The 1,108,361-nt window shown below is 41.6% G+C and overlaps 6 protein-coding genes, 4 long non-coding RNA genes and 2 pseudogenes across 32 annotated transcripts; 5 read left to right on the top strand and 7 right to left on the bottom strand.

The window, feature by feature from the left end:
• Positions 1–142,926: 142,926 nt before the first annotated feature.
• SIX3 (SIX homeobox 3) lies at positions 142,927–226,565 on the bottom strand. 4 transcript variants are annotated; one of them, XM_072742119.1, is made up of 4 exons: positions 226,484–226,565; positions 217,887–218,721; positions 215,822–215,981; positions 142,927–144,789 (listed from the first exon to the last, which is right to left on the bottom strand). In XM_072742119.1, exons 1-4 carry the CDS (start codon positions 226,536–226,538, stop codon positions 144,757–144,759), a joined length of 1,083 nt encoding a protein of 360 aa, XP_072598220.1. In that variant the 5' UTR covers positions 226,539–226,565; the 3' UTR covers positions 142,927–144,756. The 4 variants fall into 4 exon arrangements, with proteins under 4 accessions (XP_072598220.1, XP_072598222.1, XP_072598219.1 ...); XM_072742121.1 differs by lacking the exon at positions 142,927–144,789 and adding an exon at positions 182,028–182,733; XM_072742118.1 differs by lacking the exon at positions 142,927–144,789 and adding an exon at positions 189,196–191,694.
• On the top strand, positions 153,852–161,462 carry SIX2 (SIX homeobox 2). 2 transcript variants are annotated; one of them, XM_025992582.2, is made up of 2 exons: positions 153,852–154,519; positions 156,707–161,462. In XM_025992582.2, exons 1-2 carry the CDS (start codon positions 153,960–153,962, stop codon positions 157,035–157,037), a joined length of 891 nt encoding a protein of 296 aa, XP_025848367.1. In that variant the 5' UTR covers positions 153,852–153,959; the 3' UTR covers positions 157,038–161,462. The 2 variants fall into 2 exon arrangements, with proteins under 2 accessions (XP_025848367.1, XP_025848366.1); XM_025992581.2 differs by having other exon boundaries at positions 153,852–154,525.
• Positions 226,566–312,781: 86,216 nt separating the features above from the next.
• LOC112915332 (cytochrome c oxidase subunit 7C, mitochondrial pseudogene) lies at positions 312,782–313,101 on the top strand (annotated as a pseudogene).
• Positions 313,102–339,111: 26,010 nt separating this feature from the next.
• LOC112915210 (uncharacterized) lies at positions 339,112–340,612 on the bottom strand. The gene is made up of 2 exons (XR_003234016.2): positions 340,334–340,612; positions 339,112–340,161 (listed from the first exon to the last, which is right to left on the bottom strand). It is a non-coding gene; the product is annotated as an uncharacterized lncRNA (long non-coding RNA).
• A 33,221-nt stretch (positions 340,613–373,833) lies between these two features.
• CAMKMT (calmodulin-lysine N-methyltransferase) lies at positions 373,834–761,613 on the bottom strand. Of its 4 annotated transcripts, XM_025992570.2 has the most exons (12): positions 761,476–761,611; positions 755,691–755,903; positions 753,801–753,973; positions 742,414–742,478; positions 435,962–436,022; positions 433,900–433,954; positions 432,775–432,838; positions 425,302–425,368; positions 397,561–397,635; positions 390,341–390,404; positions 380,085–380,216; positions 373,834–374,405 (listed from the first exon to the last, which is right to left on the bottom strand). In XM_025992570.2, exons 2-12 carry the CDS (start codon positions 755,706–755,708, stop codon positions 374,328–374,330), a joined length of 852 nt encoding a protein of 283 aa, XP_025848355.1. In that variant the 5' UTR covers positions 755,709–755,903; positions 761,476–761,611; the 3' UTR covers positions 373,834–374,327. The 4 variants fall into 4 exon arrangements, with proteins under 4 accessions (XP_025848355.1, XP_025848353.1, XP_072597832.1 ...); XM_025992568.2 differs by lacking the exon at positions 755,691–755,903 and having other exon boundaries at positions 761,476–761,613; XM_072741731.1 differs by lacking the exons at positions 755,691–755,903; positions 761,476–761,611 and adding an exon at positions 760,835–760,964.
• Positions 761,614–761,731: 118 nt separating this feature from the next.
• Positions 761,732–827,730, top strand: PREPL (prolyl endopeptidase like). Of its 12 annotated transcripts, none has more exons than XM_072741726.1 (16): positions 762,076–762,245; positions 763,568–763,700; positions 763,908–764,096; positions 779,152–779,274; positions 780,693–780,759; positions 781,553–781,759; positions 783,324–783,459; positions 796,309–796,525; positions 797,136–797,321; positions 805,699–805,896; positions 810,049–810,224; positions 811,560–811,776; positions 815,210–815,359; positions 816,024–816,147; positions 817,011–817,084; positions 817,449–820,078. In XM_072741726.1, the coding sequence occupies exons 3-16, from the start codon at positions 763,944–763,946 to the stop codon at positions 817,536–817,538; spliced, it is 2,118 nt and encodes a 705-aa protein (XP_072597827.1). In that variant the 5' UTR covers positions 762,076–762,245; positions 763,568–763,700; positions 763,908–763,943; the 3' UTR covers positions 817,539–820,078. The 12 variants fall into 12 exon arrangements, 8 of the variants coding, with proteins under 8 accessions (XP_025848352.1, XP_025848350.1, XP_072597830.1 ...); XR_003234015.2 differs by adding an exon at positions 827,433–827,730 and having other exon boundaries at positions 762,102–762,245; positions 763,568–764,096; positions 817,449–817,599; XR_011997875.1 differs by lacking the exon at positions 763,568–763,700 and adding an exon at positions 827,433–827,730 and having other exon boundaries at positions 762,106–762,245; positions 817,449–817,599.
• On the bottom strand, positions 818,044–854,122 carry SLC3A1 (solute carrier family 3 member 1). The gene is made up of 10 exons (XM_072741730.1): positions 853,608–854,122; positions 848,850–849,029; positions 848,548–848,702; positions 842,395–842,520; positions 830,736–830,855; positions 828,812–828,936; positions 827,255–827,450; positions 824,508–824,675; positions 823,540–823,656; positions 818,044–818,643 (listed from the first exon to the last, which is right to left on the bottom strand). The coding sequence occupies exons 1-10, from the start codon at positions 854,044–854,046 to the stop codon at positions 818,203–818,205; spliced, it is 2,067 nt and encodes a 688-aa protein (XP_072597831.1). The 5' UTR covers positions 854,047–854,122; the 3' UTR covers positions 818,044–818,202.
• A 19,234-nt stretch (positions 854,123–873,356) lies between these two features.
• PPM1B (protein phosphatase, Mg2+/Mn2+ dependent 1B) lies at positions 873,357–965,619 on the bottom strand. 5 transcript variants are annotated; one of them, XM_072742316.1, is made up of 7 exons: positions 965,191–965,603; positions 910,990–911,849; positions 903,085–903,202; positions 899,813–899,924; positions 899,372–899,429; positions 878,061–878,105; positions 873,357–877,339 (listed from the first exon to the last, which is right to left on the bottom strand). In XM_072742316.1, the coding sequence occupies exons 2-6, from the start codon at positions 911,833–911,835 to the stop codon at positions 878,061–878,063; spliced, it is 1,179 nt and encodes a 392-aa protein (XP_072598417.1). In that variant the 5' UTR covers positions 911,836–911,849; positions 965,191–965,603; the 3' UTR covers positions 873,357–877,339. The 5 variants fall into 5 exon arrangements, with proteins under 5 accessions (XP_072598417.1, XP_025848349.1, XP_025848348.1 ...); XM_025992564.2 differs by lacking the exons at positions 873,357–877,339; positions 878,061–878,105 and adding an exon at positions 886,882–888,665 and having other exon boundaries at positions 965,191–965,619; XM_025992563.2 differs by lacking the exons at positions 873,357–877,339; positions 878,061–878,105 and adding an exon at positions 889,508–890,571 and having other exon boundaries at positions 965,191–965,612.
• Positions 965,620–1,012,193: 46,574 nt separating this feature from the next.
• Positions 1,012,194–1,012,607, bottom strand: LOC112915331 (small ribosomal subunit protein eS19 pseudogene; annotated as a pseudogene).
• Positions 1,012,608–1,039,806: 27,199 nt separating this feature from the next.
• Positions 1,039,807–1,045,956, bottom strand: LOC140595874 (uncharacterized). Its single transcript, XR_011997814.1, has 2 exons — positions 1,045,781–1,045,956; positions 1,039,807–1,041,216 (listed from the first exon to the last, which is right to left on the bottom strand). It is a non-coding gene; the product is annotated as an uncharacterized lncRNA (long non-coding RNA).
• Positions 1,045,957–1,050,344: 4,388 nt separating this feature from the next.
• LOC140596023 (uncharacterized) lies at positions 1,050,345–1,056,143 on the top strand. Its single transcript, XR_011998054.1, has 3 exons — positions 1,050,345–1,050,469; positions 1,053,739–1,053,911; positions 1,054,307–1,056,143. It is a non-coding gene; the product is annotated as an uncharacterized lncRNA (long non-coding RNA).
• A 30,542-nt stretch (positions 1,056,144–1,086,685) lies between these two features.
• LOC140595873 (uncharacterized) lies at positions 1,086,686–1,100,864 on the top strand. Its single transcript, XR_011997813.1, has 4 exons — positions 1,086,686–1,086,823; positions 1,087,253–1,087,515; positions 1,088,310–1,088,407; positions 1,099,964–1,100,864. It is a non-coding gene; the product is annotated as an uncharacterized lncRNA (long non-coding RNA).
• Positions 1,100,865–1,108,361: the final 7,497 nt, after the last annotated feature.

The raw sequence follows: 1,108,361 nt of genomic DNA, 5'->3' as shown, positions 1-1,108,361 counted from the left end.
TTGCAGCTGTCCCCTCCAAAGGGACTGGCTGCCTCAACCTTTCAATCCCTGGCAGCCAGTCAACAAGAAAATCTGTCCCTCTGTTTTCCTATTTTTTTGTTTAACTTTTCCCCTTTAGCTAAATTTATTTTTGAATAAATCTTCTCATAGCGAGCAGAGAACAGCTATTACGTATCTGGCCTCGGTCTGCGCGAACCACTTCCAGCCACGGCAGAGGCGGCGGCCTTCCAACCTGGCGCTTGCAGGAAGGTTCCTGAATGCAGACCCGGATGGGGGCTGTGGCCTTTGCTGGTTCCACTTCCACCCGCTGCCCGATGCCCGGGGAGGAAGCTGCGGCTGGTGCTCCGGCCCCCACAGGTACAGGCAGTGGACACACGACCTGTGGCCCCGTCCCTTCCCTGGAAGGCCTGTGTCTCATCCGACCACTGGCAGGATGGCTCTCCGGGTGTGGCTGCTCTCGAGCCTGCGGGCCCCCTCATCAGAGCCCAACAGCGGGGACAGAGCCCGCAAGCCGGCTGAGTTACGGGGAGCTACAGAGCAATGGGGGTGTCCAGCTCCCCAGGCTCCCCACAAGGTGTGCGACTCAGCATTTTCCCCTCCAGGCTGGGGAGAGGGGCCAGGGGCTGACTCAGCCGCGGCCGGCCAGGATTCCAAGCTGTCCTGCCCCAGCTCGGCCTTCCCTTGCTGTGCGCCAGGACAGGGTTTCGGGAAGGGCTTCTGTGTGGTCCAGCCTCCCTGAATTTACTGCAGTGGAAGATGGAGGAGGCAGCTGCTTGCGGGCTCTCAGGAGCCGGAGGAAGGATCTCAGCTTCTCGGAGCTCCCCCACCCCTCTCGTACATCTAACTGCCAGGGGTAGGGGACAAATCTGTCATTTCTTAAGAGGCTGGCCGGCGGGAGTCCTTGGCAAGGAGACACAGAGACTTAGCGCTCCTCTAGGGTGTAGGTGATGGGCACCGCAAAGCCCATCCTGAGGGCCAGGGGTGGCAGGCAAGGAAAAGCCCTAAAGTTAACTAGTATCTGCCTGGCAGGAGGGCAACTCTTGGAAGGGGGAGCGAGCAAAGATATAGGGGGACGAGTGTCAGCCAGACGACACCTTCACAGCAGCCCCATGAAGAAGTAAAAGGTTCTGGTGGACTTATGGAAGAGGCAGAGGCTTAATCTTACCCATGGTAAAGGGGCGGAGGAGAGACCCGTGTCCCAGGAGGGAAGCATGGAAGGATGGTGAGGGAGCGAAGGTGGAGGGCTACTCACAGGAGCCTCCGCTGAGTCTGAGCTGGGACCCTGACGAAGCTCAGATATAAATATTGTGAGAGCCCTGTCATCTACCACTCAGCCTGCCCCCAAAGTGCTTATACATACTCCTGGACACCAGTGGACCACTTTCGGTGTTCATGCGCTCATGCACCCAGCAAATAATAAGTTCTCGCTGTGTGCGAGCCGTGTTGCTGCGATTTTCAGGGTACAGGCATGGGGATGACACCGTCTGCCTTCTCAAGGATGCGGTAAGAGCTCTAAGGGAGACAGGAACAAAGTGCTACGAGCCTTCAGAGGTGGACACAGCGCTCTGTGCTAGGGGGAGTAGAAGAAAGCTTCGTGGGAAAGGCAAGTCTTAAAAGACGAGTAGGGTTTCAAGAGGGGAGGATGATGTTCCAAGGTAAGGAGCCAGCATGAGTGTGAAAGGAGCCACCGACATGCGGGTGTGAAAGCTGTATCTGGAGAATGATGAGTGGTCTCAAATGAAAGATGGGTGAGATAAGGGTGCATGTGTGTGTATGTGTGTGTGTGCACCTGTGCATTGGTGGGGGTGGGAGGAGTGGTGGTAAATACAACCGAGGTTAAGATGGGCCCTACTAAGCCATGATCAAGAGGCTACAGAAGCCATGCTCTATTTTGCAAACCACAGCCATTCCCTAAATGAGTTGGAGCCTTGAGGGTGGGGTAAGGGAGAGGTGATGTGATCCCATCTCTGTATTTGCAGTAGACCCTGTGAGCCATGAAGAGCCACCAGGGAGCTCCAGGGAGGAGGGAAGAAGTGAAGGCAGACAGACCAAAGCTTATTTCAATAACCCAGGTCAGAGAGGAGGAGGGCTGGCAGGTTCAGGCAGTGGTCCTGGAGAGATGGGATGGATGCCGGGGAGCCTGCAGGAAGAAGGGGCAGCCAGTCACGTGTGTGGGTAGAAGGGAAGTACCAGCAAGTCGGTTGCTATCTTCTGGGTGCTTGGGAAGATGCTCTTGGCTCGGAGACAGACAGGGAGCCCTGAGAGAGAAGTGGTTTGGGGAGAGGGAGAGAAGGAAGCACCAGCTCTAATTGGGTATGTGGAGTTGGAGTTTCTAGGGGTGACTTTCATGAGACAAGATGCAGGGGACAGCAGGGGGAGAAATGGACCAATATAAGAGAAAGGCAGAACTCTGAGAACCACTCACACAGAGAGGTGCCAATGGCACGGACGTGAGGAACAGCAGGGCAGCAGGAGATGAGCCGAGAAGAGAAGCGAGGGTGGTTTTGAAAGCAAGAGCGGGACACATTCCCAGTGCTTCACGAAGAGGCCCCAGAAAGGGAGGCGGTGGGGGGCTTGGGTGTGCAATAAGCGGACAGTGGCTCTCGTGGGGAGAAGAGTCTACGTACAGGGAGGCTGAGTGGGAAGTGAGAAGCAGAGGCAGCCAGAGTGGATTGAAAGCCAGGTCACAATGATGCCTGAGAAGTTTCCCTGGGTGGTGGGCCGCCTGGGGGTGAAGGCGGAGGTGGGGGCCTGAGAGGGAACTCAGGTGCGGCGTGATCATGGGAGAGGCGGAGACGGGTGGAGGAATTGGCCTTGGAAAGCAGCAGGAAGAAGGGGTGATGGGCCAGAGAATGTTGAGGTGAAGGCGAGGCAGGTGCCAGCTGTGGCAGCCTCTTGGGGAGGGAACCAAGGGGTGCGTGTGGTGACTTTAGGGGTGGTGGCACAGCCAGAGTGGTGTGGCTTGGAAAGGCGAGGCAGGCAGGAAACGGGATAGCAAGTCAAGCAGGAATGAATAATAGGGCATTGGGCAGCCCTGAGAACCAAGCTGAAGATGGAAACCTGGCTCTGCCGGGCCGGGTCTACACAGCAGCGGTGGTGGTGAGCACTCCGGCCATTCCTGGCAGTCTGGAAACGGGAGCAGAAGCAGGACCGGGGTGGGAAATCTCCAGCCAGCCATGGCCCAGGGCTGCAGCAGGAAGCCAGGGGCGAGGAGAGCTGGACAGAAGGAGGCCTCTGAGTTGACCTGTATGAGCTTAACCCCCCAGACCGGTGCAGCCTTATCTTGGGCTGAGATTTGGGGACCCAATTTGAAAAAGTTCCAAATAAAAAAATATACACCACAGCCAGAGAGAAGATGAACTAGAGGTTAGAAAACTAACTTCCAGGGGATCCTGAGGCGTGATCCTGGAGTCCCACACAGGCTCCATGCGTGGAGCCTGCTTCCCCCTCTGCCTGTGTCTCTGTCTCTCTGTCTCTCTCTCTATGTCTCTCATGAATGAATAAAATATTTTATAAATAAATAAATAAACAAACAAACAAATAAATAAGAAAACTAACCCCCGTGGAAGCTTCTCCTTCTCCCTTCAGCCTTCTTGTGCTGTTGTGATCCAGGCGGATCACTTTTTCCATCATTCCCTCCTATATGCCCACCTCTGGGACATATTCTGTTGATTTACTAGCTTCCTGGGGAAAAAAAAAAAGGTGCTATTTACAGGAAGGTAACCTCGCTTAAAAAGAGCTTTGAGTCTACAAAATCCTGTAGTCCTTGCCCTCTTGCTGCGGTGGTAAAACAAAACAAAAACAAGCAAGCAAAACCAGTTTTGCGGAAACCTCGTTGGTCTTCTGACTTGTTCTTGACATTCAGTGGGCCTGTCAAAGCTGAATCAATACTGAACAAATTCTACCCAGTTCAGTTTAGGAAGATAAACCTTTTCAGAGCTGTGGTCAGGTCTTCACCCTCCACGTAGACGCAGGATCCTGGTGTTGGTTACAATCACCTCAAGTACTGACTCTTCTGTGAGAGGCAGCGTCCTAGCCTCGGCCACCATGGAGAAAGGATCCCACGCAAGGTCAGAAAGCCTCAAGCTGGGGACAAGCCCAGAGGAAGGCCTTGCAACATCCTTTGGGTACTTTCCCCCAGGACCCCCTTTCCTGACAAGAGAAAGTGATTCTATGGGGTCTGTTCTTCCTGCATCCTCTTTAAACATCTCCATGTCCCTCCCCAAAGTTCTAAGGAGACCTCTGAAGCCACTCTTTCTCTCCTTTTAGCTGTAAAGTGCTGAGCAGGCCAGAAGGGGACAAAGGAAGTCGGAGCCCAAGAAAGTGTCAGTACCCCAGGTTCTGTCCAGCCTAGAGTCTGACAGCTAAGACCACAGGCACAGTTTGGGATGGGGGCCTCCTCCCCAGGCTCCCAGGGCAGAGTGTGGACTGAGCATCCATGGAACAGCTTTCAGGTTATGTCCCAATTCTCCTGTGAGCTCACTGTATTTCCCACCAGGGCCACGTCTAGGAAGAGTGAAGTTCAGAAGCTGACTTCCCGTTGCCTAAAAGGTACACGTCTTTCTCTCCCAAAGGAGCCACTTTACCAACTTCGACTTGATGACGCTCCATAGAGAAGAAGTAAATGATTAGGACTGGGATCTATGCTGTACTAAACCCTTTAGTAAGTGTTCACTTTTGCCAAACTGTTTCATATCATACCTATTATTTAAGAGGCATTACCCCATTTTACGGGTGAGGAGCTGGCTTTGCATCATATCTGGGCTAAAGCCTTAGCCTGTTCTCCATACTCCTCTCACTGCCAAGTCTGTAACACCATTATATGCTGCCTTATAGCAACCTCTGTCTTCCCAAATTAAAAAAGTTCTCTTAGTTTGATCCCTCATGTTGGTTTCTGTGTTCAAGACAGCGAGCGCATCGAAACATGTTGGCTGGAAGCCAATAAATCTTTCATCAAGTATTCATTGAGACAAGCCAGAAGAGATCCCATCTGTAAGGCCACAGCTACCTGCTTCAGAACGAGAAAACAAGCAGAAAAACATGTCCACTTGCCACGTCTTCCTTGTAGCCAGGCCCCCGAGGTATGGGTTTGTCATTTCAAGATGCAGAGCCAACATCACAAAATAACTCTAAGGACCTGGAGATCTTCAAGGGGCCCCTACTACAGCACCATCCCGTACCAGTGAGTCCCAAAGCAGCCTTCTTCAGTTGTGGCAAACGTGTCAGTGGGAGGCGGGCACTGTTAGATCACCGAACCAACTGTACCTGGCTTTGTCTCTTGATGTCTCTGCTTGAACCCAGAGGAAGACAGCCAATATGGGAAGCAAAACATGGGCGTGTTCTGGTGATAAGCTAATTAGCTCACATGCTGAGGCAGCTCACACTTCATGTAGCAGAAGCGATTGAAGATCATGATTCATCCTCCCTTTGGCTTTCAGCCCTCATCGACACTTCCAGGAAGGAAGCTACACAGGAAGGAAGGGAAGAGGGAGGGAAGCAAGAATGAGTCCCACGGTGGGAAGGTCCCTGACCTGAAACAGGGGAGGGTGGAACCTGAAAGCTGGCTGCAGACAGGGGCAAGGAAAGCTGGGTGCTTTGGAGCCAAAGTGCTCATTACGCGAAATTTCTTAATGACCGTAAGTCCTAAGGGAGGCATATGAGCAATGCCTGGTGCCAAACATGCTTGCCCGGGGCCTCCTGTCCAGATGGAAAATGTGTAGAGAGTTCGAGAAGAGAGTAGAAGAAATGGCGTGCTTGCTGAAGATGACTGATGGCCCTGGGACAGCAAATCTGGCTCCTGTGGGATCAGGCTTTCCTGGAATGAGACACAAAGATTAGTGACTTTCAGGTGAGAAAGAAGCTTGGTTCCTGGGTTTGGGAACAAAACTTCTTTGTGGTTCCTCGAGGGTTTCATTTGTGTTCACCTCCAGACCTTTGCTCATGACCTTTCTTCTTTCCACATGTCTGTATCCTAGTGGGCCAGAGCTCAGGGCTTCACGAAGACCCGTTCATACCATCGTCCCTGATGGTCTAACCTGGGCTGTCCCTCCCCCAACCTGCTGACCTGCTGTAGCCAGAAATGATGTTGGTTTGAGATTTTCCAATAGGGATATGTTTTCGGGATGAATGTTTGTCTTCTTGGGATCTCAACGTTACTCAAAGACTTTGAGGGAATCATGTAATTAGACGTAATATATTAAGACATTTTATGGAGTAAGATATAAAATTGACAAGAATGTGTAAATTAAAGCAGAGACCTAAAGAGAATTTCATGAGGGTGGAGGATCACTCTGGGCCATACCCAGCTAGATACGTGCTTGCTCAAATCTCCACTGGGGGACTTAGGTAAAAGAGCTGGAGAAATAGGCAGTAAGATGTCAGGGGACATCGGAAGGCTCCCTTCTCTTCACAGTGGCCACACAATGGGAGGGGAAACTTTGCTTATTTAGAGTAAATGGCCATAGTTTCACCAATCTGCAATTAAAAAAAAAAAAAAAGCAATAGCAAGCTAGAAAAAAAAAGACAAGAAATAACAAATGTTGGCAAGGATATGGAGAGAAAGGAACCCTCATGCACTGTTGGTGGGAATGCAAACTGGTGCAGCCACTGTGGAAAACCATATGAGGCTCCTCAAAAAAAGTCAAAAATAGAAGTAGCATATGACCCAGTAATTCCACTACTGGGTGTTTACCCAAAGAAAACAAAACACTCATTCGAAATGATATATGCACTCCTATGTTCCCTGCAGCATTATTTACAATAGCCAAGGTAGGGAAGCAACCCAAGTGTCCATTGATAGACGAATGGATAAAGATATCACACACACACACACACACACACACACACACACACACACACTGGATTATTACTCAGGCATAAAAAAAATGAGATCTGGCCATTTGAGTCAACATGGATAGATATAGAAGGTATTGTGCTAAGTCAAATAAGTTAATACTGTATATGGTGATACTGAAATGCTACATGAATCTAAACAAAATAAATGAGCAAACAAAAAAGCAGAAACCGACCCATAAATATAGAGAACAAACATGGTTGTCAGAGAGGATAGGGTTAGGGAGATGGGGAAAATGGGTGAGGGAGAGTAAGAGATACAGGCTTCTACTTATGGAGTAAGTCACGGAGTCGAAACATACGGCATAGGGAGTATAGTCGATGGTATTGTCATAGTGCTGTATGGTGACGGATGCGAGCCACGCTTCTGGTGAGCAAGCAGAAAGTATAGAGTTGTCAAATCACCATGTCCTACATCTGAAACTAATGTAACCTTGCGTGCCAACTAAACTTCAATAAAAAAAAAAATAGTGCATGCTAGGTATCATGTGCTTCCTGCATGTCGGGCACTGGACTGGCTGCGTTACACATGTCATTTCAATCAATCCTCGCTGCAACCACTGAGGCAAATACCACTCTCATTTCAGAGCTGATGAAATCAAGCCACTATGAGGTAAAGTAACTCGCCCCAAATCAAAAAGCTGGAAAGATCCAGGGGCTCCTGGGTGGCTCAATTAACTGCCTGCCTTCGATTCAGGTCATGATCCTGGGGTCCTGGAATCAAGTCCTACATCGGGCTCTGCTCAGCAAGGAGTCTGCGTCTCCCTCTGCCTTGGCTCCTCCCCCCACTGCTAGTTCTCTCTCTTCCTGTGTCTTTCAAGTAAATAAATAAAATCTTTGGGGAAAAAAAGCTGGTAAGACCCAGAGTACGCCCCGCCACTGTGGGCGTATTAAGGAAGAGCCATGCAGCACGTGTCTCTACCACTCATCACAGGCCCTCCCCAACATTGTATGACTCTTGTGTTGGCCCCAGATGCAGGCCTGCACCGCTGCAGGGACAGACCTCCAGCCCCAGTGTGTCCTGCCTGGCCCTCCCCATCCTGCGGCTCCCGGGCCAGCGGTGTGGGGCCCCCACCCCCAGCACCATGATCTGGAAGGTCTCCCACTGGACCACAGCTTGACTTTTCTAACCAGAGTCATATGAAACCTGGCTCGTTCCCTCCCTTTAGAAGCTTGGGAATGACTGAATCAGATCGAAGTGTCCCTGAAGTAAGAGATAAGGAGCAACTTGGAGGCAGCCAGGGAAGGGCTGGTTGTGAATCCGCGCCGCACGGGGAGAACTGGGGGTGAGAAATGAAGGCTGGAGCCCCTCTGCAGGGACAGCTCATCTCCAAGAACTTTTCCATCCAGTAACTTCCCGCTTGATATTTTTCATTGTGGTCACAGTGAGGAACTCTGGTTATTTTTACTAACACAGCCCACAGCCACTGCATTCGTTTAGTCCTACGGCACTTAATGATGTGTCTGACCCAGGAAAATGTGCGACCCCTGGGGGTGTGAGGGGTGGTCTTTATTTTCTTCCCTCTCCCGGCTTTCCTTTTCCCTGGCACTGGCCTGCGAGGAGTGGGTTCTGCACACTTTTCCACCGTCTGTTCAGATCTGCCCCGCATCCCGAAGGGCCCTTCTAACTTTACGTTGCACAAATCCATGGCCCGGGGACTTGCCAAATCTGTCAAGTCCTGATGTTTTCCTTGGCAGGGACGCCACCACTCCACTGAAATGGGTGGGGTGAGCCATCGGGGCCTGGTGCCGCCCCTCCGGGCGCCGGGTGCAGCCGCTGGGGCTTTCCCGACGCCCTTCCCAGGCTCCTGGGGCTCTGGCACGCCCGGCACGGAGCCTCTTCCAAGCCTGCTGGCCTCTTGGAGCAGCGCTGACTTGGGTGCCACCCAGGCCTTGGGAACATCATTAAGTCGGAAGCTTTGTCTTCATCACCTCTGCCTGCCTCACCCCCAAGGGATGGGCGCCCCTTGCCTTCACTGCTCTCTTCCTGCTGCTGACCCTCTGGTACTCCCAATCTTTCGGGCCAGGGGGGAAAGTTCATCCTTCCATTCAACCAAGAGTTGTGGCATGAGTATCTACACAACGCTGTCCCCTGTCCTGGGTAAACAGTGGACCGAGCAGTGAACAAAACAGCCGGACAGCCCAGCCCGCAGAGCGCTTACCTTTTAACTTAGTTCATAAACTTTTAAAAGGAGGTTGATAGGAAGTTAGTACGCTGGGTCAGAGTGCCAGCTTCTTAAAACAGAAGTCTGGAGAAGTATGGTTTAACCCCAAAACCCAAAGTGCCGAAGTGGAATTCCTGATACGCGTGGGGGTGCTCGTTGGGAGCCAGGGACCTCTTTGGTCCTCTGGAACAGGGTTGGCAGGCTATGGCCATAGGTGGCCCACCACCTATTCTGTATGGCCCACAAGCTAAGAATAATGTTTACATTTTGGGGTTTTTTTTTAAGATTTTATTTATTTATTCATGAGAGACACACAGAGAGAGGCAGAGACACAGGCAGAGGGAGAAGCAGGCTCCCTGCAGGGAGTCCGATGTGGGACTCGATCCCAGGACCCTGGGATCACATCCTGAGCCAGAGGCAGATGCTCGACCCCTGAGCCACCCAGGTGCCCTAATGTTTACATTTTGAAATGGTTGAAAAAAATCAATAGAGTAATATTTTGTGAGACGGGAACATTATATGACATTCACATTTTGGTAGCTTGGCTGGGACACAGCCAGGCCCATGCACGTACACGTTGTCTCTGGCTGTGCAGGTGCCACCACAGCTGACCTCGGCAGTTGTGACACAGATCGTGCATGGCCCCTAAAGCCCTAGAACATTTGCTCTCCGGCCCTTTATGGGAAGTTTGCTGACTGCTGCTGCCCAATCACAGAACGGTGACCCATTTATTGTCCATGTGCATAGGGCTGGCCGGGTTAGGGGAGCAGGAATGTCCCCTCTTCGTCTGCCCGTGGGAGAGAACCATAAGGTGGAGTTTACGTTGGCGGCTGAGAGCCCGTCCCCGACATCTGTTCTCTCTTCAGTGTGCACGGGCCCTCCTGGGAAGGGTCTGACCCACGCAAGATTCCTTCCTGGTGGAATCGTCGGTGTCGTCCCCCGAGGTCAGGAGCAAACCTTCACCTTGGTGGGTTCCGGGTTCCTTGGCAGGAGGACCCATCTGTGCTCTCAACTCTACAAGTTTACATGATAGCATCATGCCTGTGGGAAGGACGCGGCACTCGCAGCAGAGATGGGTTCAAATCCCCACCTCGCCGCTTCATTAGTTGTATGGGTCGGGCAAATCATGTAACCTGCGGAAAGAGCCTCAGTTTCCTCATCTGTGAAATGGGCCACATTGCCCACTTCAAAAGACTGTTAGGACAAATGCGATCAGACACGTGGAAATGCTTTCCAAACTAGACAGCAGCGTGCAAACACATCACCTCTTTTTTCAAGAGTAGGGGAGCGATATTAGCTGAATTATCATCCTTCGTTCTGGTTTGTCTGTGGAGACCCAGCCAGAGAGTCGAGGTGAGAAAGATCTAGAACCGTATTCTCCTGGACCTCAGTCAAGGTCTCGGACTGTCCTGAGGCCCCAACTCCCACCCCTCGCCCCAGATTCCATCTACCTTCTGCCACATGGGGGACATAGGCCTCTCACAACTAAATAAGAAGCATAGTGACACCCCTGTGTTTCTTTGGCAGGATCGTGTCTCGTAGTTTAGAGGATGCCACAGCTGCCCTCCATCAAACTCCCCAAACCCCATACAACTTAGGATGGAAACGCCAGCCACAGCCCCCTTGGTCTATCTGCTTCCCTGTTTCTTCCTCGAATCAATAGGCCTCTTGAGTGCAGTGAGATTTTTCCCCACTATGTACCCGTGATTATTCTACATTCAGCAACTAACTTTTTCAGGTAGTTTGGGGTTGGGGACAGGGTGAAGTGTACAGAAAGGAACGGTTTTTTAAAATTAAAACCTTCCTCCCTCACTGGACTCTAAGCCTGTGAGGGCAGAGATGATTTCTGTTCTCAGCTGTGTCATTGTCACCTCCATGGCGCCTGACACATGATGTTTTGGGGGCCCCGTAAACATTCTTTGAGTGACTGAATCAGCGACTAATGGTATCTTAGGATTTAATGACAAAGTGTCTCCAGGCCATCCTACTGATAATTTTCATGAGTTTATACATATCCCTCCTATGTGAAACAGGGCATCCCATACACAGTAGGTGCCTAAAACATGTCAGTGGATGGTGACAACAGGGAATATGAAGTTTGAAAAGTCAGTCTCCCAAATCTCAAAGCCAGATGAACAGAACAAGACACGTGAATTAGGTCTCAGTTTAATAGTATCTCTAAGAAACAAACAAAAGCTCTTCCTTTGCAAGAGGACTAGTATCTTGTTCTTCACATTTCGTTCAAGGGTAAAGATAACTTGGAACTTTGACACGTGACCTGGGAAGTCGGGGGTGGCCGTTTCACTGGTTGCATCTCCTGAGAAAATTCTCAAGCTAGGAAAAAATACTTTGACAGTGACACACAAAGGCTGGTACTTATAACTACTGTCCTCATTGTTTAGGGGAAAGAAGCTTTAATTATGGGCCACAGAACAGATGTCAAATCCCTGGCCTTCCTCTGCTATTTGCTGTTCGTTATGAGTCACTCTGGAGCCTGTCCGTCCCGGCACCAATTTCCATGGGAGGCATCAATGTGTGACCAGAAGTGTGTGCTGATGGATGGGCTCACGTGAGGATAGCTGGGAGGCTGGGCCTCAGGCTTCCGTTGGCTCTGGCCTTCTTTGCTTCTTGGGTCACTTTGTTCCCCTTCCCCACACCCTCCCTCTATCCCCCTTGTTCTACTCCCCCATCCACCCTTCCACCCAGCTGGATTTTCAGAATAAATGTAACTCTCATTTCAGTTCCTGCAGCACTGGCTCGTCAAAGACACAAGTGAGGGTGACAGAAACACCTCTGCTCAGGATGGGTGTGTTGTCCACACCACCCAAGGTGGCAGGAGTTCGAAGAAGGGAGAGGGCCATCTCCTGGACAGCAGTGGGAAGAGATGAGTGGCTTTCTTGGTCTTCTCACTTGGTGCCCCAGGCGAGAACCCTGTAGCCACTCTGACTTGCACACTCTCTTCAAAGCTTTCTGGAATCTTCCCAGGTTTTCTGGCTGGCTCAGCCATTTCCACCAGTGGACCTGATCTCTCCTCTCCCTTACTGATCTGAACTAAGCTCTGCCAGTTTCCCTTCCTCTTTATTATAAGCTGTAATAATGCTGGGATTTTGCATAAGGAACTTTGCTAGAAATCTAAGAAAAAATCCCAACACTCAGAATGAGGTTTCTTAAGCCTGGTAGACTTCATTAGCCAAGATCCCTGGTCTTCTCCTCTTCTTACTTAACCCCGTTCCTGGACCAGCCACGCAGAGACCCAACCTGATAGGCATGTGTGAAGAAGCTTTAAGGAGGTCTAGTTGGCTTATCCCATTTTACACTCCAATCAGTGCTGTAGAAGATTCCATTGCTCAAGATGCTGGGCCTCCTTTGATACCAGCAGTCTTGTTAATTCCAGTCTTTTTGGTGGATCTGTATTAGTATCAAGTTGTTTTGATAGTATCAAAAGTTGGTTTTTAGTGTGTATTTCCCTGAAAAATGAGGTTGAGCATCCTTCCTTATATTTCTTGGCCATTTGACTATCCTCTTTTGTGAAGTGCACTTCAAGTCTTTTGCACATTTTTAGCTGGAGATAAGCCCTTTGTCAATATATCTATTGCAAAAATCTTCTGCTGGTCTGTGACTTGCACTCTCTTCATGCTCATATGGCCCAGTGAAATCTTCTTGTAATATAAAACCTCAGGGTTAGGAGGACTGAATCTACAGCGTGGCCAGCTGCTTTTACTTGATTGCATTTCCAAATCGCTTTTCAGAAAGTCAATAATATTTATAATTCAGCACCACAGAAGGTGCCCTTGTGCCCCTTCTCAATCAATAGCCCCTTCGAAAAGTAAATTCTATCCTGACCTCTACCACCATAGATTTGTTTTGCCTGTTCTTGTCCTTCACATAAATGGAATCATGCAGTGTGTACTCTTTCGTACTCTGGCTTCTTTTGCTCTACATTATGTCAGTGAGATTCGTCCACTTCGTGTGTAGCAATAGTTGGTTCTTTTTCGTTGCTATATGATACTCCACCATACACTACAGTCTGAAAAAAAAAAAAAATACACTACAGTCTGAATTGTTTCCAGGTTGGTGCTATGATAAATAAAGTTGATAAATATATATATAGCATTTATATTTATTCTTTTACATGTAAAATAAATAAAGCAATATATTTTTAAAGATTTTTTTTTTTAAAGTAATCTCTAGACCCAACAGAAGGCTTAAAGTCACAACCCTGAGATCAGGAATCACAGGCTCCACCAGCTGAGCCAGCCAAGTGCCCCAGAACATTTTTTTAAAGTAATCTCTATACCAAATGTGGGGCTTCAACTCACAATCCCAAGATCAAGAATCACATGCTCTACCTACTGAGCCATACCTTAATGCTGTATTCTCGAAAGTCTTTTGATGGACAAATGCAATCTGGGGCCTATATCTAGGAATTGAGCTGCTGGGTCTTTAGGGTATGAATTACTGCTTTGTTTTAGGAGATCCTGCAAATTTTCCCAACTGGCTGTACCCGTATCCATTCCTACCCACAGTACATGAGAATTTTCGTAGGCGAGAATATCATCTCCAACACTTGATATTGTCAATAGATATTTTGGGGTTTTGTTTTTTATTTTGGCCCCTCTGCCATGTGTATCTCTTAGTTAAGCTTCAATTTGCATTTTCTTGGTGACTAATAGCTTTGAGCATCTTTTCATATGCTTTACTGGCCACTTGGATATCCTCTTTTGCTGAGTGTATGTTTTTTTTTTTTAATATATTTGCAAACTTTGGTTTAGTTGGTATTTTTCTTATTGATTTGTAAAAATTCTTTATGTATTCTAGGTATGAATCCTTCATCAGATATATGTTGTATTTTTCTCACAGTCTGTGGTTTGCCTTTTCATTCTCTTGATGATGTTTTCTGGTGAACGGGAGTTCTAAATTGAATGAAGTTCTACTTATCACTTGTTCCTTTGGCTGCAGTAAGATAGTCTGCTTTGGGTCCTCTCCCTGCTTGCAGTTTTTAAGCTGTAGGCTGTTCCTGACCTGTGGGTCTTTCCCCTAGCCTTCCTGCAGATTCCTTCAGCTCTGCTGGCTTGCTGTAGATTCCATGTGGTGGAGGCTCTAGTCTCACTCCTCTCTGGATAAGCAGAATTGTCCTATTTTTTTCTGACTTGTGCTTGACCCTACTTCCTCTGTAGCCACAAGTCTTGAAGGTTGGAACTATCAGACTGCTGGGGTCTCCCTGCCCACCACCAGCAGCCAGTACTCCTTCCCTGGGTCCCTGTGCATTTCATATTCCAGTCAGCCCCACCCTGGGCTCCTTCAGTGCAGAGGTGATCCACTCATCCTTATCAAGTCTTTCCTGGCTTTGGTTACACTTCTCCCCGAAATGCTTTGGCAGGTAATCTCTGACACTTCCTTTGGTGTCCTCTAGGCAAGGGAACAAGTTTCCAGATCTCCACTCTCTTGGATTATGGTATAAAATTAGTTTTTACTTTAAGACCAAGACCTAATATCACAGGCTCAACGTTTAAACTCCAAATGTGGGCCCAACATCATCCAATCAAAACGGATCCAAATGACCATTATATTACATATTGCTAAAGTACTACTACACTGCCCCTCTTCCCCTCCCCCTTCTCAAGGTTTCTTCACTTGAAAGTGAAGTGAGGGGTACCTTGGTGGCTCAGTCGGTTAAGCATCTGCCTTTGGTTCAGATCATATTCCAGAGTCCTGGGATCGGACTCCACACTGGGTTCCCTGCTCAGTGGGGAGTCTGCTTCTCCTTCTTCTGCTCCTCCCCCCGCCCCCCTCATTCTCTCTCTCTCTTTCACTCACTCTCTCTTGCTCAAATAAATAAATAAAATCTTTTTAAAAAGTGATCTGGAAATGCAATCAAGTCAAAGGAGAATTCCATAAACTTGGACGTAAAAAAAAATGGTATCTTCATTTCTACAAACCTCTATTTGAAAATTAGCATGTCCTTACGTTATGAAGTTAGACAGCAAACTGCAACATCAGCAGTGCCTGTGCCTTTGTCACCAACAGAAATCACAGCTACCTTCATATCACGTAACTGCAGATGATAGCTTATCATTCACACTTACCACTATTTCAATATTGCAGATGTTAGTAGACCCACCACTAGATCTTGCATTTAATGGGTTAAATATAATACTGTGTCACAAACTACTTTCTTAAAAACATTCTGATAAACTTATTTCAAAATAGTTTATGCATTTATTTTATTTTTATTTTATTTTTAAAAAAGTTCTTTTTTTTTAAATTTTTATTTATGATAGTCACAGAGAGAGAGAGAGAGAGAGAGAGAGGCAGAGACACAGGCAGAGGGAGAAGCAGGCTCCATGCACCGGGAGCCCGATGTGGGATTCGATCCCGGGTCTCCAGGATCACGCCCTGGGCCAAAGGCAGGCGCCAAACCACTGCGCCACCCAGGGATCCCTAGTTTATGCATTTTAAAACACTCTGACCAACAGTCAGAAAGGTCCCAGGGACACAAAAGACTGAGAAACTCCTGTTGGCAAGAGTTTCTTTTAACCCATGGCAACTTCAAGTCACAAAGTGACCTACACAGATGAGTCAGCAGCTATGCTTCTAGGTTGGGTGGTGCTGAAAGTCTGCTCCATCTTTGGGGGTGGGGGAGGGGGGATCTCAAGGGGCCCAGGCATGTGGCTCCAGTTTTCTCTAGATTCTGGCATTCCGGGGATTCTGAAAGAACAGGCCATCTCTTCCGCAGGTCAGAGGAAATGGGTAGCTATCCAGCTAAATAGATTTCATGCTTGACTTCAGGGGAATAGCCCAAATGATGATCTGTTTGGGAGAGTAAATTAAAGAGGTAAACGGGCATGCTGGTTTTATTTGGTTTAACTTTTGCTGGTTTAGTTCCTCCCCTAAGCATTTCAAAGGAAGAATGTAGGTTGTCAGACCTCTTTTCCCAGCATCATTATCTCCCCCCCACTGCCCAATTCAAATTTTGGCCAGAACTTGCTTCTCAGGGGGCACTGACCTTGGATTAGCCTGTAGGAAAGGCTTACCAGGATCTCTTCTCTCTCCAGGCCAATCGAAACATGACTATCTCTTTTCTCACAACTCCCAATACTTTGTCTTGATGTCTGTCACTCCCTCCTCCCACCCGCATTTCTCCTAATCAGTATCCTTCCTTGCAGTTTTTGGACCAGAATGTTCACAAAGAAGAGTTGTCTCCCTTCCTAGAAGCAATGCTTTTATGTCCTCATTTGATATTGAATAAAACAGAAAATGGAAGAGGTTTGATCACATTATGTATGAATCCAATTCCTTGGCTCACACCATGAAGGACCAGTGAGAGTCCCAGGTCCTAAAAATTGGGGACATATGCTTCGTGTTGCTATCTAAATATCCTTACCTCAGTATTTCTTTTGCCCCCCCTTCTTATCCCCCACCACCACCTACCCCATGCATCCTAATCTTTCATTTCATCACACAAACCACTGGGACAGTGAGTTGATGCAGTTGTAAGTCAGGTGAGACACTTCCACTGACACCTTTGTCTTGTGTCAGGAATGGTGTTGGTATGGCTGCAACCACTACCGCCCCTTCCTCCTCCCTTCTCTCCACTACTCCCCCTTATTCCGACTGTTTGAATGTGCTATTTTCAAAGAAAAGAGACTGCAGCCGATTCTGTGTATGACATTCTTCCAAAGTGCTGTAAGCTCTCTGCAAAAAGCTAAGCTGTCATTTGTTGTTATTGGGACCACAAGCCAAATTGTTGAAGTTGATAGAGTTTTATTAGCTATGTTTTCACCACAAAACTGTGCCTTACTATGGAGAGAAATGGGAAAACTGTGCCTTCGCACTGGCTTTGTTCTATAGAACTCTTCGGTGTGTGACACCAATGAATGGTTTTGAGCTGTTTCCAGCCCGTAGTGATGGGTGTCGGTTTCCTGGACACCAAGGGGAAATCTGGGAGTCCGAGCAGCATTGTAATGATTCGAAGGCAAGCTGTCCTGGAACAAGCGGTGGGCTCTATGAGTCACGACTGGAATCCAGTGATTCCAGTTCTGACCCTTCCCCTGACTAACGTGTGGCCTTGGACAGGTCCTTTAAAATATGTTTGGTCCTCAGTCTTCTCCTCCATAAAGGGAGAGAGGAGGCCTGGATGAGCTCTGAATCCCTTCCAGTTTGCCCTGTCGTTTTATTATTCCAATAAATGAATCACCAAAAAGTCATGAAAACATCCCAATTATAGCAATTAAGAAAAATAGCTGCAATTCTGTTTTATATGGTGTTAAAGATTTCCCTTTGCCTCTCAAGCCTTTTAAAGACCCAATATGTGTACCCTGAAACTCTACGATATCCCTGTAAACTATTTTTTTTTAATTGATTGTGGGCCAGTATGAAATCCTGTGTCTTATTAACCAAGTCTCAGATTCTGAGTTGTGAGAAGGTCTATTTAAAATGGTATGTTTTTCTTGCAGCAATTGTTAAGTGGTCAGATTTTATGATGTTTTAACATTCATTGCCATTCATTATCTAAACACTCCTCTATAATCCGGTGAGTGTGTGAGGCTAATAAGTAGAATGGAATTCATTCTGGGTTTGATTTCATCTGCTGATTCTGGTGGAAGGCCTCTCTTATATCTGTTCCTCCTTTCTCAACAGAGTTAAGGCAGAGCGAAAGTGGAAAACCTCACACTCGGCTCAAGATTTTAAATCTCTGTGACTTGAGGGGGGTAGGAAAAAATGGGGCTCTACGTCTTCATCCCCAAGCTTCACAACTGTAGAGTGTGGTGATATTTCACGTAAAGAGAAATCTATGATCACTAGATTTTTTGAGTTAATAAAATAGTCACTCTACTGCTTTCGTTTCAAACATAGAATCTTCCCACCTGTATAACACTCATAAATCCTGATCAGGTTTCAAGGCCATATGACAATTGTTTGACTTGATAATGCTCCGGGAAGGAATAATGAGGGGACAGGGCACAATGACATTTTACGGACTGACTGCTCATCTCAGGCAAAAGGCAGCCCTGCTCACGCTGCTGCTGGACGCTGCACTTTGCCTATTTACAATTATGAGATGCCACAGGCGGATTCTTGGAAGGCTGTGTCCTTGAAGCTAAGTCACCCATTGAACACGGCGGCTCTCTCTCTCTCCCCTATCTTCCCATTTCTGGCTCCACTACCACCAACTCCCTCCTAAGTACACCCTACCACTGGTACTTGGACTGTACTTGTACTTGGACTGGTACTTGGACTTAGAGTCTCATTCACTGATTGCTCTGCTGCACCCCAAATGGCCCAGCATTTTGTCGATGAAAGAGTGTAAATCATGCCTTACGTGGGATACGGTAGGATGTGATGTTTAGAGAAAGGAAAATATGCTTCCTTATAGAAGCACCAGGCACTAAACCATCTGGCTTGGAGAGAACATGTTCAGTCATTCATCCTGATGTTTTGTCTACGCAGTACCAAACATCTGGGACCTGGGTGACAGACTGAATTTTTCACTTCACATCCAGATGTTTTTGCCTTCTGCTGAAACAATTTAAAGAAGTCAGTTATATTTTTAAGAATTTAAATAGTAAAAGCGTAACAGTTATACTAATTTCATTTAAGTTTTGAGATAGAAAAGATGGAAAGAGGCAAACTTTTGGCTGGTTCTTTATGCAATATGCTAGTGTGTATTTTTTAAGCCATATATTTTGCAACTCAACGATAAGAATTTTTAAAAATTATGAAGAAATGTGCCTGTCGCTAAAGATGCAATGATTTGGACTGTTGTTCAATAGTAAAAACACTCGGATCCTGCAAATTCAGGTAAGACGTGGACAGTTAAAAGAAATTATTGTCAAAAATGGTTGCTTAAGAGCTTAAGAAATGAAAGCAACATTCTTACTGACTCTGTAAATACATGTAATCTTGCATGAAAATGAGAATGCACGATCAATAGGTTGTCAGGATTCTAACAGGATTTGCATGAAGACTTTTGCGACCTTTTAAAGATGCGTTTTTGAGAAATGCTTTGAATGATTCAAAATGGAAAATAAGATTCCATCCACTGGAGCCACCTTGAACATCTGTCACAAGAACACGAGCAGAAAGGAATGTTTAAACATTCTGCAACACAACCATTTGGGGGAAAAGATGTTTTGCGTTGTTTGGAAAATTATATTTCTCTTGTTTTCTCCCATTAAATGGAGTTGGGTCTAATGCTTGTTAGAAGACATGTTCCGAGCATATTTCTTATATTAGAAGACACAGCATTTAATCTGGTGCTGAACTGCCAACAGGTTCTGTGGCCATTTCTATGCCATGAAGATTCCGATATATTTTTCATGATTTCCACGAAGGCACATAGAGTGTGTACATTACACATAGCAGTATTATTGAACTGAACTGGCCTGGTACAGCACTTTTGCTGACTCAGCACATGGTTTCTCTTTTCCAGATTACTAAAACAACTTTCCTCTGGGGTAAAGGCTTCACAGAAAGCAAAGGGGGACTAGAGATACAGAGGCGCCTTATTTTCACCCTTAATTATACCAAGTCCAAAGGCAAATGCAAAATCCGACTCAACTTTCCTAGGTTTATAGCATTAAAAATCTTCCTCCCCTTGCCTCTCTCTCCCTCTCAGCACCATAAGGAACCTCGTAAGGTTGGAAGCAAGCTTGCTGTTCGCCCCTGAATCTGCACCAGGCTTCCTCCCCTTGGGGTTGGGCTCAGAGGCAAGGCTGCCCATGACTTTTCTTAGGCTTCCTGTAAGGTGTTGGAAGCAAGGCAGGTCAATCTCGGTTTTATGGACTTGTATCAGCAAACACTTCTTAAAAGTCGTGCACCAGACATCACATGGACACTTGTAGGGCCCCGGGTGAACCCGGGGTCACAGCGCGGGTCCACCTTCTCTGCCTGATTTAGCGCTGGGGCCTCCAGGGATTCCGGGTCGAGCGCGTGTGTGTGCGTGTGTGTGTGTGTGTGTGTGTGTGCGTGTGTGTGCGTGTGTGTGTGTGTGTGTGTGTGTGCGCGCGCCGGCGGACCACAAGTGCGCGCTAAACGGCAAGGGCAGGTTGCTCCAGTGTCAGACCTTCCTGAAGTTCAGCGCCCCGGCCTGTGACCACCCAGCAGTCCGGCGCAGTGGGAATCGCTGGGCCGCAGGGAAGCTCGCGGCACCGGGTCAGGGGGAATATTGTGAACCTGCGGTCCCCCCCACCCCCGCGCCCTTGGCCTCCCCCAGGACCCGCTCACTAATCAATGCGAATGTCGCAGGAGGCCGGGTCCGCAGTTGGCATTCCAGAGATCTCGGACCACCAGCCGAGCTTTAAATAAGTGCAGATGTGACAGGCGGGAGACCCCGGGAGGGCCGCCGCCCCGCCCCGCACCGCCCTCCCCGCGCAGGCCGCCCCACACCGCCCCGGCCCCGGCCCCGCGCGCTCCGTGCCTGCGGCGGCCTCCAGGAGCGCGCCCGGGGGAACGCGGGGCGCACGCGGCACCCGCCGGGGCTACGGAGGCCCCGGGCTGCAAGTGGCTGGGGCGGCCCCGACCTCGCCGCGGCCCGGCCTCCGAGGGCCCGACTGCCGGGCCTGCTCGGGAACGTCTGAGCCGGGGAGGGGCCGGGGGGCCGGGGAGGCTCGGCTGCACCGCAGGGCCCGAGCGCGCAGGCTGCGCTCCTGGCCGACCCGCCGGCGACGCGGGGGCGCTGGACCTTCCCCCGGCCCCCACCCCCGAAGGCGCCCTTCCCGCCCCGACCCCAGCCTGCACGCGGGCGCCCGGACCGGAGGCCCAAGTCGGAGACGGCCGGGCCCGCGGGCCCGGAGAACGCGGTCCTGGGAGTGCGGCCGGGGCGGAGGGGGCGGGGGCGGCGGCGGGCGAGGTCAAGCCCGGGTCAGGCCCAAGCCCGGGGGGGGGGGGGGGGCGGGGAGGGGGGAGCGTCGGGGCGGCCCCCCCCAGCTCTGCCTGCGGCAGCCGCGACCCGCCGGCGTTTGGGGGCTTGGGGGAGAGGCGGAAAGGCGAGACGTGCAGCACCTGGAGCCCAGCGCGTTCCGGGTTTGGTCAGCCCCGAGCCGCCGAACTCTCCAACCCCGGGTGGCTCCCCGGACCCCGTCGGCCCGGGCTGCGCGGCCGCCCGCCTGCCGGCTCGTCCTCCGCCCCGGCCCTTCGCGTGGGCGCGGACCCTCGGGCGGCGGCCCCGGGACTCGGCCGGGACCCCCACGCCTCCCGCGGCCCCACCGCGCCGGCCCCGCGCGCCGCCGCCGCGAGGGCGGATCCCCGGGAAGCCCCAGCCGAGCTGCCCCGCCGCCCCCCGCTGCCCGGGCCTTCCCCTCCGCCGCCCTCCCCGCGGCCCGGCCCGGCCCGCAGGCGGCGGGGCCCCCGAGAGGCGCAGGCACCGGCGCGCAAGAGCCCGCGGGCTGCGGCCGCGCCGAGCGCCACGTGCGCCGACCTCGCCGCCCCCGCCGCCGGCACCTGCGCCCTCGCGCCCGCTTGCCTTTCGCTCCGCGGGGACCCACGCTGCGCCCTCCAGCCGACGCGCTCTCGAGGCGGGCGCGGGAAGCCGAGGGGCCGCGGCGGTCCGGCGGGCGCGGGGGCGCGGGGGCGCGGGGGCGCGGGGGCGCGGGGGCGCGCCCTGGCCCGGAGCAGCCGCCTGGCGCTCCCGCGTGGCGCGCGGACTCCGGAGCCGCCCGGCAGGCGACGGCCCTGCGGCCGCGGAGAGCGCGGCTCTGCCCCGGGGACGGGGGATAGAGCGCTTCAAATTCTACCGGAAAACCACCCAGACCCTTAATCATTTCCTGTGGACCTGTCCCGGCTGAAATGCCGATTGTGAGCAAAAGCAAAAACTCGAATCTAGCGATGCGGGTCGTGTCCACACAGGCGATGACACTGCGGGGCGCGGGGACCCCTATATCCTGCTTCGCGGAGGCGTCCTAATGAACCCATCTATTTTTAAAGTGCAAAATGCAGCCGGACAACCTCCCCTAGAGCTAACAGTCCCAGAGAATGTGGCTGCTTTCCTGATGCAAAATGTCTTGCCGGTGCATCATCTAAAACAGCTCCTCGCAAGGCTTCCAGTTGTGTGGCATAAACAGCAGAACAAAACCAGGCTAAAGAGCTGTTAGGTCCCTTTATGTAAGTGCTCGATGCCATCATTCAAAAATAGTTGTTAGTTTGTATGGCAAATCCTAGTCACAGGGCCAAGCTTAGCTGCCCTTTCATGAATAATAGCATTAACTTCCCTCGGATCCCAAAGAAGACAAACTGCGATGTCAGTATTTTGTTCTTCAGAGAGAATAAATTGTCCTTTTCAGCCGCCTGAGGTGCTCAGGAATGAGATGTGCGAGGCATTCATATGAGGATATTTTGGAAGATGGTGCAGGTGTGGGCTGACTTAAATTACTTGCTTTTGTGTTTTTTTTTAAAAAGGTCAAATGTAGGGTCTGGTTTTAGGGAAGGCGGAGAATAAGATTTCCTGCCATGAGTTAAAATGCCCCTGTGCCCAGTCTCAGATGGAGAAGATAACACAAACCTGATAAGGCATTTAGCTGATGCATCCTGAAAAATGATGTGCCTATCAGCATGCATGTCATCAATCAAAAATTATTTAGTATTTGCATTCAATTAGCCAAATGGCTCCACCATTTTGAGAATTTTCACAAATAAGCAATTAGCAAAATGATCAGTGAGCTCTTCCACACGCGCTTAATGGTAAATTATTGAGCAGTACTTTAAGTTGCCGGAATATTTAATAGTTTGGGAACTTGTGGTGTGGTTAAAAATGGGGTACAAGACTTTCACAGTTAAATTTTCTGAACTGGTAGAAAATACTAACAGGATTACTTAGGTTTCTTTCTTTGTAAAAAAATCTATTTGGAACAAAGACTAAATTTAGGAAACAAATCAGAACGGCCCTAACATCTGAATATATAAATGAGTTGAGTATATGGTTTCTTAAGTGATTTTGTATATGAAATAGCTCAGTGGCCTTTGAGAAAAATCTCTTGCTTAATTAAACACACAACACGAGGAATATTAAGGTATGTTTTTGTCTTATGTAACTAGGATTCCTTACATACCAACATAGGAAACTAACAGCTTTGTGGCTACCTTCCTCAAGTATCCGTGATTTAAATTCCCTGAATCTAACTGACCTCAGTAAGTTGAATCATAGAACATAAAAAGCTACTTCATAAGAACTCTTTACATATAATTATGCAAATCATAGTAGTTTTTAAGTCACTATTAACTAGACATATAAATTTTCTGGGTTGAAGGAGAATCGGTAAATCTATCATATAATTTTCTAGCCATCTTTTAATATAAGATAAATTATGGCATATAAACATCCTTGGGATCTATTTTATTATAAGAAAATAATTTTCTTTGCTGTCAGAGATGCCCATGAGAGCACATTTTTAAGATATATTTGAGAGCTGTTAAATTTGATGATTAAACACATAGTTTCAAGCCATTTCTCAGCAAAGTTCTCAGACTACTCAGAGTATTTTACTTCTGAGTAATGCATTTAAAATACAAAATGCATGGCATTTATATTGAATTTTCATAACTGAGAATGGACCTAAAACCAGGAAATATGTGCAAATAAAAACTAAAGACCTAGGTCCAGATGAAAAAGGAAATTCAAAATTACACTTCACAGAAAAATGATCTATTTTACCAACAATTCTTGCAATATTTTCTCTCTCCAGGTCTGCCCTTTACAGACAAATGACAAAACTGTTCATGGATCTGCTCACCAACCTCACACAACTGCAGCTGTGTATGTGTGTGCGTGTGCGTGTGCATGCGTGTGTGTGTTTCAATCTCCATTTGCCTTTGCAGGGCACAGAAATAAAGGAAAGATGAAAACCTTGAGCTACTCTGACACACATAAGGACTTATAGTTTATTAATCAGAGAATTTAGCTTATCCCCTCTGCTATTCATCTGAAATTAATTAAGTGTGTAGAATTACAAGGTGGGTGTATCCGAGACAGCAGGCCCTGCTCGGACTAATCAAAAGGGCACATGTTGAATGAGTACAATTTAGTTAAGGTTAATCCAGTGAAGATGATACCTCCCTGGTCTTAATTACTCTAGGTGATAGATTGTGGAATGGGAGAGTAGGAAGGAAGGGAAATTCAGTCCTACTGAATACCAGGATTTTCTAATTTAATTTAGCTCCCTGTTTTCACAGAGGCAAACAGTTTCCATTCGGAGAGTAGGACCACACGCTCTGGATTCCTGTTTAAGGCGGGCAAAAGAGAAAAAATAATTGCACGTGCATTTTTAAAGAAAAAATACTGGAAAACAAATATGAAGTTTCCCAAGGTGTTGGTGATAATGTGCCTTTTATTACAGACATGTCAGTTCGGGATTTTATCACAGCTCGGTGGATTCTTTGTGATTTCTGCTGGAGGCTGGTTACTTTTTTGAACTTCTTCTGAGTGCTGAGACTGGGCAACGTGCTGAACTAAACAAGAGATTGTTTCTGTACCTACAAGACTGCATTAATGAAACGACTGCATCTGTATCATTAAAAAACAATACAGTTTAAAATAATTAACAAATACACAACTAACCACCGTGGATGAATTGCACAAACACAACGTAGAGCATTAGAAGCAGATGCCAAGAATACCTACTCTCCGATTCCATATTTTTAAAGCTTGAAAACAGACAACACAAAGCTATAAGTTACAAGTCAGAATAGTGATTACCCTTGGGCAAGCACAAAACAAGAAGCATTTCTGATAATGTTGTTTCTCAAGCTGGGTGCCGGTTACACAGGTGGGCCCCCTGCATGAAAATTCATTCAGCTTATGAATTTGTGAGCATGTGATTTGTGCACTTTTCTGTCTATATGTCTCGTTTCAATAAAATATTTACTTTACTAAATGAAAATGAGTAAGAGAAATGTGAAGAAGGGAATGGGATTATAGAATGATATATTCCTACAAGACAGAGGTGTGAGGGCTGAGTTCTTAATGTGTTCACTTTGCCATCTTTCGATCTGCTTACGCACAAACGCTTAAGATTACGCCTCTGTATCCAGACTTCAGTAAATATTTGAATCTTTCTTGTTTCTGTTGCTTGTGTGAAAGTCGCAGTCTGATTAAGGTGTTTTAGAATCTTATTCTGTGTTGCTATTAAAAGTGCAGCCCCCCTTCCACACACAAAAAGCTTATTTTCTCCTTGTGCACGCATTAAAAAATCATCAGATGATTTCCTTGTTTTCAGTTTTGTGATATATTTTCGGCTCAAGAGGGGGTATCTGTTTCTGATTTATTAGCATTTGATCCCCTAGTTTCCTGCCATTGATCAAGCCTAATACTTAGCTCAGCTGATGAGTTTTATATGAAAACTGATATTTCAGGAAGACGGAAGATTGGACCCATTTTTAATATTTTTTCCCCCTTCATCTCTTTCAGAGTTTGATGTACACGGGAGACACCTAGCAAAGCGTGGAACTATATTTCTTTTTCACTATGTCTCCCTGGTATAAAACTTTTTGGAAGCAAAACGTATTTATTAATAGATGTTTGTCCCGTGTCACCCACATCCTGCCAACCCTATATACATTTACACCCTCTTGCCAAAACAGGCCTTCGCCGCACCGCTAACCGGCTGTCTGCCATTCAATCTCCAGTGAAGTCACGGTGAATAAGGTCAGCTCCTTGGAAACATCTGTATTTGATCAGTTTGCACAAAACGGGGGCCTCCCTAACGCTGGACTTCCCCGAAGTCCCCTATGACAATAGTTGATTCACCACCACTGCCCGAGTCTCCCGCAGGAAACCTTGCCCCCCTCTGAACTATGCATTGGCCAGACTCGATTCTGCTCTGATGACCAAGGGACATTTCTGGTCCCACGCCTTCCCAGCTGGCAGCACACAGTGGGAGAGTGTCCCTCCTCCAACCGGGAAGGTGTTCTAGTTATTGCTAAAGCCAGGACCACTGGTGATCCTTGACTCATGTCAGTACCGGGCAAGAGTAGCAAATGGAATCTGGTCACAAAGTTATCGGCATGGTGACGGCACTTGACCATTCTAGACTCCGACAGGGTCAGTTCTGTGCTCCCAGGGGCACATCAGTGGAGGATTAGCGTGAGCTGCACTGTGTGTGTCTATGTGTATCCGTGTTCTCTTTTCTCTTTTCTTTCCTGTCCCTCTCCTTCCCCTCACCCCCGTTTTCTGCATTGCATTGTCAATGTTATTCCAACTAAAAAATCTAAAGGACAACTCTAGAGCCTCTTTTTCTTTAAAGCAAAGAATAAATTTTATGACAGTCTGATAATCCCAGATGGTATTTTGATAGGCAGGATATACATTTTATTCATGACAATTTAGCAGAAATGTTGATGAAAACTCTGGTTTAGACTTTTACATTAAACATCAACCTGAAGATAATGTGAAAGAGGTTTTAGAGCATTTGGGGCCTCATTAAATTCATTCTACCTGTAGAGCCTCTAGAAAAATGCCCCATCGAGTGTTTACAAATTTGGTTTACCACATTTTTAAAATCTACAAGTCCGACTGTCCTTTGTTTACAAAGAGGGTGGGGCAACAGGCTGAAAAAAACTAATCAGTGAGTTACGGTTTCAAGGAAGGGCCTCTGAGCGTAACAGGTACCAAGCAGGAGGCAAGACTCACGGGGCAGTGTCTTCTGGGGCTGTCAGAGCGGTTGAGAGGACAAGACAAAAATACATAAAAATGTAAATAGCAGGGCACCCGGGTGGCTCAGTGGGTTAAGCGTCTGCCATCAGCTCAGGTCATGATCTCGGGGTCCTGAGATCAAGCCCCACATTGGGCTCCCTGCTCAGAGGGGAGCCTGCTTCTCCCTCTGCCTTTTCCTGCCATTCTGCATGCTGTGCTCTCGCTCTTTTTCTTTCTCGCTCCCTCTTGATAAATAAATAAAATCTTTTTTAAAAAATGTAAATAGCAGCAAGAAGTGTCAGGAAGTCAGCAAGTGCAGATCATCCACCTTTCCTCCTGCTAAGGACATGAGCACTGACCTCTGGTCTAAGCCTGAAGCCTCCATTCGTGGTCCTATCTGTTGCTCCTCCATCACCCTGAGATCAGCGGTGCAAGGAGTGAGGGGGCAGCAGACAGACCCACATTAGGATACCTGCGCTTCTGGAACCTAGGGCAAGTTCCTGAACTGCTCTGTGCCTTAGCTTCCTCGCCTGTAAATAATAGCACTACCTCGTGCTCGGGCTGGCAGAGCCGAGGGTGCTTGCAAGGTGCTTAAAGCAACCCTGAGCACGGACACCCGGCTGGGCCCCAGCAGCTATGGCTGGTATTCGTCTTTCTGTCCTTCCCCACCCCTCCCACATCAGCCAGCCGTGTTGGCTTTAGTGTCTAATGATTTCATTCAGATAAAAAAGGAGATTGTTTTGAAATACTTTAGAAAGCTGCTTTTTTCGTGCGCACCCCTTCCAAGTCTCCTGGCTCTCCCAGCACAACCCAATTCATCAGGGATGGAAATTTAGGGTGATTCACATCACTGTCTTTTCCCCTAAGTGCAATGTTACATACTGTACAAATAAAGGAACAGCTTTTTCCACCACAAAAGGATACATTTAAAGGTCTCGTAATGGGTGTAGAAATCCTTGGCACCCAAGGCCGATGTTCGGTCCCAAATGTCAATATTCTGGAAAACCTGACCTTTCTGCATAGATTTCACTGGCTTTATGCAAGTGACTCAAATGCTTTTCTTCACCTCAGGCTAGTCCCACATGTCGGGCAGTTTTCCTACTCATCTCTGCTTCCCCTGACGGTCAAAGAGCCCCATCACCGCCTTACCCGGGAGATCTCCCTTGTCGGCAGGGCCTCCTCCTGGGGCTCTTCCATCCCCATGTCTTCTGGGTCTGCCTCTGCCTCTTGAAGACATTGTGTGTCTCCAGCACCACCTCTGGCCACTTGGCCCTCGGCAGTTCTCCTCTTCAATGAGCCCTAGCTACTCCTCTTTTCTTCCCTCTTGGCCATCCAAGCCTTTCTCCCACATTGGTCTCATCTCTCTGCTGTCTTTGGAATAAACCCTTGGCTGTCACCTTTAATGCTGTAAGCATTAGCCCTCCTGAGAGCTCTTCTTTCAAAACCAGACTTTCCCAAGCTTCTGCCTTTGTTTTGCTCCCCAGAGCAAGCTCACTCTACCCTTGACCTTTGCTCTGTCTCCCTCCTGTGGCTGTCCTTGTGCTGATACTTATCTGTCCTTGAGTGAAGGGGTGGGGCTGCAGGAGGTAAAGAGGAAGAGACTGGGGCCTTGACTCTTGGCCTCCTTTGCCTGGTCATGTCTTCCCCCTTCTACTGACCCATAAAGATGGTGCTGGAGCCAAGCATCACCTCCTCCTTCAGAACCGCTTTTGGGAATTCTGCTGAACTCCACCTGCCTACCTGCCAGCACCAGCCAAAGGCACAGTACATTCCCAACGAGTGTATTGACTCTGTCCCTTCTCTGGGTCTGGAAACCACTTTGCTTTTGTGTCATGTCCCCAGGGATGCTTTTTAACAAGAGCTGTCCCTAATTCAGTTCTTTATAGAACTGGGAATGTTGCTGTCATTGAATTAAAAGTCCCATTTGATTCTGCTAAATCCAATTAATTTAAAGTGTAAAGACAATTAAGGGCTGCTCTGACTGGTGCAAGAGAAAGAAGAGAGGGTGCCACCTCTCTACCCCCGTGATGGAAAATGAACACACGTGAAAGAAATGGAGAGCAGGGCAGGATCTGTGTGGTGGCGAGAGGGGCTGGGTGAGTGGCCTGGAGGCAGAAGCTCCCCTGGGAGAAGTCAAAGTTTGTCTGTGCCCAAGGGGCTTTGAGGGATGAAAAGAAGTGTTCCCTTCTTTCAATCACATAAATGATTCATACTTAGTTCAGTATCCAATTTACTAATTTTAAAGCAATTAACATTTTGAAAATACTCACACACTATTGAATAGCTAATAAGTCAAGAATATCAACTTAACTAATTAGATTCCCCCTAACAAGTAAACATTTTTGCACACTCAAGCAATTAAAGTCTTTACAATTCTAATATATCAGATTCCCCTAATTGCTTAAGCACCTTAAAAAACAAATTGGCGATAATCTCATGATACCAAAATCATCAGTTCGCTTTACACTAAAATTTGTTACAAAACAGCTAACACCACACACTTGTAATTCTTCTTTTTGTTTTTATTCCCAATGTTAACCTTTTAGTTCCACCTTCTTTGCCTTAGGTATGATTTTACTCCACCTCCCTAATGAGTCAGAGTTACTTTGTAAGCCAGGTTAGGGCTGCAAATACAGGTGGATGGTCTCAATTCAGGACAGGGAGCGGTGACTTGGGTTTGCTTTCCAAGGTCAGCGTCTGGCCAGCCAGGCACTTTACTATTCAGAGACTTGATTCATGACATCAGAACTGTACGTATGATAGGTTCTGACCAAGCAGATGCATTTTTATTGTTTTCATCTTAATCTTTGCCCCCAAATGATGCTTGTTCTGAGCATCTTCCCTTATCAATAGAATATCTATTCTATCTTATAGAATTCAACTCTGTAGCTGCCTGGCCAGAGCATCTTCTCTTCATTTTACAGCAGGCATAAGCTTCTTTTGCAATTGCTGGCTCTAGTTGTGAGGCAGTGAGTCCTGATCTAGTTCCATTTTAACTCGGATGTTTATTAAATTTGGGTTACCGAAACTATAGAGCCGGACTATTAATGTTCTATGCCCCGTTAACTGTGAGAGCTGGGGCGAGTCACTTTCCTGGACTCCACCTCTGAAGCCCAGTCCGCTATAACCATCTGCGGTGCTTGGATTCTTTTTTTTTTTCTAAGATTTTTTTAAAAGATTTTATTCATTTATTCATGTGACACACACACACACACAGAGGCAGGCAGAGACTCAGGCAGAGGGAGAAGCAGGCTCCATGCAGGAAGCCTGATGTGGAACTCGATCCCCGGGGCTCCAGGATCACGTCCTGGGCCGGAGGCAGGCATTCAACCGCTGAGCCACTCAGGGGTCCCAATGATGCTTGGATTCTAAATGGCAAAATGTATGTGATGTGCAGCCCGTGCTGTGGACCTTCACGGGAGGGTGTGACCAGTGCAGGCGGGAGTTGGGGAGGTCCTGCAGCAGAGTGGATGGGCTGAGCGGAATCTTGAAGGATGGGAGGATTTGACTGAAAGAGAAGAGAAAGGGCAGCTAGAGAGGGAGAAAGACATGAGCAAAGGCCTGGCCGCAGGAACGAGGTGGTCCCAACAGAAGTGGAATGCAAGATAAAAATATTCAAGAGAAACCATAGTCGTGGCTCTGCCACCAGGAGGGCTATGCACATTTGTTAGTGGTGAACTTTCCAGCAGCTCTGTTATCTGTTACCTAAATGTTTTTCCTACTTGACAATTGTTTACGGGATATCCTTTGAGGATGTAAGTTCAAAACCAGACACCTTAGCAAAAGTGTATGTGATCTCTCCATCTGCTCTCTGCGCAGAGGCTGGAGGGGAAGTGTGCCATTCACCAGACCCGAGCTGTATGTGTGCAGGGGCTCTGAGACCCCTCTCTTGCCCAGCCCCTGTCCTCCTGTTTTACTTTTCTATTGTTATGAAACCAACCCTTGCAAAACATAATGGCTTTAGACAACAAGTTATTATGTCTCATGACTCTGACTTAGCTGGGTTCAGCCAGACAGCTCCAATCCTTGTGACATTGGCTGGGGTCACTCCCAGGGCTGCATCCGGCTGCTAGGTCAAGGAAGGCTTTGTGCATACCTCTGGGGCCTCGGTCCCTCCCCCTGTGGCCATTCCTCCTGTTGGGCCTTCTTCCAGCACAGTGGTCTCCCGATGGCCAAACTTCTCCCGTGGCTGCTGGCTTCCAAGAGGGAGAAGCAGAGCCTCTGCCTTAAGAAAGCCTACATTTGGATTTCCACTACCACGTCATCTCCCCAACATGCTATTGTTCTGAGCAGGTCCAAGGCCAGCCCGGATGAACTAGACCTCCTGCCATCCAGAGGATGTTCATGCATGTGCAGAAGAGGGCTCGGTGGTGGCCGTGTCCGAGGATAGTTGGCTCTACCTGCCCCCACCGCATGGCGTTCCTGCAGCTGCTGGAGGGCTGAGAACAGCAGCAGTGGGCAAACAGACCTGGGGCCAATGCAAGTCCCCAAGCCAGCTGTTAGAATTTTCCATCTGTGAACAACTGCAATAAATGCTGGCGGCTCTGCTCATTTTGACTCTTCATCACACACCTTTGGTTACTGCTGTGTTTCTCAAGCGTGAGTCTTTTTTTCCCCTCTAATTAGACCAAAAGCTCCCAGGGGCAGGGACCACCTGTTCTTCTCTCAGATGCCTAACTATACCTTGAGTCAGGCTAGTAACTTCTGAAGGAATTCGAATTTGTGCAAGATTCCAGGCATTCATATTTCTTGAACACTCACTGGAAGTCTAAAGCAGTGAACAGAGTCCCCATACTCTGAGCTTCCCCCCTTCCTGAATATCAGTAACGATGGCGACAATCGTACCTACTATGTATTGAGTCCCCATTCTCTCTGTACCTGTTGCTTTATTCCACTGTGTCCTTGATCCCCCCAGCTACTCTATGAAGGGAATTTGGTATTGTCCCCTTTTTCACCGGAAGAAACAGAGGCTTTAAAGAGATTATGTCATTTTCCCCCAAGCCAGAGTGTCTGAGTGACAGAGCCAGGATCCAAGTAGGAGACTATGTGGTGCACAAGTGAGGCCATCACCTCCCTTCCATTGCCAGCCAGGCATGCAGAATGCCAATTCTCAATGCACAGTTTGCAGTTATCCCCAGAACATCACGACCTGACCAAAACTGAGATCCTGAACCAACATCTGTGAGCACGTGTGTGTGTGTGTGTGTGTGTGCGCGCGCGCATGTACCTGTGTAAGAGAAGACAGTTGACAATGGGAAACGTAGCACATCCAATATCGTAAAGCAGTGGTTCTCAGGGGGGCCTATGAGTCAAAACCACTTTCCAAATCACACTAAGGCATCAATTGCCTTTTTCAATCTTATGCTGTCGCACGTGAACACCAGTGTCTTCCACCCGTGATATGACATGTTCTAGCACAACAGACTGGATGCAGAAGCATAGAAAGAATCAAAACGACTTCTAATAAATCAGACATTAAAAAGGTTTTCAAAAAATGGCAAACAAGGCCAGGCTTCCCACTAGGCTTTTTCTTGTTGTTGTTTCTGAATGTGTGGTTACTTTTCATGGAAGTATTATTTACATGAATATGTAATGGGTTTATTATTTTGTTAAATGAATTAATAAATGAGTATTTTGAACTTTGCACAGTTTTAATTGCTAATATGGAAATCTGTGATGGGTGTGATTCATATGAAGAGAGGCTGATTGGAGTCCTCAATAATTTTTGAGAGTGCGGAAGGGAGTCCTGGGAACTGCTGGTGGGTGCTGCAGTGGGAGGGGGGTTGGAAGCCTCCAGCTCAACAGGAGAAGCTAAAGCTACGGGTCCTTTGCCTGGATGGTGGTGAGCATTGTCCAAGACCCGATCATGGTGAAATGAGAAGCTCTCAGGGGCTGAGAAGAGAGCCCCTGGGAACCATGAAGAACTTCCTAAAAATGAGAGCCAAGCAGGATTTTCTCTCCCAACCCCTGCAGTCTAGAAGCCCCAGCAGAAGCTCAGAGTCCAGCATGATTTCTTCACTGCAGACCACAGCAGTAGGCATTTGCTACAGAGACCAGAATTATCCTTTGTACTGGAGGGCCAATGCTTTAGAAAGCACTGCCCAGGTGGGCGAGTGCGTGGCTCTGATGTCCAAGTCCATCGGGTCAGGGCTGGTGTCCAGATACCCAACATCAATACACAAATTTGATTCAGAAAAAGAAAACCAGGCAAAGCAATACCTGCCCATCAGCCTGGTTCTTCAGGAGGGGCTGACACACCCCCCCACGTCCCCTGACCTGGCCCAGATCTCTGAATGAGGACTGGGAGCACAGAGGCTTATGAGCTGGGTGCTGTGAAGGAGAAAATGCATCCATCACTGCTGGACTCCCTGTCTTTGTCTCCAGCATCCTGCAGCCAGGGTAGACAGTCCTACAGAACAACTTGGGTGTGACACCCAAGTCACACTTTTAGTTCTTCCTTGAACTGGTTGTGAAGATGCCAAGGAAAGCCTGAACAAAACATCTACCCAACAGGCCACCATCCGACCCTGAATTAGATTACAGGATCACATGACCTGAAGCCAGCCCCAGGCTAACCAGTGAGGTTTGCTATGGGGACTGGCAAGTGATGAAGCAGCTCATCCCCTACACTGGGATTCCTACACTGGGACAAGCAGCAATAAGGTGAGTCTGGGGGAAAGGATTAGAGCCTTAGCTCGGGAGGGCAAAACATTGCTTCCTATAGGAAACCATTGCTTCCTGACCCCACCATGAGCACCTCCTTGACCTTTCTCCTCTCCTATTCTTCACTTGTCTCCCACTCCTGCTTTCCAATACCAGTTCTTCCACATGTACCCTCCCTCTCCTTCTAGTTTCTGAACCTGGGATCCATGGATGTGACTTTGCCCTGCTGAAGATCCCAAAGAGCAGGAGGTGCCTTTGAACCCATGTCTTAATATAGAAGACAGCAGAGGGGGGCATGGGGAGGAGGCAGGGGAGGCAGAACCAGAGTCAGCAAAGTGTCTTCAGTTTCAGAAAATAAGAAGCATGTGAATCTAATCTTGTGTAGATTTCCTTTAATTTGATTAGGATAATGATGCTATCTTTATGCAACTCCAATCATAGAAATGAATGTATCTGAAAATTTAGTGTCATACCAACCACATATTGAGTTGTTGACAATGCTTGTCTAAAAGGCTCTCAAAACTACAAAGTAATGCATCTCTAATGGTGGAATTCCAGGCACAGAGACAGACCAGTGTGAGTGATACTCAGGACAGGAGAGCTATCCCAGCCGCTCTCCAGTTACACCAAATGGGCAACCATCTAGTCCAATTATGTAATAGGCAGCCTGCGTCAATTTTCATTGGAATGCATTTGCTTGTAAACTAAAATGACTTCTAATGAGTTACCCTCTCCAACCAAGAGCTATAGGGGCCTCAAGGTTTACACTGGTAATCCATTTTTTTAAATTATTCATTGCTGGGGGTATCTGGGTGACTCAGTCAAACATCTGACCCTTGGCTTTGGCTTAGGTCATGTTTTCAGGGTTCTGGGATCCAGCCCCACATTGGTCTGCTTAAAGATTCTCTGCCTCTTTCCCTCCCCCCACTCACACACATACACATACTCTCTCTCTCTACATAAAAAATAAATAAATCTTTTTTAAAAATTGTGCATTACTTCAGCAAGAGGTAACCTCTCAAGCCTCTCAGGGTCCATCTATGAGAATGAATTGTCTGGATGAGTGGTTCAATGAGCACACAGGTAGAGTAGATGCATGCAACAAGTATTTAATAAAGGAGGGAAGGAAAAAAGGCACGGAGCAAAGAGGAAACAGGGCTTTCCGGGGGACTGGGGTAGGGGTGCTATCAGCTTCACAGTGAGGGCTGAGCCTCCTAGCCATATTTGAAAGAGGACTCTCTGCCTCAGGGCAAAGAACCCCCAGAAAAGAGAAGAAAAGGAGGAGGGGAGTCTGTGGACTCCACAGTGTCAGCTTATCTCTCAGAATGGACCCCCACAACATCTCTCTTCCTTGGCTTTGCCTTCTAGAATTAGGCAGCAAAGAGCCCTCAGTAGCTCTTTGCATGAGTACAACTCATTTCTCTCTTGAGCAAGTCAAGTGGGAGCTGCCTGCGCTGAGGTCTGCTTGGAAGAGAGTCAGAACGGCTCTCCCAGGCTCTCCCACCAGCGTCTCCCAGAAGCCAGCTTACTCTTCTGATGTGAGTGCCCGACCCTAAAATACAAACCTCACTGTGGTGTCAGATTAAGTCTTGAGCAGCCATTAACCCCCAGTAGGGCAGGGCTGAGAAAGCAGCCACTGTAAAGGAAAGGGTGTCAGGTATTTGGGAGGAGGAGACTTGGATTCAAATCCTACCTTCTTAGTGCGTGATCCCTTAACCTGTTTGAGAAACATAGTTATTTCCTTCATCCCTGGTGAAACAGAGAGAATCACAGGCTGATGCGACAGTTAAGAGAGCGTTTGCTGAATACGTTTTTTTGGATATAGAAACCAATAATATCCATCTTATTATTCAATTTTATCAGATTTTTTGGGAGTGACAGCTAGCTGGGAGGAAGTTTAACAAGAGGCCTCAGAGGAGGGATGGGGAGGGGAGGGAGAGAGCTCCCCCAGAGTACGGTCTAAGGCAGACTGGCCTGGGAGGGGTGCTGGGCACCTGCAAGGTACAAGAAAGTCATAGGGAAATAAGGGAGGGGCCTTGAGGGGAGAATAGGATGTGGTCAAAAAGCAAGAAAGATGCCCAAACTAGGCAGCCAGTTGGGTGATTTGTCTAAGACTCAGACTCAGCTTCCCTTGCAGAAACACAGACTGTGGAAGATCCCTAAGAAGTGATCTGTAGAGGCCTGAGGCCCGTCTCCAGGGCAAGGGACAGTTTAGCAAGGGGAGAGAGAAGTGAAGAAAAACTCAGGGTTTCCTCACTGCCATTCTCCAGGCCATGATGAGAGTCTCTCCTGTGCCATGCCATGGGCTGGGGAACAACCCAGGCCCTGCTTTGGGGCCAGCGGGCAGTGGACAAGAGGGGCTCAGCCTAAGATCTTTGGAACAGATGCTTTGCCCACATACTAGAAACCTACAGACCAGAGTGAGGTGGGTCACAGGACCTTCACTTAGCCCCCAACTGATTAAGAAACCACCTCTGATAGAGACAGATCTTCTGATTTGACTACCTTGGACTTCCTAGCCTATTTGGACCCCTGAGGCATTCAAGGTTTTACCCAGGGAAACACATCCCGGTGGCGTGGGGAGCAGGAAGGACTCATGAAAATCACTTTAAATGAACTTTCCAATGCTTCTTGTAGCAGGAGAGCTCTGTGGGCCCCAGCCATGCTAATGCAGCCTTGAGGTTTGAAGGGCAAATCCGCCCCCACCCCCCCAACGCCAGCAAGGCTGCAGTAACCCGCTCCTGGGCCGTGAGGCTCTTACCACATTGTAAACTATACATTTGCAAATCTCACAGCTAATCCGCAGTACAGCCTGCGTGCAATCTAATATGAGTGTGAGAGCCCCGGAGGCAGCCTCGTGGCATAGGCAGACCCTGTTTTAAGCCTCACACTGAAAAGCACGACTGGTTAGCCAGACTGCAAAATATGTAACTCGAAGTCCCCTTGCCATGAGAACCAGTCTCTGGAATTTCCTGGCTTCGGGAGGGGTGGCGTTCGATTTCTAACCTTTGCTTTATGTTGGTCGAGCTCTTGCATTTTATTCCTGGGGTCACTGGTGTATTTGGTAGGGGGGTGAGGGAGCAGGGAGAAGAGAATAAAAGAACTTCAAGGGGACAGTGAGGAGCCTGAGGCTGCCAAGAGTGCACCGGGGAGCCCACACGGGCCTGGCACAGTGGGTGCAGGACAAAGCCATGCGGGCCAAGTGCACCTTCTGCCCCCTTCCCACACACGCACTGCTGCAGGGCTTGCCACAGCCCCATAATCGAGGCGGAGTGAGCTGTCATGTCAAGCCAGGATGCTGGACTTGGGGCCAGAATTGCTCATTTCCAGCCTCGCTTTTGCCACTTGCTCACTGAGGGACATTTGGCAAAACTCCCCACCTCTCTGAGTTTCAGCTTCCTCCCTTGTCAATGGGGCAACGGCACCTCATAGAGAATTGTAAGGATTGAAGTAAAGGTGGGGAGGGGGCGCAGAGGGCACCCAGAAGACTGTCTAGGCAGCTCTTTGGAATATCCGGGTCCAGAAACGTCTCCTCTGCAGCTTAGCACAGGAACAAATAAAATACTCAGGTGAGCAGCTACTGGGTGGCAGCTCCCTTGGCCGGCCATCGGGGCAGGGTGAGGAAGAAATGCCACCGTGGACATGCAGTCAGGCACTGGGGACGAGCCCTCAAAGGATGACCAACACGATGGGGCATCTGTGACAAAGAATCAGTAAATGTTGAAAAGAGCTCAGAGGAGAGAAGAATGAGCAGCAAATAATGGACCACAGAGTCTTTTGGACACGAGAGGGACTTGAGACTAGTTCATCCTGTTCTCTTTGGCATCCTAGGAATATTTCTTGTCCCCAAGAAAGTGAGGCCAAATGTGTCCCAAGTTCAAAGAGTCACAGCATCCTTCATCTAGCTCTGCCTAAGCAATGTGAGTAAACATCTCTAGATTAAATTGGCTTCAGGGAAAGCTGGCATCTTTTGCCTGACCATTTTGTCTCTTAGGCCCCAACCAATTCTAGAGGCCCGGACACCATGTGGAGTGAGGGCAAGGTACCGCCTAAGGATGCAGAAAATGTTGTAGTTCTGGATGTGCTTCTTTAAAAAAAAAAAATATATATATATATAATCGGGATGCCTGGGTGGCTCAGCCGTTGAGCATCTGCCTTTGGCTCAGGGCATGATCCCAGAGTCCTGGGATCGAGTCCTGCATCGGGCTCCCTGCAAGGAGCCTGCTTCTCTCTACCTATGTCTCTGCCTCTCTCTCTCTCTGTCTCTCATGAATAAATAAATAAAATCTTTTAAAAATTATCGTATGTCATCATATGATTCCATTTCTTGGCTCCTGCCTTAAAAAGCCTGAGACCGCCTCCCAGGGAATTTCTTGTTGATAGCTGAGGCCCTCAGACTGGAATCAAGCCACACGTCCCGTCTCCCCTGCAGCCCTAGGGTTCAAGCTGCAGCCACCGGGGAGGACTTGAATTACAGCTTAAAGAGCACAGATGACATTTAAAAAATATCCGAGCATTACTGTCATTGCCTAAAAAACTTCTCTGGGCATTTCCCTGCGTGCATATTACCCGACAAGGAAGGCCCCACCCTGCAGAGTGACTTCCAATCTCAGGCCTTTCAGAAGGTCCCACTAGGCCCGGCCTTTCAGAGGACGCTGCGTGAAAGGTGAGGGAGGTTCATGTGTCTACAGGCTGCGAGTGGCGTGTCCGTGGAGTCAGGTTATTCCCTAGTAAAGTGAAACCAGGATAAAGATGGAGAGAAATGGACCAACAGAGGCAAAAGCCTGTAAGAAACTACAGCAGCGTATTTGCAGCGGCCGTCTCTGCGAAAATGGCATAATGGATGATGTCTATTTTTTTTTCCAGACTTCTCTGTAGTAAAAATGGATAATTGGGGGAGGGGAAATGATAATTAGGAATTGCTCATTAGAAAATTGCCCAATAATTATTAATTTAAAAAATAAAACAAAACTATGAATGTTCTTTTTGAATCTAAACCACTTGGGAGCCAGATCTTGGGCAAGTGACTTAACTTTAATTTCAGTGTTCTCATCTATAAGTTGAAAACAGCAGTGGGGTCTTTTGTTTCCAAACAGGCAGAGCCAAAGCATGCTGGTATGAGAAATATCTTCCCACCACGTGCGAGTACGCTGTAGTGTCTTTGAACATTTCAAGTGTTGCCTTGCTTAGGTGTGTTTCCTTTCTCTAGTAAGAAAAACAGCCATGTCTTCCTAACAGGGGGGTTGAAGGGGAAGTGGAAGATTCATGGTGACCCTAATAAGAGCAGAGCACAATCCACCCATTTGGGATGTATGTGGCAGAGCCAAAGAAAGCCTCTGTAAGCATCTGGCCAAGTTTTGTAAAGGAATGAGAACTGCCTGGCCTTGCTGGAGGGAGGGGATGCTGTCGAAAGGAGAAGGGAGGCAGCTGACTCAGAAACTTCAAGAAAATTGCAGCAGAGACTGCTTGGTGGGCTGCAGTATCCATCTTTTCTTCTTGCTTTACCACCAGATCTCTGAATTTTAACGGGGCTTATGGGTGCTCAGAATAAAGACACAATTCCCAGCTTCCCTAGGGTAGCCATGGGACTAGGGTTTGGCCAACTGGTTGTGTGCAACTTCTGTGTCATGATCCTGGAAGGAAGGAGCATGGCCTCCTCTTCTCCCTTGATTCCCCTTCCCACTGGCTAGGCTGTAGACATGATGGCTAAGAGCTGGAGTGGCTTCTAGATCACCAAAGGAAAGCCGTGTGTTGGGGACAGCAGGGCAACACAACAGGAGTCAGTTTCACACACTGTAAAACCATCATAACAGCCAGGAACCATTCACACTCAGAGAAAAATAAACTCCTACCTTGTTTAAGCTGCTGTTATTTTGGTTTTTATTACAGGAGCCAGAGCTGCATTCTACTTAATGCAGGGAACAAAAAGAATAAAAGCCAAGAAACTGGGTGTGGAAGAGAAAGGTCGGGAGGGCAAGAATGTCTGTGGAAGACCTTCCTTCAAAAGCCTAAACCTAGGAGGGCCCTTGGTTCAGCATAAGGAGCTGATTGAACCACTGGAGAGTCAACCTCTGTCCCTCCCCTACCTTGTATTACTCTCCCCAAAAGCTTCCCAACCTCAGGGAAGAACGTGTATGCCGGGGTGTTTGGTCTGCTGGGATTTTGTAGGACAGGTTGGCCTATGGAAGTAGAAGCCTTTTAAATAAAGTGGTACTCCCCAAAGTTTGGGCCACAAATAGACTGGTTCTTTACCAAAGACAGTTTGAGAAGATGGAAGGAAGACTAAAAATGCATTGAGAAGGTAGTCCAGGTGTAAGAATTTTTAATGACTCCCATAAGTTACTGAGGTATGTATGACAGCTGAAGGAGAAAACGAGAGCCCCGCCACTCTTCCTGCCACCTGCTAGGCTCAGCACTCTACCATCACTAGTGGACAGAGTTCATTCTTAAACTTCCTGAGCTAGCCTAGTCCACCGAGTCTCTGCTAAACCATAATTTTCTAAGAGGTAAAATCATGATCTTCATATAAATACCAAATGAACACACATCGAGTGTTTTATTTAACTCATTAAATGAGACAGCCAGCATGATGTCAAAACTCATTCAAAGGAGAATTTAAAGAATGGGCACACATGTATATAGGCAATCTGATATCAGACATGAATTTACTAATTATTTAAAGAAAAAGAGTTAATATCTGGCAACACAGGGGTGCCTGAGTGGTTCAGTCGGTTAAGCATCCAACTCTTAGTTATGGCTCAAATCTCAGGGTCATGAGCTCCAGCCCAGCATCGGGCTTCAAGCCAGGCATGGAGCCTGCTTATGATTTTCTCTCTCTTGGGACACCTGGGTGGCTCAGCGGTTGAACCTCTGCCTTTCGCTCAGGACGTGATCCCAGGGTCCTGGGATCGAGTCACTCATTGGGCTCCCCACTGGGAGCCTGTTTCTCTCTCTGCCTATGTCTCTGCCTCTCTCTGTGTCTCTCATGAATAAATAAATAAAATCTTTTTAAAAAAGATATTCTTTCTCCTTTTCCCTCTGTACCCCCACCACCCTACTCTTGCCCACTCTTTAAAAAAAAAAATATATATATATATATGTATATACACAGACACATACATATATACACACACACACACACACATATATTTCCTATAATACAACAAAATGCAATGTTTGGGATGTTTTTTCAACAGAGTTGAAATAACTGTATCTCTACTGGACAAAATGTATTTGATCCCTAGAGATGAAAATCATTTGCATCTGTATATTTTCTACCACACAACTTCTACTCCTACAGAGCTGCTAATTAGCCTAGCTAATAGACGATCAAAGATGCATCCACTTTTGGGTGAGCCAACCCCTCAGGAGTCCGCTAGATAACACAAATTGCTCCACTGAAAGTACACCCACTAAAGCACCAACAACCTGGGGATCCCTGGGTGGCTCAGCAGTTTAGCGTCTGCCTTCAGCCCGGGACTCCAGGATCGAGTCCCACGTTGGGCTCCCTGTGAAGAGCCTGCTTCTCCCTCTCTGCCTGTGTATCTGCCTCAATCTCTCTCTCTCTCTCTCTCTCTGTCTCTCATGAATAAATAAATAAAATCTTTAAAAAAATAAAGCACCAACACCCCTTCTGCTTCAGGTTGAGCTTTCATTCTGAGTCTGTAGTAGGGTGGGAATGGATGAACTCCCTCTGTCAATTCAACCTGCCTCCCATCTCTTCAATAGATCACTGAGAATCCACCGAAGATCAGCAGGTCCTTTGATCGTGGCTCTTGGGGGTGCTACCTCTCTCATGAGGAAATCAAATGATTACCATGAATTCTCTTCACTTTAACCCTTTGTCCTCTAATTCACGGGTCTTACAGCCTCTCCCCAGCCTCTGATAAATGTTACCTGCCTTTCTTTTATTTTCATCTCCTTCCATTCTGAGTGGGCTGGATTCTTTAGCTCTGAGAGGCGGAACATCTGCAAGACCATCCAAGCACTGTTTTTGCAGGAAGCTCTAATTATCAAACTCCTTGAATTGCTTTACCAAATACCTCTTTCACAATGTGTACCGGGTCCCAATCTGGGGATGCATGGAAAGTGTACGGAGAATCCACCATGGCACAATATTTGCCTATCACCTAGGAGCATTTAGCACTCTGGGAGCTAAAATTCTATTTATTCTCTCTCCAGGCAAGCAAAGCTGTGTGGGTGGGAGATGCTGAAGCTGATGCAATTGGGCAGGGTAAAAGACAGGGAACAGCTAGATGCGGCTAGATCTGATGGAGGAAACCAGGCTTCGCCACTTTTGACTTGTGTAGTTTCTTGCAAGTCACTTAAAACTTCTTAGGACCTCAGTTTCTTCGAATTACCCACCTGCAAGGGGTGTTGCAATGATGAGCAAGACTAAGTGTGAATTCTCCAGCACACCCTTCCTGCTCAATACACGGGAACTACTATTATTATAAGAAGAGAGAGTTCACTGAGGACTGGACAGTCCTGGAAGAGATAGGGCTTAAACCAGGCAGAGAGGAGGGATGGAGAAGGAAAATGGAAGGGGGGGAGGGCATTCCAGCAGTGGGCACTCCATGAGCAAGGGCAGGGACGTGGAAATGAACATGCCCACTTCAGAGGACTGCTCTAAAGAGAGGAAACTGATGAGTGTGGGAGACAAGTGGGACCAAAGGTAGGGCAGAGGGCCTAGAAAGCTGAGATGAAGAGCTTGCACTTGAGGCAGCACGGAAGGGATCTGTGGAAGGTTCTAGAGGTCATCCTGGTTTGTGTTCTATAGCTGTGTTTCTCTACCATAACACAACAGAAATATCAGTATCCATAAATCCTGCCTTGTTATTCTCACTTTCTCCTCAACAGGATAGGGGTCCTCTCAAGTCCTGAGGCACTCTGGGATAGGGCTGTTCTCCAGCTGCTGGACCCCCCTGCAACTTTTCTGGAATTCAGATCATTATTTTATTTATGGGATTTCCAGGAAACATGCAAAGGCCAGCCAACCGGTTTATCTTCCAAATGAGGCTTCATTCACCAAACCTTGAAAGGTTGAGTCAGAGCTGCCACCATAATTACTGCCGAGTGACACAGACCTACAAGGACACTCCGTTAGCATCTTCAGAACATGCCTAATGGAAGCGACCTCCAGGAAGACTGAAAGGCACACAATTATTATTTTTGACTATCAAGTTGGCATTTGCACTAACATTGATTAATTGCTTAGCCACAGATAGGACTTTAAAAAAAAAACCATAAAACTACCTATGATTTACTCTCTGGATGTCAGATTAACCTGACAGTAATAAATTCTTAAAGAGGCAAATTGCTTGCATATTCCAAATCAATCATAAGCAGCAGAGAATGCGTTCCACAAGCTCTATAGATGAGTTCTTATTTCTGAGAAATATTGTATGTCCCAGAATATCCCAAAACAACCCCAGGGTATGTGGCTTTCAAAGAGAGCAATGCTGACTTCTAAGCAGAGTTGTAAAAAAAAAAAAAAAAAAAAAAAGGAGTCATGTTTTATATTCCATTTTTCTTTGGTTCTCTCCTAATGGTGTGAAAATGTCTTATTGAAAACTGATAATCTAAGCAAATCTTGCAGAAATTTTTGCAATCTGCATTTAGCTTATGTCATAGTACTCTGCACACGAACACAAGATGCTGGGCAGAAATGTGTACTTATATTTTATTTCTGTCAATTAGCTTATACTTTCGCCAAAGGAAATAAAGACATTTTCTGTTTCTTTTTGATTTCGCACTAATACCTGACCCAGGATTCCTCATCTATTATATGCGTTGTTAATGAGTAAATGTTATTATTATTTGGGACAGATGCTCTCAGCAGCTCATAACAGAAACTAGATGCAGCTTAAACAAGGCATTCACTAGATTGCACAGCAAGAAATTGAGAGGTAGGGCACAAGCAGGATTGCTCAATGCAGAGACTCAGCCATGACAGGAAGACCCAGGCTTTTTCCATTTTTCTGCTCCATCAACTTCCGCATGTGGATTTTCTTACTCACCACACTCCACATCTAAATGCAAGAATTGCCATTTCTCCTTTTTCTTCTCTTTAGGAGAAAAAAAATCTTTCCCAGAAGCCTCGGGCCAATGTCTCCTCAGGTCCCATTGATCAGGACTGGGTCACTTGACCATGGCCCACATGGTCATTTTTAATTTCTGTGGCGGAGGATGGCTACTGTTAACTAACCAGGAAGCAATGGAAGGTTGACGTTTGAGAGGCCTCCATGAATCTGTCACTATATCTGCTTGTAAATGAGGTCTCTAAACTGAAGTAAAACGTAACAGGGAGGAAAAAGTTTTGGAGGTTGTGTGGTAGGGAGACGGGTAAGGTGGGAATCATGGATACCATGCCTAGTCTTAAAAAAATTTCCCAATTCTTCCAGGCCTGAAAACTTGTACGTAAAGTCACTACAAAGCAAAGCAGTAGAGCATCATGTTGGCCCTGTAGCAAGTTCTGTTTATGCCTCAGTTTTGTAAATCGGTTAAGACAATTGGAAAAGGCCAGGACCCTCATGGTCGCCCTTGAGATACTGGCTGCTGTACATATGTGCTCCATTACCCGCCCAACTTCATAAAAGCTTGATGTAGTTTGTGGCCAATCTTGCTTGCAAATAAAATGTGTATTAGTAGATTATTTGCAAAGATACGGAGCAAATGATGATTTGTTGATATATGGTGTGGTGTGATTATATCACATTATAAAAGGTAGAACGGCTAGTGGTCTGATGAAGCCACTGACTGAACTAACCTCTCTCTTCAATGCATGCATGTGATGACATCAAATATCTAGATCAATGAGGACAGAAGGATCTAGGCATTTGGAAGACTGAAAAAACGAATCTTAAATTAACTTTAAGTAACAGAAACCAACAGAATATACAATATACCTGTATAATATATAATTGCATAGTGTAAAATAGACAACACTAACTTGTGATATATAACATGTATAACTTTATAATATATATAACACACACATACATAGTAAACAGGATAAAATAGTAATATTTTAATTTATGAGAAGTTACTTTCCTCTTATTTTTCTTTTATAATATATATACCAGCTCACATTACTAAGATAAAAGATAAACCCTTTGCAATCTTTTTAAAAATGTAAGGTTGATAGGTTTGACGTATAGAAATCATGCCGGAGGAAATGTATTGCCACCAGTGTAAAGAGAGCAGAAGAAGTATCTGCTTGAAGCAAAAGGATGATATATTTGCTAGGCTCCTGCAGACAGAAGGCTCATCTCCCTGGTATTATCTGGCTTTTCTGGAACGTCACTCTCAAAAGCAGAGTTTTCTTAGGTGCTACACACTCACGACAGGCTAAATCCTTAGGAAAACCTTGGTGCCTCTGTGGGGAACTTCACAAAGCTGTTAAGTGTTCATTGCTCTTAAAGTATTTGCCAAAAGTCAACACTTGAATCACAGTCTGCTCTTCTGCCTTCAAGAGCTGGGGATGAGATGGCTCTCAGGAAACCCCTCCATCCCGCGCCACCCCTAGCGGGACTCATGACGCCCAACACACTCAGCATGTGAGAAAGCCTGCCCAGCTGCCCTTCCAGCCACCTCCTTCCATTCTGTAAACAGCACTTACATACAGGGACGCAAGCAGGAAGCGGGCAGAGATGAAAGAGAAGGTATGGCCACTGCTCTCATCTGAAGAGCTCAGAGAAAATGAAACAACAGGAGCTAAATGGTGGAGGGCAAAGTGAACTGAGTGTGACTAGCCTCTTCCACTCCTTATCCTTGGCCATAGTAAAAGGTGGAAGGTCATGTGTCTCCCTGGGTTTTCTCCCACAGGTGACTTGCACCCCGCTCTTGAATACTTTCATTGGGCAAAAGACGTTGCTCACAAGGGTGGAGCTCTAGGAAAAAATCACCACCATTCTCTGAATTTAGAGCTCCCCCAGGCAACAGAGAAGTAAATATTGTCAGAGGGAGGCTATGTCCATCCCCAGCATGGCCAGTGTAGAATTGCAGGCAAGCCTTAGTCATGCTACATGACAACGGGGTGAGATAAACACAGAGACTCTGTGTTTAACATTTCCGTCCATAGGCCTGCTGGGGCCTCTTCTGAGGGCACAATGTGCTAGTCTTGCCAGCAGTCTTTTTTCCCCATCCCTGCTCTGAGCCGGGAGTGTCTCGCTCCTTCCTCCCTTACCCCTAAGCCCAGAGCCCACTGAGTTTAGAGGTGGTGAGTTAATGTTCCATGCCCAAGCTGGGCAGAGCTCCTGGATTTGCTGCGGGGCCAGCTTTGTGGGCACGAGACCTGAGCAGTACAGGGCCCCACCCTTTGATGGGCCCACACTTGGTTTACTGCTCTGCTACCATGGTCTTAAAATTCACGAGAATTTTCTAACAAAGAGCCTCACATTTTTATTTTGCACCAGGCCTTGCAAAGTGTGCAGCCAGTCCCATCTGCCATATGGTCCTTAAAGGGATTGGGCCCTTCCCTCTCACTGTGTCCAGAGAGTGCAAGTCCCCCACTTACAATGTTGTTTTTTTTTTTTTTTTTCATAGAACCCTTAAGTCACCCAAGACACACTCCCAGCAGGCCCCGTGGAGGCAGTGAACTCTGTCCTGACTGTCAGTTATGGAGATAAAAATGAGATGGATGTGTGCAGCCCTCACCTTCCCCACCACACCATTCCCAGCCCAACAGCTTCCATCCTGTGCCCCCGAGAGGTCCGTCATCTCAGTCACTCAACGTGTACTCACTACTCACAGCTACCCAGAGCTCCCTGAGTGGGAGCGGTGAGACTGGGAAGGATGGCACTTTGCCCTCCTGAGACAGAACATCTACCCGGATGGACAACAGGTGGTGGAGTTGTGGTACATGCTGAGTGCCGAAGAGGACTGGTGGCAATAAAGAGATGGGAGAAGGAGAGCTCAGCGGGGGCCTAGGTGGTCAGAAGGTAATGGATGAGGTCATGCTCTTACCTTATCTCCTTCTCTTCGCACAGACCAACCCTTAACCCTAGCCAGCCCTCTCACAAAAACATGCCACTGATAAGAAGAAGGGGGGCGAGCAGGGCTGGTAAAGGATCTGAATGCCCCCACCCCTAGAAAATTAAACAATTGCCACCGAGGTCCCTGTGGTGAAGATAGATGAAGGGGAGCTCCTTCTTATTATAAATAATTAACTCAATAGCATCTCATTCAGAGGATACCAATTAGTTCTGTCAAAGGAGGCCGTGACAGCCCATGAGATGAGTGGCACTGAAGTTTCTCCTGAACCACAGAGGCCTGCTTACCAGTAATTAGTTTGACGTGCACTTCTTTCTTTATACCAGCAACACAAATTCTCTGTACCACACAACTGAGGATAGAATTAACTTATTTGGATAATGCTAAAAACTTGATGCTCTGGAACTTTCTGTATAAATGTAAATCTTCTGGTGTTTTTTTTTTTTTCCTTTTAACTAATTGTTTTCCAATAAAACAAATATTTATAGGGTAGTAACTAGATGCCAGAGACTATGCAAAGAGCTCAGTACAGATAATCACTTAGTGGACTTCACATCTGTATGAGTAGATCCTGTTTGTTATGGGCTGAATGTTTGTGCCCTCCAAATTCATATGCTGAAACCTAACCCACAGTGTGATGGTATTTGGAGGTGGGGTCTTTGGGAGGTGATTGGGTCACGAGGGTGGAGGCCCGTTGATGGGATTAGTGCCCTCGTAAAACAGCTCCCAGAGAGGCCCCTCACTCTTTTCTGCCCTGTGAGGACACAGCAAGAAAACAGCTGTCTGTGAGCCAGGAAGCGGGCACCTGCTCGTCCCTGGATCTGGGACTTCTCAGCTTCCAGAACTGGGAGAAATAAATATTTGTTGTTTAAACCCCTTAGTCTATGGTGCTTTTGTTACAGCAGCCTGAACTAGGACACTAGTATTATCTTTAACTTACAAATGAGGAAACTGAGCCATGGAGAAGGTAAGTAACTTGCCCAACTTCCTCAGATCCAAGGTTTGAACCCTGGCAGTCCCCCACAGAGCTTGTCTTCTAAATTATCCTCAACCCCTGCCTCTCCACCCCTCATTTCTCCATTTTGCTTGGAGCTGAGCGTAAAATAAGTGCTTTGGAATGATTGGTTCACTGGAGAAACAAGAGACAGCTGGAAATTCCGAACCAGCCTGCACTCTGGGCCTTTTACCCCCCGCTACAGACCTCTTCTCTTGACAAATGGGTGAGGGCAAAGTCATACTCAGGATCTTGAGCCCACCCAGATGCTTCAACTCTCCTAATGTCAGTTAGATTCAATGCAGAATTTGAAGATTCCACCTAATACTGAGCATCTTAAAAGTAACTTGGAAGATGCTAGGAAGCTTTTGTCAATCTTTTTTTTTTTTTTAAGATTTTATTTATTTATTCATGAGAGACACAGAGAGACAGAGAGGCAGAGACACAGGCAGAGGGATAAGCAGGCTCCATGCAGGGAGCCCGATGTGGGACTCGATCCCGGGACTCCAGGATCATGCCCTGGGCTGAAGGCAGGCGCTAAACCGCTGAGCCACCCAGGGATCCTTGCCAATCTATATTAAGCATGCTGCCCGTGGCTGCAGATCAGTCATTTGCTTATTCCACGTAGAAAGTTCTCTCAGTAAGGCTTGCCAGCTCAGGACCCTTCCACTTCTTAGTTATTATAACTTCTTATTTTCCCAGAATTTCCTCAACCAGTATTTCTATCTGCAGAGTGAGTAGAAAGGGTGGAAGAGTCAGAGCACCTTGCTCCTCCAGACTCTCCAGCCAATATAATACCAAGGGCAGCCACCGTCAATCAGCATTTATCTTTACATGGAGGTTGTCCTCACTTTGCATGATAGTGCCCACTGTCAAGGGGATGATGGAAGCTGAAACCCTGCAAGGTGTTTTTTTTTTTTTTTTTAAGATTTCATTTATTTATTTTAGAGAGAGAGTGCACACAAGGGTGAGCAGGGGGAGGAAGAGAGGAAGAGGGAGACGGAGGGGAAGGAATCTCCAGCAGACTCCACGCTGAGCGCAGAGTCCCATGCGGAACTTGATCTCACGGCCCTAAGATCATGACAGGAGCCAAAACCAAGAGTCAGACACTTAACATACTGAGCCAACCAGATGCCCCTCGCAGCGATCTTAATAGTCACCAGAACAATTATCATTGTTCTGTGATCCTTAACATTTTTCACAAAACTTTGAGCACTCTCTTACTGTTGGTTACAAATGTTTATTGAAGTGGAATAAATACTAAAACCAATATTTACTTAGTACATCGTCATTTCAAACATTAGAAACTTCAAGGGCACCTGGGTGACAGTCAGTTGAGCAGCCAACCCTTGGTTTCAGCTCAGGTTGTGATCTCATGGGTCTTGAGATCAAGCCCCCAGTTGGGCTCCATCTCAGTGGGGAGTCTTTTTTATTATTATTATTGGTGTTCAATTTGCCAACATATAGAATAACACCTAGTGCTCATCCCATCAAGTGCCCCCCCTCAGTGCCCGTACCCAGTCACCCCCACCCCCCGCCCACCTCCCCTTCCACCACCCCTTGTTCGTTTCCCAGAGTAAGGAGTCTCTCATGTTCTGTCTCCCTTTCTGATATTTCCCACTCATTTTTTCTCCTTTCCCCTTTATTTCCTTTCACTATTTTTTTATATTCCCCAAATGAATGAGACCATATAATGTTTGTCCTTCTCCGATTGACTTATTTCACTTAGCATAATACCCTCTAGGTCCATCCACATGGAAGCAAATGGTGGGTATTTGTCGTTTCTACTGGCTGAGTAATATTCCATTGTATACATAAACCACATCTTCTTTATCCATTCATCTTTCGATGGACACCGAGGCTCCTTCCACAGTTTGGCTATTGTGGACATTTCAGCGGGGAGTCTGCTTGAGATGCTCTCTCCCTCTCCCTCTGCTCCTCCCAGCACTGTGCACATACTCTCTCTCTCAAATAAATGAATAAATGTTTTTTTTTAAAAAAACATTAGAAACTTGAAGAATTCACAGATTTTATTTTATTTAAAAAACCTATTAATTGAAAGAAGTTTGAATAGCTTTGGCCTCCTCATCATAAAATGGAAGCTAGAGAGTCAGCATCTCTGCTAAGCCTCACCGCATTGTCATTCTTTCCAAATTTGGGTCGGCTTCCAATGCTGTTTTTTGTGCTTTCCATGCTGGGAAGTGTCTCTGAGAAGACCTTTAATGTGAAGTGTTTTGCTGGTGTCATGGCCTCTGGGACATCTTCATCCTTTTTATTGTCACTGCTCTCCTCACTTAAGTCACTGAGTTTGCCTTCACTAAGATTCTCAGCTGCATACCTTGAGAGTTCAGAAGAGCCGCATTGCCCCAGTTCCCATGACCAGCCATTTTGCTGTAACTCCACTTGTGCTGGGTTTGAATTTCACTTCCACCATCGTCATTTTTGTTTCTTTGCTGCACTTTCATCTGTGTTGGTCCACTCCCCTTTTGATTATCACATGGGTTTCTCACAGAGGGACAGGAAATGTCACAGGTACATGCTTTGCTGTCTGTGCATGAACCGAGGAACAGGTATGCAGCGAGCAGTCACGGGCACTCTTTGAAAGAAATGAGACAGTTGGTTACCAAGCATGACGTGTCTCTGCTATGGACTGAAGAGCTGGCAGAAAAGTTTGTGCTTCCCTCACAGTTAATGTGCATGGTGGCTGAGATTCAAACCCTGCTGTTGGGGACCACTGTTATCAAATTCAGGGGTGACAACTGAAATTCATGCATATTTGAACTCTGCAAAGTAAGGACTATCTCCACATTATGTCATTCAGTTCTCACAGTAGCTTTATGAAGAATGCAGGTAATGTCACTATGGTACCCACTTGTAGAGGAAGAAGCCGGGGGGAGACCACCTAATTCACACTCATGAGCCCAGGACAAGGTGGTGGAGGAGCAGGGTTTAGGAAGCCTGTGCTCCCCACCACCATGCACAGGGCCTTGATTTGGAAGAGGGAGGTAGTTGTGCCTTTCCCTGGAGGGCCACTCATCACAGAAAAGGCTTCTGTCCCACCACACTTCTTGCATTTGGTCTACAGGGGATCTTTGACCCGAGTCTAATTTACACTTCCCCAGTGGTTCCTACACTGCAGACAGATGGCTTGGCTTATCACCCACTGAGGCAGGTAAGAGAAGGATTCTCATATCCATAGGAAGAAATGGAGTCCCGGAGAAAGGACAAGCCTAGTCCACACAGCACAGCAGGCTGCCAGGGCACCTTTTGCAGTGCCACACCATCTGGTGGATACAGCTAGAGCCCGAGCAAGGGCTGGCCCTGAAACGGGGGTGACCGGGGCTGAGCAGATGGCTACTGCCCTGCCCCACACCCTCCCCACACCGCACTGGCCACACTGCTGGGGATCCCCAACCCTGCCCCAACAGCAGGAAAGCCTGTTCTAACTCACTTGGCCCAGCCCAGATAGGAAGGATGTTTCTCATTAATAGGATCAGAAAAGGCATCTCTCTAAGAATGAAAGAAAACGTGGCTTTATTTGCCAAGGTCGCTCCCCTCGAAAGCCCTCCAGAAAGCATACAAAATTGTTAAATTATCAAAACATTAATTAGATTGTTAAATAAGACCTACGCTAATCCTCAAAGCATGTGGGGCAGGCCCTTTGGTGGATATGGCCTAATGGCTTTCGGATCTGGCTGGCACTTCCTTTCCAGAAAGTCTCAGTCTTAGCAAGAACAGCTAAAAAAAATTTTTTAAAAAGTTGATTGTGTAGAGACACCACCTGCCCCAGCAGAATCAGACTGGCAGGATAGGCTGGGGGCTCCTCTGACCCCGACAGCCACCAAAGAGGCCTCCCTGCCTCCTGCTTCCCTTGTTCCCAGTGTCTCTATCTGCTGTCCTGACATTTGAAATGCTTGATTGTATCTTATGACTTCACAGATAAAATTCATGGATTCATGGGTTTGAATCTGGTCCTTTTAAATATGTTGCAAGCATCTTGAAGGCAGGAACCAGCTGTTAACTTAAAATTGAATTAAAAAGAAATATTTTAGGGATGCCTGGGTGGCTCAGTGGTTGAGCATCTGCCTTCTCCTCAGGTCGTGATCCCCTGGATCCTGGGATTGAGTTCCATATCGGGCACCCTACGAGGATCCTGCTTCTCCCTCTATGTCTCTGCCTCTCTCTGTGTCTCTCATGAATAAATAAATAAAATCTTAAAAAAAAAAAGAAATCTTTTATGTTCATACTATTTTCTCTCCACTCTCATCCACCGCAGCCAATGGAAAAGAAAGTGTGACCTGAAATCTATCTCACCTGCCTGTCCCAATCTTGGGACACCATTCCCTGACTGGGCCCCAGAACCAAATACATGACCTGCTGCGAGAGATTTCTATATTGCAGACACAGATGAGGGGCTCTAAGTCAGGCCGAGCAGCAGTGATCCAAGTGACATGGAGGAAATTAATCCTTCTGCTTTCCAGCTTCCCACATTATTTCTTCTTCTTCTTCTTCTTCTTCTTCTTTCTTCTTCTTCTTCTTCTTCTTCTTCTTCTTCTCCTTCTCCTTCTCCTTCTCCTTCTCCTTCTCCTTCTCCTTCTCCTTCTCCTTCTTCTTCTTCTTCTTCTTCTTCTTCTTCTTCTTCTTCTGGATTAAGATTCCAGATATTGTTTGGACCTGTTTGAGTAAGGCTGATGAAAAACAAAACAAAACCACAACACCTCAAAGAACCTATATTGGGCAATTTGAATTAATTAATTTTTAAAAATCGTCCACTGGATGGATGCCTGTCAGCCATTGTGATGGGTGTCTTAAGTCTGAAGAGCAATCTCCATTCGGTAAAAGACAAAGCAGGTTCAGAGAGGTTATGTAGCTTCTCATGTTTAACTAGTAAGAACAAGGAGGACTGTATCCGTTCTATCTGATTCACCCCAAGGCCTGTAGCCCCTTTGCCTGGCACACGTGTTCAGTGTGTCCAGGCCCTTTTCTCCTCCATGCTGTAATTCAGACTCAGTTCAATCCCTCCACCCCCCATTCTGATCTACCTCCCTCATCTCACTCCCCTCTTGTACCCTCTGCTTACTTCTGTGACACACATAAACACTGGCTTCTGACCCAGGGGCTTCCCTTGTCTGCCTCCTCTTCTAGTCTATAAACTCCTTGCACTTGAGAACTAGCTCTTATTCATCTCATACCCTCAGGCCTTGATGTCAGACCTGGCCCTTTAGCAGGGCCAGGTTAGGAAAGATAAGATAGCCTCTTCCTCCCATCTCCTACCCTCCCAACCCCCTATCTCGCTTCTCAACACTTGCCTTAGACCCAGCCATTGCACTGTGAGGAAACAGGCCACTGTGGAGAGGTTCTGGCCACAGTCCCAGCTGAGGTCCCAGAGGAGGCTACTAGAATCAATCAGGTGAAGGATAATGGGGCCTTGGGCCTTGGTGGCAGTAGTAGTAGAAATGATTTAAATTGGCTCATTTCTGGATCAATTCTGAAGGGAGAGCTGCCAGGCTTTGCTAGTAATCATGGTGGAGAGAGAGACAGAGGTCTAGGAAGGCTCTAAGACTTTTGGCCCAGGCACTGGAAAGGTGGGGTTGCCATGCACTGAAATGAAGCCTGGAAGGTGTGCATGTTGGAGTGGATGGTGGAATCTGGAGCTCTGGCAGGTGAGGTTTGAGTCCCATATCGAAGCACAGATACTTAACTGTGTTTGCAGCTAGACATGTGAGCCTAGAGTTCAGGGGGGCAAAGATAGATATTTGAGAGTAGTCAGCAAGTAAATGATAATTAAAGCCACAAGAGAGGATGAGATCACCAAGAGAGTGAGTGTAGAGAAGAGACAAAGCCTGTGTGGGGCTGTGGCAGAGCTCAGAGTTTGAGGAATTGAGAAAGAACCAGCTTAAAGCTGGAGGAAACAGAGCAGAAGGTGCTCACAAAGGAGTTTGAAAGGGAGATGCCAATCCACAAAGGGAGACACAACAGAAGCCAAGAAAAGAGTTTTAAGAATAATAGGGTGCTCATCTATGTCACCAGCTGCCATAGGTCAAGTGGGTGAGAACCAAGAGAGAATTCACCAATGGATTTAGCAACATGATGGCCACTGGTCATCTTGACCAGGAGGTTTCAGGGGAGTGGTGAAGGCCAAAGCCTGACTGGAGTGCATTCAAGAAGGAAGGAGGAATGGGCAGCAGGTTAGCTCCTTCTTGAGAAAAGATATGCTGTGGCCAGCAAACAAATGGTGGAGCAGCTGGAGGACGTTGTAGAGTCAAGAGACAGTTGTTTTTTGTTTGTTTGTTTGTTTAATAAAAGGTAAAAGATGAAACATCTGGGTGGCCCAATAGGTTGCGCTTCTGACTCTTGATTTTGGGTCAGGTCATAATCTCAGGGTCCTGGGATTGAGCTCTGTGTCAGGCTCTGTGCTCAGTGGGGAGTCTGCTTAGAATTCTCTCCCTCTCCCTCTCCCTCTGCCCCTCCTGCTTGTGCGCTCTCTCTCGCTCTCTCTCTTTCTCTAAAATGAATAAACAAATCTTTAAAAACTAAAAAGTAAATAAAATATAAAAGATATCACAACATGTTGATATGTTGATATAGGTGATCAGTAGAGGGTGAGAAGAGGTGATGGTGCAGGAGCAAGATACTACAGAAGCCCATGTCAAGGTGAAAGGGATGGTATCTGAGGTCCCAGTGGAGGGGGTTGGCTTCGGAGAAGAGTAGGGACAGTTGTGCACAATATGAGAGGGAAAGCAGAGCACGGGAGACACATGCCAACAAATGAGTGAATATGGTGGTGGGAGCACACGGGAGTTCCCTTCTGCTATGTTCTTCCAGAGAAACAAGGAGCAGGGCCCTGGTGGGGTATAGACAAGATTGACACCCTGGGAGATGGGGGAGCACTGGTCACAAGGAGGGGTCCACCTGACATCAGTGCTCACGAATGTGAATATGAACTGTGTATGTTTTACTCCAGCCATATGGACTGCATGGTGCGGGCATGAGGGGTTCATTTTGAAAAGGATTGGGATTTTGCTGGGGATCCAATGAAAGAGGCCAGGGGCCAGAGAGTTGAGAGGAGGGAATACTATCATAGAGCATAGACTCTGTGGGAGGAAAGGAGGAAAGGGCATGAGGAGCATTGACAAAGCAGTGAAAGCAATGCATTATGGGTCCTAGTGGGGCTATATCAGAGCTGGCACTAGTCCCTGGAGCGTCTTCACTGAACTAGTTAAACCCTTCCCCTCCAGGTGATACAACAACAATTGTGCAATAAAAAAGTTGCTTCTTCCTTTGGATAAAGAAAGCCATGAGCCAGAATACACAGTGTCATTCCTGGAGTGTGAGCTGGATTTCAGGGCTCACTTGGCCAAGGACTTCCGTGCAATACACAAAATGCACAACTGTAGGTGGCAGCCCTGGGTCAAAAGACTGTGGGGACCGAATACTAGAAGGGTGGGTACAGGTCAGAAGGTGGTGATCCCAGAGTGGGAGGATGAAACTGAGATTGTGAAAAAGTTGCAGCCATGGGCAGTGGGGAGGTTATAAGGTGTGAGTGTCCATGACAGGGTCGAGGACAAGGTATTAGAGAGGAGGTTGTCAAGGAACTCAGAAGTCTAGACATTGGAAGGGTTATCTCCATGGATATTGAAATCACTGAAAATGATACCTGGAGCCTGTGGGAAACCCTGCAGTGAGCCAGGGCTCTGTAGGTGACTGTTCCAGGAGACTATGACAAGCTCTCTAGGCTGATGATAGGCTTTTTATTTATTATTTATTTATTTTTAAAGATTTTATTTATTTATTCATGAGAGACACAGAGAGAGAGGCAGAGACATAGGCAGAGGGAGAAGAAGGCTCACTGAGGGGAGCCTGATGCAGGACTTGATCCCAGGACCCCGGGATCACACCCTGAGCCGAAGGCAGCCACTCAACCGCTGAGGTACTCAGGGGTCCCTAAAGCAGACTTTTTAGAGAAGAGGCAGGAACAGTGGTGCCCAAGCCGTAGGGAGGATCACGGCGTGACCCAGCGGCGTGAGGGATGGAGGAGAGGACGCCGACTTCACTCGCAGGGTGGGCGGGAAGCCAGCATCTGGTAGGAGCACGAGGGTGAAGAGCACGTTCAGAGGGAGCAGGGGACAGAAGGGATTTAGCTCACGCTGGACCACAAGGCCCAGAGACTTGGGGAACTGGGGAGTGAGAGATAGGCTGAGACTGGGGGCTTCACCGAGCTGTCTGGAGGAAAGAATTAGGGTGCACCACATGATGTGGGAATCCCAGGCTTCCCGGTTTGAGTCCTGCTACAAACAGGAATCGAGGCATGACAGAATAAGGCCCGAGGGTCTGGGAGGCCAACTGCGGTCATGAGGCTGTGAGTGTTGGGGGGCACGCATCTCAGGAGAACACCCTAAGCCCTGGGACCCTTCTTTGGCGGGGTGAGGTGACCAGGGGGAGAGACTGTACCACCCTGGGTCTGTATCCAATCACCTGATCAGAAAAATAAAGCCTTCCGATTAGTCCCATGTTGGTGTCCCTTCACGTGCCGGGTGTCTCTTTGGTAATGACCAGTGTAGTTCACTCTCTGGGACGGGACGTAACAGGCCTGTGGTGGCCCAGAGGGCCAGGCCTCCACGGGCCTAGACTGCAGGCATCCGCACCCACGCAGCTGCTCCCAACGCAGAGTCCCAAGTGGAATGTCCAGGCCGCAGGCCTCCGAGGGCCCTCGTCCCTGCCGCCTCCTAATGCACTGGCCGGAGCTGTTCTGTAAACTGTTGAGGCCATCTTCAGCTCACTCTAAACCGGAAGGACTAGATGTGTATCAGGGGAAACCAAAACACTGTTTGATTAATCGCCACCTTGCAAGCTCGAGAGTGATGGCTGGGCACAAGATGTGGCCGTTATCTAAATGGAGAGCCGCTCTGTCCCTGGGATCCTGAACAAATGGACTGCCCTCGATTTATAAACAACCCTGAGGGATGAGCAGCTCGGTTTACGTTGAGAAGGGGCCATCGTTCATTTTTATCCATCATACTTGCTTTTAGCGATATTACACACACACCCCGCTTGGGCTAGAATCTCAACAACCCAAGAGGTTTATGTGCTTTTAACACCAATTTTGAGGGTTTCTGTGTACATTTCATCATCGGGGGGTAGCGGTGGGCCTGAAGCGCGGAGTGTGAGCGGACTCCTTCCTCGGGGCTTCACGCAGGGTTAATGATGACGATGAAGTCGGGGAAACCAAGACTGGCCCAAAGGCTGTGTTTGTGACTCCAGGTATTAACAGAGGTGACAGGCACGAGACAACCAGGATTCTCCTGGCAGCAAACGGGATGGAGCGTGGCCAGGTAAGCAAGATCCTCTGTGACGTCCAGGTGAGCCTTATGCAACCCGGGCCTGAAGCAGGCTTTCGGCATTTAGTATTTGCTAAACGGGTAGGAGAGAAGGAAGGGCTGGAAAGAGATTTCCTCCGCTTGGTGAATACAAATGATCTAATGTCAGAATCACATTTCCATTGTTTCCAGCTTTCCGCAGATAGTAATTCTTATGTTTCAAGTGGTCCTGGGAGGGGAGGACACTGAGCATTATTCTCACTTTATAGATGAGGAATCCTAAGCCCAGAGCAGTGAGGTGGCTTGTTTCCAGTCACCCCCTGGTCACTGGATGGCAGGGCAAAGTCCTAGCTTTCACACTCCCTGCTCCCCTCCATCCTTAGTGCATCGCTGTTGTCTGCCGGACCCTGCAGAGAATGCCCAAGCCTCTTCCTTCCACTTCCACCCCATGAAGGAAGAAAGGAAGCTGGTTGCGTGAACCAATCAGAGACCAGGCCGAGATGCTGTCCAGTCGGGGTGTAGACAAAACCGGCTATAGGAGCTGAGAGAGGAGATCGGGGTGTCCCTGAGGGTGTAGGGCTGGCACCCTTACAACAACGCCATTCCGCAATAATATAACATGAACCACATGTGTCATCTCACATGTTTTAGTAGCCACACTCCCGAAAAGTAAAAAGAAGCAGGTGAAATTAAATCGAGCAATGTAGGTAATACAAAATATCTGAAACCTTCTCGGTATGTGTTCAACTTGTAATCAATATAACAAATTGTTAACACGGTGTTTTAAATTAGTTTGTTTTGCATTAAAGTTTTGAGATCCCACATGGATTTGATTCTTATTTTTTAACAGCTTCATTGAGGTATAACTGAGATATGAAAGACCACACGGATCTCAGGTACGCATTTCAGTGAGTCTGGACACATGCGCACACCCACGAAACCCTCACCACCCATGTACACTTCAAAGTCCTACTCAAACCCTAAATTTTCATCACTAACACTTGATCTGTATCTAGAGTTCAGAAAATACTCCGTTGAAAAAGTAGATTCACATACGTCAACTGTTCCAAAGAGACTTAAAATTTTCTAACAACTTAGGTGTTTGTATTTTTATTATAATCTAAATGAATTAAAATGAAATATGTTTCAAATGCAGTTCTTCAGTCATGCTAGCCACACTGTAAGAGCTCAGCAGCCACACATGGCTCATGGTTACTTTATCGGATGGCTCAGCCACAGAGAAATCATGAAAACCACGTTGGCAGAAGCTTGGCTCTTTAGAGTCTCGGAGTCTGGGAAGTGGGCCAGGCTTTTGCTTTTGCCCATCATGTACCTGTCTGGCATCTTCTTTCCATTAGTTATCCTGTTCAGCAGGACTGCTAACAGAGAGGACAAGACCTCAGCTACAGCCCACCCTTTAAGGCATGAACAATTTGAGGAGGTGATGAGCATGGATGGATTAGGCATTCCACAGCCTCCACTCGGACAAGGAATCCAGGGAGGTGCCAGATAGCACAAGCACACCAGTGCCTGCTGAGCCCCAGTGGGGGATGGATTGTGATCCTTCTCCATAGCCATCGACACACACACACACACACACACACACACACACACACACACACAGATCTGTTCTTCCAGGGTCTGTGACATAGAGTGAGGAGCAGGAGTTGTCTATGCTACCTCGATGCCCCTCAGAAATTAATATCTGAATGGAAGGGCTTAAGCACTAAACTAGCAGTTAGGACACCTATGATCTATTCCTGGTTCTGCGGCCACTGACCCATGGGTAACCTTGACCAAGTGCAGTTCTCTCTAAAATGAGAGGTGAGGCCCTTCCCAGCCTGACATTCTAGTCCAAGGGTTGGCAAACTATCTACTGCCCCATGGCTCAAATCTGATCACTCGTATTCATTTACATATTGTCTGTGGCTGCTTTCACCTACCACTGCAGAACTGACTGCTTGGGCCAGAGACCCACAAGGCTGAAAGTATTAACTCTCCAGGCTTTTATGGAAAACCTTTGCTGGCACTGTTCTCATCTGTGGTTCCAGCTCGTTTTAATCCCCTCTACTGATTGACTTTGTTCCTTATTCATTCACCTTATTCATTGGCCAGCATTATTGTGCAAAGTATGAAAATCCCAGAAATACAATGGTGGCCAATATAGTTAGAGACTTTGCCCTTGGCAATTTTAAGTCTTGCTCAGGGTAGAGGTGGCTGATCCCCAGTGTAACAGAGACTGCTATTGTCTCCCAGTGGCCATCTCTGCTTCTTCCATACTATGATAGGTAACTTATGTCTCCACTTGGCTGGGCCATGGAGTGCCAGACATTTGATCAAGCACGACTCTGGGTGTTTCTGCGAGGGTGTTTTTAGATCAGATTAACCTTTAAGTCAGCCTACTTTGAGTAGAACGGATTGCCGTCATAATGTGGGTGGGCCTCATCCAATCAGTTGAAGGCCTGAGTAGAAATAAAAGACTGGTGGCTAAGAATTCTCCAGCCTGCCAGCCTTCAAACTGGAACCGCAGCACCAGGTTTCTTGGGTGTCCAGCCTGCCAGCCACCCTGCAGATTTTGGACTTGCCAGCCTCGTTATCACATGAACTAATTCCTTATAACAAATCTCTTTATATACATAAACACATCCTGTTGGTTCCATTTCTCTGGAGAACCCGAACTAATACACCTAACACATGTTTGAATTTTATCTGCTACATGGCCATCTGGAATAGAGGCTGCAGTTCCCAGCCTCTCCTGCAGCTAGGTGTGGCCATGTGGCCAACAGAACAGAAGCAGAAGCTCACGTGGCAGATTCTAAGGACCTTCTTCAAGAGATAGCTGGTGTCTGCCCTTTGTTACCTCCTTCCCTCGTCATCCTACTCACTGCCTATAAGAAAGATGTGGAAGCAGAAATCAGTGGCATTTCTATACACTAACAATGCAACTGAAGAAAGAGAAATTAAGGAGTCAATCCCATTTACAATTGTACCCAGAAGCATAAGATACCTAGGAATAAACCTAACCAAAGAGGTAAAGGATCTATATCCTAAAAACTACAGAACACTACTGAAAGAAATTGAGGAAGACACAAAGAGATAGAAAAATATTCCATGCTCATGGATTGGAAGAATTATTATTGTGAAAATGTCAATACTACCCAGGGCAATTTACACATTCTAGCAAAATACCATAGACTTTCTTCAGAGAGTTGAAACAAATAATCTTAAGATTTGTGTGGAATCAGAAAAGACCCCAAATAGGGGATCCCTGGGTGGCTCAGCGGTTTGGCGCTTGCCTTCAGCCCAGGGCATGATCCTGGAGTCCCAGGATCAAGTCCCACATCGGGCTTCCTGCATGAAGCCTGCTTCTACTCTGTATGTGTCTCTGCCTCTCTCTCTATCTGTGTCTCTCATGAATAAATAAATAAAATCTTTAAAAAACAGCATACACAAATTTTAAAAAAGAAAAAGAAAAGAAAAGACCCCAAATAGCCAGGGGAATATTGAAAAAGAAAACCAGAGCTGAGGGCATCACAATGCCGGATTTCAGGTTGTACTACAAAGCTCTGATCCTCAAGACAGTGTGGTACTGGCCCAAAAACAGACACATAGATCAATGGAACAGAATAGAGAACCCTGAAATGGGTCCTAGACTCAATGGTCAACTAATATTCGACAAAGCAGGAAAGACTATTCGCTGGAAAAACAGTCTCTTCAATAAATGGTGCTGGGAACATTGGACAGCCACGTGCAGAAGAATGAAACTAGACCATTTTCTTGCACCATACACAAAGATAAACTCAAAATGAATGAAAGATCTAAATATGAGACAAGAATCCATCAAAATCCTAGAGGAGAACACAGGCAACACCCTTTTTAAACTTGGCCACAGCAACTTCTTGCAAGATAGATCCATGAAGGCAAGAGAAACAAAAGCAAAAATGAACTATTGGGACTTCATCAAGATAAAAGCTTCTGCACAGCAAAGGATACAGTCAACAAAACTAAAAGACAACCTACAGAATGGGAGAAGATATTTGCAAATGACATATCAGGTAAAGGGCTAGTATCCAAGACCTATAAAGAACTCATTAAACTCAACAGCAAAGAAACAAACAATCTAATCATGAAATGGGCAAAAGACATGAACAGAAATTCCACCAAAGAAGACACACACATGGCCAATAAGCACATGAGAAAATGCTCCGCATCCCTTGCCATCAGGGAAATACAAATCAAAACCACAATGAGATACCACCTCACACCAGTGAGAATGGGGAAAATTAACACGATGGGAAACAACAAATGTTGGAGAGGATGTGGAGAAAGGGAACCCTCTTGCACTGTTGGTGGGAATGTGAACTGGTGCTGCCACTCTGGAAAACTGTGTGGAGGTTCCTCAAAGAGTTAAAGATAGATCTGCCATAGGACCCAGCAATTGCACTGCTGAGTTGCACCCAAAGATACAGAGGCAGTGAAATGGCAGGACACCTGCACCTCAAAGTTTGTAGCAGCAATGTCCACAATAGCCAAACTGTGGAAGGAGCCTCGGTGTCCATCGAAAGATGAATGGATAAAGAAGATGTGGTTTATGCATACAATGGAATATTACTCAGCCATTAGAAATGACAAATACCCATGATTTGCTTCAACGTGGATGGACCTGGAGGGTATTATGCTGAGTGAAGTAAGTCAATCGGAGAAGGACAAACATTATATGGTCTCATTCATTTGGGAAATATAAAAAATAGTGAAAGGAAATAAAGGGGAAAGGAGAAAAAATGAGTGGAAAATATCAGAAAGGGAGACAGAACATGAGAGACTCCTAATTCTGGGAAACAAACAAGGGGTAGTGGAAGGGGAGGTGGGTGGGTTGGAGTGACTGGGTGACAGGCACTGAGGGGGGCACTTGACGGGATGAGCACTGGGTGGTATGCTATATGTTGGCAAATCAAACTCCAATAAAAAAAATACAAAAAAAAAAAAAAAAGAAAGAAAGAAAGATGTGGCAGGAGGTGCTCCTTCCTGGCTCTAGGAGGAGGAGAATTGGGCATCTCCAGAACTCGTGAGAACCCAGAAGGACCCTGGGTTCCTAAGGATTTTGCGGAGCAAAACCACTATGCTATTCTGAACTTTTACTTGAGAGAAAAATGAACGTCTTTGTCTGATCCACTGCTATTTTGGATGTCTGTTACCAAGCAAAACTTAGTTCTAAACAACATACTCAACGCTCTGTCTACTGTAACGGAGGGTCTGCCAGAGTCCAGAGTATGCTGAATGTGCTCGTGCAGGTCGTGGCTGCATTTATTCACCCCAAGGGATGCTTGGGACAAAGGAGCGTTGTCTTCCCGTGAAGCTAAGTTTCAAAAGAAATGGGAATTATAACCTAAACATTGCAATTCTTCCTATCTCCCTCAGATAGATGAAATTTTGATTAAAAACCAATTTTCAGAAATTTCATAAAATAGTCAGCTGAGCAGTTTTTCTTTTTCTCTCTTTTGAAAAGGATTTTATTTATTTGTTTGAGTGAGAGAGAGAGAGCACACATGCGCCTGAGAGAGCAGGAGCAGCGGGGAGGAGCAGAGGGAGAAGCAGACTCCCTGCTGAGCAGGGAACCCCATGCGGGGCTCGATTCCAGGACCCCGAGATCATGACCTGAGCTGAAGGCAGACACTTAACCAACTGAGCCACCGAGGTCCCCCCTGAGTAGTTTCTTTGTTTCTGATGGGACATGTTTTTTCTTTCCAACATGACACTAAAGAGTTGAAGTGAGCTACTTCTATTCTTTAACAGATTACTTGGATGTTATTGGATACGAATATACCTGTGTGTCTGAGACTGTATCACAGTCCTATGGTATTCATAGCCAGGCTTTTTTCTTTCTATGAAGATATTTTTTTTACATATAAAACAAATGTTAGCTAGACTGATAAAGCTTGGCCTGTAGTCCCTGCCACAGTCTTACCCACCAGGGCTATTAAGAATGATTATTGTATTAGAGATGACAATCATTGCCTGCTTTGTCACCACCTCCAACTCATAATGTCTGCTTCTAAGTGGCACATCACCCACCCCTCAGCTGACTGAGTTCTGGGTGGGCATCTAACACAAGGGCAGCCACGCCACTGAATGCCCAAGACACTAGGCCCTGCCTCTCAAAAATGATTGAGACCAGTTGGGCCAGTTATATTTCTCTTAAGACACAGAGAAACAGCCAGTTAGCACTGTGGACAGAAGCCAGAAGTCATATAGAGAAGTGCCACAAATGAAAGGGGCTGGCAGTCACGTTGGGCTGTATGCAAAGTGAGGTAACAGAAACTATGAGTCAGCAGAAGGGAGAATGAAAGAGACAGGCAGACAGCAGAACAAGAAATGTTGAGAGAAAGGGCTGGTCTCCACATCTGCCTTGGTTCCTTCCAGAATTCCTGTTCCCGATCCATTTCCAGGTCCCTGCAGCAAACCTATAGTGTGCCTCTTCTCCACGGTCTATCCTTTGCCCCTTTGCACTTTGGAGCTCAGGTCTGATGGGGCCAGGTAATGCATGACACGTCACAGCAAGACTGGCAAATACCACTCTTCGCTGAGGGATTTTTCACTCAAGTATTCCTAAGAACGTCAAAGAGAAGAAGAAAAATGGCAACTTTCTGGAAGGGCAGATATAAAACAAAAAGAAACAAAATCTGCCACCTTGCTGCTTGGAGAAGTTTCTTCAGGAGGAATCTGCTATGCTCTGGGCTTCTTCTGAGGTAGGGGGCTATCTCTGATAGGAGCCCCAGAAAGAGTCAAAGATGGAAAGGAAGACTGAGTGCTTTGGTTGACTGAGTCGATTGGGTGTCTGGTATTGATCTCAGCTTACGTCTTGATCTCAAGGTCATGAGTTCCGGCCTCACACTGGAGCCTACAAAGAAAGAAAGAAAGAAAGAAAGAAAGAAAGAGAGAGAGAGAGAGAGAGAGAGAGAGAGAGAAGAAAGAAAGAAAGAAAGAAAGAAAGAAAGAAAGAAAAAGGAAGGAAGGAGGGAAGGAAGGAAGGAGGAAGGAAGGAAGGAGGGAAGGAAGGAGGGAAGGAAGGAAGGAAGGAAGGAAGGAAGGAAGGAAGGAAGGAAGGAAGGAAGGTGGAGATGATACTTCCAACACCCCAGGTTCTTTTGTCTTCCTTTGACTGAATAAGACCAAACCTATTGGTTGGTCAGAGCCAAACAAGGCAAACCCCTGCTGCCCCAAGGACTGAAAGACCCATAAATGTAGGTCTGTGTGTGGAAACTAGTTTTGGGTCTCTCCCTGAAACCCAACCCCCAGCCCAGCCACACAGCATGAGCTCATTCCACCCCAACCGGGAGAATGAGAAAATGGTCTGTGAATTTCGCTTCCACTCTGTCAAAATAAGAACAGAAAAAATACACCTCTGCAAAAGTGTTTTCTTTCAGCTTTTATTTGCACACATTCTGTATAATTATGGTCAGCAAGAGGGCATTTTCCATAGCCACACTGGCAGTATTTTCCACACAAAGGTTTATGCTGGCGGGCAGCCTGCCCTTGAGCTATTTACTTGTGTGGTGGATAGAAAACCATCGGACCTATGGCCAGTTAGACCCCAGCAAAATGTTTTCATTTGGACTTCTCCTGTAATAAGGCATATTATTTTAATTTCCCTCTACCCCTCATCCTCTTCCCTAGGTAAAGTGATTCAATATGAGACAACCACCTTCTCACAACCAACTCTATGGTATACCTTTTACCTAACTACCAATGTTCACATTTTAAAATGCTTCTTCCTAGCTTCCAGATCTTAGAAGTTTCTCATCCATAGTTATTCTGTGTGATTCCATCTCATGCCCTCTCTATCCAGTTAAGCCTTTTGCTTCACTGGCCCTTTACACGTCAAGCCTGTTTCCTTCTTCAGATCATTCTTATGCTATGCCTCACCATCCCATCCCAAATGCCTGTGACCTTCCTTCAGCTTCTCTGAATCCTGTCCACCTTCACTTCTTAGTGAAGTCCTCACTGACACCAATTTCTTGTTCCTTCCCTGGATGGGCTGGTCACTAGCTGCCCATTTTGGAATTAACAAGTCACTAGATAAGTTGATCAACATGTTGACATTGGTTTGTGCAAAGATCCATAGCATAAAAGAAATAATTCAGTTAGCAAGTATTACCTACCTTATGTTCAGCCATACGGGGAATATTCTATGTCAGAAAATGTGTGGGTATTCCTAAGACCTGTTTCGGTTTTTGAGCAATTTGCAGAGACCTTTGAGAAAACTAGCCATACACATGAAGGAACAATCCCAGAACTGTAGGCCAAAGTATGATGGTCCTTCAAGGCAACATGAAGTAGACAAGAAGAGAAGAAGAAGCCGAAATGATCCACTAGAGTGGGGCAGGGATTCAGAGGCAGTTTCGGTTGACAGCGAAGTCAAGTTTCTACTGTTTGTTGGATGGATGGATGAAAGTATAGATGAACCAGCAGCTGGATAGTCCAGAAGGCATCCAACCAACGATCCATTGATTCAAAAAATTTTTTTTGAATATTTACTAGTCATAGGAGGTACTTAGATGGATACAATAGCCTTCAGTGAGATTGTAATCTTCTGGCATAGCCCTGCAGTCATAAGTCAGCCAACAGTCACTGAGACTGAGAGGTAATGTTAGTTACCATTTTGTAAGTACCTGTAATACGTTAGGTGCTTTTCAAACATTATTGCCTTGGTTCCCACTCTGGGGCACTGTGAGTTGTTTTTTTTTTAAATTTTTTTTTTTAATTTTTATTTATTTATGATAGTCACAGAGAGAGAGAGAGAGAGGCAGAGACACAGGCAGAGGGAGAAACAGGCTTCATGCACCGGGAGCCTGATGTGGGATTCGATCCCGGATCTCCAGGATCGCGCCCTGGGTCAAAGGCAGGCACCAAACCGCTGCGCCACCCAGGGATCCCAAGTTGTTTTAAATTTTGAGGGAAGTGTAATGATACTCAATGTCTGCTAGACACTGTGCAAACTACAAGCTCAAGGTAGTTCAGAGTTTTAACATGAGATCATGCAGCATTCCTTTTGATGATGTCATATCTTGTAGAGCTGGGTCTTTGGTGGAAGCTGCAATATATAAACAGGAACCAAATGAAAGTTGACATGGAACAGGAGATGAAGGCAGTGGGATCCAATCAGATTCCAAGGTTTGAAAAGTGGCACAGTGCCCAAGAGGAGCACACATCGCATTAATAAGTATTTGCTGTTACTTAAGAATGAAAAAAAAAACTGTTACTTTTTTCTTTCAATGTGTATGTATTACTTTTTCAGGACATAAATACTTGCTAACTCTTTTGGCCCCAACCTCTTAATAAATGGGACTTTTCGATGCTTCTTAAAGCCTAGACACTATGAAAAAATTCAATTCAACCTAATTCAATTATCCTTATCAGAATGACTCTGAACTTAACAAAGCAGATAATGAGGTTCGAACTCATTAGTACATGAACCAAGAAAGCTCAAGAACCTCTGTGTTTTCACCAATCTTCCCAGATTATTAATTTGCCAAGGATCACATAGGTGGTAAGTCCCAGAGTAGCCATTCGAACTGGACTCTCTTCTAGTGGTCTCTAGAACACATCACTTTTGCTTATCATACCGTTGGGCCCTCCATGGGCTCATGAAGAGATGGAGAGGTAGGCTGGCCTGTAGGGACAGATGAGGAAGTGGGATGGGACCAAAAGACCATGGAACGGAGCCTTGAGGACTCACTACACAGCCACTCAGCCCTTTGTCTCCCTCTGTGCTGAGTTTCCACAAGACCTGGTCTGGTGGGAGGAAGAAGGACAAGCCCTGTGATTTTCTCAGTGTGGTCAAAAGAGACGGAGGAAGTACAGGAGTGGAGACCACAGAGAAGTGTGAGAAACAGGGGGCTGAGTCTGCATATATCTGGGGGGGCAATCAGAGAAAATTTTTTGAAGCCTGCTGATTTTTGAACCCTTGAATGGCTGCTGTCATAGCAATATCCCCAAACGACTGGACTTTGTCATTTTAGGTGGGCCGAGTCCTGCCAAGGGTGTGGGGACAGTGGGGGCAAGTTCCCCTGAAAAAGAAACCTTCTGGAGTGGGAAAAATTTAGGTCAGCCTCATGTGAACCTTGACCTCCTGCCCTTTTGTCCTCTGACAGACATTTCCTTGGCCTCCAGAAATTCCTCTCCCTCAAGGGAAGATTCCCCTGCCCCCCAGATGCCTCCAAAGGGGGCTGGGAACAGAGTCAGGGCAGGACCCCAGGGAAGCATGGAGGGCCTTGGAGGGTGGACAGTGTGGAGAGACGGCTCTGCCAAGATCTTCAAAGGTAAAGCCCAAGGCACTGTGCACCCCAGGAGAGCACGCACCATGACCAGAGGCTGAAGCCGAGGAGGCCCGGCCAGAGAGACCCCCTACTGTGGCAGCAAGCCTGCTTCTAGGAGCCCTGAGAAGCCTAATTCAATTACCCTTATCAGAATGCCTCTGAACTTAACAAAGCAGATAATCAGTTCCAGAGACAGATACTGTGTGGGGGGCCAAAATTATTTTGCTTCCCAAAATTGGAGGCTGAAATCAGAGATGTTTGGGTAATGGAAAACATAATCCCGTCCCTGAGCCCAAGCTCCCTCTCAGTACCCACACCTGAGACACCCTTACCATTTGCTCCGAGGAGGCCAGTATTCAACATCCACACTCATCTTCTTAAGGCACCTGGCTGTGAACTTGACCTCTTTCCCCGCACCCTCTTTGTGCCATATCCAGAAAGAAGCTGAGTGGAAGCTGGAAGCAGGAGGGGAGGGGACTAACATTGATTGAGCCCCCTTAGATGTGTCATACACATTATTTAATTTAAATCACCCAACTCACCTTTTGAAGAAAAATGTTAGTAACCACTGCATTATAGAAGGCAATGGAGATTTGGAAAAGTGAAATCACTGCCTTAGGACCCACTGCCTGACTCACTGTGCCACACAGGCTCTCTGCTCACCATCAGAAAGTAAATAAAACTCACTTATTCAAGGATGCATAGCAACCCTCCAAGATGAGTGGTCTCCTTTATAGGTAAGGAAAGAGACTCAGAGAGACTAAGTAACTTTCCCAATGTCACACAGGTGCTGAGTGTCTCAGTTGGGATTTGAGGCCAATGAGATTGGAGGCAGAGCCAGGGCTCTCAATGCTATCTCACAGCTGCAGCCCCAATTATTTTCTAGAATCTTCCATAGAGCCCTAAGCACAGAGAGCATTTCTTTTCCTCTTCCCTGTTGGACCTAATGCAAGGCACAGCCTGGATAGAATAAGCATAGGCTGGCTTTTTCCTAACGTGTGTGCTGGGTTGCCAGGATTAATACTGAGTGTTCAGATGCTTTCCACAGGAGAGCTTGCAGCTACAGCATACAAGGTTAGCATGGAAACTCTCATATTGGTGGATCACACCCTTTATTTATTTGTTTAAACTTGCTTTTTAAAAATTAAGTAACATTTGACATGTACAGAATAATAAATACGTAAATTATAAAACACAGTAGTCATAGCACCCAGGAACCCACCACACCACCTTACAACCAGGTGGCTCCAATGCTTGCCCCTCCCTTCCTTTTCTCCCACCTCCCCCACAGAAATACCCACTATCCAGAATCTTGTGTTTATCGTTCTCTTGATTATTTTTATAGTTCTTCCAGTTAGTTACATTTTGTGATAGGTTGCATTATTGTTCCAGGTTCTTTAGACACCCTTTGATAGATGACTTTATGATTCCTCCCGTTAGAGGTGACATAAATTGCCCTGCCCGATGATGTTAGATTTGCCAGTACAATGTTGCAGGCAGTGATGGATGCCGGTTCTGAGCCTAAACCTTAAGGGGCATCACATTTCCATTTTCCCCTCTTGTATTTCTTCCTCTGCCATGAAAAGAAAGTGCTCCTGGTCACCTGCCAGTCTCAGGAGGATGAGAGAAGACGTGTGGAGCAGAGCCGGACCCCATCTGAACTTGGAGCCATGCCCCACTGGGCCCAGACCAGACCTGCCAGCCCCCAGCCAGTCCGCAGACACCTGAGTAAAGATATGTGAAGGTGTATGAGCCACTGAGTTTGTCAGGCAAGAGTATTGTGGCAGTGGCTGCTAATACCCAGGACATCTCTCAACAGAGTATTTTATTTTTGCTTATTTTAAAACTTTGAAAAATGATAAAGTGGAAAGTCATTACCTACTACTTACTTTTCTTTTCTACTCAACATTACATTTCTATGATTGATCCCATGGAAGAGATGCAGCGGAAGAACTAGAACAATGGAGAGAGAAAAGGTGAAAGGCCCTCAGAGCTGGTGGGAAGCCTGTGCCTCATTCCCTCAGCAAATATTTACTGAACATAAGCGGAGCACTTTCCTCAGTGCTGGGAACATAAAGGTGAACTGGACGCATCAGATGCTTGCCCTTGAGGGCCCTGTGTTATAGAAAGAAGCACACACATCTGTGCCTCCTATCATGTCACTGAGAGGGTTCCTTATTGCCTCCTCCCTGCCAGCCATTCCCCTCATTCCCAGGGCCAACTGCTGTCCCCAGAGGCGCAGAGGGTAATTAAGGCAGTATGTGAGGCAGGCGGGCAGGAACTACGGAGTGGATGCATCTCCTTGGGAGAACTGCTGGCAGGCGAGTTCCAAGTTGAAAGGGCCAAAGTGTGTGAGACACTTGGGCCCAAGGACTGATCCCTTTGGGGAGGCAGGTTTGCATTTCTGCAGGTGACACATCTGTAGGGAGCAGGCGATTGTCTGGTCAGAGCAGGCCCCGCCATGAGTTCAGCAGCCCCACAGACTGGGCTCCCGGGCGAGCCATCAGCAGAACACATCTGGTAGACAAAGGGCGAGAGCGGGGCCTCCCCGTCGAGGGCCGTGCAGTCACACAGGGAAGCAGGGTCCACCATAAATGCCAGGCCGCGGAGCCCTCCAACACACACGGGGTCACGCGTGTGACCAGAGCTGAGCGGATACACACAGATCGACGTGGATGCAGGGATGCCCAGAGCAGCTCAAACGACCGGGACACGCTGTCATTGCAAAGACAGGTGTCTTCTGTTTCTCTGCGACATTTGGGCAGTTCCCTGGGAGTCGCCCTTTATTCCTGCTTTGGAAAAACACTGTGCGAATCGCTTCACATAAAAACGAGATGGAACACGGTGCATACTCCCTCAGTGATTCAGAAAGCATTCCAGGGTGCTTCGGGGGCCCCGGGGACATCATTGGGACAATCAGTTTCCGGACAGGAGCGGCAGCAATAGCATCCTAATGATAGGAGGTTTCACATCGATCGGGTCCTGATGAAGAAGCCCTCCCCAGTAATGAGGGTTTCATGGCTGCTGCCAGATGGGGAAGGGGCAAAGCCAGGGAGAGCCCTGGGCTGCTCCCAGCACCAGCGCTCAGCTCGGGGAGCCTGCGGGCTACTCCTCCCTGGGAGCTGCTCCTCCCACCCTGGGCTCCCACCACCTGCCCCAAAGCCCAGGCAGGGACAGCCTGAGAGCTGCAGCTGCCCTGGCCGCCCTGCCCTGCTCATCCTCCCCAGCCCTGGGCCAGAGCCGGCCATCTCTGTCAACTCTCTCCCGAGCCTCAGTTGTCCGCTCTCTTCTGGCCAGAGATTGCTCAGAGAGCAGCCACAACTCTGGGGTGATCTCTCCTTGAGCCAAGGAAGGAGAGTCAGGAAGCTCTAAGGCCAGACAGCAGTGGCCCCTGCTTGAGGAGAGGACCACTGGTTTACCTGTCTCTCCATCCAGCCGCCACTTGAAAATTCCCATTTCTCTGGTTTACTGTTTTGGATTTTTGTTTTCCCCTCCCAAATTAATGTTTTCAAAGACAGTGTTTTCTGTCCCTGTGGTTATCGGTGAAGACTCTCCCAGGGAAGGAAAGCAAAGCATGGCCTGCAATGAAGTGGCTGAGGAGCCAGGACCAGATCTTACATGTTATAAATGACTGCCAGCTCAGAAGGCAGCAGAGTGGATTGGAAAGAACTGGAAGGCCTGAGGTCAAGGCCCAGCCCCACCACTTCCAAAACGTGTAACCTGCAGCACAAGGCTCCTCGCCTCCTCGGTACCTGGTTGTCCCATCTGTAAACAGGATTTGAGAGGACAGTGGCTTCTAATGACAGATATTTTCCACCTTCAAGAAACTATGGGAAAACCAAATGCTTCCGGAGAGGTTGGCAAAAAGAGGGGAAGAAGATGACCAAATTTATTTGGGCCAAAGTTGGCAAAATACTCTTACCCTCTATTTCACAAAATGTGGCATATTTTCTTTCCGTGATGTATTTATTCCTGTTATACATGTGTGTGTTTTTATTTCCCCCAATCAGATTACATGTTTCTTAGGAGCAAGAAAAAGTTTCACAGAACTTGCTCAATTCCAAGACAAACTTTATTACTTTTTAACAATTGTAAACTTAGAAATTATGTTAATCTCTATTTATTATGTTAGAAGAAATATGTCTCAGTTAACTATGTGTCATCATCGATGATCTCATTTATTTCTCTTATCAACATTCTTAGATGGGTTGTTTCTGCTCCCACTTTACAGATAAGAAAACTGAGGACAAGAGAGGTTGGAGGTTTATGCGGACTTAGTAAATCCACACAAACGGTAAATGGCAAACATTTACTGTTTCAAGTAAACGTAAGTAAACGGGCACTTGAACCAAAGTCCTTCAACTTAAACCCCTAGGCTCTTCAGAAGTCATTTGGAGCTCTTCTTTACCTCATGTGGCACTGCTCACAATACAGGTCTGAAGCAGGCCATCAATACCTAGTTGTGGGTGCACAGATACCACCTTGTGGGTGCACAGATACCACAGAATTATCAGTTGCCTGGCTGGGGTGGATTCACAGGGCCTCGCGTGATTTTTTTCTCGCTCAGGAATACCCTCGGGCCCCTTCGAGGGCCCCATGCTCCAGGAGCCAGGGCTCCGGAGGGACCGCCGGACCTGTTGGCACGCACTTCCAGTCATGTGGCTGGCCAGGCGCCTGCGGTTCCCTTTTCTCATATGAGAAGCCGACAGGCCCGGGCCAGGCCTGGAAGCCCCCTTTACAAACACATTCCAGTCCGCACTCACTCCTGGCCAACAGACGGGGCCCTATAAACCGCCCGGCGAGAGCAGCCAGGAAAAAGCCCTCAGTTCTGGCCACAGGAACTTCACCAACGCGTCAGCCCGAGCCTGAGGCGCCAGCTCTGCCCACAGGACACCCGAAGGCAGTAACCCTGGCCGGGCCAGGTCGCATGGACTCACTGAGCTTAATGTGCCCGTCAGGGGACTGAGCAAAACCGAAAAGCAGACACCTGGTGCAGTTAAGTTGGTCATCCTCACCACAGATGAGCCTGGACGTGTGTCCACCAGGTCTGGTCTGACCTGACAGCTCTGTTCGGAGACGTTGGCATGCTGCTCACTCAGGCCCAGGCGTGGGTTCTTGTGGTGACGTCAGCTCTGGACTGGGTCACCCTGCCAGCTTCGCCTGTGCCACTGCTGGTGCACAAGGGCTCCCTTCCTCCCCCGACCTCCCCGCGGGTCATCGTCCTGACAGGAGGCCTTGTCTGGCTCCTCCTCTGCTAGCCTGGATCTCAGCTGCGGTGGGGGTGCCCCTCCGTCCACCCGCATGGTCCTGCCAGGTCCAGCTTCTCAGGTACTGCTTTCAAGCAGCCTCCTCTGTTCACAGACCTTCAGAGACTCCCCAGTTCTCACTCTAACAGACTGGGACCTGGAATCTCCTCCGGCTCTTGTAAAGGCCTCCTCCAGGCCCTACCGGCCACCCCCCCTTTCTCCCCACACACACTCCCTCTGTCTTCCTAGACTGGTCTCCCTGTTGTCCCGACACACCGTATATTCAGTGGGACCTCGTGGCCTTTCTTCACGCAGCTCTCTTTACTGGGAAGGCCCTGACCTATGTCCAGTCCTCTCCTGATCTTCCATCTCTCAGGGTCCGCTTCTGGAGGAAGTCTTCCCCACTGGCAGAGATCTCTCTTCTCTGAGACTCTGCCCCATTTAGCCAGGTCCTTTCTTGAATGGTTACTAGATTGTTTCACAACAATCGCTATATGAACAAATATGCTATACAGTAAGAGGCCTATCAGCTGGGGCCCCTGTGCCTTAGAAGGCCCAGCTTGGGACCCCTCCAGCCCACTCTTCCCTATGGGGTGATGGTTCTATGGGATCAAGTGAACACACCCATCTTTTTCCACTCCCTACATCACTCTTGCATTGGCCTGCATCCTTTCCACTCCCACTTTTAGACCTTGCTCCTGACAGCCAGGAGTCCAGAATTCTAGGCCCAAACAGCCCTGAATCTATTCCCAGTACCCACAAAGACCTCTTCCCCAGATCAGTGGCCAAAAGGTTGCCAAGGGGAGGCTGTTTGCCAGGAGGTGGGTTTGTGGTTGGAGCTTGGACCTGTGGGCTGGGGTGCCCGCAATGCATATGCACAGACCCTTTGGTGGGAAAAGAAGGGGGTGGGCCTCTGTACACTCAAGTCCCCCGGTTGCCCTTTAGTCCACCTGCTGGAGAATGAGGCCAAGATAGAGGGAAGTGGGGTAAGGTTTGAGTAGAGAAAGATCAAGCACAAACAACATCATGAAACTTCAATCCAGTGTGTGCCTGGAATTTTCAATTAACTAAATTCAACTATTTTCCTTCTTGGCTTAAATTCACTGGATGTGGGCTTCTATTCCTTGCAACTAAGACCAATGAGTATGTTCATGATGAGGATGAGGGTGGTGCTGGTGCTGGCATGGGTAGAAGTGGCGGCTAACGGTGATTTGTCTACCTGAGTGTTCTAGGCACTCCGATTTACCTATGTTAGCTCATTTATTCCTCCCCTTACCTCTTGAGGGGGCTGCTATTATTATCCTAGTTTTCCAGGTAAGGAAACGGAAATTTAGAAAAGCTGAGTACCTTGCCCATGATCACACAGAATTCAGACCCAAGTCTCTCTGACCTCTTACCTGCTAAGGTCGTTTCTACTGGTCACCACTACTGCAAGCTGGACCACATACAAGAGTGTGTAGTTAGCCACGGTGGGACAACCAAGGCTCTGAAAGAGGGGGCAAGGGCAAAGGTCAAGGTCAGGATGCAGAAGATAGAACATGCTCAACCAGACGCCCAGCAATCCTTGTTGACGGAGGAGGAAAAAAAGATCCTTCTCCAAAATGCATTCCTCTAAGCCTCTCCGCCTCGTCTCAGGCCTCCCCAGCAAAGCTTTGGGAAGAAGGACAAAACTATGAGTCTGGCGGCATGGCTTTTAATGTCTCTGCAGGGCTCCAGAGGTTATGCCTTTCAGCAAATACACAGAGTAGCTTACACTGCCCTTGGGTTAAATCCTGATAATGAGCAGAGGCACGTTACAGCCCAGATGGTTGAGGGTGGCCAAGTCCAAGTGTTTGTCACCCTGCAATACTTAGTACATATAGGATATTCCAGATGTGGCCCGGGCAGAAGCCTAGCAGGCACCCTGTGAGTGACTGGGATCATGTAACTCTGGCCGCTGCAAGGGGAAGAGGGAAACTGCAAAGTTCAAGAGGGCTCTGGCTCCTTTCAGGACCACATACATGGTTGTGACATCAGTCTCCCATTGCGTCCCTCTTTTAAGGGAGAACAGAATGAGACCGAAATTAGCACAAGAAGGTATATGTGGTGTGCAAGATAGCAGGGCCGTCATAAAAGGTTTATTGCCGCAAGCGTCAGGGCGCTGCACGAGGGAGCCTCTGCTCGGCCACATGTGAGAAATGCTCTCATCCATATTGTCACTGCCATAAAATCTTTATAGAAGAGAGTGCAGACCTCCCCACTGCCAAGTACTCACTGTCACTCACCAAACACTCATGAGGCATGAAGGGCCTTCCCATTTGCAGGTGTGGGTTTTCAAAATCTTCCAGGAAGGTCAACAATCAAGGCAGAATAATCTCCGTGGTGCCTCTTGGAAGGTACGCTCGCTCGAGATCAGGCTCCAAGTCTAAATGCTTTTTCTCCCCATCTTTCTGCAGTAGGAAATGTGTATTGTGAGCCAGGGTGTTTTCTACCGAGAGCCACTCTTTCCAAAAGTAACACCCACATGTCAGTAAGCCAGAAACCTACCTTACCACGTGGCACTCTTAAAACAGTTCCTTCATTTACTTGTATATTCATCAATATTTTTTAGCAAAGGGAGAGGTGACTAGAACAGACTATCACAGAAATCATATTGGAGGATGGGAAATGGGGACATGAAACGAAGCCCATGCGTTTATTTTTTTTCTTAAGATTTTATTTATTTTATTCATAAGAGACAGAAAGAGAGGCAGAGACAGAGGCGAAGGGAGAAGCAGGCTCCCTGTGGGGAGCCCAATGAGGGACTGGATCCCAGGACCTGGGGATCACGACCTGAGCGGAGGGCAGATGCTCAACCACTCAGTCACCCAGGTGTCCGGATGCCCATGCATTTAATTACATTCCAATTAATACAATTACACTTATATTAGCCCCATTTCAACCAACTCAATCATGATAAGTCACATAGGATACTTGTCTGCCTATAAGAGCATATAAAGGGAGAGACAGACTCACTCAGGGCTAATGGTCAGGGATTGGGGAAGTCTCTCCAAGGGAATTCCATTTTGATAGAGACTCAATAGAGGAGTTGAAGGTAAGCAGATAAAGTGGGGAAGGGGCACCTGGGTGGCTCAGTGGGTTGAGTATCCAATTCTTGATTTCAGCTCACGTCATGAGCTCAGGGTCATAGGATTGAGCCCCACATCAGGCTCAGTGCTCAGTCTGCTTATCCCTCCCCCTCTACTCTCACTCTTTCTCTCTCTCTCAAATAAATAAATAAAATCTTAAAAAAAAAAAAAAAAGAAGTGGGAAAGAACATTACAACAGAAAACAATGTGTGCAAAGGTGTCAAGGAGGATTGGTACAGAACTCCCTCTCTCTGGAACCCTCAATTCTGTTAACCCCACGATACCAGAGTTGCTTTACCCTACACCTGGTGGCTACTCAGTCTTCTCCAGCGGCTTGTTTCCCTTTACACACAGCCTTTAAAAGTGTTTGGCCTCGAGCCTTAGCCCTGAATCCTATTCTTTCTCTATGTTCTCCCCACGCAATCTCTTCTGCTCTTGTGGCTCCATTGTATTTGAGGTACCCATGAACCCCAAAGTTTATATCCCTTACCCAAATCCCTCCTCTGGATTCTGGTCCACCAAAAGTGCCTCCTTGCCTGTTCCTCTTTGCACTTTCTGCAGAGGTAGGGCCCTGCAGTAATTGGTTCTGCTTATGAGTATTCAGTCTGCGAGCATCTGGGATTCAGTGTTGGGAAATCACCCGACGCTATGCAATTAAACCACATTTTCTAGTATTGACTCTTTTGGCCATAAAGCTGACACTAAAATCTTCATTCATAGCAATCCGGCATCATGGAATACCAGCTGGAGCAGAGGAAAAAGACTGGCATCCACCAGTCCTCTTCAACACCAGCGAGGCATTATGGAAAAGCAAGTGTCATTTCTGTTTCCAGCCCAGGGGGTGTGGGTGGGTGCCCTGTGCTGAATGGGTAACGAGGAAGGAAGACCAGGCTTTGGTGGTGAAGGGAAATGCGAAACTTGAGCCTCCGTCATGGTGAATTAGAGATGCTTTTGAAACTTCCAAGTGGGCAATTCAGAGGAATGCACAGGAGGGGTTCATGGCAGAAATAGACACTTGGGGTTGACAGGTTCCTCAACTGTAGTTATAGCCAGAGCTGTTGAATAGAGAAAAGAACAGGATTTAGGACCAGGGCTAGAAGCTCATCAGCTGTTTTTTCTAATACTTAAGAGCTTTAGGGGCACCTGGGTGGCTTAGTCAGTTAAGCATCTGACTCGTTAAAAAAAAAAAAAAAAAGCATCCGACTCTTGATTTCAGCTCAGGTCACCATCTCAGGGTTGTGGGATCGAGCCCCGCATCAAGCTGCTTGTCCCTTTCTCTCCTGCTCCTCCCCCTGCTCTCTCTCTCTCTCTCCCTCTAATAAATAAAATCTTAAAAAAAAGACCTTGGGGAGCCTGGGTGGCTCAGTCAGTGGACCTGCCTTTGGCTCAGGTCATGATCCCAGGGTCCTAGGATTGAGTTTTGCATCAGGCTGTTCAGTGGGGAGCCTGCTTCTCCCTTTCCCTCTGCTGCTCCCCCTGCTTGTACTCCTTGTACTCTCTGTGTGTGTGTGTGTGTCAAATAAATAAATAAACAAAATCTTTTTTTTAAAGAGCTTTTTTGGGACATAATTAACATACCTAAAATTCAACCTTTTAAAAAGTGTTTATAGTTCATTATTTTAATATATTCACAGAGTTGTAGCACTATCATTCCTATGTAATTCCAGAACACTTTTGTCACCTCAACAAGAAATCCTGTCCCTATTAGCAGTCACTTTCCATTTTTACCCCACCCCCAGGAGCAGACAGCCATCAATCTACTTTGTGTCTCTATGGATATGCCTACTCTGAGCATTTCATTTGTGTCTGGCTTCCCTCATTTAGGATAATGATCTTGAAGTTATTCCGTGCTATAGCATGTATATGTACTTTATTCCTTTTTATGGTTGTGTAATATTCCATTGTTTGGATACACCACATTTTGTTTATCCATTCATCAATTAATGGACATGTGGGATGTTTCCATTTTTTGGCTACTATGAGTAAGAATAAGACTGCTATGAACAAGTTTTTGTATTAACATGTTTTCAATTCTCTTATACACCTAGAAATTGTGTGAAATTACAGGGTCATATGGTAACTCCTCATTTAACTTTTTGAGGAAGTGCCAAAAGGTTTTTATGAAAAAAAGAAAAAGAAGCAGCTACATCATTTTACATTTCCACCAGAATGTATGAAAGCTAATTTCTCCACATCCTCAACAACACTAGTGACTTTCTGTCTTTTTTATTGTAACTGTCCTAGAAGTGTGAAGTGACATCTCATTATTGATGTGTGTTTCTCTGATGAGGTTATACATTCTTTCATGTCCTTATTTACTATTGTAGATCTTTGGGGAAATGTCTATTCAAATGTCTTGCCTACTTTTAAATTAGGTTGTCTTTTTTTATTCAGTTATGCAGGTTTTTTATATAATGGATACAAGTCCCTCATCATACATATGATGTACAAACACTCTGTGTGGATTGCCTTTTAAGTTTATCAATGATTTTTTTTTTTTTAATTTTGATGAAGCTCGACTTACCTATGTGTTATTTTATAATTTGTGGTATGGGTGTCATATCTAAGAAACTGTTGCCGTGTAGATCGCTGATCCATTTTAGTAATCTTTTATATATGTTTTGAAGGTAGAGGTCCAAATTCATTCCTTCATATGGGAATATCCAGTTGTCTCAACACCATTCCTTGAAAAGACTATATTGCCCATTGAATTATCTTGATACCCTTGTCAAAAATCAATTGACCCAAAACATAAGGGCTTATTTATAGATTTTCTTTTTTTAAGGTTTTATTTATTTATTCATGAGAGACACAGAGAGAGAGAGGCAGAGACATAGGCAGAGGGAGAAGCAGGCTCCCCATGGGGAGCCTGATGCAGGACTCGATCCCAGGACCCAGGATCACACCCTGAGCCAAAGGCAGATGCTCAAACACTGAGCCACCCAGGAGTCCTTATAGATTTTCATTTCTATTCCATCAATCTATGCATCTATCTTTATGCCAATACTACACAGCCATGATTAGTGTAGCTTTGTAGTAAGTTTTGAAATCAGAATGTGTGAGCCCTCCAACTTTGTTCTTTTTCAAGATGGCTTTCCTGGATCCCTTGATTTTTTAAAAATATTTTATTTATTTATTCATGAGAGGCACAGAGAGAGAGAGAGAGAGAGAGAGAGAGAGAGACCCCAGGATCACTCCCTGGGCTGAAGACAGGCACAAAACAGCCGAACCACACAGGGATCCCCTCTCGTGGCTTTTCAGATAAACTCATTAATTTCTGCAAAGAAGCACCTGGGATTTTGGTAGGGATTTCACTGGCTTTGTAGACGAGTTTAAGGAATATCGTCATCTTAACACTATTAATTCCTGCAATCCATGAGAACGGGATGGCTTTCCATTTATTTAAGTCTTCTCAAACTGTTTTTAGCAATGTTTTGTAGTTTTCAGTGAATATCTTGCACTTTTTTGGTTAAATTTGTTTCTAATTATTCTTTGTGATGCTGTTATAAATGGAATTGTGGAAAGCACAACATAGGGAATATAGTCAATGATATTATAATAATTTTGTATGGTGACAGATGGTAACTACACCCACCATGATGAGCACTGGGCAATGTATAGAATTGTGTAATCACTATGTTGTACACCTGAGACTAATACAACATCATATGTCAACTACATTTCAATAAAAAAATAAAAAATAAATGGAATTTTTTCTTAATTTTATTTTCTGATGGCTCATTGCCAGTGGTATAGAATAATAGATTTGTGCATATTGATCTTGCCCCGTAATCATGTTGAACCACTTATTTGTTCTAATAGTTTTTTTCATGGATTCCTTAGGATTTTTCTATATATAAGATCATTTCAGTTGTGAATAAATCTAATTTTACTTTTTCCATTCCAGTCTTGATGCCTTTTATTTCTTTTTCCTGCCTAGTTGTCCCAGCTAGAACCTCCAGTACAATGTTGAGTAGAAGTGGCATGAATAAATATCCTTGCCTTGTTCTTGATATTAAGGAGAAAGCATTCAGTCTTTCATCATTAGGTTGATGTTAGCTGTGGGCCTTTTGTAGTTGGCCGTATTTGTTTTATATGGCTGCTATAACTAATTATGACAAACTTGATGACTTAAAACAACACAAATTCATTATCTGTCAGTTTTGTAGTTTAGGAGTCCAATACAGGCTTCACTGGGCTAAAACAAAGGTGACAGAAAGATTTTGGAGATTCTAGAGGAGTCTTTCTTGCCTTTTCCAGCTTCTAAAACCACCCACATTTCTTGGCTCATGGTCCACTTCCTCTATTTTCAAAGCCAGCAACATGGTGTCTCTCACCTTTCTTCCATAGTCATTCTCTTCCCCTGGCTAAACAACAGCAAAGGTTCTCAACTTTGAAGATTCAGGTGATTATACTGGTCCCATCTAAAGGTCTTTAACCTTAGTCACTTTACCACAGAAGGCACTGTATTCACATAATCCATGGATTAGGATGTGGATATCTTTAGGAGGCCATTATTCTGCCCACCACATTCTATGATCTGGCCTCCGAGTATCCATGTCTGTTCCATGTGCATAATACACTCATCCCATCCTAAGACCCCCTGAATTCTCAGCTCCTAATAGCATCAACAAGTTCAAAACCTCCCCTATATCCCTTCAGTTCAAAAGTTCCAAATGTCATCATCTAAATCATCAGTGTGCGTGCGACTTTGTATAACCTATTCTGGAGCACAGTTCCTCTCCATGTGGACCAGTGAAACCAAAGAAACAAGTTACGTGCTCCCCAAATATAAAGGTAAGGCAGACATAGATGCTCTGGTTCAAAAAGAGAGAAAAGAGGAAAAGAGCCACTGGTCCCCCAAAATGTAGAGATCCAGCCAGGCAAACTCCATTGGTTTCAAGGTCTGGAAATCATCTTTTGGGGTCCTCAGTTCCAAACTGGGTCATGGCTCCACTCTCTGGGCCTGAGACTCCATCTTTTGAGCCACCCTTTCTTTCTCATGAAAAGTGACATGTGGGGATGCCTGGGTGGCTCAGCAGCTCAGCATTTGCCTTCGGTTCAGCATGTGATCCTGGAGTTCCAGGATCGAGTCCCACATTGGGCTCCCTGCATGGAGCCTGCTTCTCCCTCTGCCTGTGTCTCTGCCTCTCTCTCTCTCTCTCTATCTCTGTGTGTGTGTGTGTGTGTGTGTGTGTGTGTGTGTCTGTCATGAATAAATAAAAATAAAAATATTTTTTAAAAAAGTGGTATATGTTTGCAGCATAATGGTTTGCTTACTCAGACTGTTTCCTGCCTGCAAAATGTGTGTGTGTGTGTGTGTGTGTGTGTATGTGTGTGTGTTGGGGGGGGCACCCTACAGTTTTCTTGCATTTTGTTTTCTCTCTGTCCCTTTGGTCCAAGCTGGCAGTGTTTGTGCTGGTGTAAAATTATTAAGAATCTATCATTCACCCATTAAACAAGAGGTCTCACCACAGATTCTTCCTAAATAACCCCATCTCTATTACTGGCTTCTGCTGGGATGGTTGGCGGGTGGGGGGCAGGATCTATGTGTCATACATGTAATCATTAAGAACTTTTTGTATGACTGAATGCTCTATTTCCCAAGATATTCATTTTCTCCCTATAATACACTTCCATGGTGGTGAATCTCTTGATTTTTAGAGTCTTTTGCAATCTGGACAAGCAGAGAATTTCCCAAGTCATCAAGTCCTAGATCCTTGCTCAAAAAACCTGTTCTTCCTTCAAGTCACCTCTTTTCTCTTGCATTGTATTATAAACAGCAAGAAAAAACTAGGTCACACCTTCAACACTTAGCTTGGACATTTCAGCCAAGTGTTGAATTTCCTCATTCACCGGCTCTGCCCTCTGCATGCCTGCAGGACACATCCCGCTGAGCTTTCTATACTCTCTAGCCAGAATTGCTTGCCTCCCGTTTGCAATGACACGTTCCTCATTTCCTTCTGAGCGTTCAACAGTGAATCCTTTAGCATCCGTATATTTGTTCATTATGATTTAGGCATCCTCTGAAGCAATTTGTTGTCTCTGCTGCTTCTCATTTTCTCATTTTCCGAGTCCTCGTTAGCAGCGCTATCAACATCTTTATTCCTACTACCTGTCTGTTCTAGGCAATCTAGGCTGCTTCTATCATGTCCCTCAACATCCTCCCAGCCTCTGCCCATCATCCGATTCCAAAGCCACTTCCTCATTTCAGGTGTCTGCCGCAGCAGCTCCCCACTTCCAGGTACCAAAATCTGTGTTCCTTTTCTGTTAGTATTTTATCGCAGTAAGGAAGTTCCCTTCTATTCCTAGTTTGCTGAGTGTTTTTCACATGAGAGGGGGTTGGATTTTGTCAAATGCTTCCTCTGCGCCCCCTGAGATGTTTACGTGGGTTTGGGTCTGCCAACTGTAAAAGACCACGCAGAGGGAAAGAAACCTGCAAAGGAGACAGAAATAGCCAGCCATTGAAGGGAAACCAAGTGATTGTGGCATGACTGGAGCCAACAGCAGAGAGGGTTTCGAGAAGGGAGGGGCCAAGACTCTCAGTACTGTTGAGAGCAGTGATCAGAGGGGAACTGAAAAATGCTCAAGGTGATTGGTTTTGCAGAGGTTGTTTCTGAGCTTGGCGACAGCTGTTGCAGTGGGATGAAAAGAAGCACAAGATGGTTCAGAGCAGGATGTCCTTCCCTAGATTTCAGGGACTCTAGGGAAAGCTAGAGGGCAGTGATTACATTCAAGCAGTCAGTGAGCATCTGGGGAACTTGCTCAGCTTTTATACTGCTAATTTTGGACACATTTTGGCTGAAGCAGGGAGGGCTTAAAGTGTGTCCACAGTCTCAGTGTCTGAGATTCTGGAACAAGATTCTCAGATTTTTTCAGAGTCAAGAACAGACATTTCCAGACCTCAGCTTGGGAAACATGCTCCTGCCCTTTGCAAAGGCACAGTGAACCAGCACCTGCCTCAACCCCTTGGGGGAAACCAGCTGCACTGTGAGCAGCTATCCCATCTTGGGAACACACCCAGGCTTGGCCCTCACAGCAGAAGATGGCATGAAACCCACATATGGTATCTAGTTTTTTGACGACTCTTTAAAATGGGAAGCTTTTTGTGTGTGGGGGGGAAGGGATGGATTCGTGGCCTCAGGGAGAGACATTGCCAGTCAGCAGCAGCATATCTTCCACGTGGAGAAGAAGCCATCTCCAGCCAGTCCTCTGGGCTCAGGCTTACCACATTCTTGGATGGGACTCCCACTTGACAGAGCCCAGGAGACCCCAACACTCTGCTCCAATGTTCATTTCCCTCTACCTGGCAACCTTGTTTGATTGAACGTTTCCCTGGGATATTTATGTGGAAACCAAAGAAAATACTCCAGGGTCGGTTTTAATAAGTGCCAATCCCTCCTAGCTATCTGCAGCCATAAACATTTACGTCTAATATCCCAAAGAAAATGTTGATGCAGTCTGATGTGGGGGTGACAGCACACAGATTAGTCTAAACAAAAACATGAGGGTGACAGTTAGCTTTTTCCTGCATGAAGCTGCATTCACTCATTTTTGACATAAAAGTGCAATTTGCATATTCTTTCAAGTCTGTTTAGCTGCAAACACATGTGTGTTTGGGGCACAGAAATTTAAAATTTGTAAATTATTCAGAAACTACTGCCAAATTGTAATCAAGTGGTAGGAAAAACATTCTCCATGAATAGTTGTATATTCAGAGGGGAGCCTTTCTCAGGCTCGGGGAACAGTTTTAAATATACTGGTGCTTAATCAACTCAGAAAAAAAAAACAGGGGGAGAAATGTTTACTTTGTTAGTAACAATTTAATATAGATGTTGGGGTTTTTTGCTGTTTATTGAACATTGCAGAATGGAATGATTTTCGTATTGTGACATTAAATAAATAAGGTGCCTTCCGAGAGAAAACTAAACATAGTGATTAAGCTCAAGTAGGAATTTCTAATGCCTCTCTAAAAAACATGTTAAGCCCAGAACCATAATCACTAGAAAGCAATCCAAAGTAATTTAATGTACGTACACTGTACCTTGCAGATTATAACATTCAGTACATATTAGCTGCATCTCCATGTCTACTCCGTCCTCCTTTCCTTCTTTGTTTTGTGCATCTAGCAGACATGGTTCTGAAGGTCCACTTTCTGCAAAGCACTTAGGGTCTAAGGAAGTTGTACACAGAGAGGACATGTACATGAGTCAGTGAATAGGTTAATTTGGGGAAAGGTGAAGGGCTGGTAGATGCTGCCAGGAGCCTTGAGTGTGGACCGAAGGGTGGATGCACTTGCCCAAAGATGGATGGAGAAGAGGAGTAGCTTTCACTTCCCTGCTAATGCGGCCAGCTGGTGGGTTGCAGCTCACCAAAGCTGGGCGACACTGAGGACATTTCTTCCATCACCCATAACTATACAGTGTGGGCACACAGATTGGTGCAACCAAATTCAGCTTTTAAAAAAAGTCAAATTCGGTCCAACATCCACGTCACCTGTTTTACTGTTAGCGGTGGCAACGTCTCAGAGGTGAGATTGAATTGTGGCAGGGAGAGATTGTCATGACCATCTTTGAAAATAATCGACTGTGGATGGAATATTCCTTCAGCGGACCCAAGTTGTAAGTGGAAAGCCAGATTATTTCAAAATCAAACAAAATACCAACTAAATTCAAAGTGCCACAGGAGGCATTGTCAAAGATCACTGAAGACGGGAGCTGACTTTTCTCATCCATAGTTCCACCCATTCAGTCTTTTTTCTTTTTTTTAAATTTAAGTTCAAATTAGCCAACATACAGTACATATATAAGTTGCAGACATAGTGTTCATTAATCACTCTTTTATTTACTCATCCCTTCACTCATTCAAGGAACATCTGTGGGATACCTAAGTGACAAAGTACAGAGTAGGAACAAAAGATAGAAATCCTGCCCTTATCTTGTGTGTCCTTTTGTGGATAAATACAGAGAAAATGGCTTTCCGAAAAATCCCAAAAGATCAACAGGTCAAGTTTGACATAAGCAAAAGTTTATTTTGAGACCTCTGTATTCAAACTCTTGGACATTTTGTGGTGATTTAACAAAAGTTGTGCCTGCAGGCAAGATTTTCTTGTATTTTCTATGAATATTTCACCATGTGGCTGCTGATGTGCATATTTATTGTGCATGGGTGTTGTACATTTTTGTGCATGTAAACATTTTATATCAATGGGAAGTCTGTGAGAAATCACATTCACATCATTGTTTCAATTAAATTAGCCAATATTCTTTCTAACTAAGTCTTCCTTGTCCTGACACTTTTTATGGCTCATTTTACATATGACTTGAATTAAGACCATCAGTCTATAGAAGTCTTTTTGAAAGGAAAAACAAATAAAAGTCCATAAAAAATGGAAAGAAAGAAGTAAAACTCTTCATTTGCAGCTGTCATAATTATCTATGTAGAAATTCCAAAGGAACCTACAACAAACCATAGAAGTAATGAATTAACACAAAGTCAACTTATACAATTGTGTTTTCTGTTAAAAAAAAAAAGCCACAAAAAATTGGAAAATTAAAATGTAAAAACCCTATAGCATTACAATAGCATTAAAATATGAAATATTTAGCAACAAATTTAACAAAATCTGTGCAAGACTTATATGCTGAAAACACACAACAGTTTGCTGGAAGAAATTTAAAATGGGCTAAATAAATGACACACACACACAGATTGAATGAGTCAAAATTATCAAGGAATTAATTCTCCCTGAACTAATACATAAATTCAATGAAATCTCATTCAAAATCTCCAAAAATTACTAATTGATGAAACTAACAGTTTGATTCTATATTTTACAAGGAAATGCAAGAAATCTAGAATAGGTAAGATGATCTTGAAGAACAAAATTGGAGAATTTACACTACAGATTTCAAGTCTTAGAAAAATGGAAAACCATAATATTTAAGACAGAGTAGCACTGATGACAGGATAGATAAATAGACAATGTTACAAAATTAAGTGCAGAAATAGACCCTCTTCTAGGCTCACCTGATTCACAAGGAAAGCACCAATGCTTTGCTGGAGGAAAGCATGATCTTCTCAACATGTGCTGGTGAAACTTTGGATAACCATAATAGGGAAAAAAATTAAATCTGACACCCTTACCTCACACATGGCACAGAAATTATTTTAAGATGGAACACAGATTTAAATATGAAAGGTAAAACACTAAAGTTCTAGAAGCAAATATAGGAGAATATCTTCATGATCTTGGGGTAAACAAGTATTTCTTAGAACACAAGGCAGTAGTCCACACAGGTGAAAAATAATTGATAAATTGAACTTCACTGAAATTGAAGATTTCTGTTCATCAAAAAAAAATATCATTAACAGAATAAGAAGGCAAGCCTCAGACAAATATCTTTGAACAGACAGGAAAAAGGACTCATCTCTGGAATATATGAAAAACTCCTACAAATCAATAAGAAAATTCAAACAACCCAAATTAAAAATGTATAAAATTATTGAACTGGTACTTTAAGAAAGATAATATCCAAATGGACATAAACATATTTAAACATGCCGAACACTTTTCTTTATCAAAGAAATGCAAATTAAAACCATAATGAGATACCACTACGCAATCACCAGAATGACTACAATTTAGAAGAGTTACGATACCAAATGTTAGTGCTCCTATGAAGCAACTGGTCCTCTTTTTTTTTATAATAAATTTATTTTTTATTGGTGTTCAACTTGCCAACTTACAGAATAACACCCAGTGCTCATCCCGTCAAGTGCCCCCCTCAGTGCCCGTCACACATTCACCCCCCACCCCCCGCCCTCCTCCCCTTCCACCACCCCTAGCAACTGGTCCTCTTAATTATTGGTGATGAGAATGGAAAATGGCATAACCACTTTTGAATACTGTTTGATAGAGTCTATTGAAGTAAACAAGTATATACCCTATGACTCCGAAAATCCACATCCAGATGTACACCTAACAGAGAGGTGGTACCTATGTTCACAAAATGACAGGTACAAGAATGTTCATGATAGCTTTATGCATAATAGCCAAAAACTAAAAACAACCCAAAGACCCATCAACAGTAGAATAAACAAACTGTGGTATATACATGTGTATACATAAATACTTGTGCAGATGTGTATACACACATATAGATATATACATACACACATATACTGTGGGATACTCCAAAGCAATAAAGTACAGACTGCTGATGAGTACAACAAAGTGATAAACCTCAAGATAATTATATTGAGTGAAAGAGCCCAGACACTAAATGAAGTGCCTACTGCATGTTTTCATTTATATTAAGTTTGCAAGCAGGCTAAGCTATTCCTTGTTAATAGAAACATAAACAGTTGTTACTTCAGGGGTTTTGTAGATGGAGAAGGAACATGAGGGAATCTTTTGGGGGCACTGGAAATATTCTATATTTTGACCTGGGTATATGTGTACACCTATAAAAATTCATCAAGCCTTAAGGTGAGTACACTTACATACTTTACTGAATGCATGTTATAAATACATCAATAAAAAGTTGAAAGAAAAGAAGAAAAGAAAGAAAGGAAGAAAGAAAAAAATGGAAAAAATAGAAAAAGAATTTAAATACAGTACCACATGAGTGAGCTTTTTAAAAGAAAAACTTCTAATACTTTATTTCATTAAACACAGGGGAGGACCAAAAAAATGTAAATGTATATAAATATATATGATACAAAGATCTCATCCTACAACAAAACAAGTTATTAAATGTAAATGGAGGAATATCCTTATGACAAAATGTACAGAATCCATACGGAGAAAATTCTAAAACTTTACCTAGAGATATTAATGTCTTGAATAAATGAGAAAATGTGTCATGTTTCTGGATGGGAAAATCTAAAAGCACTTCAGTAACGGTTCTTCTCTCAAATTGTGCTACATCTTTAACGTTATCCCAAATAAGATCCAAACAAAATATTTAAGCTTGACAAAATTATCCTACAGGTCCTATTAACAGAACAGTTAAGGTGTTTTAAAACAAAGGTAACGATAGGGGTGCCCGAGTGGTTCAGTCAGTAAAGTGTCCAACTCTTGATTTCAGCTCAGGTCATGATCTCTGGGTGATGAGATAGAGCCGACCTTGGGCTTGAGATTCTCTTTCCCTCTGCCCCTCCCCCTGCTCATGCTCTCCAAATAAATAAATAAATAAATAAATAAAGTCTTTAAAAAACAAAATAAAATAAAGTAAAATAAAATAAAATAAAGGTGATGATAGCAGGCTTCACCTACCAGATACCACAACTGAAACAATATAAAGCAGAAATGATTTTGAGACTGTACTGCCAGAATGGAAACAGACAACAGGGTACCAGAACAGAAACTCAGCGACGTCCCCAAATGTATTAAAATAATTTAAACTGTGATCAAGGTACTTCTCAAACCAATGGAGGAAAGCTGAATTATTTAACAAATAAAGGCAATGGATTAATAATAAATTTTAAACTGAAGTTAGAAACCAACCTGATAAAATAAGTTCAGGCTGGAGTAATTCTTTAAATTTTATTTTATTTTATTTATTTATTTTTTCTTTAAAATTTAAAAACAGCGCTGCCCACACGGAGGACTGAACGGCAGCCTGAAGCCCCCAGGTTCCCTACCTTACTTCCAAACACGTGGGATTCCTGAGTTAAATATAATTCATACCTGGACTATCTCAAAAATAAGAAAACCCACAAGCACCAGAAAAGGGACAAAGAAAGTTAAAATCAGAGCAGTAAAAGGGAGTAAGAAACCAAATGGCCCACAGTGTTATTAGAACCAGATACATGCCCAAGGCACTCAGGTTTTAATTGAGGTGCTCAGCCTATTTGCATTTAGGGAGTTATTGATAAATAACTGTCTTAGATTAGATTACCTCGACCACCTTGCTGTTTGTTTCTCTTTGTCCCATTTGCGTTCCCTTTCCCCTCATTTCCTGACTTTTTAAAACGGACGTTTCAGTGTTCCATTTTCTCTCCCTCGGTGGATTTTTAGCTATACCTTTGTTTTATATTTAGTTCTTACTCTAGGGATTGCCATCTGCAACTTGAACTTTTTACAGACTACAATTTATTAATATCATGCTACTTCACGTGTAGTAAAAAACCGTGCAACATACTCCCGTTTAGCTCCCTCTGAGCTTTGTACTATTACAGTCATATATTTTACTTTTATGTACCTTAAAAGCCCCGTGATATATTGTTGTTATTATTGTTGCTATAAACTGCCAATTGAACTGCAAAGAAATTAAAGAAAGAGAAAAGAGTCTTTTTTTCATTTACCCACATGCTTGTCATCTCTGGAGCTCTTTATTTCCTCCTGTTCGTTTGTGTTCCTCTCTGGCACTGGTTCCCTTCTGTATAAGCAGCTCTCTTTAGCAGCCTCTTATAATGAGGGGCTGCCAACCATAAATTCAGCTTCTGCTCATCTGGAAATGTCTTTATTTCACCTTAAGTTTTGAAGAATACATCATTTCACTAGCTCTAGGACTTAAGGTTGAAGGGTATTGTTTTTTCTTTGTCCTTTCAGCACTAAAAAGATGTTCCGCTTTCTTCTGGCTTGCATTATTTCTAATTAAAAAAAAAAAACATAAATCATAGTCCTGTTACCTTGTGTGTAATCTTTTTTTTTTTTTGCTCTGCCTTTAAATTTTTTTTTCATTTATTTTATTTATTTTTTTGAGAGAGAGAGAGCGTGCACACACGCATGGGAGCAGGGGGAAGGGCAGAGAGAGAATCCCAAGCAGACTCCATGCTCAGTGCAGAGCCCAGTGCGGGGCTTGATCCCATGACTCTGAGATCATGACCTGAGCAAAAATCAAAGAGTCAGTGGCTTAACTGACTGAGCCACCCAGGCATCCCTTCTTTTAATATCTCTGAGCAATTTGACCACGATGTGCCTAGGTATCAATATTTATCCCATCTGAAGTTTGTTAAGTCTCTTGGGTCTGTGTATTTATATTTTTCATCAAATTTGAGATATTTTGGCCATTGTTTCCTTAAAACTTTTCTGTCATAGACTCTCTTCTATGACTCCAGTACATATATGTCAGATTATTATTCCATATGGCACTGATGATCTGTTTTATTTGCTTTTAGAAATTTTTTTTCTCACTCTGCTTTGGTTTGATAATTGATATTGTCCCAACTCCAAGTTGATAGTTCCTTCAGCCTACAATACCCTGATGTCCTATCTGCTTGCAATCCTATCCAATGAAATGGTTTCAGATCATTTATTTTTCAGTTCTAGAATTTTTATTGGATTCTATATTAGAGTTAGCTATTCCTCACTGATCCCAAATTGCAGAGTATCTTACAGATTGATGTATAGGACTCTTCAAAGGTGTCAAGATCATGAAAAAAAAAAAATTGAAGAGCTGTGCCAGAATGGAGAAGACTAAGGTGACAGGACAACTAAACACAATATGTGATCTTAAACCCTTTGTAGTATGCCCACAGCCTCAGCCAGGAATATGCTTGCCCAGCCCCACAAGCCCAGGTTAGTGGAGCCAAGGGCCTTCCAGCTTATCTGCCACTGATAGAGTCACTTCCACCTACAGTGTCCGAGGGTAGCTTCACCCACTGCCCCAAATCCAGTGAAGTTCCTGATCTACCCTGGCCAGTGATCTCACTTAGATGGAGCTGCAGGAGGGGAGCAGCCCCAGGCTAAAACACCACAGATTTCCACTGTCCTTACCCTAAATCCAGCAGGTTCTCCAGCATAATAGCTTCTCAGATTGTTACCTTTGCTCACTTTCCAGGGGACCAAAAATGGTTATTTTGGTCAATTTTGTCTGGCTTTGTAGGTTTTTTGGGGGGAGGAGAATTTGCCAATCTCCCAATTAGTCCATAACCAGAAGTCTTGTCTTAATGTTTTTTAAAGACCTACTGGAGAGATAGTTTTAAAGATAAATATATTAGCAATATTATCATGGAAGAATGGAAGAGAAGTCATTTTGGATTAATGTATTTTAAGATCCTAAAATTGCTTGGTAGATAAACTTTGTTAAGTTAAATAAGCATATTAAAAGTTCAAGAACATCTCTTAAAAATGGAACATATAACTTCAAACTAACTGAGGAAACCAAAAGAAGAATAAGTAAAATTCAATTGATCCAGTAGAGGAATGAAAAGAGGGGAAGGGAAAGAAGGAAAGGGAAGCATAGTAAGTAAAAAATGCGAAGTAATATGTCAGGGAGAATGAGTATGATCACTATGTTAGTAATCATAATAAATCAAGTTTTCTTATTATGAGTGGCTCAGCAGTTGAGCGTCTGCCCCCAGCTCAGGGCGTGAACCTGGGATCCAGGATTGAGTCCCACCACATCAGGGTCCCCACAGGGAGCCTGCTTCTCCCTCTGCCTATGTCTCTGCCTATGTCTCTCTTTCTCTGTGTTTCTCATGAATAAATAAATAAAATTAAAAAAAAAACTTTTCTTATTATGGTAAAGAGTATACTGGAATGAATTAAAAGTCAAAATCGAGATACACAGTTTACAAGAGGCATGCCTAAAATAAAGTCACAGGAAGATTAAAATTAAGGAATTGAAAAAATATATACTATACAAATACTAACCAAAAGAAAACTGGTTCAGCCATATTAATAAGAATTACTTAGTGATAAATCCACTGGGAAAACATAGCTATCGTAACTTTCAGGGATTGTAAATCACTACAAAGTCTCTGGAAAATAATTTGTCAATATGTATCAAAAGCCTTTAAAAGGAATTTTTAAATTGTGAAGTTCCATTTCTTGGACTTTTTTTTATCCTAAAGAAATAGTGGTGCGGATGAGCAAAGACACATATGAAAGTGATGTGCATGCAGAGCAGTTGTTGGAACTAGAGGCATGGAATCCAGGTGCAAACCATGTTTATACCTTGGTTTTCTGGACTGGAATATTGGGATAAAACCTACTTAGTACCTGCTTCACAGGGGTGTCATAAATATTAAATAAGGAAATACACTTGACATGCTTCCAAAAGGTGACACACAAGTGATTAAAGCTAATGCTGGCATGGTATTTAATATGTTCTAAGTGAGCTAGACTTTTTAACTCACTTGAGTTCTATGGAATCTCTTCTGGGATAGGCCTTATGGTTGCCCTCATTTTTTTTTTTTTTTAATCTACTTACTTTTGTCTTCTTCACTTCAGAGATGAGGAAACTAAGGCCCAGATTGGCCAGGTAACCTGCCAAGACTATACATTTAGCAAATCCTGGAGCCAGGACTGGAGCCTGGATAATTTAGCTCTTCAGTCAATACTCTTAACTACGGTGCTATTATCACTAAGCGGTAGCACTGGAAACAATCCAACTGGAGGTTTGGGTAAATAATTTATTCCTAAAATGCAATATTGTCCATCTGTTTTAAATGCCAATATGATAGATGATAAAGATAGCTAAATTTTATTAGGTGCTTTACTATGTAAACGATACTACTAGAAGCATTTCATATAGATGATGTCAATTAACCCCCATAAAAATGTAGGAAGGTACTAGTATTATTTCCTTCCTGATGAGGAAATGGAGGCACAGCAAAGAGGAAACCCAGTGACCCTTAGCTGATTTGGCAGAGACAGAACTAGATCTTGGATGCTACCCTTAACCCTACACATAACCCTACACATACACTCCATCCAGCCTGGTTCACTGTCTCTTCTTGCAAGACGACCTCTTGTACCTCACTATTATTCACAGCCCATAACACTTCCCAGCTGAAAACGTGGGAATCCTCTGAAAATCTTCCTCTTTCTCTTGTCTCCCACATTCGATCCATAATCGTGTCTTATTAAGTGAACCTCTAAACTGTATTTTAAATCTGCGTGCACTTGCCCACCCTCCTCCCACCGCTCACGTCTTCCTGCGGGGACGGACAGATTGCCATCCTGTTTCAGCACCTGTGCTCCAAGCCACTCACACAGCTGCCAGACAGATCCTTCAAAACATAAGCAGATTCTTTAAAACCACTTTATTTGCCTGCTTAGAATCACTGAGAGCTTTTGCATTGCCAGTTTGCACACACCCCACGGCCCTTACCACATCCAACAAGGTCCTCCACGACTGGCCTCTGCCCTCCTTTGTCACCTCTTGTGCCACCTCCGCCCAAGGCTTTCTTCTGTGCTCACTTCCCCGAAAATACTCTTCCACTCCCTCAGCCTGAACGTCTTCTCCCCCTACAGCTCACAGATTCTCAAAGATGAGGAGAAATGTCAGCTCGGAGAAACTGTCCCTGACCCCCAGGCCAGCTCAGTAACTGCCAGCACAAATGCTCTCCCCTCATCGTCCCTCCTGTCTTGTTCTCCGTAAGACTTCGTTCTTTCAGTCTACAAGTATTTACTGAGCACCTACTATGTGTCAGGCGCTCGTCTAGGCAATATGAGGGAACAAGGCAAGGCTTGCCACAGCTTGTACAGCTTCCTGTCCCCAGGAAGGAAAATGTGATTCCCCTTCCCCCGTTCTCAAAGCAGTTAAAGCTCTGTGGCCCATGTCTCAGCCCCTCCTCCCAGGTACTGGGATCACATCTCCCAGGTACTGGTGGGCTTCTGAGGAGGGAGTTGGCACTGGCCTGGTGTTTTGAAAACAAGGCAGAGGGGGTTGCACCAGGAAACTGAGTAAACCCCCAGGGGCGGGATGCAGTAGGGCCAAGGATTTCCTCTGGGGCTGGAAAGCCAGTGCCTCAACTCTGAAGCAACCAGGGCTGGTGGGAACCCATACAAGGGTTGCTGGGAAAGGCACTAGGAGCCAACCGAACAGGATACCCACAGGAACTGGGACGGTGGGCCGGGCGTTCGAGAGCCGCCTCCGATTTTCTGGCCACAAAACCCCCAGGATTTTGGTACAATTCATGGGAAAGGAAATGACCCCAACATCTAATGTTGAACTTAGTACAGACCTTGGCATGGGTAGAGCTGAGCGCCAGATTTGATGGGATTTGGGGGGAATCTTTCTTTCACACCCAAGTGTCAGGGAGCAATTCATACCAGTTGCTTGGCCCACATGTGTGCACACCCACCCCCCACCCCGTCTCCACTCTCTAAATGGGTTTTGTTCACTGTTGTATATTCAGTGCCTAACAAAACACTCAGCCCCTAGGGGCTCAGTAAATGCTTGTTCAATGAGCGACTCTGGAAAATTATACATAAAAATGTTAGCATGACTAACACTGGAGAAGGGATTATAGGTGATTTTAAACTCAAAGTTTAATCCATCAAAGTTACAAATGCCCATATCTTTTGACCTTAAACTTCTATTTCTAGGAATTTATCCTGTGCATATGTGAGCATATGTGAGAAATTATGCATATACAAGGCACTCTTTTTTGGCCTTTTTGTAATGGCAACAGATCGGAAGCAATGCAACTATCTCTCCATAGGGGACTTACTGAATAAATTGGGATGAAATACTATACAGCTGAAAAAAGAACGAGGAAAATCTTTCTATAATGAAAAGGAATGATCTTCAGGATATATTGCTAAAATTAAAAAACAATAGAGAGAACAGAATGTGAGTATGGTACAGTAAAAAAGGAAAAAATGATAGGCGGGGGTGTGTTTGTTTATGAGTAACATAGCTCTGGAAAGGGTAACACGCACACAAAAAAGATGATTAATGCTGGTTCCCTTTAGGGAGGGGAACAGGGTGTCTGGAATGGGGTGGGAAGGAGGGGTTTTTGCTAATTATCTTTCATTCCTTTAAAATTTTTAATCATATTGATGTGTTTCCTATGTTTTGCAATAGTTAAGTATACCCATAAAATCATCGTTTACCTTTTTGCTTCTTTGTTTTTATTGTCCCATAAATGGAAAGAGACTACTTGCATTATTTTTTTAATTTTTAAAAAGGAAGAAAAAGGTAACAGGGGAGCCTCACTGACAGAAAGTAGGGTCTAATTGAAAAGGAAAAAAATCTACATCGTTTTTCATCTGGAAATGTGTTTTGAGGTGCCCCTTTGTATTAAGGATGTTAAACCAAATGTGGTTGAGCCTTTTCATCAATGGAGCTAGTAATAGGAATCATGTAGGGGGCTATATTTTTTAAAACATGTCCTGTAAATTCCTCTAAGTAGAAGTGATTTAAAAATCCACTTATATTGCAGTCTTCTCTTCAGACTTTATTGTCATCAACATCTGTTTTTTAAAAGAAAACAGCTTTCATCCCGGGAATACCGCTGAGCTCTGTCAAAGCTACTTATAGGAACCAAAAGTGTCTGCAGTCTGGGGGAGCGAAGTACAGCCCACGTGTACACCAGAGGCTGGGCAGGGCTGGTGCGGGAGCCCGGTGAGGGGCCAGGCCTCGGAGTCCAGAGAAATAAATCCAGAGTGTTGGCAGTGGGGGGGGAAGCAGCTTCAGGAACTCGGTGCTTTTCAGATGTCATCGTTAGAATACCAGCTAAATGGACACCCAGATGGGCTGTAACAGCCCAAACACCCTCAAAATCCTTCTAGTGCTTTTAAAAGCACCTGCCCTACTGAGCTTTCCAGTCTTCAGAGACACGTCCGAATTGTACCCACCATTGTTGGGTTACACAGTGTATTTTATATTGCCCTCATTTGATAATGGACAGGTGATACCTTCTTGAATTATACCCCTACCCTAGGCAGTTGGAGCTGGAAGGGACCATAGGGGTCCATCCCCATTTTCTCCATTTTGCAAATAAAGACACAGAGCCCTAGGGAGTTGCAGGTTGCCGATAGGGTGTCTAAGGTCACTGGTCAGGTGAGTTTACAGAGTGCTCTTAATCAGCACCTCCTCTCGTTGTTTGTTGTCATTGCTGTTGCATAGACTGCATCTTTAAGAGGCGGAGGAACAAGTGGACTCCTGTGTCATTACTGATTAGCTGGGGACCCCGGACAAGTTCCTGAAGCTCTGAGTCTCAGCGTTCTCATCCAAAAACGAAAATGAAGAAACTCAACATCCTAGTTGGATGGAATGACCTAAAGAATACCCGGAATATAGAATATGTTCAGCAAATGTGAGTCTCCCACCCTGCCCTTGGGCTCTCTCACAGAAGGACCTGGTCTTTATTTGCAAAGTGGAGAAGGTAGAGATGCTCCCTGAGGTCCCTCCCACCCAGCTCAGATATGCTGTGAAAGGCCTTTGCACATAGAAGGTGCTGGAAAATGTTTAGTGCTTTTATTCACGGATTGAATACTTAGTACTATTTACGGGAATCGGTTTCCAGGCTTTCAGTTTCCGTGGCTCTCCTCTGTCTGCCCCTTGTCATCATCCCGCCTATGCCTGAGGGGCACAAGGACAGTCCTCGTCATTACTCCCAAGGGTTTCCAGCCCAGGGTAAGCACTGCTACCCTGCTTAGCAAGAGTGGATTCGTGTGAGCCTTTAGGTCCTTCCCCCTGAGAAAGAATGTCTCCTGCCTTATAGGATGGTTTTCCCATGGTTTAGAAGAGGCTCAACCAATTTAGTCTCCCCGTGGCTGTCCTTTCTTATACCTTTGGGCCTTTGCATATGCTTTTTTCTCTGCCTGGAATGTAATTTTGAGCCCACTTTCTAACTATTCAATAAATACTTGCAAAGCACCTACTGTATATCGGGCACTGTGTGAGATCTGGCATAGAGTGGTGAACAAAACAAATAAGAAATCCTGTTTTCATCAAGTTTACAGCCGTTTTAGGTGAAGTTTTCATTCTAGGACTTTCCTGACCTCTCAAGAGGTGTTGAGGCTCCTCCTCTGCAGGCCCTGAGATCCTGTCCCTCCCCACCAGGGCAGTGGACTTTCCTTCTGATAAAATATCTCATGGGTGGATCTACTGGGGAGGCTCTGTCGTACACAGAATGGACTGTTCTCTTCACGTAATAGCCCAGCAGGCAGCTCTTCCCAGGCCCCTCCCTGCCCAAGAGATAAATTTATTTCACAGAATTATTTGGAAGATGAAATGAGGTAATTGTTTGCCAATTGGCCAGAATAGAGCCTGGGACAAGGAAGATGAATGTGTTTGTAATCATTGTGGCGTAGTGATTGCAAGCAAAGATTAGGAAGCCAGACGAGGTTCCAATCTTAATGTATCACAAACTCTGTGACTTGGAGCAAGCTACCCTGGTACTCTGCGATTCAGTTTCCCCACCTATAAAATGGACACTAATGATAATAACAGCTAAAATATCTTCAAAACGTAGAAGGTGGGCTTCTAAGCATTTTGCATACACCATCTCTCCAATACTGGCAAGAATCCTGTGACACAGGTACATCAGTCACCCCCATTTTATAGCTAGTTCATAAACCTGCCAAAAATCACGCAGCTGGCAACAGTGAACCGGGCCGCCCATTACCAAAGCAAGGGTACTTGAGCCCTCCACCACCCCAGGCTTCCCACCGATGTCAAGCTCACTGGGTTGTTGTAACAATGAAATGTAAAGATACACGTGAAACATTTGGCACAACGTCCAGCACACTGTAAGTGATCCACAAATGTTAGTGATACTCACCATTATTAGGACCATTATCATTCATTTTCTCGATAACGAAATCATTCCATAGGTGAATAAAGACTTAACTGAGGGACTAAGGCCTTACGTGTTGTCCAATCAGATCTGCAGAAAGAGCAGGCCAGTATCAGGGAACTCAGCTGAGGCTGCATCCAGGGCGATTAATTCTCCCACAAACATGTCAGTGGAGGCCTGTGTTACATAAGGCCTAAGTGTGGGCACGGCTGACCCTGGGGGGATACGTTATCACCTGGGCAGAATGGGCTCCCAAGCTTTATAACAGAGGCTGAACTCCCAGCCCGTTAGCATCAGCCCGTTAGCAGGTATTTCCTGCCCACCTCCTGTGTGCCCAGGTGCTGGAGGGAGACTGCGAGGGAAGGGTGAAATGGGAGCTGTGTAGGACTCAGAAGCATGGCAGATGGACGGTCCGGCTCTCGGGGGCACCGTGAGACAAAGCATGAACATGAGATGTAAGGACTGCTCCCTGCCAGGCCGGCAGCCGCAGGCCAACCACCAACCTTGGTTACAGACAGTGACAGCTATGACTGTAGGGAAACGAGATCCCATGGGCTGGAAGGCTGCTTGGAGAAGGAGCACCTTGGCAGGTAGGATCTGGGCAGGTGTTGAGCGATACAGATAGGAAGGTCATTCCAGGAAGGGGAAATGAAATCGGCAAAGATCTGGAGCCAAAATACATCATTAAGCTTATGCTGAGGATAGTGAAAAGCTGGATGGGGCGGGAGGTGGGGAGATGGAGAGGGGACAGGTGAGAGCTAGTGGTGCACCGGGCTGGGGTGGGGGGGCCAGAGGGTCCCCACACAGCCAGGGGCAGTAGGGAGCTGGAAGTCCCAATCAACCAAGCGGTGCTGGTCACCACCCCCCCGCCCCCCTCGCCACTTTAATCCTGTGCATTAAAGTGCCTCGCCCACAGCAGAAGCTCCTCGGTCATGTTATCAAAATGCAGCTTCAGTTAGATCACTGAGCCAGGCTGAGTGGTTGGGGGTGGGAGGCGGTGGGCACAGCCTGGGGAGGGGACATTTCAGTCCCCTGCCCCCCCCCCCAGAAGTTAAAAGCAGCTAAGGACACGAAGATGGTAGAGATTTTACCCTCATTCCCTCTACTTAACCCCACCCTCTATCGTGCCAGTGACCCCTCCAAATAGGGTGGGGGTGGGTGGTGGGGGTGGGTGGGGAAGGTATTCAGGGTAGTACTAACTCCCGTGTCTTCGGGAGAATTGACCTGTGTTTCTGGACTGTTCTCCATGAAGTCTATCAAAGAAGGAGCTTTGTCTAACTGGGCAGCTAGTCTTTGCCACTCTCCAGCGTCCTCCCAGAGGTGGACAGAGCCAATAGGCAGGGCCAGACAGAGACCTGGAGTGTCCTGGGGGGCCCAGCATTGGGCACTGTTGAGAATGGGTGCCTTTAAACATTCATTAACCACATGGAGGAGACAGCAAGAGCAGTGGGAGAAGAGCAGAGGAAGGCGGCCCAGCCTTGCCCCCCGGTCACAAAGCAAAGGTTCTGCGGGGACCCCCCTGCTGCCCACTGCTCGCCTCTTCTGTCTCCCACATGAGCACCTTCTGTGGCTTAGCAAAGTATGACTCAGCTTCCAAATCTCGCCTCCATTCCACAAGTATATACTGAGTGCCTCCCAGAGGCTGGAGATACTGCGTGAATCAAATTGTCCGTAGTCCTTTAGAGAAACTGTGTTTATGTGACAAACATATTATATAACAGGAACCATTCTAAGTGCTTTGCCAGACTCACTTATTTTTCTCTATTAACGGCCTTCAAGGTAGGTACTGTTATTATTCCATTTTATAGAGGGATGTGCTGAGAAACAAAATTAACTACCTTTATAATTTAAGTGGCGAAGCAGGATTTAGACCTGGGCCATCTGGCTCCTTAATCTACATGCTTAACCCCCAAAAGACAGAGGTGGGTTCCGTGGGTCCAGCCTATCTGTTGCTTCCTGTGGATTGGTACCTCTTAACCCAGAGTGTCCTCAGGGCAGGGCTGAGCTCTTAGTTTTCCTTCAAAGGAGCAGACAAAAGGGATGGAGTCCCCTGCCCCGCCTCCTCGCAGATGGTCGAACAAACACGAAGCAGGGCTTCACTTCAAACCTTGTGGCTCAGTTCTCTCTGGGGATAACTTTGAACTGGGGACTAGCAAGAGGCAGCCTCTGAAACTCTGGGCACACACTTGAGATATGTTCCACTCCTACAACTCTAACATGACTAGGTCCCCACTCCACCCTGGCGGACTCCAGCCCTTAGTGGCAGAGGACCCTGAGAGGAAGAGGCTTCCCTCCACCTGGTCTTCCCCTCACCTCAGCCTCTCCTTCTAGGTTACCTTCTAGCTCCTTCTGGTACTTTGGGCCTGAGTGAGCTAGTCGGGCTGGGTATGGAAGCCCTCAGGGTTTGAACCTCTGCTCCATCTCCTGGGACTGCTCGGAGACATCTCCCAGAGACTCACTCCACATGTGTCCATGCTGTGGCTTGACTCTAGCCTTATACTTGCTGCCACGCTGACCTTGACCCCCCAAAATAGACTGTCCTGGTTTGCTGTAATATCCCTTTACACATGCTAAACATTTCTCATATGTCCTCCTTCCAGAACCCTCTGTTCCTGCGCAGAATATGTCTGGCTAGATTCCCCAAACTCCAACTTTGGTTTATTCTATGAAAAGTGTCATTCTTTATCCTCCTCCTCTTCTTTTTCTATTTCTTCTTCTATTTCTTCCTCCTCCTCCTCCTCCTCCTCTTCTTCTTCTTCTTCTTCTTCTTCTTCTTCTTCTTCTTCTTCTTCTTCTTCCTCTTCTTCTTCTTCTTCTTCTATAAAAAAAAAAATCCCTCAAGAGCATCCAACAAAATAACAGAGATGGTTTAATTCATTAAGAAAATATTAAACTAATACCACATTGTGCTCAAGTAACACATTTTCCTACCTCAAAAGAGTCTGACAGGGATCCCTGGGTGGCACAGCGGTTTGGCGCCTGCCTTTGGCCCAGGGCGCGATCCTGGAGACCCGGGATCAAATCCCATGTCAGGCTCCCGGTGCATGGAGCCTGCTTCTCCCTCTGCCTATGTCTCTGCCTCTCTCTCTGTATGACTATCATAAATAAATAATAAAAAAAATTAGAAAAAAACAAAAGAGTCTGACAGAACAGATACATGTTTATTAATAAAATATTAAAATAATATCTCACTGTGCTGGCATAAGACATTCTTCCACTTTTTGTGGTATCTTCTTGCATATCTCATTCAACCCTCATGACAACCCTGTGAGGTGCTGTCACCTCAGCATGCCCTTTTGATTGATAAATAAGCAGAGGCCCAGAGAGGCAGGCTGACTTGGTCACACAAACTATTTGGGATCCAAAAAGCTATGAACCCAGGTCTCCCAACTCCCCACCTTGTTCTGTGTTCACTGAGTCAGCTCACAGCCCTAAGGCCTGTTCTCAAATGAACTCCCAGGCCACAGAGATGGAAGGATGCCTTTCTTGTCTACACTTAGGAGGAAAGACCAGGCCTAAAGTCAGTGGAGAAACTGGAGCCAAACATCTCCAAAGCAAAGGGACAGTGGTCTTGGAGACCCCATCTGGCCAGTGGGATGTGTGGAGAGTCCAGTTATAGCAACCCCTGGGCAGTTGGAGCTTTGAGTGATTTGCTTAGGACTGTATACAGAGAAGCTGGGGTCCTTGTGGACACTGTACCCCCTCCACTCATTTATTCCACAAATAAGTTGTCATGCACCATACTGATGAGGCCAGGCTTAACACCTCTGGCTCAGAGGGCAGCACCTGGTAGATGGCGGGTACTGGTTCTCGAAGGAATAAACAGAATTCCCAGGACACCCCGGTCCTCACCACCCTATTGCCTCCACCTCCATCACCAGGAATGAGCTCAGGATGTTGCAGGGTCTCTGTTCCTGTCCAGTTCCTCATGCCTGAGTTGCGTCCAGCCAGACCCAACTGCGCCGTCCAATGTGGTAGCCACGTGTAGCTACAGTGTTGTAGCCTCCTGAGCACTTGAAATGTGACGTGAAAATTTGAATATTTTACTATTTTATTACAATTTAACAACCGATACTGGATTCAGCCATTGGAAAGTGCATCAAGTTGTTTGGAGCAACGCGGGCATGTGGAGCTACTTTTTCAGCTGTCAGCTGATGGAAATCTTAGGATGATCAAGTATTCTAGATGGCAATCTAGTACCTGAACTGAGACGCGCTGTGAATGTAAAATACACACTAGATTTGCAAAACTAGTATCCAAAAAGAGGTAAGGTATCTCTTTCCCAATTTTTTTTATTGATCCCATGTTGAAAAGATAATGTTTTAGATGAATTGGATTAAATGAAATATGTCAGTAAAATTAACCTGATTTTTTGTGCGTTTGCTTCTCAGTGTGGCTTCCAGAAATTTTTAAATTTCAAATGCATCTCGCATTATATTTTTATTGAAGAGTAGTGGCCTAGACCCTCCTTTCCCTCAAAAAAATTTTAAATAAATAAATAAAAATAAAAGGAGGGGAAAGGATTTTGGAGAGCAGCAGAAGGAACTCTAGTAGAAGAATCTCGACTCTGGGCTGTGGAAGGACATAATGTTGACTTTTATTCAATCATAACCAAACACATGGGGCGGGCACTGTTGCAGGAACTCACTCATCACAATCCCAGGGAGGAAGTACATTTTCTCCACTTCACAGATGAGGAAGCTGAGACACAGAGAGGTTAAGTAACTTGCCCAAGGTCACTCAGCTGGTAAGTGGCAGATTCAGTTTTAAATCCAGTTTGTCTCTAGAGCCAGAGCTCTGAACTCCCATGACAGACTGCTTCTAATTTTAGATTTTGCTATCAATCCAATCCTCCTGTGTATCAGTGTCAGGTTGAATTCCACTCTCCCCCTCGACTAAATATTCATGGCTTCACTTCCCTCTTGCCACGGCTCCTGTGCGTCTCACATTCCTCACCTCAGGGCCGACTGGCTCCCCAGGTTCTGCTGCCAGCCCAGCCACCCCCATCTGCCTGGCTCTGGCTGAGTGCTCACAACATCCAGAGAAGACCCTTCTGAAGAGAGGCACTGGGACTTTTCTGAGTGCTTCAAAATAAAATGTGGCTGAAAAAGAAAGGTCTAGCCGTGGCAAGTAACATTTTGGTTAGACAAGGCAATGGGCAAGGGGAGATAACAGGAAGAGGGAAGAGATGTTCTTTACCCCTTGCAAAGCCTTACAGACTCAGGGATTATGAGCTCGTCCATTTAACACATGAAGCAGAGGCAGGGACAAGTGACAGAGGAACAGGTGACAGAGGAGTGTTTTGTGAGCCCTGTGCTATGGCACAGGGCATTCCAGATGGGAGATTTGGGGTGGAGTCTATAATCTAGTGAAATGGAGGCGAGGCTGGGGACATAACTCATTCAGGCTTGTCCCTTGCCAGGAGAGGCAGTCACCTGTCTCTGCTCACCCAAATACCTGTTCCTGGGCATCTGGATGCCTGCCACTCCCTTCTCGCCGATGCCCCATACCCAAGTTTTGCCACCTGTGTCTTCAGAGAACAAAACAGGCACACATGATATCCCCTTCTGCAGGAGAGTCAGATAAGGCCAAGGGCTTGCTCTCCAGCGGGGAGTTTGTGAAAACATCTAATTGGATGGGCGAGAGGCTGGCTGAGGCCCATTCTCACTCAGGTTCTCCTTCCCCTGCCAAGGGCAGAGGGAGTGCACTGCCTGGCAGGTGCACCCCAGCATGGCCGAGTTACCATCAGAAAGGGGCTAGATAGGCCTCTAAACAGCCTGGTTGGGACCAGCTTGTGCCTTCAACAGGGAAGATTTTAGTTGGAGAAACTTCTACAGAAACTTGAGCTCCAGCTTCTTGTCATGAGAGTGGCCTAGAAACAATCTAAGCAGTTACTGGTTGCTTTCCCAGAAGCATTCCTAGGTGTTTGCTGAACCACAAAGCCCTGAATGAAGCCTTTGGTGATCTGGGGACAGCTAGCAGGGACCATCAGGGGGGCAACAGATATGGTGGCCAGATGAATTTCCCAGTTGGTGGTCAGTGGAGCCAGAGATCAAGGAGTAAGTTTGGAAGACGAAATTCAATCCAATAGGGGATCCCTGGGTGACTCAGTGGTTTAGTGCCTGCCTTCGGCCCAGGACATGATCCTGGAGTCCCAGGATCGAGTCCCGCATCAGGCTCCCTGCGTGGAGTCTGCTTCTCCCTCTGCCTGTGTCTCTGCCTCTCTCTCTCTCTGTGTCTCTTGTGAATAAATAAAATCTTTAAAAAAAAAAAAAAAAGAAATTCAATCGAACAAACATGGATCGAACACACACTATGCACTAAGCTTTCTGACCAGCAGCAAGATGTCCCAAAATGCAAGGCAGAGCCTGGGACCCACTCTTCTGAAAGGTATAACATGAAGGAGGGAACACCTGTCACCAAGGACCAAGGATGCCCATGTACTGGGATGGCACTTGAACTGGGTCTTGGGATGGTTTCAACAGAGAGGGTGGTTTCAACAGATGGAGTTGAAGGAGGGAACAGCAAAACAATGGCAGAAAATGGGAAAATTAGGGAAAACATTCAGGGAACAAGAGGCATCAAGGATTTACAGGCAGGGGACTGTATAAACTGGTGTCCAGGGACCATGTAAAGAAAGGTGGGTGGGAAGCAGGGGGAGAAAGAAAGAAAGAAGGGAATGATGTTCCCACCAACCTTTGTACTCGTTCTATCTCACTCAATAGCATTAAGCTCTGGATTTTTTTTTTTTTTTTTTTTTTTTAGCTCTGGATTTTTAAATGGCAAATTTTGTTCTTTCATATTCCCTGGCTGCCCTCTCCCTGGTTCAGGATATCAGGGAGCTGGGGCACTTGGGGGGTTTAGGGGCTCTCATGGGAAAGCTAGGATGGACTTCATCCCCAAGCACGACCCAACTATCCTGCCAGGCGGGTGACAGCAGGTGACCATTGGCACTAACATTCATACCCGCTGCTTCTCCATCTGCAGCATTAAATTCCCCCAAAGTCCCACACTGCCTGCCCCTGCCTGTTCTTTTTTTTCTTCTTCTTCTTAAGATTTTATTTATTTTTTCATGAGAGACACACAGAGAGAGGCAGAGACACAGGCAGAGGGAGAAGCAGGCTCCCTGCAGAGAGCCCAGTGTGGGACTCGATCCTAGGACCCTGGGATCACACTCAACCACAGACGCCCCCCCCCCCCCAGGAGCCCCTGTCTCTGCTGGTTCTGACAGCAAAGTTTTGCTGTGTGAAGCCAAATATGACCTATATCAAATGAAGAAGGAAGACAGCATGACCAGAGAATAAACAGGTAATGTGGGGTATTCAGCTGGCTTCATAATACTCTAATAATAGGCAAAAACATACTTTCTAAAAAAGAAATCAAAAGATGTCATGATCTGGGGGCACCTGGGTGGCTCAGTCATTTGGGTGATGGACTCTTGATTCCAGCTGCAGTCACGATCTCAGGGTCATGGGATAGAGCCCCGCTTTGGGCTCCATATCCAGCGGGGAGTCTGCTGGAGATTCTCTCTCTGTCCCCACACCACCATCACCACCCCACAAATGGATAAATAAATCTTTAAAAAAAAAAAAAAGATTTCATGGTTTTATTTCAGGTTCTTTATTCATATATTTATTTTAGGAAACCAAAAGTGAGGTAAATGCTGTCTTCACTCATCCACTTCAGGAATACTTGAGAATGCCTAGATTCTTTGGGGGGAACATAATTCTGCAGTTCAGTGGAGTTAAAACTCCCCTCAAATGGGCCATTTTCTTCCTCAGGGCAAGCTCCGAGCCCGGTGGCAGGCCCGGGAGGGGACCGTGAAGCATTTGGGCATCTTCTCTTCCCCACGGGCAGTCAGGGTCCCCCGCACCCCCCTTTCGGTTCCGTTCACCGTGAATGGCAGATTCCTCTGTCCGGGTCGGGTTTCCAATCACCATAGAAACAAACTCGAGGCAGTTTCATTAATCATTTAGAGCACGAGAGTCTAGGTCAGTCTGATTGCAGCATATAGAGTATCATCTCCGGGCCACATGGGACTCAGTCGATTTGAATTAAAAAAGATTAAGCTGCCCTGGGCTGCCTGGCCCCATCAGTTTAAGTTCTCATGTAACCGTGGTCTCTGGAGCCATATGGATTAGTGAGTGAAGCTATGCATTTATGTGGCAGGGTTCAGTGAAACATTAGATGCTTGCAGGTGTCTGAGGGGAAGAGGACAGGATCACATACAGTTTTTTTTTTTTTTTTATACTTGTTGCTGTTCTTTTGAAACTGGAAACAATAACTCAGTTTTATTTCTCCAGTGACAGTTACCACTCTTGCTGACCATGAAATGGTACATTTGTTACTGGGGTTTATGGTTCAGGACGAGATGGTCTGGGAGGACCCGGGAACGGCCACGTCCCAGGCCTGCTCTGGGGTGGCGGGTGAGAATGCTGACATGTTTTTCTTTTCCTTCCTTTCCTACGGAGTGGTAAGAAATGCATCAAGTAAATACTGAGGACATTTTCGTTTTGCCCGAATCAAGATTTATGAACCCCAGGAAATTGACTTAGAGGCAGCTACAAATCAATGTGGCTCTGAAAGAGTTGTATAGGGATCCCTCAAAATGAATGCCCCCTTCCAAAGTACCTACCTTATTTATGAGCCTCTCCAGGACTTCAAAGAAGTTCAGTAACTTAGGCCAGACTGTTTTATTGCTTCATGGAGCTAAGATGTTTCAGGGGGAAGATGCAGGTTACAGCATATTAGGAAGCCTCTCCCGGGCAGTGGGCAAGAACTTTCTGCGTGTTGAATCGTTGATCTAAAGCTTATTACACTCTGGCTTCCTACAGCATTGCTCCTAAATCTTCTCCGTCTGCTTGGCATTGTCTGCAGTCCCAGGTGTTAAGCCCAAAATAGAAAGAACTTTTGTACTCTCTTTCCCCACCACCCCACCCTGCTTTGGGGGCAGCCGCCTTGGACCAGCGAGGAGGCAGCTAGGCCCTGTGGAAATCACCTATAGAGTTCCGCGGGGTATTTCCACGTGCCTGCTATTTGTTCCCTACCTGATGTTTTGTTTCTTTCTTTGTGGTGACAGAGACAGCCCTGATTGCATTGCTGAGAGTGTCAGAAGGCTGGGTCCAGTCGGAAGCCCGGGAGATGGTGCTGCCCGGCACTGGGTCACATCAAGTGCCTCAGAGGAGCCTTTAGAGTCAGCCCCCGTCCTGCAGGGACATTCCAGACAGGTCCTACTCACATCTGGGGGCAAGAGCTCAGTGAGAAACAGAAGAGCAAACGAGGTCAGGCCCCAAAGCCTCACTCTGCTTTCAGCACAGCCTGGGTAGACAGCCCAGAGTACACTGGCATTCTGGATTCTTCCCACAGAGCCCCGTAGTAAATCACCAGAGAAGTCCAGTGGAGAAGGTCAGGTATCTGGGGAGGATGGGGCACGAAAAAAACAGAGAATAAGTCAGACGTCAGGCCACTTGCCCACCTGGCCAGACGTGCCAGGGTCACTGAGAAAGACTAAGTGTTCTGGGGGCTTGAACGGTGGTTTTTATTGCCACCCATTCTACGGAAAGTTGCCAAGAGTGAGGCTGGGCAAACACTGACTCGCCTTCCCCTGCAAATCATCCCTCCTCCTCCTCACCTGTCCCTCACACTCCCTACTCCTGCCCATAGCAGCCACATCCACCCAAGGCCATCCCTGACTCCTCCTCTCCCTGAGACCCTGTGCTTCATCGCCTTAAGCCCTCCCCTCAGGAAGAAAAACAATGCTGTTTATGGACCAGGATAAGGGAAGTGTCTTCCCCATAGATTGAAATGGGGAGGAGTGGGGAGACAAAAGCAGAGAAGGGGGGTGGGGAAGGAGACTCAGCTGGAGGAGGGGCCGGATGCCCAGGGCTCAGCTTGCTTGGGATTCTCAGAGCCAACCCTTCCACATCTGAGAGCACTCAAAGACCTCTTTTAAGACAATAGAGTAAAAGTATATTTCACTAAGTACAGACGTCATAGCGCTACCTGGGGCTTTGCCCGTCCACAGGCACATGCTGCCTCATGCTCAGCTCTCCCAGCAGACAAGCAGCTCGTGTCCCTCTTGCCTCCTGGCTGAGCAGTGTCCAAACTGCTGGCTTTACCTTGAACGGATCCCCCCTAGGTCTGTCTTCCTACCAGAGCAAGGCCATGCCTTCTCTTCATGTCTCACACACGTCCACGTGTACCCACACATGCCTGCATGGCATGAGGCTGGATCATGATTATCAGGCAATAAAGAGTTGATTGATTGATTAGCAATCACCATGACCCACACCAATGGGCACTCTGAAATAATGGGGCGATGTCAGCTCGAATTCCCCATCCTGGTGTCATTGCCAAAGGTCAGGACACCATCTGGAGAACTAAGTGAACTCTTAAGATCTCAGTCAGGTGACACATCCCCACGCCCGGCCCACACCAAACACATCTCAATGTCACAGGCCCAAGTAGGCCAGATTCATACAATAGCTCAGGAGGCCACAGAAAGCAAGAAGAGACACAGTCTCCCCACGCCCAGCAGTTCTCTGCAGGACAACACTATTACTGAGTTAGCATTTCCTTTCTCCAGAACGTTCCATTTCACCCCCAAGCTCACCCTGGTACCCCATGTGGGACATGTTGGAAAACTTGATCTAGGGCTCCAGGGCTTTTAACACATGGAGCACAAGCATGCTTCAGTGACAGAGCAAGGAGGAGAGGCCATGGTCTGTACTCTCTTAGGGAAATCTGCAGGAGTGCCTGGACAGGGGGGACTTCCCCGAGTGGGGGCCTGGGGCAGCTCCAGCTGCTGTGACCAAGTGCCACAGACCAGGTGGTGTAAGCAACCTAATTTACTTCTCATGGTTCTGGAGGCCTGAGGTCAAAGATGATGGTACCAGCGTGGTGGGGTTCTTGGAGAGAGCTCTCTTCTGGAATGTAGGCAGCTGTTTTCTTATCCCCTCCTAAAGCAGAGCAAGTGAGGGAAGAAGCAAGCTCTCTCATGACCCCTAAAAGGACACCAGTCCCACTATGAGGGCCTCACCCTCAGGGCCCTGGAGAGCCCTAATTCCCTCCCAAAGACTTCATCCCCTGATGCCACCCCATCTGGTGGGGAAGTTTTCAACATATGAACATGAAGGGATGCATTGGGTCCATAATCAGGGCAAAAGGGCAGCTCCCAAGCCCCTGGATTCTCTGCCCAGTCACCTGGCCAGGGAAAGCCCTGGACTCCATGCCATGGACTGTAAGGATCCGTGGTTGTCGGAGGTCACCCCAGCATGAAGCCCCCTCTCCAGTGTCCAAGGAAGCTGCTTCCCGCCTCGTGCCTGATCACTTCCCAGGACACGGGCTTCCTCCCCACCCAGCAGCTCTCAGAAAACCCTTCCTCCCAGGCAGCCACGGTACACCTCCCTGTCCCCATCTCCCCTCTCCTGGGGACGCCCCCCCACCCCAGCTTCTTTCCCTAGTGTAGTTGCAGCTATCAGGGAATCACCCTCATTCCCCCGTGTCCAGGGCCTGCCAGGGAGCCGAAGAGATCCTGAGCTCTAACGGCTTCATGGAAAGACAGCTGGGGAAGTGGCCTCACCTCCGTGCCTCCATTTCCACCTGTGAAGTGGGGACAAGATCAGAGCCTCGCTCCTAGGATCGGTTGAAGCCTGCGTGAAGTAGCACAGGGAGGCCCACAGCCCAGTGCAGGGCACGCTGCTAGGGCCCAGGCCCCGGCCAGCACTCTAACTACGTGTATGTTTTAACATTTTTTAAATGGGGTCATATTGTACATTATCTTTTGTAACTTGCTTGGGTTTTCTTTGCTCATTTAGTATGAACATTTCCCTATGTCATTAAGTATTTTTCAAAGCGTTTTTAATGACTGTCGTATCTCATCTCAGGAGTCCTGGTGATTTGCTTAATCACTCTCAGAGGGATTACTTCTATAAACTTTTTTTTTTTTTTTTTTTAAATACCCGGGATCCCAAGTTGGAGCCACTGGGGCAGAGGGATGGGGACACCCTCTGAGCTACTGACCCTCCTGCCCCCACCCTCCTGGCGTCCGTGACCCTCCGCCTGTGCCCCCCACCCCCCTCGTTCCTCAGCTGGAATCAATCGCCCTCCCTTCCGGGCCGTCCCTCCCGCCCCATCACATCAATCAACCAGTGAGCCTCCGCTGGGTGCCCAGTGCGGTGCCAGCAAGAAGAGGGGTTGACCCATGTTCTCTATCTGGGGAGCTAAGCAGCACGCAGCAAGAACCAGGGAGGCAGCACACCATTTGAGGGGGGGGGGTGTGCTCAGAGAGGCAGAGATGAGGGGTTGGTGGGAACTGGTGCTCCTTGGGAGCACCAAGAAGGAGGACAGGAGTACACTCTAGGGGAGGAGTGCACCCAGCAGGAGCAAGATGTACCCTGACTGGCAGGACACAGGGAGTGTGAGAGGGTGTGTGTGCAGGGGGCTGGTGGCAGGGGATTGTTTGGCAGGAGCACAGCTGTGAGCCCTTGCAAGGTCACAGTCCTGCTGGGGTCTGTGCCGATGGAGCCGTCCTCTGCTCCACAGCCTGCCTTGGGCCCGATCGGGGGGCCCCGGCTCCGAACTAATGCCCCCAGTGGCTCGGGGCAATCATTTCGAAATGAAGGTAATGATCCAATTAGTGGTTATCCATCAAGTTCAGTTATCTTTCCTTGGGCTGGGGAGCAGAGAAGCTGAGTAAACACGTGCCTTGGACTGTGACATAAAACCAGACCCCCTCGTGCTGGAAAATGAGTTCAAGATGCGGGCTGAGCCGCCTCTCACGGCCTGCAGGTTAGCATCTCCGTGGCCCAAAGAGGCAGGGGGAGCCACCCAGCTTAGAAGGAGCAGGGTGTCTGAGACGGCAGCTCCCAACCTTGGCCCCTTGCCCCACTAGGAGGGTGGGGAGAGACCCCAGAGCCATGGATCTGAAAAAGAGCTTCACACCTGCAGCCAGTACCTGCCCCGCATGCCAGAGGGCTTTGGTTCTGCTCAGTCCTGGCCCCAAGCCCCCAGTTCAGAGCTTCCCCAAGCCCACTGACCCGCTGCCTGAGCCCACCCCTCCTCTCCACCTTTGCTGTTCGGGCAGCTCCTTTCCACTCCTTTCCACGCTCGGTCTGTGCCTCCTTAATTAGACCCTAATTCCTTGAAGACAAGGGCTTTCAGAGTCTTCTCTTGGAGAACAAGGTTTATAGCTGGAAGGCACAATGGAGAGTCATCTGCTCAAAGAGGCTCGTTAAAAATTAGGAAACTCGGGGCCCCTAGCGGACCTCAGTCAGTTGAGGGCCTGACTCTTGATCTCCCCTCAGGTCTTGATCTCAGGGTTGTGAGTTCAAGCCCCGCCTAACGTGCAATCTACTTTAAAAAACAAAAACAAACAAGCAAAAACAAGGATACTGAGGCCGAAGGATGGGAAGTGATTGAGGGGACACCCTTAATGCGAGAACCCACACTCACCAGGGATTCTCTCTAGTCTTTTCACTGCAATGTAAGCCTGTTTACCCTCAGCGTCCCCAAAGAAGGGCACCAGCCATCACTTCAAACAGCCACCCAAAAGTGGCAAGTCTTTCAAGAACCTTCCTTCCTTCCGCCTTCTCATCCAGAGGCCCTGAAATTCTGTTAACATTGGGTTTGGAATTGGCCTTCCATTTCTCACCTCCTTCCTCATGGTACTCCCTAACTATTCAGACAATTGGAAGGCATTAAGGGGTTGTCCTGCTCAACGGGTTCCCACTTGGTCTTACACTACCATTTGTCCCCCACCACCACTGATGTTCACAGCTGCCTCCAGAAATTCTTTTACAGAACACAATCCATACCACCACTGACTTGATTCAGCCTGGCCTGGTCACCCCAACTCACCCTTGCTCTTCTTGGTAGCTAGACTTCACAGAGACCATTGAATGACACATCCCCATCTCCTTGACACAGAGAGATCAAAGAATGACATTACTAAAACTGAAACACCACCAACCCCTCTGCACTCTATTTTCTATGATGAACCATGAAGCAGAACCATGGACTCTTCTTCCCATGATGAAACCTGCAATCCAGACATTGTCGGTCCTCCAAGCTCTCCTGAGGACACAGCACATGAGCCTAGTGTGGAGGCCTGTCCCATTCTATAGCAAGATTGCAAAAAGAATTGAGGCCCAGGGATCCCCAGTCTGCAGAAGTTTTCCTGTGAATTCATTGCTTCTTCTTCTTGGCCAGGTAAGTGCTCAGTGACCTCAGGTGGCCCTCTCCGCTCTGAGATGCATGGGTCTGCTTTCAAACGAGCCAGTTTTCCTTGTGTGCTCATCTTACACTGATCTCATTATGCATGGACCATCTGCATATTAACTGCAATATATTTTACACAGTTATCTAATTTTCTTTTCCTGGGGCCTCTTTTGTCCCCTTCCCTTTATTTCTACCTATGGAGGTAAGGTCTGTTTCTAGATTCATTTTTTTTTCCATGTGGATGTTCAGTTGTTCCAACACCGTTTGTTTTTTTATATTTGCTCTATTGTATTGCCTTTGCTTTTTTTGTCAGAGATCAGTTGACTATTTTTATGTGGGTCTATTTCTGTTTCATTGATCTGTTTGTCTGTTCTTTCACCAAGACCCCATTGTCTCAGTAACAGTAGCCTTATAGTAAGTGTTGGCATCAGATAGTGTCAGTCTTCAATTTTGATCTCTTTGAATATTGTGTTGGTTATTCTGGGTCATTTGCCTCTCCATATAAACTTAGCTTGTGGTTATCCACAAAGTAACTTGGTGGGATTTTGATTAGGACTGAATTAAATTCTATAGATGAAGTTGGGAAAAACTGACATCTTGACAATATTGTGTTTTATTGTCCATGAACATGGTCTATCTCTCCATTTATTTGATGGAGATATCTTTCATCATGGTTTGACACCTTTGATACCTTTATCTGATATCTTTCATCAGAGTTTTGTAGTTTTCTTTATATATATTTTGTACATGCTTTTTCAGATTTATACCTGCATATTTTCATTTGAAGGGATGCTAATAGGAGCCTCCTCTGTCTCCTCTATTTCTATCTATGAAAATCCTACCAACCATGGGTTTCAAAGGTGAATCCCAGCTCTGCCACTTGTATGATGGGTGTTCCTGGGCAGGTGATTTAACTCCTCTGAGTCTCAGTTTCCTCATCTGCGAGATGGTTAAAATAACAAGTATCTTAAAGTAGTGTTGTGATTGATGAGATCAAGGACAGACTCACTGCCTGTCACAGAACAGGCCCTTTGCTAAATGGTAGTGGTTACTAGTGTTTTGTTTTAATAATATTTAAAGTTCTACCTCTTCCATGGTGGCACTCCTCATGGCTTCATCCAAAAATCATTTTATCCATTGCATTTTCCTTATAGAACTTCTCTCATGACAATGGTCACTGACAGAGCTAAGGGAAGAAGGAAGCTGGGAAAATAAAAAAATTTAAGTAGAAAAAAAGGAGAATTATTCAACAATAGCTTGATGGTTGAATGAGTAAACCTAGGAGGCAAATGTACTTCATCTTGTATGGTGACATAATTTGGAAAGGTATGGTTCAGAGCACAGAAGAATAGTGCTGTGATTAATTCAGAGTGTCTGCTATGGGTGTTGAACCCTATATTATGTATTTCTGATGATGGACTAAACTATAGATCTATAGGATATTATTACTTACTATTATTAAGTGAGGTCATTACTAGAAACATTTGGTCAGGGCAGCCCGGGTGGCTCAGCAGTTTAGCACCGCCTTCAGCCCAGGGTGTGATTGAGACCCGGGATTGAGTCCCACATTGGGCTCCCCACAGGGAGCCTGCTTCTCCCTCTGCCTGTGTCTCTGCCTCTCTTTATCTCTATGTGTGTCTCTCATGAATAAATAAATAAATAAATAAAATCTTAAAAAAAAAAAAAAAAAGCTAGTGTTGTTTAAAAAAGAAAAGAAATATTTAGCCAAAACTTCTCATTTTATAGGTAAAGAAACTACAGTAGGGACGCCTGGGTGGCTCAGTGGTTAAATGTCTGCCTTCAGCCCAGGACATGATCCTGGAATCCTGGATTGAGTCCCACATAGGGCTCCCTGCATGGAGTCTGCTTCTCTCTCTGCCTATGTCTCTGCCTCTCTCTGTGCCTCTCATGAATAAATAAATAAAATCTTTAAAAGAAAGAAAGAAAGAAAGAAAGAAAGAAAGAAAGAAAGAAAGAAACTACAGTATATGCTCAGACATACAATTGTATAAAATTTCTTCATTCCTTCTCCCTCCTTCCATCCATCCATCCATCCATCCCTTAACTATTTCCTTAAATACATATAGCTGTGTCCCATAGGAATTTGAATACCATCAGTTATATAGTTCTAAACTACAGTTCCTTTCTCTGCCTAGCTGAGACCTCAAGTGAGACCTCAGAACATTCTAGAAACTTGGAAAGAAGTTCTTCCCAAAAAAAAGAAATATTTTGCTCCATGACATAATGAGTGCTTACAATACATTCAAGAAGAACAAATCAATATATAAAACCATCAAATAAATAAAGAATATGTATTACTCCTACAGAAGAAGAAGAATGAGAGGACAAGTTAGAAGAAGGAACCCCTGACCCATAAGAATCTAAAGTCTGCCAGCATTGTAGCCTGGAGATGTCTGATCCCTGGGTACTTCACCAAGAGAGAATTCAGTCAGTATCTGTGACAACAGTTGGTCAGAAGGTGGGGGATGCTGATACCAGTAGGTACTTTTTGGTCCTGAGATATGGTTCCCTTGAAAGTACAAGAGCTTCCAGAGGAGACATTGTACCATAAGTGAGGTCATTCACACATTGCCTCCCTGGGTTAGAGTTGTCATCTATGTAATACTCATCTACCATCTATGTAAGCACTTTATCTACATTGGCATTTGGTCATCTCAGCAACCTTTTGAGGTAGAAAATGTTATTTCCATTTTATCTATGAGGTCTGAGATTTAGTTAAATGAATCATCCAGGACAACACAGACAGTGGCAAAGCCAAGACTTGCATCCAGGGATTCTGACTCCAAATCCTTACACTATTCCACACTGTCTGATGGCCTAGGTACCCCCTTCCATGGTGTGGAGTAGTTTGAACAGAGTCCTGCTTCAACTCCGAGTTGGAGCAGGTGTCTTCTTGAGCTCTGACCCTGTTTGATCCTGCCGGGGCTTTGTCTCCACAGTGGCTCAGTTCGGGTCTCTGAGAAGAACATCCCTCCTGTGACTGCTCCTGATGATCACACTAGAGAGGTCCCTGCTTCCTGAGAAAGATGCACTCAAGGAAGATGAAAAACTTGAAACCTCATTTTTTGGCAGGCCCTCTGTGGCTGTGGGCTGCTGGCTGTCCATGAGGAGTGAGCGCTGTGGTGCCTCTAGCCAGCCAGCTCTCACTTGTTGAGTTTCTGTTGGTATGTATCCTCTGCGGGATCCAACCATATTAAATTGCTTCAAGCAGCCTATAAAATAAAGACAATTGCAATGCCATAAGGAATAGCATATCCCCAACCATAAATAAATTAGGGCTCTAATTCCATCAAGGCATGTGGGTGACATCACATACCGTGAGAGCTGAGCTTAGAAGGGCTGCTCACAGCACCACAAATCTGAGATGGAATTACCATCTTAATTTATTTACATCTTCTGGTGGCTAGGTTGCTGTGACAGATGATTTCTGAAAAGTCTGGTCTCTCCAGATTATGACCTCATGTTCTGCTCCTCTCCTCCTCCTCTCCCTCATGCCCCTAGGTACACCCCTTATTGTATTTTATTTTCTCTGTGGTCTTGGTAAGGAATGGGAAGAAGGGAAGCACCTAGCATCGAGAAGAGATGGCAAATTCCAGACACAGAGGAGAGGCCTCCCAGAAGTGGGGGAGGCACAGTAAGAATGAATCTCTCCTGCAACCATGATTTGTTGCATTGCCCCGGGGCCATTTATCCATGACCTCTCCAGGGACATATAGCCTTTCCTTGCTTAAAATTTCAATTTAATTAAATCCACTAGGTGTGTTCTTGGATGTCAACCATGTCCTAGGCAACGTAAAGCAGTCAGAACCATATGGAACCAAGGAATGTTTGAGGCAGACAGGCTTTCAGCAGTCTCTAAGTTAGTTTAACTCCTCGTTTTACAAATGAAGGACCCAAGGCCCAGAGAAATAAAGTGATTTTTTTTTCCAAGATCATGTGGCTAATTACTGGCAGAGCCAAGTCTAGACTGCAGAAAAAGTGGGAACGTCCGCCAGGGCCTTACAGCCTAGTCGGAGAAGCAAGGCAGACATCTTCAAAAGAGTTAGCTAATAACTCGAGAGAGTGCATAACCAGAGCCAAACCGAGGATTATAAAAACTGAATTCAGGGGAGGAAGGAAGCAATACTGGCTGGCAAGCTTGGGACAAATTTCACGGAAGAAGCAGCAGGCGAGTGGGATGCTAAAGGGTAGAAAAGGATCTTGCTTAGCAGAGATCACAAGGGAGGGCATTATAGGCAGAGAAATAGCTGGAGCAAAGGCCTGAGGGCCAGAACAAGCATTGCCTGCACAGAAATTCAGTGGGTCCCGAGTGGGAAAAAGGGGCCAGTATCTGACTATCAATACTTGATGGAGTCAAAGGACTTGGGACTTAACCCTGAGGTCAGCTGAGGGTGCAAGTTCTTGAAGAAGAAGCAGTGCATGAAAATTACTTTAGAGCCTTGCATGCAGAATGTGGTCTGCGAGCCATCAGCATACACTTTACCCACTGGGAGCTTTTCTAGAAAAGCCCAATTTTGGTCCCATCCTAGACTTTCTGAATTGGAACTGCATTTTAACTAGACCCCCAGGAGACTCCACACGCGTGTTAACATTCAAGAAAGAAGCCCTGCTTTAAGAAACCTGACACAGGGCTTCCTGGGTGGCTCAGTGGTTGAGCGTCTGCCTTTTGGCTCAGGTTGTGAACCCCTGGGATTGAGTCCCACATCAGGCTCCCCACAGGAAGGCTGCTTCTCCCTCTGCCTATGTCTCTGACTCTCTCTCTCTGTGTCATGAATGAATAAATAAAATCTTTAAAAAAAAAGAAAAAAAAGAAAGAAAGAAAGAAAAGAAATCTTGCATAGTGTGAATGTCACTTCTCTATTGTTCCAGAGCCGTTCCCTGGTGCTGCTACCTTGTTTCCTGACCAAGGATGACTTAGCAAACATTATTGTACTCAGAAATTCTTGCAAAGTGAGGGAAGCTAACTAACAAGCTGTTTTCTTTTTTTTTTTTTTTAAAGATTTTATTTATTTATTTGAGAGAGAGAGAGTGAGCACACAAGTGAGGAGAGGGGCAGAAGAAGAGGGAGAAGCAGACACTCCCCCCCCCACACCCAGCTGAGCCGGGAGCCTTAGGCATAGCTCAATCCCAGGATACAGAGATCATGACCTGAGCCAAAGGCAGACATTTAACCGACTGAATCACCCAGGCGCCCCTAACAAGCTGTTTTCAAATAAAGTGAAGTATTCGTGAATATGAAGTGTAACAATGAATGAAGATGGTAATACTAGATTTTTGTGAACACAAAACATTTTATTTCCATTTTGCCATTCTCTTTTTTGTATTTTTGAAGCCCGTGGACATTCTTCCAAAGATCAGACATTTCTCCAAGCCCTTGAGAAGTTCTTGGGCTTTACCATCAAATGTGCAAGACCAGCTGTGGTAGGTCTTGCAAGAGCAAGGACCCCCACATAACTCAGGGCAGCCTTCTAAGGAGTAAGACCCTAGCATGGAAGGTAGGAGAGTCCAAGACCCCTGCCCCATGCCACCAGCCTTCAAGGTAATACTCGGGCCTGGAGTTTGATTCACCAAGAATTGGAGGCACTTCCCCTACTCCGTGTACCACATAATCCCAGATCCTGATGCTGCCTAGGCCCTTGTTGTAGGTAGAGCCAACAACGACTGAATTTGCTCCTGGCCCACCAAATGGGAGCTTGGAGTTGGAATTAAGTTGACTTAAAGAAAATATATAAAGTGATTTGTGTGTGTGTGTGTGTGTGTGTGTGTGTGTGTGTGTGTGTGTTTAGAGTGCACGCCTTGGTCTCATAGACCAAGACGAATACTTGCTATATTTTCTTTAAAAAAAAAAAAAAAAGAATTCTCCCAAGGCCTCCTCCAAAGGGAGGAGAGACTGTGCATGTGCTTGAGGTAAGCCACAAGTGAAAGTGCAAGAGTCAAGGGAGTCTTTCAACTCTTCAACTTTAGGTTGACATTGATGTAGAGCGCAGTGCCCCCCTCCCACCAAACCACAAAATATGTGCCAAGTCTGGGTCATATAGCTTCATCTCCCAGTGACCATCTTGAAGCGCTTGGGGCATGTTTTTAAAGGCAGAAATTCCACCTGAATCCCCTCTGTGGTGACTGGCATTGCTTTGGTCTTCTGGGGACTGGTGCCCATTGGGGAATAACCCAGAGGGGTCTATGTGCTTCTCTCTCCACAGACTGGCTGTGCTGGGGGCCTGCCTGTGAGATCTGCTGTTAGGATGGGCTCCAGTCAGGCCCCTCAGTGGGCTGCTTTCTCTGAAACTCCAGGTCCCTATGGATTCCCTTCCACTCAAAGAGACTTCAATAAAAAGGAAATCTTCCATTGCAATGGGAATCTTGCCGGGAGCTTCCTCCCTTCATTCTTTGTTTCTGTTGAGATTTAATTCGCACACCACAAATCCACCCTTTTCAAGTGCACTGTTCAGCAGCTTGTAGTATATTCACAAGATTGTGTAATTATCACAATCTGATTCCAGAACATTTTTATCACCTCAAAAAGAAACCCCATGCCTATTAGCAACCACTCCCCATTTGCCCCTCCCCCTCGGCCCCCAGCAACTGCTAATCTGTTTTCTGTTTCTGTGGATTTGCCTATTCTGGACATTTCATGCCTATGGAATCTTACAACATGCGGCTGTTGATGTCTGGCTTCTCTTCTCTTTTATCTTGCCACGGCAGACAAGTCTCAATAATTTCTTATGAAGGTTTGGAGGTTGCTGGTCTGAGAAAGATGGTAATATTCCTGGAGCAAATTCTGCTGAGAAAAGCCACTGGCCCCTCTCTTCTCGCATGTTCCTCAGGGCAGCTACTCCAGGCCACCCATCCCTGTTAGGACTCAGCTTTACTGAAGGGAACAGGTCAGGGCACATGAACACACTTTGTTGGAGTGTTGGATCCACTGCAGAACAAGGACTGGCCACCGCCATGGAAACTGGCTTTGCTCAAATATGGCTCTCCTGGCCATGGCTATTTCATATCAAATATGTGAATGCCCCTCCACAATATAAAAAAAACTCTTCTTCTGTTGATCAAAACTATGGAAAGAAAGGGTAAAAGACTTGCCCAAGGTGACCCAGGGAGGAAGTGATAAAGGCAGAGTTGAAATTCAGGACCTCCATTCCAGTGCCTTCCCCAACAGCTGCCTCCACATTAATGACTCAGGTTGCAAAAAAAAAAAAAAAAAGACTCAGTTTGCATTTGTGGGAGACTACCTCACTGTCCATCTCTTCCCCTCAAACATCCCCCCTATCCTGGGGGAAAGAGGGTCACCTGCAAGCTGACAAGCATACTTCCATTTCTTTCCAGCCCACCCTCACTGAGTTTCTCTCTTGCCACATCCTGAGATTGCCCAAGTGATCCATTAACATTGCCGGTCATCTTCTAGCAATGAGGCCAAATGCTTTATTTTCTTTCTTTTTTTAAAAAAGACTTTATTTATTTATTCATGAGAGATACAGAGAGAGAGAGAGAGGCAGAGACACACACAGAGGGAAAAGCAGGCTCGTTGCAGGGAGCCCAATGCGGGACTCAATCCCAGGACCCCAGGATCAAGACCTGAGCCGAAGGCAGACACTCAACCACTGAGCCACCCAGGCGTCCCTGTTTTCTAACTTTCTGACTGTGATCTCTGGAAAGCTATTGACCCACTTGTGCCTCAGTTTCTGCATTTTACAGGCGAGGATATAATTAGTACGTTTTTTAGGCTATTGAGAGGATTAATTGATATGTGTAAAGAGCAGAGGACAGCACCTGATACATAGTAAGCATTCCATACATGACAGACATTTTTTGTATTGTATATATTTTGTATTTCTCATGCTGTCAAGTAAAAAAAAAAAACTCCATTTGGGTATACTATGTCTTGTATAAGAGAGATGTGCATAAATATTGGAGGAAGAAAGGAAAGAAGGAAGGAGGTAAGAAAAAGAAAAAAGGTATAAAAAGGAATTTATTATAGCCTCTAAATATAGAACAAAGATTGATCTGCAGCTGAGTTTTCTTTTTTCTTTCAAAACATCTTCATATACACACCAAGAGAAAAATTCCTGCAGTGTGGAAAAAACAAATCCATTGGGAATTTATGAAATTCACTTCAAGTTGCAAACAGAATGACTAGGATGTGTCCCCTTTGTTGGTCAACCCTCTGCTAGTGTTGGAGAATCAATACTCAATCCTTTTGAATTCACTCTCACATCTAAACCTGCAGTTACTCTTGATTACATCAATTGCCATTTTATTAGATTCTCATTTCAGCATCCTGAGGGCCTGGCTTATTTCATCCCCTGAATTGGCTGGATATCAAGTTCTCTGTTGGGTTTATCTTCTTTTTCTCTCCTTGTGATCTTCCTAGTGAAGATCGATGTTCTCACTTGTAATTCGCAGCATTTCCTCACATCAGTGTGAGGACTGCTTTGTCTGCTGATTTTCTTCTAGCTTGTGCACCCTCATGCATCTCAGGCCAGGAAATGCTTTCTGTGTCTGAGGGAGTGTGTTGGGAGAAGGTGCTGTGATAGGGCTGAGGTTCCAGACAACTAGGAGGCTCTTCTCTCTGACCCTTCCTACATTTACCTGGGTTCCTGGTTCTCAATGCAGCTGCTGGAGACAGCACTAGATGGCATCCCTAAACTGGACAGACCCAGTCTCCAAAGTCAGCTAAACCCTCACTGCTCTTCTGGGAGAAGATACCTGCGTTATGGGTAGATGTTAAGCAGTCGTATTTGGACTGTAATGACCCATTCTTCTTGTTTTCCAGCACTGGAAGAGCTGATTGGAATCAAGGGCTGGGTGCCTGGACCAACAGCAGCCAATCCAAAAGATGAGCCAGCCCCATCAAACTCTCTAAGGCATTCCAACCAAGAAATGCCAAGTGAAGGGTGTAATTAGAAATAAAGCCAAAACAGAAGGTTTCTGATGTAAGAAGAAACCAGAGAAGCCATGGTCATCCAGCATGAGCCAAAGTTACACCGGAACAGAAATTACAAGTAGCCAGACTCAAAGAGTTATCAGGAGGAGAATGGAAAAGACACACCCAAAGATGCAGAAACACAGTGAGACAGAGCAACTAGGCTGCTTCTGGGAGAGAACCCCCTGCCACCTCCCTCCGTTCTAGACCACATTCTGGTCCAGGCTATGAGGATCCTTAAGATATACCTTCTCTTCTCTTGAGGTAACTTGAGTAAGTCTCTGCTTCTTGCAAGCACCAGAACCTAAGGAGCACCTTCCTGCTCCTCAGGCCTCTCCTGGATTGGGGGTCAGGACTAGTGGGGTGCTCCAGACCACCAGCATGAGCAGGGACCATTTTAACTCAAATCAATGCCTGGAACTTGGAGTCTGGGATCCAACTTAACCCATCAAGTGTATAAATTGAACACCCACCCCCGTGAGGCCCTGTGCAAGATTGGCAGAGGTCAAGGTGAGGAAGAAAGCCCTTGCCTGTAGGAGCTTATGATTTACAGGGGGAGGGGGGTGGGAGGAGGGGGTGAGAAACACACAGAACTAAATCAATACCAAACACAACAGAGATGTGTATCAGAGAAGGAAAACAATGCTTTGGAGTTTGGGGGAAAGTTATGGTCATGTTAGGATATGGGGTTCAGGAAAGACTGCTCTACTTTGCTGGGGGTGCAAGAAATATGCAAGAGGGAATGTAAGAAATATGCAAGTTGGGCAGCCCTGGTGGCGCAGCAGTTTCGTGCTGCCTACAGCCCGGGGTGTGATCCTGGGGACCCGGGATCGAGTCCCACGTCGGGCTCCCTGAGTGGAGCCTGCTTCTCCCTCTGCCTGTGTCTCTGCCTCTCTCTCTCTCTGTGTGTGTCTCTATAAATAAATAAATAAAATCTTTAAAAAAAAAAGAAATCTGCAAGTTGCTCTTGCAGAAACTGGCATCTGAGGAGATATGAGGGGTAAGGAAGGCAGAGGATGGCACAGGGATTCCAAGTGATGCTGTCAACGTAAAAAGAAAGATGTCGGTGATGGGTTCAGGACACCTTACCCCAAAACATGACACCTTGGCATATTGAATATCTTAAGCTGAAGGAGTTTGAAAAAAATGTGGAAGCAGGAAGGTAACTCTGACCTCCCTCCTCATCCTTCTTCCCTAAAACAGATCACAAAACTCCCCTGTAAAATTTCTCCTCCATGCCCCCAGAGGAAGGAAGACATTTTTACCACCAGAGGAAGGGAATTTGAGGCCAAAAAAATCTGTTCAAACAAATCTTGTTAAACCAACCCTTATCTCCCTAGATACTTCACCACCCCCAGCAAGCCCCTCTGTCTTGTCAATTCTTCACAAATGCATCGTTTCTTTGTCTTACAGGTGTAAAAGCTTCCTGCTCTGCCCACTTCTTCATTCTCCTATAAAGACTCCAGTGTACACATTAAAATTTAAGAAAATGCTTTTCCCCTGTTAACTCATTTCTGTCCATTGACTCTTCAGCAGGGACCCTAGGAGGATTGAGAAAAGTGTTCTTTTCATCATCTCCCCTGCACTGGGAAGTGGGAAGAAGCTGATGAGCTCCATATTTGGTGCATGGCATGTGTGATGCTGGCCAGCAGAGGACATCGCAGAGGGGAGAACCACCAGGCAACAAGAAATGTGGGTCTGGGATTTAGGAAAGAGAGTAGATTTAGGAATCTAGCGAGGGAGTCTTCTGCAGGGAAATGGAACTGAGGAAGAAGATGGGAATGCTATGTGGCTGAAGAGAACTGGCCTGAGAATAGGGAGCGAGGGAAGCCATGGGGCTCCCAGAAGGGAGAGAGTGTGCAAGCGAGGTTAGGAGGTGCAATGAGTACCCTCAGGGAAGGGACAGCACCTCAATGCAAAGGGATGGACAGAGTGCCAGGGGCTGCCTGGGAAGCCCTGTTGGAGTGGCGAGAAAAGAAGGAAGGGGAAGGGCAGTCGTTTGAGGAAGACATGAGCAGATGGGTTGGAAGGAACCAGAACAGAGGAAGGAGAGAACATGTGGGGGAGGCACGTGTGTAGTGGAGCTCAAGCAACCAAACCCCAGGGGCAGCAAGCATGTACCTACTAACCTCATTCTGCATCCTGAGTTTGGAGCAGGGTGTGGAGCAACAGTGTGATGGGGAAGAGAGGATGAGACCCAGAGACAGCTCCTGGGCAGTGAGAGAGCTTAATGTGTCATAGGTTGGGAGCCACTGTTTCCCACCAAGATGTAACATTCTCTAAACCCATCTCATTGCAGCCCCCATAGGCTTTCATTTAAAAATTATTATTTTCAGGGGACACCTGAGCAGCTGCCTTTGGCTCAGGTCATGATCCCAGGGTCCTGGGATCAAGTCCCACATCAGGCTCCCCGCAGGGAGCCTGCTTCTCCCTCTGTTTCTATCTCTGCCTCTCTGTGTGTGTCTCATGAATAAATAAATAAAATCTTTTAAAAATTATTATTTGAGGATTTTCTAAGGTTGTAAATTAAATAGGTTCCTTGCTTTAAATAAAAAAGGATTTAAGAAAAGGATTCAAAAAAGACAAAATTCTATATAGCAAAAAGTAAAAGTGTGCTATAAATCCTCCCTCCTGAAAGATAAACACTACCTACTTTTTTTTCCAGAACAGTCTATACACACAAAACTACCTCTCTCTCTTTTTCAAGAGGTTTCAAGAGGAAAAACGATCGAAGTATACAGACTGATGGGCAACTTGTTTTGTTTTGTTTTGTTTTTCAATTGAGCATATTGAGGAGCTGTTCCCAGATGGGTACATATAGATCCACTTCGTCTTTTCACACTATCACAGTGTTTCATTACGAGGGTTACTGGATTACCATAGTTTATTTAAATAATTCCCTATTGATGGACAGTTAAGGGGTTTCCAACTTTATGCTACTAGAAATAATGTAATGACTATATCTATTGCTTCCACCATTGTGTGACTATTTCCATAGGATAAATTCCTATCTGTGGAATTTCTGGTTGAAAGAGTATGGACGTTCTCATTTTTATAGATAATGCCAGATTGCCCTCCTAAAACATTGTACCAGTTTACGCTTCTGTACCCAGCATGGAAAATTCTGTTGTCCCCACACCCTTGCCAGACTGGGTAGGTAGCAGTCTCTGTCATCTTTCCTGCTCTGATAGGAAAATGTAAAAACTGACATGGGTTTAATTTGCCTTATTTATAATTAGAGACACTAAACATCACTAGACTTGAACACTTGTAATTTACCTTCTAGTCTGTGGATTTCTATAAATATCCTTTTCTCATTTTTCTAATGAGTTGATGGATTTTTTCCCCTACTCATAAGAGGACATTTTATTTTATTTTTTTAAATTTTTATTTATTTATTTATGATAGTCACACAGAGAGAGAGAGAGGCAGAGACACAGGCAGAGGGAGAAGCAGGCTCCATGCACTGGGAGCCCGACGTGGGATTCGATCCCGGGTCTCCAGGATCACTCCCTGGGCCAAAGGCAGGCCCCAAACCGCTGCGCCACCCAGGGATCCCAAGAGGACAACGTTTTATTTATTTATCTTTTTTAATTTATTTGAGGGAGAGAGCGAGCACAGGCGGGGGTGGGGCAGAAGGAGAGGGAGAGAGAGAGAATCTCAAGCAGACTCCATGCTGAGCACAGAGCCCCCCACTCAGGGCTCGACCCCAGGACCCCAAGGTCATGACCTGTGCCAAAAGCTGTACACTTAACTGACTGAGCTACCCCAGCTCCCCAAGAAGACATTTTAGAAGAGGTACACAGAGGTCTGTGCAGGGAAACATTTCTAAATTGTTTCGTGTATCCAGGAAGCCATACCACCTCCAACAGTGAGGGCTTCGTGGAGACCCACGGTGGCAAGGCAGACAGCTCAGGCAGGAGGAGCGCAGGCAATACCGTCTGTGGGCAGCCCGGGTGGCTCAGCGGTTTAGTGCCACCTTCAGCCCGGGGCCTGATCCTGGAGACCCGGGATCGAGTCCCACGTCGGGCTCCCTGCATGGAGCCTGCTTCTCCCTCTGCCTGTGTCTCTGCCTCTCTCTCCCTCTCTGTTTCTCATGAATAAATAAATAAAATCTTAAAAAAAAAAATACCGTCTGAAAGACTGAAGTTGAATATCAATGGAATGGAAGTTTTACAACAACATATGACCTTGGATTCAAGGAAGGAGCAGTTCAACATGGACACCAGCTTGTGACACAGAAGCAGATTGGAGGGTGACACAAAACCAGGAAGGATGTTGCCTGGACACCCGCCCCCTCGAGAGCTCTACCAATCCGCAGCTTGGAGGAGGTAGTAGTACTCACCACCAGAGTCCAGCCGCTACCGTGCGTGGCCCTGATATGCAATCCACTATTTCTGCTGATGTTTCTGGGTTAGCAGTTTACTAAACTAGGTATCAGTTTATTCTGTTTTGTGAGTTTGGGTCTTCTCAATCCTTTGTTGTCCTCATAAAGTCCCAAGTATCTGTTTATGTTTTATTAAGGGCTGATACCTGAACCAGGACAAAAATGTGTGTGGGAATCAGGAGGGTCAGGTGAGGCAGGAATAGTAAGAACCAACAGTTGTCACTGTGCTGATGCCCAGAGTAGACAGAAAAGATTCTTTTTTTAAAAAAGAGTTTATTTATTTATTCATGAGAGACACAGAGAGAGAGAGAGAGAGAGGCAAAGACACAGGCAGAAGGAGAAGCAGGCTCCATGCAGGGAGCCCGACGTGGGACTCAATCCCAGGACTCCAGGATCGCACCCTGGGCCAAAGGCAGGCGCTAAACCGTTGAGCCACCCAGCGATCCACCCCCCCCCTTTTTTTTAAAGATTTTATTTATTTATTCATGAGAGACACACACAGAGAGAGAGAGAGAGAGAGAGCAGCAGAGACACAGGCAGAGGGAGAACAGAAAAAATTCTTGGATGGTTCCAGAGCAGTGCCTCCTCCCATGTGAGTGCACCACGATTTACACGAATGAGAAGAAGGGTTAGATTCTGACTCCTATGGTGCCCTGGACCCCACACTCAATAAACATTTGTTAATTAAATTGAAATCTTGATGGGGCAAGTACCCCAAAGAATCAAGAAGGCATAAAAGTTTAAAACTAGATCCAACACTTGAGTTGCTAAAGCCAAGCACCGACAAGTTCATTTTTATTTTGTTCTTGGGCATCATTTCTCCCCAGCGGACAATGCTTTTCTTCTGCCAATTTTCTTTTTCTTTTTTTATTTACTTATTTGAGAGAGAGAGAGCATCTGCACATGCGAGCAAGCATAAGCAGAGGTGAGGGACGGCAGAGGGAGAAGCAGACGCCCTGCTGAACAGGGAGCCCGACCCGGGGCTCGATCCCAGGATCCCGAGATCATGGCCAAAGGCAGATGCTCAACCAACTGAGCCAAACGGGCGTCCCTCTTCTATGAATTTGCAATTGCTTCCTCACCCAGTGCACAATTCTCTCTCTCCCTTCCAGAGCTGTAGGAGACCAAAGAAAGACACTCCCTACTGCTGCTCAGTTTTGCTGTGACTGACCCGGTCCATCCTTCTGAAGTGCTGGCGGTTGCAGGGCGCAGTCTGGCAGCTGAGAAGTCCATCAGCCCTGCCTGGCTGGTTCTGCAGCTTTTCCCAATGCAAATGACCGAAAACATGCCTTTCCCAATGAGGAAAATATGTAAGATTCGGTTCCCAAGTTATGTTTCATGTTTACAACGGTCTTCTCATCATCGTTAGTTGGATTAAATTTAGTGATTACAAAGATTTTTGTTTTTATCAATAATACCCTTGATCTTGAAAAACAAGGGCAATTTAAACAGACCCAGATGCTCTAAACTCCACCACATGTTTGTTGTATTTTTTTTAATCGCATTGTATTTGAGGCTGTCATTTAAATCAATTAAATATGAATGTTACTCCTATAGCCACGTTTCCCTGGCTTCTCACACAAAACCTTTCCTGTTTCTAGTTATTCAGTTGCAGAACCTTCGAAGAAAAATGTTTAATGATAATTATGCTGTTGTCCCTCACACTCTGGTGAACAGGTATATCCCTCTACCAGGACCCATGTGGGGGCGGAGAGGCAACCCCAGGGCGGGGAGTTACCCTGGCCCTGCAAAATCATTGAATTCGAAGTCTCTGCTCTGTTTATCCCCTTTCAGCCAACGTTTTTTTCCCCTTTAAAATGGATCATTTAGTTTCATTATTATCACTGCGATTATCAACAACTCTTTCTGTCGATGTAACTCAACCAAGACTTATTGAGTGTCCGCTGACTTTCTGTAAACATTTCCTCCATCTGTAAATCAAAGCAGCTCCAGTGACTTTGGTCATGCGACAGTGAGTTCTGGGGGCGGGATGGAGAGACCGGGAAGGAAAAGCCTGGAACAATGAGGCAGCAGGCTGTGTGTATAAAGAGAAGGTGGCTTGACAGCAGGCGACGTGGATTGAATCCTGATGGCAGTAGCATCGGTCAGTGACCCGGGGCATGTCATTTAACCTCGCCTGAATTTTAGTTTTCTCACCTGTGAAAAAAAGCATGCACCTAGAAACTTTGGGAGAAAACACTCCTCCAGACGTGTTGATGGGCAACAGTTGTGTAGATGCTCCTGCAACAGTGGGCCAGCCAAGGCCAGAGCTACTTCCTGTTTGTGCAAGATGGGGACTTCTCTGAGGAGCCAAGGTTCTTCCTGGATGCCTCGGGTCTTGGCGATGAAGGGAGAGCCTAAGGAGTTCTGGCGGGGAGCAGCGGGAGCTGAGCATGTAGCAGGGCCCTTCTGGGTGGGGCTGGGGATCTGGTGCTCAAGAAAGCCAGCAAGAGGCCTGCCCAGGTGTCCTCATCCTCGGGATGAGGATAAAGGAGTAAACCTCTCCTTGGGATCCTCCTGGGAATGACACAAGGCGAAGGTCCCTGTCCTCTTGAAGGCAGCCAGGTTTCTTTCATTCTCTGGGTTGATTTTTCTTTTGTCTTCCCTGAAGATTTACAGAATCCTTCTGAGAAATTCCAGCTGTCACCACTGAGCTAAGGGGAGCTCAGAGAAAGCGTTGGTGCCCCACTGGGCGGGGGAATTAAAAAATCAGCCCCTTCCCCTGGGGCCAACAGGGCAGGGACCATGGGGATCAGGGTGGGAGAGCTTGCTCCCAATTCCTCCCACCTCAGGAGGTGAATCCATCTGGAGTTTTATTTTATTACAAGAGGCAGAAATCTCTCACCCTCTTTCCAAGGCTCACTTCCTATGTACCCCAGTCCCTGACACCCAAGCCAGCAGGGGTCAAACACCCTGAACTGTTTCCAGTGGTGGTGAAGGGTTGCCTGAGGCCATCGGCACCCTCTCCCTGGCTGCTAAAGTAAGGCTGCAGCCTGTGGCCTGGAAACACACTTCTCTGGCTTCTAGGCTCAAAGGTTGACCTCATCATCTCTCAGATGGCTCCGGTCACCATGGCCAACCAGCCCCCTGCCACTCCCCCTTTGTGAGGTAAAGAGCTGGATAATCGGAAACACCAAGGCTGGGACCAGAAATTAATTTGCTGCCAGCGGTCAAGTGCCTTCCACTGGATGTCAAAAGGCCACTTAAAGATCAGCAAAAACCCCCTTTGTCATCTGTGTTTGTTTTCCACATGCTACACGGAGCATGGTAGGTAGGAATTCCTAGGTCCAGGCAGTCTGCTTCCAACTCTTTAAGCTGGAATTGTAATAGTAACAGCGGCTAACAGGTTTTGTTTTTCCCCAGAACATAATGTATGCCAGGCATAGTCTATCTCATAAAATCCTCATAATAAACCTATGCATTTGGCTTTATTTGTGTCGTTTTGATAGGGAAACCGAGATTCAGAGATGATCTGCCCAAAGTCACACAGCTGGTGAGGGGGGGAGGCAAGATGCAGGGGTGGCTTGGCCTCTTCACCACTATCCACACTTCCAACAGTGGCTGGTATGGGTTAAGTTTCTTCTGGGCACCGGTGCCAGACACCAACAGTAGCTGGCTAAATAAAGAAGTAAATAAATAAATACAAGAGTAAGGAGACAACTTAGCATTCACTAGAAGATTTCTAGAAGGCTCTCAGAATCCAGTGGACAGCTGCACCCCCAGGCAGGGAGGGAGCGCAGCAGCTGGGGTTCCAAGCAGCAGGATTGGTGGCCCTTCTGTCCAGGGCCCTTGGTGCCAACTCTCATCTTCAGTGGGTTGAAGCTTCAAAACCCCAAGAAAAAATGAGTCAGAAATCCCAGCCTGGTCAGGCTTACATCCCAGACCAGTTAGCTTTGGCCAATAGATCAGGTGCCTGAGCAGACACAAGGATGCCAGAGAGGGGTAGGATAAGAAGTTCCTACAGAAGGAGGGTTATTGTGAGCCAAGAAGATCAGTGATGATATGAGAAAAGGTGACCCAGAGGGAACATGAAACCTTCCTACATGTAGGGGTTAAGCAAACACAACAATCTGAGTGCTGGCTGGCATTTGGGCCCTCATGAAGCAGGCTGGTCTGACCCCAGCCAGTCCCACCAGGTAGGACTCTGCCTCCAGTCTTTCCCTCACCTTAACAAGGCTACCTTGTCAATGCCTATGCTCAGTTGGCTCCCCCATGCTTAACATATCCTCCCTCCCTCCCCTCCAGCAACCCAAACCTTCCCCATCCTCCCAGGTAAGTCCCCCATCCTCCAAGAAGCCTGCCTTGGCCTTCTCTCCTTGCTCCCACCATGGTTCCCTCCTATAAACACCCATACCACCTACTCTGTTCCATACACCTTACTTTTTGGCCCTAGTCTATATTATCTGTTGTTCTTTTCTGTTTCTTGTTTTTCTCTCTGCCCATTAGAATAGACCCTTTGAGAGAAGAGACCTTATTCTCTCTCTGTATGACTTAGTATAGGACTGAACACCATAATAAAAATAACCACAAAAATAATAATAATTCTTTTTTTTTTTTGGTATGTTATTTAATTTTCTCATCCCAACAAGTCTTCAAATTAGGAAATGAAGGTAACATACTCCTGACTTGGCCACGTGGTGTCCGGGGCCTCAGCCAGAGCCTAGAATCATCTGGTGATTGGTGCTGGCTGGCTGCTGAGGCTCAGCTGGGGCTGCAGGACAGAGCACCTACACGTACCCTCTCCGTATGGCTTGGGCTTCCTCATGCCATGGCAGCCTCAGGGTAGTTGAATTTCTTACATGATGGCCCAGGGCTCCAAGGGGGAGTGTCCCAGAAGAACTAGGCAGTTGTTAGACCACACACACACACACACACACACACACACACACACACCACACTTCTCAATAGCAGGAATGTCAAAGAATGTGCCCAACATGTTTTAAATTTGCCACAATTCCCCATTGGACAAAAAGAAAAACTAACGGCTAGAGAGGGTAGTGAACTTGCCCAAGGTCATGCAGCTGATGAGAGAACAGCAGTCAAAGGCACCACCAGCTCCCTGAGCAGGTGTCATCCTCCTTTCTGGCACCTGATAGGCAATATGTTAACAGGGAATCTTGGGATGGTGGCAGCAGGTGGACAGGGAGGGTCCAGTGGTCTTCTCTGCTTCTATGGGTCCCTTGGATCTCTCTGACCATTTTGGACTCTAACCACTTAGAGAGGTGCCCACTTTCTCTGTGCTGAGCAATAACTCTCTTTGATAGCTAGGAAATAAATAAGGAGATCACTGCCAAATGTGCATGTTGTACATTGATCAACAAGAGCAAGTAGATCTGTCTGTGGCCTATTTCAGGGTGCAGCTATAAGATCATGCAGAAGAGGCTGGGGTTGAAGTCTGAGCTGGAGGCTGGAGGCTGTGGGGGCTGAGGTTGGAGACTGAGATTGGGGGGCTGGAAGCTGGGGTGCAGGAGTGGACGTCTCTGACTGCTCCGCTTTCCAGTAGGGTCTGATACTCAACCCACGGTCTGCCTGCCTATTCACACATCTGCTCAGCACTTGCCTGCAATCACTTAAGTTTTATTATTGGACTTGTCACCATATTAATGTAGCTGTACACTTAAATTGATTGTAATTGTAAGTTTCCTGAAAAACCTTGGGTTTTTTGCACGTATTAATTAACTGATTGACTTACATTAAAAACAATTACATAACCGCAGACCTGCCTTCCTAGCTCTTCGTGTCAAAAATGGGGGGTTTGTATAATGCATAAAATATGTAGATCAAAATTTCACAATTAAGGTCAATTTCCATTTGGAAAGGAAAGATAATTACCTGACTTGCACCTGTAATCTCCTGACATGTTTCAATTAAGGAAACAACTCTTTATGAACTTTGTAATCTAGACAGTCAGAGAACACATTAATACAGCTACTGATAAATAGAATCATTACCAAAATAAATCAGGACCCCTGGCTGCAAATCTGAGGTGGCATCTGTTTTCGTGTTAAGCCATTGACTCTAGAATTTGGGAAAGCTGGTACAAAGGCACAGCTGTGTCCTTAAACAGCAGAGAGAAAAACAACGTGGCATTCCCTGGCCTGCCCCAGGGAGGTGAAGCCCTTCCCACAAAAGCTGAACATGCAAAGGCTTTTTTCATTCTGCTGCTGCTGCTTCCTAGCTGTGTGACTCTGGGCAAGAGACTTGACCTTTCTGAGTCATTGTTTCCTCACTTATTACATGGAAATAAATTGTGTCAATCTCATATTGCTGTTAGAATTGCACATGAACTGTTATATGTAATGTGCTCAGCACTATGACTGGCATTAATCAGAACTCAGTAGAAGGGAGACACTTGGTGTCCATTGAAGAATCTATAGTGATGGAAACCTAGACAAGCCCCTTCCCCTCTCTGGCCCTCCAGCCCCCTCTGTGGATGTTCTTCTGGGTGGCCCTCTGTGACCTCTCCCTCAATGTGTTGAGGTGAGATGCCAGGTCCCTCACCCCTCACTCCCTCACACATGCTGGGAGCTTACCCAAGGCCTCACACCCACCAAGGTAAAGGATGGAGGTTCCTGAAAGTCAAGGATCTCATCCACTTACAAGGTCTGTCCAAGGTCACGGCAAAAGAGCAAGTAGATCCCTCAGCCCACAGCTATCTTTGTGACACGGCTCTGCTTTCATTTCCTGTCTGAGACATCTTCACCATAAACCCTGGAGATTCCCTGTTTTGCAGACCCTAAGCCCCTCATGGGCAGTTGAACTCTCCAAACAATAGATTTAACCCCTTGAGACCCATTTTGAGACTTGTGCAACAACATTAACTTCTAGATGTATGCAGGTGGCAAGACAGGGTGGCAGGGCAGAGGGAACCTGGCCCCAGCTCAGGCCTATCCCTCCCTCAGGACTCCCCCAAGTCTCTAAATGAATTTGGCCCATCCCAGCCTCCCAGCCTTCATTTCCTCATCAGGAAATGGGGCTGATTAGAAAAACTCCAAGGTCCCTCACGCTCTCCAGTTATATATACTTTTTCCTTTCTTATCTCCTTCAGAATGTATTTGACTATTTTTACAAGTCAAAGACTCAACAGAAGTGTTTGACATTCCTTTTCTAAAAAGAAGTCATTTGGGATGCGGGGGTGGCTCAGAGGATGAGTGGCTGCCTTCCCTTCAGGGCATGATCTGATCCAGTCCCACATCGGGCTCCCTGCACGAAGCCTACTCCTCCCTCTGCCTGAATCTCTGCCTCTCTCTGTGTCTCTCATGAAAAAATAAATAAAATCTTTAAAACATAAAACAAAAAATAAAAGTAAGACATTTGTCCCATTGGACTGGGACTTGGATAGGTCTCCTGTAACTGGGCAGGTTTCTTTCCCTGATCCAGTGACCCCACATGATTGTGAATCTCTCTCTGATTTCTCATTGAGGTTTCCTACCCAGTAAGTCCCCTTGGGGCAGATGGCACAGTGGGGCTGGGGATCCAGCCAAGGAGGCTCAGGGTGGGGATCAGACCTCCACCTATGAGGTTGTCAGGCCAGCAGACTCACAAGCAGGAGATGGGAAGGGCCGTTCCCCATGGACCCACCATCCTCAGTGGGTGGTGACCAGCAGACAGGAGGGAAACTCTCTGCCACACTGGGTTAACCTAGTTCACACCTCTTCCCAGGACCCCTTTCCCTCTACAGTCTCAGCAGAAGGCAGGACTGTTAGGAGAAAGCAACTGTGGTCGACTGAGTTCTCATCATTGCAAAGAAACCCCTGCCCCTGTGCACAGTAGTCACACCATTCCCCACCTCCTCGGAGTCTGTCCACCCCCTTTCCTGTCTGACACTGGCAGCTGCTGACATCCAGCAGGATGGCAGAAGTGGTAGGGATTTAAGGGCAAAACCCTGAAGGCTGCCATCCTAGAGCCCACCCTTGACATGCATTCTCATGCGGTCCCCCAAAGGCAGCTGTTACATAAATTCCTTGGCTCTAAGGAGGCTATAGAGCAGCAGAGAGATGACAGGGAAAGCAGGGAGGTCTGCAGGAGAAGAGCTTCTCACTGAGAGCCCTGAGTCCCAGATTCTTTTGTTGATCCATCCAACAAAAGTCACTGAGAGCCAACTATGTGCCAGGCACTCTCCTAGACACTGGGGCTATAGACGTGAACAAAACAAATACTATGTCTGGCATCATGGAGTTTACATTCTAGTAGGAAGGGAGAGACAATAAAAGAAATCAGAAAATAAGGCATAGAATATGGAGAAAAATAAAACTGGGTAGATCCCCAGGGCTGCAGAGTGTGCAATTTTTAATGGACGATCAGGGACAGTATCATTGAGAAGGTAACACTGGACCAAAGACCTGATGCAGGTGAACTTCAGTCCTGACTCACCATTGGCTCCTTGGGGAGCTGAGAAACTTTCCTCCTGGGTGTTTCTGGGAAATAATCAAACAGGTGAGCTAACCTAAATTAGTAACTTGCGATCATTTTTCCCCATGCAGCAGACTCCGTTAGCCAAATGAAGAATTACCCAAAGCCCTATAGATTAGATTCCCAGAAAAAAAAAAAGGACACTGATTAAATTTGAATTTCCAGGAAGCAATGCATCATTTTCTTTTTTTCTTTCTTTCTTTCTTTCTTTCTTTCTTTCTTTCTTTCTTTCTTTCTTCTTTCTTTCTTTCTTTCTTTCTTTCTTTCTTTTTTTTTTCTTTTTTTTTTTTTGCATCATTTTCTTAAACATAGGTATACCCTCAGTGTGGCATGGGAGGTATTGACACCAAAGAAGTATATGTTGTTTATCTGAAATTCAAATCTAACTGGACATCCTGTCTTTGTGGTTTGCTAAATCCTGCAGCACAGGAGCAGGATGAGCACTTCTCAGGGCTCTGGAGCTCCAGTGACCAGCAGCCTCTCTGAACCCCCATTTCTCCCGCGGGGGGAGGGGGTGGGGGGAGGTATTGCAGAGAGATTGTGATGGATCTCCACGGGAAGAATGAGTGATCACCACATTCCAGAGTTCAGCCTGAGGTAAATACCAGGCCAGGAGCCCTCAGATCGCAGAGAGTTTTCCCTAAAATACTCAATGAGAAGGTGTCCTGTCCAGCGCCTGGTGGCAGTGGGTGCCCAGAAACTGTTTTGTTTGGGTCTAGTTTTCTGGAAAAAGGCCTTACCCTCTCCCCCGCCAGGCTTTCCGAAGGCCAGCTTCTAGCCCGTTTATCCCAGATGGCCCCTTGGCTCCACGGGGCCAGGAAAAGGTTGACAGAGCATGTTACTGAGTCTGGGAAAGGAACCAGGAGGGCTCGGTGGTTTTCTCTCTTCCCGGAAGTTTGCTCATTCCTGGGTTGGTCCCAGAATTGGGTTTGGCCCTTTCACCTCATTTGTCTTGGAAGGGCTGGCCTAGGGCTATCCCACCCAGTGAGCGCTTAATTGGGAAAAAGGGTGACATTTTTTAATGAAAAGCAAAAACCACCCTTAAGGCTAGAAAAAGAGCAGAAATGGGAACTGCAAAATATCTGAAGGTTCCTGGCAGGTCCTGGAAATGGAAATGGCATGAAGTAGAAGCAAGGCCAGCAGCCCTCTCCAGAGCCCACAGCTTCAGAACATGCTGTGAGCAGCTGGGACTTCTCAGCTGGCAGCAAGCACTTGTTTTCTCCCCGGGGTAAAATCAGTAGCCAAGGCGGTCTGCTCTCAATTATCTGCCTTGTGGCTTATCTGAGGAGGGATAAGGTCGGCATGAGGGAGAGGAGGACTGGGGACGGAGGGGAAGGGGTGAACACGGCCCTGATCAGCAGGAGGGCATAGCTGGAGGAAGCCATGACATGTCTGGGCCCATTCCTGTCATCTATGGCTGGGTGACAAACCACCCCCAAAATGCGGTGGCTTCGAACAACAATGCATTTTCATTTCTCATGGTTTCTGTGGGTTGACCGGGCTTGGCTGGACAGTGCTCACTTTGGGGCACTCGTGTGGTAGTCTTCAGATGGCAGCAAGAGCTCGCTTGGGGTCACCCATGTGGTGGTCTTCAGGTGGCAGCGGAAGCCTCGACCAGCCCGGGCGTCCACCCCAAAGCACCCCTTCATGCGTGTGCCTGGCGCCTGGGCTCAGACGGTAGGAAGAGCTGAGGGAATGGTCTCCACCCAGCCTCACGGTGGTGCTAGCTGGGCTCCCTCCCAGCATGGCGGTCTCGCAGTGGTGGACTTCGCACACCCGGGCGGCTTTCTCCAGATCGGTGTTCCCAGGGGTCAAGACGGAAGCTGCAAGGCTGTCTGTGCACCAGTCTCAGGAGTCACACAGTGCTACTTCCACTCCAGTGATTAAAAGGATCAGCCCAGGGACGCCTGGGTGGCTCAGCGGTTGCGCACCTGCCTTCGGCTCAGGTCGTGATCCTGGGATCCAGGATCGAGTCCCGCATTAGGCTCCTTGCGAGGAGTCTGCTTCTCCCTCTGCCTGTGTCTCTGCCTCTCTCTCTCTCTCTCTCTCTCTCTGTGTCTCTCATGAATAAATAAGTAAATAAATATTTTAAAAAATAAAAACAAATAAAAATTAAAAAATAAAAGGACCAACCCAGATTCGGTGCCTGAGAGGCTACACAAGGTTGTGGGAATTCTGGGGGTGAGGTTCACGGGAGAGCCATTTGAGGAGAACTAGCTACAAATGTCCTTTCTGTGTGGCCAGGGCAGCCAGGGGTGGAACACCAGCTAGTGGAGGAGGGATTCCCTATCAGCCCAGTTTCCAGGCAGATCAGAGGCCGAAGTGACAAGGACAGCCACTCTGCTCACTGATGTAAATGGTACCCTCTAAACCCGAAGGGTAGGGTTCTGTGGCACAAAGAACCAAGAAACCTGGGTCCTTGTACCGGCTCTGGTTTCTCTAGCTGTGGGTCTTTGGGCAAATCCCCAGGACTCTCTGGGCACTGGTTTCCTCACCTTAAAACGGAGGCAATTGGTTGAAATCACTTAAAGTTTCCTCTCACCCTCAAATTAAGAACTAGAACGTGTTCCTCCTTCTGCCTGTGTCTCTGCCTCTCTCTGTGTGTCTCATAAACAAATAAATAAATAAAATCTGGATCCCTGGGTGGCTCAGCAGTTTAGTGCCTGCCTTCAGCCCAGGGCATGATCCTGGAGGCCTGGGATCAAATCCCACATCGGGCTCCCTGCGTGGAGCCTGCTTCTCCCTCTGCCTGTGTCTCTGCCTCTCTCTCTCTCTCTCTCTCTGTGTGTGTGTGTGTGTGTCTGTGTGTGTGTCTCATGAATAAATAAAATCTTTTTTAAAAACATTTTTAGATAAATAAATAAAATATTAAAAAAAAAAAAAACGGATGCCTGGGTGCCTCAGTGGTTGAGCGTCTGCGTTTGGCTCAGGCTATGATCCCAAAGTCCCGGGATCAAGTCCCGCATCGGCCTCCCAGCATGGAGCTTGTTTTTTCTCCTTCTGCCTGTGTCTCTGCCTCTCTCTCTGAATAAATAAGTAAACAAAAATCTTAGAGGAAAAAAAAAAGGAAAGAAAATGAACTAGAACATGTTATGTGAGTCCATCAGAGAGCTCAAGCCTCTCTCTTAAAAGGCAAAGAGACAAGAGTCCCAGGGCCATTTTCAGTACAACTAGACAGGTAACAACAAGTTACCTGTCACCAATCCTCCCACTTTCTATAGCCACAAAATCCATGCAGCTAATTGGTATGTCCAATCCAGGGGACCTTACATGTCCCTTCCTGACTGCATGCGTGCATGCCTGTGCATATGTATATGTGTGCGTGTGTGTGTGTGTGTGTGTGTCTGTGTGCTTGTATGAGCTTGTGAGGGGTAAACATCAGGCAAGTGTCCCACTACACATTGTTTCTGCTCAAGAAAAGACTGCCAACTGGGTAGTTTACACTGGAAACAGCCTGGAATATCTCACTATTCCTCTAACTATGTGTTGTGTAGCCTTTTAATTTAGCCCTCATTCCAAATGCGTGACACGTCCTTTTGACACCTTGAAGAAATGTTTCTCAGATGGCAGGCTGGGCACAGCCGCTCCAGGCTGCGAGAGGAAAACACACAGCCATGAAAATCAAAAGTGACGTAGGTGCTCTCAGGAAATGCCTTCCTTCGGGCTACTTGATGTGGTCATTTATTAAGTGACTTAATCAGGAAAGTAACACAATCTCAGAGCAATTAAGTCCCTGTCTGGGCACCCCTGGCTCCTCCCAGTTATGAGGCAGGTAATGTGCTCATAAAGGACCATAAGAAGAGAATCCCTTCCTAGGGCTGAGGAGTGGTTAGTGCTCAGCTAGGAGAACTCTGTGTTGCAGAGACACATACCTAAACCACCAACTCTGGGGAAACTTCCCTTTGATTGAGTTCAAGCAATTGTTATCATGGTTTCACTTGCCCTACAGTGGGAGGAGTTAAGGTTAGAGAGTCGCACCCCATCAGAGTGTAAAGAATCTCAAAGCTCTCCTTGTCCACGCTTGCCATCTCTCTGCAAGGAAACACAGAAAATGACAGTACCCGAAGCCATACACCTTGCCTTGCAGATCTGGGACCACCCCCAGTCTCCTTTCTTGCATGTCGAGCCACTTGACTAAACTAGAGAGGAAGGGGACTCTGGGAGGTCTCGTTGGAATAGTGAGGGGACATTCCGGACTCTCCAAATAACCAGATGTGGCTCTGGAGCTGAACAGGGACAAATGGGCTCCACATTGCAGGAGAAGCATCCTATGCAACTGTTAATGGCTAAATGAATGCTCTGTGAGAGAATATGTTCAAAAATATTTGTTGAGGGCCTACTATGTGCCCAGAACTGTGCTAGAAACCTGGAATACAGCAGAGAACACAGTCTCAAGCCCAGTGAGGGAGCTTACACTGGAGGAGGTGAGGAGGTAGGCAGAAAGGGAACAAGTGAGGGTGAATGGATGGATGGGTAATTCATGGATGGATGGATGGATGGACGGTTGGTTGCTGCATTTAGAAAGCTAGGAGAGCAATAACACAGGAATAATTTGGTCCTGGAGTCCGACCCCACCCTGCAAGCCTGCAGCCCAGCCAGCATCACCTCTCCTGCTCAGAACAACTTAAGAGTCAGCCAGTCCTCCTTCACCTACACCCTGCCTCTCATAGCCAGCGCTCCATTACTTGCCTTTCACCACAATCCTGGTTGATGTCGTCACAGCAGCCCCCACCACCACTAATAAAAACTCCTCCCACCCCTGGGCTGGGGTGGACACCCCCTCCTGGAATGTCCTCCCCACTCTACTCGGCACCTCTGCCCACTCCAGGCCTCTCCTGGCCTGCCTGTGCCACATGCCTAAACTCTTCCGGGAGGTGTGCTGTTTCTGGAAGCTGGACTTGTCTCCCCCAGCTCCTGCTAAATTGTCAGGTCACCAAGGACCACAGCTGTCTTCCCCTTCATGGTGCCCACAGACCGGAGCATGTGGCTGGCCACACAAGGGACAATCAACAGACTCGAGGACCAACACCCACTCTGGACAAAGTAAATGGAGGAGGACCCCAGAGCAAGTGTCTGGCTTGGGCTCATCCCTAGAAAAGTCTGAAACCTGGGCTTTCTTCCCAGAACATGCTTCATATACCCCTGAAGTGCTTTCCTGGAGGCATCCCCTCAAAATCAGAGCTGGGTTGAGCTCAAGCCCGTGTGGGGCAGGGACAGGGGAGGGGCCTCTTGGGCAGTTTGACAACAAAAACTGCTCTTCTGAGCTGCCCAGTGACTCAGCATCTTGGATTCCAGATGAAAAAAGCTGTTTTCATCCTGGCATGCAGGAAGTACAGAGGGCCCAGCTGACTTTGTGAAGCCACTAGCCCCCAGCTGCGTCAAACCCAGGCACCTAACTGTAAAAGACTGCTCTGCCAACCTCCTGACCAGTCAGGAATGGGGAAAGAGCACCTCCTACTGATGGGCTTCACCACCCCATTTTATAGATGGAAAAGTCGAGATCTAAACATATCAGAACCTCTTAGGGTTCCCCAGGTTGCCCCTCTTTCTCCCTGATGTCTGGCCACGGCTCCTCTGAGCAGGTGAAAGATGGAGAGTTAGCTCTTATTCAAAACAGCTGCAACTCAGCATTGAAGGAAGAAGCCCTAAATACACATCGAGTTCACAGGGGTCCTTAACCAGTTTTTGTGCCTTTGGCATCCGGTGAACCAGTCTATGCACCCCTTCTCAGAATATTTTCTAATGCGTAAAATACAGCAGGATTGTAAAGAAAACAAATTTAATTGAAATAAAGTTATAAAAATAAATTTTTAAGTGATATAGTAACATACGTGCTTCTTTATGAACACTTTAAATGGTGAGATCTAGCAGCAGGTGCAGGTCTGACAGGTAGTGATGAGGGACGCCTGGGTGGCTCAGCGGTTGGGCACCTGCCTTCAGCTCAGGTCATGATCCCAGGATCCAGGATCGAGTCCCACATCAGGCTCCCTGTGGGGAGCCTGCTTCTCCTTCTGCCTGTGTCTCTGCCTCTCTCTCTCTGTCTGTGTCTCTCATGAATAAATAAGTCTTAAAAAAATCAAAGTAGTGATGGGTCTAAGTATTGCAAGATTTCTGCATCAACGCTAATGTGATACGGAAGTATATCCGTGGCTTCTGCTGGTGGGTGAGTCCTTAATATTGCCTAACACTGCTGTAGTGAAAGCCTATATTCTTGAAAAGGCCACTAAATTTCAGTTAGGGATTGGTTAAAATGAAGATGCAATTCTTTTCCCCATCCAAGTTCTCAGCTAACTTGAATGCTGCCCGCTGGATAGCATTGCCACAAAGTGACCACTTAACAATGGGATCTCGGGCCCAGTAATAGTATCCTGGGCCTCCTACTCCAGACCTAGACCCCAGCACACCTCCAGACCCTATAGGAAATGTGCTCTGGACTGAATCAGCTCCCATCGTGAATGAGGTGTGGAGAGTGCATCATGCCTACCACCACCACCACCACCACCACCCCCACTCCCGGTGTCCAGCTTGTTCCTAAAGCCTTGGGGCTTTTCATAGAGGGGCTTTATTTCCATGTATATATATTTGGAAGCAGAGGGAGGTGTCCTGGGCCTGCTAATGGGAGACCCGTGCAGCGGCAGGAAATGTTCCAGAACAGTTCATCCTTAGGAAAATAACCTCCCTCAGACACCAGCCAGCCAGCTTGGGAGACACAGGAGGAGGAACAGTGGGAAATGAGTCTCCATTCCAGAACGAGCCAATTATTTCAATGGGGCGGTTTCCCTCCTGTCCCTACCATGGCTGAAAGAAAACCCCAGTGAGGTGTTGTTGCATTGGCTTGTCCTTGCATCCTGGCTCAGGACCGGCCTGGAGCGGGGCAGAGGGCCCCGGCCTGGCAGCAGTGCTCTATCCTACAGGCACCCATCAACCTACCTGGCATCTGGGTGGGCTTCAGGACCCTCCTCCCCTCTGTTCCTGCCCAGTTGTGGCCAGTGTACCCAGCACTAACTGAGCAGTTATACTGCTCAGAGGAGCAATATAGGAGCGTGGTCATAGTTTCAGACTTTGCCAGCAGACCTCAGTTCAACTCTCTCCTCTGCCATTTTGGTCATTTAACCTCTGTGCACCCCCAAATACCCACTTCACCATCTGTAAGATGGGCTCAATAATAGTATCCACTTGAGAGGGTTGTTGGGAAAATCAGTGAAATCCTGATTCTAAAGCAACCTTGCTCAGTGTCAGCACATAGTAAACACGCAATAAAAGATAGCAATTACTTATAAATTAACAAATATCTGTTTTTTTAAATATTTTATTTGAATTCAATTTGCCACTATATAGTATGACACCCAGTGCTCATCCCATCATGTGAACAAAGATTGTTTTTGAGCTCCTGCTGGAACAAGGCATCCTCGGGATGCTGGACTATTTTCACGTTCAAGGATGGGTAAGGGCTGCGAGGGAGAAATAACCCAGTTAATTTTGAACAGCTATAGGAAAGGAAAAATATTTGGTGTTTGAGGAAATTGACATATTAGCTAAAGGCTAAAAAATGGTATCTGCCTTTGACAAGGAAGACCCCTGGTACTATGGGATTGAGTGGATGAGCACAGACTTTTTCATCCACTTGTGCTTGTCAACCTAGCAGCCATGAAAGGAGATAGAAGCTCTGTCCTTGACCCCCAAGGGGTGCTGGAAACTCCCAGGAAACACCAGGCCTCTAGCGTTTGGCTGTGCCCCAGCAGCCCTTCCAACGGCCCACACCATCATCGAACCATCGGGGAGCTCAGGGCTGGGGGTGTGGCATCTGTGAGTTCCCTCAATAGAATGCTACCATTTGTGTGCGGGTGCATATGGGCATTTTCTTGGGAAGAGGACTTTCCATCGCATTTCCAACGGGATCTCTGACCCCCAAAGCTAGGAGCCACCACTCTTCAGATTAGCGTCACCATCTTGTATGGTTCTCAGACCACACTGCAAATACCAGGCCTTTCTCTGCAATAAGGCTGTATCTGCCATTCCTGGCTGTCACCCAATGGGGCCAAAATACAAGTGCATCAGTGGATTCTGAATATTCCTACATATTTTGACTTTTCCCAGAAATCTCAGTCTCACTTTGGGAAGCTGGAGGGAGATAGGCGATAAACAAACCTTAGGAGGCCTTCCCAGGCATAACTAACGTAGGTGAGGAAGGCTCAGCCAAGACTTTAGTCTGTCTCACCAATGTCTTGCCCACCATCCTAATTCTCCCTGTTGTTCAAACCTCGCATCAAGACCACCTTTTCAAAGAAGGCTTCCTTGCCCATCCAGACACACAATACTTCTTCCCTCTCAACTTCTGTGCCCTGTCATTTTCTGTAGTTTCACACAGCTCGGGTCTGTTGCCCAAATAAGCCATTAGCTTCTAGAAGACAGAATGGTGTCCTCCTCTCTTCTCCCCCTGACGGAACCTAACACAGAGTCAGACATAGAATAGAAGCACTTCAAATATTCCTTATACTGATACTTTAGGAAAATAAGTATATTTGTTTCATTGACTAGAATGGGATGAGATTGAATTGAATTGAATTGTTGGAGGGCATTGGCAGTATTGATTGATGTAGGTGACATTTGACCTTCCAGAAATATCTCAGGTTAAGTATCTAGTAGAAATGACAGATTCAGGCCTGGGTGGCTCAGTGGTTGAGAGTTTGTCTTTGGCTCAGGTCATGATCCTGGGGTCCTGGGATCGAGTCCCACATCGGGCTCCCTGCATGGAGTCTGCTTCTCCCTCTACCTGTGTCTCTGCCTTTGTGTGTGTGTGTCTCTCTCATGAATAAATAAATAAAAATTTTAAAAGTAAAAAAAAAGAAGTTACAGATTCCTTAAGAATAGCCCTATCCCCAGCCATATCCCACGTAGCCACAAAGTCTGTAGCATATTGAGCATACAAATTTTTCCAATGAAGAACACCTGCTATTCAGAAAGGGAAAATCTCAGTCACTGAATGTATTTATGCTTTCCAACTTCAGCTGCTACCGCTTACTAGCTAAGTCTCCTTCCCCCAAGCTCCCTAGTTATGACTAAACTCTGAGAGAGAACTGGTTTGGGGATAACCCAGAGGTATACTCACCAACCCATTGAGGGTGAAATAGTCCCCATGATTTCAGGAATTATATCCTCATGTGAGGATGAATGTGTGTATTCCTCATTTCCTATGAATAACATATGTGCTTGTGTGTATCCACATGTATGTGTGTAGTGACAGGTATTTGCATATACATACACACACATACATTGGTTTGTGTGTATGTGTGTGTGTGTGTGTGTGTGCGGCTCCATATACCCTTTAAACAAGACCCACAATTAAAGTCTTGCTGAGGCTACAAACTGTATCACTTAATAATCTTATAGGCTTAATTTAAGCCCTCCCCATGAGGAAATCTCATTTAATGAAACGTTCATGAATTTCATGGTCTGAATCTGTTCTGTTCTTCATTGGGTTGGTCTCCTCATGGAGCCTTCTCTCAGGTCTGCCCTCCTCCTGGCATGGCTCCAGGCTTCCCCATCTTGTGAGAGCCTTAGTTTAACACAAGGAACCTTTGCCCACTCATACCTCACCTTGCATCTACATTAGATTATTTTTGTTTACTCTTTACTATTAATTTATTGCTTAAAATTATATATTTTATTGTATGTCCTATGTAGAAAGTTACAGGGCATGTCCTTTGAGGAGTAATATGTTTTCTGGTCATATAACCTACTGAGAATCAAGAACTCTCTTAGGCCTGTATAGGTATTAATCAGATGCTGAAAACATGGGGGAAGAGGAGGTTTGAGTCTCATAGCCATGGATGGTGACAATAAGTTGGATTCATAGCCCATCACAGACCCATTCAGAGAAGGACCTGAACTTCTAGGGTCAATGTTAGAGGACCGTGCCCGGTATGGCTGGGAATATGTACTCAACAGTATGTGATTGTCCTTACAGATCTTCATGGATATGCACATATGTCCTTGGTTGTGCGTGTGTGTGTGTGTGTGTGTGTGTGTGTGTGTGTGATGGGCAACACTCATGACCTCTGAGTTTTCAAACACTCCCTGAGTCTGGACATTGGCTTTGGTCAACATGGATTAAATGTGGAGCAAATTCAGCCTATGGAGTCTAAAACACGTGTGGTAAGAAGTTCTGAAAAGCACTTTCAAAAAACCAGATCATGCCAGCTTTAATGGGGGAATCCAGCATTTATTTTCACCCATCTGCTGGGATAAGGTGAAGTACACAATAGACGAGACATTTAAAGGGAAAAATTATGGCGGAAGTGGAGGAGACAGTGACTCAGATTTGTTTGTAGCTGTAGCTCTTATGTCTATTTTGCAAGGTCTTCTTAGGCAACATTAATTCTGGCTGAACAAACTTATAACAATATTGAAAGTTTACCAAATGGTTCATGGGTAGAGTTACATTTAGTCTTCACACTAACCTCATGTGCCAGCTGTTAATATGAATCCATCTGCAGAAAAAGAATGTGAAATATTGTCCTAATTGAGGCAGCACCAAGGAAGGCTTGAGCCACAGTTGCATGGACCAGGGAAAAGAATGGAGTTCCCTTAAGGGTGGGGAACTGCCCCCAGCTGGGTCCTGACCCAAGATGGACAGCATGTAGGTGATATCTGGTGTCCAATTGGGGACTGGGGCACTTAGGATGGATTCCCCACTAGCATGTATGCCCAGGAGCTCTACTCTAGGAGGGCAGGAATTGGGGAAAGTACTATCCCAGGCCACATAGAGGGCAGCTCAGAGTTCCAGAGGCCATGATCTATCAGAGTTACCCCAGCCAGAGGCACAGTGCCCCCCCCCCTAAGGTGAGAGGGCTAGTATTAAGGGCCAAGGTGGAGAGGCTGGGGTTTGGAAGGAAATGAGATCCAAGAGAAAATCAGATTGCTAAGAGGAAAGCCAAGTGTCCTCAGTATCAGTTGCTGTGTAGCAATCACTCCAAAACTCAGTGGCTTAAACAACAGCAATCATTTATTTTACTCAAGAATCTGCAACGGGGACAGGGCTTGGCAGGGATGGCTCATCTCTGCTCTTTGTGTATCAGCTGGGGCAATTTGACTAGAGCTGGAAGGTCCGCTTTCAAGATGGTGCACTGACATGCTGGCAAAGGAGCGTCGGTTGCTGCTTGGAGCTTAGCCAGATCTGGGGCAGGGCAGGGGTGGGGAGAGCTCAGTTCTTTTCCACAAGGGCCTTTCAACAGTGCTTCCTTACAGCTTGGTGACTGGTTCCAAGAGCTAGTGTCCCAAGAGAACTAGACGAAAGCTGTATTGCCTTTCCCGACCTGCCTCAGAAGTCATACTGTGTCACCTCTGCCAGTATAACAGGCCTGCCCAGATTTAAGGGGAAGAAACATCGACTACCATCTCCTTCACACACACACACACACACACACACACACACACACACACACCTCTACAAGGAGAATATTGAAGACATATTAAAAGAAGAGTATATGGGATGGATCTTTAGAAAATCAAAACTGCCACACCAAGGGAGACTACTAACTTCATCCCTTGTCAACAAATCCTTTTTAAGAACTTACCATGTGCTAGCTGAACCAGAGGATGCAGTCCCTGCCTTCCAGAAGCTCATAGACTGATGGCAAAGCCGGGTACAAAAATCAAGAGGTTATCGTAACCATAAAACGGTGTAATAGGGGAGATGAGAATAGGAAGGTGACATGGGGACTGGCACAGGGCCACAGACCCAACCTGGGGGAGGAAGAGCATCAGGACAGTTTTCCAAAGAAAGTAACATCTAATCTGAGTCCTGAAAAAGAAGGGGTTTGGGAATGAGGGAGAGGTTTCCAGGGAGAGGGAATAGCACATCCAGAGATTTGAGGGAGGGAAACATATCCCTTAACTCTGCTGCGGTGACAAACAACCCCCAAACCTCAGCGGTTCACAACCATGCACATTATTTCTCACTCATATTGAATGTAGGCTGCAGGCCACCTGTGACTCTGCCTGAAGCTGGGGCTCCACTCCATCTTCTTTTTCATCCTGTAACACAAGCTGGAGCAGCACCTGTCTGGGAGATGAGGGCAAAAGAAGAAAGAGTCTCGGTGGCAATTTGCAGTGTCTCTAAAAGCTTCTGTTCATCCACTCACATTTCATTAGTCAAGCTTGTCATGTGGCCAAGCCCAGGGTCAATGAGGCAGCGACTTAGGCTTCTCCCATAAACGAATAAGTGGGTGGTGATGGATATGCACCACAGGAGTGGAAGAGTCCATGGAAACCACTCGGGATGGCTGAAGCCTTGAGTAAGAAGTGGGCAGTGTGGTGAGGTGAGCTGAATACACACACAAAGTCTGATGACAAAGGGCCTCAGAAACCATGCTAAGGAGTCGAAATTTCATCCTGAGGTTAATAGGTGCCATTAGAGGAATTTAAACGGAGTGGCACAATCATATCTGTGCTCTAAATCAGTGGCTCTGGATGATTCTTGATAGAAGGACTGGAAAAAGCAGCACACCGGGGAGTCGAGAAAAAAGGGAAGCAAAGGAACAAATATTTGTTTAACACTTCTTATGTACTGGGCACTAGAATTCTATATTCCATAGCAGACTAGAACAGCAGCCCACCCATCACCTCATGTCTGCGAGTCTGGGCTCACGGTCCCTGCAGACTGGGCGGCGGGCCATAGAGTCCTTCCCACCCACCCACCATCACGGATTGCACTCTAAGATTCCCACTCTCTCCCCACTTTTTCCCTCTCTCCCTCCCATCTCTCTCTCCCTCTCCACCACTTCTCTCTCTCCCTCCCCCCACCCCCTCTTCCTCTCCCCCTCCCTCTCCCTCTTTTCCTTCCCCTCCTTCCCTCCATCTCTCTTTCTCCCTCTTCCTCTCTCTCCCCTCCTCCTCCTTCTCTCTCTCCCCTGAATTCCAAACAGGAGCAGATGTATTGAGGAGTGCCTCCGGAGTGGCTGAGCCAGGGGCTCCTTGGAAAACTAGAGAAGTATTAAAGGAGCAGCACCAGGGAAGACTGCTCCTGAGAGAGAAAACAAGGATGCTCAGAGAGGAGCAGAGGAGAGACCACTCTGCCACCAGGAGGGAGGAAAAGCCTTGATTTCTAACTATTGCCCAGTTTCTGGTTCCACCCCTTGTTATGGACAATGGTATTCCCTGCCCTTGAATCCATGTCCTACCCCAAATCCTTATAATAAACTTGTTCTTTGGCTTCTCCTGTGAGTCTGAGTAGATTTCTGTGGTTTGTACCTCAAAATACCTTGATTCAGATACCTTATTCTCTGAGTCCCACAAGATCACCCCAGGTATAATGGGACCATGAGTACGTCCAGACTTCACTGGCTTGGGACTGAGGCTGCTGCTGTACAGCTTGCCCTGGTCACAGTGGGCTTCCGCCCAGCAGAAGCTAACAAAGACCAAAGGCCACAGACCCCAGAGCCTGGATTTCAGCCCCCAGGTGAGATTGTGGTGAAAGGCTGCCCCAGTGAAGTGGATCACAGCCAAATGACCCAGATGAAAGAACTCAAGTTTTCCATAGCTGCTGGACTTGTACTTAATTTCTCTGAGCCTCAGTGTGACCACCTATAAAATGGAGCTATAGAGTTATACCCATTCATGGACATGCTTTGAGATTATGTGAAATACCACAGTGCCTGGCACATAATATGCATTCAGCAAATGCTTCTTCTTATTATTACCCTATTATTTTGCTATCATAGAGGAACTAAGGGCAGTAAGCCCCATGTTTTATAGTATGGGTTTTGGCATCAAGGCCTGCAACTTCATAGGCTCTTTACCAGCTGTATGGTCTTGGTAAAGTTGCTTGGCCTCTGAGCCTGTCTCCTCCTCTGTAAATGCTGATAATCCCCATTTTATAGGATTACGGTACCCACTATAAATTTCTGGTACTGCTTTGTGCATAGAAGATCCTCTATTAGTGGAAGCTATTTTTAATTTTAACCCATAACAGACTCTATCTCAGGGTACAGGGGACTAATGAGGAAGGAGTTGGGGGTGGGGGCTTACTCCAGGTCACAACACACAATCCACACATGCCCATGGAGCTTTCAGCATGAGTTCTGCTTTGTGAGAGCAAACACAACAGAAGAAGCAGCCTTGGTCTCAACCCCCTAGGAACATGCTATGTCACACTTGTATGCAGCTGTCTTTTGATTTCTGAGAATTGTCTTAATGAGACCAAAATCCTGAAAACACCATAAGCTAATGTAAAACATTATGGCAGCTGAAGCTCTCCTATTCATCTCCAAACGGGGACCCAGGCTTTTCACACACATTAGTTCATTTCCTTTTCCCCAAAGCCTGGGAGCAAGGTGTTTGTTACGCCAACTTTTTACTCTCCCTAGACTGGCAAACTGACTCCATAAGATTAAGTGATTTACCGTTGGTCACACTGTTACTAAGCGGCAGAGGCAGGGTTTAGTCAGATAGCCTGACTCCAAACCCCACACTCATCCAAGGCTGCTGTGGACTGTGAGCTAGAGAGACCAAGGTAGTCTCTTGTGTGCAAGTTCAGGCATCACCAACAGCTCCAGAACCTCTAGCCACATATCTGAGCATTTCCCAGAGTGCCTAGCCCAGGTCTGGCCATAAGATAAAGGCCTGATACTATCTGTCATGGAAATTAAATCTGCCTTTTGACACTTAAGTCCGGTGCTTTCTGAAATAACATTAACTGTATGCAATTATGCAAATACACTACCCCATCACATCCCGATAACAATAGCCTTAATTATTGAGCACCTATTGTGAACCAGATGTTGCAAACACTTCATCCCTAGTCCCAAATGCAACTGTATTCAATTCAACAAGAAATTGTTGAATGCTTATGGTGCACCAAGCACTGGGTCATTATTCTCATTTTCCAAATGAGCAAAATAGGCTCCAAGACTGAGTCAGTTACTGAAGTGGTAGGTCTGAACCAAGGACCCAGGCCTGCCTGATGACAAAGTCCATACCCTCTGCTCAACCCACACTAGGGTCCCCAAATTGAGCATTTACTAACAGTGCAACTCTACCAGAACGAAGATGGTAACTGCCAGAGAGCCAACCACACCTGTCATCACAAACCCCATGCCACAGTGCTACCAGAGGACATCTATTTGAGGCTGACATTGACCTGGTACCTCGGCAGCAGCCTCCTGCACAGGTTTTCCTAAGCTATGTGCCCTCCCCAGCAGGGCTGTATCTTGTTTCTACCTGCTTTATTATAGAGCGTTTTCACAGCACTGTGCATAAATTAATTAGCAGACATTCTTCTATAAGAAACAGCCCCTGGATCTTAGCCTTAATTCACAGAGACAACAAAATAAAGTATTGGATTACCAAGTTAAGAACAATCTGGCTTTTTCCAGCTTCCCTTGAAAAAATGCAAAATTTGGTCGAAACCCCTTGCATGGCTGCTTTCAAAGGCTGGGTGAGAATGCCCTCTTGCCCAGCTGCTACCCAAATCGGGAGAGCCAAGAACAGTCACCAGCCAGGAGGAGGGGGTATCACTGATGAGTGGGACTGATGCATTGTAATTAATGCTAATAAAAATAGATACTGCAGGAGAGAGAAGTGCCAAGCTAGGAATCCCTACTCCCGGATAGAATTTCTCACAGGTAACGGAAAGAAGAAGAAGAAGAAGAAGAAAAAAAAAAGTCACTTCTTATAGGAAACCTGATCTACACGTTGCCTACAGAGGATTTTTGTAAAGTAACTAAGGAAATGCAACTAAAGACAGCAGCCCCAGAAAAATTAGACTAGCTCTACTTAGAAAACGTTCCTTCCTGCAACCCATGGGAACCCGGGAACGCTACAGGCAGCTAGAAAGAATTTCTAAGCGCAGCGCGTTCAGTCTGCAGTTTCTACAGGGCCCCTCGGAGACTCCAGCGCCCGGTGCTTCTGGTCGGAGGAAGCCGCCCCAACTCTCCGAGACTTCCCCCTGCAAAGAAGAGGAGAGCTGGGAGGGAAGAACGGGAGAAAAGGAGAGGAAGCTTCCTTTGCAGTTGCTCCTGCCAGTCAAATCCCGCTGGCCACTCTGGCATCCCCTCAAACATTTCCTGGGCACCCACTGTGTGCAAGGCAGACCCAGATCCTCGGGGAGGGGGGAGGCGGTGGTGGAGATGCGAGGGTGAAGGGCCGGTGTCTGTTCCCCCAGGACCCTGCGATCGGACCCGGGCCACCCCGCGCGCCTCGGAGGGAACGCGCCTCGGACGCGCCCCGCTCCGAGCGGCCTCTCCGCCAGCCGGGCCGGGGCCGGGGCCGGGGCTGGGGCCGGGGGGTCCCGCGGAACCGCCGGGGCCTCGCGGCGCCCTCTCCCCGCTCCGCTGGAGGCCGGGGGCACTGCGCGCCCACCCAACCACCCGCCGCTTGGGGGCTCCCGCGGGCACACCCGGCCGCAGGCGGGCTTAGGGACGCAAAGGCCCTCTGCGGCCCACGCGGAAGGAAGAAAAGCAAAACGAAAAACAAAAACAAGAGCCTGGCGGCGGACCTGGGCGGCCTCCCGGGCCCAGAGCCGAGAGCCGGGCCGCTGGCCGCGATGCCCCGCCGGCCGCGTCCGAGCCCCAACGCCCCCCACCCCGCGAAGGCGCCCCGAGCCCCTGCGGCTCCGGGGGGACCGCAGCCCCGCGCCCCGCGCCCCGCGCCCCGTCGTGACCGCGGGCGGGGACACACGGCCGGAGCCAGGCCGAGCGTCGTCGAGGGCGGGCGGCGCCCGGGCCCGGGTCCCCGCGCGCCCTCGGGCCGCTCGCCGGTCTGCCGGCCTCCAAACGGGCCCGGAGCTCTAGTTCTAGATCTTTTCGTTTGAACAAGAGCCCCCGTGAGCCCGCGGCCACCAAACCGTTGTCCCCGGAGGGCCTTCTGGGCCGCCCCGTGGGTCGGGAGCTAAAGGCCCGGAGAGGGGGGCCCTGCTACTCCCGGCCCTGGGGGCGCGCGACCCGGCCAGGCACGTGCGGCCCCGGCGCCGCCCCCGCGCCCCGCCTCGGAGGCCGCCGCCCCAGCCCAGGGCCCGCCGCTTGCCCGCGCTTGGGGTGCGGCGGGGACCCGTCCAGAAGCGGAGATCAGGCGAGCGGAATGCCTGCGCCTCGACAGCGCCCAAACGCGGGGCAACACAGAAGACTGTGGGGTGCAGGGATCCGCAGAGAGCCCCCTGGCCCGCGGGGACTCGGGGCCGGGCGGCAGGAAGCCCTCGAGCCTCAGCGCGCGCCCGCCCCGCGCCGCTGGTCCGCTTGCAGCGAAACGCGCCGCCCAGGCGGGAGCGGGAGCGGGAGCGGGAGCGGGAGCGGGAGGCCGGGGCAGCGAGGGGCCTGCGGAGACACCGCTCGGAGACCGCCGCGCCCGCTGCCGCCACCGCCCGCGCCCCCGACGGCGGCGCCCCAGAACCCAGAACCCAGCCCGCTGCGAGCTGCGAGCTGCGCGGAGGGCCTAGGGGGTCCGCACCGGGGGGACCGCACCAGGGCCCTGGGCGGCCCAGGGCATTTCTGCAGCCTTCAAAGCCTGGAAAAAATAAAGGGTTTTTGTTGTTGTTGTCGTTGTTGTTGTTGAAGTTTCTGGTCTTCTGTTTTGGCCCACGGAATCCCCCACCTCCCGCCCCCTCCTCTGCTGAGGGCCTTGGAAACAGCCCGCAAAGCAGCCCCTCCTTAGATCACCCCCTTCTTTCTGAAATGTTCTCAACCCAAGGGCAGGGAAGCACTTGAGGGGCTGGGGGGCTGCTTTCTCCCTTCCCCAAAGGTTCTGCTAGTGGGCAATGTGTTGGGGGGGGGCATCTGTGGAGGCCCACAGGCCTTTCTCTGGGGAGCTTCCTGCCCAGCAGCTCCAGACTGTCCCTGACCAAGAGTCCGGGGCAAAGATACTCTGTCAATGTGAGCTCCCTGGAGCACGCTCATCCACCTGTGCTGCTGCCTTCCAGACAGTCTGATCCCAGAGGACTTCCAGCACACCTTGGAGGTGAGAGGAGACAGTTCCGTGAGTCCCAAATTTCCACCTATCTGCAAAAGTTTTCTCCTTCCCAGTCATGGAGCTTCTCCTATTTGTACTTGATGAAATGGCAAGCGCAGGCCTCCCCGGCATGTCTTAGGGAAAGAAGGGGTACGCGGGATTGGGTAGATACAAGTGGGTTAGAACCGTGGCTTCTCCTGCAGCTGCTCTGAGCACTGGAACCTGGGCAGGCACTCAGCTGTCCCTGCTGGCAAGAGGGTCTAGCCCAGACCTGCTAGAGCCAGTTTCCTACAAATATGGGAGGGAGGAGAGAGTTGGTGGCATATGCACACACACCCATACATTGGGTAATGGCATTCCAGGTTTTCTGGGCTTGCTCTGTGATGATTTTTCACATGGCACACACGATATTATCCAGGTCCACGGCTGTTATCTTGGCAGGGGTGACTCTCGGGCTTGGCAGCCAGGGCCCCAAAAAGGGCAAAGCTGGAAAGAACAGCGAGTCTGAAGTTCCAGAAAAGGTGCCTTAGCTGAGCAGGATAAGACACAATTCTGGGGGAAGTTCAATCCTGAAGCTCCAAGAACACAGAGAGGGGTATATTCATGGTGGGAGCTGTGGCTGAGGTTGCAAAAGTTACATGCTTTTTCAAGGTTGGGATTCTCAGACCCACCCCAGCTCAGAACCAACAGGGACACAAAAGATCACATAAGCATCATCTAATAGTAGGAGAAAGTGAGGTGGAGCAGATCATAAACTGGCCCAGTCTTATACCAGGAAGCTACTGCCCAGTCCCACTCACTGACACCAGACCATGGTGCTCCCCCAGAGCCCAGCCTGACCTTGTCAAGATGTAAGATGGTCATGGTGAGAACTGGGACCTGCCTGTGGTCATTAACCATGTGGCTGAAGATGACATCTTGGAAAGAGTAGGTTGCCCATTTTGGGGGGGGGGGGGGAGTCAGCAAGGTGGACTCTACACATTAGAGCAGCCAGAGATAAACATTTCCCATATGTCTCCCAGAGTCCTGTAAGACTATGGTGTGAACCCTGGGCAGCAGCACACAGGACTTTGGATAGAGTGGTCTGGATGCCGCAGGGCTCCTCCCAGCCAACAGACACAGACTCTGCAGATGCCACCTGGATTTCTACAGGGAGCTGTCCCTGGCACTGGCATGGAACCTATTTGACAGCCCTGGTCTCAATGCACATGGAGGAGGCCTCCAAAATCAAGTTTTATAATGAGTCCCAGGGTTCCACTCTTTCATGCCTGCAACTCCCCCAGAGGACTTCTAGAATGCTAGAGCCGGGGGAGATTTTTGGAAACCTTGCTAGGGAAATAAACACTTAGAGAAATAAACACAAGCTTTTCTCATAGACATCAAGCAAAGCAAAAACTTGAACCCAAGGTTCTGGATGCCCATCCAGTGCTCCTAGCACAACCTCCAGAGAACATTTAAAAGAGTGGGGGAGAAAAATAAATGCGGCCTAGACACAGGTTCCACACTTCTAAGCTGAGGGCAGAGCCCAGGCTCTGTTGCTGGCTTGGGTCCTGGAGCAGGGAGCAGGGTTGACTCCAGCCTCCAACAGCTCAGAGCAAAGAAGGGAAACGGAAGTGGAAAGGACCAGTCCGAGAAGAAGCAAAGCCCCGGGCTTTTCAAAACCTTACAAACAGCAGCAACACGCCCCCTCCGCCCCTGATTCTACCCCCAGATCTTCCACCGACTCCCCATGCCCTCCTCCCAGAGAACCAGCACCACGTGTTTCCACGTTTCCTTCCCTTAGAAGGACACACAAAAAAACCGAGGATCCCCTTATTCCGGAGTTCAGTGAGCTGGTTCCCAGGCTGGAGGTGCCCGGAGCCCGGTCCGGGCTCAGGGGCCAGAGGGCGGGCTGCGTCCTGCTCCCGCTCTGTCCTCCAGGACCACCCACGGGGGAAGCACCACGAGCTTCCTGGACTCCGCTCTCGCCTCCCCGTGGGACACAGGAGTCGAGTTCCGCAGAGGCCCCACGGGAGCGCCTGGTGCTTCCCGGGCCGCGGGACCCGTGGGGTTAAGTGTGAGTCCCCGCCCGGCGAAGAGCGCCCAGCGCCGAGCTGGGGCGGTACCGACCTCGGGGCAGCCGGCCGGGTTAGGAGAGAGGAAAGGCGGGATCCTCCAAGAAGCCGATTCTCAGGCGTCCGCCTGCGGCCACGGCCAAATCTTCTCCACTTCTTTCTCCTACTCCCTCCCCCTTTCCCTCGAAGACCGCCCAGGTCCCGAGTTCCTGGGGTGGGGGCGGGGCACTGCCAGCAGGAAAAGCCAAATCTTTGAGAGGCGCCCAAGCACGTCCAAACTCTCCCATCCTGCTGGCCGTCTCCTGGGCAGAATTTATCCCCAAAACTGCGCGCCCGGCGGGGCGCCGAAGAGCCGGAGTGGGGGTAGGGCACCCACGCGAAAGCTGCTCTAAGTTTCTAACCCCTCGGGGTACCCTCCACCCCTCTCCCTCCTCTTCCTCCCAGCACCCCCTTAAACAGTTCCCCGCCTTCTCCTCTCCCCTCTTCCCTCCCCACTTCGATCCTCCCCTTTTCTTCTCCGCGCGGATCCACTCCGCCCCCCACACCCCCACTCCGCGTCCATCCCCTCCCTTGCTCTTTGGGCGTCCGCGCCGTCAATCACCGCCGCCGCCGGCCCCTGCCCGGTCCTCTCCGCCTCCCGGGTTCTGGGAGCGCCTCCCGCTCCCATCTCGGGCCGCCCTCCGCTGTGCGCGGAGCCCGGCGATCTGTCAGCGGAGCCGGCCGGGGGGAGCCGCCCGACCCGCCGGGGCTCGGGTTACCAGTGACTGACAGCGTCTCCATGGCGAATAATTTGACTCCGACTATTGTCTGGCGCGGGCAGGCCCCGGGTCAGATAACCAGACCAATCAGGGCGCGGGCCGCCGCGCCTCATGCCCGCTTAGAATAATATTATTAAAAAAGCAGCGAGCGAGCTAGACGGGAGGGAGAGCGAGCGAGACGCGGGCGAGGGAGCGGCGGGCGGGCGCGGAGCATGCGGAGCGGCGCCCCGGGCGGCCCCCGGGCTTGGACGAGGGCGCAGGCCAGGCGCGCAGGCGGCGGGGGCGCGGAGGAGCGCGGGCGGCGCGGCCGGCGCGGGCGCGGGCACAGGCTGCCGTGACTCGGGGCTCGCCGGGAGACAGCGCGGGGCCAGGGGGCCGCCCCGCCCGCCCCTCGGCCCGGACGACCCGGCGGGGAGGCGCCCATGCCGGACGGCGCGGCGCGGTGAGGGCGCGCGCGGGCGGGCGGGGGCGCAGCCGGCACCATGTCCATGCTGCCCACCTTCGGCTTCACGCAGGAGCAAGTGGCGTGCGTGTGCGAGGTGCTGCAGCAGGGCGGCAACATCGAGCGGCTGGGCCGCTTCCTGTGGTCGCTGCCCGCCTGCGAGCACCTCCACAAGAATGAGAGCGTGCTCAAGGCCAAGGCGGTGGTGGCCTTCCACCGCGGCAACTTCCGCGAGCTCTACAAGATCCTGGAGAGCCACCAGTTCTCGCCGCACAACCACGCCAAGCTGCAGCAGCTGTGGCTCAAGGCGCACTACATCGAGGCGGAGAAGCTGCGCGGCCGGCCCCTGGGCGCCGTGGGCAAGTACCGCGTGCGCCGCAAGTTTCCGCTGCCGCGCTCCATCTGGGACGGCGAGGAGACCAGCTACTGCTTCAAGGAGAAGAGTCGCAGCGTGCTGCGCGAGTGGTACGCGCACAACCCCTACCCCTCCCCGCGCGAGAAGCGCGAGCTGGCCGAGGCCACGGGCCTCACCACCACGCAGGTCAGCAACTGGTTCAAGAACCGGCGGCAGCGCGACCGGGCAGCCGAGGCCAAAGAAAGGTACGAGTAAGTAAAACTTCGGCGCCAGCTCCCCTCCCCGGGGCTCCAGGGAGGGAGGGGTCGCAGGACGTGTGCACGGACCCGGGGAGGCCTACGCCGGGTGCCCCGGCCCTGCCCCGGCCCCCAGCTGCAGCCTCGGCTGACCCCGCCGGCGCTCAGGTCTTGTGGGAGACCAGGAGGTCAGAAATTTGTCTAAAGCGGGCAAAGCGGTCGGGGAAGTTGTCAACTAACTCCCCGGTCGCTTGGGAACAAAGTGGAGAAGCCGCGAAATTTGGGGCAAAAGCAAGACAGTGGCTGGATCCTGTGCAGAGGGGCCACAGCAGGCAGGGTGTGACAGTCTTAGGCACGACAGAGGGGTCTCCAGTCAGGACTAGCTGGGGTGCAGATTTCGGGCTGCTTGTGGGAATTCAGGGCACTGCCCGGGCACTTCCTGTTCGCCTTAAACAGCCCTCAGCCAAAGTGTGATTGGGGTCAGGATTGAGACTGATACTTTCCTGGTGTGATCTGGACGTGGAGGGACCTTGGCAAGAATCTTCCTTGTCTGGATATGGAAGTTGATAGGGAGAGTCTTATATCTTGGAGAGTCTTATATCTTGCATAGAAAGGACCAAGAGGAGCAAGGCCGGGAGGAAGTGTCAGCTGTAGGAGAGCAAAAAAGAAACTCATGCCCCTTTTCCTGCCTTCTGGACCAGCAGCCCTTCCCTGGCCTGCCAGGCCCCCTCAACTAAGGCCCCACCGTCTTTAGGGAGTGGATCGGTAGGCCTGGGATGAACTGAGAGCAACAGAAGGGCTGGGAGTTGCTTGTCCTCAAGGAAACCAGGACTTCCTGAACTAGCCTAACAGAACCATTAGGCCCTTGTGGCTGCCAGTCTGTGGCCCCCCTGAACCCCAAATATAAAGAGGGAAATGGGAGAAAACCCGATGGTGGGAAAGAAATCCAGCCTAAGTGTAACAGCCAAACAAGACACCTGGGGTTGGTGATATGGGGCATGTGCAGCCCAGAGTAAATGATTAGGGTCGAGGGGGTGGGGTGGGATTGCTGAACAGTGGAACCAGATCTCTGGAAGAGGAAGGGGAGCTTCAGGCCGACCCTGGCCTCCCAGACAATTAGGTTGGGGTATCTGCAGTTGTAAGGTCACAGCTGCCAGCCATGTAGGAAGTTCCCTTCCAGGAAAACAGAAAGGAAAGGTCTTGGGAAGCCAGTGAAGAAACAATCTACCCAAGGTTTCAAATCTCCAAATCTGGTTGGGGCCGACAGGCAAAGGCAGAGAAGGAGGTGGGTTCTCCCTGCTGGGGTCCCCCTCTACCCAGCCTGGCATGCATCCAGACTCCTGAAGAACTTGGTTCTCAGGCCAGGCCCCAGGTGAGGGCTGCCGAATCTCTCAGTTTCTGTATGTTGGAAAACTCTAGGCCGGGATTAGCCATCCCCTCCATTCTTCTCCCAAGGGCTGCCCTCCAAGCCCCCACAGCTTCCAGACTCCCAGCTGCGGTTTGCACCGTGCCGCCACGGTAAGGGAGTGCTACCTCCTTAGGGCCTTGCCCTTCGGCCCAGCAAGGAGAACCCTCCCAAGACCTGCCAGTTTGGATCTTAGCTCCAGGAACCTGAACCCCAATTAGAAGTTTTCCCTTAAGTGGAAAAAAAGCAACGAGAAGTGCAGACCTGTGAGATCCCTAATTTCACATGAGGCCGGCAGCCTAGGATCTAGGGACCGTCACTGCCCTGGCCCCACTTCTCCCCGCAACCGTGGCTCCAGGAGCCAAGAATCTGAAAACTCAGGCATCTTCCCTTCCTCTCTGTCTCCCCCTTCCCCAACTCCACTGAGCCCTGCTCCCCAGCCGCTCTCCTCTGGGAAAGAAATGTTAGAAACTCAGTGCAGGGGGTATTGGGGGGGGGGGGAGCAGAACGTACTCAGAACTGGAAAGCTATTCAAGAGGTTAAGAACAAGAAACGGTACAGAGAAAAGGGCAAGAGAGAGAAATCTTGTACTGAGCGATTAAGAGAACTGGCAGAAAGAAGGAGAGCCCCAGGCCAGGCGGAGAAAATGGTAGAAACCGAAAACAGCCCCGCAGGCAGCGCTGGGCGGCTCTGGCGAGGCGAGCGGCGGGGTCCGGCTCCGGGGGACGCGGCGGCGCGGGGCGGCCTCGGTTTCCCCGGCTGACCCGGCCGCTCTGCTCCTGCACTTGCAGGGAGAACAGTGAAAACTCCAACTCCAACAGCCACAACCCGCTGGCTGCGTCGCTGAACGGCAGCGGCAAGTCGGTGCTAGGCAGCTCGGAGGACGAGAAGACGCCGTCGGGGACGCCGGACCACTCGTCGTCCAGCCCCGCGCTGCTGCTCAGCCCGCCGCCGCCGCCCGGGCTGCCGTCCCTGCACAGCCTGGGCCACCCCCCGGGCCCCAGCGCCGTGCCCGTGCCCGTGCCGGGCGCAGGCGGCGCGGACCCGCTGCAGCACCACCACGGCCTGCAGGACTCCATCCTCAACCCCATGTCGGCCAACCTCGTGGACCTGGGCTCCTAGAGCCCCGCCTGCCTCGCGCGCTGGCCTTCGCGGCGTGGCGCTGGGGACCGAGAGGCGGTGTCGGGAGGGCGCCCCACCAGGTACTGAGAGACCCGCGCGCTGCCGAGCAGCACCGCCGGCCCGGGCAGGGTGGACGGCGCCTTGGTCTGGTCTGTGTCCGGGATTGGCTTCCAACAAGTTGCTCCTGGGATCGCTCGGAGGCCTGGGACCGGGCCTTGAACCGGGGAAGGGAATAAATTATACACCGTTCTCACACTCTCTCTCTCCCGACCTTCTCACCCCTTCCTTCCTGTTCCTTCCCTCTCCTTGCCTCCCTTGCTCTTTTTTTCCAGTCCCTTCCCTTCCATCTCTCTTATCCTGTCTCCCTCCTTCTTGCTTTCCCCGGTTTCCCGACCCTTCGTATTTCTGGCTTGTCACCCCTCCCCACTTTTCCTTTTCTCTATTTCTCTGTTTTTCCGTCTCTCCTCTGGCAGCCCCTTGCGCTCCTGGCCCTCGGGTCTGTACCCCCTCAGCCTTCCTCCTCGCCTCTGGACACCGATTTGCGTCCTCCTGCCTCACCTTCAGGGGTGGACGTGGCAGGGGGCAGAGCAGAGGAACCAGGCCTTCCCCAGAGGCCTTCCCCGGGGTTCAGCGGGGCTGCAGGTGTCAGCTGTGCGCCTAGCGACTTAAGCGAAAGAGAAAGGACCACGCACGGCGCGCGCTTGCCTCTCTTTCTCTCTGTGAGGCCATGCTCTCTCCTCTTCCTCCCGGGATTGTGGCGACAGTGCTCCCGGCAGAGTGTGCCTCCCCAGCCGCGGACTTGCCGTCTCCCTGTCACGCCCTCATGTGAATGTTCTTCGGGAAATATTTCTGCTTTTATTTTATAATAAAATTAGAAATCATAAATATATATATGGATATATACCACAAGGCCCGGGATCCGGGAGTGCAGCAGTGTCTGATTTCCCTACAGGGACTCGACACCCCGGGTGGACCGTTGTGAGAGGCGACATCCCGTGAGCCCCAGAAACTGGGAGCTGCCTTCCCCCATCTGAGACTCATATGGGCCCTAAGGTGAAGGGATTGAAAATGCTGAAACCTCCTCCCCCAAAGCCTTCTGTCCCTTTTCTTGTCCGGAAGCTCCCTGCAAAAGCAGGAAGGGGGTGGTCTGCTCTTCTTGGGGACTCTTCTTCCTTCATCAGCCACGCGCAGGGCTCTCACCCTCCTCTTTCTTCACTTTGGGGATGGAAGTAAGAAAAAGAGAAGCTGTGTGCCAAATAATGAAGGGGACGTGCGTTTGGAGATGCCAAAGCTGGGGAACAACTCCGGCCATAGAGGTTTCCTTAGTGGTGGCCGCAGTCCCCAGAAACCGGTGGCCCCAAGGGCAGCCGCTGAGCCAGCCGCAGCAATGCCCGGTCGGTCGTGGAGGTGCGTGTGGGCATGGAGCAAAGGTGTCCAAGCTCAGAAATCTGTCATTTGGGGATGGTGATGAGAGGATGGGGGAACAGTGGAAGTCGGAAGAGACTGGGGAGGCCCTCAGGCATGTGTTCTAAATAGGAGCAAGGGGGCACCAGGGCTTGGCTGTGCCTCGGCTCAGTGCACAGTAGGCTCCTCTGTAGCAGTACATTAACCTGCAGCGCCCTCTCCCTTCTGGGGGACCCAGTCCCACCTCTCCCACACATTATGCGACCCGTCTAAGCCTATCCTGGCAGATCTGAAGCCTGCAGGAGGAAGTTGTGGCTATTGCATCTCAGATCACCAGGGCTGTGGGTACCGAATGTGTTCCTCCAACGGGACCAGGACGCTTCGGACCAGACTTGCCATGTCCACCCTAAGGAAAGGGGGAATGAGGACAGTGAGATCCTAGAGTGCTGGGACCTCTTTGGAGACTTTCCTCTCAGATGAAATCAGCATTCGCCAAAGACCCTTTTGCGAGTACTTTCTAAGTACGGAGGATTCCTTTCCTGCCGAGATTTGATTCGAGAATCCGGCCGCCGCGGACCCGCAGAGGCGGGCAGCTGGGCGGGCTCACTTGGCGCGAGGCTATGCCACCGCCTTTGCTCTGTGCAGGCCTGAAGGTCCAGAGAATCAGAATCGCCAGCAGGCTGAGACTGCTCCACATGGGCCCGAAACAGCACCCTAAGAGGAACTCCAGCCCTGAGGAGGCAGCTCCCTCCACCTCTCCTGGAGGCTCTGCTCTAGGGGACAATGCAGGTCTCCCTGGGCTCTCCCAGGCCCAGATCTACGCTAATAGGGCCCCAGCTGCCTGACCTTCACTGATTAGTGGAGTGAAGAACCAGCTATTGCCTGAGAGTCCCAAGAGGCTCTAGCGACCAGAGAAGCCACCCTGATTCAGCCGAGCTGAGCCACCAGCCCCACCCCAGGGCTTACTTCTGGGAACGGAGGAAACAGGGTAACCCCTGGAGCCCACATCATCCCTACCTGCCTCCTATTTTCCACACTCCCACTCTCAGGGAAACAGGCTCTGCACAATCTTTCACAAGGACACCAACATACACATTCATATGCGATTCACTAGGATTGAAAGGCTCTTGTGTGCCAGGCACTGTGCATAGGCACCAAAAAAACACACTCTCACCCTCCACACAGGGAAACACTATTACACATATGTTTGAACACACAGAGAAGCAAACCCACTGACTCTGAACCCATTCTCAGAGACACAAGCTCAAGTCTTCAGGCAAAACCTAAACACTCTCCTGCACCAATATATATGAGATATGTCCCCAAATGCGTCTCTCCCACATATGTGAACTCACACGCACAAACACAAATATACACCACGCTTCTCCCCAGTAGCGTGCAAACCCACACTCACACCGGTGCCAGTCCTGGTCTACGGATCTGCTGAGGCCGGAGCATGGCCTTGCAGCACAAGCTTGCCTTGAAGGTCTCAGTGGCTGTCTCCCAGAGAAAGAGATGGTCCTAGCCCGAGGAAGCAGAGGGTCAGGGATCCCACCTGTGGCACCTTCTTTTAGGCGGCCCAAGTGGGATGGCTCGAGTTTGCCAGGGAGCTCTCACTGGCCAGTTGGGGGCCGGTTGCCTGTCCTGGAGCTTTATTCGGGCACAGCCTAGCTACTTGTTGCAACTTCCCTCTTCCCCTCCCCTTTGGAAGACTTACCCCGAAAATATTTACTTAAACGGGAAACTATGCAGAAGTTCTGAAAATAAACCCGAGCAGCTACTCACCCACTGCATAAACCTATAACAAGCCAGTCCTCCATTCCACACTCCACTAGACCTAGGGAGAGGCTGTGGCCCCTGCCAGAGCGTGCCAACTGGACGCAGCTTTTGCACAGATGCTGCCAGATGAATACAACCACTCCCAAGAGGCGTCCACCAAACAGGGTTCCTAATGGCTTGTCACTCCTTTCCCGCAGCAGCCGGAAGCCAGGAGTCTTGCTCTGGCAACCATAGAGGACACAGCGCTGGAAACGCGAATCTCCCTCCCTTTCTGTTCTCCTGACCTCATCCGCCTTTCATTTGCTTCCAGCCAGGTTCCATACCCACGCAACCCTCAAAGGTGAACATGAATGAAGATGATAGAATCCAGCCCTCCAGCGCAGCTGGCCAACTCACCTGCTTGAAAGCATAAAAGTCAAGGGCAGCTGAGCACAGAAGAGAGCCAGGGGGCTCGCTGTGCCTCCGGGGCAGTCTTCTCCCCTCACCTCCAACTCAGCAGCCGGCACTGGGACGTGGTCCTAGCACAGATCCTGCTGTTCCCACTCCCAAAATGCATCTCAAGGTAGTGGCAGGTCTACCTGGGGAGCAGGTAGTGATGGCGCACCGCACAAGCAAAAGTTGAACAGTGCCAGGGAGATCTGAGGAGGGAACAGGACCACCTAGTCCTGGATTTTCCCTAGTCTTGTAGGAAACACCATTTCGGTGCCTGGGAAAACAGGGACCAGCCAAGTGGGGGTGCAGGAGTCAGGGAACTTGGCCTCCACATCCCCACTAGTGCCCAACTCTTACGGGGATACTGCTGGGGTTCCTGGAGACATGTGAATGTTTTTAGTTGAGGGGCAGGTGGAGAAGGTTGGAGGAGGGTTTGGGCTTGTGACTGAGGCCCCTCCTTTTTCCGTGTTGCCGATCCCAACAGTCCTGTCCAGCCTGAGGGCATCCGTACCTCCGGGGCATAAAGCTGTCTAGGGCATCTGGAAACGGTAGAGACCCAGTGCGTGAGGATGTACTGGGAAACGTGAGAAGGCCTAAGATAGTGTGTAGGCTCAGTGGGGTGAAAAGCTGGTGTTGTAGATGGGGCTGACGCCGTGCCTTGGAAGGCTGGCCGATTTTGAGTACACGGGTGGGTGGGTGAGCCAGTGGCCCCAGAGCTCTCCAGTGAGCAAGCGAAGTCAAACTACACCTGTGCACTCCTGCTGCCAGGGGAGCCCAGTGGAGGACCAGCCTCTCCTATCACTCTGCCAGAACCCAACAGGGGGGGGGGGGGGGGCGCAAGTTCCTGCTGATTTCTGAAGCAATGCGAGGCAGGGTGGGCCAGGAGGGAAGGAGATTCCCTGTGTCACTGCTGCCAGGGGCTGGGCAGTGGAGTTAAGTCTGAGCCCAAGAGATCTGGAGTCCTGGTGTCAGGGTCAAGGCCTCCGCCACCCTTTGAGTGCCTGGCAGGAGTCTCTTCTCTGTGGGTGTCCATGCGACTGGAACTCAGAAATGGCTTTTGGGTTGGAGGATTAATCAGAGCAGAGACAGATTAGGTGTCCTACTCTGGGGTGCACTTAACAGTTTTCCCACAATCTCCCCAGCAAGGCTGCTCCCCTGCCAGGTGGATGCCTAAGTAACACCCAGGATGTGCGCAAAGAAAGCCCCCTCCCGAGACCCGACAGGCGCCCCTAAGTGCCGCAGGGCCTCCCTTGCTTGGAGGACCCACAAACCCAACAGGCTGGCACAGGGCGGCCACGTACGGGGAGTCCTTCTTTAGGACCCGAATTGCCTGGCTCTTGCCAAGGCTACGTCCACGACTACCAGCGGCCCAGTCCACCCGGAGTGCCTCGCCGAGCAGTGTGCACGCGGCCGACTCTCAGGGCCACGGGGAGAAACCCCGCAGGCCCACCAGCGCCCTGGGTGCCAGGCCCCCCGCGGCCGGCTTTCGAGGCGCTGCTCCGAGTCGCGGAGCTCTGGGCCGGGGTCCGCGGGGCTGCGCAGCCCGGTTCCTCCCGGCCTTTGAGCTGGGGTCGGGCGGGGGCAGAGGCCTGGGAGCCCGGGCCTTCGGGACACGCCGCGGGCGACAAGACCACCCGCCGCTGTGCCACCCCCAGTGGCCATCCGCTGCGGGTTCAGGTCACCCGGGCCCGACAGGCCCACCCCCGGGCTTCGGCGGCCTGGGAGTCCCACCTGGGTCGCCTGAGTCCCCGTCCAGCGAGCGACAGGTGAGGCTGGAAGGCAGGAGCAGCGGCGGGGCGGACCGGCCGAGCGAGGCCCCTCCATCGCTCCGCGCAGCCGGGCGCGCTCCAGGCTGGAAAGCTCCTCGCGGGCGCACTTGCCCCGGGCGGCGGAGACGCAGCTCCGCGGTGACTTGGTGGTCCCCAGCGTACAGGTCCTAACTGCCATTTCTTGGACGCGCTTTGCGCACCTGGTGTCTGTCTGATTCTCGCAGCGGCCACACAAAGCAGCTCTTCCTGCGGGTAGACGGTCGGAGCCGGCGTTCGGGAGCTTGCCCAGCGTGGCGCGCCTTAGGGCGGCCGGAGCCGCATCCGAGCCCGCTCTGCGCGCGGCCGCAGCGCGGCCCCCGGGGTAGCTGGCGGCCGAGGCGGGCGCAGCAGCCTCCCGCGGGGATCCGGGCCTCGCCGGGCCGAGGGGAAGGGAGCCGACGGCGGGGACCGGCCCCAGACCGTGAGCGAGTTCATCTCCTTGAGCAGCGAGACTCGGGATGATCGCGCCGGTTCCCGCTGGCCCGCTGCTACGTGGGCAGAGCGCACCGCGCCCCACGGAGGGGCTTGGACCCGTGCAGGTTACTCCCCAGGAAACAGGGAACCTTGGGACCCTCGGATGGGCCCGCTGCTACCTCCCTCTGCGGCCTCCTGAGCCTCTGACCCCGGCCCAGCCGTTTGGGGGACCCCGAGGGCTGCGACGTGCGTCTTGGGTGGGAGGCCCTCCTCTTTCCCACTGCACCCCCCCCCGTCCCGCGCGGCCACAGGGCTCTGCATCTGGGGGGCAGTGTGTGTATTAAGGCGTCACTTTATTAACCTGGATTTACGCTGGGACGGGAGGAGCTCAGAAGGGACAGGGGCTCCAGAGGGCTGGAGGATGGGAACTGACCACACTCATCCCGCCCTTCCCCCGACTCAGGCCCCCTTCTCGGTGGGTCCGCAGAGATGGTGGCGGTGCGAGCACTCCCGTTCCACCTGAGCTGCGTGATTCCATCACTTTCAAGATTGGGGATATGAAATAGCCCGTTGTTGTGAGGCAGACCCACTGGCGACCCTGGAAAGCCACCCAGAGGCACCTAAACTGAGGAGGGAGGTCACTGGTCCAAGCCCGAGGTGGGGCGGGTGGGGCAGGCCCAGCAAAGGAGGCCAGCCCGGAAGTGTGAGGCCTGGCTCCCTCTGCCTCCCCTGAGGGAAGAGCCTCAGCCCTCCGCTGGGCACGCTTGGAGGTTGGGGGTTGGAGGGAATTAGAAAAGGCGAAGCTGAACGGTTTCTGAAAGCAAATTGGGTTTGCAAGTCTAGGTAGCCCTGGCATTATGTGGCAATCTGCAGGGTGGCGCTGGTTTCACAAACTTCCTATCATTTAATATTCTCACCTGTAGAGGATAGCAGAAAAGTAATTCTTATCTCCATTTGTCTTATCTCCATCTGTCTCGTGACAGATGAGGACATGAGACTAAGGAAGGTGTTCTGTGTGGCTCTCCTGAGGCTCCAGGGTTACTAGAGGCTCCTTCCTCTACGCTCCATTGTTGAAGTGCCTTGTTTAGTTTGGGGGAAATAGCAGGTACCAAACCTGCCCAAAGATTGCTCCCCAGGGGTTAGGGGAAGGACCCCCGGGGGTTAGGAGATGGCACAATAGATCATGAAGCTCTAGATGCTGCTACAGAAACTTAAAGCAAGTGTACCTCAAAATCAGAAAAATCTATCCCTGCAATCACTACACGGAATGCCTCAAACAGGTCTCTCTGTAAAGGCCACTTCCATATCAGAGAAGACCTAGGAAGTGGGCAGAGCTGAGAACTAGAGCTGTGCTTTCTCATTGGGCTTAGGACCTGTCGGTTAAGGCTCCTTGCAAATGAATTGGGAGCCAAGAATTTTCTCAGAATGTAAGAATTTTGGGGGTCATACCCAAAATTGCTGTAGGCTTTTTAACTGGAGAAAATGGGAAGAGACCCAAGACTTCGGTTTACTTGGAAAGACTAACCCCCAGTGTCAATTCAGAGCTGTAACTGAAGAAGTCAAGACTCACTTTATCATTTACTGATTTTCCTTTCAAGGAGTTCTGTTAAGCCGTCACCCTGAAGGCAAATAATATTGCATACGAGAAATGAGAAATTTTGTTAGGAGCCAACTAGAAGTGAAGACAAGACTTCAGAGAAAGGGTGAAAATCCAGAATGGCTGGAGCCAAGAAACTGTCTCAGGGGTTAGGAAGGGCAGCCGGCAGTGTCTCTTTCCCTAGTGACCAAGAATCAGGAGGGCTGAAGGAGGCACAAACCAGCAGACTTGCACACTCAGAAGCAACGGAGATGAGACACCAAACTTGAGACCAGAAAAGACTGAAAATCCCACCATACCTGGTAACTGTGTCAACAAAAGTCTGTCTCACACTCAAAATCTCCCCAACATAGGTAGCTTCCAACCCAAACTTACCTGAAGCAAAGAGTGGGAAAAGAGACCCTATTGTGTATGGATATAACTCATACATGCCAAAACATGAACTTATTTTTCACCTATGTAACAGTCCAGTAGGGGTGTTTCTGGCCAGCAGGTGGCTTCCCATGAGGTGTTTCATAGACCCAGACTCCCTCATCAGGTGGCACCGCCCTCACTTGGAACCTTGGAGTCCTTTGCATGCAGCTGCAGATGGAGTAAGGAGCCTGGAGGGCAGGTGTGGGGAGTATGGGGTGGGGGGCTGTTTTGGGGTGGTGCACATCACTTCCACTCACACTCTACTGGATCGGACTTAGTCACATGACCAACCCAAATGCAAGAGAAACCAAGAAATGGAGCTACCTGTGTGACCACAAAGAAATCCAAGGAAAATGATTCATTAAGTCTCTATGAGGAGTTAGTCAATCCCCAGTGATTTTAGACCAGAGAAATCTGTGTTCTGTAAATTTTCCTTTTTCTGAGGACCTGTTTGTATTACTATTGCTGTTTTCACTATTATGCATTGGGATTTTGTTTTTGTTTTTTGTCTTGCTTATCTTGGGTTTTCTCTAATGAGGAATACATGTGGAGATACCCCTCCTACATTACAGATCACTTCATTTCACTTCTGTAGGGCTCAATTTCCTCATCTGTTACATAGTATATTAGTTAGGGTGAGGGCCAGCTGGAAGTGATGAAAAAACAAGAGTGGTTAAACATAATAGAAGATTATTTCTCTCACACATCAACATCTAGGTAGGCAGTCGAGGATTGGTGCAAGCCAAGCTCTTCCTACTTTGTTGCTTCACTGTACGTGACCTCAACTTCATGCCCAAGATGGTAGCAGTACGAAGGAAGGAATGAAGAAGATACATAGGTCCACTGTCTCTTTTTTAAAAGATTTCTTTATTTATGAGAGAGAGCATGCATGTATAAATGGAAGGGGGGAGTGACAGGGGGGAGAGAGAAGCAGACTCCTCACTGAGCAAGGAACTGGCACGAGGCTTGATCCCAGGATCCTGAGATCATGACCTAAACAGAAGGCAGGTGCTTAACCAACTGAGCCACCCACACACCCCTGCCCACTGTCTCTTAAGATAGATTAAAAAAAAAAGATTTTATTTACTTATTTGACAAAGAGAGAACACAAGCTGGGGGACTGGCAGTTGGAGGGAGAGGAAGAAGCAGGCTCCCCGCTGAGCAGGGAGCCAGATGTGGGGCTTGATCCAAGGACCCCGGGATCATGACATGAGCTGAAGGCAGACACAACCAACTAAGTCACCCAGGTGCCCTTAAGAAAGATTTTTAAAAGCTGCTATACAACATCCCAATGGCCATACCCTAGTTACATGATCACACTGCACTGCCAGGAAAGATATGAAATGTAGGTTTTGTTCAGAGCAGCCAGTGCAACTAAAATTTGGCTTTTCTATTGCTGAGGAAGAATGAGAGATGTTACATCTGTACTCATAGGGAGTTGGACATAGTATTCTCCAAGGTCCCTTACAGAGGTTCAGTGTTTCTATAAAAGCAATTAGCAAGCAAAAAAAAAGCAACCCAGCAAAGTATAAACAAAAAAGTTATTTTAGAAAACGAAAGCAATTTGTTATCAAAAGCTCGTGGCTAATTCATTTTAAAGTTAAAACTTACACCAGGGCAGCCCCAGTGGCCCAGCGGTTTAGCGCCACCTTCAACCCGGGGTGTGATCCTGGAGACCCGGGATCGAGTCCCATGTTGGCCTCCCTGCATGGAGCCTGCTTCTCCCTCTGCTTGTGTCTGTGCCTCTCTCTCTGTGTCTGTCATGAATAAATAAATAAAAATCTTTTTTAAAAAAAGGAAAGAAAACTCACATCAATAGCAGTGATCTTCATCCTCCTTCCCCACAAAAATATAATGTAGTTCTAGAAATCTGTTAATGGAATTTACTTATAACGGGCCATTTAAAATTATTTCCCCATGCATTAACACCGAGGTGCATTGTGGGAATGTGGAGAAACACTGGGGGCAGGCGGGTATGCAACCTCTTTCACTGCTAATGGAATATTGAGGGCCATGAAAACATCTCTATAATCATGTAGTAAAAGAAACACTTCATTCCTTCTTTCATTTATCTATCCATTCACTCATTCATCTGTCCCAATTCTGTAAATAGTTCCTGAGCACCACCTTCTCCTAAGTTCTAGATGTGGGGATATAGATACTGTTTTTACCCATCTTCATTAGTAACAAGACTGTAGCCTGGCATATGGCTGACCAACTACATGACCTTTATCAGCTCCTTTTTTTTTTTTTAGAGTTTTAATTTATTTATTCATGAGAGACACAGAAGGAGAGAGAGGCAGAGACACAGGCAGAGGGAGAAGAGGCTCCATGCAGGGAGCCCAATGTGAGACTCGATCCCGGGTCTCCAGGATCATACCCTGGGCTAAAGGTGGTGCTAAACCGCTGAGCCACCAGGGCTCCTTATCAGCTCCTTTTGTTAGGCTTGACCGTGCTCCCCAAAGGCACATGAATAGACATGATGTAGGCTACTTCAAGGACTGGCCTGTAATCTCCCACATGTACTTCCCCATGCTCCCTTTCCACACACTGGAATGGCAATAAGTAGAGCCACCTTGGAAGTCATGCACTAAAGATGGCAGTCACCACTAGCCTCGATCCCTAAATGACTATGTGGAGTAGAGCACTGTACACACACATACACACACACCCTTACTTAGAGAAAATGCCCTGGACTAAATAAGAGATAAATAAATGTGCACGTGTGTGTGTGTGTGTGTGTGTGTGTGTGTGTTTGACCCAACATGGTATCTATTTGTTACAGCAAATTAGTCTAACTCAGTTCTAGAGCATCATCAACCCTGGTAGGCACCATCCATACAGTATTCTAGGTGCTCCTGGAACACAACATCCTCATTAACTAACCAGATAAATACAATGTGCGTCCTAGGCAAGGCATCTTCGATGTAGACAGATGACTGGATCTGTGTCCTCATTTGTGAAGTGAAAGGTCATCCTCTCCAAGTCCAACATGTTTGATTCTCTGAGACATACCACAGTAGGCAACAGAGAACTCTAAAATAATGGACTTTTCTGGGATCCCTGGGTGGCGCAGCGGTTTGGTGCCTGCCTTTGGCCCAGGGCGAGATCCTGGAGACCCGGGATCGAATCCCACGTCGGGCTCCCTGCATGGAGCCTGCTTCTCCCTCTGCCTGTGTCTCTGCCTCTCTCTGTGTGTGTGTGTGACTATCATGAATAAATAAATAAAATCTTTAAAAAAAAAAAAGAAAAAAAAGAATGGACTTTTCTGGAAGCAATGCTTTGGGTGAAAATACTTACTCCTTGGTAGCCAGGAGGGGTAGTATTCTATTCAAGAGGGTTAAGAAATCCTTTCTTCATGATGTGTGGGAATGGGGAAGTGGGAAAATGGGGAGAGAAAGGGAGAGTAGGGAGAGATCAACTGAGGCCAACACTTAATCATAATGGAGAAAATAAGATTTTGTTTCAGCCACACAGAGCAACCTGCACACCTGTCTCTAGCTTCATGCCATAGAAATAATACTTGGTGGGGAGACAGGAGATGTGGGGTTTTACTTCGATCCTCACATTCCTGTGCAACCTTGAGCATGTCAGCAAGACTCTCTGAACTTCAGTTCCCCTGACAACAAAGAGAGAGAGAGTGGACTCTCCATAACCTCTCATGGTATAGATGTGACAGAGGAAATCTAGTCAGTGTGGAGGGAGAGCAGCCTAAAATCTTTGGCAGAAAGACATGGGGAAGGATGGGATGGTGGCATGGATAGGAGCATTGCTCCTTTAGAAGGCAGTTGATCTTCCACAGCCCTCATGCTATTTCACTGAATACTGGGTAGAGGACAATTATTTGAACCTACTGTCTTTGAGCTCCTGTGCTGGGATTTTTAAAGTAAACTTCAAGAGGTAGAAAGTCTCCAAGGAAGATGGCAAATTAAGGAGCTCCAAAAGCCCACCCCCTCCACGAAAGCAATGCCACAAAAAGTTGGCAGAAACTGTCAGCAGCTGAATTTTTTAAATTATTTATTATTTTTTAAAAAGATTTATTTATTTATTTGACAGAGAGAGCATGAGAGGGAGGAGCAGAGGGAGGGGGAGATAGAGAATCTCAGGCTGACTCCCTGCTGAGCCCATAGCCCTAGACGGTGTTCAATCTCAAGACCCTGAGATCATCACCGGAACTGGAAGTCCATCACCCACACTGAATGTGCCACCCAGGCATCCAACGGCAGCAAATTTTTTAGAACTCTGGAAACTAAAAGCTTGAAGCATCCTGAGAGACCTCATTCAAGAATCTGGCTGAATCTTAGTAAGAACATCAAACGTTGTGGCATTTGAATTTAACCCTGGTCCCATCCCTCTGTTCTCAGCTCCTCGGTAGCTTTGAAATTACCCATCTGCATTCTCAGTGCCAGTATGGGAGGGAGCAGAAAGGACCCCACTTACAAACTGATCTTAGTTCATCTGTAGGGTGGCTCTTGGAAAACCTACTTAACCATTTGTCTTCAGCTTGACTGCCTAACTGAAACTCATCTTTTGCTACAGTCACCAATGAAGGATCATTTTTCAAAAACATTTGGATTTTTTTTTAAGATTTTATTTATTTTCTCAAGAGAGACAGAGAGAGAGAGAGAGAGAGAGAGGCAGAGACACAGGCAGAGGGAGGAGCAGGCTCTATGCAAGGAACCTGACGTGGGACTCCAGGATCACGCCCTGGGCTGAAGGCAGCACTAAACCGCTGAGCCACCAGGCTGCCCACACTTGTAAGTGTTTCTGTTTCTGTTGCCTGAGGAAATGGATAATAGTGGGGCAAAGAATAAGCCACCCCAAAAGCTTGATAAGACAAAGCTGGGGAATGAGGTGCTTTGGGGAATAAGGGCTTTGAGAAACTCCAAACTGTTCCTGGGATTCTAGAAGGGCATATGCATGCTGAGGGCTATGCACACACTCAGGAAAGACCTAAGAAGGCCCTAAGCTTTCTGGCTGCCCTGGGGCTCTGCATAAGTAGACTTCCTGGCTGACTTTGCAGCCCCAAGCCAACATGCTCACTAAATCTTTCTGTAAAGGGCAGCTCTGGTGGCTCAGCGGTTTGGCACCGCCTTCAGCCCAGGGCATGATCCTGGAGACCCGGGATCGGGTTCCACCTCGGGTCCCACATCGGGTCTCAGGTCGGGCTCCCTGCATGGAGCCTGCTTCTCCCTCTGCCTGTGTCTCTGCCTCTCTCTCTCATTTATTCTCATGAATAAATAAAATCTTTATAAATAAATAAATAAACAAACAAATAAACAAATAAATAAATAAAGACTGGGAGAAGGATGTCTGGGTGGCTCAGCGGTTGGGCATCTGCCTTCAGCCCAGGGCATGATCCTGGGGTTCCAGGAGCCAGTCCCGCATCGGGCTCCCTGCATGGAGCCTGCTTCTCCCTCTGCCTGTGCCTCTGCCTCTCTCTCTCTCTGTGTGCCTCTCATGAATAAATAAATAAAATCTTAAAAAAAGAAAAAGACTGGGAGTTTTTTTTTAAGTAATCTCTACACCCAACCGTGGAGCTCCACCCAACAACTCTGAAGATTAAAAGTAGAATGCTCCACTGACTAAGCCAGCCAAGTGCCCCAAGACTAGATTTTTTTTGTTGTTGTTGGTTCCAGTTTTTAAGAAAATCCTTGTCCAATAATTAGCTCACCATGAAGCTAATGGAATATAGACTTCAGTGACTGTACATGACAAAGAATTCAGTTTTTACTAAATTAGTTTAGTATAGTTACTAAGCAAACAACTATAACAAACAGCAAGAATAGCAACCCCAGGAGAAGGAGTAAAATGTGGCGTCCAGAGTTGCCACATTATAATTATTAAAATGTTTACTTTTGAACAATAACAATGAAAAACTATAAGGTTCACACCCATTAGAATGGCTGTCATAAAAAAAAAGAAAATAACAGTATTGGTGGGGATGTGGAGAAATTAGAACACTTGTACGCTACTGGTGGGTTTGAGTTTAAAATGTAAAACGAAGAAATGAGTGCATTTTGAGTCCAATGGTGTAGCAGCTGTGGAAAATAGTTTGGCAGTTCCTCAAAAAAAATGTTTTTTTAATTTTTATTTATTTATGATAGTCACACAGAGAGAGAGAGAGAGAGAGGCAGAGACACAGGCAGAGAGAGAAGCAGGCTCCATGCACCGGGAGCCCGATGTGGGATTCGATCCTGGGTCTCCAGGATCGCGCCCTGGGCCAAAGGCAGGCACCAAGCCACTGCACTACCCAGGGATCCCCTCCTCAAAAAATTAAACATAGAATTACCATGTGTTCCAGCAATTCCACTTCTAAGTATATCCCCCCAAATTTTTAAGAAGATTTATTTATGTATTCATGAGAGACACACAGAGAGAGGCAGAGACACAGGCAGAGAGAGAAGCAGGCTCCCTGCAGGGAGCCAGATGTGGGACTCAATCCCGGATCCTGGGATCACGCCCTGAGCCGAAGGCAGACACTCAGCCGTTAAGCCACCCAGGCATCCCCCCAAAAATAATTTAGAGACTCAAACATACACTTTCATACCAATGTTCACAGCAGCATTACTCATAAAAGTCAAAAGGTGGAAATAAACGGAAGCGTCCATCAACAGATGAATAGATAAAATGTGGTATATACATACAATGGAGTATTCATTTAAGAAATTCCATAAAAAGGAAATTTTAAAGATTTTATTCATTTATTTTTAAAAAAGATTTTATTTATTTATTCATGGGAGACAGAGAGAGAGAGGGGGGCAGAGACACAGGCAGAGGGAGAAGCAGGCTCCATGCACCGGGAGCCCGACGTCGGATTCGATCCTGGGTCTCCAGGATCCTGCCCTGGGCTAAAGGCAGCGCTAAACCACTGAACCACCAGGGCTGCCCAGATTTTACTTATTTATTTGAGAAACATAGTAAGCAAGAGAGAGAGCACATGAGCAGGGGCAGAGGGAGAGGGACAAGTAGGCTCCTTGCCTAACACAGGGCTTGATCCCAGGGACCTGGGTTGGTGACCTGAGCCAAAAGCAGATCCTTAACCGACTAAGCAGAGGCACCCCAGGAATGAAATTCTTATACATGCCATGGCATGGATGAACCTTAAAAACATTATATTAAGTGAAATAAAGCCAGTCACAAAAGGACAAATATTGTGTGATTCCACTTATGTGAAGTTTCTAGAATAGGCACCTTCATAAGAGATAGGGAGTAGAACAGAGGTTAGTAGGCTGGGGAAAGGGGATATGAGGAGTTACCATTTAATAATAACAAGGGTATAGGGGATCCCTGGGTGGCGCAGCGGTTTGGCGCCTGCCTTTGACCCAGGGCGCGATCCTGGAGACCTGGGATCGAATCCCACGTCGGGCTCCTGGTGCATGGAGCCTGCTTCTCCCTCTGCTTCTCCCTCTGCCTGTGTCTCTGCCTCTCTCTCTGTGTGTGACTATCATAAATAAATAAAAATTAAAAAAATAATAATAATAACAAGGGTATAGAGTTTCTGTTTGGAAGGATGAAAAATTTCTGGATGTGGACAGTGATGATGATTGCACAACATTGTGAATGTACTTAATTTTAATGTCCCTGAACTGTTCACTTTAAAATTATTAAAATTATACATTTTATGATATATATATATATATCTTACAACAATTTTAAAAATATTAAAAGAAAAAGTTACAAGGCACACAAAGAAGCAAGAAATGGTAGTCTGTACACAGAAAAGAAAAGGAATTAATAAAAACTGTCCCTGAAAAAACCTAGACATTGACTTTACTAGACAAAGCCTTTTTTTAAATATTTATTTTATTTATTCATGAGAGGCACAGAGACAGGGAGAGAGGCAGAGACATAGGCAGAGGGAGAAGCAGGCTGCCTACAGGGAGCCCAATGTAGAACTCGATCACAAGATCCCAGGATCACGATCTGAGCCAAAGGCAGATGCTCAACCACTGAGCCACCCAGGCATCTCTAGACACAGATTTTAAATCATCCATTTTAAGTATGATCAAGGCAGTAAATGAAGCTATATCTAAAGAACTAAAGACAGGCCTCTGGCTGGCTCAGTCAGTAGAGCACACCACTCTTGATCTTGGAGCTGTGGGCTTGAGCCCCACATTGGGTGTAGAGATTACTTTTTAAAAATTAATTAAATAAATACATTTATTTAAAAAAAGAACTAAAGAAAGGCAAGAGAACAATAACTCACCAAATAGAGGTATCAATAAAGAAATTAGAACCATGAAAGAGTAACCAAATAGAAATTCTGGAGTTGCAAATGAGAGTAACCAAAATGTAAAAATCACCAGAGGGACTCAACAATCATTTTGAACTGGCAAAAGAAAGCAGGAGCCAATTCTAAGGTAGGTTGGTTGAAGTTCTCCAGTTTGAGGAACAGAAAGAAGAAAGAATGAAGGGAATCCCTGAGTGGCTCAGTGGTTTAGCGCCTGCCTTCAGCCCAGGACGTGATCCTGAAGTCCCGGGATCGGCTCCCCACATGGAGCCTGCTTCTCCCTCTGCCTTTGTCTCTGTCTCTGTCTCTGTCTCTCTCTCTCCCTCTCATGAATAAATAAATATTTTTTTTAAAAAAGAAGAAGAAAGAATGAAGGAAAATGAACAGAGTCCATGAGCAGATGGTAGTATGATGGCATATTCAAAGCACTGAAAGAAAAAAAAAAACCTGTCAGCCAAGATTCTATAGCCAGCAAAACAGCTCTTCAAAATGTTACCCAGAGGAGTTGAAAACGTAGGTCCATACAAAAACCTGCACACAGATGTTTATAGCAGCTTTATTCATAATTGCCCAAATAAGTTATTCAAAAACCTGGAAGCAACCAAAATATTCTTGAGTGGGTTAACGAGTAAGTAGGGAGATGACTCATGGTAGATACATGTCTATAAATTTGTCTAAACCCATAGAATATACAACATCAAGCATGAACCCTAAAGCAAACCATGGACTTTTGTGATTATGACAAGTCTGTCCATGGAGGTCCATCCATTGTAACAAAAGTACAACCCTGGTGACAAAGAGGGAAGTCCATACCTGTGTGGGAGCAGGGAATGCATGGGAAATCTCTGTACCATCCTCTCAATTTTGCTATAAACCTAAAACTGCTCTAAAATAATTGTCTTCCTAAAAAGAAAGGCAAGGGGCCCCTGAGTGGCTCAGCAGTTGAGTGTCTGCCTTTCGCTCAGGGCATGATCTCAGGAGTCCTGGGATCGAGTCCCACATTGGGCTCCCTGCAGGGAGTTTGTTTCTCCTTCTGGCTATGTCTCTGCCTCTCTCTGTGTGTCTCTCATGAATAAATAAAATATTTTTAAAATCAAAAAAGAAAAATAAAGTCAAAGGAAGAAGAAGGAGAAATTAAGGCATTTCCAGAGATAATGAGTTTTGCTTTCTGGCAAGATCCTTAGGAGCTACCTTAAGAGCCTCTTCTTTGCCATAAATACTGGGTTACAAAACCATGACCATTGTACCAGGGGGGGAAGAGGCTCTGGGCCTTGGCTTCATCCCAGCCCTTAGCTACCAGTTAACATTCAGCATGTCTCACTGTGAAAAATCATACAAACTATCTCCCTTTCTTTCCAGTTGAGAAAGTTAAGGGGTGACGAGTTGTGGGATGGACTGCCTTCCTTCATCTTCTCTTCCAGTGTGATGACTGACATCTGAAGCTAGAGGGTTAAGATGAGAAAAAATTAGGGCTTTGAAGGAAAGGAATGGGGTAAAAAGATGAAGGGCCCATTATACTGGGGAGGGAAATGAATAAAATATCGGAGAGGACAGAGAGGTCTTCTGAGGTGAAGGACAAACTATTGCATCTGGCCCCTTCTACAGCCGAAGGGAAGCATGACATCTATTGGGCCTCTGAATTTCAGAGGCATCATGTTCCTCATTAGGTGTGTTACTCTGGCCCGTTTACTGAGTGACCTGAAAAGGTGCTAGTTTTGAGTGGGGCTCAGAACAGGAGAAGGCTCTGCAATAGGTCCAAGCTGCCACATAAGCTGCTCTGACACGTGCCACGTGACCCAGGAGATCTGATGGTGCAGGAAGTGTCAATGGCAGACAGGGATGCTGTTTGGGACCTTTGACATGCTCCTATAGAAGAACTGCAGCCCGGGCCTTTAGGAATTTGGAGTGAAGCCCTGCTTCCTCTGCAGGTAACCCCTCTCCTTTTAAGTAGCAGCTTGTGGCCTGCGACTGGGCCTTAGCTGAGATGAAACACTTAACCCTGGGTCACACATCAAGTTCCCATGTGACCTGAAGTGCTCATCACAACCACCACACCACAAAGTTGGACCTACACTGTGGCACTCTGTCATCAAATGAAGGTCCTGAACACGTCCTGAAGGCACAAGTTCCATGAAGACGTAACACAAATGCTCATGGTCCTTACCCCTGCCACACTTCCTGCTCTCTCCCTGCCTGCACCTAGAGCTTCATGGGGAGTTCCCTCTAATCAGGTGACACAGAAAGAACTCAAACTTAGTTTACAGATGGCTCTGCATGATATGCTGGCCCCACCTGAATGCAGACAGCTGCACAGAGACACTACAGCCTATCTGTGGGTCATCTCTGAAGATGGTGGTGAAGGGAAATCCTCCTTATGGGCAGAACTTTGAACAGGGCACCAGGTTGTTCATTTTGCTTCGAATGAAAAATGGCCAGACATGTGATTAAATACCAATTCATAGGCTGTGATCAATGCCTTGGCTAGATAGTCAGTGACTTGGAAGGAACACAATGGAAAATTGGTGACAGGGAAGTCTGGGAAAGAGGTATGTGGATAGACCACTCAGAATGGGTGAAAACATTAAGATCTTTGCATCCCATGTCAAGGCCCACTGAAGAGTGACCACAGCAGAGGAGGATTTGAATAATAAACGAATAAGATGACCTGTTCTGTGAATATCAGTCAGCTTCTTAGGCACTTCTTTTCCCATGCCATGAACCCCCAATGGGCTGGGGTGGCAAGGATGGAGATTATGCATGGCTTCAGCAACATGGACTTCCACTAACTAAGGCAGAACTGGCTATGACCTCCACTGAGTGTCCAATGGGCCAGGAGCAGAGACCAATGCTGAGTCCCTGATATGGCACCATTCCCCAGAGAACAGGTGATTACATTGGACCACTTCCATCATGGAAGGGGCAGTGTTCTTACTGGAATAGACACTTACTCGGGATATGAATTTTTCCTCCCTGAATGCGATGCTTTTGTGAAACCACCATCCATAGACTTGTAGAATGCCTTATCTACCATCATGGTGTTGCATATAGCATTGCTTCTGATCAAGAAACTCACCTTATGGCAAAAGAAGTGCAGCAATATGCCCATGCTCCAAGAATTCGCTGGTCTTACTAGGTTCCCCATGATCCTGAAGCACCTGGCTTGATAGAAAGGTGGGATGGGGGCACCTGGGTGGCTCAGTCCATTAAGCATCTGCCCTCAGCTCAGATCATGATCCTGGGGTCCTAGGATTGAGTCCCACATCAGGCTACCTGCTCAGTGGGGAGTCTGCTTCTCTCTCTACCCCTCCCACCTCCTTGTGATCTCTCTGTCTTTCATACTCTCTCTCTCTCTCAAATAAATAAAAAAAATTTTAAAAAAAGAAAGGTGGAATGGTCTTTTGAAGGTTTAGGTAAACCAGTGAGGTAGCAATACCTTGGAAGGCTGGGGTGAGATTCCCCAGAAAGCTAGATATGCGTTGAATTCACCTCCAATATAGAGTGCTATTTCTCCCATAGCCAGAATTCAAAGGTCCAGGAATCAAGAGGTAGAAATGGGAGGGCACCACTCCCTATTATCCCTAGTGACCCACTAGCAAAAATTATGATTCCTGGTCCCATGACAATATGCTCTTAGAGGGTCTCATTCCAGGAGAAATGCTTCCACCAGGAGACACAGCAATGATTCCGCTGAATTGGAAGTTGAGACTGCCACCTGCCCACTTTGGGCTTCTCATGCTCTGCATCAACAGGCAAAGGACATTACTGTGCTGGTTGGGTGATCTGCCCCGACTACGAGGGGGAAACTGGATCGTACTCCACAATGGAGGTAAGCGAGAGTATGTCTGGAAATCAGGAGGCCCCTTAGGGCATCTCTTAGTATTACCGCGACCTGTGATCAAGGTCAGCAGAAAATTACAGCAACCCAAACCAGGCAGGACTACTGATGGTCCAGACCCTCCAAGAACCACCCCACCAGGCAAAGAACTATGACCAGCTCAGGTGCTTGCTGCAAGCAAGGAAACACAGAATGGGTGATGAAGGTAATTAGAAATACCAGCTACGATCATGTGATCAGTTACAGAAATGAGGATTGTAATTGTCAAGAGTATTTCCTCCCGGGGGCACCTGGATCCAGACTCAGTGGTTGAGCATCTGTCTTTGGCTCAGGTCATGATCTCAGGGTCCTGGGATCAAGTCCTGCATTGGGCTCCCCCACAGGAGCCTGCTTCTCCCTCTGCCTGTGTCTCTGCCTCTCTCTCTCTCTCTCATGAATAAACAAAATCTTTTAAAAAAGAGTATTTCCTCCTTCTTTTGTTATGAATACATCTGTGTGTATATATGTATATATATGTTAAGCAAATAACTGGGTTTTTCTTCTCTCTTATTCCCTAATTATGTAACATAAGATGTATTGACTTTATATCATAGCATTTCAGGATTGTTAATCTTACATCATCGTATTTCAGTTACAGGAAATCAAGAAGAGTACACATGACTCAAGGGCATCACCCCTCTTCTGGGGAAGGCCGCGGTGCATTTCCAAGTGTACTCTGGGTAGTTGTATCTCCTTTAGAATTATGACCTTGTTATTGGCTTTGTTTGTGGAGTAAGTATGGTTTGAGGAGATACAAGCTGACAAGGGGTGGACTTGTGATGATTGACATTGTGTATCAGCTCGACCAGACCAGGAGTTAGGCAGATACCTCATTTCTAAAAAAAAAAAAAAAAATTTCTGGGTCTGTCTGTGATTAGCATTTGAATCAGTAGACCAAATAAAGCATATTTTTCTCTCCAGTGTAAGTGGATGTCATTTAATCTGTTCAGGGCCTGAACAGAACAAAATGACAAATAAAGGGAGAATTCTCTCTGTCTGACTTTTTTTTTTTTAATTCCCTTTATTTATTTATGAGAGACACAGAGAGAGGCAGAGACATAGGCAGGGAGAAGCAGGCTCCCTGTAGGGAACCCGATGTGGGACTTGATCCAGGGATTCTGAGATCACAACCTGAGCCAAAGGCAGAGACGCTCAACCCCTGAGCCACCCATGTGCCCCTCTCTCTCTGATTATTGCATGAGTTGGACTAGACTTATGCCATCAGTGTTCCCTATTCTCTCAGGTCTTCGGACTTATTCTGGAACTTACTATCGGTCCTCTGGCTCTAAGCCCTTAGACTTGGACCAGAACTTCCACCATTGGTTCTCCTGGTTCTCCAGCCTTCAGACTTGAACTGGAACTATAATAACCACTGAGTCTACAACAACTTGCCTGGGTCTCCACTTACAGATGACAGACTGGGGGACTTCTCGGCCTCCATTCTCATGAGGCAGTTCTTCATAATAAATTTCTTTCTTGATGATAAGGCCTCCCTTGGTTCTGGTGTCTCTGAAGAACCCTAACACCCCTCCTAATGCCTCCCTAAGGTGAGCCCAATATAGACTGATGAGGTGACCCAAGGGGAAAAAATGAGGACAGAATTATTTTTCATACTCGTTTGTGGTTTGCAGGCTTAGCATAACTTTCCTTCTGGTAATGGACTCCGCCTCAGCACACAGTCCTCTTGGTCCCCTTTATTCAGTCTCCACTTCTCCTGTAATAATTGAACCTGCAGTTTATAGCTGAGCACATGGCTGCCCAGAATAAAGACTACATTTTCTGGGCTCCTTTGCAGGTAGCTGTACCACATAACTAAGCTCTGACTACTGAATCCAAGTGGAAATGGTGTATGCAAATTTCTGAAGTGTTCTTAAAGGAAGGGGATTCTTTTCTCCACCCTTCCTCCTTCTTGCTGACAGGACTATAGACGTGATGGCGGAGCCTCCACAGCCACCTTGGACCACGAGGCAGCATGCTAAAGTTGGTGGAAAAGCCAGGCAAAAGGAGTCTGAATTTTATATAACTTTGGAGTAGTTATTCCAGCCCTAGACTTCCTATGCCTGACTTCATTAATATAAAAGAAAAATAAACACCTATTTTATTTAAAGCCCTTGGGTTTTCTGGCACATGCAGTTGTATCTAACTAATTTTAACTACCTTTCCAAATTCAGAGTATAGTCTTCCCGCCTGGAACCTACACTATGGCCCTCTTATGTATGTAATTTGCATTTATTCTCTCAGTATTTCTCTGACCTGTAGCATTTTAAGTCTGACCATTCCTAGTTCACAAAGGTACAGTAAATTCGCATACTTCCATTTACAGTGTTGCCCAAGGCAATGAAGTCAGCTGAGCTGAGACCTACCTTCTAGTTCCCCAAAGTGCATGCCGACCCCACCAGAGGGTACTGTGAAAAGGCACCGGGAACCCAAATACAGAATATCGCTTTGCTTGCTTCAGCAGGACATACGCTAACACTGAAATGATCCAGAGAGAGGTGCCTGGGTGACTCAGTCGGTTAAGCATCGGCCTTTGGCTCAGGTAATGATCCTGGGGTCCTGGGATCCTGGGATCAAGTCCTGTATCTGGTTCCCTGCTCAGCGGAGAGACTGCTTCTACCTCGGCCTCTGCTCCTCCCCCTGCTTGTTCTCTCTCCCTCTCTCTCTCTCTCTCTCTCTCTCTCTGTCATATAAATAAATAAAATCTTTAAAAAGAAATGATGCAGAGAAAGATCAGATCCCTTAGATAAATTTGTCTGAACTCAGGAAGCTACCAGAGATGTTTCCACTTACAAGTCAGGCTTTTCTCAGGCTGGCCCTCTCAGGAAGAGTCCAGAGACAGAGACAGAGACAGAGGGGAAAACCTGGAAGTGTGTCGCAGTGGCTCTGCAGGGTAATGAGCCAGTGGAAGCCAGAGAGAATGGACTTTATCTCCTTCCCAGCCTATAGGCTCAGTACCCAAATTATTTTACCTCATTTGTATAAATGCTCTGGAGGAATCATGGTGAAGTCTCTAGATATGCAGATGACACTCTGCTCTCCTAAGGAGTGAAGGACTAAGAGGATGAGAACAAGTTTAGGAAGGTCTCACAAAGGCACATGTGTGGGCAGAGCAGTGACAGATAAACTGAGGCAAGCAGCTAGCAGCCTGAGGGTAAATAACCCAAACCCGTGGGCTGGGGAGCTGAAGGTAAAGGCACAGGGTTTATCATCAATTAACCAATGCGCTGGTGTAGTCAAGAAGTTCAAAGCAATTCAGTTGCCCACTGTCAATCAAGAGTCTGTGATGTGCCAGGCATCATACTCAGAGCTAGTTTGCAAATACATGCAAGACGTCCACCCTGCCTCCATGGGGTGGGGGGTCTAGTTCCAAGTGTCACCAGGAAGGGATCTTGAACTATTTTCCTTCCCTGCTTTCTGACGCATTGTTCTGCTTGTATTATATGTTTAGTTTTTCAACTTAAAGATTATTTGTAAAATCCTTTTAAGCACTTCTTAGCCATTTGGCGATGGGTAATAGATATTTTTCTTAAGATTCATTTATTTCTTTGAAGGGGGGAAGGGCATGTGAGAGGGGAAGGGCAGAGGGAGCAAATCCTCAACCAGACTCCCCACTAAGCACAGAGTCCAATGCAGAGCTCAATCTCATGACTCTGAGATCATGAACCAAAACCAAAAGTCAGATGCTTTTGGGTCCACCCAAGGGCCCCTGGATAATGTTTTTTAAACCAGATATGAACACCCTGTCACTCAAGCACTTCTGTTACACAAGGAATACAAATGATTGAGATCCTTTTATTCCTTTCGGGGGAACATCCAATATTCTCTTGGAGTTTCTTATATATAGCAGTTAATATATTTCCACCTGGAACTGGGCCTGAAGATGAGTACCAGCCTCAATCTGTATGTGAAATACCTAGTAAAGCTTCATTTTAAATTTTATAGATAAAATTAAAATATCAAAGTTATTTTCTTGTCTTATCCCAAAGGGTCATTTTGTGGATTGAGTCCTAGATCTAAGGTGTATTTAGGGAGGCTGTCTTGAAACTTGAAAAGAGGGACGGCTGGGTTGCTCAGTGGTTGAGCATCTGCCTTCAACAGCCATCCCAGGTCCTGGGATGGAGTTCTACAGCAGGCTCACTGCAGGGAGCCTGCTTCTCCCTCTGCCCGTGTCTCTGCCTCTCTCTCTCTGTGTGTCTCAAGAATTAATAAGTAAAATCTTAAAAAAAAAAAAAAAAAAGAAGGGACACCTGGGTGGCTCAGCCGTTGAGCATCTGCCTTCAGCCCAGGACATGGTCCTGGAGACCTTGGATCGAGTCCCACGTCCGGCTCCCTGCATGGAGCCTGCTCCTCCCTCTTCCTGTGTCTCTGCCTCTCTCTCTCATGAACAAATAAAATCTTTAAAAAAAAAAAACTTGAATAGAGGTTTTGAATAGAGAAGAACTAGATTTAGTAAGCACAGAGAGAGAGGCAGATACAGAAAACTCATTTCAATTCAGCTAAGTATTGGTTTCAAAACACTGTAGCAAATTTTTTATACTTCTTCCACCCAGAGGCAGAAATCCTTCCCCTAGAGCCCCGGGCAAGCCTCTGACTACTTACTTTGACCAACCAGATACAGTAGAAAGGGCATGATGTGACTCCTGAGGTTAATCATGCAAGGCCATGCAGCTTCCACCTTGCTCACTGAGCATTCACTTGTGGAGCTCTGGGCCTTCACTAAAGAAACCCTGCCACCCTAGGGCCATGTGCTAGAGCACGCAGAGGTGCTCTGGTTGACAGGTGCAGCCCAGCCCAGTCTTCCAGCCATCCCTGCCAGAGAACCAGGAATATAAGAGAAGCTCCTGACCAGCTCACCAGCCAACTAAATGCTATGGTATGACCTCTGTCAACGCCACACAGAACAGAAGTATCAGCCAGGCAAGTGAATTCCTGACACATAAACTTGTGAGCTACAAGAACACAAAAAAATGATTGTTTTAAATCACTAGATTTGTTTTTTTTAAAGATTTTTATTCATTTATTTATTCATGAGAGACACAGAGAGAGGCAGAGACACAGGCAGAGGGAGGAGAAGCAGGTTCCATGCAGGAGTCCAATGCAGGACTTGATCCTGGAACTCCAGGACCATGTCCTGAGCCAGAGGCAGATGCTCAACCACTGAGCCACCCAGGTGTCCCTAAATCACTACATTTGGTGATAGTTGTTATGCAGCAGAGGATAACCAGACAATAAGGCAAGTGTTGCTCAAAAATCAGAGCTACCAAACAGTGGGACAGACTGTCTTCGGAGGGAATGCTTGTAGGCAGTATGCAGTAAGGGCTGGACAAATGCTGGCCTAGGGAGGTTGGGAGGTGACTGTGCTGTCCTGAGAGTGCTGACATCGGGTGACACCAGTAGATCCTGCCCCTAAGCAGCCGTGAGTCCTGTGACAAGTCACTTCACTGTGCACCTCACGGGACCGTAGCAGGCATTGAAATAGATGTGAATACCATCCGCAAACTTCAAAGGCCTCTGCTTCCCTCCGCTGTCACATTACAGGAGGGCCTCCCGCATTGGATGAGCAATTGGATTAGGTGAATGAACTCCCAGATTCTGTAAGAAGAGAGGCAGTTCTACCTCATGTGGTAAGGCATATACAGGTGCAAAACTATATGCTCCCACGTATGACTTTGAGGTCAGGATTTCACCTTTCCAAAGACATCTCAGAGTTAAGTCCAGTGTTCTTGCTCCTTCCCCAGCCTCTGTAATGGGAGTGTCAGACAGGCAAGAGATCTCTTTATCAGGTTGAAAATATAAGTAGATTTTATTTACTTATTTTTAAAGATTTTATTATTTATTCATGAGAGACACAGAGAGAGAGGCAGAGACACGGGCAGAGGGAGGAGAAGCAGGCTCCATGCAGGGAGCCTGATGTGGGACTTGATCCCAGGAATTCGGGATGAGGCCCTGAGCCAAAGGCAGATGCTCAATGGCTGAGCAACCCAGGCGTCCCTATATAAGTACAGGTCGACTGGGTGATGGGTACTGAGGGGGGCACTTGACGAGATGAGCACTGGGTGTTATGCTATATGTTGGCAAATTGAACTCCAATAAAACATATACAAAAAAAAAGATTTTAGAAGCGCTAAATATGGAAGGCAAATGTCTCTAGAAGGAGGCTGGGAGGTGGGGGGGGGGGTGCATGGGTAGCTCAGTGGCTTAAGCAGCTGTCTTTGGCTCAGATTGTGATCCCAGGATGGAGCCCTGAGTCAGCTCTCTGCTTGGCAGGAAGCCTACTTCTCCCTCTCCCTCTGCCTGCCATTCTACCTGTGTGTGTTCATTCTCCAAATAAATAAATAAATTTTCAAAAAAAAAAAAAAAAAGGAAGAGGCTGGGGGTGTTTGGGGAGAGCTCCAGAATTTGAGGGCATAATTCTCACTTGCCCAAATTCCTCCAGGGGGCCCAGTCTAGAAGGCCAATCAGTAAGTATTTCTGACAAGTGTGTTTATGATGCTCCTTTTAGAATTAGAACTATTGCGGCTGTTGGGAGGAGAGTAGGATGAAGAAGGTTAGTTGGAGTTAGTTTGCAAAGCCCCAAATACGGAAAAGGGGAGTCCCAAGTGGTGACTCACATCCCTGCAAACTCAGGGCTGCCCTCCCTGGCGCTCAGGCTCCGAAGGTAAAGTTATGGCGCCACCTGCTGGAGAAACAGAGGCTGGTTCCCTGCCCGCGCCGGTTCTGTTGGTCCCTAACAGCCCTAAAGCTCAAGGCTCCAGAGACCCAGCACTTGCCGAGAGGCCCCCCCAACCCGTCTCAGCCAGATGGGAAACCACTATCCTGCTTATCAATATGCCTTCAGCTTTCCAAAGCCAGTGCTTTTGTGTCGGAGAACAGGAATGTGCTAAACCTAGCAGGCTTTCTCCAAAGCCGACTGGGATAGGATGAACGTGCTCCAGAACTAGGGCCAGAGGAGAGATGAGGTCCCCTGAGATTGCCCGCCTGCAAACCAGCAGCCCTCCCTGCCAGCCCACCATGGTGAGGGGCCTCTTATCAGAGCTTTCTGGAAGCGCGTTGCTCTGGGTCTGAGGGAGGAGGCACGGGCAGGTAGGAGATGGCATAACTTTCTGGCACACGAGTGAACCCACAGAGATCCAAAGCCCGTCCCAACACTCCTGAATTTGCCAGGGCCCCATTCCGTGTGGACTGGCTCTAAAAGGCTCTGTAATAACCCAATAATGGCCAGCGGATGCCTTAAAAGTGGCTCCCTCCTTTAGGGATCATTAGAAAGCTATTAAGGTGTCTAGTTATTTCCTAGTGCTAATAAGGGTGCTAATAAGCCAGGCAAGTTTTCTCACTTTTATGGAGATAATTAGAAGGCAATTATTTTTTATGTACATAAAGGACTGAGACCCTAGCTGCAATAGCTCTACAGCTGGGTTTTGTTCTGCACTTGTCACGGAAGCCGCTCTGCAGCACTTCATTATGCATTAACAACAATCTTGGGTTTTTAAACTCCATAGCACCAGTCCACCTCAATAAAGGGCTAGTCTGAAAGAAGCAGAGGGAGAGGATAGAGGCAATCTCTCCTTCTCTAGGACTTTGGGGTAAGGGACCATCTTGGCTGTACATTCCGCTTCAGAAGTTGGATCTCATGTAGCTCTCAGACAGTGGTTCTCAGACTGGAGCACCTATCCGAACCATCTGGAGGCTTGCTCGAACACCGATTGCTGGGCCCCACCCTGGAGCTTCTGACTCACCAAATCTGGGGAAGGGGGTGAAAATTTATATTTCTGGTGAAAACACTGCTCTGGAACACACATTTCTAACTTGGAGTCCATAAATACCCTCTCTGACTCCCTCCCTGTCAAGAGGTTAATGGGTAGGATTCAAAGCGCTACTTGGCTTTGGGAGGGAAAAATGATGTCTCTGTTTTCACTAACTTCTGCCTGAAACTTAGCTTTTTCTTAAATTGTGAACGGAGGCAATCAACCACAATCATGTTCGCGGTGATAACAGATAGGCTCCAATCCTACTACCGCCTAGCGGGTATCTGCAAATACCATCTGTGTGCATCACTGCTTCAAAACGCCAATGGTTATCCATCCAGTAGATTTTATTATGTAATTATTGGAGAAGCACATATATTACTATATCACTACTTTAAAAAATATTTTGATAACTGTATTTCAAAATGATTGGTTTCCTCTGTGGTCCTCTGTACTTCCCTTTTATGCATCTGAAAATGTTACTCAGGCTGCCCAGGGAGGAGCAGGAAGGGAGGCGGGGCCTATAGCACAAAGAGTAAAAGTCTTGTTCTTACGGTGTGAAATTAGTCCTCAAGGAGAATTCAAAGCTTGAGCTTCCTTCAAGGAATAAGTTCGAAAGAAGTGATGTTGGTGTTTGTATGGGCAGGGAGGTGGGTGGTCAGGGAGGTGGCCTACAGGCGACGGCATGGATAAGATGGCAGGTTGTTAGCTGGAAAGGCGAACTTCATGTAGTAAATCTTCCCTAGAATTCGAATTTTTCCAATATGTTTCATAGCCAGAAGTTGTCTAGAGTGTGCTTTGATTCTTTTTCTTCCCCTCTCGTGTGTTCAGACAAATCTCCCGAACCTGCGGCTTTGAGTACAGCCCCCATACGTCTGCATCATCCCCCTTCTCAAGCCACCCACTCTTTCTGGCTCCAGAGAAACACACTGAAGCTTTGTCTAAGAATTGGGAGGAACTGGTATCATTAATATCTCAAGGTCCTGCATTCAGACACTTTAATCCTTTTATTTGCTCTGTGTCCTTAGGGAAGTCGCTTATCCTTTCTGGGCCTGGGAGCAACACATCTGGTAGTCAGGAGAGACAGCTGCTCCATTTTCCCAAGTGTGCTAGGAGGGGAGGATGAGGGATTCTTTTAAAGTTTGAGAGCAGGATGGCTGTTGCTACACCCAAGATTCACAGAGCTCTTCCACAGCCTCTTTCCCATCCATCCATTCAGCCTTGATGCCTACCTTAAAAAGAAACAGAGGGCAGCCCGGGTGGCTCAGCAGTTTGGCGCCTGCCTTCAGCCCAGGGCGTGATCCTGGAGACCCAGGATCAAGTCCCACATCGGGCTCCATGTATGGAGCCTGCTTCTCCCTCTGTCTGTGTCTCTGCCTCTCTCTCTGTCTCTCATGAATAAATAAATAAGATCTTAAAAAAAAAAAAAGAAAGAAAGAAAGAAAGAAAGAAAGAAAGAAAGAAAGAAAGAAAAACAGAGAACATGACCCCTAGGCCTTCAGTATGGGAGAAACAGACTTACACACAAAAATGACAGCACGCTGGGGTAAGTGCTGTCCAGGGCGTCTGTAAAAACACCCCAGGTGTGGATGAGCAAGTGACCAATTCTTCCTGGTAAGGGAGTGGGAATGGGGGTGGGAATGGGAATGGGTCGCACCCTGGCTGCACATGGTGGGCTGAATGAAAAGAAGATGGGGGGTCGGGGTGACATATTGGTGGGTGATGTTCCACTCACCAAACTGGGGCGTTTAGGAAAAGAAGATTTGCAACAAAGGATGAGAGGGAAAATGACGTAAAATAAAAATTAAATAAACAAAAATGCACTTGCATTTAGGCATGCCGGGTATTGGAAATCAGAAACCAAAGCTCAAAAGCCACAGCCCACAGGGCCTGCCAAGCCCTCCTGAGGGAAAAATGTCCTGGAGGATAAGAGACAAGACAGCAATCATGAGTGTTATTTGTTGAGCGCCTACTGAGTGCTAAGAGCTTGCTCAGTGTTTTGCTCTTTATTTAGCCTTCATCACAAACCCACAAGGTGGGTATCATTGCTCTCCTTTTACAGAGAGGAAACTGAAGCCCCAGGAAACACCGAGCCTCTGATCACCTCCACCACATGCTCAAGCCCTTCTGTGGTGTCTGGTGAGAACCTGTGGGACCCCCCTAGAAGATTCTTTTAACTCCAGCTACTGGCCACAGGGCCAGCAACCACCTGGGCTGAATGGCCCCTTTGCTGTCCCCTCCCAAACTGGCTTTGAGCTCTAGTGGCTCCATCAATGAGAAAAAGACCATCCAGTAAGAAAGAGTCAAAAGCAGCTATAAAAGAGTCTCAGCCTGGGAACCAAGGCGGACAGCCCGGCAGGCGGCCCCAGGCTCCAGGCCCACACCCACCTCAGCTGCCCAGGCTGGTGGGAGCTGCCGACAAGCAGGGGAGGAAGGAAGGGAGGCAGCCAGAGAGACCTGGAGGAGGTCTCCAGCCCCTGGAGCCTTCCTGGCAACTCAGACCTCAACTCAGCTCAACTCAGACCCTCTTCTTACTCAGCTGGGGAATTACATGTCCTTGCTGGGATGGGATTCATCAGTGACAGGGCGGGGAAGGAGGTGGAGGGAGGGGAGCGGGGAGAAGTCTCAACATCCCCTCTTTCTGCCTTTCTCCAACTGACTTGGAGGTTGGGTAGCCAAGCCTGAGACAGAACATCCACCCACCTCCAGGCAGGACCCCTTCAGTGGGTGTGCAAAACTCACCTCTCACTTTGTCTGAGCTCCCTGGCCCCACACCAGGTCACAGAGACAAGCCCCAGACATGCCCAAGAATGGAGCTGAATGACAGGCATCAACAGGGCAGCTGGCTCAGGGTCCTGGGGGAACCCCAAGGGCCTGGGAGGTGGGCTAGGCCAGGGCTGAGGGCTGCTGACCCGCACACCAGCCACGGCCCCCACGGCCAGCAGCTTCTCTCTGAAGCGCTGCAACTCCTCCTCCCGCACCCCGGCTCAGAAAGCCCTTGGGCAACTCTGAGAGCCTGGGACCATCTTCTGTCTCCTCCTTGCCCCCCACCGCCCTGGGTTTGGGGGGAATCAAGGAACTGCTGCTGCTCTTCTTACCACCGCTATTCAAGAAGTGAGATTGCAGCAGCTCTTGCTCATTCCAGACTTCCGTCAGGAGTTCTAACCCCTTAACTTCTCCCAGCCTCAGTTTCCCCATCTGTCAAGCGGGACTAAGGTCAAACCCAGTTAATACCTTTCATACCAGTAAAGAGCCCCACATAGACGGAGCCTGGCTCAGCCGGAGGTGGCACTCAGTGGCCGCCTCGCACAGCCACCCCCAGCACTGCACTTGCCCCAGCAAACTGCTGCTGGGCTGGGGGGCGATGATCAGGTCTGGGTACAGGGACTTCTAGAACAAAGAGTTTCAAAAGCCAGGATGTTCACCCTCAGGGTGACTGGATACTGGCCTCCAATATTTAAACGGAGTTGCCTCGTCCTTAGGAACCCCAAGAGGTAGCTAGTGGACCCCTTAGAGGGTACGATCTGGAGAAGCAGTTGACTTGGTTGGCTTCCATGGTGGTGGGTTCTCAGTCCACCAGGTGTTCACACACAGGCTGGTGAGGTCAGGAGGGTTTGGGGGTGGAAGAGGGAATGGAATAAATGACCTTATACTTCCCCTAATCTGGAGCTTCTTTTTTTTTTTTTTAAGATTTTATTTACTCATGAGAGACACACAGAGAGAGGCAGAGACATAGGCAGGGGGAGAAGCAGGCTCCCTGCAGGGAACCCGATGCGGGACTCAATCCCAGGACCCCGGGATCACGACTTGAGCCAAAGGCAGAGACACTCCACCACTGAGCCACCCAAATGCCCTAATCTGGAGTTTCTGAGTCTGTTCAAACAGGTGACTGCTAAGGGGCATGATACAAGAGGAACTTTTCACCCCAAATCTCTCTGCGTCCATCGCTGATGCCTGCAATTCCTGCACTGCAGATTCATCACTTGGAGCTAAGGCACTGTCCCTTACAAAATGCCAAACTCCCTAGTTGGTGTCACAGTGATTCATCAGGGCCCTGGTGAAGGTTCTGATCGTGGAGGTAGGAAGGTGAGGATGGGGCACATTTGTCCTATGTCGACCCTTTTTAAGGAGTAAAAAAGCCCTCCTGTGTTTTTAAAGAATGTCAAGCATAAGCCCAGTGTGGGAGTGGATATGCACATCACACGTTTTCTTTCCCATTTTAATCAATTGTATTGATTCATGCTTTCAGTTCTTAATTAAAAACAAGGCACATTAGGGACCTCTGGGTGGCTCAGCTGCTGAGCGTCTGCCTTCGGCCCAGGGCGTGATCCCCAGGTCCTGGGATCGAGTCCTGCATCAGGCTCCCCGCAGGGAGTCTGCTTCTCCCTCTGTCTATGTCTCTGCCTCTCTCATGAATAAATAAATAAAATATCTTTTTAAAAAAAATAACAAGGCACATCAAATATATCTTCTTATTGCTCTATAAATGTAATAAGGAATGGCAATAAAACACCAAGGCAGTTACAACAATGACAGCCCAGCCTCAAACACAGCGTTTAACAATCTAGTCTAGAACAATAACCCAAAACAATACTTGAAAGTGCTTTGTATGAAAACATACGATGTGCATATCCAGTCCCGCACTGGGCTTATACTTGATTTTCTCTAAAAACACAATATGGTGTTTTAACTCCCTAGAAAGGGTTGACATAATAAACAACAGTACAAGTTATTGTATCATTGGAGACCCAGGTTCTCACCCTGCCCCGGGGCAATTCTCCATTTGACAGGAGCACAGTGTGTGTTATGGGGTCGGAGGGAGAAGCTCTTGGGGCAACATGTAAATACACACTCTGGACTTGAACAGATGCTGAATACGCCTGCTCATAGCAGCATTGTCCACAAGAGCCAAAAGGTGGAAATGACCCAAGTGTTCATCGATGAATGAGTGGATAAATAAAATGTGGTATATGCATATAATGGAATATAATTCAGCCTTAAAAAGGAATAAAATTCTGATACATGTTACAACATGTATCAGTGAAATAAGACAGACTCAAAAGAACAAATACGGTGTGATTCCGCGTACATGGGATACCTACAGTCCTCAAACTCGCAGAGCCACAGAGTAGGATGGTGGTTCCCAGGGGATTGAGGGAGGGAGGAATGGGGAGTTATTGTTGATTGGATTCACAGAGATTCACTTGGGGGGCATGAGGAAGTTCTGGAGATGGATGGTGGTGATGGTTGCGCAACACTGCAAATGTACTTAATGTTACTGAACCGTACTCCTAAAAATGATTAAAATGGCAGGGGGCAGGGGGCACCTGGTGGCTTGGTCAGTTAAGCAGCAGACCCTTGATTTCAGCTCAGATCATGATCCCAGGGTCCTGAGATCGAACCCCAACATGGGCTTTGCAGGGAGTCTGCTTGAGGATTCTCTTTCCCTCTCCCTCTCCCTCTGTTCTTCCCACTGCTTGCACACACACACTCTCTCTCTCTCTCTCTCTCAAATAAATAAATACATCTTTAAAAAACAATCAAAATGGTAAATCTTATGTATATTTTACAGCAATATTAAACACACACCCGCACTGGGGGTTTGGGTTCGGAAAGGCTTAGTGAATGGGCTGTGCATTCTGTTTCCAAAGACACAGCCTACTAACCCTTTGCCATGGACACCTGTCTGTCCACCACACCCCAGTGGCTAGCATGGTGGCCGGGATCCAGGCCTTGTGCTGATGGGAAAAGAGATACTAGTAGGGCTTAGGGGAACCCAGCAAGGGTTTCAGGACAAGCACTTGGTGTGCCAGGGGCTGCGAGGAAATAGCCAGCAGCCCCACTCAGTACTGTGCCCTAGGGACCTGGGCCAATATCAACCTGGCTGCAGTGATCGCTCCTGGAACATGTTGTTGACAGGTGCCTGAGGGGCAGTGGAGGCAAGCTGCAGAAGGGACACCAACCCCAAAGTACCCTCCCATTAGGAAAAAGTCTCCAGTGTCCAAAGACATATCTTGTGGACTAGGGGAGGTGCAGATTTCCTATGAAGGTGAGGCTTCCGGTTCCTCGGTAGTAGGAGCAGCAGGCTTTGCAACATGACCCAGGGAAGAGCAGGGAGGATCTTCTTTTTATTTACCTATTTATTTAGAGAGAGAAAAACAGAAATAGAGACAGAGAAAGTGCAAGCGAGTGGAGGGCCAGAAGGAGAGGCAGAGAATCTCAAGCAGACTCCTCACCAACCACAGAGCCCCATATGAGGCTCGATCTCACAACCCCCAGATCATGACCTGCACAGAAACCTAGAGTTGGTTGTGTAACCAACTAAGCCACCCTGAGCCACCCAAGTGCCCCACAGGGAGGCTCTTCTGAATCAGTACAAGGAAGAAATATCTAGAACCTTGAGAGGTGGTGAGCTCCCCATCATCAGGGGTGTTCCAAGATAAGCTGTCCTCTGCAGAGTCGTAGCCCTCCGTATAGTGACCTTCTTGGTGAAGAAAGGAGGCAGGCGATTCCCAGAAGAGGAGGTTTTGTCTGAAGGAGTGTCTGCGGCTTTGTCCCAGGAAGCCACTAATCCTCGCGGGGAGCCTATCTGGCCCAGGGCACTAGATAATCCCAAACTGCCATTCTGGGGTTTACTTTCATCCTGGTGCCTGGCGCGAGGGGCAGGGCAGCAGGGCCATTTCAACACTTCCTGGCAACAGTGTGGGCCAGGGGCAGACAGTCTGGCTCCCTGTGCCTTTGGCCTTAATTCCGGAGTGGGGAGGGGAGACGGCAGGAGGATGGCACAGAGGAGGAGGAAATGTCACCCTCGCTCTCTTAAGGCCTGCTTCAGAGCTGCGGGTGGAAGGAGAGGACACGGATCCCCGGATACAGCAGGTACAGGGGCGCAGCCCGTGACACAGATGGATGGTCCTGGGCTGCAGGAGATGACAGTGCTGGCTCTCGGCAGCCTCCAACCTTTGGAGAGAGAGATGAACACTCTTAAGATTTTATATTTTTAAAGATTTTATTTATTTATTCATGAAAGACACACACACACACAGAGAGGCAGAGACACAGGCAGAGGGAGAAGCAGGCTCCACGCAGGGAGCCCTACGTAGGACTCGATCCCAGGTCTCCAGGGTCATGCCCTAGGCCGAAGGCAGGGGCTAAACCACTGAGCCACCCGGGGATCCCCGAGATGAACACTCTTGAGTGCCACATTTTTAGGAATTTTCTGAGAGGACGATGCATAGCCAAAGACTTGGATGATGCTCCACGGTGAGGTCTGAGGCGGGATTGGCAAGGGAGGCTTTCTGGGCACAGGCCCTCCTGGCGCTCTTCTCCACCAGCCCTCCGCTGCCCTCCTGGGGCCATCTGGCCTGCAGACCAAGCACCAGTCAGCAGTCATGGGCAGGAAGGTGTGTGTATACCTGAGGGTCCCAAAGGAAACCACACCTCAGAATCGCCTCCAAGGCATGTCAAAAATACTGCGGCCTACCTGCCAAGATGCCTCTGAGGATTGTCTCTGGTAAAAACACAGGGCTCCGTAGCAAACGGGTGACTTCAGGGAGGAGAGGCGAAGGCAAATCGCTGCCCCTGCTGGGCTCCTGCGCTACCAGGTGGAGAATGGCTGGGGGGCGGGGGACAGGGGGTAGTGAGAGGCTTCCCAGGCCAGGTTCATGGGCCTCCCACCCAGCCAAGGAGGTGGGGACCGGACAGGCCACAGCTTCACGGAACAGCCAGCAAACTGAGGATGTATCCAATTATCTGGGTCCCCGAAGTGGCCCCGGGAGCCCCAACCCCCGATCCCAATGTGCAACCACCCAGCAGCCCAGCTCCGGGGAGGGCTTCCGTGGGGAATCAGTGAGTCTGCAGCGACCCTCTCCACCTGCCCCCGCCCCCGAACCTTAGCCCTGAATTCCTTCTCCAGCCCCTCCATGTCCACACTGGGCTGCCCGTCCCATCTGTGGCTGAGTCACTGCCCCAGCTGATGAGTGTTTAGAGAAGCCAGCAGGGGCTGTGTCCTCCCAGGGACAGGCCACCAGGAGCAGGCAGCTTGCGAGATGTCACATCCGAGGATGCGCAGGTCTGTCTTGTTCCCATCTCTGTGGCGGGCTTGCCAGGGCACCCGATCCCCAGGTCAGAGGTGAAGCTCAAAAGGAGTCCAAAGAGTCATTTTGTGGGATGCCTGGGTGACTCAGCGGTTTAGCGCCTGCCTTAGCCCTGGGGCGTAATCCTGGAGCCCCAGGATGGAGTCCCTCATCGGGCTCCCTGCATGGAGCCTGCTTCTCCCTCTGCCTGTGTCTCTGCCTCTCTCTCTCTCTCTCTCTCTCTCTCATGAATAAATAAATAAAACCTTTTTTAAAAGCCCACACATGAGCAGGATTGTGTCCTCTTCCCCACGGTGGGGAGCAGCAGGGGGCTGGAGCTCACGAAAGGGACTCGTCCCTAAACCCGGGGCCCTTTGCTCAGAATTGCTTTGACCTGGCGGGGGTTTATCAAGGATTCCTCTCCATCAGAGTCTCATGGACTGTGGGTTCTTCTCAATGATGATCCGATTAACCAAGGGCTCATTTCCCTAGCTGGCCTTCCACCGGCCTCCTAATCGTCAGCGCTCACCAGCTACTGCTCCTACAGTAATCAGTCATCTATCATTTGCTGAGTTCTTACCATGTGCCAACCTCTGCGGAAGCTGCACGCGTGTTACCTGACATTCACCCCGTCAGCCTCCTTCCTGGCTACGCTTCTTTGATTTCCAAGACAGCCCCTGTTGGTTTTCTTCCTGCCTCCCTGTTCGCTCCTTCTTGGCCCCTTTGGCTGGTTCTTCCTCTTCGCCCTGACCCGTATAACTGGAGTGCTTAGGGCAGGGCTTCTTGTTCCTTTCCTTTTCTCCATCTACTCTCTCCCTTGGTGAGGTCATCATCCCACTCCATGGCCTTAAACATTTATATAGAATATGTCAACAACTCCAACCCACCCAGACCAGTCTTGAATGCCTACTTGTATATCCTACTGCCCACTCAACCTCTTTACCTGGAAGGTTCATAGAAACTCGGACTCAACACATCTAAACTGAACTGCTGATCACCCCCATCCCTTCCCCAAACATGCCTCACCTTTGCCTTTAGCCTTCCCAGTTTCAGTGAATGGCACCTCCCACCTTCCATTTCTCAGAACCTTCCTAAGGATAAGCCCTCACGGACAAGCCAGTTCTCTACAACGCTGTATGGCCTGGCAGGACCAGTACCGCACCCAGCATCACTTCTGTGACCAAGTCTCCAAATGCTCCCCACTCAAATCACACTGGCCTCCTTGCTGTCCCTCAGACACAGCAGACATGCCCCTGGGCCTCAATCTTAACTCTTCTCTCTTCATGGAACACATTGCTTCCAGATACTTACTTGACTCACCTCCTATGAGTCAGCCCACATCTCACTCTCTCTCTCTCTCTCAAGACTAAGCTGACAACCCTACTTTTTGCCATGTCTTTGCCCCTACCACATTCTTCCTGGTTCTCTTCCCTTGTTCTACCTTTTATTGTTCCTATAGCCCTGGTACCTTCAAACACACTATATGTTTATTAATTAATATATTTATTTTAGGGGGTCATCTCCCTTCACATGAGGACACCAATCCTGGACTGATACAGCCCAAGTTCCCAGAACAGTGCCTGCTGCCTAGTAGATGCTCAATAAACACTGTAGATTAATTGACATAAGCTGAATCTCCTCCAGGCTGATTTGAAGCTGCATAGCAAACATAATGATAATGCACCCATATTGTTACCAGTCTCACATCATCTCCTGCTTAAAAATATTTTGTCTACAGAATGTTTACACATTTCATTTATGATTAGTTTGGATGTCTCCATCGCTGGGCATACTTGGAAAACCTTGGGAAGTGTGAGATTCCAGTTTAAAGTTCAGTCTCAAATCTTTTATGAATGTTAATGGACTTTGGGGATCATAATAAAATATGAATTTGTTGTGATTTTGCAGTCTTCCTTTCACATTTTGGAGCCAGGGTGTATTTCTGAGATCTGAAATACTGTCACAAGTCCTAGGCCACGTGACACTGTACCTGCAGAACAGCCTGATGATGTTAGTAATAGAACTGAAGAGTGGGCCAGTCCTACCTGCTAAAGGACCGCCATGTGTCCTTGATTCTCCAGATGCCTTCAATCCTGAGCAACCTTCTGATATCTGAATAGCTTACTCTTCAGTGTCTGTGAGGCTCTCCAGGCAGCTCTCCTCGGGCTCCCAGAGGCCCAGACTCACAGTCAAGACCCTTTTCAGGGTGGCTCAGCAGTTGAGTGTCTGCCTTTGGCTCAGGTCATGATCCTGGGATCCAGAATCTAGTCCCGCAACGGGCTCCCTGCAGAGAGCCTGCTTCTCCTTCTGCCTATGTCTCTGCCTCTCTCTTTGTGTCTCTCATGAATAAATAAATAAAATCTTTAAAAAAAAAAAAGACTTTTTTCACATGCATCTGCACTGGGAGTACTGGTTTCTGGTGAGAGCACATGACTCTCTACTCTGAGTCAAAAGAACCCACCAACCCTGTCTTCAAACTCCTGTTTTCACTTTCTCTGTCCTTTCTGCATATTGGGTTGCTGGAGGGACCCTGGTATCCCTCATTACCTTCTGACCTGGGATCCCTTCAGGTGCGGGATATGCACACAATGGGCACAACATGCAAAATGTGCTCTGTGCAGAGCCTGTGCCAGCACAAGGCTCTGCACAGTCACAGTTTAATCTTTGTGTGGAGGGCACCTGACTGGCTCAGTCAGTAGAACATGTAACTCTTGATCTCGGGGGTGTGAGTTCAAGCCCCATGTTGCTTGTAGAGATTACTTAAAAAAAAAAAAAAATCTTTATAAAAAAAAAAAAAAAAAGAACCTTCGTGTTTGTTCACTCTCCCGATTCTAAAGAGCTTGGCATCCTAACAGCATTAGCCTGTCTCATGAAGTGAGGAAGTTGCTTCCTGCAACCCTTACTGTGTGTTCTCATCCCGTCAGTGCTGCCCACACAGACTCAGGCTGAGCCCCAGGCATGCTGGCAGCCCACCAGTCACCCATCTGGGTTCTCTGCGATGGTCTTTTTGTTTGGCCTCTGAGCTTGCAGCTCTAATTTCTGGCTAACCTGTACTCATTCTGCAGCTGTCCTCACCTTCTTTGGAATCCTCCTGGTTTCTTCCCATTTCTTCTGCAATTCCAGGTTCACAGGGCTGTGGACCGGCCACATCTCAGTAACGTTGCGGGCGCAATTTTCCTTCACCATGATGCTCCCTTCCTTCTGGCTTCCAGGAAGCCCCGTCCTGCCTTCTGTCTTCTCTATCCCTAGCACTTGACATTGAAGCTATATGCAACATGTGCTATAAAAGGAATATGAGCTTTGGAAGCATACAAATCCAGGTTCCGATTTTGAATGTGGCTCTTACAATCTCAGGGACCTTGCATGTGTCATCTGGTATGTCACTTAGCCTCTCTAACCTTCATTTTTTTTCATTAGTTGGATAAGTTTAATAATATTTATCTTAGGGATGCCTGGGTGGCTCAGTTGGTCAAGGGTCTGCCTTCACCTCAAGTCATGGTCCCAGGGTTCTGGGATCAAGGCCCACACTGGGTTCCGTGCTCAGCGGGGAACCTACTTCTCCCTTTCCTCCCTGCTCAGGCTCACTCTTGCTATCTCTGTCTGTCTCTCTATATATATCAAATAAATAAATAAATAAAATCTTTTAAAAATATATTTATCTCAGAGTCTTGGTGAGAAATCATTGATAAAAAGTACCTTGGACAGTGCCCAGTGCAAAGTAAGTGCTCACTCAAGAGGGGTCTTCCCCTGGCCTTGCCTTTCTGCCCTCTGCCTAATATCTGCAAGTGCTTTTTTTTTAAAGGATGTGGTTTTGGCTTTAGTCTTGAGTCTCAGGCTCACATTGTCATCCACAGCCAGTGCACTAATTCCTTCCTCCTTCTGTCTTTCATCAGTCCTTCTTCGAGTCTTGCCTAGATCCTCAGTAGGACCATGCATATGAGGATGCTGGAGTGGACCCCTCCAGGACCAAGGTTCACTATGACTCTGCTTGCTTCACAAACCTTCAAAAATGCCCTCTTTGGGGATGCCTGGGTGGCTCAGTGGTTAAGCATCTGCCTTCAGCTCAGGGTGTGATCCTGGAGTCCCGGGATCGAGTCCCACATTGGGCTCCCTGCATGAAGCCTGTTTCTCCTTCTGCCTGTGTCCCTGCCTCTGTGTCTCTGTGTGTGTGTGTGTCATGAATAAATAAAATCTTTTTAAAAATTCCCTCTTAAAAAAAATAAATAAATAAAAATAAAAATTCCCTCTTTTCTCTCCTCCATACTAGCCCCATCTTCTATGGTCAAGGGAGGTAAGAGGCTGTGTCTTTCCCACATTTGACATTAATTCTGAGTCTTACAGATAGTGAAGTTAAAAATCACTCTTCTTCGATAGAAGTAAACGCATTACATCTTTCTATTTACAAATAGGGCCCAGTTTTTATATCACTCGGGCAGCCTCCAAGATTCCTGCAGGGCCAGGCACTCTACTCTGCTGTCTCCCCCCAGACCTCACAAAGGCACAAATACCTGCAAAAAACTTTCTTCTCCAAGAGTGTCAGCAATGGCCTTGGCCTGTAATTCATTGGATATCAGATTGCTGAGATGACTTTGTGATGCCATTTAGCACTTGGATATTTGGCTCAGATTAGATACTTTCCCTCCACTGATGGCCCTGGCTGACAGCATGAAGAAGATCTGAAGTTATTCTTTGGTAGGTGCCCTGAGGTTTGAGACCAGCCTACAGTACCCTCCTCGACAAAGTGAGTCCTGGGGGTGTGGGGTCCTATTCTCACTCCATGCTCTTCCTAATCCCAACCCTTGTTCTCTGTAGACAAATCAAATTAAACAGAACAGTCTCAAATTAAGTTGCAAAAACACAGTGTGAGGGGAAATGGGAGGAAGTAGATTCTCATCTACTTGGGGCTGGGGACGAAAAGGTCAAAGGTTCCATACTTCCTGAATCCTGTCTATCTCAGACCTCTTGGGGCCCAGCTGGTCGAGATTCCCCACGGGCTCTCATGGGAGCCACTAAATCTGAGACGACTGGTCTCAAGGCCCATGACAACCATTTCTGCTTTCCACACCCTACTAACTTATCAGATCCTTTGGGAATCCTTTAGTACTTGATAAAACACTAATAGTTCTCAAGGTTTTCCCCTGCCAAGAAATTCTGTTTTATTCCAGGGGCAGTGGGAGCACAATAAAAGTATTTATGCAGCAGTTATACACCTGCTGTGGTCTGTGCATTCCCTTTCGTGTCTAACCACCACCCTGAGTCTTGCTGCGGGAGGGACAGTGCAGGTACAGAGCCACATCAGTGCAGGGGATGGAGATGATGTCCTCTGACACCAAAAGAGACAAGTTACATTTGACCTTGCTTTGCTCTGTCCATCAATGGGCAAAGCACATTTTAACAAGACGGGGATCCTTTAAAGTGACACCACCCCTGCTCTACCAAGGATCCCAACACTTAGTCAATACCAAGCTCCTTAGAGTTTGCCCATGAGGTATGAATATTGGGGACCGAATAATAAGAGAGGTAAAAGTGAAACTGAGGCAGGGGCAGAGGCCAGGCCAGTGAGTATCGCTGCTTCTGAGGCAGCTGGGGAGGAGGTATTCCATTTCCTGAGCTGTGCTTGTCCCATTTCAGTTTGAACAGATGGAAATATAGTTCAATGTTTCAACATCATTTGCCTCTCTCGTGCTAAAATATTGATAAGTGCTGCCCAGGCTGATGCCCCGCAGTCACAAGCAGTAACTGGAGCATGATGTGTACTGAAGTGAGACACAGCAAAGCCTTTAAAGAGTGTTTAAAATTCCTGGGATAATGCTCAACGCTGGCTTAGCTCATTCGGCTCCTGTAAACCGCCCCCCCCCCACAGACTCCTAAGCGACAGGAGGAGTGTGAGCCCGGCCCCCACCCCCTGCTGGTGGCACTTTAGTGCAGCAGCTGCTCGTCTTCAGGATGGGAAACAAAGCAGGAGGTGCCCGCAGATGCCACAGAGCCAGGAGGGGGGCAGATGCGCTGGGGAGGCAGACAGGACAGGGGGACCCGGGGTGCTGGCTCTCCCACCTACAAGGGCCTGTCACCCGGAGCTCAGGCCCCAGGATGAGGGGCACTGGGCAGGTCTCTCAAGAAAGACAGGTGCAGGGGGACACCTGGATGGCTCAACGGTTTGCACGCCTGCCTTGGACTCAGGGATCCTGGGATCGAGTTGCTTATAGGGCTCCCCTCGGGGAGTCTGCTTCTCCCTCTTCCTATGGCTTTGCCTCTCTCTCTGGGTCTCTCATGAATAAATAAATAAAATCTTAAAAAAAAAAAAAAAGGAAAGCAGGGTCTGATAACTATGCTCAACTTCTGCCTTCAATAAAATAAACCTCAACGATGTCCTGTAAATATGACGATCCTGTCTTCTGAGATTAAAAAAAAAATAACTGGAACATGTGACTTGACACACAGGGGGACATTTATGGGAACAAATAAGACGGATGATAAAACTGAAGGTGTGGGAAAGGAAAATGTAGGCCACACAGTTATCATGAATAGCTGGACTAGGGCCCACCGAGGGGCTCCAGAGACCACCACCCACCCCCCGCAGTTGTATGGGACAAATCCTAGTAGAGGAGAAATTGTCTGGAGCCAAGAAATGCCGTGGGATCTGGGGTGATCTACAGCAGTCTCGTTCTCCTTCCAGAAGGCAGTCCTGCTGATGGGGGAACACCTCTGCTGGTGGCACAACACACACGTGGGCTCACCCCGTGATGCTTCAGTGGCTGGTCCGGTCCAGGCCTCCTGGAGCCCTAAGCCCATCTGAAGTCCTGCCCGATTCGCAAACCAGCTTCCGCGGGGGTGGTTTCTGGGGCTAGCCCCGTTGCTCTGGGCTTTAGCCTTGGCAGTGGGTCTGTCCCTCTAGGAACAGGGCTCTGTCTGTGATTGTTTTCCCCGTCCTGCTGTGGTGTGCGTGTCCAGGAGGTGGTGGGAGCATCCAGTTTCCGTGGTGGCGGGGTGGGGGTGCGTGAGCGTGGCCCAGGTGACGACCCACATGTTGCCGCCCACCTCCTCCCCTTAGCACAGTGGGCCTGGGCACTGGGGCAGGGTGGGAGGCCAGCACCTGCCAGAGGGCTGACGGCATGGGGAGTCCTAGGGCGGCCAGAGTGAAAGGAGCAACAGGAGGGCTCAGGCCAGACAACAACTCTAAACCTTGAGGCGCTTCCAACTCAGCATCCTACAGGATCAGCACAACCTCTGGCAGATACTGTCATCACCCCTATATGGAGGAGGAAGGCAAGAGCTTATGGTGCAGACACATGACTAAGATCACAAGGCCCGAATTTTCCACCTGCACAATGTCACCTCCTTGAGTAATTGCAAACCCACGGATGCTTCCTTGGGTGGAAATCACCTGAGGGTCTCATTAAATGCGTGTTGGGTTTGAATCTAGGACCGCATTCCTCAGAAGTCCCCAGGTGACATCAGCGCTATGCAGACCGCACACACACACACACACACACACACTCGCACTCTGAGCACCTAGGTCCTGGAGCTGGGTTTTCCCATCTTGCTTGTTTGTAAGAATCACCCAGAATGCCAGGAGATCCTGATGCAGTAAGGACTCAGATTTGTGACTGTTTGACAAGAGCCTCAGGTGCCCCTAATGGTCAGGACAGTTTGGGAAAGCTGCCCCAGAGGTGTGGGAAAGATGCAGCCACAGCTGGGAGGCTCTGGTACCAGAGGCAGGCCTTCTTCCCTGGGCTCCCATGTTTATCGGGTGCCCTCTCCTTAGCAGGAGAATGCCTGCCTTGACCTTGACTTTGACCTTGACTTTGCCTTGGGCTTCAGTCTTAGGCAAGCTCCTTCCCATCTCTGCCTCTGCTTTATCATCTGTAATAGGAGAACACGTAGACAGAGCCTGGGGCACGTGGCAGACAAAATGGGGGGAGGCACCAGGGGAATGGGTGCTGGAGAAGCAGCCAGGGACGAGGCCCTGTCCATATTGTAAGGAGGAGAGAGATGGTTGTAGAGGAGAAACAGCAGAAAGGGAAAAGAGAGAAAACCATTGTTGTGCTGGGTATAGAAGAACACAGGTGGGCGGAGTACTTGGGTGCAAATCACCTCCAGACCACTCTCCTTCCCTGCTCCCCCTGCCGCAGTCTTGTTTCACTGCTTGTCCAGGGGCGCCCGCCTCACTCTCTCTTGTCCTGGTCTGTCAGCACTTCCTCCTGGAAGCTGCCTGGTTGCGGGCCCCACAGAATCCTCCTATTGGTTCCAGGATATCTTGCCTTGCCTGGGCAATCTTCACCCCCACTCTTTTGGGGGCTATCTCCAGGTTCGGCATGGCCTACCTGGGACACCTATTGGCTTCTCTAGGCAAATTCTGTGGCCCACAGGTAATGCCTGGGTTCTCAGTCCATGACCCTGAGCTGGTGCTTATTACTCACTCACTCACTCACTCATCGGTTCAACAAATGCATGCCAGGCTTTGTGTTAGGTGCCATGGGTAATCCAAAGGGGCATTTGATACACCCCTGCCCCCAGTCTAATTAGGGAACTAAGCCACGTACCCAAATCCCTCTTAGGCCAGGGAGAATGTGATGGTGGCTCCTTGGTGGCCAAGGTAGCTCAGTGAGGACATTGTGTTTGTCTAGCACTTTCTGCACCAGGTGTAACTCCACAGACTGAGTGAGTTCCCCCTGTTGCTATTTGAAAAACCACGTCTCCCTTTGGGTCACCTGCTGAGTGCCTGTGACCCACCAGGATGACGCAGGGCTCAGGTTACCACCCCGCCCTGGCTCTGAGCTGTTCACCTGTGACTCAGGCACCCAGATATTCCAGGACAGGGCAGATCCAGACTCTCATCACCCAAGTTTTAGTATTATATCTTAAGCAAACATAGCAAACAACCCAGCCCGAGTTCTCACGGAGTGCCAGGGCCGAGAGGCGAGTTCGGCCCCAGGCAGAGATGCTGAACACCTACAGGAGGAGATATGGGCTGTTAGAGAGGGAACAGCCTTACCTGGGGGACATAGGGATGTGTCATCATTCTATTTGTCTCTTTCCTGGGAAAGGAGCTCCACAGGATTATCCTTCAGCTAGGCCTTCAGGGAGCAACCCCTTTGCCCCTAGAACTCAGGGCCCCCCAGACACTTCCTCACCAGGGATGCCACCCTCACCACCACCATCAGGCTCTGAAGAAGGCCAAGAGGGGTGTCTGTGATGGAACTCCTCACTCCCTGCAAAGTGACTTCAGACAGTGGAGAAGACCAGCCAGTGCTCTACAAACAGTTCTCTCAGCCTCTCAACATCTTCAACTGTAAAATGCTGATGGCCAGGATGCTGGGATCCTTAAAAGAAATAAGACAGTGAAAGAACCCAGGACACAGCCTGCTGCCTCATAAACAGTCAACTCAGGTTCCTTTTCTTCCTCTCTTGGCACTGTGTCTCACGTAAAGAGTTAAAGCTTGAGGCACGTACCTGTGGTTTTATGGTAGAAATGTCCCGGGACACCCAGGGATGAGACTGACCCAGGGGCTGGAGTCCAGTGTTACCCTGGGTTTGGAGAAAGGGTGATAGCTGGCACTAAGGGCAGAGTCCCACTCTGGGAGGGAATGGCAAGTAAAAATGAGAGCTGAGGGGATCCCTGGTTGGCTCAGCGGTTTAGCACCTGCCTTTGGCCCAGGGCGCTATCCTGGAGTCCCGGGATCGAGTTCCGCGTCGGGCTCACGGCATGGGGCCTGCTTCTCCCTCCTCCTGTGTCTCCGCCTCTCTCTCTATGTCTATCATGAATAAATTAATTCATTATTTTTTTTAAAAGTTTAAAAAATGAGAGCTGAAAGTCCTCATGGCAAGAAAAAACAATTTGTAACTAGGCATGGGGATGGATGTTCACTAGAGGTACTGTGATCATTTTGCAACATATATAAGTATTGAATCATTATGTTGTACACCTGAAACTAATAGAATGTTGTCAGTTATACCTCAATAAAAAATAATGATGAGGGAAAAAATAAAATATAAAAATAATAATGATGATGATGAGGGATGCCTGATGGCTCAGTCAGGTAAGCATCCAACTCTTGATTTTGGCTCAGGTCATGATCTGAAGGTTGTGGGACAGAGCCCCAGGTCAGGCTCCGTGCTCAGCAGGGAGTCTGCTTGTCCCATTCTCTCTCCCCCTCCCCCCTCAAATAAATAAATAAATCCTTAAAAAAATAATGATGAGAGCTGGTCCCAGCCAAGGGGTCATAAGACACCACACTCAGTTTGTGATGGGCCAAACTTGCCCTGGGAGCCAGCCAGCCCAAACAACCATGAATGTCCAGTAGAAACCCACACAGGGCTTGGATGTGCCAGGGGAAGGAGGGTGTTTGGAGACAGGGGCCTGGGCCCTGGCAGTCCTCCAGCTGGATGGCAGGAAGAGATTTTCCCAGATGCCCCTGTGGCTCCTCTCACCCCTAATGCCAGGAGCCAAGATTTATCTGCCTTCTCCAGCTCATGTAGAAATCAAGACTCCAGGCCCTTGGGGCCATCCAGGATGTCACCAGCTCCGCTGCGCTGGCCCTGTGATTCTGGTCCGCAGCTTTCCTGTGGACTTGACCCTTTGTGGTTTATCCACCTCCATGATTCACATTCCAATTCTTCCAACTTCCTCTCCCACTATGAACTTATTTATCCTTAGAATATACACAGTCGACCCCATGGACCCCATTCATTTTCCCAAAATGATGTGTTTGGGAATTCAGAATTCTGGAGGTCTCAGGAAGGCACATACAATGGTACCTACTGTACGTGTTATGCAACACCACCCTAGAGGGGACAGAGCAGTACCTGTAATCAAGCACATTAATATTTCCCCAGTGAAACATCTGATATCTGTGCCAAGTGGGATAAGTGACGGCTATAAATAGATTCACATCAGTTTAGCTCAGGTTTCGCTGCCAAATAGTTTTGGCAGCAAATATAACAAACAAACAAGCCGAAACAAAGCTTTCAGAATTCTGGATTCATAGAGAAGAGACTGGGGATCAGTATTTATGCTGCATAAGGGAGAATAAGGCAAACAAACTATCCTTAAGAGAATAAAAGGAGGGACGCCTGGGTGGCTCAGCAGTTAAGCGTCTGCCTTCAGCTCAGGGCATGATCCTGGAGTCCCGGAATCGAGTCCTGCATCGGGCTCCCTGCGTGAAGCCTGCTTCTCCCTCTGCCTGTGTCTCTGCCTCTGTGTGTGTGTGTGTCTCTCTCATGAATAAATAAATAAAATCTTTTAAAAAGAGAAAATAGGGGATCCCTGGGTGGCTCAGCGGTTTAGTGCCTGTCTTTGGCCCGGGGCATGGTCCTGGAGTCCCGGGGATCGAGTCCCACATCAGGCTCCCTGCATGGAGCCTGCTTCTAACTCTGCCTGTGTGTGTGTGTGTGTGTGTCTCTCTGTGTTCCTCATGAATAAATAAATAAAATCTTTAAAAAATTAAAAAATAAATTAAAAATAAAGAGAGAAAATAAAAGGTAAAAGTTCCTCCTGCCCACTCCCTACCACCCGCCTTTCTGAGATCTCCGGGCATTGGAGCCCCACCTCCTTTAAGCAGTTTGGGACTCTGTAGAGTTACAGGCCACCTAGCTGGCTGTGTGCTTACGTCCAGAAACTGGGCCATTCTCAGTCTTAGTTTCCTGATCTCTTTAAATGGGAAAGGAAATGATTCCAAAGGTTCCTTTAACATCTGACATTTTGCCATCCTACTCAATACATTAGCCCGAGCTGGCCAGACTGCTCAGGGAGAGGCAGTGCCTTCTCATCAGTTTAGCCCAGGTTTCGCTGAGCTGCCAACAGGAAGAGCCCAGGAAAGCGGCTCAGCATCCAGTGCTCCCTCCTACCTGAGTAGAGGGGAGGCGAGGGTGCCAGGTGGGTACGGCTTCCCGCCAGAGAGACAACCGCATTGGAAGCAGAGCCCCACATTTCCCCTGTAAGAGACCCAGAAGCATCTGAAAGAGAAAGCAAGCCTTACCAGGAGACACGGATGGCAAATCCAGGTGGACAGCTCCGGGATCAAATCGTTAAGAGAGAGGTGGGAGCTAGACAGGTAAACCCAAACCCCACAGGTCAAGGGAGAGAGTCCTTCAGACGCAAGACGCAAGACGTTTGGTCCATGCAAGACCCCTTTAAGTGTAGGAAGAGGCTACTCTGGGGTTAGAGGTGCTGGGGAGAACGAAGCGGGCGGGGAAAGGACCTCAGGGTGAGGCCCTCCCCCACCCACCTGCACATCCAGGGCCCGCGGCGCAGAGGACTGGGCCGCTGCGCGCCGCCGCCGCGAGGTGGCAGCAAAAACCCGCCAATGGCCCGCAGCGCGCGGCCTCCCGTCGGGGACCCGGTTTTCCTCTTTGCCTGGGCACGCACCTGGAGAGCAGAAGGGGTAACCCTTCAGACGGGGCGGGGGCTGGGCTCCCCGGCCGGGCTCTCCCGCAGGCGCAAGACGAACTTTCCTCCGGTGTCTTGCTCATAAAAGCCCCTAACCTGGTCTGGAAACTTCTCGAGGCAACTCTTGGAGGCTAGATTCCCTGACCCACTCCCCTCTTCCGCGTTCCCCCCACCCTGCCACCCCCACCCCCACCCCGGGGAGAGGGGAATGGATCCAATTCTCCCTCCTCCATCCCTGCTGGCTCTGCAGACGGGGTCAAGTCCAGGAACAGAGGTTTCACGCTCACAGTTCAGGCGAGGACGTGAGAGTGAGTCTGGAAGCTGAGGCTTCCTGGTCTTGCTCCCCGACACCTGTCACACCCAGCCACGCACCCTCACAGACACGTGTGGGCGCACACACTCCATCGCACAGACTCGCCCCAGTCACGAGGAACAGCCGGGAGAGGCTGCAAGGGGCAATGGGAGGCTCTCGAGCCTGGCGCGGAGACACTGGAGTCGGACTTCGTCTCACTCCGGTTCCTCCGGTCTCTCCCCGGAGCTCGCGTCCAGTAACGAGAGGGCTAAGCTGCCTGGATGCTCCGGAGCCGATGCTCCTCTGCGCCCAAGCGCCGCTGCAGCCTGGGAAGCCTTCCTTCACGTCCCAAAGGCTCAAACGGAAGCGCCCGGCGCTGGGCTGCCTCCCCTCCCGGGAGCCCGAGCCGAGGAGGACGCGCCAAGCAGTTTGCAGGAGGCTGCGTGCGTGGAAGTTGCGCAGAGCCTGTTGCGCTAAGACGCAGGCTCTCCAGGCGCGCAGAGAGGCGCGCGGGTCCTGGGTCCCCCGCTTCATCTCTGACCCTTGGGGACCCCTCGCCCGGGGTCACACTCCCATTCCCCTAGGGTGCTGGTCTCCTCTGTCACTCCTCGAGGACCCTTCAGGCCTGGGACCTGAGACTCCAGCTTTCCCCCTTCCTCCCTTCCTCTAGCGCCCACTTTGAAACGGTGTTATTGGGCAGCCAGCGAACTACAGCAGAAAGTGGTGGGTATGGAAGGAGACCTGTCCATCCCCAACTCCGTCCTGGGTAGGGGATGGGTTTCCCAACCAGGTGCACTAGTCTGATTGGCTCTTGGGATCCCCCAACAGACCCCTCCAAGGAACACGGGTGAACTTTATGAGAGGCTGAAGGACATGATGCTTCTGGAGGGACTGTGGGTCAGAGGATGAGATCTGGGAGCAAAGCACAGATCCATGAAGAGGGGGCAAACACTGAAATCACATCATGAGGGGGCCCATAGGTCTCCAACTGGTCAGGTCCTTCCCCACTCCTCCTTGGGAATGTCTCTAACTGGCTCTGCAGCCTTAGCTCAATCCTCCTTCACTTCTTGCCTGCTGGTTGGAAATAGCTTCCTTACCCACCTTCCTGTCTGCAGCCTTGCTCCTCCAGCCCAAGTTTTTGAGCAGAGCTCTGGGTGTAACCACTTTAGCTCTCCATAAAGCCACATCTGGCTCCCCAGTGCCCAGGGGATCAAGGCCACACAACTTGCCTGACCTTGTAGCTGACCCCCACTCACCCATCTCTCAGACTGTTACCAGCCTACCTAGGCACCAGGCACCAGCCACACTGCTCTGTTCTGGAATCCAAACCTTCTCCATGCCTTTGCTCCCTCTGTTCCAGCCTGGAATCTCCTCCAAGCAATCCAATTCATCTTCCTGGTCAAAGCCACCTCTTCTGAGAAGCTCTTCCTGTTCCAACTCCCAAAGCTGTAATTAATCTTGAAGTTCCCACTCTCTGAGACACCTCTGTCTGCAACTACAGTGGGCTTGTTTGTTTTTCAGTGATGACTTTGACCATCCACTGGACTCTAAGTAACTTGAGGGCAAGGTGTAACTGTGCTTGTCCCTACCCCCTCGGTTCTTCTTTTTGGACAAGGTTGGATGTATTCATACCCACAAGCATACATGGAGTCTGGACACTGTCTCCTCCCCCCTCAGGCACATGTGCAAGTAGATGTGCCCCCAGGTCATGAAATCAATATTTCTGCTGCATCTCAAGGCAATCGGTACAACAGTCTCACTGCACACTCAACAAAGTTCACATAAACACACCATGGAGTCCCATGCACTGGGGAGAGTTGGCGGTGCAAGTGGAGCTCAGTCCGGTCTGGGAGAGGAGCCGGCTCAAATCTCTGCTCATCCTCTGAGCTTCAGAGGATGAAGCGTGTAGTGTGGCCCCTCGCCCAGGGCGTCTCTCAGGTCCAGTTCCTGCAGGAGGTGGGTTCTGGCTGGGGCTACATACCAGCAAAGCCCAAGTGGAGGAGCGAGCGGGAGTGTGCGCCCAGACAGGCAGGGCCCAAGGCGGCCGCTCCCCACCCTTTCCCACTCCCTTCTCTCGAATTGGCCTCATCTTGCAAAGATGAGGCTACGGCCCTCGGCTACGGCTACGGCTACGGCCACGGGGAGCGCTGCGGCAAGAGAGGTCGGAGGGGGGTCCCGGACGCACAGGTTCGGCGGAGCGTGTGAAGGTAGGCGCTGGCTGTGTGGCCGCCGCCAAGTCCGGGCCCTCTCTGGGCCTCGCTCTCCCCTTCGCGCGCCATCAGAGCCGCGTCCAGCTCCGACACGTCGGCGGGGGCCGTGGCCTGGATGCCCAGCGCCCACAGGTGCACTTGCATCCGTGGGTCCGTCCTTCTCCCAGCCCGGCCTGGCGCTGCGGAGCCGGCGCGTCCTGGACCGGGTGCGGCAGGCGGCGGCGCGGGTCCCGGGCCGCAGAGCCAGAGGCGCGCGCGCCCGTAATTAGCGGGGCGATCAGTCACTCAGAGGCCCTGCTAAGAATTTCTGTTTAATAATGGTCGCAAATTAGTTATAATGGTAAATAGTCATCTCAAAATCCAACAAACGAAAGCCAGTGCCGTCCTGGAAGGGCTCCAGGCCGCCCCCCCCGGGCACAGGCCGGGGGCGGCGCAGCCCCGCGGGGCCCTGGGTGGGGAAGGGCGGCGCGGCTGGAGCCGCGGGGAATTGCGCGTGGGGGGGGGGGGGGGGCGGGGGGACCTCGGCCACAGCGCCTCCCAGCGGCCGGAGAGAAGAAAGACGGAGTCCGAGCTGGGGAAGCGGGGACAAAGGCTCGGCGCCCGGGCGCCGCGGAGGCCGCGGGGCGGAGCGGGGGCTCGGGGCGCGCACACCCCCCGAGCCGCGCGGCCTCCCCCAGACCCCGCCCCGCGGGCCTGCCTCCCACGCTCGCCTCCCGGCCTCGCGCCGCCCTTCGGACGCGGTTAGGTTCCCGGAGCGCGCGCACCCTCCGGCCTGCACCTCCAGGGGGCCGAGAACTCCGCCCCGCCCCAGCCTCACCTCTTCCAAGGGGAGGAGAGCCGCGGGGATGTCCCGATCGAGAGCGACCCCAGCCCCACTGCCACTTCCATCCTCCCGCGGAGAGGCTCTCCCCCGCCCGAGGACGGACGGACGGGCAGATGTGGCTTTCCCAGAGCCTTCCTTTCTTGCCAGCACAGTCTGTAAAGTCCTCGGTGCCCCAAGGGCTGCACTCCTGCACGTTAAGGCCCTTTCCTTTTCCAACAAGAGTGTGTGTAGAAATCGGTTGAGAGTCTGGGCTGATTTGTAAAAAGTGGAGCGGCCTGGCTAGGAGTGCAGGCTCGCCTCTGTTCCGCGCTCGGATGCGGCGCCCGGGTCTACCGTGGGAGGCGGTGTGTGCCCGGGTGGAGGGGGCCGTGTGTCATGTGAGTGGAGTCGCAAGTGAGGGTCTCCGAGAGCGCAGTGCGGGTGGGGGAGGCTGTTGCTGAATGCAGACGGGGTGTGTTCAGGGTTGGCCTCTTCTGGGCACAGGAAGCGGCCTGTGCTCCCGGCCCGCAGGGGAGGGGGCACTGTGCCCTCCTGTCGCACAGCCGCAGCGCTCAGTTCCCTTCCCAGGTCCCACCTGGCATCGGTCACTGTGCTCGCAGGGACACCTCCCTGGAAACCCAATTTGTTCCTGCGCCTACAGCCAGCACCCTCTCCTCGCCCAGGCCTGGCCCTCTTGCTGCCTGAGCCCGGGAAGGAGCTGCTCGGCACTTTCCCTGGCCCTTCACATTCCTATCCTTCTCCACTTTGGGTCTCAACCCTGCTCTCCTTTCTCTCTTTCTTCTCCTTTTGCTTTTCTTCCTCCTCTATAATTTCTCTCCCTCTTCTATTTTCTCCCTTACCTTCTTGCTCAGCAAAACACAAGCCCTTGAGCATTTGGGGGGTGGATTATAAAATGGAGACCCCCCATTTCCTGACTATTCCCAACATTAGCCATGTTTCTCTGGAGGTGCTTATCTTATTCTCTGCCTATATTCATTGCAGTCCCAGCTTCCCCGGGGTGTGGGGTGTATGTGTATGTGTGTGTGTGTGTGTGTGTGTGTGTGTGTGTGTGTGTGTTCTGGGAGTGGGCGAGGTTGGGCTAAACGGTGGCCTCCAATATCTAGAGTCAGGCAATGTGGTTTGGGGGTTGAAGTGCCTCTGGGGGATATTTTCCATTATGTCTTTGGGTTGTCTCATGCCTGTCCTGTGTCTGAAGGCTTCCTCTGCATATCCTCTGTGTTTTTGTTCTGGTGGATGGGTGCCAGCTGTGTTCCCCGACTATATTTATTACTTATCTGCTCCTTTTCTGGTATGCAAACTTTTGGCAAGCCCCGGCCATAATATATAGCAGGTGGCACACTAAATATTTTTTGGTGCTAATGCCATTTTATGCAGCCACGTGTTTCTTTCACAGAGTGGATAGTTCTGTAGAGGGTGCAGTTGTGAGATGGGGCATGTTTGCATGTGCATCTGTGCAATCCGGAGTGTATGTGCCCTAGAGGGTGTGCCTGCAGGAGAGGGAGGTTGGTGAGTTCTTGTGTTTGTGTCTGAGGACCAATGTAGAATCTGTAAAGAGGAATCAGAGAGGGGCCTTATATGGTGTAGGGAAGGAAGTCCATGGGTGCTGGGAACCTGCTCTGGGGGCAGGCGGGTGTATAAGGGAAAGGCCTATATAGGGTTTACAATGAAATGGACCAAGGGTGAGGTGTGTGCATAAAATGTGAGTTGAGGGGTATATCTGTGTCAATAACTGAGCGTGCATGTGCGTGTGTGTCGTAGGCTCTGTCAGCCTGGCTGTTCCTGCCTGCTCCTGGGGAGCCCCGCCCGACACTGCAGAGCTCAATCAGCCGCTGCATGAATACACTCGAATGGAAAGTTGTGCTCAGCTGACCGGAGAAATCGGAGCCGGCTAGCACTGCTCCCCCCTCCCAGGCTCCCTCCTGCCCTTCCTTGGGGCTGCCCGCCTGCCTACGCATGGGGACTGAGGAGGCTCAACTCAGCTGGGGTTAGATGGGCCCAGGGTGGTGGGGAGTTGGGTGGGCCTGAGCTCCAGGACCTGGGGGCTCACATCCCAGAGGGCTGGGCTTCTCACCCCCTGTGCTTGGGCACGCAGGGGATTGGTGAGGGCTCGGGGAAAGACCCCAAAGCAGCAGCCCAGTGCTCCAGGTGATAGCCACACAAAGACATCGGCAGGGACCTAGATGGCCACAGAGGCACACAAGGACAAGGAGAGGGAGAAGAGACTGGGTCATCCCCTGCTGGGGGAGGCCAAGTACACCCAATGTGCTTCAGGTCTGAGCCTAGGCTTCGGGCTCCAGTGACCCTCGTGATGGGCTAGATCCAGAGTGTGCCAGGCTGGTCAGTTCTCTTTTCTAAAGAAGCTGAGAGAGTCACTCTGTGCCACGGGCCACAGTAGGGTTCGCATTCCACCCCAACTTGGCCCACCTAGGCCTGGGCCTTGCCCTCCCATTACCTCACTGGAGCCCTCCCCGCATCCAAAGTCCAGCCATCCCTGGCTGGTGCCACCACCTTCAGCCTGAATCCCAGCCCGAACCAGCCAGGCTCCTACGCCTTCAATTCCACTATTGATCAGCATCCTCACCCCACGCCGTGGCAGCTTCCAGGTCATTTCATTTTAATCAGCTGTATGTCTCACTTGGGATAATTAACTGTGTTGGTGCTGGGCAGTCGATGCTGCAGGATTTGAAGAGGGCAGGAAGAGGGGTGGAGTGGGGTCTCAGGGCCAGAGCTCCGGGTGCTGGGGAGGCCGGGAGGTGCAAGGAAGAAAAGGTGAGCAGGCCGGAAGTGGTAGATTGGCCTTTCTCACCTCAGGCAGGGAGCTTCTAGGGGCCAGTGACTTTGGGATAGATTTTTCCAGCTTTGCTTCCCATTCTGTGGCTTCAGGTTTCCCATGCAAATCCAGGATTGCCATTGTTTTTCACTGAGGGAGGCAGGAATGAAGAGAATATCCCCAAATCGGCTGCTAATCTTCAAGCCCCTTATCCCAACAGTAGGCAGCCCAGGGACACTCAGGCCTCCGCACACAGGGAGACTTCAGGCACTCCTGCTGGGGCACCAGGCAGAAACATGCTGTGCACAGGGCAGGGGCATATACGGGGTGGCTTGTGCCAGAGCTGAAGCACACCAGAAGGAGGGGAGCTGATCCATGGGCTACCCTGGGCCTGAACAGAGAAGATGGATGGTCAATGTTGAGGCCTGTTTACCCAGCCTGACAAGGCTTATGAGGACGCACATACCGGTATACACCCTCTCCCCCTCCAGACAGAGTCCACAGCATTCCCAGGCTGTGGGGGGCTGTGCACAGTGGCTGAGCTGGCTTTTCTGCCAGCAGGGGCTTCAGTCAAGCCTCACCCTTGAGCTCCGCCCAGGCTGACCCTGGGATGTTGACTGTCTTGGCCATAGCTTTGAGGGACCCAGAAAGAGAATGGGCAGACAGCCCATGAAAAGAGAGATCTGGCTGGAAAGGGGCCTCTTTTCTCTCACTCCCATGTTTGAAGGGGCGGGGGGCCAAATCCAATGTAATATCCGTATTGATCAGGGTAAAAGGCAGACTGGAGAAGCTAAAGAGCCCAACTCCAGTCTGCCCTCTGGTCAAAGAATACAGATTGTGATCCCCTTGCCCCCATTCCTTAAAGGCATAAAGAGGAAGGTCAGTGATGGCTGGGTAGCCTGGGAGTCATATCTGTGGGTTGAGTAGAACAAGGGAATCCACCCAAATGGGCATCCACAAAACATGTGTCCACTGCACAGAAAGGCCCTGTACACACAGCACCCTATAGTTGTACCAGAGCCGCCTCTTGACGAACTAGGTAAATATAAACTGCCCAAGCTACGCGCAAATAATTGCCTTACAGGCAATATAAAAGAAAACACATACTGGACACACATCGACGCACTATACACACATGTATATCAAACATCACACGCACATGCACACACACACACACACACACACACCTTTATATGTAGCCCTTGATCACATGTGGAAGCCCAGCGCTTGGAATTGCAAACATCTACACCACTCACCACAAGCACTCATACTTCTCCTGTAGGGAATCTGTAGGGAAGGTCAGAAAGTGCAGAATATAGAGTATTGGTATTTGCACAGACCTGAGTAGAAACATAGGAGATGAGTGAGAGTGATGGATGATAGATAGCAAGACAGACAGGTAGCAGGCTGGTGGCCACCCAACTGAACCTAGGCCCCCCAACGCTGAAGGTTGCTGTGGTGTCTGATAGCCTGTTTTCTGCAGTGGAGCAAGAGGAAAGAGTACTGGATACTACAAACTTGCTTTCTTTCTCTGGTATGTTGAGACAAGGAGGCATTTCAACTTTACAAATCTGTCCTCTGTCCCAGGACAGAAAGGTATCTGCTCCCTGGTTTACCAATCAAAGACCTCCCAACAGTCACTCTCCAGCAGTGCCACCCCTGTCCTTCCACCCATCAATTCTAGTTAGCCGGTTGGGTAGGGTCCATCCAGAACCTTTACACTGTCTGAGGCAGCCCCTCCAGCCCCTTGGGCCCCTTTGGATTGCAGGCCCAAGTTCTGGGGCAAGTATGAACCATACATTTTAAAGTGCAGGTAAGAGGACAGAGCCCGGCATCCAAGGCATTCTATGCACCAGAACAGAGGCTCGATCTGGGGAGAAGCCAGCAGCCCCTTCCCAAATTCCTGCCACCTGTGTCAATGTTGCCTGAAATGTGGCATCACCAGGAATGTTTTCCAAGGCAGAGAATGCATGCAGAGATTCTGACGCAGTGTGCCAGGCCTCAGAATTTGGAAGCTCTTGAGGTCATCTGAATGCCCTGGATCTAAGTAAGGACGCACACAGAAACCTTCCCCTCCAGGCAAGCTCACCCTGGGTACACCAGGCCCCACTTGAATGCACAGGGCACCTCTGGGCCTGGCGGCCTTTCTGCCTGGCCAGGCCCTGTGTAAACCCCACGGCGAGACTGGAGATGCGGACAAAAGGAAATCGGAAGTCAAAATTAGTTTGGAACCAGCGCGAAATTCCATGCACGTTTCTCCCTAATCCTCCTCCCTTTGGAAATTGGACTTTTCAAGTGAAGGCAAGTTTTCTGAAATTACCTCTTTGGCTCCTCCGGCTCAGGCTGGCCTGGCCCAGAGCGGCAGGGGCGCGGTTAGCCATTCCATGAGGGGGAAATGTGGGGGCCCCCGCCGGGCAGGGCAGGGAGGCCTGGGGCTAGTGGGAACCTGGTTAGCCAAAGGCTGTGGGGTGTTTTTTTTTTTTTTTAAGTTTTCATTTTAAAGTGTAAATCAGCCCTGAAAATGTCTTAGGAGCTGGAGAGACTCCAGTTGATCCCCAAAAGACGGGAAGAAATTTCAAGGATTTTTGATCCTCAAGGATCAAGATCTGTAAGGCAAGTAATACAGTCACACAGACCCAAACAGGAGTGGTGAGAAAGCCCGTCCCAGCTGTAGGCCCTAAACTCCTTGCACTACCTCTTTCTTCACTCTCTCTACCCTCCCTACCCTGGCTACTATGGTTGCCCCCAACTCCACTTGGGCAAAAAGAAGACAAAACCTGTCAACTCTGCTCTGGGTAGGTGGATAGTTGGTTTGATGACCTTGTGTGTTTACCCTTAAAAACACACACACACAAAATCCAACAACAACCAGAAGATGCCAAACACACCCCCCAAAGACCCACAGGGCCGCAGCGGGCTATAATTCATGCGGATCTTGGCCTGGCATCTCCTTCTGAAGAAACCGGCGGGAGCCCCCCTCCCCTCTGCGCCCTCGGAGCCTTTCGTTCCAGATTTGGCTTCGGTTCTCCTCCGGAGGGCCTGTTCCCATCTCTCCCCCGCCACCCACACCCCCACCATCTCCAAGGAAAAGCTCCTGCCCAGCCTTAAAATGCTGCCCCAGCTCGAGTGGCGCACGGAGTCGGATGGAAGTGAAGGCCGGGCGCTGCTCGAACAAAAATACCAGTCTCGGGGAGTGATAAGAAAATGGAGAATACTGTATTTGCTTTAGAAAGTTTTTACATATAGATAAACACGCAGTTAAGATAACAGTAAAAGCGCCCTACGGGGAGTGAGAGATATCTCCAAAGCAGCTAAGAAATACTTGAAATAGCTTTTGCATAAGAATACTACGGACTCACTCTCCGCTTCCGCTAGCGACGGGGTCCCTCTTCCTAACCCAGCCCGCCACGCCACGCCTTGACTGCCAAGTCGACGCCAGGAACACCGAGTGGGAGGGGAACCCCAAAAAGGAAAGAGACAGGTGAGCGGGGAGGGAGGCAGGGGGTGGGGGGGAAGAGAATGAAAAAGGAAGAGGAGAAAAAGCAATATCATATACAGGCAATTTCTACACATATATTACAAACTGGGAAAATGACCGATCATTAAGATATACATAATTCATATAAAATTTTGAAATAAAAATAAAAATCTGTTACAGTCATAACTATTCTTTTTCCACATTTATAACCAGTACCCACACAGGCAGTGACAGAGTGGAGAGAAAAAGGTGCTTACGAAGAAAATGATTGTCTGCTGAACAAAAAACAGAAGATTGCATCTTGTTTGACCAATACTTGGACTTAAAAACAGAGAAAGAAAGAGAGCGAGAGAGGAAAAAAGAGAGAGCGAGCAACAAAAGGCGAGAAACATTTGCTATTTCCCTCTCGAGGAGTTCTTTTTTTTTTTTTTTTAAACAAATTCTGAACGGAGATGGCGGTTTTATTTTTTTTTTTCTCTTTTTGTCTGTTTTGCTTTTGTCGTCTTGTCGTCGTGGTGGTGGTCGGTTTTTGTATAGTCGACTCTTTTTTAAATCGTTTTAAACTAGAGAGAATATTTTCCCAGATACAAATAAATCGTCATGCAGGTGGGGTGCCGGGTCCGTGGGAACCGAAAGGAGAAGCCGTGCTTGTCCTAGAAAGTATACAATTGTCACCTCTTTTATGTTTTCTGCCCGCAACATCAGCGTTTGTAACTGTCTGTTGGCGTCGCGGTCCTTTGGGGTGGCCGTGGTGGTAGATGGTGGTTGGGGTTGTTGATAGTTTGCGTTTAATTTGTTATTTTCCTTGGTTTTTTATATATTTTTGGCTGGGGTGGGAGTGTGTGTGTGTGTGTGTACTTGTGTGTGTGTGTGTATGATTGTGTATCCTGATTTCGGTTTGTTCTGGGTATGGAGGAGGAAGAAGAGGAAGAGGAGGAGGGCGAGGAGGAGGAGGAGGAGGAGGAGGAGGAGGAGGAGGAGGGGAAGGAGGGGGAGGGGAGGAGGGCGGCCTTGGCTATCATACATCACATTCCGAGTCGCTGGAGGTTACCGAGAGGATGGAGGTGCCGGTGTCCGCGCGCTCCGTCAGGCTGGACACGCTGGTGGTGGGGCTGGCCGCCGTGGACGGCGACTCTGCCGAGCCGTGCGTGGGGCAGCCGGGCTCGGCCAGCGAACGCATGCCGCTCGGTCCGATGGCCTGGTGTTGGAGCCTGCGGGAGACAGAGAGCCGCACCAGCCCTGACACGGCGGCTCCGCCACCGGGCTCGTCAAGCCGCCTCCCCGCGCCCGCGGCCGCCGGGCTCCCCAGCCTCCCAGCCTCCCCAGCCGCGCGCCCTCCGCCACCACCCCGACTCGGCTCCCTGCGCTCATTTCTCGCCCCCTTGCCCTGCCTCCAAGCACCCCACCACTCGTTGAACGCCGCAAAGCCCCCCCACCCCCAGCCCGGGTCTGGGCTCTCTTCTCTCCTCCCCGGGGCTCTTCGGGGCTCCCCAAGGCTTCCCAGTTCGCAGCCGGCCTCGGAGGAGAGGTAGGACGCGAGGCCGGCCTCCTGGGGAGGCCCCGGGAGCACAGCGCAGGACGCGGCGCCCCAAGATGCCCAAGTCCGAGAGGGACAGGGTGCTTCTTGCTCCCCGCCCCGGGGACTCCTCAGACTGAACCGGCTGGCCCCGCGGGGGGTTGCCACAGTGGCTCCCGCCCCAGCTCCCCCAACACACCCAGAGCTGTGGGTTGCTCACCCGCAGCCTCTCCCCAGTAGGACCCGCTGGCTTTGCTCTCTGGCTCCCTGTGCTGAGCGCAGGAGCAGGGCTAGAGAGAACGGAGAAGCCGGAAGCGGAAAAAGTGGGGAAGAGGTGCAAGAGAGAAAGGAGAGAGAAGGCGGCACGAGGGGGGTGTGCAGAGCAGTCTCCGTCTTCCCCTTTCCCGGCACCAGGCAGCCGCTGCCGGAGCCTAGTCTCTGAGTTCCCACAAGGAGGCCTTGCCCTGGTCCTGGGCACTCCCCCTCTCAGACGAAAAACTGGCTCGGCGGGCACGGGTGAGAGGGCCTAGGGCTCAGGCCTGGGCCACCTGAACGCAAACACACTCACTCACTCCAGGAACTCAGCCCTGGCCTCCAGCCCCCGGCAGCTGTCAGCAGCTGGGGCCCTGCTCCCTGCCGTACACCAGGCCCAGCGCCTGCGCAGGCTAGGTAGGGGCACGGGCTTCTCACCAGGGCTTCTACCCCACTTCCTTCCCCCTTCCCTCCCATTCTTCGCCCCTTCCTCCTCCTCTTTCCCTCTTAGTTCTTTTTCTCCCTACCTGCCCCCAGGCCCAAGTGTGCTGACTGGCGAAGCCCAGACAACTTTATGACTTTGTGGCCAACTTGCTGGCAGTGGGTTTGCTCCTGCTCCTCCTGGCTTCCCAAGTTAGTGGACCAAGGGGATGCTCCTTGACTGGGGCAGGAGGGCTAGCACCTGTGTGCTCGTACACACACACACACACACACACACACACACAAACACAAACACACACACAAGGCCTCTCTACTTCCCCGCCTGGTTTTCCTGCTCCCACTCAGGCAATTGGCAAAACTGAGGGAAAGAGGCCTGCTCCACGGTGGCCAGCGACCTTTCTTTTTTTCCCTTTGTGGCAGAGACCCACTGTTCAGTTTCCTTTCCGTGACTTCGTGGATTCCTCTCCGGGTTTTTGCAATGCATAGAAATAAGAACCGGTTGGCAAGGACGGCTTTCCTCCCTTCCCTGTCTGCAGGCTGCAGGGGAGTGCGGAGCCGGGCACGGGCTGCGGAGGGGGCACGGGTGCAGCGCGGGGCCAAGGCTCCCGGGGCTGGGACCGGGGGGCCTGTGGACGCTCGGGACCTCACACCCCCACACTCTCCACCCTGCCGAAAGCCCCTCTCCGACAAAGTAGTCAATAAGCCCGCCGCCCGGCCCTCTCCTGCGCGTCTGGGCCAGCGGAAACTTTGTCCAACTGGCCAGGGGGTCGCGGCTGCTCGCGCGCCCGGCGGCCCCCGGCCCCCCGGCCCCCCGCCCCCTCCGCCCCCTCCGCCCCGGTCTCAGCCCCTCTCCCCCCGCTCCGCGGCCCCCCGGAGACGGTAGCCAGGCCGCGGGCCCGCCACTGACCTGTTCTTGGCCGCCGCGGCGCGGTCGCGCTGCCTCCGGTTCTTAAACCAGTTGCCTACTTGTGTGGGGGTGAGGCCGGTGGCCTGCGCCAGTTCGCGTTTCTTGCTGGGGTTGGGGTAGGGGTCCTGCAGGTACCACTCCCGCAGCAGGCTCCGAGTCCGCTCCTTGAAGCAATGCGTCTTCTGCTCGCCGTCCCAGATGGTGCGCGGCAGCGGGAACTTCTTGCGCACGCGGTACTTGTCCACCGGGCCGAGCGGGCGGCCGCGCAGCTTCTCGGCCTCCTGGTAGTGCGCCTCGAGCCACATGGCCTGCAGCTTGCCGTGGGACTCCTTGGTGAACTTGTGGTTCTCCAGAATGTGGTAGAGGTCGCGGAAGTTGCCCGTGTGGAAGGCGACCACGGCGCGCGCGCGCAGGATGGACTCGTGCTTGTTGATGGCCTCGCACGCCCCGGGGGCCACGGGCAGCGACCAGAGGAAGCGGCCCAGCCGCTCGATGTCGCCCGTCTCCTCCAGCGTCTCGCAGACGCTGGCCACCTGCTCCGGCGAGAAGTTGAGGGTGGGCAGCTGGAACATGGACAACTCTTCCGGGGGGGCCCTGGAGCCGCCGCCGCCGCCGCCGCCGCCGCCGCCGCCTGCTCCGCCAGCACCGCCGCCTCCCGCACAGTTCCCGCCGCCGCCGCCGCCGCCGCCCGCGCCGCCGCCGCCGCCGCCGCCCGCACCGTTCCCGCCGCCGCTACTCGCCAGAAGTAGGGAGCGGTGATGAGGATCGGCGAAGTTTGGCAACAAGAAGTGGGAGGAATAGAGGTCTAGGGGGGAGCGGAATACCATGGACTGACCTGAGAGGAGAGGAGAAAATTCAGGGAGAGGAAGAGAGAGGGGAGGAAGAGGAGGAGAGGGGCGATGAGGACCAGGAGGAGGGAGAGGAGAGGGGGGAGGAGGAGAAGGAAAGGAGGGGGGAGCAGGAGGAGGAGGAGGGGGAGGAGGAAGGGCGTAAGGGACACCCACACCCCACACACATCCACACACACACACACCCGCGCAGCCACATAGAGAGGGAGGAAGGAGAGCGGCCCGGTGCGCGCGCGCAGAGAGAGAACCCGAGACAGAGAGAGGGAGAGGGAGAGGGAGAGGGAGAGAAAGAGGAGAGCGAGAGCCAACCACCGCCGAGTCAAGATTCAGCGATTCCACAGCAATCGCCCTAATGACAACAGCCTCATAATATCTCCCCTAAATCCACAGTGAGTGCAGCATTGAAACATTTTGTTTCGCTTTTCTATTGGTCTGCGGCGTGTCGTTGTGGCGTTGCCACGGCAACCGCTGCCAATCACTGTCAGCCCTGCCAATCAATACCGAGAACGTAAGGACGGTTTTACCACTTAGCCAGAGTAGGGGGGAGGGGGAGAGGAGGGAAAGAGGGAGAAGGGGGAGAAAGAGATTTTTTTTTTTTAATCTTTGCAACTCTTAATCTTGCCACTTCCCCCTCTTTATCTCTCTCTCTCCCTCGCTCGTTCGCTCTCTCTCTCTCTCTCTCTCTCTCTCCCCCCTCCCCATGTCTCTGAGCTCCCTTCTTCCCTCTTCCCCAAAGAAGTTGATCCAGAAATTCAAAAGGCCATGGACCTAGAGTTGTTGAATGGGATGAGCAATTAAAGGGGGGATTTTGTTGGGATGTAAGAGGCTCCCCACGCCGCATGAAGGCCGGAGGCCAGCCCTCGAGAAGACGCCGAGGGCCGAGGGCCGGCCAAGCAGGCACCGTTTGCACATGGTGTGCACGTCGGGCCGCCTCTTTCTGCCTATGTGAGCACTAATAGTGGCGAGGAAGAAAGAAGAGATGAGATCATGGGGCCCACCACACACTGACCCTGTCTGCTGCTCCCGGGATCCCGAATTTCGATGGGTAGCTAAGGCCTGAGAGCGAGAGGCCAGGACCCAGGGTGTCAGAAGCCGCTCTGGTCTCTCTCGGCCTCGATGGTTGTCCACATTTATCCCACTTTCATCTGCACTGGCTTCTACCCACTTCTCTTTACTCTGCCCCGGTCAAGAAGTCTTGATTTCTCCTATTGCCCTGTATTTTAAAATAACAGTACACTTCTTGTTTTTACCTTGAAAAGCAAGCCACCTCTTTATTTCCCACCCCCCCTAGGCTTCAGCTGTGTCCCCTGGGAGCTGACAAGTCTGGAACCCTTTGGAGCCCCCTGACATGTTCGCTACTTCTACTCCTCCAAAGAGCTCTGGACCTGTCTACCAGCCCCAGAAGGACACTCAAACTTATGGAGGCTTCTCCAAAGAAGCAGATAGGCCTGAACATTGCGTGTTTGCTCACATTGTAAAGAAAAAATAATAAAACTAATTTATCTAGGCAAAGTAATGTGACAAGCCTAAAACAGACCGCCAAAGGCCCGTAGAATAGAGAGAGAGCCCTCCCTCCCTCCCTCTGGCCACTGCAACCCTCCCCCCCTTACTCTCCCCCCACCCAGGGCCGGTATGGGTATTTATTCTAAGGTATGTTGCTTTTAAGAAGATGTAATCAGCATCTTTAGTGGGGCCTCCCTTTGTGAGGCTTCTGTAACTATGGAAGTGTGATTTACGCAGATTTGTCGGGGTCAGAGACGTCTTTCCCCTGAGCACTGTGTATATTTAGACAGGACTCGGTTTGGTGTTAAAAAGTGTATATTTTGAATGAGTTCACACACAGTAGCCAACAATGCCCACATTGTCGGCCCGTGTACAACGCGTATTGAAACGCAGCGTCCAGACTTCAACTAATCTGCCCTCAATAAAGCTGAAATAATTATCCTAAGCTGCCTTTCCAGAAGAAAAATCATTGAGGAATTCAAAACTCTTTAAAAAAAAAAAAAAAAAAAAGATCTTTTCTACATTCCGATGCAGATCTGGGGGCGAGGCACCGAGTCCACACCACTTTGGAGATCTCAATGAGGGAGGAGAGAAAGAGATTGAGAGAGAATTTAAATGGGAAACCTAACGTGACTGGGGCTGTGAGTGTCCCACCCCTAAACCCCGAGCTCGGGCCCTGCTTAGGCCTTGACTCCCGCAGAGCCAGGCCTCCTGGGCAGGGAAGTGCAAGCTGCGATGGATGCTCCACTCTGGCAGAGAGGCTCTGGGCTGGGCGAGGGGGCCTCATGAGCCCCCCACCCCAGCGTCACCCCTGGAAGCCGAGGGTCCCCGGTCCTAAACCCAGTGACGGAGGCAGGGAAAAATATTCGCTCAAAGGGAAGACCCGCCAAGGCCCACTTCGGGTGATCTCTCCCCTCCAAGTATCTTGCTCCCAACCGTGAGTCCTTTTCCGTTCAGCTTCGAAGCTCTGGGCGGTCGTGCACAGCGGGCCCAGAAAGAGCCCTAAGGTTGGGACACAAAAACAGACGCTTCATCTTTTCTTCCCGATCCCTTTCTCTCGCAGGGGAAGGATTATAGGCTGAGGGGTGGGAGGGGGAAGGGGCAGGAGGAGGAAGCGGGGGAGGAAGGAATGAAAAAGGGGAGGGAGTGGGTATTGTGCCGCGTATGGGGGTAGAATTCCTACGGGTGGGTTTCCGAATATTGTGTTCAACTTTTTGAAAGCAGCTCGTGACCCCCGAAACTGCATCCCCTGGAGCCGAGGACCCAGGCGCCGGGCGGGCGGGTGAACCCAGCCAGTCCCCTCCCCGTCCCCACAACCCCCGCCTCCGGGTGGGGGCGACCCGGCCTCTCCCCGCCGCTCGCCGCCGGGCCAACCCCGGAGGGAGGCTGGGCAGGTGCCGCGGGCTCCGCCGAAAGTGCTGAAATTGAAAACCGTCGCCGCGCGGGGAGAAGTGAGGCCGGTGGGGCTGAGCCTCCGCTCGGCGACACCCCTGGCCCCAGCCCCGGCCGGGGCGCCTGCCGACGCGCCGCACCCCGCCGCACCCCGCCGCACCCCGCCGGCGACTCGGGCGTGCAAAGCCGGGCCGAGGGCGGCTGCGGGGCGCGCAGCGTTGTGCGCTGGGACGGGGCCGGGAGCGGCGGGGCGGGCGGCCAGCCCCGGGCTGTCAGAGACGCCCCGCGCAACCGAGCCCCGCGCCGCCCACGGAGCCCGCCGCGCTGCCCCGCGGCCGCCGGCGCCTCTCCGCTCCGCTCCGGGCCCGAAGCACGACGCCCGCCGCCGGGAGCGCGTAAGTGGAGAGTCCCGAGAGCCGGGAGGGGGAGGCGGGGCGGCCGGCCTTCGGTGGGTGCGGATGGCCGGACTGGCTCCGGGTGGAGCCGGGAGCGCAGGCTCCGTGGGGTCCCGGTCAAGGAGCGCGGGCCGAGTGGGGGAGGGGGCTCCGGAGCCCCAGAGCTTCCCCTCCCCGATTCCCAGGCGCTGGGCGCTGGGGAGGGGCGTCGGAGCAGAAGGACCTCGGGCTCCGGGGCCCAGGCGCCTTGCCCGCCGCTCTGGGGGCCCGAAGCACTGGGAAGCGCGAGGGAAGCGGGCTGAGCTGAGCTGGGGGACGTCTGGAGGGGTGGCGCGCAGGGGGGCGCCAGCACCCTGGATCTCTCAGAGACTGGAGGAGTTTGGGAGGAACGGGTCAGCCCGCGGGGCCCCCCTGGCCGCTCAGACTTCCGGATCTGGGGTTTGGAGCCCGTACAGTCCGAGGTCACAAGATTGCCACCACCGCGTCTGCTTTAATCCTGGGCCAGGCAACTAACTGGCAAGACTGCGGTACAGGTGGTGCGGGGAGAAAGGGCGCTTGAGCTGGAGAGTGTGTTTCTCGTACAAGGACCTACTGGGCGTTTATTTACAAAATCAGCCCCAACCCCAGCGGTCTCAACTCCACCCGGAGAGGTGCCTGAGACACTCAGTCCTTGCTTGGCGTTACCCGGAGAGCCAAGAGGTCCGCAAGCCTCCCGGTTGGAGCAGCTGCACCCACTCGGCCTTGCTCGGCTCCGTGAGGCCAGTTTGTCCTTGGGGGGGGGGGGGGGCAACGGCCTTCCGGCCCCCAGGACTTCGGAGGGGCGAGGGCTGGCCCGGCAGCCCGCGGTTTGGGCCTCCCCGCAAGCCACAAACCGAGGCGCTTGGCGCGGGCGGCCGAGGAGGGCGCAGGGAGTGCAGCACGTAGGCGGGGAGGCCGCGAAGCCCTTCAAGGACCCCGATTACTTTCCTTTGAATGAAAAACAACAACAACAACAACAACTGCTCCCTCCCTGCGCCCCCGCCCCCCGCCTTAGCCTCCGGGGACCCGCGCTCGGAGCAATTGTCGCCCGGGACAGTAAACACAGCTCAGTTGCCTCAACTTTCTCCGCACATAAAAGTTCCTGGCGTGCGGGGAAATTTGAATATTTGATCAGCCCCTTTGAGTGACCCTCATTAGCTTGGCGCCCTGCTAAGGCCCCGGCATTGCAAGAAAGCTGCTGGGCAAGGCATTTGTATGCCTTGTTAGCGCCGCTTAATGAAGCTGCCCCGACGGCTCAAAGGCGGCCTCCGGGGCCGGCGCTGCGCACCTCTCGGCACCCCACTCTGCCTAATGAGCCCCACCACCCGCGCAAGGCCCCTCCACCCCCCACATCCTCAAACAAGAGAAGTTGGCTCTGTCTTGGCCCACCATACCTCCCACTGCCAGGCCCAGGAGAGTGGGCACAAACCGTTCCCAGCTGGCTGTGGTGACCCAGCCCCAAGAGTGAGAGGTGGGAGGCTTGGGGGTTGTGAGTGATAGGGGCTGGGGAGGAGGGCTGTGGCCTCAGGTCTAGTCCAGGGAGTGCACTGGCAACCTCTCAAGAGGGCCAATTTCCAATCGTTTACTCCAGGTGCATTCGGACCAATGCTGGGGTGGCAGAGGGTAGATGTCTGGGGGAAGGTCAATTTTCAATCTCCCTTCCTCCCAAGTTTCTTTGGGCTCCACTGCCCAGGAGACCATCAAATCCTTTACGGAGATCCCCTTGGGACAGCCAGAACTGGTATGCTAGGGCTTGAATTTGAGAAGGAGTGAGCACACTCAACTCCTCAGACATGGTTGTCCCTCCAACCCGGATCCCAAACAGTCAAATGCAGTTGGCACTACTAGGAAAGGCAATGGCACAACAGCCTACCTTGTCCCACTTCCCCTGCCCCAGAACACCAAGCCTTCTGTGGTCTCTCTTTAATCCTGCTTCCAGTCCTTGGGAAGCTTATAGAAAGCATTTTAGGCAGGGCCACCCTTTTCAGGACCAACTGGCTGCTAGGGCAAGATGGTACTAAAACAGGCCTGAGGGTGAGGGAGAGAGGGAGAACTCTTTAAGGTAGGGGCACCAAAGCCACCATCTACTTCCCCTTTTCTCAGTGGGGCAAGAGACACGGTTGGCCAGCAAATCTAAGGGGCCCTATTAGAAGTTGTGTTTCAGTTCTCTGGAAAAGGAGTAGACTCTCTCTGCTCCATCTCTCCTCCAATGCTCATTTCCCTTGGACAGTTGTCACTCAAGGTCCCTCCTTGCACACCCAGTTTTTGGGTTTTTAAGCATCACTTTTTTTGGGGGGGGGAGATTAATGCACTGTGTTTAGGAAACAAGCTTCTCTCAGATCCATGCTCTGGGCCTTCTGGAGGTACCCCCCACAGTCCCTCAGATATACAGCAGGCTGGCCAGGTGCCTAGCCTCAGGACCCCACTCCAGGGTGGCCACCTCTAGGAATGAGTGGCACCCAGCCAGCCCTCACCCTCTGCCAAAAAGCCAGCAAGGCCCTGGGATAGCAGAGCCTTCGAAGTCCCTCTGGTCTGCTCCTCTTCCCTTTCCCCCAGCTCAATCAGCTTGCTCCGCCCCATTTCCCATCCCAGGACCCCCTAATTCAAGCCCAAACTGAGGATCTTTAAGGATCATCTCTACCCCGGCAAGACGGTGCCTGGGCCTTGATCCATCCAAAGGGCAAAGGTAGGAGCCGACAAGCGACAAGCGAGGAATGAACGATGCTGGAGAGAAAAGGGACCTGAAGCGGGGGTAAAACTCAGCCCTATGGCCCTAAGGCCAGGCCCACCAACTGCTCAGGGGAGGAGGTGAAGGGAGGGGGCTAGGAGTCCGCAGGCATCGGTCGGGGCAGCAGGGACCTAAGGCTAGATCCAGAGCAGAGGGGCGGGGAGGCGGGGGTCGGGGGAGCGCGCAGGACGGAGGGGGGGGGGTGCGGCTCTTTAAGAGCCACACGGCTGGCAGGAGAAGCGCGCGGCCCGGTGCTGGTAGCGCATTGACCCCGAAGCGGATTTAGCGGGAATGGAGCGGCCGGGCTCCGGTGGCTTTGTCCGGGGGCGACCAGAGAGGCCGAGGCACAAGAATAAGGAGCGACCGCGTCATGAAAGGCCGCGCCAAGGCGGCGGCGCTGCTGCTCTTGACTTCTGAGCAGGGCTTAGAAAGCTTGTCCCGGCTTAAGCCGAGCTGCCTTCGCTGGGCCCTGAGCGCCGAGTCCGCGGGCTCAGAGCCCCGGCCTCGGAGCCGTGGGATGCGGGGGAGCTGGGGTGGCGGGAGACCTGGCAAAGCTGCTTTTGGCTCTACAGCCGCCTGGCCGACCGGAGCGTAGAGCTGCTAGCCAGACTGGCCACGCCAGGGGACTGCCAGAGAAAGAATTTCCTTTTTCCAACTTCGGCTTTTGATTTTGTGTGTCCACTTGGAGCAGCTCTGGAGCCGACTGACCCCAAATGAATTCCCAACAGGTGGCCGGGTAAGTCCATTTAAAAATTCTGGTTATAGCATCAGCTCCTCCCCGGCTTCCTTCCTTTTTCCCTACAAGGTTCCCCCGTGGCCTCCCCGAATTCCCTTGTGCTCCTTCCTCAGGTGAAGGCGGGGAAGGTGGTGGTGGTGATGGTGGTGGTGGTGATGGTGGTGGTGGTGGTGGTGGTGGTGGTGGTGGTGGTGAGAGGCGCCCTCCCCCTGGGGGTCCTCGGGCTCCCAGTTCCAGCCCAGGACAGCTGACTGGCGGCCCGTGAAGCTCCACCCAGTACCCCTAGGTCCCAACCACCCTTAGGTCCTTTGTGGGCCGCGATACCCCAAGGTGTGCGTGTGTGTGGCAGGGGGCGGGGGGATGGGGGAGTCTGGGTAGGGGAGGACGCGCCGCAGCATCTCAAGAGCAGAGCCAACAGGAAGGGGGCGGGGGACCCCGTGGCCCGGCGGCCTTTGTGTGTGGGGTTACTGCAGAAACCCAACTATACACCCTCTTTTATGGGAGACCTGGATCCGGCCCGGCCCGGGGGAGCCCGCACCAGTTGTACAATAGCCCAAAGAAGAGTTTCGGGGCAGCCCCGGGTGGGGGAGTTGGAGGGGGCGAGCAGAGGGAGGAGGGGGAAGCCGAGAAAAGCAAAGGCAAGAAATCCCGGGCGTCCGAGTGAAAAGTCGGAAAATGTCCTCGGAGCGCGCGGGAAACAGGCGCGCGCTCTCGCGGGCGCACACCCTCCTGTGTCACCCACTCTTACACACGCACTCACACCCACTCCACACAGGTTGCCCACGCACGCGGTCCTTGCAAGTACGGGGTCGCGAGCCTCAGCTCCCGAGCCGAGCCGCGAGCGGAGCCGCCCTCCTACTCCCCCCGCCCCCCCACTCCCCGGCTGTCAAGAGCCCTTCCGCCCGGCCACCAGTGCCCCGAGAATGACTGGGGGAGCTGGGAGGGCCCCCAGGAATGGGGCTCAGGGAGGATCTTACCTGCGGAAAGGTAAGGGAAGCCGGGAGCAGGAAGCAGCGGCGGATAAATATTCATTAGGAAGTGTAAGTGTCTCCTTTTAAACCGCGCGGCGCGCGCTCTCGCTCCTCTCTCTCTCTCCCTCCCTCCCTCTGTCCTCTTCTGAGGCTCTCTCCCCCTGTCGCTCAGTCTCCCCCCCCCTTTCCTGCGAAATGCCGGGTGGATCCCCGTCTAGCTAACCTGTTGGGAAGCCTGAGCCCTGGGCAGCGCCTCCACAGCTGTTTGCCTTCGCTCTTGGGGCGCGCGTTCCCCATCCTCCCTCCCTCCTTTCGCCCAGCCCCTCACCCCTCCTAAATTACTACATCATTAGCTTTATTTTCCAGGGTTGGGGGGGGGGGTGGTAACGGCGCAGACGGACGCACCTCCCCAGAGCAGGGCGAAAAGCCGGCACTATCTGAGTCTGCCCCAACTCCATCCCCACCCCACATCCCCACTCCACATCCCCACCCAGTCTTTCCGTCTTTTTTCCCCTCCTGCCATCTCCACCTCCATCTGGATCAACCTAACTCCTCCATCCCTCCTTCCCTCGCCACCACCAGTCTGGATCCCCGGCTGGGGGCTGGGTGGGCAGTGAGATGCCAGGTCTGCAGGTTCCGCGGGCGGGATTGGAACTTCAACTGCACTGGGTGTGTGGGGGTAGCTCTCTGAGTCCCCCTTTCCCACGTAGGTTTTATAGCTTCACCCTGAGTAGGCACCTGGGCATTCCTGGGCCTTAGGATCAAAACAGGAGGCACACATTCAGGACCTCACCTCTCCAGGCCTCAGAGTCCCCGGGGCCTTAGACCTTTGGCCGGGCCTGGGAGGCTCCATGGAAGGTGGGGGAGAGGTGGCCTCACTTTATGCGATTGTGCAGGAGACACAGACCCAGCGACTGATGGATTGACAATGGCCTTTTACGAACAAACTGACCTGAAGTTAGACTCAAGTCCGCATCTTTCTCCCTCACGCTCATGAGAAAACACATCAACGGGATTCCAGGAAGGCGCAAGTCCCCGCAGATTCCCTCTGAGAATCGCTTGCAGCCGCAGGCGAGCACGCACACACCCCCATCCTCACCCCCGCACGCCCCAGGCCCAAGTTTCTCGAGCCCCCAGACTGGAAGGCGAGCCGGCCCTCAAGGCGGCTCCCGACAGAGGTATATGTCTGTGGACTGACGCAGGACGACCTTGGCACCCTTCTCCCCGCTCCAGCCCTCTAGGGCACTCCAAGGGCTCTAAGAGGTGGCGGGGTCCCAGGGTGCTTGGGGGTGGCGGGGCTCCGTCGGGGCGGCGGGCTGAGCTCCGAGCGCCCAAGTGGGGGCGGGAGGAGGGGCCGAGGGGGCGGGCCCAGGCAAGTTCCCAGTTACAAATACGGCTGCTCTCGGAGGCCTCGGTGGAGAGCTTCGCCCCCAAACACGCGGATCGCTCGCCCCAAGGCGTCGTGACTTCCACTCTTGGGTCCTGCACCTTCCCCAAGATCCCCGAACTCCTTTGGCCGTCGGGTGGCCTGGAAGTGGGGTGTGACCGCTGGTCTCGAGGGGATCTAGCGACCCCGCCTCCGGCCCTCCCCCTCACTGGGCTCGGCCCCGCCAAAATCCACCAAGTCACGTCCCGGAGGCCGTTTGGATCCTTCCAGAAGGGAGAGAGGCGCAGGATCGTCGGAGGGTCTGCGTCTTCCTGGAATGTTATGAAGTTGGGCAGATGAACGGGTAGGAGAGGCCTAGAGGGCCCCGGGGCTAGGAAGCCGCATTGACTTCGAATCCTACCCAAAACCCGGAGTTTGCACTTGCACACCTCCTCCTCCCTAAGCAGATCCGGCAGGTCGCACACGTCAGGCTGAAGTTGAGTCACCTGATGGACCCTGGAAAGTACACGCAGTTGCCCCAGAATACACACGGTAGAACTAGGGGCAACGCTAAGAACAGAATTTGAGGAAAAAAGAAGGGTCCACAGACAGGATCATTCCAGCACCCGGCCCAGTTGTCCAGATGCTGACAAAAGCCACAGTGCCGGCGCAGAGTGACCCCGGCCACACGGGGCATGGGGCATATGTACAGGAAGCCACACACCGGGAGAGTGGTCGATTGAGAATGCAGGCTGCGAAGCTGAGGGCTTCCTGCTAGAGGGACGCTGGCTCCCGAGGGAAAAACTTTGTTGAGCCGACTGGGTGAAAGGTTTCAGGTCAAGTCCAGGAGACTACAAAGAGCACGTCCTCCACCCCAAAGCTGACGCTTTTCCCTTCCTCCTAGTCCGGCTGGAGACACACAGAAGAGGGCAATTCAGGAAAGGTTCATTTGGACCGGGATGATTTATTTGTTATTATTGTTATTGGTTTAGGAGATTGCATTCTGAAGGAGGATGGGGTGGACAGCATAGGTGCGCTCACTCAGTGCCCGGAGATTCCTAATACCTAATGGAGACCTTGGGAGCTAATCAGGTTCTCTTAAGTAGCGGGAGGGCCCTGATTTTGCCCCTAACCCCTTCTTATGCTAAATTTAGTCTTTAAAAAGAATGGTGGCTCAGCTCCACACCTTCCTGCCTTCACTTCCAGTCCAGTCCCCTTTGTATTAAATAAGTATGCAAGAGAACACTCCAAAGAACATCGAACTATTTGGTTTATTAAACTACTTTTCTTTGTGAAATATTGGGAAGTTCTCACCCCCTCCTTCCCGGGTCCCAAGCCGAAGTCCCTGTCGGGGCCCAGTGAGGGTGGGGATTGAAGAAGAGGGAGTGATTCCCAGAGTAGCTCTCTCCTAGAAAGGCCCAAACAAGCGCACATACTTGTTTTTGGTTTCAGCTCCATTTGCCTGCCTAGTCTGGGCGAACCTTCCAGACAGGAGCCACCAGGGTTTCCCTGCAGAAGAGGCAGGCACGCTGGACGCCATGGTGCCCTCCCTTCTACTTCACCTCCCTTCCCGACTCTCTTTCTCTCTCTCTCTCTCTGAAAGCAGAGGGTAAGTTTTGGAAGATTCTTTTAGACAAAAAAAAATAGGAGAAAAAGAGGACGTTCTGGGCCAGCAAGTCGGATGACCGCCCTCCAAGGGGCAGAGGAAGGTCTGTCTTCTGAAGAAGAGACGAACCATCTGGAAACCACGGCAGGAGGACACTTTTAAACAAATGTGGTTGCCCTAGAAATGGAGGGGTTTGAGACCATGAGTAGGGAAGAATTTCTTTCCTTTGGAGAAGACTGTGTCCTTTTAATTTCCCCCCGAATATACATTTAATTCCTGGAAATTGTAGTTAAGAGTTTGTTCTTTATAGATGTTCTAAACAATAAAGAGTGAAAATCATTTTAGACTCAATCTTCCTTGGAAGGGCAGTTTCTCCCAAGATGTTTTTCTTTTCCCAGGTTTGTTTTTCCGTATTCCCCTAGTAAGAGTCCACATCTCGGGAGGAGACTCTGGCCAAAAGAGAGAGAAATGATTAAGGAGGAGACCGTCACTCCCAAACCCCGAGTGGCTGCCATTCCCCACAGCTGAGATTTGTGTCACAAAGAAGCCGACTCCTTTACCTTGGGGGCATTTCTCCCCTCTTTGGGTAATTTCTTTAGAGCCTTTCTAATAATACATAACCAACAGCATTTTAGAGTTAAAGATGTTTGCTCTTGCTTACCAATTAATTGTACAAGATTCTTCAAAGTCTGCTTGTGTGATTTATAAAACCGGGTGTAGGTAGCTAAAGTCCTTGCAACAGTCATCACTCAAGCAGAAAAGCAGCTCGGCTTTCTCATAGCCCTAAATGCCCCCATGTACAGTCGCTGGAGCGAATTCCTTTTTCTCTATGTTTCCTAAAAGCCCTGGTCACCTCTGCCGCAGCCAGAGGACTCAGGGCCAAACCTCCGAGGTTTGTGACCTCTCGAGAGGAGAGCACTGTGTTTTTAGGGGTGTTTTTTTGTTGTAAGCAATTTTTAGTAATGGTGTGAGTTTCTCTCTGTCTCCCCCCTTTGCCCCCGCCCAGTCCCTGTCTGTCTGTCTGTCTGTCTGTCTGTCTCTTGCTCTAAAGGAGCCCAGTGGAGTTGCCTGCCTCTTCCTCAGCAGAAACGGCCTCCCTAGATAGAAGCTAACCATTTCCGCTGCCCGGGGCAAAGGGCTGAACGTCGTTGTCCGGTCCCAGGCTGGGGCGGGAAAGGGGGGGTGGGCAGTGTCTGCGGGTTGGGGAGGGGGCAACCATCACCTTGGACAATAAAATAAAATAACCAGATACCCCCTTAATCCCTTCTATTAACAGTGTCAATGCGCTAGAGAGGCCGTCTCACCTCCAAAGGCGTCTTCACCCCCGGAGGGCCCAGGCTTCCCGGCGAAGCCCAACACTGGGCCCGCGCGCCCGAGAGGAGGTGCTCCGACGGCAAAAATCCCATACATTTTTAACTACAGTGATTACTAAATTAATAGCAGGCACTAAGACAGATGTCAAAACGTCTTGAAAATGTTTATCTGTGAATAATTGAGAAGGTGGTGGGACGCATTATCTGATTGTGTAATGAAATATGTATGAGGAACAGCTGTTTGCGACAGTCCCCTCCCGCCGCCTCCTCAGCCGGGGCCCCTCTCCTGGAAGCAGGGACCTCGGCGAATGTGGGGGCCCACCGGGGAGCGCGCTCAGGCCCTCCGGGGCTGCCTGCGGGCTGCGGCTCCAGCGGCCCCGGAGTCACCCGCGTCCTGCCCGAGGCCCGAGGCCTGGACTCAGCCCCCAGCCTCGCTCTTCTGGCTTTGGGGCGGGGGTGAGGCTCAACCACCGGCCGGCCGGGCGGTCCTCGGAGCCTTCGGGGCCCGCGGGCTCGGCGGGCGAGACTCCAGGAGGGCCCGGCGCGGGCGGCGGTGGAGGCCCGAGGCCCGAGGCCCGAGGCCCGAGGCCCGAGGCCCGGCGTGCGGCGGCCGAGCGGGCGGCCTGCTCCGAGGCTAGGGCCGGGGGCTCGCGGCTCAGCGGGGCGGGCCGGGGTCACCGCGGGGTGACGGGGCTCCCGCGAGGGCTTTGTTCGGCTCTCCTGCCGCTCCGCCACTTCCGTCCAGCCCCCAGCCCGCCGCCCCAGCCTGGGCGCGCGCCCTGCTTGCTCCTGCAGCCCCGCGCCCTCCGCCCGGACGCGCCGGCAGCCTTCGGGGCTGCGTCCGCCGCGCGAGGCCGTGGCCCGGGGCAGGCCCGCGTGCTGCCCCCGAGTGCGGAGCTCGCCGGGCCGGCCCCCCAGAAGCAGAGCGAGGGGGCGGAGGAGCTCTGCGGCCGCCTGGAGCCCCGCGGGGACCTGGCCTCCCCGGGCGCACCACCTCGCACCACCTCGCACCACCTCGCTCGGCGGCCGAGGCCCGGGTCTTGGGCTCCGCAGCGGCCGGCGCGCCCTGGGCCTCGCCCCCGGGTCGGCGGGAGCGCGGCGGCCGAGGGGGGCGAGACGCCGACGCGGGGAGGGGCCCCCGCGGGCCTGGACCGTGAAGGCGGGGTCAGCTACGCGGGTCAACCCGCCGCCCCCGGCGCCGCAGCCCGGCCGCTGCGCGCGGGGCTGGAACCGGGGCCGCGCGCGCCTCTCCCCGCCGGCCTCCGCCTCTGCGGCCTCCGGGCCCCGGGCCTGCCCGAGCCCGGGGGCCCCGTCCCTAGAGCCCGGCGCCCCGGGAGCGTCGCCCCGCAGCCCCCGGCCGTGCCGGCCCTGCCCGCGCCGCCGCCCGGGGCCGCTCCGAGCCGCTCCCGCTCTGCGAGCCCCGGCGCCCGGACCCCGAGCGTCCCCGCGGTCCCCGCCGCCCGCTCGTCGAGATGCGCTCCGGCGTCCTTTCTGGAGCGTCCCCCCTTTTACCTAATCCCTTATGCTTTTATTCTAATCCTGCACATTACAGTTAATCTGTAATGATACCGCTTCGGAGGAACCTGTTGCATACGAGGCACGGTAATTTGTCACCTTGGAAACAGTTTTAAATAAAGATTATAACAGTGATGTCGACTGTGTTTATCCTCGGCGCGGGGGCTGGGTCGGGGGCGCGGCAGCCCCTCGGCGGAGAGGACGGATTTCGGAGGGAAAGAGGGGAGCGAGGCGCGTGGGGCAGAGCCGAGCGGGCCGGGGTCCCGGAGGCGAGGCGGCCAGAGCCCGCTCCCTTGCTCGGGTCCTGCGCCTTGCTGGCTTTGGAGTTTTTCCTTTCTGGAAATCCTGTGGTCTTAAACCGCGAGGCTTGGAGACAGAGCCACGGTTTGCAAAATTGAGGAAAACTTGGTGAACTTGAGCCCCTGCTCCTTGTGAATTCGCATGCGGCCCGGCCCTGCGCCCCTGGGAGGCCGAAGGCGCGGCGAGCGGAGAAAGCGAGGCTTGCAGGACCCTCGGCTGCAAGAAGGCAGGGCCGCTGCTGTGCCGATCACTCCGCTCCCGGGCTGCCTCCTCGGTTAAACACGCCCGCCGCAGCAGCCGCAGCAGCAACCGAAAACTGCTCGCACTCCTAAAGCCAAAGGAAACATAATTGCTTTTATTTATCTGTTGCTTTTATATCATTAAAATATTTTTAGTCACTTTGTTCAAAATAGCATCCACTCTGATTATTACCTGCCGTATCTGTTGATCTGCTCCTTGTGTGTGCAGCACAGCAATATTAACAATTAAGAAAAAAGCAGCCCATCTTCTATATTGTATCTGTCAAGATATGTTACAATTTCCATTAACAAAAAAAAAAACATTATTCTTGTTGAAGAAGCTATGAAGCATATCTTTCATGAGAACTTTATTAGTAATCATAGTTGTCAGAAAGAATTAGATATGCATAGATTGTAGATGCAAAGGAAATATTAGATGCACAGAATAGAATATACAGTGGGATTGAGGCATAACTATTTTTCTTTTTAAAATAAATTTTTACTGAGGTGAAAAAAAAAAAACCCCAAGCTATTAAGCTTACTTAAAAGATGGCTTTGTTGGTTTAATTATACTGTAGTTATTTTATAAATATGTTTCAAAGGAAGCTTGCCATATTGCATGTCAATGAGGACTGTAAAGAAAAGCTCACAAAAGCTAATGCATACCAAATACCAAATTTTAGTCATTAGCATTCTTATTTATTACAAACTAAAGGAACCTATTAACAGACAAGAATTTCTATTTAGCTAGCATTACAATGTTTGGCCATTAAAATAAAAAGGGCAAAGTATATACGAATTTTTTCCCCTTGGAACTATATGTTCTTTTTGCCTAGAAGCTGATGGAGGGATTGGGAGATGTTTCTGATTGGGGACACAAGATTCTACCGTGGGACTTAGGCCAGAGGGCCCAGAACCACTATTTTTAGTTATCCAGCTTAATGCTATTCATTTGGAAGAACAGTGCTGGGCTGGGGCAATGCAGCTCACCGAGAGCTGCGTAGTAACCACAGTCTGCGAGGGGCCCTTTGTATTTAATTTGTGTCAGGAGCATATGCAAATTATTAATTGTTTTTCCTCTGGGCGTGGGAGTGGATGGCAACCGTAATACTGCTTTTGTTTGGATATTAAAATTTCTTTAAATGCTCCCTAGACGGGGTACATCCCCCAATGCGTATTCCCCTGGAAGGAAATCCCACCACGACAGTGAATACAAGCATCTTAATTCTAAAAATACGCACATATAGATTTGTGTCATTTAAAAACTTTTTCCTTTGAGCAAAAGCCACAGTTCTTCTTTCACATCAGATGGAAGAGACTATGTAAATATATTTTTCTGAATGCTGATTCAAGAGGGAAAGAACTTCTGAACCATTCTTACATTTAGAAACTTTAAAGATCCTTTTCTTCTTAAAATCGAGGCAGATTTCCCGCCCCCCCCCCCCCCCATCTGAATAGGGAAACAAAGTAAATATTACAGGAACTGAAATGAAACATTTGGCGTGATAAGAAGGGTTATTTCAAATTATGCTAGGTGAGGTTTTTTGTGTGTGTTTGTGTGTGTGTGGTTTTGTTTTTTGTTTTTTTGTTTTTTTTTTTTTTTAGGGCCCAACAGGAAAAAAATAATAGCTACACCAGATTGTTAGACTCTGCGCACTTACCAAGGGACTGGCAGCCCAGCTTTTCCTGTCCTGACTTTCGACTCCGACGTGATACATTCTGCTCGCTTTGGGGGACTTTTTTTGCATTAACAAGACTGAAAAATTTTAAGAAAGGTGCTTCCCTGAAAGGCCTGGATGAAAACAACAGGTGTTAAAAGGCAGGAAGGGCATCTTTGAATTCCTGATTCAAAAAAGAAAATCTCTCCATCAAGAGTTATTAACATTTGCAACCCTCACACAAAATCTTCGTTTTCAACAGGAAAATTCTCTATGCTGTGTTGAGGGAAGCAGTGGGTATTCTCTCCCCGGTGATTACTTGAGCGCAGATAAAGGAAGGATAGTGTGATGACTCCTATGCGGCAAACTTTTCCTTCGGGGAAATAACGAAAATCAATGTACTAAGAAGCTTTGGTGCCCCAATGTTGATAGTTCTAGAAAATAAAATGTGAACTCTCCTCATTTCTAGCCTGCAATATCTGGATAAGGAGTCAACCCCCAAGTTTCTAAAACATATTTGACACAGAAGTGGGGAAAACTGTTTTAAATACCTAAGTGTGTCAAAAAGGGTGACACCTGCCAGCAAAGACCAGATTCACACAATTATCATCTTCTTTGACTGTAAATTAACCAGTCCGATTTTTGCCTCCTCCACTGGTGAGAGGGCCCATATTATCTAGATGGGACACCCTCTTGCCTCTCCCTCATCTACATCTTTTCTGTCATTGAATGCTGACTACTACTAATAGCCAAGGAGGAGAAGGCTGTTTCTCATATATTTAAACCAAGGTGGCTTAATCTCAAGTGGGTGAAAGATAAACCTGCTTTCAGTTGCCTTAAATCCCCTTCTCAGGAGCATATTAGGGAAGACCATCTCAGAGATAAGTAACATAGAGGCCCTTTTCTCAGGGAGCTGATACTTATACGGGGGTGTGGAACATACCTAGGTCAATAGCACAGAACAATGCTGTCCTGTGGGTGTCCTGGCTGGGAGCACATTGGAAGGAAGCATGGGAGAAATCTCAGAAGGCTTCCTGGAAGTGGTGGGGCTTGAGCTGAGCCTTGAAAGTTGAGGATGATTCGAGATGGTGAGGAGAATGACACATAAGCAAAACTGGTATGCAGTTAAGATACAGTGACAGGTCTCCCATAACGTAGGCATTTAAAAGTGCTTACTTAAATCAATGAAATGATTTAGAAGCCTGAAAATAAATTCCTCTAAACATTTCTTTTTAGGATCATCTGCCTGCTACTTTCACCTGGACCTCTCTTATTTCTCTCCATCATTAATGGCATATCTTTTCCTCAGTTAGGTTGAGGGAGCTCATTCTGAAGCTATGATGGTGTCTAGGGCTGACAAAGTGACTCCTGTTGATTCCAGGGAGGGAGGGTGCTTACTCAGAGGACACTTCTCTACAGCAAATGTTCCCTCTACTAAAGTCTCGTTCATGGTCTTTGCAAGAATGAGGGGATTACTGAAATTCTAAGAGGTTTCCTATTTTTAACAAACCCTTCTCTGATGGTACCAATCTAATGTTTTGTTCCAAACATCGTGGAAAGCAAAATGGTGAAAGGGGGCTCGTTAGGTTTTTATACACAGAGCGGAGCAGAGTCCACTGGAAATGGCCTGTGGATTAGAAACAAGGAAGCCTGGTAGTGCCACTAATTAGTGCGTGGGTAAAGTGGCTCACCCAACCTAGCTTCACTTTTTCTCATCTGAGAGAAGGAGAGAATACTGGCTACCCTCATCTATATGACTTTTGGTTTTGTTCTTTGGAAACCCACCTTCCTGTTGTTGTGTCTTTATATAGCTCTGACCTCCAGCAGGATTTGGGTGATATTAATCAATTATGAACAGTTCCCCCCCGCCCCTCTTCTGGAAACAGATGCTTACTATTTGGAGCTTGAAGATACCAATTTTAAACTACCACGACTGGAAAAATAAAGCAAAACAAAACCAATCCTGGCAAGGGAGGAAATCTCCATCCATACTATCTTTTCTTCAGAATGTGTTTTTAAGCTTTATTAGGTCTTTGGGTCTGGAAATGCGATTCACGTTAGGGCATAGCAGAGAGTTTCTTCAGAAAGTGCCTTAGCTGAGTAAAGCAGTGTCAGGCTCCCACCCCCAGCGAGCGAGACATACCACATCTCCATTCCCCTCTACTTTCTTCTCACCTCCACTTCTCCAGAAATCTGGCTTTCTTCTGCAGCTTCTTTTCCTTTTTTTCTAAACAAGCCACTGTTTCTTCCTAAATTAAGCATGAAAGTCAACAAGTTGAGGGCAATTCAGTCTTAATAAACAGATGTTTTCTGAGTTCCCAAGACCTAAGTAAAGGCCATTCCACAGGAGTCACCCAATTCAAAAGGAGGAAGCACTAAGGATTATGGAGCATTCTGCAATGCGTGTGGCTGAAGAGGAGTCAGCCTTCCACCTCTCCTCCATGTGCCATCTCTCCAAACTCATCAGAGGGAAGCTTGCTTTCCCAAGAGCTCATTTTTGTCTGGGTTGTAAAATGTATTCAGCTCCACCATACACAGGCTAAACATATGGCCGAACAGTGTGAAGAGGGAAGTGTGTCCTTTGGCACATTGAGGGGCACAGACTGGCATGCACGTTCAATAAAAGGCTTCTTGTATGGGGCCCTATACCACAGGATCGCTCCAGGAAAAGCTGAACTGACCTCAGTTGGTGTGGCAATGTGCTTGTGCGCGTGTGTGGTGTATTTACAAGGCCAGACAAATTCCAGCTACTCTGTAAGACTCCTGGTAAAAAAAAAAAAAAAAAAAAAGGAGGAAAAAAGTATTGGATGACCCTGTGTGTATGTGTTGAGGGGGAGGAACCCCCAGAGATTAAAAACTGAACAGGGGCTGGAATTTTATTTTAATTAGTCTCACATTTCCCTGGAGAGCTTTTCTGAGAATATGATCTTCTTTCCCATTTGCCTCCCTGCAGTCAACTATGGAGACTCACCAAGCTGAGGAGGAGGAGGAAACCATCTCCATCCCAGCTGAATTCTGAAGAACACTTGGCCTTAGCTCCCAGAAATTCTAAATTACACGCAGGCAAAGTCTTGGCCCTGTCACCAAGAATGAAACAGAAGCTGAATCTGTTACTCACATTTTCAGACTAACCAGAGAACATACTGAAAAGCCTTTTTCTTGAGTAAGAGATGGAAGATCTGGCTCAAGGGCAGGACATTGGGTCTTCTCATGACACGGTATGTGTGGGCTGCACCCTCAAGTCCTGGTCCATGGATCACATCTTCAACCACTCCCAGGTCGAAGGCAAGGGAGGGTAGACCAGGAGCAGGGGAGGGGTCCATGGAATCGGTAGAAGCAGCGCGAGGAAGGGACAGGAAAAACCCACCCAGTGGGCCTAGGAGACAAGCCAATGTCTCCACACACCAAAGGAAGGCACCCACCTGGGACAGAAGGGGTTACTGGGTCCTCCCCTGAGGGCCACCGTGCCGATGTCCTTACCAGGTCTCCAACGCTCGGTAGCAATCTCCAGCATGCGTCAGTGTGGGTGGAAAAGCGTCTTCTATCAAGTTTAACAACTTTCTGGTGTAACTTCTGAGAGGGCTGATTGCTTATTCATGCGGAAGCAAGACGCCCAGTTCATTTTGCCTGTTTTTGCTACTCTTTGTTGGGTTTGGGAGGCTGTTATGGTAGCTGCAAATGGCTTCTCAAGTGACATTTGCTGACATTCAGTGAAGTACATTTATCAGTATTCACCAGCTCACCTCTACACATGCAATCCATTTTGTTTTGTTCTTCATAGCAACCTCCTTTCCGACACCCGTGCCCTGAAAATGATAAATGGCAAGGTGGCATATTTCTCAAGCTGCACTCAAATGTCACTGTGAAAAATCTTTAATGGACTAAGTGTAGCTCTTCACGTTACAACTTGTCAGGTACTGAGAAATTCTAGAGTTTCTCCTTAATCCACAAGTCTTTGGAACCACACATCTGCAAGCAGAGACTAATTATAAGCTACCCCAGTCAGACCTGGGCAAGCAGAAACCGAGGAGAAAACATCTGATATCAGCTAATTCTTTTTTATTCTTATTCTTCTTCCATTTTTGCTACTTCCTTTCCTACTCAGAGAATATGCCAGGTATGAGCAATTTGTTACTCTAATTAAGTGGGGGACAGTCCCCCTAATCCATCCCCCAACCCCACCCCATGCAGGCTTATAATCCAGTTGTACACTCAGCCTTCTCCATAATAGCTTTCACTCTTCTCCAACACTTAAAATCACTAGGGCTTCTCCCCACCTCCCCCACCAATTCACCCCCAAAATAAAACAAAACCCCTACCTGATTCTGAATCATAAATCCTGGCTTCTAAATATTGGCTACAATGGGGTGGTTCCGAGGTATCTGAGATATCTGGCTGGAAGAGTCCTTTCTCCTGTCTCCCTAGCCATTCTTCTTCAGAGTGTATGGTCATCCTTCAGATTACCATCTAAAAAGCCTCTCATTGTCCCCTGTGTGCATACCGGTCCACTACCACCATGCCACTCTCAGGGGAGTAGTCTACAGGCAATCACTCATCCCTGAATATGGCTTGCTCACTCGGGTTCCACCTTTTCCTAGTCCTTGGAGCATGCTCCAAGGAGGAATCAGCCCTTGCCCACTGTAGTCAGGGGAGAATTTGTTGATTTGCCTGTTTGAAATGTGTTCCAATGAGAACATTGTCATCATCAGTTCACACTGATTTTACAATCCATGTTTGAAGGTCAAAGGAATTGAGAAAGGGGTGACTGAAGCCAAAGAGAGGGAATGGTACCACCCAACACTGTGCCCGCCAAGGTCATCTTTGGCCAGATGCTAAAGACTGGGATGTTTGGGATTTACTCCTATCCTTTAAAGCCCCACCCAAGCTCTAACCTTGATATCCGCTTCTAGATTACCCAAATTGGGCATCTCCAAGGCTCTCCTGGTTTTTTGTTGTTTTTTTTTTTTTCCCCCTAACGTCATCCTTGGCTTTTCGTCTCCTTAGACTTGGCCTTCTGTCTCCTGGGTTGAGTAGCTATCATAACTGTCTCCTAGTCCTCTGGGACCCTTCCAACAAGTATAGGTCTTGGCTCACATGGAGGCTCAACAATCTAATTACCTAACAATCTAAAATCTGTAAATGTCTCCGTTTCTACATTTGTGTGAATTGATATCACTCATTTGTTGCACAAAGAATCACAGAGCACCCCTGCAGTGTCCAGCCTTGTGAGGAACTCAAAGAATGTCCTGGTAGGTAAGAGAAGTAAGAGAAACCCAGTCGAAGTAGCATCACTAAAATGATGAAGGATTTTCAGTTAAGGACACTCTGAGTTTCTCACAAGGCTGGACACTCAGAGGTAAATACCAGCAGGAGTACTTGTTTCAGAAAGGTCTGGGACCAGAAGTAGAGAAGGCATCAGAAGAGAAGTGGCCACTCTCAGCCTCACTCACTCTTGCCTCTGCTTAGTTCATGCCTCTCTACTGATAGCCATTCTCTGCTTCTTTGTGTGTATGGAGGACCAGGGCCTCTTTCTTTCTAGAACTTATATATTTTCACTTAAGGTAATCAGGAGATCCCCCAACTCAGTTTTCCATTGGCCAACGCCAGACTCCCTAGAGAGAGAGTTTTTGTCGTCTGTTGGGTTGGAAGACCATTGAGACGACTGAGTCCTTATGTGGGTGGGGACTTGTTCTCAGAAGAGAATGTTGTGGATTAGATTGTCTATAATAAATTAAGATCTAAGAGCTCACACTGGGGTATGGGATCTTTAGCTTAAATCTTCTGTGGGGTGGAGGTGGTAACTCTTATTAGTTGCTATCACCTGTAAGTGAGTGAGTTTATCATGTTCTTTCCTGAGGTCTCAGGGAAATTTGGAAATAATTAAGAAGACATCAAGCACTGAAGGGATGGTAGGGAGGACCTTGTGAGTTGTTGAAAAGATTGCACTATCCTTCCAAGGGCTCTGTGAGGCATGTAGACAAGCAGAGGCAAGGGATTTGGGAAGCTGTGTCACGAGAGCCATTTGAACTTGAGGTTAGAAGAACATAAGCTCCTTGAGTGACTAAATCCACATGGCTTGGTACTTTTAGTTGCTTATATAGTTCATAGAAGAATTTAACAGGATTAAGGACACAGGCATCCTCTCTAGAAGCCCACTCCTCATGGCCCTGGGAGATTCCCTTGTTCGTCTGTTTGAAAACTTATGGGCACTATTTGTCTTTCTCTTCTTCTCATTTCCTAGAGGGTCAGCAGGCCGGGCCTGGGGAATCAACAGAGTGGAGTGTACTTTATTCAGGTCTAGGAAACAGACCTGTGGAGACAGGTCCACAATCAGAAGTTTTGAGGACGAGGACTTTTTTTTTTTTTTGGCTTCACAGGAGCCAGTAATTTAATCTGAAGTACTCCCCTTTGTAGCATCCTCTTCTTAGAAATATCCTTTTTCTTTTTCTTTTTAAGATTTTATTTATTTATTCATGAGACACACAGAAAGAGAGGCAGAGAGAGAGAGAGAGAGAGAGAGATTGAGAGAGAGGCAGAGACACAGGCAGAGGAGGGAGCCTGACATGGGACTCGATCCCAGGTCTCCAGGATCACACCCCGGGCCAAAGGTGGTGCTAAACCACTGAGCCACCAGGGCTGCCCCAGAAATATCCTTTTTCATAAATCCAGTCTCAACTTTATTTTCCCCACTTGCTAGCTGAGCTGAGATTATTGGTCAGAGAATCAAACACTCAGACAGGAGATCTGGTTCTGCCTCAGACAACATTAAGGTCTTTGGAAGGGAGAGAAACAATTCCTCATGGGGTTTTGGCTCTGTTATCTACTGGGCCAGGGACAGGTGAGCCAGGTTGTCCCTGGCTTAGGAGCAAGGTTGCCATCCCTCTAAGGGCCAGGCCACAGGATATAATGTTTCAAGCTCATTTATTGCCCTTCTCATAAAGGAAGAAGCAGGAAGGAGTTCCTGCCCTGGTTCCCATCCTTCCTCAGAGCAAGAGAAGCACAGGTGGAGTAATAGAATCAAGAGTCTTTGTTTCTTGTTCTAGATCATTTGTTCCATCATTCATTCCATCATTCATTCATTCATTCATTCATTCAGCAAATATTCACTAAGTGCTTATCACACTGGGCTAAACTCAGAGAATGTGCAGTGAGTGAAGCAGACACAGTTTGTTCCATGACCAGAAACATGGGCTCATCCCAGGCCTCAGTTTCTTCAACTGTTCTCAAAGTTCAGCCTACATCCAAATCACCTGGAGGGCTTGTTAAAACAGTTTGCTTGGCCATACGCCAGAATTCCTAATTCCGTAGGCTTGAGAATTTGTCTTTCTAGCACATTCCCATATGATACTGACACTGCTGGTCCAGGGACACACTTGGAGAACCACTGGATTAGATGAACTCTCAGTCCCCTTCTAGCTGTGACAGTCTGTGATGTGGATTGGTTGGTGGTCACTGGAATAGCCCAAGCAGAAAGGGATTGTGGAAAGCGAGCCTGGAAATGGCAAAGTCCCATAAGTTTCCTGAGCTTAGGGGTAAATGGATCAGAGATAAACCTTAACGGAGCCACTAAAGCCTTAGCCTCATTATTTTTTTAAAAAATGATTAAAAAGTAATTCCCTTACATGAAAGTTCAATCAGATGCTGAAGAAATTATTTCAACTTTCCATAGGGGAAAAAAAGGCTCCACTAAAAAGCTACAAGGGTATTGATGTCTATTAAATATTTGCTTTTCTCTCTAGCCCACACTAGACTGAGTAATTTGTATTTGGCAGAAACCAGCTGCAATTACATTAGTCAATCCAAAAGCCCAACTTGCTCATACAAAATGCAAACAAATTAGTTAAAATGGCCTAATTAGTAGACTGTAAAAATACAAACTGAGGCTGGCAGCCTGATGTGTGTTAGTCAAGAACGCTGTCCTCCCTCCCAGGGAGGCCTGGTGCTAAGCAGACCATTGGACTCGGCTCCCAGCTGATTGAGGGTCTTCCCTCAGGACCCCAATAGCCTGTGACCCAGCCGAACCCTGGTGGTTCTGACTTAAGTAACAACATCCTCTCCTGGCCCAATGCATGGCCTCATCTTTGACCAAATCGGTATAATGGAAAGGATGGGGGATTTGAATCTAGATGAAACCGAGCTTGAATCTCTCAACCAGCTATTGCTTTAGACAAGCTGCTTAACTTCTCAGAGTCTCTTGTTTCCTGTTTAAAATGGAAGTAATGCAGGGACGCCTGGGTGGCTCAGCGGTTGAGCATCTGCCTTTGGCTCAGGTCGTGATCCTGGGGTCCTGGAATCGAGTCCCGCATCAGGCTCCTAGCAGGGAGCCTGCTTCTCTCTCCACCTATGTCTCTGCCTCTCTCTCTCTGTGTCTCTCATAAATAAATGAAATCTTAAAAAAAAAATCAAATGGAAGTAATGTAGCCTGTACTGAAAAAGTAGTTGTGAGAATTGGCAATTATGTATGTATGTGCCTGGCCCTTACTGGTTCTGTTATTAGTAAGTGTAGGTCTGGCTTTCTTCTGGCTTCACATACCAGAATGGCCCTACAGGCCAGCCTTTGGAGTCAGATGTGGGGCACTAGTGGGCAGTTTTGTAGATATTGGATGGGGTAATGACCCTCAGTATGGACCAAGGTCAAGGACTGTATTCAGAGTATTGTGGTGTGACTCAGACAACTTATCTGTGCTGCGTCCCAAAGGACCACAGCCTGCAGCCTTCTACATGCCGGGGTCACAGAATCAGAGAACTGGAAAGGACTGCAGACAAAGTCCAGTATGGGGGTTCAAACCCTCCCTGTGCCTCAGAATCTTTTGGGGAGTTTATAAAAGTGCTGGAGTCAAAGCCCGACTCACAGAGATTCTAATTCAACCAGCCTGGGATGGACCAAAGCATCAGTGTATTTTAATGCCTCCCCCGGTGATTCTAAATGAAGTCAAGGTTAAGAATCATTCCTCGAGTCCAAACCCTTTATTCTGTGGAGAAAAACAAAGACCATCAGACGTGCAATAAAAAAATTTTAAAAACCACACAAATAAAACAGTAACAACTGAGAGGTGTGGATTATCTAAGATCACACAGAATTAAGTTTTCCTAGGTTTACTTCTTATGCAAATTGTTGCATCAGATCATTGACTCCAATGGGAAGGAATGTTTGCAGGATGCCTATAGACAATTGGGGCTTTCTACCAGACTCCTAAAGGAAGCTAGACTTTGGTGACAACCAACATCTTGTATTTTATAACACCTTCTCACCAAAGCACATTTCCTGCTCAGTTTTGGTCACATCATCAGCCAGATTAAGACCGGAAGAAGTCCCAGGGAACTTAGACAGCCAATCAGTGACAGACGCAAGACCAAGATGCCTAGGGTTGGGTGTTGGACAAATAGGGTCCCTGCAACTCTGGCCACCAGACTTTGTGAATCATGTCACATGATTTTCATTCATTATTGGATTCCATCCAAAGGCAGACAGCGAAGTTACATACTTATTTAGAGAGGAGCAGAGATATAAGCTTGCTTTCTTTTCTTTTCTTTTCTTTTCTTTTCTTTTTTTTTTTTTTAAGATTTTATTTATTTACTCATGAGAGACCCAGAGAGAGAAGCAGAGACATGGGCAGAGGGAGAAGCAGGCTCCATGCAGGGAGCCCGATGAGGGACTCCATCCCGGGATCCGGCATCACGACCTGAGCCAAAGGCAGATGCTCAAACACCGAGCCACCCAGGTGCCAAGATATAAGCTCTCTTGAGTGAGTGGAGAGAGAGATGTTTAGTTCCCTCCAAAAGAGAATATAACCCTTCACGGGCTGTGCCTCATTTATTTTTGTCTCCTGTATTTGATAAGTGCTTTTCTGAATCCTGCTTCTGTGCTCCTGGGCCTCTGATGCCTCCAGCAGAATGGGACACTTGGGCTCAAAGAGGCTGGAACACAAAGGAAATCTAGGAAATCCTTACCCTGAAGGAAAGGGCAGGAAGGGATCGTTCTGCTCCTGTCCTATTTTCCAACTCCAGGCTCTGTCCTTGCCACGCCAGTTCACAAAACGAAAACCTCAGAGACTATGAAAAGATACTATCATGTCTGACTGTGTGGCATTCAATAATTTCATCAAGACTTAGGTTTGGATTTCTCTTAGATACAACTGACTTTCACAATTCAGATTGTGGAAAGGCAGCAGGTTGAGGTTAGATCCCTGGCTCTGCCTACCTTCCTAAGTCAGATGTTTAGCACATTAATTCTAGTCTTTATTTCCTCATCTCTAACCTCACCATCGAAGGTTAAACATTTCTTTCTAAGAACAACTTTAGCTGATTTCCACAAATTTTGAAATGTACTATTTGATCCTACTGTATTTGCTAATTTTCCTAGTAAGGGTCTGTTAGAAGAAAAATCCATTTGTCTGCAAATGCTTTGAAATGTATTTTTTTTTCTAAATATAGACTTTTAGGTTGCTAAGTATTTCTTTCAATACAATGAAGATGTATCCCCCCCACTATCTTCTTGGCTTCCACTGCTGATATTGGGAAGCCAGTTGCTACTCCAATGATCATTCATTTGAAAATAATGTTTTTTCTCTCTGGCTGCTACTAAGATTTTCTCTTTGTCTTTTGTGTTCTGCAATTGCAGTATGATATGCATGGGTGTAGTATGATAGGACATGCATGACCACTGAATTGGTCTGTACTGATAAATATCAGTAGTAGGCTGAGATTGAAAAAATTAATCAGACACAGACTGGGATAATTCAGATGATGTCTGCTTATCTAAAAAAATACAGGTAGAAGTCAGTAAAGTGAGAACACAGAGCAGAGAGAGACAGATTAACTTCTGGACCCCAGTTTTCATGAGATTATCTTATTATAATGGCAATTTCTAAGTGAGTGAGCATTGCATCAGACTCTCTGCAAAAATATTTTCCTTTCCAAGCTCAGTCTCACTTGCAATCTTGGTGTTATATAATATAGAGTATGATCACAAAGTTCAGTACAGTATAATACAGTACACTGGTATATGAATGTAAATCTTACTAATCCCTCCCAGCTTGGTCTTAAACCTGTGACATGAAACTAGAAAAATCAGGGACCTTCTGCAAATCATACTAGATATTGGGCCTTCATTGCCATATAGTTTTGTTGTTCATCTTCTCTGGCATTTTGAGAGTTCAGAATCTATGGAAAATTTTTATCTATTTGATATTATCTCTGCCCTATTCTTCTCCTCCCCTCTATAATTTTCTTTTTTTAAAAAAAGATTTTATTTATTTATTTATGAAAGACACACAGAGAGAGGGGCAGAGACATAGCAGACTGAGAAGCAGGCTCACCTCAGGGAGCCTGATGTGGGACTCGATCCCAGGACTCCAGGATCATGCCCTGGGCCAAAGGCAGGCCTGAGCCACCCAGACGTTCCTACCCTCTATAATTTTCTTGAGTCATGTGTAAAACATATTCATTCAATTCTACATGACTCTACATTTCTTTGACATTAGTTTTGTCTTTCTGAGCAGCATTCTGGATCATTTTTTCCAAACCTATATTCTAGTTGTTTCTTTGATCTATATTCTAGTTGTCTAGTAACAAAATGTGTCTAATCTTCTGTTAAAGCCATCAATTGAGTTTTTAATTTCAATAATTTTATTGATTGATGGATGAAAACTTTGTTGGAATTCTTTTCCAATATGTTTGGGTGTTTTTATAACCTCTTATTTCTAGTCATACTATTAATCCTTTATTTATTTAAATGTACTAAACATAATACTTTATATTTATATTTGATCATTTAAACATCTGATATCTTTGTGGTTTTAATTTTGTTGTTTGCCGACTCTTGACGATGGTACTCTGTTTCCTTGAGTGCTTTATGATTTTTAACTGTGAGTTTGTAGCTTTAAAATTTCATCGATGGGAATTCTTTGAGGTCTGGCTTAAAGTTCCTACAGAGAGGTATCATCTGATTTTCTAGGTACCTGGGACCACTACTAATTTAGATTCACTTCCTCAAAACTTTTACTTGAAACTTCTTAGACCACCCAGGGAGTATGAATTTGATGCAAACTCATGGAAAGCTGGCTATAGTTATAAATTCTCAGAATAATTCTCCCTCTAGAGTCAAAATTAGATATATGTAATTTTCTTTGTAGTTCCTATGGTAGGAATAAAGTCTAGTTTATTTTTTCATTTAGCAATAATTCAGGGGTCTCAGTTTTATGTACAGCGGATCTTTACTATATCCCCCACCTTAGATAAGCACTAGGCTTTTTCTCCTTTCTCCCTTGCTCTATGAGGCTATGAAAACTAAAACCAAATTTTACATGATTTGGCAAATGCTCTCAAGGTCAAAGCCAACACCAATGCTTCACTTATTTCTCTGAATTTTCACTTTCATCTAGTTTTTGGACTGAATATTCCTTAGTTTCTTTCCAACTCATTAGTGCATTTTAAAATGTTCTTTTTATTTTATCCAGAATTTATAGTTGTTTTCATTGGGAAGGTTGATCAGAGTGTCTAGTCCCCTGTCTTTTAAGAAATGGACATGGCCACCTACTATCTTTCTGATTTGAGACAACTGACCTCTCCACACCTCAGTCTCCTCATCTATAAAATCATGTATTTCCTAGGACCATTTAAGGATCAATTGAAATACTGTACAAGAAAGATCTTTTAAACCATAAAGTAAAGCAGCACACCAATATTAGAGCACTTTGTGAATCTGTATCTAGATTTTTTTTTTCATTAGGATGAGTGAAAAAAGCTAGCACAGGCTATTTATAGACAGGTCAATATTCATGTATTCATTCAATAAGGATTTGCCAAGCACCTTCTATGTGGTACTTTCCTAGCCTGGAGTTTACCTGATTCAATTATTTTGGGAGGGGTAAACAAACAAACAAACAAACAAACAAACCAAAGCAAAATTGTGGTTTGTTTAAGAATTAAAACAAAACCCTGGGGCACCTGGGTGGTTCAGTGGTTCAATATCTGCCTTGGGCTCAGGTTGTGATCCCACAGGGAGCCTGCCTCTCCCTCTCCCTATGTCTGCCTCTCTCTGTATGTCTCTCATGAATAAATAAATAAAATATTTAAAAAACAAAACCCAGGGCAGCCCGGGTGGTTCAGAGGTTTAGCGCCACCTTTAGCCCAGGGCCTGATCCCTGGAGACCAGGGATCGTGTCCCACGTCAGAGTCCCTGCATGGAGCCTGCTTTTCCCTCTGCCTGTGTCTGTTCCTCTCTCTCTGTCTCTCATGAATAAATAAATAAAATCTTTAAAAAAATAATAAAAATAAATAAATAAAAAGCAAAACCCAGAAAACTTGTGCTGTTTACTTATATCTTTTTTTTTTTTCCTTCTAAAAAACACACAAAACTGACCTGTCTTTTGTGGCACACCCCCATTTCCTTTGCTGGACAAAAAGCATTTGCTTCTTTAAGAGCACTTTAAGAGTCCTGATACCTACTAGGAATTTTTCTCAACTACTGTTTTGATACAGTTATTTGTGTACAACCAGGGGCAGCCCTGATAGCGGCTAAGCTGTGTGAGTCTAGACTGGGAGTGAGAAAACCAAGGTTCTAATTCCCCTGTTCACTATTGGACTGAACCTGGGAAAAATCATGCCCCTCAATTCTCAAGACCATAGTCCCATTCCTATAAGAAAAGAGAATCTAATCACAACAGCGTTGTGAGGACTAAGTGAAGTAATGTATATGAAAATACTCTGGACATTCTGAAACTTTCTACAATTTATGGGAAAGGAATCATTATTGCCTAGCATTAGAAATGATTTATTGTCATACTACCTCCCCTCCTGCCCTGCTCCCCAACTAATAATAATATCAGGCCAGAAAGAATTTGCAGGAAACATTCTCTTAGAAGCCAGAATCTGGGGATCCCTGGATAGCTCAGCGGTTTAGCCCCTGCCTTCGACCCAGGGCGTGATCCTGGAGACCCGGGATCGAATCCCACATCAGGCTCCCTGCATGGAGCCTGCTTCTCCCTCTGTCTGTGTGTGTGTGTCTCTTGTGACTAAATAAAAATCTTAAAAAAAAAAAAAAAAAGGCCAGAATCTGAGAATCCTCAAATCTGTGTGTAAGGGTGGGACACATTCCTGTCTGGCTACAGGCCCCTAGCTCCAAGGAAGAGTCTCGTTCCCACTGCCCTTGGCTGCGGCTGCACCTGTGTCCTTGCCCCTCCCCAGCTGCCTGCCTCGCTGGGGGCTTGAGCTCCGGGGAGAGGACAGCACCTCCCACGGCAGGCAGCCTGGCCGACCTGCCTCCCCTGTGCTGGGCGCAGAGGGCCAGAACCGGCTGATCTGCAGAGGGCTTTGGTATCAGGGGGTCAGTGTCAGGACGTGCTGACTGCGGAGGACACAGTGACAGGCTGAGCTCGGGCAGTAATTAGACAGTGAGAGCTTCCTCCAGCAAGCCACAATCAATAGGTCCGCTTACCAAGGGAAAAAAAGATTAAAGTAAAGCAGATGGCAGAAGATAATAGCATCTCCCACTGAACTCGAGTTTTCTCTGGTCAAAGCACTTTCACCACCATTTTCTTCTTTGGTCCATGGTGCTTTGGTTCTCGGTTCCTCTGGTGGGTGTAGCCAGAGCAAGAAAGCCAGGGTACAGAGAGAGCAGCTGACCAGCCTTGCTGTGAGAGCTGAGACATTTCCATTCTCCTGTGCCAGCCTTCTCGCCATCCGTGTCGCAGAGAGAATGCAAACCTATGGAATAATTCAACACATTTTTACTGAGCACCTGCTTTGTACCAAACAATGTTTTAGGCATGATGGTTACAGTCACTACTGAGACAAAGTCCTATTCTCAGGGAGGTTCCCTTTTAGTAAGAGAAGAAGACAATACACAAATAAATGAACAAGATAGTTGCTACGAAGACCATAAGTAGGTCCTATGAAGACCATAAGATAGAACAATTTGATAGAGGGGAAGCAGCAAGGCTGCTGGAAAGAGCTCTCTGGGCAAGTGAACTCTGAGTTGGGACCTGTATATCGAGAAATTGCTTGAATGTCAAGAAGAGGAAAAATAATGAAGAAAGTGGGAAGAACAAATGCAAATTAATAGTGAATTAATAGTGCAATAGGTCTAGTGGTCTCTCCATATTGAAAAAGGAAGCCAAGAAACAGGAAGCCCTATGAAGCCCAGGGATGACGCCTTGGAAAATTAGAAAAACTTCCCTCTGGAGCTGCCAACTTTTCTTTACTCAGGTTACCAACTTTTCTTTACTCCTCACCTCAGATTGCTCATCTGTGAAACGGACACAGTGGTGTCAGTCACCGACTCACACCTCTGACAGGAGGCCACGGTGAAGAGTTAGGAAGTGTTAGACATGTGCTATCCGACCATACCAGCAAGGGTTTGCAAATGCTTTAGACACTCAGTGAATATTAAATATTTCCTCTCTGAAATAATGCTACCAACACAGCTAAAAGGTAAGCCATTCTAGGCTGGCTCAGTCAGTGGAGCATGTGACTCCTGATCTTGGGGTTGTGTGTTTGAGCCCCACATTGGGAGTAGAGATTACTTGAAAATCTTTAAAAAGAAAAAGGTGAGCCACTCTATTCTCCTTACTCAGATTAAATTCAATTTGGTCTAGTTGGACATGTTGATACCAGTTTCCTAAGGCTTCCTTTCAATGACACCACTATCTCTTGACTTTATATAGTATACGCCACTGTACAGGGCCCATAGATAGCTCTAAGTAGACATCTGCTAGATTATAAACCCCTTGAAGGCAAGAACCCTTTCTTAATCATCTTTGTCCACATTGTAAGGGTATAGTAATTATTTGTGGAATTGATACGACAACACTACTTTATCCCCATCACATCCCCCACCTTCATGTATCAGGTGAGGAAACTGAAGCATAGAGAGTTAGAGACTTGTAGTCTCTACATAGACTCACGGACTTGATTGGAAACTCTTCTTGGTGACTCTAGCCCCAGCAGCAGCAAGTGCATCGATGAAGTTTTCAGAGACAGACACAAAGGTAGAGATTTCTCTCTGCTTAAAAAGTCTGAGTCAGGAATGTCAAATCTTAGGATCTAAGTGGAATTGCTTAAAGGGAACTGACAGACCCAGAACTCAGAAGTTCTTCATAGGAAGGGACCGATAAGATTATTTAGCCTTGGTCTGCAGATGGATAACCAGACCAGAGTTACCTGAGCTTGTCAAGGTCATCTAGGTGGCTAAATACTTATTTTTAGTGCAGCCTCGCCTCCTTTACAAAAGGTCCCCCATGGTAGAGTGTTGGGGTTTCATGTCATTTGCATTTGGATTGCCTCAGATGTCCATTAGTTCTAGCCACCTGCCAAGAAAGTTGCAAGCCTAAGACATTCTTTAAGGAGGGACAAAGGAAGTGATAAAACAAGTTTAGCTGTTTTAAGGAGACTGGAGAAAATGTAGTCAGTAGAGTCAGATAGAAACACAACACATTTGGACATCATTGATTTAACCAAAACACGGACTCTTTTTGAGGCTTCTAAGATAGTTCAAGCTGCTGAACAGACACAGCCGAAGGAAGCCCAATCTTAAGAACTTCCTGAAATCATTTCTCTTTAAAATATGTATATATAAAGTGATCTCCATACCAAACGTGGGGTTTGAACTCACAACCTGGAGATCAAGAGTCACATGCTCCACCAATTGAGCCAGCCAGGCACCCCTGAAATCACTTCTGTGCATTGGTTCTCACTCTTGGTTGCACTCTGGAATCATCCAGAAAACTTTAAAAAGCACTACTGTCTACATCCTATTCCTAAAGATTTTGAATCAGTTTTTCTGGGATATGGTCTGGACACTGGCCCCAGATTTTAAATCTCTGCAGATGGGATCCCAGAGTGGCTCAGCGGTTTAGCGCCTGCCTTCAGTCCAAGGTGTGATCCTGGAGTCCCGGGATCAAGTCCCACATCGGGGTCCTTGCATGGTGCCTGCTTCTCCCTCTGCCTGTGTCTCTGCCTATCTCTCTCACTCTCTCTCTCTGTGTCTCTCATGAATAAATAAGTAAAATCTTTTATTTTTATTTTTATTTATTCATGATAGTCACACACAGAGAGAGAGAGAGGCAGAGAGAGAAGCAGGCTCCATGCACCGGGAGCCCGACGTGGGACTCGATCCCGGGTCTCCAGGATCACGCCCTGGGCTGAAGGCAGGCGCTAAACCGCTGCACCACCCAGGGATCCCTAAATAAGTAAAATCTTAAAAAAAAAAAAATCTCTGCAGAAGATTCTGTGCTACAGTTAAGATTGAGAGCAATGATCTATAAGGGGGCCATTCCAAGTGAGCAAATAAGGAGGATGTTAATATAAGGAAGAAGAGAATGTGTCGTTTCCTTAATAGCTTGTCCTCTTTGTGCCAGGACAGTTTTTTCCTCTAAGGGGATCAACCATCTACTTTGTTGTCCTAGTTTTAGTACTGAAAGTCTTGTCCCCCAGCCAAACCAAGAAGGCTGTTAACTGTATTACCTCAACCCCAATGCAGGCTGGCTCAGTTCTGCGTAATGAAAGTAGGGGAATTTGGGGGTGACAAGCAGCAAAGGGGCAAAGGGAGTGAAGAAAAGGAAGCTGATGAAGGCTGAGATCTGCGATCCCTCCAACCCACAATTTCACGATCCCCTAATTTTATGAAAGTCCACGAATTCAAAAATACCCAATATGAATAACTTTTTCTCCAAAATTGGAAAGTAGGCTGGGTTTCACTCCAGGGCTCAAATAGTATGGGACACAGGCAAGCGTCTGAACTTGAAGCGGCTGGATAAGTCCCCAAGAATATGCACACATTTTGTGAGAGGGCTTAGGATTGGGAATCGGTGTGGTTTGATGACTTTCCCACTGAGACCTTGGACAAGGTGGCTCCCAGGTAACATCTGAGTCCAACTGGCAACTATCACTAAATCCTTCATGTGCCAGACACTGTGCCTGGGCTCATACCCAAGGTGACTGAAGCTGGTGGGGCACCGTATGGGCACCGTTAAGGGGTTCTTTGGTGTGGGACCAGGTTGCGGGGGTAGCTAGACTGGCACAGCTAGGGCATCCGAAGAAGGAAAACAGCTTAGCTAGCTTCACAGAGAGGGGGACCCCGTTTTATTGATCATATTATAAATAACAAATCATGCCAGCTTGAATAGTGGCCACTGGCCAGGAATCTGACATAATTAAGTGTGAAGAAATCACTTACAAAATGACCTCACAGGCCCCAGTCATCCCCTAAATTGACCAGACAAGTGGTTGGAAACAGACAATTTTCTTTCCTTTTTGTTTAGCTCTCCACTCCACCTCACCCTTGCCACCCCTGAGGGACTGGATTTGAAAAGTTTCCGACTGGCCCTTGGTGCTCTGATTCTTCAGAGGGAAGGAAAACACCTATTAAAAATGTTCGTTCCGGGCGGATGGTTGCTCCCAGCAGCCTCTGGTGCCGTAGTAATGAATCTAGAATCCTCGGTCCTTGCCCAAATCTCAATGGCTAGTAATTAAATTTCCACTAACAGTTTGTTTTATCACCTCAGTTAGCATGTTGACATATAATAGTGCTGCTGAGAGGTACAGCTAGTTAATGATTTTCTTTTACATATTGATATTAGTACCTGGAGTGGGAACATCTCCTCTTCAGAATATGATTACTATTTTTGAAATCTTAAGCACAGGAGGGAAATCCGTTTCTATAAATTAAACAAGAAGTTCTGAGAACTTCTATCTTCAGTTCCCATCCAGACACTAATGCATCTCATTTACTTTGTGCTGTTCCCCTGAGTTATCTGTGTCATGCAGGCAACTCTTGCATGTCGCATTAACTATCTATTGAAAAAAGCTCGAAGTGTGCTGGTAACAGCGCCCTGAGCCAGGATGCAAGGTAGGGAGCACAACGGGGAAAATTCATCACTATTCCATTTCAAGTTGCTCGGATATTTTCATTCGCAGAGGAAAGAACCCATGTCGGCTAACGATGGAGCTATGAGGAAACCGATAGGAGGTTCTCAACTGCCTTGCAAGCGCACGCCAGTTGTCCTGTTTCTTTTCCCCATCCTCACACTCTGAGACATCATTGACTTCTGCCAACCAGAGGTGGGGGTTCTATGCCAGCCACTTCCTCCTGAAGTGAAGAAATTATTGCGTTCGTTACTGATGTGAACGACTCTTCCGATGGCAAGCCCAGTCCGATTCTCCAGGGGGTGGTTTCTGGAAGGCACACGCCCCGGCCTCTGTCTCTGGCGACCGGGCCAAGGTTCTTCTGTTGCAGGTGCCAGCCTGGGGAAGGAGTACGGAGTACAGCGCAGAACCGCCTTCACCTTCACAGTGTGGCTTTACTTGGACTGACAAAAATGTTCCCCGCATACCCCAGAGTGACAGCTACAGGGTAAAGGAGGGACAGATGTCCTGGTCTGAAAATTCCTCTGGTGTGTCGAGGATGCCAGCCACCTGGAGCGGTGATGGGCACTGGTGTGCACAGGATCTGAAATGGAGTTGATGCGATGTCATTTTGGCTCTCTTGTAACCTGGTTATCTCTCGCCAAGACTTCACGTCCGATTAGTGCGCTTGGAGGGGACAGCGGGCTTTATCAGCCTCACTTCCCGACACTCCGTCAACTTCAGAAATTCGGTGAAGGAATTTAAGATGAGGTGTCACCTCTTCCTAACACAGTCTCTCGTGAGCCACCCCCAAGTCCTTGGGAGAGCATTAATCAAGGGGGGGGCTGGGAATGAAGTTTCGGCTGGCTTCGACCTGGAGGTGCGTTCTGCACTTCCATCTCCCTGGGTTAGGGTCCCCGGGTTGGCGCCCGGGCTGTCTCCTGGGAGTCCTCTTTGTCAGCCACACTGGTTGGGGGCTGGACGTTGGTGCCCACAGCAAGCACCCCGAGTCTGCAGCTTGCAGGAAGGGTCAGGACTGCTGGAGACAGGCGAGGCTGCTCCTACTGATATATCCTTCCTTGCCTGAGCACGGGGAAATCATCCAGCGGACTGCTGACAGTCAGTGCTCCCTAGCTGCCTCCTCTTTACCTAGTCGGGTAATATTGCCACTGTAGCTCCAGGGTCCCTGGCAAAGCCCAGACCACACAGGGTGTTTTAGGGCCCTGATCCTGCCAAGTTTCCTGGCAAAAGAGGGAGGCTGGCTCCTGTGCCAGTTTCACGCTCTTAAATCCACCCCTCACCCCTCTGGCTGCAGTGGTTGTTCCTACAGTGGATCAGCGACCTTCTCCCACCCTGAAGAGAAATGATGTGTGATAGCAGGGTTGGCCGTTAGAAACATTATAGTATCCAAGGAATATCATTGGCATTGGTTGATTCTTCCCCTGGCAAGTGCCTTCTCAAACTCATTCCCCACTTTCCACCCTGTGGGCCTCGAGGGTTTCTATGATGCCCACATCCCTTTTTTAAAATAAGTAAATTCTATGCCCAGGCTTGAACTTACAACCTGGAGGTCAAGAGTTGCATGCTCTGCTGACTGAGCCAGCCAGGCACCCCAATGATGCCACACCCCTTTTACTAGGAACAAAACTATAAACCTATTGATAGTGGCCTGTCAGGAACTCTGGGCATGGCCTCTGATCCCAGCTAATCTGATTTTAAAAGAAGAACTGATAAGGACCAGTGTTTAATCCAGGAGAAATCAGTCTCTAGTGGTGGAACTGCAGCCCTTGGAAGATCTGACATTTTCAAACTCTGATGAAATATTTATCAGGGTCTATTGGATCATACTCTCTGAACACTGGGAGAATGGGGATTATAACATTAGGCTTGCTTCTAACTTGTCAGAGCTACAGGATGTGATGATTGAGGACATGCAGATAGTGCTGCACAAACAGTAAATTGCATAACATAATGACATTATTTTCTATGAGGATATAGTTTCGCTTAGTGAGAAAAGCCTAGACCTACAATGATTTAGTCCAAGAAGGAGAATCTACCTGCTGACCTTGAAATAGTAATTCCATCCCACTAAATTCCATGTAGGCTTCAGGGAACACTTCTACCCTTTGAAGTTCTGTCCTCAGCAGGAACAATGTGTTCACCGTTGTATCAGACAGAGCTGGGTGGTGGAGACATAAGCCACTTTATAGATTTTAAGCACAGGGTTAAATATGAAGTCATTAAGGGCTGTAGGAGCCTGTTCCAGCTGGTTCCAGAAATGACTCCTAGAACATCACCACAGAACTGACCCTCCTGGGAGCTGCTGCTTCTGCCACTGCCTGAGAGGAGGAATCTGGAGACCAGCACCGGAATCAGGCCAAGAACACACCATCAAGGTGTGAACCAGGAACAGGGAGCACCCTCTGACACATCTGCCTCTCACCTCCACGTGGGACACTGGAGGTCTATGCCGAAAAACCCAGTATTTCTCTGAATGTGCTTGCCAGGAGCAACAGCCAAAGGACAGAAGACACGCCCCCTCCCCAATTCGCCTTCCAAATCTCATGAGAGTGTATATAATCAGCGGAATGTGATGGACACCCAAAACCCCAGGTGCAAAGAGATCTATAGTTTTTGGCTTTTCAGGCTCTCTAGTTTGTCAAGAAAGAAACAGAAATGAATGCTGAGGGTGATTCACCATATTATAGCTCCATGCTATACCCCTTAGCTTAGCTGAGACAGGCAGGAGCACTCCAAGACTTCAGTAACTTTGAAAGAGGACAAAAGGGCAACAAACGTAAAACGTGTAAGGAATTCAAACAGCCCACACAGATTTCCTGTTCACCCTCCTGCTGGTGTCTTGAGGAAGATTCACTCTTGCCCCAAAGATTAGCACCTCTTCACAGACATCTTGCCTGGGTTCCCTACACTTGACTTCTTGGACCATCCCAGGTGACAGGCTCTACTCCTTTCACTTTCTTTTCAGTTCACAGTAGGACAGATAGGCAATCCCCACCCCTCCCACTAGGGTCTGTCCTTTTTACCCATTTTCCCATATAGTAGCTGTACTTCTTCCTCTAGTATTGGCAACCGGAAATGACTCATTCATCAGATGAAACCCACTTACTAATCAAAGTGGATAGGATAGTATAGATAAGATAGCAGGGGCATATTGGCTGGGATGCTTTGGATTGCAAGTAGAAAAAATAAGCCAATCAAACCAACTGAAAAAATGACTTGGATTTATCATTTCATATAAAGCCCAGAGAAGGTATACTTTAGATGCAGTTTGATTAGAGAATCAACTCTATTTCTCTGCATTTCTCTTGGCTTTACTTTCCTCTGTGTGTTGGCATAGGCTGACTTCCCTCATGGCCACAAGATGGCTGCAGAAGCACTAAGGACAATATATTCTTTATTCACTCCAAGGAGGAGAGAGGGTATCATCCTAAAATCACCCTTCAATGGTCCTGAGTTTTTCTCTGATTGAATCACCTGCAAACCAATCATCAGGGCCTGGTCTACACCTGCTGTTCTCTGACCCTCTTATGCTGTGGATGGAATCAATTCCACCCAATTGATTTGCTTGCTACCCTCTGGGAAGGGACGGAAGAGAGCTGGGATACAACGCACTTGCAGAGACTGTGGCTGGCTTTCATCGTGCAGGCCTGGGAGCCAAACAGCACACTGATCCCATGTTGAACCTAAGATATGAACAACTGGAGACACGTGCATAGGCATCAGGGGCAGGACTGCCCATTTGGTGATTATGGGTGAGGCTGGTGCTGGGGGGTGGGAAGAATCAAAAGTTGAGCTCTTGGGGTTCCTGAATAGCATGCGTCCTGGCCACCATCTCCCGGGCTGAAACACACGTGGCTTCAGAACCCAAGGAAACAGGTTTCTATCCCAACATCAAACTTGAGATCCCTTCCCTTCCCTTCCCCTCGGGGCACACCTGCAGGAAACAGCACAGAAGAGGTCTGCATTTGGTGTGAGGTAGACCAACTTTCAACCTTGGTTGTGCCGCTTAGCAACCACATAATAGGTCAAATAGCTACTTTTCTGAGCCTCAGTTTCCTTATATACAGATGGGCATCATGATACCTCCTTGTTCATAGGATTATTGTGAGAGCTGAACAAATAATGTCAGCAGATAACCCAGAACAATTGGCATATTGGTCTGGCATATTGGTGTTTCTTAACTATCTCTTCCCCTTCAACTCCCAAGGACTTGAAACAGGCACCAACCTGGTAGATATTTTTGTCTGGCCACCTCTTAGGCACCGGCTACCCTCCTTAGAAGTCCAGGACATCTGCAGTTATTTGGAAGAATGTGGACATTGAGTAACCGGTCAACACTGAAAGCCTGTGACGTCTGTGCCTAGTACTATTTAAGGTGCTGTGGAGTGGACAGAAGAATGGGTAGTTGCTGGTTTTTGCTTTCAAGGAACTCAACTCGGTCAGCTCAATAAGAGTTAGGCCAACGAGGATCCAGGAAATTGTGTCTTTAGGCCTCTTTGGCCTCTTATGATCTTCTGGATCAATGTCAAGGTTGGAATCTTACCGTCCTTGTAACTGCTGAAGATAATCATAGTCATGGGACAGTGTGCCCTCTGAAATGCTTCCTTCACTCTGATCAAAGCTATAAAGGCGGCCAGGTTTGGCCACAGGGCTTATGAGCTCAGCTGTCCTCACCTGACCTCCCAGAAACCTCTCTCATCTCTTTCCCTCCAGCCTCGTTCCCAGGAACATTATTTGAGCAACAAATTTGCAGGCTAAGGTTATTAGAAGTCAAATGCTTAAGGAGTTTTTTTGCCTGTGATATTCAGTTGTTAAAAAGGACTCTTAAAGACTCAAATTCTAGCTGATGACTTATTTCATAACCTCTGAGTTGAGAGAGATGCTCTGGAGCATATGACCCAGATCTGACCAAGAAAACAATGATGATGATGGTGATAAGGCTATTAAAAGTGATAGCTAATGTGTGCTAAATACTGACTATGAACTAGGAAGTGTTCTAAGGAAGTGTTCTAAGACCTTTATATAGGTCTGTTATTATGACAGTTTTATGGGCATTGAAACAGAGACACAGAACTTTCCTAGGTCCATACAGTTAGTAACTGGAAGAGCCTATATGTGAGCTCAGAGCCTGAGACCTTCTATCCACTCCTGCCCCTCTGTGAGATACGGTAGGAAATCTGCGGGAGTTTCAAAGGAAAAATTTTCTTCATGATGATAGAGCAGCACAGGGAAAAAAACTATTTGCCCCCTTCTCTCTTTCCTTGCATGTTCTTGAGCTAAGAGCAATGGCAGCCATCCTGTAACCATGAGACAACAAGCTTGAGGACAGAAGCCAAGAAGTTCAAGACAGTAGAATAATAAGGTAAGCAGCCTGGTGTCCTGATGACAATACTGAGTTGCTAAACCAACCCTTGGACCACCACACCAATCTCTGGACTTTTTTTTTTTTAAATAAACAATTAAAATACTCATCACTAAACTACAATTAGTCAGATCTTCTGTTACTTGAATCCAAAAGCTTCCTAATTGATATGAAGGTTTTCCATGTTGCAGCTTGAAAAATCTCTCCACAAGGGCAGCCATATATCCTACAGCTTGCCAATTAAAAATTCTAACCCTATTTGGCCATTAGGTTACTGATACCAGTTCAGGTTCCTTATTTCACCAAATTTGGCAACAAGAGTATTATCTTCAGGAGCAAAAGCTGGAAAAATTTCTTGTGGTCACGATCAGCAATACAAATATAACTTTCCCAAATCAACTTGAACCCAGTTTCTGCAATGGCCCAAAAGGGACATGGAGGTGGTGATGGTGGGGCAGGGTCACAGCAGAATCTAAGAGCCCCACCAGAGCACTCTTCTTGGGGACCACCGTCAGCATTTTCTCTGAGTTTCTGAGTCATTATCCAAGACAGCAAGGCCAGAGAGAGTTCTGAAGAGCCCTTGTAAGCTGGCAATTCTTTGAATGTCATGATTCTCATTGAAGACCCATTCCCTGCCTTGGGTTGAAATCAGGAATATCTACCTGCTTTACACCTGCACTGAGGGCAATTAGGATTTCAGCACAATTCAGTCAAATCCAACCAAACACACACTATTCAATACAGCATAGTGTAATACAGCATAATGAATCCAACGACCAGAACTAGAGCAGATGTGTGTGCCTGCACACGTGTGTGTGTGTGTGTGTGCGCACACACGCGTGCACGTGCAGGCAATGACTTTTATCTTAGCTGCATGCTCCTTCCTTCCTGGGTGATTTTTACCACCGGAAGATTGCCGCCTTCCTCACCAACAGCTCTCCCCTTCAGGGTACTGGGAAGAAGTTGCAGTCAACAGGGGAAAAGCACATCCTCTCCCAGTGGGCCCTGCCAGGGTCCTGAGGCCCAGGGCCTTCTCAGCTTGAATGTCACCAGGCTTTTGTCTCCCTTTTATAAGCTGATAACTCATATTTCTATATAGACATTTTAAAAACACTTGACTTTTTACAACACAACACATCATTCAACCCTTCTTTTCCCATTAAGACGTTATTCTGCAACGTCTCTTTGCTATTTTTAGGACCATTGATTTCTTTTTGAATCATTCTGCCTGCGTTGTTCGTGATGTCCTCAGACAATACTTTTGGTCTGACTCTTCTATCGACACCTAGCAGAGGCATCCTGCCGATCAGTTAGCAGACGCGGCAGGAGGGATGGGGCTGGGGAAGGAACCTCAGCTCCCTGGCCCCTCCTCTCCTTCCCCTGCAGAAATAATCATGATAACAATAACGACACCACTGCCCTGCATTTACAAGGAACATTGTACTTTTCAAAGAGCGTGCACCTTTCAATGAACAACACATAATATCTTTCAAAGAATGAGAACAGAACAGTATGCCAGAGGAACAATTTTTTGATTGGAGTAGGTAAGGGTGGGTAGCAGTACTTGTACCTGGGCTTTTTGCTTACCAGTTTCGCCTCTCTCTTGAGGAAGGGAAATCTATTTTGTTGATCATCTCATTTATTCCCAGGTCTGGTCCTGTGGTTATACGACTGCTCTGAACTCCTTGGCCCAAGGCGGGTATAGTTGCCTGCCAGCCCTCAACACATCCGAGAGCCTAGAATTTTCTAAAAGCCCTATATGCTAAAGCAAGCAATATCCTCAAGGTATTGCAATATCCTCTCTAAGGTAATTTAGATTGCCATCAGATGCAGAGTGTTGAGACAAAACTTGCTCTAAGGACTTAGGGAGAGGGCTTCCACTGGAAGGTAGCTGTGGTACAGTGGAAAGAGAGTGGACTTGGTGGCAGGCAGCCTGATTTCAAATCTGCTGCTTACCAGCTGTGTGGCACTGGTAAGGGGAAATGGCAATACCCAGCTCTGCTTATAATGAACGTTAAATGACTTGAATGTACGAAGAAGCACTTGGCCTATTGGAAAGTGGCATATAAACACAAGGTCGAGGGATCCCTGGGTGGCGCAGTGGTTTGGCGCCTGACTTTGGCCCAGGGCGCGATCCTGGAGACCCGGGATCGAATCCCACGTCAGGCTCCCGGTGCATGGAGCCTGCTTCTCCCTCTGCCTGTGTCTCTGCCTCTCTCTATCTCTCTGTGACTATCATAAATAAATAAAAATTTAAAAAAAAAATAAACACAAGGTCGCAACAGGAGGTGGAGGAGGGAGCTTGGGATTTGCAGCCAGGCACTCCTGGTTCTGAATCCTGACATTGCAAATTATGAACAGTTCAATCCTGGACAAGTTACTTAGCCTTTCTGACTCCTACTTTCCACATTTGTAAAATGGGGCTAACAGAATAGATAGAGATAAGCAACATGAGATGCGCAGCACAGTGGCCCGGGCTCGGTGAGTGAGAGTAGCTTTGACTACCATTGTTACCCATCTCTCAAAACTTGGTCCAAATTCCCTCATCACAAAGAGAAGAGAGAGAAAAGAGAAGAGAAGAGAAGAGAAGAGAAGAGAAGAGAAGAGAAGAGAAGAGAAGAGAAGAGAAGAGAAGAGAAGAGAAAGAAGAGAAGAGTACAATGACATGTCCATACGTACTAATTAAAGCTTTTTCACATCAACTCATGCTGGGTACTACAGACAAGATAACGCAGGTCCATTAAGCTGTCTGTGAGCCCTCTGTCCTTGGGAAACTGTTTCGGGCAGTGACCACAATAAGTTCAAGTAATAATGATAAAACATAAAAGGTAAGGGCAGATTTGCAAGTGGAAATGGGAACCTTGCTTCAGGGGGATAGAAGTTTTCACTTTTGCTTCCCTGGCTTTCTACCTGCATCAACATGGTAAGGGTTGTTCAGATTTGACCTCTTTTCTTCTGCTCCGAGTTCGGTGGGTCCCATTCTAAAGTTAGTTTTAGCAGGCTGGTTGAATCTTTTTTTTTTTTTTTAAGATTTTATTTATTCATGAGAAACACACACACACACACACACACACACACACACACACACAGAGGCAGAGACACAGGCAGAGGGAGAAGCAGGCTCCATGCAGGGAGCCCGACATGGGACTCGATCCCAGGTCTCCAGGATCAGGCCCTGGGCTGAAGGCAGGTGCTAAACCGCTGAGCCACCCGGGCTGCTCCCAGGCTGGTTGAATCTTGAAGTAAAAAGTGACAATTACTGTGATTTTTAAATCGCTCCGAGCCTAATGCAGCACACAGTCTCACAGTTCTGCATATGACTGCGCGATGCAGTGTACACTTTCTCTGAGCGTATGCTGGGTGCAGTTGCCTGTAAGAAAAGTTGGTGTGGTTTCAAGAATAGACTATGAGACAACGTGGAAAGCCTTTGGGCAGAATGGCTGCTTCACTTCTTTTTGTAAACCCAGTGGAATCTGAAGATGTTTACTTTCAATTAGGAATATAGGAATTAGGAATATTGCTTGGATCAAGTGCCCACAAAGACCTATTTCAATTTGGAAAAATTACGATTGAGTCAATACCTGATGGAAATTAGCATTTGTGCTACCAAAGGGACATTGAAAAGAGTATGTCTAGCAACTTTCCTCATAGTAGTCCCAAGTTGGAAACAACTTAGATGTCCATCAACTGTAGAATGGGTAAATAAATTGTGGGTAACAGTAGAATGGGCAAATAAATTTAATGTGTAAATAAACAGTAGAATGGGTAAAAATATATATATATTCATACAACGTAATATTACACAGCAATAAAAAAAGAACAAAGTACTGATTATTGTTGAGTGAAAGAAGCCAGACATACAAGAGTACATACTATAGATATTATTTAACTTTTATGAAGATCAATAACAGGCTAAATGAATCTTCGGTGACAGAGGTGGTGACCTTTCCATGGTGGCAGGGAAATGCTGACTGGGAGGGTACACAGGGAAAGCTTGTGTGGTACTGTTTTATTTTTATTTTTATTTTTATTTTTATTTTTATTTTTATTTTTATTTTAGTTTTTTAGTTTTTTAGTTTTTTTTTTGTGGTACTGTTTTATAAATATTCTTATTGCCCCTCTGAAAAGTGATTTGGAAGTGGAATAAATTTAAAGGAGCCAAACAGGTTCTCTAAACTTGTGGTTTCACATTTCAAAAGAAGATTTCACTGTGGCCATGTGAACATAAATTCTGAAAGGAGCCCAACATTTGTACTCATTTCAATTCAGTTATTAGCCTCTAAAATGCTGTAGTATGGAACAACCGTTAATAGCTAGCTGAGTTCTTTTCAACTATTTATGTCAGTTTATATGGAAATGAGCCGTTTGCTGGCGAGCCACCATTTTGTGCTTTGGTTGACCCTGAGTCAACCAAAATATTTAGCAGTGCGGATTCACGAGGTAAGATCCAACCAAAGCCTTCTCCTGGCCCAGGTGTCTGGGAGACCCAGAGACCTGGGGCCGGACCACAGGAGCATTGAAGGCCTTGGTTCTTGGCTCCGGCTGAACTTCATCTGCTCTTTGGACTTGAGGCCTTTGAACTAAAACGTGCCCTTGCAAGAGTTCCCGGCTTCCTTGTTTGGACTGGCGAGGAATGAGAAACACCATTCTTATGGTATTTCAGGATCTTGTCTTCCTGTCCAGTGCCTTAAGGAGGAAGTTCAGAAAGAGGCAAGGGTTCACGCCAGTCCCACCATTTACAGGCCATCCGGCCACCCCTTTGCCTTGAGCACGTCTCCCTTGAGAGTTCATTCCTTCTGCCAACCTGAGCCCCCTTCACATTGTTTTTCTAATACTTGTCAGAGCCTTTTTTTATTTCTTAAAAGAAAAAAGCAAAAAAACAACCTCCAGAAGGATTTTTCTATTCTGACTAGAATTTTATCGTTTGTTTTAGCACAAATAATTATCACAATAATAAAAACCTGGTGACTGTAGCTGATAACACTGTATTGTATAATTAAAATTTGCTAAGAGAGTAGAACTGAAATGTTCTCACCAAAAGAGGGTAAATATGTGAGGTGACAGATGCGTTAATTAACTCAACGGGGGGATCGTTTCGCAATGTATACATATATCAAATCATTACATCACGTGCTTTAAATATCTTACATTTTATTTGTCAATTATACCTCAGTAAAGATTAAAAAAATAAAATAAAAATCTTGGGCATTTGGAGGGACCCTAGTGTTTTCAAAACCCTGCACATTAGGTCACAGTAGGTATTATTTCTCCCACTTTAAAAAAGTGCAAAACAGGGACTCAGAGAGGTTAACAGACCCAGCCAAGGCCCAGCAGCAGGACTATAGAGGAACTGTGGCTAGAATCTGGGCATTCTCACCCTGAGCCCATTTGAAGCTTCTCCTTGGCCACCTCCACCTGTCTGTCCATTCCCAGTCTCTGACTTTCAATGCCCACTTTGTAGATGGAGACTTGCTTTGGGAGTGAGAAAGCCCCAAGTGACCAGAGACGTTATACTAAGAATTTGCTTTAGTGCCTGTCAAGGGCCCATTGTGGCCTCTGAGGACCTGCTCTATGTCCCAGGGCCTGGCTCAGAGCTTGAAACACAGGGATCCTCAGTAAACGGGTACTGACGTGAGTTAGCTGCCGGTGCTACAAGCTTAGTACTCTTGAGCTTCTAGCAAGGGGTGAAACCATAGAGCAGGGAGGACGGATTAGAGGCTCTGGAGTCAGCCTGGCATTCTCTAATAATAACAATTACTATTGTTATTATTCATTGACAGCTTACTGTGTGCCAGCAACTTGAAAAATTTTACATGGGTTATCTCAGTAATACAATGATTTTTGTGAAATGGGTAATTTTTTTTTATCACCGTTTTACAGGTGTGGAAACCAGGGCTCAGATAAGTGGCTTGCTTGAGGTTACTCAGGCAGGATGTGGGGGTCAGGAGTCAAACTCGGGCAGTCCAAGTCCAAAGACCATGCTCTTTGAGTCAGAACTGGTTCCCCCACAGAGAGCCTGTCCCAAGGCCAAGGGGATTTTCAGACAACCCTAGGCTTCTGGAGTTACCCTATTCCCCAGACTGATACCCAGCTCCCTCAACATATTCATCTCCTTAGCATTTGGAGGTCCCTTCCATTCCCTGCCCCTTCCAGTCCTCACTTGCTTATTTGATTTTTTCATCCTTCCTATTTCTCATGTTTGTTTGTTTTAAGAGTTTTATTTATTTAGAGAAAGAAAGAGAGACAGCATGAGTAGGAGGGGAAGAGGGTGAGGGAGAGAGAGAATCTTAAAAAGACTCCATGCTTAGCACAGAGCCTGGCATGGAACTCGATCCCAGGACCCTGAGATCATGACCTGAGCCAAAACCAAGAGTCGGATGCTCAACCGTCGGCACCACCCAGGCACCTCTATTTCGTATGTTTTAAAAGGTGGTCTCCTTGTATTTTCCCTCTTCTCCTTCTCTCTGTCCTTAGCCTTTTCTCTCACCTCTCCTCCTTTTCTTCTTGCCTATGCCTACCCCTGTCATCTGTCTCTTTCTCCTGCAGCAATGTTGGCGCTACCGTAACTTGTGGTCGGAAAACATCTGGAGGTGAGTTGAGATGCCCCAGAGCCATCATCAGTCCCTTCTCTCATGCAGGATGAGTCAACCAGCCCAGGAGGTCACCTGCTCCTATTTACTGGACACACAGTGGTGAGAAGAAGCAGACATTAACTCAACACCCACACTGCAAGTGTAAAATACAATTGGATTAGGACAATTGAGTGACACTGGCCCCTGAGCTAGCCTGGAAACAGTCCTAGCTAGCGAAATCCTCAGGAGGACTTACTGCCGCGTCTGACACTGACTTACTGCTATAGGTGGCATCATTGTGTCCGTGTATTGCATATTCTCAAGGATCCTCTGAGCTCGCTGCTATTATTGGTCCCATTTTGCACAAGAGGAAACTATAACATAAAGAAGTTACCTGATTTGCTCAAGGTCACAAAGCTAGTAAGGAGCGGGGTCAGATTTCAAATCCTAATGATGGGTCCCAGAGCCTGCACTCTCAAGCCCTAAGGTATGTTGCTGAGAAGTCATGGCGGGCTTTCTTGAGGAGGCGACAATGAGGTGAGAACTAAAGACAAGTAGAGCTGTGTTCGGACTGCTCTAACAAAGTACACAGACCAGGTGGCTCATAAACCATACACATTTATTTCTCGAAGTCCTGGAGTCTGGGAAGTCCAAGACCAAGATACTGGGAGATTGGGTTTCTGCTGAGAGCCAGCTTTCTGGTTTGTGATGCGTTGTCCTCTCCGTTGGCTGAAGGGACGGGGACCTCACTGGGAGCTCTTTTACAAGAGCACTGATTTCATTCATGAGGGCCCCAACCTCATGACCTGATCACATCACAAAGGCTTCACCACCAAGTTGGCCATTAGGTTTCAACATGAAAAGTTTGGTGAGACATAAACCTTCGATCTATAGCAAGCTGGATTACCAGATAGGCAACATAATGCTCTTCCCTCCTGCCCATGTCAAATGGCAGGCATCACTCACTGATTACAGCACCCCCTTTCTCAGATAGGGACTCAACCTCAGATTCTTCAAGAAGGTAAGAAGGTGCCCTGATGATGGGGCAACCACATTGATTAGGCACTTACTGTGTACAGTAGTTTTGTTTTCCCCACATGGGAGTTACTTGAGCTACCTGGATCCAGTCTCCATTTTCTGGGAAGAGAGTGACAGGAAAGGGCAGAGGACCTGGAAGGTCTGTGAGCTTTGAGGAGAGTTGTTTGGAGGATGAAAGTCACCTGTGGACCTAGCATCCAGCACAGGACTCCATGTGATTCACAGCCCATAGAATGCTTCGTTGTCCAACCAACTCAAGATCCATCTCAGTCAGGGCTTCTGAGTCCTCACTGACTCACAGCCAAATCGAAATTATGCCCAGAATGACAGTCGTGGCTGGTCCTAAACATCAGCTTTGGTGCAGAGAATTCAAAACATCTGCTCAAGTGCTGACCTCCACGCGACATCCCCCCCGCGTATTCCCGCCCTGCCCAGCTGTTTGTCGGCAGAGCCCAGCTCCCTGTGAAAAGCCAGAGCAGAGGCCACTGTGCGATGGGGTGGGGTGAAGGGGGGGGTTGTTGGGGCAGCCCCTGGAATCCCTTACACCTTAGATGAATTTTACTTCAGTCCATTGTTTCAAGCAAGCACTCACATTACATAGTGTCTTTAAAAAAAAAATGTATACTTTTAATGTGGTTATACTTGTGTGAATAGATCAGTATGATATAAGTGATCTTTAGTAACCGATAATTACTGCGTGTTAGCCATCTGCTATTCCTGAGGGTTTCTCCAAACCCTTTCATAAAAGCAAAATGATACTCCGCAGCCAAATTATATAACATTAACGGAATATTTTATATGCGAGAGGCTGTATTTCTTTACTTTTCATTCAACTAAAAATGTACACAGTCAGTAACAAGCCATTTCAGCTGCATATTTATCCAAAACATTTCATAGGCAAAAAAAGTCAAGTGAGAAAAATAACAGTTCAGCCACATGAGGGCTAGAAAAACACATTAGAAAAGGGATCCTCATTACAATAATAAACGAGAGCCCAATTAAGGCTGCCACATGCAGGGCGGGTCCATACTTGGCAGGGAAAGCTGGTGCTTAGGAGGTTTTGCCCTTGACTTTGAGAGTGTCCCCAGCACCCTAACCAGCATTCCCAGACTGGAGCTGCCGCAGCTGCCACAAAGCGAACGTCAACAACTCCTGCCACTTTGCAGCCTCGCATTCTGGAAAGTGCTTCTTCAATGTAGGCAGATCCTGCTTTCCAGGCACGTCTGGGCCCCCACCCTTATCACCCTGTCATTCTCACTCTTCTGGAGCTTGCCATAGGCGGGTGCACAAGGAGCAGCTGGGCAGAGGGGTGCGGAGCTCTGTGTCCCACAACGTGTCCACGGGAAGATACATCTCGATGCCCATGAACCTGGGCTCCAACCCCCCTGATGAGAAGGCACGTTGCATTAGTGTTAGTGGCATTTGCCAAGTCTGCGTGGCGTGTGGAGCCCTGGGTGGGAGGGAGGGAAGAGCTTGCACCGGGCTCCCACACAGGGACGTGAGCGCAGTGTACTTAGTACTCACACAGTGCTCACCTTGTCTAAGCCTCAATTTCTTCATTTGCAAAATGGAAACATAATATTTATCTCTGGGGTCGTTTAAATGAGATTATACATGCCAAATGTGAAGCACAGCGTCTGGCCCATAAGAGTCACTTAGTAAACGTTCGCCGTTATTATTTTTGAGCTTTATCTAGTTGAGTAAATAAAATATATCACATGAAGTAGGTAGGGACTAGTCATGGAACAACCTGGCAGTGAGCACAAAACACTGAAGTACGGCCTCCATGTGAGGTGCTGAAAGGTTGGCAGAGGGACAAGGTGAGCAGAGGGCAGTGGGGGCAGAGCGTGAAGGCGGCCCAGAAGAGGTGGGTTTCACATGAGAACGTCTCTATTTCAGATCCTAGAGGATGCCAGTCACTGCAGTCCCTGGCCAGGGTAGGAAGGTCTCCTGGGGGCTGGGGCGGGGTGCAGATTTCTTCCTCAGGCCTCGTGCTTACCACCAGAGCTCCAGCTATTAGGTCAACAGTGGGGCCCATTTATGGTAACTTGGGCTCAATAGAATAGGCTTTCTTCCAGGGTGGATAATTGAGAAGGGCAGGGAATTCATAGACACAGTGTTCTGTGTCAGCTGTTAACTTCTAATTAATCTTCCCAGAATTGCTCTATCCATACTTACAGGAGCTTCCAATGTTTACCTCCTGACCTCTTAGAGGGGCCGGGTGGTTTTTCATGCAAACATTCAAGAATGTCCCAGATAATAGAAATACCTATTTTTTAACTTAATTTTTATTAAACATGGGAACGAATACCTTCCTTTGCCTGTTTGGGGATCAGATCGCAATGTTGGTGTTAGCGTCACATTCTACCCAACTGAGCTGACTAGCCACCAGTAGAAAATCTATTTTTCGCACCATTACGTGGTTATGTCCCTTCTCCCATACAGGTGGACATGGGGAGGGAGAGGGGGATCAGATGGGGATAGAAAGAGGAGCAGACAGGTTGTGAGAGACCCGGATGACCAGTGGCAAGACAAAGAAGGCAGTGGGCAACATTTTGGCCTGGGGCTTGATTGTGGAGGCAATCCTGTTGCTGCACTGCCGGAGAATTCCAGCTGCAAGGTAGCAGTACCGCACCCCTGCTGTGTGGGGCATGATGCTGTCCCAGCTGCCCCCCACCTCCCACCTTCTTACCTGGAAATCCAGCCCCCCAGAGCTGTTGGATCTGTATGCCCACACCTGTCTGCCCCTTCATTCAGCCAGCCTGTGTTTGGTGATAACTCACCAATTACAGTTCAGATTCAGGGGTAACTCTGCTGGGCTATCGGCTCCTTCAGAGATCCATATTGTTTGTAAGGCAAGTGAAACACAAGAGGGCCTTATTCTCTGCAGTTTGACATGTCCTGAAAACTTTGGTTTGAATTCAGTGTGAAAATCCTATCTTATCATAAATATAGTAGCTATTTAAAGGAGCCCTGCGTTTTAGTTTTTTTTTTTTTAAAGATTGTATTTATTTATTCATGAGAGACACAGAGAGAGGCAGAGACATAGGCAGAGGGAGAAGTAGGTTCTCTGCGGGGACCCCGATGTGGGACTCAATCCCAGGACCCCGGGATCATGACCTGAGCCGAAGGCAGACACTCAACCACCGAGCCGCCCAGGTACTCTAGCCCTGCATTTTAGAAAGAATAATTCATGTTAGTTTATCAGGCTCAGGAAGTCGGCATATTAGGTTTTCTTAAAGTGGGGGTACCTGTACACTGTGTATACTGTGAACACAGTCAATTAAAATGAGTGTGAGACAAGAGTTTATAGCACCGGTGTTGTAGCAAATGCTGGAGCAAGGCTAGATCCAAGCAGATGACTTTGGTATTTTTTGAGCATTTACTATATACCCACCCAATGGAGGAAGCCATTGGGAAGATGGAAGAGAACATAGTCCACCTCTACAGGCTGCTGTTTCAACTATAAAATGAAACGTTAGAAGAAATGATGTCTAACATGACTTCTAGCCCTAGATGTTCTATAATTAGTGGTGTGACCTATGCCCTAAAGGGCCTCGGAATCTTGCTGGAAAGATTTATTTCTTCCAGTGAAATAATAATATCTCAGGGACTAGAGGTCAGGGAGGGAGAGGCTATTGGTGTTGGAGAAAACCTAAAAGTCTTTTCTCCTGTCTGTGGGACATGCACCACCTTCTAAGATGGAGACAAATCTCCAGGCGACTAGCGGAGGGTTGAGTCAAGTGGGAGGGGGCAAGCGTAGTGATGGTAGAGGGCCAAGAGGGCCCCTGCCTAACAGGGTTGTTGGAAGATTAAATGAGATAATCTATAAAGATCCAGAATAGTGCTGGTACATAGGAAGCACTAGGTACAACACAACCACTAGTGAGTGACTGACACCCTATCTTCTGTTGAATCTGTGTGGGTGCAACCCGGATGAGGAAGGAGCCCCAGGGGAGCAGCTGGAGAGGGCTGCGGAGGGAGCCAGTGGGGTGGCTGCACTGAAGGACGAGCATCCCTCAGAGACGGAGAAGGGTACAGACCTGGCACCGAGATCCTCTCCATGGAGTTGTTTTTGCACAAAAATGACTTGCCAACCTGCATAAACAGCCCAGATCTTGGAGAGTCCTTTAGACAAAATTTGAGTTAAACTGATCTCTTGGCATGTTCAGGACAAATTTCACTTTTGAAGGGAAATGAGCTCTGCACATTTTTTTTCTTTATTATTTTCAACCAGGGCACAAAGTTGTTTATAGAACTGTGTGTGCTCTCCATGCTGTTCCCAAGAGGTAAGTGGGTCCAGCAAACACTGAGTTTCTAAAGATGTCTCCAAACCAAAATGCCAAGAGGACTCATTAAAGAACTTGCCTGGCTTCTGTGACCAGCTTTCAGGATGTTCTATGACTCTGAGTAGATTCCCAACCAAGGGTATTCACACTGGTATCCCTCTTTGAATTAATTAAGAATAATTCATATTCTTCTTAACTGTGTCGCTCTCATTTATTGAGGTTTTACTATGACCTAGGTACATATATGGCTTATTAAATCAGATTATAAACTACATCTAATGGAGATAGGTAGAAACAGGTCCAGAGAGGCTAAGGAACTTGCCTAAAGTCACACAGCAGGCAACAGCAGAGCTAGGACAAAAATCCAGGTCTGTCTGATTCTGATTCTTAATAACTATACTCTTGCACCTCCTGGATCCTGAAACAATGGGGGATCAGGAATACAGAGGGCATGTGAGCATATGGGGGAGAAAAAAATGGAAGGGTTTCAGTGCTGCCTCGGAAAAGATGAAGGAAGATAAGAAGAGCAAAGAGATCTATAGAACAGTACTCCTGGGGCTTGAGGACAGGAGGTACATGGGTCAGAGGAGCCCATGCCTCATGCTCCGGCAAGACGTGTATACCATGGACAGAGCCCACATCCCATAATCTGGAATGTTTAGGAGCCACATGGGATTGCAAATTGCCTAAGCAGGGTACCCTCAGCCTTTGCAATCTCAACCATCTGGATTCATTGAGGTCTTGGGGGAGGGAGGGGAATCCCTGTCCTGGGGAGTCGAGGCCCCAGAGATGCGTGGCAGCTGCCCAAGACCAGGGTGTCACAGAGTAGAAAAGCACTGGATATTTGGAAGGAGGAGAGATATAGGAAATAAAACCCCTCTTAGGAGTGCATTATCAGCAACAAAGCAAAGCAAATTTACAAGCATATTATGGAAACTGCAGGAGAGGGAAATCATAGAAAGTTTCTAGTGAACAAGGAAATTGGAAATGGAAACCGGAATCTCCCAGTACAGCGCTGGTTATTATTAATTTGAACTTTGTAAAATGTTATTGATAGTGTCTGTTAGTATCTCCTTTCTGCTGTACCTTAGTGATTACACACATATTCGAAAGGGCTTATTCTCAGCCTCCTTGCTCCAATCTCATTTCTCCTACAACATCTTAAATTTCTTAAATCTCAACCCCACTACATTGGACATTTTCATGCCTGGAGAGAGCCTAGTGCATATGTGATGTGTTCCTGGTGGGCTGAAACCATGCTTTCCCGTCTCTGGCATCACTACCAGGCTAAGCCTGGAATGGGCAAACAGTAAGTGCTCAATAAATACCTTCTGTGTGATGAACACTTCTCAGCTTTGCCTCTCCTGGTCGGGTGACAGTTCTGAGACTCACCCTAGGAGGCAGCAGGAGAAGGCAGCTGGGCCCGGTCTCTGCCAAGACGGGGCGCTGAGCAAAGGCCTGTCCCGCGTGGGTATGGGAGTGGGAGCGGGCGGTCGTCTCCAGGCCAGGGTTTGTCTGACATCTCTGCCTTTGGAGGGGGACGGAGGCAGGGCTGGGGGAAGCCCCCCACGGCCAGGACGATGTGCATCGAGGGCAAGCTTGCGCCTCCTGGACGGAGGGGACCCCGTGTGAGACACAGAGAGGGCTCCAGGCCAGCCTGGAAACCAATTCCCTTGGCTTGGACTCCAAACTTGGAAGAAAAATTGAAGAGCGGTCACAATTTCCCACTCACGAAGAAAATGAGAAGGCCGGGTATCTTCTCAATGAGTCAGCTGTAGGCAGGGGGATTTATTTATAATATTATTATTTGGGAGAAAAGAACTTACTATGGCCGAATGTAAAAAGTATTTTTTTTGATAAGTTAAAGAGATTAAGAAAAATCGGGCCGATTTTGACAGAGGATGGTGTGTAAACGAGAGGTGTTATCAGTGAGAATCTGGCACCCGCTCCATTTTGTTATGGTGAAAAATATCAGTATTATTTACTAAGAAGATTAGGGTTGAATTGGAAGAGAGGCTGGTTGTTGTGTGCAGATGGAGATAAGATAAGGATTTTACCTTCCCTGCACAGCCAAATGCAGCGTACACAGCGCTGTTATCTCGGGGCTGGCAAGCAGGGGGATATTAAGATGTACGTTGTAATTACCAGTGGCAGGAGCAAATTTCATAGCGACTATTTTAAACCCTAATAAAACGCCGGCCTTTAATTATACAGCTTTGAAATATTTTTTCTCAGTTAATTGCAACGGGGGAAAATAAAATCAACCTCATATTTGAAACTGATTCTCACAGGGAGAGCCCTCGGCCTGGCGCTCCAGCTGCCTCTGAGCGCCTCGCTGCAGGGCCGGGGGCTGCCTTAGGACTCAGTGTGCAGGTTCCGTGCACCCCCCTCACCCCGGGGCCGCCCCCCCCCAACCTCATATATGGGAAGACAGACTAGGAAAGGGTAAAGGCTTTCCGTGTAGCATTTGTTCCCCCCAACAGCTGAAGCTGCATGCTCGTTCTTTCTGGGGATGAAGCCTGATTTCTGGAAGCTTCTGGAGGCAGGTGAGAAGAAAGGAAGGCTCCTGCAGGCCGGGGTGGGGGGTGGGGGCTTCTACTCCACAGATGTAGCCCCTGGGGGCTCTAGCCCTTGGAGCTCAACACTGCTTGGCCTCCACACACGGTGCAGTTAGGATGGGTCTTTCTTTCAGGTTCAGAGATCAGAGTCTGGCGTCTTTAAGTCCTCTGTCCCCTGTACCCTGCATTCATGATAATAAGTAACGGCAGTAGTGGTCGGTGTTGGAATAGCTCTTGCATGCCAGGCCCGGCCCGACGCACCTTTTATCCCTGCTTCCCAGCAGGAGGCAGGCACCTCTACTGCTTACACTTTTGCCTTAGATTTTAAAGTCTGTTCCCGAGGTCCACAGAGGTAAAGTAACTTGCCCCCGATGGCAGCCAGCGGTGCCATCCAGGTCCGTCTGACCCCAGGACCCCGCTCTTCATCATCAAGGATAGACCCACCTCTCCATCTGTCCTCTCCTTTCCCTCGGGCCACCAACTCCCACCCATGATGAGCATCTGTGATCTGGACTCCATGCCCCTGTCACCTTCGGAGCCCTGCACCTGCGCCCTTCATTGCTCAGAACCAGCAAAGACCCCTCATTAGTCTGTTGGATGACAGTCCAACCTTGCACCTGCCCCCAGGCCCCTCCATGGTCTGGTCTCGATTACCTTTCCTCACTTATGAACCCCTTCTTCCCCACAGGGACCTTCCAGTCCTGAGTTCACTGGCTGCCAAAAGGAACATGCACCACTCCCCGCCTGGAACCCCTCGAAGCCTCTTCCCACTCAGCTGCTCTTCAAGCACAGTTCCAACTGCTCTGCTTCCAGACTCGTCCCAGCCACTGTGCAAACCGCTCCTGTGCTCCCTTCATGCTCACGTCTGACCCTCTTTCAGCATGTCTTTGCATCACTTGGAATAGAAGCTCACTTGGGACAAGTTGCAGCTCCACTTTGCTCCCGGTTATACACACCCCAGGCACCTGTAGCTCTAATTCTCTGCATCAGTTACCCTTTCGTAGGTGTGCTCCGTTTTACCCAGTGAATTGTAAACTCCCTGATGGTGGGAACAGTGGATGAATTTCTCTTACAATCCCAGCCCAGACTTGCTGATGTGCCTTGTTGGGAAAGGGGCTAGTTTTGTATCTGGTCCCCTGAGGTGGAAACACCTGTGGGCAAGGGGGCAAGAAATGGCACAATCTTAGCTCATTTGTGTCACCTTCCACCATGTGACCCTAATCTCTTCCTCTGTGAAATGGGACCAGTAACACCTACTCGGTGGAGTGTGGGGAATCTGGATCCAATGACTATACAGAGTGAGAAAGACTTGGTCAGGACGTACACAAGCGTGGCATGTCAGTACACACCTTCCTCCATCTCCCAGGAGCTGCCAGGCCCTTTAAAGTCTATTTTGTTGGCTGGGACCCAAAAGAAAATCGCTCACCTTCCACCACTGGCCTCTGGTTTCTGGCCACACACCATGCTGTGGGTAGGTACGGGGGTATTACCTTGTGGATGAGAGGGTGATCTGGCTTTGACATCTGTCACCCCACTGATCGCCAGGGTTGCTTGGCTGCTCTGGCTGGCTGGGCAGGTGTCCCCTCCCTCCCGCACCACTCCACATGGTGCTGAAGCTGCTCGCTGTGTCCAAGAGGAAGACTTTCTTCAGTCAAGGGTATATGAGTAGCTGTAGTTCCCTGCTAGAACCTCCAAACAAGCTTTAAAGATCTGTTTGTAGGAGAACATCGGGTAGTCAATCTTCCAAGATTCTAGACACATCCAGATGAAGTGCCACATGCATGTGACAGTCTGATTCTCTTAAAAAGGAAAGAAAGAAAGAAAGAAAGAAAGAAAGAAAGAAAGAAAGAAAGAGGAGACAAAGAGAGAAAGAAAGAAAGAAAGAAAGAAAGAAAGAAAGAAAGAAAGAAAGAAAGAAAGAAGAAAGAGAGAGAGACACGATGGGTCCTCCCAGAATCTCCCCTGGGGCTGATGTGAGGCAAGGAGAGTGGGGTGCCAAAGCCTTTATCCACAGGAAAAAGACACCCCAGATACTCAGCTGTTTGAATAATTTCCCATTCAGGGCTAGAGGTGGAGGCAGGCCTCTCCACCCAGGCAGGGCTCTAACTTCACGATGGAGGGAGAATCCATCAAAGCCACCTAAGTACCCATTAGTACCCTTTTTGTTGTCAAACTCCTATTTATGGGAGAAAGTTGCCTTCATCCATACAACTGGATGTCCTGTGTTCCTAACAGTCCCTCTCCTGAACTCCTGGACATGCTCCTCAATCTGAGCGTGAAAGGAACTTCATAAAGCAAATGCCTCCTCTCCATGAAGCTATACCCTATCGTCTCAGAGTTAATATGTTTAACTTCTTTTTTACTTTATTTTATTTATTTATTCATGAGAGACACAGAGAGAGAAAGAGAGAGAGAGAGGCAGAGACACGGGCAGAGGGAGAAGCAGGCTCCATGCAGGGAGCCCGACGTGGGACTCGATCCCGGGTCTCCAGGATCAGGCCCTGGGCTGAAGGCGGCGCTAAACCGCTGAGCCACCCGGGCTGCCCAATATGTTTAATTTCTTATGGGACCTTTCTGTGCCTTAGAGCTCCAACCTTTCTGTCAGATACTTAGTGACCTGAAAATAGATACTTAAATGTACCAGGAGCCCCTTTCCTCCTGGCAGGACTCTTTCCAACCGAAAGGAAGAATTCTTTAGTTCACAATGGTTGTCACCATCAATACAAACATTCATCAAGTACTGATTAAATGGGGATCCCCGGGTGGCTCAGCGGTTTGGAGCCTGCTTTCGGCCCAGGGTGTGATCCTGGAGTCCCGGGATCAAGTCCCACATCAGGCTCCCTGCATGGAGCTTGTTTCTCCCTCTGCCTGTGTCTCTGCCTCTCTGTGTCTCTCATGAATAAATAAATAAAATCTTAAAAAAAAAAAAAAGTACTGATTAAATGCACCCATTTGTAAATCTCAATTATTATTATTGATATCGGGAGCTAACACCAGTGGATTTTTTGGGTCTTTTTTAATAAGCAAGGCCCTGGGTTAGTGCTCTTTACATGTGGCTTCACCTAATCCTGATAAAACCCTCTGAGGCTGGGTATTGCTATTACCCGTATTTTACTGATGAGAAAACTGGGGTTTAGAGAAATGAAGTAACTGACAGCTGGATGGAGTCTCATTCTAGAGCCGTGCTTTTAACCACTGTGTTGTAAGGCCTCACGCATCCAGGTCCCAGCTTGCACTCGTTGTGTGTCCACGAGGACTATTTGATTCATATATTTAGTGCACGGCCGTGGGTGGGCATGTTTGCAGATCCCGTGTGTCCCACTGTCGCCGCTCCCTGCCCTCTGGACGACAGTGAGCAGGTCTTTGTGATTCCCCAGCTTTGGGAGGTCAGGGCCATCAGCCACAGTGCCTGGCAGCAGCCCTTTAGCCAAATAGCAGGAGCCAGCCAGAACGTGCTCTCGGTCACAGAACTCGGAGATTGAATCCTGAGCTGGTGTCTATCACGGGCAGCTGCAGCTGGCCCTGGGCTTGCAGCCTTTGTGGGTGCTGGCTGGTGTTGGGGCTCTCACTGTTCCAGAAATGATTAATACTCTGATACTATCTTGATAGCTTTAGGAGACACCCCTCTGTGGACTGGGATGCTACTGGTTGATATAAAATGATGTATTTTTTTCAATCTATTTCATGGTGGCAGTAATTCAGACAAGGAAATGTCTTTGCCTTCTGCTCGAGCTTTATGCTGCTTAGAAAGGGGGAAAAATCTACAGAGAATGATGAAGAGAATTTTTCAGAGAACTTAATACATTAGTAACTAGGAGCTTAGAAAATGAAACACTTTCTAAATTTCTGATATTGAACAAATGGCTTTTCCTCCCTCCTGAACTATAATGGTTATCTCCCCCTCTTCCAAAAACCAGGCAGCCCAAGGGAAGTATGGTGAGATAGAGCACAGCCAGGGGAAGGTCTGGAAATATTACAGTGTTTTTCTTATTTTTTTTTTTTTTTTTTTTTTTTTTACTCAGAAGCAGCTCTGTTTATTGGTTTCCCTGAGCAATTCCTCATTCTTTTTGCAGCCTGCTTCAAAGGGATAGAATTAATTTTCAGCCACAAACAAAAATGAATTTTTAGATTGTATTATATCTTTGTTCCTCCTATGTTTACAATGTTCTTAAGTTGCTTTGTCCTTGGTTAGAGCATACCACAACCAAAGCAGCCCCTCATGACCTGCTGCCATGCTGGCCCTCCCCCCGTGCCCTGTTTGCTTTCCCTTGGCTACACATGACACGTTGAGGCCATTAATAATAGTATATTTTAAGAAATTCCCAATGCTTCTGATTTTGCAGCAAACATGGAATTCAACAAAGTCTGAGCCACCCATTTGCCAAAGGACCTAGTAGCTGGTAGTCAGAAGGGTGTGAGACTGAAGGGATTTGGTGACATGGAAACAGAGAAAAAAACTTGAGCACTTACTATAAACCCATGTAAAATATTATTTTTACCAAAGTTATACAGGTACATAGTTTAAAAGAAAAATATGTCAGGCTTCCTCCCGGCTTCCTTCTTACACTCCCCAAAGGGCACAACTTCAAATCGTTGAGCAGCTTCTTTATTTAATTTTCATATATTTAGATAGCATGCTTATACTGTTTGCAGATTTTAGCCACTGTCCACTAACTTCCTACTGAGGAATATGAGGTTTGGGCTGTCTTATACCTCTTTCCCCCAACCCCAGTTACACATGCTCCTTCTCCACCAGCCCTTTCTCTCTTCTAGGCTCGTGACATAGTTATATCCTAATTTTTTATAAGGTCAGTGTTTAGTTTTTACATACTATGATTATAAAAGGAATTATTTGTTGTGGAGCTATATGTATTCTATGGTTATACTTCCTTTCTTGTACTTAACGTTCTTTGTTTTCCATACATTTAATAATTCCCTCTCTTTCTTGGCTTACTATATATTTATCACTAATTCATCCCTACATATTGTAAATCTTCTCTCAATATGTTTAAAATATTATCAGTTTTATTTTTTCCCTAGAAACTTTCCATCTCAAAGCTCTCTATCCTCCTGTTTCAATCTGGATGGGATATTCCAAAAGCTGTGGTGGAGTTAGTGTCTTAGATCTTTCTTATTACTATCATGGTAATTCCCTGAGCTTTTCTCTTATATTAGATTCTCTGATTCTTATACCTGTATTTTCCTTTTACTTGGTTTATTTCTTCAGATGTGAAAAGATATGTAAGATAAGAGGGAGGTGATGTTTTGAGCATCAAATCATATAAGTGAAAATGTCATTATTCTGCACTTCTCATTTTTTGATAGTTTGGCTAGGTATAGAATTCTAGGGTGCAAATAATTTCTCTCCAGCTTTGTAAAGCATTTCTGTACTTCCTGAGATTTCATACTGACTCTGAAAATATTGAATCAACTTGACAATATCAGTGATTATCATAGTGGTAATATACCGGTAGATTTTTGGGAACTGGAGAAAAATTGAAGGACAAGAGATCACCCTTTAGCAGGCTTATATTGATTATGGTAATAAGAATGGTGGCATTAACTTATTTTCTTTGAATTCCCTTCCTTGTTCAATGACCCTCCATGTCTCTCACACTCCTCTATCTATAGGATCAAGTTCAGTTTTCTCTAACCAGCCTTCCAAGCTCCTATGCACCTCCCACCTTCCTCACCTGCATTCTCTAGTCTAGTCCAGAAAAGCTATTCTTCTCATTATTCCCTGCTCAATTTTTCTTTTCACCAGCCAGGAATTCTCTTCCCTGAAAATTTCCTTCTTAAAATAAATCCTATGCATTTTCAAGGGTTATCTCAAAGCTCAACATCTCCATGAGATTTGATTACTCTCATCTGCCATATACTCTGGATTGGCTTACTCAACTTCCTTTTGCAGCTGGGGGGATTAGAAAGATTAAAACTACATTTCTGAAATTTTCTTGCAGCTATGGTTCTGGATCTGAATTAGATTTTGCCTAACTAGATACATCCATGCAAGCTTAGAAACTGAAATGAATTGATTGGTTTGAAATTTGGAATTGAATTATTCACCATAGCATTTGAAGAGGAAAACAATGAATGAGGTCTAAAATAGAAGAACAGAGTTTCCCTCCAAGCTGATCCTCAAGGGATTCGTTTGTCACCTTCAATTTGGCTATTTGGATGAATCAGGATCTGCCTACTTCATTCATTAAGTCACTCAATGCATGTTTGCTGAGTGAGGAAAGGATTAATGATTTCTAGAAAGCTACTAGAAACTTTAAGGACTGAGGTCCTCATTAACCACTACCCTCAAAGAAAAAGAAAATGAAGGAAAAAGGAAAGAATATTTCAGTAAACAGATATTGTCCTGGAGAGGACCTCACCTACAATGATGGCCAAGGGATTGTTGGAAGATGTCAGAGTGGATGGTTAATTAACCCTGCACATTGCATCTAAAGAGTCTCCTCCCAGTTCTGCTGGCTGGAGGCATTTTTTTTTTTTTTAATTCCTTTTGGAAGCAAGTTTCTCTCCCCTCAAGTATCTTTCACTTCATCTAGTTTCCAGTTCATTTCCCACTTGCAAGTGTCATGGGAATATCACTCTATTACAACAACACTTGTGTATTCTCCCAAACTGAGCTCTGTGAAGTCCTTCATTGTTCTCCAGGGAACTGATGCATATCTCCCATTATGTCACTTCTGACACAGGGAAGAAAGAGAGGACTCTGTTGAGAGTGGTTGACAAGGCTAGGACAATATGTTCCCAAGTTGGACAAGTCAATCTTACAGCTGTTCACAAGGGCCTCTTTGGAAAATGGCATAAATCTAAATACCACCTCAAATTCTATCCTTAGGGAAGCAACAAATATATGATCAAATATATAAATAAAGGTTTCAAGTGATCACTTACTAACAGTTAGTGAAATGACCACTGACCAACACCGCGCTCACCAAAAACCATGGGGAACCAGAAAGGATGGAAGAAAGCAGGAAAACCAGAGTCAGAAACAATAACTAAGTTAAAACGTTCAAACATGACTGAGCAACAGGGATCCCTGAGTGGCTCAGTGGTTTAGCACCTGCCTTCGGCTCAGGGCATGATCCTGGAGTCCTGGGATCAAGTCCCACATCGGGCTCCCTGCATGGAGCCTGCTTCTCCCTCTGCCTGTGTCTCTGCCTCTCTCTCTCTCTCTCTCTCTCTCTCTGTGTGTGTGTCTCTCATAAATAAACACATAAAATTAAAAAAAAAACATGACTGAGCATCTATTGTGTGCTGTTTTTAAGCACATTATCTCATTAATATTTACCTTATGAGTTAGATATTACCAACTCCATTTTGCAAAGGAGGAGACTTAAGAGTCAGTGGAGTTAAGTCATTTGTCCAGGGTCACACAGCTGGTATCTGAACTAGAATTTGGACCCAAGCATCTTGATTGCAAATCATGGGCTCATTTTCAGTCTTTGTGCAATTATATCCCAGAATATGAACAGATGGTGAGAATCAGGGAAGGAGTTGGAAGGGACACAATGTCCATTAATGGTTTTAGGATGAGTGCCGAGGGGAAGGTAAATGGATAAGCATTGTTCATCCTAGGAAAGGGAATATCTTATGTTGTTATTATACTTTTTACTACAAGGACACAGATGGAAGTTAGACAAGCAGAAGCCCTCATTAGCCAGGAAGAGTTAGGGGTATTTCTCAGGAGCCCTTTGATCCTGGAATAAATTCTCTTGTCTAAAGCTTTCTGGGAGCTTCCAGAAACTTGGAAGCAAAGGGGAGGAGCCTCAATTCGTTTACTCCAGCCCACCCAGAGCACCTCCCAGAGCAACCAAAACATTGGTTTTCCCCATATAAATAGTTTGAAAACCAGTATGGCACTGCAGAGCTTCCAGTCAAGTGTCTTATCAAGATATCTGTCATTTACTGGTGAGTCATTCACCTGGTGAGTATTTATTGAGTTCCAGTTAAATACTCAGCTGTCTTTAGCCCTATGACTCATAAAAGAAACTACTTACTATCTCAAGAAGCTTACCATCGTAGAGAAAAGATTAGAAACACACAAGTCAGTTAAGGAACAATCCAGAGTAGGAATGATCAAGTGCCCCAAATAATGATATGAGTTATAAATACTATATTGTATATATTTTTAGAGTAAATGGAATGGTTAAATGGCAAATTTTATTACATGAATATATGTTTTTTAAACACACACTCATATAGATGCTGTAAATGGGAACTTAAGTCTTTCGTGGAAACTGAGATAGAAATTTTGAGCTGGAAATCACTGGAAGTTCTAAAACCATCATGAACAATGTCAATCTTAATTTGGAGCCTGTCCTCTCATCATATCTAACATATTAAAATGTACTCACACCTGCACTAAATACATGCGTGTGTTTTATATATGAAACATTTTGCACAAAATGCTCTTTATAGTTTAAATTTTATTTCTTTTAAAATTATTTGGATAAAAGCAACTCCTTTAAGTCATAATTGACTACTGTATTCTGGCAAGATTATGCTTGCCCAAGAATTTTGGGAAGGAACAAAATATAATTTACAAATAGATTTTTTGAATACTGAAATTAATAATGAAAAATGATAAAATATGGCACATTTTAGATATCTAATCTAGCAAATTTTAATTTTGATATTGCAGTTTTCTTTTAGACTCAAGAGCCAATAAATACATTTTACATATAACTGCTGAAAAGAAAACATGTAGGACCCTTGGACTGTATTCACGTGGCCTGGATTTGGTACAGAGAACAAAAATAAAAGCAAAATATATACTAAAATGTATAAAATATATACTATGAAATGGAAGCTTCCTCTACTCATTTTTGCTTGGAGAATCACACAAAACATGAACAGCACAAGTATAAAGGGTTCTGATTTCCATTGAGGTCTTTCACCACATATTCTCGGAATTATTTAGGTGTGGTGATACGTAGAGGCAGAGGAATGGACTTGGTGGCCACTGGGGAGTCCTGCAAAGATTGGGTGCTCATCAGTGAGGACACCAGTGAAGAACACCATGCACCATCCTTGGTCATTACCAAACAGCCTATAGTTTCTAGTAAAGTGATTGGGGTCCCCACACTGGTCCCTCAACTCTCCACCAGTTTCAGGACCTGCAAATCACACTAAAATCTCCTAAACACCACATTTCAGATGTCAGTAGTGCTCACCAGCTGAAATATTTTATATTGAAGATATTTCACCTTTTTATCTTGGAGTTATGTCCAGAATGAATGCCTCTCACTAATCTCCAAACACCCTCAGGAAGACAACATGGCTTTTGCCCACCAGGACAGCAGGGCAGATTCTCTCAACCCTTTCTATGTACCATAGGCAGGGACTCGGAGAGAGGGAGAAAGTGGGCTGATCCCTGAGGTTCAAGGCTACTGGGTTGCCAGGCTGTCCTGGGTTTGTGGGCAGGAAGCAGGATAATGTGGGCTGATTCAGGAAAGAATACCCCGAGGGGGCTGTATTCAGTGGGGGTGGGGGGACACCTACAGTGAATGAACACAACCACCAAGAGGTAGAAGGAAGTCCGTGATCATGTGATAGCCACAGCAATTCAGGGAGGGGAGGGATGGAGTCTCCAAAGAAATTATAGTGATTGAACCAGGCAGCACTTGCCCCCTGTCTGGCATGGCATGCTCGAGGCTGTTTATCTACCCTGTTGAATGGCTCAGCTTTTCCGAGTTTCCATCTCGTTAAAGATGCTTTCCACTCTCCCCCCTCCCAGAAATATTGGCAAGCTTCTTTAGTCATTTGTGTTTCTTTACATTACCAAGGCCAGAGGTATATCTTCTCTGATAGATAATGGCCCTCAGTTAAGGCTAGCAAAAGCTATTTTGCTTGATGTATTAGCGCCCTATTTTAGAATAATCCTATTCCCTTGATTCTTTAGTATTTACAATTTTTGTAAGTACCGATTATATTTTCTAAGTCAAAGTGGGATAAAATTAGTGCATTGTATCCTGTTGTTGCTGCTTTCTGGAGTAGTCAGTCTTACATATTTGAACAATACCACCCCAGTGTAATTTTAAAAGGTAAGAGCTTGATTCTTTAAAAAACACTTAGACGGGCAGTGTGAGCTCTCTCTGAGGATCCTCACATTAGGAGTGTTTTACATATATCACACAAAAGGAAAATGCGTTCTGAGGGGATCGAGGCTCATCTGAGCTGAGAGCTGAACCTGCGGAATTGTGACAAATGGACCCTTTTCTGCCAGCTACACACTGTCAGCCAGGCAACACTTGAGGCCATCTTCTGTTAATGGGCTTGTGGTTTGGGGAGCAACTGGTGGGGGCATATGAAGTCCCTGTCAACTTCATAGTGGCCTTGTGGGCTTTGAACCTCACTGCCTTGGATTATCTAAAACTCTTGAAATAAAGAATTTAGTGATACACAGTGAGCAGTGGCTTTAGGAATTCCAATAGTTGAGTAGAGGGAGAGATAAGTCTGAGCTGGAATAGTATGAGAAGGCTTCCTGGAGTAGTAGGACTGTAGCAGTGTCTTAAAAGGTCACTAGGATTTAGGTGGGCAGAGCAGAGGACAGAGACAAAACTTGACCATGTGCTCTGATCCCAAGGATGGCCTTCACTTGGCTATGAGAGACTATCCCCTTGGAAACTTCTTAGCTGCCGGCTCCTGCCTGTTATACTGGACAGATGACTTTGAGGAATGTTCATCTATGGTCATAGACTCTGCTCTGCCTTTTTTTTTTTTTTTTTTTTGAAACCTTAAAATAAAATAAAACTAACTAAATAAATAAATACATAGAGGAAAATAAAACAAATGCCCATGTCATCGCAAACAGGAAAAAATATTTTATCATATTTATTCAGTTTTTTTTTTTTTTAAACTTTTAGTGAGGTCCAAAGCCCAGTTGGTGTCAGGCTGTAAGTTCTAATCAGCCTTCTGTGGATTGTGGTTTCCACTTTTATTTTATTTTGAGAGAGAGAGAGGGAGAGAGTGCAGCAGAGGGGGAGCAGAGGGAGAGGAAGGATGAGACTCTTAAGCAGGTTCCACACCCAGCCTGGAGCCTGACACAAGGCCAATCTCTCAACCCTGAGATCATGACCTGAGTCGATATCAAGCATTGGACTCTTAACCAACTGAGCCACCCAGGGGCCCCTATTCAGATCTTTTTATAATGACATGACTTTTACAGGTAACATATTCTCTTATGTCCCTCTCCAGTCCCATTCTCCCCATCAACAACCACTATAATGAATTCAGTTTATATCCAGTTCATGTTTTTATACTTTTCAAGTGGGTGTGTGGTTTTGCTGACCTGTTCAAAGATTATTTACATTTATTTATTTATGTATTTATGTATTTATTTATTTATTTATTTACCAGGAAGTGGATGCTTCAAGAATCAGACACTAAAATGGGGAATTTGGGGTGCCTGCCTGGCTCACTCCATAGAGCACAAGACTCTTGATCTCAGGGTCATAAGTTCAAGTCCCACGTTGGGTATGGAGTCTACCTAAAAAAAAAAAAAAAAGATTCCATGAAAAAAAAATTTTTAATAAAATAAAATGGGGAATTGGATTAGTGGAGATTGGAGGACAGAGGAGGCTGGGAATCTGGGGACCCTCCATTCATAACAAGTGTCCCCCATTGTTCCTTCAGAAGTAGAATACAACTATTGAAGCTGAGGTATTAGGAAGAAATTTGGGATCATGGCGTGTTAACTACTTCTTACTGTTTTTGGTAAAATTCTACAAGACAGAGATGACTAAAGGCATCCTAAATGCAAAGTAAAGAGGGAGACTGAGCAGAGAAACATCAGTGTCTTGCCATCCCCCAGGTCCTCTCCTGAGATCTTTGCTCTTAGGACAGTTTAGAATTGCTTAAGACAGAGGCCATTAAAAAAGAGGGCAGGGACTGGAGTTTCTGTTACTTGCATTAAAAAAATCCTAATTAACAGAGTATCCATAAATGTGTGTTTTATTACATACAGGTAGCCATAAACAATGTATTGCTTTGTGTTCTCTTAGAATCACTTAAATGAACTCACACAGTTTATAGTGTTACATAAGTCTTTTCTTCCTCTACGTTGTTTCTAGATCTGTCCATGTTGATACCTCTAAGTACAGTCCATCCATTTTAACCCCTTGATAGTAGTTTGTACAATAAACATTGCATTATTTATTCATTCCTTTTTCACAAACAGACATTTGGACCGTTTCCAATGTTTTGCTCTTCTAGTGCTGGAATGAACATTCTTATAACATCTCCTTGAATACACACGCAAGTGTTTCTCTACAATATTGAACTAAAGACAGATCTCCCCGGGGAATAGGAGAGGCACATTGCACATTTTGCCGGATATTGCCAAGTCGATCTCCAAAAACAGTTATGCCAATTTGCATCCCACCCCCCTCAGCATTGTGAAAGAGTTCTTATTCCCTCGTATCCTTTCAACAATCAGAATTTATTTTCTGCTAATCTGATGTGTGTGAAATGATCTCTCATTGTGATTTTAATTAGCACTCCTTGATTATACTTCGGCTGAACCTTTTAAAATGTGTTTCAGGCTATTTAGGTTTCTTACACGAATCATGCATTTTTCTGTTTGGTTGTTTGTAGTTCTTTATTCCAAATAGTAATCTTTTGATTGTAATATATGATGTCAGTTTCTCCTCCCAGTATGCTGCTAGGCTGTTAATTTTGTATAATGGATGAATCCACCACTGTAGTATTGCGCAGAATATTTTCACTGAGGCAGCCCCGGTGGCTCAGTGATTTGGCGCTGCTGCCTTGGGCCTAGGGCCTAGGGCCTGATCCTGGAGTCTCAGGATGGAGTCCCACGTCAGGCTTCCTACGTGGAGCCTGCTTCTCCCTCTGCTTGTGTCTCTGCCTCTCTCTCTCTGTGTGTCTCTCATGAATAAATAAATAAAATCTTTAAAAAAAAAAAAGAATATTTTCACTGCCCTAAAAATCCTCTGTGCTGTGTCTCTTCATCCCTCTCTCCTTGATAACTTCTGGGAACCACTCATCTTTCTCACTATTGCCAGTTTTGCCTTTTCCAGAATGTCATACAGTTGGACTCAAACAGTATGTAGCCTTCTCAGGTTGGCTTCTTTCACTTAGTAATTTGCATTTAAGATTCCTCCATGTTTCTTCATGCCTTGTTAGCTCATTTCTTTTTAGTGCTAAATGTTTCATTGTCTGCATGTACCAGTTGATTATCCACTCAACTGAAAGACATCTCAGTTGCTCCCAAGTTTTGGTGAGTAGAAATAAAGCTGCTATAAACATCTCTGTTCAGGATTTTGCATAGACATAAATCTTCAGTTCATTTGGGGCGAATCTTAAAGAGCACGATTACTGGATCACATGGTTAAAATACATTAGTTTTGTAACAAAACGTCAAACTGTCTTCCCAAGTGGCTGTACCATTTTGCATTCCCACCAGTACTGAATGAGAATTTCATTTGCTCCATATTCTTGTCAGCATTTGGTGTTGTCAGTGTTTAGATTTTAGCCATTACTAATAGGTACGTAGTGGTACCTCATTGTTGTTTTAGTTTGCGATTCCCTAGTGCCATATGACATTGAACATATTTTCGTATGCTTTCTTGCCATCTGTATATCTTCTTTACTGAGCTCTTTGTTCAGGTCTTTTGCTCATTTTTAAATTGAATTGTTCATTTTTTTCATTGCTGAGTTTTAGGGATTCTTTGTATATTTGGATAGCATTCCTTTATTGGATGCTCATTTTGCAAATATTTTCTCTCAAGCTGTGGCTTGTCTTCTCATTCTTTTGAGAATGTCTTTCATAGAGTAAAAATTTTTCACTTTCATGAAGTCAAGCTTAATAATTATTTCTTTTATAGATCACGCCTTTTGTCTAAAAGATGAGTGCCAATCCAAGATCATCTAATTTTTCTCCTATGTTATCTTCGAGAGGTCTTAGAGTTTTGCATTTTACATTTAGGTCTACCATCCATTTTGAGCTCATTTTTGTGAAGAATGAAAGTTTGTGTCTAGGTTTATTATTTTGCATGTGGATGTCCAGTTGTTCCAGCGATATTTATAAAAGGACTATCTTTGCTTCATTTTTTTTTTTGCTTCTTTGCCAAAGATTAGTTAACTATAGTTATGAGAGCCTATTCTGTTCCACTGATCTATTTGTCTACTCTTCTGCTCATGCCACACTCTCTTGATTACTCTAGCTTTATAGTAAGTCTTGAAGTTGGTAGTGTCATTCCTTTGACTTTGTTCTTATACTAAAATATTGTGTTGGCTATTCTGAATCTTCTGCCTCTCCATATGCATTTTATTTTTAAAAAAAATATTTTATTTATTTTGTTTGTGACAGACACAGAGAGAGAGAGAGAGACAGAGACAGAGACAGAGAGGCAGAGACACAGGCAGAGGGAGAAGCAGGCTTCCCCTGGGACGCCCAATACAGGATCGATCCCGGGACTCCAGGATCATGCCCTGAGCCAATGGCAGACACTCAACCACTAAATCACCCAGGCGTCCCTCCATATAAATTTTATTTTATTTTATTTATTTTTATATATTTTTAAGTATTTTACTTATTTATTCATAAGAGAAACACACAGAGAGATAGAGGGAGAGAGGCAGAGACACAGGCAGAGCGAGAAGCAGGCTCCATACAGGGAGCCCCATATGGGACTTGATCCTGGGTCTCCAAGATCACACCCTGAGCTGAAGGCAGATGCTCAACCGCTGAGTCACCCAGGGATCCCTTTTTTTTTTGTTTTTGGTTTTTTTTTCAGATTGTCAATATCCATACACTAACTTGGAACTTTGGAATTACACAGTGTATAAAGTTCTTGACTAATAGTTTATTATTAGTGTCTGGAAGTGCTAATACTTTTTGTATGTTGGTGTTGGGCCCAGCAGCCTTGCGGAGCACTGATTAGGTCTAAAAGGCTTAGTTTTTGGATTTTCTATGTAGATAATTATGTTGTCTATAAATAATAATTTTTTTCCTTGTGTTGTAAATAAAGTTTTCCTTGTGTTGTCCATAAATAACTAAAATTTTCCCAATGTTACTGTATTCTCTCGGATGTATATATGTATACATATATACATACAGTATAATTTTATGTAAGAGGAGCAGAAGAGGGCATCTATATATCCTGACATCAAGGGAACTTCAAACTAAACTTCAAACATTAACTAAGATATTATTGTAGATTTTTAGATGATATTCTGTATCAGATTAAAACAGACCCATTCTATTTTCAGTTAAAAAGTTTCCTTTTTTTAGTTATGAAAGAGTATTTAATTTTGTCACATATATTCTGCATCTACTAAGATAATGCCTTTCTCTTTTAATCTGATAAGCAGTCACCTATGTTGATATATTCTGTTATTGATTGATGCATTCCTAAAATAAATTCTACTTGATCAGGATATATTATTGCTTTTGAACACTTCTGAAGTTGATTTGATTTAGTACTTTCCACCTGTTCATAAGTTAGATAACCATATGTTTCTTTCCTTCCTTCCTTCCTTCCTTCCTTCCTTCCTTCCTTCCTTCCTCCCTTCCTTCCTTCTTCTTTTGTTATGTGATTTTCTATTATCCTCTTATCCTTGTCCAGGTTTACTACCAAGTATTTATTACCAGGTATATTACCATATAGCATAAACTGGCTATATGCAATGAGTTAGTGAGCTTTTTCTAACTTTCCACTCTCTGGAACAGTTGTTTAGATGATGGACATAAGTACGGATTCAATTTATTCGATAATAATTTAGATCCCATAAAGGTTACAATTTTCCTTGAGTCAGTTTTGATAATTATCCATTTATCTAAGTTCTTAAGTTTAGATAAATGTAGTTTTCAAATTTCAGTAATGTCATCTATAGATTATTTTATAATTTAAAAATTTCTATTGCATCTGTAGTTAGGTTCTCTTTCATCATCCAATGTTATTATTTATATATTCTCCCTATCTTCCACTTAATCTAACAACCTGATAGAGATGTACTAGAATTGTAATTTTGGGTTTAAAATTTGTTTTCCTTGTAATTATGTCAGTTTGTATGCTATATATTTTGGGACCATCTTGTTAGGTACATACAATTCATGATAGTTACACCTTATTTTTTTTTTTATTTTATTTATTATGATAGGCACACAGTGAGAGAGAGAGAAGCAGAGACACAGGCAGAGGGAGAAGCAGGCTCCATGCACCGGGAGCCCGACGTGGGATTCGATCCCGGGTCCCCAGGATCGCGCCCTGGGCCAAAGGCAGGCGCTAAACCGCTGCGCCACCCAGGGATCCCCTAGTTACACCTTATTTATGAATTTTTTTGAATTATGAAAAATTCCACTTTATGTCTTTTTAAAAAGATTTTATTTATTTATTCATGAGAGACCCAGAGAGTTAGAGAGGCGGAGACACAGGCAGAGGGAGAAGCAGGCCCCTCTCAGGGAGCCCGATGTCAGATTCGATCCCTGGACCCTGGGATCATGCCCTGAGCTGAAGGCAGGCGCCAAACCGCTGAGGCACCCAGGGATCCCATTTATGTCTTTTGCCTTAAGTTATATTTTGTCTGATATGAATAATTATTTTCATTAGCATTTGCCTTGTATGCCTTTGGCTTCAGTAATTTCTATTTTTTTGGTTTGAGGTATACTTGTAGACAGTATATATTTGGATTTAAAAAATCTAATGTGATAAGTTCCGGCTATTTGTAGTTGAGTTTTGTCCACTTATGTTTATGATGATTACTGGCATATAATATAGAATTATTTCTGGTATCTTCTTTTTATTTTTTTTCCATGCTTTTCCTTGACTTCTTTTTCTGCTCCTTTTCTATTGTTGGATTGATGACGTTTTCTCTATCTCCATTTTTTGTTTTTTCTGCTAATTGGAAACCACATATATCTTTTATTTTGTTTTAAAGATTTTAAAATTTTTGTTTTTTAAGTACTCTTTACACCCAACATGGGGCTTGAGTTCATGACCCTGAGATCAAGAATCACATGCCCTCCTGACTAAGCCAGCAGGATACCCCTATTTTTAAAAATTATTTTAATGGTTATCCCTACTTTAAAATTTTTTACTATGAAATATTTAAAATCTATGGACAATAAAATAAAACAAAATAAAATCTATGGACAGTTGTACAAAATAATAATACACTCATCAATGTACTTACTATTTAGTTTCATAGGCCATGTTTGGCTCAGATTTTTTATAAAGAAATACAACGTGGGGCTCCTGGGTGGGTCAGTTGGTTAAGCAACCAGATCTTGATTTTGGCTCGGGTCATGATCTCGAGGTTGTGAGATTGAGCCCCAGGATGGGCTTTACGCTCAGTGCAGAGTCTGCTTAAGATTCTCTCTCTCTCCTTCTGCCATTCCACCCACTTGCACATGCAGGTGCACACTCTGTCTCAAATAAATAAATAAGTCTTTTAAAAAAGAAATAAAACATTACAAAGCAGTTGAAACTCTGTGTACCCTTCTCTAATCCCACCTCTTTTCTCTCCAGAGGCAACCACTAATCTGAATTTGGCATTTACCATTTCCATCCATGTGATATATGTTTGTGTCTGTGTTTCCAATATATGGTTTTGCTTTGTGATTTTAAAAAACTTGTGTAAGTGATATTTTTTGCTACATGCATAATTCTATACTGGTTGTTTCATTGTATAATATATTACTACCTAGTATTTTTTGAGATTTATTTATTTTAGCCCATGTGGCTTTAGTTGATATCTTTAATTACTGTATAGTATCTATTAAAAAAAAACTGTCACAATCCATTCCCCTGTTGATGGATGTTTAGGTTGTTTCTAATTTTTCACTGTCACAAATACTGTTGGAATAAACTTTGTTGTACATAATTCCTCAAGTGAATGAGTGAGAGTTTCTTTGGAATATTTACTCTGAAGAAGAGTTTCTTTGTCCCAGGGTAAGTGCAATTTCAACTTTACTAGATAGTACAAAATTGCTCTGCACAGTGGTAGTACAAACTTATATATATTTGGTGTATTCCCCAGATTCCTCTGCACCTAGCATTCCAGATATGGTCTCGTTCTGCCAATCGAATGCACTCCTTAAAAACCCAGAAGGGGGAGTAAGTCCTGCTCTGCAGAATCCAGAAGCAAGCACATTTGTAGAGTCATTTGTTTTCTGTGGTAGCATTAGCAGGGGTCCGAGGGCCTGGTCCCTAGCCTCAAGGGGTGGCGAGCAGAGTGCAGGACACTCACTCTGTTGGTGTAGATCATAGCAGCAGCTTCCTGGTCATGGTGACTCCAGATCAGCTAAGAGGTGGTCATTATCTTGGTGGCCCAATTAGCTAGAAAATTAGTGGCCTTGAGAATTGTTTCTGAAAGCTCAATCTGGAGTCTGTTTCTTTGGTACAATGATTCTGTGAGCTATTTAATATTCCATAAGAAGCTCCTTTCTTTCTTTTTTTTATTTTTAAATTTTATTTATTTATTTATTTTAAAGATTTTATTTACTTATTCATGAGAGACACAGGAGAGAGAGACAGAGAGAGAAGCAGGCTCCATGCAGGGAGCCTGATGTGGGACTCGATCCCGGGACTCCAGAATCATGCCCTGGGCCAAGGGCAGGCACTAAACCACTGAGTCACCCAGGGATCCCCCCCTTTTTTTTTTTTTTTTTTAAGATTTTATTTGTTTATTTGAGAGAGAGACTGAGATAGCAGAGCAAGAGAGAGAGCATGAGCTGGGGGAGGGGCAGAGGGAAAGGAAGACGCAGGCTCCCCACTGAGCAGGGAGCCCAACATGGGGCTCAATCTTGAGCCAAAGGCAGATGCTTGACTGACTGAGCCACCTAGACTCCCCGAAACTCCTTTCTATTGAATTTTCTGGAAGCGTGATGTTCCCTTGAGCGCCCCAGGCAATAGATTTTGTTATGGTTATTTTTTCAAGGGGCATTGTTTTCAATTCCCTTTCAGTAAAAATCTATTTAAAAATTTTAACCTATCTTTGGTATGATCATTTTAAAGTTTAATCAATGCTTTAGACATTTTTTAAAAAGGTAATAAACACATGTTGGAACATTCAAAAAAACACTAGCAGGTCCTCCTCCCATCTCTGTCCTCAAGCAGCTCAATTCCCTAGAGACAAACACTGCTATCAGTTATGTGCCAATCCTTTCAGAGGTTTGATGCATGGGGAAGGACATGAATGTATCTTCTTTTTAAAAAAGTAAATAGTATCATACTATGCTCATAGTTCACACTACCTTTTGTGAAAAAGTTGTTGGGGACGGCGCCTTGGTGGCTCAGTGGTTGAGTGTCTGCCCTTGGTTCAGGTGGTGATCTTAGGCTCCTGGGATCAAGTCTTGCATCGGGCTCCCCACAGGGAGCCTGCTTCTCCCTCTGCCTATGTCTCTGTCTCTCATGAATAAATAAATACAATTTAAAAAAAATACTTTAAAAAATAAAAATAAAGCTGTTGGGGAAAAGGACATGCACATAGAAAATGCAAAATGCAAAGAGCATCTACGTGGATTTAATTATGATAAAGTATACACCTGTGTAACCACCACTCAGATCAAGACACAGAACACCGATGACACTCCATAGCCTGGTGTTTGCCTCTCCTTAACATCCATTCCCTCCCTCCCTGTAGAGGGAACCATTATCTTGACTTGTGTGATATTCACTTCCTTAATTTTCTGTACAGTTTTACCTCCTCTGAACAGTCAAGTTTAGCTTTGTCTGTTTTTAAACTTTATATTAGTGGGATTATACTGTACATATTCCTTTGCATGTGTTTTTTTTTTTGTTTAATATTATATTTGTAAGATTCATCCATGTTGTTGAATGTAATACACTTTGCTTTTTCTACTTACAAATACATCTTGGAGATTGTTCCATTGCCTTGCATGTAAGAGCAATAACTTGTTCAACCAGTGTCATAGTGGGATCCCTGGGTGGCTCAGCCGTTGAGCGTCTGCCTTCAGCCCAGGGTGTGAACCTGGAGTCTTGGGATCAAGTGCTGCATTGGGCTCCCTGCAGGGAGCCTGCTTCTCCCTCTGCCTGTGTCTCTGCCCCTCTCTCTGTGTCTCTCATGAATAAATAAATAAAATCTTAAAAAAAAAAACAACCCAGTGTCATAGTGATGAGCATTTAGGTTGTTTCTCACTTTTTGCTATTACAAGTATTCTTCAGTAAATATTCTTGTATGTACCCGGGCAAATAAAGGAGTAGAATAAATTCCTAGATGCCAAATCCCTGAGTCAAAGATGATGTTCATTTGTACTCTTGATTGTTATTGTTTTATAAAGATTATATTGGTATTTACTCCCATCATCAATGTAAATTTCCTTTTTCCCTACACATTCCCACATTTAAATCTTTTTCCTATTTGATAAGTAAAATATAGTACTTTATTGTCATTTTAGTTTTTATTTCTTTTATTATGAGAGAGGTTAGGCCTCTTTTCATTTTTTTAATTGTGTCTTACCAATTTTTTTTTTAGCTTTTATTTAAATTCCTGTTAGTTAACATACAGTGTAATATTAGTGTTAGGTGTACAATTAGAAATTCCCCACTTCCATACACCATCCAGTGTTCATCATGTTCCCTTTTCATTTTTTAAAAAGATTTATTTATTTATTTGTGAGTTTGGTGGGGAGCAGAGGGACAAGCTGACTCCATGCTGAGTGCAGAGTCCCCATTGGGGCTCGATCCTACGACCCTGAGATCATGACCTGAGTGGAAACCGAAAGCAGACGCTTAACCAACTGAGCCACCCAGGAGCCCCCACTTTTCATTTTTGAAAAGCATTTCTATTTCTTTTTCTATTAGTTGGTCTTTTTGTCATTGACTTTTAGAAACTTTTCATGTTAAGATTATTCTTTTTTTAGGTGATAGGAGTTGTGGGTATTATATTAATTGTATACTCAGCCATGTCACTGAATTATAATCGTTTTTCATGTGGTCCTCCTATTGCTCTTTTCCCTTGGTAAATGATCACATCATATATGAAGAATAATCACTTGGCTTCTTCTTCCCTGTTTCATTTTGTGGGCTGCTGCTTCCAGAGCAGAGCAGTATTAAACGATAGTGCTCAAAAATGACATTGCCGATTTGTTTTTTACTTTTATGGGACTGCTTCTACTGTTCCACCCAGCTGATTGCAGTTTTGCTCCAAAAAGTTGGAGAAAGCTGGGCTATGAGGAAAAGATGGGGCAAAGTCTAGGATCCTCCCTGAAAGCCAGTGGCTCTTTCCCATTGGCTGGGCTGGGTTGCGGGGATGCTTCTACTCTGCCCAGTTGCCCACCCTACCTTTCCTCCATGCAGGGTCAAAGAGAAGTCCTGTGAGAGATGGAAACCAGGTCAGGGGCATGGGGGGTGGGGATTTCAGAGAATCCTCTAGATGCCTCTGTACGGCCAAAGCTGACCGTGGATAGTTAACAGTTCTAGAGGCCTTGGCTCTTACTCCTCCAGTAAACCCCCCTGTGGCTTGTGTGCCCCCCTTCCACTCCATGGGTTGACTGGGTGGCCGCTTGGCTCATGCAGAAAGGAAAGACGAAGAGGACAGGGAATATTTAGCTTGCCTTTCCTCCGAGCACCATGTAAGTTTGGAATATCTTTGTTTCTTTACTGTTAAGAACATAACAACCTATTTACATTTATCACCACTTCTCCTACATTACAGGACCCCTTCCCTTCCCCCCTGGTCATCGCGGGAACATCAGAGTAATACTCTTTTCTCAGTTAACCTTTCCTTCCAGGATAGTTTATTTTCAAGAGGAAACATTTGATAAAGCTCAGAGTAATTTTAAATACATGATTTGCCACGTTAACACTTGTCACTTATCATATGCACTTCAGTCCGGCCTTCCTGCCATTCTGTTAACCTTCAGAGGCACCGTTAAAGCAAGCCATTTGCAGTTGCCCTGTGAAAACTCTGCATTTAAATTGCTTTTCCTCCCTTCCCCAAATTTTCCATAACTATAAATAAATTTAATTACCATTCCAAGAAGTGTAAGCACATCTTCTATTACATTTTTTTAATCTTTTATCTCCTGCTTGTCCCTCCACCAAATATATGGTTTATCAGGCACCCTCCCTGCCTCCAGTGGCACTCACCCCTCTCCGCTACTTCCCCCCCTAATAGGAATCCAAGCCTTTTCCCCTTCTGTCCAAGTGGGTTGCTTGAGAGTTTCCATCTGACCCCGCACCCCGGGGCCTCCCTGTGGACTTGAGCATTTCCGTAAAGGGGACAGTGGGGAGTCAGTGTCTAGGGCCCCTAAAATGTCTTTTTGGACCACCTTCACTGGTCTCTACATGTGGCATGGCCAAGGTTCTGTCCTTATTGCACCAGAAGGATACATCTCCCTCTGTCACCACGAGGTTGGGCCCAAATGACATCTTAGAAAGGCACACCAGTAACACTGAACCTTGAAGTCTTCTTTTCAAAGTACTTTTTAGTGCATCATTTCATTTATTCTCTTTTTCTCCCAATTATATAATAGAATGTTATGTGGATCCCTGGGTGGCTCAGTGGTTTAACACTTGCCTTCAGCCCAGGGTATGATCCTGGGGTCCTGGAATCGAGTCCCACATCAGGCTCCCTGCATGGAGCCTGCTTCTCCCTCTGCCTGTGTCTCTGCCTCTCTCTCTCTCATGAATAAATAAATAAATAAAATATTTAAAAATAATGGTAATAGAATGTTATCAGCTATATATTTCATTTGTTCCTGGCAAGATCTTCATGATCTCCAGGATTTTTCTTACCCTCTTGATGCAGATGGGGAAACTAAGACACATCACATACACGTATGCACCCCTGTCCCTAGCTCCAGAATGGCTTCTGTGATGCTCACCTTCCATCCTTCCAGGTGATCTTACTCTCTCCTCCTTCCCTAATCACATCAAAAGCTCCTTAGAGAGATAGCCATGGGGTTTAGGGCAGGGGCTGCTGGACGCCTCTCCCTGCAACTGCCAGGAGCAAAGTAAAAAAAAAAAGTAAAGTCAAAGTGTGTTTGACTGTATGTTCTGGTCTCTGGAGCTTTCCATGCCTGCTGGTTTCTCTCTCAGTTTAGCCCCTAGATCCTTGCTACCCTCATCTCCTCAGACTGCCACACAGTGAAACCAGGGTTCAGACTTCCTTTATTTACTCTTTTCCCTCCATGCTATCCAGAGTTACACACTGATGTTCAGATGCCTCCCTCCTTGAGTCCAGCACTCTTGCAGGGGTGACTTGGCTGCCCAACTGCCCACTCTTGTTCTTCTAGCCCACAGCACCAGCTGCCTCTGGGCCTTTAGGTCCTGGGACTCTGGAGTCGGCCCAAAGACCCAAAGCAAAAGAAAGACTGAGAAAGACTGGGGAGGACTCAGAATCTTCATTCCAGACAGAGCAACAAAGGTAGGGAAGGGCACCCATCCCAGATCTTCTGTCTTGTAGTGGCCAGCTGAGAGTAGGATAAACTCACGTGTGCATTCAGGGAAGCTATCAAAACTGCTCATAGCCGAGAATGACAATAATAGTGATGATAAGAATTGCTGTGCACCAGACACCCTTTAAGTGCTTTATATGTAATAATTCATCTAAGCCTCCAGCAATCCTAAGCAGGAAGTAATATTATTAATACACATTTAACAGCTGAGAAAATCGAAGCATAGAGAGGCAAGCAAATTTCCTAAGGTCACACAACTAGTAAATCGTAGAGTGAGGATTTAAAATCAGGGATTTGGATTCTAGAGTCCATGTTCTTAACCATTACACTTGAGAGTCACTGATGGCAAGATAAATTTTAAATCTTGGCTTTTGTGGGCTTTTTTTAAGTAAAAATTTTTTTAAAAAATTTTGGTTTAATGGGTTTATAACTTGGAACACCTTGAGCTGCAAATATCAGAAACTCTTTCTCAAAATTACTTACACGCTCATCATGGAAGAACTTTGAGGACATTATGCTAAGTGAAATAAACCAGTCACAAAAGGACAAATACTGTTAGAGTGGCTATTATTAAAAAAAAGAAAGAAAAGGTAAGAAATAGCAAGTGTTGGAAAGAGAAGGGAATCCTTCTACACCGTTGGTGGGAATGTAAATTGGAACAGCCAAGGGGCCAACAAAAAATTAAAAGTAGAATCACTATACCAGCAATTCCACTTCTGGGTATTTATCTGAAGAAAATGAAAACACTTATTTGAAAAGATTTCTGCATCCCCATATTCATTGTAGCATTATTTACAATAGCCAAGATAAGGAAACAACCTACATGTCTGTCAGTGGGTAAATAGATAAAGAAAACATAGTCTATATACACAGTGGAATATTATTTGGCCATAAAAAGAAGGAAATTTTGCCATTTGTGACAACATAGATGGATCTTGAGAGCATTATGCTAAGTGAAATAAGTCAGACAGAGAAAGACAAATACCATAAGATCTCACCATATGATCTCACTTAATACGTGGAATCCAAAGCAAACCAACCAATCAACAAAAAAACCCAAGCTCCTAGATACAGAGAATAAGTTCATGGTTGCTAGAGGTAAGGGATGGGCAAAATGGGTGAAGGGCAGTCAAAAGTACAAATTTTCTGTTATAAAGTGAATAAGTCATACAACATGGTGACTATAGTTAATAAGACAGTATTGCATATTTGAAAGTTGCTGGAAGAGTAGACCTTAAAAAATTCTCATCACAAGAAAAAAAATGTAACTATGTATGGTGATGGATGGTAACCAGACTTAGTGTGGTGATCATTTCACAACATAAATGAATGTCAAGTCACTATGCTGTACACCTGAGATTAGTATAGTATGTCAACCAAACCTCAATTTTTTTTTTTTAAAAAAGAGGACAACTGCTACATGATTCTGCTTGTATGGGAAATAATCAAGTTCATAGACCCAGAGAGTAGAATGATGGTTTCAAGGGGATGGAGGAAGGGAGAGGATGGGGAATTAATGTTTAATGGGTACAGAGTTTCATTTTGGAAGGATGAGCAGTCTAGAGATGGACGGTGGTGATGGCTGTACAATAATGCTAAGGCGTTTAATGCCACGGACTCATACACCTAAAAATGGCTAAAATGGTAAATTTTATGTTATGTATACTGTGGCACAACTGTTTAAGAAAGACAAAAAGTGACTTACAATAAGTACATTTAAAATGATTGCACAGCACACAAAGTCCAGAGGTAGAGCAACTCCACAGCACGTGAGGTGTGGCGTGGTGACACTGCGGGGGAATCAGGGCCATTCGAGCTCTCCGCCCTGCCTGCCCTGGGAGTGTATCTGGCTCTTCTCCTGCTCTCGAGATGGTTGCTACACTTGGACACATCACACCCAGACAGGAGAAATTAGAGAGACTGTTTCTTCCTGGGGAGAAAGGGGTTTTCTTAGGAGAGAGGAAACATATCCCAGAAGGCTCCCAGCGCACCTGGCGCCACTTCCCTGACCAGAGTTACATCGCACCCGACCCTGTGCCTAAGGGGGCTGTCATGGCCATCTCAGACCAACCAGGGTTTGCCCTTTGGAGCCGAGATCAGAGCCAGCTTCCTTTGAAGCCGAAAGCCACATGGAGTAGGGTGGAACATGAGCAAAATAGGTTCTGTAGGATAGTGGGGGTGGTGGAAAGGATGCTGGAAGCCACCAACTGGGTTTGCTACAGCTTTGCAAAATAACACTTAAGAAGGCCGTTTACTAGTCATGCTAACCATGATCTTGTCACCCTCCTTAAAACGTGTGTCATGAATACCTGTTAGATTAAGCTGTTTTAAGTTTTTTTTTTTTTAAGATTTTATTTATTTATTCATGAGAGACACAGAAAGAGAGGCAGAGACACAGGCAGAGGGAGAAGCAGGCTCCATGCAGGAAGCCCGATGTAGGACTTGATCCCTGGACCCTGGGATCAGGCCCTGAGCCAAAGGCAGGTGCTCAACCGTTGAGCCACCCAGGCGTCCCATGCTGTTCTAAGTGTTTAAAAATGTGTGTACACACACACACACACACACACACACATAGCAACAATATCTCTTCTGTAGCTCATTTTCTACAACCACTTTCTCATAACAGCTTAAAAATAGAAAAGTAGCTGGGGTTACCACTGCCATTTTGATAATACATGGTAAGCTTCTTTTTCACTGGACAAGTTTAGGGAGAGGGCAGAAGCGGGGAGGTCCATGGAAGCGGTGAACACAGACTAAAGCATCCGGAAGGGGTCCTCTGCTGCCCCCACCCTGCACACACAGTGGGCCACAGGGGGCGGGGGGAGTCCTGGCTACAGAACCAGAGTCTGGGTTCAAAACCTGCTGGTGACGGGCACTAAGGGGGGCATTTGATGTGATAAGCACTGCGTGTTATTCTATATGTTGGCAAGTTGAACACCAATAAAAAATAAATTTATTAAAAAAAAAACCTGCCTGGGACAAAACACGAACTGCTTGACTTTGGGCAAGTGACTTAATCTTTTCAAATCTCAGTGTCTTTATTATAAAAGAGAGAGGAAAGCAGTGTCAAACCGTAAGGCACGCAAGGGGTTGTGGCAAGGAACTGAGGTAATCCTAGACTCTTCCCTTTCCCTGGCCACCACATCCCTTCAGGATATGCAGCCCTTCCTCTCCTTCGCTGCCCTGCACCTGGCCTTGCTCTGATAGTCCCCAAAGTCACTCAGGTCTCTGATCTTCATCCCCCCATCCCACCCCTCACCCCAAGCCATTCACTCACCCTGCAACTCTCAGGAAGACCTTCCAGAAGCACGGGGCTGATGGTGCTGTGACTCTGTCATTGGCAGGAGGAAGCTGAGCTGCACGGCAGGGGCCACCGGACCCTGAGCCTGGGACTGTCCGGTGTCCTGGTCACGCCGCCTACCTGCCCCAGCCCCAGCTGCCCCTGCACACCCTGGAGGTGGCCCTGCTTACATTTCTCCCTTCACCTGAAATGAATGTCGTCTTCCTGCCTGACAGGCAAATACATCCTCCTTTTTTGTGGAGTTTGGAGTCCCTTGGGTCTGGATTCTAATCCCAGCTCCACCACTAAGCAGCTGTTAGACTCCAGGCAAGTAGCCTTACCCGTCTGAGCCTCAGATCTGAGATAGGGTCCATGAGAATCAGACAACAGGCAAGGAGAGGGCCCAGGACGAGGCCCTGCTCTGGTGAGTTCCTCCGAAGGACAGCTGTTCTTATGACCAGCTCATGCATCCCAGCACCAAGCATCGCTGCCCCAGGAAGATTTCCCGGCCGCCTGGGCTAGAAGAGGCCCTTCTTCATTGCTGCCCAGAACGCCTTGTGTAGGCCTACTCCAGCATCCACAGCACGTTTTAAAATAGTTGAGCACCAACTCGAATTCAAGCTTTTCCCGCATCCTCACACCCAAGGACTATAAGCTCCTGGAGGGCAGAAGCTCATTCCTTCATTCTGGAATCCTTAGCACCCGGCCCGGGGTGCTTCAAGGGGCAGCTGCTTCCCTAAACGTGTGTGCCTCCCCGACCATGTAACAACATGTCAAAGGCTCTCGTGCCCCCCCACTCCCTCCCCCAGGCTGGGCCCCGGTGCCAACTTCCCCAGGGAGACACCAGAATCAGGGCTACATTGGGAGGTAAAGCCCATGACTTCCACTGTCTGTGTCCCCTGACACACCTGGGTGACCCCCCACCCTGTCCTCCCTGTCCACTAATGCCCAAGACTGGAGGTGAACTTCTTTAAATACCCACATAAATACCCAAATTGCTTTTCCCTCTCTCCTCTTCTCTAGTGAATGGAAAGTAGTGTTCCAGGGCCTTTGTGTGACCGAGATATCTCCCGAGTCAATTTATCAGTCTCGTTTTCAGATGAGGCAAGTACTTCCACACATGCCCAGACCTACAGAAAGGTCTCCGGGAAGGAGGGGCGTGAGGACCCAGCTGCCGTGAGTTGGGGTCAGACTGTTGGTTGGGTACCTGAAAAGAGTCTTCATGTCCACAACTTTTTTTTTTCCGAGCCTGTGGACAAGGCTAGGCTGAAAGTCTGGTTTACCTCTGCTCCTCCCCCCAAGCCTACTCCATTTTTATATTGCTCCGAGGTTAATAGCCATGTCGTGTGGGGTCATAGAAGACATCTGTGTCTCAGATAATATGCTTACGGTGATTACCACACATAATTGACTGACCTTCCCTCATTCTTTCCCTGCTGCAGGCCGCGGCTGATAGGATGAAGCAAGCCACAAGAGTTTATTTTCCATCACACACCATTGTGCTGCTGAGCAAATATTTTAGCAAGCTTTGAATGAACCACCTTTTCAAGCTCTAGGTTTTCAGAGTTAAAATAGGAAGCCATGACCAACCTAATAATAGTAGATTTTAAATCAGCTTTGGGCCACCCTACTTAGAGCACTATTGTGGGTCTCCTGGAAAACCAGGTTTGAGGCATGAGCATCACAGGACCCTCTTCCCCTCAACTTTATCCTTCTTCACATGGCCTCGCAGGGAGTGGGGGATCTTGATACTCCTCACTGCAGCGACTGGGTCTTTAGAGGGGAAAGGAAATTTGCCTTTGGGTGCCCAGCCAACTAGGTCCTAAAGGATAACTTTGAAGTCACCTCATCTCATCATATCACTGGCCACCCGAGACCCAACCACCAGCTTCTGCATCCACCCACCATCACAGGGCCACCTGGATGTCCTTAACAAAGAGCATTGTAAGTCCCCAGCAAATGGATCCCCCCCTTCTGCAAAGAGACAGCTAGGACTCCTGATCCCAGAGAGGATGGAAAACTAGGAGCCTGAAAAGAAAAAAAATTCCCAAAGCAGATTTCAAAATGTTACATTAAGATTTTAAAACTTTTTAATAATGTTTTACCTTAGCTTGATTCCATCTATCTAGCAATTAATCCATCAGCCTTCACATAATACACACCTACAGGAAACGCGATTCCGCGTCTCTGGGCTGGATTCCACTGTGAATTACTAATGTGTTAACACTCAGGAACTCCAAGCTCCCTTGATTTTCAACATCCTCTCTCCCCGTCCCACCCTCCTCGAGTAAGTTCCTATGTGCCATAGAAGGCAAGGTCGGGGCTCAGCGGCTTCAACTAGGGTCTGGTCCCAGCCCCAGAGAACCAACCAGGGTCTAGCTCTCAATGGAAAATCTCAGTGTTTGCCCTCTGAAACCCATATCAAGCCCCCAGACCTCTACAGTGCTGCATCTCAGGAGGATTACCTGGAAAGCAGGTGTCAACAAGAAAGTTTTCGGCCACAGCTTGTCACATGAGTGCTGCTTCAGAGTCATTTTAATTTGTGCAATAACCTAAATCGGGTTCTAGTTGCCACTTAGAGGGATGCACCTGGAATCATCAATTCACCATTTCACGTAAGTCATCCATATCTTCTGTTGGGAGGGGAGGGACCAAGGAGAAAGGCGGGGTGGCGGGGGGGCGGGGAGATCGCAACTGCTTAACAGAAAAATTATACATATTCTAAACATATGGGTGATCTTTAGAAAAATCTCAGCATCACTTCATAATTATATACTACAAGTTTTAATTAACTAAAGCTCTGCAAATCATAATGCCTTATTAAAATGCAATTAATCCTTTGATTAAAAAACAAAAAGCACAAGTATTTACAACAAAAACACAAGTAGAATAATTACAAATATCATGTACCCATTTCTTTTATTTGGGTGTCACTTATGATGTCGCCTGCTCCCTTCATTAATTCAAACACACACATTATCTCGCATCCACAGCAGCGTGAGTGACAGTGGCCACCAAACACACAGCACTATATCCTATTGATTTCGGCAAATCCTGAACAATGCCATTTGCATGCTTGTTTCTGTAATAATAAAGATATGCCATTCAGAATTAAAGCCCGGCCAGGCTAGTGGCAACTAATTGTGTTGTATGTAATGAGTGCAATTTCAATTTGATATCACCCTCAGCTTTTCTTGCCGCACTCGCTAAGTACTTTCAAGTCTTTGTGGGGAAATAATTGATTTTTTTGTGCCGTGGGCACAAGAAAATTATTATGATCTTTTGAATAATGCCAAAGAAAAGACCATGAATGATTTAAATTGGTATATGAAGAAGGCTTCGCCGTGGACTGCGGCTTGACTGACATCCTGCTAATGCAGTATCCAGATTAGCAGCTTTTAAGGAGGCAGCTAATATGAAACTAGTAAAACAGAAAAGGTTGCTACCGGGATTGGGTGGCGGTGGGGGTGTCGGTAGTGCGGGTTGTTGTTCCATTTTATTTGTTATCCGGGGAGGACCAACAATTTGGGGATTTGAGGCACGACACGATTACATAATTGCCTGGCCCTCACCACCGAGGGGATGTTTCCACTGATAAATTACACATTCGAAATGGGCAGATAGGAGAGAGAGGGCTGAGCGGGATTGTTAGCGCGACCGCAGTTCAGTTGGGTGGACCCACCTGCGGTGGGCAGCTCGCTGGGTCTGGAACATGAAAGTTAGTTAGCCTCTTTTTCTGACATTCAACACCAGGAAGAAATTGGGAGTACGGTGGTAAGGGAGCTACTTCATTTATGCCTTAATCCCCATCAGGAGCAAACTGCTCTGTCCCACTGCGAGCATGGCTTGGGTCTAGCAGAGGAGCTAAAGTCCCCTTTTAACCTGGGGTGATCACAGGGAAGGAAATCCAAACCTAAGACAGGCTTCCTTTGTGTTCATGAAACCTTGGATGTGCAAACCCAACCAGGACAACCGGTCCCCCTCCCCTTCCTCCCCAGCCTCCAGCTGAACCCTCCGTCCCCACTGTGGCAGCCTCCAGCTTTAACGGGCGAGGGAATAAGCACCTTAGAAAGATGGATCACCAATTCAAAACACAATTCCACCTTAAAATGCATCCACCTTCCAAATCTCATTCTTCAGAGGAGGGAGTGTTGTTAATTTAGTTGGTCATAACTAAATAGTTTCTAATCTGGAGCAGGAGGCTGCTGGGAATATTGGACAGTTTAAAGGTTAATCACCATCGCCTGGTTACACAAGTGAGGCAGAACTAATTCCTCCAAAGGCAAATGGCTTGCAGTTTTATCAGCAGTGCAGATTAGAAGTGTTAATATACAGAACAGAATGGACGCTTAAGGGCCGGTTTTCCCCTTATCGGCAAACTTTGCAACAGAACTCAGCTTCTGCGCAACCTCTGCACTTCTATAATAAGACCCCTTATTTTGCCTCTCGAGCAGAACTATCAAACAATCCTGTCCAAACCACTGCCACCAAAATCAGGGTATTACAGACCACGGCTAATTGGAAGATCACTATAATGAAGGAAAAGATAAAATACTTTGGCTGTTGGCCTAAAATGTGGATCAACACAACATAGGAAGCTATCTTGCTATGTCACATTCTGAGAGATTTACATAAACAATAAACTCAATCCAACTGCCCCCTCCAAAATACATCTTTGTTTACAGTAAATGCAACCTAAAGCCAGACTGGAGGAGGCGGGAGAGGTACTTTACATAGGCAATATGATTAGGCCAGCAGTTTTGCAACTGTGTAGGGGAGCGGGGACTGTGTGTATTTCCTCTCTTGCAATCAGCAGGGAGAAAATGGTTTTTAATGTTCTCCACGCTTCCTATATCATAGATATTTAAATATTTGGACCACTCAATATGCTAAAATGCTTGTGCCAGCGCACAAATTGACAACCATTTTTCTGCTAGGGCTGCAGGTGCCTTTCTGGGGGAGGAGAGAGGGCAGGGCATAGAAGGGGAGGGTGCTACAGGCTGGTATCCAAGCGCTTTGGTGGAGTTTCCTTTGGCGACTGGAGGAGGAAGGTGGATTCAGGTGGGGGAGGAGGGGGTTTTAAGAGAGCAAAATGAGAGACGACCCACCTAATTGAGCAGGGAATGAAATGTTTCTTTGATGGTAAGTCTTCTATCATAACAAGACCAAATATTCCAAAGGCACAAGGAAGAGACTTCCAGGGCTCGTGGGGGCCAGTGGGGGGTGGGGTGGGGGGTTGAAAGCAGATCCATCCAGGTAATACATCCTGAAGCCAGGTTTATCTTTTCCCCAGGTATACCAGCAGCCTGGATGGGTCCATCTCCCAGGCATTACTCACTGATTTGTTCACCCTGGCTGCCAGCTCTCTCCTGGACTCCAAATCTTGCCTGAGTCCTGAGGAAAAGGGGGGGGGGGGGATTACTATCTACTGGCAAGAGACTTCTGCTATCCTGTTACTCAATATCCCAGTCCCTTATCGTACAAGCTCCTTCCAGAAGGAGACGTGTCTTTTGTCTGATGGCCCATAGCACTTGGAAGAGTGTTCCCTTGAGGTATATCATAATTCATACCAACTGACTGGTGTGCTCAATGTAGTTGTTGGATGTTGGGGAGCGTATAGGCTGTCCACAAGGAACCGGCCAGCTTATGGGAGAAAGCCAAGACTGATGCCTGAGAGCTGGTACACTCCAGGAGATAACTGGCCACATGATAAAAGGAAAAATGTGACATGAAGGTGTGGTGAAGTGTCAACTACCTAGCACTTCGGAAGTTGAGGAGGGTGAGGCCTATGTGGTTAAAGTGATCAGGGACCTTGAACCGGGTCCATAATTCACTCAGAGTTTAGTCATTTGTTCACTCAACAAACACCTACTCTTCTCCTTCTATGTGCCTACCAATGTTCTAGACCACCGGCATGCAGAGATGGGTAGAGGAAGGTTCTGCTGTCAAGATGCTCCCGGTGGGAGGTGAGGGAGAGGGATTGGTCCATAACCAAATGATCCCAATATATCAGCGGGCCCTGGACTCTCTGAGATTCAGCACGTGATACTCTGGGTTTGTGTTGGGAATCAGTGCTAAGGTCCATGAAGTGCAACCATGAATGCTGAATGGTGGCAACAGGGAGGCCTGTGTCTGGAAGGTCACACTTGGCTGATGATGGAACTTGACCAACTGGCAGTTTAGCAAGCAGAGGAATGGGGCAGTAGCTGAGGGAACGTGAGGCCTAGGGGGGATTTTTAAAGGGTGGACAAATTCATAGCATGTTTATGCGCTGATAAGACCCATCCAGAGGAGAAAGAAAAAAAAAAACGGTGCAGGTGAAAGGCACAATTATGGGAATGGTGTCCCCAATTACAGGAGGAGATGGAATCCAGGATACCGTAGGAGGTAGGGTGACCAACTCATCCTGGTCTGTCCAGGACTTGCCTGTTGTTTGCACCAAAAGGCTCACCTCCCAGGAAAACACTCAGATCCCAGCAAACTGAGATAGTTGGTCCCTCCTGGTGGAGGGGGCCGGGGGTAGGGGAGGGAGAGCAGGTGACACAGGTGTGGGTGGGTTGGTTGATCAGTGACAGGATGAAAAGATGATTCTTTTTTGATGCTTCTATTTTTTTCTCAATGAAATAAAAAGTATTGTATTAGCTGAGAGAAATGAGCAAGAGGAGGGCATTGAAGGTTTGAGGAGAGAGGAGAAAGAGGGAATAACCGCCTGGAAGAGAAGAGTTCAATAGTCTGGGGAAAGCTTAGGACTTTTCGACAGTGCTGAGTGCCCACTTGAGATTTGTGGTGGTAAATTCAAAGTGAGACCCGTCAGTGCGGCCATCTGCTTTTCTCCAGACATGTTCAACTGTTGAGGAGCAGGGACCGTATAGGAGGGGGATTGTATTTGTCCAGAGCATACAATCCTGGGTGGGGAAACTGAGAACCGATTGCATGCTAGAGCAGATTTCATGCAGGAGCTGAGGCAGAGCCTGGAGAACACAGCTCCCAACTTAGTGCTCTCTGTTTGCCAGGAATCAGCACTCAGGTGTCACTGACCGCTTGGCCAGAGGTGTTCCCGTTATCTTCAGAAAAACTGCCCCTGCATGCCCTGAGGCCCCAGCCTGGGTGAGCTGATGGGCAGTGGGCAGCAGGAAGGAGGAAGGCCCAAGCAGGCAGTCTGAGTAAGGGAATGTCCAATTGGCAGGCACGGATCACAGGCAGGCACATCTCAGGAATGTGTCCCTATTGATAGGAGCAGTGATCTGCCAAGGGATTTAATCTCATGTGCCTATGGAAGCATCCAAATATATAATTACAGCATTTCATTCTTCAAACCAGAGCCAAGGCGATGAGACAGCAGCCTGCTCCCTCTCTGTCATAACCCAGCCCCGCCACCGCGTTCCTTGGATTCTTTCTCTGAACTCTAGCACAGGTGTGGTCATTTCTTCTATCTCTGTTGGGGGAAAGGGCTCAGAGATCCCGGGGGGGGGGTCAGAAGAAGAACCTTGGACAAGAGAATTTTACTTCCCCATAGGGAATCCATCCATGATAGTTGAATAGAAGGGATGTAAAAAGTCTGCCAGTGTTGACCGAGCCCCTCAAGTGTGTGTGTGTGTGTGTGTGTGTGTGTGTGTGCAAATGCAGGCAAGAGCAGAGGTTCACAGCCCATCATGCTGGGGCCTAGGACGGCTGAAGACGCTTGTCTGGGTCTGTCGAGAACAGAGCATAAGAGAGAGGCCGGAAGCCACTTCACCTGGACTGGGTGAGCTGTGGCTAAAACCCCCGCAGCAGCTCACAAAGTTCACCTGTGTGTGCACTGCTGTCGTGAGCACTGGGAATCCAGACATCAGTGTCAGTTACTGTCCATCTGAGGTTTCCCAAGAGATCAGTGAAATTCGTAGCAATGGATAGGCTCAAGTTAATTCAGTATTTTTCTTTTAAAGATTTTATTTATTTATTCATGAGAGACACAGAGAGAGGCAGAGACACGGGCAGAGGGAGAAGCAGGCTCCATGCAGGGAGCCTGATGCGGAACTCGATCCCGGGTCTCCAGGATCACGCCCTGGGCTGAAGGCAGGTGCTAAACCGCTGAGCCACCCAGGGGATCCCTTAATTCAGTATTTTAAAAGCCCAAATCACGTATATTTAACCACTATAAGCAGAGCAAATTTCAAGCTTTTTTACTTTTGGCTAGAAGAGAATCACTCCGTGTGGCATCTCTTGGTGGTGAGAAGCTTGAGTGGCAATTCTGTGCCTCTAATAACAATGGAAAAGTAGTTACTTAAAATGCCATTTGTTGCAGGGGCAGTGTCTTTTAAAATAGCCTGCTCAGGGGGGTAAACTAATAAAAAGACGGAGACAAAAAGTTAGGAAAGCGATGCTCTGTGTAGAGGGCTTGTTGTCTAGCCTATTTATCTGACCCAGGTACAACTAGAAGTTTTGGTGCCATGTTAATGAAGCAGATTATTCCTCAGCACTTTTACGTAAGTAAGTGCAATTTGCACACATGCATCTCCTTCCTTTTCCAGTTGGGATACCTCCCTGACTCCTCACCAGCTCAGCTGACCGCCTGAGCCCAGAACGTGGCTTCCCATGTTGTGAGTGGTCATGGATGGTTCTTTGCTGAAAGTCGCTGATTACCTGTGCTCCCTTGTGTGCAATGATGAGTGCTTCCGGGCCCTGCCTAGTGTTTACTCCTCTCTCCTCGGCTGAATCCCTACCTGCAGGCTCAGCCTCAGAAAGGTCCAAGTCCCATCATGGCAGGCAAACTTGCAGACAGTCAGAGAACCATTGCTATTGCTGTTGCTATGAGCCCGGTACAGACTCTTGGAACTGGGCTTCTTCCCTGGTTCTATGATTCTTTCATCAGATATTTTTTGAGTGATTGTTAGGAGCCAGGCCTTGTGCTAAGCACTCTGGCTATGAAAATTAATAAGGAATCATTCTCTCTTCCCCTAAAGAGCTGTCATTGTTTCTGGGAGGAACACACGTAATGGCTCCTTCCATTTATGGCACTGCCATTGTGGTAAAGGTTCTAATGCACCTTAAAAGGCTGTGACATGCCTTCTGGAGAAAATAAGTGTGTTAGATAAGCTTTGTTCAGGCATGAGTTGTAGAGCTGTTGGCCTTGAATCCAGTGTTAATGAATCACCCACATATATTAAATAAGATATCTTTAAACAGAAACACACATGAAACAAGGTTATGCATTGACCCATTCATGAAAATGTTATCAGAAGCTTGCAGGAAAGTAACCCTGTATTTCCCCTAGACCCAATGGTTCAGTATTTGCTGATTCAGTGAACAGGTGACTTTATAGAACATAACTACCACCAATAACAAGAATTGACTGTAAATAGGGTAAGGGATTTGTGGAGTTAAAGGGGGGCCCCAGGCACTCTGGAGTTGGAGTCCTCCAGAGCGCAGGAAGTGGTCTGGCAATAGCTACCCCTTTCAATAAAGACTGAAATGATATGGGGTTTTTGGAAACACTGACAAAGATGTTCTTTATTGTATGTGTGTGTGTTTTTTTAAAATGTTCTTTTCCTGTCTTTAAAGGAGAATCCCAAAATCTTGGCCCATCTTGGTTCTGGTTATAGGAACCATTTGGGTGAATCTCTGTCCAAGATTTTCAGAACTGGAACCCTGCTCTGACTCGGCCACTTCCCTTCTACCATCTTCCCTATCTTGTCTCTGATCCCAGGGACCCAGTTCTCTGCCCATTTTCTGTTCAGATGCCAATTGCTTGTCTGCCCAGACTTCCCTGGGTAAGCTGCCCCTGATTTCACAGGGTCCCTGCACTGGCTCTGCCCTCAGGTGCTTGTTCCACCCAACAGGGCATGTCCACTGGTAGACTCCAGCTCTCTCAAACCATCCCTTCCTGCCACCACAGCTAGGGTCATAGTTTGAGTCAGAGCTCAAAGGCTTCCAGGAACCTACATTTTATTTAAGAAAAAAGATGATTCCCAAAAGGAGGTAGAAGTGTCTTCTAGAAATAAAGTAAATTCAGGCCCTGTGGAAACTGAAGCTGGCAATGAGAAGCTATGGGGAGCCAGAAAGATTCTCGGCCTCCTCTGGATTTCTCTGGCTCTCTGCACCTGTTTTTCCTTCTTTCCATTCTCCTTCCCTTCTTTCCCACTTTTTGTCATCCTTGGTTTCTTTTTCCTGCTCGGTCTTATTCTCTTTACAGACCATTTTGCTCCCTCTGACCACTCCTCCCCTCCAAGCATGAAGCTTGGCTTTGCCCTGCCATTAATTCCAACACCCATTCTACATGGCCTTTCTCTCCAATGCCTGCTCCCAAATATGCTTTGTTTGCATAAAGAGGGGAGAATCTGGAAGGCTCGCTAGCTTATGCACACTCCTCTTAAGTCCAGTGCTCACCCCTGGTCCAGTCAGCTGACGCTGGAGGGCGAGGAGAACATAAGACAAGTCATGGCCATCTACACCTGCTCCTTTTGTGAGGGTAGGAAGTCCCATAGGCAGAACCCAGTTCCCAGAAAAGGGGACAGAGCCCCCAAATATGTTATCTACAGTCATTTCATCACTCAGGCCATATTCTGAAATATGAGGAAACGCTCCAGTGGCTAATAGGAATCCTTATTTACTCTCCATTGTCTAAAGGAGAGAGTGGGCAAGTCATTTATGACACTTGACCTTGTGGTTTAGACTGTTCTGGGAACAGAAGTCCAGCCCTCTGGCTTACCCCCTCCTCTCTTGTCAGATCTTCCCACTGTCTTTCATCAGCAATTTAGGAGGAGGGACAGAATTGGCAACCAAGGACCACTGTCTCCTTTGGGGAGGCTTCAGGTGGGCGAAAGACAACTCAGAGAGCAGTTTCAGAGTTCCTGCTGCACAGGAGGGTCAACCTAGGGAGATGGAGGGATGAGGCTGTGCTTATTGACAGGTAAGAAGAGGACTTCCCGAAGGTTCTCTAAGTGAAGGCAGATGAATCTCAGAACCACAGAGGTTAGGGATGGTATGGATTCAAGGTGGGGATGAATGAGGTCATGTCTCAAGGCCAACCTTCCGTCCTTCCTTTCTATTGGGCATGGCCTTGCTGGGGAGAGAGGAAACTTCTCTCCGTCCCCTCATCCATCATGCTTCTGCCTCTCTATGTGGAGGAGGACAGAACTTCTCTCAGTCCTCTTTCCCACTCTGGTGGGTATTGGGGGGAACATTCACGCCCCCCTTTATAGGTTCTCTCTCCATAGGAGGAAGGGCAGCTCTCGGAGCTAGTAGTCACTCTACATAAGAGGTTTGTGAACACTTTTCTACTTCCTCTTTTACTTCCTACCTCACATCAACATGACCCCAGGATGGGGGTAACCCAGCCAGCTTCACTGGTGGACGTCGGAAGCACTGACACATTCACTATTTTGTCCCACTATTTTTTCTCTACAAATATGCTTCAAATTGGTCTTTCATGGCAGCCCAGGTGGCTCAGTGGTTTAGCGCTGACTTCGGTCCAGGGCCTGATCCTGGAGACCCGGGATTGAGTCCCACGTCGGGCTTCCTGTGTGGAGCCTGCTTCTCCCTCTGCCTGTGTCTCTGCCTCTCTCTCTCTCTCTCTCTGTGTCTCTCATGAATAAATAAATAAAAATCTTAAAAAAAAAACAACTGGCCTTTCCTAGCACCATATCCTTAGGTTCTGGGCTTACACTAGGCAGATTTGGGAAAGTGGAACAGTTGCCACTTTGACCTTTAGTTAACATCCATCACTTCCCGTAGTTACAATTGTGTGTGTGTGTGTGTGTGTATGTGTGCGTGTGATGAGAACTTTTAAGATTTATTCTCTGCATGTAAGTGAGATCATACAGTATTTGTCTTCCTCCGGTGGGCTTCTTGGAGATTTCTCATGGATTGAGTAGCAGCTCAAAGATCAGTAGCCAATTGTGAAACAAAATGCAGCTAACTAAACTTATCGTGGAGATTGTTTTGCAATATAAACATACACCAAATCATTGTATTGTATACCTAAAACTAAAACAATGTTACGTGTCAGTTCTATCTCAATAACATGGGGAGAGGAAAAAAGAATCTTGGAGAAGGAGGAGACATTTCCCCCAATACGCTTAGGAGACCCAGGATCTAGAAGTACAACGCAGGCTGAAGGTAACTTAATTTGTTTCACCAATGATTTTATCCTTCGTGCTACCTAAATCACCGCAAGTAAAAATGTGGGACACCTTAGAGACTTCCACGTTCGTTAATCCGTGATGGAGGAAGGAGGATGTTTAGAGACAGGCACTGAGGTGAAAATATTTTGGTTTTATGTTCAAAAATGGTTTAATTGCTTGTCGGCTTCATCAGAAGGTTTTCTCCACTGTGACCTCAGACAGATTCAGGTTATGCAGTGTATTCTCTTTTACCCGCCTGCTCTTCTCACGTTACCTGGGTGGCACGAGAACCCACGAGGGGCTCCTGAAGGCAGTGGGCCAAGTGATCTCAAATGCCCTGGTGGGCACCTTTCCCTTTCTAGGGGAAAGAGTAGGGGCCTCTGAGATCCTGAATATACAGCCCTAGGGCCTTGTAGAATTGGGTCAGACCCTCTGCCCTAGCTGCCTGTGCTTCCTAGGAGATGGTGTCTCCTGGTGATCTTGCGGGTAAATGGAACAAAGAGAAGCAATCCATCGAGAACCCGGCCGGTTGTAGACCATCTCTGGCTCACCCGCAGCCCTTCACCCAATGTCCCCCACCTTGCCCTTTAAAAAAATGCACAGGGCAGCCCCGGTGGCGCAGCGGTTTAGCACTGCCTGCAGCCCGGGATTTGATCCTGGGGACCCTGGATCCCAGGGTCCCACGTCGGGCTCCCTGCATGGAGCCTGCTTTTCCCTCTGCCTGTGCCTCTGCCTCTCTCTCTCTCTCTCTCTCTCTGTGTGTGTGTGTGTGTGTGTGTCTCTATAAATAAATAAATAAAATCTTTGAAAAAAAATATAAATAAATAAATGCACAAAGCGGCGCTATGTTGGGACAGAGCATCCAGAGGCTCACGACCTCTGTGGTCCGTAGGAGCCACTATGAGAAGACCCGGGAAGAATTTGCCATTTTCAGTGGGAAACAAGTGGAGGCTACTACTTATGATGACTTTTTATTTTGGATCTGGATTTGCTGCACCTTTTTTTTAATAGTAAGACATGAACTGCTTAAGAAATAAGGATGTTTTAATTGATCCACTAAACAGATGTGAAAAGGAACATTTTAAGAGGTGCAGTCTCTGAAAAATGGATCAAACTCTTGAATTCAACATACTCAACATGTTTGTAAATAAACTTATGGCATGAATCTTTAATGCCTCTTCGCTGAAAAAAAAATCTGCACAAGAGCATATACTACTCATTATATAAAATTTAGAAAATGCAAATAAGCAAAAAGAAAACAACCACCTGAAACCCCACCTGCTGGGTGGCCACTGTCAACATTCTTTTTTTCACTGTCAACATTTTGATATGTGTCCCCTTAGATCATGTTCAAGCACATGTGTGGAGTTTATCTACAAAAAAAAAAAAAAAAAAAAAAAAAAAAAGGAATCCTGCTATGCAATCCTCTTTTGTAACCTGCCATTTAAAACCTAACAACAGGGACAGCCCTGGTGGCGAAGCGGTTTAGCACTGCCTGCAGCCCAGTGTGTGATCCTGGGGACCTGGGATCAAGTCCCACATCGGGCTCCCTGCATGGAGCCTGCTTCTCCCTCTTCCTGTGTATCAGCTTTTAAAAAAAATAAAAAAGAAAATCTAACAACATAAGAAATAAATAAATAAAAATAAAATAAAATCTAACAACATATTGTGATGCTTTGTCCTTGGTGCTATCCGTGAGTCCACAGCAACATTTTGAGTGGCTGCATCCTCCTCCGAGGCAAGGCTCTGTACCATCATTTATTAGCCAAGCCCATCACTGGATTGTTGGGTTTCTCCAGTGTTCTGGTGCCGTTATGAACAGCAGTGCCATAGCGTCCTTGTGCATTCCCCCTCCAACACTACTCGGTTATCTCCCGTGAATGCAATCCTGGAAATGCAATTGCCGGGATAAAGGGGTGTACTTGCTTAAGGCTTTTGTTGCATATTGCCAACTTAACCCCCCTCAAAGGTTACCAACTGATGCTTCTACTGCAGTATATGGGAGGGCCTGTTTCCCCATAGTGGTGGCAACAGTTGACGTCCTATCTGCCCACCCCAGCGGTGGTTAAAGAATCACAAGTGTGTGGGAGAAAGTGCTCAGGGATGTGCGACCCGGCTCCACCCTAGCAAGTCATGGCTCTCCCCCGGATCTAAGCTTCTTTTGTAAAGTATCTCATGGGCCCAATAACCAGCAGGGCCTCCGGCAGCGTGGGCCTGGGACGGTGGGCCTCCTCAGATGGGGTCTGGACCCGCTCCCAGGGTTTTTGCTCCTAACGGTGGGCAGGTCTCAGGCCATTGCTCCTACCGCCCGGCCAGGTGGCACCCCTCTCCCTCCTCTGGTCCAAGGCCCCTTCCCCGGGGGTAAGCCAGGCCTGGCCCCTCTGCAGCAGGCTGGAAGGGGAAAAGGACAAGCACATGAGTCATAGCTTCCCCCAGAGCTGTGCTTTCACAAACACCTTATGGGTTGTGGCTCCCTCCTTGGGTCCCTGCTGGCTTTCCACGTGGTTTATTGAAAGTTTGCAGCTACTTCATCGTACATTGAGAAGAAAATCTGCCATCAGTCAGCAAGCCCCAGAGCTCATCCCAGACCTCGGGACCTAGAGAAAGCTGAACAAGGGGGAAGAGCAAATGGCCCCCACTGTTCTGATGATGTGTTGCTTCCCCTGTGCTGTGCGTTCCTAGCCAGCTCCGCAGCAGCAGCATCTCCCTGCAGCCCCAGAGGAGGTTGGCTTCCCTCCACCCCCCACCCCCCAATCTGCAAGTTGTGGTCCATGAGGCCTTGAATCTCCACGGGGAAGGCGGGTGATTTATGGGGAATGGATCTTCAATCAGCTTCATTCCGGCTTCCCCGGGCTCTCCACCCCCTCCCGCTGGATCCTAACTCATCAATCGCCCACCCCCGCGCACTCCCTGGTCCCATGACTCTCACATGATACACCCCTGGGCTCCTTTGCGCAGCGCTGCCTCCTCGGGTGATAGCGCCTGCCCCTGCACCTTATGCCAGGAGACCTGAAGGGGCCCGTGTGGGTCCTTCTCGCCACCCCGGGGACCCCGGATGGAGCAGCAGAAGGAGAAGTGACAACGGCGGGGAGGCTCACCGGGGTAAGGGAGCTTCTCGGCTTTCGGTTCTCTGTCCATTATAGAGAAGTTTCAAAACTTCTCCCAACTGCATCTTCAGAAGACATGGAGCATCTGTAGCATCTTTGGGGTCTCCATCCTGCAGGATAATGCAGTGGAAGGTTCGAGAGGGACCCTGCCTGTCTACACAGCACGTGCACTTCACGTAGGGCGGGCTGACCAAGAGCTTGGCCGGAGCGCTGGGCTGGCAGTGAGCACATTGGTACGAGGCCTGCTCCATCCAGAGCTAGAAAGGACTCCAGGGTGATTCTTGTCAAACGGCCTCATTTCTTTTTCTCATTCCCCCACCCACCTTCCTTCCTCTCCTCATAGCCATCCAGAGACCCGAGCAGGGCGGTGAAGGAATATTGGCCTCGGACGCAGAACCCAGGCGCTTGAGCTCCACCGTGGGAGTGTGCAAACCGGGTCAGAGAAGGTGAGGAGGCCCCAGGAGGCTTCTGGAACCCAGGCGTGAGGGAGCCAGTCTCAGGCTGGGCTCCCCAGTCGTGACCGTCTTCACGGCCTAGATCTTAATGGCAGGGCTGCCATTTAGGAGGCCTTGATGAGGCTCTGCAGATTCACGGCGGCCCAGAGTTCTTCCCCTGGAGAAAGTGGCCAGGCCTGAGTGGGGACCCCGGTGATACGAGCCCCGACCTCTGACCCAAATCTCTTGCTCCCTTTTTCCTCACCTGTGCTTTCTGCCCCAGCCCCCTCATCAGTCAGGCCATTCTCCTTTCTCTCTCCAGTTTGTCACCTTCAGCCCTGCCCCTTGTCGCCAAGGCTGCCAGCTGCCTGGAAGGCCGCGTTAGGCGCTTAATCCCACCTGCTCCGTGAAGACTTCTCTGACCACTTCAGGCTACACAGCACTTCACGGGCAGCACTGATGGACTCCGTAATTATATTACAGGCGTCTCTCAAGAGTCCACTCTGGGGGGGCCCTTGCCTCTCCTTCACTTGTAGGCAGAGTGCCTCGTCCTCTGAGCCTGGAGCTGAGCGGAGCTTCTCTGGAGCCCATGGCGGTTGTGTGTCCACCTTCCTCCAGGGCTGTCAGCATCTTTGGGCCAGGCCTCTGCCGTTTTTTTCTTTGAGCCCCTAGCATCTGGCCCAGTGCCTGGCACTTATTCGTCATACAGATACAGGTCAGGGCTGGGGGAAGAGTAAAGAGGGGAAAGGCTGCAAAGTTAAAAGAAGCTTCTGGGGGATCCCTGGGTGGCTCAGCGGTTTAGCACCTGCCTTCAGCCCAGGGTGTGATCCTGGAGTCCCGGGATCAAGTCCCACGTCAGGTTCCCTGCATGGAGCCTGCTTCTCCCTCTGCCTGTGTCTCCACCTCTCTCTCTGTGTGTCTCTCATGAATAAATAAAATAAAATCTTTAAAAAAAAAAAAAGAAAGAAAGAAAAGAAGCTTCTGTCCTCTTACAAGGGTTAGTTCCAGTGTTGGCTACAACAACAGTCCTCAAAGTGTGGTGTAGAGATCACTGGGGGCCCTCAAGACTCTTTCAGGGGACTCTGCAGTCAAAACTGTTTTCAAAATATATATTAGGATATTATTTGCTTTTTCCCCTCCCATTCTTTCACAATGCAGGCTGGTGTTTTCCAGAAGCTACAGAGTGTATGATATCACAAAAGATTAAAGGCAGAAACAGATACAAGAATCCAGCTGTCCTCTACTAAGCCAGACACTAAAGGGAGGATTTGCAAAAATGCAATACAATGCCACTCTTCTCATTAATTTTTTTCTTTGAAAATATAGCTGTTTAAAAAAAAAAAAGAAAAAAGAAAATATAGCTGTTTTTCATGTTTTTAAAAAAGATTTTATTTATTTATTTGATAGATAGAGAGAGAGCACAGCAGGCAGAGAAGCAGGGAGAGGGAGAGGGAGAGGGAGAGGGAGAAGCAGACTCCCCACTGAGCAGAGAGCCTGCTGGGGGGCTTAATCCCAGGACCCTATGATCATGACCTGAGCCGAAGGCAGACACTTAACTGACTGAACCACCCAGGCTCCTCATAGCTGATTTTCATAAAAACATGCTATTAATGCTAACATGTAATGGGCTCATTATGGTGACTTAAAAAGTAAGTTAATAAATATTTTAAACATTTCTTAGTTTTCATTTCTAATACAGTTAACATCAACAGCCAAAACCCACATAAACAAGAGTTCTTTGGGATCCCCAATAATCTTTAAGACTGAAAAGAGGTCCTGAGACCCAAAAGTCTCAGATTCTTTGCACTAGAGCCTGAATATGATTTGCAAGTCTGGTAGTCAGCACCCCTTCCCCTCTACACATGCCCAATTTCCAGTTCTCTTTTATTCCTGGAGCCTGTGACTGAATTTTGAGGTTACTCTTAGCTCCGGGTAATCCACAAGTGTGGCTCTCAGTGGCCCTCCATGGCCTCATGCTTATGAGGACAGACCAGCTGTGTGAGAAAGGGAGCTTAGGGAGGGACTCTGGGCACTCTCCCTCACAGTGGCCAACAGGTCTCTCCCACCACCCCACCCCCCATTCCTTGTAGAGGCTCACGAGCCTCTCTTATCACCTCAGAAATTACTTATCTCGTTCCACACAACTTGACCGATCCAACAACCGGCCCCTCTCGGCTCACAAACCCTTTTCCCGGATCAAGACCTGAGAGAGCATTTCTCAAGGCCTATCCTTGAGGATTAGCCGAGCCCCAATTTTCACTCTCCCTTGGAGATGCCAGGGGAAGTGGGGAGAGTGAGGAAGAAAGACACGTCCTTCCCAGAAGGCAGCTGCAGGGCACTGTCCCCGATAAACCTACACAGGATGAACTGCACACCTCGGAATCCCCAAAACCATCTAAGCAGAGGCCCAGACTGAAGGACGATGCGCGTGAGCCGCTGTTGCCATGAGAAGGTGGAAGAGCTTGCTGCTCCCTTCCACAGAGGAATGGAGATTTGTCTGGAGGATAAAGGGCAGGGGAAGAATTTAAGGGGAGAAATACCACCCCCACCTCCATCAACAACCACAATAATAGTAACTAATGCTTATGGTTAGCCGGAGCACACTGATGAATTTCCCAACAACCCAGGGAAGCAGGTGCGTCATCTCTATCACCTCCACTTTACAGCTGAGGGAGCCGGAGCTGAGAAGGTGAAGTAACGTGCACCCGCTAAGTGGTGGGGCTCCATTCTGGCTGCAGAGCCCTTGCCCCGACCATGGCCTTTAGGGAGTAGGTGCTCTGGGAGAGGCCCTGAACAGGCAGTAGGTTCTCTTTGCAAATTATTGCCCTAAGGAAAGGAAAGAGAGCCACTCTGCTGCAAGCCACAGTCACTGGTTGGGAAATGTCAGCCTCACACTTCACGGGGCTGCAGCGACGTTCATTTCTCAAGCAGTGCATCCAGGGGACACATCAGGAAGTGTGGGCAGGCTGGGCAAACATTCTTGAATTCTTTCTTGGCAGGATCGTCGGGGGTGGATATCTGGTTACACCTGCCTTAAACATTTTTCAGGCTAGACTGTTGGGCACACTGCCTGGGGCACACTGACTGTTGGGCACACTTGACTGGGGGTGCCTCTGTGTGTGTATTTGTGTGTGAGAGCTGATTCCAAATGCTTTCTGAGGAGATACTGGGCAGGGCAGTGAGTCCCCCTGGGCCCACCCCCAGAGGAGGTGGGATGGCTGTGTAGAGGGGTGAGTCTGCAGCTTCTATAAGGGAACAGCCAAGCCTGCTCCCAGCTGGCCACCATGACCCCAAGAAGACATGGACGGCTCTCCTGGGCACCTGCCAATGGCACAACCCACCTCTCCGCTCCCTGTACTGGTCACAGGCTTGGCCACGGCCAAGAATTGTTTGCATGTCTTTGCTTTAAGGACACATGGCCTCTTTACTCTTCTAGGGGCTGAAAACCCACCCCTGGGCCAGGATCCGTTGGCAGAGAGCAGGACCTGCCTGCAGCAGTGGGGCTCGTGCAAAACTGCTTTGTGAACTGGGCCTTGCTGTGATGCCATTTTTAAAGACTAGTCATCGGGGGTGCCTGAGTGAGTCAGTTAGTAGAGCAGCCGACTTTTGATTTCGGCTTAGGTCATGATCTCCGGGTGGTGAGATCGAGCCCTGCGTCTGGCTCTGCCCTCAGTGGGGAGTCTGCTTCTCTCCCTCTTTTTCTCTCCACCTCCCCATGCTCGCTCTAAATACATACATACATAAAATCTTAAAAAAAAAAAAAAAGCTAGTCACTGGCTGGTGGCAAAGCTGTCATGAGGAGATTGTTCATCATGTCCCACAGCAGCAGGACCAAGGGTGGCCCCCACCTGTCTTATCCTTATAGACAAGTTTAGGTAAAGGTACCCAAACGCAGATTCCTAACAAATAGCTTTCTCCCTCAACCACACACACACACACACACACACACACACGTGCACACACCACATACACAGCCATACATATGCATGCAGGCTCCTGGCTCCCATAGAGACATGCTACAGCCACCAATGCTTCTGGGGTTCTTAGTATCAGTTTCTGGGCTTCTCCAAAGCCTGGTTAGGCTTTCACCTGGGGACACTCATGATACCATGAATTATATAACTGACCTGGCTTTTCTTTATATAGGCTTTTAGAAAGCTTAGAGATAAATTTGTGGTTCCCCAGAGAAGTCAATACAGCATTGAGGTAGTCTTCTAAATCTCTTTCCATTTCTTTCCCTTTTTTTAGAACTTGAGAAACTTTTAAAATTCTGCAAGGCTCATAAAATAACATCATACCTGATACCTGCCATACAAAATTGACAACTGTTAATATTTTGTTATATTTGCTTCAAGTCAAGAAAACATTACAAATAAAGTTGAAATGCCCATTTTCCCCTCCTAGGGTTGTTTCCTATCCCTAACCAGTGCAATAGCCATATCCTAAATTTAGTTCAGACTTTTCTTTTTAAAATTATAATAAATCTGTATACATGCTCACCAAAATTTATGGGAAGACTTATTTTTTGTATGAATTTTATAAATGGCTCACACAATATGCATCATTATACAATGGCTTTTTCCTTTTTTAATAAAAAGATTTTATTTATTTATTTGAGAGAGAGAGAGAGAGAGATAGAAAGAACAAGCAGTGGGAGGGGCAGAGGGAGAGGGAGAAGTAGGCTCCCTGGAGAGCAGGGAACCCAACATGGGACTCAATCCCAGGACCCTGAGATCATGACCTGAGCCACAGTCAGATATTTAACCAACTGAACCCCCCAGGTGCCCCTACAATGTACTTTTTTTCATTTAACAGTATGTTTTGATGATTCCTTCCCACTCTTTCTGTGTATTCTGAATTGCATTTTCTGGTTCCTTACCAGCCATCATATATCCTTTCAGAAACAAGGCAGTATTCAAACAAGGACAGGATTAATAAAATAATGATCTTCTGTTATCATAGTTATTATCTTAAGTAAGAGCTGGTCACCTGCCGTCTATCTTCATGGACACTTACAACAAAGGACGACGAGTTACTGCTGCCCAAGGAGATGCTTGAGCTCAATGCCAGGAAGCCTTCCCTACACTCAAATAGCCATTCTTGGGTGAAGGTTTTCTCTGAGATGGTTTTGCTTCTGTTCTACCTGGAGACAAAGACATGGGTGAAATGAAGTGGCCCATTAGATTTTCAATCAACTAACAGATCTTGGGAACAAGCTAGTGAGCCAACTATGAGGCTAAGTGCTAGGAAAGATAAAAGAGGTTTAGAAAGCACCTGTGCCTTCCTGGGCTCTGTAATCTTGGTGAGGAGATAAGTCAGGCCACATGCAAGATGGGAATAATAAGGTTGTGTGGGAATTGAATGTACTAATACATGTAAATCTATTTTTATTTGTTAAATAAAAATAAGTGTTTAAGTGGCACAGACCCTGAGCTATAATGGTCCAGAGATGGCTTTGAGCTGGGGGTTACATGACATGGCTTCACAAGGCAGGTAGCGGAGAGTGTGATCAAAGGCCTGAGCAATTAAGATCTCTTAATCAGGAGACCTTCTTCACCAAAACAAGGTATGTGTGGGCACAATGAGGAGAGAGGTCAGGGGGACCATGGAGACACAGGAAGAGAATGGTGAAATCTATAATGGATGGGGAAAGGGGAAGGGTTTGATGTCGGGACCAAAAGTTCGAGATTTATCCAGTAAGAAATAGGGAGCCCATACAGCAGGGACATGCTGTAAGGACATATATCAATCAGCATACACCTTCACCCCCCCCCCAACTTCTCAGTGGGGTAAAACAACAGTTTATTTCATGTTCATGATATATGTCCTCTGCCAGTCAGCTGAGCCTTTGGCCCAGAATGAGCAAACAGGGCTTCACACCCAGACTGAGCAAACAGTCTCTTGTCTAGAAAACATCAGGGGTGTGGCAAAGGGGAAAAAAATTAAAAAGCACACGCACTGACTCTTAAAACTTCCACCGGGAAGTGAACATGTTTCATTGGCTCATGGAGCCAACCCTGCTGTCAGTGGAGCAGGGATTGAGGTGTTCCCAGGAAGGGGCGGCAAATATTTGCGAACAATAATATAGCCCACCCACCACCACCACCTGCAGGAGTTTTAAGGCTCTTCCCAATACTGTCAGACGGGCTTGTGCTCTGATATTTCCTCCCTCCCAGTAACAGTGGTATCATGCATTATTGTGAATTTTTCTTTAGACCGGGATGCTTTAGAATCTGCCTTGAAATCGATGTGGACCTCACCCCCACCTCAGGATGCTCCATTAGCTGATTAAAAGGAAACGCTTCCTCTAAGAGCCGCTTTGCCCCCAAGCCTAAGAAATGAATATAATATTTCTGCTTTTGAGTTACTCAGGCATCTTGGTTGAGGTGAGCCTGTGTGTTCTCCAGTTTGCCTGGTCTTATAATTTTGTAGCCTGCTGCGATTTCTGGCCTATTGATTAATGGGTCTCTCTCTCTCCACCACAAGCGACCTTAATCTTTTCTTAATTGCTTTAATGGCTGTTCGGCTTCCCTCTCATGCCTTCCCCCACAATGTTGTTGTTGCAAAGCTTTTGTGTCTTAACTTCATTCCCCAACCGAGGACTTTGCAGGCGCATGAAAGGTGAATTCTCCCTTTGTTTACCCTCTTTTCCATGTTTTTCTCTTTTGCTTTATTTCTTCTTCAGCTGTTTTCACATTACTTAGCCAGCATGAGGCATTGTCTGAGGTACCTGGGCACAAATAGAAAAATAAACAAAAATATGAGGAGGGAGGCTAATGCCAGGGCTCCCCTCCCCCATAGTGACCCCTGCACTCACTCCATCCATATCTAGTCTGGGCTCTGGGTCTCCCTCTTTCTCCCCTGCCCCACAAGGCCCGTAACAAGTAGGCAGATCCTCTCCCATGGCCAGGGACTCTAAGGCTCCCTGAAAGCCAAACTAGGATGGAGGAACAGGGCCAGATTTCACCGGTTCTAATTTGGGGCTGTCTTCCTCCTTAGGAACAGAATTCCAGGAGTTTCTTCAAATGTCTTTCCTTCCTTCACATTTATTAAATGCCAACTGTGTACCTGGCACAGTGCTAGCTATCATGGGAAAGTACAAATAAAGTGTAGACCTTGAGCTCCAGTCACTCACATATCAAACTAACCAAGGTAAAAGGGTAACTAACATAGCCACACCTCAGAAACCCATGAGGACGCTGGATGACAAATACTGGGGGAGTTATGAGGTGAGAGGCCATGGCAGGCTGGGGATTTGGGCTTTAAAATGGGTCTTGGGACGCCTGGGTGGCTCAGCGGTTGAGCATCTGCCTTCAGCTTAGAATGTGATCCCGGGTCCAGGGATCGAGTCCCGTGTCCGGCTCCCTGTGAGGAGCCTGCTTCTCCCTCTGCCTGTGTCTCTGCCTCTCTCTCTCTGTGTCTCTCATGAATAAATAAATAAATCTATAAATAAATAAATAAATAAACAAATAAATAATAAAATGGGTCTTAAGTGATGGATGGGACAGACAAAGCAGACAGAAGAGAAGGCATTTCCAGAGATGAGAGGAAGGTAGAAGTTGGGGAGAGGGAATCATTGGAGTGATTACTGGCTCCCTTACTCCCCAAGCTGCCCTGGCCTAGGAGGTTGGGTGTGGTGGGGGGAATGCCTCACTGTTGCACTAATGCTTGAGGTCTTTTGAACCTGTTGGAGACCCCTTTCCCATTTGTTTCCCCACTGTTGTGAGAGAGGAAGAATGATAGAAATGGCTAATGGGTGCCATTTTGGGGGAGAGATAAGTAGAAAAATAATATTCTCATTCCACAAGGAATCAGAAAACAAAATTTCTGGAGCTTTCTTAGGTGGCCCTATGAAGTCTCAAAGGATTCACATGGAGCCCATGCCCATGTGACCCCAGGCCACCATCTTCATACCAGACCTGTTGGGATGTTAAGGCTACATTTCAGCATCTCATCATGTTCCATCCCAAACTGCTTCCTGATAGACTCTCCAGATATCAGTGAACCTCTGGGGAGATATCAGAGTCCTTTCCTATGCAGGACTCGGGAGCCTGATATAGGTCAGCCAAGTCAAACTGCATGACACCATTGGTGCCAAGGGACTCATCTCTACTCTTATTTATAAACTCTGAGGAGAGGCAGAAAGAGAAAAGCCATTTCTTGAGCATTTATGTCATTTATGTCAGTAAATTAAGGAAGACATAGAGTGTGTGGTTAAGAGTTTATCTCTGGGATCAGATGGACCGAATTCAAATCTAACCTCTTCAAATCTGCTTCTTCCCAGCTGGGTAATCTTGAGTAAATTATTTAATCTCTCCTTTTTTCCCAAAATGTCTTAGTTTAATTCTGAAATATCTCAAAGAAATATAAAGCAAGCACTTATATATAACCTTTACATTTATATATAACAGGTACCCACATAATCATCACTAGCATTAAAGACAAACCTTGTATCCTATTTACTCCACATCATCCCTTTTAAATTTTTTCTTTTTCTTTTCTTTTCTTTTTTTTTTTAACTAGGCTCTATGCCCAACGTGAGGCTTGAACTCACAACCCTGAGATTAAGAATTGCATGCTCTACCGACTGAGCCAGCCAGGTGGCCCGTATCATCCCTTTTCTACAGAAGAAATGAAATGTTAACAATTAGAAATATCTTCTCATCATTCCCCTTCTTTCCTCTCCAAAGGTAACAAGTGTTCTGAAGTTGTTTATTATTCCAGTGCATTTAAAAAAAAAACTTTCACTACCTATAAGTAACTGTGAATCCTATATGCTGTAATAATATCTGCGGCTTACAAGTTTACACGATAGGTACGAGATTTTAGGTATTCGTTTGGAAATGCCTTTTGCTGTGTTTGACGCTGTATTCTGGGATTGACCTTTGCTGGGGCCCCTGTGACAGCTGTATGGTTTTCAGCTCACTCTGAGAGTGAGGCCTTTTTTATATCTCACCTCCTGGAGCAGTGGCCAGCAACTCTTCTCCATAAAGACTCAGACAGCACAGGTTTTAGGCCGAATGGGCTCTTGAGTTCTACCATTGTAGAGGGCCATAGACGGTGTGAATTTGGCTGTGCTCCAATAAAATTTTATTTTGTATAATTTTTTAAAAATAAGACTTAGGGCAGCCCCAGTGGCACAGTAGTTTAGTGCCACCTGCAGCCCGGGGCGTGATCCTGGAGACCCCGGATCGAGTCCCACATGGGGCTCGTTGCATGGAGCCTGCTTCTCCCTGTGTCTCTGCCTCTCTCTCTGTCTGTGTGTGTGTGTGTGTGTGCACACGCCTCTATGAATAAATAAAAAAATCTTTAAAAAAATAAAATAAGACTTAATTTTTTTAGAGCAGTGTAATGTTCACAGCAAAATTGAGAGGAAGGTATAGAGGCTTCCCTTATATTCCCATATATAGTCCCATATATTCCCCTTACATACATAGCCTCCCCCATTGTCAATATTCCCCAACAGACAGGCATTTGAGACAACTGGTAAACCTACATTGACACATCCATCATAATTACCCAGGATCCATAGTTTGTGTTAGGGCTTACTCCTGGTTTTTGTTTTTGTTTTTAAGATTTTATTTATTTATTCATGAGAGACAGAGAGAGAGAGAGAGAGGCAGAGACACAGGCAGAGAGAGAAGCAGGCTCCATGCAGGAAGCCCGATGTGGGACTCCATCCTGGGTCTCCAGGATCAGGCCCTGGGCTGAAGGCAGCGCTAAACCACTGAGCCATCCAGACTGCCCCTTACTCCTAGACTTATACATTTTATGGGTTTGGACAAATGTATAATGACATGTATCCGCCATATGGTAACACACAGAGTAGTTTCACTGCCCTCCAAGTCCTATGCGCTCTGCCTCTGTGTTCTCCCTACTTCCTGCCCTCTCCCCTCCCCCCGGCACCACTGAGCTTTTTACTATCTTTATATAGTTTTGCTTTTTCCAGAATGTCATACAGTTGGAACCCTATGGCATGCAGCCTTTTTAGATTCACTTCTTTCCCTTAGTTATATGCATATGAGCTTTCTCTAGGTCTTTTCATGGCTTGGTAGCACATTTATTTTAGCGCTGAGTAATATTCCATTATCTGGATGTACTACAGTTTATTTATCCATCATATCCTACAGGACACCTTGGTTGCTTTCATGTTTTGGCAATTATGAATAAAGCTGCTAGAAACATCTGTGAGCAAGTTTTTGTGTGGGCATAAGTTTTCGATCATAATTTCACATCACAAAATATTCTTATTTTTATCTTTTCAGCTATTAAAAAGGCTCAGATCATTCTTAGCTTGCACGCTGTGCAAAAGCAGGCGGCAGGCCAGATTTGGCCTAGAGTCATTGAGTCGTTTCCACTTTTGTCCCGTATGAACAGCGCTCTAGTGTTCCTTCCTGCAAGCATTTCTCCAAGGACAATACAAGCATTTCTCCAAGCTAGACACTGAGATGTGGAATTGTTATGGCATAAGGTGTGTGTTTTCAGCTTCATGAGATATTGCCTCAATGCCCCAGAGTTATTTTATCCATTTACATTCTTACCGGCACCACCTCCACTTTCCCACATTCTCACTGACACCTTATGTTGTCAGACTTTTTAACTGTTTGGCCAAACTGATGAGTGTGATGACAAATATCTTATTCTTGCTTTAATTTGCAATTCTCTGACAGCTGGGGAATTTTTCCAAATGTTTATTGTCCAGATTGCTTCCATCCTGAATTGCTCATTAATATATGTTGCCCCCTTTTCCATTGGATTGTATATCAATTCCTTGTTAATTTATAGGGGTTCTTTACATGTGCTGGGTGATTACTTCAACCTTGGGAGCCTCAGTTTCCTTATCTGTGAATGGGATATTAACAGCACCTACATCATGGAGCTGATGTAAGGAGTAATGTAAATGACTATCATATATACTGTCTGGCTTTCTCACAAACAGTAAGGATAAGCAGAAAATCATCTTGCCCAGAATTCCTCCTGGGGAGACCACTGTCTCTGCACGGAGGAAATATTGTGCTAGACCACATGGAAAGGAGAGTAAACCAGGAAAGGAATACGAGGCACCTGGGTGGCTCAGTCAGTTAAGTGTCTGCTTTTGCCTCAGGTCTTGATCCTGGGGTCCTGGGATCGAGCCCCGTGTTGGTTGAGCAGGGAGCCTGCTTGTCCCTCTTCCTCTGCTGCTCTCCCTGCTTGCGAGCTCTCTCTCTCTCTCTCTGTCAAATGAATAAACAAAATCTTAAAAAAGAACGAAAGAAAGGAATACTCAAGAGCAATTGCATATGTAGCTAATTGGCTACATATGACAAAGGGCCAGATTTGCATGACCACTGAGAGGGAGGGAAAGAGAGGCTGCCACAGGTCCAGGGATCAACTTGGGTGGGAAAAGGAAACAAAGAAACCTCACAGGGAGACACTGGAGGAGAACAAAATCCCAGAGTTCTTCTTGGTTGGTTGTGAAGTGTGCGGTTTAACTTCCCTCCTGTTTCTCCTGCAGAAAGTCTCCAATCCTCACAAATGATGTTTGTTAGAGGACCCTTCCAACCCCAGAAGAAGTGGCAGGGTGTTCACTTGGCTCAGAACGGGGGTGAGAACAGATAGCACCGGGGCAGCTCAACCACTGAATCTGAGGGGGACCCTGACAGCTCAGAAGCTGTTTGCCAGTGTGATGAGGTCAGGGGCTGTGCCTGGTCCTTTCCACACATGACCTCATTTAATCCTGGCAGTGGCGTCATGCAGCCTTAATAACATCCCATCTTACACAGGGGACTTGACGCTCACAGAGGTAAAGTTACCTGCCTGGGGTCAGGCCATCAGTAAATCGTTGAACAGGATCTCATCCAAGTGTTTCTGACTCTGAAACTTCTGTTCTTGAAGAAAGATAGAGATGGTAGAGGCAGTGATAAGGTAGGTAGAAAGAGGTAGAGGGAAAGAGAGGCAAGAGGAGAGGAGGGGCAACAGGAGAGGAGTGAAAGAGGAAGGGAAAGAGAGAAAGAGATAGCAACCATTGCTGATCCTTCTGGAAGCCCCATCTTGAAGGAAGGGAAGGCAGGGCCTGAGAATGCCAGCTGCTCACGGGTGGGATTGCCAAATTCAGCCAATAACAATATAGGACACCCAGTTAAATTCGAATTCAGAGCAACAACGAATAATCCTAATTATACCACATGCAATATATGGGACATACTTATACTAAAAAACTCATTTACTGTTCTTCTAAAATCCAAGTTTACTGGTGTCTGTGTATGGTCTGACAACCCTCCATGCACGGCACTGCCGGGAAGGACAAGCGGCGGCATTTGAAGAAAGGTCCTAGTGCAGCACTTTGCTTTACCCCCGAATGCTGCATGTCCCGTGTAGCAGCTGTCTCCTTCCGAAGCCCCTGCCCCCCAACCTCCGAGCTGTCAAGCCTGCCAGCAGGGCTGGAGCCAGGAGAATTCCAGGCTGCCCTTCAAGCCCTGACAGGTGCCTGGACAAACTGGGAGGGTTGACAAGTTGGCCTTTGGGACATCTCACCTTTCGTTTCCTACCCCCCCCCGGGGGGGGGGGGCATCTTCTCCGTGCCCAGGCTCCCCGAGGCCCCGTGCTGCTCAGGTCCTGCCAAAGCGGTTGATAAAGCAGAGCACGCCGAGGTGGCCGGACTGAATGTGGCCCTCTCCTGGGGAGACCTGCACAGGAGGGTATGCTTAAGCCAAGGGCAGGAGCTCCAGTGGTGGGATGGCAGGCCTGGTGACAGTGCTGGAGGGGTACTGGGGACAGAAGGGCCCTTTAGGGACTCCCCAAAATATACCACCTAGGCAACCACCGAGTGGGCCAACTCTGCCCGAATGAAGGCACGCAGTAGCACGCCCCACACGCGATTCCAGCCTGGCCCAGATCTCTCTGGGGCTCGTCCTGCTTCACGCGGCTTCCTCCACGCTGGGGAGCAGCACGTCAGGGCCTGGAAGGCTCTCTTTGTGCAGACATCGCCAGCACTGAGCACCGAAGTCACTAGCTCCTCTTATTCTTCCTCGTCCTCCAACCTCCCCTTGCGTGGCTCCCACCAGGAAAGCAGGCAGCAGTGCTCAGCACCGCCCCCCCCCCCTCCCCCGGGAGCCCCGAACCAGGCTCTTCCCGTGCACACCTGTCCTTGGTTCACTGTGGCTCCCTCCTGGAAAGAGTACCAGGCCTCCCGCCCTGGCCTTCCCACCTCCAAACAGCTTTCGAGTGCTGTTTCCATGACAACCAGAGGCATTGCTGTAGTTTCACACCTATAACAGGAATCCTCCTCCCTCCCAAGGTTTGGCCCCTCTGCCCAGGATTCTTGTCGAGACCCTCTCTGGTCGCAGCGAGTCCACGTGTGCTCTGCCTAACAGACCCCCTTTCTGTCAGCTTCTAAGAATTTTAAACTCAAAGACGTCGGTGGAGGGCCTTCCCTCTGAATATGGATTTTTTAAAAATTTGAGATAAGTTAAAAATGTAACAAACAGGGGGTGGACAATTGGTGGGAATCTTTGGTAGAGCTGAGGCTACGATAGGAGCTCCAGGGACGTGAGGGGAGAACATGGCCCAAAGGCCTGTGTGTGGAGATGTGATTATTCTTCAAGTTAATGGGGAGGCAGATCTCCAAATATTTCATACACGGATTACAGCCAATTATCGGATTCTACAAGAGGCCAGCACACTGGCTCCCCTCTGGCAATCCCCACATCGTCAACACACCAATGACAAGGAAGAAGGGGACCCAGGAGAGAGGCCTGGGCTGAGGGTGATGAGGAGTGGAAATGTAGAGAGGAAGGGTCTGTCCACTACCTCGGCTCCTTGCCCCAGCTCTGCTTCTGCCCCTAGTAGCTTCTGGAGGGTCGGCTCCCCATCTCACCCTGTTGGCTCCCCCAACCACAGACTGGTTTGTTGATAGCCACCCCCCAATGCCAGTCCAGCTCTTTCTGCCTCATATGTCACTAGCAAAGCCCCATTCTCAGCAAACCCATCCATCACATCAATATATTATTGATATTTGAATGAATATAACTTTCCACGAAGGGAAGAGAATGGAGAATGATAAAACCCTATCACTGGATTTTTTAGACCTCTGCAAAATAATCACATGTTGTTGATCATGTCAGAGAGGATCCTGCTGGGAGAGGATGCCTAGATCCAGGAAGGGAACAGTGTGATGTCTTTTAGATTCACGTTCCTGGATGCTTGGGATCTGGTCCATTCTCTGGGGCTTCCTGAGGGTTCAGAAGTCTCTAGATGGTTTTTCTGTGCCCACCAGGAGGCCCTTCTGATAGGGCAAGGGTTTCAGGGCTTAACAGTTTCCACAAACCCTGACCTGCCATCTACCCTCTAGATCCACACCTCACCCCCAGCCCCTTCCTTGTAGACTAGGTGGCCAGAGGGCAACTCACATGTCAAATCTTATATATAATCCCATAAGTGGCAATAATCAAACAATGAAATCTCCACAGACCTCCTCTCCAGTATCTCCTGAAAGCAAAATCCTAAAACACAACCAGGTCTACTGTGCCCCCATATGACTCCTTCCTTCAGAGATGGGATGGGATGGGGCATCAGGTGATGAGATCCCCACTGAGTGTTCTGTGTTAGCCTAAAACCTAGTGTTTGGGAAGTTTGGGGGGTTTTGTGACAAGTCCCACAGGGTAGGCTGACTTCCCTAGGACTGCCCGGCCCATGTCCACCAGTTCCCATGAGGTCCCTGCAAATGAGTGACAGTGAGTATAAAGCTGGGAGTTTAGGTTATGAGGCAAATTCCATTTCTGATTCCAAAGGGGAGCAGAAATTTCAAAGAGTAACTCAACCTGCATGGCGCCACTATACATTCCAGCCTCCCCACCCCAAAATGTCTCTGCAAGCATGTTTTCAGCCCTGTTCACTCTGGATCTATTCCACCTTGACTTGGAATGACATCTGTCTTCCTAATGCAAAATGCTAGCCTCTCAGCTTTTGTAGCCTGCCCTGCTGGCCAGCTGGTAACAGAGGTTAGCCTCTACACTCTGAGCATGAGGTTAGCCTCTACTCTCTGAGGCCCTGGGAGGACGCAGACTTTCAATCTCTTAACCCAAGATCTTCTCAAGTTTAAGATGCCTAGTTTGGATGTAAAGTAACTTGGACATCTCTGGATTGTGTGACCTCTCTGCCTTCTTCCAGCCCTACCATCAAATGGGGGAAACCCCAAACTTTTGATAGTGCCTTTGAGCTGCTCTGCAATGACTACTATTCAAAACTTCCCCGGGTCCGCCACCACCAACCCCTGTCCATGACCCCATTCTTCCTCCAACTCCATGTTTTTCATCAGCCTAGCTGCTTGTTAGTCTGAAAAGCCTTTTTTTTTTTTTTTAATTCACGAGAGACACACAGAGAGAAGCAGAGACACAGGCAGAGGGAGAAGCAGGCTCCCTATGGGGAGCCCGATGTGGGACTCGATCCCAGGACCCCAGGATCACACCTTGAGCTGAAGGCAGATGCTCCACCACTGAGCCACCCAAGTGCCCCTGAAAAGCTAATGTCTAAAAATAAATTCCCCAAGTCAGCAGACTCATAAGTAACTGCATCCTGGCAAGATTATATTAGGTGAGTTAGAAAAGCAGCAAGGGGTGTTATAACTCAGTACTTAGGAGGATAACCACACAAGTGAACAGCAAATGAAAGATTCTCATTTCTTCTCTTGGCCTTTTCTTATAGCCCTACCTTCACCCCTGTTTGGTTTCAGCCGCCAGGTCCCCAGCATCAGCGGATACCATCTGGGTCAACGAGGCAGTGGCTGTGCTCCCCACCGCGCTCCACTGCCTCTCCTTCATTCCAGGAAGTGTGAGAGACATCTGGTGAAGAGAACTGATCCCAGGGCTCTCACTCAGATGAACTTGGATGGACCCTCCGGGAGATTAGAGAGTGTTTTGTGCCAGTGCCACAACTAAAAATGGGCTTGTGGGAAACTGAGTCAGGTCAAGTTGGCGAGAGTTGAAGGTTCTGGATTATAGAACAGTCAAACCCAGAAGAGCCTTCAGAAATATGAGTGTCATAAATTCCACACAAAGGGGCACCTGGGTGGCTCAGTTGGTTAAGTGGCTGACTCTTGATTTTGTTGTGAGACCGAGCCCTGTTTCAGGGTCCACACTAAGCGAGGAGTCTGCTTCAGATTCTCTCTCTCCTTCTCCCTCTGCCCTTGCCCCTTCTCTCTCTCTCTTTCTCTCTCTTTCTCAAAATAAATGTAAAAATCTTCCAAAAAAAATTCCACATATCAGGATAGTTAGCCTGCCAGTAAGCAAGACGCCTGCCTATATGTCAGCCTTCCGGGAATGTCTCAAATGACCACAGGCACATACATCTCTAGAGTGAATGGCTTGGGTGCCAGGATTAGCCAAAGCCAGAATAGACACTTGAAATATTTTGACATCAGAGCACAGCTATCTGAGAGGATGCAGAAACTACAATTTCAAATGAGAATGAAATTGCTGCGGGTGTAGGATTATTTCCATTCAGGAAAAAAAAATGCACCCATTTGCATTTTTGAGACTAAAAGATAGTTGGCAATTCAGCCCTGGAAAAACCAGTTTCCTACTCTCTCCTTAACATTTCTGAAGATTTCAGTGATGTGACAATACGTAATAAGAAGTAACTAGTGACCAATGTTGTCAATTAGGCAAATGAAAACACAGGGCACCCAGGTAAATGTCAATTTCAGATAGACAATGAATAATTTTTTAGCATAAGCATGTATGTATTAAAGAAAAGTGTTTGCTGTTTATCTGAAATTCAAATTTAACTGGGCATCTGGCATTCTATCTGACAACCCTTCCACCTATGCATAAATAAGTAAAGAGGAGCAACTTCCTAAGGCCTTTTCATTGCAAAATTCATTCAGTCGATAACTACATCCCAAGCACCTACTCTGTGCCTGGCACTGTGTTCAATGCTTGATCTCACGGAGCCTACAGTCTCTCTGGAGAGCTAGGGAGGAATTGCCATCAAAGCATCTTGAGCAGGAATGTCCAGGGCCAGGAGAATCAGAGCAAGAAATGACATTTCAGATGAGTGAGGGAGCAGAGGTCACCACCAATGCAGACACCAGCTCTGCTTGCATGTCTGGGGCAAAATACAAAGGTACCATGAGGCCCTCTTGACCATTTCTCTGTTGTGGCACCTCCCTCTTTTCACCTCCTTTCCATTAGGAACTCATTCATTCATTTATCCAACTGACATTTATTGAGAGCCCATCGGTACCAGACCTGGCACATATTAAAGGACAAAAATAACCATAACATAGCATCCTTGAGGTTGACAGTTTGGGAGTCAAGACACATGTCTTAAGGCTCATTTTAGTTGTGAGGATAAAGCAGTGAGGGAACATCGGGGTGTGTCCCATAGCATCCCAAAGCCTATGGGCACCATTAAGTCATATAATTTTGTTCAGAGGCCGAAGTCCCCGTCAATGTGTTGAGTTACCCTGATCAAGTCATGAACCTCTCCAAACTTCGTTTCCTTCACCTGAATAAAAGTGGTGTTCAGAGTAGTGTCTGTCTCACAGTCTTGCTCAGAGGAGCTAGTAGAACAGCCAGTATTTGGTCAACTATGAAGTGTCACATAAAGATGTCATAAAAATGATTTTTGTTTGGCAGGTTCCTAAAAGGTAAACATAAAATTACCATATGATTCAGCAATTTTGCATGTAGCTATCTACCTCAAGAATTAAAAGCAGGGACTCAGACACTTGTACACCAGTGTTCATTGTGGCATCGTCTACAGTAGCCCAAAGGTGGAAACAACCCAAATGTCCACCATAGACAAATGGACAAGCAAAATGTCACATATGCATACAATGGATTATTATTCAGCCTCAAAAAGAAATGAAATCCTGACACAGGCTACAGCATGAACCCTGAAAACATTATGCTCAGTGAAATAAGCCAGATGCAAAAGGACAAATATGTTATGATTCCACGTATTGAGGTATCGAGGGTAGTCAAATTTATAAAGACCCAAAGTGAATTAGAGGCTCCAAAGGACAAGGGAAAAAGAGAGTTCTTGTTGAACAGGTATAGGGTTTCTGTTTGGGATGATGAAAAAGTTCTAAGGATGGATGGTGGTAATGGTTGCACAGTATTGTGAATGTACTTAATGCCACCCAACTGTACACTTAAAAATGGTTTAAATGGTTAATTTTATGTTATATATTTTTACAATAAAAAAAAGTGTATTTGGGTGCCTGGGTGACTCAGTCAGTTGGGCAGCCAACTCTTGATCTTGGCTCTCGTCATGATCTCAGAGTCCTGGGATCGAGCCCCCCACTGGCTCTGTGCTCAGCTGGAAGTAAGCTTGGGATTGTCTCTCTCCTGTTGCCCCTCCTCTCCACTTGTGCTCACTCTCTCTCCCTCTCTAATAAATAAAGAAATCTTTAAAAAAAAAAAAAAAGTGCACCCGGGCGGCTCGGGTCATAATCTCAGGGGCAGTGGGATGGAGCCCAGAGTCAGGCTTGCCGCTCAGCCAGGAGTCTGAGATTTCTCCCCTCCGCCCTGCCCCTGCATCCATGCTTGCTCTCTCTCTCTCTCTCTAAAAAATAAATAAATAAATCTTTTTTTAAAAAAACGTTATACTCCAGAGAAGGCTAGAAAAGTTAGAGTGGGCATCACAGAGGGCTTCCTTGAGCAGAATTGGACTGAAGGAGATGGAAGAAGAACCTTTAAGCAGGACAGACAGAAACACAGGAAAGACAGGGCTCTCTGTGAGCTTCCCAGGGCCAGGGGCTCCCGGAGGAGTAGTACTGTCCTAAGGCTGAGGCCCTTCAGTGCCACCTGCTATGGAGCTGTCTTGCAGGCCCAGGAAGAAAGCACTGAGGACACACACAGCGCGGCCAGGGCAAAGGCTTGTGTGGGAAGTGGCTGGGACATGTCTGTCCTGGACCCACCACGACAGGAAGTGCTGGGTTATGAAGGAGAAAGCAAACCACTCGAGAAGTTGTATCCAGAGGATGAGGAGCTTCCGAGTCAGAGGAGCACATCACCAACAGCTGGGGAGGAGGGGGGGCCAGAAGCTAAGTCAGCACCGGTGGGGAGGGGTTAGTGAAGGCCAAGGTGGCTAGAGTTGAGAGGAAGGAAGCTTTATGAAGGAGACATCTCTCTAGCCCTCTAGAGTCACACAGGAAGGTTGGTTGGGCAGGTAACCTAGGCAGGAAGGGCTGAATCCAATCTAAGATGTCAACCCCACTAAGCGGGGACATTTGTAATTATTCGGAGTCCTTTCCAAGGATCTTGAATACAGACCCTGCGATCTGCCTCAATGGAGACTGCACCCAGTCATCCTCTGGACAAGAAAGCAGAGATAGTATCATTTCCTAAGATCAAAATGTCAGGCCCTCTTCCCTCCCTTGGAAATTTTCCTCTGATTCGTGGTCAATTTTAGCAAAATTACAAGTTCAGTGAAGATAATTTCCTTCCTCCCCTGTTGTACCCTTCAAGCCTTTCACCCTCAGAAAAGGGCTAGATATCAAGCATTTTGCATCTTTTTGTAAATTCAAGCTTTTGTGTTCCTTTTCCCAAAAGCATTTGCATTTTAGCCAGATACATTGTTAAAAGATTTTAAACATCAGGGAGCAGGGCTGAGAAGATTTAGAGACAGGGTGGTCTTTCCTGCTCCTCTGCAATCACTCCTTCCTCAACTATAAGAGACACTCTCCTGACGAAGGGGTCACCCCTCCTCACCCCTGGCCAACTGTCACCTTTTCCTTAAGTTAGCACCAGCCATTGGCTAAACAGCAGGGTTTTCATTTAATAATAAAATATCCTAACAGCAAATAGAAATTTCTCTATAAATAGAGATCATGTAAGATGACAGTGGATTAACATTTTAATTAAACATGGCAATTCCAATCATTTTTATCATTATAGAGATACCCAACATTTTGACACATTTCAGGTATAAATTGATGGTTCCAGTCCGATGGCAAATTGAAATAATTTTTCAGGTGATATTTGTAAGCTTTCAGTGGCAGCGAGAGATGGTATTCAACAGTCAAAGCTACAGATTCTAGACATTCCCATTCAAAATAGTAATCCTGAAGCCTCCCTCCCACCTCCATTGAGATCTTTAAGAATTATCTCCCCACACGTCACACACACCATCATAAATTAATTTGATGCTTTATGATTTGCAAAACCCACGCCGAAAGGTACTTTGTTTTCCCTTGTAGAATGTCAGATTCTGTTCTTTGGATGAAAGATATGGCAAGCAGGACTGATGTGTGTATTTGTCTCAGCAATTAATGATTTATTGAGCACAGAGGATGTGATTTAGCATCACACTACTGCTGATCCGTTACAGGGGACAGATTATTATTATTATTATTATTATTATTGAAAGAATCCAGGTTCAGGGCAGCCCGGGTGGCTCAGAGGTTTAGCGCCGCCTTCAGCCCAGGGTGAGATCCTGGAGACCCAGGATCGAATCCCACATCAGGCTCCCTGCATGGAGCCTGCTTCTCCCTTTGCCTGTGTCTCTGCTTCTCTCTTTGTCTGTGTCTCTCATGAATAAACAAATAAATAAATCTTAGAAAGAAAGAAAGAAAGAAAGAAAGAAAAAGAAAGAAAGAAAGAATCCAGGTTCAGAGCAGACAAGTAACTTGACAAGACACACAGCTAGAAAGTGGCAGAAGTAACATTGGAACCCACATGCATCAAGCTTTAAACACTGGACTCTCTTACCTACTATCTTTCTTCCTCACAAATGAAACTGTGTCCAGCTTTTGCTGAAAGGTGACTCCATAAATAGTTATTGATTTGTCATATTTTTCCTACATTCTCTGCAAAAGAAACACTCCAAAGCTGTGTAACCTCACCTCAATGAAACATTTTCTTTGTCACATGTCCTCTGTGCCAACTCACACTTCCAAACCACCACCACCGCCACCGTCATCATCTTCAATATCAAAATACAGATTTTATTTGAGAGAGAAATATTTTTTCAAGGAAAAGATAAATATGTTAAGGGATCACGCTTTCTTTCTTTTTCTTTTTTATTAGGCAATTTTAATCCTTAAAACCTGCTTTAGGCTACACACATTCTTGGATTCGTGACTTTTATTATTACCTATAGTGGGCTTACAGTCACCATTTGCCTTCAAGTCGCCCTGAGAAACACACAGAGCTTTTCCAACAAGGCTGAGTAATTGATATCTCTGTGGAGACTTCTCCCCAAATTTTTATAGCTTCCTTAGCTAAAATTTGCTGAAAAGCCACATAGAGAATTTCACATGGAAATAATAGAACTATTCAGCATAAACGCCCATATAAGTGAACATGCTGAACAAAACGTTCCAAGTTTTGAAAACTTGAGAACATGTCAGAGAAAATGACATCACTCTGAGTAAAAGAGTACAGTAAATAGTCTCAACCTCTTGTAGTCTGATGATACTGAGAAATGTCCAGCAACTTGATGTTTTAGGATGTTGAAACTCTGTGGGTTGAATAGTTTCTTAATAAAATCAGTAAGTATTCCCTGACTAAAGTAGTACATGTTTAATGATTTAAAAAAAAAAATGTCTCGAGGGCATGACAGTTCCTTTTCATCTTTATAACCCACAACAGAGCTTAGCTTAGCACCACTTGGAAAAATTTGCTCCAGAAATGTTTGTTGAGTGAATATCAATATTTAATAACTATTCAACAAAGACTTGTTGGTGTTTCTACAGTTGGGAGAAATTATAACTGAAAACAAACTACAGGGACGCCTGGGTGGCTCAGGGGTTGAGCATCTGTCTTTGGCTCAGGGTGTGATCCCCGGGTTCCAGGATTAAGTCCCACATGGGGCTCCCTGTGAAGAGTCTGCTTCTCCCTCTGCCTGTGTCTCTGCCTCTCTGTCTCTCATTAATAAATAAATAAAATCTTTAAAAAGATTTTAAAAGAAAACAAACTCAGATACAATATTGTGAATGTACCAAATGCCAATGAACTGTACACTCCAAAATGGTTAATTTTATATTATATGAATTTCACCATAATAATAATGATGATGGAGACCAAGGAATAGCTACCTAATAAGTTTCATTAAAATTCAACACAGTATATTCTCATATTTTCATAACAAATATAAAGTACTAAAGAGCCCATAAACATTTTTGCAAGTAGGAAGTGTAAAAAAAAAATCATTATTAAGTAGATAAAATGTGAGAGTTCCAACACGATTTCCAGAAATTGTGATGCAAATAGCCTGAAATAGTTTCATTGCTCAGGACTTGTTGGGGAGGATGTAGGACCTTTTCAAACCCTCCCTGGCTGTTCCTGTTTGCGGTCCTCGTGGCCCCCTCCACGCTGCAAAGGGCAGGATGGAGCTCCTGCTTCCAAAGTGAAGAAGCCCTGGGTCTCTTCCCCATTCGAGAAATTTTCCAAGAACATGGAGAAATGTAGCCCCACCCCTGCACTCCCATGCTCTCACCAACTTTAATCACAGTTCCAAATTCAAGGTGATCATTCTAAGGACCTCAACCTTACAAATCATTTCAAATATGAGGCTTCCCTTCTTATAGGACAATGTGATGACAAGCTGCTTTTTTTAAGCGGTAAAGAAAAAGCCTCTTAGTATTTAAAGGGTTTTAGTAATCTCGATTCAGCAGGGCTGAAAATATAAATGTAAGTTTCCAGTAGTTTAGGAAGCAGCATTTTCTGATTAGACACCAAACAGTTTTCTTTTCCATCAAAGGGCCGTTTATGGAGCTAAATGTTTAAGTGCTGAAGACACTGCACTAGATTTCCAAGCTATACCTTTTTTTGTAAAAGGCCAGCGATTGCACACTTGTTTTCAAAAAGTGAACACATTTCGTGTAAGCCACAGCTTGGAATCTTGTCTGTATCAAATTTTCCCTTCTGCTTTCTGATAAATCACAATGTGACAGGCTGCGAGCCTTCCTCCCTCCTCTGTTTGGCTTGCTCATTAGGTCTTTAAAAGAAAATGCAAATCCTCATCTCTTCATTAACCCATCTTAGAAAATAACTCAGATGTTCCTAATTTCTCGTCTGATTTATCAGACCGGTCTCTGATAACTTTTGAAAGAAGTCTATTCAACATTCTCAAGGACAAAGGACACTTTATAGAAATAAATAAAAAGAAACCCTGACACAATCACAAGAGGAGAAAAACACCGAGAACTTTGGTACACGTTGCCTGCTCGCTTCAGAATTATTTCTCGTTCTGTCCGAGCCAATAAACACATTACACTGAGAATGTTTTATTCAAAAACTTCTCTGATACAATCTAGGCAAAGAACTAAAAGCCTCTCCGTTTCACTCCACCGTACAGACGCCTGGCAGCCTAAGGGAAGTGAACATTCCCCCGTAACCTTCCCTTTAAAAGTAAATAAAAGGGAAAAAAAAGTAAGTAAAAGTAAATAACAACAAGTATGACAACATGATGGAATCTGAAGGTTTCAAAACACGCTTATTCTCCACTCCGGAGAAAGCATTTCACCGAGCCGGGTGTGTGCTGTGGGTGTGCGTGCGAGTGTGTATTAAAATCTCTCTAAAATTAAGTCTTCTTCTTCTTCTTCTTTTTTTTTTTTTTTCACACATCAACACTCAACTAAATCCTAGGGTCTTCTCAGAATGTCTCCCCCACGATTAGGTGGCTTTAGAAAGAATTCTATTTACCAAAATCATTATGACACTGTTTATTTTCCTCAGAGGGGGGCTGGAGGGAGGGCAGGAGGGGAAAGAAAGGAAAGCTGGTGAGTTTTTGTATAATAAGTGACCCTATCATGCAAATAAACAAGCGCTTCTCTTTCAGGATCTCTGTTACCAAAGACATCTCCAAGGCTGACAGCATTTCTCAGCTCCTCGGCCGAAATGGAACTACTGACCCCACCAAAAGTAAAGAAGACCTTTCTTCTTCTGCCCAAGACACGGGGGGGAAATAAGGCAGGGAGGCTTGTGTGGGAATGGTTTTCTTGAACACTTGCACCAGACACTTTTTTTCAGCCATTTGGCCACACTCTGGGCACCTCCCTGTCCGCCTTCCTCCTCTCAAACAAATCGCCAGGGATGGACCCCATGCTCACCAGAAAGTCCAGGACACTGCTTTCCACTGGTTTCTTTTTAAAGTATCTGTGGGTCTCCAAGTTAGGGAAGGGGCAGGGAGGAGCTCTCCCTCACAAAGACAAACACAGTTTGAAATAACAAAGCAGAGAGAGTGCATCTGTGTGAGTAGGATGTGTGTGTGTGTGTGTGTGTGTGTGAGTGTGTATTGGGGGGGAGGGTGTGTTTGGTTTTGTTTGATTTTTCGCCCCCCCTCCCCCAGAAGAAGGAACTGAAAGACAGGCCGCCCAGATTTCCAAAGTAGTCAGCTCCTGAGGAGGCGAGCAACTGGGGAAGCAGAGCGTTTGATAAACTCCCTGGCTGGAAACTCAATCACCAGATTTCAGAGAGGACAGAGTCCAATGCCTCCCGTACACGGGCCATCCAACGTGCTCTTCTGCACCAACAGAGACCCAAGACGCGCCTCAGGCGGGAGAGCATCGTCCAGCAAGGGCTGGCTCTTCCCCTCAGGTGGGGACCAGGCCAGGAGGGAGCTTAGACGTGGCGGCGAGCGGTGGAGGCGAGCAGGGCCCACAGGACTGGATCTTTCCTTTCCGGAGCCTGCGTTGCCTTCTCTTCCACCTGCTTCCCGGCGGGGCGTCCGGTCTCTCCTTGGGTGGGGGCCTGTTGACTAATGAAACCGCGAAAGCACAGGTCAGCCATCAGGCAAATAATAAACATATTTGTGTTGCACATCTGTTAAGCCTGTTTAATGGGTCGGCCCTGCATGTAAATGGGCTTCCTACCCCAGCCCCCATCGCTCCACCTGTATCAACAACAATGCCTCCACACAATTATCTTACCTTAATGAACTTAATCTTTAATTTCCCAGCTTGGCCCTGGTACTCAGCCTCCTAACAAAGGAAGTCGAACTGTTTGAGTCCCCGTGAGCTGCCTTCCTCCAACAGCCAGGGAAACTTTACCCACGACAAGGATTTTCGCCCCTTGTGGAACTGTCAAAAGCAATAAATATTTTTCTTTTTATTCCATCATTAGACCCTCCTAAGAATGCCTCCCCATTGTCCACTGTAATTCCCAGAGCTCTCTGGGCAGGGGCGTTATTGTGGAAAATGAATCCTGAAGTGTTAACAATCCTGCCAAAGCGGCTACACTTTTTTTTTTTTTTTTTTTCCGAGGGCGTAACCGTTAGGAATGTGTCGCCTCACCATAGCCTGCTCGGCGAAAAGAGCACTTGTGTTTTTTAACACTGGGCTTTGAGAAGGATGCTCAAGTTAAAGCATTGTGGCCACTGTAAATAGATGCACTCAGCAGAATAGAGCTTCTTCATTCCTAATTAGGGAAGTAACTCTAGAAAGACAGAATGTCACTTGCTAGGCTGTGCGTATTGTTGAGTTTGTACTCGCCTCCACAATGTGAGGTAATTGGAGTTGTACCTTTTAGAAAGCTGCTAATTTCACATAGGAAGTGCTAACAAGACCTTTCTGGGCCATGTTTTCCTTCTTCCTTTTTAAGGAAGTTACAGACCTTCAGTAGTGGGAATGGCTGAGCCCTGGCCTGGCGGAGGAAACAGCAGTAATGAACCACTTCAGCCCGCGGTTAGAAAAAGGAGGCCTCATTTTGGAGTCCTGAGAATACTAAGCACAACAAAAGGTTCTGTTTAAGCTTGTTATCCAGGACATTCTTACAGGCTACACAGCTTTCCCTGCAATGACCCTCTCCAAACAAGTGCATCAAGTTTGAGCAAATAGAAACACCCAACTTTCAAGGCTCGGAGTTATAGTTTTCTTTACAAAGCCATTTATATAATGTAAGCTGCAATTAGCATGGGACAGAGCGAGGAGATTTAGGCTGGAAAGTTCTCTTAACAAAAGATAGAAATTAGTGGAATAAGTAACAGTTAAATATCGGCTTCAGATAACTAGTTGAAAAGGCCTTTTAAATCATTTACTAATAAAAAAAATAAAATAAAATGATTTTGCCTCAGACCTTGTTCCAACCAAAGCGTGGTCTTTTAAATCACTGAACTGATTAATCTACTAATTTTAAATTATCCAGCAAGAATGGATCCGAGCAAAAAAAAAAAAAAAAAGTCCACACACCCCCAAATGAAAAGCGCTACAGCTTTTAAGCCTGACAATTTCATCAAAATGTCCATAGGAATTACATAAAAAATTCAAACCGTAATGAAATAAATTGCTACTTACATTATGAAAAGTCTGCAAAAGCTTTTTATAGACTTCAAATGCAGAAGTTATATAAACTGCACAGTAAAAAGAATTAGAAATTGACCTTTACAGATCAAGGGCTAAAATTAACAGTCTTCAGGGGGAAAAAAAAATCCCAGTTCACAGTGGCTTTTAATGCCATTTTTTTCCCCCTACACTCATTTATCTAATAACCATGGCAAGGTTAGGATAAACAATGAACAGTATGTTTTCACATTTTCCACCTTTTGTGTCCTCCATATGAATTTCTAAAACACTTAAGAGAATAGATACATAAACCTGTGACCTTCAAATGAGCTTTCTGATACTCTCAACATTTTGAATAAAAAGATCAGAAAATGGAACCACTTTTACACAGTAATGAATTCCATTCTGTTGGGTAAACAAAGCTAAATTTTAAAACAGAGACCTGACATTTGTATAGCTCAAGAAGCTATTCTGTTCTTCTGGGGGTGGGCAGAGGGAGGGGGGGGGGACCTTGTCAGTACTTTACGGTGGGCGAAATAATGACCACATGTACCATTCACATTAAGAAAAAGAGAGAGAGAGACAAATCCATTTGGCCGCGTTCAACAGAGAGCCACTGCTTCCAAGACAAGGACAACAAAAATGCCCAATTTTTATGACAATTTCCCCCCCACCCCGGGAACAATTGATCCATCCCACAGCAAAGGAGGGGGGTGGACGGAGGAGGCCCCTGTGGCCATTATGGAGCTGGCGCTTATTGACGGGAGCTAGGAGGGCCTCCAAAAGTTACTCCAATTTCCGTCGAGCTTTTGTGCATCCCTTGTCCTGCCTGAAAGGCTCAGTTAGGTATTGTTGCAAAAAAAGTCTGCATCCACATTTGTTCCCCTCTAATTCATACCCGGCATTGTGAAGTTTTGCCATTCAGGGGCTGATTGGACAACAGCCCTGACAATGGCCAAGCGATTAGGCCCTCAGCATGGGCTGGGGTTGTGGGTATAAACCTAGGGCCGGGGCTGGAATTCACTGGGGCATTCAGCTTCCTCTCGGGCCCTTCCCGAGAGGCCGAGCCTCCTTTGCTGCAGGTAATGCATTCCTGCAGACCCGGGAAACGGAATCCTCGTAATTAGCGTGTCCTGCACCGGGCAGGCGCCCCCGCCCAGCGAGTCGGCCCTCGGGGGCCCTGCCGCTTTCTAAGGAGCTCGGCCCCCGAGATGCTCCGGCCTCGTCGAATGGAAAACTTTCTCGGGCGACTCGGTGGGCCTGAAAATCAGCAGGCAGGGGAGGGCGGCCGGGGAGGCGGCGAGCGGCGCCACTTAACCCTTGGCACGCCGAGGCGCCCGGGCCCGGGCTCGGAGCGCGCCGCCGAGCGCGCGGGTGTCAGTCCGCCGCTGCACGTGTCAGGAACCGGAATTCATTTACATGTGTTTTCCTATTGTTTTATATCACTTTATGACAATGTGCCGCATAATGTAAGTTAAATCTTTAATGCACAACTAATTCTCTACCATTAATTTGTCAACACGATCCCTGGATGTGCCACCCGGAAAGCAGGCTGGCTTGAAATTACGTGCAAGGCGTGCCTGGGGTCCTCAGGAAGGTGTGCAGGGTGGTGGTGGTGGTGGTGGTGCGGGGGGGGCGGGGGGCACAGATTCCCGGAGGCTCTTCCCCTGGACTGTCTAGACTCAGGAAGGCGAGCCTCGCAGGGTGCTTCCCGCCTAGACGGGGGCATTCCGGCTCCCGGTGGGGAGCGAGACGCAGGCACAGCTCGCTTCTTGGAGACCTGCGTCCGGGCGGCGCGGGGTGCCCGCGGCAGCGCCCCAGCCCTGGGCTGCGCGCGCGCGGGGTGGTCCGGCCGCGGCCGGGGAGCCCGGCCCCGGGCGGCGGGGGCGGGGGGGGGGGGACCCGCGACGTGGGAGGGAGAGAAAGCAGGCGGCGGGCCCCGGGGGCGATGCGGGCACAGACCGCGTTGTGGGGTGGGGGTGGGGGTACCCAAAGCAGGAAAGGGCGTGCCTGTGGGCAAAGCGCTGCTGGGCTGCCCTGACTTCAGACCCCCGCAACTCCCCCCAAAAGTGCCCCCAAACCCCAGGCTCCTCCTTCTTTCGCTAGTTGTCCGAGCCCAGCCTGGAAAAACCGCGGCTCCTTCCCTGCGCGCCCCAGGAGGACGGGCGCCCTGCAGCCACCAGCCCAGGGAGAACACCCAAACGTCTGCACCGTTACAAATTAAAAAAAGAAGGAGCACCCCAAACCTTATTAAACATTCAAATAGGAAAAAAAAAATTAAGATATTCTGGGCAAAAGAAGTGTTTAGACAAAGGCTGTCTGCTTCAATTTCCCCCGTTAAGCGGGGAGCTGGCTGCTGGGAGAGAGAGAGAGAGAGTGACGGTGAATTCCATAAATTAGCTGAAAATCCCTCTTCTCCGGAGCCCAAGTTATCTCTCCGTTGCCTGCAGCTCTGATTTAGAACGGGAGCCGGCTTGTTTACCGGTTTAATTAATGCTCCTTTTCAAGCAGGGAGGAGGGGAAGGGAAATGAAGTGACTCGGTGATAAACAGGTGTAGCGCGGCCTGCAGCCCGGCTCTCCGGGCCTGTCGCAGCCTCATCAGGCTTGACTGGGCCTGACCCCGCCAGCGAAAAAGGTAGATGGCCCAGTTGGAAGCGCAGTAGGTGAGCATTATTTTAACCGCGAGCCTGTGATTGGAATGGCTTAAAGGGACAATCAGCACTTGGGGTTTTTCTTCTTCCTCCAGAATGCATTCTGATTCTTTCCCGTCGCTGAGCGCAGAAGAGACAGACCTTGAAGATATAGGTCATAGGCCCTTTCCCTCCTCTTCCTCCTCCTTTTCCTCAGCCTTCACCTCAAAATGGAAAGGAAGAGCCTCTTAAGGAGGAAATCTGGCTCCTGCAGCTCGCCGGGGACCCGCTTGCTGCTCTGAAAAAAAGAAATCCCTGGGCATTCTCTCTTTATTTACTTATTTCCGCTTTTTAATTCCAAGAGCCTAATATCTGGGATTGGACTGTCCGTGGCCTACGTGTTTCTGTGACCTTATAGATAACAGGGAAGCTTGGATGGAAAATGAAATTCAAGCGCCAGCTAATTTTAAAAACATAACTCAGAACTCATTCCCAAGGGGGGAAATGGCAGTTTCTGTAAGCACAGGCTGAATGTGTTTTTAAATTAATAACTAGCCCTGGTATTTGCTAAATGATGGCTGTTTCGTCATTAAAAACAGCAGGTGCCCAAGGTGAGAATATATGTTTCATGACTTAAAGTCACCTATCTGCTTTGCCTGCTGCCTTTCTCTGAGCCAGCATCCTGGAGAAACAGAAGTGAAACCAGAAGCTGGGTCTGTCAGCCATGCTGGCCTTTTGGCCTTTTGGGGAAAGAAAGCTTTTTTTTTTTTTTAATTGTCATTTATCGAACACCTACTCGATGCCTCCAGATGTCATCACAAATTTGGACAGCTTCCCTACAAGGTGGTTATGTTCATCCCCATTATTGAGAAGTTTTTAGAGAATTGTAAGTAATCTTCCCAAGGACACAAAGCTAGTCAAGTGCCACAGTAGGGAAGAGAACTGGGGTCTCTCTGATTCCAGGGCCCTCACTTCTTTCACTCTCTATGAGATAGCGGTGATCCTAGGTACTCACCAGCACGTGGAGACCGGGATTCCATTCTAGACAGAGGCTGCTTATGCCCTTGGTTACAGAAGAGAGATTTCTTTTTGCCACCTGGAGAATTCCACTCCAAATTCAGGTTCAGGTCATGGGGGCCCAACACATGTATAAGCACAAAGTATTTTGCAGAATACAGAGGTCTTTCTGGAAAGGGTTCTAACTTGGGATTAGGATCTTTCAATTTCACTGCTGGTTCTACTACCCATTAATGTGTGACCTTGAGCAAGTCACCTTAACTGAGTGAAATCCTCATCTCTGATTGGCATTGTCTGCCTCACAGAGTGAATTGGAGCCAAAATGAGCTGACATGAGTTCAGATGTGTTGATCACTATGAGAAACTGTTCAAATGTACAGTTTCATGACCGATTTCCCAGAGTTATCAGGTACTAGTTAAGACTACAGGTGCATGTGCTTTTCAAAGTGAAATGAATTACTATATAAAGGAGACTATTTTTTCTCCTTATTAAAGAGCACTTCCCTCCTAATTTTTTTTTTTTAGAGATTTTATTTATTTATTCATGAGAGACAGAGAGAGAGAGAAGCAGAGACATAGGCAGAGGGAGAAGCAGGCTCCCTGAGGGGAGCCTGATGCAGGACTCGATCCCAGGACCCTGGGATCACGACCTGAGCCAAAGGCAGATGTTCAACCACTGAGCTACCCGGGTGCCCCCTTCCTTCCTAATTTCTAAACACAAAAATCCTGGCTATGTATTTTTAAAAGATTTATTTATTTATTTTAGAGAAAGCAAACACCAGCAGGGACAAGTGGCAGAGGGAGAAGAAGAAGGGCTAAGCACAGAGCCCAATGGGGGCTCTGTCTCTGGTTACAGAGATCATGACCTGAGCCGAAACCTAGAGATGGACACTCAACTGATTGAGCCACCCAAGCACCCCAAAAAATCCAAGCTATATCAACAAATAGTTCTAAAAGTTCTAATGTATCCTAAAATAATATAATTTTGATGGAAGAGACCATTCATAATAAAAATGATATTAATGATGACTAATGGTACTATATGCCAGCAGCACACTAAGTACTTGATACGTACCAATTAGTCCTCATCATAACTCTATGAGGTAGATACTATTACTGTCATACCCATTTCACAGATAAGGAGACTAAGACACAAAACGATTTGGTCATATGATTCCCAAATAGCAGAACTATCATTTGAACCTGTAACCTGGCTCTGGAGTCCACCCACTTAATCACTGTGTTCTACAGCTCTTCATAAGAGAGTGTATTATCCTTACCTCTCCAATCCACATTTTTAAGATGACAAAAGTGAAGCTCAGAGAAGTTCAATGATTTGCCCATTACCATTCACCTGTTTTATGGCAGAGCTAAAATTAGAGCTTGTATGTCCTAATGCCCAGTTGTTCTACTCATAACATAATTGCTATTCACTTCACCCAGCTTTTGGTGCTCTCTGGAGAGATAGGCTGATTAGTATAAATATTGGCTCTACCACCCCAGCCAAGCTCTGAACTTTTCTGAACCTAAGAAAATAAAGGCCACCTCATCGGTAGGCAGACTAAATGAAATAACACACAAAAGTGTTTAGCGCAGTTCCTGGCATATGGTAAATGCTCAATAAACCCTCCTCAAACGTAAAAATGTAAAATGGATCGAGGAAGAGAAGCATGAACAGTGGGGAGGCCCTGACGGGGAGGTAGCTGTTTCTGTCAGTGAGTTGGCCCAAGCTAAGTTGAAGGAAGAGACTAGCAAGGCTGGAAGGAGGAGTAGAGCCCACCAGTGCGGGAGGACTCTGAGGCCAACCCCTCAGACATTGGAGGATCTTCTGAAGTGAGTCCTTAGGACACGGGACATTGAAATCATTGGCCAGCCTGAGGGGCAGAGGGAAGGTATTGACTTAGGAAAACAAGAAGGGGGAAAGGAGCAAACAGTTTGGAGAAAGCAAGTTGGGGAGGGCTGGAATAAGAAAAATGGCTGCCTCAGCGCTCAGTCATCATGGATGGGTCCCCTTCACAGGGTGATCTCCGGAGACTTTGGCAATGGTTGTTTCCCTCCATGGAGAGTAGAAAAATGGGGGTGCCAGGAGACTGAATGCTGAGGAGGAACTACAAAATGCCTGGCTAACAGAATCCTCTCTCCATGTGAAGGCTGCTACTGCTTCTTCTTCTTTTAAAGATTTTATTTTTTTATTCATGACACACACACACACACACACACACACACAGAGCGGCAGAGACACAGGCAGAGGGAGAAGCAGGCTCCCTGGGGGGAGCCCAATGTGGGACTAGATCCCAGGACCCCAGGATCACACCCTGAGCTGAAGGCAGATGCTCAACCACCGAGCTACCCAGATGTCCCTCCATGTCAAGGCCTTTGTGGACCTTTGTCTTTTTCTGTTTCCTCATCAGCAAAATTTCCCAACTGTCCAACTGGGCTATTATAGGGCTCAAAGGAGCTATTTGATGTAAACGTAAACCAGACATGTTAAACAAGTCTCAACTATTGTTATCTTGTCTGTAGAGAAAGCAAAGAATATTAAGTGAGGAATTTTTTTATTGAAAATTTTAAGCATAAACTTAAGTAGAAGAGTATGATGAACTCCCAGGTACCTGTGATCCAGCCTCAACCATTATCAATTTATAGTCAATATTGTTTCAACCTTCCCCATCCTCCCCCCAGCCCTACTGGATTATTCTGAAGCAAATCCCACATATCATATCATTTCAGCTGTAAATATTTCAGAATATATTTCTAAAAGGTAGAGGCTCTTTTAAAAACATAACCATAATTATATTATGACATTAAAAAAATTGACAGTAGTTCCTTAACATTACCAAATACTGAGCCACGGTTCAAATCTCCTCATTTGTCTTATAAATGGACTTTTACGGATGCTTTTGCAGATCAGGACCCAAACAAGACCAACACCTTGCATCTGGTTGATCCAGGAAGGGACTTTTCCTGAGCGCTTGGTCCGTCCTCTCAGCCTGCCAAGGCTAGGAGACTTCCGGCCAGGGTTGCCTAGACCCGATGATAGCAGGGGCTCCTTAGCATCATTTGGCCATTGATTCTTCCCTTCTTGGACATTGAACTATGGACTGAGTAGCCCTTTTGAGGTTTGGGGACCTACAAAAAAGGAAGCATCTTGGAGTGCAAGTGCTGGGGGCAAGACACCTGTTCCTTTGCTAAAGTGCGGTTTAACACAGAGGCTTTATTTTTAATTTTTATTCTTATTTTCTCTTTCATTCTTTAATTAAGGAAGAGTTAGCATATTATATTAGTTTCAGGTGTACAACATAGCAATTCAACATTTATATACATTATGTAATCACCTTGATAAGTCTTAGTACCATCTGTTATTACAGTATTATTGATCATATTCCGTATGCTGTATTTTATAGTCCTGTGACTTATTTATTTTATTACTGAGATATATATCTCTGAATTCTCTTCTTCTGTTTTGCCCATTCTCCCACACCCTTCTCCTCTGGTAACCACCAGATTGTTCTCTGTATTTGTGAGTTTGTCTTCTGTCTTTGATTGGTTCGGGTTTTTTTGTTTTTTAGATTCAACATATAAGTGAGGTCATATAGTATTTGTCTTTCTCTGCCTGACTCATTTCACGTAACCCTCTAGATTCATCCACGTTGTCACAAATGGCAAGATGTCATTCTTTTTAATGGCTAGTGATATTCCATTGTGTGTGGATATATATATGTATGTGTATATGTGGATGTGTATATATGTACATATATACATATCACATCTTGTTTCCATCTATCCATCCATCTATCAGTGGACACTGAAACTGCTTCCATACCTTGGCTATTGTAAATAATGCTGCAATGAACACAGAGATGCATGTATCTTTTAAATTACTGTTTTGGTTTTCTTCAGATAAATACCCAGAAGTGGAATTGCTGAATCATATGGTAGTTCTATTTTAACATTTTTGAGGAATCACCACGGTGTCTTCCACAGTGGCTCTGCCAATTTACATCCTTACCAACAATGTGTAAGAATTGCCTTTTCTCCACATGCTCGCCATCACTTGTTAGTTCTTGTTTTTTGATATAAGCCATTCTGATAGGTGTGAGGTGATATCGCATAGTAGTAGAACAGAGATTTTAAAAGCAGACCCTGGAATTCCTGCCTCTTCCTTTTCCAAATCCCACTTCTCCTCCTTTCAGTCCCAGCTCCATCATCAATCCTGCCTTGACCTTAGTCTTGTCCCTCAGCTGAGCCCCTGTAGCATTTAGCACCTACCACTTTTTTTTTTTAAATCATTTGGCTTCTAGGAGTGGAAGCCAACTCTCATAGAGGACTTGCTATTCTGCATACAATATGTATCTTGTCTTTTCCACTAAATTCCAAGCTCCTAGAGCTCAGGGACCCATAGCATCTGGCACATACTTGGTCCAAGTACCCAGGACCTGCAGGTGTCTGATGGGTTTACAATATGAATATCTACACTATTTATAATATGAATATCTCAAGCCAGTATTCCTTAAATACTGGCTTACAATTTATTCAGTGGGGTAGGACAATGTTAATTTACTATTAATAAAATCGCATGCCTTTTCCTAGATATTTACAGTAAGGGATTGATTTACAACATGCATTGAACACATCTGAAACTTACCAAAATAATACACACATATAGTTGCAGGTCCAGTAGCACCTAACCCTTATGATTAAAAATGCTTCAGCCTCTCCCATCATTAGTCCACTACTCAGAAGCAACTTCTTTGATCTGTTTTATTTCTTAGTTCTTCTGATGGATCTAGGGTTGCCAAGTTCAGGGAGGAAAAGTACAGGATGCCTTGTAAAATTTGAATTTCAGACAAACAATGAATATGTCCAAAATATTCCATAATATTGTATTTTGTCTATCTCATTAGATACCTCATCTAATGTATAGATTTATATACTTATACTTCTAATGTATTATATCTCGATTTCTTCATTTACCAACTTGTTAGAGAGTATCCATGGAATTCTGAGTGTGAAAAATTTTAATATTTATATTATATTCCATTTTTCTGTTTGCCTTTATAACTTTAACAAAATGTTAAACCTGTATATGTGGATCCATCAACTTTCAATAGTGTTTCTTGGCTGTCTCCTTCAATTTAGATCCTATCCTTTCTTCTATATATTTCTTTTTTCCATGTCTCACCTTCTGCTACTATACTCATGCTTTTACACTAATAAGGCTGTTAAAAACTTACATTCTGTTCTGTTACATAACCTGCTTTTCCAAGCTTGGTCTAAAGGTTGACTCTTGGGGTGTCTAGGTGGCTCAGTGGGCTAAGCACCTGCCTTTGGCTCAGGTTGTGATCCCAGGGTCCTGGGACTGAGTCCTATGTCAGACTCCCTACCTAGTGGAGAATCTACTTCTCCCTCCTCCACTGCCTCTCCCCCTGTTCATGCTCTCTCATTCTCTCTCAAAAAAATAAAATATTTTTTTAAAAAGTTGACTCATAATGGGAAATTGATCATATGTATTGTTATTATTGTGGAATTTATATTTAACAGTAGTTGCAATGTTAGGATTACATATCCTGCTCTTCAAATCAGTGCCATGATCCCTTAGGCTCTCCAAGGGATGTTTCTAGCACCAGCTCAAATGGATTCTCATTCCTTACACTTTATAACATTAGCTTAAAAACATGTCACTTTTAGCTTGCTTCCTATTCAGGTCTTGACCATTGTTTCTTTTTTAAAGATTTTATTTATTCATTCATGAGACACACACACACACACACACGCGTGCGGACACACACACACACACACAGACAGAAGCAGAGACACAGGCAGAGGAAGAAGCAGGCTCCATGCAGGGAGCCTGATGTGGGACTCGATCCCAGGTCTCCAGGATTACACCCTGGGCCAAAGGTAAGCGCTAAACTGCTGAGCCACTCAGGGATCCCCAGATCTTGACTGTTTTTTTTTTGTTTTTGTTTTTGTTTTTTTATTTATGATAGTCACAGAGAGAGAGAGAGAGGCAGAGACATAGGCAGAGGGAGAAGCAGGCTCCATGCACTGGGAGCCTGACATGGGATTCGATCCCAGGTCTCCAGGATCGCGCCCTGGGCCAAAGGCAGGCGCTAAACCGCTGAGCCACCCAGGGATCCCCTCTTGACTGTTTTTAATCAATTTCCCCCCAAGAGTTTCCAGTTGCCTTTTCTCTTGCATTATTTGCTATTCTTATATTCTTATTTTAAATTGATCAGTTAGTCAACAAAACTAAAAGACAACCTACAGAATGGGAGAAGATATTTGCAAATGACGTATCAGATAAAGAGCTAGTTTCCAAGATCTATAAAGAACTTATTAAACTCAACAGCAAAGAAACAAACAATCCAATCACGAAATGGGCAAAAGACATGAACTGAAATCTCACAGAGGAAGACATGGACATGGCCAACATGCACATGAGAAAATGCTCCGCATCACTTGCCATCAGGGAAATACAAATCAAAACCACAATGAGATACCACCTCACACCAGTGAGAATGGGGAAAATTAACAAGGCAGGAAACCACAAATGTTGGAGAGGATGCGGAGAAAGGGGAACCCTCTTGCACTGTTGGTGGGAATGTGAACTGGTGCAGCCACTCTGGAAAACTGTGTGGAGGTTCCTCAAAGAGTTAAAAATAGACCTGCCCTACGACCCAGCAATTGCACTGCTGGGGATTTACCCCAAAGATACAGATGCAATGAAACGCCGGGACACCTGCACCCCGATGTTTCTAGCAGCAATGTCCACAATAGCCAAACTGTGGAAGGAGCCTCGGTGTCCATCAAAAGATGAATGGATAAAGAAGATGTGGTTTATGTATACAATGGAATATTACTCAGCCATTAGAAATGACAAATACTCGCCGTTTGCTTCCACGTGGATGGACCTGGAGGGTATTATGCTGAGTGAAATAAGTCAATCGGAGAAGGACAAACATTATATGGTCTCATTCATTTGGGGAATATAAATAATAGTGAAAGGGAATAGAGGGTAAGGGAGAAGAAATGGGTAGGAAATATCAGAAAGGGAGACAGAACATGAGAGACTCCTAACCCTGGGAAACGAACTAGGGGTGGTGGAAGGGGAGGAGGGCGGGGGGGGGGTGGGGGTGACTGGGTGGCGAGCACTTAGGGGGGCACTTGATGGGATGAGCACTGGGTGTTATTCTGTATGTTGGCAAATTGAACACCAATAAAAAATAAATGTATTATTAAAAAAATAAATTGAACAGCTATTGAATCTGAGAACTGCCTCCTCTCTTCCTTGGAGGACTCTGTTGATCCCACTCTGATGTGGGCTGGTTGCTCTCTGGGTTGCTGGGTAACTGTCATCTGCAGACTTCTCTTTACTGCTCTCCCAGGTTTGAGGTCAGATTTTCTTCTCTCTTCCATCTTAAATCCGAGTTTTACTGAGGTGCAGCTTTACATAACTTCCTTAAAAAAAAAAAGAATGCTGGAGGTAAACTTTCTGTGCTCATTTGTCGGAAAACCCTTGTGTTGTCTTTCATCAGACTGGTAGTGTGTGTTTAGGATTCTAAACCGAAAATAACTTTCCTTCAGAATTTTGAAGACATTACACCATTGTCTTCTGGCATCTAGTGTTGTCGAGGAGAAGTCTGACACCATTCTTACTGTTGTTCATTTGTAGGTGATCTGATCTTTGTTTCAGAACCTTTTACAGTCAACTTTCTTTTTTTTTTTTTTTAAGATTTTATTTATTTATTCATGAGAGACACAGAGAGACAGAGAGGCAGAGACAGGTAGAGAGAGAAGCAGGCTCCTTGCAGGGAGCCCGATGTGGGACTCGATCCCAGGACCCCAGATCATGACCTGAGCTAAAGGCAGACACCCAACCACTGAGCCACCCAGGTGCCCCTACAATCAACTCTTTATGTTTAGTGTGTTGATATTTGGCCAAGATGCATCTAGTTTTGGGTCTTTTTCAGTTATGCTGACATTAAGTGGTCCTTCCTGTTAGGACTAGTCTTTCTTCAGCCCTGGGAAATTATCAGCTGTACTTTCTTTAATAATTTTCTCCCCTTTCATTTTTTTTTCTAGGATTCTTATTGGATTGGATTATTCCACTGTATCTTTTTTTTTTTCTCATATTTTTTCTCTTTCTCTGTCTTTCTGCTCTATGCTTTGTGGATTTCATCAATGTTTTAGTCCTTCTACTGAACATTTTATCTCATCAGTTGTAGTTTTAACTTCCAAGAGCTCATTCTTATTCTCAAAATCCCATTTTTAGAATGTATTTTCTTCCCAACCCCATTTGAAAATTCTAAAAAAGATGAAAGTGATTTTCTGTTTCTCGACTTCTGTTTCCCCAAGGGTGAGTTTTTCGGCTTGCTTATATTTTATATATTTCCTTCATCCTAATGGTACTCCTCATTCTGCATGTATGCCCCCTTGGTTATCTTTTGATGCTGAATAAAAAAGAATTTGAGATGGTGTGGATTTGCTGGGCATTTGTGCATATCCCTGACCTGAATGGACCTCCCTGAACCTTTGTGAACTGGATCCTGTTCCCTTTGCTGTCCCTCATAAAGCATTCTGTGTGGTTTCCTTCAGCTGGCTCCTCTAGTGATGCTTCCTATATACTGGATGTATTCCAGAAATTTGTTTATGTCTCTTATCTGTTGGTGGCCTCCTCCTTCCCTCTTTAATGTTAAAGGTTTATATATTTTTGGAATTCTAAAACTTTATTTCAACAAGACTTTGGGAAGGATGGGAGCCAGATGTGTATCCTGGGTTCACTATCTTGAACTATAGAAAGACTCAGAAATTTGGGGGTTTCTTATTTTTACACTTTTAATTGCTTCATCTTCCAGGAGCTTGGTGCTGCTAAGCTGGGAGGTCCACCTGAGGTTCAGCCCCCACCGCACCCCCACCCAGGAAAGTGTTATTCACAGATCCTTAGCATCTTGTGGCCCTCACTCTTACCATGGTACATATAAGCTAGGACCTAGTTTCCCAAAACTTCTTCCTGCACAGGCTTGGGGTCCCCAGGAAATAGAATGAGGGTAGCCCTTCCTTGCTTGCACCATCCTCTTTCTCACCACAGGGCCTGAGAGCCACTAAAACACTGAACGTGCTACCCTTTGTCCTTCATTCCATCTGCTCCCATCCCCAACCTAGCCCTGCTCTTATGTGCCCTTCAGACCCCAGATCCAGGACCATTTCTTTAGAAAAGCCTTTCCTGGGATGTCTGGGTGACTCAGCACTTGAGCGTCTGCCTTCCGCTCAGGGCGTGATCCAGGTTTCAAGATAGAGTCCCGCGTTGGGCTCCCTCTGGGGAGCTTGCTTTTCCTCTCTCTCTCTCTCTCTCTCTCTCTCTCTGAGTCTCTCATGAATAAATAAATAAAATCTTATAAAAATAGAAAAAGAAAAGAAAGGCCTTTCCTGTTCCCCCTGACTCAGCCAAGTTCCTCTATAGTATGGCCTTTTGTTGTTTTTGCCTTTAGTGTCAGATTAAAAAAAAAAAATCATCACCAAGATCTATGTCAAGGAGCTTATGACCTACGTTTTCTTCTAGGAGTTTTATGGTTTCAGGTCTTATTCAAGTCTTTAATCCATTTTGAGTTTATTGTTGTGTATGATGTGAGACAGTGGTCCAGTTCCCCCAGCACCATTTATTGAAGAGACTGTCCTTCCCCCCCCTTGCATATTCTTGGCTCCTTTGTTGTAAATTCGTTGAGAATATATTCATAGGTTTATTTCTGGGCTCTCTATTCTGTTCCATTGATCTATATGTCTGTTTTTAAGCTAATATCATACTGTTCTAATTCCTATAACTTTGTAATAGAATGTGAAATGAGGAATCATGATGCCTCTAGCTTTGCTATTCTTTCTCTAGATTGCTTTGCCTATTTGTGGTGGATTTTTTAATTTTTTTTGATTCCACACACATTTTAGGATTACTTATTTCCTTGAAAAATGCCATTGGAACTTTTTTAAAAAGATTTTTTTATTTATCATGAGAGACACAGAGAGAGAGGCAAAGGAAGAAACAGGCCCCTTGCAGGGAGCCTGATGCGGGATTAGGACTCCATCCTGGACCCAGGATCATGCCCCAAGCCAAAGGCAGACACTCAACCACTGAGCCACCCAGGCATCGCTCATTGGAATTTTGATAGGGATCATGTTGAATCTATAGATTATTTTGGTGGAATGGACATTTTAACAATACTGATTCTTCCATCCATGAGCTCAGATTATTGTTGCATTTAATTGCGTCTTTAATTCCTTTCATTAAATGTCTTGTAATTTTTAATATGTAGATCTTTCACTTGCTTGGCTAATTTATTCCTAGGTATTTTATTCTTTTTGATGGAGTTGTAAATGGGATTATTTTCTTGATTTCTCTGTCTGATAGTTTGTTATTAGTGTGTAGGCATGCAACAGATTTTTGCATATTAATTTTGTATCCTGGAATTTCTGAATTCCTTTATTAGTCTAATGGTTTTTTGATGGAGTCTTTAGGGCTTTTTATGTATAATCTCATGTCATCTGCAAATAGTGACAGTTTAACTTCTTCCTTTCCAATTTGCATGCCTTTTATTTCTTCTTTCTTTTGCCTAATTGCTCTGGCTGGAACTTCCAATACTATGTTGAATAGAAATGGTGGGGGTGGGCATTCTTGTCTTGTGCCTGATCTTAGAGGAAAGACTCTCAACTTTTGTTGAGTGTGTTAGCTGTGGGCTTGTCATATATGGTCTTACCAAAAGCAAAAGTGACAAAAGCAAAAATAAATAAGTAGGACTACATCAAATGAGAAAGCTCCTGCACAGCAAAGAAGACCGTCAACAGAATGAAAAGGCAACCTGCTGAATAGCAGAAAATATTTTGCAAATCATGTATCTCATAAGGGGTTAATATCCAAAATATGTGAAGAACTCATATAACTCAATAGCAATAAAACAATCTGATTTAAAAATGGGCAAAAGGGGCACCTTGCTGGCCCAGTCAGTGAGTGGAGCGTATGACCCTTGATCTTGGGGTTGTGAGTTCAAGCCCTATGTTGGGTGCAGATTTTACTTAAATGAATAAATAAAAACTTTAGAAAAATGGACAGAAGATCTGAATAGGCATTTTTACCAAAGAAAGCAACAGATGGCCAACAGATACATGAAAAGATGCTCAGCATCATTAATCATCAGGGAAATACAGTGCTCATTTTGGCAAAACTTACATTAAAATTGGAACTATCATCAGGGAAATGTAAACCAAAACCACAGTAAGATAGCACCTGAAACCTGTTAGAATGGCTCTTATTAAAAAAAAAAAAAGAAATAACAAGTATTGGCAAGAATGTGGAGAAAAGAGAACCCTCATTTGCTGTGGGTGGGAATATAAATTAGTGTAGCTACTGTGGAAAACAGTATGGAGATTCCTCAAAAACTTAAAAATAGAATTACCATATGATCTAGCAATTCTACTTTTGGGTATTTATCCAAAGGAAATGAAAATACTAACTCGAAAAGATATATGCACCCCCATGTTCATTGCAGCATTATTTATGATAGTCAAGATATGGAAGTAACCTAAGTATCCATCAACAGACAAAAGAATATAGAAGATGTGATGTATATATCCAACAGAATATGATTCAGCCATAAAAAGGAATGAAATCTTGCCACAACATGGCCATTTGCAACAACATGGATAGACATTGCGGACATCATGCTTAGTGAAATAAGCCAGACAGAGAAATATAAATTCCAGATCTTACATGTGGAATCCAAACAGACTGAAAAATGAACAAAAAAACCCCCAAGCTCCTAGATACAGAGAACGGATTGGTGATGATAGATAGATAGATAGATAGATAGATAGATAGATGAAAGAAAGAAAGAAAGAAAGAAAGATAGATAGAAAGAAAGAATAATCCCTAAGATAAAACATGTGACAATAAAAGCAAAAAATATATAAAAATTTATATAAATTTTATATTTCTATCATAAAATTAAAAAAATCTGAGACTAGCAACTTATTGGCCATATTCTTCTGGAAAGTAACTTGAAATCATAGATCTTAGTTTCCTCATTTGTAAAATGGGGTAATGATATCAACCTTCCTTGTGAAGGATTAAATGAGTTAATATACATAAAGTGCCCAGAACAGTGCCTGATCCATGGCTAGGTTCTCAACAAATGACTTACTGTGTTTGAGAAGTTTGAGATGGCATCATGTCTTGGGACACAGGTCAAGGAACATGTGAGGAGGGAGAAGTTTTATCTGTTTAAACATAGCTTGAGGGTGCCTGGGTGGCTCAGTCGGTTGGGTATCCGATTCTTGATTTTGGCTCAGGTTATGATCTCATGGTCTTGAGATCAGGCCCCACACTGGACTCTGGGCTCAATGGGGAATCTGTTTGAGATTCTCTCTGTCTTTGCCCCTACTCCCAGTCATGTGTACTCTCTCTAAAATAAAATAAAATCTTTTAAAAGGAAAAAAAAAAAATATATATATATATCTTGGATGCAAGAACTGAGGAGAGGACATGGAAAATATGATCAGAAGAACTGGCAGGGGTCAAGTAAAGATGGTTCTTACAAAAAATTCTGGAAATATAGACATGGGCACACACATTTACTAAGTACCTAGATGTATGGATCCGTGGGAAAGGGTTACAATAAACTATTTGGATAGGGCATTAAGAAAGAAAAGGCTAATCAAGGAGATGGTACAGTGCCAAATTTCAGGCAAGCTGAAATGGAGCATCCATGTTTTCCTTGGAGTCCTGCATTTGTATAAATTTCCACATTCCCCAAAATGTCCCACTCTAATAGAAAGACACTCTCCCACGCACTTCAATTTAATTTTTATCGTACTTGTGTTTTCAAGCCCCTTCTTGGTCAATTCATCATGTTTCCTGAGCATATGACCAAGCACTGGTGTAGACCACCATAGCAAATAGCTCACTGAAAGACTCTAAGATTTCTGCTAGCCTTTGACCAAACACCAGTGGGATAGGTACTACTTAGGGAATTCCGTTATAAAAAAACTTACAGTATGTTATTGGCATTACATGACGTATCTTTTTCTCTTCCCTCATAGAACTTAAGAGGCATTCCTCTAGAAAGAAAAAATATATATATAGTCTGGCCTCTTGGAACAAGTTTTCTCTCTTTTATAGTACTTACCTTTGTTTGTATTGTTTGTGGAGTGAGACCATGTCTGTTTTCGCTTTGATGTCAGAGGCACTTGAGCAGAGACCTGGCACATAACATGTGCTCAGTAAATAGCTCTCGAAGGAACGAATGATCATGAAGGTGGCCACAAAAGAGACAGTTCTTGAGCTAACCACAGTTGAGAAATAACTCACGTGTGCCCCAAGTAAATCCCACATACACTCCATCTGATAACTGACATCTGATAACTGACTAGGCGTAGACACCCGGCCTTCATTAGCGCCGTGCAAAGCCTGAATTACGGGCTTCCCATGGCCTCTTGTCTGCAGCCTCAGCTCTGCCCACGGTGGGCCCTGTGGTCAAATAGGTGAATTCCAGTGCAGCCTGCAGGCTCGAGGCTTAGATGGCCCTTTCTGACCACCCAAGCATTCTGTAGGGACTTTGTTCAGGACACAGAATTGTGACTCATCTCTGGACAAGGCCCTTGAAGCCTGGAAGGAGGAAAAATAGCCAACTCATCCAAGAGACCAGAAGGAACTTTTTAGCTGAGGCCACAAAACCCCCAGGGGGTGGTCCAGCGGCTGCCCAGCACCAATGGCCATACTCCTTGCTGGGAACAATATAGCCCCACACCTCCGCTACCTTTTTGGCTTTGGCTTCCCAGTGGTGAGGCTCTTATTAAATTTGGGATTACCATGTGTAAAGCACAGTCTGAATTTTGTTTGCTCTGCCATGTAACTTGCCTTTCCAAACACTCAGTCAGGGCTGCAGTTAATCTACTGAGCGCAGGCTTACTCGGCAGGTGGCCGGGAGGCCCCACCAAATTCCTCCTGACCCTTTGTTACCTGGCCTGGAAGGGAGAGACCCCTTGTTTGGGAAGTGTTTCTCCTCCCCCCGAACATTTTCAGTATTAAGAGTCTTTTGTCACCATAAATCTGAAGCAGGGGATTATGACGGGTAGGCTGTCACCCAGATTGTTTCTTGCAGGGGATAATGGGAAAAGTTTGCGGGCTGGCCTAATGAAACCTTTATTCGGGGGACAATACCATTTCCATTAAGCTAAAGCTCAAGCCTTAACAATGCTTCAGAACAAACCCAATTTGAATATTTAATTTGGGATGGAAGGGCCTGAGTAAACACCTCTCTCCCCTCAGCCCCTTTCTGGAGACCCCTTGCAGCAAATCTGAGGAAGATTCCAGAGTCGTTCGTGTCAGGTTAGCAGCTGTTGCTGCCAACATCAAAGGTGGAAAGATCTAAATCTTTAATATTCCATTGACATCAAAGAATGTTGTTTAGTCCTAGCCACCCCCCTCCCAAAGACTGAGAAAGGGAATGCTAATTATATAAGCGACCAACTAGATTATGTCTGTTCTGAGCCTTGCTGGCAAAAATAGACCTTTCGGATGAGAGCCCACCCCACGTGCCCGCAATCCCGGCCAAGCCCCAAGACAAAGAAGCATCTAAATATGCTTGATCATTTTTTAAAATGGCTGTAGTGACGTCACCTGCATGTAAGGGAATGGAATTTTCGGTGTCTTCCTCTCCTACTTGGCAACCAGGCAGCCAGGTGACAGGCACTTGAGAGATGGGGTTGTGTGTGGGCTTCTCTGCGCTGAGAGTGGAATCACCCTAGAATAATTCCTCTGTGGCTTGTCCCTACCCAGGGCATGTCCCTGGATTCTTGGTCTTTTTTTTTTTTTTTTTTTTTGGCCTCTTGCTTCCTGGGGAGGCGCGTCTTTTGTCCTCCCAGGGATGGTAATCCGTCCTAAGGGCTGTGGGGCTGGCTCTGTTTCCTCATCTCTCCTCATCTTTCCTTCATTCTCATAGTCTCTACCCAGAGTTCAGATGATGAGGCGCCACTTAATCACCCTGTGCGGGGGTGAATCATCGCGCTGGCGCACTCCATCTCTCTGTCGAAAACTTGGCTTCTGCCTTGCCTTGCCGGCGAAGAAGGCCAGGGAACACCGAGAAGCAAGGTCCCCGGCATGGCTGGCTGGGTGGCCCGTGAGCCTAACCTCAGCCCAGGTGAGCAGGCCACAAGTGACCTCACCTGGGAGCAGCTGCTGCGGCCACAGGGCTGGACACCATCTGAGAAATTCTGAGTTCCCTACATCCATTCCAGGGGGTAGCAATCAAGGCCCAAGACAAAGGCAGCGTTTCAGGTGATTTTGGAGACTGGCCACCGGGACCACCTAGCCACTGGCTACCACTTGGAGTCCTGGGAGGCCAGAGTCCAAGGGAAGCACCTTTGCAGGCAGGTTGTGTTTGTGAGTGTGTGTGTGTGGTGGGAAATGAAGGTTTGGCACATGACTTTTGAGGGGTGGCTGACCTCTCATCTGTCTGTAGGTTTTTTAAAAAGATTTTATTTATTCATGAAAGACACACAGAGAGAGGCAGAGACACACAGGCAGAGGGAGAAGCAAGCTCCACGCAGGGAGCCTGACATGGGACTCAATCTGGGGACTCAAGGATCATGCCCTGGGCTGAAGGCAGACACCCAACTGCTGAGCCACCCAGGTGTCCCATCTATCTGCAGTTTGGGCCCCAATCTGGCCAAGTCACATACCTCCCAGCCACAACATGGCCCCCCTCACTCAGACATGGCTCTCCACTGTTGATCTGCTTCCAAGACTCTACCAGTCCAACAGCAGAGCACTGGAGCTGCCACCCTTCTTTTCCTCTGCATTTAAATTAACTGCTAAGTGGGGCACCTGGGTGGCTCAGTCGGTTACGCGTCTGCCCTCGGCTCAGGTCACGGGGTCCTGGGATTGAGCTCCCTGCTCAGCAGAGAGCCTGCTTCTGCCTCTCCCTCTGCCCCTCCCCACCCTCATGCACTCTCACACGTGTTCTCTCTCTCTCTCATAAATAAATAAAATCTTAAAAAAAAAAACAACACCCAAATTAACCGATAAGACTTCTTTCCAGGTGGTCCTATCCCCTGGGCAAGGGTCTCACAGGCAGAAGGGCCAGCGTTCATCTGGGCACAGCAGAGCCTCAGCAGGAATGGTGGTAGGCCAGAGATGGTTGGGCAGGGTCATTCCACCTCTCTGAGCCTCAGTCTCCCCATCTGTCACAAAGTAGATAATAGCAACAACAAGGTCAGGGGGCTGATGTGAGGGTCAGGTGTGGTAGCAAGGTGTTCAGCACGACGCCCTGCACACAGTGAGTGCTCAATGAACGTGAGCTGCTGCTACGGTCTCTCGCGGGTCTTTCCAGTCCTCGGTTGAGGTTTTCTTTCCTTGAAATACTCCATGGTTGTATGACATGTGATTGCCGAAGACAACTTTTAGAGGTGTTTGTTGGGAGGTGTGTGACATTTCTGCCAATTCCTGAACGCAGCCTCGAGGGTAGGGATGGGGCCAGAGATGGCCCAGCTGGCTCTGGCGCAGCTGTCCGTCAACCACTATGTGCCACGTGCTGGTGCGGCTCCATGAACCAGGCGCTGCTCCCTGCTGGCAGGGGCAGTGCACAGGCCCTGGGCCTCTCAGGGCCCCGGGTAAGGTCCTGCACTCGTCACACACCCCATCAGACCTGGGATTCCCGTGTCCGCATCCAGCAGCGCAGGAACGTTTCCACGCCACATCCTTGGAAGAGTCATACCAGGTCAGCAGCCTTGCTGGTCCGCCACTGCTCCGGGTGGGAGGCCAGCCCTCCTGGCCAGATGGATGCTCTCTCCTGACTCTCCAGGCCTCGGCTGGCTCGCTGTTTCCTCCCCTCATCTGTCTCCTTCTGCCTGAACCACTGTAACACCCTTATGTTACCTTCTACTTCCTCCTTTACACTTACTTCCTGCGCTGCTCATAGCAGAAACTGAGAAATCAAGATCACGTCACTCCTCTTCTTAAGATTCACCAGTAGCTTCCTACTGAAATAAAATCCAGCTTCACCTCCATGGCCTACAAGATCCTATACACTCTTTGCCTCACACCACGCACTTCATATATTCCATGCTCCACCCACCCTGGCTCTGCAGATTTGCTTCTGCCTCAGGGCCTTTGCACTTGCCGTTGCCACTGCCCAGAATTCTCTTCCTTTCAATCTCCAAAGCTTGGGTCTTTCTTGTCATGTAGGTTTCAGCTAAAATGATGCCTTCTTCAAGAGAGCTTCCTTGACCTTGTATCTAAAGGAGGCCCAGTTTCTAAAATAGCAACTCAGGGATCCCCGGGTGGCGAAGCAGTTTAGCGTCTGCCTTTGGCCCAGGGCGTGATCCTGGAGACCCCGGATCAAATCCCACGTCAAGTTCCCGGTGCATGGAGCCTGCTTCTCCCTCTGCCTATGTCTCTGCCTCTCTCTCTGTGACTATCATAAATAAAAAAATAATAATAAAAAATTTTTAAAAAAACTTAGTTGTAAAAAAAAAAAAAAAAAGTAACTCATTTTCTTGTCCTCACCAGATCTATCCTGATTTGAACCGGGCTCATTTGTGTCCACGTGGGTTGCCTTTCTCCCCCATACTATAATGCTGCTGCATGAGATCAGGGAATTTGTCTGTCTGGTTTACAACTCTCCCTTGAGTGCCTGGCACCTGTTAGGCTTCGATGAACCTCTATGGGATGAATGGATCCTTACCTCATTTAACCCCATGTTCCTGCCAAGTCAAACGTCTTCTGATGTCTCCCTCTGGGCCTTAGCTCAGGAGCTGCCTACCCTGGTCGGGCCTTCCCTCCCACTGCCACCACTTCTAGGCCCCCTGCACATCTGGCCTTCTCTTCCAAAGTGCACTTGCTCTTCCTTTATCTCTAGCAACCCTTGTGCCAGTCCTTCCCTATGGATCTGCATTACCCGAGTATGCGCTCCATTTCCCTAGGAGTTTATAAGTGCCGCGTGGGCCTCGTTCCCTTATCCCTGTGCACAGGGAGGACACACAGGCAGGTTTATGCACTGTCCGGTCAGGAGAGCCCTTCTGGCCGCAGGTAACATTGTGAAGCTGATGAGTGGCTTTCGACACCGGAGTTCTCCCATTTCTGTTCCCTCCCCAGGATTTGGAGCCCATTACTTGCCCTAGGTTCCCAGTGTCCTCTCCTCACCCCTCCCCCTCCCATCACATTTCTCTACCCCCACTAAGACCTGTTCTCAGGTCGTTCACACCAAGGAGCATGAGTGTCACCTCAGCTAAGAGGAGCCTCATTTTAATAATACCCCCTGCCTTAAGCTAAGGGGAAGAAGTTCCCTTGGTGGGGTTTCAGTATTAATGATGCATTTTGTTCCTATCCAAGAACTTTCCTGTGCTCTTTAAATCTTGCCACATAAGGAATGACTTGCTCTACATTTGTTGAGCTCAGTGGGACCTTAGGAACAGGACAGAGACCAGTCTCCGACCCCCTCGGGTTTTTCCCTTAATCCCCCAGAGTGCTGGATGCCTAGAAAAAACAGTTTGAATGAACTGTTATATCCTGGTGGTTATATCCACAGAAATAGTAGAAATGAGCTTCTGGTTCTCCAGCCTCATCCCATCTGGTCACTACCACCCCTCTCTCTGAGGGTGTAAGAGGAGGTTAGGCCAGGCCCATCTCAGGGGCCAAGGAGACAAGAGGACATGAAGATCTCTGTTCCCAAGTGCCAGTGAACTTGCAGATCATGAAGCTGGGAGTGGTGCATGTGGAGGTCCCATCCTGTCCGTGGTTTGTCCTCTCACACCACCACATATCCGCCAAGTGGAGCAAAGGGGCGTGCTTTCCTCATGCGGTGGGTTCAGACCTTTAGGCTGACCACATCTTCACCTGAAAGCCTGTTAGTTGTAGGTCAGGCACAGACTCTGAGTCTTCCTCATTGTCACCTGTGTCCCCAGCCCACACTGCTGTTTCTTCCACCAGGACCACCATGTTATAGGGGACTCCCAGTTGGAATCTCCACTTCCTCTAAACTATCCTCCATCCAGCATTCAGCATTCAGAGCTTTAAAAAGATCCACATCTGTTTATGTCATTCCCACTACGCCAAACCTTTCAATGGCTGCTCATTAGACTCCAGATAAAATCCAAACTCATTCAGTCCTGCAAGAGTCTGGCCCTCACGCATCCCACATCCCTCCTCCCAAGGGCCCAGCCACACTGGCCTTCTTTTTGCTCCTGAGAGGTAACAGCTCTGGCCTACCTTGGGGCCTGCCTTCCACATTCCTCCCTCTGAGCTCCTCAGCCCCACCATCACTGCTTTGCATGACTGCTCCTTCTCAGAACTGAGACCCTCAGAGAGGCTTTCTGCATCCATCCTGTCTGAAGTAAGGCCCCTCTATGATTCTCCACCAATAGGACTCTGTTTTTCATAGAATTTATAATTATCCCACAGACGCACTGGCACATCTATTGTTTAGAATGCAAGCTACATGTGAAGAGCAAATTCTTTCTCACTAGGCCCCAGCATATAATGGGGTCTTTTTTTCACTATTAGAATCCCAGCACCTAACAGGGTGACCAGCACCCAATAAACATTAGATAAGTGGGTAAAAATGAAGGCTTGAGGGCCCCCACTGTTTCTGAACCCCCCAGATTCAGCCTGCAACAGAGCAAGGCAGGATATTGGGGCCATTCTAGACCCTCCAAAATCTACTTAGAAGTACGCAGTATCCTCTGGGACCAAGTTAAGGTAGGACAACTTTTTCTTAGCAGCATCAGAAAATGCTAATTCCCCGAGGTGATGAAAATCTCTGGCCCTGATAATGGAATGTTTTTATCTTGAATACTTCAGAATTTAGTATGAAATGGAAAATTAAGTTATCTAGTTCAGAGAGGAGGAAAGTGATGCCCAGAGAGTAAGTAACTTGCCTGAAATCACCAGTCTGCTACTGGTAGGGCCTGGGCTGGAATCTAATTTATTCTGATTCGGATTCCATTGCTTTCTCCTGTAGCTTATTTTCTCTTGTGGCTCCTCCTAGGAGCCAGAGGGGGTTTGTCTGTGACATTGGCTAGTTTTCTGATGGGTCAGTTGGACCTGTACCTTCTTTTTGTATTTTCAAAATGTTAGTCGCTATGTAACTCAAGACATTTTAGGCCAAACATTATCTCAAGAGTTTTGGCACCTCAAGGTACACTTAAGGAAAATACTTCAGGGAGGAGGGATGTTATCTATTGCTGTGTAACAAGCTGCCTCAAACCGTGGTTGCTTAAAACCACCATTTGCTCTTGATTCTGTGAGTAGGGACTCTGGGCTGGTCTCAGCTGGGCAGCCTTTCTGCTGCCTTACCTGGCACACTCAATGCAGTTACAGTCAGCAGCCAGTGGGGGGGGGGGGGGGCAGGGGGGGTTGTCAGGTTCTGGATGCCTTCACACACACACACACACACACACACACACACACACACACACACACGGCTGAAACAATGGAGATGAACGGGCCCCATGTGTCCAGTGTCTGGCAGGGTAGCCCACTTTTTCACTTGGTAGCTGGGTTCCAAAAGTATCAAGAGAGCAAACTCCACTGTGCAAGATATATTTTTTAAAGATTTTATTTATCCATTGTGCAAGATTTTTTTTTTAAGATTTTATTAATTTATGAGACTCGCACAGAGAGAGAGGCAGAGACACAGGCAGAGGGAGAAGCAGGCTCCATGCAGAGAGCCCGATGCGGGACTCGATCCCAGGACTCTGGGATCACGCCCTGAGCCAAAGACAGACGCCCAACCACTGAGCCACGCAGGCATCCCTGTGCAAGAGATTTTCAAGCCTCCGTTTATAACTCACGGTTACTAATGTCTCACTGGCCAAAGTAAGCCGAAGATGAGAATCAAGGGTGGAGAAACAGATTTCATTTCCTGATGAGCAGAGCTGCACTATATTGTGCTTCCCCCCACCCCGCAGTCTACCCTAAGGGCAGGGCCGCAGGAACCTGTTCAGTATCACATCCATATGGAGAATATTGTAACCCTCCTGTGGTTTCCCCAGTCTGTTGGAGGAGTGGGGGCAGAAAAGGAGGTTGAGGCCGGGAAAGAGCTCTTGGTGGTGAGGTCAGGGAAAAACAGAGCCTCCGCCCCCCCCAGCCCAGATGGTCCTACTGAGGTGGGCTGACCCCAATACCTAGGAAGAGAGGGAAACACCCCAGACTTGGGAGCTGTCTCATTCTTGTTGGCTCTTGGCATCATGAGATGCCACTTATATAAGTGGTTTGGCCAAGAGAAAAAGAGAGAGAGAGGAGAGTGCATTCCACTCAGAACATAGGCCGGTCGGGGCTGTGCCCTCTGCTCCTAAAAATAAAGGCTATAAAGGAAAATGAAGGCTAATGCACCTGGAGGTGAAACCACAGGTCAGGTGGGCAAAGCTTTTAAATGTAGTGTCTTCTGCGCTGGGAACAGCATGGTGACATTCCCAGAGGCTCAAGGAGAGCTCGGGAGGCAGATTTCCCATCAAGACAGGGGTGGGCTGAGCTCACTTTCTGATCCTGTCTGCCAGAAACCTGCTAAACTTCCAAATACTTCACGCTGGTGGGCAGCAAACCAGCAGTAGCAAGAATTTCATTTAAAAGCGGTGACCTTCGCAGGACAAACCTGTGTTTTCAGAGCCCTCCGCCAAAGCTCGCCCGTGGCCCTGGCCCGGGACGGTCGGGTGACAGCGCCCACCCGGGAGGCGGAGGAGCTTCCAAACGTGGTGAGGGAGGGGGACGCTGCCCTGAGCACTGTTTCTTGTATTTCCAGACAAATTAAAAACCTCCTTACCGGCCATTCATTCGGAGGAGGCCTCTTCCTTCCTCCACAGGGGGGCTGCAGTGTTGGAAGGAGATCGGATTCTGGGAGGCTGGGCCTCCCGGGGCTCTCAAGGAGGGAGAGCCTGCAAGAATGGGAAGAGAGAGGCCCTAACCCCGAGGAGATTGGCAGGCAGGGAGTGGGGGCAAAGTGCAGCCCAGGTCACTGGGAAAAAAAGAAATCTCAAAGTAAGGGAGTGGGGGAAAAGTTCCACTTCCAGCCTGATGCTGCAAAGGAGCCCGGGGTGGGGGTGGGGGTGGGGGTGGAGGGGCGGGAGAGCCCCAAGGAGCGAGCGCGGAGCGGGATCGTCGGGGGGCAGGGGCTCCGGGGGGAGCGGAGGCAGGGGAGGGTGGCGCCGCCTGAGCCCGGCCGCTGGAACAGCCGGATTGGAGGGGCCTGCAAGCGCGTGGGCCTGGGACCCCCGGGGCGGGAGGGCGCTGTGCCCCATGAGGGTGGGGCGAATTGGTTTCCCGAGGAGCGGCACCGTTTCCTCCGAAGGCCCTCGGCACAGGCTCGCGGAGGCGCCTTTGTTCCGGGGCATCCCCCGCCCCCGCCCCCGGGCAGCGGCCGCCCCCCGCTCCTGTGCCCGCGGCCGCCGCTCGCCGCGAGGGATGGGCCGACGCCTTTGTGCGCGGGGCGCCGCGAGCCCTCCAACCTGGGTGCTCGCGGGCTCACTGGGTCGCTGACGGCTTCCTGCTCCCTCCCCCCCCCGGGAAAGGGAGTTCAGCCTGCAATCCTTGTATCTGGGGACACCCCTCGCGACTCGGGCCTGCCCTGGGGAAGCTCGGGCTCTGCCCTAGGGTCCCAGGTGTTCCCGGCCGAGTCCTAATCCAATCCCTCCGAGGGCTGCTAATTTAATTGCGTGATGGTCCACACCTGAGACATGCCCTTCACTATCTTCAGGACGTTACTTAGCTCGACAGAAAGCCTAAGACTATTAAGAGAGGGACTTAGACGGTGGAAGCTTTTGTCATCCCTAAAACATCTGAGTCAAGCAGAAGAAACCTGGGGGCGGGGGGGGGGGGATGGGGAGGGAGGAGGCACCCTCCAAGTTAGAAGAAGCGACGAGAAGTAATTAAAGTCCTTGCTAAGTGAGTCTGAAACGGGTATGCAGCCCCTTGTCAATGACGTACCCTGGGTTTTTAAAGAGCGAGTCCCCCAAACATCTATTATGCACATCAGTGGGGCAGACGGTAAACCCCTGTAAGATTTATAGAAACCAAAAGGCTTCCTATGCTAAAGGTTAATGAAAGTGTAATTTGAATCATGAAATCTTTATGCGTCGGCTCGGTTTACACCGAGGGCTCATTAAGGATGCGTTCGGGGTGGGGGGGGCGGGTGACGTCACGGCGGGTATTTAAGTGGGCGGGGCCAGGCTGCGCGGCGTGTAATTCTTTAAAAATATAAAAGCCTCCCTCTTTTCCTTCTGTCTCTCCAGCTGTAACAACTTCACTTGACTGTCTCGGTTCCACCCCGAGGATTTCACTGAGAGAACACGTTAGAGGGAATCAGGAAGCAGAGAAAAAGGTCACAAATAAGCACCTCGGCAACAATGAAAGCTTTTCTCTATGCAGCAGTGGGAGAGTTGCTAGAAAAACTGGAAAGGTATTAATCAGAAGTGGCTATAAATCCTCTGGAGTTTTGCTCTTATAAAACTCCTCAGAGAAAGTCTTGAAGGAAATGCAGGTCAAAGCCCAAAAAAGCTCTTGATCAGAGATTGCTGGAGGAAAATCTTCCCAGACGCCTTTAATAGGCAGCAATCACCCCAGGAGTGGGGAAGCCAAGTACGCTTGAAACATGGTTGCAATTCCTAATAGGTCTTGTCACACTTAAGGCACTGCAAGCTCCATCCAACGAACAGCTGAAGCTAGCTGGCGATTCATAAAGCCAACAGTTTAAAGTTTATTATGATGAAAGCACTTAATGACAGCCATCGCTAGGGGCCCATCATTTATAAAGCTGTGCTGAGTATTAGACATGTAGCATGACCACCAATTTTATGTCACAATTGCTACCATAAAATGACCTTTGGTGATTTTTGCTGCATGTGGTGGACAGCTCTTCCTTCACATTAGTGCTCTGTGGCTTTCTTTGCAGACTATTATGCTGTCTAAAGCTTATTTGGCACTGTCGTGAGCCTCAACCCTTGTGATTACCCCGAAGGCCTGTCTAAAAAAAAAAACCAAAAAAAAAAAAAAAAAACAAAAAAAATCTCTCATGCTCTATTACACCACTCCAATAATTTACAGTTCTTACCAGCCTTGGTTAGTGTAATATTTTAATGCAAATATGCTATACCATTGCAATTTATTAAAAAAAAAAAGTTCCCATGCTTGTGGCTAAGGCAATATCCATATGATGGGAATTCACTGAAATCAGCCTCTGATTCCCTGGTCAAGTCTCATTGAATGGGCACTCTTTCCCCTGGTGGGTTAGAACACCTCCAAAGGGGGGTGGGGGGAAGGTTAATTAAACTTCCCTTGAGAAAGAGATTTAAAAAAAAAAAAAAAGATCCCATGTGTGATAAACCCACCTAAGGCAGAAACACCAATTCTTATTTCCTTACATCCCGTCCCAATGCAAATTTCCATCTGAGTAACATTATTTAATTAGGATTCCATTTTCTAACCTGCTTTGTGTAGTTAAAGTGTTTGAATACACGGCCACTTTACTGCTCTGATGTAAAACCGCTGCTGAAAAAGTGGTCTGTCCATGCTACACCACCTTTAAATTGTGTATATAATTTTATAAATGATATAAAATCTGCTTCTAGTCCCCGAAAACACACACACACACACACACACACACACACACAAGCATGGCACACTGCAATTTTGGAAAGATTTAAAATATGTGATTTCTGCTGGTACCTACTGTATTGGGTTTTATATAAAGCTTTTTTCAATAAGGTAAATTGTTACATGACAAACTCATCTTCCACCATTATCATCTGCTGTTTGTGTTTAACAACAGGAGTGCCGCTCTAACAAAACTGTTGTAATGGCTGTACAAATTACTCAGCTGAAAGCTTTTCACCAAACAAAACAGTATTAATCAGCAGTTCTTATGAAGGTGCTAATTAAAAACAATTTTCTTCCTCAGTTTGCAATACTAAAGCCATCTTCACTTGCACATTTTCCAATATACAGCTACTGTATTTGCTCACACTTCAGGCCCTCTATTAACTATTGAATCTCCTATTAGCCATTTTATTACATTTCTGTTTACAAGCTTGTTGACATTTTAAAAGTCACAGTATGATCTGTTTTATCTATTTAAAAAATGTATTAATTGAAAAGTCAGGACGGACAAAAAAGGCAAAATATAGACTCCAAATGCAGACTTCCAGGGCAGAGAGAGCACAGTGAGCTTTTAGCTACAGCCTAGGCAGTAAGCTTCCTGGGTAAAACAAAGTCATAGAATGAGAAGTGGCATTTCAGGCTTAATGGTTTGTCAAACACCAACAAGCTCCTTCCTAATTTGGAAATAGTCCACTCAGGAAAACATATTTGCCCTGTCTAAATTCAGTTTCTAAGGAGACCCTGACTTCCAAATCAATCTTTCTAATCTATGACATACACTCTGCATAATTATGACATTTCATACAGCTTGAAACTCAGGAGATTTTGATCTGGTGTGAGGAGTATACCTGGAATCTGGGAACTGGAGCCCCGACCTCGGGTCTAAACAGCCTCATCTCTTCCTTCTGAGTGTGTGTATGTGTGTGTGTGTGTCCTTACACTTTGATTCCCTCCCCTTTGTGGGTGTCCCGCCCCCTCCCCTACCAGGGTCCAGTGAAAGGTTCCTGCTGGACAATGCCACCCAATTGTTTGGCATAGATAGGAAATAAGTTGAATGCTGACTCAGCACAAAGACTCCATGGAAGCTGGGTTGAGGGAAGGGGACGGTCCATTCCTATTAAATACACAAACAAACAAATAAAAGCCTAATCCTAAGGAGAAGGTATGCTCCACTTTGGTAGAGGGAAGAAGGGGGAAAAAAAAAAACAACAGCACAATAACAACAAACCCACCACCACAACCACCTCCTGCCTATGGTATTAAAACCAGCTTCTTCAACTGTCAAAAGCAGTTAACTAGTTCAGGACAGACACCTGGCTGTTGAAATAGGGCTCCAGAGGGCCACTAATCCTTCCATTCACTCAGTTAACTGCTGGATCCCCCAAATTGATTCAACAGGTATGCCGTGGTAAATTCAGCCCATACTGAAGCCAAAGGGAAAATCAGCAAGGGGTGGGCAGCTCTTCTCTGAAAACACCCGAGGAACCAGCCAGAAAAGCTTTTATGGCCCGACAAGTTTTCTGCTGAATACTGAGCACCTAAATTACCCTTCCCTAATGGAAGTTACATTTTCATGCTCAGTCAAAAAGCCAACAAAATACACAATTTATACAAAATAGCATCAACCTCTTAGGTAGTCTTTCTAGCACTTTTATCCCAATTCACGGCATATGTCTTGCTATAAAATAAAATATATTTCTTATAACCAAGTTGTATGTAGCTGTTCATATCACCGCATTAGAAAGGAGCATGGATGATATGGGAAACATTCTTACATCCAACCCAATCTGCTTAGTGGGATAACGGAAAATCATGGGTTTTATCAGGGGATACAGGTGCATGAAGAAGAGGAATATCACAATAATTCTAATGATTTCCTAAGTGGACAGGCTTCCTTTTGAAACAAACACATGCATAATTACCTAGCAGGTAATTATGGAAGGGGGTATTTCAGTTGCAATTATATAATCCAACAGTGACACATAGAAACAATTATTCATCATAAAGTTCAAAGGAAATGAAGATGGTAACTTTTCTTAAGCAGCTATATATTTTTTTCCTTCTCAATATTGGCATTTCATTAAAATTTGAGAAAATAGCAACACTTTTAAATGATTTAATAATAGACAGTGTGAGTTTCTCATAAACTTCCAAACAGCCTGGACAAGAGATCTTTCCAGGTGAGGATCCCATTAAGAGCAGATCTACAAAACCTTTAACATTTTACAGGAGACTCTCTGGGTTTGTCACACAATAAGTGTATTTCTTTACTGGGTATCTCTTGGTAAGAACAGCTCAATTCTTACACCCTGACTCAAGCTTAGGAAACTATACATACCATTCTCAGCCTTTTTTTTTTTTCAAATAATACATTACTACTAGCTCACTTTTTAAAAATAAAGTTTCTCCCAAAGAAATAAACACTGGATTTCTACACCCACGGCACACACAAGCGCAAATTAAATTCTTGCCAATTCATGTATTTTCGTGAGAAAAAAACTGAAAATATTCTCTGCATTTTAAAAGAAAAAGAACAGACCATCCTAGGTGCTACTAGAGGGATGGGTTTTCTTTGTCTGGCAGATTTAGTTGCAGGTTTTACAGAAGAAATAATTTCTGCTGTCTTTTCACCGGTATAAATGGAACTACCTGCACTGCCTTTTAAAACATTCCAAATTCTAATTTTTAAACAAGAAAATATGAAGCCAGTGTGCAACCTATACAGTCGCCAAAGGAGAGCTGCCACTAGCTGAACTACTCAGCTAAATGGCTGGTTTGCATTGCCCTGGTCTTTATCTAGCACTGAGAATAGACTGCTGTTTTATCCAAAGAGGAATAAATTGCTGTTATTGTGATGTTAGCCCATCACTTGGCATTGCAATTCAAGTTTTTGTGAGAAAGAAATGTATGATCTAACTGCGACTTGACCTATGCCTTCCGAGATCCATCTAGGTGCTCTAATGGAGCAGAAAAAGTGGTGAATACAAGGACATGCAAACTGATGGTGAAAAATTTGTTTGATGATAGAAGTGAGCATAGAAGACATTTGAGAGTGGCTGTTTCTATGACCGCTAAGTTTGTTTAACATGCAAAAGGATTTGCTCCCTCGTCTCCCAACCTATCACTTTAATTGTAGCCCACTAAATACACCCTCTGCCTCGACTAAAGATAGGAGAATATAGAGCTAACCTACTAATGACATTACTGCTAAAGTGGGCACAGATGATTCCTTACAGATAAACATCTGAATTTCCACAAAAGGCATTAGAGCACCTCGTGGATGATGCACCAGGCAAGGATATGCTTGGGTTCCCTGCAGAAAAGTCATTCTGTCTTAATCCTAGGTAGCACCTATTAAATGTTTACTACACACTTGAATCACAGCACACAACAAAATGTACTTCCTTTAAATCAGATCATTGTGTGATTGAGTTTTTAAAAACTTCACCCCTCCCACCCTGGTTGCAATCTAGTTTAGCAGCCATTTATTCAAAATTTCTCTGGCAAGGACCTATTTTGAAAGAGGTCTGGAGAACAGCAGCAGTTAGATGTGAGCCTCGATAAAGGCTCACTTTTCATTCATAGTCAGAGCCTAAATGTGCTCTTCTTGTACCTAAACAGATAATAAGCACTCAGTACACTCCTCCTCCTTGACACAACACATTGAGACTAATCACACATAATTGGAGAGGAGGAGCAGAGGGCTGGCCACGCTATTGTGTCCAGAGGACAAACGGTCAGTTTATGAGGCTTTGGGCTGATGTAGTCATTTCTTATACATCCATAGGGAAAAAAACATCCTGTTTAAAAGGAAAAAAGAGAATCAGTGAGAGAGACAGAAAAAACAAGATGGCAGATTTAATACAATTAATTTGAGGGAGATGAGAATGATATGCTTTAATTTTTTTTTTTTTTAACCAGGAAAGAATCAGGATGTTTGCTTTTGTTTACAGATTTAAAAGTGCCACCACCAGAATAGAACAAAGACCGAGATAGTTTTTTTAAAAGGGCGGTGGGAATCACCAAAAGAAATTCTGTTACAATTAGGAGGAAAAAAATTAGGTTTCTTGTAAGTCCAATTCAAATCCCAGGTTGTTTGTAGATATTTAAAAACAAAGGTTTGGTACAAGACGAGCAGATGAAAAAAGAGGAGTCCTGGAGGGCTGGGGAATAATGTGAGTGAGGACAGGTGGACCCTATAGCCCACATGTGGGATATGGTGAATGTTGTCCGGGGGAGGGGGGGCTCACAGGTCTCGGGGAGCCAACAGCTCGCTGCACATCATACCCATCACAGATTTCTGTTTTGGGGAAAATATTCCCTGTGAACTTGGTGTTTTCTTCATCTTTTGAGCAGCTGAATCTTCTATCCATTTTTGGTTAAAATAAGCAGAAGTGGGTAATGAAGGTTTTCTTCATAGACGCCCTGGTTTTCCTTTTTCAACTGGAAACAATAATAGAACAAAAAAGGTAAGGAAATTCAGATTAGGATTTTTTTTACCAGTAGCTTCTAGTATTGAGTATAGTGAAGACTTCTTATTTGAATATATTGTCCCGGTAAATAAATCACACACACAAAAGCAACTCAAAGTAGTTCTAAGTGGTGGTGGCATGATAGTACTATGCATCCATCAAACTGGAATCTTTCCTTGGGCGGGGGTAAGGAGGAGGGCAGGGGGCTTTTTCATAAATAGCCAGGCTGCATTTGTGACCTCTGTGAACTGTGAGGCACTTCAGTGAAGGGAGAGCTGGAGGCTCGTTCAGCTGCACCAGACCAGCCATTTGGCATAGAAGTTTCTGTTCTTGGTCTACGCTGTCCCTGGGCCCCTGGAGCAAGGCAGGCAGGCATTTCAGATCATTTGGAGACTGGCAGTGTCTGGGTACAAGGGACGGACTTCCCGCTGCCTCTTAGGGGTTTTAATATTAATGGTAATTTTAAAATTCTTTTCTCTGAGGAGGAAAACATAGTCCAACAATTAGAGCTTCCACACCATTCAAGTGAAGTTCTGAGGGCCTTTCCAGGGTAGATTTGAAAATCCAGTCAGAGTTCTCAAATCTAGAGTACTCTTTTCCTTATTTGTCTAGAAGAATTTTGACGGTCATGTTTGTATTTATTTATCCTAGCAAATAATAATGTGCTATTTATAAAGACAAAATTAATGTTTTTGAAGTTGGTGCTTTTGAGCCAATTGCTAATTCATTTTTAAATTGGTAAGGATCAGAAAACAAATATTCCTTTAAGTATGCATGGAACCAATTCTTTTATTGTTTTGAATCAGATTACTTCCCCTCCCCCTCAAGCGAAATGAATGGTTCCAATGTGACATTTTCCTGGATTAGTATAGGTCTAGGGCATAATAACTTGAATTTTTTTGTGTTTCTTCTAAATCGTATTCCCAAACTGTGACATATCCTCACTGTTAAGGACAAGGAGCAAGGAGCCTGCTTTTCCTTTCTCCCTGGGGAACAGAAAGCCAACCCCATCTTTACTTTCTAATCCATGTTCATAAGAAATGATGGTGGTACAATCACTGCAGTAACTGCATTCTGTTTCCTTTGATGGAGTTTGCTTTGTTTATAGTTGATTAGTTGTCCACCTTAGAGAGATCCTCTGGATTTCTTTTACCACCAAAGTCGTGACAGTGTTAATCCTAAACACACGGTCCCTTAACATCACCATCACTCTTAAAAAAAAAAAAAAAAAAAAAGCCAAGAAGATGGCTTCACAAACTTCCCAATCCAAACCCACTAACCAGGACCTACCAACTGTAAATACCTTTGTTGCCAGTTGCCCTAGTGATAGAAGGAGCTCACTGAAATATTTTACAGAGGGAAGAGGGGGCCAAGCTAGCTCAATTCTTCCTCAGGGATTGGGGATCAGGGAAAGTTGATTACTCAGCGTGAGTCAGCTGACCTACTCACTCACAATGCACTAATATACAGAGACTCAAATGAGCTCTTTATAAAGTCCCTGAGGTAATATGTGGGATAAATAATTCTTCTGCAAATATGGGTTAGAAATCACTTTTAACTTGGATTCTGTGCTGACCTCTGGAGGCCAAAGCAGAGGCTTCCTTGCTAGAAGGGGCCAGGGGCCAGCCCCGTGTTGACTGTGAGCCCTTCCCATGTTGAGGAAGGGCTGACAACCCTCAGTGGCAATATTCTACCCCAGCAGCAGATTATTTCTGCACCAGGTCTGTTATGTGAGGGCACTCGAACGCACACGAACGAGGCTGTTGGGAAATACTTGCTTTCGATGAGGGAATGTGATGCGTTTTAAGAATAATTCCCTTTACGCAGGCTGTACTTCTTCACTCAATGAATAATTATAATTTTAAGAAACAGAAAAAGCACCTTGGGAAAAAAAATGAACAAAAAGCACGTTGTGAATAAAACAATTTTTCAATTTCATAGGTTAAAACAGGGTCTTTGAGGACTGAACTAAATTATATAGCAGCTATTAGTAGCATTATGCTTTACTTCCTAATTGGATGTAACACGCTCAGCCTCGCCACGGCGCTGCGTGAGCAACAGCAGCAGGAATGGAGTTCAGACTGTTTACCCTTTACAGTATCCACAATTATCAACAGCACACCACACAGATTATAAGCACCAGCCACTTGTAATGTGGCATTTTGAATAGATAAGCAGAAGTGCAATATGGGACATGCTTTTAACACAATGTACCGACTTCACCAACGAGCCCAAGCCTGCTCTCATGGCTAAGCATAAAAAAAAAAAAAAAAAAAAAAAAAAAACAGAACAGAAGCACACCGGTGGCCTCGCGAAAGTTCAAAAACAAAAACAGAACCGGGGCACGTAAAATCATATTTCAGAGAATGCTGGCGTGGCCGGGAGTGTTTGCATCAACTAATCTCAAGCCGGCTGCAATCGCCAAGTTAGGTCTCCACCTTGAGAGACAGTGTGCATCTTGTCACATTCTAAAGGTCCGGAGCCACAGCACTGGGCCCCGGCACTGGAGTCCCAGCCTGGAGGAGGCCAAGAGGTTGGGTGGGAGAGGGACGTGCTTTTATTTTCTTTCCCCCGTTGCCTGGAAGGACAGGAAGGCAGGCTTTCTCAAGCGTACTCCACCTTGGGCTGCCTGGTTCCCGAGCACGCTGGCTGCATGGTGTGGGCACAACCGAACAAAAGCACTGGCAGAAAAGTGCAGAATGGCACCGTTTTGATTACAGGCTTGCTTTTTAACGGAAATAAAATTTCACAGTTAACAATGAGGGGTGAAAAGTTTAAGAGGCAAAGCTGTGCCTCCTGATCACTGACTGTTAATCAGCTTCATGGGTGGTTGCCTAAATCTGTAGATTTTTTTTTTTTTTTTTTACCTTGCACTACTGCCAAGATTGTAACTAATTTTTTTTCCCCTCCCCTGTTGTAAGAGGAGGGGTGGAAAACTCGGCATAGAAGCCAGCTGTGTATGAGTGACGTGAGGCGCTAATGCAGAGGGCAAAATTAAAATTCATGAATCTCTTCACAACCATTTGTGTAACAAGATTAAGACGGGACAGCGGAAAAGAGCGGCATTATCAGGCGTCTTACAGTCCTCCAGCTGGTTACGCTCTATTCCAACACAGTAGGGCTAAGAGGATAACACGCAGCCCGAAGGAAAACGCGGCTCCTCCGCTCGCGAGCAGCCTCGGCCCGGGGACCGTGGGGCTTTGGCCAGAGATGGGGAGGAAGAAAGCTGATTGCCGCGCAAGATGGAAAACTTTTAAGCCCTGGCTATTAGCACGCGGCAAACAAAAGCGGCCCGGGTGGAGGTTTCTGGCGCGCCCCCGGAGCCCCCGGAGCCCCGGGCGGCGGGGGGCGGGGCGCGGGGTCCCCAGGGGGCGCCCCGGGGCAGGAGCGCGGGGGGCTCCCACGCCCCCACCCCGGGCATCCTGCGGCTGGCTGCAAAGGACACCTCCACGTGCGAGCGCGAGGTGGGGCGCGCCAGCCTGTCACCGGCCCGGTGGGCCCGGTGGGCACGGGGTCACCCGCGCTGCTGGAGCAGGTGGGCCGGGCATCCTAGGGCATCCTAGGCTTCGGGTACCGGGGGGACAAGAGGCACTCTCCTGCTAGAAGCGGGAGGACACCGACCGGCTGCAACTGCTGCTGCCTCCCCACCCCCCACCCCCTGGTTAAAAATACACATCGTGGGTCCCTGTTTCTACGGTTCATCAGGGCGCCCCAACCCTGCAGAATATTCCCCTGGCGGTTCCACTTCCCTGAGAGCCAAACGCAACTCTCCGTCCTCACAACCTAAACAGGAAGGAGGCTGTTTCTTAGTCCAGGCCCGCAAAGTGGAGAATTTAACTTTTAAGCAATTACTAATAAGATAGAGAAACCAAGGCCACCTGGTTAATTGTGGCAATTTACTTTTGTGGGACCAGTCAGTCCACGGTTATTCATGGAGTACTAACTGTGGGTTGGTTGCACAATACATAAACTTAAGAGGCGTCTTGAGCGATTTATGGACTGGACTATGCTTAGCAGGGTAGTGTACTGCATTGGAGATAAAAAGAGGAAGTTGCTGTCTGTTAGGCACTGACAATCTTTTTTTTTTTTTTTTTTTGGCACTGACAATCTTAAGTTGTAGACAAAGGGGAGGTGGCTACTAAGGACTCGCATGTCCCGAGAACACCTCCAATTGTGCAGGGTGGAGATGGGGGGGTATCACTGCTGAACATCTCCGCTGGTGGAGAAACTCTTGCCTTTCTCTTCTGATCTGTGACTGAAAAACTGAAAGCATTTGTTCTTCTAGGGGGAAGGTGGAAGACATGGGATCGAAGCAGCCATCACCTGATCCCTGTAGCTCTAGCCTGACCCAGGAGAGAAGGCTGTTTTTGTCCCTTTGGGGTAGAGGAGCCCACAGGGCCAGGAGAGACCCTCTGCCAGAGAAAGCCCTCAGAGCCTTTCCTTTGAATCTGGGGAGGGGTTGCAAAAGGGAAAGCCTCATTCTAGAGTGGCAGGCAAGATTTGAGTAACAAGCCATACTCTTTTATTTTCTGATAGTAAGCAAAGGGCAATCCTACTGTCCAGAGGAGGTGATTTTACCCTTTCAGTTCACAAAGCATCACTGCGACCCCTGTCCACCCCTGCACGGGGGAGTGGCTAAATGAAACCTTAGAGACCCCAAAAGAGTGAACCCATCTCCACAAAGTGAGGATTTTCTTTCTCTTGCCCAAAGATCAGATCCACTTTGCATATAATTTTTTCAAAAGTCAAAATACTTCTCCGTTATATCATAGTCCTGGTTAATAAAGAATGCTATTCCCATTTTCCCAGGAGAAAATTAAGGTCGGGCCTTTACTTTTCTGCATTCGTGACTTGTAAAATCATGACAAGTTCAAAGTCTTTTGCCAAGGTCAGACTAGCTCAGAGAAGGGAGATTTCTGTAAGGCACAAAATTACAGAGGTAATATATGCTATATTAGTAAGTGTGATATGTATTAGCAAAGGTGAGATTCCTAAAAAAGTTTTCAGTGGAACGCTTGCCTCTCAGTGTCCTATATTGCTCTATACCTATAAATAATAAAAAGGCTGATAACATTGCTTTATGTAAGCAAGCTTAGAAATCACTCTCAGATAAGTGCTTTTGACCTAAATCTTGTAGCTCCTCGATCTGACATATAACCCCACAACTGTGAAATTCTGTATGAGATTTAACAGTCTCAAACTGCCAACTGACCCAGCCATAAAGCAAGCAGAGATAAAGATTTACAGTCCAACATGATACAATTAGACATTCACCTTCTATTTATTTCAGTACAGCTGAGCAGTTAACCTACTTAAAAGCCGAAGGTTTTTCATTAAAATATAAATGCTTGTTTATCATTCATTCTATGCCACCTCCCCTGCATCCTACAAATTAGTCTATTATGAATGAAAAGATTAGTTTGTTTCAGAGAAAGGAGTAAACAGGAATGGTTTCTGTAAAATCCTTCTAGACATGCAAAGATAAAAGATGGCTTTACCACACAAAATAATCAGATACAAATAGCTGTTCAGAAGCAGCACACCTAAGGAGTACTTTAATCAAATATTTAGGTTACCTGCCAAAAAGACCATGATCTCTTCAAAATGCAATGCGGATTAAAGTGTTATCTAACACAAGCAGAAAACTAACCTTGGAGTGGAAGTTTGAAATGTGTTCATCATAATTTTCATGTCTTTGGATAGAGAAATCAGCTTTTTCAGCTAGATTGCAAAACTGGTTTAAAGTATTCCCTCGGCGTGGGGCGAATACCATTGCTTTCCCCTAGAACATTCAAAAGGAAATTCACACATTTTAAAACTGGAAGGCAACCAAACATAACAAACACTGGGTAGAGCATTTAATGCACTGCTCTCAGGTAGGAAACACAATTGTTCTTGAGATGTCCACACAGGATGGACATTCGCAGTGAGAATGATTTCAAGGGTAGACAGACATCAAGCAAGAAAAAATATGTACATTTCATATTCAAATGTTGCTATGTTTTATCCTTTTCAAATAATGCATGTAATAAACAAAATGTGGCTCGAAGTTGGTATTCTGTACAACACACACCTCTCTTGGGTCCAGTGGTTCAAACCATCAACTAGCTTTTAGAGTAACTGGTCCCTGGCAGTGCCACCCACCTTGAGATGCCTTAGCTGTTGCCAACATGTCCACAACACAGCTCCAGGGCGTGTGGCAACGGATGCTTATACATGTTAGCTTATCGTACCCTGGAAATTCAATACCAAGAAATCCTCCATAGAGGCAAGTGACTGCAATCTCTATTAGAGAATTTTCATGTTTCAGTACCGCCAACAGGCTTTTCTGTGACCACGCTGTCAGAGACAAGGCTACAGGGTCTTCATTTCCAACTTCATTGAATCCTTCATAATAGTCATCATTAGAGCAAAGCAGCTCCTCACGGTACTCAAATGACTGCTTTTCAAAGAAAGTGGTATAATGAGGGTAAACAGGCTTTTCTAAATAAACTTGCACAACCTGATGAGATTGTTGCAGTGGGGAGAATGGATGGACTTGAATACGATATATACCGGATTTCAGAAGACCGCTGGACGCGAAACTCCTTGATGTCCATTTGCTGACTCCCGGGGGCATGTGGCCCTTCCCTCGCCCTCCGAGACATGCACAGGACAGCTGAACTTCAGAATCTTCTTTTGTTTTTGTTTAAAAGATGACTGTATGCTTCTGTTAATTTCAAGGTTATACTTCACTTCTATGAAATGCCACGTCGGGCTTTGCGGGAATCATGAAAACATATTCCAGTTTCCTACGAGAGGTGGTTTCTCACTTATCACTACCAACTATTTATTGAGCATCCAGAGCATGTCAGGTGTTGGGACAGGGGCTCTATTTGTCTCACTGACTCTTCACACCACCCAACAATATAGGTATCATCAGCTCCATTTTATGGGATGCTCTGAACGGTTGAATAGTTGACCAAGAGGATACAACCAGCAAATGATTGGACACTTAGCTGCCTCCAATGCTGATGCTCTTTCCACCACACGACATTGCCTCCTTATTAGTAATAGTGATGGCAATAATAATAATAACGGCTACCACTGTGTTAGGTGCTTCACACGCCTTCCCTTTCATTCCATCAACCATTTTCTCAACGACCTTGTGCGGTAGACATTACATTTTACAGATGATTAAACATGTAGCAAAGGCTTTAAAGAATATGAGGAGGAATATGTGGCAGGAAGGGTTCTGGGCTTAAAAAGAATCTCCACCATTACACAGCTGTCACCTCAGGAAAATTAGAAGTGGGGAAAAAGAAAAGCTACAGAACTGTTGAGCTAGAAGGGACCTTGGGGATGACATAATCCAATCTCCTTAGTCACCCCAGCTGACCCGTGGAGGTTTCTCACTCACCAAATGGGAAGAACAAAGCCTGCCTCCCCCAACCCTGGCAAGTTGTGAAGATCAAATGAGGTGATAAATATGAAAATAATTTGAAAAGCAAGGTTACGTAGATATAGACTAGAAACATCTCCACCACTTAACAGTGTCAGAAAGATTTTATCAGTTCTCTCTCCCTCTCCTTCCCTCCTTTACCTGCAAGAAAATACAGTGATACAGTGTCCTGGACATCAAGTGTGTTTTCATACTGTGTTTACATAGACATGTACACACTCAGGCACATAATTATAGCAGCACCAATCATGCCACCACACTTAAGTTTCTGTCAGCTTTTCCAATATTAATTGCTATTTTCAGGCGTTTTTCAAACTTAACAGCAAAAATTCATTTTGATGTGAAACCAGATATAATACATGGTCTCGGCAGGGGAGCAAAAGTCTCCATCAAAAAGGGAAGGGGGCGGAAATACTAGTAGGTCATTTTAGTCATCTCTAAGAGCTGGTTGCCATTCTGGATTTTTAAATAATGGAAGTTGTTTGATTTTAAAGTCACCTGCAAAAGCTGTCTTACAGTTACAACTGAAGAGTTGATTTTTAATAGGTATTATCTAAGCTATATATCAGAATGTTTACGTGGCTGCAGGGCTCTTGGCTGGGCTGCTGTTTACATTTATGAGTACACGCTCCCCATACCCTCACCCCCTTGTTGGTCGGGGTGAGCTGTAGGGGGACCAACTAAGCATATGGCAGCCCTCTCCACCCAGACGTCTCTCCTTCTCTAGGTCTTCTTCTAGCTTACCTGTCCTTCCCTAACAACCCTCTAGAACAGCAGCTGCCTCCTCATCACTCTCTACCCTCTTCCCCCTTTTACTTTTGTTCTTAGCGTTCATCACCACTAACACACATTATATCCTTGTTTGTGATTGCGAGTCTCCTCTGGCTGGAATGTACATTTCGTGATGACAGGATCTTCTAATGTTTTATTCACTGCATTTTTCTCAGTGTCTAGCAAACAGTTGACTCTCAATCAGTATTTATTGAGAGAATAAACTAAATCCAGATGTTGAATAATCTGAGAAATGTGAATCTCTGGAATTGCTTATTCTTTAGATTTTCTCCAAGAAGACTTTATAGAGTCAGTAGCTCTGCTGGGATTTCAGAGGGCAGCATTCTGTGCACAATACTGTACCCACAACAAAGACAAAGAGTGAGCAGTAGTTTTAATATCTAATTACTCAGTTATGGGTTTTAAAATGTTTTCTTTTTCATTTCATTGAATACAGACTCTTTTGAGATGTGAATCAATATTTAGGAGGGACAAATAGTTCATCATCTGTTCATTCAATAAACAGCCACTGAGCACCACCAGCCACCCCATAAGGAATGGTTTTAGATTTCCCCTTGTCCTCAGTGGAGCAGGAACACTGGTGCAATCAGAGGAATACGCCTTACAATTTAGGCTGCAAAAAATCAAAACAAGAAAAAAATATATGGATTTCAAATTAGCTCATCACTTTAGAAAAATTATTTTCAATTTACCAAAGCCCAACTTTCTAGGCATTGGAAGTCAGAGAATTATCTTAAACTCAGAATGAACACTCAATTGAATGTAAAATTTTGACTGATGGGCAGAAATTTGAGAGAATTCATTTATCCCTGGAGAGGAGAGACGAGTAGTTCCACTAAACAGCAATGATATTGTTTACATCGTGAGCTCACTTGTTGTTATTTTGCTAGACTAATCTATACTCATATATTAAAGGGTGTGTACTTCTGGAAAAAATAAGTATGCTTCAGATTTCTTTTAAAAGGAATATGCTATGCCAGTGAAATGCCTTTATTCCTGTTTCATTTCCAGGCAACCAACTATTAAATACCAATTACATGTTTAAGCTTATGTTTATTTTTTCTTTACCTGGTTTCTGAGATGCCGCCTTCTTCCCTTACATCTCTCTCAACCCCCTTCCCTGGCTTCTCCACCTGCCTCTTGATTGTCAGCGGTCCCCAGGGCTCTGCCTACTTTTTCTCCCTGTTCTAAAATTCTAGGAAATTGTGCCAAAGTCCATGACTTCAGTTCTTACTAATACATCAGCACTCCTGAGTATATATCTGGAGCATTCACCATAGTCCAGGGCCCATCCATGTTTTTAAGGAGCCTGCTAGGTCTAGGAGGATGTTCTGAAAGTACTGTTAACCTACGCCGTCTACAGGAAAACTCAGGACCTTTGGCCCCAAACTCCTTCCCCATCCCACACTGAGTACCTACTACGTACCAAGCATTTCCATACCCTTCACCTTCAAAACGAAGCTGGAAACCAGGGAATCATGGCATCGCCTGTAAAACCCTCCAATGCCACATTCCCCCCCCGCCCCCCACCTGCATCATTGTCATCTGCCATACATGATTTTCAGACAATGTTCCAGTTGCTTCCAGGGTGACCAGGGAGACCTAGAGAGGAAGTGTTAATCTTACAACCAGTTTAACTACAGCTGCTTCACTTTTAACTGTTTTATAACTGGCATGATGGCTAAAACTGTTTTGACCAAGAGTTTCTGCCATTTAAAAAGGGATTGACAACCACTGGGTAGCTCTGGGAAGGCAGGTGAAGCCCAGCATGACCTGACACATGCCTATATCTGCAGTTCTGGTTCTGGCCATTCCCTCCCGCACTTTGAGCTCCAGGCAGGCCAAAGTCATTGCAGTCCCCCAATTTGTTCCTTTACGGACCCCACTTGCAAGCATTCCCTTGGGTGAAATGCTTCTCTTAGCCCTGCTTCTTTGTCTGCCTGGTCATCCCTCCTCATTCTTCAGCATCCAGATTAGACACCCTGTCCCCAGGATGCCTTTGCTGACCACCCCTGGCCTCTACGCTGTGCCTCCCCGCTGTCAGCCACTTCTGCTTTCCACTTCCATGGCTCATCCTTACCTCTGCTATCGCCTTAACCCACGACACGGTCAGGTAACTGCTCGCTTGCTTGTTTCTCACGCTAGACTGTGAGCTCCTTTAGGACCGTATTTTGTATCTTACTCTATCCCCAGGTCCTACTACAGCATCTGGCATCTGAGAGGCACACAGGAAATGTCTGATGAATGAACTCCTCAGTGAATATCTCCATCTTCAGATCTTCACTATCTCCTAATTGGACAATCCCGAGCACAAGCTGGTACACGATGGTGCCCTGAGGAGCTTTGCTGCTTTCAAGCTCCCTCTTACTCCATTGCAGCCTCTATGCTGGCCAGTCGGATCTTTCTAGAACCCACATCTGACTCTACCACTGCTCAAATATTGTCAGTGGCTCTCTATTACCCATATAATAAAGCCCAGTCTCTTCTCAGAGTATCCTCAGCCTTTCATAAAATGGTACCCCAAACTAACCTTTTAACCTCTTCTCCTGCCCCTCCCAACCCTAACCCCCAAACCACCCAGATTCTCACACTCCAGCCAGAACAAACTTCTTGTTGACCCTAAAACTCAAGATGCTCTATATCTGTGAGCGCTGTACCCTCCTCACCAGGAATGCTACCTTTTAGTCCCCTTCCCTGAGGCTGAGGGCACCCTTCTCACTATTCAAGACCAAAGTCAAATGCCACTGTCCCCAGAGAAACCTTTCTCAGGCAGTCGGTGACTCATCACATTGTGTTGTGATTCCTGGTAGCTCAAGCACTAATCCGCCCTACTAAACTGAGATTCTCCTAGTGCTCATGATTCATATGCAGACCCACACCTCACATTCCCAGCACAGTGCCAGATAGTAGTTGCTCAACAAATGCTTGTTGCATCACGACAGAGTCCAAACCCCTGAGTATCTCACATTCTATTGAAGATATAAATTAGGAAGATTGTCAAAATGAGTAAGTGCAACACCATGCTATGACCAAGGGCTGGGCTGTTATAAGCCATTTTGCACTGTTCACTGTGGTTCTACATGTGTGTGTCTGTTACATTTCCACAACCAGATTATAAATACTTTGGGGGCAGAGGCTCAGCACTATGCACCTGGGCAGACCTTAAGAAAGTACTTTTAGAGCTAGGCCCCTGCTCTGAGGGTCTTAAAACCACCTGGGGACTCTCTATTCCTACAACTGGGAGAGGCAGGTATGACTGAACACAGATTCTCACCAAGAACAAGGGAGGATTTTTTGGGGCCTCTGACCCAGAGAGCAGACAGGAACAGAGGAGGCCTCCAGCACCACCTCAGTTCCCTGCCCTGAGCCCACACTCACAAGGCATTTCCCTGAGATAAGCAAAAACAGAGGTTTGTACAGATGCATGCCGAGATGTTGGATTTTTTAAAAAAGGGAAGAAATCTGTCTGGTCTTCCATAATCAGAGTCCACGATTTACATTTATAGCACTCCTTGCATACAGGTGGGGCTCCAGGAATTTGGCATTTAGTTAGGGACAGTTTCTAAAGGTTAAATGAATTCCAAGGTGATATTTTTTGAATTCTTGGCAATTGGTGAGCAGCAACCAGCTGGAGGGCTGTCAACACTGCATCTCCGTCCATCTATTTGTGGTTCTGAGTAAATTCACACTGTCTAGCTGGCTCGATGTCCTTTCCTGCACCGAAAACCATTTCAGAGGAATATTAGTGGATACCATTTGTTGGTTGTCATTTCCAGGCTAAAGTTCAACTTGCAGGTTGCTGTGGCTGTATTTTAAATTACATTCTGGCCCTCTGATATCAGACATTGCTGATGTACTTTAAAGAACACAACAGCAGGGGGTCACCTATCAATCATCAGCAACAAGAAGCCACTCACGGGAGGGAAAAAGGTGTGGGGAGGGGTTGTGGGGGGAACATTGCTCCTTGGAATAAGTAAATTTTGCTGACCTCATTCCGTTTTTAGTATCTATTCTTTTCTTCTTACCTTTGGAGTTTGCTAGAGGGTTCCTTGCAGTATTCCAGCAGGAGTCAAGTGTTTCGCAACTACTTTCAACCAACAAGTTGAGGGAAGTTTCTATTTGGGCCGGTGGTAAACACTAACTGGTGAAATTCGGGGCTCCCTCTTGTGACTTTGCAGCCACAGGTGCCCATGTGGCTGAGGATGTAAGCGCAGCCCTGGGATCTAACAGTGATACTGGGCCAAGCCAGGAGCCCACTGTGGTGGCTAGGCTCTCTCTGTGGTCTGTCACCCTCCCTGATGAGCCCATTACAGAAATCTGAAAGCAGCAAAATTCCTCCTCTCCACCTACCTATTTTGCTACTGGGTTGTAGCACTCCAGACCACTGTTTTGCCTTAGCTAGAAATCAAGGAACTGCACACCCTGAAATGGTGAAGTTCATTTCCTCCCACAGCTCGCCACCTGCAACCTCTTGTTCTTGCCCACTAGCAGTCGTCTCTCTCATCTTGCTCAGTCTGCAGTAGAAAGTATCATCTTCATCCATGTAGAGAGTCTTCTTGGGGCCACTGAGGGACCTGATGCAGGCACGCGGGACGTGGGTGCAGGGGACATGCAGCAGCAGGTGTGTGCAGAAGTCACCAACGTTCATGTCAAGAGAATGGTGTGCTTCCCCCCTCCCACCAGCATTTCTGCAAGGAGAATGACCCCTGTAATTCTGCACTCACCACAGTCAGAAAGTTTCTCTGGTTCTTCTAGGTCACAAGAGCTAACGTATATTCAGAGCCAGTCACACTCTAAAGCTTTCCGATGCATTGGCTTGTTCCCTCCCCATTTTACAGATGGGAAACTCAGGCTTCATGAGATGAACCCAGTAGGTGGCAGATCCCAGATCTGAGCTTTAAGCTTTCGGGCTCCAGAGTCCAAGCACAGTTTCCCTCCATAAGGAGGACTTAGAAGAAAATAGGGTGAGAAGGTAGTTCCAGAGCCCGCTAGTGTTAATCAGGGACCAGAATTTGGTCCTCCTGTCAGCCAAGTCAAGGTCCTTTTGGAGAAGTGTCTCATGTGTATTAACCCTGACAGGGTAACACAGCAATAAGGAAGAACCAGTTTTCATTCTGGCGCGCATCCTGTGTGCCAGGTGCTGTGCTAGGCATTTCCCTAGGTAACTATTTTACATCAGCCCAGATGAAGGACTTACACCTCCCTGACCCTGAGGTAATGAACCTCAGGCTCAGAGAGCCTTGACAGGAAGAGCAGATTTGCCTTGTGTGTGCAGATATTTCTGACTCTTTCCACCCTCCACAGAAACCAGGGCCCTCCTGTGAATCTGAAGCATTTGGCTAGGGTGCAGATTTTCTGGAGCACTCTGAAAACTTGCTGCATCGCCCACTGAATTTACTGAGCCTTGAATGTCCAGGAACTCAAGATCCACCAATGTTGCCTCTCAACTTGTGGCCTCTTGTGGCCCCTACAGCATCAGGGCCATAGCACCATGGAGGAGTTGTCTTGGGCTCAAGAGAACGCTGAAAGCAGCTCTAATTGTAAGGCAGTAAACCTTGAATGTTATCTTGGTCTTAGACTGTGATTTCTCCAACATCTCCAACAAGTAGGAGGAGAGCTTCTAGAAGCAGAACAGCCAGTCCTGAGAGCTTGGAAGAGGAAGGGTTCCGTTTTTGCTCTGGTTACCCCCAGCTCTGGGAACTCTTCCAGTCCGCAGGCACAGGATATGGAGCTGCTGGTGGTCACTGCCAAGTGTGTGTGACCCTTCTATGGCCCACCTGGTGGAGGCCCCAGGAGTGCAAGTGCCCTGCCTCCCCCGAGCTCTCAATGGGGATGAGATTCCTGAGCAGTGATTTCAGTATATCCATGTGCCACTCACAGCTTGGAGTTCCTCTCATATGGTGGGTCTTGTACACCATAGGCTAGAACACCCGGCAGCCTTGTGCATCAGCCATCCTACTCCGGGGCCCTGGCTCTTCCTTCTCCAAGCTAACAGTATCAGCTGTCACTAGGAGGGCTGCTGTGTGGAGCCACACTCCGGGCAAGGTTTAGGGTTTAATAAAGGGTACAGGAGAGCTGCTAGAGATTCCAGACCAGTCTGCATTTAGGACTATTCACAGCCTGGACAGTCTTCTATTGTAAATCATTCGAATGACTTAAATAGATCCTAGGTAAATCATGCAAGTCTCTGCAAAATGGAGTATTTGCCACAAATAGGTTTTGAAGGGTGTTGGTGAAGTACAGTTTGTGCCATGTGAGATCCAGAGTCCTTGAAAGCATTATACCTTCGTATGATACGTTTTCACGGAGGCCTTTACATCCAAGAATCTCCGTGCCCTCTCTGAAAATACTGACCTTGCAAATGCTCACAAGAATCACCCAAGGCTAACAGGAGGGATGAAGAGGCCCCCAATTCCTTCTTCTACCCTCAACTTGGGCTGCTCACTCAACCATGGCTGCAGCCATCAATAGACTGGAGCATGCCCCTTCCTTGCCTCAAGACCTACTACCCGCCTCACAGGGGGAATTGAGAAGGCCAATTTAATTTAATTGATTACCACTTACCAAGCTGTGGTTACTCCTCTGAGAGGCCTATTTAAAGTTTCTGAGCTATATAGAGATAACAAAATAAAAAGCAACAGTGTAAGGCAAAGGACGATTATCAAATTGCTCTGGGGACTTTCAATGTGAAAAAGATATAAAAGAAAGATTGAAAGGTATTAGTCTGGAAGTCTCACCGAGGTCAGAAGACTAGAGCAAACCTTCTTAAAAGACTTTTGAAACAAAACTTCAGAAAATACTCTCCACACACATGCACACTGCAGCCCTTTCTCAGATAAATATGAGTTCCTGTCTTAGACTGCATTAACATTGTTAACCTATTTTAAATTCCTATGGCACAGCAAGAGTCTTCCATACTTATAAGATTTTTTTTTTTAAATGCATGAGCTTTAAACTCGTTTTCTTACTTTAAATAGATGTATATTAACTCTCCGGTTAGGCTGCAGGACCTCCTAGCTTAGTGTAACAGCCCAACAAAATAAGAGTGGCTACAAACTCTGTAATTTACTCACAGGCATAAATGGATATATAAATGTAAAAATGTGCACAATATTTTATGCCATGCTTGGCTTCATTGTGACCTAATGTTTATAATATGTAAATAATGGCTTCCTTTTAAAGCGAAGAACTTTTAATATACAGATTCATCTGAAGTCCTTTTTCTTTGATATAAACAGAAAGAAAAAGAAAAAAAAATATTTTTTTTGCAATAAATAAATACCCAATGACAAAGGTTACCATTGAAGGGATTTAAAATGACAGAAGTCAACAGAAAACTTTCAATATCATACTTCTACTTTAATATGAAGATATTGTTATCAAAGGAAAAGACTCAAGAAATTCTTTGATAAAAATAATCTCACACTATCTTTGAAGCGGTTTCATTTATTTTACTACCCACTGTGTTCCTTATCAGAAGGCCAAGGGTAAGAAGTTTCCTAGTTATGATTAGGAAAGAATCTGATAGATCAGAAGACCCAATTGAAGTTGGACATAATAAGTATTAAAGTATTACATGACATTAATCCTGCCATTCCATTACTCTCTCCATCTTTGTGCACAGACTAATTATTCTGAAGCCAGTGTTCAGGAGAAAATAGAAACATACTTACTCTGGGCTGGAGTAATCTCTTTATTGCATCAACAAGGCTTGCTCTGTATTGGTCCAGAAACAGGCTGACATTGAGAAGAGAGCAGAATCCAGATTAAATTGGGTTTCCAAGTTTAATGATACTAATGGAGGTAAGTACAAGGGTAATTACACATGTTTACTCAACACCAAAAAGGGAGAAATTGTTTCCCTCCATTCAAGTGTCTCACTGGAAGAAAAAAAGATTGTGGTCAGTGTTATCCGACCAAAGCCAAGTCATCAACGTGCAATTGGCCAGGATTCACACATGACTGGGCCATGTGTTAGTGTTAAAGGGATAAAGTCTAAGCTGGTGTTTGGGGGAATCATCTGGTTGAGATGAAACACTTCCCATCATTAGAGCCTAGTCTCTGTAGACCTGGGCCATCGGCCCACTGAGGGTACTGTGAGGCCACCCTCCAGAAACAAATACCTGTGATGCCCAAATCACAGAACAGATCTCAGGTGATGATGGTCTTTAGTGACTAGGAGCAGTGCTGATGTCAGACTCAACCAACGACTCAGGAGTAAACAGTTTCAAAAACAAAGACCAGATTTGGGCTAGGTGTCACAGAGACCACAGCAACTCTGGGTTTTTCTCCTTTGACTTTCAGGAGAAATCACTTTTCATTGATTTTTTTTTCCCCACTTCCCTATGATTTTTCATTTTCCTCCTTTGGTCTTTTGAGAATTTCTATTATTGCTCTGTTACTCCTTTGGTTGGGTCAGTCTGCTTGGGGCCGATTTCCCTTCTCTGGGACTTGTGGGCTAGAGCACTGAGCAGCCTTGTGCATCAGTCATCCCATGAGGGACCTCCATGGAGCCCCCTATCCCCCACCCCTTCTAATGCTGCAGTTTGCTGTAGGACCCTACTCCTCATATAGCGTGAGTAAGTACCACCCATTCTAGGGCCCTGCCTCACCTTATCTGAGCTAAGGGTGACTATCAGCTGTTAGTATGAGGGCTGCCATATGGAGTCACACTACAGGCAAGTGGGGAGTACAGTGTAGGGTTTAACAGCACTCCGACTTTGACCTTTCTGCTATGTGTGAGGTCTCCACAAAAGGCCTCAGTTTTCCTGGTCAGTAAAGGCCCACCTATTAAAAAAAAAAAAAAAAGGCCCACCTATGTGGCTGATATGGCCATCACATCGATAATATATATTAGCTGACAAATATTTGATGAATACCTACTATATACTATGAGCTGTTTCAGGCCCTGGAGACAAGCTAGGAATAAAATAAAGAGCTTCTGGTCTCTATTCATTTATGCGCTGCAAGTGCTAGCACAACATATACACCTAGAAGGAACTCTGTAAGTACCTGCTCACTGGCTGACTAGCAGATCAACATGGTCCTCGAAATCAAGCAGCTTATGTAGAGTGTTGGTTTCAATGACCCTAAAACAGGGTGTACACACTCCTTTACTGGTATTGTTAAGGGAGAATCAACACTTAGGTAGGAATGTCTCACCAATCCAGTTCTTTCCCAACTCTCTCTCTTTTTTAAAAAAATATTTTATTTATTTATCCATGAGACAGAGAGAGACATACACACACAGAGACATAGGCAGAGGGAGAAGCAGGCTCCCTGCAAGGAACCCTATGTAGGACTTGATCCTGGGACCCTGGGATCACACTCTGAGCCGAAGGCAGATGCTCAGTCACTGAGCCACCCAGGCGTCCATTTTCCAATTCTCTCATTTGAGAAAGAGGAGTGGGGATAACAGTTTATGAGAATTTGCCAAGAAGTCAGTGCTTGGGTTCAACTACGGTGTGTTCGCTAGAAGATTCTTCTATAAAAGGATGTTTTGAGCAATGGAAAAAGAATCCTTTCAAGATGAGTTAGAAATCATGTCTAGAATGGGAACCTTATCCCACTCCATCCATCAACCAGGATAACCTGACAATGCGCCAGGGGAAAATTTTCATATCATTCCATGAAAAAATACTTAAATCTTAGAGTGTAGAATGTATCTGATTCAAATGCCTGTAAGTCATACTAATTGGTGATTAATAATCATTAAGGGTTGATGAGAAAGGACTCAAATTCTGTGTGGTTTTTAAAGTTTTCAGGACTATATACCTTACTCTTTAGTGAAGTGATACTATCTTAAATTTTAATGATTAAGCATCCTGTTGTATGTGTGTGTATTTTTTAAGATTTTATTTTTAAGTAATCTCTACACCCAACATGGGGCTTGAACTCACAACCCTGAAAGCAAGAGTTGCACACTCAACCAACTGAGCCAGCAAGGTGGCCCTCTGTTTTTTTTTGTTTTGTTTTGTTTTGTTTTAAGAAGACTAATTGCTGTAGGAAAATCTGTCAGTTTCTCAGGCCTGCTGGAGAGCTGGCTGGTTGGGATATACAACATTAAGCAAAAGAGCAGTCTTCAGTTTATACCTGTGCATCCTATAGGATGCACAGCAATTTCTGTCAGCAATAAATAATCAGCCCCTTAAAAACCGAGCTTAAAACGTAATCTTATAAAGAACAACAGTCAACATTGGTGACGTGACAAAGATATTAACATTGCAGCTCACTGGAGAATGTGACTTAACACCCAAGCACCCATTCCAAACACAGTTGTTTGAATGGTGATGTTGTCTACTCCATCCTCCCAAATTAAATTTCCTCAAAGCAATTTCTATCATTCTTGAATAAGCCTTTATTCCCAGCAAGCTCACCTTTCTACTTACCTCTGATGCAGAATTTATAATGCTTTGTAGGATATGTCATATGAGCAATTTCAATGTGCTTTAGTGGGAGTGATACATAATCTGAAAATTCACCCCTTAAATAAGTCCTAATGGGCTCAGAGAACAACAGTAGCTTAAGTGGATCTACTTAAAAAAGGCTGAGTGGGTCACTGATTAGAATGGAGATAGAATTTCAACTCTCCCTTCCGTTACTGATCAAAATACATGGACAGTCAGTCTAGTTTGGCCATTAAAACACACACGCACACACACACACACACACACACACACACACACACACCACCCTCTATGTAATGGACTTGTGGAATTAACTCGCTTTGTTTCATTGATCTGAATCACAGATTTCTCGACAAAGGGAAGGTACCGGGCCACCACTTTCCCTGCCTCCCATAGGGTCAGTCAGAGTTTTACGCAGAGCGCAGGCATCTACTTCTCTACTCAGAGGGAAATAAATTAGTGTAGCCGACAAAGAGGCATTTCTCTGGGAGCATCCACAGAAAGGAGACCTCTGTGTAATCTTTAAGGTGATATGTGAAGTTAAATTCCTTGTTGTAGATTTAACTTGCAGCAGAAGAATGGCCTCTAACAGTTTTTATCCACTGATGGTTGGGGAGCCAGGGACTGATGGAGGTTCTGATCTCCCTTGGGGCTCTCACCCAGGGGGCCCGATCTCTGGCAGTCTGTTTATCTTCTCTGGGACTGAATTTTAGGTATGAGGTGAAAGGACTGGCTGCATTTGTGTTAAAGGGTTTTTCAGGTGTAAAGGTGGTGATTTAGAACTATCCATGATCACAGCATCTGGAAGAAAATGAAGATATTCCAGAGGCTGTTTTGAGAAAAAAAAAATTCTTCCATAAAAATACCTTAAACACCAAACTTTTTTCATAATTTAGAAAGACAAAAAAAAAAAAAAAAAAAAAGAAACAATCCACTATATGTAGTGTAAAAATGCTAAGGGAGTCAGTGAGGTGGTGTAACCTTTCCCTGCCACTATGTCTCTCCGCAAAGTCTCAGACTGTGTGTGCAGACATGGTGTGGACTGTCCGGCAGACCTAGCTCAATCAATGTGTCAGGCTATGGATGGCATTTCAGACCTGCTTTCCAAGCTTTTAGATAATTCCTATGTATGGAATCATTTTTTTATTTTTGCAGAGCTACAATAAACTGGAAGGCCATCAAACATACACTGAAAACGTTCATTGGATTAAAAAAAAACACACACACACAACATCTTACTTCCAGACTCTTAGATTATTGTGATTGAACAGGAGTGTAGAAAGGCAGGCTGAAAATTAACAATCACTTGCTATTCTCAACTCAGCAAGGACGGGGCTGGACTGCATTCCAGCAGAAAGGAACGCTTCTATGGAATTCGATGTTAAATAAGTCAACCAAGGAACTTAATAGGCAGGTTTTTTCCTATACCTGTGGTTGAATATTCTAATATTTTGATGTTTGTCAACACCATCCTTTGCAGGTGTGGCTGTACCTCGATTTTTCCTTCTGTTTATTTCAAAGTTGACATTTTACAAGTTATTTAGGAACTGTTGAACCATGAAACTATATTTCATTGTCAAGTATGCTGAAAGGTGAAATAATGACTAGCTTTCACAGCTTGCCTCTTTATTTTATAATCTAGTTGAGCTCCTAAATGTAGATGTGAACTAAGAAGACTGTCTTTTCTGGGAAATAAGTTATTTCCCCCATAGCCCACGGGTTTATGAATGTTTGAATGTAAATATATGAATATATGAATGATTTAAAAACATAAACATATCACCCGCTCGTTGTAATCATGTGCATTTTACTTGAACCACAATGTGGGTTTGGAATAGGTTTGTGAATAGAGCTTGTTTTCATGTAAATGGGATCAAGCAGTACCAGTGGTTAGCTATTCAGAGAATCAGACAATGCCACCCTTGCTGGAAATGCTTCAATAAGGAATTTAATCCATGTACCTAATATTTGAACTCCAACTCTTGCTTCATATTCCTATGGCCTAATCCAGATCTCATTGACTGACAATAACCAAAGGGTGGTGTGAGACAGTGTGATCTATTTATGTGTGGCACCTATTTCTGCCACTGAGTATTTCAGGTTTCATCTTGGAGGTAGTGTCTAAAGAGAGGGTTTTTTGTTGTTGTTTTTATTCCCCTCCTCTGTGACACTGTAAAAAAAAAATGCAGCATAGTCTGCCTGCCTGTCCCTAGAAACAGCACCCACAGAATAACTGACAGAGAGACGCCAAATTGACAGGACATAAAGAGCGCCCAGAGTCTGTGCTTCACTGCTTTGCGCACAACATGCATATTATAAATATCACCGTGCTTTCTAAGTTTCTAAGCAGCTTACCCATCCCTGTGAATATGAAGAGAGACCATTACCAAAGCATTTCTTTTGGAAATAATATCAGCATTGCAGTGAGAGTAGCTTAATGTTTCACATTTACAAATGGGAAATTATAAACAGCCTGACATTCTGGCACTTACAACACCAGGGGGAAAAAAACCCAACTTAACACCTCACGCATAGAAAAGCCATTTATAAAATAAAACTTGGGTGTACTTAATTCATTTGAATCCGTAAATTCTCACATAGCTACTAAATGTGTGTGTGTGTGGTGTGTGTGTGTGTGTGTGTGTGTGTGTACATCTAACATTGTACTGCGTTATGTATTTGTAATGAAAGCCTTCACTGAATATGCATTATGTATATCAGTTGTACGTGACCCTGTTGTTCGCTAGGGAAAAAAGACTATTTCTCAAACATGTTGTGTGGCTATTTTTAACCTCACCGAGAACATTAATCAGAAAAGAGCTTAAATCTTACTTCCTCTGCTTGTCTTTCTGGTACAAATAGGATGACATGGTGTGAGTGCCCATAACACAAGGTCTGACAAAGCCAGGCTGTTCTGATATTTTTGTGAAGGACACATTTAAACTCGAATCTCCTGGCCAGAGCTGACTTTCTCCACATGTCGGAGCCCACGGGTGCAACCCTCATCTAAACCTCCAAGAAGATGCTGCCCTCCTTCCTTCTTTCTGCTGCTCTCTGATCTGACTTTCATGCTTAATCTGATCTGATCCTGCCAGCATTATCTTCATCTGTGCAATGAAACCTGGAGGATCCTTTCTCATATTTGGTGAGGAGAGGCATTTACTAAATTACTTGTTCAAATCATATGGTGAGGTCTTAGCTCCTTATTTTTGGATTAGATGAGGGATATAGCGTTAGGCACAATATCAATGATTAGTTCAAAAGCTGTTTTTCCCTCTTTGGGTGCAAGGTTTTTCCAAAATTGGGTGCAAAGACACTAAAAGGGCCATGGAAAGCTAGAAAATCTCAGCTAGAAATAGAATAGGATACTTATTTTCCATGGGGAAGTATTTTTCAGAAGAAAAAAAAAAGAAAGATCTGATTCCAGTGACTTACATAGAGGAGTTACCTATTGAAAGTCTTAATTTTAAAATAAGAATAGTAATGACTGCTTGAAAATCTCATTTAACTCTCCTTGAGGGAAGTCATCTATCTCCAGGTTCTGGATCTTATAATTGGGTTGATCAATACAACAGAACTTCTTCGGAATCTGAACTTGTTGTGTTTTCAAGTCTCAAGTGTTGTAAAAACATAATGAAACTACAAATAAGATCTTACTCTTCCCGGGGAAAATATTTTTGAACTGTCAATGTTTCCATATGCTGAAATAGTTATTATTCAACACGCATGAAGGAAATACCTAAGATTATTTGAGATAATTATTAAGGTTTGATACATATTTATCCTGTAACTTAGGATCAGACTTCATTGACAGTAAGTAGACTGAGCCAAACGAGAAGACAAAATATCTAATGTAAATTATTTTTAAAAAGCAGGCACCTGACAGAGATTTTAATGTTATTTGCATAACAATAAAATGTAATGTTATAATTCCTGTTTTGCGTATAATTAAATATCTTAATTGAAGACACTGAAAATTTAGATAGCAAACATACATTTTAAGAAAAGATATTTCCCCAAAGATATTGCACAAATGGATTGATTTGTCGGAGCATATATGTGTGTGTACACACATGTACCTATATTCCCTTATATCAATAGTCAGATCTTTCCTAAGAAGTAAGCTAATTGAGCTGTTTGTGTTGATAAACTCCTTTTTCTCCAGACTATTCCTCTCCGAGCCATAATTATTTGCAATTTGCCTAAGTCGTCCATTTACTGATACGTCAAGCATGAAACAGAGGCAATTCCAGAAAATGGAAATGCTTCTCAAAATCAATCTTTGGGAAATAATGTGGTAGAAGTTACTGTGTGATAGAAGACTACCTTATAACTGTCACATGGAGATGAATATTAATTTGTTGAGGTTAAGGTGGCTTTGTGCTTCATTTGTTGACTTTGCTTAGCCGTCAGCAAAGCAGCACAGCCCAATTACTCCAGCAAAGCTATTTTTCCTAACAGGACTTTTATGATTTTTATGTACTTACCAGTCAGCACACATAACAATGCCAAAATGTCCTTCCAGTTGAGAGACATCTGTCTCATTATCCCATCGTAAAACGCTTGAGGAGAAAAAGATTTTTAAAAATCATACTTAGGTTTTTTTTTTAACTTTTGATTTTGAGCTATTAACATTATTTTTTGTGGCACTTGAAATTATTTAAAAGGTATATACAAATTATTTCAAAAGGTATAACAAAAAAAAACTAGGGATGGAACTGTCTGCTCTGTATTTTATTTAGCCTTCAAATCCAGAAGAGGAGAATTCTCTATTTATATATAATAGTTAAGTTTGTGCTAGTTTTTATGGTTTTTTTTTTTGGTAGATGAACCCAGGAAAAATATCTTATTTTTACTGTAGCCATTACAGTGAGTCTAGACTCTTAACATCAATGAGGTACATATTGAGATCAAAGTATTCCCCATCTGACTGGAATACAAATTCATAAAAAATAAATGATGTGAAACTTGGTGTATATCTATTTTGCCTGGCATGTCAGTTGCATTCTTAGTGATGAAATGAGTGATCTGGCAAGATAGATGAAAAGAAAAGCCAAATTTCATTTGGTAGTTCTCAGGTTTTAGGCATATTTTAAAATTCACCCATCCTGACACTCAGTCTCCCAGAAGAAGATCAGGTTTTCAACCTCATATTAACAACAATAATTAATAACCATATTAAAAAAATCTAGTTGTGCTTATAAAGCTAATGAAAGATTTTAAGTTACTTTTATTTTTTTAAAGATTTTATTTATTTATTCATGAGAGTCACAGGGAGAGAGAGAAGCAGAGACACAGGCAGAGGGAGAAGCAGGCTCTGCAGGGAGCCCAATACGGGACTCAATCCCGGGACTCCAGGATCACGCCCTGGGCGGAAGGCAGGTGCTTAACTGCTGAGCCACCCAGGCGTCCCTTAAGTTACTTTTAATAATAACTGTGATATTAGCATTTTACCATATTAAAATATTTTAACGATTCCTTCCTCCACACCAAAACTGATTTGCAGTGCTATTTTTCAAAGTAAAATTGTGCTCCTATTTTCTATTTTGATTATTATTTTAAACCAAACTGAATGAGCACATCTCATCCTGTCCAGTTATATTTGCTTATTTGGGTTCTTTATTTCTTCCACATCTTCCTGAGGTGAAAAGCCAAATGTTTAAAAAAAAAAAAAAAGTCTTATTTTGGTAAGTCCAAAAGTTCTTCCCAGGTACACTAATATACATTAACAGTAGTGAATTTCTTAAGGTAGAAAAGATTAAACACATCATCATGAAAATATTTATGCACACTGAGCATCAGTTACCCATTAACTTATTCAAATTATTGTTACTGAGCACCTACTATGTGGCAGGCCCTGTGCTGGGCCATAGGCTATGCCTTCTTGATGGTAGCCTAGCAGGACATGTGGACACATAAGCCCATAATTCTGATACTGTGTCCTATGTGTTGTGTAAGCATTATAGACTCAGAGCTCCAGGAGGACTTTCCAGAAGAATCTGTCATCCTGTGACACTTGGACAAGCTTTATAAATTAACTCTACTGTTGTACTTGCTTCGGCCCACTGGAGAGCCAAGGATTGGAGGAAACCAGGAAAACCCTAAGAGATTAATGCTTTCTTTGTTTTTAGATTAATTCCTCAGAAACTCCATGCACCTAGGGAGAATGGGACACAACCAATACCAACTTATATGGAAACACTGAGGCCTCCCATGTGGCTGGGACTCCAGCTCAGTGGGAAACCAGGCCTATTCAGCTCCTGTCAGAGACCTAAGAGTCTTTTTTTTTTTTTTTAATTTTTATTTATTTATGATAGTCACACAGTGAGAAAGAGAGGCAGAGACACAGGCAGAGGGAGAAGCAGGCTCCACGCACCAGGAGCCCGACGTGGGACTCGATCCCGGGTCTCCAGGATCGCACCCTGGGCCAAAGGCAGGCGCTAAACTGCTGCGCCACCCAGGGATCCCGAGACCTAAGAGTCTTAAAGAGTTTCTACATGAACAAGCTGGTTTAGAATATAGCTCTATAACTGACTTTTTCAAATCATCAAAGTAATGACCCATCACACAAATTTTGGGAAAAAGAGAAAAGTGTTAAAATTCCTCATAATCTTATCATTCTGTAACTATTATTCAGAAAATGTTTCTAATACATAAGTAATTGCTAAAGCACACGAAAGAAAGTGTCGGAAATCCTGTGGTGGATACTGGATATTGGATTCCTGAGGTGCTTCAGCCTCTTGATTCAACAAAGACAAACTGGAGAGATGAGGGTCTAGGCAGCAACTGGCTATGGATTACTACAGCAGATTGAACAAGAGTGATTCTAAGGAAACTGAAATGCTTGGCTTCGCCATGTGGATCATAACGCATTCCCAAAAAGCATTTTTTTCTAGTTCTCATGAGGCTTATGACTATGCTGTCCCCATAACCATAAGCACATGACAAAGAGTGGTGTATAGAACAGAGTCTAGCTTTGGTGTGACAGACACATCACACCTAAGTTCAAACTTCGGTTCCTTCATTGGCTGGTTGTGTGAACTTGGGAGTCTGCCTTCCCATCTATAAAATGGAGATAACAATGGCCACCTTCTTGAACACTCAGAGAGCACCATTCACATTGTATTCTGGATTTGTGGTGTACACATAGTATACAATGAGAAGGCTGCCCCCTGGAGCTATGTAATCCGAAGGGCTTCTATCTCAGAAGGCAATGGGTGATGGTGACTTCAATATTCAAGGAGCTGGTCCTTTCACCTCTTCTTTTCCAATGACCTTACCCTCCACCCTTCTCAGATAACTTACATGATGATCATCTAGAGCAATACTTTAGTTGTGGAGAAGGATCAGATTTCTGTTGTTGTTTTATCCAGTCTGTTACAGACTGACAGTTTTATAAGATACAACAAATATTAATAGCAAATGAGATTTTAAAATTCAAGACATTCTAAACACAAGCCCACTGATCAGATGATTGGATATCACAGTAGTGCTCCTAAACATTTACTTTCAATTTCTGAACTCACCTCATTGATCAGTAACAAGCAGTTCCTAGATTAGTTCCAGTGTACGGCCTATTTGTTAAGTAGCACTGTTCTAGACTTTGTCTTTATGAATACCCGAAACCCTGACCTACCCTTTCACAGCTCATCCCTTCCAGAAGGTACTCTAATCCCAACCATTCTTCAGTCCCACTGGCCAACAATCTGCTAGTCCCATCACCATGTCCCTATCTCTCTTCCATAATGTTTATCTTCTCTCTTTACACAGCTCACATCCCACAGCCAATCATCTTAATTACTCCTTTGCATACACTCTCTACTCCTTTTTCCCTTTCTTACTTCCTCCTATCTGTAAAATCTAACTCTCTGCCTGTTCTGAAGCTGTACCTGTGCACCTGAGTGTGGGCGGAGAAAGCTCAAATGCATCATGATTGGATTTGCTTTAAATTCATGACAATGAACCTCAAGTGGACCCTTGATGAAGTCTGGCAGTTAGACTTAGACTTTTTTTGTCCACTTACTTATCCGCCCCATCCCCCATCTCCCAGGTTGTTATTTTGTACTACTTTCTCTGTTTCCAAATTCTAACACTTCCTTTCTCATCCTGACTTTCGGCTGATGATCTTGCTACATATTTTACTGTCAAAATTGTAGGTATCAGATGAGAACTTCCACAAACTCCCACCACTACAGTTTCGCTCCTAATAGCATCTTATCTATATATTCTGCCCTCCTGCCTGTTATCATAGATGAATTAAAGATACCATACCCCTATCTAAAGGTAGTACCTCCTCTTATACAGTAGAGCCTTTTCATCTACTCTAGGATATGGCTCTAGAAACTGTTCTGAAACAAAAATTGCTCTGAAACTGTTCTGAACAAAATTCAGAAACATTTATAGGAATACAAAAACATTCAGAATCCAACAAAGTAAAATATAAAATACTTGGGAGCACCTGGGTGACTCAGTCAGGTATGTTCAATTCTTGATTTTAGCTCAGGTCATGATCTCAGGGTCGAGAGACTGAGCTTGTGTTGGGCTCTGTGCTGGGTGTAGAGCCTGCTTGGGATTCTCTCTCTCCTTCTCCCTCTGCTCTTCCCCATTTCCTCTCTAAAAAACTATCTAGCATATAATCAAAGATTACCAGGCATGCAAAAATTGAAATAATACAACCTATAATGAGACAAATCAAACAACTAAAACTGGACTAAACCTAACACAGATGTTAGAATTAAGACAAGAGTGTTAAAATAGTTACCATAATGGTATCCACTGTATTTAAAGAAATGAATAGAGACAAGAAAGATACTTTTAAAGTCCCAAATTAAAATTCTGAAGATGAAAACAACAATGTCTGAGAGCAAAAATACACTAAATGGAATTAATAGCAGATTAGACATTTCAGAAGAAAAGATAAATGAACTGGAAAACAAAGCAACAGAAACCATACAAAATGAAATATAGACAGGGACAAAGAATAGAGATAAATTAAAAGAGGATCAGTAAGTGAGCTGTGGGGCAAATTTAAGTGATCAATATATGTGTAATTGGAGTCCCCAAAGAACAGAAGAGGGGGAGATCCAGAAAAACTATTTCCAAAAATAATGGCTGAAATGTTTTCAAATTTAATGAAAACTATTAACCTACAGATCAAGAGATTTCAAAAAACTTCAAGCATAAGAAACATGAAGAAAACTACATGGTACAAATAATTTAATCAAATTGTCCAAAAGCAATCATGAAGAGAAAATCTGTAAAGCACCCAGAGGAAAAGAGAAACACATTACATATAAATAAAGGTAAGGACAATAGCATATTTCTTGTGAGTAATGGAGGCAAGTCAGAGACAGCGGATTGATATCTTTAAAGTCTGAATGGAAAATAAAAATCCTGTCAACCTAGAATTTTATAGCCAGTTTAAAATGTTTTTCCCCTCAAAAGATGAAGTAGATGTTTTTAGACATATAAAAGCTGAAAGAATTAATCACCAGCAGATCTACATTATAAGAAATGTAAAGAAAGTCCTTTAGGTGGAAGAATTATCATACCAGACAAAAATATGGATCAACAGAAAGAAATGATGAGAACCAAAAATTGTAACTACATGGGCAAATATATAAGATTTTTTGTTTATTATTTAACTCTTTGAAATATAATCGACTGGTTAAACAAATAACAAGTACTGTGGGGTTTATAATATATATATATAAGTAAAATATAGGGCAATAGCTTTAAGACTGGGAGGGGAGTAGTAGAAGTATACTATGATAAGGTTTTTATAGTGTAGATGAAGTGGTACATTATTTGAGGATAGACTGTGAGAAGTTAAAGATGTATACTATAAAACCTAAAGCAACTACTAAACACAATTACAGCTAATATGTCAACAAAAGAGATAAAGTAGAATAATAAAATATACTCATTTAATCAAGTGAAGCAGAGAAAGATGAAAAGAAGATGAATAGATGGAACAGAAAACAAAAAAACAAAATGATTTAAATTTAACCATATCAGTACTTGCACTAAGTAAAAATGGTCTAAATGCCCCAATTAAAAGGCAAGAGTGTCAGATTAGATTAAAATGCTAGATGGAAGTATGGAGCTTACAGCCAATGTATTTTAAATGTGAAGCACAAATAGGTTAAAACCAGCAACACTAGTCAAAAGAATGCCAGAGTGGCCATATGAATGTCATACAGTAGATTTCAGAGCAAAGAATGTTCCTCGTTGTAAAAAGGATCACATTATAATGTTAAAAGACCAATTCAAGAAGCAGACATAACACTTCTAAATGTTTATGAACTGAATAACAGAGTTTCTAACGTGAAGCCGAAATGGGTATTACTGCAAGAAAGCAGACAAAATCACAATTATAATGAAAGATTTCATTACTCCTCTTTCTTTCATTTTAAAGATTTTATTTATTTATTTCATGAGAGGCACAGAGAGACAGAGACACAGGCAGAGGGAGAAGCAGGCTCCCCATGGGAGTCCAAAGTGGGACTCGATTCCAGGACTCCAGGATCATGCCCTGAGCTGAAGGCAGACGCTCAACTACTGAGCCACCCAGGCATCCCTCAATACTCCTCTTTCAATAACTAATTGAAACAGACAGAAAATAACCAGTTATAGATGACCTTAGCAATGCTATAACCAACATGACAATTGATATTTATAGAACACCCAGCAATAGCAGAATATACCTTTTTTTCCCCAACTAGATATGGAGCATTTATCAAAATATACTATTTCTGGGTTATATTTTAATTTTCAACAAATTTAAAAGAATTCCAGTCATATAAAAATATGTTCCCTGGGGTGACTGGGTGGCTCAGTTGGTTAAGTGTCTGACTCTTGGTTTTGGCTCAGGTCATGAACTCAGAGTTGTGGGATCAAGTCTCGTGTCAGGCTCCATATTCAATGTGGAGTCTGCTTGTCCCTCTCCCTCTGCTTCTCCTCCTTGCTCTCTCTTTCTCTTTCTAAAGTAAATGAATAAAATCTTAAAAAAAAAAGTTCCCTGGACACTATGGAATCAAATTAGAAATCAATATACTCTGTAAAATCTCTAAGTATTTGGAAAATAAATAATACACTTATAAATAACCTAGAATTCAAAAAAAGAAATCAAAACAGAAACTGAAAAATATTTTTAATTGAATTAAAATGAAAATACAACATATAAAATTTGTGGGATGCCACTAAAGCAGTGCATAGAAGGAAATTAATAGCACTAAATGCCTATATCAGAAAAGAAAGGTCTAAAAGAAAAGAAGAAAGAAAGAAAGAAAGAAAGAAAGAAAGAAAGAAAGAAAGGTCTTAAAGCAATAGACTCAGCTCCCAGCTAAATAAACAAATAAACAAAAAAGAGAAGTTAAAATCAACATAACCAGAAGGAAGGAAAGAAGGAATAAAAATCAGTGTAACTGGAAGAAAGGATTAGAACAGAAATAAATGAGCTACAAAGCAGAAACATAACAGAAAAATCACTGAAACTAAACACTGGTTCTTTGAGAGGAGCAATAAAATTGATAAACCTCTAGCCAGACTGACTAGGAAAACAGGGAGAAGACATAAATCACCAATATCATGAATGAGTGAAATGGCATCACTACAGATGCTACAGATAATAAGAGGATAATAAGGAATATAAAAGTTCTTTATAAAATATATTAATAAAATATATAATATTATATAATATCTATAGGTATAAAAATATGTATCAATATATAGATATGGATCTCATGATCAAGTGAGGTTGTCCTAGAAATACAAGAAGGTTGCTGTGATGTTTGAAAATTTATCAATATAATTCACCATATTAATGAAAAGAAAAGATAAACCATATGATCATCTCAATAAGTACAGAAAATGCATTGACAAAGTCTGACTTCTATTCCTGATGAAAACTCTCAACAACCTAAGAACAGAAGGGAACTTCCTCGACCTGAAAAAAGTCATCTATGAAAACCTACAGCCAGTATCATACTCCAGTGGTGAAAGACTAGATGTTTTATCAAGACTGGGAAGGAAGAAGTAAAATTGTCTTTATGAGCAGGCAATCTGATCATCTATGTAGAATATCCAATAGAATATACCAAAAAAAGCAAGCAGAACTAATAAGTGAGTTTAGCAAGGTTGTAGGATACAAGACCAATATACAAAAATCAGTTATATATATAAAAAAAATCAGTTATATTTTCTTACAAAATTTACAGAAATCAGTTATATCTTCTTATAAAATTCTTATAAAAATTACAATTTCTAATTCCATATACTCACAATAACATTAAAAAACTCAAACAACTAGTAGCATAAAATATGAGTTACTTAGAGATAATTCTGACAAAAGATGAGAGAAATTAAGTAAGACCTAAATAAATGGAGGCAATTCAGTGGATAAAGGAGAGTATTTTCAAACATAGTGTCCTAGCATTTGGATATCCACATATAAAAAAAATAGATCTCTAACACATATCTTGTGCCCTATTATAAAATTGACTCCAAGTGGATCATAAAATTAAGCGTAAAACCTAACTATAAAACTTGTAGATGAAAGCACAGAAGAAAGTCTTTGTGACCTGGAGTTGAACAAAGACTACTTAGATACGAAACAGGATGCATGATCCATAAAAGAACAAATTGGCAAATTAGACCTAATTAAAATTAAAAATTTCTGCAGTTTGAAAGATGCTATGAAGTGACTAGAAAGAGAAGCCACAGGCCGGGTAGGGCAGCAGTTGGGGGAGGCAGAAATATTTGCATATCATATATCTGATAAAATCTTCTGTCGTATAAGCTTACATATAAACATAACAAACTCTCACAGTATGTTAATAAGAAAACAAGCAACCCAATTTAAAAAAAGTGGATAGAGCATTTGAACAGACACTTTACCAAAGATACATAAGTGGTGAATAAGCACATGAAAAGATATCCAACATCGTTAGTAATTAGGGAAATTCAAATTAAAACCCTAATGAGATACTACTATACACTTATTAGAAAGGTTATAATTTAAAAGATTGACCATATAGAGTGTTGGCGAGGATGTGGACAAAATGGAACTCTCTGACACCACTGATGCAAATATAAAATAGTACAACCACTTTGGAAAACAGTTTCGTCAGTCTCCTTAAAAAGTTACATATGTGCCTCTATATGACCTAACTGTTCCACTCCTAGGTATTTACCCCAGAGAAGTGAAAGCATATATCCATACAAAACATATATCTACATTTATATCTATATATATATGCACACAAATATTCCTTAGCAATTTCATTTGTAATAGCACGAAACTGACAAGAACCGAAAAGTTCATCAATGGGTGAAAGCCGAAACAAACTGTAGTGTATCCATACAATGGGACACTACTCAGGAATAAAAAAAATTATTGGTATTTGCAACAACAGATGAATCTCAAATACTTTTACTAACTGAAAGAATACTGACTTAAAAAAATAGCACACACTGAATGATTCCATTTATTTAAAACCTTAGAAAATATAAACTCATGTAAGTTAAGGAAAAACAAATCAGTGGAGAGGAAGGAACCTTCAAGAAGCAGAAAGGAGGGACTGCCAAAGGGCAAGAGGAAAATTTGGGAGGTGAAAGATAGGTTCAGTATTTGGACTGTGGTGATGGTTTCGAGGGCATATGCAAATTCCAAAATTTGTAAAATTATGCATAGTTTATTGGATGCCAATTTGACCTCAACAAACTGTTAAAAAAGAGCTAAAAAGGAAATGTTTTCTGAAAGAAAGCAGGACGTATACATATATACTACTAGGCTCCTTGGCCAATATGAACTTCACAATATAAGGCATAACATTCAGATGCAAGTAAAGGAGGTTCCTCTAAACCCCTAAATCATGCCCATGTGTCACCTATAATTAAATTGACATTGAAGTAAAATTTCTATCGTCTCCATTGTATTTCACCACAATGTCAAAATCTTATTTCTGTTTGAAATTCCTTACAAGCTCGGGACACCCGGATGGCTTAGTGGGTTAAGCCTCTGCCTTTGGCTCAGGTCATGATCCCAGGGTCCTGGGATCAATCCCCATGTCAGACTCCCTGCTCAGTGGGGAGTCTGCTTCTCCCTCTAGCTCTACCCACCACTCTCCTTGCTTGTGTTCACTCTCTTTCACTGTCAAATAAATAAATAAATAAAATCTTTAAAAATTTTTCATTACAAATTAAGATTTGACAGAAAGAAATATAAAACCAGTCAGCATTCCTCATGCTTTAGGAAAACCTTAATAGCTATAGGCATGTCAAACCTAGTAAGTTTAACAGGTATTGCACAGCAGAAAGAATCCTGGGCTTCTAGCTAGCTAGAAAGCTCTGAGTTCAAATACCAGCTCCACCACCTACAGGCCAGTGGGGCTAGGAGATGCTAAATATCATGGGCCTCATCTATAACAGACAGTAGTTGCTTTGCACAACGATAAAGGAATCGAATGAGATAGAATACATTAAAGTGCATTATCAGTGCTCAATACATACTAGTTTCCTTTCCTTTCCTTTTGCACTAACTTAGATTTTTTTTCATTCTGGCTTTGACTCTGGAGTGTCAACGCAAAATGCAAAGACAAGTCAATTTCTGATAGGACTCATACCTTGTAAAACTCACACTAAAGCACTAAAGAAAAAAAGATTCTAAAACAGAAAGTCTCTGTTTTAAGTTTGTAATAAAACCTAATGTCAAACATATTTAATCTAATTTGTATTTCATTGTGGTGCTCAAAGATAACTCTCCCCTTACAGATTTAAGGCATTCCTTTTCTCACGTTCCTACAGTTAATATTTGTTTACCATTATATTCACAGACTCCGTTGGGGAGTGAGTCACAATTTTTAACTCTCCTGTTAAAAAAAGGTCATCCCTTGCTTGTGTTTTTGCAAAAGTAGTGTACTGATACAATTCTTGATCATGCTTGCCAAATGTAATGAGCTTAGAGTTATTAAAAAAAAACAACAACAAGCTGTCTTAGCAGCAGTGGGGAAGACAGTAGTTTTCTTCACATGGATATTACAGGCATTCTTCCTTGCAACAGACTCCAGGAGCCCTTCCCACAGTTTCTTACATCTTACTTCTCAACGTCTGTCTGGGCTTAGCTCACTCTTACAAAGGGTCCATTCAAGTCATTTATAGTGTTTACATAAACTGAGGAATCATTTCTCTTCTTCTAAATACTTCCCTATTTGTCATTTGTCCCTCCATTTTTCCTGATCTTTTACAGAGTTTCAAAAATGCCATATGCTAGAAGACTCTGTAAATAGTGTTTTAGGCACTTGGGCCAAGGAATCTAAATCCAGAACAGAAAACCAAGAATTCAAGGAGACACTAATCTGTTGATTTCCTAACTTGTGAGCCAGTCCATCCACAGGGTGATTCAGTGCTTCTCTGGAGGCTGAGGATTGTACAAAGAGGACCTGTTTCTAAGTAACAAAATTAAAACAGTCTAAGGAAACAAATAGTCTTATTTCAAAATGAAATAAAATAATTACAGATAGTCATGTTGGAGGAGGTATACTGAAGAAGGTGGAAGGTGGAATATGGTCTTAAAGGTAGGATTGGGACAGGCAAGAGGAAGAGGAATTACATCTTGAACAAAGTGTACAGGAGGCGACGGTTTGGAGGCTGGATGCCCACATCCCTGGTTTTTATTCCCCAAATATTCCAGGTCTTTGTTCTTTAAGATGACCTCACCACAAGCCTGGGTCTGATACCACAAGTCTGATACCATTTCCCTCATCTTTTCTCTTTGCCTCTTGTCTAAAAGGAAGTAGGGTTACTCATCCTTTCAAGGATCACCTCCCCACTACGTGCAAGATTAAACCACTCCCCTTTTCCTCTAGTGGTTTTCAAACTCAACCATGCATCAGAATGTTCAGAAAATTTGTTAAACCACAGATTTCAGGCTTCAATCCCAGAGTTTCTTTTTCTTCTTCTTCTTCTTCTTTTTTAATCCCAGAGTTTCTGATTCAGTAGAGCTGGCGTGGAGGCTATAAATCTGCATTTCTAACAAATTTTCAGGTGGTGCTGATGCTGCTGGTCTGGGGACCATACTCTGAGAAGCACCACTCTAGGCTATGCTCCATGAGATCTGCTCACTTTCACCCCCCTCACATCATATATTACTTATTTCTTCTTCCTTGATGTGTTGGCCTGCCTGCCAACATGTTCCACTCTTCCCTCAACTCTGCTTCTTCTTGACACTCCATCAACACTTGGTTCTTTCCCTTCACCATCAACACTTTGGCAGGAGGAGTCTACTCTCATTGATTCACCTGCGCTCCCAATATGACCTTTCTGGCAAAAGACACTGACACTGTTCTGCAATTTGCTAGACCTTTAGTGATCTGCAGCAGCTAACACTTGAAATTCTGTCTGGGACTTGCTTCTGTTGGGACTGGTTTTATACCACACCATCTGGATTTAGCCTTCTTGTCTCCAGCTCCTTCTCTGTATCCCTGACTGGCCCCTATTAATCTGCCCCCAAAACAGATATTTTCCAAGATTTCTCCTTGGCCATCTTCTTTTACATTCCAGTTTCCATACTTCCGCTCTAATCTTTTCATGTTGATCTACAAATATTCTTCCTTTTTTTTTTTTTAAGATTTTATTTATTTATTCATGAGAGACACAGAGAGAGAGGCAGAGACACAGGCAGAGGGAGAAGCAGGCTCCTCACAGGGAGCCCAATGTGGGACTCAACCCCAGAATCCCAGGATCACACCCTGAGCCAAAGGCAGACGCTCAACCGCTGTGCCCCCAGGAGTCCTGATCTCCAAATCTTCTAGCACAACATTTCCTGAGATGTGAACTTTCCCTAATGGCTTGCTAGTTACCATCACACAGAACACACATTTATGTTCTACAACCATGTGAGTGCAATGTGTCCCAAACTACTCTCCACCTCCTCCTCCAATTGACATAATTAATTCTCCAGGATGGCCTTCATATTTGCTCACCAGTTTCCGCTCTCATTCAGGCCTGGATACCTCTTTTCTTTTCTCTGGAACCACTGAGATGGCTTTCAAAACAAGCAAAAAACCCAACCTTTTTATTTTAATTTATTTTTAAGATTTTACTTATTTATTTGAGAGAGAGAGAGAGAGAGGGAGAGAGATAGCATGAGAGAGAGCACAAGCAGAAAGGGGGCAGAGGGAAAGGGAGAAACAGGCTCCCCACTGAGCAGGAAGCCCAACTCGGGGGTGGATCCCAGAACTCTGGGATCCTGACTGGAGCTAAAGGCAGATGCTTAACTGACTGAACCACCCAGACACCCCAACCCCAACCCTTTTAATTGTAGAATAAGACACTGAAACAGAAAACTACATGAAGCAAATATATGCCTTAATTATGAGACAAATACCGTTATAACCACAGCCCAGATCAAGAAATAGAACTTTCCCTGTTACCTCACAAGTCCCTTTATGTGCTCTGTCCCATTCACCTCCTCCTTCCACCTCAATGCAATGACATCCTAACTGGTCTGTTGGCCTCTGACCTGTTCCCATTCATCACACCAGAGAACTAAGTTTGTCTGGACATATCTTTTCTTTCTTTCTTTCTTTCTTTCTTTCTTTCTTTCTTTCTTTCTTTCTTTAAGTTATTTATTTATTTGAGAGGGAGAGAGAAAAAAACACGAGTTGGGGGGGATAGGGGAGGAGGGAGAGGGAGAAGCAGACTCCCCGATGAGGAGGGAGCTCCACATGACGCTTGCTCCCAGGATGACCTGAGCCAAAGGCAGATGCTTAACTGACTGAGCCATCCAGGTCCCCCTGCACATGTCTTTTCTACCTTCATGCCTTTAATGATTTCCTCTCGACTTTTCATACCTAGGATGCACCTCTTTAACTGCTTTTCTACTCTTGCCTTTCATGTGCTAAATCACATCTCAGGGGCCACCTCCTTCACCACCCTTTCTCAGATCCTCTGCCTTGGATTGGCTGATCTTCTCTTCATACTAACACAGTATGATTAACCCAACTAGAGCAGACTCTGTCTTATGTCTTGGTAGTTGAGCAAGTATCTATCTCTCATTTGGATATCTTGAGCTTCCTAAGGCAGAAACCTCACCTTACTTATATTTGTAACCTCTAAAGAGCTCACCATAGTGCTGTTACATGTAGCAGAATCTAAATTACATTTTATTACCTTGGACTGAAGGTACAAGTTGGAGTAGAATAGCAGCTAATTTAGTGAAATATTTGAGGTAAAAATGTTATTTATTAGCAAAGTTAATTAAAGAAGAGTGTGTGCAGTGCCTGGGTGGCTGATTTGGTTAAGAATCTGACTTGATCTCAGTTCAGGTCTTGATCTCAGGGTCGTGAGTTCAAGTCCCATGTGTTGGGCTTCATGTTGGGAGGAGGAGAAGGAGAAGGAGAGAAGGAGGGGAAGAGGAAAGAGGAGGGGGGGAGGAGGGGGGGGATAAAGAAGAAGAGTGTATATAAGACAGATCTAGCAAAAAAAAAAAAAATCCCCCAAACAAGCAATGATACAAAAGAGATCCAAGTGTTATTTCTGGATGTCCATTTTTCTCAACTAGTGTGGAATTAGTTTCTTGACTGGGATAGTACTGGCATTTGGGACAATTCTAAATTGTAGTGGACTATCCCTGGCAGTATAGGATGTTTACCATCTGCTCCCTCTAGTACTAGTAATAACCCTTAGTCATTGTGACAACTAAACAGAAATGTCCGACATAATTACAAAGAGATGCAGAGGTGGGCACACAGTCTGATTGAGAATCACCGGTGGATTATGCCTGGTATATAATGTACAATGCAGTGCTACAAAGCACTGATGTATGTCCCTTGTTAAGTCCCAACAACTAAAAGCTGTGATGCAGACAAGAAACTAATCAGAATTTCTCCCTTCTCTGTATAAATTTCCCACTGCTATTCACATCTTCATTAAGATGACATCATAGAAATTCAGAGTCCAGGGGCACCTACGTGACTCGGTTAAATGTCTGACTCTTGATCTTAGCCCAGGTCTTGGTCTCAGGGTTGTGAGTTCAAACCCTGCATTGGGCTCCAGGCAGGATATAGAGCCTACTGAGAGAGAGAAAGAGAGAGAGAGAGAGAGAGAGAGAGAGAGAGAGAAATGAATTAATTCAGAGTCCAAAGTGAGGAATAAAGCCCTCACATGAAAGGTAAAACAAACAAACAAACCTCTCCTAAGGACAAATAACAGGATATCCCTGTTAGATTCACCTTTTTGGTTTAAGCTGGCATGCTAAACTGAACAGCAATCTAGGAATAAAATGAGTTTATCAAAGTGTGATCTGTGATCTAAATATATTAGAATTACCTTGGGAGATTAAAGTGTGAGATTCATGAACCTCAACCCAGGGAGTCCAATTCAGTCCACAGGTAATTCCTATGATTGAATATGGGTCATGGACCACTTTGAGAGGCAAGTTCCAGAAGATCTTTATCAGTATGGATCTGGATTTAGAACCTCTTTCGCCATAGATCTAGACTTTTAGTTTCATGTGTCAAATGTTTTTATTTTCAAAAGAGTTAAAGAGGATGCCACTTCAGAGAAGTAACAGTGGCCCTAAAGACAGAATTAAGAGCACTCCCCACCATATAAAGAACTTATAAAACTAACACATCATCATCATTATCATCATCATCCCACTGAAAAATGGTCAGAGGACCTGTCCAAAGAAGACATCCAGATGGTCAACAGCCATATGAAAAGATGCTCAACATCACTCAACATCAGGGAAATGAATATCAAAACTATAGTAAGATATTACCTTATACCTGTCACAATGCTAAAAAAGAAAAAGACAAGATATAACAAGTGTTAGCAAGTGTGTAGAGAAAAATTAACCCACATGCGCTACTGATGGGAGAGTAAGTTGATGCAACCACTTTGAAAACACAGTATCAAGGTTCCTCAAAAAATTAAAAATAGAAATACCCTGTGATCCAATAATTCACTATTGGGTATTGACTCAAAGAAAACAAACACATTTATTTGAAAAGATAGATGCACTCCTATGTTTATTGCAGCATTATGTATAATAGCCAAGATGTGGAAGCAGCCCAAGGGTCTATCAGTAGATAAATGGGGGTGCCTGGGTGGCTCAATGGTTGAGCATCTGCCTTTGGCTCAGGTCGTGATCCTGGGGTCCTGGGAGCAAGTCCTGCATTGGGCTCCCCGCAGGGAGTATGCTTCTCCCTCTGCCTATGTCTCTTATGAATAAATAAACAATAAAAAATAGATGAATGGATAAAGAAGATGGATAAATATGTGTGCTATGGAATACTACTCTGCCATAAAAAAGAACGGCATCAGGCAGCCTGGGTGGCTCAGCAGTTTAACGCTGCCTTCAGCCCAGGGCCTGCCTGAGATCAAGTCCCACATCAGGCTCCCTCCATAGAGCCTGTTTCTCCCTCTGCCTTTGTCTCTGCCTCTGTCTCTCTCTCTCTCTCTCTGTCTCTCATGAATAAATAAATAAAATCTTAATAAATAAATAAATAAACAAACAAACAAACAATATACAGCCTTATTAAAAAAAAAAAAAAGAACAGCATCTTGCCATTTAGAACAACATGGCTGGATCCAGAGGGTATTATGCTAAATGAAACATGTCAGACAAAGACAAATACCATGTGATTTCACTTAAACATAGAATCTAAAAGACAAAATAAGTGAATAAACAGACAAAAAGCAGAAACAGATCCATAAATATAGAGAACAAACATGGCTGTCAGAGTGGAGGAAGGTGAGGGGTGGGCAAATTGGGTGAAGGGGCATAGAAAGTACAGGCTTAACAGCTAGAAAGAACAAGTCATGAGGATAAAAGGTACAGCATAGGGAATAGAGTCAATGGTACTATATATAATATGTGGTAACAGATGGTAGCTACATTTGTGGTGAGCATAGCATAACGTACAGATTTGTGGAATCACTATGCCATACACATGAAACTAATATAACATTGTGTGTCAACTATACCTCAAATAAAAAGAAAACAAAAACAAACAAAACCACTTTCCACTGGATCACTTATGGAAGGAAGGTATATCACAGATGAACCAAAATAGGATTTCATTTATATACATAAATTCCTTGAAACAAATGACCTGGTCAACCTTATTGGTTTTTATTCTGAAGTGAAACTAATTTACATTTCCAGTCTAGAAATAAGGTTTGGAGAAAGATAAGGGGGGAGATAATGTTAGGTCTCAATGAAATTTTTACCTTAGAGGATCTACAAGATTAACTACAGACAATTGAGAGTTGACAGTAAGTCAGGTCCTATCCTTTCTCTGTAAATATATGACATCTAGAAAATAAGCAACAGAATACGGTGGATGGAACTGGCTTTAATGAATGAAAACTGGGGACACTTTTAAGGCAAAGAAACATTATAGAATTTAATGAGAAACACTCAGGGAGAACTCTAGTTCAGTGGTTCTCAAGCAAGGTCTCCAGACCAGAGGCAGCAGAGTCACCTGGGAACCTGCCAGAAACATAAATTTTTGGGCCTCTTCCTCAGTCTCTCAGGAGATAAGGGCCAACAAGCTGTGTCATAACAAGCTCTAGAGATGATTACTAAAGTTTGAGAACTATGGCTCCAGCTTATTTTATATTTTTGGATTGACTTTAAAACTGATACCACTCTCTGGATCTATGTTTTTGTCTCTAATATAGCTGAAACAAAATTATTTCAGAGTCTAAAAGGAAGGCAGATTTGCCTAACATTTGAGGATCCCCTTAGCTGGTGACCAGTATATTCCACACTGGTTAAGGAGGACTGGTAAAGGGTTTTGAGATCTTGGAATGAAAGGTACTAAGTATATTTCCCTTTTCAAATATCTTTGATTCTATAATTATGACAGCTTATTAACTTACATGGGAATAAAACAAAGTGATCATAAAAAATTAGAATTAGTTCTAATTTCACATCACATTTCAACTATGTGTCATTAGATGTGAAATCACAAAATTAATTATTGTTTTTATTTCTTTTTCTGTTTTGTTTATTTTTCAAACTAATGAACTTTCAAGCACAGTGCATTTTAATATAAGAATTTCACTATATGTTGCCAACTTCAAATTAGAGCTTCTAAAATAATGGGGTAAAAATTGCTCTGATCTAGCATTATGGTAGCAGCTTAGGGTGACCCAGATTAGATGGTTCAAAAGATAAGAAAAGCTTTCAAATTCTTTTAAGAAGCCAGCATACCAGTAATATTAAAATATAATAAGGATTGTGCAATAAAACTGTGGACCAATTTTACTGATGAATATCAATGCAAAAAGCCCAGATAACATCAAACACTGTTGATGAGAATGTAAAATGGTTTAGCCAACTTGGAAAACAGTCTGGCAATATCTCAAAAAGTTAAACACAGTTTAACTTTGAAACTTGTCACAAGAACTTGTACACAAATATTCACAGCAGCACTATTCATAATAACTAAAAAGTGGAAACCACCCAAATGTCTATGATAAATGGATGAATAAAATGTGATTTATCCATCCACCAAAAAACTACAAGAACTGATGAATGAATTCAGCAAGTTTGCAGGATACAAAATCAATGTACAGAAATTTGTAGCATTCTATACACTAAAAATGAAGGAGCAGAAAGAGAAATTAAGAAAACAATCCTATTTACAATTGCACCAAAAATAACACCTAGGAATAAACTTAACCAAGGCGGTGACAAACCTGTCCTCTGAAAAGTATAAAACACTAATGAAAGAGGTTGAACGGAAACAAATGGAAAGACATTCCATGCTCATGGATTGGAAGAACAAATATTGTTAAAATGTCTATATTACCCAAAGCAATCTACAGATTTAATGCAATCTCTATCAAAATACCAACAACATTTTTTATGGAACAGGAGCAAACAATTCTTTTTTTTTTAGGAGCAAACAATTCTAAGATTTGTATGGGACCACAGAAAACCCCGAAATAGCCAAAGCAAACTTGAAAAGGAAAAACAAAACTGGAGGTATCACAATTCCAGGGTTCAAGTCATATTATAAAGCTGTAGTAGTCAAAATAGTATGGTACTACACAAAAATAGATACATAGGTCAACAGAACAGAGTGGAAAGAAATAAACCCATAATTATATGGCAAATTAATCTTTGACAAAGGAGGCAAGAATATGTGATGGGAAAAAGTTTCCTCAACAAATGGTGTAGGAAAAAATGGACAGCTACATGCAAAAGAAAGAAGCTGGACGACTTTTTTACACCACACACAAAAGTAAACTCAAAGTGGATTAAGGACCTAAATTGAGACCCGAAACCATAAAAATACTGAGAGAGCACAGGCAGTAATTTCTCTGACATCTAGTGTAACAAAATTTTTCTATATATATGTTTCCTGAGGCAAGGGAAACTAAAGCAAAAATAACCTATTGGGATTACATCAAAATTTCAAAAGTTTCTGAACAGCAAAGGAAACAACCAATAAAACTCAAGGACTAAATGGGAGAAGATATTTGCAAATGACATCTGATAAAGGGTTAGTATCCAGGGAATATAAAAAATTTATACAATTCAACACCCCCTCCCCCCCCCAAAAAAAAAACAAATAAAAAAATGGGCAGAAGACAAAAATAGACATTTCTTCAAAAAGACCTATAGATGGCCAACAGACACATGAAAAGATGCTCAACATCACTCATTATCAGGGAAATGTAAATCAAACCCACAATGATTAATTACCTCACACCTCTTAGAATGACCAAAATCAAAAGCTCAAGAAACAAGTGTTAGCAAGGGTGTGGAGAAAAAGGAATCCTTATGCACTGTTGGTAAGAACGCAAACTGGTGCAGACATTGTGGAAAACAGTATGGAGGTTCGTCAAAAAGTTAAAAACAGAACTATCCTATGATCCAGTAATTGCGCTGGTAGGTATTTATCCAAAGAATGTGAAAATACTAATTTGAAGGGATATATGCACCCGTATATTTATTGTAGCATTATTTATAATAGCCATATTATGGAAGCAGCCTAAGTGTCCATCAATAGATAGATAAATGGATAAAAAAGATGTGTGTTTATATATGAAATGAAATATCACAATGAAATACTATTCAGCCAGAAAGAGAACAATGAAATACTATTCAGCCAGAAAAAGAATGAAATCTTGCCATTTGCAACAACATCATGGATGGATACACAGTATAATACTAAATGAAGTAAATCAGTCAGAGAAAGACAAATATCATATGATCTCACTCATATGTGAATTTGAGAAACAAATGAACAAAGGAAAAAAAGAAAGACAAACCAAAAAACAGACTCAACTGTAGAGAACAGAAGGTTACTAGAGGGGAGGTAGGTTGGGGGATGGGTGAAATAGGGGAAGGGGATTAAGAGTACACTTATCTTGGGGAGCACGAAGGCATGTATGAAGTGTTAAATCACTACATCATACACCTGAAACTAATACAACACTGTATGTTAACTATGCTGGAATCAAAATAAAATAAAATAAATGTGTTCTAGTCATACAGTAGAATATTATTCAGCCATAAAAAAGAATGACATCCTGATACATGCTAAAACATGAATGAACCCCAAACGTTATGTTAAGTTAAATAAACCAGATATGAAGGACCATATGTGATATGATTCCATTTATGTGAAATGTCCAGAATAAGCAAATCCATAGAGCCAGAAAGTGTATCAGTGGCTCCCTAGTGCTAGGAAGGAGAAAAGCGGGGGGGTGTAGGGGCAATGGGCAGTGGCTAATGGGTCACTCTTTTCGGGGATGATGAAAATGTTCTAAATTGATCATGAGGATTGCACAACTCTGTGAATATCCTAAAACCCACTGAATTGTACACTTTTACTGGTGAATTATATGGTATGTGAATTATATCTCAAAAACTTGTTATAAAAATAATTTCATATAACATGCTAGAATACACAACAGCATGTTAAGAGATGAATTGAGACACCATAACGAAGTGACCAGAAACACAGAGATGCTTTAATATTAGGAATCCTGTTAAATATGAGTTGTCATAGTGACAGGTGAAGTAAGAAAAACAATTTGGTCAGCTCCATTCACGCTCAAAAAGCATCTGCTGAAGTTCCATATTTATTTGTAATAAAATCTCTTAAAAACAAGGAAATTAAAAACTCCCTTAACAAGATTAAAAAAATCATATATATTTCCACTCAAATGCTAATGATGCATATCTAATGGTGAAACATTAGAGGCATCCAACAAAGTCGGGCTCAAAATGCCTATTATTTAATATCATCTTGAAAATTCTTATCTTTTCAATAAAATTATACAAGAAATACAAAAGAAAAGGTATAAGAACTAGAAAAAAGTCAAAATCATCACCATTTGCAGATGATGGGATTTTTGACGTGGAAAACTCAAGAGAATAAACTGACAAACTAGCAGAAATAATAACTCATTGAGGTGACTGAACATTTACTATACAAAACCCTATAGCTCTCTTTATTTATGTACATATAACAACCAGTTAGAAAGTATAATGAAAGAGAAGATCTCATTGACAAGAGAAACAAAACTAGTTTCCAAAAGTAAATTTAACAAGAGAAATGAAGAAAGATTTCAGTTGCTAGTGGAACATCTAAAAAAACTTAAATGAAAAAGAAATGCCCTGTTCTGGATTAGGAAGAATCAGTCATAAAGATGTCAAGGCTTGGGCAGCCCCGGTGGCCCAGCGGTTTACTGCAGCCTTTTGCCCAGGGCCTGATCTTGGAGACACGGGATCGAGTCCCAGGTCAGGCTCCCTGCATGGAGCCTGCTTCTCCCTCTGCCTGTGTCTCTGCCTCTCTCTGTGCCTCCCATGAATAAATAAATAAAATCTTAAAAAAAAATATGTCAAGGCTTATTAGTTAAGTTGTATTTCTTTCAATCACAATGGAAATGCCAGTATAATAAAAATATCAACATAATTTTAGAAAATTCTAAAACAAAGAATAATGATAAGGGACTAATCGTAACAGATAGGAAAATATATTACAAAATTGTAATTTACACTATGGTAGAGTCATATAAACAAAGTTCACTTCTGAAAATGTGTTCTGCAGATATACTTTCAAACATACATCCAGGTACAGATATGTTCACTGCAGCATTGTTTATAATAGCAAAATAACTGAAAACAGACTATTATCAAAGTAAAATGTTATTTTTAGCAATGGATAATGATATGGTCATTCTCTTAAAAATTGAAGATTGTCCCTTGTTCTTTTTATTTTTTATTATTTTTAAAAATATTTTATTTATTTATGCATGAGAGACACAGAAAGAGAGGCAGAGACATAGGCAGAGGGAGAAGCAGGCTCCCTGCGAGGAGCCTGATGTGAGACTTGATCCCAGGACCTTGGGATCACGCCCTGAGCTGAAGGCAGATGCTCAACCACTCAGCCACCCAGGAGTCCTGCCCCTCGTTCATTATAAAGTGAAGAAATCTTTTGGAAATGAAGATGTTTTTACCTGATATGTAACTTTAGGGATACAGATTTCTATGAAGGAGTGATTCTTCTCTTAAAACTGGAAGGCATTTCCACAGAGGATCTAGTAGTCTGATAGGCATATCTTGCTATCAATATAGAACCTGGCCAAATTTGGGTGGTGAGAATTTGATCTCAGTGAAGAGTAGGGAACTGCATGTCCAAAGAGTTGATACAATGTTATTCTAGAATAAAAGGCCTTAATTTTTAATTTGCTGCAGTTTAAGAGGATGTCTAAAAAAAAAAAACAAAAACGCAGTGCCCCCAAATGTTAAAATCTGGCTCATTTTAATACAAGAAGGAGAACTGTATCAAAATACCAGAAACTGGATATCATGCTTGTTGGGAGCTGGTTTCTTCAGCACAAAACACTAAATAATAGGGCATATAGACCCTTCTTAAAATTTGTCAGCCAAATAAAAAATGTTTGCAATAGAAAGTACACAGAGTAATTTCATTTCCCCATGTCCAAGACCACGATGGAAGGAAAGGGGACTGTGGCACCTCTAGAATTCTCAGCAGTGTTTAAGACTCTGTTACCGTAATTGTAGCAAGACCCACTAACACGTATAGTTTATCAGAAAATTTCTCAAAGAGAGCCCTCAGCCTCCTTATCTTGGTTACCTTCTTCTAACCTTTCTCTTCAACGTGACAAAGGACAGATAAACACCTACTTACAATGTCAGTTTGTCTACAGACACGGCATGTGCAGGCCTGAGAAGAAGCCTATCCTGAAATGAAAGGCAGCTATCTGATGTATAAACTCATGTCTGAGTCTCTAGAGCTTGACTCTCTCCTACTAAAAATTATTTGGTTCCATAAGCCTTACGGATTCGTGTCTTTCAAAATGTGCTCCAACTACAAATCTTACAATCTCTCCTGTAAGAAGGATACAGTTAGTGTACTAATTGCTTCAGGGAACACAAAAATATATTAAGCAGAAAAATTTCTGTCTTCCCTGTTAAGAGTGTGGAGTCCAAGAAAGCAGGGACTTTCTCAGTTGTTCAATCACTGCATCTCCAGCACGTAGAACAGTACTTGGTGCACAGAAAGTGATGGAAATATTTGTCAAGAAATGATGAACTGGGCACCTGAGTGGCTGAGGCAGATAAGCATCTGCCTTCAGCTCAGGTCGTGATCCTGGAGTCCTGGGATGGAGTTCCGCATTGGGCTCCCTGCTCTGTGGGGAGCCTGCTTCTCCTTCCTCTGTCTGCCACTCCCCTGTATTCTCTCTCTCTCTCTCACTCTCTCTCCCCCTCTCCCTCTCTCTCTCTGTCAAATAAATAAATAAAATCTTAAAAAAGTGAATAATGTCATTCATTTGGGGAATATAAAAAATAGTGAAAGGGAATAAAGGGGAAAGGAGAAAAAATAAGTGAGAAATATCAGAAAGGGAGACAGAACATAGAAGACTCCTAACTCTGGGAAACGAACTAGGGGTGGTGGAAGGGGAGGTGGGCGGGGGGTGGGGGTGACTGGGTGGTGGGCACTGAGGTGGGCACTTGACGGGATGAGCACTGGGTGTTATTCTGTATATTGACAAATTGAACACCAGTAAAAAATAAATTTATTAAAAAAATGAATAATGGCCACAAAAATAAGACAACAGGCTTTGAGCAATAAGAGAATATGGCATATTTAACTGGGACCAATCTAAGGGCTATAGAAACTAAAAGGATGACAAGATTAGGGCTGGAGAAAGGCAGGAGAAATGGTAAGTAAGCCATCCTACAAGGAAGGATTTAGAAGTATAAGAAGGAGGGGAACAGGAATGGCTAAGGCCAGAGATGGGAAAGACCAGATGTGTCCAGAGAGTACAGAGGCTTGGGTGGCCGTGGGAGAGGGTCACGGAGGAGGTATATGCTGGGGAAGCAGAGACAGCTAGACTGAGTGAGGGGAGTGAAGGAAGTGACGGTAGGCTGCAGAAGGCCTAGAAAAAACAGCAAGTGGATCCCACTTGGTTTGAGATTTACATTTTTAAAATCATTTTTCATACTCCGATTTAAACTTTAAAAGAAAATGAGCCTCAGGAAAGATACAAATCTTAAAAAGTAGGAGGGTAATGGGGCCAATAGCCAGTCCTGGAGGCCCACAGAAAGGTGAAATTTGGGTTATAAAGAAGTCTTAAATGTTATAATAAGTTCCATAGTTTACTAAAATTAATGGTTTATCAAAGAATAATAAAAGTCACAGGCCTAAATTCACTACCAATTTTCACACAAAGATAAACTCTTTTCTTAGGCAGAAACTTACTTTTAGTATCACAGCAGGGTATATTTGATAGATTTTTTAAAATGTTGTAACTGTTAACTAATATTAACCAGAGAATGACGCCATTCACTAATTCTGGAACACCCAGAAACATGCAGACGTCAAAAGCTCCGAATGCTTCTTTATTAGAAAGTCAGAGTTTTGAAGACAGCTTCAGATAAACCTAACAATTGAGAAGCTGTAAATATCCTTGCTCTTTCAACCACTCTCTAGCTATATTTAGCAGCACGATTTCCTTTGTTCACCAGTTACTCTCCAGAACTCCATATTTATGTTCTCCAAGGCAGAATAGCTTGGACCTATTAGTTAAATGAATGGATGGCTGCATGGATGGACACACAAATGAACCATCAAATGATTGCATTAAGATCTGTGAGACGAAATGGATATAATGCTTCATCTACGTGCATCCTAGATCTTTCTCGGCCAGGGCTAAAGCTTCCAGGCCTCCACAAACAGGTCTGTCACACCCAGCAACAATTAGACGGGATTAAAGTGGAACAGAGGGAATAAGAAAGTTTGTTATTAGAGGATGAGCGTTTTGCTAGACAAGGGTGGTGGTGATCAGGAGACCAGGGGTGGATTCAAGGCAGAGCTACTGAAGCTTAAGTGTTCAGGGCCCTCACTTGCACAGGCTCCTCGCAAAGCCCAAAAGGAGCCCTAGACACGTGTTCACGTGGTCAAATGCTTCCGTGATATTTGCCAAAGTCAGGTATCAAGCCCATTCTCCTGAAGAGGGCCCTGAGAATAAGTTTCAGGCCCCACCCAGGCAGAGTCCACCCTGGCTGAGAGGCAGGAGGGGTGTTGGGAGTCACTGAGCACACACAGAGCACCGGGAGCAGGAGCCTGGGGTGCTGTGCATATCCTGGGAGGTTTCTCATTTCTTTCTTAAAAACCACCATTTCTGGGGCACCTGGGTGGCTCAGTGGTTGAGCGTCTACCTTTGGCCCAGGGTGTGATCCCTGGGTCCTGGGACTGAGTCCCGCCTCAGGCTCTGGGGAGCCTGCTTCTCGCTCTGCCTGTATCTCTGCCTCTCTCACTGTGTCTCTCATGAATAAATAAATAAAATCTTTCAAGCAAAACAAAACAAAACCACCATTTCCTAAGCCCACAGTTCCCATACCAGGGTATTCCTTTCTGTTGCTACAGCTTCTTTGCACATGAAGTCACGGGAGACATTCAGCTGTTCCAAACTTCATGTCAAGCTTTGAAGTGCTTTTTAATAGCAGAAGTATTGGCTCACAGGTGGGCTTTGTAGCCATGGTAAATACTTCTCAGTTATCTGTTGCTACTGTTATTCCACACCTCCAATTTGGAGGAGAAATTCTGCATATGCATTGAGGCACTAAAAAAGAAGAGTGAACTATATCTTAGCTCTTTTGTGAACAGTTTCCTTTTATTTCTTCTTGCATGGAACTAATGTGCTCATCATATTGTACTGGTTATGGGTGGGAAAGCAGTGGAAGGAAGGGAACTGCTGATTATTACATCACTGGTTGGCAGTTCCTCTTAGCTTCTGGAAGGTTAAGTGGTCAAGTCACTTCTTCATATGAGATCAAGGTATTTCAAGGACTGACTCATCCCTCAGTTTTCTGGCAAAGTGCTTTAGTAGACTTCGGAAAAATGCTTGCAGTGGTTAAAAGGAAAAACTGACCACAATTAATAAAGACAAAAAAAAAAAAAAAACCACCCAAAAAACCAAAACCCAAACCCCTCATCTTGGAGGTTCCTGAATGACTACTGTCATATAGACTATATGTGCAGGTACATCTTAGAACAATATATTTAGAGAGAGTATTTTTGAGAACAGATAAATAGAGACAAAGGCCATTTTGGATACATCCTGTGTTGAATAATGACATTTTGCTTCTTTAGGTAACTTAATTATTTTATGAAGAGATGACAGAAAATACTGTTGCACTCCATAAGTTAAACACTTGACATCTTTTATTCCTCAAAATGGAACATTTTCAAAATCTAGATATGTTTATTAATTAGTGATTATTAACACCCAGTAAACAACATTATGTCTTGTAAAAACACAATCTCTCTTCACAGCATGATGCTGAATCTATTATTCCCTGATTCCATATGCTGAAATACACTCAAATGGTCACAAATGACCTTAAGCATTAAATAAATGTAAATGAGGACAACACAGAAAATGTGCTTTTGATTGATAACTAAAAGACCAGGTTGAAAATCACATCCCCAAATGAAGTCCTCCCCAGAAGGGTATGACAGTCTACACTGTGGAGTAAAGGCTGCCCTAAGAATGAAGAAGACACAGGTAACGGATGGCTCTTTCTCCTGACCTGCCTGAGGCTTTCTGGGAAGCGGAACTGGCTTGTTATTTATATGAGAAACACATAGTACACCACCCTCTGTGCCACTTACACTGACATTCTACTGCAGGATTTAAAAACACGTATATGGACACTTCCTTACCTTCACCAGCTGACCTAAGACAAAAACTAATTATTGCTATTCCATTCCATGGCCTCATCTCAATAGGTTGACCACTGGAGATTTCTTAAGCATTGTTATGGTTCATTCATCTTCTCCCCACCCCCCAAACTGAGTAGTTGGGGTGGGAAAGCATCTTCAACACAGAGAAAACTCAAAATATCAAAGAATGACAGACTAACAGTAAGAAGTAAATTAAATAACCAGTTAAAAATTAGATTGTTCTCCTAATGTCCGGGGTTCAATGTATAAATGAAACATGCACAAATACAGATATTTCATGTGAAAAGTACTAAATGATTGATTACTCACTCTTCTAGGTCCTATCATCAGGGCAAAAGAAAACGTAGCATCACAGAAAACACTATTGTTTTGATTGAGGGTAAGCATTTCTCCAAGTTTGAATAAGAATGAACAGAGTCTAAATGGGAATGGATACCTAGATTATTTTAAAATCATGACTGGCGCAGGGTTTCTCAATCTTGGCACTATGGACACTTGGGGCCAGGTAGGTCTTTGTTATGGGCACTGTCTTGTGCATTGTAGGATGGTTAGCAGCATCCCTGGCCTCTATCAACTAGCTGCCACTAGCAATCCTCTTACCTGGGTCAGGACAATGAAAGCGGCCCTGGGGGTAAGATTGCCCTTAGGTTGAGGACCAAAGGAGTAGAGCCTTCATCAGGAGGTCCCAGGAAGACTTCTCCCAGCCTCAGACTGTACACTCTTAAACTCTAAAATGGTTTAATCCTTAAACCATTCCCATTCTAGGGTTCAATACCATTTCAGGTTTCCGCATTAACTGAAGATAGTGAAAATGCCTGCCTGCCTTGTTACAGGTTCTTCTAAACATTAAATAAGATATTTTAAAACTACCTAGAACAGCGCCTGGCTCATAGTAAGTGCTCAGTAAATGTTCGCTGTTATTATTTTTAATTCTAATCCATACAGAAAACCAGAATGTTTTAATGCAGAAAGGTATCTTACCAGCTTGATATTTTCCGAGTTTTAAATGCTCCAGCCTTCTGATTCCTTGTGATGATGTCTCTCACGTCTAAAGGACAGAGTTAAGAAAGCTTCTGCAGTGACTGTCAACTGACTCCCTGGCCCCAAAAAGGCCCACAAACATGGTGATCCTCTTACTGCATATGGGATCAGCACAGTGTGAAGGGAAGAGTTGTAGGGTGGGAGGAAGGAGAAGAAGGGTCTAGCCCTGGCTCTACCTCCAAATGTGGACTTACTTGTCACAGGCAAGTTCTTTAATTCACTGGGCTGCCAGGAGCACGCAGGCAAGGCCCAGGGTATGGGCGTTGGTGGGTATACATGACTATTGCATAGGTGCCTTGCCCCACTTACTTAAAAGAGCTACAAGCCCAAAGGCAAGCCTCTTTCAGTCAGTAGGGAAAGGGCTTGTACCAAGAAAAGCCATATTTCTTGAAAAGATGTTTTGAAGAGCTGGTCCATTACACCACACAGAGCCATCTTGATGCAGGTCTGTGGGAAAAATCATGTCAGGTTCCAACACCGGGCAAAGCTGAGATCTTTTACTTTAACTTCTAGACACTAAATCTTACAACTGTTCTTGTTTCTCTTCTTGCTCCAGTCCCTGTGCAACCCAGAACCACACGGATGACCTAACTCTATCAACCACAAGAGCTCATGGCATATACTTTCAGTACTGATCTGTCATCCAGGCTTCATCCTATTTTCCTGGCTTTCTGATTTCAATTGCCCTCATTTTCTCATTTATTTTATATGGTATATCCTATGTGTCACTGTAAAAAGCCTCAAAGTCCCTCCTTCGGAATAAAGCAGGTTCAAATAAACAAGAAATAAAATAATTCCAGTGACGGCTCCAAGCTGAACTAAATTGGGCCCATGGGGAGGACACCAAGCAGACAAGCGATGTTCCCCTATTGCTAAGAAAAACAGATTTCCTGAATGCTCGGAACAAGCAGTGGCCAAGATCCCCCTGCAAGAACAGAGCCACAGGACTTTTTAACCCAAATCTCTGCTTGAAACATCAGGCACACCCATTTCTTCTCTGAGTGAATAAGCAGGTACTGTGATAGCTTTCTCCCCCCAGTTGTGGGTAGGAAAAATCAATTAGGTCTCCTAATGAAGGGCTTTGTGGAGGTTTACAAAAGTGCTATAATGCAGACTTTTTTTTTTTCCTGGGTGAACTTTCCTGTATGCAAATTAAATACCGTTAAATTACATTCATTAAAAAAATAAAAGAGACTAATTTGCCTACTTGTTTTGATTAACTAAAATGACACATCGGCCTACAGTTCTGTCTATTTCAGGAAGAAAGTATTTCAGGAAAGTCTTCTAAATGAAATGTCTTGTAGAAAAGGACAGCTGACATCTTTATTCTGAGAAGAACAAAATTAGGAAAGAGTCAATTGACAACTGTTTTTGCTTGAGCGCCCCCACTCTCCGGCCACACCCTACGCCACGTTCCCACGTAATCCAACCACATGCCACAATGTGCCTGGTACACCTGTAGCGTCGTATGAGTACATGACTAATCTATCAAGCAAAACATATTATTTTGTTAGTGGAGGTAATACTTTTTATAAAATAGTCACAGGGAAGTCAAATTATATAACTCTGAAAACCTATTAATAATTTTTAGTAAACATCTTAACGCTATATGCTTTTATACAATTTATAAACCTATGACTCCAGGTGGTCAGGTTGAAGCAAGTATACGTATTTATATTCTGGAGTTGCTTTCTTTTTTTTTTTCATGAAAAAAATTCACAGCAGTATTTAGGCTGCTTTATTTTTAAAGCTGGGAAGGAAATATATTTTATGGGTTAGGGGGTGTTTTACGTTAAAACAAGTACAAAGGGAAAAACAAATGGCAATAGTGTATTAAAATATCTTAAGAGATATATTCTAATACTCTGTCCTCCCACCCTTCACTTTAGATCAGATTTTGAGGCTGTTCTTCTGGTTAGCACTGTGTCTAATAATAAATTTTGTCATTTTTCTGTGTCACCTCAGAGTGATAAAGGAAATCCAATCAAATCAAGTCAATATATCCAGGATACTATTCAACAGGATGGACCAAATAATGTTCCTTGCACTGTACCCAACTTCTGGAAGTCTTCAGTGGGAAGTACTGGGTTCCAAGAAAGCTTTAACATGATTTCTGATTAATTGGATACAGGACAATCACCTCCAGTGTCCTTGTCTGGGCTTCAAGAGCTATAGGATCTATGCTTGTGGCTAAAATAAACCAGGTTTCTACATCTAAGTTTTCTTCCCCAAAAAGCACAGTTCAAGAGTGGGGCTCTCTTTTAATTTTGGTTCAGTTGAGTATTATTCTTAAAATCTCTATTTTTGTATAGTAATAGTTTACTTAACAAGTAACTTTAACTTTAATTACATATAAAATATTAGCCTCCTCCTGCAATTAGTGATTGCTATGTTTGTCAGTAGTTGCATCTACATTTTGGGACTTGGAATTGTTTTTTAAGCAAGAAAGTTATTTTTAATAATAACATTGTGATTCACAGAGCATTACTTTCTCAGTTTGTGTTACCTTTATTTTCATCGGACCATCCAAGGTGAGGGCAGGATACCATGAAATTATAATGTAAGTCCTATTCATTTTAATCTCTAAAGTTTTTTTTTTAATGCTAGATGTGGCAATATTTGCCAACTTAAAGGCTGCAAAATATTCTTAAATGTGCTTGTTATCAAAAAAATTGAGAGGATGACAGGGAGGTGCTTTGAACCCTATTAGCAATGTCAACTGTTAGATTTTTGGGTGAGAGGCCTTTTCTTCCTGAGGGTGTTGAGGAAAATGTAAGATGACACTCAGCCAACCATCCTAGGTCTTGGTGAAATGGAATAGTTTAATGGGGGGTTGAATAAAAAAGCTTTGAAGTCAAATGAAACAGGCTGGCTTCTAGGCTGATTTTGATACTTAGTGGCTGTGTGAACTTGGGTAAATTAGCCTCTCTGAGCTCCATCTCAAAAATAGGAATAATGATACCTATTTTATAAGCTTAATGGAGCACCACATAGGATGAACCTGACACATATAGGTGCCTAATTCATGTCAATTCATTATCTTTTTCAATAATTCAGGCAAAAGCTCTGAAGGGATGAAGAGGCTGGGGAATAACTAAAATGAGGTTTGGCAGTCAAGCTTTATTTTCTCTCCCTGATGCTCAGATGAATTATGTGGACACTTCAATTGCAGAATTTAAATAACTGGAAGGAATCAAAGAACTTTTGCCCTGTAGATTTTCAGTGTCTTTCACATTTATCCATGTCCTCCAGTCAAGGCATAGTCTGTGTCCAACAAGAACAGGGACTTGGTTCGTCTTGTCCACTACTATGTTTTTAGAACCTGAGATGGTGTGCAATTAATGGTGGTTGAATTAATTTTAATTAATTAGATTAATTTATTACTTAATTTAAATTGAATTTTCAAAGCTATTTATTGAGCTCCTACCCAAAATGAGGCACACAGAGTCCATTAATGACTCAGCAAGCAACCAGGAGTACAGCTGGCACAGATATTAGAGGGATGATGGCCTAGTATTCCTAAGGTCTCCACCATCCACAGCACAGGCTACACAATCTACAGGAAGCTTAATTTATTAGTTACTCAAGTCAGAGATTCTGTTGATAAATAAAATAATGCTAAGTCAGGGATATTTCCTTTATTTTTTTTTCTTTTTTTTTAATTTTTATTTATTTTTTATTTTATGATAGTCACAGAGAGAGAGAGAGAGAGAGAGGCAGAGACATAGGCAGAGGGAGAAGCAGGCTCCATGCACCAGGAGCCCGACGTGGGATTCGATCCCGGGTCTCCAGGATCGCGCCCTGGGCCAAAGGCAGGCGCCAAACCGCTGCGCCACCCAGGGATCCCAGGGATATTTCCTTTAAAATGCACAGGAGATTTATGAATTTGGGGTGAACCCTAAGCTCAAGGTCATGATCCAGACTGTGCATGCTGTGGAACTAAGATGCTTGGATCGGGAGCATGAGCAATGGGTCACCAAGCACTGTCACAGTCTGCAGATAACATGCCTGATGCTTCCTAAGGATGAGTCGAGGCAGGGTGCTTGTGTTGGGAGAATTAGTGAGTGTACCTCTAGGTATTGTACTTTTATTCATTACAATTTGGAAGAGGCTTAGCATCGATAATAACTCAGTATACCATTTCTTCCCCCTCGTCTTTTGTCACTGTCATCACCAGCTACGAACATTAGTAACTATTCTGTATAGGCACATGGAGATTTCCTCCTTTATTACACCAAAAGGGCTGTGCCAAAGAAAAGGGAACACATTTCAAACTATCTTTGGTGAAGTTGAGAACTGGATGAACCAAATGATGCCATTTCCAATGTATCCTTTGTTCTCTTTGGGTACAGATAAAATGGCATCTGTAAGGAGGGGCAGCTCTCAGGTAGGGGGGCTCTGGATGAGACCCACCAATGCAGTTTAAGGACCAAGGAGAACCTCAGGGACATGTCCCTACAAGTTTGGGAAAATATTTGGGATTTACAACACTCACCTATACCTCGTCTTAATCTCTTTTCAGAGATCTCTCTTTAATAGATCTCAAATCAACATCTAGCTTTCTAGGGTCAAGGGAGAAAGCTCTGGAAGACATAGCCAATCCATCTGATATATCTTAGGGAAGATTACAAATAACCTCACAACTGGCTGATATGCTTCTATGATATAAAGATTCAGAACTCATCCATTCATTACCTTACATATTTAAAAAATAGAAATAATAGAAGATAAAAAGGAAATATCAAAAATGCTATTTTTTTTAAAAAAAGGGTAAAAATCAGAACCTTAGAAGCCTAAGAGACTAGGAAATTAAGGTTCAGTTAGGTTCATTAAATTTCGGATGCCAAGAACAACAAAAATAATTTTTAAAATGATGAGAATAATATACAGGCCAATACTCAGATGTGATGTGCGATTGCCAGGTCGATTTTCAATTACATTTCACTGATGTATTCATTTGTTTCTTAATGTGCTCATCTTGCCCATTAAGAATAATTAGCAGCTTTGCTTAGAGATTTTCTGGCTTCTGGCAATGTTTCTCCCCTTTTTTGTTGACATCCACTTTTACTTTTTAGAAAGTAATTTTTGGATAATATCCGACAACTGCCATATAATTTAGGCTTCCTAAAATTTTAAAGGAAAGATGTAAACAGTAATTTTTAAATGAATTTGTTTCAATCTATATGCATCAACAGTATGTGAGTCAGTGAATTAGTTATTCTTTCAGAAAGTGGGCACACAGATAGAAAAGAAAATTTCATTCATATTAACCTCACTCAGTACAACAGCTTACAACGGATGCCAATTGTAAGCTCTGTTAGCAAATCAAGAATAACATTAGTAGTAAAAGCAGGAAAAAATACATTGCCAATTTTTAAGGCTTTAGGCACGCTTTTTTCTCTTAATTAAAAAAAATTAGATCTAGTTACAAAAGAAAAAGGCACACAAACATAGAACCACTGCATGATAAAAACTGAACTCCATCAGGAGAGTCCTAGGAGATGAAATGAAACACACCACCGGTTTTGGTCTGCATCCTGAAAGGACCTACTTTATCTACATTGTAAAGTTCTTCCCCTCCTGCCCTTTGGCACCCCGCTATATTAAACCCATTGTAAAACCCAGCACAATAAAGCACTCTCAGGGCTGAGCTTCTGAGGACCAAATGTTAAAAATCCATTTTCTTGGGAGGGGGCTGTACCAATCATTTCTTTGAAAGGCCAGCAGAGTGAATACAGAATCTGAGATTTCCTCTCTGATTCCAAGAGCTGGCATGGCATCTTTGCTGTTTAAAGCAAAGGTGTGTTAATTAATGACATTAGCATTGCTTCCCTTCTTTGGAAGCTCTGTACTTTAGCTCGATAATAATTTCAGTACAATTAAATTTACATACTGACTACAGATGTTCCTATAGTTTGCTAAAAGTTCTAATTTGTTTCTGATGCTATTAAATGAGACACCTGCTGACTTGAGAAAAACCTCAGGTTGCCGGCCAATCTGAAAGTTTCTGTGGCTAAAATGACCCTGTCTTGTCCAATAATCCTCCTTCCCCACCCCCGCTCCCCCCAAAAAAACATCATCCACTGGGGCTGAGCCAGCATACCTGACTTCCTCTCTGTGTTCCCTGACATGTGGAGGAGGAGCAGTGAAATGATATAGTGCAAGGCATAACTCAGAATAAAGCAGAGTGAATGAAACAACATCGGCTCATCTTCGGGAATATTTTGAGAAACTTGCGACAGTCTGAAGATCATGATTAAAATCCTGCATCTTAAAAAAGGAAGCACCTTTTGTGATCTCTTTCCCTTGTGTGAAAGGCCAGGGTTGTGATTGGCTGTTTTTCCTTCCTGAATTTTTTTTTTTTTAAGTCTGTCAGGCAATTAGCTGGGTGGGGCTCTGTAGAGCACACAAGTGCTGCTGAACAATATTAGCTACTGTGCTTCTTGTACCTCCTTTCTCCTCTCTGAACAGCCTGATAGAGCTGCTGCAAATTTTATTTTTAAAAAATGATATAGCAAAGGCAGGAAAAGAAAATCGAAACATAGGCTTTTATGCAAGAAGCCGCAAAAATCAAAACCGTTTTGGCATTTTAGAGGTCTAACATTCAAATAAGTAGATTGCCTCCTTCATAATGTAAATGTAAGGCATACCAAAAATCCAAAGCAAATATATCTTCCACTTCTCCTCTCAATTTCTAACGGCTGTTAACTGCTCCTGAACAAATCAGCTCGATTGCTAAAGTAGCCACAAATTATGCTTGCTTTCTTAGTTAAAGTACAGTTCAATTTTCATGAACTCTGTGTACATATTAGTAAAGCATAATCTAATATAATGGGGTTTGAGCTGTAATAGCATAGCAGAAAAAAAAAGAGATAGCTTTTATAATCCTAAATAAAAGGAAATAATGAAAAGCTGATAGCTGTTTCCAACGGGGAGCTTCTTGGTAACCCCTCGGCAATTAGAGTAGGTCCAATGCTACCTAACACATACAGACAAGATCAAACCCAAGAAAGGTAATAATGAATGTGAAGCTGGAAGTTAGTCTTTGCAAGCAACATCGGATATCATAAGTATTCAATCATTAATTTTATACTGGGAAATTTCAGTGAAAATGAAAGGACATTAAGAACGCCTGAAAACTATGATGAAACAAATGTTCTGATTGCCTTGAGTCGTCCACAGATCATGGCCTCCTTTAGCAAGAAGTGACTGTAAAAATCTATCAACATAAAAGAAAAAAACCCGTCGTAGCCAATGAATTCCATATATTTCTACTTTTTCTTAATTACTTATCATGTGTGTGGGGGGGATTCTTTTTTAATACCCCATGCTGTCTTTCTTTATATCAATTGTTACTCGGCCGGGAAAAAGGAGTGAACACAACAAACCCGTTTTCTATCTGAATAAGGATACTTCTGATGGCCTTTTCATTCCCATCAGTTAACAGAACTTCTTTGACATCTGCAGAAATAGCAACCTGAAAAAAAAAAAAAAAAAGGAGCACAGCAAACAATGAGCAAATATGCTTGTCTGTGTGGAAGTGAAGACAGGAGTGACAAGCCTTCAGTATCATGCTTCCTCACCTATTTCTCTGTAACAATCTTCAATCTTTTTTCATTTTATGTCTGCATTATTTTAATCATTCAATCAAATCAGTCAATACTTTTATCATTCCATTTGCGGGAGCCTCTATCTTGCTATCATTCTGTTCGGTAATTGCATTGTGACAGCGGATGATGGTATTCTGAGAGGCTTTCATTTGTGGGCTTCTGTTTATCTAGTAGAGCCATCATACAAGGCTGTCACTCTGCCTTTCAGCTTGCTTCTGTCTGACTGCCTGATGCCCTTCATATAACTTTGCATTGCAGGCAGATGGCTTTGTGAGGGTAATTTTTTTGTGAGCTTTGACATGCTCGCACATTGGGCTGTAACCTCGACACATTGTGTAAGAGCGACAGGTTTGTCAAATGCCAATCAGTGTAACAATATGCTTTTATTTGTAGAGACATAAAAACTTGTCTAATGCACTGTGCTGCTACATAATATCTCCTGAATACATGACTCAGAACCCAGAGAATGGGGAACGACGTTCCTGAATGGCCAATCTAATTCAAAAGAATCTAATTACTGAGCGCTCTGGATCATGTTTGTTGGTGTAATAATGCAGGCAAAACATTAGCAGCTATATCATGGTGCTCCAACTGTGATTCGCTGGGCTATTCCTGTATCTTAGCAAATGGGACTATAATCTGAAAAAAAAAAAAAATGCTTTTGCTATGGCAAAGAAAGACCGTGCGAGGCCTGGAATGTCACAACAAGCGATATTGACTACACTGAGGTAAAATGTTTCTGCTCATCGAGGCAACCATAAAATCAATATGATCCGAAAGTAAGTCAATCTAGAAGGTCTCTCAAGACTCGGCAGCTTGACCGCAGCTGATGCTGTTGACGGTTCTCTGACCCAGCCGTTGGAGGCCCTGGAACATTTTTCCTTTTGTTCCTCCCTCTGAATGGGATTGGAATTGAGAAAAGACCTACCATGAGCCCAGCCAAGCATGTCATGCCACCCCCTAGCTCACACACAGCAAGGTCCCTGAAAGAGAGAAAAGAAATGGTAGAACCCATACAAATTAGATGAAAATGGTCAGAGAGAGATATATGTTACAAGAACAAATTGCCATCTGCAGTAAGAACGGCGCTACCAGGAAGTTGTGGAGACATGACTAGGCTACCTCATGTTGCTTTGCGTTTTAAAAATAATTATGAAATAGAAAAGTCACAAAGCAGGCAAATCAGTGGGGGTTCCCTCATTAGTGTTCACTGCAACATTACCACCGCTGAGCTGAAAAATCTGAGAAGGTTCCCTTTTTTTCCCTTGTCAATGGCGCTGTCTTTTAGAACTAAACTAGCTAGAGTAGCGAAAGATAATTGTTAGGAAAGGGTAACACTGTTAATCCACATTCATTCCTTCAAAAACAGTTAGACAAGTAAATGAAGAACATATATGAGTGTGTATATACCTATATTATAGTCACATACACACAACACATGCACACACACATACACACACGCAAATAAATGCAATCTTGGGTTTTTTGGAAAAAAAAATTTTTTTTTGAAAAAAAACACCACGCTGAAACATTTTGGAAAGCCGAACTGCCCCCATAAAGAACAATTACACAAAGAGCATTTAGCAATTAACACTTAAATCACAATTGACCCCAACACAACACAGTGAATAAACAATGCAGGGACATAATATGGTTAAGCCAGCAAACCCAGGCCTAAGTAATGACCGGGCTCTGACTTCACCGCTCCAAAGTAAAGCGGCTCAGAGTAAAAGCTGACAGTCTAGTGTGGCACTCTGCACTCACCTTTCCCTTTGTGCCCAAATATCAGCCCTCAACGTGTGACATTCTTACCCTGGCCCCACTGCTCCATCATTGGAGCTCCAGTCAAGCTTAAGCACAGCGATAAGAGCAAATGCCAGACTCCCAGAGCAGCTCTGTAGCCCAAATTCAAAACTGCCCTGTTCTTATTTCATATGCTTAAACCCCTAAGATTGTTCCTTCTTTCCAGCCTGGGAAGTTTATTACCTCGACAGGAGAAAAGAAACAGAAAGAGGGAATTGAAAAGGAGGGAGAGGTGCAAAGAGAGGGAAGAGGAAGGAGAAGCCAAGCAAGGATATTCATATTCTGGAATACACTTAATGAGTATTTAGTTGTTCAAAGCCATTATAGACTGGTTGGTAAATATGGACCCACAGAGCTTTAAAAAATACATATTATTGACCCAATCTTGTAAATATATATTGTTAAAACACACACCATGATCACTAATGACTTGTCTGGAATCATAATGCGCTATTCAGGAAGTAGATATTGGATGACTTTTATAAAATGAGAATTAAAAATGAAAAATCCTTATTTTCTGGATCTACCAAACAGCTTCAGAATTTTCAAATAAAAGGAGGTTTATTTTCCTTTTCCTAAATCACATCCATGGGTGTGATCTATAATGCACATTGACAACTGAAAACATCTATTTCCATAGCATGGATCTGTAATAGTAATTTATATTTTACAAATACATATTGTTAGATATATAAAATACCTTTAAAACCAGGGTGGAATGGCATCTTTAAATAATAGCTGTGGGGTACTTATTTATCAAATATTCTGTAGTGATTTCCCTAGCAGAAGTTTAAAGAATGTCTTTATTGTGGTTCAGTTGTGTGTGTTTTTTTGTTGTTGTTGTTGTTGTTTTTTTTTTTTTTTTTGACCTTCACAATCAGGGAGGATTGATTGGAGCTTCACTTTTGTTTCCCCAAAATCAAAGTGAAATAAAATGCCTTGAGTGAAAATCAAAAGCCTTTGACATATAGCAAAAAGCTTGCTGTGCAATATTAGTACCCAAAGGCAATTCAGATTTCTTTTCAGAAGCAACATGTTTTCACCATGAACTTTTTCCTTTCCTTTCTCTTTCTTTCTTATATTTCTTTAACAACTTAATTTGAAGAATGTAATCACAGCAATCTTTAATATGCATACATAATACCCATAATGGGCTAAAAAATATCTTTTTAAGTGCAGCTTTGTACCTGAATATATTACTGTGCTTGAGGCAGTAGTAAGCCAAAACCTCTTCAGATGGCCAGATGCCTGGAAAACACAAGAGGATACACTTTTTGATTACACGAGTCTGTTCTATAATCATTCTCTATAGTCGTTCTCTTAAGAAATGGCTTTTAAAAATAATGTTCAGTACAAGCTATTTCAACTTGAATCAAACTTAACATAATTATTACTTGTAATATGTCATATCAAATGAGTTTCTTTTGTTGTTGATTATAGCTCTTTTCCCAGAAAAACAGCAAAATATCCTAAATAATTTTTACCAAATTTCAATCACAAGACAGCAAAAACAATAACCACAAACTACAAATACTAAAAGTCCAATTTTAATGGTATTTCAGGTAGCTGATCTTGTACATGTGAACCTTCTTTTCAGCTAATTCATAAGCGTCAGTTGAAGACCTACTGTATGTGCAGCCCACGTGAGGCAAAAATAAATGGAAAAAACCCTTGCAAAGGAAACATCTGAGGTCCTTTTTCTTTGATTCCATCCTAATGTTTTCAAATACGCATAATTATTTCCTTTCTTCAATTAGAAGTATCAAACTAGAGATTAGAATTAAGAAATTTAAATTTCACTAACTTTGGCACCTTTTTAAATTTGATAATAATCCTCCGCACTAAACTCCATGGATGGGCATCTTCTTTAAATCATCACTTGTAAATCATTTCTTTTGAAGACTTAGGTAGTCTTCATGAACGAATATGAATTCCTTAAAAAAAAAAAAGATAAACATTCTTGGAAATGATAGTACCTAGTGGTTATCACAGAGTAGTCTGGTTGCAAGTGCTTTTAATTTTTTTCTTTACACTTTTCATATTTTCCAAAGATTTTTACAATGACTGTGTATCACTCCTATGATCAGAATAAATCACGTCATAAAAATTATGTTTTCGCCAAGGGTTCAGATTCAAAGGTCAGGCAGGGCACTAGCATCCTGCTCTGCCTGAGGTTGAGAAGGCCCTGCCATCCTGGGAAAGAGCAATGAATGTTCACTGCCTTTGCACTAAACTCTTTTCTAATGGGTCTGGATGCAAAGTTGGAACACCTAATGAGACCTACTTTTTTTTTCTTCTAGATGCATCTCCAGCTTCAAAGAGTGAGAAATCCAAGCACTCCAGAGAAGAGGATGTCAAAGAAATGGTAAGTAAAATCCTAAGGGAATCAGTGGGTAAATATATGAACAGCAAAGATATTGACCCCATAAAAGCATCTGCTGCAGGAAAGTCTGGTCAAGTGTAAACTGGTTCAGCCTCCATGGTATTTCTGGTAAAAATGAGTTTGGGAGAGAACAAAGTAAATCAGCAAGCAGTGTTGGGAGTCATATTTAGGAGAAAAGTCAGAAAGGCCGTGGAGTATAGCAATTAAGATCTCATGTGTTTTGGAACCAGACTTTTTGGGCTCCAGTCCTAGCTTGTTGGGCTGCATTCCCTCACTAGTGACCTTGGGTAGTTTACTTAACCTCTCTGTTCCTCAGATTCCTCATCTGTAAAATAATGTAATTGTAGTATCGACTTCATAGAATTATGAGGATTAAAAAAGTAAAATACGTGAATTGTATTGAGAGCAGTTCCTAACTTGTAATGAGCTCAAAGAAAAATTTGTTGTTAATGTTATTCTTCTGCTATGGGGGATAAAAGAGTAGAAGAGAAAATTTGTGGACCTCGACAGCTATCCCAATGACCAGAATAGATGGAGAACCATTTTGTCCTTCTCCTACCCATGAACCTTGCCACGGCCCCCGAATCCTAATATCTGGCATACCTCCACATTAAAAGAACTCTGTAAAGAATAAAGTATGTAATAAAATTCTCTGAAGGAAGAGCCCAAGACAGTGTTCTACACCAAGTATATATAATCATTAGAATAATGAATTTCTTTATGCCTTTAGTAGATGGTTTTGAGGTTTAAAAAAATAATGATAGGGGAAGGGTATTTAACTAAAATGCAAGCTTTGATTAAGTACAAAAATGTGACTTCTAAAATACATAGTCTTTTAAGAGAGTTTTATAATTTTCTCAAAAAATTATAGAGGTTGATTTTTAACTAAATTAAATACAAAAATATGCAGAACAAAGTTAATAAAATCACCTAAAATTTCACCACTAGTCTATTACACCTCGTAACACTTTGGACATCATTTCAAAAACAGCTTTCTAAGCACAAAGATATTTTACACAAATGGGATCTTATCAGGCAGGTATTTGACAATCTGATTTTGCCCTACTCAATATGTGATGGATAACTTCCCATGACAATAAAAATATACTTGCATCATTACATATATGTATATTTTTAAGTAGACTCCACACCCAGCATGGACCCCAACACAGGGCCTAAATTCACGACTGTGAGATCGAGATCAAGAGTCGGATGCTTAACTGACTGAGCCACCCAGGCGCCCCCTTGCATCATTATTTTTAATGACTGATTTTATGTCTGCATCAAAATTTGTTTAACCAATTTCTTCCTGAAAGGCATTTAAGTTATTTTGAGTTTTTGATATATGAGATTATAAACACTGTTATAATGAAGACACATTTTCCCCCCAAAATATGATTTTTCTCCATAGGTCCAATAACTAGAAATGGGAAATCTGATCAAGGGTTAAATGCCTATCACATATATCAAACCATCTTCCAAAACATTTGCACCAAACTATACCTCCAAATAAGAGTGTTTATTTCCTTAAGGTCTTGCCAAGGTGAGGTTTTGGCAACCTATTTTATTTTTGCTCAGCTATTCAGGTTTCGAAAGTTATCTCAGGGCAAATCAACAGCACAATGACATACCACTTCACTCCTTCTTCTAGGATGGCTATAACCAAAAAAAATCAGACAACAGCAAATGTTGGCAAGGATGAGGGGAAATTATGTAAAATGTTGCAGCTGCTTTGGAAAACAGTCTAGCAGTTCACCAAAAATTTAAATGTAGAATTAACATATGGCCCAGTAATTCCACTCGTAGGAATGTACCCAAGAGAAAATATGTCCACACAAAAACTTGTACACGAATGTTTATAGCAGCATTATTCATAAGAGCCAAAAAGCAGAAACAACCCAAATGTCCATCAACTAATGAGCAGATAAATAAAATGTGGTATTGCTATGTAGTACACTATTATTTGGCAATAAAAGAAATAAAGTACTGATTCATGCTACAACATAGATGGAGCATGAAAACATTATGCTGAGTGAAAGAAGCCCAACACAAAGAACCACATGTTGCATTATCCATTTGTATGAAATGTCCAGAATAGACAAATTCATAGAGACAGATTATACCGTGGTGGTTGTCTAGGGCTGGGTGGTTGAGAGTAAATGTCAAGTGACCTTTTAGAGGTGATGAAATATTTTAAAATTGCAGTGATGGTTGCACAACTCTGTGAATATACTAAAAATCACTGGGTGAATTGTGTAGTATGTGAATTATATCTCAATAATGCTGTTTTTTTAAACAGTTTTGTCATTTCTGTTTGTGGAAATATAATGGTCTTTTTAAAAAAGGATTTTATTTGTTAATAACTTATTCAGAGTTTAAAGAGACATTGAGTTCTGTGAGAATGATTAAGACAAAAATTAAAACAAATGAATATGATTAAGATTAGTACCCAGTCCCTCTGACCCAGTCTTTCTCCTTTCTCAAAAACTACTACTTCCAATTCTTTTAGTTGATTCTTCTGGTAATTAATTCCATTATTTCTACATATGTTTGTATTGTTACTTCTTGATTTTTCAGTTTTAGACAAAATCTATTGACCCCCCAGTATGGAAGATAAGCTTTTTTCACTTTCATCTGTACTCCTCTCCCCGTGTCACACACACCGTGCTCCTTACCCATCCATCATCACTATTGTCCTATTATAGATATATTATAATTTGGTAATATACTGTCATCGTCAATTTCATTATGACCATGAAATAATACTGAGCCATGTAGTAAACTATGATTGCTTTTTCGCTCATGTATAATCCCCCCCCTCCATGGAGTTTATAATTGCCTATTTTTTTCATTTGCTAAGGTTTTTATTCAGTCTCAAAATCCAGTTGTCAATTTCCCCTCTCAGTACATTCATTCCCATCAGGTGTTCTATCAATCTCAGGAGAAAAATCTCTCCTGGTGCCTTCTGACTTGTCTGTCTGGACTGAATGTCCTCTATGCTTGGTATACAGCTGATACCCTAGAATCAATCTTCATTTCATTCCAGACTCCCTTTTGCCCTTCTCCTGTATCCCATCTCTTGTTTCTTCTATCCTTTGTCTTTTCTTGGTTTACATTCTCATTTTAGTGCAAGACATCCCCCAAGAGCTTCTTGAAAAAAAATGTGTGTAAGAGGTAAATATTTGGGAACTTCTATTATTCGGTGGGTAATTTCAATTTGGAAATTCCATATTCTTCAGATCTTGGAACGTTTCTTGGGAAGTTCCATTCATTATTTTATGACCTCCATTTTTACCTGTCCTCCTTATCTAGAATTCTTATTATTTAGATGTTGAATCTCCTGAACTCTAATATTCTTATCTTTTCTTTCCTACTTTCTATATCTTACTGTTTTCTTTTTTTTTCCTACTTTCTTGGAAATTTCCTCAAATTTATCCTCCAACCTTTTTATTGTACTTCTCATTTATGCTATTTTTTTAAAAGATTTATTTATTTATTTATTTATTTATTTATTTATTTATGTGTGTGTGTGTGAGTGCAAATGAGTCAGGGGAGGGTCAGAAGGAGAGGGTGGGAGAGAATCCACAAGCAGATTCTTCTCTGAGTATGGAGCCCAATTCGGGGCTTGATCCTGGGACCCTAAGATCATGACCTGAGCCAAAAAAAGGTGGACACTTAACTGAGTCATCCAGGTGCTCCACATTTATGCTAGTTTTAATGGTAGTTCTCTGAATATTTCTTTTTTAGAGCATCTTATTCCTGTTTCATGGATCATCTTTTAAAAATTATTTGAAAATATTAATTACAGTTTTTCTTATCCTTACATAGCCTATTTTCTTCATGTTGCTTTTTTTCCTATTAATTGATTTTGGTTCCTGTCACATTAAAAGCTTTCTTCAGATATCTGGTAATTCTTTGTTGTTTGCTTTAAACATAATCATAGAAAGAAAACAAAAAACTAGTTGGAAGAGAAGAGGGATGAGTGTATGGGGATGGAGTGGCGTGTAGGTGGTTCTGTGTATGGTCACCCAATCTCTTCAGCCTGGTTTTGGTACTCTATTTTCAACTGTGCCTGATGTCCCTCAACCTAGAACTGTTCAGTTTAACCCTCTCCAGAGAACAAATCTCTCCCATTGGGAGTACAGAGGAGAAGTTACTCAATAGCCTGGAATAGGTATATAACTGCTTTAAAAACAGCTTTCAATCAATCTTCCTTATTTTAGCCTCCTTCAACTCCTACTTTTACAAATGCTCCAATTTCTGAGACTTTCAAAGTTTCAGAAGTCTGAATTGGTTTGGTTTTCAGCTTACTCAACTGCTGGCTTTCTCATATCTGCCAACTCAATGACTTCTCATCCATTTGTTTCCCATCTTCCAAAATTATACTGTTGCATGTCCCCTCATTCTATCATCTTTGTGGGTTTAGGCTTTAAAAAAATCTCTTTACAGCGGTTCAGTGAGTTTTCTGGAAGGAAATGATTTGGATGAATTGTTTAACCTCCAAGTTTACCTGAAATCCAGAAATGTATGGTATTTTGGATGTAACTGTGGGATAATTCTGGAACCCAAGAAATATCATTACTATTCTTATTTCTCACAGAGTGCATTTTTTTTTTTAGCATAAGTACTTTTCTGAGTGGTGGGGTTTCAGTACACATCCTAGAACAGTGACTTCTGGACTCTGTGCAACAGAAAGAAACTCACTGGAAAAGTGATGAGAATAAATTTTAGGAGGACATACAAGCCAATGACACTACTGAGGAGGTTTTTCTTATGCTCAAGATTTTTATACTCCATTAATAATATTAATAATATCACAGGGCTCTATCAACCAATTATAGGCATTTCTGCTATGTTCTTGACATCACCCAATGAGACAGAGAAGAATGCCCAAAGTGGCATTTAAAGTAGCTAAAGTACTGACCCTCCTCAAAAGCATCATAAAATGTTTAAATTAATGATGTACTCTAGATAATTTGTTTCTTAAATACATGTCATGAATTAGGATACTTCCTTAAAAGTTTTCTGAGGCCTATAGTTCCCTATGCCTTAGTGCTTTCTGTATAAATTGAATTAGTTTAACTGATAGCAGAAAAGTCTTCCTTCATCCATTGGGCCTCCATAAAAGCATTAGCTAAATAAGAGCTCTGTTTGAAAGAAGAAAAATAATAGTATATTAGACTTGGGTTTCCATGGTCATTTGATTTCATTCCATTTTCTTTCAAATAAAGGATTGCTTCCTTGCAGATGCTTCTGTCAGAATGGGTCTACTGGATCTAACAAACTTCAAAAAGCTGTAGCCAGCCAACAGTAAAATAAGAAAAACTAGTTATCTCTGTAGGAATAATGAGGGAGAAAGTTGCCAATGTGATCTATTTTATGTATGCAATCACTTTTTTGTTATTTGTTAGCTAGCTATTTAGAAGTATTTTAAATGCCAAGCTTTACAGTTAATCTGGAAACAAACAATACATCCATTATTAAACTGAGGGCTGAACAATCCTAAAATTAACTATGTAGATATTAAGAGACATGAATTTCTAACTGAGCATGGTCTTCCAAGATCACTTGGATTTAAAAGCTTTTGCTTCCCCAGAGTTCATGTTAGAGGAAAGTCCTAAGACTTTTCAGATGTCAGAAGACCAACAGACTGCTGACTCCCACTTTCCACTCTACCAGCTTGCATTAGCCCATGGGGACAACACACCCAGCTCTCTATGCTGTGAGATGGTTTTCCTCTGATCAACTGATACCCACCCACGCAGCAGCTTTATTTATCCTCCTCAAACAAAAGGATCCTGTCCATTGTGCAGGAGTGAGAAGTAAGGCTCTCAAATCTGAGACGCAGATGGGGAGGCCAGCCCACCCTTAGCTAAGCTCTTGAGTCTTCTAGGAGAAGAAATGCGTCAGCAGGTATTACTAAAATGAAAAGCAGCTCATGTGGACTGGGTAGGTAAACTTCCTGGACTGTTTTCTGTGTTTACACTCTCCTTAAACATTTGTGCTTTGTCATTTATGTTTCAAACCAGAGTGGAAATCCAAAAGAAGGCTACAGAATACTCCATAAATATTTTGGGGGCACCTACTATGATTCAGGCCCTGTGGATCAGCAGAGAATGAGACAGCATGCTCACTGGAGCTTCTGCCTAGAGAGGGAGATATTAAATAAACAATTACACAAATAATGTGCCTAGTTGTAATTGTAATAAAGGCCATGTAGGAAAACTAGAGGATACTTCTGAGAACATACTGTAGAGGACCTGACTTGGCTGGAAGGGAGGTTGGAGGAGTCTGTTAGGGAACACTCCCCTTAGAAATGGCACGTAAGCTGAGATCCAGAGGATGAAGAGCCAAGGAGAGGAGGAAGGTGGCGATGGGTGGAGGGAATGGTCTATCCTAGGGGAGCTCCGTGAGATAAAGCTTTGAAGAAGAGAACAGTTCGATAGGCTAGGAATAGAAATAGGGTCAGTGGAGCTGCAGAATACAGGAGAAATAAAGATAGCAGTGCCAGGGGTGGCTGGGAGCCAGATCCCACAGGCTCAAAGCCATGTTAAGGTTTTCAAATTGCACCTTAATATAAGTGATACATTTTAAGCAGAAGAGTGGTGTGATCAGACTCACATTTTAGAAGGTAACTCTGACTACTCTAAAGAAAATAGGTTTGAAGAGGGGCAAGAGAGGCAGGGAGAAAACTAGGTCAGAGGCTACTATCATGACCTAGGTGAGTGCTGATGGTGACTTGGGTGATGGTTAGCAGAGATGAAGAAAAGTGAAAAGGTATGAGCTATACTTAGAAAGCACACTGACAAGACTTACTGGTTAATTAGATGAAGGGGTTGGTAAGAGAGAGAGGAAGGTGTCAAATATGACTTAGGTTTGTGTCATAAATAAGTAGGTGGATGACGTATACAGCAAGTGCATATAGGGTTCCCCTTCAATTTTATATGAACTGAGGAGGCTGGATTCATGGTGCAAAAACACCAGCTAGTGGTTTGGAATCTGATTCTGGCTCTGCCACTAATAATCTAGGTGACATTGGAAGTAATTTGGCCTGAGGATACTGAGCTTCAGGATCCTCATCTGCGAGACATGAGGTTTGGGCTAGATTATGTCCAGGGGGTCTTCAAGCTATACACAGTTATAATAAAAAAAAAAACATATCTCATGCTCTGGACTTAGAGTCCAGCTTGAACACTGGCTCTAATGATTGTGTGACCTTGGGCAAACTACTTAAACTTTCTAAGCCTCATTCATTGCTTCATTCACTTACAATTATTGGCAGTCAGGCCTATTCTAGGAGCTGGGACAGAAGCAGGGATGAAAACAGAGCCCTTGCCCAAACAACTGCAATAGGGGCAACAAACAATAAAGAAGTTACAGACAATGAAGAAAATAAAACATTAGGGGAGCCTGGGTGGCACGGTCGGTTGAGCATTTGACTCTTGGTTTTGGCTCAAGTCATGATCTTAGGGTCATGAAATTGAGTCCCGAGTAGGATTCCAGAGTCTACTTAAGATTCTTTCCCCCTCCCTGCTTCTCCCCTCACTTGTGCTCTCTCTCTCTCTCTAAAATAAATAAACAAAATCTAAAAAAAAAAAAAAAAAAGCAAAGAAAATAATGAAATAGACAATAACTAAAAAAAAAAAAATAGACAATATAGGGTGGAGGGTTGCTTCTTCAGCCAGCACTATTGTGCAATGCCTTCGTTTTCTCTCATTTGTTAACATTTCTCTCAATGTTTTCATTTCTCTTATTTGAACAACCCATTAACAGACTTGTTCTGCAAGCAGTAAAAGTACCCACTGCCAGTGTGGCTGTGAGGATTAAATGAGGTAATGCACATTAGGTGCTTAGAACAGTGCCTGGCATGTAGTAAATTTTTAAAATGTTTTTATAATGTTAGCTAAAGTTGTTGCTGCTATTTGTCACTGTTATCATTTTGACTTGTTTCTGTCCAGGAAATTGTATCAACCTTGATTCGATTTTTATAATACTTTCAGGGAGACTATGATTCCTAATTGATCACCTGCAAAATCAAACCCAAACTGAACTTTGGGAAAGTTTACCACAGCAATGGCAATTCTGAAAACCGACTGTAATAAAAAAATTCCATACAGATGGACAACGCTTGCTCTATACTTGTGCCCCTGCTCTGACCCATTAACAGACTTGTTCTGAACAGTAAGTTATTAGGTGCAGGCCTCCGTATGTTTGTGCAGCCAAATCACTGAGAACATGGGCACATCTGGGTGAAAGACAATGTCCGCGACGCCCTGCACAGCCAGCAGGTGGAAGCCTGCCCCCTGATGTACTCACATTTACTGAATGCTGACTGCTGGCCAGGTGCTATGACCTAGAAGAGGAAATCCAGTCGTGGGGAGATTAAGAAACCTTCCCCCAAATCAGACAGATATTTTGTCATGGAGTTGGAATTTGACTCCAATCTGAACTTGTATCTTATACTGCCATCCCCTAGGTTGCAAAAACAAGGTCCAAATCAATTACCTCACCATTTTGTTTCTTCTTCTGTTCCTGGAGAAGCCAACTGAACCAAAAGGAGGACATAGTGAGCATGTGGAAGGAAGAGAAGCAAAGAGGACACAGAAAATTAGCCAAGCATCTCACCAACAAATTTTTCTAAAACTACAAGATGGGACCGTTGCTGGGTGTGACTTCACTTTTAAAAAGGCATTAAAATTAAAAACTTAAATTTTACTCCAGATACCTACTTGAGGGAAGGTAAAGCTGAAAGGAGTCCATCTGGACTCTGTGATGGGGATGAGGAGATAGTCTTTGGAAAGCATGCCCCGGCCTTCCATCTGATGGATGCTTTTAGAGCAGATGCTAGGAAAGCAACTAGGGGACAGATGAGAAATGAAGACAGGACAAGAGAGATGCTGCAGCACTGCCTAAAGAAAGACATACACAGAACACACTGCAACCACAGCCCCAGCCAGCTCGCACGCCTCCTATAGCAAAGACAACTTGGAAGACAGCTCTGGGACTTCTGAGCTCTAGGAGTTGAGCAAATCACTTAAGCTCCCCTTACATAATGCCCTTCTCTGGAAGTAAGGGTACTATCTATCTTGTAAGTATAGACAGGAGGATCGAATGAATTAGAAGAGTACCAAGTAAGTGCTCAGTCAGTGTTAGTTGTTACTACTATTAGTAGCAATGCTAGTTGGACACTAACTGCTCAGCAAACACTGGGCTGTTTGCTTTATACAGACCATCTCTTTTAAGCCCGAAAACAGCCCTGTAAGGGATGGACTATCATTTTGGCCAGCGAAGGGGCACAAGGAGGCTTACCAAAGCACACAGAGCACAGCCCAGGATTCGAGCCCAATTGCTCAACCACTAGGGCCCAGTTTCTTTTCTTTCTTTTCTTTCTTTCTTTCTTTCTTTCTTTCTTTCTTTCTTTCTTTCTTTTTAGGATTTTATTTATCTATTGGAGAGAATGAGAGCAAGAGCATGAGCAGGGGGGAAGGGCAGAGGGAGAGGGAGCCCAATGTGGGGCTTGATCCCAGGTCCCTGGGGATTGCAACCCAAGGTGAAGGTAGATGCTTAACCAACCAGGCCACCCAGGCACCCTGCCAGCGCCCAGTTTCTTAATCATTATCCTATATTGCTCCAACTCTGGTAGCTGGTACTGAAATCCAGAGAACTAGTTTCTAGGTCTCATGGCCGTCAATAACTAATTTTAGGACTTTGGACAAATCACATTTGGGCTCTGGCTTCAAGAATAAAATGGAAGGAAAAAAAAAGAATAAAATGGAAGGGTCAAATTGATTTCTGAGGTTTCTTCCAATCCTTAAATCCAATGGCTATAGATCATTATAGCTGTGCATTTCCAAATTCTATAAAGCTATAGAACTGTCAGTGAGTGGGCTCTCTAGCCTGTAACATTTTAAAGAAATTAGATTATCTTAAATATTTTATTTGTACTATAATATCAAATCTAAATAATATAACAATATCAAATCTAAACCCTTACCAGGAAATATTTTAGATAGGATTCAGAATGGTCTCAGAAGTCAAGCTTTCCTAACATGCCTATTTTAAGTGAATTAGCACTGCCTTTGTTAATTCAATCTCACAGCTTCAGAGAAGAGACTGCTCTACATCTGTGTATTCTAGTGGCAATAGAATTTTTATTTAGTTAATCCAGCATATTAATAACAACCTCCTCAAGTACAGTTTTTCTCTCTGATATTGAACATGGTTCTCAGATATATGCTGCATTTTTTCCACTCATATTTCCTCCTTGTCAAGGTAACAAACTACCTTTTGGGTAGCAGAAATTTTCCTGAAGTCTGAAAGCACAGATAGAAGATCATCTCTCAGTGTGACCCCTCTGGGCCTAGGCCAGAAAATGCTCCATCCTCCTTGGTCAGAGAGGATGTCAGAAAGTAAGAGCAGACATTTCTAGCAAAGGTGGACCCAGAGAGCTCCTACCAAAAGAAGAAACATGGCCTGGGTTCCACCAGAAACACACCACATTTTCCTCAGAGTTAAAAAAAAAAAAAAAAAAAGAAGGGCAGCCCAGGTGGCTCAGCGGTTTAGCACCACCTTCAGCCCGGGGCGTGATCCTGGAGACCCAGGATCGAGTCCCGCGTCAGGCACCCTGCGTGGAGCCTGCTTCTCCCTCTGCCTCTCTCTCTCTCTCTCTCTCTCTCTCTCCTCTCTGTGTATTCTCATGAAGAAATAAATAAAATTTTTAAAAGAAGAAGAAGAAAGAAAAAAGAAGGAAGAGGCAGATTTTCATTGCCAATTTTACTCCAAGTAACAGTCTCCTCCGAGACCTTGCTGTGCTCAGTGTCTTCAAAGTGGGGTGATCAGGCTATCATTTTGATGATATCACCCTTTTTCCTTTTAAAATAGGACCATGTCGTGTCTTGAAATCACATGAAAGTAGCAAATGAACAAAGAAGAAAATATTAGAAATAATTATTACTATTCCTTATATTATTACTATTATTACTATATTATTACTATTACTATTACTATTATTACTATTACTAATATTTCTAATATTAGAAATAATTATTACTATTCCTTATCTGAGGCAAGGAGTCACTTCACTATCACACACACTTGCTACATGGCCCACCGAAGAAAAATAAGGAGAGTGAGATTTCCCCTTCATCACTTATGATATGTGAACTTGAGTTCTTTTCTTTTTTTCAAGATTTTATTTTTAAGTAAGCTCTATACCCAACACGGGGCTTGAACTCACAACCGCAAGATCAAGAGTCACATGTTCTACTGACTGAGCTAGCCAGGTGCCCCGTGAACTTGATTTCTAAACCAGCTTCCTTCCTGCCTTGGAGTCTAGCTTTATCTCACTTCTAGGTAAATTCTAGCACTGAATTCCAAACAAATGGAAAGCCTTGTGTTCCATGTGGAATGCATGCTCTGCACATTTACGAGAGCCTCCCTGGAGAGAAAACGATATTCAGGAGGTACATGTTACAAGTGCCAAAGCAGAGAACATTTATTAAACGGCCCTGGTATTAATCTTCTTAGGTGGAACTTATTTATTTAGCGGTGTTTTTGGAAGGTGTGCGCCCCAGTGTTTCAAAACTGCCTTCACTCCAAGTTCCTCCTCTTAGGCCTGTGATAGGATGGGGGAAGTAGGCCCACCTCCCCCTTCTTACAGCAGGAATCACCATTAGTAGGTTCCAAAAGGAAAAACACCATTTGGCAAATTGACTCAGTAAATACGGCAACATCTCAGTGTGCTGAGGTTTGGTCTCATCCCACTTTAAACAAACCCCTCTCTACCATTCTATCTGAAAGTAAATGTGCGATGCTCAGATGTCTTTAAAAAAAAAAAAAAAAAGATGTGAGTTGGCAGAGAATCTCAGCTGTGCAAAATGGCCTGGGTCTGTCCTTCCGGGCTCCCTGCTCATCCTTATTCATTGATACAAAGGAAACATGACGGTCTGCTCTCCAGAAATTTCTGCTGCTGTCCAAACTTGGGCAGCTCACTGCAACTAATGTGGAAATAGAGTGCGAAGCACGTCCTGGCTGTAAACACAGCAGTCTTGCTCTGTCAGGGCCATCTACAAATGGCTCCAACCAACTTGTATGATTGTCTTTAACACCTTTTTGTATTTTTTAAAGAAATGAATTTGATTTCATTTTCCTTCCCCAGTTTTCAAATAGTCATTAAAAATTAAACAACACTGGGAAAGGCTTTTGTGATTATAGCCTTCATTCTCCTGCAACAAACTGGATCTATAAATTTACGTACCATTGTAGATGTAAATTACAAAATTTATATTCAACTATATTAAAACATCTATTCCAAAAATGATTACCAGTTGTGAAAAGCAGACAGGCTTATCACTTGCTGTCAGTTGTTCATGTCTAGTTAAGCAATAATGTGCTAAAACTGCTCTTTTGTTTTGTGTAAGAATTTTGGCAATAGAAGAAATGAACGCTCAGTTAATAAAAACTCAGGCTGCTTTTTGCTTTGATGGAGGAAGCAGCTGCCTGTTTTCATTTGCTGCAGAGCAGCAAAACCCATCAATATAATAAGCAGCTTAGATGCATCCATCCACAGCATCTGTAAGGATATAGGGCTATTCGCTCAAAACCAATCCCTGGTTTAATTTTAACAAAGATGTGTCTGACATATTTGAAAATGCATTATAATAGGTTTTGAAACATGAACAATTTCTCTTTCTTTTAAATACTTTTTATGGATTTGAAAGGTTAGTATACATAGCGGAATGATAGCAATGATAAAAACCAGTCCAAACTGTGAGGCCATCTTAAAACAAGGGCAGGAAAGAGAGCAAATCAAGAGGCGGTTATTTGCTCGCCTTCAAAATAGGAATAATTCATTTGACTTCATTCATTTATTCGTTCAAACAAATATTTACTGAATCTTTACTGTGTACTGGATTGGGTGAGATACTGAGGCCACCTTTCTTACTCTCAAGGAGTTCACTCTTCAGGGGAAAAGATGGGTACAAAAAAAAATAAGTGTGTAGTAAGCACAGTGATACAGAGATTGCATTTCTCTATTACCTCTTTGTTTTAAAAAAAATTCCAATGGGCAAAGAACACAGAGAAACTAACATAAAAATTAAAAATCAAATACCATCTCCTCTATTACACAGTCACACACTTCATTAGACACACCTTTAAGAAAATTGAATTATGTTTAAACACATGTCAAACTGTTTACTGGTGTAGCCAAGAATTACTACACTTTGGAGAAAAGTTTTACAATATTAAGTTTTGTTTGGACAGCCTCTAGTAATACAGTAACCACTAGACACTTTTACATGATCACGAACATACCACAAGGCAAGCCTAATAGAAAACACAAACTTGCAAATAACTTATAATGAGATGCAGTATGCTTTGGCTAGTGAACATGCTAAGAGATTTTTCATTTCATTTCATTTCATTTTACTTTAGTGCTGGGGGCATTCCAAAACGTCAGATAATTCTAAATCCTCCTCTTCCTCTGATTCAATATCAGATAAAAGAACATTTCAGCATGATCAGCTAGGGTATACATAAATGTAGGGTTAGCCATCAGCTTCTCAGCCTATCAAATTTAAATGAGAACTCATTTGCAGAAACACTGAGGAAATCTCCCATACATGAGGGCGAAGAGCTTTCTTATTCAAACATGTTCACTGTAAAACACACATACTTAGGTTTTAAAAATAAATGTTTAATTTTGGAATAATGTTTGATTTATAGAAAAGCAAAAAGTTGTCACCATCTAACATTTATCAAAACTAAGAAACTGGCACTGGTATGTTCCCATTAAACCATGCTCATGGGTTCGTTTTTAATGAGAGGGTTCCTATTCAAGAGGAGAGTGGATGCAGGTGTCTGTAAGAAAGTCAAAAATTAAACCTCAGTGACAATACTAGCACCTATCATATATCTTTTCCTTCCCTTAATTTTCTTCCTTCTTAAGTTGTTCTAAAGAAATTCATATCAGATTTAAGAATTAAAAGAGGACAGAAAATGCATGTAACTTGTGGTTTAAAAAAAAAAAAAATCTGACCCCAGTGAGGGAACTGTGTAGCCCAGGAAAGCCTTGGTTCCCCATTCCATTATTGAATGAGCAGAATATTATTACTAAGTCATTATTCACATAGAAATTCTGATTGCCCCTATTCAATTAATACTTTCATATCACAGTGTGACATGGACCTTATAACCAATCTTGTGGCAGCATGAGTTAAGAACCACAAAGAAGTCAGAGGTCATTATTTTTCACCCATTCAGAGTGTTTGTAAAGCATTCACTATGCACCCTCTCGTCCCTGTGCATGCTTTCTTCCCTGTCTGCTCCACTGCTTAATGGCTGGGCACAACGCTTCTAGAAACCTGCAAAGATTCATGGGCTACATACTGGTTAATGGTCGTCTCTCCAAGAGTAAGTTGGAAAGAGACGCCTTTGGGGAGATACTCTCCAGCTCCAATGGGTGGTTGCCATAGGCTGCAAGAAAACAAACGTCTGTTGTTAAAGCCAGGCAGTCTATGGCATTTTGTTGTGGTGGCGTACACTGACAAAGCCAGTGGTCAGTGCTTGGTGCCCTCTCTAGCCCCAGTGCATTCTAAGCTGAAAGAATTGCCTCCCTAAAATGTACACAGGACCCGTAGGAAAGACAGAGCACAGCCATGGCCCCAGGGAAGCCCTCCACTTTACCTTGTCCTTTCTTCCCTTCCCTGATTCCTTTAATGTCCTTTCCATCTATCTTGTCTCTCCTAATTTTTACTTCAAACTTCACTAAAGTTTCTAGCTTTTGTTTTCCATTTAAAAGAACTCGTGATAGAAGACCCAGCATTAATCACACTCTGATAAAGAAATTCTGCTGATATCGCCTTCAAGGTTTTATAAAATCACTTTGCTTTGTTATCTTTGAACATACACTCCTTGAGGGCAGGGAGCTCACTGCTTGCCTTACTTCTCTGGCGTGTTTGCATGATGTAGGTGAAGGCATGCTGAATTCATGCATGACCACAGCCAAATGCTCTAAACCTGAAAATCACAACAACAAAAAAAGTGAATTCCTCTTCTTTTGCAAAATCTAATGCCGAGCTTTATATGATGTGCCTACTCGGGACCTGATTCTAGCTGTAAATGCAATCACAGGTCAGTTCTTGTGAGGATAAGTTTCTAATTGCACTCAATCCACTTTCACTAGCTTTCTTATCTATATCCACAATCTGCAGAGCTGGCAGGACAATTATCACCAGAAGACAGGATAGATGCTCTAGGGAGTACGGCTGTCCTGGGCCTGAAAGGTACATGCTTACAAGGTTCCAGGCCAGCAACAAAGAATCCACATTCAATAGGCCATCTCTCTCTAAATCAATCCCTTTGCCTCATTCAGCAGGGCACGTGTCATGAGTGCTCATATCTGGGGTTTATCTGTGGATATCTACAAACAGGCAGGTCTCTAATCATAGTAACCTGGAATGAGTCCCAGAATGGGCCCTTTAAGTGACTTGAGATAGAGAAAATGGTTCTCTTTTCTTTTCCTTCTTTTCCTTTTTTTTTTTTTAATTTTGGACACCCCCCCCCCCCTTTATTTTTTTGGTTTTGATAAAATTTGTAACCTTAACCTATATAGCAAAGGGTATTCTCTAAGAATCACAACTCTTTGAGAAGGGCCTTCAAAATACACTATTTAAACCGAACTACTGCTCTGATCTTGACACCACAATTATCTTTCTGTTGAGAAAAATACAAAATTCTAGAGTTGTTATAGTGTTGCTGGCCCTATCACACCAGGACACACGAGTGTTTTTAAGTCGAGACCAAAAAGCACGGGCTGAGTTGCTGGGAGTGGAAAAGTCATCATGGTCTCTATGGACTCATGCTGGACTTCTCAGGTTAGAAAGCAGATTTCTTTCTCTCTCCAGCAGCCAAGAGTTCATGTTATCGTGAACTCCATCATTCCTTCTCGTTGGCCCCATCTACAACAAATGATTGAAAAAAGGACCTCAAACCCAGACCATTGTATTTAGGCTGGCATATACTTTTCATTTGTTTATGTTGCTCCATAGCAACATAAACAAGAAAGGCCCAGAGAATGAAGGGGCTTGCTTAGCCTTAGCTAGTTAGTGGCTGAGCTTCAGTTAGGACCTCAGTTCCCTAATACCTTGCCTCAGTTCTCTTTTCAGAGTAAGAGACTTGAGCAATAGCGTAGGAAATACATCATCAGTCGAATTTGCATTTTGTGGAAGGGCTTTACCTTCCAGGTGGAAATCAGTGTGTGAAGAAATGAATCAGCTCATTCCAATTTCAACATACTTACAGACTCTTAAGAAGCAAATCTAAGTCTTTTTGGTTTCTATTTCTCAATGAACAGCTTTCTAGAAATACTCACTGTCCACAAACCAGGGCCCAACATCACAGGCTAGAGGAAGGGGCTAGAGATACATTTAGCTGCAGCCCCCCTAATATTGGAAATTCTGAATTGAGGCCAGGAAGCAATGAACAATCTTTAGATATGGTGACCCCTTTCTCCAGAATTACAATGATTATGTACCTTGTTTTATAAAATTGGGCTTCTATTTGTTTTCAGGAAATTTATTATCTCCACGGTCGTTATTCTCGCTTACTCAAATGTCTCCATGTAATTTGTCTTGCAATTAAGAGTTTGCAGCAGATTCCAGCTATTCTTTTGATTACCGGCATCCCAATCATAATAAAAGAGTAATTTTATTTTATTTTGTTGTGTCTTGGGAGGCGAAATCATGTAATATATACAATTTTCACACACATCACTGTGTTGAGAAATGTAATTTTCTGTGTATTCTCTTCTAAGAATATTTTTAACGTTTCTGGATTGTCTCTGCACTCAGGAACGGGATTGAAATCTCCACTTTGGTATTTATCTGAGGCTGTGATAGCTCAGTCGTCTGCCGCCAAATGCCAAGATAGGGGGAATCTCATCATCCAGAGACCAGCTGCATGATGGGCAGTTAATAGATATATCAAACCTTAGGATATATGCTAAGCTGAAGAGATGATTGGTTGGTTGATACACTGATTGATTAGCATAGGGAGAATGGGTTTCTTCTTGACAACCTAAGATTATGCTTCAACTAAGCTCAAATTGCTTACACCTCTTCTATTGGGTTTAAAATTACAGTCCTGTCATCTGAAATCTCTCTTCAATGAAATTTTTACCATATATAAAAATTAAAGGGGAAAAGAAAGTAGGAGCACTGGATAAGAGTAAATGGAGTAGATACATTTCATGCTACTGTTGTTGATTCCACTCAGAAAAGTTGATATGTAAATCCCCTCGAAAAAATGTTACACATTTCATAAACGATTATTTGAATATTATACAATAATTCAGGGGGAAAAGTTCAGTATGCTCACATTAGCAAACGCTGTGTCTTCAAATACATTAAAGTTAGATCTCCTCTCTGTAAATATGCGAATTAAAACAAAGCCTCCTACTGATCAGGTTTACTTTCAAGGGCATGTAGACTCTACGCTCAGACTTTTAATATTTTTAACTGCTGGCATGCCTTCCAGGGGGCAGGGGGAGAAAGGGCAGACTTACCAGCCTGCGGATCAGCTTTGTTTCTGAGGCAGCTTAACACAAGTAGTAACTTCTTTAATTAGCACTAATGATCCTAAAGATAGTCACATGGACATCTTGAGAGATTTGAATATAGTGCCCATTTCCCACGCATGTGGCATCAGGTATGCTTTGAAATGAAACAAAACCACTTGAAGGAAGGAAACATGACCTTGTTCTACCAAACTCTAAAATGATGTGTAAGCAGGGTTGAATGAAAATCATCAAGATGTTTTGCACAAAAGGCCTGCATTTGGAGCACGATAAACGTCTGATAGTCTTAGTTAACAATAAACTCATTAAACATAAGCTCAGTTTATGATGTCCTGAGTAAAGATTCAATCTCATTGTACTCCGAATTATCAGAGACCCGCTGACGCAAGGGCCTGGCTCTCTCCCTTTCCTCCCCTTCCCTTCCCCCTCCAAAAAAAAAAAAAAAAAAAAAAGCTGGTAAGCTTTAATTCAGCACTTTGAAGAATACCCCCTCCTCTGCCTGAGCAAATAAGGATTTGGTTGCCGAATCGCACTGGATAAGTGGTTCATTGAGAATGTTAAAATCTGCATTAATAAATAGGACTGGGCTTCTCGGATTTTCCCCCTTCCTATCAGCTATGAGCGGTAGGGGATCAGCTGCGATTGAAATCCCCAGCTGAACAACCCACATACAACTCAGTGAGCAGACTTAAAACAAGGCCATTTATTGGTGACTGTTATGCAAACAAAGCGTCCAAGTCTTAGAAACAGATGTCAACTGAAGCATATGCTTACTGTAAACTGGAGTTTGATTCTCTTTATAAAAATAGACATAAATGGGCCTTCAGAAAGTAGACGGCCTCTTGTTGTCTACCACTGCCTAACTTGATTCAGCCTAAAGCTTTTAAAGAGATGAATAGACTGATATGTGAGGGCAAAAGAATAAAACTTAAAAAAAAAATTAAATTGGAAATAAATGATAACATGCTGGAGCAGTTCCCAGAAGCAATTTTACAGATTTTTCTCTAAAAACACAAGACAGGAAGTTAAAAGCCCTGTGCAGGTCACTCATGGCAGGTGGAGTTATCATTTCCTACCACTTAGGGTGGAAGAGAAACTGCACGTTTGGGTGGCAAGTTTAGTTAGCGCGGACTTTTACCCTCCTCTCCCTTTCTTTTTCTCTCCCTTACCTCTTCTCACATCTTGATGTCTTTTAAATGTCACTTATTTTACATGAGGCAGTTGGTGGAGACATGAGTCAACAGCAATCAGAACCATTATCCCCTGCAGCGAGTCCTGTTCTTAATGCATTGTGACACCTTTGCTGGCCAGCCACCGATTTACCTTTCTGCTTCTTAGGGAATTAAGTGGCATCATGCGAAAATGGTTGTGATATGAACAGCATGGGCATAACTGGTATTAAATTTACCTCTCAGCCTAAGTGAATTTTCCTCACATGTGACTAATCAAAATGAAAGCTTATGGACCTAGGCTGAGCTGGCCGGCACTTCCCCACCCCTGGGACCGGGGCTATTTTGTTTTATCTCTTTGTACAAGCTGGCAGAAGTTTAAAGTGAAGGGGATAATCCAGTGCTGGTGTCTTTATGAAATAACATCCTTACATGAAGAGGCTTTTAACTGTCTGTCGCCGTCCTCTCAAAAAAAGAGTGTGACAATCTCATTTTGCTGAGCACCCTCCCATGAAAAGGGAAAATAATAGCCGTGGCCGCCATGGCTAGTACTGACCTTACATGATCCATTATCCACTAAACACTTTAAAAGTCAGTTTTACATACACTGCGGGGGGAAATGAGAGAACTACCACAATCATTTTCACTTTAGTGAATTTGCCATCCATCTGAAGTCAGTCACTTGATATCCCAACATATCCAGCCAGTGTCACAGTAGAACGCAGAAGAAAGCGCAGTTGATTAACGGATGCCAGGCACAGACGCGGTGGCACCCTACCATTCAAGACACGCTAGGAGGAATGGCAGCGGTGGAATGGCTTTGCATGAACTTTCCTCAAACTTAAACCTAAGAAAAAGAACAATCAAAAACTAAGTCCTTCAAATTTTCAGAAGTGCTTGACATTCCTACAAAAATGTTTTACTAACCACTTAGCAGAGATCAGTAGGTGCCAAAGGAAGTGCAGGCAGAGCAATTATCTTCCTGCACAGTCAGCCTGATGCTTATTCACAGACAAGAGTGGCTTGCATTCCGCCATGAACCAACTGTGCATGTTGCTGATAATAGAGCAGAGGTATTGCTAAATTGGTACTGAAATAGCACACCTCGTTTACTTCCAGCAACTTATTTGTGGAAGGCAATGAAGGCTGGAATATTTTCTCATCACCACAAGAATACTCACCTCATTGTTAACATTAAAATTAGTTTTCTGACATGGCACATGCTATGCATTTACTTTTCCTTAAATAGGAACTTCCCCGCCTAGAGTAAAACACTAATGGCATTTCTTGCCCCTTGTGGATAATGCATTGCTTCATTAATAAACCATCTGGAAGCCTGACTGGTAATCAGAGTCTTGGCCACTTTACAGTTCTTCACTCTGAAGTTCGTAGACTGTTTCCCTTCATTTTGGTGATGCATTTATTCTTGAGCCCTCTGCTCTGAGGCAGGCACACAGAGTGGAAAGAAAAGTGTGTGTGTGTGTGTGTGTGTGCAGGGGGGTGGGGCGGGAATGGCTGAAAGTGTGGCAGCTGTCCATTATCAAATACAGTAATTGCCAAATCTTCAGCCACATTTATAAAATTTTATTTTACTATGTTAGGGTGCTGGGACAGGGACAAAAGAAAATAGCCAGATATATGGTTGCATTTTTTTTTTTTTTTTTAAGAAAGGAAGGGCGCGGGGCAGACGGAGAGGGAGAGAACCTTAAGCAGGCTTGGCGCTGGGCTCACATGGCTCAATTTCACAACCCTAAGATCTTGACCTGAGGCAAAATCGGAAGTCTGAATGCGTAACCAACTGAGCCACCTAGGTGCCCCAAAAACTTGAGTTTGAATTATCTGAGTTTATACTTTCATTCTGAACTCTATGACCCAACTCTAATAACCAGCCTAGGGAAATCACAATGGCTTATTCAAAAGAGTTTGAGGAGTCTGATCCATACAGGAATGGAAGGAAGATTCAGTTAAGGTTCTGTTGGGACCAAACCAACTTAAAACCCAGTCTGCCACTGATTTCCTGGAGATTTTCAACTCTGTGTGGAGACCAGAGAACCAAAATTCTCAAGCAGAATGAGAGAAAAACAGGATTCATGGCAAGATAGTCATGGGAAAATAGAAGTGAGTAGTGGAGCCTGCCATTTTCATAAAATTTAAACATAGATTTCTAGAGACTGCCATCCTAGGGTTCATAAGAGAAAGGCTGAGAAAAGATGGGAAGGGAGGCTACCAGAAGAAAAAGAAAAGACAATATGTGAGCATTCACACTTAGTCTTACTCATGAGAAAAAAATTAAACACAGAACATCAGAAGGTAGCTTGTGAGTTGCTATTATTCACTGAATAGTACGTCTGCTTTGGTTGAGTAAAACCTGCTGTGTGAAAGAAAAATAAAGACACCCAAGCAATTGGTTTTTAGAATTTGATTATATACTTCAGGAATGAGGCAGGAGTAATGAATCTAACCCAAGTGTTTGGATAGATTGGCCATCTTGGACACGTCTGAACTATTAGCTGGAAACTAGAGTGTTGTACCAAGGGTGGTCGTGCTGTTCACTGATGAGCTAGCAACTTTGTAGGCTCTGCAGCAATCTCAGACACACTGAGTTAGGTTTAGAGAACTAGATAGATGACTATACCTGGATGTCTAATACAAGGTCTAATACATTCTCACTACCTACTTGCTTAGCATTCCAAAACATTAAAGGAAAGGATCAGCCTGAAGTCTAATTTTCCAATGCCTCGTTATTAAAATCTCTCTCCAAACCACTCAAGGATTGCTTGGAGGTTTTGTGGTTGTTGTTAACCTGTTTTCTGAGATCCAACAATCCAGCTAGGTAAAGAACACAGTTCAGGATCCATACATGGAATTCCTATTTTCAGTGCAGCTGGATGTGGCCCGGCTACTCTGGACAGCTCCCTGGAGAGCGGAATGCTGATGTGGAAGTTGGGATTTAATTTGCCTCTGTACCCTTATTCCACGAGCTGAAGACAATCTCCTACCCAGGTGTTCCTTATGCTGAAAATGCGGAAGTTTGCCTGTTTTCTTGCCAAACTGTGTTTTGGGGTGTGTGTGTGTGTGTGTGTGTGTGTGTGTGTGTAGGGTTGGGGGTTGATATTTGCTGACTCCACTTATCCTAGTTAAAAGGCCTGGCACACACAAAATAAAATTATGAATAAGCTCATGCTGCCCCTCCATCATTCCCTCCAACTGAGGCATTAGATTCCCTCCAATCATAGAAATCTCACTTCACTGACTTCGTAGCAATCTTTTAAAAAATGAGGCTAGGCTCGATAAATCTTTCAGGTTGCAATTGTTTTGGAGAAGACAGTTTTGATGAGGCAGTCTACGAGATGGAAATCCCCTCCAAGACTGTTTTAGGAATTCTAAATGTCAAATTAAATCCCAAAAACAAATATGAAGGATCAACCCTGAACAAAATCACTGTCCTCTGATTGGCATATAGAATCAAGGGCGTTGTAAAATGAAAACACAATACTAAAATGCAGGGGTTTGTTTCCTGCAAGTGATTAAATATTGGGAGAGAAAAATCCTTATAAGGGAAGAAGGCTAATAAACCAGAAGTAGAAACACAGAATTAAAAGAAGAATTACCATTTCCTTAGCATTTGCTAAACACTGGGTACTGTGCTGGGCTATTTATAAACATTAGCATGTTTAATAATCAAAATATCTTGCACATTTTGCTGTCCTGTACAGATGAGGAAATTGAAGCTCAGTGAGGTCAGGTGATCAGACCAACACCCTCTCTTCTTTCCAAGTCAGGGAGTGGCCACACTGGGCTTGAATCCAACCCAAGCATTTACATCCACCTGAATAAGGATCTCTTCTACAGGGACAGAGAGGCTGGAATGGGTATGAAAAGGATTAGGAGGCACAAACTGACAGGAATTTACGGAGGTGAACTGGGGGATACAGGAGAAAGAGGCTTAAGGATGACTCAGAGGTTTAGGGTCCAGGTGACTGGGAATTTGTGGCATCATTACAACATAGCGGTGTCAGAATGACAAGCCTATTTTGCAGATCAAATGATGATTGGCTTGTTTTTGTGCATCACGACTCAAAGGCATCAGAGGGATAATCTGGTGGAATCTATTGGATATATGGAACTAGATTCATCACCAAGGTTATACTCAGGATATACATTTGAGAAGCATACATATGGAGATTGTAATTTAAAATGTGAGATAAGACAGCAAAGACAGGAAGGAGAGAGAAAGAGAGAGCAGAGAGAAAGGGAGACAGAAAAAAATAAAACGAAGTATAGAACTTAGAAGAATGCTTTCCCCAAGGGAAATGGGGTTATTTCACTCATCTGAGCCACATTTTCACCATTATAAAATAGGGGATAATCAATGGAAGGATGAATAAACATTCTTAAAAATTCATAGAAATTTGACATATACATAAATTGGAATATTATTTAGCCTTTAAAATGCAGTAAATTCTGGGGAGCCTGGGTGGCTCAGCAGGCTAAGCGTCTGCCTTTGGCTCAGGTCATGATCCCAGAGTCCTGGGATCGAGACCCACAGTGGGCTTCCCACTCAGTGGGAGCCTGCTCCTCCCTCTCCCTCGCTGCTCCCCTGCTGTGCGCACTCTCTCCCCCTCTGTCAAATAAATAAATAAAATCTTAAAAGAAAAATAAAATGCAGTAAATTCTGGGCATGCTACAATATAGATGAACCTCAAAGACATTATGCTAAGTGAAATCTGTGTGAGTCTACTTATATAAGTTACCTAGAGTGGTAAAATTTATAGAAACAGAAAGAGGAAGGGTGGTTGTCAGAGGCTGAGAGAAACAGGCAATTGGGGAGTTAATATTTAATGGATGCAGTTTCAGTTTTGCAAGATGAAAGTTCTGGAAGTGGATGGTGGAGATGGTTGCACAACAATATAAACTACTTAATGCCACTGAACTGTGCACTTAAAAATGGTTACTATGGTCAATTTTATATTATGTGTACTTTACCGCAATCACAAATAAATAAAATTTTAAATGGGAATAATATATAAATCCTAGGATTGATGTGAGGATAAAAGGAGATAATATTTGAAAATTTGGCACAATTCCTGGCATATACTTTGTTTCAAATGTCAATAAATAGTAGCTTATTTTTTTCCTCCTCTTTTTACCAGAAAGGAAGAAAAGAAAGGAGGGGGGAAGGAGAGAGGAAGAGAAGGGAATAAGGGGAACATGTCATAGAAGTCACATAAGGACACATTTCAGAAAAGGGGCAGGTCAACAATGTGAAATGCTGCAGACATCAAGGAAAATGAAGATTGTGGAATCTCACAATTCAGAATATATCGATAACTTCTGAAAGAGCTTCATCAGAGTGCTGTAACCAGTAGAAGAGTTTAAGGGAATAAGGAGCAATCAGCAATCAAGCTGAGGATGCAAGGAATGCAGGTTCCCCTTTGAAAGCTTGGGGGATGTAGAGGAGAAAGATGGTAGAAGCTTCAGGGGATGCAGCTAAAAGGAAGATTCTGCACTCTCATTTTTTGGCTTGCTTTTATTTTATTTTTTTATTTAAAATTTTTTTTTAAAAAAAAGTAGGCTCCATGCCCAGCATGGAGCCCAGTGCGGGGCTTGAACTCACAGCCCTGAGATCAAGACCTGAGTTGAGACCAAGAGTGAAACACTTAACTGAATGAGCCACCCAGGCATCCCTGCTGGCTTGCTCTAAAAAATATAATTTTGGGCGCACCTGGGTAGCTCAGGTCATGATCTCAGGGTCCTGGGATCCCGCCTGTGTAGGGCTTCCTGCTCGGCTTCTCCTTTCCCTTTGCCCCTTCCCCTGCTCATGTGTGCGCGTGTGCTCTCTCTCTCAAATAATAAAGGAAATCTTGAAAAAAAAATTTTTTAAAGGATGGTAACCCCTGAACATGTTTGTAATAAGAGAAGAAATCAGTAGAGAGGGAGAGGTAAAAGATACAGAGCTGGAAGAGAGAGGAGAAAAGGGTTGAGGCCACAGGTGGAGGACTGAGTTTAGGGAAGGGAGGAGTTATGTCTTACTCCGGATGGGAGAGAAGAAGTAGAGAAGATTGATGGTTGGGTTTTTTTTTTCCCCCTTGTGGGGGAGAAATCATTACATGCCAAGAATGAGAGGCTATTAGCAGGGTAGAGAAACAACAAAGCTGTATAATCAACTCTTAATTATCAGCATTTTCGTTTATCAGCTTCAAATCTTGCTTTCAAGCAAGTTAGCACTTACTCAGCTTAATTACTTGCTTTGTTAGCATTTCAAACTCAGTGTAATATAACTTTGTATGCGGCCTGCAGCCCAGCGGGGTAGCATTTTGACACCTGAACACTTAACCACTTCCGTTGTTCTGGGGAAAGATTTACAGTAGGGCACTTGGGTTGAGGTTGGGGGCTTCACAGCAGTCTGAGAGGCAAGCAGTTAAGCTTTCCAGGTGTTACTGACTGTGTTTTCACTGTGTGGAGGCATTACTTTGTTCGCAGTGATTTCTCAGATCAGATATATCTATTTCTTCAATTATTTACTCAACGAACCTTACACCCCAGCTATATGCCTGAAACTGTGCTCTGAGTTTTGGATACTAAGATGGTCCCTGCAGTCAAGACACTGATAGACTGCTAGAAAAGACAAATGCAAACAGATCATTATAATACAAAGGGATAAATGTACAATATCAAAATACAAATGTAAATAACCAAGTATAAATCCCATGGATTGCATTACCATCTTGGATTGTCAACCTTTTCTCTCATCCCAAATAGTTCATACAATAATGAAGTGACTAGCTGACTCTAGCTGACTCTTATATATACTGTATAGCACAGTAGAGAAACGAGGTGTCCTGATAAATTTGATTGAAACGTCAAGTTTAGTGAGCTCTGTCAGAGAATGCGTGATTCTACATAGACTTCCTTTATAGGAAAAAATCAGTTAACTTCTTTTTTCTTTAGGTAACATGTAAGGTCTCAATGCATGAAAAATTGCAGATGCGATGCACAGTTTCTTTCAGGAAGGGGACTCACTGTGAAGATCAGTTTCTGTGCTGGAATGGTATGAAATGGAGAGGTCTAAGGTGCCTGGCACCTAAATGCATTGAGGGTCTTGCTCTGCGAGCCTGATGCCCCCAGTGGGAGGTGTCCTGAAAGGCTGTTCAGTTACACTGTTGGCCCCAAGCTTTGTCAATTTCTATAACCAATGCTCTCCATTTTCTCACATTGGTGTATAAATCTTCTCTTTCCAGGGACCTCTGTTGTCTATCTTTACCTCTTCATAGACTTTCCTCTTCCCTCTACTTTGTCATGTGCCTGCCTCCTTTGTCTGGCATTCTCCTGTGTTTCTAGGTTTTGTGGTCAATGCCTTGGTTTGTACGGCTACCACCACCAAATCAAAACCCTTCCTTTCTTTTTGATTAGCAAACTAACCAATCACACTGGGCAGGTGTAATCTTTAGGTCTTTGGCTATTTATTTTAACCACTGACTGCCTGTAGTGCCAACTTAAAAAAAAAAATCAAACAAGATCATATATATGGAGGTGCCTTGTCAACTACCATGAGACACAAGATTATTATTCCCGGTTTCAGCACTGTTCTGGTGTCTAGGATTGCTTCAAAAGAAAATTACAGATAACCAAGGCATGGATTTATTTTGAAATACCTATTTACGAGAACTGGTACTTTTCAAATAAATAGCTACAAAAAGAACTCGCCTAGCCCTCAAATTATACAAAACATTATTATTGTTTAGTTTTGTGTGTGTGTATGTGATGACTCATAACGTACTTGTATATCTTATAATGCTTCAGAGTTGTTACTATCTCAATTAGCACAAAACTATAAATATATGAAAGTGTCCACTAACCCAGAGCTTGGTTGATAGTCTGGCAAGTAAAGCAACTCTGAGCTTCTGAAATTGGGAAACATAGACACAATGCCCTCTACATTCCCAAGGCATATTCTCCAGCTGTGTCACGGTGTTCCCTTTGAATGAATAGATGCTCTGCTCACATCCAAAGAGACTAAATTGGAGAAGGTCCCCAAACTCAACTAAAAAGGAGCAGTGGCCCTAATGGTACAAATGGTTGTGTTGTTTTGCAAAAGTAAATTCAAGATGGCTCAGCAACATCAAACTATGAGCAGCTGGGAAAAAAAAATCCCCCCAAATTATTTACCATTTTAGCTACAGAAACTAGAAAAGTGGCATTTCAAATCGAAATGATAAAAAGCTCCATGCACTCCACTTGTGAGCTGCATTCAGTCTAGGCAGGTTGTGCTGAGAGTGGAATGCACTCTTTCCAAGTATGTATTGCTGCCATTCACCAGACCTCCTTGCTAGCCTGCAAGCAACTATCTCCCCATTATACATCCAAAGAGTAATCAGGGTGAAAAGGACAGTCAGTATAAGAGGAAATAATTGCAGCTTAAACTACTCTTACTCATTAAGAAACAAGACTATTTGGGGACTGTGGGGGTTGGGGTGGGGTAGGGGAGAATGGTATTGAGTTTTCATCATCCTGTCGGGGCAGGTCAAGCTTTAGCTCCAGTAATTTCGGCATGATTTTTCTATAATCGCATTACAGTTAAAAGTATATTAATCACAGTAGCTATCACCATCCTACGGTGAGATTAATACTTGCAGGAAGGATGGGAAAAGAATCTGAAGTCTGTCCTGGGGTCTGCCTCTGTGTTTGGATGGAGCTGTCTTTTGTCATGGAGAAATGTGGTGGAGAATCAGTAAAGAACAATGATGAAAATATAACCCTCTCCTTTCTCTGTAGACAAAAGAGAAATACATAATAGGAAAGAAAAGGCAGAGGTTCAAGAGTTTTGGGTTGAAATGTTAAGGCTCAAACCAGCTGATAGTATTTCACAAGAAAAGTCCAGTCAGAACTGGAATTAAGCAGGAGATGTCTCTAAATCAACAGTTCACAACCAAAGGATATTGTGCCCTCCGGGGACATGTGGCAATACCTGCAGAAATTTTTGGATGTCACACAGAGTGGGAGTGGGCTGCCACTGGCAACTTGAATGGGGGCCACTGATGCTGCCCAACATCCTCAATGCATGGGGTGCCCCACACAAGGAATTACCCAGCCCCAAAAGTCAATAACCTTGCTCTAAATAAACTAGAAGGAAGACTTAAATGTTTGTTTTTAATTTTTACTCTGTATTCTCTTACCTATTTGAGGTTTTATTATTAAAATATCTGAGACTGTTATGCATTCCTAGAAAAACACATGGGTGTTAGAAATAGGGCTGGAGATGTGGGATACTAAGCCATGATGGAAAAGGGTAGAGAGAGTAAGTGAAATTTGGAATGAAAAAAGGGAGGGCTTTTTGGGAAGGAGACTTGGTACTGGAACATGACAAGACAGAGTCTGATTCATGATTTTTTTTTTAAAGATTTTATTTATTTGACAGAGAGAGAGAGAGCACAAGCAGGAGGAGCAGCTGGCAGAAGGAGGGGGACAAGCAGACTCCCTGCTGAGCAGGGAGCCCAATGTGGGACTTGATTCTAGGACCCCACGATCATGACCTGAGCCAAAGGCAGACACTTAACTGACTGAGCCACCCAGGTGCCCCTTTGATTCATGATTTAATGTTGCATTGAAATAACTTCATCAGTGCACTCCTAAAGGAGACAGCAAAGTCATTTAATCAACAGTACTGGGACATTTTAAAAGCTACATGTTCACTTTGAACAAAATGGCATTTATTAACATGGCAAGCACTGCCTAGGCAGCTATCTGCACCCAGGACTGGGAAGACCTGCTAAAGACAACTAAGGCAACATGGGGCCTAGAAAAGATTGTTGGATCAAGAGCTTCCTTGACAAAAAGGATGCTGTGTTGAGCTGGGTAGGTGGGCTGTTTTAGGCACAGCGTATAATCACTAAGGAACCATGGAGGGAGAATTGGCTAAAGGTGACGTTGAGAAGACAGAATGGGCTGAAGCAGACTTTCTCATTGGCGTGCTTCCTGGATCAGCCGCATCACTTGGGAACTTACTAGAAAGGCAAATTCTCACCACTGAGAGAGGTACTGAATCAGAAACTCTGCAAATGGGGCCCGGCACTGGGTTCTAATAAGCTCCTCGGAACCATATGGGATTGTTTGTGTAGTTCAAAAATCATCATATATCAGCAATTCCTCACAGTATTTAACCTAATCCATAACACAAAATTTGCTCATTAGTTCATCATAACAACAGCAGAAAGGCAAGCTGACAAGTGGGAGATGGTAACACATACCTGGTGAAGAATTAGTATCCAGAATACATAAAGAATTCTTACAAATCAAGAAAAAGATAATCCCATAAAAAAATAGTGTTGGCGGGAGAGGCCAAAAACATGAATAGGCATTTCAAAGAAGAGGAAACATGAAAGTCTATAATCATTGAAAAGGAACTGACTCGTAAATAGGGAACTACAGATTAAAACCACAATGAGATGACATTAACTACCAGACTAGGCAAATTTTTAAAAGTTAGATGGTACCAAGTTTTGGCAAAGACACAGACAAACAGGAACTTTCATTTGGCATGTATGGTAGTATAAATTGATAGAAAACACTTTAGAAAATAATTTGGGACTATCTAGTAAAATTGACCCAGTAATTCTACCCCTCAGGATACACTACAGAAATTCTTGTACCTACACACAGCAGGAGCCAAGTACAAGAATGTCCATAGCAGCATTGCTAATAACAGCAAAAAGTTCACAAATGACCCAAGTGCCCATCAACAGTAAAATAGAAAACTAAATTATAATATGATCATAGAGTTGAATACTACACTGCAGTGGAAAAGAAATGAACTACCCACAGTATGGAGAGAACTTTTCAAAAGCCGAAAGGTGAGTGACAAAACAAGTGATTGAAGAATTACATATATAATTCCATCTATGTAAAGTTCAAAAACAGGCAAAACAAAAATGTATTATTTAGAGATACATATACACATAGTAAAATTGCAAAGAAAAACAAGAGAATAGAGGCACTTGGGTGGCTCAGTGGTTGAGCATATGCCTTTGGCTCAGGTCATGATCCTGGGGTCCTGGGATCGAGTCTCACATTGGGCTCCCCATGGGGAGCCTGCTTCTCCCTCTGCCTATGTCTCTCTCTCTCTCTGTGTGTCTCTCATGCATAAATAAAATCTTTTTAAAAAAGACCAAGAGAATGATGGCAAAAATTCACGACAGTGGTTACCTCAGTAATTGGGAAAGGGGGACACACTAAGGGAAAGACATACAGGAGGAGTTAAAAATATCAGTAATATTCTATTTCAGGTGGTAGAGACACAGGTATTACCTTTATTGCTCTTTAGACTAAACTTACACATTATACATGTTCTCTTGTATGTGTATTTCAAAAGAAAAGTAAAGAAAAATAAGAGTGAATTGAAGGTGATATAGTGGATGAGTAAAGATAACTCTTGTAAGGGATTTTGCTGTGAAGGGTAGCAGAGAAACAAGATAGGTAGAGGTGCTAGAGTCAACAGAGGCCTTTTCTTTCTTTCCCTTGAGGTGAGTGCTCTTGCCATATGCTTTTATGGTGATGGGAGTTAATCAGCAGTGAGGGAAATTTGCTAATGAGAGAAGGAGGGAATAATCATTGACCGAAATACTTAAGCTAGTGAAGAGAACTGGGTAGGCCCCAGAACAAAACTGGGGCAGCTGGCCTCAGAAAGGAACAGGGTAGTTCATCACCATTACTGATGGGAGGGGAGAGACACAATACACAGGTGGACAGGGAGATGTGTGATGACAAGAAGCAACAGTTCTAGTGTAATAGCTTCTATTCTCTCAGCCCAACATCAGCCAGGTCATCAGCTGCGAGGGACAGGAGAGGAGGTGCTGGAGATGCATGTTGGGCAAATTTACCAGGAGAATGTGGCAGGATTTCTCAAACACTTATCTGAGCTCTGTGGTCATGGATTCAGAGTGGGACCAGTCAGTTTGTCATGGTCAGGTGCCCAGGTCAGGCCCAAGTTTAACTGGGGCTGGGTGAGTTCACTGAAGTGAGAGAGAAGAAGGAATACGGAGGATGTATATCAAGGGTGACTTATACAGTGATGAGCATGGAACATAAATAGGTAAGAAGAGAAATGAAGGGGTGTCTGGGTGGTTCAGATGGTGGGGCATCTGCCTGGGCTAGGATCATGACCTCCAGGTCCTGGGATCGAGCCCCACGGCAGGTTCCCTGGTCAGCAGGGAGTCTGCTTCTTCCTCTCTCTCTCTCTCTGCCCCTCTCTCTCACTTGTGCTCTATATGTCTCTCAAATGAATAAATAAAATATAAAAAAAGAAAAAGGAAAAGAAGAGCAAGGAGAGCCTGACTGGAGGGGGTACAGTAAGGAGGAGTGACAGGCAGTGAAAAATATACAGGATCAATGGAGTGGAGGTTCAAAAAAGTTATACACTTTTGGAATGGAGTTATCCCAGTAATTGGGCTGCAGAAACAGAAAGTGAGAATCAGTGGAGGTTTCAGAGGTGGTACAGTTACTGGTCATGACCAAGTCTAGGGTATGACTATGAGAGGTGATAGCTAAGACTGTGGAGGAAAATTAGGGTAAGGAGATGGGGGTGAGGAATGAAGAAATCAGGGATAGGTCTTCTATCCTCATTATTGAGAATAATGACAAAGACGACAGTTAGGCTCTAGAATCTTTACAGGGTGGGGAGTGTCTTAGAAAACAGCAACACATACTTCAAAGGAGCCACTGATTTGGAGAGTGAAGGAAGGAGAAATGTGGAAGTGGCAATGTGGAACAGTGGTAGGAGGACAAAAGAGAAACAACCTCCAGCTTCTGAGAGGGCTGTAGGGAAACATCTCTCCTCACTCCTATTTCTTGCCTATTTTTTTCCCTTAGACTTATCGTCATCTAACTTACTGTAAATTTATCTTATTTATTGACTGCCTTGCCTCACTATAAGCTTCATAAGGCAAGGATATTTGCCTGTTTTGCTCATTGCTATATCCCCGTCAACTAAGGGCACTGCCTGTCACACAGAAGATGATCAATATACATTTGTTATATAAATGAATGGAAAGATTCACAAACAAGATGTTACCTTGAGAAGTCAATAGAGCTTGTATGGCTCCAAAGGGTGAATGATGAGACATTATAGATGAGCAAAACCCCATGAGTATAGGCATGGGGGAAGACTGATGTAGTATGCCTCGGGGCAAGAAGAAAGTCCATGCTAATGGTCATGCTTTGTCTGCAGGAGAAGAAAACCTCACTAAAAGACTTAGAAAAATGGTCTTCAGTGCAGAGAGGTTGAGAACCTTTAGAATGTTGTTACCCTCCAATGCCTACATTGAAATATCCACAGTCAAAACGCTATACAAGATTACATGGAAAGGAAAGCTCAAAAATGAGCAGCTTTATTAATATATTTTATTTTTTACTTGAGGATGGTAGTTGAATGTTTGTTGAATCCATGATATTGAAACTGTGGACAAAGGCCTAGGGAGGCTTCATAGCTACTATTCAACGTCTGAAGCATAAAGAACATCACTTTAAGATGGGGAAACCAGCAGACACTTGAGTGAAATGCATGATACTGAATTAGATCCTGGAACCCCTCTATCCCTCCCAAAAAACAATAAAGGACTATATTTGGATAATTGGTGATATTTGAGTATGGACCATGGATTAGATAATAGCATTAAATTAATGTTAAATTTCCTGATTTTATAACTATATTGTGGCTGTTCAAGAAAATGTCCTTATTTGGAGTAAATGTAAATTGAAATATTTAAAGAGGCATATCTGCCACTTATTCTCAAATTGCTCAGGAAAAGAATTAATATATAACTATATGTCTGTGTAATTCACATCAATCTATCTAGAAACTGATAAAGCAAAAGGGGTAAAATGTTAACAATTGGTGAATCTAGGTAAATGATACATGGTAATCCTTTGAGATAGTCTTGAAATCTTTTTTGTAGATTTAGAATCACATTAAAATTAAGTTATCTCCCCTGTGAAGTACTAAAAACAAGAAAGAATGCCTTCCCTTTAATGGATTGAGTTTTGAATGTGCACATTCTATTTATAAACGCAGGAGAAAATACAACTTAATAGTGTTGATGTGGCTCAGATATACTTTTCATTGGTAGTTAAGTACAATATAAGTCCATGTGATACAACTGCTGAAGAAACTAGAAGATCTTTGGCTCCATTAGCAAGTAATGGTAATAAGGAAGCAAAAAGGCACCACTCAACTCTATAATGGTCACTCAACATCAAGAGTACTGAGTGTCATTCTGGGTATCATGTTTTTAAGATGGATGCTGAAAATGACAGCCAACCAACCAGAGAGATAAGAAGGGTAAGAAAGGGGCTGACAAAATTTTCAGGTAAAGAACAGAGTTGACTGGGTTTGGAGAAGAGAAGGCTCACAAAGATAAAGAGTGAAACATGGGAGTTGTCTTCAAACATTTGAAGTGATAGAGTGTAAAAACGGGTGTTTGTCCCAGGTCAAGTTGGGAAAAGGCTTTCCCAGTAATTAGAGCTGTCTAAAATCACAAGGGTTTGCTTTAGGAATCACCAGTTTTCTTTAATTGGAAGTATAGAAAAAAATTTGAAGTATAGAAGCAAAACTGGAACAATTATTCATCTCAGACACTGGAAAAGCTTCAACAAAGGTCAAGGGGGGTGGAATGGACCATTTTAAAAACTCCTTCCTAACTTTGAAAGTCTATCTGATTTAATTGACAGTTCTGAAAAATCCTTGCGCAAATATAAGATAACATATATAGTGACAGAGATATATATATATATACATACAAGCAAGCTATTTCTTAGGTGAAGGCATAATCTGATCTTCTATGAAAAGTACAATGATGAGATATGAAGGTGATTCATATCCAGTCACTGGAGACAGTAGCTGACATTCCTTGACCATGTTTATTTTATTACCCATCTGAAACCTGAAGTGATTTGGCATGTATCTCATAAGCAGAAAGCTCTGTTTAATCACCTCTGCCACTTCCAAATATCCAAACCAGACTCTGTGGCCACTTTTGGCCAAGGTAAACACTGGCAGTGTCTATTCTGTCCTGTGGGAATATTTGAAAGTTCAAGATTGTTCTTGGAAAGAAAAACAGAAAACCCAAGGAATTACTGGAACTAGCTCCACCAAACTATACTGTAATGCAGATTCCATCATGTTAAAAGCAGAGCTGGTATCCTTAGAGTAGCCTTATAGCAATTCAAATGCTTCAAGTCTTGCTCATGATCATTATTGCTATTACCTAAATCACAAAAGAGAAATAAAATACAGTAAAATAAAATGTGTTGTTCTTCTGTACTAACTTCTTCTGAACCTAATGCTACTCTGTAAATTAGGCAAGCCATCTACCTTTCATCATGAACCACCTCACAGCAGGAATAAAAGAAATCAATTTGCTCTATCTAGATATAGGATGGCATAAAGATGATATAATAAGCAATACATACAAATAAAAATAATAGTTTAATAAAACTAGTTTTACTTTTATAGATTGGAAGGATAAAAAAGGCTAAGTTTTCCTACATACCACAACAAAATGGATGATCTCTGTTCAATAGGTACATTAAAAAAAAGATCTTGCCAAAAACATAACATTGATTTCATATATCGCTAGTAGCTTTCAAAAACACATTGTATAGATCTTGAAGGAGAAATCTAAACATTCCTGGCAATAGTTTGACTTTAATGTTTCTATGAACTTTGGGAGGAGGGTAAGAGGCATATTTTTAAAAACATAGTAGCTCACTGAAACCACTTAAAAACTAAAATGTGGGCAAACATTAATTTTGATTTCGTCTATTGCTATTTTCATTGACTATGTTCTATAGTCTTCAAAGTGTGGTCCAGGGCCCTGAGCATCCCTAACACCCTTTTGGAGGTCCTTAAGATCCAAGCTATTTTAATAATAATAGTAATAGTAGTGGTAGTAATAATAATAATAATAATAATAATACATATTTGCCTTTTTCACTCTCATCTACTCATTAGGCTATAAGATGTGTGATATTGCAACAGACTGAATATAGACATAGATCTGAGACTCTAGTTGTCTTCCATGAAGACAAATATTAAGATGTTAACTATCCTTGGTGTGATCATTCTGCTGTTTAAGCAAACATTGAATCACTATGTTGTACACTTGAAACTAATATAATGTTGTATGTTGGTTATACCTCAATTTTAAAAATAACAAATAGGGGCGCCTAGGTGGCTCAGTTGATTGAACATCTGCCTTTGGCTCAGGTCATGATTCCAGGGTCCTGGGATTGAGCCCTGCATCGGGCTTCCTGCTAAACTGGGAGCCTGCTTCTCCCTCTCCTCCCTGCTCATCTCTCTCTCGCTATCTCTGTCTTCCTCTCTCAAATAGATAAATAAAATCTTTTAAAAAGAATAGAACAAACATTAAATAGGTTTACAAAAGCAACACCATTCTTTTCTCTAAAATGTTCTGTCATTGTTGTTTTGGAAATTACTTAATTACACCAAAATTTATGTGAATGTATAATGGGTTTAATTTTTTTAATTTTTAAGACGAATTCATAAATAAATATCTTTTAAATTTGTTTTCATTTCATAATTTTTTTTAAATTTTTTTTATTATTTATTTATGATAGTCATACAGAGAGAGAGAGAGAGAGAGAGAGGCAGAGACATAGGCAGAGGGAGAAGCAGGCTCCATGCACCAGGAGCCTGACGTGGGATTCGATCCCGGGTCTCCAGGATCGCGCCCTGGGCCAAAGGCAGGCGCCAAACCGCTGCGCCACCCAGGGATCCCTCATTTCATAATTTTTAAAAGATATTTATTTATCCATGAGAGACACACAGAGAGAGAGAGAGGTAGAGACACAGGCAGAGGGAGAAGCAGGCTCCCTGCAGGGAGCCCGACGTGGGACTCAATCTCCGGTCCCAAAATCAGGCCCTGAGCCAAAGGCAGACACTCAACCACTGAGCCACCCAGGCGTCCCTAATTTCATAATTTTGATATAAGTATTGAGAGATAATAGCTCATATAAACAAAAGCTCTTTAAAGTTTTCAATAATTTTTAAAAGTAGAAAGGGATCCTGACCAAAAAAACTTGAGAACCACTGTTCTAAAGTAACATGATGAGATACAGCAATGTGTGTTATTCTTCTGATTTTTGCTAGGATAATAGGATCAAATAACTTATATTGAACTAACTCGATAGATGGCTGTTTTGGGCAAAGTGTCAGTTTAGGATTGTCATATTTTTTCCCAAATAAGTGATATAATAAAGATCTCTCTAATACTATCAGTAACAAACAGTATAAATTAAGGGGAGAATAGAAACTTTGCCACTTGTAAAAATAAACACTACGAAGTACCATAAAGAAAATGCGGCCTTATTAGTTCATTCTTATTTTATTTATTTATATTTCACCTACTTTCAAAAGGATTGGAGACCACTTCCAATAAAAGCACAGGAACAATAAGACCAACAACTAACAACACAGGATGTAAAGGCCAACATTTAGTAGGGAGGGGGAAAAGGAGGAGGAAATGGGATAAAAGCAAACAATATTAAGCCCTATTTGCAGAAAGCCACAGCAATTAAGCAGGAGTACTAGCCTTATGTTTGCTAGCAGCCAAAGTAAAGAGTAAAATGGCATGAATGAAATGACTCCCACTGTCTGGAAGGAAATAGGCTAGCTCTTTAGGAGACATAATCTTCCTTGGGGACCTAAACTCTGGAGACATTTAATCTGTCACACAACTCTTTTCACTAAGAATAGGGAGGAGAGTAAAAATAATAGTACCTTGTTGAAGGAATTTCACACATTCTATTATTTTACACTTGAGGAAATGGAGTCTACCAGAGGGTAAACAGATTGCACAGGGCATATAACTCTAAGCATCAAATCAAGCCAAGATGTAAATTAAAGTCTGTCTAACTTTGAAGTATGTCTTAACCACTTTGCTCATTTGTCAAGGTCTTCACATTAAATCACGTTTTACTTTAAAAAAAAAAAAAAATTCTTCTTACAGTGTCCTTTGGTCCCCATCCCTGGCCAGTGGTTTCTCCCAATATTGTGCTAGTAAAAAAAATAACCCCACAAATTTTTAAATTGTACTTTCTGAGAACCACTGGTTGAGAACCTTATAATAGGCCTCCCATGGTCGTGAATTAGACCACCATACTCTTACAATACTCTCTCCAGCTCTAACATGATAAAGGGAACACATGATCAATTTTAAAAATAAAAATTGGGTTACTCTGGAAAAATGGAACTTGCTTCATGGGAGACTTTCTTCTGGGAGCCTCACCAATTCTAGAGCCACATTTGATGAGCCGTGTGTATGATAACTCAACAGGGATAAAGCCTGCATGATCAGAGGAGACAAAAAGTAGAGGGGGGTTCCTGCATGTCATATTGGCATACACACACTCCAGACGGGTACATAGTGGAGTGCCATGGTTATACAGCATCACAGAATCAGAGTACAGGGCAATCGAAGTTAATCAAAGATTGGGGGGAGACACACTATTATTTTATATTACCACACAGTATGAAGAAGAATTTAACATTTATATGAATTTTAAAACTAAAACCTAAGACCTTAAAGAAATGTTGAGTTTGCTATGCTATTTTGAACTCTGACTCTAAGGAGTACAAAGTTCATCTTCTTTCTTTGGTTAGTGGAAGTGCTTGAGAATCCACCTTTGTCAGTTATTCTTATATGTTACTAAGATTTTTTTTTGTCCCAAGAATCTACAAAATAGTAAGCATATAGCTAGAGAAGACAGATTTTGAAGAACAGAATTGTCTTACATTCCTGTTTAAAGTAGCAAGGACCTGCCTTCAGCAGTGGCCTCAGAAATACCTGTAGTTTGAGGTATGACTGATTCAAAAAAAGTTCCATGTTCATCTATTCATGTGCTTAAGGACTCAGTTTAATTCCATACTTATCCACCATAAAGCATGGAAAGCATGACCTTGGCCAGAAATATCTCAATGACACATGTAATCAAATTTCTGACCTGCTAGATCCTTCCATGGGGAGGATGAAGAGGTAGTTCTGGTTTGGCCTTCAAATTCATGATATTCATGAGGAGCCACAAGGTTAAGGCTTAAAGCTCTCTCCAAATGACTTGGGTGAGACACATAGTCAATTGTATTTTGGGTGTGCATGTTTACATCATAGATCTGTTATATGTAAACATGCAAGATAAATCAATAATTTTTGCAACACTAATTTGGCATCTGTTCAGTTCTCTAATGTGCTGGTGCCTCAAAATGTGAAAGGGGTCTGGATCTTCCTCTAAACTATACTCTGAGAGATCCTGACTTCTATAATAGGATGACCCCATATGACTCTCATACAAGTTGGATTTTGGGTTTTAGTTTTTTAGTTTAAGTGTGTTGTATCATTTGAAATAGGAACTTTTATGTCAGAAAAAAAATTTCTGCCCACTCGGATTTTTGTCATAACTTCTTCTTATTTTGGGGGGTAATAGTGAGGGGATGAGAGGAAGAGTGCTGGTTGCCAAAAGAATGGTGGGGGCCACCTGAGTAAAGTCGGTTAAGCATCCAACTCTTGATGTTAGCTCAGGTCATAATCTCAGGCATGGAGTCTGCCTGAAGTTCTTTCTCTTTCCTTCTCCTTCTGCCTCTTCCCCTGTTTGCATGTGCATGCATTCTCTCTCTCTCTCTGTCTCTAAAAAAAAGCCCTCTGGGGGGCCTTCTTTAGATTAGAATTAGAGGGCATAATGAGTTTCAGGGACTCAGTGACACTCAAGAGTGAGGGTCACGGTGGAATGGAGACAGAAATGCTTACCTGGGTTTCAAGAGCTCTTTGTGTTTCTGTAATTCATTTCACTGCAGTATGGAGCCATGGGCAACAGTGCTCCAGAATTTACATTTATTATCCACTCTTACTATTAAATACAGCACCGGCTTTCTAGAGACACCTAAAGAGGAACTATTGCTTTTTTTCTTTTTCTTTTAAGTAGGCTCTACACCAAGTGCAGAGCCTGATGCCAGGCTCAAACTCAGAATCTGAGATCAAGACCTGAGCTGAAATCCAGAGTTGGACACTTAACCAACTGAGCCACCCAGGCACCCCAGAACTATTGCTTTTATTTAGCTTTTTTTTTCCAAAAAAAATATTTTTGAGAAAAATTGTAATATCTCAGAGTGTAATTCATTATTCACTCTTATTGACTAGCCAGAGCCTTCCAAACATACTCTTAGATGTACCATTATTTTGACTCAGGTTTTGGGGGTTTTTTTGTTTGTTTGTTTTATTTTAAGAAAAAAACTAATAATTCCTTTTGAGAGAAATTTCTCATAGGACATAAATTTATCATCTTATGAATGAACAAATGTTTTAGCAAAGCACACATTCCACCTCTTCTATCACAGCCTCACAGAAAGATAAATGAAAATATTTCAAATAAATAACATTCCTTTACTTTAAGCAAAAATCATTGGTAGGCAACTTGAATAGTTTTTATAATCATACTTCTCTAATGCTTTGGAAAGAACTCATTTCATAAAACATAATCTTCAGCGTTCTCATAGCCCTCTAATCTCTGTTTGCTTGTTATAGATTATTTTCTCCATAATATCACTTAAAAGAAACTAATGTTTTGCCTGTCCTTCCCCTTCTCACAGCCACTTAAATCAACAAAACTGAAATGAAAAGCCTCCTGGCCTATTTTTAATTCCATGACTCTTTTAGTTAGCATACAAAAAAATTGTACCAGAAGAGGCTGATATTTGTCACATGATAAATGAGGCCTGCTGGCATCTCCAGATTCCAAGGCCATTAAATTAAATATAAAAAGATAAAGTTTATTGCAGACTTTATCGTGAAAATCCTAATGTCATCAAGTTGAACAAGCTCAGTAAGCATAGCCTCTCTCCCCTTTTGTCTCATTTCTCCCTAATTGGCTAGCGCTGCTCTTACATTCCATTGCACCCAAAACTCGAGAAGACTCTAGTCTTTTGCTCCTTTAAATATCCCTCTAAAGTGGCCTTGCCTGAACATTTATGTCCTCGTTTGGGTATAGATGGCGCAAGACCTATTTAGGAGAGAAGTTCAGATTGCTAAATAGCACCTGTAATGTGTCACTTTCACTTAATTAAAAAGCCAACACCTTATTGTTTCTATAATCAGCCTGGCAATGGGTAAAATCAGAGGGGAAAAAGATTAGCACATGGTTCAATGACATTTTGCCTCCAGCGAGAAACTGCCTCATGTCAACCAGCTAAACAAAGTATCCAGGCTTTGAAAATAATGAGGGGGAACCAATCAGCATAATTTATTACTATTACAAAGAGAACACCACCATGTAAAGCACTGAAATATTTAAAAACCATCTAAAACTATGTGTATGGGAGATCATCATTTGTCAAATACCATTGTATCAATGCACAATTAAAAATGTGTTTTTTATGAAGAACCAAAGTACCAAGTCCTAAAAACATCTTAAATCGCAGATAATTTCAAAGTCTATATGAAGGTATTCTCTTTGACCTCTAAAAATTCATTTTTCCACTCTAACAGCTGAGTATTTTTTAAATTCGGCAATTGTACTCCTTAGAATCTATTCTAAGAATATAATTGAACATGTGAGTCAAGATGTACAAATAAGGAAGTTCACCAAGGCATTGTCTATAATAGCAAACAATGGGAAATAATCTAAATATCCCAAACCTACGGATTAAACAAATTATAGTACTTGTATATACTGGAATACTATGCAACCACTAAGAATGATTTCTAGAAATATTCACAAGATATAAAAGAAGCCCAGTTTTAAAACAGTGTGCAGTATATGACCCCGTGAATATGCATAGAATAAAGGTCTACAAGTGTAGACCACTAATAGTTAACAGTTAATCTTTGGGTCCTGGGGCTAATAGTGGTTTTATGCTTCCTTATGATTACCTACATTTTCTAATTTTTCTAAAATGAACCTGTATTATTTGGGTAATGTATAAAACTTTTAAAGAAAACCATATAAATTATTTTTGCCTTCATGTAAAGGTTCATGGATTATAGAATTTTAAATCTAAATATATTCATCAAAATTATGTAAAGTTTTCCCCCTACACTTGGAATTGGAAATGTAATTTGATGTTAGAGATTCACCTTAGAAACTTATATTAGTCAAATACAAGATGCTCAGGCCAAGATTATAAAATGTTCAATGGGCATTTCAATTGTAAGTGATAGGCCACTAGTTTTCTCTGGTAATTTATGATATCCACAAACAAGGTACTTCAGTTCATTGTTATTTGTGGCTGAACTATTTGTCCAGTCAACTAATATACACGGCAAAACTAAGATTCAAAAAAAGACTAATATTTCTCATAAACAGACTTGATAATTCTAAGAACTAAAGAATACTCCTAGTCCCTAGAAAATGAGAAAGTTTGGGTCTCATTCTTTCACTTGGCGAATTTTTACTGACTCCCAATCTATGTCAGGCTTGTTGTAGGCACTTAGATGAGACCTTTTCAATTCTTATTTTAGATCAGTCTTTAAAACAAAAATTACTCCAAAAAACTATTATTTTCCTATGATATTTATAATTCCAAAAGATTCATGTATACAAAAGAAGGATAACATTTTTTCTTTAATTTGGTTACCTATCAATAATACATTCTCTTCCACCCAGTATAATTTAAGCCACTCCTGGGTGCTTAGGTAGCTCAGTCAGTCAAGTATCCAATTCTTGATTTCAGCTTAGGTCATGATCTCAGGGTTGTGAGATAGAGCCCAACACTGGGCTCCTTGTTGAGCACAGAGCTTAAGATTCTCTCTCTCTCCCTCTGCCTCCGCCCCTTCCCCTACTCTCTCTCTCTCTCAAAATAAATAAATTTTAAAAAGTAATAATCTAAGCTACTTCTTTTCTGTATACCTTCTGCATAACTCTATTTTTATATAATCTTTAGAAATCTGCAGCATGGGCAGCCCAGGTGGCTCAGCGGTTTAGGGCCGCCTTCAGCCCAGGGCCTGATCCTGGAGACCCGGGATTGAGTCCCATGTCAGGCTCCCGGGATGGAGCCTGTTTCTCCCCCTGCCTGTGTCTTTGCCTCTCTCTCTCTGTCTCTCATGAATAAATACATAAAATCTTAAAAAAAAAAAAAAAAAGAAAGAAAGAAAGAAAGAAAGAAAGAAAGAAAAAAAGAGAAAGAAGAAAGAAAGAAAGAAAGAAAGAAAGAAAGAAAGAAAGAAAGAAAGAAAGAAAGAAAAAGAAAGAAAGAAAGAAAAAGAAAGAAAGAAAGAAAGAAAGAAAGAAGAAAGAAAGAAAGAAAGAAAGAAAGAAAGAAAGAAGAAAGAAAGAAAGAAAGAAAGAAAGAAAGAAAAAGAAATCTGCAGCATAACAGAAATGGCTCTAGAGATCTGAGTTCTAGTCCTAACTCTGCTACAAATGTTCTGGGCAATCAAAGACAAGTTACTTGGCTCAGTTGGTTGTGTTTGCCTTTGGCTCAGGTCATGATCCCAGGGTCCTGAGTCCCGTGTAGGGCTCCCTGCTTCTTCCTCTGTCCCTCCCCCTGCTTGTGCTCTCACTGTCAAATAAATAAATAAAATCTTAAATAAAAAAAAAAAAGTTACTACTCCTCTGAGCTCAAATTTCCGTATCAACAAGATAAGACTATCTCTAGTGCTTCTTGCAATTCTGAAAGTCTAGGGTTTTCTGTCAGTTTATTTTTTATAGAAAATGGCATGTCTGCTCACTGCTCCTTACTGTGGTGACTTTCTCATGACTTGTCTGGTTGAAATGATGATGACTAGTACTTAGCCAACAACACTTGTCCACATCCACCTTGTGAAAAGGAGTTATGCAGGCCTCTTGAAGAAGATAATGAAAAGCAGAGGAGATACTCCTTATCTTGAAGGCTCTCCCTAGCTAGCTGAAAAGATAAATAAGGCATCCACGAGATGATGGCTGAAGGACTGTTCTGAGACAAGGATCAACAACCACAGGATTGTGCATTAGAAACTAACCCATGTGTCCTGTGAGGAATCAAAATATGGCAAGTGACCAGATTTGATCAAAATATGCACTGAATCAGATGAAAGACAGGGTTTGATACAGATAATGGAAATGGGTGGGCAGAAATGGACTGAGGTATTTTGAGTATTTTCCCTGTTAATAAGAAGGGAAGCAGGCAACCAGCCAGATGGCAAAGGAGGAGAAAGCATATGGCTTGGATAATCCATACTTTGGATGATCGGCCCCTGAATAACTGAGGGCAGGCTGCGTTTCACTAGGGAGCCAGTAGTTGTCCATTGTCCAGCACTGCTTTGCATGGATCCCCCATTGTCTAGTCTTTACTTTGGAGACAGGGATTATCTCCTTTCCATCATCACTCCCACACCCGCCTGCCAGACTCCTTCTTTCCTCATAAAGGATATAAGTTGGTTATTTGGCGCTAAGCCTATATGCACAAACATGAGTATGGGTGCATGCATACCTGTGTGTGCATGTGTCTATTATCTTGAGAGGCAATGCGATGCACTACCACTAACTTTAATCTTCAGGTAGTGAATTCGAAGCCTATTCAACCGTAGAGACATAATCTAATCAAGCCAGGGCAGTGGACGGCCCTAAGGGGTTGTCATCCCTAGTTACTTCTCATACCCCCAAAGAGAGTTGACCACTTGTGCTCCCTCGGGGACAGTGGGCAGTCCAGTAAGCCTGAGGAATCTGCTAGGTACATCTCACCAGGAACAAGGAGTGGGGCAAATGATCATGTTTTTACAGTTCTTATAAACGCTGCCTCTAAGAAGGGAGGAGCAAATCCTCTTCATAAGAATGCAAATAAAGAGATTGCAAAAATAGTGTTAATGGCACTGACCACCTGGCATTAAGTCAACTCTTAAGTCCTAACTACTAAGTCAGAGGAGATCATTTGTTGTGGTGAAAGTAAAACGATTTTTCTCCAGCCTGGGTAAGTTGTTTTCTTTGCAAGTATGGCTTTCAAGTCTCAGCCACAAAATCAAAACTAAAGTGAATGACAAGACAGGATTAAAATAATTACTTCATCAGTCAAAATCATCACCATTAATCATACAATGCACATATACTATATTAGAACGCTTTCTTCAAATGTCACTTTTTCATATTAGAATAATCCTACCACTTAGTACAAGACTTACTTACGAAAGAAAAACATCTGGTGTGATTTACAATACTACTGTGAGCAAAAATTTTTTTCCCAGAAAGCTCATTAAATTCTCCTTACCTCCTAATGGTTTCATTAACATGCAAGAAGCACAGGAGGGTTTTAAATCAAATAGTAAGTTGACTATGCTTAAACATTTTTTAAATTATAAGAAAGTTTGGAAAATGATGGAAAAATGACTCATAATCATATCACCTTAAAACAACTCCATGCTCCTGAACACCTTCTGCACACTCCACGATCTCATTGTTGCTGACTACCCATATGTATGCTTTTCAATTTTACATTATTGCAATTATATATACCACTTTAAAAACACATGTGACCTTAAAACATAAGTATTTCTTCAGGTTGCTGCAAGTCTTCATTGTTACATCTTTTAATGGCTGCATTTCCAACAAAAGGATGCACCTTAATTCACTCACCCATTCCTCTACTGTCAGACAAGTAGACTGCTCCCAAGGTTTCATGATTACAAATGAATCTACAATTTATAATTTTAGAACACAGTTTTTTTTTTTTTCTTATTTAGGACTATTTAGTTAGGCTAAATTTCCATAAATATTAATTGTGTGAATGTTTTTATAACTCTGGATATTTGTGCCACATGCTTTTCAAAGGGATTATAGCAATTGATATCACCATCAGCAATGTAATTGTTTATCAATTACACGCAGCTGAAATTGACTTTAAAAAAAAGGTTTATTTATTTGAGAGAGTGTGTGTGTGTATGTGTGTAAGCGGAGGGGGGGGGAGGGAGAGAGGGTGGAGAAGCAGATTCCATGCCTAGTGTGGAGCCTGACATGGGGCCCAATCTTATGACCCTGAGATCTTGACCTGAGCCAAAACCAAGAGTCAGATGCCCAACTGACCGAGCCACCCAGGCACTCCTAAATTGCACTTTTTAATGATCACTACATATTTTCCCATATGTTTGGATATAGACATATGTGTTTTTATACATTGTCTGGCCACATCCTTTGGCCATCTATCTATTCGGGTCTTAATAGTTACAGGTAATATACTGTTTATGTTTATTGTCTGATTTGGTGTAACATTTCCTGATGGATCATTTCCCCATTGAGTTTTTTTTTTTTTTTTTTTTTTTTTTTTTAATGATAGTCACGCAGAGAGAGAGAGAGAGAGGCAGAGACACAGGCAGAGGGAGAAGCAGGCTCCATGCACCGGGAGCCCGACGTGGGATTAGATCCCGGGTCTCCAGGATCGTGCCCTGGGCCAAAGGCAGGCGCCAAACCGCTGCGCCACCCAGGGATCCCCCCCCCCAATTGAGTTTTTTTCCTGCACAAAGAGTTTTACATTTTTATACAGTTAGCACTCATGGATCTTTTCTTTTATTATTTCTACTGCTTCTCACAATCTTTTTTTTTTTTTTTTAACATTTTATTTATTTATTCATGAGAAACACAGAGAAGAGAGAGAGAGAGACGGCAGAGACACAGGCAGAGGGAGAAGCAGGCTCCATGCAGGGAGCCTGACCTGGGACTCAATTCCAGGTCTCCAGGATCACACCCTGGGCTGAAGGTGGCGCTAAACCACTGAGCGCCCCCCCCCACCCCCGCCCCCGGGCTGTCCTGTTTCTCACAATCTTAAAAATCTTACAATCTGTTTCTTACAATTCTTACAATCATGCAAGTATTCAAAAAACTAGATTCTTTGTTTTTCTACTATTTTATGAAATATTTAACTTCTCAACACATTTGTATATTTTAGAAGGGGCCTATGGTACTAGGTGTGGATTTTAAAACTCTTTTTCCTAAATGTGTAACCAGTTATTTGAATACTAGTTATCTCTTGTATTGACACAGTTTTGTAGTTCACATAAGTAGAATTATTTTAGGAATTCTTAGGAATTATTCTTATAATTATTTCCTAAATTATTTTAGGAAAATTAGGAATTATTTTAACTAAAAAACTGGAAAAAAAAGTAGGAATGAAATAAATAAATAAAACTGGAATTTAAGTAGGAATAAAAATAAGGCTTTTAAAAGTTTGTTACCAAACCTAGGTATGAAGAAACATAATTGGAAATAGAGCATCTCCTATTTATATACCGAGGGCAAAATAATGGTGGTATGGTTTGAATAATATCCATTCCTCCTCACCTCAAAAAGATGATGCTTATCTCTTAGGACCTCAGAATGTAACCTTATTAGGAAATAGGGTCACTGCAAACATAATTAGTGAGGCGAGAATGAGGTCGTACTAGAGTGGGGCAGGCCCCTATTCCAGTATGACTGGCCATGTGAAGACAGAGACCCAGGAGAGCATCGTGTGAAGACAGAGCAGAGACTGGAGTTACTCAGCTAAGCATAACCAAGGAACGCTGATTGCCAGTGAACCAGCAGAAGCTAGGAATATGCAGTAAAGTGTTCCCCTACAGGTTTCAAAGGAGCAGGGCTCATGCTGACACCTAGTTTTTTTACTTTGAGCCTCCAGAACTGTGAGATGATACATTTATTGGCCTAAAACCACCCAGGTTGTGGTACCTGTTACAGTAGCACCAGGAAAGTAATACAAATGGCAACAACTATAAAAATAAGACCAAACCATGACTATTGATGGGAAGGTTTCATTTCTAATTCTGGCAGCATGATGGATGGCCATCTTGGTGACCTATGGATGGGCCAACGGCATTCACAGTCTCCTTTCTTCCTTAACCTTCTTCCTCCAGAAAAATTGGTCAGCCTCCCTCACAGTTGACAGAGGCCACGTGGGCCCTTTCTGTCTAATGAAATGAAACTGGAAGATTTGGGGAAAGGACTTTCCTTCCTGAGGGAATTACAAAGCCTCACCACTGAGGTAGTACAGTTGCTCTTTCAGCCCTAGAATAAGGGCCACATAGTACGGATAGTGGTACAGGAAGACAGTGGAAGCTTGTGCCAGTAGAGACTACATATCTAACACTTAAAATAGTCCTCATTGGGTTTTCTGTCACAACAGCCAAATGCTGGGAAAAAGAGGAACCAAACTTATCATCATTTCAGTTTTATAAAGGGTCATGGAAAATTTCACAGCAAACATCAAGCAGAATTTCCATCCATCCTATGGACAGAGCGTTTTTATCTAGTAGACTCCTGTCCTCTCTTCAGGCTTCAGCTGGGGTGTGTCCTCTTTCATGAAACTTTCTTTGATTCCTCAGTATACTTTTCTGCTTTCTCCATTAATTTCATTTACACACCTTTATTTTTTTTTAACCCTGATCACATCATATTGCAATGATCTGAATTTCTTTCTCCCTCTGACCAGGAGCATGGAGCCCCACTTTTTTCATCTCAGTACTACCAGGACCTAGGATTGAACCTGGAACTCGGCAGGTACTCGATAAATGATTGTTGAATGAACAAAGGGATAAGAAAAGTCACTGAATGTCAAGGACAAGAAAACTGAAAGGAAATGAGGTCCAAGAGCATCAAGAGCGTGCCAGGTTTTTAATCATCAAATCATTTTTTTCCATTCAATGAAAGGAAAACCTGACAAATGTACCCCCAGAATCTTTAAAACGTCACCTCACTTACAATAACATTATGATTTAGTGGGCTACATGAGTAGGTATAATTTTTACTTCTCTGAATAGTTTACTCTGTGCAAGGCATTATGCTAAATGTCTTAATTATCTCATTGAATTCCCTCAACAACCTTCTCAGGCAGTGGTGGTGCTAAATGACTTTTACCAAGAAAGGGTTTATAGGGGCAATTTGGTTGGGAGTAGATGATTAAAGCACTTGTCTGTAAGTTATATTAACCTTGCCAGTCCCCAGGTGTTCACTTGGACTGTATATTTATTTATTTGGGGCAGTCAAGGGGAGCAAGCAGACTGTGGAGGGAGGAGGCAGGAAGCAACCCTAACTCCACCTTGAAGATATGACTGTGCTCAAAGACCGTATTAGTTTGATTACTGCATTTCACAGATCTGAAAATTAAGACCTAGAAAGGTTCAGGAACATACATCCCCAAGCTTATTAAATGATGGTGCAAGAGTGGACCGAGAGCCCTGCCTGGAACTCCTACACATACTGTCTGACATAGGTTCACTCTGAATTCTCGCAGGTTAAGCCTGAAAGATCTACTCCCAACAAAAGAGCCCAGGATGACCAGAACAGTGCCACGGTACAGTTACGAACAGCTTCCTGAAACCTGGTGACATCAAAAATGATTCCAGACCTGCCATGTCTGGTCTTCATAAGTCTTCATATTTTTTAATTTTTTAGAGTTTCAGAAATGTATCTGTTGGGGCACCTGGGTGACTCAGTTAAGCATCCAACTTCTGATTTCAGTGCAAGTGATGATCTCAGCATTGTGAGATCAAGCCCCACCTCAGGCTCTGCATGGAGCCTGGAGCCTGTTTCAGATTCTCGCTATCCCTTTCCCTCTGCCCCTCCCTCTACTCATACAATCTCTCTCTCTCTCTCTCTCTCTCTCAAAAAAAAAAAAAAAAATCTCTTTATTGCACCCATCGGCCCTATTTCTGCAGGTCAGTATATCTTTCAGAACAAATCTGATCTCTTCCAATGGTTACCCTTCAAATATTTCAAGGATGCCATGATGTTTTCCTTGAGATAGACTCTGCATAAGCCAAATATCTTAAATTATTCTTCACATGAGATTTAAAAATTTTGTACATCTTGTGAAAATTAGAGAATCATGCATTTGGTGACAAAAAAAATTAAAATGATATATAAGTGCAAGAGCACCATATGAGAGTCTTCCCATCACCAAACGCCAATCTCTGATTTTTATTCTTTAAGAATAACAATTGCTGGGATCCCTGGGTGGCGCAGTGGTTTGGCGCTTGCCTTTGGCCCAGGGCGCGATCCTGGAGACCCGGGATCGAATCCCACATCAGGCTCCCGGTGCATGGAGCCTGCTTCTCCCTCTGCCTATGTCTCTGCCTCTCTCTCTCTCTCTGTGACTATCATAAATAAATAAAAATTAAAAAAAAAAAACAAAAAAAAAAACAAAAAAACAATTGCTGACAATTTGGTGGACTCTCCAGGGCTTTTTTCCTTTAACAATTTTATTTCTTTTTAAGCAGGCTCCACGCCCAAGTGGAGCTTCAACTCATGACCCTGAGATCAAGAGGCAGATGCTCTACCAACTGAGACACCCAGGTGCAATTCCAGTGCTTTTTCTGTCAAATCTAACTAGAAATAGAAATAGAAATAAATAGAAATAGAAATATATCTATTATGTGTATATGTATATATATGTGCACACATTGTATGTACACCTTTATTTTTTAGATACATGGGATTATACTATTTAGTGTTCTAAAGCTAGCTTATTTCACTCAATAATATATCATGGACACCCTTCTGCATTACTACATACCAGATTTATCTCATTCTTTTTGACAGTTGCATAGTATGAATGTGCTAACTTTTACCTAAAGAACTAGTCTAACTAGCTCTTCTTTCAGGTTGATTATCTCTAATTTTTCCCATTACAAACAATTGTGTGTCAAACATTCTTGAGCAGGCAGTCCTTGCTTTTTTCTAACAAAGATAATTCACTGTGAAGATCATGAAGCTCAAGTTCCAACACTCTCCACATGCATGGACCTCTTCTAAAGACCCTGGAAGGGGGTGTGAAGATAAGCTTGCAAGAACTGTCAAAAATTGAGAAGGCATTTGCCAATTTTCCATGTTAGGGCACCTCTTCCATCCTTCATGATTTATTATAGATTTTTTTGTAAGATTTTATTCACTTATTTGACAGAGAGAGAGAGCATGCACAAGCAGGAGGAGTAGGAGAAGAAGTAGGCTCCCTGCCAAGCAGGGAGACTGATGTGGGGCTGGATCCCAGGACTTGAGCCGAAGGCAGCTGCTTAACCAACAAGCCACCCAGGTGCCCAAAGATTTTTTTAAAAGATGATTCACATAGGCTCAGCCAACACATTGCTGTCTGCACTTCCCAATTCACTCAAAGAAATGCTTTCTACCTTCAGCTCTGTATGAAATGCCTCTTCCTGAGGTCACCAATGGCTTCCCAATTGCCAAATACAATGACTTCTTTTCAGTCTTCTTAATTCTTGAATTACTTGCAGCACTTGACATTGCTCTCAATTCCTCCTCACTTAAAATTCTCTCCCACCTTTGCTTCTGGAATAATTCTAATTCTCCTCTTACCTTAAGTGTTACCATCTCAGTCTCCTTCCCTTTCTCTGCTGGCTCCCTTGGTGGGCTCCCCAGGACCCCATCTTTCACTCTACATCCTTTTCTCTGAGTAAGGACATCCTTTCGCAAAGATATGACTATGATTCACATATCAGTGAGGGCTAAATTTGTCTCTAGCCCCAGACCAAGAGCTTCCAAGTGTTTACAATCAGGTCCACCAGTGTATCCTCAACTACTCAAATCTACCTGGTCCAGAACTGAGCTCCTCTTCCCTTCCCAGCCTCCTATACTCTTTATAAAAAAATGGCATCACTATCCACCAAGTTGCTATCATCTATGATGCCCACATCCTTCTCATTCAACCATAGCCGAGTAGTCACCAAGCCCCATAGACTCTGCCTCTGAGACAGTCACCCATCCACTCCCTCCTTTCTAGTCCCATGGCTCCTGCTTTGGTTAAGGCTACAGCCTCCCTTCTGGGATAGGGTAAGTGCCTCCTTACCAGCATCCCTCACCATCTACCTGTCCTTCATATGGGTAATGAAAGGAGATTTCCAAGTAAAGATTTGACTGTGTCACTTCATTGAAAATCCATGGCATCCAGGATCCAAATATTACTTCTCAGACTCATTTTAGCGACTCCTCTGCCCAAACTGTATGTTTCACCCCCAACTGAACTGATCTTTACTAAGTCTGTACCTTTGTCTGGAATGCCTCTCTTCCTTTCTCCATCTATTTCCTCCTTAAAGCCCAGCCTGTACATCATCTCAAGTAATCTACTCTAATTTCCCAGGCAAAAGAGATAGCACCCTCCTTTATGTTTATTTGGCTCTTTGTATGCTACCAGGTTGCAGCACTTTTCACACTGTATTGTGAGTTCCTAAGGGGCTGGATTATGTATTTTTTCCCACGTCTGAGTCTGGTAAGTGTTTGGCACTGAGTAGTTCGCTCAATAAAGCCTGTGGGATGAATGAAAAGAGAGAAAGAAAGTTACTGTCTACTGAGTCAGATACTGTTAGATATATACATATGTCATTTTGTTTAAAACTCTAATATTTTGAGGGGTGCCTGGGTAGCTCAGTCGGCTGAGGCTCTGACTCCTGATTTTGGCTAGGGTTGTGATCTTGAGGTCATAGGATTCAGCCCTGTGGTGGGCTCTATACTCAGTGAGGAGTCTGCTTGAGATTCTCCCCCTTTGCCCCTCCCCTCACTCATGCTCTCTCTCTCTCTCTCTAAAATAAATAAATAAATAAAATAAATCTTTAAAAAAATCTTCTAACATGCAATGGGAACACACATAGAGTTTTAATAGCCGTAAGTGTTGCTATAATATTTACAATGCCATATAACCGAAGAATCCAACACCGAGCAAAGATCATTTCATAACCTAGCCCTTCGGTAAGACATTCTCCATCACAGTGTCTTCCTACCCTTTAGAAGAGAGGATTAGTAAGGAGTACAGAATTTTTTAATCTTTTCTATGCATTCTCCACTTTAACTCTTTTTAGTTTACACTTGTTTAGCTAACGGACTTTCACTATTCCTTTTTGGTTTTTGTTAACACTTATTTTCCCAGAGTCCAGAACTATACTACTTCCCCCAATTCTCCTTGTACTCACCTTTCCAGTAACCCTTGCCCCATGCCACCCTGCTCTGGCTGATATGTGGCCTTACTCTGCCACTGGGTGGCATTTTGAGAAAAAGCCCAGTTAGAGAAGATGAGCCATCACAAAGCTTCTCTCCCTGCTATGCAGCTCCATACAGGATCAGGGATAGAAGTTCATGTTTGGCTAATGTTTACATCGTTCTTGTTTCCCTCAGTTTTTTCCCTGGCCTTCTAAGGACCACTATACCTCCCAGCGCCCCTCCCAATATTTCAGTTTCTACCAAATCAAATGTGGACCAAGCTTGGGTTGCTTGCTTGGACTCCTACTAGAACAGTGTGATGCTGGGATTGCACGAAATGCAAAAAGAGCATTAACATTCAGACATAAGCTACTTTTATTGGGAAGGAATGTTAGAAGAAAGCAAGCTTTTCTATAATCTTTCAATACAAGCCTGTTTGAGAGAACGACAGAATTCTTGCTTCTCCAACTCAAGGCTGAGCTGGTAATTACATATTTCAGAAGAATACCACATACAATTAAAAAAATCATAAAAAAACCTACCAGCATAAAAATGTGACATGACATGAAGCTCAATATAAAGCTGTTCAATGCACATACAGTAATTGCACCAATTACATTTAAAATATTTATTTGCTTACCAAAAACCCCAAGATGTAAAAGGCTAATTATCAAAAATGACACCAGTGAATGGTTTTACCCAAGCTAACCAAAAACAGAATAATATTAATAATGCGAAGAAATGAAAAGAAACTTCAGTTTACATTCTGAATTAAAATGTCAACTAAATAAAACAGCAAATTCATCAGCCTTGTTGTTCACATACATGGCTTCAACATTTGAAGAAAATACAAAAAGCCTTTTCAGCTTTGATAATCACTTTGACTCTTTGGAATTGATGGAGAAAAGAAACTACATCAAAACTTTCATGTGTTAAGATAGGTTAAATTAAATGCATAATTTGAAAACATGTGATAATTTTTTTAAAGAACACATGAGCCTAGTTAAACGGGTTCTATTCTGAATGCCTTTTTAGAATCAACTTACAGGCTTAAGTGTTGTAGGGTTCTCATTTTTAATTCCAAACACTACATAAAGTGTATCATGCAGGACGGTTCTTTTTGGTACATTTTATGCAGCATTTCTTTCTAAGATTTTCCAGGCCTAAAATTAAAGAATTATATGTGATGATAGTCAAGGGACAATTTCCTGAAATGACAGACATACTCCACTGACAGCTCGAGATTAGATTTAGATTCCTTTGAGCTAGTACAGCTTGATCTCTATGAACAATTAAGTAAGGGCACAGAGATGATCACAGTCATGTTAGTTGAAAACAACGCTGCCCACATTTATGCTGACTTTAAATGAAGAAATGCAAAGACGCTGTCTTTTGTCACAAAGAGGTAATCGCTATGCGAGAGGATTGCTGTCCTCTCCTGAAACGGGCAGAGGTAATGCTTCATTGGTACCACCATCATAATGCTTTGTCACTATCTCCAGTTAGCCTACTTTATCACAGTGTATTAATATCAATCACATCTACATAAATATAGAAATGTTAACTGATCTCAGGTACGATACTAGTGTCTTATCCTTACAAGTTCTTAGGGAAAAGGTGCAACTACAGAGTCACAGTGATGTTCAAATACAGAAACATTTTTGAATCGTACCAGAAAGGTTAATGGTTACTTTTTTTTTTTTTTTTTGCTGTTTTATGATTTTTTTTATTGGAGTTCAATTTGCCAACATATAGCATACCACCCAGTGCTCATCCTGTCAAGTGCTCCCCTCAGTGCCTGTCACCCAGTCACCCCAACCCCCCGCCCACCTCCCTTTCCACCACCCCTTGTTCATTTCCCAGAGTTAGGGGTCTCTCATTGGTTACTTTTAAATAGAACGATAGTTCATTTTTTTTCTGAGAAAAATGTAGAAAATTTCTACAGTTTTTAAAGTTCCTAAATTCCTTTAGAAATATTTTAGTCCTTATCAGGTAACAAACAGGAATGAGTGTGACTTTCTAAACGTTTTAAAAACTGTTTTGCAAGTTAGTTATTATTTCCTTTAGCGGGAAAGCACTCTCATCTCATCCTCCCATCCAGCTCCTGCCCATCTTTTAAGAACTAACTCAAACTCTTTTTCCTCCACCAATCCCTCCCTCACTTATTCAGCCTGTAACAATATTCCTCTCCTTTGAATAGCTCCAAAAGAGTCTATTCTTTATATTAATATAACATTCTATATCTTTTCTTGTAATATTTGTTAACTCTTTTATAACGTGCCTTTGACTTTCCAGTAAATTAAGTAATTTGAGTCCCCTCACCTACCCTCCCCATGCCTTTATGCAGTGCCCCAAGATCTACCTGACTGATGGAAACATCTTATTTTTCTAGTGTTTCCTAAGGAATATTAAATAGCCTAAATCTTGCAAATTAAATAGAAGAGCCACCTTCAAAGTTCTCATGGGAGATCATTTAACTGGAAGTTCTTTGAAAACTAAACAAAAATAAGGTAAGCTAGACATGTTGTTGACTAACACATTAATAGTCCTTTATATCCATAGGGTTCTATGTGTGTTTTCAGCCAATCTGTCTCCCCTACCCTTTTACTGGCAGTCCTTGCAGAAAAAGAATTAGGTGTTCTTATCATATGACCCATTAGGCTTTCAACCATGCCCTGAACACAGCAGACACTCAACATGAGCCTTTGCTTGAGAGTCATCCATGGGTAATTGTATGTTCTATGTTTATTCAGACAAAGAATTAACTGTTCATATCCTGGATGAAATCCTCCACCAAACCTCTGAGCCTCAGTGCAGCTGGGTCCCAGAGTGTCATTTCATTTTATGTTCTAAGAAGACTAGACCCAAGGGCACTCCACTCCACTGCCCTCCCCCTACACAATCTTCCTCCAGAGTAGTTTAGACAATTCATCAGGCTTGCCAACACCCGATCAGGGCACACCTTATTTCACCAACAAGAGAATTTGTGTAAAGAGAAGGTCAAAGACTTCTCACAGAGCCACATACATAATCACAGACCCACAATGCAGGGAAGCAGAAGGAATGCTTCCTGACGACTGGTCTTCTTTTCAAATACCTAGATCGTACTCATTCCCTAAATTATAATAAATGTGGATGAAAGATCTGTACCCTTTTCAGCTCCAAGACACGGTGGAAATCAGGAAGACACTCAGCTTAGACTCAACACAGCTGCCTTATGCCACCAGTGCCACTAGGGAAGCACTTCAGACAATTCAAAGGGCACTTGATTCCTTTCTACCAGATGAGCCTCTCTTTCCTTTACAGCCTTATTTTCTCTCTGTCCATTCTTTGCTGATCCTTTGAGTTCTTTCTCATCTGTTCCTGAGGCCTACACCGCCTACAGCATTCTTCAGGCTGGCACCTGAGATGATTTTTAGCAAACAAAGATATAAAATTATCTTCCCTTATATTTCTCATTAATTATTTTTGTATAGAAGGCAGGAAAAAAGAAAAAAATACAAATAGTGTATCGTTACCCTTATACTATGTCTTTATGATTAAACACAAACTGTTAAAGCAAGAGGTCTGGGAACAACACAAGCCATTGAGAATAGTAGGCATGATAAAGTCTTTTGCCCAAATTTCAGGATACTAGATGGTAAGGTAGATGAGGATAGCTTGTAGATGCATCACTAATATTGGTAACAAGGATGAGATTTCTCTTCTAAAGCCCTGATTCATGTCTGGAATCAGACGAAATATAAGATTACAAAAATCCAGAACGATGGAACTTGGTCCTATAACATGAACAACAAACAATTGTCGGATGTATGTGTGAGTCTCATGGTTCGTGTCTAGGGTTGTTTTTGCAAGACCAGGGCTAAGCTATCATCTCAACTGGGAAATTTATTTGTTCTGACACATGGGAAGTCATTTTTGCCCCAGTAAAGGACCAGACTGAATGGGCTCATGAGGCCATCTTCCTTGGAATTCTTTGAGAGAAGCCTAAAAAGATCAATGTTAGATAAAGAAGATAGGCATTAATTACCCATGTTAGGAGCTAGAAAAAATTCAAAATAATGATAGAGAAATAATTACTGTCTTAGTTTTGAATGTGATCTTCCTGAGGGAAAAGCCAGCCTTAAAAGATATTTATACTTTCATACCATTACTTGAAAGATTCTTTAGATTGAGAAAACAATGTATGAGAAGAAGGGGCAACTGAGATTTACAAAAATCATTATCAGTATGTCTGAAGAAGATCAAAAGGGACACATCCACCCAACCTGTAACATAAAAAGAAGGAGGGAGGCACCACTCCACGAAGCAAGGAGACTTGGTCACACTATGTCAAGTTAATACAGCACAGATAGGCTTATAGAACTTATTACTCTAGGAAATGGCATTACCTGGACATGTTCAGAAGTTCAAGAAGGTTTTGGGAAAATGCATGGCTGATGGATTAACACTGGGATATTAAAGGAAGCTTGTAAATACAGTTGACCTTGGACTAACATGGTTTTGAACTATAAGGGTCCACTTGTACATGGATATTTTTGATAAAGACAGTACTAAGTGTTTCTCATCCTTATGATTTTCTTAATAATGTTTTCTCTAGCTTACTTTATTGTAAGAATACAGTATATAATACATATGGCATATAAAATATACTCTACTTGACAGTTTACATTATCGTTAAGGCTTCTGGTCAACAGTAGCTACTGGTAGTTAAGTTCTTTGGGTAGTCAAAAGTGATATGGGGAATCTCAACTGCAGAGAGGTTGATGCCCCTAACCCTCACACTGTTCAAGAGTCAACTATATATCTAATCTTTTCAATATTAATATCACAGGAGCAAACTATGCTTTCCACACAGTACTTGGTGGTTCCTTTAAGGAGAAAAAAAACCTGAGTTGAAGAATGGCATTATTATTAGCAGTAATAGTAGCAGCAGTAGCAACTAGCTTTTACTAAGATTTCGGCACTGCTTTATTGATTTCGGTGTGCTTTATTTATATTGTTAAGTCGTTTAATTCTCCATCACTTCTATGAGGATGGTGTCTCTACTGTACATAAGAGGAAACTGAAATCTACAGAGGTTAAGAAATTTGCCCAAGTCAGAGCTAGTGGATGGCAAAGCCAGAATGTTAAGCCAGGCAACATAACTCCAAAGCTCACACTCTTAAATTATATGCCATCCAGTGTGTATTTACATTTTTCAGAGGAATTCAGGCTCTAAAACACTCAAAACAAAATTCTACATAAAAGGGGAATGAAATCATAGAAGATATTTCTTTGTATTATGTTGTTACAAAAGGTGTTTTAAAACTATTAAGAACCACTGATCATTTCACTTATGATGGTTCTATTTAAAGTACTATTTCTATTCCATTTTACCAAAAGTCATATTATTGATAGTCATATAGTCATATTGTCTGTTTGATGACACATCAATAGTAAAATGACTTTTAAATTGTCTGTTGCTTAATGTGAATATTCAAAACTTAGGTATTTAGTGGAGGGATACGTGTTTTACAAGAGAAGCTCAGTTCTCAAAGGGGAGGGAAATGGATGCTCACTGGATACTTGGTAGATGCCTCCCCCAGGGCAAAAAGCCAAGACTGCAATTAAATCATATATAATCTCTGAGTCAACCATGTTAGGGTTATATAGCTTGTTTGCTTGTATAGCTTTACCCCCTTCCAAAACATGAATCAATCCTACATATTTACAAACGCAGTATAAGCTTTTAAATTACCCTAGTGTATGGGCAGCCCGGGTGGCTCAGCGGCTTAGCGCTGCCTTCAGCCCAGGGCCTGATCCTGGGGTCCCAGGATCAAGTCCCACGTTAGGCTCCCTGCATGGAGCTTGCTTCTCCCCTCTGCCTGTGTCTCTGCCTCTCTCTCTCTCTCTCTCTCTCTCTCTCTCCGTGTGTCTCTCATGAATAAATAAAATCTTTAAAAAGATGTTACCCTAGTGTCCTTAGATAATTCATAAAATTAACTTCTATTTCCAGAGAACCCAATCAGCATCTATTAAATGAGGTGCCCTAAGAAATAGGTTGAACAGAGCAAAACAGCCCAGAATTGAAACACCTCCATGGATAGTCCTCAAAATGAGTAATCATCATTTGGTCTCTTGAGGGAGGATTGACTACAAATGAAAAAATTAAATTTAACATTCAGGTGACCAGCATTCCCCATAGGATTAATCTAACAGGGTGGAGTTGAACATGGGACTTTAGGAAATCATCAATATACAAATATCCAACCACAGAAGATAGGAGCTAGTATCAAAAGTTACCATAATGACATGTATGTCATCCATAAACCATACCATTCCTTTAACTACACTTGTATAGAGCTTTCTATGTACCAGGCATTATTCCAAGTGCTTTTATATTTATCAAGTCATTTACTATAACCCATTAACAACATTATGAAGTAGAAACCATTATTAGTGCCATTATATGGAAAATGAAATTGAAACTCGGACATTAAGGAATTTCCCCATTTACCTAGCTAGGAAGTGGCAGAGTTGTAAATTAAACCCACACAGTCTAGGTCCAGCATCTGTGCTCTTAACCACTAAGTGTCCACAAGAACTGAAACAAATCCCCTTGGCAAGTCTGAAAGATGGTATTGCTATTTGTGCAACAGACAAACCATAATCTAGTTATATCTACTACTTTGATAAAAACATGCTGAAAAAAAAATATGCTGAAAGCGCAAACGAATACAATAAACTAAGAGCTCACACACCCAACTAGGTATTTCAGTCAAATATCCTGTCCTGAATTAGCTCTGCTAATATATGCAGTCTATCCAGTTTTTATTGGAATGCTTCTTAAATATCAAAGAACCAGGGGGCACCTGGGTGGCTCAGTTCATTGGGCAACCAACTCTTGGTTTCGGCTCAGGTCAAGATCTCAGGGTCCTGGTATCAAGGCCTGCATCACGCTCTGCACTCAGTGGGGAGTCTGTTTCTCCCTCTACCTCTGCCCTGTACCCCTCTTATGCTCGTGCTCTATTTCTCAAATATATAAATAAGATCTTAAAAAAATATACCAAAGAACCAGTCTTGGTTTATTTTCTTGTGTCTTGTTTTCTCCATGTCAAGAAGCCAAAGGAAATAAACATAACTCAGGATATAATGAAAAGATGAAACCTGCTGTGGAACAAATCATTTGAGAAGCTAACTTGGCCGTTCAGATAATCCAGAGATAATCTCCACCACTGGAGGGCTAGGTCTTGCCAATGACTACAAATGTGTTCTTTCTATCATTCTGCAGCTAAGAAGGCAAAACTGGCCATTCAAGGCAACTGCCACTGATCATGGCAGTCGGAGCAGCCAAAGGTCAGGAACTGGCAGAGGCAATTAATCACATGGTAATGGAAAGAGTGGAATATGTCTCCTGTTTGTGTACTTTTCTTGTGGATGAAGTAACATTCTTCATGGGAGGACCTTCACTGTTTATAAACAGGGAGTCCGGGTGATAAGATGCCATGAGATTTTTTTTTTTTTTAATAAAAAAACACAGAATGCCAGAGGTTACTTTTGGCATCTTTAAAAAAAAAAAATCACAATATAATTGCATCCTATACTTTTATTTTAGCTGAGTATTTCCTTTCTCTTGAGAGGCCTTGGCTGCAAAGATAACAGACAGTCTATGTATGAGGAATTAGAAGAAACACACAGTGTTTTGCTTTGGATTTTCATTAGGAAAGCTTTCATATGAAGCCGATGGCAGGATTTTAGACTTCTCAGTAATTTCTCATGACATTCTGCAGCAACTTTACTTTCTTTCCTCCTGTGTTCAACCTCTAACAACAACTGCAGTAGGAAGAAAGGTGGTCTTTTAGATTTCACGATGGAGAAGAGTTCTGTGTATTCTCCTCAGATCTTGGGAAGACATACCTTATTTCAAATAGAAATCAAACAATATTGACTTGAGAGCCTAACTTTAACAACACTGCCCTGAATGCTGAAAGTAACAGGAGAGAAATAGCTGTCAAAGATGCAGTTTCTCTCTTTCAGGAGATGAAACCATAGCTGAAAAAAAAGGATGTACACATACACATACAAATGTATGGATGTAGGTATTCACATACAAATGCATAAATACATATGCAAATTGAAGAACATGTTAAGATGGTGGCTTCTCACATACAAAGGAAACTGTAAATAAATGGTATACTTCCTATTATTTTAAGTAACCTCTGGCATTCTGTGTTTAGGATTACTAATAGGCTCCTTAACACTGCAGTCAAACCCAAAGGAGGAAGAGGAGCCCCTTTTCCAATACATCACCTTATAGTAAAGAGGTCAATGGGTAGCTCAGAAAAAGCTTTAAAACAGCTTGTATATATTTTTAAAATGTGAAAGGGCGATTTGCTATTTTAGGCTGAAGTTAACACAGTGGAGGGGTGGAGTAGAGAAAAGACTAATTTCCTAATAAAAAATGGAGATCTCAATGGTTTCTTTAAAACTAAACTAACATTTAAAAAATCCTGATTTTAAAAAAATGGATAATAAAAAACCAAAAAGCATCCAGTGGAAAAAAAATTCTTCTGACAGACTAATAAGGACTTTAATATGATAATCTGGTGTTTATCTGCGCTTTGCTTGTGCAATTGCAGTTTTCTCAGCTATTATGCAAGCGCTGTAAAATGAAGAATACCTAATTGCCTCCTGGAGAAAAGTATTACTACCGAAATGACTTAAGCAAACATATTCTGAACTAACAAAGTATTTTAAAATAATTTGAGCTGAAAAATGAATGACAGCTAAATGACTGCCATTAACCGTGCTACAGGTACCCCTGGCTATGGCCCATTTTTGAGCGAACACCTACCAGCCTCAGGACAGCTTCATCAGCGCTGTGTCAAATACTTAGGTAACTTGGTTTTCCCCTCTTACCTGCCACAATGCCTGTCAGCTCGGAGTCCTACTCTACCTACTGCCATGTGAATTCATGACAGGGAATGCTCTTGGCTTCCGTTTCTAGAGAGATGTGATGTTAGTGCAGTTGTTGGAGCAAAGTAGAGAAGTTAGATAAAATGGAGCAAGAGCTAGGTACATTGGCCCCAACAGTGATTTAGGCCAAGAAACAAAAGCAAAGCTGGAGGAAGTCGGGAAAGGCATGGAACTCTCTCCTATCTAACAGTAAGTTTTCCAGATGTGGTTTTCCAATTTGTAAAAGAAGTTGACACATCTTTGCTCTTAAACTGCATATGAAGTATATACGGAAGGATATGGCCCATACATCTTTCTATAACTTAGGAAGCACCCCTTCTTTTGTTCTTTGAGATAATATCTTTTGAAACTATAAATAGAATTGTTGCAAATTCAGAAATAAGTAATAGAAGTGTTTCAACCAATGGATAAATTTGGGGGCACACCCACTACTCCCAAACCATCTTTCTTCCAGCTTCCGTGGCCTGCGCAGGGCAGGTTCTCTGCTCCACCCAGGCAGCCTGCCTCAGTAGTAGCCCAGAGATGGCTGAGCTAAAGCCACCTCTTCAGTCATTCAGGTTTTCCTGGGGGCTGCTTCTCTGCATTCAGTCTCCAAGCTCCTGCAGACCTGCTGGGTCCTACCTCTGGTAATTCTGTCTTCTTAGTTGGGAGGCACCTAGTCCTAATTCTGATAACTCTGTCTTGTTACTTCCCTCTTAAATACCTGGCTTCTTGCTATGCCTGATGTCTTCAGCTGCCCCAACTCTGGCTTGCCTCCTAGCCTGTACCACTGATTTCTGGGATCTTCAATACTACCCAGTTTTGCTTCCATGGTCCAACTTCTTGTTTAGTATGACCAATCTTTTTTTTTTTTTTTAAGATTTTATTTGTTTATTCATGAGACACACACACACACACACACACACACAGAGAGAAAGAGAGAGAGAGAGAAAGAGAGAGAGAGGCAGGGACATAGGCAGAGAGAGAAGCAGGCTCCATGCAGGGAGCCTGATGTAGGACTCGATCCCGGGTCTCCAGAATCATACCCTGGGCCAAAGGCAGGCGCTCAACTACTGAGCCACCCAGGTGTCCCGTTTTTTTTTTTTTTTTAAGACTTTATTTATTTATTCATGAGAGACACACAGAGAGAGGCAGAAACATAGGCGAGGAGCCTGATGCAGTACTTGATCCCTGGACCCCAGGATCATGACCTGAGCCAACGGCAGACACTCAACTGCTGAGCCATCCAGGCATCCCTGACCAATCTTTATTTTTCCATTTATGGACATAATAAAGGTGAATCAAAAAGTAATTTGCCGAAGTTTAAAATGTAGTGTAAAGAGAAGGCTTGCACGTATAGCAAAGCCAGTTTCATTGCAGGGAATGCCAGCTCTGCATTAGATACTCCACTGCTTTAAGTCACTTGACCAGTCTACTGTATTACATCTTGATAATGCAAGAAATAACCACTCTAATTTAGATTTCTAACCTCTTCTTAGGAGCAGCCCCAGCTACATAATCCTGGGACTGGAAGGAATCATATTAGTCCAGCCTCTCTTCTGCTTTAGAAAACATTATTCAGCATGACTAGAATAAAAGTCATATTCAGAATCTTTATAAAGCAGAATTCTGATCAATTTTATTCCTGTGTAAGAATCTTCAAAGATTCCCATTGCCTACTGGTTTGCAAAGTGAGGGTTATGAACCTAGGATGTGTAAGACGAAGCATGGAATGCAGGAAAATAAATATTAGAATGTCTATTTGCATTTATAATATCCCACTTACATTTCCTTTTTTGTATATATTATAGTGTATATGTCAATATAGTTAGTACACATGTATATTTTATTAAATGTACATACATATGTTGGAGGTAAATACGCAGAAATCTTTAACAGATAAGAAGTACAATAAAAAGTGTTTGGAGGACAATGGCCTTCAGGTCAGTGACTAACTCCTTAGAGCAGCAATTAAAGTAGCTCACAATCTGCCTTCAACTTGCCATTCCTGCCACCTCACCCAAAAATATTACCCCCACCTGGGCACCGTATACTCCATTCTCACTGAATTGCTAGGCTGTAAGCTCTGTGAAGGCAGGAATTATAAACATCTAACTCACCCTTTGGATGCCCAACCCTTAGCACAGTGTATAATATCTAATAGATACTAAAGATATATTTATTAAATGAATTATTACTTAATTAAACTAGCTTTATATGAACATTGTGCTATTTCATCTCTCTGAACCTTTCCATTTATTGCTCTCTGTTCAGCATATACTTTCTGCCAGCCCTCAATCTGGGCAACATCAATGAAACTAGGACTAATTTCTTCATCAATACCTCTGCCCCTACCATACAGCTACTTATGTACTCTTTTAGGCTCCCCTATAACTTTCTAATTGTTTATAACACATGTTTGTCTATTCCTTTGTAGCCTCAAATCCTGGCATGGTACCTAGCTGATTGCAGGTGCTCAATAAATCACGGTAAGAGGGTGTTTAAGTGAATTTCTAAGCAATTAATTATTAATCCTTAAAAAGCATTAGAATCTTCTGCTTCTAGTGAGGGCTGAAACCAAGTGACAGATTTGGCCCCCAACTATAAACAACTGGACTAAATATATGAAACCATTGCTTTCAGCTACTGGACTACAGGCAGCATAGGATTGTGATCTCTAGGGGAAGGGAAACAAATGAGGTGAACCTTAAGATTATTCCAGGCAGAAGATGGATGATGTGCTGTATTGAGGAAATCAGAGATATAATTAGGGGAGATTGAGGTAACTGGAATTTATAGGGCCGAACACCAGAAAGGAGGGAGCTATGTACAAGTAGAGCTTCAGAAATTTGCATAAGTTCTTCCTTGAATCTTTGCCAGAGCATTAAGCTGTGCTTCGTAGAGTGTCCCCATGAAGCTGAACAAAGAATGTCAGGCTGGAAGATGTTCCTATTTCATCAAGCCATACTTGAAGGATGTCATTATATAAAGGAGGCATTCAGTAAAGATTCCAAAAGGATCTCCAAGGTCCCTTGGGTAGTAGGGCTAAACTAGCCAGAAAGGAACATGATATGCTCCAACAGAAAGGACATGCTCCAACAAACCTTAAAAAACAAGACAAAAACTAGACTTCAAAGAATCAAGCTGATCCATAAGCAGTTTGACTGCCAAGAGAAAACAAAATTCAGAACTTTAACAATGTAATGTTCCCATCTTGCATCCTGAAAAACTTACTAGGCTTGCAAAGAAGAAAAAATGTGATCAAATACAAGAAAATTTGCCAATAGAAACAGCCCCAGAGGGATCCCTGGGTGGCGCAGCGGTTTGGCGCCTGCCTTTGGCCCAGGGCGCGATCCCGGAGACCCCGGATCGAATCCCACGTCGGGCTCCCGGTGCATGGAGCCTGCTTCTCCCTCTGCCTGTGTCTCTTCCTCTCTCTCTCTCTCTGTGACTATAATAAATAATAAATTTTAAAAAATATATCAAAAAAAGAAACAGCCCCAGAAATGACAAAATGATGGATGTAGAACAAAGAGTCTATAAAAAGGCATTACAAACATATTTGAGGATTAAAGGAAAACATAAACATAATGAACAGAGAAATGGGAACTGTATAGAAAAAGGGAACTGGGTGCACTTTTACAGCCCAAAATATACAACACCTGAGATGAAAAATTCAACATAGGGCTTAATATCAGATAAATCTATGGATGAAAAGATTGGTGATAGTGAAAGAAGTCGACCAAATTGAAGGAAAGACAGAAAAAAATAATGAAAAATTAACAGAGTTTCAGTGACATTGGAAAAATATCAGTCTAATATACACATAACTAAAACTCTAAAAGGACTGGGGAGAAAAATATATTCAAATAAATAAGCTCAAAACTTGATGGAAGTTATAAACGCAAACATCCATGAGGCCAGCAAATTCCAGACAGGTTAGTTACAAAGAAAGTCATATTAAAGACATACCACAATCAAATTACTGAAAACCAGTAACAAAGAGAAAATCTTAAACAAGCCCCTCCCCTCCAAAAAAGACACAGTATATTCAGAAAAATAAAGATAAGAATTATCACTGACTTCTCATCAGAAACAGTACAAGCCAGAGAACAATGAAATGCATCTGTAAAGTGTTAAAGAAAAAAAATACCATAAACCTAAAATTCTATGTCCAGTGGAAAGAAACGTTAGTAATGTAGGAAAAATAAAACCTTTTCCTGACAAATGAAAGATGACAGAAGGCATTACTAGCCAACCTGAGTATAAGACATGATTAACAAAGATATTCAAGTGAAAGGAAATGATATTACATCGAAACTCAGATCTCCATGACAAATGAAGAACACTGGAAATGGCAAATATTAAGTATGATTTTTTTCTTGTTTTTAAGTTGTTTTAAAAGATAACTGTTTAGGCAAAAATAAAAACAACATATTGTGAGGTTTATGACATGTAGAAGTAAAATGTATGATGCCAATAGCATAAAGGGGAGAATAGAAAGACTGGAAATATATTCTTTTTTTTTTTTTTGGAAGTACATTCTTGATGATTCTAACATTATACATGAAGTAGTTTATAGTAGTACTTCCTTTTCCATGTAAGATAGATTCCAAGACCCCCAGTGATCCTGACACTGGGGGATTGTACCAAATCCTATACATACTACGTTTTTTTATACATACATACATACCTATGATAGAGCTTAATTTACAAATCAGGCACAGTAAAAGATTAACAAAAATAATAAAATAAAACAATTGTAACAATATACTGTAATAAAAATAATATGAATGTGGCCTCTCTCTCTCTCAAAATATCTTATTATACTATACACACCCTTCTTCTTCTTGTTATGATATGAAATGATAAAATGCCTATGTGATGAGATGAAGTGAGGCGAATGATGAATGATACAGGTGTTGTGACATTGTATTAGGCTACTATTGGCCGCCTATGTCAGAAGGAGAATTGTCTACTTCCAGACCGTGGTTGACCGTAGGTAACTAAAACCATGGAAAGGGAAACCACAAATAAAGGGGGACTACCGTAATACTATTTGAAGGTAGGTAAGTTAATTATAAAGTTTGAACTGTGGAGTGGGGCACCTGGGTGGCTCAGTGGTTGAGCATCTGCCTGTAAATCCTGGGGTCCTGGGATCCAATTCCACATCAGGCTCCCCAGAGGGAGTCTACTTCTCCCTCTGCCTGTGTCTCTGCTTCTCTCTGTGTCTCTCATGAATAAATAAATAAAATCTTAAAACAAAAACAAAATCCATGGAGCAACCACCAACTTTAAACAGAAGTATAGTAACTAAGCCAAGTAGAGAAAAATGGAATGCTAAAAAGTAATTAATACGGAAGAAGAAAAAAAGAACAAAGAACAAATGGGACAAATAGAAAACAAATAGCAATATATTAAATCGAAGCACAACTATATCAACAATGAAATACAAGCTTGCAGTTAAAAGCAAAGTTTGTCAGTGGGCTCAAAATCCAAGACTCAACTATAAGGTTGTCCACAAGAAATGTACACAAAATATGAAGAGACAGATAGGTTAAACAAATGGATCAAAAAAGATATATTATGTAAACACTAATCATAAGAAAGCTAGAATAGCTATATTAATATCAGACAAAATAGACTTCATACAAAGAATACTATCAAGGATAAAGAGGGACATATCATAAATAGAAAGGGATCAATTAATCAAGAAGACATAATAGTTAATATGCATGCAATAAATACAAAAGCTTCAAAAAACATGATGTAAAAACAGAAAAGGAAAGAAAATTAGACAATACATTACATAATTATAAGAGAAGATTTTATCACTCCTCTCCCAGTAATCGATAGAACAAGTCAGAATATTAGTAAGGACAAAGAAGATAAGAGTAATACTATCAAACTTGATTTAACTGACATATATAGAACAATACATCAAACAATGGCAGAGTACAGATTTTCTTCAAGTGTACATGGAACACTCATCAAGTGAAACATATAAAGAGCCATAAAACAAATCTCCATGAATTTATAATTGAAATTATCTAGAATTTATTCTCTGGCCAAACTAAAATTAAGTTATAAATCAGGGACGCCTGGGTGCCTCAATGGTTGAGGATCCGCCTTTGGCTCAGGGCGTGATCCTAGATTCCTGGGATCGAGTCCCACATCAGACTCCTTGCATGGAGCCTGCTTCTCCTTCTGCCTATATTTCTGCCTCTCTCTCTGTATCTCTCATGAATAAATAAATAAAATCTTTTTTAAAAAAAGTTATAAATCAATAACATAAAGATGTCTTAAAAATCTCATACTTGGAAATTAACACACTGCCAAATAATCCATAGATCAAAGAATAAATCACAAGAAAATTTTTAAATATTTTGAACTAGTATTATTTTGAATAATAATTAAAATATATCAAAACTTGTTGGATGTATAGTGCTTAGGAGGGAAATTTGCAGCTTTGAATGCTTACGTTAGGAAAAAAGAAAGGTTTGAAATCAATGACTTCAGCTTTAACAATTGGAAGCTAGAGAAAGAAGAGCACATTAAAACCTAAATAATTAGAAATAAAGAAATAAAAAAGATAAAGAAAGCAGTGAAATAGAAAGGGGACAAACAATAGAGAAAATCAATGAACTCAAAAGCCAGTTCTTTGAAAAGATCAATAAAGTTGATAAGCCTCTAAGCAGACAGTTCAAGAAAATAAAAGATATGAAACACAAATGTTGGGAATGAAATAGGAGGCATTGCTACAGATCCTATGACCAAAGAATAGTAAGGGGATATTATAAATAAATTTATGATAATAAATATGAAAAATTACATGAAATATACAATTCCTCAAAAGACACATATTGTCAAAACTGACACGAGAAGTAATAAAAGATTGGAAGCATCCTATTTAATTGAATATATAAAAACTTTTCCACAAAGAATACTCTAGGCCAGATTACTTCACCGATTAACTCTATCAAGTATTTAGGTAAGAATTACTATAAACATTATATAAATTCTTTCAGAAAAGAGGAAAGAACACTTGCCAATTTATTTTATGAGCTCAGCAATAACCTGATACCAAAACTGAACAAGGAAATACAACCAAGCTTCAAGAAAAATACAAACCATATGGCTAGTATGGACACAGATGATACAATCATAACAAAATAATAGCAAATCAAATCCAGTAATATCTAAAAAGGATAATATCTTATGACAAAATGGTGTTTATTTTTCTAATGGTATAGGTACTTTATTATATTTTTTATTTTTTATTTAATTTTTTAAAAGATTTTATTTATTTATTTGAGAGAGAACATGAGAGAGAGAGAGCATGAGCAAGAAGGAGGGGTAGAAGGAGAGGGAAGGGAGAGGCAGACTCCCTGCTGAGCAGGAAGCACAATGTGGGACTCAATCCCAGGAACCTCGAATCATGACATGAGCCAAAGGCAGACTCTTAACCCACTGAGCCACCCAGGCATCCCAAAATGGTGTTTATACCAGGAATAAAAGGTTGGATTAACATAGAAAATCAAATAATACATGATAATCAAATTATATTTATAATAAATTTAAAAATAAATAAAAATTATACAATCATCTCAAAAAATGCAGGAAGATAATTTGACAAAATGTAGTACACATTCATGACAAGATTTTTCAACAAACTAGAAAAAGAAAGACACATCCTCATTTAAATAAAGGGCAACTACAAAAAACTCTACACCTAGCATCATAAATGGTAAAAGACTAAATGTTTTCTTCTAAGATCAGAAACCAGAGAAATAATACCCACTCTCAACATTTCAATTCAGGGTTGGAACAGAAGACCTGTTTCCAGGTTATATAAGAATTCTTGCAATTTAATAAAAAGAAGGCATATAATTCAATTAAAAACTGCATATAAAAAAACTAAATGGAATCTTCACACTTCACAAAAAGAGACATACAAATGGCTAAAAAAACACAAGAGAATATATTCAACAGTAATCATCAAGGAAATGCAAATTAAAATCCTAATAAGGTAACATGCATGATCCTGGGGTCCTGGATGGAGTCCCGCATCGGGCTCCTTGCGGGGAGTCTGCTTCTCCTCCTCTGCCTGTGTCTCTGCGTCTCTCTCTGTCTCTCATGAATAAATAAATAAAATCTTAAAAAAAAAAAAAAAAAAAAAAGACTGACCATACCAAGTGCTGGTGAGTTCATACACTGCCCATGGGAATGTAAAATGATAAAACCACCTTGGGAAAGTTTGGCAGTCCTGAAAAAGTTCAACATACACCATTCATACCTATGACTCAGGCATCCAATTACCAGGTATTTATCCAAGAATAGTGAAAACATATGCTCATCAAAGATCCTGCTGTCAATGTGTCTAATTAGCTTCATTCACAATAGCCTGGAACTGGAAAAATTCCAACTGTTTATCAACAGGGGAATGGATGAACAAATTGGGGTAGCATACTCATACAATGGAATACTACTCCAGAATAAAGAAGACTGAATTACTGATATACAGCAATGTGGATGAATCATGAAAAAACAATGATTTGAGGGGAAAGGATACGCATAAAAGATTACATACTATATAATTCCATTTATATAGAATTCTAGAACAGGCTAAACTAATTCATAGTGACAACATACAGACCTATAGGGGATGGGGCTGGGAACTGATCGAAAAAAGACATGAGAGAACTTTTTCAAGTGAGAGAACTTTTTCATGAGAGACAAGAGAAAACATTTTATAACTTGACTGGAGTAGTGGTTACACAGGTGTATACATTTATTAAAACTCATGGAAATGTATATTTAAAATGGATACATTCGTTGTATGTAAATTGTACCTTTAAAGTTGATTTTAAAGTTAAAAAAGGTGACGCCTGGGAGGCTCAGCAGTTAAGCATCTGCCTTGGGCTCAGGGAGCGATCCTGGAGTTCCGGGATCGAGTCCCACATCAGGCTCCCTGCATGGAGCCTGCTTCTTCCTCTGCCTGTGTCTCTGCTTCTCTCTTTCTGTGTCTCTCATGAATAAATAAATAAAATCTTTTAAAATTTTTAATAAATAAAGTTTAAAAAGGCTCTCTACATAATTAAGTAGAAGTTTTTCTTGTCATCTACTGTACTATGAGGAATGAGAAACCAAGGCCATTTTGAAACCAAAATGAGTAACTTTATAATTTACCTTGGATTATTCCTCACCCTTACCTACCTTTACCTTTGTCTGCCTGGAGATTGTGGACTACACTAGAAAATGATTTATATAAATAACCCCACCATCCACCCTATTGTTCAAGCCTATCACTTAGCAGTCCTAACTTGATGCTTATCTTTCCTTCACCATCCCCCCACAACCAACCCAACTCCATGTCTTGATTTCTATTTCTTTTTTTTTTTCTGATTTTGATTTCCAAACCACATCTTGAATTCATGTACTTCACACCATTATGACTGCCATGACCAAAATCCAAATGACTATTCTTTCTCAATTAGAATAATACAGTAGGGGATCCCTGGGTGGCTCAGCAGTTTGGCGCCTGCCTTTGGCCCGGCCCAGGGCATGATCCTGGAGACCCAGGATATCGAGTCCCGTGTCGGGCTCCCTGCGTGGAGCCTGCTTCTCCCTCTGCTTGTGTCTTTGCCTCTCTCTCTCTCTCTCTCTCTCTCTCTGTCTGTCATGAATAAATAAAATCTTTAAAAAAAAAAAGAATCATACAATAATCTTTTATCAACCTTTCCTTATTGCATTCCTACCCTTTTAATAATCTCTTCTCCATTAAGCAAAAAGGGCAATCTTCACAAGATACAAATTTGATCGTGCTCTTCCTCTGGTTAGAACTCTCCAACAGCCTCCCATTGCACTTAGAATAAAACCCATGCCTTTACAGTGGCCGACTAGGCCCTTCTATGATGCTGGCCATCTCGCCAAGTTCATCTTAAGCCATTCTCACCCTTCCTTTCACACTTCAGCCCTAACTACTGTCCTTTCATTCTTCAAACAGACCAAACAATTGCCTTCTTTCAGGGCCTTTGCACCGGTGTCCTCTGCCTAGAATCTGTTTTCTCAGCTTTTCACTTGACTGACTATTCTCATGCTTTACATCTCAGCTCACATGTTACCTCTTCAGAGAGACCTTCCCAGACTACCCTAGGTAAAGAAGCTTCCCCCTACTCATTTCCTTATGCTACTTATAACAATCAGGAACACAGGAGAGCTTTGGAAAGGTCACAGTAACAATAACTACTATATATATTGTGATCTCTTATATGCCAGGCTCTGTTCTTAGAACTTTATATATATATATTAAATAACTTAATCCTCTTTGCAACCCTAAAGGCAAGAAGTATTAGAATTCTCACTTTACAGGTGAAGAAACAGATGAAGCTCAAAGGAACTGAATAGCTCAAGGACACATAGCCAAGAAAGGGTGGAGCCTGAATTCCCAACTAGGTAGTCTAGCTTCAGGGTCCATAATCTTAAACACTGACCTGGTAGGAAGAAGGAACCTTCTTCTTTTGAGACAGGGGGTAGGAAGTAAGGATGAATAAAGATCCATTTAAATGAGAAGAAATACAGAGAATTTGAATGACTACTGTCTTTTCTTAAAGAACTAAAAACCCAAGTCATCTATTATGCCTGATGATACTGGCTAGAGGCAACGCTGGGGAATTGAGAAAAGAAGTGTGGATTTGAAATAGCTCCTGTGGGGAATGGGTAAAATGACCACCAGGTGGTACCAAGGGGCCACTTGAGGCTGAAAATACATGCATAATGGTGCCATCAACAGTTCTGCATTTTTCCTCAGCAGCATTTAGCAGTACAGGAGCAGAGAAAAACAACCATTGGCATTATATGTCATTGGTGATTGAATGAGTAAGCATAAAAGAGGGCCAAAGGGTTTTATTTTTTATTTTTTAAAAATTTTTTGGTATTTTTTTTATTGGAATTCGATTTGCCAACATATAGTATAACACCCAGTGCTCATCCTGCCAAGTGCCCCCCCTCGGCGCCCATCACTCAGGCACCCCATCCCCTGCCCACCTCCCCTTCCACTACCCCTTGTTCGTTTTCCAGTTAGGAGTCTCTCATGTTCTGTCATCCTCACTGATATTTCCCACTCATTTTCTCTCCTTTCCCCTATAATCCCTTTCACTATTCTTTATATTTCCTGTATGAGTGAAACCATATGATGTTTGTCCTTCACCGACTGACTTGCTTCACTCAGCATAATACCCTCCAGTTCCATCCACGTTGAAGCAAAGGGGGATATTCGTTGTTTCTAATGGCTGAGTAATATTCCATTGTATATATAGACCACATCTTCTTTATCCATCTTTCGATGGACACTGAGGCTCCTTCCACAGTTTGGCTATTGTGGACATTGCTGCTATAAACATTGGGGTGCAGGTGTCCTGCCATTTCACTGCATCTGTATCTTTGGGGTAAATTCCTAGCAGTGCAATTGCTGGGTCGTAGGGTAGCTCTATTTTTAACTCTTTGAGGAACCTCCACACAGTTTTCCAGAGTGGCTGCACCAGTTCACATTCCCACCAACAGTGCAAAAGTGTTCCTCTTTCTCCACATCCTCTCCAATAGTTGTTTCTACAGTTGTTTCTTACCTTGTTAATTTTCACCATTCTTACTGGTGTGAGGTGGTATCTCATTGTGGTTTTGATTTCTATTTCCCTGATGGCAAGTGATGCGGAGCATTTTCTCATGTGCAGGCCAAAGCATTTTTTTTAAAGATTTTTATTTATTTGTTCATGAGAAACACACACACACACACACACACACACAGGCAGAGACGCAGGCAGAGGGAGAAGCAGGCTCTATGCAGAGAGCCAGACTCGATCCTGGGTCTCCAGGATCATGCCCCGGGCCAAAGGCGGCACTAAACTGCTGAGCCACCGGTGGCTCAGGAGCTGCCCAAGCCAAAGGGTTTTAAAAGGTACAGATAACAGCACTATTGAAATACTCAACTTGGCTGGGAAGGAGAAGCAATCAAAAATAAGCAGCAAAAGACAGTGTGGCTGGCTCAGCCGGAAGAGCATATGACTCTTGATCTTGAGGTTGTGGGTTTGAGCCTCACGTTAGGTACAGAGATTACTTAAAAATAAAATCTTTTAAAAAAAGACAATATAAAGATAGCTTTGAGGAAGAACATGTGTGTTTAGAAAAAAGGAAATAAATGTATCAAAATTTCAACCATTGGTAATTCTGGGTAACAACAACAAATAACATCTGACTCTATCTTTGATAATATTAAGGAATTACTGTTAAATATTTTTGGTATGTTAATGGTATTGCACTAATCTTATCTTTTAGTTCGATACTGAAATATTTACAGATGAAATGATATGATTATCTTGGATTTGCTTTGCAATAATACAAGAGAAGGGGTGAATGGGGGTTTTGATGGGGAAAACTGGCCAGGGATTGTTGCCTGGTGGGACCAGGTGATGATTATGAGGGGCTCTGACCAAACATGGCCATCTTAAAAAGCAGCTAGGAGAATCCATTTGAAAACATGATCTGATTTTGAAAGATTTATTTCCCACACATTGTAACTGCTTTCCAGAGCAACATATACAGATGAAACCATAAGGTCCAATTTCCAAATCCAGCATTAAGCATATACACCAAAGATGCCCTGTTTGTAAATTAAGGTCTTCAAAAAGGACTTGACCACTATAGGTTGCCAAGGTGGTAGCTACAAAATTTTAATTCTATCTCAGCAAAAGAATACTCTCTAGTAGCCTAGAAAATTTTACACATGTAAAATACTTTCATTTTCACCCCCTTTGCAGGATCAGTAATTACCAAGCAATAGCACCAGAATGTACCTGTTGAAATAACAGAACTTCACTCTGAAACATGAATTATAAAAAAAAAATAAATATGCACAAAAATACACATATGCACAAAAATACACATATGTTGGCGTATGTATATGCCTACACAAATATAATCAGCCAACATCATTCTCGCTTCTAAAAATACACAAGTTAGGGACAACAAACTGCAAATTATTGTAAATGAGTTATATGCCTGGTAACTGCCAAGTATAAAAAAACTTGAAATTAGAAATCTCAATGATCTATATTACATACAAGTATGCCTCATAACAGTTTATTAATGTCAGTAGATATTTAGATTGTTCACCAATCTTTAAGTACAAATGCAGACTTGAGTAATAGTATTTTTTAACACCTCAAACAAGTATCCTGTATAACTTTTTCAAGGTCAAAACTAAAGCTTCTCAAAGATATCCTGTTTCCATCATACAAGACAAGATTAATTGCATTAGTACTACATTCATGTTTCCATGCTTGTGTTCATATCCCTTCCACTTCAAGCTGCCTCAGTCTCTTTGGATAAAAGGATAGGGAGTGAAAACAATGGTGTCCTTCCTAGTCCTCATGGTTCCCAAACTGTCATGAGAAGTATGTAGATCTGAATTTACAGTAGTCTAGGAGAAAAGGAAGATGTCAAAAGGCTCTTTAACTTTATCATAAATGAAGTGATCAATAACTACATGAAACATTGTCATCAATTATATATGAAACAGAATAAAAGGTAGTTGTACAAAATAACTGCTTAGAGAAGCAAAAATAAGATGAAATTAAAAAGTAGGTAGAAGCACTGAGAGCCTTACTGCTGAACTCTGCAGAAGGCGCCTTCAAATAAATATTTCAAGCCTTCATATGAATATTTTAAGCATGACAACTACACATAAACACACAGCCAAAGTGCTCAAATCCACTCAAGAAAGACTATTAAGTCATCAACTTGCTCCTGACAGGATCCACTGAATATGGCAACAGTGAGAAGTCAGGAGACAGTTGGAATCATTTCAAGACTGCTAATTTAACTTGTCTTAAAACCAACCAATGCTCAACGTGTCATCATCAATGTCATCTCATCGCAGTCTGAAAAGCCTTCGACCTAAAGCAAAAAGGTCCCCAAGTGCCACCCTTCTTGTCTACTGGTTGAAAATCTAATTGGTTCTGCTGACAGGCTTGGGAATTGGTAGGAAGGCTGTTCAGTTAATCTCCAAGGGCCAGCAAAGAGCTCAGTATCCATCTCTGAGCTTTGCTCCCTGGCTGTCGTAAAATGACTCTGATGGCAGTGCAAGCTCTTATGCTTCAGCTGTCTTCTGACTTCTGTTAAGTCAAATTCAATAAAGTTTGTCACTCAATAATCTGAGAGCTACCCAACAAAACCTCTTTGATCAATAACAGCTTGCCTGCTTGCACTTGGGAAGGTGACCTATTAAAGATTAAAAACACACCTGCTGCTTGAAGTAGAGAACATCTTTTTACTTTTAAATGAAAATTCAGCCATTAAAAGCAGTTTAACTATTAAAAGTGTATACAAAGCATTGCACGAGAGACACAAGGGGGGGGGAAGAACAGCTCAGATATGATACTTTCTTCTGAATAAAGAAGTTTGTTATTTGCGTGCTTCTGCTATATCTGGTTCTTATATAAGCCATCTTTACCCCAGTTTTGCATTTCAGAATCACACATATTTATTTGTTGCCCGGGTACAGATGAAAATTGGTACTGTAACATTAATTCAAGCCTCAATCAAAACAAAGTAATCCGTTGTCCCTTGTCCTCTACCTTTCTGAGAAAAATCAGGAATGCTCATTCAGGGAAAGTGCATTGTATTCTTTAAAGTCACAATGTTCTTTTTACTTAAGTGGTTTTCCTCATCCACCCACATACCTTAGGCAAAGCTTTGATGAGGAAGAACTCCAGGTGACTTCAAAATTAAGAGAGATAGTTCAGTGAGCTCAGGGAGCAATGGAAATCATTGGGAAAAGTAGAGAAATGTGTATACTCACATCCCACATTCAAGCCTCCCATCCTGATGATTAAAACTATTTGGGAATGAATAAAAACAATTTCATAAAAATCTTTATAAAGAATGCCAAAAGAATTCAAAATTTAATCAAGGGTGTTTTAGTTCTAAGAAAGAAAATTTTGTAGAATTCTTTTTTACTTTTTTCCAAGAGCAGAGAACTGCATAGCTTGGGCCGTTTTTCTCACCTAAGGAGTATATGTTTAGGAAGCATTCTGTTTGCAATCCAACAATAATAATTGAGGTGCCTTACCATAGTACAAAGAACATGATATAAATAGAATAAGATAAAAAAAAAACTTCTGCAGAGACACAATTATGGTTCAATATTAATAAAAGTTTCTGCAAGAATGTGACTCTGAACTTCCTGATGGGCAGGGGCTCTCACAGTGTAATGGATGAATTTTCCTGTAAGACGAATGTGTCCATCTCTGAATGTATGTGTATCAGTCTCTTGTGTGGGTGTTTTTCATAAAGTTTAAACATGTTTATTCTGTAAGGCATTAATTTTCTCCCATGACATTCATGGTACTATCACACAAGACATATGTGACAGGGAGATATGGATTACATCTCCAACAGCCCCTAATAATTTCCTCATAGTCTCTTTGAACTCTGCAGCTTTCTCCTGATCTGAATTAATCACTTCTCCCCTTCGTTGGCTATTATCTCCTTAGTTTTGTGCTTCTGCTTTCCAGTTTCTATTTGAAATGTCTTCATCAAAGCAGCTGCATACAGAAACATGAGTTCATTTCTGCTTTCATTTGTTTTCTCCTGATTTGTGTGATATGCATAGATCAAGGTTTTTAACTCCTGTATGTAGCAACACATAAAGTCCAGAAAGGCCAACCTAATCTAATTAAGGTTTTCTAACTAAAATAAGATAATTCTTCATGTCAGTTGAACCCTGGGATGAGGTGACTCATTTCTGAGGATATCTTAGTTTGCTCAAATGTATAGTTATAATGAGGTTGAGCTGAGGACAAGAAATATTACTGCTTGTGATCAAGAAATGATCACCTTTTCTGGCGAATCAAAAAAATATATTGTTGAACATTGTTCTATTAGTATACATATGTCTTGTGATAGAAAAAGCTTTTAAGTCATCAAATGACAATAGTAAAAAAAAAAAAAAAAAGTGAGTTACAGAATATGAGAATTAGAGACAACAAAGGAACAAGAAGTCACCAGAGCTCCTCTTCTATGGAGACCGATTGCTTGGCAGATAAATGCTAATTTTTTTACAGTCTGAAGTCAGCCAGTATGTGACGAGGCATCTCAGGGTAGGTTTGTAAAAATACATCACAGCACTTAAAATACCAACAAGAACTGAAGTGGACAGCATTATCCTCTTGAATCTGTATATGATGCCCTGTCCAGACCATACCTGATGCCTCTCAAATATATGCCCCAAATCATTTTCACCATCCCACGTAAATGCCTCCCAAAACTTCCTCTTTCTCAGTGGATGGCCTCATCAGTCACCCAGCTACCCAATACAGAAACCGGGGAATTACCTGGAGTCTTCAATCCCCTTTGGTTTCTACATCTAAGCAATCACAGAGTTCTAGCAATTATTTTCCTTTTAAATCTCTCTCCATCTGTCTACTCTTCTACATTCCCTTGACTGGCCATAGTCCTAGTTTAGGTGCTCATCATCTCTTAGTTTGATTTCTGGTCCTTAATTACTGATCAAACGGTGCCTCTGACTTTGGGCTTACATCTCTCTAATTCATTCTCCACATTGCAGCCAGATCTGTCACTAACCATGCCTCAGGTTCAGCCGTTTCCCAGAGTAACCAAGATGAAATCAAACTCCTTACAATGATTTGCAAGGCCCTTTATGATCTGGTCTCTGCATCCTCTATGGGATCATGTCTCAGTATGACTCCAAGCACATCAACAATTTCCCTTCTCTCTTTGACATTGTCCACCTGCTACGACTGTCCTCTTACTCGCTCCAATCCGTCACTTTGTCTCCTTGCTGTTCTATGAACATGCCAGTGACTTTCACCTCAGGGACTTTTTATTCGTCATTCTTCCTGCCTGGAAAGTTCTTTCATTCTAGAGAGTCATGAGGCTTGCTCCCTTCGTGGCTTTCAACACTATATTCAACTATCTCCTCACTGAAGCTGTTCCCAACTTCCCTATTTAAAATTGTAGGCGATGTCTCCCAGTTCCAGCAGACCTCACCACTTCTCTGCTTTGTTTTATTTTTTCCACCACACCTTTCACCATTGGTTATACTCTATATTTTAAGTATTTTCTGTTTATCTTGCTCATAAAAATATAGGCTATATGAAGACAGAGAGTTTGATCTGTTTTACTCTCTGATATATCTCCAACGTCTTGAATGCACCTGGAAGGTCAGCACAAATGAGAACTCTGCAAGCATCTTCCTGTACTTTTCTTTCTGACATCAGATTGCCTACTATGTATTACAGCCTCACCTGTTTGCACGGCTATGGAAACATGACTTCATCCCTCTATGCCTCAGTTTTTGCATCTATGTAAGAGGGAAAATAACTCCCTTAAGGATATGAGATGATATATGAAACATGCTTAGAACAGTGCTTAGGCTTCTAGTAAGTGCTCCATAACTATCAGGCATTGTTATAATTATTGCTGCTGATACATCTGAGTTTCTTGAGACTAGGAGATGTGACTTGTTCACCTTTTTATTACCTGGTGAGCTAAGCCTTGCATATAACAGTGCTTTGCATATAGCCAAAGGTGATTTAAATATTGGATATTTTAATAACTGTTGCAACACAGAATCCTGGCCAGTCAGAATGATGCTGGCCTTGACACTAGATTAGGGTCCTGAAGATCCTCTGCTGTGCCTTTCATTTTCCTTTTATTTACTGGATCATAGGGCCATCGGGAGGTTTCTGGAAGAGAGTGTGGGATTTATGGAGATGGAAGGTGGAGTATGGCACTGAAGGCAGTGCTCTCTCTAGGTTCTGTTTTATTCTTATATGTCAGGATTCTCAAAAATGGAACTGATGGATCAGTTTCTAAAGGATCTAGGGATCCCGAAAATATGTGCAAAATTCTGTTTGTAATGCACATAATTTTCATGAGAAAGGGTTTTATAGCTTTCATTATTTCTCCATAGAATCCTTAACACAAAAAGGTTAAGAACTGTTTTTTTCCACCCTCACTCAAATAACAGAATACAATTGAGGCTTACTACTCATACCTTATTTTTACTTTGAGATGTTTCATTTATTTTTAGCAAATAGGTTGCAAGTGTAGCTTGTCAGTTTAATTGAAAGGGTTACATTATTTTGGTTGTACTGACAGTTTTTGTTCACTGGAACTGTAGATTTTGGTAATTTGGGTAATTTTCTTATGTGAATCACAAATATGGAGGAAACTTAAGAGCTTTTAGAGAACTGTCTTCAACTTTACTTCACATGATAAAATTAGCACCTCCCAAAGAAGCCCCAAATTTCCTAAGAGGCCCAAACTTCTTCAGAAATCCTGTGGCCCTTATTCTTGGTTTCATTCTGCTTCCTAGATTTTTTTTTAATCCCAAATCTTAATGTGTCATCAAATATTATCTTTCATTTTTATTTAACACATTCATGTCTGTGTGCCTTCTCTCTCTCTTTTATTCGAGTATAGTTGACACACAATGTTACATTACATTAGTCTCAGGTATACAACATAGTGATTGCAATAGCAACACATGGGGACACATGATGCTGTGCTCGCCATAAGCATACCTCCCATCTGTCCCCATGTGTTGCTATTACAATTCCACTGACCATGTTCATTCATGGGCCTTTTCTCTTTAAGTAAACTAAAATTCTCAAGGGAAAGGGGTACTCTACATTTTTATTTCCTTTCTCCCTCAGAGATTTGCACAACACAACAGCAAAGAAACACTCAGTAAATTCCCACTAAGTGAATAAACTCATTTCTCAAGTCAGAAATGTATCCTCTGGGTGACTGGGTAGCTCAGTTGGTTCAGTGTCTGCCTTTGGCTCAGGGCATGATCCCAGGGTTCTGTGATTGAGCCCTGAATCGAGCTCCCTGCTCAGGGGAGAACCTACTTCTCCCTCTCCTTCTGCTGCTCCCTTTGCTTGTGTTCTCTTTTTCTGTGTGCCAAATAAATAAATAAAATCTTTAAAAAAAAGAAGAAGAAGAAATATATCCTCATCCCTAATCTATTCCATGTATATAAATTAATCCTTCTTCCTTAGGGTAGAAAGAGCAGTCACAAAAAAAAAAAAAAAAAAAAAAAGAAAGAAAGAGCAGTCACTATTTTCCCTGACTTTTTTGTTTTGTTGAAAGTCAACATCTTAGGCTAAGATGCCTCAGAAAGTCAACTGGGTGCACTGCAACTTTATATAGCAACTGTCTCATGAGGGTCTTACATAGATAGACTGTTGACAGTGGTTTTGAACCTATCTTCCACCCCCAGCACATCTGACAGATGTTTGATGATTCCATCAGTAGTAGTGGTTCACTACACAGTGGTGCTCAACTCAGTAAGGGCAGGGGGGGCAGGTAGTTGGAAATGGGAAGGGAAGACCAGGGGGCATTAAAAGCCTTATGGATAATTCAGATCTGTCCTTCTGGAAATAAGCCCTTTCTCATTCCTCCCCAGCAAGCAGAGAAACACTAAATTAGGACATTTAGAAAAAGAAGAGAACTAGTTCATTGGAACAAATTTTGTAATTTCAGAAACTGAATTCTATGAAATTACAATGGTCAACAAGCACTTGGTAATGAAAAATTTATAGCCATATTACAAAGACTCTTACCTAAAGGGATTAAAATGGCCTTTGTGCACCTCAGTGGAACTCTCTGCCACCCACAAGTAAGAATAAGCTAAATTTTTAAGTTGATTAATCTCTTTTCTTGAGGTCTAGGAACAAGTGGGAAAGCATTCTTTTTATATGTAATTTTCTTTTTAAAAATACCTGCAAATGTGATTGACTGGTATGGTAAGAACAAGTTAGATTTGGGGACTGGACTTTCCTTGAATGAATAAAATAAGGTAATTTACTTGAATGAAGTAGAGAAATGAAGACATGTTGAGATTTAAAAAGTCCAAGCAAAAGATGGAAGATGATCTTAACATAAAATATTGAAACTAACAATTTAGGGGCACCTGTTGGCAACATCCCCAAGAAGGTAGAAACAGAATTAATTCAGAATATGGGGAATTCTACAAGACAAAAGACCCAGTTTCTATTTTTTTTTAAAGATTTTATTTATTTATTCATGAGAGACACAGAGAGAGAGAGGCAGAGACACAGGCAGAGGGAGAAGCAGGCTCCATTCCATGCAGGGAGCCTGATGTGGGACTCAATCCCGGGGCCCCAGGATCACGCCCTGGGCCAAAGGAAGGCACTAAACCACTGAGCCACGCAGGGGTCCCCCCAGTTCCTTTCATAAATGATTGGCAGGAGAATTTTTTAAAAGGAGGAGGAGGAAACCCCAGTTTAAGAACTTCAGAAAAAATAATTAGCCAAATATAAGGTGTGGACTCTAGTTTGAACCAGGATCAAACACACTGTAAAAAAAAATATGAGATAATCAAGAGGGAAGGAAACTTAACTTTGGATATTTGATGGTATTAAAACATTTTAGATGTATTCTTGGTATAAAATTTATGGATGAAAGTATTTCAAGACGAAATGTTGTCTGGTATTTTATTTGATATAATCTCATGGGAAGAGAGTGGTGCATGGAGATACAAAGGAAACATGATCTGTGAGCTGTGATTACTGAAATACTGATGGGTATACTGGGCTCATTTATATTATTGCCTTGAATCTTGTAAATGTTCTAAATTTTCCATTTAAAAAATTTTTAAGAATAAAACCATCAACAGTACTAAAATTGGGAGAATAGGGGATAAAAAATCAGAAATTTTGAAATTTTAATGACTTCCATATGCACAAATACAGACTTCATTTAAAATGCCAATTAGGCATCTAATTACATCAATTATAGATTTCTGCTCTTAAATCACTATAGCCAAGGGTTTACTTATTTTGGTTCTCATTATGGCACATAAAACACCACATCTCACTAGAAAATGTACCAAGAATTCATAGTGTTTCCTGTTCTTTCAATACATTATAGGTAGAATTGACAAGCAGAAAATATCTTTTTTGTATAACTCACTGCAGCTTTTATGTTCACTGCTAGGACCCACAAAATATGCAAATGTGACACATGCAAGAGCAACCTGGTGTTCAGTTAAGAAATAAACATAAGTACTGCTAATTTTAAAAATATTTTTAAAGCTTCATATATCAACCTCCCTTCCTAAAATTAGCTTCCCAAAGAGAAAAATAGAGATTTCTCTACCATTTCCGCTACGAGTTAAGCCTTTTATGTTATTGGAAATGATGGAAAACATGAGGAAAATGTTCTTCAGAGTCAGAATGATCTCATCAGCATTACTGGGGCATTCTGAATGTAATCAAAGAGGTAAATGGGAATAAAAAATATTCTTTGACAGATGAGCCTGCCATGTCATGGGAATTTGCAGCCTGTCTGCACAGAATGAATTTCCTATTGAGGCAAAATGTTCCCTCTGATGATAAAGGAACTGCTACCAAAATAACTTTAAAACCACAGAACTGTTATAAGAACAGTAAGAGGTGCTGCGTGACACATCACAATTACGAGCTACTAATACTGACAAACAATTCAGAATCTATATAAGCAGGCTGAGCTTCAACGAAAGCTTCAGGATGGTCACAACAATGGAGGGAGAGAAAATTATTGCCTAGGAATTGCAGTAAAAAACTACTGAATATAAACTATAGAAGACTAATCTTGCAGAATGATCTTAGGGGACATGGGGTGTGTGTGTATATGAGGTCATATTATGAATCTTCTAAGTAATTTATTCAACTTTGGTTAAATAATTAAAATTCTATACCAGGTACTTTATATATATATTTTAAGATTTTATTTATTTATTTGAGAGAGAGCGAGAGAGAGCATGCACAAGGGGAGGCAGGGAGGAGGGGACAGAATCTAAAGCAGATTCTGCACTGACCTCAGAGCCCAAGGCAGGACTCGATCCCCCAACCTCAAAATCATGACATGAGCCGAAACCAAGAGTCGGTGGCTTAAATAACTGAGCCACCCAGGTACCCCTATTTATCTTCTGAAGGGATAGATAATTGAACTGGATGACCTCTAAGGCAATGGTGCCCAGATTTTTGTAATTTCTTGAATGGTACAATAATTTTTTTTAATTTTTTTTAAATTTATTTATGATAGTTACAGAGAGAGAGAGAGAGGCAGAGACACAGGCGGAGGGAGAAGCAGGCTCCATGCACCGGGAGCCTGATGTGGGATTCGATCCCGGGTCTCCAGGATCGCGCCCTGGGCCAAAGGCAGGCGCCAAACAGCTGCGCCACCCAGGGATCCTTACAATAATTTTTTTTAAAAGTTTGGGGCTCCCGACTTTGTTAAGTAAGATCATTATGAAAACAAATAATAACTGCAAGAACTAAAAACAAATAACAGTAAGGATCTACTATTACTGCCATTTCAAAAATGACATTTCAATAATAAAAGGCTGGGTATATTTAGCTTTATGACAAGCTCACAGCATCAGCTTCCTCCTCCTTACTTCAGTACCAAGGCTAAAGTGCCATCCTAGACTGCTTGTTTTAGTCTGTAGACTGGTTTTGGGTACCATTACTCTACAGTCTCTTCCAATCCTGAGTGGGAATCATGGAGTCTAAGATCTTTTGAGTTCCTAGATGGTAGAGAAGCTGATCTTTCAGGTTATTTAAATGGAAAAGGTTATTTGTCGTTTTGAGAGGCAATTTTTTCAGCCAATTTGTTTCTCTGAGCGATCAAGTATTATCTCATTTCTTCACCTGTTTTCCATTCCAAATCACTTTACAAAACAGGTATTTTAGACACATAGTTTATTATAGCAGTAGGGATCCCTTTTGGCTAATACTTTAAGGGCTAGTTTAGAAATCTTAATTTTAGAAAGTAGTAGATGACTGATTTTCTAATATGCTTGAAAAGGTAGATCCAAACACTCATAAAACACATAAACATTTAACTGATGTTCCTCAAGTAGTTCATTTTGAACAACACTCATGTGAACTATTTAGTTGAGCTGACCTAATGATCAAATTCTTCAAATGATCCTGAACAATATAGAAATCTTACTTCCTTTCATATTTTTCCAATTAAAAAGGAAATCTGCCTATGAATTATTATTCTATCAATAGAGGTTGGAGCTATTAAAATATTTTAAAGAAGTCAATATATATATATCATATATATTATAGAAGTGGTTGTTTTCCATCATTAACATCAAAATTTCTTAAGAACCTCTACATACAAGACTACTCCATCAGAACTCACTCTCATGTTAGGGAATTAGGACAAGCAAGGTGTAGGTTCATAAAGGAAGTTCGAGTTCTGAATCACTGACAATGGGACTATGGATGTCATTTCGTCTTCCTGTATCTTTGTTTCCTCAGGGTATTAAAATAAATGCCCACTCACCTCTTCCAGTTCTGATCCTTTGCTTCTTAAAATTCTAAATTCTTTTTATTTATTTATTTATTTATGATAGTCACAGAAAGAGAGAGAGAGGCAGAGACACAGGCAGAGGGAGAAGCAGGCTCCATGCACCGGAAGCCCGACGTGGGACTCGATCCCAGGTCTCCAGGATCACGCCCTGGGCCAAAGGCAGGTGCCAAATCGCTGCGCCACCCAGGGATCCCGCTTCTTAAAATTCTAAAGTGTTGTGCCTACCAAACAGCAACAACCATCTGAAGAAACTACTTTTTCAATGACAGACCACATCTTTATTAGTCTCATTACTTTATATAAGTGTGATTGTATAACTGTATGTGTATGTAAAGGTGTTGTGTATAAAGACATATTACCCAGTGTGATTCCATCCAGTTAAATCGCCAATATTGATTATAAATAACCTGTACCTGTTTTCAAAACAAAATTTACCCCTCAAGAAGATGTGCCACCATCAAGTACTCAAGAGAACATGCTCCAGTTTGGAAAGACCATAACAAAAATGCTTGAAGGAATAGCAGCAGAGATAGACTAAGATAACAAGTGTGAAAAAGCAACACTAGTATGTATGATAAGTGTGGGCATGTGCTATAAAATAATAATCATTACTTTGAGTTCCCCTTAGGTGAATCACTTTCAACTATGGCTTTTTCATCCTTACGAGTTTTAGACTTCCTATCCCACAAATAATTAAGAAGAAGAAAAAAGCAATTGAGCGATAGAAAAATAAGGGCAAATAAAGTAGAGGAGAACAGAATTATTAGCATGAATGTCTTGGAGAGGGTGAAAGACAGGAAGCTGAGGGAAAGCAAAGTTTATCAGGGGCTGAAGACACTTAGTCTGGAACTAAGGCAATGTAACACTCACACTGAAAGGGTAGGGGAGAGGTATGCTCGTTTAGGCTTTTGAATAAAAAGAGTCAAATAGATTACATGGCCAGTTTTCTCTGTCTCTGGGACCATGGTAGGAATTAGATAGTGGAAGTCAACTCTGTATTATAAAATTTGCTGGACGATCAACAATGACATTCAGGGGGAAAATAACCCCACAAAACTTTTAGTATAAGCCTGCTCTGCAACAATGAATTTGAAAGCACAGAGTTGAAATTAAGGATGATGGAGAGCCTGAAAAGCTTATGGCTTTAATTCTTCAGAATCTCATTATAACTATTTTAATATGTGTATTTAGTGTGCTGAAATTAATATTTTATTTTAGTGAATGTAAAAAAGTTTAGAGGAGCTTTCAGAGGCTTGCTTCTGCCCACAAAATCCCCCAAATATATTCTCATGAATTCTACTGGATGTTACTTATACTGGAATTAAAATTTTAAAACTTAATAAAAAAAGAAGAAACTACAGGTTGGGCACATAAATATTGAACTCTGGTAAATGATGCACAAGTACTTGGAGGGGGAGGAATATATTAAATTTACTCCGAAATACGTAAAAATACAAGATGGCCTGATGTGCAGAGAGAGGGCTATTTCGGTTCATATGTGATAAAGCAAATATAAGAAAACGTTAGTTATGGAATCCAAGTGGTGGATATATATGTGTTCACTGTAAAAATTATTTCAACATTTCTGTAGTTTGTTTTCTTTTTTTTTTTTTAATAATTTTATTTATTTTTTTTTATTTATGATAGTCACAGAGAGAGAGAGAGAGAGAGAGAGAGACAGGCAGAGACACAGGCAGAGGGAGAAGCAGGCTCCATGCACCGGGAGCCGACGTGGGATTCAATCCCGGGTCTCCAGGATCGCGCCCTGGGCCAAAGGCAGGCGCCAAACCACTGCGCCACCCAGGGATCCCTGTAGTTTGTTTTCTTAATAAAATTGTCAGGAAAACTGCTTGGATCATGTAGTGCATTTAAACTATGGAATACTGGGTACTTATTAAAAATAACAGGGTGGAAGAATGTTTATCATCAAAACTGACCAATAAATCTTTGAGAATCAAAGTACAAAATAGTATGTGCAGTAAATCACTTTTGTAAAACACAGTTTAAAAAGTAGGGATATAGAAATAAAGAACCAAAGAACACACATTAAGTTATGACCTCTGGACATGGGATTAGGGATTTTGTTTTGTTTTGTTTTGTTTTTTTTCCTTTTAGCTTTGTGTGTTTTCCAAACTGTCCTACTTAATTAGGAAAAATTAAAAAGTAAGAGGATGGAGAAACTGCTTAATAATAAGTATAAATCCTCTGGTTTCAAAAAGAAATTTTGTAAAACTAAAGTGTTCTATATTTTAAAATAGGAGAACATGAAATACGGGGAATGGAGTTTAGAGAATGTAAGAAAGATTTTGTTTAGATATATTGAAATGTTTGATACTAGAGGTAACTACACACTACAACAGAAACTAGAGATTTCCTCTTTCTGGAAACATGGTTTCTAAGAAAGGAAATTATGTAAGTGACCTCTTGAGATTTCTTCCCGTCTTTTTAAATTTTTTTAGTATGGCTGATATTTATATTCAGTCTAAGGGCATCAAAATATATTCAGATGTTATAATTAATTTGGAAATGTATATTATTCCCTCCTTAAAATTAGGCTATGACAGAAATCCAGTAATTAGAAGAAGAAAAAAGACAGTATCAACAAAGGGGTTTGAGGGACTCTAACCTCCAGAGTTTGCTAAATTGTTAGCCAAAGCACAGATAAATGCAGGTATCTAAACACTGGACAGTTTTAATCCCTATCTGACAAAAAAAAACCCACAAGGATTTCCCAGAAGTCACCATAACACCCTCCAAGGAAATTTTAAAAATTAATTTTGACACCAAAATACCTTGGGAATAACAAATCAATTCCATCCTACAACCCAGGGAGAGTCTGCCAACTTGCGCCAGCGTGTAAGCATGCATGTGTTAACTGAACAACGGGGAAAATAACTTGCCCAAGCTAAAATACCTAAATATGAAAGTGCAAAACACTAGGGGAGAGGTTTCTGTCAAAAACTTGGTCTCATGGTGATGAAGATGTGTATGGAATGGTGAAGCTGGGGAACAGGGGTATTGTGAACACAGCTCTAAATTCTGAATATGAAAAAAAAGGCTTTTTTCATTTCAATTCAATGATAAATGTACATTTCAAAATATGGAAATATGTGACAGTCTTTCTAACAAAACTCTTTATCCAACATGGGTTTTTTTATGAAGTAAACCCTTGGTGAAATGAGAACACTGGACACTTTTCATGGTGCTTACTCACAAATCACAAAATAAGGTATTTAAAAACTGGTCAAAGTCCATATACCAATAAATTGTTTGGAAGGAAAATTCATAAAATTCCCATACTGGAATGAATCTCTTCCTAGCTTCTTTAAAGCAAACATTATGAGAAACATACAAATTGTTTTATTGACCTTGCTAAGGTATCAATGCCACTATTTGTATAACATAAACTCTTTCTTAGGAATACTATCAGCCCAACCCAAGCTAAGTTATTAGACTAGACATTTTAGAACAAAATTGAAAAATATAAGACCTAATAAAATAAAAAAAGAAAGAAAGAAAAACAAGACCTAAAACGTATTTGGAATCTAAGCTCTAGATTCCCATTTTCGAGATTTTTAATGAGTGTGTTTGAGATTCTTAAAAAAGAAAGAAAGAAAGAAAGAAAGAAAGAAAGAAAGAAAGAAAGAAAGAAATCTATGGTTTCTTTTATTTAAAAAAATTTACATAGATTGATCTTTAAATTTTTAGAAATGATTCTGACAAATTACTTTTCATTTCCACAGAAGATAATGGCCCTATTAAACGAAATAATAATAGGGCATGGATTAAATGGGCTCTAAAAGGATATGATATTGATGTACCTACATTTTCCAGCTCATTCATTGAAAGGATTAGCTGTAACTAGTGCAGCAGCTATAAAGGTTGAGAGAGATGGGTTCCTAAGAACTGCCAGATGGTCAAAAGAAAATATTTTACAATAGAGTTATTGGAGCCTTCACACAAGTACAGATATAATCTAGCTTTGAAAGCTGCCAGGTATTATGCAGTGTTACTGTCCATTTGTAAATAAACTATGAGTTATTGTCACAATGTTGGAGAAATGGAGAAAAACAGAAATATCCAACAAGCCCCAAAGCTTCCTATAGCTAGGCAATTCTCACCAATTTTAAGTGTTTTACCATTTCATATTTTATTTTATTTTACTTTTTAAAGATTTTATTTATTTATTCATGAGAGACACAGAGAGAGAGAAAGAGCAGAGACACAGGCAGAGAGAGAAGCAGGCTCCATGCAAGGAGCCCGACGTAGGACTCGATCCCGAGTCTCCAGGATCACACCCTGGGCTGAAGGTGGCGCTAAACCACTGAGCCACCTGGGCTGCCCCTCCATTTCATATTTTAAAAGCTAACTGTTTAGTAAACAAGGATCAGGAATCCACATGTGTCAGGATCCACAGAAAATACAGAATTCTCTACATTGCTAGCAGATTTTTAGTTGATCAAAATTTAAAATTCATGCTAACTGAGTGAACCCTACCCAGACAAAATGCATAGATTTTTCTTAGGTAATTATGGCTTTTTACCTACATGCACAATTAATCCAATCACGCAATGCCAGTTAGCAACTTGCTAACGAGGTTTGGCGTATGTACTAAACACCTGTAATAGGAGGCAATTCTTCTGAATCCCATATTTTGAAAACATGACTTCATATGTTCCCTTTTTTTTGCTTTCTTATATCCTCTTTAACCACCACCTCACCACCCAAAGCCTTCAACAAGTGAGTTTCTGAAACCAAGGGCCCCAAGCTTGCCACCATTAAGTTTTTCTGGGCTGAGATTTCATTATGGTATATATTCTCTCCTTTATATCATTATATTTCTATTTTGTGCTAACATTCTAAATAGGCTTCACAGATTAAAAGTGCTGTATGATTAAGCCATACTTGTCAGGCTGCTCATTAGTGGTTCATTGAAAAGGACAATGCTAATTCCAGCAGGAAGTAATGGAACGTAAAAAAATGTATATCAAAATGTTGAAGAAATCCTTTCAACCAATTCCACGATACCGGACCTTCATTTTTTTCTCCCATATTCCTTCATAATTTACTTTTTGCATAACTTGGAATTTATGATTCAAACTAAGTTTTCATTAAAAATGAACAGAAAGTAAGCAGGGGTTCTTAAGATTCATGGAGGGAATTCAGGGGGTCCATGAACTTGGAAGGAAAAAATATCCATTTTGTTTACCAACTAACTGAAATTTAGCACCTCCTTCAATTACAAATGTAGGCTACGAACAATGATATTTTCATACGACATTATAGTTGTTGCAGTTATTTCAAAATGCCATTTCATAGCTCATTCTTAATGAAAAATTACAATAGTTATTAGAGCTGCAACTAGATCTTATTATTTTATTGCATTATAGGAAGCACCTATATTACTATATCAGAGTTGTGTTTTAAACATATTTTGATAACTGTATTTCAACAGAATTGGTTTCTTTTGTACTATACTTTTATAAATACATTTGCAACATTATTTTGGGAAAGGATCCATAAGCATTATCTGTTATCAAAGGGGCCCATGGAATAAAAAGGGTTAAAAACTATTGAGAGATATATTCTTAAACACCATCTACCAAATAATATCATGTTTCCACTTCTTACTGGAATATAAATTAGGATTTAAAAAGAACCCAGATACCCAAAGAATATAAATATGCTCATTCAAAGGCATACATGCATCCTGATGTTTACAGAAGCATTATCTAAAATAGCCAAATTATGGAAACAGCCCAGTTGTCTATCGACTAATGAATGGATAAAGATGTGGTATACACACACACACACACACACACACACAAGGGGATATTACTCAGCCATCAAAAAGAATGGGATCTTGACATTTGCAACAACATGGATGGAGCTAAAGAGTACTATGCTAAGTGAAATAAGTCAGTCAGAGAAAGAAATGCCATATGATTTTACTTATATGTAGAATTTAAGAAACAAAACAAATGAGCAAAGGGGGGGTGAGAGAGGGGAGGGGGCAAACCAAGAAACAGACTCTTAACTATAGAGAACAAACCACTAGCTGGTGAATATTACTGATTATAGATTCACTGCAAAGGATTATAGCCACCAGATTTTTTTGAGAATTCCATTTTAGTCAAACAGAATGTTTGTATGTAAGTATGTTGTCAATGGAAACCTATTATTCACAAATTGGTACTAACTTCCTAGGATGAGAACTTAGTTACAGGGATACTTAAGTAGTCTGTGTGAAAGTTGAACCTTTGTGAAAATAGTCACACCTCAGTTCATCAAATATGGTACAGATAAATCAATAAGTCAATTAATAGGCACTTAGCAACTGCAGTAATGACACCTCTGGACAGAGAGCTACTCTCCAGAAGAGAACACCACTAAGTTGAATTTACTATGTTATAAACAACCTCTAACTTTTATTAGGAGAAATTTCACAATTATTGAAAAGGATTTTAATCATTCCAAACTTTAATGGAACAAAGATCTGATCAGTAACTGGAACAACTTACTTTCTCTAAAAAGTTTTATTTCATGGCAGATTGGAGTAAATGTTCAATTTTCTACTGGCTATGAAATAGAAAAGAATCCAGGAATGATCCTAATTACCAAGTAAATTTTAGAATAGTTACAATTCTTACAATTCTTTTAGAATGACCTCCTAACAGAATTTTCTGCATGAGATTTTCTGGGGGAGAAAGTTCCAGAGTTCAGTGGTACAGGTCTGTGATGACACAAACACAGTTCAAAGCTGAAACTCACAGGTTGATTATGACCCTGTTGCCTCTTGAGAACTGCCACTTCCCTGGCTGCTTGATGATTGGATTGGACTTTAAGAAATCACATTTTATCCAATCAGTGAATGTACCACAGAATCAGATGGGGAGCTTGTTACAAACAAATTTCTAAGCTCACCCACAGACTGAGATTCACTAGGTACAGCTGGCTTCACTGGTGAATTCTACCAAACAGTGAAGGAGAAAATAATACCAATTCTTCTCAAATTCTTTCAGAAAATTGAAAAGGAAGAATACTGTCCAACTCACTTTATGAGGACATTACCCTGATACAAAAACCAGACAAAGACATTATAAGAAAACTCACAAGTCCAATATCTCTCACAAATATATATATATATCCCCTGTTATGACTTCTGTTTAACAGTATAGTAGAGGTTCTAACCAATGCAGAATGGCAAGAAAAAGAAAAGATATCCAGATAGGAAAGAGCAAATAAAACTGTCATTATTAGCACATAGCATGATTGTCTATGTAGAACATTCTATGGAATCTACAAAAAAAGCTAACAGAATCAATAAGGACAGGATATAATGTCAATGCACAAAGTCAACTATATTTCCACATACTAGCAACAAACTATTAGAAATATAAATTTTTAAAATAAATTTTATAATAACATTTAAAAATACAAAATTCTTAGAGATAAATCTGACAAAAGATGCACAAAACTAGTACATTGAAAATCACAAAACACAGCTGACAGAAACTTAAAATTTAAATTAATAGAGAGATATACTATGTTCATGGGTTAGAAGATTTAATGTTGGGGATCCCTGGGTGGCTCAGTGGTTAAGCACCTGCCTTCGGCCCAGGGTGTAATCCTGGAGACCCGGGATGGAGTCCCACGTCTGGCTCCCTGCATGGAGCCTGCATGGAGCCTCCTTCTCCCTCTGTCTCTATCTCTGTCTCTCATGAATAAATAAATAAAATCTTTAAAAAAAAAAAAAAAGAAGAAGAAGAAGACTTAATGTTGTTGTCTATTTTCCCCAAACTGGCCTATTGATTCAATGCAATCTCAATGAAAATCCTGCCAGTCAAATAAAAATTGACAAGCTGATTCTAAAATTTATATGGAAATGCAAAAGACCTAGAATAACCAAAACATCTTTGAAAAAGAAGATCTAAGTTGGAAGACTACGATTACCTGAGTTTAAGACTTACTATAATGATAAAACAATCAAAAGAGCATGGTTTCAGGATAAAAATGGACAAGTGTGATATTGTGATTTATAATAAGAAATACATATTTGACCTTCACCCCAGTTTCTAGCACAGAGCTTCTAAAACCCTTGGAATCTCCTAGGTGGTGAGAAGGAGCAAGGTTTCTTATGTTATGTTAATGAGGCGATTTTGGAATGCCCCTAAATCATCAAAGGATGGGGGCTGGTTGCCAGGGGAACCAACCAAGTGATTTGGAGGGTTGGACCTTTCAATCCCACTCCTCCACCTCTGGGAAAGGAAAAGAAGCTGGAGGTTGAATCATTCACCAATGGCCAATGATTGAAACAATTAATGCCTCTGTAATGAAGCCTCCATAAAAACCTAAAAGGATGGGTTCAGAGAGGTTCTAGGTTGGTGAAGGTATAGAGATTTGAGGAGAGTGACACATTTAGAGAGCATGGAGGCTCCAAGCCCTTTCTTTGTGCATCTCTTGCATCTGGAGGTTTATCTTTATCCTTCATCATATCCTTTTATAAATAACCAGTAATCCAAAAAGTAACAGGATCTCCTGAGTTTTTTTTTTTTTTAAATCTCCTGAGTTCTATAAGCCATTCTAGCAAATTAATTGAGCCCCCATCAGGAAGGGGTTGTGGAGACCTTTGAATTTCTAGCCAGTCAGTCAGAAGGTAACAACCTTGGCCTGTAACACGCATCTGAAGTGGAGGAAAACCCTTAGGAACTGAGCCCTCAGCCTATGGAATCTAGGTAAATAGTATCAGAACTGAGGTGAGTTATAGTACACTCAGCTGGCCTCCAGAACATTGCTTGGTGGTGTGGGGAGGAGGGACTCCCCCAACATACACTCATTGGGAAACTGAGTCTCAGACAAGTAAACCAATGGAGCCACATTGGAAATCCAGAATAGATCCACACATAGATTTATTGGAAATCCCCCAACATACACTCATTGGGAAACTGGGTCTCAGACAAGTAAACCAATGGAGCCAAATTGGAAATCCACAATAGATCTGATTTTTGACACAGATTCAATGACAACTCAGTGGGGAAAGTATAGTCTTTTCAACAAATAACACAAGAACAACTAGATAGCCATATATAAAATAAGAACATTGATTCATACCTTGCACCATACGCCAAAATATTACTCCAAATGGAATCATAGACCTAACTATAAAACTTAGACCATAAAACTTCTTTAAGAAAACACAAGAGAAAACATTTGTGACTTTGACTTAGGCAAAGAGTTTTTAGACATGAACAAAAAGCATGCTCGTTAAACACACACACAAAACACAAAAGGATGAATTGGACTTCATAAAAAAAATTTTTTTTTTTCTTTGAAAGACATTGTTAGGAGAATGAAAAGGGAAACTACAGATTGGGAGAAGATATTTGCAGATCACATATCTGCTAAAGGACCGGTATTCAGAATATATAAGGAACCCTCAAAACTCAATAATAAAACAAAAGCCCAAATTAAAAAGTGGGCAAAAAACCTGAACAGACACTTCTCCAAAGAGGATACATAAATGTCAAATCGGTACATGAAAAGATGCTCAACATCTTTGGTCATTGGGGAAGTTTATTTTAAACTGTAATGAGATACCATTATATACCTATTAGAATGTCTGAAATTAAAGAGACTCATCATATCAAGTGTTGGTAGAACTCTACCACAAGTGCTGATGGGAATGTAAAATGGAACCACCACTCTGGAAAAATAATTTGGCAGTTTTCCCAAAAGTTAAACATATACCTACCATAATGATCCAACCATTCTTTTTTTTTTTTTAAAGATTTAATTTATTTATTCATGAGAGACACAGAGAGAGAGAGAGAAGCAGAGACACAGGCAGAGGGAGAAGCAGGCTCCATGCAGGGAGCCCGACGCGGGACTTGATCCTGGGTCCCCAGGATCACTCCCTGGGCCAAAGGCAGGTGCCAAACCCCTGAGCCACCCAGGGATCCCTGATCCAACCATTCTACTCTTAAGTATTTACCCTAGAGAAATAAGAGTGTATGTCTATACAAAAGCTATTGGATAAATGTTCACAACAGATTTATTTATAATAAACAAAACTTGGAATTAACCTGCATGTTCATCAACAGATAAATAAATAAGCTGTATATCTCCATACAGTGGAATACTCAGAAATAAAAAGAGGGACAAACTATTGAAATACATTATAACATGGATAAAGCTCAAAACCAATATGCTGGGATGCCTGGGTGGCTCAGGGGTTGAGCATCTGCCTTTCGCTCAGGACATGATCCAAGGTCCAGGATCAAGTCCCACATCAGGCTCCCTGCGAGGAGCCTGCTTCTCCCTATGTCTCTGCCTCTCTCTGTGTGTCTCTCATGAATGAATGAATAAATAAATAAATAAATAAATAAATAAATAAATAAATAAAATCTTGAAACAAACAAACAATACTCTAAGTGAAAGAAGCCAGATGAAAAAGAATACAACTCATTTGATCCTATTTACATTAAATTTAAGAAAATGCAATTTTTTAGTGTCAGGGAACAGATAATGTTTGTCTATAAAGGGATGGGAGGAAGAGCTACAAGGGGGGATGGAAACACTCTTGAGGATAAAGAGTATGTTCCTTATCTTAACTGTGGTGATAGTTTCATGTATATACTTAAGTCAAAACTTACCCAATTACATACTTGAAATACGTGCAATTATAGGTCAATTATACTTCGAGAAAGCCATTTTACAAAAAATTCTATCCAAACAATCCTGATACTGTCAGATTTTGGAACCACTGACTAAAACAGAGCCTTCAACACTTATGCCACCTTACACAGAAGGCTGTTTATTCTGTTTTCAAATAGTTGTCTTTTTTTTCCAAACAGTTTTCAAGAAAAAATACCTCAGAAACTCTTTGATACCATGTTTTAGTGTTTTTTTTTTAAGATTTTTTTTTTATTTATTCATGAGAGACACAGAGAGAGATTGAGAGGCACAGACACAGGCAGAGGGAGAAGCAGGCTCCATGCAGGGAGCCTGACATGGGACTTGCTCTCAGGTCTCCAAGATCACACCCGGGGCTGAAGGCGGCGCTAAACCACTGAGCCACCCGGGCTGCCCCTGTTTTAGTGTTTAATGGCCTCAACAGGAAGAGTTCTTCCTTTACCTAACCAAACTCTTGCTACATTTTAAGTTCATTTGTTTTATATTCTTCCCTGTGAAAATTAAAACAACTGTTCCATATATTGACATACAAATTCTGATAATCTGATATCTATCTGCTACTTAACAAATGACTGTGAGATGAAATGATATGTCTATATAATTTGAAGACTGGTCACTCTTCTCTAGTCTGAACTTTAAAGGATTATCCATTCATCATCTTACATATTTAGAAGGTTTTCCCCTGCAGTATAAGATTAGAGTAGTCTGAGAGTTGTGATTAAAATGGACTACTGCAGAGTAATGACTTCTGGGCTTCTCCTACTAGTAAACCATATTCCTTTCTACACACTCTAAACTTATGTGTTACTTATAAATAATAACACAGAACTGCTCAGCAATACATGGATCAGGCTCTACCACTGACTACCAAATCTTTCTTTGCCATATTTGTGGCCAAGCCACTCCCACCTTGTATCTATCTTTGGTATTGCTCATGATCACAACAGCATGTTGCTACGAACTTGATCCTACTGCCCTTCATAGAGTATATAATGGTTCATTTTTATGGTTTGAGATCATTTCATTTACATTAATAATCTCCCCAAGTCCTTGTATTGGGGCTTTCATCAGCCAACACATGAGTTTATTTTTAATTATTTGTCCATGACACAATTGGACACTCAGAATAACTTCAGTATTAGGATATGCATTTATAGAACAAGATTCAGTTTTGCAGGTGCCTGGGTAGCTCAGTTGGTTAAGCATCCGACTCATGATTTAGGCCCAGGTCACAAGCACCTAAGGCTCTGCGCTCAGCTCAGGGTCTGCTGAGATTCTCTCTCTTCTTTTCCCCTTGCTCCTCCCTCTGGTTGCTCTCTCTCTCTCTCTCTCTCCCTCTCAAATAAATAAATAAATAAATAAATAAATAAATAAATAAAACCTTAGGGGAAAAAAAGAATAAGATCCATTGTTGACAACTAGCCCTCAGTCACCATTTTCACTTGTGACCTGAGAGAGAAGTGGGCCCCTTCCTACAGGAATATGGTCTGGACTGGACCACATCCTTTGAGTCAGTGCTAAAATGTCATGTGTGACTGCCTCAAAATCCTTTCTAAAGTTCAGATAAATTACATGCCCTGCTTCCTAAATGTCTGTATAAACTGTCAATCTCTTGAAGAAAGAAATTAGATCGATTTGGTACAATTTGCTCTTTGCAAAGCCAAGATAGTGACTACTCAGTGCTTCATGCTCTCCTATGTGGTGACTAATTGTTCAATGATTTCACCTAGCGCAGAATCTTTAAAAGTATCAAAATTAACCTGACTGGCTTATAAGAGATATAACTTGCTCCCTTTTAGAAAAAACCTTGGGCCTTAAAACTACTTTGGGTGAATCAACAAGCCTTTTGACCATTTTTTTTATCATTTCCCGCAGATACTAAATTTCCTACGTTAGACCATTAGGGAAGGAACTCTATCTTGCTTATCTTCTATTGCCTTATAGAACTGAATACTATGTTCTATGTATAGCAGACACAAATATTTATTGACTTTATAATTCAGAATTTTAATTCTAAAAATTATTGTTGAGTTTTGTAAGTACCCCACAATGACCAATATTGGGTTAATTTTAATTAAGTGCCTCACACTTCAGCATTCTACTCAACAACTTAGAGAGCATTTAATATTATCTATAAGTTATCAGTGAAACTGTTTCTATAGGTAGGACTTGTCTTTATACAGACTTCCATTTAGGAATAAAAATGATTTCAATGTGGGCCAACATTACTTGTATATGGTTAATACATGGTAATATCCCAGGTCCTCTGATACATTCCCACAGTTCACAACTAAAACTATGTCATTACTTTCATCTTATCCTAGGGGTGATAAGTTAAGGAGCTATCCATAATCTCAGTGGATGAGGTTCTATTTTATAAAATATTCAAGTCAAAATTAAATATCACTGAGGATACTTTAAGCAATTAACTGAGATCAGCCTAACAAACCATTTTATAAACTACCAATAAAAATAATAGTAGCTCTTTTTATTGAGAATTTATGTGCCAAGCATATTCCTAAATTCTTTATCATCATTAGCTCTTTTAATCCTCATAACAACTCTATGACGTAAGGCAGTATAATTTTCTCCATTTTACACATAAGGAAATTGAGGCTTAATGTAATTAAATAACAGGTAACACAAAACAGATGAACATAGGGGAAGGGAAGGAAAAATAAAATAAGATGAAAATAGAGAAGGAGGTGAACCATAAGACACACTGAACTCTATGGAAACAAACTGAGGGTTGCTGGAGGGGAGTTGAGTAGGGGAAGGGGTAATTGGGTGATGGGCATTAAGGAGGGCACTTGATATAATGAGCACTGTGTATTATATATAACAGATCAATCACTAAATTTTACCCCTGAAACTATATGTTACATACATCATATGTTAACTAAACTGAATTTAAATAGATCATTATAATTAAATAACAGGAAACAAAGCTAGCTAATTAGCAGACCAATGATTTATTTATTTATTTTAATTTAAATTTTAGGTAGTTAACATATAGTGCAATATTGGTTTCTGGAGTAGAAGTCAGTGATTCATCACTCACATACAACACCCAGTGTTCATCACAAGTGCCCTCATCAATACCCATCACGCATCTGGCCCATCCTTCCCAACTCCCTCCATCAACCCGCAGTTGGTTCTCTGTTGTTAAGAGTTTCTTATGCCTTATTTCCCTCTCTCTTTTTTTTCTTTTCCCCCTTCCCATATGTTTATCTGTTTTGTTTCTTAACTTCCACATATGCATTAGATCATATGGTATTTGTCTTTCTCTGACTCACTTATTTCACTTAGCATAATACACTTTAGCTCCATCCACCTTGTTATAAATGCCAAGACTTTGGGTTTTTGATGGCTGAGTAATACTCCATTATATATATGTGTGTGTATGTATAATATATATAATGTAATGTAATATATAGTATAATGTGAGATATATATATATGTGTGTATATACATATATATATATCTCACATCTTCTTTATCCATTCATCAGTTGATGGAGATTTGGGCTCTCTCCATAGTTTGGTTACTGTAGATAGTGCTGCTTTAAACATCAGGGTGTATGTATCCCTTTGAATCTGTATTTTTGTATTCTTTGGCTAAGTATATAGTAGTATAATTTCTGGATCATAGGGTAGTTCTATTTTTAAATTTTTGAGGAACCTCCATACTGGTCTCCAGAGTGGCTGCACCAGTTTGTATTACCACTAACAACACAAGAGGGTTCCCCTTTCTCTGCATCCTCCACTAACAGCTGTTGTTTCTTGTACTGTTAATTTTAGCCATTCTGACAGGTGTGAGGTGGTACAGAGCTTGGATTTAAATCCTTGTCTGCCTTATTCACCATCCTGTTCAGTCATTCTGTAGGCCATTGCATGGCTCTAGGTACTGAGAAAGAAAGATAAATTAGACATAGTCCCAGCCCACAAGGATCTTACTTGTGAGAAGAGGAAGATGGTTCATTGCAAGGATTTTTGCTGTCATTGTACCTCTCTCTATAAAGTGGCTCTTTTGTCCAGCATCCATAATGAGTGCTCTAGAGATTCTTCCCCAACTCGGGAGCTATCTAAAAATTTCCCCATGCAAATATAACTCCTCAGGGATGCTCCATCTCACTTTATCTTCTCCAGCCTTCACCTCTCATTTAACCCAAATGTCCTCCTTTTTTATACGCATATCTGAATTTCTATTTAAACAATGCTATCTGTGTAATCCCAAGAATTGTTGCTCAGAAATCTGAAATTCTTAATTTAAAACATACAGGGGGTGACAGAACATGAGAGACTCTGACTCCTAACTCGGAATTAGGAGCAAACAAGGGGTAGTGGAAGGGGAGGTGGGCAGGGGGTTGGGGTGACTGGGTAACAGGCACTGAGGGAGGCACTTGATGGGATGAGCACTAGGTGTTATACTATAAGTTGGCAAATCGAACCCTAATAAAAAAAATATACAAAAAAAATTTTTTAAACATACAGGAATCTCCAGGACTTCTGGCAATGAGTTTACCTAAAGATAAAAACAAGGTATTAGGAAAGTATTAATAAGGTATTACAGACTTTCTTTTCTCCACAAACTTTCCTTTTTCTGCTGCTCTCTGGGACCCAATGTTGATTAGGAAACAGAAAAATAAGTTTATTTTTCCCCTTCTCTGTTTCTCTTTGGAACATTCCACTCCCACTGACACTTTATAGTATAGCTAATTCCTGCCATACTCAGGCCAATAGTACTTACACACATAGCTCACTCAGGAAGACAGAACTTGATGGACAGAAATTTGAACAAGGACAATGATCTCTGTTTTTCTTAATTTTTGCTGTTTTCTAAATCTTAATCTTGTGACTAATACTTTCTTTTTTTAAAAGATTTTATGTTTTTATTTATCCATGAGAGACACAGATTGAGAGAGAGAGGCAGAGACACAGGCAGAGGGGGAAGGAGGCTCCATGCAGGGAGCCCGACATGGGACTCGATGCTGGGTCTCCAGGATCAGGCCCTGGGTAGAAGGCGGTGCTAAACCGCTGAGCCACCTGGGCTGCCCAATACTTTCTTTTCTTACTAATTTCCTAAACTGAAAACCTGGCTACATTCTGTTTTTCAGAAATGTGTCGAAAAAAAAAAAAAGAAAAGAAATGTGTCTCAGGCACCTGGGTGGCTCAGTGGTTGAGTGTCTGCCTTTGGCTCAGGTTGTGATTCTGGGGTCCTGGGATCAAGTCCCACATCAGACTCCCCATGGGGACCCTGATTCTCCCTCTGCTTATGTCTCTGTTTCTCTCTGTGTGTCTCTCATGAATAAATAAATAAAATCTTAAAAAGAAAGAAAAAGAAAGAAAGAAAGAAAGAAAGAAAGAAAGAAAGAAAGAAAAAGAAAGAAAGGAAGAAAGAAAGAAAGAAAGAAAGAAAGAAAGAAAGAAAGAGAGAGAGAGAGGGAGGGAGGGAGGGAGGGAGGGAGGGAGGGAGGAAGGAAGGAAGAAAGAAAGAAAGAAAAACGAAATGTGTCTCTTGGGACTTGGGATGCTTGGGTGGCTCAGTCGGTTGAGTGACGGCCTTTAGCTCAGATCATGACCTCAGGGGATCGAGCCCTGAGCCCCATGGTGGGCTCCCCACTTAGCAGGGAGTATGCTTCTCCCTCTGCCTCTCCCCCGCTTTTTGGACTCTCTTTTTCTCTCTCCCAAATAAATAAAATCTTTTAAAAATTTTTAAAAGAAAAAGCAATGTGTCTCTTTATGTTCTATATCTACTCTTCTCAAACTTATCCCCTAATATAAAGGTTGGTGAGGATTTACAGTTGTTTGGGCCAACTTCAGTTTGGGACAGCATGAGAATCAGAGATGGCCGATGTTGTCTAAATGTTGTCTGGGCAAAAATGAGATGATTCCAGGGGAGAAATGTTATTTGAAAAACATTTCTCAGGTTATGTGAAAAGACAAAGGAGCAAAAGAGCATGCAGAGCTTCAGTCTTTGTGATAGCAGACCCAACGACAAGTGGCAGAACTTATTTTAGGACACTGGAAAATATAAGAGTTTAGCTTGAGGGGCAGGATGAAGGTAGGTGGTATGATCTGAGGGAAGGGAGAAGATTTTGTAGGGCTTTGAAGACCAGAAGTGTTGGGACTTAAAGTTGCTGAGCAAAGGGACCCACTGTAGGTTTTTGCAGAGGAGAGCAGAAGGAAGGTTATGGGCTGCAGAATCAGAATGAGGCACAAATTCCAGTTGTATTACTGTTGGGAGCTTAGTTTTTGTTGACTACAAAATGAGGTTAATGAGGCTTACTTCACAGAATTAAATGAAATAATGTGTGAAAGTGACCACTGGAGTGTCCTCAGTAAGGGCTAGATTCTTTTCCTTTCAAAAGAGTGACAGGGAGCAAATGTGATGTCCAATTTATCTGGCAGGAGCGGAAAGAATTCAGTGGAGTGATGGGTGAAGAAAAACCAAACTAGGAGATCAGTACAGAAATGCCAGTTGCAGTGATAAAAATGGAGACGTGAGATGCGAAAGAACCAAATCCAGGAGACGTTCTTAAAACAACAACAAACAAACACCAAACTTCATGAAAAGTAAAAGGTAAGAAAGAAAAGTCAAGACAATTCCAAGATTTCTAGCTTAGGCACTGGAAGGAAACAGATTTGACTGAGGGTAAACAGAAATGGATGACTTTGGGTGTTTTCCTTTTTGGTATCTTGGGTTTGAGGTAAAGTGAGAGCATCCAAGAGATTATGCCAGGAGGTGGTCAGGAATATATACAGGAAGTAAGACAGGAAGCCTGGAGCTTTCTTAGTCATTAACTCAAAGATGACGGATGCAGTCAATAGGCTAGTGGAACTGCTAAGGAATAATAGAGAGGAGACAAAAAGCTATGGGCTTAGAGCCATGAAGATTACCACTCCCCTCCCCCTCACCGTATTCATACAAACAACCATATGTTCATCGTGATTATCCTCCTAAAACATAAATCTAAAACATAAGCCTGATGTTGACACAGTCTCTTCTTATTAAAAATTGCCTCATTTACCTTTGAAGTTCAACAATATAACAACAATATCCAAATCTTCACAATATAACTCTGGCCTACTTTCATACCACCCTCTTCCTATCTGCTCTGTCTCTCTGTCTCTCCTTTTACTTCCTTTCCCTCTACCAACTGCTTATCAAAACTCCTTAACCTATTCAGAAAAAGACATAGCTTCTGAGTCTATATGTGGTATTCGCTGAGTAAGCAGAGGAATGAAAACAGAATGTTAAGAAGATTATTTTCACAAGGAAAAGAGGGTGAGATTGAGGTCCACTTGTCCCCACCTCCACTTCTGGCCGCAATAAGATGCTACTACACTTTCCCATACCAAGTGCTGGAAAAGACATGGAGCAGCTGTAACCCTCGAGCACTGCTGTGGCAATGAAAAAAGAGAAAATCATTTTGGAAAACAATCTGACAGTTTTTTGGAAAAGTTAAATATTCGCTTCCCATATTATCCACCCAGTGATTCCCTTTCATATACCCTCACGAAAACTCAAAGCCATGTCCATGTAAAGACTTCTGTATTAACGTTTAGAGTACCCACACTCATGATCATTCTAAAATGGAAAAAAAAAAAAACCCTCAAATGTCAAACAGGTAAATGAATAAACAAATCCTAATATACCTATCTCTCTCTATAGATACACTACGTAAAATAGAACACTAATCAGCAATAATAAGGGAAACACTGATACACAAAAACATGTGTGACTCTCAGGAACATCCAGCTGAGCAAAAAAGCCAGATAAGAGTATGAGTATATGTTGTATGGTATCATTTATCTAAAACTCTAGAAAAGAAAATCTGAAGTCCTGGGGAAAGTTGTGGGTTGTACTGGGAAAGAGCAGCAAAAAAGGTATTCTTTTTGGGTGATACAAATATTCTAAATATTTTATTTTATTTTACTTTATTTTACTTTATTTTAAAGATTTTATTTATTTATTCATGAGAAACACAGAGAGGAGAGAGAGAGAGAGGCAAAGACACAGACAGAAGGAGAAGCAGGCTCTATGCAGGGAGCCTGACGTGGGACTCGATCCCGGGTCTCCAGGATTACGCCCTGGGCTGAAGGCAGCGCTAAACCACTCAGCCACCTGGGCTGCCCCAAATACCCTAAATCTTGATGAGGTGATGATTATATGGGTATGTGTGGGTATGTATACCCGTGTATATACATACATGTATATATGTAAACCCTTACATATAATATATGCATATGCTTAATATAGATACACATAAGTATTTAGATACACATATATCTAGATAAATACATACATATGGGCATGTTTATACACTTGTCCAAACTCATCAAAATATACACTCAAATGTGTATATTTTAAAAAAGTAAAATTGAAATTTAAAGGTTGATTTTTAAAGGTCCTTGTCCTGGAGGACCATAAAATTGATCTGATTTCTTATTAGAAAAACCTCTAGTGTCTTTAAGTTTGTTTAGGCATACAGTATTAAGATGAAAAATTGCATTAAACAATTAATTATGTAATTAGTTGTCTAATGTCTGCCTTCTTATCTGAGCTTTGAAGTATGGAGACTGCGTGTGTCTTGTTCATTGACTACTATATCTGATACCTCCCCTAACTTAAGTAAGACATAAAGGAGTACACAAACAGCTATTTTCTTTGGTCCTCACAGAGGTATAAAGTGCTAAGTATCCCAACTCCAAGCTACTTCTGCGTGTAACTTTGATGTTCTTCACCTGTTGTCTTCCAAAATATTTTATGCAAGAGATCAGTCATTTGGTCTTTTAAAACTAGGAATATAAAATAGTCTTCAGGATGGAAAAAAATCATTGCTCAATCATGATTCAACAGCTGCAAGATTTAAGATCAAATGGGAATGTGGTACTGCTGGCCTTGCTTATGGGACTACTTGCTGTGAGTATGCCTTTAAAATACAATGAGTAGGTAACCACTGACCTTTAGAATACAATGTTCAAGTAGTTGGCAGCAAGAAAGAATGAAACAGCTAGTTACTAGGCAGGACCAAGCTCATTTAAAGATGTAGAACTATGTGTAAATATCCCTTTGTCTACATTACTAATTGGAGAATCCAATTATCAGTTCTAAAACGTTAATATTTTTGTAGCATTGCACTGTTAAGAAAGTACACCCTTTTCTTTTCAGAGAGAAATGTGAAGATGCCATTGTGAACACTGTCAGGTTTTTAAAAAACGTGTAGGGTGACTTGAATATCAAAATAGGCTTCCACATAGTGTCAGAAAGGTCCAGTCCAGGCATTAAGGTGTGATACCACACTGCAGATACCTGTGAAGGGTAGAATGATTCCAGAATGCAAGAGAAGGGATGCCTGGGTGCCTCAGGGGTTGAGTATCTGTCTTCATACTCGGGGTGTGATCTCAGGTTCCTGGGATCCAGTCCCACATCGGACTCCCTGCAGGAAGCCTGCTTCTCCCTCTGTCTGTGTCTCTGCCTCTCTCTGTGTGTCGCTCATGAATAAATAAATAAAATCTTCAAATAAAAATTGTATCATATTAAAAAAAAATGCCAGAGAAGCCAGAATAAGGAAGGTAAGAAATGGCAAAATAACCTTGAAGAATTTTCCCACATAAGCAAAACATTCTACTAGAAACATCTAGATTTTAAGCAGCCACCAGCTATAAAATTCACATTACTTTTTATATGAGATGACTCTATCTTTTAAAATATAAATCTCCTGTTAGACTCTGGCCTTTGGAATGCTATAAATATTTAATGGCCCAGATAGTCTCAAAAGTTACCCAATGCAATAATTTATTTAAATAACATCAAGGTCTTTTTTTTTTTAAACGAAGCTGAATGAAACATTAGATCTTTCAGTAAACACAGTTTTAATGCTCAGGTTGGATAACTTAATAAGACAGAACAAGAGGACCTAACAAACTCGACTTATATTCAGAGGAATCGATTTAATTCCTAGCCCTCCGGCTCAACTGATCATGTGATTTTAGCTCATGTGCTTAGCTTAATCTAGGCCTTGGTGTTCTTATTTATAAAACAAGAAAATGAACTTACATATCACAATCTTTAGTACACGATAAAATACAATATATATGTAAGGTCTCGTTATTATCATAAGCTAGATACACATAGGCTTTTTATCATTACAGATGGCCTCTGACTTACTATGCTGCAACTTAGTGATTTTTCAGCTTTACAATGGTGTGAAAGTGATCTGCATTCAGTAGAAACTATCATTCAAATTTTGGATTTTGATCCTTCCGGAGGCTAGTGATACACGGTGCTCTCTTGTGATGCTGGGCAGTAGCAGTGGTCATAGCCGCCACTCAGCCTCATGATCACAAGGGTCAACAATCGATACACTGACAACCATTCTGTTTCTCACTGCTTGTACAGTATTCAAAAAATTACATGACATATTAGACACTTTATTTTAAAATAGGCTTTGTGGGCAGCCCCGGTGGCGCAGCGGTTTAGCGCTGCCTGCAGCCTGGGGTGTGATCATGGGGACCCTGGATCAAGTCCCACATCAGGCTCCCTGCATGGAGCCTGCTCCTCCCTCTGCCTCTGCCCCCCTCTCTCTGTGTGTGTGTCTCTGTGAATAAATAAATAAAATCTTTAAAAAATAAAATTAAATAAATAAAATAGGCTTTGTGTTAGATGATTTTGCCGAACCGTAGGCTAATGTAAATGTTGGTGATGTGTTTAAGGAAGGCTAGGCTAAACAACAATGTTTGCTAGGTCAGGGGGATTAAACGCATTGCCAACTTAGGATATTTTCAACTTAAAATGGGTTTATCGGGACATGACCTCATTGAAAGCCCAGGAAGATCTGTATATTCATATAGAGAGACAAATACAGAAAAGGTAAAGTCTTTGAACATTTCTCTTTCTAATCTCATCTAGAACATGCTTAGTCTGCCTACTTTTCAGACTATCTATATCCTGACATTTGTGTAGTCAACCACAACCACAGCAAGCAGGATGGCATTTATCTTTTATAATAATACAGAGTGCTCTGTCGTAAAGTAGGGTCACTGAAATGAGTAATAATCCCACCAGCATCTAAGGTACAACCAGCAGGGTCCAGGTCAACAGGCAAGCAGCCGATAATTTGCCCCACAACACTGAATTTCATCTGCCCACAGCCTCTATCTACTGATTATACAATCAATACACCTCAGATGAGAAGAGCTAACAACTGACCGGGGCAGATCAATGCTAGCAAATAAGCGCTTCATGACAAAAAGTTTGATAATTACCATTCTGAAGCCGTGTAAATGTTGTTTCTATTGTAACAACATTCATGATGATACTGCTATGATTGCACTGTTATTATAGGTTTAATGTTAGGCAATCAAGCTACAGTGGTCTAGATATCAACAAACAGCATCAAAAGAAAACATCAAATTGTCCCTATTCTTTTGACACTGTAGCTGAGAAATTTTTCTATGTTTGTGGCCCTAAATGAACAATAATAAGTGACAATTTAGTGGAAAACACTATTTTCACATCTTACGAAACTCATGCAATATAGATTGATACAAGTATGATTATTTCTAGGGCCACTTGAACCAGGGGATTAAAATAAATTCAGTCCTGTGACCATGGTTTTCTTTCTTTCCTTTTTTCTCACATACATCATTTAAAGAGGATTTATGTAAATTTTCTCTGTACTCATAATTTTTCAAGCATTAGTGCAGTCATAAGTATAGGGCACCTTGGCTTGATTTAATTATTACTGCTTCTAATATAGCACACTTTATTTTATTTTATTTTATTTTTGAGCCCTGATTGCTAGTTCATTCTCAATCATTAACATTTAGAAGAACTAGTCATTACTGGTTTTCAATAGCTGCTTGGGTTCCTAGAAGCACTAAGAGTCTTAAAACACAGAAATGGAAAACAGACATTTCAAAGGTAGAACAAACCATGACTCCTAGAGGTAGTGTTCAAGAAGCCCTGGGTGTGTGAGTACTGAAGCACACAAATTCTTAACTTTTCCATTTGCTTTTTAAAAACCACAAGGAATCGAGTCTAAAAAAAAAAAAAAAAAAAAAAAACTAGGACACCTCATTTCTGTTAAGATGCTTGCTCATATAGAAAAGTGGGAACCAACTCCAAAATGAAAGCCTTTTTTGAAAGAATGGCAGCCACTTTGGGCCATAATAATAATTTCTACAAGGGTATGTCTAATTTTCGATTTGTGAGACACACATTTTTAATTGTCCCTTCCATAAAGACATCCCCCAGCTGTACCCACACAGCAACAAAGTTACTTGTCTAAAACTTGGTCTCCACACGAGTGGCCAAATCTCTCACCCTGTCTGGAGTCAATCAGCCGCTTTCCATGTAGATAAGAGATATGAGGGGACGTAGGGAGCACTGCTAAAGAGTTTGTCAATAGCTCAGGAGAGAAAGGGCACACCAAAAACCTTTTGTGGGCAGCAGTGCGAGCAAGATTTTCAGCATGCTCAGGGGTTGCTACTAAATGTCTTTTTCAGCTGCATTCTCTTTCTTTCCATGCAGCTTCTACCTCGCAATAGAGTCAAAGAATGTGATGTATATTAAAATGCTTTGCCTCTCAGATGGGGTTCATTTTTATTCAGGGACAATTTTGCTGACTGACAGGTAAGCGTTTGGTGCTGAAATTGGACCTGTACAAGAGCTTTGCATTTCATTTGCTCCATTACACCAGTGCATGAATTACTGGGCTTCCACGTTGGCATCTTTCCATTACTTTCAAATACCTGACATGAGCAAAATGACTCATCTGACATTTCATGTAACAAATTTGTTCCAAAAAGAATAGAACATTATTATACTATTTTATATACGTGGGTACCACAACCTTCCACCCTAATCTGACCAGAAATTCTAAGGGTATAAATAGTAGTTGATATCAGTTTAAGAAAACACACCACCAGTGACAGCCATAAAATATCATGGCAAGAAATATGTCTGGTATCTCATATTACCTACTGTCACTTCAACCTACTTCCTGATGTTAGCAAACTTTACTCAAAGATGTAGCTTTGTATTTGGTTTCATTGCCACCCCTGAGTAAATTTGGAGGCATTATTTATTCCAGGGCACCAATGTGTCAACTTTTTCACTTCTAATCAGTTGCTTTAACATGTGTTCATTTTCCTTCGGGAAACATACTCCCTGAAACACTACAGGTAACTAGTAGAGTCAAGGAGTTACGAGGCCTCTACCAAACAGTCAGTCATTTCTTGTTATAACACTGCTGTTTGCTGACCAGCACAGATTTATCTGGTCTTCAAATTCTTTTAGCTCTCACTTTCCTTTGGATGCTTTTTTTAGAGCAACTATTATACAGACCATGATTCTCAGTCCTTTGGATATCTTTCTCATCTCAAACCTAACAACACATCCAATTACCCAGTTTGCCATATAGAATTAAGAAGGTGTTTTAATTCTTTGCTAAAGGCCAGTGTTATCCTAGAGAGCTTTGCTCCAGGTAGAAGATTAGAGAAGAAAGAATCCTCAGCCTTATGACTCAGCCAAGAGTTTTTCCCACCTCTTCACTTAAAAATACCTCAGTGACACATTACAATCTGCCATCTAAAGCTGAAGATCACAGATCTACACTCAAAGAAGGGTTTTTCTAGGTGACAGTATAACATTTCATAAAGTAGGAGCATAATTATGTGACAGCAAAATTTAAAATATCATGTTCACTGTTAGTATGAATACATCAAATTAATACAGTATTATTTCCATATGAAATTATTAGCCTCATTATTATATAATGGTATTTTCTTTAATAAATGGTCTCTTTATATTGTAAATGTTAAAGTACTCTATATTATGGTATATCCTTCTTACCAATGTTAATTTACCTTCAGGCATTATTCATATGCTGAATTTATATAAAGCTATGATAAAAAAATGAGACATTCAAAAAGTCTCATTACTTTTGTCATTATAACTCATCTGTATTTAAAAAGCATCTGGGAATTCATGGCATTTCCCTGGTACAACCAGCATCAAAGTGATTTGCCTACTCTGGGGAATCATATAACCAGAATGCTCATAGAAAGTATTGCATATTTGAATAAGATATACCTTTAAAAATGTTATTAATAAATGGTCCAAGAAAGTAAATCTTTTAGAAATAAACTCCTTGAAAACAGGTCCAGCACTGAACACCACATTCTTTCCACAGAAACTGGATGAACGAATGTCCTATGCAATATTTTTATCTTGGTTATGAGGATGGGTCTATTTAAGTGCCCAGGATTATCTTCTGGGTTGCGTCTTTAAACTGTGTAAGTGAGGCTATTTCTGAGCAAATCATAAGTACTCTCTAGTTTCAACCAGGCTGTCACCATTATTTTTGACTGCCCTCTTTCATTAATCCTAATGTGCTACCCTTCAGAACTGGTAATCTCACCAACCATTCTCCCCACCTGCCCCTATGCTTGCTGACCACTATCAGTGTTAAGGTACAAGATCACATTCACTTTGATCAGTGATCACACTCATGTTGGGCCCTGGGTAATCCAACAAGCTCTCTATTTTTCTCACAATAAATATCCTCCTCCATTCAAACTTGCCCCTGACCCTTCATTTTCAGATGACTGCTTTTTTCCCCAAATACTGAATATATTAAAGCCACTGAGCCCCACATCCCATAACTTCTATTCTCTTCACTTCAGTTCTCTATCTCATTTTGCTTCTGCCTCTCCCCTCTCCTGTGTTCTTGATCTCATCTGTTCTCAACTTCTCTGAAACTGACTCCACCATCTGTGCCCTCCCTATATGCAACATCTCCAAGGAGAGCTCAGATCTCCCAGATCTGGATATAGCAGGTCTCCAGGACGGGGGATGCCTAGTGGGTACCTTAGAGTCTGATGCATACTTTACAAGGAGCCAACAAATATTTGCTAGGAGGACAAATGAATGATTTGGGGAGCAAAATATGTTATCCCAAAATATTCCACTTTGGCTTATGGATTATGTTGAGCTGAAGGCAATCAAGACCCAGCAGTCTTAAAAACTTTTACCTCTCCCTCAACTATCAAAAAGAATTTGTATAGGGGATATGGTCCAGAAAGAGCTATTACCAGAGATAACTTTTTACCTGAAAGACCCCTCTGTGGCAGAGCAAATATCTAATTACCAAACATTTGCTCTTCCTATTGTCCTGTGAATTACCCTCCTCCTCTTTAAAGCCCTAGGCCCCTTTCTCATTTCTTAGCTCCAAATGGCACATAAGTCTCAATCACTCAACTTGTCTTGTCCGTGGGTCTCTTATTTTCTATGGGACTCCCATACATATGTAATTAAATTTATTTTTTTCTTATGAATCTGTCTTCTTTCAGCTTAATTAATAGACTAGCCAAAAGAACTTAGAAAGGTAGAGGAACTATTTTTCCTCCCCTACAATCAAATATTGAATAAGATCCTATAAAGGTTTAATGGTGTGAAGCCACATGCAAAAAGGAACAGCAACACAAATTATAAGGGTATTTAAATTTTTTTTTTTTAGATTTTATTTATTTATTAGAGACAGAGAGGGAGAGAGAGAGGGAGGGAGAGAGAGAGAGAGGAGAGAGAGAGACAGGCAGAGGGAGAAGTAGGTTCCATGCAGAGAGCCCTATGTGGGACTGGATCCCGCATCTCCAGGATCAGGCCCTGGGCTGAAGGCGGCACTAAACCACTAAGCCATCAGGGCTGCCCTATAAGGATATTTATAAGATTAACCTAACAAAAATGGGCAAGACTTATTGTAAAGAAAAATATATAATGCTACCAAAAATGTAAATAAATAGACCATGTTCCTAAATGGAAGCATTCAACATTGCAATGATGTCATTTCATTATCAAATTACTCTAGAAGTCAATGCAACCTCAATTGAAATCACTTGTATTGACAATCTCTTCTTTTTATTTTTGTGTTCTTGACACTCTGGCATCTGAGACATGATCCTGAGGGTATCCTTCCACTGGGGATAGCTAATTCCTAAAGAGAGCAAACAACTTCCCAGCAAGAGTGCCTCTAATATACAAACCAACCAATCTAGAGCCCACATCCCCAACCACCTCCTTTATCAAATTCTTACTCACCAAATCAATATTCCCCTTGCTCTCAGTCATCCCAAGGCCAGGTACCAGATGACTAGGGGCCACTCCTACAGCCCAGAGACCATCAAAATTATTCAGACTATCCAAAACTAAGTTTACTAAGCATACCTACCCTGCCTCATCTATTCTTTCCATAAAAACCCCAATAAAGTCTCTGGGCCATGCTCCTCCATCTCCTCTTCCATTTTCTGTCTATCTTGGTGCTTTTCCATGTGGCCTTGCATGACATGCTCTGCCTCTTGTTTCTAGAGATCTGTGCATATAAGTTTCTTCATTAGTGACAATCATGTCCATATCTGCATCCTACCAACCACAATTAAAACAAATCCTGGGTACATTTTAATACACAATTTGCATTTTTTAATTCAATTAACAGAGTCAAATGTTCACCTGGAAGAATTGATAAGAATAGTCTGAAAAGTTTTTAAATAAAAGAATAAGCAAGGGACCTTCCTGATCAGAAATCAAAATATAACTATAAAGATATAGTAATTAAAATAGAAACTGACAAGTAAAAAATCAGTGAAACTGAACAGAGCCTTTTATGGCAAATCACATATCTAATCAAAGATTAATATTCAGAATACATAAAGAACTTCTACAGCTCAACAATAGCAAAAAAGAATAATAGTAATAACAACCTGATTTAAAAATGAGCAAAGGATTTGAATAGACATTTCTGAAAAGAAGATATACAGATGGCCAAAAAGCACATGAAAATATGCTTAACATCACACTCACCATTAGAGAAATACAAATTGAAACCACAACGAGATACCACTTCACACCTACTGGAATGTCTATTATTTTTTTTAAAAAAGTTGACAAAGAAAACAAAAAAAATCAGAAAATAACAAGTATTGGTGAGGACATAAAGAAACTGGAACCTATGTGCAGTGCTGATGAAAATGTAAAATGGTGCAAATAGTATGACAGCTCCTCAAAAAATTAAACATAGACTTATTATATGATCCAGCAAGTCCATCTTTAGGTATACACCCAAAAGAAACAAAAGCAGAAACTCAAATAGATAGCTGTGCACCCATATTCACAGCAGCATTATTCACAATAGCCAAAAGGAAGAAACAAATCAAATATCCATCAACAGATGAACAGATTAACAAAACACAGTATGTACATACACTGGAATAATATCCAGCAAAAGAAAATGCAATTCTGATATATTACAACATGAAATGAACCTTAAAGATACTATGCTAAGTGAAATCAAGCCAGTTACAAACGGGCAAATATCATATGGTTCCACTTATATGAGGTACCTACAGTGATCAAATTAACAGAATGTGAGAGTAGAATACTGGTTGCCAAGGACTTAAGGAAGGGGTGAATGGGGAGTTGTTATTTAATGGGTCTGGAGTTTCAGTTTGGAAAATAAAAAAGTTCTAGAGAGAGTCAGTGGTAATAGTCATACAGCAATGTGAATATACTTAATGCCACTAAGCCATACGCTTAAGAATTATTAAAAAGGTAAATCTTATATATATTTGATTATAATTTTTTTTTTAATTTTTATTTATTTATGATAGTCACACAGAGAGAGAGAGAGGCAGAGACACAGGCAGAGGGAGAAGCAGGCTCCATGCACCGGGAGCCCGACGCGGGACCCGATCCCCGGTCTCCAGGATCGCGCCCTGGGCCAAAGGCAGGCGCCAAACCGCTGCACCACCCAGGGATCCCTTGATTACAATTTAAAAAGAAAAAATATTTTAAGGTAGCAGAGTTATTGTCAATAATTCATGAAAATAGTTCCTAAGGTAGTGACCTGTCACATGTGATGTTCTCTTGAATTATTTCCTATGTTAATGCCATCCCAATATAAGTTTTGCAAAGCCATACATTCTATTTATTTTTGCTTATCTATACTGATGGTTATATGTAAAGAATGCATACTACTGATCATGAATAATTGTGCAAATAAACAAAACCCATTATATTATATGGATTTGTAAAGTACTTAAGTCTTAGAAACAAGAGAATACATAGGTTTTGCTATATACAGATATTACGTTGATAAAAAAAAATTATGAGGCCTAGCTACTAACTGTGAAAAGAGCAGACTAGATTTAAACAGGGATAATGTTTTAGTTTCATTTGCATAGACCAACTCTGCATGCGTTTATTTGAATGCATATTAAAATATTAATAAAACCTGATGTCAAATATCATCCCAATGAGACAAATTCTTTCTTCCCTCAAATTTTAAGGAAACCCCTCCTCTTCAACCTCACCTCTATAATTCTTCATTTTTCTACCTGGAAAATAAAAACAAAAACAAAACACAAACCTCTAATTAAAGTCCACATCTTTCAATATCACTATATAAAAATACCTTTTTATTCAGCTCTTATCTCTTAAGTCCCCTTACATTGGTAAAGAGGACTGGATTTAAAGTATCAGCTCTATTCCCCCAAAACAAAAGAAAGATTGCATTAACCACTGTTTTGTTTATTGATCCTGAAGACTCTTTTAACCTTGCCACAATGCTCTAAATCTAAGCACTCATACTTCAAATTATCTAACTCAAGATATTTTTTATTTTTATTTTTTGTAACAAAAAGTGCCCATCTAAAAGTGCAATAAGACTAAAACATGGCAGGCTATCTCTTGAAGTTAAAATATGCAACCCCACTCTAATGATCTGCAAACATGCCCCCACCCCTAAACTGTGTTTTCCTAAGCAAAATGGAACTATGTTATACATCAGTACAGATTGTTTTAAAATAGCCTGTGGCCTATTTTTACTGGTTTTAAAGTCTTTTAAAAAGTAGAATTATTCACACCAAATTATCTAAAAATTAGGTAACTTTGATCACATTTGAAGGAACAGGAGCAGATAAAAAAAGCTGTCAGCATTGGTAGTTTCCATCTACTGGAGACTGCTCTGGTTGTGGTGGTTCGTATCACTAACAATAAACATTTATTTAGTTCTGACTGCAGATAAGGAACTGTCTTCCCCCATGTAAATGAACAAATATCTCCATTATGAGGAGACTCAGATAACAGTATTTTGTTAAATTCCTGGAATGCGGTTGTTTGAAAGAAGATGATAAATCTATTCCTCTAACAGATTTAGCATTGCCACAGGGACTTCATCATAGTTCAGTCATAAATTAATTGCACAGTAGATTTATTCATCTATCATTCTCCCATAACAAGTCTGATCATGAGTGCTTTGTATGTCTCCATTTGGCACACTGGAGTTTTATTCATTTAACAGGATTATTTATTAATCAGGCATTTATTGAATAAGGTTTAAAGGAATTCAGTGGGTCTCATACAGAGTGCATTAGATCTATCATTAGGATTATTTTTATTTCAGGTATTCATTTAAATGGGCCTCATTGTATTTGGGGGAAATATTACTCATAAGATGAGTATTTTCTCCTAAATACATTTATCCTGGCTTTATGAAAGACCTGATATGGGGCTAATCCAGTTAAAAAGAAAAAAATTAACTATGTAGCATCTCTATGAATTTAGTATTTAGAAAAAAAAACCACTTCTAAATTAATATCCGATAAAGGAATAATCCTAGTTAAGAAATAAATTCCTCCTTGATCCAAATGGTAACTTAAAAAAAAAAAAAGGATCACCAACAACTATAAAAACTCTCCACACAAATAAAACCTGCCAATTGCTATCAAATTCACATTATCAGGCTGATATGCCATTTTGCCTTGTACCAGAGAAAAATTGTCATTGCAACAAAGAGCATTTTATTTGAGAACTAAATGAGTAATGACTGCACTTGAAGCTAATGCACAGAAGAAATTGAGGAAAGAGGATTGGCAATGACTAGGGCCCAAGCTTCCCTTGGTAACAACACTCCTTGAATATTCTAACCCACATCTCTCAAGCCAGCTACCACCTTCACGGGGGGTGGGGGCGGGAGAGAGAAAACTGAGCAAAGGGATGGGATGAAAGATAAGAAGTAAGGCAGGAAAATCATGGAATTTGAGAGTTGGAAGAGATTTTAGAGAACTATCAAGGCACAGTAATAATCAAGATTGGGAATGGGAAGTTATTAAACAAAACTCATTTTTTAAATTGGGGGAAAAATACCAATGACTCAGAATCATTTCAATGAATATATTCCATTGGATTACATATGCAAATGTAGTGAAATAACTCCAAGAAAATCGCCATTCCTATAATAAGCTGTAAGAAGTCCATGATATTTGCATCTTGATTTATAGACCTTTACCACGTACACAGAAATATTGCAAGTAACTGAACTTAGAACTTTTGAAAATGAAAAACATTTATTTTGAAGCAGTGAGATGATATTATCACCAGTTATTAATGGTTTTCCTATTGAGTTGTCTCTAGGTACAATTGTTCCATGAATAAAATATCACAGGAGTGTGATTTTTATTCATGAGGCACAGTCTCAGAACACATACTTAGTTTGGGGCTCTAACCATCTAGCACTAACCTAAACAATCCAGAAACTGAGGTTAGATGGCCAGGGCACTCAGGTGAGATTCTAAGACTGGCATTTCAACAATCATCATCATATAGAAGCCAAGGCCTGACCTCTCCACCTTATGAACCTACCACGAATGCTTCTTCTTCTCTCCCTTCTGTCTCTTCCACAGCTGTCTCCCTTGTTCCAGTTTTCTGATCTGTGCTTTTGCGGCAGTGTCCCCAGGGACTCTCAGAACCCACACTTCATTCCAGGCCCGGTCTTTTGTGCACTCTGTAACCAGAGAGTTCTTTAAAAGTATCAGCTTGTATCATTCCTGGGCTTTGTGCCTTCAATACCTTCCTATTTGCATTTAGAGGAAGCCAAAACCCCCCTCCATGGCCTATGATGTGGCTCTATGATGTCTGGCTCTTTCTCCTTCCTCTCCTGTTTTGCTCACCTGCTCTACCTAGGCTGGCCTTTTTCTTTTAGTTCCTTCAGTACTGAGCTCTTTGTTATCTCAGGAACTTTGCATATGCTCTTCCAGCTGTCTGCCTTGCCCCACCCCTTTGTCTCTATCTCCAGTGCATCCTTTAGACTAGTGTTTAACTGACCCTTTCAGGATGTATTCCTTCACCACCCTGGCCCCACCCTGGCCAATCCTTACTTTAAACTCTAATGGCAACATTTACCACAATGGTAAGTCAACAATTAATCTCTCCAGGACTCACTTGCAAACTCTATGAGGGCAAGAATAAAATTTGGTCACATTCAGCAATTTCCCCAATATGAAATAAGCACTAAAAAAAAAAAAAAAAAAGCAACTGAGTGGCTCAGTTGTTGAGTCTCAGGCTTTTAGCTTGGGTCGTGATCCCAGGATCCTGGGATCAAGTCCCACATCGGGCTCCCCATAGGGAGCCTGCTTCTCCCTCTGCCTATGTCTCAGCCTCTTGTTCTACGTCTCTCATGAATAAATAAAATCTTCAAAACAAAAACAAAAAAACAAAAAACCTGCTGAATGAATAATTCTAGATCCACAGTGGCAGTGACTGTCAACTTTAAAAGTGGCTTATTGGCTGTGCTGTCAAAATTAATCCTAGTTTTTGGCCCAGTTTTGGATTCAACCTCAAGTTAGGCTAGCAGGTTGTGCCAGGACAGCACATTCTTCTATAGAAGAAATTTGACACAGGAAACCCTTATTATCTTCTTTCAATTTTCATTCCTCCAATGTCTGTATCTTTTTCTTTTTTTAATGTTTATTTATTCAATTTTATTTTTTTTAGAGAGAGGGAGCATGAACCAGGAGGGGCAGGGAGAGAGAGAGAGAGAATCCTATACAGGCTTCCCACCCAGTGTGGATCCTCAACCCTCAGATCATGACCTGAGCTGAAATCAAGAGTCGGACACTTAACCAACTGAGTCATCAAGACGCCCCGTCTATGTCTTTTCTTTTTTTAAAGATTTCACTTATTTATTTGACAGAGAGAGAGCAAAGGCAGGTAGAGTGGCAGGCAGAGGGAGAGGGAGAAGCAGGCTGCCACAGAGCAGGGAGCCTGATGCAGGACTAAATTCCAGGACTCTGGGATCATGACCTGAGCCAAAGGCAGGTGCTTACTCATGCTGATGCACCCAGGCACCACCCCTCATGTCTTAATAGCAATCTTTTCCTTCCAGAAAACAATCTGAGCCCTAAACAGAGCTTCCTTGAAATGGGACCCCACTTCTACCACTGCACATGCTTAGACACTGTTACTCAAAACTCTGTGTCTGTGTTTATCCTTTCCCTGACTTTCTAACAAAGGATTTGCATAAGAGAGAAGTGAGATGTTTCTAGACTCTAATGAATGAACATAATTTTTCCAGTTCATAGCCATTGCTCTGTGCAGTGCTTAGAGCAGAAATATGAGTGTTCCTGCCCCACAGACATCATGTCCATGTAGAGGTTACCCACAGCTCCATGGTTCTGTGGGGAGCATTTTAATATGCTGCTGACTGATGGCTGGACTGCCTATGTCACATAAGCCTGACAGTAGGGCTGAATTAATGTTAATGAGGACAGAGTTCTCTGGATAACCCAAGACTGAGTCAGTACTACTAAAAGAGCTACAGGAAAATTTTTGTCCCTCTATTATATCATCCAATAATTCTATACTGAGACCACTGGATCTGATGCTCTTTACAAATCCACGCAGGAATTTTTTGGTCAACTGGTAACACATAAGCAGAATTTACTTTTGGAATACTGGTTTCTACGGTACCTGTCCTTCTCCCTTGAGTATCTGACTTTGGCTATTTAATGACACTCCAATGCTGCTTTCCACTACCACTAGGTTTTGAATACTACAGTCTTGTCTCTCCCTAAGAAATATTTGCAGATCAGGGTCCAACTCTTAAATACACATCTACGTAAATCCTTGTTATAAGCATAAAAGACAGTGCCAACTGAGATGTTTTTAACATGTATGTTTTCCATTTATCTTACGTTTTAATTAAAAGTATCCTTTAACTGATTATTCTTATACAATTCCTCAACCCGCATCCACTCATAAATGTCAAGTGGAGTTCTCAGACTGCCAGCTGAAAGGCCTAGATTTGTTTTGATCTGCCACAGCTTCTTAACCTCCTTTCCTATGGCTGATTTAAAAAAAAAATGATGTTAAACGTCATATTTCACTACTGTGATGAAGAGGGCTGCTTGATTCTTCCACCATCAAGTAGAAGCCCCGACAGTGGCCTTGTGGTTCACAGGCCTTTAAGACTGCCCCTGTGTGAGTCAAACAATAGCTCACATACGATCCAGCAGCCAGACTGAAAAGAAATTCCAAATTCTGCCCCAAAGGACTAATTGAACTTAGCAATTTGTTCTTTTTCATAAAAAAATACTTGTAGTACCTTTTTGTAATACAACAATACGCTACCATGTGGATTTCTGCAGAATTCTGGAACAAAGCCAGAGCAACAATAGCTCTTTTTCCTTAGGAATAAGACCCATATGTCAAAATTTATCTAGAAACTCAATTTGGCTTGCTGCTTCATCATGCTAGGAGAATAACTGCAAAATTATATTACTGTTCATTATGTCCAGGGGGACCCCAATTTATTATGATTTGTGCCAGAGTAAGTACAGTAGCCTCAGCAATGGCTATTGCTGTATGGAGATGTGCCAGTCTCATAATGGTTATGAGTGGATCATAATACTATACTTGGTTTTTGCAAATGTTTAATTGACATGAAATATTCAACAGCCGGTAGAGATAATTTGTAATCCTCAATTCCTTTTTAGCCCCATCTAATTTACCCAACAGATTTATGGCTATATACACCCACGCGTGTACTCACACACAAATACATGTTGTTGTATGACAAAACAATATTGTGTGGCAAACTAGCTCTCTGTGAATATAGCATCATGAACTTTCAAATTCAACCTTTCTATTTATTTTTAGAGCCAAAATAGTAGCACCTGTGGCATGACCAAGACTCAATTACTTACTATTAAGACAACTGGAAACCTTTTAAAAGTGGTTTTGGCTGAACATAGAATCACCTGGGGAATTTGGGGATTTTTTTTGGTATTGTTTTTAATTCCAGACCCAGGCCACATTCTATCTCACTTAAATCGAGTGCTCTGGGGTAAGATCCAGACATCGTGTTAGCCTCCAAAGCTCCCCAGGTGATTTCTATGTGCAGCCAAATTTTAGAAAAACTGCTTGAGAATCTATTTCCAAGATCTTTGTTTCTCTTTCTGTAAAGTAAGTACATGCTAAAGCAATATTAAATTACAGAATCATCACATGTCTGTTCTGCAAATAATCTAAAACAAAAATGATCTCACGTGATGTCTTCATTTTCAAGTAGGGGAGATGGAGACCCAGAAGGGTCAAATGAATTCCCCAAGTTCTCTCAGCAAATTAGTGGCAAATTTTACAGCCACATCTTCCTGCTCCAATCCACAGCTCTCTCCAAGATACCACATTGCCTGAGTACTCTTTTTTTTTTTTTTTAATTTTTACTTCTTTTTCTGAGCATTCTTGACCCAATTTATGGGTTAAAAAAGTGTTTGGATCCATTACCCCAAAGCCATCTCCATCATATTAAGTAAATATAAAAGTTAAACCATTGGAGGGGTCCTCTTGAATTACACTCTGCTAGGAACTGCAACACACAAAGACAAGAAAGACAATGCCTTTTCCAAAGAACCCTATAGTTTAGGAGAAAAAATTAAGACAAGAACACACATGACTGGCATCACGCAGACCAAGTGAGGAAGCAATGAATAGCCCTAGGACAGCTCTTTGGACTATGTTTCCATCTTGCACAACCATAATAGCAATGATACTGCAAGGTCCAGTAAAAAATTAAAGTATTATAATACTTGATAAATAAGAGAAATGTAGGCATTTATTCATCCTGAATTAAGTTCCAGTCAACTGGGATCCCTGGGTGGCGCAGCGGTTTGGCGCCTGCCTTTGGCTCAGGGCGCGATCCTAAAGACCCGGGATCGAATCCCACGTCGGGCTCCCGGTGCATGGAGCCTGCTTCTCCCTCTGCCTGTGTCTCTGCCTCTCTCTCTGTGACTATCGTAAATAAATAAAAATTAAAAAAAAATTCTTTAAAAAAAGAAAAAAGTTCCAGTCAACTGATATGCTTTGAACCTCAACCTTATTAATAATATGAAACTACTGATTCTACATTCTTCCTTCAAATTATTACCTTTATTATTTTTCCCCTATGAGGCAGTATTAGAGCACAAAGGGTAATATTCACATAATGAAAAATAATACAACTATTAAGATAAAACTGTAGAAAAATAAACACATTGAAATGTTCAAAATATATTTTTAAGTTTAAAAAAGCCAGATTTGGAAAGAATATCCAATAGGAAAAAGATAGTCTCCTCAACAAATGGTGCTGGGAAAATGGGACAGCTACATGTAAGAGAATGAAACTGGACAACTTCCTGACACCACACACAAAAATAAACTCAAATTGGATTAAAGACCTAAATGTGAGACCTGAAATCATAAAAAATCCTAGAAGGGAGCACAGGCAGTAATGCCTCTGACATCAACTGTAGCAACATTTTCTAGATATGTCCCCTGAGGCAAGGGAAATTAAAGCAAAAATAAACTATTGGGACTACATCAAAATAAAAAGCTTCTGCATAGTGATGGAAACAAGACTAAAAGGCAACCTACTGAATGGGGGATATTCACAAATGACATATCTGATAAAGGGTTAATATCCAAAATCTATAAAGAAAACAAGACTAAAAGGCAACCTACTGAATGGGGGATATTCTAAAATGACATATCTGATAAAGGGTTAATATCCAAAATCTATAAAGAACTTTTCCAACTCAACACCCAAAAACAAATAATGCAGTTTAAAAATGGGCAGAAAACATGAGTATGAATAGACATTTCTCCAAAAAAAGACATCCAGATGGCCAACAGACACATGAAAAGATGTTCAGTATCATTCATTATCAAGGAAATGCAAATCAAAACCATGATGAGCTATCACCTCACACCTGCCAGAATGGCTAAAATCAAAACCACAATAAACAACAGGTGTTTGTGAGGATATGGAGAAAAAGGAGCCCTCATGCACTGCTGGTGGGAATGCAAACTGTTGCAGCCACTGTGGAAAACAGTATGGAGGTTCCTCAAAAAGTGAAAAATAGAACTACCATACAATTCAGTAATGGCACTCCTGAGTATTTACCCCCAAAATACAAAAACACTAATTCAAAGGGATACATACACCCCCATGTTTATTGCAGCATTATTTACAATAGCCAAATTATGGAAACAGCCCAAGTGTCCACCAGTGGACAATGGATAAAGAATAAACTCAGCCATAATAAAGAATGAAATCTTCCATTTGCAATGACATGGACAGAGCTAGAAAGTATAATGCTAAGCAAAATAAGTCAGAGAAAGACAAATATGATATGATTTCACTCATATATGGAATTTAAGAAACCAAACTGAACAAAGTAAAAGAAAGAGGGGAGGGAAGAAAAAGAGAGATTGAGAGAAGTCAAGAAACAGACTCTTAACTATGGAGAACAAACTGATGGTTACCAGAGGGAAGGTGGGTGGGGGATGGATTAAATAGGTGGTGGGGATTAAGAAGGGCACGTGTTGGGCAGCCCCGGTGGCACAGCAGTTTAGCGCCGCCTGCAGCCCAGGGTGTGATCCTGGCGACCAGAGACCCGGGATCGGTCCCGCGTCAGGCTCCCTACATGGAGCCTGCTTCTCCCTCTGCCTGTGTCTCTGCCTCTCTCTCTCTCTCTCTCTCTCTCTCTCTTTCGGTGTCTCTCATGAATAAATATATTAAATCTTAAAAAAAAAAAAAAAGGCACTTGTCATAATGACTACTGAATAATGTACATAATTGTTGAATCACTATATTGTATACCTGAAACTAATATAATACTGTATGTAAACTATACTGGAATTAAAATAAAATGAAATAAAATAATTAAAAAGTTAGGTTATAAAACAGTACATGTGGTATAATCCGGTTTTTATAAAAAGAAAGACTAATTTTTCCATACACTTGTGAGAAATAGATCCCAAATAAAAGTAAATATCTCTAAGTAGTGGAATTTTAGAATTATTTTTATAAGAAAAATATTTTTAAAATTCAATAAAGGCAACACCTTGGTGAGATTTTTTTTTCTTGGTGAGATTTAATTTCATTACAACTGTAATTTTCTTTTCTGTAAAATGAGAATAATAATAGTTATAGCACAGGATTGTTGTTTAGATCAAATGGTATAATGTCTGCTTAAAAAAATTTTTAGGGATGCCTGGGTGGCTCAGCTGTTGAGCGTCTGCCTTTGGTCCAGGGCGTGATCCTGAAGTTCGAGGATCGAGTCCCACATCGGGCTCCTTGCATGGAGCCTGCTTCTCTCTCTGCCTATGTCTCTGCCTCTGTGTGTATGTGTCTCTCATGAATAAATAAATAAAATCTTAAAAGAACTTTTTAATCTTTGTCTATTATGAAATATATACTTCTATCTGTATCCTACCACCTCTGCCTCCACTATCAGTACTGATGGATGTAAGTGCTCTTATGCAGGCTGGGCAGGTAGGGATATGATATGTTAAGGCCTTGCCTTTGGAGATGGATAGAAATCCTGACTTACTAGCTATGTGACAGTGTACCAGCTACCTCACTTCTCTAGGCCTCAGCTTCCTCATCTGTGAAATGGAAATAATAATAACATCATTATTAGGCTCATAAAGTGTAAGCTTTTACTGTTATTAATAGTTGCACTACAGGGGGTGCCTGGGTGGCTCAGAAACCAGTGTCCGACTTTTGATTTCAGCTCAGTCATGATCTCAGGGTCCTAAGATCAAGCCCTATGGGGGGCTTCACTCAGCACAGAATCTGGTGGAGTAACCCACTGTCTACCTCATCCTCTGCTTCTTTCCCTCTTGCACACACTCTCTCTTGAAAACACATAAATAAATAAAATCTTTTTTTTTTAAATCCACACACATAAAAAACAGACACCTGACAGTGTCAAAAAAAACAAACAAACCCAGGACTAGTTTGTTGTGAAACTACTCAGGGTCTGAAGTTCAAATGTACAGTCCAGGGTGGGCATGGAGACAGTGGGGGGCTACTAGCCCCTCTCACCAGCTCAATGTCAGAGGAATCCTGACTCAAAGTCTGCAGCTAGGTGGAATGTCACAAAGCTCTCAGCAGAATACCCCAGTAAATTTTCTACTGTCATGATTTTGTATTTTCATTCTGTATAAGCTCCTTACCTATAAAAGCAACTCCACCACCACTGCTCCCCACCACTACCACCATCACGACCACTACCACTCTGAATGGAGGCTCAGTTTTTTCTACTTCTACTCTTTCACCCTGACCAGGGCTCACTTCCTGACTTGGCCACTGCCTGGTGATTTCCTAACGGATCCTTGCCCTGAGGCTTTGCACCGAATAATTCCACTTCCCCGTACATTTAGCAGCACCAGATTGACTTCACCTTCTCTGTCACAAGTGACTTGAGGGGCCCGGAGTATGACCAGATCTTCAGAAGCCTCATTAGTCGCCATTTGTCCTAGACCCCGTATGTTGCTTCCTGTATATCTACAGCTTAATTTAGCAGATTGAAGAACACCTTATGAGGAATCCCATTTACCCCTTAAAAAGGAGGCAGAACACGTTTGACAAAAAACTGGCTGACCTGGGCAGCCCAGGTGGCTCAGCGGTTTAGCGCCACCTTCAGCACAGGGCTTGATCCTGGAGACCCGGGATCCAGTCCTCCATGGGGCTCCCTGCATGGAGCCTGCGTCTCCTTCTGCCTGTGTCTGTGCCTCTCTTTCTCTCTCTCTCTGTAATAAATAAATAGAATCTTTTTTTTAATTTTTATTTATTTATGATAGTCATCAGAGAGAGAGAGAGGCAGAGACATAGGCAGAGGGAGAAGCAGGCTCCATGCACCGGGAGCCCAACGTGGGATTCGATCCCGGGTCTCCAGGATCGAGCCCTGGGCCAAAGGCAGGCGCCAAACCTCTGCGCCACCCAGGGATCCCAAATAAATAGAATCTTAAAAAAAAAAAAAAAACTGAACTGATTGAGAGAAAATGGAAATATTAACTATAAGGCCATAGGTTTGACTAAGAATTATATACAGGGAAAGGTCACCAGGTCATCTCAGGAGAAAATGACAAAGAAAACAAAGTCAAATGCCCATTTTTCCCTCTTATGATGGTTAATTTCATGTGTCAACCTTACTAAGCCATGGATCCCCAGATTAAACATCATTTCTCAGTATATCTGTGAGGTAGAAGTTTCTGTATGAGATTAGCATTTGAATGGGAAGACTCAGTAAAGCAGATGCCCCTCCTCAATGTGGGTGGGCATCATCCAATCCTGTAATAGGCCGAAAGAACAAAAAGAGGGAGAAAGGAGGCCTCCTGTTCTTTTTGCCTGCCCACTGCATTGCCATCAGTCTTCTCCTGCCCTTGGACTGGGATTTATATCATTGGCCGCCCAACTTCTCAGGCCTTCAGATTTGGACTGGAATCACGCCACATACTTTCCTGTGTCTTCAGCTTGTAGTTAGCAAATCTTGGGACTTCTCATCCTCCATAATCATGTAAGCCAGTTCCTCATAAAATCTCCTTATATAAAGATAGAGAAACAAATGTCTCCTATTGCTTCTGTTTTTCTTGAGAACCCTGACAAATATGCCTATATACCAATTCACAGAGATGAGCAAGAATTAAATTGTATGTAAAAAAATGTATTTATCTACATAAAAATTTAATTCAAAGAATAAAGCAGAGATTAAGAAAGGAAACCAGCAATGGCAGTCCTATGAGAATACACATACTATAAACCACTAGTAAGATGAAGAATTAAGATGATCTATGTCTAAATCTAGATATGAAATTGACATCTTCCTAAGATATTGTAGTGATGAGGAACTTTACCTTGCAAGACTTATGCTGTAAAGTTGATAGGAAGTTATAAAACATGGTGTCAGAAAGGCTAAATTCTAAAATGCTGATGTTTGCAAGAAGAAAGAAAAAAAAGGATAAAGATTAGAAAAGGTTGGTTGGAACAAGAAGATAATTAAGAATGTTATAGACCAAGTGTCCAGGGTGTGCAATGTAAAATGAAGGATGACAGGAAGAACGCAGTATTTATCAATTCCTTTTAATAAATCAATTCCTGGTTTAAATTTCTCTCTGGGAAGGGTAGAACAAGTGGAAAAGAAGGACTCAAAGCCCCACCTAAGATATAGAATAGTAAATAAGAAAAATAGAATGAAGTCACTTCAAGTGAATCCGAGTGTACAAGATCAGACCATCTACATCTCAGGGTACTGAAAGAATTTAAGGGTGAGTGTGCAGAATCAATATTAGGAGCTTTGAGACATCCCAAAGAAACAGAGGAGGGGCCAAAAGAATGGAGATAAGTATAGGCTCTGTTCATACTCTTTTAAAAGTTAAAAGATTAGGTAAAACTATAGCCCAAAGACTGTAACTGTAACACCTCCCCTCCTTAAACTGTAGATATTAATAAAGGAAAGTATGTTAACTCATCTCATAGTCTTTTTTTCTTTTTTGACAGAACAATCAGGCTGTCATTAGAAGAATGCCACAGATATCTCTTCATTTCAAGAAGGCATTTAACTAAGCCTCAGGAAGATCCTTATGGACAAATTCAAGAAAAACCAGCCAAGTTAGTTGATGGATGTCAACCTGTCTTAGGAGAAACTCTGAGAATGGTGTGTTTAGATCTAGCCCATTCAAAAATTTTATTAACAACTTGGAGAGAGATGTCAAAGACAAACTTTTTGGCTCCTTTTCCAATAGCCAAAGCGGGAAGGTTAGATAATAATCTGGACGGTGAATAAAAAATTTCAATTGATTTTGATTGGCATAAAAATGTGTTTAAAACCAATGTAATTCAAATCCAAATGAAATTTGGCAGGTAGGAATATAAAGAATCTTATTTATCCTAAAACAAACAAAAGTAAACTGTACAAATTAGAGAAGACCGAGCTTATTAAGAGTTCCAGTGAAAAAGAAGATGAGTTTCAATAGCCATAACATGCTTTATCATGAACCAATTATATAATTCTAATTCAACTGTTTCAGGCACTGTATGACACTCTTATCTACTTCTTAATTAGGCTTCAGTAAGTAGTGGGCACAGATGTAAACATGTAGTAGTCTGCTATACTGAACCCTATGTGAGACACATTTTCCAAAGGGATGACAGATTCAGTAGAGCAGAGGGTGAAAAGTCTGAAGACTATGTTAAAAATAAATAAATAAATGGTTGTACAAAAGAGAAATTCAGTCTGAAGAAACTTTCCAAAGCGATGAGCGTTGTTCTTAAATATTTGAAGGAGTTTCATGAAAATAGGGTAGTGCTCCAGAGAGAGGACAAAGAGCATATATTATCACAGAGAGGTACATCAGGCTCATTATAGGGTATGCTATTGTTAACCATGCACCACCTCAAAAGAAGCACAGTTCCTCAGAGTAAAAATGCTCACAAACCTGTCAAGATACTTATTGGAGGGGTTCCCACACTGGGGGGAATACATGCAAAAGAAGACTGTGCATCCCTTTTCAATGCTATCATTCCATGATCTATGAATAATGTGCCCTATTTAGAACAATGCCACCACTGAGTCGTGCTTCTAATTCAACAGCTCTCAAGTTGGATGGATCTAGTGGTTCTTAGCCTTTGAAGAACCATTTGTTATAGACACTGAGAATTAATTGAGTCTCTCCAAAACTTGTGTATTGAAGATGGACTTTTGCCTTGGAAAAAATCCTTTGAGGCTACAACAGAAGGTACAAGCATTCCTTATATCTTTCAATGTATGTAAACTGGCCCATCCCAAGGTCTAAATTTAGCAAGCACCAAGGAAGCTGTGACAGTGAGAAAGAACTTTTTAAAAAACTGACAATGCTACTGCAGTTGATAATCTCAAGGCGAGACTCATCACATACATTTTCCTTTAATGCAAGGCAGGGTCCTGCTACCAGTATTTTCAATCGACTGATATGGGGGTGCCTGGGTGGCTCAGTCCAGTAAGTGTCGACTCTTGATTTCAGCTCAGGTCTTGATCTCAGGGTCATGAGTTCAAGCCCTGCATCGGGCTCCATGCTGTGTAGGGAGCCTACTTAAAAAAAAAAAAAAAAAAGTAAACTGATTGACATGTGAGAGGAGGGAGGGACAACCTAAATTGAATAGAAGGCAGAGAACAATGACTAATCTAATTCTTAACCTTCCGCCTATCCCTTAATATATTATTGTTCTCCCTCAATATATTATTATATATTAAATTCAAGGGACATTTGTCTATCCCTTATATTTTAAAAATACCAAAATGGAATGGAAACATCCAGGAAATAATGAAAAGTGCCTTTTTTTAAAAAAAAATCACCTCTCCACAGAGGTCACCTGCTGGTACAAACAAATGGACAGTGACTCAGAAACATGGTACCAACCATCCTTTTAACTATTTAGAAATGTTTTTCCCCAGGCCTTTCATAAAGATATTGTTACTACTGTTTCTGTTTCTATTTTACACATGGAAGAGGGAAGGAAAGACTAAGGCAAGTTGTTCAAGGCATTCCAGCAGATGAACTCCAGATCAGGAGCAGCTCCATCAGACCACCCCACTAGTATTCCCTCTCTTCAAAAATGGATTGCCAAACAAACAAAAGGATTGCCCTCGGAGTACTACAGAATTAAGTGCCTTATTAAACACAGTTCAGTATTGCTTCCTATTTCTTTCCTGTGTGAGTCTTATTTCTTCAAATGAGAGAATGCACTAGCATTTAAACACAATTCCCCTCCCTCCAAAACAGAAACAAACCAGAAAACATTCCAAATGCTTCTTTCAGTGCTGCGCTCTGGCAAGGCTGTGAATACGATTGAAGCAATGCCAAATAAAGAACACAACAGCAGTTACTACCATTATCATTGCTACTGGACATTTCTGTGACAAATAATGCTTGCAAAACACATTACCATAAATTATGAATGAATCTTATGTCTAGGTAAATTAATAAAGAAGGCAAAAAGAGACAAAGCAAACCACGTAAGGGAGAGTAAAAAAAGATAAACTTTCTGCATACGGTTGCATTCGTGGGGGGCAAGGGTGGATATTTTCTGTACATTTTCTCCCCAAAATACAATTACATCCTTCTAACTTGTTTCTATTTTTTAATAACCTTTCACCCTGCAATGAAGATGCCACTTACACAGGCAGGTATGACCCTACAGTCTCCTTTCTGCTGCTCTCCAGGTCTTGGTTTCCTTTCCAGACAAGCCAGACTTCCTCTCTTCCCATTCACTCCTCGACCCACTGCAATCTGGCTGCCACTCCTTATTACCCCCTGGAAGCCTCTCTGGCCAAAATCAATAATGACTTCTTTGTTGCTAAATTCAATGGACACTTTTCTGTCCTCATCTTACCACCATCTCTGCAGGATTTGACATGGTTGACCACTTTCTCCTTCTTGAAAGTTTCTCTTCGCTTGGTTTCTATGACAACAATTTCTCCTGGGTTTCCTCCTCTCTGGGCATTACTTTGCAGTCTATTTCCCATGGTTTTGTTTGCTACTATCCACCCTTCAAATTCGTGATCACCAGGAATCTATCCTAAGTTCTCTTCTCTTCTTTCTTTATTCCTTTCTTCGTGTTCTGTCACACCCACTATCACGATTTCAGCTCCTATGCACTTATAGAAGACTCCCGGATCTGTTTCTGCAGCTGAGACCTCTTTGCTGACCTTTAGACCTCTGAGCAGTGGAAGGCCGATTGGGACAATTCTTCTAACTGCCATGGACTCCACACACTCAAAATACCTAAACTGAAATTCACCCCTCCTGCCCCACCCCTTATTCTAATTTGTTTCTCTTCCTCTGATCCCTGTTTCAGCATTACCCATCACACAAGCCAGAGACCTGGGAGTCACACCTGATTCCCCCTCATCCCTTACCCCACACATTCAAATAGTCACCAAATCCTAGTATCTCTACTTTGTTACTAGATCTCTAAATGGTCCCCTTGCTCTCCCGTCCCCATTATCAATATCCTTAGTGTAAGGCCTCAGTGTTTTTTTTTTTATCCAAACTATGTCAACAAAGCCTTTGACTGGTCTCCCAGTCTCCAGACTCACCCTCCTTCCAATCTATTTTCCATGAAAATATTGCAAAAATATGCATCTAAAAAGGCAAATCACGGCCATGCTTTTACAAGACTGTCTAATATGGCTGCTGCTTCTCTCTCAAGTTTCTTCTCTCATTGCTACCCCCTTTCCCTCTTTTTGGCAGTTCTAAGACCATCCCTGTCAAGTCCTTATATACATGCAGCTTCCTCTCCTATAACTTCCCTCTCTCCCCCTACTCCCACTCCAACCCAAACTACCTCTATCTGGTTCATTTCTACTCACTTGTTTGATCTTACTCATCTTATTTAACAGACTGTAATGCTGCATTTACTACATATCAGTCAGTGTTCTAAGGGCCCATCATTTTATAGATGAAAAAATGAAGTACAAATAGGTCAAGTAACTTGTCTAAGAGCACACAGCCAACAGTGGCAGTCAGGATTCAAACCCAATCTGGGTCCAGCTTCCATTTACTTGGTTACTAAGAAGACTTTCGTGTTCCTACACCACTGAATGCGTCCCTCTGTCATAATGCTTAACTAATCATTTTTCCTATTCTCTTGTCCATCCCTTCTACACAACAGTTTCTTAAAGGCAGAAACTATATCTTTTTCATCTTTGAAAGTCCAGTGGTTATCCCAGTAATTGTTATGCAGTATACAGACACTAGATACTTGTTCAATGAATGAATAAGGTAGCAAAAAAAGTCACAATGGATAAGCAAACTTGGTATTTCTAAAACCTAAGCAAGTATCCATGTCTTAAGATTCTCCACACATTTTTATTTGCAAGTCACTTAATGCCTAGATCCTCTTTTTTAAAGTTTGTGTTTTACAGAAACAGAGTACCCAATCAAACAATAAAGGTAACCAATCAAATGAAAGATACTTTGTAAGATGGGTGTCTTTAAATTTTAAATCCATTAAAATGTCTTCATTTGGTAAACTATTATTTTTATTTCAGTGTAAAATTATAATTAAAAACTCCACCTGAGCTTTGAGAGTAATTGTACCATTCATTAGAATAGAGTGAAAAAGGATACAACTATGGAATATCTTACCATCCAACTCTGGTAGACCACAGAGGGGAAATACCATGCTTTCAGCACATTTGTAATATTAAAATAAAAAGTGTTTCGTTCCTAGACAAAACGACGTCATGACTTCTTCTTTTTTATTTTTTAAGAGAGAGAGAGAGAGAGCACGTGCAGGTAGCAGTTGGCAAGGGGAAGGACAGAGGGGGACAGAGGGAATACGGAGAGAGAGAATCTTAAGCATGCCCAGCACAGAGTCCCACCTGGGGCTCTATCTCACGACCCTGAGATCATGACTTGAGCTGAAATTACGAGTCAGATGCTTAACTACCTGAGCCACCCAGCTGTCCCAGGAGGCCATGTCCTTTTAATGCATAAAACAATACAGGTTAAAAATCAACTTGCCTCTACTTAGGAGTACTTATATATAGTTACCCCAGAATCACAGCCCTTGTATAAGAATATAAAATGAGGAAGACTCACATGTTATCTACATGTGACCTTCTGGCTCAATGGTCAACAGAGTGCAAGTAGCATAATACCATGTTGGTCAATTACAGATATTTGAATACCATTGGCTACTTGCTGAAGATGTTACCGATTTTAAACAAGACTGATGTGCCATGAAACTTTCAATCATAGCACATGTCTGGTACTTCATTTCTGTGACAAAGGAACATTTTGACTTGAACTCTTTGGCTAAGCATCATTTTACCTGTACAAACTTCATGCCAAAGGGAATCCAGCATGAGAACATTGTTCCACAAATGTTTACCATGAAGATTTATAAATTTTAATGAGTCCAAAAGAGAATTTTATATTTTAGTCTAAAGATCTGAAAACCTTTGTCCTGTCACTAGAATAAGAAACATGAACCTATTGTCCTGACCCCAGGATGACAGTATCAGCTGCTGTGCCTGGAACAGTCCTAGTTTATGGTATTGCTGTAGCACAATTATTAATAGTACCCCCTTTCACTCTCAAAAGTGCCCCTGTTAGAATGATAAATTATATGGTCATCCTAAATATGCCTTGTCTGTTAGATGTACAGAGATGAATGTAAGACACTAGGCTGACCATACTCAGTACTATCCAGAGGACTAATAAAGAAAGGAAAATCATTCTCAACCCTATGCATGCCAATAAACCTGAATATTTATGGCAGATATGACAATAATTTCAGCTCAGTATTAATATTAATGTCAGTAGCATGGACGACAGATTAATATTACTTGTACTAGGTGAGAAAGACGTAGACTAAAACAAGAGCTCCCCTCCCACTTTCTTTCCAACTCTCCTATTCCCTTTCTCCAAATTGTTCTTTCTTCTAAAATCACTGCAGACTAGTCTAACAACTATCAAGGGAAATGTCCTACCTAAACTACATCAACTTATTCTATCCCTGAGGCGGAATAATGGAAGGCAGTCACCCAATGGTTAAGAGGCAGGCTTTGTGGTCAAACAGACTAATTTTCACAATCTGAGCTCTCTCACCATGCACCATGTAACTCTGGACAAATCACTTCACTTCTGTGTGTCTCAGTTTCCTCATTTGTGGAAAGGGAATAATACTAGCAGGATAGTTGTGAGGACTAAATAAGATGATGTCTGTAAATTGCTTAGCATGGTTCCTGAAACATAGTAAGTGCTCAATAAATGGAAACTATGAAGGTGAGTGGTTGTCTCAGTCCTCAAACCAGAGTCTGAGCATGGCTACAGTATTGGTGTACAAGGACATCAACCATATACAATTCTAGAATCTTAGAGTTGTTATGGAGTGTACAATCACCAAGGAAGATCCTCCATGTCTAGGAAAAAATATTAAGCCCTAGATAGGTAAGTAACTTGGCTCAGGTTGCACAATTTGCTAACAAGAAATCCATAATGAAAATGGAGTTTTAAAATTTTCTCTTCTGAAATTTTTTGTTTATTTATTTATTCATTTATTCATTTATTTATTTGAGACAGACAGTACAAGGTGTGGGGATGGGGGCAGAGGGAGAGGGAGAAGCAGACTCCCCACTGAGCAGGAGCCTGACATGGGGCTCGATCCCAGCACCCTGAGATCATGACCTGAGCTGAAGGCAGATGTTCAACCAACTGAGCCAGCTGGGTACCCCTCTCTTCTGAATTCTATCAAAAAGATTCAGAAGTAGTAATGACTATAGACAAAATATTAGTGTGTATCACTGTGAACATTTATCCACACGATATGTTAGAAACCCATGTTTCACTTTGCCTGGAGTAAGTTAAACTGGTTCTGATATAAATGCCAAGATGCCGTTACAGAAAGTTCTTCATAGTTGTAGAGAGGTAGATCACGAATAGGCCTCAGTTTTCTCTTTTGTAAAGTGGGAGTAATATCATGTGATTCCTAGGGCTGTTTGGAAGATCAAACAAAATAACATGCAAAAGCACTTAGTGCAGCACCTTCCTGTGATGTCCCAAAGTTTACTGTGCTGACAATGATCTCTATTCTTCCACACAAATTCATCTATAGTGACATAAAATTTCAACAAATTCTTTCCATTGCTGCCATCTAAAAAGCATTCTTTGGTTTAAAGCCCAGCCAGCATGTTTTAAGAAAGCATGTCCTCAATGCTAATGGACCGGCTGTGTCCCAGCATCTTTTTATTGGGAACTCTCTCGGCAACTGAATGTTAAATACAGATCACAGGTGACCCTGATAAAACTACTCAAGTAAGCAAATTTGACACCTTTCTTTCTTACGCATAAAACTCCAGGGAGCTTCAAGGCCCATCAGTAATGGCCAGAGGAATACAAAGGGCAACAGGCACAATTCCCTCCAGAACTTGCAACCCTTCCAACATTACACAGAAGCCATCTGCTTAGAGTCACTTGGACAATGGGAATTTGAGATCTCTGTGCTCAGGTTTCTAAAGTAAATTTACGAATTCAATTACTGTGGCATCGAAGGCATGCCCAACTACTGCCTGACACTGTGTGAGGCTCTGCAACAGTTCTTTGGGCGATCTAAGAGAGAGAATAAAGATCTTGCAGATGTAGGTTTCTGCCCCCAAGTTAAACAGTACTACGAAATCTTGTGATTAGACTGGTGTGGTGTACTCTACCTGGAACTTTGGAACAACACCTAGAATTTTGTGGCTAGGGGGGAATAGACAATTTTTTACCAAACAAAACGGTGAAGAGGGCACTTGGGTGGCTCAGTAGGTTAAGCGTCTGCCTTCAGCTCAGTTCATGATCTCAGGGTCCTGGGATAGAGCCCTGCATTGGGCTCCCTGCTCAGCAGGGAGTCTGCTTCTCCCTTTGTTCCCTTCCCTTTACCTCCCACTCATGCTCTCTCTCTCTCTCTCTCTCTCTCTCAAAAATAAATAAATAAGTAAAATCTTTTAAAAAAACAAAACACTGAAGAAACTACTTTAAAATTAATTGACATTTATTTTAGGTCTTGCAAGATGTCCCACATTATGTACAGGAATTTAGGTAGATGGGCCTTCACTGAAAGGTAGTTAAAATGTTAACCCCAAGCCCCATTCTTGACAGTCCCTATGAAGATATCCAAAGAATATATAAAATATCCACAGTTCTCTTCATATCTTGCAGTGTATGAGGCAATACAGCATTGGCTTAATTCCAAATTACAAAACATGTGAAAAAGAGGGAACCACAGCATATGACTCATCCAGACACTGCAAGCTCCTAGAGGACTCTTTTGGTTTAGAAGACAGTGAATAAATGCTCAACAGATATCATTCGGTTACTGACTTCTTCCCATATTCACCACATGGAAATAGAAAAAAGATATGAGGGACGCCTGGGTGGCCCAGTGGTTGAGCGTCTGCCTTTGGCCCAGGATATGGTCCTGGAGTCCCAGGATCGAGTCCCACATCAGGCTCCCTGCATGGAGCCTGCTTCTCCCTCTGCCTGTGTCTCTGCCTCTCTCTGTGTCTCTCATGAATAAATAAATAAAATCTTAAAAAAAAAAAAAAAAGATATGAGGAGCCTAAACTCCCTGTGTTCAGTGTCACCCCAAGAGCCTTGCTTAATGTTAACCTTGTAGTAGACATTTCATAATCAATTTAAATCATATTCCATAGGTCCCACATATGGAATTTTCATATACACATTTTATATGTAAATACACACTTACATGGCTGTCAGTTTATTTTTTTAAAGATTTTATTTATTTATTCATGAGAGACAGAGAGAGAGAGAGAGAGAGGCAAAGACATAGGCAGAGGGAGAAGCAGGCTCCCTGCAGGGAGCCCCATGCAGAACTCTATCCCAGGACCCTGGGATCACAACCTGAGCCAAAGGCAGACGCTCATCCACTGAGCCACCCAGGTGTCCCTGGTTGTCAGTTTAATATATATGCTAAAAATAAAATATATATAGGCTAGTGTTCCTTGTGTTAACACTGTCTCTTGCTTGACACAAGCAGAGGGAGTGGCAGAGAGGGTAAAGCGGACTCCCCACTGAGCAGAGAGCCTGACATGGGGCTCGATCCCAGGACCCTGGGATCAAGACCTGAGTGAAGGCAGATGCTAAACCAACTGAACCACCTGGGTACCCCTCTGCCCACCTTTTAATGTTACTTCCAATTCTGACAGATCAAAGTGAATCATATTTTTAAAGTCCTAGAACCTAAAGCTAATAAGAACTACACACTAAGCAAGGGAAGGATGGAGCAACGGAGCAAAGATGCTTTCCACTTAACTTTGAACATGACAGACCTGGATCAGGAACAAAAATGTGTGGCCAACATGCAAGAAGTTCAAGAAGACCCATTCTGTCCTTCGAAGATGAAAGCCCGGCAGAGGGTGGGGTTGGAGGACATCATATAGGACATAGGCTAACTGGAGTTTGAGGCTTTCCGGGTCCTTAAGATAAGCCAATAAACAAAACGATAATGATCCTCTGTCAAGAAATGTTTTTAAAATACATGAGTAGTTCAAGAGGTTGTGGCAGGTGGCTTGACAGGAAAAAAATGGAGTCTTCCTGCTGTGAGAAAAGATTCTTCTCTTCCCTTGGGGCGAATTATGTTTGCCACTCAATGTACATTTTCTGTGTTTTGGGGATTATAGAACTATAATCATAGTACTCTGGCGAGGAATTCCCCCAGGGGGTGCCTGAGTGATTAGTCACCAAAGAGAGCCCAAAGGAGTGGACAGAGCTGGTAAACTAAAGAAAGCCTTAGTCATTCACTAGCTTCAGAAGATCACAGCCATCTCTTTCTACTGTAAATGAACTGGGACCATTTTCCTCCAAGAGGAAGAAGACCTTAACAGATGTGAAAATAGAAAAAGGAGATCACATTTTTCTCCGGCCTTGGAGGGAAACTCATATGGAACAGGCAAGGCTCAGAGAGAGAAGACACTCCAGTGTTTTGTTACTGCACGACAAATTTCCATAGATTTAGCAGCTTAGAACAGCATGCATTGATTAGCTCATCATCTGGTAGGTCAGAAGTCTGGCACAGCATGGATGGGTTCTCTGCTCAGGGTATCACAGGCTGAAATCAAAGCATCAACCATACTTTCTCATTTGGAGGCTCTGATGAAAAATCCACTACCAAGCTCATTCATATTGGCAGAATTCACCTCTTGCGTTTGCAGGACAGAGGTCCCCTGTTCCTTGCTGGTTGACACCCACTGGCCACTCTCAGCTCTAGAGGCCACCCACATTCCTTACCATATGGTTCCTCCTATCTTCAAGTCAGCAAGTTCTTCTCTATGCTTCCAAAATCTAACTTCCTGTTTCTGACCTCTAGCCTCAAATCTAAAGGGCTCATGTGATTAGGTCAAGTCTACCCAGATAATCCCCATGCCTTAAGATCAACTGATTTGGGACCTGAACTATAACTGCAAAAAATCCTTCCACAGCAATACCTAGATTAGTACTTGACTGAATACCTGGAAGAAGGTGTGTGCACACCAAGAGCCAAGAATCGTGAGAGCCATTTAAGAATTCTGCCTATTGCAGGACATACTTGTCATTAGGATTTGTGGTTTTGTGTGATATTATGACTTCCTGGTTTAGAACCAGTGAAAACCAAAGCACGGAGAGGGAAATGGGTCTTGGACAATGGCAGAGCTTCCAAGGCCCCAGATTCACAGAAAACTCTAGACTGGGACTAGAAGTGGCATGTTTAAAAAAAAAAAAAATGTGGCATGTATTTGTCTAACATTCATTCTGTGATATCCAACAGAGTCAAGAAGAGAAAGGAGGCCACCCAGAGCTGGCTGTCCCCATAAACTATGCTATAGGAAGCACATTGTAGGGTGCTAAGTAAATATTTGTTGAATAAAAAAAGAACTAAGTCTTTGGGGGGCAAACACTAATGTTAGAATCACATATTTAAACCTAGCATATATCTATGCTTTTGTCTTTCTTCCATTTTCCTAAATTGGGAAAATGTCCTAAGCTAAGGCTTTTCCCTGCTCCTCCATCAGGATAGTTACAGTGACCAGTATACCTCTGATGGGCAAGTATGCCAGTGGCAGGACCAATGCTAGAGGAGAGACAGAGACAGACAGCTGTGGGGACGACCTCTTTCTACCTGAGTTTCAACTCAATCCTGTCCTCCCTACTGCATTATAATTAACTAAATTTAGGCCTTTATGAAGAAGGAAAGAGAGAAGGGGAAGTAATATGATTTGAGCATCTCCTGTGTGCCAGACACTTTATAGACTTACTTAATAATTTAATGTTTAGTTATTCTTATTTAATTCTCATACCCTATGAAATGGATATTATTTCTAATAAACAAATTAAGGTACAGAGATGGGATCTGAAACCAGGGTCTTTCTGATACTAACCTCCAAGTGCTTTGCCAATCTTATTCCATGCATTGCTAACTGTCAACCTGTAATGATTTCATTCACTGTCCTCTAAGTTTTAGGTTAATCATTCACCTACCATTTCTGACCCACTCTTCTTACTGGAGCCCTGAATTTCAACTTGATCAATCCTGCTGAGGCACTGTCTTCTCAAACCATCAGCCTAGAATAGATTATTCGGCCGAGCGAATTCAAGAGACTGCCTAAAGGGTGAATAAGACTACCAGTACTAGAGTGGAGGTTTCTGTACCTGGATCATGTTCTCTGGATTCTAAGGCACTCAGCATTTTCTTTGGGGATCAGAGAGACACATACGTGCCTGAGCTCCTTCTGTCCAATCAGGTTCTATTCTCCACCCACAAGACCCCCCACCCCCCAACAACCGATACATTTCTGCAGAGCCAGGCAAGCCAACCCAAGAGATTTATCCTTACTTACCCTTAGGGATTTACAGTCCATATTTTAAAGTGGAAAATCCCACGAAAAAGGCACATTTACAGGGGGAGAAATGAAAGCAACACCAAGTCGCGTGTCATTTCATTGTATGGTCAGTCTCAGTGCGCAATGCACTGTATCAGCATTAGGGAAAATTAAGTGAGAAAAACATTACAACAGCCCAGGGACACTTCTACCTAAATTTTGTGATTACATTTTAAGTGCTCTCTGTCACAGATATCATAAACTGATTAAATCATTTCATGCCTGACCCCTACTGACTATGCTAAGTGAAAAGAGAGGGCTATTAATAACTACCCATTTCTGACAGCTGCCCAGGGGCAATGCTGCCTTTTGCAGCAGTGAAATGACTCCCCAGCTCACTTACTGAATGCTGAATATTGATTCATATTATGAGTGTTGTCAAACACAGAGTGCAGTGCTGCAGATCCGTAGTGGCAGGTCATCAGGAATAGCATTAGCAAATGTCAGGTCAGGAATCAAAGGCCTGCTGGACTCTTTAGGGATGAGATTTATCGATTCCATAAAACGTGAAACAGATCAAGTACTTGTGATGATGGAAATGGTCGTGGCAGAATGAGGCTGAGCCTGCTCTGATGTAGACCTCAGGACAGATGCAACACACAAGTGACCACGGAAGAAAATGCTAAAAGTTGGAATGCCGGGGACAAGGACAACAGCAGCTTTGGGCTAAGGAGATTTGGGGGCTAAATGTCAGATCTCAGATGTGAAATTGGTCAAAGGTGTACGCGTGCATGCATGTGTGTGTGTGTGTGTGTGTGTGTGTGTGTGTGTGTGTATCCTACCAGGCTCAGGTATTTCCAAGAGCAAAATCCAAAAGAATGTGATCAGGTGCCGGCATGAATATTACAAAATAAAGATAACAGTCTATGTAAAAGGTGCAATTTGTTATTTTATTGACATCTCCTTCTGAAAACACTTAAAATATATCTGGCTTCTGGATTTCCATCACTGGAACTAATTTTTTTAATCATATCCTCCCCTATTATTATTCCATTCTCTTATTATTCTATGAGATGTCCATTAACACTGTAATTTCTGTAATTCTCTTAGTGCCTTCACCTTGATATAGTGAAAGAAAGAAAGATAGAGCGAGAGGGAAGAAGGGAGGGAGAAAGGTAGGGGTGGGCCCTAGACTTTAAATCAGAACACTAGATTCTTTTCATTCTTGTTCTGCTATTTATCTTGTGACCTTAGGCGAGACACAACCCCCTATATCTCAATATCCTCACCTGCAAAACAATAAAACCCAAAAAGTTTATATGCACTTAGCTCTGCAAAAAGGTTTTGGTAGAGGATCAATAATAGATCACAAGTTCCATAATGGAGAGCAGGTACATATTATTATTCATCTTTATGTTCTCAATACCTAGTAAAGTGATTGGCTCAGAATAATAATTTATTTTTTACTTTAACTAAAGGAAAGAACAGTAAACCTGCTCTGAGACTGTAAAGGTTTACTGTTACTCTTATTGCCTTTATTATTATATATTTGGTTGCTAAGTATGTAATACTTGGTCTAACATCACTGGAAATGTTTTGAAATTTGCATTGCTTAATGGAAGTTTGCTGAAATCATACTTTGCTTTCACGTCTCCTAAAAGCAGACCACAATGCCTTCTTTAATTTTGCCCCATACTGTGACTGGAGTCTTGAGCTCTCCATAAGGGAAAACTAGCAGCTGTGAAGTTCTAATTGTTTATTATATTTGAATAGGTAAATGTAAATTTGTTTATTTACAGTTTGTAAGAGTTTCTGCTTTCTAGAGGAAATTTGCTCCTTTGACTACCATAGTATGTCCTCACTGATTCGCTTTTATCTACAAAATGCATTTTGGTAAATTATACAAAACAATCCTTTTCAAAAATTATTTATAAAAACCTTATCATCATTGGATTACATCAGCATATCCTCTCTTTTAAATAATTCTTAAGATAAATTTACATGTGGATTTATTGTTTCTTTTCTTCATTATCACTTAAGTTCTAAATCTTCCTCTGATAAGAAAAGAAAAACGAAGAAAAGGTGTTAGGATCTTATAGACTGTCCATCAAAGGATCACTCCAGTCTTGTTTTAAATGGGCTGATGAGAGAAAATGAACAGGTGCTACAGGTTACTCAGCTGTTCTAAAATTAAAGATTGATATTTTTCCTCTTGTTCTATTAGCAGACCTTTAGTGACATGTTAGCACTGGATAATGGTTGCAGCAGTTTAAGCCTCACGCTGTGATTTTTAACAGAAAGCCCAGCTACAGCAGCAAACAATGACATCTCCCCATAGCCAGTAACCTAATAAGGAAGCAGTTGCAGCCCTAGGCAGTTTGACTAAGCAGCAAGAGAAATCTGACTTCCAATGTACTAACTCCACTTTAAAGACAATGGCCTGGCTTAATTAACACTGTATTCATTTGTAACTCAATCAATTTCGAATTTTTGTCCTTTAACCATTGACTCTGCCAGCTTAAAAAGAAAAAGAAGGCTCAAGCTGCTGAAAATCCCTCTTGATTTGTAGAAACAGGAATTTCTGAACCAGCACTAGAATAAATAACCCTTAACTTTAATTGTTGAGTTTCCCAAATGGCTAGGTAATCGTAAAACCATCTTTTAATAAAAGAATTCCATTAACTATTTTAGGAATCGGCTTGGAATGTATTTAATATAATACCAAAATTGAAATTATTTTCTCATACTCCTATTTTGGGGGACACTAAATTTAAAAGACCAGATCTTGCCCCAAACGTATCTATTTTGAATTATTATCACCAACAGTAGCCTAAGCAGATTTTGTCTAGCGTGCTTATGGGATCTCATAAACTTCATTTGGCCTACCTGGGCCCCTTGGCTTTGGTTTGGCCAATATATACTACCCTCTGAAAAGAAATTAAAATAAATGCTAACTCCATCAGACTGTTCATCATCATTGACTTTCATTAAAATATATCAGCCAACAAATAAGGTTAATTAGGTAAGATTCTAGACTAAACTAATATTCTGAATTCTTATAAGGAAGGGTACAATTTTAAGAGAAATAAATTATCTAATTACTGCAAGAGATCAACTAGGTCATGTAAATATTCGCAAATTTGCCTTTTAAAACCAACCACATAGGGGATCCCACCCCCTGGGTGGCTCAGCGGTTTAGCTCCTGCCTTTGGCCCAGGGTGAGATCCTGGAGTCCTCGGATTGCTTCGAGTCCCATGTCAGGTTCCCGGCGTGGAGCCTGCTTCTCCCTCTCCCTGTGTCTTTGCCTCTCTCTCTCTCTCTCTCTCTCTCTCTGTGTCTATCATGAATAAATAAATAAATAAATAAATAAATAAATAAATAAATAAATCTTAAAAAAATAAATAAAAAAATAAAACCAACCACACAATCTTTCCTGAAAATCTTTGCATTCTGCAAAATGATGTGCTAAAAAAATAATAGGGCTTGTGAGGGTTGGGTCAGGCCACCCAAAAACGTGTTAACTAGGGTATAAATGAAGATAACAACATTACTTAAAATTAAAAATACTATTAAAAATACTAGCACAGTTCATCTCCACTGATATTTACACTTAGCTCCACTGTCTATTCTTTGCAGCCTTAAACCTTGAGGTTCATGCTTCCTCCTAGATACAGGGATTTTATTTTAAAGATACCATTTTCGTGAAAATTAAAAGTATGAATAATCCAGAACATAGCATTCTTCATTAATTCATGTTCTTAACACAAGGGGAAATGTCCGTGCAGCCTTCATTTGCCATTGTCCTCACAGATGGCTTACCAACGTGAAAAGGATGGAGGTTCCTAATGCCACTACATGAGCCATTATTTGCACTAAAAGAAGGCACTTCTGTAGATTGGCAACTTCTTTCTTGAGGTCTTCATAAAAGTACTAAAGTTTTCTCTTTGAAAGAAAGTTTGCCCCAATGGCTACAAAACATAAACCAAAAAATAAGAAAATCTCAAATAAACCAACACAATCTCCACATCATTTCCAACTTCATTCTCCTGTTTACCAACTAATAAGAGATAATGTGCATGAAACAAACTCTTTGATACATAAGCCATGTTCTCTATTATAACAAGAAAGGAAAGTATGGCTTTTAAAAGCTAATGAGGGTAAGGAATGGAGGCTGAAGATAAAGAAGATCCCAGCCCTCTAATCTGGTATCCAGGGCCTCCCACCATCTCTGACCAGTAGTCCAGAGTTCCAGTTTTATCTCCCACACACAGCTTGTTAGATGAAGCCATGTTGGAATGATCTTTTATTTGGTCCTTACCTTATGCATTCCATAACTGCTATTCTGAACACCACACCTGCTTTGGTCCTGGCACTAACCCTACCTCTTCCATGAGCCCTCCCGTGCCTACCCTCCGTCTCTGACATGCCTCCTTAACCTGCCAGTCAAGTTTATACACAGATATACACATATGTCTGTGCATGTGTATGTCTATGTATAGGTATCTGTATAAAAAAGAGAGAGTGAGTCTTATCTCCTTGGATACTACACAAGTTGAGTAGAGGTCTTAGTTGTCATCTTCCTCTTGTTTTTTTAGTAACCCCCAAATGCCTAGCAGGTGTTTCTGCATGGCAACAGCTCTGTAAAGTATTTACTATTGGATTTTGGGGGGGGGCTGAGGGCCTTATACGGAATTGTATAACTACTCTACATTTCATAAATGCTCCAAAGAGTTGAAAGAAGTTATGAACCAAACAGTATCTGAAAATATTTATACACACAAACTTAGATTTGAGCTCATTATATTCACAGAGGCAAAGATATGGCTACTTCTATGAATTCACTGTAAAGACACAACCTGAACATTGCAAAAATACATATACAGAAGGTTATCCCTTGCAGCATTTTTAGTTAAATTTAAAATATTTTGAAACAATCTAAAGGTCCAAGAACAATTAGGTGGCTAAATAAACCACGATACATCAACACAGTGGAATGATTCATAACTATAAAAAAAGAATGAGAAAGATCTCTATGAATCAATACAGTGATTTACAGGATGTATTAAACTGAAAAAAAAAGTGCAGTAGTATCTATGGAAAGGTATCTTTTGTGTAAAAGAGAAGAAAAAATAAGAAAATATGCTGCTTTTTTGGGGCAAAAGAAATATAGAAAAGATAAATCAGAGTCTAAGTAGATAGATTTCTTAAAGGAGGCAGGTAAGAATGGGTAGACAGTGGTGGGGTGGGGTGGGGTGGGGAGGGAGGAGAAAGATGCCTTTTGAGTTATATATTTTTGAACCATCGTAATACTTTATATATTAAAAAAGATAAAATAGCACAAAACCAGCAAGGATGAGAGGAAAGCCCTAAAATGCAACATGAATAAAAACAAGTGAATGTAACTATATTTCAGTTAAATAACACAACTACACTGAAGGCAGCAGAGGTTGAAAGGGGTAGGTGGGGATTAATTTTATACCTCAGTCTACAGACAGAAAGAACTATAAACAAATATTGAACTCTAGTAAATAGGTTTGGTTTTTGTAGTATTTACGGGTTAGTAATTCTGAAACTATTTTCTGTATATTCTAGGACTCAGCAAATAAATAAATATATTGAAGATAATGAAAGCCAGGTTTTTCACTGATAAAGGAAAGAGTTACAAGTATGAAATATGATGTTGGAATAGTATTGAAGATATCAATTTGAGTTTATACATATAAATATGAATTTTTTGTAGCTTTGTTTCCGGCGAGGGCTTAAGAGCAATAACAGCCCAGTAATAAGGAGCACACCTAGTCCCCACTTCTGGGTTTCTAAATAATATCTTCCACTAAAAAGAGCCAGTGTTCCTTGGAGAATTGGTTGGTGCCATGTCTGCACCAGGAATGTATAAAATGAACCTATGATACCTTGTTGTATCAGAAAATAAAAAAGAATACGGAAAAGAAGAGGGCCATGTCAAAAAGACAAAGGAGTCAGCTTGAAGGGGACAATTTGAGCACCAGAATAAATAATGAAAACAAAATATTTTAATCCACTGAATAAAACAAGAATCCAGGTGTCCATACTAAAATGCATCCATGCATACATACATAAGAAAGAGGAAATGGGAAGTTCTTTACAACAGAATGTCAACTAATAAATGTGTAGGTAATTATTTATGCAATAATTGACTCAAGGACAATTTACCAATGAATGCTTAAATTGGTAACTGAACACTTGATGGGGAATAATATATTTAAATAGTCTCAAAGCTTCTCTTCACAATTACTTACTGATTACAAATGAAAAAAATGGCAACTCTGTAATGGAAAACCCAGAAGTCATCACCAAGTGGTTGGGTCAATATCACCAATAATGGAACAAACCAGTATGATATTACCCTATGATTGGATGCACTGGATAAAGACACCATCACTCTGTGGTGGTTATGCTTGCCAAAAAGCATAATCTGGATTTGATCATAAGGAAAGAAGATAAACGTAGGTTGACGGACACTCAACAAAATAACTGGCCTTTACTCGTCCAAAATGTCAAGATCAAATGAGACAGAGATTGAAGAACCATTCTGGATTAAAGGGGACTAAATAGGACAAGTATATTAAAGATTTGATCCCAAATTGGACACTGGTGCGGGACAAATAGCTATAAAGAATATCAAGATAATTGTTGAAATCTGCATATGGACTGCAGGTTAGATAATAGATTTCCATAAATGTTAAATTTCTTGATTTTGAGAACTATACTGTGGTTATATTATAAGAGTATTCTCATTCTTAGACAACCCACAGCGAAGTACTTAAGGGTCAAGGGATATTATGTCTGCAACTTACAAGATAGCTAGGTAGATACTAGATAGAGATATAAAACGATAGATAAAAGAGCTATTTTTATATATAAAGATTATAGAGATCTGTGGATAGAGAGAGAATGTTAATGTAAATGAGGCAATATGTAAATAATTAGTGTATTCAAGTACAAAGTATAGGAGTTCAAGATCTTTGAGTTTGAAGCTAAAAAGTTTTTCAAGTGTGTGTACATAAATATATAAATATATAAGTTGTGTGTCTGCGTATAAAAACATGGCCCACATAGTACTTCCCTGGGAGGGTTCATTTTCCACTGAGAAACTCCAGGTCAGTTAGAAGGTAACTTTGAAGGAGAAAGCACGCATCCAATCCCATGATTGTAAAAATGAGATTTTTGGATTTGACCCTCAGCATAAATGTGGAGGTAACTACCATCTTTACTCTGCCACTTCAAAACTGTATTTCTAACACAAAAATGTGATCCATCACCATGGTTAAAAAAAAAATCTTCAATGGCATGCATTTAGGATAAATGTAAAATTCTTTAATAGGACCTTACAAAGTTCTCATAAATTTTTTCAGCTTTGATACTTGAATTTTCTCCCTAACCAAACTTCTGGATTCCTTATTATTTTAGTAACTATCTTCTTTTTGTATATCAACTGGTCATCAGATCTACTTCCTCTTGAATTCACATGCCAACATAATCTATATGTAATAATATTAATAATTGTGATTTCTTAGACATTTGTACGTTCTGACTTCGATCAACAAAGCATCTTATTGTTCCAACATACTGACACTTCAAATGCAAGTAGCTAACCAGCCTCACTCAATGCTGTAGGTACCATCTTTTAATGGTTATTTGATTAAAATATTGATAAAAAAATGACACTGAATCAGCAAAGAGTCAGATTCAGAAAATGCATGTATACTATATGTGTATTCATACTATACACTGAACTGTAGGAAAGTACCATAAGGAATAGAATCAAGAGTCTTAATTCCCAGTTACTATGACATACATTTGTTTTAAGTTAGGTAAATAATCTCTAAAAATGCCCTTTCCTGCTTTTTATTTTCTAATGCTTAAACTCCTGTACAAGATGCCTTAGAATGATGGCATCACACTGTAACATTGCGATAAGACCGAGAAAAGAAAAGGCAGAAATGATGCTCTTTTAAAACATTTGGCTTCCTTTTCGTAAAGGGAAACTGTGTGTAACTTAAAAAATACAAGTATAATATCATGAGATTCAAAGGTTTATCAAAATTGCTATGACAGACAAACCTCAAGTAAAATAGATGCTGATATGGACCAAAGAGATTTGTAGTGTTACTATTTGTTTTACATAAAATAGATATACATGATGTGAATAAACTGTAATCATAAAATAGGAAGTCCAATGGAAAAAGGATATATGACTGGAACCAAAGCACTAACTCCTGTGACTAATAATGCTCTGGCTTTTGATGAAATTATGAATATAATGTCAGTTGTCTTTCTAATTCAAATGAAATTTCTTGTATCCACATCAGCACAGCAGTTGTGGGCTGTCAGCCAGGACATTTAAAGAACCTTAAAACAGCTGGATTTTACAAAGAAATCCTTCATAATGGGGCTGTACAGTCTCAAATTATACCATGGTATATTAAATAGGGCAATTTTTACAAGGAAAATCACATAAAACATTGTGTAAGGAGAAGTATATATTTCTAGGATTTGAACTCCATGCAACCCTACATTGGATGCATTATTTAAAAGGAGATCTGTTAAGAATTGGACTTAATTCTTCAACTTAAAAACAGAGTGGAACAAAACTATTAAAATTCCTTAGAATAATCTTTTATAGGTTTGTTGGGGCACCTGGGTGGCTGTCGGTTAAGCGTCCGACTCTTGATTTCAGCTCATGTGGTGATCTCAGGGTCGTGAGATCAAGCCCTATATTGATCCCCACCAAGCGTGGAGCCTACTTAAGGTTCTTTTTCTCACTCTGCCCCTCTCTCCACTCACATTTTTTTTCTCTCTCTCTCTTTCTCCCTCTCTCAATAAATAAATGAATGAATGAATAAATAAGTAAATAAATAATAGTTTTGTTAACTACCTGACAGTATAATCTAGAGAGGGAAGGATCTTTCCTCAGTTTATCTTGCAACTAGAAAATGAGATTTTTATAAGTCACATATTTTTAAGTCAGTCTCTGTTCTTTATACTAATATATCAGGCTCCTAGCAAGTTCACATGCACAATGGGGAATGTCTTTGTCATTACCTCTTGTTCCCTCTGAGGCCACTACACTATTAAACTATTAATAATATTTTTTACAAAGAACATATACCGAGCAGCCCCGGTGGTGCAGCGGTTTAGCACCGCCTTCAGCCCAGGGTGTGATCCTGGAGACCCGGGATCGAGTCCCACGTCGGGCTCCCTGCATGGAGCCTGCTTCTCCCTCTGCCTGTGTCTCTGCCTCTCTCTCTCTCTCTCTCATGAATCAATAAAGAAAATCTTAAAAAAAAAAAAAAAAGAACATATATCTGCAAGTATTGTGATATTGTCAAAGGTTGATAAATAGTGAATATTTTCAATACTTTCTATACATTAATATTTCAGAATGACTTTTTAAAATCAGAATTTAAATAATTTCTTAAAAAACATCATATACCCTCCCCTTTCCTTTTCTCTAATATATGAGACAGGAGCACTGGGGAGGCACATCACCTATGACCATCAAAAATTTGAAGTCATTCATCAAGTGAAATGTGTCTTGTTTCAGGAATAGTGATATTGCATGTGCTTTGGCCCTTTAAGAACCTTAAAAGTATTCAGTTGGGGAAAATACACTGACTGAACATTGACAAAGTATAGTGCTGTTAGAATCATTCACGCCAAACACATCATCAGTGATTTTCTAGAGAAAATGCCAACAGTGTGGCTAATCTTTCTGGTTAAACAATGCTTTCAGAAGTGCCTTAAGAACTAAAATGAATATCTAAAAATTCTTTCAAATGCTATAAAGGCCATTAGTAGACGAACACACTTGTCAACAATTTAATTAAATATTTTTAAGTCATCTCAAAGGCACATAGTGGTAGTTTTTTTGTTTTCAAAGCATCACACTTGTTATTGATATGCTATATAACAAATAATACATTCTGAATTTTTCTTTGTTTATTAACAAGCCCTTGTAATTAACTTGCTTTTAAATCATAAGTATGATACTATTTTAATTTCCCTCACATTCTCTACCCTATCATTTGAAATCACATTAAGCTGACTCTTAGAAGGCCACCTGGTGTAATACTATGACATTGAAGTGAGCTGTTCTGGTATGCAGGAAACACTGACAGTCTTCTCTGCTAAAATCCATTTCTCTAACTGATGACAGAACTAGGGGAAATTAATTTTTGCTATTCATAAATACCTGACAGGTTTAATGTAAATGTTTTGAAAAAGACCTCAGCATATGCTGCACATACATTATATATGCAGCACTGCACTGGAATATTGTATTTGAAACCCATTCAATTTCTAGATCACTACTGCTGGAACTGTTGAAATTTCTCAAATTACTCACAGATTGCAATTTTCTCCATATACATGTAAATAACAACAGAAATCCCCATGAAACCTTTCAGTCACTGGAAAAATCAGCAATTTGACACTTAGGACAAATTTCTTTGATAGGAATACTATGAAAATGCAGGTAAACCTGACAAATCACTGAGCATTAGCCTAGCTCCCCTCCTGTGGTCAGAGCCAAAGAACTTATTTGAAGGAGGCCATGCTCATTTTTAAGGCCTGGAAGGGCTGTTGCAGAATGCCTGCCACCTCAAAAACAATCCTGGCCCAGAGCAGAGGGGTTGAGATCTTTCTGATAAAGGTGAACATAGAGTCATTCCTTAGGATGCCATACCCAGTCCCAGAGACACACAGGAACTCTTTCGTTAAGTATATGTGCATAACAAAGGCCCTTGCAGGTTCAACCCACTTTATGTGTGAAATATATTCTAGAAAAGTCAACTGTAACTACACAGGGAAGCTTTTAAAAAAAATTCTATGAAGGAAAACCATTTTTAATGCAATCGCCCTTCAATGATCTAGTTTTCAAATTTTATGCTCATTTTCAAGTGTGAGTATCAAAAAAATAATAACGGTAGTGGACTGAAACACATCAAATAGGTTAAAAATCTGTGAGGTCATAATGATATTAGAAAAACAAGCCAAATGCAACCTGGTTGGTCTCCTTTGGAGTATGCTAGAGAAGAAATTCTGAAAACTGGTAGATAAAGGGAAAGAAATCAAGCATTTAATCTGCCTTTCCTATAAGAACTGTATCTCAAGTTATTGATATGAGAAATTTTCTCTTTATGGAAGAATCCCAGCTAATAAATGAGGAGAAAGAAATGTACTAGAATATCACATCACCACTCTGCAAACCCCTGATGAAATAATGGCCACTAACATCACAACACAATCAGATAGTTGGTTGAAACAAAAATGCAGAGTACGACCAATGAAGTAGTCTTGTCTCCCCACCCCCAAAGAGCTTCTTAAGCTAACTACCAGTTCACAGGAGAAAAATGTACTAAACACCACCACAGAGATGCAACGAGCAAATCCTGAATGTGAGAAAGAACAAGAAGAATGACCCAGTCTCTTTGATGAATAAAGATGGAAGGGAGGGGGGGAAATGAGGACAGGGAACTATAAATTAAAAACATAAGTTAAGGGGCAGCCCAGGTGGCTCAGCGGTTTGGTGCCTGCCTTCAGCCCAGGGCGTGATCCTGAAGACAGGGATCGAGTCCCATGTCGGGCTCCCCGCATGGAGCCTGCTTCTCCCTCTGCCTATGTCTCTGCCCTTTCTCTCTGTGTGTGTGCGTGTGTCTCTCATGAATAAATAAATAAAATCTTAAAAAAAGAAAGAGAAAGAAAGAAAGAAAGAAAGAAAGAAAGAAAGAAAGAAAGGAAGAAAGAAAGAAAGAAAACAGGTTAAGGGACACCTGGGTGGCTCAGTGGTTGAGCATCTGCCTTCAGCTCAGGGCGTGACCCCAGGATCCTGGGATGGAGTCCTGCATCAGGCTCCCTGCAAGGAGCCTGCTTCTCCCTCTGCCTATGTCTCTCTGCCTCTCTGTGTGTCTCTTATGAATAAATAAATAAAATCTTAAAAAAAACATAGGTTAATATGCAATAGGGGATGTTGTTTTGCTCTCAATTTAAACAAACTCACAGTTAAAAAAAAAGCTTCAAGAAATTGAAATTTGGGGAATTTTGAGCAATGATTAGATGTTTGATGATTTTTAAGAGATTGTTGGTTATTTTTAAGGTATGATAATAGTACTGTGTTAGTTTTTTTCTTCAAGTCTGTATCTTTTAAAACACATACTAAAATATGTACAGATGAAGTTAGTGATGTCTGTTAATGAGAAATGATGTAGTTAGTAGGAGGTGGTATTGAGCAGAGGAAAAGATGGGAAAGACTGGTAATGCGTTGATAACTGGGGAATGGGTAGTTATATGGAAGTTCAATATATGTATATATTTAGGGACATCTAAATATGTGGCTAGCAGTTGAATATCTGCCTTCGGCTCAGGGTGTGATTCCAGGGTCCGCCTTGCGGGGAGCCTGCTTCTCCTTCTGTCTATGTCTCTGCCTCTCTCTCTCTGTGTCTCTCATGAATAAATAAATAAAATCTTAAAATATATATATGTGTGTATATATATATATATTTGAACTCTCTGCTATTTGTAGTTTTAAAATTTTCTACTATAAACATTTTTACTGCATATAAAATAAAACTAAGGAAATACTATTTTTTTAAGATTTTATTTATTTATTCATGAGAGACAGAGAGAGAGAGAGAGAGAGAGAGAGAGAGGCAGAGACACAGGCAGAGGGAGAAGCAGGCTCCATGCAGGAAGCCTGATGTGGGACTTGATCCCGGGACTTCAGGATCACACCCTGGGCCAAAGGCAGGTGCTAAACAGCTGAGCCACCCAGGGATCCCCGGAAATACTATTTCTTGTTCAATTCTAAACATTTATTGCCTGACTAATTGTAAGTTGGGGATTTGGGAGGGGGAGAAACTACACAAAAAAAAAAAAAAAAAAAAGAAGAAAATGCTTCTACCTGTAACAATCAACAAGGAAGGAAAGAATAAATTCAGCCGAAGAGACAAAATTCTTACTAGATCCTTCCCAACTGGTTGCTTGAACTAAGTAATCTCTAAATCCCTTTCCACTATGAATTTCTGTAATTCTACAGCTTTAAAAAGAACTATCATGGATTAATATGCAGAGCACAGAGGATTTTTAGGGTAGTGAAACTACTCGGTATGATACTTTAATGGTGAATTACATACGTCATTATGCATCTGTCAAAACCCATAGGATGTGTAACACCCAAGAGCGAGCCCCATTGTAAATCTTGATGGATTTTTGGATGAGAATATCATGTTGTGTAGGTGCATCAATTGTAACAAACAAGTACCATTCTGATGCAGGATGTTGATAGAGGGGGAAGCTGTGCATTTATGTGATGGCAGATTACCATGCTGCACAAGCTCAGCACACTGCTGTTTTTTTTTTTTTAAGATTTCTTTATTTTATTTATGATAGACAGAGAGAGAGAGAGAGAGAGAGAGAGAGAGAGAGAAGCAGAGACACAGGAGGAGGTAGAAGCAGGCTCCATGCTGGGAGCCTGACATGGACTCGATCCCGAGACTCCAGGATCGTGCCCTGGGCCAAAGGCAGGCGCCAAACCACTGAGCCACCCAGGGATCCCCCAGAAACGTTTTTTTTTTCTTTAATTGCATTTATTTATTCATGAGAGACACACAGAGAGAGGCAGAGACATAGGCAGAGGGAGAAGCAGGCTCCCTGCGGAGAGCCCAAGGTGAGACTTGATTCCAGGACCCCAGGATCACGACCTGAGCTAATCAAGCACTGAGCCACCCAGGCATCCCACACTGCTGCTCTTAAAAGTATAGATTGTCTCTAAGTATAAATAATCTTAAAATAGTTTAGGACATTAAAAAAGATTTGGGGTACCTGCCTAGAAATGGGGGATTGGGAGGAAGTGAGAAGTGACTGCCAATGGGTAGAGGGTTTCTATTGGGGTGATGACAGTGTTCTCAAATTGGTTGTGGGTATTGTTATAAAATCTCATGGATCTATTAAAAACTATTAAATAATACAATTTAAAGCTAATTGTATATAATATGTGAATTATACCTTAACAAAGCTCCTATTTTTTTAAAAAAATTGAGGGGTTTTTATATCTGCATATAGAAAAAAAATGAAAATTATCTGTAAATGTCCTCAGCACTGTGTATTTTCGAAGGCAGTAGCTATTAATTTTATAAGATTATTAATATTTATTTTCAATTTACTGGGATGAAATTTCAGTTTGAAATATTGGGGATATTGCTTAAGACAACAGGTTTGAGATCTGCCAGACCCAGGTGTGAACCTAACCCTGCTTCTCATTAGCTTGTGACCTCAGACAAATGAATTCTCCTTGCTCAGCCTCAGTTTCTCATCAATAAATGAGTATGGTAATTTTCACCTAATAAGATTATGATAAGGACTATATGACATAGGAGGCTGTAAAGCAGCTAATGCTCAAAAAAGGAAGTAATCATAATTTTTCTGTGAAAATGTACAATGAAACTTTTGAAAGGAGGTAATACCTTTCTAGTATTTATTGGTATAATTTTTCTAATGGTTGTAATTGGATTGTAGTCACCAACAAGCTAAACATGGGCAGTTTTAAGAATCATCATCTAATTTAATATATATTGTATCATCTAGCCTGAGATGTTTGTATAAATATCTAAAATACTTCCAGTACTGTTACTACTATTTTAACTATGAATATACACTGAACATCTTAATTCCACTTATTCTCATATAAAAGGTTTTAAATGAATACTTGATGAAAATAATACAAAGTGTTGCTTAAGCTAAACTGATTTATTTTTTAAACTTCACTTATTTATTTTAGAGAGAGAGAGAGAGAGAGTGAGCGTGGGGAGGAGTTAAGGGGAAGGGAAAGAGAGAATCTCAAGCAGGCTCCACACCAAGTGTAGAGCCCCATGCAGATCATGACTTGAGCCAAAACCAACAATGAGATGCTTAACCAACTGAGCCACCCAAGTGCCCCTAAATTGGTTTTTTCATTATGATACTTTGCACTCATGTTGAAGCTCCTAAACTGCTTCAAGTAAAAAGAAAAAGTCTTAGGAGGTATAATGGCTATTGTTTATTAATTTTTTAAAAAGATTTTTAAAAATTTATTCATGAAGGGGGTGGGGAGCAGAGACACAGGCAGAGGGAGAAGCAGGCTCCATGCAGGGAGCCTGATGCAGGACCTGATCCCAGGACTCCAGGATCACGCCCTGGGCCAAAGGCAGGTGCCAAACCGCTGAGCCACCCAAGTGTCCCACGGCTATTGTTTAGAAGAAAAGCAGAAAAAGAAAATCATTCATTCATTCATTTAACCATTCCACAAACATTTTCAAAATTCCACACATCGTGCCAGGCCTGGTAGATTAATGATGAATTTTGATTGTCAACTATTGTCACACACAAGTAAATAAGCAAACAATTTCAATAGAATGGAATAAATGCAGGCAAGAGGAATATACAAAGTATTCCTTCAGCATAAAGTAGGGCATGGCTGATTGCAAAAATAAGGAATCCTTCAGCACCACGGAATGCGATGATTAAATATAAGGCAGATTGCTCAAGCCCTGGTGTTGAGTTCATTTATTCACCAAATATATACCGGTGTCGAGGATACAGAAGTAAACAAGGTAGACCTAATGCTCCCCAAAGAGCTTCCAGTCTAACAGGGAAAGTAGACAATGGAAATAATTATATTAATGTCTTCAAAGTGCTAGAGTGGGGCACATAATGGGTGTTAACACAAGTACCTGGCAGAAGAATGTCAAGGCAATAAGTTTGCACTGACATTTTAAATTATTGTGGACTTTTGTGAGACAAGCTATTTGAGTCACTAAAATATATTATTTTAAGACTCCTGTTTAATTTTACATGAGCCATTTTGACTCACCTCATTCACTTTCAAATTTTTAAATTTCTTCTACTTTTCACAAAGACATTGTCCACTTGGTGGATTACGGACTTAAAGTTTATTTTTTTATAATTTATTTTTTTTAAATTTATCTACGATAGTCACACACACACAGAGAGAGAGAGAGAGAGAGAGAGAGGCAGAGACACAGGCAGAGGGAGAAGCAGGCTCCATGCACTGGGAGCCCGACGTGGGATTCGGTCCCGGGTCTCCAGGATCGCGCCCTGGGCCAAAGGCAGGCGCCAAACTGCTGCGCCACCCAGGGATCCCCGGACGTAAAGTTTAAACAGTTTACTGACTACTTACCTGCCCTCTAGATGAGTCCCAGTTTACTCCTTACCATATAAATTGGTACAAACTCACATAACATGAAGCAAGCAAAATATGACCATAATATAATGATATTTGAGTATCAATATCATTATACTCTATTATTAGCAAACATGACTCACAAGACTTTATTAAGAGCTCAGAAAATGCATACTCTAAATGTATTTTTCTATACTCATGAAATAGTCACAGATTCTTCTGGCTAATTCACCTCCCCTCAATTCCATTCCCATTTTCAGTGACTTGCACTGACCATGCAAGGAGATCTGTGCAAGGTTATAAGTTTTCTTTTCTCATTTGTATCAGAAATACTGTGTGCTGTGTGCTGTATTCTACCCTTGGGGAACTGGGGAGTCCAAATGGCTTCTCATACTTTATCTCCCTGGAAGTTCAAACAACAGACTATATGTTGTTTTATAAGAAGTTCCTTCAATTTTACTCCTTACTGATACAGTGCACTCACAGGATGAAAATGCTCTCCAATATGGCACAGAGGGAAAAAGATTCTGAAGCAGACTCTGGACTCCAAGCTGAGCTCAGAGCCTGACTCAGGGCTCGATCTCATGACCCCGAGATCATGTCCTGAGCAGAAACTGAAAGTCAGACGCTTAACTGATTGAGCCACCCAAAGTATTTTTTAAGTAAGCTCTTTGCCCAACGTGAGGCTAGAACTCACAACCCCAAGATCAAGAGTCACACGTACTACCAACTGAGCCAGCCTGGAGCCCCAATGAAATAGTATCTTGAAACCAACAATTTGACAAGTAGGAGAAATTCCTGGATGAGGAATGGGGGGATGGCAGACAAGTTACTAGATCATGGAGTCAAACTCTATTTTCCATCTGAATTTTACAATTCCTGTGGTAGTTTTAAGACATGAACCCAATGGGATGTCTGGGTGGCTCAGCAGCTGAGCGTCTGCCTTCAGCTCAGGGTGTGATCCTGGAGTCCCAGGATCAAGTCCTGTGTCAGGCTCCCTGCAGGGAGCCTGCTTCTCTCTCTGCCTGTGTCTGTGCCTCTCTCTGTGTGTCTCTCATGAATAAATAAATAAAACCTTTCAAAAAAAAGACATGAACCCAAAATTCTTTGATATTCTTCCCATCAAGCAGTGAATTCTATGTCCCTTCCCTTGAATCTGGGCAGACTTGGGACTGCAACTCATAGAATTCACTGGGAGACATGCTATGTGACTTTTTGATGCTAAGCAAGGAAGAATATACAACCTGAGCCTAATCTTTGCTTTGGAATGCTTGCTATCTGGGGGCCACTTTGCAGAACCCAGCACAAGCTACAAAAAGCCCAAGCCATATAGAAAGACCATACTGAGGTAATCCAATCAACTGTACCAATTAAGCCAGCCTTTTAATCAACCCAGCGCAGGTACCAGAGTTGTGAGCAAAGAAACCATCTTAGAAGTGGATCCTTCAGCCCTCAGCCATTCAAGTCTTACCAGTGAAGGCCCAGACATCATGAAGCAGAGAAGAGCCATCCTTGCAGTATCCTTCCCAAATTCTTGACCCATCAAATTCACGAGCATAATAAAATGGTTATGGTTTCACATGACTACCATTAAAGTTGGTTTGATTTTTTAATGTAACAAATACAACAAATTTGGTTGCTGGAAGTATGACGCTGCTGTAACAAAATCTAGAACACAGACTCTAGAGGCTAAAAGTGAGGGCTTAAAGGAAGAAGATAACAAAGATGTTACTGGAAACTGGAGGAAATTAGGCCCTTGCTGTGTAGTGGCTTAAGACATGGCAATACTGTGGGCTACAGAGGTCTGGGAAATAGGAAACAATTCATTTGATGGAAGTGCTACCTGTCTTCTTGCAGCCTATGATAAAATAGGAGAAGAGAGAGATGAACTGTTCAGTTTTCAGTCAAAATTTAGAGGAACCATAAAGAACCCAGGACTTGGTGTGTTAACAAACTAAATCCATTTCTTATTCCCAGTCTCTCCAGACAGCAAACACTTCACAGATTAAGAAATGCCTTCAGGATAAAGATCAAATCTAGGGTGCTGTGAAGAAAGCACCAGAATGTGACTGAGTATAAATCCCATTGTTAAGACCTTTGTTAAGGGATATCTAGCTGGCTCAGGGAGCATGCAACTCTTGATCTCAGGGTCCTGAGTTCGAGCCCCATGTTGGGTGTAAAGATCACTTTAAAAAACAACAAAAGAAAAGGACTTTTGTTAAGGTAATACATCATAAGCCCTTTCAGACAAAGAACTTCTAAATCTCCTAAGATCATTCTTAAGGTGAAGATGATAAAAAATAGAGCTTCTATGGATCTTAAAGCTGTTGTTCTACAGCAGTCTCATAGTGAGTCCAAGGAAGAGAAGGACTCCATAGTAAGTATGACGTTTGTCTAATGTAATGGGTTATAAATTAATATATGGTAAATTGACAAAGGTTTTTTTTTAAGATTTTATTTATTTATTCATAGAGACACACACACACACACACACAGAGAGAGAGAGAGAGAGAGAGAGAGAGAGAGAGAGAGGCAGAGACACAGGCAGAGGGAGAAGCAGGCTCCATGCAGAGAGCCTGATGTGGGACTCGATCCAGGGTCTCCAGGATCATGCCCTGGGCTGCAGGTGGCGCTAAACTGCTGAGCCACCGGGGATGCCCTAAAATTGACAAAGTTTTTAAAGAAAATGTATTAGTTTAAATTGAAAGTGCAAATAGAGTACAAAATGAAAACTGACCTTTGTTTTTACAAGAAGGAAGTTTTTAACAAGAAGGAAGCAAGAGAATAAGACTACTTAGTTGCAAATAGGCCTTTCTTACCGGAAAGAAAGGGTGACTCAGAGTGGGACCTAGAACCTAAAGGGCAAAGCCAAGTCACAAAGAACATAGAACATGCAACATGTGCAGGATGTATGTCTACGGATCAGTGATAGTCATGTGTGTCCCAGTCCTCCCCTTTCTAGTAGGAATATCCTTTGCAATTACCCACTGCCTATCCCACCACTATATGTTGGCAAGTGTGGAGAGCAGATAGTATCCCTCTGGTTCATAGGATTATAGAAAGAAAGAAACCACGCTCAAGAAACCACACAGCTGAGGACCTTATCTGCACTTGAACTTGATTTGGATGACAAGTTCTTAGACATCAAATTGTCACGATGGGATGGCATTATGAGTCTATGTTAACTTAAAGGTAACTGTAAATAATTTCTGCCTCCAGCTCACCTGAGGATTGAATACCTCTTCAGTGGTGTTATTCTAAGGCCTGAGATTCAAGATCTCCTCCAGAACATGAAGAAGGCCCATGGAATTTCTAACTTCTAAAGTTCCCCCAAACCCACGAAGGATCATTGACCTTGACCAGGTAAGAAGACACATACTCCAGGATTCACTGACTTTGGCTTTTCTCCCTTCCATTTCTTTCCTGGACACCTTCTTCCTCCCTCAAAAGAAGCAGTCTCACATTACTTCAGCCGCTCATTTGAATAATGAGAGCTATTTTAAACAACTTATCTTTATAGAAGGCTAAATAAAAAGTGGTTGAGAGCATGAGCTCTGGAGACAGATCACTAAATTCAAATTAAGTGGCTCTGCCACTTGGTAGCTTTGTAATTCCAGGGAAGTTGCCTAACCATTCTATGCTTTAGGATCATCATCTATTAAATGGGGATAAAAATTGTACTGACCATGTAAGATTGTTATACAGAATAAAAGATAAAGTGTAAAATGCTTTCAACCGTCCCTACCATGTGGGGTGAGCAGTCCATAAACGTAATACAGTTTGCCACAAAGCAAATTCACCAACATTATCTCATTTTCAATTTGGTCCTTCAAACAACCCTGTGGAGATAGGTTGCACTGATACCATTATCCCCACCGTACATACTGAGGAAACAAGTTAAGAGAGATTAGGTGAATAATCCAAGGTCATACAGCTAATAACTCCCAGAGTCAGTCTCTGGATCCATATTTTATGACTCTAAATCTATTGCTTTTTCCACTGTACTATGTTGCTTTTGAAAGAAGAGGAGCAGGTACCATGACCATCACTTAATAGGTAAAGAAATTGCTTCTCCTCAAATAATTCACCCATGATGATATGAGTTGATGAGTGGAAGTATTGCACAGTGATTAAAAATGCTTTGGTTTTCTCATGTACAAAATGAAGACACTAAATACCTCACTGGATTATTGGAACCAAACGAGGTAATGTGTTTTTTTAGTTCAAAGCACAGTGCCTAGCACATAGCAAAAGTATTTAGTAAATGCAGATCTCCTACACCATGTCACACATTCTCTTTAACCAAACCATGCTGACTCAAGTCTCACTTCTTAAATCTTCGTGGTAGAAGAAAGTCACTTGAGGCTTATGCTTAATTATCTTTCATAGATTATTCTTGACACTTTGCATATCCTGAGGTGGAGAGGGAAAAGTACTTAATAAAGTGAATATAGGGGATCCCTGGATGGCTTAGCAGTTGAGCGTCTGCCTTCGGCCTAGGGCGTTGTCCTGGAGTCCCAGGATCGAGTTCCACATCAGGCTCCCTACATGCCTGCTTCTCTCTCTGCCTGTGTCTCTGCCTCTGTGTGTGTGTGTGTGTGCCCGTCATGAATAAATAAATAAAGTCTTTAAAAAAGAAAAAAAAAAAAAAAAGAGAGATCCCTGGGTGGCTCAGCAGTTTAGCGCCTGCCTTTGGCCCAGGGCGCAATCCTGGAGACCCGGAATCGAGTCCCACATCGGGCTCCCGGCATGGAGCCTGCTTCTCCCTCCTCCCGTGTCTCTCTGCTTCTCTCTCTGTGTCTATCATAAATAAATAAATAAATAAATCTTTAAAAATAATTTAAAAAATTAAAAAAAAATTATACATGTTCAAAGTTACAAACTGAAAACTAGCTGTTTTAAAAAAAGAAACAGTTAATAATATACATAATACTCTCTATGAACATACATGTCTGCTTCAAAATATGTTCCAAAGGAAGAGTTTATGGCCCAGCTTATTTATAAACACATGGACAGGGGGAAAAAGTTCAATTTCCATCAGTGGAAGGAAGCAATCTATTTCACCATGGGTCTGGAACGGTGTTAACAGGTCTGAGATACACAATAGCAGCAATTTCAACTTTTCCTAGCACTCTATTATGCCGAGGCATCTCATGGTGTTTTCTGATAGTATTAAAAGTTTATCCAACCCAGAGGATTAATAGTTAAAAATCAGTTCCATAGCCCTTTCATCATATCTGGTCCTAAAACAGCTCAGAAAAGTGGTGGCAGCTTTTCAGGCGCCATTATAAAATAAGAATAGATAACAAGGAAAGAAGTATCACGTGGGAGGTGTGTCCTGGACTATTTTCCCCCCCTGAAGCTGGAGCCTATTCTTTCTCTTTCAGTATTCAACTGGCAACACTTCAGCGTTGTCTCTTCAGGATGACATGTTCTAAGACATTCTTCCCACTCACATTTGTCACGAACATGCACTCACTCACTTGATTTCATCTGGGCACGTCTACCTAGCTAAGCTCCATCTGTCAGAAATATACATCGTAATCAGACAGTTAAGGACACTTGTACTCTGGAGAATATCCATGTATCATTTACTTGATGTCCTACAGGTTTGAGTGGGAGAGGAGGAGCCTTCCCATACATCTTTGGTTTTTTCAAAAACTCTTTGCAAAAGGAAGGAGATTGAGGTAGGGGATTTGAGGGTTGTATAGGGGTAATCAGAATAAATAATGTAAGTGGGTTGACTAATTTCTCAAAAGTTTCTATTTACAAGAACACAGAGTAGGTTCATGCTTTCTAATGTCACGTTGAATTATTCCTCCTGCTTTTACAGCAGCTGTGTTAGAAGTGACCTTTAGCAAACATTATATGTTTTATTTTCAAAAATAGCACTACAGATATATTTATATACAACGTATCTTGAATGTGTGCAGAAACCAGTAAAGTCAGTAACATCTAAGGAACAGTGCAGATGTGCCACATGCCAGTGGGACTACACATAATGGTCTGTCCCTTGGTGATCCTCCATGACTCCAGTGACCAGAGACAACATTCATGTTTCTGTATCACAACAACAAAAAAGCACTACATTGTCTCCAAAAGAAAAAGAAAGAGGAAAGGTGTTTTCTTTTTCCTTTTTCATACCCCTGCAATGTCTCCCCTCTAAAACTGAATAGCAGCGGGGATCCCTGGGTGGCTCAGCGGTTTGGCGCCTGCCTTTGGCCCAGGGTGCGATCATGAAGTCCCGGGATCGAGTCCTGCGTCAGGCTCCCGGAATGGAGCCTGCTTCTCCCTCTTCCTGTGTCTCTGCCTCTCTGTCTATCATAAATAAATAAATAAATCTTTAAAAATAATAAAACTGAATAGCAGAGGAAGATGTACAATACGTCCCCAATTTCCCCAACCCTAGCCCCACCTGCTAAGCCCAACCAAACACTAGCTAACACCAGACCCAAGATGGGTAGGTGATTTATTAAGTGAAAAGGAAAACTAAGTGGTTTCCCAAGAAAAGCAGAAGAAAAAAAATTCAAGTGTATGGAGATGGCGTATTGAAAAATCACAGTGTAAAACATCATTCACTTTAGGAAACAAATTAATTAAACTGTTAAATGTCAAACAAGACCCCTTATTATTCATGTCAGTGAAATTTCAACTCAGTAATAGGTGTGATAGAGATGTCACCTAATTGTTGATGATCTTTCTAGCTAAATTGTTCTCACACAGTAGCATTGGGGCCTTGAGAGATGAAATATTTATGGCTGTCAAAATCTTTCTCTTGGAGTTACCCACTTGGCCTACAACCTGGGATACTGCCATTTCCCACTTTGTTTCCCGTGGCACCTTTCAATACTTCCTGACTACCTGGAGATTGCAAAAAGGCTGGATTGTGTTCACGATAGGCTGTACATTAAAATGAAAAGCACCACTTTCCCTGTTGAGACAGTGTGTAGAGGTATTACAGAGCTCTGTGCAAAAAGAAAACTATCTTTTGGGGTTTTTCTCTCCTCCAGAATAAAATCTCATCCTTCAAAAAGTACACCACTGGAAAACTGCAAGAGTATGTTGAACTGTTCAGCAGTGGAAAACTATTGCTGTTAATTCTTAAGTGACTCAGAAAGTAATTCTCAATTAATCAAAACTGAAGATACCTCTCCAGATACAGATTGTTTCCAGGTATAATGGATCTTCTGTGATGCATTTTTGTATTGTCTTTATTCCAAAAAAATTTTTTAAATTTATTTTGGTCTCTTTAGCAATTGCCTTTAGTTATCCAAAGAATGCAGGTATAGTTGTTTTTAAAAGGAATCTTATTAACCAGAAACTTGATTAAAAAACACTTATGTACATTTATGCTATAATAGTTTTTTCCAGTTATATTTTGAAATAATTGATATAACATCAATGCATAAATTTGAGGTATGGCTTATATACACTATGAAATTATTATCTCAATCGGTTCAGCTAACATCAGTCTTTTTATACAGATACAATAGAAAGGGAAAGAAAGAAAAACAGGAAAAAAATTTCTCCTTAGAACCCTTAGGATTTACTGTCTTAATAACTTTTCTGTATACCATACAGCAGAGTTTATAGTCACCATGCTAAATATTATATCCCCAGCACTTATTTATAACTGGAGGTTTGTTACCTTTGATAAAGAAGCTGTGGTCTATATATACAATGGAATATTACTCAGCCATTAGAAATGACAAATATCCACCATTTGCTTCAACACGGATAGAACTGGAGGGTATTATGATGAGTGAAGTAAGTCAATCAGAGAAGGACAAACATTATATGGTCTCATTCATTTGGGGAATATAAAAAATAGTAAAAGGGAATAAAGGGGAAAGGAGAGAAAATGAGTGGGAAATATCAGAGAGGATGACGGAACATGAGAGACACCTAACTCTGGGAAACGAACAAGGGGTGGTGGAAGGGGAGGTGGGCGGGGGATGGGGTGACTGGGTGACGGGCACTGAGGGGGGGCACTTGGCGGGATGAGCACTGGGTGTTATGCTATATGTTTGCAAATCAAACTCCAATAAAAAAATATACAAAAAAAAAGTTTGTTACCTTTGACCTCCAATCTCCCATCCCCCCACCCTCTACCCCTGGTAACCACAAGTCTGAGCTTTTTTTCTATGAATTTGGTTTTGTTTTATTTTAGATTCCACATATAACTGAAATCATATAGTACTTGTCTTTCTCTGTCTGACTTAATTCACTTAGCATAAAGCCTTCAAGATCCACCCATGTTGTCACAAATAGTAGGCTATAAATAGACTACAACTTCTTTATCCATTTTTCCATTGATGGACACTTAGGTTGTTTCCATGTCTGGGCTATTGTAAATCATGCTGCAGTGAACATAGCAGAGCAGCTATCTTTTTGAGTTAGTATTTTTGTTTCTTTTGAATATATTCCCCAAAGTAGAATTGCTGGATCATATGATCAATTTTTTGAGGATCCTCCATGCTATAATTTGTACCAATTTACAATCTAACAGTGCACAAGGGTTACCCTTTCTCTGTATCTACACCAATATTTATTATCTCTCGTCTTTTTGGTAATAGCCATTCTAACAGGTATGAGGTGATATCTCCATGTGGTTTTAATTTGCATTTCCCTGATGACTAGTGATATTGAGCATCTTTTCATGTACCTGTTGGCCTTTTGTCAATATAATAACAATTTAATTATTATAATGTTGATTCAAAACCCTTCCAGATCCCCAAAAGCTTTCTTAATTATAAAGATTGAGCTGTATTTAAAATAGTTTAATTGTTAACTATGTTTATTTTTTAAAATAGTACATAATAATACTTTTCTTAAAATGCTATATAGTTAAAAATACACATTTAAAATGTTTTCAAACATTCAAGGGCAAGGAGTTAATAGTATGTCTCTTTAGCTGTCTTCCAAATACAGCCATTTCAATACAAAGGCATTCTTATCAAATTAAATTTTTTAACCTTTGAGACGGATGCTTCCCTTGGTTACGTGTACTAGACACTAAATTCAAAACTCTCCCTCACTCTGATCTCTGAACCACACTATCTGGCCAAGGACTTAAGCCCAGATCAAAAGAAACCAACCAATATTAAACTAGAAACACATGCTAAAAATAATTCAATAGCAAGGCTCCCCTCTGACCAAACACTGTGGCATTTACTTCATTAAGTGTTTCTAAAAAACTCCCAGTGGGAAAGGTACTTAATTTATTTACCGCATGAGTCTAACGAGAACTAGGAAAGAAATTTTAAGTAAACTGGCATGATTCAGAGCAGGATTACTGGAACATTTGGTTTCCTATATGAGGCTTTCTTTTTCACCCATCAGCCAGCCTGGTGCATTTTACCGTAAGCAATGAGACATTTTTGTTTGACTATAAGCATATATTTTCTGATAGAACCCTGATAATAATTTCTTGAGAAAAAAAATGGCAAAGAAAAAAAGAACATCTCTTATCTGCAACTCTTATTCTTTAGATTCTCTCATTCTAATAAATATAAGTCACTGCTTTGTGTTCTCAGCATGTCATTTGTCACAGCCATGTCCTCATGCTCTTAGACTACACATAGGCAAAGGGCCTAACACCCATCGCAGCAACAGGCTAACTACAGTGTCTGTGGTTCATTGCTTTCCCAGGGAGGTTGAACAAATAGCAAATGACCCTTAACTTTATTCTTATCTAAGCTTTTACTCTCTACTATAAATTTCAACATGCTGTGCTGTCATTTCCCACTCAGAATTTCTAAAACCCAAATGGTGACCCTTCCTCCCAACCCAGTTCTTGCTGAATCCCCTGACCCATTAGCTGGTCCCATCATTTTCCCAATTCTTCAAGTCACATCTCTGATTCACATAACAGAGTAGATCCTTCAATTTCAGATTTTCCTTAAAAGTAAGACCTCTGTGACTGACCGGTGAATAAGTTGCCTGTTCCATTGGTCATTTGCCTCCCCTAAAAGCCCCTGTGTTTTAGGATATTCTGTAGATATTGCAGAGATCCCTCAGCAAAGCCTGAAGGGTTATTCTTGTCAAACTCTGAGCATTCTGACCCAGTGTCATAAGTCTCTTTGTACTGAAATCCAAATTTCCTTCAAACCCCTCCCAGGCCCCCCAAAGAGCCTCTGTTAGTAACCAGAATTTTTCCAAAAAGCTTTTTGGATGATCTAGCAGTAGATCAAAATTCCTCTTAAACAGAAATTGGAACCACAAGGGAGGCCCCAATCACTTCTAGGTATAATCTTTATAGATGATATTATAATATTAATCCTAGGACCCTCTGCCTTTCCCTGGCCACTCCCTTTTTCCATCCCTTAAGTTATATAGAGATTAAGACATAAAAGTCTATCAGGTCAGCTCTATTTGCCACTTGACCTGGTATAGATAAGCAAGTGGTCTACACAGACTACTCAACTTCCCAGAGGCTGTGTGTGCCTCGTATCCAATAGTGTCCTCCCTTGTGAACATAGTAAACCATCTCTTGCCCTATCCCATAAATCAAAGCAACTATATCCTATGATTACCTAACATATTCCTTCAATATTAACTTAATTATCTTAATATATTCGGGAAGGATATGAGGAGAAATCTAGGCATGAATATCATTGATATAGCAATAACCCTTACATAAAATTGACCTTGCACTTAATCTGTCAGAAGTTTCTTCTGTTAATACAGTCATTCAAAACTATTTACTGAGCATCTGCCATGTGTCAGGCCCTCATCTAAGAGCTGAAAACAGAGCAATGAATAAGACAGACAAGGTCCCTGCTCTCATGGCATTTATAATCTCATTAGCTCTTCCTCTGCCTTTCTTACCATCTCAGTATCCCTTGCTTTGGAACTAGACACCCTGGGATAATCTGCACAGCACTCCTTCTTTTGACTTTCTACCTAGCACAGACTAGCAACTCACAGAAACCAGGGCTCACCTGCTCTCAGAGCAAGCTAGCTCTAGGCTTACTTAGTTCTTAGAGAGGAGAGACATTGGATCTATTTGGACATTTGGGGACATCTGAGGCATGCTACCCTAAAAAAACCTTCATCTCAGCAAGCGTGCCCCTCTACCAACCTCTCTATATAGCCAGTCACCAAGGTCTGGCCAAAGGTATTTTAGTACATTGCCTGGCACATTTACTGGTCAGAGTAAATCGAGGTCCACAGTCATCAGAATATGTCCTTTCCAGTACTCCTACCCAAGGAGGGAGGGAGGAGTGAACACTATAGACTGCATGAAAGGAATTGGCCCATCACCCCAAGAGGAACTCCCAATGCACGCGCTCCACGCACTTGAAACCAGCTTTTCTTTGGTCTCCAAGTCTAAATATGGGAGGTTGCTTGTAACAGTAATGCATCCTGCTTTATGTTATAAAGCAGGATAACAAAAACTTTTTAAAAATTAGGAATAGAAATACGATGTATCAGACACCTTGCCGAGTCACTATAACTGAATAATAAATAAATTTGTCCTGGATATTTCTAGCAGTCACATTAAACATAGAAATAGTGTGTTTATCTGTTTGTTCATTAATTCAATAACAATTACTGGGTCACTACTATGTACTAGCCATACTTCTACGTTCCGGAGCCCTCTCCCCTGGCCCCCATCGAATTCTGTGTGAAAACCGGAGAGCATTGAGTGCAGGCAGGAGCCTGGTAGTCAGCCGAGTTGGCTGTCTGCAGTGGACCACAGAGAAGAGCTGCCTCAGGGCATTTTAGCCTCTGCAGGGCTTGGAAATTATGAACAACAGCTAGCACCAACCATGAAAATAAATACATATAAGAAGTTATTAATACTCTTATCAGAATTTTTTTTCATTCCATGAAAATGCATGGCTTCTTGTGAATAATATTAACACCAATATAACTAAACAGCATTTTTTTTTTAAATTCGTGAACTGGCTCCACACACAGAGAGAGGGGAGAGCAGGTATCATATCATTGCCAAGTCCCTCTAGAGATCCTAGGAATAATGATATTATATTTACTTGCTCTGAGAAAGGAAGTTTGTTTACCTTTATCTTATTTTAAGAAAAAACAAAACTATAAATCAAAGTTCAACTTTAAGTAAGTATAATAAAACCATTTTAAGTTAGATTCACATTACACCTCTCAAAATTTTATACAGATGTGTATTTAGGTTTTTTGTATGTTTTATGTTATCTTTAACCAGTTGGCCTTCTAATATAGAAAAACCAAGAGTTTATTTTATTGTATTTCATATACATCATATCCCAGGAACTGAGACAGTGCAAAAAAGGTAGAGGATCCTTGAAAAGCTAACAATAATGAAAAATGTTCTTTAACTTTAGGTTATGTTATATATGTAGGTCAGAAGAAGAGGTACACTGTCAAAATGAGATAAATGAAAGTATAATTTTGTTCCATGTTTAAAATGCATCCATAATAGCTAGGTAATAACAGTAATGGCTGCCACCCATCGAATGCTATGGGTGGCCTGGTGCCATGCTAAGTGCTTTATGTGTGTTTTCTGATTGCATCCCTAAAGCAAACCTATGATTTATTAGCCTCAGTTTATTTTTTTTAAATGAACACAGAAAAGTGAAATTATTTGTCCAAAGTGACAATGTTGGGTAAAGGGAGAAGCTAATAATTTTATGTCCTATTTTTAGCCACTACACTACTGCCTCTTCAAAGAGAAAATACACACACACATAAAAAGAGGGAGAAATTTTGTTTATAACATGACTTTCTTTTTTAAGGGCCTTTTTTTTTTTTAATCTCTACACCCAACATGAGGCTTGAACTCACAACCCTGAGATTAAGAGTCACATGCTCTTCTGACTGAGCCAGCCAGGCTTCTTGATAGCATAATTTCTTGATGAAAGGAGGGAGTTGACTAATTCTGGTATAAAATCCTAATTTCATTGCAGACTGGTACATTGAGTACAACTGTTCTACCTTTCATCAATAAAAGGCAGGGAATGAAAATACCTATCTCAAAGGGATATTAAACATGAAGCTCAGGATGCCTGGGTGGCTCAGCCGTTGAGTGTCTGCCTTTCAGCTCAGATCCTGATCCCGGAGTCTTGGGATCAAGTCCCAAATTGGGCTCCCCACAGGGAGCCTGCTTCTCCCTCTGCCTACATCTCTCCCTCTCTCTCTGTATGTGTCTCTCATGAATAAATAAAATCTTTAAACATGAAGTTTAATGTAACCTATGTAAAGTGTCTATAAAATGTATTAAATATAAATTATTATTATGATTATTACTATTATCAGAATAGAAGAGGAAATCAGGGCAAAGTGCACAAGGAAAAAAATGAGATGAATAAAGGGTGGGGGTACATAAAAGATATCCCACATGGTATGGTATACTAATTAAAGGTAGCCTATAAATTTGGTTCAGTGGGTTTTTGTAGTCAATACAAAGAAGAAAATGTTATGTTACATGATTCATAATGTCCATCAGGTTTTTTTTTAAGGTGCTCCAAAGTACAACCAGTCCTTGTTCTGAATGAAGGTCACTAAAGATTTAAGGTCTGAATTTCAAAATTGAAATGAAAACTACTTTGCCTTTTGCCTTCAATTTGTAACGACAAAAAGAATTTACTGAAGCAAGCTGGAAGTTTTAACAGACTTGCTATAGAAGAAAATTTAGCCATTAATCTGTCATTTCAGTCAAAGCTAAGCTCATTAATAACTTCTATTCAGCTTCAAACTGCCTTTAATTTTTCTATTCCTTTCTGATGATAAGGACCCACATATTCAAATTTCCCCCAAAAAAGTGAACAAATTTTATGAATTCCAAAATGAACAGGTAAATAATATTGAAGATAACACTTTTCTTGTAGGCACTACCTTTCTAAATGCCTTGTAGGCTTTTAAAATTAAAACATTTTAAAGAGTATGTTTGCCATTCTGTCACATAGTCATTTTTATAAACATTTCAAATTTGAAGATTTTTTGATCAGCATAAATTTGCAAGATAAAAATGATACCTTGATTATTTAAAGTAATATTAGCTAACACATTTTGAAATATGACAAAAAGCAAGAATGGTTTAAACAGAGTTAATTTTGGAGGAAAATTAGTCAGTAAAGTAGACTTATTACAGAAATCCAATTTGGTATAAAGAGATGGATTTCTTGAACTATATTTATATTATAAGAAATACTTCATGCTATTAGTCTTTTACTGGCACTAAAATTCTGAGACTGCGGGTATCCGTATTTATAGAGTCCCTCTGCAATAAGAAATAAAGTTTAATTCTGACTGGATTATAATCAGGATTTTAACATCATTTTGACTCCAACAAATAAATAATAAATTACATGAATATTGACCAAAACCAACCACTATTATCCCTGAGTGTCAAAAATCAAGTATAATCAGGAACAAGAAAAATAATCCACTGTATTTAAATAAAAACCTCTGAAAACTGTCTCATATGTGAGGAAGAAAATCATCCCTTTATATTATAAAATCCTTACAGAATAAAAAAATTCTTAAAATGAAATAAATACATTCTACAGAAGGGATGAGCTTTTTCTTCTTGAATTTCAACTTTCCTTATTCAGTTATCTCACTTTGATACCCCTACCACTCAGTGACCAGTCATCTTCTTTTTTTTTTTTTTAAGATTTTATTTATTTATTCATAGACACAGAGAGAGAGAGGCAGAGACACAGGCAGAGGGAGAAGCAGGCTCCACGCAGGGAGCCCGACATGGGACTCCATCCCAGGTCGCCAGGATCACACCCCAGGCTGCAGGTGGCGCCAAACTGCTGCGCCACCGGGGCTGCCTGACCAGTCATTTTCTACTCTCTCTTTGCCACACGTTAAAACTCTTTGTTTCTCTTTAACCAAGACAAACTTGGCATTTTTAAATGCAACAGTATTTAAAAACTTAAAGGAAAAAAAAACTTAAAAGAGCAATTGGGGCAACCATTCGAAAGGAGGAAGAAGAAGAAGAAGAAGAAGAAGAAGAAGAAGAAGAAGAAGAAGAAGAAGAGGAAGAAGAAAGAAAGAAAGAAAGAAAGAAAGAAAGAAAGAAAGAAGAATCCCAAGTAAAACTTCACACTATATATGAAAAATCAACTCAAAATGGGATATGGACTTGATGTAAAACATCAAACTACAAAATTTAGACAAAACCAGGGAAGGGAAAATCTTCAGGATATAGGACTAGAAGAGTTATTAGACTTGATGCCAAAGCACAATCCACATAGAAAAATAGATAAATTGGAATTCATCAAAACTAAACACCTTTGCTCTGCAAAAGATCCTATTGAGAGGATGAAAACATTAGCTGCAGACGAAAGGCAAATAATTGCAAAATAATTACCTTCCCAACAAAGGACTAGTCTGTAGAATATATAAAGAAGTCTCAAAACTCAATTATGAGAAAAACAAATAATCCAATTAGAAACTGAGCAAAAGACAGGAGCAGATATTTCATCAAAAAAGATATATAGATGACAAATAAGCATGTGAAATACCTTCAACATCATTAGCCACTAAGGAAACGCAAATTAAAACCATAATGAGATATCACCATACATCTATCAAAATGACCAAAATCAAAAATAATGACACCACCAAATACTGACAAGGATGTGGGAAAACTGGATCACTCATACATTGGGAATGAACTACGGTATAGTCACTCTGGAAAAAGTATAACTAAAAATGCAGTGCAATTGCCATACTATCCAGCAATTGTACCAGTTAGTATTTATCCCAGAAAAATAAAAGCTGACATTCGTGAAAACAAAACAAAACAAAACTGTACATGACTGTTTATAGTAGCATTACTCATAAAAATGCAAAACTAGAAACAACCTTATAGAAATGTCCAACAGGTGAATAGTTAAAGCTAATATGGTACATTCATAGCATAGTACACTAAACAGCAATAAAAAGGAACAAACTATTGATACAAGCAACAATGTGGATGAAACTTAAGGGAATTATGCTGAGTGAAAAAAGCCAGCCCCAAAAGGTTATAACACTATGTGATTTCATTTATAAGACATTCATGAAATAACAAAAATACAGACAGAGAATAGATCCGTGGTGGCCAGAGGATGAGAAGAGGTAGACATGTTAATAAAAGGCCAACATGAGGGATCCTTGTAGTGATGGAACTGTTTTGTATCTTGCCTGTGGTGGTGAATGCACATACCTACATGTGATAAAATTGCATAGAACTAAATAAACACAGTTGAATACACATAAAACTGGAAAATCTGAATAAGGTTAGTGAACTGTATCAATGTCAACTTCCTGGTTGTAATATTATACTATTATTTCACAAGTGTTACTATTAAGATAAACTAGGTAAGGGTACACTGGATATCTCTGTATTATTTCTTACTGCTGCGTATGAATCTATAATTATTTTTAAAGTTTAAATAAGTGAAAAGAAAAAGGTTATGTTAAAAAATGTTCAAAATAGTTGAACTAACAATATAATTATTTCTGATTTAATATTCCAATAAAAGTAGCAAAAAATAAAACAAAACCCAAAACCTTAGTAGGTTATTTAGGACACGGCTACCCTTCTAAAACAATCACCGTAAATTGGCCAATGTAGCACATGACAAATAGCCTCCAATTCTTTGATAACAGTCCCACTGAGAAGTAAGGTCTATTTCTTTTCCCTTTGAATCTGGGTAGGCTCTGTGACTCCTCTGACCAATAGAATACAATGGAAATGACACTCACACCCATTTCTGAGCCCAGCCCCTAATATACTGGCAACTTCTACTTCCTGTCTCTTGAAACACTCACTATGGGAAGCCAACTGTCATGTAGGAAATGTGACTACCCAGGAACTACCTTGCTGTAAGAAAAAAAGATCAAGCCATATGGGGACACCCTGGAGGATAACAACACATGTGGACAGAGACTGGACAAAGAGCATCGAGGCATTTGATAGGTGAGCAAAGAGCCATCATCACTGAGGCTTTCTCACTGAGCAGCTGAGCCTTTCCCAAATCCTAAACCCACAAAACCATGAGCAAAATAAAAGTGTTGCTGTAATCCACTAAGTTTTGGAGCAATTTGTTTTCTAAGCAATAGATAACCATAATAGCTGACAGAGCCAACAGGCACTTTGCCTCGATGTCTTCCCTAAAGTAGGCTGGCCTCTGGATAAGTGAGAACATCTTTCCTGATATATAATTTCTATCAAAATACTCTGCTCTCTTCAAGGACATCTCATTCTCTTCTGTTTCTGACATTAGTCCATTATCACTCCCCTCTAGGTTCCAGGCTGAAAGATGCATGTAGTCAAAAGCTGTGTTACCTACACCCTTGAATCCCAGCTAGATATCTAGGCTGGTGTTTTTCAACCTTTTTGTCCATTATCCATAGGAAAAAAAAAAGGTATTTTATATAAGAACAGATACATAAACACACACACACACAGTGCTGTAATTAAAGAAAAGAGAATTAAAAAACAGGGCGAATCAGCAGTCATCACCATAAAGATTAAATAATTAGATGACTGGGTGCCTGGTTGGCTCAGTCAGTTGAGCGCCTGACTCTTGATTTCTCCTGAGGTCTTGATCTCAGGGTTATGAGATTGAGCCCTCATTGAGATCCTCACCCAGCAGAGAGCCTGCTTGGGATTCTCTCTCCCTCTCCTTTTCTCTGCCCCTCCACCCTCCCACACTCACGCACACGCACACACTTTCTCTCTCTCAAAATAATAATAATAGATGACTAAAAAGGGAAATGTTTTCTATCTTCCAAAATTATGTGCCCAATTTTCATTTAAATATTCTCATTTAATTTGCTAAGATGTGCAACTAGGGGGCATTTTATTATGGATAGTAATCATTGAATAAAGTTTTGTCTTCTCTCCTGAAATCAGTTTTCCTTAAGGAATAGACACAATCTTTTATTTATTTATTTATTTATTTATTTATTTATTTATTTATTTTTAAGATTTTATTTATTTATTCATGATAGACCTAGAGAGAGAGAGAGAGAGAGAGAGAGAGGCAGAGACATAGGCAGAGGGAGAAGCAGGCTCCATGGTGGGAGCCCAATGCAGGACTCGATCCGGGGAATCCAGGATCACGCCCTGGGCCAAAGGCAGGCGCTAAACTGCTGAGCCACCCAGGGATCCCCTCATTTTTAAATTAATAAATCTTGAAAGTGGATATGCATTGATAGGCTATCATTATTCTTTTTCCTTTAAAATGAATGCGTAAGTAAACCAGCTTGGAATAGTACCTAAATCATCAAAGTCCAGCCATCAAGGGGGTGTACTTTGAAGGGTCCTTCACCAAAAACTAAGTTACAATTCTCATTAACATGGCAAACTAGAAAAAGCTAACATGTCATTAACCATTACCAATTTGACGGTGATTAGTACACTGAACTAATTCCTAGGACAATGCAGCGCGGAGAGGCTGAAATGCAGGCTTGGCAACGTCTAAAGGAATGGACAGGGTGCAAGGACACAGGAGATGAGAAGCCCTGGAGGGCAGAAAAAGAACAGGAGAAGACGAAAAGCCCGTGGGAGTGATGAGAAAAAGATCCTTATCAATCACAAGGTGCATAAGAGCACTGGCGAGCATTTATGAGAGGAAAAAGACAATTCAACTGATGAGGTAGAGTTAGTAAGTTTGGAAACATCAGAGATAAATGTGTATCTATTTGATGATTTTTGCCAGAGGCAAGTCTTCTGTAACCTTTTTATTTTCTAATGTATGATCTAATTCATACATTTGAACTGTGCCTTGAAAGTGTTCACTGAGTAGAACCAGTGTTTGAATTTGTCCAAGTCTTGGTTGAGCTAAAGCTTATGTAGAAGTTACTCCACCAACCAACAGAAAACTTAAACTTTACACGTCTCTTTCCTTATTCCTGCTCCAAGCTATAGTTCTAGATTCTACAGAAATATGTAGCATTTTCAATAGACCCTTCAAAAGTGTGATGGAACATTTCTCTTTTGTTTTTGCATATTCTCTGGTGCACACATGCATAGCACACTGTCTCTGTGGTTCTACCTCACCCAAAGAAAATGTCTAGTAGTAATAAAGTGTCAATGCTTTCTCAAAAGAAAGATACCAGGTGCATGGTTATAAACAAAGAGAAACAAACTACTAACTAACAAATTAACTAGGCTTAGACTAGGAGAAAAAAATGGCTATCTTTGCAGAAAGAAAAAGAAGTTATATATATGTATATAAAGACTAAGATTTCTCATAAATATCTATATATTAATATCAAATATATTAATGTATATTATGCAAATTGAAAATTAGTACTAAGTATAATCCCCAGAAAACAGATGTTTAAAAAAAAAACCTATAAAAATGTTAACAACTCTCTACATCTTTGATCTTCAATGAATTTGAGAAAATGGTAAAATGCTATATTTTTGTTGGAAAATGGAATCAAATGTTATGTGACAAAACAAACTAATAGACTGACATGCCTAGAGCATAACACTGGGTCAAGCTTTTATGATCTAATCAACACAAAAAAATCAATTCTTTTTACAATCTTAGGAAAATTTATTTTTCCATATAATAATCCAGAAAAGTAAACTTTTTTTTCAGAAAAGTAATCTCTTAAGATAAATGACTAAAATAATACCTTTGAAAATTTTATGAACATTATGTATTTGAAAAATAAGGCAAAAAATGCCTTCTTTAAAGATTTTATTTATTTATTTGAGACAAAAAGAGAACAAGCACACAAGGGGAGGAGGGGAGGAAGGGCAGAGGGAGAGGGAGAAGCAGACTCCCCATTGAGCAAGGAGCCAGATGCTGGGCTCAATCCCAGGACCCTGAGATCATGACCTGAGCCAAAGGCAGATGCTTAACCAACTGAACCACTCAGGTACCCCAGATATAAGAATAATGTCTGATAGTTCATACTTCAATGTAATTTCAATAAGACATAAGCTAAAACGTTTTTTAAAAGGAGGCCAGGGATCCCTGGGTAGCTCAGTGGTTTAGCGCCTGCCTTCAGCCCAGGGCCTGATCCTGGAGACCCAGGATCGAGTCCCACATCAGGCCCCCTGCATGGAGCCTGCTTCTCTCACTGCCTGTGTCTCTGCCTCTCTCTCTCTCTCTCTGTGTCTCTCATGAATAAATAAATAAAATCTTTAAAAAAATAAATAAATAAAAGGAGGCCAATTCAAAATGTATCATGGATTAATTGCATAGTTATACAGCCTTAGATGTTTGCAGCCTTAGATAGAAGAACTTCAGCAGATACTGCAAAACCCATGGATGACAACCAGATTAATGATGTTGAAGGCACACGTGGACAGTGAGCACTTTGCACCCATAATGTGTGACTTTGTGTTTATGTTTTAGTCAATGGTGTTGCAGGCTATTGTCCCTATTCATGTATTTTAATATTTTCATCAAGTGAATCTTATTTGTATTTACTTCTTCAAGAGTAAACTGAAGAGTGAAATTCTGAAAGTCTAGAATAGATAATAAATATGTACATAAAATCCAACTCAAGTATGGTTCCAATACATAGTGCAAGCTTTTCATATTCAATTCAACCCAAGGTGTAAAACCAATGTCATCCCCATGAATGAAACATGGAAAGACTAATCTTGAGTAAGAACTATAACCATCCAAAAGAATCACAAAACAGATTGACTCAGTGCCATTATGCCAAAAGCCTTTCATGTGAGAGTCCTGAAAACCCACATGGTTCCATGGCACAAAAAATCACAATCACATTTCAGAACCTCACATTCACTCAGCTAGAAAAGCTGGTACCCTGAGTAATCTTAGAAGAATCTCATCAGTGCCCACCAGGCTTGTAGAGGACAAGTATAGGGAATTCCTATTTTTGTCGTAAAGACACAAGATATATGATCTTTATTATTCACAATAAGTATTTAAAAGACATACAATAAAATTATAAAGACAAATTCACATTTTGTAGGAATTGTAATGGTTTCTCAGTATGTCTTTCACACTGGAGGAGAACAATCATGAAGTATGAAATGAACACAATAGAATTTAGCCTGACTATTCAAAGCTTCAATTAATTTAAAATGATCAAACAACTTAACTGCCAAGAGACAAGAAACCGTAGGTCTTTTACATGATCCTACAAAGTAACAGGCAGAAAGAGGTCAGCCTCCAAGGTCAACATATGCACCGCTAGATACACGTTCAAGAATAGAACTAAACATAAATGGTTGTGGATAGTTCCAAAGACAGTCTTTGTTAACATAATTACTCAAATAGTACTTACAAGTTTCTCCTCAGATCTGCCCATTCTTGAGGATAAATAACCGATTAAGATATATTTTCTTAGACATGAAAGAATTCAATTTAAAAAAGAATGAACATAGGTCATTAACCTCATAACCATAACCAGTCTTAAGTAACAAGATCTCTTACAATGCAAAAAAATTTTTTAAAGATTTTGCAAAAATGACATGGTTACCTATATTTTTACTACCACCACCACCCCGAACATAGTACCTTCACTATGCCAACCCATGTGGGAGAGTTCTGATTATAAACTTGAGAAAAATCCTTTCCCCATCCCCCATCATCCAACACCAAATTCAAGACTTGAAAGTGCTCGGGATAATATGGTTATTTCCAACAATCAAAAGAGACCAATCTCATATGGGAATATTGGCCAATAATTAGGGAGATATCAGTTGCCTTAGCAACAGATTCCTTCCCAAATAAGCACTGTTTTCATTCAGCAGCCTTTAGCCAAAAGGGGAATTAAATCACTGAAATCAACAATTCCTTTGTTTAGCAAACAGAACAGCTTTCCAGGTCTCAAGAAAACAGACCCCTCACAGTTGGTCCAGCATTGCCCAAGGTAGCAGTTTAGTTGAATAAGCCAACCTCTTGAATTGCAGGATTTTATCATCAAAACCATTGCTAACAGAACTGCTAGCTTTTGCCAAAGAAACATGACAAAAGAGAGCATCTCCTAAGTGATACTAATGAATATATTTAGCTTTATAGATTTTAACCTTAGAGAATATGTATGTATATGTTTCTACATCTATATATATATTGATGTAATTCCGGATGTCTAGCTTAGCTAATGACTAATCGACCCACACCATTAACTAATAAATAGCTTCTTATACTTTAATTTCTAGGTGTTAAGAGTCCAACCTCATGTAAGGCAATTTTAAAAATATTTTACATGGGTCATTACCAAAACTGAAAAAATGAATAGCTCCATTTCTGAATGTTAATATAACCTGGTCAATTAGGCAAACTGAAGTCACATCATTGCATCGAGGTTGTCTAGAGAGGGTAAGTATCATTCGTATTCTGATAAATAAAAATAAAATAATAATAATAAAATGAGTAAAGGCTCACTAATGACTGATGTCTCTCAATAGAGACACATACTTAAACTCCCAAGGGCTACCCAGGTAAACACTTTTGCCACAAAATGCTTATATCCTAGCTACACTCCAGGATCACTGTCATTATCTCCATAATCAATCCTCTTACCTTCCCAATCTTTCTCTACTACCACATTCCACTACAGCCCTACTCCCTCTCCATACAGGCCCCCTCTTTGCCACTACTGGCTGCGCTTCAGATTTCTCTCTGGCAAGAAGATACCATCAGCCAGCAAGTGTCTACATTGATCTGGTTAGAATCCAGTTTTAAGGACCAGAGTCTTCACTGTTCTTGCCATTCTCTGGTTTCCTGGAGCCCTTTGCATTTTCTGCCTCTGTCTCAGTCTCTCTCTCTCTTTTTGCTTGCCTCTTAATTTTTCTAAATTACAGGAATCATACACACTCCTCAAAACAAATTGCAGCAATAGGGAGGCATGTAAAATTTTTTAAAAAAGAAGAAAAGGCCCTCTGGCTAGAGGCATGTTCCCCAGAGGCAATCATTAGTAATAACTGTGGTGTGCAACTTTCAGGTATATGTTTTCTACACCTACAGAAAACTTCTTTTTTTTTTTCCCCACAAAAATGGGTCTTCATTACTCTCTCTCTCTCTTATCTTTTGTCATGCCTACATGGAGAAATTTCAATTAAAAAAATCAAATATGAATAGTGAATTATCTGACTCCTTACCATCCCATCCATACACTGAGCTGTACAGACCCACTTTGTATTTCTTTTTTTTAGAGATTTTATTTATTTATTTATGAGAGACAGAGAGAGAGAGAGAGAGAGAGAGAGGCAGAGACACAGGCAGAGGGAGAAGCAGGCTCCATGCAGGGAGCCTGACATGGGACTCAATCCCAGGTCTCCAGGATCACGCACTGGGCTGAAGGCAGGCGCTTAACTTGCCTGTGTCTTTGCCTCTCTCTCTCTGTGTCTCTCAAGAATAAATAAATAAAATCTTAAAAAAAAAAAAGAACGTGTAATTATTTGTCAACAACTCCAGCATAAACTAAGATGAAATATTCAATCAACTAATAAAATTTAAAGTCATAATTTTGCATATGAAGATATATAAAACTAGCATTCTAATTTACTTTGGAGCCTTTAAAACTGTACTTGGTTTTAATTCCTATTTTGTCTCATGTTTAACAAAGGAATCATAACAAATGTACTGCATCTATGAATAATAAATGAGGATATTCTCCCTTTTCCAATTAAAACACCCCATACCTGAAAATGGCTAAGGGTCTTTGGCAAGCAAGTAATTCCAGCCAAAGACTGACACTTAACTTCTAAATCCACGGACACACTAATAATGCAACATATGATGCCAACACATATTGCTGCCAGAAGCACCAAAGGTTCTCACAAGCAAATGAGTATATCAGAGTCCCCAGATGCCTACACTTTAGATTTAAGTGGCCAGTAGAACCAAGTGCATTTACGTTACACTATGGGTTACCATTACTCATTTAAATGTTATTTCCCAAGACCCAAACTGGGACAACTACTTTTGTGACCTTACAAATTTATCTATGACAAAGAGAGATAATTCAAAGTCATATTCTCTTGGAATGTAGAGGACCACCAGATAGTAATTAACTCTAACCTAGAAAGGCTTGGTTATCTCATGTGCAGTACTAAAAAGCTGGTATATTCATCTCTCCTCATCATCTAGTATTTAATGAGTGCCTGCAGGGTATATGACAATGTACAAGTCACCGACAAGGGTGGGCTCTACAGGCTGTATTAGTCAACAGTGGAAAATGCTGTTGTTACTCTATGAAATATACATGAAATCTGACCATATTTTCTACTGAGCTCTACTTATGCATACATAATAAAGGGTGCCTGCATTTCTTTGAATCTGTAGGGAGTGTTCACCTTTCAGCCCTCACTCACTAGACAACAGCCGTTCTTCCCTTCGAGTATTGACAATACTGTGCAGTAGTGTCTGAAAAATCTGACTACTGAATACTCTTTATTGTTATGGGACAGTAAGGGATCAATTTATTTAAAGAGCTGTGGTTTATTCCAGGGGAAAAGTGTAATAATGCTTGTTACATTAATAGTTAAATCTTTAGATCAGTCAATATAAAGGACAGTGTAAAACTTTACTGAGGACTTTTAGCACAGAAACCTGGGAAACTTCAAATGCTTTGACATTTTGAAAATTATAAACTTGGTTATGGCCCCATGCAACACTGGCCTTGTTCTGAATACAATAGGGGAGAAACCTTTGCTGAATTTAATTTAATGTATTGCTCTTTACTTTGAGATTCTAGAGTTCATAAGTAAAAAATGATTATATATGGAAGAAATCTAATTTAATGGTTAATAAAAATGAAACTGGATCTACTCAACAGCAGCCCAACAGAACAATAAAACTTTTTGCTGGTGGATGTCCACCGGTAGCTTTCCTTGTGGCCTCATACTGATGGGAAATGAGAAATGTGCACAGCCTGCTTGAACTATACCATGACCACTAATAAAGAATGGGGCCTCACTAGATATTTCAGCTCGCTTCCAAAGCTGTCTTGCTCACATCATTGGCCAACAACTAGTAGTGAGTAAGAACTGCTTCTGAGTGACATCCTTGGCCACCAGTAAAGGACAGGATTGAAATTAACACTACAAAGGCTTTTAAAGACCCCTAAGCAGTGAAGTTACCAAAATCAAGTGACAACATTCTTGACAATATACTTTTATGAAATTTTTACATATTACAAAACTGTAAAAAAAATTGATGCAAAAATTTTACACATATGTAATTTTACATATATAACAAATAATCAAAAATATTTGTCCTCAAAAATAATAAATATCACTTCTTCTGGAAGATCGGAGAGGCATTTGTTCCTGAATGAAAAGGTAATGGGAATATTTTCAAATCTAAACATGCTACTCATTTTGATGTAAGGATGTGGACATAATTAGGGTCTGTCCATCATCTCTCTACATCTGACATTCATTTAACAGGTATTTCCTAAGCAACTACTGTGTGACACGGGTGAGAATACGAGGTCAAATAAGATACAATCCCTGCCTTTACAGAGCACTCCAACTAGTGATAATGTGCTAGTCATGATGTGCGTCTCACACAGTGAAAAAGAGACAAAGAGTATTGCTTACAAGAGCTCCACAGAGGGGCACCCAACCCAACAGGTGCAGGAGATGAGATAGGTCAGAGAAAGCTTCCAGGGGATGTTTTTTCATTTACTAGTTATAAATTTTATCTGAACCTTATCTGCCGTAAAGGAGTCTCGCTTTCCTATATTAATTGATATGTTTTAGGTAACTCTAATCCATATTCTCTTTAAAAGAAACCACATTCTCTTGATACAATTTAAAGTGGCAAAGAAAAGGGACTAAAAATATTTCCATTTTTTTTTCTTTTGCAGGAAGGGATTCCTTTCTAACCTCCCAGTGCACTATTGTCTTAGAACCACAATGAAAGCTCCAGGAGAGCCGTTTTCTATTATTCTTCTACATCTTACCCTGTGATACTCTTTAATCACTTTAAATATAGAAGACAGACAAATAGGCAGTATGGGGAGTAAACTGGCAAACTGAATGCTTAGGTTACAACACAAACACCTCACACCCTTTCCAGACAAATCTCTTGCCATACAATCTGCTGCAGAACACTGGAGAAAATTTAAATCCCTCTTTAACACGCTGTTAAAATTGTAGGAAAATACAAAAACTGATGTAAAACAAATATAGTGGGTACACCCCTCCATATAACAGCTGTGCTGTTTTTTCTTTGAGATGGGTATTAACCCATCTTTTGTTGATGGCTACTAAACTTAATTTGTTGCAGTTTATAAGGGACGTAAAGGGGAGGGGATGAGCTTTCATAGAATCAATTAATTTTTTTAAAGATTTTATTTATTTATTCATGAAAGACACAGAGAGAGAGAGAGGCAAAGACATAGGCAGAGGGAGAAGCAGGCTTCCCACAGGGAGCCTGACATGGGACTCAATCCCAGGACTCCCAAGATCACGCCCTGAGCTGAAGGCAGAGGCTCAACCACTGAACCACCCATGCATCCCAGAATCAATTATTTTTAATAGCCTCCCTTTCCCTGATATTTTTATGCTCCCCAAAGAGACTAAATCTGAGGCAGTATTTCTTATGCACTTCATCCCTCCTGGCACCCTGAGATCACCACAGCATTCTGTAATGCATCAGAACTTAAACTTTGACAGATAGAGCCTAAGCCGCTGTGGATCAGAAAATAAAATGACTCATCCAAGGTCACACAGCTAATGAGAGCCACAACATTCTTATCTATGCCTGCTAATTCCTTGATTCCTCAGAATTCTCTATCAAAAAACTGCCTCTAAGAACAAGAACACATTAAAATCTATTTGCTCTGAATTTCTCGAATACCCGTTTCACTTCATTTAATTAAAACAAGCTTACACTTTGAACTGCATCTTAACATTGAAAAAGTTTCCATTTTTATGTCCTAGTCTTTTATGTTAACATTTCACATTCTATATGCATTATCCGTTGGCAACACACGTTTTTAAAATTTGAACCAAATCCTAGAGATGAGAGTGTCTCAATTTTTTACATCAACAGAGGGAAGAGAAAAAAAGTGACAAGGCATCTCTCCCTTGCCCACCTAAACACAAAAGAAATATATTAAAATACCACTCATAGAATTTCAAGAGGACACAATTCAAAGGATAATAATAAATGCAAGTCACCAAGAGTTGACATTTCCATGACCTAAGCTTGTTGTATACTGTACCTCCCGCTCATGTCTGCTGACATCAGGAGTAAACCCTAAGGGAGTTGTTTTGAGTGAGGGTTTCTGTATGTCTCTTTGAATAGGAATACAAAGTGACAGAAAAATAACTCAAAATTGCTATAAAATGAATGGTATTTCCAAATGCGCAAGCAAACAACATGCACTTTAATGTAACACATTTCTTCTTATTTGGCAGTAAGTTAAAACATATGTTGTTTGAAGTTTATATAAAATGGATGAAAAGGTGTTATTTGTGTTAAAAATGAAACCAAATTACTAAGTGGTTTAAAATCCATGGCTTTTATTATCCAAATGTAGCCAGTTAAAAGTAATGTCACTTGAAGAGTAAAAATAAATTAGGGTTAACAGTTACTGGTCTGCTTGGGTTTTTTTTTTTTTTTCTTGTTTCGTTTCATTTTTGTTTCTTGATGAAGGAAATAAACAAGGTAAAAATCTTCAAAAATATGCACTTAGTCATTACAGTTTCACAATTTTAACACAGTTCCAAAAAAACAAACAACAAAGAAATTTAGTTACCCCTTAAAATCAAGTACAAATATTTTTTCCTGAAGGCTTTATTCTTCTATGAATTACCAAAGAAAGAGCTGTCAAAAGCTTAGTCTTGCTTCAGAAAGGAAAAGTCAATGGCAGCAGGTTAAAATCAGGTGGTCAAAATGCCCTCATTAACTGGCCCTGGGAAAAATCTCATGAAGAACATCAACAAAAAGCAAAAGTCACTTCTATTTAATAATTTTTTTTACCACCAAGAGTTTGATTAGCGCTTTGCAAAGCAAATAAAAACAAGAGTAAGCACTCTTGAGTTGTTTAGAGACAGAGAAAGAACAGGTTTTGAAATGGGATTGGAAGATTAGAAGTTCAGACTTAAAACTTGAAGTTTTGTTGTTTGGTTTTTAAATTACCTAAAGGTATTTGATTCTCAAACAAACCAAAAAACAAACAAACAAACAAACAACAAAAAAAACCAAAGATATTTGCTTCTTAGGCCTAAGGTCTCTGGCACAGGTGACTTTCTTCTAATGTTCTTTTCTATAACTATTTAGGATTCAAAATAATTTTCTCTTCTATTGACCACTGCTTAACATAGCCAAAATAAGACCTAGTGTATCCACAAAAGATCACATAATTTAGCTCTAAAACATACAATCAAGGAAGCATTTTTTGTTACAACAAATCCTTAAAGTAGGTACAAGTGCCTTAAGAGAAAGCTTTAATTTTCATGTGTTCTATGAAGAATTGTAGCCCATTTTGAACACTGATAAATGTCACATAAAAAATATTTTGTCATGAATTGCATCATCATCACCAATTGGCACTGAAGATGGACCAAGTGGGGAAGAAGAGCCAACCCACAAACCAACATCATCAGTGACACTGGGTCCAAGGAAGATGTGTCAAGAGATATGATCATTGTACTCAATCACTGCTTTTGCACAGTGGCCAAGAACATCCAGATACAAAACATACTACATCATATCATATGACATTGCTTATCAATTTTTTTAAATTTCTAAAACATGTGTTACACTTGTATTCTTAATCTAAAAATAAAAGGAGTTAAGAAACTTAGAGCACCTTAGAAACTCTGCAGATTAACATTGTCCACGTTGGAGAGAAGTACTGACTAACCATCAAAAAAATACAAAATATAAGACAAAAAAAACAGTTTAAGTTTACACAAGCTGATAACCATTTTAGACAGAAATAAACTCTTGACCATAGACTAAGCTTCATTTGCAAATATGATCTGCTTCTGTTAACATTTCAAATAAATGTTGGAAGATATTGGTGAATAGCCTCCTTCATTCTTACATGCCAGCATTCTGTAGACAAATGAAAACCCAAATGCTTTATAAGAGACACAATTTCATTAATCTTCATATAATCTCTGTGAGGTTTACATTTAATCCAAGCCTGTTTTCTTCTGTCCCTCAAAATCAAATGAGCAATAAAATCATAACAAAGATCTAGATAACAGCCCCACACCTGTAGTACTCAGACTACTAACTAGTGCATCACATTTCAAAAGGTTGATCAGCTAGGGTCTGGATTTCATATAAATCAATTATATGTCAGTTACACCTCAGTAAAGCTGGAAAAAAAAAAAAGATGAACCAATAATGTTAGTAGAACTAACTCTGGATATTTAATTTATTTAGAAAAGAAAGGAGTCTGGTTCTGGGGTAGGGGGTGGTTGAGTTGCCATGGCAATGTGGTAGGAAGGTGCCTGGCTCCTGCACTAGAGGTGAAGGTGGGGCTTTAAATAAATAAATAAAATAAATAAATAATAAACAAGGAAGACAGAACGAAAGAAAGAAAGAAAACATTTTCTGAATTTCATGCTCTCCAAGATTTTGCTATAAATTTGTTGGTGTCCCAAATCATGTTTATTCTCAAGGTACTTTAAGCAATTAGTTACCAATTAAACAAGGCCTATTCTAGTTGGGGGGTGTGATGGGTAAAAGAGGAGTAGTAAGAAAAGTATATGATCCAGACCTCACATTGACAAAGAACATTAAAAAAAGATCATACAATATAAAAATTAGTGAAAGGGAATAAAGGGAAAGGAGAGAAAATGAATGAAAATGTCAGTGAGGGTGACAAAACATGAGAGACAACTAACTCTGGGAAACGAACAAGGGGTAGTAGAAAGGGAGGTGGGCGGGGGTTTGGGGTGACTGGGTGATGGGCACTGAGGGGGGCACTTGGCAGGATGAGCACTGGGTCTTATGCTAAATGCTGGCAAACTGAACTCCAATTAAAAAAATTTTTTTAAAAAAGGTCATACATACAGTCATAAAAGATACACTAACAGAAATGAAAGATAAGCCATCCATCTTGGGCATTGTGAATTAATATTTGTATAAATTATGCAATTACCTTATGAATAGTTCAATTTAATAGATTTCTGTATTAAAATAATTAACTTATTAAGACATTAAAAATTATCCACAATTTTTATAACACTGTTTTGCTATTTTCTTCATTTTTTTTTTTTAAATATACTGGGAACCATTGATGTGCCACAGAATAGAGTGTGATAGGAGTGGTCCACCCTACTAGGGAGAAATATTTTATCATTGGCATTTTTAAAAATTGCTGACAAAAGGTGGTAATTAAAAGCAGATCAACTTTAATTTTATTACTTAAAAAAATTCTTTAACACCCCTTTTTTCCTTAGGCTGGACCTCCCCCACTACTCCCTTCCTTCTTTTTTCTCCTTTTGTTCATTCAATGTCAAGCATTTTACAAAGGAGATGGCAAAGCTGAATTTAGATCTTATGGAATTATTAGTTTGGAATGTGGAGAAGTAAAACTAAAACACTGCTCATCTAGTAAAATACTGCTCTCAGACATAAGTTGTGAGGCACCTGGGTGGCTCAGTTGGTTAAGTGTCTGACTTTGGCTCAGGTCATGATCTCAGGGTCCTGGGATTCAGCCCCGTATCAAGCTTCCTGCTCAGCAAGTAATCTGCTTCTCCCTCTCCCTCTGCTCTTGCTCTCTCTCTCTCTCTCTCTCTCTCTCTCTCTCTCAAATAAATAAATTTTTCTTAAAAAGAGAACGTAAGTTGTAATACTCATGTACTCAAAATCCAAAACATTTCAAAATGAAGATACTTAGAGCTTTTGGTTGCAAGAAGAATAGGAAATGGCTGTTGAAAATCAAATAATAAAGCACTTTTGAACAGTCTGATTCAAGAGCACCTATCTGTTGCAAAATAAATCTATATGTTTTTCCTTTTCGTACAACATATATGTGTAAAAGGGATTTTCACATTTCTCTGGCAGAGAAAATACAATATCTAAAAAAACAAAATATAATAACTGGATGTTATATCTACTATGCAAATCCAACCATGAAGCATTGTCCTTTTATTAAACAGGTGTATGATAAGACATAAAAACACTGTTCTCATTGAAAGGCTTTATGAAAACCTGATTTTAAATTGAATTTTTCTTGTTCTTTATATAATAATCCAATTTTTCTATTATGTTACCATTATTTCTTCCATTCTGTTATAAAGTTTTTAAAGCATAAGAATCATAATTGGTACTTCTCACAACAATTAGTTTATAAAGTTTTTGTTTATTTTTCCATAATTCTAACCCAAGTATTGCAATCTACTAGTATAGCTCATGAATGCATTTTGAAGTTCTGCCACAATGTCATACTATAAAAAGTATTCCACGGATGAATAGATCTGGAAAGCAGTAAGCTAAAAAAGAGTGATAAACTTACAAAATTAAATAGTATAGCAAAATAAGAAACAACTGTCTAGTGAAATCAACTCAAATTATGAAAAATAAGTCAAATTAGAAATATTAATATATATTTTAAACATATCTAATAAAACAAAGGCTTTTTCTAATGCTTAACAGTATCTTTGAGCTTAAAAAATGTCCTGATTCCACATTTTATAGCAACACAACTGAACATTGTTTTATAAGCAAATTATTAAAATAACAGGTATTACTGAATTATATACAGGTAAGTTTACACATTTCATAGCCCTAAAAGATAGACAACTGATACATTTTTTTTAAATACATGGTTTTCAGATACCTGATGCCATTAATGTGGTATGAATCCCATATTTCACGCCATTCCCTCATACATCTAAAATATTTCTCATACGGTTATGTGAGAAACTTCAATTTTAGAGCTCTCTTACATAATACAGAGAGTTTTACAAAGCTACCATGAATATGAGGCAGAAACCACCCAAAGTCAAGTGTGCCACAATATAAAGAAAATACCAAAGAGCATTTGGAATCTAGCCAGTAGGTTATAAATATGAAAATCTACCTGCTGGAGCAGAATTACTTCATTGAAGAAGATGTGATGTCAAAGCCCTTAGAAAAGGTGACAGCTGGAACCACTGGAGGGCCCTGTATTGAGAACTGTGGGAATTTCTAAATTAATGGGCCTCGTGGTCTTCTGTCTATCCATTTGAATGCACAAAATGATGGAATTCAAGGACTTGCATCCATTTCACGTACCACATCCCAGGACACAGATTGTGTCTGTGATTGCCTTCACACAACGACCAACAAATACAAAAGGAAGAATTTCATTTGTCTTCACTCTAGTTATGCTTTTCGTGTGGTCATTAAATCACACAGCTTATATTTGTGGTATGACACAGACATCTGTTCTTATGACTTCAGTGTAAAAATTTCACTTATTAAAAACACAGTTAATTTGAGAGAAAGCATAATATCAATGGTAAAAATATGAAATTCAATCCTGGCTTCATTCCTGGATTATAATTATGATGAGAGTTCGTATCTCAACTCTGTACAATAAACGCCCCCCCCCCCAAATTTAACATTTGAGAAACTATCACCTACAATAACTTCACTCTAAAGTTCTTTGTTGTTCTGATTCAAGGGCAATTTTAAAATATCACGAAACTCTATGCTATCAGGAAAAAGAAATTATTTCACATCTTTACAAAGTGAGCAGACTTTTAAGAAGGGCACACTGTCATTCTGAGAAAAATGCTGTTTTAGGACAGAGAATAGCAGGCCCCGTCAAGATTCTACTTTATCGTAAAACTTCACTACAACAACAAAAAGAGGTAAGGCCTTAAAGAGTCCCAAACTCTCCATCCTGATTTTGAGTGCTGACAAGAATTGTGTATTTCAACCTGAGCATATCTATCAATGAAATAGTTAACCACAGGCACCTCTCACATTATGAACCTTGACTTACAGTCATTCATATAATTACTGAGTAGTGAATAGTGGCTACTCTGCACCGCACTGGGATTTTTTTTTTAAGATTTTTTATTTATTCATGATATACATAGAGACAGAGAGAGAGGCAGAGACACAGGCAGAGGGAGAAGCAGACTCCATGCAGGAAGCCTGATGCGGGCCTCGATCCCAGGTCTCCAGGATCACACCCTGGGCCAAAGGCAGGCGCTAAACCGCTGAGCCACTCAGGGATCCCCGGCACTGGGATTTGAATGATAAACAAGACAAAGTTACTCCCTAAAGATGCTTACAGTGTCTGGAGGGGAGGAACGCAGGGTACAGCAAGGACTGGTATTGTGGGAGCATAAAGAGTACCTGGCCTAAAAAAAAAAAAAAAAAAAAAAAAAGAGTACCTGGCCTAAATTGATGGGTCAGGAAAGGTTGTGGGGTTTTTTGTCAAGAAAGGTTTTAGGGCAGCCCCGGTGGCGCAGCGGTTTAGTGCCTTCTGCAGCCCGGGGTGTGATCCTGGGGACCCTGGATCGAGTCCCACGTCGGGCTCCATGCATGGAGACTGCTTCTCCCTCTGCCTGTGCCTCTGACCCCCTCTCTCTCTCTGTGTCTCTATGAATAAATAAATAAAATCTTAAAAAAAAAAGAAAAAGAAAGAAAGGTTTTAAAGGGGAAAAGGTAAGACTCTTGGGTGGCTTAGTGGTTGAGAGCCTGCCTTTGGCTCTAGTCCTGATCCTGGGGTCTTGGGACCAAGTCCCCTGTCAGGCTCCCCACAGGGGGCCTGCTCTTCCTGCCTGTGTCTCTGCCCCTCTCTCTGCGTCTCTAATGAATAAATACATAAATAATCTTTAAAAAAAAATAATGGTGGAAAAGGTGTCTCTGCTGAGCAATATGTGCTCAAGGATCAATAACTTTAAGTTCTATGACCAAGAAAGACCCCTAGCCTCCTACAGCATTCAAGTACTTTATAAACACCAACCCATGGAGGGTAAGCCCCATAGCACACAGAATGCTGCAGCATCGTGGCACTCTACAAACAGCACACATTACGAATTTTTGGCTCAGTGAATGATGTTGATCTATCTCACCTATGAACCACTTCTCCCAAATCAGAAAAAGAGCTTCCAGAGCTCCTTCTCTACTTCCTGGCCTCTGCTCTCTACTTTCAAAGCCTGCAAAAAACCAAAACAAAACAAAACAAAACTCTAGACACCTCACTTTCTTGTTAAACCTGGTTTTTGAAATTACAACCTACATCTGGAAAAATGAAAAAAAATAAAATAAAATCATAGCTGGAAGAATTATCAAGGTGAACACACCCACATTATCATCACCCAGTTTAAGGAATAGAATATGCCCTGTACCTGTGAAGTTTCCTTTCTTTCCTCCCCAGATATAACCATCACCCTGATCTCAAGACCACAATTTTGCCATCCTTGGAACTTTATATAAATGGAATCCCATTGTAGGCATTATTTTGAGTCTGGCATCTTTCACTCAGCATTATGTTTGTGACATTCATTCAGGATGTTGTGTTTAGAAGTAGCGGATTCATTTTTCTTTTCTTTATAATAAAGTATTCCATTGTATGAAAGAACCAGAATATCTATTCAATATTGATGGGCATTTGTGTTATTTCCAGGGTTTAGCTATATTAATGATGTTATTAACATTTTTGTATGTTTTTTGGTGCACATACATACACATTTCTGTACGATTTACTGTACTTAGGAGTGAAATTGCCAGGTAACAAGATGTGTATCTGCTCAGCTTTAGTAAATATTGTCAAACAGCTTCCAGATGGCTTGCCACTTCTGTGGGTAGTATGAGTTTCATTTGCTTTGTATCCTTACCAACACTTTGTTTTGTAAGTTTTTGTTTTTGTTTTATCTTAGCCATTATCTTGGGGGTGGGTGCATTGCTATCTTATTGTGGTATTAATTTGCATTTCCCTGTGACCATTTAGGTTTAGTATCTTTTTCTATGTTTATGGGCCATTGGATGTCTTGTTTGGGATGCCTGTTCATGTCTTCTGCATTTGTGAAATTGGGTTTTCTTTTTTCATTGATTTGGAAACAAGTCCTTAGTTCATTAACACATTGACAATATCTTCTACTCTGTAACTTGCCTTTTCTCTTTCTCAACAGTGTCCTTCAGTAAGAGAAGTTCCTAATTATAATATAGACCAATTTATTGATCTTTTTCCATATGGTTGTTTTTCTTCCTGTTTATAAATCCTTTTGTAAAGGGTCATGAAAATACTCTTACATATTTCTGCTATAAGCATTATTGTTTTATGCTTCCCATTTAGATTCTTACTCCACTTGGAATTGATATTTGTAGATAATGTGAGATAAGGGGTCATGATTTCAGTTCAAGTCATGATCTCAGAGTCATGAGATTGAGACCCACATCTGGCTCCATGCTGGTCATGGAGCTTGCTTGAGATTCTCCCTCTGCTCCTCCTCACAACTCACACATAAGCAACAGCAACAGAGCGCTCTCTCTTAAAAAAAAAAAGAAAAAAAAAAGAAGGCAAAGGGTTTTCTGGGATTACTCTTCTAATTAAATCCAGTTTTACTTGAATATCAGGGTTTTTTTTTTTTCTTTTTAGGCAGAGGGAGAGAGAATTTTAAGCAGGCCCCACACCCAGTGCAGAGCTGGTCATGGAGCTCAATCTTACAACCCTGAGATCATGACCTGAGGTGAAATGGAGTCTGACGCTTAACTAACTGAGCTACCCAGGTGTCCCAAATATCAGTTTTTTAAATGAATAATTTTTCACATAATCATTTTTGTTTTATATTATTATGAGAATTGCAACAGTATTATTTTCCTTTAGAATTTCTACTAAATAATGACTTTTATATGTTCTTACAGCTTTGTTTTTTGTTGTTGTTTTATTTTAAGTTTATTTTTTTTCGTAATCTCTACATCCACCATGGGGCTTGAACTCATGACTCTGAGATCAAGAGTCACATGTTCTGCCAATTGGGCCAGCCAGGCACCCTTGTCTGCATAGCTTTGAATTCTCAATGCCCAACTTATAGGCAAACTTTAGAAATACAACAGTCCAAAACTAGAAGTCAAGAATTTAGGATTCCAGTTTGAACTGTGCCATCAAGTATTTGTAACTACTCATATTCAGATTTTCTATATATAAGAGAAGAATTGTATTGCCTATGTTTCGTCTATTATATTAACTGAGTGATGATTTTAAGACTAGTCCAGTCCATTAGACTATAAAGGACTTTGGGACAGGGAATGTTGGATCCTTACACAGTAAAGATAGTATAATGCAATACTTGTGGTTGAATTCATGAGTAATTAATTTTTATCTCATCATTGTTCTTCTGCAAAGGCATAAGAGAGACTAAGAAAAATACTTAAATTGAATGGGAAGTTGACTTTAAATGTTAAGTAGGGAAACTAAAATTCACATTGGGCTTCATTCTCCCCATACTGGTTGAGGGTGGTATATCCACTTAAGTGACAGAGTAGATGTGTCTGGTCAGTCAGACCTGAAGGGAAGAATTCAATTGCAGGAGCCTTCACTGTGTTTTCATACAGTGTAAGCATACAGTGTAGGCAAGTGTCTTGCACACAGCATGCGTGCTACATATACTTGTTGATTTGATTTGAAAGCATTCAAAAATAGAGCACTAATATCATAATTCTCTATGATAGAAGTGGTACCTTTTAAAATGTTAACCTTAAGCAGAACCTGATTTTATATGGCCATGGTTTGGAAGGTCCCTTTTGTGGGTCATGGAATTGGCTACACAAGGAGACAATGTGCCATCCATGAAGAGACAGAAGAATTCCCTCATATTCTAGAATACCTGACATGTTTATGACACTAATCGAGCTTTCTAACAATCATTCTATCCTATAGAAAAAAAAAAGCAACGTTCATTAATAATACCTAATATGGATTCTATAGAGTATCAGACCTGTGAAAGAACAGGGCTCTCCTAGGGTAAATAATAAGACCGTTTTGAGAGTCCAGGAATTTATAGAAAGCCATGCAAAGTTTCTTGAGGTCCTGTTATTTTAAATTATATGACTCAGAAAATGACTATGCTTATATAACATTTTAGCTAAATGTTTATAATAAATATCCTTAAATTTATAAAATATTAACAAACTCTCACTTATCTGTAACCCAAGCAACCATAAAGTTCAATTACTATCAAACTCTCTCCCCATAAAACAGGACTCTAAAATAGTAATAGATGCTCACTGATAATAATCAATGAGACTAAAGATCACAATGGGCCTCCTGAATTATTTTTTTAGAAGTAATTATTTTTAGTATATGTTTAAAGTTGTTTATCTTATTATATTCCAATGATTATAAAACTGGTCACATGTATAGTGTATACACATGGAAATTGGTTAAATAGAAAAATTCAATTAATGAGAAATTCCATTCACCAACCATTCAAGGGCTTATTGTATCTGCTGCTTTCTCAAGTCAGACATACCAGTCACTGTACTTCCTCTCTTAAAAATCTTTCCCTATCAGTGTATTACACTATTCTGTAAGCTCTAACATTCCTCTTAAAATATGTGAGTTAATCTTATCCTGTCTTCTCAAACATTAAGTAGTTTCTATGAACATCTTTTTAGGTGATATTTTACAAATATTAAAGTTTACTATTATTGAATATGGGGAAATACAATACAAAATCATTTTTAAATAAAATAAGCAAGAATTTTAATTTTAAAGAATTAAAAGGAAATGCTAAAATATCGGTTTAAAGTGACTCTAAACCATTCAAGCTTAACTAAAGGGCTCATTTTCTTTTTCCACATTTATGATGCCTAAAATATTTTTTAATATATTTTTAAACCTACATACATCTCAACTGTTGAAACAATTCCAAGAATGCACAGTATCTGACTCATCAAAAGTTTTTTCATTCGTCAAAATAACTTTACTTACAAAAAGCAAAGATCAACATTAATAGTAGGGAATATCTTGTTAAATAGCAATATAAACTCATTGAAGGACAAAATTTATTTCATTAAATACTTCATAAAATTTATGAACTAGAGTAAAGTGATCACCTTTACATGTTTACAATTTATATGAGAAACTAACAAACTGGTATTGATTTTAACATAAGTTTCTAAAAAAAAGAATTGCAAAAAAAAATTGAATTTATCTTGTAGTATCTTGGTATATATCTACCTGAAATATTTTTAGGGAGGCCACAATCCTCCCAGATAACCAAGAGAGCCTTGTCTTAAATGATGGATCATTACTATGTAGGTAGCTATTTTAAATATGCTAAAAAGAAAGACAAAAGAAATATATTTGTATATAATTAAATTATTTTGCCATCAAAAATAGGTTTGATATGAGCATATAATATTAAAATTATCAAAAAATAAATTGGTTTGTATTTTTGCTCCTAGGAGCTGCTTTAAAAACAACATAGGTGTGTGGCAGATGATACACACACAATATAACTATTCAGATCGTTGAAGGTTCCAAGCAAACTTTTTTTGCATTTATAATTCTGTTTTCTTTCATACTCATCAAATGGGATGTGTAGGTGTATGTAATACTCATCATTCTTTATGGAAAGTACCATTCTGAACATAAAGATAAAATGTTTTGATATACAGATGAACAATATAGGCAAATATCTCTGATGTGATCCAAATATGCCTAGCTCATAAAGCTACATTTCCTTTATCTATAAGAAATGTACATATGGATGTCTGTGTATATGCACAATCCATATAAATCTGTATGTTTTGAGAGTTGAATATATTTACTTAACAGAAGCAGATTAATTCTAAAAGCTAAGATGCAATAGAGCTAAAAGGTATCTAATTAATAAAAATAGATCAACTCCAAGAGAATAAGTTTAACCTATTCCTTTCAAAATATATTAGGATAGTTATACAGTGCAGTTAATTTACTATTCTGTTATCTCAAATGATAAATGCAGAAAATTGGGTCTTTCCTAAATTAAAAAAAGATAGGATTTCCAGACTTTGATGTTAATTTGAATAAATTATCATTTTTAAGTTCTGGATAACTAATTTGAACACTAAGTTTAAATTAGTTGTTGAATTTCTCAATAAATATTTCAGAGGCAGGCTTACCTCTATTTTAACTTGAACCAAAACTAGTTTCACTTAGGATGTTGCAACTCTGAACTAAACAAAATAAGAAGCAGGGAAAATTGTCTTTAAGTAATCACTTTGACCATTAAAAGTAAATGAATAGCAATCTTTAATGTGTGGTTTATTTTGGACAAGTGTAGGTGTGTGTGTCTGTGTGTGTGTGTGTGTGTGTGTGTGTGAGAGAGAGAGAGAGAGAGAGACCAGGCACACTGATAATGACTGCTTCTTCTCAAAGCAGTAGGTGATTGAATCACTCTAAGAGTACTTACTTGCTGAGTTCTGAGTTGACTAATAGGAAACCACAGTATTATTCAAAACTCCTTTTTATTAAAGACAGTTACAAAATCACTGTCTTATAGGTGCTACAATTTGGTTCAAGGCCTCCTAGAAGTTGAATGGCAACATTAAATCATTAACCACTCAGCTCCTGAATATGAGGAAAAATTATGCTTGTATAGCAAGTAGGATTTCCTTCCCAAGATTGCAACAGCAGTAAAAATTAACAATGAATTATTTTTGTAATGGGGGGCAGGACTGGTGGGAGGGGAAGGAAAAGGGGAAAAAAAAGTTCCTATCATGTCTCTCCGTCAGATTACTTAAAGATCTATTACTTTATAAGGTAACATAATGTGAAATTAAGGCTGGGAACACTTGTTTGGGGACACGATTTAAAACCCAAAATGGAACTTAAAAGAAAGATAAGTTACTTAAATCTTAAAAGAGAAACTAAAAACTAATAGTAATTTTCTCATGTATCACATTCCAAAGAAGAGCCCTTACAGTATAAGGATCCCATGAGTTCATGACAGCTTTATTCTTAGACACACAAATCAAGCCATTGTTATGCCCTGAAACCGCGGAAACTGCTGCCACCTACAGGCTCTGAACAATAATGGCAGTGTTTTACTCAGCGATACCCTCTATTGGGGACCGAAATGTGCTGAATTAGTGTAAGCACTTTTCTTAACAGCAGGTGGCCTCACTTTTGCTACAGATTTACCTCAAAGACGTTGGTTTAAAAGCTTTTTCGTGTTTTGTAAAATAAACTCCCAACTTCTGCCTGAATCTAAAGTTGCTAGGTGATTTGAGAAGGAAAAAAACACAGCCTTGAACTCTGCAAATTCACTTCCATGAACAGTTTTGCAAAGTTGTTCTCCAGTTGCTAATCTGATGTCACTTAGTGCAACGCTGTACCAACAAGACCACAAAAGAGAGAGGCTTTCTGCTGAGAGTCACTGCAAGGGGACAAGATGAAGGAAAGTGTTTACAGAGTGTGGAATGCCATTTACCATACTTAGTCCCATCTTCCTAGAACTTATTACACAAGCACTCAATAATGAAATCAGCTATAAAGCTGACTGCTTCCTATGACATTCTTAGGTTATACATTTCAAAAATTGTTTACTGTGGAGGGTTCAAAAACTCAAACCTTTACGGGTAGGAATGTGTACCAAAGATGCCAGCATAATTTTCCTTAGAAAAGCAAATTAAGTTTTCTGTGTTCTATGGTAACCGTCCAATGACAAAACAAAGAGTTTCCCTTTGTTTGTATTTTGTCTGTATTAATTAAAATAGCCAATGCCTGTATTATTATTAAAGATTTTGGAGCTTTTTTAAATGTTCAAAAATGAAAGGTGTCAGAACCAAGGGCAAAAGCAAAGGATGTCAGCATATTCAGAAGCCAAGGTAAAACAGTCTTACAAATGAAAATCTTGTAACAGAAAACCAGTCAGAGTCAAGTGGCACTTGTGCTATGAAAATACTGCTTGCCCCATATATTGCGTTAGACATGCTATTAACTGATAATCTGAATTCAATACCAAGGTATCACAACTCCTAAACTTTAAACCCCTAAATGTGATTCTCGAAAATGGCAAGAAGAAAAGTAGATTGAGAGGACAAAACAAGGCAACAAACGATACTGAATCTGGAGCTATGATAAAGAAAATAAAACTATTATTGAAATATTGACTAATTCCTTAAATACTAGACAGATGAATATTGACAAATTTAGCCAACTCTCCAGATATTTATCATATTTCTGTAGAAAAAACGCTTGGGATCTGTTGTTTCGTATCATTCAGATCTTTGGTTATAAAATCACAGATTCCTAAAATATATTTAATATATACTGCTCCTAATTTTACACATTAAATCTACAGTACGTATATTCTTTAAGGCCACTGAAATAAATTGTCACTGCAGCCTTACATGCACTCCATTTGCCATGTAAACCTGTAGGAAGAAGTATTATCCCTCCTTGTGTGTGAAGTAGCTTGTTAACCTCATGAGTTCACACATTACCATCCTTTACCTATAATGAGGCTTAGCCCACACCTCTACCATCGTGAATATGCTGATAGTCCTGAATTGAAGCCTATCACCTTCATTTTTTCTTTATGTGTCTAGCCTGCCACCATCTTCTTCAAATGACTTTTGTGCTACTGAGAAAAGCTCTGACGGACTTTCAATCCCCTCCATAGTTGAGAAATGGCAGCTAGGCAGAGTGGAGGAATAGAAAAAGGTCTAAGTGCTCAATCAAAAATGTACTAGCACCTAAGAATTCTAGATAACTGGGTTTTACATTTATACTTTTGAGTTTTTATGATTTTTTTCTTTCCCCAGCTACCTACATGAGCCATTTTTACATTGCTTATTTAATCATTACAGTTTCAACTTTAATTTTTTTTTCAATTTCCAAACAATGGTGGGTAAATATGGTTTGAAAAGTTTTCATTCCATAGGGTTAAGCAAATTTGACACATACTTGTATGTAAACAAAATCATTGTAGCGAACCTAATACAGCAGTCCTATAAATATCCCCTGTTCTCAGGAGGGATACATGTGCATATACAAATCCTGGGCTTTTTAGAAATTTATGATGGCATGAAGTGCTTTATTAGATCAAACTTCCAAGTTCCTTTTAAATCAATAATGAAGAGTATTAAACTTGACTTTTATTGTGTATTCTTTAAAAGACAGTAATTTGATATATGGACAGATATAATTGTACATAATATATTTTCAGTTTTCTTCAAATTTAATTTACATATTCTTTTTATTTTCCTAAGTACTCTGTCCTCACTATAATGCTTTCTCAGATTCTATGTCCCAGAACTATCTTTGATATAATCACATGAAAACTTTCTTTTATTGCTTCAGTAATAAGCCACCTGGATAATAATAATAGCTCCGATATAGTTCACATCCACCATTTGTCATTTGATAGGAGCTTTTTATTCATAAACATTTGAGCCTTCAACCAGCACTATGAGATATTATCTACATTTCACAGATGAGAAAACTAAAGAACAGGAAAATCGCATGACTTGCCCAAGGCCATGAGGCCTATGGATAACAAATTACGTGTTCTTTTCGTTAAGCAACTATGGTTATAATTTAAATTCAATTCAAAGAAAATTATTGAGCAGCTGCTACATGGAACACGTGATGCAAACACATTTTTTTCAAGACAATTTATTTTACAAAATTGAGTCACTCAAAATTCTTAAAAATGCATAAAGTACTGCAAAAACTTGAATATGACAAGATTTTAAATCTCACTGTATTCTTGATATATATTACCACACAATAAAATGAACACATTTCACAGCCAAAAAAGGATTCAGCAGCTGGAAACTAAATAGTTGATGCTACAAAGTCATTATCTATCTCATTTTAAGAACACATTACAATATGCAAACCTATAAAGGGACTTCATATTGATAATGAGTGGGATCATTTGAATTTACAATATACTTGATCTTTAAGGAATTAATAATCTCCCACCTCATTTTTTTTCAACCAAACACTTTTGCCACTTTTGTAGTATCTTCATTTTGAAAGCTCTTGGAATAAACAGTTTAAAAACTGTAATTTTCTTTGTAGGTGCAGTGTTAAATGCATTATCGACTCAAGCACCAAAGAACAACAGTGCTAGCCTGAGGACAAAAGGCATTTTAGATGTCATAAATATATTTATAAAGAAGCCTTTTCTTTAAATCATCAAGTAAAATTATCTCGTTTAAAAAAAAATTTAAAAAACAGTGGTTGAATCTTGTTTTATACCAAAAAATCAAATGCAGTGAAATTTCAGTCATTACACAGGATATAGCAAGAAACAAAGGAAAAGGTTTTGAAGGATATCCTAAAGCTTCAATTCTAAGGGATGTAGGTAAGTGACCAGATGGTTCTCAGACAGTGCAGTCACAGACTATTTCCCCCTCAGAAATTCTTAAACGATGATGCATTTTGATTTGAAGGGTACTGTTGATATGCCCACCATATGCCTCCAGTAAATCAAAATGAAAATGAGATCATGCATGAGGCTCTTTGAATGAAATTTTCCTTTAAAATAGTGGGCTATGCCACTCTTTTAACAGTCCTCCTCCCCATGGGGGCCATACTTGCAATACACACCAGATATTGCTAGCTCTGCTTTAGGCACACTAGTTGATTCTTTCCAAAATTTCTACCTATTCTTAACTATGTTTACAAACTCCTACTTTTCAGACAAGACCTAGTCTTATATTCCTATATTTAAGATAACAAGCTCCTATCATTTCCTAAGACTTTGTTTTTGTGTTAAGCTTTCCTTTATCCACCTGAAACTTTAAAATAAGATATTAACAAAATGTATTAAATGCTCAAGGGGAGGGGCACCTGGCTGGCTCAGTTGGAAAAGTATGGGACTCTTGATCTCAGGGTCATGAGTTCAAGCTCCATGTTGGGTGTAGAGTTTACTGAAAAATTAGAAAATAAATAAACTTTTTAAAAAATGCTCAAGAGATACAAAAGAAATATATACATGACATGACAAATACTAAACTAATGCCACATGCATTAGGAAGATTACATTTGGGGTCTTTTCAACTATATACTTGGGGGGAGTAAATATTAGAATCAAGTTTGTTCAAATAGTAATAGACCTGAATCATGTCTATCATTATGTCTCAGGTCTTATCATTCTTCTGCTTGGCCAGTATTTCACACCAAGTGAAATGTCTATATTGTTATTTTTAAGTATTCAGTTTACTCAGCCTTCAGTTTACTTAGAGCCTTCTATGTACCAGGTCTTGAATAAGGCAAAGTTACTAGTTTGAAAAGCTTGGATTTCAGCAATACAGCAGAGCAAACACAAAAAAAGTACAGTTTAACTGGGAGTATTTCAATGCATCTATACTAGTGGGGGGGGGTTGTGGGTTTTTTTTTTTTAAGATTTTATTTATTTATTCATGAGTGGCACAGAGAGAGAGAGGCAGAGGCACAGACAGGGGGAGAGGCAGGCTCCTTGCAGGGAGCCTGATGCGGGACTCAATCCCCAGACCCAGGATCATGCCCTGAGCTGAAGATGGATGCTAAAACCACTGAGTGACCCAGGCGTCCCCACACTGGTGTTGATATAATTGATAGAAATAGCATACAATGCTGTTTGGAACACACAGGAGGAACACTTGGCCTAGTGAAGTGAAAGAGACAGGAAAGACACCCAGCTCAGTTGTCGGCTGATTTTGAATCTGAGGTAGTCACTGTCCTAGAGATTTGAGATCTTGTTGGGTTGGCAGTCATACAGGAATTAAACAGTTACAGAACATATTGACCTGGTTATATTTTTTCAAAAAAACAAAACAAAAACAAAAAACAAGTACCCTAGCACATGACTAGATCCTTCTCTTTCTCTAAATGCTTATTTTCTTTTTATACCCCAAATTTCTATTAAGTTCAAGAGATATTTCATAGTTCTGGAGAACAATGATGTTTATTAAGGTGCTCATCTACCATGTATCATGTGATGAAATTAATGGAGTTCTAATATATCATTCTTTTTTTCGCCCTGTGCTGCAAGAATACAGATAACCTGTGCTAGAATTCATGTAATTGCTGCTTGATAGTATTCAATTTGGATGGTGCCTCAGAGATAATCTCTAAAGAGATCGGTTGATTCCAGTTTGCTGCATGAAAGGCAGTTGTAAAAGAAGGGCACAAATGAAAGATGGGTACCCCATTAACCAAACACGCCTCTCAACAGAGGCATATGATCCTAGCAAGTCTACCATGTCCCTGGATAGTTGAATTTTCTGTTCATAAATTGTTTTTAGCTTTTGTCATTTGGGTTTCTACCATATAGTTTTATTCTACTTTAAACTGTAAATTCTTCAAGGACAGAGCATTCTGTATATTTTGTAACCTCAGAGTACCTCCTAAAAAATTCTACACAGAGGAAAATCATGGGATGTAAATACTTCATTGTCTGGAAGGTGGATTTTCCATATGAAATGCAATTTATTTTATGCAACTTAAATCTTCTCTAGACAATTTCTCTCTCACACATTTTTATTTATTTGTTAAAGATTGTATTTATTTATTCATGACAGACACAGAGAGGCAGAGACATAGGCAGAGGGAGAAGCAGGCTCCCGCAGAGAGCCTGATGCAAGACTTGATCCCAGGGCCCCAGGATCATGACCTGAGCCAAAGACAGACACTCAACCACTGAGCCACCCAGGCATCCCTCTCACATATTTTTTAATTTATTTTTTTAATTTTATTTATTTATTCATGAGATAGAGAGACAGACAGAGACAGAGAGACAGACAGAGGGAGAAACCGGCTCCATGCAGGGAGCCTGACATGAGACTTGATCCCAGGTCTCCAGGATCTCGCCCTGGGCTGAAGGCAGCGCTAAACTGCTGAGCCACCCGGGCTGCCCATATTTTTAAATTTAAACTGTATTATTAAATTATTTTTTAAATGTGCTCTTTTTTGGGATGTCTGGGTGGCTCAGCGATGAAGCGTCTGCCTTCGGCTCAGGGCGTGATCCTGGGGTCCCGGGATCAAGTCCCCCATCAGGCTCCCTGCATGAAGCCTGCTTCTCCCGTTGCCTATGTCTCTGCCTCTGTCTCTCTTTCTCTCTCTCTCTCTCTGTGTGTCTCTCATGAATACATAAAATCTTTAAAAATAAATAAAAAAAATAAAATGCTCTTTTAAAAAAGAAAGATCTGAGATATCAATGATAATCCAACACTGTTGGTCCTTCTCCAACAATGAAATTATTTATTTAGTTCTAATTTGCTAGTGGTTCAATGTTTAATTTTTCAAACATAGATTACTAGCATTTTGGTAAGTAAAATGTAAAAATCTACTAATGAGGTTTCAAGTATATAAACTATTTGGTTTCTTACTATGAGGCATATAATTTTCATAAAGCAAAACAGAAAGGAAATGCCCACAACTGGGGATCCCTGGGTAGCCCAGTGGTATGGCGTCCGCCTTTGGCCCAGGGCGTGATCCTGAAGTCCCAGGATTGAGTGCCACGTCGGGCTCCTTGCATGGAGCCTGCTTCTCCCTCTGCCTGTGTCTCTGCCTCTCTCTCTCTCTCTCTCTCTCTCATGAATAAATAAAATCTTAAAAAAAAAAAAAAAAAAAGGAAATGCCCACAACAGCACATACTTTGGCTAATAATAATCTATGTCTCTGGTTTTCTTTTTAGTAAATAATTGATAGTAGGATGTGCCACACAGCAGGCAGTACCACTATTTCACCAATGGAAGCATTCCTTCTGCCCCCACTCACAAATTCAGGAGGAACTAGGAAAAAACATTATGGTATGGGCAGAACTGGCCATATAGACATACTGTATTGGAAAAGCAAATGTCCAATTGGCTGCCCCCTGTCATTCCTCTCTTCTGGTCTATTCCTCATGATGATAACTAAAATGGGCTGATTGCATATCAATCTCAGGATAATTAGGAAAGAAATGTGCATAGATTTCAAAGCAGCTGGGAAAAATACAACTTGATTACATAAGGTATTGAAAGTATTATATGTAAATATATTTTATAAATTGACTCCAACATTTAATCTCATCAACATGTAACTTTTATCTGGAGAATCAAAGTCTATTAAAAACCAGGTTCCAAAATGCTGTTTTCTGGCTTGTCTAATTTTAAGAAAGCAATCTCTTCTTTCTAACAACTGTCTGCCTTCTCTATCAACTGCGGCTCCTACATGATTATCAACCATGCCTTACTTTTCTGTATCCTCAGGGCCTAGTTTACATTGTATCATCTATAAATATTTGTTCAAATGAAAGAGGAGATATGGAATATCTGTGTTATGAATGTTTTTAAACAGAATATTTTAGTATAAAGAGGGTTTTGAAGGCTGATACACAAGTTCAAACCTTAGACAAGTTATTAGATTACAACAACAGTAATAGCTACCATTTATTGACTACTATGGTATTTAATCTTCACAACAAGAAATAATAACCACTCAAATGAACTTCAAGAGCAAGTTTCATGCAATGGTTAAAACAGGATTCTTATTCTTTTTGGAAAAATCATTAATAATTCCTTTGAAAATCTTCACCACAACTTCATGAATTAAAGTGCCATTTTTATCTCCTTTTTACAAAGAAGAAAGTCAAGACTCAGGCGCAATTTGACCAAAGTCGCACAGCTAGTCAGTGGTTACTGACAAAGTCCATGTTCTTTCTTTACGTCCCCAAACACCTACTAAATGGGCATAATAATATCTACCACACAGGGTTGTTGTAAAGTTTACTTTTAAAAAAAAATATGAAGGGGAGCACCTGGGTGGCTCAGATGGTTAAGCATCTGCCTTCTGCTCAGGTCATTATCCCAGGGTCCTGGGATCAAGCCCCACATCAGGGTCCCAGTTCTGCAGGGAGTCTGCTTCTCTCTCTCTCCCTCTGTCTCTCCACCCCCCTCCCCTCAAATGAATAAAGAAAAAGAAATCTTACAAAAATATAGGGGCAACTGGGTGGTGCAGTCAGTTATGCATCCAACTCTTGGTTTTGGCTCAGGTCAGGATCTCAGGGTTGGGAGATTGAATTCTGTGTGGGGTTCTCACAAAGTGTGGAGTCTGTTTGAGATTCTCTCCTTTTGTGCCTCCCCGACCCTCCTCCCCACTCACTCCCATGCTGTCTCTCTCATAAATAAATAAATGAGTGAAAATATGATGGCTGCCCAGAGTAAACATTCAATGTATATTAGCTTTCTTTCTTCATCACTCAACTGATCCCCTTGTTTTGTGGATCTAAAATACCTAATAAATACCCAAATACATTTTACATATTTTAGATATTATATGTTATATATTTTTATGTAAATAAATACATTATATGCACATATATACATATTTCCCTTATTTATATAAGTCTATATTCTTCTTATCTGCTATTTATTAGCTCAGACACATACACATAAATGTATATGTATGCATGGGTATATATATGTGTGCCTATATATATATCTGGTATATATGTAAATATGTGTTTGTATCAGTTAAATTAAATCCTATTTACCAACCTCTCCTATATATTCTATATCTCAAGCACTCTGCATGTGTTCCATCGCTAACACTTCAGTTCCTTGAGTTAACTTTTTAATTATTTCCTTAGTTTAGGATATTTAATTGTTCCTGGTTATATTGCTCATTATCTTTAAATTTACATATGACTATCTTTCCTTGAGTCTCTTAATAATTTTCTAAGTTTCATGGTTCAAGATTTTCCAAAACCAATATTTTAGCAAATCTTTGAACTTCATTGATTTTTTTTTAAGATTTTATTTATTTATTCATGAGAGACACACAGAGAGAGGCAGAGACACAGGCAGAGGGAGAAGCAGGCTCCTTGCAGGGAGCCCAATGTGGCACTCGATCTGGTGACCCCAGGATCATGACCTGAACCAAAGGCAGATGCTCAACCACTGAGCCATCTAGGCAACCCGAACTTCACTGATTTAAAGCATTCCATATGTAATTTAAGTAACTTAATAATCTATAATATTGCCTTTTCGTAGGATAAGAAATGATAATAGAAAACACTGATACATTTAAATACATAAAGTTTTAAAACAATTTTTTAAAGTCTGAAAGGAAAACAGCTGGGGAAAAAAACATTAACAAAACATGAAAAACAGAGAGGTGATATACCTCTAATATTCAAAAAGATCTTAGAAGTCAGTAAGAAAAAGATAAATATAGCAATGGGAAAATGGACGAAAAAAAAAACAATTCACAATAGAAGAAATGCATAGACTATAAACACATAAAAAGTGGTTAACTCCACAGGTAATCAATAAAATGTAAATAAAAATTCAGTAAAGTCTTATTTTTGGCCAACTGCCAATTTCAAAAAAGAGCTAATCCTAAGATAGTTGAGAGAAGGGGGAAACAGATAGATGTATATACTACAGAAGAAAAATTTTTTCTGGATATTATTTTACTAATATATAGCAAAATTCAGGTTTCTTAAATCAGGGCAGTAACATACTTCTTAATTAGAAAAACCAAAAACCCATAGTCACAACAATAACAAAGTTAGTTGACAAGGTATCGCCATGAATGACAAACCAAAACAGGTGGGGACAAACCATGCCCACATCCAATTACTAGTAAGTACTCCCTGGAAAGCGGAGAGAGCCAATCTGAGAACCACAGCTGAAAATGAAAGAGACCATTGCCCACTCCAATTTGCAGATGAGAGTGCAAACAGTCTTGTGAAGGACAAATGGCCAGAAGTCAGATGCAAATTGGATAGAATGGTGTAATAGGGCCAAAGGAAAGAGATGAATCAGATAAAAATGGGGGAGGAAAAGAAACAGGAAATCTCATAAAGTATGAGATCATATTTTCAAAAAGACATGAATTAAAGAGTTCTAGAGCTATAAAGCTAGAAAAGTTATTCTGACCCAACCCAACCTAAGTGTTCAGAATAATTACTAGTGAGCCACAGAAAAGATTAGAGTTGAATCCCATGGATAGCTACTATTATAAAGAGAAAAAAAAGAAAAAATTATACCTGCAATTAATAAAAGCATAACAAAGACATGTCCACAAAACAGATGGAAACTCTTAAAACTTAATATTTCAAAACAATCCAAAAGAAATTAAGAAAATGAAAGAAGATATTAAAGGACATAAATCAGAACACTCAAAAATAAAGTGATAAAAAGCAAAAGTGTTTAGAAATAAAAGGAAAAAGTTTCAAAAATGAGAACAAACCAGAAGGAACATGAAAGCAAATTAAACAAAGCTGATAATGCCTTAAGAGATATAGAAAGTGAAAAGGGGTAAAAATCTTAAAGCCAAAAAGAAATGAAAGAGATCATAAAATATGAGATAAAGTAGCATATTTAGAAGACACAAAACAGATTAAACATACATATAATAGAGGCTCCCAAAGAAGAAAGCAAAAGCAATGGAACAGGGGATCCCTGGGTGGTTCAGTGGTTTGGCGCCTGCCTTCAGCCCAGGAGGTGATCCTGGATCCCTGGGATAGGGTCCCAGGTGGGGCTCCCTGCATGGAGCCTGCTTCTCCCTCTGACTGTGTCTCTGCCTCTCTCTCTCTCTCTCTCTGTGTCTCTCATGAATAAATGAATAAAATCTTTAAAGAAAAAAAAAGCAATGGAACAAGACAAATGTTGAAACTAATTCAAGAAAATGTTTCTGAAATTTAACACAAACATACATGGATGCATGCACACACACACAAAGCTACACATTAAAAGGGCACACCATAACACCTAAGCTTTGGATATCAGACAAATAGTCCTCAGATTTGAAAAACATGGTTTTATGCCATCATGCAACGGATAATGCATTTTTAAGATAGTTTAAGACCATTAATAGAAAAAAAATGAGCTAATAATTCTCTAGCTAAAATAACTTTCAAATACAAAGAATTCAGACTACTGCAGACATAAAAGAAGTCAGGAATATGTTTCCATGAATTCTTCTTGAGAAAAACTAGTAGAAAATAAGCTTTAGGCCAATTGAGTTTTAGTGCAAAAGTATCTTCCACTCTACATGCTCTTTGACAATGTAATCTTGACCCTCCTCCACTGAGGTGGAAACGGAGTCCCCCTGAATCTTGGGTGGCCTTCTGACTCATCATAATCAACAGAAAGAAGCAGAAGTGATATTGTTAGAAAAGACTATGCAGTTTCTACCTGGTTTTGTTAGATGTTTGCTCTAGGGGATGGCACCTAACCTGAGAGCTATCACATGTTAAAAAACAACACACGCAGGCACTGAGGATAAACAGTCCCAGATGAATTCAACCTTCTAGCCAACCACAAACAAGCACAAAATATTGGAACAAGACATGGGAGTTTTCGCTCCTCCAAATCACCCCACTCACCAGCTGAATAACCTCAGTTAACACCAGAAGAGCCCCTGAGCCATGCCTGATTACTTGAACCGCAGAATTGATGAAATATATACAAATAGTCGCTGTGATAAGTCTTTTTTATGAAATTTAATATTTTGATCATTTTTTGTCTTAACCATTTTTAAGTATATAGAGCAGTAGTGTTAACTTTACACATGTTCTTGTACAAAAGATCTCTATAACATTTTCATCTTGTAGAAGTAAAAGTCTATTCACTGAACAACTCCCCCATTTCCTTTACCTCAGTGCCTGGAAAACACCATTCTACTTTCTGTTTCTCGGAGTTTAACTACTTTAGATACCACATATAAGTGGAATCACACAGTATTGGTTGTGTTGTGACTGGCTTATTTTATTTAATGTCCTCAAGATTCATCCATATCATAGCAAATGACAAGATTCCTTTTTTATTAAGGGTGAATAGCATACCATTGTATGAATAATCTATCTTTACCCATTCATCTATTGGTGGACACTTAGGTTACTTCCACCTCTTGGATATTGTGACTAATGTGGCAATGGACATGAGTATGCAAATATATCTTCGAAATTCTGCTTTCAGTTATTATATATATATATATATAAACACGCAGAACTGGGGGGGCGGGGATCCCTGGGTGGCTCAGCGGTCTGGCGCCTGCCTTTGGCCCAAAACGCGATCCTGGAGTCCCGGGATCGAGTCCCACGTCAGGCTCCCAGCATGGAGCCTGCTTCTCCCTCCTCCTGTGTCTCTGTCTCTCTCTCTATTTCTATCATTCATAAATAAATAAATAAATAAATAAATAAATAAATAAATAAATAAATAAACTTAAAAAAAAAAACCCTATACTAAGAACTGGGATTGGTGGATCATATAGTAATTCTATTTTTAGTTTTTTAAGGACCCTCTATAAATGGTTTTCCATGGTGGTGGCACCATTTTATATTACCACCAATAGCACATAAGGTTCCAATTTCTCCACATTCTTATCAACATTTAATCTTTTCTTATCAACAAAAATATTTTCTATTTTTTTGATAGTGGCCATCCTAATGGGTATGAGGTGATACCTCATTGTGGTTTTGATTTGCATTGCTCTAATGATTAGTGATGCCTAGCATCTTTTCACATGCTTATTGGCCACTTGTATATCTTCACTGAAGAAATGTCTATTCAAGTTCTTTGCCCATTTTTAAGCTGAATCGTTGGTATTTTTGTTGAGTTATAGAAGTTCTTTTTATATTTTGGATACTAATCTCTTATCAGATATAGTTTAAAAATCCCATTCCATAGATTGCTTTTACATTCTGTTGACTGTTTCCCTTGCTGCACACAAGTTTTTCAGTTTGATATAGTCCCATTTGTCTATTTTTGCCTTTGCTACCTAAGTTTTTGGTGTTATAGCCAAGATATCATTCCTAAAGCCAATAAAATGAAGACTTCCCCCTAAGTATTCTTCTAAGAGTTTTAAAGTTGTAGGTCTCACATTTAAGTCTTTAAACCATTTTGAGTGAATGAGTGAATTTTTGTACGTGGTATAAGGTAAGGGTCCAACTTCATTCTTTTGTATGTGGATATCCAGCTTCCCCACCACTATTTGTTGAAGGGACTATCCTTTCCTCATTGTGTAGCCTTGGAAACCTTGTCAATTATTATTTTGACTATTTATGTGAGGGTTTGATTCTGGATTCTCTATTCTGTTCCATTCATTTATAGGTCTGTCTTTATGCTAGGGTCATACAGTTTTGATCACTGTAACTTTGTGATATGTTTCAAAATCAGAAAGTGTGAGGCCTCTAGTTTTATGTCCTTTTTTAAGGCTGTTTTGGCTATTGGGGGTCCTTTGAAATTCCATATGAATTTAGGGGGGGGGGTTTCTATTTCTTAAAAAAATGCCACTGGAATTCTGATAGAGATTGAATTGGATTTGTAGATCACCTTGGATAGTATGAACATTTGAAAGATTTATTTATTTGAGAGATAGAGAAAGAGAGTGCATGTGCACGAGGGAGGAGGGACAGAAAGAATATACAAGCAGACTCCCTGCTAAGAGCGCAGCCCGTCCATAGGGCTTGATCTCACAACCCATGAGATCATGACCTGAGCTGAAACCAAGAGTTAGACACTTAACCAACTGAGGCACCCAGGCACCCTGATATTTTATGCCTATATGGACATTTTAACAATATTAATTCTTCCAATCCATAAACACAGGATATCTTTCCATTTATTTGTGTCTTTTAAAATTTCTTTCAACAATATTTTGTAGTTTTCAGTGTATAGGTCTTTCACCCTGTTAACTTGTTTATTCCTAATTACATTAGCATTTTTATTTTTATCTTTTTATTTTTTAAGGTATTTATTTATTTATTTATTTATTATTTATTTATTTATTTATTATTTATTTATTTATGAGAGAGAGAGAGAGAGAGAGAGAAAGAGAGAGGCAGAGACACAGGCAGAGGGAGCCTGATGCTGGACTTGATCCCGGGACTCCAGGATCGCGCCCTGGGCCAAAAGCAGGCGCTAAACCGCTGAGCCACCCAGGGATCCCCTACATTAGCATTTTTAATGCCTATTGTAAATGGGATTATTTTCTTTATTTTTCTTCAAATTGTTCATTGTTAGTTACAAAATGATTTTTGTGTGTTGATTTTGTGTCTTGTAAGTTTACTAAATTCTTTTATTAGTTCTAATATATGTTTTGTGGAATCCTTAGGGTCTTCTACATCTTTAGGGTTTTCTACAGGATCATGCCATCTGTGAACAGAGATTATTTTACTTCTTCCTTTATGATTTGTATATCTTTTATTTCTTTTCCTTTCCTGACTGCTCAGACTCCAGGAGTATGATGAGTAAAAGTAGCAAGAGTTGGCATCTTTTCCTTCCTGATCTTCAGGGAAAGGTTTCAGTTTTTCACTATTGAGTATGATGTTAGATGTGGGCTTTTTATACGTGGCTTTATTATGTAGAGGTACTTTTCTTATATTTCTAAGTTTGTTGAGTGTTTTCGTCAAGAAAGACTGTTGAATTTTGTCTAATGTCTTTTCTGTTTCAATTAAGATGATCATGTCATTTTTGACATTCTGTTAATGTAGTATGTTGCACTGATTTTTTTTCATATGTTAAGCCATCCTTGAACTCTAGGAATCAATCCTACTTGGCCATGATGTATAATCCTTTTAATATGCTGTTGAATTCAATTTGCTAGTATTTTGTTGAGAATTTTTTGCATCAATATTCATCAGGATATTAGCCTATAGTTCTCTTGTCTTAAGATATCTTTTATCTGATTTAGGTATCAAGGTAATGCTGGTCTCATAGAATGAGGTCAGAAGTATTCCCTCCTCTTCAGTTTTTGGAAAACTTTAGGAAGAATTGGTGATAATTCTTTAAATATTTGGTAGAATTCTCCAGTGAAGCTATCTGGTCACAGGTGTTTCTTTGTTGGGAAGTTTTCAATTAGTGATTCAATCTCTTTACCAATTATAGGTCTGTCCAGACTTTTATTTCTTCATGATTCAGTCTTAGTAAATTATGTTTCTAGAAATTTATCCATTACTTCTAGATTAGAAATTTGTTGGTGTATTATTGTACATAGTAGTCTCTTATGATCCTATTTCTGCAAAATCAGTTATGTCTCATTTCATTTCTGAGTTTATTTGAGACTTCTCTCTTTTTTCTTAGTCTAGGTAAAGGTTTGTCAGTTTTGTTTCTTTTCAAAAACCCAACTCTCATTTTCAATGATGTTTTATTATTTTTCTATTCTCCATTTCATTTATTTCTGCTCTAAACTCCTCTTATTTCCTTCCTTTTGCTAACTTTAGGTTTAGTTTGTCTTTCTTTTTCTAGTTCCTTGAGGCGTAAAGTTAGGTGGATTTGAGATCTTTCTTTTTTTTTTAAGATTTTATTTATTTATTCATGAGAGACACAGAGAGAGAGAGAGAGAGAGAGAGGCAGAGACACAAGCAGAAGGAAAAGCAGGCTCCATGCAGGGAGCCTGATGCGGGACTCGATCCCGGGACTCCAGAACCATACCTGGGGCCAAAGGCAGGCGCTAAACCGCTGAGCCACCCAGGGATCCCCGAGATCTTTCTTCTTTTTTAATGTATGTTTTATTGCTAAAAGTCTGTTTGTTAGCATTGCTTTTGCTGCATCCCATACATTTTAGTATGTTATGTTTTAATTTTCATTTGTCTCAAGATATTTTCTAATTTCTCTTGTGATTTCTTCCACAACACATTGGTTGTTCAAGAGTGTGCTGTTTAATCACCACATATTTATGTATGTCTCAGTTTTCTTTTTGCTACTGATTTCTAGTTTCATTTACACTGTGGTTAGAAAAGATACTTGGTATGATTTCAGTTCCTTACATTTGTTTAGACTTGTTTTGTGGCCTAACATGTGATCTGTCCTGGAGAACATTTTTTGTGTGTTTCAGAAGAACGTGTATTCTGTTGTTGGATGGAATATTACATATATGTCTGTTATGTCCAGTTTGTCTATAATTTTGTTCAAGTCTCTGTTTCCCTATTGATCTTCTGTCTTGATGATCTATGCTTAATTGAAAGTAAAGTATTGAAATCTATTATTATTATGTTACTGTCTGTCTCTCCATTTAGTTCTGTCAATATCTGCTTCATATATTTGGGTGCTCTGCTGTTAGGTGCATATATATTTATAATTATTATATCTTTCTGGTGAATTGAACCTTTTATCATTATATAATGTTTTGCTGTGTCTCTTATGACAGTTTTAGACTTAAAATCTATTTTGTCTAATGTAAGTATAGTCAGTTATCCTCTCTTTTGGTTACTATTTACATAGGCTAACTTTTTCCATCCTTTCACTTTCAGTCTAAAGTGAGACTTAGATATTTAATTCTATATTACAGATATTTCATATCTAAAGTGAGACTCCTATAGACAGCATATACTTGGATTCTAATCCATGCAGCCACAGTGGATCTTTTAATTGGGGAGTTTAATCCACTTACATTTAAAGTAGTTAATGACAAGAAAGAACTTACTATTGCCATTTTGTTCATTGTTTTCCATATACCTTGTGCTTATCTTGTCTTTCTTTTCCTCTTTTGGTGCCTTCTTTTATGTTTCATTGATTTTTTGTGTGTGATGACATGCTTTGATTCATTTCTAATTTTCTTTTGTGCATCGTCTGTAGGTATTTTCTTTGTGATTACCACAGGGATTACATAAAACATCTTATAGTTATAACAATCTATTTTAAACTGATAACTTCAATCACATATAAAAACACTATTCCTCTTTTATATTCCCCACATTTTGTTATTGATGTCACAAATTACATCTTTTTATATTTTATATCCAGTAACAAAGTTTTATATTTTAATGTTTTTATCTTCAAATTCTGTACTTGAATTAAAAGTGACCTACATACCCCATTACAGTATTACAGGATTCTGGATCGATCTATATATTTACCTTTATCAGAGAGCTTTATGTCTTCATATGCTTTGGTGTTGCTGTCTAAGATTTTTGTTTCAACTTAAAGGACTCCCTTTAGCAATTCTTGCAAGGAGGTCTAGTGGTGATGAACAACCTCAGCTTTTGGTTATCTCCATTATTTTGGAAGCATGGGTTTTGCCAGATATATTATTCTTGGTTGACAATTTGTTTCTTTCAGGACTTTGAATATATTATCCTACTCCTTTCTGGTGAGATATCTGTTGATAATCTTATGGGAGCTCCCTTGTACATAACAAGTTACTTTTCTATTGCTGCTTTAAGTATTTTCTCTATCTTGTCTTTTAACGGTTTGATTATAATGTGTCTTGGTGTTGGCCGCTTTGAATTCATCTAAGTTGGAGTCTTTTCAGCTGCTTCAATTTAAGTGTCCATTGTCTTCCTCAGATTTGGGAAGTTTTCAGATATTCCCTCAAATAAACTCTCTGACCCAGTCTGTCTCTCTCTCTCTTCTCCTTCTAGGACTCTCCCAATGCAGATATTGGTCTACTTAATGCTGTCCCATAAGTCCCATAGGTTTTCTTCACTTTTCTTCATTTCTCTTTTTTTTTCTCCCTCTGACTTGATCATTTTAAATAACCTGTCTTCAAGTTCACTGATTCTTTCTTCTGTTTGTTCAAATCTTATCTTAATCACCCTCTAGTGAAACTGTCAGTTCAATTATTGTATTCTTGAGCTCCAGAATTTGTTTGGTTCTCTTTATATTTCAAGTAATTTTATTAGTATTCTCATTTTGTTCATGCATTGTTTTCCTGATTCCATTTAGGTCTCTGTGTTCTCCTATAGCATACTGAACTTAAAATGACTATTTTAAATTCTTTGTCCGGTAATTTGTAGATCTGCATTTCTTTAGAGTTCACTTCTGAAGATTTATATTTTTCCTTTGATCCTAGGCATACAGGCCATGTTTCCATTTCTTCCTGTGTTTTGTTTTTCATGTTGTAATATATGCATTTGAAAACACAGCCACCTCTTCCAGGAAGGAAGAGAAAAAGAAAGGAAGGAAGGAAAAAGAAAGAAAAAGAAAAAGAAAAAGAAAAAGAAAAAGAAAGAAAAAGAAAAAGAAAAAGAAAAAGAAAGAAAAGAAAAGAGGGAGAGAGGGAGGGAAGGAGGGTGGGAAGAAAGAAGTGAGCTTAAAATAGCTCAAGCTTCTAGATCTACCAATTAAGAGAGAATATAGAAAACAGAAGCTCATGCTAAATGACAATCTGGACATGTAATAGGCAAAATTGAGGCTCTATAAGAAAATCTACAGGACAAAAAAATCAGTGTCTATGACAAAATGCAAAGGGAAAAAATAAAAGGATATAAAGAGACTTATAGAGTAAGAAGGATTTTTTTAAATACCTGATATTAAGTTATATTTCTATTCTCTCATATAATGTTCTTGCACACAAATATTCCCTAGGTAATAAATACAAGGACTTTATATAATGACACACAAAATAAAATCTTTCATCCAGCAACAATTCATGCATGCATGTGTGTGTGTGTATGTCTGTGTGTGTTTATATATGTGTATTAACTGCAACTTTCTTGGAAAATTAAAAATAAAAGAAAGGAATTTGGTCTCTTCTTAGGAAGTCAATTTTAGAATGATACATTCAAACAGCATGTAAGAAGTTATTTAAAGTAATAATGAGGGGTGCCTGGGTGGCTCAGTCAGGTAAGTGTCCAACTCTTGATTTTGGCTCAGGTCATGATCTTAGGGTCATGAGATCAAGCTCGGCCTTGGGCTCCATGCTGGGTGCAGAGCCTGCTTGGGATTCTCTCTTTTCCACTCCCTCTGCCCTCACCCCACTCACATACTCTCTCTCAAAAAAGAAAAAAAGTAATAATGATGTTCATATGATGTTTGTTGCCATGAAAAAAATTCAGAACTAGTAAGTGAAAAAAAAAATGGTTACCCAATGACAAGCAAAATATAAATTCATTTCTTTAAAATAATATATAAGTACCTAAATATACATAGCTCTCAGAAGGATAATGATCAAAATGTTAACTGAGAATTAATAGCTTTAAGTGATGGGAATATGAATTATTTTGAGTCACAAGAATATGATTTATTTTCATTTTATTATTTATTATTTTCTGTATTGGTCAAAATTTAACATGAGTGTGTATTATATTTTTAGAAAGTTTTATGTTTATTTTCTAAAAGAAACCATAGAATAAAACTCTCCATTCATTCAATCATTTAATATCTATTTGATACTTTAAAAATATTGTCTTCTCCAAAGACACAGAGAGAAAGGAAATAAATTCAAAGTGAAGGTATGCAAGTCTCTCCTCTTCTACTTTACTCAAAACATTTGGAAGCCAGATTACATTCTACCTATTAGTAAATGTGCTTTCCAGAAGAAAACTGCTCATATTTTAGAAATGAATTAACCCTTTCAGAACACAAGTGTAGGAAGTATTATGCAAGGATAGAGGATGAGAGGATGAGCTCATTCCAATGTGATCAACAGAGAAATCCCACCCACCTAGGGCAGATAGGGTATGAAACCAAACAAGGTCAAGAACTTCTGGCTCTACCCTAACCTCATCATTAATAAGTGGTCATGCTTCATTCTAACTACTGCTGGATTATACACCCAAGGCATATACTTAAAGCATCAGCAAAGCAGAAGTAGCAAAATTAATGTTTAAAAGAGTTTGATTAAAAAAAAAGAGTTTGACAGAGAATATTACTTTGTTTTTTTAAAATATATTTTTTAAATTTTATTTATTTATGATAGGCACACAATGAGAGAGAGAGAGAGAGAGGCAGAGACACAGGCAGAGGGAGAAGCAGGCTCCATGCACCGGGAGCCGGACGTGGGACTCGATCCCGGGTCTCCAGGATCGCACCCTGGGCCAAAGGCAGGCGCCAAACCGCTGCGCCACCCAGGGATACCCGAGAATATTACTTTGGATATAAAACTCAATACTCATTTACATTTATTTATTCATAAAATATTAACTGGGCACCTTCGATTAGCCCAGGTTGAGTATTAAGTGCAAGAAAGCAATGAACAAGACAGTGACACTCCCTGCCCTCCTAGAATTTGGATTTTAATAAAGCAATACATTTTCAGCTAAATAAATTTCTTCTGGTTGCCAGAGAATAATAGTAATTAAGAATACTGACTCTGGAGCCAAGCTGTTAGGTTGTAATCCCACTTCACCCACTTACTAGCTATCTAACTTTGGGCAAATTACTTAACACTCTTTGCCTCAGTTTCCTCAGCTGGGAATAATAATAATCCCTCTTCTCAGAGTTTTTAAGTAAGTTAATAAAGGAGTAAAGTGCTTAGAAGAGAACTGATGCACACTCTACATACTAAGGAAAAAATTCATACGTATATAATTTTATTAGGTGTTTCATAGAGATATCAGCCTAGATTACAAAAAGGAAAACAAAAACACTTAATTTTTCTTTAACAAAAATATGCTTATTTTCTTTGGATTCAAAAATTCCTGAGGTGGTCTGGAAACGGGATTGAAAAAATAGTATCACTTTTGATATGTGTGTGGGTCTATTAGGCAGAAACATAATCCTAGGTGGAAAAGGCTCTCCTTAAGAACTTATCATTCTCTGAAATTATATCTTTGTTTGCTTACTGCATTTTCCATTTCTTTTAAGATTTTATTTATTCATTCATGAGAGACACAGAGAGGCAGAGACGTAGGCAGAGGGGGAAGCAGGCTCCCCATGGGGAACCCGATACAGAACTTGATCCCAGGACCCTGGGATCATGACCTGAGGCAAAGGCAGACACTCAACCCCTGAGCCACCCAGGTGCTCCTGTATTTCCCATTTAAAAAAAAGAAAAGGGTAGTCCAAGAGGACTCTACTGCCAGTGTCCAAGACAATGCTTGAAATAAATGATCAATGTCTTTTTTTTTTTTAAGATTTTTACTTATTTATTCATGAGAGACACGCAGAGAGAGAGAGAGAGAGAGAGAGAGAGAGAGGCAGAGACACAGGCAGAGGGAGAAGCAGGCTCCATGCAGGGAGCCCAATGTGGGACTCTATCCCAGGACTTCAGGATCACACCCTGCGGAAGGTAGGTGCCAAACCGCGAGCCACCGAGTGATCCCAATCAATGTCTTTTAAATGAATGAACAAAGAGAGTTCCCATATCACAAAAATGTGAACTCAACAAAATTTGAAGTAAACGTTTTGAGAAATTTGTAAAGCCAAAATCCTTATAAAACCTACAGAATTTTAAATACTATATATTAAAATAATCATTAGTTAAAAAGAGGATTGTGCACCATAGTTGTAGTATATTTTGACACAAAAAGGAAAGGGTAAAAGGAATAAAGAGTGGTATATGAGAATAGAAGATGCTTTTCTTTATAATACCAGAGTCCTCTAAGCATTTGTGTTACATAAAAATAGATAGTATTTCTGGATTCTTTCCATTGTGGTTTTGTCCATTTTAATTTTTGCTATGAAACAGATTAGTTCATTTTCTCTTCTTTGAGAGAAAAAAAATGATCAAGTTCCCTGTCATTTTAGTTACCGTGTTCATTTACATCTATCTCAAGCTCATGTATTAAAAGAAATCTGACTTATCACCAGCAGCAAAGTTTTAGTGTTTGAATCAAATCACTAGGGACAATTTTTTGAAGACTTTTTTATACTTCACAGCCCCAAGAGCCTCATTACCTAACCTGCATAACTGTGCCTCCAGTTTAATTCCAAAGAAATAACACGTAAATTCTTTCAATTATACCCTTTTCTTTTGAAATAAGTTATTTACATTTTTATGGAAATTATTTGCTGTGATTGAAGATTAACAACATAATGGAAGTAGTCACAGCTGTTTTTTCCCCTGTTATGTTATCTATAGGTGGAAAAATGAGAAGCTTTGATTATGCAAATTAAAACAGAATCTATTATCTTCTTCCTCATCTATGTCCTGATCATGGAGGGTCTTTAAGCAATGTTAGTTTCGCACATTAGGAATCACAGTCAGTTAACTACTGCTGCTAACCGATGGGCTATATTTGCAGACTCTATCAGTTTGACCCAGCTTCCAGAGCTTAATGGTCCTCCAGGCTAAAAGAGAAAGCTGATCCATCAGGCTTGCATTAGCATAGAATCACACTCGAAGCTTATTGATGTGTGTTCAGCATAACTACCACCCCCAGAACCCAGCTCAGTCCATTATTTTCATTTTATCTCAAGTCATTTGTATGGTTGTCTGCCCCAGTTAAAGCTTCAGCAAGACTGGTACTTAAATGAATTTGTGAGAAAGGAGACAAATGCCCCCTGAACTTTCAGCACTTTGCTATCAAGGCTTGCTAACATAAAATATACTAGTACTCTTAGGTCCACTTAGTGAGCATATCAAGAATAGCCTATTGCAGGGGGAGAAAAGTCACTTAGTACCCTATTAGCCAACAAGGAGTGTAATGATTAAATGATTTTTTTTAACTGTAATTTTAAAGCACTGCTCTGATTTCTGCTGAAAGCTATTTATAAAAAATAAATTTCATAACAGCTATGTCTTTGCTGCTTAAATACCTTTCTTTTTTAAAATACAGAACACACACTAAAATAAATGTTCCCAGTAATAATACATTTCATCACCTAGGGAAATGTTACATTTAACGGTAACAAGAAAAACAACAATCTATAACAACTAGGCATTTAATGTGCACAAAACCCCATAATAAGAAGGGATTTAATGTGTGCATAAACCCTGTAATGGGTTTGTATATAATCAGGCATTTGAGGTATACATAAAATCACTTTAATTGTAAATCTTTAAAATGAAAATAAAGTGCTTCTGTAGCTGTTTTGAATATACAATAACTATTGAAATTCTAAAGCTGGTCTTCAAAACTATTTTTTATGAATTTACATAGTGCTTACAGCTGTAATTCTGAAGGAATCTGAAAAGGCTACTACTCTCAAACCTTTTTTTTTTTTATAGAAGGAATCTAAGAACTACAAAGGTTAAGTGACTGCCCCAGATCCCATAGTGAGTTAGTGTAACTAAACTCAAAAAGTTGGTGGTGAATTTTCAGTTTGTTTATCTGTCACTTAAAATTCAGTGATATTTTGGCCACATTGTTTGTTGGTGAGTGTACTCTTTTTGTTCTGCATGCCCACTTCCTGGACTGGATTCTTCATCTCGGGGCCCCACGGTGGGCCCTGTGGAGCTGGGGGGAGATGCAGGGTTGAAGACCACGAAGTGCTTGTTATGAGAGACCCACACAAGTCTTGAGATCTGTGGGGTGGAATAAGAGCTGGAAAGTCTAGAGAAGTTTTCTGAGTGGACGTGGAATTTGAGCGGAGTCTCAACTGTTGTAGAAATACTTCTCATCAATTAATAAATGTTTACTAGAGAAAAAAAAAAAGAAGTCAAGCCTAATCTGAGAGTCTTTCTATCACAGCTAGTTTTTCTCTTTATGTCCATCACTACAAGCTTTGGAAACCTCCTACTACTGCAACTGGAGCAAAGGGAAGAAAACACACATTTTAAATAATTTAATCTATCAAGTATTGCTATAGATGGTTCCATCTATAATCTTCTTTCATCCATTCCTCTCATCAACCTCAAGAGAGATTAGACAGAGAATAGAAAGTTAACTTTTGCAAACTTAAAGCACAACATAAGCTCTGGTTGTTAGATTTTTTAAAGTGCTGGCACTCTCAAGATGAATAATCACCTAAAAACTTCTTTCTAAATGCCATTTTCAATTCTGAGAAACGCCATCAGACTGAACGCCACAATCCACTGAAAGTAGGATTAAATGTAATGGTGGACTGATAAAGAAACCAACATTTACTGAGTACCTACTTTGTGTCAGGTGTTATTTCAGAGACACCAAGTTATTCTTCATGGAGGAGTGAACTATCTTAACTTTGTAAAATCTGAAATTTTTGTCTTGAGAATTCTTTTTTTTTTTTTAAGAGAAGAGAATTCTAAGAGGAAAAAATTACTTTCTAATTTTCCTTTGGTTTCTCTCCTTATTTATCTCTATTATCAAAGACTCTCACACAGTAGGCACTTTTAAGAAACAGGACTTAAGGCAAGTTGATACTCTCAGAAAGAACTCTTGGCCTTCTTTGGCTTTCATCTCTTGGCTAGAAAGTGATCAATTTACAAATGGAGGGATCCCCGGGTGGCGCAGCGGTTTGGCGCCTGCCTTTGACCCAGGGCGCGATCCTGGAGACCCAGGATCGAATCCCACGTCAGGCTCCCGGTGCATGGAGCCTGTTTCTCCCTCTGCCTGTGTCTCTGCCTCTCTCTCTCTCTCTCTGTGACTATCATAAATAAATTAAAAAAAAAATAAAAAAATAAAAAAAAATAAAAAAATACAAATGGAAGGTCATTTTCATTTTTAAGTACACAAAAATGCGTCTAACCATAAATGTTTTTGTTTGTATGTAGAAAATGACTCTAGAAGGATATGAAAGAAACTGGTCATTGTGGTGCTTCCAGGGAGGCAAACTGAGCTGATGGAAGGGCCAAGGATGGGAAGGAGACTTTTCATAGTATATGTTCTTTTGAACTTTGAATCACGGAAGTGTACTACCTACTCAAAACATACATCCCTACATACAAACATAAGTAAATCACATTTAACTGTCTTTATGACAAATGTTGATCAATATCACTGCAGCTGTATGCTAAAGCAGTAATTGTCTTATGAATCCTGTACTTTACTAAGTATTTTAAACAGAATTTATTCTAACAATACAGCACAAGAGGCAGTTTGAATGATTTGAGAAAGTATCCCAGACACTGGCTTTTATAAAACATTCTTGAGCTTGAGAAAGAGGAGTTTTAGAATCAGAAAATAGGATAACTGATTACTAATATTCCAGAGAAGAAAGACATTTAGCACGAGGATTTCTGCTCCAATTATAGTCAAGATCATGGAAGCAAGGATAGGTAGGGTGCCTCAGCCAAAATATTTTTTCACATGAGCCCTTTCCTCCTAACCATATTTACCAATAAAGCAAAAAAAGAGGAGAGCTATTGGTGGTGATTTCTTTATTTTTCCCCTCGTTTCTTTCCTCCAAAAGAGAGAGAGAAAAGATATGCAGAAAAGCAAAGTTGGCAATAGTTAAACCTTTTCATTCTAAGTCGTTTTTGCTTCTTTCATAAGAATGTACAAATTTTTTATTAAATTTGAAAATTAGAGGGTAAGAGATCTAAAAAGAGGTCAAGAAAGACTTAAATATTCTTCTATAGCAAATAGTTAAACACCCACTAATAACCTTATTCTTTTCGACTACATTGATTTTGTTATTTCCCTTGATAAAGGATAAAAATGTTTCCCAACCCTACAGTCAGGATGCATCCAATTATATCTAACCTAATTCTGTTAAGTTCTCCATCACTAGTGAAAATAGTGAACACTTATTTTCTCACACACACACACACCACAGGGACATAAGAAATATCTTTCCATTCAAGTTGCATTTTTCAAGAGTCTAGTATCTACTAGCAATATATCAGAATTCATGTTGATTTGACTTTCATTGGACATATATTTGAATTACACAAAGCATAATTTAGGTTACAAAAATAGGCAGCATGTAGCATGTCCCCTACTGTCACAGAGTTTACTAAAAGGGTGGAAGCCATGATTTCAACATTTTATAAATCCCACCCCATGTTACGAAATACTTATGATCGACAAATGTCAATCAAATTAAACTGAATTCTCGCTTTGACTTTCTTTTTTCCAAGTTAGGATAACCAATAATTTTAACCTTTCAATTAAAGAACGAGGTCTTTAACAAAGAGCATTCCAGCTATAATTTTCTTTAATTATAAAAATGTAAATAGAAATAGAAAATGAATTTCAAAACAACAAACATAAGAGATTATTCATATCAAGCTCTTTCTAAATGCCTAGCATTGTTCTAAGAACTTCCAATATTTCACTCATTTGATCCTTACAGTACACCTGGAAGGTAGGTGTGGTCTTTGTTATTTTACAGATAAGGGAACTGTGGCACAAAGAAGTTATATTAACTTGATCTAAGTTCTATAGCTAGGAAGTGATGAGGCTGAAACCCAGACAGTCAGGCTATGGTTAGAATATTTCACTATCACACAATATTGACAATCAAGACACTAGAGTATACTTTAAGAACTTTACAACGGGTATGTGTTTCATTGGACCATATCCCATTAAATTCTTCCAGTTGCAATGGATGATAATTGGGTTGGAAATCTTCTCAGTATCTTGCAAACCACTGCCATATCATATTTTCCTCAAGCCCTCCATAGTGTATCATGGCAACACAATTTCTTCACCTTTTCCTGCACTGCTCAGACTTGAAAGTACAGTTTAAAGGGAATGTAGACAGAAAGGATTAAGTCAGATAATACAGAAAGCATTTACTAGAATTACTGGTGACTTCCTTCATCCTGCCCATCTTTAGAGATAAGCCTCCTTCTAAAAGACATATCTCTAGGCTTGGTTTTGGCATCACCAGCCCTGCTTCATTTTGCCAATGGTTTCCTCCCCAAGAATAATATCACCATATCACCAAATGTGACAAACTATTTTATTAATTCAGGACCTGGGTGCCATGGGGGCGTTCTCAAATTATTACTCAATCAAGAAGAAAAAAAAAAAAGAACATTCAGGTACTCCTGGGTTAGCACCCCAGGTTGCCATAGAGAGGCAGGGCAAATGTGATAATGCCCTTCTGCCTCATACAAGATCTGCTCTCCACAAGTAAACCAAGATTTCAAAAGGGACACATCACAACAAAATCAAGAGCTCAAAGTTCAGGCTACAAACTGATGGCACCATTGCTAGAAATAAGCCAGATCCTGTTAGATGAACAGTATCCTCTCTAGGTTTAAATAAAATGTTTATTGAGGTTCACCAATTCTTTGATGTCAGGAAATTCCTTTGATTCACTGATACAATTCTAAATGAGAGTATACAGTAGTGACCAAACATGAAAGCCTCTCCAAAAGTGTTTGACTTGTACACAGATTCGTTGTTACATTACGCTTGAGGACATTATGTCTTTCAAGAGGTAAGTAAGATAGAGAAATCGATCAGGAATGAAAAAGTCTATTAGCTTTTAAAGATGATTTGCTTTATTTTCCTAATTTAAGGCTGAGTCCCTAAGCAAGGCTAGCACTCAGTCATTAGCCCTTTGGGGATCCAAAGGAGGTACCTTGGAAGCATGGAAGGGCAATGAAGACCCATGAATGGAGGTTTCTGGTAATGTATTTGGAAGGGAATGACTCTGGCATTTGTAAATTCCCAACACTGCTATAGACTTACAGGCTCTTTTATTGGTTGGAGCATGATTAGATACTAGATGAAGTACTCAATTTACTGAACTCACTCAATTTCATCGAGTAATGTATTGCTACTTTATTCTGGCTACATTTAACACAAATCCTTAATGTTGAACCTAAAGTTTCTATAGTAAAAGCTCTAATAACTGCACTTAGAAAAAATAGCAATTAAATTTCTCAATTTTTGCTGTAAACAAAAACAAATGAAATTATTTACTGTGATTTACCCAAGTATATTTATGAGTTTTTAAATATACCTATTTTGTTTAAGATTTGCAGAACAAACCTCTCCAACTTTTCTGAGTTGTCAAAGTCAGACATTACCATCCCCTTAAAGAATTTCTCCAAAATATGCAGTCACACCGATTATTTTCCTTTTTTCCTTCCATGTTATTCTAATTCTTATTTCCATTAAGACAACACTGCCTCAAGCTTCATCCACATTTCCAAAGACTCTCCTATTTCTAAAAAGCTACTTCTTTTAAACTCTAAAAGACCAAAAAGCAGCATTGAAAAACACATTTTATGGTCACTCTTAAAGTCATTTTACTAGGGGCAGCCCGGGTGGCTCAGCGGTTTGGCGCCGCCTTCAGCCCAGGGTCTGATCCTGGAGACCAAGGATTGAGTCCCACGTCGGGCTCCCTGCATGGGGCCTGCTTCTCCCTCTGCCTGTGTCTCTGCCTCTCTCTCTGTCTCTCATGAATTTAAAAAAAAAAAAAAAAAAGTCATTTTACTAGACTGAATACATCACCCATGGCAGAAGGAAAAAAAGAGGAAATTTGATTTTAAACCTAGGTCCTAGAGATGATGTCTAAGTAATTCATTAAAATATGCATTAAAAGCTAATTCCATACTCTAACAGTGACATCTGTCCCCAAAAATGGACAACAAATTTACTTTTAATAAAAATGTATGCTCTATAAACTACATGATACAAATTTTCTTAAACTAAACAGAATCCATTCTCTATACTAAAGATGACAAAAATTATCCCACTAGCTGAATTTCATTGCCAAGCTGTCAACTTGAATTTCTTCTGTTTAAAAATAGCTGTTCATTACATTCAGTAATGGGCTGTCAAAGCACTACAGCACTGAACCTGTATCATACACAGAAGCAATTGGGCAATGTGCATTATTATGTTTAGATTACTTGCATTCTTTACGAGACCCCTGGGCTAATTTTAAATGAGATGGTTCACTTGAACTAACTCAAAATCTATTTTATTTTACCTTAAAGCTAATACATATTTTCCATTTGTGACTCACCAGTACAAGCATTAATAGGAGGTAAGACAAAAAAACTCATCGAATATATGAGTGTATGAAAACATGCACATTCTTGTGTTTATGGGTTTGTATGTGGTTTTGCTCCCTGTAGTCATATCTATTTTTAATAATAGATGATTGAATTACAACACTGGGCACACCAAATTAGATAATATTGCCAACATGTGAGCAAGCATTGTCGTCTCCATGAATACATGATAGGTTGTTAACTGGAAGCATCACTCCTAAAGCATATAGTGTTTGATATTTTAGCATAGTGAATCAATTAGACATCTTTTTAACTAGTTAATGTATAATAATTCATCATATAATTGAGTATGGGATATTGTGAACAACTCTAAAAAAAGCACATAAAATCCACAGCTGGATCGTTCTTCCACAGCATGATAGCATAACCCCAAAGGCATGCAACAACAGCTACAGGATATCAAATAGATAGCAACTAAACTGGTCACAAATGACTTGTAAATACATGTAATGAATGCAAGGACCAGGTTAATTTTTTTTATTTTCACAAGTCTTTATTTTCATTAATACACAGAAGCTATTGGTAGAGGCATGTAAGAAGAGATCGTAATAGTCATGACACTGAAAAATAAATCTTACTCTTAAAAAATCAACTCCAGATTCCTACCTCAGAATATCAAAGCTACAATAATATGCAAACTCACAGACCCCATGATTGGTGAAAGTAAAATAAACTTCAGTATTTCAACAATATTAAAACTCTGTACGCCAAATCTGCCAAAATAAATATTTCAGGGCAGAAACAATATGTCTTTGTTTGTTTGTTTCAAGTATGTCTAAGAAAAAGAGGTAGACATACACATATTATATTTCAACGTTGCTTCTAAGAGTCACCAATATATCAGGTCCATGTGTGGTTAACAGTTGAATAAAGACAATACAAAAAACACCCAAAGGATGCAGCTATTGTATTTATTTACTTTGAGGACAAAATATTCTGTCTAAATCTGAGATAATCAGAATTACATGTACCTGGAAGCCTAATAAGCATAATTTATCGATGCTCTTCACATCCCAACATACGCTGGAAATAAGGAAATTTATTCTATTTTAAATTAACTCAGGTCCTCAGACACATCCACATTTTATGCCTAAAACTCTCCGAACACTTCATTTCATCACAGCCCCTTTAACAACATAGAAGATGATTCTGGCTAAAAATTCATTTTTTATGTTTCCTATTTCAGTTAAAAATGCCTAAATCAGCTTTTCAACCACAAACCAAATATAAACATGGTATAGTGAACAGATTTACAATTAGAATAAGTTTTGTGTTCTGCTGATTAAATATGTGCTAATGCCAATACATAAATCATATTGTATCTGCATCGCTTTGCTAAAATAGGAGAAAATTAAAATATACACTTTAAAAAAAAATGAAACACATTATTTTGGCCATTTGGATATGACATTCAGTCAAAATAGAAAATCTCTTTCCAAAATTTTATCATGAAAAATTTTGAATATATAGCAAATATGAAATAATTTTACAGAAAAGACCCATATATCCACCACCTAAAAGCTATCATTAACATTTACTATGTTTTCATTATTACAGACCAACCTATCTGACAGAGAAATTTTTAATAAAAGATAAACATGTTTCATAAGAATACATAAACAGTAGTAAAAATAGTGTAATGCTTTACTGAATAATAAACCTATGAAGTTAATAGTTACTGCTTTTGATTGCAGCCAGATTCTCATAAATGGTCATCTCCATTTTTAACAACTATGATATCACTTTGTCTTAATAAAAGGCAAACAAATCCAAATTAATTCTGCATTAGATTCTGATTATTACATCTTAATTTGGAGGGCAAAATATGACACTAATGGTGGAACACATTTCATCACTTGGAAAGCATATGGCCCAAGAAACAAAAAATAATTTTAGTTTGTTTTGGAATTACAAACCAAGAATTAGGATAATGATTTTTTTAAACATGAGTTTGCCAGAAACTAAAACTATTCCAATTTAATATTATGTATATATATGTTAAATATGAGTGTTATGAAAAACAACTATTCTACTTCAAATCTACTTCAGCAAAAGAATACCACCCATGGTACTCTCTCTAGGAACCAAACGTGTTTCTTCTACTACAATAGAATTATTTTTTTATTAACATAAAAATTCCAGTAGATTTTTAATATTCCTCTGCTTCTTGCTTATTTTATTTATGTGGGAAAGAAGTCTTAAAATTTGAGCCACAAACAAGAATTCCAGCTTAGCTTCTCACTTTCATTTTCTCAGAGGAACATTTGCAAAGAATGTTCAGTACTGTTCCCTCCAATCCTTTGATTGGGCACTTCCTGCAAAACTTCACCAGGTCAGAGAGCACAGGGATTGAAAAACAATAGGTAAAGCACATTTTTAATGCTCAAATAATCTTTTATATATTAAGGACTTAAGTGGAAGAAAATTTTTAAATCTCAAAGGCCACTATTATTTAAATAATTTTAACAAGTATTACTAGAATTAGAACACTGATTTGTTTTATTGAAATATTTTTCATACCCCAAATTATTCTAGGCTCCTCACACAGAAAGAATGAATTAATTACACTATTTACTTCCCCTTTTTTCAAATGATAAAAAAAAGTGTACGCTAACTAAAAGTGAATAAGCTTTCAATATTTTTTTCTCCAATGTTGAAAATTATTTTAAATTTGAATATTTGGTTCTGAAACTCTACATGAACATGCACGGGTAAGAGTGTAGCTAAAAATATATTAGTGTATACAAGATATTCTTAATCACCATAAACTATGTTTAAGCAAGTTTGGAATGCTTCATAACGGCCTTTTAACGTTTTTATTTGTTGATGAACCAACAATGTTTGGCATAATTAACACTAAGATCTTCAAAACTCAATGACTGAAAATAATTGCTTCTCTTTTCTTTCCTGAGTACTCTGAAGCCCAACCTAAAGATTTAGAGCTGACTGGACAAATATAAAGGATGTCAAACACAGTGACCGCTGACATGCCATTCAAGGCACATGGAAGAGAGTTCAGGCTTGAATGCTTCTAAGCTGCTCATTGGTAAGATCAGCTATCAGTGAGACACAGTATAAGTCAGCATTACTCACTGAGCCTGCTATGACCTTAAAATCATTGCTCCTGGGGCATGTTCATCCACCAATTAGTTTATATGCTCACTAGAAATCCACTGCTCAGTAAATGCACTGGTCTCTCATTCCACAGTGTTGATGAAGTGTGTGTGATGGCTTTCTCTTCACAACTTGACCCCAAAAGCTGACCTATCTCAGGCTGAAGCATTCAAGTCACTTGAGCACCCCTTGGTTATCATGGATTTTGATACTTTACTTAAAAATGACCACAGTTTAGCTGATTTGAAAAAAGCAAATGTTACAGTGACTATGAAATGCCATATGCAAACCAAAATAAAAGTCAGAACTGAATTTTCCAGTTTTATTCACAAAAGGGTTAGTAAAGTCAAACATTTGCTAATACTTTAGAAAGAAGAAACTTCCTTGCTGTTCTTAAACAATTATAACTAGCACAAATCTGCCAATCCTACCTTTTTCTAAAATTTTGAAAATATTCTCCTTTTGGGCAGGGTAAAGTCCAATGAATATAAGGAGATATATTTGAAAAATAACTTTAAGATGACATGATAAGACATGATAAAAGGTTGGATCTAAAAAATGAAAAAAGTAAAAAAAAAAAATCTCCACATTTTTCAAATATCGATATATAAAAACTGAGGGTACAGGGACACCTGAGTGGCTCAGTGGTTGAGCGTCTGCTTTCCATCCAGGGCGTGATCCTGGAGTCTCGGGATTGAGTCCCACATCGGGCTCCCTGCATGGAGCCTGCTTCTCCCTCTGCCTATGTCTCTGCCTCTCTCTGTGTGTGTCTCTCATGGACAAATAAATAAAATCTTTAAAAAATAAATAAAAACTGAGGGTACAGCCAAAATGAGATATTTAAGAAGGGAACTAGTGGTGGGTAACACAAGCAAAAATGTCCTGAACCTAACTGTAAACTGGGTTTATTTTCAAAAGAGCCTTGGGGACAAACTGTCCTGATTCTTCCCCTTCAGGTTCCCAAAGGAGGAGAAAACGTTCCCCCATTCTTTCCAAAGGAAGAAGGAAACTAAGTAGTCAGCCTTGAACTCACTTCTGACCTGTTTCTTGGAAAATGATCCAATTGAGATGTTTGGTCTTTTTTATTTTTAGCAGTTTAAATATAATTTACATACCACAAAAGTTCACCCATTTAAAGTGTACAATTCAATGGTTTATCATGTATTTACAGAATTGTACAACAGTTGCCACAATCAATTTTAGAACACTTTTTGTGACTCTGGAAAGAAATCCTGTATTGTTTAGCACTCACTCCCTGGTCCCTGCTAGATGCAATTACTGATCCACTTTCTGTCTCTATTGGTTTATCTGTTCTGGATAGTTCACATAAATGGCATCATGTAATGTGCAGGTTTTGTGACTGGCTTCTTATACTCAGCAAAACATTTTCAAAGTTCGTCCCTAATTAGACCACATATCAATAATTCACTCTTTTTTGTTGTTGAAAAGTACTTCATTGAATATTTATACCACATTTTGTTTATCCATTTATAATTGGGTCTTACAGCAATACAAACTAATGCCTGAGAACAACAGTTTATAACATGTGCTTATAGATAATAATTAGCGAAAAATCACCCTACAGATGTGAATTACATATCATATTAGTCATTTGTGCATTCTCAGCTGGATGAACTTGAGTGACTTACAGAATTAGTAATATTGATTTATAAGATAGATACACACCATAAAATCGCTAAACTTCAGTAATACCAAGAATTAATTGTTCTGAAAAGTTAATGAAAATATTTAAAGAGCAATATTTAAGTACTTAAATTAACATATGCATGCTCCATGACCCAGCAATCCTACTCCTGGCTACATAGCTCAAAGAGATTCTCATACAGCATCACTGATTACGGTAGAGAATTGCAGGCAATCTAGGGGAGTGGAGAGGCAAAGTGTGGTAGATGCTTATCATGAAATACATGTGTTTACCAGATGCAATAAACTGGATGAACAGGGAGCAATGTCGATGAATCTTGAAATATAACATTGAATGAAAATAATTAAGAAACAGAATACAACTTCTAGCATAATACCCATTATATAAATTCAAAATACACAACCCATTCAACAGTATGCATTAAAACCAACAAATTTTTTAAAAAAAGAGTGGCCATGGGGGACCTGTGGAGGGCCCCCATAAGTTACTCAACACACTGTATCTAGGGTCACAGCAAATTATTATTTTGGTATTATTTTTCAAAAACATTTGCTGTCCCTACCTGTATACTTTTCTACCCTATCAACAATAAGCATGGCCATATAAATAGCTATGGCCAATAAGATGTTAAAACCAAGTATGAGGCTTAGCATATCACTTGCTGTGTTTCTTTTTCCATCTTGTACAATTGTTCCAGAATTTGTTTTATCATCCTGCATCCCTGACTGAAGACAAGATGGACCAGAGCCACAATAAATCCAAGATAAACATGAAACACACACACACACACACACACACACACACACACACACACACACACTTTGGTCTTATAAGCCATTGAAGTTAGGCGGCAGGCTGTTTGTTATTGCAGCACGACCTATCCCAATATGACTGATATATTCACACACATCTACATAATTAAATCTCCTCCAAGTCTACTTATCCAAAACCACTGCTTGGTGCTAACGTTATGGATATGGGTTGGAAGGAGATAGAAAATACAGTCCTTGGGATGCCTGGGTGGCTCAGTGGTGTAGTGTGTCTGCCATTGGCTCACCGCTTGGTCCCGGAATCCCGGGATCGAGTCCCACATCGAGCTCCCTGCATGGAGCCTGCTTCTCCCCCTCTGCCTATGTCTCTGCTTCTCTCTCTCTCTCTCTCTCTCTCTCTCTCTGTGTGTCTCTCATGAATAAATTTTAAAAATCTTAAAAAAAAAAAGAAAAGAAAATACAGCCCTTAACTCTAGAGGTTTTTATAAGAGATACATAAAAGGAGAATAAGAGGAGTCAATTACTCTATTGAAAACCACACTCGTTGACAAGTTATAAAATGTGGGTTTTAATCCTACTCTTCCTACATATTATTCAAATATCTTAAGCCAAATCTCTTAACCACTCTGAATTTCCATTTCCTTATCTGAAAATTAAGGAAGAAGCTCCAAGGTTTTTCCAATCCTGAGGTTCCATGTCTCTGTAACAAAGTAATATTTAGATGGGTCATATATCCACTAAATAAAAATAGAAGTTTAAATGGAGATAAATTAAAATTATTTACTCTTCTCTTCAATGGTTCACTATACTGAAATTTTGTTCACTTGTCAGGAATATGAGTTACGTTACAGATAGGACACTTGGGCAACCAAGTATAGACTGCCTTCACAAATGCTAAAGTATAGGAATAAGCAAAGGCCCAGATGTGGGAATTACCAATACACAAGACAATGACCATGAAAGACACAGGTGAGGCCATAATTCCTTGAGTTACAATGAGGAATGTCAGAAGGTAAGTTTTAGGGCAAAAACTGATTGATGAAAAACTTGATCTGGACCAAAAGCATACAGGGTACACAAGAGGTAGAAAACAGCAGTAGAGGGAGGCCACTGAGTCTGAACTTAGGTTGTTGAAATAAATGAGAATATAAGGGAACTCTGAGAATGAATAATCATCACTGAACCTGACATAATTGACTCTCAATAAGTATTTGTTGACAGGATACAGATCCTGCAACTTTTCAACTAAGATATTATACTTTCCTCAAATATTACCAAACCAAACGCAAAAACCCATTTAGGGATGAATCATATTACCAAGACCCTCTCTCTTCCAGTGAGATTAAGACTCCAAATAAACCGTTTCCAGCTTTTTCTACCCTCTTTGTTCTTTGTTGAAGCAAAGAATAGGATGTGCTGAGAAACAAGCTACTTGATGCCTCACGTGCCTCCTCATGCCCCCTTGCTGATGTCCCACACCAACCCCAACCTTACTCATAACTATCATGCTAGGTACATACCATGCTTATCAGCCTCTTGTTACACTTACATGTCTAGCTACTTGTGTTATAAGGGAGAAATTTTGCTTAAAGTAAAAGAAACCTATGCATATTAAACTCTTATTCAAAAGTTCAGCAAATGGATTCCTGCCTCAAAGTTATGTATAATAATGGACTGTCTATATAATTCTTTCTTTAGTCTCTTTATCCTCATTCAGTTATCCCTTGCTTTAGGGTTAGTCATATTTCAATTAGTCTACTCTTCACACAATGATGTGTCCTTCCCTGCCTCTAGCCATTACTGATTTCTCTCAACTCCAACATATGTAACCTTTGTTTGGATGATTTTACATTTGATGATCATCAGTTTAGCATTTAATTTTGTACTACCCTGTACTATTTTTGTTTGTTTTAGGTCAGAAAGTGAGTATGCAATGACTGTTTGGTCAGATGGAGGGCAAGGATGTCTTTCTCAAATAGATTACAAAAGTTCTGCAAAGAACAAAAGTCCTAGGAGTGAGAAAGGATTCAAAGTATCCTAACACTTCAAAAAGTAGAGAAATCAGTGAATGGGGCCATTAACATAGACTTAATTCTAATCAGCATCTTTAAGTTCATAGTAACATCTAACCTATAATAGTGCTCTACATATTTTAGCTTTACCTTCCTGGGGCAGATGTTATTATTGTTGTTATTGCTACTGTTGTTGTTATTATTATTATTAGGCAAGAAAACATAGTGGCTAAAAGATCCTTTAAGTCAAATCAGAGAAAATCACAGGCCCACCTGACATCTTGACTTCAATCTCATGACATTGCCAAAATCACATAGTTTAGCTCTCTTGAGATATTGACCCTCAAAATTTGTGAGATAATAAATGTTGGGGGATCCCTGGGTGGCGCAGCAGTTTGGCGCCTGCCTTTGGCCCGGGGCGTGATCCTGGAGACCCAGGATCGAATCCCATGTCGGGCTTCCGGTGCATGGAGCCTGCTTCTCCCTCTGCCTGTGTCTCTGCCTCTCTCTCTCTCTCTCTCTGTGTGACTATCATAAATAAATAAAAATTTAAAAATAAATAAATAAATAAATAAATAAATGTTTATCATTGTTGTAAGCCACTAAGTTTTGGGGTAATTCGTTATGTAGCATCTGCTAACTAATACATGCAACTTCCCCTTACCTCTCATTGGCCAGAATGTGTCACAAGGCCACCCCCCCCCCCCAAGGGAGCCCAGGTAGTATTTTCATTGGGCACATTTTTGCCCTAAAAAAAAAAATCTGAGTTCTGGTTCTGCTTTAAAGGAAGAAAGGAGCTGAAATGGACATCAGGTATGCAGCTGCTTACATTCTCCTTCAGTTCAGTCTTCTCCAGGAAGAAAACTAGTCTTCAGAAAGGAAAAGAAAGATAAAGAAAACACAGCCCACAATAAATAAGGAAACAAGAGAAGATATAGTACCTGTTTTAAGAGGGTTTTTTTGAATCTTTAGCAAAAGCAGTCTATATTTCACCATAACTAAATTTAAAACTTGTATCTGAAAAAAAATTAATTAAATTAAATAAAACTTGTATCTGTAGTCTGCTGTCAGTAATTACACTGAGGAATCATGACGAATGAATGAAAGAAGGAAGCAGGAATATGGAAGTGTTGTTTTGGTTTTCTGGAAAAGATAAATAGGTATACATAAAAACTTGAACAATAGCTAAATGTCCATGATTAAATTCTGTAACTGATTATTAAAATGTATAAGTGGCTTATACATGTATGGAAAATGATGCAGTGATCAAGAGCAGACCAAAAACATGCTAAGAACAAGTAAAGGAAATGTCAGAATGCTCTTTCTTGCCCCTAACCCTGCCCATGACTTTTCAATATTTTTAGCAGTGACTTAAAACATAAAAGGGATGTCTATCAAATGCTCATGTGACACATCTGGGAATGATACATATAATAACAGAATCAAAATTTTAAATGATCTTGACAGCTTACAATACTGTCATTCATAAATTCAACAACTCTAAGAAGTTATTTCGTGGTGTTAATTTTCATTTCCCCAAAAAAGATACTAAATTCATCAGAGTAGGACTGAATCACATTTTTTTTTTTTTTCAAAACTTCCTATGTACCCATCATAGTGCTGGGAATGTAGAAGTTATTTCACTAATGTTTAGAGACTTGAGTTGAACTCTACAAGTACAAATGCAGAAAAGCTTAGAATAAATCTGTCATCTGGGCCACATAATATCCTCTTATTTTTTTCCCTTACACCATATTATTTATCTCCTTCAAAGACCTCTTCAAAATTGAATTTTTCCAGCACACCCTTCCTGAACTGTCTTTAGTCCTTTAAAGAAGACTGCACTGGATAAAACTTAGAAGGATACATAAAAGCCTTTTCACTTTTTTCTTTATTTTTGTTCCAGTATTATGGCCAGTCTGTGCCATCAGACTGTTAGGCTCACGAGGCTGCTTCGGTAGTGTTTTAAAGCCTTTTTCCCATACATATGAAATGAGAATACATGCACACCCCCTTTGCAGAGCTGCACAACATAACATTTTCTTGTTACAATTCAATATCATTGCAGCAAGATAAGCACACCCCATAGTCTCATTTAACAGACATGAAGAAGTCAAGCTCTATTGTTCAATGTCACAGCCAGCCAGCCCTGCATGATCAACCTTTATTCTTTTCTGGCTTCATTATGAGGATGATGCCTTTCAACTGTGGTGACTAAACCTGTTAAACTACAAAGCAAGAAATTTATAGAACCTTTATACGAGTAATACTGAACAGCTTAAATGTAAAACCTACAATTAAATTCCAAAACTAAGCACTTCACCCCCAAGAAAATGCTAAGTAGTTCTTCAGCAACATTCCTGATTTACATACCCCAAAGATGACAGGAGTTATATACATACATGCTACTGCGATATTAATAGTAATTTTTTCAAGTAATGTTCAATATAAAACATGGTAATATTAACCCATGCGTTACAAAACTAATAAATTGCCCCTTGGCATACCAGGGACAGGAACTATGCTTTTTCATTTTCGAAAAGCTTCCTTTTGTCAGTTGAAAACCCCAAGAGTAAAATATTTCAGTATAGTTCTGTGATAACAATGGATATGCCATTAGATTACCATACAAGTGAATAAAGCACCAAATGATAGCGAACATTTTTTCACACTTTAGATTTTGATGTGAAATGAGTCTAATTATTTATTCATAGACTTTTCCTCTAAGGAATTCAAGGCACTATATTTTAAATCTTCAAACACATATTTCCTAAGCTCTAAAATCTACCAGGTAGGACAGAAGAACACGTGGCAGGGAAGAAGATAAAGAAAAGCAGCACAAAAGAAGAGGCAGTTGGAAGAACTCAAGCATGTCTCAAACCTGAAGTAGTATTTATTCATTCGTCTTTTCTTTCAGTCAGTCAAACATTTACTGAGCATCTATTATAAGTCTAGGTCTGTGCTAGATATTAAGGATATAAAAACACTCCCTGCTCTAGAAGCTCTCCAGACAGAGAGCACACATACAAGGTGATAACTACAGTATGTCCCAAGTACTATAATAGAAGGATAAAGTAAGTGCTTGAGGAAGCACCATGGAAGGAGCCACTGGCCTGAAGGAATCTGGAAAGGCTTTAACCAGTAGACAGCACTTCTACTATATGCAGAAAGAGTAATAAAAGTCTGTCAGAAAACTGAGAAGAGAATCTTCAAGGCAGAGGTAATATCATATTAAAACACAAGTTGTTGTCAAGAAGTTTGACCTGTTCAGGGAGTATTGAGAAATACAACATGACTTATAGGCAGGAGATGACACTTAGTACCTAGAAATTATAGGTTTCAAGTTTGTACTAGGAATAGATTCCAACAGCACCATAATCGTGAAAGGTGTGGCATTATAGCTATATATTATATTAAAATACTTAATTTTAGTATGTATATTTATATATGTTTTATATATTGGTTATATATGCATTTGTCACATACAGTTTTGTTATATATATATATATATATATATATATATATATACACACATATAAATCTGCCTTATAGAGAGAGACTCAAGGAAGTTTTATGTATGTATAAAATATATACATGTAACAAATAGATACATTTATATATACACATATAATTCCCAAAGAGCTGGGAATTATAACCAATCCTCTCGGGCTTCTGTTGCAGAGAGCCCTAGCCCTCTGCTAGGGCCACTAATGCTTTTGCTAAGTAACTGTTGCCTTTGCTGGGTGATTGGAACAGTCAGGTCACCTTTTCACCCAGTCACCTCATCTACACAATTCCTTCTCTTAAACTAAAGTCTCTCAAGTGAAGATGAATATCCAGGCCAGACTCTGCTGATGTTCTTTATCCCTGAGTTGTGACCAGCACATTCCTCCATCAACAAGGGCACTACCTGCCTCCCAAGGGCCACCTTGAAGGTCAGCCCAACATCTTTTTTCCCAAGTGCTAGTGGGCAGCTTCTTTTGCTCCTCCATCAATCCTATATATAGTTGCCCACAGCAGATATGAAAGAAAGGAAAAAAACAAAACACAGCCTGTCTTAGAAGTCCAGATGAAGAGAATATTTACCTTTCCTTTACATCATTTCAAATATAAAAACTCCCATGTCAAAATACACAAAAAACAGTGGCTCAATACAGATATAAAAAGGCAAGAATGATGTGTAGCTGTAAGGCCTCTGGTCACCTTCTACAGTAAAACTAGTTGATATAAGGAAATATATACCTACAGAGTTAGAAGGCAGAGGACCTAGCACTAAATCTGAATTATGTCTATATCAACTCACCAAAAATTAAAAGGTATACAAAAGGGCAGCCCGGGTGGCTCAGCGGTTTAGCGCCACCTCCAGCCCAGGGCGTGATCCTGGAGACCCGGGATGGAGTCCTACATTGGGCTCCCTGCACGGAGCCTGCTTCTCCCTCTGCCTGTGCCTCTGCCTCTCTCTGTCTGTGTCTCTCATGAATAAATAAATAAATAAAATCTTTTAAAAAAAAAAAAGGTATACAAAGATATTATATTGCTTACTCTGTCTTGGGTTAAAGAAAAAAAAAAAGATCAGAAAAGAAGGGGGGAAGAAGGGGGGAAAAGAAGTACAAGAAATGGTTAACCACACATCTTGCCTTTTTTATACAGTTAATCACCTATATTTACTGAATACACAAAATGAAATCTATGGGGGGATAGCAAAGACAGAGTCTTATAAGGTTCTCAAGACTTTTCTATTTGCAAGCTCAATGGCACAAGCTGAAGGTGAGACCTCAGTGTCATCATTCTGATTTAGCCTGGATCTTAATCACCCAACAATACTGATTTAGGCAAATTACCAGTCATAAATTAAAAGTCAAAGAACTTTTTAATCCTGAAAACTCAATACAGAAAAAGAGTAATCCCTTATTTTTCAGGAAGTCAAATCAAAAGGCATGAACCTCAAGTATCCAGAAACTTCAGACTGAAAAAGAGACTTGAATATAAACATGTAACGAGACACATACAAGAAAAGTGTTCTGATATTTACCAGATAACAAAATAAGCAGGGAAAAAATGCTAACAAAGTAGAACCAAAGAAATATATCAAAGGGGAGAGCATGATCTAGTAGATGAATTGCTGAGGTAGCCAGGTAACACAAAGTATTATGCTAACATTCATTCATCTCATGATGTGGAATTCAAATCAGTGGAAGTGACAAGACTAATGTAAATTAGGCCATTCTGAGAACATAGCAAGTATAGGCTAAAAACTGAATGGAAAACTCTGACTACCCCAAGTAAAAGACAAATTCTGTGAAAAAACAATGCCAAGATATTAAAAATGGATAATGAGAAAAAAAAAAAAAGAGAACAAATGTTCTACAATTAGAATCAACACCGATAGTATAGAATTGGAAAAATGTGAGATTCTTCTGTAGAAAATGAATGTCTTAGAAGCAGTACTGTCTCAACAAATCTTTCTCATAGAAATGTATCATCCGAAATCCCTGGGTGGCTCAGCAGTTTAGCACCTGCGTTCCGCCCCAGGGTATGGTCCTGGAGTCCCGGATCGAGTCCCACATTGGGCTCCTTGCATAGAGCCTGCTTCTCCCTCTGCCTGTGTCTCTGCCTCTCTCTGTCTCTCTGTGTCTCTCATGAATAAATAAATAAAATCTAAAAAAAAAAACTATTAAAAAAAAAAAAAGAAATGTATCATCTCTGCCCAATACAGTAGTCATAAGCCACACGTGGCTATTGAGCAAATGAAATGTGGCTCATGAACTGGGGAAATGAATTTTTAATTTAAGTTTTATTCTAATTAATTTATTTTTTAAAAGATTTTATTTATTTATTCATGAAAGACACAGAGAGAGGCAGAGACATAGGCAGACATAGGCTCCTTACAGGGAGCCTGATGGAGGACTCAATCCCAGGACCCGGGATCACGCCCTGAGCCGAAGACAGATGCTCAATCACTGAGGTACCTGAGTGCCTTAATTAATTTAAACTTTGTTTCAAAAGCTATGAGGTTAGTGGCTACCATACCAGAAAATGCAGCTTAAGACTTCATGAGTTTGTGGGGACACCTGGCTGGCTACTCAGTGGATAGAGCACATGACTCTTAATCTTGGGGTTGTGAGTTCAAGCTACACATTGGACAAAGAGATTACTTAAGAAAAAGGAGGGCGCCTGAGTGGCACAGTCAGCTGAGTGCCAGCTCTTGGTTTCAGCTCAGGTCATGATCTCAAGTCTGGAGATTGAGCCATGGTGGGCTCCATACTTAGCACAGAGTCTTCTTAGGATTCCCTCTCTCTCTTTCTCCCTCTTGCCCCTCCCACTCATGTTCTCTCTCTCTCTCAAATAAATAAATCTTTAAAAAAAAGTTTGCCCACTGTTTATAAATGTAACAGTGGAATAAATATATGCTTTGAAATCAGACTGGGTTTCAAACCCTTGCATTGACATTTACTAGCATTTACTAGCATGGTATCATGAGGCAATGTGAATGTCAGGTTCTTCATTTAAAAAATGGGAATAATACTGTATTTTTCTTTTTTTAAGATTTATTTCTTTATTTGAGAGCAAGAGAGAGAGGAGGGGGAGGGGCAAAAGGAGAGGGAGAAAAAGAATCTCAAACAGACTCCCTGCTGAACACAGACCCTGACGTGGGGCTCTACTTCACAACCCTGAGATCACGACCTGAGTCAAAACCAAGAGTCAGAAACTATTGAGCCACCCAGATGTCCCAATACTATATTATCATATTACTGCTACCAATACCCTCCCTTTCTATGGCTCCCCTGAGATCCTTAATTAACTAAAAAATAATAGCAGAGTCCTTTTCAGAATCTTAAGATTTCCTCAAGGAAATCAGAAGCTGAACTAGAGTCATGGGACCAGGGGATATTCCATCTCAAGTCCTAGCTGAAATGCATACATTTTGATAAGACTTATATAAGTCAAAAACCCTTTCCCTCTCCGTCCATATCAGCCCCTTCACTTCCAACCATCCCCCATTCTCACTCTGACCTGTACTATAAGAAACCCTATCCCATGACATGAAGGCATTATCAGAAAAAATGGGAAGCTTGAACCTCCCAGTGTGAACTCTGCCTCAAATTTAAAAATGTTTATTTCAGGGGTTTTATTCAGGAACTTTGTTGTTGACTTACATTTCCTGACCTACAGCATTTAAGAAGCTTATACAAGTTTTCAGATATATCTAGACATTCCCAATATATTGACATCTCTGAATCCAGCACCGGGAGAGAGGGAAAGCAACTAGAACCCATTCTACCAAGTTTTTCTGCAAAGAAAACCAAAAAGTAAATGGGTGGGCAGGAGACTAGAACGGTAGCTAGGATGGAAATCGGGTAAAGAGGAACTATTTTTAACAGGACAGCTATTATGGCAGGTTTGTTTGCTGATGAGGATGATTTTATAGAGGATAAATAAGGATGTGGGTCAGAGAGGATTACTTACAAGATAAAGTCATTGGCATGGTAAGAGGAGAAAGATGTAGGCATGCAAGAAATAATGTACTATGGTAAACTATGCTTCAAAATAAGAGTTTTTGATGCTTTAATGACAACTGATGGTGGTTTCAATTTTGGGCTTCATAAGGCAGCTGGGGGAAAAAAGGATGGTGGCTTCAGGAAAATGAAGCCAACTGGACCAACAAAGTACACCTTTAACTATAGCTGTTCATTCAGCACCTATCTCTTTCCTCAACAGTTATTAGTTCAATGGAAAATAACTACAACAATTTTAAAACAATTTGGTGGCATAAAATGATAGAAAGGTGTACACAACACTGTGAGGTTATAAAAAGAAGGGCACCAACCAAGTTTGGAGAGGCACTGAGGGAATGCTGTCCAGTCTTTCTAGAAGAGGTAGCAACTGATCTGAGTTAGACAGGAGGTTTAGGAGTGGAAAATAAGAACTAATACTACATAAGGGCAACACGAGTCACAAAAAATCACATCTGGGTAGGGTTTAGTGCCCTAGAAACATAAAGGGAAAAGCTGGAAATGGGAAGATATAAAAAAGGAAGACATAGTAAGGAGCATATCTAAGGATCTCTATACCATATTAGACTGACTTGATGTCACGTTGTTTCTTAAACATGCTATTTTTTTAAAAGAAAAATTTTTAAAAGAAAAGATTTGAAGACTACTCTAATTGTCCACTAAATTATTTTTGTAAATTTAATTGTATACGTACAGACAGAAGTATAACTTCCTTAGAGCTATTTAAAAGAGTCCATTTATTTATTTGTTTTAGAGGGAGGGAGTGCACAAGTGGAGGTCGGAGCAGAGGGGGAGGGAGAGGGAAAGAATCTTAAGCTGACTCCACACTCATCAGGGCTCCATCCCAGAATCCTGAGATCAGGACCTGAGTCAAAACCAAGAGTCCACCCTTAACTGACTGAGCCACCCAGGCACTCCCTAGTTATAGTTTTATACAACCAAAACAAGTTTACAAATTAAAGACAAACAAAATTTCCAGACCAATTAAATTCAGACTGAAGTCATCAATTTATTGTGACGGATAATGTTTTACTAAAACTGGATTTCATAGTAGGAAGATGTAAATCTCATGTTACCTTTAATTTGAAATGGTGTATAGATGAATGGTTATGAGGACGAACTTTGGGGCCAGGTTACCTAAATGCAAATTCCAACGACTCATTTATTAGATGAGTGGCCTTGGACAAATTATTAAGCCTATCTATGCCTCAGTTTCCTCACAGGGCTAAAAGTACCTGCCTCACAGAGTTACTCCCTACTAATTAAGATATATAAAATACTTCGAACAATGTAACAGTAAGCACATAAAGTTTAGCTATCTATATTTTTAACCTCAATAAAATCAGGAGTGCGGTGCCTGGGGGCTCATTCAGCTAAGCATCTGCCATCAGTTCAGGTCATGATCCCAGAGTCCCAGAATCTAGCCCCACATTGGGCTCCCTGCTCACTGGGGAGTCTGCTTCTCTTTCTGTGCCTCACCCCACTTGTGCTCTCTCTCTCGTTTCTCTCAAATAGGTACAATCTTTTAAAAACAAAAACTAGGGGATCCCTGGGTGGCGCAGCAGTTTGGTGCCTGCCTTTGGCCCAGGGCATGATCCTGGAGACCCGGGATCAAGTCCCATGTCGGGCTCCTGGTGCATGGAGCCTGCTTCTCCCTCTGCCTCTCTCTCTCTCTCTCTTTCTCTCTTTCTCTGTGTGTGTGTGTGTGTGACTATCATAAATAAATAAAAAATTAAAAAAAATAAATAAAAACAAAAACTAAATAATTAATTAATTAATTAATTAATTACAAAAACTAATAGGGGTGGCAGAAAAAGAGTATATACATTGGTGCATATCTGGAGCAGATGACCTGAAAAAGAAGCCCACAAAACCAGAAATCTAGAGAAGGCAGTAGTTCTCTAAATCCTATTTGGCCATACCTCCTAACTGTATCGACTGACAATGATAAAGTAGATGAACCTGAAATACAATTTAAAGTAGATCAGTCTTGGGCTTCCTGGGTGGCTCAGCGGTTTAGCGCCACCTTCAGCCCAGGGCGTGATCCTGGAGACTTGGGATCGAGTCCCACATCAGGCTCCCTGCATGGAGCCTGCTTCTCCCTCTGCCTGTGTCTCTGCCTCTCTGTGTGTCTCTCATGAATAAATAAATAAAATATTAAAAAATGAATAAAGTAGATCAGTCTTGGGGCACCTGGCTGCCTCAGTCAATAGAGCATGTGTCTCTTGATCTTGGGGTTGAGAGTTCAAGCCCCATGTTGGATGTAGATTACTTAAATAAATCATCTTTAAAAAATAAATAAATAATATAGATCAGGCTTTTAAAGTTTGATATGATGTATGGGGTTATACACTGCCATGAGTTGCACATTTGTGACCACCATGTGGTCAAACTCCAAAGAAACAAAATACAAAGAAAGAGAAGTGAGCTTTAAAAATTCTAGAGGTTTGTTATAGTAAACACTACAAAATATTGCTGTCATATTCTCCTTGCAGTTTGGAATTTTGAATTGTTTTTAAAGATTTTATTTATTTATTCATGAGAAACACAAAGAAGCAGAGATATAGGCAGAGGGAGAAGCAGGATCCTTGCAGGGAACCCAATGCGGGACTCGATCCCAGGATCACGACTTGAGCCAAAGGTAGATACTCAACACTGCGCCACTCAGGCATCCCAGATTTTTTTAACAGAAAAATATATTTATGTGTGTACACACACACACACACACACACTCATCTACATATTTGGTTGGGGATATTAAAGAGAAAGTAAAACTTTAATCTCAAGTAACACTTATCAAGCATCAGTAATTTGAAACCTCATCACATAAAAATATTTTAAAACATATTGGTATTTGAAATTCTAAGCCAACAAAGTCTGTGCCTTGAATTTTAAAAACACTGGCTCATGAAAGCTTTCTTTAAAAAAAAAAAAAAGATTTATTTATTTATTCATGAGATACACTGAGAGAGGCAGAGACACAGGCAGAGGGATAAGCAGGCTCCGCGCAGGGATCGGGAGCAGGACTCGATCCTGCATCCTGGGATCACGCCCTTAGCGGAAGGCAGATGCTCAACCACTGAGCCACCCAGGCATCCCTCATAAAAGCTTTCTATCTAAAAATGCCCGTAATAAATTAAAATATTGCTTTCCTAGAATCTATACTGCAAAGACTGACTGGGTGAATGGATAGCACAACACCGGAAACAAATGACAGCTAACATTTGGGTAGAAAAGCAGAGTTTTAGAGACAATCCCATTACACTACACAAAGACCTTTTGCTGACATTCCATCTTTAAACTCCTACTAAGGGATCCCTGGGTGGCGCAGCGGTTTGGCGCCTGCCTTTGGCCCAGGGCGCGATCCTGGAGACCCGGGATCGAATCCCACGTCGGGCTCCCGGTGCATGGAGCCTGCTTCTCCCTCTGCCTGTGTCTCTGCCCCTCTCTCTCTCTCTCTCTGTGTGACTATCATAAATAAATAAAAATTAAAAAAAAAATAAACTCCTACTAAGCTCTATACATTTTTTCCATTCTCCCTTTTCAGTTCTATCTCTGTGTCCCATTGTCCCTTTCCAACAAGTTGCCAAGATGTCATCTGTAACTTCTCCCTCTTCCCTTTCTCCCCACATTTGGTTTACTCCTTCACCAAATTCTGTCAACTGTACTTTGTTAATCTCTGGAATTCACCCACTCATCTCTCCCTATTTCCACATCACCAACCTCCTAATTATTTTCCCTGCTTGTTCTCCTCTCTTTCATTCTTCACACTGCAGCAAGAGTGAAAATGTTTCTACAGCACAGACTTGATCACATCACTCTATGAGCTCCCTACTGCTTTCAGGATCAAGTTCACTCTCTTTAGCATTGTTGGGTATATATCCTTCACAATCTGGATTTTCTGCTCCTCCGGCCTCACCTTGTTTCCTCCCCTGAAAGATTCTCATTCAAACACCACTCAATAGTGCGTGGTAACAACTAACTAAGCCCTTCTTCTTCACTTCTGGGCCTTGTTTGTGCTGTTGTCTCTAACTGGGGGACACCTTCCCCCATTCCTCCAGGTACCAGCATAGATGTCCCTGCCTTTAAAAAGCGTTCTCTGACTTCCCCAGTTGATGCTTACTGGATACTCCCATCATACTAAAATCGACTCTCTCTACCTGTCTATCTCTTTCTTCAAACCATAAGTTACTCATAGGCAGGGCTGTGTCTTGTTTGATACACATAGCTTAATCTTACTAAAATTTCTTAAAATATTAGTTTTCACATGAACAAACAAAAAGCATTGCCTATGAACTAAAGGCAGTCACGTCATAACACATAAATTCTAATCAGTTGAGAAGCTACTTTAAACTCAGAAACTTTTATTTTATTTTATTTTTTGTTTTGTTTGTTCCTAAGATTGGTCATAGAATTACCTGGACATAGTCACAGGTTTTTACAGCCTCCCTTTGTAACTATAATGTCCATCTTTCAGTTCTATTCTGTTCAAATGAGGACTGTTACAAGGAAGGATAAAACATTTTTTTAAAGCATTTTTTTTTTCCATTTAAGAGCATGGGTTTGGTGTCATATTGCCCATGTTCAAATCCTGCCTGCAACATACTAGTAATGTTACTATGAACAAGTTATTCAACTTCTCTAAATCTCAGTTTTCTCCCAAAGTGGCTAAATGAGATCATGAATGTAAAGCAGTTTGAAAAGAACCTGGTACATAATAAGTGTTTGGTAAACATCATTTGAAACTGTCTATACGTCAGACTTTAGCAGTTTGATTTAGAGATTGAACTACTCAAATCCTTCAATATCCTCACTATTGCAAGATTGTGTGTTTGGATATAATTTTTTTAGAAAGGAAGGGCAATTTACACTGGCCAAATTATGGAAGCAGCCCAAGTGTCCATGAATGGGCAGGCAACCCAGATGGCTCAACAGTTTAGCGCCGCCTTCAGCCCAGGGCCTGATCCTGGGGACCTGGGGTTGAGTCCCACGTTGGGCTCCCTGCATGGAGCCTGCCTCTCCCTCTGCCTGTGTCTCTGCCTCTCTATGTCTCTTGTGAATAAATAAATAAAATATTTTTAAAAATAGATGAATGGGCAAAGAAGATGTATATATATATATGCAATAAAGTATTATTCAGCCATTAAAAAAGAATGAAATCTTGCCATTTACAAAACATGAATGGATCTAGAGAGTATAATGCTAAGCGAAATAACTCAGAGAAAGACAAACACCATTTGATTTCATTCATATGTGGAATTTAAGAAGCAAAACAAAGGGAAAAGAAAGAGAGCACAACCAAGAAACAGACTCTTGACTATAGAGAACAAACAGATGGCTGGGGCGGGGGGGGGGGGGGATAGGTGATGAGGATTAAGAGTACACTTATCATGATGAGCACTGAGTAATGTACAGAATTACTAATCACTATACTATACACCTGAAACTAATATAACAATTGAGTTAACCATACTGGAGTTAAAATAAAAAACAATTAAATTTTACAAAATAAAGAGGAAGAGTAAATAGTAATAAAAACCCACCCTCACCACCTACATAACGACTTAATTCTTGGCTCTATAATTTGGTATTATATAACATTTATCTTTTTTTAATCTTTTGTGAAATTGTTTATGAGGATCTATGGGACTGGTTTTGTCCTTGCAACCCTCTGAAGGCTAGAGGAAAAGTTTTAAGAAGGCTACCCTCCCAGAAGGAAGAACTAGAAGCCTACTGGCTTAGCACTACTCTTGCCTCTTGCCTCCAAGGCACCTATGATCTAGTCTGGTAAAAGATACAAACATCTCTTTACTTTCTTCATTTCTTCACCAAAATAACACTGAATTTTTCAAAAGCAACACTACTAATGGCTTGAAGAAAAACAAAGAAATTAGAAAAACACGGGTGCTGGGGAGCTGAATAAAACAAGTTTCCCACAATCAGTGTGACAGCCCCAAGTCTCCCACCACTCCCCGTGTCCCACCAGGAGGACAAATGCTCTGCAAAGACCCTACTTGGAGCTTCTTTAGGAAAGGGACTGGAGTCTGTGTCCCCTAAGCCAGTTGAAACTAGAACATAAATTAAAAAGTTGAGGAGAGAAACATTCACATCTTGGTAAGCGTTAACCTATCAAAAAAAAATCTTAGATGCCCAGCACCTACAGTTACACGATGATTTTCCTTAAGAGTAAAGGGGTACCTGGGTAGCTGAGTCAGAAGAGCATGCAACTCTTAATCTGGAGGTTGTGAGTTTGGGTACCATAAATAAAACTTAAAAAACAAAAGAGTAAAAAACCCATTTTCTTGGCTATTCTTTAGTACTCCTCAAAAAAATGTATACTGTGGAAAAAAAAGGGAACCAGTTGCCTACAATTTCAAAAATATAGGGACAGAAGAGTAAGAACTCAAATATCAAGGAGATAAGATTTTTTTAAAAATAAAATTGAACAGGGGCGCCTGGGTGGCTCAGCTGGTTAAGTGTCTGCCTTTAGCTTGGGTCATGATCCCAGGGTCCTGGGATGGAACCCTGAATGGGGCTCCCTGCTGAGCTTCTCCCTCTGGCCCTCCACCTGCTTGTGTGCTCTCTCTCTCTCTCTCTCTCTCTCCCAAAGAAATAAAATATTTTTAAAAATTAAACACTCAAGGATTAAATTAAAATGGTATGTTATAAATTCTGTAACTGTCAAAATCTCCTTGTAATATAACCTTTCATTTTTCTATTCTAAAATGAATAGCTTCAAAAGTTTAATCTTCCAGAAATCCAAAAATATCACTATAAATACTAAAACTTTATTTTGATTTCTTTGATGAAAATCTGAGGAGGCTCCAGCATGAGAACTGTGTTTGAGTCCTGGATGAATCACACACTATCTATATGCCTTTGGGTCCTCACTTACTCCTCTGAGCCTTTATTCAATCATCTGCAAAATGGGGGGGAAAAAACTAGCAACTTCATAACAATTTCTAGGGGAATGAATGAAGTACTATAAGGTAGACATTTAATAAGTGAAAGCCATTCTAATCGTGCTGCATTATACAAAGACTATTTCCAAATGGAGGATACACAACTTTGTAAACGAAACCAAGAAGGCAGAATTCAATAAACTTTGTTTTAAATTTTCTTAAAAGGTCCTTCTTCTAGATAAATTAAAACATCATGAACTTTCTTTAACCTTAATATTAAACATTCTCAGTTCTTAAGGAGTAAATTTGACTAAAAGCTAAAGACACACAAAATAATAGCCATGACAGTCAAGCAACTTCTGAATTCAGAAACATAGTGATTAAGTCACTACTGGAAAGCCAGAATCTATTTGTGATTCACTTGGATCACCTTTATTTCATTATACATTTTATAACATCAAAGCAAAACATGGCATAATTTCAGGCACTGAATCATCATCAAACTGAGCTGCAATTAAGGATAAGAACATCATTAAGTTTTAGGTAATGCTTGCAATTGTAAGTAAGCAGTGCCTTTCTATTCTTCTGGAAAATGTCATTTAGGAGGTTTCAACAATTCTCCTAAACCTAGGCTGTAAGTGCCATGCTTGAATTTTTTTTGGATGCATGCCCAACAATAAATGATCCACAATGATCTGAGGACAGCACTCCCATCCAAGAACTTAATCAGATTAATGATGTATTTGTTTTATAAAAATGAAGTACATTAAGCCTGAGAATACCTAATTTACATACTAAATGGTTGCTAGGGACCAAAAATACTAGTGGTTTTTATAAAACTGAGGTTACAAAATTGTCTATTGTCTTGAAATCTGTTAGTAAATAGCAGTGAAATGCAAAATAATAAACAAATGTTAATTAGTACTATTTATATATGTAAATTCGTGAGATGGTGTACAGTTGTTCAAAAGAACCTAACGATGTTCATATTCCAAAACATACATGCCCGAGAGACAACATAATGCCATTTATGTGAAGTTGGAAATAACAAACTTATTTATGATGCTTTCTAATTGATTTGACCTCAAATTGTGATTAACATTCTACTCTAATTTTTTCATTTGGGGTCCTAGATTAATATATGCAAACATAAACAGTAAATTAGCAGTCTAGGTTTCTGCCATTTTTGTTGGAAGCCTATTAGCAACCTTTATCTAAAAAGGGGAGGAGAGCTTTCACAAAACAGCTGAATTTCATCAGCTCCTTAAAGGTGTATTAACAGCATCTCTGGATGTCCTGTGATGGATTCTCTCTCCTCTCTTTCTCTCCCTCTCTCAATCTCTCTCTCCTCTCCTCTCTCTCTCTCTCATACACATACACACACTCACACACACACATGAAACTACTTCATTCACTCAACACACTCGTGTTTATTGAGCTTGGGGAGCAAAATGAGTAAGACAAAGTCACTGCCCTGTCTGCTGAGCAGATGGCAGGTAAGCAGATAATTACAAGATAACAGGACAAGTGCTACAATTAATGTATAAACAGAGCTCTGGGCACAAAGAGAAGCCAGCTACCAACCCTGCTAGGGGACAAGTGATAAGCCACACAGATAAATAACAGTTCCCAGTTCCTGTCACCTGAGATGGAATGACATGTGCAGGGAACAGTGAGGGTAGAAAATGAGGGGAGAGATGGTGAAGTCCGCAGGTCTATAATATTTTCCTCTAGTTTTTTTTAAAAACCTCAAATTGCATTGAACTCATGCAAGACTTAACAAAAGTTGAGGTTACTTTGAATTAGGCTATTTTTCATACAGATAGATGCTTACTGCTAATAGCTTGTACTTGTATTTGGTAATAACTAGATCAGGAAAGATGAGCATGAAAAACAAAAACTGAACTTAAAAAACACCTGAATGAAAATTTTATTAAATATGGAACATTACATTTAAAAAATAAGTTGAATTCAGATTAAAAAATCAGTTTTTATAGGACTTATAAATATACATGCTAGAAAAGTAAGAAATGGGATCCCTGGGTGGCGCAGCGGTTTGGCGCCTGCCTTTGGCCCAGGGCACGATCCTGGAGACCCGGGGTCGAATCCCATGTCAGGCTCCCAGTGCATGGAGCCTGCTTCTCCCTCTGCCTGTGTCTCTGCCTCTCTCTCTCTCTCTCTCTCTCTCTCTCTCTCTCTCTCTGTGTGACTATCATAAATAAATAAAAAAATTTAAAAAAATAGAAAAGTAAGAAATGTGGGATATCTCTAGGCAAACCTGGAATGAATATAGATACATCACATAGAAGAATTAAACTGTGAAATTTCTTTTCTTTTTTTTTAAGATTTTATTTATTTATTCATGAGAGAGAAAGAGAGAGAGGCAGAGACATAGGCAGAGGGAAAAGAAGGCTCCATGCAGGGAACCCGATGTAGGACTCGATCCCGGCACTCCAGGATCACACCCTGGGTGGAAGACAGGCGCTAAACCACTGAGCCACCCAGGTGACCCTAAACTGTGAAATTTCTGCTTTAAAAATTTAGGAGACGTTAAGAGTGATAGAAGAAACAAAACCTTAGGGAATTAGAGTATACATTAAAAAGTTTATATAAGAAGCTTATAGAAGCAAGAACTAGAGAAATAGGGATTAAAATTATCATATATAATTACATCACCATCAAAATAGCAGACAGCATTTACTGAACACTTATCTAGGTACGTGGAATGCTGTGGAAAACGCTTGCATTTGGTTCAATGTTTGAAATGTTGGCTGGCCAGCTTGTAACCATTATACCTAGCTGACAGTCTGCTGCCCAGCTGCCATGACCAAAACTTCTGTTCACAGAAAAGGGATGTTCCCAGGGGACACTTTACTAGCTGGATTTTGGACAAGTATCCATTTCCATGAAAGACTGTTCTGGTCCCAACCCAGTTGAACTTATTATAACTTGCTCCTAAGTATCCATACATATACCACCTTCTTGCTACCTTAGATAGTTCACTCACTCAATGTAGTGAATTCATGGATGTATGTTGTTCCATTCATCTTTATCTCATATATATGATTATTTTGTATCTATTAATCATCTTAACTGAAAACAATATAGTTTCTTCTTTCACAAGAAAAAAGTTCAAGGAAACACAAGAGCCATAGAAAATTTAAAGGAAACACTGTAAGCTGAGTTATAGACACAATAATATAGAGTTGCTGTTGTGCCATAATCTTATTTAATCTGTGTCGATTTGCTATAACTGTAATCACAAAGATAGAAAGTAAATATTTATAACCCTAGGGCCTGGCAAGGTCCTAGGCACTTAATGCTTCCTAATAATAATTCCGGTAGAGAATAAAAAATATCAAACATCCAAAGGTGGAAGTTGAGTAGAGCAAGGAATCTGATGATTCAGAGCAACAAGGTAAGGTTTAGTCAGTTGATGAGAGATATATAGATCATACTGCCAAAAAGAGCCTTATTTTAGAAGGAAAACAAACCTCAAATGTCCTAATATGTTTTAATATTGAATTTAGAAGACAAAATTCCTGCAGAAGGGAAAGCCTATTGCTGAGCCATCTGTTATTTGCAATACATATAACAAATTGAACAGAAGGGTACACCCTCAGTGCTTCCTATAAAGAGATGTTTTTTTTAAAGTCTAAAATATCCTATCAATGGAGACCACAACAAACACCCACACCCCTCCCAAAAAACAAATCCCTCACAACCATCCCACAGTCGAATACTTGGTTTCTTTTAATTCAGTATACACGTCATAAGATGGCGTTACAAACCCTAGACTGCCATCCTTCTGTTACCATGAGAGCAACATCTTCTCTTTGTGACACACGTGTGGAGACAAAGGAAGACCACTCAGTTGAACTGATTAAACATTTTTTTGTACCTCAAATGTTGACGATATACCCAGTTGGCAGTCAGAAGCAGCGTGGCCAAAAGACAGCTCGCCTAGTTCATTTGTTTACAAAACACATCACCTATGGCACAGACACCACCACACAAAGGAATGTAGTCAATGCGTAAAAAGACATAGCAAGGTCCTATTATAACAAGATACCTAATTCTAAGCTATTTCTCTTAAATTTATGAGAAAATAATACTTTTGAATGAAATATTGATACCTGAAAATATTTTAAAAATCTACTCAAAAGCACTTACTTTCATGATAGTATTCAAATATGTTTTCAGAAGTATATCAAATATTTGTTTTTGTTTCTTTAAGATTTTAAGTAATTTGGTGCATGTGGGTGGTTCAGTGGTTGAGCATCTTCATTGGGCTCAGGTCATGATCCCTGGGTCCTGGGATCAGGTTCCCCATCAGGCTTGGGGAGCCTGCTTCTCAACCTCAGCCTATGTCTCTATACCTCTCTCTCTCTGTGTCTCTCATGAATAAATAAATAAATAAATAAATAAATAAAATCTTTAAAAAAAAGATTTTTATATATTTATTCATGAGAGACACAGAGAGAGAGACAGAGACATAGGCAGAGGTTGAGAAGCAGGCTCCACACAGGGAGCCCGATGTGGACTTGATCCTGGGACTCCAGGACCATGCCCTGGGCCAAAGGCAGGCACCAAACCACTGAGCCACCCAGAGATCCCCCAAATAAAATCTTAAAAAAAAAGATTTTAAGTAATCTCTACACATAATGTGGATCTTGAACTCACAACCCCAAGATAAAGAATCATATGCTCTTCCAACTGAGCCAGCTAGGTGCCTTGTGCAGTAGTTATATTTTGGTGAATAGTTTGGGGTCAGCAAATAGATATTACTTTATACAGACCAAAGGCAAAAATGAAACTTAAGACAGTCTTTTTTCCTATCTAGGCTGAATGTAGAGTATTGTATCAGACACTTCCATTTTTCTCATTAAAAAAACATTCTGCCTATGAAACATCTTTTAGTATACAAGCTTATAAAAGTCTAAAAAGATCACTAAACATTTCTCCTATCGCTGACAACTTTGATTTGAAAAAGATGTTTACAATTTACAAACAGTAAAATAATAAAAGCTCTATTCTATTTTTTACTTATTATTTCAATTAATGCCTTAATTTCTTTACCTGTCAAGAATGTCCAGATCTTGGCCAACCTGAATCAATTACTTGCTTGGAATTAATCAATTACAGACATATATGTGAGGTATGCTCTGGAAGAGGACATGAAATAAAAATATATTTCAAGTCCATTGTATTTAAATAATCCCACCTGTTTTATATTGAATTAAAATTAATAACAAGATATAAAACCACAGACCAGTCCTTTTTTTTTTTTATTTATTTATGATAGTCACACAGAGAGAGAGAGAGAGGCAGAGACACAGGCAGAGGGAGAAGCAGGCCCCATGCACCGGGAGCCTGACGTGGGATTCGATCCCGGGTCTCCAGGATGGCGCCCTGGGCCAAAGGCAGGCGCCAAACCGCTGCTCCACCCAGGGATCCCCCACAGACCAGTCCTAACATAATATAACTACAGAAGAAAATAAGCAGGGTGTCAGAATCTTCCCTAATTCAACCAAATCATTAGTAAGCATACAAGAAAATACCTTTTTGAAGTTTACAATACCTTTCTGAAATCATTTTTAAGATTTTATTTATTAATTCATGAGAGACACAGAGAGAGAGGCAGAGACACAGGCAGAGGGAAAAACAGGCTCCCCGTGGGAGCCCAATGTGGGACCCCAATGTGGGACTCCATCCCGGGACCCCGGGATCACACCCTGGACCGAAGGCAGGCACTAAACCGCTAAGCCACCCAGGTGTCCCTCTGAAGTCACGTTTCAATATAGCTGCTATCAACCATGTGCCAGGTATTAACTACTTTTACTTCTTATGATTTAGCTCATTTAAGTCTCACCATAACCTCAGAAATCCACAGTATTATCTTAATACAAATGTAAAGCACTACTTTGAAAGCACATGAAATCTACATGAAAAAGGCAGCCCAAACATAGTGTCTCTTAGCCATCAGAAGTTTAGGAAATCATCTATCACAAAAGGAGAGTCAACATGTTAAAATTTAAGGCAGATTTGCTATACTAGTCTAAACGAAAACTTAGTCTGACCTCTATCTAAAGTATCAAAGTTTCAGAGAGCCATAAAATAATACACATCAATTCATCATCATCATCTGCTGAGTCAAACATTGGAAAATAATGTCAAGAAGTTACCCTGTAATTACTTTGTGGCTCCTTGAAAATCCATTTGACATAATCACTCTCTGACAGCTGCAAGAGGGAAAATGTTCTATTTCTTCTCCCACCAGTACCCTCTCCTGAGAGCCAGGGGCATCGCTTTTCAGCACTTCCTGATCTGCCAAATGTTTACGAGGGAAGTGTGTGGGGTGCCTCCCGTAATCAGTGCTCCTGAGGCCAGTCAGGGGTTGAGAGTTTCCAATCAAAGCTGTGGATTCAGGAGAGTCACAGTCAGGGGACGGGCAATGGGCTTATTATTACCAGCACCCAGCGAGGAAAATTACTCAAGTACAAGAGTATCTGGTTTTATCTCAAAGACCATTGGAATATTTCCCTTTTTTCTGTCAATAACATTACATTTCCATTTACAAAAAAAAAAAAAAAAACCCACTAAGTACCACATTATGTTAAACATCCTTATTTGCCATTTGTGGATCACTAGTTATTTTGTTTTATTTTTAAAGATTTTATTTATTTATTCGTGAGAGACACAGAGAGGCAGAGACATAGGCAGGGGGAGAAGCAGGTTCCTTGTAGGGAGCCCGTTACAGGACTAGATTCCAGAACCCCGGGATCATGACCTGAGCCAAAAGCAGGCGCCCCTCGCTAGTTATTTTAAACGGTGACTCCTTCATGTAAAACTAGGTGAGAGGTTAAATCATCCTGAACCCAGCTGACAAAGGTTGTGCTTCCCCCGGAAGGTTTTTGGACCTAGGGTCCCAACTGGGTTCTCTGTCTACAGCTAAGCTGATGGACACTAACTCAAACTCCTTCTGAAAGTGAAGTGCAGCTTTCCGCCGGCTTATTTCCGACATGTGGATATGGTGCTCCATCTTTGCTCTGAACACCTACCCCTGAGCTGACATCTGAGGCCATGTCTCCACCTCCCAGGGGAGAGTGTTTTTTTTATAGTTTTCTATTATAATTACCACTTGGTTTTCATCAGGGTCACCCTCCAGAAGAAAGACCTAACTTTCTGACAGCACAATGCTATAAACCTTAAACCCTAGCACCTCAGTAACTGGATATGAGAGGAGCCTAGAAAAAAAATCCTGCAAAACAATCCTATTGTGAGGAAGTGAAGCTTGAAAACTACTGTGCTGAGAATACCTGTGTTCTTATCATAGATTTTCCATATTTTCCATCAGAAGAAATACGAGTTAGGCTTATGACACAGCAAGATTTAGAAGGCCTAAGGCATTAATGAAAACGTCATTGGTGCAATATCTTATACCTCCACAGTAAAAAATGGGAAAAATAAAGGCCAGGAAAAGAAGAAAGAAATAAAGGAACTAACCAGGAAACGCTAAAAAAAAAAAATATTAATTTTGGGTGGGGCCTTTTATCCAGCTCACGAGGACAAAAGGAGGAAAAGTCATTTATACTGTTTGGTACTTAAAAGTGGATTGGGAAGTGTTAATGCTAGTTTTCTAATTTCCCTAAGTTTCTGAGATGCTCCTCAGAAGTTAATATATTATAGATTAATATATCATGATAATTTATCCCACCTCTCAAATTAAAATGAAAACGTGAAAGGGGGAAAAATATCACTTTACAAAAAAATGTTATTTACAATATCTTCAGCTTAAAAACAAAATTTCCACAATAAGAAAAAAAAATCCTTCATTAAAGAGGAATAGGTTAATTGTGCCAACCTCATTTAAGTCAATATCGTTCTCGCTTTTGTCCCCAACAATGCTACTTGCATATTTATGAGTAAGAGAATTCTGGATGGCTAAAAGTGAATTTACAGACTATTTCAGAGCTGGCATTTTAAAGAAACTTTTTAAAATCTTTATTATGTGCTACAACAATGATAATCTTACTTATTAAAGCCTTTTTTATTTAGTGTTGATACCTCTTATAGTAGTCTTGCAAATCTTTACTAATTTAACATTACAACTTCATATCTTTTCCTAATCTCATGTAATTTACTCTACTTAATTCCTTGCTTCTAGATATGCTACATTTGCCACCCAATGCGTTTATTTCACTGGTCATTTACTTTTAACAGTAAAGCCAAACTATTTGAAGGGAATAATCTCCCTGCAAATCCAACATAGGAAAAAAAGAGTCTTATTTATCCAGCATTTTGTGCCATGAATTGAAGCTTTATTGCAAAGAGTAAGCAATAAACAAAAACACCTCAGGGGCCTGGGAGGAGCAATGTAACCAATTACATTTAATTAAATCAAAGGATGGGAGCCCCAGGGTTGAATGAGCTGAAGAACAAATTTGCATTAACACCTAGCAGCCAAACAAGTAGCTCTGGGTCTAGTCTGCAAGTACAATTGTTGCCATCTATTCTCTGCACTGAAGGGGGGCCATTAGCTAAATTCTTAGGCATTGTTTGTCCACTGATGAGAGGCTGCCTTCTCAACATTTCACTTCATCACACATGAAAATTGCCTACTAAAATAAACAGCTTCCTCTGAAAGCTCAGAAACAAACATTATTACCTGACTCCAGTTTGCAATTTGGTGAAAACTCTTCGGGGCTGCTAAAGGAGAAAAGAAAGAAAATGAAAGGTGTATTTCCAGGCCCTAACTTTACATCTGATAGAGATCACATGTTTGAGCAGATGCTTCTGTAACACAGGAGACTACAAAGCAGGTTATTCCTCAGGTTCCACCAAAAGTATCTTTGTTCTAAATGCAATACTTTGACTTGATCCTACAGCAGGGGAATCTCAAACATTCCAAGCTGAAAGCCCACTCTGCTATTCAAGTCACAATGCCCAAAACAATGCTCTCACTTTATGGACAGAAATCTCCCTTGGTAACTCACTGTTTTGATTATTTAGGGAATTTTGTCTTAATATAGTTATATATACAAACATCATACATCTATATGTATCTATCACAAACTCTATTAACCCTATTTAATGAAAGCCTGTCTAATCATGGTAAGTTAATTTAACTCTGGTAGGTTTTATTTTGTTTGACACATTCTTCTTTCAGTCTCATTAAAAATTACACTCTCAAAAACAGAAAACATAACCCAAACCTTGGAAGAAGACTCAGTAAGTCTTAGTATTAGTAGTCCCACTATGGTGGATGAGGAAGTAAGTTATGATAAAATAGAGACTGAGAAAGAGGCAAAGATACTGTCTGGCTAAGGTTATTTCAGATTGAACAATCTTCTAAAGCTATAGTTGGAATGTGACATGTATCTAGAAATGTTAGTTTGTATTAACAATAGATAATTCTCTATCCATAAAATATTGAAAATTTCTTTTAATATAGTAAAGCTATCAAGATACCAAGCTAGGGACACCTGGGTGGCTCAGCGGTTGAGCGTCTGCTTTCGGCTCAGGGCATGATCCCGGGGTCCTGGGATCGAGTTCCACATAGGGCTCCCTGTGAGGAGCCTGCTTCTCCCTCACCAAGCTAATACATTCCACAATGATTCAAAGTCAGCTGCATAGTTTGGAGGGTGGTAATGCCAACTTGAGTCCCAGAGGGAGTCAAACATTTCTGGGCTCATAAGGTGAACCTGTGAAATTTAATAAAGGGAAACCTTGCTAAAATGGAGCTAGAAGGCCAGAAGGGGGAGCTCCAACTCCCTACCAGGCCTAGTAAATTGCACACCCCAATAGTAAGAGCAATACCTTGCAAGTAGATAACACTTTTCAACCTCAGGGGGAGGGAGAAAGATTTTCTTCTGCCTTAGAAACAGTCCAGCCAATGAGAGACTCACAATGAAAAGCCACTATACTTCTAACTCCCAGTTTACTGAAATGGCCTTTTTATTTATTTATAAAAGTCCCTTCGACTCCCTCTTTTCTCCGTAAGAGTGGATCTCTCCTCTTTCTCCACAGACTTGCTTGTGGTTTTGCTATAACCTTCAAGTCCCAAATTGTAATTCTCTGCTATTCTTGAATAAAACCATTTTTGCTGGTAAAATAACTTGACAGCTGTATTTTTAAGGTTAACAAGCCCATCTAACAAGACCTGTTTCGGTAAAGGGCTCAAAGGGCCCTGTAAGAAGACCTAGGTTCTTTGACTTGATCTTAAGTTCAAGATGGCTGCAACAAAGATCCTCATGACCTATATTTCAAATCCCTTCCTTTGACTCAAAGCATTCTCAAAACCCCCAATAGGTGGAGAAAAGACAAGCAGAAGCAAAATAACCTCCTGCTACTCCAGTACCTGGGTTGAGACTGTCACTCCAGCAGGCAGAATACATTGCACAGGTATAAATGCTGCCCTTGCTTTGAGATTCTCGAAAGTCTGTAATAGTTTTACAAACTGAGTCATGATAAACTTGCATTTGGAGATGTATCTCCCAAATCTATGGCTCCCTTACACAAGCTAAAGCCATTTAAATCCTTTTAAGGAGTGGGGCGGGGGTGAGGGGGGTGGGCAGGAAACAGCCTAACACAAATAATAAGGTTGTCAGGCTGGGACTGCACGGTAGCTGGGAGCCTCAAGGGAAAGAATGCAAGCTCAGCCAGCTGTTGATATGTCTAGTACATTAGTGAGTTGACACCAACAAAGTATAGGGAACAGGGCAGAGAGACGGAGGTGGGTCACTGACAAAACATCTAAGAAATCTGTCCTAAAAGTAAATAAATAAACAGAAAGTGGTGGAAAGCAAAACTAAGCACACTATGGGACCCTGAAGGGCTATCAGACAGAAATATCAGACTTTTGGTTCTTGACCATCCTCCATAGCACTCATGGAAAAAAAAAAAAAAAACAGGAAAACTCTTTACAAGATTCTGTACGATAGAGCAATAAGTAGCACTATTTTTAGAATAATGGAGATAAATATGAATGGGAGAAATTCTTTACCACTAATCACTCCACATTCTATACCATCATGGTATCCTCCTCAGTGTACTGCCCAGAAGGCATAGGGCAAAGCACCACAGTAATAGAACAGTACTAGATGCATAATTCCTAACAGGCATAGTAATACCAGGTGAAAGAGGCCTTGTGTGTGAGCACTTGTGATACTCCTGGGGACTCGCAAGAATATTTCAGGGGCACATTAGCTGAGGTCCTGCAATAGCAGTAGTTCTAAAAGTCAGTGGAATCTGAGTTATAATGTGACTCTATACTTCTAAACTGGTGTGAAGGGACGCCTGGGTGGCTCAGCAGTTGAGCACCTGTCCCTGGCTCAGGGCATGATCCCGCGGTCTTGGGATCGAGTCCCACGTCGGGCTCCCTGCCTGGAGTCTGCTTCTCCCTCTGCCTACGTCTCTGCCTTTCTCTCTCTGTCTTTCATGAATAAATAAATAAAATCATAAACAAATAAATAAATAAATAAACAAATAAATAAATAACTGACTGGTGTGAAGCCTGAGAAAATTGGATACACACACAAACAAAAACAAGAATTCTGGGAAAATCTTGTACTGTGTTTACTAAAAGAAGTTGCTACATCCACAAACACTTCCACATTTTTATCAAAAAGGAAAATATATGGTGTGATTTAAGTCACATATTCATTATAATATGAATCTAGTATGTGTTGTGGTGGCTATTGGCACCTTGGGCTCCATGTTAAATTACATTTGAAGCCTAATGGTTAATGTTTGGTAGTCAAACATTTTTATGCCAAAGTGTAATGAACTATTTCATTTTGGTGTGTGTGGTGGTAGTCTTATTATAAACTGGACTAATATAAATTCTTAGCATTTTTCTCCATCCTGAATAGTTTCCCAGATATTCTTAATACTATGTATTTAGATTTTCTTAATTGCCAGGAGATCATTCACAATGGTACAACCACAAATTTCAATTTGTACAGAAATTCAAATATTTATTTTTCTTCTGGCCAAACAACCCCTCTACTAAATACATTTTCCTTTTAACAATTATGTTGAGTTGCTTTTGCCTTAGTTCTATTTTATACAAACACTAAAATTATTTTTCAAAAAATTTTACACTATGCTTTAGAATTGGCATAATTCAAATTATTCTTGCAAAGCAAATTATTTGGTAAAATGATTTTCATGTGTGTGCGTATGTGTTTTTTAAGTCATGGACAAAGCTATTAAGTTTTTTGCTTAATGGATTTAATCCTAGATAGACCTAGAGAGAAAATTAAATCAGTCTCCCTGAAACAGTCTCCATTTTACACTTACAGCTTTTGATTTAACAGTTCTTTTGCCCCTTGAAAATGTAACCTCATTTAATCATTGCATGTTACCAAAAAATAATAATAATAATAATTGAAGGGTCAATCTTATAAATCTGAAAATTTTCTTGTAGATATATGAATGTAAAAATGAGTCATAGCCTTCTCTGCAATCAAAACAGTTCATATCAAATGTCATTGTTTTCTGATTGCTCTATTAACTGTCAGAGTCTATAATGACCTCATCTTTATATCTCTATGATAATTTGCAATTGCTGTTCTCTTCTTTTAGTCATGATATTCTTCTTTTCACAATGTGAATAAATCTTCCCATCAAAATGGGTGTTATAACAATGGTTAACAGATACTAGATAGGCAGATCATTAGTCTCAGCTAGATTTGAAATATTGCTCTTTTGGTAAGATGAATTGTATTCATTTAAAAACCTGGCCACAATCTATTTAAGTAGCTTGTCTTTCTTTTTAATTATTCTTTATCTTTATAACTCATATGAATGAAGTCATTATAAAAATAGAAGTAACATTTTCTTTATCAACTTTAGGTTGAATCCCATTTTACGAGATTAAGTACAGAGACTTATATAACCCTGGTGACATATCCTAGCATTATTATTATGACTATCACTTTATTAAGGGGACTGAAGAGAGAGTCAATGAATACAGTTAGGAAGTAAAATCAAAGGAAAATAATTGTAATAAAAGAAAAGAATGACTTTAAAATCTAAGTGATGAGGGGCACCCAGGTGTAGAATCGGTTGAGCGTCCCATTCTTGGTTTGGTTAAGTGTCCCATTCTTGAGGCTGTGATCTCAGGGCTGTGAGACCAAGCCCCACATCAGGCTCCAAGCTCAGCACAGTCTGCTTGGGTTTCTTTCTCCTTCTCCCTATGCCCCATAACCCTGTGCTGGTTCTCTTTTGCTCTCAAATAAAATCTTTTTAAAAATAAAATAGAATCTAAAGGATGAAAGATTCTTCAAATTACTTTTTGATGTTCATTTTTAAAAGAATTCCTTGGGAATCCCTAGGTGTCTCAGTGGTTTAGCGCCTGCCTTCGACCCAGGGCGTGATCCTGGAGTCCTGGGATCAAGTCCCACATCGGGCTCCCTGCATGGAGCCTGCTTCTCCCTCTGCCTGTGTCTCTGCCTCTCTCTGTGTCTCTCATGAATAAATAAATAAAAATCTTTAAAAAATAAAAATAAAAGTAATAAAAGGATTCCTGCTCTAGAAGTTAGCCAAATTTAAAAATAAAAATGTTATTTAAGTTATGATAGACAAAGGTCCAAAATAAGTGGATCAGAACATAAAACAGGTTTTTCTCTAAGTCTATATAGCACAGAAGCAAATTTAATAGGCGATAAAAGGACAACAGTTTCCTTGAATTCATCAAGAACTTGAACTATAAGTATCCACACCTTTATAATGCTAAATCATTTCCTTAGAAATATTGTTCAAAATCTCCCTTGAAGTGTGTGCTGAATTTTTCTCATTAGATCCAATTAAACATTTACTTCAAGTCAAGGGTTACGATGTGCCACGCAATCTTGAAATTAACACTTCTCTAAGGACAGGATGGAATGGTGGTAAGGAGTAGATTCTAAATAAAAGTCTCCAGCAGCCCCCAGCCGTTTGGCACCACTTTGGCACCACTTTCGGCCCGGGGGTATGATCCTGGAGACCTAGGATCAAGTGTCCCCCCCCCCCGCGCCCCCCCCCCATGGGGCCTGCTTCTCCCTCTGCCTATGTCTCTGCCTCTCTCTCTCTGTCATAAATAAATTTTTAAAAATCTTTATAAATAAATAAATAAATAAATAAATAAATAAATAAATATCTCTGAAAGCATCTGTGCAGTTTGAAAACAAAGCAATATTTTGTCCCTTAAGTCTGAGTCATGATATTAAATTTGTTTTAACTTTTAGTAATATTAAAGAAAGGTGTGTGATTTTACTATTTTACCAAAAGGGGTAGGATTAAAGGACTTTTTAGTGTTCTAGATCACAGATTTTAAAAAACAAGTCCTTAAAAGTTGAGTGTTGAGTCCATCTTGCTCTCAGTTTTCTAAGTAAGCTGGCTGACTCAAAGTTGCAAAGCTCACAGAGAAACAGCCATCAAGAATAGAACTCTGAACACTGAAAAGCATGCATTTATCTCCTCTTCTTCTAGAGGCTCCACTAAAACGACAATAGAGTTTAAAAAGTACAAACCCACAACAGCAAAGGGAAAGAAAGAAGTTACACAAAAGGAATAAAGATTGGCCCTTTATGTTTCTGTGGAAGATGGAAAGCAAATGGAAGAGTGGCAGTTAGCAAAGCAAGGCCAATGAACCCAAAAATGGAGAATGGAGACAATGTACTATCAGAATCCCAGAGAGTTTCCAGGCTTGGAAGCACCAAATCTAAGGGGAAGAGATGTAAGAGCAGAGCTAAAAGCAGAGGGAATGAGAGTCTGTATACAGGGTAGTTGATCCCCTAGCAGCCATGTGTCTGCACAATTGAAAATGAAATTGAACAGCTACAGAGATCAATGGGTGTTCTCCACTTGGATCATTCCAAGGCAAATCCCTACCCATACATGTACAGAGCTCGCCGCTGGTTTCTGTCACCTCATTCTCACACAGGACTGAACAACTGAGGCTCAACAGTTGAGAAAAAGCTAAAATGTAAAAGAAGACCGCAGCAAGTAGATAAAAAAATGCTCTGGAGGAGATAGAAGGAATTTGGGAAGCAGATTGGAAAAAAATAAAAAATATTCTGACAGCCTCAGAGAAATTCAAGAAGATAGTGCATATATAAAATACGAACTAGACACATGATAAAGAAAACAATTACAAAAGTTCCTAGAAATTATATGCTAGACAGGATAGATGATAAAAAGAAATTATCACAAAAAGTTTTTTAAAAGGCAGAGAAATTATTGCATATGTGTATTAGGGAATTTTAGGCAGTATTGATGTGAGAAACAAAGGCAAAAGAATAAATTAAATTTCTTTACTACTTACAGCCCATTGACAAGTCCTTAAAACAGTGACCTTCCTCTAGGAATTCAGCTGTCTCAATGTTAACACTCTGCTAAGGGCTAAAGGCAATCTTAGCTTAACATTATCCAGACTCCTAGGATCTTGTGAGTCTTCTTTAGCATATAAAAATTTCTTTGGAAACTTCCTTTAGTATCTCTATCCTCCCAAGACATATGTTAGCAATCATCCTCTAAGCATATGGCTCATGGTACACATCTGAGTGGTCTCATGACTAAGGCTTTACTAGACAGTAATAAATGACCTTTTCCTAACAACAGCTAGTCCTCTAAAAGTCCTGGACACCTTGCTTCCAAAATTTCTTAGCGACTTATGCTATCATTAACCCCCTCCCAACATGAAAGTATATAATCAGTCACCCTACACAACCCCAGGGCAGCTCTTTCTGCCCACAGGTCCTGTCCTAGTGCTTTTAATAAAATTCCTCAAGAATTCTTTCTTGAATGTTTGCTCTGAATCCCAATATTTCCACATCAGTATTACCATCAGGCCAAAGAGTTATAATGGCTCAAATATGGGAATTCATTTCTACTACTGATAGGCTGCTTTCTTTCAAGCAATAATCTATGGGTCCAGGATCCTTCTGTCTGTGGTTCTACCATTCCCTAGAGACCTTTTTATTTTCTGCATGTTCCCAGTAGGTAGGGTAAAGAGAAGACCTAGCGTTAGGTCCTTCAAAGTCTTAGTCCAGAAGTGGCATGCATCATTTCTCATATTCTATTGGCTAGAATTTAGTCACATGGTTGCATCTAACTGCTAGGACATTTGGAAATGTAGTTCAGCTGTGGTCCCAGGAAGAAGAAAACAACTATTTTGGTGTATAATCTTCTGCCACAATATGCATAGAATACTTCTAGAAAGACCAGGGAGGGTGGGAACTGATATAGGGTTACCTCAGGGAACGTGGGCATATGGCATCAGGAGTGCAAATCTACTACTCACTGTGAACTCTTTTATATTATTTTAATTTTTTAAATAATAATTATATAAAGACAGAGAAAAACAAAGGATTAATCTAGTTCATCCAACATTAATAGGAGTTCCAAAATAGTAAGGAGAGGAAAATAAGGACATGACCAAGGAAATCATACAAAAGAATCTCTCAGACTGAAGGATATGGGTCTTCAGATTCAAAGGACCTATACACCAGCAGAAGATTTATTTAAAAAACAACAATAACAACAACAACACATATCTAGGTTTTTTGATGAAAAATTTCTGAAGACCAAGGACAAAAAGAAATCCTAAAAGCTTCTCACAAAACAAATGACAGACTTTTCATTCGCTACACTGGATGCTAGAAGGCAACACCCAAAATCTTTACATTCTTTTTTTTTTAAGATTTTTTATTTTATTTATTCATGAGAGATACAGAGAGAGAGGCAGAGACATATCCAGAGGGAGAAGCAGGCTCCCTGCGGGGAGAATCTGATGTGGGACTTGAACCCAGGACCCTGGGATCACACCCTGAGCTGAAGGCAGACACTCAACCAACTGAGCCACCCAGGTGCCCCAAGATAAGCATATTTCTAAAGAAATACGAAAGTAACTGACAGAAAAACTATTTAGAAAAGTTAAAAGTGTTGGCCTTGAGAGGAGGGACTGAGGAGGACAGGGAAGGAAAAGAGACTGTTGATTTTCACTATAAGCTCTTCAAAACAGTAATCAAATATATCAAATATAGCATCAGAGTAAATATAAAAGATTTGATTCTACCTATATGTGTATGTCACCTCGACTTTTAAAACTGGAGCCTTTACAGGACACTTGGATGGCTCAGCGGTTGAGCATCTGCCTTTGGCTCAGGTCATGATCCCAGGTCCTAGGATTGAGTCCCACATCGGGCTCCCCACAGGGAGTCTGCTTCTCCCTCTGCTGTGTCTCTGCCTCCCTCTCTGTGTCTCTCATGAATAAATAAATAAAATCTTGAGGAAAAAAAAAAACAAAAAACTGAGCCTTTACTATATCCCAAATGTGGCATTACGTGCAGAAAATAAATTTGAAATAAATTTAAATAAATAAATAAGTAAAATTTAAATATATTCAAGTCTGTTTCTTATTCTCCAAGATTTCATAGTCCATGAGGAAGACTAGATATATTTTTTTAAGTTACAGTTCAGAGTGGTAAGTGTGCTCATAGAATATTTACAAGATGGTATCTTGGCGGCACAGTAACACAGAAGAAGGGAATAAATGGGGAACTGATATGGGAAATGCTATTTGAGCTAAGAGCCTTAAAGGATCATTGAGACTGAACCTGAGCATATGATTACTTGTCCTCACATCTAAGTTCACTTCTGAGGTAAGTCCATTAAAAGCAGAACAACCAGTATTCCTCTTGAGGAATCCATTAAAAATTATTTAATGATCCTTTTTTTTTTTTTTTTTAAAGAGAGAGACAGAGAGAGCAAGAGCAAGCAAGTGAGCAGGGAGGGGAAGAGGGCGAGGGAGAAAAACAATCTTAAACAGGCTACACTTCCAGCCCTGAGATCATGACCCAAGTCAAAACCAAGAGTTTGATGCTTACCTGACTAAGCTACCCAGATGTCCCTATGATTCTTTCATTACTAAACAGAAGAGGATGGGGAAAGAAATGCTGAGACCCAAGGTGTATTGGATGTGTGGTATGTCACACCACAGTGATTCTGAAAACAGGAGCCTACTTCACAATGAAAACAGTAAAGCTGGGGGCTGCCAACACAGGCAATTCACTGTTCATCCATCATCACTGTATCCCTTCATCAAAAAGCAGCTCACCTCTTAGAAAGCTCAAGACTTACCCTCCAGGTTGGTCTGGGCAGAGGGGACTGGACTCAGCCTGCCTTGTTTCCTATTCATTCCCCAAGCCCTACTTTGCAGCCTTCACCACAGATTCTGGAAACAGCCCAACATCCAACATCCAATAAATTTTATTTCTACTCAAGCCAGTTGGCATCAGTTTCTATTATTTTGCAACTAGAAACTAGATACAGAACAAAAAACAATGAATCGTCAGAGAGATGAAAGGATTCCTAAGCCTAAGACATTCTTACCCATTGTTGTTCTAAAAACTATAACTGAATCATGTGCTTTAAGTTTTCTCTGTTTTTGATTTAGGAAGAAAAAGAGAATGCTTTCAAAACAAAGGAAATATTTCACCTGAGTAATTAAGAAGTCTATACGCCTGTTATGAATATTAAACTAGCAAACTTTAATTATAAAAAGCAAGATAATTTTTCATTTATCTCTAACATCCTGCATCTGTGTTACAATTGCTTTCATTTCATATTGTGAGTAGAAATGTCACCTTTTAATTTTTTTTCCATGACACATTACTAAAAAAAATTGAGGATGTGTTTATTTATTAAAGGATAATTGCATTTATATATTTCTAGAAAGGCATTCTTAGCTGTGAGAGAATATTCATTTTATAACTTTAACTTTCACAGTTTTTTTAATATTTTATTTATTTATTCATGAGCGACAGAGAGAGAGAGAAAGAGAAAGAGAAAGAAAAAGAGAAAGAGAAAGAGAAAGAGAAAGAGAAAGAGAAAGAGAGAGGCAGAGACATAAGCAGAGAGAGAAGCAGGCTCCATGCAGGGAGCCTGACGTGGGACTCGATCCTGGGTCTCCAGGATCACACCCTGGGCCAAAGGCAGTGCTAAATCACTGAGCCACCCAAGCTGCCCTCAGAGTTTTTTTTTAATCTTTGAAAGAAAAGTCCATGGATGTTTTTATCAAACATGTAAATATATTCATATGAAAAAGGATAAAACTAGGTTCCTATTTATACTATCCACAAAATTTAACTTGAAATAGATTAAACACTTAAACATAAGAACTGAAACCATAAAACTCCTAGGAAAAAACATAGAGTAAAAGCTTCTTGACATAGGCCCTGGCAATAATTTTTTTGGATATGATACCTAAAGCACAACCAACAAAGTAAAAAATAAACGACTGGGACTATCATACTAAAAAACTTCTACACATCAAAGGAAATGATCAACAAAATAAAAAGGCAACCTATGGAATGGGAGAAAATATTTGCAAACCACACATTTATAAGGGATTAATATACAAAATATGTAAGGAACTCATATATCATTCAATAGGAAAAATATGAATAATTCCATTAAAAATGGCAAAGGATCTAAATAGACATTTTTCCAAAGAAAATATTCAAATGGACAGCAGGTACATGAAAAAGTACCCAATATTATTCATCATTAGGGAAATGCAAATCAAAACCTCAGTAAGAGGGACGCCTGGGTGGCTCAGCAGTTTAGCACTTGCCTTCGGCCCAGGGCATGATCCTGGGTTCCCAGATCAAGTCCCACATCGAGTTCCATGCATGGAGCCTACTTTTCCCTCTGCCTGTGTCTCTGCCTCTCTCTGTGTGTGGCTGTCATGAATAAATAAGTAAAATCTAAACAAAACAAAACAAAAACCTCAGTAAGATATCACTTCACACCTGTTAAGATGGTCATCATCAAAAAGACATGATAACAAATGCTGGTAAGAATGTGGAGAAAAGGGAACCGTTGTGAACTACTGATGGGAATGTAAATTGGTACAGCTACTACAGAAAAGAATAAGAAGTTTCCTTAAAAAATTAAAAATAGAGGGATCCCTGGGTGGCGCAGCGGTTTGGCGCCTGCCTTTGGCCCAGGGCGCGATCCTGGAGACCCGGGATCGAATCCCACATCGGGCTCCCGGTGCATGGAGCCTGCTTCTCCCTCCGCCTGTGTCTCTGCCTCTCTCTCTCTCTCTCTCTGTGTGACTATCATAAATAAATAAAAAATTTAAAAAAAGAATTAAAAATAGAAATACCATATAATCTAGCAATTCCACCTTTGGGTGTATAACTAAAGGAAAGGCAATCACTATTCCAAAAAGATATCTGTACCCTCCACGTTTATTGGAGAATTATTTGCAATATCTAAACAACCTAAGTATCCATGGACAGATAAATGAGTAAAGAAAATGTGGTATAAATATATAATGGAATACTATTCAGCCATAAAAAATAAGGAAATGTTGCCATTTGCGACAAAATGGATTGACCTTGAGGGCATTATGTAAGTGTAAGAAGTCAGATAAAGACAAATACAGTAGGACCTTACTTATATGCGGATTCTAAAGAAATCAAACTCAGAGATCAGATTTGCAGTTGCCAGAGGAGACGGAAAAGGGATTTGAAGGATGGGGGTTCTGAGGAGAGGAATTAGGTAAAAGTATATAAACTTCCAGGTATAGGATAAATAAGTTCCAGGGATATAATGTACAAAATGATAACTATAGCTAACACTGCTGTTTTATATATCTCAAAGTTGCTAAGAGAGTAAATCTTAGAACTTCTCATCACAAGGGCAAAAACTTCTTGAAACTATATGACATTATGGATGCTAACTAAAATCTATTATGGTGGGATCCCTGGGTGGCGCAGCGGTTTAGCGCCTGCCTTTGGCCCAGGGCGCGATCCTGGAGACCCGGGATTGAATCCCACATCGGGCTCCTGGTGCATGGAGCCTGCTTCTCCCTCTGCCTATGTCTCTGCCTCTCTCTCTCTCTCTGTGACTATCATAAATAAATAAAAAAATTAAAAATAAATAAATAAAAGTTGAGGACTTTAAAATCTTTATAAAAAATAAATAAATAAAAAATAAAATCTATTATGGTGATCATTTCACAATACAGACATATCAAATTGTATACCTCAAATTTATACAGTTATATGTCAATTACCTCAATAAAGACTGGAAGAGGGGAACCACAGGAAATAAGAGTTTATAAGAATAAAAATTGCAAATAAAATATCTTCATATTGTCAAAAATCTTTAGATTTTTAAACAAGGAAAAAGACTTTCTTTAAAACTTTCCAGAGATGCCCAGAAAGTGGCTCAGTCAGTTAAGTGTCTGGCTTGATTTGGGCTCAAGTCATGATCTCAGGTTGGTGACATCAAGCATGGCGATGGGCTCCATGCTCAGCATGGAGTCTGCTGGTCCCTCTCCCTCTGTGCTAGCTCTGTCTTCCTCTCTCCATAAATAAATAAATAAATAAATAAATAAATAAATAAATAAATAAATAAAATCTTTCTTTTAAACAACAACAAAAAAGAACTTTCCAGAAAACTGCTTAACAGAACTATATACAGAGAAGAATATTCTAAACCCTTCTGAGCAATCATTAATTGTAGATTTGAATGGTTTGTGTTCTATTTTCTATGGTCTTATTTTTTGAATATTCAATACTGCTCAGACATCAAATCTTCTCCCACAAACACAATATTAAGAATCAAATCTCAAGAAATTATCTTATAAATATTCAAAGGAAATATATAGTAGATATAGGCAGCAGCCAACATCAACTTCCTTTGTGAATAAAGATTGAGCACTTTCTTTGTGAATCTCTTTTCTTTGTGAATCTCTTGACCACTGTGATGGATAATGCAAAAAGCTCTGGAAGTGATTCACAAAGATAATGAGGTAACAGTTAATCCCTTAGACAATTCTCCCAAAAACTTCATCCACAGGGGGAAAAAAGGTAAGCTTCCACCAGCAGAATGCAGGCTACGAAACAGACGGAACAGTCTGTCCTGGGAATAACTCCAACAAACTAATATTTTTTAAGATGTAATTAAATGATTTTAGCTCCAAATTCCCTACACAACCTTCAAGTGCCTAGTAATAATCCAGGAAATGTCTTGGATGCACCTCACTGCACCAGGTTTTTTGTGTTTTTATTCTCTGCATATATATTCCCTCTCTCACAACCAGGAGGAAAGTACTGTAGGTCCTAAAACTAAAGAAAGAAAAGAAATCACAGAAGCAGCAGCTGGTATTAATTAGAAAACAGCCAGAGACTTGACTGTCTAACTAACGCAGGAATATGCAAATTATACATGATGAACAGGTCACCTTTTAATTCATATACTTGGATGTGATCCCTGGAAATTTTTAAAATACAAACCACAGATTTAAGCTATATCCCATCATTACTAAAGTCATGCTGGACTCATACAATTAGTAAATCTTTATATAAAATTACCTACAATAACTGTGTAATTTCCTCTGAGTATTCACCTACACTTGGATGATCAGTGACATTGTATGAGTATCTCTCAGATAGCAAAAAGCTCCAAATACTAAAATAGAGAATAATGGCATTACATCATCTATTGTATCTGATGATTGTGACACTCCTTGCACTTTAAAAAAAATGATTATTATGAACCATGAAAAAAAAAGAAAGCCACAGAAAAATAAGTTCTAAGGGAATTGCCACATTAGACTGATAGGGCAGATCAAGGGAATGATTTGCTCATTTTGAATAGATTCTTGCTTTAAGCAAGGGATTCCATGGTAAACAAAGATTATTTATCACTTGCTACCTGCTTAGAAATAGCTACGTTGGCCTGGTTTGACTTTGCGATGCACTTATTTTCTTACATATCTACATATCCTTCCTATGGCATATTATTTGTTAATTTTATTAAGTCTCATAAAACAGAATTACAGGGCACCTGGGTGGCTCATTGGTCAAGCGTCTGGCTTCAGCTCAGGTCATGATCCCAGGGTCCTGGAATCAAGCCCTGAGTCCAGTGGAGAGCCTGCTTCTCCCTCTGCTAGTGCTCTCTCTCTCTCTCTCAAAGACACAAATGAAATCTTTAAATAAAGTAAAACAGAATGACATGACAAAAGGCATTAGCAGTATGTTTTTTTTATTATGCTGTATGCATTCAGGTACCTAAAAGTTTGACTCTTGTCTCCTCCTTTCTCCTTGGCAATCTCATCACTTATTATCACTGTTGCTACAACACTGTCTTGGTTGGGGGGAGGCTACCAATGTTACTCTTTGGTCCAAGTTTGAACCCTGGATTCCACACAAAGCATTAAGGTGTTTTGATGCATTAGGCAATACAGTTGCACTGCTTAGAACCTATGTGCTTTCCAAAAACTTATGAAAATATGTAAAATCTAAAAAAAATATTATGCCAACATACAAAACAGAAACTCTACAAAGGTTCACACAAATGTCTACAAAACATAACAAGCACTAAACTTCAATTTAACATGTGGTTGCAATTAAATTGTATTTAATGTGGGCTGTGGGTACACTGTAATGAGCATGATAGAGTTTGCCTCCAAAAATAAGAATTCCTAAGGCCTACATATGTCCTAAAACACCTGGATCACCCAGCTGAGACAGGCTGAACTATTTAAACCAAATCTGTAAAAAAGTTAAGCATTAACAAAGAGGAGGTTAGATATAATAGAAACCAGATGATTCAGTTTATAAAATATACTTAAATGTCTTCAACTTACTTCTCACTTCAGTGGACATCTTCATGCCTGTAAAATACCCTGCATCTCCTGAGCATCCATTAAGGTCTAGAAAATTTCCCACATTGTGAATTATTATTTTTTTAAGATTTTATTTATTTGTTCATGAGAGACACACAGAGAGAGTCAGAGACATAGGCAGAGGGAGAAGCAGGCTCTCTGTGGGGAGCTCAACATGGGACTGGATCCCCAGACCTGGGATCACGCCCTGAGCTAAAAGCAGATACTCAACCACTGAGCCACCCAGGCAGGCATCCCCCCACATTGTGAATTCTTCCCCTCCAAAGTGAAAGCCAGAACTCATTTTACCTTGGTAATAGAAGAGACACGCTTGCACAGTACTTCATTTACTAGTGAGCAAACTGAAGAAGCAAATGGCCAATAGGATTCAACATGGACTATGGGTTTAGTTTCCCATTGTGATCTGGGTATTGTACCTGATGCATTCCAACCCCCACCCTGCCCCTAGTCTGAGTTTCTGGCTCTTTTAGAATTCCATGAGTTTCTTAATACTTTAATAAATTTCTTTTACGGTTAAACCAACTACTGTGGATTCTGTTGTTTGCAGCTAAGAACCAGACTCATATAAGAGGACTCACTTTCCTAGCTCCTGGTCAATCTACATTTCAAATCTTGTGTAAGTGCATCTAAGTGGTGCAGCCTATTTCACATGAAGAATCTTAGGTGCAATGGAATATGGGAAGATAGTCTTCCTGCTTCTGCAGTATTAGAAGTCAGGCTAGAAGAAAGTTGGAATGTATGCTGAATATTTCTATTTTACCATATCTTGCACAGGAGATGCACTGAAATGTTGGTACAATGTGAGTAAAACGTAGACACAAGACAATGCTTTGGCTAGCTATTGCTATTATAAAGCAAGTGATAGACATGTTGGGTTTTTTTCTGCAAACCATTCCAGTGTACAGCCATTAGATTCATGAGTGAAAGAGAAAGGTAAGATGGCAGCTTTCTAATCCCTAGACCTCAGGTATGTATTCTTGAACTCGGCAGTTTGGGTGGTAACCTCCTGATTCTCCATCCTAAAGGGGTTCATGAATAAAGGAATGTGAGCAGACTCCAAAAGCTGGTAATGGCAAGGAAATGGAATTGCCTCTAGACCTCATTAAGAATGGAAGTATGCATACATCTTGACTTTAGCCCAGTTCAACCTGAGTCAGATTTCTGACCTATAGAGCTGTAAGATAATAACAACAAATTCATGATTCAGGACTCTAGGTTTGTGATAACTTGTTAGGGCAGCAACAGAAAATTAATACAAAGTATATCCTTTGCATCATCGTTTAAAATGCCAAAGTCAGGCAGCCCAGGTGGCTCAGCGATTTGGCACCGCCTTCAGCCCAGGGCCTGATCCCAGAGACCAAGGATCGAGTCCCATGTCAGGCTCCCTGCATGGAGCCTGCTTCTCCCTCTGCCTCTCTCTCTCTCTCTCTCTCTCTCTCTCTCTCGTGTGTGTGTCTCTCATGAATAAATAAACAAAATCTTTAAAAAATAAAATAAAATGCCAAAGTCAAAGAAAATTTAACTGTCCATCAATAGAGAATCTAATAAACTAAGGAGCAGGTCATACGCCAGTACTATGCAGTCATCAAAAAAATTGAACTACAAGTCTGATGGGTTACTAGTGAGATATTTAATACTCAGAAAAGAAGGAAAGAAGAAAAAAGTGAATACAGAATAATATATATACAGCATGATTCAATATATGTTTTAAAAATTATATATGCATCAAAAAGTCTAGAAAGAAGTCCACTAAAAAAAAAAAAAAGTCCACTAAACATTAATAAATGCTATCTCTACAGGATAGAATTTCAAGGGGACCTTCATATTTTTAAATCACTAGGTTATTTTTTTCAATGAGAATGTCGCATGGATAAGTTAATAAATATATTTCTATTTTTAAACCAGTAACTAAATATAATGTTTTATCCATGTATTAATATTTCTATAATCTTTATGGAATTTATTTTTTTAAATAAGATTTTATTTATTTATTCATGAGAGAAACAGAGAGAGAGGCAGAGACATAGGCAGAGGGAGAAGCAGCATTTCCACAAGGAGCCCAATGCGGGACTTGGTCCCAGGACGCTGGGATCAGGATCTGAGCCAAAGGCAGCCACTTAACCACTGAGCCACCCAAACACCCATCTTTATGGAATTTAATTATAAATCATTGGATATGCCATTTCTAAATCTTACCCAGATGTGGTAATATCTTACCTCTGATAGAAGTGATTAAACGTTCTCTTTAAATACATTGGACAAAACAATGTTAATATAATGCAGTTTTTGTTCAAGTTATTTCTTTATAAAGCAAAAAAATGCAGTACTAATGTCTCAGTAAGTTAGAGAGTTATAGCAATAAAATACTCAAAATTAAAAAAATAAGCAATCAGTTAAAATTAAACAGTAAAATAAAATAAATAAAATAAAATAGGCATGCTGGGTGGCTCAGTCAGTTAAGTGTCTGACTCTTGATTTCAGCTCAGGTCATAATCTTAAGGTTGTGAGGTCAAGCCCTGCATTGGGCTCTGCCCTGGGTGAGGAGCCTGCTTAGATTCTCTCTCTCCCTCTCTCCCTCTGCCTCTCTCCTGCTGTTCACTCACTCTCACTCTCTCAAAAAATTAATTAATTAACTAATCAGTTAAAATTGAACATTTAAAAACACCTGGTTTACTTTTCAGAGCACCTGCTAAATTCAAAATGAGTCCAGGCAGTGCCATATTTGGTCAAATATTTTAGTCATGGGCTCTCAAGGCCAATTAGCATAAGATGAAAGTTTAAATATTGAAGGAACAAACCTCAAATCTTTATATTCACTCAGTTTTTAGAAACAGACCTCAAAGTTAATTAGCAAAGAATCTAAAGTGCTAGGGCTATTATATAAAACCATTCTCTTATTTATTAAAAAAAAATTTTTTAAGACTTTAATGTATTTATTCATGAGAAACACAAAGAGAGATGGAGGCAGAGACACAGGCAGAGGGAGAAGCAGGCTCCATGCAGGGAGCCCGATGTGGGACTTGATCCCGGGACTCCAGGATCATGCCCTGGGCCGAAGCCAGGCACTCAGCTGCTGAGCCACCCAGGCATCCCTAGTAGATTTCTTAGTAGAAACTGATAACCTGGTTCTAAAATTTATATGGAAATATAAGAACCCAAATAGCCAACAGAATTTTGGAAAACAAAAACAAAGTTGGAGGACCAATTACCAGAATCACTGGAAGCCACAATAATTAATGTAGTATTGACATAAAAGATAGATCAAAGAAACAGAATAAAGAGTCTAGAAATAGACATATATATGTATATGTATATATATTCAATTGATTTTCAAAAAGGATGCAACAGTAAATTAATGAAGAAAGAATTTTTTTTCAACACATAGTGTGGGAACAACTGCATATCTATATGCAACAACAACAAAAAAGAACTTTGACCACTACCTCATGCCATATGTAAATATTAACTCAAAGTGGGCCATAGACCAAAATAAGAGCCAAACTATAGAACTTATAAAGGAAAACATAGGAGAAATTTTTCATGACCTTAGTGTAGATAAAGATTTCTTAGGGTGCAAAAAAGTATGAATCACAGAAATATAACTTAATAAACTGAGCTTTATCAAAATTAAAAACTTCTGCTCTTTGAAAAATCCATTAAGAAAATGCAAATGCAGGGCACCTGGGTGGCTCAGTTAAGTTTCTGCCTTCAGCTAAGGCCATGGTCCAAAAATCCTGGGCTCAAGCCCTGTGTAGGGGCTCTGTGCTCAATGGGGAGTCTGCCTCTCCCTCTATCCCTCCCCCTGCTTGTTGTGCATTCAAGCTCTCCTCTTTCTCAAACAGATAAAATCTTTAAAAAAGAAAAAATGCAAAAGCCAACACCACCAGTTGGGAGAAAGTGCTCTCAATGCATACCTGACAGAGGACGTGTATTCAGAATATATAATGACCTCCGATAACTCATCAGTAAGAAGACAAACAACCCAATTTTAAATGGGCAAAAGATTTGGCATATACTTCACAAATGAATATATACAAATGGCCAATAAACACATAAATGACATTCAACAGCACAGTCATCAGGTACATGTCTAAAATCACAATTAGATACACAACATACCCAGTAGAAAGGCTACAAAGACACTACCAAACACTGACAAGAATAAGAAGCAATTGGAACTCTTACCATTGGTACTAAATACATCAACTTTGGAAAACAGTTTGGTACTATTGTCCAAAATTAAACATACACTTATATACCCAAAAATTCCACTCCTAGGTATTCACCCCCAGAGAAATGAAAGCATATGTCCACACAAAAACACTTGCACATGAATGTTCACAGCAGTGTTATTAAAAATATCCCCAAAACCAGGAAAAAAAATATCAACAGATGAATAGATAAACAAATTGTAGGTCTATTCATACAATACTGTTCAGCAGTAAAAAAGAAATGAACAAAAGACACAACAATATAGATGAACCTCAAAAACATTATGCTAAGTGAAAAAAGCTAGAGAAAAAAAATAAAGCGCATGTAAGATTGCATTTATCTTTTAAATATTTTTAAAGATTTTATTTCTTTTAATAATAAATTTATTTTTTACTGGTGTTCATTTTGCCAACATACAGAATAACACCCAGTGCTCAGCCCGTCAAGTGCCCCCCTCAGTGCCCGTCACCCATTCACCCCTACCCCCCGCCCTCTTCCCCTTCCACCACCCCTAGTTCATTTCCCAGAGTTAGGAGTCTTCATGTTCTGTGTACCTTTCTGATATTTCCTACCCATTTCTTCTCCCTTCCCTTCTATTCCCTTTCACTATTATTTATATTCCCCAAATTAATGAGAACATATAATGTTTGTCCTTCTCCGATTGACTTATTTCACTCAGCATAATACCCTCCAGTTCCATCCACGTTGAAGCAAATGGTGGGTATTGTCATTTCTAATGGCTGAGTAATATTCCATTGTATACATAAACCACATCTTCTTTATCCATTCATCTTTCAATGGACACCGAGGCTCCTTCTACAGTTTGGCTTTATTCATGTGAGACAGAGAGAGAGAGGCTGAGACATTGGCAGAGGGAGAAGCAGGCTCCCACAAGGGAACTTGACAGAGACCCTGGGATCACAACCTGAGCCGAAGGCAGACGCTCAACCATTGAACCATCCAGTTGCCCCTAAGATTGTACATATATGAAACTCTGGAAGAGTCTAGTTTACAGTGACAGATGTACCAGTGGTTGTCCAGGAGAACTGGAAACATTGGAAAAAGACACATGACAACTTTCAGGGCTGATATAAACATTCTATAGTCTGGATTTTGATAGTGATTAAGTGAGTATATAAAATTTGCAAAATTAAAAAAAATTTGCAAAATTCACCAAAATGTACATCAAAATTGGTACACTTTATTTGTGTAAATAATATCTAAATAATGTTGCTCTTTCAAAAATTTAAATGAAAAAAGAGCAAAAACTAAGTCATACATCACTTTTGAAAATTTTCAATAATCTATAATTGTTCTGTTAAGATACTAAATTGCCTCTTTCTCTGAACAGAGGGCCACTTAAAAAGATATGCATTAATAACAACAAGAAAAGATATCCATTAACATTTAATTATGTAGCTATGCACCTATTACTTTTTTCTTTAATAAATGCACTAAACTCAACTATACTTCATAAATTGATGTTATTTGGTGAAGCATTTAGTTAACTGAAACAATTATTCAATGTCTTGAAAGGATTTTGAGTAATATTAGTTCACATTTAGATTGACATGAGAAGAATCAAACCTACAACCATTTACTAAACTATTATGTGCAGCTTAGCCAACATTAGTAGCAATTTCCCTTTAAAAACAATATTTGAATTTAAAACATAACACAGTATTATGAATCACAGCATGATTCAGTGTGTAGGGGTTAGAAATGAACTACTGAATATACGTATAAGGAGATGCAAAATACTTTGAAAAGGAATACTATGATTTCTAGCACACTTCCCACCCAGGGATTTCAATTTCCATTCTATGGCAGCCACTTGAATAAATGTGGAATCATTGTTTTCACAAAATTGAAGACTTTAAACGTATAATTCCTTCTCTAAACTGTGATTTCATTATAGATTTCACACACATGCATATGTATATACATACATATATATATACATATGCACACATGCAATTTGCTGTTTTCATTAGAAATTCCTACCAGTTTAAAGGCCAAAGAAAACGACTCAAAAGATAGTATAACCATTAATTTATCTGTGATTCTTTAATTTGTATCACTATCACCATAGTCTGGAGAGAGAGTGGAAAGAACTAATTAATATAGGACTGTAAAATTGATTTATAACTATATAGTTATAAAAAATTCAATGTCTGTTCCAGTTAAATCAGGATGGTGGCTACATGGATGTTTTTCATATTCTTAATAGTTTTCTGTGTATTGGAAATAGTTCATTACTGATAAGTGTTGGAAATAACAAACAGGTATATTCATATAAAAGAAGCTAAAAATGAGGGATATTAGAATGGAAAAGAAAAAACAGTAACAAGTCTTTTGTATGTAAATTCCCTCTTCTTCAAGATATCCATACTTCTGTTCATATAATATATAACTTTAATACTCTGATGGCCCAAAAACAATTTGTGGCAAAAAAAAAACACCTCCCCATTATTTTGATTATTTATTCATTCATTCATTCATTCAACACATATTTGCTCCTCCACTGTATGTACAGGACTACAGCAGGTGCTGCAGGGGATACACAAAATAAATGGATAGCCTGAGTTACCTTTAGCTGTTGCATTCAATTGTTCACGGTTGGACATAATGCTCATGACAATCAGTTCTATCTTTCTGTGATCTTTCTGTGGTTACTTTTATATGCTGTCTTCTCTCGACTACCTGCCTTTACCATCAAGGAGTCCTGGCTGAAGAATTATGGAGGATTCAATGCAAATCTATACATTCTGCTGAAGAAAACAATTTTAAAAGAATTTTCATGTAAATCTTGATTGGCTATATATCCAAAACCAAAGTTTCTTTAACAATGTTAATGATGAAAAAAAAAAAAAAAACAATGATGCCTTGCGGCAGCAAATCAACAATGAAAGTGAGGTTAAAAGAGTCAATTGAAATCTAAGCGGTTAGGATGCCAAAGGAAAAAAAAATTATTTAAAAGACTACAGTGACTGATAATAATTAAAAAAAAAACAAAAAAAAAAAACACAATGGGGCAGCCCTGGTAGCTCAGCAGTTTAGCACCGCCTTCAGCCCAGGGCGTGATCTTGGAGACCTGGGATGAGTCCCACGTTGGACTCCCAGCATGGAGCCTGCTTCTCCCTCTGCTTATGTCTCTGCCTCTCTCTCTCTGTGTGTGACTATCATAAATAAACAAAAATTTAAAAAAAGAAAAAAATTTAAAAAAAAAAGAAACAAAATCCTTAAAAAAAATGGTAACTGGCAAAAACCATATAAATGTAGTTTAATACGGAGGAAGGAGAAAAATATAGAGAGAGTTTAATAAGTGGAATTTTTTAAAAAGAACACGGGAAGAAACTTGGAAAGACTGCTCCAGTGGTAGATACAATATATAATAGAAAGGTAACCATATTACATTGTCAAAGGCTATATTTATTTGCATACTCAATATGCTAATTAAGAAGATACAAAAAATTTACTACCCAGGATTTACTTTTTTCAAGCTAGCCTTTATTCAAAATCATGAGGCACTAACAATTAGGGATCTTAAAAATCTCATTAGTGAGTTTACAGATTACATAATTCAAATGCATAGTTTTATAGATGAACTTAAAATCTAAAAAGATGAAATTATATGCTCAAAGTCAAAATATCTAAAAATGCAATTATTTCTAATATAATGAGTATAAAATGTATAATTCCTTGGATTCTAAATATTCAGAAACTTTGAAAAATCAAATGTAGTTTTTCTGTAGGACAGTTTCTTTTTTTTTTTTTTTTTTTCTGCTTTTGTATCCCCAGTGCCTAGGTAGTATTTGGTACATATGTAATAAATAAATGAATGAATGAAGTCTGATAGGACGTTAATCATGAATGTATCTACCATAACCAAGCTGGATGTCCAAGAGTATTATATACAAAGCATTGTCTACAAAGATTACAAATTATATTTGCTCAGGACCACCTGGTGGCTCAGTGGGTTAAGCATCTGCCTTCAGTTTAGGTCATAATCCCAGGGTCCTAGGATTGAGCCTGTGTCCAGCTCTGTACTTAGTGGGGAGCCTGCTTCTCCCTCTCCCTCTGTCCTTCCCCCACACTTATGCTGTTTCAAATAAATAAATAAAATCTTTTTTAAAATGTATATTTGCTTAAACAAAAGAAGTGTTTATAAAATAAAACAATCCAATTTCCTACATTTAGAAGCTCTGACAAGCAGGAATTAAAGAGTATGCCAGTAAAGACCGTTTCTGAGAACTCAGTAGTCAAGGTTGATATTCAAAAGATTAGATTTCCTTTGTTAAGGTGTATAACTCCAATAGGAAAATCTTAGCCAAAAAGTTCCTTAATACTTTAGAACTATCAATTTCTTTTTAAAATTAATATTACACATAATGATACATTTCACCAAAAAAGTAATTGCTTCATTTTCTGGAGGTGAGCTGAAATTCACTAATCCTTAAACACAGCTGTTGTTTCTAACCTCTTAAAATTCTCCTTTAATCTCTGGGTATACTGCTACCCCAGTTAGTTATCAGGCAATTGCTCTTTGCCTCAGTAATCCTCCACTTGTTAATGAAGTTGTTTCTCCAAATAACTACACTAGTCTTTTGGCATATTAAAGAACAGGCAACTGAAATTTGGCTTCAAATAAATTAGAGTATGTTTCACTTAGATGAAATGAGTCATGAAAGCCTACCTTGGGCTGTGAATAGCCTTGGAACTTCGACTTCAGGGTTGATGAACTCTCAATTTTAAGAGGATCCTCCCCATTTTACACTGGCTTGAAAATATCCTTATACATCAAGTAAAGAGGCTTGTGAAATATACTAATGTCTAACAAATATCCATTGTTTATGGAATTGAAAATATTCCCACCTAGAGATTATGTGAAGTTTCTCAGGATTGCTGGATTCCTGGTTTCTTATATTGTGCTTCTGTGATAGCACATGATGTGAAACTGCTGAAACATGTTCTCTAACAGATTTAGACTTTTCTGTAAAAATTGGTGTTAAGAAGCCAAAAGTACATAAAGAAAATGCACTAAAAAAGGACACAATTGGTGTTCTATATGCTTCCACAGCAGCTCTCATACCTCTATTAGAATATTCTAACATTGTAATTATGAAATTGTTTGTCTACCCATTAAACTCTCCTCTATTAGAGAACAGGAGCCAGATATTATTTCACCTTGTATCCCAAGACCTAATAAAGTATCTAGCACAGTCAATATTTGTCAATCAGGTGACTAAATGAACAAACAAACCCAGCCTTTAAACATATCTCCACCATATTGCTTCTATACATTTTGAAGATCAAAAAAGTCCAAGTGATTTTATACATGGATTATTTTATTAAAAATCTCTAGGGACACGTGGGTGGCTCAGCAGTTGGGCTTGTGCCTTTGGCTCAGGGCATGATCCCGGAGTCTCGGGATCGGGTCCCACATCAGACTTCCTGCATGGAGCCTGCTTCTCCCTCTGTCTGTCTGTCTGTCAATCTCTCTGTCATAAATAAATAGATAAATAGATAAATAGATAGACAGATAGATAGATAGATAATTTTTTAAAAATCTCTATAGCCAGGATGCCTGGAGGGCTCAGTCAGTTAAGCATCTGACTCTTGATTTCAGCTCGTCCTCATTTTAGTTAGGGTCCTGAGATTGAGCCCTGCATCAGATTCCACACTCAGTGCAATCTGCTTGTCCCTATCCCTCCTGTTCATTCTCTCTCTCTCTCTCTCTCTCTCTAAAATAAATTAAAAATAAATTAAAAATAAATCTCTATAGCCGATGATATACAGAATTAAATATAAAATATTTTATATTATAATCTTAATAATAATGAATAATCTTATACTTTTATAACAACATGAACAAGTCTTCATTGATTTCAAATATTTAGCCATCCAAATCTGCCACTGCAATAGTTGCTAATCTTATTAAATGATTTTAAGATGTGCTTGGGTAGGAAAAAAAAAAAAGTAAAATTCCAAGTTGCACATTAAATGTCTACTTTTATTGCTTTTTTTAAGATTTTATTTATTTATTCATGAGAGACACAGAAGGAGAGAGAAGCAGAGACACAGGCAGAGGGAGAAGCAGGCTTCACGCAGGGAGCCTGACGTGGGACTAGATCCCGGGTCTCCAGGATCATGCCCCGGGCCGAAAGTGGCACCAAACTGTTGGGCCACCAGGGCTGCCCAAATGTCTACTTTTAAAATCAAGCCAAGATTCAAGTGAAATTTTAAGAGGAGAAAAAAAAAAAGCAGAACAATACATAATTTGTAAATTACCTAACGTAGTGTAATATGAAAGTTTACATGTTCCTGAGCCACAAGAACTTAAATGTCACATTGGGTATAACAAACAGGTCATGGTTGTTTCTGAAGGATCAGATGGAAACTACTGAGAGAATATATACCTAAAAGAGCTGGAGACCTAATTAACTCTGAATAGGCATTTCTTTGAATTTTGGCTGTTTTGGTTTGTTTTGTTTTTAGACAGAAAGCATTAGGGGACTGGGGGCGGGGGTAGAGGGAAAGAGAGACAATCTTAACCAGGCTCCATGCCCAGAGCAGAACATGATGCAGGGCTAGATCTCACAACCCTGAGATCATGACCTGAACTGAAATTAAGAGTCAGGTGCTTAACCAACTGAACTAGCTAACACTTGGCTAGCTGTTTTTATCTAGCAATATAAGGTTATCACCTAAAATAAACATCTAAAAACAAAAATTATAGGAGCTTTCTGATTGCAGGTTTCTGAATACTGCCTTGCCTTACTAGATCTCTGGTTCTTGGGAGGCAGAGTGATATAATGAAAAAGAGCTCACACTTTAAAGTCGAGCTGACCCTGGTCAAAGCCATTCTAGTTTAAACTCATGGAGCAGCCTTAGGCAACTCAATTAACCCTCCTGAGACTCTATTTCTTCACCTGTGTAAATAAATAAATAAATACATACATACTAATCCATATATTGCAAGGTTCTAGTAAAGACTAGAAAGAATGTGATGGAAGTATCTAGTCAATGTCCAACCACAACAAAACCAAACCTCTATAAAGCAGAGCTAATATTTCTACAAAGGTCTCTTACAAAGAGGCAACGAGACCCTCTGCTATTGTCTTCCGCCTCTAAGCTAACCCAGAACTCAATTAAATTTCCCTGATCATTCCCAATGTATCAGGAAATGCATTAGGTACCATCTGCTAATACAGTTAAGTAAGCCACATGCCTCTGAAACCCCAACTCTGGTAAAGTACAGCAAGAGACAATGAATGAATGAATGAATGAATGAATGATGGCATTTTGAGATACAGAAGACTGATTTAAGAAAAAGTACTTTCTAATCATTTCACAATATAAGTAAGTCAACTCATTATGCTGTATACCTTAAGCTGACACATTGCTACATGTCAATTATATCTCCATAAATCTGATAAATAAATAAATAAAAAGTACTTTCAAGTCACAAAATGTGACTGGCTATCACTGTCTTTACTCAACCTACCTATGTATGTTCTCTTCCCTCCACTCTGCCCATGTTAAGTCCTCTCAATCCTTCCAAGTAACGGTTCAATGTATACCTTCTGCATTAAATATTACCAGATTAACAAATGTTTGTATAAAACCAAATCGTTTACAGTACATGTTTCACTACCACACCTTGTGAGGTAGACAGCAATATCATTTCCATTTTACTAACAAGGTTCATTATGGTCAATTTAGCCAATTACCCCACCTGCACAGACACTAGGCAAAAGCCTACCTGCTCTCAGGAAAGGGGAGAAAATCCACTCTTGACTAGGATCCCATACTGATAAAAAGCAAAAAATTGCTGCCACCTGGAAAAGGGCAGGGGACACTAGAAAAGCTAACTCCTAAAGCTCAGGTACTCAAGGCCTGCCTAAGACCGAGTCCTGCAGTCCCACCACAAGCCTTGGATGAACTAACAAACTAGGACAGTCCACTGCTACCACAGTTCAACAGCACAGAGAGAAACCCTTTCTCTCATAAAAGCATACGAATCCAGGGATCCCTGGGTGGCGCAGCGGTTTAGCGCCTGCCTTTGGCCCAGGGCGTGATCCTGGAGACCCGGGATCGAATCCCACGTCGGGCTCCCGGTGCATGGAGCCTGCTTCTCCCTCTGCCTATGTCTCTGCTTCTCTCTCTCTCACTGTGTGCCTATCATAAATAAATAAAATTTAAAAAAAAAAAAAAAGCATACGAATCCTTCTGAAAGCTGTACATAGAGCAGAAATTCTGAGAAAGACTCTCCAGGATTCCAGGCTTCAAACTAAGCACAAGGTAAATGGCAGTCCATTGGAACAACTTATCTGTAGTACATTCAAGGTAACTCTAGCAACAATACAAGCCAAACCCAGCTCAACTATTGACCAGATTGACTGAACCCAAATCTGAACCCATATGCCAGCAGCCTAACAGAACAACAGGTAAGCCCACCTCTGGGCATGAATATAATTACCTCAGCCCCTGCTGTCTTGTTACACACCATGTTTGGTATTGAATTATAAAGTACAAGAGACTAGGGTGTGTGGGTGGCTCAGTCAGTTGAGCGTCTGCCTTTGGCTCAGGTCATGATCCCAGGATCCTGGCACTGAGTTCCACATCAGGTTCCCCACAGGGAGCCTGCTTCTCCTTCTGCCTACCATCTCTGCCTCTCTCTCTGTGTCTCTCATGAAAAAATAAAATCTTTAAAAAAAACACACACACACACACACAAATAAGTAAACTCCTTAATCGCCATCACCTATTTCCTCCACCCTCCATCTCACTCATTCCCCTCACCCACTACCTCCTTTCTAGTAACCATCAGTTTGTTCTCTAATTAATAGTCTGCTTCTTGGCTTGTCTCTCCCTCCCCCCCCCCTTTTTCCTTTGCCCATTTGTTTTGTTTCTTAAATTTCACATATGGGTGAAATCATATGGTATTTGTCTTTCTCTGATTTATTTTGCTTAGCATTATACTCCCTAGCTCCATCCATGTCATTGCAAATGGCAAGATTTCATTCTTTTTTATGACTGAATAATATTATGTTGTACTTTTATTCCACATCTTTAGCTATTCATCTATTGATGGACACAGGCTGCTTCCATAATTTGGCTATTGTAAATAAAGCCACTATAATATAATTTAAGGATGCGTGTATCCCTTTCAATTTCTGTTTTTGGATTTTTTTGAGTAAACAGTAGTGCATTACTAGATAATACAGTAGTTCTTTTTTTTTTTTTTTTCAAGATTTTATTTGTTTATTCATGAGGGACACAGAGAGAGAGGAAGAAACAGAGGCAGAGAAGCAGGCTCCCCGCTGAGCAGGGAGTCCAATGCAAGACTCAATTCCAGGACCCCAGGATCACCACCTGAGCCAGAGGCAGATACTCAGTCATTGAGTCACCCAGGTGCCCCAAGTAGTTCTATTTTTAACTTTCTCAGGAACCTCCATACTGTTTTCCAGGGTGGCTGCAGTAGTTTGCGTTCCCACCAACAGTGTAAGAGGGTTCCTTCTTCTCCACAGCCTCACCAACACTTCTTGCTCCTGTGTTTTTAATTTAGCTATTCTGTCAAATGTAAGGTAGTACCTCATTGCAGTTTGTTTTGTTTTGTTTTTGAAGAGAGCATGCATGTGCATGGCAGGGGGAGGGAAAGGAGCAGAAGAAGAAAGAGAAAGAATCTTAAGCAAGTTCCATGCCTAGTGTGGAGCCCAATGATTCAGGGCTCCATCCCACAACCCTGAGATCATGACCTGAGCCAAAATCAAGAGACAGACACCTAACCGAGCCACCCAGGCACCCCTCTCATTGTAGTTTTGATTTGCATTTCTCTGATGATGAGAGTTATTGAGCATCTTTTCCTATATCTGTTGGTTATCTGGATGTTTTTCTTGGAGAAATGTCTGTTCATTTCTCCTATTTTTTAATTAAATTGTTTTTTGGGTTTTAGTTTGTATAAGTTCTTTATAAATTTTGCATACTAACCCTTTGTCAGATATGTCCTTTGTAAATATCTCCTCTCATTCAGTAAGTTGCCTTTTATTTATTTTTTAAATATTATTTTTATTTATTTTAGAGAGAGAGAGAGGCAGGCAGAGAACACTAGCAGGCGGAGGAGCAGAGGGAGAGGGACAGGAGACTCCACTCTAAACATGGACCCCCATGCGGGACTTATCACACAATCCCAAGATTAAGACCTGAGCCAAAACCAAGAGTCAAGACACTTAACCAACTGAGCCACCCAGGCGCCCCAGTAGTAGGTTGCCTTTTAGTTTTGTTGATTGTATCCTTCATTGTGCAGAAGATTTTGATTTTGATGTAGTCCTAAAAATTTGTTTTTGCCTTTACTTCCCTTGCCTCAGGAGACATAACTAGAAAAATATTGCCATAGCCGATGTCAGAGGCATTACTGCCTGTGCTCTCTTCTAGGATTTTTAATGTATCAGGTCTCATATTTAACTAAAACAATGTTTTTATACAGGCATCACATTCAATGCTGTTTCTTTCATTTGAATGTCTGAAATCTCTTTTAGTGTACAACTTCTCAAGTTATAAACATAGATAAAACTAATGAGGGTTCAGGAGAAGGTACATTAAAATGTTAATAAGATGAAAAACGTATTTTTCAACTGATCAAAACTCAAGATTTTGAGTTTAAGTTTTTCACTGTAACAGATAGTATTCCCTTGACCTCGCTCATATAGCTCCACCTTAAAGATACAATTTGCCTATGTAAAAGGCAACAAAATTACATGGTGTTCATCAGTTAAATGGTAATAATTTTGCAGCTTATCTGCCACTTGGGGGTGGTCTCAATTCACAGTGGTCTAGGGTCACTACAATGTCAAAAATAATTTGGGGTGATTATTTACAAATTAATTCACAGGGAAAAAATACATACATGTTCCTTAAGACCAAAAGACATGGGAATTTGAGATCAGAATTATTCAATATTATCTATTTCCATCTTTTAGTTCTGTGTTGAACAATGTTTAGTCTCTCTCTATCTTAAAAGGATTTTATTATTTACAGCCTTCTAAGCGAACCTAGCTGGCAGAGAGAGCAGAAGGAGCTAGGTCCCAGCAACTCATTGGGTTTTAATTCAATGGTTAGGCAAAATATGCCCTAGAGAAACTATATTCAGTCCAAGTCTTTCAGCACATTCAAGCAATCCCCAGGAGCTATTTTATTATTTTAAATTTTGTTTTACAAACAATTGTATTTTTCTGTTTACCCTTCCCCTTTTCTCTCCCCGTGTACCCCCACACCCAAGCCATACTATTTTATCATTTTCTTAGTAGATACTAACATCTACATTTGGAAAGTACCCATGAACATACCCGGATTCGTTATATGACCAAGTGGCTACCACAGAAGGGCAGATTTCACAGGTACAGTTTTGGGGTCAACACATGGTTACTGTAATAAATCCACTAAGGTATCAAGCACTGTTTGAGACTGAGGATGCAACACAGAGAAAGCTTCTGCTCTCATAAGCTTACTTTCAGCAGAGGGACTCAGGTATTAAAGAAATAAGAAGGTAGTAACAGGTAACAATGAATGCTAAGAATGAAATAAGCAACATAAAGTGACAGAGATTTGGGAAAGATGGGTACAACGGATAGGGCAATTAGGGATGGCCTCTCTGACAAGGTGAAAACTGGAATCCTAAATGATGAAATGGTGCCACTCACAAGAAAAACTAAGGAAAGACCCAATGAACAGAAACAGAAACATTCTCAAGGAAGTAAGTGTAGTGGGTTTGAGGACTGAAAAACACTCATCTGACCGCATTTAAATTATCAAAATCAGGAAATAAACAGATACAATACTACCATCTAATCTGCAAACCCCATTCAAATTTCTTGATTATCCCTAACACATTCTCTATAGGTCCAGGATCCACTTTATAATCACATACTATATTTAGTTATCACACCTCTTTTTTCTCCTTCAAACTGAAAGAGTTTTTTCTCTGTCTTCCATGATCTTAACATTTTGGAAAAGTACAGTCAAGTTTGTAAAATGTCCCCCAGTTTGATTTTCCTCATGATTTCTGATTTGGGGCAGAGATACCGCAGAAGCAATGCTGTGCTCTGTCAGGGCATCATATTAGGAGGCACATGATGTTAATTTTTATTATTTGGTAAAGGTGGTATCTGGTCAGTTTTCCCACTGTAAAGCTAATTATAAGCATATTGTATTTATCATAAGTGACTAAGCAGTGTTTTGTGAAGATGTTTTGAGATTAAGGTAATATCTTATTCCTCATAATTTGATAACAAGTATCCATTGATAATTCATGCCTTAATTGCCTATCACTCTGACAGTTACCAAATGATAATTTTCCAATTCCATCATTATTTCCAGATCAGTGATTATCAAATAAGGATCAAGGATGTGATTTTTGCCTCCTCATTGCAATTTGGCAATGCCTGAAGACATTTTTGCTTTTCACAACTAGAGGTTGGGAGTCGCAGGGATACTACTATCTAGTAGGTAGAAGTCAAGGATAAAGCTAAACATCCTACAATGCACGGGACAGCGCCTCTCCCACCCAAAAGAAGTCTCTTGTCCAAAACGTCATTAGTGTCAAGGTTCTAGATTTACTTAATGACATTCAGAATTTTCTGTTCTCTCTCATTTATACATTTATTAATAGCAGTATGGATTCATGGAGCCCTATTTTACAAAAGGGTTACATTTATTTTGACACTCAAATTGTCTCAAAATTGGTAAACAGTAACCCTTCAAACTTGTTGGTTGTATCCTTTAGGCAATGTCAATTACTATTTGAGGACTTCCTTACTTTATAATGTAAAATGTCCAGTGCTAGGGTCAGCCATTTCTTCAAAGATCCCTGGTTCTTTTTAGTGGAGAATATTTAGAAACCAAGGTCTGAGGGCTAGTGTGCTCACTACTATCATACCCAGACAAATGCACACATTCTCATACACACCCCTACCTACCTACCTGCAAAGCAATGAGATCATACTGATACCTCTAATTCTAATTCAACACAAAATTTGTTTTAGCCTTCCCCCCTTCATATTTATAATTCCCTTTGTTAACACTGACACTTACCTCCCATTATCACTGTATTTGTTTACGTCCATCCCTTGATTGTAATCAAGTTCTCAGCTATGAAGCAGAAAACCTAATCCCAGATGTACATCCTCCCACCTCCCAGTCTCGCCCATATTTGAACCTAAATCTTGACTCCAACAAAAGGAAAGGGAGAAATGGGTAGGAAGAAAGGCTAGTTGGGAAATCTGGCCCAAACATTCCACTTATACTCCCACTCCTACTGCTAGTTGAAACTTGACCCCAAAGAAAGATGAGAAAAACGAGCTAAATCTGAAACAAGTGCAATGCACCTGATGTTAAGTACAAGTGCTGCCTGTATCTAGTGCACAGGGAGAATCTTAAGCTTCTCAAAATGGAAAACATTAAGCTGGCCTTTATATAACTTATATATGACATATAATTTATATGTAAAAGCTTACATATAATATAAATGATTTATAGTTTATAATAAAAATAGTGTTAAACTTTTTAGAAGTTGTGGAAGAAAGCCAGATAACTAACTCGAAAAATATGGTCAAAATTAGTGTGCTATTTCTATTTTTTCTTAAGATTTAATTTGGGGATCCCTGGGTGGCTCAGCGGGTGTAGCGCCTGCCTTCAGCCCAGGGCGGAATTCTAAAGTCCCGGGATCGAGTGGCGCACCGGGCTCCCTGTGGGGAGCCTGCTTCTCCCTCTGCCTGTGTCTCTGCCTCTCTCTGTCTCTCTCTCTCTGTCTCTCATGAATAAGTAAATGAAATATTTCTTTAAAAAAAGATTTATTTCTTAGAGCAAGATAGTGAGCAAGCACATACAGGGAGAGGGAGAAGCAGACTCCCCGCTGTGCAGGGAGCCTGAAGTGGGGCTCAATCCCAAGACCTGAGCCAAACGCAGACACTTAACTGACTGAGCCACCCAGGTGCCCCTTAGCGTGCTATCACTAAAAGGTATGTGAGAAACTTCTGGAAGAATTTGTTCCTCAGATCACAATGTAATCAATATGTTCCAGTCAAGTAGATACAAATGATAAATAATAGCACAGGAATGAAATCATGACTTAACAGGAAAAAGCATTTATAAGAATCTCTCTGGGAAATTTACAATTAAAAAAAGAAACATAAAGGATACAAAAAAAAAACTGTGCTAAAAGCACACTCACATACTCACATACACACATAGATGTGACATTAAAGAGAAACGCAATGGTGACAATTCTAAAATAACATATGTAGGTTGAGACTATCAGTAAGTATTTAAATGGTTATCCCTCTTATAATAAATGAAACTAATTATAATCCCAAACTCACCACTTACTAGAGAACAATTTAAACAATGGATTCTCTATAAGTTTCTTTTAAATAATGACAATTTTTTTTAAAGACTTAACTAAATTTAATCCTTAAAAGGCAAGATGACAAAAAAGTGTTTGGCTAGGAACTTCCATTGCAATGCTTTAATTAAAAGCAGGAAATATAATTAGAGGCATACTAAATCATAAAGCAAAATGGCCAATTATCAAAAAAAAATGCCCAATTATCAAAAGAAACTTAAATTCTGTTACTGCTTAGTATCCTTCCAATACATTTCTTTCTACCTAAATTAGCCAGACTCAGGGTTTTGTTTTCTTTTTCTTTTCTTTTTTTTTTTTTTTTTGCTTGCAATCATAGAAGCCTAATGGACGTAACTAGTAGCCTAGTTCTAAGTTAAATGTGACCTCTTGAAAAATGGGCATCTTTACTTATGATACAGATTAGTTCAAAACCATAACCAAAAAAAAGCTTTAATTTTAGTCACAAACAGGGGTTGGGAGTGAGGGGTTACTGAAATTTTTTTTTCTTATTTATTCATAGAGACACACAGAGAGAGGCAGAGACATAGGCAGAGGGAGAAGCAGGCTCCATGCAGGGAGCCCGACATGAGACTCAATCCCAGGTCTCCAGGATCAGGCCCTGGGCCGAAGGTGGCGCTAAAACCACTGCGCCACCAGGGCTGCCCCTGGGTTACTGCATTAATATAGAAAAGGCCAAAGTCTTCTAATTGTCACCAGCTAATTTCTGTTGGAAGTTTGGTAAAAGTGTCAGCATTTGGTATATTGCATATACGGGAGTATCAACTCATTTATTTTTCTTTCTGAAGGCAAACTGTGATCTAATGTATCATTTTGTTTCTTACGCACATCACTTTCCACTTTTAAAACTTAAAAAATGAGTTTTTATCATGAATGAACTGACACTCAGTTCGAAAATATTTTATTTTTATATTTATTTTAAAAATCTATACTAGATTTCCTCCAAAAGTTGCACACGCTTGAAACAAATCAAACAATACAAAAAATAACAGAGAAAAGGTTAATGTTTCCTCTACCTCATCCCCTCAGATCCCACTTTCCTAAAATAATAAATTCTGGTAATTGTTATATATGCTTTTAAAGCTTTTGAAATATTACCAGTTTCTTTTTATAAAAATGACATGGTATCATACACATTACTCAATGCACTTAACAATACATCTCGAACATCCCCTCCAGAGCATACAGTATATAACTCAGTTCATCTTTTTTAATTATTGCATGATAATCTATTGTATAGATGCACCATAATTTATTCAATAATTCCATTAGTGATGGTAACAGACTGATTAGACTGTTTCCAATCCAAATGATGCTGTTATCAATATCCATGTAATGTGTCCTAATGTACTAGACAAAAGACGACAAAGAATGGGATTGCTAGATCAAAAGGAATTTAAAAATGATACTTCAACTTTTTAAAAATATCGTGTATATGAAAAGTTTTATAATACACAAAAATAAAGAGAATAGGAAATAATGAACTTCCATTTACCGATCATTCAACTTAAACAGTTGCCAAATTTTAACATTGTTTTTCCCTTTATCTGTGAAATTTAAACAAGTCCCATTTTAAAAGTTTTGTCTTCATGAATGGCTCTGAAGGTTTATTAAAACCCATTTTGGAACACTAGTTACATAGTAGCCACAGCATTAGAATCTTCTTTAATATTGTACATAACAACTGAAAAAAAAAGTCACCCATAATATTCACTTCCTCCCTCTACTAAGCTCTTTGCAATGGAGAAACAGCAGAATCAAAGCATCTAAGACAGTAGAAAAAGGGACTAGGAAAGATCATCCTAAAAGCATAAAAAGACCTTGAAAAGAAAAATATCAGGCAGGCATAGAGGTATATTAAGTGACAGAGGCAACAAAGAGAAAGAAAGGAGTAACATTAAGTCGATTTTTAAAAGCTAGCATTAGCTGGTAGGGAAAGTACTTAAGGGATTGCTGGTGGTCCGAGTGGGAAATTTAAGCAAAGAAAGAGCAATTCATGAGGAATAGGACATGCTATTTGAATGTATTTTAGAGCTAGCTGCTTAAAATATATTGCACTGATCGTCAGAAAGCTAGGAGAATAGCCACTTAGCGCTCAGCCAGCAAAAGATATCTGGAGGGAAAAAACATCACCAATGTATAACAAAATAACATTTATTTCTCTTCAAATATAAGTAACATCTCCACTAAAGATGAACAATATAGAATGTGTGTATATGTACACATATATGCAGAAGGCATACTACACTTAAATCTGTTCCTCGAAAAATAGCACATAAAGAATTTTTTTTAAAGATTTTATTTATTCATGAAAGACACAGAAAGAGAGAGGCAGAGACATAGGCAGAGGGAGAAGTAGGCTCCATGCAGGAAGCCCAGTGTGGGACTCCATCCCTGAACTCCAGGATCATGCCCCGAGCCAAAGACAGAAACTCAACTGCTGAGCCACCCAGGCATCCCAGGAAATTTTAAATGCACTAGAGACATGGGCTATTTTAAGGAATCCAACAGTAAATTATTTTGCACAATGAACATTTTATAAAATAATCATATTCTGATTTATTTAAAGTATGGTTCCCCTCTTTAAAATATTAAATTCCCTAATTCACAAAGCATTTATTGATTTTTCACTACATGCAAGGCATTGTACATACAGAACAAAAACATCACTCTTGCTCTCTAGGAGCTTACAATCTAGTGAGTGATTTAAATACAACTAGATTACAATGCAGTATTTCTTAATGGTATGTCTTTTCATTTAAGTTTGCAGATAAACACAAGAAAAACCACTAAACTATCATTTAGGAGTCAGGAAAAGATCTATAGGGGAAGTGGCACAGGAGTTGAATCTTGAAGGCTGAGAGCAATTCAGAAATAAGAGAGAAAAGAATTCCTACAACTTGAGCAAAGGTTGGTGATTCATCTCAATACTATTAAGCTGCAAATATTTTTCTAGTGTAGAATTGACAAGAACCGTATGTGTTCTACGGACATTAAGTTTTAAGAATTTTATTCTGTTTTAAGCTATTATAGCATTTATGTGACATTGATGATTTATGCATGTGTGTATATGTATGTGTTAAAGATGTTAACGAGAATCTACATATTAGCTTCTATGACCTTCCTGATACCCTACCTACAACAAGTAAGTAGAATTCAAAATAAAACAAGGGTTCATAAAGGCACGAGAGGATGATAACAAAACGCTGAATCCTTAATCAGCACTGAGAAAAGCCATTTCTATCTCTGTGAATTAACGTAAGAATGGGCTAAATACAGAATCTGTTGGAAATATATTTACAACGTAGTTAGACCTTGAAATCTTATCCTTGGGCAGCCCCAGTGATCCAACGGTTTAGCGCTGCCTTCAGCCTGAGGTGTGATGCTAGAGACCCGGGATTGAGTCCCACGTCAGGCTCCCTGCATGGAGCCTGCTTCTCCCTCTGCCTGTGTCTCTGTCTCTCTCTCTGTCTCTCTCTCTGTCTCTCTCTGTGTCTGTCATGAATAAATAAATAAAATCTTTTTAAAAAAAATTTTTTTTAATTAAAAAAAAAGAAATCTTATCCTCTACTCCAGACAGCTGGGCAACTAACTCTAACTCTCTTCCATCCTATCAGGTAATTTCTAGTCTAGTCTCCAAAGAGTATAAAATACAAGGGTCTCTGGGCTGGACAGCATTAGCACAGTAGAGGGAGGGTAGTGGGAGATATGTAAAAATTTTTTAAAAGGGAGATTAGGTAACTAAATATTGAGACTCTTCTTCTTACCCAATTCCTAACATGTTAGCTGCTAAGGTATACACACTCACCAAGGCAGACTCAAAAATGTTCTCTGGGAAACAGACTAGCTCAAAAGAAACACCTAAACATAGGGACATCTAGGGTTCCCTAAGAAACAGCCAGATCATCCCATAGTGAAATGCATATTAATAAGCTAGAATATCATAGTAGTACTCAATTAGTTGCATAGTGTACAACTCTTAAAGATCACCAGATATTTGATGAAGGCCTCTATTATAAAAGACAGAGGCCAAAGAAAACAAATGGGAAAAGTAACTTGAAGGAAATGGAGACGGGGGGAGGTGGGGGGGGGGGGACAGTCTTCCAGTAATATATTTTAAAAACTAAGAAAATCAATTGAGAAATATGAAAAAAAAATGCAATGGTGGGTAGGCAGAGACTAAGGAGAAAAGGTCACTAAAGTATAAAAATTACGGGGTGCCTAGGTGGCTTGGCTCAGGTGGTTAAGCATCTGCCTTCAGCTCAGGTCTTGATCCCAGGATTCTGGGCTCAAGCCCCCCATGGGGTTCCCTGCTCAGTGGGGAGCCTGCTTCTCCCTCTGCCCCTCCCCCTGCTCATGCACTCTCTCTCTCTCTCAAATAAATAAAATCTTTTTTAAAAAGTGTCTTTGAGAGTAAAGAAAAAAAAGATAAAAATATGGAAATACAAGATGAAAAGATAATTTTGAGAACCTATCCAGGAAATGGAAGATCCAGAAAGATGTCAGTGAAAACAGAAGGAAATCATTAAAGAAATAATTCGAGAAAATTTCCCAGAAGTGAAAAAATATGACACAATATGTGTTCGACACAACATTTAAAAACAGAGCCACACCAAGGTATATCTTAAAATTTTAAAACACTGAAAATAGAAGATTCTGTCAAAATCCAGAGAGAACAGTCATAAAAAGATAAAGAATCAGAAAAGCATTAAACTTCTCAAATGCAACACTTGAAGCTATAACACACTCCTGTAAGACTGTGAAAAAGGAACTATTTTAAATTCTATCATTTTATATACAACCAAAGTATCACAAGGTCTCAAAAAATTCCCTTACTTTCTCAGAAAGTAAGGAGTTTATAATCCTCAAAATGATAAACAATAAAGGAAGTCATGGGAGTTGAGAAACGAGATCCAACAAAAAAGAGGTGAAGAGATCCCAGGATGATAGTAAGGGAAGATTTCAGGATGGAAGGTTTATAGTAGGCCTAGAGTGGAGACCAGGTCAGGGGGCATCAAAAAAGACTCTTAAACATGAAATTGATAGTCTACATTTGGATAATTTTTTTAAAGATTTTATTTATTCATGATAGAGAGAGAGAGAGGCAGAGGGAGAAGCAGGTTCCATGCAGGGAGCCCATCATGGGACTCGATCCCGGGTCTCCATGATCACAACTGTGGGCTGAAGGCGGCGCTAAACCGCTGGGCCACCGGGGCTGCCCCTACATTTGAATAATTTTAACTGAAAATACATTAAGCTTTAAAAATATACAAATATTTTGTGTCCTCAGACAATAGTTCAGATAATTAGATTTACATTTAACATAAAGTCAAGCCATTCTAAAAATGTTATCAGACTCAATTCTTCATTGATGAAGCAATGTAGTTCTTTTAAATTATTTTAAGAAGGTGTCTGCTGGTGAGATTTAAGACATAATTCACAGATCATCCAAGTACCTGGATGCATCAAGACACTGAGATATTTATCCATATTTTAACACACAGTAGTTTCTTCAACATGTGGAGAAGAATGTTTTATTCCTTTGTAGTTCAAAGTTGAGAAATCATTTGTGAATTGAAAATGCAGGACAGCACATAATAGGCACTTAATATAAACACTTGTTCAGACTGCTCTTTCTTTTCCAATCTATAAACAAGAAGAGGTAAGTGAAAATAAAGTTAACTATATATCTTACATATACACAGAAATACACACACATGTACACACATACACAACATACATTCACAAATATTTAAAATTCTCCTATGGCTCTACATTAGTGTTCAATTTCATTTTTTACTGTATTTCACAATTTTAATTCAAATGGTTAAGTTTAAAAAGTGTTTTCTTAAAGATACTGGCTTATGACAAATATTGTTTTTTTTAAATTTTCTTTTCTGACAAATATTGTAAATAGTACCTGCTTATTTCTCATTAGCTAGAACAACAAAAATATTTTTATAATAGCTGTTGCCATTCTTACAAAGTATGGGCAAGAAATATTTCCCCAAAATGAATAACCTGTTAAATTAAAAAAGGCTCATTTCCATCATAGGGATAAAAGGCAAAGCAAAAGTAATATAATCAATGATACTGTAATAATGTTGCATGGTGACAGACGGTAGCTACACTTGTAGTGAGTATAGCATGATGTACAGACTTGTGGGATCCCTATGTTGTATACCTGAAACTAATATAACATTGTGTGCCAACTACACTAAAATAATTTTTTAAAAGGTGTATTCAAAAGGAACTTACAAGTATTTAATTAGTTTGATAAATAATATTATTAATCAGAATTAACTCTTAAGTAGACAACTAAACAACCTGAAAAATATACAAACATGCCTAAAAGTTCTCAAAATATATAACACATAACAGAAGTTGCAAATTCACATGTCCATGAGTGGAATATAAGGGTGCAAAATGGAGAATGTGCTCAGGCCCAGATAATAATAATAACCATGTGAGCTGAGATTCAGACTGTTAGATCATTATGTTTCTCTAAGAGAAAATTCTAAGTGAATTTTCCTATTTTCAACTCTTGGCACTAATTCATTTTTTTCATTTAGCTAATTTTTTTCATTAGCTAATCAAAATATGTGTTCTGAATTCAATTTCTATAGTTTAGGGGTCTTGTAGTATATGTCCTCCAACACTGAGACGCGCGATTTACCTGTTTAGCAGAATAACGTATCAAATACAAATACACTTGTATAGAACCAATGGATTCATATGAATATGACTAAGGATTCAAATGATTCAATGCATACTTATTGACTACCACTTGAGCCACACCTTTTACAAGTTACCTTGGTGGAATAAAGAGATATGACTAGATATAAGTAATTTAAGCTTCTCATCTTTCTCTGTCTTCTAAAATGGGGCCTACAATTTATCATCCAAACCAGGACACTCTGGGAGTGAAAAGAGCCATGTTAAAAATTAGGCTAAGAACAACAGACATAAACTGGGACCATGCCAGACAAACCAGGCTGTACAGTCACCCTACTACCTAAGAGAAACGTGTCTGCTTCAGTCTCCTCCCCTCTGCCTACTCCAGGCTCACACGGTCCAAGGAGGATCCTGCCTTGTCAGGCTAGCTCTTCAGTACTGTGACAGAGAATCAGAAGGAAAGAGGGAAGAGACTAGAGTTGTCTTTTGAGAGAAAGCATTAGAATTGTTTTCTAAGATTTTTTTTGTTTTGTACTTAACAGGTGCAGAACTGGCGGCAACATGGAATGGTAGCGGATGGGAGAGGGAAAAAAAGAAAAAAATTGTTAAGGGATACGTGTTGCCTTCATGTCATTTAATCAAGAGAAGTAAAACGCTAGAGTTATTTGAAAATTCCTTTGTTGCATGGACTTAAGCCTAACACCATCTAAGACTGAACCAGAGAATTTATTAATATCGCAGAAGTATAAGACAAGGGCCCTGCAATCTGGGGGATTAAATTCTATTTTGGGAGAAAAAAATAACAAAGAACTAATACAATATAGTACAAAATTGAGTGCTAAAGTATAGGATATGAACTACACACCTGTAGGACTTAAGAGACAGAGAGACCAAACAGCAATATGAATCGATCTCTCCTTTCTTGTTCTCATTTCTCTTTGAAAGGATCCAGGGGACAAGCACAAACAGAGCAGTTGTGTTTTACATGATTATATGCTACTGCTCACTTGTACATAATGAAAGTCCAACCAACCCCCACTAAATTCTGATTGGGTTGTCAAATACCAAAATAAAACCGAAGCCCAGGATTAATCAAAATACTATTTTTCTTTCTTTGATTATCATATAATCAAAAATGATACTTTATTTAAGTTGAAATTCTGGATTCCATATCTTACAGTCAGAAACCAAGAGACCCCGGGTAAATGGCAACAACACAGAAGTCTGGCCCCCCACAACATGGATAGGCAAAAGCTTCAAACACACAATGAATTTACCACCAGGAGCAAAGACTACTGATACAGCATACTAGAACGAGCAGATTAGGAGCATGGGAAGCATCTACGACACACAGAATACATCCACATTTTCCAGCTCATACACACAGAATGATCTGAAACTTTTCCTTTTTGTTTCCATGAACTGTCCCCACCACAGAACTGTCCCCACCAATCTAAACACAAATAGATTCAGGGATAGGAGTGGAGGGTGAAGGGTGAGAGGTAAGAACATAAGAAAGATGAGAGATACATACACAAACACTAAATTCATTAGCTCATCAAATATTTTGTCCACATCAAGCATTTAGAGGGTAGCACAATACATACAGGCCATACAACTATCCAAATATCCATAATTCCCTGTGGAAAGGCTGGCTACAAGCCAAACAACTTTGCTAAAGACAAGAATATCCTGTCAAGCTTTTTGTGTCTTACGTTTGTTTATGTTAAGCAACGCTTAAATATCACTATAGCCATAAGCTTAAGAAAACATTGAGTATCTCAAAGAAAAGGCTATGTAAAAACACAAATCACTGGTACTATTGTATTATTGTGCAAAAAAGCAGCCCTCCGCCCCCCTCAAAAAAAAAAAAAAAAAACCTGATATAAAACAAAACCCACATTAGGTTTCAGACTATGAAAAGAAAATGAATTCTTTTGCCCCATCCTCACTCCCCAAATCCCCACTCCATTAGATTGTCAACTACCACTCAGGAACCCTACAGAGCCCATTTCCAGTGACCTTTAATCAGTCTCCTCTGAGACACAATCCACTGGACAGAATTCTTTTCCATTTGCCAAAGTTATTTTCTAGCACTCCAAGTTACCACTTTTAGTTCCAATTCCCACCGTGAACTTTTAAAATTCATTTCTTGCCACTTTGGGGAAATGTTACCTTCAAGAAATACAGAATAGTTATAAATTTCTGTGTAAAGACCTACTAAATATTAATTTTTAAGCAAGTTATCTTTATCTAAGTACCAGTTTCCTTATCCTTTGCAAAGTTAAGAAGACTACGTGGGAACAATATTCACAAAGTTCCTGATAAATCCTGTAGTGGGGGGGGGGGTTGCAAAAAAATGATAGCTATTTAAAAGAGGGTGGAGAAAAAAGTAATACTCAGTACTTGCTCAGAGAGGGGAAGAAAAAAGACTTGTTTTGCATTTATCTCTTCTGCTAAAACTTGGAGGGACCAAAATTAGGAACATTCCTTCAACTACTTGAAGCAGATTTAGCGCTGTTATGATCCATGTTCCAGTGTTATTGCAGTGATGAAGCATAACACATGTGATGAATCTACAAAGGATTACAGGGTATATTTCACTTTTTTCTTAGGATAGCAGCACCTCCTATTATCAAAGAGAATCATTCAAGCTCTATAATTTTATATTTCAGACAAAAAAGTTTTTAGTTGATACAAAATGTTGTATTAGTTTCAGGTGTATAATAGTGATTCAACATATGTTATGCTATGCTAACTACAAATGTAGTTACCATCTGCCACCATACACATTATTACAATATCATTGACTATATTCCCTACATTGTAACTAGAAGCCTAAATCTCCCACCTCCCTTTACCCAATTTGCCCAGCTCCTCCCCACCCATCCCTCTGACAACCACAAATTTGTTCTATGTATTTCTATGTCTGATTCTGCTTTTTGTTTATTTATTCATTTGTTTTGGTTTTTAGATTCTGTGTGAGTGAAATCATATGTCATTTGCCTTTCTTGATCTAATTTCACTTAGTATAATATGCTCTAGATCCATTCATGCTGTCACATGTGGCAAGATCTCATCTTTTCTTATGGCTGCATAATATTCCATTGTGTACATGTATCACATTTTCCTTATCCATTCATCTAACAATAGACACTTGGGTTCCTTCCATATCTTGCCTATTGTAAATAATGCTGCAATAAACACAGGGGTGCCAATAGCTTTTCAAATTAGTGTTTTCATTTTCTTTGGGTAAATATCGAGTAGTGGAATTATTAGATCATATGGCATTTCTATTTTTAATTTTTTGAGGAACCTCTATACTGTTTTCCACAGTGGCTATACCAGTTTACGTTCCCACCAACAGTGCACAAGGGTCCCTTTATCTCCACATTCTTTTTTTTTTCTTAAGATTTATTTATTTATTCATGAGAGACAGAGAGAGAGAGAGAGGCAGAGACATAGGCAGAGGGAGAAGCAGGCTCCCTGTGGGGAGCCTGATACGGGACTTAATCCCAGGACCCTAGGATCATGACCTGAGCTGAAGGCACTCAACCACTGAGCCACTGAGACATCCCTATCTCCACATTCTTGTCAACACTTGTTATTTTCTTGTCTTTTTGATTGTAGCCATTTTGACAGGCATAAGATGTTATCTTGTTGTGGTTTGATTTGATTTCCCTGATGATTAGTGACATTGAGCATCTGTTCATGTGTCTTTGGCCATCTGTATATCTTCTTTGGAAAAACGTCTATTCAGGGATGCCTGGGTGGCTCAGCGGTTGAGTGCCTGCCTTTGGCTCAGGGCATGATCCTGGGGTCCTGGAATCGAGTCTCATATCGGACTCCCTGCATGGAGCCTGCTTCTCCCTCTGCCTGTCTCTCTCATGAAGAAGTAAAATCTTTAAAAAAAAAAAAAAGGAAAAATGTCTATTCAGATCCTCTGCCCATTTTTCAATCAAATAAAAATTTTAAAAGTGAATTAAAATGAGGGGAGTGCTAAATGACCCTCCCTGGTAAATAATAATAACAAATGAGTAGGACTCTGTTTATAACTTAGGGACATGCTTACCCAATACTGTGTCAAAAAGAAAAAACTGCCCTGACAACTATGAAACTAGGAATTCAGATACGTGGAGGTACATGGCTAGGAAAACTAACACCTGGAAACTTAGCCTAGGCTTTAGAAATCTTTTCTAATCTATGCTCCAGAAGTCTTTTTCACAAAGACCACATACTAAAAAAAAAAAAAAAAAAAAAAACACAAAGACCACATACTACGTGTACATTGTGATTCTCAAGAAGTGCAAAGAGCTAAATCCAGTGCCAGTGATCAAACCACCAGCTCCCCACTGATACTGAAGCCTATGATGGTCTCAGAGCCACAGACCAACCCCACATAATAAATGTATGATGCACTAAAACATAAATTTATTTTTTAACAAGACTTATAAATTATCTATGCCCAAGCTCAATATTCTACCACTGACTGAGCTCTTAAGCCTCTTTATACTCCCCCGACCTAAAATGGGACTAGAATGATTTGATCTCTGATCTCTTACCTCATAAGAGTATTGGGAGATTAATACATTAACATCTAACATGTTGTGAGCTCCTTGGAGAAAAATGCTATTTTAAAACAAAATATTTTATATTTTTTCACTGGTAAAATGAATTGCTCCTTTTTTTCCACAGTGCTGTCGTTAGCGATTTGAGATTTTATCACAGCTTTCACTCAAAAAAATGAATACTCAATCTGGAAGTTAAAGAGTATCTCTTTTTTTTTTTTCAAAACGAGAGGAACATTGCTTATTCCAGTTATAAAACTAATAATGTGCCATAAAGAAATCAAATGATGCTGGAAAGTATAAAGGAGAAATCATCCATAACCCCAACACCCCTACAAAACATGATGAACATTAAGACACAGTTCTATGCATGGATCTATGTACATGCATAATACATAATGGACATCTATGTATTTTATAGAAATAAGATCATATTTTCCAAAGTAATTATTTAACTTGATATGATTTAGAGATCTTGAATAGCTAAAGAATACTCCATGTACATGGTTATCCATAATCAGTCACCTAAAATTAAAGATTCATGTTTTTTCCAGTTGTTCTGTGTGCTACAATGAATTCCTTTACATTCCAGCTTTGTATAGTGGTTTCATTAGTTTTTAGAAAAGAATTATTAGTCAAAATGATATAGATACTTCAAAATATGAAAAGTATTGCCAGATCACCTCTGAAAGTGGAATCATTTACCCTCCAACCAATAGTAGTTGAAAAGATCCATTTCCTATAATTCAGTGATTACCTATCCTCTCTCATCTTTGACTTTTTGATGAACAAAAATTATTACCTGTTTTTTTTAAGATTTTATTTTAAAAAAATAAAAATAAAATAAAGATTTTATTTATCTGGGATCCCTGGGTGGCTCAGTGATTTAGCGCCTGCCTTTGGCCTAGGGTATGATCCTGGAGTCCTGGGATCGGGTCCCGCATAAGGCTCCCTGCATGGAGCCTGCTTCCCCTTCTGCCTGTGTCTCTGCCATTCTCTCTCTCTCTCTCTCATGAATAGATAAATAAAATCCCTTTTTTTTTTTTTAAGATTTTATTTATTTATTCATGAGAGACACAGAGTGAGAGAGATGCAGAGACACAGGCAGAGGGAGAAGCAGGCTCCATCCAGTGAGCCCAAGGCGGGACCCAATCCCAGTTCTCCAGAATCAGGCCCTGGGCTGAAGGCAGCACCAAACCGCTGAGCCACCCGGGTTGCCCCACCTCACTGTTTTAATTGCACTTCATTACTTCATTCCTAGTAAAATAATCATTTGATGTGTTTGTAGAGCATTGATTTTCTTTTGTGAAATAACTTGTCCTCATATTTTGGCCATGTTTTGTCTTTCTCCTATAGAATTGTAGCTTTTTAAGAACATACATCTTGAGACATGTGGGTGGCTCAGTGGTTGAGCATCTACTTTTCGCTCAGGGCGTGATCCTGGGATCTGGGATCAGGTCCCACACTGGACTCCTTGAAATATGCATACCTATTCCAAATGCATATATTGTGCAAAATAAATTGTATAAAGTATTATCTCATTTGTCTCCCTCCCTCTGCCTGTGTCTCTGCCTCGATCTGTCTCTCTCATGAATAAATAAAATCTTTTTTTTTAAAGATTTTATTTATTTATTCATGAGAGAGAGAGAGAGAGAGAGAGAGAGAGAGAGAGAGAGAGGGAGGGAGGCAGAGGGAGAAACAGGCTCCATGCGGGGAGCCAGACATGGGATTCAATGCTGGGTCTCCAGGATCACACCCTGGGCTGAAGGCGGTGCCAAACCGCTGAGCCACCAGGGCTGCCCTTTATAAATAAAATCTTTAAAAAAAGAAAAGAAAATACATCTTTATCTGTATATATGTCACTAATAATAAGCAGTTTGCCATTTGTCTTCCAACTTATTTGATGCTTTTAAATTTTTTATTTAATCAATACATTCACCTTTAAATTCATGGGATTTGGGTCACACTTAGAAGAACTTTCCTTATTTTAATTTTTTATTTTAATTTTTAAAAAAGATTTTATTTATTTATGAGAGCACAGAGAGAGAGGCAGACACATAGGCAGAGGGAGAAGCAGGCTCCATGCAGAGAGCCCAATGTGGGCTGGACCTGTGATCCCTGGACCTCAGGATCACATCCTGAACCAAAGGCAGATGTCCAACTGCTGAGCCACCCAGGCATCCTGACTTTCCTTATTTTAATATTATAAAATTATTCATCTAAAGTATCTAAGAGTGAGGATTTTTATTAAATATTTAACACAACTTAAATTTATATTGGTACATAACAAAAAGGAGAGATTGTTTTGTTTTTTTCCAAATTTCTAATCAATGGTTCCAGATGCCATTTGTTGAAGAACCCACTCTTTCCTCTCCTACTGAAATTTCATCTTCATCATATGATAAATCACATATATTTATGTCTTTCTGAACCCTATATTCTAAAATACTGCTTTATATGTACATTTCTGCACTGACACTCACTGTTTTAATTATGTAGCTTTGCACCATGTTTTCACATAATAATGTAAAAATATTAAAACACAAGAGCACACACCAAAAATGCTTCCTATCTTTTGTTATTTTCCAATATCAAATATATTGAAAAGGTTCAAGAACGAGATAGATGATATTAACACTAATATACACATAACTTACACAGTGCTCTCATGTTATCTAACATTATGTTTACCACACTAGAAGTTATTGTTTCTTATTCAATCATAAGGAGTTAAGATTTATTCAATGACTCACCTAAATAGCTAGTGAATGGCAGAACTAAAACCTGAACCTCAAATTCCATGATCCTTACATGAACCCACTAAGTTAAAAATAGAGCAATAACCTATAAAAGCCCAAATTTCTCATTTTTTAATCAAAGTACCTTACCAAGTATATATTCTATATATCCACATGGATATCTACATACACATGGATATGTATATACATATTATACACCTATACACATACATAAACACATATGCATAGATACACATAATTCTATTTGAATGATGAAAAAAACCCTAAAATCTAAGCTGATGTTCCTAAAGCTTTGATAATTCTACCAATATTACAGGTCTAACTATGTAACACAGTAACAATGAAACAAAAACTAAAAATTTGGACTATATTTTCTGAGAAATGGTTACCTCCTCTTGGTTTCCCAAATGTAGGTAAAATACAAAATATTTTCATTTTCTAATAAGAATATTTCCTTAGGGGGCACACCTGGGTGACTCAGATGGTTGAGCATCTGCCTTCACCTCGGGTCATGATCCCAGGGTCCTGGGATAGAGTCCCACATGAAGCTCCCTACTCAGCGGAGAGTCTGCTTCTCCCTTTCCCTCTGCCCCTCCCTCTGCTCATGTTCTCTCTCTCGGTACCTCTCTGTCTCAAATGAATAAATAAAATCTTAAAAAAAAAAAAAAAGTATTTCCTTAGGTAGTAACTATTACTAAACCAAAAGAGATCCATTTTGGATACATCATAAAACAAGTCCTACTATCAGACACTAGGAAGGATCTTGAAGCAGGAGACTGTAGCTGTGTGCCTTAAAAGTCCAGTTCAGGATTCATGGAGGGGAAAAGAATTAACACTGCCATATGTGAGAATATATAAAAGGCAGAGAGTCCACAAATTTCTCCAAGAGACTATGAGATAACAACCACCATGTCATGTAGCTCAGCCAGGAGAAAAAAAAATTTTTTTTCAAAGAATGCAGAAGGAGTCTTTCTAATACATTCCTCAAATTTAAGCTGCAGTGTTAGCCAGGGATCCTGATTCATACTAGGTTACTGCAGTGAGATAGTATTGTTGACTTCCTATCCTTTAAAGGCTTATACATATATATTGCATATATTGTGCAAAATAAATTGTATAAAGTATTATCTCATCTGCTCAAGCTGTCAAATGAAGGATGATGTGCGAAAAAAGTCCAAATGAAGCTATTATAACCCCAAGCACTGATGAGGTTTTGCAAATACCAAATAGTTACATTATGTACTATGACAACCATATTTGAATCAACTAAGCTTTGGAGAAAATCACATTTTTAAAAAATTCATTTCAGTAAAGGAGATGGCTTTAAAGAAAGAGAAAGCAGGTTTGAAAGAGACACAGCATAGTGAGGCTTCTTTGATTAGAGGTTAGGAACTTGCTAGAAAGGAGACTCTGTCCACAGGGAAAACAGTAGCAAGTGATCTGCTCCAGCGCTTGCAGAGTACTCTCATTACCCAACATATTAAAGTGACATGTTACATGAAAAAAGTGGCCAGCACTTCGTTTGAGGTGAAGGATGCCATCCTATACTTTTCCCTAGGTAGTGTGACGGCTTCTCTTTCAGGCATGATGAACCAATAGCAGACATAACCTCTCCATAGAGCAGCTTTGATATTTGAAAAGGAAATAGATTCTCAAGTAGTAGAACCCAAAGAATGAAATATGCATACCTATTCCTAAATAGAGGTAAGCAAAAAAAGGAGTGTGGCTTTCCAAATGTGTTTTCCATAATAGCAAATATACAGAGCAGTGAATCATGATGCCAAAATGATTGCATAAGATTCATTTTTAATTTCTTCCTACAACATTTGAAGGAATTCAAACTCTGAAAACAAAACTCAAAAATCTAAAACACTTTACAGGTCGTAACATTAAAAAAAAAAACAAAAAGTGCTTTTTTTTTTAAGATTTTATTTATTTATTCATGAGAGACAGAGAGAGAGGCAGAGACACAGGCAGAGGGAGAAGCAGGCTCCATGCAGGGAGCCCAACATGGGACTCGATCCCAGGCCTCCAGGATCGCACCCTGGGCCGAAGGCGGCGCTAAACCACTGAGCTACCAGGGCTGCCCCGCAAAAATGCTTCTAAACAATAACAGTAAATATACAAAATAAAATATTTTCTTTTCTAATATACCAAGAAATAAGAAACTATGTAAAGGTTTCATTTACTACCTCAAATTAAAGATTTTCTATACCTTTTTGGTTACCTGGTTACTACCTCTGAACAAATTCAGGAACTAAGACTGATCCTCTCATCTTTGAAAATTTACAATGAATAAAATCATTACTTGGTTTTAAAAATTAAATTAAAATTGAGATTAATGGTTCTATTAAACTGCGAATATATTTTATATATATGCACATACATATGTGTTTTGTACATATATACATATCAGGCTTTTGTAACTATACAATATTTTAGTTATTTCTTCTATTTTCATGAAGTTATATTAACCTGGAAACTATTCTTGAAACAAATGAATAACTCTATCTATCGGTTTTCTCAGACTATCAAACTTTTTCCTCATTTAAATATCTTTCAGTGTGTCATCAGTGCACTACCACGGTGGTGTTTTAGAAATAGATATTCTTATAAAGAATTCTTGCTCTCTCTCAAGACTAACAAGACCAAAGTATTCCTTTATTTAAAGCTAGAAGAACAAAAATTAAACTGATACTTGAACAATTAACTCAAAAATAACTCAGGAAAATCCATGTTTTGAATTGCTGAATATATTAAATATACAAGAAAGTAATCAAATGGAAACTTTTAAGCACACATCTTCATATGTTTACATGATGAAAAGTTATGGTTATTATTCAATATTTATTCCAATTATATTGGACTGTAAGACAGAATTATGATTGTGGCGCCCTCTGCTGGGTTTCTAGTCACAAACTCAACCTAATATTAGCATAAAATCAAAAATTTGAGGCAGCAGGCAATAAATCACTTTTGCGGCCACTGATCACTTTAAGCCTTGGCAAAGATTATATAAAAGTTATAATCAATATTTACTCTATTGCAACATGATTCTACCAATTTATCAGTAATTAAAGTATTAGTATAGATTTTTCTCTTAAAATAAGAGGATAGTATAAAAGTTACACCAAACATGTTTTAATAGGTCTCATTTTTGCCACCATATTCAGGTTTTTTTGTTTTGTTTTTTGCTTTTCAAGATTTTATTTATTCATGAGAGACAGAGAGAGAGAGAGAGAGAGAGGGGCAGAGACACAGGCAGAGAGAGAAGCAGGCTCCATGCAGGAAGCCTGATGTGGGACTCCCCAGGACCCCAGGATCATGCTCTGGGCTGAAGGCAGATGCTCAACCACTAAGCCACCCAGGCATCCCACCATATTCAGGTTTTTAACACAACATCTGTGACAAGACATTTTAATAAATTACTATTTTGGTAATTTGATCTATTTTTTTTCCTGCCTTATTAGTTCAATCAAAATAGTTTATTTTAAAACATGAGAACAACCCTTAATAATATTATCTTCATTATTAGAAAAAGAAGGAAAGACATTTTAGAGGTACTCATCACCAGTAATAATTAATAAATAGCTTCCATTTACTGAGTGTCAACTATGAGGAATACAGTATATGTTAATACATTTTCTATATATTCTATCCAGTTCTAAGACATAACATAAACTGATATAAACTGACATAATATAAATTGCTCAAGATGAATTTCAGAGCCAAGAATAAAATGTAGATAAGTCTCATTCCAAAGACTCAAACCTTTTCACCAAACAATACATCAGTGAAAAAATCCCCTTTCCATGCAATTCCTCCGTTTGTCAATGCAACCACTAGGGGTAGATGAAGGTGGTATGGAACAAGTTGATGAGAAAAAAATGTCAGAGAAGGATAAGATAATTATTCATGTATAAAATAGTAGCACAGACCTTTAGGAAAGTATTTTTATTTTACATAATGCTGCCAGCTAGTGGCCCTATTTCATACTGAGCCACTGGGAACAATGCTTGATTTTTACATTACCAAATCAGAAATTCCACATTTACATTCTAGGATCATCTTCCTAAAACATATATGCATAAGCCTGACTTAATGTTATTTTACCTTACCCCAGAACTAAAGGATAATGTTTCCTCAACCAGCACCCTTTGCCCTAATCCCCAATAAAAATGAGATAAGCCTAGGTGGGAAAGAATTTAGCAAGTGCCAACATGCAGAAACTAAAAGGTACACTTGTCACTATCTATGAAAAAGAAACTCATATTATTTAAATATTTTTGGATGATTTGGGGACACATAGATTTCTGTGACAAAATATATAAATATTTTTATATATTATCAAAAGCTTGCTATATGTGGGCATAAAAACAAAATTGTTGCCTGAATATTGCTGAACATTGCTTTATGCAGATCTAAAATCAGAGGGCATCTGATAAAGTAGTACTGTTAGCAAAGTGTTATTTATTTTAGTTCAGAGAACAGTTGCAGCTATGAAATTTTCTTTGAGAAAAAAAGCATCTGAGTACAAAAATTAAAGTAAAAAGGCCATATTATATTGATAATTCACTATCTTAAAAGAAATATCTTATGCAATACACATGAAGAAATACACAGCTCTGATCGTCATATATTGTTTAACACAGCGATATAAAGATATTCTTGGCTGATTTCTTTCATCATATGACATGATAATTATTAAAATGGTTCTCTGAATGGAGAAATCTATCATGACAATCAGAAGCTTAGATGAAAAGACAATGTGTTCTATAATATAATACCACATAAAACAAAAACCTCTGGCATTGTATTAACAGCAAGGAAATCAAATGTTCTGGTTTTATTCCATTGTGAAAAAGAGAAGCATAAGGAAGTGGAAAAGAAAGTGCCCAAAACACAGCAGACAGCCCATCTATTAGACTAACTGAGAAGGCCAAAATGGAAATAAAAGGGGTAGTGCTGGAGAGTCCCATGCTCCGTCTGACCTACATTCTGTCACACACACACATGCACACACACACTCATACACACAAATGCAAAATGTAAAAACAGCTTTATCCCACTTCATAAGTGCATCTTATATGAAGCTTATCTTACAGCTAAAAACAGTAAGAGTTTGTATTACACACATACATATGCACATGATCATAATAAATATTAGTGAAAAAAGCACTAATCATAAATTCACTTTTAAAAACACCAAAAATATTTCCACAAAAGGAATATATGACTTACAAACATTTCCTGTATTGTCAAAGCTGGTAAGAACATCTTCAACATTCAAAGATCCATTATTATGCCTATAAAGGAATAAAGCATTTTCTTTAATGATTCTGAAATATTAACATTTATTAATTTTTTATTTTTATTTATTTTTTTTAAAGATTTTTAAAAATTTATTTATTCATGAGAGACACACAGAGAAAGACAGGCAGAGACACAGGCAGAGGGAGAAGCAGGTTCCATGCAGGGAGCCCAACGTGGGACTCAATCTCGGGTCTCCAGGATCACGTCCTGGGCTGAAGGCCGTGCTAAACCGCTGGGCCACCGAGGCTGCCCATTTATTAATTTTTTAAAAAGCTGAGACTGTATACTGTGATATACCCACCCAGTACTAGTAATATTTTCAAAATATTTTCTGCCCACTAGAGGGAGAAGGAAAAAGAAATAACAGAATACATTTCTCAGAATATTTAGTGATATTCTTGATAGTTAATCTGCATTTTAAAGTATTAGTACTTTTTATTGTTATTGTTTTAGCTATCTAAAGGTAAGATAGATTATTAAAGACAACAAAACAAAATTTTACCTTGAAGAATCTCAAAAGAAAAATAAATCATCAACCTCCAGAGCCACACTTAAATAGATTTCCTCTATATCAGCCCAATAAATTCAGAACTTCAGTCACAAAGAGCTAACACCTTCAGGTCTGCACAATCCACAATTAAAGGGTTCTAAATGTCAGGGGACAAATTGTTTTGTATCTTTTTCCCATTAACCTTAATTCCACTCCCTTTAATTCTAATCTCTATTCACTTGACAGCCCCTGATATATCGAATTTGATTACTGATATTTTATTAATACTTATAAAAGATGCTATTCTTCATATTCAAATGGGCCAAATGTCAATAGGTCATAGGGTTTGCAATACTTTTCCAGTGGTGATTAAAAAAAAAAAATTGTTGGGATCCCTGGGTGGCGCAGCGGTTTGGCGCCTGCCTTTGGCCCGGGGCGCGATCCTGGAGACCCGGGATCGAATCCCACATCAGGCTCCCGGTGCATGGAGCCTGCTTCTCCCTCTGCCTGTGTCTCTGCCTCTCTCTATCTCTCTGTGACTATCATAAATAAATAAAAATTTAAAAAAAAAAAAAAATTGTTGGGGCACCTTGGTGGCTCAGTCAGTTAAGTGTCAACTTTCAATGCCAGCTCGGGTCATGACATCAGGGTTGTGAGATTGAGCCCCGAGTCAGGCTCTATGCTGAGTGTGGAGCCTACTTGAGATTCTCTCCCTCTGTTATGCTAAGCAAAATAAGTCAATTAGAGAAAAACAATCTTATGATTTCACTCATATGTGGAATTTAAGACACAAAAGGATCATAGGGGAAGGGAGGGAAAAATAAAATAAGTCAAACCGTAAGAGACTCTCCTTAACTATAGGAAGCAAACTGAGGGGCAGCCCAGGTGGGTGGCTCAGCAGTTTAGCGCCACCTACGGCCCAGGGCCTCTCTCTCTTTTTCTCTGTGTGTCTCTCATGAATGAATAAATAAAATCTTTAAAAAAAAAAAAAAAGGAAGCAAACTGAGGGTTGCTGGATGGAAGTTAGGGAGAGGGATGAGGTAACTGGATGATGGGCATTAAAGAGGGCACATAATGTAATGGGCACTGGGTTTTAATGCAACTGATGAATCACTGAACTCTACCCATGATACTAATACTAATAATACACTATGATAATTTTATTTTTTTTTAAGATTTTATTTATTTATTCATGAGAGACACACAGAGAGACAGAGAGAGAGAGAGAGAGAGAGAGGCACAGACACAGGCTGTGCCTGTGGGAGAAGCAGGCTCCATGCAGGAAGCCCAACATGGGACTCAATCCCGGGTCTCCAGGATTAGGCCCTGGGCTATAGGTGGCGCTAAACTGCTGAGCCACCCAGGCTGCCCTATATATTAACTTTTAAAAAAGGTTCTCTCCCTCCCCTCTAGGGTCCCCCAGGCCCCCACTACGCACTCTCTAACAACAACAAAAATTGTTGTTAACACATCTGTAATCTCCTCTGTTCTCCCTGACAAGAGGAGAGTTCATTTACAGCTGTAGGTCTTGAGGATGTTATAATAGTTTACAATAACTGTTAATAACTCACAATACAATTTACTTCAACACCACTTTGTCATTAAATTTATCATAAATGACATATATTGTTATGAACTGAATTGTGCCTCTCCCAAATTCATATGCTTGAGCCCTAACCCCTGGCACCTCAGAATATGAATGTATTTAGAGAAATGGCCTTATTTAAATAGGGGATTAAGTCAAAATGAGGTCATCAGGGTAGGCTTAATCCAAAATGACTGGTGTCCTTATAAGAAAAGGAGGTTGGGACAGCAGGGCATTTGCACAGAGAACAACTATGTGAAGAGAGCAGCCACTTGCAAGTCAAGGAGAGAGGCCTCAGAGGAAACCAAACCTGTAACACCTTGATCTCAGACTTCTACACCTAAAACTAAAAAAAAAAAAAAAAAAAAAAACCTTTGCTGAAGAACTTTTTATTTCTATCATACAGACCCAGTTCTTTGATAGAGTCACTAAGTGAGATTGCAATAAGTTATGTGCCATCATCATTGGCCAAATAAGCACTGGGCTCATCAGTATCATAATCTAAGAAACCAATGTTACCAATAAGTTACCAATAATACAAGATTCTATACAGAGATGAGGTTATCTACCCTAACATGGAAAACTACAGTACACATGTAAGAGAGTAAGAGTGAAAAAAGGATAAAGTATTTAATATCTAAAATGCAAGATAATTTGGGCCACCTGGGTGGCTCTGTCCGTTAAGCGCCTGACTTCCACTCAGGTCATGAACCTAGGGTCCTGGGATTGAGGCCCGCATTGGGCTCCCTACTCAGCGGGGAGCCTGCTTCTCCCTCTCTCTGCTTGTGCTTTCTCTCTCTCTCAAATAAATAATAAATAAATAAATCTTAAAAAAAATAAAATGCAAGATGAAGCTATTAAAATGATCAGCAAGGGATCCCTGGGTGGCACAGCGGTTTGGCGCCTGCCTTTGGCCCAGGGCACGATCCTGGAGACCCGGGATTGAATCCCATATCGGGCTCCCAGTGCATGGAGCCTGCTTCTCCCTCTGCCTGTGTCTCTGCCTCTCTCTCTCTCTCTGTGACTATCATAAATAAAAAAAATTAAAAAAAAAAAATGATCAGCAATGTGGCACAGAACTCAAAAAGCTTTTTTGTAAATATAAAAGCAATATATGGTTCAAGAATAAAAAAATGCTTCTAATACTATCATGCAGAGACAAAAGCTATTGATAATTATAAATATTCAAATTAATGTCATGCTTATACCTTGATTAAATAACTTAGAGTACATTGTCCACATATTTGCAATTTGTGTTTTAAGATATTATAAACAGTTTCCCACATCACCGAGTATTTTGCAATATGAATTTAATGGCTGCCAAGCAGTTCAATGAATGACTGCACCGTAATTTACTGAATCAATGTTTTATGTTGGATTTTTAGTTTGTGTCCAGTTTTGTACTATGTACAGTGAACATCCTTGCAGAAACATCATTGAACCATTTCTCATTACTGCCTTAGGATAAATTCCTAAAAGTTTCTCAATTTAGGGTGAAATAAAAATTTGAAGTTAAATATATATTTTGAAAAATGTTAAATATTTCTAAAAAACAGAAACTGGGATAATTGAAGTAAAATGCATGCTTAAAAGTTAAAAAGCATCATTCAAAATAAAAAGTATGATTTCTCAGAGTTTTCACCGAAGCAGAACTTGTCTATTCCTGAAAACATAATTTGTTAAAGCTAAAAAACAGAGTGTAGCCTATGACATTTCTAAATGGGATAGAAAGTAGGGAAAGTGTAAAACTAACTCTATACCTCTAAATAACTTAAAAAATATGAAAATAGTTTATAAAGTCTAGAAATCCTAAAAGAAGGCATCTCATGAAAGAATAATATCAGCAATCATTGACTTCAATAGCATAAGAATTAATGCTAATTATAGGAAAACTCTCCTGCACACAATGTGGCAAAGATTCAGTCTGATTATTTCACATTTCCTTTCATTTGTCCCAAACTCAATGTTTTTTTGTTCACTGAGTAATCTACCTTATTAATGTGTCAAATCTATAAGATCTTGTCTATCCTTAATTTTTCAACAGTTTACATAGGTTCTACCTGGACAGTGTGGTTAGACAGAAAGGTACTTACAAGGAAGGGACCCTGAAACTTCAATCTGAGCATCATACTGCCAATTAATGTTATATAACAATGACAATTTTTTGCCAACATATCAAGGTATAAAAAGTTCACTTCATCTTTCCCCTAAATCCCCAGGCTTTAACCTATTTCCCTAAGTCCTTAATAACAACAGCCATCATAAATGTTCTCACCACAAAAATAAATGGTAACATGATAGTAGTATTAGCTAATGCTATGGTGATCATCATTGGTAACACAGAAGTATTTTTTTCACAAGCACTTTAAGCTATCCTAGAACTGAAGACTTTTGAGTTTTTCCCAAGAATGGCCTATGGAGTAAGGAGGACTAGGGAGCAAGACACTGAGGCAGAGCTTGAAGTTTGAAGTCTTGGGATGCCTGGGTGGCTCAGCAGTTGAACATCTGCCTTCAGCCCAGGGCGTGATCCTGGAGTCCCGGGATCAAGTCCCACATCAGGCTTCCTGCATGGAGCCTGCTTGTCCTTCTCCCTATGTCTCTGCTTCTCACTCCTTCTGTCTCTTATGAATAAATACATAAAATCCTTTTTAAAATAAAAAGGTTGGAGTCTAAGGATATCAAGAGGCTGAAACTAGAGGTTAAAAATAAGCCAGGGCTAACTACAGTACCAAAAAAACAAAAAAAAAAAAAAAGAAAAAGAAAAAGAAAAAAAGAAAAACTAGATAAGCTGAACATCATGAAAATGAAAAACTTTTGTCTATCAAAGGACACTATCATTAAAGTGAAAAAACAACCCACAGAATGGGAGAAAACACTTGCAAATAACTGGGTCTAGTATCCAGCATATATAAAGAGGTCTCATAATTCAACAACAAAAAGAAAACCCAGTTAAAAATGGGCAAAACACTTGAATAGACATTTCTCCAAAGATGATATACAAATGGCCAATAAGCACATGAAAAAATGGAAATCATTAGTCATCAGACGACTGCAAATCAAAACCACAGTGAGATATCACTTCATACTCACTAGAATGACTAAAACAAAAAATAATAATAAAGGAAAAATGACAAGTGCTGGCAAGCATGGAGAGAAACTGGAACCTTCACATATTCCTGATAGGAATGTAAAATGGTGCAGCCATTGTATAAAACAATTTGACCATTCTTCAAAATGCTAAACAAAGATTTACCACGGGACCCAGCAATTTCACCCTTAGGTTCATTCCTTAGAGAATTAAAAACTTACACAGTCACACAAAAACTTGCATACGAATGTTCATATAAATGTTCATAGTAACATTACTCACAATAGTAAGGAAGTGGAAACAACCCAAATGTCCACAATTGATAAACAGATAAACAAAACGTGGGGTTATCCATACGATGGAATATTATTCAGCCATAAAAAGGAATGAGATAATGATACAAGCTATAACTCAGATGAATCAAAAACATTAAGTTGAAGAAGCCAGACATAAAAGTCCACATATTGTACGATTATATTTATATGGAATGTCCAGAATAGGTAAATTCATACAGACAGTAAGTAGATTAGTGGTTGCCAGGGTTTGGTGGGGAGGAAGAGGATGGGGAATCACTATGAATGGGTATGGGGTTTCTTCCTGGGGTGAAAAAGATCTCTAGAATTAGGCAGTGGTGACGACTGCACAACATGAATATACAAAAACCATAGAATTTCAGTCTAAAAAAGAAGAAAAAAAGAAAGAGTGGGCCAGAGAGTAAAATGAGCCCTAAAAGGCCATAGAAGAAAAAAGAGAGGTTTATAGAAGGAAAAGATTTGAAAACGGTTCTCGATACAATACATTTTGGAACTCTTTCAAAAATAAATGGCTAAAGAGTGAAGACAGAAGATATGTCAGAGAGAAGACAAACGCTGTATAATTTCACATATAAGTGAAAGCACATGAAAGGATGGACATCTTTAGTCATCAGGAGACTGCAAATCAAAAATGAAGAAACAAAACAAAACCAGATTCACAGATATAGGACACAAACTATTGTTTATAGGGGGGGGGGAGAGGACTTGGAGAGGTGTGAAACAAGTGAAGGGTACTAAGAGGTAAACACTTCCAGTTATTGGGGTGCCTGGGGTGCCTCAGATGCCAGCCTTGCCAAACTTTAAATGGATACTTATTATCTATCACATATGTAATGATAATCTGCCATACACTGAATTTCACAAGCATACCATTCCCATCGCTAGTTCTTATTTCATGGGCTCTCACAGAGTACATACTAAACTAAGTGGATGAAGATTTTGTTTTCCTTTCCCTACAGAAGGAATATATGACCTCACTGCAGTGCATCTGTTGTATTAGAAAGATGCACCACAGTCCAAGACAAGTCATTCCTGATGTCTTGCCCATTCTAAGCTCCCAGGACAAGCTAAAAGTCAAAAGCACTAGGCTTCTAATTCAGCAATTACTATGGCAATAGTAGTTTTATTCAAAGAAAGGAGGAGAGTTCAGGCCTTTCAGCTTTGTCTACACCTATGACATATACACATTTATAAATGAATAACTCAGGCACTTCTATAGTTCCAAATATAATGTAAATATTTGAAGCTTCCAGAATATGCAAATTCCTATGACGCTGAAATTGGGTTGAAATATGGAGAGTGGGAAACAATTTCTAGTATCAATATAGTAAACTTTGTTTACAACAAAAGATTATAACAAACTGGAGATTACAAAACAGAGAGATGGGGGGCAGATTTTAATATAAACACCTCCTGGATGTTCTCTATACAAACATCTACTTAATTGCAAGAACCTCTTCTATAAAGTTCTAAGAAATAAAAATAAAGTATCAAAAAGACAAAAAGACTTTCCCAAGGAATAAAGTAGGAGTCATACCCTGGATTTTAATTTCCTAACTTTTAATAGTTTGCTTAGGAACAAGCAGTCAATTATCTTTAGATACACAGAAAAGACAACACATCTTGGGGATTTTGTCTAACTTTTACCTTGTCCGGACTTTTACCTCTGATGAAAAGTCACCACGGGAAATTGTGTGTTCCCTCATTTTGTTTTTTTTCTTCCCACTTGCCTACTTCTCCCTGCTATTCCTTCATTTTAAGTATCATCATACAAGGCTGGCAAAAAATAATGGTCCAAGTTTTAATTTAGGCCACCACTTACATGCCTTTTAATAATACAAACAAGATACAACTATGTACTTTGAATTCACAAGCATCTAGTTATTTAACTCATTTCAAGCCTAATAAAACTTTAACAAGACAGAAATTAATATGTAGGGAAATTTTAAGAAAGACAATACTAGCAAGTACTGATAACAATTATTAATCACGATAGGCATCACCCCTGTTGAATTGGAGCAGGTGATGTCAGACGATAAGAACTGAGAAAGTGAAATATATATATACATATATATATATGTGTACATATATATATATGTATATATATATAATCCGTAACGATCAAAACATCCCAAAGGCTCAGCCTTTCATGAGAACCCAGAAGCAGAGCCATCATATAACACATATTGACTACCATTCCCCTAGAGATCGTGATGGTTCTTGAGAACCACTTATGATTCTGCCTTGTATGTTTTCCCCTTGGATATCTTCTCGTGCCTTTGCTCCCATCTGAAATGACTTCTCCCTTTCCCTCAGAAGTTCCAACTACTTCTAGATCCAATTTAAATCGCTGCCTGTCAAGGCCTTACAAATATCACTCGTATCTCTAAACGCCTAATTTGTATGAAGTCTTTCACTCCTTTGGAAATTAGTTATGCACTGCCTAATGAGAGTTCTGAGAATGGATGCTCACTTTTCCTTCTTAATTATCTTTATTATTCAACTTTTCACATATTTAAAAATTCACATATTTAAAGCCTTGAGGAGGGGATCTCTGGGTGGCTCAGCTGTTTAGCGTCCTTCGGCCCAGGGCATGATCCTGGGATTGAGTCCCACATTGGGCTCCCTGCGTGGAGCCTGCTTCTCCCTCTGCCTGTGTCTCTGCCTCTCTCTGTGTGTCTCTCATGAATGGATAAATAAAATCTTAAAAAAAAAAAAAAGCCTTGAGGATAATATATCTTAAGTTTCTTTTTGTTAACCTATATAGAAGGTGCCATTAAATATTTATTGATTTAAATTTATTTAAAACTATTCATCTTTTTTTTTTTTTTAAGATTGTATTTATTTATTCATGAGAGACAGAGAGGGAGAGAGAGAGAGAGAGGCAGAGACAGGGGCAGAGGGAGAAACAGGCTCCATGCTGGGAGCCTGACGTGGGACTCGATCCGGGGTCTCCAGGATCATGCCCTGGGCTAAAGGCAGTGCTAAACCGCTGAGCCACCCGGGCTGCCCTATTCATCATTTTTTTTTTCAATTATTCCATAGTGTTGACTCAACAAACTTTAAAAAATGTAGATGAAATAATGGTACGCCATTCCAAACTACCTTCTAAACCACTACTTTTAGTTACTGCAAGTAATTTTTTTTTACCTTTAGAATGCTCACAATTCAAACACTGAAGATGATAGAAGTAGCTACATAAATGTCTTGAAAGCAGGTTGAGAAAAGAGTTAGTAATGAGATATCAAGGAAACAAGAATGAAGAGCCATGTTGGGCATATAACAGAAAACAAGAGGAAGTGGTAAAAAAAATCAAGGTGAACAAAATTGGCAATGGAATGGAACGAACTATTGTTGGCAGAAATCCTCCCCTACCTAAGCAATTGTAGTAATTTCAGCAATTTCCTATATGGTAACAGAATTATGGAGTAAGAAATAGATTGCTCAGAATAATCAATGAGGAAATTTAGTTTATCTGGGCCTCAATCCCTTCATCTGTAAAATGAATAAGTGCATACACGATTGCCTCAGGAGAGCCAGTATATGTAGAAGTTAAAAGTACAGACAGTGAGTATCATTATATAAAATTTTACCAACGGAGATAGCTAGGTGAAGGGTATGCGAACTCCTTGTACTATTTCTGCAACTTCCTGAATGTCTGTAATTATTCCAAAATAAAAGTTTTTAAAAGTACAGGCTGTGGAACCAGACAACTGGGGTTTGACTAGAGGTGTAAACTTGGCTGGTGACCTCAATCAAGTCATTTAACCTCTCTGGGTTTCATTTTGCTCATCTGTGAAATGAGGGTAATAACAGTATTTACCACATAAGGTGTTGTGTGGATTAAATAAGCTAATACCTGTAAACCACTCGCAATAGGGCTTGTCACATCATAGTCACTCAGTGGTCAGCCTTTACCAATGTGGTCCTGATCTTTTCAAAATTTTTTTTTTTTAATTTTTATTTATTTATGATAGTCACAGAGAGAGAGATGCAGAGACACAGGCAGAGGGAGAAGCAGGCTCCATGCACCGGGAGCCTGACGTGGGATTCGATCCCGGGTCTCCAGGATCGCGCCCTGGGCCAAAGGCAGGCGCCAAACCGCTGCGCCACCCAGGGATCCCTGATCTTTTCAAAATTTTTCTAAGGTAGCGTCCAGCTCTAGAATACATGTAAGCTACTGTGATTTTTGCATTACCAGTGTGGAGAAAAATAAACTAGTTTGAAAAAAGAGATTACATCTTGGTAGCCATTGCAGCCAATGTTCTAGCTTAGTCACCGGTCTTCTCTCTGTAAATTAGAATTCAATGTCATATTTATATAGACAGATTTGTGTTTATTTTTTTGAAAAATGGATATATCACAAAGAACCATGCCATTGGAAAGGAGTCTCGGTTTACATTGGCACCTGGGTTCCTGCTACAGCAAGGTCACTTGCAATAGAACCATGAATTGATGATGTCACATTCTCTCTAGCTAACCCTTACCAGGACCTTGAAGATGTCAGGATATGATTCTTGGCACATTTTACACTTACTGCAACTTGTCCTCCAATGAATTTGGAGGGTAAGTTTTAGAACTTTATACCTGAAGACTGTTATTGGATCACTCTGTTCTGACTTATTTTTAATTTCCTTAGAGATCCTATCTCCCAATTGTTTAATTATCTTCATTACTATTTTGTAGAGTACTGTAAGGATTACATGAGTTAGCACATATCAAAGCACCTCACTCTGTACGTGGCACATAGTCAGCAAGTAATGCATTTTTCTACCCTTCCTAACCAAGAACAAAACTATTTATCTCCATCAGAATGTGAGATTCTAATTAGAATCTCATAATGAATATCAGGCAAGCTCACACAAATCCCTAGGTTTTTACCTTCTTTTTGGAGTTTCCAACAAAGCAGTATTATGAAACCAGATCCTAATTGTTCTTCCCTGCCCACCCTTGTCAATTTTTATCCAGATCCCAAATTTTAAGCTATTATGATGTCTTCTAAAGCTTAGATATTTTAAACTGAAATAGTTCAAGAAACATATACTATAAATAGACATTCTTTGTGAAAACTTTTTTCTTAAAATTATTCCTCGCCTCACCTAAACCTTATTCAGTCTCATTCCACTTAAAATGTTTTTTGCTCTTCTTACAGTTACTGTAAATGTGCTCCTCCCTCCCTTTCAAAATGTGAAATCTTGTCAAAAAAGGCAGATGTTATAAAATCAAACACCTACGGTAATAGTGCAACATGCTAGGCTATAACTGTGAGAGAAAATTAATTCAGTAAAGATGGTATCTTGTTACTTCAGTTTGCAACTCTTCTTTTTTCTTTTAATGATTTTTAAAGCCAGAACACTCTGTATGCTTCTCACAAAAGCAGTGTTTTCAGCTGAATTTTTTCCTCCTATTCTTAAGATTCCATTCTGAAAGTGACAAAACATGAATGGGAAAAAATCCTAAAGCTTGACTTTTCAGATAACTACTACTTCAAGAGTAGTTTGGAAAATTCTGTTTTCACTTTCAGCCTTCCTTGTCTCAAAAAGAACTTGGTTTCTTGTCAAATGCTCTGAGAGAATGGTTAAAAGAACCTTTTGATTTGCAAGGCACTTTGTCCTCAAATGCCACTACATTCCTGAGAATTTTTTTTCTTTAGTTCTGAGAATACAACAAAACCCAGTTAAAGCAGCAGGATTTCCTAACACAATGCTATAAAACCCAAGTTCTGATCAAGATTACCTGCAAATTCAATAGAATGAATAATGAGAGTCTTATTAGACGGCTTTTCTTCTACAAGAGAAAAATACTTAAAAAAAAAATCGTCACCGGAGTGATGTTTACCTTAGAGAAATGCTGTACTCAGGATAGAAGACACTTGTATATTGGAACCATGCACCAACTTCCTCTTCAGTTGCCCTTGTTTTGGCTTCTGTTACTGAAAACAGATTAAATGATTCAAATCTTCTTACAGATACATGTCGCAGACAATCATCCAGGTGCTTCTGCTTCAGAACCTTTGAAATAAAACCAAATATTGTGTTTACATTATATAAACACAGCATTCAAAGTTGGACTTACAATTCCAATAATAGAAGGTTAGGTAATGCGGACCAACCTCTTACTAGAGAACTAGAGAAGATGGACAGAATATCTTTTTTTAATATTTTTTGAAAATTATTTATTCAAGGAGGAGAGTAGAGAGAGATAGAGAGAGAACAGGGGGAGGAACAAAGGAAGAAGGATAAGCTGAGCCCAAAGCCTGACACAGGGCTCGATCCCAGGACCCTGAGATCATGACCCAAGCCGAAACCAAGAGTTGATGCTTAACCAACTGAGCCACCCAGACATCCTTGGACAGAGTACCTTAAAACATTATTTGTAGGTAGCAGAGAACAAAGTAGAGAGCTAGTGAAGATTTACCAGTCTAAAAACTTTTAAAAAGGAAATAAATCTAGAGAGGTGAGCCTGGCTTTTGTAATCACTTTCCTTGTGAGGACAATGATGTGATTCCACAAAAAAAAAGAGCTAAAAAGATAAGCAACACCTTTTATAGCCTGTGGACTTAGAATGTCAAAGCTTGCTACCTAGGCAAGGGGAGGTATATTATTCTGTATATGTATGTGCGTCTGTTTTAAGATAAATGAGTAGTTTTGTTGGGAGGGGTCATTGAAAACTGGGTTTTTAAGTATGGGAGAAACAAATATAGCTGTAAGATTAATGATATTAAGCAAAAACTCTAGAGCTCTGAATCTGAATAAAGAAAATAATGGTTATTTTACTTATTAAAACATTTTTAAAAATATGTTTCCTGCATCTGACCACTTAAAAGTTCTAGAAACAATGACCAAACCAGTAGCAATGAACACACTTAATGACCACATTGCTGCCTCTAAATAGCATTTTCTATTAAAACAAAGTAAAGTCCCTTGGAGAAATGGCATAAATTGGACAAATGAACCTAGGACGTGCTGCATACAAGAAAATAAGAAAGCCATAAAAAATTAAAGGCTATATTAAAAGGACTCCAGGGATGCCTGGGTGGCTCAGTGGTTGAACGTCTGCCTTTGGCTCAGGGAGTGATCCTAGTTTAGGGATCAAGTCCCACATCAGGATCCCTGTGAGGAGCCTGCTTCTCCCCCTATGTCTCTGCCTCTCTCTGTGTCTCTCATGAATAAATAAATAAAATCTTTTAAAAATGAATAAATAAAATAAATTAAAAAAATAAAAGGACTCCAAAGCCAATTAAATAGGGTCATTGGCCAAAGATGGGACAGTGTGAGCACTAACAAAGGAAATAAATGTAGTAGAATCAAAACACAAGTTCATCAGGGCTTTTTTTTTTTTTAATGCCCCATTGCTCAGGTCATGATCCCAATGTCCTAGGATCGAGTCTAGCATTGGGCTCCTTAGTCAGCAGGGAGCCTGCTTCTCCCTCTCCCTCTGCCTGCCATGCCCCCTGCTTATGCTCACTGTCACACACTCTCTTTATGTCAAATAAAAATAAATAAGACCTAAAAAAAATAAAATAATAAAATGTCCCATTGATGATCTTTAAAGGATGCTAGAGACCAATTTATTATTCGGAAAATTAGTAAACAAAGAGGAGAATCAAGTATTTTTCTGTCTTTTATGAACTATAACTAAGAATATACAAATAGATGATAAGGGGAAGTTTGTATTTATGCTAATATAACAATAAATAAATGAAGAAAAACACAATTAGAATATCACCATTTTCAACCTCCTCATGAATTCATGAACCTAAACAAATATCACCAAGAAGAGAAATATCCAGGGACGCCTGGGTGGCTCAGTTGGTTGATCCAGGTCCTGGGATCCAGCCTCACATCTGGCTTGCTGCTCAGGGATGAGTCGGCTTCTCCCTCTCCGTCTCCCTCAATGAATGATCTCTCTTGGTCTCACTCTCTCTTAAACAAATAAAATCTTGAAGAAAAAAAAAAGAAGAAGAAGAAGAAGAAGAAGAGCAATAACCAGACACAACTTTGACTACTAATGAAAGCATACTCACCATCATCTTGACCAACCAAACCAGACCAAACCAAAAACATTAAACCTGAATCTGATCAAGCCTCTCTATCTAGGAAATAGGAACTTTAAAGGAAATAGAAAATAAGACCTGAGGAACACATTAAACATCATCAAGGACAATTAGCAAAATTCAAATTATGGGAAACTCTAATAGAGGTAAAAGAGACAGAGAGAGAACATTTAGATTAAAAAGACTTATGAAACAGGGCACTTGGTCAGCTCAGAAGAGCAAGCAATTCTTGATCTTGGGGTCATGAGTTCAAGCCCCACATTGGGTGCAGAGATCACTTAAATTAATAAAAACTGTACTTAAAAAAAGACTTAAGTAACTTATCAACTAATAACAATGTTTACATCTGAGTTGCATATTTCAAAATAATCAAATTGTAAAGAAAAATTTTGAGACAAATGGGGAAAATCTGGAAACTGATCAGCTACCTCATGGCATCAAGAAATTACTTTGGGGATATCCCTGGGTGGCCCAGCGGTTTAGCACCTGCCTTTGGCCCAGGGCATGATCCTGGAGTCCTGGGATCAAGTCCCACATCAGGCTCCCTGAATGGAGCCTGCTTCTCCCTCTGCCTGTGCCTGTGCCTCTCTCTCTCTCTCTCTCTCTCTCTCTCTCTCTCTCTGTGTGTCTCTAATGAATAAATAAATAAAATCTAAAAAAAAAAAAGAAAGAAAGAAAGAAAGAAATTACTTTGGGTGTGGTATGGTATTTTAGTTATTTTTTTTTTAAGATTTATTTATTTATTCATGAGAGATGCAGAGAGAGGCAGAGACATAGGCAGAGGGAGAGGCAGGCTCCTCGCAGGGAGCCCGATGTGGGACTCAATCCTGGATCCCAGGATCACGCCCTGAGCTGGAGGCAGACACTTAACTGCTGAGCCACCCAGGCATCTCTATTTTAGTTATTTTTTAAATGTCATCTTATATAGATATGTACTGAAATAACTATAGAAAAAATATATCTAAGATTTATTTCAAAATAATCTTGAGGTGGGAGTTGTAATAAGAGAATGAAGATAAAGTTGGTCACAGGAGCTAAAAATTTTTGAAGTTTATGGATATCTGAGTGATTATTAACTATTATCTCTAGTTTTGTACATGTTAGACATTTTCCATAATAGAAAGTTTTTTTAAAGATATAGAATATCCTAATAGTTATAATCAAATGAAAAATAACTAAAAACATACCTAAAACACCAAATATATGTGGAAATACAGCAATATACTTCTAAATAACTTATAAACAAACAAAAAAGGAAACAATGGAAATTTGAAAGTATTTTGAACTGAATAGTAAAAAATACATTTCAGGCGGCACCTGGGTGGCACAGTGGTTGAGCATCTGCCTTTGGCTCAGGTCATGATTCTGGGTTCCAGGATCTAGTCCACATCAGGCTCCCTGTGGAGCCTGTTTCTCCCTCTGCCTGTGTCTCTGTCTCTCTCTCTGTGTCTCTCATGAATAAATAAAATCTTTAAAAAATAAAAATAAATTTTAAAAATATATATTTCAAGACATATGAAATGCAGATAAATTCATGCTTAGAGGGAAATCTGTGGAAAGGCTAAAAATCAGTAAGCTAAACATCCATTGCAAAAACTACAGGGAGAAGCAAATTAAGTTCCCTAAAAAGTAGAAATTAATAATGTAGAAAACAAAAATATAAATTAATAATGTAGAAAACAAAAATATAGCTAGAAGGATTAAAATACCAAAAGGTGGTTCTTAGAAAAGATAGGGACGCTTGGGTGGTTCAATGGTAGAGCGTCTGCCTTCAGCTCAGGGCGTGACCCTGCAGTCCTGGGATCCAGTCCCACATCAGGCTCCCTGCATGGAGCCTGCTTCTCCCTCTGCCTGTGTCTCTGCCTTTCTCTCTCTCTGTGTATCTTTCATGAATAAATAAATAAAATCTTTAAAAAAAAAAGATTAATAAACTGACAAATCCTTGACACTAGTAAGAAAAAAAAGAGAAAATATAAATATCAATGTGATGTAAAGAGATCACTATAGATCCAGCAGGCATTAAAAAAATAGCAAAGGAATATTATAAAACTATGAAAATCTAGATGAAATGGATAAGTTCCTAGAAGAATACAACTACCAAAACTGACGCAAGAAGAAACAAGTCTGAATGGCAAACTATTTTAAAAATACAATACATAGGGACGCCTGGGTGGCTCAGCGGTTGGGCATCTGCCTTCAGCTCAGGGCGTGATCCCAGGATCGGGGATCAAGTCCTACATCGGGCTCCCTATGAGGAGCCTGCTTCTCCCTCTGCCTAGGTCTCTGCCTCTCTCTCTCTCTGTCTCTCATAAATAAATAAATAAATCTTAAAAAAAAAAAAATGCATAGGTGGGTGGGGGGAAAGGGATAATTGGGTGATGGGCATTAAGGAAGGCACCTAATGTAATGAGCACTGGCTGTTACATGCAACTGATGAATCACTAAATTCTACCTTTAAAACTAATGTTAAAAAATAAATAAAAATAAAAATACAATGCATAAAAAAATCTTACCAAATACAACTCCAGGCCTAGATTGCGCATCAGCAAATTATACTAAATGTCTAAGTAAGAATAACGCATGTCTTATCATACTTTTCACTAAATCTTCAAATAACCCTATGTGCTACATACTCATTACGTCAGAAAGGAAACAAGGAAATGTTAATTTGCTCAGTACCAGAGATAAGAAAAGGTACAAAAATCATGCTCTTTCAACACTGATAGTCTCAAACATATGGCATTGTTTTTAATTTAAATCATACTATGAAATATTCCATTAATCAGATTCTTCAGCCAAGATTTAAACCTCTCGGTAATATTACTTTTTAAAGGTTTTACTTATTTAACAGAGAGAACACAAGCAGGGGCAGCAGCAAAGGGAGAGGGAGAAGCAGACTCCCCACTGAGCAGGGAGCCTGATGCAGGGCTCAATCCCAGGATGTCCCAGGATTATGACCTGAGCCCAAGGCAGATGCTTGACTGAGCCACCCAGGAGCCCCAACATTATTTCATTCTGTAGGTGTTTGTGAATGTGTGTCATGGCCATTGCTGCTTTTTCATCTGCTCTATGTGCCTTCCTTGTTACTCATTAACAGTTAACTAATACAATACACTGAGGACCTGATACTATGGGTCATTTAAAGCCTGTTCCTCAAAAATAAAAAATAAAAATAAAAATAATAAATAAAGCCTGTTCCTCCTCTCAGGCTTTCCATGATGCTTAAAGACATCTGCTAAAAACCAACTAGACAGGCACTGTCCAAGGTGCAGAGGATGCAGATCAATAAAATATCATCTTTTCAAACCAGGGAGAACTCCCATTCTTTTTTTTTTTTTTTTTAATTTTATTTATTTATGATAGTCACAGAGAGAGAGAGGCAGAGAACAGGCAGAGGGAGAAGCAGGCTCCATGCACCGGGAGCCCGATGTGGGACTCGATCCCGGATCTCCAGGATCGCGCCCTGGGCCAAAGGCAGGCGCTAAACCGCTGTGCCACCCAGGGATCCCCCCATTCTTTTTTTTTTTTTAAGATTTTATTTATTTATGCATGAGAGAGACAGAGAGAGAGAGGCAGAAACATAGGCAGAAGAAGCAGGCTCCTCGCAGGGAGCCAGATGTGGGACTCGATCCCAGGACTCCAGGATCACACCTTGAGCCAAAGGCAGACACCCAACCACTGAGCTACCCTGGTGTCCCAAGAACTCCGATTCTTGTAAGTTAGATGGACTCTGATCAAACGATCATAAAGTGATACGATATGGGGTTCACTGGTAAAGTGAGCTGAGGGTCTAACTCAGCCAAATGGAGTCAGGAGACTTCATTAAAACATAGATCTGAAAAATGAAGTCATTCAACAGGTAGGAAAGAAGACAAGAAGACTCTAAGCAGAGTACACATGTGTACCAAAACGTCTAATGTCAAAGCATATGAGGAGTTCAAATGGCAGCCATAGCCAAAGCTTGTCCTGGTTCGTTCTGCATTCTCAGAGTGAACATATGTGCTGGTCAGCTGGAGTTCTCACTACACTAAGATTCACTGACATCATCACACTAAGATTTGATTGATTAATTTAAGGCCCTAATTGGCTATGTTCATAATTCAACTTTAAATGATGTTTATTTCACTGTAGAAAATCCCTGTGATAGTGATCTATGTGAAGACATGCATTCATTATCCTGTAATTTTGCAACATTAACAACAAAACCAGATCATGAATGCTTTGGATAGACCGTCAAAGCACCAGAAGAGAAATGATCACCGAGTTATGTCATGACATCATAATGAAAAGGGGACTGGAGACAACTGTAAACGAAGTAACCCCTCAAAACACAATCTCAAAAAAATAATGTGGCCATTGCTGGAAAATTCTTCTCAAAATACAACAGTCAGAAATGGAAGCGCCTGGGTGCCTCAGGGGTTGAGCATCTGCCTTTGGCTCAGGTCGTGATCCCGGGGGTCCTAGGATCCAGTCGGGCTCAGGTCATCAGGTCATGATCCCCGGGGTCCTAGGATCCAGTCCCTCAGCAGGCTCCCTCCGGGGAGCCTCCTTCTGCCTCTCTTTCTCTGTCTCTCATGAATAAATAAATAAATAAAATCTTTAAAAAAAAAAATTAAAAGAAGTAACTAAAAATCAAGTCAGAAATGGAAAGTATCCTCCTGATTCAAGTTTTTAGGAGGAACCCCCAGGCAGAGGCATAATAACCCTGGTGTGCAAAACAACAAACAGATTTTAGTTCAAGAAGTTTGGGGGGCGGGGAGGCGGGGAAGAAGTTTGGAGAGAGGGTCGGGGATGTCAAATCAGAAATGTGTCCAACCTGCATACAGCTGAGGTCACCAGCCACGGTCACAGCTCTGAAGTCCTCAAGTCCGACACACCCGGACTCGCCCACCTGGGACGCTAAGAATCTCGCGGGTCACTCCGGACAAGATCCACGCGAGGCTCCCACAGCCCAGGAAGGCCAGAGGGAACCCAGCTCCGTCCCGGGCCCGACAGCACGTGCAACGTCACAGTCCCGACCCGGTCAGCCGCGCGGATCTCCCAGAAAGAGGCCAAACTTGAGCCGCACTCAGTCTGGCTAAGGAGCCGGGAGAGGAAGCCCCGGGAGAGAAGTAAAGCAGAAGCGGGAGTGAGGGGCGGCGTGGGGTGCGGAGCGGCGGTCCCACCACCCGGGCTGGCGCGCCAAAGGAAAAGTCCCCAGATGCAGACAAACACCCAACGGAACACCCACTTCCACCTGCATTTTCCAGGAACTCAGCCTTGGCTGCCCCCTCCCCGCCCCACCCGATCCAATTCCTCCCCTTTGGTGGGACCCTTAGCAGAAGCAAGGGGGCGCTTCTCAGGGGGCTCCGGCAAAACTACGAGGCAACTGCCGGAGCTGCCGGAGAGTCGCGGCCGGTCGCCCGCCGCACAGCTGCGAGCACAGAGACCGAAGGCAAAGGTGAGGCTCTTCCTTACCTGACGCAGGAGCTTCCACCGGGCGGCTCCCAAGGGCTCCGAGACTTGAAGCCCCCGAGAAGCGCCGCTGCTTGCTGGGCCTCCGCCCGCAGCTCGCTCAGCCTCCCTGGCCTCGGCGTCCGCGGCTCGCGACTCCATCCTGTTAAAGCCGCCTCTTCCCCGAGCTGTCGCGGCGACAGCTCTCCCCTGCCAGGACCTGCCGACTTCTTCTCAGTCAGGACCTGCGAGCCGGACCTCCCTCCGACCGCCCTGGAGCGCGCGCCCTCCCCGAATTCCGCATTTCCGGTATTCGCGTCTCCTTGGCAACCAGGCCCGCGCGGCTCGCGTCATTGCACCAATTTGGTGGCGGCCATCTTTAGTGAGGGCGGACCAAACCGTAAGGGCGTTGCGGCAGAACTAGTGGGACACTGGCTCCTCTGCTCCCTCCGTCCTCTGCCTCATCGCGAGCCCAAATGACTAGCAAAGAACGAAAAATATTAGAACTTTCAGGGTTTAAAAAAAAACCTCCGGCGGAGGAGAAACTATTCATGACCATAATAAAGATGGCGAAATCTGCTTAGGGCTTGTGCTTGACTGGGGTTACGTAGGCCAGCGTGCTGCAAACCAGCTCTGGGCGGCTCTGGATAGGCTGTCGTCCTGCGGGCTGCAGAACGCAGACTTCGGCTGGACGGGACTGAGGCAGCACCGGCGCTCCTCCCTGAAAGCTTTAATTCTCGGACTTGCCCTCTCGTTTCGGTGTGCAGAGCGCGTCCGACTGTCCTCCAACTTGCGTACGTATGGCGGGGCATACCGTGTGCTGGAGGGGTTCTCCCCATCGTCCCCTCACGCAGCCATCCCTCAGTCCCCTTGCTCCTCGCTCTTTGCCCCGCGTCGCTTCTCCGCGTGGCGCAAACGGTGGCCGCCACCCCACCCCCACCCCCACCCGCACCCGCAGCCCCCAGCCGGCTTGCTCTCACTTCGCCTCCTCCCCAGGGTGGAGAGTCGCGCCGGGAACACCCATTTGTCTCCCCCACCCCGTTCCTAGCCTTGCAATACTGTCTTCTCCCTGCCGATGAAGGATGGATGGATGGATGGATGGATGGATGGATGGATGGATGGAGGCTGCGGGCATGGGCGTAATGACTGAGGTCCTAACAGGGCCGGGGGCGGGGGGTTAGTGTTGGCTGCTGATCTCCTGTGCCCACTCGCCCGTTATTTTGCTGCGACACAGAGATTATGGGGGGCGGAGGCGTCGTAGCAGATCCAGTGGATCCCCAGTAAATCTGACGCAGCATTATGCCTTTGATACCGAGGGGCCTTTTGCGGAAGACTTCCACGATGACATTCAGCCGTGTGCAAGATACTTGCCGTTTTTCTTAAAATCATAGTAGCCAGTATCTATTGAGTGCCCGCTACGAGCCAGGCGCCGTATTAAGATCTTAACGAAAATTGTCTAGTTTTATTCTTAACTCCATAAGGTAAATGGTGTCATTATCTCAGTTTTGCAGATGAAGAAACTGAGGCACAGGTGGGGAGTGCCGGAGTGACGACCTGAACCCAGGTGTCTCTTCTTACTAGCCTTATTTTGATGGGTTAATAAAGAACCATCTTTTCAACAGAAACCAGAAGAGGTGGCCTCACATTCTTTTTTTTTTTTTTTTTTTCATTCTGAAGTGATGTGTTTTGTTTTAAATAAAGAGCTAAAGAGCTCTTTAACGTTAAGTCCGGTGGTGAGTCTAAGATTTGGAGCCAAACCGGATTGGACTTTTTGTCCTATTACTTTCTGTCCAGGTGACCCAGGGCACTTGTGGAAACTTTCCACCTGTAAAATGAACGTTATAATGGCAACTCTATCAGGTCCTTATGAAGTTTAAATTAGACAAAGTGTATAAAAGTGTCTGGCACGTAGCAAACACTCAACACTCTTCTGCCTTTACTGAGTAGGCTTTTCCGGCTTATCTTTCATATGTGTACCAAAGATAAGTTCTGAATTTCGCAAGATCAAAGCTATTTTGCCTCTTAACACCCTCAAGAGTTCCAGAATGCCTTCATTTAAGTGTGTGTATTTGCAAATTTTTATTTTTTTGTTTTTTATTTTGTTATTGTTTTTTAGTTTGCCCCATGTGTACCAGAATCAGTGCTGCCTAGTTTGAGCCTGATAGGACTGACTTTACAAATGAGACATTTAAGTCACGTCTGCCAAGAAGTGTGATTTGAATGAAACTTAAACTTACACAAGTTCTCAGGTATTTTTAACCTGAGTTATCAGCTGTCTGCAGTTATTCATAACCTGAGGGGTGGATGGCCCTGAAGGGGAGGGATAAGAACTACGGATCTTAGATACTCTGAGAACCCACTACTGTGTAATCCTACCTATGAAATCATATGCTCCAAAGGGAGCATAAACCAGGTACTCTGATATCATGCAGCAGAAGAGCAAATTATTTCTCCAGGCTTTGAAGTATAGTATTCCTCACCTTGGGAAATGCATGCAGAAACAGCACTTGAATCACTGTAACTTCGCTGATCATTATTACAATAGAATAAAATTGAAAAAATATCACCTAACCAAGTGTCTGCAGAGTAAACCCACGATATCAGAGTTAGCAAGAAACATCCCAACTCGGAGCTTCTCAAGTAAGGTATGGACTTTTTAAGTTAACCTATTTATAGGTCATTAAGATTAATTTTAGTTTTAAATTTTAGTTTAAAATAATTTAAAGATAAAGAATGGATAGGATCTCAGTTACTAATTTTCTCAGTAGTTCTAGTTTAATTTTTTAAATGTTAAGGTTCAATTGTCTATAGTTCAATATAAGTATAAAAGCATATACATGTATAAATTTTTAGCACTGTAATGTAATATATAAAGATGTGTATTTATAGAAAATGATTCACGTTAGGAAATCTATACACCTAAAAAAGAAAAAGGAAATCTTTACACCTGCCAGTGCATTTCTTTTTTCCTTTTTCTTTCTTTCTTTTTTTTTTTTTTCCTTATTCTGTGGGCAGCAAAGCAAGGTTTATTGAGTGATAGTAAACTTTATTGAATGATAGAGTACAAAGCTCCCAAGGAGGGAGGAGACCTGAGAAGGTTGCCAATCTGTGCATTTCAAAGTATAATTCAGCTACCTGAAATTCCCAGAATATCATAATAGCTTTTAACAAAATCTAATAAGGTGTTAATTGTTTATGAATCCCAAATTAGTAAACTTGAATAACTCCATGTAATTGTGTTAATCGTTTGTTTAAAAAAAAAAGAAAGAAAGAAAGAAAAAGAAAGGCTTGCATTTTTGACCACTTGTGTCCTTCAGGAAGATGGTTTCAGACTGTTGTACTTTGGCAAGACCCCAAGCTGTGGGCTTGACCTCAACCTTGAGGACCTGATTACCTTTATGTGTAGAGTCACCACACATTCCTATTTGCCTAGGACAGTCCCAATCTACACCTGTTGTCCCTGTGTAATTATTAATAGGGTCCCCTTTCCTCTCAGAAATGTCCTGGTTAGGATGGTAAATTATATGGTCATCCTACTTATCTGATATTAAGCTATCTATTTATGCTGCTGCCACTTTGACATACCTCCCTACCATAAACTTATGTTCCTTAGGCTCTTTAAATTTCATTTGGGAGTGATACTTTTGCAATAATTTGCCATATTATTTTAATATTTTAATCTCTGGTTTAAAATGTTTTGTTGTGTACTGGTTTTTTTCTTTTTAGTCTGTTTTTACTACCTCATTTTTTTATTGTGGTAAAATGTGTATAAACCTAAAATTAGCCAGTGGCAATTACTTTCAGAATGTTGTAGTCATCACCGCTATTTCTAAAATCCTGTCATCACCCAAAAGAAATGTATGCATGAAACAGTAATTCCTCACTGCTTCCTTTTCCAAGCCCCTGGTAACCTTATATCTACTGTCTCTATGAATTTGCCTGTTCTAGTTAATTCATGTAATTGTAATCATACGGTATTCTATGTTTGGCTTATTTCAGTTAAAATGTTTTCAAGGTCCATCCATGTTGTAGCATACATCAGAACTTCATCCTCTTTATGGCTGAATAATATTCCATTGTATATACATATATACCATATCTGTTTCTCGATGGATACTTGAGTGGCTTCTCTTTTTAAAAAAATTTTTTTCCATCTTATTTTACTAGATTCTTTTTTTATTTAATGTATGCTCTTAGCTCACGCTTGTGAGTTCTTGTGTGGGTTTTGTTTTTTGTCTGTTTTTTGTTGGTTTCTGCTTTTGATTTTTTATCTGTGGTTCCTAGACATTTTTACTCTTTGCGTCTTTTTTTTTTTTTTTTTTTTACGTCTTAGTCTTTCAAATTATTTTTCTTTTTATGGTATCTTGGCTTAGTTTAGCAATTTGATTCCTTTTTTACTCGGGAATTCTTTATGCCTTTTATTTCATTATTACCTTGTGTATGTGTATGCAGCTTTATTCTACTTAAGAAACACAAACTTTAAATTTTACTATTCAAAAAATTTTGAATCTTTAGATCATTTTATTTTGCATTTGTTTGGAACATTTTGTCATCGAGTACATTTATCTTGAGTCTTAGTTTATAAATAGTAGGCAGGAATTACCAGCAGACTGACAGCTGAGATTGGCTCACACCCTGAACAGGAGGTTGACTATTTTTTCCCTCCATTTGTCCCTGAAGCAACTTTCTAATTCTCTTTTCACAGATGCCTGTCACCTAGAAACTGTAAAGTGACTAAATGACTGCAAGAAAAAGTAGCTCTTTTAGTAACAAACTGGTCCTGCTTTCACATATGGTATATCAACCATTTCTTCCAAGAGAAACAATATGATCTGAAAGCTGTGCTTTTATGATCATTGGGACCTGGGAAAGCTATGAAGAGACCTTGGGACAATATACATTTTCTTTCAGCAAGCATCCACTCAGATCTAACTTTTTCACTCCTATAGATACATTAAAAAAAAAAAAAAGTGTTAGTGCCTGTAGGCAAATTAAAATATATCTGCTTAAGTTAAGTTAACTATAAAACAATAAGGAGGGGATCCCTGGGTGGCTCAGCGGTTTAGCACCTGCCTTTGGCCCAGGGTGCGATCCTGGAGTCCCGGGATCGAGTCCCGTGTCAGGCTCCCGGCATGGAGCCTGCTTCTCCCTCTGCCTGTGTCTCTGCCTCTCTGTCTCTCTATGTCTATCATAAATAAATAAATAAATCTAAAAAAAAAAAAAAAAAAAACAAGGGGCATCATATGTAATAGAAATGCTAGAAGGCAGGATGCCTGGGTGGCTTGGTAGTTGAGCATCTGCCTTTAGCTCAGGGCGTGATCCCAGGTTCCTGGGATCGAGTCCCACATCAGACTCCCCACAGGGAGCCTGCTTCTCCCTCTGCCAAGGTCTCTGCCTCTCTGTGTCTTTCATGAATAAATAAAATATCTTTTTAAAAAATGCTAGAAGGCAAGAGGTCTGGCCATGCATGACTGGTGTTGTCTGTGAACTAGTCAGAATTCTAATCCTTTTGACTGGAAAAAGAAAGGGAGTTTCAATATGGTGCTCTTTAAAAGTCCTCCAGGTGCTAAAGTTTCATGATTCCATCACCTCTACCTTATTAATCTTAGCAATAAATTATCGCCTATACATTTGGGATTCTTTAGTACCATCTTCTGCACTATGGCTGTATATCAGGAGTCCCTGGGAGCTTTTTAGAAGTCCAGATTCCTGGATCTCCCCCCATATCTGCTGGATCAGAATCTCTGTGACTGAGGTCTTTTTCTCCTCCTTTTTTAAAGTTCGTTAGGTAATTCTGAAATTCCCAGCCTCCCACTGACCATGGACTTGCATGTAGGAGCTAGAGACACTTGGTTGCCAAACGTTGCTGACCTAAACCTAAGAATTCATTGAGCTCTAAAGTTCTTACTGGCAAGTACCTTAGCTTTCCATTTTACAGTACCAGAGGACAAAATGAACTTATGTCATTATACTCTACACCAACTAGTAATATTCAAAGACTAGCGTCAAACCAGATACCATGTTTCTTCTACATCCTTCTGTACCTACAAATGTAATTCGTAAAATCTTTGATCGTTAAACAAGATACAAAAAGAAAACCAAATAGAGAAAATACGAAATCCTTTGGTTAAAGATGTTGCCTATTTCTACAATACAGATACAATCTGTATCTGCTAATACAGATTAGCAGTTCCTGCAGTAGTTCTAAGAGATAGGTTAGCAGATGGATATCCCATCACTAGTACTCGTGATCTGTGATTTGTAGGAACTACTAGTTCTGACTAATGAGTTTGAAACATCATCAGGTAAGAAGTAGTAAAGGGATATTTTGAAAGTAAAATTCAGGAAAGCCAGTAAAGAAAGTGAACATTGTACTCTCATAATTTTTTTTGGAATAAATCGAAGTGAGATTGCCTTATAGATAAAGCTTCATTCTTATTTTCTCCAGTCCATTTTTTCATTTGTTCTTTAACCTGCTAGACTATGGCTTCTGTTCCTCCATTAAAACTCCTGTTAGTGTTGGGGCACCTGGGTGGCTCAGTCAGCTGAGTGTCTGACTCTTAATTTCAGTTCAGGTCATGGTCTTGGGGTTGTGAGACCAAGCACCATGTGAGGCTCCACACTACACCTGCTTAAGATTCTTTCTCTTCCCTCTCCCCACCCTTTCTAAAAATAATAATAAAGTTTAAAAAAAAAGACAACTCTGTTAATGTCACCAGAGATGTAGCATATTTCCACCCAGTAGACCTTCTCTTTCAAGCTCCTTTTACAGGCTCTCATCATATTTGATACACTTGACCATCCATCCCTCCTTGAAACACTCTTCTGTTTGCCTCTTGACTCCACATTTTCGTGGTTTTCTTCCTACCTTGTAAACCTATCTTCAGTCTCCTTTTCTAACATTTATTTCATATGACCTCTAAATTTGGAGTTTCTCAGGACTTGGTCCTGGCCCTTTATTGTCTCTTTAATTTCTTTTTAAGTAATCTTATCCATTCCTATGGATTTTTTTTCATTCCTGTGGATTTAACTACCATAGCAGTTAATCATCCCAGATTCCCCTCTGCCGCACAGTATTTTATGGCCTCTTAACGCTCTCCTGTTGGACATCTTTTGACAAACTTTCCATAGTTGAACTTCTGCAATTCAGTTCTTCTTTTCATTGCCGTATACTCAGTTCAAACTCTAGAGCGCAGGAAAACATTCTTTATTCCTCCTGTTCCTTTACCCTACTATCACATCACTTAGCACTGTATCCCAAGCTAGCTTTGTAATCTTTTTTTAACTATATCTCAGTAGCACTATGACTATTTACTTAATTATTTTAGCTAATTCTAAGGAATAAATTTAGTAAATGACCAATGTGATGTGCTAGTTATATTCTTTTTAATAAAATGCTCACACCCAAATCTTGTATGCCATCATGTGTGACATACTTTCAGAAACACTGAATCAAGTTCCACATCAGGATCCCTGTGAGGAGCCTGCTTCTCCCTCTGCCTATGTCTCTGCCTCTCTCTCTCAGTGTGTGTGTCTTAAAAATAAATAAATCTTTAAAAAAAAATATGTGTGTGTGTATATATATATATATAAATTAAGTGATGTTACTCCTTACCTTAAAACTCTAATAGAATTTATTACATAAAGATAAAATCCAGTTTCCTAATTTTGTGCCCCCAAGGCCTTGCTACATCTTTGTCTTGGTTTATGCCACTTTGCTCCCCATTCACCTTGGTAAAGCCACCGTGATCGTCTCCCAGATCAAAGAACAGAACTCTTTCACATCCATCTTAGGGCCCGTACATGCTGTTCCCTTATGCCATTTATCTCTACCTTAGTTCCTTCTCCTATTTTAGGTCTTAATTAAATGTTACTTCCAAGAAAGTACATTTCTGACTGGTAACCAAAGTAACTATTCCTCACTTAATTATTTTCTACTATAGCCTTGTTTTTTTCCTGCCACTTTATTATTATTTTCATTGGTCATTTTCCCTTTTTGTTTTTGTCTTCCTAACTAAAATGTAAAATTCATAAGGGTAGGGGTATGCGTGTCTTGTTCAGCATTGTTTCCTTTTGTCTGAAACAGTGCATGATATAGTAATATTGTTGAATGAATGCTTGTCCCTGTAATTAGAGGCCTACATCAGTTTATAGAATGCCATTTCTATGGATTGCAATATAATTCTTGAACTAATCTCAAAATAAAGGATTGAGCTGGATGAAGAAATGACTCATGTAGTTAAGGCCCTGCCAAGCAGAGGGAGCAGCATGTATAAACGCTTCAGATCTACAGAGGAAACCAGTATGAGTAGTGTAGCCAGAATGGTCAAAGATTAACCAAAAGAAGTAAGCAGGAGTCCACCTTCATTCATTTGCTTGTAGATATATATCCAGTTATCCCCATACTATTTGTGGAAAAGACTATTCTTCCACTGCATTTTATTCACACCAGTGTCAAAAATCAATCGACCATAAATGTTCAGTTTATCTCTGAATTCCCAGTTCTAACCTATTGATCTGTATGTGTATCATTATGCCAGTACCACACTATCTTGATTCTGTAGCTTTATAGTAGGTTTTGAAATCAGGAAGTGTGTGAGCTCTTTCTTTACAAAATGAAAAAACCAGAGCCACAAAGCCCAAGACTGTCTTGTTTTTTTTTTTTGTTTTTTTTTTACTTTGAGACCATGGGTGAAATTAGACTGAACATTTTCTTTTTTCTTTTTCTTTTTTTTTAATAAATTAATTTTTTATTGGTGTTCAATTTACCAACATACAGAATAACACCCAGTGCTCATCCCGTCAAGTGTCCCCCTCAGTGCCCGTCACCCATTCTCCCCCACCCCCCGCCCTCCTCCCCTTTGACCACCCCTAGTTCGTTTCCCAGAGTTAGGAGTCTTTATGTTCTGTCTCCCTTTCTGATATTTCCCACACATTTCTTCTCCCTTCCCTTATATTCCCTTTCACTATTATTTATATTCCCCAAATGAATGAGAACATACAGTTTGTCCTTCTCCGATTGACTTACTTCACTCAGCAAGCCCAAGGTTAAGTAAAAAATTAGCAATCAGAACTAGACATCAGGTAACCTGATGCCCAATATCTTTCTTTTTTAATATCTTTTATTACAAATTAGTACAAATGCTTATGAAATCCAAATACCATAATGAGCACTCATTACTCAATGTGACTTTTCTTAACTGGAAAAAAATAAACATTTGAAGACTCCTGTGTGCTTCCTCGATCACATTCCCAAATTTCCCCAGGGGTGGTCATTGTCTTTAATGTATCTATCCGTGTGTGTTTTTATGTAAGTTGCACATGTATTTGTATCTACAGATGACATATACGAGTGTTTTACAAGTTTTGAGATTTTACATACTATATGTAAAATTGTTTAGCTTTTTTGTTCAACTTAAAATTTTGAGATCCCACATTAATATGTATATTGCTAGTTTGTTTAATACAACTACTATGTAGTGTTTCATTATATAATATACACAATCCATTTTCTTTGGACAAGTAAGCTGATTTTCTCCAGTTTCCAGACTTCCCAAAAAAAGCTGCAAAGCACAGTCTTATATATATATCTCTCTTTATCTGTATGTGCTAGACTGTCTTTAAAAAATTGGAATTCCTGATTGTATTCGCATGCTAATGTTGCCTTATGAAATAACTAGATGGGTAAAACCATTTTAAATGCAAATAAGGAATATATAAGAGTTCTGCATCTCACTTTATCAGACCTTTCTCCTTCTCTCCCAACAGATAAATGTGTCAAGTATGTCATCATCTAATATTCACTACCCTGATTACTAATGAAGTTGAGCATCTTTTCTGTGTTTATTAACCCCTTTGGTTTTATCTTGAATTACTTATTTATATACCTTGACACTTTTTCCTACTGGGTTTTCTTTTTTCTTACTGATTCATAAGAGTTCTTTACATGTCCTTTGTCTTTTATGTACTGTAGATATCTTTTCTGTAATTTGTGCTGCGTCTTTTCACTTTGTTTTGATAGGTTTTTAAATTTTTATGTTTTATGCTTTGTTTCATTCTACTCAGCAATTATTTGTTGAACACTTTCTATACACCATTCTAACAATTAAGTATACAGCAGTGAGCAAAGGAACAAAAATCCCTGCCTTCATGAAGCTTACCGTTCTAGTTGAGAGAAGAGAGAACAAAGAAGCATATGAATAAAACAAAGTATGTCAGAAGCAGTAGGTACAGTGAAACTTAAGACAGGGAAAGAATGAAGAGGCCATATTGAAATAAGGATTGTTATTTTAATAGGATGGTCAAAGAAGGCTTGTGAAGGTGACATTTGAGCAATAGCTTGAAGGAGGTGTTTGGGCATAGGGCATAGCAAGTTCTAAGAAACTGAGATAGGAGCAAGCCAATCACGTTCAAGCAATATCAAAGAGGCCAATGTGGCTCAGATTAAATGGGTGTGGGAGGAGTATAGTAGTAGATGGAGTCATCAAGGTCATGGAACAAGGACCTTGCAGGCCATTGTAAGGATTTTCCCTTTTCCTCTTACCTTTGGAGAACTTCGAAGAAGTGATATAATCTGACTTTAGGCTGACTCTAGCTCTTTTGTTGAAAACAGCCTATGGAAGACAGCAGAAACAGAGTATTTGGGCTTTCTTCTTATCCAAAGGAGAAAAGATAACAGTATGAACAGAGTATTACCAGTATAAGAGTAATAAGTGGTCAGATTCTAGGTAGATTTTGAAAGTCAACTTGAAAACATTTGCAGATAACTTGGTTGTATAAAGAGAGAAGACTATGATTTTAAACCTGAGCATCTAGAAGGACAGAATTGTCATTTATCAGGATTAAAGTGATTGAAGAACCAGAGTTTTGGGGGTGAGAGGGTACGTGGGGAGATTGGAAGTTTTATTTGGGGTATTTTTTGACATCCTTGTTAGTCCTTCAAGTAGAAATGTTGAGTAGTCAAATAGACAAACAGATTCAACTTGTGCAGTGGGAAGGTTCAGGGTAAAGCTATAAATTTGGGAGTCCTCAGCCTATAAAGAGCATTTAAGGTCATGAGGCTGGATGAGATCACCAAGGGAATTCAGGCAGACTGTAGATGAAGAAGTGGTCCAGGCCATGCAGATGTTAAGAAGCCAGAGAATTTATTTATTTTTTATTTTTTAATTTTTTTTAATTTTTATTTATTTTTTTTTAATTTTTTTTTAAATTTATTTTATGATAGTCACACAGAGAGAGAGAGAGAGGCAGAGACATAGGCAGAGGGAGAAGCAGGCTCCATGCACCGGGAGCCTGATGTGAGATTCGATCCCGGGTCTCCAGGATCGCGCCCTGGGCCAAAGGCAGACGCCAAACCGCTGCGCCACCCAGGGATCCCTTAATTTTTATTTATTTATGATAGTCACAGAGAGAGAAAGAGAGAGAGGCAGAGACACAGGCAGAGGGAGAAGCAGGCTCCATGCACCGGGAGCCCGATGTGGGACTCGATCCCGGGTCTCCAGGATCGCGCCCTGGGCCAAAGGCAGGCGCCAAACCGCTGCGCCACCAAGGGATCCCCTATTTTTTATTTTTTAAAGATTTGATTTACTTATTCATGAGAGACACAGAGAGAGAGACACACAGACACAGGCAGAGGAATAAGCAGGCTCCATGCAGGGAGTCTGACATGGGAATCCCCATCTCCAGGACCACACCCTGGGCTGAATGTGGTTCTAAACCTCTGAGCCACCCGGACTGCCCAAGACGCCAGGGAATTTAATAGGAACCAGTTAAAGAGACTAAGTAGGGCTAGTGAGATAGGAAAACAATAGCATGAGGTGTTCTGGAAGTCAAGTGGAGAAAAGTGTTCTCAGAAGGAAGTGATCAACTGTGTCATGATGTTTATAGGTCAAGTAATATCAATACTTGGAATAACATTTGTATTTTGTAGTGCTGTGGCCATCAGTGACCTTGACAAGAGCAGTCAATGGAATGAGAAGGGCAGAAATCTTAGGAGGCTCAAGAAAAGGGAGAAAAGGAATTTGAAGCAGGGGGCATAGGAAACAATTACTTACCTTCATTTAACAATCACTTTTGAATAATGAAACAGCAAATATAGCTAGATTTTTAAAGATTTATTTATTTATTTATTTATTTATTTATGAAAGACACACACACACACAAGAGGCAGAGACACAGGCAGAGGGAGAAGCAGGCTCCCTGCAAGGAGCCTGATGTGGGACTGGATCCCAGATTCTGGGATCACGCCCTGAGCCCAGGGCAGACGCTCAACTGCTGAGCCACCTAGGCGTCCCTGTAACTAGATATTTTAAGTGATTATAATTAAGGTTATTGAGAAGTATTTCACAGATGGTAAATAAGATGTGTACTAATATGAATGCACTTCAGGTGTGTTAATACAGATTTAGTACATTCCTGTGTAAAACAAACCTTTTATCAAGTCAAAGTAGTTCCCAATTTCTCTTAAATTCTCTATTCCTAATTTAAGGTTTTATCCTTTTTTAAAGTTGATTATTTTCTGCTTTTTCCTGCATTTATGGAAATGGCCTGAAGACTTACCTCCTTTATTTGTGTTAGATGACATTAGATTTTTCTAATGATGAATCATCCTTTTATTCTTAAGATATATCCTATTTGGTCACATAAGGTTTTATTATTATTGTTACTATTTTTTGTTTTATGTGTTTTAAAAATACATTGATTCATTGTATTTTATTTTGGTGGGTTTTTTTAGTCCGTATTTTACAATAAGACATTTTTTTCTTTGCATATGAGATTATCTGTTCCTTGAAGATTTAAGAAAACTACCTTGGAAAGGATCTGGGTTTGGTTCCTCTTTTAAAAAGAGAACACTTGGGGATCCCTGAGTGTCTCAGTGGTTCGGCGCCTGCCTTTGGCCCAGGGCTTGATCCTGGAGTCCCGGGATTGAGTCCCACATCGGGCTCCTGGCGTGGAGCCTGCTCCTCCCTCCTCCTGTGTCTCTGCCTCTCTAGGTCTATCATAAATCAATCAGTCAATCAATCTTTTAATAAATCAATAAAAAGAGAACACTTAATTACCAGTTTAAGTTCTTTGATAGTTATTGGTGTATAAAGCTGTTCTGTTGTTTTTTGTTTTTTAAGATTTTATTTATTTATTCATGAGAGACACAGAGAGAGTCAGAGACAGGCAGAGGGAGAAGCAGGCTCCATGCAGGGACCCTGACGTGGGACTTGATCTCCAGGATCAGGCCCTGGGCTGAAGGTGGCACTAAACCACTGAGCTACCCGGGCTGCCCTGCTGTTCTGTTTTTTTTATCTGTTTTGGTAATTCATTTATTTTCTAGAAAACATTCATTTTATCTATGTTTTCAAATGTATAGGATAAAGATTTTCATTGTGGTTTTTTTTTTAAAAAAATCTGTTATGGGATCTCTAGGTGGCGCAGTGGTTTGGCGCCTGCCTTTGTCCCGGGGCGCAATCCTGGAGACCCGGGATCGAATCCCACATCGGGCTCCCGGTGCATGGAGCCTGCTTCTCCCTCTGCCTATGTCTCTGCCTCTCTCTCTATCTCTCTGTGACTGTCATAAAAAAAATTAAAATTAAAAATTAAAAAAAATAAAAAATCTCATATCTGTAGTTATGCCATCTTTTTCATTTCTAATATTCTTTTCCTAATCGCTTTCGCTCTACATGTCTTTTTTTAGTACATTTTTCAGAGGACAACTTTTTTTAAATATAAAATAAAGCAACCAACTTTTTATTGATCTTCTCTAGTTTATCAATTTCATTGAAACAGCTTTTTTCTGGTTTCTCTATTCCCCTTTAGGTTTACACTCTCTTAAGTTGAAATGCTTTGTGTTGCATTTCACAAGACTTTTAATTTTTATTTTATTTTTTTTAAGATTTTATTTATTTATTCATGAGAGAGAGAGAGAGGCAGAGACACAGGCAGAGGGAGAAGCAGGCTCCATGCAGGGACCCCGATGTGGGACTCGATCCTGGGTCTCCAGGATCATGCCCTGGGCTGAAGGTGGTGCTAAACCGCTGAGCCACCCGGGCTGCCCTAATAAGACTTTTAATGTCAGTTTGTCCCATTATTAATGATGTTAAGCTTGATAATTTTGGTTAAGGTGATAATTGCTAGTTCTCTCCATAATTAAGGGGGCCTTATTCTCTTTGAAGTTACTGAGTAATCCATAGGGTAGTACTTGGTGCTGAATGAGCATTGGGTTACCCAACATCATTTTACCTAATAAGCTTAACAACCATTAATGATCTTTACCCTAATCAGTTGTTACACTGGCGTTGCTAATGATTTTCTAATTATTTCTACATTTATTAGCTGATACTATTTTGTAAAGAGAGTTTTCTTTTTTCTAATTTGGTGTATTTGGTAGTTTTTTGTTTGTTTTGACTTGTTTTCAAATTACTATGATTTTTCCTATTTTTCAGGGTAATAACAGTCAAAATTATTATTCTTTTTGATGCTCAAATTTTCCCCAAATGTAGGAACCTTTACAAACTGGACCTTTTAACACATCTCCATTAAGCTTTGGGTATTTCTTTGCTTTCTCACATGCTTATTTTTTACTCTCCTGCCCTGGTCATGGAGTTAGCCATTTATTAATGGTACTGTCTTGACCAAAAACTGTCCAGTGTGTTTCTCCAGTGTGCAATTTTTCTGCCTTTAGAATTCATTGTTCCCAGGGACACCTGGGTGGCTCAGTGGTTGAGCATCTGCCTTCAGCTCGGGTTGTGATCCCATGGTCCTGGGATCGAGTTCTGCATCAGGCTCCCTACAAGGAGCCTGCTTCTCTTTCTGCCTCTGTCTCTGCCTCTCTCTGTCTGTGTCTCTCATGAATAAATAAAATCTTAAAAAAAAAAATTGTGGTTGCCATAATGAAAGGTACATATTTCATCCTCCTGTTTCATAAGTTTCATTATTAAAATGGTTTTACGGTATGTTACCTCAAAAGTGTGAAAGAGTACCTTTTTCCACCTTTTCATATAACCTTAAAATTTTAAGTTAGAGTTATCCTCACCTCAGCTCCATTAGGAGTAGTATATGCCCTTCAAACCAGTAGACTATTAATATATTAAGATACTTGGTTAACATGGATAGGTTTAGCTGTATACTCTAAAGATAATGCTAACTGGCATTGTAAAACACCCAATGGGAGTTGTTGGGACAGGATTAAAACCAAAAACAACTTGGATGTTGAATATTTTAGACCTATGAATATTATATAAAATTGGAATTTATTTAAATAACTTGGATTTATGAATATTATATAATATCTCAGTTTTCCTGGGAGTAATACCTTTTGAGGAATTATTTACAAAGCTCTGAATTCTACTTTCATTTTATTAAGGCAGTTCTACTTCCATTTAATTGCTTGCAGCGTTGTTTTGGTTTATTTTTTCTTTTTTATTTTTTTTTGAAGATTTTATTTATTCGTGAGATCCACAGAGAGAGAGGCAGAGACACAGGCAGAGGAAGAAGCAGGCTCCATGCAGGGAGCCCGACGTGGGACTTGATCCTGGGTCTCCAGGATCGCATCCTGGGCTGAAGGCAGCGCTAAACTGCTGAGCCACCTGGGCTGCCCATTGTTTGGGTTTAGATAAGCTCAGTTTATTGAAATTTTGACCCAGAAAAGGTTAAGGAAGTAAAATTAATTTTACTAAGTGGACAGGTATTCTCAGTTCTGTTGCCTTTAGCCCTACTTTAGCCATGGTTCAATAAGAATGAGTATTTTTTAAAAAGAAGAAGAATGGTTAGTAAAGTATCAGGAAAAAAATAAAAATAAAAATATCAGGGCCCAGCTCCCTGACACAGAATGTGTTAGAAACTGCAAGGTAGAAAGAGGTACTCTTGTTGTTAGCTATTCTGACTTTACTTCAAAAGTTATAAGTTATAGTAGAATTACAGAACAAATAACGTTATCTCGAAATGAAATAGCAATTCCTATTGCTAATTTAAAGGTTCAGGATTTCTAGTGACCTTCTAATTTATGTTTCAGATGATAATAGGAAATTATTGATATAGATACTTTACCGCACTATGTTAGAGATCAACTCTAGATTTTGTGAAAATGCTAAAAAATAAATGAAAAACATACGAGCCTCTTCTGTTTAGTTTTCAAGTAATTACTCAAGCATATTAAGTATATGACTGAAGTATACACTGAATGACTTAGTCTCCCATAACAGCAATTGTTCTTAAGTGGAATCTAATCCAAATCCTATAGCATCTCCAAAAAGTCCAAAGGAAAAATACTGAAAAGTATTGTTTTTCCGTTTAATTTGTTTTGGTGGGGATCCCTGGGTGGCGCAGCGGTTTGGCGCCTGCCTTTGGCCCGGGGTGTGATCCTGAAGACCCGGGATCGAATCCCACGTCGGGCTCCCGGTGCATGGAGCCTGCTTCTCCCTCTGCCTGTGTCTCTGCCTCTCTCTCTCTCTCTCTCTCTCTCTCTCTCTCTGTGTGACTATCGTAAATAAATTTAAAAAGAATTTAAAAATTAAAAAAAATAATTTGTTTTGGTGATACTTGTTTTATTCTTGTGTTTAATTTTAGATTGTAAGCTCTTTGTGATGTAAACTATATTTATAGCTTACATTCTCTACAGTGTTTAAAGTCATGGACACACTTGTGCAATAAATATTTACCAGCTGTTAGAGGTCCTTACTAAGGCTTAGTGCCCCTCTGGCACAAATCACTGTACAGTTGTCGTCTTTGGCAGAAAGCTGTTGTTGAAAATCTTGGCTAGAATGCTTTTGCTTAACCAAGACAAACCTCTGAAGTGTTGAATTAGTGAATATTTTTTTATTTGATAACAGGTTTTTGTGATATCCAAATTTTAATAATTCATGTGGAATTTACATGCTCACCACAGATCACTTAAAGCTCTTAGCTCATTACATATTTCCAATAAGACATTGAATGCTTCTTTAGCTTTAATCTGTATCTCTGTTCATGTTCATTAATTGTCCATTATTTTTTCTTATTCTTTTTATAAGCAAACATGTTTTTTCCTTAAACTTAAGAAGAAGCTCTGTTTTACACAGCATTAATTAACCTTTTTGATCTGATGAACAGTTCTATATGTGGGATTCCTTCTCCCCACATGAGAAGAAAATTATGGCTAATGAAGATCTTTAAAAAGACACATTTCAAAAAATAAATAAATAAATAAATAAATAAAATAAAAAGACACTTTTCTTGTAATTCTTACTGTGAATAAAATGTTGAACATTTATTAATAAAGATAATGTCTTCCTCTCTTTTTGAAATTTCCTTCCTTTATAAGATATTGTAATACTTTGTAAAGCTCGGTAAACACTTTTTCCTACCTCTTACCCCTGACTGTTAAATATGTAAACATCCTTTCCTTTACTGCTTAATTTTGTATACACTTTTCTTACAGTATTTCTAAACATTCTCTAGTGCTTCTTAGTGCTTCAGCATGGTAACGACTTACCCATTTAAATTAGTATAGCCATCAGGTGTCCACCTTATTTTGTCTACATTTTTAAATGAAAAAGAGATCATTTATTGAGCTTAAGAAACAGCATTTAAGATCCTTGAACTGAATACTACTTCATAGGTATAGACCAACATGGTAGTACTTGCAAGAAAAGGAAATAAGGATGATCTCTAAAAAGCAAAGGTTTTTCTCTCTAGTTTGAAATGTTATGATCATACCACTAAAACTCTTTCCAGGATTTTCTGCCTATTAAACAAGAAAACGAAAAATCACTTTCAGAAAACATGGATGCCTTTGAAAAAGTGAGAACAAAATTAGAAACACAGCCACAAGAAGAATATGAAATCATCAATGCAGAGGTAGGATATCTTAATGTCTTTTTTTTTAAATCTGGTTTTACCAATCAAGATGCAAATGTGATTCTAGACATAATCCCATATCAAAATTAAACTGCTTTAGTCTTTATACTGAAAAATTTAAACAAGGAATAAACAGTGCAATTTTTAAAACTGAAGATCAAAATTAATTTCTGTGTTAATTCTGGTTTTGGGGAACAGCCAATTCTGTTTTAAAATATTTTAAATAATTCCAAGGAGATGTTCATATGAAACCATCATTTTTTTTTATTATTATTTGAAAAGATTTGATTGCTCTGTCTACACTTTTTTTTTTTTTTAAATAAAAGGAAGTTCACTTCAAGTAGTGTAATATCTTGAGAGCCAAATATTTGACCACTTACTGGTGTTACCACAGTCATAAATAGCGTGTTGAAACAGACTGAACATTCATGTTGCAAATTTTTCAGTAAGACTGGAAAATAGAATCACAGCTTGTAAATGAAAATCACATTCATAGTATAATGGAAATAACAGTAGGTTAAGAATTAGGAATTCCAGATTGAAAATAAGCCATTAGATAGCAGGTAATAAGTGTGTCTTAGGCTACGTGAAGTCCTATCAATCAATCAATTGTATTTAACATGTAGGTATTAGACAAGAGCACTATTAATATATTGGGTAATATTCTCTCAACCTCAAGTTGTCTATATCTGTAACCCAACTTATGTCAACCCATTAGATGCATTGTATAAAATCAAATTGATGGGCTCCTGGGTGGTGTGGTTGCCTGGGTGTTGGATTCTTGGTTTTGGCTCAGGTCATAATCTCAGTTGTGGCATGGAGCCCCTTGTCATTGAAGAGTCGCTTGAAACTGTCCCTCTGCCCCCTCCTTCCCGCTTACTCACTTGCTCTCTCTTGCTCTTGAATAAGTCTTTTAAAAAAATCAAATTGAAACCATTTACAGTTGGTGGTGAGTGCATATTTTAGAAGAAAGAATCTCAGCAAGTTATTGGCTGGGTTTTCAGACTAACCTGAACCACTGTTTTCTTCATCTGCCTCATTTTGTATTACCTTAAAGATGCCGTTTAATCTTTTGTTAACTGAACCCCACCAAAGGGATGTCACATACTCTCAAAATACAGCTAAAGCGGTTTGTACCATCATAAGAACCGAAACAGATTTTGTTATGCCTTCTCTTTGTTGCCTCTTATATTTATATATTAGAAACTCCTTCACTAATTGTGAATGTATGAAAACCATATCTTAATTACTGTGTTGTAAAAAGTGATCCATTTTCTATTTTTTTATGTGTTCATTTGTAGACTTCATTAGGTCTGCTTTTTATAAAAGATCTCATTTCTTCATCGTAAATGGTCAGACCATTAAACAATTAATTAAATTGTGTTTAAATTATTATTAAACCATTTGTTTTTTGTCAGGTTAAACATGGTGGTTTCGTTTATTATCAAGAAGGTTGCTGCTTGGTTCGTTCCAAAGATGAAGAAGGTACACCATAGTTTTTCCTTTTTTCCTAAAGTGTTCTGATATTTCATATCAAATTTGATAGTAATTTCTCAAAGGCATAGGAAATATATATTTTATATATATATTTTAGATTATTTCTACTTTTAAAAAAATTATTAGTTAATACTGGAGTTTGTTCAAGATACAGTTAACAGCTATACCTAAAAGCTTTGGAGGGGAGAATGGAGGGTTTTTTTTTTGTTTTTTTTACCATCTCCAATATTCCAGGTACTATACTGGACATTTTACATGGATTGTTCAGAGTTACTACATTCTGTTAACTTTCTAGTTCAATGTTACTACATTCTGTTAACTTTCTAGTTTCTCCATAGTCTATAAGTACTAGCCTATATCTGTCAAATAACACATAGGCTGATGCATAGATTAATATTGAATAACATAGGCTAATATTAAATAAGAAATATCAGATTCGGGATCCCTGGGTGGCGCAGCGGTTTGGCGCCTGCCTTTGGCCCAGGGCGCGATCCTGGAGACCCGGGATCGAATCCCACGTCGGGCTCCCGGTGCATGGAGCCTGCTTCTCCCTCTGCCTGTGTCTCTGCCTCTCTCTCTCTCTCTCACTGTGTGCCTATCATAAATAAATAAAAAAAAAAAAAAAAGAAAAAGAAATATCAGATTCTTGATTTCAAGCTGGTATCAGAGCTGAAGGAAGCCAGAATGTAGCCTCTTATAGAAGAGGAATGCAAATTCAAATTTAAAGATTTTTTTAAGTACATCTTGTGGAGTTATCACTTTCGTACTTTTCTCTATGCAGCAGATAATGATAATTATGAAGTCTTATTCAATTTGGAGGAACTTAAATTAGATCAGCCCTTCATTGATTGTATCAGAGTTGCTCCTGATGAAAAATATGTAGCTGCTAAGATAAGAACTGAAGATTCTGAAGCATCTACCTGTATAGTTGTGAAGCTCAGTGATCAGCCTGTAATGGAAGCTTCCTTCCCAAATGTGTCCAGTTTTGGTAAGCCATCAAACAAAACAGTCTTCTGTGTTAGGCAACTATAAGAGACTTGTCTATACCTTTGAAACATTTTTATTTGTCCATATTAATGAGAAGGTGAATGCCTAATCCTTTTATCCCTATGGACTCCATAGCTTCCTATCTATCTCTTATTCAGGAGACTTTCCCTTTAATTATATATCCAAATTCATGTTCATGTTTTTTAAAATATTACAGCCAGAATCCAAGCTGTACAGCTTTGATGTATCAATAATTCTTTGCAAATTTACCATTCAGACACCTTTTTGCATACAAATTGTATTTTGTGTGTTACTCAACTTTAAATTTAGGTTTTGTTTTTTTTTTTAATTTCACATTATCTTCTCAAGCCATTAGAGCAGATTGCCCAGAGTTACTACCAACAAACTTTGGAACATGTTGAACTAACTTATTCATCAGTAGAAGTGATATTTTGACTAAGAGAATCAACTTTAAATTTTCTTTTGTCGGGACGCCTGTGTGGCTCAGCATTTGAGCATCTGCCTTCGGTTCAGGGTGTGATCCCAGAGCCCCTGGATCAAGTCCCGCATCGGGGCTCTCCTCAAGGAGCCTGCTTCTCCCTCTGCCTATGTCTCTGGCTCTCCCTCTCTGTGTCTCTCATGAATAAATAAATAAAATCTTATAAAAAAATAAATAAATTTTCTTTTATCACTGAGTGATACATATGTTCATAGTTTATTTCCGTTTTCACTTTCTGCCTAATTTTCTCCATTGTTTAATAATTAAGCACTTTTGCAGTGAATTGAAATTATAGTCTAATTGATTCTGAAACCTGCTTTTGGTGGAGAGGGGAGAGGACATGGAGAGGGAGGTCCGGAGGGAGAGGGATAGAGTATCTTAAGCAAGCTTCACACCCCATACCAAGCCCCGCTTGTGGCTCAGTCTCATGACCCCAAAATCATGACCTGAGCCAAAATCAAGAGTTGGATGTGTAACGGACTGAGCCATGCAGGTGCCCCTTGAAACACAAATTTTGTACATTTTAATCTCTCTAAAATCACAATGCATATTATACAGTGCTGTCTTATACAGTCACTGTCAGCCAGGTGGCAGTCATGATGTAATCATGTGAAAACTTCTATTGACAGTTTCTGGTAAGATCAAGAAAACTCCAGCATTAAAATGTATTGGTAGTTTGAGATATCCTGTGGATTGAGGGAAGACAAAAAAGATTTAGGCATGAGAGAAAGTGATCCAGTGTTTCTTCAGACTTAAAGATTGTAGATGTAAACATAGTTCATCTCCTGTAAGCATGACTCTGACTGAACATTCCAATTCTTAATTAGAAACCTGAGAATGAGAACTGCTTGAAACCTTGGACTTGATGTAGCAACATTTTATTCTCCAAAAAAGCTGACTTCTACATAACATTGGTTAGATCTGATCAAACCAGTGTTTGATTTATATTTCCAGGGATGAGCTTACACATCTCTTTTTTGGTGGCACTCAAGTTTGAATGTGTTGTGCCCTGTTTTTCAACTGCAAGTAATATATAATCTATAATTCTTTAATTGTTTTCTTTCAGAATGGGTAAAGGATGAAGAAGAGGAAGATGTTTTATTCTACACCTTCCAGAGGAACCTTCGCTGTCATGATGTATATCGGGCAACTTTTGGTGATAACAAACGTAATGAACGTTTTTACACAGAAAAGGACCCAAGGTACTAGGATAATGCAATTAAATCTTTTTCTCCAGAGTTTTTCTCCAGTTATCTAAAGTGCTATTCTTGGGGGAAGATACATAAATAAATAAAGTGCTATTCTTAGTTGACATAAAATATTGATTTCAGCTGGAACCAGGTGTAATAGGTTAGGATGAGCATAATCATTCATTTATTAGTTGTTTGGATTCAAAATTGGAATCTCGTTATATTCATTCTCCACAGTGAACACAAATACACTATTAGACTGCAAAGACTAAGTTGCTAACATTCTTTGTAGACTGACACATGAAAAGAGTTGTTAATTAAATCTTTAATAGGGTTGCCATACTACATTTCTGAATCTTTTATAGGCCATAGGTAGAATAACATGGTGTCAGTTGCAAAGAATTCACTACTCATTTCATGTAGATTATCTACCTTTTAAATTGTTGTACTTTGAGCTGTGGTATCCACTGCTCTTTAAATTTTACTCTCCCCGGTATTTTGGTAATTCCTCTTTACTTCCTTATTATCTAGGACTCGTGTCCCATATTACCATTTAGCAGGCTTGGGAGGAAATGACAGTAAGTTTATCTGGCAAAATCCCTTGACTCTTACCCAGATAAACTTTTCCAAATGATTTATGAGAAATAAATTTTTCCTTAACAACAGGGTCCTGTCACCATATATGTTATTTAACAGTAAAGCTTGGACAATGAGCAGATTTTCTTTTTTTTCTTTTTTCTTTTTTCTTTTTTAAGATTTTATTTATTTATTCATGAGAGGCACATACAGAGAGAGAGAGACAGAGGCAAAGGGAGAAGTAGGCTCCATGCAGGGAGCCTGACATGGGACTCGATCTTGGGACTCCAGGATCACACCCTGGGCCGAAGGCAGGTGCTAAACCACTGAGCCACCCAGGCGTCACTGAGCAGATTTTATAAGGAAAAAAATGACATCTGTGTCAGTAGAGTTAATAGTCAAAATTAACTCATTTCATGAAATTTCTCATCATTTCATGAAATTTCAGAACTAATAAGGATCTTAATGAAAATCTTATATAGCCCCTAGCCCCCTAGTTTTTATTAAGAATTTGAGGTCTAGAGAAATTCTATTATTCCAGACCATAGAACTAACATTCTTGGACTAGTAATGCTGTCATTGCTTTTTTAATTTTTTTCCTTCTCTGATAATGATTGTTTTTGAGAAATTATCAGAACAATTCATATGATTCCACTATTTTATGTATCGTCTTTCAAGGATATCTTTTGGAGATGTGACAGTTTAAGCTAGTAATGTATTCTGTTATATCAATAACTTAGGACTACAGACCATTTGCCATCTTGTGAATGAAGCTCAGAATGAACACAGTAAGCTATATCCTTGAATAAGATACTTGTTTTCCATATATTGTTACCCATCTTAATTTCTAAGAGAAAAGTGGAAAAAAAAGTGGAAACTACTTGGTTTGTGCATGCTTTTCTGCCCCTTAAGGAGCTAACCAGTTATGGGTAAGCCTCATTTGACATTCAGAACCCTGATCTACAACACAAACGAGTCTGTAGATTCTTAACACTTTATAATCCCCAAATACAGAGGGGGGGACCAAAAGGGAAAAGCAGAATACCCAAAGCGAAAATATAAAGGTCTTCAAAGAACTTGTAAAACACAGAGTTGCTACTTTACTGTGTTTGCTTTGATCCTTTTCTGTTCTCATAAGTAAAGTTTACCAAAGTATGTAATTTCCATTTACCTGCCCTTGGTGGTCCAGTTTTGGGTACCTGATTTTTTAAAAGGTATTGTCATGAATTTGCCACAAAAGAACTCTTAAGCAACCACATTTATCTGCTTTGTTTCCTTTTTTTTTTTTTTTTAATTTTTATTTATTTACGATAGTCACACAGAGAGAGAGAGAGAGGCAGAGACACAAGCAGAGGGAGAAGCAGGCTTCATGCTCCGGGAGCCCGACGTGGGATTCGATCCTGGGTCTCCAGGATCGTGCCCTGGGCCAAAGGGAGGCGCTCAACCGCTGCGCCACCCAGGGATCCCTATCTGCTTTGTTTCCAAGTGTTTGAGTAAATTTGGAAATATTTCCAGAGCCATTTAATTCACACATTCTAGGGAGAGCAGAACTATATAGATTCTAAAGGGAAAGATCGGAACAGAATTAGAAAACCTTTTTCAGTCACTGAAAAACACCTCCCTCACCACCACCAAAAACTATTACTGGTACAAATGCTGTTCACTATATGATTTACAGTTTGGTTCATCACTAGAAGCCAGAACAGAGCTAAGTTGAAAAAGCCTGGGAGGTTACTGAAACTGCCCTGGTCATTTATTTTTTTTAAAGATGGGTCTTTTTTTTTTTTTTTTTTTTTTTAGATTTTATTTATTTATTCATAGACACAGAGAGAGAGGCAGAGACACAGGCAGAGGGAGAGGGAGAAGCAGGCTCCATGCAGGGAGCCCGATGTGGGACTCGATCCCAGGTCTCTAGGATCACACCCCAGGCTGCAGGCGGCGCCAAACCGCTGTGCCACCAGGGCTGCCCCTGCCCTAGTCATTGAATGAAGACTGGGGGTCCAAACCCCAAAGATCCCAATGAGGACAAGTCAGGGTAACCTGGAATATATTAAACTGTGCTAAACATTTGATGTCTTAGAAATTTCAAGTAAAAAAGATTTTAGAGGTGGACCTTTAATTTTTTTTTTTTTTAAGATTTTATTTATTTTTGCCAAAGAGTGTGCACACAAGCATGGGGATGGGGGGGTGGGAAGTGCTGGCAGCAGATGGAGAAGCAGACTCCATCCCAGGACCCTGGAATCATGACCAGAACTGAAGGCAGATGCTTAGCCAATTGAGCCACCCAAGCACCCTGAGAAATAGACCTTTAACTACTTTTAGAAAGTAGTTTTTTGAAATCTAGAGACAGTTAAAGATTTACGTGAAATTATACAGTTGATTAGGTAAAAAACCAGACTCCTGCATCTTCTAGTACTTGATACTGCTCTTCCTTTGCAGTAGAACCTAAATTCTTGTGTGAAAAATGAAATTAGCCTGGAATGTCCCCTTTTCCTCTATGTGGTAGATAGTTCTAGCCTTATTTCTTACACAGATTGTTTGATCTTGGACAAGCCATTTCTTGCTCAGTTTCTGTACCCTTGGTAATTACTTTACCTAGGTCATGCTTGGGATTTGGATAATGACACTCACATATTGATTCCAAAAGCCTTTCTGGTTTATTTTGTGCTTCTGTGTTTCTTCCATACCTATACCTATATCTATCTTTAAATATATTTATGCAAATTAAAAATCTTTGCAAATCATTTCAGACTCATCACTTAACATAGCCAATAATACTGCAGAATGGGAAATTAGAGTTTGCTACCCATGCAGGCATAATGGTCACAACCAGTGTAATTAATAAAAAGACATGTTTGCTTATTAAAATTGAAATTGATTTTGTGCACTACAGCATGGTCCCTATATGTAATTTCATAAAAACAACCTAGAACTGCTAGATTATGAACAGAGACTTAGTCACTTTTACCTTTGTGTCTTTATTGATAACTAGAATTCTAGGCTTGTATTATTGCCATTCATTGAGCCCATTGAGTAAATGGTGCACTTAGGTCAGTTTCTCTCTTTCAAGCTAAAATCTGAGATCAGTGATGACTGTGAGTACCTTTTAACCATTGGATTCTTAGCAGTATATAGCAGAATTTAAAGTGTATGTGACCTTGTGGTAAACATAGAATAACATAAACTTGTCAAATCACTATGTTGTACACCTGAAACTAATGTAACATTGTACATCACCTATACTCAAAAAAAAAAAAAAAAGTATGTGTTGCTACTAAATCATAAATTAAAATTAATTCAAAAATACCGTACTAGGTGAGAAAAATGAATAGTATGATATCAACTTATTTTTAACAGTAGGCATAATTATTTTCATAATCAGGCAAAATATATTTCAAGTTTAAAAATAAGTATCAGGGATCCCTGGATGGCGTAGCGGTTTGGCGCCTGCCTTTGGCCCAGAGCGCGATCCTCGAGACCCGGGATCAAATCCCTCATCGGGCTCCCGGTGCATGGAGCCTGCTTCTCCCTCTGCCTATGTCTCTGCCTCTCTTTCTCTGTATGACTATCATAAATAAATAAAATTTAAAAAAATAAATAAATAAATAAATAAATAAATAAATAAATAAAATTAATTAAAAAAATTAAAAATAAGTATCAGAAAAAAAAATAATAAGTATCAGGGCAGCCCAGGTGGCTCAGCGATTTAGCGCTGACTTCAGCCTAGGGCAGATCCTGGAGACCCAGGATCGAGCCTGTTTTTCCCTCTGCCTGTGTCTCTGCCTCTCTCTTTCTCTCTGTGTCTCTCATGAATAGATAAATAAAATCTTTAATATATATATATATAAATAGAATGAATTGGCCTTAGTTTTTTACATTCCTTGTCTTTTCCTTGAATTAAAAGTTCTTTGATATCATTCTATAACTTGTTTTGTTATGCACACATTTTTTTTAAAGATTTACTTTTTTCAGCTTTATTGAAATGTAATTAACATATAAGACAAGTTTAAGGTGTATGTGGTGATTTGATACATATACCTATTACAAAATGATTAACACAGAGAGGTAGTTAATATCTCAATCATCTCACAGATTACCACTTTTTTGTGTATGGTGGGAACATTTAAAATCTACTGTCTTGGTTACTTTTGAATATATAATACTGTACTGGTAGCTATAGTCATCATGCTGGACATTCAATCCCTACATCTTATTCATCTTATATAATTGAAGATAAGGGGGCATCTGTCAGCCATTCGACTATTGATTTCAGCTGAGGTCATGATTTCAGGGTTGTAAGAACAAGCTCCACGTTAGGCTCTCCAGTGGGCCCTGGGCCACCCGTCCCCCCCCCCCAAATGAATGAATGAATGAATGAACAAACGAACCCTTTCTTGATTATCTTCCCCCATGTCGCCCAGCTCTCAGCCCCTGGCCACCATTCTACTACTCTCTTTCTGTGAGTTTGGCTTTTGTAGGTTCCATGTATAAGTGACATTATGCAGTATTTGTCTTTTTCTGTTTGACCTATTAGCATAATGCCCTCAAGGTCAATCCATGTTGTGGCAAATGGCAGGATTTCCCTTTGTTATGGCTGAATAATACTCCACAGTGTGTGTGTGTGTGTATTCCTTATTCATCCATCAGTGGACACTTCGGTGGTTTCCACATCTTGGCTATTGTTAATACTAGTGAACTTGGAAGGACAGATACCTCTTTGTGATCCAGACTCCATTTCCTTTAGATAGTACCCAGAAGTGGGATGATTGAATCATATGGATTCAATCATATGAATCCTTTTTTGATTTAAGATTTTGAGAGAGAGTGCACTTGCAAGCCGGATGAGGGGCAGAGAGAAAATGGGAGAGAGAGAAAATCTCAAACAGATTCCCTAGTGAGCACAGAATCCAACACGGGGCTTGATCCCATGACTCTAGGATCATAACCTAAGCTGAAACCAAGAGTCAGATGCCTAACTCACTAAACCATCCAGGTGCCTCTCCTTTTTAAATTTTTTTTGGAGAACCCCCTTTTTTTTTGTCCTAATAGCTGTATCAGTTTACATTCTCAGCAGCAGTACACAAGGGTTTCCTTTTCTCCACATACTCACTAACATCAGTTACCACTTACTATGTGTCTTTTTGATAATTCTAACATATGTTAGAAGTGATAGTGTGATTTTGATTTGCATTTCCCTCATGATTAGTGATGTAGAACATCTTTTCATGTATCTGTTGGCCATTTGTATGTCTTTGGGAAAATGTCTCTTCAAGTCTTCTGCCCATTTTTAAATAAGATTTTTTTTTGAGGTATAGGGGTTTTGAATGTTAACCCTTTATCAGATATATGGTTTGCAAATACTTTATCTCATTCCACAGGTTGTCTTTTCAATTTGTTTCTTTTGCTATGTAGAAGCTTCTTAGTTGAATGTGGTCCCACTTATCTGTTTGTACTTATGGTATCATTAAAAAGAACATTGCCAAGACATTTATGTCAAGGAGCTTTTTCCCTATATTTTCTTCTAGGAGTTTCGCAATGTCAGGTCTTATGGTTAAATCTATTTCAAGTTAATTTTTGTGAGTCGTGTATGATAGGGTCCAATTTTATTAGGATGGTAATTTCAATAGCTTAGGATTATCCAGTTTTCCCAATAGTTTCTTGAAGAGATTTTCCATTCCCTTCTGAGTATTCTTGGCTCCCTTATCAGATATATATATATATATATATATGTAAATATATATATTTATATGTATAAGCATTTACACATAAATATTTATATATTATATGTATTTATATATTACATATAAATATATTTATATTGGTATATATATTCTATGTAAACAAATATACATATGTATTGACCATATATTCAAGAGTTTGTTTCTGTGTTCTCAATTCTGTTCCAGTGGTCCAAGTGTCTATTTTTTTAAGATTTATTTATTTATTAGAGACTGTGCACATAAGCAGTGAGGGGGGCAGAGGAAAAGAGAGAGAAAGTCTCAAGCAGAGACTTGACCAACCATGGAGCTCAGTCTCATGACCCTGAGATCATGACCTGAGCTAAAACTAAAAGTCAGATGTTCAATTGACTGAGCGCCACCCAGGAACTCCCCACCCCCATGCCAAGTATCTATTTTTATGTCAGTACAATGCTGTTCTGATTAGTATAGCTTTGTAATAGAGTTTGGGATCAGAAAGTGTGATGCCTTTTACTACTTTCTCACAATTGCTTTGGTTATTTGAGATCTTTTGTGGTTCTCTACAAATTTGGGGGTTATTTTTTCTGTTTCTGTAAAAAATGCCATTGGAAATTAGGGATTGAATTCAGAGTATAGATGGCTTTGGAAAGTGTGGACATTTTAATGATACTCATTCTAAATCATGAGTATGGCCTATCTTTCCATTTATTTGTATCTTTATTTTCTTTCATCAAAATCTTAAGTTTTCAATGTACAGATCATTTCCTTCTGTGATTATATTTATTCCTAAATGTTTGTTTTATGATGCTATTTTAAATGCGGTTGTTTTGTTTCTTTTTCAGACATTTTACTGTTAGTATATCAAAACACAACTGATTCTAGATGTTGATTTCACATCTGCAACTACTGAATTCATTTATTAGTTCTACAGTGAAACCTTTGAGGTTTTCTATATACAAAATCATACCACCTGCAAATCCTTTCTAATTTGGATGCTTTTTATTTCTTTTTCTTGCTTGATTGTCCTGGCTAACACTTCTAGTACTGTGTTGATTAGAAATAGTGAGAGTGATTGTGTGTAGTTACTGATCTTAAGAGGAAGAAAAAACTGTTCAGCTTTTCACCATTGAATATGGTGTTAGCTATGGACTTGTCCATATATATGGACCTTTGTAATATATGGCCTTTGTAATGTTGAGAACATTTGTTCCATATCCAGTTGTTGAGAGAGTTTGTATCATGAATGGATTTTGAATTTTGTCACATGCTTTTTCTGTATTTATTGAGATCATCATGTGATTTTTATCTTTTATTCTATTACTGTACCACATTCATTGATTTGCATATGTTTGAACTATTTTTGTATCTCAGGGATTAATTTTACTTGAGCGTGATGAATAATCTTTTCAGTGTGCTGTTGAATTAGTTTGCTTGTATTTTGTTTAGTATTTTTTATCTATATTCACCAGGGATATTGGATAGTTTCCTTATAGTGTCTTTATTTGGCTTTTGTAATGGGTAATACTGGCCTGGTAAAATGAGTTGAAAGTGTTTCCTTCTCTTTAATTTTTTTGGAATAGTTTAAAAAGGATTGATGCTAATTCTTTAAAAGTTTAGTAGAGGGATCCCTCGGTGGCTCAGCAATTTAGTGCCTGCCTTTAGCCCAGGGCGTGACCCTGGAGTCCCAGGAATTTTTTTTTTTTTTTTTTTTTTTTTATGATAGAGAGAGAGAGGCAGAGACACAGGCGGAGGAAGAAGCAGGCTCCATGCACCGGGAGCCTGATGTGGGATTCGATCCCGGGTCTCCAGGATCGCGCCCTGGGCCAAAGGCAGGCGCCAAACCGCTGCGCCACCCAGGGATCCCGAGTCCCAGGATTGAGTCCCACATTGGGCTCCCTGTGTGGAGCCTGCTTCTCCCTCTGCCTGTGTCTCTGCTCCCCGCCTCCATGAATGAATAAATATAATCTTTAAAAAAATATATTTAGAAAAAAAAAAAATGTTTAGTAGATTTCACCAGTGAGTCCATCTAGTCCCAGGCTTTTCTTTGCTGAGAAATTTTTGATTACTAATTCATTCTCCTTATTCTTTTAAATATTTTATTTATTCATGAGAGAGACAGAGAGAGACACCAAGACATAGGCAGAGAGAGAAGCAGGCTCCCTGTGTGGAGCCCAATGTGGGACTTGATTCCAGGACCCAGGGATCATGACCTGAGCCAAGGGCAGATGCCCAACCACTGAGCCACCCAGGCATCCCTCTCCTTACTCTTTATTGGTCTGTTCAAAATTTCTATTTCTTCATGATTTAGTCTTGATAGGTTGTTTCTAGGAATTTATTCATTTTTTCTAAGTTATTTAATTTGTTGGCATGTAATTATCCATGATAATCTTATGCTCCTTTTGATTCCATGCTATTAGCTGTAATGTGTCCTCTTCCTTTCTGATTTTGAGTCTTCTTTTTTCCTTGGGTAGCTAAAAGTTTGTCGGTTTTATCTTTTCAAAAAGTGGCTCTTAGTTTTGTTCATCTTTTCTCTTATTTTTCTGGTCTCTTTAATTTACTTCTGCTCTGATCTTTGTTCCTTTCTTCTGCTAACATTGGACTTATTTTTTGTTTTTCTAATTTTGGGGGGCATAATGTTAGATCGTTTATCTGAGATATTTCCCCCTTTTTTTTTTTTTTTTTAAGTAGGCTTCACACCCAAGGTAGGGCTTGAACTCACTACCCTGAGATCAAGAGTTGCATACTCTACCAACTAAGCCAACCAGATGCCCCTATTTGAATCTTTTTAAGATTTATATATTTGAGGGGCACCTGGGTGGCTCAGTCGGTTAAATGTCTGCCTTAGGTTCAGGTCATGATCCCAGGGTACTGGGATCAGGCCCTGAATCAGTCTCCCTGCTCCAAAAGCCTGCTTCTCCCTCTTCTTCTGCCCCTCCCCCCTGCTCATGCACTCCGCCCCTGCAACTCCCCCAAATAAATGGATAAAATCTTTTTTAAAAAAAAAAGTAAGCCTTAAAAAAAAGAAGGTTTTTTTATTTGAGAGAAAGAGTGGTGGGAAGGGGCAGAGAGAGTGAAACTTAAGCAGACTCCATGCTGAGCACAGAGCGCAGTGTGGGCCTTGAGTTCCCAATCTTGAGATTACACCTGAGATGAAAACCAAGAGTAGTCAGAGACTTAACCCACTGTATCACCCAGGCACCCCAAGATATTTCTTAATGTAGGCATTTATCACTATAAACTTCCCTCTTAGAAGTACTTTTGCTGTATCCCTAAGTTTTGGTATGTTATATTGCTATTTTCATTTGTCCAAAATTGTTTTTTACTTCCATTTTTATTTCTTTGACTCATTGCTTAATCAGTGGTTTATTACTTAATTTCCATGTATTTGTGAATTTTCCAGATTTTCTCTTATTAATTACAATTGTGGTTAGAAAAGATACTTGGTATGAGTTCAGTCTTCTTTAATTTGATAATAATTGTTTTGTGACCTAACATATGATCTGTCATGGAGACTATTCCTTTTATTCTATTAATGTATAACTTAAGAAGAATGTATTCAGCTGCTGTTGAATGGAATGGTCTGTATATGTCTGTTACATCCACTTTGTCTTAAGTGTACATAGTTCAAATCCAAGTCCAACATTTTCGTACTGATTTTCTGCCTGGGTGATCTCTGCATTGTTGAAATGGGGTATTACAGTCCCCTGCTATTATTGTATTGTCTATTTTTCCCTTCAGATCTGTTGGTATTTGCTTAATCCATTTAGGCGCTCTGATATTGAGTGCATATAGGCATACCTTGTTTATTGCACTTCACAAAGTGCTTTTTGTTGCAATCCTGTGTGGAGCAAGCCTGTTTGGCACCATTTTTTCAACAGCACTTGCTCACTTCATGTCTCTGTCACTTTTTGGTAGTTATTATGCCTTTGACTCAGGTCGTGATCCTGGGATCCTGGGATCCTGGGATCAAGTCCTGCATCAGACTCCCTGCAGGGAGCCTGCTTCTCCCTCTGCCTGTGTTTCTGCCTCTCTGTGTGTGTCTCTCATGAATAAATAAATAAAAATCTTAAAAAAAAAAAAAGAAATTACAAAAGGAGTGACAGTATTCTTGGTTACCTAAAATATTAAACTTTTACGTCAGAAGCCATTATAAACAAAATCCAGATGGCAAAATGGGAAAGTATTTTCAGCAAAAGGGCAAGTTAATATCCTTAATTTATGAAGTGATGTTTATAGACTGATAATTTAAACTATATCCCAAGTTTAAAATGAACAAGGACACATCCCAGAAGAAATAAAATTGACAAACATGTTAATGGCCAATACAGAAGGAATATTAGCCATGCTTGGGGTGCCTGGGTGGCTTACTCGGTTAAGCATCTGTCTTCAGCTCAGGTCATGATGGGATTGAATCCCACATCAGTCTCCTTGCTCTGCAGAGAGCCTGCTTTTCCCTCTCCTTCTACCTGTGGCTCCCCTTACTTGTGCTACCTCTACCTCTCTGTGTCAAAAATATAAATAAAATTGGGATGCCTGGGTGGCTCAGTGGTTGAGTGCCTTCAGCTCAGGGTGTGATCCTGGAGTCTGGGATCAAGTCAGTCCCACATCAGGCTCCCTGCATGGAGCCTGCTTCTCTCTCTGCCTATGTCTCTGCCTCTTTCTGTGTCTCTCATGAATAAATAAATATTTTAAGAACATAAATAAATAAATAAAATCTTCAGAATCTTTTTTAAAAATTAGCCATGCTTATCTCTGTGTTGTAAGATCCAGGATTATCATTCTTCTCTGTATTTTTCAGTATTTTCAGTATGGATCAATAATAAAAATAGAGGGCACCCCAGGTGGCTCAGCAGTTTAGTGCCGCCTTCAGCCCAGGGTGTGATCCTGGAGACCTGGGATCGAGTCCCACATCGGGCTCCTTGCATGGAGCCTGCTTCTCTTCTCCCTCTGCCTGTGTCTCTGCGTCTCTCCCTCTCTCTGTGTCTCTCATGAATAAATAAAATCTTAAAAAAATAATTATATATAAATACAGCATTTAAAGACATCCAGTCAGTATGTCAGTCTGAATTAATATAATGTTCTTGGGATATCATTTGATTTATGTGTCAAGAGTCATTAAAAAGGGCAGCCTGGGTGGCTCAGCGGTTTGTGGTCCTGGAGACCAGGGATCCAGTCCCACTTCAGGCTCCCTGTGTGGAATGGAGCCTGCTTCTCCCTCTGCCTGTGTCTGTGCCTCTGTTTCTTGTGTCTCTCATGAATAAATAAATAAAATCTTTAAAAAAAAAAAGTCATTAAAAATATTGTTTAATTAAATTAGTATTTCCATTATTAAGAATTTGTCTCAGGGAAATAACTGTAAAGGCCAGGGAGGAAGAACTGTCTTCGTGAAGTTCTCTGTTATGTTCTCTATTATAATGAATTTATAATAATATTATAAACATTAAAATATAAAGTTTTAAAAATTCTGATACTGCAGCATGATAGAATAGTAGGTAGCCATTAAAAATAATGAGCATGAAGACTAAGGTAGGGGGGTGCTGATATTATGTGAAGTCACAAATGCAGAATATGAAACTGCATCTATATTCTACTTATATCAGTTTAAAGATATGCATGAATAAAATAAGTCATGGAGATAAAAAGTACAGCATAGGGAATATACTCAATAATATTGTAATAATGTTGTATGGTAACAAATGGTAACCCCACATATACTGTGATGAACATTGAGTAATGTATATAGTTGTCTAATCACTATATTGTATGCCCGAGCTAATAGACAATTATGTATCATCTGTACTTGAATATTAATAAAAAATTAATTTAAAAGTGGGAGCAGGCAAAAAAAATAAAATTTAATTTAAAAAATAAAAATAAAGTGGAGCAGGCATGCATGAAATGCAAATAAACTTGGGAAGGAAAAATAGAAAAAAATTAAAATCGTTATATTAATTTATTTAATGTGTTGAGATTGCAAGGGTTTTTCTTCCTATTTCTGTTTTTGTTATTTCTACTCTGTTATAAAAACTGGGAGGGAGAAAAAAGCCAACATGCACGCAGAGGAGGAACAAAGTAAACTCTGTCTCTCTTCTTCCCTACAATTAATTACATATCTCCTCTAAGAAGTTTATTTCCTCTTCCCAGCAAAAGCCCTGTAATTATTGTAATTAAGTGAGAGTTAGATGATGTCTACAGTTGACCATAAGATGCAGTCAGAAAAAGTTGGATTGATGGATACACAGATAATGTGATAAAGGAAATATAGCAAAATATTGGTAATAATTGAATCTTGGTGGGTATATAGGTATTTACCTGACATTTTCAACTTTTCTATAGGTTTGAAAAATGTTCATAATAAAATGTTAGAGAAAAAATGGTTTTGAATACCTTTGTGAAGGAATTGAGAAAAAAAATAATAGCCAGGTTTTTTAATGTATAAGCAATATTCACTAAAAACAAGGAGTTTTTAATTTTTGTCTGCATTATAAATCAACATATGTACAACAGGCAGTGAGATGTTGGTAGGTAGGTAGCATGCCTTTGAAACTTACTGGATTTTCTTCTCTTTCTCTGTATGCGTGTGCAGCTACTTTGTTTTCCTTTATCTTACAAAAGACAGTCGTTTCCTTACCATAAATATTATGAATAAGACTACTTCTGAAGTGTGGCTAATAGATGGCCTAAGCCCTTGGGATCCACCAGTACTTATCCAGAAACGAATACATGGAGTACTTTACTACGTTGAACATAGAGATGATGAATTATACATTCTCACTAATGTTGGCGAGCCTACAGAATTCAAGGTAATCCGGGATTCTCCGTGTACTTATTTGAGCTTTGAAAAGTGTCATACTTCCATCAACATTTCTTGCTCTAATAATTAACTGTTTTGGCTTTTGGTTAAAAAATAAAGGTTTTTGGTAAAGTGTAGAAATTGATGCTACCTTCCTACCCATAACCAGTCCCATTTCTCTTCCCTTAGATATAATGCTTCTATGTAATTATGCCTAAAAAGGTTAGTAAATGGAACGTACTGATCTTTACCAGTTATCAAAGCCAAACTTAATGATTTGAAAGAACAAACTTTTATAAACTCATAATTTTTATAATTTAGCAATTTGGATTGATCTCAGCTAGGCAGTTCTGATCCCAGCTGGGCTCCTGAATGCATCCCCAGTGAGCTGTTTGTCAAATGCCTTCATTCAGACACATCAGTTTGCTGTAAGGTGAGCACTAGGCCCTGCTGCCTCATCACATGAGCATTCACGTGATAACAGTCACACTGCAGCTCTGGGGCAGAGTTCAGTTCTTTGGCTCTTCATAAAACAGTGCAGATTAATACGGACTAGTTTTCTGGATGCTGTAGTCATCACATTTTGCTACCTAGATCTCTTCTGACTTTGTTCCACACAGCTCATGAGAACAGCAGCTGATACCCCTGCTATTATGAACTGGGATTTATTTTTCACAATGAAGAGAAATACGAAAGTAGTAGACCTGGATATGTTTAAGGATCACTGTGTTCTGTTCCTGAAGCACAGCAATCTGCTTTATGTTAATGTGATTGGTCTGGCTGATGATTCAGTTCGGTCTCTGAAGGTATGCTTAATTTCCAAAAGATTACTATTAATCAAAATCCATATAGCCTAGCTTAACAGAACATCAAATTTTGAATAATAGCAGTGCACTTTTTCCTGAAAAGAAGTGTAATTTAAATGACATGTAGCATACAAGGTTTTTTCATGTTTAGGAGGTTTATTTTAGAATTATTTAGAGGACCTTGCTTTTAATAAAGTTTTACTTAAAATACTGTCTTACAGCATGAACTTTAGAAGTGTCCTATTTTTCTCTTTCCTTATCTCTGTATATCATACATCTCTACAATTTTAGGTATGCTGATAGCTCAGGCCAGCTTGACAGCTAACCAGATTCTGCTTGCTGCTCCCATCCTATAACCCAAGTAGGGATAGTAGCTGTGCCCACTATATTTCTGCCTTTATGTCTGCACCATCTTCTTTTGTCAATTTTCTTACCTGCCAGGGTTTTCAGGGAGAGGTGGCAGTGCTCCCTGCTGCAGCAGAGGTGTGATAGTGGCACATCTGCCTTCTAGGCTAACTTGGTGGTATTGCCTGTGGCTGCCAGCCAAGAAAATCTGCCTATACAAGTGAACTTGTTAAAATTGGTGAATATACCAACCTTACTGCGCCATGGTAAAGTAGCATTAACATGTAGGTCAGGTACTAGGTGCTGAAGGAAAGGAGAAAGGCTTCCATTTTCCTTGAATACATATTTTTCTATTCTTTGGGTAAAATCCAGTAGTGTGATTGCTGGATAGTAGAGTACTTCTGTTTTTAACTTTTTGAGGAACCTCCATATTGTCTTCCACTGTGGCTGTACCAATTTGCATTCCTATCAACAGTGCAAAAGGGTAGGGTGCCTTTTTCTCCACATGTTGCCCAAACCAGTTGTTTCTTCTGTTTATTTTAGCCATTCTGACAGGTGTGAGGTGGCATCTCATTGTAGTTTTGATTTGTATTTTACTGATGAGTGAAAATGAACATCTTTTCATATGTCTGCTGGCCATATCTTCTTTAAGGAATGCCTGCTCATATTTTCTGCCCATTTTTAATTGGATTATTTATTTTGGGGGGGGGGGGTGAGTTCTTTAAATATTTTAGATATTAGCCCTTTATGGGATATGTCATTTACAAATATCTTCTTCCATCCTGTAGGTTGCCTTTTAACTTAGTTTCCTTTGCTGTGCAGAAGCTTATTTTGATGTAGTCCCAATTGTTTATTTTTGCTTTTGTTTCCCTTGCCTCAGGGGACATATCTAGAATAAGGTTGTATGGCTGATATTGCCTATACTCTCTTCTGGAATTTTTATGGTTTCAGGTCTCACAATTAGGTCTTTGATTCATTTTGAGTTTTTGTGTGTGTGTGGTGTAAGAAAGTGGTCCAATTTCATTCTTTTGTATATGGCTGTCCAGTTTTCCCAGCACCATTTGTGGGAGTTTACGAAATTATCTTTATTCCCATTGGATATTCTTTATCTTTTTCTCAAAGATTAATTGACCATAGAGTTGGGGGTTTATTTCTGGATTTTCTATTACATTCTGTTGATTCATATGTCTGTTTTTGTGCCAATTCCATACTGTTTTGGTCACTATGGCTTTGTGATATACCTTGAAGTCCGGAATTGTGATGCCTCCAGCTTTGGTTTTCTTTTTCAAGATTGCTTTGGCTCTTTGGGGTCATTTGTGGTTCCACATAAACTTTAGGATTGTTTGTTCTGGTTCTGTAAAAAATACTGTTGGTATTTTGATAGGGATTGCACTAAATGTGTAAATTACTTTGGGTAGTACAAACGTTTCAGCAATGTTTTTTCTTTCAACCCATGAGCATGAAAGGTCTTTCCATTTGTTTGTGTCCTCTCCAGTTCCTTTCATTGGTGTTTTATAGTTTTCAGAGTACAGATCTTTTACCCCTTTGGTTAGATTTATTCCTATTATTTTTGGTATAATTATAAATGGGATTGTTTCTTAATTTCTATTCTGCTTCATTATTGTGTATAGAAATACAACAGGTAGCTATACATTGATTTTTGTATCCTGCAACTTTACTGAATTCATTTATCAGTTCTAGCAGGTTTTTGGTGGTATCTTTCAGATTTCCTAGTATCATATCATCTGCAAATAGTGAAAATTTTCCTTCTTCCTTACCAATTTGGATGCCTTTTCTTTCTTTTCGTTGTCTGATTGCTGAGCTAGAACTTGCAGAACTCTGTTGAATAAAATGAGAGCATACTTCTTTCTGACCTTAGGGGAAAGGCTCTTGTTTTCCACATTTAAGATGACTTTAACTGTGGGTTTTTCATAAATGGCTTTTATTATGTTCCCTCTAAACCTACTCTTTTGATGGTTTTTTTTATCGTGAGTGGATGTTGTACTTTGTCAAATGCTTTTTCTGCATCTACTGAAATGATCATATGATTCTCATCCTTTCTCTTTCTAATGTAGTGTATCACATTGATTGATATGTAAATATTGAACCACCCTTGCAACCCAATCCCACTTGGTTGTGGTAAATGATGTTTTTAATGTATTGTTGGATTCAGTTTGCTAGTATTGTGTTGAAGGTTTTTGCATCTATGTTCTTCAGGGATACTGACCTGTAGTTCCTTTTTTTTGTTGGGGTCTTTATTTAGTTTTGGTATCAGAGTAGTCCTGGCCTCATAGAATGAATTTGAAAGTTTTCCTTCGTTTCCAAGTTTTTGGAATAGTTTGAAAAGAATAGGTATTAATTCTTGTTTAAATGTTCGATAGAATTCACCTGTGAAGCCATTTGGTCTTGGATTTTGGGGGGGAAGGGGTTATGGGGTGGTTTTTTTGTTTGTTTGTTTGTTTGTTTGATTACAGATTCCATTTCATTGCTGGTTACCAGTCTTTTCAAATTTTTTATTTTTCTTGTTTCGGTTTTGGTAGGTTATATATTTGTGGGAATTTGCCCATTTCTTCTAGGTTGTCCAATTTATTGGACAATTATTGGCATATAATTTTTTGTAATATTTTCTTATGATTTTTTTTTTTTTTTTTTGTATTTCTGTGGTGTTTGTTGCTATTTCTTCTCTCACATTTGTAATTTTATTTTGGGTCCTTTCTCTTTCTTGGTTAGTCTGGCTAGAAGTTTATCACCTGTATTGATTTCTATTTTTTTTTTTCCACAGAGCCAGCACCTCATTTCACTCATCTATTGAGGGTGTTTTGAGGAGGTTTTGGGGTTTTGTTTTTTAGTTTCTATATCACATTTCTCTTCTAATCTTTTAGTATTTCCTTCTTTCTGCTGGGCTTGTTTTTATTTTTTTAAGCTTTATTTAGGAGAGAGGGGGTAAGAGAGGGTCTCAAGCAGACTCCTCACTGAGCGCAGAGCCTGAAAGAGAGCTTGATCTCACCACCCTGAGATCACTACCAAACCCAAAACCAAGAGTTGGATGCTCAATAGACTCTGCCACCCAGGTGCCTAACCTTCTGCTGGTTTTAGATTTTGTTTGTTCTTTTCCTAGCTCCTTTAGGTGTAAAATTGGGTTGAGATTTTTTTATTGCTTAAGGTAAGCCTGTATTGCTATAACATTCCCTTAGAACTGCTTTTGCTGCATCCCAAAGGTTTTGAACTCAACATTGTGTTTTCATTTGTTTCTACATAATTTTTCATTTGTTTTCTGGGTGACCCATTAATTGTTTAGGAGCATGTTATTTAACCTCCATGTAATTGTGATCTTCCCAGACTTTTTCTTGTGGTTTACTTCTAGTTCCATAATATTGTGGTCAGAAAAGAATGCATGATGTGACTTACATCTCTTTAAATTTGTTGAGGGTTATTTTGTGGCCTCATATGTCATGTTTGGTCCATGTGCATTTGAAAATATTGTGGTATTTTATTTTAGGATGGAATGTCCTGAGTATATCTGTTAAATTCATCTAGTCTAGGGTGTCATTCAAAACCATGGTTTCCTTGTTGATTTTTCTCTTTAGATGATCTGTCCATTGATGTAAGTGGGATGTGAAAGTTTCCTGTTATTATTATATTATTACCAATTAGTTCCTTTATGTTTCTTATTAACTGTTTTATGTATTTGGGTGCTCCGATGTTGGGTGCATAAATATTTATAATTATTACATCTTTTTGTTGTTTCCCCCTTATTATATAGTGTTCTTCGTCTCTTGTTACAGTTTTTGTTTCAAAATCTATTTTTTTCTGTGTAAGTATTGCTACTCCAGTTTTTTTTTTTTGACATCTATTTGCATGATAAATGTTTCTCCATCCTCTCACTTTCAATCTGTAACTGTTTTTAGGTCTAAAATGAGCTTCCTGTAGACAGCATGTAGATGATGGGTCTTGTTTTTTATCTATTCTGTCACCCTGTATGTTTTGATTAGAGCATTTAGTCCATCTACATTCAAAGTAATTATTGATACGTATGTACTTATCGCCATTTTATTACTTGTGGTGGTTTATGCAGTTTTTCTCTGATCCTTTCTTTCTTTCTCTTTCTTACTGATATATTTGGATTTCTCTTTATTCCTTGCATATTTATAAGTGGTTTTTGATACGTTTTATTTTTTTGATACGTTTTAATACAACCCTCTTCTGCATATAGCAGAAGTTTATATTTAGTTGATAGTTGTTTAAGTTTCTTTACTCCTCCCCCAAGTTTTAGGTATATGGTGTCATATTTTACATCCTTTCGAGTTCCTTGACTGATTTTTTTACAGGAATATTCATTTTTACTGTTTTTGTGTTTCCTACTGTCATACTCTTTTTTGATCTTTCTTTTCCACTCAAAGACTCCTCAAGATTTCTTGCAGAGCTGGTTTACTGGTCATGAACTCCTTGTTTGTTTGTTTTTTTGTTTGCCTAGAAAACTCTTTCTCTCTCCTCCTATTCTAAATGGTAGCTTTGCTAGATAGAGTATTCTTGGCTGCAAGTTTTTTCCATTCAGCACTTTTTTTTTTAAGATGTTATTTATTTGAGAGCGACAGCACATGCATGTGTGTGCACAGGCAGAGGGAGAGGGAGGAGCAGGCTCCCCATGGAGCAGGGTGCCGGATGCAGGACTCCATCCCAGGACCCTGATGCTTACCTGAGCCACCCACACACACACACCCAGTTCACACTTTAAATACATCATGTCACTCCTTCCTGACTTGGAAAATTTCTTCTGAAAAACCCACAATAACCTTACGGGATTTCCTTTGTATGCAACTGTTTTTTGTATGCAACTGTCTTCTTTTGTCTTGATGTTTTTAATATTTTTTCCTTATCACTATATTTTGTCGTTTTAATTACAGTATATCTTGGTGTAGATCTGCTTTTGTAGATTTTTTAGATTTTATTTATTTATTCATAGAGACAGAGACAGAGAGAGAGGCAGAGACACAGGCAGAGGGAGAAGCAGCTCCATGCAGGGAGTCTGACGTAGGACTCGATCCCGAGTCTCCAGGACCATGCCCTTGGACCAAAGGCGGTGCTAAACCACTGAGCCACCTGGGCTGCCCTTTTGTGGATTTCATTGGAGGGTTATCTATGCCTCCTGGATCTGGATATCGGTTTCCTTCCCCAGATTAGGGAAGTTTTCAGCTATTATTTCTTGAAATAAATTCTCTGCCCTTTTTTCTCTTTTTTTCTGGAACTCCTTTAATTTTTTTTTGGAACTCCTTTAATATTAATATTAATTCTGTTTTGATGGCATCACTAAGTTCCCTAAGTCTGTTCTTGTTTTGCATAATTCTTTTTTCTCTCTTTTGCTTATCTTGATTACAGTTACTCTGTATTCTAGGTCATTAATTCTTTCCTCTGCTTCTTCCAGCCTGCTGTTCATTCATTTCATCAAGTGTGTTTCTCATTTCGTTTATTGAGCCCTTTGTCTCTGCTATGTTATTCCTTATTTCTGTTAATGGTTTCACTTATGTCTTCCACTCTTTTCTCAAGTCCAGTGAGTATCCTTATGATCATTGCTTTAAACTCCATCAGGCATGTTACTTATATCTGTTTCGCCTAAGATCTCTGGCTATGACCTTGTCTTTTTATTTGGGAAAAATTCCTGTCTTCTCATTTTGTCTTAAGTCTCTGCGTGTGTTAGGAAAGTCAGCTGTGCCTCTTGTTCGTGAGGGTGATGGCTTTATGAAGAAGAGGTCCTGTAGTGCCCTGCAATGTAATTTTCCGTGTTCACCAAGGCCTGGTGCTTCCAGGAGTGTCTCCAGTGGAATATCATCGTGTCTTTAATTTATTCTATATTTCCCAATATGTAGTACTTGTTAGGCCTTGTTATAATGTTCTGAGTTATCAACACATGGAATCAAGTACTACATTATATACTAGGTTATACTTAAAGAAAATTTTATAGATCTGAGCCTTTCATGAACTGGGTAATACTGATTAATATGCATAGACAGTGTCAATCACAAAGAACAAAATCTTTAAGCCAAACTAAGAGTGGATTATAAAGTATTTCTGTATGTAACATCTCTGCCCAGTAGGCACCTGACTAAAAGGCTTTTTAAAACTCAATCTGAAAACAGAAATGTAAAAATCCTTAATATATTTGTCTCCTCTCCTTGGTCATCATATCATCAGTTTTTCCTGATATTTTTTTTCACAAAAATAAGTTATATTTTAATTGGTTATAATATTTAATTTAAGCAAATTGTGAAAAGTTTCTTGCTTTGTATTAATGTCAGTTTACAGGAGGTGTTTACATGCTTGGGCCAATTTTCTTTCAGCATGTATGTCTTAATCACTCTTTCAGTGAAATAAATGATTTGCTGGTAGAATGCTAAAACTGAAACTGTTCCTGTCAAGTATCTAAGAAATATCTGCATATCAAAGCCAACCTAAAATTATTCTGGTGCTGTCCATTAATATACCCAGATGTTACTACAGGATTATCTCAGTAGGAAATGTGGCTTAAGGTGTCTTTGAGATGGTTAATGCTTATTTCCACATGAGCTAGATAAATTTTAAGAAGTCCATAGCCTTGGAACGGTTTTGTTATGGTAAAACTTTAACCTTGGTCCCACTACTTTAAAAAATAACACCCAAGAGAGTTTTTTATTTATTGGAACCACCTGGTCTGAAAGTATGACTGCTTACAGCATGGGACACGTGGAACTTTTTTTTTATTATTAATTTCACCAAAGAACAACAACAAAAAAAAAAGTTTGCCTCTGTGGACTGAGGCACCATGTGCCCTCTTTCTGAAACCTGGTTACAAGGCCAGTAGCAGTGGTACTTTTTCCCACTAAGGTCTCTGTTTACTACGTTTATGCTGCCAAACTTCGCAACTTTCACATGTCACACTCTTCTTTCCAGTTTTGTGGCTTTGCACTTAAGTAAACATTATCCTTGAACATAATCCTCAATCTGAGGACAGTCAATAAGGAAGTCTCTTTAAGAGACTTTATGAATATACATCCTTATTGTGTTTTAGGAAGATAGATTCTTTGAATTAATTGCAAGACATGCTCTGTGAACATAAGCTCTTTGGGTTTAGTTTCTACAGGTTAGATGGTGTACTCTTTATCCACATGGCCCCCACCTAACCCTTTCTGAATAGTGCCCACCAGTGACATTGCTGTGCCAAGACCTCTGATTTTCTAAGGAATTTGTTCTTTCTACAATTACTCAGGAAAAGAAAGGCAATTTTCTTTTAATGTTCTGACTCTTGGTACCATTTCTTATACTCTGTCATCTGCTTACCAGAGTTCTTTGAAAGGTGTAAGAGGGATGTTAGTGGCAGGCTTGAAACTGGACCCTGCTGCTCTGAGAGAATGAATTTTGATTCCTTTCCCTTTTTTTTCTTAAAGTTAAGAATCATAATCATAATAGCTGTGAGTCTCTCTGAGTGGAGATGCCAGGAAAGGTTTTGTTCTGCACAATGGTTAGCCTAGGAGCTAAAGTTAGAAACAAATTGTAAATGCTTTAGGGCTGCTGAGCCAGTTTGTAGCCCTGGAATAATAACTGTCATCCCTATGGCTGTCTAGGCAGCAGGGGAAGGGCTGATGGGTAAATTATTAAAAACACAAGAGAGAGATTTCATGTTCTTTGAGAACAGAGACCTATAGATGTTGTTGGGTTCTGGAATTAGTACTTGATTTGCTCTTTTTCTTAACCATTTTACTATCCACTGCTCAAGTTTATACCCAAAATAAACTTCTTTATTAATAGAGATTTCATGTAAATCCAGATTCATAATGAACCATTTTTCTATAATTTTTCCTTAGTTTATTAGTCATTAACGTAGAGTTGTTCATTTGTTACTCAAAATATATTTGTGCTGAAATAATACTTAAAGGAGGTATTATGTATAACAGATAAAAATTAACTTGATATCCTCATCGTATTGTTTGTAGCAGACTCAGAAATTTAATTAATGATACTTAGTCTAGATAAAGAGTAAAAATAACTTTTCTTTCTTTAGCTCCCTCCTTGGGCCTGTGGATTCATAATGGATACAAATTCAGACCCAAAGAACTGTCCCTTTCAGCTTTGCTCTCCAATACGTCCCCCAAAATATTACACATACAAGTTTGCAGAAGGCAAACTGTTTGAAGAAACTGGACATGAAGACCCAATCACAAAGACTAGTCGTGTTTTACGTCTAGAAGCCAAAAGCAAGGTAAGAAGGCTTTGTAATCTCACCTCTGAGCCCCCATCTATTACAGGCATGCTGTCAGGTGCTGTACAGTTGTTGCTGGTACTGTAGTAGCATGGTTTTGTAAAGTAGATCTCACACACTCCAGCAAGGCCCAAATTATTTTTAGGGGATACATAGATTCTTTTTGTAACTTTAATATTCATATATTTATTTTAACATGGATTAGAAAATGTATAACCAGCACATCAAGCTCTTGAGTTCACGTGTTGTTTCTATTTGAATTTTTTTTTTCTTCTATTTGAATTTTTAAAGTTGACTTAAAGAAGTAGTCAAAGTCGGTTTCTACTTATGGCAAAAATTGTGAAGGTGGTGAGCAGTTGACCTAGAGTGAGCTAGATTTATAAAAGTCCTGCCTTAAAAAAAATAAAAATAATAAAAGATTAAAAAATAAATAAAAGTCCTGCCTAAATTAATTAATTAATTAATTAATTTTTTAAAAAGTCCTGCCTTCGTGGAGCTTAAATCTAGTGGGGAAGGTGACCAATGAAGGAGTAATTGGCTAATGTACTGATTGCTGCAAAGGAAGCTACACTGAGTACAGTGGAAACAGGACACAAGGATCTTTCTCAGGCCGGAGAGATCAGTGAAGGCTTTTCTGAGGAAGTGAGGTCTCAAGTAGGATTAAGAATTAAGCTAGAACGGGGGCAGGAGGAATCCATTTTGTGTAAAGGCCCTGAATTGAGGGAGAAGTGGTATATTCAAGAAGTATAAAGGAGGGCAGCCTGGGTGGCTCAGCGGTTTAGCGCCCACCTTCAGCCCAAGGTGTGATCCTGGAGACTCGGGATCAAGTCCCACGTCGGGCTCCCTGCATGGAGCCTACTTCTCCCTCTGCCTGTGTTTCTGCCTCTCTTTCTCTCTCTGTGTCTCTCATGAGTAAATAAATAAAATCTTTAAAAAAAAAAAAAAGTATAAAGGAGGGGGCACCTCGCTGGCTCAGTCAGAAGAACATGCAATTCTCGATATTGGGGTCATGAGTTTGAGCCCCACATTGGGTGTAGAGCTTACTTAAATGTTTTAAAAGGTATAAAAAAGGACAATACAGCCAAAGGTTAGAGTAAAAAGAGGCAAGACCGAGGGGGGAGTGTAAAGTAGAAAAGAGGGGCGCCTAGGTGGCTCAGTGGGTTAAATGTCTGCCTTCAGCTCAGGTCATGATCCCAGGGTCACCGGATTAAGCCCCATGTTGGGCTCCCTGCTCAGTGGGGATCTGCTTCTCCCTCTCTATCTGCCCTTGACTTATGCTTGCTCTCTCTCTCAAATAATGAATAAAATATTTTTTTAAAAAAAGAAAGTTTGTGCAAGTGAGGAATAAATTAATCATCTGTGGCCTTGGATTTAAAGAATTTTCAGACCTTAGCATATTAAAACATCAGATAATTGCACGTGCTGGCAGTGAATTATGACACAGCCTTTTGTCTTTGTGAATTTTTTCTTTAAACTATTAGTTTCTTTAAACTATTAGTTTTAAAAAAATAAATAAATAAATAAACTATTAGTTTTATTTAAATATATATTTTTCAGTAATACAAAAGCAATACACACTTTTTTTTCTTTTATTAAATTCAATTAATTAACATATAATGTATTATTAGTTTCAGAGGTAGAGGTCCCTGATTCATCAGTCTCATGTAACACCCAGTGCTCATTATGTCACATGCCCTCCTTAATGCTCATCACCCAGTTACCCCATCCCCCACCCACCTTCCCTCCATTGACCCTCTGTTTCTTTCTCAGCATTAAGAATATCTCATAATTGGGACACCTGGGTGGTTCAGCAGTTGAGCGTCTGTCTTTGGCTCAGGGTGTGATCCTGCGGTCCCGGGATTGAGTCCTGTGTTGGGCTCCCTGTGTGGAGCCTACTTCTCCCTCTGCCTCTCTCTGTCTCATGAATAAGTAAATCTTTAACAAAAAAAGTCTTTCATAATTTATATCCCTCTCTTATTTCATCTTGTTTTTTCTTCTTTTCCCCTATGGGAGTAGTACACTTAGAAGAAATGCAAAAATGCCAAGTATATAAAGTTTAGACGACTGCTTTTTGGTCCCATTTGCTGTACCTCTTAGATGTAATTACTGTTTACCGTTTAGTGTGTCACCATAGATTTTTGTGTTTTGTTTTTTGTCAATAGAATAGGCTTTGTTCTGCTTTAGAAATGTGGGATTATACCAGTCTATTAAAATGTTGTTGTAGTTATTATACCCCAAATGGAAAGAACAGTGAAGCTAAGTTCTTGGGGAGCCCAGGGATTCTTTATGAATTAGAGAAGGGAGACAAGTGCTCAGTGGAATCTACTATAACTTTTTTTTCTTTCTTTCTTTCTTTCTTTCTTTCTTTCTTTCTTTCTTTCTTTCTTTCTTTCTCTTTCTTTCTTTCTTTCTTTCTCTCTTTCTTTCTTTCTTTCTTTCTTTCTTTCTTTCTTTCTTTCAAAGGTTTATTTATTAGCACACTAAATGTGCGTGGGTACAGGGGAAGGGCAGAGGGAGAGAGAATCTCAAGCATACTCCTGCTGAGCAGGGAGCCCACTTTGGGGCTCAGTCTTAGGACCCTGAGGTTACGACCTGAGCCAAAATCAAGAGTCAGACACTTAACTGACTAAGCCACCAAGGTGCCCCACTGCTACAACTTTCCACATGCATTTTTGCACTGCTGATTAACTCAGATCCAGCTCATCACAGGACTTGCCACCAACCTCACCTCTTCCTTTTCTAAGTTTTCTTTTAAAGATTTTATTTATTCATGAGAGGCACAGAGAGAGAGAGAGGCAGAGACATAGGCAAAGGGAGAAGCAGCCTACCCACGGGAAGCCCGATGTGGGACTCAATCCCAAGACCCCGGGATCACGCCCTGAGCCCAAGGTAAGGTAGACAGTCAACCGCTGAGCCACCTAGGCATCCCTTGTCTTAAGTTTTCAACCAACTAGTTTTTCTCTGATTGTTGGGGAGGAGGCAGGGAGATGAAAAGACAAAGATAATTGTAGAAATTAATCTACATCGTTTTGTAAGAATAAATCTGAGAAGTGAAACTCCAGTTACACTGTCGTAGCAAGTTGAGCATCATAAGGAAGGATGAAAGATTGACTCCTTATCTGATAATTACTCTAGTGCCCCAAAGTTAAGTTTTCACAATAAGCATAAAAATAGGAAGAGTGGCTTGGTTATTGTTTTCCTTTTATTATTTCCTCTTATTTTATGTAGACTAGCACCATTTCACTAGTTTCTGTAAGCAGGGTGAGAACCAATTTCTCTGCCCTTTTTCTACAAAGGGAATATCAGAAATACTTCAGATTATGTTAATTTTGTCCAGGGAATGCCTAGTTTCAGTCAGTTTGCAATTAATGAATGTGAACTCAACTGGGGAATAGTTAACCTGTCCTAAAGTAATTTAGATTACTTACTTAAGCCACTTTTAAACATTGTAAAAACTAAAGGTAGACCTTTGAAGAGTATAAGGATGTAAGTTGGGGTAAGAAATTCAGATGCTAATGGTTGAAGACTCTGCTTATAGAGGTCAGAAAACTTGGCTGTTAAAACTTCTTCAGTCAGCATGTTTATAAATACTCAAAGATGAGAAATGTCACTATCTGGCTCTAGGTATAGGAAAAATGCTGTGCTGGTATATCTAACCTTGATAGGTATATTTTGACTTTGACTTATCTTGACGGAAGAAAATTACAGTAATGGTAGTAGTGAAGAACCCCTTAAAATCACTTTACTGTCATGAAAAGCTACATTTAATAAACTCTTTTCAAGCCAGAGTCTTATTGCTCTTTTCTGAATAATATTATAGGTCAGTAGTACAGCTGAAAATGGCAATGAACCGTGATGTATTTTTAAAGACCATAACTCTGTTGTCTTTATTGTTGTTGTTTATTTTTATTTATTTTTGTTGTGGTTGTTGTTTATTTTTAAGTAATTTCTATACCCAAAGTCCTACACCCATAGGACTCAACTCACAACCCCGAGATCAGGAGTCACATGTTCCACTAACTGAGCCAACCAGGCACCCCTCTGTTACCTTAATTAAATGAAGTTTGTGCTCAACATCAATAAGGCATAAAATTAGGGATAAACTGTTTTAAAAGACTCTTACTTACATGCATAGTAACTCTTAATTTTCAGGATGGAAAATCAGTGCCAATGACCATTTTCCACAAGACAGATTCTGAGGACTTGCAGAAGAAACCTCTCCTGGTACATGTATATGGAGCTTATGGAATGGATTTAAAAATGAATTTCAGACCTGAAAGACGGGTATTGGTGGACGATGGGTGGATATTAGCATATTGCCATGTTCGGTGAGTCAGCAACATTTTACCTGGCATATGAGTGCCAGAGCATTGTGACAGATGTCCAGTATAAAGTCTATCAGGGAGCAAAGTTTATTTTTTCATTTGTGTTATTAAATTTATGTATCCCTGAGCATGTGCTAGTGGAAGTGAATTTAACACACTAGTTGATATCCAAAAAACAAAAGGGTAGATTTTTAAGATCTTGTACCAGATTTGTAGAGTTGACATACCAGTCTGTGTATTATCTTAGTAATGTTGTTATTTCCATTTTTTTTTCTAGAGTTTAGGTTCTTCTAAAATAGTCTCTCAAACTAGATCCTTTTTTCCACTCTAACTTCATTTTATTTTCACTATTTTCAAGACACAAATACTATTTTATGTTTCTGCTTAAAATCCTTCTCTACCTTTCCACCTTCGAAATAAAATCCAAACTCTTCAGTGTAATATTTTAACATCCTTATAACCTGGTTTATCTCTGTAGTAATAGCTGTCAATACTGCCCAAACGCGTCCTGCACTGCAGCCTCATTACATCCTTTCACCTGATAAACTCTTTCCCTTTTGTGCCTTTGCACCTGCCATGTCTTGATGTTTCCCCCTTCTTTGCACTCTGGGAACTCATATTCTTCCTCTAAGACGTGGCTTACATTTCATCTCCTCCTTAAGCATTTGTTTTAGGAAGTATATACCTCTCACCTAACAGGTGGATGTTCTTTCTGCTGCTTCTTTGATAACTTTAAATACCCTGTGTAAAAGCAGCAACCACATTGCTTGGCAGCTCTTTTCTTCACCCCCAAACTTCTAATCTTCAGGGCAGATTTTTGCTTTTGTATATTTCTAAGGCCGGCATTTAGCACAATGCCTGGTATACAGTAGGAGGCACCCAAAACATATTTGTTTAGGGGTGTGTGACTGGCTCAGTTGGAGCAGCATAAGTTCAAGCCCTACACTGTGTTTGAGGCCATAAATTCAAGCCCTACATTGCATGTAGAACCTACTTTAAATGAATGAATAAAAAAATGACAGTGACTTATTTTTTTAAGACATATTTATGAAATCCATTTTTGACTGTCTATATCAGAGATTGGCAAACCTTTTCTCTAAAAAAACTGAATAGTAAATATTTCAGGCTTTATAGGCCACATATGGTCTCTATTGTATATTCTTGGTTGTTGTTGTTGTTTTCTCCCAACCTTTAAAGATCATTCTTAGCTCTAAGGCCATTTAAGGGGGGGGAAAAACAGACCTCTGAGTAAATATTTGCCCACCAGCTACAGTTTGCTGACCCTGACTTATTAATATGTTTGCCTCACTAAAAAGATTTTTTGCCCTTTAATTTCAGAGGTGGTGGTGAGTTAGGCCTCCAGTGGCACGCTGATGGCCGTCTAACTAAAAAACTCAATGGCCTTGCTGACTTAGAGGCTTGCATTAAGACGCTTCATGGCCAAGGCTTTTCTCAGCCAAGTCTAACAACCCTGACTGCTTTCAGTGCTGGAGGGGTGCTTGTGGGAGCATTGTGTAATTCTAATCCAGAGCTGCTGAGAGCTGTGACTTTGGAGGTGAGTATACTCTGTTCTCTACTATGTACAGAGTGGGAAGGCATGAAGCCATAAGCTACTCTGAAAAATATTTCTGTTCCAGTTTTACCATAACACAGGAGTATAGCAAAGCTTTTAAATTTTAAACACAGAATTGGAGCTCTATTCTAAACTCTTTAATTACTTCTCCTTTATTTATCCTTTCTTCCATTGAAAGATATTAATGGCTGTTCTCATTAGTTATTTCTTTTTTCTAAAAACATTTAGAATTGGTGGAAAAGAGAGCATATGTGACTCACTAGTTCCCGGGAATCAGGCAGAGGACACTGCAACTCCGGAGTCCACGAAATCCTTTGACTATATTATATTGCCCATGAACATTTCAGTACTAGATGTAGAGGCTCTCTATTTTTAGATACTCCATTCATAAAGGTCTTTAAGTGGGTGGTTTTTCTATATTGTAATTCGAATATTTTGTTTTGACCTTAAAAGTCTCCACGGTTGACCCTTGAACAACATGGGGGTTAGAGACACAAGCACCACCTCCCCTGCCGCCCCCAGTCCAAAATCCATGTATAACTTTGGACTCTGCAAAAACTTAACAGCCTGCCATTGACCAGAAACCTTACCAATAATATAAACAGTTGATTAACACATATTTTATATGGTCTATAAATTATATACTGTGTTCTTAAGATAAGCTAGAGAAAAGATGTTAAGATGATCATAAGAAAAATACATTTGGGGCAGCCCTGGTGGCGCAGCAGTTTAGCGCCACCTGCAGCCCAGGGTGTGATCCTGGAGATCCGGGATCAAGTCCCATGTCGGGCTCCCTGCATAGAGCCTGCATTTCCCTCTGCCTGTGTCTCTGCCTCTCTCTCTCTGTGTCTCTCATGAATAAATAAATAAAATCTTTAAAAAAAAAAAAAGAAAGAAAAATACATTTGTTTATACAGTACCATATATATACTTACTTAAAAAAAAAATCCAGGTGTGGGACACCTGGTTGGCCCATGGTTGAGTTGAGCATCTGCTTTTGGCTCAGGTCCTGATTCTGGGATCCTTGGATCACATCCCACATCAGGCTCCCTGCAGGGAGCCTGCTTCTCCCTCTGTCTCTGTCTCTGCCTGTCTGTGTCTCTCATGAATAAATAAATAAAATCTTTAAAAAAAAAAAAAAAGTGTAAGGGGTCTTCCATAGTTTAAACCTGTGTCTTTCAAGGGTCAACTGTATAATCTTTTCCTGGTGTCCGAAATTTAGAAGTATTATAGCCACTTGTTTCACTTTCATCATTTTGCTCCTGGTCAGACTCTAGAAAACAAGGGCTGGGATGGAGAGAGTAAATTATTTTAGGTTTCGTTTATGGGGTATACACTTTAGGCTTCTCTTAATAAGTAAGTGTTAAATAATCCTGATCTACAAATCTACTTTTTTAGGTAGAAATAAATGCTAAGTACAGAGGGAAGAAAACCTATATACAAAGATAGTAGCAGAGTTTCTTACAATATAAAAAAAAAAAATACAACTGATCTTTGATTTTAGAAATTAGAAAGGAAATCATCCAAAATGTGTGTATAAGAGTATTTACCCCATGTTGCTTGTAATAGTGAAGTAGAATCAACCTAAATATCCAACAATAGAGGATTCATAGTTTTAATTAGAAGCACCGAATACTAGCTCTGATTAAGCAGAAAAGAGATTTATTAAAAGGTATTGGGAAAGGGCAGGCATAGAACCAATCTTATAGAGGCTACACGGCCAGAAACATATCCATATATACCATAAAACTGGCCCAGTGAAGCTATCACTGCCGCTATTGCTGGGCACAAGTCACCTTATACTCCCAGTGCTGCATCTAAAAACTCAACATAAATGTGTCGCTTTTGCCAGAAGAAATTCTCTCTGGTCCCTACTTTAAGCCACAAACTTCCCATTCAAAGTCTGGAGCACCACATTATTATGTCTGATTTGGTAAACCCAAGTCATGTAGCTACTCCATGCTGCGGGGAAAACTGAGAAGGGAACTACCTGGCATTTAACACCTCCATACTTAGAGGCAGGCTCTGCCTCATAAGGTTAGGAATAGTTTAAATGCAAAAAAAGTGGAGCCCAGATGCTAAGCAGCCAGAAAGAATTACATTTGCCCACTAGGTTAATGTTAATACAAGAGAAAGCTGAAAAGCATGTTAACAGAAGACTACAAGTGAAAAAAAAAAGCAGCTGCCATTTTATTAAATGTTTTAACACTGGTTATAAGCCAGTGAATGTTTTTTCCTCCTTTGAGGTTGTATATTTTCTAGATTTTCTTCAATTAACATTTATTGCCTTTTTTTTTATGTAAAATGTCCAACTGGTAAGGAATTATTCATGTTGGGTTTTTTAAATTTTTGTGAGAAAATAAATTTAACATCTTAACCATTTTCAAGTATACAGTTCATATGTGTTAAGTATGTTCACATTGTTGTGCAACCAATCTCCAGAACTCTTCATCTTGCAAAATCAAAACTCTGCACTTATTAAATAGCAACTCCCCAATTCTCCCTTCCCCTTAGAACCACCACTCTGCTCTGTCTCTATAAATTAGACTCTACCTCCTACAAATGTAATCATACATATTTATCTTTTTGTAACTGGTTTATTTCATTTAGATAAGGTTCAGGGTCTACTATTATCATAGTATATGTCAGAATTTCCTTCCTTTTTAAGGCTGAATAATATTCTTTGTATCATTGTGTATATTTTGCTTATCCATTCATCCATCAGTCGACAGACACTTGAGTTGCTAACATCTTTTGGCCGTTGTTTATAATGCTGCTATAAATATGGTTATATTCTGTAAGAACCTGCTTTTAATTCTTTGGGATATATACCTAGAAATAGAATTGCTGGATTATATGGTAATTCTGAGTTTAGTTGTTTGAGAAACTAGCATACCATCTGCACCATTTTACATTCCTACCAACAGTGCATAAGGGTTCCAGTTTCTCCACATCCTTGTTAACACTGTTATTTGTTTTTTTTTTTTTAAGTTTTTTAATAGTACCCATTCTAATGAATGTAAAGTAGTAGCATTTCTTACTTTTATATAAAATACGTGTATAAATAAAGGCATCAAACTAAAAAATTGTGAAATTAGAAAACATTTTGTTTTTGTTTTGTTATACATATGTGTGTGTGTGTGTGTGTGTGTGTGTGTGTGTATACACATATATAAACATGACGTATAACATCATCATTTTCAGAGTCTGAAAACCATAAAGGCCAGTTATAAAATCACAGCCCCTAGTTAAGGACTGAGTAGTTAGTCCACCTCCTGGGAATCCACATGGCTTCTTGACTTTTGTTCTCTCATGTCCATATGTATATTCATAAAATAAAATGTCTTTCTGAAACTCATTTTGACAACTTATTAGTCAAAATTTAAATTTCTTTGGCTTTTTTTTTTTTTTTAAGGCACCTTTCCTGGATGTTCTCAACACCATGATGGACACTACACTTCCTCTGACATTAGAAGAATTAGAAGAATGGGGAAATCCTTCATCTGATGAGAAACACAAGAACTACATAAAACGTTACTGTCCCTATCAAAATATCAAGCCACAGGTAGTGCAAGTTGTGATACACTATCCTAAAGTGATAGAAAAGATCATCAAAGGGATACTTACCATGCTGAGGCAGGAATTTTTACTGGGGTTTTAAGTTATTTCTGCTCAAAATACCCAAACACCTCTCAGCAACATCTCTGTTAATACTCAATTTAATAGTTCAATAGAATAGATTAGATATGATCATGGTCTTGCTAGCCAAGGAAAGGCTATTCCAGGTAGCAAGTGGTCTAGTACTATAATGCTGTTTATCTCTCAAAAGCAAATGAGAGGGACGCCTGGGTGGCTCAGAGGTTGAGTGTATGCCTTCGGCTTAGGGCATGATCCTGAAGTCCCAGGATAAAGCCCCACATCAGGCTTCTTATGGGGAGCCTGCTTCTCCCTCTGCCTGTGTCTCTGCCTCTCTCTCTCTCTCCCTCTCTCTCTCTCTCTCATGAATAAATAAAATCTTAAAAAAATGATAGATAGATAGATGTATAGATGTATGTATGTATGTATATAAAATCCAATACTCACCAAACTCACTCTTCAGAAAAACAAATGAGAAGAAAATATATCTGGCACCTAGATAAAAAAAAATTGGAGGTAGTTCTTTTTCATAATCTATAGGGTAGAAAAGGACCATAAGGAATAATGTCAACTTTGCATCTATTTTCTTTCAGCATTATCCTTCTATTCATATCACGGCTTATGAAAACGATGAGCGTGTACCTCTGAAAGGAATTGTAAACTATACTGAGAAACTCAAGGAAGCCATTACAGAGCATGCTAAGGACACTGGTGAAGGTAGGAGACTATCTGTATGCAGGGAATGTAGCTAAATGGACTATTCCCTTCCACATACTGCTCGGTAATACACTTTACACTGTAGACTAAGTCATCTGCCTGTGATTTTGGACAAAAATTGGTTTTCCTATGTTGACTACTCAGTTGAGTCATATATATAATAACTATACTTGTCTCTTTTTGAAAGGAAATATTAAAATAAGGTAGGCAAGGCACAAAGAAAAATAAGTTTAAACATCAAATATAAAAAAATAAAATAAAATAAAAAAATAAACATCAAATATAACTTATAGATGTACTGTCATAAAACATTCATTTAATAATATTAATTGAGCCATTATTCTTGGAATCCTCTAAAAAAGAGATTCTGAAGCTTTTGCTCTGGAGCTTCAGTGCCCAAGCTAGCTGCTGTAATTTTCTCTAGATCTTTCCATTTCACTGGACAAGAACTATTACCTTTCTTCTTTAACAAGACCTTCTGGGCTTATGGTGGGAGGGACCCCTATACAAGTTTTCAGTCACCTTGTTTTCACTCCATGCTTCACACTCACCTACTACAATAGAAGCTATTTCCAGGTCACAGACTCTGATTCCATAGGGCCAGTTGGCTTCCTCTTGTGTCACAACCTTCTCCATGTGGCCCTCCAAGTGTCTTCCATCTAGTGTCTTCAGCCACTGGTTCTCCTCCTCCTGCTTTCTGTTTCAGACGTCTGCCTTCTACTGCTTGCCCCCTCCCATCTCTTTCTTGGTGGTGATAGTTTATGCCTTTTTCCTTCATTTATTATTTTAATAGCACATGTGGGAGGAAAGAGGGTGAAAAATGAGTCTCAAAAAACCTAATTGTTTCATGTTAATTCTTTCAGGTTATCAGGCCCCCAATGTTGTTTTAGATATTCAGCCTGGAGGCAATCATGTAATTGAGGATTCCCACAAAAAGGTATGTTATCAAGCCCCTCTCAGTTTCCAGATGCACAAGTAGAAATGTGTTGCAGTTAACATTTCAGTGGTTGCATCAGGGTTTATGACAGCTGCTTCATTAACTGTCAAGGGGGGGTGGGGAGGAAGAACAGTGAAGTCAGTCAAGAAAAAGGGTTCCCTCTTAACACTTGTAAATGAGATCTATTAAAGAAAGTAATGGAATCTTAATTTTTGGGAGCACCTTCTGCCTCTGTCCCAAATAATAAAAGTACCTTTGCCATAAGTTGCTGACTTGAGGCTTAGGTGAAGACGGATAGACCAAGAGCTTTAGCACTGGAGTTTTACAACAGAGGCCTTCTAATTTTTTAATGTGTTTCTTTTAGATTACAGCCCAAATTAAATTCTTGTACGAGGAACTTGGACTTGACAGCACCAGTATTTTCGAGAATCTTAAGAAATACCTAAAATTCTGAAATGCTGCATTCCATGAGAATTGGAAACACTGAAATATTTCATAGTCTTATTTCCAATTGGGTAAGCAAAAGTGAGATTTTTTTTTAAGTTAGTAATTTTCTAAAATTTGCTTCTCCATTCAAACTTTGTCTAATGTACATCTCACTTGCTTATGTCATTCTCTTCACTGGTGCATATGCCCCTCAGCCTGGGAAAGTAGTTTTCAAACCATGCTCCTCAGAAGGACATGGAGTTGGGGGTGAAGGAAGGATTGGTGACAGCACAACTCTCCCCACACCCCCATCAGAACAGCTTTGTTTTTTGTCTGTTCTAACATTTTTCTTTGAAAAGTTTACAAATCAAGGTCCTGCCTCTTTGCTAGTGAATGTTTTTAAGACACTTCAGCAGTAAGTCAAACTCCAATTTTCTATGCCTGTATTTTACGAAAAAGATAACATTCTTCTTTCTAATATCTGGAGTCCTGAGGTACCGATCATCTCTTGTATTAATACTATCTCAACAAAGTTACAAGTTCTGCAAGTGATAATTTTATTATTTTTTAAAAACATTTGGGAACCTTTGCATTCAAGCTGTTTTTACCCAGCAGCATGCTATACATGAAGTTACTGCAAATGCTTGTAGTAAAACAGAATCCCAGTGTCTTCATCTCTTTCATAGAGGTGCCTAACACAAGCTGTGCAGTATGTTTAATACACTGGAATAGCATGCCCGATTGGAAACAAAACATCTGTCTTTGAAAGCTGTTTGGTGATGAAGGAGATTGTTCGTGTTGTATTCAAGGATGAGGCCTTCTCCTTTATCCAGTAAAATGGCATTTGTATCAACTGTATTGCGATCGTCAGCAGAATTAGTACTTAACCTTATTCTCATTCTTGCGGGAATGTTGGAAATCATTTCCTGGAGATTTACCAGTGATAATTCTCCAAAATTCAGAACCACAAGAAAGACTCTATCGATGCCATCCAGCTCTCTTGCATATACAACAGAGCGGCTGTCATTCCTCAAATAGCAAAACCAGCCCCTGCTGAGGAGCAGGTCATTGGCATGAAGCAAACTTAATTCTTGATATAACTTCAATGCTGATCCGGACTGAGTCTTTTGGACCTATTTAAAAAAAAAAAAAAAAATCAACATAAATGTTTGATTCTAAGAGTTGTTTGGGGTTTTTTAAATATATTTTTAGTATCAAATAGAAACTTCCTTCCCCAAAAAATTTGCCTCAGTTTGTGCTTCTTAAAATGACTACCAAGTTATATGTATTGATAGGTAGATAAGAATAGTTTAACTATTGAGAGGTATTGCAAATTCAGGGAGTCATCGTATACACAGTGCTCTGCTACATCTTGGCCAGAGATGATGAGGGACCAAATTTGACTCCATTCAGGAATCCCTAACCAAATGTCCATGTCTAAGTTATCTGGTGTTTAACTTGCCTAAATACAGTCCCTTTATGCTACATTGTAACTAATAGAAAAGCAGCCACTGTGGCTGTGGACTCTGAGGGCCTCTCTGTTCTGTTTTGTAGAATAATATGTGGGTTGTTTTAACTTCAGCAGATCTGTATTCCTACAATAGCTAATGGTGAACAGGAGGTTGCAAAAAGGGATAAAAAGCAAAATGCTTTCCCTAAAGGGAAAGTTAAAAATTGTACTTCTTTAATGTGTGTCCATTAAGGAAGATCAGGCTTTATTTCACAGCTATATAAAAAATATACAATTTAATGTTGTGTTTTCCTTTAACATTTCAGGCATCTTCTCCTGTTATTATGTTAAAATGTCATTTTAATAATGACAAGATAATATTCTATTGGATGGATATACCATACTTAATCATCTCTCTCATTTCAGCATTCAACTTTCTAATATTTTCTGTGCATCCCTCATATTTGAGTTATTTATTATTTAGTACAGAAAGACAATTGCTATGTCAAAGAGTATGGACACTTGATTCATAATGCCAAATTAGTCTTCATCAGAGCTATTGCCAAATCAGTGGTAATGTTCATTTCCTTGGACTCTTGCCAGCCATGTTGACTGCAGTGGTGGTGTTGGCTGTTGTTGCTGTTACTGTTGTTTGGGGGCAAGTGCCTAATGTGTGGTCTTCAGTGAACATCTACTGAATGTCTGAAAAAATGTTTATTCTCTATTAACAGGTACAAAGGTATTTATGGTATATGTATATGGTGTATGTATATGACTTGTCAAATTACTATTAACATTTCCTATAGCCTTAGATAATGCATGGAAAAGTATAGTTCAGTGCCACTCACAAAGAAGTGCCCAGCAAGTATTAACTATTATTTGTGTCTCCTTCCTAAAAGTATGTTGACATGTCTCTCTGTAATTGTGGATTTGTCACTTTCTCTTGACATTTCTCATAGTACTTTTTTGTTTTATAAATTTTGGAGCTATTGTTAGATGCATAGATTCATGACTTGTAGTGGAATGTTCTTTTATCAATTTTTGAAAATTGCATTTGTCTCATAACGCTTTTCATATTGAATTCTATTTTGTCTGCTATTAAATATTTCCACACCTGCTTTTTGTAACTTTATTCTTCTAGTAGGAAATGCATGCACACAGTATAAAATTTATGAGAACAATATATAAAATAAGGTTTTTCCTAATACCACCCATAGCTTTTCACTTCCTGTCTCAGAAATAGACACTATTATGATTATGTGTGATACATGTTGTGCCTGTGCAAACATGTACGTCTACTTTTTCACTATGGCATGATACCATTATAGATGCTATTTCTTATTTAGTACATGTTAGAGATAGTTTCATAATATCAGTGCATTCTTTTTTAAAGCTGCATACTAGTCCATTTTATAAATTAACCATAACCAAGTCAACTTTCTATTGATAAAATATTTAAATCATTTTCAAGTCATCTTTTTAAAAAAATGATGTGATAGGGATCCCTGGGTGGCGCAGCGGTTTAGCGCCTGCCTTTGGCCCGGGGCGCGATCCTGGAGACCCGGGATCGAATCCCACATCGGGCTCCCGGTGCATGGAGCCTGCTTCTCCCTCTGCCTATGTCTCTGCCTCTCTCTCTCTGTGTGACTATCATAAATAAATAAAAATTTTTTTAAAAATACCAAAATTAAAAAAAAATGATGTTATAGAGATCCTTGAATATTTATCATTTTCCACATAAGCAGGTAGTCACAGAATGAAGTTACTGCGTTCAAAAGGTTAGATGCATTTTTGGTTTGATAGCTATAGCCAGGAGGCAAGCTTTATTTTTAAATTTTTATTTTAGCAGGTCTTATGTCAGATTTTGTCTTGGTATCTTAATCTGAGAGTTTTTATCTTCTAGTAGGTGAATTTCACCATTTATATTTGTGATTATCATATGTTCAGATATAATCCTATAGCCCTTTATTTATAATTGTGCTATTTTCATCCTTTTTAACATCAAATTGATTTGATGTAATATTTTTCCTTCTAATGTTCTTTGAAAATTATACACTTAAAATTGCAGTGCCCATTTAAAAATATTTTTTTCTTGACATTTGGAGCAATGCTGTCTAACTGTACTACCTGCGGTGCTGGAAGTGTTCTCTATCTGTGCTGTCCAATGTGGTAGCCACTAGCTACAGTGCACTTGAAATGGTGCCAGTGTGTCACAGAAAGTGAATTTTTCAGTCCATTTAATAGTCTTAGTGGTTAATGGCCACTAGGCAGCTCAAATCCAGAGTGAGTTACTGTTTCCATGCCCTGAAAAGACCATGCTGCCTGCTCTCCTGCCACTTTCCATATTTAGAAGTCAATCACTAAGATTTTTGTTTCAGAATATCTTCTTTACTTTTTTTTACATTGTATATCAAAAAATATCCTTAAGTTCTGTTGGTCCTTTCCTGACTGTGTTTTATATATCATGTCATCATGTCTTTTTTTTTTTTTTTAAAGCCATCTCTACACGCAGTTTGGGATTCAGAACCCTGAAATTGAGTCACAAGCTCTGAGCCAGCCAGCACCCTACATCATTGTCTTTTTAGATTCATTTTTTGAGTTCCTGATTATTCCTTCAGAAACTATATATGCAAAAATTGGGGTCCTTGCTTTTCCAGATCTATATTCTTGAATACTAATTTGAATGGATACAGGATTGTAGGTATAGAATCAGATTTCCATCACACTTTAATTAAAGATTAAAGTTCTAACGTGTTCTAGGATCCTCTTGAGAAGCCAGTCCAACTCTCAGTCCTTTCCTCGGGCAAGTTTGGTTTTGGTTTCTACATACTTTTAGGGTATTTTCTTTATTCTTGCCATTCTAGAAAAGAAAATTTCTCTGAGTGTAGTTTCTCTTCTCTTCTAGAAACACCAAAATTTTTCTTGTTTTATTTTGCTTTTTTACAGTGCATTCTGGGAGGAGCCTCTGGATCAGTTTTCCAACACCCTAATTAGAATTTCTATTTCAGTGTTTCACAGTGTTCTACACTTCTAAGATATCTAATGTTTGCTATATCCCCTCTACTTTCTAGTGTTCCGGTAAGAGTGGAGTGTCTCATCTTAAGTTTTCTCAAATATGGTGTGATTCTTGGTGATCCGTTTACTTTTGCATTTTTGATACCCCTTGTCTTTAGTTGCCTACCTCTAATAATTATGGGAAGCTTAATTTTACTTTCCTTTAGAAGTTACTTAAATTTTTACCTATCTCTAGGGCTTTTGTGGATTTTATTAAATAGCATTGCTTGAGACATTTTGTTACTCATGATCATTTGAAAGGCTTGACTAGTGTTATAGAAAAATTTTAATTTGCACTTGCACTTTTTCATCTTTCTGATATACATTTTTATGTAGGATTTCTTTTTTTCTTTTCCTTATTCATCAAAGACAGAGAGGCAGGGGGAGAAGCAGGCTCCCTTCTGTGAGCCTGATGCAGGACTTGATCCCGGGATCACAACCTGAGCCAAAGGTAGATACTCAACCATTAAACCACCTAGGAGTCCCTATAGGATTTCTTTTTTTTTTTTTTTAATTTATGATAGTCACACACAGAGAGAGAGGCAGAGACACAGGCAGAGGGAGAAGCAGGCCCCATGTGCCGGGAGCCCAATGTGGGATTGGATCCCGGGTCTCCAGGATCGTGCCCTGGGCCAAAGGCAGGCGCTAAACCGCTGCGCCACCCAGGGATCCCCTCTAAAGGATTTCTTATGTATAGGACATAACAAAAATCAAGAGATTTAATCCAAAACACAAATGTTAAAATACATATTTTTTGTTTTCAAAGAGCTATGAATATATAAAACAAAACTAATACTATATCCCTGAAGCCTCTGGCGTTTGGATCAGGGAGCTGTAGGAACAGGACGGTTTGCATAAAGCCCAAAACAATAACATGGGAAGACTACACTTACTGTGGTGTGAGCATTGTCAAATCACTACATGTACACCTGAAACTAATATAACATTGTATGTCATCTATACTTCGGGGTAAGGGGAAATTTTTTAGGTCTCGTGGAATGCTAGTAATTTCTCTGGCACATGATTCCACTTGGAGCCATTTCATACTGCTCTGGTCTAAGGAAATATACTTAGCACTTTGCCAAATTGAGCAAACCAGTTTTCTAAACAGGAATGCACAGATTCCAGCAAATCCAGCTGGATCACCCAAGAACAATAAATAGTATGGGCAAAAGCCAAAGGATGTACTTTTCCAGAACAGCTACTTTTATGAATTCATTGACTTTTATGAACGTCTTGGTTTCTCCAGGTAAATAGCCTTGATGGGTCTCCCTATCTTCCTTTTGTGGGCAGGAAAGGAAAACAAATAGCTGGTCTTGCTAGTGAATAATATATTCTATACTATATTTCACATGGTGTACTTATGTACCAGTTTGTAATGATTTAAAAACTGTAAGAGAAGTCTATGTGATTGATTTAGGGAGAGCATCAGTTAAAATTTTAGTTACCCTCAGGGTGACTGTATAGTATCAGCACAGAAACTCATTTCCTGTTTCTGGAATCAGATTAACATTTTGATACTTACGTCAACATTCACAGTATGGTAATCTGAACTGGTGGGTAACCAGGTGTGATTGGCTTCAGAAAAACCAGCATTTGAGCTATTGTCCCACTGCATTGGTGACTTTGAGAGAAGAGTATTCTGTGTCGAAAGACCATAAAGAGAAAACATTGGTCAAGTTAGTAAAAGAAATATCATTTGTCCATAATTTACTTCATAATTAATTCCTTACTTAAGCCAGCTTCGCACTTTTTTTGGAAAATAGTGACATCTTGAGTTTCAATAAACTATAGTAACTAGACTTTGATACATGCTTGGAGTCTTTGCTTTTTTTCCCTAAAAATGAATAATGTAGGATTTCAAAATGTACCGTTACCAATTCATTCTGTGGTACAGTGATGCAACCATATATAAGTAAGAGGACAATTCTGTCCTCTTTTATCCAGCCTAGTTGTTGCTCATGAGTGCCCATACACAAATTTAGGAAATGCACACCAAATAAATATTAGGGAAATTGGATCTCCTAACATTGAAAACTAACCATACAAATTATTTCAGGTTCACCCAACAACACAATTTTGAGATTCATAAAACAAAAACAAAATAAAAACCACTGAAGTCTGAGGCTGTGCATTTACATTTGTTAACGTGAAAGGACGAATTTTTTTTTTTTAAAAAGGACGAATATTCTGTGTTCAAAGAAATCTAGCAGTACAGACAAGCAGTATAATTAATGATCCTAACTCCATATTTCAGGTAGAGGGCAATAAGTAATATTCCAAACTCAAAACATGGGATCTCAAAGTCTAATGTGCCTACGAATCAGATGGAAAGCAACATAGATTCCTGGGCTCTACAATTCAGTTGTATGTCTCAGGAAACAGCATTTTTAAGCCCCCAACCAAGACAGTTGACTAATAATAAGAAAGGAAAGCAGAGAGTAATCATTTTCAGCCATAGAATAGGAATAGTAAATTCTTATGTTAACTTACAACATCATAGCTTTCATTGAAATTTGTGACTAAAATATTTCTCATTCCTATTTCTTCCCCATAGTAAGTTATGGGAGTTCCAGGGAGTGTGAAAACAAGCATGTTCATGATGTTGACATATTCTTCCCCAAAACGAGAAGTTAGCCGGGCATTGTCCGGTCCACCGATCTGAAAGGCAGATATTTTAAGAACACAGCTCAATATACAGTTTTCTGGAAGATTGACCCTATTCCACAAAAAGTTCATCTTTGGGTACCTTGGTATCCGCAAGCCTGGATTTGAGTCCCAACCCCGCTACTTACTGTGTAATTGATCAATTTACTGTCTTGGCATTAGGATTAACAAAATGGTGGTAACAAGTTTCTTCATTGAGATTGCAAATACAAAGTTTATGATGGTGCATATTAATATTTTCTCACATTTGGATAAAAGAATATGGACAAGAAAGAAAACAAAAATGTTTCTCCTGTAGCACAACAAGGAGGGAACAGGTGGAAGGAACAGAGGCAGCAGAGATTTCTAAGGGGGGCGGGGGGTGACTTCTGAACTATTTAAAAATTTACACCAAATTTTATAGGGAAATGTACATAGCCCAAGAGTAAATTTTCGAAAGTGTTTTCTATTTTTAAATTTGGCTATTTCTATGTTAAATGCTCTAATTACATAATATTACATGTTATCTAGTCCTTACAACATCATAGCTTTTGTTAAACTATACCATATATACCACAACTCAATTTCATATACATATGTTGAGCATGGCATTTTACTATTTATAAAGTACTTATAGGGCACCTGGCCGGCTCGTCAGAAGAGCTTGCAACTCTTAGTCTTGGTGTCATGAGTTTGAGCTGCACATGGATGTAGAGATTACTTAAATAAACTTTAGAAAAAAAAAAAGTAATTTCACACGTACATTACATCTTATTGTCCTGCTCCATTGTCAGGTATTGTCTCCATTTTACTAAAGATGAAACAAGCTCTCTGAGAAACCACATCACTTATTCAAGGCAGGGGATGGTGTAAAACCAGCCTTTGAGAATAAGAACTTAGTTGGATCATTATAAACTATTATTCTATTTTTATGGCCAGAAAAGTCAAATTTTGCTTCTGTTTGTTTTCATTATCTTGAGAGCCTTTGATAAGAAACTATGGTTTCTCAAGCTTTGTGGACTTAGAGCACTTTCTTTCTCAGAACTGAAATTAATATTTCCACAGATAGTTCACAGCAATGGACAGAAATCCCAGTCACCTATGATATTGGAAACTCAATATATGAAAAAACAAGTGCTAAAACTCCATTATTAAATTTTGTAATATAGGGGGCACTTGTGGAATGGTAGGGGAAGGACCTCTAAAATCTCTACCATAAAAGCAAGGAGAATGCTGGCAAAAACTAAAAATCCACTGTTTCAGAACTCTGGAAACTAGCTAAAGGCTTTCAACCATCCAAGAAGCATTTACTCAAGAAAAATGACAGGCTTTATGTACTTTTAACTGGCCTTGAACTCCTGCCCCTGAGACCCATGATAGCCTTCCAAACTATCTTGGAACTACCATAGCTGGAGAGGCAGAATAAGTTTAGAGTTCACCAAAACTCAATTTAGAGAACTGTCACTATTTGGCCTAAGCACTCACTTTTAGTTGGATTTTTTTTTTTTTTTTAATCTGAGAAATGCCCTGTCCCCAAGGTATTTGCCAGAAACAGTCAACAACAATTGTTTAACATCCCACCTGCCTGCAGTGGTGTTACCAATTGGGGGTTCTACGGAGACTGACCCGACTTTAAAAGCTGGCGGAAGAGGTAACCATACTGGCTTTTGAAAGTCTAACAGATTCTTGGAATCCAGAACACATGCAGATGCCTTGAGAAGGCTCTCATCTCTCACCTCTGGCTAACCTTGAAACTCCATGCAAGCAGAAAGTGAAGACTAAAATCTACAAACTGTCTTCCAGAGTGGTGAAAGCATGCCCCAACACACACACACAAACACACACAGCCCCTTCAGCAAAGGCTGGGAGACTGGTTCAAGGCAGTTCAGGAAGCTCTTCCAATTGTTAGCTGACAATGATCTCCCCGAGCAGCCACACCCAACAGAACACATTTTACAAAATTAATTCAAGAACATCACTGAAGAAACAGCAACAATAAACAATGAGGAGGAAGGAGAGAAGGGGATTTCCTACATTAATACGTTATTTAAAATATCCAATTCTCAACACAAAAAGGAATACAAGATATGCAAAGAAACAGGAAAATATAGCCCATACATAGAAAAAGCAGTCAGTAGAAAGTGCAGCTGAGGAAATTCAAACATTGGACTAGTGGACATTAAAATCAACTACTATACATATGTTAAAAAACTAAAACAGAATTTAAAGTGTGAAGACAATAAAAAGAATACAAACAATAACCAGAAAGAAATTTTCAGAGTTAAAAAGTATGATCACTGAAAGGAAAAATTTCACTAGATGGACTGGACAGACCTGAACTGGCAGAGAAATCAGCAAATTTGAAGACTGAGGAGTCAAAATTACCTAGTCTAAGAACCAGAAGGAAAAGAATGAAGAAAAAATATGAAAAACCTGGTCAGAAGCTGGAACAGACAGGCCTGGCTCACTAAATAATCACTGATGAAGGGAAAGGTTAAGGTCACTTACAGACAAGATATACCCCTCATTTTAGGGGTAACTGTTTAACCAGCATACCAGCAGCAGATATGCTGCCCCAGGCGATGAGGACTTACCATCCAGTTAGGCCATTTTCCTTCTGGCATGTTTTCCATCCAGGATGTGATAACCTCAAACACACTGTTCCCAGAAAGAGTATTTAGCTTACTGAGATAATCGTTGAAGGGAAAGTCTGCTTCTTGAATAAAAGGCAATCCATAGTACATCATGGTCCTGTCAATGCTCTCTCCATAGGCTTCAGTCCCCATGAACCTGGAAGAATTGGCAGGGTGCAGTGTCCTCAGGGCCGGTCAGAAGACTGGGAAGCATTCTGCAGCTCCTTCAATCTGCCTATTAACCATATTTGGAAGCATAATCGAGCCAGATGGCCAAGTAATAGCATGCTGGGTGACCTGGACAGTTTCTCATTTCTCATGGACAATAAACCCAAGAACTAGCCTAATACTAGGATGTGTCTAAGAGTTAAACACATTTGATTTCAGTCAATATTGTTCTCTTCCTCCTAAATCTGATTAAAACTCAGTAACTTCCATGAAGCCTATCAATTCTGATCACTGGTTAGAATCTACAGTGTATGTCTGCATATCATGAAAGGGGGCTTTCCCCAGAAACCTCTTGTCTATACTATACTATACACTATTCCTATGAATCCTTGTAAAGTCTCACAATAATAATTGGGTTCTTGGTTCTCTTGGTTCTTAAAAACCAAAACTCTGGGGGCACCTGGCTGGCTCAGTTGGTAGAGCACGCGGCTCTTTATCTCATGTTGGGAGTAGAGCTTCCTTAGAAGCAGACACTATTTAGGGAATGACACATTAGCCTGAAAAGACCCATGTCAATGCTGGCTTTACCTGTTTGAGGTAAGTGCACAGGTATTTCACTCCCATCCCTGCCATTATTACTCCCTGCATGACCATTGCCTTTATGCTCAAATTCTGTTTTCTCAACTATAGAATAGGGATGGCAATCAGAGAGGACCTACTTTAAGGAGGAGAAATTTAATTCTTTCTGTTGATACTATTGGGTGATCTGTATACACATAGAGGCTTTGTGAATGTCTATTACATGTCAGTCCCTGTTTTAAGTGCTTCATGATCTCATGCAGTCTCATAAAACCCTGACGGGTATTACTATCACCTTTTAATTAATGAGAAAATGGGACGTGGGTCAGTGAACCAACCCAAGGTCTCAGCTGTTACACACAACTCTTATCTTAGGTCCATCTGATCACAAAGCATTGTGCTCTACTAGCAGTTTAGCTGAAACATTTGGATTCATACTGTATACTAGACACCAGCAGACCAAATTGTAATGATAACAATAGAATACTTAATGGCTAACATTTAGATTATATTTTATCTTTTAAGTGATTTTCACAAAAATTCCTATGAAGTAAATGCTGATGCACATTATTTTACAAATAAGGAAACAAAATCAGCAAAGTTAAGCAACATGAAGGAATATACTACGCCTTGGCATAACCGAATTATAATACATTGTAGTCATGGAGGTTTGTTAAATAGTTTGAATCTCTTGAGAATAACTGGCTGTGAAGGATAAACTACAGGTCACACCCTTCGCCTGTGAAGAACAGAATTGTGTCCTGTAGTTACCTGTATCTCCCAGGCTCCCTGCTGTACTGGTCCATCGTCTGCCGGAAACTCCGGACAATGTCATGCATTCCAACTTGCGTGGTGGTGAAGTCATGGTACAGCTCCCAGTAGTGTGTGACCGTGTCCTTTGGAAACAGAAAAGCACGACTGCCATCATTTCACATGACAAATCCCCATAGCTGGCCTTACACAAATATAGACGTTCTCTTCAAAGGGCTCAAGCCAACGCATACATGCTGAAAGATGATAGTAGGACTTTCAGTGCTCATGGGGTTTTGTGGCTGCAGCATAATATTAATGGCTATTATTAACTGTAGGTCTAGTAAGCTTTACTGAATAACAATTACAAGTGTATTTAACAGAATCCTCCTCCCAAACGTTTAATTTCTCCTAAATGCTGCACTTAAAGGCAAAGAAAACATACAGTTCATTATTACACCTATACTTGGTCATATGCCTGTTTTACAGTATCTCATAATTAGCAAGGTTACTTTGAGATTTCTTCTCCAAGGATAAGTGCTCTCTGGGATTGAATAATACACACACCTTCATTTTTCCTATTGGAAATCATCTGCTTTCCCTACCCCACCAAAAACTGGCCTTTGGTTCATGACATGCTCTCATAATTAGTCCATGAATTGCCAACTTTAGTTAATTGATTTGGTTTAATGAGATCAGTAAGTAACCATAAATCTGTTACTCAGGACAAAAGCTAGACACTTGATAATTAAGCATCAATTTCATTTTTCTTTATTAAAAGGGCATCATGCTATATATGTTTTAGGGTTTTTTCACTAAACATTACACTGCTAAGATTCACCCATATTGTGTGTCACTGTAATTCATCTATTTTGACTGATTCATCTATTTTGACTGATACAATATTTCCATTGAATAAATCTACAAATCCATTATTTTGAAACCCATTTTAGGACTCCTGTCTATTTAGCCATTGAACGTACAGTGTCTGTAGAGTGTTGGTCAACCAGAAGAGCAGAGTGGTATCCTGATTACTGTTTCTCATGTGTGACATGGGGGGAAAGGTGAGAACTGCTGGTGTAGCTACCAGACTGTAGCAAGGGAGGCTTGGTTTATAATTCTGTTTATCACCTCTGTCACCCCTGAAAAGTTGACTTCTCTAAGATTTGCTAAATGGGGATCATGAAATGTCTCATGAGCTGTTACAAAAGCTAAATGGACTATCCTAAGTAAACACATAACATACAGGAGACACTCAGCAAGTGTTTGTTCCCTTTGGTGTATCCTTTAATGACAACAAAAGCACCTGGGGAATTACAGGCCTCCTCCTCACTTGAACTTGAGTGAGATGACAAAATCACAGTGAGTGGTTACAGCTCTTGGTGGAGTACAGTGTCCATGCCCTCGGAACCCTTGTCACCAAAATACTTCTTAAGGATGCTCTACACCAAAGAGAACCAATGGAAACATCTAAGAATATGGATTTGAAACTCCTGCTTCCTGAAGAAAATGATTCAAAGCACTACCTGTAGGGGTACCTACAGGGCTGGGCTCAGTGGAGCATGTGACTCTTGGGATTATGAATCTGAGCCCCATATGTTGGGTGTGGAGTTTACTTTAAAAAAAAAAAATGGGACGCCAGGGTGTCTCAGTGGTTGAGCGTCTGCCTTTGGCTCAGGGTGTGATCACGGGATCCGGGATCGAGTTCCACATCAGGGTCCCTGCATGGAGCCTGCTTCTCCCTCTGCCTAGGTCTCTGCCTCCCTGTGTGTGTGTGTCTCATGAATAAATAAAGTCTTAAAAAAAACACTATGCCTTAAATTCAAATGCATATATTAATAAATTTAACTACATTCTCATCTCTGGTCATTGGTGTCTCATGCTAAAAAAGAAAACATGGATGACATTTTCAGAAAGGGGGAAAAATGATGTTTAAAAACTTTACCGGTATTTGAGCCTTGTTCACTTGAGCTTCATCTCTCAGATGTTCTGCTTCTAGAAGAAATTTAACAGCATCGAAACTAAAACCATCAACACCCTTTGTGAGCCAGAACTGTATAATTTCCTAAACATGAAGAAGCAAAATGCTTTGGTTACATTAACATTATAATCACTTCCCATCATGAAAAGCCATTTCCACATACAAAACCAGCACAGCACTCATACGGTGTATTTTTATCTGGTAGGCGTAGCAGTGTTTTAATATAATGAACTCTCAGCTGCATCTATTGGACTCCCACACTTCCCTCAGATTTGAATTCAGAATGTTCCATTTGTAATGGTTATGAGCGCATTTGCAAAGCTTAAAGAATCACTCAAAAGGAATGAAACCACGCTGAAAGGACTCGGGAGAAACTGGGAACATATCCTCTCCCATGCCCTGTTCCTTAAAAGTCACTCCAAACAGAAAAAATAATCAGCCAAGCATCAGGTCATGAGGGGTTCTTCCCCCAGACTGGGAAATTCCAGAAGGAAAAACTGCAGCTTTCGTTTGTTTCCCTTGCCTCTGACACAGCACCAGGTCCTTAGTGAAGAACACAGTATCAAGCCGAAAGAAGTCCAACATGCTGGGATACTGTTGGGACACTACAAGTACATGTCCCCTGGCATCTGGGCATCTATAGTTGGGGGCCCATGAGACAGGAGAGAGTTACCTCCTGTGCAAGGTGGGTGTAGCTCAACAACATGAAAGGAGATTCCCTTTCAGGATGTTGGAGCTCCCAGAAGAATGGATTTAATAGATTTAATGTGGACACACATGGAGAAAGGAGAGATACCGGTTCTACTTTGACCAGTGACAGTTTATCAGGTAGTGAGATTACAAAGAACATTCTGGACTATTTGTAGGACAGAATGGCCAAGCACACAGGCAGAGACTGACTTGGTCTCTGTTGGGGCAGGTGGGAGGACCAAATGCCCTCGGAGAGCAGAGGGCCTAGATCTCAGCTCCCCACCCCTCCCAGCCAGCCCTATGCTAGCACCAATCACAGGCTACCCTTCTGCAAAGGGACAGTGACTCTCCCCACTTTCTTATCAGCTCATCCTTTGCCAAATAGGTTTTATAGGAAAGTACTTACCAGATTAGAACAAACTGTCCATAATTCAAAGTACTAGAGTTAAGTAGCTAATTGATGGAGGGGAACAGAGTCACAGCTCCCAAATGAAGACTATCCCCCAAAATCACACATTTCCTTTGACGTGTTTCTTGCATCTACATGCGTATGTGGGGTCTCTGGAGTGCTGCAATTCAAGGATTTCCACAGTTTCTACGGACCACAGGCAAGGGTTAACACTGCTGAGGTCAAATCCCTTTAAGGTGACATTTTTGAATAACAAAGCTTGAAAAGCATTTTCAAATCGAAGAGCAGGCTCCTTACCAGTCTTAGCGTGGATGCAATTGAGCCAAATGATGTTAAGCAGGCTCTACCCACACAAAACCCACAAATGTGTTCTTACTAGCATCTTACTCTTACCAAATACACTCATTCAATAAGTATTTGGGCCAGGCACTTAGCTAAACCCTATCATCATGAGCAAACTACAACAGATGTGGCCCTCGGTCTCCTGAATTTACTTAGAATCCCCAACTAGACATCAAATAGTAATGCAAAATTTAAATCACAGCCAGATAGAGCTTTAAAGGAGAGGAACTTGGTAGTACAAAAAGGTGAAATAGCAGGATCTGCCCTGGATGGCAGGAAGTAAGGACAACTGGTTAGCTGTTGAAAGCAAAGTCAACAGAGATATTAAGGGACCCCATTTGCAGAATAGTCTCGGGCTCGAGGGGTCAATTCAGCATGAAGCAAATAAAGCTTTAAGCTTCAGAAACCCTCCCTTAGGCAGGCCCCTTCCTACCTCCCTTCTTCCCCTGTTCTAAATAAACACTCTACCTAATTTTATGCTATTTTAAGAAGGCCTCAAATTTTCACCAGCTTCAGACCCCACTCTACCCGGGTCCACCCCCAGGTGACGCTAAACTTGAGGGAACACAGGAGGTAGAGGCGGGAGGTGGCGGGTGCAGGAAGGACGGACAAATAGCTGTAATCCATCCAAGCCACCTCTGACAAAAATGTGGGAAAACGTTAAATGCCATGCCATTGTAACCATTAAGCTTTGGAGCACTGATTTCCTAGGGGGAAAAAATCTGTTTCTTCATGGGTCCTTCTTCCCTCTGGGGAATAGTTAGCCTTGCCAACTGTTGACCCAGCCATACAAAATGAGAAATGTGTACCCCAGCAAAAGGGTTCTGGCCCTGGCAGGGGTTCTCACTTTAGTCCAAGAAGAGATACTATCATTGTTTAAAGAGACAAAACAGTAAAACCTGGGTATTTTGGGGAGTCATTGTAAATGACATAATCCAAAATTTGCTCTTGAAAAATATTTGCTTTGTGCTATTTATTCTCCCAACTAGGTGAGAAGAGGGAGCTCCAGATCTTAATCGTTAACTCTCTCCCATCTCCAGTTAAGCCCTCCCAGGGTGCCGGGTACAAAAATGGGCACAGAGCCTAGTTCTGCTGGGTCTGGGTGACCCACCAAGGCGCCATGGGACTCTTGGGACAGTACACTGTGTCCCCGATTCCTGTACAACTCCCGTGACATCACAGAGTCCTGGTTTTTCTACCAGGCACCTTTTCATCCTTTTTTTCTTAAACAGCTCACTGCTCTGAGTAAAAAAGGAATCAATTCAACATTACTAATATCCAAATTCACAAAACCTTGAGGCGGACCTCCTCTTCTGCGATGACTGAAATTATTGGGCCCATTTATCTAAAAAACTTAGTTTGGGAAATAGAAAAGCTCTGCTCTTACGTGTGGTGATCTGTAAGACATCGTCTTGAAAGTGACATAAACCCCAGGTCGGCTATCTGAAGAAGAAATGAGAAAGCATAGGATATTTGAAAAGTACAGAGAGAAAACTATATACTCTGTTTATAAGCAAAGGAAAGACCCTACTGCTGTCCAGGAATCCTGGTAAAATTGTTGGCTAACTCCTCCAGGAGCAGGGCATGGAGGAAGGATCATGAGCTCCGGATTCTAACCCACCCGGGAACCATCCCATCTCCCCACTGTCCAACCAGCTGTGTGCATTGGGGCAGCTGCATGACCTCACTAACCCACCTTGCAGTCTCTGTGAGGACTAACTAAGGTATTGCTTCTAGAGTCACTTCACACTTGGGTGTTTATATGATCTGATCTCTCTGCAGTGTTTGACACTGCTGACTGAAATCTTCCAGAAAAATTCATATCCCTTAGCTCCAAGATACCTGCTTCTCGTTTGCCACTTTTCTCTGTCTTTTCTGCAGTCTTTTTTTTTTTTTTTTTGAGATTTATTTATTTATTTGAGAGAGAGCACGAGTGAGATGGGCAGAGGGAGAGGGAGAGAGAGTCTCAAGCAGAGCATGGAGACTGACATGGGGCTTGATCCTAGGACCTTGAGTTCATGACCTGAGCTGAAACCAAGAGCTGGCCACTCAACCAACTGAGCCACCCAGGTGCCGCTAGTCTGCAGTCCTTTAAATATTAGCACTCTTTGGGGTTCTTACCTACTGTTCATTTCATTTCACAGCAGTATTTACTCATTTATCTACCCCTTTATTATTTAACAAGTATTCAAAAAACAAGAAACACCCTGACCTAAATGCCTTACAGAGACACCTGGGTGGCTCAGTCAGTTCAGCTCAGGTCATGATGTCAGGGTCCTGGGACGGAACCCCACGTTGGGCTCCCCGCTCAGCAAGGAGTCTGCTTCTCCCTCTCCCTCTGTCCTTCCCCCTACTCTCTTTCTCTCTCTCAACTAAATAAATAAAATCTCAATTAAAAAAAAAAAAAAACTTTTCCCCATCAACCCTACAACATATGTGCCATTACCCTCTCTATTTTACCAATGAGGGATCCCAGGCACAGGGGGATAAGGTACGTTGATCAAGGTCATAGAGTTAGTAAGTAGAGGCAGCAGAACTGGTACCCTCTGGCACCCTTACTCATTTGCTCTGCTTTCTCCTCCAGGTCTGTACCACTCAACCCCCTTCTCCAAAGTTACTGACTTCCAAAATGCAACCAGAAATGCAGCTGGAAGATCTTCTAACTATGGGCCCTTTAATTTCCACGTGGCAACAATCGGCTGGAGCTCAGCTGCAACTGACCCCCTTCCTCATCCTGGCCGGCCCAGGGCTCTCACTGCAATTACCTGCCTGACCTGTGTAGGCCTTGTCCACATATCAGCAAATCCCAGAGAGTTTTATCTCTAGGCCAGACACATCCCTGAACTCCTTGTCCTTATATCCAACTCTCAATTGAACAGTTGATGTCTCACAGAGAGCTCAAATTCTCCAAAACTAAGACATCCTCCTCCTCTCCTTTCTCTCTCATCACAGGAAATGACACCAATGCCAGTCAAATCTGAAACCTGAGAGTCACACTAGATTCCTGGCTAAGTAACCTGATGATTTCCCTGCAACCCTGAGACACCTCATTGCACTGAACCCTGATATTTTTTCCCTGATGGCTGAACCACCCTCTGCCCTGGCCCCTCTGCCTCTGAAAATACCCCACTCAAATCCCCTCTCCAAAGTTATTGATTTCCAAAATGCAAAGAGCAAATGATTTCCCTAGGATCTTGTAAAGCCAAATCTTCAGCACAGCCCTGCTTCATCCCCCTCTAGTCTCATCTAGCAAGCTCCCTCTCCATATACCATGTCCCAGCCATATTGGACGACTCCAAGCACCTCCAATGTGCCGTGATCCATGCCTTCCCAATGCTTGACCCAGGCCTCTCCACTTGGCTCAGTCCTTCTCATCCGTTAGATATCACTACATCCTCTGAAAGCTTTCTCCGCTCTGTTTCACTCATGTCCAGATTAGGTGCCTGCCCTGTGTACTCCTACCTCCTGCCATCACAACCACTCAATACACTTACTGTAACGGTCTGTTTCATGGTCTACCTCCCACTTAGGGATATAGCCCCAAGATGGCTACAGCATGTGTCTGGCTTACCAACCATCACACCCCTGGCATGTGGTCAATACATAATACCGCCAAATGAGTCAAGGATTTATACTAAAGTGCCTGGCATGTATGAGGTACAATAAATGGCACAGTTATTATCAAGCACAGAGTCGGGTAATTAAGCAGGTTGTGCTTTTTGAATTTTATTTTGAATTGAGCTGCCAACACCATGCTGCTCAGTAGGAACAGAGCTGACATTTACAGTCTGGATTCCATCTTAAGCCAGGGGGATGGAGGTGGGGCATCTGGGTTCCCCGTCCCCAGGTGCCATGAACAACGCAGGATCCCACAGTCCAGGGCTCAACATTTTCCCATGGCGAGGTCAGTGTCACACCAACACAGTTCAGGCAGAGGGCTGGGCTGTCTGCAGTCCTTCCCCTGCTCTGCCGCTAACCTGATGGTTCACTTCACCTCTCTGGACTTCAGTTCCCTCATTTGTCAAATAAAGAATTTGAGGGCAAGTAAAAACCAAAGTGATTACAAAATACATACAGTAAAGTCCCCGTGTCCTCCAAGAAGACTTCTAGACTTCTCTAGGTTAACACACTCAAGACCTGAGAGGTTCAGGGGAGAGCCAAGTCCCCTGAAGGCCATTCCAAGGGGGAGTACAGAGAGGAGAGAAGAAGGTGTCTGTGCTGTGTGTCCCCTACATGCCAGCCTCCCACTGTGCAGATAATCTGAAATCTGATGGGAGCCAAGAGCGAGAAGTCTCCATGAGTGCGAGCTGGTATGCAAGCAGGAGTCATTCCAAATGCCTCCCCGCCACAAACTCTCTAGGTTGCAAATTATTAACCTGCTTAGCTCTACTGCAGAGATAAGAGCTACTGGGGGGTAGAAGGGTGCTTGGAAAGTCTCCTTCATGCAAAAAGCCTTTCAGGAGCAAAGAGCCTTCCCTTACAGCTTCTTAGCCTTTCTTATTTACTTCTAATAGCAAATCTATACCAGCCTTGCAAAAATGTCCAACCTTCAACTAAAGGCAGTAATGATTCATCCCAAAAGGAATCTCATCCTATTGAGACTAGTAAGTAAGGTTCCTGTTCACACACTCCACTACCTGGATGCCTGCAAGGGAACAGCTGGATTAGTCAAAAAATAATTAATGTATTGGCTGGCAGATATTGGGACAATTTATTACACTTCTTGAACATCTCCAGATAATCCATCACTGTCGCCACAAGGAGACTGGTGAAGTCCACGGCTGATAAACCAGCTGGATTGTGCTCACATTTATGAATTTCCAACTGAATACCCTTGAAAAGACTGTGTAGGCAAAGTGAAGCACAGAGACAGCACCAGCTTTGCCTCAAGTCAGAAGTGGAGTTGTGGGTAAGAGTGCACTCTGGGTTTGAATCCTGCTTTGTCACTCTCCAGGAGGGTGACTCACCTCCTTAAGCCTCAGCTTCCTGCTCTGTAAAATGGTCCTGCAATCTCCCAAATTAGACTTGGTGTGAGCATTAAATGAGATGACCCAGGTAAAGCACTCGGCACAAAGTAAATCAAGAAGTGTGTGAGGGCAGGTCAGGGGGAAGGTGCAGGTAGAGGTGTGTAAATGATCTTTGGTGATGGAGAAAAGAGCCCACCTCCACCAAAGAAGTTTAAAACTAACTCCTAGTTAGTAGCTGTGTCTATCACCCTTCACCACCCCCATCTTCCCAACCCCAATGAGATAAGGCTGCCCTGATTCTAGAACAGATCCCAAAGCAATTCATCTAAATTCTGGGAAACATCAAACATGTATAGTAAAAACAGCCTTAAAACTAAGGAGGCTACAGAAATATGTTTAACAAAAGGAATGCAAGACTTGTACACTGAAAATTACAAAACAACGTTGAAAGAAATGAAAGACCTAAACAAGTGGAAAGACACCCTGTGTTCCTGGAGCAGAAGACTTATTATCATTAAAGTGGCAATACTCCTCTCCAAACTGATGCCCAGATTCAATGCAATCTCTACTCAAATCTCAGGGGATCCCTAGGTGGCTCAGTGGTTTAGCTCTGCCTTTGGCCCAGGGCGTGATCCTGGAGTCCCGGGATCAAGTGCCACATCAGGCTCCCTGAATGGAGCCTGCTTCTCCCTCTGCCTGTGTCTCTGCCTCTCTCTGTGTGTCTCTCATGAATAAATAAAATATTTTTTTAAAAAAGTCTCAGCAGCAGGCTTCTTTGCAGAACTTGACAAGCTGGTCCTAAATTCTTATGGAATGTATACTATCCAGTAACTCCACTCCTGGATATTTACCCAAAGAAAAGGAAAGCACTATCAAAAAGACACATGCACTCCTATGTTTACTGTAACATTATCTACAATAGCCAAGATAAGAAAGCAGCCCAAGTGCCCATCGAGAGATAAATTGATAAAGATGTGGTGTACACACACACACACACACAAAGGACTATAACTCAACCATAAAAAAATTATGTGATCTTCTTTAAAAAAAAAAAAAAAAAAAAAAGGAAGGTGCCTGAGTGGCTCAGTCAGTTAAGTGTCACCCTTCAGCTCTGGTCACGATCCCGGAGTCCTAGGATGGAACCTCCCTTGAGGCTCTCTCCTCAGCAGGGAATCTGTTTCCCCCTCTCCCTTTGCCCCTCACCTGTGCTCCTGCTCTCTCTCTCTCTCTCTCTCTGTCTCAAATAAATAAACAAACAAACAAATAAATAAATAAATAAAATCTTTAAAAATTTTTTAAAATGTGATTTGCCAATTGTATGCTTATAGATGGACCTAGAGGGTATCATGTTAAGTGAAATAGGTCAGACAGTGAAAGATAAACACCATTTGACTTCATTTATAATGTGGAATCTAAAAAGCAAAACAAACAAACAAAACAGACTTTTAAATATAGGAAACAAACTGGTGGTTACCAGAGAAGTAGATGGGGAGATGAGCAAAATAAATCAAGGGGATGAAGGGTTACAAACTTTCAGTTACAAAACAAGTCATGGAGATGAAAAGTGCAGCACCAGGGATACAGTCAGTAATAGTCTAATAACACCTGAAGGGTGACAGATGGTGACTGCATTTATCATGGTGAGCACAGAGTTATTGTATAGAAACATCAAATCACTATGTTGTACACTTGAAGCAAATATAACATTGTATGTCAAATATACTCCAATGAATAATAATAGCAGATCACCAAAAGAAAGAAAGAAAGAAATACAAGTACCCAAAATAGCCAAACAATCTTAAAGGAGAAGAATAAAGTCATAGGACTCACACTTCCCAATTTCAAAACTTCCTATAAAGCTACACTAATCCAGACACTGTGATATTAGCACAATAACAGACCTATAGAGCAATAGAGCAAAACTGAGTCTAGAAACAAATCCTGACATTTATGGCCAATTGATTTTTAAAAGGGTTCCAGGACAGTTCAATGGGGAAAGAATCTTTTTATTTTTTTAAAAAAGATTCATTCATTCATTCATTCATTCATTCATTCATTCATTTAGAGGTAGATAGAGAGGGAGGGGGGATGGAGAGGGAGAAGGAGCAGAGTGAGAGGGATAAGCAGAATCCCTGCTGAGCTCAGAGCCTGACCTCAATCCCATGACCCTGAGATCATGACCTGAGCCAAAACCAAGAGTTAACTCTCAACAGACTGCACCACCTAGGCAGCCCAAGAATAATCTTTTTAACACACACATTGCTAAGATAACTGGATAGCCACGAATTAAGTTAGACACCCCTCACACCATATATAAAAAGTAAGGGGAAAAAATGGGTCAGAAACCTAAAATATTAGAGTTACCACTATAAAACTCAGAGAAGAAAACATAGGAGTAAATCTTCATCACCTTGGGTTAGGCAATGATTTTCAAATGACATGAGAAGCACAAACAACAAAGGAAAAAATAGATGAATTGGACAATTTAAAACTTGTGCTTCAAGGGATGCCATCAAGAAAGTAAAAAGACTGGAGCACCTGTGTAGCTCAGTTGGTTAAGCGTCTACTTTCAGCTCAGGTCATGATCCCGGGGTCCTGGCTCAGCAGAGCATTTGCTTCTTCTTCTGTGCCTCCCCCAACCCCTGCTCTCTCTCTCTCTCTCTCAAATAAATAAATAAAATCTTTCACTAAAAAACAAAAAATAAAAAGCCAACCCACAGAATGGGAGAAAATTGCAAATCGTGTACCCAGAACATACAAAAAACTCACAACTGAGAATAAAAAAATAGATAACAAAATTTTAAAATGGGCAAAGGATTCAGACATTTCTCCAGCAAAGATATAATAATAATCTATATAAGCACATGCAAAGATTCTCAACATCGCTGGCCATCAGGCAATTGCAAAACCACAGTGCGATCCCACCCACACCGACTAGGGTGATAGTACTCAAAAATACAGACCATAGCAAGTGTTACTGAGAATATGGAGACATTGGAGCCCTCACACACTGCCAGTGGGAATAGAAAATGGTGCAACTGATTCGGAAAACAATTGGGCAGTTTCTCAAATTGTTAAATATAGATGATAAATATAGATACGTATCATAGACATATAGGTAGATATTGTATGATTTTGTTTCTAGGGAATGTCCGGAACAGATATAACCATGGAGACAGAAAGTAGATGAGCAGATGTCCGCGCGGGTGGGGAGTGGAGGGTGGGGGGGTGTGGAGGGTCATGGAGAGTGTCTGCTACTGGATATGGGGCTTCTTTTTGGGGCGAAGAAAATGTGAAATCAGGGTGGTCATTGCACAATCCTATGAAGATACTAAAACCACTGAATTATATACCTGAAAGGGGTGAATTTTAGGGTTATGTGAATTATACCTCAATAGAGATATTTTATTTTATTTTTTAATATTTTATTTATTTATTCATGAGAGACAGAGAGAGAGAGGCAGAGACACAGGCAGAGGGAGAAGCAGGCTCCCTGCAGGGAACCCAATGCAGGACTCAATCCCAGGACCCCAGGATCACGCCCTGAGCCAAAGGCAGATGCTCGACCGCTGAGCCACCCAGGTGCCCTAGAGGTATTATTTTAAAACAAGAACAAACCTAAGGGCAGTGGGGGCCCTTAGTGACTCCGAGGTGGCAGCCTGCACCCTTGTCCTTTGGCTGGCATGGTGAGCTGTGGAAAGGGACCCAGGGCTCTCTGTTCTAGACAGGTCCCCTCCCCACTACCTACCTTAGAGCACTACCCCCGCTAACCTAAATTCCTGCCCACTGTTGCCATAGCAGCACAACCACCCAGCTAATGGTTATCATGAGTTCCGTGTAGGGTATTATTGGAACCACCACCAAATGGTGAGAGTGGACAGGAAATGTCCCATGAGGGGCCACAGAGGGATCTTCAGCAGCTCAGCATGTAGCCCCTGTGGGATTAGCCCCCACCCCACTTTTTGGATCTCAGCCTCTAACTGTCCCTTCATGTCACTCTGGTGCACTGGTAGGCTTGCCAGATAAAATACAGGACACCGGCTGTATTCCTTCCTAATGAGTAACGTTTTAATAGAAGTAGGTCCCAAACGGCATACTACTCATTGTTTATCTGAAATTATTATTTTTTAAGATTTTATTTATTTACTCATGAGAGACAGAGAGAGAGGGAGAGAGAGAGAGGCAGAGACACAGGCAGAGGGAGAAGCAGGATCCATGCAGGGAGCCCGACGCGGGACTCGATCCCGGAACTCAGGATCACGCCCTGGGCTGAAGGCAGGCACTAAACCACTGAGTCACCCGGGGATCCCCTGTTTATCTGAAATTAAAATTTAATTGGTGTCTTGTATTTTTATTTGCCTTCGCTGGCAACTGTACACGCCCGCCTCCAGGCCATTCCTGAAACACATGACGCATCGCTCACCTCCAGATCTTTGCATTGGCTCTTCCTTCTGCCTGAAATTCTCTCCCCGCAAATATCCACAGGGCTCCCTTTCAAACTTCAGGTCTTTGTTCAAACAGGACCTCAACATAGGGATGTCTCCAAAAACCAACTTCTGCCTGGCACTCTGATGTCCCTTACCCTTAGGGACCACCTGACATGTATTTAGTTGTTAACTGTCTGCCTTCCCCTCAGTATACAGGAGACGCCTTGAGAGCAGGGCTTCTTTTATTCACTGCTCCATTCCCAGTGCTTAGAAGAGGACCTGGCGCAGAGCAGACAGTCAGTTAATATTTACTGAGCGACACAGAAGTGCTGTGCATGGGTTACATCCTCTAACCTTCCAAACAGCCCGTGAGACAAATAGTGCCATCGAGCATGTTTCATAGATGAGGGACCTACAGAAAAGCTAAATACCTCACCCAGGAGCCTACTGTTGGCAGCAGTGGGGCTGGGTCCAGACGCAGGTTCAGACCCTGGAGCCCACGCCCTGGCCCCCCTCTACATCAGCTCATTGTCACAGGTGGAGGGGCACCACAGAGCAAAGGTACCAGATAGCTCTGCCTCCTTCCCCTGTCGCTCATTCTGGGTGAGAGGGAGGAAGGACCCACCAATATGTCTGAGGGCCTCTATCTGTATCAGACTCCATAACCCCAGAGTTTAATTACATTACTTTGGTTTTGCCTGAACAGCTATGGTTCAACATCGAGTATATCAAGTAACCACTTAAACACCCATGCAATCGGAGAAGTCTGTGTGGGTATCCATACTCACTTTTATTTCTTTTTGAACATCAAGATTGTAGAAATTTAAGTCAGGCTGTTCTCTCAAAAACTGGTGAAAATAACACTGGTTTCGTACTTCATCAAAGTGCCAGCTGGAGTTTCCGTACACACTTAACTAGCAAACAGAAAACAGCAAGTCAGCAAATCACTTACTTAGCATTCATACAATGGCACTGCCCACAAGGAAATGGTGATTGCCATCCCTGGCCTTGTGCAGGCTGAGTGCACAGATCCTCAGAATTTTCCTTCTAGGGAGAGCACTAGATAAGTTAATTCCTTAAAATGCTATCTGCTGGCCTAACGTCACACAAATGTGGCTGGGATATATTTGCAGAGTAGAAGCTGTTCATGACAACCACAACAGCAAACCAAGGCTCTCAAGGCCACGTTAAAGAGCGAACACTTCTAATATATTTTCTGGAACCTTCTATCCAGGCTCTGAACTCCTGCTTGTGAAGTAATGCAAATGACGGTCATTTGGGGGAGAAAGACACCTCCCATTGGTCTTGGAGTTTGAATCCACACAGAGTGAATATTTAAACTGTTATCCTCAGAAAAGTATTAGAATCATTCACTTAAACACCCTTCTAGCCCTCAGGAATAATAATAATAATAAAAATCTAACAACTTCAAGTGCTGGGATCAAGCAGCATCTGACGCAGGTACGGATTTCCTCGTTCTAGGAATGCTCACATCTGTGCAGAGCATCACCTTCCTGGTGGACTCTCCCACACCTCTCTCTCCTTCTCAGTCAAAGCAAGTTGACTGCAACTTGCTTTGTCAAGTCAAAGCAACTTGTCAAGTCAAAGCAACTTGTCAAGTCAAAGCAACTTGTTTTCTTCGTTTTTTTTTTTTTAATTTTTATTTATTTATGATAGTCACACACAAAGAGAGAGAGAGGCAGAGACATAGGCAGAGGGAGAAACAGGCTCCATGCACCAGGAGCCCGACGTGGGATTCGATCTCGGGTCTCCAGGATCACGCCCTGGGCCAAAGGCAGGCGCTAAACCGCTGCGCTACCCAGGGATCCCGGCTTGCTTTCTTCAATGTAACAGTTTTTCAGGGTTCTTGTTCATTCCATGCTAAAGAGAACATTTGGGCAACATTTAGAAACTAAGGGATTTTGCATACATCCTTTTCTTTTTAATTGGAAGACCCCCCATCATGGGGGGTTCACATCACCAGGGGAACAACTGGCAGAAGCTAAGGGGTAGCTGCTGCCTTTCAAGGAAACACACCCTTACCAGCACACGTCATGGTCCCACCTGACATGAACTGGGATATTCACAGTGTATATGACGGAGAAAAGATGGGTATCCAGAATACAAAAAGAACTCCACCAATCAATTTCAAAGGCACAAACAATCGAAAAGAAAACTGAACATAAACAGATGTTTCACAGAAATGGAAGCTCAAATGAATAAATGCATGGAGAAATGTCCAACATCATTAGTAATTAGATCAATCTTCACTAATAACTAGAGAAATGTAAACTTGAGACCTCAATGTGATACCAGTTTATGTTCACTTGGTAAAAATTACAAAGTGTGGCAGTACCAATAAATTAAGGAAAATATGTATTTTTTTACACTGCTGAAGGGGATATAAATCAGTACAATTACTTTGGTATTATCTTGCAGAGTGGATCATGCAGTATCATGCACCCAGCAATTTCACTCCTAGTTATTTACCTTCAAGAAGCTCTAATAGCTGAACCCCAAGAGAAATAGGTTAATGAGAATGTTTACCATGGCATCATTGGTAATAGTAATGAAATAAAATAAAATTTAAAAAAATAAAATAAATAAAATAAAATAAAACAAATAAACCACTGGAAACAGCCCAACTGCCCATTAGTGGAAGAGTGGATAAGTAAATCATGGCACATGCACACAGCGGAATATAACAAAGAAAATGTATAAACCACATCTACCAGAAACTACATGAATACTAAAAACAGTGAAAAAGCTCTTTACAGGAGATTTACATGTAGCAGGATACATCATAGAGTCCAAAACAAGAGAAACTAAATGATAAATCTTTAGAAAATATGTAGCATATGTAGGAAAAACAAAAGCAAAAAAACCCCCCAAAAAACAAAAAACCCCAGAAAACGAAAAACACAAAAGCAAGGACTTGGAAAACCCCCAAATTCAAGGTGGTGATTACCCCTAAGAGGAGGCATAGGGAGAAGCAGGGAGGAGCGCACAGGTGGTTTCAGCAGTGTTGGTAATGTTCATGTTCTTAATTTGGGGATGGGTTCATTGATGTTCACTGTTTTATTACCTCCCCTAACTTAGACATATTACACATATTTTCTAACAGTTTTATTCAGGTGAAGTTGAATACAATACACTGCACATGTTTCAAGTGTACAATTGCATAAGTTTTGACATTCCTTTGTTTATGTTTGTGAAACTCTCATCATGATCAAATAGTGAACATATCCATCCTTTGTGGCCCCTGACCCTACTCTCCCACTCCGCCCCATCCCTAAACAACTATTCAGCTTCCTGTCACTACAGATGAATTTGCATTTTCTTTCTTTTTTTTAAGATTTTATTTATTTAATCATGAGAGGCACAGAGAGAGAGAAAGAGAGAGAGGCACAGAGACACAGGCAGAGGGAGAAGCAGGCTCCATGCAGGAAGCCCGACATGGGACTCGATCCTGGGTCTCCAGGATCATGCCCTGGGCTGAAGGTGACGCTAAACCACTGAGCCACCCAGGCTGCTCGAATGTGCATTTTCTGTAATTTCATGTAAGTGGAATAGTATGTGCTCTTCTGTCTGACTTCTTTCACTCTGCATAGTTACTCTGAGATTCGTCCAAGGCATTGCCCATTATCAATAGTTCATTCCTTTTATGGCTGAGTAGTATTCCATCGTATGGTTATACACAAGGTGTTTATACATCAATCATGTATTACATATATTTTTGGATGTATCAGCTATTACACTAAAAAAGAAAAAGATCTACAATGTTGGCTACAGTGGAGAATAGATGGAAGGATGGAAAAACTGGATGCTGGGGCACGTGGGTAGCTCAGTGGTTGAGCATCTACCTTTGGTTCAGGGCGTGATCCCGGGGTCCTAGGATCAAGTCCCTCATTAGGCTCCTTTCAGGGAGCCTGCTTCTCCCTCTGCCTGTGTCTCTGCCTTTCTCTCTATGTCTCTCAAGAATAAATAAAATCTCAAAAAAAAAAAAAACTGGATGCCAAAAGAGGAGGCTGTTACAGTCCGATCGGCAAGAGATGATATGGTTTCAGGTATGGCTGGCAATTTTTTTTTAAGACTTTATTTATTTATTTATTTGTTTGTTTACTTACTTACTTACTTATTTACTTATTTAAGAGAGAGAGAGAGAGAGAGAATGAGCCCAAGGAGGAGTAGAGGGAGAGAAACAAGTAGGCTCCTTGAGTGTGGAGCCCAACACAGAAATTGATCCCACGACCTTGAGGTCCCCACCCGAGCTGAAATCAAGAGTGTGACGCTCAACCAACTGAACCACCGGTGTTTTGTTTTTTTTTTTAATAAGATCATTGGACTTTTTTTTTTTTAAGATTTTTTTTTAATTTTTTATTTATTTATGATAGTCACACAGAGAGAGAGAGAGGCAGAGACACAGGCAGAGGGAGAAGCAGGCTCCATGCACTGGGAGCCTGACGTGGGATTCAATCCTGGGTCTCCAGGATCAGGCTCTGGGCCAAAGGCAGGCACTAAACCACTGCGCCACCCCGGGATCCCTTTTTTTTTTTAAGATTTATTTATTTATTCATTCATTCAGAGAGAGAGAGAGAGGCAGAGACACAGGCAGAGGGAAAACCAGGCTCCATGCAGGGAGCCCGACGTGGGACTCGATCCCGGGTGTCCAGGATCACACCCCGGGCTGCAGGCGGCACTAAACCACTGCGCCACCAGTGATGCCCCCACCAGTGGTTTTTAAAAGCAGACTGTGCAGTTGGATTGTGTGGTGGGTCATTAGCCCTTTCATTTATGGGCTGTGTGACTGAGGGCACAGTGCTTAACCTTGCCCGCCCCCAAAACAAGAACTGAAACCTAACTCCTAGTATTGCTGGGTGGATTAAATGAATGAACAAATATAACACACTTAGCATGAACCTGGCACACAGTAAGCATTTTAGTAAACATTTGCTAGTATCATTATCATTTTAACAAGTGTGTGGACTGGGGCAAAGAAAAATTAAGGAGTTCAAACCACCAGGATTGCTAATGACCTGTTCACCAGGCTGCATACTAGTATATTCAATCAGCCTGGGGTTTAAGAGGTTGGTTGGGAGAAGATCATACAGCATTAACACGTGTCGATATTGAGTGCCCTTGGTTCATCTAAAAGTTGATGCCCAGGAGCCTGCCTCTTAAGTGTTTATGGAGAAGGTCAGGGAAGGAGGTGGAGGGCCTGGAGGGTGGAGATCCAGAGGATCCAGGGTGAAAAAGGCTCTGCAGAAAGCAGGAGAGATAGGGACCACAGCAGGCAGAGGAACTGGCCTGCGAGGGGGGGCAGAGCGGCCAGAGAAAAACAAGACTTACAATTAAATCTGAATTTCAGGTTAACAACGCATAGATTTTTAGTATAAGTATGTCCCATGCAATACTTTATACTAAAAAATTATGCGTTGTTTATCTAAAATTCAGATTTCTTTGAGCTTCCTGGATTTTTATTTCTAAGTCTGGAAACCCCAGTCAAGACCGACTTGGCCTTTGCTGTAAGAGAAGTGAGTAGGAGGAGGGTGGGTACAGGAGAGGCAGGTTTGGGACACCTGGCTGGTGCAGTGGGTTGAGAATCTGACTCTTGGTTTCAGCTCAAGTTGTGACCTCAGGGTTGTGAGATAGAGACTGGCATTAGGCTCTGCACTCGTTGCAGAGTCTGGGATTCCCTCTCCCTCTCCCTTTGGCCCTCTCCACTGTTTTCTCTCTCTCCCATTCTCTCTAAAATAAATCTTAAAAAGGAGAAAAAGTAGAGGCAGGTTTGATGACTTCTGCTCTCCCTTTGAAGTAGAGTTTGCTGCTGAGCATGATAAGATGGGGAGATGGCAGGTAGGGTGTTTGAGAATGAGGGAGGGCCCTGGATAGTAAAATCCTCAAGAAGACTGGATGGCTCCGTTCAGGTGGGGACTGTCTCCAAAGGCAGGAATACCAAAGTTCAGGCAAAGAGAAAGTGGATGGGCAGGTTTATTTACAGCTAGGGCTCTGTTGGAGGGGAGTCGCAAAATCAGAAAGGCAAAGGAATTTGGAGAATAGCAAAACGGTTACTAACCTAAGGGGACCTGGAGTCGTGTGGACAGAGTGGAAAGTTGAGGGAAGGAGAGGCTAATAGAAATGATAGGTTTTGGGGCACCTGGGTGGCTTGGTCAGTTAAGCATCTGCCTTCAGCTCAGGTCATGATCTTAGGGTCCTAGGATCAAGCCCCACGTTGGGCTCCCTCCCTGCTCAGTGGGGAGTCTGCTTCTCCCTTTCCCTCTTCCCCTCCCCCAGCTCATGCTTTCTCTCTCTCTCTCTCAAATAATTTTTTTTTAAAGCAAATATATGTTTTAATTTGCTAAAATAAGGACACCTGGGTGGCTCAGTGTTTGAATGTCTGTCTTTGGCTCAAGTCGTGATCCAGGGGTCCAGGGATCGAGTCCCACATTGGATTCTGTCCCTCTGTCTGTGTCTCCCATGAATAAATAAATAAAATCTTAAAAATAATAATAATAATTTGCTAAAATATATCAGTTTGAGAATGATATAAAAAGTCCAAATCCAAATGGTTAGGAAGCTTGGGTAGTTTATTTCCATTTCTTTTTTTTTTTTTTTTTTTTTTAATTTTTTATTTATTTATGATAGTCACAGAGAGAGAGAGAGAGGCAGAGACACAGGCGGAGGGAGAAGCAGGCTCCATGCACCGGAAGCCTGATGTGGGATTCGATCCCAGGTCTCCAGGATCGCGCCCTGGGCCAAAGGCAGGCGCCAAACCGCTGCGCCACCCAGGGATCCCCTTATTTCCATTTCTTTGGGAAACTTTCCTCCTCCTCAAAACTATATCCATTAATTTTTTCCTTAAAAGGACTTTATAAATAACCAGTTTAATCACTGAAGATCTGCCTATTTTCCCTTTGTAAATCAGACAGGTTGGTACTTACCCAGTTGTTGGGTGGTATGGTTGTGCCATTTTCATGGGTACAGTCATGCCATATGTAATAATCAGTATATTTCCCTGTCCGATTCCGACTCAGTTGAAACCAAGCATGTTTATCACTGGTGTGGTTTGGTATGAAATCGATTATTAATTTTAAACCTAATTGAGTGAAAGTATTTCAAATGTTAGGAAGAAATTACACTAGAATAATACGTGTCAGTTAAGGAAAAAATGCTTTAAGTAAGCATTTGGAGAATGCTTTTCTCAACCCCACCATCCCTCCTATCCCTCCGCCACTCAGTTTACCTTTATCGTGTATGGCTGCAAGCAGATTCTCAAAATCTTTCATGGTTCCAAAAATAGGATCAATGTCTCGGAAGTCTTCGATACCATATCGGAAATCTTTAAGGGATGATTTATAAAACGAAGTAATCCAAATGGTTTTTATATTTAAAGTTGTGATGTAGTCCAGTTTCTCTTGAATACCTAAAGAAAAAAGTCAAGGCCATGAAAAACAAAGGTTTTTTTTGTTTTGTTTTGGTTTGGTTTTTTTCCTAGTTGAAGGATTAAAAATAAAACCAATATGCCTAAAATTGAAATAGTTCTATTGAAACAGAAATATTTGGAATTTGGTTGAATTTGAGTGAAATTCAAATAGAAAGGTCTAGTTCTATAATAGCATCAAATGGTCATCTAGAAATAACCTCTAACCTTTACCATAAATGTATAACATTAAAAAAAGTCTATGGGGATGCCTGGGTGGCTCAGTGGTTGAGCGTCTGCCTTTGGCTCAGGGTGTGATCCCAGGATCCAGAATCAAGGCCCACATCAGGCTCCCTGCGGAGAGTCTGCTTTTCCCTCTGCCTATGTCTCTGCCTCTCTCTGTGTCTCTCATGAATAAATAAATAAAATCTTTTTTTTTAATCTGTGCATTTTTTATATTTTATATTTAAAACTAAGGCTGTAGGGGCACCTGGGTGGCTCAGTAGTTAACTCAAGAGTTAAGCATCAGACTCTTGACCTCAGCTCAGGTCTTGATCTTGGAGTCGTGAGTTCAAGCCCACCGCTAGGCTCCACACTCATGGAGCCTACTTTAAAAAAATAATAATAATAAAATAAAACCAAGGCCACAATATTAATTTATTCTACACATGGTTTTTGAGCACCTAATCTAGGCCAGGTGCTGGGCTAAGTGCCAAAGGACAAAGTAACACATGGTCTAAGCTGTACTATCCAGGACGACAGCCGCTTACCATCTGTGGCTGTTATTGGGCACTCGCAATGTGACCAGTGTGAATTGAGATGTACTATAAATACAAAACACTCATTGGATTCTGAAAAGTATAATGTAAAATATGCCATTCATATTTTTATGTTGATTATATGTTGAAATGATATGTTGGCTTAAACAAAATACTTAAAATGAATATGACTAAAAGAGATTTTAAATTAAAAATTAAAAAAAAATTAAGATTTTATTTATTTATTCATGAGAGACAGAGAGAGAGGCAGAGACATAGGCAGAGGGAGAAGCAGGCTCTATGCAGGGAGCCTGATGTGGGATTTGATCCCAGGACTCCAGGGGGAGTCCCCTGAACTAAAGGCAGGCACTTAACTGCTGAGCCACCCAGTCATCCCAAAATTAAACATTTTTTAAAGATTTTGTTTTTAAGCAATCTCTAAACCCAACAATGGGCTTGAACTGGCAACCCCAAGATCAAGAATTGCATGCTCTACTGACTGAGCCAGCCAGACATGCTTAAAATTAAATGATTATTAAAATGAACTTCTCATCCTTTTTTTTACTTGTTTTTTAAAAATTTATTTATTTATTCATTCATTCATGAGAGACACAGAGAGGGAGGCAGAGACACAGGCAGAGGGAGAAGCAGGCTCCATGCAAGGGAGCCCAATGCGGGACTTGATCCCAGGACTCAGGGTCACTCCCCAGCTGAAGGCAGACTCTCAACTGCTGAGCCACCCAGGTGTCCCTCTTTTTTTTTGTCTTAATGTGGCTCCTAGAGAATATATAATTACCTATGTGGTTCACATTCTCTTTCCTTTGGACAATGCTGAAGCCAAGAATTTATACAGAAGAGAATTCTGGATTTGGCTGCTGTAGACACAGGAATGAAACTCTTTGTACTTGGAACCTTGTAGGATAATTTAGCAGATAGTGCGTTTTTTGTGTGTGGTCTTGGTTCAGAGTCCTAAATGCAGATCAGAGACTTGAGTCTAGTATTCAACCCCCAGTAACTTTCTGGGGGACCCCCCTAAGTGGCTTCCTACAATCAGAGCCTGTCACAGGTCACACAGCAAGCTGGAGCCCACTGAGACCAAAGCACAAAGCCTCCTGACTCCCAAGACTGGGGCTCTTCCTCTGTGATATGTCGCTTATTTTTGTCCTCTGTACCTCAGTTCCCCCATAGAGATGTGGATGGGACCTCCAGGAGTGTTCACGGCCAACAAGAGGATTTTGATTTAAATCAGAACAACAATACATCTTAAGAATAAGCTCAAAGGAACAGGATGTTAAAAACAAAGGGTCTGGACAGACACAAAGCAAACAAAGGATCCCAGGCCTCCACTCCAGGGGACAGAAAGCAATCACCCAAAACAAACTGAAACCGCAATGGTTCCTTCGAATAATAACAAGCAGATCCCCTCAACCTCAAGGACAAATATCTATTGATGACAGGAAACAGCTAGTCCCTCAAGGCAGTTACTGGAAATGGCACACAATGTAGGAGCTAATGAGATACTGCTCTGTGCAAGGGAATCTGTGAATGAGAATTTGGGGTATATCGGGAAGGAGATTAGGAAGGGAGGGCTACGGAGTGGGGAGTTTATCTTTGGGTTTAAGGGATTTAGCTCTATTCTATCAAAAACATCACTTTTGCTAAGCATTTACTACATGGAGGCAGCAGGTGCTGGGGCCACGCCGGGATGGCGGGTGTGCAAGGGAAAGTCACCCAGAGAGCTTACAAGGTTATCAGAGGGTACCGTCGACAGTCCAAAGCCCAGCGGGAGCTCTGGGGACGGCAGGGCATGCTCTGATTGGGAGGCTGAGTAAAGATTGATGCAGAAAATGGGTTTCAATGGCACCCTGAAGGTCAGATGATCTATCAATTGGTGAAGATGCAGGAAGATACAAAAAAGGAGAAACTGGTATGATCATGAAAAGAAGAAGTCTTTTTTTTTTTTTAAGATTTTATTTATTTTAGAGAGAGAAAGAGAGCGCACAAGCTGGGGAAGAGGAAGAGAGAGAGGGAGAGAGAGAATCTTAAGCAGGCTCCATGCCACATGGGGCTGGATCTCATAACCCTGGGATCACAACCTGAACCAAAATCAAGAGTCAGACACTTAACCAATTGAGCCACCCAGATGCCCTGAGAAGCCTTTTATTGATTATTAAGGATGGTAGGAGATTTCAAATTCTATCTGTAACATTTTAAAGTTAGATTAAGCTCATCCCCAGGTCCCAAATCCTATTAAATGATTCTGTTTTATTTTTTTCAAACTAAGTATTATTATCAAAAATTACCTTGTTATTTTATTTCTTTTTTCTTTCATTTTATTTATTTATTCATGAGAGACACAGAGAGGCAGAGATATAGGCAGAAGCAGGATCCATGCAGTGAGCCCAAAGTGGGACTCGATCCTGGGACCCTGGGATCATGCCCTGAGCCAAAGGCAGACGTTCAATCACTGAGCCACCCAGGCGTCCCTGTTATTTTCTTATCATTACCCTGAACTATGGTGACCATATCAACCAAGTTGTCCAGGACAGTTTCAATTTATGCTTACTGTCGTAAAATTTTACTTTTAAAAGTGTTCAGGCCTGGAGAGGTACCTGGGTCACTCAGTTGGTTAGGTGACCGACCCCTGATTTCAGCTCAGGTCATGATCTCAGGATTGTGATCAAGGTCCCTGTGGTGCGGAGCCTGCTTAAGATCCTCTCACCCCCTTTACCTCTGCCCCTCCCTGCCCTCTTTCTGTCTCACTCTAAAAATAACTGTGTTGTGGGGCTGCCTGGCTGGCTCATCAGAGGAACATGCTACTCTTGATCTCAAGGTCGTAGGTTCAAGTCCTACATTGGGTGTGGTGATTACTTAGTAAAGCCTTAAAAAAAAAAAATTTCAAAGCGTCCTAGTTTGAGCAATAAAGTCTAAGGATATTCTACCCAGAACTCCTTTGGAAATTATTGGCATGACTTTCAAAAAGTTAATTTTTTTACTTTGTGTTTCATTTTACTTTTACTAATGGGGGATGTTAAATCATCCTCAATTCAAGTAATGTCCAATGCACCCTGCTAATGCTTTTTTCCTTTCCTTCATCTCTCGAGATTTAAACTTTAAAGGCTCAGCCTCTACCTTTTAAAGATATGACTTAATATTTTGAAGTTTACTTAATACTTAATATTTTAAACATTATTTTTTTAAAGATCTTATTATTCATGAGAGACACACAGAGAGAGAGAGAGAGAGAGAGGCAAAGACACAGGCAGAGGGAGAAGCAGGCTCCATGCAGGGAGCCCGATGTGGGACTCGATCCCGGGTCTCCAGGGTCACGCCCTGGGCCCAAGGCGGGCGCTGAACCGCTGAGCCACCCAGGCGTCCTTATATTATCAATCCTTATAATCTTTAGCTTTAAAAGATTATATGAACTGCAACAGCCTTTTAAGTACCATAAAGGAGAGATAACTGATAGTCTAAAAAATATTCATAGTATTATGGGCATGTATTTCTGAACTAATTTGGATTCAATTTATATTATTACGATTTTTTAAAGATTTTATTTATTCATGAGACCCACACAGAGAGAGGCAGAGAGAGACACAGGCAGAGGGCGACGCAGGCTCCACGCAGGGAGCCGACGCGGGACTCGATCCCGGGGCTCCAGGGTCACGCCCTGGGCCCAAGGCGGGCGCTGAACCGCTGAGCCCCCCGGGGGTCCCTAAAACATTATTTATGCTTCTTTAGTAATAAGAAGCTCCGGGCCAGGGGCGCCGGGGGGCTCAGCGGCGGAACCTGAGCGCGCCCCCCCGCCCCCGCCCGCACCCACCTTTCAGGTCTCCGTTCCCGTCCGCGTCGCTGTCCCTGAAGGACCTCGGGTAGATCCGGTACACGGGCCCCGCCTGCCACCAGTCCAGGCACCTGGGCGACACGGCGATGATGGCGATGGTGGCGCCCGTGAGCGCGAGCACCGAAGCCACGGTGAGCCAGAAGAGGGCCTCCCGGGGCGCCCGGTAGCGGGCCCGGCGCGAGAACTGGAAGAGCACCTCCTTGGGCATGCCCGCGTACGGCCCCGCCGGCCCCCCCGCCCCCGGCCCCGCCGGCCCCGGCCCCGCGCACCCGCCCCCGCAGGGCGGCGAGCTGGCCGGGTCCCGCGCCCGCTCGGGCTCGCTGGCCGGGAGGCCCTCGTTCTGCACAAAGCCGTCGTTGGCCCGGCACGCCTGCAGCCTCAGCGCCCCCGAGCCCCTCCGCGCCGTCCCCTTGGCCATGTCGCGCAGCCTGGCGCCCTCGCGGTCCCTTCCTGCAAAAACAGCGGAGGACAGGCGGGCCGAAATGCTGGGCTTAAGGAGCTTTGGTGGTTTATAAATAAGCCTGGCTGGCCAAAGTCCAGGCGAGCGAGAAAGGGCAAAGGTAAAAGGGGTTAAAAAAAAAAAAAAAAAAAAAACTTCTTGGGACACCTGCGCGGCTCAGAGGTTGAGCATCTGCCTTTGGCCCAGGGCGTGACCATGGGGTCCTGGGATCCAGTCCCACAGCGGGCTCCCCGCACGGAACCTGCTTCTCCCTCTGCCTGTGTCTCTGCCTCTCTCCCTCTCTCTCTCTCTCTCTCTCTCTCTCTCATAAATAAATAAATCTTAAAAAAAAAAAAAAAACATTCTCTTTACATCAGCCCTTGAGGCTGTTGTGGCTCAAGTCCCAACACGGAGGGATTCAGACCTGGATGGGGACAGGGGCCCAGAGGGGAAGAAAGGGAAACGGGAGGTGGGGTTCCACTGCGATTTCAGATGTGACTTGAAGGAGGACACCGGTGTTGGCAGCGGCACTATTCACAATAGTCAAAAGGTGTTAACAAGCCACGCGCCCCTCGACAGGTGAATGGACGAAATGTGATATATGCCAGCAATAGTGTTACTCAGCCGTGGAAAGGAAGGAAATCCTGTTGCAGGCCCTAACATGGATGAACCTGGAGGGCATTATGTTAAGTGAACAAAGCCGGTCACAAAGAGTGCACGATTCCACTTCTAGGGGACCCCTAAACTAGTTTATGCAGACAGAGAGTAGAAGGGTGGACAGCAGGGGTTAAGAGGAGGGGAGTAACGAGCAATCAATGTTTCCTGAGTACAGAGCTTCCAAATGGGAGGATAAAAAAGTTGCACAACAATGTAAAAGTGCTTAATGCCACTGAATTGTATACTTGAATAAAGTAGTAAATTTTATATCATGTATATTTTGCCACAGTAAAAAAAAAAAAAAAAAAAAAAAAAAAAGCTTAAAAATGTTCATTTTGGGGGCACCTGAGTGGCCCAGTTGTTAAGCGTCGGCCTTCAGCACAGATCCTGATCCCAGGGTCCTGGGATGGAGCCCTGAGTCAGGCTCCCTGCTTCTTGCTCTTCTTCTGCCTGCTGCTTCCCCTGCTTGTGCTCTTCCTCTGTCAAATAAATAAATAAGTAATCTTTTTTAAGTGTTCATTTTAGCTAGGTATGAGAAAAAGAAACTAAATTTTGCAAGGGGCAACAGGCTCTTCTTTATGTTTTGGCGTGAAGGTCTCTTCCTACAAATCCAAGAGGAAGAATGGGGACAAGGAACAACACGTTATTATGGAAGCTAATTTCATCTCAGTTCAGGTCAACCATATAAATAACCATTTGTATACTCTGTTGGACACCAGATGCCTTCAGTCTTCTTTCCTGTTTTTTATCTTCCATTCTTGGAAGCACTTTCTGAAGATGGAGGAGGAGAGGATAAAGAGAAAGGATTCCATGACTTGCATGTTCAAGTGCTTAACTATAGGTAAATATAAATGCACCTAATACCTGCACTTAAGAGTTATTTCATCAGCAGCCAACTCTTGATTTTGGCTCAGAACGTGATCTCAGGGTCGCAGTCAAGCTCCATGCAGTCTGCTTGAGAGTCTCTCTCTGCCCCTCCATTTATGCTTACTCACTCTCTGTAAATAAAATCTTTTTTCTTTAAGGATTTTATTTATTTATTCATGAGACACAGAGAGAGAGAGAGAGAGAGAGAGAGAGAGAGAGGCAGAGACACAGGCAGAGGGAGAAGCAGGCTCCACGCAGGGAGCCTGACATGGGACTCGATCCTGGGTCTCCAGGATCATGCCCTGGGCTGAAGGCGGCGCTAAACCGCTGGGCCACCCGGGCTGCCCCAAATAAATAAAATCTTAAAAAAATAAAAGAGTTATTTAATCATTGACACGTGTAAACTACAACATTTGTGACCTTGAGGAAACTGCATTAAAGTTAGGTATGCTTTCCTAAAGATTCTGCAAGCCTTCCAAGAATATAAGATGACTCATGGTTCCCATTTAATCAGTGGCATTTTAACAACCCTATGACTCATTTGATCAGATAACAAGAATTTTTCTTCTTTAAAAAAGCCATATGAGGGACTTGTGGGTAACTCAGTGGTTGAGCCTCTGCCTTTGACTCAGGGCATGATCCTGGTGTTCTGGGATCATGCCCTGATCCAGGACACCAGGATCTCATTGAGTTCTGCATTGGGCTCCCTGCGGGGAGCCTGCTTCTCCCTCTGCCTATGTCTCTGGCTCTCTCTCCGTGACCCTTAAGAATAAATAAACCTTAAAAAACAAAAAAAGCTGTATGAATTCTTATGGGTGCTGAGTTTTTGTTCTTTTGTAGAATGATTTAGAAGCAGTGTATGGTACAGAGGAATAAACCATTTGATTTTGTCCAGGTTATTTTTTTAAATGAGTAAATCCCAATACCTAGTTCATTGAATGCATCCAATAACTGGCATCTCTCATTATTAATTATGCACCTTGTGAATGTTTTAAAAATCAAAAGAATTTAAACATTGTGTCTTAAAATTGCTTTCTCTCAAAAACATAATGGTAATTTTCACACAGGATCTAATTCTTGAAATTCAGTTACTGTTTGGGATAAAAACAATGTGCAAAAATACTCATAGTTTTAAAATTATTCTAAATCATAAAAATAACTATAAATCCTCAAATCCTAAATGTGCAATCATATAAATGTAGAGAAAACTCTACGCCACAGCAATATGACTTCGTGACAAAAATGTTCCATTTTGGGATGCCTGGGTGGCTCAGCAGTTTAGTGTCTGCCTTCGGCTCAGAGCGTGATCCTGGAGCCCAAGGATCGAGTCCTGCATCGGGCTCCCTGCACGGAGTCTGCTTCTCCCTCTGCCTGTGTCTCTGTCTCTCTCTCTCTCTGTCTCTCATGAATAAATAAATAAAATCATAACTAAATACATAAATAAATAAATTTTTAAAAAATGTTTCATTTCAACTTTTCTACACTGACATGGGGCTCACTCTAATAACCCCAAGATCAAGAGTCACATGCTCTATGGACTTGAGCCAGTCACGTGCCCCATTCTACTTCTCTATATTTTATTTCAGATAATAACTTCCTGGGGCCCCTGGGTGGCTCAGTCGGCTGAATGTCTGCCTTCAGCTCGGGTCCTGATCATGCAGTCCTGGGATCAAGTCCTACATCGGGCTCCCTGCTCAGCGAGGATCTGCTTCTCTCTCTGCCTCTGCCTGCTGCTTCCCCCTACTTCTGCTGTGTCAAATAAGTAAAATCTTTAAAAATAAATAAAATAATAACTTCCCTACATTTAAAATAGCAATACTTTGAGTTTCCAGAATATGCAAACTAGGAGCTTTTAAAAACAATTAAATAAAGGGTGCTTGGCTGGCTCGGTTGGAAGTGCATGCAACTCTTGTTCTCAGGGTCATGAGTTTGAGCCCCACAATTATGTGTAGAGACTAATTAAAAAAATTTTTTTAATCTTTTAAAAAAATAAAGAATAAAAACAACTGAATGATTCTCTGGTCTTTAGTGAGAGGATTTTTTTTTTAATTTTTTATTTATTTATGATAGTCACACAGGGAGAGAGAGAGAGGCAGAGACAGACAGAGGGAGAAGCAGGTTCCATGCACCAGGAGCCCGATGTGCGATTCGATCCTGGGTCTCCAGGATCGTGCCCCGGGCCAAAGGCAGGCGCCAAACCGCTGTGCCACCCAGGGATCCCGAGAGGATTTTTTTTTAAACAACAAAATCAATCAGAAAAGAAGATTGCTGGACTAGATTGAACAAAATTTTTGGATATATAATATAACAAAGTATACTGATTAAAGAGTATATATGAAGTTGAGAAATATGTTGGTAATAAATATGCCAAAGCACTTTTGTCTTTAACATCAAAGGTACATATATATTGTTAGGCTTTAATATGTATATATGAAATTTCATGATTTCAGTTAAAAAGTATAAATGCCAGTAGAAAACTTGGGAAAAATATAAAGACATTTCACACAAATCAACTCATTAATATCAGAGAAACAAATGAGCACTTTCAATCACACCGGCAAGGAATTTCTAAAAGATAATAGTGCTGACAAGTGTCTGGTGTAAATTAACACAATAATTCTAGAAAGTAATTTGGCAATGTGTATCGTGAGTTTTAACATTTTCACAGTAATAAATGAGGCCAGTTCCATTAAATTTAAAAATAAAAACTCCAGTAAAATAAGGAGTTGGTACGAAAGAAGGGATAGGTCAAATGATCAATTGAACAGATCGGAGTCATCAAAAATAGACACTTATTTAGAAGAGAATTTAGAACATGAAAAGGCAACATTTCCAATCAGAAAAAGAGATTATTTAGTGAGTAATGTTGGACACTAGCTAGCTATTTGAAAGAGAAAACAAAACTATATCGCTTTCCTTATTCCTTACATCAAAATAAGTTCTAGGGGCACCTGGTGGCTTAGTTGAGTGTCTGCCTTTGGCTCTGGTCATGATCTCAGAGTCCCAAGATCAAGCCCCACACTGGGCTTCCTGCTTGGTGGGGAATCTGCTTCGCCCTTTCCTTCTGTCCCTTCCCCTATTCTCATTCTCTCTCTTTCTCTCTCTCTCTCTCTCAAATAAATAAATAAACCTTGAAAAAAAGTAAAAATAAAAACAGAACAATCCACAAAGATAAAAGCCAAATGGTAAAGCCATATGACAAGCTGATTTCCATAATACAGAAATTGATTGTACAAATTAACACCACAATACAGAAAATGGACAAAGGATATAAGCAGTTAGCAGGAAAGAAAAATACAAGTGCTTAATAAACAAAACAAAAAGTAAATTTCACCCAAAATTCAAGATACAGGAACAAAAATTCAAAAGACATACACTATTTTTAAACTATCATTTTGGCAAAAATGAAATACTTCGGGATCCCTGGGTGGCGCAGCGGTTTGGCGCCTGCCTTTGGCCCAGGGCGCGATCCTGGAGACCCGGGATCGAATCCCACATCAGGCTCCCGGTGCATGGAGCCTGCTTCTCCCTCTGCCTGTGTCTCTGCCTCTCTCTTTCTCTCTGTGACTATCATAAATAAATAAAAATTTAAAAATAAAAAAAAAATGAAATACTTCGATAATCTAGCATTTGAAAATATACGGGAACTGGCACTCATACATTCATGCATAAAGTAGAGCAAACTTTATGTAGAACGATTTGGGAATATATGTCAAAATTAGAAATTGCATAAACTTTGGGCACCTGGGTAGCCCAGTTGGTTAAGTGTCTGCCTTCGGCTCAAGTCATGATCTCAGGGTCTTGGAATTGAGCCCCGAGTCAGGCTCCCTGCCCAGCGGGAAGTCTGCATCTCCCTCTCCTCCTGCCCCCCACCCCCCAGCTCTCTCTCCTCTCAAATAAATAAAATCTTGAAAAAAAGAACAAGAATTTGCATATAATGAGGCTTATAAATTACAGTGCTATTTATAATAGCAAACACTGGAAATAACCTAAATGTTCAGTGACGCAAGACTAGCTAAAAAATTATTATTGTATATCCATGTGATAGAATATTAGTCATTCAGCATATTTTCCAAATAGGGTGACTTCCCCTAGCAACAGCCATCCAAAATTCATAAACACCCCATACCCATATCTAAGGGAAAGAGAAAAAAAGCAAACTTTAAGAAGACAGAAAAGAACTTCAATGAACCAATACTGAAACACCAGACAGAAGAGGCAGCTGGCAGTCATCTAGACAAGATACCCATAAAGCTAAGAATTCCAAGCACAAAGGATCAGTATAACTTACTTTCAAGGATATTTTTAAAAGCATATATCGATTGCAGAAAGCCAAACACACTGCTGCTAAAATTTTTAAATGTGAATAAGGAACAAAATGACTAAGGAAGCTTTAAGAGGCACCAGGGATAATCAGGACAAAGAATCAGAGATAATGAAGATAAGTCTGCTCTGTAAATTCAAACCCCAAGTGACTTACACAATCATGCTAATAAAGCAAAGAAGAGAAAAATATCTAGAAAACAGGAGATAGAATATTAGGGAATACCACAAGATCCAGAAACACTCTGTGAGTAAACAAACATACCGAAGTAGTCATCAGTGGGGGAGGGGGGGAATATATGTATATAAGGCATTTTAAAGTCATCATATCATAAAGACGTCCACTCAGCAGCAAACCACCAAAGTGTTATGCAACATATAACCTGTCAGGTTTGCGAATATTTGAGAGAGAAGAATGATTTCCCGTGTTGCATTCACCTGTTTAGCCGAGGGCAGGACCTACTGCAAAGTTATCTCTAAGTTCCCAGCCTCCTGCTCTGTGCTTGGTACATTATTAAATGAATAAAAGAATAGTCACGGGATCCCTGGGTGGCGCAGCGGTTTGGCGCCTGCCTTTGGCCCAGGGCGCGATCCTGGAGACCCGGGATCGAATCCCACGTCAGGCTCCCGGTGCATGGAGCCTGCTTCTCCCTCTGCCTGTGTCTCTGCCTCTCTCTCTCTCTCTGTGTGTGACTATCATAGATAAATAAAAAATTTAAAAAAATAAAAAAATAAAAGAATAGTCACGTAAAGGGGCACCTGGGTGCTTAGTCCGTTGAAAGTCTGCCTTTGGCTCATGTCATGATCTCAGGGTCCTGGAATCCAGTCCCACATCAGGCTCCCTGCTCAGCCCCTTTCTCCCTCTCTCTCTTTGCTCCTCCCCCTGCTTGTGCTGGTTCTCTCTGTCAAATGGATGAATAAAATCTTAAAAAAAAAAAAAAAAAAAAAAGAATTATCACTTAAAGACTGATAGACCAAAATTTATGCAGAAGGAAGAGGAGGACGAGGAAGAAGAGGAAAAGTAGAAAGTACATTCTGCACAAAAATGTAGATTTTTATCACCTAGCTAAATGTTCCTGCCTTGGTACAGTTTAATGAAGGAGACTTGAAGTCAGAGGAAGTGAGATGCCAGTGTGCCTCTACCATGTGCTCTCTGATCTTGGATACCCTGCCAGTTTCCCTTTTTTTTCTTTTAAAAAATATTTTTTTTATTTATTTGGGGGAGAGAGAACATGAGTGGGGGATGGGCAGAGGCAGAGAGAGAAGCAGACTCCCTGCTGAGCAGGGAGCCTGATGCAGGGCTTGATCCCAGGACCCTGGGATCATGACCTGAGCCAAAGACAGATGTTCAACCAATTGAGCCACCCAGGGGCCCCACCTCAACCATAACATTTAACTTGGTTCTGAGCTGACTGTTTTATATATGGTCCAGAGTAAAATGTTTTTTAAAAACCAGTTCTAGGGCAGCCCCAGTGGCTCAGCGGTTTAGTGCTGCCTTCAGCCCAGGGTGTGATCCTGGAGACCCCGGGATCAAGTCCCACATCGGGCTCCCTGCATGGAGCCTGCTTGTCCCTCTGCCTGTGTCTCTGCCTCGATCTCTCTCTCTGTGTGTTTCTCTCATGAATAAATAAATAAAATCTTAAAAAAAAAACAGTTCTAATAAGAAGGAAACAAAAAATAGATTTATGCCTGTTAGAGAGGGAAGTTAAACTTACATCATCACTCAAATCTGAGGAGAATATTTAAACATGTTTCTGCTGGAAGTTAGACTACTTTAAAACATTTTTATGATCAAATATAACCCAAAAAATGGCAAAAGAAACGTGAACGGAATGAGTGTGACAAATGTCACAACAAAACCTTTCAAAAAAAAAAAAACCTTACTACGTTTCATACACAAAGAATTAATGCAAAGAAATCAGTAGCTGAATTTTGTTCAGTAAGAGATTAAAAGCAATTGCAAATTATATATAAGAAATTAACATATGTAAAAGTCATTGCATAAAAGTACTTTCTTGATGGAATTAAAGAAATAAGCATAAATTAAAACATTGTTAAGGTACATGATGTATTAATTGCACTTATTGCATCCCTGTATGCATGCCTTTTGCGCCTTTTGTCTTAGACCCTTAACACTCTGAGCCTGGGCTTGGACGTATGGCTTGCTTTGGCCAATGGGACACCACCACAAAAAGCAGTTCTAAAAATCGTTTGTGCATTCTTGCTCCTCTTTCACTTCTCCCATCACCAGGAGATCATGCCCAGGCTGGCCTGTGGAAAGACGAAGGAGGGATGTGGGAGATGTGGGAAGGAGCGTGGAATCTGCCCATGTAGGGTCTTCTTGACCAGCCGGTCCCCAGGCAGCTGCCCAATGGACCGCAGACGCTTGAGCAAGCCCAGCTGGCATCAGTGGAGGCCACCTACTCCAGGTCAACCAAACTGCCCATCAACTGTTGTGTCATGAAAATTAACAGTTGGGTTACTATTTGATTCTGGCCTTTGAAAAATGGCTTTACCAAAAGAAAACTGACATATGATAAACCAAACTTATTTAAAGTGTATAATTTGAGGGACACCTGGGTGGCTCAGTGGTTGAGCGTCTGCCTTTTGCTCAGGTTATGATCCCAGGGTCCTGGGATCGAGTTCCGCATTGGGCTCCCTACAGGGAGCCTGTATCTCCCTCTGTATCTCTCATTAATAAATAAATAAAATCTAAAAAAAAAAGTATATAATTTGGTAAGTTTTAACATGTGTATACACCCATGAAACTATCACCACAATCAAAATAATAAACATGTCCATTACCCGCATGACCGCTACACTGTCTTCCAAAGTGGCCGTACCATTTTACATTCCCACCAGCAATGAATAAGAGTAAGTCTTACTCACTTCTTTACTAACATTTAGTCTTGTTACTGTTTCAGATGTCAGCCATTTTTAAAAAATTTTTATTTATGATAGTCACAGAGAGAGAGAGAGAGAGAGAGAGAGGCAGAGACACAGGTAGAGGGAGAAGCAGGCTCCATGCACCGGGAGCCCGATGTGGGACTCGATCCCGGGTCTCCAGGATCACGCCCTGGGCCAAAGGCAGGCGCCAAACCACTGCGCCACCCAGGGATCCCTTTTTTAAAGATTTTATCTATTCATGAGGATCAGGACCTGAGCCAAAGGCAGATGCTCAATCACTGAGCCACCCCGGTGCCCAGATGTCAGCCATTCTGATAGGAGGGTAGTGGTATCTCATAGTTGCTGAGTACATTCCTTCTTACTTCTGTGTAGAATTCCATTGTATGAACATATCATTGTTGGGGGGGGGGGGGTTCCAGTTTTTTTACTATGATAAAACTGCTATGAACAATCATATCTCTGTAAGAATATGACTTTCTTTTCTTTCAGGTACATACCTAGGAGTGGAAGCCTGGATCATTTGGGAGGCATGTGTTTTGCCTTTTAAGGAACTACCAAACTGTCTTGGAAAGTGGCTGCACCATTTGGTATTACCTTTAGCAGCATAGGAGTGTCCCAGTACTTGCACATCCTTGCCACACTTGCTATGTTCACTAGATTTAAGTTTAGTGATTCTAGTAGGTACAGAGTGGTATTTTGTTGTGATTTTGATTTGTACATCCCTAATTACTAATGACATTGAGTATCTCTTCAGGGCTTACTTACCATACATCTATCTTTTTGGTGAGGGTGATATTGGCCATCAGCCATGGGGTCCCAGTTCTCTCCACATGGACCTTTTTAGGTAGTCTTTCCATAGGGGCTTACTTCGGGTTTCCTCATAGCATTTTGGTCCCCCTATGTGAGTGTCCCAACCGCAGAAAGAAAACAAAGCACAATTATTTCCTTTTTGTGACCAGCCTCAGAAGGCCCCTAGCCCCGTTTGAATTGTACTGTATGGACCAAGCCCAGAGTCCATGTGTGAAGTTCTGGGGCAAAGGACCTGGATACAGGGAAACCATTACCTGGGATATTGATGCAATTAATCTATCACGTGCTTAACATTTTTTTCAATGGTGATGAAAAAACACATAAGATATACTGTCTTAACATTTTTTTAAAGATTTTATTTATTTATTCATGAGAGACACAGAGAGACAGAGAGGCAGAGACACAGGCAGAGGGAGAAGCAGGCTCCATGCAGGGAGTCCAATGTGGGACTTGATCCCGGGACTCCAGGATTATGCCCTGGGCCGAAGGCAGCACTAACCCGCTGAGCCACCCAGGGATCCCTGTCTTAACATTTTTAAGTGTACGGTTCAGTAGTGTTAAGTATATTCACATTGTTACATTGTTGTGAAACCGATCTCTAGAAATTATTTCATCTTGCAAATCTGAAACTTTACACACTCATTAAACAACTTTCCCCCCTCCCTTCAACCCTTAGTAACCACCATCCTACTTTCAGTCTCCAGGCATTTAACATCTTTAGCTACCTTCTATAAGTGGAATCATACAGCATTTGTCTTTCCATGACTGGCCTATTCTACTTGGGATATTGTCCTTGAGGTCCGTTCATGTTGCTGTAGCTGGTGTCAGCATCTCCTTCCCTTTTTAAAACTGAATAATATTCCATTGCATATAACACCACATTTTGTTTATGTCTTCCAAGAGCCTACTTTTAGAGGTACCTGGGTGGCTCAGTCGTTTGGGCATCTGCCTTCAGCTCATGATCCTGGGGCCCTGGGATTGAGTCCGCATCAGGCTTCCTGCTCAATGGGGAGCTTGCTTCTCCCTCTTCCCCTCATCTGGCTTGTGCTGGGGTTCTCTCTCTCTCTCTCTCTCTCTCTCTCTCTCATAAATGAATGAATGAATGAATCATTTAAAAAAAGAGCCTACTTTTAATTTCTGTGGATATGTATCCAGATGTGGGATTGTTAAATCATATGGGAATTCAGTTTTAACTTTTTTTATTTTTTATTTTTTATTTTTTTTATTTTTTTTAATTTTTATTTATTTATGATAGTCACAGAGAGAGAGAGAGAGGCAGAGGCACAGGCAGAGGGAGAAGCAGGCTCCATGCACCGGGAGCCTGATGTGGGATTCGATCCCGGGTCTCCAAGATCGCGCCCTGGGCCAAAGGCAGGCGCCAAACCTCTGCGCCACCCAGGGATCCCAGTTTTAACTTTTTTTAAAAAAAGATTTATTCATTCATGAGACACAGAGAGAGAGGCAGAGACACAGACACAGGGAGAAGCTGGCTCCATGCAGGGAGCCCAGCATGGGACTTGATCCCAGGTCCCCAGGATCACACCCTGGGCTGAAGGCGGCGCCAAACTGCTGAGCCAACCCGGGCTGCCCACAGTTTTAGCTTTATGAGGAAACTCCATAATGCCTTCCATAGTGGTTGTGCTGTTAAACAATCTCACCAATACAGCACAAGGGTTCTGGTTCCTCCACATCCTTGCTGGCACTCCCAATTTTCTGTTTTGGTTTGTTTTTATAGTAGCCATCCTGATGGATGTGGATGTGATGTTTTATTGTGGTTTTGATTTGTATTTTTCTGATGATTACTGCTCATCTTTCCCATTCTTGCCAGCATTTGCATATCATCTTTGGAGAAATGTCTGTCCAAGTCCTTTGCCCCTTATCTAATTAGGTTATTCAATTTTTTGTTGTTGAGCTGCATCAATGTTTAATTTGTATTCCCAACAGCCACTTATGCACCAGGTGCAGCCTGGAGCTAATACTTCGGCCTGATGAATGGCACACATCTCTATGTAACTCAGGCCCAAATTTGTGACAATCATAGTTGAGGGATTTCCGTGGCCATTGTCAATCCAGAGCAACTGCTATTAATAGTAACACTTCACCACTGTGCCTTCCTGGTGGCCTATCCTCCAGACATTAAAAAACAAAACAACATACACACAAACAAAAAAAGCATAATCATGTCCTTATGTGACATCATTGGCCAACCATGTAATTGGATCCACAGTGTAATGGGCTGATTTATAAAGTGTTTGAACCTGAGGGTGTCTCAATTCTTTACTGCTTAAAGACTGTTCTCAAAAAAAAAAAAAAAAAGTCCAGAATCACAAAAGAAATAATGACACATAATATCTGGTCTTTAACAAAGTTCTGTTGAAAAAGGTCACCCAACAGTTAAACACCAAAGTTACCTACCCTGTGACAAATACTTCAAATTCAGACACACAGAGCTGCTCCAGAAAACTTGTAATTATCAGCACTGGTAGACACTGTACTGCCACAAATGGTCTTGCTCCAAAATCAAAGAGCATGAATCAACAGCTACAGTCATCTGAGAACACTGTGCATTAGAACTTCACTAGGACACAAACGCCATTCTCTGCAATTTAAAGCTGGGGAAATGTGGTTGTTGGATATTGAGTGATCCCTCAACTCCCAGGCCAAACCCAGTATTCTGGGGATGGGTGGAGCTCTATGGGTTCCTGACCTTTAATGGACAGTCTTAGCAAGGTCTGACTTAAAGCCAGGAAACATTCAGCTGGATCAGGGTCTCTGGGAACATATATCAGGGGACAGAGTGTCAGTATAGGTAGAAAAGACACAAAATATGTCATACTTTAAGGAAATGGCTTTACCCAAAGGTAGCCATATAGATAAACCCATTGGGAATATGTCCCTATAAAGTAAAGCCCACTGACCCTAACAATCTGTCAGGTCACTGATCTTCTCAATAACACTTATACTGAGCCTCTGTAGCCTTCAGTGGCTTCTCACGATAAAGAAGACAAAGTCCACATATCTTGGCTTAGAAGTCTAAGCTTCAGTCCATGCCCACACTATGTTCTAATCTTATTTCTCTCTGAATATCTCCAAATCAGGCTCTCTGCTCAAGTCAACCAGTGATGTTTACTGTTTCACCACCGAAGTCTATGAACACCTACCTTGTTCTGGACACTTGTTCCCACCTCTCCTGAGGCCCTGCTCCATCTGCCATCCCCCACCAATATAACTCCAGTGGACACTCAACTAGCCCTCCCAGAACTCCTTACTCATTTGTATATTCATCCTCATAATTACGGCTATTTTAATATGTGATTTTATTTGGCCTTTCCATTCTGATGGCTGAGCGCTGTACCTGTCACCACAGTGAGCAGGCCAGGGCTTTGCCAATGATCAACGTTCAGAATCTTGCTGGGATCATCTTGGGTAAGGCTGGGCAGACTTTAATCTGCATACAAATCTTCTGTAGATCTTGTTAAAATGCAGTTCTGATTTAGTGCTGCATTTCTAAGCACCTCCTAGGTGAGGCCAGTGCAGTGGTACCTGGACCACACTGCAGAAGGTTTCAAAGGCCAAAGCCTGCCAGACTGAAATGACACACATGGATGACCGGGTTAACAGCAGGGTGGTGGCAGATGAGAAGGCTCCTCCCCAGACTACAGGGGGAGTGGACACTCAGCTACAGCAACAATGAAGAACTGAGATTGACAGATCTAATTTCCAAAGAAGCTGAAAATCTGCATTAATATGTAGAATCTCCCAAATTTTATATGAGGGTAATTAATTCAAATCCAGGTTTGAGAGGATCTGCACAACATATCCCTAATCTCTTTAAAGGGCCTTTTGTATGACCTAATGAATACTCCTCTAGTCTTTGCTCTGTCTGAAGTATTAGCTTTCTTTCTATAACAGGCTTTACATATAGCAGATTTTTCTTTTTAAAAAGATTTTATTTATTTATTCATGAGAGACACATAGAGAGAGGCAGAGACATAGACAGAGGGAGAAGCAGGCTCCCTGAAGGGAGCCTGATGGTGGGACTTGATCCCAAGACACCGAGATCACGACCTGAGCCAAAGGCAGAAGCTCAACCACTGAACCACCCAGGTGCCCCTAGACCAGAATTTTCAAACTGAAAAAAAAAAGTTTTAATGAAAAAAAAATCTGTAGCCCTAATAAAATCCTAACAACAAATATTCACCCTGCTAGTTTGTGTATAATTAGAACAATGATTTCCAAACTTTGGGATTTTATGGGCAAAAAAAATCCCCCCCCCTAAAATGGGGAGAACCAAAAATACAACACCAACATTTCACTTTGTTCAATAAGGATATTAAAAAATAGTCTACTCCCAGTATCTTATTATATGAAGGACACTGTAATGCCAAAACATGTAAAAACACAAATCTTAGATGACAGGAAAATTCTTTAAGTAGGTAAATTGTAGCTTCAAGGGAGAACTATACCGTCCTTGTTTTTCTAATTTTGTGACAGACAAGTAGAAACTTGGATTCAAGTTCTGGTTTGGGGGAACCATTGATTACCAATCCCTTCTGTTTATAGGAGATGAAACAAAGATGCCCAACAACCATATGACTTGCTCACCACCACCTGCTTTAGTGGCACAGCCCAGTGCCCTTCACTGTTCTTGCTAGTGGGGTTACAATTTCATGTAATTCACCTCCATTTGGCATGGTGACATGGCAAAATCTTGGGACCAGTTTAAATTCCAGATCAGCAACTTATAAACTTCCATCCATGGTCCTGGGTCAATTATTCAACCTCCTTGGCTGGACCTCAGCTCTTTCACCTGTTACACTTACTTCAGGGTTGTCATGAAGATTAAGCAAAATACATTTAAATTTTAAAATTTATTTTAGATAAATTTAAATAAAACTCAATTAAACATTTAATTAAATAGCATATACAAGCTACCTACCAATGTTAAGAGGCTCCTCTTGTAAAGATTGGTCAGCTCCCTCCTCAACAAAGAGCCGAACATGGTGAGGCCTATGTCACTGATACAAGTTACTGTTAACGTTATAATAATTGCTAGTAAGCATGAAGTACCAGAACAATAGAGTCTACTCACTACATTTATAGAACTAAAGGGAATGGTTCAAGTTATTCTTCACAAAACAAGAATGATCTGATTGGGAATAATTTTATATCTTCAATTATTCCAAGTAAGAAATATTAATTTTTCATTTTTTTTTAAATGTAAAAAACTCATAATCCCAAGATCAAGAGTTGGGAGGAGGAGGGGGACAAGCAAACTCTCCAGGGAACAGGGAGCCCAACGTGGGGCTCTATCCTAGGACTCTAAGATCATGACCTGAGCTAAAGGCAGATGCTTGACTGACTGAGCCACCCCAGGTGCCCCTCATGAGAGGGTCCTACTTTACTTTTTTAGAATCTCTACACCCAACATGGGGCTTAACTTACCATCCCAAGATCAAGAGCTGCATACCCAACCAACTGAGCCAGGTGGGCATCTTGTCACAGAGGGGTTTTATGAGCTGCTTCAGAGGAGGGTCAGAAAGTCCTTCCTGAACATGTTATTTCTCAAATTCTTCCAGCTTGGAATATGCAATATGCCCAGCTGCCATATTTTGGAGTAGCATTTCCTAAACCTCACTGTTATCATATCAATATTAGTTTTCTTTATAGAAGTACCTGGGTTACCTGACTCTACAAACTCTTCGTCATAGCAGGTAGCAGATTTGTTTTGGGGTGTATTTATCATCTATAGCCAGGGTCAGCGAACTTTGTCCCAGATCAAATTCAGCCCAATACATGTCTGTAAATAAAATTTTATAATGAATGAAATGCTTTCATTTGTGTGTTATCTGTGGCGGCTTGCCATAGCAGAGGAGCTGAGAGACAGAGACGATGTGGCTCTCAAAGCCTAAAATACTTACTCTCTGGCCCTTTACAAAATTTGTCAACCCTAGACCTATCAAATAAAGACAAACAACTAAATAAGTTAAGAGGTCATTACAAAAAAAGTTATCACTCCAAAAGCTTCAATGAATGCTAACACCTTTGTATCTGTAAGGCAATGGTCTTTGCTTAAAAGGTAGATTTCCACTCTCCTAAGCATGAAGAGACATCAAAAATGAAAGTCGTAATTACAGTGGAGGCACTCTACATTTTAGAAGTAGTAAATGAAAGGGGTTTTGGTTTTGGCAATGAAGGGACTGCTTTAAAATGTTACAAAGCCATGGCTCTTGAAGAGAGAAAATCAACCATGGGCATCTTCTATAGCTGGATTTCAATACAATTTTAATTACTTTTATAATATTTTATTTTATGTTATTATTTTTTAGTGCAAACCCTATGCCCAACATGGGGCTTGAACTCACGACCCAGAGATCAAGGCCAAAATGTCCCACTGACTGAGCCAGCCAGGTGCCTCTATAACATTTTAAAGCTATGTTCTACAAATAAGTTTTCCTGGTTGCTGGGGGAGGCAGCAGATAGGATTATATAACAAAATGGCCTTGACCAATTCCTATTTTTTGATATCACATAATTCAGCCCATATGAATGGATTACTTAGCAAAGCTTCCTCCTCACTCCAACCTTACCCTCATCCCCATAGCTGCTTAAGAGAACCACTAAGTAATAATCAGATAGTAAGTACATTCTTATATACATATAGCTACTATATAAATAAATAAATAGTAAGTTCCTGTTGCTACTTACCCTAAGCAGGTCACAAAGAGGGGCCCCTGTGAAAAAGAACTCAGGCCATAAAATTTGGAGTATTCTTCTCTGGTGATTTTTATCTCAAGTTCATATCTTTTGAAATATGTTAAAATGGAAATTATGAAACATAAATCAGATTTGAAAAAATTTTACAGTGAATATCCACAAACCCAAATCTACATTAACACATTTTTCTTGTAGTCAGATTAACGGGGTATTGAATACATACTTACCACTTTCAGATGTATAATTTGATGAAATCTGACAAATGTATAGCTATGTGATGACCACTACACTCATGAGAGTGAAGCATTCCATCATTCCAGAAAGCTCTCTACACCCCTCTGCTGTCAATCCCCAGCCCTGGCAACAACTGATATGTTGTCACTATAATTCTGCCTTTCTTGAACAGCAGATGGATGGGATCGTATCAGATGTATCTTTTGTGTCTTCTTTCATTCCGCATAAGGCCATATTGTTGCGTGAATTAGTAGTTTATCCCTTTTTACTGTGAAACAGCATTCATTAGTATGGATATAGTTTATCCTTTACACCAGTTGAAGGAATTTGGGGGTGTTTCTAATTTTGGACTATTATAAACGAAGCTCCTACAAACATTTCTGTACAGATTTTCATGTGGACATATGTTTTCACTTTTCTTGGGTAAATATTGAGGAATTGCTGGTCATAAGGTTAGTATAGTATTAAAGCTTATAAGGGAGGTGGGTTTGTTGGAATGTTTGAACCAGAACAGTCAGAGCAACTCTGATAAAGGAGGATTATACTGGCAGATTCCTACTACCTGATTGCAAGAATTACTATGAGGCTATACTAACTAAAATAATGTGCCAGGGGTGCCTGGGTGATTGAGTAGGTTACATGTCTGCCTTTGACTCAGGTCATGATCACGGGGGTCCTGGGATAGAGCCCCGCATTGGGCTCCCTGCTCAAAGGGGAGCTTGCTTCTCCTTCTCCCTCTGCTGCTCCCCCTGCTTGAGCTCTCTCTAAAAAAAAAAAGAAAAAAGAAAAAAAAAACCTTAAAAAAAAAAAAAGATAACGTGCCAAATTGTTTTCTAAAGTGGTTGGACCTTTTTCCCTTCCCATGGGCAATATGTGAGCATTCTCTCGGCTCCACATTATTGAGGACAATTGGCGATGCTGGTCTTTGTAACTTTATCCTAGTGAGTTGTACTGGTATTACAATGTTCATTTCCTTAGTGACTAATAACTTCGTGCATTCGTGCTTACTAGTCAGTCATTTGTTCTATCTTCCTTGGTATAATGCTCAGGTTTTCAATATCCTCCCCGTTTAAAAAATTTGTTTATTATAAACATGAGTCTTTTATCAGTTATGTTTTGCCCCAGGCTTGCCTTTTATTTTCTTAACAGTGTCTCTTGAAGAGTTTGTTTTTAAGTAAGCTCTATGCCCAGCGTGGGGTTTGAACACACAAATCCAAGATCAAGAGCCCCATGTTCCATCAACTGAGTCAGTCAGGCGCCTCTCATGGTTTTTTGATGCTATTGTAAATTTTTTTTCATTTCAATTTTTTTAAATTTTTTTATTTCAATTTTTAATTGCTTGTTCCAGTATATAAAAAGAGATATTCTAGTACATTGACCCTGTATCCTGTGACCTTGCTAAGCTTATTAGTTGTTTTATAGATTCCTTATCATTTTCTACTTACACAATCATCCCGTATTCAAATGGATGGTTTTATGTATCTTTCTTTACAATTTTGTTCTTCAATTTCCCAATCTGTATGCTTTTAATTTCCTTTCTGTCTTGTTGCACTGGCTTAAAACCTCCAGGCACCTGGAACACCAGACATTCTTGCCTTGTTCAGCATATCAGAGGGAAAGTATCAGTCTTTTACTATTAAAGATTTTAGGTTTAGGTGTTACTTAGTTACCATTTGTCAGATTGAGCAAGTTCCCTATTTGTGCTTTGCTGAGAATTCCAACCATAAATAGGTTCTGTATTTTGTCAAACGTTTTTTCTGAATGTAATAAGATAATGGTTTTCTTTTTCAAACTCCCTCCCAGTGTTGAATTACATTGGTTTTCAAATGTTTCCTAAGTTGTTGATTTCATAGGAATAAATTTTTTTCCAATATTCCTTTTTATAAAAGTCTGTAGGATCTGTGGTAAGGTGTTCTCCTGTTCATTTCTCATACTGACAATTTGTTTTCTGATTAGAAGTTATCACTTTTATTGATATTTTCAAGAGTAGCTTTTAATTTGATTTTGCTATTTTTTGATTTCTATTTCATCGCTTTCAGTTCTTACCCTACCCTTCCTTCCTTCCTCACACTTGTACTCACTGCTTAGGTTGAAAATTTAATTAGAGACCTTACATTCTTTCTCATATAAGTGATTAAAGCTATGCATTTCCCACTAAATATTGCCTTAGCTGCAGCCCCCAAATTTTGGTATGCTGTGATTTTCATTTTCGATCTGCTCAAGATATTTTCTAGTTTTTCTTATTAACTTCTTCTTTGGCACATGGATTATTTAGAAGTGTGTTGCTCTTTTGTTACTGACTTCTAGGTTGATTCCACTGTGGTCAGAGAATATGTCTTCTATGATTTCAATTCCTCAAATGTAGTGAGACTTTTAAGAAGTAGGGGAACCTTTTCCTTGCTCACTTTCCCCTTCTCATTGGATACAGATGACAACAAGGCCCTGGGGGATGATGTAGCCACAAGATGGAAACAGTCTCAGACTTCACCACGTGGGAGAGAGCAGCACACTTATCTGGAACACCCACTCTGGTAAACACACAAGTAAGAAATGAACTTCTAGTGTTTGAGGCATTACAGATTTGGTTCTGTTTATTGTAGCAGTTTTGCTTACCCTGATTAAAACACCGCTTATCTTTTTAAGGCCCCCCTTTCTCCCCACTGCCCTGAAAGTGAGTTTTTCATAAAATGTACTTTAGTTCATACTATCCAAAGCATTATCTGACCCATCTACTCAACTATTTTTGTGTTCCATTAAAAGACAAAAACTTCCTATGAATACAAATATATATAAAGTTTATTGTATCAGCCAAGGTTCCCTTTTTTAAAAAACAAATATTTTTATTGAAGTATAGTATACATACATAAATGCACACAAATACACTATCAACAGTATATATGGTAAGTATAGCTGCAGAGATTTACAAAGCTGTCTACATGTGGGTCATTCTCCTCCTTCCCGTCAGTTTATTTTTGCAGCCCTGGTCATGGAAGAAGTCAAGAAAAGAGATAAAAGGCACCTGCTACAGAGTGTGCCCCAGAAGGGATCTTCCAGGAGGGCTGAACTAAAGCCTAGCGAGTCACAGCTAGTCCTTTACAATCACCTGCATGGAGCTGAGTTCCTCTGTTATACTCCAGCTGTTGTTTTTTGTTGTTGTTGTTGTTGTTGTTGTTTTTGTTTTTTGGGGGAAAAGAGGATATAATACAGGTAGGGAAGAATGTAAAGAAGAAAGCTATGCTGTTCTCCTTTCCCAAAGCGAATGTAACATTCCAGCCCGGGCTGCTGCTGGACAGTCACTTTACTTCCACCTGTCAGATATTGGTTGCAATTTAACTGTACTAATTTTATATACTGAGAACACTTTCCTGCATCTTGTCCCCATGGCTTGAAATGTGAATTGCATCCCTTTGGACACTACACTGTTTGGCTCCATCCCATCTTCCAGCTACATGCCGCACCTGACCTCACTCAGGCTCTCAGCCTCGTTAAGAGTTTTGTTTTTTGTTTTTTTAAAAACATATCGGGGTTATTTTTGAAAATACTTTTTAAGAATCACACACATACAGGATGAAAAGGGAGATGTACCTACAAACAGTAAGATTACCAAATAAGCAAAAACAGGAAACCAGCAGTTTTCACAGGAAGAAATGTAACAAGTCCAAAATTCCAAAAAATGTGTAAGTGATACAAGAAACACCTTAAGCAAAACCACCACCAGAAATCTGCAGGTATGTATAGGAATGGGGTCAAGGTAAAGATGTAAATTAGCCAAGTTATACACAAGGGATAAGGCCAATATGAACTTCATTTCCTCTTCTATGCTGACAGAAAATAAGAAAATGATACTGAAAATCTAAGAATATTTCTGAGCAGCCCACTGTTTACATTTGAGACAAGTGTGGACTAGGGAGGGACCAGCCACAACATCAAAAAGAGAAAAGGTCATTCCAATTTTGAGGACAGGCACAAAATGATGGCAACTTGATACTGATATCAGGGAAGACCCCAGAATAGATCCTTCTAGCGTTTTCTAATTCTTTAGGAGAGACCATCACTCACTCTGAATCAACAGGTGTGACTCCAAACTTTTAGGGGCAGTTACTTGACTAACATTTGGGAAATGCAGGACTTCTGCAAGGAATGTAAACTCCAACAATATCCTCTGTAACCTTGGAGAGATATGGACTGCAGCAAATCACTACATCCTTACTAACGGGTGTTGATTGATCCCTCGGCCAACCTGTATCCGACTGCAAAGTTTTGGAGGCCTATGATAGATCATTATCCTCAGACTTGTTTCATTCAATGTACAAGGTTTACATATGAAATTTTGGAGTGATCAGAAAAAGATAGCAAATTGATCTTACATGAATCCAAAAACATCTAAAAAGGTTAATGAATCAAACAAAAGAAAACTTAATAAATGTAGGTCCTGCAATGTAGGCTAATAAACAAAACACCAACTACACAAGTGTGGGATGAGGGGAAATTGCTTAACAGCAGTAAAAATCATTAACCTTTGAAGACTCACACAGTATCATGTGAGTGTCAGAAAAGCTAGTCCATCATTTGGGTGCTAAATAGATGAAGAGTATTTACAACAAAGGAATGACAGCTCTGCTACTTTTAAATGTTAGCTCTGGGTTGAGCACTTTCAGAAAGACACAGAAAACTAGAGCATTTGCACAAAAGGGTCTTGAATGGTAAAGACAACAGAAGCCATGACATATGATGAATGAACTGGTGATAGAAAAGAGTAAAGGCTGGGAGTCATCACAGTAGCTGCTGTTAAATGTTTGGTCTTGAGCTAATACGACAAACGAAGGGAGGAAACCACCAACTGGGGACCAGGAGAGCTGCCCAAAATGAAAGTAGATTTTGGTTCCTGGAGGGTCAGATGAGAAGCTGCTAAATGTTTTTTTCCAACTTTGAAATTCCATAAATATATAAAGATCTGACCAGCTACAAAATTTATTACTGTTTTTGAAGAGCACACAAATGACAATTCTTCAGAGCTACTATGTTAAAACTTTTGAGGACATAAACTACAAATCATTCAGAATTTGCTTTTTTTGGCCACTTTTATCTCTCAAATGGACAAACATTCATGTGTGTTCCTCTAGTTTTACTGAGATACAACTGAAATGTGTGTGCTGTTTTTTGATGTGAAATCAGTCTAGAAAATGTAATCTATTTTGCCTCCCTCCCATTCACCCCTACAGTTAAAGCAATTAGCATCATATAAATTTTTCATGGTCTACTTCTCTAGTCTAGTCTAGTACAGTATAATGCTGTAATGGGGAATATTCCATCTTACCTGCTATATTCATGCATGTTCCACCCTGAAAATGCAAAAATCCCTAAAAAAATCATACATACAATACAAACGTGGGTTATTAGAAGGGAATTCCTTCCTTTTCAAAGACAATTTTACATGGCCAATCTTCCAGGTACATTTAACTTACAGTTTTATTGATATAATTTAGGTTACCCCTAACGATCTGGAAATGTGTGGTATGGTATAAACCTAATTCTAACCAATTCCAATTTTGTCTTAAAGGTAGGTCTTAGTACATTACATGCAAGCTCTAGAAATACCTACTACATAGCTGAGATTGCCATAAGCCTTATTTCAATATTCATTCTCAGAGACCATGCAAAACATGAATAAATCCATGGAATACACTCAAGATATCCGTGACTCCACATACTACATCACAGAATTATCCAGAGACCAAAATATCAAACTTTTCCATGGTCTCCCTAAAAGAAATAATCTGCTGTCTTTCAAAATTTTGCTTTATTATTTCCTAGAATATTTATATCAGTTCTTTGGAAAAGCAAGAATTAAATTTGGCAGCCTTTGTGCTCAAGGACCGAACATGGGTTATTTATCATTCTTTTTTGCAGCTTTCGGTCTGGGAGTGGACAATCTCTCAGAGAGGGAATGTACATAGTTACTGTATAGTTCCAGTCATTTACTACTGTTATATAAAAGTTAACAAATGGAATTATAATAAAAGGCACAAGTGGGGAGTTTGCTTAGGTGATATGTCATTCAAAAGTACAGTTTTTTGGCCACTGCGAAAGTATTTTCCAGAAAATACCTGAGCTGGTGTCTTGTGTGACCAAGATATCCACTACCTTCTATATTCTTAAACACAAGTCTTTGAGGTGATTTAAACTAGTTAAAAAAGTGTCTAATCTAAGGGAGTTATTAAAATTTGTATTCATGTAGAACAAGCTGGTTACAAACTTACTTTCCTTTCTGTTGACTATAAACACTGAGCCTCATTTCAGAAGAGATCTGGACATCACAAATACCAGAATCAAAGAAAGATGTTCTTACATGAACATTTAGGAACCTAGTAACTTCTCATTTAAATGGTGCTTTTAGGAGAAGGGAAACAATCATGACAGATTAAAGTCTGCCTCTAACCATGAGAATCCCTGGAATAAAATCAAAATATTTCCCCAAAGACACAGGTGTTTATCACAGGGACAGAGAATATGCAATTTTGAAAGGTGCAGTGAAAGTTTTTCTCTGCCTCTGCTAACGGACTTTAAGATTACAGGTTAATAGCAGTATAAATAACACAATTAGATAATGTTGGGTTCATTTTTCTTTCAGGTTAAAAAAAAACCAAAAACCTTCATGTCCTTGTACTTTTAGGGGCTTGGAAGGTCTGCAGCCACTGCCCTTCTTGTCACCAGAGCCCTCGGCGGCTTTACAAATGGACATGCCCGAGACTGCCATCTGGTGGAAATGATAGAAATTGAAATGATTTTGTTGTAAGTAATTAAGTCCTTCCCTACAAAGAATGTATGAATTAAAAATATATTGGGGGAGAATGGTATATTCATAACAGCAATAAGAAATATAAAATAATAAGGACTTAACTGAAGAAATGCATCATGCATATAGAGAAAACTATAAAACTTTACTGGGGGGCATAAAAACACTCATATAAATAGTAAGATACAGCATTTTCCTGGCTTGGAGCTCTTATCTGTTAAAGATATCAATGACCCCTCCCTCCAATTAATCTAAGCATAAAACAATTCAACTCTAACAAGATTTTTATTTGGCAGGGAAATCTTGGCCAAAATATTCAAAAGTTCATTTGGAGGAATAAGCATTAGATTTTTCTAAGAGTAATAAGGGAGCACTTTCCCTACCAGATAATAAAACATATAATAAAACTATGATACTAAGGATGACATAGTGATACATAATACAAAGCAATGAAATAGAATGCCCATAAAAACACAAGCGAATACTAGAACATATAGTAAAAGGGCATTTTCAAATAAATAAGAAAAGACTGGCTTATGTATTAGCTGGTATATGGGGATAATGGAAAATATACTAGATTTTCACCATGGTGTAATACCCCAAAGTAAGTTTGACTAGTATTATGTATTTATAATAAAAAAACCAAAGTCATAAATAAAAATATATGTAAATATTTACTTACTCAGAATGTGAAAAGATTGTCTAAGTATACAACTGAAGGTTCAAACTGTTAAAAAAAATAATAAAAGTCTAAAACTTTTGAAGTTTACTTATTTATTTTAATCTCTACAGCCAACGTGGGGCCCAAACTCACAGCCCTGAGATCAAGAGCCACATGCTCTTCTGACTGAGCCAGCCAGGTGTCCCAAATTCTAATGCTATTGAATATAAATAACCAAGCCAACACTTCTTAATACTCATCAAATTAAACATCTAAGGTCTTTGCAGTTTACTGTATGTAAATTTTACTTCTTCAAAAAAGTAAAATGAAAAATAAATCCCACTATATATTTCAAATGGCGTATGGAGGATAAAAGCATTATTTAATATTTTTGACCAAAGAAAGCTATCTAATACTCTTCAGAGCATTTTAGCTCTCACCTGTGCCTCTCCAATCATAGCAGAAAAACTTTATTCTTACTGTAAAAAACTGGCACCAAAACAAAGTTACTGTGTAAGAAAAAACACAAATAAAGTATCATGGCATACGATTTTTTGGGGGGGAAAAATAAACCCATGTTATTGAGTTTGTAGTTTTTCAGGAATTAGGTCATCTCCATATTGTTAGATGTGCTTTGTTCTTAGTCCTATCCCCAATATCCTTATTTAAAAAGACAAATAATAAAATAGTAAGTCATGGTGTATTTGAAAGAATAGTTGATTTCCTGAATATATAAAGAGCTCTCACAAATCAATAAATGATAACTGTATTAGTAGATAATAAGCAACATATCAAACAGGCTTTAATAAAAGATGATTAAAAAACTAGCCAAAATAGGAGAAAAACTGTTCAATGTCATTAGGAATCAAATAATTTGAGAATTAAATAAAAAAATCATAAATTACAATATTTTACCTACCAGATTGGTAATGTACAACACTTGAGAGAAAGCAAAAGATACAGACATTTTGTATGTTAGGATTATAAATTGGTATCCCTTCCCAATGTATTTTATTTTTTAATTCAAAACTTTATAAAAAATTAAAACATATAGAAAATTACAGAAAAGAATATAAGATACCCTTACCTATCACCCAGATTTAACCCATGTTAACATTTTTGTTTTTTGAGGGTTGGAGGGTGGAAATAAATATCTCACACTTTGCAGTGTTTCTGAATAAACTGCCCTAAATTAATGTTATCATTCCCATGCATGTTTTATAATTATTTACCTATAAATTATTATCATGTTCCCTCATCCCTCAACTCTTAAGATTCCATTATTTTTGGTACCACTTTTAATGTATACTTAAGAAAAAAAATGAAACTATAAAATGATGCTTTAATATCACTTATGATATTTTATACTTATTATAATACAATTGGTTTTGTTTTTGAAGTAGGCTCTACCCCAATGTGGGGTTAAACTCAGGACCTTAAGGTCAAGAGTCATATGCTCCACTGACTGAGCCAGCCAGGTGCCCTGTAACAGGTTTTTAAGACAGACTTTTTACAAGTCCTGTCATTTCTGTTTTGCTTACACTATAACTTTGCTTCTATGTTAAATCGTATGTAATCATTTTAAAGACATTTTAAACGGCATTAGACTTAACACATGTAGCCCCAACCATATGCAAAGCTCAATCATGGAACTGAAATAAGAATCACTATTACCAAGCAGGTGCAGCTGTGCCTAGCCAATGAAATTGTAGATGCCACTGACCTAAGATGCTTCTCAATTGCAAAGAAATTAAAATATGAAAAAGTACATTTTGGAATATATTTTGGAGATCAAAGCTGTTAAATGACATCCTTGCAGAACTTGCTGATTCTCTCAACATTATGTTTTTAGAGTATTAAGAGGGCTGACTGCCTAAGGAAGAAAAGCCAATAGCACCTAGCTGCTGCTGGAGCAGAGGATCCTCAGCCCAGCTTCTCCAGCATTTTCAGTAACCACCCAAGGAAAAACTGTTTTGTGCTAAAGGGTACTAACTAGTAGGCTAAGTTATTCCTCCTTGCCAACATCTGCCTCAAATCAGGAACGTGGTCTCAAGACAGTCACTTCAACAGCCCAGAAATTCAGTTATCAGGGGAGCATAAGGTGCCATGAATGATACAATTGCCTGAGGGCCAAAAAATTCAGTAACCTAGAAAAATATACAATGCAAGATTTAAAAGAAACTAATGCGAAAACCATGAGGAACCATATCAGATTTTAAATAAAGATAGAATCACTATCACAGACTTTTTCATTTGCCTTGGAATCCAACATTAGCAGGCAGGGCTCTGTTACCGGTTCAGCCAGACTTACAGGGGAAGGCAGGGGGTTTAGAGCAATCACTGCGCCGCACACTAGCTTCACATGTAAATGTGCAACAGAAACAAAGTAATTTTCACAGGTAGGGTGAAGAATTTTCAATACAAGCTGCCAAAATGAATGCAGGCTGCTAAGAAGCAGAGAGTGAGGGTTATTAATTGCATTTTTATTAAAAGGAACAAAGGTTATGAAAGATGAAGGTATTAGATGATTACCTGTCAGGTATTAGCATTTACGAGGCCACAGTTAATTAAAATGGTGGGATATTTTACAGGATTAGACAAAAGGCAATAGAAGAGTCTGGAGAAATGAGAAATGGATCACATATGTAAGGAATTGGTATGTGACAGGGCTGGCATTGCGCTGGCACAATTAGCTAGCGGAATGCAAAAAATTGGATCTCTGCCTCTATACCGTAAAAACCAGTAAACTCAAGATGGATTAAAATCCTAAATATATGTGCTTGGGAGGAAGGATGAATACTTTATTTTTTTAAAAAATATTTATTTATGAGAGAGAGAGATAGAGAGAGAGGGGCAGAGGAAGAAGCAGGATCCATGCTGGGAGCCCGATGTGGGACTCAATCCCAGGTCTCCAGGATCACGCCCTGGGCCTAAGGCAGCGCCAAACCGCTGAGCCACTGGGCTGCCCAGGATGAATACTTTAAAAGAGAGAATATATGAACTTGAGATGGCAAGGATTCCTTGAACAAGAAAGACATTAGTACAAACTGTAGAAGACGGATTTATGAATAACGAAAGACCCCATATACAAAGCATTAAAAAAGGCTAGGTTTTGCAACACATAAACAAAGGATCAGCATCAAGACTATTTAGAAAAAAACTACAAATAAATGAAAAAGTGGCAAACCAAAAAGAAAAATGAGCAAAGGATACGAGCAATCATTTCAGAGGAAATTCAAATAGTCATACAGAGAGAAAATGAGGTTTGCCTCATAGGTAACCAAATATGCAAATTAAGACATACTATTTCATGTTCACCTAACCAACAAGTGTAAAATCTAACAGTATCAGCATTGTTATGGAAAATGGACAGAGAAATAGGAATTTTTGTACATTTCTCATGGAAGTGGAGACTAATAGACCTTTAGTATAATGCATTTGCAATATTATCTTGAAGGTATGCATATCTAATAACGTAGTAATTTTATTTCTAGGCAAAGCACTGGTACATGTACTCAAAGGACACATGCCAGGGTGCCCACCACCATCAGTTTTTTTAAGTTGCATATCATCTAAATATCCCTCAGTGGGGAAAGGGATACATTGTGGTGCAGTCATACGAAGGATTATACCAGTTTATTTTTTAACCATTAGCTTGTTTTATAGAAGAGGGGATGTAGAGGTAATAACGTGAGCAGATAAATTCAAACCTGAGACCTGAGAATAACACCCTTTCCTTCCCATAATACCACCCCCTAACGCCCCACCAAAATCAAAACTGACCAAACATGGTGGGTGGACATGTGGGGCAAGGGGTAATGAGGTGGCTGACCCCTGGTGGTGGTTGATCCTGACCCTTGGTGCAACTCCATTCCCCTTTCCCACCTTCTAAATAGGTGAATCTTAATACTTGGGGGTAACAAACCAAAACCTGTAAGCATCATCCATAGTGCAACCAACACTCTTCTGAGTTTCCTGCCTTGTAAAGGTATGTGCTGTTTAGTTTCATTCACCAAGTCGTATATATACTCTGAAGCTAGTGGTCTTTAAACTTTTTTTTTTAATAAATTTTTATTTATTTATGATAGTCACACACACACACACAGAGAGAGAGAGAGAGAGACAGAGACAGAGACACAGGCAGAGGGAGAAGCAGGCTCCATGCACTGGGAGCCCGACGTGGGATTCGATCCCAGGTCTTCAGGATCAAGCCCTGGGCCAAAGGCAGGCGCCAAACCGCTGCGCCACCCAGGGATCCCAGTCTTTAAACTTTTCAAAATCATTAAGCCTTAAATCAAATCTTAGATGGAATCTCAAGTAACACAGAAAAAAGCAGAATTGCTCTGGAGGTTGAAAAAATGGTACCCTTGTAATTATAACACTTTAGTGAATTTGAACTACATGAAAATTCTTAAGACTATTAGTTTATTTTGGGGTCATATATAATTTTAAAATGCGAACTCTTCATAAAATGCTTTTCAGTTCCTAAAGAACCTGCAATTCCAGAATAAAATCCAGTTACTCTCAATGTAGGAGTGCACTCCAACAGCATCAAAGTTCTGTAATGATCGCCAGTCCTACCTAAGACCAATTTCAATACCAAGTATTAAATATGAGTATTTAAAAAAAACAAAAAATAAATAAAAATAAATATATACGAGTATTTAAAATAAACTTTATACTATATCCATTGACTTAGAAGATGCTTACTCTTAGGCAAAATCTATGAAAATAAACTCCACGATCCTCTTGAATCATGTCACTGTGGAGTTTTGAAAAAATAAATAGCACCTCGTCTTTAAGATTTAAGGAAACAGAAACTCCTTCTCATAGTAGATGCACAAATGAAAATAAAATGACCCAGAAGAGGGCAAGAAGGTTATCAGACCCTTTTATTAGAATAATTCTTGGATTGTACTGGTCCTCTTCACTTCAAATACATGCCCAAGTATTTTCATTAGAGGTAGATATGAGATAGTATGTAAAATATTAGATGAGAAAGAAAATGAGAAATGTAAAAATGCATTTGTTGTACAGATTAAATTACTCAAGAAATCACTCTTGCCATTATAGGCTAGGGTTATTAGTCAAGGGGGAAGAAAAATCCCAACACTTTGATTCCACCCATATTTGAAAGGTATGGGGTTTTGCTACACCAGAGTTGTGAATATGAGGAGGATAACCTCATAATACCGAGATCGTGTACCCCTCATTCCTCAACTAGAAGAGCATAGCTACCACTTAAGTTTGAACAGGAAATGATGTATTTAAGTTAATAGAAGTGTGTGTCAGGTAGAATTAAACTAAAACAAGGTAAGGGGTGGAGGAGAAGAGAACACAGCCAGGAAAACCAGCAAGAAGAGAGAACCAGAAGTAATGCAGTCGCAGCCTGAAAAGAAACTGTAGCAGTAGCTACACTGGTTTACTTCTAGACCACAAGGTTAACATATATAAACCAAAACAATGGGCAAAAATAAACACTTGCTTAGCACTTTCATTAAAGCTTACAGAAAAACTCCCAAAATTGAATAGAAAAAAAATCTTAAAGCAATGGAACATAGAAAACGCAAATCAAATCATTATAATGCCCACTAAGAATCAATTTACAAGAGCAATTAACTCTGCAAATTGGTCTGAAATAACTTAAATTCTCGTCATAATGGTTATTACGTTAGTATTTGGCTATCTTACAAATTTAATGGATTGTCTGCATTGTGCATTGTGTTAACGTGAAAAAAAAAATCACAGTATACGATTCTTTACTACGTCAGCCACCCAAAACAAAATGTATTCTAAAACCTTTTATCAAATGCTTTCCTCTATTAGTTAAACCAGATTATCTTCAGAACACAAATCAAGGCAAATTTAAAGAGGAAATGTGAATTTGAGAAGTCACTGAAAAATGGGATCTAAATTCAAGACAAGAAAGTATGATTTGGCTAGCAAAAGAAAATTCAATAGACAAGTTCCGGTTAATTTCTGTGACTGAAGCTGAATAAAAACCCAGTTTGAAGCTGAATAAAAACCCAGTTTAACTCCAGCAACTCTGGTTTGATTGCCGACTTTCCCACATCCAGAAAGCATACACATTTGTTTTCTGATGACCAATTTGTTGTCTGAAAACAAAAATGCTGTTCATAACATCAAAATACTTATTTACGCATGGTCTCATTCCATCAAGTATTTCAGGTAGTTTAGTTTGGAATATAAGCCAAATGTCTAATTTCTGGCTCAAAATGTTGGGCTAACAATATAGAAACACCTCTCCCCAGCTGATACCATTTGACTGGTCATTAAAAGATATTTTGAAGCCTGACGAGGTGGGGGATAGGGGGGAGACCTCAGAGAGCATGGTGGCACCATCTCTTTTCACGTAGAAGATTGATCCATTATACGCAAACCTCATCTTAGTTTTAAATTTTGCTGGTTTCAAAAACAATAAATAAATAAATTTTGCTAGTTTCTTATGAAGACCAAGTGTCTAGTAGGTGACCGGAGAGCCTGCCAAGCACTATGAAAAGATATCAAAACCCAAATGAATCCCCCACATCTGAAAACAAAATTGACGTAAGGACTTAAGGAGAATTCAGAGCTGCAGTTGTTTTTAACACATTTAAAACAAAAAGCTCAAGTAGTAAGTGTTTTAATTACCAAGGCTTCTAATTGGGCAAGAAACATGGGACAGAAATCATGAGTTTATTTTTTTAAAAACACCTCCATGGCAACGTTACTAAAATCTCGGATGTTCAGCAAATTGAAAAATCTAACAGAAAAACCTCAGCATCAAAGCCTGATATGTTTAATGGTCATTAAAAAAAGAAAGTCCTATCTTTATCTGGCCAACGCAATGTGACATCTCAATTGTGGCAAAACGATTTTATTGGAAATGACACAAATCTAGAGTCACTGAAGACATTTTGAAAGCCTAAAGTGATCTGAATATATGCAATATGAGAACCAAACCCTCCTCTTAAGTATGACCTCAAAATAGGAATTTCCCAAGTTGAAACCTATCACAGGAGTTTCCTGTGAATACCAAATTAAAGATTCCACCTTATCTTGTTAAATAGCACAGTGGCCACAGTCACCATCTCCTCAGAGCCCCCCCAAAGTAATTTTTATGTGAGATTAACACGTCGTTAAGGTTCACTTACTGTGAACACTGTGATGTTTGGAATAAATGAACACATGATGCCACCGCCCCAGTGGACAGGGCAACAATTGTGAAAGTCGCAGAGTGCCAGGGAGCCTTGCAAGGAGGTCTATTAAGTCAGAACTATTAACTATTTCCTAATAATTATTCTTTTCGACATACTGACACTTACATGTGCAAAAGAAATAAGTGGTAAAACTGCAGGTACCTGGTTGTGAATCAAGACAAACTAATTAGCTGCTCCTGTAACTTCACGCCACGCTCAGAGAAAAGGGGAGAAAGGCCAGTTTCAGTGAACAGTGTTCCTGATTAAGCAGTAAAAGTTTTTATTACACCTGTCCTTGAATACACATCTTTTTAATATCCTAGATGACGACACGGGCAGTACTGTTTCTACAGCATGCAGAAGTGGGATGGCTGTCGCTTGTGCTAGCAAGCTGTGTGCTCAACTAGCCACTTTCATGGAGACCACTTCTACTCAAAAGAATGATTGACAGACTACAGTTATTCAGCAGACATTTTCTTGGAAATAAATGAAGTAAGCCTGTCACTCAAAGAAAACAACTGACAATATTTGTTGCCAGTGACAAAATCTCACCTTTCAAATGAAAATTAGAATTTCGAAAAATCTGTATCCATTGCCGTGAGCTTGACAGCGTCCCAACACTCAAAAAGATTTTTTTCTGATGAGACTGGATATATTAACAAAAAAATTTTAAACACTGCATAATCATGTGTCAATATTCTAAAGAACCGCATAATTCAATGAACCAGTATTTTTCCAAAGATACAATGCATGATGTTACCAAATCATACCAAAATAGGGCATCCATTCAAAACTCCAACAAGATAGATCAAATGCGTTTTAATGTAAGAGAGTACAAAGTTGACTGATAAAGTTTTGAATTTCACATTGCACCTAACCTTCCAGAAACTACCAGATCGAAAGTTTTAATCATGTATCAAATAGAATATCCACAATAACCCGAAGCTATTAAAATCCCCATTACCAAATAATGTATTTCTGTGAGGCCAGAATTCTTTATATACTTCCAACAAAAAGCCACACTGCAACAAAATGAATGCAAGGGTATAAAAGTTCAGTCCAACATGAGGGTTTACAAAAACAAAAATGAGTGCTACCTGTCACACTAAATTTAAATTTGGAAAATATTTTTCATAAAACAATGCTATTTATGTTAATAGACAATGGTTTCATTTTTTAATGAATTAAAATAGTATGTAAAATTTCTTGGCTTTCATTTCGAATGCGATATATAAACTAACAAAACCCATAAAAGCAAAGTTCTTGGAGATCTTTAATCTTTAGAAATATAAATGGAAAGAAGAACACAAGTAGGTCTTAAGACTAAAATTTTTGAAAAGAGCTGGACTAGAAAATTCAGATTAGTCAAGACTAGTTCAGGTTTTTCTTTTGCTAATTCACACATTATTTGTATTTCAAGGGCCACTAACCACCACCTGAAAAAGATTTTTCGGAAATGGCATAAAGAATAGTTTCAGAGCAAAGAAGCGGTTAAATTAGCAATGTCCTACACAGTTTGGTTAATTCCTCTACATGTTCTGTATGAAAAGTTTCACATAAAATATTCCAATTATGCAAAATGTTTAAAAGTAACATTCAAAACTGGACTTTTAAAAATCATACCAAATAGTAATATGTCACACTGTTTTTATCAATTCTTTATTTAGGTAACAAGTTGGTTATGTTCACTGCATTGTATGAAACATCACAATACCATACTGGAAAGGTACTATCAGTACAGGGTTGGATCAGAGTGGACAGTTTGAACAATAAACCATTTTGCATTCTTCATTCCCTATCTTTTTACAACCCCCCAAACCCAGTAAAGGGACAGATAGCTTTTAAACATCATCATGTAAAGCACTTTAACTTACAAGGCTAAAATCTAAAGAATAAATAAAATATATTGTGGCAATAATTCCTTTTAGACCAAAAAATCAGGTGCACAATAAATCAAATGATCAGGAAAGCTGTCTGTATTCAAACGTGTGGCTCTCCAGAAACAGCTTCAGGAAAATGTTACAGAAAATATCATGAATTCCATTTCACACAGGACCAGGTGATGACTCATTTTAACTACACACAAGGGCAATTACATCCTGCTGAAACACAATTTAAACATATAGGAAAATGTTTACAGAGCATCCACAACATGTAAACCATGTACAAATGGATACATTCATTGCTTCTCCTACCCCAATAGCTTCTTTTCGATAAATATTTTACTCTTCATGTTCGGCATTAATTGGATTTACTACATGCAAAACTCAAGAGAATTCAAGGTTATTGTAAAAATAGAATTAAAATAATAATCTTCAAGTACCTTATGTGACAGCCACTCTGTACCGTGCCCAATGTTATAAAATGAAAGGTTACTGAACCCATGAAAATATCTCTGTAATATTTCCTTAGATCTAAAATAGATAATTTTAAATGTATTTATAGTCATTTCAATGTGATATTCTGAGCTTTTAAAAGAACGTAAACAATTAAAAATTATACCAAATTACACACAAAACTTTATCTTAAAAGCTGAAAAATTAAAACTATAGAAACCCACATGTAAAACAAAAATCACAATTTACATTATAAAGGCAAATCTCATCATTTAAAAAAATTTGCAGCAGTGAGATGTCAAAGCAAATTATAAATAGCCATAAATTAATCCATTTGGTTTCAAAAGATTTTCTAGTGAGAGTTGAAGGATGTAGTAGATACATGCATAAAATTTGTAAGGGTTTATAATATTATTGCCAAATACACTTTATCTTGAAAAGCAGGCAACGTTACAATTTGGACATTATTGGAAAACCCAGTTCGGTAATACAGGTAAAATTAGAAAAAAAATTAAATAACAATTAATAATAAATATATATCCTATAGTAAATTGCTCAAAGGAAATTTCAAGCCACAGAGCTGCAAAAGGCTTCCAACTTGGTGAACTGAGAAAGGAACATCCCATACAATTCTTTACTCTTACATGCTTATATGTTGTGTGTCTTGTCTAAAAAAAACAAAAAACAAAAACAAAACAAAACAAAACAAAAACGTAATGTATCTTCAGAGTACAGCTAACTATATTCCCATGCACCTCAGACAGAGTTTGTTATTTGTGGTGAAATAACTCCGTTGGTTCCTACGGCCCAAAGTTCAATACAGATGTAACCAGTATGCCTGAGGTTGGCAAAAAATACTGTAGTACAGGCAATGCTACAAGTGGCAATTATCAGAAAACACAAATATGAACAAATGATGGGAAATGCTAATGATTTTCTGCTCATATCATAAAACGTTGGGAATCCACAAGAATATTTTTCCCTTGTATTGAAGAAAACTGTGATTAAAAGTTTTTTCCCCCAATTTTCAGAATCAAAAGCATTTTAGAAGGTTTATAAGGCTACCATGGGTCTTCTAGATCTCCAGCACCCTACAGGAAGAGAAAAGGAAGAATATTATTATTATTTACCTACACCACTTCCAGGTTGGATTGAATTTCAAAAGAAAACAAAATTAGATGAACAAATTACCTTCCTTTCTTTGTTTGAAAAGGCACTTTTACAGAGAGGTGTGTGTGGTGTATACTGTGTGTATACACATGGATCTATCTAATACAGATAGATAACTGGTTGGGTTTTTTTTCTCCCCTCTCCACCAAATGCCTTTCTCTTTCTCAAACCACTTAAAAATATTCTGGCATTGGAAAAATAGATCAAAACATCAGCTACATCCGAAGATCCAAAGTTTCAACTTAGGGCACCGTAAGCAACTTTAGATATGTGATAAATATAAACATGAAGAAGAAAAGTTAATGTTCTACATTCACAAAATATTTGTTGTAAGAAATATTTTCCCATGTGACTACTAGCTACTTGTATCTTAAAAACCTATTTTAATTAAAACAAAATTCATATCTACCACTATTTAGAATATCCTGTAATTCTTGCATTTCTTAATATCTGATGAATACTTATAGCAAAGATGACAGGTCTTGCAATCTTTAAAGTGCTCATCATGGAAAGTCTCTGACATGACTATGTGTGTCTATACTGGCCACAGATGAATATTTTGTATTACAAAAAGGGGATAAGAAACAATGGATTTGAGAAAGCAAGACTTCTCAAAATGTTTTCTTTTGTTAATGACAAAAGCCAAGTCAAAAGTTTTCTACATTTTCTATCAATATAAATGAATTTCTAATGGGTATTTTTCCAATATACCAAACCTGGTTGTTTAAAATTTTTTTTAATTTCAAAATAAGTACAACATGCATAGATTATTCCACATCACATGCTTTATTTGGACTTGAACACTTATAATTTCATTCTAAACACGTGGTTGACATACATTTTGATGTATGTAGTTAGGCTATACAGAATGTACAAACCAAAGCTGTATCAATAATACATAGGTTTTTCAAAAATTAGGTTTCAATAAAGAATACAGAGAAAGGAAAATAACCACACATCCAACAACTCAGAACTTCTAAAAATAAAACTACAGAGATGTAAAGTATAAACAAGTCAAAGAACACACAAATTATCATCCTTGGAAAGAAAAAAAAATTACAGGCCAGCATCTGCCATTCGTTGAAAAACTAAAGTTACTAAAGAAAACACAAATTTATTACAAAGCTGACTATGAGTGTACTAATATGTAAAATAATATGAAGCAGAATTCTACATTTACAAGTTTTTCCACAATATAATGTCATCTTGCTTATCAGTAATCTCTAATCTTATCTAATATGAAGTTAACTACTGATTCGAATAACTAGTAGCCTCATTTCTGGCATACAATATGAAATGACATAGAATTTTATTAAATTCAAAGTACTATAAATAGTCAATTTTAAACTATCTGATAAAGGTGTATGCAAAGGCCTTCTTAAAAAAACAAGGCTATCTGAAGGTAATAAAACTAGTTTACCAAGATTCAAATAACAAAACGGTTATATAAATGCATACATTATACTTCCTAAGTAAAAACCATCAAATCAAAGATCACAAAAATATTACCACGAAGTCAAGTCATATTTGTTTACCACTCATCTTTGTCCCTGCATCTTCATTATAGCTGTCTAATTCAGCAAGATCACTTTTTGATTCAGTATGGCTTTCCTGCATTGTCACTGGGTTTCCAGCATCACTGTTCGAAGAATTGGCTGTGGCAGCTGGTTCAGCAGGGCTTTCTTCTCCCTCTACTTTAGCTAGCCTGTAACTAGTCAGCATCTCCTCCAGAAGTTGTCGGTAGTTTCCCCTATGATTAATTCTCATTTGCCTGAGAGCTTCCACCAATTTTCCCTGTGATCCACTTTCCTCTGCTTCCTCGGAGGCCTTTTTTTGAGATTCAAGACCCCAGTGTCAGTAGACAAACTAGGATATCACATGTATTTCATAACATAGCACAGCAAAACACTCATTTCTCTATCACGAGTAATATAGTCTAAGCATGAGAACATTTCATTAAATAAGTATCAAGTCTTACTTGTGTCAATAAAAGTTTCCACTTGAAATACCAAGTTAATTTTAGCAAATTACCATTAACTAGTTTACATCTTATTTCACACTGGCATTTGAAGCTTCCTCTGAAATTTACTCCACTATTAGAATTCAACAGCAACACAAGCATTTCCTAAAACTGACTTGCTTAACAGAAAAAACAAAAAACAGTAATTGGCTAGAATGATTTAGTACAAAAGGAAATTAGTGTTTAAAGCAATAGGAAAGGACAGAAAAGCAGGCCATTAGAACATTAGTTTCTTCACCCCTGCTGCTAAATGATAGGTAAGGAGAAGAGATACAAAATGTAGAACTATATAAATTTAAACTGGATTTTTGGGAAATTTTAATGCTTTTTGGGTAAAAATTTTATTTACTTTTTGTTCTTACATATCTTAATAAAAACATTTCTAGATCAAATTATTTAAAACATGATAATAAGACATGAACAAGAAACTACCTAATCTTTTTATATTTTGTTAAATTTTGGAAAACTTAGAGGTTTCTACAACAGCAGCTACTTAATCTTGTTAGCAGAACAAGCTCTAACATCGAAGCTGATCACAGTTAAGCTGACAGTCTAAAAGCAAGATTCTTGCCAAAAATGTTTAATTTAAATCTAATAAAGCAAATTCCCAATTTATAGGAAAATAGGGAACAGAGGATGGTATTAAAGGACACAAGAAAACAAATCCTACGATCCAGGATGTAGGACATCATATGCAAAGCTGGCTCAGACTCTTCTTTTTCAATGGCAAGGGGAAGAAAAAATGACCTGATTACAAACTTCATTAATATGCTAGATAACAGCCTGACCAGACCATCGTTCAAAATAACTACTATCACAGTCATTCTAGAGACAACTGGGAAAATCTGCACTTGGTACTAGATGATACTCTTAATTTTCATTGGCATGATAATAGTATTATATTATGGTTATGTAGAAAGATGTTCTCATTTTTTTTTTCCCAAGGAAGCTCTACGCCCAATGTGGGACTTAAACTCATGACCCCAAGATCAGGAGTTGCATGCTTTACCAACCAAGCCAGCCAGACGCCTCAAAATGTCCACATTTTTAAGAGTGGCATGCCAAAATATGCCAAAATGTCTGCAGTTTGCTATCAAAAGGTTCAGTGAAAAAAAAAAAAAGAGTAGCATATATATTCACACACACACATAAAGAGAGATAAAGCAAATATGGTATGGTATAATGTTAACAATTGTTGAATCTAGGCAGAAGGTGTATAGGTGCGCCCTACAATCATTTCAACTTTTCTAGATATTTGGAAGTCTTCATCATAAAATGTTGGGAAAATAACTCAGAAAAGGTTACTGATATAGATGACCTGACACAAACTCTTTAATGATTTCTGTAGACTGTTATCCTACAACTCAGCAACAAAGAAACAAAAGGAACACAAATATAACCACATTTATTCATGAGACAGACAGAGAGAGGCAAATATAGCCAGAGAGAGAAGCAGGCTCCCTATGAGGTGCCTGATGCTGGACTCAATCCCAGACCCCGGGATCACGACCTGAGCCAAAGGCAGACGCTCAACCACTGAGTCACCCAGGCAGGCGCCCCTGCTTTCTTTGAGTTCTCCAATTTTCTACCTAATGTAGATTAACTGTAACTTTTAATTTTTAAATTAAAAAAATTTTTAAATTTATTTGAGTACTCTCTACACCCAACGTGGGGCTCGAACTCACGACCCTGAGATCAAGAGTCTATGCTATTTGGACTGAGCCAGCCAAGTGTCCCAAATCACTTTTTTTTTTTTTAATTTGCAAAATTTATCATGTGGAGAGAACAATAAAAAGTGCTCTTCTGTTAAGATTTTTCTGACTTTTTCTCCCTTACCTTTCCTTCTGTGCTAAATAAATAAACCCACATCCCCAAATCAAGTTTCTCATTTGACTCTATTCAGGAAAGGTTAATAAGATGGAGCAATGAGGTAAAAGCTTGCTCATCATAAACCTTACTGGTCTTTAATCAGGTTTTCCACAAGGAAAATTTCTACTTGATGGTATATCACAAAGAACTTTTAATAGACGGCATAAACACTCTTCCACCTCACTTCCTGCCCTCTCCAACTCAAACCAACAACTCCCCTTTTTATCAAAAAAACAAAAACAAAAACAAAAACCTTCAATGACAATGAAATAAATTCTGAAGTATTTATCAACCCTGGTTTCATACCAGGATTGCTTGCGGAGCTTTTAAGATTAAATAGAAATACGTGGGGGCACCTGGGTGGCTCAGTCTGTGTGAGCGTCTGAATCTTGATTTCAGCTCAGGTCAGATCTCTGGGTGCTAAGCGGGGAATCTGCTTGTCCCTCTCTCTGTTCCTCCTCCTGCTTGCACTCTCTCTAAAATAAATAAATGAATAAAATCTTTAAAAATAATTATATAGATACTAAACTTCTATCAAATGATACTCAGATTCACTGCACTGGGATAAGTTTTTAAAGCCTATCACTTGATTCTGATAGAACCTCCAATATAGACTCGACTTACTTGAACTTACTGATTAAAGGTTGTTATATTGGTTGTATTTCAATTTTGGTGGGTTCAAAAGATAAAGCACCTCTCACTTTTCATCTGACACCTATTATTACAGTAAGTATCTATGTTTCTGTGAATTCTGTAGTAGTGGTGGTTGGGGAGGAATAGTTGCTTTTTACAAAAAACACATTAAAATCAGGCCTATAAATCAAGTTGGGATGAACTTACTATGGCTGGCATCACAGAGCTACTGAACTGAAAAAGAACTTGACCTAATAACCACATTTAAAAGTCATTTTATCTCAAAGCAAATTACATTTTCCTACTGTGCTGATAAAAGATGGCTGGATGAGTCTTCTTCCAGCCATTTCATTTGACTCTTAAAAATACTGTTAAGCTATACTTTTTTTTAACCTGAATCCGTATATACACATCATGTTTACACATCTATTATAGCAATTAATTCTACCTTGCAACTGATCATATGCCTTTTAAATTAGACTGTAAACTCTTTCAGGTAAACAGAATTTCACATTCCTTTCTGTTTCCTCCCTACCACCTAAGAAAGGAAAATTAATGTTTGTGCTTAGAACTTTATGCACATGACCTTATTGTTAATCCTTATAGGTAGCCTACATAATAGGTACCACAACCCTAATTTTTATAAGTAAAGAAATTTATAGACTGAGACTTAAGTTGGCAGGGTGACAATGCTAGTATAAAGGACACAAGACAGTAAGTCTACTAAGTAAGGACACTTAGTAGTAAGTGACATAGCTCAGGTTTCTATACAGGTATAATTAACATCAATGTCCCTCTGATGTTCTTTTGAATATGTTATGGTAAGTAACATAGTAAGTTAAGTACCCCATAGTAATAGATACTTACTAAAGAAATAGTGCTTAAAACTACTGAAGTGGACTACAATTTATTTCATATTCAAATCTACAATATATTTCCTTGATATAGGAAGACTAATGAAATTATAGGACAAAAAAATCCTATTAGATGGGATGGTTAATTCTGGAAAATAAACTGAAGGCAATTATGGAGATGAGAATATAGAACTTTTCCCTCTGTTTCAATTTTCAAGGTTTCACTGTTATCTATACACAGTTTAAAAGAAATCTCTCATGAAAATATGGCCTTATCCCAAATAAGATATAGGAATATAGATAAATCAGGCAGCAAACAGAAGGGGAAATAAATTAAGCACATTTTAAAAGATAAAATTTAACTAGCTGGTATTTATTTGCAGCATTTTTTTTAAAAAAGATTTTATTTATTTATTCATGAGAGACACAGAAAGGGGCAGAGACATAGGCAGAGGGAGAAGCAGGCTCCATGCAGGGAGCCCGACATGGTACTCGATCCTGGGATCCCAGGATCACGCCTTGGGCCAAAGGCAGGCACCAAACCGCTGAGCCACCCAGGCGCCCCAATTTGCAGCATTTTTTAATGCAGTTGCCACAAGCAAAATGCTTCAAATGATTAGCTGAAACAATCAATTATGGAGAAAATAGTGAAGAATGCTAATATAAATATTTACAGTGCTTTTGGTGGAGTTCTATCCTCTGCTTGTCAGCTAAGAATAATTTGTAGAGCTGAAAAATCCTCAAATATGAGTTCATGAGATAAAATTAAAGTGACTTAGGAAGAATTTATCTGTTACTTGCTAGAATCATATAAAATTTAATGAATTTGAAATAATTTTGAAGAGTTAAGTGGTTACGACCACATAGCTAAGATAAGCGGTATGTCCTACCATCCTTTTTTTTTTTTTTTTTTTTTTATGATAGTCACACAGAGAGAGAGAGAGAGAGAGAGAGAGAGAGAGGCAGAGACACAGGCAGAGAGAGAAGCAGGCTCCATGCACCGGGAGCCCGATGTGGGACTCGATCCCAGGTCTCCAGGATCGCGCCCTGGGCCAAAGGCAGGCGCCAAACCGCTGCGCCACCCAGGGATCCCTGTCCTACCATCCTTAAAAATAGTCTAAAGTCTAGTGCTATTTTCAAACAGTATAGATCTTCTCCATAAAAATGCTTTGACAAGTAAAAAGAAACAATTTACAAAAAGTCATATTCACATAGTCCTGAAATTGTGATTATAAAAATGTAAAAGCAGCTGTGTTTATAACTGATCTATCTGAAATTATCAAAATAAAAAGACTGTATATAAAACTTAATGTGAAAACAGATTATGGAGATAGGCTATTGTCCTGTCTTTCCTCCCTTACTTACTTATTTATTTTCCTCCCTTCTTAAAAATCTGAATGCATTAAAAAGATTTTGGATTCAGATAAATAAAACTATATATTTTAATGAAAAACAACTGATAAATAAATTGGACTTGACTTAATTTCAAAAACTGTATGAAATATTCCTCATCAAAACCAGAATATCTTAAGACTATAAAAGAGATTTGCAAAAGAATAGTAAACTATTTTTTGTAGGTAGGAAAGAGGTGGAGTATGGATATATATGTAATCTAAGTAACTCAGGCAACACAGAAAGGTATAGAGAATAGTTTTCGAAGTTACCCTGACAAGATTCAAATTCTGGCTGTATGACTTGTTTTAGCTCTGCAACTAGGCCAGCTACTTCCTCTCACTGACTCTTAGTCGTATCTGTAAAAAGAAGGGTGTTGAGGACAACACCTATGATTTTACATATATATAATATTGTGTGTACAACACACACACACACATACACAATAGCTAGATGACTACAAGTCCTTACCCTTGCAAAATCATCAACATATATGGCTACTTGATTAGTGGTATATTTTAAAGATCAGAGTCTAAATCAATGAAATAGCTTTTATTTTCTTTTTGTAATCTCTACATCCAACATGAGGCTTGAATTCTGAACATATTCCAAAAGATTGAACTAAAAAACAAATGTAGTTAACAACTTTAGAAGATTCCCCTAAATAGTGAGTTTTCTGAATATATCTTAAATGTTTTACTTTTTGACTTATAGGGGTACCTAGTGGCTCAGCTGGTTAAGCATCTTGATTTCAGCTCCAGTCATGATCTCAGGGTCATGGGCTTCAGTCCTGTGTCGGGTCCTGTGTGTGGAACCTGCTTGGGATTCTCTATTTCCCTCTCCCTTTGCCCCTCTCCACCCTGCATGTGCTCTCGCTCACTTACTCTCAATCTAAAATTAAAAAAACAAACAAAAAGGATTATAAAAAATAAAATTTGGCATATATTCCACTTGGCTTTTTGAAATGTTATCCAAAAGATTTTTTTAATGTAAGAAAACTAAATGAATCCCTATTTCTAAAGGTATTACCTATAAGCATTCACAGCAGGGTAAGTCTATCTCTGATATAAAGCAGACATTTTAGGAATCTAAATACATCTCAGATTAACTCTGACTAGCATTCTCTTTTTTTTTTAATATCTGTACAAAAATTTTTATTTTAAAAAACCCAACTATTGGCTCCTGCCACTGTACTTCCTGGCCACAGATGTAAGCTGAGAAGCATTTATGGAACACATCTGTGTCTAACTCACTGCTACGGTAGCTTAAGAGCTAAGAATTTAATTAAATACCTATAATCACTTCATTTTTTCCTGCTTTTTTTTTTTTTCCTTTTAAGAGGACATTTCTGCTAATGTACATTTAGTATATTTCTGCTTCTGCTATGGTTCAACATTTTTCAAAGATCATAATTATTCTGAAAGGGTTAAGTATTATTTCCCAAAACAGGATTCTGGGTTGCAAAAGTTAGTTTTCATAGTAAATAGGGAAGTTTCTCCAATCTATGTATCTGTCGAGTAATGAGTTTACACATTATCATCTGATCTCTGCAATTACTTCACTACTTGACTGCCAACATCTCTTTATTCTAACACTGCACATGTTTCTAACAGATTAAAATACCACCAATATTCCTATGAGTCTACCATTCTGCTGCTCCAAACATATGGTGGCTCCTCACTGTAAAGTTCAAAAGGCCTCTTCAGTCTCTCCAAAAATACTTCTGGCATCCTAAATTCTTATTTTTCACCAGCAGTTCTCTGCTCTAGTCAAAATGAGGTCCTTTCAAGACAGCTCAAAATTTGCTATTGCCTCTCCCATCCACTTGAACTATCATCCTCCTCATTTCATTTCTGTCATTCTAATCATTCTTCTTATCTCCTCTTTTCTCTGCAAAAATCTGACTTTTCCAGCAATCAAGTGTACAACTGACAGGGCAATTAATCACATTCTATATTTCATCATTTCTTTCTATCCTTTACTACATGACATAAACCATTTTACTCCTTAACTGGTGTATCTCTACATGGCTCGCAGCACTGACGGCGGGGATGGGACCATGCCTGATGTTTTGTAGAGTCTCCTCCCTCCATCAATTCCCCACATGGTGGTCTGTCCATGTTTGATCTGCTGAAGTTACTAGAAAGCTTATATAGAGAGGTAATTAAGTATGCATCTCCTTAACTTACATAGTCATGTAATAATTGTATTCGAGGCCGGTTTTTTACCTTGAGCCTGTCTTCAGTTTCATGGCTCTGCTGTTTATTCACTGTTTATAGAGCTACTGTATGTAAGAAGTATTTTCTGTTTTTTAAAAAAGTTTAAAACATTAACTTAATGTTAATGGGGGGGGGGGGTTGAAATGTTTCTTAAAATTGTATCTGGAGTAAAAGCTAATTTTCTCAAGGGACCTTGAAGAAATTCAGCAAGGTATAATGAGATAATTTTTTAAGATTATATAACAGGAGTACATTTTCAAGCACATGAAGAAACAGGAGCACTTACTTATATGGTTAGTAATGAAACAATAACTACCTTTTGAGGGCTTATTTCCTCTAATGATGCTAGATGCTGTGTGGTACCTGTGATCTAAGGGATTAGCCTCTCTCCACTCCACCACCCAGTTACCATGGGCTTTTTTCAGTTGTGTCAACATTCTGTCCTTGTTTGTCTGACCTGGGTTCTTTCTAAATCTATCACATGATGTATCTTTATTTTTAAATGAATTTTCACAACTTTAGATATAATTCTTAATACTTTGAGGTACTGGATACAAAAGAAAGACTCAGAACCACTGCTCTAGACCAAGATATATATATATATATATATCCCATTATTAGCAATATACAGACCACTTTCATCCAACTCACTAAAATGTATTAATTTAAACTTTTTTCTTTTTGTAAGGATACTTTTATTGTTAAGAAAAAAAAAGAAGTGATAGGATATTGCTGTGTAATAGTGAATCCTACAAAAACGGTACAACTGAGAGGACACATAATTTCTACCAGTGGCTGATGTCTCTCTCAAGACCTGCCACAAGGAGCTGGAGACTCAAAGGGTGTCTATTTCTTCTCAACAAGTTAACCTTAGCTCCCCCAAATCTTTCAAGTGTGTATGTTAAAAATTAAGTTACTTGTTTACAGATGTCGGAAAACTTCAAAAACTTTATGAGAAAATACTTATTCGAATTACTGACTGAAATGTAGCGGGATTAAAAAAAAAAAAAAAAAAGAAGAAGGAGTAGGCATTGTTTTGTCCCTACTACTAGTACTAAGATTAAAACACTACAGAGGCACAGCTGACAGCTCATCGCTATTTCTCAGGAAGGTAAAGGAAGAGTTTTGCTCTGATAAAGCACAGCAGGATACAACAGAATGGTTATCTCAGTTCAACACAAAATATCTACAGTGGCAACGTTAAAGGTTAGGAAAGAAATTATCCTTAGGTATTCAACTGGGCAGACAGGGGCATGGAAAGTCAGGTCTTTAAAACAATAGCTCATTTCTCTATCACTAAGTCTAGTGATGATAGCAGCCTGCTGAAGGAGAAACAGATATTTAAAAGCATGTTCTTCACCTCAAAATTAAGATTTAAGGGAGAAGGAAAAGGAAAGGCAGACATACAGGGAAGAAATAAGTACAGTCCAACAAAAAGGTACTCGATGCCCATCAAGTGACAACAAACTTATCTATAAAACAGAACTGTATCTCTACCTCTATTTCTAGACATTTCCTTAAACTGACTCCTTAACATGAAAGGTACTAATAAATTATAGATTTCATAATGTGAATGTATTATCTCTAGTATTTACATTATAAAATTATTTTAAATGCTTAAGAAATAAAAGGAAACTTACCCCATCATTTTCTCTATGTGGATTCAGCCTACTATAAACAGCTTCAATAACATTGCGCCTAAAAAAAATTATGCTTTAGTTTTATTAAGTTACACACAATTACTAAGCTTCTGAATATTTAAAATAATACTTCATCTTGACTATCCTCAAAAATGAACTGTCACACTAAATGCTTAGCAAGAACACAGTTTCTACATTTCACTTAGAATTTGATTCAGCATAAGCCATTGATTCTCATTTACAAAGGAAAAGAAGACTTTCACCTTCAAAGCTTGTGATAAATAATTCCCTTTAAAAAAACCCTTTGGATGAAATTTTCCTTCTCTAATATAAGAACCATCATGCCATCTTATCTTTAGATAATTGATATACTTCTTCCTCAAAATTACTTAATTACTAATTATAAATGAACTCAAAATCAGTTCTTTTTGTTCTACTTACTTGCCAGCAAGGCCTCCCCCAGGAGGTAAATTTGGGATATTTTCTGCAGACAAGATGCGCATGACATGGGCAAGATCAGGCATTCCTTCCTCACCAGACTTCTCCATAATTTCTGCAAGTTTTTAAAAAGAATTCCTAAATTAATGTGTTAACTCAGAGTTCAGAGAGTGAAACAAGGGGAAGTATTTGGTAGTATAAATTTTATTTATTTTCTTTTTTAAAATTTAAATTCAAGTTAGTTAACATATACTGTATTAGTTTTTGTAGTATCAGTTTTAAAATGTAAAAAAAAAAGCAAACATTGTCTATCACACAAGAATAAAAGAAATATAAAAAGTTATTTGCATACATAAAAGTAAAAACTGGAAGAAGTGAAATGTTCACAATACAGGGACAGTTAAGAAAATTTTGGTATAGCCACTGAGTGAAATGGTGTATATAACTAAAAATGATCCCTCTGAACATAGTACAGCTATATGGAAAAACACTCTGATCTAATTTTATGTAAGAATAATATATGATGAGCTAATGTTGGCAAAGTGAATTTTAAAAATGTTTTAAAAAATAAAAAAAATAAGACAAAAGTTACTAACACTATAATTACAAAAAAGTGGTAGATGAATAAGGATTGTAAAGAGAAGGAGAAAAATTAGTAATTGTTTTATAAGGTTATTTTCAATTGAAGACAGCTAACATACTAGTTTCAGACGTACAACACCGTGATTCAACAATTTTAAATATTACAAAATACTGGCTGTAGTAAGTGTAGTCACCATACAATGTTAATACAATATAATATCACTGACTGTATTCCCTATGCTGGAATAGAGGTCAGCCCTGTGACCTCTATGGTAACTGGAAGTTTGTACCTCTTACTCCCCAATTCACCTAGTCCCCTATCCTTCCTCTGAACACACCTATGAGTCTGTTTCTGCTTTTTTAGATTCCACATAAAGTGAAAACACGGTCTTACTTTACTTAGCATAATACCTTCTAGGTCCATCCATGCTGTTTTATAAGACTTTCGATCCTAAAGTAGTTATGTTCCACAACAATTTAAAATAAAAAAAGGAAAATAAATCACAGAACTTGCTAAAGCTTAGAACAAAATAAAACATTTACACATTCCATTTATATTTACAATTTATGGAAAATACATCTTTAGAGCATGATTATTTGGCCAGTATTAAGACATAAAGTCCTCAAAAATCAGATGAGGCCAATTTACTTTAAGACAACAAATAGCAGTGTCCTTAGCAGCTGCTGTGCCTCATGAGCCCCTTGCCATGACCTTAACTTTCACCACTCCCATTCAACTCTGCCCCTGACTCCCCTATCTCCAAAGGCAGAGAAGCCTTCTCCTACTTCTAGATCTTCATACATACTTTCCCTTTGATTTGAAATACTTTTTATGCTATTCCAACCAATCCATTTTGTATAGGTCAGTCATGTACATTCTTCAGGTTTCAACTTCATATGTCACTTTTTCAAATTCTTCTCCAACCCGAGCCAGAAGTAGGTGCACTGCTACATGCTTCCATGTATATGATGTTTACTGTATCACAGACTGTAAGCTTCTTAAAGGCAGGACAGTAACTTTTATACCTTATACTTGTATAAAGATTTCTCCTTATACTAGTACAGGATTTCTCAGCCTTGGCATTATTGACCTTTTAGACCAAATTTTTATCATACAGGCGGTCTTGTGTACTGCAAAATATTAAGCCATATCCCTGGCCTCTAGTCACTACAGGTTTGTGACACCCTCTTAGTTATGACACCAAATATTTCTCCAGAGATTGCCACAATGAAAAAGAGAGACAGAGACAAACATGGGGGGAGGGAGGGGGAGGAAAGAATGAGCATGTTACAGAAAGTAGAGAAGTCAATTATAATGTAAACAAATGAGGAATCTAGGTAAAAGGTACTACACATTGTCCATGGGAGCTCTCTATATTTTTTAACTTTTCTGTAAGTTTAAAATTATTGCAAAAAAAAAAAAAAAAAAACTATCGCAAAATAAAAAGTTAAAAGAAGTACAGTTGATACTTGAATGACTTACGTTTCAACTGTGTCAGTCCACTTATACGTGGATATTTTTCGATACAGTAAGGTACTGTAAATATATTTTCTCTTTATAATTTTTTTAAAAGATTTTATTTATATATGCATGAGAGACAGAGAGAGACAGAGAGAGAGAGAGGGAGGCAGAGACACAGGCAGAGGGAGAAGCAGGTTCCATACAGGGAGCCTGACATGGGACTCGATCCCGGGTCTTCAGGATCCCATCCTGGGCTGAAGGCAGCGCTAAACCACTGAGTCACCGGGGCTGCCCTCTTTATGATTTTCTTACCATTTTCTTCTCTCTAGCTTACTTTATTGGAAAAATAGAACATATAACACATAGAACATACAAAATATGTGTTAACCAACTATTTATCAGTAAGGCTTCCAGTCAACAATAGACTATTGCTTTGGGGGAGTCAAAACTTATATGCACATTTTTTTTTTTTAATGTTTCAGTTATTTATTTGAGAGCAAGCAAGCACAAGCAGAGGGAAAGGCAGAGAAAGAGGGTGAAACAGCCTCCCCACTGAGCAGGGAGCTGGATAAGGGGCTCTATCCCAGGAAGATGCTGGGATCATGACCAGAGCCAAAGGCAGCCGCTCAAGACTAAGCCACTCAGGCACCCCTTATATGGACATTTTCAACTGAGGGGGAGAGTGGAAGGGGAAAGTGGGGATGGGTGGGTGTATCTGCACCCACAACTCCCATGCTGGTCAAGGGTCAACTGTAAATCAATAATCTTTCACAACATCAATGCTGACTCTTATCAGTAAGATAAAAACATATGGTATCATGAATTTCTAGATTAACTTGGGAGGGGAGAATTACTATTGGTGGAATGACAGCATCTGATATTCATGATAAGCCCCCAGACAAATTTCACTGGACTCTTTACTAACAGTATAATCAGGGAAAGGGGAAATACAATAGCAAGCTTTTATAGACTATTTTCAAATGTTTCTTTCTCTTTAGTGGTATAATAGACATATTTGTCTTCTCCCTGCCAATAAATTCCCACACACTGGTCCAAGATGTGATAGTAAATCTCAGCAGACAGATGCATGTTTATTTTAAGGCCTTGTTTTGAAATACTTTTGTTTTTTTTCCTAATTCTAAAAGAACTATTTGATAAACAAGAGAGAATACTTTTCCTTTCCTTCTAAATGAATAAAAAAAAAAAAAAAAAAAAAAGGCACCTTTCTTACCTTCAACCCGTGATTCCAAGTGCTTATCCAGCTCTGAATCTTTTCTCACTGCTTCATCTGAGACCTTGGGAGCATTTGAAAAGCAAACTAGAACAATACTCATGTTATCTCGACTTCCCTGTATATTAAAGAAAGAAAAAGAAAGAATTCTATTTCCACAGTCCAGCAACTTTCTATTATTTAACTCAAAAGTTAATTACATTAAGCAATTATAGTTTATTTAAATCATCAGAATGTACACATTCAACATATTCATTTCCATTCCAAAGAACTATTTGAAGCATTCCCTGAAGAAACAAGATCTCTAGATATGAGTAGGTCTGTAATTATTTTATGGCTTTTAATTCTGTGTACCTATTCTTACCCACCAGCACTCTACAACCTAAGAAATGAAGATATCTTCATATATATTACATCTTCTAAACTGTTTGCCACTCAAGACTGCATATTCCCAAAGTGGCTTACACCCAAACACACATTCCCAAACAAGTGTGCAATTTTCACCTAGCTAATTAACCTGCATCAGAGCAATGTTAGCAAAACTCTATTGCATTTAACATAGCTGAAAATTACTCATCATTAGGATGCCCAAGACACTATACTGAACAATTACAAGCAGAGTAGAAAACAGACTGTAAACTCTTCTGAGAATCAAGCAGCAAACAATGGAATGTAACTGGATGGCTGAGATACTATATAGTCAGATATAATAACTTTTGAAGAAGAGACCTCAGATTGTTATACAGAATCATAAATAGTAACAGAGTCTGCAGAGGGAAGCTAAAACTGCTAACTTAGGGACAAATTTTACTGCTGCCTTGGTAATTGCACTTCCACAGACAAATGATCTACATTTTAAAAAGTAGCACTAGGGATTCCTGGGTGGTGCAGCGGTTTGGCGCCTGCCTTTGGCCCAGGGCGTGATCCTGGAGACCCGGGATCGAATCCCACGTCGGGCTCCCGGTGCATGGAGCCTGCTTCTCCCTCTGCCTATGTCTCTGCCTCTCTCTCTCTCTGTGACTATCATAAATAAATAAAAAAATTAAAAAAAAATATTTAAAAAGTAGCACCATTACCATGAGCTTATGAGAAATAAATTTAAAATTTTCTCATAACTTTTCCTATAGGTATATTACTTTAACTGAGTCTCTTACACCAGTGACTTGGAATAGTGACTTTTTCAACCCACCCCCTCCTTACTTTTTTTTTTTTTTACCACTCTAAAAAAAACCAAAGTCAATGTAGGTGGTAGGCACTCTGTCTGATGGTGCAGTTTGCCAACCCAAGTGAAAAAAGCCAAGGCCATACCCATTCTTGTCTTGTCAGTCATTATGGCCAGGATTAGGCAGAGATTGTTTGGTTCAGACTTGCCACCTTTTAGAAACCCATATAACACAGCCAAAAAATACACAAAGGACTTGAAAAACTTTTGCCACCACCTCCTAAACTCAATGTAGTAAAGCTTGAAGACGATGGAGTTTAGGCCTTAAGGCAGCTTCAAAAAAGAATAACTCTTTCCACAGACTCCCATGCTTTAGTAGGAAAAAAATATCTTGAGTATATAACCAGATTCTCCATATCTGAAAAAAAAAAATCAGGATTTCCAAAAAATCAGGACAGGCCCAAACTAATTTCATTCTCTAATGAAATCCACCAAGACCTTCAAATTAGAAATAATGTATTGGCTGTATGTGTATATACATATCTGCACAAACACACTATGGTTCCAAATAGCACCCTTCCTCCCTCCACCCCTAAAAGAGCCAATACATTCATTCTATAGGAATCAGGGTTGACCGTATAAATTCAAGTCAGACAAAAGCCTTATACCATAGATATTAAAGATACACACACACACACGTACACAATTTCCACTAGTTTTTTATGTTATAAAATTATATCTTATCAATTAAGAAATTAACTGAAATACAGTTTCAGGAAGTTTAAATATCAAAAGCTAAAGGAAATAATTTTTTAAAAAGGAAATAATTTACATTTACACCTCAGCTATGTGTGATTTCAATGATGCTTCTTCTATTTCTACATAAAGATGACTTTCAGGGGGGCCTGGGTGGCCAGTCAGTTGAGCAATGACTGGGTTTCAGCTCAGGTTGTAATCTTGAGGTCATGGGATTGAATCACCCCCAACCCCCAGGCTCCACATTCAGTTTAGAGCCTGCTTAAGGTTCTCTCTTCCTCTCCCTCTCTGGCTCTAAAACAAATAAATTAATCTTAAAAAAAAAAAAAGGCACAGGGTACTATGATATACTGAGATATTAAAAATGAGGGGAAAGAGAGGGATACTTCACATCTGTGGACACCCTTTAAACTAGCGTGAAGCAGTTCAGTTCAACTGGTAACACTATATTCCTCTCAATGATGTGCTATCTTTTCAAAGCCAGGGTTCTGAGAGTAGCTAAGATTAAAAAGCAAGTCCCAAAGAAAATCAATGTGATGGGGATCCCTGGCTGGCTCAGCAGTTTGGCGCCTGCCTTTGGCCCAGGGCATGATCCTGGAGTCCTGGGATTGAGTCCCGCTTTGGGCTCCCTGCATGGAGCCTGCTTCTCCCTCAGCCTGTGTTTCTGCCTCTCTCTCATGAATAAATAAGTAATAAGAAAGAAAAAAAAGAAAAGAAAAGAAAAAAAAGAAAAGAAAAGGAAGGAAGGAAAGGAGGAAGGAAGGGAGGAAGGAAGGGATCCCTGGATGGCTCAGCGGTTTAGCGCCTGCCTTCGGCCCAGGGCATGATCCTGGAGTCCTGGGATTGAGTCCCGCGTCGGGCTCCTGGCATGGAGCCTGCTTCTCCCTCCTCTTGTGTGTCTCTGCCTCTCTCTCTCTCTCTCTCAATCTCTGTCTATCATAAATAAATAAATCTTAAAAAAAAATTATAAAAGAAAGAAAGAAAGAAAAGAAAATCAATGTGATACATGAAATGAGGGTAGCTTTGGGCAATGATTCCAAGATTTGAGAAACTATGCAGTGACCAACAGGTATACATATCTCATTAGTACGTAACTGTTGGCTCTAACTATATATAATACTTGTATCTGCTATTTTTTTTAAGATTTATTTATTTATTTATTCAGAGAGAGCGAGAGTGAGGCAGCGCTAAACCGCTGCGCCACCATCACTGCCCTCTACTAACTATTTATATGGCTAAGTAGCATTGCAAAAAAACTCTGAGATACTCAAGCACCATGTGACCAAGAAAATTTGCAAATTGCTACACTATAGACTATATTTTTATACTCATTCTCTTCTATACTCCAAAATACCCAACCACACCCCAAATACTATCTATGTCTCCTTTTGCGGTATTTAGAATTTTATTTTCTGAAACCTGTAACAGAAAAACTCCTGAGTTTAGAGCTAAACAATTTTGGGGGAGTATACAGGTACATTTCCCATGTTGTATTACTAATCTGGAATGGTGCTGCCTTTGGAAAATAAGTTGTTATTTTCCCTCAATTTTATCCAACTATCAGGTACAATCTCATGTTTTAAAAAAAATAAGCTTCTGATAAGTGGTATGTAAAGTGAATTTAGGAAAATCAAATATTTATTTATTTATTTATTTATTTATTTATTTATTTATTTATTTATTTATTTAAGATTCTATTTATTCATTAGAGACACAGAGAAAAAGGGGCAAAGACACAGGCAGAGGGAAGAAGCAGGCTCCATGCAGGAAGCTCAATGTGGGACTCGATCCCGGGACTCCAGGATCATGCCAAGCCAAAGGCAGATGCTTCACCACTGAGCCACGCAGGTGTCCCTCAAATAGTATTTTAAAAGAAAAAAAAAATTAAAGAACAATTTAAAGGGACACTGACTTTTACAATTTAGGAAAAACAAAGCAGGCGGCAAAGTAACATGCATAATATGATCCATTTCTGTAAAAAACAAACAAAAAAACGAGGGAAGAAAACCCTATCTTTATACTTCTGTATGTTTGTATAAATAAACACAGAATTATTTGTTAGAATATATGTGGCTACTTAAGGGAGATGAGATTTTTAAAAAGGACATAAATACAAACATCTGTGGATATGTTCACAAAGTTCTCAGAGCACCTGGGCAGCTCAGTGGTGAGCATCTGCCTTCAGCTCAGGTCGTGATCCTAGGGTCCCAGGATCGAGTCCCACATCAGGCTCCCCATAGGGAGCCTGCTTCTCCTTCTGCCTTTGTCTCTGCCTCTCTCTGTGTCTCATGAATAAATCAATAAAAATTTTTTAAAAAAATGTTCTTATTAATCTTGTTAATTAGTGAAAAAAGAAAAAGAAACTCTTAGTATTTCCCTTTGGGAAAAATTTTTCATCAAACCCTCTGTGAAACATTGGCAATGGACACACAAACTTGAATCAGGAAATGTGCATTCTAGTCTTGGCTTCAACACTCATCAAAATATGACCTTACAGCTATCTTTTAATGTCAAACCTCTATTTCCTTATTGCAAATTGGAAACAGATTTTTATTTCGTTCATCTCAGAGGGTTACTAGGAGGATAAATGGGTGTTATTTATAAGTTATGAAAGGCTATGCAAACAGAAGTTACATAAGTCTATGCAACCTGAAATTAGCTACTAGCATTGGCAATAAAATGGAAAAGCTCCTTTGTTAGGGACTATTCTCTCCTATAGTTAAGTATCTTAGAGAGTAATGCCCGACTGGAGTCATCCAACACTTTCAGCTTCATATTGCTAGGTGGAAATCCTGAAAAAAGATTATCATTAGCAATAATGCTAACTACCTTTTATAGTTGTTGTGAAAATTAAATGCATTAAAATATGTGTAAAGTGCTTAGAATAACATTTGGCTCACAGAAAGCAATAATTTACTGAGCTATTGTGATTATGACAATGATCACAATCTCCCAGGATTTCATGAGTTAATATATAAAAGTGCTTGTAAACAATTAGGGCATGCTAAGTGTTAGAAGTGTTAGAAAATATTAACACATCATTTTAAATCTATTATGAGGATAACTTCCACTTAAAAACTGGATCTGCTGTCCCTCCCTCCCTCGCTCTCTCTCTTCTTGAAGAAGCTAGCACCTACTGAGCAATCACTAAGTGCCAAGCACTGAGCTAAGTGCTTTCCATGGATTTTAAAATTTTGTATTCAATCTTTCAGACTAAGTTCAAAGCAAACATATTCTATTTTAATCATACGGTTTTATAATATTGTTAACCCTTGGTTTTTTTTTTAACCCTTGGTTTTACACTACAAACAAGTGGAATGAGAAAATTATGGAGTTAGAAAAACAGAAATGGATAAGAGGTTTAATATTTAAATCCATTAAGTAACAGGTAAAGGTTCAAAATATTCGTAGGTCTGTATGTTTCAACACCAAAGTTAACTAAGCTTCTCAAAATGGAATTCAATTTGGGGCACCTAGGTGGCTCAGTCAGTTAAGCATCTGACTCATGATTTCAGCTTAGATCATGATCTCAGGTTGTGAGATAGAGCCCTGTCTCAGCCCTGCGTTCAGTGGGGAGTATGCTTGAGATTCTCTCTCTCCCCTCCCTCTGCCCCTTCACCTTCCAGGGCATGGGCACTCTATTTAAAAAAGACAAACAAGGGCAGCCCCGGTGGCACAGCGGTTTAGTGCCGCCTGCAGCCCGGGGTGTGATCCTGGAGACCCAGGATCGAGTCCCACATCGGGCTTCCTGCATGGAGCCTGCTTCTCCCTCTGCCTGTGTCTCTGCCTCTCTCTTCGCTCTCTCTGAATGAATAAATAAATAAATCCTTAAAAAAAAAAAAAGACAAACAAAAAATCTGATTTCAATTTGAATGCAGCTTCATTCAAAGGAACCACAGTGGTCAACTTCCACTAAAATTGAATGAATCATTATGTTCCAACTTCTTGTCCCTATTACTATCATTTATCATTTCTGAGATTCTAGAAATCTGGGATATTTAATACCATCAACAGGAATATTTAATCACTGAAAAAAGCTGTCAAGCAAAGATACACCACCAGAATCATTTCAACCCCATTCAGAAGGGTGGGGTCAAAATTCCTGAAAAGTAACATCTTTTCACTGGAAAGAAAAGTGGAGTTTATCCACAGTACAAACTTCTTTTTTACTACAAAATTACAGACCTAATAGATTTTGGCTATTCCTTCAAAACTACATGCCATTTTTTCCACAAAATACTATGCAACCATGACAAATGATTTAGACTGATACCTATAGATATGGAGATCTCTCTACAACAACCTGTTGAACAAAAAAGTATACTGTCGAGTAACAAGTATAATTTTTACATAAATACACATACTCACAGGCAGGCAAAAATGACTGGAAAGATATATGCCACACAGTGAATGTAGCCAACTTAGGTTAGTGGCAAAATTTTTGAATGTTTTTTTATATGTTCTGGATTACCTGGAATTTTTTTTAATAACAAGTATATACTTGTCTTAGAATCAGGGAAAACGCTGTTTTGTCTGCTAGTCAAGCAAAAAATATCTTGCTTTTGTCTCAAAAAGTTGCAGGTCAGAATCTCTCCATTTAGATTCCAAGGAGAAAACATTTTTAGAGCCTATTCAATCACCACAACTATTGATACTTTCATACTTAACCTATCCAGATAAGTAAAAAAAGTATACAGTATGCTTAAAGGAAAAAAAAAATCGAAAAGCTAATAAAGGAGCCATCATTTAATATTCTTTCAGAAAAAAGCTGCCAACTGGAAACACCAGCCCTTAAATTTTCTCTATTTGAAGTTGTCTCCTCCCATTCTATGGAAAAAAAAGTTGACTCTGCCAAAACCTGGGTATTTCCACAGACTCAGACATCCTTGTTCAGAAACTTTCTGGCTATGCTGTACCTTCCAAGGCAACTTAAGAGGTTGGGAGACAGAACAGTTCTAATCTAGACAGAATAAATAAGTCAAAACCTTTATTTCATATAACCAAAGGTTAGATTTGCCTTGATATCTTTTCAATCAGTCTTGTATGCTCACATATTCTAGGCACTGGCCAGATAATTCAAATTTTAACTGAGCATTAGATAGGCACTGTCAAAAACCCACTTGAAACTAATACTTTAAACACATTCAAGGGAATTGCCAAATATGTCTTAGTTTGGATTTGCTTTCCCTATTATTGTATCCAGTTAAGATTCACAGAACATTACAAAACTCAATTAAATGTTCTTTGATCCACAGGAATCCTTCACAGCATTATATTTTATTTTAGTCTTTGGTTTTTAATCATTAGTGATGAAAAAAACATCCATATGAAAAGAATCCTAATATCTTCTACAGAAGTTTAGATATTTTCTACACAAGTTAAGATATTTTCTATTTTCTAAGATATTTTCTACCAGTTACATAGAGCCATATGTAAATGTCTTTTTGATTCTGTTGCTAAGAAACAGTTTCTTTTACTAAATGATAAGAAATATAAAAGTCATACTTTGTTTTTTTCATCTTAAGCTGCTAGGAGGCTCAGATCTAAATTACAAAACTTGACTTAGCCTAGGTCTCTGGGTACCCTCCCATATGACACATGGCTTTTGATCTTTTGTATATCTAGTACAGAAATATACCATATACATAGTTCATCAAATTGCTTCAAAATTAGGCATAAGACTGCTATTGCCAATACTGAGAATTTAAATTGAAAGGCACACTTCTATACAGATGCCTTTGCCACAACAAAAGCCATAAAGTACTTAAATGACAACAAATGCCACAAATTTATTCAACTTAATTTTTGAATTAGAAGGGTGAGGCAAACAAAGATGGAAAAAAAAATATTTCTGGTGAAAAAAATAATTTAAAGACATACAGTTTTTCCCTAATGAAAAGTTTTTAAAATTTAAGTTTGGTTACTTTTACTTACCATGCCTTTTCAAAATTAATGGTATTTTAATTATAACAAAAAGACTTACATACCTTATGTAAACAAGTGTCCACTACCCAATTGCACACATTTTCCAGGTCATCAGATACCTCAAGCCTAGATTTAACAAATTCACAGAGCTCCTCATTACTCATAACATCCCAGATCCCATCACAAGCCAAGATGATAAATTCATCCTCTTCTGCTCTTAAAATTTCATAAACCTCAGGCTCTGGAGAAACAAGTTGTTCTGTTGGGCCCTTGCCGTCAACACACTTGTAATCATAGTCCCCCAAAGCACGAGACACTGCTAATGAACCATTAACACGTTGTATCATTACACTGCCTCCTGCATTTTGGATTCGCTCCTTCTCCCTTGGATTGCAAGGTTTGTGATCCTGGGTAGAAAAGCAGACTTGTCCATTCCTATACAGAACAGCACGTGAATCACCACAGTTGATAAAGTAGACATGCTTAGGTGAAATCAGGACCCCTACTGCAGTCGAACCACTTCTGTCCATTCCATTTCTGAGGTCTGAAAAGTTACGCATGTATTCATCAATTTTCAAAAAGCCAGTTCTGATGCCATTCTTGACATTTTCCACGGAGGGCTCAAGAGCAGATCCTGATTTTCCAGCTGCCCTAAAGTCTTCATTATTAGTGATGTGTTCTAATAAATGTGTTGAGCAGTAATTTGCTACTCGAGATCCAGCATGACCATCATAAACTGCAAAAAATGACCAGTCTTCCAAGCCATGAGGAATACCTACAACAGCCGTGTGTGCATCTTCCATTTCTACTCTCCATCCTTGCATGCTGCTCAGGCCATAACGTAAACCATTCCCAGCACCATGAGCATTATGTTTCTCAGTTTTGGGTTTATCCAAAAATGCACCCATGTTTAATAATGTATCTGAAAGAAAACAAAAATGGTCAAGGATTATATGTTTAAATCTGTCAGATTTAATCTACAATATTCCATCTGTTCTCTGGTAACTCCTATCTGAAGTATATTTTTCAGTATTATCTGAATTTACTGGAATAACAAAAAAGAAACCAAGAAAATTTCCCCATACATCCTTATTCTAGAACAGTGGTTTCTCAGTCCTAGCACATTAGAATCATCAGACCAATTAAATCAGAATCTCTAGGGTTGGGACCCAGATATCGGTATTTTTTTTTTTTTTTTTAAGCCTCTCTGGTGACTTAGATGTGCAGTAAGTTGAGAACCACAGTTCCAGGAAAGGAAAACTAACAGACACTACCAGTTAAGTTTTCTTAAATATTCAATTTATAAAATAACTCTGGGGTTCAATACAGAAGACTGTCTCATGAGAATATTCAGAATGGTGTGGCATCTTTTCTATTATATTAATGTACTTTGGTATAGTTCAGAAATACTTCCAAATGCATGTATTGTAAGATACTGTAAGATAGTGATTAAGACAACTGTAAAATTCAATTAAAACAAAATCTCAGGACACCTGGGTGGCTCAGTAGTTGGGCACCTGCCTTTGGCTCAGGTCATGATCCGGGACTGAGTCCTGCATCAGGCTCCCTGTAAGGAGCCTGCTTCTCCCTCTGCCTGTGTCTCTGCCTTTCTTAGTCTGTGTCTCTCATGAATAAATAAATAAATCTTTAAAACAAAACAAAACAAAATCTCAGGGCTCCTGAGTGGCTCAGTCAGCTAAGCATCTGCCTTCGGCTCAGGTCATGGTCCCAGATTGAGCCCCACATAAGGGCTCAGTGGACAGCCTGCTTCTCCCTCTCCCTCTGCCTCTGCCTGCCACTCCCCCCTGCTTGTTCTGTATCAAATAAACAAAATATTTTTTAAAAAAAACAAAACAGATCTTCATTCTATAAACATTTGATTTTATCAAAGTTTTAGTGTTTATCAAATTACAAACTTTACTTGGATTGACTGAAATCTATTACTTGGATTCTGTTAAAAACAATTCAACTTTAATGATGTGCTTACAGAACATAGTTAAGATTGCTGAGTTTTATAATCCATGAAGAAACATCAGGACGATTTTTACTCGGTACTGACAGAGACTTACAAACTACAGACAGGACTATAAAGTACCACTATGCATCCCTCTTTCTCCAGACTTTACTGTTAGTTTAGAATAAAGCTTTTGCAATTTCAGATGACTCGGACTGAAGCAGTTGTTCTCCGAATAAGCACGCAGATGCCCTGGTAGTCTCCCACCTACAATCCTGGCCCTAATACTCACTAGCTGTGTGACCTTGACTAAGTTTCTTAGTCACGTGTACCTCAAATTCCTTCTGTGAATTAGTCATTTGTACCTTCTCTTCCCCTCTGTCAAATGGGAGTAACAATAGTACCTACACTTCATAGGGTTGCAGTGAAGAACAAGTTGATGTAGTATACTCAGAACAGTACTTGAAACAGTAAAACTATAAAGTGTTTGCTTTTGCTCAAAATGTAGATTCCACAGCACATCCACCACACACCCAAAGATTTGTTTTTCAGTATTCTAACATAGGGACCTTGAGAACATGCTGACAACTGAAGAATCACATTTTGAGAGGCACTAGTCTAAATTAACTGACTTTCATTTGGATCTAGGTATCTGTTTAAGTTACTTTTTCCAGGTATGACCATTATCCTAACTTTACAATAAAATTTATGTATCTTGGGCAGCCCTGGTGGCGCAGCGGTTTAGCGCCGCCTGCAGTCTGGGGTGTGATCCTGGAGATCTGGGATTGAGTCCCACGTCAGGCTTCCTGTATGGAGCCTGCTTCTTCCTCTGCCTGTGTCTCTGCCCCACCGCACCCCTCTGTATCTCTATGAATAAATAAACAAAATCTTTAAAAATAAATGAATGAATGAATGAATAAAATTTATGTATCTCTATTTGTAAAATCCTGACGAACCATCATGTATATATTTATAAACTATAGCAATTCTATAATTTTTCATGAGTTATAGAATACTATACTAATTACATATACAAATATTTATAAAAGAATTCTGAAATATTTAAAATATACATAAAATTACTTTTCACCTAAGTATAATACAAAATTATATTCTGTATTGATAGCAATATAAGGACACATTTTTTAAGTTTTATTTATTTATTTTTAAAAAGATTTTATTTATTTATTCATGAGCGGCAGAGAGAGAGGGCTTTTTTAACAGTTTTAATACTGTGCCACCAGGGCTGCCCTTTTTTAACAGTTTTAATACTGTGATACAATTTGAAAGCCTAGTTCTAAGTACATTTTAGTTTAGATTCCTGTTTTTAATTGCTATTTCAGCTAAGAAAGACAATTTGCCTAAATGCAAATGAACTGAATTATCAAACCACTTTTTTTTTAATTTTATTTTTAATATTTTTAAAGTTTTTAAATATATTTATATTTTTTGTAGTCTCTACACCTAATGGAGGGCTTGAATTCACCACCTACAAGATGAAGAACTGCACTCTTCCAACAAAGCCAGCCAGGTCACTTTTCAATCCCATCTATCAGTTATGAAAAAAAAATGTGTTGTCATCTCGGTTTTTCATTTTGACAAGAGGTTCAAAATTCACAAGAACTCCTCCTTTCAAAGATTAAAACAATAGTTTAGAAATTTCTATTTCTAAATTTGTTTTTAAGTTAGGAATAAAGAAAGGAGAAAAGGAAGAAGGGGTCTTCAATAGAAAGAAGAAAAAAGGAGCCTAGAAAGCCAGCTTAGAAAACCATCAAATGAGTACCCCACACTCCAGTACCAAACAAAGGAGCCAAACACTGTGAAAGTTACACCAAGAATGGCCTTGCTTGCCCACAGCTGCTCTCACTGCTATGATTCCTACCTGCTGTTTCCCTCTGAAAGTCACATGCTCAGGGCTCAGTCCAAGAAACGAGTATCTGACTGAGCATAGGTCACCTATTGGCTTTATCAGGGACTGCATCCCTTCACAAATTTAAGATTTTATTTTATTTATTTATTTAAGTAGGCTCCACAACCAATGTGAAGCCCAAAGTGGGGTTTGAACTCATGACCCTGAGATCAAGACCTGAGCTGAAGAGTTGGATGCTTAATTGACTGAGCCACCCAGGTGCCCCTAAAGACTTTATTTTTAAATAACCTCTGCACTCAGAGTGAGGTTCGAATTTACCACTCTGAGATCAAGAGCTGCGTGCTGTACTGAATGAGTCAGCCAGGTGCCCATCAAATTGGTCATTTTTATGTTTTAAATAGGTATTTTAAAGTTGGGGTTGTTCCTTAATGATTTATTTTTAGTTTTTTAAGTTTTATTTATTTTTTAAAAGATTTTATTTATTTATTCATGAGAGACACAGAGAGAGAGAGAGACATAGACACAGGGCAGACAGAGGGAGAAGCAGGCTCCATGCAGGAAGCCCGATGTGGGATTTGATCCCAGGACCCTGGGATCACGCCCCGAGTCGAAGGAAGACGCTCGACCGCTGAGCCACCCAGGCATCTCTACTTATTTTTAAGTAGTCTCTTACACCCAGTGTGGGGTTAAAACTCACAACCCCAACATTAAGAGTCAACACTCTTCTGATTAAGCCAGCGAGGCATCCCTAATTTTTTAAACATGAAATATCATACATGAGTTTACATAATGTATACATATATCTAAAGAGTAATAAAATGAACACCTATGTGCCCACCAAACAATTTAAGAAAGAACATTATCAAGACCACAGAAGCTTCCTATTATCCTGAATTTTATCATTAGTAACCACTGAGGTTTAACCATTTGAGGTATAATTGTTTAGTTTTAAATGTTTGACAATATACATTGATGTGAAGTACATGTTATTCTAGTATATTTGGCTCACCACTATATTTCTGAGATTGATGCACAATGATGCAGAGCCATAACTCAAGATATGCCACTTGTGTACAATTTTTATCCATTGTCCTATCGATGAATATTTGAGTTGCTTCTCATTTTTGAAAATTATAAAACAGTGCTATTGTGAACCATCCCCAGTGGTAGGGTTTTCTGTCTTTTACTGCTTAACAAGAAACCTCAAAGGGCCTTATAAACATTTATAACCTCACAAACCTCACAAAGGTTCTTTATACTCAGAACGCCTAATTTTTAAATGTCTTACTAACTTGTTATGGTTTCATGCTATCATTTAGCTACATATAAGCAACAGTGGAAACTCAGGCAAGTACAGTTTCAATAATACAGATCCATATTTTAAACAATCTTCTTCGACAATTGCAGATATTTTTGCATTTGATATTTCAGATCTGATTATATCATAGTTTTTACCCCAGAATGAGATGAGAACTTATACTGGAATTAGGAGTTCTAACATTTTTTATATGTATGCCTCTGTGCTTTATTATTACAATCAATCTAATTTTTTGATAAATCTAATTTATCACTTGCTCACGTTCTGAAGACAGCCTCATTAAAACCTGATCATATGGAAATCAACATGATCACATGTAAACGTAAATGAGATACCACAACAAATACAAATGAGAAAGTGAAAATGCTTTAGATCTCTCATCAGCACATCTGACCTACTAACAGTGTGGGAAGCCAGTGTTGATCACTGTGCTAAATGCAATTTGCCTTTTCCAAGATGAAAGACAATAAATGGAAGTTCTAATTTTTAAAAACTTAATACTAATGGCTTGTTCCTCATACCAATATTTAGAGATCAGTGATGTATACAACTCTATGGGCCACAGACTTTTGACAAGACTAAGAATGTAGGCATAGGAAGCATTATCTAAAGACTGAATAGATTTGTCTTTTTCCGTTGCCTTCTTTGAAGAAAACACATTAGTGAAACTACAGCAGCATATTACTTACTTTTTCAATCAATATATAATAATTGTACCATAAAGTTAAGAATCTGACAAATGATATTTTAAAAGAGGTTCTCATACATGGAAGATTGAGGACTCCTCATCTTTTTATTTACTCTAAGTAATTTGCTTAAATCACTTTAAGCAATCACATTTTAATTTTTTTTTTATTTTTACTATGATTTTTTTTTTTAGGTAAACTACAAGCAACGTGAGGCTCAAACTCACAAACTGGATATCACGAGTCACACGCTCTACCGACTAAGTCAGCCAGGTGCCCCAGGTAGTCACATTTTTAAAATCACTTAAAAGGTTTCACATGTTTATGTATTATATGACATTCAATTCTGGGATAACCCTACAATTTCTCATTCATAATTAGTACATAAAATACAGCAATAAATTATACATACTTTTAACGTATCTGTCAAACAAATACGTTAGCTTTGTTCAATTGATTTTAAAATTACAAATGACAATACAATATTTCCTCATTCAAATATTTTCTTTCTCCTCCCTGTTTATTTTTTAAGTAAACTACCACCAACGTGAGGTTTAAAATAATGACCCCAAGATCAAGAATCAATGCCCTATCAAATGAACCAGTCAGGCATGCCTGAATCAAGTATTTCCTGAGTACCTACTGCATGCCAGGCACTGTATTAAGTACTAGGAATACATTGTCCCCTTCACTAAAGAACTTCTAGTCTGGTGGAAGATAAAGTCCAGTGCACAGATAACGAAGGCAGACTGTGATATATGGTACAATGGGATAAATACAGGTATGCCAACAGGAGGTGTCAAAGATAGCCTTGTTTATTTAAAAAATTTTTCCAGGGACCCCTGGCTGGCTCAGTTGGTGGAGCACATAACTCTTGATCTCAGGTCTGCAAATTTGAGCCCTGTGTTGGGTGTACTGATTACTAAAAAGTAAAATCCTTAAAACAAGACAGCTTTTTCTTCTAAAGGAAGAAGCCTAAACTGAGACTTACATGATAGAGAAGGAATAAGCCAGCATATGCAAAGACCAAAAGAACATAAAAGCACAATTAATTTGGTATAGCTGGTGTGTGTGTGTGTGTTTGTGTGTGAGTATATACATGAGCATTTCAAAGGGCAAAGCACAAGCACTAAAATCCTAAGAATAACATTACTTCCCACTGAAATGTCCACTATCTACTTATCTTAGAATCATGGATTTAATAACTAACTGTGTCATCCCCTTCTTGCCTGACAAGGTAGTAAACCTATCTGAGAACAAATCTGGGAAAAAGTTTTTTCAGTGAGAAGAACAAATCTGGGAAAAAGTTCTAAAGGTCCTAAAATTCAGATGAATATCTATAGTTTACATTCTTCTGTAGAATAAGCCTCTACATAAAAAATTCTGAGGTCTTTCAGTTAGCTTACAAACTAGCTGTGAAAGGGAGTAAAAGTGGGAGGTGGGCAACTTTTACATATAACAAGTCAAACTTCAGTGAAGAGAGACTTGAAAAGCTGTTTAAACTACTCACATTGAAATATTACCACAATGTTCAAAATAAGGTCAAATACATGCAAATACACATAGTTAAAAAGGTACACTACTCATCACCAGATAATTAAAACAGTCAATAACTGATTTTCAGGTTCCCTTTTTTTCCTAAAATCCTCTTCAGCTCATTCATAATCGTCTCTACTCCTTAGGTCCAGCGAATCCACAGGACAGAAGCTTTTTTTCTCCCTTTCTCCCTACACGTGTTTATGGACTAGAACGTCGTCTAAAGAACTGGATTCGTAGCTGCTGGAGACGAAAGGCTAGTCTCCCAAAACGCCCAAGAGTCAATGGATTAAACGTACTACTATTCCTGAAAGTATTAAATATGGTGCACTCAGTTAACAGTTATTGTGATGATAAACTCTCTGACAAGAAAAATTATCTGAAGCCTTGTTCTTTAAAAATTCCTTTGAATTTAAAATTCTAGGTCCTTTGCCTCTGCTGACAGACTGGCTGATTTGTTCCCATCAATCTTATTCCAAGGGGGACACACTTCAAAGCTGCCTTCAGTTTACAATCAAGCTCAAATACATTTCATGTTTATAATCAAAACTGACAGCACACACACAAAAAAATGACAGCACAGTAGGAAACACAATAGGTCATCAAAAAATATAGCTTCATTTTTTCAAATAACAACTTATAAAAGTGAAGGAAAAAACATGTATTGCACCAAACATTTGTAATAACAGATTCTAATACGCCCTCAATTCAAAAGCAGGACTATTTTGTCTACCAAAACTCGGCCACTAAATTATTTTAAAATTGCGCTCCCCCCCCCCCCCCTCCTTAACTATCCTCATTCATATATAGTTACATCCTTCCAGAAATGTCAGATTTGGGTCTTATCTTTTCCAGAAATCCTTTCTCCATGGTACTCCATTAAACTTCATTAATAGCTACTTCTTTCCCATTCATTGAGTACATGCTACTTTGCATAATTAATGGTCCCTCTGTGTATACCTCCTACTTTCCAAAATAGTATGTTTATTTCCCTGCCAAAACAAGTACTGACAATGTTGGAGGATTATTTTTACAAATTAGCAGGAGAGAAGTGGTTTAACAAAGCAACACTTCCATTCCCAATAAGTGATAAATAATACCTTTACCATAAGGCCATATCCTCCCTACAACTAAGGTAGATTCCATGAAGGATATAGGTATGCACTATATGACACTGAAAAGAGAAAGCCCTCAGGCAAAAAAAACAACAAACCCTAAACTCATCACTCCAATGTCAAAGAGCCTTGTTCTGTCAGAGAAAGACGTCCACGGAGGCCAGCATCCAGGTGTGGGATCTGGGGTAATGAGTGGATGCTAAAATGGTATCCACCACATTAAGGCAATCCAGGGTTTATACAATATGAGTGACACTGTGCATTCCAGAAGATTAATCATCAACTAAATTATGTATTTGGTTATCGTACTATAGGTTTTTTATTTCCCTTTGGATTTCCTCTATCTTTAATATACCTTACAAGTTCTTATCTCGATTACCTTATGTCACATTAAGGGGGGAAAGTCTTAGGCCCATGTTCTAGAGAAGGCTTTGAAAGTTACACTGATGCTCTCTGACCCCCTTAAGTCAGTAATAATAAGAAGCAGTAGTAATAAGGGATAGTCTCCCAAAGGGGAGAAATACTTTAGTTTAAGCAAAAGAGCTGAGAACGAAAGTTCTGGCCATGGAACCAGATCTCTAAGATTTGGCCATGGAAATTTTCTCACATGAATTATAAAAACATCTATTAGAGCTGATTATTATGACCAAGTGCCATATTTTATTCAAATAATCTGGGAAAGCTTCATCCAGCAGAAAATCCAGAAAACTAAATACGTGTTTGAGTATATACATATCTAAACCTCAAAAGACTAAATGAAATGGTCCCAAAAGAATCAAGATTATCTGCAGTGGGCTACAAGAATTAGTATTTTCTGATAATAAATAAAAGCATATTAAATTCGCACTCAAAATACAAACACACATAATAAACAAAATCTTAAGACAATGAACTGAAGGAAACAAGAACAGAATAGAATGCCTAAATACTAGGTTTGATTCCTGGCTCTACCAAATATCTGCTTTCCTAGGGGGAAAAAAAAAGAAAAGCTGTACAAAACAATACTGAGCATCTCTTCCTGTCCTGAAATTCTATGTGGTCAGAGTCTGACTAGTAAGTAAACTACCAACTACTGCCAACAAATATAAAATTATATGACATCGTAAGATCAAAATACAGCTCACAACAGATAGTTTAGTACCATTGGGCAAGTTTGTGTTTCATTTGCAATATCGGATAAATATAAGTAAAATAAAGCAAATGAATTAAGGATTTTAACCAGATTTTTCACTTTCTGAATCTTATGTACTGACACTGGAGAACTTTCGTAGGCTTATTGCCCAAGTCTCCCCAAAATGATCACAATCATATCCTCTTCCCCAATTTGGGGGAAAAAACCAAAACCTCAATCAAATCAACCATGTTCTCTCCAATGAAATCTTATAAACTACTCCAACCAAAAGTTATTTATCACCTTTCTGAATTCCTGGAAGGAGCGTCACACACAAGGCAATCAACTCTATACTGCAAGCCTGATATCAAATGGTAACACTGACATCATCCCAAGTGTATTTGCCTATGTCATACAGTACCAAGTTTCCATTTCAACCTTTTACTCAAACCAAAGCAGTCTTCTTAACTGAAATTTGCCATTAAGCAGAACTAAACTTGCTTGTTATTATATCTTCATTATTCACCCAATTTGTGAGGTTTACTTTTTTTTTTTTTAAGGAAGGAGTCACTAATTTGGCACAGTTGTCTTTTTGAGAAGTTTGGTTTTACACTCTGGGTAAAGAAAGTCTATGCTTCTCCATGTTGCTGGGTACTGTCTGCCTTGAAGAACGACTGTTGATTTAAGAAGGGGGTTAACGTTTCGGTAGAGAACACCTCTCTGAAATCCCATAAGACTATGAGGAGGGACTTTTAAATCATAGAAGATACAGTTAGTGAGAGCGGAGACAACAATGAACATGCTGTGAAGCCTGGGAAGTGGTGGAACCAAGACTCTGACTTAGTTAAACACGAAGCTAATTTTGAGGAAACAAACAGCATTCTACCTTAAAGTACTGCTGGAGGTATTGCTGAGTGGAGGCGAAACTGGGGCCAATGACAAGAGGACTGAATATAAGTCTTAATAAGCAGGTGGACTTCCCAGAATTCCCACTCTCTAGGTCAGTGGAGCTGAATGAAGGAATACTACTCCCTCACTCCAGAAGGAGATAAAAGTTTATTTCTGAAAAAGGTAAAAACAGAGAACTGAAGAATACCAGGCAGAGATTAGGGCTGGAAACTAGCCTTAAGACATAAAATTCAGTAAAAGTTTACATACTTATTGTTTGATATACTAGCCCTTTTCAGACATTCAGCACCCCGAATGCTGGCAATCAAATATATACCCTCTAAATAAAAGATGAGAAGAGGCTTACTTATATTCTTTAGAATCTCATTAATTCTACAGGAAAGATCTTATGTACTGACACTGGAAATTATTAAAAAAAAAAAAAGTCAAATCACCCCACAGTGAATTTCACAGCCAACAAACCCCACAGACAGGCACGAGGCTTCCAATCAGCTACTCAATGTCCACTTAAAATATAAGCAGACAGGGATCCCTGGGTGGCACAGTGGTTTGGCGCCTGCAATTGGCCCAGGGCGTGATCCTGGAGACCCGGGATCGAATCCCACGTCGGGCTCCCGGTGCATGCAGCCTGCTTCTCCCTCTGCCTGTGTCTCTGCCTCTCTCTCTCTGTGTGTGACTAACATAAATAAATTTAAAAAAATTAAAAAAGTATATAAGCAGACAGTCCATGGCCAAACATAGAAGAATTTCCCTAATATAAGAGAGAGGGGCCAAAACAAGCACAAAAGGGTAGCTTGGAAAAGAAAAACCTAGAAAGGCTGGGCAAAAAAAAAGTTATTCACAAGAAGAGGAGGAAGCACGCAAGCAAACTCCTTTCAAAAAGGTAAGAGAGTTTTTGAATCCATGAAATAACAGGATGTTATTAATAGGAAAAATAAAACATTCAGAGGACGACAAGATTTCCTGTAAAGTGAAAACATAATTGTAGAAGAGAAAGCTGTGAAGATGAAAGTTGAGGAAAATGCTCAGAAATTACAGCACAAGATGGCAAGATCAACCCAGGAGGTTCAAGAGCCAATAAATGGGAGTAAGAGAATACAGAAAAATGAAGAGAAGAAATGCAGGCACAACTTGGAGATATTAAAGGTTTGGTCCAGACCACTGCAATAAAGCAAGTGTCGTAATAAGGGGAGTCAGATTAATTTTCTGGTTTCCCAGTGCATATAAAAATCATGTTTCTACTACACTGAAGTCTATTAAGTATGCTATTACAATGTCTTAAAAAAAAACAATGTGTATATCTTAATTTAAAAATATTTTATTGGGATCCCTGGGTGGCACAGCAGTTTGGCGCCTGCATTTGGCCCAGGGCGCGATCCTGGAGACCCGGGATCGAATCCCACGTCGGGCTCCCGGTGCATGGAGCCTGCTTCTCCCTCTGCCTATGTCTCTGCCTCTCTCTCTCTCTCTCTCTCTCTCTCTCTCTCTCTCTGTGACTATCATAAATAAAAAAATTTAAAAATTAAAAAAAAATACTTTATTGCCGGGGCACCTGGGTGGCTCAGTGGGTTAAGCACCTGCCTTCAGCTCAGGTCATGATGCCAGAGTCCTGGGACAGAGCTCAGCATCCAGCTCCTTACTTAGCAGGGAATCTGCTTGTGTCCCTCTCCCTCTGCTCCTCCTTCGCCCTCCCCACTCATGCTCACTCTTAAATAAGTAAAAATATTTTATTGCTAAAAAATGCTAACCATTATCTGAGATCTCAATGAGTCATAATCACTGATCACAGATCACTGTTAACAATTATAATGGGAAAGTTTGAGATACCCCAAGAATTACCAAATATAACAGTGACACAAAGTGAACAAATGCTGTCAAAAAAAAAAAAATGGTGCTGAGAGTTCAGCTTAATGTAGGGTTGCACCAACCCTCAATTTGTAAAGATCACAATATCTGTGAAGCTCAATAAAATTAAGTGTCTCTATAGTTTATATAAGAAAAATTTCAAACTGAAGGGTGGGCATGGATTTCAAAATTGAAAGAGGCCATCCTATAATAAGCACAATGGATGGAAACAGGCATTTACAAAAGTACATTGTCAAAAATTTCAAAAACCGAAGATAGATATAAAAGCCTATAAACTATCAGAGATAAAAAGGTTTAATTCAAAAAATGAAGAATCAAAATGCCATTTGTCTCAACTAGAGGTTGAGTTAGTGATCAGACCATCAAACACTGAACAAAACGTATTAATCCCAAGAAAAGAAGAAACTGCAGGAGTAAAAAATGATCCCTTTTTGAAAAAAATGTTGAAATATGGGGGAGTATGTCTATGTGTATGGTTGGGATAACCAAATCAAAGAGCTAGATGTCATCTTCAGTAAAGGAATAGAGGATTCCTAGAATTGGTTAAAAAAAAAAAAAAAAAAAGCAATCAGAGGTGCCTGGGTGGCTCAATCGGTTAAGTGTCTAACTCTTGGTTTTGACTCAGGTCATGAGCTCATGGATCGTGAGATCAAGCCCTACATCAGGCTCTGTGCTGGGCATGGAGCCTACTTAGGATTCTCTCTCTGCCTCTGCCCCTAACCCCCTGCACTTTCTCTCTTAAATAAATAAATAAATAAATAAATAAATAAATAAATAAATCTTTTTTAAAAATCAAAAAGCACACATTAGAGATTAAAAAGATAAACTCCAAAAAATTAAAATAAAATAAAATAAAATAAAATAAAATAAAATAAAAGTTCCAAAGGAATCAGCTATAAGAGTTTGAAATGGTTGGTTCTGGGGAATCTTATCCAAAAACAAGAGCACACAAAACTGTCTGGTTCTTTAAACTATGTAAATATTTAAGAAAACTAAATTAACCAAAAAATAAAACAATAGCATACTATGAAACAAGAAATTGCATTTCATATCATGAGCTAATTTTCCTAATATATAAAAATGTCTCTTCAGGAATTAATATCAAAATATATAGAGAACCTCTACAACTCAACACCAAAAAACTTTCAATTAAAAAATGGACTGAAGGGGTATCCCTTGGTGGCTCAGTGGCTTAGCACCTGCCTTTAGCCCAGAGTGTGATCATGGAGTCCCGCGTCAGGCTTCCTGCATGGAGCCGGCTTCTCCCTCTGCCTGTGTCTCTGCCTCTCTCTGTGTCTCTCATGAATAAATAAAATCTTAAAAAAAAAATATAGGACTGAAGACCTGAACAGACATTTTTCCAGACATACGGCCAAAGATGGCCAACAGACACTGAAAAGATGCTCCAAACCACTCATCAGGGAAATGCCAATCAAAAATCACAGTATCACCTCACACCACTTAAAATGACTAATATCAAAAAGGTAAGAAAGGCACCTGGCTGACTCAGTTGGAAAAACATGTGACTCTTGATCATGAGTTTGAGTCCCATGTTGGGGATAAAAAATTCCTTATTTTTTTTTTTTAAGGATTTATTTACTTATTCATGAGAGACAGAGAGAGAGAGGCAGAGACAAAGGCAGAGGGAGAAGCAGGCTCCCCACAGGGAGCCCAATGCAGGACTCGATCCTGGATCCCAGGATCACGCCCTGAGCCAAAGGCTGAGGCTCAACCGTTGAGCCACCCAAGTACCCCAAGAATTCCTTAAAATAATTAATAAATACACTATGATACTGCAGGTTTTCTTAAAAAAAAAAAAAAAAGACAAGTGTTGATGAGGATGTGGAAAAAAGGAAAGCCTTGTGCACTGTTTGTGGGAATATAAATTAGTACAGTCACTGGGGGAAACAGTATGAATATTGCTCAAAAAAATCAGAAATAGAAATATGATATGATCCAGTAATTCTATTACTGGGTACATACCCAAAGAAAATGAATCACTAATTTGAAAAGGTATGTGCACTCCTGTATTTATTGCAGCTTTATTTACAAAAGCCAAGATACAGAAGCAGCCCAGTGTCCATCAATAAATAAATGGATAAATGGAATGGATAAAGAAGATGGGTATGTTTATATATGTCCACACACCCCCCACACACACAGAGGAATATTACTTAGCCTTAAAAAAAGAATGAGATCTGGGACACCTAGGTGGCTCAGTGGTTGAGCATCTGCCTTTGGCTCAGAGTGTGATCCCAGAGTCCTGGGATCGAGTCTCACAGCAGGCTCCCTATGGGGATCCTCTGTCTATGTCTCTTTCTTTCTGTATCTCTCATGAATAAATAAATAAATAAAATCTTAAAAAAAAAAGAATGAAATCTTATCATTTGCAAAGACATGTATAGACCTAGAGGCACTAAATAAAATAAATCTGAGAAAGACAAACACCACGTTATTTCATTTATACAAAACAGCAGACTTAAATACAGAGAAGAAAATGGTGGTTGCCAGAGGGGCGGTGGGTGGGAGGATGGGCAAAACCCATAAAGAGGATTATAGGTACAAACTTCCAGTTATAAAATAAATAAGGCATGGACTTTAAAGTACAGCATATGGAATACAATAATATTGTAATATTATGGTGTATGGTCACAGACAGTGACTATACTTATTGTGGTGAGCATTGAGTAATAGAACTGTTGAATTCAGGTGTTAGGCACCTGAAACTAATAACACTGTATGCCAATTTAACTTTTAAAAGTCCCATAAATCACTAAGAAAATGACCAACACTGATTGAAAAATGGAACAAAACCACTCCACAAATGGATCTTAAAGTAAGCGCAACCTCACATTCATAAGGGAAACTAAAATAAGACTATACTGAGATAATGTTTTTCATGTATCAGATTGTCAAAGACCAAAGATTTGATCATCATCATTCTCCTGACAAGATTGTGCAGAAACATATTTACATTGCTGGTACCGATAAATTGCTACAACCTCAGTGGATGGCAATTTTAAAAAATTGATCAGAAATTACAGTTGCACATACTCTTCAACCAAATTCTAAAAATTTACCTACAAGTTTATTCCTACATGTACAAAATTGACTATTCACTGTAGCACTGGAAGCAAAAGTAAAATACTTGAAACAATCTTAGTATCATTCATTTGGAAATCGATTATAGGAAGAATCATGATACACACTGAATGATAAAGTATGTTGAAAAAAACGTCCTTCAATTCTTTTAAAAGAAATATACACACATGCACATGTATGTATTCATTCATTTCCTGAAAGTGTACACAGAACTGGAAACCATGCGGAAGAGTCGGAAGACAGGAGTGAAAGAGACACTGTTATATACCATGTTGTACCCTTTCCATTTTAAAATATATCAATGTAATAAAATTAAATGACATGAATTTAATGCCATTAAATAGATGTTATTTCAACAAGGAAAATTTCTTTACAGCGAATCTTTTTTAGCAATCAAAAGCTCTAATTCATAATAATCTAAACCATTAGAAATATCAGTATATTGATACCCAAAGGTTTTTATCTCTGCAAACAAATCAGAAACAATCACCTACACTGACAGAGTGAGCCATTAAGACCCAGCAGATATATCCTGTTCATTATATCATTTCCTTGGAGAAGTAAACTCATTGGTGAGTCCTACTATTAAGAAGAACATAAATAAAAAAGCATAAATTCTACACTCAATGCATGATGAAAACTGAGGTGTAACAGTGTCTAGAAGATAACATCAAGCTATGGTAAAGTATATCATAAATTCATAGAGAAATGCATATACCATGGTAACTAAGGGAAAAATCCTTTTCTTGAAAGACTTTAGAACAAGAGTAAATATTTAGTGCCACTACTTGTAAGTACAAGTATCAAACTCTACCTAAACGAACTGCGCTTCTGTAAGAGACCAGATGAAAACAAAATTCTCATAGAACATTTTATAATTTTATAGATATAAAATTAACATATACTTCATCAGACACCATGAATATAAAAGCTATACTGGGGATCCCTGGGTGGCTCAGCGGTTTAGTGCCTGTCTTTGGCCCAGGGCATGATCCTGGAGTCCGGGATCAAGTCCCACATCAGGCTTCCTGCATGGAGCCTGCTTCTCCCTCTGCCTCTATTTCTGCCTCGCCCCCATCTCTCATGAATAAATAAATAAAATCTTCAAAAAAAAAAAAAAGCTATACTATGAGGAATCTTAGCAAAAATCCAGTATTTCTGGTAACTCTTTGAAGACATTTCTTTGGTCTAAGACTGCAGTATAAGCATATCCTAAAAGCATTTGAAACAAATGCATTATTAATGCAGATTTTAGCTTGCAACATAGGGCTACAGGAAAACACAAAATAGTTTTTCCAGAGCAGCCCAGGTGGTGCAGCAGTTTAGCACTGCCTTAGGCCCAGGGTGTGTGTGATCCTGGAGACCTGGGATCAAGTCACAGGTCAGGTTCTCAGCATGGAGCCTGCTTCTCCCTCTGCCTGTGTCTCTGTGTCTCTGCCTCTCTGCCTCTCTCTCTCTCTCTGTGCCTCTCATGAATAAATAAATAAATCTTTAAAAAAAATTTAAAAAAATAATAATTTTTTCCAAATTTTCACAATGGCAGAAAGCAAGAAATTTACAGATGATACCCTTGAGGGAAAACAAAAAATACAAAGATACAATTAAAGAGTAGAAATGGATCCTTTATAGGGATTAGTGTATACACTTAGCATATGGCTTAAAAATACCCTTGCAAAACCGCTAAAATAATAAAAGCTCATTTTATATAGGCTGTATAACATGACCAGGTACTGAGCTTTATATTAACTTCATCCACATCATTCAATTCATTTATTCTCTGCAACAACCTTATGAGGTAGACATTACAGTCCTTATTTTATAGAGGAGGGCACTGAGTCACAGAATGGCTGAGTAATATGTCCAAGGTAAGGAACCCAGGTTGTCCAAATTACATCCCAGGCTGTCTGTCCAGAGTCCATGCTCTTAATCACCACCAACATACAACACAGGCGGCAATATTAAAAGTACACCAGGTTTGTCCTGAGTTGAAATAAACCTGTTTCTTCACAGGAACAAAAATATCTATAGGTCAGAGCCTTGATTCTGCTTTCTCTCCCACACACTATTTTGAATCATTAACAAATCCTATCAACTCTATCTCCAAATATAGCCCAAATTAGTCCATATCTCCCCATCTGTAGTTCTACCAGCCGAGCTGAAGTCATCATCATCCTTTGCCTGTACTTCTACAATAACCTCTTAACTAGTGGTTCCACTTTTGCCCCCCTATAATTCACTCTCCAGGGTGATCTTTCTTAAATGTAATGAAATCATGTCACTCCTGACTCCCACGAACTTAGAAGAAAACCCAACCTCAGTACAGCACTCTACAATCTGACCCCTGTTTAGTTCTTTGGCCTTATTTCCTGTAACTCTTCCATCATCACTTACCGCTCACTAGCCACAATGGCCTTTTCTATACCCTCACTACATCACACTTGTTCCCCATCTCTGGACTTTTGTTTTTACTGTTTTCTCTTCTTGGAATCACCCTTAACTCTACACCCCCAGCTGCATGGCAAACTCCTTTTTGACATTTAGATCTAAGCCCATATGTCCACTCAGAGAGACCTTCCCCGACCACACAATCTAAAGTATTCTCCAAACACCATCATGGCTCATTTTACTGTTTTACTTTACTCATAGTTGCTGAAATTGCTTTTTATTAAATTCTTTATTATTTTATCCCAACAAGAATGTAAGTTCCAGGAGTGGAGAAATGGTCTTATTCACTGTCACAATGACTAAAAGCACCCCATCAAATATTTGTGGAATGAATGAATGGGCAAGTGAGCATCAAATGAAGCAGTGCTGGAGGATGCTCAGTTACGGGAGATGTCCTGCAACTGAAAATGGCTAAGCCACAGTTCACAACTCAAGCTCATTAAACCTAGGAAATATGAACACAACTGTAGATTAACATAAGGTTCAATACTGACTTGCCAAATACATAAAGCACTGCATTCACTAAGAGCCATGTTTTAAGAGGGACCCTGACAAAATACAAGTATGTCCTAAGCAAAGCAGAAAAATGAGAATAGCTCAAAAGACAGTTGAAGAACATATGAAGAACATTTGAAGTAGCTGATACTGCTTAGACTAGAGAGTAGGTACTAAGTACTAACAGGGCTGGTGGTGAATCTTTGCAAAAGAGGAAAAGACATACCACTTGGTTCCAGAGGGCAGATCTAGAATTAATGGATGGAAGAAAAGTGTGTAGTTAACATTAAGACATTTTTTTAAAAGATTGTGTTAATTATTAGAGATACTAAAAGAAAGGATGTCATCAAGTTAAAAAAACTGGAAACTTCAGTTTACATGCACTCCCACCCACCCCTACACACACGAGGGATTTTTTAAAAAGGCACCTCTATATTTGAAGGTGTCAACTATTTATAAATATATGGAAACCAAGATGAATCATCATCTTGGTGTAAACTGCAACATAAAAATGTCAGTGTCCTTTCCAAGCTAAAATCAGAATAGACTATGGAAAGAGAAAATACAGAAGGTGAGAGAATTGAGGAACATAAAATAGAAATTATGATTCCCCACTAAGATAATTATCATTGAGACTACTTACAAAAAATAAAATAAACAGAAAAGTAAAAGTATTTGTTCTCTTGTTTAATAATGTAAAATCTGTACATATAACATAAACAAAGCTTAAAATGGTTGCTACTGGGGCACCTGGGTGGCTCTGTCTGTTAAGTGTCTGACTCTTGATTTTGTCTCCCGTCTTGAACTCTGCGTTGTGAGATTGGGTCCCACATCAGGTTCCATCCTCAGCACTCACTCAATCTGCTTGAGGATTCTCCCTCTCCCTCTGCCCCTCCCACTCCTGCTCTCTTCTCCCTCTCTAAGTAAATCTTTAAAAAAAAGGTTGCTATTAGATTGGATAATATTATGAGGGATCACCACAACTTTTTTTAAAAGATTTTATTTATTTATTCATGAGACACAGAGACACAGGCAGAGGGAGAAACAGGCTCCTTGCAGGGAGCCCGATGGCGAACTTGATCCTAGAACTGGGGTCAGGACATGAGCCTAAGGCAGACACTCAACCGCTGAGCCACCCAGATGTCCCAAGTGATCACCACAATTTAAAAATACTCTCTTGGGTGTACATGGTGGCTCTGTCAGTTAAGTGTCTGCCTTGGGCTTGGGTCATGATCCCAGGGTCCTGGGATCGAGTTCTGTATCGGGCTCCCTGCTCAGCAGGGAGTCTGCTTCTCCTTCTACCCTTCCCCCTTGTTTGTGCTTGTTCTCTCTCTCACACAATCTCTTAAATAAATTCTTGAAAAAAAAAAAAAAAAGAAAAAAAAAACTCTCGGGGAATCCCTGGGTGGCTCAGCAGTTTAGCACCTGCCTTTGGCCCAGGGCGCAATCCTGGAATCCAGTCCGAGTCGGGCTCCCGGCATGGAGCCTACTTCTCCCTCCTCCCCTGTCTCTGCCTCTCTCTCTCTGTGTGTGTCTACCATGAATAAATGAATAAATAAATCTTAAAAAAACAAAAAAACAAAAAAACCTCTCTTAATGTCAATACTATTCAAGTAGAGAGGTACATGAGGGCTCAATATATATTATTTCTATCTTTATGTATGTCTGAAATTTTCCATAACCAAATTTTTAAAAACTAATTTAATGCCGTCTAAGTTCTCCCAAAATTAAGATCACTTCACTTCTTCATCAATAGCCATACTCAAAAAAAAAAAAAAAAAAAAAAAAAGCCATACTCAGATACTGGTGATTGTATGAAATTTAAATTGCAGGGCATGTAGAGAAAACCCTGCCAAAACAATTTCATTCTTCCTTTATTCCCTCATAATTACAAATGCCAGAAACTATTCACACTTCTATCAGCCCTAGGCCAAAGGTAGGGAGCTTTAGCTGTCTCAACAGCCCGAGGGGGCAGACTGCAAAGAGGTTTGGTCAGAAACCAGGCCCCTTCAGGGACAAACAGGTGACTAATCTGAGTGGGTTAATGGTCCTCTCACCTCTTACTATTTCAATTAATTTTTGCTCCAGAGACTCATTACAACAAGTAATCATAAAATGTTTTTATCGTATTTTAGGCACTAAGGAATAAGCAAATACTTCCACGGTGCTCATTCTGTCGGTGCTCATTCTGTCGCAGGCCCTGTTTTAAATGCTTCACAAACATTCTACCCTTTAGAAAAACAAGTATCTGAAAAGCAACAATTCTCAAAGAGACCTTCAACCAAAAATCTTTAGACACAGTTGAAATTATAAAATTTCAACCACAGATATTCAGAAACTGCAAAATTCCCCCTCTCCTTCCTACAGCTGGCATACTATTTCATAGAAAGGGTACATGGACATTGGCAAGTCTTCCATAGGAGCAGCACAATCTGTCAATCCCATCTGCTTCCTATCAAAAGGATAAAGTGGTGTCAGGGATGCCTCAGGCCCATGGACACAATTTTTCCCAAGGATTTCTGAAGACTAACATGTTGGTTCTTTTGACTAAAAGTAATGTAAACAGCAATAATAACAAACTTACTATTTTTTGTGAGGTCTATATCCCAGACTTTATATGAAGAGATGGATATGCACTATGTCATTTAATTAAACAATTTAGTAAAGATGATGTTATTAATGTTCTTATTTTACAATTGAAAAAACTGAGATAAAAAAAGAGATAAAAAAAAAAAAGAAAAAAAGAAAAAACTGAGATGGGATGCCTGTGTGGCCCAACGGTTGAACAAATGCCTTTGGCTCAGGGCATGATCCCAGGGTTCTGGGATCAAGTCCTACATTGGGCTCCCTGCATGGAGCCTGCTTCTCCCTCTGCCTATGTCTCTTTCATGAATAAAAAAATAAAATCTTAAAAAAGAAAAAGAAAGAAAGAAAGAAAAGAAAGAAAAGAAAGAAAGAAAGAAAGAAAGAAAGAAAGAAAGAAAGAAAGAAAGAAAGAAAGAAAGAAAGAAAGAAAAAGCCGAGATGCCTCAGGTAACCAGACAATGAGACTTAAAGGGCAAGGCTGAATTCACACAGCACAGCAGAATGGCTTAGAGTTTGCATCCTTAAACTCAAGGCTCCAGTGGTTAACGCATGTAAAACTTGTCTTCTTTTTAAAAAATAAAAAATAAGCATACATAAATGTTTGAGGACTCAAATGGCAATGGTATTTAATATAATGTGGTACTCAAAAGGGTTCCTGGCACAGAAAAAGAGAATTGCTAGAAAAACTGGCAAAACTCAAATAAAGTCTGGAATATAGCAAACAGAACACCAACATTTTGTTTCCTAATTTAGACAAATACACCATAGTTATTAGAGAAAAAATAAACATTAAAGAAAAGTGAACAAGGGGTATGCAGGAATTCTCCGTACTATCTTTGTTATTTTTCTGTAAATCTAAAATTATTTCAAAATTAAAAGTTTATTTAAAAAATTAATAGGAAAAAAAATAATAAATAAAAAAATTAATAGGTAAGCCTCAGTTAAGTAGAACACCTCACACCAACCAAAGTGCTGGATAAAACAAGGTTATATAAACTGGCTCTGGAAAATCTCTCCACCTGTGACTTTGCCAATCATGATAGAATGGCTTAGAAACGTATCCTAAAAATATCAAGATTGTGTAATAACTGAAAAATCTGACAGTAATTCCATTTCTGAGAAGTTATCTTTAAAAAACACAAATTGTACATAAATATATTACTATTTTAAAAGATTAAAAATATTAATAGAATCTATTGGCGTATCAAAAATACATCCCCTATAACAAAACAGGAATAGAAAAATGGTTACGAGGTGTCTGGCTGACTCAGTGTGCAGCATGTGATTTGATCTCAGGGTTGGGAGTTTGAGCCCCACGCTGTATGTAGAGCTTACTTAAAAATAAAATCTTAAAAAAAAAAATTGTTCTAGGGATCCCTGGGTAGCTCAGTGGTTGGGCACCTGACTTCGGCCCAGGACGTGATCCTGGAGACCCGGGATCGAGTCCCGCGTCAGGCTCCCTGTATGGAGCCTGCTTCTCCCTCTGCCTCTCTCTCTCTCTCTGTCTCTCATGAATAAATAAATAAAATCTTTTAAAAAATTGTTCTATATTTGAAAATCAGTAATTCACCATAACAACATCAAAAGAGAAAATCTTTGTGCATAATGATGTTCATTACAGTGTTATTTAAAAATAAGAATAACCTACATTTCTTAACAATATAGGAATGGGCCAAATCTATAAGCAGTTGTTCTCAACCAAGGAAGATTTTGGCTCCCAGAACATTTGGTAAATCTAGAGACATTTTTGATTGTCACAAGTGGCATGGCGGGGAGGGGGAGGGGGGATACTGATACTGGCATCTTGTTAGTAGAGGCCAAGCAGCTGTAAAACATCCTACAATGCACACAACACCCTGGAAGCAAAGAATTAATGGTTCAAATGTCAACAGTACTGAGGCTAATAAACCCTCATCTAGAGGATGAAATACTATATATACTAAGGACTTGGGGCAACATATTTACAGTTTAGCTTGGGGTTTAGCACAGTATGTTCAAGCCATTCAATTTTAAAGGCAATAGAGAATCCCATGGGAATTCAATCCTTCAGTCCCCCACTCACTCTTAAATAAAGCCACTTAAAGCAGGAGAGTAGACAAAAAATCAGGCTGTTCGCAGTCTTCAAAGCACAAAGCAGAAGGAACTGAAACAATGGTAAAGGCTTCAAGGAAGCAAAGCACGATGCAAGCGTTTTATCTCTGACTACACTTACTCTTTCAAACATGTAAAGGGATGTAAATTATATCACAGTAGCATAAAAATTATTTTTGCACTGAAGACATTTGAAAATCAACAGATGCTTTGAAAGGCTTTATCTCAAATCCACACCCCTTCTCTGCCTAAAAAGCAGAGTCCTCCAAAAGCACTGATCAGGACCAAAAATCCCCCTTCAAAGGCGGCTTCCAATAATGAGAGATTTACTCCTATCACCTGCAAAAGGGAGTTGGCACTGGAATGAGAAATCAAACATTGTCATACCTCTCATCTATTCTCCTAAAGACCTAATTTGTCTTTCCTAAATGTCCTGTTTTTCCATGAGAGCCCTTTCTCTCCTTCCTCTTCTCTTTCTCAGAACTCTAAATTCTGAACTCTAAATTCTAACCATTTGTTTAAACCTCCCAAGTATATAAACTTTGTCTTTTCTCTTGTTACTCTATATAGTATCATTTTAATTCACAAACTCCCAACCCATGAATATAAAGGGCAGAGGAAAAGTTTCCCTCAATTTCATTCACCCAAGGCCCTTTCTTGTAAAAAAAAAAAATATTGAAAGCTAAATAAGAAATGACTACAGGATAATTAGTGACATACATTAATCATAATGAAGTATAAATAATAACAGACTGGAAGGTACTGGAAAAAAGTGAAGGTAAAAAGTAGTGCATATGTGTGAATTTCTTCTTTCACGGGAAAGATGGTCACATTTGTTTAGAGCTATTAAATGACAGATATATACACTAAAGAGAAGTAAAGAATCAAAATCAAGTGTCAAGAGGATAAAGTACTACTAAATATTAGGAGTAAACTAATTTCCACATCTTCGAGATATCATTAAGATAGAATTGCATATTATACAATTATACACAAACCATCAGAGAGATTATAAAATATCTAAGTCACAGAAAGAAAAAGATACCCAAAAGAAACACAGTAAAATATTTTTAAATTTTCAAACATTTACTTTTAATTCTTTTTAAAGATTTTATTTATTTGAGAGAGACAGAGATAATTAGAGATAGCTAGAGAGAGCACAGCAGAGAGAAGACATAAAAGCAGACTCCTCGCTGAGCAGGGAGCCCGATGTAGGACTTGACCCCAGGATCATGACCTGAGACAAAAGCAGACGCTTAACCAACTGAGCCACCCAGGCCCCCAAATTTTCAACCATTTAAAAGAGAAAGCAAATAAGACAATTCAGAACAAAGACATGTCATATTAATAAATGTAAACTCACCTATTTAAAAAATAATTCTCAAACTGGAACACAAAACAAACTCCTTCTCTACCTATATACACTTTAAAAAATCCACTCACAACAAAGAGACCTACATGGTTGAAGATAAAAAAGATCAAACGACAAGTGCAACAAATGCAAAAACATGTGTTAATTAATAGTAAACTAAGTCAAATTCAAGGGGAAAAAAAATCCAGTTTAAAAGACAACAAATAGGGATCCCTGGGTGGCGCAGCGGTTTGGCGCCTGCCTTTGGCCCGGGGCGCGATCCTGGAGGCCCGGGATTGAATCCCACATCGGGCTCCCGGTGCATGGAGCCTGCTTCTCTCTCTGCCTCTCTCTCTCTCTATGTGACTATTATAAATAAAAATTAAAAAAAAAAAAAAAAAGAAAAAAAAAAAGACAATATGGCAAATTGAACTCCAATAATAAAAAAATTTTTTTAAATAAAAAAAAAAAAACAAATAGGGACACCTGGGTGGCTCAGTGGTTGAGCATCTGTCTTCAGCTCAGGGAATGATCCAGGGGTCCTGGGATCAAGTCCCGCATCAGGCTCCCCAAAGGGAGCCTGCTTCTCCCTCTGCCTCTCTTTGTCTCTCTCATGAATAAATAAAATCTTTTTTTTAATGTTTTTTTCTTTACATTTCATTTTTTAAATTTTTATTTATTATTTATGTATTATAGTCACAAAGAGAGAGAGAGAGAGGCAGAGACACAGGCAGAGGGAGAAGCAGGCTCCATGCACCGGGAGCCTGATGTGGGATTCGATCCCGGGTCTCCAGGATCGCACCCGGGGCCAAAGGCAGGCGCCAAACCACTGCGCCACCCAGGGATCCCCTCTCTCATGAATAAATAAAATCTTAAAAAATAAAAATATACAAAAAATAAATAAATAAAAATAAAAGACAAGACAACAAATAGGGCACCTGGGTGGCTCAGCTGGTTAAGCCTCTGCCTTCGGCTTAGGTTGTGATCCTGGGATTGAGCCCCTATGTCTCACTCTCTGCTCTGTGAAGAGTCTGCTTATCCCTATGATCCTCACCCTGCTCCTGCTCTCTCGCTTGCTCTCCCTCTCAAATAATTAAAATCTTAAAAAAAAAAAAAGACAACAAATGTAATCCACAAAGAAAATTTAACTGTAGTGATAAACCAAATAATGCAAACCAAAATATTTAAATAAAAACTACAGGTAAAACAAGGGAAACGAAGCAGAAACAATAGAATTAATTTGCCACTCTTGGGCTATGGTAGATCAAACAATTACTTTTTTTAATAGGCAAAGCTGGAATAATCAGAGCAACAAAATAAAGTAGTACTGGATTATAACCCAAAGTATAAAATAAAAACTTCATGAGTCCATATTAATAAAAATGAAAGACAGAAATATTGGGAGAGAACAAACAAATCATCAGTGTGGAAGAATTCCAAATAATTTATACAGATACCTCACACTCAAATAGATGAATCACCACTGTCCACCCCTTTCAGTGTGGTCTGGGCATAATGACTTCCTTTTCAAAGAGCACAAAATGAAAAGGGGGCAAAAAGTAACTTTACAGCAGAGAGATGTGACACATGCTATCTCTGGCAGGTCATCAAGGTCAAATAATCATAATCATGTTCCCAATATGTTCTCTTTATACGACATGATGAAAATAGCATTTATCTCTGTGGTCTCTACCCAAACCCCATAACCCAGTCTAATCATTAGAAAAGCATTAAACAAATCCGAATAGAGATATTGTGCAAAACATCTGACCAGTACTCAAGAGTGACAAGGTGACTAAAAAAAAAAAAAAAAAAAAAAAAAAGAGGAAATTCTGAGCAGCTCCCACAGCCAAGAGCAGCCTCAAGAGACATGATCATAAAGCAATACAGTATATCCTAAAGGTATCCTGGGACAGAAAAAAGACATTAGGTAAACACTATGGAAACCTTCAAAATATAAAAGAGATGAAAAGTACCAGCATAGGGAATTGATAATATTGTAATAACGCTGTATGGTGAAAGTAACTACACTTACCATGGTGTTTTGTAATGTATATAAATGTTGAATCACTATGTTATACACCTGAAACTAATAATGTCAACTATATTTCAATTTTTTAAAAATCTGAGGAAGGCACCTGGGTGTCTCCGTCGGTTAAGCATCTGCTTTCGGCTCAGGTCACAATCCAAGGTCTTGGGATCAAGTCCAGAGTCAGGCTCCCTGCTCAGTTGGTAGCCTGCCACTCCCCTCACTGTGTGTTCTCCTTCTCTCTCTCTCAAATAAGTAAGTAAATAAATAAATAAATAATCAATCAACCAATCTGAGGAAGTCAGAGTAAATAAGTATGGGTTTTGATTAGTAAGAATGTATCAGTATTGGCTCGTTAATCACAAGGGCTTAACTGAGAAGTTCCTACATGGGGTTTCTCACATCACTGCAGAGATATTGGCTGGAGAGATGGTCACCTAAAATGAAAATTCATTTTTTTTTTTAATTCATTTAATGGTTGACAGTTGATGGTTGCTGCTGGTAAGAATTCAGCTGGAACTGCCCCAGGAGCACCTGTATGTGGTCTATCCAGTTTGACTATCTCTGGGCAGTCAGACTTCTTACACAGGACCTGGCCTTCCCCAGAGGGAATGTCCCACAGGAAACGAGGAGAAGCTCTATGTCCTTTCATGAGTGTCACAAGGGCTGCATTCTGATGGTTACAAGCAAACCACTAAGGCCCGTTCAGACTCAAAGGGAGGGGATACAGACACCACCTCTTACAGCAGAGACTCCATCTTTCAAAAAGGGAGATTAAAAAAGAATTTACAGGGGTGTCTGGATGGCTTAGCTGGTAAAGCATCTGCCTTCAGCTCAGATCATGATCTCACGGTCCTGGAATCAAGCCCTGTGTCGGGCTCCCTGCTCAATGGGGAATCTGCTTCTACCTCTGTCCCTTCCTCTCTCTCTCTCTCTCTCTCTCTCTCTCTGTCTCATAAATAAAATCTTAAAAAAGACTTTACAGACATATATTAAAACTACTACACTGGAGGTTTACTTTGAAAAAAATGAACTACGAAGCCTCTGAATTTAGAGACAGCATATTCAGCTGAGAGCCAGAGCAAGAAACCTTACTGAAACCAGAGATTTAAGCTATGAATCCTGAAACCCTCAGCCTTCTTTCCAAATTTAATTTCCAGAAATATGTTTACATCTCAGGCAGGTTAACAGTTCTACTGCTCTCTGAAGAAATTCAATAGTCCCAGAGAAAGTACTTACAGATTACTTATACACAGGAATACTCAACAAAATGGTCAGGTTATCCTATGGGCAGGCCTGCCAAATGATAGTCCCTGACCAACACAAGGTTTCCAAAGCTAAACATGAATAGAAACCTGGAGATTACCAGACATGAAAAACAGAATAAATCACAAGGACAAACCAAAAAGTAATCAGAAAGAATAAAGCTGGAAAAATAAAATCAATGGAACACCTGGGTAACTCACTCAATTAAGTGTCTGCGTTTGGCTCATGTTATGATTCCAGGGTCCTGGGAAAGAGCCCCTGTTCTGCTTCTCCCTCTGTCGCTCACCTCCCCCCACCACTTGTGCATACCTCCCTTTCAAATAAACAAAATCTTTTTTTTTTTTAAAGACTTTATTTATTCATGAGAGACACAGAGAGAAAGGCAGAGACACAGGCAGAGAGAGAAGAAGCAGGCTCCATGCAGGGAGCCCGATGTGGGACTTGATCCCAGGTCTCCAGGATCATGCCGTGAGCCAAAGGCAGATGCTCAACCACTGAGCCACCCAGGTGTCCCAACAAAATCTTTTTTTAAAGAAAAAAAATTGTCAAGAGAAATAAGAGTATTATACTAATGAAACAAGAACGAAAAAAAAAAAAAAAAAGAAACAAGAACGAGATGCTATTTTTTTTTAAAATCTAGATGGCTCACAGGAACATACAACTTTTGATTTCAAGGTTGTGAGTTCGAGTTCCACAGAGTAGAGAGATTACTTAAATAAATACTTTTTAAAGATAAATATATAAAGCCACTAGCATATATGTAAAAAAAAAAAAAAAAAAAATCAGGGAAAAAAGTGCTCTTAGGACCTAAAATGAGGACAGCAATTTTTTAATAAAAGATTACAAAAATTAAGTTAGAAAAACGACCCTGAAATATGATTCTCTGTGCCTCTTTCATCCCAAAATACACACACACACACACACACACACACACACTCAAAATAGGAGAGAATAAAACTAAGAAAGTTTTAGGAGCAGTACTGGGTATAGCATCCAACTAATAGATATTCCAGAAAGAACAAGGAATTCAAAGAAAAGAAATTTATCAAAAAAAGTTTCAGAAAAGTTCCCCAGCACTAAACAAAAGTATCAAGACTGAAAGTGCCTGGCCAAACTGATGAAAACAGAACCACAACAACAACAACAAAAAAGGGTAACTGAAATTTCAAAACACTGATAAGACAAAAACCCTGAAAATTCCCAAAGGTAAAAAAAAAAAAACAAAACAGGTCACACATAGAGAATCAGGAACCACAATGGCATCAGAAATCTCAGAATAATATCTGGCAAAGTAAAGATGCTCATAACTTCCTGTGGAATTGTTGGGTTATAAGAGTCTCCACCCTAGAGAAATTCTATACACAAGAAAAGCACATGAGGACATTGATGCAATCTAATACCCTACAGAAGTTAAAAATATGGGTTACATCTACATGTATCGCCATGAATAAATCTCAAAAACAACGCTAGCTGGGAAAAGAAACGGTGTGGTGCTATTTATGTAAAGTTATACAAAACAATAAATAGATTAGTTTAGATGAGTGAATGTCCAGAAAAAGTATTAAAAACATGCCTCACTAGTATAAAAACTAAAACTACTGAACTACTAAAACCAAATGGATAATAGTTACTTCCAGGGGGAAGGAGTCAGAAGAGATGGAATGATAATATTTAGATAAATTTGGTAATATTTTCTTTCTTTCTGCAAGCACTTTAAAGCAAACACATCAAGATGTTAATGTCCATTAAATCCTGAGATAGGCACATGGATCCTCTTGTCAAGAATCAAATTCTTAGGCAAAAATACATTCATGCTGCTCAAGAAGCTGCATACACTGACATGAAAATTCATGTCTCAGTACAATTTCATTTCAACACAATAATTCCACACCAATTTCTTTTACTATTAAATGGTCATTAATACCCATTTCCTTGACAAATATTACAGTAAAATTTAGTCAACCCAAAAATATGAGTACTTGTTCTGTTCAATTTATGGAGTGTGAAAATGCTATGTAAACACATATGTAGAACAGAAACTGTTTAGCCAAAATAAATGTCACTTCTGTTTTAACAGACGCCTGGTCTAACACTTATAAATAAAAGATCAACTCATTTAAATTTATCTGCCTACTAAATTTTGAGAGTTCTTTAAAATTACTTTCACAAGAAAAGAAAGCTTTAAAATATGGGAACAAGAGGAGAAAAGTTTCAAAGTGCTGAAAAATAAGACATAAGACTTACAGAGTCAATATATTCCCCAAATCCAATATACTTAAATTTCTTTAGACTATTATCAAGAAACTATCTGTACACAAACAAAAGCCCTAGGGTAGAATAATCTTCAGTGAAATTTTTTTTGTGTTTAAAAATAAACTCTGCCCAATATAGGGTCAGACTCACAACCCCCAGATCAAGTGCTGTATGCTCTATCGACTGAGCCAGCCAGGTGCTAGTGAAATGTTTTTATAATGAAAAATCATCATTCATATTGATATATTAACCCATGTGATAAAGGATCTTCTCATTCCAGACAGAAGGAACACAGCCCGTTTATCTCTAACCCATCCCAAAACACCATCAAAATGTTAGTAAAGATATTTAACTATGAAACAAACAATGAAAACCTAGGAGGGAGAAGAGGGACGTAAGAGGCATGCCATCAATGGGTAGAGATATCAAAAATCTTTGGAAGGTGTAAAGCAGATGGTAGCATGGTGATTGAATAATGAAACAGAATGGAAGAATCAGCAGTTCAGAATATGCAAGTAGCAAATTAGAAGTGGGAAGAAGACAGCTAGCCAGGTTCAGAACTCAAACATAGCATGGTGCTTGGACCCAGCAAAATGGGAGAGAACATGAAAATGAAAATGGGGGGAGCTACTGAAAGTTACAGAGAACCATTAATCCCACCTCCCCTTCTAGTCCACATCCAGAAAAGTTTCTGCCAGACTTTTTACCCCAAACAAAAAAAGTGTTCATTTCTCAAGAAATTTAAAATGAATGTAAAATTTTAAATGCATATTTACAAAGCAGCATGAACAGATAGGTCAAGGACAATCAACCACGTAAGGAAACCCAGCAGCATGAAAGGCAAAGAGCTGCGATGATACCACTGTTATGGGAATTACAACAATGAAGATAATTTTTTTAAATGAGAAATCAGAATCAGAGATTCAAAAAGATACTGTAGAGGCGCCTGGATGGCGCAGTCGGTTGAGCATCTGAGTGTCTGACTCTTGATTTGGTTCAAGTCGTCATCTCAGTGTTGTGAGATCACACTGGGCATGGAGCCTGCTTAAGATTCTCTCTCTCCCTCTCCTTTTGCCTCTCTGTCCTTCCCCCGCTCATTTTCTCTCTCTCTTTCTCTACCCCCCCCCCCAAAATACTGCATCTTGCTTCCACAAAATAGGAACAGGGTGCTATGAAAATGGAACAAGGGGGCAGCCTGGAGTGGGGGGGGCTTAGCGGTTTAGATCCACCTTCAGCCCAGGGCCTGATCCTGGAGTCCCGGGATCGAGTCCCACGTCGGGTTCCCTGCATGGAGCCTGCTTCTCCCTCTCCCTCTGTCTCTGCCTCTCTCTGTCTCTCATGAATAAATAAATAACATCTTAAAAAAAAAAAAAAAAAAAGAAAGAAAATGGAACAAGGATGAAAAATTGCCCTTTGAATTTAAATAAATATATGACTGTTCCCACCACTCCCCTGTCAATAAAAATAAAAAACAAAAACACACACCTTGCTCAATGGTTTTTCCGCTCAATGCTTTATATGTGTTAACAAATACAGAAGAAGAAAAAAAGGTGAACAACACACAGGTTCAATCCAGGCAGTGCCACAACAGACCAAATACCTATTTCAGAACAGAGAACAAGAGAATAAATTATCAAACTAATAAAGAAGAAAAACAATTTCTCACAGCTGAGGGAAGATAGAGGTAATCAGATTCAAAGTCCACTGCTTGGGGGAGAAGTGGGGTAATGGGAGGGACACATGTTCAGACAGATCACTGTGAACTTTCATAGGACCAAAAATTAAAATCTCTTAAAAGCTTTCTGTGACAATGTGGTAGTTCCCCAGAAAGTAAAAATAAAACCAAATGATCTACAATCCCACTTCTGGGCACATATTCAAAAGAATTAAAGCAAAGTCTCAGAGATATTTGCACACCCAAGTTCACAGTAACATTTCGCAACAGCTCAGAGGATGAAGCAACCCAAATGCCCAATGACAGATGAACGGATACACAAAATGTGGCATATACACATATAACTTATTATTATTCAGCCTTAAAAAGGAAATCTTTTGAGTCACTATATTGTACACCTGAAACTAACATAACACTATATTAACTATAGTAAGTAGAATTAAAATAGAAAAAAAGGGAGTGGGTAGGGAGGGAGGAAATTCTGACACAGGCTACAACATGGATGAACCCTGAGGACATCATGGTAAGTGAAATAAGCCAGTCACAAGAAAGACAAATACTGTATGATTCCACTTATATGAGGTATGTAAAACTAGTCAAATTCATAGAAACAAAAAGTAGAATTGTGGTTACCAAGGACTGAGAGGATATAGAGGAGTTGTTGTTTAGTGGGTATAGAATTTGTTTTGCAGGACTCCTGGGTGGCTCAGCGGTTGAGCGTCTACCTTTGGCTCAGGGCGTAATCCTGGAGTTCCAGGATCCAGTTCCACATCAGGCTCCCTGTATGGAGCCTGCTTCTCCCTCTCTCTCTCTCATGAATAAATAAAATCTTTTAGAAAAAAACTTAAGACGGTAAATTTTATGTGTTTTTTAAGCATAATTTTAATTAACCCGTTCAAGCTTTTAGAGATAAGAATGAAGCTAGAAGGTCATCTGAATCCAGGGGTGCCTTGGTGGCTCAGTGGGTTAAGCGTCGGCCTTCAGCTCAGGTCATGATCCCAGGATCCTGGGATCAACTCCACATCAAGCTCCCAGTTCAGCAGAGTCTGCTGCTCCTGCTTCTCCCTTTCCCTCTCCCCCTGCTCATGCTCTGTCTCAAATAAATTAAAAAAAAAAAAAAAAAAAATCTTTAAAAAAAAAAAAAAAGAATCCAAATGACATGGGACTTCTCATCAGCAAAACTAGATGACAGAAAATTCATTTGTACTTCCAAAGCAGAAAATCAAATGATAATGTCTAACTTAAAACAAAGAAACCACTGGGGCACCTGGCTGGCTCAGTCAGTAGAGCTTGTACCCCTTATCTCAGGGTCATGTTCAAGCCCCATGTTGGATGTAGAGCTTGCCTAAAATAATAATAAATAAAAGTTTTATTTACTTTTTAAAAAAGATTTTATTTATTTATTTGAGAGTACAAAGCGGGGGAGAGAGGAGAGAGTAGGCTCTCATATAAGCAGGGGGGCAGGCAGGCAGGCAGAGAGAAAGAGAGAAGCCAACTCCCCACTGAGCAAGAAGCCTGACACAGGGCTTAATCCCAGGACCCCAGGATCATGACCCCAGCTGAAGGCAGATACTCAACTGACAGAGCTACCCAGGCACCCCATAAATAAAATTTTTTTTTAATTCATTAAATAGTTGTATAAACATTTTAGTTAAAGATAATGGAAGTAATTACCAGAAAAGCCCATAGATATTATCAAAAACTTTCTGGAGATACTTATTTTCCTCACTATAAGCCTTCTATACAAAATTTTTTTTAACTTTAAACAGAGCACATATTACCTTTTTTTCATTGCTATGTATATAAAAGTATTTTTACTGACTGCTCACTTAATAGATCACTGAAAGTTAACCTTATTTTCATACTGCATTCCATTATAAAATATGAAGCATATTTTTCTGAATTAAAAAAAAAGTCAACTATTGGGGTGCCAGGGTGGCTCAGTCAATTAAGCATCCTACTCTAGATCTCAGTTCAGGTCTTGATCTCAGAGTTGTGAGTTCAAGCCCCCAGTTAGACTCCATACTGTGCAGAGTCTACTGAAAAAAAAAAAAAAGAAAGAAAGAAAAAAAAAGTCAATTGCACAAAATGAGCATGGAGCCTACTTTTAAAAAAATTTTTTTTTTTTTTTTTTTTTAAGAAAAAAAAGGGGGCATCTGGCTGGCTCAGTTGGTAGAACCTGCAACTCTTGATCCTTGGGGTCATGAGTTTAAGCCCCATGTCAGGCATGGAGCCTACTTAAAAAAACTTTTTAAAAACTCAATTGTAAAGGTAATAAAATGACATTTAGGAATGAAGACATCTAAGGCAAAACAAATTTACAGGAAATATTCTTGCTGATAACAAGTAATAATTATAGCATTCATAACAGTAGTACTTGTATGTTACATTCAAACTAGCCGGAATAAAAAACAAAACAAAACAAAACAAAAAACTAGCCGGAATTACTAAAACTCTGTAATTCAATAGCAGGAAAAATAAAAAAGAGCAGAAACAGCACACAATCTGATTAATTTTATGTTGTGGATTGTAGGTCTTGACCCCTGGCTAAGTACCTTAGACTTTTAAAGGCTTTGAGGTTAATTAAGTATAGCTTACCTTTCTGAGTCAGATGATCCAGGTTTCACAAGTCTGTAAAATTCTCAGCTATTATCTCTTAATATAATGTGTTTCCTCAGTGCACTCTCTTCTATGTATTTGCAGTTAAAAGCAAGGACTCTAGAGCCAAATTGCCTTGACTTGCATTTATCTCAACATGCTAGGTGACCTTGGTCAAGTTAGTTAACCTTTCCTGTGCCTCAGTTTCTATCAAACATGGGGAATAAAACGTACCCTCAGAGAGCTGTGAGAGAATTTAAAAAGCTAATACAGATGAAATGCTTAGAATGGTGCCTCTTTCTATTTTCACATTTTAACTGAGGCCACATATTCTCCTAAGGGTTATCAAGAAATGTTTCTACAATGCAGCCAAGTACTCTTCACTACCAGCCTGTTGCTAGACACAATGGCAAGATTAACAACTTTTACTTGTATATTATGCTGCTAAAAGTGATAGCATGGGCCACATGGCTGGATCAGGCTAAGAACACACAACTCTTGACCTCAGCATTCTAAGTTCGAGCCCCACACTGGGTATAGAGATGAAAAATAAAATATTAAAAAAATAAATAAACAGGAATGCCTGGATGGCTCGGATGGGTGACTGATTCCTAATTTCGGTTGAGATAATGAGATCCAGCCCAGTGTAGGGCTCTGCACTCCCTGGGAGCCTGCTTAAGGTTCTCTCCCTCTCCCTTTGCCCCTCCCTCTGCTTGTGGGCACATACCCTTATTCTCTAAAATAAGTCAATCTTAAAAATAAATGATAGCAGTAATAAAATCCATAATTAGAGCCCATGCTCTAAATGATGCTTGGAAAGTCACATGGCACAATACCAATCCAGAGCCTAAAAGAGATTCTTTTTTTTTCAGAAATACCTGCCTCAAATCCTAAATACTAGTCTCCACTTGAATAAGAAGCAAAGAATACTTTTTACTTCACTAAACTCACAGAAACAGAACATCTGGCTCTCATCCTCCCTTTCAATTCTTAAGTTCTCTCTTCTTCCAAATCAATTCTGTTGAACTGTAGTATTAGTGGCATTTGCTTAGGTTTTCTGAAATAATAACAGATATGGAAAGTTCACAAGGGTTTGCATAATTGTTAAATTGATACTTTTAATATTTTTTTATTATAATAGTTGGCTAACTAGGCACTGACCACACCCAGTTCCAGTAATAAAGAAATGTAACTATTGGGAATACCAATTAATCCAGCTGCAAAGCTAGCGTTTGATTTGGATCGTTCATGCATGGTGCCCCCATGTCTTCCCAACTAATTCTAATATCTGCTTCCTTTCCAAAACAAAACAAACAAAAACACGAAGAATCTCCCAAAGGCTGCAAACTATAGCTCTAGATTATGAAAACAAATCAAGTCAGTCATAGATTTTGTAATTTTTAATTTTAAGTAAGATCTACCAGGTCTGACAAGAATTCAGATCTTATTCTAATTCAAAAGCACAGCTAAAAATTTCAAGTTTGGGGCAAGGGTACCAATTGTTAATCGCTCCCCTAGCCTTTCAATAAGGAAAAGATAAGTCATGAAGTGGAAATAATTTTTTGTTGTAGCTATTTTAATGAGAAAAAAATTATCACTCTCTGGATATGTATAGCATGGACTAAAAATTATACTACATCCATATTTGAACTATGAATAATATGCATTCAGGTTATATTACATTGTCAACTTTGACAGCGATGTTCTAAGTTGAAAACAATGATATTTAAGATATGCAAGAAAACATCTGCCACAGATTTTACATCCAACAAAACTTGATTTCAAGTATAAAAGAGTGTAAACAAACTCATATGAACCTGTGAGAACTCAGGAAACATTGTTCCAATGAATGCTTCCATATGAACCTGACTTTGAGATAATGATAGAAAGATACTGGGGTTAAGGAGGAAGACAAGAAATAAAAGGAAGGTCTCCGAAAGGCCAAGAGCTAGACTGTTGGAATGAATGACCTTGGGAATGGCAGAAACCTCATTCCCAATGGCCATCATCACCATTAGCCCAGATCCATGAGGCACTGCCTGCCATTGTGGGCTGTCAAAAGCTAGAAATGCCAGACGCTTTGGAACCCAGAATCTATTTATTATGGGTCATGGAATCTGCAGAAAGCCAAGTCATGCCCTCTTCTTTTAAATCACCATTCTTCCCTTCAAGACTTCTTTCTTAAGATTAAAAAAAAAAAGTATGAAAAAAAAAAAAAAAGTATGAGCTTTAGCACAAAATAGACTTGAATCAAATGCCAGCTCAACCACTTACTATGTGATGACCCTAATTATTTAATTTCTAAAGCTGTGATATACCCATCTAAAAGACAAGAGTAATAAAAGCACCTACATTACAGAGTTGTCGTAGTAAATGAATGAGAGTACAGGTTAACTCTGTAGGTCAGTGCTGGACATAAAGTAAGTGCTTTAAAAGTACTAGCTATCATTACCATTATAATCCATAAATCAAACCTTAGTCTATCATAACCAACTCAATGCATAAGTAAAATCAGATGTAGTCCAATAACAAAGTTATAATTTACATCCTAGATCTACTATCCACATATAAGTTGACAGAGGAGAAAATATCCAACGTTTAGAGGATGATTATCCTATGGATAACATTTTGATCTCTCAAATTTTTCCAACTAGGCTCAACTATATTTCAGTATTTCTTAAAGGCTTTTTCATTACTGAAATCCTTTCAGTGACTTCTGAAACCAGCAAACCAGAAAAAAAATATTTAACTGGATATTACCAGAATGTTTCAGTTGATTACATATATTTACTTATATTTCAAATGCAGTAAAATCGCTATATTAATCTCAGTTACATTCTCTTTCATATAAACTCCCTCTCAGACACATCAAGGGGTACCACCAATGTTAAAGGTCTTTACTGTCAAAAGAAGGTCAATTCACTCGAAGAACCTCAGATTGTAGTCCAATCCATAAAATTCCATTCTGCCATCCAACTTGTTCCGGTTGAAGACCTTTGGCTATTGTTTTTACATATAACAAAATGCACCCATTCTTTGTGCATAGTTAGATGAGTTAAGTGTAGATACTTGTGTAACCACAATTGCAATATAGATACAGAACATTTCTGTCACTTCAAAAAGTTCCCTTCATGTCCCTTTGAAACCAATCTCCCCTGAACACGACTTAGACAACCATTCACGTGCTATCCATTGCGTAGTTTTGCCTTTTCTAGAATGTCACATAAATGTATAGTATGTACCCCTTTCTGTCTTCTTTCTGCAAAATCTATCTCCATGCTGTGTTTATCATTAGTTTGTTCCTCTTCACTGCTTCCATGGCTTTTAAAAATTTGGAGGTCTTAATAGATTTGAAAGACGATGGAGAGACAAAGGCTAAGGAAAGTATTTTAGGCCTATATAAAGACTTATCACCAGCTACCTGCATGTCTCTGTTAAAAGCTTAATTTTTAAAAAATTATTTATTTATTGATTCATGAGAGACACACAGAGAGAGAGAGGCAGAGAGACAGGCAGAGGGAGAAGCAGGCTTCATGCAGGGAGCCTGACATGGGACTCGATCCCAGGTCTCCAGGATCAGGCCCTGGGCTGAAGGTGGCGCTAAACCGCTGAGCCACCCAGGCTGCCCAAAAGCTTAATATTTTAAGGTAAAAGAATTATTTCCTCTTGACCATAATATTAAATTAATATTAAATTATTATTATAATATTAAATTTTTTAGCTACTGTTGCTGAAATCAGAGGGAATTCATGTCCTATCTTTATTTGACTATGTGGATGATGAAATAAGAGCTAAATGTACCTTGAACTTTGTCATGATCTTCTGCTTGATTGTTTTACTACAAGATTGATTTCAAACATATTGACAGCACCTTTTTAACTTCAGCAAAGCAGCCAAGAACTCAAATAAACACTCTTCCTAATCCCAACAGTTTTTCAATTGGCAATGACAATAAAACTGCAGAGCTACAGGATTTACTTCTAGTTGTTCTCTGTCCTCATCTCCCTCACTAATAAATGGTTCCAGATTACAAAAAGCAACTTAAGAAAAAAAAGAATCAGACAGCATAAAGTTTCAGGAGGCTTTCAGAGTCAATTTTATTGATAGGTTTGAATATCTTTAGTGCCATGTTTATAAGTAGTTAGTGAAGTGATACAGAACATAGCTCTAATGCATCATCGTAGTCCTAACACCCACAAAAGTGAATTTACTTTTCCCGGAAGCAACTTCATAATATTGTATGACCAACATATCTAGAATATTTCATATAGGGAATGTTTTTTATGATATAATACATAACTATTTCATAACAAAAATCACCAGAACAACTGAAACACTGATGTCTTTTTGGTAGAATCAGCTCCTTATTCTTTAGTCTGGCTCTAAAAAGGAGGCCTGTCAAGATAAGGTACTTTGTTACACTTCACACTACAGATTAATGTTCCTGAAACTCTTTCCACTTCTGCTGACTTTCCAAACACAAAACTAACAATCATTCATGCCCATTCTTTTTCCTTCGGCCTCCTTCGGCCTTCCATTCAGGAGGGAAGCTGGTTCCCCAAAACAGTAATTAGCCTTCAACCCAAAACAGTATCTGCCCTTTGATCCAATCTCATTGCTTCAGATATCACTTTTAAAAAAATATTTAAGTAATCTCTACACTCAACATGGGGCTCGAACTTACATCCCCAAGATCAGGAGTCACATGTCCTACCAACTAAGCCAGTCATGACAGTGCCTCCCTCTTCTAGCTGTCACTTCTATACTGACTTCTCAGATTTTTAATCATTAAGCTTGGCTGTTCTCAATATCTCTTCAAGCGAAACATACCCAAAATCTTCACCTCTGCACCCAAACCACCTTCATATTCCAATCTATTTGTAGTCACTATCTATTAATCTTTCTATCCCTAATCCTTCTTCTAGTAACTAAGGCTAGAAACCATAAATCATTTATATAAATCCAATCACTACAAACCAAATCACTATGTTCCACCAAATCTCCCTTTTAAGCATCTCTTTTATCCTCCATGCTAATCCTGAGCATCACTACCTGTTGTCTGGATTACCTAACTGCCTCCTAGTTGGTCTTGCTGACTTCAATCCACCCTGCAGATTTAATACCAGTTTCATTTCCCTAAAACATACCTTAAGCATCCTAAAAAGATGTAGTAGCCATCCATTCCCCAAGTGACACTGAGTACAAAATATCTAGTCTGGAACCCTCCTCTATAACCTGTCCTGCCTAGGCCTTACATAGGCCAAGTACATTATTCACACCTTAATCAACTTGTCCTACCTTCTTTTAGTGAACTGAAAATCATTCAAGGCGCCCAAATCATTCAAGGCGTCTAAGAAATACTACCTCCTCTTTGTCGCCATCAGCCTCTCAGCATTCCTATATATAGACCCATCCATATTCCTTGACATTTTTGCCTTCCTTATCCTTCCTAACTAGTGACTCTGACACCTAGCACCTACTAAGTAAAATACACATTAAAAGATACTTCTTTAGGAAAGGATAGCCTAGTCAACCATTACAAAGTTCACAAAAATATTAAATTGCAGAGACTCAATGTTCTATTGGAACACTGATTAACCTGTCATCTAGTGTAACATATTAAGTACAAGCAGTTCTTATTTCCAACAATTTTTTTAAATGTTTAATTTTATTAATTATTTTTGTGATTCCTAGCTTTTATTGCTTTTACTTTCCAAATCAACCAACATTTCTAAGCATGGCCAATTCCACCATGGTGACGTAAGTTTCTCCTCAAGGACTTTGCTCATATATGGGAGCTTAGGTTTGTACTTTGCATGTTACTTCTACTGATATACTTGGCCACACCATTAGGAAATCTCTTATCACTGCCACCACAACACACCAGAACCTCCACACACTCATGTACTGCTTCCTCAGGAATCTGTCCATCTTAGACGTGAGCTGTATTTCTGTCACTATCTCCAAAGCCTGTGTAAACTCTGTCTGACAACGGGGCCATTTCAGTGGTGATTTTCCATCAATTCTACTTTTGGTATTTCACATTTTTTTAAAGATTTTATTTATTTATTCATGAGAGACACACAGAGAGAGAAGCAGAGATATAGGCAGAGGGAGAAGCAGGCTCCCTGTGGGGAGCCCGATGCGGACTCAATCCCAGGACCCCAGGATCATGACCTGAGCCAAAGGCAGACACTCAAAACCACTGAGCCACCCAGGTGCCCTGGTGTTTCACATTTAAAACACAGAGTCAATCACACCCATTTACTGCAGACAGAAGGCACACTAACGAATTTATCACTTGGTCTGTTTCCAAATGTTCTACATTAAGCACCACTAATTCCCACCTCAGTCTACCCCTGTAAGCCCTGTTTGAGGACATCTTTGGTTCTAGACCAGAATCTATTCAGCTTAGCTCTTCCTAGGAGGTCTTTGGGCTTAAGAGTTTAAAAAAAAAAAAAAGAATTAAGGAAAGGAACAAGACTGAACTGAGCAAAAGTAGGAATGTATAGAGGAAAAGAAATATACACAAAGGATTGTTAACCTTAAGTATAGAGCAATCACCTTTTCCTCCATCCCCCACATTAACATTCAAGTACTTCCAAGCATTTACTTCAATACAAATTATTATTGGAGTTATTTTAAAACTACCTTTAGAAAAAAAACAAACTACGTGTAGGTTAAAAATGAGGTGGGCTTGGGCCTCCTGGGCAGCTCAGTTGAGTCTGTCTTCGACTCAGGGCATGATCCCGGCGTTCTGGAATGGAGTCCCGTATTGGGCTCCTTGCAGGAAGCATGCTTCTCCCTCTGCCTGTGTCTCTGCCTCTCTCTGTGTGTCTCTCATGAATACATAAATAAAATCTTAAAAATTTTGGGCTTTTTGTTTTTTTAAAGACTTTTTTTAAGTTATCTCCATACCTGACATGGGGCTCCAACTCACAACCCTGAGATCAAGAAGAGTCACATGTTCCACCAACTGAGCCAATCAGGTGCCCTTAAAATGTCTGAGTCAGGGGCAGCTTGGGTGGCTCAGCGGTTTAGCGCCACCTTCAGCCCAGGGCCTGATCCTGGAGACCCAGGATCGAGTCCCACATCGGGCTCCCTGCATGGAGCCTGCTTCTCCCTCTACCTGTGTGTGTTTCTGCCTCTCTCTCTCTGTCTGTCTCTCTCTCTCTATGTCTCTCATGAATAAATAAAATCTTAAAAAAAAAAAAAGTCTGAGTCATTTTATAGACACACCATCTAATTAATCCCTAAAAACTCTTTTTTTTTTTATTTTTTATTTATTATTTATGATAGTCACACAGAGAGAGAGAGAGAGAGAGAGGCAGAGACACAGGCAGAGGGAGAAGCAGGCTCCAGGCACCGGGAGCCCGACGTGGGATTCGATCCCGGGTCTCCAGGATCGCGCCCTGGGCCAAAGGCAGGTGCCAAACCGCTGCGCCACCCAGGGATCCCCCTAAAAACTCTTAAAAACAAAACAGAAACACCAGCATTCTAGTGGCTAAGATAATCTGCATTTATGCAAAATCTGCATTCTAATGGCTAAGATTTTGTCATTAAGGAAAACAAATAAATAAAAATGAGGCACCTGGCTGGGTCAGTCAGTGGAGCTTGCAATTCAATCTGGGGCTTGTAAACTCCAGTCTCACATAGAGGGTAGAGATTACTTAAAAATAAAATCTTAAAAACAAAACAAAACAAAACAGGAAAACAGTAAGACCAAATTATAACAGCAAATACACACAAAGAGAAATTCAAATGACCAGTAAACATATGATAATGTTCACCCTCATTAGTAATAGGAAAATGCAAATTTCCTAATAGGGAAAATGCAAAATTAAAGTCACAGTGAAACAGTGCTTCTCTCATTAGAGTGAAGAAAAAAAAATTCTCAATACCGAATGTAGACAAGGACATAGAGCTGTGCTGTCTGATATAATAGATAGTAGCCATATGTGGCTAGTAAGAATCTGAAACGTGGCCAATCCAAACTGAGACACGCTGTTAAATATAAAATACATACCCTATTTCAAAGATTTAATAAGAAAAAAATGCAAAAAACTCATTAATTTTTATTGTCTACATACTGAAATGGTATCTTTAATAAACTAGATAAAGTATTTTATTAAAATTACCTTCACCTACTCCTTTTTGTTAAAGCGGCTACTAGAAAATTTTAAGTTACATGTATGACCAATGTTATATTTATATAGGACAGTACTGATATGGATAAAGAGCAACATAAACTTTTGTATACCACTGGTGGGAGCATAAATTGCTATACCCACTTTGGAGAGCATTTTGGAAACACCTTGGTAGGTTGTACAATGAGAAAAGCCTCCAATTCAGCAATTATACCCCTAAGTATGTGCTCTAGAAAAACTCTTTCACAACTGAAAGACAGGTCAGTTGCATTTTAGCGCCATTGTTTACAATAAAAAAATAATCCAAATATTCATTCAGAGAGACTAGATTAAATGCGTTATAATCATACAATGGAATACAATACATATGCAATACTATTAGAAAGAGGGGAATAGGGCAACAAGGAAGAACTTCGCAAAAATGTTAAGTGAAAAAAGCGAATTGGATGAAAAAGTATTCCACATAAAAACTATAAAATCTCTTAAAAGAGATATGCTATTTAGACACATACACAGAGATCATCTATGTGAGGGCAGGCACAAGATTCAGGATGGTGGGAAAGAAAGGATGTAATCTGTGAAGGTAACAGGATTGCAAGTATGCTGGAAATGTCCTCTATCCTAAACTAAACTGGATAGTGGGTAGTTTGGTGTTCCTTATTCTCTATAACCTTTTTTTTTTTTTTTTACATCTGAAGGATATCTGTTTTTTTAACATATGATTTTATGGACCATGTACAGAACCATACTTTATGGTTTTGGAGATATAAAGAAAAGCTTCACAATTTTCACCACATTAAAAGCAGTCAGACCTTGAACATCAGGTTGCAGAAGCTACATATAAACACCAATTATGTGAACACCAAATATATAAACACCAATTTTATACCTCTACTAGCACTACAATGAGAAAAATGGGACTATATATATATATATATATAATATATAAAATGGGACTATATATATATATATATATATATAAAATCAGGGCTCAGCAAAACTTTTCTTTAAGGAACTGTAAATGTTTGGGGCTCTGCAGGGCCATATGGTTTCTGTTACAACTACTCAACTTGCCATAGCAGTGGGAAAGCAGCCATAGACAATATGAAACAAATGAGCATAGCTGTTCCAATAAAGATTTATTTACAAGAACAGGCAGGAGACAAAATTTGGCCAATGAGCCATAGATGGGTGACCCCTGTCTATATCCATCTTCAAAAAAAGAAATCATGAGGTGCCCGGATAGCTCAGTTGGTAGAGCATCTTACTTTTGATCTTAGGGCTGTGGGTTCAAGCCCCACACTGGGTGGAGAAATTACTTAAAAAATAAAATCTTAGAGACTCCTGGGTGGTTCAGTGGTTGAGTGTCTGCCTTCGGTCACAAGAGTGATGTCCTATGTCTCTGCCTCTCTCTGTCTCTGCCTGTATCTCTGCCTCTCCTGTCTCTCATGAATAAATAAATAAAATCTTTAAAAAAAAAATCAAATCTTAAAACAAATAAAGAAAAAACAAACCACTAAATCTATTAAGTAAAATTCTGAAGGAGAAATAGATTTGCATGGTAACAAAATATGCCACAATTTACCTGACAGTCACAAAGGAGAAAATATTCCTTGTCCATGGGGACACCTAACAATCACCAACTTCACCCGTGACCAAATTTAGACCCACTAAATCTTGTGACAATCGGGCATTTTGTGCATCCTGGTGTGATATAATATGAAATAGCATCAACTATTGCATCCTGACCAAAATACTTAACCTGAACTTAACTCAGTCTTTAATCCTAATTTAACAACTTACAGAGAAGAAATAAGTTTTTTAAAAACACCTCAAAAAAAAAAAATCAGACAAATTTTGAATACAGGACATTTTACAAGATAATACACCTCTTCAAAAAGAGGGTCACTTTTTAAGTAGCTGTTTCAATTTAAAAGAGAACTGAGACACAACAGCAAATGCAGTACAATAGTGCATGATCTTCAGTGGAACTTAGTGTGGAAGGGAAAAGTTATGTTAAGTCATTTTTTACCCAAATGGGGAAATCTGCATATGGATTGGGGATTAGAGGACTCCAGGCATTAGATAATAGTGTATGTATGATGACAGTATTGTAGATAGGAAGAAAATGTCATTTTAGGGGGAGATTCATATTTAATAATTTATAAGTGAAGTAACACAATGTCTATATTTTTAAATGGTTCAGCAAAGGGCAGCCCGGGTGGCTCAGCGGTTTAGCGCCACCTTCGGCCAAGGTGTGATCCTGGAGACCCAGGATCGAGTCCTGCTTCTGGCTTCCTGCATGGAGCCTGCTTCTCCCTCTGCCTGTGTCTCTGCCTCTCTCTGTTTCTCGAATAAATAAATAAAATCTTAAAAAAAAAAAAAAAAGGTTCAGCAAAGATTATATAAAGCAAATATGGTAAAAATACACTGTTGAATTTCAGTAGTGGGTATGTAGGTACTCCATAAACTGTTACAATGTTCTGTAGGATTAAAATTTTTCACACACTAAAAAATTTTTCATAAATATAGCATTATGTCAACATGCTTCTACAAAAGAATTTTTCATAAAAAGGCAAAATGCATTACAAGATTATTTGTTAGCTTATTAAATTTTATTCATCACTCTCCTCAAAATACTAGTTTTAAGTCTCCCCCAAAGTTCTCAAGGTATATCAAATTTGACCCAAAATAAATTCTTCTCAAGTTCAGTGATCTGAATTTTTTTAAAAGATATTATTTATTTGACAGAGATAGAGAGCACAAGCAGGGGGAGTGGGAGAGAGAGAAGCTGGCTTCCCACTGACCAGGGAGACCCATGAAGGACTCCAGGATCATGAACTGAGCCAAAGGCAGACACTCAACCGCTGAGCCACCAGGTGCCCCAAGCGTCTAGTTCAAGAGAAGAAATGTAAACCTCTCTCCCCTCCTCCTTCTCCCTAGTCTCCTCCCATTAAAAATACTGTTTCTGGGCACTGGACTGGCTCAGTCAGTAAAACAAGTGACTCTAGATCCTGGGGGCATGAACTGAAGCCCCAGGTTGGGTGTACAGATAACTTAAAAATCTTTTTAAAAAAATTAAAAAATTAAGTTTTTAAAAATTTACATATTATCATTCACTTTACAAATGAGAAAACTGAGATTTAGAGACATTAGATAACTTGCTTTAAGTTACCCATCTGTGGAATGATGGAACAATGAATTCAAATCCAAGTAGTCTAACTTTAGTGTCAACACTCCCAATCATCCTCCTCCTTTTGAAGCTTTTTCCAGAAACATAACCCACTCCAAGTATACAGCCTTCTTACATTTAATATATACTTAACAAACATACACAAGTAAGTGGTGCTAAGCATCCTACACTATTACCTAAATGCATAAAGTAGCAAAAATTCAGAAATATATATCTAAGTGTTGACAAGAAGCCTCCCTCATGCATGTTTCTGAACAAGTAATTCTCACCTAGGTCTATAGGCATAGAATGGTTTTCATTCACATGTGACTAAGAAGGATTTTATTATTATCAAAGCATTACTCTGAAATAATAAAGTCTTAAAACCATATTCTCCTAATGTCATGTCCATTTGGCCAATTCTTCTGACCATTTATCAGCTGGTATACCCCTGAAACTACTGCTATATACCATCTCCCAAACTTTGCTAGCAAAAATATCTGACAATCAATTAAATATCATACTTACCTTTGTTAGATTGTTTTCAGTCCTCCTAAAAACATAGTTATTCCAGCTAGCTCTCTAAAATTAATGATGCATCTCCTCTCCTTTCTATTCAAAATATACTTTATATTTGACTCCATAATTTACCCACACAATCTATGCCTGAACAAAAACGAAAGACCCACCTACATGAACTCTAGTCTGCAGGTGATCAGAAAGTTCAAAAACAGAGGTATTATTTTAACATTCTGTACTGGAACATCAATAAACCACTTACTGTATGCATCTGCGCTTCTAGATATGGTGGCCACCCTGTACTTAAATAAAAATCAAGAAATCAGACAGAGGCGGAAAAAGCAAGATAAACCAAAAGCACAAGAGTAAATAACCTGATCTAAAAAATAAACCTGTCACTGAGAAAGAGACTCATGATGTAGACTAAAAGCAACAATGCTATCTAAATTATCACTAATCCTTCCAAACTTCTACTTCCCTTACAAACTAGAGTTAGACTGAATAAAACAAAAACAAAGGAAAAGTATAACTGAAAACTAATGATATACTAAGGTAAAACTTTTTGCTTCAAAACACTCCAGAACAGAGGGATACAAGATATTAAACTCCGTTCCCTTACATTTAGGACTTCAACCACAAAAGCTTTAATAAAATTCTGTACTATATAAATGAAACCAGTTACAAGAAGTAATTTAAGATATTAGGAAAGGCTTTGTTTTTTAATCTAAAATGTTGAACAGCTTAGTGAACCTGGTCTGAATTACAGCACTTAATTTAATATATTAAAAAAATTCAAATTCTGGGGCACCTGGGTGGCTCAGTCACTGGAGCATAGGACTCCTGGTTTTGGCTCAGGTCATGATCTTAGGGTCGTGGGATCGAGCCCCATGATACGCTCGGGTTCTGCAAGGAGTCTGCTTGAGATTCTTTCCCTCCTCCTCTCTCTACCCCTCCCCCACTCACACTCTCTAAAATAAAATCTTTTTTAAAAAGTTCAAATTCTTCCGTACATCAGCACTTTGATACAAGTGATAAATACAGTCACAAAAATATATTAAAAGTGAAACTAGTAATTTGAAGGCTGAATTTGGGTGCTATAAATGAAGTCTCTCAGGTCATGAATGGAACCAGTGTTCATTTTTATGTTGAGGCACTGAAATAAACACAAGTTGATTTGCTTTAAAATAAAAAAAAAATCTCAATTCACTGTAGCAAGCAAGATCACGAGAGTCTGACTCAATGCCTCACAAATGAAAGCAAAAGACTATTATGTATTAAGATAAAAACAAAGATCAAAGATCTCTCATGCTTATCTGAAGTGTGCAATGTTTGTGCAAACTCAGGAAGAGACATTTTTACCAAACTGGATCATCACTAGAAAAGGTACATAACAGAAAGTAGAAAAATAAGCACCTGCTTCATATCATGCAGTAAGACATCCTCATGCAGAAATTTATAATGCAGGAAAAACAAAGGCACAACTTCAAGTTCTACACCACAGTTTAGAAGTAAGGGAAGCTGTAACAAATATATAGACCAATTTTAGCACAGTAAACGAAGAGACAGATTGGCTCCATCAGCTCTCTTCAACAGAACTGTCAAATAACCAGAAAACACAAGTAGCAGTCACAAATCAGCAACAGTATTTCCAGACACTAATGGCCAATCACCAACCTTTAGCTGTACTCACAAAAGAGGACAAACAGCAACAGAGTTTTTTCTAAACACTAACGACAACATATATTTTATAGGTGCATCCCACGTTACTTAAACCAGTCCTGTTAAAAAGTCCTGTTTACCCTACTCCCATTATCCTACCTTCTTCCATTTTCCTCTATAGGAACTCAATTTATCCAAGTTTGGGCAGTAAATGATAACACCTGAAGGCCTCAGCTTCCCTCATGTCTAAATATAGGGATCTCTTTTCTATATTTGGCTCACCTTTTAATCTTAGGTACAACAATATTTCCCCCTTCCTACTTCCTCTTTCCATGTATCAGTTTTTGTCTAGTTACAGAAAAACTCTTCGTCCCTCTTTTTCCTTCCCTACTATTTTGTTAAAAATGGTAAAAGCTCTGTGCACCTGGGTGATTCAGTAGTTAAGTGTCTGACTCTTGAAGTCAGGGTCCTGAGAGCCCTGCACTGGGTGTGGAGAGCCTAATTACAAACAAATAAATAAATAAAGCTCTAGGGGCTCCTGACTGACTCAGTCAGTGGAGCACATAACTGCTTATCTCAGGGTGGTGAATTCAAGCCCCACCTTGCTTGTAGAGCTTACTTAAAAAAAAAAAAACAAACAAACAAACAAAAACACCACGAAAGCTCTAATCACAACTTCTAAGAGTAATATGGAAAACACCATACACATCCCAAATTTTCCACTCCTAATTTCAGTCATCCACAAAGGGAGTACAGTTGTAATGTAAATTAAGGAAGTGTGTTTGCTATCAGAATGTAAAATCTAGGAGGGCAGGGATTTTTGTCTGTTTTTATTCAGTCTCCAGCCAGAGGATGGTGCCTTGCATATTATAAGGCACTCAGAGAATGCCAGAATAATGGCTGGGAAAGGGGTGGCTACAGACTGAATATTATTAACTACATAAAATTCTTTACTTCTCAGTGGGATGGTAACCTACAGTAAGTAAAAGTAAAAGGAAGCCGCCTATATCTGAACTTGATCTCCCACACATTCTATCATTTAGAGTTGCTTTGAGTTCATTATTTCCTTTCTGCAAAGGACTCAGAAGGAGGGCCACCTGTATTTAATAGGTAACACCAGTTCATTAACTCAGAGTTGAATGCTTTAATGAGAAGAGGGGAAAAGAAACATTCTTTCCCAGGATAGGTTAAGTACCGGTGAGCAATATGGACACTCCTAGATTCTACTTGTAAGAACATCTATTAACTGCCCTTTTTCAGTGTTAAGAGTGCGCTTTTACATTCCTACAACAAGAAAATAAAATGCTATTAGACTTAAGAACCAGTGATATTACTCTCAACTTTAAAGTGTTTTGAAATCCTTCAGAACGTCAAAAATCACTCTATATATCCTTTATCAAGCCTGCTTCTTGGGTTTGTATTATCTATCCAACAGAATCTACTCAATTTAGTTTTTTCATATATTACACATTTGACCATACCTAGTAATAACCACATTTAAAAAATAGTTTCCCACGAAGGAAAAGATTTTTCAGATTTTTCAAGTTTCTATCATAAAAATGCACTTATCATACACAACACATTTTGAAGTGGGGGGGGGGGGCGGGGGGCATTCTATGTAGACAAAAAGCCCAGCAATACTAGACACAGGGCTTATCCTGTCTACACCACCACCAATAACTGGTCCCATCTCTCCAGTGAGACAAGTTCCTTAATATTCAATAGAAGTCTTCCAATAGGAAGTCTTCCAATGTTCATCTCTCTCTCTCAATATCAAACCATCTACTTAATAGTCTTCTATTTAGTAAATGAAAAAAAGCTTTAAATTGGTGAGCTGTGCTTTAACTGTCATAAACCATGGTAAATTTGTTCTAATATATGAACAAGTTAAAATACCACAATTGACTGTTACACTATTGAGTTCTTGAACTTAAATAAGTTATTAGAAAGGGTATCATTATAAAAGGTATATGTCATGCCAAGAAACAATAAAGATATTGTAGATATGGTCACAAGTTAGCTGTAGTTAAAAAAGAAAAATATTTACTTGAGAACTCCTGCGTGTCATGACTTAATTCAGAGCAAAATGTTTACATCTGTTATTAACATTAAATTGAAAGGGAGAAATAACACACCGTGAAATTTGAATGAAAATTAAAAAAAAATAATGAGTTACCTTAGGGTATTTGTTTCCTAGGTTACTAGATGATGCTATAAAAAAATCTCATGATCTTTATGAAATCTGAGATATTAAACTACAATATATAGACTACGTTTTTGAAAACTTCATTCTATCAAGAATTTAGTAAAGACTTATTTTTGTCAATTAATATTGATTCATCTACCTGATCAAATCACTCAAGTTAGTCTAAATGGTGGGGTTTTTTGTGGGGCCGGAGAGGATATAGCTTAAACATCGAGAAGTGTAACTCAAGTCCAGTCTATGCAAAGGTTAAACCACATTAGAAATGTTTCATTTTAAAAAAGATTCCAAAATGGCAAATCAGATATATTAGCATACTTAAATCACTCTAGAAGATCAACTGATTTTATTTTATTTATTATTATTTTTTTTAATCTTTATTTATTTATGATAGTCACAGAGAGAGAGAGAGAGGCAGAGACACAGGCAGAGGGAGAAGCAGGCTCCATGCACCGGGAGCCTGATGTGGGATTCGATCCCGGGTCTCCAGGATCGCGCCCTGGGCCAAAGGCAGGCGCCAAACCGCTGCGCCACCCAGGGATCCCCGATCAACTGATTTTAAATCAATGTTTTAGTATAACAAGTATTATCAACAAAAACAAGAATAAAACAAAGATTATGAAGAACCTTTTCACCTCTACATGTTAAATCAGATGCTAGAAGATGATGATAGGCCCCATCCTTTCATGAATTTTATGACAGTCAAGCAAAAACTACAAAAACCAAAATTCCCCAAATCTACCCCATTTCCCTTCACTGTTTAGTTTGAGCATGGATAGTGGGATGGAAAGAAGACAGACTACATTTCCAGAGTGTACCTAGTATCTGAGAATTTTACCTCATATCCCCAAATGATCAATCCCCTAAATCCACAATTCTACTGATGTGATATATAAAATATATTCTACAGTAAAACTTTAAAACTCCTAACACATTATTTAGTTCCAACTCAGATTCTGAAATTAGTTCACTAAGAAAACAAAAGAATCAAGTACAATATGGAGGAAAAGAGCAAAATAATGGCTATCCAGAAATAACCATATTCCCCCAAATTCGCTTACCGCTAACCATAATTTCATATTTTATGCTAAGTATTACTTGAATAAATTTTACTATTCAAATTCTGGAATTTTTTTTAACTATTCTAACACTGACACTGTCAGTTGTTTCCCAACTAATTTTGCTTAACATCAGTGAACTGTGAAAGGTATATTTCACAGAAAAAGTAAAATACCACGTTGTATTTTAATAATTTTATTCACTTTACCTTATGAAAGACCACTACAGAATGAGCATTTTATGAGAGACCACTATGGAGTTAGAATTATACTATTTCACTTCTTTCTATCCTAGGCAATGTCATAATAATACTTTAAAATAGTTACAAGTAGGGACCCTGGGTGGCTCAGCAGTTGAGTGCCTGCCTTCGGCCCAGGGCGTGATCCTGGAGACCGGGGATCGAGCCCCACGTTGGGCTCCCCGCATGGAGCCTGCATCTCCCTCTGCCTGTATCTCTGCCTCTCTCTCTTTCTGTCTCATGAATAAATAAATAAAATCTTAAAAAAAAATTTTTTTTAAGTTACAAGCAACATGCAAGTTTTCATACAATGTGGTTAATATGTGTAACTAACAATAAAAGGAGGGGGACATTCACTGTCAGTATCATGTGCAATAAAAGAAATGTTTACCAACCCATTGACAAGGGCATGTTTAAAAACTGAGGCAATGGTAAAACCATTGTAATGAATCTCCACAAACACTGAGCTACATTATGGCAAATTCTACTCTTCCAAGAGTCTATCAGCACCAAATTTTAATTCAAAAGTCTTCATAAAAAATGTACACTATAGGAAAATAAATTTTCAACAAGAACCACTTTTTCTGACCTTTACAATTTGTAAATGAGATATTCTTAGAAGCACATACCATTCCTTCAGATGATGTAATCTTAAGGGAGTTGGTAATTATAATATGTTAATTACTAACATAAAATAATATTTATTGCCATGACTATCAGACAAACTTTAAAGCTTTCACCTATTGCTGGAGTCTTTACAGAAAGCAGAAACCTGGTATGAGAAAACAGGTATTGAAAGCTCTCCTGGTCACTTCTAAGAGAACAACTAGACCATGAACAAATTCAAAGGATGATGTACAAAAACTGAGAAAAACTTAGTAAATGGGTATGAAAGATTACATAAAAATACTATTCCACGCTGATAAAGCAATATAAAAAGCCACTGCAGAAACTGTGATAAGACTTTTATGAGAGCAAAACTAAATGAAAGGGGAAAAAACAAGCACCATTAAAAGAAAAAAATAAGACATTGAGAGAAAAAAAAAATTAAAACAGGATTATCCCTTAAAAAAAAAAAAAGTTGACTTAAAAAAACAAAAACAAAAACCTGTTCTAAATACTAAATTTTAAAAGTTCAACAACACAGTGCTCTTTCAGGAGGCCTACAAAAATATTTCTTCAAAAAATTACCATTTTAATAGTATAACTTCAACCATACTTTTAAAAAGCCTGTACACTTGGAAAAGACTATTATAATAATTACAATAACTTGTCCCTCTTTAGAAATGCTCTATTTAAAAGTAGGCCAACAATAGGAACTTTGCTATTGCACAACAGAGAAAGTAAATGAAATAATGTCCATTAACATTCAGCCTGGATGGCATGTTTCTGCACCTCCTAGAACATACGGACTTACACTATCTGCCCTGAACAATCTACCACTTCTACATCCGTGCAGTAGCTCAAATAAAATGAGTTCCTGTGTTAATCCCACAGTAAACCTCAGTAATTCTCACATCACAGTTGTAAACGTTTGTTAACAGAAAAAGAATGTTTTTCCCAAAATAGCTACATATCACTAAGACTACTCAAATTCCTAAATAATCCTTTTACAAGACTCCTGCCAACTTTATTTTGATACATTAAACATGTGGAGCCTATTTTAAAAGGTCTTTAACTATGACTTCTCGAAAACCGCTTCCTAGTTAGTCGTTCATATAATGTCTTCTTCTTAAAGTTTTCACGTCCTTTTTAAGCCGACTTGAATACTGATGAATCTGGGCCGACTCTTCCAAACGCTTAAGAAGCAGTTTTGCCAAGTAAGACGGGCAAAGGTTCTGGATCTGCTAAACTCCACATTAGAGGTCAGGCAACTTAAGAAAAAAATGAAATACCTATTCTCGACGTTCACTGAATTTTTCGTTTTTAAAATTACCTCGGTGTTACTTTCACATTTAACGTTTAAAAATACAACCTTTGGTGGTGGTGGTTGTTTTTTAAAGGATATTAGGCCCAGTTAAATTAAAAATAAAATAAATAAAAAACTGAACTGTCACTATAAAGCTGATTAGTCTACTCTTAAAGGGTCTCTGGAAGATATGGGGTACCGGCTGTAGAAGTTTCATTTAGAGACTTCCCTGTTAAAAAGAATGACATGCGAAAAGGGTCGCTTGGGAAGGAAAGAGAAGGGAAGGGAAGGGGAAGGGGAAGGGAAGGGGAAGGGAAGGGAAGGGGAAGGGGAAGGGAAGGGGAAGGGAAGGGGAAGGGGAAGGGAAGGGAGGCGAAGGGAAGGGAAGGGAAGGGAAGGGAAGGGAAGGGAAGGGAAGGGAAGGGAGGCAAAGGGAAGGGAAGGGAAGGGAAGGGAAGGGAAGGGAGGCAAAGGGAAGGGAAGGGAGGCAAAGGGAAGGGAAGGGAAAGGAAGCGAAGGAAAGGGAAGGGAAGCGAAGGAAAGGGATGGGAAGGGAAGGGAAGCCCGGAGTCGGCTGAGAAGAAAAGGGGCGATTTAAAGCCACTTAGATGGAAGGGGGTGGTGAGACGCACAGCCAGAGGAGCGAGAAAGAAGATTTAACAAGGAAGTGAAGTGGAGCGCAGAGTGGGGCAGAAGCTCGGAGGAAACAGCCGGGAAAGGTAGGGTCTCCCGACAGGCGCGATCCAGGAAGGGAGGGGTTAAGGCCTGGGGTAGCCCCAGCGTGGCGGCGTGAAGGAGATGCTCGCCGACTCGGAGGGCCGGGCACGGCAGCTTACTCGCAGGCGCTGGAGCAAAGTAAAATTCCCTGCCCCGAGCCTCTCCCGGCCTCGGCCGAGCGCGGAGGCGGCGGCTGGGGAAGGGGCCTAGCCCGGAGCCAGGCCCGGCGTCCTGCTCGCCCAGGCTCCCCGGCGCCCGAGCCAGGAGGCCAGGACCAGGCAGGCAGGGCCCACGCCCGCAGCCGGCGGCGCCCCGAAAACCGTCCGGGGCCTCGGCGCTGCCCGCGAGCCGTTTCCCCTGCGGCGGGGCGCTGGGCGGCCTTACCTGGGGCGAGGGAGGGAAGCGAGGTCGAGGGCGTCCGCAGAGACCCCCTGCTGCACTCCGCCCGGGCCTCCGACCGAGGCGCGACCCTGCCTCAGCCGCCGCTGCCCCGTCGGGCTCTCGGCCGCCGCCTCCGCCGCCTCCGCCGCCTCCGGGGCTGTTTACACCGTCGGGCCCCGCACGCCGCCGCCGCCGCCGCTGCCGCCTTCTCTCCACCCTAGCGCCGTTGCCGATTCGGCCGCCGCCACCTCCTCCGCCGCAGCCTCGTCTCTCTGGAGCATCTTCCAGCCACCGAACCCTGAGAAACAGAGACTCCAGCCGCGCCGGCAGGAAACTCCCCCGCAACTGCTAGGGGGACCAGGCGGTCAGAGCACCGGCGGCTTTTCCGCCATTGAGCAGCAGCCGCTCCGCTCCTTCTGCAACCCCCTCCCCGCACCCTGTCCTCCCCGCCCCTCGGCGGGCCCCGCCCCCAGCTCCCGCCCATCGGGACGGTGCAGCCCTCGTGTCGCACCTGGTTGGCCACGCGGCCCGTCAATCATCACCCTCCCTCCCACTTCGGCGGCTCTCTACCGCCGTACTTGGTCTTCCCCGCCCACAATGCCCCGCCTCCCGGTTCCTGATTTCCTATTGGGCCTCAGTGACCACCTTCAATTGGCAAGGTCAACCATCCATCAAACACCGCCCACTGAGCGAGACCCAACCCTTCATTACCATTTACTTTACCCAGCCCCGCCCCTGGGCGTCAGGGACTAACCCACGCTGCCAGCCATAAGTAGAGGTGGCCATCAATCAAATAACGCCCACCTGCACTCCGCCTCGCAAAGGCCGAGCCCTAGCGGTTCCCTTTTCTTATTGGCCCAAAGGGCGACTTGAACCCTCGACCATTGGCTTCCAGTGCGTGTCCGTCACGGAACCAATTTCCAAGTCCGTCACACTGGCTTTTTTTAAATGAACGCGCAAAAGGCGGGGAAGTATCCGAAAAGCGATTGGCCAGTCCTCGAAAACGGTCAAATCCAGAAAGTGTGTGCGGATCCTTCCCGTCCTACGAGAACCATGCCCCTCTCTTTTCTGATCCCTAAGCCTTGCGTAAGACAAGCGCCATCGAGGAGCCAACGCGCCGTGCAGTTATAGGTGTGGAAGCCTAGTCCCACCCGCAATCGCAGGGGGCTGGCTGCTGATTGGCTAGCAAAGTCCTGTTAGGCGCTCATTGGAGGATACAAACGCCTCTCTGGGGCTCGGAGACGGGAAGGGAAGGCGCAGGCGAGGCTGAGAAGCGGTCCGGGGAGAGGCAGTTGTTTTGCTCCAGCCCACGGGTGGGGCGAACGCGGGAGAGGGAAGCTCGCCGCGCAGGGCTGGGGGGAGGGGGGGTGCGCGGAGGCGAAAAGCCCGGATGTTTCCTAACAATGAAATCATCGCCGACCAATCAGAGCTGCGGAGCTGGGATACCTGCCTGACCTGTCCTGAGTGGGAAGGGAATGAGTTAGTGAGCGGGAAATTGGGGTGTCGGAAGAATGTTGCAAAGCCAAGTGGAAAAATGGAACAGGTGATGCCTTCAAGAGGACTCTGCTGTGATGGGGTTATTTTTATTCTTTCTAGGCCTGCAACGCCTGGCATTCAGCCCTTGACATTTCCGTGTTTTGTTTCTCAGTCAACATTGATTTTTACAACTCTCGGGCCTAGTCTTTGACATCCATTCGTTTGTTCCGCAATTATTAAGCGCCTGCTATTTGGCAGGCACTGTTCCTAGAACTGGAGATACAGAACTAAATTAGGCAGTCCCAGGACAAGATGATAGGTGCTACCTTTGACACATGCAAGGGATAGTGGTGAATAAGGGATGGTCCCTGTGGATAGGTTTATGGAAGAAGGCTTCACGAAGAACAGGGTGAGTCTAGAAGGAATGATTCTATAGGGAGAAGAGGGACGTGGACAGGAATCGTTCAGCAATGGAATTAGACTAACAGGTATTGTTAGGTCAATTCCCCGCAAAGAAAACTAAAGTGTAATGGAAGCATCTTTTTTTTTTTTTTTTAAGATTTTGTTTATTTATTCATGAGAGATACAGAGAGAGAGGAAGACATAGGCAGAGGGAGAAGCAGGCTCCCTGCGGGGAGCCCAATGGGGAACTCAACCCCAGAACCCCAGTATCATGACCTGAGCTAAAGGCAGATGCTCAACCACTGAACCACCGAGGTGCCCCTAATGAAAGCATTCTAACGCCTTAGGATACTTTTTTTTTTTTTTTTTTTTTTTTTTTTTTTTAAGTATCTTGCTTAAAGATTTAAACCTCCATCAGTTTTGCATACACTGGTTTGGACAGACAAGCCAAGATTCAGCAGAGTGCTATTAAGCTTAGGGGCTGTGGATGTTTTAGGAATAAGGGCAAATTTAGGAATAGGACCATTGCCCAGGCTATGGTGAAGATGGTAGAAATAGAGACTTGATTACAGTTCAGATTTTTTCATCTATGCCCCAAGTTTGTGGAACAATAGCATTTTATATAGTATGGTGGCTGGACCACCTGCATCATAATCACCTGGGGTGCAGATATCTGGGTCCACTCACACCTGTAGTATCGGGGACTCCAGAAACAAGATTTAGAAAGGTGAAGTTTAGGGACGTCTAGGTGGCTCAGCGGTTGGGCGCCTGCCTTCGACTCAGGTCATGGATCTGGCATCAAGTCCCACATCGGGCTCCCTGCGAGGAGCCTGCTTCTCCCTCTGCCTATGTCTCTGCCTCTCTCTTCTCTCTCTGTGTGTCTCTCATGAATAAATAAATAAAATCTTAAAAAAAAAAAAAAAAAAGGAAAGGTGAAGTTTCAAATTCCCCAGGTGGGTTTTATGAACACCCATGACTGAAATCCTCTAATATAGGTAAGGGAGATACCATAGACTAAAATTTCATTCCCCCACTTCTTCATGTTGGGAGGAAAAATAGTGAAGAAAAACAAGTAGGCCCATTTAGACTTTGCCTTTTCTTGTCCCATTTATTATCAGTATCAGATCTTAGGAAATGTTTCTTAATTTATAGAATACATTCCCTTAAACCACACTCCTTTACCTGACACACTTTATATAAGGGGAAAGGAGTCTAGGATCCCAGCTTCCAAAATAGAAATCTAAAGATCATAAAAGTGGAGACATCTTAGGACCCTGGTCTTTAAAATCCAGGCAATCTCACAAGGACATCAGAGAAGTTTCTTGATCTGCTTGATTTCCTTCTCACTTTCCCTTAGTTGACCCTAAAACCAATACAAAAGCACAATCATTTAGGTGGGCTGATGATTGCACATCATAAACAAGATTTAAAGGTAAATTGGTGTGTACTATCATGAACATATCATAAACGTTGAGTACCATGATAGTGGGCTCTGTTATTAACTCTGTGAATGCAGCTAATCTGGCTCTATGCAGCTAATCTGGCTGAGTCTTGTTTTGTGTTGTGTATATAGGAATCACAAAATCTTATGAAGCCAAATGAAGAGCTTTAGATGCTATTAGTAATGCAAAGCACTCTCCAAAAGATAGTGGAAGCATACTAAATGTAATGTAGAAAATGTTCTGATTTTTCCAATGTTGGCTTTAGTACTCCGGCATTCCTTTTAAATTTCTTTTTAGATCTTATTTATTTATTTAATTATTTATGAGAGAGAGAGAGAGAGAGAGAGAGAGAGAGCACTATCACGAGTGGGAGAAGGGGCAGAGAGCAAAAGAGAATCACAGAGCCTGAAATTAATTAACTGTAATATTGTGGTACAATAGAAATATATATTGAATCTTCATCCTGGTTCCTGGCATAGAGCTCCTAAAACCCTTATCATTTTTTGAGTGATAGGGGTAAGGAGAGCATTTTTGTTATTCATAAGAAGCCTTTTTTTTTTTTTTCTTTTAAATAAGCTCTAGGCCCAACCTGGGGATTGAACTCAAGACCTTGAGATCAAGAGTCACATGCTCTACCACTGAGCCAGCCAGGTGCCCCTTTTAGAACACATGGATTTATGCTAATGAGGTAACTTCATGGAGGATAGCTGGTTGCCAGAGGAAGCAAGTATGTAATGAAAAAGTCAGAACTTTCAGCCCAACTCCCTACCTCTAGAGAGGGCAAAGGAGCTGGAAATGGACTTAATCACCAATGGCCAATGATTTAATCAATCGTGCTTATGTAATGAAGCCCCCATAATAAAACCTAAATGACTGGGTTTGGAGAACTCCTGAGTTGGCATATACATTGAGGCACTAAGAAGGTTTGCGATCCAGGTAAAGCCATGGAAGCTCTTTCCTGAGTTCTGTGAACAGTTCTAGAAATTTATCAAACCTGAAGAATGCATTGTGGAAATCCCCCATTTATAGCTGGGCGGTCAGGACAGATCACAACCTGGGACTTGGGATGGGCCTCTAAAAGTGGGGACAGTCTTATGGGACTGAGTCTTTAACCTGTGGGAACTGCCCTAACTCCAGATAGTTAGTGTCAAAATTGCTTTAGGTAAGGAAAACACCCACACACATGGGTCAGAAGTGTAAGAGTGGGAAACAGCTTTTCCTTTTTACTGACCACTACTATTTTCTTAGAAAGCCTCAACCCTGATTTTAATGAAACCACAACATAGTTTCTCTTAAAAATGTGTCTCAAACAGTTCCAGAGAGCTCCTTAGAATGAAGGCCCTTTTATCCCAAAGTATCTAGGATTCAGCAAGAATTAAGCCACACATGCTAAAAATTATCTTAAAAATCTGTAAAAGAGGCACCTGGGTGGCTCAGTGATTGAGCGTCTGGCTTTGGCTCAGGGCGTGATCCCGGGGTCCTGGGATTGAGTCCCACATCAGGCTCCCCGTGGGAAGCCTGTTTCTCCCTCTGCCTATGTGTCTGCCTCTCTCTGTGTGACTCTCATGAATGAATAAATATTTTTTAAAAATCCATAAGAATGTTGCCCTCTGTTCCATATTTAATACTTATTTCAACACTAAAATGTTTAAAGTTTTTATCATCATGAAGGGACAAGATTTGTTATAAACCATGTCAGAAAGTCATAAATATGTTTGTTTAACAGAAAATCTAAGCAGTGGCTTAAATTCTGGGAGGGTGTGGGTGGCTTTTTCCCCCCCACATAACAAGAATTCTGGAGGTGAGCAGTGATGTCAAGGTCAGTGCTTCTACAATTATCTTGTTGCCCCAAGATTGCAGGGTGGTTACTGCAGCTTCAGATAAGATGCCCAAGTGGAAGGCAGTAGGGTGTGAAGGAATCACATGACCATCCCTAGCTGTAAGGGAAGCCTGCAATTTAGGGAACTGGAATGTCATGAGTTTCTGAGGGTAAAGTTTCTCAAACTTTACCAAGCATCAGGATCCTCTAGAAGGCTTCTGAAAACAAAGATTGTTAGGACCTACCCTCAAAGTTTCTGATTCAGTAGGATTCAGGTAAGACTTGAGAATTTGCATTTTTTAAAAAACATTTTATTTATTTATTTGAGAGAGAAAGCATGATTGGGGGTGAAGGTCCAGAGGGAGAGGGACAAGCAGACTTCCCACTGAGCTGGGAGCCTGCCTAGGACCCCGAGATCATGGCCTGAGCCTAAGGCAAATGCTTAACAGACTGAACCACCCAGGCACTATGAGAATTGCATTTCTAACAAGTTCCTTGGTAACGCTGCTGGTAGTCTAGGGACCACACTTTGAGAACCACCAACTTAGGCTAATCATGATCCATTGCCTGGCATTGGTACAGTGTGGTCCAGACACATGGCCACATTAGCATTTATAAATATTTTTGCAGCTATATTTCCATTTTACCTTTGCACAGATGAAAATAAAATCAAGTAGGGGCGCCTGGTTGGTCAGTTGGTACTGTATGTGAGTCTCCATCTCGGAATTGTGGGTTCAAGCCCCCTGCTGGGTGGAGGGTTTACTTTAAAAATAAATAGGGAAGCTTGGGTGGCTCAGAGGTTGAGTGCCTGCCTTCGGCTCAGGGTGTGATCCTGGAGTCCTGGGATCGAGTCCCACATTAGGTTCCCTGAGTAGAGCCTGCTTCTCTCTCTACCTGTGTCTCTGCCTCTCTCTCTGTGTGTACCTCATGAATAAATAAATAAATAAAATCTTTAAAATAAATAAAATCAAGAAAGAGAGAGAAAAGAAAGAAAAGGAGGAAGGATGCAAAGAAAGAAAGAAAGAAAGAAGGAAAGGAAATAAGATCAAGCAGAGGCAAAATAAAAAGTCTTTGCTCACACAAGTCGGTCTTCAATGCACCCAACTCTCTCTTTCCCACGCCATTAAAGATCTTAGGCTCTGAGACACCAGAACATTACAGCCTCCTAACTTCCATTAAAATCAAGTGGATACAATGGCATGGGCAATACTTTAACTGAAGTTAGCCTTCAGGTCCTCTCAGCTTGCATTAGTCAGAGTTCGGCAAGAAATGGATGATACACTCAAGTTAGGAATTTTGAGGAGGGTGTAATAAAGGGACTGTTTCCAAAAGTGCAGGCAGGATAGAGATAAATCATACAGTCCAATCACCTTGGGCTAGTAATGGGGAGGCACATTATGACACCTATGCCTGAAGGGATGTGGGTAGGAAGGGCTCACAGGAAGAGTATGTAGGGTTGTGTGCAGAGTCCTGTGTCAAGAACTCTGCCCCCACCCCCCAGTGAAGGACAGAGTGAACCCTTTTCAACCTGGGAATAAATACCCCAACATCACTCTCCTCTCTCCCTTTGATCCCCTGCCAGTGCTACCTCTTGATCAAATCCAACTGGAGTCTATTGATATTGTCCATTTAGGTCACAGAACAGAATGAGAAAGGTGGAGGGACACCTGGACATCTGGAAGGAGAACAAGCACTATCCAAGACAGACATATTTGAATTTTTTTTTAATTTTACTTTTTTTTTTTTAATTTTTATTTATGATAGGCACACAGTGAGAGAGAGAGAGAGAGAGAGAGGCAGAGACACAGGCAGAGGGAGAAGCAGGCTCCATGCACCGGAAGCCCAACGTGGGATTCGATCCCGGGTCTCCAGGATCGCGCCCTGGGCCAAAGGCAGGCGCTAAACCACTGCGCCACCCAGGGATCCCGACATATTTGAATTTTATACCATTTATTTCAAATTATAGAATCAGTCTTTTCCTATAGTTAAGGAAAATGCAAATTATAAAACAAAGAGAAGAAATTAGAAGAAATCCCTAAATCAAGAGTTCTTGGAGTATGATCTGAGGACCCCTCCACAAGGTCAAAACTATTTTTGCAATAATAGTAAGACATTATTTGTCTAGTTCACTCTCATTCTTTGAGAAGACAAAGCTTTCCAGAGGCTATAAAACATGGACTATTGCAACATACTGCAATAGTAGATACAGAGGCCAACTGTCTTCCATTAAGTCAGAGATGAAAGAGATTCAAAAACACAGAAGACAGTGTCTCCTTCCTTACTAATATTTTTGTTTTAGAAAATACAATTGTTTCATACACATACAAAAATTCTACTTATGTGAACACATAATGGGCTAACTTTTTTATGAATTAAAAAACATTTTTAAATTTCTCAATTTTAATTTCTAGCACAATAAGTGTTTATAGACATAGCTCACACAAACAAAAGCTCTTTGAGTACTTAACAATTTGTAAGAGTGCAAAGGAATCCTGAGAACAAACTCAAAACTGCTCTAACTCATATTCCACATAAGGCTAGCTCCAAAGGTAGTCCAGCCTTAGCCAGTTTAATGAGCTGGGAATGAGGAGGAAGGGAAGAAAAGCATGACTCAGAAGATAAAATGCTTGCCTCTCTTATCTCTACTCTCTTTTCTTCCTCTTTACCTCTTTCTGAGGGTACCTGGCCCAGGGACCACACTTTGAAACCACTGACTTAGGCTAACGATGATCTATTGCCTGGCATTGGCACACTGCTGCCCAGAAACATGGCCACATTAACATTTTTAAATACTTTTACGGCTATATTTCTGTTTTATCTCTGCACAATGAAAATAAGCAGAGGCAAAATCGAGAAGTCTTGGCATACACCAGTGGGTCTTCAATACCCCCAGCCCTCTCTTTCCCACGCCATTACCTTTGCTGATTTCCTGTCCCTGCTGAATCCCTAGAGTGCTTTGTGGTTCCTATCCTAGAACACTTACCCTTTTCTACCTCATACTATGATTATTTAGGTAATTTATTGTTCCAACATGCTACCCTCTCTGAAGCACATGTGTGCACACACAAGCACACACATGCACAGGATGAGAAAAAATTTTTTAAAGATTTTATTTATTTATTCATGAGAGACAGAGAGAGGCAGAAACAGGCAGAGGAAGAAGCAGGCCCCCTATGGGGAGCCCAAAGCAGGACTCTATCCCAAGACCCCAGGATCACAACCTGAGCCAAAGGCAGATGCTCAATCACTGAGCCACCCAGGTGCCCCAAGATGAGAAATTCTTGACCTGCAGTCTACAAAGGCTAAAGGGATTGAATTCACAAGTTTATGAACTTGGACAGCAAGAAAATTAAACATTTATTTTTACTAACCTCTAACTGAAGTTAGCATTGCTTTCTTATAAATGTAGGCAGCAACACAGTAGCACTAGCAGTACTTGTGATTTTATCACCAACAGAAATTATTGATATTTTTACATTGCATTAAAGTTGTTGCGGGTCTCTCACAGTACATTTACACTCAACACTATTTGAAATCACAGGAATTATTAGACTCACCACTAATAACTCACCGCTTGTTATTTAAAGCATTCATAAAGAAACAGATGCATTAGGGGCTGGCTGGCTCAGTAGTAGACCGTGCACCTCTTGATCTCTGGGCTGTGAGTTCAAACGCCAGGTTGGGTGTAGAGCTTTTTGGGGGGGAAAAAAGGAAGCTTACGCATTATTGTATCACAGATTTGCTAGTTTGATGACTGTTTCAATACAATTGGTTTCCTTTGAAACTTTGTGAATTTTATATACATATTTTTAAAGGTTTTATTTACTTATTCATGAGAGACTCAGAGGCAGAAACACAGGCAGAGGGAGAAGCACTCTCCCTGCAAGGAGCCCAGGTGGGACTCCATCCCAGACTATGGGATCACACCCTGAGCCGAAAGGAGATGCTCAACAGCTGAGCCATCCAGGCATCCCGAACTTTATGTATTTAAAACCATTACTGGGACATTTTTACTTTGGGAGGAAAAAAAAGGAGTAATAACCCCTAAGGAGGCAGTAATCTTCAGGGAGGACATTATTCCTTTTGTTGTGTACTGTACACAGTAAATGCCCAATGAGTATTTACTGAATTGTTTTTGGGGAATTTCAAGTAGTTCTGGATGTTTTCCCTTTCCTGAGTGTCACCCCGCCAAGGCTGGGCCGGCCCCCACCCCACTTCCTCCAGAGAGAGGAAGTTGATCAAGCTATCGCCATCCTGCATGCAATCCCCTCAGCCTTGGAGGCCAAAGCCAGCTGCCTCAGAGTCAGATGCTCCTTTGTGTTTTAAAGTGAGTGTCAGGCACAGGAGATGATAGAGATTAGGGTTACAACACAGTGGGTGGTATCAGAAACACTTTTCACTTGGAGCCCAACCATATTGATGCTGCAAAATGACAAAATGTTTAAATGTGCTTGGCTGTAGAAAGCTCTATGATCAGCCATTTATGTAAGCACTTTAGCATTTATGCCCAAATTCATTTACATTATTCGTTCGCTTTGTTATGTTTTGTTTTCTTTTTACAATAAACTATACATTTCTGCCAACTCTTCATCTTTTGCTTCTTAGCAGTATTGCCATTTGCTTATGCAATATGGTGGTTTGTGCATGCTTCAAAAACCCAAAGGAAACCTTGTGCTACTTTTTCCTTATTTTTCTTCCACATCTGCAACAACTCCTTTCCTGTTTATTTGTCTGAAAGTTCTTCTTTCTCCTGCTGTTAAAGCTGGGCATGAGCGCTGATCTTAAGAATCTATGCAACCTTTCTGATGAAGCAGATATCAAGAAGAACACAAGAGTAAAGCCACAGGTTGATGATTCTGTACACAAGTGTGGAGAGAGATAGAAAACTCTCAATGAAAAGGTCATGGTGGGCACCTGAGTTGCTCCGTAGTTGAGTGGCTCCCTTTGGCTCAGGTGTGATCCCAGGGTCCTGGGATTGTGTTCTGCTTCAGGTTCCTTGCAGGGAGCCTGCTTCTCCCTCTGCCTAGGTCTCTGCCTCTGTGTGTGTGTCTCTCATGAATAAATAAGTAAAATCGTTAAAAGAAAAAAAAAAGGCATGGTGAAAGGGACACACAGGATCTGAGTGCTATTAGTTTAAAAGGCTTCATGATAAGACCTACATGAAATGTCCTTTAGATAAAGGCCTTATGTTTCTGGCAAATAGCAGAGACCCTGGCAGTCAGACACCTGGTCTAGAGGCAGGTATCTTATCAAGACCTGGTCACAGGGACGCCTGGGTGGCTCAGCAGTTGGGTTGCTGCCTTCGGCTCAGATCGTGATCTCGGGATCCAGGATTGAGTCCCGCATGGGGCTCCTGCGAAGAGCCTACTTCTCCTTCTGCCTGTGTCTCAGCCTCTGTGTGTGTGTGTGTGTGTGTGTGTGTGTCTTATGAATAAATAAATAAGTCTTTTTAAAAAAGCAAAAAACCAAAAACCTGGCCACAGAAAGAGTGAAGATCAGGCTCTAACAGCAAGTAGAAATGGTGATAGGGGAGGAAGCCAGAGAATCCCAGCAGAACAGCCAGAGCCACAGCAGCAGCAGAAATGGCTGGATGTGAAACCTGTAAGAGGCCAAATGAAGCTGTTTATATTCTTCCTGCCGGTGACTAGAATTTATCTCAATGTATGCGATTTGCAAACAAAAGCAGCCTGATTGATACATATACTCCAAATCAGATTTCCTTTTTTTTAAGATTTTATTTTTGGGCACCTGGGTGGCTCGGTCAATAAAGCAAAAAAGTATCTGCCTTTGCTCAGGTCATGATCTCAGAGTCCTGGGATCAAGCCCTGCATTGGGCTCCTTGCTGAGCGGGGAGCTGTTTCTCCCTCTTGGTCTGCTACTCCTCCTGCTTGTGCTCCCTTGCTCTCTTTCAAATAAATAAATAAAATCTTTAAAAATACATATCTTATTTCTAAATCATCTCTACACCCAATATGAGGATTAAACTCACAACCCCAAGATCAAGAGTCACACACTCTACCAACTGAGCCAGCCAGGCACCCCCCCAACTCAGATTTCTTTTTTCCTAAGCTTGCTCAAGTTCATTGCCTCTGTCAAGGCATCAACATTTCTCCATTCAGTGTTCTTTATAATTCCCCATATCTAGCCAATTTTGTCATTGTTTCCTGCCAACTTTTTCTTTCTCTCCATTCACAGAGTTACTATTAGTGGCAAAACAAAACATAGTGCAACTAATGCCCTGAACTAGCCCTCATGAAAAGTGAGGGGCTCATAAAAAGTGATAATATTGGTCATAGCCAACTTTGTCTTGTTCAAAGCATGTAGCATGTAGTAGGCATTCAGTATATATTTGTTGAATGAATGGATGGAGGGATAGATAGATGAGGCATTTTCTAAGAGAAGAATTTCCAGAGAATATTTTTTCAGAGCAAGAAATCTTCCTCAGAGACACCTGGCTGGCTCAGTCAGTATAGCATGTGACTCGATCTCAGGGTCATGAGTTCAAGGCCTATGTTCAGTGTAGAGTTTATTTAAAAAAAAAGAAAGAAAGAAAGAAAGAAAGAAAGAAAGAAAGAAAGAAAGAAAGAAACTTCCTCTGCCAAATAAGTTTGTTTATTTGATTAACCATTAAACAGAATTGCTTCAGGACTTCTCAGAGCCTTCAATATGCTTCTATGCATTAAGAGAGGGACTCTACTATTCAGTGCCACCCCAGCTTAATTGGCCAGAGAGGCAATTATTCTTGAGTCACCATTTTTTTAAAGATTTTATTTATTTATTTATGAGACACACACACACACACACAGAGAGAGAGAGAGAGGCAGAGACACAGGTAGAGGGGAAGCAGTCTCCATCCAGGGAGCCTGATGTGGGACTCGATTCCAGGTCTCCAGGATCACACCCTGTACTGAAGGCGGCGCTAAACTGCTGAGCCACCGGGGCTGCCAGAGTCACCATTTTCTAGAGTTCCACAGAACGTAGCTAGAGTAGTTGGTCTCAAGCTATTTTTGCCAATTATGGCTTCAGGGAAGAGAGAAAACTCTAGAACTACCTATATCCTATATTGCCTTCCTACCTACTCATTCTCATTTTCCACTGGAAAAATAGGTGGGCATAATACGGAAGTGTCATTCTGTGGGAAAATTGGGGGATATTATGCATGCATCTATTTTTGCAATTCTAGTATGGCTTATTGATTGTTGAAACAATGTGTACATATCCTAAAGTCTAAATATTGTAAAATTCCACACTAAAACAACTACTGACACAAATATATACTATACTGTATATAGTAAATTAAAACCCCAGAGCAAACGGATAATGATAAGGCTTCACTGGGCATGAAATGTAAGAACAGCAACTCTTTAAAGCCATAGCTAAACTAAAACCATTCAGGTGAAGTACTGATAATAAAAGCGTTTGTCCTAAAAATTATGGGAATTTCTACCAGCCATACAGGCCCACTATAGCAGCTATACATGTATGCAGTCTCCCCAGAACACTGAATTAGGCCTCATTAAACTCTAACAAATCATAATTTTAGTTTATGAATACCAGAACTCCATAAACCTCAATAACTCAGTAGGTTTCAAGTAAGTCTTAGTTTTATGTGAAAAGGAATGTCATTGGAATCGGCTGAGATAATACTTATAAGAACCAGAGACCATACTTCTGAGAAGGACTACAGTGGGGCCTGCCTAGATTAGTACAATGTGCAAAGAGCTCATCCGTTTATCTCCCTTGAATGTCCCTCCCCTGACAGAGGGCCCAGATTAGCTTTCACATCAGCCTATTTTATTAGCTGCCACTAGTTACTGCTACCAGATTAATCAGAGTCATCACCTTTTCACACTTAAAAGATCTAATACCTACCAGCAATAAAAGTTACCAACTCCTAAAGGGCTCTCTGCCTCTAATTGTGCTCAAAAGTTACCTAGGGAAGGGCACCTGGTTGGCTCAGTCTGGGGAGCACTGACGCTTGGTCTTGGGGTCATGAGTTCGAGCCCCACATTGGGTATGAAGGTTACTAAAAAAATAGATAAGTCTTGAAAAAGAAAATGTTATCAAATGAATCTGAGAACGGTTTTCAATATTTAAAAAAAAACTAAAGGAAATCATGCATTTATTTGTCATATAGGTACACTGGCCACATTTTGTGCTTCTGAGTCTAGAATTATACCAACTCAGTGAAGAAATACCAATTATCTCCTAGTGATTTGAAGTTCAGAATGACATTTTATATCTTTGGTTTATAAAACATGCTAAAGGGGACACCCGGGTGGCTCAGCAGATTAGCGCCGCCTTCATCCCAGGGTGTGATCCTGGAGACCCGGGATCAAGTCCCACATCGGGCTTCCTGCGTGGAGCCTGCTTCTCCCTCTGCATATGTCTCTGGCTCTCTCTCAGTCTCTCTCTGTGTCTCATGAATAAATGAATTAAAAAATCTTAAAAATAAATAAATAAATAAATAAATAAATAAATAAATAAATAAAAAAAACATGCTAAAGGATGCCTGGGTGGCTCAGTCAGTTAAGCGTCTGCCTTCGGCTCAGGTCATGATCCTAGAGTCCTGGGATTGAGCACCATCGGGCTCCCTGCCAGCGAGGAGTTTGCTTCTCTTTCTCCCTCTGCCTCTCCTCCATGCTTGTGCTCTCTCTCTACTCTCTCTTTCTCTCAGATAAATAAAATCTTTGAAAAAAAAAAAAAAGATCAAAATACTATTTAAAAGAAAAACATGCTGGGCAGCCCGGGTGGCTCAGCGTTTAGCACCACCTTCGGACCAGGGCGTCATCCTGGAGACCTGGGATGGAGTCCCACATCGGGCTCCCTACACGGAGCCTGCTTCTCCCTCTGCCTGTGTCTCTGCCTCTCTCTCTCTCTCTGTGTCTCTATGAATAAACTAAAAAGAAAAAAAAAAATCTAAAGTCATCCTTATTTCATGTCTTTGCTAATCAAATTCTCCCCATTTCTAAAGTTTAGGCACAAGATCCCATAGGTCCCCAGAGATCTCCCATTACTCTTAAATTCTCCAGCACTGGTTGATAATTTTACCATCCTAATTTCTTTTTTTCTTTTTTCTTTTTTTAAGATTTTATTTATTTATGAGAAACACAGAAAGAGAGAGAGAGGCAGAGTCACAGGCAGAGGGAGAAACAGGCCCCATGCAGGGAGCCTGATGTGGGACTTGATCCTGGGTCTCTAGGATCAGGCCCTGGGCTGAAGGCCACGCTGAGCCACCCAGGCTGCCCACTATCCTAATTTCTTAACAAGTGCTAATTCTACTCCTAAACACTAGATCCTTATCTTTTTTTAAGTTTTCTTTTTTTGTTTTTTGTTTTTTTTTATGATTTTACTTATCTTAGAGCACAAGCACAGCAGTAGGGAAGGGGCAAAGGAAGAATCAGACTCCCCACTGAGCATGGAGCTGAAGCAGGGCTGGATCCCAGTACCCTGGGATCATGACCTCAGCCAAAGGAAGATGCCTAACCTACTGAGCCACCCAAGGGCTCCTAGATCCTTGTCTTTGACATCATTTCTGAATCAGCATTGCACACATAGAATCGTCTCGACTAGGTGGATCCTCAGCAAATGAAAGAAACTCACTTTTCTTTCCTTTTCTTCTCTTTTCTTTAGAGAGAGAGACTGTGTAAGCAAGGGGAAATGGAGGGGCATAGGGAGAAGGAAGGAAAGAATCTTAACCAGGGACACCTGGGTGGCTCAGCAGTTGAGGGTCTGCCTTTGGCTCAGGTTGTGATCCTGGGGTCCTGGGATCGAGTCTTGCATCAGGCTCCCTGCAGGGAGCCTGCTTCTCCCTCTGTCTGTGTCTCTGCCTCTCTCTGTGTCTCTCACGAGTAAATGAATAAAACTCTTAAAAGAAAAGAAAAAAGAATCTTAACCAAGGCTCCCAGCTGAGCCAGAAGCCCAATTCAGGGCTAGATCTCATAACCCGTGTGATCATGATCTGAGCTGAATTAATAGTCAGAAACTCAACCAACTAAGCTACCCAGGTGCCCCAAAGAAACTCACTTTTTGAATGAAACTTATTTTAATTTGTAGGATAGTTGATAAAAATTCACTTATTTAATTTATATAATTTGTAGTGTACTTTAAAATTTTGAGGTATAAATAAATAAATAAATAAATAAATAAATAAATAAAAGTAAAAATAAAAATTTGAGGTTAAGCAGAAGCTTGGAGACTAGGTTTTTATCTCTCAAATTTTTTATTACTAATATATTCATACGTGGAGAGAAATTGAAAGAAAATTACAGTGAACATCTGTATACTCTCCACCTAGATCCAACAATTGTTATCTTTTGTCGTATTTATTTCATCACTCTCCAATTATCTGCCAATACATATTTTATATTATTGCTGAATCATTTAAAAATAAGTTATAGATGTCATAACACTCCTTAAATACTTAAGTATGCAGGAATGTCCAGTATTCAATAAAGTTTTATACGTTGTGTTTGGTTGTTACATTTTATAGAGGAAGGAAAAAGCTTTCCATATTTTGGGGTAGTGTGTCTTGGACATCACCAATCTCTCTCTCTCTCTCTCTTTTTTAAAGGTTTATTTATTTATTTGACACAGAGAGAGCACACACAGGGGAAGCAGCAGAGAGGCAGGCTCTCCAAGGAGCAGGGAGCCTAATGTGGGGCTCAATCCCAGGACCCCTGGATCCTGACCAGAGCTGAAGACAGATATTCAACCATCTAAGCCACCCAGGCACCCCCTCATCAATCTCTTTACATGCTTTTAATCTATAAGAGTCCCCCTTCATTCAAAAATTTTTTAACTTATTTTTAAAAAGATTTTATTTATTTGAGAAAGAATGAGAGAGGGAGAGAGAGAAATGAACAAGGGGAAGAAGGAGAAACAGGGTCCCCACTGAGCAGGAAGGCCCAACATGAGGCTCGATTCCAGAACCCCAGGATCATGACCTGAGCCAAAGGCACATGCTTTAATCAATTGAGCCACCCAGGTGCCTCTCATTTTTTAACCACATCAATTTTTAAAAGACATAGGCAGTTGTAGAAACAGTTTTACTAGTCTTAAATAACTATAGGAAAGACATTTTTCCATTTCCCTTGTTTACAAAGAAAGAAGTTCCTATTCTGAGAGTTTAAAATTTAACCTAATCATCAGCTAATATGGTTCCAAATAAAACAGCCACTGAAGAAAAAAGAGAAAACTGAATTTCCACAATAAACTGGTTCCAGCAATCACTAGCTAGAACTCCTAGAGCATGTTATTTAGATGCCACGAGGTTCATTTTCTGCTACATAAGAGGGAGATCATACCTACTTTGCAAAGTAAGGATTACCATGAGATAATTATGTGAATGCCTAGCATAGCAGAGAAGCTTAATAAATGCTGGTTTCATTCTCCTAAGTCCCTATTCGTTATCTAAGAATGGAGTATTTCCAAATAGGTAAACTTCCCAAGTATGAATCTTCCTTTGAATATTTTGTTGCCAACTAGATTGCAAAACATAAAGTCCATACTTAAGGTTTTTAAATGTTTCTTAATTGAATTAATTAACATATAATGTATTATTGATTTCAGGGGTAGAGGTTAGTGATTCGCAGTCTTCTATAATACCCAGTGCTCGTTACATCATGTGCCCTCCTTAATGTCCATCACCCTGTTACCCCATCCTCCAGCCCCCTCCCCTCCAGCAACCCTCAGGTTGTTAAGTTTTACATCACATTTTACCTTGCTTTGCTTTGGGTTGTGCTTTGAAAGTAGTATCTGTGCACTTTTTTTTAGTTTTAATAAACTAAACGATTAGCAAACAATTTCTTTTTTTTTTTAAGATTTTATTTATCTATTCATAAGACAGAGAGAGAGGCAGAGACCCAGGCAGAGAGAGAAGCAGGCTCCATGCAGGGAGTCCGATGTGGGACTCGATCTGGGACCCCAGGGTCACACCCTGAGCCAAAGGCAGATGCTCAACCGCTGAGCCACCCAGGAGTCCCAAAGCAAACAATTTCTGAAAAGCACTTCTAAAAATAAGACAAAATCATTACTATTTTAAATTAACATTTTATTCTAAATATGTTTTTGGTTTTCTTTGTATTTCTGCTAGCATTATATCTTTAAAATATGACATTTAAGGGGCTTCTGGCTGGTTCAGTCAGTAGAGTGTGCAACTCTTGATCTTGGGGTTATAGGTTCAAGCTTCATGCTGGGTATAGAGACTACTTAAAATCTTTTTGAAAATATGACATTTAAAAAACAATAGAATACAATTTCAAATTACTTACAAGAAGGTATGGACACAGTTCTAATGAACTACCTTTAAAAACTAGAGAGATACAGGCATGCCTGGGTGGCTCAGTTGGTTAAGTGTCTGCCTTTGGCTCAGGTCATGATCTCAGGGTCCTGGGATTGAGCTCTGAGTTGTCATGCTCCCTGCTCAGCAGGGAGTTGGCTTCTCCCTCTCCCTCTGCCCCTCTTCACCTCCCCTACTTGTTCTCTCTCTCTCAAAAAAAAAAAAAATAAAATCTTTTTAAAAAATAGATACATAGATACATTTTAGACAAGCTTTACCATGTTGGTGGTATTGCGCTTATTAATAAATCAATAAATCTTTGTGCTTATTCTTAAAAAAATACATATTATATAAAATTCTAATTTTCTTTTTTTAATTTTATTTATTTATTTATTTAAAAAGATTTATTTATTGGGACACCTGGGTGGCTCAGCAGTTGAACATCTGCCTTCAGCTCAGAGCATGATCCTGTGGTCCAGGAACAGAGTCCCACATTGAGCTCCCTGCGTGGAGCCTGCTTCTCCCTCTGACTCTATCTCTGCCTCTCTCTCTCTGTGTGAGTCTCTCATCTTTTTAAAAATTTTATTTATTTATTTTAGAAAGAGAGAGAGAGAGAGAGAGCATGAGCAGGAGGGGCAGAGGGAGAGGGAGAGAGAATCCCAAGCAAACTCTATGCTGAGTACAGAGCCTGAAGTGGGGCTCAATCCAAGGACCCTGAGATTGTGACTTGAGCTGAAACCAAGAGTCAGACACTCAACCAACTGTGCCATCTAGGTGCCCTTCTTTTTTTTTTTAAGCTTTTATTTTTAAGTAATTTCTATACTAATGTGGGGCTCAAACCCACAACCCTGAGATCAAAAGTTGCATACTTCACTAACAGGAGCCAGCCAGGTGCCCCTAAAATTATGTTTGTTTGGTTTTTTTAAGATTTTATTTGTTTATTCATGAGAGACACAGAGAGAGGCAGAGACATAGGCAGAGGGAGGAGCAGGCTCCCTGAGGGATCCCAATGTGGGACTCGATCCCAGGACCCCGGAATCACGACCAGACCCAAAGACAGATACTCAACCACTGAGGCACCCACGTACCCCAAAATTATATTTTTCTAAAAACTAACTTAATAAAAGCTAATTAATTATCTTTGCAATAGAGAGTTTAAATGTCACTACAGATTACAAAAAAGAAAATTAAAAGAAAATTATCCTTCTCAGAGTACCATTTTTAAAAAGATACAGAATGGATAGAATTGTCAAAATTCTCTACTTAGAGTCTCTTACAGTCACCACTATACTTTAAGGTTAAATTTGACACAGTAAGTAGCTATAGAAGGGGGAAAAGGAGGCATCTTTTATTTTATTTTTTTAAAAAGATTTTATTTATTTATTCATGAGAGACACTGAGAGAGGCAGAGACATAGGCAGAGGGAGAAGCAGGCTCCCCATGGGGAGCCTGATGCAGAACTCGATCCCGGGACCCTGGGATCACAACCTAAGCCAAAGGCAGACGCTCAACCACTGAGCCACCCAGGTGTCCCAGAGCCATCTTTTAAAATATAGTTTTCTTGCATTATTTTGGAACGCAATTGGTCATTAATAATAAATAAATACAATTTTGAAACTATATCATTGTAGTCATCCACATGGGACAACTATTTTGGTGGTTTTGTTAACACCAAGTTCATGTAATCAGTGCCAAGGGAACACCAAATAAAGGTCATTGTTAATAAATTACGTAGGTCAATTCTAGAATTATAATAATAACTTAAAATAAGAAGTCATAGAAGAATGTATGTATACTTTTGTTTCTTACTTCTGGCTGTATTTTCTGTGTGTGTGTTTTAGAAGATTATATACAACTGCTATAGCAATTTTCTTTTACTGTAACTCCCTAGCATTACTTATATTTGCTTAATATAGAGTGATTATATCATTTATATCATAAAATAAAGCACTTTTGAATTTCAATTGCTACATGAACGTGCACAGGTTTGTTCATATTTAGATGACTGTATTATGGTTTGTTATTAATTACCATCACTCAGGACAACATACAATAGCCAACTTGAGGGTTTAGACATGATTGTTAATGTTGGTTGCAAAATACTTCCTCAAGTAGGACAAATAGCTGATTGACCCCAGGAAATCCAATCTTCTCATATCAAGTTGAAGTAAGTGAAAGTAGACTGTGCATTGAAAATGCTAAAAGATTATAGAGAAGAACAACATCAATTAAAGCAATGTGCTTTTATAATTTCCCAACATTACAAGAGAACTCACCACCAACCAGAAGCTAGTAATCAGAAATAAGAGAACTATTTTTAAGCAAATTTCCTACCAATTAGCGACATGAATTCTCTTCTCCTTTCCTGCTGTTCGCTCACTATGGAATCTCCTCCCCTCCCCTCTCATCTCTGCCCATTACAGCCTCAAGGATCTTGCTCTTTCCTGAGCTAAGGCAGTGATGTTTCTGTGCCATGCAATTTAATACCTAATTATATACTGTTCTGTGCTAGTCTTTAATTGTTTTAGGTGTGTTGTGTATTCACTTGTCAACTAGATTGTAGTCCCTGGGGCTAGGACCATAAGCCATATTTCTTTGTTAATGCCTTTTAGGCTAAACATGGTAGGCACTAAGTAATGTCTTGTAGGAAAATCTAAAAATAGCCATTGGTGTTATACAGCTATGGCTAGAACTCAAACCAAAAAACTTGACGTCTCTGTGGGGTAAAGGACATTCACCAGGCACTGATGTTTTCAAATTCACTCAGATGTTCTGGTTATAGCAAACATAAGTCTACTCCAGTTGGCTTAGCTAAGTACATCCCTATAATAAGCAGACAGGATGATTTCATGGAACCCAACTGCAAATTGGTGATTAAGATGAACTTACGAATTAAAAGGTTAGAAACCAGGCAGTGTCTTTTTCTAAAAAGGAGAGTGGTTTCTCTTTTTTCCATTTCTCCATTCAGCTGCTTCTATTTCACTGTGTAAGTACAGGCCACTTTCTCTTGCCTGCCTGTATCTTAGCATGGCTTCTCCAGCGTCAACCTACCATGGTCTTAACAAGTCCAGGACCCTTGAGTAACTGACCCAGCTTTCACGTTCTATTTCCAAGTTTCTGACAGAAAAATGTGATTGGCCTGTGATGGGTTAGATAGTAATCCCTGGCCCAATCAGCTGCCATCCACGTAGCAAGGATCATGTGGTTTGACATTTTTTCTCCAGCTGCCATCCACGTAGCAAGGATCATGTGGTTTGGCATTTTTTCTCAGCCCAGGTGTAGGAACAACTTTCAAAGAAGAGGCAATTTGATTGATGCAACAACTTCAGTTCAAACCTACAGAATATTGCAACAAAAGTTCTCTAGGTGTCTTCCCAGCTCATAACTCCCTTCCTCTGAAAATTACCTGATCCAGTGGGATAGGCCCCCAACAGATACATTCGTACTAAATGATACTGGACTTCTGGCCAGCTGACCAAACCAGGGTGATCACACTCTACCCAAGCCAGGTCAAACTGGTGTTCTCCTGGGAAGTTTGATTTGAGGCCAAACCCCTCAGGCTAGGCTGGCCTTTTGAGAAGAAAGGCTGTGGACTCAGAGTTGTTTCAGGAGCATCTTTCCCTTTTCCGTGCCCAGGAAAGAGAAAAGAATGAAGCATACATCCTTAGGAAGCAGAGCTGAGACAGGGGAGAAAGCCCTGCCTGATTCTTTAAGGCCTGAATAATTTCCGATTCCAGAAGCCCAACTTCTTTACTGCCCCTCAGTTCTGTGAGACATCTCCACACTATTTTTTTGCTTACATTGGCTTGAGTTGGTTTCTGATATTTACAACCAAAACAGTTGTAACTGACACATCTAGATTAAAAGTAAGACTCTTTCCTATACTTGTCCATTGAGACAAGTCAGCCGTTTTAAGATGCCAATATTTTGTTGCCATGAAAAGTTTCTAAATTTATCTTGTAGACTCACATATCTGTGTGGCTATACAGTGCATCTGTCGGTGACTCATGAGGATTAAATAATATGGGAGGCTGATTCTCAGTTGGGTGTTATATGATTTCCTGAAAGAGAATGGTTTATGAAGGAAAATCGGCCTTGCAATTGTTTACCATTTACTGGATGTCTGGGGTTTGTTTGTTTTCATTTTTTTCAAGTTATTATTTAACTTCTAATTAGTTAACATATATGATAAAATTGGCTTCAGGTATATCTGTTACTATAACTGATGCTTGTTAACAATTTTCAAAACACAGTTACACACATTCTCTTATTTGATATTCACAATGATCCTCTGAGAAAATATCCCGATTTCATAAATGAAGAAAGAGATCACAAAGAGATCAAGTGGGATGCCTGGGTGGCTCAGCGGTTGTCTGCCTTGGGCTCAGGGCGTGATCCCAGAGCTCTGGGATCAAGTCCCACATCAGGCTCCCTGCATGGAGCCTGCTTCTCCCTCTACCTGTGTCTCTGCCCCTCTCTCTGTGTCTCTCGTGAATAAGTAAATAAAATCTTTAAAAAACAAACAAAGAGATCAAGTGATTTGTTCAGTATCATTAATCTAGGAAGGATACAACACAAACTGAAACCCTTTATGTACTTGTGACCTGCATTTGGTCTGTCTTCTTATAGCCAGGGTACATATGTATGTACAAATATATGTGTGCATGTATGTATTTCTAAATACTCTCTTTTCTATTGAAGTGTTAAATAGGTACAGAAAAGTACACAAATCATTAAGTGTACAGCTCAGTGAATTACTGAGTGTACAAACTCAGTGTACAGTGAACACACCATGTGATCACCAATGGGGTCTGAAAGGGGTAGGACTAACACCTCCTTTCTGCCCTGTCACAATCATTATTTCCTCCCTCTTCCCAAGAGGAAATCACTCTCTTGACTTTTAACACCATAAATTTGCCTGATTTCATATTTTATATAAATGGAAGTGGGCTGCATGGATACTTGTGTTCAACATTTTTATTCATATGAGATTCATCTACTGTGTTGTACGTAACGGTAGTTCATACATTTCTATTCTCACATAGGATTCCATTCTATGAATATACCATTTATGTATCTATCCTATTATCTTTTTTTAAAATTTTTTATTTATTCATGAGAGACACACAGAGAGAGGCAGAGACACAGACAGAGGGAGAAGCAGGCTCCATGCAGGGAGCCTGACGTGGGACTCGATCCCTGGTCTCCAGGATCACGCCCTGGGCTGAAGGCAGTGCTAAACCACTGAGCCACCTGGGCTGCCCCTCTATCCTATTATCTATCAATATTTAGATTGTTTTTAGTTTGGGCCTATAATGGATGCTCTAAGAGCATTCATGAGCATATCTTTTTGTGTACCACATTCACGCCCTATTGAGTAAATACCTAGGAATGAAACTGCTAGGTCAAAAGTTCAAATTTAATGGCTACTGCAAGGCAATTTTCCAATGTGGGCATATCAACTTACGCTTCCATCCCACTGGTGGAGGAAAACTTTGACTGTTCCATATTCTCATCAACACTTGTTATTTTCTACTTTTAACTTAAGCATTCTGGTGAGGCACCTGGCTGGCTCAGTCGGTGGCGTGTAAGACTCTTGATTTCGGGGTTGTGAGTTCAAACCCCAAGTTGGGTGTAAAGATTACTTAAAAATAAAATCTTAAAAAAACATTTGGAGTGCCTGGCTGGTGAAGTTGGTTGAGCATCCAACTCTTGGTTTCAGCTCAGGTCATGCATGATCTCAGGGTTGTGGGATAGAACCCCTAGTCAGGCTCTGCACTCGGTGGGGAGTCCACTTAAAGATTCTCTCCCCCTCTCCCTCAGCCCTTCCCCCCACTTGTGCCCCCCACACTCTCTCTGTCTCAAATAAATAATCTTTTTTTTTTTTTTTTAAGTGTTCTTGGGCACCTGGGTGGCTTAGTGGTTGAGCATCTGCCTTTGGCTCAGGTTGTGATCCCAGGTTCTGGGGTCAAGTCCTGCATTAGGCTTCCTGTGGGAAGCCTGTTTCTTCCTCTGCCTATATCTCTGCCTCTCTCTGTATGTCTCTCATGAAAATAAAAAATCTTAAAAAAAAAAAAAAGTGTTCTGGAGCACCTAGTTGGCTCAGTCAATAGAGCATGTGACTCTTGATCTTGGGGTTGTAGGTTCGAGCCCCATCAAAAAAAAAAAAAAAAAAAAGCATTCTGGTAAGTATGTATAGTATACATCATTGTGGTTTTAATTTTTTTCCCCCGGTAACTAATGAGCTTAAGTAGATTTTTATGTTTATTGGCCATTTGGATATCTTCTTTTGTGAAGGGTTGACTCAAATTTTTGCCCACTTTTCTATTGATTTGTAAGAATTCTTTATGTATTCTGAGGAACATGCATTAGCCCCTGTAATATGCACTACAAATATCTTCTCCCCCTCTGTGGTTTACATTTTCAACCTTGAATTTTTGACATCAAAGAAATCATAGCATCTTATTTGTACTTCTCTGCTTCATTAAAAAAGGTAGTGATTTCAATTATTTGGGATAAAATCCAACCAAACAAGATGCTCAAATGGCACTTCTCTCTCCATTTTGGCTAGGCTCCCAAGCTGAAACCAACACAATGGTTGATCAGTACTCTCTAGTCACTCTGGATCTGCTAAGAGTAAGTAAATAGTCTGACTTTTATGAACCCACCACTGACCTTGAAAGTATAAGGAAGTTGACATAAAAAAAAAAAAAATGGAAGGGTGCAGATTTCTTTGGAAAGTCCTTTCTGCCCCTTCCACCTTCACATGGGGTCAGGGAGGGGCGTGCACTCATTTCATCTCAAACCAAATGAGAGGTGCCCCCAAATCTCCCAGAATTTGTCCCCTGGAGTATCAGGAAGAAAGACTTGGGTCTGATCCTTGACAAATGTGAAGGTTGCAGAGCATGGCTGAAGCCTCACCTGCTTGCACAACTACATTGGGTAGAAACTGGATTTTCACTTACAGGAAGCAAAGGGGAGTAGGTTCCAACAAAGTGGAATCCATTAAAAGCACTGGCCTGGGATCATCTGAAAAGGAAATCTTGCCTCCTTGCTCCACAGTGGGTGAAGGAAGCATCAGAAGCCCAGGTTTGAGGGAATGATTATAAAAATAACAGCCAGGCATGTGTTGTCTGCATTAGGGAGTGATCGTCAGTCTGTGCAGGGAGAGAGCAAACTTCTGAGAAAAAGTCTGGAGAGAAAGAGCCAGCCTTGGAGAGTGTCCATACCCAGAGGGCACTCATGCCAGATGTCACAGCACCAAGCATAAAAGACTGTTTCCCTTTCCTCCTAATCCTCTTTCCCCCAGGCACAGGGTGGAGAGGTCAGCCCTAAGCGGGGGTGAGGGGGGGGGTGGGGAGGGGGGGGAGCAGCGTGGGAGGGAAGGAGCAGCTGACAAGGCACCTCCCCCATGCAGGTTCTGAGGCCTAAGGCAGGCCTGAGCTGGGGAAGCAGAGGAGGGTTAGCTCTGAACATGTTTGGAATTTTGAAATTGCCCTTGATGAGACTGGGGTTGTATGATTATAAGCCTGCACTGGAATCTTTTCCAAATTCTCTCCTCCCCTGTTTCTATTCTGATGTTTCATTCGTCTACTGAGTTTTCAACTTCCATTCTTAACGATTTTCATCTCCAGAATTTCTGTTTGGCTCTTTATCCTATCTGCTTTAACCATTTTTTGTAGGCTTTTGTTCCTCACTCATATTTTCAAGCCACTTTTTTTAATTCTTTAAATATGTTAAACATAGTGCTTTTATGTGGGGTCTGACAATTGCAATCTCTGAAATCTTTGCAGATCTGCTTTTTCTGTTTTGCTTCTGCTCCCTCTTGCTTTGAGTGCCTGATTTCCTCGTTGTTAGACTTTTCTTGCTGTGAGCTGAATTGCTGGCTTTGGCGTTTTATCTGTGGAATTTCTTTGAGGTCCAGGTTGAAACTGTAGTCCTCCTGCCTGTTGCCTGGGGGGAACTACCAACCCTGAGAGGACTTCAAGTTCAATGGTCATCTGAGGTTTCAAACCTCGCAGGGAACATGCTTTTGGATTGAAAATCCACTTGGAGGCCAGTTTGTGCTATAATTGCTCAGCAGAGAGTTTTCTATGGCATTGTTCTCGACGAGAAACAAGTTCAAGACAGGCAAGCATCCTGCTGTCTACTTCTGAGTGATAAGTTTGTTTCTCTTCAAGAATCTCTGTGGTCCCAGCTTTATTCAGATCTTCTAGTAGATGCTCTTCTTGAGTAGGCTCTAAGCCTAGGGTCGCCAAAGTTCCCCAGAAGCCTTAAGGCTAAGCCAGCCTTGGTACTTACTTCACCTCCTAGAATTCACTTTCACTTCATTTTTGGCCTTGGTAATTTTCCTTGTAACATACCAATCAGGATCACATTTGGAATATTGTTTTTCAATAATTTATTCCAGGTTAAACCTCACATGGGGGTTTAATAAACCCCTCATAACCTTCTGTTTGCTCACCAAATCTATGTTACTTTCCTCCTGGGCTCACATACTTCTGGAAATCTGAACAAGACCCTTCTACGTTTCAAAGAGACCAAAGAGGGGGCACCTGGGTGGCTCAGTTGATGGAGCATGCAACTCTTGATCTTGGGGTCATGAGTCTGAGCCTCACATTGGGCATAAAGATTACTTTAAAAAATGGTAGGGACGTCTGGATGATTCAGTTGGTTAAATATCTGCCTTTGACTCAGGTCATGATCTCAGGGTCCTGGGATTGAGCCTGGCATTGGGAATCCCTACTCAGCAGGGAGTCTGCTCTTCTCTCTGCCTGCTGCTCCCCCTGCTTGTGCTTGCTCGTGCTTTCTCTCCCCTTCTGTGTCAAATAAACAAATAAAAGCTTAAAAAAAAAAGTGGTTGTAGTGCTTCTAAACTACTGAAATAATTGTGCAGGGGAGTGAGTTTAGGCCTCAGTGAAATGGTATAATCACTGACATATATTTAACACAAGTGAAAGCTTGCCACTCTCATGCAAACGGGCTCAAAACAACAGCCATCATCAATCAAACTGGGGATGTTTAGTGACTGCCACTTCTCTACAGTCTCTCTCAGCTTTTTAGGCAACTCTGAGGGGATGGTTTACCAAACTTCTTACAGCCTCTGGGGGAGAGAATGATTGGCTGCTCACCAAACCTGTGTCACTTTGTTCCTAGACCACACTTCCTAGCCTCTCTTGCAAATAGGTGTGATCTGAGTTTAGCCCAGTGGAATGTGGGCAGAAGGGACACTGCAGCACTTTCAGCCTAGCCCATAAAACTTTCCTGCATAGTTATTGGTGAGCTACAGCTGTTGGCTAGAGATACTTGCCCTTGCTTTTCTCTAGTAGAGGTAGTCTGTGTTGAGTCTTAACATCTGCTGAGCCTCTTTTGCTCAACTAGACCATCAGCTGGGAAGGTTGGTGTGGCAAAGATGCAGGATTTAGGAACACCGAACAACAGAGGATTTAAGTGGCCCATTCACTGTGCTGATACCTTATCTTCACTCTGGTTATCTACCTCATTCTCCTTCCTCTTGCTGTAGTGTTTAAAGTTGATTCAATAAACCATGTAATTTGAAGACCAAAACCTGCAGGAATTTTCTCTTTTGTCACTCGAAGCAAAGGACTCTAAGGTTCCAGAAAATGGCAGACCATGAGATGGAAGAAACTCAAGAATCTGAATTATCAAATGGAAGGCCATTCATTAAATGCTAATTGGAATTTGAGACATAAATTAAATGGTATTAGAATATTGAGATTTTAGAGTTTCTCCATTACTACAGCTATCACATTAGCAGATATGTCCCTGGTCACTCAGAAATTTCAGTAAGAACCTAATGTGGTTGTAGAACCTGCATTGACAACCCAGGTCATCTGGATCTAGAACTAGGACTCGGACAGAATGCTTTACTCTGCCACTGGCTCCATCTTGCTACATTGTCCACAGTGTTGAGATAACGACTGAGCATCACAAACACATAATTTCATAGCAACCAGGTAACAATGATAAAAGTCCATGGGTGTGTGGATCATTTATCTACGAGGTCAAGAAGGGACAGAGCTAAGCAAGCCAGGCCAGGACCTACCAGTTACACATACCAATAAAAATTGTCTTTCTACATGTAACCTGAATAACTCTGGAGGTTGCCTATGGAAGGGTGTTTGTGTGGTATTCAAAAACAACATTCAAAACATTCACATTCCATTCAAAAACAACACTGTGGATGCCTGGATGGCTCAGTGGTTGAGCATCTGCCTTTGGCTCAGGGCATGATCCCGGGGTCCCAGGATTGGGCTCTTTGCAGGGAGCCTGCATCTCCCTCTGCCTCTGTCTCTGCCTCTCTATCTGTGTTTCTCATGAATAAATAAAGTCTTTAAAAAAAACAACAACAACACTCTGACTCTAGAAACCCTGAAGATCATTTTGATCTTTATCTCAGTGAAGTAGGAATTTTACACAATATTTTCACATATTAAATGGGTCAGGGTACTTGATAGAAAATAACAGAAGCCAATTCTTTTCAACTCAAGCAAAAACAGAAACCAAAATGTGAACCCCTAAATTATAAAGGAGATCTTACATACTCAAGAAGAAAAAGAAGAAGAAGAAGAAGAAGAAGAAGAAGAAGAAGAAGAAGAAGAAAGAAGAAGGAGGAGGAGGAGGAGGAGGAGGAGGAGGAGGAGGAGGAGGAGGAGAAGTTGTTGTCTGGTGAACCATACTGAATAAATTGTCAAGAACTATAGAAATTTAGGTTAAATGAGAACTCCAAAACCACAACATAGGCTAGTTACATGTCTTAAAAGTATCACTCCAGGGGCTCCTGGGTGGCTCAGTCAGTTAAGTGTCTGATTCTTGGTTTCAGCTCAGGTCATGGTCTCAGGGTCGTGGGATCGAGCCCCACATGAGGTTCTGCATTCAGCACAGAGACTTATTCTTCTCCCTCTACTCCCCCTGCCCACTCATGTGTTCTCTCTCTTAAATAAATAACTTTTCTTTCTTCTTTCTTTCTTTCCTTCACTTTCTCTTTCTTTCTTTCTTTCTTTCTTTCTTTCTTTCTTTCTTTCTTTCTTTCTTCTTCTTTCTTTCTTTCTCTTTCTTTCTTTCTCTTTTGAGAGACAGAGAGCACAAAGGAGGGAGGGGCAGAGGGAGAGAGAGAAGCAAGCTGTCTGCTGAGCAGGGAGCCCAATGTGGAGCTCGATCTCAGGACCCTGAGATCATGACCCAAACCAAAGGCAGACACTTAACCAATGAGCCACCTAGGCACCCCATAAATAAAATCTTTAAGAAAAAAAGCATATATTTTTTTAAAAAAATTATCACTCCCTAGATTGCTGCTTTTTCCCCCAAATTTTAAATCCAGTATAGTTAATATGCAGTGTTATATTTAGGTTAATAATTGTTAATATAGGGATCCCAGGGTGGCTCAGCGGTTCAGCGCCTGCCTTCAGCCCAGGGCGTGATCCTGGAGACCCAGGATCGAGTCCCACATCGGGCTCCCTGCATGGAGCCTGCTTCTCCCTTTGCCTGTGTCTCTACCTCTTTCTCTCTGTGTCTCTCATGAATAAATAAATAAAATATATTTAAAAATTGTTAATATAAAGTTATAGAAACTCTAAAATCTCAATGTCCTAATATAGTAGAAATTTAATTTCTCAGGATGCCTGGGTGACTCAGTGGTTGAGCGTCTGCCTTTGGCCCAGGATGTGATCCTGGAGTCCCGGGATCGAGTCCCACATCGGGCTCCCTGCATGGGGAGCCTGCTTCTCCCTCTGCCTGTGTCTCTGCCTCTCTCTGTGTGTGTCTCTCATAAATAAATAGATAAGATCCTTTAAAAAAAAAAAAAAGAAATTTAATTTCTCATTCAGTCAAATTCCAATTAGGGTTTAACAAATGGCCTTCTATTTGGTAACTCAGATTCTCGAGTTTCTTCCATTTCATGGTCTGCCATCTTCTGGAGCCTTAGAGTCCTTTGCTTCCAGTGGCAAAAGAGGAAGATCATGCAGGTTTAGGTTTTGGTTTTGGTTTTGGTTTTGGTTTTCAAATTACATGGTTTATTTAAAAAAAAAAACAAATTATATGGTTTATTGAACCAATTTTAAACACTATAGGAAAAAGAAAGAGAATGAGGTAGACAACCAGAGTAAAGATATCAGCAGAGTGTATGCTAAATGTACAATGCAGTGATTCAACAATTCTATATATTATTCAGTGCTAATCAAAATGAGTGTACTCTTAATCCTCTTCACCTATTGCACACATTGCATATTAATAAGAAGGAGAAAAGCTACTTTTAAAAAGGAGGGATCTAGCAGGCACCACTTTAACTAAGGGATCTATCTTAAATATTACTAATAATGGGTCAAACTGATATTACCTGTCTTCTGAAGGGATAAAATGGAAGGATACAGCATCATCTGTGTAGTACAAATTTGTGAAAATATCTAGCCTGAAACTAATTGGGGAAAACAATCAGTGAATTTGAGATTATGGGACATTCTATAAGGTAACTTGCTGCTAATATTCAAAATTATTATTATTATTATTATTTATTTTAAGATTTTGTTTATTTATTCATGAGAGACACAGAGAGAGAGGCAGAGACACAGGCAGAGGGAGAAGCAGGCTCCATGCAGGGAGCCCAATGCAGGACTGGATCCTGGGACTCCAGGATCACGTGCAGGGCCAAAGGCAGGTGCCAAACCACTGTGCCACCCAGGGATCCTCTATTATTATTTTTAAGTAAGCTCTATACGTAGTGTGGGGCTTGAATTCACAATCCCAAGGTCAAGGGTTGCCTGCTCCTCCAACTGAGACAGCAAGGAGCCCTGGTGAACAATTTAAAAAATCTGAATACAGGATGCCTGGGTGGCTCAGTGTTTGAGCACCTGCCTTTGGCTCAGGGCATGATCCTGGGATCCAGGATCCAGTCCCACATCAGGTTCCTTGCAGGGAACCTGCTTCTCCCTCTGCCTGTGTCTCTGTTTCTCTCTGTGTGTCTCTCATGAATAAATAAATAAAATCTTTTTAAAAAAAGTTTTTAAAAAATCTGAATACATATTAGATTACACATTGTACGAACGTTAAATTTCTGGCATGAGATAATAATAATATTGTAGTTATATAGCAGAATGTCCTCATTCTTAGGAAATATATACTAAGTATTTATAGGTATATTTCATGGCATCTATAGCTTATTTTCAAACGATTTAGCAAAAATTAAACGTAGGTAGCTAGGTAGACAGACACAGACAGAACAAGCAAATGTCTCCAAAATCAAAGATAAGTGAATCTAGGTGAAGGGTACATGTGTGTTCATTGTACTGTTTTTTCAACTTTTTATAGGATTTTTTTTTAAGATTTTATTTATTTATTCATAGACACAGAGAGAGAGGCAGAGACACAGGCAGAAGGAGAGGGAAAAGCAGGCTCCATGCAGGGAGCCCGATGTGGGACTCCATCACAGGTCTCCAGGATCACACCCCAAGCTGCAGGCGGCACCAAACCGCTGCGCCACCAGGGCTGCCCGACTTTTTATAGGCTTAACATTTTCAAAATAAAAACTTTGCAAAGTTTAAACAAATTTGTAATGTTTCTGAATTGTGCCTAGGAATTTAAACCAAAGGTATAGGCAGTGAATTATACTGGGATCGGTCTGTGGGCAAGCACCATGCTGAATGCTCATGTTAGTCTCTGACAAAATTCATGTAGCTTCTCATAGGTATGGTATAACTCAATAAAAAGTTTTAAAAATGAGAGGGAAAGAAAATTACCAAAGGTCACCTAGCCTACCAGGGGCAGAACTGGGATATAAACTCACATTCACATTTTTTTCCTCTCTGGACAGCAAAAAGTTCAGAGACTTGCTATACCCCCAAATCAAATAATCTACTTCTCAATTTTGCAGAAGGCCAATCTTATAAATAAATTTTAAAACATTCCTAAGTGCTAAAGATAGTTGCAGAATAAAAGGAAAAGAATGCCTTCAAAATACTGTATTATTAAGCCACGCTTGAGAGTACGTTTGGGATTTATAAGAGGATTTGAAGAATTTAATAAAACAGTTATTTAAAAACAAGAGAACAAGAGGCTCTTTGATATGGACTTAACAAGAGTTTAGGAACAGTTCGGAAAGACTCCCTTCCAGATAGTCTTAATTAATATGTTGGATTTATTGGGGAGAAATTAATTGCTAAAGTGGAGAAATAGTCTGAAAAATTATGTCTTTAGAGAAGTTACTGAGTCTTATATAGACCTTTGCATTTTTTCCCAGTTTTTCAAACTTCTGTTCTCAGACCTGTTTTTTTTTTCTTTTTTTCCCCTCTCTGCTCTTTGTCAGCACCTTCATCTGCTACCTTTCTTTTAACCAAGAACTCAATGCAAAATTGGGTCTCCTAAAATCTGGAGCTCTGGTCTTAGCCTCTTGGCAGTCTCCCCACAAGTACATTTTCAATTGCTTCTGGAATGGTGCAAAGGTACCCAGTTGGCATCTCAAACTCAAAACAAATTCATTATTTTCCCTTAAAATGTGGCCTTCCTTCTGATTTCTTTGTTCTTGACATCCCATCTTCTCAGTTACCTGCTTTACACTTTGGATTTTTTTTTTTTAATTTTAAATCCCGCTTCCCCTTTGCTCTCATATTTAGTCCTGTTCAAAATTCCATGTACTCCACTTCCACAGAACCACTTGTAGCTGCCCCAGTCTTTCCCTTCTTGTTATCTATTCTAATCACCTGTAACCCAGAGTCACTCAAGCAGAATACTACTGACATTCTGGACAGGATAATTCTTTGTTGTAGAGAATTGTACATTTGTACAATTTGTACATTTGTACAATTGGGCATTGTAGGATGTTTAACAGCATCTCTGGTCTTTACTGACTAGGTGCCAATAACATGCCCTCAGTTATGAAAATCAGGTATATCTCTAGACATTATCAAATGTCCTCTGAGGGACTAAATCACCCCTTGTTAGAACCATTGCTATAGGGATACCTGGGTGGCGGAGCGGTTTAGCGCCTGCCTTTGGCCCAGGGTGCGATCCTGGAGACCCGGGATCGAATCCCACGTCGGGCTCCCAGTGCATGGAGCCTGCTTCTCCCTCTGCCTGTGTCTCTGCCTTTCTCTCTCTCTCTCTGTGTGACTATCATAAAAAAAACAAAAACAAAAAAAAAATACCATTGTTATAGGGACACCTGGGTGTCTCAGCAGTTGAGTGTCTGCCCTCATGATCCCGGGGTCCTGGGATGAGTCCCACATAGGGCTCCCTGCAGAAAGCCTGCTCTCTTTCTGCCTGTGTCTCTGCCTCTCTGCCTCTGTGTGTGTGTGTCTCTCATGAGTAAATAAATAAAATATTTTTTAAAAAAGGAACCATTGCTATAACCTAAATGATTGCCATGGCCATTTTTTAAAGATTATTATTATTATTATTATTTTCTTTTTTGAGAGAGAAAGAGCAAGCATGAGCCAGAGAGGAACAAAGAGAGAGAGACAAACTCTTCACTGAGCATGGAGGCTCGACCCCACCACCCATGAGATCATGACCTGACCCAAAACCAAGAGCCAGACGCTTAACTGACTGAGCCACCCAGAGGCTCCTGCCATAGCCTTCTCTGAGAAACATCTTCTCATCTACAAGGAGTCACATCCCCAATTTATTCTGGACATAAATTTATTTACTCTTCTTACAATTCAGCTCTGATCATACTATTTCCCTGCCCATAAACACTTAGTAGTTCTTTACTGCCTACAGAGTAATGCACAAATTCCTCAACTTAGTCTTTAAGCCTCCCTACCATTTGGCCCTAACCTAGGTCTCAAATATATTTCCCACTGTTACTCTCTGTGTTCCTTGTTTCAGTTTTATGACCTCTGAAACTTTGCTTATGAGATTTTTTTCGTTCATTATTTATTCAGTCAACAAACCTTTATTATTATTGAGCAACTATTAAATTTAAGTGACAAGTTGGGCACTGAAGCTATAAAGTGAGACACAGCCCTATCCCTCATGGAGTTTAGCAGAGAGCAGAGATTAACAGTGGTCTGGACACCAATTGTTCTGGCCTGCCTAGTATTCTCTTCTACCTCTTCCATCAACAGAGCTTCCCTTTGCTGTGGGGACCTGTTTCCATGAGATTCAAGTGGGGCTGATTCATCATTCACTATTTTGGAGATGAGGAAACTGAGGCTTAGAAAATTTGATAAGGAACTTTAGACTTGGGGGAAGTTCAGTGTAATTTCCAAGTGACTGGCACAAGGGCACACTGCTGGTGCATCACACAGCCAGAACTTGAAGGCAAGCATTTCAACTCCAGAGTCCATATTCTTAACCATTACACTGCACTGATTCTCTATTAAAGAAATTCAAAGATTTTTTTTAAAGATTTTATTTATTTAGAAAGAGATCATGAGTGGGGAGAGAGGCAGAGAAGAGAGAATCAAGCTGACTCCATGCTTAGCATGAGGCTCCATCCCACAACCCTGATATCATGACCTGAGCCGAAATCAAGAGTGAGACTCTTAACCAACTGAACCACCCAGGCATCCCAAGAAATTAAAGGATTAATGTCATGATTGAAAACTACCAGGCAAAAAAGAAAAAAAGAAGAAGAAGAAGAAGAAGAAGAAGAAGAAGAAGAAGAAGAAGAAGAAAGAAGAAGAAAACTACCAAGCATCAATATCTCAGCTGCCAGAAAGCTAAGCATATGCTTCTGTTGGGAAAATATAATTAAAAACAAAATTTCCTCTTAATTGAGAAAAGCTCTTCACACAAATGGAAAAAGGAGAAACTTTAAATTTGAATAAGCAATAAATCAGAATATGATGCGCAACACAGGCAACTCACTACAGGGATTCCAAAGACAGGAAGGAGTCTTCCTCTTTTGTACAGCTAAGTGGATATAATCCATTCAATACTATTGGGTAGATTTTGCAGTTTGGAGTCTGCTGACAAGTTAGATCTAGTTCCTTCCAGGAAACTGGGAGGTTGGGTTTTATCTTCCTTGAGGATAAGGAAACATTTCTGAGGTGAGAGATTGGCCACGGCCCTGTTTAGCCATTAAAAGGATTTACTTGCTTTTGAAAAGGACAAAGAAAGGAATTGAGAAAGAAAAAGGAGAAGGGGTAAGTCTCCTCACTCAGTTTTCAGCAGAAAGAAAATTTGGATTTGCTCTCATACTTGTTTCAGCATTTAAGATAATATCTCAGACTGACTTTTTGCACCATATTTTCATTCTGTTTATTTATATTTAATTTTATGTTGCTTTGTAAATTAAACAAAATATTTTATGTATTTATTCATCAGAGACAGAGAGAGAGGCAGAGACACAGGTAGAGGGAGAAGCAGGCTCCATGCAGGGAGCCCGATGTGGAACTCCATCCTGGGACCCCAGGATCATGCCCTGGGCCGAAGGCAGGCGTCAAACCACTGAGCCACCCAGGTGTCCCTGTAAATTTTTTTAAAGGAATACGTGCACCCTGATGTTTATAGCAGCATTTTTAAAAAAAAATTTATTTATTTATTTGACACAGAGAGAGTGAGCACAAGCAGGGGGAGCAGCAGGCAGAGGAAGAGGGAGAAGTAGGCTCTCCCCTGATGATCCCAGTGCCCTGGGATCATGGCCTGAGCCAAAGATCAACACTTAATGGATTGCGCCACCCAAATACCCTGCTTTGTAGATATTTTGAAGTCACTTTCTTAGACCGATACAAACTTTATTTCTATAAACTCACTATTTTTTTGCCAAGACGAGGAATGCAATAAATCTTGCAAAATGATTGACAGCTTTTGGCTCCAAGGATTTGGAAGCGACTGTGAAGCCACTGAAGTTGAATCCATCTACCACCAGATGAGCAGCAGGCTGGAGCCAGCCATTAGGGCCCAAAGATAATAGATGAGTCTGCCCTCTTGGAGGTTGGGAACAAACATGTACCAAAGGAATATGGAGTAGAGGATGTATTCAAGTCTATCTTAATCCTGGCTCTCAAGCTTTATAAGTAAACCTTGAAATAATGCTTAGAAAAATGATCAATCTAACCTACTTCTTTCTTTTTATTATCTGTTGTACATTTATTTATTTATTTATTTATAAAATAATCTCTAACCCCAACATGGGACTTGAATTTACAATACCAAGCTCAAGAACTGCACGCTCAATACTCAGCTGGCTGAACCATCCAGGAGCCCCAGTCAGCTCTACTCTTAAGGGAAGTATAAATGTATCTTCAAATCCTCTTATTGGGTTTAAATACTGGCAAAAAGAAAGCAGGATTCATTCTGAACACATGAATGAGAGATAAGTCATTTCCAATGGTAATTAACACACAAGGAAACTAGAAGGAAACAAGGAAACAAAGAATCAGGAAAATATAAGGCCTAGGAGGGAGACTTGGGATATAGAGTAAGATTTAACCTTTGTCAAAAGATAAGCTGAGGCATATAAAAATTTTTTTGTTTTTATTTTACTTCGGTTAAAATCAGGCAGCACCAAACTGGAAGTGGTTAGGTATGCTCTACCAAGTGGGACTCCAGGACAGACTTTCAGAAAGAAAAGAGAGAAGTGAGTAAGGAAATTATTGATGGGCTATGGGTTAGAATCTAGATGGCTGTTTGTGACTGGTTGTTCTTAGGTTTCCATTTCTTAGCTTCGAGGCATTTACAGATTTACATTTTGCTTTGCTTACATAATGCCACTAAGGCATTAGAACCACCTCAGTCCAATGGCCTCCTTGCTCAATTAATATAACACCTTTTAAGGTAACCTTGAGGCTGGCATTTAGACTGGAGTTTAGTGGTCTGATCTGAAAACTCTTCAAGGGTCCCAGACTTCTGTGTTAAAAGGCAAACATTTCTACCAGGGATCTCACCTTGAGCCTTTACCAGCAAAGTCTCCCTTAACTTTTGGCTATCAATTAATAGCTTTATTTAATTAATTACTTGGGGTTTTTTTAAGGTTTTATTTATTTGTTTGTTTGTTTATTTATTTGAACAGAGAGAGTTCACACAAGCAGGCAGAGGGAGAGGGAGACACAGGTTCTCGGATGAGCAAGGAGCCTAATGCAGGGCTGGATCCCAGGACCCTGGGACCCTGACTGAGCCACCCAGGTGTCCCCCAATTAATAGCTTTAAAAAAGATGGAAGGTCCTTGCATGACTTGAGAGTGTGGGAGGTTGTGGTAAACTAGGGATTCTGAAGGAATCTATTGAATCTACCCGAAAGGAAAACAGCCTGCCTGCCTGCCAAGGACAAATTGCAGTTACCTGTTCTGTTGAGAGTCTGACTGAAGAGAGAAATGGGCTGAACCAGGCAATGTGTCCAAGGTCAGCGCTAGGCCAAATTATATGAGAATGGAACTTGCTTTCTGCATTTCTCAGAGCCTCTACATTGATTTTCCCTCTCTTCAAAGCCCCAGGGCCCTCATAGGGCTTCTCCACTGCCGGCTACCCTACTGAGCCACACAGAACCTAATTCTTTCACCTTCCCACCTGCCTACTTTGCATTTTCCTTACATTGTAACTGAACTCTATCTACTCAGGGATCTGATAAATCAGGAGCCTGACAGATCCTTTACAGGGTCAAGATCTAGTTTTATTCATTTATGTTTCCCTAGCACCTAACTCATGGAGGCTGTACAAGGATAATGCTGGATGTGTTGATATATATTGATAGAAGATACTAGCTTAAAGCATTTCCCTACTGAAACCCAGTATTTGGAAGAAGATGTTTTGCAAGAAGGTAGGCTTTCCATTCTGCATGTCTCCTTTTCAGAACTACCAACCCCATCCCGGATTGTCTTGGGACTGGTCTTAGTCACCGCCTGGATGTGAGTAATAAAAAAGGCAAAGTCAATAAGCCCCTGCCCCCCACCCCGGTTCCCCATATGGCAGGGGGAGGAGAAGTCAGGCAGGAAGGCTCATGGGATAATGAAACTGGCATTGCCCTAGACATCACAGCACAGTCAGGTACCCTCTGTAACCCGATTCCAGCATTCACTTTTAATTTAGCCAAGGTTACCGTAAATTTATTAAAAGGAACTGAAATCTTCACATTTGTGCTTGCTTACACTTAATCAGAATCTGACCCATGAACCTCTCAGTAAAAGGAATTTAAACAGTTATGTTGAATATGTGCTTACATCTACTTAACCAGAATTTGACCCATAATACTCTTGGTGCTGTTGCATCTCACAGAATGTCCTAGATCTACTGTGATCTTATTTCTAAGAGCTGAATAAACTAATCCCCACAAAGCCACATGAGTACTTCACTGTGATGTAGTACAAGAATTAGGATGTTCTCAGTAGGCAACTGCAATGAAGCTACCTGCTGACTCACTGAGCTGATCTATTTTTAATCCAATGAGCAAAACTTCTATTTGGTATGACCTTATCTGAATGCTATCTTCTGTAGAGCTTGTAAAAACTACACCACTAAAAAAAAAAAAAAAAATTGAGGAAATGTTCATTTTCATTACTGCCTGACAAAATAATTATGCTGCTTATTCAGTTGGACATAAATCTTTTAACTAGAAATCAAGTAAGTGTTGCCTTAATAAAGACAGACTGGCAGCCAGGTTGTAAAAACAAAACAAAATGAAAAAAGCTCAGTAAAACTATTTTTCTTTGAGAATTAATCTTTATAATAATAATTACTGGAAATGCATTAGTCATGGTGAAAATTATATTCTTATTTTACATATACTTCTCTTACTGGTACAGAAAAACGAAACTGACTAAGGTCACCACGTGATACACCCTTTTATCGTCCCAAATTAGATGAACAACTGGTTTTGTTATTGACGGAAAATGTTCCATCGAAAGTTTGAAACTCCTGCTGAAAAAGGAACCCAGAGTGTTTGTAAAACCACTGCTAAATAGAATACCACAGAGGAAAAAAAATCTTGTAATTGGGTTCCATTTGTTAGTGATTTCCTTTTCAATTTCCACAAGAAAAGAAATAATTTGATGCTAATTGCTTGGAGAGGTTGAGAGAGGGGTCAATGTCCGGTGTTAATTTTCTCTTGGTAAGAAAATCGGGCACAGAATACTTTTAGATGGAGGAGAAACCTTTGTTGTAAAATTGTGTTGGATGTGAGAACATTAGTTTTAGCAGATCTGGGAGTTTGGGGCCCATGGAAATAGGATTCACTATCGAATCACTATTTTAGATTAATTTCTTTTAAGAGACTTTGTTAAATTTCACAGAATCATTATGTATCTCATGGCTGAGAAACTTTCCAGGCCATAGCCTGTGGGGTCTGGTTCTAGGAACCTTATTTCCATTTTTGAGTCGTACCTACCAGCATGATCTTTAGCTTTCCCACTGATTTTCTAGAGTTAAGGGTATTAAAACTATGGGCAAAAATTTCTTAGGAAGGTAGAAGATGGTTAAGGGTGGTTAAGACTAATGGTGGGGGTGGGGTGGGGGGAGACTAACAATGGAAAGTCTTGTGAATTTCTTTCACTTTCCAAATTCACAGTGCATTTTTGTGTGGTCAAATACAATTCGAAATCAACATTGGAAGTTACTTTTACCTTTCACTGTAGATATTGCAAGTTGCCTATCCCAAGTCAATTCTTCTCTTCCTCCTTCCTAATGGAAATCCAATTTGTTCACACTGGCCGAGCACCCAATTAAAAATATTCACATCTCTGTTCATCTTTGCAGGTAGGAGTGGCCAGGCAACCCAGTTGTGGCAGAGAAAATGTAAGTGATTTCTATTAATTGGAGTTTCCAGAGAAGTCATGCTTTTCCTAAGTCCAAGGGACATTTGTTGAGAAGCCACTGTTTTCCGATTCAAAGAGTCAGGCTCAGTTGGCTTAGGACTACTGACTTCTCCCTGTCTCCTTCCCCCCATTCTTCCTACATAGAACATGAATTTGATGCCTGGGAATATCCACCGTGTAACCACTGAGAACAAAATCCTATCCTCCCCTGCAAGAAGGAGCTTGCAAACATCCTTGAGCATTAGCCTGGTCAGTCAGCTTCCATGATGGCCAAATCAAACACCACTTACCCAGTTAAATTCGTGCATGAAACATATTATACTAAAAACCAATTCATTGTTTATCTGAAATCCAAATTTAACTAGATGTCCTGTATTTTTTTTTAAATTAATTTTTAATGGTGTTCAATTTACCAACATACAGAAAAACACCCAGTGCTCATCCCGTCAAGTGTCCACCTCAGTGCCCGTCACCCATTCCCCTCCAACACCCGCCCTCCTCCCCTTCCACCACCCCTAGTTCGTTTCCCCGAGTTAGGAGTCTTTATGTTCTGTCTCCCTTCCTGATATTTCCCAACATTTCTTCTCCCTTCCTTTATATTCCCTTTCACTATTATTTATATTCCCCAAATGAATGAGAACATACACTGTTTGTCCTTCTCCGATTGACTTATTTCACTCAGCATAATACCCTCCAGTTCCATCCACGTTGAAGCAAATGGTGGGTATTTGTCGTTTCTAATTGCTGAGTAATATTCCATTGTATACATAGACCACATCTTCTTTATCCATTCATCTTTCGATGGACACCGAGGCTCCTTCCACAGTTTGGCTATTGTGGCCATTGCTGATAGAAACATCGGGGTGCAGGTGTCCTGACGTTTCATTGCATCTGAATCTTTGGGGTAAATCCCCAACAGTGCAATTGCTGGGTCGTAGGGCAGGTCTATTTTTAACTCTTTGAGGAACCTCCACACAGTTTTCCAGAGTGGCTGCACCTAGATGTCCTGTATTTTTGTTTGTTTGCCAACCCATGCTGTTTCTAGACTTCTTGCCATTTGAAAACATTGAAATCCTATTTGGCTAAACTACTACTATAGTCAAGTTTCTACTACATACAGCTTAAGTCACCCCCTTATAATACACTCTTAAAAAATAGTTATAGGAAGGAGTGCCTGGGTGGCTCAGTTGGTTAGTCTGCTTTCAGGTCAGGTCATGATCTCAGGTCCTGGGATAGACCTGGTGTTGGGCTCCCACCTCTGCTTCTTCCTCAGCCTGTGCCCCTTTCCCCAGCTCATACACTCTCTCTCTTAAGTAAATAAATAAAATATTTTTTTAAAAGTTACATGAAAAAAAGGGGGGGGGGACGTTATTTGTTTTACATTAATTTAGGTTTCTTCTTAAAGTCCTAAATTTATATTTTAACTATTTAGAATTATGAGCTATATAATATCTTCTTCAAAAATGGAATAAAAAAGGAAAGAAAATGCGATACAGATACAGTGATTGTTAAATTAACCAAACAAGGAGGTCATTACTCAGAAGTGGTTCTAGTGCTTTAGTGGCATTATGTAAACAAAGAAAAACCCAAGCCAATAAACGCCTCAAGGTTAAGAAATCAAAAGCTAAGGACAACCAGTTACAACACAACCAACAAATCTTTTCCAAATAAGGCAGCTGCTTAAGTTATAGCTGATCAAATAATTTTGTTGTCTTGCTTCCATTCCTTCTCCATACAATTTTTTCCTTAGCTCCTGTCAGTGGAGTACTTTCTGGTTTGACACTCTTGATTGATTTTAGCTCAGATAAACTCTTAGAAATTTTTACTCTGCCTCAATTTATCTTTCAACAGTTTAAATGATTTGGGTATTTGTTCTACCAGCAATTGGCTCTTGAAACTTAATAACATTAGTAAACACAATTCAAATTTGTCTGTATGATCTACCAAATACAGGGACAAAGGTTTAAGGCAATGAGATCCCAATTTCCAAAAACTGCACATGTGAAATATAAGTTAGTAATTTCAAAGGGAATTATTCACGGAATAGTTGATATATTTCTAGATTTGCTTATAGACCTTACTGCACTTATAATACCAAGTGACTCCAATTGTTGAAGTCAAACTGACTAATTCAATTGAATTAGTAGCCATTGTACTTATTGCCACGCATTAGAACGCTTGGATCATAAAGAAATGGAAAATAATCCTGAAAAAAAAAAAAAAGAAAAGAAATGGAAAATAATATGGTTTCTATCCTCAAAGAGTCATAACCTTTTGAAGGAGATAAAACTTAACAGGAGTCAAATACTTATGAAAAATGAAAGAATAATGTAAAAAGATAAATTATAGTTAAATGGAATATTAAAAAAATATTTTAAAAATACCAAAATATACAATGATTATAATGGACTGTTAGGACAGAAGTTACTGGGGAAGACTTCATGGAGAAGGTGGAGTTTGTGATGAGTCTTGAGATTGGTGCCCGCAGGCTTGTCCAAGCAGCCAGAGGTGGTCCCCTTGGACTACCCAAGAGAGTCCTCGACTTTTTGAAAAATGGAAATTAGATGTGAACCAGCAAGAGATGAAAGCAGGGATACTCAATCTCTCTTACTCTCTCTCTCTATATATCTATATCTATATAGAGTTACTGATCTTAGAGAACATTTATGACCCTTCACTCCTTAGATGTTATCTAGCATCCTGGAAGACTACAAAGATAGCATTATCTCTTTGTCCATTACAAGGATATATGCTATTTGCATTAAAAGGCAGGTGTAGGGCAGCCCCGGTGGCTCAGCGGTTTAGCGCTGCCTTCAGCCCGGGGTGTGGTCCTGGAGACCTGGTATCGAGTCCCATGTCAGGCTCCCTGCGTGGAGCCTGCTTCTCCCTCTGCCTGTATCTGTGCCTCTCTCTCTCTCTCTCTGTGACGCTCATGAATAAATAAATTAAATCTTTAAAAAAAAAAAAAAAGGCAGGTGTAGGGTGGGCTGGGGATGCAGGCCCCAGCAATATAAGCCAGAAGAGGAGCAAAAGAAAAATATGGCTTTTTAATGGGGTCCCTTCAATTTCCCTGTCTCAAGCCTTGTCTATTCATGTCTGTTATGTTTTTTAAAAAAAATTAAGTAATCTCTACACCCAACATGGGGCTTGAACTCATAACCTCAAGATCAAGAGTTGTATAGTCTATCAATGGAGCCAGCCAGTGGCCTCCCTGTGTATGATATCTACATAACATCTCTTACTTAGGGCCAAGAATCTGCTTTGCTAATTCCAGGGGATACCCACCACTTATATCTTATGCTATGGGGATGGTGTCTCCTCCTTGTGAATAATGTCTCCTGGAATTGTACAAGGAAGCAACACTGTCAACCATTCTGTAGCATACCAGGGTTTGCAGATCCAGGATCTGATCTGTCCCAAAGCAGTTTAAAAAAAATTATATATAAGAAGAAGCGGTTTATACAAGTGTAATAAATATAAAGCAGTAATAAATTTGTCATTTCCATGAGTATCCCAGTTGCACACTCTGTTCCCTGTTCTCCAGTCTTTCTTCTTTTTTTAGGCCTTATTTTTATGTAATCTCAACACCCAACATGGAGCTCCAACCCATAACCCCGAGATCAAGAGTCACACACCCCACTGACTGAGCCAGCCAAGCACCCCTGTTCTCCAAATTTCATGTACCAGCTACAGGTTTAAGTTCTCTCTTGCGGCTATTTATATCACACTGTAAAATAAAACTCCTCATTCATAAAATGAAGATGATAATAAACCTTGTCCTACTTATCTAAAAATAATTTCCTATCTGCGAAATGGGGCTAGTAATACCTACCCTATTGATTTCACAGCGCTGTTCTGAGCATCAGATGGAATACTAGATAAAAGCAGATTGAAACTCTAAGTATTACGCAAATCCCTATAGTTCTGCCTAGGACTGCCTAGCATTGGAACCAAATCATTTGTAAGAAAAGCATCAAGCTGTCTAGTACAATATGTTTGGCCAGGAAGGGGTGTGATATTTACTAGCCCGTGGACCCACCAAAATGTTTGTGCTACATTTTGTGTTTACTATTCTTAGGAACAGCTATTTTTAAAGAAGTTGGCAGAAGCCTACACAACTGGTATGACTACTTAAAAGCCCGCCCAAGCAAGAAGGTGGATTCTAGTTCTCCTCTCTTATTCTGCTCGGTTTCCCATTTCTCTCCACAAAGGGGGACATTGTTCAAAGCAGAACTGTAGATAGAGCACTTTTCTTGTAGATACTTTCTTTTCACCTCTTAGGCTGACTCCAGTTTGAATGCTTTTGGTATGATCATTAGAATTTTCTTCTCAGAAGTGAAAGGGGTATTGTAATACTATTCTGGGGGATGAAATGCACTCCACCACAGGCACCATAAACCTGGGTTCCTGTCCCAGCTTTTGTGCAACTTTAGATCAATTGCCTCTCCTCCTGGGGCTTCAGTCTCCTTCTCTACAAAATTCTTGCTCTAAAATTTTTCCTATAATTTTTTTCTATAATGTAATTAATTTGGGGGTGAATAATTTTATTGCAATATCATTAATATACCATATGATTCACCCATTTAGAGTGTATGATTCAATGGTTTTTAGTATATTCACAGAAAAAACGTAACCATCACCACAATTTTAGAACATTGTCATCATCTCAAGAAGAAACCCCTTATCCCTTAGCTATCAATCCTCTACTCCTTCACACTCCTCATTGCCCCTCCGCCCATCAAGTCACTGCCAATTAACATTCTGTCTTTATTGATTTTCACTCTGGACTTTTATATAAATGGACATGTGGTCCATTTGACACACATGTCATATGACATGTGGTCTTTGTGATTGGCTTCTTTCAGTTAGCTAAGGTAGTCAAGGTTCATTCACATTATGGAATGAGCTGGTATATTCCATAATGTACATACCAGCTCTTCATTTCTTTTTTTAAGGCCAAATAATATTCTACTGCATGGCTATACTACATTTTGCTCATTCCTGTGTTTGTTGATGAACATTTGAATTATTTTCACATTTTTGCTATTGTGAATAATGCTGCTATGAACACTCGCATACAAGGTTCTGTGTAGACAAAGATTTTCAATTTTCTTGGGTATATACGTAGATTATATAAAATTCTACATTAATTGTGTTTAATTGTTTGAGGAACTGCTAAACAGTTTTCCAAAGCAGTTGGACAGTTTTATATTCTTGTCAGTTGTATATGAGAGTTCTGATTTCTCCTCATCCTCACCTACACTTGTTATTATCTGATTTTTTTATTTCTAGCCATCTAGTGGGTATAAAGTGATATCTCATTATGGGTTTGATTTGTATATCAAACAATGATATTTGTTGATGACTAATGATGCTGAGCATCTTTTCATATACTTTTTAGCCATTTGTCTTGTTTTTTATTTATTAGCCATTTTTTAAATTAACCATTTGTATATCTTCTTTGGAGAGAGGTCTAATCAGATTTTCTCCCATTAATATAATTAGTTTTTAGAGAATAAATAATGAGAGAAAAAAACTACCTTACTAGTAGAACTTCTAATACTTGAAATTAGGCTCCCTACAGGGAGCCTGCTTCTCCTTCTGCCTATGTCTCTGCCTCTCTCTCTGCCTCTTTCTCTCTGTGTCTCTCATGAATAAATATTCCAATAAATATTGGAAAAGCTAAATTAGTACTAAATCCTTCTACTAAATCACTCGGTGATTTTTATAGTAGCTACCCTATTAAAAGGCATATATGATAATCAGTGATCTACATCAGCATTCTGTTTCAGATATCAAAGATTCTTTGTAAAAAAAAATATATTCTTTGTGTGAAAATATGGTTATTTTCTGTGATGGTGGTTCTCAAAGTACGGTCTGACTCCCCTGTCACCAAAACCCTTTCAAGAGATCCATGAGGTCAAACTATTTTCTGATATTATTAAGACATTATTTGCTTTTCTCATTATGTTGACATTTGCATTGATGGTACAGAAGCAATGGTGGGCAAAACTGCTGATGTCTTAGCACAAATGAAAGCAGTTATATCGTACTGTAACAATACTCATTATATTACTCACTGCCAAGCACTAGCAGTAAATAAGTAAATAAATTCCATTTAAGATGCCAGTTTCACTTAAGAATGTCCTTGGTGAGGGTCACCTGGGTGGCTCAGTCAGTTGAGATCAGACTCTTGAAATCGGCTCAGGTTGTGATCTTGGGGTTCTGAAATCAAGCCCCAAGATGGGCTCTTCGCTCAGTGCATAGTCTGCTGGAGATTCTCTACCTCTCCCTCTGTCCCTCCCCCTTCAAATAAATAAATAAATAAAATCTTAAAAAGAAAAAATGAATGTCCTTGGTGAAATAGTAAAAATTCTTAATTTTATTAGATCTTGACTCTTGAGTACATGTATTTTTGAGTACACATATGTATTTTTTTTTTTAAGATTTTATTTATTTATTCATGAGAGACAGAGAGAGAGAGAGGCAGAGACACAGGCAGAGGGAGAAGCAGGCTTCATGCAAGGAGCCCAATGTGGGACTTGATCCCGGGACTCCAGGATCACACCCTGGGCCGAAGGCAGGCACCAAACCACTGAGCCACCCAGGGATCCCCGACATATGGATTTTTGTAAAGATTTATTTATTGCAGAGGGGGAGTGGGAAGCAGAAGGAGAAGGAGAGAAAGAATCTGAAGCAGACTCCCTGTTGAGCAGGGAGGCGAATGCAGGGCTCTATCTGAGGACCCTGAGATTATGACCTGAGCCAAAACCAAAAGCCAGAGGCTCAACCAACTGAGCCACCCCGGCACCCCTGAATACATGTATTTTTAATACCATGTGTGTTGAAATGGGAAGTACACATTAAGCCATTGTGCTGCAAAACTATATAGGAGGATAGCTTGAGGAAAAGCACTTGTTCTTTGAATTGCAAGGAACCACCTGCTTTTTTCATGGAGCTCTATTTTGACTGAAAAGAGTGACTGGTAGACAAATTATAGTATTCAAACTTGGGTATTTGGCAGATATTTTCTTAAAAATGAACAAAGTGGGTCTGTCACTTCAAGGAAAACAATTGACAGTACTTGTTGCCAGTGATAAAATTTGAGCTTTCACGTGAATATTAGAATTTTAGGAACCTTGTATCTGCCACTGTGAACTTGACAACTTCCCGGTATTTAAAGACCTTTCCAGTGACATCAGTGGTGATATTAATGAATGTGATGGGGGCCGGGGGGGGGGGGGTAGTTATATAATGTTATGTGTCAACATTTGGAAGATCTGAATAATTCAATGAATCAATATTTTCTGAATGAAAATGCATGATGTTACAGAATCATGCAGTAGTACAATATCCATTCAAAGGATGAGATAGGTACGCCTGGGTGGGTCAGCGGTTGAGTGTCTGCCTTTGACTCAGGGCATGATCCCAGTTCCGGGATTGAGTTCCACACTGGGCTCCCTGTGAGGAGCCTGCTTCTCCCTCTGCCTATGTCTCTGCCCTCTGTGTCTCTCATGAATAAATAAATAAAATCTTTAAAAAACAAAACAAACAACAGCAAAAAACAAAAACAAAAACAAAGGATGAGTTAGATGAATTGATCTTGAGTCACAGAGTACGAAAAGGTCAGATCTCAGATTGCAACTAACCTTTGGGAAACTACTTGTCAAGTTTTGGTGTAATATCAAAGAAGAATATAATCATCTGGAAAGACTAGACTATTAAAATCCTCCTCTTAAAAAAAATAAAAAAAAAATAAAATCCTCCTCTTTTTCCAATTGCCTGTGTGAGATCAGAGTTTTAAATTTTTTTATTTATTTATGAATGTATTCATTCACTCATTCATTCATTTATCGAATGAGGCAATTTATTAACCCAGAATTTGTTCTAATGCTTCTTGTTGGCAGCTGCCACCTGTCTGGAGATTCTGTCCAGATCCCGCTGTCCCTGAGGTGTCAGTTTGCAGTCCCCATCTTGGTCCTTTTCCACCACTTTCAGCCCCTCTAGGGCTTGGGGGACCCTGTGGGCCAGGCTCTTGGAGCCTCTGCTGAAGTGGCGGGGCATGACCCGGTTTCTCTGACGACCCCGTTGATCTTAGGGAGCCGCCCCAGAGGTAGGGGTGCGGCGGGGTGGAAGCACCTGTGTCCGAACCAGCTCTCCTCTCGGGAGCCAGCTCTTCGTGCTCGGCCAGCCGGAGTGTCCCCCCACTCGGGGACTTTCAGCTTCCCAGACTTTGAGGAAGGAGGCCAGAGCTCTGACAAACTTCTGCTGCTTCCCGCCCTTTACAGTAACTCCAGGCATCTTGTGGCCTCCGAGGGCCCCGACAGGGAAAAGGGGTGTTTATTGTTTTTTAAAGTAAGCTCTAGACCTAACATCCCAGCCCTGGGATCAAGAGTCACAAGCTCTACTGACTGAGCCGGCCAGGCACCCTTCTAACACGGTTCTTTTAGTACACCTGCATTTCTTCCTTTTGTAATTACCCCTAAAAGGGGGGGGGGGGGAGGGGCGCCCAGGTGGTTCCGCAGTTTAGCACCTACCTTCGGCCCAGGGCGAGAACCTGGAGACCTGGGATCGAATCCCACATTGGGCTCCCCGCTTGGGGCCTGCTTCTCCCTCTGCCTGTGTCTCTGCCTCTCTCTCTCTTCTGTGTCTCTCATGAATAAATAAATAAAATCTTAAAAAAAAAAAAAAAAACTCCAGGGATCCCTGGGTGGCGCAGCGGTTTGGCGCCTGCCTTTGGCCCAGGGTGCGATCCTGGAGACCTGGGTTCGAATCCCACGTCAGGCTCCCGGTGCATGGAGCCTGCTACTCCCTCTGCCTGTGTCTCTGCCTCTCTCTCTCTCTGTGACTATCATAAATAAATAAAAATTAAAATAAAAAAATTAAAAAAAAAAAACTCCACCCCAAATATAGGGCTTGAACTCCCAACCTCAAGATCAAGAGTCACATGCTCTATGGACTGAGCCAGCCAGGCATCCCTGTGTGAGGCCAGGTTTTCTCCATGTTTTTTAATCCAAATGTTCACAGAAGACTGAATGCAGCAGCTGTCTTCTAGGGATGCCTGGGTGGCTCAGTGAGCATCTGCCTTTGGCTCAGGGTGTGGTCCTGGGGTCCTGGGATCAAGTCCCACATCGGGCTCCCCACAGAAAGCCTGCTTCACCCTCTGCCTGTGTATTTGCCTGTCTCTCTGTGTCTCTCATGAATAAATAAATAAAATCTTAAAAAAAATTTTTTTTAAGGAAGCTGTCTTTTTTTAAAAAATATTTTATTTACTCATTCATGAGAGACAGAGAGAGAGAGACAGAGACACAGGCAGAGGAAAAAGCAGGCTCCCCACAGGAAGCCTGAGTGGGACTCCATCCTGGGACTCTGGGATCATGCCCTGAGCCAAAGGCAGATGCTCAACCGCTGAGCCACCCAAGCCTCCTGAAGCTGTCTTCTATTAAGCATGACATTAGGTAGATGAACAAAACAACAGCAACCACAATAAAAAACGATGACATTCTTCGCTCTCAAAATTGTTTTTGCTTTGGAAATAATTATCTTTTTAAAAAAGGAGATAATTATCTTTCATAAAAACGTATTATTTTTGTTAACACATAATAGGTTTATTATTTTATTTATTTTAAAATTTATTTTTATTTTTTAAAAAATATTTTATTTATTCATGAGAGACACACACAGAGAGAGGCAGAGACACAGGCAGAGGGAGAAGCAGGCTCCATGCAGGGATCCCGATGTGGGACTTGATCCTGGGACTCTGGGATCATGCCCTTAGCCAAAGGCAGAGGCTCAAGCACTGAGCCACCCAGGCATCCCAGTTTATTATTATTTTAAATGAATGATTACATATTCTAAATTTTTTGGTTTTAATTTCTAAGTTTCTCCTTAATAGCTTGGTGTTGATCTAAACCATCATGGTTCTTTTTTTTTTTAAGATTTTATTTATTTATTCATGAGAGACATAGACATAGAGAGAGAGAGGCAGAAACATAGGCAGAGAGAGAAGCAGGCCCCATGTAGGGAGTCTGATGTGGGACTCGATCCTAGGACTCCAGGATCACGCCCTGGGCCGAAGGCAGACGCTCAACCGCTGAGCCACCCAGGCATCCCTAAACCATCATGGTTCTTAAGCTTTTTTCTTCACTAACATACCATAAACCCCTAAGTCATGGTGGTAGGACCTATGAGGCAAGGAACTGTCATCTCAGACTGTACTGTATCCCTGGCACTCAACACAGAGCCTAACTACTTACTTGGGAAATACATTGTTGAATTGAATTAATTGGAATTACAGCATTGATCCTCAGTTCACACTGTGTTTTCTCATGTTTTGGGGTACATCATTCTTCAGAGCAAGGATTTTAATTTCTTTCTAAACCAACACAATCACCCTTGAAAGGCATCAAACCATCAACCACTGCATGGTAGACAAGTGGAAAAAAGCAAATAAAAAATCCCACCATGAAATTCATAGATTAAAAATTTTTTTTGCTTAAAAATGGCAATGACTGTAAGTGCTACTTCAGAAAGACTAGAAATCAGGCTGCCTAGGTTCAAATTTTGTGTCCATTATTTACCATCTGTGTAATCTTGGGAATGCCTTTAACTCAGCTATGCCTTAGTCTTCTCATCTGCAAAATAGGATAGTAACAGTACGCTTTTTGTAGAATTATTTTGAAAATATAATGAGTTGATACATGTATACTCATTTAGAGTTATATGTATTAGAACAATGATTTTATTTATTTTCTTTTAAAGATTTTATTTATTTATTCATGAAAGACACAGAGAGAGAGAGAGGCAGAGACACAGGCAGAGGGAGACGCAGGCTCCACGTAGGGAGCCTGATGCGGGACTCGATCCTGGGTCTCCAGGATCAGGCCCTGGGGGAGCCAAACCGCTGAGCCACCCGGGCTGCCCAGAACAATGAATTTAGAACCATGCTTGGCACTTACTTTCTTAATAATTTTTCCCTATATTCCATAAAATGGAGGAAATTTATAAAACATATTTATATATATGCTGAAATTATATATAATTATTCACAGTGAATAAAAGTACTTTTTAATCTTTTTAAAAAAGATTTACTTATTTACTTGAGAGAGAGAGCATGGGGGAGGGGTAGAGGGTTAGGGAGAGAATCTCAAGCAGACTCTGCTAAAAGCAGAGCCCTGGGTGAGGTTCCATATCATGACTCTGAGATCATGACCTGAGCCGAAATTAAGAGCTAGATACTTAATGACTGAGCCACCCAGGTGCCCCAAAAGTACTTTTTAATCTTTTTTAAAAACCACTGCAGGGGCAGCCCTGGTGGCTCAGCGGTTTAGTACCACCTTCAGCCCAGGGTGTGATCCTGGAGACCCGGGATCGAGTCCCACGTCAGGCTCCCTGCATGGGGCCTGCTTCTTCCTCTGCCTGTGTCTCTGCCTCTCTCTCTCTCTCTCTCTCTCTCATGAATAAATAAGAAAATCTTAAAAAAAAACACTGCACACATAGAAAAATATATTTGTATGGTACACTGGGTAAGCAGAGGAATCTGCTCATGACCTGAGTTGAACAGTCTAGAGGCTCCCAGCCCCCAGCACCTACCCAGCTATCCCAAGGATAAGGGGAACAATATCTTGGTATCTTGTAAGTCATTCAGAGACTGTGATGCTTTGCACATCACATCCACACACACCCACACATCCATACATACATACATACATATCAACATATATAAACATAAATTCATATGTTCAGAACATACACATCTTCATTCTGTTCCCAGAAAAACTGTATTGGTAGGATAAGCTATGCTGTGCTATTCTAACAAAATAAATCCTGAATTCTCAGTGATTGTTAAGGCTGAATTGTGTCTTGCAAAATTCATATGTTGAAGTTCCAATGTCCATATTGCATGTACCATATTTAGAGATCTGTAAAGAGGTGATTAAGTTAAAATGAGGCCATTAGGGTGGGGCTCTACTCCACTATGACTGGTGTCCTCATAAGAAGATGGAAGAGATACTAGATACCAGGAAGATATACCATATACCCACATGGAGAAAAGGCTATGAGGCAACACAGCAAGAAAGTGGCAATCTGCAAGCTAAGGAAAGAGGCCTCAGGAGATGTCAAACCTGCCAGATACCTTAATTTAAACTTCTAGCCTCCAGAACCACGAGAAAATACATTTCCACTGGCTAAGCTACCTAGTATGTGGCATTTTATTATGGCAGCCCTTGCAAACTAATACATTGGCTTAACACAACAAAAAGTTATTTATTTTTTTAAAAAAGATTTATTTATTTATTTGAGAGAGGGGGGGGATGTGGGAGGGTAGGGAGGGGCAGAGGGAGAGAGAGAAGCATGGGGGAGGGGTTAGGGAGAGACTCAAGCAGACTCACCGTTGAGCATGGAGCCCAACTCGGGGTTTGATCCCAGGACCCCGGGATCATGACCTGAGCTGAAATCCAGAGTTGGCTGCTTAACTGGCTGAGCTACTTAAGCACTCCTATTTCTTTCTTTCTTTCTTTCTTTCTTTCTTTCTTTCTTTCTTTCTTTCTTTCTCTTTCTTTCTTTCTTTCTTTCTTTTTCTTTTTTTTTTTTAAATAAATAATCTTTTTTTTTAAATTTTTATTTATGATAGTCACAGAGAGAGAGAGAGAGAGAGAGGCAGAGACACAGGCAGAGGGAGAAACAGGCTCCATGCACCGGGAGCCCGATGTGGGATTTGATCCCGGGTCTCCAGGATTGCGCCCTGGGCCAGAGGCAGGCGCCAAACCGCTGCGCCACCCAAGGATCCCTTTCTCTTTCTTTCTTTCTTTCTTTCTTTCTTTCTTTCTTTCTTTCTTTCTTTCTTTCTTTCTTCTTTCTTTCTTTCTTCTTTCTTTCTTTCTTTCTTTCTTTCTTTCTTTCTTTCTTCTTTCTTCTTTTTTTTTTTTTTTTTGATTTTATTTTTAAGTATTTTCTACACCTAACACGGGACCTGAACCCATAACCCCAAGATCAAGAGTTATACACTCCACTGACTAAACCAGCCAGGTGCCTTCCAAAAGTTTTTTCTTACTTAAAGTTCAAAGATGGTGGTGAAGGTCTCCTCTATTTGGTGACTTAGGAATCTAGGGCCCATCTCTTGTGACACCACCATTTCAATATGTTGTTCCATCCTCACCACTTCAATTTCAGCCCAGAAGGGGCAAACAATATATCTCTTCTGCTCCATCTCCTGCAAAGAACTAGTCACATGGCCCTAACATGACAACAACAGAGGAGGCTGGGAAATGTGGGGAAGCATATGGAATATTGGGTGAATTCTTCCTCTGACACAAAAATAACTTTTCTTTCTTTCTTTTCTTTCTTTTTTTTTTTTAAAGATTTTGTTTATTTATTCATGAGAGATACAGAGAGAGAGAGAGAGAGAGAGAGAGAGAGAGAGGCAGAGACACAGGTAGAGGGAGAAGCAGGCTCCATGCAGGGAGCCCGATATGGAACTCCATCCTGGGACTCCAGGATCAGGCCCTGGGCTGAAGGCGGTGCTAAACTGCTGAGCCACCCAGGCCGCCCTCATCTTAGCTTTTATGCATGATCCTCCTGCCTCAGAGAGGTTCCCCTCTTGGATAATTCAAATATCTCTTATCTATCAATGAAAAATTGAAGACTACATAAATTTCTGGTAGTAAAGCCATACATAGCCAAGTAAGCTATAAAATACTAATATTGTATAGCTAATGAAAATGCCAGCAAGGAGACTTTATCAGCACAAAGAAATAGATATACTGACAATATTATATAGAGTTTATTGACTGCTTACTATATGAATGGTGCTAAGTGATTTTATGCCCATTATCTTATTTAATTCAGGCCATAGTCCTATGAATTAGGTAAAAGTATGATGCCTAGTTTACAGATGAAGAAACTGAGGTTCAGAAAGGCAACTTGCTGGGATGCCTGGGTGGCTCAGCGGTTGAACACCTGCCTTCAGCCCAAGGCATGATCCCGGAGTCCAGGGATCGAGTACCACATCGGGCTGCCTGAGTGGAGCCTGCTTTTCCCTCTGCCTATGTCTCTGGCTCTCTCTCTCTCTCTCTCTCTCTCTCTCTCTATGTCTCTCATAAATAAATAAAATCTTAAAAAAAAGAAAAGAAAAGTAACTTGCCTAAGTTTGAACAGCCAGAAAATGATACTGAGCAGAGGACTGACAGACTTGACCACAATGCCATTCTCTCCTATAGGCATAAGAAAAAATGTAAAGTTTAAAAGACTAGTTGAGGGCAGCTCAGGTGGCCCAGCGGTTTAGCACTGCCTTTGGCCCAGGGTGTGATCCTGAAGTCCTGGGATTGAGTCCCACGTCAGGCTCCCTGCATGGAGCCTGCTTCTCCCTCTGCCTGTGTCTGTGCCTCTGTGTGTGTGTGTGTGTGTGTGTGTGTGTGTGTCTCATGAATAAATAAATAAAATCTTAAAAAAATAAAATAAAATAAAATAAAAGACTAGTTGATAAAAAAAAAACACTAAATATGTTCAGGTTGCTACCAATTAAGCTCAAATGTATAGCTGCTCAAAAAGATTCAAAATACAAATTTTTAAGTTAAAAAAATTGGGGAAGTACAGAAAAATTATGAAACAGGAATAAAACCTACCCAGTATGGTACCATCTTAAACCAAAAAGTTAAGAATTTGGCACATTTCCTTCCTATTTCTATCTTCCATATATTTTGTACACACAGTTTGGCCTGCATTGTTCTCATTTATCATTATAACATAAGCCTTTCTCTCTCTTTTTTTAAAGATTTTATTTATTTATTCATGAGACACACAGAGAGAAAGGCAGAGACACAGGCAGAGGGAGAAGCAGGCTCCCTGCAGGGAGCCCAATGTGGGACTTGATCCCGGGGACTCCAGGATCACGCCCTGAGCCAAAGGCAGTCCTCCACCACTGAGCCACCCAGGAGTCCCTAAGCCTTTCTCCATTAACAACTTAAAGGCAGCTTGAAATTTTGTGAGTCAGTATTAGTTTGTATGGGTTAGGATTAACTTCAGCTGTGAATGAAGGCAAGCCAAACAACAGTGGATTAAAGTTTATTTGTGTCTCAAATAAAGAGGCGATTTGGAGCTGGTATGATAGCATCACAGGATCATCAGGGACCAGGCTCCTGGATTTTTGCTGCTTCTCCCTCCTCGATACACAGCTTCTACACTATGGCCCAAGATGACTTCTCTAGCTCCAACCATCAAGGGCCCTGGCCCTCGGCAGGAGATAGTGGAGAGAGACAGCGGACTCCCTCTCTTTAAGGATGTTTTCTGGAATCTTCTCATGCTATATTCATATCCCATTAGCCAGAACTTGGGCACATGATTGCATTTCATTGTGAAGGAGACTGGAAAATGTCATATTTTTTCCATGTGGCAATGTACTTGGCTTACACTGAGGGGTTCTAACATTGTGAAATAAGGAGAGATGAATTCTGGAAGACCACTAGCAATCTCCTTGTAGCTGAGTTCTTGGTTTTTCCATAAAAATTAATAAAGTTGACTTATGAGTTTTTTTATAATCCTTATTACATCATAGGCTCCTTTGAGACACTATCTCTTGAATAAGAAGATACCATTCTATGTATGTTTTTTGCATTCCTCTTCCATGCCCAACATCTAATAAAATACTTGACATACAGTAGAGACTCAGTAAAGATCTAAGCTTCTTTCAGATGATAAATGAAAAAGAATATGCATTTTTTCACCACCTGCTATGTCTTACACATTTTATTTCACTACATCCCATTTTCCCTCTATGAGTAGATATATTATTTTCTCTGCATATGTAAAAGACTTTTCTGATTCACGTGATGAGAAATTAAGCAACTTGCTTGAAAGTCACACAGCTGGTACTTGGCAGGGTTGAGGTTTGAGCCCGGGACTGTCTAACACCCAGATGAATCCATCTCTCCCGTGGCACAGTGCATCAGAGCCCAGGACACCACCCGGAAGAAATTCAAACTCCAGAGAAGCAGGTATTTTCATCTATAAAATGACAATTTACCATATTCTGCATTAGAGAAAAGTACAAATTCCCTTTAAGAACTCTCTTTAATTATTTTTTTTAAGATTTTATTTGTTTATCTGAGAGAGATAGAGAGAGAGAGAGAGAGAGAGAGAACACAGGAAGAGAGGAGAGGGAGAAGCAGGTTCTCTGCTGAGCAGGGAGCCCAATGTGGGGCTCAATCCCAGGACCCCGGGATCATGATCTGAGTTGAAGGCAGATGCTTACCAACTGAGCCACCCAAGTACCCCATGAACTCCTTTTAATTTTTAACTCTTATATCAGGGACTCCTGGGTGGCTCAGCGGTTGAGTGTCTGCCTTTGGCTCAGGGTGTGATCCCGGGTCTTGGGATCGAGTCCCGCATCGGGCTCCTCGCAGGGAGCCTGCTTCTCCCTCTGCCTGTGTCTCTGCCTCTCTCTGTGTATCTCTCATGAAAAAATAAATAAAACTTTTAAACACACACACACACACACACACACACAAAACTCATCAGATTATGGTTTTCCTAATAAGATTTGAAAATTGGGCATTTGTTTGTTTATTCATACACTCACAGATACATAACAGGGACCGCTACATTCCCAGCACTCTGCCAGGCTCTGGGGACAGAGATGCAAGAAATAGCCCCTGTCTGTAAACAGCTTACCTGGTGGGGGGGACAGACAGGTAACTGGCAGCAATTACAAACTGCAATTCTTTGCCTTGAGGGCAATGCAGCCTAGGGGAGTCAGGCCAGGCTTCCTAAAGGTGACTGTTAAAGAGCTTTTAGAACAATTCTAGGGACACCTGGATGGCTCAGTGGTTGAGCATCTGCCTTCAGCTCAGGGTGTGATTCTGGGGTCCCAAGACCAGAGTCCCAGGATCAAGTCCCACATCGGGCTCCCTGCGAGGAGCCTGCTTCTCCCTCTACCTGTGTTTCTGCCTCTCTCATGAATAAATAAATAAAACCTTAAAAAAAAAAAAAGAACAATTCTAGAAGCACAGTCCAAATTCAGCTAGGCAAAGAAGTGTGTGTCTGTGCAGGGCACAGGGCACAAAAGCAGGAAGAAGAGAGAATGTGGCACCATGAAGAAGTAGTCTGGAAAGGCTACCAGCAGCTGTCAAACTGCGTGCTGCCTGAGAATCACTGCTGGATTTAGCGCAGTTCTGGCCCGACATCCCATAGTTTTTGATTGTGTAGACCTCAGACAGGACCCAGGAATTGTAATTTTAGTATGCGGTGATTTTCTTAGGGCTGGTCTTGGAACTACATTTTGAGAAATATTGAAGAAATAAAGAAAGAGGATGAAGGCAGGAGACAAGGCTGGTGAACCAAAGGCATCATCAGTCTTGGCTGCGGCGTGTGAAGTGTCCTCTGACAGCAGTGGGACAGGGGATTTTAAGTGAAACAGAACTGGACTAATGTTTTAGAAAATCACTCTGGGGACATCTGGGTGGCTCAGTGATTGAGCAGGTTCCCCAAAGGGAGCCTGCTTCTCCCTCTGCCCATGTTTCTGCCTCTCTCTGTGTGTCTCTCATGAATAAATAAATAAAGCCTAAAAAAAAAAATCATTCTGGGTTTGGTGTACAGGAGAGGATGGCTGGAATACTGGGGACGCTAACCAAGGCAATGAGAAGGATGGAGAAATGAGGAAGGCATTTATTATGTGTGCATGTATCAAGTAATCTCTACACTCAATGTGGGGCTCGAACTCATGGCCCCAAGATCAAAAGTCAGAAGCTCTACCAACTGAGAGCCAGGTGCCCTGAGAATGGTCTTGAAAGATATTTTGAAGATACAATATCCCAAATTTGGACATGAATGTGGTTTGAAGGGGGATGGGTGGGGTTTTTACTGAGCAGGAGGACTTCAGGATATTTTCTGAATTACTACAAAACTGGAAAAGGGGAAGATAGCTCCATCTAAAAATAAAAGGGCATTGCAGCACACATGAGGCCAGCAAAGATATTGCTAGTACATTTTAAAATCTTCTTTATCTGAAAAATCTTTTCCAAACTTGCATTTGATTTAGTTTCTGAACCTTAACAAATAAAACCACCATTGAGTGTCCTGAGAGTCTCTGAAAACTGGGCATTCCAATTTCAGGTTAAACAATAGTCCCAAGCAAACCTTCTATTTCAGGGACTGTCCGCCTGCCACCCTAGGGCCACTCCTTCTGGCACCATAGGTCGCCTCAAAAGGGGATTGTTCTTCCTTTGCCACCATGGGGGAATGAAAGAGAAATTAATTCCTAGCTCGGGAGCAGGCCCTCTGATGCCTCTTTCAGAACTATGTGAACACACTGCTACCTTGCTACAGAATCAGTCTATGGGTACATAAGATGAGCTTTGAGAACTTAAGTTATTTGTATTAGTGAATCATGAATAAAGGTAAGAGGATAAAATCCACCCATTTTAGAAATACACATGCATTAAGGAGTTTCTCAGAAATAAAGGATATTGCATCTAGAGGCGAGCGAGACTGTTTTCACATGATTACTTAAGAAAAGAACGTTGTAATTTGTAAGCTAGGCCTCGTCACCCTGCCACGGTCATAGCCTCAGCAGCAAACAGGGGCAGGATGAAGCCATGGTGGTGGGGTAATAACTGGCACTAAGAATAAAACAGACTCATAACTGGAAGGGTCTCAATTATACCTTTCTGAGTCAGACCAGTCATTCTGGTTTGCCCATTATGTAGCGATAGCACCCTGGCACTCACAGGAGATCTGTAACCTTGATCTTAGCAACTGAATGTTGTCTCAGTCTTATTTACTGAGAGAAAACGATAGCCATTTGCTCCTTCTCAAGATCATTTCATTTGCTTTTGTTGATAGAAGATTCTCAAAAAACCTGGCTTGCCCACCACCTCCTCTGACATTTCCAGACTGTAGAAGGAGAGACTGTAAAGAACCGATTCTTTCCCCCATGGAGCTTACCATTTAGGGGCAATAAGGAAGGTCAGGTACACAGACTGCCAGGCAATACGTGATATCTAACTTCAGAAAAGTAAAAATGAGATCCTATAGGATTAGACAGGAGAAAAAGATCACTCTGGGGATGATCAGCAGACTTCACAGAGGATCAGAACCGAGTCTTGAAGTATTCAACTCCTGCTTAAATTGAATTCAGGTATCTATTTATATGAGTTTTCTATTGCTATGTAACAAATCACCACGAACTTAGCAGTTCAAAACAACATTCATTTATTAGCTCACGGTTCGGTGGGTCAGAATTCTGGGCAGCGCAGCTGGGCTCTCTGCTTAGAGTCTCACAAGGTCAAAATCCAAAGTGTTGACCAGACTGGGCTCTTTTCTGGAGACTCTCAAAAAGAATCTGTTTACAACTCCATTTGAGCTATCGGTAGCATTTGGTATCTTATGACTGAGGTCCCCATTTTCTTGCTGGTTGTCATCTAGGGGCCACTGTCTGCTCAGAGAAGCTACCCACACTCCTCACATGGTCTCCGTCAACTTCAAGTCAACAGTGACCCACGGAATCCTTCCCTTCCAATCTCTCTGACTTCCTCTTCTGCTACCAGCCAGAGAAAAAGCTCAGCTTGATAGCTCAACTCTCCATATCTTCAGGTCAACTAACTTGGAACTGTAATTACATTTTCAAAATCTCTTCACAGCATTACTAAATTAGTTCTGATTGAAAAACCAGTGGACAGGAATCTGGGGCTTATCTTTAGACTTTTGCCTACCCTGAGGCACCTGGGTAGCCCAGTCAGTTAAGTGTCTGACTCTTGATTTCAGTTCAAGTTATGATCTCAGGGTTGTGAGATTGCAACCTATGTCAGGCTCCATGCTCAGAGCAGAGTCTGCTTGGAGTTCTCCCTCTCCCTCTCCCTCTCCCTCTCCCTCTCCCTCTCCCTCTCCCTCTGACTCTCCCCCCTGTTTACTCACGTGCTCTATTTATCAATAAAATAATTAACTAATTAAAAACAATTTTTAGGGATGCCTGGGTGGCTCAGTGGTTGAGCATCTGTCTTCGGCTCAGGGTGCGATCCCGGGGTCCTGGGATCGAGTCCCACATCGGGCTCCCCAAAGGGAACCTGCTTCTCCCTCTGCCTGTGTCTCTGCCTTTCTCCCTCTGTATATCTCATGAATAAATAAATAAATAAAATCCTTAAAAAAATTAAAAAATAAAAAATTTTTAGAATTCTGCATACCCTGTGGTTATTCTCTGAATCTGTCTTAAGGTGTTTATCAAGCAATATATCAATTCAATCATTTATTGGCTTATTAAGTGAATTGTACCAGTCACCATCATGCTAAGTAGAATCTTATTTTTAGCCTGAAGTATTTTTCAAGTGCTTCAAAACTTGAAGTCATCTCCAGGCTTGTAAAAAAGAAGTAAAAAAAAAAAAAAAATTAAAGATTTTATTTCTTTGACCAAGTGGGGGGAACTGCAAGGGGAGCAGGAGAAGCAGGCTCCCCACTTGAGTAGGGAGCCCGATGTGCAGTTCTATCCCAGGACACTGGAATCATGACCTGAGCCAAAGGCAGACATTTAATGACTGAGCCACCCAGGTGCCCCTCAAATATTTTCAATAAGTAAATTCTATCTATCTATCATCTATCTATCTATCTATCTATCTATCTATCTATCTATCATCTCCATGCCTAATGCAGGACTTGAATCACCATCCTGAGGCGAAGAGTCACACTCTTTACCAACTGAGCCAGGCTGGTGCCCCCAAATATAATCTATTTAAATGGTATTTCAAAATGTTTCAATAAAGAGGTGTGTTAGCCTAACTTAGCTTTTTATGCTACACACTACTTTCTACCTCATTCTTCATTTCCTCCTAGGAAGCAGAAGATCAACTCCTTATTTCTCTCATCTTGCCTTGCTCATGGATAGTCACCACCATAATGAATCACTGTTATCCATTTTTCTTCATTCATGATGATCGCCCCTCTGTCCCTCACATGTGTTTCATTCTCTTTTGATTCAGGAACTTTCATGCATATAATGCCTTCCCAACCATTATGCCTATCAACACTTCGCCCACACTTTAAGACTTGGCTCAAATCCTGCTTTCTCTATGCCTTCTGACCATACCTACCCTTTTTTCTGTGTAATCAATCTGGCAATCAACAGTATCGTTGTGTTGCATCACTTCTACTTAAATCTTAATTGTATATATACATACATACAATTTTAAATGACAGCATCTTTTTGTTTTTAAAGATTTGTTTACTTATTTAGGAGAGAGAGAGTATGAGGGAAGGGTAAAAGAAGGAGAGAGAATCTTCAAGCAGACTCTCCACTAAGCATGGAGCCTGACATAAGGCTTGATTCCAGGACCCAGAGATTGTGACCTGAGCTAAAAGCAAGAGTTGGACGCCCAATCGACAGAGCTGTCCAGGAGGCCTGATAGTATCTTCTTTGTTTAGGTTACCCCAAAGTATTTAGCACAGGAAAGACATTGAAAAAAATTTGCTGGGTGAAAAAACTGCTCTGATTGAAAAATTCTGACAGCTTCCCATGATTTCCTGCTGTTAACATTATTTATCTAGTTGTCAGATTTCTTAAATAATTCTAAAAAATTAATCAAGATTTTGACAAGCAACATACAATCACCTCATTGTAGTCCCACATTTTCCATTTATTAACAGGTTTAAGGGTGTGGTCAGGTATTGACATTACAATTGACTTTACAAGCAAGTATTTATAAAATGTTCCGGAGCTGGAGGCACTTTTTTTTCTTAAAAGACTTGATTTATTTATTTGAGAGAGAATACAAAAGCAAGAGAGATCGCAGAGTGAGTTGGAGAAGCAGACTCCCCACTGAGCAGAGAGCCAATTCAGGGCTCCATCCCAGGATCCTGGGATCATGACCTGAGCCAAAAGCAGATGCTTAACCAACTGAGCCACCCAGGCACCCCGGAGGCACTCTTACTAGTAACATTCTTTTTTTTTTTTTTAAGATTTTATTTATTTATGCATGAGAGAGAGAGAGAGAGAGAGAGGCAAGGCAGAGACACAGGCAGAGAGAGAAGCAGGCTCCATGCAGGGAGCCTGACATGGGACTCCATCCCAGGTCTCCAGGACCAGGCCCTGGGCTGAAGGCAGCACTAAACCGCTGAGCCACCCAGGCTGCCCTTCTAGTAACATTCTAACTTAGATTTTTTGTGATGGTCCATTTTCTTTCTTTCCATCTACATGAAGACAGTAGCTACCTACCCTAATCTTCCTCATCTGTATCAACAGAGTTGTGGCAGCTGCTCAGCCTGGAACTACGTTTCCTACCAACCCCAGAAGCCATATGTGACCACGTGACAAATCTTTGCCAATAAAACATGAAGGGAACCCATATGTGCCAGTCCTGGGTGTAGCTCCTTTCTCTCTCTCTCTCTTTTTTTAAAAGATATTTATTTATTTATCTGACAGAGAGTGAGAGAGCACAAGTGGGGGAGCAGCAGGCAGAGGGAGAGGGAGAAACAGACTTTCCAATGGATAGGAAGCCTGATGTGGGGCTTGATCCCAGGACTCCAGGATCATGACCTGAGTCAAAGGCAGATGCTTAGCCAACTGAGCCACCCACGTGCCCCCTGGGTGTAGCTCTTTAAAAAAAGTATTCACACTTACTTTCCCCTTCCTCTAGTTGGATAGAGAGAGACAGAGGCCCTAAGATTGATTTTATTTATTTATTTATTTATTTATTTATTTATTTATTTATTATTTTAGAGAGAGAGAAAGAGATAACATGAGCAGGGGGAGGGGAAGAGGAAGAGGGAGAGTGAGAGACAAGCAGACTCCGTGCTGAGTGTGGAGCCCGGTATGAGGGGCTCATTCACAGAACCCTGAGATCAAGTCCCGAAGTGAAATCAGGAGTTGGATGTTCAACAGACTGAGCCACCCGGGCACCCCAAGACAGAGGCCCTAGGAGGTGGAATCTAGAGAAAGGAGTGTGGGGCATGATTCCTCAAGTAGAAGAAAGCTGTTGATATCTTGGACTATTTGTCCTGTTCCATGAGTGATGAATTGTGCTGGATTTCAGCCATTGTATCTTGTGGTCCATTTCCTTTAGCAATTTAGCCTCCTATAATTAGTACAGTTCATTTTTGTATTTTTTTGTCAAGCTTCTAGTACCTATGTAGCATGGCTCCCATAGCGTACACTTATTTGGAAATCACTCACAGGAGGTGAGATCTAAGTAATTACGAGGAACATGCCACCTGGCTCTCATTCTGAGGAATCGCTGTTTTCATCTCTATAAGAAGAAATCATCTTTTAAAAACTATTTATAGTAATTGAAAGCAGAACTTGTAGTTAGCAACACCCCTGAGGCAGTGTGGTTTGGGTTTGATCGGTTTGTGGCTTATGGTCAAGGAGCCGAAAGGGATGGCCTATCTGCTTCATCTGAAAAGTTTCTACTTTTCAATTCAATTCTACCTAAGGCTAGAACAGTGTCCTTTTAGGTCAGTCTCCTCGAATTTGAATTCTTCTCAGATGTTTTATTTTCCAGGAAGATTACTTAACCACCACCCTCTTGCTACCAGGGGCAGGATAAAATGTCCATTCTCAAAGTAGTCCCAGGACCCTGTAAATCTCTGTCACTGCTCTCACCATGCTAATGCCTCTGGATCTCATCCCCTACTCCAGTAAGTCAACCTCTTGGGTACAGGGACACTATCTTTCATCTTTGTGGTCCCTCTGCCTAGTACAGTGCCTGGTATAGAGTAGATGTTTTATAAATGATGGCTGAATGAATGAATCCTTGAATTTCAGGGCCTCATGTGATGTGATGCTGTTTCTCTGCGTACTCCCATAGGAGACAACTTCATCATAGTTATCAATGACATCATTTCTAAGTCCTTCTCCTAAATCTTTTAAAATTATTTGTTACCACGCCTCATTACTTTTTACTGGTTACCATGCTTTTGCTTTAGATCAGCCAGACCTATGTGCCTTCTCAAGATATTTCTCTGCAGAAGTCTCTCCTGACTGTTAATTTTTATATTCCCAAATCTTTACTATATTGGACACATTGTACCAAGCGATAGGGCTGAGGAGTAAAGAGAGACCTGGACCAGAAATCGGGAAACCATGAGTCTCTCTCTCTCTTTCTCTCCCTTTTTAAAGATTTTATTTATTTGAGAAAGAGAGCACCAAGAGGGGTGGGGAGGAAGGGGCAGAGGAGGAGGGAGATGCAGGCTCCCCACTGAGTAGGGAGCCTGACGTGGGCTCTATCCCAGGATCCTGAGATCATGACCTGAGCCAAAGGCAGATGCTTAACCAACTGAGCCACCCAGGGGCCCTGTGTCTCTCTCTTATGACTTTAGTAAAATGCTCCCCCAAAAGACCACTGTAAAATGATAGTGAATTAGAAAAGGGTAAGCCCTAGATTTATTCTTCAGACAAAATGCTGCCTAGAAATAACAATGAATTTTATTTTTTATTTTGTTACTTTATTTTTTAATATTTTTTAATTTTTTATTTAAATACAATTTACCATGTAATATATCACTCAGTGCTCATCTCATTGTCTGCCTTCCTTAATGCCTGTCACCCAGTTACCCTATCCCCCCACCCTAATAATACATTTGAAAAGAGATAAAAGCAGAACTTACTCTGGGAAGCAGAGTTTGCAAACCATAAGCCTGGATCATCTCAATGACCCCTTTCACCTGTAAAAACCTGTGTTCTATGTAAGTCAATTGCTCTGCATTTTTTTATATGTAAATGCTATGATCTTTGGTACCTTCCAATCTAAGAACGAATGGTACTGTGTGCTAGCTGTATCTAATAAAATGATCTCCTGCTGACACAGCATTCTACAGGGGCAGTTATAGAGGCAGTGGGGCACCGTGGTTACCAGCATGGACCTTAGAGTAAGACTATTCAAACCATATTCAAATCTGGACACTTCCATAAACTAACAGTGACCTGAGCAAATTACTTAATCTCTCTAAGCCTCAGTTTCCCCACCTGTAAATGGCCAGGAGAACGCCTGCATTACTGGCTGTTGGAAGGATGAGGTGGGATATGGTACAGCCCATATTCAGCGCAGTGCCTGGCATGTGCGACATTCTCTATGCAAATCTGCCGTAGGTAATTTCACATTCATCATTCGCTTAATCCTCACAAGACAAGACAAGTGTTACTATTATCCTGATTAGCAGAAAAAGCTGAGACTCAAAGAAATGAAATGACTGGCCAAAATTCACCCTTTAGGGGCTGAACCAGGTGTTCTTTCTACCGCCCTGCTTGGAGTCTGACAGAAGAAACTAAAACAGATCAGCTCGGGGAGGGGAAATGAAAGGGAACAGTTGAGGCTGGGAGCCCCAGGAGCAAAATCTGCTGACCACACAACGATGACCCTGGACAAGGTAAGCATGGGGAGGAGGATTCTAGAGACAAATTTAACTAACTTATAATAGTGTGTGAGACTGAGACACTGTCTGGCACAAGCCAGGATGTCAGTGTGACCTCACCACCCCTGCAACTCCCAAGTCCATGGCACAAGTGGAGTTTCTCCTTGGCCTGGCTCAGGCTTTTGCCCATAGCGGGTGTCCACGGGACATCTGCCAAATGGCCTGGGTAATAAGGCTTCTCGTTTTATTCCCCCCTTCCTTTAATTTAGAAGACCTTCTTAGTCCTTGAAATCACGAGGAATAAAGGACTTTGCTTCTTCCTTCCAAAGAGGGAAGAATCCTCCCTGACAATTCAATTTTGTATAAAGTAATTGATCGATCCTGACAATTATTCCATTTACTGTACTCTAAACAACAGCTCCAGCCTCCTCTCCTCCCTCGTCCTCCTTCTCCCTACGCTGAAGTTATGGGGCCTGATTTAGTTCACCATCCTAATTTCTGCCCTCAGCAAGCTGATATCATCACAAGCAAGCATAGCCCCAGATGACTCAAAGACAAAGAGGCACAGACCTGAGAAAGAAAATCAAGGAGCCTGTTCACTGCCTGCCTTCTATTCCCTCTTCTGTCTCTTCCTATTGTCCTACTGCATCCTAGAGGCTGCTCCTTTACACGAATATCTGTGGTTCGGAATACATTGTAGACACAGAGACTCAAATTTCCTTACTGCTACAGTACATTTCAATATACATATTGAATGTATGTAGTTGGATATATTTAAATATATGTATATTTATTTAATGTACAAGAGGACCTGCAAGAATTGGTTTTGTTCCCTCTAATAGATTCACATATTCAGGCTGTTTTCATTTTAGAGAAAATCACAAAAACAAAGGACCAGAAGGGTTAAATAATCACAGAACAGCCTGTCCTCATTACTTGTGTGAAATCCCCACTGCATCACAGGGACAGCATGTTAAATCAATAGAGACTTGAGCTGCTAATTTCCAAAAAGGAAGAGATGATTGAACTAAAATAGTCTGTATTGAGTCTCTGCCCACAGGGGACAGGAGACCCTTTATTTTCAGGTCTCTCTACAATTAGATACCTTCCAGGACCGTGAACCACTTTACAAAATTTCCTGCTTTGGGGGCGTGGGCAGGGAATACTTTGTGGCCACAAAACTTTAGTTTTGTACAGCATTGAGTTTACAGTAACATGGGAAGAGGAGTAGGTGTGTATATAGGAGTATGAAGGTGCTGGAGGGGAGCAGGGCTGGGGAGGTGGGGACACATCAAAGTTAGGAATAAGTTATCCTCTTACCCTTTGCTTTTTTTGTTTGTTCTGTTTTTGTTTTCATTTTTTTACTTCATCTGCTTTCCTCCCTTGGGCTATGCCCCTGCATTGAAAGTCCAGGGGAAGAGATTTCGCTTTTACTTCTTGCTGATCCAGTGGCCCTCTCTTTTTATTTTTCCCAGGCAGAGGCTGAGAAGGAGGCTGTTTGCAACGCATGCAAACAATGATCAATGACTTTTGCATGCAACACACTGCATGCAATCCTTGATCAATGACTTTTGATCAGGTTGGCATGATCAAATATTTGTAGGGTCTAGGGAGGACCAGGGTGATAAAATAAAGGACAGCTTTTACTAGAAGTCTCTTCATGATGCCACTTCTTGGTCGGGCTATCTCTTGTGAACTATAATAGGTATCAGCATCCTGATTACGTTTTAGGTATAAATTGTGGAAATCCCTAGAGTAGATAACTAGGCATTTTTCAAATAAGTGTCAGCTGATTCTAATTTTTTAATGAGTTCCTCCCCTACTTTTTGATCATTCTTGGTTATGACATCTTCAAACTAAGAGTCTGCTGCAGCTGGCTGGGAATTCACTTCTTATCCAAAAAAAATTCTTTACATTCTTAGAATGGCCTTGAGCCCTACGCTGCCATCTCTGAGCTTCTCCCCAGAAGCGAAAAGTAGCTCCTCACTGGCTTCCCGCTCTGCCGTTGGAGGGGATATGAAGGCAAGCAAGGTGTTCCATCCCATCACCTCCCAAAAGACCGCCTTTCTTCTAAAGAGCAACTGGTTTATATCAGGGGAGGGGCTGCAGAAGCAGGATGGAGTTTTGAGATCAGGATGAGTGTATTCATTAGCTTCATTTTTCCTACCATTGTCTTTTCTTGTTCCCTGCCACTTGGTCTGTGGATGGGCCAGCTCTAATTTAGCTTAGTCCCAACCAGGGCAGGTGAGAAAGTAGCAGCCAGTCCCCACCATGTATTCCTTCTAGAGGGGACACTCTGGGAGCCTAGGGGCAAACTTAGTTCCTACTGGTCTGGGAGGTGTGGTACTCCTGCCCCTCTCAGACTAGGCTGCCTTCACCTTAGAGTAGTGATTCTCAGCCCTACCTACATCTGGACTGACTGACTTCCTTCCTTCCTTTCGTTCATTTGTTCTATCTAAGATTTTATTTTTAAGTAATCTCTACCTCCAGTGTGGGGCTCCAGCTCACAACTCTGAGATCAAGAGTCACACACTCCACCAGCTGAGCCAGCCAGGTGCCCCTACATCTGAATTTTCTGAAGAGCTTTTAAAGATGCCCAGTCCCAGGTCTACCTTACAGTACTTGAAACCAAACCCCTGGAGATGGGGACCAGCTAAGTGTGTTTTCAAAGCCCCAGAGTGAGGGTGAAAATGTGCCTCCCACTGTTCAGTGCCAGCTTACGGCACTTGGCAAGAGTGACCCTTGGAGCCAGGCCTTCAGCAATGGCCCTGTCATAGTCAAATGCTGCATGCAATCTTGAGGAGACCTCCTGCATTCACTGTTGGTCTGCCTTGTCTTGCTCTCCACCAGCCTGGATGTTGCCTCACTCCTGCTCAGTTAGTTTTTCCTCTCTAGTCAGAGTCTGGCCTTATTTCCACCCCATCCCGCCATCTCTCTGCATAAATGGCCAAGGTCACAGTGACCCACATAGGCATCTCTCACAACTGACCATGAGCCCTTACACCTATTTGGAGCTTCTGTTCCTACGTTCCCTTCACCCAACATTTACTGAGCATCTACAATGTGTTGGGCTCAATGCCAAGTACTTCGTAAATTTACCATGCTTAATCCTCATAACAGCTTGGAGGATTACAGCTAATGACACAGAGATACTGAGATGATAAGAATCTTGTCCAGGGTATCTTACTTCAGATTTGCTTTTCAAACACAGGTCTGGCTGACTCCAAAGCCCACAGGTCTCTCCCCATTGCTGTACTGCTTCTCAGTGAAAAAAACCAGTTTCTGCCTGGAGGTTGGTAGGAAGATACAACCAGGAGGACAGAAGGAGTCTGGAGCTGTGGGAGCACATGGAGAAGTGCCTACCCAGAGAAGAAATCCTTGAGATGATACTTTGAATTGAATCCCAAAAGATAAGCAAAAATTTTTCAGAGGAAGAAAGTGAGAACTTTGTGTACATAGCTGTAGAGTCCAGAGCAATCAGGGCTTCCTCAGGGACCTGCAAGGAGTTCAGTACAGTTGAGGGATGATGCAGCGGCAGGGGCAGGAGGTGATGACAGGCAGCAAGAGGGGCAGGTCATGAGGCTCTATGTCACACTAACAGGTTTTACACTTTTTCCTGGGGACAATGGGCACCAAGTGAAGGATTTTAAGCAAGAGAGATACAATCAAGGTTGCATTTAGGAGGAAGGATTGGCAAAGGACATGCATGTCTAGAAGCAGGCAGAACAGATAAGAGGCTGTGGTGCAAATTCTAGTGAGAGGTGATGGTGACCTGAACTAAGGCTTCAGCAGTGAAGATGAAGGGAGAAAATCAGGAGCTATTCAGAAGGCAGGTGCAACTGGATTTGATAAAAGACTAAATATGGTGGGTGAGAAGGAGGAGTCAAGAAAAAGTGCTCTCAAAACAAAAAACAAAAAACAAACAAACAAAAAGAATAAGTCCTCTCCTTGGGACAAAGAACATAGGATGAGTAGCATGTTGGGGGAAAGCTGGTGAGTTTCTTTGGACATGAAAGTGGGAGGGCTCCAGTGGGCAGCTGGATATGATGGTCTGGAGTCCAGGAAAGGGGGATAGACTGGAGATCTAAAATAGGAAGTCGGGGATCCCTGGGTGGCGCAGCGGTTTAGCGCCTGCCTTTGGCCCTGGGCATGATCCTGGAGACCCGGGATCGAGTCCCACGTCGGGCTCCCAGTGCACGGAGCCTGCTTCTCCCTCTGCCTGTGTCTGCCTCTCTCTCTCTCTCTCTCTCTCTCTCTCTCTCTGACTATCATAAATAAATAAAAATTTAAAAAATAAAAAAAAATAAAATAGGAAGTCATCAAAATGGTCACTGACTCCAAAGATGCAATCAGGTGTCCAGAGGGAGGGGGCATGATGAGAAGAGCTGCATCAGCCACGGCCACTAGAAGTGATCCCATCTTTCCTCTAGAACTTGACAATTATTCTGACCCCCAGCTTGCTTATGCAGGATCCTGATACCTGGCCTTCTTGCAGATTTCTTTCCCCAGAAGAAAGCATACTCTTCTCTGTGCCCTCATCTACTTGCTGATACCTTTACAAATGTTCAGCTCTTCCAGGACCACATCTCTACTGGATCCAATCCCTGCATTTCTGCTATTGCCTGCACTCTATCCTTGTCATACAACACCATCCAAGGAGGACCCTGTAGTACCACTCCTTGCCCAGCCTTTCTTTTCCCTTTGGGCCCTGTGTCTAAAAGAGACCAAACTCCCTTGTGGGACAAGCCTCCAAAATAAGGTTAGTTCCCATACCCTAAGTGAGCAGGGCCCTCCCTATTTAGTCTTCTCCCCCTTTGGCCCAGGGCTGTGGCCTGATCTAGTGCACTCCACTTCACAGCCCACAGAACAGGCATGTGGGCGTCTAGAGGGGCTGAGGCTGAGGCTGATGGAGCCTGGAACTGGGGTGGTGGTTCCTCTGTTGACCCAGGCACATGGAGCAGGGAAAGAGGAAGTACAGAATGGAAAAGTGGAACACCAGAATTTGTTCCTAAGGGAGACTGGCTGTAGAATACCTTAAATTAGAAGTCTTAAAAAATGTGTTAGGGATCCCTGTTGCCCTGGTTGGCTTTGGGTGTGGTTCTTTACAACGGAGGATGATTGGTGCAGTTTGTCCAGCCCTATAATTCTACTTGCGCTGAGGTGGAATTAAAGCTGAAATGTGAGTTCATAAATTGCCCAGTTGGTGAATAATAGAGTTTAAATCTCCTCAGAAAAAGTTAAATATGAAATCATATTAAAATTCATAGCCATCTGCCTACAATGATCTAATTTAAAAATTGAGCACAATTAATTTTTAATCCTAGGTCAGCTTCCCCACTCCCACCTGTCTCTCTCCTCACCACCTCCCCCATCAGACAGTGCCTGTGAGCCCAGGGAACTCGAGACCATTTTAAATATCAAGTGGAGCCACTCATATCCAGGAAGATGAATCCACACGCACATCTTCTCCTCTTCCGTCTATTATTACTAGTTATAGTTGCTCACATCTTTCTAAATGTAGTTCTGGTTAAAAATAAATTCTGTAAACTAGGAATGTGGGGTGTGTCTGCCGCCATAAAAATCCCTTTGTTCTCTGTGTAGAATTGAGCAGAGATGTAGCAGTAGAAAGAAACCAGGGCTACATTTCAAGAAAAGATCCTGTGCTAGTGCTCCAGCATCCGTCTTTCTGTTAGCAGTAGGGGTCACCGAGTCTGGGGAGAGATTAGGACGCTTCAAGGTTTTACAGCAGAGACTGCCTGACTTCCTTCCCCGACTGCTCGGTTTGGATGGGAAGAAATTCCATGAGAGAAGGGACAGGAATAGACACGAGCATGGCAGGCGAAAGCCAGGAAGCTGACATGATCAAGCATCCTCCGGGAGCAGGCGGGCCAGGGCCAAATCAGCTAAGTCTGGAACTGCTATGGGCATCCTGAGAGGCCAGCACAGTTCGGGAGATGAGCTCTTATCATGGAGATCCTCTGCTGAATTAGGCCCTTCCTCTGCAGGAATTGAACCATGCAAATTTTTGAATGAGGTTTGCTCTCCTCAACACTGGAGTCCTCCTCTTCTATGACAAACCCACAGGAGGCAGGAACATGAGGCTTCCATGGATTGGTAACAGCATCGATGCTTGTAGAGAGGATGAGGAACAAAGCAATGAATCCTGGGGGTATGGTAGACCATGCTCAGCGAAAGTGGAAACCAGAGAGGGTTGCTTCTGGTTTGACACCCTTCTAAACAAACCCCTGGATTGTTCACAGTCCAAGATTATTAGTTGGGCAACCTAAAGTCTGTGGATCCAAAGGGCAGCTAGCAACAGTATCAAGCCAAAAAGGAGAAAAGGTTTTAGAGGCTGCAATCTGTGAAAGCTGAAATGTGTTTTTAGGTTTTAGGGTTTTTTTTAATTTTTTATTTTAAATGTTACTTATTTTTTTAAAGATCTTATTTATTTATTAATGAGAGACACAGAGAGAGAGAGGCAGAGACACAGGCAGAGGGAGAAGCAGCCTCCCTGCGGGGAGCCTGATGTGGGACTCAATCCCAGGACCCTAGGATCATGACCTGAGCCAAAAGCAGATGCTCAACCACTGAGCCATCCAGGCGCCCCTGATTTTAGTTTTTAGAAGCTACTGAATTTGTGATCACCTGTACTGGAGCCACGATCAGCCCTTAAGACTTTCTGAAGAAACCACTGTTGGTTGTTTAATAACTGAATCCCAGATGTGTGACTGGGGGTACAGTTGTGTCGAGGGTTCATGTATTTGCTCTAATGTGGCCCCTAGCAAGAAGCCACAGAAAGTGCTGGAGCTGGGTTCCCTCTCTTTCTTTTAAGTAAACTCTACGCCCAACAAGGGGCTCGACTTTACAACTCCAAGATGAAGAGTCGCATGCTCTGTAGACTGAGCCAGTCACGCACCCCAGGAGCTAGGTTCTTAAATGGAGATGAAAAGCTGTGACTGAAGAATGACCCATTTGGGGAAAATAAAGCCAATGATGGGAAATGGGCTGCATCTTAGGTCAGAGTCTCCTTTCTAGTGAGACCTGAGGTAGAGGGCATTTGGGGGCTGAAAACTCAGAATGTCAGCTAAATTTGGCCTCGCAAAGAGAAATTAGGTCACAAGTGCAATACTTTGGAAAGAAATTTAAAATAGTTGCCAGTGAACAAAGCAAGGCAATTGTTAATATCAGGAAAAATAAAAAGTAACAAAGAAAAATAATAGTACACTATGATGCCCTGCTTTCCTTGCATGTATATAATAATGTAAACACCAAACATTAATTTAATCAAAAATTATAATATGAGAATGTAGGGAGGAATAGGGAAGGGATGACTGAAAAAGAACACTAAATCCTTATTTATCAATACAGGAACCAAGAAAGAATAGCGCATGCGGATTATTTAAAATACCGCAATATGTAAATGCGAGAAAAAAAACCGGGAAGACTTGGGGGTGTGAGAGGAAATGAGGAAGGAAACTGCCAAAGTTCACTGGACTTTTAGTATATTATTTGACTTTCTAGAAAAAGATTTATTTATTTTGAGAAGGGGGGGAGAGGCAGAGGGAGAGGGAGAAACAGACTCTTCACTGAGCAGGGAGTCCGATGTGGGGCTCGATCCTAGGACCCCAAGACTGTGATATGAGCTGCAGGCAGATGTGTAACCGACTGAGCCACTCAGGCACCCCTATATTTTTTAATTATGTGCATGTGTTCGTTAAAACAATTTTTAAGTGGTGTTTCTTCAAAAGAACAAGACAGAACAGAACATATTTACAGTTAAAAGTGTGTTGAAAAGACAAATTAAACTTCAAGCTCCAAATACCTGGGTCAGGAGGACCAGGAAGCTAGAGGAAGGCCTAAAGCTCCCTTCGTTGATTTGCATACATTTTGATAACAGTTAATTTTAATAAAAAGAGTCTTTAGTTCATACTTAGATCTTGCACAATTTTAAAACTTGTTATTGCTTCTGTAGTATTTACAAGAGAATTAATTAAAACTTCCTTTAAAAAGAGGTAGTTTGGGGACGTACTGAGTGGATCATATTCTATATATCTACCGCTTTAATTGTCCACACAGAAGTGCCTCGTTAGGGGCCCATGCATCCATAAACATTATCGTTATTCATCAAGTGCTAGCTATCTGAAAAGCAAGCACACTGGCCAGGAGGAATTAATCATCTTCCATAAGACCCGAGACTAGATTGCCATGGATTTCACCCATTTCTTTATTCCTAGCTCTCTTTCACAAATGTACAATGTAAAGGAACCTGCCAAAGCATGTCTTTTGGTGGCAGGTAGCACCATTTAAGCAAACTTGCTGTGACCTTGAGTGGATGACCAGTGTTGAGTGGACCTTCACCCATTAACATGGAGTTCCTCAACCTCAGCACTACTAACATTCTGGGTCAGATCATTGTCATGGGAGTCTAAACTGCATATTGGAGGATGTTTAGCAGTGTCCCTGGCCTCACACACTAGACGCCAGTGGTATCCATCCTCCCCGGTTGTGACAACCAAAACTGTAGTCAGTAGCTCATCAAAGATTTAGGCTTAGTCTATATTACTAACTCTGCAGCAAAGAACATCTAAACAGTGATTAAAATTTATTATACCATTCTGCATCTGATAACTGAGACATGTTAAGTGAGAAATTTCTCTCTAAAGTATAATTAGGCTATGGAAATTACCTAAGTATTTTTAAATCTGGAATAAAATTGAAAACGAAGAGAATCTCATCATGACATTCTGACACACTGGTTAGATCTTTCTCCAGGGAGGAGAATCTTGCTCCCAACATCTTTATGATTTCCCCCTCAACTGAGCTTGCTTCAGCTTTCAAGAAACCTGGAACAGAACCCATAAAGGGTTTGAGTGGGCAAAAGGCACTCCAGCAGGGATTCCCTGGCCAGAATGGGGAGGACTGGGTCTAGGACATAAATAGCTGCTTCATCATCAAAGCCTCCTCCTGCCCAAGAGAAGGCTTTCATGAGAACTCAGGCTCATTGTGTGAAAATTCAGATGACTGAACTATAATTAGCTCGATTAGTCAACATTTTAATTCATAGGATTCTGGCTTTGATGTGCTCCTTTCTCACAGAATCAAAGCTAATAATTCTGGAATCATAATTGGGAGCTGAGTGCCAGCTTGAAGCTTGGGGAGCTCCCTCACCTTCTTGGCAAGCCCGGCTTCCAAGATACTGCTTCCTGGCCATGAATGAACCCGGCCCAGGCACCTCCACCTTGCCCTTTGGCTCCTTGCTTCAGAGGACATTTCCTGAGCATCTCCTCTCTGTGAGTCAAGATCTCTACATTTACATTCTAAATTTTCAGTGGTTGACATTAAACTATGATGTCAGTACCTCCAGAGCCCAAGCAGTTAATACATGCTCCATAAACCTTTTTTTTTTTTAATATTGCTAAACAAATAGTGGAGCAGATCATTGGTTGGTTGTCTATCCAATAACCATCCTTCCTGCTTCAGGATAAAAGCTGATTGAAACAACCAACCATACCAATTATCTTTTTGTTCAAACATAAGCACATGAGAAAGTTCTGGTTCATGAGATATGATAAGTATGCCAGGTAGATTCTCAGAAAGATTTCCTTGCTTAAAAAGGCAGACACAGGAAGAGACAGTCCTCTCCCACTATTGGAAGTGGTTGTTTCCAAGTGACATCTAGAATTGTGCCCATAATTTGAAAGCATGATCCCAGGACTCCAGGATCTCTAGGAGATGAAGCACCCAGGCCGAGGATGCAGATCAGAGACACAGAAGAATGTGTGGCCCCTATGATATTGTTAAGCTGTGGATCAGACATCCCTGAAGCTACCTCTGGATTTCTTAAGTAGATGATATATTTCCCCTACTCTTAAGTTCAGTTGGATATTCTGTGCTTATAGCTGAAAGCATCCTTGTTGATATAAGTGATTTCACCAGATCTTTTTATATAGGAAGGGATTTAGGTAAAAGGCAAACTTAGTGGGAGCTTTATTATATCATCCACTGCTTACTGAGCACCAGCCATGCACATGTGTGAAAACCAAATGAACATTGACTCTGATCCTCACAATAACTCCACGAGGTGATTCTTATTATTTGCCTTTCAAAGGTGGGGAAACTGAGGCTCTGAGAGCATAGGTGAGCTCAAACAAACCATCTGGTAACTATGCAGTGCAGCTCACATTTTTTATTTAAGAAAATGATTTATTTATTTATCTAGTTGAAAGAGAGGGAGAGAGATGAGCATGAGTTGGGGGACAGGCAGCGAGAAAAAATCTTGAGCAGTCTCCTCACTGAAGGCGCAGTCGGACATGAGACTCGATCTCACAACCCTGTGATCGTGACCTGAGCCAAAACCCAGAGTCGGACACTCAACCAACTTAGTCACCCGGGTGCCCCTACATTCTACTTCTCATTAGCTTTCAAAGACATGATGCAAGAGATGAAGGTAAGTGTGCAGAAGAAGGCTATTGGTTCAAGGGTATGGGACAGAAGGAAGCAAGGACCAGAAACCTCATCTCCTAAAATTGCCTCAGTGGGGAACGAAACCATCATCCTCACCTAAAACATCCCTTACCAGAGACCCTGGATGCTGCTTCCAAGCAGCAAAGAGGAATAGGAAACCCTCAGACATTTTGCCACCAGAGCTCCATATTGGTTCTGAAAACCTGGCCATGACATTTATAATATGTAAAGTCTAAAGACCATCACTGGCTTCTCTAGAGCTTTTCTCACTGAGGGAGATCCTGCCTCTCATCCTCATGGCAGAGTCTCTGCAGACAAGACTAAAAAGAGCTGTTTCCTGTGTTTGTCTCACCCCCTTCCTTATTCCCTCTTTGCCCCGACACTTTCCCGCAGTACACAAAAACAAGGTACCCAGGACAGACTAAGAATAGTGATACTAAGCTCTTGGGACTAAGCTCTGGTCCCAAATCTGCTCTGGGTTTGCTCAAGAGAGGAATCTGACAAAGGCTGGGTAGGCGCTGTAGACTGTGTTTTGTGTTCTAGAGACCCTACTGGGCATGAGTGGGGAAGGATGAAGGCTTCTTTTGCACAGGGCCCTATTGGGGCATGGCCTCTCCTTATATGACCCTGACCAAGAAAATTAATGAATTCCGTACCCTCCCTGCTTCCATTTTTTATTCCCTTGTAAAAAAGGAATAATAAGGCCCAGTTGTCCATAAAGACGCAGAGATTAATGTTAACATCTGACTGCTGTGAGCTGTCAGGGCTGTGAGGTGGGACGGACCAGAGCTCATCCCTGCACTATCTCCAGAGTTTCTCCTTGGCCACCTTACCCTCTCCAGCTCCCATCAGCCTCATGTGTCCAGTGATCAGCAAAGATGGAAGTTTCCCCCCATTTCCTGAGGCGCCGTGAAGAACTGCTAAATGAGCTCATCTCTCCACACTACACACCCCAAGAGCTCCCAGAGAGCAGGCTTGCTGGCCCAGCACATGCTGACAAATGTGGAGAGGCAGGGGGGGATCCAGGCCTCCTGGATCCGGCACATCCACGGAAGCTGAGGCAGGAAAATGCATCGACGCGGAGTGTTGTCCCAATGGGCCAAATGTGGCTGAGAGGCTGAAAAAGATAAAAAGGTGACCATTAGAGGAAGCAACGTGAAGCGTATTGATGATGAGAAGAGTGAGCGGTCTGGGAGAGCAATTTGGGACTGAAATGCCAATGGATCAACTGAGGAGAGAATAGGAGGGAAGAAGTGTTTACAGACTTCAGACAAAATTCTGAAGAAATTTTGCTATGGAACCAGAGAAATGGAAGAGGACATGAAATCACAGAAGAGTTTAAGATAAGAGATATTAGAGCATCCTTGTGTGCTGATGAGACTTATTCCTTTCTGGAGGGACAAACTGACAAGGCGGGAGAGCGAAGTGACAACTCACAGAAGGAGAGTCTCTAGGGAAGGGAATTTTCTTCACCCCGTGTGAGATCTTTCTGGCAACTTCACTTGCTCTGGTCTTCTGATGGACATCTGCTCTATGTGCCCTCAAATGGCAGCCTAATCAGGACAGGGCCGAGAGGGACTGGAAGGATTCCATGCCTCCCCTAGCTTTCCATGCTGCTCCCGGGATCCAAGCTGCGGCAATCTGCTGCTCGGTTTGCTTTCTGACTTCCCAGTGCGTCGTCCCCAAGCGCTGGGGCAGGTGAATCTGCCCTGCATTTTTCTCTTTTTTCTTTCTTTCTTTCTTTCTTTCTTTCTTTCTTTCTTCCTTTCTTCTTTCTTTCTTTCTTTCTTTCTTTCTTTCTTTCTTTCTTGATTGTATTTATTTACTCATGAGAGACACAGAGAAAGAAGCAGAAACACAGGCCGAAGGAGAAGCAGGCTCTCTGCAGGAGGCCCGAAGCAGGACTCGATCCCAGAACTCCAGGATCATGTCCTGAGCCAAAGGCAGGTGCTCAATCACCCAGCCACCCAGGCGTCCCTGCCTCATATTTTTCAAAGGTCAAAAATTTTCAAAGGTCTGATCTCCCTCAGTAATATAACCCTTAATGTGGGCCAGACATTTGCATTCTTTGACTCGTTTACTCTTATCCAACCTTACAGATGGGGAAAGTCAGGCATGGAAATGTTAAATGAACTGCCAGAGGTTATACATCTGTTAAGTGGAGGAGCTGGGATTTGAACCCAGGCCCTCTGGCTCTGGGAGCCCGCCTCTTCCACTAACCCCCCCATCGCACCCTCCCCTGCCCCGCCCAGTTCTGTTTCTTCCCTTTAGCCCTTCTCCCAGAAGGCCTCGGATCTTTTCAACCACCAAAACCCTTGTGGCTTGTCATGTGTGACTCAGAAGGCCCTAAGCCTGGGGGGTCAACCTCACTCTGCAGTGCCAACCCCCTCCCCATATATAGAGAACATCCTGAAGCCCTTCAAATGAGAGGTCATTCTGATTCACCTGTGACTGGTCCTGTACCCATGAGGAATGCTGCCCACGCAGGGAGGGAGGACTCAGAGCTAACTGCTTTCCTGCCTTCCTATTTATATCAGGCCAGACCTGGGCAGGAAACAGATGGCACACTCAAATTGGGTAATTTGAAGAAAGTTGAATAAAGGGGCTATTTACAAAGGTGTGGGCAGGATGTAGGGAAACCACAGAGGCAGTGCAATAAGTAACAGCTACTTGACCACCCCTAGGTCTGAAGGGGCAAGAGGAGATGCAGTCACCGAAACCTCTAGCGTGTGCCTTGTGCGCTCAGAGCCACCTGACAAGAGCTGTGGCCATGAGAAAAGGGAGGCAGCCAGCCCCAGGAGTGCCCCCATGCAGGCCTCCCTCCCGCTTCTCTCTCCTTTTGGTCTCCCGTCCAGGACACCCACTGGCTGAACCCAACCCAAAGCCAAAGGGCAAGTGAGGGAACCCACTGATAAGGTTTGTAGCACAGACCAGAGTAGGGAGGGTTGGAGAGTGGATCTAGAAAGGCAAACAGAAGTATCTAGCATATAACCAACTTCTTATCTAGGGTGGTGGTGAAGAATGGGGCTCTGGGGCCAGGCTGCCTGACCTAAAGTGCTGAGCGCCTCTTGTATGCCACGGGACTCTGGGCAAGTTGCTTAACCTCTCCATGCATCATGAGTTTTCTCATCTGTAAAGTGGGCATTATAACCCCAACCTCACAAAGCTATAGTGTGCATTAGTGCTTAATTGATCTCACAGATAACATTAAGTAAAGCACTTAGCTTAGCATAGAGTAGGTACTCAATAAATGCTGATCCCTTTCCTCTCTCATTTCCTTCAGGTAAAATGTGTGGGAATGAGGCCCTATATTTTGTATGTGGCAGCATCATTCCCTCTCCATAAATATTGTTTGGTTGATGGTTGAAGGGCCATCTGTTTCTTGGAGGCTTCAGAACATCCTTCAAGTGACCTGTCTGCTCTGTCCTTGGAGCCTGCAGCAGTTACTGTGGCTTAGAAAGTTCTTGCTGGGATTGCTGGCCTGGTTCTATCTCCTTTCATGGGTGGTTGCAAGGTCACTAAATTATTTGCCTTATAATTTATTAACTCGTATGATTGTTTTATGCTGTTGTCTCTATTTGTTTTATATCTAACAATTAAAAAGTTCTTTAAAGTCTTTTTTCAATTAAAAAGTTCTTTAAAGTCTTTTTAAAAAAAATAAAGTCTTTTTAAAATTTCATATAACCATAAAAAATTTAAAAATTTCAATGTTTGCTTTCTCTCCATTTGCGCTACCCTGTGATTAGGTTGGATCTGAATTATCACCAGGTTCGTGACAAAAGGCATTCAAAAAGGCGAGTTTACTGGTGATAAGTGGACTTGGGGCCGTTTCTTTCTTTCTATTCATATATTATTTCCTATTCACAGATGCAGGAAACTGAAGCTGGTCTAAAAGCTTGTCCTAGAGCAAGCAGCTCTAGGGAATGCTCCCTACTGGAGGCAGCTATTAGGTTATGCTCCCTACTCCTGAGCTTTCTTTGGAGAATTCAGTGGCTCAAATCCTTGTCTTTGAATGAACCATTTGACTCTGAGCAAGTGTCTCCCTCTCGCTTCTTTCCACGTCCCTCCGGCTCTTTAGAGCTCCTGGGTGCCTGGGGTGCCGGGCTCCTATCATCCACCAAGCAGCTCTGCCATTGTTGCTAGGCCCTGTTCCTAACCCACTTTTTTCCCTTTTCTTTTCTTTTTCTTTCTTTCTTTCTTTCTTTCTTTCTTTCTTTCTTTCTTTCTTTCTTTCTTTCTAAGATTTTATTTATTTATTTGAGAGTGAGCAAGAGAGAGAGAACACAAGCTGGGGCAGGTGGTGGTGGAAGCAGAGAGAGAGGTTCAAGCAGACTTTCAGCTGAGCAGGGAGCCCAACACCGACCTGGAACTCCAGGATCATGACCTGAGCCTAAGGCAGACGCTTAACCCACTAAGCAAACCAGGCGCTCCCCACCCCACAGCCCACTCTTAAGTAGACACCCAAGTGGAGGTAGGCTTTTCCAAACTATTTACTCGACATTCTCCTTTTCTACTGTAATCTCTTTCAACTCTTCTCTCCAACATGCGCTTTCCGAAAAGCACAAAAATTGCCTCTGACAATAAATACCACTAAGACTCAAAGTTGTGCAGTGGCAGGGACCGTGACTTTCCGTGTTTTTATGACTTTATATTGCCTTTCTGACAAAAGTAGCTGACACAGATCAGGAGCTCAAGAAACGGTCGTTGAACACAACTGGATACAATTTCCTTCCCTTCCTGCCTACGTGAAAACCATCTACCTCTCCAGGCCAGTGCGATCACTCCAGGGGACTGCACATGACCCGAGGGAGAGGGACTTTGTCCTCTCTGGGAGATGGTTTATATGTGACAGCAGCAGCAGCAGCAGGAGTGCTAAAAGGATGAGATGGGAGGTGGACAGAGAGGAACAGGCACTTTCAAAAACTTTGAGGCTCATCTATTTTTAACATTATAGATTTTCTCTCCCTTCCCTTTAGCATAGGATGTGTCTACCCTCTTCTTGTAAAGCATTGCGTAAATGAGGAATTCTATTTGTTTATTTTGCCTCATGCACAGTTCTAGGCAAACTCTGGCGCCTTCCAGCCCCTACCCCCCAAAGCCGGTGCAGAAACACCAGAAACTCCAGCGCTTTTGATGCTTTTACTTGTGCTCCAACTAACTACCCGAGGCCTGGAGCTGAGAGAGTGAGTGAGGCCAGTTAGCTCCTCTGGGCCTCACCTGTCCTCATCAGTAGCTGGGTGAGCAGCTGGGTATGAGAGCAAGACATAAGGAGTAATAAATAAATAAGTGGTGCTTGCTGTTGTTGGCATGAAAAGTCCCAGCCTGTGAAATGTGTGATCTCTGAGACGTTGGTATCCAATTCCTGGGTGAGGGCATCTGAGGCAGGCGCCTCCGGGAGCCCCTGAGCTTCAAGGGGTCTCCCTACAATGAATCAGGACACAGATTGGCCAAATCAGCTGTTTTCCTTATTCCTCCAAGTTCCAAAGTCCAAATGCTTTCCCGCTGAGTAATGATTTGATAAAGGGGGAAGTTAAAAAAAAAAAAAAAAAAAAAAAAAAAGGCAGCCGGCTCCCGCGGGCTCGCGGCTGGCTCTGCGGGCGGGGCCTGCGCGGGGTCCCTAGCTCCGGCCGCCCCGTGCGCGCTCCCCAAGCGCAGCGCCGGGGCCAGCCCCTGGCACGTACCGAGCCGCGGCTTTCCCATCTCCTAAAGACGAAGTTCCGAGCGCCGGCGACTACATGCTCCCCGCAGCAAAATTTCATTGTCAAGAAGGACATCGTGCCTGTCCGGACGCCCACAACAAGGGCCTTTTGCCAAAACGAATGGGAAATCATTGGCCCAATTAACATCCTGTGATCTTAAGATCTAAAAATGACCCGGAGCCGGGTAAACAGGGTGACGTAAGCGGCCCGGCGGGGAGCGGCTCTCTACTGCCACCTGGAGGGCGGCGTCCGCGTGGCGCCCGGGCCGGGGCGGCGGGGACCCGGGCTGCGCGCGCGCGAGGGGGCGCCCCGGGGCGGGGAGGCGGGACGCTGCTCCGCGGCCTCCGCGATCCGGCTCCTCGGGCGTTGCGGCGGCGACCCTCGCACCTGGCTGCCTTCTTGGGAACGTGTCTTCGAGCAAAGGACTCGGGGCAGCGTGAACCCTCGCGGGCAAAAGGCATGGCTGGAACTAGTGGGACAGGCCCCCCAGCGCCGACCCCTGAGAACGACTGGCAGCGGCACGCCCGGGGGCTCAGCGGTTGAGAACCTGCCTTCGGCCCAGGGCGTGACCTGGGGTCCCGGATCGAGGCCCGCGTCGGGCTCCCTGCATGGAGCCTGCTTCTCCCCCTGCCTGGGTCTCTGCCTCTCTCTCTGTGTCTCTCATGAATAAATAAATAAAACATCTAGAAAGAAAGAACAACTGGCAGTTTCTGAAAGGAGAAGCGGTGGCACTGCTGGGCTCAGTGAAGCCCGGGGCCCCGGGCCTTCCGGTTCTACTTTGGGCTTGGCAGTGACTTGGTGGGGGAGGGAGCGCAGGAGTCCAACAGCCCTAATTTACTTTCTGGTCAGGCTAATGTGAGAATGAGGCTGCCGAGCTTTCCGCCTTACGCAACCGGCATGCTGGGAGATGCCCCAGAAATACGCTGGGGGCTAGGAGAAGGTCAGCCGAGCCTTATTACTTTTCCCCCTGCAGATGATCCACCAAAGGAAAAGCAGGAGTTGGTTTTGAGCTTGATCAAAACGAAAACAAATGGAAACCCACTTTACTTTTGGGTTAGTCAGTTTTTGCTTCCCTGCAAACCGCCTCAAAAGCCTCAGTGGCTGGGGACAACAAATAGTTGTTTTCCTTGCTAATGGGTCTGCAGGTCAGCCTTGGTGTGACCTCAGCTGGGCTCACCTGGCCTGGCTGAGCCAGGCTGGACTCCAGGCTTAGGGGTCAGGCACAGGGTCCATGTGGTTCCATTTCTGGACCCAAGATGAAAGGACAAAGGCTACCTGAGGCATGCCCTTCTGGCAGAGGGTGTTACCTGTTCAAGAGGCCAAGTCAAAACAGGCAAACACACTTGAAGTCTCTGTGCCTCATGTCAGCTAATATGCCATTGGCTAAGGCAAGCCTAACATCAGCGGGGGTGGGGGCAGAGGTAGGGGAGTGGGACATGTTCTGCTGAGTCTTGTAGGCTGATCTCGACTGGAATTTAACCAATGGGTCACTGTCTGCTCACTACAGACCATCTGCTTCTTGTGGAAGACTTGCAAAGGGAGGATGGCCTAGATAATCCTTATGTAGTCTGGTGGTCCTCAGCATGAATTCAGTTTTGCCCAATAGACTTTTTTTTTTTAAGTTTGCTATTATTATTATTTTTTAGTAATCTCTACACCCAACAGTGGGGCTTGAACGCACAACCCCGAAATCAAGAGTCCCATGCTCTACTGACTAAGCCAACTAGGCGCCCTGGCTAATACACACTTTTAGTTTCCTTTTTATTCACATCTATCACTTATGACATTGTGTGCTCATAATGGCTAAGGGACACAATACCCTTGTCTTATGTCTGGTCTACTTTGTGGCACTCTGTCTCACAACAGGGAATACTCAAAACGCCCTGTGCCAGAGTTTAGCTATGCGGCTCTCACCTATGGAGTGAAAAGAACAGGGAGACATTCTATGAGGAGGCAGCGTGGTATGCTGAGAAGAGCCCTAGACTTGAGAGTCAAGAGACCTGGGTTTCTAGTCCTGATTCTGTCAGGGTTGGAATTTGGAAGGGTCAGCAGGAACCAGCAACCAGGTGCTTCTCAAGTCTTGCTGAGAAGCTTGGACTTTATCCTGTGCACTGGGGCGCAGCAGGGTCAGATCAGAGTGGGTTTTGTTTTTTGTTTTTTTTTTGGTTTTTGTTTTTGTTTTTAAGCCTTTTTTGGCAACAGTGTGGGGGGTGGATTGAAGGAGAAAAATTGGATTGGAGGCAAGGAGATGAGATAGGATATCATCCAGGTGAAAGGTAATGAGGGCATAGACCAGGCCGGAAGCCCTGCGGATGGAAAAAAATGGATGAATAAAGAGCCTTTAGAAGCAGAACTGACAGGAAGAACTTAAAGACCATTGATTATGGGGAGAAGGAGAAAGACAAGGGCAAAGTGGGAGTCAAAGATGAATCAGGGGGTCCAGAGTCATCACCTAAATAGTGGGAAACGAACGTTCTTTCTCAAAGAATGTCTTTCTTACAGCTGCATACATGTATGTGTGCATGTATGTAAAATGTACTTTCCAGAACTGAGTGCAAAAAAATGACACAAACTTCAGCCATTTGCAAACCTTATTCAGAATCTTTGCTGTGTTCAAAATACCTGCACTATTAATATTCAGTATCTTTCTTTCTTTTTTTCTTCTTTCTTTCTTCTTCTTAAAGATTTAATTTTTAAGTAATCTCTCCACAGGCTTTGAACTCATAACCCCGAGATCAAGAGTCCCATGCTCCACCTACTGAGCCAGCCAGGCGCCCCTAGCATTGTTCTTTGAGTGAAGTCATTTATTTAATCTAAACACTTATTGCAGGCATATCCTTAAAAACCAGATGTGTGAGATCATGACTTTGTTGTGCCAGTTATGTGTTGATACATAATGAAACAAATATAAGGCCATTAAAATTTCAAATGGGTCTGTATACTACCTGAAAGTATTATTTCCCATGGCCATAGCTGTGTGCACGCCAGACATAGGGTACCCCTGCCCCAGGTGATAGCTAAAGCAACTAGAATTATACAGACTTTGCTTTCTCTGCCCTCTTAGTTTCCACTCAGATTGTATCAGTGTCCAGTCCTGGATGTCAGGTCTGGTCTTTGCGTCCATCGTTGGCAAGTCCTTGCCCTGCAGGCAGTGACCTTTAGCAGAGCTTGGCTGGAGGTTGTCATCCAAACAAATGGGGGCTGACCTAGAATGTCTTTTTAACTCAGTGTCTCACATCCTGAACCTCTGAAAGCCACTACAAGAGCAGCCAAGCCAAATGAGCTGAATCCGTCGTACTCTGCAGATAAGGGTGCAAACAGGGCCTTAAGATCTCCCTTTGCTTCTCAAGTATTCTCCCTAATGGTCTTCTGGAAGTCCCATGCAGAGGTCTGAATGTGGAGGGCAGCGATTTCATCGTCTTCTGTTCACTTTTAATGCACAAAGCTCTCTAGAGACTGTTTTCAAGGTAAAGTTGAATTAATTCTGCACTGCACTGCACTTCTGCACTGTCACTGAACTCTGAGACTCAGTTTCCCTCTGTAAAGTGGAGGCTGGGCTGGTGGTCTTGAGAGTGCCTCCTTTTCACACTTAACTATGCTCAACAGTTTAGGGACAGTTATGCTTCTTATTCTTTGAACTCCTTATTCCAGTCTTTGCCATTTTTTTTATAGTATTGTTTGTTCTTCTATATAAAATTATGGTCATTGTGTTTTATGCATATTTTATCATATCCCTTTGTTACTAATATTGCACATTTTTCCCCGGTATTATTTCTACCTTGTTCCTGTGAAATAAGGAGATATTTTAATTTGCTGTGGAGACATTTTAACTTAAAAAGAAAATAAAAACCCAACTGACAATCTTTTCTTTGAGAATTTCTGCTTGAAAAGAGCTTCCTTACTCTAAGATTATAAAAATACACACTCAGCTTGTTTTCTGGAATTTTAATGGATACTTTTTTTATATTTAAATTTTTAGACCTTTTAAATGGATTTTATATAAAGAGTGAGCTAGAGATTTTATTTTTATTTTCTTTTTCAAATGGGTACCCCATTTATTGAATAATCTATCTTTTACATACAGATTTGAAAATATGACTTTATGAAATTTAAAAAATCATACATTATATACTTATAGTAGTAAAAGCTATTGTCAATTATACTATGGCATATTTTAACTATTGTACTAATGGAATTATTATTTTTATTTAGATCTTAAAACCATAGCAACAATATTTATTTCCAACCTTACTACATTCACTTTAATGCATTTAAACACTTAACCATAAATGGTCACTATAATGACTGTCAATCTGTAAAAGCTCTCAGAAGGAGCATTCTTCTCTTTTCCGTCATGGTCATTAGTAACAGTAATCATAGCAATTAGTAGAAGCAAAATATGAATTGTAATTGTAAAGAACTCAGTTGCTGTGATTTGGGGGAAAGTAGGACTTGGACCTAGGCAGATTATTCTAGAGACCAGGGATCTGTGCAAACTAGGAAGTTAGAGATGTTTTCTCCCCAGGCTGCCTCCCCCTTGCTGCAAGTACCCACTGTTTTCTCCTGCTCTCTACCTCACTCCCTCTCAGAATCTACTCTCAGATCTTCATTCACACTGAGGTGTTGATGACTGGTTACTGTCCAACACAGCTATTCTCATTAGAGTGTGAGGTATGTGGAAATTAACTTGTTACTAATAATAGAATGCTGAAGTTTGAAATACTTTTTAATCAATCTGAGTTGACTCAGTGTTTCCCCTGAAATGAATTCCCCTGATCTTATTTGCATATTTCTTTTGTGAGAGAGAAAAAAGGTGTGCTGTAATTGTCTGTAACCTCTTTCTCATAGACCATTGGGATATAACAATGTTCCATTCATAGAAGAGGCCACTTCAAACTGCCACTTAGTTGAGCGTCTATGGTTGCTTTCATTTTCCTTTTAATGTTGTCCCCGGATAAATTTGTGATAACATCACCGAATCTGTATTGCAAGGGAAGAAGAATGATGCCAGAAACATACTGGTTAGTAAAATTACAAAAATTTTAATTACTTAAAGATAAAGTGAGGATGCAAATGTGCTCTACTGCTATTCATACTAGATACTCAGTAAATATTAAATAAATGAATGAATATTTAAAACTCATTAAAATCTGTGTTTCTGTAGTTAATAAATGAAACAGAGTTGTTTATGCTTTTCTGAAATATTCACTCACTTTTTCCCTTACTTTAAATATAATCTGTGAAAAAAAATAAATATAATCTGTGATATAAAAACAATACTTTCAACAATGTTTTTCAACATGGTTTAATATTCTTTTAAAAATCACTTTTAAATATTTTTCCTCGTAAGATCATCTATTTTAGAATAGAAGTCTGAGTGATGACAGAGAGGACAAGAGAATGGTAATGTTTGAGGGTATAAACATGTGTCAACTGGCGTCTAAATTTTGTCTAGAATCTTTGGCCTCAGGAATATCTTGCTTTACCCTGTAAAACACTTTGATGAATACCTCATGTACTTCAGAAATATTTTCAGTAGTGTTTGTTTTATTTATTTGCCCACTGCCTGGAAGTCATAAAACAAAACTGGGATCTCTGATAGGAGTAAGTCTGCCATTCAAAGCGAGGAAAAAGTCTGAGAAACAAAAATTTGAGTCTAAGCTAATCGTCTCTCACACACACACACACACACACACACACACACACACACACAGCACTACAGAGCCTTTAAGGAGGGGAAAGAGGCCCCAAGAGTAAACCAGAGGCACTAGCCAACACTGTGAACCTCTGAAACCCTGCCTTGTGGGCGGCTCCCACCCCTTGTCCGTTTGTGGGGTCAGCTGCGCTGCTGTGTTTTTGCATTCCAGGTGCCATTTCTGATTGCAAGAAGGAAAGTGGAGCTGGGACCATTACTGGGAGCCACCGACCAGAAGTGCTGCTTCTGCCAGTTGGGTAGAATGTAGACAACCCTTCCTTCCCCAGCCTGCTCACCCTGCTCCTCCCCCTGCCATCAAAGAGGAGGATAATTGAGGTCTTGCTGGCTTGCAGGAGGTGTCAAGCATTCACCTCAGGGTCCCTTCCAGGGGATTCAGTGACTTGGGATTTCAGTTCCTATTCCCCAAGCAGTTTTCTCAACACAAAAGGTTTTCAGTTCTTTTAAATTCATCTAAGGACACAAACTATGCAGAGCAGTCAGGATATAAGCCATGTGAGCAACAAATAACAAAGCACTAATTGCATCTAGTGGGCATAGAGTTTCAGTGACTTCATGTTGGCTAAATATAGGCGAACACTTGGTGTGTTGTGCATGCCAGGGGGAACCATGATGCAAGTCTCCCCTCCCTTTGATGGAGGGGGAGGGCCAGGGTCAGAAGGCAAGAATGAGATTGCCTAATAAACGGTCACTTGTGATGGTTTCCAACTCCACTTGCGTCCAAGGTTTGTACACACATACGCTGAAACAAAGCAAACGTTGCTATACAGTTTTAAGACAACATAAATACTCAACTCTGGCCATGGTTTAAAATAATTATTTAAAAATTTAATTGTTTCAATTTTCTTTTTAATCTTTATTATATAAGAAATTCACACCCATCTTAGAAAATTTAGAAATAAGAATAACAACTAATTCTTCTTAAGCACTTAACAGGTGCCAGGCACTCCTTGCCATAGAGACTTTCCATCAAAAAATTTAATTGTTGGAGTCAGCCTGGGTGGCTCAGCGGTTTAGCATTCAGCCCAGGGCATGATCCTGGAGACCCAGGATAGAGTCCCACGTCAGGTTCCCTGCAGGGAGCCTGCTTCTCCCTCTGCCTCTGTCTCTGCCTCTCTCTCTCTGTGTCTCTCATGAATAAATAAATAAAATCTTAAAAAAAAATTTAATTGTTTTGGGATGCCTGGGTGGCTCAGTGGTTGAGCATCTGCCTTTGGCCCAGGGCATGATCCCCGAGTCCAGGGATTGAGTCCCACATTGGGCTCCCTGAATGGAGGCTGCTTCTCTGCCTATGTCTCTGCCTCTTCCTCTCTCTGTGTCTCTCATGAATAAATAAATAAAATCTTTTTTAAAAAATTTAATTGTTTCAATTTTCTTTTTAATCTTTATTATATAAGAAATTCACACCCATCTTAGAAAATTTAGAAATAAGAATAACAACTAATTCTTATCAAGCACTTAACAGGTGCCAGGCACTTCTTGCCATAGAGATTTTCCATCAACTCATTTAATCCTAACAATAACTCTCTGAGCTAGGGACAATCATCATTCCTGTTTAATAACTGAAAAAAAAAAAAAAAACAAGAGATGAGTTCTGTAACTTGTTCAATGTCACCTACTTAGAAAAGTGAAAACTGAGAGTTGAACTCAAGTGCGCCGATAGCAGATTTCATGCTCTTGAACCCCAGACCAGTGCTGTTTAATACTTACATACTGTGAGCCACTTATATAATTTAGTATTTTCTAGTAGCAACATTAAGAGAAGTAAAAAAAGAAACAAGTGAGATTACTTTTGATGATGTTTCATTTAGCCCAATATATCCAAAATATAATCATTTCAACATTTAATCAATATAAAAAGTAACCTGAGATATTTCACATTCTTCTTTCCCTACCAAGCCTTAAAAACTCAGTATGTATTTCACACTTCTCAATTACGACTAGACAAATTGCAAGTGCTCAATAGACATGTATTTAGTGGCTACTGTATTGAACAGTACAATATGATATATACATTTCCATCCATCATTGGACAGCGCTGCTTTGGATCATATTAACAATCAAAAGAGAAAAAAGTCACCTATAAACTCCTCATCTATTTCAACGTATCCTATCCTTCCTGTGCTCTTCCTATGTATTTACATGTATAAACATGTTTTCCAACAGATGAAAGTCATACTATAAATATAGTTTTAATCAATTTATTTTTTTATTTCTTTAATGATAGTGTGCAACCTTCCAGTGGTTTTGTCTCCCTGTATATATGAGAGGCAGTGCTGATGTGCTGAAAATAGCATGGGACTTGGGAGGCAGAGCACTCCATCATTTCACATCTGTGTGAGATTGGACAAGCTATTCTTCGACCCTCAGTTATCTCATGTGAAGACTGAACAGAATAATGTAGGTGAAAACGGCTTTAAAAATGAAAGCTCTTTGGGTTTTTTAAAATTATTTTTTAAAATTAAATTTTAAGTAAAGCTCTATATCCACTGTAGGGCTTGAACTCATGATCCCAAGATCAAGAGTCACATGCTCTAATGACTGACCCAGGTGCCCCAATGAAGTCAGTTTTAGAGGCAGAGCTAGCTCTTCATATAATGTATACTGTGTGTGTCTGTGTGTGTGTGAGTGCACACACACAAGAGTGCATGCTAGGAGATCAGACTACATAAATTTCGATGATCAAGCCAAAGGATCTAGTTTTGCACTCCCAACCCAGGCAGAGCTTTTATTGATCAGTGGCATTTTTCCAAAGTAAGTGGACTTTCTCTTGCTCTTTCTCTCCCTTTTTGCAGATGAATTTTGAGATGTTCTTTTCTCCCAGGCCTGAAAGAAGCTTCTGCATGAGGAAGAAGACTGATTTCAGGAGGAATCTATTGCTCCTCCACCATTGTTTGAGATGTCTTGCTAACCTAAAGGAAGAAAACTCTACACCCCCCAAGGGAAGCATTGTGTAGGCCCAGCATGAGAACTGTATTTAGGGGCAACTTGAAGCTATCATGGCTCCTTGCTCTCCCTAAGCTGGGAGTAGGTTTTAACTACATGGGAAGAAAACAGTCATGATTCTCCATCTCTACAGATGGATGGACAGCAGCACACACTCTCCAATCAATAACAAATCTATAAAAATCTGAATTTTCATTTGGTCTGGTGAAATGAATTTGGTAGGGCTCAAGATATGCTATCCCCAAATATGGTCCCTTGGTACTCTGAATATTTTAAGCTGAAGGAAAAGAATGAAAATAAATAAAAAGAGCATCAGTGAGCTTTGGGGCAACCTTTGACCAACCTAATATTTATATAATTGCAGGCTCTGAAAGGGGGTGGGGAAGGACAAAAATCTATTTGAAGAAATAATGACCAAAAACTTTCCTATTTGATGAAAACTATAAACCCCCAGATCCAAAAAACTCAATAAACCCAATACAAGAAACATGAAGAAAACTACATCTAGAATGTTTCAAGTTGAGTAAATATGTATTAGTTACCCTATATGGGTAAGGCTGGACATAAATTTAAAATTAAGAGAAAAAAATCCATCCTCTGCTAGCAAAGAAATCCTTAAAGCACCCTTGACTGTTGTCATGGGTATCATGGAAGACTCAAGAAAATGCAAAACAGTTTCTGTCTTCAAGTAGGTTTTAAGCTATTTGGGCACACTAACATAAGAAACACCATCCCTTAACTTCACAATGATCATTCTCTCTTCTTCCATTGATGGCAACCCCACTCCCACCCCCACCCTGGTTGTGTCCAAATATCTGCCTCTTTCCCCCATGACTCCAGAAGGAAAGATTCATGTGTAGACCCAGGAATAAATAAGGGTCTGATTCGCCTCCATAGTAATTGACATGAGGGTGGCTATCTGACTCGTTTCTGGCAGAGATGTTGGGGGAAATGTGCTGGAGGATTTCTGAGAAGGATTCTTTGCTTCCAAGGAAGATAAGAGGAAGAGACAATCTCTTCATCCTTTGGACACTGAAGTGCCCGACGCCTGGAACTTCTGTACCAATTTGTGACTAAGCAGGGCCAGTCTGAGGTCAGGATCAACATCCTGAGGATGACAGAGCAATGGAAAGAATCTGGATCTTTGAGGATGTTATTGAGCTGCTGAATTAAGCAAACCTAAAGCTCCTGTACCAGTGAACTTTTTCTTGTATGACATAATACATTTCCATATTGTTTAATTCTAATTAAGTTTTATGTTCCTTGTAGTTCCAAATATTCTATTAGCACTAACTAAATATTTGCATAACTAATTCTATCACTTTATGTGCATAATTCTAGGGCTCACATTTCTCCCATGGAAAGGGAAGGACATGGACAAAACAAATTCTATCATCACTTTTAGCCATAACCAATATACCTTAAATGTAACTGATTAGTCTAGGCAATCGATTATAACCATCATGTGTGTGATTCAGAAAATAGGTGCTCCATGACTCAGCTCCATGACTCTACTTCCAGGGATATACCCAAGGGAAACTAGTGCATATATCCACCAAAATACAAGAATATACACAGAAGCTTTGTTCATTGTAGCCCAAATCCGGAAATCCTATATCAGAATTCCCCAAGGAAGCAGAATGACTAGGATTTATATATACATACATTAAGAAATTTAAGAAATTGGCTCATGCACTTGTGGAGGTTAGCGTCTCAGAAATCTCTATGGCGGTTCAGCAGGCTGGAAACTCAGACAGGAGTTAATGCTACAGTCTTGAAGCAAAGTTTCCTCTCTGGAAACCTCGGTTTTTGTTCTTAAGGCCTTCAACTGATCGGAAGGCCCCACCTACATTATCAAAGGTAATCTTTACTTCAATTCAACTGGTTGTAGATGCTATCACATCTACAAAATATCTTCACAGCAACACCTAGGTTAATGATTGGTTAGCTAGGTACTATAGCCTAGCCAAGTTGATTCAAAAAGCTAACCCAATGTTCACCTGCAGAAGAATGGATCAATTCTTGTATATCCGTACAAAACAATACTAAATAGCAATAAAAAATATTAAAATACTGGATAAACAACAGTGTGATGAACATCATAGGTGAATATCACAGGATGAGGAAGCCAGGTACAGATACTATGTGACCTGTTCATAAACATTTTAAGTACAGGCAAAATTTGTGGATGGTAATAGAAGGCTACTGGAGTGTATGGACTGGGTGAAAGCACAAGGGAATCTTCTGAGTGCTAGAAATGTTTGATATCTTGATCTGATGGCTATAAAATACATATAAAAAATTCTTTGAACTATACACTAAAATTTTTAACACTTTTAGCAGTTAAAAACAATAGTTTATCAAAAATATTTTTTTAAGTGCTACAGGAATCTAGAGGTGAGAGAGACCATTCTGATCTAAAAGGACAAGGGAAGTCTTCATGGAGACTGGGCTTGAACTGGGCTTTGAAGGATAAATAGTATGTGAGAGATGAAGAGAAGAAGTAAAGTTATGGCAGAGGAAATGCAGAACACATGGCCAAGGGATGATGATAAGAAGCACAGTGAAGTAGATACAGTGTATCAGAAGCCATGTAGAGTAGTAGTTATAAGAATAGGCTTTGGGGTCAGGTATTTGTAGGTTTGAATCCTGGCTCTGATGCTTTCTGGTTTGAATGTGTGCTCTGGACCTGCTTTCTCATCTCTGAAACAGAACTGATGCATACTTCATAGGGTTATGGAGAGAATGAAATATATGTGTGATACGCTTAGAACAGTGCTGTGCACACAGAGTAAACCCTCCATAAATGGGAGCCATTGCTGTGACTACTACTTCTATAATCACCAGTCTGGGTCATCGGGTCACCTTCACATGGAGGGTGGTAGTGCCTAAGGGAAGAGGAAGCTGATCATTTGGGGTCCTTTCAAAATCTCAAATTTATAATCCCTAATACAACCCTATGACTAAATCAAAGCAAATGAATAACTGAGGGTTTAACCTTCCAAGCTATCTTGGTAACATCCCCTCCCACCCCATGGTCGCATCCTCGGTCATTCCAAACTATACTCCTTGATCAGACCAGCATGCATTTCTGTCCCGGATAGGACAGCTCTTATTCCAAGTGATCTCACATGTTAGTTATCACACACCAAATTCACACAGACTTCTGAAGCATGTACAAAAGCGCTTTATTTTGGGTGTATATCCTACATTCCACCTCTTGAGAGATCACAAGGAGTGCTAGAGACATGGGAGTGTTCATATATTTTTGTGAGTAGTACCAGCTCCCCTTCCACTGCCACCAGTTGGGTTCTCTTTCAACTATGGTAAAATTACATGCCATAAAATTAACCAGTTTCAAAGTGTACAATTCAGCGGCACCTGGTATATTCACAGTGTCATACAATCACTATCTCTGTCTAGTTCCAAACATTTCCTTGCCCCAAAGGGAAACTCTGGATCCATTAGGCAGTCATTCCCCATTCCCTCATATCTCCATTAATCAGCTTTTTAACTCTATGAGTTTCCCCATTCTGGATATTTCATATAAATAAAGTCATATACTATATGACTGGCCACTTTTTTTTTCATCAGTGCTCTTGGCCTCATTTAAATGTCTGCTCCCCTCACAGTTGGAAGAGAAACTTCTTCACCCTTAAATTGTCTATGTCTTCTTCCTCTTCAACAACCCCTTCACCATTTTGCTCTCATCTCAGGGGCCTTACTTCTTGTTAGGTTATCTATTCTTTTTTTTTTTTTTTTTTTTAGGTTATCTATTCTTCACTCTAGAGCTGTGCTCTCCAATACTAGTCACTAGCCATATGTAGCTACTTAAATTATTAATTACAATTAAATAACATTTAAAATCCAATTCCTCAGTGGCACTGGCAACATTTCAAGTGTCCAACTGGCACATGTGGTTAATGACCTCTGCATGGACTGACACAGATAAAGAACATCCCCATTATCACACAAAGTTCTATTGAATAACACTGCTCTAAAGGGCACTAGATCCTGGCAAGTGGAGAATGGGACCAGGGAAGAAGAACTTAATAGTGGGCTGCCTTCACGGCATGAGATCTCTGAAATTATTTCACCTTTCACACCACCCAGGACTCTTCCAGTAGGGTCACTCACTGTCTATATGAATGGCTCCCCTTCAAATTCTATAGTGCACAGCCTGTAAGTCTGTACCCAGTCACGCTAGAAGAGTCGGCCTTCCTCTGTCATCCCACCCCAGGAGGCGCCAGACTCCAAGAAAAAGAGAGAAAGAGAGAACAGAAACAAAACCCTTTTCCACCACATCTGCTTGCTATCCTACTTTTTACTTCTTTAATTAGGTTATGAACCTATTGAAGGCAGTTCCCACGTCTTCTTTACCTACCATACTCCCTACACGAAAACATCTAGCACACAGGTGTGCCCACAGCAGCTGTGGTTTCTGGATTATTGATGGAAACATTTAACCAAGGCTATGTTGCTGAGCATGGGGGTACCAAGTACCCCCAGACCCATCTGGAGGGGGTACTCTCTCCATGTTGACCCTTGCTGTGCCCTCCAGTGATGGATGCAAGGCGAAGACAGGCAGGGGTGTCAGCACTGCACTTTAGAATGTTCATTCTGGTTTCCCCTCTAAGCAACAATGGCACTGTGCTCATTCTGCCCCTAAAACAATGATTACTTGGAGTATATGTTATCTGTACATGTCTGCCTTCCCCAGCAGCGTGTGAAAACTGAATGTAACATGAGCTCATTAGAAGGCACTCAACAATTTAGAGTGAAAAAGAACAAACCTAAACAAGTATGTCCTAAAAGATCCTTCTTAGGTAGGAGGTAGAAATGGCAGTTAGGGACATTAAGGCCACCAGAATAGGGACACTTCAGAGCAGGCTGGGGCCTGGGCCCTGGTTGTCAGGTGTTCCATTTCCTGTGTGACAGGCTCCCTCCAACCTAGTCAGACCTGATGTAACCCCTCCTTCCCTACCCCAGTGTTGGTGGTGGTGGGGGGGTGGAAATAAATTTCTCCTTTCAAATTCACTTGCTCTATATAATCTTTGCCTCAAGGGGCAAAAGCCTACACACCAATGAGCTGTCTTGTGATGGAAAACATCAAACAATTCTTTTGCACTTTGGATTTTGATCCACAGCAAAACTTTATACTAGCAGCCAATATTGACTCCTTACCACCATCCAGGTTAATAAAGCTTAATGATGTGACCTGTTCTTTCTTGACTCCTTTTACTCAACACTGCCTGCCACACCCATACATATGCATTCCCATTCAGCCCCCTTCCAGCTGATTAATTAGAGTATTTTCCTCCCGTCCTTTGAAACACAGATGGTAGCACTCAGATGTCAATCTGGGGGCCTTGTTGTTCTGGCGGTCATGGAAACGTCTGCCTTTGGCAGGCTCTAGGGGCATTTGGCAGCAGCTCCCACGTTGCTCCAGTTCCAGGTAGATCGTGTGGTTTTGCTTAAGGTGGCCTCTGACCACTGGTCACCGGGAGGGAAGGAAAGAAGTCTCTAGGCTTACATCCTCCAGTATGCAGAGCGATTGGTGAAGTTGCCCCACACTGATTTCACATTCCTCTCCTTCTGCAGATGTATTCCTCTCACCTTGTTATCTAGTAATGAGCACCCAATCGTGCTGGAGGTGCCAAGCACTGTGTCCTTTACCTGTGTTATCTCACTTGTTCTTCTGGACAGATCTTTGACATGGTGCTACCACAAAAATCTCCATTACTGACCCTAGAGAGACTAATTTACCCAAATCCACATCAGCAGTCGCTTGCCAGGTGTGACACGAAACCAATCCTGTCCGACCCCTAAACCCTTGCTCTTAACCTTGGCGGTGAATGGTTTATGCCAGTTGCTCCTCATGTTAGCTGGGTTCTTACTCATCTGAGTTTAAAGATGAGGAAAACTGAGACTCAGAGTAGGTAAGTAGCTTATCCAGATTCACCCAGTTTATAAGAGGTGACTGCAGGGTTCCAGCCCCCGTCCAGCTGACTGTAGTATTTAGCCATTGTTGGTAGGTTTGCATTTTCTGTGCATGACTTTGTGGACTCTAGGCCCATCTCACCTCCATTTCCCCCCTACTCCTCCCAACTCTTGGCAAAACATGTCTCTCCCTCCCATCCCTGGTTCCTGTCTTCTCTTCCTAGTTAGATACTCTCCTTCTGGCCCTATTCAAGTCCTGTCTCCTCCAGCAAACACTCCAGAAGAGAGCTCCTGAAGCTCTGGTGGTCTCAGCCATCCATTTGTTAGGCTTTAACATCACCATGTGCCACCATGGGCATTTGCAGCCATGAGCATCAACAGTGGAGATGCCTGAACTCCTGAGCTGGACCACATGCTCCTTGATTCTCTACTTCTTTGCACCACCCACTGCATATTATGCCAGGCACTCAGGAAGGGTGAGCACCTGAGGATGGTTTGTTGAAAGGGCATCAGGAAGTCCAGCAAATATTTATTTATTAATTCAAGCAAATATTTCTTTTTTTTTAAGATTTATTTATTTAGGGATCCCTGGGTGGCGCAGCGGTTTGGCGCCTGCCTTTGGCCCAGGGCGCGATCCTGGAGACCCGGGATCGAATCCCATGTCGGGCTCCCGGTGCATGAAGCCTGCTTCTCCCTCTGCCTGTGTCTCTGCCTCTCTCTCTCTCTCTGTGTGACTATCATAAATAATAAATAAAAATTTTTAAAAAAAGATTTATTTATTTATTCATGAGAAACACAGAGAGGGAGGCAGAGACACAGGCAAAGGGAGAAGCAGGCTCCCGGCAGAGAGCCTGATGTGGGACTCAATCCTGGGACTCCAGGATCACGCCCTGAGCCAAAGGCAGATGCTCAACCACTGAGCCACCCAGAGGTCCCTATTCAAGCAAATATTTCTTAAAAAAAAAAAAGGTGGGGGGATACCTGGGTGGCTTAGCGGTTGAATGTCTGCCTTCGGCTCAGGGCGTGATCCCGGGTCTGGGGACCGAGTCCCACATTGGGCTCCCGGTGAGGAGTCTGCTTCTTCATCTGCCTATGTCTCTGCTTCTCTCTCTGTCTCTCATGAATAAATAAATAAAATATTTTTAAAAATAAAAAAATATTTTATTTATTTGAGAGAGATAGTGAGAGCATGAGCAGACAAGGCTTGATCCTAGGACCCTGAGATCATGACTTGAGTAGAAGGCAGATGCCTAACTGACTGAGCCACCCAGGAGCCCACAAATATTTCTTTAATGTCCACATTCAGCTAGGCTCTTTCACACATGTCACCTCACTTAAGTCTGTATTAACTGCTCCTACACACTCCTACATACTCACTGGCTTCTCCCTTGACACAGTGCACAAAATTATGGAGCAAAAATTGATCTACTTGATTCTTATGAAAAATGAAAGAACACATTCCGGAAGCAGGCAGCTACTACGCATTGATACTTAAAGAGGAGTTAGGCAGGATTCCTCACTTCCAAAATGTCCATCCCACTGACGGCCATGATAGCTTCATTCTCTTAGACATAATTTTTATTTCTCCTCTGAGGTCCCTTCTAAAATGATATACACCCTGTCCTCGCCTCCCCCATGAGTATTAAGCCTCATCAGCAGATCTAACAACAGGGAATCAGGAGAAATTGGACATAGGACAAGTGCTAGAGGATAGGGAATACAGTGCAACTCCTTACCTTGGCTTAAGATACCCATTGGGATTTGTTCCCTGCCTGCCTCCCCAGTTTCTTCTCTCATCACTCTTGCCTTTGTAATGCTACTATGTGGCAACACCCAACATCCTTCACTCCCTTCATCATTCCCTGCTCTCTTCTGCTTTCTGGCCTTTTGACATACAGTACATACTCCTTTGGCTGCCTAACTGCTATTCATCCTCCAAATGCCAGTTCAGACATCTCTTCCTCCAGGAGGCCTTTCTACGCATCTCAGTCTGGGCTTGGTGCCCCTGCCATGTATCCCCATGGCTCCTTGTGCCTTCCTTATCATAGCATGAATGCACTGTATTATACAATCATTTATTGTCCATATACCTGGTTGACTGTGAACTCCATGGCTCAGGTTTCATGTTGGACTTTTTACTATCCCAGCACCAGAAATATCTGTCACCTTGAAGTTACTCAAGGAACATTGGATGAATCAATAAGTGGGGCCTGAATGGGCAGATGGGAGTACCAGGGACAGATTTCTCTTCCTTCACATATTGTCAAGGGCCTGACTTGCTGGAGCTCCATGCAGTTTTTCTAACTCCAGAGAAGTCCCTGCTAAAAAGCATGCTATAGATCACAAAGGACTCTGAGAATGTGAATAATTCTGTACAGACTCCCAAACCTAGATGTACAACTCAGAATACATGTCATTTTCTCTTGATGGGAGACAATACGCTAGTGTTCCTGGAAGTCTATGTGCCCACCTCAGAAGCTCTAGATATCACCGTAGGCCACTAACACTGTATTAGCATGAATAGGGGTTCCAGGGTCCTATAATCCAGGAAAATTATAAAGGTGATCTTAGAGCCAATGGTCAGATTCCTAATTGTGCAAAGATGGGAAAACAAAGACTGTCCTTTAATCCCTGAGAAAAGGGGCACCTGGGTGGCTCAGCTGGTTAAGCATCTGCCTTTGGCTCAGGTCACGATCCCAGGGTCTTGGGATTGAACCCTGCACCAGGCTCCCTGCTCAGTGGGGAGTCTGCTTCTCCCTTTATCCCTCCCCCTTGCTTGCAATCTCTCTCTCTCAAATGAATAAAATCTTTTTTAAAAATTAAAAAAAATCCCTGAGACAAGTGCTTAAGAGAAGCCAAGAACTCTGTCTGATGCAGGAGAGTAATGAAGGCCAGGCACTCTGCCTTGAGTAATGTAGGCAGCACAGGTCATGCTATGCTTAATAGCTTCCAGGGAGGCATGCTCCAGGTCTCTGGGGAGAGGAAGAGAGGAACTCAAAAGAGCAGAGCTCTTTTGAAGAGTTAAAAGAGATATAATTACAAGAAGCCAAGGCTGATTGAAAGGCTCACTTCTTTCCATTTGAGGTAATAATCATGGTAATAGTCACAGCTGGCCATTTTTGAGAGCTTACAAAGTGCTCACTCCTGGTTTTGGTGCTATACAAATATGAATCAACAAATCCTCACCATGCCCTGTGATAAGATAGGTCCTATTCTTACTCCCACTTCACAAGTGAGGACACTGAGGCACAAAGGTGTTAGGTGACCAAGCCAGGTTTGCACTAGTAAATGGAGGAGAAGGGATTTGAACCCACACATTCTGGTTTCAGAGCCCACAGCCTTGGCTGAGGTCCTTAGCAGGAGTGGAGGGTGTTGGTCATCAGTGCAGATGATGGGAATGATGATCCAATGGGACTGGTGGTGGTTCCCACGTTGTGTTCTCCAATGCAGGACTCATTAGCATCTTCTGTGCTGTGTGTCCGACATGGGATCTGGTATTGGGCACATGGGGGTAAGTAAGTAGGATGCAGTCCCTGGCCTTGAGAGATTCTCAGTCCTTAAAATGGCTGGGATGTGGGAGTCAAGATGGGGAAGCCCCCCCTGCCTGGGGGTACTGATGGAGAGAGGAGGCATTCACCTGGCTCTGGAAGAGAGAGAGCTATGATTCAGGCTTCATATCTCTTTGCCTCCCGGTTCTGTCCAGGAAATACCTAAAAACAAAGATGGTGTTTTACTTACCCTCAGGTTCTCAAGTGCCAGCACAATGAATGGCACATAGTTGTTCAGTAAATGTATATGGAATAAATGAATGAGTACACTGATTTACCAGAATTGATTGCAAAGAACTCTAATTTGGGAGAAGCAGGCAAAGCAAACTTTTAGAAGATCCCTAGAGGTAAAAACAGAGTGAGTGGGGCACCTGGGTGGCTCAGTGGTTGAGTGTCAGATTTGACATAATCTTTGGCTCAGATTATGATCCTGGGGTTCTGGAATCGAGTACCACATCAGGGAGCCTGCTTCTCCCTCTGCCTATGTTTCTGCTTCTCTCTCTGTGTCTTTTATGAATAAATAGATAAAATCTTAAAAAAAAAAAAAAAAAAGCCAGAGTGGGTAATGCAGAAAATGCAGAATAGGGGAGGAAAAAAACCTCTACATCCAACTCTTTGCCAAGCAAGTTTGCTGGAATTCTCTGCTCTCTGTTCTGTCCCTCTATGTTGTCTGGAAGGGCTGAGGGCAGAGAGTGGTTGTTCACTGTAGGGGGTTTGATGGTGCTGCTTTCTTTTTTTTCTGCAATTTCTCTGCTTTACTTACAGATCACAGACTGCATGCGTGAATTGCATGAAGTTACAAATATGCTTTGTTTCAGCCACAATATTTTTTCTTTTTTTTGCATATTTTTATTGGAATTCGATTTGCCAACATATAGTATAACACCCAGTGCTCATCCCGTCAAGTGCCCCCCTCAGTGCCCATCACCCAGTCACTCCATTCCCCTCCCACCTCCCCTTCCACTACCCCTTGTTCATAATATATATTTTTTTTACTTTTCATATCTTTATTTTTTTTTACTGGAGTTCAATTTGCCAACATATAGCATAACACCCAGTGCTCATCCCATCAAGCGCCCCCCTCAGTGCCCATCACCCAGTCACCCCCACCCCCTGCCCACCTCCCAATGGTGCTACTTTTTTGTCTGGTCCTGAGCAGGAAAGCTGCTTCCCAGAGAAAACTAGCAGAGCCTATAATCAAGCAACATGCATCACTCCAGAAAGCCCTCCAAACACCACAGATTTCCTGGTGACTGGCATCCCCTTCATCGCCAGGTGCCAGCCAGCAGAGTGGGAGCTACATGATTTTATTACCCTTCCCCTGTCACCTTTGAGCCTCCTCAGCTTATTCTCAAGGTGGGGAGGGAGGAGTGAAACCCCAGGGTCAAACTCACTGCCTTTTTTTTTTTTTTAAAGATTTATTTATTTATTCATGAGACACACACTCAGAGAGACAGAGAGACAGAGAGACAGAGAGATAGGGACGCAGGCAGAGGGAGAAGCGGGCTCCGTGCAGGGAGCCCAACGTGGAACTCGATCCCGGGTCTCCAGGATCAAGCCCCGGCCGAAGGCAGGTGTTAAACTGCTGAGCCACCCACGGATCCCCAACTCTTTGCTTTTAATGTCACCTTTCCTATCAGCACCACATAAGAGACCATGAAAGACCTTTTTTTTTTTAAACTTATTATCATTAACTCAAATTTTTAATCTGAACTAAAAAGAAAAAGAAAAAAGAAAAACTTAAATATGCAACGAATGAAGATTGGTCCAGTAAATTATGATGTCCATGCAATGAGAAATTTGGAGCAATTTAGAAGGGTATAGATTTTACTGTTGGTGGGAATGCAAACTGGTGCAGCCACTCTGGGAAACAGAATGGTGGTTACCTCAGAAAGTTAAAAATAGAACTACCCTATGATCCAGCAATTGCACTACCAGGTATTTACGCAAAGAATACAAAAAAACTAATTCAAAGGGGCACACGCACACCAATGTTTACAGCAGCAGCATTATCAACAATGGCCTAATTATGGAAACAGCCCAAGTGTCCATCAACTGATGAATGGATAAAGAAGAGATGGTATATATGTACAATGGAATATTACTCAGCCATACAAAGAATGAAATCTTGCCATTTGCAGTGACATGGATGGGGCTAGAGAGTATAATGCTAAGTGAAATAAGTCAGAAAAGACAGATACCATATGATCTCACTCATATGTGAAATTTAAGAAACAAAACAAATTAATATGAGGGGGAGGAGGCAAACCAGGAAACACATTCTTAACTATAGAGAACAAACAGGTTTATCAGAGGCGAGGTGGGGGTAGGGATGGGTGAAATAGGGGTTGGGGATTAAGGAGGGCACTTGTGATGAGCACCTGGTATTTTTTTTTTAAGTTTTATTTATTTATTCATGACAGACAAACAGAGAGGGAGAGAGAGAGGCAGAGGGAGAAGCAGGCTCCATGCAGGGATCCCAACGTGGGACTCGATCCCAGGTCTCCAGGATCTGGCCCTGGGCTGAAGGCGGAGCTAAACCACTGAGCCACCAGGGCTGCCCAGCACCTGGTATTGTATGGAAGTGTTGAATCACTAAATTTTACTCCTGGAACTAATATTGCACTGTATGTTAACTAACTGGAATTTAAATACAAACTTGGAAAAAAATAAAATGGTACAAATTTTTGTTGACATGAAAAGATATCTAAGACATATTAATGAGGGAGAAAATAAGTTATAAAACGTCATATATGAAAAAAGCCTGGGCAGATATCCATCCGAACGAATGTTAACTGTTGGTTACTACAGTTTGTATCCTCATGGATAATTTTTATTTTGTTTTCAATCTCTATTCTTAGTTTACGTACAATGAGCAGTCAATGAGTAATCATAAAAGGTCTGAGCAGAGTCTCTTGGATGATTTTAAAAGCAGATAACCTAGCCCTGGGGTTTCATAACCCCTCCCTACCTTGCAAATAATGTGAAAGGCCCAAAGAGGCTCTGGAATGGGTGGCAAGGTCGTGCCGGGTCACACGCTGCTGATAGGAAGTTGGAGCGGCAGGAAGCTGCCAACTGCAGTAAAATCTGCTGTGCTTGGGAGGTTTTTTAGACAATAACAAATAGTTCTGATGGCAGGTGTTGCTAATTCTCTCCTTTCTGCCATCGTTTCCCAAGTCAACGGCGGCAGCATCCGGTGAATGTACCTGGGAGGTAAGCGCCCTTGCAGACGGCACAGATGGTCCAGGTCAGCTCTGCTAACCCTCCCACACCTGCCAGTTTGATTTCCTCTCCCCCAGTCTCTTCTCAGCTCAATCAGGGGTGAGCCTGGCCTGGGAGCAGATCACTTTACTCACCATTATTTCATTGTCTGCATCTACCTCCCGCCCAAGAGGCCGGCTCACTTTTCCACTGTAAATTATTTATATACAAAAGCTCAGAAAAGATCCTTGATCTTCTTCCAATTCCTCCGAGTCTTACCTCCAGCATTTTAACTGTCTCCCGGTGTGTCTTCCTGGACATCGTCCCTAGCTCTGGGGTCTGTCCACTACATTTAGGGCTGGAGATTGGGGGACTTGGAGAACTGAGTCAAGGGTACAAGTTCCTGAAGAACCAAACCCTTTGACAATTTAGTAACCTCAAGGCTCTGCTCTCTGGCCAGGATTAGAATGGCCTCTACAGTCATTAGACAGAAGGAGAGGGGAGCTCTTCCCCACTCAGCCCTTTTTCATACGTGCCCACAAGTACCTCCACACACATATACCTAGAGGAATATACCATATCCAGAAATGACGCGCACACAGCCGTGCATATACGCACATTCCACATACACATCCTCAGACACACACAGACGCGTACCAACGTGTGTCCTCCTGGGCATCCACAACCTATTCATCTACACACACAGAAAACACACAGGCATTCATGCAGGCATTGGAACGCACACAACAACATGCAGACACACGCAGACACAATTGTGCATTCTCGACACGTGCCGACATCGATACCTGCACACATATTTCATCACAGACACGAGCACACATAAATCTACTACAGGCAAAGAAGAGACAGATCACCCTAGACAGAGACCATTACCATTCACACTGACACTAGGATTGCTTTGTTTTGTAGGAAGCTTTTGTAGATAGTTGGCTATGCCTTTGACCGTGAGTTCAGCCCTCTTGTGCCCCCTGCTCGCCTGCCAGCTTTCTCCTCCCTGTCCCCTTGCAGCCCCATTTTTCATCCATTGCTGTGCCTGGCCAAGGGGAAGGCTAATTGCCATGACAGGAACTGTTTCCACCTGTTTACATCCTACTTGCCTCCCCTTAATGCCATTTTGACTCTGCCAAGCAGTGGAGGTGGCCTGCTGTGCAGGCCCTGGCGAGGTGGGGGTGAGGAATGAGCGAGAGGACAGTTGGAGTGTGAAAGGGACCTGTCGCTAAGTGACTCCCCATTCCAACAGCCACACACAAGATGCACATAATTGCTTTTAGCACAGTGGGATGGATAGAGATACAAAAGGTCAAATCAAGGATTTGTCCCATAATATCTTTGCTAAGCAGCAGTGTCAGACGTTGGAAAAGCATATTCATGAATTGAGTTGCCAGAGTGTGGGGCAGGCTTTTCAGAGGCGGCTGTGTGTTCCCTCTTTGAGGTGTACCTGCCGTGGTGATTGGATTCACACGGAGCAAGTGACTTCTCAATGCTCAACAAAGCTCTGCCTGTGAATTGGACTAAATAGACTACTTGGCAGGCAGCTGAGATAACTATGCTAAGTGAATTTCATAGTTGCTCCCACTCCCCATATGCCCAAGCCTCCTGGAAAATGCAGGATAAAGGCCAAACTCCTGAGAGTGACATTCAAGGCCTTCCACCTATCTTTCCAGGCACTCCCTAGCATGACTGTTGGCTGTCCACCCCACTGGGCCCTTCTCCAATCTCTGAATACATGTAAGCCTTGCTGCGTTGGGGACTCCACCTTTGGCATTCCCCAGAGTGCACTGTCCCCCACTAAACTCATTTGAATGCTATTTGTTATTCAAGCTTGACTCAAATCCTAACTTCACCAATCCTTTTCTTGTTCCCGACCTAGATGTGACCATGACCTTCTTGGAAGGAAGAGGGCAGCAGGATAGTAGGGAAAGAATGCAAGTCTGGATCTGACTTAAATGTGAACAAACTCACTAGCTCCCTGGGGCTGGTGTGTTAAGGATAGTCTGTGAGGCCCAAAGGAAGCAGAAGCAGAATGCAGTTTGGAGGTTATTGGGATCATGGGGGAGGGAGGGTGGACAATTGGAACCAGGGAAATAGTGGAGATGGTGAGCAAAGGTTAGATTCTGGGGCACGTGGGTGGTTTGAGCTCATCATGGATGAGTGTCTGCCTTCTGCTCAGGTCATGATCTCAGGGTCCTGGGATTGAGTCCCACATTGGGCTCCCTCTGGGGAGCCTGCTTCTCCCTCTGCTTATGTCTCTGTCTCTCTCTCTCTCTGTGTGTCTCTCATGAATAAATAAATAAAATCTTTTTTTTTTTTTTTTAAAGAGGTTAAATTCTATTATATTTTGAAGGCAGATTTGAAGGCCTTGCCTGAGGACTGGTTGTGGGGTACTTAAAAAAAAAGTTGAAGCTGATCACAAGATTTTTGGCCTAAGTATTAACTGGTAAGTGGCAAGAACAAACTTGGGTGATAGATATTTTTTTTTTTTTTTAAAAGGAGCTCTTCTTTATTTATTTATGATAGTCACAGAGAGAGAGGCAGAGACACAGGCAGAGGGAGAAGCAGGCTCCATGCACCGGGAGCCCGACGTGGGATTCGATCCGGGGTCTCCAGGATCGCGCCCTGGGCCAAAGGCAGGCGCTAAGCCGCTGCGCCACCCAGGGATCCCGGGTGATAGATATTAAAAGTCTAGTGTTGGACATACTTAAGGACAGGTAATAAAATAGAAGAAAACTAGGGGAGGGTGGGATCCCAGAAGAAAGTATTTTAGGGAGGAAAGCATGATCAGTCATGTCCAATAGAGCTAAGAGGCCCTAGTGAGATGAGCACAAAAACTGACCATTACATTTGCTTTTAGGGCCTTTTGTGACCTTGGCGAACATGGCTGTGTGAATGAGCAGACACAAAAGCCCAACCCTGAGAGGTTTCAACAGGGAATAGTGAATTTTTGAGAGGTTTTGCAATAAAGGGAAGTAAGTCAGTGAGCCGGAGTAGTGGGATCAAAAATGAATTTTTCTATGGGAAAAAATACTGTTGGGATGCCTGGGTGGCTCAGTGGTTGGGCATCTTCCTTTGGCTCAGGGCATGATCCCAGGGTCCTAGGATCAAGTCCCGCATCGGGCTCCCTACATGGAGCCTGCTTCTCCCTCTGCCTGTGTCTCTGCCTCTCTCTCTCTCTCTCTCTGTCTCTCATGAATAAATAAATAAATCTTAAAAAAAAAAAAAAAGGAAAAAATACTGTCTTCAAGACACCTCTGCCCACACTTTCTACTTCCTTCTATTCTTACCCAGAGAGGCCAGAATAAAGTACACTGTTGAGCTCTCAGTGACTGAAGGAATCCCCACCCCAAGTTTCTCTGAAAACCAGGGAATTCTTTCTTATTTAAAGCCTAGTTCTGGGGCACCTGGACGGCTCAGTGGTTGAGCGTCTGCCTTTGGCTCATGGCGTGATCCTGGGGTCCTGGGATCAAGTTCTGCATCAGGCTCCCCGTGGGGAGCCTGCTTCTCCCTCTCTCTCTCTGCCTCTCGCTCTGTGTCTCTCATGAATAAATAAATTAAATCTTTAAATAAATACAAAATAAATAAAGCCCAGTTCTATGACTCTGGCCACATCCACCTTTCTCTTTCCCAACATCCTGGCCAATTTGTTATTCTTTTCCAAATTTCTGAATTTCACCCATGAAGGCAGGGGGTCCCTTCTCAGGAGAGTCCTAGATTTTCCACTAAGGAGTACTGGCAAATCACAGTTTTTCCCAGCAACTTAAAAAGACACATAAATAATTTAAAATTTTAATGTTCTTCTCCATAGGAAAAAAAATATACCTGGCATATCAACTGCAGAGATGTTAAGTGCATTTTCAGTTCTCAGAAAACACGCCGTGTGTCAGGTACATAATTTCATTTAGCCTATTGTGCAAAGCGAGCTGTTGTGAGGGGTCTGTCATGTTTCCATTATTCCCAACCCCCATTGGGGTTTAATCATATTCAGGGCTATTTGCAACTATGGTTTCCCATTTCAAATGACATTAGACTAAAATTAAGCCTATAACTTATACTTTGGGATTTAATATGCAACATTTTCCATCAGTGTATTATACTGGTTAAGTTGCTTTTGAGCAATGTAAAGGAAAAATATAATAAAAATATCTGACTTAGTATGAGAATTTAAGAACCACTCATTTTGTGATTTTCCTAAAGGTCATCTCCAGTAGGGAAATGACTGGGAGGGCTACTCATCTTTCATTGGCTGTGTGGCTAGAATCCTGTCAATCTCATACTAATGTTTGTGAAAAGGTCAACTGCCCCTCAAGGCAATGAGTGGTTCCGTGTGTGTGTGTGTGTGTGTGTGTGTGTGTGTTTTAAGATTTTACTTTAAACTGTATTATTACTATTATGTTATTGTTAAGGAATCCACTTCCTATGACTGTCATGAAGCCCAGGCTGGGTTAACAGTAATGAGATCCAGAGGTTAACTACACCAACACTGGCTTCTCTCTCTACCTCTCTACCTTTTCTAGCTGAAAACCCAAACTCATGAGGCCTCAATCCTTCATTCCCTACTCCCAGAAGATGCCAGAGCCAACATTGTAGGAGGCTTTTTCAGAGAAAACCTTGTCTTCCCAGACTAGGGAACTTCCCAGTCAACCCCTCTACTTTGCTTTTTGAGGCAGACAGTAACCCCAAATCATGGATAGGTTGGGACCTGTGGAGGCGTCAATGGTTAAAGATCTTACCTTTAAGTGATCTCTACACCCAAAGTGGGGCTCAAACACATCACCAAGATCAAGAGTCGCATATTCCAACAACTGACCCAGCCAGGTGCCCAAAGGCAATTAGTCTTTTTGAAATAATGGTTTGGGTTGGCCCCTCGATTCTCTGTGGTCTCTGACTTCACACAGAGCTGACAGTTAGAATTGCACAGGTTGGGAATGGTGGCTCAGGGAGTTGTGCAGTGGACAACCTACACAACTATGGTCCTGCTTCAGGGAATTTACATGTAGAAGAGACTGTAGAACAAAATTCCTGGGAATTTCTTCAACAGTGGTCCTGCCTTTATGGAAGCTGAGTCCTTCTCTGCTGCATTCCAACGGAGAGGGCTGAGGGCACTAAATGTGCCACTGCAACCATACTGTTCAAAAAGATCCCACATGTCCTATTGACTGCTGGGTCTGCAACCATGATATGCGTGCACACACACAAAAACAAAAAACCCATGATACAACTGTAAGTTTGCTTTACTTCTATGTGCTTAGAAAAATGGCTCCTAGGTCTCTACACAGGAAGCACCAGAATCTCATGGTAGCCAGAGAGCCCATGTACTGCATACCCTCAGCTAAGGCTAAACCACTAGCTCCCACTGCTTGAGAAACACCACAACACCCAGGCATTCAGGAGTCCCTTTTCTCACTTCCATGGGCTTCTCCTCCATGGGCTCCTTCAGTTTTTTCTATATTTCAGCCCTCCTGAGAATGCTGGCTTCACTGTAGAGGACACTCAGTCCCTTGATGTCTCTGAGGAGATTCTGGCTTTGTCAGAGGTAATGGCCATTCTCTTGTTAATCAATTGCATCTTACCAAAGACCCTTATTATGAACTGAATATGTGTGTCTTTCCCAAATTCAAATGTTGAAACCCTGATCACCAATGTGATGGTATTTAGAGATGAGGCCTTTGGGAGGTAGTTATGGTTAGATTAGGTCATGAGGGTGGGATTTCTTTCTTTTTTCTTTTTTTTTTTTTAAAGATTTATTTATTTATTCATGATAGACACATAGAGAGAGAGGTGGAGACACAGGCAGAGGGAGAAGCAGGCTCCATGCAGGGAGCCCGATGAGGGTGGGATTTCTTGATGGAATTAATGTCCTTATAAGAAGAGTAAGAGACCTGAGATCCACTTCTCTCTTCCTGCCATGTGAAGATATAGGAAGAAGGTGGCCATCTATAAGCCAGGAAGCAGGTCCTTACCAAGAACCCAACCATGCTGGCACCCTGACCTTGGACATTCTGTGTCTGTGGAACTGTGAGTGATGCATGTTGGTTAAGCCATCCAATCTATGGTATTTTGTTACAGAAGCCAAAGCTAAGACAGTCATTTCCAAAGATGACTGAAGAGGAAGGAAAATCCCATTCTAACCTGAAAGTTCTTTCTTCCTTTGATCTGAATCTGATCTGTAGCAGGTATAGGTCCTAGTTTTGCCCGGAGGAACAATACGTATGTGACTCACACCTCTCCTACCTTCAGCCTTCACCTTCTGAAGCTCATTGTCATGGTTCTCCTCAGTATTTTCTTCTGCAAGCTGAATTTCCCTAGTTCCTCCTCTGTATGGCCTTGTTGGCAGAAGTTTCCTGCCATAGTTAGCTTGTCGCTTACTGACCATGTTGATGTGCTTTACAAAATCTAGAGCCTAGAAGTGACCATCTACCTAGACACAGTTACATGGGAGCAGTCTCTATTTATCTTCATGGGCATGTTAGAATTTTATTTGACATAAAGTAGTTAGGGGGATATTTAAACTGCTTTAAGAATTGGCTTTTAGGGATGCCTGGATGGCTCAGTGATTGAGTCTGCCTTCGGCCCAGGGCGTGATCCTAGAATCCTGGGATCAAGTCCCACATCGGGCTCCCTGCATGGAGCCTGCTTCTCTCTCTGCCTATGTCTCTGTCTCTCTCTCTGTGTCTCTCATGAAGAAATAAAATCTTTCTTTTTTTTTTTTTTTAAAGAATTGGCTTTTTAAAAAATAGACTAGATTGGGACATAGGAAAAAAAAAAAAAAAAGCCTGCATTTGAGCTATTACTCTATGGTACATGGTTTTTTGTTGTTTTTTGTTTGTTTGTTTTTTTATGGTATGTGTTTTTAAGTGACCCACATATGGCTATATTGGGTAATGACTCCTAGAAGATCTGATCAGTCCTGTGTGACCTTTGAGAGGTCCTTTCTCCCATTTTGGGTCTTGATCATCTCATCAGGGAAATGGGGTGTTAAGTGATGATATCTAAGCATTTCATGGTTTGCTCTTCTTTCTTAAGGGCACAACTGTTACCCAGTATTGAAGTGTAACCACCCAGCTCTACTGCTCACAGACACATGGTTGGAGCTGCAGGACTAGATTCGCCTCCATCTCTACTTGCAGTGAGAATGTAGGTAAGACAGGAGGGTAAGAGAGGGTAGAGGGAGGCTAATGCTCTAAGTCCAGGACCAAGAGACCAAGATCTATCCTTAGCTCCCTCATCTGAGCCAGACTAAGTCAGAAATTAGGGCAGAGGAAAAAAGCTCTTTCCCCACTTCCCTTCTTGTATGCCTGTTGGCAAGGTGGGAGATACTCTTTATGGATTATGGTCTCCCTACTATGTGTGCTTCTACTGGGAAGGCTCCCTCTTCCCAGTGGTGTCTACTTACACTGACATCTAGGGGAGGAGAGAGGTCTCTGGCACTGCAAGGAAGGGGTCGCCTCCCGAGCCAAAGTCACTTGTGGCCATATACCCAGGAGAGCTAAGTCTCAGTTTTAGCTTCTTCCATCCATCCCAGCCCTTCCACCTGTAACCTGAGCCAGAATTTCCACTTTACATGGTGAATCACCTGTAGTCAGTTCTCACAAGACCGAATCCTACCAGGTCAATGTGACACTAGAAGGAGAGAAGCACTACTTTGTTTTTCACAGCTCTCCCTTCAATGGTCTCTGACCCCAAGGTGTTCTGTGTCTGCTGAGCTGATTTTTTCCTCAGTGTTTCAGGTTCTCATTGACATTTCCACAGCCAGCCTCGTGCCCTGCCTCCTTTCCTCTCATGTCCTCAATCCCCAGGCTGGGAGCCTTTACTAAATCTTCTCCAGTCTAATCTAATTTCCAGCAAGGAGCCTCTCCTGCTGCTTTCTCTCTCTTGACAGACTTGATTTGTCTTGATACAGCAAACTTCGGACCGTTGGGGACATGCTGATCTCTTTGGGGAGCTCAGCTTTTGTGGTGCCCGGGAACCGACTCTCCTGAGGGTGATATCACCCTGCTCTTCATCACAGTGGAGGATGGGTTTTTCTAAAAAAGACCTGGGAGGGGTGCCTGGGTGGCACAGTCAGTTAAGTGTCAGACTTTTGGTTTCAGCTCAGGTTGTGATCTCTGGGTCGTGAGATCGAGCCCTGTGTCAGGCTCTGCACTCAGCGGGGAATCTGCTTGAGATTCTCTCCCTCTCCCTGTGCCCTTTCCTCTGCTCTAAAATAAATAAATAGATAAATAAATAAATAAATAAATAAATAAATAAATAAATAAGACCAGGGAGGGCAGCCCACACCATGACTAAAACTGTCAAATCTCTCCTTTCTTAGGAGACCTTTATTTCTTTCTCCCTCCTGCCTACCCAGCAAGGGCCAGGAACCAGAAGTAAAGTGGAAACTTCAGCTGCCATCACATCAATTAGACAATAGTTCTTTAGACACTGGACATGCTGACAAAAAGGGTAAAACATTATGTGTCAAATCATGTTTATTGCATTTTAATCCTATCACATCCCACCATATCATATTTGTATTCATTTACTAGGACTGCCATAACAAAATACCACTGAGTGGTTGGCTTAAATAACAGAAATGTATCTGCTCATGTGTCCAGAGACAGGAAATCCAGGATCAAAGTGCCAGCAGAGTTGGTTTCCTCTGAGACCTCTCTCCTTGGCTTACCACCTTGGCCACCACTTGGCTGCCTCTTCACATGTTCATCCCTCTGTGCACACATCCCTGGTATCTCCCTGTGTGTCCGAATCTCCTCTCCCAATAAGGACACCAGTCAGACTGGATTAGGGCTCACCCCAACAACCTTGATTACCTCTTTAAAGGTCCTATCCCCACATGTAACCACCTTCTGAGGTGGCAGGGGGTAGGCCTTTAATGTATGGTTTTGGGGGACACAACTCATCCCATAACAATATTTTCTTCCAATCCCATCAACTGCTTGTGCTGAAGTCATAGCAAAAAGGAATGTCTCAAATTGCAGATGTAAGAAAGGTTCAGGCATAACCCAAATTGGGATTCTGGGGTGGAATCTCGCCTGGGGTGATGAAGAAGGAGTAAAGGGGAAGGAAGACATCCCAGAAAATATACATTCCTAATCATGTGGGACCCTTTCTAGAATTAGGAGGTTAAATGAAATGATTTTTCAGTCTCAATATTAATTCTTTCAACCAAACATTTCATTTAGCAAACATCCACTGAGCCCTCACCATGTGCCAGACACCAGGAATCCAGAAGTAAACCTGTGAAGGCTCTTGTCCCACCACAGGGAACTTATGCATATTGATATTTAAACCCTGAATGGGATGGAAGGAGGGCAGGAGCACACAAAAGAAGTGTCAAGAATACTATGAGGCTTGAATAGTAATGAGGCCACAGACCTCAGCCTAGGGTTAGCACAGGCTTAAGTAATTCCTGGCTGGCACTCAGCAGTTCCCACACTCAGAGCAGGACCCTCTATTTGATAGAAGCTTGCAAAAAACACCACCTCCCTGGGTTTGGGAGATCTGAAGGAGCTTGCAATTTGAGCCAGCCCAAGGGAAGCTGGAGATAGTTCTAAGCCCCACACCTAGGGTAGGTAGGTAGGAGGGGGACATGGCTGGCACTGCAGTAGAGTCAATCATAGCCATAAGCCATGAGGTCTGAGATCCAGTGAACCCTGACCCTGATCCCACTATAGCTGCAGGCAGGCAGGCAGGCAGGCAGGCATTCCCAAACCAGACACCTCTTCCCCTTGCTTCTCACCAAAGCTTAGTCACACCCTTCCTGGGGAGACTACCAGATGTCTCTGGGATCTGCTTGAGAGTGTGTGGCTGCTGGAAGCAGAGGATGGGCTGCCAGTGCCCCACACTTCAATCTACAAGGTACCGGGCACCTCGATCTGGAAGGTAAGCCTGCCATCTAGTGTCCAAGTCTGAGAGGCGAAGGGGCAAACCAGCTCTCCTTACCCTGTTGACATTCAGACTGTGGCATATTCTTTGGCCCTCTCCATGAAGGGAAACCATTTTGCTTTCAGGGTGGATTTTTTTTTTTTTTTTTTTAAGGAACAACTAAATGTCATTCTAAGCCAAATGGTTACTGATGGGAGCATAAAGAAATAACACAGATTTTCCTTTGTGGTGTATAACCATCTAAGGGCAAGTGATTATTTTGAAGAATGTATATATTTTCAATTCGTGTCTTGAGATGAAAAGGTCTTATTATTTTAAAGCCAATACTGTGTACCAAGGAATTCTACTAAAGCACATTTTTATAGAGAATTTAAAATCCATCTCCCCCAAGACACGAGTGCTGGTGTGGCTTTTTCCACGCAGACCCATCTTTTGTAAGAAAGGAAGAATGGTTTCTTTGATTTATTCAGCTGCTGAGAAGGGAGTCATCCATACAGCCTGACAGAGGCCAGTCTTCCTTCAAGTGCTGGTCCCTCAGAACTGAGTATTGAACCCAGAAACCGGGTCTTGTTTGTCATGGGTGCTTTCTTCAGAAGCCTTCAAATCCAGGAAAGGGCTACTAGAGGGACACTAGGCAGGATTTCAGCTCTGTTCTTGTTTCTCGAAGGAAGTATGGAACTCAGTGCCCAAGTCACCATTGGCAAAGGACCTGGAGTCATCTGAGGAAACAGAGGGGTACGCCAGAAATCTAAAGCATCAGAGACTCAGATATTTGGTCCTTGGGGTCATTGGTTGAATGGTTCCTGTTTCCCTGAAAGGCAGGAGAGTCAAAGTCCCAGATTGAGCCTGAATGAAGTGGGAGAGGCTAAAGAAAAAGCCCTCTCCAAACCATCAAACCTCCTGAGGAGCTCTGAGCTCCTGTGTCTTAGGAAAACAGCCCTCTTTTCCTGAAGCAAAAGGTAGACCCCTCTCCTAAGACCCTTGCTAACTTTAACACTATCTGAGTACAAAGGGACACTTCAGTTGGACCAAGCCTGGAGTTTAAGCCTGACTATTAGGTGGTGAGGAAGGTGAACTAATCTTTTTTAATACGGAACAAGGTCAGGAAAACAGGGCCCTCACTTGGCCCCAAGTGCCTGGTAATTCCATTATTCCCTTGATTAGCCGTATTCTGGAGCCTGAAGAGTCCCAGCTCGTAATTACTGAAGGAATAAAAAAGTTTTCAAAAAATTACTAGTATTCCAAATGAAATAATGGACCTAGGTAGCAATCATCAATGAATGCTCAAATCATCAGGTGAAAGGTTAATGGGGAACTCTGTGGGCTGACATTACCTAAACCTACTCATCGATGTTGGCTGCATTAAGAGAGAAACATCCACATATTATATGCCTCACAGTAACAGCACCACTGTATGAAGTATTGGTGCCTAAAAATATTGATTTTGAATCTAATCAAGCCCCTAGATATAGCTTCCAGTTTATAGAGGAACATGTTATCTGTAAGAAAACAATCAGACAAATATAGCACATAGATGTTACATAGAACAAATGTGGCTCTTCCACAAATCAATGGCCAGGGTGGACTGCCTCAGAATAAAAGAGATCAAGAGACACACCTATACGCAATATGTGGATTTTGAAAAAGTCAGCTGTAAAAAAGATGTCTGAGATAATTAAGGAATTTGAATATGGATTGGGTTTATAGATTTTGGGGAATTATTGTTAATTTTGTTAGGTAAATAATGACATTGAGGGATGTAAAAAAGTCTTATCAATTAGAGATATAAATTGAAATGTTTCAGGTGAAATCACAAGCTATCTAATACTTGCTTAAAATATGCTGGCAGGAGAAAAAGGGAAAGACAGATGAAATAAGGTTGGCAAAACGTTGAAGCTGGATGATGGATACATGGAGATCTTTATTCTAATTTTGAGTATGTTTAGAAATTACCCTAACACACACACACACACACACACACACACACACACACACACACACACTGTGGTACCCCTGACTCCCACGAAGATCTCAGTTTATATCATATTATGTAAAATTCAGCCTCAGTCTGGGGTCTGGGAAAAACAGGTAGACTCAGATGGAAGAGGCAAGGAAAGCCCCTAGGCAAGTTTGGGAGATTGTTCCTTCAAGTATTTTGGATTTGAAAAGATAACTGAAAACAATAGTGCTACATGCCTATTGGAATGGCCAAAATCTAGAACACTGACAAGACCAAATGCAAAATGGTACAGCTCTCTGTATGACCCTATAATGATGGATACATGTCATGCATTTGCCCAAACCCACAGAATGTATAAAACCAAGAATGAACCCTAAGGTAACTATGGACTTTGAGTGATAATGTTGTATCAGTGTAGATTCATCAATTGTAACAAATATACCCCTCTGGTGGAGGAGGCTGAGCCTGGGGAAGGCCATGCACCTGTGAAGACAGGAGGTATATGGGAAATCTCTGTATCTTCCTATCCATTTTGTTGCAAAAGTGAAGATTGGTCTAAAAAATGAAGTCCATTAAAAAAAAAAAAAAGACAATTGAAATGATCTTTTAAAACCTACTCTACAGGGCAGCCCAGGTGGCTCAGTAGTTAAGCGCCACCTTTAGCCCAGGGCGTGGTCCTGGAGACCAGGGATCAGTCCCAGTCAGGCTCCCTGCATGGAGCCTGCTTCTGCCTCTGCCTGTGTCTGTCTCTGCCTCTCTCTCTCTCTCTCATAAATAAAATCTAAAAAAAAAAAAAAAAAAAAAGCTACTCTACAGTCTCCAAAACGGACTTCTATGTGAGAAGAATCTAAAAGACTACCTCTTGGGACACCTGGCTGGCTCAGCAGTTGAGCATCTGCCTTCTGCTCTGGACCCGGGATCCAGTCCCACATTGGGCTCCCTGCATGGAGCCTGCTTCTCCCTCTGTGTCTCTGTCTCTGTCTCTCTCTCTCTGTCTTGTCTCTCATGAATAAATAAATAAAATATATTTTTTAAAAAGGCTACTTCTTGTACTGGGAACTGGTTACTAACTAAACCGAAATAACCAGCATCTGTCACAGACACACTCAAAGATATCCTCAGGGCACACATGGACAAATCAGAACACAGAGGAGCGGGTGCAGAGGAGCTGACACACCCAGAAAGACACACACAGATGACACACATGTAAGCTGGCCCCAGCACAGACCCTAGCACAGCCAGCCACGTGCGCAAATGCCCGAACACCCACAGGGCAGGAGAACACACCTGCTTCCCAGACATTGCTACAATAGAAATCCAAAGACAAACAAATGAATTTGGTAGCACTGAACATTAACACGTGGCTATATGAGCAAGAAGGCTTGGCAAATGAAAACCAAATGTTCCATCACCCATCCTAGCACTACTGGAACATTTTGATTAACCTGAGGGTAAGTTTAAAGTTGTATCTCAAAAACTAAAAACCAAAAAACAAAGAAAAAGGAAGGATTGGGCATCAACTCTCCTGCTTCTTTTCTCCTTTCCACTGGCCAAAAGATAACCAGCACTGAAGGAGCCAACTTGGGCTCAGAGATGAAAATGCTGAAGATGGCAGTGCCGTGCCATTTGCCCTGGGCCACCTACCTCTGAATTGTTTCAGGACAGAGAAATAAGCTTAGCCTGTCCCTTAACTTTAATATAACATCAATATAACAATGTTCAATAAGTAATGAAACATACAGGTCTGCAGCTGAGGAAAGAGGCAGGAGCTAGAGACCGAGATTTAGGAGTGGTCAGCATACAGGCACTGAAGGAGTATGTGGTGTGGAAAGAATTAAGCACAACAAAATCAAGTGCTTTTTTCTATGGATGCTCTTTTTTGTTTGTCTTTTCATATTTATTTATTTTAGAGAGAGAGAGAGTGTGTGTGTGTATGTATGTGCCAAGGGAGGGGAGAGAGGAAGGGAGAGGGAGAGAAGCAGACTCCCTGCTGAGGGCTGAACCTAAAGCAGGACTCCATCTCACGGCCCTGAGATCATGACCTGAGCCAAAACTGAGTCAGATACATTACTGACTGAGCCACCCAGGTGCCCCTATGCCCAGTCCCTCTAAGAGCAAGATACACATCACTTCTTCTCACATCCCATAGGCTGGAGTCTGGTCACAGGGCTATGTTCTGCAAGGGAAGCTGGGAAGTAAAATCTTTAACTGGCCATGTGCCACTACCACTATCCTCGCAGAAGGGCAGAAAGGTATTGGAGGATAATCGGAACCCAGTTCTATCCCTTGGATACCTCAAACTCAAGACATCTAAGTGCAAACACACCATGCTCTTTGCCTCCATTTCCAACTGTGCCTCCTTCAATTCCCAGCTTGACAAATACCCTATCACTTAGCCCCCTCAAGTCGGTTTGCTGGATATTGAATTAATGTTAAATATATTGGATATATTGGATTTGGATTTCAGATAAAAAAGGAATCATTTTTTAGTATCAATATGTCCCAAATATTGCATATATGTTTATCTGCTAAATCTAGCAACCCTACATCCAAGCTAGAAGCCTTGGAGCCACTCTGAATTCCTCCCTTTTTGCACACTTTCAATTGCCTTCTAAGTCTTTCCTATAATATTCTTTCCTATAATATTTCTCGTTTTGTCCCCTCTTCTCTATCTCCACTGTCACTTTCTTGGTTTGGACCATCATCCTCTCTCTCAAAGACTCCTGTAATTGCCTCACACGTGGCCTTCCTGTTTCCAGCCTTGCCCCTTCTAATTCATACTATGCACAACAGATTAACTGGTCTTCTTAAAACACAAACCCGACCACATCATGTCACTCCTCTGCTTAAAATCCTTCCATTGTTCCCCATGGCTTTCAGGATAAACTTCAGACTGATTAGCCAGGCTATTTAGCCAGCCTGTCTCTCTTGGGCTCTAACCCATCACTCATGCTCTGGCCACATCCAGCTTCTGGGAGCCCTAGAATGGGGCTCATTCCTACCACCATTCCCACACCTACCTCACTCTTTTTCCTTTGCCTGCCTAGTCATTACAAGGAACCCAGTTTATTTTCTTTTTAAAGATTTTATTTATTTATTCATGACAGACACACACAGAGAGAAAGGCAGAGAGAGGCAGAGGGAGGAGCAGGCTCCATGAGGGGAGCCTGATGTGGGACTCGATCCCAGGTCTCCAGGATCACACCCTGGGCTGAAGGTGGCGCTAAACCGCTGGGCCACCAGGGCTGCCCAAAAGAACCCAGTTTATTTTATTTTTTTAAATTTACTTATGATAGTCACAGAGAGAGAGAGAGAGAGAGAGAGAGGCAGAGACACAGGCAGAGGGAGAAGCCGGCTCCATGCACCGGGAGCCCGACGTGGGATTCGATCCCAGGTCTCCAGGATCGTGCCCTGGGCCAAAGGCAGGCGCCAAACCGCCCAGGGATCCCAAGAACCCAGTTTAAATGCCACTTTCTCTAGGAAGACTTCCTATTATTTTAGGCACATACTTTTGCTTCCATAGCCCTTTTTTTTTTTTTTTTTCATAGCCCTTGATATATGTATGCCAATAGCTGACTTGTCTGTATGTTTCTCCAAGCACATTTCACATTTTCCTTCAGAGCAAGGACTATGTCTTATTCATCTTTATACACTGAGCAACTGATACAGTAACCAGCACTAGTAAATAATCAGTGTTTCTTGGATGAATTATGGTTCTCTGGCTTGCAATGTTCCAATTCCCATCCCTGGCTGGTTCAGTCTTAGTTGGATACTTCCCTCCCTTCCAGATGTGGACCTTTCTGCACCAGCCTCAAGCCCATTGTATCTTTATTCTCACTGAAACTCTGAGCTCTGATTTCCATGGCTCAACCATGATGAAAAAGCTTCTTGTCCACTCCATTACGCTCCTACCTAATGGATGTTAGGATGAAGAAATGACACCTAACCGAATGAGGCCCTAGCCAGTTCCCCTCCTGAGCTGAGTTTCAGATCATGATTCCAGCTGACATTGGGCAGCTGTTAGATGAGAGTTTCTTGCCTGCCCTCCCAACCCCCACAATGTGCTCCCAGCCCTTCCTCATCCCCTGGGGAGTAACTTCTCTCTCTCTCTCTCTCTCTCTTTTTTTTGGGCCACAGCAGTGTTTAGCGGGAACAGGCAGCCATGCCTTGTTTGCGCTGTGATCTAACACCAACTGACAGGTAGGTTTCGGGGTGTCTCTGGGGCCGTGGCCTGTTTAGTGGATTTACCACTCTAAACTCAATTACAGGAGACTTTCACGCTCCATGGGCAATTCCAGTCCCTTTTTGATAAAAACTCTGGTGAGTAAATAAGTCATGATGGTGATAGGGGCCTGCCATTTAATATTCATTGAAGTACACATGTTTGGAAATTGGAAGCAGAGTTTAATCCATTTTCATATTTATATCAACATGCAGCTTTAAAAAAGGATCCCTCCTTTTCTCCACCAATCTTGTCAATTCCTCCTCTGGAAAGATAAAGGTAAACTGAATATAAACTTTATTTTTTAAAAAAATTAGAAATATGTGAAGTTGTAATAATTAAAGTTGTGGGCTTCAGATCTGTTCATTTTCAACTCACAACTAATTCTTGCATTTCATTTGAACTCCTAAGAGAAGTAGGTAACAGATAAGCCAAAGTCATTGCTGCTGGTGGTGGCTAGATTCTTGGATTTGACTTTCCTATGGGAACTCAGTAAAAAGCAGAGGTTGGGCATATGGTGATCTCAGCCATAGGTTGTACAATTTAGGGGAAGGTTTCATAGCCATTCCAAGTAATTAAAATAAAGGCAGAGGAAATCTTTAAAAAAAAAAAAAAAGTAAAATAAAGACAAGGGTTCACAAAATAACAAGTGTGTGTGTTACAGGACTGTTCATTGTGGGAGACCTCGAAACCCGGGGATAAAGAGTTAACACAGGGAAGGGGGCGGGGCATTTTGTGGTCCCCTCACTCTACCTTGTTTTTTTTTTTTTTAATGTGGATGAATGTTTAAGTATGGCGCTATGGTCAAAGGCATCTCTTTTAATAATGCAACACACAGCTTCCTGAGGGGACAGCAGTTGATTTGGAAACTGAATATGGTGCACTCTAAATTCTCCTCCCCAAGGAAGGCTGGCTAACTGATAAGTGCCACGAGCTAGCATGGGGACTCATTCTGTCAAATCAACCTGCTGGAAAGGCCCCATGCGGAATCTTCTTCAGTCTCTGGGAGCTAATGTGAGCAGACACTTGTGACATTAGACAGTGCAGCAGGCCTGGCATGAAGGAAAAGTTCACCATCCGCCAACAAGGTGGTCTTTAGATGACAAGGATAAAGAAATCAGTGCAAATTTGTTAATGTAACAACTTGGAAAAGTATGCTTTCAAAAAAAAAAAGGTACTCTATGGGGAGAGAGGATCAAAAGGAAGAAAGGCAACAACAGTACTTGGAAGCTTTCTTTGCGCTTTCTGTACCTTTTGATGAACATGGCCTTTTCTCCTGGTCCTTTTTCTATCCTGGGGATACTCTGGTTAAGTGAGTGAGTCCCACTGCACAAATCATTGCTCCATCTAAAACCAACAACCGAATAAAATAAAAGTAAGGAAAGGAAAAGCAATGAAAAGAACAGGAAATGCTTGTGACTTTGCCTTACTGGGGTAAATAACATGTCTCCTCTTTCAGATGGGTGATCCCCTATCTTCAAGTGAGAATTCTCATCTGTCTGATCTTGGTGCATTGTCCTGGAGGAAAACTGAAGTGATTGGTCTCTGGGAAGAGACACGGAGATAAGATGTTACCTCTTGTCTGACGCAAAATGTAAGTAGGTGTTTATAACTCGATCAGGTATTTTAAGAATAAATAGTACTACAGGGGAAAAAACGTAGTTATTAATATCAGACAAATTTGTGTTGAGCAGCTGATTCAAAGAGGTGGTACTACCAGGATTTTTTCCCCTTGGTGGGGTCAATTTAATAAAAAAGGCAATTTACTATAGCATCCTTACTCCATATTTAAATTGGGGGAAAAAAGACATAGCTTTGAATATGGTGAGCTGAATCAGCCCTTCCATGGTACCTGGGAGAGCGTGGGCTCTAGAGAGACATACCCTGAGTTCAGGTCCTAAAGCAGTAATTTAAAACATGGTAATTGGTTACCATACAGACCTCAAAGACTCAAAACACTCCCTTTTATTTTTTTTATTTTTTAATTTTTAGAAACACTCCCTTTTAAAATAGTATTTTGTTAGGTGGGATTGCAGGAGGCCTAATAGTGTATGGTTAAAACCTGGACATGGGGGATGACTGACGAGGGTCAGTAGTTAAGCATCTGCCTTCAGCTCTGGTCCTGATCCTGGGGTCCTGAGGTCGAGTCCAGCGTCAAGCCCCCCCTTAGGAGCCTCCCTCTGCCTATGTCTCTGCCTTTCTCTGTGTGTCTGTCTCTCATGAATGAATAAGTAAAATCTTTAAAAAAGAACAAACCCCACACAAGCTGGGCAGATCCAGGTTTAAATCTGTCAGGCAAGTTATTTCCTATCTCTAAGTGGTCAGTGTCCTCAGCTGTGACATGGGGTTGGTGGGGATATTTACCTCCTAGGCTTGCTATATCAATTAATTGAGGTAATGCCTGGCTCTGTCAGCTATTGTTGATGTATATATCCTAACAGCAGGGCTAATAATTTGCCAACAGATAAGGAATTGGTCATTTTGTGCTCAACTGCTCTACTCATTCAGAGGCCCTGGGGCTTCTAGGTTGCAATAGAAAAAGCGCTGGAATAGGAATTGACATCCGTGGGTTTTAGAGCACCCTTTCTGCTTAATTGAGGAGTTAGGTGATGAGCATATAGGACATTATTTACCAAGATTAGCATACCTCTGTGCCCAGTTTTCCCATCTGTGAAAAATCAAAGCAGCAGTACACCTTTCTTGTTTGTTTCAGGGTTACTATAAGACCCAGAGATGCTCAAGTACATACGATTTTCTTTTCTTCTTCTTTTTTTTTTACATATGATTTTTTAAAAGACTTTATTTATTCACGAGAGACACACAGAGAGAGGCAGAAACACGGGCAGAGGGAGAAGCAGACTCCCTATAAGGAGCCTGATGTGGGACTCGATCCTAGGATCCCAGGATCAAGACCTGAACCGAAGGCAGACAGTCAACCACTGAGCCACTCAGGCGTCCCTACATATGATTTTCTTAAACTGGAAAGACCTATCACTGCTTCAGACATAATTCATTGAAAGCTTACTAGGTCGTACATGTAAGGCCTCATTTTAATCTTCTCTACGAGGTGGGTTTTATTATACCGATTTTAGGGATGAGGAAATGGAGGCTCAGGGAGGCTAGATACTGTTGATTCCTCCCAAGTTCTCACAGCTAATAAACTGTTGAGTCCAGAATCAACTCCAGATTTACCTAACTCCTAAGGTCCTAGAACCACTATGTTTTAAAATACCATTAAAATACATTGTAAGTTCAAAGTTAGCATTGGCCACATACACTTTCTCTGTTGGTTTCTACAGACATCTTTTTGATATTGTAAAAATCCCTAACTTGGACAGCAGCCACTAGTTAAATGAATGAAGACGAAGCATTGGGTAGAAAACAGAAATAATCAATGCAGGATCCAGCCTCTTAACTGGATAATGATTTACAGATACTGGCTGGCTGGTTAACTTTCCCTGGGACCTATGTATGTTTGCTGTGATTATTATCATGACTAGCATATGTTTGAGGGCACCCTCTCAGAGAAAGTCATAAGCTGTGTTAACTGATCTCCACCTCCTGAGAGCTCCTGGATGGCAAACTGATGTGCACGGTAAGTGGCTTCACAGACTGAAGTAGAGCAGGGTCTGTCAGAGAGGGAAAATCCATATTAATGATATGCTATAAAACACTTTTTGTTAGTTATATATATTCCTTTACTTTCATTTCCCAAGAATAGCTCAGCTGTCAAAGCATTTCCAAGATTTCCATAGATTCGGCAAATACTGTACGATCGAATTATTGCTCTGAGAGAAGTTGCAATTAAAACACATTAATCATTGTAACAAAGGATCCTTATTGAGGCTGACAAAGATGGTGAAATCTGATGAATAATTAGTCTGGTTAATCTTTTAAAAGTGAATTAAACTGCTAACAAGTTAAATCACTGTGATTTTCAAAATAAGCCTCCAGGGTGAGCAGAGAATGGGAATATTATCTTCATTTTTAAAAGATATTTTCTTCCTCCTTCTTTATCTCTCAGCCTGTACTAAAGGCCCTGGATTACAACAGTGTGGGCCTGAGAAGCAGCTGAGGAGAATAAAGCTGGTCAAGGCTGGAGGGCATGTTCCTCACTTCACCACTCCCCCACCCCCAGTGATTTCTTGATACAACTAAAATGAACAGTAGATAGAAGAACCATGGATGACCTTTAAATCTGATCCAGAACTGATATGGCACCTGCTCACCAGCCATTCTCAATGACCTGAAGTGGATCCATCACACGGTTCTGACTTCATCCCCACTGTAAGCCAACCAACCATGACAATGGAGTTGTTCTATAATTTTCTCTTTTGCCCTTCTCTCCAGTCAGCTGGCATATTCTTCCAGACAACAACTCTTCTCTTTGCATTTCAATTACTCTGGAAGGTTTGCCATGCTTTGAGATAAACTAAGATGAGCAGATAGAGACCAATAAGTCAATGGACAGAATGGGACAATAATCATTTGGGCTAAAGTCTTTTTTTTTTGGATTTTATTTATTTATTCATGAGAGACACACAGAGAGGTGGGGGGAGAGAGACAGAGAGAGAGAGAGAGAGAGGCAGAGAGAGAGGCAGAGGGAGAAGCAGGCTCCATGCAGGGAGCCTGATGTGGGACTTGATCCAGTGACTCGAGGATCACGCCCTGGGCTGAAGGCAGGCACTCAACCATTGAGCCACCCAGGTGTCCCTGGGCTAAAGTCTTGACTTTGGCTGAACCTCCACAATTCTGGGGAGTTTTAGTGGGTGCTATGATGTGTTATCCAGATCCCGTTCAGGAAGGACTTGCTCCGCCAGCAGCTGGGAAAGCTGCTAAATTTCGCCTTCAGCTGTTAGCCTTGAAAACTGCCCCTCCTCAACAAAGTCACACTTCCTTCCAGGGGTAGCTGGCATGCAATTACTGATCAATGCCAGGGTACAAAGACCAGTCCAATCTGGGACACGTGGGGGGGGGGCATCCTGGTGCCAGAGTTCCCTGTGTGGTTGGCAAACACCTTTATTGGGATAGTATCACCACCCAATTTCTCTCTTACCCACTCCTCATTTCTTCTCTCATAGGTTATCACACCCAAGAGCACTCTCTAATAAATCAACTGGCTGCTAAACCCCACCTTGGAATCTGCTTCCTGGTGGCCCCAACCTATGACACCTGTGAGGTAAAGGTCTCTGATGCCTAGTGATCCCATAAAAGCAGGAGGGGAAATGAATCAGTGAAGCTCCCAACTTAGCTGGAGGAACTGCTGCTGCTTCCTGGCTTCCTATCGCTCCTATGGCAAGTGTTTTCCTGCCCACAGATGCCACACGAGATACCAAGGATCTCCTAAGGGAAAGAGGGATGACTGCTATCGCAGATGAAAGGCTCATAGCTTTAAAAACTAGCTGGATCTTAAGCAAATTCTTTATTTTAGCCTAGCTACTTTTCTGATTGTTTCCTTTTTTTTTTTTTTTTTTTATAATAGTCACATAGAGAGAGAGAGAGAGGCAGAGACACAGGCAGAGGGAGAAGCAGGCTCCATGCACCGGGAGCCCGATGTGGGATTCGATCCCGGGTCTCCAGGATCGCGCCCTGGGCCAAAGGCAGGCGCCAAACCGCTGCGCCACCCAGGGATCCCTCTGTGATTGTTTCCTATTTGCAAAATGGGAAGATGCAACTGGGCTCACAAGTTTATTGGTTAAGTGAGATGATAAATGTCAGTTGTCCTACCTGAAGTCCCCTCCAAGGATTTCATCCTCTTCTATATCCTCCATCTACCTCAGCCTGTCTTCCAGATTCCAGGAAAATCACTGCTTTTCTCTTTTTCTGCCTGATTTCATCTACCTGGGGTGTGGGTGCCTGGGGATTCCATTTTAGGCTAAGGGTGTCTTGGAGGGTGCTCCACCAGCCATCTTCTGCCCATCTAGCTTCTCTCTAGATGGCTGTCTCATCAGTTACATGTCTATCTATACATGTTAGTTCCAGTGGGGGGCCAGGGACACCACACAGTAACTCCCTGGCAACTGATGACCTTTCTACTTGGAAGATATAGGGGACAAGTCAACAATGTTGAAGTGTGATTATTTTCAGTTTAAATCTGGGCTCTGTTCTTGGTTTCATGTGGGGGGCCATTTCTCCCCCCACTAAACTGTAAGTTCTCTGAAGGCAGGCCGCATATCATCTCTTGTAACCGAGGATTTAGCATGGAGGGAGTGTTCTTTTGCCAAATTACTTGGGGTCTTGACAAACAAACTGCTAAGAGAAAAAGCAATACCCATATAAAAACTTGTATGTCCTGGGATATCCCCAGTTCTGGCAATTTCCAAGCCACTTTAATTACTCTTTCATCTCCTGGTGATGCCCTTGTCTCAGGTCAGTCTGAGAGAAAGCCAAATTTAAATGCTCCTGCCATGAATCAGACCCATCTCTATCTTAGACTTGAACCTAGGGAATCTCAACAAAATTGTAAAGTATCAATGAAAAGTTTGGGAAGCAAGCTAAAACTGGACCTCAGAGAAAGGCGAAGGGGAATGGTGGTCACTTGGCCCAGGGAAAGAGAAGTTCTGTTCACTCCCTTGCAGTGCAAAAAGTCTAGGATGAGGAAAGTGTTCAAATATTCTTTGACTTTCCAAAGGAACAAACAAGATTGAAACAGGAAGGACTTTACTAGGATTGAACACTGAAATCTTTACAGAGATTAAATCAAACTAGTATGTGTGTGTCTGTTTCCTACTTTATTTTCAAGATTGCTTTTTAAATATTATTTTGTTTTATAGCTGCATAACATACTTAGAAGGTTGCAAAGTCAAATCTACAGAATAATGTATATTCAGAGAATTCTAACTATCCCTGGTCCTCCCGCTCTATCTTCTTCCTCTCCCACAGGAGATATTTTTATGTTTTTACTTTGTTTTGGCCTTTTAAAAAAATATTTTTCTTCCTTTTTACTCTTTCTCTCTGGTCATGTGTTTGTCTATTGTGCTTCTTCTCTTTCGAGTTTTCCTAATTTAGTCTTCATTTCTGAAATAAATCTTTCCCTTTATTTCAAATTCTTTCCTGGGTCTATCATCTCATTTCCAAATTTTCCTCTTTCGAAGCTGCCATTCTTTTATCCTGTCTATATTTCACTCGATTTAAATATTGGGATGTACTTTTCATCTGTTTCGTAAGCATGTTTTATTTACTAAGTGGTCTTATTTTATTTTTTAAGATTTTGTTTATTTATGAAAGACACAGAGAGAGAGGCAGAGACATAGGCAGAGGGAGAAGCAGGCTCCCTGTCGGGGGGGCTGATGCAGGACTCGATCCCACCCTGGGATCACGACCTGAGCCAAAGGCAGACGCTCAACCATTGAGCCACCCAGGTGTCCCTACTGTGGTTTTAATTTGGGAGCACAAATGTTTCCCTGATACCCCAGCTGCAATGACCTGCATCCTCCCTCCTCTCTATAAGCCTCCACCCATTGCCAGGCTTAGGAACGGATTCCCTGGATTTCACCCTTTCCTACTCTGCCGGGATCTTCCTCCACCAATTGCCGTCTTTTCTCTTTTTCTGTACTTTTAACCTCTCTCACCCTACTGGAGCTTTCCCTTCAGCATGCAAACATATTTGTATCTACCTATCTTTATTTTTAGGAAGATTTTATTTATTTATTTGAGAGAGAGAGCATGCAAGCGGGGTGAGGGGCACCCCTTTATTTACCTATCTTTAAAAAATATGATAAACTGCGCTGTTCCCATCTTAGATCCCATTTAGCCACCTTCTTCTCTAATTCTTTTCTTAGCCAACCTTTTGCGAGGTCTATTGGTATTACTTCATTTCCCACTCCCTTCTCAACCCATGCTGTCAACCCATACCATGTAGCCAATCTCTACACACCTCTGCAGAAATTCTTATGGGGGTCCTCACTGACTTCCTTGTTGCTAAATCCAATGACCATTTTTCAGTTTTTATCTTATGTGATCTCGTTCTACTCTTAGACACCATTGACCACTTCCTCTTTCTTTAAGTGCTCTCTTTGGCTGGTTCTCTTTCTCTGGTTTCTCCTTCCTTAGCCAAACACATAGATTTGCTATTCTGAGGGGTTTTGTCCTTGGCCTTTGTCTCTTCCCATTTGCCCACTCTCCTGGGTGATCTCACTCACTGCTTCAACTTCCACTACTATTCAAATGCTAATAATTGCCTATTTACTTATTTACTCACACTCCACTTTATCTGAAAATGAATTTAAGATATCTCACTAAAATATACATTGAAAAATTAACAGAAAATCTAGGCAAAGGGTATGGAGCAAGGGAAGTAAACAAAGTAGAACATAAAATTTGGCTGAGATTTCCTGCAGTTAGTGCAAAAAGAAAAACAGAATAATGCATATGTTTCACTGTGTTCCTGAAATAAAAGTAAACAATTTATTCTATAGAAGCACAAAATTTATGGTTCTGAGACATAAGCATTTTGTCCCAGTGGTCGTCATAAAGGGGACACTGCACTTTGTTATGGTGGAGCATCCTCACAATATATCAGTAAATACAACAATGTTGTTCTATAGGTAAGACTTCTGTATTTTATTTGAGAAAGGGGGGGGGCGCTCAAGCACAGGGAGGGGCAGAGGAAGAGAACCTTCAAGCAGACTCCCCTCTGAGTGCAGAGCCTGACCCCGGATTTGATCCCACGACCCATGAGATCATGACCCGAGCTGAAGCCAAGAGTCAGCCATCCAACCGACTGAACGACCCAGGGGCCCCTTTCTGCAGGTTGTTTAAAAATATTGGGATCCCTGGGTGGCGCAGCAGTTTGGCGCCTGCCTTTGGCCCGGGGCGCGATCCTGGAGACCCGGAATCGAATCCCACGTCGGGCTCCCGGTGCATGGAGCCTGCTTCTCCCTCTGCCTGTGTCTCTGCCTCTCTCTCTCTCTGTGTGTGACTATCATAAATAAATAAAAATTAAAAAATAAAATAAAATAAATAAAAAATATATATATAGTCTCTCAATATTGATGAATTAGATTTTTTAAAAAGTAAACATATGGAGGGCCAAAATAATGTATTCCAGGCACTCTGGATTATGACAACCAAGCCTCGAAACCAAAGCTTTCAAACTTTCTTTAACAGCAGCCTTTGTTAAAAAATGAAGTCTCATGTGGAGTCCCAACTCTTAAAATCAATCTAGCTGGAACAGTTCTGGTTGAAAGGGAAAGCAAAGCCATGTTTCTTCCACCTTCTGTCCATACCCACCCATCCTGGCTGCCTCTGAGGTTCAGCAGAACACTTTTGGAAGCCACCATCCTAACTCAGATTCATGGGTAAATTCAGAACATCAAGTCTTGAATGAAGTGCTGCAGACAACTCCCATAATTATTTACCTAAGCTGAATTTTGGATCAGCACTGACTAAGGACATAGGGAAACAGTTATTCATCAATGCAAATTAGTGTACCTGTTTTGGAAGACAATCTGGCAATATCTATAGAAAGTAGTAATAAGTAATAGTGAATTCAAGGTTATATTCTCAAACACAAGTATTGTAAGTTGCCATATAAGTGCAGACCTATATGACGACATGACTGGCCAAGTTTAAGATAGCACCAGGATTCTCCTAGGCAGTGGTTTTCAAACTTAAGGTGGTATTAGGGTCACCTGGAGGCTTGTTAAAACATAGACTGATATAATTCAACCCCAGAATTTCTGATTTAGTGGGCCTGGGAAGAAGCCTGAGAATCTGTATGTCTCACAAATTCCCAGGTAATCCTGTTGCTGCCTAGTCTGGGGACCACACTTTGAGAATCACTGCCTGTTTGGAAATTTTTTTTTAATTAATTTATTTATTTATGATAGTCGCACAGAGAGAGAGAGAGAGAGAGAGGCAGAGAGAGACACAGGCAGAGGGAGAAGCAGGCTCCATGCACCGGAAGCCCGACGTGGGATTCGATCCCGGGTCTCCAGGATCGCACCCTGGGCCAAAGGCAGGCGCCAAACCGCTGCGCCACCCAGGGATCCCCTGTTTGGAAATTTAAGGAAACCTAAAGTGGTCACCCCACCGATCCAGAGCATCTGTTTGCAGATATATAATACTCCTCAAAATATAATTTTGAATATAATGTGACCCAGATGTATGGAACAATCAAGGCATTCAAGTGATGTGATTTAAAATGGCAACAACAGGGGTCGCTGTGTGGCTCAGTTGGTTAAGCAGCTGCCTTCGGCTCAGGTCATTATTCCAGAGTACTAGGGTCAAGCCCCGCATTAGTCTCCCTGCTCAGCAGAGAGTCTGCTTCTCCCTCTCCTTCTGTCTGCTCTTTCTCTCTCTCTTTCTCTCTCTCTCCCCCTCTTCTTCTGTCAAATAAATAAATTTTTAAAAAAATAAATAAAATGGCAACAGCAAATGTTAAAGTGAGAAAAAAACTGAAAACCTTGCTTTCAGGGATCCCTGGGTGGCTCAGCGATTTAGCGCCTGCCTTTGGCCCAGGGCACGGTCCTGGAGTCCCAGGATCAAGTCCTGTGTTGGGCTCCCAGCATGGAGCCTGCTTTTCTCTCCCCCTGTGTCTCTGCCTCTCTCTCTCTCTCTCTGTCTATCATAAATAAATAAATAAACCTTTAAAAACTTGCTTTCTTCTTGGTCTTAGAAATATACATTAGTAAAGAAGTCTAAAGGACAGGAACACCTGGGTGGCTCAGGGGTTGAGTTTCTTTGGCTTAGGGCGTGATCCTGGGATCCAGGATTGAGTTCCACATCTGGCTCCTTGCAGGAAGCCTGCTTCTCTCTCTGCCTGTGTCTCTCATGAATGAATAAATAAAATCTAAAAAAAAAGAAAGAAAGAAAGAAAGAAAGAAAGAAAGAAAGAAACAAAGAAAGAAACAAAGAAGGAAAGAAGGAAAGAAAGAAAGAAAGAAGCCTAAAGGACTAATTGAGTGAGACAGCCCCCTGGTAGACAAAAAAACAAAAGAAACAAATAAAACAAAAAACCTAATATCTCATTGGTTTGATATACTTTTCTTTAATTCTGAGATTTCACATTTGTATTTCTTTTTCTGTAAACTATCTTTTGATACATATCCTTTCCCCATTTTAATAAGACTGTTTTGTCTTTTTCTTAACAATTTAGTACAACTGTCTGCCATTGGGTTGCAAATATTTTTCAAGTTTGTTTTAACCTTATGGTCATTTTTTTATTTACATGTTTTGAAATTTGTTACCTCCAAGTATAAATATCAATCTTTTCCTTCCTATCTAATGGTTTTATATTATGAAATTTAGAAAGTTCAAAATCTTCTCTATTGCAGATTACATTTTAAAAATTTCACCTATTTTCCTCTACTACTTTTTGTGGATCCATGTTTCTATGGTTAAATCTTTGACTCATCAGAATTTTATCTTGATAGAGTGATCTAGCTTTATTCTTTTCCCCAACCACTAGCCAGGTACCCTTAAGCCACTTATTAAAATATCTAATATAAACCTGCCCTTCTATTCTTTTTTTTTTTTTTTTTTTTTATTTATGATAGTCACAGAGAGAGAGAGAGAGGCAGAGACACAGGCAGAGGGAGAAGCAGGCTCCATGCACCGGGAGCCCGATGTGGGATTCGATCCCAGGTCTCCAGGATCGCGCCCTGGGCCAAAGGCAGGCGCTAAACCGCTGCGCCACCCAGGGATCCCTAAACCTGCCCTTCTAAAGAAAAGGAAGAGATCAGTATTTTCCAGACATCTTGATGACAAGATGTCTGGGGAGTTTGGCAAACACCAGAGTAGACTCTGATCTGGATCTAAATAGATAGGACCACGCCATCAGAGACTGGATTTTGGACATCTCTTAAGAAGTCTGAGAATGTGCATTTCTCATAGAGTCCTAGAGCAGAGGAATTAAATCTAAATCTGCCTTTTTGACCTTGTCTTCTACTAATTCTCCAAATCCCCTGTCTCTGATTGATTTTTTCTCCCTAGAATCTATCACCATCTGACTTAGTAATCAGTAAAGATAGGAATTTCATTTTACTCACTTCTATATTATAGTACTCTATACTATAGTATACTATCATTGAGGCTATGGGTGGTATATAGGAGGAGATGCAAAAACAATAGTTGTTTAATGAATTAATTAAATGTTTCTCCAGTCCAGAGTTCTCTTCTGAGATCCTGACTCTGTTACCCACTGCTCAATAGACACTTTCTCCTGAATGTCCCATGGGAACTTTAATGTATTTGAAATTGAGCTAATCATTTCTCCCACCTCAACCCAAACCCTGGCTACTAGAGCACCCTGGCTTGGAGAATAGGTTCACTAACAACCCTCCTACTTAAGAAGTCATCCTTGAGACCCTCTCATCTATATTGTACCAACCACTAAGGCGTGCTGATCCTACTTTTCACCCTCTCTCAAATCTGTACTCACGTCTCCAGTACCTTAGTTCAACACATCATTATCTCTTGCCTGAATTATTGCAAAAGGTTCCTCTAGTTTCAACATCCTCCCCAATAAGCACAAATTTCTACAAGTTGGTAATCCTCAGTTAAAATCTTTCAATGGTTCTGCATTGAGATGTAGTTTAATTGCCTTAAATTGATTAAGCCCTGAGGGCAGCCCCGGTGGCCCAGCTGTTTGGCGCCGCCTGCAGCCTGGGGTGTGATCCTGGAGACCGGGGATGGAGTCCCGCATCGGGCTCCCTGCGTGGAGCCTGCTTCTCCCTCTGACTGTGTCTCTGCCTCTCTCTCTCTCTCTCTATGTCTATGAATAAATAAATAAAATCTTAAAAAAAAGTTGATTAAGCCCTTTGCAACCAACCTCTGTCATCTACTTCCTCATACCCTTCAACCCTTGATCCAACAGAATGAACCATTCCTACTCAACAGACAAGCAGTGGTGAAGCAAGAGTGGAATAATAAGAACAGGTTATACTGGGTGGAGGCAGCAATGGGCTGTCTGATGCATTGCCTATAGGGAATATTTCTTCTTAAATTAGTGTTAAATTAGTGTTAAATTAGTGTTAAATTTTTTTTGCAGGAAAAAAATTGAAAAATAAAATAATTATTGAGGAAAAATTCCCTTCTACTTTTTTTTTGGTTCTGTGGCTGGGCCCAAGAGTTAAATTGGCATAAGATAGATTCATAGGAAAAAAGCACACACATCTTATTTAGTTTTTTTTATGTGCACACAGGATACTATATATGGAAAATGAAGACCCAAAGCAGCAGTAAAAACTGAGAGCTTATATACTTTTTAAACAAAGAAATTACAAATTTGTGGAGAGGTGACAAGACAAAAGGGTTTGGGCTAGGGGCAGTAAATTGTGGGAGAGTGACTAAGAAACACATGAAGGAAACCGATGGAAAATTAGGGTTACTTTACGTTTGTTTGTATAGATTCATTTTGGCATTGATTCCCAGTCTCCTGTGATAAAAATGTTCTTCTCTTCTTGATACAAGGAGAGGAAATTTTATGACCTGATTTAGGTAGAAAGGGGGAGGTCAGAGAGCCCTTCCTGAACCTGCTGCTCCTGAAGTGACTTCAGCACAAAATAATATGTCAAAGCAGTAAGGTATGGGGTGGCATGTTCTGAACCAGCCATTCTAAATGATGACAGTGAGGGGAAAAAAAAAAAAGGCAGCACCCAATCTCCAGAAACAGACTGAATGCAGTAGGTTCAATGTATTACAAACTGATGTGATACAACTAAGCTACATTGTTCTCTTGTTGGACATAAACATCTTGCAGAACATCTACTTCAGACATGGCCCCTGCACAACACCAAATACCATATATCTCACTCTATTGGCTGATATGCTTGACTGCTTTAGCTTTGATTTAGCTCCCTTCATAGATAAGATTTATTGTGATGCCCAATCATAGAACTGCCCCATTTTCTAGTAGCACCCAATCCAGAGTAAGCCCTTATTTCCTTAGATCCTCCCCTAAATTACCCAACTAAAGCTCAAATCCAAACCAAGTAGGTTCTTTCTAATACCCTCTTACTGAGACATCCCATGGTTTCCCATGGTGTGTTTTTTCCCTCCCTGCAACAATAAACACAACTTATTCAACTGTATGTGTGTCCCTGCTTGTGTTTGGGTGAAGGGCACTGATAAAATGCAAAATCTCTTTAAGAGATCTAACTTCTAAACAACTGCTATGTCATTGTTGAGCTTTAACAAAACACATGTAGCCTTCCAATTAGACCATTTTTATTACACAGGACTTCTGCCTGGATTGCATATTCTCTTTCTCTTGCCAGGTAACCTCTTATCACTTTCAGACCTTAGCTAAAATGATAATTCTTCTGGAAAACCAACTTTAAAGTTTCCCCATTCAGAGCCCCTCTGGACTTATACTTCTTTTTTTTTTTTAAGATTTTATTTTTTAAAAATGAAGATTTTATTTATTTATTCATGAAAGACACACAGAGAGAGGCAGAGACTTAGGCAGAGGGAGAAGCAGGTTCCATGGAGGAGGCCCGATGTGGGACTCAATCCCGGGACTCTAGGATCCACGCCCTGAGCTGAAGGCAGCCACTTAACCACTGAACCACCCAGGTGTTCCATGGACTTATGTTTCCTTGTTGATAGTGCCAGTGTTTGTTTAACTGTTTATTACCATGGCCAGTTTGTGAGCAACAAATGGATATGGTGAGCAACAAATGGATATGGCTTGTATTCCTCTTGCTGGCTCAGTAAGTGTTTGTTAAGCACATTAAACAATGAATCCCCTCACACACCACAAAGAAAGAGGGCAAATAAGTAATTGGCCTGAGCTACAGAGTAAGTCTTTTGGTAGAATTCCCCAAGCAGGAAGTTTCTAAATAGAAAGTTTTCTGGGAGGAATTCCCACAGCAAAATTTGAGAATCAAAAGAAACAGCTTCAGTTTTACCTTCTCTCCATTCTTCCAGTCCCTGCCTCTCTCTACCCTTTAATATCACAAAAGTATCCCAGGAAAATTCAACATAAAGATAAGAAAAGTAAAAATCCACCAGAGATGTCTAAAAACACTCAGAATATCAAGAAGAATAGAGATTGGTTGTGGGTGGGGGTGGGCCAGATGTGGGAAATGTCCTCCACCCTAAAGTAGACTTGTGAGGAGCAAGTACTTCCCTCTTTAACCTTCAACGCTGCCAGGTACAAAGTTTTCAGAATTAGGAGTGTAGTGGCAATAAATTTGGGTCTCCAAAGGCTGAGGCAAACCTGGAAGAAAGAAAATAAGACTGACCTCTGGGATGGGGGACAAAGAGTCCCCAGTTCTCTTGAGGATCCACTGCTAGTGCAGGTCAGTAGGTAAAAGGAAGTCAAACATCCTGGCTGGGAAATGTTTTGAGTTTCCCTTGTCATTAGCATTTTAACATAAGAATTCAAAGTGATAAACACTCACTCATGTTCTTGAGAGTCCTTGTGTCATGTGTTTAGGGATGACACCCAATCCACAGGATGGCTCACAGGGGACCCTGCGCAGTACAGTAGCCTTGACCATCAGAGTTGCCCCCGGCAGGTAAAATGATAGGAATATCCAGTGTTAATATGAATGTCCTGTATGGACACTTCAGCCTGCTTCTTTGGCCGAGAAACACAGTATTCCACATACAGAATTGCTATACTGATTAAAATGTATGTTTTGAGGCAGAAAAAGATTCCCTACATTATAGTGGGACTGAGAACTTACATGTCAGGCTGAAGCCTGATACAAATTAAATAAATGAGCAACAAACCTTACCAGAGAGGAGCTTATAATGGAAACACTGACGGGATATAATTATGATCTGGATTTTGATCACTACACTCTATTGAAGATACCTCCAATATACAGTAGTTATGTAAAATACCTGTACACTGTTGTCAAGTGGCATTTGAGAAAAGCATTAAGGTAAAGTTAATTTTTATGAGCCTCAAAAACCACAATGATGATTAAATGAAGAATCCAACACTGCATTCTCTTTGCTACAAAGGAATTCAAGGGAGGAGGGAGAATGGGGTGATGAGTGGCAATCCACTCAGGTCCTATCTGTTTTATCTTCACTTCTAAGCGATATTCAACCTTCATAGTTTATGTCAAAGGTCTAATTGGAGGACTGGTACACAAATGCAGCCTGACAGAATTTTCCCAAATAATTAAACTCAACAATGATTATGGGCTGCCCTGTGGTACATACACCATAAGTCACAATTATTACTCTGAAAAAATTTACAATCCAGTGGAAGAGAGATAATCCAAATGCACAAAGTACCAATATGCAAAGCTATATACTGTAGGTGCTTTTGAGTGTTAAGGCTCCTTATTTAGTCAGGGGATTAGAAAAAGCCTAGGAAAACTAACGGCTTAAAAGATGGGTAAAATCTACAGGAAGAGACAAAAGTGAGAAATGTTTGGGGCATGCCTGGCACAAGGAAACAGTCAGAATTATGGTTTGGAGGCCCATACAATCTGAATGGGCAAAGCACTAGACAAAAAGTAGAACCTTCCAATGGACGATAATCATTAATAACGGTCTTCTGGGAGAAGAGCCTGTGAATGCTATGCCAAAGACATAGAACAATAAGTCTGCATTATCCACTGACAGTTTGTTATCAGGAAGTAATTACAGCAGAATTGTGTTAATGTCTCCACCAAGAGAAAAAAATTGGTAATGTCCTTCAGTGACAGAATTGTCTCCTCTTTTATTTTTTTTTTTTGTCTCCTCTTTTAAAAAAGATGTGCTGTAGATGCTTTTTATAGATTTTAAATCCCTTTACAATTCTTTTTCCATCTTTTTCCCCCTCTCTTAGGCAAAGATTACCATCCTACGCTGGCTCCAGACCTGAGATGTCATCTAGGCTCAACCTCCCGCTAAGCCTCATCAAGAAGTTCACAGATGAGAATTAAGAACATGGAAAGAAAAAATCAAAATACACTCTTAGAATTAGTCCGTCCAGCCTCTGCAGTTTTTTTCTCCTTTTCTTTCTTGGGCCTCAGCAAGAGGCAAGCTGGAGACCTCAGACTAGAGATAACAGACTGGTCATAGGGTGCTCAATATAATGGGCAACTGAGTCCTATGTCAGGGAAAGTTAAGTTGAGAATGGAAAAAGTGACATTTTATTTATTTATTTTTCTTAAAGATTTTATTTATTTATTCATGAGAGATACAGAGAGAGAGAGAGAGGCAGAGACACAGGGAGAAGCAGGCTCCATGCAGGGAGCCCAACATGGGACTTGATTCCAGGACTCCAGGATCACACCCTGGGCTGAAGGCGGCACTAAACCGCTGAGCCACCAGGGCTGCCCCAAAAAGTGACATTTTAAAATCTCCCTATTTTCTTCTTCTAGGGTCCTCAATCTTCATAAAATGAGTTCGTTTCAATTGTCTGAAAACTGGGTTTTTGTGTGTGTATGCAGGCACATATGCATACATCTGCATACCAAGTCTCTAAGATTATGGGGCTCATCTCTCCCTGATGGGAATACAAAGAAAGGGAAACTTGGTAGAAAGATTAGTTTTTTGAAATTCACTAAAAGATTCCATTCCAGTGGTTTGCTGTGACAGATCTACTACATCAAATCTAAACGCCTTTGCCTGGGGATGCAGCATGTGGCCATGGCATCGCTGTCCATGGTGCTGACGCATCACTGTGTGCTAGGTAAACGTGGCTGTTTCTCTTAACTCTGAAATAACAATAGTCAATTAAAGTCCTTGAGAGCACTTATGCCACAATGGCCATAGTTGTTTGTATTCTTTTCCTATCTGAAGAGTAACTTTAATTTTTACTATGCTTTCCTGCAGAACAAAATTATCATTTACATATTCCAATGTATGCAGAAAATTTACCTACAGTGAGTTCTATCATGTATTAGTCAATTACAAAATTTCCCCCTCTGAAAGCACATAATCTATCCCTTCTTCCCCATATTTCTCTGCTTACAACTCTACCTGGCTCTGATCATAATACCAGCACACCCCTATGTCCTACTTCCATAATACCAGCACACCTCTTTGTCCTACTTTCAGCAACAGCAAGAGCAATTGCCTCTTCACCCATCACGTGCCACTGCCACTCCCCTCTATATCTTAGCTCATTTATGGATGGTTCCCAGACTGTAATTCTCCTCACCTGTTATAATTTTCTTTTCTGTTCATAAAAACCATACCTAGATTTCAAGACCCAGCTCCTACCCTGCCTCCTCCATGAAACCTTCCTGATAAACCAAGTACTTTTAGTTCTTCCTCTCCAAATTCATTCAGAATTTATTATTTGACAAATGTGGCATTTCATCTTGAACCATAGAATATCTGGAAGGGAATCTCAACTTTAATTCTGTGCTGATGTAGTACAATGGAGAGGGCATGTGTTTTAGTATCAGACCATTCTCGATTTCAATTTTAGCTCCTCCATTCCCTAGCTTGAGTGAAGTACTTAGCCTTTTAGAGCCTCACTTCTCTAACTATGAGGAATCATCTTTACCCTACATAAAATTATACATGCAGTAAATTATTTGGTACCCAATAGGATCTTAATAAATAAGTTTTTGCTCTCTTCCTCTTTCCCACTGTAGCCTTCATACCACCTACCCCATGTTAAACACATGGTAAATGTATCTATACTGAAATGCATACAAAGTTTGGCTTATCTACCTAACTGTGCTATATGATCCACCTGCAAAAACTGGCCATCTCTCATCAAGCACATTTTGGGCACAGAGGTGTCCACAAAGCCTGAGAGTGTAACTTATAAGAGACATCATTTGAAGAAGATGTTGAAATACTTGGCTCTTGAAATGGTTATTTTGATGCCAATTTTATGTGTCAACTTGACTGGGCTAAGGGATGCTAAGATAGTTGGTAAAACACTTCTGGATGTATCTGTGTGGGTTTTTCCCAAAGAGGTTAGCATTTTAATCAGTAGACTGAGTAAAGAAGATAGACTTCACCAATGTGGGCATCATTCAATCCACTGAGTGCTTGAATAGAACAAAAAGATAGAAGGGTGCATTTGCTCTCTACTTTAACTGGGATATCCACCTTCTCGTGCCCTTGGACATCAGAGTTCCTGGTTTTTAAGCCTTTGGACTTGAACCAGGACTTACACCATCAGCCCCCTGATTCTTGGGTCTTTGGACTGAGATTAGGATTGGCTTCCATGGTTCTCATGCTTTCAGATTTAGACTGAATTATACTATTAGTTTTCTGGGTTCTCCATCTTGCTTGACAATAGCTTGTAGGACTATCAGACCTCCATTATCCCATAAGCCAATTCCTATATTAAATCTCCACGTACATATATCTGTATACATATCTCATTGGCTCTGTTTCTCTGAAGAACCCTGACTAATACAGTCATGTTCTCAAAGTTTGATGAATGAGTACAAATACAGTGAACCCATTCACAGACATGACAACTAGCAAAGAATACCAAGTGGATGTGGAACTCTAACTCCTGAACAACCTGTGCCCCAAACTCTTTAAAATTCAAAGTATAGTGTTGGAGAAATTTCCACTCTCTACAGCATGCCAAATTTTGACATTTTCCCCACTAACATTTTTTTATTTTCTATTATCAGAAAGGGCAGAATTTCTTCTGAAAAAGAGAAGAAAAAGAAGATACACAGAATATCGGTTTTAAGTGTTATTTTTGTTCTTGAAAAGGCTTCTCATAGACTTTAAAAGAAAGCTTTTTCCCTTCAGAGATTTATTTTGATAGAATTATCTGAGCCTTGTCAGGGAGAAGAAAATTTTGTGAGCCTACCATACCAGTAAAATGCCAAATTATATGCTGTAAGTTTTTTGTTTTATTATCTCTGGGTCCAGTCAAAGAGAGAAAAGATTTTGAATCCAGAACTATTAGCATTTGGAAACAAAAGAGTCTTCACTGCAGCCGCTCCCCCAGGGCTTGTTTCCCCATCCCTGCGGGCTCCATCACTCAGGTGGGAAGATCCTGTACCTCCTTCTACTCCACCATGCATGTCTTTCCTCCAGAGCCAAGGAGTTTACAAACAGGATCATTTTCCTCAGCAACCTCTTTCCAAAGCTTAAAGCCATCTCCAGGACATCAGCACACATACACTCACACACACATCCTAAAAAATAACATTTTACTGAGGGCATGAAGTCCTCACTGGTCCATCCCAGCCACAAAGAAGTGCCATTATGCAATGCAAAGAGCTTAAAATTTAAAGTCAGTTCACATTCACACCTGAATGTGAATCCATTCTATTACTGTCCAGCTCTGCTACTTTGGGCAAATACTTAACCTCTCTGAGCCTCAGTTTCTTCTTTTGTAAAGAGACAATAATATCTATGTTGAGGGGTCACGGTTAAAAAATTAAATATGTAAAATACCAAACTGGCTTGCGTGTAGTAGGAGCTCAATCAATAATATACTGTTATTATAGAGTGAAAGCTGGAAATACAACATCAGAGAGACAAATTTAAATGTTGTAGACACCACAGGAAGGCTACTGGGATGGAAATAAGGACCAAGAGGGAGCAAGATGGTAGGGCTGGAAAACAGCAGGGGCCACATCATATAGGATCTCACGTAATCACAGTGAGATTTTGTTCTAAGGGTGATGGAAAAGCCATAAGGGTTTTGACTAGGGAATAAAATGATTATATATATATATTTAAAGATTTTATTCATTTATTCATGAGAGACACACAGAGAGAGGCAGAGACACAAGCAGAGGGAGAAGCAGGCTCCATGCAGGAAGCCTGATGTGGGACTCGATCCTGGGACTCCAGGATCATGCCCTGAGCTGAAGGCAGACACTCAACTGCTAAGCCACCCTAAAATGATTATATTTGTTTTTAAATATGACTTTGGCTGTTGTGCAGAAAACAGGCTGCAGGAGACTATTCTAATAGTTCAGGTGAGAGCTGATGGTGGAGGGAGGTGATGATGCAGGTGGTAAAAAGTAGTCTCAAGTATAGTATGCCTTGATGGTGGAGTTGACAGGGCTCATTGATGGATTGCATACATGGAGAGAGGAGGAGGGAAAATGTGACTTTTAGGTTTTTCCTCAAAGGAATTAGAGAATGGAACAGCCATGAATGAGATAGAGAAGACTGTGGGAGAAAAAGTTGGGGTCAGAGATTTCTATTAAATTTTTTTTTTTAAGTAGGCTCCAAATCTGCATTGGGCTTAAACTCATAATCCTGAGATCAAGAAGGGAACTGAGATCAAGAGTCAGATACTTAACCAACTGAGCCGCTCAAGCACCCCTTCTATTAGATTCTATCCAAGTGGGAATTAGAGACTGGACCTTGGAGGAGACAGGAATTTGGATGTCATCATCACAAAAAAGGTATATAAAGCCATGAGACTAGGGAATCCCTGGGTGGCTCAGCGGTTTGGCGCCTGCCTTTGGCCCAGGGCGCGATCCTGGAGTCCCGGGATCGAGTCCCACGTCGGGCTCCCGGCATGGAGCCTGCTTCTCCCTCCTCCTTTGTCTCTGCCTCTCTCTCTCTCTCTCTATGTCTATCATAAATAAATAAATAAATCTTAAAAAAAAAAAAAGACAAAAAATAAAGCCATGAGACTAGAGGAGATTGCTAAGGCAAAGAGAGAAGGAATCTAAGGACTAAGGCCATGTTACTACAATGTTTAGAGGTTGGAAAAAGGGAGAAATCAGGTAAGACAGACTTAGGAGGACTATTCACCTCTGGATTTGGCAACACAAAATATTAATAAAATGTGATTTTGTGTTACCACAAAAGCCTGATTCAAGAGTGAATGAAAACCAGGGTGCCTGGCTGTCTCAATCAATACAGCATCCAACTCTTGATTTTTGGGGTCATAAGTTCCGGCCCCATGTTGGGTATAGAGATCACTTAAATAAATAAAACTTAAAAAAAAAAGAAAAGAGTGAACGGAAACTGATGAGGTTGAGAAAAGACCAGTAGAGACAACTCTATCAGGAATTTTATTATAAAGATGGAAAAAACAGGGAGTTGCTGGAAGGAGAAGTAGAGCCTGAAGGGTTTTTTAAAAGATGGTAAATATATTAGAATGCATGCTGATGGGAATCATTTAGCAGACATGGGAACTTAATGGTGCAGGAGAAAAAAGGAAGAATTTCAGGAGTGAAGTGCTTGAGAAGGCAAGAGGAGATGAGATCTGAATATAAGTGGGAGGATTGACCTTAGACACAACAGATCATAAGAGGTAAGAAGGCCAAGTTTGTGGGCACAGGTGCAAGAATCTGGTAGAATAATTGTCTTGCATATTCCAGAACAGAGCCTGGGCCAGGGCACATTATTGGATCCTGTAATGGAAAGGATGGCATTCTATTATACCAAGAGATTTCACAGCATAATACAGGGAAAGTTAATTTTTTTTCCTCCTGGTTCCCTCCCATCGACCCCTCCTGCCATCTCTGAGGCTTTTCTAACCAGACTCCAGCATGGACACTGCATGTTAATGAGACAATACTTGGTCCAATCCCAGGCACTTGTTTCTGAATAATTAATCTGGCACTTTACCAGCATCTACGAGCTTTGGTTTTTCTGATGATTAAATAAAGGGCCAAGGCTCTTAACAACCATCAACTAGCTCTTTGGTATGGTTTGGCTCCATGTCATATTAACACACTGGGAAGTCTGGACCGATCTGATGAAAGGAGAGCACCCTCCCCCTTTTGGCTCTCCACCAAACCATAGCTCAGGCAGCAGGGGTTCAGCTTAGTCACTCCAGGGAGATGAAGAAGGATAGGATGTCCTGAGAATTCTGACCCCTCACACCCATTTCAAGCATCACCTGGGAGCCTCTGGCTTTTCCTGAGTTCCTTCCAACCATTCAAGTGCCTTGTTTTGTTTGCTTTCTGGCAATTCTCACGTCTTCCTTCTCTCCATCCTATAGTCTTATGTTTCTCTTGAATGTAAATGTGAACAACATCAGCTTAAGTTCCCCAGACTGCATGACCTGAGCCCTAAATTCAAAAGAAAGAAAGCCTCCTCCCTATTGAGAGGTACATAAACAAACACAAAAACAAAACAATAACAGGTTTCTCTCGGCTCACGTTTGAAAATGCCAAGCAGAAGCCCTACTTTTCAGACAAGCTTTGAGACTTAAAGATGACTGAAAGGAAGAAGAGAATAAGGATTGGTTGGCAATGGGTTTTTGTGAAGTCCTGCTGGCGCTGCAGAGCTTTCTGAATTCACAAGAGGCATCAGAGGCACTGAGATGGCAGAGATTGTTGTGGCAGAAGCAACTGGAAAATGTCCTGAGACTGAAACACAGACAGATTAACATCACCCCGGTGGACACTAATGACTTGCACTTTGAAACGCCAGAGGCTCATACTGCCAGTTAAGACAAGGGAAAAAACACATTTCTAGTCTCCAAAGACCTTAGATCTTTCCAAACTCTGCAGGCAAATGCAACCATCACGAATTTCTGCAGCTGGGCAGGCCCTTCACGCCGCTAGGGGAATCATTGCCAGAGTTGCTATGGGCAGTGTAGTCAGTAAAGCTGAATAAAACAATCACTGAAAACCTCCCAGAGGTTAAGTTAGTAATGATTCAATTTATAATTCAATGTATTCAAGCCTACAGCATTTCCAAATACCAAGCTTATTTCAGTGGTACTAGGTAAACCACTCTTTCCCCTTGAACATTCACAAGCTCAACAAATGGGTTTCTAAACGATGATTTATCATCAACAGATAATTAGAATGTCTTTTCAATCACTGGCATCTGGATAAAGTAATTTTGTCCCAGCATGGGCATTTCTAGGAAGCGAACAAAAGTCAAAGAGGAAAGAGCTTGCTGGAAGCATGCTCAAAAGGAAAAATTTTCAAGAACTGCTGTCAGCTGCAGGAAGGGAGTGTTCCCATATCAATTTGATTAGCAAAAGAAATGTGGACTTTGGGTGGTGAAGATCAACAAAAGGATATCTGATGTGACCGAAGGAAGAGAGTGTCTGGTAAACATCTAAAACTGCAAAAGGACAGGAACTGGTAAAATGTAATGTCATCAAGAATCCAGTGCTAAATGCATCTAAAATTCACAAGTAAGTAGGTTTCTAAAGTCAGTTTACCATTTCTGAATCTGGTCAGCAAAAAATGGTGCATCATACCAGGTGCTACAGACAAGGGGAGAGATAAAACTGGACATGAGTTCTTAGTCAATTCTTTTTTTTTTTTTAAGTAGGTTCCATGATCAACATGGAGCTTGAACTCACGACCCTATGATCAAGAGTTGCATGCTTTACCAACTGAGCCAGCCAAGTGCCCCACTTAGACAACTTCTGATATGGTTGAGAAGGCTACTCTAACAGGATGGAAGAGGGGATAGAATTTGATGCCAAATTGTGTTACACTGATTTTAAGTTGAGTATAAGAAGTTCAGAAATGAGAGAAACTAGTGTTGGATGGGGTGGAATCCAAACATTTCTCCCCCTAGACTGCCTGCAATTGTCAACATTAATGCTCTGTCATTATTGCCATAAAGGGCATTATTTTAAAGCAGTATAGGGTAGTTAAATAACTGGCTTTGGAACCAGCCTGCCTGTGTTACAAACCTGGTTCAACTACTGACTAGGCTGTGGGATCTTAGACAATTTAGCCTTTCTGTGCCTCTGTTTCCTCATTTTATTTTATTTTTTTAAAGGTTTTATTTATTTATTCATGAGAATACACAGAGAAGAGAGAGAGAGAGGCAGAGACACAGGCAGAGGGAGAAGCAGGCTCCATGCAGGGTGCCTGATGCGGGACTCGATCCCAGGTCTCCAGGATCATGCCCTGGGCTGAAGGTGGCGCTAAACTGCTGAGCCACCCAGGCTGCCCTGTTTCCTCATTTTAAAAATGTAGTTGATAACAGAATGCACATGATAGAACCATTATGAATGTTCAATGAGTTAACTGATGTAATTCATTCAATATATTTATAGTTTGCAGCGCATCAGAATTACCTGAGAAGTTTATGTAAAATATGTATGTCATGGGATCTGTAGAAGTTGAAGAGACTACGCCTCCTAGAACACCCAATTATATTTGGGGAGATAGTGGCAGCATGTAGTGTAGAATTTAATTGAGGCTTTCTTTGAAAGTCTTCCTTCCAAGCCACTTGGTCAGTAGGCCGTTCCACTTCTGCTCTGGGGTATTTCTCCTCAACCTCTTGCACTATTTGGCTATGGAATATTTTTGGTGTGTTAGTTTCAACTTGGAGTTTATCTGATTAAAAAAAAATTCAGT

This window comes from Vulpes vulpes, chromosome 16, assembly GCF_048418805.1.
Source record: "Vulpes vulpes isolate BD-2025 chromosome 16, VulVul3, whole genome shotgun sequence".
Lineage (NCBI taxonomy): Eukaryota > Metazoa > Chordata > Mammalia > Carnivora > Canidae > Vulpes > Vulpes vulpes.
This window is presented reverse-complemented; position numbering and strand designations above follow the sequence as displayed.

Bases quoted from the DNA above. Each gene is read 5' to 3' on its own strand.
- SIX2 (XM_025992581.2), top strand. From the start codon at position 153,960: ATGTCCATGCTGCCCACCTTCGGCTTCACGCAGGAGCAAGTGGCGTGC. The intron at 154,526-156,706 runs GTAAGTAAAACT...CTGCACTTGCAG, and splicing joins GAGGCCAAAGAAAGGTACGA to GGAGAACAGTGAAAACTCCA.
- SIX3 (XM_072742118.1), bottom strand. From the start codon at position 226,538: ATGAATATTTATCCGCCGCTGCTTCCTGCTCCCGGCTTCCCTTACCTT. The intron at 218,722-226,483 runs GTAAGATCCTCC...CTCTCCTCTCAG, and splicing joins CTTCCCTTACCTTTCCGCAG to GTCAGTCCATGGTATTCCGC. The intron at 191,695-215,821 runs GTAACCTCCAGC...CTCTCTCCAAAG, and splicing joins CCGGCACCTCCATCCTCTCG to GTTGGAGGCTGCCGAGAGCC.
- CAMKMT (XM_025992568.2), bottom strand. From the start codon at position 761,613: ATGGAGTCGCGAGCCGCGGACGCCGAGGCCAGGGAGGCTGAGCGAGCT. The intron at 397,636-425,301 runs GTAAGATACCTT...TTTCTCCTCAAG, and splicing joins ACTCGGAAAATATCAAGCTG to CGTTTTACGATGGGATAATG. The intron at 380,217-390,340 runs GTAAGTATGTTT...TGAATGTTCTAG, and splicing joins AGAGATTACTCCAGCCCAGA to GGGAAAGCAATGGTATTCGC.
- PREPL (XM_025992565.2), top strand. From the start codon at position 763,878: ATGCAGCAGAAGAGCAAATTATTTCTCCAGGCTTTGAAGTATAGTATT. The intron at 797,322-805,698 runs GTATGCTTAATT...TTCTTTCTTTAG, and splicing joins ATTCAGTTCGGTCTCTGAAG to CTCCCTCCTTGGGCCTGTGG. The intron at 805,897-810,048 runs GTAAGAAGGCTT...CTTAATTTTCAG, and splicing joins GTCTAGAAGCCAAAAGCAAG to GATGGAAAATCAGTGCCAAT.
- SLC3A1 (XM_072741730.1), bottom strand. From the start codon at position 854,046: ATGGCCAAGGGGACGGCGCGGAGGGGCTCGGGGGCGCTGAGGCTGCAG. The intron at 830,856-842,394 runs GTGAGTATGGAT...CTTCATGTTTAG, and splicing joins ATGTTCAAAAAGAAATAAAA to GAAATTATACAGTTCTGGCT. The intron at 828,937-830,735 runs GTAAAGTTTTTA...CTGTTTCCAAAG, and splicing joins TGAACAAGGCTCAAATACCG to GACACGGTCACACACTACTG.
- PPM1B (XM_025992563.2), bottom strand. From the start codon at position 911,835: ATGGGTGCATTTTTGGATAAACCCAAAACTGAGAAACATAATGCTCAT. The intron at 903,203-910,989 runs GTATGTAAGTCT...TTTAATATACAG, and splicing joins TGGACACTTGTTTACATAAG to GGAAGTCGAGATAACATGAG. The intron at 899,925-903,084 runs GTAAGAAAGGTG...AAAAACTTGCAG, and splicing joins CTTGGAATCACGGGTTGAAG to AAATTATGGAGAAGTCTGGT.